The following is a 1,073,189-nucleotide window of genomic DNA, read 5'->3' on the forward strand; positions in this document are numbered from 1 at the left end:
TGTATTTAAATATAGTCCAGTTGCTTGTAAGATAAGAAAATCTATATTGCAAAATTGGTCATTATTACAGAATGATGCAGATTTATATACCTTGACTACTCAAAGGCCTCTAATTGCTTTAACAAAAATGTAAGATGATTGCAGATATGCTAGTTCGAAGCTGCCTCTCTAAGCCTGTAAAAACTGATTGGTTGCGGAGTTCTGTTTCCCCTGATAACCACTGTTCCGGGACCTGTACATGGTGCAAAAATATCTGCACAGATAAATTTATTGTGATCGGAGGGGAACAAATCTATTTTAAGGACAGTTTCTGCTGTAGAACCTCCTACGTGGTATATGGAATTAAGTGTACCTGTGGGAGGTTTTACATTGGTTGTACTATCCGCTCGATGAATACAAGATTTAGAGAGCATGTTCATTCAGTAAAAACAAAAAAAGGTTCAACCAGGTTTATTTATATGGCAGAAGCATGGGCTGTCTGGGCATGCTGGTAGTTGTAGTTTTGCCACAGCTTGAGGCACCCTGGTTGGGAAACACTGGCACATGGTCTCCCCACCCCCTACAGCATTGTTTATCTGCTGACCAGTCAGTAAATCATCTTGGGTAATGAAGGTAGATAACTGTTCTGACACTTCACTGACCTGCACTGTAGCCCCAGGATCTCCTGCACTGTGTTGCGTCGGGTGGGAAAGCTGGAAGAGGATGAACAGAAAACTTCCGCCGACTTCTGTCTGACTTCTTCTAACGACGTTCCAGCGGTGAGCAGTCTGACAGGGAGGCAGGCAGCACTTCCTTAGCGGAGCTCCCTGTCAGCATGTAAGGGAAGCCACAGATTATAGCTCCCCACAGCAGAGGAGGGGGAGGGGCAGGACTTGTCTCCTTCTCTTCCTCTCTGTTCTGCCACCAGGGCCCCAGTTATGCTCCTCTCCCAGGTAGCCATTGCGTTACTCCTAAAGGGCCATAGTGGCTGCCTGGGCAAATGACCTCCCTCCGACTCTGCTACACAATGTGGTCAATTAGCGCAGCAGATGGGCCGACACCCATGCCAGCCCCCCATCCTAATTTTTATCCGAGCCCTGACTGTAGGTACAGAAGCAGCAGCACAGAAGCAGAAGACCACTGTTTAAACAGCAGTCTTCTGATGATGTGCTGGGGCTGCTGCAGGTTGGTGCAGTGGGGGCCCGGGCCACCTGGGATCCCGGGCCCCTCACTGGAGTACTGGCTGTACCCCCCTGATGGCGGCCCATGGAAGAAGTACATGAAAATAATATCAAATCTTTAATTTTTTTTGGCATTGAGCGAGTGAGAGAAAAAGAAGGAATAGACAAACGTAAATTATTATTGCAACAAGTAGCAAAATGGATAATCCGCACATGGGCAGAAGGCAATTTAGGATTAAATGATAGGTTGGACCTTAGTGTATTTGTATAGCTCAAGTCTTATAATTTTGGATACATAGTTTATGTTACGCCGAGCGCTCCTGGTCCCTGTTCCTCCCCGGAGTGCTCGCGGCGTTCTCCTCTCTGCTACGCTGACCTGGAGCACTGCACTGACACTGCCGGCGGGGATGCGATCCGCATAGCGGGACGCGCCTGCTACGTCCGACCTTGCTCTTGCCTTGTCCTTCTGTACCACGCCAGTCTCATCAGTCAGTGAGGTTGAGCCGCTACCGGTGGACACGACCTGGTTGCTACCGCCGCAGCAAGACCATCCTGCTTTGCGGCGGGCTCTGGTGAATACCAGAAGCAACTTAGAACCGGTCCACCGGTACGGTCCACACCAATCCCTCACTGACGCAGAGGATCCACCACCAGCCTGCCGAATCCTGACAGTTTATTGTTTTTAATGTGTTAGTTGTAAAGTGTTGTGTTACACTGTTTTAACTCACATTGTAAACGCCTAACCCCACCTGCATAATCAAGCAGGAGTATTTAATCCTTGCCTGCAGGTGAGGGGGGAGTGGTCTGAAGAAGCGCTGCAGCACGAAATAGCTATCACCTCTTGTTGGCGTCCCACGCATCTGCACTGCTGAATGTTTGCTAACTTTTGGAATAAAGTACAGTATTTTACCGACATGGTGAGGGCCTCTGTCATCTCTACTGCACCATGTATTTATGATGTGTAAATGCATGATGCGTGTATGTATGTAATGTATGTATGATATGTGTATGTCTGTATGTATGTATGTTATGCATGTATGATTTGTGTATGTATGATAGATGTGTGTAAGATAGATGTATGTATGTATGTATGATTGTATAATGTGTGCGTGTATGTATTATGTGCGTATGTATGTATGATGTGTGTATGCTAGAGGGATGTGTGATGTGTGTATGTATGTGTGATGTTTGTATGTATGTATGATGTGTGATGTATATATGATAGATGTGTGTAAGCTAGACGGATGTATGTAAGATGTGTTTGTACGCATGGTGTGTGTATGTATGTGTGATGTTGTACGTATGTTTGATGTGCAATGTATATATGATAGATGTGCATATGTATGATAGATGTGTGTGCGCTAGACGGATATGTGTGATGTATGTATGTGTGATGTTTGTATGTATGATGTGTGTGATAGATGTGTGTACCAAAAATGCACTTCTGCTACTGCTTATATCTGCCTAAAGTTGGCTGCTACTACCTAAAGGAAGCTGCTACTACTACTACCTAAAGGGGGCTTCTACTATGACTGCTACCTGAGGGGGGGGGGGGGGTGGGGCAGCTGCTACTACCTACTACTACCTAAATGGGTAATATACAAGAACCACACCCCAGTTGAAGCGAAAAGCGAAACATCGGGTTTGGCGTGTGACCAGGGCTTCCAACACCAGTTTGTAGTAGCTAACTTTAGCTTGATGTTTTGTCCTGTGTAGCTCTTCCTAGGCTATGTGGGCTGTGCTATTTACTTTTATGCACTTTTCTTCTGTTTTTTATGCATTAATGTGCATTTTTTGATACCTTACCTTGGTAACTCAGGGGAACGCAGGGATTTTCATAAGTTATTTCTCTGCTGTATTGCACTTTTTTTGACCATGTTCTATGGCGGTTTTATTCTCATATGAGTAAATGTAATGCACCTTATAATATCCATATTTATCTCCATGGTGTTATTATAATCAGGCACTGACCTGTAGTACTTATTTGCATTGTTGATCCCGGTCACCCCCTGTCAGTTCTGGTCCATCGGACCACCACCTTTGGATTACACTCCATGTCTTTTAATTGCTCTTATTCTATTGTTTGTATTGTATGTGCATTTGTATCAATAAAGATTGTATGATCCATAGAAATGCAGTTGTTTTTCTGTTTTACTACCTAAATGGGGACTGCTACTAATTATATGTGAGAGGCCTTCTACTACTACACATGGGGGCTGCAACTATATACTGGGGACTTAAACTTGATAAAGGGGGCTACCATCTACAATGGGACCTACCTACAGGGAGTAACCCCTACTTATAGGAGGCTGCTACTGCCTACAGGGAGTAAATACCAACAGGTATCTACATGGGGACCTACCTAAAGGCACTTACCTACTCTGGGCACCTCGGTAATGGGGGAAACCATGTGAAGGGATCTACTTGATGGGGGTACCTATCTACTCTTTCCCTAATCCACTTATCTACTTACTCTACTGTGTGAGACACCAAGGGGAGGGGGGGGGGGATCATTATTACTGTATGAAGAACTATAGGTGCTTAAAGAGTACGGATCCTAAAACCTTTGTCTTGTGGATGGAAGAATTGACATATAGTAACATAGTAACATAGTTTGTAAGGCTGAAAAAAGAGTCCATCGAGTTCAACCTAAATCCCTACTGTGTTGATCCAGAGGAATGTGAAAAAACCCCATGCAGCTGATGCCAATTTCCCCATGACAGAGGAAAAATTCCTTCCTGACCCTAATATGGCAATCAGAATAAATCCCTGGATCAGCATTCTATCCCCAAAATCTAGTATCCATAACCTTTAATATTATTACTCTCTAGAAAAACATCCAGACCCCCCTTGAACTTGTTTATTGAGTCAGACATCACAACATCATGGGGCAGAGAGTTCCATAGTCTTACTGCTTTTACAGTAAAGAATCTCTGTCTGTGATGATGGTGAAACCTTCTTTCCTCTAGATATAGAGGATGCCCCCTTGTCATGGTTACCCCCATATGGGTAAAAAGATCACTAGAAGGATCTCTGTATTGACCATTCATATATTTGTACATTGTGCTCAAATCACCCCTAAGACTTCTTTTCTCTTAAATTAATAACCCCAAGCTTCATAACCTGTCTTGGTCCTGTAATCCTCCCATACCATTAGTTATCTTTGTTGCCCTCCTCTGCACCCTCTCCCGTTCGACCATGTCCTTTTTATACACAGCTGCCCAGAATTGGACACAATACTCCATATGTGGTCTGACTAGAGATTTATACAGTGGTAAAACTATGTTCTTGTCCTGAGCATCTATGCCTCTCTTGATACATGCCATGACTTTGTTAGCCTTCGCAGCCGCTGCCTGACACTGACTGCTAAAGTCGGGTTTACCAGTACCCCCAAGTCTTTTTTGGTAGGAGTTTAACCTAGTGTCTTATTATTTAGCACATCATTGCACATTTTGTTTTTACAGCCAAGTGCCGTAAACCTTACATTTATCCACATTAAACTTAATTTGCCATGTCTGTGCCCAAGCCTTCAGCTTTCCCAGCTCCCTCTGTAATATTAAGTTATATCATCCTCTGTGGTAATCAGCCTACCCAGTTTGGTGTCATCTGTAAAATAGAAATTCTACTTTGTAATCCCTCTACAAGGTCATTAATAAACATATTAAAAAGAAGTGGACCTAGTACTGACCCCTGTGGTACCCCATTTGTAACTGTCACCCAACCAGAGTAAGTTCTATTGATACAGACCCTCTGCTTCCTGTCACTAAGCCAGTTGCTAACCCATTTACATGTATCCTCCCCCAGTCCCAGCATTTAATGTACTTACCTATTGTGGGGCACAGTATTAAATGCCTTAGAAAAGTCTAGATATAGAACATCCACAGCTTCACCCTGATCCAATCTATAACTAACCTCCTCATACAAGCTGATCAGATTAGTCTGTCATGATCGATCCCACATAAACCCAATTGGTGCTCTGTTAGAAGGTTGTTTTCATTAAGATATTCCAGAATAGCATCTCTCAGAAAACCCTCAAAAATCTTATTCAATAAAGATTTGAAACTTACTGGTCTATAGTTCCCAGGCTCCCTTTTTGACCTATTTTTGAATATTGGTACCACATTTGCTAAGCGCCAGTCCTGTGGAACAATCCCTGTCATAATGGTCTGGGCCGAATGGAGAAGAAAAAGAAAAGTGATCCACTCCAATTAGAGAAGACGTCACCTGATGTAACTGTATGTAATCACTTTTATGGTCTATAGAGCCTGTGTAGAGCCGGGATCACTACTATATGGTCACTGTTTGGGGGGATATTAGTCTGTGGTTTTATTCAGTATCAATATGGTAATATTATTCTGTCATTATATGGTAGTGGTCATATTTTGGTGGTATCATTTGTGCCTTGTATGGTGGTGTTATTGGTGATACCGATCTGTGTATAGTGGTTTTATTGGTGATTCTGGTCGGTCTACAGCGGTTATATTTATATCAGTATGGTAGTATTATCTCGTCTCTATATGGTGGTAATGGTAGTGGTAATGGTGTGGTGCAATTATTTGTCCCTTGTATAGTGGTGATAATTGTCTCTGTGTAGTGATTTTATTCAGTATCAGTATGGCTATTTTATCCCATCATTATATGGTGGTTATGGTAGTAGTCATAGTGTTGCGGTATTTTCTGTCCCTTGTATAGTGGTGTAATTGGCAATATTGGTCTGTGTATAGTGGTTTTATTCAGTATGGCAGTATTATCCCATCACTGTATGATGGTAATGGTGGTGGTCATGGTGAGGTACAATTATTTGTCCCTTATATAGTGGTGTTATTGGTCTCTGTATAGTGTTTGTTTATTTATTTAAAGGAGTAGTTCAGTGGTGAACAACTTATCCCCTATCCTAAGGATAGGGGATAAGTTGCAGATCGCGGGGGGTCTGACCGCTGGGGCCCCCCGCGATCTCCTGTACGGTGCCTTGACAGCCTGCGGGGAGGGGGTGTGTCGACCACCGCACGAAGCGGCGGCCGACACACACCCTCAATACAACTCTATGGCAGAGCCGGAGCGCTGCCTTTGGCAATCTCCGGCTCTGCCATAGCGATGTATTGAGGGGGCATGTCGGCCGCCGCTTTGTGCGGTGGTCGACACCCGCTATCTGGCCGGAGAGCCTGGCCCCCATACAGAGAGATTGCAGGGGGCCCCAGCAGTCGGACCCCCCGCAATCTCAAACTTATCCCCTATCCTTAGGATAGGTGATACGTTTTTCACCACTGGACTACCCCTTTAATAACAGTATGATGATATTAGTCACTGCAGTGACTCGCATGAGGTGCTAGGCCTCTTGTTTTTGCTACCACCTGCCAGTGCCACCATATAGGTATTTAAACAGCAAAAGGTGGGAAACTTAGGATCTCCACAGAAAAGCTACCTACCTACCTCCCCGTACCTGTTGAACCCCCACTGCTTCCCCCCCACATACCTAACCAACCAACCTACCTCCCTCCCTTCCTGCCCCCATCTACCTACCTCCCCCATCTGCCCAACCCCCACATAAATCTGCAATTTAGGGTAGAGCCCAGACAGAACTGACTGACTTCCTTATAAAACACTTTCCCTCCCTGCTGGGCTTCATTAATCAGGCTGGGTGGAGGTTTCCCCAGATCAGGTAGGGAATCAGGTAGGGAAATGCACCCTTTCCTTGCCTCAGTCTCACATAACTCCCCCCCCCCCCCTGCTCAGACCACCGGGAAGGAGCACTTGTCTTCAAAATGCAGTATCCAACTGCCTTACCTTTTTCTTGACCAACTTTGTTCCGCAGGTTTTTTTCACAAATTTCTTTTTATTGAATATAGATGAAAAACATATATCAACAATAACATATTGATGCATAGATTATCACAAAAATCTCCATCTTGCACTAGGATCGTAAGACATAGTAATAGAAGATATATCACATCAACCTAGTCTCGTATAAGAGGAAGCATTGAGGAAAAGACGGGCAATACATATAGAATAACAGAAAAAGAACCAAAGAATAAACCAGATCCTGTCATGTGATATCAGATGGATGATCTAGAAGCATTTTCGTTAAGACAGGTTCAACATTACATATGATTATAACACAAATTTTGTGTAGGGCCTGGCCAGGCTGTGGTGTGTAAGGAACTTGGAAAGGGGTAGGAGTAAGGGGAGTACTGCTGGGCTGGGTGATAGTTTGGAGTTTGTAAGAGAGCCATGGTCTCCATAGGGTTTCAAACTTGTCGTAAGTGGGAAAATGCCAATTGTTAATTCTTCCATACGAAATATTTGATTTATCTTCTCTATCCACTGGGCCTTAGAAAGCAAGGTCGTCTGTCATCATAACAGTGGGATGAGTGTCTTAACAGCTGCTAGCATGTGTGTAGGCAAGGATTAAACAGACGGCCTAAATGAGGGGATAGGGAGAGCCAAAGCTTCTGTGGCCATAGAGAGCGAAATAGAGCAGTAACACACCAAGTTAATTGTGTGTTCCAACTCCTTCCAGAAAGGTTGAATTATGGAACATGACCACCAAATGTGCTCAAATGTACCTACTACATAGCTGCATTTCCAACATGTCCTGGTGTGAGATAGGCTAAACGTAAAGAGGGCTTCCGGAGTTTTATATCACCTAGTGAATAATTTAAAGTGATTTTCCTGCAATTTAACACAATGAGAAAAACCGTGTGAACACTGGAGCACAGAACGGCATAGATTAGCTGTCAAGCTAATGCCCAGCTCCTGTTCCCAGGAATGTAGATATAAGGGATGTGAGGTGGTATTTTCCTGCAGAAAACAATCATAGAATAATGATAGTTTCAATTTTCCTCAAGTACCATGGATGTAGAGCTCATCCAACCATGAAAGGGACTTGGCAATAGAAAACTGTTTAAAAAATGTTAAACACATCTGTCTTGCAGCATAAGCATAGAGTGCAGCGGAGGGGTGAGATCACGGGTTGGTGTTTTCCCCTGGTGTGTTTAACGCCTGAGGAATACAGTAAGTGTGGCTAGAGTAACAGGGGACACCACTTGTGTGACAGAGGCAGAGCCAGCAATACTATATTTGACAAGTAAGGTACCTTTAGGCAGTGGATTATGGAAGGAGGTAACCTCTATTTTTTGGGAAAGCCAAAGAAAGCTGAGTTTATTATATCCTAGTTGTCTAGTTTCTAAATCTTGGCCCTGAATTAAGCCCATATCAGTGATAAGTACCACCCAGTGTTTTAGGTGAGTTGCTCTGTAATAATGTTCCACATCTGGCAGACCCAGACCACCTATTCATTTTTTGCAGGTCAGGACTGAGTGTGCCAGTCACGGTTTCCCTTGTTTCCAAAGAAAATTAGAGAAGAGACGTTGGATCTTGTGGAGATAAGATTTAGGGAGGGGGATAGGGAGCAAAGACAGTGTGTAAAAGAATATGGGGAGGACATAAGTTTGTAAGAGATTCTTACATGCCATCCTGGACAGAAATGGCAAATCATAAGAACATAGCGTGTCAGTCAATTTTGGCAATAGAGGTGTGTAGTTAGATTAAACAGCATGGATAGTGAGCTGGGGAGTCGAAGTATTTCATGGAAACTGAGGGCCATTGAAACGGGGCAAGGGAATTAACTTCCCTTGCTATGTGAGCTAGTAGGGAGATGTTAAGTATTTAGGATTTTGAATAATTGACCTTAAAGTTAGTCGCCTCTCCAAATGTCATCAGGACCTGGAGCACCCCAGGCACGGACTTGCGTGGATTCATGAGCAGCAGTAGAACATCATCAGCAAAAGCTGATGTTAAATGTTTGTGAGAGCCAATTTTTAAACCAGAGACCTCAGGGTCCTGCCTGAAGCCCTAAAGAAGCATCTCTACAGTCAGAATAAATAAAGACGGTGATAGGGGGCAGCCCTGTCTAGTCCCTTTCTTTATTAGGAAGGAGGGTGAGAGACTGAGGTTAATTTTGACATGGGCGTAGGGTGTAGTATAAAGAGAAAAAATTGCATCTATGAATTGTGGATGGAAATTAAATTTAATGAGAGTATGTTCCATGAAATGCCAAGCCACCCTATCAAATGCCTTCTTGGCATCCTTGCCGAGATGGAACATTGGGGTATTAGTTTCGTGGTATGTTGGATGGCATGTAAGACTCTAATGACATTATTAGTGTTGAGCGGCATAGGCCATATTCGAATTCGCGAATATTCGCGAATATATGGACGAATATTCGTCATATATTCGCGAATATTCGCATATTCGTTATATTCTCGTTTTATTTTCGCGTATGCGAAAATGCGCGCATGCGAAAATTTACATATGTGAAAATTCGCATATACGAAAATTAACATATGCGAATTTTCGCATATGCGAATTTTCGCACGCCAGTCTCACACAGTAGTATTACAGCCTTTTTTACACCACACAAGCTGGAAGCAGAGAGGGGTGATCACTGTGATGTGTACTGTGAAGAAGAAAAAAAAAAAAAAAAAAAAAACAATATTCGTAATTACGAATATATAGCGCAATATTCGCGAAATTCGTGAATTCGCGAATATGCGATATTCGCGAATAATATTCGAATTGCGAATATTCGCGAGCAACACTAGACATTATGTCTCCACTCCCTCCCCTTCACAAAGACAGTCTGGTTCAGGTTTATTAATGTCGACAGAATTTTACTAAGTCTGGTAGCTATGAGTTTTGCTCAAATCTTCATGTCTAGATTGAGGTGGGATATGGGTGTGTAACTGGCGCACAAGGTCGGGTCCTTGCCTTCTTTGGGGATTGTTCAGCAAGTTTTGAGATGCTTGGCTCACTTTGTCAGCCCACTCTGTAGGTACTACCTCCTTGGCACACACTACTCTCTCCTTGAGATAGACTGTTCTCCAAGTACCATGACTGTGGACTTTCTTCTAACATTTTCTAGAATGGCTCCAGCACCTCTCAGGGTCCGTACGTGGGTTGCAGGTATAACCGAACAAAACAAAGCCAAAAAAATCCCTCAGCACTGTAACCACTAACTACACTTTTATAGCTTGCCCTAACTACGCCACGAGAGGGCTTATCCCAGTCAGTGTAAAACACACGTACTCTGAAACCTTTTAACTTACTGTTCATACTTAGCTTGTCTTGTGCTCTTCAGCCAGCTCATCTGACATTCCCCTCCTGGGAAATGAACTGTCATGTCTGTATTGCTCTGTGTTCACACACAGCCTATTGGTTTTGCTGTGTGTGAACAGTTTTATGTTTCCTAGTCAGGGAAGAGTTAATGTCTCTGGCTCTTTCAGCTTCAGCCTCTGTTAGCCAATAGGCTTTTGGGTGTGTCTATTTATAGTCAGCCCAAACTAGCCTCAGCGCGGGTGATTATCCTCATTATACCCTGACTTTCTGCTATGCTGGACATGCTGCTAACTTGCTACTGCCATGCGGCTAATGGAGGCTGGGTGAAACTCTTATTATTTGAGCTTTTAATCTACTATATCTGTTTTAGTATGTACTTTGTATTTTCTGGTTTTAGCCATGTTTTTGCATGCTCTTAGTAGATTTTAAGCTGTGTTTGTTTAGTCAGTTTTAGGATTTATATATCCTTTCTGTTATGTGTCTGTTCACACTGTGTATTCTCTTGTATCTGTTTATGTGAAGTTCTGTGTTTTATATTTATGTTTTCCTACTGGGCCAGCATCCTGACCACACTGCGGTGTGTGTGTGTGTGTCGCTGGTCAGTAGTCTATTTGGATTTATTATTAATGGCTATTCCTATAGTGGAGTGGAGTGTCCAGTTTGTGTGTCCAGTGTGAACAGTGGCCTATGTTAGGCATCCCTGTTTCTGCTCCATGGGGGCAATCCTGTCTACTGGAGGTTTTCTGAGGGATTGCGATTTCTGTCTTGTTCAGTGTGTACTGTGTTCTATAATTATATCCTGTGTATCTAGATATCCCTGTTACCTATCCATGGGGAATCCTGGAAATTGAGAATTAGTACAAGATATCTCCGTGCTCCAAGGTGGACTCTGGGAGATTGCGTTCTAGTATCAAGACATTCCTGTTTCTACTGGAGGTTGTCTGGGAGATTGCGATCATTCTTGTTGAACTATTGATCCTGTTTCTGGTCCAGTGGGACTTCATGTCTATTGGATGTTCTGGGGAATTATGCTACATTCCTGTCTGTTCTTATAGTCTGTTGACTTATCCGTTTTCCTGTCTGGTGTTTTGAACTCTATTTGTTATTTAGTTCTTTATTCAGATCTTTGGAGTTCTGTTCATGATCACTTATCTATGAGTCCTCTGTTCATGACCACTGATCTATAGAGTCCTCTGTCCACGGCCACTGAGCCCCCTGTTCATGTCCACTGATCTATGGTGTCCTCTGTTCACGACCGCTGATTGGTGTCCTCTGTACTACTCTCTAATCTGTGTCCTCTGAACTTATGTACTATAGAGTTGTATGTTCCTGTTAGTTTTCTGGTTGGTGCCTGACTATTTATTAGTGTGTGTTTTTATTAGGCCCCAGCGCTTTAGTTCAGGGAGGGGCCGGCGCCCAGTTGTCAATTCACCGTTTTAGGGTGGATGGGCAAGTATGCAGGGAGAGATGATTTTAGTGTCTGTTTAGGGCTCACTCTCCTTGTCCCCTGGTCGGTCCCTAACTCTAACAGTCTCTAATGTCACTTTGTGTGTCCACCACAGCCACCTGCTATGTGCCAGTCTGGCAAAGGGACACGGTGTCTCCCCCCTTGCATCAATCAGCAGGTAGGGAAATACACCTTGTCTTACCTCATTCTCACATATCCCTCCTCCTCTTTCCTCAGACCACCGTGAAGGAGCACTTGTCTTCAAAAGGCAGTGTCCAGCTGCCTTTCCTTTTTCTTGACCAACTTTGACCAACTTTGTTCGGCAGGATTCAAGACTCTTGGCTCACTTCTCCTTGAGACAGACTCTTTTCTAAGTTCCATGCCTGCGGCCTTTCTTCTAGTGTTTTCTAGAATGGCTTCAGCACCTCTCAGGGTCCATACCTACCTGGTTTGCAGGTATAATCAAACAGGTTCCCTTTAAGAGCAATAACATTGTCAGCCTGTCAAGTTGAAGAAGACTCCCCATACCAACATTCTGCCAACTACTATTATTACCATGGCAGACCATATAAGTGATAACAATGCATTTAACAATGACCCTTTAAACCTAAGAAATACAGCAACACCATATCATTATCATTGCTACTACAGACCATGTCAGTGATTACAGTGCAGTTATATCCAGTGATGCCCCTACATACTGTCTAAAAATGCCACCACCAGAACATCTATCATTATCAAGTAATTATAGTGCAGTTACTTCTGGTGACTGACAGGTGACATCTTCTCTGATCTGAGCTTTTCATTTTTCTTCTTCTTCTCCATCCATCCTAGACCATCAGAACAATTGTTTCCAGCTACAATTCTTCACCGCAGAACCTGCAAGACAAACATTTTATGCTTTACATTTTTCCAGCAGTAATAATGCTCTTCATTGTGCCCTTTACAGTAGGATAGGTAGATACGTAGGTTGGAGTAGGTTGGTCCCCCACTATAGGTAGTTTACCTTGTAGATAGTTGCTCTTGTAGGTAGACCCTCTTGATATAGTTGCCCCTTGTAGGTAATTTGCCCCATGTGTATAGGATCCCCCTGTAGATAGCATACATCTGTATGTAGGATCCTTTATATAGGATCCCCTTTATATAGGATCCTTTACATAGGACCCCCTGTATGTAGTTTGCTCCCTGTATAAAGGACCCCCTGTAGGAGGTACCCCACCTGTAGATAGGTTCCCTCTGGTAATTACTTCCCTCTTGTAGGTAGTTCCTCATATAGTTTATCCCCCCATAGGTAGTTTCCACCTGTATATAGGTCCCCATATAGTTAGTTTTCCCTCTCTGTGTTTAGGTTTCCCTTGAGACACTCATGTATGAGTAATTGAGCAAAGATGGTTCCAATCTTTTTTTCCAAAATACATTTCCAAAAAAGGAACAAGCACAAGCTACAATGCAAAAACTGCAGTAATCTGTGAACAAAGTTAATTGGGTAGCTGATCAGGTACTAAATGTGACACCCCATTATGTTACATCATTGAAGCACTTAGCTGCTCTTGTGGCAAACTCTGCACCTGAGATTGCATATTCTGGAAGAGGCAATGATATGCTGTCAAGGTGATATGATATGCTGTATCACTTTACACAAACAGATTAACAAAAAAAAGAAAAAATACTCACCACAGGGCTTCAGGCTACACGCCTGTGGCGAGACTACTCTTCTTTCTCTATGATGTCATCGCGTGCCAGAGCAGGGGAAAAAATTGACACCGGACCTCCAGTGACAGAGCTCTGAGCCAAACAATTTGAATTTAGCTATAAGCTTACCATATGGATGTGCTTATAGCTAAATTATTATATTATATCATCAGCCATATTTAACACTATATTGTATTGTATTGTATTATGAATGTTATTATTTATGTATTACAGCTTTCTGATATTATATGTTCACTATAGATGTAAGTGTGACCTACTGAATTGATTTTGTGTTTTTGACAATGTTTAAATCTGCATTGGAGGTTTCATGAGATGCCAAAGAAGAGCACACATGGGTCAGCTGAATCTCCAAAATTCAGATAGGGCATCTTTCTTGAAAACATCCAAAATAACAAAGCAGAAGACACAAATTTGTTGACTTCCAATCATGTTTTTAGGAATCTGATATTGAAATTTAAACTTTTACATTCTCAGCATAATGACAAAGAACACTGGCAGAATGTCAATCTCAAAGTTATAACTCTTAGATAAATACTTAGAATTCTGAGATAATGTTTGAAGTGAAACAATAAGGCATTTTTGGGTTGCCAAGATCTGCTAGAAGTTAATTTGTTTGAATGTAAGTATCACCACAAACATAATGATATGCTTATTATTTGATAATACTTAAATATTTCCTTTGGATACTACCGCATTTAAATTGGACTATTCATCTCATATTTTAAATTTTTGTTATGTTAGAATTATGATATTTATTCTGATCTTACCTTCTATAGATTTATCAATACTGCTCCTTTTACTGTATCTCAACTACATATCTATCTTTCTAACATTCCTTGTCCGATGTATTTGTACCTAGAGCATATTAAATCTTGAGCATTTCCCCACGAATTAAAGAATAGCTCCCACCATCTTTTTTTTCTTTGTTTGTTTGTTTCTGCCCCTACCTATTGGTTATCTCTCCCTAACACCCTCCCTGCCTTTAAAAAATGTTTTCCTACCTTCTAAATAGAATTTTTCAACGCCGTAACGCTGCACATGCTGCCTGAAGGAAGACGACTTCCCTAGCAGGCGCGACATCACCGAAGCCTGCTGGGCTTCCGCCCTTACCTAGTCTATGCAGCGCTCTCGTCGGGAGATGAGTGGCCAATCGCACAGCAGGCTGCTCCGGGGTCTCCTCCTCCCTGTTTCTCACTGCATGTGCTATCCAGGGAGGAGGAGTATAGGAGCTATTCCGGACCTGCCAAGACCCCGGACCTTAGATAAGACCTCAGATCAGACTTACTTCAAAAGGACATGTACAGTCCTGGAACATTAGCACGGCACTGATATTCTGTGCGCCAATGAGCCAATGCATGCAGCCCCGGCATTCACAGTGCTCACTTCCTGATTGACAGGCAGGGAGCGAGCACAGGCTAACTGAACTCAGACTGATTGCCCAGCCGGGATCGGTCCAAATTCAGCAGTGCCGCCACAGCACAAGCCTCTAGGAGGGAGACCCCTAGTGGATTTCAAATGGAAAATACTATATTTTAAACACACAAAAAATAATTGATGTATATTAGAGATATGTTGTAGTACATAAGTACTACAACATATTTAAAAAAGTTCATGACAGTGCCCATTTAAGGTAAAAAAATAAGCTCGAGAAATATAATTCCACACCTATTTCTTGTCTCCAAAGGTATCGAATATATAGTATAAAAAGAGAAAGCAGAGCGCCTCATTGAATAGTAGGGAGTACTGTGGTGTAGAATAATTTATCATGTGTCTGATTGCAAGGGGTATGAATGCTAGGATCTCCTGCCAGGTGCCCAGCTCTCCTTGTGTACAGAGCGATCTCTGCTCTGTGCAAAGAGACTGTCAACCCTTGCATGAAGCAGTGGTCAACACGCCCCCTCCGCACAAATGCTGTATCTCCTGCTCTCCCATAAAGATGTACAGAGTGAGCATGCCGGCCACTGCTTCATGCTGTGGTCGACACAGCTCCTTTCATTGGGAAAGCCTGGGTGCCGTTCAGGAGATTGTGTGTGTGTTAGTTTGTGTGTGTGTGTGTGGGGGTTCCCAGCAGTCGGACCCCCTGCGATCGTTTTGATAGGGAATAAATTGCCCTACACTACAGTACTCCTTTAATCACACTTGTCCTACACTACAGTACTCCTTTAATCACACTTGTCACATGCCTGCTTGTCACACTAGTTTTGGATCATACCAGGAAAGGACATAGAACATTTAAATTCAAATAGTTTTAAAGTTTAAAGCAGACTGGCTCTTCTTTACTAATGCTCATTTTGTTCTCAATATAGGGGTAAAAGGTGTCTGATAATCTTTCTTCTCCTTTGCTTTTACATAAATCTGCTCTGAATTCTAGGTGAACCTGTAACAGATTTACTTGTCTTTATACACAGCAGTCAATCTGAGGATTCAGAGCTACATTGGTGGAGAGGGAAAAGAGAAGCAATGATGAGACATTAGGTGTGCCCCAGACTACCTTTATAGATAGTCATAGATGTGAGGTAGGCCTTGATTTACCTTTCAGGCACAACACAGAGGAGACAGATAATCTCTCACATGGCAAGTATGCAGCCCAGGCTCTCTGCCTCTCAACCCTGCATAGCACAAGCTAAGCCCCCCTTTCTTGTGTTCTGTTCTGGTGTCTCTATTACTAGAGACAGAATTCCCCTAACAACAAGCAGCGAATAGCAGTTTGCAGAAAAGTGAGACACCTAGTGGGCAAGACTTTAGACTTTTATTTCTAGGTTATGGAATCATTTTTTGTAAATTAAGTGATTTACAAATGCTATGAATCCTTTAGGCTATCAAATAGAAAGAAGTTGTTTAAAACAACAGTGACCATTTAAGAGCTGTTCCCTCCCATCCTGTCTCTGCATAGGCTTCTTTGGCAGCAGCTGTAACCTGATTCCTAAATGAAGATGAAAAGCTGTCTCTTTTCTGCCTAATGTGCACCTATTTTCATTAATTAATCCAGAGTAAAGGGTCTGTGCAGAAGGCATGGGGGGGGGAGGAGAAGACGATTTTAATAAATGAGATACAAGCATTATTTTTCTGTAATAAAATATAAAGTTTTTTTTTTTTTTTATCTCTGCTTGTAATGTTGATTTATGGGGGATAAAACAAAGTCACTCTTTAATATATTTGTTTATAATTTTCTATTTCATGGATACTCTACATATATCTTGTTTTACTTTGCCAATGCAGCTGAACATTCGCTAAATATCTGACATCATATAGCTGGGTATTAAACGGTGCTAAATAAATAGACCCACTATTTTAAGCTACAAAGTCATTCTAGAGCCCCATGAGTATACATGAATGATTCCTTCTAACCAAAGATGTGACAACACTTTAGCAAAGACAAACATCTTATAGAGATAATCGTATAGATTCTAGAGGCAAAAACAAACAGTGATCAAAAATGCTGCACATGCATATTTAGATCTCATTACTAAAGACCAATCCTCTAGATTCTCTTAGTAATAAACTACAACAAAACATCTGATATAAAAATACCCACCAAATATTCATATAAAGATAAATAAGCAGACCAATATACAGATCGTTTTAGGGCTGGTACACACAAGTGTATTACAACAATCTCTGAAGTATAGGAAGCCATAATTCAATACCTTAAGACTTCTATAGGGCCCTATTTACTAACTGTTGCCTCTGATTCCATACAGGAGCATTCAGAGTTTCAAATTAAAAAAGATTAAGCAACAACAATAATGTAAAACACAAAAGCAATGTCCTCACCAGTGATAGGAAATAATAAATTATAGAAAGTATTTAGTATCAAACTAGTAGAGGTCTGACTTCAAGTTCTCCTAGGCTATGTTCACGCTTCGGAATGTTTGTGTGGAAATTCCCCAGACTACGGGTGCCAGCATAATATTCTGGTGCTCGAACCACACAGAAATGCGCAATCTTATAGATGGCTATGTACTCCGTGTGGTGTCTGCAAAAAAGAATGAACAGGTTAATTCTTTCTGCGGAAACGAAAAATGGAATTTCCGTGTCGGAAACATCTGAATCCAAGTGAATTCAATGGGCCTCTGTTGGAGCGAAATTTCCATGCTGAGATTCCGAGTGGAATCCGTATGGAAATTCCGACGTGTGAACATATGGCCTTACTGATCAGCTGATTGAAGGGCGCTGCAGCCTTTTTCCTTTTTTTTTTTTTTTTACCGGGTACAGCTTTGTATATATGGTAGTAAACACGCCTGCATATCTGATGTATCAGTCACAGCTATCAAAAATGTATGGAGTTGTATCTGGCAAACAATGAAGAGGCTGCAGCTAGTGTGATGCAGCCCCTTTAATCCGCTTACTGTTGGGGGTACTATGTGTCAGACATCTACTGATCTGATATTCATGGCCTAGGATTGGTCACTCATTGGTTATAGTCAAACATGTAAAATATGTCCTGACTGGGAGAGCTGCTTTTAAATAATGGAATTCTGAGCATGATACCCACTTTTTGATGTCTGTAAGCCTTAATTGAGAATAAGGAATAGGAATGTTCTAGGAAACTTACCCCATGAATGTGGCAATTCCTATTTTGTATCACTACTAAATAAATGTGTTCCTTAAATGAATACTGTAATTAAAGGGGTTATCCACCATAAGGTGATTCTAGTACTTACATGCCAGACAGTAATGGACATGCTTAGGAAGGATCTGTGCTTGTCTTTGTTCTCAAACTACACATCCCATAGTCCCATGATTGTGAGTGTGAGGTCCCTTTCCTCCCTTTTACACATCAGCCACACCATCCATTGAAACACAAGTGAGTTGCATTCCATTTAAAAGACCAGTGGTTTCTAACCAGGGTGCCTACAACTGTTGCAAAATCATCTCTCTCCCACTCAGCGGTCGCTCCACCCATTGAAGCAGACAGGCTTCCTGTCATCATCTGACTAGTGAGGTCAGGTCTCGATGCACTGCAAGCAGGGAAAACCCAAGACCTGAGAAATTTTGTATGCTGTTAAAAATAAATATAGGGGCGAAAATCACAGGAGAATTGCGAGACCACTGTCACACACAGGTACAGACACTATATTAGGAACTACACTAACTTTACAGCCCCTGTAGCATAGTCAAATAACAAAAAAATCCTGGAAAACCCCTTGAAATGGCGCATGTTTAGATTCCCTTTGTCCAATGTGCAGCATATATAGAATAAGAGGGTACATCTGGTATATGTACTATATCTGACAGCTTTGCATTTAGGAGGAGCAGCATTAAATCATCTTTTAATTTATAGTCCATTGGTTTTATCAGGTGTCACTTCTGTCATAGTCAAATCTTGGCATATTTTACCAAAGTAAAGCCTAGCACTTGCACAGTGTTGAATAGCTGGGAGTATGATTTGTCGACATCCGAAATTTATATCCTTCTCATAGATGAGTCATGCAAAGCTGATGATATTCATTAGGCCCAATTTAGCCCAGCTAAATAAATAGACTTATTTTTATAAGCCTCAAAGTTATAGTAAAGCCCCAGAAGTTTCTTTCTAGGCAATGATATCAGCGTCACTTAAAAAAGGTGCCGATTAGGGGCAGTCACTTTAATAATGGTATCGCTGACATATGTGTATGCTTTTAGATTTGAGTCACTAATTTATTCGCCATTTACATAATTATCTCAAATAGAGTGGATTAGAGATTAAGCGCCAGTTCACATCACATTTAAAAATGTTTTATTAAACATATACCATAGATATCTATCCTACCTGCAAGACTGTAAACTTCTATCAATACAAAAAATATTTACATTTTTTTATTTTATTTATATTGAAAAGAATACTCAACCTCATCAGTTTGCTTTGCTGAAAGTAGTGCGTGTACGACCCTACAGGTATATTTACTTCTAAAGTAATGTCTATTGGTACAAGCTTTGTATGGTGCCTTGAGTGCACTGTGATGTCTGGCCCACATCTTTTATGTTAACTCTGAATACTCAGGTAGGGAATGAACTTTACTTTAAAATAGGAGGTAAGTGCTAGGTTAAAGGGGTAAAGGAGCCTGATTCATGCCTCCCTCAGCCTCATATTTAAACCCCCTAAACCTGGTTCACACCCCTTCAGACTCATATTCACAGCTTTTAGTGACTCACACCCCCTCAGACTCACACTCCACTCCCGAGCCTAAATCACACCCCCTCAGACTCATATTCTACCCCCGAGCCTAAATCACACCCCTCACAGAAGTTTTTCTTTTTCCTATTGAAGCAGAATATGGAAAAGTTAAAAATGGGACAGGTTTCTTAATCAAGAATAGTAAAAGGTAAGACAGTCAGATAAACAGTATGCTGCCCTTCTATTCTTAAAAATGACGATTAAATTAGGCTGGGCTAACAAATTGTGACTGTGATTGCTATGTTGCAATTATGTACTCATTTTGGCCGCTACGTGTGAACTCAGCCCAAGGAGGTCCAATTATAGAAATATATTATGCAGGCAGACTTTCTACAAGTATTTGTAGGGTATTTTTTAGCTTATTTATGTTATTAATTAAATGCATTGTTTAATATATATTTGTTTATCTCTATTAAAATAGATAGATAGATTATATATTGATTAGCATAATAATCCTATAATAATATTAATTTTCTATGGGTTACCATATTTTTCGCTGTATAAGACGCACTTTTTCTTCCCCAAAACTGGGGGGGGGGGGGAAGTTGGTGCGTCTTATATGGCAAATACACATTAAAACCCTGTCCTATCGCGGCGGTCCCTGCGGCCATCAACGGCCGGGACCCACGGCTAATACAGGACATCACCGATCGCGGTGATGCCCTGTATTAACCCTTCAGACGCGGCGATCAAAGCTGACGGCCGCGTCTGAAGCGAAAGTGACACTAACCCAGCTGCTCAGTCGGGCTGTTCGGGACTCCCGCGGTGAAATTGCAGCATCCCGAACAGCTTAAAGGACACCGGGAGGGACCTTACCTGCCTCCTCGGTGCCCGATCGGCGAATGACTGCTCCGTGCCGGGATCCCCTGCATGGCCGGCGCTCTCCTTCGTCGTCATCTCGTCGTAGCGACGTGATGGCGGTGACGGAGAGCAAGGATACCGGGCAGCAGAGACGTTCTGGAGAAACGGGGACACCCCGGGGACGCGGCGACAGCCATGGAAGGCGACATCCAGGGCAGCGGTGACGAGCGGTGACGGGTCCAGAGCGGCGGGGACACATGAGTATTACCTCCTATACCAGTGGTCTTCAATCTGTGGACCTCCAGATGTTGCAAAACTACAACTCCTGGCATGCCCGGACAGCCAACGGCTGTCCTATACTTTACATTGTATTTGGTTCAGAATCTTTTTTATCTAGATTTTCCTCCTTTAAAATTGGGTGCGTCTTATATGCCGGAGCATCTTATATGGCAAAAACTACGGTATAAATTGAGGGCCTTGTTACTGCCAGGGCTACAGAGCATTTCTTGCTCTTGGTTAAGGCAGGGCAAGCTACCTCTGCTTCTTCCTAATCCCACCAGAATCTCTTCCATTCTACTCCCATGGGTGACAATAGTGTCCTGCCGCGCCCAGGGCTGCCACCTCCCAACCAGGGGTGTCTTTCACTGTGGGAGGGAGAGGACAGAGCAGTCAGTGACAGTGCACCATGTGTTACAGTGAGAGGACTCATTGCTCTCCTTCTGTCAGACTGTGCCCTGAGGGAAGAGTGATGACACTGAGAGGCTTCATCTGATGTCCACCACACAGAGCTTACAAGGAAGCACCAGCATCTTCAACACAAGAGGTAAGTGTGTGGCAGGATGACTGCCAGATTCTTATTACAAGTCAGAGAACTCAGATGACCTAGATTACAATGTAATTCTTTACTTTTAGGCACTTACTGACTTGTCACTAAATATCCTGTCCACTACCTGGAGTGAAAGAATAGATCTTAAAGTGATAGATGAATATAATACATTGAATAAAGGCTGATCTATCAAGCACATGTAGTTGTTCTAAAGGGGTTAATAGATGTCACCCATGAGTGTTTCTTGTTGCCAATTTGACACTAATTGGGATATACGTAGTTGTTCTCATTGATGATTCTTACTCTATTGTCCCAAATGATTGACCATTATGTAGCAATGTAGTTTAATATTCTAAATACCTATTTACACCTGTAAACTACTACAGTAAAGTTTCATATATATGTACATGGGACATTGTTAATTAATTTTCTTTGTTTTTTTTTTTTTTTTTTTTTTTTTTATAAATCAGTGTTTTTCCCATATGAACCAGTTGTTCGCTATTTATAGGAAACTTTTATTACATGGTTGTAATTGGTCGTCATTGCACATAAATGCAACGTAACTGTTTGATGCTGTATTGGTAGAACACTGAAATAACCAGGTTTAGGATAATGCAGTAGCTATGCCTGCAGTCCTGTGTAAGAACACAGATAACAAGTGGCATCACTAAAAGAATCTGTGTAGGAAGTTTTATAAGATAACTGATTAAAAAATGACAGGGGCTCTTTGTTTATCTCTGGTCCTGTGTAAGCTGAGGAGATATGATAACAGTGCGTAAGATCGGCTGCTGTGAGGTTATCGGATTATTCTGTCAGGGATGATGGGGGAAGACATCACTTGTGGACAAGTTAGGAAAGCAACTATAACATTAGAAGTAGGTTTCAGTACTGTAAATTGCTGTGACATCACACATGGGTTTCAGTCAGGTGCAGTAAGCTGTTGTGACACCACATGTGAGTTTCAGTCAGGTACAATAAGCTGCTGTGACATCGCATGTGAGTTTCAGTCAGGTACAGTATGCTGCTGTGACATCACATGTGGGTTTCAGTCAGGTACAGTAAGCTTCTGTGAAATCACACTTGGGTTACAAACAGATACAGTAAGCTGCTGTGACATCACATGTGAGTTTCAGACTGGTACAATAAGCTGCTGTGACATCACATGTGAGTTTCAGACTGGTACAATAAGCTGCTGTGACATCGCATGTGAGTTTCAGTCAGGTACAGTAAGCTGCTGTGACATCACATGTGGGTTTCAGTCAGGTACAGTAAGCTTCTGTGAAATCACACTTGGGTTACAAACAGATACAGTAAGCTGCTGTGACATCACATGTGAGTTTCAGACTGGTACAATAAGCTGCTGTGACATCACATGTGAGTTTTAGTGAGGTACAGTAAACTGCTGTGACATCACACAAGGATTTCAGACAGGTACAATAAGCTGCCGTGACATCACACTTGGGTTACAGACAGATACAGTAAGCTGCTGTGACATCACATGTGAGTTTGTCAGGTTCAATAAGCTGCTGTGACATCACACTTGGGTTACAGACAGATACAGTAAGCTGCTGTGATATCACATGTGAGTTTTAGTGAGGTACAGTAAACTGCTGTGACATCACACATGGGTTTCAGACAGGTACAATAAGCTGCTGTGACATCACATGTGAGTTTCAATCAGGTGCAGTAAGCTGCTATGACATCACATGGAATTTTCAGACAGGTACAATAAGCTGCTGTGACACCACATGTGAGTTTTAGTGAGGTACAGTAAACTGCTATGACATCACATGGAAGTTTCAGACAGGTACAATAAGCTGCTGTGACATCACATGTGAGTTTCAGTCAGGTTCAGTAAACTGCTATGACATCACATGGAAGTTTCAGACAGGTACAATAAGCTGCTGTGACATCACACTTGGGTTACAGACAGATACAGTAAGCTGCTGTGACATCACATGTGAGTTTGTCAGGTTCAATAAGCTGCTGTGACATCACACTTGGGTTACAGACAGATACAGTAAGCTGCTGTGACATCACATGTGAGTTTGTCAGGTTCAATAAGCTGCTGTGACATCACACTTGGGTTACAGACAGATACAGTAAGCTGCTGTGACATCACATGTGAGTTTGTCAGGTTCAATAAGCTGCTGTGACATCACACTTGGGTTACAGACAGATACAGTAAGCTGCTGTGACATCACATGTGAGTTTGTCAGGTTCAATAAGCTGCTGTGACATCACACTTGGGTTACAGACAGATACAGTAAGCTGCTGTGACATCACATGTGAGTTTGTCAGGTTCAATAAGCTGCTGTGACATCACACTTGGATTACAGACAGATACAGTAAGCTGCTGTGATATCACATGTGAGTTTTAGTGAGGTACAGTAAACTGCTGTGACATCACACATGGGTTTCAGACAGGTACAATAAGCTGCTGTGACATCACATGTGAGTTTCTATCAGGTGCTGTAAGCTGCTATGACATCACATGGAATTTTCAGAAAGGTACAATAAGCTGCTGTGACACCTCATGTGAGTTTTAGTGAGGTACAGTAAACTGCTATGACATCACATGGAAGTTTCAGACAGGTACAATAAGCTGCTGTGACATCACATGTGAGTTTCAGTCAGGTTCAGTAAGCTGCTATGACATCACATGGAAGTTTCAGACAGGTACAATACACTGCTGTGACATAACATGAGTAGCTATGATACCACAAGATAATTTCAGACATAACAATAGACAACTGCTGAGACATTTACAGCCAATTTAAGTTAGGAAAGCTACTGTTACATCCATTGGGGGTTTCTGTTCATTGCTGTGACATCATAACTATGGTTTTGTCTGTCATGCTACAGTGACATCACTAGTGGGTTTCAGTCAATGAAGCTCTTTTGACCTCACAAACTATGCTCATTGTTATCAATTTACATTTTGTTGGAAAAAGGCTTTAGCCACTTACTGACTTCCAATATGCCCTTTACAGTGCTCAACGGTCAATGAATATAGAGCGGGCTCAGGAACTAAGCTCTATAAGCGGTGGGTGTAGCGTTTAACCCTCTACACACCATAAATATTAGAAATCACAGCATGTAGAGGGTTATCTGACAGATGCCACAAATGTCAGGGTCCTGATCAGCACCACCAAGGTGCAATTGCAGGGTGCTGAAGGGTGACCATGTAAGCCTCAGACCTCAGGAAGACTGAAATAGCAGAGCACTGGTTTTAATGATCAATGCAGTGGAGTAGCATAGCATTGATCAGTGTAAGCAATCTAATGATTTATCATGAAATAGGTGGACTAAAAACATGTTTAAAAAAAAGCAACAAAAAATGTCTTAAAAATTCACCCCTCTCCCATTTTTCCATTTGCCAATTGGTTAAAGAAGTACTCCAGGGAAGCATATTTATATACAAAAGCTTCAAAGCAATCACACTACCTGGATATGTTCCCTGTAAACCATCCTGCCTGAAATGCATGGTTACTGTGGCCTCTGATGTCTTCTTTGGCTGCTTGATATTCTTTGCCATCCTTATTCCCCATGGCTACATCTCCCAGAAATCATTGCAGCTCTGCTCTGCCAGCCCCCACCCTCCTGCTCTGAGCCGCAGAGAGAGATTCAGTGTCTAATTGGCTGAGCCTGCACACACCTCCCAGTTCTCAGCATTAAAGGCAGCATGACTCATCAGTTCAGCACTGAAACCACAAGGCCTGTGACTCTCAGGAGGGTGGGGGCTGCATTCAAAGAGGGATTTGAACAGAGACAGAATGGATGGCTGGATGATGTCATTCCCTTACTTCATGCATGTAAGTGATAACCAAAGAGAGGAAACTGCTCTATATAGCGAATTATATTTAGACAGTAAAATAGGTTGATAAGAGGGAAACGATGGGCTCTGGGTTTAGTTCCCTGGAGTACCCCTTTAACCCCTTAAGGACCGGGGGTTTTTCCGTTTTTGCATTTTCGTTTTTTGCTTCTTGCCTTTAAAAAATCATAACTCTTTCAATTTTGCACCTAAAAATCCATATGATGGCTTATTTTTTGCGCCACCAATTCTACTTTGTAATGACATCAGTCATTTTGCCCAAAAATCTACGGTAAAATGGAAAAAAAATCATTGTGCGACAAAATTGAAAAAAAAAAACGCCGTTTTGTAAATTTTGGGGGCTTCCGTTTCTACTTAGTACATTTTTCGGTAAAAATGACACCTTATCTTTATTCTGTAGGTCCATACGATTAAAATGATACCCTACTTATAGGTTTGATTTTGTCGAACTTCTGGAAAAAATCATAACTACATGCAGGAAAATTAATACGTTTAAAATTGTCATATTCTGACCCCTATAACTTTTTTATTTTTCCGTGTATGGGGCGGTATGAGGGCTCATTTTTTGCGCCGTGATCTGAAGTATTTAACGGTACCATTTTTACATTTATAGGACTTATTGATCGCTTTTTTTTCATTTTTAAATTATATAAAAAGTGACCAAAAATGCACTATTCTGGACTTTGGAATTTTTTTGCGCTCATGCCATTGACCGAGTGGTTTAATTAATGATATATTTTTATAATTCGGACATTTCCGCACGTGGTGATACCATATATGTTTATTTTTATTTTTATTTACACTGTGTTTTTTTTTTTATTGGAAAAGGGGGGTGATTCAAACTTTTAATAGGGGAGGAGTTAAATGATCTTTATTCACTTTTTTTTTCACTTTATTTTGCAGTGTTATAGGTCCCATAGGGACCTATAACATTGCACACACTGATCTTCATCATTGATCACTGGTTTCTCATAAGAAACCAGTGATCAACGATTCTGCCGCATGACTGCTCATGCCTGGATCTCAGGCACTGAGCAGTCATTCGGCGATCGGACAGCGAGGAGGCAGGAAGGGGCCCTCCCGCTGTCCTGTCAGCTGTTCGGGATGCCGCGATTAGCCGCAGCTATCCTGAACAGCCCGACTGAGCTAGCCGGCCACTTTCGGTTTTGCTTTTAGCCGCGCGGCTCAGCTCTGAGCGCACGGCTAAAGGGTTAATAGCGCGCGGCGCCGTGATCGGCGCCGCACGCTATTAGAGGCGGGTCCCGGCTTCACTATGACGCCAGGCCCGCCGTGATATGACGCGGGGTTACTGTGTAACCCCGCGTTATATCAGGAGAGCAGGACCAAGGACGTACCTATACGCCCTTGGTCCTTAAGGGGTTAAAGGTGTAAACGGAAAATAAAATGCCAAATGGCAGAATTGCAGATTTCTTGCCATACATCCATAAAAATAAATAAATGAGAAAACAAACATATGGATTATTAAACTTACAACAAATAAAACCCTACACTCTTAAATGAGGACCAACATGTTAGTTTTACCGCAAAAAGAACAGTATAAAAAATTAAATTGATCCAAAATTGCAGAATTATGTTACTTTTTTTCTCTTTAATTTCAGCCTACACATTTTCTTTTCTGGCTTCGTAGTACATTTTATGGTGGCTTTAAAATGGACAAATGGTCACACAAAAAACAAGCCCTTGTGGCTCTTTACATGGAAAAAAATGATGGGTCTCAGAAGGTGGGAATTTACAAACGTGTCAGAAATTGAAAGGGGTTAAAAAGTTTTTGCACATAGTCTTCTGTTGTTGGTATCCTTCCCTGTATAAATGCATACTGTTCAGATTTTTTGCAACAGGCTAGGGGTGCATTCACACCACGTTTTGTACATACGGGGGCTGGATCCGGCAGGGGGAGGGGAAAACAGGGCGCTCCTTTACCCCGGCCGGATCAGCCCGTGACTCCATTTACTTTAATGATCTGACCAGAATCAAACGGTGATACTACGGTTTTAGGTCCGGTCCAAAACCGCATACGGGGATCTGTTCAGGCTCCTGGCTTGTCAATCATCCCGATGTATGAGCCAGGAGCGTGTCACAGAGCCTCAGTGAACACTGTTCTGCTCTTTCTTACTGCACAGAGCCCTGCTTGTCCACCCTCACTTCCTGTATTTGGATTCCTCATAGAGACACACATGCAATAGCTGCAGGGACAAAAATATACAAATTTTTAACCAATGTATATTACAAATATACATATAATGGCATTATCTACATTATACAAAACATTTTTGTTGACGACAGGTACACTTTAAAGAAAGTTTAGCAGGTGGAATGTGGGAGTACCGTTTCCCTTTAATAGCTACAGTAAATCAATTGTTCATTAAAGAGGAAGTAAGACAGAGAAGTACAATATGCCTCAACAACGGCTATAAATATTTATTCAAGTTTATATTTGCTGGATGTCTGTGCATATAATGAATCAGTTTTAAAAAAAAAAAAGTTCTATAATTTTCTAACATACTTTTTTGTCTTTCAATTGCTCCCCAGTTTTTAAGATATTAGTTTGCTGTCAGTAAAAAGAGTCTTCACATTCACTGGCTGCAAACTTTTACATAGCTAATCTTTCTCTCAGCTGAAGTGAATATAACTGTATTAATGGTCTTTCCGCCACTCTGTTCACGCAGAGGGATTTATGTGGACAAAATTCTGACGTGGAATCATATTCTGCCAGAGGATTGAACATGTTTATTCTTCCTGCGGAATCCACGGGTAATAGTCCATTGAAGTCAATTGGACTTTTTTTCCTGCCAAAATGACTCAGAATTGACACAAAATTTATGCAAAATATTTGCGTAGATCAAACCCCAAAATGGCTGAACTTCATCCACAGCATTTCTTGATCCTCCTCCTGATTTTTTTTTCAAATTCTGCTTTAAATTCCATGTTAAATTCAGCACCAATTCAACACAAAATTCCAGGCAAGAAGACAGCAGGTTTGCTAAATTTCCTAAGTGAAATGATTCCTTGTCAATTTCTTGTCGATTTCTAAGTGTGAACATACCCTTAGACTAAAGACTAACCTGTTCAGCTCACAGAGCACTGGCGAGATCTGATACAATTGTATCTACTTTTTGTCTGACAGCAGGACTACTTCTTGGACAGTCTACCATCCATTCTTAGTTCAGCATTATTCAGAGAGAAAATTCTGTGATTGTCCATATTTAGTTAGCAATTTTATTGAATTTTCTACCATATGTGATTCATTTAATAAAATTATTTTTTACATTCCATATTGTATTTATGAAATGTGACATTTTAGGAACATGACATTTTCAATTACGTAAAAAAAAATACTTTACTTTATATCAAACGTAATGATCTGTGATCTAGAAAAATACATTCATTGTGCAAAGCCTTAGTGCTTTTATATAAAGCAAGATACACACACATGGAGTCTGGACAGTAGGGCTGTATGAGTCCTGTGGCAAGGAACCATGCGGCCTCCGTTCACTGCTGTATAGGCTCCTTTAGATTTTATGTATTGAGAAGCATTGCTTGTAAGGGAGAACACCTTCAGACATGCAATGTCTCATAGAGCTATATCAGAGGCTCAGACACATTAGCATGTTCAACTTAAGTTACAAATATGGCTCCTTACATACTATAAAGCACTGTTCTTAAGATCCTCTGCCATCATTGATCCTGGACCATTGCTTTCAAAAGGCAATTTTATGAGTCTCTTTAAAGTCAATAAATATTGTTTAATATCTACAGTGAAGGAATAAAGCATTTGATCCTCTGCTAATTTTGTGTTTGCCCACTGTCAAAGAAATAATCACTCTAGAATTTTAATGGAAGGTTTATTTGAACAATGAAAGACAGAATAAAAACAAAAAAGTCCAGAAAAACGCATTTCATTTAAGTTATAAATTGATTTACATTTTACTCAGTTAAATAAGTATTTGATCCCCTATCAATCAGCCAGGTGTCTTTTTTATACAGACAATAAACTGAAATTAGGAGCACTCTCTTAAAAGGAATGTCCCTCTGCTTAAAGGGGTACTCCGGCCCTGAGACATCTTATCCCCTATCCAAAGGATAGGGGATAAAATGTCTCACCGTAGGGGTCCCACCGCTGGGGACCCCCGAAATCTTGTATTCGCCACCCACCTGTTTGAGCTGCACTCCCCTCCCATAGACTTGCATACCGCCGGCGGGGGGAGGTGAAGTCACACAGGGGCGGAGTCATGATGTTGCGATACTCCGGCCCCGTGGTCACCACCCCGCAGTTTGTGAGCTGGCACCGTGGCGTGCAGCTCAAACAGGTGGGTGGTGAATACAAGATTGTGGTCCCCAGTGGCGGGACCCCTGTGCTAAGACATCTTATCCCCTATCCTTTGGATAGGGGATAAGATGTCTCAGGGCCAGAGTACCCCTTTAAGAAAGCACATGTACAGGTCCATCTGAAATTTGCCAATGAATATCTGAATGATTTAGAGGAGAACTGAGTGAAAGTTTTGTAGTCAGATGAGACCAAAATCAAGATCTTTAGCATGAACTTATTTGTACGTGGAGGAATGCTGCCTATGACCCCAAGAACAACATTCCCATCATCAAACAAGGAGATGGAAAGATTAGACTTTAGGGGTATTTTAGGACAATTTGCCACATGAAAGGGACTATGGATGGGGGGGGGGGGATGTATCATCAAATCTTAGGCAAGAAACCTTCTTACCTTAGCCAGGGCATTGAAAATGGGTTGTGGATGGTTATTCCAGTATGACAATGATTCAAAACACACAGCCAAATCAGCAAAGGAGTGGCTTAAAAAAGTGCATTAAGGTCCTACAGTGGCCTAGTCAGTGGGCAATTAAGTGGAACTGCTGGGATATAAAAAATGTTTAATGTGAAACATCTTGGCAAAACATTAACCTTTCTAATATGCTTCATGAAAAAATTGTATCTCCTTTTTATAGAAATCATGGCTTATAAAAAAAAAAAAAAAGAGCACAAGGGGTCCCCATACTATGTAGAACATGGTCTTGTCTGGCTGCAGCATCATCTTAGTCCATTACTCTAGCACTACCCTGTGCTCACTCCTGTTCTATGAAACGTTTGTTTAAAAACAGAGAGGAGGGGGTTACAGAGCAGCCTGCAGTGATCGGATTAAGAGACCTTGCACAGCAGACTCAGGGAGGAAGTGAATGCATAGTGAGTGAGGGTAGGCTCATAGCCAGTGAGTGCCTCACACATGCCCCTTCCTGAGCAGTGGATGTCAGAATGAGTGAGCAGCAGATCAGAAGGATTTGTGAGCTAAGTACAGAAGCTAGACACGTACAGACATGTAAAGAATCCGCATGACCTAGTAAGTAACATATATAAGCATTATTTTTTTCAGTGATATGACAGGTATGCTTTAATGACTTGAAGATTATCTGCAAAGAGGAGTTGGACAAAATCCCTCCTGTGATGTGTACAAACCTGGTGGCCAACTACAAGAAGCCTCTGTTATTACCAACAAGGGTTTTACCATAAGTAAAATGCAAATAAGTTTATAACTTATTTAAAATGAGTTTTTATGGATTTATGTATGTTGTTATTCTGCATCTCACTGTTCAAATAAACTTACCGGTAAAATGATAGACTAATCATTTGTTTGTTAGTGGGCAAACATACAAAATTAGAAGGGGTTAACAGTATGGGAAAGCTGCAAGACACATTTTTGGGCCTTTTTTCTATTGCTTTACTAATGATAGTTGAGGTAGAATGGCAATCCTTTTATCATTTGTTCTATTCAGGGATCGACTAACAAGTTGGGCCGTCAGGAACTGCCCGAGGGCCCGGGGTTGAGGGGGGTCTGCCGACGGCAGGACTTGCTGCTTCTCTAAATCAGGGAACATGCAAGCTGGATGTACACTGACATACACTTATAGCCTGTACTTACTGCTGTGCTGCCAACATTTACAGCCTGGCTACGCTGACTCTACCTGCCCTGTAAGTGTACGTCAGTGAGGCAGGCAGCGCAGCATTGCGATTCCTTTCTGACTGTCAAATAAACATTCCTATCACTGTGAGATCCCAGCATGTCTGCCTAAGAGGGACAGGAGCGTGGCTAGAGGAACCACAGTACTATTACACCTAACAGACTGTACAGAAGAAGAAACAAATTACATTGTATGTTGGCCGGGTGTCTATAAAGGGTGGGCACACATGGGCTCCATGAACTTCTATTTCGCGGGGTCCCCATGAGGTGTCAGTCCACCCCTGGTTCTATTCTACCTACAGATGCTTTCTTATATATGGAGGTATACAAAGAGTTTTTATCTGAGGGATTCAGTATCAAATGAGGCTTGCTTGTTAAAATGCCTCAAGTTCAATGCTGAACTTCAACACATGGGTCCATTGTAAAACATTGGCCATTAATTGTCAGTGGTGAGGAACAGGAAGATCATACAGTCCCAACTATGAATCTAACAATCAGGGGCATTGCTAGAAACCACAGGGCCCTGGTGCAAAATATTGTCCTACCCCCTGACGAACCGCTTCCCCAATGCTGGACGACCCCTTACTCGGCTGCATAAAGATATCAGTGACTACAGCACTGATGGGACACAGTCAGGGGAATACAGAACTATATAAGTGACTAACAGGCAGGGCCAGTAAGACAAAACAGGCATTGAAGAATAAGCAGCCCATTTTTCTGGTGGGGATCCAACTGCTGGGACCCCCACCAATTACCAATCAGCTGTTGTAAAGCTATAACTCCCATAATGTCTGGAGAGCTTCAGGCTTTATAGGTGTTGTAGTTTTGCAGCAGCTGGAGAGCCACACTTTAGGGTACATCATCACCCATTATCACTGTGGAACTTACAAGTGACTCCAGCTCTGATAGGACAGTCAGGAGAAAACACAATGATATCACTGACCTGAGTGACGTCTTCTCTGTTGTCTTTTCTTCTCCATCTGGTCCAGTTGTCAGGACGTCTTCCATCTTCTCTGCAGAGTCTGAGGCCCGGACATCATTAACTCCTCACTTTGTCAGTAGATCCTAATCCTCTGTATGAAGACAATAATCATTATTATTCTGCTAAATACTGTACCCCCTGAATATAATACTGCCACTCACTGTATTGCTTGAATATAAAACTACCATCCACTGTACCTTTTGAATATAATACTGCCACCCACTGCCCCCCCTGAATATAAAACTACCATCCATGGAACTTCTTGCATATAATACTGCCACCCACTGTACCCCCTGAATATAATACTGCCACCTACTGTACCCCTGAATATAATACTGCCACCTACTGTTCCCCCTGAATATAATACTGCCACACACTGTATCTCCTGAATATAATACTGCCACCTACTGTACCCCCTGAATATAATACTGCCACACACTGTATCTCCTGAATATAATACTGCCACCTACTGTACCCCCTGAATATAATACTGCCATCTACTGTTCCCCCTGAATATAATACTGCCACTTACTGTTCCCCTGCATATAATCTTGTCACACACTGTACCCCTGAATATAATACTGCAACACACTGTACCTCTAAATATAATACTACCACATACTATACTCTATGAATATAATACTACCACACACCATACCCTCTGAATATAATCCTGCCACACTGTGCCCCTGAATATAATACTGCCACACACTGTGCCCCTGAATATAATACTGCCACACATTGTGCCCCTGAATACAATACTGCTATACACTCTGCCCCTGAATATAAACCCTCAAAAATAACCATGCTATACGCTGTACCCTCCCACACATCATACGTACATACATACATCCTTCTAGCTTACACACATCTCCACACATCATACATACATCTTGCTTACACATATCTTTCATTCATACACACACTATTCATACACACACATTATTCATACATATATTACACATACAGTACATACACACATCATTCATACACGCCACCTCCGGACACCCCCAACACATACATACACACACATCATACATACACGTCATACATACACATACATCATACATAAACACATATCATACATACACCTGCCGCCTCCAGAGCCCTCTGCATAATACATCTCCACACATCATAAATACATCCTTCTAGTTTACACACATCTCCACACATCATACACATACACCTTGCTTACACACATCTATCATTTATACACACACATCATACATACAGTATATACACACACATCATTCATACACATGCCACTTCCGGATCCCCCACACATGCATAATACATAAACATACAGCATACATAATCACATATCATACATACATCCGCCGCCTTCATGTCCACACATCATACATATATTCTTCTAGCTTACATACATCATACATACATACATCTTGCTTACACAACATCTATCATTCATACACACACATCATTCATACACACGCCGTCTTCATACCCTGAATCACCCCCCCCCCCCCCTCCTCCAGATACCAAATCTCATATAAAGCACATCCCTCCCCCCTTCTCCTCTGGACCCCTAATCTCATATCACCCCCCCCCCCACTTCTCCGGATCCCAAATCTCATAAAGCCAGCCACAGCGCAATACCCCTCTCCTCCTCTGGACCCCTCTCATATCCCACTGCCCTGGACCCCAAATATCATAACTCCCCCTCTACACCACTGCTAACAATGAAGAAACAATGAAGATGCGATCAAAATCTGACTGTAGATGCACAAAAAGAACATGCACCCATCTTCAGAATCAACAGCACAGATGGTGAAATGCACCAATAGTACAACAATTACATCTCTCCATTACTTACTGTGGAAGACCGGCGATATTAAGTTACAAACCACAATTCAACTGCAACACAACCTGATCATGTGGTTTCACCCTTATGGCACCTTCTCACGAACGCCATTTCCAATGTTTTTCATAGCATTTTTTTTTTTACAAATCTACTTGGTAGCATTTTTTATTCTACTACATTTGTAAATGCCTTTTATTCTATAGAGAAGTTTATGGAAAAAAATCCAGAAAAGACACCATACACAATGGAGGTTATTTGCAAACATGATTCAGACTCTTTTTTTTCCTTGGGTTTTGCGTTTTGTGCTACCCAAAAAAACTAAATTCTCCATTTTACGAGGAATATTCCAAAAAAAAGTGTGGCCATGGAAGAAATGGGGCATGGCTCTGACAAAAGGGGCATGTCTCCAACAGTTCTGAGAAAAAAAAACATATTTACTAATGTTCCTACAGAAAATGTGGTGGATTTGAGCTCTGAAATTAGTAAATAGCGTGTGAAAATAACTGTCAGGAATTAAAACCCACAAAGAAAACTACACAACACTCTTAGTAAATCAGGGTCAGTGTCATAGTTTTTGAAATTTTGGGGTATTTTTTTCTAATTTTCTATTTAAAGGAGAACTTTGGCACAGGATTGGGGATAAGTAGCTGATCGCGGGGGGGAGGGGGGTCCGACAACTTGGGACCCCCTGCGATCTTTGGAACGAGACCCGGCACTCAATGAGGAGCAGGTGCTGCAGAAGGCACAGGCGCCATTAATTTCTATGAGATTCCTGAAAAGACCCAAGTGCAGCACTTGGGCATCATCAGTGCTCCCACAGAAATGAATGGAGTGTGTACTGTCTACCGATAGAAGACATGCGCTCCTCACTGAGAGAGAAGAGGTCCTGTCCTGGAGATTGCGGGGGTCCCATCGGTTATACCTCTTAAAATCAGCTACTTAACCCCTATCCTATCCACTGGCTTTCCCTTAGAAATTCATGGAGGGGGCGTAATGGATAGGGGAAAAATTTTCCTAAATAAGACTACCCCATTAACCTGTTAATGACCATGGACGTGTGGACATGTATACTCGTGGGGGGGCGATCCACTGCTGAGGTAGCCTGAGCGTTTACCTCTCCTCCCATGCTGGCTCCTGTGCTGAGAATGATGAAGCCAGGCTTTATCAATTGAGCGCAGAGCACACAGATCAATGTGGTTTAATGGAATCACATTGATCTGTATGAGGAATCAAATGATTCCTCCTAAAAGTCCCCTAAGGTGACTAAAAGTGTAAAAAAAAAAAAAAAGTTAAAAAAAAAGTTTAAAAACACACCCATTAACCCCTTCCTTATTAAAAGTTTAAATGTCCCCCTTTTCCCAAATTCCATATAAAAAAATATATAAACATAATAAAAATAAATATATGTCGCATCACCACATGCGTAAATGTCTGAACTATAAAAAATATTTTGTTAATTAAACCACACGGTCAAGGGCGTACGTGCCAAAAAATTCCAAAGTCCAAAATAGCGTATTTTTGGTCACTTCTACCATAAAGAAATTTAAAAAAAGTGATCAAAAAGTCAGATCAAAACAAAAATGGTACCGATAAAAATGTCAGATCACTGTACAAAATAGTTGTCCTCATTCAGCCCCATATGCAAATAAATAAAAAAGTTATAGGGGTCAGAATAGAACGTTTTTAAAAGTATTAATTTTCGTGCATGTAGTTATGATTTTTTCAGAAGTACAACAAAATCAAGCCTATATAAGTAGGGTATAAATGTTATCGTATGGACCTACAGAATAAAGATAAGGTGTCATTTTTACTGAAAAATATACTGCATAGAAACGAAAGCCCCCAAAATTTACAAAATAGGTTTTTTTCTTCAATTTTGTCGTACAAAGATTTTTTTCCGTTTCGTGTAGATTTTTGGGTAAAATGACATATCAAAGTAGAATTGGTGTCCCAAAAAAAAAAAAAAGCCCTCATATGGTTTTTTAGGTACAAAATTTTAAGAGTTATGGTTTTTAAAAGGTAAGGAGGAAAAAAACGAAAGTGCAAAAACAGAAAAAACGCTTGGTCCTTAAGAGGTTGAGAGATGTGTGCCACTTAATAAATCTGCACAATTTAACAGCAGCAGGATTTTACTTAAAGGGAACCAATCATCAGATTTTACCCTATATAATGCTTGGCAAAGCGTTATATAGGGTAAAATTGTTGTCCTCACCATTCCCGGGGGATGCTCCTGCCCCCAAGGATGGTGAAGATATGAAGTTATAAACTAGTCACCGCCACCGCCGTAAGTAGTCACCTGAGTGGGGAGCTCTTCTCACCTACTCCAGTTCTTCGGCCGGGAGCGACGCCCCCTCCGCTTGATTGATGGGCCGCGTCATTGTTCCGCTCACTGAACAGACGGAGCAGAGTGATGACGCGGCCCATCAATCAAGCGGAGGGGGGCGTCGCTCCCGGCCGAAGAACGGGAGTAGGTGAGAAGAGCTCCCCGCCCAGGTGACTACTTACGGCGGCGGCGGTGACTAGTTTATAACTTCATATCTTCACCATCCCTGGGGGCAGGAGCATCCCCCGGGATTGGTGAAAATAAAGATTTTACCCTATATAACGCTTTGCCAAGCATTATATAGGGTAAAATCTGATGATTGGTTCCCTTTAAAGGATAAGTATCACCAAGAAAAACTTATCCCCCTATCTTCCGCTCTCCGATAGAGCTTTATGGAGAGGGCATGGCGGCCTCTGCTTCGGGCGGGGGTCATGACACCCTCCTGTGCCGGAGAGCCGGAGAAGTTTTTGATCGGGGGGGGGGGGGGGGGGGGCCCGCGATCTAAAACTTATCCCCTATCCTTTGTATAGGGTATACGGTTTTCTTTTTTCTTGGTGATACTTATCCTTTAAGACTGACATGTGAAGAGCTGGTCTTAGTAAATCCCTCCCTATGTGGGACTCCAACCATAGGCTGGTTTTAAATGGCTTTGCCATAGCTGCATTTAACATCCATATTACAGCCGTACCACCCCAACCTTGGGTTCCATAGTAATCTAAGATCTATTTAGTAAGACTTTGTGGGAAAGGAGACAGGAATAATGGTCCAGGTGGTAGCTTGCATAATAGAACCAAAAAAGAGGCTATGATTTTGTCTAAAAGTAGCTTGCAGCCAGGGCTATACAGAATCTGCATGATTGTATTGTTCAGAAATTGTTGTTGCAATGAGATTATTCAGAAATGAAAAGGTATTGAGTATTTTGAGGTATTTTTCCTCCATATATAAGACAAAAATTTCTGGAACTAAAATATCTTCCATACCATACAGCTCAATTGGGGTTTTCCTGCAGCATGTGAACATATATACAGAATCAAATGAAAATGGCATCAATGTTTCTCATATATTGATAACCGTGTGAAGAAAAAACGAAAAGTATGAAATAGTGTGAGGAACATGAAATAGTTAATCAGTAAATGTTGTGCACGCTAAATACTGTTGCGCATAAGCTGAAGACTTCAAGAAAGCCCTACAATTGATGCACACAAGTGCCTTATTTCTTCCAAATGTTAGAAGCATGTGTGAGCTAGGCTAGGTGGACAATGATTGATTAAATTGCTAGTTTATTCTCTCACCAGGTGTGTTATATACTAAGACATTAAAGCGTTATGACCCATAAACGAGAATATGACGGGTATCAGAGGATCATTCATTATAATAAAATGGAAACGCCGTCATCACACAAAAGCCACAAATCATTAACAGATGGGTTTTGCCAAAAAATTTCCCATTAAAGAAGTCAGATCTGTTCAGCAGCTGTTTTAAATGCGTTCTCAATATTTAGTATACGATGCTGACAAAATGTGTCTCCAAGTGGTTTGCTGTGACTTAAAGGCTATTGATACCTCACGGGGCATTTATTATTAAATGATGTTGGGATAACAACATTTTTGTAATAGATTTTTTTTTTTCTGTGTGTTTGGCTTCTGCATCTTCCATATATCACTGTCCTCGTCTTCTCAATCTCCAGCCACTCCTGTGCTCTTTTGAGCGATCATGTAAGCTCAACATTTATTATTGATATATGGTGAGTTCAAAACTTTAGGGAAGTTGTCAGCTTATATTTATCATATCAACTGCCGACATCATCAGATAGGCGACCGGAAGACATTATCAAACATACCTGTTAGTGTTGATGGTTTTGTCTCAATTCATAAAACAATGGTTTTCTCTCTAAGCTTAAGTGTTAAGGAGGTATGGCTGAGCTGCTTAGGTGTCGTAGCATCACTTGCCTCCTGGGTCCCTCTGCCCTGGTTTTTTGATGAACAGGGCGTATACCCTGTCTTTAAATCCTTAGCGATGTGATGCACAATATCAAATACTCCACATGAGGCTGGGTTCACATCATGTTTTTCCCCATACGGGAGCGCATATGGCAGGGGGGAGCTAAAAACTTGCACTCCCAAATCCCTGCTGTATGCGGTCAGTATGTAATTCATTTAAAGTCAACCACGGTTTTAGGTCCGGTAGAAGACCGCATATGGGGAAAAATGAGCAGACCATTTCACCCCGGTCGGCTCATTGAAATGAATTGCATACCGGCCGCATACGGCAGGGATACGGGAGCGAAAGTTTTTAGCTCCCCCCCTGCCGTATGCGCTCCCGTATGGGGAAAAACGTGATGTGATCCCAGCCTTAATCATATTGTCATGTAAGGTATGATGAATTTTGGAGATTTTTTGCTCACTTTTTTGCTTTGCAAATTTTTACATTTGCAAAACATTTAGCAACTGTTCAAAAAGCTGCAAAGAGCAAATATGTCTATAAACCTTACTCTAGGCCATTCTAACAACATCTGTCAGAAAACAAACCTGTTGAACAAAGCTCAGATGTGTCTATAAATGGCACAAAAGCATATTAATCAAATAGCACAAGTTATACCAAAGTATATATGCATGAGGATTAATATTTCACCTGTGGTTACATTGAAGGGAAACTGTTATTAGCATTATTATTAGTATTTATTTTTATAGCACCCTTGGTCCTACTTGCTGTATATGTAACAAGGGTTAACATGCATAACACAAATACAAGTTTACAATCTACAGGGAGAGGGACAATAAATGGGGGAAAACATGTTCCTCTATAAAAGTCAGCTGATTGCTGTGGATCACCGCAGCAGTATACTCTGTGGTCGCTTTATCATGAGGGACATAATGGGATTTCCCAAAGAAGACAACCTTTTTCAAGTAGTTGTGCACGTAGAAGAGATATACTTGTTATTTTTATTGTTACAGATTTATTTTGGCTAGGTAACAGTTATCAATATCTTTGTGGAATGGTCCTAAATACTAGAGATGGGCGAATCAAAGCTGACAAAGTCGAATTCATTCCCTATTTCATAAAAATTTGATTATGAACGGATCCGAATTTCCTCGTGCTTCATAGTAACTCATCGCTTCATTCACTACATTTTGTGCGGGCCAGGGGGGCTAAAATGACGGCTACACGTGTAAGAACATGGGGCAAGGAAATCTGGGAAGGCAGGATCACCCTGAATCACATGGTGGAAAGCAGCCTATCAGCAGCCAGCCAGCCCTGTGATGTCACAGCCCTATATATATTTGGCAACCATTGCCGAAGACAGGCATTTCCCGGATGTTTTGCAGAGAGAGCAGAGACTGTGTGATCACTAATCAGCATTACTGACAATACAGATCAGCACAGGAGAAATCCATTGACCTCAAGCCCGCATCACTGCAGGCAGGCAGGCAGGGAGAGTTTAGAAGTTGTTTCATAGTCTTCCAATTGAGATAATCACAGGAAGCATTCCCCATTCAAAGACTGCAAGCAACCATTGTGACGCCATATGGTCTCCCGGCCCTACTGCCACATCCAGACTCTGTCAGTTATTCTAATAGCTATTCCTGTAATCTACATGTCATACTGAATAACAGTATTATTTCACTACCCCAGCACACTCCCTATGTGTGTTATGGCAAGCTAACTCCTTTCCGTAACTATAATAGTTCTACCAATAATATACCGTATTTATCGGGGTATACCACGCACCGGCCTATAACACGCACCCTCATTTTACCAAGGATATTTGGGTAAAAAAAGTTTTTTACCCAAATATCCATGATAAAATGAGGGTGCGTGTGTGCGCGTGTATACCCCGATATACCCACAGGAAAGGCAGGGGGAGAGAGGCCGTCGCTGCCCGCTTCTCTCCCCCTGCCTTTCCTGGGGTCTATAGCGCTGCTGTCGGCCCTTTTCACCCCCTGGTTATCGGCGCCGCTGCCCGTCCTGTCCCCCTGACTATCGGTGCCGGCGCTGATAGCCAGGGGGAGAGAAGCGGCGCCGACAGCCAGAGGGAGAGAAGGGGCAGCGGCACCCATTGCCGGCGCCGCTGCCCCGTTGCCTCCCCCCATCCCCGGTGGCATAATTACCTGAGTCGGGTCCGCGCTGCTCCGCTGCTCCAGGCCTCCGTCGTTGCTATGCGCTGAACGGCGCGGCGCATGACGTCAGAGCGCCGCGCCGTGCATAGCAACGCTGCTGTGGACGCACGACGGAAGCCTGGAGCAGCGCGGACCCGACTCGGGTAATTATGCCACCGGGGATGGGGGGAGGCAACGGGGCAGCGGCGCCGGCAATGGGTGCCGCTGCCCCTTCTCTCCCCCTGGCTATCGGCGCCGGCACTGATAGTCAGGGGGACAGAACGGGCAGCGGCGCCGATAACCAGGGGGTGAAAAGGGCCGACAGCAGCGCTCTAGACCCCAGGAAAGGCAGGGGGAGAGAAGCGGGCAGCGACGGCCTCTCTCCCCCTGCCTTTCCTGGGGGGGTATCGGCGTATAACACGCACACAGACTTTAGGCTAAAAATTTTAGCCTTAAAAGTGCGTGTTATACGCCGATAAATACGGTAAGTTATAATATTGGTTTAAAAAGGAAAATGGTGTTATTAAAGGGGTACACCACCCCTTTAAGGTTTGTGTTCCACGCCTGAAAAAACTACGATATACAATGTATACAATGTATGTATGTGTGTAATTTATTATGTTGTAAATAGTGCATAAACAAGTAAGAACACAATAAATGCAAAAGTGTTTTTATTTTAATCTGATGAATTAGTGTATGTAGCAGCATGGAGAAAGCACTGCTAAATTGGAGCTATTATAGGCTCTGACATGGTAAGGTAACTTATCTGAAGTGACTTAATTTCAGTGCAATCCTATTCTTTGTGATTTAACCTAGTCTGAACAGTGTCTGATAATTGTGCAGTCATTCCTGTTTATTTGTAATATGGATTGTTGCCCAGCAAATGAGTTTGTGGTTGTTAGTCTTCCTGATTGCTATGCTACTTTGAATACTCTTTACAGTTTACATTTGTTTTGCCTTCTATACATTATTCCCCTGAAGACGTCCCCATGTCTACTTTTAATCAGACATGTGGATAGAAAAGTGTTGGGAATTAATGTCAATTTGAAGGGGAAATAATGTGGAGTAAGCTCAGTTGCTAATATACGAGTATCTCCAATACATGTGATAGCTTTGGTGGACAGTGTATCCGTGTTCCATATGGTTGATAAGCAGTGTGACTACTGTGCTAACAGTTTTTAAATCCAGAATCTGGGCTATTTCTCTCTTTCAGATTTAGTTTATTGATTCTTTTTTTTTTTTTTACGTACACCTTCTGGGTGTATTTTATTCTATTAATAGTAAAGGTTATTTTTATGGCACCATTAGTATGTACTTATTAGTTTGTGGTAGTATAGGTAGATTAAAAAAGATACAGAACAACATCAGAAAATGACTGTGTTTAAGTATCATGTTTACTTCTTAAGGGATTAGGAGAAAATCAATGTGCCTTAATATTCACTAGAAGACAAATGTTTAAAGCACATTTTGCTGTCATACCGCTGACTTGGGAAAACTGATTAATACATTTTGTGGTTTCTGTTTAGGGTATCAAGGGAAATGGGAAATGGCTCCATGAAACCCAAGCCATTGAGGCAGCCAGATGGACAACTGATGAATCTTTCTGTTAGCTCTTGCAGCAGACTCTACAGTACGGATCCTTTTAAAGGAAAAGTATGGGAGCTGGAAAGACAGCTAAAAATTAAAGATGAAGAGCTAATAAAAAAAGATTATATAGTTCATGAATTGCAAGAGAAGTATACCAAGCAGACACAAGTCATTGCAGAAATAACAGAAGAACTTCAAAGCAAGTGTGTCCAACTCAACAAACTGCAGGACGTTATCAGCTCTCATAGTGGCAACCCTATACCACCCACTGTTAAAATGATGTCTGCTTCACCAACTACAAAACGCCATATATCGCCTTCAAGAGCTTTACAGGCATCACCATTTAAGACACTGTCAGGGTTTTTCAATAACAGCAAGCGAAAAGGTGCTAAAGAGGGTATCTCTGCGGAACCCACCACAAGAACCTATGACCAAAGCAACTCACCAAAGTTTTCATTCGAAAAAGCTCGTGTTAAAAAAGATTCAAGGTAAGTTTTGCTGAAATAGTGATCTGTTAGGGTTCACCTAGTTTTGGTGGGGACAGCCATGCCTATATGAATGGTGTGCTTGACATTTTGACTTTTTCCTTACTGTTGCTTCACAGATAAATCTGCACATACATATGTAAATGTACATTTACTTACATTTACATTTATCCAGATTCAATGTTAAAGAGTACCTTCAGATTCCACAAAAAAATAACATATTACTCAATATCTAATCCTGACCATGTACATCTAATTTTTATGCTTCCATCGCCTATATTTATTATAAAAATGCCTCTTTTCATTAGCTCACAGGGGGTGTGTCCCTTCCTTGTGGTGGTGGGAGGTGATTGGTTTGTCTGCTCATGCAACCTTGTCCATGAGTCATCTCTTGTCCATGACTCATTGACAAGCGTGATGCTGCTGCAGGACTGGTTAGCAGGTATGAAGACCCCTAGTGGAGAGATTTTAAGTAGCCATTTCCTTTATTAAAGGGATATTCCAGCCTTTGACATCTTATCCCTTATCCAATGGATAGGGTTAAGATGTCTGATCCTGGGGGTCCCACCGCTGGGATCCCCTGTGATCTCTGTGCAGCACCACTTCTGTGCAAGGCGCGGCTCCAGAGACGGAGACGTAACATTACGCCATGCCTTCTTGTGCCATCACGCCACGCCCCTCCCAATGGCGTGACATCATGAGGGAGTGTGGCATGACGTCACATCTCCGTCTCTGGAGCAGCACCCAACACAGAATGCCAGGTGCTGAACGGAGATCACACAGGGACACACTTTTCTGCTTTACAGACGGCTCCCTCTTACTCCCCAACCCTAATCCTAACCCCTACCTCTAACTCCTATCCCTAATCCTAACCCCCTAACCCTTACCCCTAATCCTAACCTCTAAACCTAACCCTCACCCTAATCCTAACCCCTAATCCTATCCCCTAATCCTAACTCCTAATCATAATCATAATCCCTATTCCTAACTCCTATCCCTAATCCTAACCCCTAACAGCGATCAACACTGAGATGGACTGAGCGCATTGAGCTCAGGTCACATTTGGCTATGGGTCACAGTCTTTTTCACTTCACCAGAATACCCTTTAATAAAGAAAACAGCTCCAGAAAATCTCACCACTAGGGGTCCCCATACCTACTGAGACACTAACCAGTCCTGCAGCAGCAGAGAGAAGTAAGATGTGTGTGTGTACTCGCTATTCTGCAGTTGTACCCTGTGTTATCCTCCAGTCCCCTCCAAAAATGCACTTTCTTTTCTGTGGTTACACCATGCCTTTTCCTCCAGTCTCCTCTATAGCTGCACTAACTATTCTGTTGTTACACTGTATGCCTTATTCTTCAGTCCCCTCCAGAACTGCAGCCACTATTCTGCTGTTACACCATGCCTTATCCTCCTGTCACCTCTAGAACTGCAACCACTATTCTAATGTTACACCAAGTCTTATCCACTCACTATTCTGTTGTTATGTCATGCCTTATTCTCCAGCTGTAATAACACTCCTCTTACTCTTAGGCGGGGGTGGGGAGGGAGCCATGATTCTATCCCAGTGGGAGCAAGGTGGCCATCACCACAAAATTATCACTGTGAGATCTCTGCATGTACAGGCTGATCGAAGTTTTTATCGGTACCATTTTTGTTTTCATCTGACTTTTTGATTGCTTTTTATTCATTTCTTTATGGTATGAAAAATGACCCAAAAAACGCTATTTTGGACTTTGGAATTTTTTTGAACGTACGCCATTGACCCAGGCAGTTGGCCCGGATCCCCAGCGGCAGTGGAACAGTACAAGGGCTGGTACAGTCAGTGCGGCTCCCCAGTGGCAGACGTTGAAACCGGGTTAGGAGGCAGTCAATCTCCCTCTCCACCTACCTATCACATCCCTGGCTGAAGCGCTGGCATCAGGGCAGAGTCCTGCTACACTCTGCCCAGAACCAAACACTGCTGTCAGCCATGCAGCTACAGAGGGGACCGTGATCCCTGTACCGAACCACCCTGGATCACAGGCAGATGGCCTGGATCCCCAGAGGCTGTTTAACGGTACAGGAGCAAGCACAGTCCGTGAGGCTCCCCAGATGGAGAATTCCATGTCGGGAGATGGAGTGGTCAGCTTATCTCCCCAGCGGCAGATGTTGCAACTGGGTGAGGAGGCAGTCGGCCCCCTGCCCCTACGACCGGCGACAGATTGAGTTTTCGTTTGGGAAATGTTGTTTGGGAGGGGCTCGGAAGCTAGCCTCCTTCACATGGACTACGGGCCGGGCCAGGCCTTCCCCCTCCCCTGGCCAGGAAGCAGGGAAAAGCAGAAACTTTTTTGGGGAGGAGGCCCATTGAAGTTCATGCAAGGTTTGCTGATATTGGATTACATTGTTGCCACCCCCCTCCCAACTGAGAGGAGGACCAGGACAACTGCCACTGGTGGTTGCTGTAATGGCTGGTGCACTGGCCCTTTAAATCTCTGAGAACCAGCACACATGCCCTAGGAGGCGGGTATGCACACGCCGGCAAGCAGAGAGAATGGAGGAAGCAGGAAGACTGTGGGGCAGGTGAGAAGCATGGAACCATCCATACGGGGATTCAGGCAGGGAGTGCGCCCACGGCCAGTGGTGCTACTCATAACAGTATCCCACCTCCCCCTTAGATCTCCCCCTTTTTTTGGACCTACGTACAAGATCCCGGTCCAAAATGTTTTCATTGGGTTCCCAAGATCTCTCTTCCGGCCCGAACCCCTTCCAATCAACCAGAAAGAACCATCTCCCTCTGACAGTCTTGATGGCCGGAATCTCCTTCACTTCAAACACATCCGAAGCACCGGACACCTGTGAAGGAGAAACGTCCCTCTGGGAAAAAGGGTTAAAAACTAGAGGCTTAAGGAGAGAGACATGGAAGGAGTTCGGGATGGGAAGGGAAGAAGGCAGGCAGAGTTTATAAGACACTGGGTTAATATGGCACAGGATTTTGAAGGGACCAAAGAACCGAGGACCTAGTTTGTAACTAGGGATCTTTAAACAAACATATTTAGCAGACAGACAGACTTTATCTCCAGGAGAGAAGATCGGGGTTGGTCTTCTTCTTTTATCGGCCTGAGTCTTCATGCGGGTAGAGGTGTCAAAGAGCCTGCCAAAACATGGAAACAAACTGAACCCCTCGGTCAGAGACAATATGTAACGGTAATCCATGTAAACGGAAAATATGCCAGAATAATTGATCCACCAGCTTTGGAGCAGAGGGAAGTCCAGGCAAAGGAACAAAATGGGACATTTTGGAGAAACGATCTGTGACCACCCAGATGACCGTGTTGTTAGAGGAGGGTGGTAGATCAGTGATGAAGTCCGTGGCAATGTGTGCTGTAGGACACTCCAGAATGGGCAGAGGTTGTAGTAGACCCGCAGGTCTAAGTCGAGGCATCTTGTCACGGGCACAGATAACACAGGAACGGACAAAATCTGAAACAACTCGCTCCAATAATGTCGGGAGATGAGCTGAGTGGACTTTCGTATTCCCAGATGCCTGGCCATTAAAGAAGAGTGTTCCCAATTCAATACCTTAATTCTAAGGTGATATATATAAAAAAAGAAGAGATGCGCTCCTAGTGGAGAATCATAAGGTGGGTTGACGTGTGGGCGTGTCTTTTGCACCTTACCATGTAGCGTTGTGCTGAGGGCACAAAACCTTGATGAGCTTGTAGACTCGCTGGGGTTTGTAGTTGAAAATACGGGCGGCAGCCTGGGCGTCCTTCACCGTGACCTCCAGGCACCCGGAGAGTGCGGATCCCATAAAAATCACTCCCATTGATCACATTCCTGATCACAATTCCAACCGATTTGAACTCCTAAAAAAATGAGAGGTCTTTTGGATCTTCAAGTTGAGCACAGTGAACCCGAGGGGTCTCAATGAAATAGTCGAGACTATTATATAATCCGTTATCATAATTCCAACAATCTTTTATGTCCATATAATGGCTCAAGCTAGCTAGACAACCAGGGTATAGTAAGTGTCTACTGCCAATTACCTGCAATTAGACCACCCGTCATATGCTTCATACCCGCTGCGACTACAATTTCGGTCCGGTTAGACACGCCGGGAGCGCTATAATTATTAAATAATTATTATATCCATATGCACACCGGCATGCCCATCCCCTATAACCAAGGAACATACCCAAGATACAATTATCTTGCTCCCAAACAGAGGATACCTCACCATCCGCTTACCTGCATCAAGATAGTCCACACCGCTCCTACAAAGAAACCATTACATTCTCCTCTAATGGTGTTTCCAGCGGGGCTTTTTTCCTTCTCCCCTGGACCGAACTACTAATCTACATACCAGTTTCGGCGTGTTCCACTCTATGCTTGTGGTACGGGGTAACTCCAAAGAAATACCCCCAGCATGCAGGGACAGCGCATGCGGCGACAAACGGGTCCGCAGCCTCCCAACAGTGGGCACTCATACATGAGACCTCAGCGCCTCCTAGAAGTTACAAGGTTCCAATACCTAATATGAATATCACAAACCTGGCGCACCAACCTGCGGAGAGTTCCTCATCTTGTTAATATTCGCAGCCTGACCGCAGCCCAACAGCAGTGGGCACCGTCTAAGGGAGACCTCAGCGCCTCCTAGGAGTGACGAGGGTATAAGTGCTAATTTAACCAATATAGAAGTGTGATACCAAATCTATAATTCTTCTTTACATACTTTAAGTTTTTCATGTTTGTTAATTTCCTTATGTGTAAAAAAACTTTTTGCCAAAATGTGTTTGTCACGATGCCGGCTGGCAGGAGGTGGATCCTCTGTGCCAGAGAGGGATTGGCGAGGACCGCGCTAGTGGACCGGTTCTAAGCCACTACAGGTTTTCACCAGAGCCCGCCGCAAAGCGGGATGGTCTTGCTGCGGCGGTAGTGACCAGGTCGTATCCACTAGCAACGGCTCACCTCTCTGGCTGCTGAAGATACTGAAGAAAGGCGAGGTACAAGGGAGTAGGCAGTAGCAAGGTCGGACGTAGCAGAAGGTCGGGGGCAGGCGGCAAGGTTCGTAGTCAGGGGAGATAGCAAAGGTACTGGTACACAGGCTATTAAACACACAAGGAACGCTTTCACTGGCACTAAGGCAACAAGATCCGGCAAGGGAGTGCAAGGGAGGAGACTAGATATAGCCAGGGAACAGGTGGGAACCAATTAAGCTAATTGGGCCAGGCACCAATCATTGGTGCACTGGCCCTTTAAGTCTCAGGGAGCTGGCGCGCGCGCGCCCTAGAGAGCGGAGCCGCGCGCGCCAGCACATGACTGCAGGAGACGGGAACGGGTAAGTGACCTGGGATGCGATTCGCGAGCGGGCGCGTCCCGCTGTGCGAATCGCATCCCCAACGGCCATGGCAGAGCAGCGCTCCCGGTCAGCGCTGACCGGGGAGCTGCAGGGAGAAAGACGCCGTGAGCGCTCCGGGGAGGAGCGGGGACCCGGAGCGCTAGGCGTAACAGTACCCCCCCCCTTAGGTCTCCCCTTCTCTTTATCGGGTAACTGCCTCCCCTGGGATGAGGACACCGGGAAAGGATGGAGGGATTCCTCAACGGCAGGCAGAACCACAGGAGTAGGAATGGGGAGAGAGGGCAGAGGGCGAGACCTGGCACGGGGCAGTGTGACACCAGGACGAGGGCCATGAGGGGACACAGAAGCTTGCCTGATGGAACTGGGAGGGGGGGAAGGGCATTTCCTGTGGCAGGCAGAGTCCTTAAAGACCTTAGGGGGACCGGATACAGGAGGAACCACAGAGTTACGGCAAGGGTTACTGGGAACCGGTTTTAGACAGTTCTTGGAACAAGAGGACCCCCAACTCTTGATCTCCCCAGTGGACCAATCCAGGGTTGGGGAATGAAGTTGAAGCCAGGGAAGTCCAAGGAGAATCTCCGAGGTGCAATTGGGGAGGACCAAAAGTTCAATCCTCTCGTGATGAGATCCGATGCTCATAAGAAGGGGCTCCGTGCGGAAACGTATGGTACAGTCCAACCTGGCTCCGTTGACCGCGGAAATGCGGAGTGGCTTGACAAGACGGGTCACCGGAATACGGAATTTATTCACAAAGGAGTCCCGAATAAAATTCCCAGAAGCTCCAGAGTCCAGGCAGGCCACGGCTGAGAGGGGAGAGCTGGCTGAAGTGGAAATCCGAACAGGTACCGTGAGACGTGGAGAAGCCGACTTGGCATCAAGAGACGCCACACCCACGAGAGCAGAGTGCGAGCGTGCGTTTCCCAGACGTGGAGGACGGATTGGGCAATCCACCAGAAAATGTTCAGTACTGGCACAGTACAGACAAAGATTCTCTTCCTTACGGCGATTCCTCTCTTCCAGGGTCAGGCGAGACCGATCCACTTGCATGGCCTCCTCGGCGGGAGGCCTAGGCGCAGATTGCAGTGGAGACTGTGGGAGAGGTGGCCAGAGATCTAAGTCTTTTTCCTGGCGGAGCTCTTGATGCCTCTCAGAAAAACGCATGTCAATGCGAGTGGCTAGATGAATGAGTTCATGCAGGCTAGCAGGAGTCTCTCGTGCGGCCAGAACATCTTTAATGTTGCTGGATAGGCCTTTTTTAAAGGTCGCGCAGAGAGCCTCATTATTCCAGGATAGTTCAGAAGCAAGAGTACGGAATTGTATGGCGTACTCGCCAACGGAGGAATTACCCTGGACCAGGTTCAGCAGGGCAGTCTCAGCAGAAGAGGCTCGGGCAGGTTCCTCAAAGACACTTCGAATTTCCGAGAAGAAGGAGTGAACAGAGGCAGTGACGGGGTCATTGCGGTCCCAGAGCGGTGTGGCCCATGACAGGGCTTTTCCAGAGAGAAGGCTGACTACGAAAGCCACCTTAGACCTTTCAGTAGGAAACAGGTCCGACATCATCTCCAAGTGCAGAGAACATTGCGAAAGGAAGCCACGGCAAAACTTAGAGTCCCCATTAAATTTGTCTGGCAAAGACAGGCGGAGGCTAGGAGTGGCCAGTCGCTGCGGAAGGGGTGCAGGAGCTGGCGGAGGAGATGGTTGTTGCTGCTGTAGCTGAGACTGAACTTGCTGTAGCTGTGACTGTTGCTGCTGTTGCTGTGACTGGAGCTGCTGTAGCATGGTGGTCAAGTACGACAGCTGGTACTCTTGTCGGGCGACCAATGTAGGGAGGTCGGCGGCAGCTGGCAGAGGAACTTCAGCGGGATCCATGGCCGGATCTACTGTCACGATGCCGGCTGGCAGGAGGTGGATCCTCTGTGCCAGAGAGGGATTGGCGAGGACCGCGCTAGTGGACCGGTTCTAAGCCACTACAGGTTTTCACCAGAGCCCGCCGCAAAGCGGGATGGTCTTGCTGCGGCGGTAGTGACCAGGTCGTATCCACTAGCAACGGCTCACCTCTCTGGCTGCTGAAGATACTGAAGAAAGGCGAGGTACAAGGGAGTAGGCAGTAGCAAGGTCGGACGTAGCAGAAGGTCGGGGGCAGGCGGCAAGGTTCGTAGTCAGGGGAGATAGCAAAGGTACTGGTACACAGGCTATTAAACACACAAGGAACGCTTTCACTGGCACTAAGGCAACAAGATCCGGCAAGGGAGTGCAAGGGAGGAGACTAGATATAGCCAGGGAACAGGTGGGAACCAATTAAGCTAATTGGGCCAGGCACCAATCATTGGTGCACTGGCCCTTTAAGTCTCAGGGAGCTGGCGCGCGCGCGCCCTAGAGAGCGGAGCCGCGCGCGCCAGCACATGACTGCAGGAGACGGGAACGGGTAAGTGACCTGGGATGCGATTCGCGAGCGGGCGCGTCCCGCTGTGCGAATCGCATCCCCATCGGCCATGGCAGAGCAGCGCTCCCGGTCAGCGCTGACCGGGGAGCTGCAGGGAGAAAGACGCCGTGAGCGCTCCGGGGAGGAGCGGGGACCCGGAGCGCTAGGCGTAACAGTGTTAATTACAATGACCCGGTGACCCGGCAGCAGTTCTATGCCGGTCCACAGGTGTATATTTAAACGAGCGGGAATGTGCTCTTGTAACAACCACTGCCTGATGAAGAACCCGGCCCGGGTTCGAAACCAATGTGTTGCACCCTTCTTTTTTACCAATAAAGGCCAGTTGTTTTATGGACTACTACCGGCTGGAATCGATACTTGGGGAATAGGGGCCAAGGGGTAAGCAAGTCCTATCTTTTCGGCTCTCCTCATATTAATTCTAAGGTGGGATGGCACAAAAGACCTTCCTGGTGGAACTTGCTGTAGGTCGAGAGGAGCGACAGAGTTCAAACGCTCAGGAGGCACGGTGTGCCGAGGGAGGAGTTCAGACCCACCACATCAGAAGCCCTGGAGAGAGTATTGGCCTTAATGTTCTCATCTGGGGGCCAAAAATGAATAAGAAAAATGAGTCTGGAGAAGAAAAGAGACCGCCTGCCGGGGATTCAGACGCTAAGCTGACTGAAGACACAAAAGATTCTTATGATCCGTGTTGATACTGACTGGATGAGTAGATCCTTTCAGTAGATGACGCCATTCTTCCAGGGCTAGCTTAATGGCAAAAAGTTCACGGTCTCCAATAGAATAATTTCTCTCGGCGGGTGAAAAGGTCTTGGAGAAAAATCCACAAGTCACGGTTTTTCCCCTGGAAGTCTTTTGGGTCAGTATTGCTCCGGCTCCTACAGAATAGGCATCTACTTTGAGAAAGAAGGGATTTTCTGGATCGGGTCTCGACAACACTTGTTATGCCGAGCGCTCCGGGTCCCCGCTCCTCCCCGGAGCGCTCACGGCGTTCTCCTATTCGCAGCGCCCCGGTCGGACCTGCCGATCGGGTGCTCTGCGATAATGTTCCCAGCCGGGATGCGATTCGCGATGCGGGACGCGCCCGCTCGCGATGTGCATCCCGACCCGCTTACCAGACTCGTTCCCCGTCTGTGCTGTGCCGGCGCGCGCGGCCCCGCTCCCTAGGGCGCGCGCGCGCCAGGTATTTGCGATTTAAAGGGCCGGTGCGCCACTGATTGGCGCATGGGTTTTAATCAGTACCTTCACCTGTGCACTTCCCTATTTATACCTCACTTCCCCTGCACTCCCTTGCCAGATCTTGTTGCCATTGTGCCAGTGAAAGCGTTTCCTTGTGTGTTCCTAGCCTGTGTTCCAGACCTCCTGCCGTTGCCCCTGACTACAATCCTTGCTGCCTGCCCTGACCTTCTGCTACGTCCGACCTTGCTCTTGTCTACTCCCTTGTACCGCGCTTATCTCAGCAGTCAGAGAGGTTGAGCCGTTGCCGGTGGATACGACCTGGTTGCTACCGCCGCTGCAAGACCATCCCGCTTTGCGGCGGGCTCTGGTGAAAACCAGTAGCAACTTAGAACCGGTCCACGCCAATCCCTCTCTGGCACAGAGGATCCACCTCCAGCCTGCCGAATCGTGACAACACTGATGCAGAGGCAAATGCCGATTTCAGTCAGGAGAACACTTCTTCGGCCTCAGGAGGCCAGGATTTGGGGGTTACCACTCTTCTTAGTGAGAGCCACAATAAGTGCAACCAATGAGGAGAAGTGTGGTATAAACTGTCGAAAATAATTGGTGAACCCCAGAAAGCGTTGGATAGCCCGATGGCCAGAAAATCGAGGCCAGTTAAGAACCGAAGACAACTTATTAGGGTCCATCTGGAGGCCTTGGTTGGAGACAATATATCCAAGAAACAGAAGACGTGCCTTCTCGAAGAGGCATTTCTCTAGTCTGGAATAAAGGCGATTATTCTGTAGGCGTCATAGGACCTGACGCACAAAGACCAAATGGCATCACAAGGTACTCGAAGTGCTCATCACGGGTATTAAAGGCCGTCTTCCATTCATCTCCTTCCCGTATTCTGATGAGGTTGTACGCTCCTCGTAGATCGAGGTTACCGATTCTTGATAGTGATCTTGTTAAGTTCCCGGTAATCAATACAAGGGCAGAGATACCCGTCCTTCTTTTCCACAAATAAGAATCCTGCACTGGCAGGAGAGGAGGACTTCCAGATGAAGCCCTTCTGGAGATTCTCCTTAATGTATTGAGTCATGGCTTGTGTCTCGGGAACAGAAAAGGGGTAGATTCTTCCCTGAGGAGGTGAAGTCCCTGGCAGAAGGTCAATCGGGCAGTCATAGGGACGATGAGGAAGAGGACTTTCAGCCTGTTTTTCACAGAACCCATCTGCAAAGTCCTGGTAAGGAACAGGCAAACCCGGCATAGATGAAGGAGGTGGAGAATACTTAGGTTGTGGTGATGCCAGACAGCGGTTTTGACAGACAGGACCCCAGTGAATGACTTCAGCAGTTTGCCAGTCGAGAATCGGGACATGATGTTGAAGCCAGGGAAGACCGAGGAGAAGCTCCGAAGTACAATGAGGAAGCACATAGAACTTGATCTTCTCTTTGTGTAAAGCACTCACTTGCAACAAAAGTGGTTCAGTGCGGAAGTGCACTGCGTATCTCAAGCATTCACCATTGATGGAGGAAATGTATAAAGCCTTGACGAGCAGTGTCACTGCAAGACAGTGCTTGTGGACCATGGAAGCGTTGATAACATTTCCTGCAGAACCTGAATCCAGGAAGGCAGAGGTGTGGAACGAAGCTCTTGCAGAGGTGAGTAATAGAACTGGCATATTTAGTCGAGGAGAGGGAGAATTCACACCTAGAGATGCCTCTCCCACGTTCCCTAGGTGTGTGCGTTTCTTGAACGTGGTGGCCGTAGAGGACAATTTCTGAGGAAATGTTCAGTGCTGGCACAATACAGGCACAAGTTCTCTTCATGTCGGCGGGACCTCTCTTGCTGGGACAAGTGGGCACGGTCCACCTGCATAGCCTCTTCGACAGAAGCTAACGTTGGTGGATGAGGTGGCCGCTGGAAAACTGGCGCCAATCGGGGAAAACGACGTGTCTGAACTGGTTCACATTCTTGGCGAAGTTCCTCCTGCCTCTCGGCAAAACTCACATCGATGCGATGAGCGAGAGAATGAGCTCACTCAGAGAAGATGGAGGATCTCGTGCTGCAAGAGCATCCTTAAAGGGTACCTCTCATCAAAAAAACTTTTGATATATTATAGATTAATGTATGCAGAATAACTTTACAATTGCATGTTATTAAAAAATATGCTTCTTTCTATTTAATTTTCCACTTTGAAGAAATGACCACTAGGGGTCTCCCTACCAGTCCTGGCAGCAAGCATTTCAGACTCATGCTGGAGTCCTAAACACTACGAGCTGCCAGTCTGCTTTGTTCACAAAGGAGAACACTCAGAGTTGCCACCCTGCTTTGTTCACAGTCTGTTTGGCTGTGAACAAAGCAGGCTGGCAGCTCTGAGTGTTTAGGACTCCAGCATGAGTCAGAAATGCTTGCTGACAGGACTGATCGGGAAAAATACAATAGAAAGAAGCATATTTTTCATTAACATGCTATTGGAAAGTTATTCAACATTCATTAATCTAAAATATATCAAAAGTTTATTTGATGAGAGGTGCCCTTTAACTCCACTGGAAAGTCCCTTTTTAAAGGTAGCACACAGCACCTCATCATTCCAGGCCAATTCGGAGGCAAGAGTGTGGAACTGGACCGCGTATTCACCAACAATAGAGTCCCCTTGTTGGAGGTTCAGAAGTGTGGTTTCAGCCGAGGAGGCCGTGCAGGCTCTTCTAAGACACTGTGGAATTCAGAAAGGAAGGCTTGTAGATTGGAGGACACTGGCTTTCCCGAAAGAAGACTGACCACGAAAGCCACCTTGGCATGCTCCGTCGGGAACTGATCAGCCATAAGTTCCAAATGCATAGAACATTGGGTCACAAACCCCCTGAACAATTTAGGGACTTCGTCGGCAGAGACAGACGTATTTTGGAGCCAACGGAAGCCATGGAAGCTGCAGACACCGGAGGAGCCACTGGAGCAGGTGGAGGCTGCTGCGGCTGTTGAACGGAGAGGAGCTGCTGCATCATTGCGGATAGCTGATTCAGCTGTTGTGCTTGTTGCTCACTCTGCAGAGACTGTTGTGCCACTATGGCAGATAGATCAGCGACATTTGGCAGAGGCATCTTGGCGGGATCCATGGCCGGATCTTACTGTAACGGCTGGTGGTGCGGATCTGCTGTACCTGTGTGGACGATGGCGTGAGCCCCACCTGGGAGCGGAGTCTAAGGAGCCGCTGGTTTTCACCAGAGCCCGCCGCAAAGCGGGATGGACTTGCTGCGGCAGGCGGCTCCCAAGTAGCTACCTCTGGCATGACTCGTCCACAAGGGCAGCCGAGGTGATGCAAGGCACAGAAGGAAGAGATGTACTCAAAGTCGGGGACAGGCAGGTAGGTCAGGGCTGGCAGCAAGGAACTGTGGTCAGGAAACGTAGCAAGAGAACTGGTACACGGTATAGCAGATAACACAGGGAACGCTTTCTCTAAGGCAACAGGGCCCAAAGATCCAGCAGGGAACAGGAGGAAGTGTGGGGTTAAATAGGGTCAGTTCCAGACAAGCACAATCAATGGTGCACTCGCCCTTTAAATCTCTGAGAACCGTTGCGCATGTGCCCTAGGAGGCGGGTATGCATGTGCCGGCAAGCAGAGGGAACGGAGGAAGCAGGAAGATGGCGGGGCAGGTGAGAAGCAGCGGACCGAGTACTTTTGCATCGCATCATGCAAAACGCAGAAATCTTCGTACGGGGAGTCGGGCAGGGAGAGCGCCCACAGCCAGCGGCGCTACTCGTAACAGTTGGTCCCGGACAGCCCCAGGTGGATCCATTGGGATCTCACCGGGTCTGAAATTTTTTTGCGGGGAGCACTGTGATGATTCCTAGAATCACCCTACCCCTTCGCTATCCTTGCCTTGGCTCCTAGAGGACTATGGACTATGGAAAAGTGACTGAGCGGAATTCGGACTAGCTTCAGGGGTGGGCACGAAAAAGACCGGGACTTTGATGGACTTTGGGAGATCACTATTTCCACAGTTTGTGCCCCTCAGTTAATGTTGTCCAGTGACATAAAGCTCCTTGTTGGATATCTTATTAAAATACCTTTATTTGCCGATTTCATGACACATTTTGTACACGATACACATTTTGCACAGGGCACTAATTCTGCAGACAGTCCACATTCTGCAAACGGTCCACCTTCTGCACAAGGCACTATATAGGGATACCTTTATTGGATTATCTTCCAGACTTACTGTCACCTGTCTTTACTGCCCCTTGCCCCCTGTAATGCCCTTCCTATAAAAGGAGACACTTGTTCCTGAATAAAGAGAGATTGATTGTTATACCTGAAGACTGGTGTTGCCAGGGGCTGAGATATTCTCTAGTTCTGCCTAGAGATATTGCCTGCAGTATGCTGTGGCGTGTTGTCTGGAAGGAGAAGTCGCTCTTGGCGGAGGGGATACCGAGAGGTCCCTAGTCAGCCCATCACAGGTATTGTTAAAAAAAACTGTAAGATTCTGTTTGCCTTATTTGAATTAATGAATGAATGAATATGTCCCCCTTTTCTCAAATAGAACCTTGTACATTTTCTAGGTAATTTTATAAAACTATTGATTTAATTTTTTCCTCCTAAAAGGTTTGCTCTCCCACAATACTCTATTCACAATAACAGTACAGGGGTCTGAACCCCATCTATCAGATCATACAAGTAAAAAAAAAAAATAATGAAATCAATTAAAAACCTTACATTTTATACATTCACAGATTTGTTCAACACACACACACACACACACACACATATATATATATATATATATATATATATATATATATAAAATTAATTAAGTTTAATTATTTATTTAAACTTTGATTAAGGCAATTTTTGTTTGTATTTGTTGGAATGACATCCCGATAGTAACTATAGGTGTAATGCAGGATTCTGTTGGTTATTATTTAACTCTCTACTGCAGTGTTTCCCAAACGCGGTCCTCAAGACCCCCCAACAGGTCATGTTTTCTGGATTTCCTTTCACAGGTGATATAAATATGGTCAGTGAATCAGGCATCACCACAGTTATATCACCTGTGAAAGACTATGGAAATCCAGAAAACATGAACTGTTGGGGGTGCTTGAGGACCGCATTTGGGAAACACTGCTCTACTGTATGTAAAAAAGGCAAAATATAATAGGTCTGAATTTTCAATAAAAATGCTCTGTTTTATTTCATAATTGTTCTTTTAGTTCCTAAACAAGACACTTTGTGTTTTTTTTTTCTAAATTAAGAATTACATTTTTCTCCGATTAATAGGTACAGTATGTTCCTGTAATAATCAATAAGGCACTCACATTTTGAATTGAATGTATACTCATTATTTACTGCTTAATTTTACTATGTGCATGTTTTTTTTTCTCCACACAACATGTTTGCCTGTGCATGACATGGGCTGTATTTTAAGTGCTCTCCATATGGGTTGCCGCGTGACCTACAGCCTCATTAGAAGCTAGTGCTGCTTAGGGAATATGGTGGCAGGTTGCACAAGTCACAAGGCAATTAGTAATGAATATGCCTTTTGCTGTATGGGTTAAAAGGATTATTATTTGTACCTTTATCAATATTCTTCCCTCCAACCATATAGCTTTAATTGGTCTACAGTCCAGTGTATTCCAAGGCTTAAAGTTTTGTGGAATATGCAAACCACAAAGTTGTCCAACAGGGTGTGGTATGTTCATTTATTTCGGTCATGGCAATTACTTAGAGATTTGAACATCGTTGCTTTTCTATCCCAGCGGTATAATAATCCCTGTGTGATATCATATGACTTATGTAAAATGCCCATTATACAAGATCAGGAAACCCTTCATGGTATAAACGTGATCCATAAATTATACAGCTATTTTATTTTATTTTTTTAATTGCAGCACAGACTCCTAAATGGCATGCAGATGTAATTCAGCAAGTCCAATACAGTATATCACAAGACAATCTGTTCTGTAATGTATTATTGGTGCTAGAATTCTATAGAGGAGTACACATTGTTCTTAATATTTAAAGAGTTCACTCATCTTCATTAATAACACCTAAAGAAATGCTGCCAACTGAGTGTTCCCATTGCCCAATGAGGTTTGTCCCGGACACTCTTATTTACAAAGGGAATGATGAAATATTCCAGGAGGACTATGGACACAACACAAAATGCAAAGTAAAGATGCTCCAACATTGTTATTTTATGGGGAATACAACATTTTATTCTGCAACTTTCATATATATATATATATATATATATATATATATATATATATACTTTATATTTGAAGAACTCAAAATTTTTAAGATCAGTAAATGGATCAAGCATTCTGTTCTGAACCTAAAAACCATTAACGACTTAGTTTTGCCTGTACAGGTCAGCATGCCACAATGTATCACATTAAAGGGGTACTCCACTGGAAAACATTATTATTTTTTTTTTTTAATCAACTGGTCCTAGAAAGTTAAACAGAATTGTAAATTACTTCTATTAAAAAATCTTAAACTTTCCGTTACTTATTAGCTGCTATGATCCACAGGAAGTTATTTTATTTTTGAATTTGCTTTCTGCCTGACCACAGTGCTCTCTGCTGACACCTCTTTCCATTTTAGTAACTGTCCAGAGCAGAATAGGTTTTCTATGGGGATGTGCTCCTACTCTGGACAGTTCCTAAAATGGACAGCGGTGTCAGCAGAGAGCACTGTGGTCAGGCAGAAAGGAAATTCAAAAGAAAAGAACTTCCTGTGGATCACAACAGCAGCTGTTAAGTACTGGAAGGATTAAGATTTTTTTAATAGAAGTCATTTACAAATCTGTGTAACTTTCTAGCACCAGTTAATTTGAAATTCCAGTCAAGATGTCATAATAAATCCTCATGGCTTTTACACATTTTTGGAATTAATAATGTTTTGTCGATTCTATAGGTCTTTAAAAATATTTGCCCTATTGTGTTCTCTTTAAAGTGAGAAAAAACTGATTATGGAGGCCTTAAACAAGAACCAATTTCTAAAGCACTTAGACCCTCATCAAATCCGGGACATAGCAGAATGCATGTATGAGAGAAGATACGCTCAAGCAGAATATATCGTCAAGCAAGGGGAACCCGGCAGCCATATCTTTGTATTAGCCGGTAGGTGTTTATCTCTGACTTGAACATTTGCTGGATGGAACCTGTCTTTATTATTGCTTATACCCTTTAGTTAAAGTTCAACTGTGACTGCATCTAGTCATGAAGAAAAATAGAGCAGGTGATGTGGTCAAGAACTTACAGGCTGCACTCGATGTGTACTTAAGTAAACATATCTGCTAAAATGGAAGCTGGAAGCCAACAATGAAATACTGTCTTTACGCATAAAAACCTGTTATACTCACACTATTTCTGGAGCCTTAAGAGACCACACTTGGTATCCCAATACTCTTAAGAGCTAGCATTTCACTGGTGTGCCTGCATTATGTATGCAAATCCTAACCTCAGCAAACATCTAGTGTTGCTGACGTTCATGGACGTTTCCAAATGTATCTCGTACCCTTTAGAGACTTCGCAAAATAGCATTTTTTTTCCACATTCTAGATTATAAATGGAATATGAACACAAATATTTCATTTATGTCTTTCTGGAATAGGAGTGTTAACAATAGCAGTTTCAGAACTGACGTACGAATGGCTATTCTTTCGATAATGACGTCAGAATGTTTATTGTGGATCGTATGTGGTAAGGAACATTTCTTGACACCAGAATCTGACACAAAGATATAATAAAAGGTATTGGACAGTGTTTAGATGATATTTTTGTAAGGGTGATCTTTTTTTCAACCTTCATCATATTTCAACATATATTACTTATATTGAAAGCTAATAGTCAAATTTTCACCATTTCATGCATAGACATTGGGGGGGGGGGGGGGAGATTTATTAAAACATGTGTAGAGGAAAAGTTGACCAGCTGCCCATAGCAACAAATCAGATTGCTGCTTTCATTTTCAGAGGCCTTTTTAAAACTGAAAAAAGCTATCTGATTGGTTGCTATGGGCAACTGGTCAACTTTTTCTCTACATAGGTTTTGATAAATTTCCCCAATAATTTCCGCTATAAGGCTGTGTTTTCACTTGGATTTTTTTGTTTTTGAAACCTATGAACATGGGGAAAAGTGCTTTTGCTTCACCTCTTTTGCGTGGAATTTGTGCGACTTCTGCGCAAAATTTGCACAAAACCTGCATTTTGCAGAGAAAAGAAAGTCTCTTTGACTTTAATGGGCTTCCACAGCAGAATTCGGAAAGCAAAAATTCTGCAATGTGAATGGGTCTGTGAAATCCCATTGAAGACGATAGACGATGAGGATTTCCATGTGGAAATTCTGCCATGTGAACATAGCCATGTACCTCTCCTTCTTCTGGATCCACTTCTGACTTTGGCTCAAAAACTGCAGTGGCAGTACTCCAAAAAAACTGCCAAGTGGAAACGCAGCCTAAAGCTTGTTTAAATGATTCTGACATGTATAGCATTCTCAACAAACACAGTACAGTATTTACAGTGTTTTCACGTAGGAAAATCAACTTTCTTAAATACAGTGCAACAGAGCTTTGCTGTAATATCTGGGGTGTGTTTAAAAGCAAGCTGCAACCAGCAGAATTATTAATTCTGTACACGAACCAAATAAGTAAAGTAAAGTATTTGCAGTTAGGTGGCATTCACACTACAGATTGCCCACCCAAAGATATTCTGTAAGGACCTTCCATGCACAGCAGGCACTTACCAGTTGGTTCTAGGATTATTGGCGGCAATACATTTCCAAGCTCATTCGCCGAAAGGTTCATTCTTTCGGCTGATGAACTTGGAAATGTATTACGGTTAAATACAATGGGAGGCTGCTGTACTGAAATGTCCGACCTGACTTTTTCCGCTTAGAAATTCTGTAGTGTAAGTGCGTGTGCCCTTACCTAAAACAGGTTTACTTAAATTGTAGCTGATTCATCAAATCCATACAAAGCATTGTTTTGTTGTTGTATTGCCTGCACTTAATGACAAAAGTGGTTTAGGGTACTTTGCATTTAATGTAACTTGTAAGCAAGCAGATTACACCTTTAAATGTAGCATACACCCTCCAGCATTACAGCAGCAGTGTGTGTGTGTAAATCTGTATGTATTTTACTGACTTCATTAACCTCTTGCCGCAGAATGCCATTTATAAATGGTGCAGTGGCATGGCAGGGATATGAAGCAAGCTCAAGAGCTGAGCTCGCATCATATCTGCATGGTCCCGGCTGTTATCAGCAGCCAGGACCTGTGGCTAATGCCGGACATCGCCGTTCAGGCTGATGTCTAGCATTACCGTATATACTCAAGTATAAGCCGAGTTTATACTCGGCTTCTACTCGAGTGAATTCTCCGCCCTCAGTGGTCTTCAACCTGCGGACCTCCAGATGTTTTAAAACTACAACTCCCAGCTTGCCTGGACAGCCATCGGGTGTCCGGGAATGCTGGGAGTTGTAGTTTTGAAACATGTCATCCTGTCAACAGTGGTCTTCAACCTGCGGACCTCCAGATGTTTCAAAACTATAACTCCCAGCATGCCCGGACAGCCATCGGGTGTCCGGGAATGCTGGGAGTTGTAGTTTTGAAACATCTGGAGGTCCGCAGGTTGAAGACCACTGCGGCCTTCGTCATCATCCAGACCCCCCCCCCCCCACTCCCTTTTGTTTTGTACTCACCCCCCTCGGCAGGAAGTTAGGGTGAGCTGGGTCCGGGCCATCTGTGCTGCAGCGACCGTCCGGTGGGGAGGGATAGTCGTACCGGGATGTCCATCTTCACCGGGGGGGCCTCTTCTCTGCGCTTCGGGCCCGGAATAGTGACGTTGCCTTGACGACGACACACAGGGATGTTGCGCATGAACGTCCCTGTGCGTCATCGTCAAGGCAACGTCACTATTCCATCGGGTGTCCGGGAATGCTGGGAGTTGTAGTTTTGAAACATCTGGAGGTCCGCAGGTTGAAGACCACTGCGGCCTTCGTCATCATCCAGACCCCCCTCCACCCCCTTTTGTTTTGTACTCACCCCCCCTCGGCGGCAAGTTAGGATGAGCTGGTCCGGGCCATCTGTGCTGCAGCGACCGTCCGGTGGGGAGGGATAGTCGTTACGGGATGTCCATCTTCACCGGGGGGGCCTCTTCTCTGCGCTTCGGGCCCGGAATAGTGACGTTGCCTTGACGACGACACACAGGGATGTTGCGCATGAACGTCCCTGTGCGTCATCGTCAAGGCAACGTCACTATTCCGGGGCCAGGCCCGAAGCACGAGGAAGAGGCCTCCCCCGGTGATGATGGACAGCCTGGAATGACTATCCCTCCCAACTGGACGGTCCCTGCAGCACAGATGGCCTGGACCAGCTCACCCTTCCTTCCTGCCAAGCGGGGGGTAAGTACAAAACTAAAGGGGGTGGGGGGGTGGGGGTCTGGATGATGACAAAGGCTGCAGTGGTCTTCAACCTGCGGACCTCCAGATGTTTCAAAACTACAACTCCCAGCATACCCAAACACCCGATGTTGTATGCTGGGAGTTGTAGTTTTTAAACATCTGGAGATCTGCAGGTTGAAGACCACTGTTGACAGGATGACAGGCGGTGATGATGAAGGGGTGGGGTGTGGGATGATGACAGGGGGATAATGACAGGTGGTGAGGATGAAGAGGGGGTGTGGGATGATGACAGGGGGATGATGATAGGCGGTGATGATGAAGGAGGGCGTGGGATGATGACAGGGGGATGATGAAAAGGCAGTGATGATGATGGGGGTGTGTGGGATGATGACAGGGGGATGATGACAGGCAGTGATGATGAAGGGGGGGTGTGGGATGATGACAGGGGGATGATGACAGGCGGTGATGATGAAGGGGGGGCGTGGGATGATGACAGGGGGATGATGAAAAGGCAGTGATGATGATGGGGGGGTGGAATGATGACAGGGGGATGATAACAGGCAGTGATGATGAAGGGGGGTGTGGGATGATGACAGGGGGATGATGACAGGCAGTGATGATGAAGGGGGGGGTGGGATGATGACAGGGGGATGATGACAGGCAGTGATGATGAAGGGGGGGTGGGATGATGACAGGGGGATGATGACAGGCGGTGATGATGAAGGGGGGATGATGAAGGGGGGGATGATGACAGGGTAATGATGAAGGGGGGATGATGACGACAGGCGGTGATGATGAAGGGGGATGATGACAGGGTGATGACGATGAGGGTGTTAATGACGGAGGTCTGGATGATGACAGGGGGGAATGATGTATTTCCCACACTAGGCTTATAGTCGAGTCAATAACTTTCCCTGGGTTTTGGGGTGAAATTAGGGGCCTCGGCTTATATTCGGATCGGCTTATACTCGAGTATATACGGTAAGTCTTTAGCTGCCGAAATCTGTTCTCGGCAGCTCAGTGGAGCTGATAGGGACCATTGCGGGGAAATCGTGATGTCCCGATCAATTGTACGGATGGAAGGAAGCCTCTCACCTTCTTCCCTACCATCCGATCGGCGCTCCTATGCTGCAGACAGCTTATCAATGCTATGCTATGGCATAGCATTGAACAGTGTATGCACTCCAAGGATTGCATGTAATTGTTTGAACTTAATAAAAGTTTGAACCCCCCCCCTTTCCCACTTACTTGTTAACAAAAAATATATAAACATATGGGGTATCGCCACGTGCATAGATGTACCAACTATTAAAATATCATGTTAATTTAACCGCACGGTCAATGGCGTAAATGGAAAAAAATACCAAAGTCAAGAATTGCATATTTTTGGTTGCTTCTAATTCCAGAAAAAAAAATAATAAAAAGTGATCAAAAAGTCCCAACAAAGTGAAAATAGTATCAGTAAAAACTTAAGACGATGGTGCAAAAAAAATTAGCCCTCATACATCCTCACATACGGAAAATTGAAGAAGTTAACAGGGTCAGAAGAGGTCAATTTTAAACAAAAATGTTTATACAAAAATGTATAATTTTTTAAAAGTTAGAAAATAAAACAAAACCTATATAAATTTGGTATTGTTCTAATTGTATGAACCTAGAGAATAGATATAACATCTCATTTGTACCGAAAAGTGCACTGTGTAGAAATGTAATTCCCTAAAAGTAGCAACATTTCTTCCCACAATTTTTTTTTTCCGTTTTGCTGTGAATTTGGTGGTAAAATTAGTGATGTCACTACAAAGTACAGTTGGTGGCACAAAAAACAAGCAATTATATGGGTCTGTAAGTGGAAAATCAACAACTCCATGTCCTTAAGGGGTTAAGGAGATTTATCAAAACCTGTCCAGATTGCTTCTCTTATTTTTCAGAGGACTTTTCAAAAATGAAAGAAGCGATCTGATTGGTTGCTATGGTCAACTCAGCAACTTTTCCTCTCGATAGGTTTTGATAAACCTCCCCACTGTGTTGAGGGTTTACTCTCACTACTTCATGTTTCCAGAGGAATTACTAACTTAAAATATACCGTACATGTAAAATAAAAAAACGTTAGATTTCCCACAGTGTGAATTTAGTCTAAGGCTATTTCCAAACTCTAGCCCAGAAAGAATTACTTATGTAACCAACATCTCTTTATTAATCACAATCAATAACAATAGGTAGAAAAACCCATAAAAAAATACCCACCCTTAAAAATGCCCCCACACACACACACAAAGGCAGGATGTGGGGAACCCAATATATAGATACAATGAAATGTACAGAGTCCCTATCAGCATGCCATCATATAATAATTAGATCAAGTACTGTACCTGTCGGTAGCATGCTGAACAAGTCCCCACGCTCCTACCACCTCGACACGTGTTTCGGGCAATCCCTTTCTCAAGAGCCTCTTGTAAGGTTTAAGCAGAAGTATAAGCATTTCCTGTTTATTCTCTTAATACATTCCCTGGGTTTACCACTTTAGATCCCACAATAAAAGTTTGTTCTGGGATCTGAAAGTTAAAATTACTGTGCCAGTGGGTTTGAGGGGATAATCAAGACCTCTGCAGGGGTAAATGTGGGGTCCTGACCAGCGGATTTGACGGCTGGAGGGTTCCTACCTGCCTCCGTGCTATCTGGTCAGAGCTCTGGAAATACAGGCAGCCTCGACAGCCTGTGTTAGCAGAGCGCTGATAACAGTGTTTGCAATTAACCCCTTAAGACCTGAGCCCTTTTTCACCTTAACCTCTTAAGGACGTAGGGTGTACCTGTACGCCCTACGCCCGATCCCGGTGTTTAAAACGGGGTCACGCCGTGACCCCATATCACACCGGGTCGGTCCCGGCTGCTAATCATAGCCGGGACCCTGGGCTAACAGCGCGCGGCATCGATCGTTGTGCCGCGAGCTGTTAACCCTTCAGACACGGCGATCAAAGTTGACCGCCGCGTCTGAAAGCGAAAGTAAACGCTTCCCGGTAGCTCAGTTGGGCTGATCAGGACATTGCGATAAAATTGCGATGTCCCGATCAGCTGGGACGCAAGCGGAGGTCTCCTTACCTGTCTCCGCAGCATCCGATCGGTGATTGATTGCTCCAAGCCTGAGCTACAGGCTTGAGCAATCGAGCCCCTATCTCACAGATCCGTGCAAAACTAGGGCTTTGCAGGGATCAGCATAAGAGATCAGTGTGTGCAGTGCTATAGGTCCCTATGGGAGCTATAGCACTGCAAAGATAAAGTGGAAAAAAAAGTTAACAAAGGTCATTTAACCCCTTCCCTAATAAAAGTTTGAATCACCCCCCTTTCCCCATAAAAAAAAACCTGTGTAAATAAAAATAAACATATGTAGTATCGCCGTGTGCGGAAATGTCCAAACTATAAAAATATATTGTAAATTAAATCGCACGGTCAATGGCGTGCGCGCAAACAAATTCCAAAGTCCAAAATAGTGTATTTTTGGTCCCTTTTTATATAATGAAAAAATGAATAAAAAGCGATCAAAAAGTGCAATCAATACAAAAATGGTGCCAATAAAAACTTCAAAACACGGCGCAAAAAATGAGTCCTCATACCGGCCCGTACGCAGAAAAATAAAAAAGTTATAGGGGTTAGAAGATGAGAATTTTTAACATATACATTTTTCTGCATGTAGTTATGATTTTTTTCCGAAGTACGACAATATCCAACCTATATAAGTAGGGTATCATTTTAACCGTATGGACCTACAGAATAAAGATAAGGTGTTATTTTTACCGAAATATGCACTGCGTAGAAACGGAAGCCCCCAAAATTTACAAAATTACATTTTTTTCTTCAATTTTGTCACGCAATTAATTTTTTTTCCCTTTCGCCGTGGATTTTTGGGTAAAATGACTAATGTAACTGCAAAGAAGAATTGGTGGCGCAAAAAATAAGCCATCATATGGAATTTTATGTGCAAAATTGAAAGCGTTATGATTTTTAGAAGGTGATGAGGAAAAAATGAAAATGCAAAAACAGAAAAACCCTGTGTCCTTAAGGGGTTAAGGACTGAGCCCTTTTTTGCAATTCTGACCACTGTCACTTTATGCATTAATACCTCAAAGATGCTTTTACCGATAATTCTCTGATTCTGAGATTCTTTTTTGGTGAAATATTCTACTTTATATTAGTGGTAAATTTTCGTCGCTACTTGCATCCTTTCATGAAAATTTAGCAAATTTTGCATTTTTCTAACTTGTAAGGAAAATGGATATTCCAAATAAATGTTATATTGATTCACAAATACAATATGTCTACTTTATGTTGGCATCATAAAAGGGAAATATTTTTACTTTTTGAAAAAAATTAGAGGGCTTCAAAGTATAGCAGCAATTTTCAAAATTGTCATGAAAATTGCAAAATCTGAAGGGACAGATGTTACAGAACTACATCTCCCAGCATGCCTGGGCAGTCTAGGCATGCTGAGAGTTCTTGTTTTGCAACATCTGGAGGGCTACCGTTTGGGCACCACTGTAATATTGGCCTCCAAACTGTGACCCTCCAGATGTTGCAAAACTACAACTCCCTGCATGCCCAGACAGCCTTTGCTGTCTGGGCATGCTGGGAGTTGCAGTTTGGCAACCACTATAAGGGCAGCAGTAAATATCGCTTTACTGCCACCTTCCTCCCCCCCCACTGTCACATCCCTACCTGCGCCGTTGATCTCCTCTGATGCCACCGATGATCGGCGGTCCCCACGGCATCTTCTCCTCAGGTACCAGCCGCCATCTTCTCCCCCCGTTCTGCCCGACATCCAGGGGCAGAGCAGGGGGTTTCCATGGCAACACCCTGTCTTCCACTGCCAATGGTCAGTACTCTGTGCTTACTAGTGTTGCTCGCGAATATTCGCAATTCGAATATTATTCGCGAATATCGCACATAGGGAGTGTGCTGGGGTAGTGAAACAATACTGTTATTCAGTATGACATGCAGATTACAGGCGTCGCTATTAGAATAACTGCTGCAAAGCGGCATAATGAGTCTGGATGTGGCAGCACGGTTGGGACACCATATGGCATCACAATTGAAGAGATTAAAGAGATTTTTTAATTGTCAATTGAAGATTTTGAAGAGATTAACAAGTTCACGTGCCAGCAGCATGAGGAGATCACATGGCGGCACAATGACAGAGCCTGGTAATTGGAATGAGCAAACTTTAAATCCTTTTTTGAGGACACATTGGAGGGCAAATCTGGTGCCAGCAGCTGTGGTAATTCCAGCTCCTATAGTGTATAATTGCTGCAGTAGAAACCATGAAAAAGCTCGTACTTGTATCTTAAAATCGAGCTGGTGGTCCCCTGCGAGGTGAGCTACCGCCTGCCCCAGCCCCTGCCTCTCAGCACCTCCCCTCCCCCCGATGCTCATGACTTAGTGTCCCAGGTGCCCAAAGCATTTACTTTGAAAAAATACTGGATTACCACAAAATCAATATAACAAGGAAATCACATGGCAGAAGAATGACAGAGCCTGGAGGTGGAAGCAGCATGACGAGACAATAGGGTGGCACTATGATAGAGCCTGGATGGCAGCAGTATGAGAAGATCATATGGCGCAACAATGACAGAGCCTGGAGGTGGTGACAACCTATGTAGGCCACAGAGCAGCACAGTGACAGAGCCTGGAGGTGCCAGCAGCATGACGAGACCATAGGGAGGCACAATGACAGTCTGGAGTGCCCCTTTAATCCTTACAGTACTTATTAGCAACTGTATACTACAGAGGAAATTCTTTTCGAATTTATTTTCTGTCTCTCCACAGTGCTCTTTGCTGACACCTCTATCCGTGTCAGGAACTGTCCAGAGCAACATCGGTTTGCTATCAGGATTTTCTCCTGCTCTTGAGAGTTCCTGACATGGACAGAGGTGCTGTGAACAGACAGAAAAGAACTTCAAAAAGAAAATAATTTCCTCTGTAGTATACAGCAGCTGATAAGTACTGGAAGGATTAAGATTTTTTAATACAGGTAATTTAAAATCTGTTTAACTTTCTGGCACCAGTTGACTTAAAAAGACCTAAAAAAATGTTTTCCACCGGAGTACCCCTTTAACAAGTTTAATGTGCCAGCAGCATGAGGAGATCCCATGGCAGTACAATGACACAGCCTGGAGGTGGCGGCTGCCTATGTAGGCTACAGCGGCACAATGACAGAGCGTGGAGGTGGCATCAGCATGAGGAGACCATATGGCGGCAAAATGATAGAGCAGCATCAGCATGAGGAGACCATATGGCCGCAAATCGAGAGAGCCTGGAGGTAGCAGCATCAACATGAAGAAACCATATGGCGGCAAAATGAGAGAGCCTGGAGATGGCAGCATCAGCATGAGGACACCATATGGCGGCACAATGTGAGAGCCTGGAGGTGGCATCAGTATGAGAAGACAATATGGCAGTACAATGACAGAGCCTGGAGGAGGCAGCATGAGGAGACCATATGGCAGCACAATGAGAGAGCCTGGAGGTGGCAGCATCAGCGTGAGGAGACCATATGGCGGCACAATGTGAGAGCCTACTGAGGCCTACTGCCAACTGAGGGTTGAGTCTGAGGAACCCACCGACTGTTAACTGGGGGTATCACTTGGGATGAAGTGGATGGCCGAGTGATCCAATCAATCACGGCTGCTGGATTGCTGGTCGAGACACGAGCTAGCTGACACCGGGAGCTTGGACCTCTCGCTGCGACTCCTGCTGCCACTGGCCCCTACTCTGCTGCGAACTCTGCCTGCTCCTGATAAATTTAGGCCTCTGCCACTACTCTGTGCATGGCCAGACACTCCTCTGCCTGACATACTTGTAGAACATTGGTATGCGCATATATTTTACTTTTTATTGAGCAATACGCCCCTATATGGCTGCAACAGAAATAAGCATAACAATCTAGTGCTTTTACACCTACTGCTCCCTATAAGGTTTAACAAGAAAAAATGTAGAACTGCGGAGTACGTATATTTTCCAGTTTTTTACAATAATACACCCCAGTACGGTTGCACTAGAAATAAGCATAACAATCTAGGGCGGAAGTCTTTTAGTGCTTTTACACTAACTGCCCCCTAGTAGCTTTAACCAGAAAAAGCGTAGAACTGCTGAGTGCGTATATATTTAACTTATTTTAGGATTATTCGCCTCAGTACGGTTGCACTAGAAATAAGCGTAACAATCTAGTGCGTATGTCTGTTAGTGCTTTTACATTAACTGACCCCTATTAGCTTTAACCAGAAAAAAACGTAGAACTGCTGAGTATGTATATATTTCACTTATTTTAGGATAATATGCCCCAGTACTGTTGCACTAGAAATAAGCGTAACAATCTAGTGCATATGTCTGTTAGTGCTTTTGCACTAACTGCCCCCTATTAGCTTTAACCAGAAAAAAATATAGAACTGCTGAGTGCATATATATTTCACTTATTTTTGGTTAATACGCCCCAGTACAGTTGCACCAGAAATAAGTGTACTCTCTCTCTATGTGAACTGTCCCTGCCTGCTGCCTGCCTGCAGTGATGCAGGCTTGAGGTGAATGGATTCTTCGCTGTAAAGATCTGATTGTCAGTAACACACAGTGGGGTTTATTTACTAACGTGATCCAGACTCTTTTTTGTCGGGTTTTGCGCCCAAATTGTGTTGCACGTCCCTTGCGACACAATTTGCGACCAAAAAAACACAAAACCCTCAATTTTACAAGAAAAGGGGCGTGGCCACGGGATAAAGTGGGCGTGGTCCCGACAAAAGGGGCATTGTCCCAACAGTTTTGAAAAATCACAACATATTTACTATGGCTTCCACAGAAAATGTGGATTTGAGCTGAGGAAAACCCTACAGATCAGAACAGTTGTAAAAAAAAAAGCAAAACGTAGGGAAAAGTGCAAAATGTAGGGAAAACTTAGTAAATACCTTGGGAAAATGCAAGTCGAAAATGAAAACCCCCAAAGAAACCTACACTCCACTCTTAGTAAATAAACCCCAGTGTCGGATAGGGGATAAGATGTCTAGGGGTGCAGTACCCCTTTAAAGACAAAATATCCTCTGAGCCTAAACCTTTGCAGGGATATATCAAAGCCTGTGTAGACGAAGAGTGATGCAGTTGCCCATAGCAACCAATTAGATTTGTTCTTTCATTTAAAAAAAGGCTTCTGTAACAAAAAAAAAAAAAACTGTTTGGTTACGATGGGCGACTGCAACACTCTTCCTATGCAGGTTTTGATAAATCGTTCTATTCTCTTTAAAAGGACTGGAGGCCTATAGGTACCTTGTAATATAATGTCCTTCAAAGTATGTACATAACCCTTTATTAAGCATTACAAAAAATATACAAAAAAAAGGTTAACATTATATTACAGCGTATAACCCAAAACATGTGATCATTAATGAAATAATTTTGTTACAGTGTATGGTACAGTATAATATGTTACAGTATAGCATAGCACACTATAGTTGACCAATAATTATAGGAAACCATGTCAAGACATTTTAATGTGTTTCTCAAAGTTTTCCAACAGAATTTAATGGGTGTCTTAAAAATATTATTTTTTCCAGAGGGTAAAACTGAAGTTTTCCAGCAGAACAAGCTTCTAGCTTCCATCCCAGTATGGACAACATTTGGAGAGTTAGCAATACTTTATAACTGCACAAGGACTGCCTCAGTCAAAGGTAAATTTGTATAGCTGGCATTGTACGCCTAAGCGTTTCAAGAAATGTCACAAAAACCTCTTTAAAGCTTATTTTTTTTAAACCTTGGTGTCTGTCATTAGACTTTGACAAAACGGAGAGTACTATATACATGTTATGCATTGTGATATTTAGTGACTGTATGCTGAAATGAGCTAAAGTAAACCTATATCAGAATGTAAAAAGAACAAAGAATTGAAAAGCGAGGTGAATGGGAGCTGCATATATAGATTTCTATAAAGCTGTGTCACGTAGAGGAGTGGGGCTGATCTCAGCAGCTGTTCTTATCAGAAAATAATGTAGTAAGGTTTATATGGAAATGAAAACTGTTAGCACTCAACATACACTAAATGCAGCTATTCCTGAAAAGGTCGTAACCCCTTTAATGTTTTCCTGTAACGTCTCTATGGTCTCAAGGTGTCAAGTAAAATTCTAGAAAACCAAGAAAATCTTTTGGGAATAGGTGGTATCGCTTTCATATTGGTGATCAATAGTAAATAAGTACAAAGTACCAAATCAATTGTGACAATGATGGATGATATGAAGACTCAAAAGAGAACACTGTGCGTGTTGAGATGTTTGGTAAAATGTGTGAGATTTTCTTAAGTTTAGAAAGGTTTCATTTAATTTTATATTATTGACTCTATTCTTTTTATTCCAAGCAATGACTAATGTCAGGACATGGGCCCTTGACCGAGAAGCGTTTCAAAATATCATGAGAAAAACAGCTCAGACAAGACATGAAGAATATCAGAATTTTTTGAAGAGGTACATTTTTAAGATAACCTTAATATAATAAATGTCTTCCAGTTTTTACAGTATTAAGGAACTTTATTCAAGAGGATAGCTACCTCAACAACACGACATGAGATGATATGTGTCAGGCTACGACTTCTGCCGATTTGCTTTTCCCCTTTTCTGCTGTCCAATGGCAACACATTTAACCGGATGTTTTGCAAGCAACAAGTCTGCCTCTGAGTGAGGTATTCTAATCATTGTAGAATTGCCATAGACATAAGGTTTGAGATGAGGACATCCATAAAGCACATATTTTGGACTGATGCACTAATATATAGTAAATAAAGCATTGCTCCTAGGAGTAGACACCTATATACATACAGAGCCGGATGGAATTTGCTATGATATTAAGACTGTGAAAGAGCATTGGCCCGAACCAGAGGCAATAACCAGGCCTCACCTCCTACCTCTTAGGGTATGTTCACACTGCGAAATTCTGTGGGTGGAATTCCGCGAGTGAAATTCTGCACAGTGAATGTTAGCATCAGTGTGAATGGGTCTTCCACAAGACCCGTTCACACTGCGGAATTTTAGTGGCAGACAATTGTGCCGCTGAAATTGTTCAGCGCAAAGAAAGAATGTTCATTCTTTGTGCGGAAGAAGTCCGTGAGCACTGCATAGCCGTCAATGGTGACGGCGCAGTGCCGCGCCGTCCTACCGCCGCTGCCGACTGCCAGCTTGAATCTCTGCTCGCTGAATTCCACGAGCGGAGATTCAGCTACATATCCATAGTGTGAAAATACCCTTAAAAAAAGAAAATGTGAAGCTGCCCCAAACATGTGACCTCCCACACCTTTACAAAAGTTCTTCTGAGAGAAATTGACATATACTATATGTATTTTATTTTGCACAGATTGAGGGAGATTTATCAAAATCTGTGCAGAGAAAAAAAAGACCAATATCACATTGCAACCAATCAGATAGCTTCTTTCATTTTTGAAAAGGCCTGTGAAATATGAATGAAGCAATCTGATTGGTTGCTATAGGCAACTGGTCAAACCTTTCCTCTGCACAGGTTTCAATTAATCTCTCTCTATGTGTGTGAAGAATACTTCATTAACATGCATGCTAAAAAATGCATACTAAATTATGATAAGATGAATGTCTCTTTTTCAATAGTGTGTTTTTGCTGAAGAAACTTCCAGAAGACAAGTTAATGAAGATCGCAGACTGCTTGGAACTGGTAAGGCCACATAAAATAGACAGAACTTTATTTTAAAAATGTGACTTGAGCTTTCTTACCTGAAAGGTGGTATAGTTGTCAATAATACAAAAAATCCTTTCAATAATACAAATTGGTGCACATGAACACGAGTGGGCATTTTTTTTTGTAAGCAAGTTGTGGAAGTGAAAGGATTTGCTGGTTTGCGGTACATTTTGAGCCCTCTGTGAGAAAATTTTTGAAAATTGGAGAAAAGTTGCATATGATTAGTCACAACATATTCACAACAATACGTCTAAGTAGACAAAAAGTCTCATAAAAAGTCGCAAAACCATTGATGCTCCAAATTGGCATCTTTTCTTAAAGACATGTCAAATGCTTGATAAATTCCCCCATTGTGTTGTTACCACTACTTGTGTACCACCATTTTACGAGGCCAATGAATGGGAACAAACATTTATAAGAACATTCAATCTATCATTGCATGTACAGCACTACCCCCCCCCCCAAAAAAAAAAAAAAAATGTATATACAGCGGTCCCTCAACATACGATAGTAATCCGTTCCAAATGGACCATCGTTTATTGAAACCATCGTATGTTGAGGGATCCGTGCAATGTAAAGTATAGGACAGTGGTCTACAACCTGCGGACCACCAGATGTTGCAAAACTACAACACCCAGCATGCCCGGACAGCCAACGGCTGTCCGGGCATGCTGGGAGTTGTAGTTTTACAACATCTGGAGGTCCGCAGGTTGAAGACCACTGGTAGAGGAAGTTGTACTCACCTATCCCCGACGCTCCGGACCGTCACCGCTCGTCACCACTGCCCTGCATGTTGCCTTCCATTGCTGTTGCCGCGTCTCCGAGGTGTCCCCAATGCTCCAGTAAGGCCTCTGCTTCCCCGGCATCTTCTCTCTCCGTCGCCGTCATAACGTCGTTACGCACGCCGTTCCTATTGGATGACAGGACGGCGTTCGCAGCGACATGATGACGATGGAGAGCGCCGACGATGGAGGGGATCCCGAAGAGGACGCGCCGGAGCCCCGAGGACAGGTAAGTGATAGTCAGCGAGCCACACGGGGCACCGGGGCCCCGACATACAAAAGCATCGTACGTTGATGCTGCCTTCAACATGCAATGGCCTCTGAGAGGCCAACGTATGTTGAAATGATCGTATGTCGGGGCCATCGTAGGTCGAGGGGTCACTGTATATATATATATATATATATATATTTATTAATTAATTTATTTTCATTATTTATATCATTATAATTAAATGAAAACATTCATTAGGAAAATATATTGTGACTCATGTAGAAAATAAAATATTGCAAAAACAACTTGCACTCATGTGAATTTGTAAATTTGTTAAGTAGGAAACACATAGGGTTGAGAGACACTTGGAACATGTTCTACAGGAGTCATGATCATTCAGAAGTGAAACCTTGTAAAAAAAAATGTTTTTTACATTTTTGAAATGTCAAGTCTCAGGACAAGGGGCTATCAGAAATTATGTTCCATGTGCCTCTAAAATGGAAGAAAGTGAGACATACGCAAAGGTATTTTACCAAAGCACAAGAGAGCTCATTAAAAGAGTTCTATGTGTGCACGAAACAAACTGAAAAGAGGGCCCAGATAGTTTATTTTCTTGGGCAGAAACATAATATGGAAGGTGGCCACTTCAAATACATGCAGAGGAATCACACAGTCCATTTCTGAAAGATTTAACAGAAAGAAACTATTTTCAAGGTATTGACTTTATGTCAGTCCTGTGTTCATCATATAATTTAACTAGAAAAAAAAGCAACCTTCTATTGAAATGCAGTCAAAGAGCACTTTGCACTTAAGTGTAAATTACACCGCCAATGTATCAATGAGTATTTCATAGAAATTCCCTGGTGTCATTTATTAATTCCATGCCATGATGATACAGTGTTTGCTCTCCCATTTCCCAGGGTTTTGATGATGAAATCATTATGAACAGGTCTTCTTGGATCTGCTCCCTCCAGAGGGTTGGCCATGTAACGTAACACTGACACAGATGTTACAAATTAATAATTCAGCGTAATTTCACCGAAGAGCACAGTCATTTTTCTTTAAAAGACGAAAAATGTGTTTCTAATAGAGTATGTGGAGAGCAGACGTAATAACCACTAGAGAATTCCATTCTGATCCCAGATATTAAATCTGGAGGTATGAGGATTAATGGGAGTGCACTTTGCTTGCTACCTCTTCACCTTTCAGTATTTAGAATTGGATGTTTCAAGATTATTTCGTTTACATTTTTGTCTTTGTTTCTCCCCTTTAAAAAACTAGATGTCTAACGTTACCTATATTATCCTTGTGAACAAAGCAAATTTGCATTCGGATTGCTTATACATTATTATTCATGTTATTATTATTCATATTATTCCTCACCTGCTTTCAGGGCATAGCTATAGGGGGTGCACATGTCTAGGTAAAACATCAGAAATAAATGCTAGGTAGGATGCCTTGTTACATATTTTACAGCAGGCTTCAAGCTACATCTCCATCTCCGCCAGTTTTGCAATATGTATTTGCTTTAAAGGGGTACTCCGGTGGAATTATTATTATTATTTTTTTTAATCAATTGGTGCCAGAAAGTTAAATTACTTCTATAAAAAAAATCTTAATCTCAATCCTTCCAGTACTTATTAGCTGCTGAATACTACAGAGGAAATTTATTTTTGGAACACAGAGCTCTCTGCTGAATCACAAGCACAGTGCTCTCTGCTGACATCTCTGTCCATTTAAGGAACTGTCCAGAGCAGCATATGTTTGCTATGGGGATTTTCTCCTACTCTGGACAGTTCCTAAAATGGACAGAGATGTCAGCAGAGAGCACTGTGCTCGTGATTCAGCAGAGAGCTCTGTGTTCCAAAAAGAAAATAATTTCAGCAGCTAATAAGTAACTAATTAGATTTTTTTAGCAGAAGTAATTTAAAAATCTGTTTAACTTTCTGGCACCAGTTGATTTAAAAAAAAAAAAAAGTTTTCTACCAGGTAATTTAATGTTAAAAACTAAAATGTTAATTATAAGGTATAATAACATAGTATTTATTTTATTATCTCTTTTTGAATCTGATACATGTTTGAAACAATGTAACATTTTTCCCATTGTTTTACTACATCATAGAAAAAAAAATTACGGTATTGCCAGATGTCCCCAGCAGCTTCCAATGGCCCTTATTGACATTATTCTGGTCCTTCAATGGGTCTGTCAATGGGTCTGTCATTTTACTGTATGCTGTGCTATTTTTCCCAGGATCTTTCATGTAATTTATGACAGACACCCTTAACAGAACCTCTTACTTACTAGTGCCTCATATGTTATACACTGCGGTCCAAAATCTACTCACTTAAACAAATGCTACATTCATTTGCCAAAGTTAATAGGTGAAGCCAGAGGGTTTAATTTCCTCTCTTATTTTATACATTTCTCCGTAAATTTTATTTATGTATAGAAATTTCATAGTATGTGAGAGCTGTGATATAATGATATGCCATATATAATGTAATGGACCATAGCCTGGAATTATTGGGTTATCTAATAACATTATAGAGTGAACTCATTATATTGTATAGAATTATAAAAAATTATAGAAGGAGTGCACTAAAACTATAAAGTACAACTATCTTTTGAGTATAGTTTTATCTAAATAAGTCCAACATTCTGTGCAGATTATTTCAATAACTTCTGTATGACTGCAGCCACCAATCGGATGGGTGGCTTAGGTGTTAAGTAAGCTCTCCGATGTGCCACATTTTTTAACATTGACGCACATGAGAATATTTGAAAGCTGCACTTTAGATAACTGTCAGCTGACAACTATCCTTTTTAGACTTCACATACGCATGAAAGATCAGCAAAGGGAAATAATCTATTGCAAGACTCCGTGTGCAATTAATCATCTTGCCCATAGCTACCAATCAGATTGCTTCTTTCTTGGTTAAATAGACCTCTGAGTGATCTTATTGGTTGCTATGGGCAACTGGTCAACTGGTTTTGATAAATTCACCCCTTAGTATTTTGGTTATTTTTTTCAACCTCTTCAGGACGCAGGGCGTATGGATACGCCCTGCATTCCGAGTCCTTAAGGACGCAGGGCGTATCCATACGCCCGTGGGAATTCCGGTCCCCACCGCTAGCCGGTTGGGGACCGGAGCCGGATGCCTGCTGAAATCGTTCAGCAGGCATCCCGGCATATCGCCCAGGGGGGTCATTATGCCCCCCCCATGTCGGCGATGGCCGCAGATCGCTGGACAATTCAGTCCAGCGATCTGCGGCGATTCCGGGTCAATCGGGTCTCCAGTGACCCGGTGACCCGGAATTACTGGCTGATCGGGCCCGTCTCTGACGGCTCGAACAGCCACAGCCAGCAGGGGTGAGTGGGCACTGGTGCCACCTCACGATCGCCCTGATTCGTCGGCCGGTTTCCCGGCCAACCAATCAGGGCACCTACTGTGGGTGTCACTCCCGCAACCCGCTCCGCCCCTTTTCCGGAGGACATGAGCGGGTGCGGGAAGAAGACCCCGGGTGCTGGGGACCCCGATCCCCGGCGTCCCTGTTGGGATCGGGGCCCCAGGAGTGACGGCCGCGGCGAGGGACTGACGTGCAGCGGAGCAGCAGCAGGAGGTGAGTGACAGCCTCCTGCTGTTGCTTAGCAACAGCTCCCAGCATGCAAAAAGGGCATGCTGGGAGCTTTAGTTATGCAACAGCAGGAGGCAGACCACCACAACTCCCAGCATTTCCTTATGGGCATGCTGGGACTTATAGTTTTGCAACAGTTGGAGGCACATTTTTTCTATGGAAAAGTGTACCTTTATATGTGTATAACTACAACTCCCAGCTTGCACAAACAGCTAAAGTGCATGCTGGGAGTTGTAGTGGTGCATCTGCTGGTTGCATAACTACAACTCCCAGCATGCCCATTGGCTGTCGGTGACTGCTGAGAGTTGTAGTTTTGCAACAACTTAAGGCACACTGGTTGTGAAACTCAGAGTTTTTTTTTACCTAACTCAGTGTTTCACAACCGGTGTGCCTCAGGCTGTTGCAAACTACAACTCCCAGCATGCACCGTATATGCTGGGAGTTGTAGTTTTGCAACAGCTGGAGGCACACTGGTTGTGAAACACTGAGTAAGGTCACAAACTCAGTGATACATAACCAGTGTGCCTACAGCTGTTGCAAAACTTAAACTCTCAGCATGTACAGTCTGTCAGCGCATGCTGGGAGTTGTAGTTTTGCAACAGCTGGATGTCCCCCCCTAATGTGAACGTACAGGGTACACTCACACGGGCGGAGGTTTACAGTAAGTATCCGGCTGCAAGTTTGAGCTGCGGCAAATTTTCTGCCGCAGCTCAAACTGCCAGCGAGAAACTACTGTGAACCCCCGCCCGTGCGACTGTACCCTAAAAACACTACACTACACTAACAAAAAATAAAATAAAAAGTAAAAAACACTACATATAAACATACCCCTACACAGCCCCCCTCCCCAATAAAAATGAGAAACGTCTGGTACTGTTTCCAAAACGGAGCCTCCAGCTGTTGCAAAACAACTACTCCCAGTATTGCTGGACAGCCGTTGACTGTACAAGCATGCTGGGAGTTTTACAACAGCTGGAGACACCCTGTTTGGGAATCACTGGCGTAGAATATCCCTATGTCCACCCCTATGCAATCCCTAATTTAGGCCTCAAATGGGCATGGCGCTCTCACTTTGGAGCCCTGTCGTATTTCAAGGCAACAGTTTAGGGTCACACATGGGGTATCGCCGTACTCGGGAGAAATTGTGTTACAAATTTTCTGTATTTTCTGCTTTTACCCTTTTCAAAAATGTAAATTTTTTGGGAAAACAAGCATTTTAGGTAAAAAAAAAATAATTTTTTTTACTTATGCAAAAGTCGTGAAACACCTGTGGGGTATAAAGGTTCACTTAACCCCTTGTTACATTCACCGAGGGGTCTAGTTTCCAAAATGGTATGCCATGTGTTTTGTTTTTTTTGCTGTCCTGGCACCATAGGGGCTTCCTAAATGCGACATGCCCCCCGAGCAAAATTTGGTCTCAAAAAGCCAAATATGACTCCTTCTCTTCTGAGCATTGTAGTTCGCCTGTAGTGCACTTCAGGCTAACTTATGGGGTACCTCCATACTCAGAAGAGATGGGGTTACAAATTTTGGGGGGTATTTTCTGCTATTAACCCTTGCAAAAATGTGAAATTTGGGGGGAAACACATTTTTGTGAAATCTTTTTATTTATTTTTTTACGTATGCAAAAGATGTGAAACACCTGTGGGGTATTAAGGCTCACTTTATTCCTTGTTACATTCCTCAAGGGGTCTAGTTTCCAAAATGGTATGCCATGTGTTTTTTTTTTGCTGTTCTGACACCATAGGGGCTTCCTAAATGCAACATGCCCCCCAAAAACCATTTCAGAAAAACGTACTCTCCAAAATCCCCTTGTCGCTCCTTCGCTTCTGAGCCCTCTAGTGCACCCGACGAACACTTTACATAGACATATGAGGTATGTCCTTACTCGAGAGAAATTGGGCTACAACAATAAGTATACATTTTCTACTTTTACCCCTTGTAAAAATTCAAAAATTGGGTCTACAAGAACATGCGAGTGTAAAAAATGAAGATTGTGAATTTTCTTCTTCACTTTGCTGCTATTCCTGTGAAACACCTAAAGGGTTAAAACGCTGACTGAATGTCATTTTGAATACTTTGGGGGGTGTAGTTTTTATAATGGGGTAATTTGTGGGGTTTTTCTAATATGAAGACCCTTCAAATCCACTTCAAAACTGAACTGGTCCCTGAAAAAAAGCAAGTTTCAAAATTTTGTGAAAAATTGGAAAATTGCTGCTGAACTTTGAAGCCCTCTGGTGTCTTCCAAAAGTAAAAACACATCAATTTTATGATGCAAACATAAAGTAGACATATTGTATATGTGAATAAAAAAAAAATTATTTGGAATATCCATTTTCCTTACAAGCAGAGAGCTTCAAAGTTAAAAAAAAAGCAAAATGTTCACATTTTTCATCAAATTTGGGGATTTTTCACCAAGAAAGGATGCAAGTTACCACAAAATGTTACCACTATGTTAAAATAGAATATGTCACGAAAAAACAATCTCGGAATCAGAATGATAACTAAAAGCATTCCAGAGTTATTAATGTTTAAAGTGACAGTGGTCAGAATTGCAAAAAACGTCCGAGTCCTTAAGGTGAAAAAGGGCTAAGTCCTTAAGGGGTTAAGCATAACCAGAAATCAGTTTGAAACACAAAAATGTAAATCTTTCTGTTATAGTTTCTTTCTGTGTCAGATTCACTCCTGGTTTTGGCTAAAAATACTGACTAAAATACTGGTGAAAATACTTTGTGTGAACTCAACCTAACTCAGCTTCAACCCCCAAATCTTACATGCAAATTAAAAAGGTATTCTAACTTACAAAAGGTATCCCCTATCCAGAGAATAGGAGATAAGTATCAGATCACTGGGTTCCAAATGCCCATCCTGTGGAAAGTGGAAAAGTGGTTTACATTGGAATACCCCTTTTTCCCATCGTGTGCCCTTGATGTATCACCTTGATTTGAGGGAACGTATCACCTAGATTTATTTTTTACTGATTACAGCCAGATTTCGCAAAATGCTCTTTTATTTTATCTGTTTCTACTTTCTGATAATAAACATTTGTTATTTAATTATAAGTGCATTTTTATGGGGCAGCTATATTACAGCAGAACCCATGGACATAGGAAAAACACACTGGAGAGGACCCTATTCCCTTGCATGGGAGCCTTTCCTAGGCATACTTTGTGACCTGAGAAGAGGTCATTGTGCAGGCTCTGATCATCTCTAATTGTGAATGGTTTGATCCTGTGTTATGTATCTGCTGGTGTCACCTTTCATTGAAAACCTGAGAAACTAAAAAAAAAAACTAACCAAAAATTCTTAAAAAAATTATTTAACATAAAAACTTGGCCACCTGTGCTAGAGGGAGTTACAGTACAGGAAAAGTCAAGGATCCAGGAGCTAAAGAGAGTGCAAAGCTAAAGTTACACTTCTATTTTCACTCTCAGGATTAGTGGTGGTCCCAGGAGATTACCCCACTGCTTATTAAGTTATGGCATATCTTTGCAATATGCTATCATTTGAGAAGTTGTGAGTAACAGTTTCAAACGAAAAGCCAAATTCAGAATTCAGCTGGTTTAATATTACCTGGAGCAGTGACTTGTAAGATAGCAGGTAGGCACTGTTAGGTCACATGACAGACAGTAAAATCTAGCTCCTGTGTGTGGATAAATGGAGAACACAAAATGACAGAGCCTGAAAGAGTACATGAAGAGTAAAGCAAAGAATTTACAGTCACTATCCCTATTACTGACTTTACATCTATGAAAAGTAAAATGCAGTTAAAAAGTAACAATTACTATTTGTTATTAGGAACGCTACGAAAAAGGTGATTATATAATTCGCGAAGGAGAAGAAGGAAGTACATTCTTTATCATCGCTAAAGGAAAGGTGAGGAAGTGATATTTTTGTTTAAATGGGTACTCCAAAGATAGGGAATAATAGGGGATAAGATGCCTGATCGCGGGAGTCCCGCCGCTGGGGACCCCCATGATATTGCACGCAGCACCCCGTTACAATCAGTCCCCGGAGCATGTTCGCTCCGGGTCTGATTACTGGCAGTCACAGGGCCGGAGCAGTGTGATGTCACGGCCCCACCCCCGTGTGACATCACACTCTGCCCCCTCAATGCAAGCCTATGGGAGGGGGCGTGACAGCTGTCATGCCCCCTCCTATAGGCTTGCATTGAGGGGGCGGATCATGACATCACACGTGCCGGGGCCATGACATCACAATGCTCCGGCCCCGTGATCGCCAGTAATCAGACCCGGAGCGAACATGGACTGATTGTAAAGGGGTGCTACATGCAAGATCACGGGGGTCCCCAGCGGCGGAACCCCCATGATCAGGCATCTTATCCCCTATCCTTTGGATAGTGGATAAGATGTCTTAGCGCCGGAGTACCCCTTTAACCTCTATTGGTAAGTGATGTAGCTATAATGTTCTCAAATTGTCTTATCTTTATTTCTTGTTTGCATTTAATATTATATAATGAATAGCATGTTATGTACAGTTTTTATAGGCAACATTTGGATGAAATGTATTCAGGGTCCAAATAACAAATATAAAATACATAAAAAAGATATATTTACATTTACATTTATTTTAATTTCAAAATATTATTATAAGGGTTGTCCCATAAAGAAAAACCATGTCTATCACAGAGGGGTCTACCTGCTTAGCATTCTCCTAATAAGAGATATATAAATTGCATGTGTGGTCAGGGTAGCTTACTCTCCTAATTCAACTTATTGCATCAAGTTCCAGGAAGTGAATCTATAGTGACCACCCAATCATAAGGCAGAGATGGGGCTGTCGGCATGAGGCAACCATATTATCTTTATAAACAGTATAAGACTGTGCACACAGTTATTTAATTGTTAGAGTAAATATATGTAGTAAATCCTAAAATACTAAGGGTTTGGAAGAAAATCCTGACCTTTCGCTCGTTGTTGTCAAATACTTAGGGCATTAACATTTTACAGCAATTGATAAAATTATTAAAATAACATTACTTGCAAAATGTGAGTAATATAAATTTAATATAAATTAAAGTAAAAGGAAACGTGAGTGTTTATGATGTGAAATTTGGTTTAATAATAAAGCCACCCACAGGTTTTCATTTTTAGGCTCATTGATAATGTTTTCTTAGCTTGCATTTGTGTAACAAGTTTCCCCCATTTTATATTCCTTGGCAAAATTAAGCAAAACGCTGATTGTAACAAAATTTGTCAAAACATATGAAAATGGAGTTCTAGTATTCAGTGTAATATAAGTGCACAGGTACAATAATATTATGCTTTGTGGAGTCATTTACATTGGATTTGGTTCAGCACTACTAGCCATGATTATTCTGAACACAATTAAATGTAATATTAAAAACTTAGTTCCTATTTATGAAAAGTGAACATAGTGTGCGAATGTAAAAGGCAGAACATAAAAACGCTGCAAAACAACGAGCAATGTTACATTTTAGTGTAATAAAATAAGGTAAAATACATTTAATTATCAAGGTAAAAAAGTTCTATTATTAGGAATACAAATTATGGTAAATAAAATAAATATGGTACACAAAAACAATACGCAAAAAAAATATTAAAAAAATTAATAAATAAATAAATATATATATATATATATATATATATATATATATATGAGTAGCAGAGCAAATAAACTTGAATGTCAAACTCAAGGATTTCCCTAATATACCTCTTTTTTGTCTTAGTGGGACATTGTAAATGTTAGTCAATATACAATGCATTTGAAAGTTTTCAGACCCTTTCACTTTTTTCACATATTATTGTTTTGTATTCTTCTGCTAAAAAATATCTAGTTTTCCCTATCAACCTACACTCAATACCCCCTAAAGAAAAAGAATTTTTCCCTAATTTATTAACCCCTGAGCGTTTTTCCATTTTTGCACTTTCATTTTTTCTTTCTTACCTTTTAAAAATCATAACCCTTTCAATTTTGCACCTACAAATCCATATGATGGCTTATTTTTTGCGCCACCAATTCTACTTTGTAATGACATTGGTCATATTACCCAAAAATCTACGGTGAAACGGGAAAAAAAAATCATTGTGCGTAAAAATTGAAGAAAAATTTTTGGAGGCTTCCATTTCCGTAGTAAATTTTTCGGTAAAAATTACACCTTATCTTTATTCTGTAGGTCCATATTAAAATGATATCCTACTTATATAGGTTTCATTTCATCGTACTTCTGGAAAAAATCATAACTACATGCTGGAATATTTATAAGTTTAAAATTGTCATATTCTGACCCCTGTAACTTTTTTTATTTTTCTGCATATGGGGCGGTATGAGGGCTAATTTTTTGCACCGTTATCTGAAGTTTTTAGCGGTACCATTTTTGTATTGATCGGACTTTTTGATCGCCTTTTATTCATTTTTCCATTATATACAGAGGTGACCAAAAATACGCTATTTTCGACTTTGGAATTTTTTTGCGCATACACCATTGACCGTGCGGTTTAATTAACAATATATTTTTATAATTCAGACATTTCCCCATGTGGTGAGACCATACATGTTTATTTTTATTTACACAGTTTTTTGTTTTTTTTTAATGGGAAAAGGGGGGTGATTCAAACTTTTATTAGGGAAGAGGTTAAATGATCTTTATTAACTTTTTTTTTTTTTCACTTTTTTTTTGCAATGTTATAGTTCCCATAGGGGGCTATAACACTGCACACACTGATATTTTACATTGATCAATAGTTTCTCATAGTAAACCATTGATCAATGATTCTGCCGCTTGACTGCTCATGCCTGGATCTCAGGCACTGAGCAGTCATTCAGCAATCGGACACCAGGAGGAAGGAAAGGGGATTCTCCTTGTGTCCTTCAGCTGTTCGGGATGCCGCGGCGGTCCTGAACAGCCCCCTGAGCTAGCCGGGAGTAGTTTAGTTTCACTTTAGATGCGGCGATCAACTTTGAACGCCGCATCTAAAGGGTTGATAGCATGCAGCACCGCGATCAGTGCCGCGCGCTATTAGCCATGGGTCCTGGCCATTGCTAGGTGCCGGGCCTGACCCATGGCCCCGCATTATAGAAAGGGAGTGGACTCAGGGTGTACAGGTATGTCCTGCGTCTTTAAGGGGTTAAAGAGGAAAAAATTTATTATTCAGTTCCTTTGCTATGACACTTAAAATCTAGCTTTTTTGGGTTTCCAATTTTATGATCATCTTTAACATATATCTCAAGGTCTAACAGCTAACAATGCATATCAGAGCAAAAACCAAGCCCTTAACTAGAAAGAACTGGCTGAAAACCCCAGAGACAGGATCGTGTGGAGCCACAGATCTTGGGAAGGATACGAAAAAATCTGCTGCACTGAAAGTTCTAGGAATACAATGGCCTCCATTAGGAAGTGGAGGAAGTATGGAACAACTAGGACTCTGCCTATAGCTGGCTGTCTTTTACTGATGCCTCTCCTCAGTAAAAGACATAGGAAAGCTTGGGTTTGCAAAAAAGTACTCTCAGACTTTAACAAACAAGATTCTCTGGTCCAAAGAAAGCAAGATTAAACTTTTTGGCCTCTATTCAGTCATATTTGAAAGAAACCAAGCACTACTCATCCCCTGCCCATTCCCACAGTGAAGCATGGTGGCGGCAGCATCATGCAATGGGGGTGTTTTCTAGTGGCTGGGATAGGAATACTGGTCACAGTTGAGGGAAAGCTGAATGAAGCAAAGTACAGAGATATTCTCAATAAAAACCTGATCCAGATTGCTCTTTATACTGGATTACCTAACAAGACAATGACCTTTAGCACACAGCCAAGACAACACAGGAGTGGCTTAGGGACAACTCTGTGAATTTCCTTTAGCAGCCCTGTCAGGGCCCTGACTTCAACCCAATAAATCATCTCTGGAGACACCTAAACATGGCTGTCCACTGACAATTCCTATTTAACCTTATAAAGCTTGTGGGGATCTACAGAGAAGAATGGCAGAAAATCCTGGTGGAATCACACTTAAAAAGACTAGAGGCTATAATTTCTGCCAAAGGTGCTTCAACTAAGTACTGAATAAATGGTCTGAATACTTATGTCAATGTAATATATTTATTTTTCTTTACAATGATTTAGCAAAGATTTGGAACATTCTGTTTTCACTTTGTCATTATGGGGTATTGAGTGCAGAATGACAGAGGGGGGGGGGGGGACTGTATTTTTATTTAAGCAAAATCACAAAATGTTAAAAAAAGGAAAAGGATTCAAAAACTTTCTGTATGCATTGTAACTAGCATACAGCTTGAAGATGCCTACTATAAAATAAAGTAAAAAGTATAAAACTGTTTCAATTAATACTTATATAAAAAAAAATATCAATGTAAAGAAACAGCTGTTTCCAGACCTCCCATAGAGTTGTGAAATGACAGCGGGTATGCCTGGCCATTGCCCTATAAAACTCCTTTACACAAGGACCGGGTGTCCCATTTTAGTCATTGGTAGGGATCCAAGTATTTCAAACACCAATAAAGCATTCATTAACTATCTCATGCATTTGTTTCTCTGTTATGTTTTAATATATGTTCTGTTCTATTAAATGTGTTTCCATTATAGGTGAAAGTCACACAAAGCACAGAAAGCTCTGCTGAACCTCAACTGATTAAAACATTAGAAAAAGGAGAGTACTTTGGAGAAAAAGCCCTTATTAGGTTAGACATGGTGCTTTTTTACCTATATTCATATAACAGTGAATATTGTCAATCTCTGTATAGTCAATATCTGTCTCTCCCTCTCTCTCTCTACCTGTCATTTATATCAACAATGCATTTGTGAAAATTTTTAGACATGTGCACTCTTTTTACATTTTGTTATGTTGCTGCCTTGTGCTAAAATCAACAAAATTCAATTGTCTACAATCAATCTTTACATATCACCCCATAATGGCAAAGTGAAGCAGATTTTTAGCAAATATTTAAAAAGAGAAAAACTACAATTGTGCATTCACATAAGTATTCAGACCCTGTACTTTTGGCAGTTATTACACCATCCAATTTGAGATATGATGTTTTAAGGTTTGCACATCTAGATTTGGGGATTTCCTGCCTTTCATCTCTACAGGTGCTATCAAGCTGTCAGGTGGCATGGGGACTCATCGGTGGACAGACATTTTTAGTCTCTCCATAGATTTGTAGATAGGCTCCATAAGGGCTCTGGCTGGGCCACTTAATGGCATTCACAAAGTTGTCCCTAAGCCCCTCCTGTGTTGTCTTGGTCGTGTGCTCAAGGTCATTGTCTCCTTGGACGGTGAACTTTTGGCCCAGGTTTTAATTATGAATATATCTATGCTTTGCTCTATTCAGCATTACCTCAACCCTGACCAGTCTCCCTGCCTCAAGCTGCTTAATAACACCTCACAGTATGATGCTGCCACCACCATGCTTTACGGTAGGGATGGAATTGAGAAGGTGATAACCAGCACTTGGTTTTCCTCCAGACATGACTCTTAGAATTGAGGCCTAAATTTCAATATTGGATTCTTAAGACCAGAGAAACTTGTTTCTCAAGTCTGAGAGCCATCTAAGTGCTTTTTTTTTTTTTTTTTTATTGCAAACTTCAGGCAGGCTTTCATGTGTATTTTACATAGGAGAGACTTCCTTTTGGCTACTTTGCCAATCAAGTTGGTAGAGTGCTGCAGTGATGGTTAACTTTATGGAGGCTTCTCCTATCTGAACACAGGATATTTAAAGGGGTACTCCGGCCCTGAGACATCTTCTCCCCTATCCAAAGGATAGGGCATAAGATGTCTCACTGCGGGGGTCCCTCCACTGGGGACCCCCGCAATCTTGTATTCGCCACCCATCTGTTTGAGCCGTCACGCCCCCTCCCATAGACTTGCATATCGGGGTCGGGTGACATCATGATACTCCGGCCCCGTGGTCGCCACCCGGCTGTTTGTGAGCTGGCACCACGGCGTGAAGCTCAAACAGGTGGGTGACGAATACAAGATTGTGGGGCTCCCCAGCGGCGGGACCCCTGCGTTGAGACATCTTATCCCCTATCCTTTGGATAGGGGATAAGATGTCTCAGGGCTGGAGTACCACTTTAAAGCTCATTCAGTGTGACTATTGCATCACTGGCCATTTCTCTTACCAAGGCCCTTCTTCCCAAGTTACTTAGTTTGATGGGGCAGCCGACTCCAGGAGGAGTCCTGATTGTCCCAAATTACTACCATTTAAGAATTACGGAGGTCATTGTGCTCATGAAAACTTTTAGTGCAAAAGCTTTTTTGTACAGATGTGTGCCTCTATACAATCATGTCCCTCAGCTCTACAGGCAGTTCTTTCTCCATTGTTTATGCATTGTTAGCTGTGAGACCATATAGAGACAGGTCACGACAGATGACTCCAATGAAGGTGTAGAAACATCTCAGAGATGATCAAGAGAAATGGGAGACCCCATAGCTACATTTCAAGTGTCATAGTAAAGGGTCTAAATACTTATTTTAATATAAGGCCTCAGCATAACAAAATATGAAAAGAAGTTAAAAGGTCTGAAAACTTTCTTTATGCATTGTACCTACCCGTGTACTACCCAAATCCACCATTATTAATATTATCTTGGTTAACTGTTTTGTATGCAGTGATGATGTCAGATCAGCCAACATTATTGCAGATGACAATGAGGTGGAGTGTCTAGTCATGGATAGAGAGTAAGTGTAAACTATTTGTTCCTGTAGCTAAACTTCAACTGTAAACAGATTTTCAAAAGATGATTCTAAAAGTTTTCTTGTCTAATCACAAAATTCAAAGTGCAGCTGGGTATGTCTCTACCTTTGTTAATACCAGTGCAACAGTATTGTTCCAGATTATAGATTATAATCACACCCCTTGCTCCACAGCCATCACCATTCTGCTGTCGCCTGTGCCTGCTGCACAGCACTTTCTTGCATCAAAGACAGCACGATGCAGGGCCGGACTGGCCTACCGGGATACCAAGGAAATTCCCGGTAGGCCGATCTCCCTGTGGGCTGGCACAACAGTGTCAAGAAAACGGCCAGTGTAGGAGCAGGAGGCGGAGGCTAAAGCCGCTCTGTCTCCGTCTCTGACCCGGCTGCTTGCGTACGATTATAGTTAGCTTTAGTTACCTATAGTTGGCAGGCAGAGGCCCCGCCCCCAGATGATGAGCGATGCAGCTGCCATAAAGATACGGCAGCCACGTAATGACGAATCAAGAATCAAAGGGCCGGCGTAACTACGTCCTGCGTCATTACGCAGCCAGCGTATCTGTATGGCAGCCAATCTGGGTGGCTTTACAGAAGAGCTGCGGCCACCTCTGAGCTCCTCTGAAGAACTCTCATATGTCCCTGCCAGGCACCCGGAGCGCAGGAGAAAGAAATAAGCGCCGGCCCTCAGCCTCACCATGTCCGTGATGGCCTGCTGCCTTCAGGTGCGTCCACTGTCCATACCCCCCCCCCCCCAGCACAATCACACTGCAGCTGCGGGCCAGTGCGCATTAAAGGGTCACTCTCACTCATTAAAACAGATTTTTGCTATTGCACTCCTTATGGTAAATGAAAAATATTTCTAATATACTTTGTTTAAAAAAAATGAAGTTTTCTATGTTTTATTTGTGCTTAAAAAAGCTCAAGAGCACATTTTCCCCCAACTCATACACAGACTTTGGACCAAAGTCCGAACACAGGAAGTGCCGCCTGGAGTGCTGAGGGGGGGGGGTCCCAGCCTCATCCAATCATAGCTCCTCTCACACATAACTGCCATATGCTGTTGGCTGGACACCCCTCCCCCCTCCTCAGCACTCCAGGCGGCACTTCCTTTGTTCGGACTTTGGTCTAAAGTCTGTGTATGAGTTGGGGGAAAATGTGCTCTTGAGCTTTTTTAAGCACAAATAAAACATAGAAAACTTCATTTTTTTTAAACAAAGTATATTAGAAAATTTTTCCTTTACCATAAGGAGTGCAATAGCAAAAATTAGTTTTAATGAGAGTGCCCATTTAATTGATAAGAACACATAGTGATAATGCCGACGGCACTGCACCGGCCCATGTTACCCGTAATTTATCATCCTCATCCTGCTGTCACTGTGTGTATTAACCCTGTACTGTCACTGTGTTTCTTAACCCTGTACTGTCACTGTGTGTCTTAACCCTGTACTGTCACTGTGTGTTTTAACCCTGTACTGTCACTGTGTGTATTAACTCTGTACTGTCACTGTGTGTCTTAACCCTGTACTGTCACTGTGTGGTTTAACCCGGTACTGTCACTGTGTGTCTTAACCCTGTACTGTCACTGTGTGTCTTAACCCTGTACTGTCACTGTGTGTCTTAAAGGGGTATTCCCCCCCCCCTCCCGCCATGCCTCCGTTGTCCTGTTCTGGTTACTAGGTGCAATCCTTTTCCTGATAGAAAGTGTGACACCTGAGCCTGGAGTGATGTTGGTGCCCAGTGTGCTATACTACTGAGGTAGGACATCGCTGTGCACTAGCGGTAGGATGACACACTGGGCCCCAACATCACTCCAGGCTCAGGTGGTACACTTTCTATCAGGAAAAGGATTGCACCTGGTAACCAGAACAGGACAACGGAGGCATGGCGGGAGGGCTGGAGATGAGCACAGGTTTATGTTATATATATAATTTATTCATTTTTTTATTTTTTTTATTTACCAGGTATGGGCATCTTGCCAGATAATCCCTTTATTATACACAGTACAAGGATAATACACACAGTGATGTCACAGTACAGGGATAATACAAGTCACAGTGATGTCACAGTACAAGGATAATATACACAGTGATGTCACAGTACAGGGATAATACACAGTGATATCACAGTACAGGGATAATACACACAGTGATGTCACAGTACAGGGATAATACACACAGTGATGTCACAGTACAGGGATAATACACACAGTGATTTCACAGTACAGGGATAATACACAGTGATGTCACAGTACAGGGATAATATACACAGTGATGTCACAGTACAGGGATAAGATACACAGTGATGTCACAGTACAGGGATAATACACACAGTGATGTCACAGTACAGGGATAATAGATTTGGTCAGTAACAGTATACTAGTATTATTGGTAATATTGGTCTCGGTAAACAGGAGTTGGTCAGTAATTGGTGGTGCAAGGACAGCGCAACCATCTCACATCCGATCGGATCACTATGTGAAGTCTGCAGAAAAGTATGTGGGGCCTCATGTTCGCTTAAGGTTTTACAAAGTCTAGAGCCGCCTCTGCTGTGCCCAGCAGCTCCAACTACTTTTATGTGCTAAAGTGTGCAGACTGTAGCCCTTCCCAGCTTGGACACAGTATCAAGTCCACAACATTATAGAATGGAAGCCTGACAAATCAAATGCCAGCCTTCCCTCACAGGCTGTAGTACATAGAACCTGTCTAGTAAAAACCTGGTATTTGATTTACCAGGCTTCTGTCATATATGTAGCGCCTGCGCCCTTTGACTAGTGGGGCTGGTATGCAGTTATTTCCAGGGCTGGTTTTTATCCCCAGTCCGGCCCTGGCACGATGACCTGCCTCTCACCCACTGCCGCGGTCACTGATGGGCTGAGCGGGCAGATCTTTGTTCCAACACAAACATGTAGAAGTGCTTCGCAGTGGGGACCCACATGACAGAATGAAGGTGGCAGAGGAGCAGGATAGGTTAGTATGGTCTTTTTTTCTATTTAAAAGCAGCCTAAGTACATTTAGTAATAAAAATATTCTCAGAAATGTTTGCTGGAATATGTACTTTTTATAAAAGTATTCAGACTGTATTGTATCCTTAGCTCTAAATAAATAAAGAAGCATATACACCTTCAACAATTTGCACAATACCTTATGTATTACAAGAATCCATTAACATAAAGGGTGTTCCATTGCTGAAACCCCAATGATTATTTATAAACTATGGGGAACCAGGCAGAAAGGGTTCAATTCCCGTTAGGACTACTGACGGAGAAATAGAGGATTACACAGTTTTTATTAAACTCAGTTTATAATGCAGTTTATAAAGCAGTCAATGACCACAGAAGATTTTAAGGAAAAAGGAAACTAAGCTGAAGAGTATTTATAAGGTAAATGTGTGACTAACCATCTTAATATGACAATTTCTACTAAAGGACTTTTAATCAGACTGTTGGAACTTATGATGAACTTCAAAAGTACCTTGAGGGTTATGTGGCCAACCTGACGCTGGATGATGAAAGAAGACATGCCAAGTAAGCTCCTATTTAACAATGTCTGTAAAACTGTTTATACCAAGGTGGGATTTATCTATTAACGGACCATAATAGAGTACTTTCCATTAAAACCAAACATGCAAAAACTGAACTCTTTAGAACAAATGCTCAGTGATAGATAAATAGTTCCTCATACATGTTTCCTATTGTTTCCATAAGCAAATTGCCTATTGTTCTATTTAATATATTATGAAGGGGTTTATTTGAATAAAAATACAATAAAGCAAAAAATATATTATTAAAGAATTAAAAAATTATTGTTCTAATAAAACTAAAAATATGCAAAACAAAAGAGTATGGCTTTTAAAGGGGTTGTCTCTTTAAAGGGTACTCCAGTGGAAAACTTTTTTTTTTTTTTTTTTTTTTAAATCAACTGGTGCCAGAAAGTTAAATAGATTTGTAAATTACTTCTATTAAAAAATCTTACTCCTTCCAGTAGTTATTAGCTGAAGAATAATACAGAAGAAATTATTTTCTTTTTGGAACACAGTGCTCTCTGCTGACATCATGACCACAGTACTCTCTGCTGACATCTCTGTCCATTTTAGGAACTGTCCAGAGCAGCATATGTTTTCTATGGGGATTTTCTCCTACTCTGGACAGTTATTAAAATGGACAGATGTGTCAGCAGGGAGCACCGTGGTCATGATGTCAGCAGAGAGCTCTGTGTTCCAAAAAGAAAATAATTTCCTCTGTAGTGTTCAGCAGCTAATAAGTACTGGAAGGATTAAGATTTTTTTAACTTTCTGGCACCAGTTGATAAAAAAAAAAAAAAATTCACCGGAGTACGCCTTTAACCTGTTAAGGACGTAGGGCGTACCTGTACGCCCTACGCCCGATCCCGGTGTTTAAAACGGTGACAGCTGTACTCTATTCAGAAAACAGCAGATTACAGATTACAGCATGGGGAGGAGGGATGCCAGGAGCGTGTTATAGCTATTTTGTGCACTTCTTCAGGTGCACTTCTTCAGACCATAATTATTGAATTATTACAATTATGAATTATAATTATGAATTATGAATTTTTATTATGATTAATTATTTATTTAATTTTATTTATTATTATGAATTATTTTTCCGTTTCGCCGTGGATTTTTGGGTAAAATGACTAATGTCACTGCAAAGTAGAATTGGTGGCGTAAAAATAAGCCATAATATGGAATTGTATGTGGAAAATTTAAAGCATTATGATTTTTAGAAGGTGATGATGAAAAAATGAAAATGTAAAAACGGAAAAACCCTGCGTCCTTAAGGGGTTAAGTATGCTACTGATATGGCTGAGACTGATACTAGCTGGTAAGGGGTTGGCCACTGACTATTGCTGTAGCAAAATAGTGTTAACGCTAGCCATGATGCTTTTGTCAGCTATCATCAGCTTTCATTTTAAGCTGCATAGTTGGCTCATAATTAGGGATGAGCGAATCAAATCTGACGAATCCAAATTCGTCACGAATTTCAGGAAAAATTTGATTCACAACAAATGCGAAAATCACCGTGATTCGATTGCGCAAAATGCTTCATTAAACTCTGTTTAGTGAGGTACAGGCTCAAGGGGCCAGGCATCTAAAATGGTGGATCCACATGTGAGGACATGGGGCAAGATATTCTGGGAAGGTGGGAACAAGGGTCGGCGGGATGACCCTGAATCACATGCAGTATGTAGCCTATTAGCAGCCAGCCACCCTTGTCACAGCCCTATATAATCGGCAGCCATCTTATGGCCACTCAAATCATAGTTCTATAGCAGAGAGAGGGTCAGAGAGCAGGGTGTTGCACAGAAAAGCTTTTTTACAGCAGTGATTCACCTCAAGCCCAAATCCAGCCTAGAAACACTGATAGGGAAGGGAGTGAGATTGAGAGAGAAAGTGCAGTGTTGGGTGTAGTAAACAGCAACTGTGTGCTGCAGCATTGGTGTGTACAACAACTGAAAAGCTAATGGTAGCCAGCCAGTTAGGGTGAACAGAGCACTAAAAGCGTATTGTCCTCTATTAAGTTTAACCAGTGCGTACTTCTAATTGGTGCACCATTTTGTTCCTGTTAAAGTCTCAAGGGCCTAATTACTGTGAAAGGCCAGCCAAAAGTACACACCTACTGGTGTTGTAGACAAATGGTGTTTTAAGTGTACGAGAGCGCATTGTACTCCCCTCATAAGTGCATACCACATATGTACATCTAAGTGGTGTACTATTTTGTTCCTGTTAAACTCTTAAGGTCCTAGTTACTGTGAAAGGTCAGCCAAAAGTACACATTTGCTGGTGTTGTAGACAAATACTGATTTAACCCCTTAAGGACTGGGGTTTTTTCCGTTTTTGCATTTTCGTTTTTTGCTCCTTGCCTTTAAAAAATCATAACTCTTTCAATTTTGCACCTAAAAATCCACATGATTGCTTATTTTTGTAATGACGTCAGTCATTTTGCCCAAAAATCTACGGTGAAATGGAAAAAAAAAATTGAAAAAAAAAACGCTGTTTTGTAATTTTTGGGGGCTTCCGTTTCTACGTAGTAAATTTTTCGGTAAAAATGAGACATTATCTTTATTCTGTAGGTTCATATAATTAAAATGATACCGTACTTATATAGGTTTGATTTTGTCGTACTTCTGGAAAAAATCATAACTTCATGCAGGAAAATTAATACGTTTAAAATTGTCATCTTCTGACCCCTATAACTTTTTTATTTTTCCGCATATGGGGTGGTATGAGGGCTCATTTTTGCGCCGTGATCTGAAGTTTTTAACGGTACCCTTTTTGCATTGATAGGACATATTGATCATGACATAAAAAGTGACCAAAAATGCACTTTTTTGGACTTTGGAATTTTTTTGCACGTGCGCCATTGACCGTGCGGTTTAATTAATTATATATTTTTATAATTCGGACATTTACGCACGCGGCGATACCATATGTTTATTTTTATTTTTATTCACACTGTGTTTTTTTTTATGGGAAAAGGGGGGAGATTCAAACTTTTAATAGGGGAGAGGTTAAATGATCTTTATTCACTTTTTTTCACATTTTTTTTGCAGTGTTATAGCTCCCATAGGGACCTATAACACTGCACACACTTATCTTTTACATTGATCACTGGTTTCTCATAGGAAACCAGTGATCGATGATTCTGCCGCTTGACTGCTCATGCCTGGATCTCAGGCACTGAGCAGTCATTCGGCGATCGGACAGTGAGGAGGCAGGTAGGGTACCTCCGGCTGTCCTGTAAGCTGTTCGGGATGCCGTGATTTCACCGCGGCTATCCCGAACAGCTCCCTGAGCTAACCGGCATGCTTTCACTTTAGACGCGGCATTCAACTTTGAATGCCACGTCTAAAGGGTTAATAGCGCGCGCCACCACGATCAATGCCGCGCACTATTAGCCACAGGTCCCGGCCATTGTTATTAGCCACAGAACCCGGCCGGGCCCGACCCGCTATGATGCGGGGCCATGCCGTGGCCCCGCGTTATAGATCGGGAGCGGACACATGACATTCCAGTACGTCATGTGTCCTTAAGGGGTTAAGTGTAGTGGAGCGCATTGTATGTTGGCGCCCATTTTAGTGTATATAAAGCACTGCTTGTGATATGTCATGTATGCAAATCTGAGGAAGGAGGACTGAGCCTCCGAAACGCGTCATTAGATTTTAATACCAATAATCCTATTGCTACTAGGCCCTTTTACTCTCCTTTAGCATCTGGCTTGGTATTCTTGGAACTTAGAGCAGCGCCCACAGACAAGGTTCTTTTTTCTGTTGTTTTCTTAGATACTGTGAAAGGCCAGCCAAAAGTACACACTTGCTGGTGTTGTAGACAAATACTGTTTTTAACATAGTGGAGCGCATTGTTCTCCCCTCATAAGTGCATACCACATAGGTACATTTAAGTGGTGTACTATTTTGTTCCTGTTAAACTCTTAAGGGCCTAGTTAATAATAATAATAATTTAATAATAATTTTATTTATATAGCGCCTACAGATTTCGCAGTGCTTACAATTATGGGGTACAAACAAAGACAAGTATCAGACATAATATTACACAATAACTATTCAAACAAGAGGTGTGGGGATATGTTGAGGATATGTTGAGGCCAATTAAAGAATGTTATAGGCCTGTCTGAAGAGATGTGTTTTCAGGCCACGTTTGAAACTATGGATGTTGTTGTTGAGTCTGAGGGATTGAGGTATAGCATTCCAGAGAACCGGTGCAGCACGAGTGAAGTCTTGGAGACGGGAGTGAGAAGTTCGGATTATAGAAGATGTTAGTGTGAGATCATTAGCAGATCGGAGAGAACGTGTAGGATGGTAGACGGAGATGAGATAGGAGATGTAGGGTGGTGCAGAATTGTGGAGAGCTTTGTGTGTGAGACTGAGGATTTTGTACTGTATTCTGGACTGAATTGGTAACCAGTGTAGTGACTGGCACAGGGAGGAAGCGTTGGTGTAGTGGCTGGAGAGGAAGATGAGTCTGGCTGCGGCATTAAGGATGGACTGAAGAGGAGAGAGTTTGGAGAAAGGAAGGCCTGTTTGTAAAAAGTTACAGTAGTCGAGGCGGGAGTGAATCAAAGCAATAATGAGAGTTTTAGCAGTTTCAGTAGTGAGAAACGGGCGGATTCTGGAAAGGTTTTTGAGATGCAGGTGACAAGAATGTGAAAGGGACTGAATATGGGGAGTGAAAGACAGATCAGAGTCAAGTATAACTCCAAGACAGCGAGCCTGCTGCCTGGGAGTTATGGTAGTCCCAAATACCGAGATGGAAATGTCAGGGTTAGTTAGAGTATCAGTTGATGGAGAAAAAACAAGTGGTTCTATTTTCGAAAGATTTAGTTTCAGATATAAAGAGGACATGATGTATGAGACAGCAGAGAGACAGTCACTGGTATTCTGTAGGAGTGCAGGGGTGATGTTGGAGGAAGAGGTATAGAGTTGGGTGTCATCAGCATAGAGGTGGTACTAGAAACCAAATTTACTGATTGTTTTTCCAATGGGGGATGTGTAGAGTGAAAAGAGTAGAGGACCCAGGACCGATGCCTGGGGAACCCCGACAGCAATTGGAAGAGGAGAAGAAGTAGAGCCAGAAAACGAGACGCTAAAGGAGAGTCCTTGAGACCGATGGAGCGGAGACTACTGAGGAGGAGTTGGTGATCCACAGTGTCAAAAGCCGCAGAGAGGTCCAAGAGAATCAGTAAAGAGAAATTGCCAATTGATTTGGCCATCAGAAGATCGTTAGTGACTTTGGTTAGGGCCGTTTCTGTGGAGTGAAGGGAGCGGAAACCAGACTGTAAGGGGTCAAGGAGAGAGTTCTCGGAGAGATAGCGGATAAGGCGGGAGTAGACCAAGCGTTCCAGGAGTTTGGAGATAAAGGGGAGATTTGACACGGGTGGATAGTTGGCTGCACGGGACGGGTCCAGAGATGGTTTATTCAATAGTGGGGTTATGATAGAGTGTTTGAAAGAGGAGGGAAAGACCCCAGAAGAGAGGGAGAGGTTAAAGATTTTAGTTAGGTGACAGCTGATAGCAGGAGAGAGAGACTGGATGAGGTGTGAAGGCATGGGGTCACTAGAGCAGGTAGTGGGGCGGGCGGAAGAGAGGAGCCTGGAAACCTCATCCTCCGTTACAGGCTCAAAAACTGAGAGTGATGAAGAGGAGATGTGGCTGGGAATTGGATAAGAACTTTTAGGGGACTGGGAGAGGATTTCATCACGAATGTCATCGATTTTAGTTTTGAAGTATTTGGCCAGGTCTTCAGCACAGAGATCAGTGATTGGGGTCTGTACTTTAGGCCGAAGGTGAGAGTTGAACGTGTCAAAGAGGCGTTTTGGGTTGTTAGACAGAGAGGAGATGAGAGAGGTAAAATATGTTTGTTTGGCGAGATGAAGAGCGGAGTAATAGGATTTAAGCATGAATTTATAGTGCAGATAGTCTGAAGAAGTCTTAGTTTTCCTCCACAGATGTTCAGCACACCTAGAGCATCGCCTGAGAAAGCGGGTTGTTAGCGTGTGCCAGGGTTGCTGCCGTCTGTGTCGGGAGGTTTGTGTTTTAGAGGGTGCCATTTGATCCAGGGTAGACTTTAGGGTGTAATGGTAATGTTTGGCTGATAGATTAGGGCAGGAGAGAGAAGAGATTGGTGATAGTGAAGATTGCAGAATGTCTATAAATTGACTAGTGTTTATGGCACGCAGGTTTCTGTAAGTGTACAAGGTTGGAGTGTCCGGAAGAGGATAGGAGTTACTGATAGAGAAAGAGAGAAGGTTGTGGTCAGAGAGCACAAAAGGAGAATTAGTGAATTTAGAGACAGAGCAAAGTCTAGAGAAGATCAAGTCCAGCGTATTCCCATCCTTGTGTGTGGGAGAGTCAGTAAGCTGTGAAAGGGCAAAGGAGGAGGTTAGAGACAGAAGCCGAGAGGCAGAAGAGGAGATTGGGGTATCAATGGGGATATTAAAATCACCCATGATGAGTGTAGGTGTTTCTGAGGAAAGAAAGTGAGGGAGCAGGGTGGCAAAATGATGCAGGAACATTTGGGGAGAACCAGGAGGACGATAGATGCCACTCTGAGAGAAAATGGGCGGAAGAGCCTGAGGGTGTGGACCTCAAAAGAGGGAAACGTGAGTTAAGGTAATGGGGGGATGACTTGAAAAGTGCATTGTGGGGCTAGAAGCACCCCAACTTCTCCACCATGCCTGGTGTCAGATCTAGGGGTATGGGAAAAGTGAAGGTCACCATAAGATAAAGCAGCGAGAGAAGCAGTGTCAGAAGGTTATATCCATGTTTCTGTGAGAGCCAGCAGATTAAGAGAATTAGTGAGAAATAAGTCATGAATCTGGGTGAGCTTATAGCACACAGATCGATAGTTTAGGAGAGCGCAGTTAAAGTTTGTAGTGGTTCCGCAAGAGGCAGGTAGAGGTAGTGTAGAGCAAATATTAGTGAAAGGTGGGCCAGGGTTAGGAGCAATGTCCCCAGCAGCTGTCCCCAGCAGCTAAAAGCAGAAGAAAGAAAAGGGAGAGCAGATGGCTGGGTGAAGTGATGAAGCGACTTCTGTGCTGTACCATGGAATGAGCTGACTTTGGGTGGTTTATGATGGTGAGCAGTGCATGCGAGCAATACATAGGTGAGGGAAGGAGGCATGGACAGATGTATATAGAGTCCACCAGAGAAATCGGTGGGGGATAGAAGAGAAAATGTATCGCAATTATGTAAGTAATAAGTGTGTGCATGTTTGTTTTTTGTTTTTTCTGAAAAGAGTGACTTACTTTTGTAGTTATAATATTGAGTTAGTTCCCTTTTGTTCCCTTCTGGTTCAATTCAGGTATAATTCCTTATATAACACTTAAGAAGCACTTTAGATGGCAGTATTAGATGGCATATTTGAATGTCTCCAGACCTAAGGTCTACAAGACCTATAGCCTCTAATATATAGTGCTAGGCTAAGCCAGAAGATTGGCAGAGGAGTGCAATCAGGTGTGAAAAAGGGTGGGGAGCAATACAAGTTTGGGAAGAAAGTTAAGAAAAAATAAACAGTTTGGTATAATTCTTGATATCACACTTAAGAAGCACTTTAGATGGCAGTATTAGATGGCATATTTGAATGTCTCCAGTTACTGTGAAAGGTCAGTCAAAAGTACACATTTGCTGGTGTTGTAGACAAATACTGTTTTAAGCGTAGTGGAGCGCATTGTACTCCCCTCATCAGTGCATACCACATATGTACAACCAGGTGGTGTACCATTTTGTTCCTGTTAAAGTCTTAAGGGCCAAGATACTGTGAAAGGCCAGCCAAAAGTACACACCTGCTGGTGTTGTAGACAAATACTGTTTTAACCTCTTAACGACAATTGACGTAAATTTACATCATGACGTACAATTACGCTCTGCCATGACAGCGAGCACCGGACCGGTGCTTGCATCATGCGCAGCAGGTCCCGGCTGCTATCAGCAGCCAGGGACCCGCTGGTAATGGCGGACATCCGCGATTGCATGGATATCTGCCATTAACCCCTCAGATGCCATGATTAATACAGATCACGGCATCTGTGGTAGTGTGGTACTTTATATGGATGATCAGATGGCACCACGGCTCTACATCAACATATGCAGCATCACCATAAAGCGGCCTGGGAGAACCGTAGCTCCGATGTGGTGGTCAAGCCTGCTGCATCCCCCAGTGGCACGCCGCTCCTTGTTTCAGCCAGTCAAGGCTCCACCACCTCAGCCGAAGGGAGTTGTGTGTCATACCCATCTTCTTTCGCTCTAGATGCTCGTGCTCCTCCTACTTCGAGTCAGTCATTCCACCAGCAATCCATTGGCAAAGCCATTTCCAAGAGACAACAGTATGTGCCTACTCACCAAACGGTACAGAAGCTGAATGTGCTTCTGTCCAAGTTGCTTGTGTATCAGTCCCTCCCTTTTCAAGTGGTGGATTCTGCACCTTTCAGAGAACTGATGGTTTGTGCCGAGCCGAGGTGGAGAGTCCCAAGCCGTCATTTCTTTGCGAAGAAGGCAGTACCAGCCCTGCACAATTTTGTGGAAGAAAAGGTGGGCCAGTCCTTGAGCCTGTCGGGGTGTACCAAAGTGCACGACGTGTGGAGCTGTATCTACGGTCAGGGCAACTACACATCCGTTATGGCCCGTTGGGTGAATGTGGTTCCTGCACAGGCCGTTGGTCCTGTGATAGTGTGCAACTCCGCCTCCTCATCCTCATCCTCCACCGTGTCCTCAGCCTCCACCACACAGTCAAGTCTCAGTGCTTATCCAGCATACCATGTGTGCAGGGCACGGCGGTGTCACACTGTTCTTCACATGGTTTGCTTTGGCGAACGGAGTCACAAAGGGGAGGAACTGCTAAAAGTAATTCATCAAGAAATCAAAGCATGACTTACTCCACGAAAACTGGAAATGGGAACCATGGTGACCGACAATGGTAAGAACATCTTGTCTGCGCTGCGACAAAGAAGCCTGAGCCATGAGCCCTGCATGGCACACATGTTCAATCTGGTTGTCAAGCGGTTCCGGAAGTGTTCCCTCTTTCTGCAAGATATCCTAACAATGGGAAGGAAACTTTGCATGCACTTCAGCCACTCGTACACCGCAAAGCATACTTTCTTTGAGCTGCAGCATCAGAACGGTATCCCCCAACATATTCTGATTTGCAACGTTTCCACAAATTGGAATTTCACCCTCCATATGTTGGACCGACTATACAAACAGAGAAAAGCCATCACTGATTTCTTGATGATCCAAGTGGATAGGGGGACTCCCCTGTGTAAATTCAATGTAAACCAGTGGCAGCTCATACATAACACCTGCCGTTTGCTCAGGCCCTTTGAGGAAGCCACATTATTAGTCAGTCGCCAGGATTATCGGATGAACAACGTCATTCCACTGCTTCCTCTACTACAACATGTATTGGAAACGATGGCTGGTCAGGGCACTGGAGACGAGGCACCTACATCTCATGGCCACATTGGAGATGGAGGCAGGGAGTCCCTCTGAGTCACTTGCACAAATGGCATGATGCATGTTCACTTGCTTGTGTAGTGACCGTCGAATTGTCACCATTCGGCAGCGAGATGACTTCTGGCTCTCCACCTTATTGGACCCTCACTACCGGCACAAAATGGGGCCTTTTTTACACCCACTGAGAGGGAGGACAAACTGACCTACTACAGAGACATCCTACATAGTCAGTTGGCCAATGCCTATCTGCGCCATCATCCATCCTCTCGCAGGTATTACTTGAGGGGCCCTCTGCACCTACTTTCCACTGCAATGGCTGCTGGAGAGGGGTGGGGTGGCAGGAGCAGTACAAGCTCCATCAGCAGAAGCCTGAGTCTACAATCACTGATGAGTAGCTTTCTTCACCAGCATAGTGAAGCAACTCATCAGCAGTAGGTAGACCTGGTGGAGGACCTGAACCAGCAGGTGGTGGCATACCTTGACATGACCATGCCAACACAGCTTGAAGATACGCTGGACATCTGGGCAGCCAAACTTGATTTGTGTCTGCAACTAGCAAAGTTTACCCTGGAAAACCTGTCCTGCGCAGCCAGTAGTGTGCCATCAGAGCAAGTGTTTAGTGTGGCGGGTGCCATAGTAACCCGAACTCGTCTGTCCACGAAAAATGTGGAGAGACTGACCTTTGTGAAGATTAATCAGGCATGGATCAGACAGGATTTCCACCCACCAATGCCTGATGCATCAGAGTAAATTGACCATGGTGCCACACCAACACTTCACAAATATGGATAGTGCTAAAAATGTTTAAGGTGCTGCTCCCCAGTTACAGACATTCCTCCGCATCAGACCACATGTAAGTATTGAGGATATGCATTACATAAAACTTAACTTTTAATAATATTTTTTGAAATCAAACAAAAGGAAAGGTGTGCAAATACTCCATGTGCCACCTACACCACCAAGTATTGATGTGATGCAAAGACTTCTAAAAGGTGGAAGGGAACAACGTATGGTCCATTGTAACCGGTGGGGGTAAAAACTTCCCCTGTAATGCCCTATTCTCGCATTATTAATTCCCTTAAAGACAAGCGTTACTCGCCCAAAAAAGGGTGGCCCCACACAGTGTTTCCCCCTGCAAATACTGCCATTTCCCAGGGTTTTTAGGTGGAAATAAAGAGAGTTTCCTGTGTGGGGCCGCCATTTTTAGGGTAACACTTGCCAAAAAGGGAATTAAAAGGGCGAGAGTAGGTCCTTAGAGGGGAAGTTTTTACCCCCACCTGCTACAATGGACCATACGTTGTTCCCTTCCACCCTTTAGAGGTCATTGCATCCCATCAATACTTGGTGGTGTAGGTGGCACGTGGAATTTTGCACAGTTTTCCTTTTGTTTGATTTCAAAAAAAATTTGGGTACATATATTTTATCCTAAAGTTAAGTTTTATGTAATGCATATCCTCAATACTTACTTGTGCACACTACCACTTTTACAAAAGAGACCTTTTTCTTATGCCTACCTGCCTCAGCTACTATTCTGATCCTGCCACCTGCCTGATGCCACACATCCAATGCCAAGGTCCCCTTTTTTCACCCACCTTTGTCACTGGGTACGGGCATTGCCACTCACCGCACCACTCTGTCACCGGTTCACTTTTAGGACTCCTGATGCTGCTGTCCCATTCTGCCACCATATGTTCTCCTCATGCTGATGCCAGCTCCAGGCTGTCTCTTTCAGCTACTATATGGTCTCCTTATGCTGCCACCAACTCCAGGCTTTGTCATACAGCCACTATATGGTCTCCTCATGCTGCTGCCAACTCCAGGCTGTGTCATTCAGCCACTATGTGGTCTCATCATGCTTCCGCCACCTCCAGGCTGTGTCATTCAGCCACTATATGTTCTCCTCATGCTGCCGCCACATCCACGCTGTGTCATTCAGCCACTATATGGTCTCCTCATGCTGCCGCCCACTCCACGCTGTGTCATTCAGCCACTATATGGTCTCCTCATGCTGCCGCCACCTCCACGCTGTGTCATTAAGGCACTATATGGTCTTCTCATGCTGCTGCCACCTCCACGCTGTGTCATTCAGCCACTATATGGTCTCCTCATGTTGCCGCCACCTCCACGCTGTGTCATTCAGCCACTATATGGTCTCCTCATGCTGCCGCCACCTCTATGCTGTGTCATTCAGCCACTATATGGTCTCCTCATACTGATGCCACCTCCAGGCTCATTGTACCGCTCCGTCACAGTGATTCTAATAGCGATGCCTCTGATCTGCATGCCATACTGAATAACAGTATTATGTCACTAACCCAGCACACACCCTATGTGTGTTACAGCAAGGGAACGTGTTCTACACCCCTATTGAGGCTCTCTTTAGGCCAGAAATAGCTGTTTTTAATAGCGATTCGCCACAAATCAATTCAGACCGAAACAAATATTTTGGGAAAATTCGGCAGATCAGCCGAATCGAATTTTAAAAAAATTGGCTCATCTCTACTCATAATAGTCAAAACCTAATGCTGGGAATAGGGGAAAATGCATGTAAATGGGTGAATACCTTGCTTTGTGAAAGAAAACAGTGAATGGTCATCAATGAAGCATGCTCCTATTTGGGTTATGTGGGGCATATAGTGGACCAAACTTCTTTTTATTATATTTATAAATGACCTTGTAGGGGAATTACACAGTAGAATTCAATTGCAGGTGCCACTAAACTGGATAAGGTGATCACCACAGAGGAAGATAACATAATACAGTAGAATCTAACAATAGTGGACACTCACAGGAAAAAACAAACTGTCCGCTGTTAAGAGTGTGAGTGTGTGAGTGTGTAGGGGTTGGGGGTTGGGTTGTGTGATTGATGTGGTTGGTGGATGTACCGAAGCAGGAAACCACTGTTTTAACATTGGTGTTCTGCTTCTGTGCAGGGGGGTCTGCAGGGGGGTGCAACGAGAGTCAGGGCCTCCTTGGAGCCTGGGCTCCTTACTGGGGCATTGGCTGTACATTCTAACAGTGACTCTGAGTACAAGGCAGGGCCGACACATAAGCCTGGTTGTCCTCCATTGGGAGTGTTTTGTCCCCATTGGGTGTGTTTTGTCCCCTATTCGGAGTGTTTTGTCTCCTATTGGGAGTGTCCCCTATTCGGAGGATGGAAATACATTAAGTCTTATGGGACTTTGCCGGGGAATAAAAAATTGAAGAAAAAAAATTGTAAGGTATTGGTAGGTGTTTGCTAAGGGAAATTTTACTGTATTGCACAGAGCAAGCAAATTGATCTTAATGTGAATAAAAGATTATGCTGAGGAAACAACAAGTACAAGTATATGCTTCATAGTTAAACACTGAGTAAAAGTACCACAAAAAAAGAACATAGGTGTAAACATAAAGGGAGCCTATGGGAGGGGGTGTGACGGCCACTACGCCCCCTACCATATATTTGCATTGAGTGGGTGGGCCGTGATGTCGCTCTGTGCAGCTGAGAAACTGGGGTGCTGTTGCGGGACCCCCGTGATCAGACACCTTATCCCCTATCCTTTTGATAGGGGATAAGATGTCTTTTAACTTTAGTGACCAGTGTAATTGATGAGTGGTTATTTAGGTTGGAAAAGGGACGTGAAAGGAGTAATCAGATTATAAAGTACAAATATATGAATGGACAGATTTTTATACAAAACTTTTTACACCTAGGCCTATAACCACATTTCACCATCAACATAGATGGGGATTCTTTACTGTAAGAGCAGTGAGACTATGGAACTCTCTGCCACATGATGTTATAATGTCTGACTCAATAATAATAAACAAGTTCAAGGGGGACCTGGATGTGTTTCTAGGAAGGGATGTTAATCCAGGAATTTTATTCTGATTGCCTTATTTTAAGTTAGAAAGTATTTTTTCCAAGCATGGGACATTAGCCATGCTGTTTTACCTTCTTCTGCAATAGCATACATAGAAAAGAGAAGGCACTATAGCATAGATTACAATTATCCTCCATTGTGTTGTCCTAGGTTTGCTACCCTAGGCACAGAAGGGAGTTTTCCCCTCCATAACCTTTTCATCATCCCTAGGTTGGTAACCATGCAGTCCTGCACAGTTTCATTTTATTTAATTTTAGAAGTCAGTCTTTAGTGACACATCTTACAGATGTTGTTAATAAGACAACACCCCTATAAAAACTTAAAGACTTTATATTTATTATTTTTTAAATGTTTTATTGCTTCTTGTAATCCTTACAGGACAGCTCAGAAGGGCTGTAGATAGAGAGGAGAGCTAGTTTAAAGAGGAAAACTTCCGTGGGTTGTGAACAAGTGTAGAGCTCACAGAGTAAGCAAAAAAAAAACATCATGTTTAATAAAGACTTATGGAGATAGTGTTTCACACAATTATAAGTACAAAGCAAGGATAAAAAATATGCAGTTTGAAGTTGTCCATAGCCTTTAACATATTTCTTTTGAACATTTGCCAATTCTTGCCTTTAACATGTTTCTTCTTTGGCATTTGCAGATTCAGTAAGTGTGAATAATATAGGTAGTGGAAATAGAAACCATGTGAGATTATGGGCCTCATGTACTATGTTTAGCCGTTTTCCCCCATTTAATTGTGAATTTTCATTTTTCCGCATATGCACAAATTCGTTTATATATGTTGTGAAACATTGTTGGTTTTCATTTATTTAATCATTTTGTTAAAAGATAAAAACTTACAGTCCGAAAATACGCTAAAAACTGGGTGAACAATTTCATAAATCGTTTCGATTATGAAAAAAACTAAAAAACACACCCACTTTTCAGAAAATAAGGTGAAAGTGGTGAACGTGCAGAAAAACAGGGAAATTACAGGTAAAACATTAAAGTTGCACTTGGGGAAACACAACTTACCCCGTATCCACAGGCAGAGTCCTGTCCCATCTTTGCTGGTGAATGGCTGTGCGGAACATCACTCCTGCTCGTCTCTGATAGAAGAGGCCAGAGCAATCCGGGGACTGGTGAGTATCTCTACCGCTTACAGAAGATTATGGGGGGTCCCTGCAGTTGTATCCCACACACACACACACACACACACACATACACACACACATACACACACACATACACACACACACTATCAGACATGTATCCTCTATCTTGTTGACTGGGGATAAGTTCTGTTCCCTGGTGTACCCTTATAATAAATAAAGGGAAACATATTTTGCCATACCTTTTTCAACTATATTTACACCGAACCAATAGTACATAAGGTCCCATGTGGCTGAAGTCAGCAGCAGAGATAATAAACAGAAATTCCAGTTTTAAATATAATTTGAAATGAACTTCAATACAACATCAGTGTACTGTAATAATAATAGAAGACAAAATTCATGTTTGAATAATGCTTCACATATCTATCTCTATAAGGTTACTTAATTTGCATTAAACAGCTGGCTCCTGTCTTATGCTGCCTAAACTGCAGGCAGCATAAAATTAGTGCCGGCAATGAGATTCTGGGACACTATAAATTACTTTGATATGCTTGGGCATTTCAGAGTCATAATAGTTTAAAAATGTCTCCGGGACCCGTAGACCTTGGGGTGGGTCCCAGCAGCTGCTAGTAGAGTAGCCGGACCGAGAGTATCTGCGCTGAGCCACCTGAGTATGTGTTACCTGGGTCCCAGGGGCATCTTAAATAAATTTTTCTGAAAAGCCCGATAGTATCAGAGTAATTTATAGAATCCTAGAATTGCGATGCTTGCGTTTTGGGGAACATTAAACTGATGACAAATTATCTTTAAGTTACAAATGGCTATGTAGAGGGCAAATTTAAATGTTTAATAACATTTTTTCTTCCCCTTACCATAGAAAACCCACCTCTACTATATAGTAATAAATAAACAGAAAAACACGTTTGAATGTGTGATTTGACTTTCTTTAGGAAATCTACTGAAAGACAGCTTGAAATCATGGTGTCCCTGGAAATGATTGAGATGATGGAAACTGTTTCCAAATTTTCTGCTTCACCTTTCAACGACCTAGAGATTATCACCACTTTGGGTGTCGGTGGGTTCGGGAGAGTGGAGCTTGTAAGGGATTTTACTACTTATTGATTTACTGCCTGAAGTTTACAATGAACATAGTCTATTTCCACTGCAAATGTAACATTTCAGGTATGACTGCTCCTAGCTTGCTACTGCATTGGACTGTATTTTCAGTATTCTAGCTATCCCTGTTTGTTACATACAATAGATTGAATAATGTGGCCAGTAAGCTAATAGCTCTATACACCATAGTGCAGGTAGAAACAGGAATATTTAATGAAACTTTAAGGGTCTATTCACACGTACAGTATTCTACGCAGATTTGACGCACAGATTTGATGTGCAGGATTTGAAGCTGTGTTCAGTCATTCAGTTTACATTGAAATCTGCAGCAGAAAATCCTGCACATCATATATGTGCAGAATACTGTACGTGTGAATAGAACATAAGGGAAAATCTTAAAAAAACTTTTGATATCTCAACTTGAATTCCTGGTGGGCTAGATTAATATCATGTCTGTGTTAAGAGTTTGTTGCATATATGGTGGTAAACTCTCACAATGTATGTATGTTAACAGCTGGCTTACATATACACTATTTTACATGAGAGAGTACACCCCTCACTTTTTTGTAAAATATTTTATATCTTTTCATGTGACAACACTAAAGAAATAACATTCTGCTACAATGTAAAATAGTGAGTGTACTGTCTGCATAACAGTGTTTAATGTTGTGTTCCCTTAAAATAACTCAACACACAGCCATTAATGTGTAAACCTTGGCAACAAAAGTGAACACACAGCTAAGTGAAAATGTCTATATTGGGCAAAATTAGCCATTTTCCCTCCCCGGTGTCATGTTACTCATTAGTGTTACATGGTCTCAGGTGTGAATGGGGAGCAAGTGTCTTAAATTGCGTGTTATCTCTCTCACACTCTCTAATACTGATCACTGGAAGTTCAACATGGCACCTCATGGCAAAGAACTCTGGCCTAATATGGCCTAGGCTACAAGAAGATTGCTAAGACCCTGGAATTAAGCTGCAGCACAGTGGGCAAGACTATACAGTAGTTTCACTGAACAGGTTCCACTCAGAAAAAACCTTGCCATGGTCGACAAAAGAAGTTGAGTGCACATGCTCAGCGTCATATCCAGAGGTTTTATTCGGGAAATAGATGTGTGAGAGCTGCCAGCATGGCTGCAGAGGTTAAAGGATTGAGGGGCCAGCCTGTCAGTGCTTAGACCATATGATGCACACTGCATTAAATTGGTCTGCAAGCTGTCCTGAAAGAAAACCTGTTCTAAGGATGATGCACAAGAAAACCCACAAACAGTTTTCTGAAGACTAAGGACATGGATTACTGGAACCTCCCATGAGACCAAGATAAATTTATTTAGCTCAGATGGTGTCAAGCGTGTGTGGCAGGAACTAAGTGAGTAGAACATAGACAAGTGTGTCTGGCCTACAGTCAAGCATGGTGGTGGGAATGGCATGGTCTTGGCCTATATGAGTGCTGCTGACACTGGGGAGCTACAGTTCATTGAGGGAATCATGAATGCCAACATGCACTGTGACATACTGAAGCAGAGCATTATCCCTTCTCTTCTGTGACTGGGCAGCAGGGCAATTATCCAACATAAAAACAAACCCAAACATACCTCCAAGATGACCATTGCCTTGCTAAAAGAACTGAGGATAAAGGTGATGGATTGGCCAAGCATGTCTCCAGACCTAAACACTATTAAGCATATATTTGACATCTATAAATTGAAGGTGGGGAAGCATAAAGTCTTTAAAGGGGTTATCCAGGAATAGAAAAACAGAGCACATTTTTTTCAAAAACAGTACCACTTCTCTTCCCAAGTTGTGTGCAGTATTACAACTCGGCTCCATTCACTTTAAAGGAACTGGGCTGCTTAACCACACCCAACCTGTAGAGGACTCCAGTAGCAACCTGTGAAACTCTGGTGAACTCTATGCTCAAGAGGCTTAAGGCCGAATTCACACGGCAGAATTTCCGCATTGAATTCTGCATGAATTTATAGCCAATACACTTCAATGTGATTCCGCTGTCCCATTCACACAGCAGAATTTTTGCTGCAGGAATTCCATTGAAGTGAATGGGCTATAAAGTCATGTAGAATTCAGCACCAGCACAGCACCAAGAAGTATCCAGCTGTCCTGCAGAGCATCAGCACCTGCATTTTCTTAATTTCACATGAAAAGATATAATAAAATGTTCACAAAAATGTGTCATCTTCAGAACTGTGCCCAAATCACTGGACTTAAAAGCCCCTTACACGCAGGACTCTTCATGTACAGGGGGATCTGAGTGCCATTCTGAAATTCTGAAGATCGCAAGGGGCCCTGCCGTCGGACTCACAGTGATCAGACAATTGTCCCCTATTCTGTTGATATCCTGCTGGAGTACCCCTTAAAACAGGCACTGTTAGGCCCCTTTCACAGTTCCGTCTGTGCACGGTAGATGACCTCCGTTAGGAAGATAGCGGGAGAAAAATTTGTGCTTGCGACGTCTTTTTCACGCTATCTTTGGCCGCAATAACAGGAGTTATAACAGACGTTAGAGGAATCCCATTCAAGTGAATGGGATCCTCTTTGCCTGTTATGACTCCCGTTAGGCTCCGTTACAATAACGGACATTAAGGGCGGTCACAGTGGGGGAAAAAATAGCCCTTAACGTCCGTTTGTAACATAGAGTGAAAGTAGCCTTCCTTGAAAACTAGAGACAGTTCAAAAGTTTTGATCAGTGGAAATCTTAGTGTTCAGAGCTTTACTGATCAGGAGAATATGCTGGGAGAAGACCTCGCTTAACACCTTCTCTCCCAGCTTTGCATCACATGATCGAGACACACTAGCAATGGAGGTATGTAGATTGTGTCTCGATCGCAGGACACAGAGCAGAGAGAGGAACTTGTGACCGACAGACTTCTCTTTGCCTGTTCTCCTGATCGGAGGACACTCAGGCTTCCACCAATCATTTGACATGTCTCAAGACAAAGTAAAAAAAGGAAACTAAAAACTTTTCCAGAGCTCAGTGAGATATAAATATACTATACTATAAATACTATAAATAAATAAGTTGTGATTGGTTGTGATGGGCAGTTTTGGTTTCAGGCAGATTGATAAATGTGGGTCATAGTTGGTCATAGTTGTTAATAAAAAGAAAGCCTGTGGTTCGGAAACATAAATCTCCTGAGATGTTCCTAACACATACAGGTCTAAACCTGGATGAGCATTGTGGATCTCATGATCATAACATAAATGATCACAATGTAAAATGGTTTTGTAGGTAAACTCTGCAGTGGTGTGACACTTTATTAGAAAAAAAATGGAATCAGAGATAGGTTCAGAGATACTTTGTATATATCATTTTTACGGTATAAGATTATTATAAAATGTATGCGATGATCAGTGTTTTTTGTGCAGGTGAAAGTGAAAAATGACAATTTAGCCTTTGCTATGAAATGTATTAAAAAGAGACACATTGTGGATAATAGGCAACAAGAACATATACATTCTGAAAAGAATATTTTACAAGAAGCGTGTTCTCCATTCATAGTGAAGTAAGTGTGATATAGTAACCAATGTAAGAACACCCATGCAGATTGGATTATGTATGTCTTCCTTGAATCAATATAACATTTCTTTAAAAGTTTAACAATAAAGGACCAGTGTATAACAGAATTGGCCACTGACAGTTTTGGGGGTCAGAGTCACTTTACAGATTACATTAGAATAGTGTCTTTCAACCAGTGTGCCGCCAGGCTGAAGGCACCATTGGCGTTAGGGCACCTCATGCGCGCCCGCTGGCATCATTGAGAAAGAGAGAGCTGGGAACGTCCATCTGCCACAGTGCTGTGTCTGCTGTAGAATAAAAGACCTGGGACTGCCTACTGTTTAGTGCCATTCCCTGTGACCATCTCTTTCTCTGTATCATCTGTCACCAGAGGTCAAAAAAGTGTGGGAATTCACCCAAGATTTCTACTCAAGGACTGGTCCTGCAGTACTTCTGCTAATGGGAATGGTGTTCCTACTGTGGAAAAAGTGCAGGAACTCGGTTCCCATGTGTTCCTGCAGGACTTGAAATTTCCAGCTCTCTCTCATAGTGATGCGTGCACGAGCGGTGACGGAAGAGGTGCAGTCAGACACCCATGGTGTGAATGCAGACTGCTATCCAGGGAGGGGGGGGGGCTGTCAGTGCACCCTGCTATCCAGGGTAGGGGGGGAGCAGACTCTACATCAAAAGTATGTCTTATTTTGACTTATGTAAGTACTGCCCTATTGGTGTATCAGGTAACCATTGGGCTACATGTTAGCATCCCTTTTAAATAGGATGCTTGACTGTAGCCTTACAGTCAAGCTGTTTTACTCTTTCAAGGGGTTGTCTGGTTAATTTTATCCTCTAACAGCTCAGAAGATATTAAATAATAAAAAAGAAGTCACCCCATTCTGATGCAGCTGGAGTTCCCCTCTTCTCTCTACTTGACAGGCAATCACCAGTTGCCATTACTGCTTCCATGGCTGTTACAAGTATCTGCTAAAGAGGACAGCTGTCGGAACTGATGAACCTGTACCCTTTTTTATATTGTTAATGTATATAAATCTTTTTTTAAGGTTATATCGCACTTTCAAAGACAGAAAATATGTATACATGCTGCTTGAAGCATGTCTGGGAGGAGAACTATGGAGCATCTTGAGAGATAGGTAACATTCTCTTTGACTTACCTTCTCATTCAGAGCTGAGAATGTTTATTGATAAAGCCATGGATATGATGAAGCCATGTATGAATAAATAATATTTTAATCATCCAACCTGATAAAATGTTGTAGGCTTATGCATGTATTATAATATACTACAGTCTGTGCTTGTTTTAAAAAAGAATGAGAAGAAATAACCCAGCCACTTATGGACTGTGGAAAAGGCCATTTATTTTTTAATTTAGCTTAAATGGAAGAGCGAATGAATAGCTTGTAGGATTTTACCTAAAATTACGTTTCCATAGTCACTGTGTGGGCACTCCCGAATGTTTATGCACTGTCATCTAGTACATGTGTAATGTCAATGAAAATATTTTACACAAAAAAAAAAATGTAAAGTATTTTTCCCCCTCAGAGGCAGTTTTGATGAGACCACTGCTAAATTCTGCATTGGATGCGTGACCGAAGCTTTTGAATATTTGCATCAGATAGGTGTAATGTATCGTGATTTAAAGCCAGAAAACTTACTGCTAGATGCGGAAGGCTACGTCAAACTGGTAAATTTGCATTAGAAAATGTATATAGTTGTTTAAGAGTTGTAATTGTAAAAATATATACACATAATGCTGGGGTATTAAAGGAACCGTACGAGAGTCAAAATAGGCCACTCATATCCATGGACTGTGCTTTTTAGCTCAGCCTTATTCACCAGACACAGGCTCCTTTCTTGGGAGAAAGCATCATACAGCATTGCCCTGTCTGGCCTGCAGAAATAACAGAGCACTGGACCCATGGACAAACCATGTACTTTACCATCATTTGTCACATTAGTTGTGGCATCAGTTGTGGCCAGTCACTGAGCCAGATCTCTGGTAATACGTGACAGTGCCCTTAAAGCATTTTCTATGCAAAAGGTGTTATTATGGCCAAAAAAAAATTACTTTAGTCCCCTTAATGACATTGGACATAAATGTACTTACTGGTGTCCTGGTACTTAACACACCAGGAGGTACATTTACATCTAGTACATGATGCGAACACCAGTGCTTGCCCTGATGTCCATCATTAACCCATCGCAGGCATCCAATCATCCAAGATGGCGGACAGAGGTCCCCTCATCTGTCGCCGTCAGTCCTCCCGGCATCATCTTCTCTGCCTTTAAGCAGACCAGTGAAGAAGATTGCCAATAATACTGATCAGTGCTATGCATATGCAAAACACTGAACAGTATTTACAAGCTAATGATTACTATGAATAGTCCTCTATGGGGACATGAAAAAGTGTAAAAAAAAATTGTAAAAAAAAAAGTTTTTAGAAAATGTGAAAAAGCCCTCCCCAATAAAAATGTTAATGACCCCTTTCTCCTTTTTTTACCCCAAAAAGTGTAAAAAAAGAATTCATAAACATATTTTGTATCGACATGTGTGTAAATGTCTGGACTATCAAAATACAATGTTAATGATCCCATATAATGAGCGGTGTAACCGTAAAAAAGAAAGTCCGGAATTGCTGCTTTTTTGTCACATCACATTCCAAATTCCTTTTATAAAAAAGGATTAAAAAGTCACATATTTGCAAAAGTGGTACTTATAAAAACAAGAGATGATGGAACAAAAAATTAGCCCTCCTACAGCTCTGTATATGGAAAAATGAGAAAGTTATAGGTGGTCAAAATAGGGCAATTTTAAACATACTTATTTTATTTTAAAAAAGTTCAAGTTTTTTTTTAACCCCTTAAGGACGCAGGACGTAAATGTACGTCCTGGTGAGGTGGTACTTAACGCACCAGGACGTACATTTACGTCCTGTGCATAACCGCGGGCATCGGAGCGATGCCCGTGTCATGCGCAGCTGATCCCGGCTGCTGATCGCAGCCAGGGACCCGCCGGCAATGGCCGACGCCCGCGATCTCGCGGGCGTCCGCCATTAACCCCTCAGGTGCCCGGATCAATCCCGCCATCTGCGGCAGTTCGCGATTTAAATGAACGATCGGATCGCCCGCAGCACTGCTGCGGGGATCCGATCATTCATAACGCCGCACGGAGGTCCCCTCTCCTTCCTCCGTCCGGCTCCCGGCGTCTCCTGCTCTGGTCTGTGATCGAGCAGACCAGAGCAGGAGATGACCGATAATACTGATCTGTTCTATGTCCTATACATAGAACAGATCAGTATTAGCAATCATGATATTGCTATGAATAGTACCCTATGGAGACTATTCAAGTGTAAAAAAAAATGTAAAAAAATGTAAAAGTAAAAGTAAAAAAAAGTGAAAAATCCCCTCCCCCAATAAAAAAGTAAAACATCCGTTTTTTCTTATTTTACCACCAAAAAGCATAAAAAACATTTTTTATAGACATATTTGGTATCGCCGTGTGCGTAAATGTCCGAAATATTAAAATAAATTGTTAATGATCCCGTACGGTGAACGGCGTGAACGACGAAAAAAAAAAAAAAGTCCAAAATTCCTACTTTTTTAATACATTTTATTAAAAAAAAATTATTAAAAATGTATTAAAAGTTTTGTATGTGCAAATGTGGTATCAAAAAAAAGTACAGATCATGGCGCAAAAAATGAGCCCCCATACCGCCACTTATACGGAAAAATAAAAAAGTTAGAGGTCATCAAAATAAAGGGATTATAAACGTACTAATTTGGTTAAAAAGTTTGTGATTTTTTTTAAGCGCAACAATAATATAAAAGTATATAATAATGGGTATCATTTTAATCGTATTGACCCTCAGAATAAAGAACACACGTCATTTTTACCATAAATTGTACGGCGTGAAAACAAAACCTTCCAAAATTAGCAAAATTGTGTTTTTCGTTTTAATTTCCCCACAAAAATAGTGTTTTTTGGTTGCGCCATACATTTTATGATATAATGAGTGATGTTATTACAAAGGACAACTGGTCGCGCAAAAAACAAGCCCTCATATTAGTCTGTGGATGAAAATATAAAAGAGTTATGATTTTTAGAAGGCGAGGAGGAAAAAATGAAAACATAAAAATTTAATTGTCTGAGTCCTTAAGGCCAAAATGGGCTGAGTCCTTAAGGGGTTAAAGCAGTATAACATTAGATGGGACTTTTTGATGGGACTTTTTGATCGCTTTTAAAATCTTTTTTAGGGTACACAAAGTATCCAATAATACGCAACACTAGACAATTCTGCTATTTTTTTGTTTTTACGTATACACCATTGACGATGTGGTTTAATTAACATTATATTTTTATAGTTCGGACTATGTTTATGTTTATTTCCTTTTTTTTTTTTTTTTTTTTTTTTTACACAATTTTTTTGTCCCCATAGGGGACTATTACATGCAATCTTCAGGTTGCATACACTGTTCAGTGCTATGCCATAGCATAGCATTTATCAGTGTTATCGGTGTTTGCTTGCTCCAGGCTAATGAGGCTTCCTGGAGCATCAGAGCACTGATCAGATGGCGAGGAGACAGGTAATGGCCCTCCCGCCGGTTTCACCGCAGTGGTCCCGATCAGCTCCGCTGAGCTGCTGGGATGTTTTTTTTTTTTTATATTTTAGACGTAGCAATCAACTTTGATCACGGCGTCTAAGGGGGTAATGCTGAACATCACGGCAATCAATGATGTCCGGCATTAGCCACAGGTCCTGCCAGTTCATAGTCGTTGGGCAATCCCGCTATGATGCAGACTCACCTGCTGAGCCAGCATCATAGAAGGGGCACGGGACAAGGGCGTACAGGTATACCCTTTGCTTTTAAGTGGTTAAGGGGTTAAATTAACATATCTTCCTTTTTTATTGAAGCATGGTGAATGAATGTCACAGAAAGCCTCATTGTCATTGAATGACAATGGGGTAATCCTCATGCAGAATTGTGGCACCACATACTACATACAGTATTTGTTGCACATCCTTAGCAAAAATGTGTAGGTCATTTTTGAATTTATGCTGAAGGAATACATGTCAGATTTAAAAGTAACATTTAGTCAGATAACTTTGATTAACCGATGTATTAGCACAATATACATGTTTTTGTCATTCCTAAATCCCCTAGCATAACTGCCTTACCCTACATGTTACCCTATATTTTTATGTTCTGCCATCTAACAGAAATGAATAGTATTAGAACTAGCTTACTAGCCCAGAGCCAATCTTCACCATTGAGGGGAGCTAGAGATAACTCCACCCCCTTTGAAATGTCATGCACTGTATCTGGCAATCGGAAAGAGTTTTTTTTTTTTTTTTCCAACTTTTCCCACGATAAATCTATTAAAAAAACAAAACTTTTATTTACCTCCAGTGCCCTGGCAGTGCCTCTGGTGTCCCAATATGGTCTCAGCTGCACTCCTCTTTCACTTAAAAATCGTGAAGCCTGGGCCAGGAGTGAAGTCAAGGCCCAGCTTGTCACACTGTCTCTCAGCCAATCACTGGCCGAGGTTGGACATCATGGTGGTCAGTGATTGGATGAGGGGCAGTGTGACACTCTGGGTCCTGACTTTACTCCAGGACCAGGCATCACGATTTCTGAAAAAGGAGCGCAGCCGAGACCATAGTGGGACACCAGAGGCACTGCTGAAGCACTGGAGGTAAATAAAGTTAATTATTTTTTTTATAGACTTTTATGTAGCCGAAGTTGTGGAAAAAAAAACTCCTGCTGGATAACCCCTTTAACCTATAAAAAACATGTCCTCATATGGATAAAAAATATTAATTAGCTACAGCTTACACAATGCAATGTTAAAACAAAAATCAATATACTTAATTCCCAAAATAACAGCATCTTTAAATAGTTAAACAGTGACTTTGACTAAATCAGTATGATTGTTTGAATAATTTGACTTATTTCTATCCTGTGTCACAGCACAGCTCCACTATAAGCAGTAGGGCAAACTAGTAATGTTAATAGTAGGCAGCACAAATAATACTTATATAGAAAGGCAAAAAAAGCTGACAAATTATCCTGCATTTATAATGAACTTGAGCCTTATAGTCTATTGGATTCCTGTGAAAAAAGAACAAAAACATTCAGCTATGTGTTTTATATTTAAGGTGGATTTTGGATTTGCAAAGAAAATTTTTCCTGGCCAAAGAACATGGACGTTCTGCGGGACACCTGAATACGTGGCTCCAGAAGTAATTTTGAACAAGGGTCACAATTTTAGTGTGGATTTTTGGTCACTTGGTATACTATTATATGAATTGCTCACAGGATGGTAAGTTCTTAGTATTATACATAACCACAAAAAAGCATGTCATTTACTGGTGTCTTTATCTACTTTATGTTTTTCTTTATCTACTTTATGATTTTTTTGTTTTTTTTTAATACTTTTTTTTTTAATACCTTTTCAACCCAATCAAGCACGGGAGGAACATGGGAATACTGTTTAATGTAGATCTCATTAAACACAACAAAATAAGTAACCAAAAAGTGTCTTCCCCTATATTTAACTGTTCTTAAATATTTTGTCTTTATATCAGTGAAATTTTTAGTAAGATTTGTTAAAATATACCTATATTTGTTTTAAGATAAAAAGGGAAATGTCTATAAAAAACAAAAAACAAAAAAAACAAACTAACAGTGGACCTTCTGGGTTCTGATAGGACTTTGATTAGGTCTAGACTATTGAACATGATCTAAGGTTTGATGTCCAATTGGTGGTCTAGCGGCCACATATGGTTACAGGGGAAGGCTAATTCATATCGCACATCTTCCTTCTCCAGTATATGAATTCAGTAGAACAGATGTATGTCCAGAGCTCTGCACTGCCCTCACTCACTAGCTTTCCGTCTTTCCATAGTGCATTCTGGTGCCATTTCTGCCCCAAGTAAGTACCACACATATCCATATAAAATAAAACATAATTAATCATACCAAGCCACCTTCTTCTATACCTCCATGGTCCAGTTGTAGGCAATTTTGGTGGTGGACAGGGCAGAGCATGGACATTCTAACTAATCTGTGGCTATGGAGAAGCACTGTGTGTTTGAAAACCTTTCTGTCATTTGTCCTAATAAATAAACTCCCCATGAATTTTGAGGCCCAAGGTTTCCAAACAGAACATGGACATCCCAACATACCGCAGCCAGCTTTCATTTTATTATAAGTGTTTCCTGAAGCCATCTCTTCCACAGGTAAGAGACGAACATATACCCTGCTGTCTGCATGATGCGTGATCATTTAGCCTTGAACACCCATGACCCTTTTGCCAGTTCACTAGTAGTTCTTCTTTGGTCCATTTTTGGTAGGTACTGACCTCGGCATACCAGCAATACCCAACATGGCCTGCCATTTGGAAGATGCTCTGACTCTGTTATCTATCACAAATTTGCCCATGTCAAAATGGCTTAGATTCCTACATTTGCCCATTTTTCCCATTTCCAACAAATAAACTTCAAGAACTTACTGTTCACTTGCCATTTACTGCATCCCACAAAAATATTCACTTTAGAATTCATTTTTAATAGGAAAAGGAATTGTGCTGCCTAAACCACAAATCATAAGTCCTATGTGGCTTAAGCTGATAGGTTTAAGGGAGAAAAGAGGGAACCTTAAGGGACTGAAGGGTGTTGCATAGCAAGGCCTTACTATACCTGATATAAGAGAAATTGGTGAGCTAGGGAGAGATAAAGACTTTGGGAGCCATTGGTGGGTCAGTATGGGCTGTGCCTAAGCTAGCCCAGAGTGGAAGAGACAAGTTGATGGTAAGAGATTCGCTGCCTTGTGGCCTGTTGAAGTGCCTGTCCATCCAAGTCTGACAGAATGTATGGACTAGTGATGTTAAGAGAGAAAGTGACAAGCCACATAAGTAACTAAAGAAAATATACTAAAAGAGTTACCCCGCCTGTGTAAAAAGACAAAAGGCGTTTTCTGGCCAAAATGAATTGATGACATCCTCAAGACAGGCCATCAATCAGTTAGGTGTCAAAGCCAACAGTATCTCAGATTGTTGGTATAATAACTAAACACTCACCAGTGCTATGATATTTAGACAGCACCATAATGACACAATTACCAAGTAGAAGAATATATTAAGTTTGAGAGAATCTCAGGGAATCCCATCATAAGAGAGGCTGCCCTCTTGAATTACATAAAACTATTTGCAGATGACTTTAATTTCTTCATAACAGTGCCAACATTTTCTGAGTGGGCCTTGCACCAAGGCTGGAGATTTGGCTATGCGGCCAAGGTTTCACCAAAGTCGAGTTGCACTTAAATGAATGTTGGCTATTGCCCATTTTACTGTGTTGCTGTAGGTCTCAATAAGGCCTGTCACATACCACTGTATACCACTTGTGGCATTGCAGCAGTTACTTAATATGGATGCTGCTTTGTCCTCATGCCAGATATACCACTACCTTTCACAGATACCCAACCACCCATGGTGTCAAGTGTGCCCATTGTACAATTTTCTGTGCACCGAAAAGTACAGTCCCAAGCCACCACATGAACAACACAGTTACAGATCATGGGGGACATATATGAAAATCTATGCAGAGAAAAAGTGCCAATAGCAACTAGTCAGATTGTGTCTTTTGTTTTTAGAGGGCTTTGTAAAATTTGGAAAAGCAATCTGATTGGTTGCTATGGGCAACTGGTCAACGTTTCCTCTGCACAGGTTTTCATAAATCTCCCCCATGTCTTTTTCAGAATGAAGTACCATTTCTTTAAAGAGTAGCTCCCACCATCCTATTTTTTTTTCTGTCCCTGCCTATTGCCAATCTATCCCTAACCCCCTCCCTGCTTTTAATTTTTATTTTTACTATATTAAAAATGCCTTTTGTCTGCCTGGCAGTGTGCTCACTACCAGGCAGACTTCCCCAGCAGGCACCACGTCACTGATGCCTGCTGGGGACAACACTTCCGCCCTTAGTTTATCTACACAGGGTGCCTCCAGCTGTTTCACCACTACAACTCCCAGCTTGCCCTGACATCTATTGGCTGTCAGGGAATGCTGGGAGTTGTAGTATTGAAACAGCTGGAGGCACCCTGTGTAGATAAACTATTAGTTAGTTACATGCGGCGCTGCGGCGCTAGCCAGTGCCCTCCGTCTCCCTCCCCCCCCCCGCGCCATACCCCGTTCCCTCCATCACAACCCCCCCCCCCCCCCCCCCCGCATACCCCGTTCCCTCCATCACAAACCCCCCTCCCGCATACCCAATTCCCGCGTGCAGGGACAGGCAGGGAGCGAGCGCAGGCTGAATGAAAAAGGACTGATGCCCGGCCGCATCAGTCCTTTTTCAGGCGTGACATCACGCCAGGCTGCAGCCGGCCACTAGGAGGGAGACCACTAAATATCTGGGGGAAGTCATTCAGACCGCGCAGACATTTAAAACTAATCCTGACTATAATAGACAGGAGTCTATGCTACAGTCTTCAGTAGAAACATTTCAAAATTTTATCAAAGACCGTAAGCATAAACAGTTCTTGAAAGACTTTACGGAATTTAAGGAAAAAAGGGCTTACAGTTTCTCTAAACAGCCATTGGTAGTGGCCTCAAGTACTGACCTGTCATCCTCTGAATACGATACATCAGACACTGACCGCTCTCAACAGGTCCCTAGAGGAGGGAACAGAGGAAGGAGAGGGAAGGACAGAGGAAGATGGCAGAATCGAGGGGCCCCACAAAGGCGAGACATGAATCAGCCAAACATAGAGGGATATTTATCAAATGTATCACAATCATTACCCTCTGGTTCTGCTTTTTTACCACAGCCACCGTCCCCATGTACAACACGATATCGGGGACGGAACAAGAAATAAAATCTACAAAAAGAGAGGGAAACAATGATAATTTCGAGATCATAAATCTCTCATCAAGGACACTGACTGATGTAGAACTGAGAGTCCTTAAAAAAGGGTTATCATTTGTTCCGGTGACCAGATTTAATACCTTCGAGTGGGTAAAAGATCTCCATTTGTTTTGCCGTAAACTCAAATGGCACCGTTTCTTTAAATTTCATAACAAACGTCAATGTGAGGAACTAGGGATTCTCGAGGAGGATCTCCCTACAGTAACAATGTTGAGGGACCTGATGGAAGAGGGGGAGAATGATCCTGGACTAGGTCCGTTCTCTGATTTAAAGGCAAAAAGCTCTAGGATGCCACCTATATCTGATGTCACAAGTATTGACATCTTCCTAGAAATTGTTACAAGAGAGATTGAGTCTATACAAACAGGGAAACCTGTCAAACATAATCTGAGCTGTGAAGAAAACATAGCCTTAAAAAATCTTGAGGAAGATGACAGTATAATTATAAAATCTAGTGACAAAGGTGGGAACCTAGTAATAATGGACCATGATCCATATAGGAAGATGTGTCTGGACATTCTCAATAACCCCTCAAGCTATCGTATCCTTGAACAAAATCCCCTTCCTATATTTCAGAGGGAATTATGGAATATTCTGTCCGAGGCGAAAGATAATAATCTGATAAGTAATCAGGAATTGGACTATCTTTTTCCAAAGAATCCCACAATGGCCACCTTTTACGGATTGCCCAAAATTCATAAAGGGATTAATCCGTTGAAAGGTAGGCCAATTGTGTCAGGGATAAACTCCCTGACACAAGGCATCAGTCTGTATATAGATAGGATCTTGCGGGACTTTGTCACATCACTCCCCTCCCATATTCGCGATACTACTGATTTTCTGAGACGTATATCAGAGGTCCCAGTTGACGAGTCAATGCTCTTAGCTAGTATCGATGTGGAATCGTTGTACAGCTCGATTCCACACGATAAGGGTATACTAGCTGTACGGCATTTTTCAAGAACACGTGGTAATCAATTCACGGCACACAATGAATTTGTCATTTCGTTGTTACAATTTGTCCTCACCCATAATGTATTTACATTTGATCGCCGGATATATCATCAAACTAAGGGGACGGCGATGGGGAGCCCCTACATATGCAAACTTGATGTTGGGGTGGTGGGAGGATACTGCCGTATTTCCACCCGAAGATGAAATAAGATGGCCATCAAAAATACATCTTTGGCTTAGATACATCGACGATGTATTCGTTTTATGGGGAGGTACAAAAGTGGAATTTGAGGACTTCATAAAATTTCTAAACAATAACACATTTGGCCTATTTTTCACTTCTGAAATTAATGAAAAAAGTCTCCCCTTTTTGTATGTACTGGTCGTTAAAGATCAGATGGGGAACCTCTCTACCACACTATACAGAAAGGCCACAGCAACGAACTCATTGTTACATTGGTCCAGTTACCATCCGACATCCCAAAAAAAAGGTATCCCTAAAGGGCAGTATATTAGAGCGAGACGCAATTGCTCCTCGAATGAAGAATTTTTTAAACAAGCCCACATCCTAAAGGACAGATTTAAAATGAGGGGGTACCCGGAGGACTGCCTACAGAAGGCATTTGGTCATGCTAGGAGCCTTCATCGAGAAGGTTTATTGACCCCAAATGGGCCTAGACAGGAGGATATAAGGACACGTATCATTGCAACATATGATGACAGATCGTCTACTGTGTATGACATTTTATCTAAACACTGGGACATCCTCCGGGCTGACCCTCATATAAGTGAATTTGTTGCTGACCGTCCCCTTATCACATTTCGGAAAGGAAGGAGTTTAAAAGATAGGCTGGTTCACAGCCACTACTCCAGACCCAAATCACGAGGGACTTGGCTTCAACACACAACTGTTGGGAACTTTCCCTGTGGTACGTGTTCTTTTTGTCCCCAAATGAAACGCACAAACACATGGAAAAGTTCATCTACAGGTGAAACCTTCTATTCCAGAGAGTTAACTAATTGTAAAACGAAGGGCCTGATATATCTCTGTCAATGCCCCTGCCCCCTCGATTATGTGGGGAAAACCATAAGGGAGGCAAGAAGGAGAATTGGTGAACATATGGGTGATATAAGACATAATCGGAACACCCCTATTACGCGGCATATACATGAAAAACATGCAGGGGATGAGAAGGTGATATGTTTCACCATAATTGAGGTTGTACGTCCGCCAATGAGGGGAGGAGATTTTGATAAATTACTTCTGCAGAGGGAACTCAGATGGATTTATAGGATAAGATCATTTTCTCCCCATGGCCTAAATGAGGCATTATCCTTCGGATGTTTTATATAAATCCATTGTCTAGCTAAATACTGTTTATACCTCCGAAAGGTATACCCTACGAATACTAAATCTCAGATTTACCCCAACTAGGTAGAAAGCCTGCCCATTTGGCACGAGATAGTGCCGGTTTTAATTTATCTTTTTGCATTTTGATGCCAGCAAAAAGTGCTGACACATTTTCTTCACACATATAGGTACCTTGAGGGAAAATATACCAGACACCTAGGACCCAGAGTAAAAGTACTAAAACCTGGGGTTGGTCCTAGTTACTTATAGCTAATATCTATACTAAAGCTAACCTGATTGGTCGGCAGGATAACAGAATGATGCCCCTAAAGGACCATCATCTATCTAAACGACCGTAATTACTTCACATAATGCACCAAAATTAATATGAGGTATATCTCTCACCTATATTGGAATAGTTCGGTAACTTAGGACCAGTTTTGAATTATATTTAATATACTTACCTGTGTAAGCCCGCATACAATACGATATGTCATTTCCGGTCTCAACCGGAAATGACGCGAGTGTGCGTTCCACCGTGAATCGCAATGGGTGTGCTGGCGTGCGGTTCACCTGATACTTAAGGGCGCATCGTGCGCCAGATCAGTAGCCGCACAGAACCCTCTGATATCGCTGCAGGGTGCACATGGATGGCGTGCTCCTTATCCTCTATCTATATCCTTATCGGTCTCCTGATGAACGGGATAGTAAGAAACGCGTCGAGACGTTAACCATGCATCTTCATGACTACAAACCATAAGTATCCCAGCTAAATGGTCTGATTTATACCTTATGATTAATATGGAATGGTGATAGTGCTGTATCCTCTTGCTGCTATGCACATGTACGAATGATATCCATATATCAGTAGGGAATTTGTGTCATATTAGCCTTAAAGGGGAAAGGGATATATACTGTCATTTCTCTGACTATACTAAGGTTGACCATCTCCTTGCAGCCCTGACTCCTCTGCTTTGACTGATCATAAATATTATTATTATATATAGATCAGCACTAGGGTATTGGCCCCGCAGGTAGTCAGTCATATTGAGTAGCTAGCAAGTGAGTTTATTGTAGGGTGGTGACAGTACAACAGGGAATAGGTTCCTGTGCGGGACCGTCCTTATTAGGACGCCCACCCCGCCTAGGGGTAGGCTATCTAGGGATAGCATAGTATTTAACAGGCTCCCTACCAACCCCCTCCTGTTGTCCCACCCTGAGACCCCTCCCGAATCATGGGGAAAGGGACAGAATCAGCTAGGCTGGTACTATTTGGTTAAAGAATATCTAATATCTGAGTGCAGCTAATGTGCTGAATCTTTATATTTGTATTTGGAGCAGAACCTTCATTAATTTACACTTTTTGCACATGTGGTGTTTTTCTGTCCAGGTTTTGGAGGACAGTTTTAGTTGTACCTATTAAATGTTAAGTTTTAGTCTACATTTTCAGATCATATAATTGTTGGTAGACCATACATCCCAATTTTTGTTAAATGTGTCATACGTGGTTATCTATTGTATTGTATTCGCACCCTAAAGTACATTGTTTGGGATGACAATCAGCTTTGAGCAAGGCAAGTGCGATGGAGTGACAAGAGGTGGGATAAGATGGCGCATCGCGACCCTCATAACGTAATGGTAGAGTAGGTCGAGGCAATCCAGTTAGCCCTGTGTGTTTGAAATTTGTGATGTGTGCCGTTCCCCAAAGCTATAGTACGTTCATAAGTGCAAGTTACGTTAAATTTATTGACTACTTCCGTAATGGAGGGCACAGTTGGAGACTTCCATTCTTTAGTGAGCGTTATCTTGGCAATAACACAGGCAATGCTAGCCAACTCCCGCAACTTTGGAGGAATAGAGTGCATATTAATAAGAAGTAAAACAAACTGAGGGGACCAGGGAGTCTGGATGTGTAACACGTCTTCCAAAAGGGTTCTGCAGGCCGACCAGTAAGCAGTAATAGCTGGGCAGTCCCACAGTACATGTACAAGGCTACCTGTATTCCCACAATTCCGCCAACATAGGGGCGAAGAGTCAGGGTATATAAGTGACAATTTCTCAGGAGTGTAGTACCATTGTAGAGTGGTTTTAGTCAGGGACTCCACGTGGGAGACGCATTGGAAAGCCTTATGTGCCATCTGGAATGCCTGTTTCCAATCATGTTCATCTAGTGTAACGCCCAATGATCGTTCCCAAGTGCGGAAAGGATGTGATTTGTAAAAGCTGGTAGAATGTGTGAAAGTGGCATATATCATACTCAGTCCTTTTAGGTTGCTGTTTAAGAAAACGAGTGTGGCCGGATGAGGACGAACACCTGAAGGGGACAAGGTGTTAAGAAAATGCCTAATCTGCAGGTACATATAGAAATCACATTTGGGATGTGATACTTTAGCTGTAAGGCTTGGAACGTCATTAGTTGTTCTGTTTCATGTAAATGTCTAACATGGGTAATGCCATGAAGGGACCATCTCTGTAGGGCTAACTGGGGTATAGAAGCCTGAATAAATGTTAGGGGAAGGGAATTGTCTGAGACAACACTATCAGCAGCTGCCGCTTTTAGGTATTTTAGCCACGTAGCATATGAAGCTTTAATAATAGGGTTATGAAGTGGTATTGGGGAGACAGAGTCCCAGAGGGGGTGTAACAATGCGTCCGAGCATTGGTATGGGGACATATAAGTATGTTCAATGTGTACCCAGGGTGTCTAGGCGACCTTTCCACCAGCCTCGCAGAGAACTAACCAAGGTGGCTATATAGTAAGCATGAAGATCCGGTAAGCCAGACCCCCTGCCTCTTTTGCTTTCATTAGTATAGAGCCCGCTGATCTCGGCTTCTTATCTGACCAGACAAACTTGGTTAGAATCGCTTGGGCTGCTGAAAAAAAAAGAATAAGGAACCATGATAGGTAGAGTTCTGTAAAGATATAGGAACCTCGGGAGTAGAAACATTTTAAATGTGGCAACCCGCCCCACCCAAGAAATATCATAATGGTCCAGTCTCTGTGCCTCTTCTGCTAGTACTTTCAGGAAGGGTTCATAGTTGAGTTGGAATAGAAGTTTATGAGGGGAGGCTAGTTTAATACCTAAATATGTTACATCCGAAGTACGCCAATTAAAAGGGTATGTTTGTTTGAAGAGTCGTGTTGCCTGGTCGGTCATGAAGAGAGGCAAAGCCTGTGTTTTTGAGGTGTTAAGATGGTAATATGACAGTGTGCCAAAGTTGTGAATTATGGCTAGGGCAGCTGGGGTCGAAACAAGGGGCTTGGTAAGAGAGAGAATAATGTCATCTGCGTATAGGGAAATGAGGTGGGTTTTTCCCCCAATTGTAACCCCCGATATTTCAGCACTGGAGCGGATGGCTTGTGCCAGGGGCTCTAGGCATAAAATGAATATGAGAGGGGATAGAGGGCACCCCTGCCTCGTGCCATTAGTAATGTTTAAGGGAGCGGACAGAACTCCATTGGTAAATATTCTAGCCGTGGGGCAGACATAGAGCGACATAATTGCTTGCATAATGGGGCCATTAAAGCCCAAATGCCGTAACACCGAGAAGGCATACGACCAGCGGAGCCTGTCAAACGCCTTCTCGGCATTGAGTGCAAGGACCAAGGCAGGGGTGCGGGTCTTCTCAATATGGTAAAAGACGTTTAACAGGCGTCTAGTGTTGTCTGCTGCTTGGCGGCCTGGCACAAAGCCAGACTGATCAGCATTAATCAGGGAAGGCAACACCGTCGCCAAACGCGAGGCAATTAATTTGGCGAAAATCTTTAGATCTTGATTGAGTAGGGAAATGGGCCTATAATTTTGGGTGATATCCTGAGATTTCCCTGGTTTGGGGAGCGTTACTATCAAAGCCTGAAGGTTTTCTTTAGGGAAGGCCCCTCTGTTAAGGGCCGTTTGACAAAAATTTCGAAGGTGTGGTGATATAATATCACAAAAGGTTTTATAATATAAATTAATAAACCCATCGGGTCCTGGGGCCTTTTGGGGTGGGATGGATTTTATCGTTTTCACTACCTCAGTTAGTGTAATGGGGGGATTAAGTGTGTTCCGCTGTTGCTCAGAAAGCTTTGGTAATTGCAGACCAGAAAGAAAAGAGTCTATAGATTCCTCTAGTCGTGGCGGGGAGGGAATGGAGTCTTGTAGATTATACAATGAAGAGTAGAAAGCCTGGAAGCACTCAGCTATCCCTTCTGAGGTATAGCAAGTGGAGCCAGAAGAAGGGTGTATTAAGTGTGCAAGGCAGGACTTGGAGTGTCTGGATTTTAAACGGGATGCTAACAGTTTCCCTGCTTTGTCATTTTGAAAATAGAATTTCGCTTTTGTTCTTCTGAGGTTTTTCTCATATTGGAATAAGAGAAGTCCTCTAAGTTCCTGACGTTGAGTGGAAATCTGAGATGCTAAATCAGGCGATGGGCAGGATTTGTTTTGCGACTCTAGAGCTCTCAGCTTACGTAAAACCTCATCTAAATGTGCTGCCCTCTTCTTTTTGCTCAGGGAACCATATTTAATGAAAAAAAACCTCATATAGGCTTTGTGGCAATTCCACAGGGTAAATGCATCAACCTCAGGGGATGTGTTAGTCGAAAAGTAGTCAGTAAGCTCCTTCCGTAATTGCTGGGCATGCTCCGGGTGGGACAGTAAGAAGGGGCGAGCTCTCCACAGGTAAGAAGGAGAAGTGTTGAAGTTTTCCTGCAGCGAAATAGATATAGCCGCATGGTCTGACCACTTGATGGTTTCAATGGTAGACATTAACAGTTGAAGAAGCAGAGAACGTCCCACCAGGAACATGTCCAGCCGGGAGTACGTGTTGTGTGTCAAAGAGTGATGAGTGAACTCCCTTTCGGTTGGATGTTGAATTCGCCACGTGTCGGAAATTTCTTCAGACCATAGAAGGTGAGACAGTGACGGGGGGGACGCTCGGGCAGTGGAAGTGGAATCTAGGGATGGGTCTACTACTAAATTGAAGTCCCCACAGATGACTAGGGGTCCCCCTTTTATGCGATTGGCAACTCGTAATGTGGAACGGAGGAAGCGGGTGGAAGCGGAGGAAGTTGGGGACATACAGTGCCACTAAGGTATATGGTATGTGATTTATGGTGCAGGAAAAGATGATGTAGCGCCCCCGAGGGTCACAAACTATGTCAGACATGGTAAAGGCCGCCGTGTTCCTAATCGCCAACATAACTCCTCTAGTTTTAGTTGTGTGGTGCGAGTGGAAGATGTGGGGGTAGGAATGCGTGGGATAATCTGAATGCATCCTTCTCTAGCAAATGTGTCTCTTGTGCACTAATGATATCAGCTCCTACGGATAACGCTTCCCTCTAGAGATAGGCTCTTTTATGAGGGCTGTTGAGACCGTTAACATTGATACTGACCATTTTAAGTACCATAAAGCAGTATAAAAAGCATGATCGTATGAAGCATTAGTACATAAGGGGTTGACGACAAGCGCCTCCCAGCCAGAGCACCCGGGTCATCAATTAGCGGACACTGCTGCAAGGACAAAAGATTAGTGTACCTACTCACATTGTACATACACATAACATAACACATAACATACAATGCAAACCAGCAAACTAGTAAACTGTAAAAGGATATCATAGAGGAAGGCCGAAGCCTATCTTCCTGAGTGGTGGTTATGTCCATGCCGAAGCCAGACCAAACCTAAGAGCCGAGGAGCCCATAATGAGGTCAAAGGTCAATGAGACCAGAGTCAGTGAGCTGTGGACCAGTCATCTCGAGATTTGCGCAATGACGGGCGGGGTGGTCCTTTAGATAAGTCCACAGGTAAGTTCCATTTCTTCAGGAGAGTCTCCCCTTCTGCTGGAGTCCGGACCAGGTGGATCTTGTCATCACGCCGGATTAGGAGACGTACCGGAAAGCCCCATCTACACTGAACACTTGCTGAGCGTATGGCAGAGGTAATCAGGTTGAGATCCCTGCGCAGTTGTAGCGTGGCCGCCGAGAGGTCGGTGTAGAGGGCCACTTGATGGTAGGGAGCTGTCAGGCCCCCGTTGGTGCGGGCGAAATTCATCAGCTTCTCCTTCACTGTGAAAAAGTGCACCCTCGCCAAGACATCCCTGGGGACAGAATTGTTCAGATGTTGAGGTCGAGGTACTCTGTGCGCCCGATCTATTTCAAGCTCTGTTGGGGAGCACGAGGGCAGTGCAGCTTTTATAAGAGAGCGGACATAGGTAGGAATTTCTGCAGGGGCCACACTTTCTGGGATGCCGCGTAGTTTGATATTGTTGCGCCTACTGCGGTCTTCCAGGTCGGCAACTTTTGCTTTTAGGAATATCATCTTCTGCTGCGTTGTGAGAGTCAATGACTTCATTGTGAGAGGTAGCAAACTCTCCCAGTTTATTCTCAATATGATCAATTCTAGCCCCTAGACCCTCCACAGTGGCATGTAAAGGGTCAATTATGCTTATAATGTCCTTTCTAAAGGATCTCTGAAGGGTGAGCAGCATATGCTTCATTTGGGCGTCTGTAAAAGCAGTGTCAGTGACAGGCAGTGAATGCAGCTCATTTTCTTCATCAGGTGGGAGAGCAGCAGCAGAGTCCCAGTCAGACAGGGGAGGAAGGTTAGGCAGAGGGGAGCTGCGTTGACGCTGCTGAGTGAAGTGGCTGGACTGAGAAGACTCCCTCTGAGCTTGCAAGCAGGGAGGCGTGGGTGAGGGGAGAGCAGACACTACCTGTGATCCACAGCGCTGTGAAGAGCCGGGGGAGGAAGGAGCAGAGGGCGGCAGGTCAGCTGCGACGTGCGGGAGAAAACTCCGGAGCTCCGGGTCAGATGTTGAGCGTCGCTGCAGAGCAGGTAGGACTTGCGCTGGCAATGGCGAGCGGTGTGCTGGGCCTCGTTCTCCGTCGGCGCCATCTTGGGAAGGGGACCGCCGCTCTGAAAAGTAGAATTTAGCCAGCTTGTCATGCTTGACAACCTTTTAACTGCGGCCTGGTGGCATGGTGGGCAAAGGTTCTCTCACCCGTGGGTGCTATTAAGGCTCTGGTAAATGCTGTGAGGTCGCTGATTAGGGCACTTTACTGCGGAGCACAGCAACTACACGGCCATTCAGTCAGGCTGCCAGGCCACGCCCCACCATCAAAATTCTCATGTTCACCCCTGTCCACCACCAGAATTGCCTACACTGGGCATGTGAGCATTGGAATTGGACCACTAAATAATGGAAGAAGGTGGCTTGGTTTGATTAATCATGTTTTCATTTATATGGACATGTATGGTACTTACCTGGGGAAGAGATGGCACCAGAGTGCACTTTTTGGCTTTCTGCATGATCCAGTCTACCACCAGATTCCAAGGGTCACTGATTATTGGGTATTCTTGTCATTCCTCAGCAAATGGCACATCAGTTGTTAGAATGGAGCATGTGGGAAGCCTTCCCCACACAGAGAGCTGCCATTCCCGCTTAACATGGTGAATTAAGACCGATTTTTCATGACAATCCACATGAAGTTTGGGGGAGGAGGCATTTCAAGAGGTAATAGGACATTGAAAGGAGCAAGAAATGTTAATGATGTATATCACTGAGTGGTTTTAAATAGCTGGCACTAAGTAATAATAGCAGATCTGCTATAATACTGTTGGCAAATATGACAATGCTTCTTTAGAGGTCTTGTGGAGTTATGCCTCAATGGGTTAGGATTTCTAGTAGCAAAATACAGCACTTTATAAACTTCATAAATCTCAACTTTAAGCAAAACAAATTTCAAGAAATGAGACAGAACAGTGTGCAAAACTAGTTTATTATTTGCACTATATTTTATTAAATAAGCAAAGAACTCAAATTGAGTACATAGACATTTTACAACGAACAAATGGTTTTGTGGTATTAATAATAACATACACTGAAAATGAATAATAAAATGACACTTAATAAAACCTAATGAATTCAGGCACAAACAGCCTAAAACAAAACAGTTGCTTGTGAAGTAGACATCATCTTGCTGTTTCTTTCTTTAAAGGTCCATATCTTATATACAGAGCACTTGTATATCTATTCCATATTTGTACATGCTGTATAAGGTATGGAATAGCCTCACCAGAAAAATGAAATATATGCCTACTACAACTCATTTAGTGAGCGTGGTGAAAAAAGTGAAACTTAAGTACAGTTTTGGAACACACAACTAAGCTGTCACAAATATGTTGACAGATTGGTTTGTACTGATGTGCATATAGCATTAATTGCAATTAAAATACCTGTATGTAGAATTTCCATTGGTGCTATAGTGAAAAAATGAAGAAGAAATGCTACATGCAGGTACCATTGCTCTAATTGCAAGTAATGCTATTGGCTATCAGTTTGGTAGCCAATTCCTGAGTGACAGATTCCCTTTCACGGTGTAGCACTCAATAATAGTAATAATAATAATATTTATTTATATGGGGGTACAAATAAAGATACAAATATTATACACAAAATATTCAAACAAAAGTAGTGAGGGCCCTGCTCACGAGAGCGTACAGCATTTGATAATAATTCTCTGATAATAAGTTAAGGGTGCTCTATAACCTCTTAAAAAAGGGGCTAAAAAAGGCCCAAAAGGGGCTTGACGACTGGGTCAGAATATCTCCAAAACTTCAGGTTTTGTGGGGTGTTTTCAGAATGCAGTAGTTATTACCTACCAAAAGTGTTCCTAGGAAGGAGATCTGATGAACTGACAATGGACACCTGGCTTAATGCATGAAGAGAAGGCTAGCCTTTCTAGTCTTGTGCCAAAGAAGAGCTATTGTGGCACAATTTGCTGAAAATGCTAATGTTGGCTATTGTTGGTTTTATCCAATCTGTTCATACAACATGCATTTACTGTATGTGTATATCACGGCCTTCATAGATATCTTCCTATGTTAAGCAGATTTGGACTCTTTTTTTGTTCTACAGATCTGAACTACATTGTAATGATAGTTTTCATGGGAAGCCCTGAGCATATGTCCAACAATAAACCTTATATTAGCTGAAAGTTTTCCTTGTTTAGTCCCATTTTCCATGGTGACTGAAGGAAAGTGTTTTCTTTACATGTTTCTGCAGCTGAGTTGAGATCTTAACAACATAGTTCTGTTTTGTTATTATATATATCTTTGGGAGGATTATTTTTCATGTGTAGTATGTGTAACATAACATATCTGGCATATTTCTCTCCAGCCCTCCTTTTACTGGGCCAGACCAGATGATGATCTACAATTTAATTCTCCAAGGTATTGAGAAAGTCGAGTTTCATAGAAAAATAGCCAGACGGCCTGAAGATCTGATCCGACGCCTGTGCAGGTAACACATGGATTTTATCTTAGAATGAATGTCTATCCTACAAAATGGTGAAGGGCAAACTGTAATAGTTCTACAAACATCACAAATGTGCTTTTTTGGAGTATACCAGTTTTAGTATCCACCATATACCTTGGTGATGTTGACCATATGTCATCTACTGTTCTTCCTGCAGCCCACAACTGTATTACAGATTTGTGTTGTATACATTCATAATTCACCACCTATACTTTGAGCTGTATATGTAACCACACAGGTTTTTTTCATGCATTTTCTATAAACTTGTGCTGTACAAAGGTACTATGCAGTATCAAACAGGGTGCCAAAGAAGATAACTGCAATAACTTTGTTTGCCACTGTAGACTCGCTATAGCTCTAAAGCTAAGGCATTTTACATTTGATTCACTGTATTAAAACTCTTTAAAGGGAACCTATCATTAGAAAAAATTAAATCAACAAGAACGCGATACCTGTAATAATATTGCACCTGACCATGTCCCAAAGTTTTCATCCCAATCCCTTAATGTGCAGAAAATGTACTTTGAAAATGTCCGGCACCGTATGCTTGTGCCCCGTAACTAGTCATTAGGGCAGGCAGCTTATGAGAGGAAGTCACAGTCTCTCAACTGTACTCACGCCCACTGAGATATAACTGACAAGCCAGAGGGGTTCACATCATGCACTTTGCTTGCGCAGAGCTCTGGCACAAAACGCAGTGACTAATGCAGAACACTAAATGTTACTGTTACTTTTCAGTCATGTATCAGTAGGCGTGATTACAGCCTGGATACCATAACCAGTTCTTCGAAGACTTCCGCCCTGATGACTAGTTAGGGGACCTAAGCATACAGGTCAGGACAATTTCTGCATATTTCATGATTGGGAAGAGTACTCTGGGACATGATTATTATAACAGGTATAATGTGTTCCTGCAGTTTATTTATTTATTAGAATTTTCTTTCTTCACTGGTAGTATAGATGAAAAAAACAACCCAGTAGGGCTGCTAAGAAATGGTGTCAGCAGAATCCTTACCCCCCCCCCCCTCTTATTTACTAGGGGGTAGCTCACTGAATTGGCTTTAAAGTAAGGTTGTTTTACTTAAAGGCCCTAATTGACAATGGTGCAGAATGTAACATGTAGTGCCACTTCTCTGAATGATTGTTCGATCATTCCTACTTAAAAATGAGTCATTACTAAAATCTTCTATATTTAATTATAACCTATGTTATTAAAATGCTGACACAGTAGAACATATGAGACCACAGGGACCAATTCAGAAACCCAAAAACTATAATTGTTCCTTACATATGGAGCATTTAGTATGAACCTGCATATCAGTCCTAGGAACTCAGACACAGGTCCACCTTTACAATAAGATTCCTAGAAATCACAATAAAGACGCTTCAAGTGTAAATAATGACATCAGAAGGTTATGGAGTGCGACATTTGGAAACAATGAAAGGAAAAATGCATTAGCTAAATTGCAACAGGGTTACAAGAGCCCCACTGCTGTGTGTTAACTTTAGAGTCTACACAATGTGGACCTATTTGGCAGCCACATAGTTACCGACCACAAATATTCAATAAGCAGCTGCAGCTGTTTGATTAAATAGAAAAGAGGGACATACTTGGTATTTTGTCTCTGTATACTCAAGAAAATGTCAGTGTGTCTATGACAAGTTATTTAGGAGTATATGCCAATTTGGAGAATTAAGTGCAAATAATTGCCCCATCAGATACCAAGGTCTGTAACTGAAAACATGTATTTAATTAATATTACAGCATACACACTAAAGTTATTTGTGGTTAATTTCCATAATATCTCAAACAGTAATAACAGAAATGCAAAGTAATGTAATGATAGTAATTAGTAGAGATGAGCGAATTTTTGAAAGGACGTCACGAGGGGTGGAGCCGTGACGTAATGATGCTCCGGCCCCTGTATTGCCCGTCATTACGTGCAGAGCGAACTCGCTCTGTGCTGTAATGATAGCACAGTGCCGCAGCGGGGATCCCGTGGGTCCCCAGCAGCCGGACCGCAGCGATCTGACATCTTATCCCCTATCCTTTGGATAGGGGATAAGATGTCTAGGGGCGGAGTACCCCTTTAAGGACTGAGCCCTTTTTTACAATTCTGACCACTGTCACTTTAAGCATTAATAACTCTGGGATGCTTTTACCGATTGTTTTGATTCCAAGACTGTTTTTTCATGACATATTCTACTTTAACACAGTGGTAAATTTTCGTTGTTGCTTATATCCTTTCTTGGTGAAAAATCCCCAAATTTCATGAAAATTTAGAAAATTTAGCATTTTTCTAACTTTGAAACTCTATGCTTGTAAAGAAAATGAATATTCCAAATAAATTATATATTGATTCACAAATACAATGTCTACTTTATGTTGGCATCATAAAGTTGACACGTTTTTACTTTTGGAAGACATCAGAGGACTTCAAAATTCAGCATTCACAAAATTTTCAAAATCGGAATTTTTCAGGGACCAGTTCAGTTTCGAAGTGGATTTGAGGGGTCTTCATATTAGATATACCCCACAAATGACCCCATTATGAAAACTGCACCCCTCCAAGTATTCAAAATTACATTCAGAAAGTGTGTTAACCCAGCAAGATAAAGGAGAAAATTCTAAACGGTATACTATTTTGGAAACTACACCCCTCAAGTAACGTAACAAGGGGTCCAGTGAGCCTTAACACCCCACAGGTGCTTGACAAATTTCCGTTAAAGTGTGACGTGAAAATGAAAAATTTGATTTTTTTCACTGAAATGCTGGTTTTACCCAAAATTTTACATTTTCACAAGGGGTAATTGGAGAAAAAGCCTCCCAAAATTTGTAACCCCATTTCTTTTGAGTATGGAAATACTCCATATATGGATGTAAAGTGTTCTGCGGACGAACTACAATGCTCAGAAGAGAAGGAGCGCCATTGAGCTTATGGCGAGAGAATTTGTTTGGAATGGAAGTCAGGGGCCATGTGCGTTTACAAAGCCCCTGTGGCGTCAGAACAGTGGACCCCCCCCCCACATGTGACCCTATTTTGTAAACTACACCCCTCACAGAATTTAATAAGGGGTGCAGTGAACATTTACACCCCACTGGCGTTTGACATATCTTTGGAACAGTGGGCTGTGCAAATGAAAAATTTTATTTTTCATTTTCACGGACCACTGTTCCAAAAATCTGTCAGACACCTGTGAGGTGTAAATGCTCACTGAACCCCTTATTACAATATGTGAGGGGTGTAGTTTCCAAAATGGGGTCACATGTGGGGGGGATCCACTGTTCTGGCACTATGGGGGCTTTGTAAACACATATGGCCTTCAATTTCGGACACATTCTCTCTCCAGAAGCCCAATGGCGCTCCTTCTCTTCTGAGCATTGTAGTTTGCTCGCAGAGCACTTTACATCTACATATGGGGTATGTTATTACTCAGAAGAAATGGGGCTACACATTTTGGGTGGTTTTTTTCCGATTCTCCCTTGTGAAAATGAAAAATCTAGGGTAACACCAGCATTTTAGTGATTTTTTTTTCATTTTCACATCCAACTTTAACGGAAATTTGTCAAACACCTGTGGGGTGTTAGGGCTCACTATACCCCTTGTTACATTCCGTGAGGGGTGTAGTTTCCAAAATGGGGTCACATCTGGGTATTTATTGTTTTATGTTTCTGTCAGAACCGCTGTAAAATCAGCCACCCCTGTGCAAATCACCAATTTAGACCTCAAATGTACATGGCACACTCTCACTTCTGAGCCATGTTGTGCGCTCGCAGAGCACTTAATGCCCACATATGTGGTAGTTCTGTACTCAGGAGAAATTGTGTTACAAATTTTGGGGGTCTTTTTTTCCTTTTGCCTCTCGTGAAAATTAAAAGTATGGGGCAACACCAGCATGTTAATGTAAAAAAAAATTTTTTTACACTAACATGCTGGTGTAGACCCCAACTTTTCCTTTTCATAAGGGCTGAAAGGAGAAAAAGCTCCCCCAAATTTGTAACTCAATTTCTCCTGAGTACGGAGATACCCCATATGTGGCCCTAAACTCTTTCCTTGAAATATGACAGGGCTCCAAAGTGAGTGAGCGCCATGCGCATTTGAGGACTAAATAGGGTATTTGAATTCAACACAAAAATACCCTACAGCAATTTTTCCCAAACAGGGTGTCTCCAGCTGTTGCAAAACTCCCAGCATGTCTTGACAGTCAGTGGCTGTCGGCAATACTGTGAGTTGTTGTTTTTCAACAGCTGGAGGCTCCATTTTGGAAACACTGCCGTACAATACGTTTTTTTTTTTTTATTGGAGTGGGGAGGGGGGGGACTAGGGGTATGTGTATATGTAGTGTTTTACCCTTTATTATGTGTTAGTGTAGTGTTTTTAGGATACATTCATACAGGTGCAGGTTTACAATGAGTTCCTCGCTGGGAGTTTGAGCTGCGGCGGAAGATTTGCCACATCTCAAACTTGCAGCAGAACGCGCTGTAAACCCGCCCCTGTGTGAATGTACCTCCAGCTGTTGCAAAACTACAACCCCCAGCATGCACTGACAGACCTTACATGCTGGGAGTTGTAGTTATGCAACAAATGGAGGCACATTGGTTGCAAAACACAGAGTTTCTTACTTAACTCAGTGTTTCGCAACCAGTGTGACTCCAGCTGTTGCAAAACTAGAACTCCCAGCATGTACAGTCTCTCAGTGCATGCTTGGAGTTGTATTTTTGCAACAGCTGGAGGCACACTGGTTGCAAAACACTGAATTAGCTAACAAATTCAGCTTAACAGCCAATGTGTGCCCAGCTGTTGCAAAACTGCAACAATCAGCATGCATTGACAGCCAAAGGGCATGAGTTGTATTTGCAACTCCAGCTGTTGCAAAACTACAACACCCAGCATGCCCTTTGCCTGTGCATGCTGCGATTTGTTGCTAAGCAACAGCGGGAAGTGATCAGGCCTCACCTCCTGCTGGCTGCACACTTTTTCATAGAAAAAAAGTGCCTCCAGCTGTTGCAAAACTACAATCCCCAGCATGCACAGACTACCAAAGGGCATGCTGGGAGTTGTATTTGCAACTCCAGCTGTTGCAAAACTACAACACCCAGCATGCCCTTTGCCTGTGCATGCTGCGATTTGTTGCTAAGCAACAGCAGGAAGTGATCAGGCCTCACCTCCTGCTGTATCCTTCCGCTGGGACCGCCACCGTTGCTGCTGCCAATCCTGCTGCTCCTGTCGCTGCCACTGATCGCGAGGGGACCCCGCCAGACCAGGGCAAGGTACGAGTCCTCCGCCGCCGCCGATCTCCGCCATCCTAATCGCCGCCCAGCAGGGTCATGATTGATCGGTCGTCTCGACCGATCAATCACATGATCGTGAGGCGGCACCTGTGCCACCTCACTCCTGCTGGGTAAGGGAGAATGGGCCTGTCTTGGACAGCCCCATTCACCCTTTTTTTCCGGGTCACCAGAGACCAGATTGACCCGGAAAAGCCGCAAATCGTTGGTCTGAATAGACTGACGATTTGCATCGATCGCCGCCATGTGGGGGGGGTGGGGGGTTTGGGGATATCAGCAGTCACCCCGGTCCGGTCCCCACCCGGCGAGCGGCGGGGACCGGAATTCCCACGGGCGTATCCATACGCCCTCAGTCCTTAAGGACTTTAAAATGGGGGCATATGCATATGCCCGCCGTCCTTAACGGGGTTAAAAAAAGTTTTCCACTGGAGTACTCCTTTAATGTGCTAGCAGCATGAGGAGACCACATGGAGTTACAGTGACACAGCCTGGAGATGATGGCATCATGAGGAGACTATATAGTGGCTGAAGTACACAGCCTGGAGTTGGTGGCAGCAAGAGCAGACCATATAGTGGCTAAATGACCCAGCCTGGAGGTGGTATCAGTCTGAGGAGACCATAGGGCCTCACAATTGAAAAGATTAAAGATATTTTATAATTTTTAAATTGAAGATTTCAAATAGATGAACCTAAAGAGTTTTCTTTAATGTGCCAGCAGCATGAGGGGACCACATGGCGGAGACCATATAGTTGCTGAATGACACAGCCTGTAGTTGGCAGCACCATGAGGCGACCATACAGTGGCTGAATGACACAGCCTGGAGTTGGCGCAGCAAGAGCGGACCATATAGTGGCTGAATGACATAGCCTGGAGTTGGTAGCAGCATGAGGAGAACATATAGTGGCTGAATAACACAGCCTTGAGTTGGCGGCAGCATGACGAGACCATAAAGTGGCTGAATGACTGGAGGTTGCGGAAGCATGAGGAGACCATATAGTTGCAGAATGAGACAACCTGGAGGTGGCAGCAGCATGAGGAGAACATGTGGTGGAAGAATGAGACAGCCTGGAGCTGGCATCAGCATGAAGAGGTCATATGGTGGCAGTTTGAGACAGCCCGAAGTTGGTATCAGCAGCATCAGGAGTCCTAAAAAGTGACCCAATGACATGGTTGGGCGGTGGCTGTCAATACCAGTACCTGGTGATGCATCAGATGTCTGGGTGGCTGATCAGAATAGTAGCTGAGGCAGGTAGACAGAAGAAAACGGTCTCTTTTGTAAAAGTGTTAGTGTGCACAAGTAAGTATTGAGGATATGCATTACGTAAAACGTAACTGTTAATAATATTCTTAGGATAAGAAATATGTACCCAAATCAAACAAAATATATGTATCCTAAATCAAACAAAAGGAAAGGTGTGCAAAAAACACCATATTCCACCTACACCACCAAGTATTGATGTGATGCAAAGAAGGGAACAATGTATGGTTCATTGTAACCGGTGGGGGTAAAAACTTCCACTGTAAGGGCATGTTCACACTACGGATAATGAATGGAGGTTCCATTCTGGCGGCCGCCGCAATACTTCGCCGGTAGGATCGTGCGGCACTGCGCCATCACCATTATTGGCTATGCAGTGTTCGCGGACTTCCACGCAAAGAATGAACATGTTCTTTCTTTGTGCTGACCAATTTCAGTGGCGGAATTGTCCGCCGCTGAAATTTCGCAGTGTGAACGAGTCCCGCGGAAGACCCATTCACACTGATGTTCATGTTCACAGCAACTAATTCCGTTCACGGCATTCCGCGGGAATTACGTAGTGTGAACATACCCTAATGCATTACTCTCGCATTATTAATTCCCTTCTTGGCAAGAGTTACTTGCCCAAAAAAGGGCGGCCCCACAAAGGAACCTCTCTCTCTTTTCATCTGCAAACTGCCATTTCCCAGGGTTTTTAAGGTGAGTTCCTGTGTGTGGCCGACCTTTTTAAGACGAGTATCACTTTCCTCGAAAAGGTGGAAAGGAACAACATATTGTCCATTGTAGCATGAAGGGGTAAAAACTTCCCCTGTAAGGCCTTACTCTCGTCCTATTAATTCACTTCTTGGCAAGTGTTACTCACCCTCAAAAGGGCAGCTCCACACAGGAAACTCTCCCTATTTCCAACTAAAAACCCTGGGAAATTGCAGTGTTTGTAGGTGGAAATAGAGAGAGGTTCCTGTGTGGGGCTGCCGTTTTAGAGCGAGTAACACTTGCCAAGAAGGGAATTAATAATGCGAGAGTAGGCCCCCACAGCACTAAACACCTGCTCTGAGGGCACACAGACATTGACCGTGCAGGACAGCTTTTCTAGGGCAAACTCTGCTAGTTGCAGCCACAAATCAAGTTTGGCTGTCCAGAAGTCCAGTGGATCTTCAAGCTGTGTTGGCATGGTCATGTCAAGGTATGCCACCACCTGCTGGTTCAGGTCCTGCTCCAGGTTTACCTGCTGCTGATGAGTTGGTTCACTATGCGGGTGAAGAAAGCTACTCATATCTGCACACATGGTATGCTGGAGGAGCACTGAGACTTGTCAATGCAGTGGTGGCTGAGGACACGGTGGAAGATGAGAAGGCGGAGTCACACACTGTCACAGGACCAACGGCATAAGCGTGTGGAGGCGGAAGCCGCGTGTTGCTGTTGTGGCTGTGCAGGAACCACATTCACCCAGTGGGCCATAAAGGACATGTATTGTCCCTGACCGTAGTTACAGCTCCACACGTCGGCACTGCCGTGCACTTTGGTACACACCGACAGGCTCAAGGACTGGCCCACCTTCTGTTCCACAAAATTGTGCAGGGCTGGTACTGCACATCGGAGCCATGGTTCTCCCAGACCGCTTTATGGTGATGCTGCATATGTTGACGCAGGGCTATGGTGTCAACAATGGGACCCTGGCCACGCTTCACTTTCTGTCGACACATCTTGCATGTGGTCATGGTCGAGACATGACCGCTAGCTGATACCGGGAGCTCAGGCTTCTCTTTGCGATACCTGCTGTCACTTGCCCCTAGTCTGCTGCGACCTCTTCCTGATGAATTAGGTCTCTGCCACTGGCACTTCCCTGCCTGACATAAATGAGGGGTGTACAATACACTCCCCTATGCTTAAAACAGTATTTATCTACAACACCAGCAGGTGTGTACTTTTGGCTGGCCTTTCACAGTATCTAGGCCCTTGAGACTTTAACAGGAACAAAATGGTACACCACTTAGATATAAGTATGTGGTATGCACTTATGAGGGGAGGACAATGCGCTCCAGTACACTTAAAACGGTATTTGTCTACAACACCGTCAGGTGTGTAATTTTGCCTGGTTTATCACAGTATCTAGGCCCTTAAGAATTTAACAGGAACAAAATGGTACACCACTTCACTCAATCTCACTCCCTTTCCTATGAGTGCTTCTAGGCTGGATTTGGGCTTGAGGTGAATCGCTGCTGTAAAAAAGCTTTTCTGTGCAACACACTGCTCTCTGTCCCTCTCTCTCTGTAATAGAATGCTGATGTGACTGGGAGGTGAGTCGCTGCTGTAAAAATGCTTTTCTGTGCAACACACACTCCTCTCTGTCCCTCTCTCACTATAATAGAATGTTGATGTGACTGGCCGCAAGATGGCTGCCGACTATATAGGGCTGTGACATCACAGGGGTGGCTGGCTGCTGATAGGCTCCATGCTGCATGTGATTCTGGGTCATCCCGCTGACCCTTGTTCCCGCCTTCTAAGGATTCCTTGCCCCATGTCTTCACATGTGGATCCTCCATTTTACATGCCCTGGAGCCTGGACGGCACTAAATGGAGTTTAATGATGCGATCGAATCGAGGCGATATTCGCGTTTGTTACGAATCAAATTTTTCCTGAAAATTCGCATTCGTCAGATTCGATTAGCTCATCCTTAGTAATTAGCTCTAAAACATTTCTATAACCACCATAGTATACTACAGTTCCCTACTACATCAACAACTGTAGGAGTTCAACTCAGCAATGATAACTGATCACCAGGCATTAGAGAAGCCAAACCTGCAGTGATCAGCTATTCGACATGAGTTCAGATTCTTTAACCCTGGCTACATTTAGAAATGGGTTGTCTTTAGAATGCAACTTCTTTAAACCCTTCCCGCAATAAGACGTATGCATACGTCCAAGCATCTGACACGTTCACGCATTTGGACGTATTCATACGTCCTAGCAATCTCCGGTACTGCCGCGGGCAGCATAGGAGATCGGTCACAGGACCCAGTTGTTAATCACAGCCGAAGTCCCGCCGCAGCTGCCGGAGCCGTGATCGCGCCAGTCCTGGCAGCATTAACCCCGTAGATGCTGTGATCAATCCTGATCACGGCATCTATGGTGTTGACAGGGGGAGCGCCCTCCCCCTGTTCACTGACAGCGGTGCCGCAATATGATCGCGGGTCGCCTTTGGTTGCTATGGCAGCAGGAGCCAGAGGATGGATCGCACAGGCTGCAGTGTGTGCAGCTCATCAGGTCATACTGTGCTGCAGTACAAATGTATTGCAGAATAGTATAACTTGTAAAAAGTGTAAAAACATTTATAAAAAGTTCTTCAATAAAAGTATGAAGTGCAAAAATAAATAAATAAATAAATGCCCCTTTACCAATAAAAGCCCTGCATTATGACCAAAAAAGATCAAAAACACAAATCATATACATGATAGGTATTGCCACATCCGTAATGACGTGTACTATATAACTATAGTGTAAATTATCCTGCACGGTGAACGCTGTAAAAAAACATTAAAAAAAAAGCCCAAAATTCGCCAATTTTGGTTCAAATAGCGAAATAAAAAAGATGAAAAGGTAGCATGTAGTACAAAAATGATACCAATAAAAAGTACAGATCATCCCGCAAAAAATAAGCCCTTACTCAATGGCATCAGACGAAAAATTAAAAAGTTACGGCTGAATGGCAGAAAAAGAATTTTGCTCAGAAAAGGAAAAAGAACATGGAAAGCTATATATAATGGGTATCCTCATAATCGTACCGACCCACAGAATAAATATAACATCACTTTTACACACAGTGTACACCATAAAAAAAACGTCTGACATTTTACAGTTTTTCACAATATTTTGCCATTTTTCACAAAAAATGCTGCATGTGTCAACAAAAATGCACCTCTTATATAAAGTACAATATGTCACAAAAAAATGATCTCAGAATCGCTCTGCTCAGAAAAAGCGTTCTAAAGTTATTACCATTTAAAGAGATACATGTCAAATAAAAAAAAAAGAGCCTGGTCATTGAGGTAAAAAATGGGTCCGTCCTTAAGGGTTTAAAGGGGTACTCCAGGGGAAAACATTTTTTTTAAATCAACTGGTGCCAGAAAGTTAAACAGATTTGTAATTTACTTATATTAAAAATTATTTATCCTTCCAGTACTTATCAGCTGTTGTAGGTTCCAGAGGAAGTTCTTTTCTTTTTGAATTTCCTTTCTTTCTGACCACAGTGCTCTCTGCTGACACCTCTGTCCATTTTAGGAACTGTCCAGAGCATAAGCAAATCTCCATAGCATACCTATCCTGCTCTGGACAGTTCCTAAAATAGACAAAGGTGTCAGCAGAGAGCACTGTGGTCAGCATGAAAGGAAATTCAAAAAGAAAAGCACTTCCTGTGTAGCATACAGAAGCTGATAAGTACTGGAAGGATTAAGATTTTTTTTCATAGAAGTAATTTACAAATCTTTTTAACTTTCTGGCACCAGTTGATTTAAAAAAAAAAAGTTTTACAATGGAGTATCCCTTTAAAGAAGTTTTGGGAGTTAGACCTAAAACATAATTTGTAGACTGCAGTTATTGTTGACCGTCATAGTATTAATACAGACATGTTGGTGTACAGATGAATCAAAATCCATCTTTTATTTCTCTAAATACTGGTAGGTATTTATATGTGTGTATGTATTTATGTTTTTTTTTTTTGCAGACAGAATCCTGTAGAAAGACTTGGAAACATGAAGAATGGAATAGCTGACATTCAAAAACACAGGTATTACATTGCCATTTTTTGCATCTCATATTTGTGGTTTCTGAGTTTTAAATGTAACATCCATCCATGTAACAAAGATAGCGTAAAGGTTAACTTTTTTTATGTGTATTATTGTACTGTTGCAGGAAAAGTCAGCAAACCCCTTGAAATTATCTGAATTTCTGTATAGAAAACTTACAAACAGACCTAAACCCATTCTAACCGTTAAGCCCTCGATTAGTTTAGTTCGGCCAGAGAAGTCCCACCTTCATAGAGCTCTGGTTGTTTTGAAAAGTTAGATGTGGTTCTACAAGACCGGATATATATATATATATATATATATATATATATATATATGTATGTATGTATGTATATATATATATATATATATATATATATATACACACACAGTCATGGCCGTAAATGTTGGCACCCCTGAAACTGAAGTATTTCTCACAGAAAAGGATTGCAGTAACACATGTTTTTCTATACACATGTCTATTCCCCTTTTGTGCATTGGAATTAAACCAAAAAAGGGAGGAAAAAAAGCAAATTGGACATAATGTCACACAAAACTCCAAAATGGGCTGGACAAAATTAATGGCACCCTTAACTTAATATTTGGTTGCACAGCCTTTGGAAAAAATAACTGAAATTAGTTGCTTCCTATAACCATCAATAAGCTTCTTACACCTCTCAGCCGGAATGTTGGACCACTCTGCCTTTGCAAACTGCTCAAGGTCTCTCTTATTGGAAGGGCGCCTTTTCCCAACAGCAATTTTAAGATTTCTCCACAGGTGTTCAATGGGATTTAGATATGAACACATTGCTGGCCACGGCAGAACTCTCCAGCGCTTTGTTGCATCCATTTCTGGGTGCTTTTTGATGTATGTTTGGGGTCACTGTCCTGCTGGACGACCCAAGATCTTGGATGCAAACCCAGCTTGCTTACACTGGGCTGTACAGTGCGATCCCAAAATCTGTAGGTAATCCTCAGATTTCATGATGCCTTGCACACATTCAAGGCACCCAGTGCCAGAGGCAGCAAAACAACCCCAAAATATCATTGAACCTCCCCCATATTTCACTGTAGGTACTGTGTTATTTTCTTTGAAGGCCTCATTCTGTTTTTGGTAAACAGTAGAATGCTGTGTCTTGGTCTCCTCTGTCCACAATATGTTTTCCCAGAAGGATTTTGGCTTACTCAAATTAATTTTGGCAAAATGTAGTCTTGCTCTTTTATGTCTCTATGTCAGCAGTGGGGTCCTCCTGGGTCTCCTGCCATAGTGTTTCATTTCATTTAAATGTTGACGGATAGTTCGCGCTGACACTGATTCTCCCTGAGCCTGCAGGACAGCTTGAATATCTTTGGAACTTGTTTGGGGCTGCTTATCCACCATCCGGACCTCTTTCATAAATTTTTCTCTTTCGTCCACGCCCAGGGAGATTAGCTACAGTGCCATGGGTTGCAAACTTCTTGATAATGTTGCGCACTGTGGACATAGGCAAATCTAGATCTCCGGAGATGGACTTGTAACCTTGAGATTGTTGATAATTTTCCACAATTTTGGTTCTCAAGTTCTCAGACAATTCTCTTCTCCTCTTTTTGTTGTTCATGCTTAGTGTGTCGCACACACAGACACACAATGCAAAGACTAAGTGAACTTCACTCCTTTTTATCTGCTTTCAGGTGTGATTTTTATATTGCCCACACCTGTTACTTGCACCAGGTGAGTTTAAAGGAGCATCACATGCTTGAAACAATCTTGTTGTTTTTTTGAAAGGGTGCCAATAATTTTGTCCAGCCCATTTTTTTGAGTTTGGTGTGACATTATGTCCAATTTGCTTTTGTTTTCCCTCCCTTTTTTTGTTTAGTTCCAATACACACAAAGGGAATAAACATGTGTAAAGCAAAACATGTGTTACTGCAATCCTTTTCTGTGAGAAATACTTCATTTTCTGGAAAAATGTCAGGGGTGCCAACATTTACGGCCATGAGTGTGTGTGTGTGTGTATATACATATATATATATATATATATATATATACAGTGGGGATCAAAAGTTTGGGCACCACAGGTATAAATTTATATTAATGTGCATAAAGAAGCGAAGGAAAGATGGAAAAATCTCCAAAAGGCATCAAATTACAGATTAGACATTCTTATAATATGTCAACAAAAGTTAGATTTTATTTCCATCATTTACACTTTCAAAATAACAGAAAACAAAAAAATGGCGTCTGCAAAAGTTTGGGCACCCTGCAGAATTTATAACATGCACTGCCCCCTTTGCAAAGCTGAGACCTGTCAGTGTCATGGATTGTTTTCAATCATCATCTGGGAAGACCAGGTGATGTCAATCTCAAAGGTTTTAAATGCCCAGACTCATCTGACCTTGCCCCAACAACCTGGGTTCTTCTAAGCAGTTGTCTAGAAATCTGAAACTGAACATAGTTGATGCTCACAAAGCTGGAGAACGCTATAAGAAGATAGCAAAACGTTTTCAGATGTCAATATCCTCTGTTCGGAATGTAATTAAGAAATGTCATCAGGAACAGTGGAAGTTAAAGCATCTGGAAGACCAAGAAAAATATCAGACAGAACAGCTCGCAGGATTGTGAGAAAAACAATTCAAAACCCACGTTTGACTGCACAATCCCTCCAGAAAGTTCTGTCAGACACTGGAGTTGTGGTACATTATTCCACTATAAAGAGATTCTTGTACAAATATGGTCTTCATGGAAGAGTCATCAGAAGAAAACCTCTTCTACATCCTCACTACAAAAATCAGAGTTTGAACTTTGCAAATGAACATATAGACAAGCCTGGTGTATTTTGGAAACAAGCTCTGTGGACCGATGAGGTTAAAATGGAACTTTTTGGCCATAATGAGCAAAGGTACGTTTGGAGAACAGAATTTAAAGGGGTTCTCCAGTGCTTAGACATCTTATCCCCTATCCAAAGGATAGGGGATAAGATGCCTGATCGCGGGAGTCCCGCCGCTGGGGACTCCCGTGATCTTGCACGCGGCACCCTGTTTGTAATCAGTCCCGGAGCGTGTTTGCTCTGGGTTTGATTACCGGCGACCACAGGGCCGGCGGCGTGTGACATCACGCCTCCGCCCCCCCGTGTGACGTCACGCTCCGCCCCACAATGCAAGCCTACGGGAGGGGGCGTGATAGCTGTCACACCTGTGGTCGCCTTTGGATAGGGGATAAGATGTCTAAGCACCGGAGAACCCCTTTAATGAAAAAACCCTCAGTCCAACTGTTAAGCATGGGGGTGGATCAATCATGCTTTGGGGTTGTATTGCAGCCAGTGGCACAGGGAACATCTCACGAGTAGAAGGAAAAATGGATTCAATAAAATGTCAGCAAATTTTGGATGCTAACTTGATGCCATCTGTGAAAAAATCTGAAGTTAAAGGGGTACTCCACCCCTAGACATTTTATCCAAAGGATAGGGGATAAGATTTCTGATCGTGGGGGTCCCGCCGCTGGGGACCCCCACAATATAGCATGCGGCACCCACCTGTTTCTGCCATCACGCCCCCTCCCATAGACTTGCATTGAGGGGATGGGGCGTGATGTCACATGGGGGTGGAGTTGTGACATCACGGACTTCCGTTCCGGTGGTCGGGACCCATACTCTCCAGCGCTTCCGGAGCAGAAACATGTGGATAGGGGATAAGATGTCTAGGGGTGGAGTACCCCTTTAAAGAGAGGATGGCTTCTACAAATGGATAATGATCCTAAACACACCTCGAAATCCACAGGGGATTACATCAAGAGGCGTAAACTGAAGGTTTTGCCATGATCTTCACAATCTCCTGACCTCAACATAATTGAAAATCTATGGATAGACCTTAACAGAGCAGTGCATGACAGACAGCCCAGAAATCTCTAAGAACTGGAAGACTTTTGTAAGGAAGAATGGGCAAAGATACCTCAAACAAGAATTGAAAGACTCTTGGATGGCTGCAAAAAGTTTTTACAAGCTGTGATACTTGCCAAATGGGGCAGTACAATATATTAACTTTGCAGGGTGCCCAAACTTTTGCAGATGCCATTTTTTTGTTTTCTGTTATTTTGAAAGTGTAAATGATGGAAATAAAATCTAACTTTTGTTGACATATTATAAGAATGTCTAATCTGTAATTTGATGCCTTTTGGAGATTTTTCCATCTTTCCTTGGCTTCTTTATGCACATTAATACAAATGTTTACCTGGGGTGCCCAAACTTTTGATCCCCACTGTGTGCGTGTGTATATATATATATATATATATATATATGTGTGTGTGTGTGTGTGTGTGTGTGCGTGTATTTTTTACCATTTCATGCTACACTAAATGTTAAATAATGAAATAATGGAACCATTAATGGGGTACTCCATGAAAGCAGCGTTCTGAACATTTACTTCCGAATGCTGGCCAGTGGAGTACCCCTTTAATAAGCACAACTTGTCATAAAAAGGCTTGTAATGGTTCTGTCATGGTTTTAAGATGGTGAGTCATATTAAAATACAATTTTGTTGGAAAAGATTAGATGACATCATGAGTAATAGATAAGGAAACTATAGAAAAATGATTTAACTTTGCATCAAGCAATAACTAAACTTTATTGGATGAAAGCATGTCACCCCTTTAAGTGGTCCATTAGAGTACATAAAAAGGGGAAAAGTGACATGCAATCCTAATCCGATTCTACCATGATATGAATACCTTTTATCTGGTCCATGGAAATTGTGCCATACACCCTAGGGTGCCAAAGGCTAATTGGAATTAAAAACTTTTTCACTTCAGGCAGAGTTTATTGGGAGCTATGCTAATTTACATGCAGTAAGCTCCCCCTAGGAGTTAGCAGCCAGAATTTAATCATTTAAAAAGAATCTGTCATCATAAAATAACATATTGTTTAAATCACATTTTGGATGGCTGCCCCCCTAATATTGTAAAAAATAAATAAATTTGAAAATCATAAAATAGAAACAAATAAAAAAAAAATTATCTAGCTCACATCAGGAAAAAAATCTAGATGATACATTTCTTTTAACGTAATGACTATATGAAGAGAAGTGAGTTAGTAAGGCTATATTATGGAATCAATCAGCATAGAGTTTTGGCCTCTTTAGTCTCTGTAATGTAAAAAAAAATTCAACAATTTTTGACCCCCCACTGGCTTCATGATAGACTTATAATGGGGCCTCAGGATGTAGATGGCTGAGAGATGGTGAGTGAAGTGCGCTACTACGATTCTCCCCTCTCATTCTTCTGATCATTGGGGGTACCATTACTGAGACGCCAAATGATCAACATTTTTGGTATTCCTCTTTTAAGTGTGAAATGTTTTTTGAAATGACAGGGGCACCTAAAATAACTAGTATTGTTAAACCCACAGTATCTGTTTTACACCAATATTCAGCCCAACATTTTTATGTATGTATACACTTCTGTTATGGTGCTCTATGATTTGTAATTATGCCCTTGCTATTTAGTTGACTCGTGTTATAGTTGTTTTGCACACTGCTATGTATTCTTATGAATTCCTATTATTGAGGAAAAGAGTCTCCGCAAATCCTTAAAGGGGTTCTCCGGTGCTTAAACATCTTATCCCCTATCCAAAGGATAGGGGATAAGATGCCTGATCGCGGGAGTCCCGCCGCTGGGGACCCCCGGGATCATGCACGCGGCACCCCGTGTTTGCTCTGGGACTGATTACCGACGACTACAGGGCGGGCGGCGTGGGACGTCACGCCTGCGCTGGCGTGTGACGTCACACTCCGCCCCGCAATGCAAGCCTACGGGAGGGGGCGTGATAGCTATCACGCCCCCTCCCGTAGGCTTGCATTGAGTGGCGGAGCGTGACGTCACATGCCAGCGCAGGCGTGACGTCACACGCCGCCTGCCCTGTATTCGCCGGTAATCAGTCCCAGAGCGAACACGCTCCGGGGACTGATTACAAACGGGGTGCCGCGTGCATCATCCCGGGGGTCCCCAGCGGCGGGACTCCCGCGATCAGACATCTTATCCCCTATCCTTTGGATAGGGGATAAGATGTTTAAGCACCGGAGAACCCCTTTAAACTTGGATCTGCATCCAGAACTGGGAAAACGAAAAGCTGTGTTTCACATCTACCATGAGGCCTATCTTACAAGTCAGAAAAAGAAAATGTATTTCTTCCCATAAGTCTGCTCCTCTTTTTCATACATGACAGTATCTTGTTGGTTTTGGCAGTTTTTCCCAATCCCTTGATAGAGTGAAAACATCCTGCTATGAGCTTACATAATATTGTGTCATCAGCAAATTCCCAGACACTGCTTTGGATGCCATCAGCAAAGTCAGTAGTAAGCAAATGAACAGGAAGCGGATGCAGGACAGTCTTTAAAAAAAAATATGGATATAGAAACACTTAGGATGGAATTTCACACGCTGGTCTTAAAGGGGTACTCCTGTGGAAAACTTTTTTTTTTTTTTTTTAATCAACTGGTGCCGGAAAGTTAAATAGATTTGTAAATTACTTCTATTAAAAAATCTTAATCCTTCCAGTACTTATTAGCTGCTGAATATTAAAGAAGAAATGGTTTTCTTTTTGGAACACAGAGCTCTCTGCTGACATCATGTCCACAGTGCTCTCTGCTGACATCTCTGTCCATTTTAAGAACTGTCTAGAGTAGGAGAAAATACTCATAGGAAACATATGCTGCTCTGGACAGTTCCTAAAATGGACAGAGATGTCAGAAGAGAGCACTGTGGTCATGATGTCAGCAGAGAGCTCTGTGTTCAAAAAAGAAAACAATTTCCTCTGTAAGTATTCAGCAGCTAATAAGTACTCAAAGGATTATGATTTTTTTTATTGAAGTAATTTACTAAACTGTTTAACCTTCTGGCACCAGTTGATAAAAAAAAAAGTTTTCCATGGTAGTACACCTTTAATTTAAAGTATGCACCAGATATATTAGGAGGTATATAACTTTTAATAGATTAAGCGCATTTCTATCACTTGCCCTGCACCAGAAATGAAAGTTTACCCCATGAGCAGGAGTAGATTTCTGCCATGGCTTATGCCAATTTTCTGCTATATTTTATTTTGATAACTCAGAGCTGCAGGAAACCACGCTCCCTTTCTCTAATGCATCTTTGAATTCTACACATTAAATATGCGCAGGATACTGTATGTGTGAATATACCCTAATTCTATTTTTAACATTTATGGAATATCCACCTCTAGAATTTCCTTTTGGGAACAGGTGACACCTGTCCCATAATAAGCAAATATGGCGGGCAATCATAAATTTTGGCTTACAAAAAAAGAAAAAAACTTACATAGATACTGTGCAGAAGGCTTCAGAAACACAGTTTTGTTTTCATTTTAAGTTGGATGTATGATTTATCTAATTCTCCTTTTGTTCTTCAGGTGGTTTAATGGTTTTAACTGGGAAGGATTGCGTTTAAGAAATCTACCATCACCCTTGAAGCGAGAGGTAAAATATTAAATCATGGTGCAGTGGTCAGCTGTTAGAGAATTATCAGACTTTCGACCTTTATTGCCCTGAATACAATTAGCCATGTAGGATTTACTAAGTTCCCATGATTGCCAATGACTATAGAGTATGCAAAAAAAAATCTAGCATCTTTCTAATATATAAATAGCTTCACAAAAGATTAACGAGTGGCACTACTATAGTGTATACGCTGCTACCATTTACAACGGACAAAGGATACCATCTGCAGGTCTACAGGTAAAAAGGTGCTAGGATAGATGATTTTCAGGATTAATGTATGCAATATCAATAGAAAAAAGTAATCCTGCACTCACCGCACGGGTACCGAATGTCCAGTTCCTCTTAACGGTTCTCCGTCAGCTCAGCAGACATGTATGGCTTGGGGCGCTCAGAGGTGACTGCCGGCGTTTTTGCGCACAATGATGATGCGCTTCTTCTGGCCTGAGGCTGAGCTGACGGAGAACCGTTAAGAGGAACTGGACATTCGGTACCCATGCGGTGAGTGCAGGATTACTTTTTTCTATTGATATTGCATCTTTCTAATATATTGTCATGACATTAGTTATCAGTTGTCAGTTTTTCACTGTATACAGTGTAGAAAAGGCTCCTGTTATTACTTGTGGATGGGCTGTAAGTTAGAGGCAGACTGAAAAGAGTCAAGGACCAATAACACAGGGCAATGAGCAACCAAATAGGTGGCTATTATCCTTTGTAATAGGCCAAGCAATTAGCCATCAAATGATTACTTGTCCATTGGCTGATTGCATCCTTTATGCAGGCTTAAAAACAACTGTGTAAGAGTAGGGTCCCGCATCGAGTATACGTGGCATATTTCATGCTGCGTAAAATCAGCTGCACAGCGGAAAATATGAGGCATATTCTTCTAAGAGTAGACACACAGTACTACCCGGCGGCAGCCATTTGTGCACAATGAGCTTTGGAGGCAGGGCTGCAAGTCACATTGGCACACTGGCCCTGCCTCCAAACCTCACTGCGCACACACGGCTGGCGTGGGTAGCACTGTGTGTCTGGCCTTGGAAGAATACGCAGCATATTTCCACTGTGCCTTGGATTTTGTGCAACGTGAAATATGCTGTGTAATACTCTATGTAAGTCCCTACCCTAAAAGGGGGATGTGCAGCAGACAATGATTAAAGTAAAGGACCACATTAATGATCCAACGATCATTCGTGCATATGCACGGCCATGCAGTAATTCAAATATGAAACAGGGTCCTCAAACAAGCACAAATCTACTATATTGGCATTCATATTAGGCATGGGTCTGCCTGTCTTAAAGGATGTTATCATTTGACTACAGGATCTACTACATATACATATATAAAGCCAGTATGTTATACATAATCTGTAGACACACAATGGTAGAGTTATTTAAATCAAGACTTTTTGCAAACTTAATTTTTATTTTAAGATCATTGTAATCATGAAGAAAAAGTCTCTAACTATGACCTGTATTTAACTTGATTTCATATATGTATTTTTTTTTAACCTCTAGCTTGACGGCCCTCTGGATCACAGCTATTTTGACAACTATCCACCAGATGATGAAATACCCCCGGATGAAATGTCAGGTTGGGAACAAGATTTCTGAAGAACATTCTGTAGGACGTTGGTTGTCAAATGTCATAATTTCCCTGAAGTATTGTTGAACACAATGTTTATATGAAGTTCTTATTCTTATGTATAGTTTGTATGGCCAAGATGGATTACATTTTGAAGGTGAACTGTGTGTTAAAGTGTGCTGCCATAGTAACACATGTATCATCATAAAACATGGTCTAGATGGTGATCTAATCAGAACCAGAATAAGGCGACATATTAAAAACTAAAAAAACTAGTGGTGAGATGCACCTTACCTGCAGAGATAACTGCCCTATAGCACCTGGGTTGTCTAAAAATATACAGTATATACAGTATATACAATCCTTGTATAGGTAAAATAAAATGAATAAAAAAAATTAAATTATAATTTAAATTGGCTTCTGCTATAGAATTTGCATCCTGGTTTTCTAAACTAACAGTATTGTAACAGTGCAGCTTTATTTGTATTTTTGTGTCTGCGACTAAATTATTAAACATTTTTAACATTTATTAAGGGTTTATTGCCAACAACAGAATAAAATGACAATCATATACAGTCAATAATACATAACTATGAATAGCTTAAAAAAAAGTATGATGAATTGTACCAGACCGTAAAGCATCCTAATGACTATGTAATACATATAATACCTCAACAATATTAACCTATAACTGACTTTGCTCCAGTCACACGGCCATTATTTGGAGAAATCATTGTAAGTCTATACTGGTGGATGGGTTCACACACACCAAAAAACGGCAGTAAAATGGATTGAAAAGCAGCATTTTTTTTTTATCTGATATGTTCCATTTAAGTCTGTGAAAAAGTGTACACATTATATAAAAAACTGCAGCATATCAAATATTGGAATTACTGTCATATTTTAAAAATGACGGTTGTTTTCCCATAGACTTAATAGGATTTTTTTAAATCCAATAATATGGTCTATTAATGTGGTCTATTTTAAATCCATTTTACTGTAGTTTTTGCTCTCATTTTACCCTATGTCATCTCAACCTTATACTGCAATTGAGGTCCTCATCAGACTCAAGTCTTTGAACCAGCATTATGAACCTAATATTGTCCCATAATGCCAAATAGAGATGAAATGTTCCCCCCAGTTGTCTTAGCATTTTTTTTTATAACCATGGAATGTGGTAATAATGGAATTAACTCAGTGTTTGAAAAATGTTTATTACAATACAATGCATTTCTTAATAAATTATTTTACAAAAGTGTATAGTTGTCATTATTGTCATTCAACAACACACATACAGAACACAATACATGAGAAATGAGCACTGACCAAATAAGCTTACAATCTAAGGTAGTGGGCTCCAACTTGTGGCTCTCTTGCTGTTGGGGCACTAGCCTGCTCTGACATCCATATGAGTCTGAACACCATGAATTCCCTGCTGTATAGTTAGGAAACTGGGTTGAATGGATAGGACATAAGTGAGCTTCTCTGTTCGACCCAGTCAGACATTAAAGGGGTACTCCACTGGCCAGCGTTCGGAAGTAAGCAGCGTGAAAACAGCGTTTGGAACATTTACTTCCGAATGCTGGCCAGTGGATAAGGGTATCACAGACAGCACCTGCATTCTCCACATCAGAGGCATGACTTGAGCTCCGATCAAAAACACTTAACAGAGCTCCCACCTAAAGATTTATTTGTATCACTGGTATCATCTTATGGCAGAAGAGCCTTTGATCACCTTGGCATCAGGGCCTGAATGCAACTACTACCTATGTACCACTACACCTATGCCACTGCTGCTAACAGTGCCTGGACCAGGGATGTAAGGGATTTTAGTTATTTGCCTTTTCATGTTTTATTCAAATCTCTCCCTTCTTGTCAAGGGATTTAGCAATATGTATTAATAATTCAATATAGTATCCTAAAGGGAATCTGTCATTAGTTTTATGCTGCCCGAATCACAAGCAGCATGAAGCACTGACAGGCTCCATCTGTACAATGATGTAGGACTCATTCTGAATTTCAGAGTAATCACTGCCATAACACCAGAAGGCTCCGAGTCATTGCTTCTCCCGCCCCAACGAGCCTTGATGGACAATTCCCTGTATTTGGGTATAGGGAGAGCTCAATCAGAGCGGGCAGGTCCAGAGAAGTTACCGGGGACCATCCCAATGATTCAGATTTCCTTTCCTGGCTTTATCACTATGATACCTCTGAAATGCCACTGCATTTCAATGTGAATTATACACCATTGTACAGAAGGATTCTTTTTAAAATATTTGAGGCATAACATGCAATTTCTTTGCATGTATACATTTAAAAAGTATAGGGGGAACAGAAGAATAGGAAATAACTTCAGGGAGTGCCTCTACAATGTAGGTATTAAAATGGCTGTGTAGGTTAATTCTATGTAATGTTAAGCTGTTCAAAAAACGATTTCCAGGAGTGAAGCCACACTTAGAATTGCTTGTGCAGCCATTCACTTTCATTATTGTCGTCAGCACATCCCCTGTTTACATGGGGATATATGCTGCTGGCAAACAATGATTTTTAAACCTGCATAAAAGATATGATCAGCTGAAGAACAAAAGGGTGCTGATCTCTGGGACTCTGATACAGGGCAATAAATGGACTATTAGGCCAAAATGTAATAGGTCCTATGTGACTGTACGGGTCCTGGCTGCTGGACGCCAACTGATGATGTATTTGTCTTCCTGACACATCCATTGTTGGTTTTCATGTACATGTGGATAATTCTGAACTTATTTCTTACACATATGGCTTAATTTACTTAAAGGTGATATTGTACATTACAGAAATCTATTTTTGTATGGACAAACACCTTGGGACAGATTTACCCAAAGTGCAATGTTACCCATACCTACCAATCACAGCTTAGTTCCCATTTCTCAAACTGCACTGTGAATAGTTGGACATATGTTCTGCTATTTTTTAGCATTTACCTTGGTTAAATAAATGTTGTACAACTTGGAATCCACAAGAGATTACTCATGTCTCCAGTGGAACTTTTTTTTATTTGCGATGGTGCTGACATACATAACATATCCTACTTTCATATCCTACCTTCATTATAACAGAAAACATGTCATATAGACATACTGTGAAAATTATAATTTACAGTCATGGCCGTAAATATTAGCACCCCTGAATTTTTTCTAGAAAATGAAGTATTTCTCACAGAAAAGGATTGCAGTAACACATGTTTTGTTATACAAATGTTTATTCCCTTTGTGTGTATGGGAACTAAACCAAAAAAGGGAGGGAAAAAAAAAGCATATTGGACATAATGTCACACCAAACTCCAAAAATGGGCTGGACAAAATTATTGGCCCCCTTTCAAAATTGTGGAAAAATAAGATTGTTTCAAGCATGTGATGCTCCTTTAGACTCACCTGGGGCAAGTAACAGGTTTGGGCAATATAAAAATCACACCTGAGAAAAGTTCACTTTCCATTCTGTGTCTGTGTGTGCCACACTAAGCATGGACGACAGAAAGAGGAGAAAAGAAGTGTCTGAGGACTTGAGAACCAAAATTGTGGAAAAATATCAACAATCTCAAGGTTACAAGTCCATCTCCAGAGATCTAGATTTGCCTTTGTCCACAGTGCGCAACATTATCAAGAAGTTTGCAACCCATGGCACTGTAGCTAATCTCCCTGGACATGGACGGAAGAGAAAAATTGATGAAAGGTGTCAATGCAGGATAGTCTGGATGGTGGATAAGTAGCCCCAAACAAGTTCCAAAGATATTCAAGCTGTTCTGCAGGCTCAGGGATAATCAGTGTCAGCGCAAACTATCCGTCGACATTTAAATTAAATGAAGCGCTATGGCAGGAGACCTAGGAGGACCCCTTGGCTGACACAGAGCCATAAAAAGCAAGACTACATTTTGCTGAAATTGGAAAATGTAATGTGGACAGATAAGACCAAGATAGAGCTTTTTGGTAAAGCACATAATTCTACTGTTTTCCGAAAACAGAATGAGGCCTACAAAGAAAAGATCGCAGTACCTACAGTGAAATATGTTGGAGGTTCAATGATGTTTTGGGGTTGCTTTGCTGCCTCTGGCACTGGGTGCCTTGAATGTGTGCATGGTATCATGAAATCTGCGGATTACCAACAGCTTTTGGATTGCACTGTACAGCCCAGTGACAGAAAGCTGGGTTTGCGTCCAATATCTTGGGTCTTCCAGCAGGACAATGACCCCAAACATATGTCAAAAAACACCCAGATAATGATGGCAACAAAGCGCTGGAGAGTTCTGAAGTAGCCCGCAATGAGTCCAGATCTAAATCCCATTAAACACCTGTGGAGAGATCTTAAAATTGCGGTTGGGAAAAGGTGCCCTTCCAATAAGAGAGACCTGGAGCAGTTTGCAAAGGAAGAGTGGTCCAACATTCCGGCTGAGAGGTGTAAGAAGCTTATTGATGGTTATAGGAAGCGACTGATTTCAGTTATTTTTTCAAAAGGGTGTGCAACCAAATATTAAGTTAAGGGTGCCAATAATTTTGTCCAGACCATTTTTGGAGTTTGGTGTGACATCATTTCCAATTAGCTTTTTTTCCTCCCTTTTTTGGTTTAGTTCTAATACACACAAAGGGAATAAACATGTGTATAGCAAAACATGTGTTACTGCAATCCTTTTCTGTGCAAAATACTTCATTTTCTAGAAAAATTTCAGGGGTGCTAAGATTTACAGCCTTGACTGTAGGTATTGAACACTTGATTAATAAAATGACCTATGTCTTCTAGTACAATGAGAGCAAAGGACACCAGGCAGCATTAAATAAAACATGGTACTTTCAGTGGGGTTTTTCATCCTTAGGATGCCCTCCTTTTCTATCCATTTGTAGATATATGCAATCATTTCCCCAAATATATTCTATTGGATTGAAGATATTGATTGTGTGCGCAGTATTGGCTGCACATGAAGTACTGCAGCTGAACATAAAATAAGAGGTTAGTTAAAACAATATTCACACTCAGTCCTGTATGTATACGCCAAGATCCACAGGGCCTCATTCATACAGTGAATGCCAAAATATGTCCTTCTGGCATCTGCCAGACCACTAGACATCAACTGTGTAAAAAAGCATCTTCCAAAAGATGGATATCATGCAGTATAAGTTTTATTTACCAAGGGAGCCTATGTGTAATGAAAGCCACTGTATGCCTATACATTGACATGCGTTGCAGCCTTTCATTAGAGGTAAATTTATACGTAGAGCCTAAGAGCTTTTCTTCAGCTGTCTTTACAATTGTGCATGGGATTTGAAGACTATAAGGTCATATATAAACAAGTAATGGTGAAGGTAGAAATCTTACCCAATGGTGCCCAATGGTCGGGTTTCTGTTATGGTGTCCGTAATTTTATTGGACAAAACAGCATTGCATTCTGCATTATTCTATCTGCAATGGAAGCTCCTAACTTCTGATGCAGATGTGAATACAGCCAAATCAGTATTGAAAGTTAGGATGAAGAATATGTGAAATGTATCATAGCTAGATAAAATAAGCTATTATTTTAGTGTTCCGTACCTCATACTAGATATATATATATATATATATATATATATATATATATATATGATTTGGCAGTACTTTTTGCAACAACTGAATGGCTTAAGAGAGTGTTGGTACACTTTAACTTTGCTTAAACAATGAGTAGCAGACTGAAGACGGTCAGTGTAACCTTTAGCCTACAGTAGATTTTACTAAAGAAAGTATGGAATACACTGTATCATTGCACATACAGTAATCAATAGTTACCCTGTAAAAAATCAAATTAAAATAACTGTCTTTTCCCTAAAACTTCTAGACAATGTTCACACCACCACATTTGCTTGAAACATCAGGATACATTTGTGAACAAAAAAAAAGTATACTTTTCTTTACAAATACATTTTTGAAGCTTAAAGTAAGTTTTGGATGCATTAAACTGACTTATACCAAAACTGCAGTATATAAAAAAAATGTGGCATGAATTTAGCATTAAAGAGATACTCCGGACAAAGCAGCAATACAGGCAAATAAAACTTGCTTTATTTACTTAAAGGGAATCACGTGGTATGCTGCTGACTATATAGCCGAGACAACCACTAGACATGGGAAAGGAGCAAAGGAGCTTTGGGGTCATACAGTTGTGTAGGCAACAAGACCACCTGGTCTCCTTACTTTGTCTTCACTTTTTAAAGGGGTTATCCAATCGAAGAACAGAGCTTTTTTCTTTCAAAAACTGTTCCATCTGTCTCCAGGTTGGTTGTGGTTCTGCAGCTCAGTTTCATTGAAGTGAATGGAGCCAAGTTGTAATACCACACCCAACCTGGAGACAGAAAGGGAGCTATTTTTGGAAGAAAAAAAAGCTGTTTTCGATTCCTGGATAACTTCTGCCTGGAGATATGGCGAGTAGCATCTAACCAGAAATACTCTTTAATAGTTGCACTACAATGTCTCTGAACTTTACAGATCCATAGTGCTTTATGTTACAGAGTATCACTTTAGTAAAAGGAATGTAACTAGCTTATTCTTGACACATAGTGGTCTAACAAGAAACGGGAAACAACATATCTATGGTAGATAAATTCTGCATTCTTGTACAGAAGCAGCAGGCGGATTTATTTTGTGTGTTACAATATAACAAAATTAAATATGGATTTCTTTTACAAATGTTTTCATCATGTCCGTTATACCAATTGTTTACACTATTAAAAAAGTGCTGGTTAAAAAAAAAAAAAAAAATAGAAAAATCAAGGTTTCCAATTATGTTACACAAACTTGTCAAAAAAACCCTTTCAATAATGGATGTCCTGAAATTATTTACACTTGCTATCATGCAGTGAAGAACTTGCGATACTCCTTCAAAGCTTCCGAGGGGCAACTCTCTCACTTCCTGTTCTGGTAACAGATACGTGTAACAGACACACAAAATGTATGGACTACGACTATATATATAATATTTCTATATAAAAAGAACATCATAGCCCAGTGAATGTTCAGAGTCTGAAGGCACTTTAAAGCTTCATCTGTATATATTTTGAGGTTTTTTTTTCCCGGTAAAAAAATAAATGTGTCTTTGGAAAAGTCATAAGGACTCCTTCTTTTTGCAGAACTTATATTCGACAGGTGCTTATCTCATGTGTTCTACATGCCAGTTTTTACTATGGTTTTCATCTGTCCAGTATGACTTGCATGTAGCAGAGGTCAAGAGGTCCATCACCAGCATCTACAATCTAGATTGTTCTCCATTGCTGTCCCTGGTAGACTTGAATTATTTTAGGAAATGGTATTTTGAAAGTGCAAAAATGAAGATTGCTTTGGACGCTCGTGAAGGTTTGAGATGTTATCTGCAGGCACAGGACTCCACTGTCATGTTGGGATATACTTTGAGGACAACATTTTTGTTTTCATCAAAAAAGAGAATGCTGAGAGAAGACATCTTCTCCGGGACACAACAGGGTTCTGGGATACCGGGAACCACTCCAACAGCTCGCACAATACTCTGGATAGTGGCATGATTTGAGGGCTTTAAAGACTGTTGGAAAAAAAGAGACATTTTAATTTTTGCAGTCTACAATATAAAATAGCTAAACAAAAAGTCAGGGCCATCTTGTTAGTCAAGTGAACATTTTACTCTTTTTAAATCCGACTTTTATCTTATGGGTTACATTTTCATCTATCTGACCTGAAAAAAAGGTTGAAATACTGCACTAAACTACCAGAAGTGTTATGAGATACCAGCTATGGGAATGACACCTTGCATACACTGTATTTGCTTAAAGGGGAACTCTGATGGAAAAAAAATGTTTTCAAATCAACTGGTGCCAGAAAGTTACAGATTTGTAACTGACTTCTATTTAAAAATCTTAACCCTTCTAGTACTTATCAGCTGCTGTATACTACAGAGAAATTTGTGAAGTTATTTTTAGCCTGACCACAGTGCTCTCTGCTAACACTTCTGTCAGTATCAGGAACTGTCTACAGCAGTGGAGGTTTTCTATGGGGATTTGCTTCTAATCTGGACAGTTTCTAACATGGACAGAGGTGTCAGCAGAGAGCACTGTTGTCAGACAGAAAAGAAATTCACAAATTTCTCTGTTTTATATAAAAGCTAATAACTGCTAGAAGGATGAGGATTTTTAAATAGAAGTAATTTACAAATCTTAGTAAATAAAGAACAAAAGTGCCCTGCACTCACTGCAGGGCACTTTTGTTCTTTATTTACTACTATTTGGTGACTACGGTCTTTATTTTCCTAGCACCTCCGCTGCCAGGGTGGATTTCCAGACTAGCGGGACGCCGTCTCCATCTCGTGGTCTTAGGAGGCTTAAGGTATCGGTGCCACTGTTATTTCTTTTTTACTATTAATTTACAAATCTGTTTAACTTTCTGGCACCAGTTGATTTGAAAATGTTTGTTTTCTACTTGTTCCACTGGATTTTCCCTTTAAAGCTGCAATTCCACTTGCCAGTCTTTTTGTAATACTGCCACTGCAGTTTTTGAACCAAAGCCAGAAGTGGATCCAAAAGGAATGGGAAATATAAAAGATCTCTCTGGATCTACTTCTGTCTTTGGCTTAAATGGGCACTGTCAGATACAAAAACTTTTGATATGTTGTAAAGCATGCAAAACCAATAGGTTTTGCAATTGCTTTCATTGGAAAATTTTCAGTATTTCATACTGAAAAAGCCAGTCAAACAAATGCCCCCCCCCCCCCTGCCTGCTTGGACACATACTAATCCTGTTGTGTCCATGAGTCATCACCTACGTCATGGACACACTTCCTTGATTGACAGCTGTGAGCGCAAGGCTCACAGCTGGAGGAAAAATCCTCCCAATGTCAGCTTGTGTCCCGCTACTGTCAGTGAGGACAAGCTGGGAGTTGTAGTTTTGCTAATGCTAGGGGAGATGTGAGCAGACAGCATACTGAGGGAGGGGGCGGAGACCTGCACAGTGAGGCCACACCCCCTCACTTTGAGAGGAATTCAGACTAGCGAGCTAAATTAAAAGTGTAATAAAAAAATAAAAATAAAGGTGCTAGACACAAAAAAATTAGATGTACATTGTCAGGATTAGGTACTGAGTAATATATTTTATTTTTTAAGTTTTTTTATTGGATCTGACGGGTATGATTTAAAAGTGGCCGTGGCAGTTTTCCAAAAAACTGCAAGATGGAAGGCCAGCCAGATGACGTTGCAAGAAATTGCTATAAGGCTGAGTTTCCACTTGGCATATATAACTTTTTTTTTTCGAAAAACTGACACTTCAGGTGTCCTGTCCCTCCCCCTAACATGTACTTGTGAGTATAAGAAGAAATTAAGTATCTTTGAAGACGTGAAATGGTGAGTGGCCGGTTTTGCCTGAGATTACATTCTGGACTTAGTTTATTGATATTTTGTAGTGAAGCTGCTTAAATTGAATGTCTGAAACTCGGACCAATGCAACATATTGAGTAGTCTTGATAGGATATTACCAATACAGACATGGTTAACACAGTACTTTGCACAGAACGCATCAGATTGGTGATTCTTATATGTAGATAGATGTGGCTCTAAGGGTGGGGTCTTTGGGTAATTGGTGGGACATTATGTCTGGCTTGAAGAATCCAAGGACAGATATACATGAAGTGATTAAGACAATTTTCTGCTGACTGATGGAGCCTTTGTGTTGCATGGAAAGGCGATGTGGCTTTTCTCCATTTATATGGAGAAGTGAATGGCCCTTTCTCAATAAATTGATCAAACACTGCCAGAAAAAAAGGACAGCGGTCTGATAATCACTGGTTTGTGTGGCTAAGAAAGTGCATAAACTTATATATATATATATATATATATATATATATATATATATATATATATCTTCTGTGTCAGTATGGTCTCCTTACTATAACCTGTGACTTCATGTGAGGGGGTGTTCATCCATTTACATAAATACATTAATTTCTATGTATCTGGCTTCTCCATAAAATGATTGTATGGATTCTGTAAATAAACCATTTTATGCCAAAGTCATTGAACACAATCAAAGTTACTGCTATGTTGTAAAAACTGCGAGGTGGGACCTACAACAAAGCTCCACAAACCTGGAGCTGCACACAGTATAATGTTACAAGTGACACTAATAAAAGATGAATGTCTGTGTATACGGCTTCATTGGGGTTGAGCTCACTCAAAAGTCCAGATGTTTTGAAAGTCCCAATGGACATATTTAACTTATACAGTTGAACTTACATTGTATTTCAAGTTGTATTTTACAGTAGCCAGTAGACATTCCTGGTGATCTTTAAAGGGGTACTCCACTGGAAAAAATTTTTTTTTTTTAAATCAACTGGTGCCAGAAAGTTAAATGGGCACTGTCACCAAGTTTATTTTTTGATATGTTGTAGTACGTATGTACTACAACATATCTCTAATATACTTTTATTATTATTTTATTCATTAAAAAGGTTTAATTTTCAATTTAAAACCGGCCACTGAAAAAGGACTGATTTTGGAGTGGCAATCAGTCCTTTTTCAGTTAGGCTGCACTCGCTCCCTGCCTGTCAATCAGACAGGCGGGAGCGAGCGCATTGGCTCCCCAGCCACTGGCTGGGAGGCCACTCCTCCCGCACATCGCCGCTGCCGCCTCGTTGCCGCCGCTGTCCCTGCACGCCCGCTGCCGGACTCTGCAGTAACTGCAAGTGTAATGAGGGAACGGGGTATGCAGGGCAGGGGGGGGGAGGAGGGAACGGGCTAGTGCCGTAGCGGGGGGGGGAACGGGCTAGCAAAAAAAATAAAAATAGGATGGTGGGGGCTACACTTTAAACATATTTGTAAATTACTTCTATTAAAAAATCTTAATTCTTCCAGTACTTATCAGCTGCTGTTTTTGAACTTCCTTTCTGTTTGACCACAAATGCTCTCTGCTGACACCCCTGTCTATGTCAGGAACTATCCAGAGCAGGAGAGGTTTTCTATGGGGATTTAGTCCTACTCTGGACAGTTTCTAAAATGGACAGAAGTGTCAGCAGAGAGCAGTGTGGTCAGACTGAAAGGAAGTTCAAAAAGAAAAGAACTTCCTCTGTAGTATACAGCAGCTGATAAGTACTTAAAGGGTTAAGATTTTTAAATAGAAGTAATTTACAAATATGTTTAACTTTCTGAAATTTTTTTTTTGCCAGCGGAGTACTGTGTGAATTTATGGAACTTAATATAATGGGCTCTAATCCTAAAATAAGACAAAAATAAGACAAAAGGACATGTTTAAGGGTAACCATGCCCTAAATACTCTCATCTTCTTGTTCAACAATTTTAAAATGTTGATCAATGATTTATGCCAAGTCCCAAACTTTTGTACAGCAATAATCTATTTCAGATATTTTCAATTTTGCTAAACGTTTACCATAAAGTGAGCAATAACACAGTAATTGGTAGAATAAAATAGGAGAGATCGGTGGCACCATTCTGGGATTAAAACAGCTGTAGCTCTGCAGAAAACACATAGGGTGTGCTGGCACATAGTATCCACAGTCATAGAATTGAAATGAAAGCTGCACTCACCCAGTTCTGTGAGAAGAAGAAAAAATGGTAACTTTATTTTCAGGGATTTTCCACGAGGATGGCAGATAGAGGAGTGGACCGAGGTTAAACAGGCAACATGTTTTACGATGTAAAACGCTTTCTCAAGCCACACCTGCATTTGAGAAAGCGTTTTAAGTGATTTACGGCATGAAACATGTTGCCTGTTTAACCTCCATCCACTCCTCTATCTGCCATCCTTGTGGAAAATCCATGAAAATAAAGGTGCCATTTTTATCTTCACATGGAACTGGGTGAGTGCGGCTTTCATTTCAATTCTATGACTGTGTATACGAAGTAATTGGTAGACTGCGTCAGGTGGGTAGCTCAAAGGAATCTAATCTGAAACTTACATTAGCCCTGCAGGCCACTCCAGCAAGGGTGGCAGGCTTCAATAAGACCATTATACTCATATATCCATTCACTACTTGGTAATGACACTTTTAGTTATCCACCTCATATAATTAAGCATCTTCTTAAGCCTCTTACTAAAAAAAGATTTTTAAGGGTATGTTCACATGTAAACAACAACAAAAAACGTGGTCTCAAATGGCTGGAGGTGCTCAACCCCAAATGCAGTTGTGCATTTATACTGGGGGAGCAGATCCTGCCCTTGTAGTCCGTTGCTAGGGGCGATCCCCAGCATAAAAATGCATACAATGGAGGATGCCTGCAGCGGACTACAAGTGCCACAATAGAATCCTACACCAGATAAACAGTGTGGATATGTAACAATTGGAATAATGCAATACAGAAATTTAGGTGCACTACTGTGGTAGATGTATACAATGACATTGGCTATCCCTCAACACTGATGTTAAAATTGAGACATTCGCCAGTGTAATCTACCTGTGCGTAATATGCAAAAACCAGGGGCCAGTGGGCAATTACAGCAGCATTAGGCTGACTTGGAGGTGTGTAAACTCCATATGTTAATGCGCCTTGAACATTTTCCAGGCAGCATTAAGGTTGCACTTGTGAGGCCATGCACCTATATCAGCCAACTTGGGTGGGGCTTGTAGCCTCTCTCCCCCCTTCCATTGTATGTGTGCTAAGTCACACTGGAGGGAACTGGGAGCAGGCTGCATGTCGGCCTAATGCTGCTGTAATTGCCCACTGGTCCCTGGTTTTTGCTTATTACGCACAGGTAGGTTAGCGTTAGGTCCCGTGCCATTTGAGAAACCTTGGCGTTGGTGTGCGTGCTCTGGTGTGTCCTTCATATAAGGATACACTGGCGAATGTCTCAATTTTAACATCAGGGTTGAGGGATAGCCAATGTCCTTGTATACATCTACCACAGTAGTGCACCTAAATTTCTGTTATGATCACATGTACGCAGATTTGATGCACAGAATTTTCTGCTGCAAATTTCAATGTAAACTAAATGACTGAGCACAGCTTCTAATCTGCAGTTACAAATCCTGTGCATCAAATCTGCGCAGGATCCTGTATGTGTGAATGTACCCTAAAAGGTAGATAACCTCTTTAACCTTTTAAAGACCACTGATATAACTTTTTACAGGGGTCATTAGGGTACTTATTTTAGCCTGCTGTATTATTACAGCAGGGCTAGAAAGAGGTGGTGGTAGATTAACCCCTCCCTTTCTCAGGCAGAACATTGTGAAGAGCACTGCCACTGCCAGCTTGCCTTTTTCTCATAGTCCATCCTACTGTCATCTCTTTCCATGTAAATGACACTCAAAGACATTCACATGACAAACATGATGTATCAGACCAGGCCAACTTCTTTTATTGCTCCATGACCCAGTTCTGATGCTTACTTGCACATTGTAGGCACTGTGATGGCTACTCAGCAAGCTGTGATGCACATTATTTTCCATCATAGCAAGCTTTAAATTACTCGGCAATTTGTGCTACTGGTTATCCTTTGTTGTTGGTGGTTGTCTGGGGTTATCTTCTGCAATACAGTCAAAATAAACCTCTACTCACCTCTTGCACTCCCGTGGTGCCTCCACTGTCCTGCTCCAGACCCCGATGCGATTCCCATCCAGAGCTGCAGTATTACGTATTGAGCATATAAAGCCTAATAAGTCACGCTACAGCTCAGCGAACCGATTACCACAGTTATGTCCCACCTTGGCCCTTGATTGGCTGGTGCCCCCTGGTGGGGGCACCAGGAAAAAGACCCAGGCCCAATAACTGGCCAAGGCGGGACATCACCGATTCACTGAGCTGCAGGAGGATTTATCGAGCACAGGAAGCAGGAAGAGGATCGCATCAAAGCAGAACACCGGAGGTAGCGCAAGAGCATTGGAAGAGAATAGAGGTTTATTTGTGTATACCCATAATACAGTGCTACATCAAAACTTCAGGTGGTGGTACACATACTCTTAGGAGGTGGTACTTGTAGGGAACTTTTGTGCCACTTTACAGGCTCTACACATAGTTCTGCCCTGTGCATGGGTTTTCTTATCTTAAACATATTAGTAGCATTAGATTTGTGTTCTACATGGGTTAAAATATGTTCAATCACTACCAATAATCCTACTTATACAGTAAAACTGTCAGACAAGCACATATGCTGTTATTTTTCCTGTTGACTAGGTTTCCAGCCTGAAGGAGGAATGTGATAGGCTATCAATGTCAACCAGCAAGAATTAACCTTTGGGCGCTGAGCCCAATCTGTTAGAGGCCCGGGAATTCCACAAGATACAGGTGGACCAACTTACTTGAACTTACAAAAAGTGTAACAAATGCATCCAGAATTTCCCTGCTTGTAAATTATTGAACTTGATATTACATTTTGGAAACATATGCTGTATCCAATTCCGCCCAACCCCATGTCACACATGAGAATGGAAGCCAATTCATACTTTCAATTCCACATATAAACACTGCAACCTAATTGTGGAAGCATTAAACTAAGGAATATAATACAAGCCGTCTATTGTGACCTGAGCAAACTTGGCCTAACTCCTTCCCAACCAGTAACTTTGAATCTCGATATATATAACCTAGGCTGCCAAAATGTAAATATATTTTCTTATAACTTGAAGAAGCACTCCATGTTTTCTTTTCCCCCCCATATCTTGCTCACTCACCTTCACTATTCTGACTATGCCATCTGTTTCATTCCCGAACAGCTCCATACATTTCATTTTAGTAACTGGGTCATTTGTTCACCAGCCTGACCCACAGAAAAACAGTGTTTAATGTGTCAAAGGAAGTGGTCTGTCCTAAGTCAGCTGACTTCCTGTGAACTACAGGATGACATAATCACTTATTAGATGCCTCCTGGCAGCTCACAAACTGCTCTCCTCCCCATACAGCTCTATCTTTATACTGCTGCTCCCGGTATATCTATGGGATCAGGATATATATTAGTTATACTCCTCCCCTTAGGATGTGTTTCTACATTGTGCTTTTGCTACATTTTTGCCGTAATTTTCCTGAAATCACAGAACAATTACGCTATTTTACTGTTATTCAAATCAAAGTAAAACATAAAAAATTGTGTGGAAAATCGCTGCATAAACACAGTCAAACCGCAGAAAAAAAAATCTACAAAAATGCGCTAAAAAAGCAACATCTGAACATAGCCTGAAAATACCCTTAAAATCTTTATAAAAGACCTCAAGTGTAATTATAGTTCACATCACTTTAAAAAAAAAACACACTTTGAATAAGACGATGCACAAAACCGCACGTAATGTGAACTGACCCCCCAACCTACCTATGCTATGCTAGATTCTCTAATTAGCTGACCCACAGTGAAGAGACTCCCTCCCTTTTATCTGTAAAGCCAACGGCTTTTTGGAAAATGTAGGCAGCATTAGTAAATAATTTCTATTGGGAAATACAAATTATTATGGCTGAAATTCTATGCATGCCACATCAGCTAAAACTGGTAAGCACAGGATAGACCAAAAAACCTCCACATTAGGCTTTTATATCTTAGGAAATTACTGAGCAAATCCAGCTCCTTGCCCTTCCCATTCAGCAACTGAGGCGTTCCACGTTAAAGGGGTTGACCAGGAATATAAAACCAGAGCAATTTTCTTCCAAAAGCAGCACCACACATGTCCTCAGGTTGAATGCAATATTACAGCTCAGTCCCATTGAAGAGAATGGAGACAAGTAGTAAAACCACACAATCTCAGGATGGGGTGGCACTGTTTTTTGTTAAAAATTAGCTCTGGTTTTCTATTTCTGGACAACCCCTTTAAAGCTACATGATGTTATTTTTAGCATCAAGTTTCATATTTTCCAGCAGAAGCAACCCGATAAAAAAGATCTGCTAAGAATGATTGGAAAGTGATTTGCTGTAACTCATAGAGAAGTAGAGCTGCTGAGATTACTAGGGAAGTGGGTGCACTGCTATGACTACTTAAGAAGTTGGGGCTAATGTGACTACGACTATTAAGAAACTGTGGGGAAAGCTTGCTGTGACTACTGGAGAAATTGGGTGGAAGTGGGATACACAACTTTTTGTACTAGAGAGTAAGATTTGGCATAGTAAGATAGTCTTCAATAATTAACCACTGGGTGCCAAGTGATCCTTGTCTGAATGGATGTCTATGCTGGACTGGGCTTTGGCGTAACTGACTGCCTTCACTATAAGAGCATGTTCATTGGGCATACATGCAGTGCCCACCATAATTGATAAATGTAAGAAGTATGAAACAACCAGAACTCTTAGTAGAGCTGGGCTTCAACCAATTTAGTAATCTGGGAAGACTAAAGAAATGACCAAGAACCCAATGGTAACTCTGGATAAGGCCTAAATATTCTGTGTGCAGATGGAAGAAACTTTCAGAAGATCAGGCATCACTGCAGCACTCCACCAATCTCGGTTTTATGGCAGAGCAGCCAGAAAGAGCTTCTGTTTCTGTTTCTTTGTGCTTCTCCGTAAAAGACATATAAAAGCTCTCCTCAAGTGTGCACAAAAAAGCACCTAAAGGACTCTCAGACTGTAAGAAACAAGATTTTCTGGTCTCATGAAACCAAGATTGAACTTTTTGGCCTGAATTTTAGGTGTCATATCTGGAGAAAATCAAGCTCGTAGAGCTATCAGTTAGGGTATAAAGCAAGCTGTAAATTTTTTTTTTTTTTAAGAGCGGATGTTGGTTGCCAACATTATTATTTGCCTTTTATCTTTCAGCCAAGTGTCAAGAAGTTAGGGCTTAGATGTTTGAATGCCACATGCTGGCATGCCTCCTTACTTCCATCCAGCTATCCATCCGCCCACTGCAGCATAGCCACACTATCTAGTGACCATTTGACTTATGACATATTTTCTCTATTATCTGGGAAAGGTCAAAGACAACAGTAAAGTAAAAGGGCTTGCACTACAGCACTTCCAGGTGTGGGTCCCGTGCATGAAAAATGGACTAAAGAAGGCACAGACATAATAGAAGCATTCTGTATTACAGTTTTATAACTTGGCATTATGGGCCTAAAAGTTAAAGAAATAAATCCAGGAATACCCCCTTAACAAAAGTCAAGCAATCTGGTGATTCTAGCAATCCTTCTTCTATCCCCCCCCCCCCCCCGGCCAGATAAACCCCTCCCTTTATGCATATTTATCACAGCCTCTCTTTCACGACTGGATGACGTGAGAGTCTGCCGCCACATGTGACCTCCACTCAGAAAGATTACTCAACACCCACTGAACAGATTTTCTTCAGGTAAAAAGTGTTTTAATCAGGATCCCCTGCACTATTACCTGGTATAAACTGGTAAATGTGGGTGATCCTGGTGTCAGATTCCCTTTAATAGCCAATCTCTTTTAATTTTCCACCAACAGGGCCATATGAGGGGTTATACTTTGTAATCTCATCACTCATTTTAATACAAGATCTTGGTTTTGTTTTGTTTTACCAATTTAAAAAAATATTTTTTAACTTTTTAAGAAAATGAGTTTGCTTAATATTGCCCTATTCCGACCCCTAAAACTTTTTATATACGGGGCTGTATGAGGGCTCAACATATACATATGTTATCAAATTAACTCTGAAGAGATGATAAACTACTACCTGGTTTTAATGTTTTGGCTAATTTGTGTGTATATGTGTGCATGTGTTTTGTGTATGTAAATGCGTATGTGTGTAAAAAATGAGTAGATGTAAGCTTATGTGCTTTGCCTATTAGAAACATCTGATGAAAGGAAGAATGAAGGCATGTCTGGTTTTAGCAAAAGTGCGAAATGTGGACATTAACAAATGCAAAAAAAGATGTGGAACATGAACCTCCACAAGCGGACAAAAGGTCATGCTTTTCTACATAGCGAGGCATTAGTGTTTGGACAGTGTACAAGAAATTCCTACACATAAACCTTCAGTTTTTAAATCTCACTATTTTAACAGCTATGCTTATAGAGCAGACATAAAAATATTACTTATTTACGGCTTCATTGGGCTTCCTAATAAAACAGCTGGAATATTTTATTGATAGAAAAAAAAAAGATGTACAGTTCATAAAAAAGAGATGCACTTTCCTGCCCAGCGCTGTGTTAAAATATATGTTGATATAAAAGTCAGTGTAAAATTACTATTAAAATATTTACAATACCTTTGGCATCGGGAACTGGCATGCACCTGAGCAATAATAAGCATCAAAGGATTTAGGGGAAATAATCCATTCACTCCAACCGATGTCTGCAAAGTCTACTTTAAGGTAACGGCGTGCACAATTTCGTGGTTCATTCCATTGCTTTCTTCTTGCTTTTTTCAGGGTCTGCTCATCAAACTGTAATGTTTGGCTTTTTTGTCGTCCACTTTTTCTTAATTTCTTCTTGGCTTTTCCTTTCTCTGCTGACTTAACATGAAGGGTTTTGTAGGGCTTTTTCTCCTCCCAGCGCTCTTCATCTTCATTATACTGGTACTCAGCTCCTGGTAGCTCATTGTTTTGTAGTGGTAAGAGAATATCGGTTGAACGTCGACTCCTGTGTTCAAAAAGTCCTGATTTATGGTGTTGTTTATGAACGATAGGACTGTGTTGTCCATGTAAATTGGAAACAACACTATCAGGTTCTGAAATGGCTGAGTCATTAGCATATACTAAGATATAAGGCTTATGCCTCAGCAGATGCTTCCGATGTTGAGTTGAAGTATCAATGGTCATGTTGATTCCAATGACGGTCTCTCCATTCTGCTTGGCATCACGTAGGATTTGAGTAATGTCCTTCCATTGCCAAGAAGGAATATCACGGAAGGATGATGAAATATTTATAAAAAATTGGCCCAACACTCTTGTCTGGTTCTCAAGTGATATGATACTAGACACTGTGAAGCCTATTGGTATTTCTTGCTTTTGATGCGCCTTGCGAAGGCATGACGGAGAGTGTGGGCATCTTGAGCTGCTGTTAAGCATATCCCCAAGATAATAATGAAATGTCGCTGACAGTATGTTTTCTGAAGATGTGAGTGAGGTCAAATTGAAAATGTGGTGACTGATGTCATCTGCGTCCCCTAAAAAGAATTTAAAAAAAGATTTGGTTATTTGCACAAAATTTAACATACTCCTATACATTTTATTCTTACGCAACTCATATATAATGAAAGATATGACATGGTATAGGCAATACCACTTACTAAATACCCTTTTAAAAGAGGATATGTTATCAAACATTCGTCTCTTTTTTAGGGCATTTAAAGGACATATTTCAGGGCTGGCAGTTACTGTAGACCAGTTAGCCTATTTCAGAAACTAGTTTAAGATTATAAGTAGTAAAAAAAAAAAAAAAAAAAAAAAGAATTTCTATAGATACAATGCATTCAGAGAGTCTTTAGACCCTTTTTGCAAAAATAAAAAAATATGTTTTTTCCCCATCACTTTGCACTGAGTACCAGATAATGAGAATGTGAAAACCGAATTATAACATTTTTAGCAAATGTATTAAAAAGATAAAACTAAAATTTGCATGGATGTAAGTATTCTGACCCTTTGCTATGACAGTTCAAATTAAACTCTGAGCTCCTCCCATTTCTGAGATGTTTCTATACCTTAATTGGAGTCACATGTGGTAAATTGAGTTGACTGGACAGACACATCCCTGTGTATATAAGGCTTTGTCCACAAACTGCATTATTATGTCACTGTACCACTGCATTCTGCTGCAATTTGCCAACCAAACTTAGTAATTGGAGGAAGAAGGGTCTTTGTAAAGAGAAGTGACCAAGAACCAAATGGTCACTCTGACTGAGCTCCAAAGATCATGTGTGCAGATGGGAGAAGGCTAAAAGGCTAACCATCACTACAGCTTTCCACCATTCTGGGCTTTGTGGTAGAGTAGTAGGAAAGAAGCCTCTTCTTTGTAAGACACATGAAAACTGCCTGGAGTTTCAAAAAAAGCCCCTAAATTACTATCAGACTGGGAGAAACTAGATTCTCTGATCCCATGAAACCAAGATCAAATTTTGAGCCTAGGAATGATATACAGAGCGAGCAGAAATTGTGAGAGCTGAGGAATGGTTGGCAGATGAGCATTGTCAAATAGAGTCATACAATCATATTTGGAGTAATTGGTAAATTTTTATGGAGACACCAGAGTTTTCCCAGTTGCTACTCTCATAGATGCAAGCAAGGGAGAGAGTGAGAGAAGGACCACTCCCCCCCCCACCCTTTTTTTTTCTTTTTCTTTTTTTGGGGTGGGGAGGGGGTCCGACCATAGGAGGGTAACCCCAAACATGTACTCGAGTTTGCCTAGTAGAGGAACGGGTTATAAGAGGCTTTAGTGTAAGGGTGAATGCCATGATATAACGCTGAATTGTGAGATGTTTGGTTTCTGTTTTCCGGTTGTCCCCACGGGGTGATGCATACTGTAAAATCAATAAAACATATTAAAAATAGATTCTGAGCCTACTTCTTTCAGATCTGGAGAAAATCAGGAACTTCTCTTTACCTGCCCAATACCATTCCTACATTAAAGCATCTAAGCTGAATGGAGCAAAGTACAAAAATATTTTCAATGAAAACCCGATCCAGGATACTCTGGACCTTACTGGGCCCTAGGTTTACCTTCAAACAAGACAATGGGGGAGATTTATCAAAACCAGTGCAGAGGAAAAAGCTGACCAGTTGCCCATAACAACCAATCACACCAATTCTTCTTTCATTTTCATGAAAAGGCCTCTGCAAAATGAGAGAAGCAATCTGATTGGTTGCTATGGGCAACTCAGCAACTTTTATTCAGGACATGTTTTGATAAATCCCCATTGAGTGCAAAATGATAATTTTTTTTTTTTTTTGTCTGCAACAAAATATTATTTTACTGCAATAATGGTAGATGCTTGAAACAAACTTCCAGCAAAAGGGGGTGGTAAGTCCACAGTAATATCCCTGGGATAAACATACAGTATATCTATCCTAAGATAAAAATAAAATAATAAGTCCAGATTAGGCTGGGTTCACACTACGTTTTCTCCCATACGGGAGCGCATACGGCAGGGGAGAGCTAAAACCTCGCGCTCCCGTATGCCTTCGTATGCGCTCCCGTATGTCATTCATTTCAATGAGCCGGCCGGAGTGAAACGTTCGGTCCGGTCGGCTCATTTTTGCGCCGTATGCGCTTTTACAACCGGACCTAAAACTGTGGTCAACCACGGTTTGAGGTCCGGTTGTAAAAGCGCATACGGCGCAAAAATGAGCCGACCGGACCGAACGTTTCACTCCGGCCGGCTCATTGAAATGAATGACATACGGGAGCGCATACGAAGGCATACGGGAGCGCAAGGTTTTAGCTCCCCCCTGCCGTATGCGCTACCGTATGGGAGAAAAAGTAGTGTGAACCCACCCTTAGATGGTCTATGTGTGTTTTTTTCTGCTGATGATCCTCTATATTTCTATAACTAAAATAGGCATACACAAGAACCTTGATGTAAAATAATAATAGCATATCCTAGACTATGTTAGCAAAGAAAAAAAAAGAAGAAATTACCACACTAACAGTGTCTTGAGACAAGAAGTTATAAAAAATTATATCAAGAAATTAAAATGTCAATTAAAAATACCCAAAATGGTTATACTGTACTGACATTTCCTATGTAAAAAGACATTTTTGATGGATCCTAATAGAAGTAGATATGCAGAAAAAGTCATTAAATAAATGCTCTTACATCTTGAAATAATTATCCTCTTTTATTGGAAATAATGACCCATTTCATTACGCTGTCAACACATTCAATAAAAGAGTAACATTTATTTTCTAAATTTCAGAAACTACCATCTCAGCAATTGCCAGCGGCTTTCCATTTACTGGTTTAGCTTCTATGACTTCTGAAGAAATCATTTCAAGAGCCATCACATATGATATTTTCCTTAACTGTTAAAGTCCATGGATACAATTCCAATACAAAGAGCAAACACTTTTTTTTTATCCATTTTGCTAAGCTCCCTTCTTGGGCTGTGGCTGCGCCCACACTGGCGAAACTGGCAGAAACACGGACTCTCATGCTAAGAAAGACTGGAGAGCTGTAAAACAGAGCTTTGTGGAAAATATAAGTAAAGTACAGCATGTGTGTACATTCAGTCTGGAGTGGAAACTGACCAGAGAATCTGAGAAGCAGACGTAGTATTTCATTCAGAGACACCATGTGCCTACTGGTTAATAATGTAATTGTATGTAAGCTTCATTGGGGTGCTCATCCTCTAACAAAAGGAGGTGTTAGGACTATAAGAACACCTAATAGAGGATAAATATTACATATAATATTTACATTATATTATATTACAATAACGTTGTTGAATAATATGGAGAAGTAAATTTCAGTCTAAGCAGTAAAAAACAATCATGATACCTAAATTTACCATGGTGAATCCTTCTCAAGGTATACAGTTTATAATAGTGTGCTATATTTCAGTAACATACTGACACAGAAAATATAGCAACCCATGTCCAAAAACGGGATCCTATACTACTAAGACAGTGGTAAACACTGTTAAATGAATTTGCCACCCCATATGTGTCTTAGTTAGAACCAGCTTTTTGCACCAAAATCATGACCAAGACCATTTCACTGAAGGTAACCGGTCATGTTGAAAAGACATAATAGTCATATCTACAGGCAGCATTCGCTAAACAAAACTTCCAGGAAAACTTGTCATTTACTATGAATCTCTGTTCATTCTGGGCTAAGTAGTCAAGTGGGCGGTCCTGCTCAGTGATTGACAGCTATCTTTATAGGCACTCTGATACACAGAGAGCTGTCAGTCATTGAGTATACCTTGTGAAGTATCCTGAAAGTATACATCATTCTCCTCCTGCTCTGTAATACGCTGCCTGCAAATATGACTCCATGTTTCATGTCAAAGGTTCCCTTTAAGACATTTGGTGCTTAGCCACACAACCTTTTCTATACACTATTGAGGTACATAGGAGTGTCTTAACCCCTTAAGGACATAGCAGGTTTTGGCCTTGAGGATGAGGCCATTTTCATTTTTGTGTTTTAAACTATTCTTACCCCTGTAAAATTTTTATTTTTCCATATACGGGGCTGTATGAGGATTATTTTAATTTTTTGGTATGATCTGTAGTTTTCTGGTGTTTGGTGCTTTTTTACGTATATGCCTATCATCATGTGGGTCATATTTGGGGGAGATTTATCACGGCTTTTAGAGCATTTTTTTTTGTCTATGTTTAGGCGCAGTTCAGGCTCAAGCAGCATGTTTTGAGACTTTTATGGGTCTTTTGATATTGACAGTTTCACTCTTTTTGCCTACCCGTAGAACTTTTTCTTTTTGACCATGCAGTGGTCATGTATTTATTATTTGCGACTTTTGTCAAAAGTCGCTATTTTGTGCGCAAAGGTACTTTTTTAGGTGCAAAGCTACACCACCTACCAGTAGGCGTGAGAATCACTTCTACCTTCCACAATTCAACTTTTAACCTCTTGTGGATGACAGCGTCCCACTCCCCTTCTATGACATGTGCTCAGGAGCCGAGCGTGGGTCATAGCTGGGTGGTCCCGGCGGCTATCTGCCACCAGGACCCATCCCTAATGCCAGACATCACTGATCACGGTGATGCCCGTCTTTAACCCCTTAGACACCTCAATCAAATTTGATTGTAGCGTCTAAAATGCAAGTAAAAATGTCCAGGCAGCTCTGTGAAATTAAGTAAAAACACCTAACCTGCCAAATTCAGGACCCGAGAAAGTGTCTACTTCCCTCCCTCACAAGCGTCTACAGCAGAGCTGCGCAAAATTCATCATCCTGCTGCACCTTCTTGATAAATAAGATGCACGCTAGTCAAACCCACCACCTAAATAAACATGGGAAAATAGCTCTACCGTAAACATTCTTTGATAAATCTGGGCCATTATGTTTTAGCAATTTATGATGTAAATAAAGGCTTGAGAAAGGAGGAGGAGTCCTCTGAAACGTTGCCAGTTGCGGAAGTGGAGAACCACCATGCTCAGCCTGCGATCAACTTTGAGCTACATGGCCCGGATGCTTAAATCATGGATAATGTAAAACTAAATATTCCGTAATTTTGCCATTTGTTGGATCTCTAATCTTTATTCTATATGGACTTTGTATCTGAGAATTATAGAGCCCTCAGTAGTGAGTGAACTCCCAGGTGTGCACTAACCCCTCTGAATACTGTAGGGGTTAAACACCAAACATACACCAGCATTTTTATATATCTATTATAGTAAATCTGCCACTACATTTTATTTTGAAAAACTCTGGTCTTCCAGGGAAAACACATGGGAGAATTTGTTAAGTTCATTTTGGCCACAGTCTAACATTTTGTCCCTATGAAAGTCTTAATTATTTCTTCACATAGTTTTAAAAAGTTACAGTTTCAGGGGGAAGTGTCTGCTGGGCATCTCTCTCTGCCTAACAGGTTTCTCCCTTTATGTAAATATTTTGTGGTTAAGACAGAAAAGCACATATATATATATATATATATATATATATATATATATATCAGACAAACCCTAATTAAAGGGTTTGTCTAACTTTTTAAAATTCTGGATTAAGCAGTCAAGTGGGCAGTCCTGCTCACGACTTACAGCTATCTATGTATTACTGTGCATGCAGAGAGCTGTCAATCACAGAGTAGGACCGCCCACTTGACTGCTTAGCCCAGAATGAGCAGTCATATACACAAATTATCCTGGAACTTTTCCACCAAACCATATATTAGACTTCATGGCTCCTCCAGCTTTATAACATGCTGCCTACTTATTGGAATACAAGACATGAAACATGACAGGTTCTCTATAAGCATGCCAACTTTATAACATTGCAACATTAATTTGCAGCATTTTAACAGAAATTCGCTGAAATTCCTAAAATCACTACAGGGTTATCAGGGAATTATTTCTGCCTGTATTATTATATTACAATTTCCTAAAAGTGTTTTCCTAGTTTTTTTTTTCCTAGCACCAGGACACACAGAAGGCTCTTTTTATGCATTGTCGACAATAATCTTCATGTAAGATACATGTTTTTTCTCTTCATTTAAATAGGCAACCTACTAAAAAATAATATGTGGTACAAAAATACAACAACGTCACTAAAACACTGTAAAAATAAACACCATTTTTTTCTTGCACAAATACCACATCTGCATCCAGAGTCTGTATATTTGCGTTGCCCAGCACCTGAGCTTGTGTTTGTTTTCTAAGACGTATCTTACTAAATTCGGAGTGCAGGAAAAGACACTGAAATAACATTTTACTGGAGGCTATTAGTATACTTTACGTCATGAAATTTCCCTATCACATACTTGATAAGATATTCCTCATCTTATCTCACAATAATACAATGCTTCATTCTTTACTTTTATTTTATAGTTGTTGAAAAGTGAGTATTTGTCTCATGGGACCTTTTTACGCTAAGTTAAAGGATATGCTCGCACAGTAATTGCAAAATGTTTGTAAAACCAAGAATCAGGATGAAGGCCAGTAGGTGGTGCTGTTTTCTAAAACATGGCATTATCCCAGCCTGAACCAACAAAGATACACATGGTTTTATTAACCGATTTTGTACTCAATGTGAGTAGCATACCATATAAAAAAAAAATAATTAAAATCTTTTTTGAAAATGACAATTTAGGGAAAACTGGTTAAATAAATTAATATGTGATCTAACCCAAAGAGGTGAACTGTTAGCAACACAGGGAGCAAAATCAGAACATAGTAAAGACCCCAATCCATGCCATGAGTGTTATACTTCCTTCATTAAAGGAAAATCTATGCTTTGCATATGTACCAAAGTAGTATTTTTCTTTTTTTGCATTTTAAACTTAATATCACCATGTGACTACAAAGTCCGCCATCTCTGGGCTTCTAATATTCAAGTATAGTAATGTGGTGGCCACCTTGCTTAGGAGAAAGCAGTCCATCCCATTCCATGTACTGTACTATAGACACAGAAAGCACTGTCTACTCTCTTAAAGGGGTACTCCGGCGCTAAGACATCTTATCCCCTATCCAAAGCTGTCACATAGGCTTGCACAGGCTCACATAGGCTTGCATTGAGGGGGCGGGGCTGTGACATCGCAATGCTCCGGCCCCCGTGATCGCCAGGAATCAGACCCGGAGAATGTGCTCCGGGGACTGATTCTAACGGGGTTCTGCGTGCAAGATCATGGGGGTCCCCAGCGGCAGGACCCCCGTGATCAGGCATACAGATAGTACTGTGTCCTGTCTCTTCCTGTATATAATACTTCCTCTTACCTATTCTTGTATATGATGTGGGCACAGATAGTGCTGTCTTCTTGTTTCTTCAAAAATAGTTGAGTTCAGAATCTGAAATACTTTGAAAGTTAGAGGAGTTTACTGTAAATAAGAACAAACTATTTTACGCTAACACCTATGTAAGGGAAACTGAAGTTAATCTGTAGAGAAGTATTGAAAACTTGCCAGGTTTTCTCACTTTAAAAAGGGCGAGGGAAGTGTTGTTAGACTTGTTACTAGGCAGACCTATTAAATTGGGAGGAACAGCATCTGTAACATTCTATATGATTAAGTTATTGAATTCCAACCAAAATAATCCTCTTTTCAATGCCGCTGAAAGTTATCCTCTTTGGTAAGAGATATGTACATGTCCTCATCTGGAGGCCTAAGGGAACCATTTAAAGGGTGAAATATTTGGTAATGTTAAAATAAAGAACCTGTAACACAGTTATCATTTACATACTGTGCGGTTCACAGTGGATGACACTTCATGCATTCCATTGGTTTGGGTAGCCATGGACAGATAAAATGAAGACACCACTTGGGATGGTGATAAAAACAAAGCCTATTTTAAATTTTAACTATATAAATCATATTTCTACTTTTTATGGGGTCACAAAGGCACCTGTAACCTGCCTACAACAGTGCTATCATATTATACACTACAAAATTAGTCTTGATGAAAGGACTAGTTATATATAGGCAAATGTGTGATAAACTCTACAATAAAGCTTACTATACAGATGGGCTGTTCACACTGATCTTTGTACGCAGATTACTGTATGAATGGGCCATGTATAAGTCATGGGCAAAAAAATGCATTACGCTGTATTTACACATCCTGGCACTCTTGTTTGGTTTTTCTACCGCTATTTGAGCCCAAATGCTGGCAAAAAACACCAAAGAATGGCTATGTGTGAATACATCATTGCATGCAAATGAAACATGCTTTACACTCCCGTAACTACAAGAGAACAGAATATGGCCAAACAAAACATAATAAAATTGCAATTTTTTGTAAAAATCACGCATCAGGGTGGGATTTCTTGACTTGGTAGTTTGTTTTGGAAAACTGCCACTGTAGCTTGGGATCCAAAGTCAGAAGTGGATCCAGTAGGAAGGAGAAGTATAATTCCTTCCTTTATACACTGATCAAAAAAATAAAGGGAACACTTAAATAACACAATGTAATAAATAATCCAAGTCAATCACACTTCTGTGAAATCACACTGTCCACTCAGGAAGCAACAATGATTGACAATCAATTTCACATGCTGTTGTGCAAATGGAACAGACATCAGGTGGAAATTATAGGCAATTAGCAAGACACCCCCAATAAAAGAGTGGTTCTGCAGGTGGTGACCATGGACCACTTATCAGTTCCTATGCTTCCTGGCTGATGCTCTGGTCACTTTTGAATGCTGGCTGTGCCTTCACTCTAGTGGTAGCATGAGACGGAGTCTACAACCCACACAAGTGGCTCTGGTAGTGCAGCTCATCCAGGATGGCACATCAATGTGAGCTGTGTCAAGAAGATTGTTGCGTCTGTCAGCATAGTGCCCAGAGTATGGAGGCGCTGCCAGGAGACAAGCCAGTACATCAGGAGATGTGTAAGAGGCTGTAGGAGGGCAACAACACAGCAACAGGACCGCTACCTCCGCTTTTGTGCAAGGAGGAGCAGGAGAAGCACTGCCAGAGCCCTGCAAAATAACCTCCAGAAAGCCACAAATGTGCATGTGTCCACTCAAAAGGTCAGAAACAGACTCCATGAGGGTGGTATGAGTACCCGATGTCCACAGGTGGGGGTTGTGCTTACAGCCCAACACCGTGCAGGACGTTTGGCATTTGCCAGAGAACACCAAGATTGGCAAATTCACCACTGATTCTTCACAGATGAAAGCAGGTTCACATTGAGCACATGTGACAGACGTGACAGAGTCTGGAGATGCTGTGGAGAACGTTCTGCTTCCTCCAACATCCTCCAGCATGACCGGTTTGGTGGGTCAGTAATGGTGTGGGTTGGCAGTTCTTTGGGGGCCGCAGAGTCCTCCATGTGTTTGCCAGAGGTGGTCTGACTGCCATTAGATACCGAGATAAGATCCTAAGACCCCTTTTGAGACCATATGCTGGTGCAGTTGGCCCTGGGTTCCTCCTAATGCAAGACAGTGCTAGATCTCATGTGGCTGGACTGTGTCAGTTTTCCTTCAGTAGGAAGGCATTGATGCTATGGACTGGCCCGCCCCTTCCCCAGACCAGAATCCAATTGAGCACATCTGGGACATCATGTCTCGCTCCATCCTCCAACGCCACATTGCACCACAGACCGTCCATCCAGGAGTTGGCGGATGCTTTAGTCCAGGTCTGGGAGAAGACCCCTCAGGAGACCATTCGCCACCTCATCAGGAGCATGCCCAGGCGTTGTAGTGAGGTCAAACGGGCATGTGGAGGCCACACACACTACTGAGCCTCATTGTGACTTGTTTTAAGGACATTACATCAAAGTTGGATCAGCCTGAAGTGTGGTTTTCCTCTTTGATTTTGAGTGTGACTCCATATCCAGACCTCCATGGGTTGATAAATTTGATTTCCATTGATAATTTTTGTGTGATTTTGTTGTCAGAACATTCAACTATGTAAAGACGAAAGTATTTCATACGATTAGTGTTACGCCAAGCGCTCCGGGTCCCCGCTCCTCCCCGGAGCGCTCGCCACACTCTCCTCACTGCAGCGCTCCGGTCAGATCCACTGACCCGGGGCGCTGCGATACCGCCTCCAGCCGGGATGCGATTCGCGATGCGGGTAGCGCCCGCTCGCGATGCGCACCCCGGCTCCCGTACCTGACTCGCTCTCCGTCAGTCCTGTCCCGGCGCGCGCGGCCCCGCTCCCTAGGGCGCGCGCGCGCCGGGTCTTTGCGATTTAAAGGGCCACTGCGCCGCTGATTGGCGCAGTGGTTCCAATTAGTGTTATCACCTGTGCACTTCCCTATATCACCTCACTTCCCCTGCACTTCCTTGCCGGATCTTGTTGCCATCGTGCCAGTGAAAGCGTTTCCTTGTATGTTCCTAGCCTGTGTTCCAGACCTCCTGCCGTTGCCCCTGACTACGATCCTTGCTGCCTGCCCCGACCTTCTGCTACGTCCGACCTTGCTTCTGTCTACTCCCTTGTACCGCGCCTATCTTCAGCAGCCAGAGAGGTTGAGCCGTTGCTAGTGGATACGACCTGGTCACTACCGCCGCAGCAAGACCATCCCGCTTTGCGGCGGGCTCTGGTGAAAACCAGTAGTGACTTAGAACCGATCCACTAGCACGGTCCACGCCAATCCCTCTCTGGCACAGAGGATCCACTACCTGCCAGCCGGCATCGTGACAGTAGATCCGGCCATGGATCTCGCTGAAGTTCCTCTGCCAGTTGTCGCTGACCTCACCACGGTGGTCGCCCAGCAGTCGCAACAGATAGCGCAACAAGGCCAACAGCTGTCTCAACTGACCGTTATGCTTCAGCAGTTACTACCACAGCTTCAGCAATCATCTCCTCCGCCAGCTCCTGCATCTCCTCCGCAGCGAGTGGCCGCTTCTGGTCTACGACTATCCTTGCCGGATAAATTTGATGGGGACTCTAAGTTTTGCCGTGGCTTTCTTTCCCAATGTTCCCTGCACCTGGAGATGATGTCGGACCAGTTTCCCACTGAAAGGTCTAAGGTGGCTTTCGTAGTCAGCCTTCTGTCTGGAAAAGCCCTGTCTTGGGCCACACCGCTCTGGGACCGCAATGACCCCGTCACTGCCTCTGTACACTCCTTCTTCTCGGAAATTCGAAGTGTCTTTGAGGAACCTGCCCGAGCCTCTTCTGCTGAGACTGCCCTGTTGAACCTGGTCCAGGGTAATTCTTCCGTTGGCGAGTATGCCGTACAATTCCGTACTCTTGCTTCAGAATTATCCTGGAATAATGAGGCCCTCTGCGCGACCTTTAAAAAAGGCCTATCCAGCAACATTAAAGATGTTCTGGCCGCACGAGAAATCCCTGCTAATCTACATGAACTCATTCACCTAGCCACTCGCATTGACATGCGTTTTTCCGAAAGGCGTCAGGAGCTCCGCCAGGATATGGACTCTGTTCGCACGAGGCGTTTCTTCTCCCCGGCTCCTCTCTCCTCTGGTCCCCTGCAATCTGTTCCTGTGCCTCCCGCCGTGGAGGCTATGCAGGTCGACCGGTCTCGCCTGACACCTCAAGAGAGGACACGACGCCGCATGGAGAATCTCTGCCTGTACTGTGCTAGTACCGAACACTTCCTGAAGGATTGTCCTATCCGTCCTCCCCGCCTGGAAAGACGTACGCTGACTCCGCACAAAGGTGAGACAGTCCTTGATGTCTACTCTGCTTCTCCACGTCTTACTGTGCCTGTGCGGATGTCTGCATCTGCCTTCTCCTTCTCTGCTGTGGCCTTCTTGGACTCCGGATCTGCAGGAAATTTTATTTTGGCCTCTCTCGTCAAAAGGTTCAACATCCCGGTGACCAGTCTCACCAGACCCCTCTACATCAATTGTGTAAACAATGAAAGATTGGACTGTACCATACGTTTCCGCACGGAGCCCCTTCTAATGCACATCGGACCTCATCACGAGAGGATTGAACTTTTGGTCCTTCCCAATTGCACTTCTGAAATTCTCCTTGGACTTCCCTGGCTTCAACTTCACTCCCCAACCCTGGATTGGTCCACTGGGGAGATCAAGAGTTGGGGGCCCTCTTGTTCCAAGGACTGCCTAAAACCGGTTCCCAGTAACCCTTGCCGTGACTCTGTGGTTCCTCCCGTAACCGGTCTCCCTAAGGCCTATATGGACTTTGCGGATGTTTTTTGCAAAAAACAAGCTGAGACTCTACCTCCTCACAGGCCTTATGATTGTCCTATCGACCTCCTCCCGGGCACTACTCCACCCCGGGGCAGAATTTATCCTCTGTCCGCTCCAGAGACTCTTGCCATGTCTGAATACGTCCAGGAAAATTTAAAAAAGGGCTTTATCCGTAAATCCTCCTCTCCTGCCGGAGCCGGATTTTTCTTTGTGTCCAAAAAAGATGGCTCTCTACGCCCTTGCATTGACTACCGCGGTCTTAATAAAATCACGGTTAAGAACCGCTACCCCCTACCTCTCATCTCTGAACTCTTTGATCGCCTCCAAGGTGCCCACATCTTTACCAAACTGGACTTAAGAGGTGCTTATAATCTCATCCGCATCAGAGAGGGGGATGAATGGAAAACGGCATTTAACACCAGAGATGGACACTTTGAGTATCTGGTCATGCCCTTTGGCCTGTGCAACGCCCCTGCCGTCTTCCAAGACTTTGTTAATGAAATTTTTCGTGATCTTTTATACTCCTGTGTTGTTGTATATCTGGACGATATCCTGATTTTTTCTGCCAATCTAGAAGAACACCGCCAGCATGTCCGTATGGTTCTTCAGAGACTTCGTGACAATCAACTCTATGCCAAAATTGAGAAATGTCTGTTTGAATGCCAATCTCTTCCTTTCCTAGGATACTTGGTCTCTGGCCAGGGACTACAAATGGATCCAGACAAACTCTCTGCCGTCTTAGATTGGCCACGCCCCTCCGGACTCCGTGCTATCCAACGTTTTTTGGGGTTCGCCAATTATTACAGACAATTTATTCCACATTTTTCTACCGTTGTGGCTCCTATCGTGGCTTTAACCAAAAAAAATGCCGATCCCAAGTCTTGGCCTCCTCAAGCGGAAGACGCCTTTAAACGGCTCAAGTCTGCCTTTTCTTCGGCTCCCGTGCTCTCCAGACCTGACCCATCTAAACCCTTCCTATTGGAGGTTGATGCCTCCTCTGTGGGAGCTGGAGCTGTCCTTCTACAAAAAAATTCTTCCGGGCATGCTGTTACTTGTGGTTTTTTTTCTAGGACCTTCTCTCCGGCGGAGAGAAACTACTCCATCGGGGATCGAGAGCTTCTAGCCATTAAATTAGCACTTGAGGAATGGAGGCATCTGCTGGAGGGATCAAGATTTCCAGTTATTATTTACACCGATCACAAGAACCTCTCCTACCTCCAGTCTGCCCAACGGCTGAATCCTCGCCAGGCCAGGTGGTCTCTGTTCTTTGCCCGATTTAATTTTGAAATTCACTTTCGGCCTGCCGATAAGAACATTAGGGCCGATGCTCTCTCTCGTTTCTCGGATGCTTCTGAAGTTGAACTCTCTCCGCAACACATCATTCCTCCTGACTGCCTGATTTCCACTTCTCCAGCCTCCATCAGGCAAACTCCTCCAGGAAAGACCTTTGTTTCTCCACGCCAACGCCTCGGAATCCTCAAATGGGGCCACTCTTCCCATCTCGCAGGTCATGCGGGCATCAAGAAATCTGTGCAACTCATCTCTCGCTACTATTGGTGGCCGACTCTGGAGACGGATGTTGTGGACTTTGTGCGAGCCTGCACTATCTGTGCCCGGGATAAGACTCCTCGCCTGAAGCCCGCTGGTTTTCTTCATCCTCTGCCTGTCCCCGAACAGCCTTGGTCTCTGATTGGTATGGATTTTATTACTGACTTACCCCCATCCCATGGCAACACTGTTATTTGGGTGGTCGTTGATCGATTCTCCAAAATGGCACATTTCATCCCTCTTCCTGGTCTTCCTTCAGCGCCTCAGTCGGCTAAACAATTTTTTGTACACATTTTTCGTCTTCACGGGTTGCCCACGCAGATCGTCTCGGATAGAGGCGTCCAATTCGTGTCTAAATTCTGGAGGGCTCTCTGTAAACAACTCAAGATTAAATTAAATTTTTCTTCTGCATATCATCCTCAATCCAATGGACAAGTAGAAAGAATTAACCAGGTCTTGGGTGATTATTTACGACATTTTGTTTCCTCCCGCCAGGATGACTGGGCAGATCTTCTACCATGGGCCGAATTCTCGTATAACTTCAGAGTCTCTGAATCTTCCTCCAAATCCCCATTTTTCGTGGTGTACGGCCGTCACCCTCTTCCCCCCCTCCCTACCCCCTTGCCCTCTGGTCTGCCCGCTGTGGATGAAATTTCTCGTGATCTTTCCATCATATGGAGAGAGACCCAAAATTCTCTCTTACAGGCTTCATCACGCATGAAGAAGTTCGCGGATAAGAAAAGAAGAGCTCCTCCCATTTTTTCCCCTGGAGACAAGGTATGGCTCTCCGCTAAATATGTCCGCTTCCGTGTCCCTAGCTATAAGTTGGGACCACGCTATCTTGGTCCTTTCAAAATTTTGTGCCAGATTAATCCTGTCTCTTACAAACTTCTTCTTCCTCCTTCTCTTCGTATTCCTAATGCCTTTCACGTTTCTCTTCTTAAACCACTTATCATTAACCGTTTCTCTCCCAAATCTGTTCCTCCCACTCCTGTTTCCGGCTCCTCGGACATCTTCTCCGTCAAAGAGATTCTGGCATCTAAAAAGGTCAGAGGGAAAACCTTTTTTTTAGTGGATTGGGAGGGTTGTGGTCCAGAAGAGAGATCCTGGGAACCTGAGGACAACATCCTAGACAAAAGTCTGCTCCTCAGGTTCTCAGGCTCTAAGAAGAGGGGGAGACCCAAGGGGGGGGGTACTGTTACGCCAAGCGCTCCGGGTCCCCGCTCCTCCCCGGAGCGCTCGCCACACTCTCCTCACTGCAGCGCTCCGGTCAGATCCACTGACCCGGGGCGCTGCGATACCGCCTCCAGCCGGGATGCGATTCGCGATGCGGGTAGCGCCCGCTCGCGATGCGCACCCCGGCTCCCGTACCTGACTCGCTCTCCGTCAGTCCTGTCCCGGCGCGCGCGGCCCCGCTCCCTAGGGCGCGCGCGCGCCGGGTCTTTGCGATTTAAAGGGCCACTGCGCCGCTGATTGGCGCAGTGGTTCCAATTAGTGTTATCACCTGTGCACTTCCCTATATCACCTCACTTCCCCTGCACTTCCTTGCCGGATCTTGTTGCCATCGTGCCAGTGAAAGCGTTTCCTTGTATGTTCCTAGCCTGTGTTCCAGACCTCCTGCCGTTGCCCCTGACTACGATCCTTGCTGCCTGCCCCGACCTTCTGCTACGTCCGACCTTGCTTCTGTCTACTCCCTTGTACCGCGCCTATCTTCAGCAGCCAGAGAGGTTGAGCCGTTGCTAGTGGATACGACCTGGTCACTACCGCCGCAGCAAGACCATCCCGCTTTGCGGCGGGCTCTGGTGAAAACCAGTAGTGACTTAGAACCGATCCACTAGCACGGTCCACGCCAATCCCTCTCTGGCACAGAGGATCCACTACCTGCCAGCCGGCATCGTGACAATTAGTTCATTCATTCAGATCTAGGATGTGTTATCTTAGTGTTCCCTTTATTTTTTTGAGCAGTGTATTTCCAATTTCTGTTGAATACACTTTTGGCTTGGGCTCAAAAACTGCAGTGGCCGTCTTCTAAAAATCTGCCAAGGGGAAACCCAGCCTCAAACTTATGTTCATCTGCATCTGTCAACCTGATTAAGGACCTGTGATCCACCATTTCTGCTAACTCTTTAACCACTAGATGACAAAGGGCATACCTATACGCTCTGAAACGGTAAATGCTTATAAAGCAAGTGCAGCTGTGCTCACTTAATTGGCGGTGAGTGACGGCTACTAATAGCTGATCATGGTGTCTAAAAGGAGAAGAAAAAAAACACAGATGCTGGTAGCTCAATGGTGCTCATCAGACCCCACAACACAATCACAGGGGTCTGATGAGCTAAAATGGAAGTAAAGGATCCCTTACCAGCCTCCTGCAGCCAGAACATTGTTCTAAGAAATCAGCCTGGCAGAGCCAGGCTGTATCAGTGGAGTGCTGATCACACTGTGCAATGCTTTGCAATAGGCATAGTATTGTAAAGTGAATGCAATCTAATATTTGCATGTTATAGTCTGCTATGGGGAAAAAATGTTTTTAAAATTATAAAAAAAAAAAAATAATTGCTCATGTGGAGTTGTCTAAATAATATAAACACAAGCCCAGATTTATCAAATTGTGTGAGAGAAAAAACAGAGTGATTTTCCCACAGCAACCAATAACAGCTTAGGTTTCACTTTACCAGAGCTTGTTAGCTGAGCTGTGATTGGTCGCTGTGGGAAAATCTCTCCATTTTTTCTCTCACACAGTTTGATAAATCTGGGCCATAATGTTTATAATCCCGCACGGTGAACAAAGTGGACGTAAAAAATACCAAAATACCAGAAATGCAGATTTTTGGTGCATCATATTTTAGAAAAAAGTTAATCTAAACAAAACCGAACAAAAATGGTACCAATTAATACTACAGATCATGGCACAAAAATAGCCCTCATACAACCCACAGAATAAACAGAACATGCCATTCTTACCATAATGTGCGCTGCGTAAACACACAGCCCCCCAGAATTTGCTATATTGCAGTTTTCGTTAACATTTTTTGGTTCCGCTGTACATTTTAAGGTAAATTTTCACAATTTACCATTTAAAACAGCACATGCGTCCCTAAACTGAATCTCTGGGTGATTCTGTTTGATTCATTTGAAATGGCAACTGTTGTCCTGCCTTACAGTATATGCAGGTATCATGTTTTCAACAGAAAACGTATATGTCTGATGGAAGCCCTAACGCAGTGTGGTCCTATGTTATGGTTTTTATTATTTTGTTCATTGTTTATGTCATCTGCACTTCTCATTTATACATCACGTGATACCATACCCTCTGCGATTTTCTTTTTTCTTTTTTTATGATGCACAGCCCATTATATTTTCTGCAGCAGATCTGACCTATCACATATGTGGTCCACTTTTGTGGGCTCAAAGTCAGATGATAATGGAGAAGTGTTGTGACAAACAAACAATACCAACATGAGTAACAAAATGTACACACGTCTGACTGCCCCAACACCATTATGATCTGCAATTGTTGTGCAAGCGTGTACATTGTGCTGCCCCACCTCATTGTACAAGGAAATATTTCATAAACCAAGGATAAGAAGACAGCACCTGTTGAGCATTTCCTCTGAGGTGCAAACTATCAAAGGCAGCTAGAACAACAAAGAATAAGCCACTCCTTTAATAATTCTCTAATAATCCCTATTATCACTCTCTGCCTGGTGATGTTTTTGCAGAGTTAAAAGAGTATCTGTAAAGGAAATGACTTCAGGAAATAGAGCCTGCCTGGCTCGGATTTACCTTTACAGCTCTGAACTCCCTCGCAGGTCGTCAGAGTGAATTATTTGTGAAGAGAAATTCATTGTTTCATTATCTGGGCGCAGTCGTACATAGTTACATATGATACATCTGTATACTGGTCAGTGCTATCTGTGCCCCTGCTTCTCCCATATCCTAGACTACAAGCTTTAAAACCTGTTGGCAACAAAAAAAATATTAGACTGGAATCATACACAGCCACAACATGTAGGTCCATGTTTTGCAGCAGTTTTCTTAAAGGCGAAAATTCTACAGCCAGATGTTTGCTGTTATTCTATAGGTATACATGAATATTCCGACACACAGGGGAGATTTATTATCATTAGCATTATTATTTACTTATTTAAATATATATATATATATATATATATTTTAAATATTTATTATTATTATTGTTTCTTCATGTTTGTTTTGGTGCTCGTACATAAAATACTGGAAAATACTTGATCAGGGGTACTCCGCTGGAAAACATTTTTTTTTTTTTTTTTTTTTTAATCAACTGGTGCCAGAAAGTTAAACAGATTTGTAAATGACTTCTATTAAAAAATCTTAATCCTTCCAGTACTTATCAGCTGCTGTTATGATCCGCAGGAAGTTCTTTTCTTTTTGAATTTCCTTTCTTCCTGACTTTCTTTCTTTCTTCCTCACTGTGCTCTCTGCTGACACCTCTGTCCATTTTAGGAACTGTCCAGAGCAGGATAGGTTTTCTATGGGGATTTGCTCCTACTCTGAACAGTTCCTAAAATGGACAGAGGTGTCAGCAGAGAGCACTGTGGTCAGGAAGAAAGGAAATTCAAAAAGAAAAGAACTTCCTGTGGATCATAACAGCAGCTGATAAGTACTGAAAGGATTAAGATTTTTTAATAGAAGTCATTTACAAATCTGTTTCACTTTCTGGCACCAGTTGATTTAAAAAAAAAAAAATGTTTTCCAGTGGAGTTCCCCTTTAAGGCTAGGATTCTATTGAGGTTTTTTCCCACCAGCAAAAACGCCAGGAAAAACTGCCACAGCTTTTTCCTGCGTTTTGTCATTTTTTCTGGCATTTCTCCTGGTGTGTGGAAACAGCCAAATTTGTACCCTATGGCAGTTTTTTCACTGCCTTCAGGGTACCTCTCAGAGGGTCAGATGCTAAGCGCCCGGTCCACAGTGTAAGGAGGTGAGTATAGCATCTCTACTCACCTCCCCCAGCCGTATAGTATACAGGAATGCATAGTGTATCCGTGCATACTGTACAGGAGCCAGGAATCCAGTCACCAGTCTGACAGGACTCCCTGCTCCTATAGCCCCTTTGGGCAGTATACAGAATATACAGCTATCTATAGATAGATGTATATAGTGTATACAGAAGACAAGGTCCCGCCAGGTCTGTGTAGCTCCGCCTTCTAGTGATGATGTCATTCGGGGCAGAGCTACAGACGGGAGCCAGGCTGGTAAGGTTGCGAGGCGCTGTTCACATTGTCTGTTTTGTATAATGAGAACAGACCCTTCTGCTAGTGTCCTCCCAGACAGGGAGACTCCAGCTGTTGCTAAACTACAACTCCCAGAATGCCCAGTCAGCCAAAGGCTGTCTGGGCATGCTGGGAGTTGTAGCTTGGCAACAATTGGAGGCTCTCTGTTTGGGAAGACACTGCAATATGGGTGCTCTCCCCAGTGGACAGCACCAAAAATGTCCTAACCAATTATTTGTGCTACTTTTTTCTTCTCGTTTCAGATCAGTGTATGCAGAGGATTACGGCTGATTCAGAGGACTACTGAGGATGAACTGGATTTTTTTTTCTTTTAATACAATGGTTAACGAGGGCTGTGGAGGAGTGTTATTTAAAATAAAATAATTTTTCCAATGTGTAATTTTTTTAAATTGAATTTTCAGGCTTAGTAGTGGAAGCTGTCTTATTGACGGAATCCATTACTAAGCCGGGGCCATTACTAAGGGGTGCCAGGAACAGCCAGTACCAACAGGCCTGGAGCGTCAAATATGGCATTATTTAGGCTGGAGAGGGCCAGTAATGTCAGGCTGTTGCTGCTTGGTTAGTATCTGGCTGAGAATAAAAATATGGGGAACACGAGAATACAGGGTTCCCCATATTTTTCATTCACAGCCAGATACCAACCAAGCAGCAACAGCCTGATGTTAACAGGGTGGGTGAGGACCATTGTTACTGGCCCTCCCCAGCCTAAATAATGGCAGCCTGTTACCGCCTAGGCCCAGGAGCGCCATTTCTGACACTCCGGGCCTGTTGGTACCGGCTCTTCCACAACTAAGCCTGTAAAGTAAATTAAAAAAAATAAAAAAAACAACCCAGTAAAAAAAAAAATGTATTACAAAAAACACTCCCCCACAAGCCCTTGTTACAAAATGTTATTAATATTAAATGAAAAAACCCTGGTCCTCGTAGTCCACCAAATCTGAAGTAGCGCACAGGATAGACGGATCTGAAATGAAAAGAATAAAAAATGGTTTAGTGCATTTAGGGGGAAAAAAAAGTGGTAAAAAAATGTAATAAACACACATACATTTTTTTTGCTTATGTGTGCTAAGAAAACGGTATTCCAAATAAATTTTATTGGTTTTTGCTTATGTGAGCAAAATTTATCAACCCCCTGTGATAGTATGATAAATATGTCACTCATAAGTTAAACCAAAGCAAAAAAAAATTAAAATGCTTTCAGAACTCACTTATCAATGCAACAATGATAAAAGTCCCTCATAGTGTAAGGAGCATTCTTTGTGTTAGATCCGTTATTGTCATCTAATGGACCTAATTCTAAATAGGTATGCAACGGATGCCAACGGTCCGTCATTTGAAACGATTTCTTGCAAAGGTCCTTTAAAATAACAGCCTGTTAACCTCAGTTTAAACTTATTGATACATACGTTTCTATAAGTTAATGTCCATTTATTAACCTCTTTTTATTTACATTTAATGTCATATGCTCTGGCATCACTTTGCTCTTCTCTATTTTTGAGCATACTATAACGGATTGTAACAGATGTAAAAATGAATGGATGCACATGTACATTTCTTTTCCATTACACACACACACATATATATATTTGGGTTATGGGAAAACCCCTTTAAATGAGTAAATGACAAGTTATATTGAATATTTTCCCACAAACATGTATATCAATCTGCTCAGCATACCTTGCTCTATATCATACTACTCACTCAGTTTGCTACCTTTTCAACATGACAGGTCCCCTTTAAAGGAAAGCTCAGTTTTTATTCAGGTTGGCCGTTTCAGGTAGCTTGACCAGGAAACCAGACTAACACACTACAGTGAGCCTTGTTGTAGGATGGTTTCTAATGCATATATTTGTACATGTGCAATGTTGTACAGGAAGAGATGCATTGTCCCTCTTGTAAGCATCTGACAGACATCAAAGTATACTACTATCCATATCTTTATATCCATGTGAATATGACTGTTTATGTCACTAAGCACGTTTATATTATATTAGTACAGTATATTATATGAAATTGTAGGAATGATCATGCCTCCATCATTGATTTATTGATATGTCATTATTTTTACTGTTCCTTTCTAATTTCTCTTAAATATAGTAATATTATTGTAAGAATAGTTACCACAGAGAGCTACAATTAGATTCAGGGTCAACATTTTCCAGGAGAAAAAGATCAAAGTTTTAGACTGTCCATGAAAAACAAGGACATATGGAAACTCTGGCCAAGGACACATGGAAATTCTACAATACTTACATGTGGTGTTGAAACATTTGTATCAGAAAACAATCCTTAAAGGGGTACCCCTGCCTAGACATCTTATCCACTATCCAAAAGATAGGGCATACGATGTCTGATCATGGGGGTCTCGCCACTAGGGACCCCCGCAATCTCTCATGTAGCACTCCCTATCATCAGCCTCACGGTGCAAAAATCGCTCCGTGTCTGATGACTCACACCCCCTCCCATAGGCTTGCATTGAGGAGGCGGAGCATGGGGCCACCACGCACCCTCCCATAAACCTGCAATGAGGGGGCGGGGTGTGATACCACGAAGGGTGGAGCTGCGACGTCATGATATTCCGGCTCCATGATCGTTAGTCATCAGACACGGAGCAATCTTAGCTGATGATAGGGGGTGCTGCATGAGGGATTGTGGGGGTCCCCAGCGGCGGGAAACCCGCGATCAAACATCTTATCCCCTATCCTTTGGATAGGGGATAAGATGTCTAGGGCCAGAGTTCCCCTTTAAGTAAGTCACACAGGTGAAATTTGCGACAATTATTTCCTCAAGAAATTCACAAACAAATTTGCAGAGGAAATCACAATGAAAGTCCACACTGAATTGAGTAGATTTTGTAAAATGAAAACAGATTAGCCCTCAAAATTTTATTGAGCTTCAGAAAAGAGGGGGGAAAAAATTTGAGCTGCACCGAAATTTCAGCCACCAAAAATCATCGCTAAAAATTGGGTTATCTGCATTATGCTGAAAGGAAAATCATGCAGGTTGATAGCGGCAGGGGTGTGGCTTGTGACAGGATGTTTGTGCAGACGGGGGATAGGTGGGGCTGAACAGTGACGAGATCGTGGATCATGGACCTGTCTCTATGATGATGACATGGGATAGTTGAGGCTGAACTAGAGGGGGCTGTAAAAATAAAAAGGAAATGACAATATTGTATGAGGTTTTGTACAAGGGGGCAGTATTATAGGCTGCAGATTATTTCTCTATAAGAGTGCACAGAATTTATTGTGTTACTGTCCCTCCTGCGTTGCTGGTAGTTGTCAATGCCTGCTGAGAGTTGTACTGCTGCACCACCTACAGAGCCAGATGCAGATCACTGCAACATGCTGGGAGTTGTAGTTTTGGGTCATTTTGTGTTTTCGGCCAAGCACTTTCATTGAATTGTGTGACCTGTGTGAACTTACCCTCAGAAGAAATTATTTGTACTTGCAATAAAAATTTAGCATTTGTCATGTTATGAAATAACAGTCTTCACGTTCAGGCACTCCTAACACTCAACATTCAGGCAAACCTCCCAGTCATCTTCCTGTTTCAGACTTGTTATGGGTAACATCAACAATCAAGAGACAATTTGCTGTCAGACAATTGGATCAATGCGAGACCAGAGCTAAAGAAGAAAAAAGTAAGTGCAACAGCTCATACGCATAAGGGGACTGATAGAATGCAGAATTATGAAGTAAGAGCAGCACTTCAACAGTGAATTTTAACAAATAAATAAAGCCTTGCCTTTTCACATATTCTAGAAGAATCAAAAGCTACCGTATATACTCGAGTATAAGCCATCCTGAATATAAGCCGAGGTCCCTAATTTCACCCCAAAAACCCAGGAAAAGTTATTGACTCGACTATAAGCCTAGGGTGGGAAATACATAGTTACATAGTTACATAGTTAGTATGGTCGAAAAAAGACATACGTCCATCAAGTCAAACCAGGGGATTGAAGGGAAGGATGTAAGGGGATAAGGGAAAGGGATGTAGTTTTATAATTCTGCATAAGCATTAATGTTATTTTGTTCCAGGAATGTATCTAACCCTGCTTTAAAGCTGTTAATTGTTCCTGCTGTGACCAGTTCCTGAGGTAGACCGTTCCATAAATTCACAGTCCTCACGGTAAAGAAGGCGTGCCGCCCCTTTAGACTAAACCTTTTCTTCTCCAGACGGAGGGAGTGCCCCCTCGTCCTTTGGGGGGGTTTAACCTGGAACAGTTTTTCTCCATATTTTTTGTATGGGCCATTTATATACTTATATACGTTTATCATATCCCCCCTTAAACGTCTCTTCTCAAGACTAAACAATTGTAACTCCTTTAATCGCTCCTCATAGCTAAGATGTTCCATGCCCCATATTAGTTTAGTCGCGCGTCTCTGCACCCTTTCCAACTCCGCAGTGTCCCTTTTATGAACAGGCGACCAAAACTGAACAGCATATTCCAGGTGAGGCCGTACCAATGCTTTATAAAGGGGGAGTATTATGTCCCTGCCCCTCGAGTCCATGCCTCTTTTTATACATGACAATATCCTGCCTGCTTTGGAAGCAGCAGCCTGACATTGCATGCTATTTTGTAGTCTGTGATCTACAAGTACACCCAGATCCTTCTCTACCAGTGACTCTGCCAGTTTAATCCCCCCTAAGACATACGACGCATGCAGGTTATTAGTACCCAGATGCATAACTTTACATTTATCCACATTGAACCTCATTTGCCAAGTGGATGCCCAGACACTTAGTCTATCCAAGTCATCTTGTAACTTATGCACATCCTCTATAGACTGTACCGTGCTACAAAGCTTGGTGTCATCTGCAAAGATAGAAACAGAGCTGTTAATACCATCCTCTATATCATTGATAAATAAATTAAACAGCAGCGGGCCCAGTACTGAACCTTGGGGTACACCACTAATAACCGGGGACCAATCAGAGTACGAATCATTTACCACCACTCTCTGGGTACGATCCATGAGCCAGTGTTCAATCCAGTTACAAACTAAAGTTTCCAAGCCCAAGGACCTTAACTTACCTGTCAGATGTCTGTGAGGGACAGTATCAAACGCTTTGGCAAAATCCAGAAACACTATATCCACAGCCATTCCTCTGTCAAGGCTTCTACTCACCTCTTCATAAAAGCAAATTAGATTGGTTTGACAACTTCTATCCTTAGTAAACCCATGCTGGCTATCACTTATAATACTATTATCCCCTATGTATTCCTGTATGTAATCCCTTATAAGTCCTTCAAACAATTTACCCACAATGCACGTTAGACTTACCGGTCTATAATTGCCTGGCGAAGACCTAGAGCCCTTCTTGAAGATTGGTACCACATTAGCCTTGCGCCAGTCCCTTGGCACAATACCAGACACCAGAGAATCTCTAAATATCATGAACATCATCCCCCATGTCATCATCTCCCCGTCATCATCAAGACCCCCGTCATCATCACCCTATCATCATCCAGACCCCGTCATCATCCCCCCCTTCATCATCACCGCCTGTCAATCCCTTCTCAGTGGTCTTCAACCTGCGGAGCTCCAGATGTTGCAAAACTACAACTCCCAGCATGCCCGGACAGCCATCGACCGAGTCTTCGACATCATCCAGACCCCCTTTTGTTTTCTACTCACCTCCCCTCGGTGGAAAGGAAGGGTGAGCTGTTCCGGGCCGTCCATCTTTGGCCATCTATGCTGCAGGGACCGTCCGGTGGGGAGGGTTAGTCGTTCAGGGCTGTCTATCTTCACCGGGAGGCCCCCTTCTCCGCTCCGGCCCCGGACTAGTGACGCTGCATTGACGCCACCGACGTCTGCTGCGCACGGACGTCCCTGCGCGTCGTCGTCAAGGCAACGTCACTAGTCCCGGGCCGGCCCGGAGCGGAGAAGAGGGCCTCCCGGTGAAAATGGACAGCCCAGAACGACTAACCCTCCCCACCGGACGGTCCCTGCAGCATAGATGGCCAAAGATCGACGGTCCGGACCAGCTCACCCTTCCTTCCCACCGAGGGGAGGCGAGTAGAAAACAAAAGGGGGGTCTGGATGATGACGAAGGCAGCTGTGGTCTTCAACCTGTGGACCTCCAGATGTTTCAAAACTACAACTCCCAGCATGCCCAGACAGCCAATGGCTGTCCGCGCATGCTGGGAGTTGTAGTTTTGCCACATCTTGAGGTCCACAGGTTGAAGACCACTGAGAAGGGATTGACAGTCGGCGATGGACGGCCGGGACCATCCCCTCACAGCTAAAGCCAGAAACGTTTTTTTTTGTTCACTCGAGTATAAGCCGAGGGGGGCGTTTTCAGCGCGAAAAATCATGCGGAAAAACTCGGAGTATATACGGTATCTATTTTTAGAACCACAAATTAATCCTTTTTTTTTTTTTTATGATGTAAGGGAAAACAACACAGAGATGACTGCAAGTAGGCAAAATGCATCTGTCAATGGCTGTGTAAGTGAGCAAAAGGCTGCTCCTATGGCTTCACCCTACAGTTTTTGAAAAATTATCTGCCCCAAAATATGCCTACAAACCTATTTAAACAAATCTAGACAAATGGGACAGAGATGTCACAGGGCAATCTAATTTTTCCATCTACTGTGCTTCTGTTATCTCAACAGAAGGAGAGCACATAGCTCGTGGCAATGTGTTACCCATGACGGCCCCTCTTTTGTCTGTTTATGGAATAAAGCTTCCTGCTTACAGAGTCGTGTTTTTCTAATCCTGAACCACCAGGACTACAGTAATGGTTGTTCAGGCTTAGAAATAAATGACTCTTTTCTTACTGAAAGAGTATAATGGATTGTGTCTACTATTGCTGCTCAGCTCAACTGAAGTACACTGGTCTTCACTGCAATGTCACACACAGCAAGGGTACAGGTGTAGCTGATGCCTTATGTAGACTTTCAGATTTTATAGGAAATACTTTGTGGGTGACTACTTTTATAGTACAAGTCACAGAAAGTAGTCCCCATTGTACAACAAATTGCTATACTGCTTAGTTCAAGGTCTTGATACACTTTAGTCACAAGTCCACTGAACCCGTCAACTTTGGTGAGTTTGCAGAACTCTCTAATGGCCGCCTGACTCTCCCCATCAGATATTGTTCTTCAAGAGATAAGGTGCCTTCAGAGAAGTATGCCAGTATGCCATCCACAACACATGAATATTTGGCCAAAAGTTCATGTGTAGATCAGGAGAGAACCAGAATGTTCAACCAACAGTTATTGAAGGTGTACCGGCACTTTTACGGTATGTTAACATGCTGCGGATTTGTCACATATTTGTTGCCATTTTTGACTTTCCTATTAATTAGGAAAATACTCAACAACTCTAGGACAAGATTGCACACAAAATCACATAAAAAGCAGATAAAATAACTGACGCCAGGGGAAGTGTGTTGTGAGCAGAGCTTGTGCCGCAAATAATAATGATTTTCTATGTACGTAAGGTTTCTGGTTTTAGAATGATTGCTTTGTGCCGGTTTTAGCAGAACACTAGGTAACTAGGAGGCAAGCGCAGTGGATGTGAAAGTGGCGACATGTTGGCATGCGCCACCTTCTGGTTTACTCAGCTACTTACAGTCATGGCCGTAAATGTTGGCACCCCTGAAATGTTTCTAGAAAATGAAGTCATTCTCAGAGAAAAGGACTGCACTAACACATGTTTTGCTATACACGTGTTTATTCCCTTTGTGTGTATTGGAATTAAAACAAAAAAAAGGGAGGAAAAAAAGCAATCTGGGCATCATGTCACACCAAACTCCAAAAATGGGCTTGACAAAATTATTGGCACCCTTTCAAAATTGCGTATAAATAAGATTGTTTCAAGCATGTGATGCTCCTTTAAACTGACTTGGGTCAAGTAACAGGTGTGGGCAATATAAAAAATCAAACCTGAAAGCAGATAAAAAGGATAGAAGTTTTGTCTTTGAATTGTGTGTCTGTGTGTGCCACACTAAGCATGGACAACAGAAAGAGGAGAAGAGAACTGTCTGAGAACTTGAAAACCAAAATTGTGGAAAAATATCAACAATATCAAGGTTACAAGTCCATCTCCAGAGATCTAGATTTGCCTTTGTCCACAGTGCGCAACATTATCAAGAAGTTTGCAACCCATGGCACTGTAGCTAATCTCCCGGGTCGTAGATGGAAGAGAAAAATTTATGAAAAGTGTCAACCCAGGATAGTCCGAATGGTGGATAAGCAGCCCCAAACAAGTTCCAAAGATATTCAAGCTGTCCTGCAGGCTCAGGGAGCATCAGTGTCAGTGTGAACTATCCGTCAACATTTAAATGAAACGAAACGCTATGGCAGGAGACCCAGGAGGACCCCACTGCTGACACAGAGACATAAAAAAGCAAGACTACATTTTGCCAAAATGAACTTGAGTAAGCCAAAATCCTTCTGGGAAAACATCTTGTGGACAGATGAGACCTAGATAGAGCTTTGTGGTAAAGCACATCATTCTACTGTTTACCGAAAAAGGAATGAGGCCTACAAAGAAAAGAACACAGTACCTACAGTGAAATATGGTGGAGGTTCAATGAAGTTTTGGGGTTGTTTTGCTGCCTCTGGCACTGGGTGCCTTGAATGTGTACAAGGCATCATGAAATCTGAGTATTACCAATGGATTTTGGGTTGCACTGTACAGCCCAGTGTCAGAAATCTGGGTTTGCGTCCGAGATCTTGGGTCTTCCTGCAGGACAATGACCCCAAACATATGTCAAAAAGCACCCAGAAATGGATGGCAACAAAGCGCTGGAGAGTTCTGAAGTGGCCAGCAATGAGTCCAGATCTAAATCCCATTGAACACCTGTGGAGAGATCTTAAAATTGCTGTTGGGAAAAGGCGCCCTTCCAATAAGAGAGATCTAGAGCAGTCGTCCAACATTCCGGCTGAGAGTTGTAAGAAGCTTATTGATGGTCATAGGAAGTGACTGATTTCAGTTATTTTTTTCCAAAGGGTGTACAACCAAATATTAAGTTAAGGGTGCCAATTATTTCGTCCAGCCCATTTTTTGAGTTTGGTGTGACATTATGTCCAATTTGCTTTTTTCCCTCCTTTTTTGTTTTAGTTCCAATACAAACAAAGGGAAGAAACATGTGTATAGAAAAACATGTGTTACTGCAATCCTTTTCTGTGAGAAATACTTCATTTTCTAGAAAAATTTAAGGGGTGCCAACATTTACGGCCAAGACTGTATGTACCTCTTTGATATATTAACCCCTTAAGGACCAAGGATGTACTGGTACATCCCGAGTCCTTTCCCTTTCTATACTGCTAAGAACTTCAGATCACGGCGCAAAAAATGAGCCCTCATACCGACCCATACGCGGTAAAATAAAAAATGTATAGGGGTCAGAAGATGACAATTTTAGACGTATAAATTTTCCTGCAAGTAGTTATGATTTTTTTCAGAAGTACAACAAAATCAAACCGATATAAGTAGGGTATCGTTTTAATCGTATGGACCTACAGAATAAAGAGAATGTGTAGAAACAGAAGCCCCCAAAAGTTACAAAATGGCGTTTTTTTTTTCAACTTTGTCTCACAATTATTTTTTTTTTCCATTTCGCCGTAGATTTTTGGGTAAAATTACTGATGTCACTGCAAAGTAAAATTGGTGGCGCAAAAAATAAGCCATAATATGGATTTTTAGGTGCAAAATTGAAAGGGTTATGATTTTTTAAATGTAAGGAAGAAAAAACAAAAGTGCAAAAATGGAAAAACCCCTGGTCCTTAAGGGGTTAAAGGGGTACTCCGGTGGTTAAGATTTTTGGCTACATTGCATCTTCTTGTAATGTTCATGTTTTTTGCAATTGACATGTATTATATATTTGTGTAGCATGTGTCTTTTTTTGTTAGCTGTTTGTGGGCCAGGAAGTTCTGTAGTTTTGTGTTGGATCTCTGACTGTTGTCCACAGACCTGCTTTGTCTTCTGAGGACGCAGGTCTGCACTGAAAGAAGACAGAGATGTATGTGAAGGGATAACAAGGTGCACGGGCTGGGGATGTATAGACTGAAGGGGAATAAATCTCCGACTGGGGATGATCTCTATATGTGAAGGGGGGGGGGGGAGACTCATGAATGACACACGCTGGGAGTTGTAGTCCCTGTTATGTGTGTGTATGCTAGTGTTTACAAACCAGTCTGCCTCCAGCTGTATCAAAACTACAACTCCCAGATGTTGGCAATGCTTGGAGTTGTAGTTTTGCAACAGCTGGAGGCACACTGGTTGGGAAACACTGTCCTAGCCTATTCAGCATACACATCATGTTACACCAGTGTTTCCAAACCAGTGTGCCTCTAGCTGCCAACTCCCAGCATGCCTGGACAGACTTTGGGCATGCTGGGAGTTGTAGTTTTGTAACAGCTGGAGGCACACTAATTGGGAAACACTGGCTTAGCCTATTCAGTATATTACAAACAAAGTGCATTGTTTCCCAACCAGGGTGTCTTCAGTTGTATCAAAACTACAACTCCCAGCATGCCCAGACAGCTTTTGGCTGTCAGGGCATGCTGGTAGTAGTAGTTTTGAAACACCTGGAGGGACCCTGGTTGGAAAACACTGGTGTATGCCCTACAGAGGTGTGGTGAAATACAACCCGCAGAAGACTACAGAGGCAGCATGCTGGTTTCATACCACAGACTGAAGAATCCTGAATGACACATGCTGGGAGTTGTAGTCCCTTTTGTGTGTGTGTGTATGCAAGTGTATCCCACCAGGGCTGATTATATTAGTGTACTGTGTATAAGGGGGCCAACCCGGAAAAATTGTAAGGTGTGTAAAGGGCAGGAACAGAAAAAAAAAAAAAAAAAAAAAAGGAGCCGTCCCAAACCAGCAAGGCATGCGGCGTGCTGGGATTTGTAGTTTTCAGCACAGCAAGAAACAGGAAATAGAAGCAAAGATAGGAAAACAAAGTGGGGGATAAAAAGACAACAAAGAATGGAAATAGAGTAGCTTAAACAAAAAGAATAGAAATGAAACAAAACAAATAGGGTAAGTCAAAAACGGAAAAACACGTTGACCACCGGAGTACCCCTTTAAGGCTTTTGATACAGATGAGATCAAAATATTACACTCAGTTCTACTGTATTCCCAAAGCAGTGATGAGTAGATTGCAAACAAAAAATGAATTGCAATTGCAAAATAATCTCTTACAAAGTTTTCCTGTTATGTCTAAACTTCTAACTCTATTGCCTCAAGTCAAAAACAATGAATGAGCAACAGATTTACTGCCGCTATTAAATGAAATCATTAAATCTCATTATTTAACTCCACGATTTTCATGTTGCCCAAAACTTTTCTTGGGTTTTAATCAAATGTAGAAGGAAAAAAGGAGCACATACCAGAACTGGTGAATGCCGTGTTCACACTTATTTCTTCAGTTCGGGGTAAAACGTTGTGGGGAAAGGGGGGAGGGAGGACACCCTTGGGGAGGCTCACACATGCAGTATTTTGCTGGATATTTGCTGCTGCGTATTTTCCTACCTACTGAAGTCAATGGGTAGTAAAATCAGCTCCATATTTTGCTACTCATTAGTTTCAATGGGTACGAAAATATGCAGCAGCAAATATTCAGCAAAATACGCCACATCTGACCCTACCCTAAGGGTGTATTCACACGTACAGTATCCTGGACATATATGATACACAGGATTTGAAGCTGACGATTTTAGGATGCAGATTTCAATATAAACTAAATGAACACAGCTTCAAATCTGCAGCTTCACATCCTGTGCATCAAATATGCGTAGGATACTGTACGTGTGAATAGACCCTTAAGTCTATTCACTGATTTACACAGAATCAAATCTGCAGCAAGCACTGAATGTGCAAACATAACAAATGTACAATGCATGCTGGTTATAATTTCTTATTTAGCACTATTCCTATACAGGTTGTGATTTGTTATCTTTGTTTTGTCTTCTGTGTTACATTACATAAATACACTAGCTATCTCCTAATCTCTGAGATAAATATTTTACATGACACAGACAAAACATGACTGTTATGTTACTGGCGTGTGTCTCACACAAAATCTAGTGTATAGAGGGATGGGGAGTGATAGCTGATAATATAGCCAACAGCCATTAAAGCTGTATTGTCACCATAACCATTTGACACAGCCCTGACCTCAGTGTCTGGGGAAATTGATTTAGGAGTAATTATTTCAGAAGACTTAAAGGTAGGCAGACAATGTAATAGAGCAGCAGGAAATGCTATCAGAATGCTTGGATGTATAGGGAGAGGTATAAGCAGTAGAAAGAGAGAAGTGCTCATGCCGCTGTACAGAACACTGGTGAGACCTCACTTGGAGTATTGTGCGCAGTACTGGAGGCCGTATCTCCAGAAGGATATAGATACTCTAGAGAGGGTTCAGAGAAGAGATACTAAACTAGTACATGGATTGCAGGATAAAACTTACCAGGAAAGACTAAAGGACCTTAACATGTATAGCTAGGAAGAAAGAAGAGACAGAGGGGATATGATAGAGACTTTTAAATATATAAAGGGAATCAATATAATAAAGGTGGAGAACATATTTAAAAGAAGAAAAACTACCACAAGGGGACATAGTTTTAAATTAGAGGGGCAAAGTTTCAGATTATTGGGCAGACTAGATGGGCCAAATGGTTCTTATTTGCCGACACATTCTATGTTTCTATAGGTTTCTATAACACTGTTTATTACTGTTGTTAAATGGTATCATAATTGAATGAGCAAACTTTATTGCTTTTGTTCACTCAGACCCCTCCTAGTATAGATAATATGTTGTCAGCAGGACACAGCTAAGCGTCTGATCATTTTTGGGTGCTCCCTGGGATGTTTACAGCAAGCAATGACCATTAACAAACATTCATAGGATAGGTCATAAGTCTGATCATCAGTGTAAAAAGTAGTCATACCAGGGACCATTGTATTGTTCCAAATTGTGGTGCTCACAGCATGCGGTCCCCATGCTAGGAATGCATGCTACTTAAGTAGTGTTGGCTCCCTGCAGCTTTACCACAGTGCAATGTTTACACAGTAACGTAATACTTAGCTGTGTCAGAATAGTCATATCACCTAAACTATAAATCCTAGACTACTATACTACAGTTTCACTCTACACAGATCTATCCATAAAATTGTTCATTGAAATCACTTGTGACCGCACAGTAGTCACAGCTACAGCAATGACCATGACCAAGGGCCACCAATAACAAAAGTCCCTCCTGATTAGTCCTGTATCGTTCTCTACTAATAGAAACTTACTTTTAGACTGCAGCCCTACAGTCACAGACTGTGACCTGTGGTGAAATGTATTCCATAGAACATAAGAATCAAGAATCCTTAAAAAAAAAAGAGGTTAATCAGGAAAAAAGAAAAACGCGCATGGATAGTCATGACATCACAGGAACCAGGAAGAAGCATTGGGGACCAGAATCATCAGTGTAGCAGCAGCATGGCAGTGGGATGGGTCAGTATAGCTTATTTTTTATTTTTTTACAACAATCTCAGCCATGGGAATTTTTTTGTACATCAGTTTTTTTACCCAGACAACCCATTTAAAGCGTAACTCTGATGATGCTCCTGTGGCAGGATATCTGTTTAAATCCACTGGAAACTTCATAACCAGAGACTTGACAGACTACAGCGATCAGGATATGGATTTGCATAAAGTCTCCTACCAGTCTATGGGACAAAAAGTGTTGCACCACCAAGAATAGTTGGAATCAAATTGATTTACAAAAGAGAAAAGTTTACTGTGGAAAACAGTACAATGATAAAGGAGGCTCTAGTAACTTGTTGGCTTATTATTAAAATGGGTAGGAGATCAGATACAGGTTGAGCAAAGAGGCATACAGGTTCCATATGTATTTTATGGCACATCTACCCATAGATGTTGCTGCTAGGACTGTAGATCTGGCAAATTTGTAGGTTGCTGAAGCAGGCTCACCATTAAAGGGGTGCTCCGGCCCCAAGACATCTTATCCCCTATCCAATGGATAGGGGATGTCTGATTGCGGGGGTCCTGCCGCTGGGGACCCCCACAATCTAGCATGCAGCACCCACCTGTAAGCACTGCAGGAAGCGCTGGAGGTTCTCAGTGTTATGCTTCCCAACCACGGGGACGGAGTATCGTGATGTCACGACTCCGCCCCGTGTGACATCACGCCCCGCCCCCTCAATGCAAGTCTATGGGAGGGCGCGTGACGGACGTCACGCCCCCTCCCATAGACTTGCATTGAGGGGGCGGAGCATGACATCCCCTTGGTCGGGAGGCATAACACTGAGAGCCTCCAGCGCTTCCTGCAGTGCTTACAGGTGGGTTCTGCATGCTAGATTGCGGGGGTCCCCAGCGGCAGGACCCCCGCAATCAGACATCTTATCCCCTATCCATTGAATAAGGGATAAGATGTCTTGGGGCCGGAGCACCCCTTTAATGCTCATATATTTGGTGACATGGAAGGCCAAGGAGGGGTTACATTTAGGAAGAGACATTCCTGGCTAACCCTTGCTGTATGAGAGTGAACATTGTCCTGCTGTCTAGGCAATTTAAAGTTGTAGTTTGGCAACATTTGGAGGTCTACAGTTTGGAGACCACTGCTCTACTGTATTTCTTTTGCATTCATATGTTCAAGGTTGCAGTGTTTTTCTGGGGATTTGCTATTAGCACTATGTGAATCTTTGATACCTGGACCATAATTCAGTTAAGTTTTATCATAAATATCATATGAGTTTTTTAATCCAGGTTAGCCAATTCTGTCAGGATAAATTCAGCTCTTCGTTTTCCATATAAATTTAACTTTTAGGATTTACAGGAAAAAGCAAGAACCATGGAGATTATAATTTATAGCATCTGCTTAACATAGATGGATAAATTAGTTTTATTATTTTTTCCTTACAGCCTCATATTTACACTTGACTAATCTCCAAATGCTTCTATTTGTACAAGACCAGATGGATAGTAGATCATGTATTCTTTCACACGCTGTGCATTAATTATTAAGAAATCTTAAAGCGGACCTGTCAGCAGAAAAACATGGATGTCAATAAGCACATGGCTAGTTAGGGCTAGTCAATGAGAGTCCAGGCATATGTTTTTCATCTCCATTGTCCTCTACAGTGCTGTGATATAAACCTTTTTGTTATCATGCACATTACAAGAGTTGGCAAGAGTTCAGGTAAGTCCAGCCCATGTCTTCGTTATCTAGTGGCTGCCAGTCATACAGTGTAGGTGAATGAAAATGGCTACAGAGTCAATGATAAAGAGAATGTGGGCTGGACTTACCTGGGCTCTTGCTGTGCTGTGGAACGCCCTCTGGGCTTTTGAGCCTCATTTACATAATTTCAAAAAGGCTTAAATCTGGGCACTGGAAAGAACTAAATATATATAAAAAAGGACATGCCTGTAATCCTGATCACTAGCCCTATCTAGCCATTGGAGTATTTACACCCCTGTTTTTGTCTGTAGGGACTGTCCCATCTTGGTAGCCCCTTTACAAATAACATAGTACAGTGTCACAAAAAAGGGCCCCCTCCGCACGGGACTCCCAGTTTTAAACCACAGTGGCGAGTTTTTGCATAGACTGGATAACACTACATATTCTCACATTTGTTCATGAGTGTCTAATAGGGCTGGGCGGTATGACCAAATGTGTGTATCACGGTATTTTTTTTAACTTTTGGCGGTTCCACGGTATGTAACGGTATTTCCTAGCCCCCCCCCCCCCCTATATTAATTATCAGCCCACATCCCCATCGGGGTACTACTCACATATGTCACCCGCATGCGCTGCCCTCCTCATCTTGGTTGTTGCGGTCACCTGCGTTGACACTCTATACTGTGTGGTACCCCTATGCCCGGGCTGCAAAAGGTAAACAAAATAAACTTTAATGCATCTACGTCGGCCTTACGCTGGGGATGGGAACATTCCACCTCGGCCGGTGATAAGCTGACCCCACTGTCATGTAAGGAGCTCTGGCCAGCTTCTTACATGACAATGGGCTTAGCCTATCACCAGCCGAGGCGGAAAATCGCTGCGGCTGGTGATAGGCTGACGGCTGTCCGACATTCCCATCCCCAGGAAACAAGTGAGGCCGGAACCGGACCAACGGGAGGTGAGTTAAAGTTTTATTTTGTTTATTTTTTGCAGCCCGGGCATAGGGATACTGCACAGTATAGAGTAGTGGTCTTCAACCTGCGGACCTCCAGATGTTGCAAAACTACAACTCCCAGCATGCCCGGACAGCCAACAGCTGTCCGGGCATGCTGGGAGTTGTAGTTTTGCAACATCTGGAGGTCCGCAGTTTGGAGACCACTGGTATAGAGTGTCAGCGCTGGCGGCCGCAACAAACAGGATGAGGAGGGCAGCGTATGCGTGTGACATGTGAGTAGTACCCTGATGGGGACAGCGCTGGGCTAATAATTAATTGGAGGACAGAACAGCGCTCGCAGGTCACATAGGATTAGTTCCCCGATGTGGGGACAGCGCAGCGCTGGGCTGATTCATTCTTTCCCGAGGGGGAGGGGCCATTCCCGGTATGGGTTAAAATTCATATCGTGCAGCACAAAAATGTCGGTATTCGGTGTGAACTGGTATACCGCCCAGCCCTAGTGTCTAATACAAAAGGTTCCACATGCGCACAAGGTATGGCACTGCTGTGGAAATCTTTACTATGCATGATAACCCGACTACAAGTCACAGCAGTGCCATACCTTGTGCTCATGCGCCATCAGCAAGACCAACTATGAGACTGACTGACGAACTCCTCGGCTGGAGCCTGGGCTATGAGGTAACGGGACGCCGTCCTCGGGTTCAGTGCAGCATTACAGCCAGCAAGATAAGTGGGTATGATCCCCAAATTGGAGATTATTATTACAAGTGGAGTGCCTGGGAGGTACGGTCTGCATATCATTGCACTTTATATGATCACGAAATAAACATTTCGTGAACGATGAGTGTCATAGACATCTAAATGAGATACTTCGGAATGATTTGCGCACATTCACACAGGTCATTTGAGACCAGACAGCTGATTTTTTTATTTTTGCCTATATCTGTCTTATTCTTTCTTCCTTCTTCAAATTGCAAATGCACTCTCTGAATTATATGCGTTACCTTTAAACAATCTAAGTTTATTTCACTTGACTATCTAGTAATATTTTTACAAGTATATTTATCAACGGGTTTTTCCTTGTGGAGCCTAGAGGAGCCATTCTATTTTTTCTTTATGTGTTACGAGTATTAAAAGGAGTTAGCCACCATAAGGTAATTTTGGTTTGTACCCTGCAGACAGTAATGGACATGCTTAGGAAGGATCTGCGCTTGTCTTGGGGCTAAATGGCTATGTTGTGAGATTACCATAACACTGTGGTTAGCTTTTTGTGAACTGGTATTTCCTGTTTGACTTTTCTTTTTTTTTTTTACTACAAATCCCGCAATTCAATTTTCTTCCCTCCCACACATCAGCCACCCCACCCATTGAAACATAAATGAGCTGCATCCATCAAAAGACCTGTGGTTTTCAATCAGGGTGCCTCCAGATGTTGCATTAGTTGCAGATTGATCTCTCTCCCACCAAGCGATCGCTCCACCCATTGAAGCAGACAGGCTCCCTGTCATCAGCTGACTAATGAGTCAGGTCTCAGCCGCATTGCAAGATGGGAAAAATCAGAGATAAATGTAATTTTGTATGCTGATAAAAATAAATATTGGGGTGAAAATCACAGAAGAATTGTGAGAAAACTGCCACACACAGGTACAGACAGTTTAAAAACATCCATTAACCCCTTCCATATTAAAAGTTCATATCACCCCCCTTTTCCATATAAAAATATGTAAACATAATAAAAATAAACATATTTGGTATACGCACGTGCGTAATTGACCGAACTATTTAAAAAATTACATTTTATATCCCGTACGGTAAATGGCGTTAAAAAGTGTTCAAAAAGTCAAATTATTACGGCCCAAAAAATCATCACCCAGCATGTGTCTTTTAATGCATTGTAATTTTGCATACTGCAACCACACGCCATAGGTATGGACAGGAAAAGCACAGAACAGAAACGTAAGTTCAGAGCTCCTGGGAAAATGTTGTTCTAGTAGCCTATTTTTCATACATGAGAAAAGAGAACATAGAGCCAACTCCAACTCCCACCTATCACACACATGACTCTGAAACCCACAGATCTGGAAAATGTATTCTGTATCAAATAGATAAGGAAACTTAGATTCAAAGCAGGTGTTGCATACACAGCAACTGATATTTTGTGTCAAAGCAAAAGCATCCAGACAATTTAGTGCTCAACATACATATCTAACATATGCTTTTAATAGTTAGAGCCCCAGATAAAGGTTAAAAGGAAATATGGTAACTGTGGGGTAAAGTATGTGATCCTAAAGAGATGAATGTTCTGCTTCCATCAATGAAGTTATCTGTGAATGAACAATAATCCGGTGGAGCACAGGGTTGGTTACCTTACGATTCAGGAATATTACACCACACCACTTAGTGTTAATACCGTAACTTTTAGGGTTTACTATAGAATAAATGTTACTTGCTATCTTTTCTTGTTACATGATAGATTACATGCTGTATGAATTGTTGTCACACTTAGCGTCTTCATTGGCTGGTTGTATCTTTTATGGGTAATGTGATGTGCAGCCAACAATGATGAAGTGAAGGGCCACACAATGAATAGAGTGAGATCAAAAAAGGCCTTAGGCTAAGGGCACATCTGCGTCGGAGCTCCATTCAGGAGTGGTGGTGATCCGGTGAAAAACAACTTATCCCCTTTCCTCGTCTCCTGAAAGGGACCTGACTCTCCAAAAGGTGCTGCAGGTGGCACATGCTCCATTCATTTCTATTAAAGTGCCAGAGATTCCCAACTACAGCATTCAGGTTTCTGAATGAATGGAATGCATGGCGTCTATAGCATGCGTTACTCTCTTAAAGCTAGAGATCATTCAGGAGATCACAGCGAGTCCCAGCAGTCGGACCACCCTTCATGATCAGATACTTATCTCCTATCCTGTGGACCACCCCTTTAAAGAACTGAGCTGAATGGTCTGTTGTAGAACGCACACAAATAGGTCCCGACAGGTCCCTTTGATTTTTAATGGGGTCCGTTGAGATCCCATCTGGTGTTCTCATCCCATAGACTTGCCGTTACGCCCCCTCCCATAGACTTGCATTGAGGGGGGGTGACGTCATCATGGGGCGGGGCTATGACATCATGAGCTCCTGGCAACGGCTCCAGTGTTCGGAACAGTTTGTTCCAAACGCTGAGCAGCGGAGTACCCCTTTAACTAAATCTGGTACATTCTGAACTGTATTACTAAATCTGATAAAATGTTGGAGACTATTGCCAATCCTAGTAAACCAAATCCAAACTGCACCAAATATATTAATGCGCCTGTGCCTTTTAATAAACTTTTTGTTTAGACAGGTGTATAAAACTAAATGTGCGTGAGACATTTGGAGGAAAGATATACAGACACAACACAAAGGGTTTTTTTGTGTATGTTTTGGCAAAAAAAAAATATTTGAGCAACCACTTATGTGCACAACATTTTGCATCCTTTTTACACTAGTTAAAAACATAGACAAACAATGCTTATCTTTTTAGATTTCTCTGATGTCACGACCACAGTGCTCTCTGCTGACTTCTGCTGTCCATTTTAGGAACTGTCCAGAGCAGGAGAAAATACCTGTAGCAAACATATGCTGCTCTGGACAGTTCCTAAAATGGACAGCAGAGGTCAGCAGAGAGCACTGTGGTCATGACATCAGAGAAATCTAAAAAGAAAAGAATTTCCGCTGTAGTATATAGCCCCTAAAAAGTACTGAAAGGATTAAGATTTTTTTAATAGAAGTAATTTACAAATCTGTTTAACTTTCTGGCACCAGTTGATTTAAAAAAAAGTTTTCCATGGGAGTACCCCTTTAACACATTTCTTCTCTCGGGGACAATACTGAATACCCTCTCTTTAACATGGGAAAAAATTAAGTTATTTCTCTCACATTTGCTTACACATCAGTTTAGTGTGCCAAAAACCCACGTAAATGACTGAACAGGCTGAGGTGTGTATATTCTCATTAATTCACATTACACGGACTGGATATCGTGACCGCTGCTCTAACACTTTTCTCACTGCCAAAACATCTGATGGAGATTGCAAGCATCCCAGATGTCTTATTCCTAATGGAGAACGGCATCCTTAGAAGGTCCCAAGAACATGAACTCATGGTGGAGATAATCAACCACTAAAGAACTCATTAGATGGAGGTAATTAAATGCAATTAACCCAGTGAATTATCCTGCACTGTATCACTGTGTACAATGGGAGGATGGGGAGCCAAAGTCGGTCCCAGTGGTGTTTTTACCCATGTGCTGCCCTTTCCAACGCTCAACTGTTTACTCTGGCAGAGAATGGATTAATGTAATTAAGTCCGCACTCTCTTCACTGCCAAAGGTGCGATCAAAACACAACCCAGCATCGCTTCATCACAATCTGCACTTTTACGCAGACGCTGCAGATTTTTCCACTGCGAAAAGATAAATGGATGTGTGAAATATGAGTGAACTTTTTATATAAGCTCCGGGTTTGTGCTGCTGTCTGGAGAGGGCACTTAGAACACCTCTGGGTATGCACCTGCTCGGCAGCACTTTACAAGCCCCGCATTGCTGACTTCAGATTTGTTCAACATGCCTCCTGGTTCCCTATAAGTGTTCCCTGCTGCGTAAACAGAGACCAAAAGAAAACGTAACTACAAAGTGCTCACATACATTAACCTCTTCTTCTCGGAGTAAAGCTTGCACGTCACCTCCGCCCTTGAGATGGAATAGCGCAGAATGAATAGCAATGCACTGACATTGTGCCAAATATGCTGTCAAGATGCTTCATCTCCAGTTATCATAAGAAACACATGCTGGCAAGCATTCCACGTATTCTGTGAATGTCAGCATCGGAAGACAAATAAACCTCACTGTGACAGTGCAACAACATATATTACCCTGACAGGTTTATAGAACTGTAACCCGGTGCCCAAGTGCTGCCAACCCCTAGGCTCCGAAGAGCTATTACCGTGTATACTCGAATATAAGACGAGTTTTTCAGCACGATTTTGCGAGTATATACGGTAACTCCTCACTGCTTGAGAATACAGACCTAGGTGCAGCAGAATATGCGTTCATTCAGCAAGGAATTTCCGCAGTGTGAATGAGCACTAAGGCTCATGTAGCAATGAAAAGGACAAAGCATTTTCTTCTTTCGCACCTACATGAAATGGGTTTAATAAATTGTAATTTGACTGGCAGAGTTGCCCTGAGTAGAGCAGAGTAGGTCTATTCACACGGCACAATTTCCGCTTGCAGAATTTCGCCTCTAATGAAAGCCCAATAGACTTCTATGGGATTCCACACTTCTGAATTTCTGCATGTGGAATTTCCACATGAATTCGCCACCGATTCCACACCGATTCCACACAAGCCAGGAAGCAGAATTGGTGCAAAAATTTCGCCCATGTGAATACAGTTAGTTTTTAATGGGATTCTGCTGCTCTGTTCACACTATGGCATTTCAGCACCTGTATTCTTACAGCTGAATTCCACCAGTGGAAACAATTGAGCACGTTCATTCTTTGGGTGGAATTCCGCTGGACTGCATTAGGGTGCATGCACACCACGTTTTTGCTATACAGTTCCAGTAGTATACGGTTTTAAATTAAAAACCGTACGGAACCGTATAGAAAACTGTATGCATTGACTTAACATTGTAAACCGTATGTCAAATTCATCATCCGGTTTAGTCCGTTTAGCGTCTTATACAGTTTTGTCAATTTTTTTTACCCGTACCCAAAACCGTAGACTACAACGTTTTTTGTTCTCTGTGAAAAAGCGTATTAAACCGTATACGTTTTTTTTAACACGGGAGTCAATGGCAAACGTACAGAACCGTATGTGCGTACGGTTCCATCAGGTTTGTACCATTTGCTTTTTGACTTTGCACAGTTTTTTCTTGGAATTTCAACCAAACAAGTGAAACTTTATTCAAAATGGAGTGAAAAGTTAAAAACGTATGTTTTTTTTCTTTAAAAACGATGCAATTGGACATAATTTTTCAAACCGCATACGTTTTTTAACCGTATACGGGTTGAAATTGTACACACATTTTGATACAGTTTAGTCAGGTTTTGTGGAATCCGTTAATACGCAAACTGCATTGCAAAACGTGGTGTGCATGCACCCTTACATGTCCGTGAGGTCCTACTGCTGATGATTTCAGGGGCACCTACTGGAAGAGGAATTCTGAAGCAAAATTCCTCCGGCTGAGTTTCAGCCATGTTGACGCGGCCATACTATGGTGAGCTTAACATGAGGAATGGTTTATATATAAATGGGGGAGACTTATGATTTACCCATGTAGAGGAAAAGTGATGAAGTTGCCCATAGCAACCAAATTGTTTCTTACTTTTTTTTTTTTTCATTTAAAAATGTCTCTGAAAATGAAAGAAGCAATCTGATTGGTTGCTCTTCCTCTACACAGGTTTTGATAAGTTTCCCCAATTGTGTGTATACATAGACTGATAAAGTGATCCCTGCTATCAGATGTCCATGGGAAATTCAATGTTTCAAGAAAATAAATAAATATGATGGACTATGGTTACCGCGAAGGGAGGGACTGACAGCAGATCTCAATATGTACAGTACTACTGGAATTGCTCCACTCCCATACGTAGATGGTGGGAGCTCACATCCCCTCTGCTTTCCTGCCAGTAGTCCTTGTTTTATGACAGCCTGCATCTACAGTGCCATTATATATATGGTATATATGTATGTGTTATTCTTCAGATATAGTGGCCCAGATTTATCAAAATGTGTGAGAGAAAAAGTGGAGGGATTTTTCCACAGCGACCAATCACAGCTCAGCTAACTAGCTCTGGTAAAGTGAAAGTGAAAGCTGAGCTGTGATTGGTTGCTGTGGGAAAAATCACTCCCCTTTTTCTCTCCCATAGTTTGATAAATCTGGGTCTTATAGTGTTAAATCGACTACTGAAAACCCTAATTTTTTTTATATCATGCTTATATGGCACTAAGATATTCCACAGTGCTGTACAATGATCACTTATACCAGTGTTTCCCAATCAGGATGCCTCCAGCTGTTGCAAAACTTCAACTCCCAGCATGCCCGGACAGCTGTTGGCTGTCCGGGCATGCTGGGAGTTGAAGTTTTGCAACAGCTGGAGGCACCCTGGTTGGAAAATACTGATTTAGGGTGGGTTCACACCACGATTTTGCTATACGGTTTCGGCAAACGGTTTCATAAAAAAAAACGTATGCAACTGCACAGAAAACCGTGCCTATAGACTTCCCATTCCCATTCAATATGCACCATATTGTATACGGTTGTCTCCATTTTTCAAACCAAACTTTTTTTTTCCTTTCTTTTTTTCTGGACAGAAAACCGTGGCCTACCACGGTTTTTGGCCCGGGTGAAAAACTGTATTAAACCGTAAAGGTATGTGCATACAGTTCCATCCGGATTTCACCATACAGTTTTTGACTTTCCACGGTTTTTTTTCTTGGAATTTCAATCAGACAAGTGAAACTTTATTCATAATGGAGTGAAAATTTCAAAACGTATACGTTTTTTTTTCGTAAATAACGGATGCAACCGGACATAATTTTTCCAACCTTATACAGATAAAAATTTGTACACACGTTTTGATACAGTTTAGTCAGGTTTTGAGGAATCCGTTTTTTTTTTTTTTTTTTAAATCAAAAACCTGATACAGGAACTGTATTGCAAAAATGTGGTGTGAACCTAGCCTTAAACAGTTCTTTACACACTGCTATAAACTTCTTAGTTTTTGGAGGAAGGGTGAAAAAATAAGAAAACCCACAGAAACACAGGGGGAACATACACACTTTAGGAACCTGGTGTATTTTCTCCATCACACTATAGTACCTGCGCTACATACCATCACACAGAACTGATCCTATATCAGTGATTGGCAAGCAACTGTGGGCAGAGCTCTGAGAACCATCCCTCCATGTAGTATAAGGTCCTGCTGCTACTTCAGATCAAGCTCTAAGGAACCGCAGTTTTACAAAAATTCCCCAATCTATTAAAGATTGTCCATAACAAGTAACCAAGGACGTGCGAAACTGAATCCATTGGATCATAGATACCCTGAACTCTGACCGCTAACCACACTATCCTCCTCTCTCATGTAACCCAGTGCCAGCTGGCATAATAAGAGGAATAAAGTGATTATGAAGAGAGATCAGGCAGGTGGCACTACCAGCCAGGACAGGATACAAAATATAGAGTGCTACCTGCAAGGACAGCATACAGTAGATGGGAACTACCTGTCAGGACAGCATACAGTATAGGGGAATTACCTGACAGCACAGCATACAGTATAGGGGAACTACCTGCCAGGACAGCATAAAGTACAGGGGAACTACCTGCCAGGACAGCATACAGTATAGGGGAATTACTTGCCAGCACAGCATAGAGTATAGGGGAACTAGCTGCCATTTCAACATACAGTATAGGGGAATTACCTGACAGCACAGCATACAGTATAGGGGAACTACCTGCCAACACAGCATATAGTATAGGGGAATTACCTGCAAGCACAGCCTACAGTATAGGGGAACTACCTGCCAGGACAGCATACAGTCTAGGGGAACTACTGGCCAGCACAGCATACAGTAGGGGAACTACCTGCCAGGACAGCATACAGTATAGGGGAACTACCTGCCAGGAGAGCATACAGTATAGGGGTGTTACCTGCCAGCACAGCATACAGTAAAGGGGCACTACCTGCCAGCACAGCATACAGTATAGGGGAACTACCTGCCAGGACAGCATACAAAATATAGAGTGCTACCTGCCAGGACAGCATACAGTATAGGGGAACTACCTGCCAGCACAGCATACAGTATAGGGGAACTACCTGCCAGGACAGCATACAGTATAGGGGAACTACCTGCCATGATAGCATACAGTATAGGGGTGCTAACTGCCAGGACAGCATACAGTAAAGGGGCAGTACCTGCCAGCACAGCATACAGTATAGGGGAACTACCTGCCAGGACAGCATACAAAATATAGAGTGCTACCTGCCAGGACAGCATACAGTATAGGGGAACTACCTGCCAGCACAGCATACAGTGTGGGGGACTACCTGCCAGCACAGCATACAGTATAGGGGAACTACCTGCCAGGACAGCATACAGTCTAGGGGAACTACTGGCCAGCACAGCATACAGTAGGGGAACTACCTGCCAGAACAGCATACAGTATAGGGGAACTACCTGCCAGGAGAGCATACAGTATAGGGGTGTTACCTGCCAGCACAGCATACAGTAAAGGGGCACTACCTGCCAGCACAGCATACAGTATAGGGGAACTACCTGCCAGGACAGCATACAGTATAGGGGAACTACCTGCCATGATAGCATACAGTATAGGGGTGCTAACTGCCAGGACAGCATACAGTAAAGGGGCAGTACCTGCCAGCACAGCATACAGTATAGGGGAACTACCTGCCAGGACAGCATACAAAATATAGAGTGCTACCTGCCAAGACAGCATACAGTATAGGGGAACTACCTGCCAGCACAGCATACAGTGTGGGGGACTACCTGCCAGCACAGCATACAGTATAGGGGAACTACCTGCCAGGACAGCATACAAAATATAGAGTTCTACCTGCAAGGACAGCATACAGTATAGGGAAACTACCTGCCAGCACAGCATACAGTGTAAGGGTACTACCTGCCAGCAAACCATACAGTATAGGGGAACTACCTGCCAGCACAGCATACAGTACAGGGGAACTACCAGCCAGCACAGCATACAGTATATAGAGGAACTACCTGACAGCTCAGCATACAGTATAGGGGAACCACCTGACAGCACAGCATATAGTATAGGGGAACTACCTGCCAGGACAACATACAGTATAGGGGAACCACCTGCCAGGACAACATTCAGTATAGAGGCACTCCCTGCCAGCACAGCATACAGTATAGGGGAACTACCTGCCAGGACAACATACAGTATAGGGGAACTACCTGCCAGGACAGCATACAGTATAGGGGAACTACCTGCCAGGACAGCATACAGTATAGGGGAACTACCTGCCAGGATAACATACAGTATATGGGAACTACCTGCCAGGACAACATACAGTATAGGGGTGCTACCTGCCAGCACAGCATACAGTAGAGAGGAACTACCTGCTAGGACAACATACAGAATATGGGAACTACCTGCCAGGACAACATACAGAATAGGGGAACTACCTGCCAGGACATCATATAGTATAGGGGAACTACCTGCCAGGACAGCATACAGAATAGGGGAACTACCTGCCAGGACAACATACAGTATAGGGGAACTACCTGCCAGGACAACATACAGAATAGGGGAACTACCTGCAAGGACAACATACAGTATAGGGGAACTACCTGCCAGCACAGCATACAATACAGGGGAACTACCTGCCAGGACAACATACAGTATAGGGGAACCACCTGCCAGGACAACATTCAGTATAGAGGCACTACCTGCCAGGACAACATACAGAATAGGGGAACTACCTGCCAGGACATCATATAGTATAGGGGAACTACCTGCCAGGACAGCATACTGAATAGGGGAACTACCTGCCAGGACAACATACAGTATAGGGGAACTACCTGCCAGGACAACATACAGAATAGGGGAACTACCTGCAAGGACAACATACAGTATAGGGGAACTACCTGCCAGCACAGCATACAATACAGGGGAACTACCTGCCAGGACAACATACAGTATAGGGGAACTACCTGCCAGGACAACATACAGTATAGGGGAACCACCTGCCAGGACAACATTCAGTATAGAGGCACTACCTGCCAGCACAACATATAGTATAGGGGAACTACCTGCCAGGACAGCATACAAAATATAGAGTGCTACCTGCCAGGACAGCATACAGTATAGAGGCACTACCTGCCAGGACAGCATACAGTATAGGGGAACTACCTGCCAGGACAGCATACAGTATAGGGGAACTACCTGCCAGCACAGCATACAGTATAGGGGAACTACCTGCCAGGACAACATACAGAATTAGGGAACTACCTGCCAGGACAACATACAGAATAAGGGAACTACCTGCCTGGACAGCATATAGTATAGGGGAACTACGTGCCAGGACAGCATACAGTATAGGGGAACTACCTGCAAGGACAACATACAGAATAGGGGAACTACCTGCCAGGACAACATACAGTATAGAGGAACTACCTGCTAGCACAGCATACAGTATAGGGGAACTACCTGCCAGGACAGCATACAGTATAGGGGAACCACCTGCCAGGACAACATTCAGTATAGAGGCACTACCTGCCAGCACAGCATATAGTATAGGGGAACTACCTACCAGGACAACATACAAAATATAGAGTGCTACCTGCCAGGACAACATACAGTATAGGGGAACTACCTGCTAGGACAACATACAGTATAGGGGAACAACCTGCCAGGACAGCATACAGTATAGGGGAACTACCTGCCAGGACAGCATACAGTATAGGGGAACTACCTGCAAGGACAACATACAGTATAGGGGAACTACCTGCCAGCACAGCATACAGTATAGGGGAACTACCTGCCAGGACAGCATACAGTATAGGGGAACTATCAGCCAGGACAACATACAGTATAGGGGAACCACCTGCCAGGACAACATTCAGTATAGAGGCACTACCTGCCAGCACAGCATACAGTATAGGGGTGCTACCTGCCAGGACAGCATACAGTATAGGGGAACTACCTGCCAGGACAGTATACAGTATAGGGGAACTACCTGCCAGGACAGCATACAGTATAGGGGAACTACCTGCCAGGACAGCATACAGTATAGGGGAACTACCTGCCAGCACAGCATACAGTATTGGGGAACTACCTGCAAGGACAACATACAGTATAGGGGAACTAACTACCTGCCAGGACAACATACAGCATAGGGGTGCTACCTGCCAGCACAGCATACAGTATAGGGGAACTACCTGCTAGGACAACATACAGTATAGGGGAACTACCTGCCACGACAACATACAGTATAGGGGAACTACCTGCCAGGACAACATACAGAATATGGGAACTACCTGCCAGGACAACATACAGTATAGGGTAATTACCTGCCAGCACAGCATACAGTATAGGGAAACTACCTGCCAGAACAGCATATAGTATAGGGGAACTGCCTGCCAGGACAGCATACAAAATATAGAGTGCTACCTGCCAGGACAGCATACAGTATAGGGGAACTACCTGCCAGGACAGCATACAGTATAGGGGAACTACCTGCCAGGACAGCATACAGTATAGGGGAACTACCTGCCAGGACAGCATACAGTATAGGGGAACCACCTGCCAGGACAACATTCAGTATAGAGGCACTACCTGCCAGCACAGCATATAGTATAGGGGAACTACCTACCAGGACAGCATACAAAATATAGAGTGCTACCTGCCAGGACAACATACAGTATAGGGGAACTACCTGCTAGGACAACATACAGTATAGGGGAACAACCTGCCAGGACAGCATACAGTATAGGGGAACTACCTGCCAGGACAGCATACAGTATAGGGGAACTACCTGCCAGGACAACATACAGTATAGGGGAACTACCTGCCAGGACAACATACAAAATAGGGGAACTACCTGCAAGGACAACATACAGTATAGGGGAACTACCTGCCAGCACAGCATACAGTATAGGGGAACTACCTGCCAGGACAGCATACAGTATAGGGGAACTATCAGCCAGGACAACATACAGTATAGGGGAACCACCTGCCAGGACAACATTCAGTATAGAGGCACTACCTGCCAGCACAGCATACAGTATAGGGGTGCTACCTGCCAGGACAGCATACAGTATAGGGGAACTACCTGCCAGGACAGTATACAGTATAGGGGAACTACCTGCCAGGACAGCATACAGTATAGGGGAACTACCTGCCAGGACAGCATACAGTATAGGGGAACTACCTGCCAGCACAGCATACAGTATTGGGGAACTACCTGCAAGGACAACATACAGTATAGGGGAACTAACTACCTGCCAGGACAACATACAGCATAGGGGTGCTACCTGCCAGCACAGCATACAGTATAGGCGAACTACCTGCTAGGACAACATACAGTATTGGGGAACTACCTGCCAGGACAACATACAGTATAGGGGAACTACCTGCCAGGACAACATACAGAATATGGGAACTACCTGCCAGGACAACATACAGTATAGGGTAATTACCTGCCAGCACAGCATACAGTATAGGAAAACTACCTGCCAGAACAGCATATATAGTGTAGGGGAACTACCTGCCAGGACAGCATACAAAATATAGAGTGCTACCTGCCAGGACAGCATACAGTATAGGGGAACTACCTGCCAGGACAGCATACAGTATAGGGGAACTACCTACCAGGACAGCATACAGTATAGGGGAACTACCTGCCAGGAAAGCATATAGTATAGGGGAACTACCTGCCAGGACAGCATACAAAATATAGAGTTCTACCTGCCAGGACAGCATACAGTATAGGGGAACTACCTGCCAGAACAGCATATAGTACAGGGGAACTACCTGCCAGGACAGCATACAAAATAGTGAGTGCTACCTGCCAGGACAGGATACAGTATAGGGGAACTACCTGCTAGGACAGCATATCGTATAGAGACACTACCTGCCAGGACAGCATACAGTATAGGGGAACTACCTGCCAGGACAACATACAGAATAGGGGAACTACCTGCCAGGACAGTATACAGAATAGGGGAACTACCTGCCAGGACAACATACAGAATAGGGGAACTACCTGCCAGGACAACATACAGAATAGGCGAACTACCTGTCAGGACAGCATACAGTATAGGGGAACTACCTGCCAGGACAGCATACAGTATAGGGGAACTACCTGCCAGGACAACATACAGTATAGGGGTGCTACCTGCCAGCACGGCATACAGTATAAGGGAACTACCTGTCAGGACAACATACAGTATAGGGGAACTACCTGCCAGGACAGCATACAGTATAGGGGAACTACCTGTCAGGAGAACATACAGTATAGGGGAACTACCTGCCAGGACAACATCCAGTATAGGGGAACTACCTGCCAGGACAGCATACAGTATAGGGGTGCTACCTGTCAGGACAACATACAGAATAGGGGAACTACCTGTCAGGACAACATACAGAATAGGGGAACTACCTGTCAGGACAGCATACAGTATAGGGGAACTACCTGTCAGGACAACATACAGAATAGGGGAACTACCTGTCAGGACAACATACAGAATATGAGGCTACTCACCGGTCAGGGCTCGGAAGCTCCGCACGGTATTCCCGTTGTGCAGGGGCAACTGGTGTCTGGCAGCATCTCTGCCCCTTCCTCCATCACCTCGGTACCTATCATACAGTCTAAGCATATGCTCGGATACCGTGTCCCCCATAGGCAGCACGGCTTCTTCATGCCTCTTCATGTCCCCCACAAGATGTCCCAGACACAGGCAGCCGCTACAGCCCAGCCACAGCAAGAGCCAGAGAAGACGCTCCGGGGCCATTGCAGCCAGCAGGTGCTTAGGGAGCAGTACAGATGTGGCGCTTATATTATACAGCCAATGACTTTATTGTATTACAATCCACAGAGATCGTGAGAGGGCAGATCGGGGCGATGATGTCGGTGGCTACGGACACATGCCCGGAGTGTTCCTTGCGCCTCCTCCTCCTGGGCTCTCCAGAGTCAGCACTGCTGTGAGGCACTGTGAGGCCAGAGTTTTGTGTGGGAGCTCAGGGCTGATCCTAGCGAGTATACAGCCAATGACCAACCTGCACTCTGTGCACACATTGCGATGTGCTACAGCTATACAGCGCAGCCTGCTGCCGGTGTTCTAAAGTTTTCTGCGAGACCATAGAAAACTGTGAGATACACCACCTCAGAGTAGCTGACATAGCAGCCGGTCTCTGATTCGCTGAGCTGTGGCACGCCTTCTCCCTCCTATTTGCTGTGCTGCCGCCCAGCTGTTCTTCCCTCTTAAAAAAAAAAAAAGTTTTAGACACGGGAAAGTCATCTCACAGAAAACTTTAGAGCGCAGGGCTGACGGAGCACAGGCAGAGGACACTGCCGAAAACCTTATAGTACTCAGGGCAGGGAGGAGGGGGGAGTCGGGCAGTGATAGCCACTTTATCTCTCTCTGCTAGTTGAGCCGAGGTACAGAGCAGGGAAGAGGAGGGACAGAGGTGAGTGCGCTTTGCTATGTTAATGAGGCAGAGGGAATTGCGCTCTGCTACTTTAATGTAACATAGGCGAGTGCGCCCTGCTATGCTAATGTACCATAGGTGAATGTGCTCTTCTACGTTAATACAGCAGAGACAAGTGCATCCTGCTACCTTAACACCTCAGCATATTTTCACCTTAACCCCTTAAGGACCGGGGTTTTTTCCGTTTTTGCATTTTCGTTTTTTGCTCCTTGCCTTTAAAAAATCATAACTCTTTCAAATTTACACCTAAAAATCCATATGATGGCTTATTTTTTGCGCCACCAATTCTACTTTGTAATGACGTCATTCATTTTGCCCAAAAATCTATGGTGAAGCGGGAAAAAAAATCATTGTGCGACAAAATTGAAAAAAAAACGCTGTTTTGTAACTTTTGGGGGCTTCCGTTTCTACATAGTACATTTCTCGGTAAAAATGACACCTTATCTTTATTCTGTAGGCCCATACGATTAAAATGATACCCTACTTATATAGGTTAGATTTTGTCAGACTTCTGGAAAAAATCATAACTACATGCAGGAAAATGTATACGTTTAAAATTGTCATCTTCTGACCCCTATAACTTTTTTATTTTTCCGTGTATGGGGCGGTATGAGGGCTAATTTTTTGCGCCGTGATCTGAAGTTTTTAACGGTACCAATTTTGCATTGATAGGACTTATTGATCACTTTTTATTCATTTTTAAATGATATAAAAAGTGACCAAAAATGCACTATTTTGGACTTTGGAATTTTTTTGCGCGCACGCCATTGACCGAGCGGTTTAATTAATGATATATTTTTATAATTCGGACATTTCCGCACGCGGTGATACCACATATGTTTATTTTTATTTTTATTTACACTGTGTTTTTTTTTTTATTGGAAAAGGGGGGTGATTCAAACTTTTAATAGGGGAGGAGTTAAATGATCTTTATTCACTTTTTTTTTCCACTTTTTTTTTTGCAGTGTTATAGGTCCCATAGGGACCTATAACACTGCACACACTGATCTTCTATGTTGATCACTGGTTTCTCATAAGAAACCAGTGATCAACGATTCTGCCGCATGACTGCTCATGCCTGGATCTCAGGCACTGAGCAGTCATTCGGCGAGCGGACAGCGAGGAGGCTGGAAGGGGCCCTCCCGCTGTCCTGTCAGCTGTTCGGGATGCCGCGATTAGCCGCGGCTATCCCGAACAGCTCGACTGAGCTAGTCGGGAACTTTCACTTTCACTTTTAGCCGCGCGGCTCAGCTCTGAGCGCGCGGCTAAAGGGTTAATAGCGCGCGGCGCCGCGATCGGCGCTGCGCGCTATTAGAGGCGGGTCCCGGCTTCACTATGACGCCGGGCCCGCCGTGATATGACGCGGGGTTACTGTGTAACCCCGCATTATATCAGAAGAGCAGGACCAAGGACGTACCGGTACGTCCTTGGTCCTTAAGGGGTTAAGGACCTTATCTTTATTCTGTAGTTCAATATGGTTACAAGGATACCCAATTTATATAGGTTTTATTTTATTTTAATACTTGGCATCTTATGACCCCTATAACTTTTTATTTTTCCGTGTGTGGGGTGGTATGAGGACTAATTTTTTGCGCCGTCATCTGTAGTTTTTATAGGTACCATTTTTGTTTTGATGGGACTTTTAGATCGCTTTTTATTAATATTTTTATGGTATATGAAGTGACCAAAAATGCACTAATGTGTATTTTTTAGGCTGCTTTCACACTATAAAAATTCATCCATAATGAACGACCGTCATAAAAATCTTGTAAATCAGCCATTCAACGGGTGTTAGAAAATCCCATTACAGTCTATGGGATTTTTCTAATAGCCACTTTAACCCGTTATCGCCCGTTATTAATAACGGCCGTTATTATGTGACGGGCGAATGAACGGAAGAAATAGTGCATGCACTATTTCTCCCATTACTATCGCCCATCACAAAATAACGGCCGTTATTAATAACGGGCGATAACGGGTTAAAACGGCTATTAGAAAAATCCCATCGACTGTAACGGGATTTTCTAACGGCCGTTGAACGGCCGATTTTCAAGATTTTTATGACAGGCGTTCATTACGGATGAATTTTTATAGTGTGAAAGCAGCCTTACGTGTACCGACTGTGTGGTTTAGCTAACCTAATATTTTAATGGTTTGGACATTTACACATGCGGCGGACCACATATGATTATTTTTATTGTTTATTACATTACTTTATTTAAAAAATGGCAAAAGGGGGGTGATTTAAACTTTTAATAGGGAAGGTGTTAACGAACTTTTATAAAAAAAAAAAAAAGTTTTGACACTTTTTTTTTTATAGCCCCCATAGGGGGCTACAACATGCAATCTTCTGATTGCATATACTGATCAGTGCTCTGCCATTGCAAAACACTGATCATTGTAACCGGCGCTCTGCTGCTCCTGCCTGCTGCGAAAGCATGGAGCAGTAGATCGCCGACGGACAATGGAGAGGCGGGTGAGGACCCTCCCATCGTCCGGTAAGCTGATTGGGACATCGCGGTTTTGTCACGATAGTCCCGATCAACTCCTCTGAGCTGCCGGGATTCTTTTAGTTTCATTTTAGACGCCGTGATCAAAGGGTTAATGCCAGGCATCGGCCCGATCGGCCTTGCCCGGCATTAGCCGTGGGTCCCGGCTGCCCGTAGCAACCGGGAACCACTGCTGGTGAGAACAGTTTAAACCCGGTAAACGGGACTGAGTCCTTAAGGATCGGGGATGCAGGGCGTATGCAATTGGGGATGCAGGGCGAACCTAGAATTTCCACTGTTTAAATGGGCAAGTCCAGATCTCACCTGCAGTTCACAACCGCAAGCATTAGTATTAGCCAGGGTAGCTTCCCACCCTGGCATTAGAGTAGGTTCACACTACGGTTTGTTACATTAACATAGCAGAGCTCAATCGCCTTTACTACTACTAGCAAAACGCAATTGCCTCTGTACATTAACGGAGTATTGTAGTGAAAGATAACTTATCCCCTATCCAAAGGATCCCAGCAATCCGAACGCGATCTCCTTTGAATAGAGGAAAAGTTATTTTTCACTGCAATACTCTTTTAACATGGCAGAGCGTTATTGCCTCTGCTATATTAACATAACAGAGCGCACTGCCTCCGCTACGTAGCAGGCCACACCACTTTTCTTTGCTATATTAACATAGCAGGTTGCACTCACCTCTGCTAAATTAACATAGCAGAGCCACTCGCCCCTGCTACATTAAAGTAACACAGAGAACTTACCTCTTCTATATTAATGTATCAGAGCCCACTTACCTTTGCTACATTAAAATAGCAGGGCACACTGGTCTCTGGTATATTGACATAGCAGAAAGCACTCACCAATGCAACATCAATGTAACAGAGTTCAGCCAGCCAGCATAAACTTGCTGTCAGTGTCTTCTTTTCCCGACTCTGTACCTCAGCTTGACTAGCAGAGAGGAAGGAAGTGGCTATCATTGCCCAACTGTGGGGACTTAAAAGTGTAAATATAATGTGCAAAAGCTGTATCGATAAAAACTACAGATGTTAGGAGATTTCTTTTTTATACAGTGCACTATATTGTAAAACTGACATGCTCTCTTTATTCTGTGGGTCAATTCGATTAAAACAACACCTATATTTGCATAACTTTTCTATTATTGTACTGCTAAAGTGTGTAACATCAATAATGACTATTTTTCATTCTAAGTACCAAGACATGCGCGGTATGGTTGTCTTTTTGGTCCCAGCACAAGTACATGTTCCTGATGTAGTAAATGATATTTAGATGCTGATCTTGTAAAGAGTTATTTTAGTGATCCTTCTTGAACGTGATGTCACATCAAGTGGCTGTGTTGCTGATTGTATTACTTTTATTGGCCTTTGGTTTGACAGCTTGCATACATCACTTAAGTTAACAATTTCTATTGGCCGACATTTTTCTTACCTCTGTGAGGTCATTTTCAGACAGCATCAGTGCTGACTAGCATTTGCCCTAGACCTCTGATGATCCCCGTTGGTGTGAAACACGTTGGAGGGCTCAGCGTCTAAGAATTCTAAAGTATACACTACCTCTCACGCTCATTTTGTTAGACTACAGCTACTACCTATTAGTTATGGAGCCTTGGTGGCAGCCATTAGAAACAGTTTGTACGCAGCTATCAATCATGTATTTGAAATTACAATTTGTTAGTACTTGATACAAGTACTGAGCTACTGATAGGCAGTGTTATTTTTAATTAATATTTCGTGTGTATTCTCATTTTGCATTAAGCACATCAATGCATATTTTTCAGAGATTACTAAAAGTAAAATTTTAAGTGTGGGTGTAAATTTAGGGTATAGTTGACTCTAGTGGGTCTTTGTGTAAATTGTCAATATTACCCTTCACCCAAGCTTAGGACACATTTGTGTGGGATGTGTATACACCAATACAGTAGATATGTTTTGAAAGGGGTATTCCCATGTCATTAACTATGTCTCTATATGTAGAGCATGGCAGCATAAATAAGTTTGCAATTGGTTTCATTGAGCAAATTTGCCTGGTGCTGTAGCTATCTCTTCTTATATCCCCTCTTGGTGACAGCTGGTAGTCATGGTTCCCATCCACCAGCTCTGCTGTAGAAGCAGTGAAGACGGTACTCCCTAAGTGACAGGAGGGGATTTTAAGCACACACCAGGCTCCCTGCTCAGGCTTGTCTTAGTCAATTGAGCTTGCCTGATAACTGCAGGCATAGTACTTTAGCTTTGGAGCTGTCAGACACAGAAGCAAATGACCTGCCTCGGACAAAAGCTTGTCATCCAGCAATCCTGGAAGTGTAAGCAGACAGCAGCAGCAGAGAGAGGTAATCGGCCAGTTAAGAATAACCCTTTGAGAAGTCACCTTTGACACTTTTATATTTATTTTCAACATAACAATCTCATGCAGGACTCTGGTGAGATCAGAGGTGGGGACAAAGATTCCCTACATCTTTCCTAGTCAATCTTTAGTGCTATGATAAAATGTGATCACACTAATGCTAAAAAAAAGTGCCTTAGTAAATCGCCATGCACTATTTGTGACATAATTGTGGCAAATTGTGATTACTAGAAGCATATCTGTGTTCTATTTCTTCAATATTTTTAAGATTTCTGATTGCATTTAGTTATTAATAATAATAATAATAATCTAGTTAACATCAAACAGATTTCTGATTAAAAATAAAACAAAACCTGATAAGGTTGTAAATAAAATAAAATACAGCATACTCAGCTTGCGGACTACAGCTCTGGTGCTCTGGGCCACTGTTTTCTTTCCCGAATTATGTGTACTTCCACCTCTGCTGGTTATGGTCCCAACTAGAGTCCTGCATTGAGATTGAGATCCTGCGGGATCTAACCCAAAACGTGCAGGCTCAGGTGATCAGGAGGCTGCTGCGGGCAGGTGCAGGCAGTCAGGCACTATGCCTGCGGGTCCCTCAAATCCAGCAAAATCCCGCAGCAGCCTCAGTGACTCAGCCCCACCCTTTGCTTAAAGTCACCAGCTTCTGCCTTAAGTCTGCACTCACCAGGGTGGGGCTGCTGCTCCTCCCAACTTGTCTGCTCCCCCTGCCTCCATTTTATGTATTTGGATCCCCCACTCAGCCTGCCCTGGAGGATCCATCTTCTGCCACCGCCGCCGCCCGGGCCCAGTACGGTAGGTCTTCTACAGACTCTAGGATGCAATGCTCTGCAGTCTGCACATACCCTATGGGAGCTATAACAAAAAGTAAAAAGTGTAAAAAAAAATTATTTAAACCCCTTCCATTTTTTTACTAAAATAATGTAAAAAAAAATTGAAATAAAGTATGTGGTATCGCCACGTGCCTAAATATCTGAACTATTAAAAGTAATGTTAATTAAATTGCACGGTCGATGCCGTACACGTAAAAAAAATTATTAAGTCCAAAATTGTGCATTTTTGGTCACTTTATATGCCATAAAAAAATTATAAAAAGCGATCAAAAAGTCCCATTAAAGCAAAAATGGTATCGATAAAAACTACATACCATGGCGCAAAAAAAATTAGCCCGCATACAACCCCGTAGGCCAGGTATGTGCAGAGTATTGCATCGGTCAATGACCCCGGGCCTCTGAGTCTGCACAGTTACTGCTATTCACATCTGTACATACACTAGAGTGCAATGCTCTGCACATACTCCCCATGTATAGCAGTGTGTGTAGTACACACACTTCTATACATGGGGAGTATGTGAAGTGCATTGCACCCTAGTGTCTGTACATTCCTATGTTAGCAGGAGCGGCCGGGATTGGACAAACATTTTAGCAGGGGCGGGCGGGAGTGGAGCAAACACCCTATGAGAGCGGGTGGGTTCGGTAAAAATAAAATCACTGTGTGTGGGCGGGAGCAGGATTGAAAAACCAGTCCCGCGCAAGGCTCTAGTCCCACACACTATAAACCTACACTCTTCCTCTGAATTATAACACCAATAGAAAATGGCAACAAAAACTCCTATAATAATGCTCCTACAATTGTCACCACAAAAGTAACCACCAATAATGCAAAATGAATGCAAAAAATGTATACATTTTATTGATAATCTCACCACAATTAACAATACAAAAAAGGAGACAGACAACCCCACCCCTAAAAAACATATACCCCAGAAATGGTACAGTTCCCTGGTCCTGAATATAATCAGATGGTAAATATCAGGAACACTGCACAATAATATATCCCCCTTTTTTACATCGGTACGGCAATGTTTACATCAGTACAAAATCATGTATAAAAATATCCATCATACATTACCTGTAGCAGGCATGTTCCCACAGGCCATCCAGGGACACCGTGCACCCTCAACGGACGTCGTTTTGTGGGTCTCCCCACTTCGTCAGGAGGTCTAGTCCCACACACTGTAGGCAATCACTAAGGATACAGTGTGTTTGGTATGTGATTGGGAGACCTGGGAGGGAACATTAGGCACCTGGGCAGAAGGGATGCCAGGGCTGACCCTGACAAGGTGAGTATAGTGTATTTTATTATTTACAGCAGTCTGTCATATATATATATATATATATATATATATATATATATATTTATCACAATACTGTATGTATTTTTCCCTAATTATGTTTCCACACTTTGTTCATATTTGATCATATTCGGGAAAAAAAATGTAAAAAAGTGTAATAGGAAAAGTCGGTAAAAGCCTAATGTCCACTGAAAAATTTCTGAAACAGAATACTCTAGGAATGAGCTTGATTTCATATTATAATTTTTTGTTTTGAAGTACAGATGGGGCTTTAAAGGGGTACTCCACTGCCCCAGCGTTCGGAACAAAATATGGCACCAAAACCAGTGTTTTTAGGAATGAGCTTGATTTTATATTATACTATTATACTAAACTGGGTACTCCACTGCCCCAGCGTTCGGAACAAAATATGGCACCAAAACCAGTGTTTTTAGGAATGAGCTTGATTTTATATTATAATTTTTTGTTTTGAAGTACAGATGGGGCTTTAAAAGGGTACTCCACTGCCCCAGCGTTCGGAACAAAATATGGTACCAAAACCAGTGTTTTTATTTTGTTTTAAGGGAAAACAGAAATATATACAAAAACATGCACATTTTCTGCTTTCTTTTTTCTTTAGCTTGCTATAATTAGTTTAACATGACAAATGTCCATCACAAAATAATCCCTGCAAATTTTACTAACTTTTATACTTATTTATACTTTGTTCTGCTTTCTTTTTCACTTGTTTGCTCACATTCTTTTGCTTGCTATCATGCTCACTTGCTCTCTTGCTCGTTTGCTTACTGGCTATCTTGCTCGCTTGGTCAAATAATAGAATTATAGAATCTGGTCAAAAAAAAATTAAACTGCACACTAGGCATTAGTTACTTTCTTGCTAAATTGCTTTCTTGGTCACTTGCCTGCTATCATTCTCTTGCTCTTTTGCTCACTTGGTCACTTGCTCTCTTGTTTGCTCGCTTGTTTGCTTGGTCTTTTGCTCGCTTGGTCACTTGGTTGCTTTCTTGGTTACTTGGATGCTTGCTTACTCGCTTGCTTGCCTGCTCTCTTGCTCGCTCACTGTCTTTCTAACTTGCTTACTTGCTTTTTTAGTCTCTTGCTTGCTTGATTGCTCATTTACTATCTTACTTGGTTGCTTTCTCTCTTGCCTGTTTCCTTACTCGCTTTCTCACTCGCTTTCTTGCTTGCTCGCTACAGTTCTTTTGCTTGTTTAATTTCTCGCTTGCTGACTTAATTGATCCCCTGCTTTCTTGGTTGCAAACTCGCTTGATTGCTCACTTGGTATATTGCTTGATTGCTTGCTTGCCTACTTGCTTTCTTGGTCGCTTGCTCACTTGTTCAGTTGCTTGATTGCTTGCTTGCTTCCTTGCTTGCCTGATCACTCACTCACTTGTAACTGTTCTCTTGCTTGCTTGTTTGCTCGCTCATCCTCTTGGTTGCTCTATTGATTGGTTGTTTGCTGCTCAGCTCATGTTCTCTTGCTCACTTGCTTGCCTGACCATGCTCTGTATAAAAACAAGAGAGAGCGCTCCATAGCGTAAAACCACCCGGGTGAACGTGGCAAAAGGGTTGCTTTTAGTAAGCCTCTTACACCAGGTGGTTGTGTAAGCTCACACACAACAATGGTCAGCGTGGGTGAGTAATATGGTACGGTCTGCAGCCTCTCAACCAAGTAGACAGCAAATGGGGATCAACTTCCAGAAGATGGCGGGTCTCCATGGCGCTGACAAAGGCCATCCTTGGTCAGCGCCGTGGAGACCCACCATCTTCTGGAAGTCGATCCCCATTGACCATGCTCTCTAGCTTGCTTGCTCTCCTGCTTACTTGCTTGGTTGCTTATTTTATTGCCCACTCACTTTCTTGCTTGCTTGGTTGCTTGCTTATATTTTCTTGATTGCTTGCTCTCTCACTTGCTTGCTTGTTTTCTCACTTGCTTGCTTGTTTGCTTGCTTTCTTGCTTATTTGTTTGGTTGTTTGATCACTTGATTGGATGCTCTCTTAATTGCTTGCTTAGGTTCTCTTGCTTTCTTGCTCACTTGCTTACTTGCTCACATGCTCTTTTTTTGCTTTCTCTGTATGCTCACTCATGTTCTCTTGCTATTGTTCTTAATCACATTCTTACTCATTAACGTGCTTTCTTGCTCATGCTTTCTTGCTTGCTTGCTCACTTGTTAGATTGCTTGCTAGCGCATGGTCTCTTGCTCACTTGCTTGTTCTTTTGCTTGCTTGCTTCATCCTGATCACTTGCATGCTTGCCGGCTAGCTCACTTAATTGCTTGCTGTCTTGCTTACTCATGTTTTCTTGATTGCTTGCTATCTTGCTCACTGGTTTGCTTGCCTCCTTTATTTCTTGCTCAAGTTCTCATGTTATCTTGCTTTCTTGCTCTGTTGCTTGCTTGCTTGCTTATTCATGTTCTTTTGCTTGCTTGATTGCTTGCTCTCTTGCTCACTTGCTTGCTCCTGTTCTCTTGCTTGCTCACTTGCTCTCTCGCTCTGTTTGCTTGCTCACGTTCACTTGCTATTGCTCTTGCTTGCATTTTTGCTCATGTTCTTGCTTACTTGCTCGCAATATAGTATGCTCTTGCTTGCTCACTGACTTGCATGTTTGCTTGCTCACATTGTCTCTCACTTGCTTTGTTGCTTGAATTTATAAAATGTATTATTCTGTACTGGGATCAGGTACACAATACTGTAATACTTAACTTTTCATTATTATTAATACTTCTAAATCTATGCATTTGACATATCGCTTTACTGTTGTGTTTTTTTTTTTTTTTAGAGATAATTCATCCTAGTAGTAGTAGTCAGTGATGTCTACATCCATTTTGGTACTCAGCAAGAGTGGTACTGTGATTGTGGTATTTTATAATATAGCATATTGCATATAGCATATTTTATATCTGCAACTTATCACACTGCAAAAGCTGCAATTTTTGTGTCATTCAGCTGGAGATTTAAAAACTATAATCTCTGTCATAGACCACAACGTTTTCATTGACTTCATCGACTACGGGGAAAAAAGAAAGAATTGTCATGTGTCTTAAAGGAGTAGTCCGGCGTGCACTTTTCTTATTTTATCCGGTCCAGGCTGCAAAAAAAAAGAAAAAAAAAGAAAACAAGCTTTCTCTTACATGCCAATGCGCCCCAGGAGCTCCGGTACAGGTGTTGGGTCGCCGGGCTGTTTGCTTCTTACTTCTTGTTAGCCCAGCATGTCACACGGAACTTCAGCCTATCACCGGCTGCAGCAATGTGCCGCCTCGGCCGGTGATAGGCTGAAGCTCCATGTGACGTGCCGGGCTAACAGGAAGTAAGAAGCAAACAGTTCCTGGGGCGTGTTGGCAGGTAAGAGAAAGTTTGTTTTCCTTTTTTATGCAGCCCGGACCGGATAAAATAAGAAAAGTGCATGCCGGACTACTCCTTTAAATAACTAAGCACAAACTGTTGTTTATTTCAAATCTGTCGGTAAATATTACACATAAAGTGGGGTTAAAAGGTATTTAGTCAGCCACGAATTGTGCAAGTTCTCCCACTTAAAAAGATGAGAGAGGCCTGTAATTTTCATCATAGTTATAATTCAACTATGAGACATATAATGAGAAAAAAAATCCATAACATCACTGTCTGATTTTTAAAGAATTTATTTGCAAATTATGGTATTTGGTCAATAGCAAAAGTTCATCTCAATACTTTGTTATATCCCCTTTGTTGACAATGACAGAGGTCAACATTTTCTGTAAGTCTTCACAAGGTTTTCACACACTGTTGCCGGTATTTTGGCCCATTCCTCCATGCAGATCTACTCTAGAGCAGTGATGTTTTGGGGCTGTCACTGGGCAACACAGACTTTCAACTCCCTCCAAAGGGAGTAAACTATATCTCACACAACTGGTAATATGTATTAATAGTGTACATTTCATACAGCCGCCGTTCACATAAATTCTGCACAGCAATTCCATAGTGTTTTCCGGCACTAAGAATGGTGACCTATGTGACGGAGTATCAATGTAAGGTAGTAGTCTTTACAGATCTAAAAACTGAGTGAACCCAATAAACTTTGTAGTTTCCAATGTCTGTAATGGTCTCAGGGTATACCTACCCACTATTAATCCTTTAATAAAAAATACATGCAAGTGCATCACTTATAAGCAGTCACATGGCACCAGATTGTGTTGTTACACCTAATGTGTGCCTATTATACCAAAGAAAGGCTAGGTTTCCATACAGGTTTTTTTTGGTGTTTATTTATTTATTTTTTAAACTGCCACTGCAGTGCACTGAAGTGTATTCAAATGAATGGGAAATATAAAGGAAGGACTTATACTGCCTCTTTACTACATGATCCACTTCTGGTTTTGCCCCAAAAACTGCAGTGGCAGTTTAAAAAAAAAAAAAAGAAGCCTGAAAAAAACCTGTGTGGAAACCTAGCCTCATGGTGCTATGTTGTTTGCAGTGAACTGCAGCTTGACGTATAATTGACTTTTCATGCTCTGAGTTCACTTTTATATAGGTTTTATATACATCCCACCACTTATTTCCTAAAGTATTTTTTTCTTACCCACAGAGACTAATGATTTCAAAATGAATAAAAACTCAAAAGCACAACTTGGTGTGTGTGGTAACCAGAAACAGGTGGGCACCCTTGGGGCATGCTGTAAATTCATGTAAAAACTGGCACAGTCATCACTGTTCGAAGACTAAACTCGGTGACAGATAAAATTAGGTTACAAGTATTGCAAATTAATGATTCATTTATTTCATGTGGTTTATTGTTTGTAATTAAACACCTGCATTTTCATTATCCTGAATATACAGGTTTGTTATGCTTCAATTAATAAGAAGAATTAGACTAAATTAAATTATAGCGTAACAATTCATGCCTGTTGCCTGTTTATTTTTTTGGGTGGTAGTGGTGGGGTCTCTGATCCTTATCTGGCACTGGATAGTTGTACAATATGACCTCTCTGATAATGTAGATAAAAAGGTTGGCACTCAAAAAGCAAGAGACTTGTTGTGATGATGTTATAATTAGGATTAGGCAGTGACCTTTCTTTTAGAACGTATAGTACAGGGTGGGCCATTTATATGGATACACCTTAATAAAATGGGAATGGTTGGTGATATTAACTTCCTGTTTGTGGCACATTAGTCTATGTGAGGGGGGGGGAAACTTTTCAAGATGGGTGGTGACCATGGTGGCCATTTTGAAGTCGGCCATTTTGAATCCAACTTTTGTTTTTCAATAGGAAGAGGGTCATGTGACACATCAAACTTATTGGGAATTTCACAAGAAAAACATTGATGTGCTTGGTTTTAACGTTTTAACTTTATTCTTTCATGAGTTATTTACAAGTTTCTGACCACTTATAAAATGTATGCTGTATTTGTATGTTGACAAGGTACAGATCCTACAAGGAGATCCAAATATTCCCAGCATCAAATATAACAAAACATATTAACATAACTAATATGGTGGGGAACTGCGTGAATAAAATATAACCTTTAATGATATCAAATAAAAATCACCAAAGATATTCGTGCTAGTGAAAATAAAAGCGAATTAAATTGATATAGCCCTCCTATGCTCAACGTATAGATTACGCAGCATAGGATGTGGATTGCTCCCAACGCGTTTCAACCTAAGTTAAAGGCATCATCAGGGGAGGCTTACGCAATCTTGGCTACAATTGTTTAAGTTTAAATCAATAAGCACTTTATTGGTGCTAGTTAGCACTACAGGGTAACACTGTATGTCCGGTTTCCTATAAAAAAAGGGGGAAAAAAGGAAAATACAGTCTCAGACATATATCCATATTGCATGATTAATGTGTGCACATGCAATACATAATAGCTACTCACGGCCTAGAACCAGATCCCGGCACCTAGAGAGAACAGTATACAGTATAAATGTCACTCTATTGCCCTTTGGCATATCAGACCTGAAAGGCAAGCATGGGGCCGCAAGCGGCTACTTACGATTATCCCTGTAGTTCACGGCTTATCCGGTGCAGCGCGACACCCGCAGTGGCGGGGAGCTGTTAATACAAAGTCCAGCTACCGCGCGCTGACACCGGCAAAGCCGGCGTCTGACGTCATATCCTATCGGCTGGTGCATACGTCAGCCGACCGCACCCCCTGTGACGTAGCAGGGGGAGTGGTACTGGTGCGCTGACAGCACTGAATGCCGAACGGATAACTTAACTGTTTCGTGACTTGTGCTGAATAACTTCACTGGGTGACAACTTTGTGAAGCTTAGGAAGCGTCATCCAGAGATCTTAAAATGACCGCTCAGGGCCGTGCTAGGTCTGTCCTCACATCAGGACACGATCAACTGCAGGTAGGGCACCAGATGTGAGGACAGACCTAGCACGGCCCTGAGCGGTCATTTTAAGATCTCTGGATGACGCTTCCTAAGCTTCACAAAGTTGTCACCCAGTGAAGTTATTCAGCACAAGTCACGAAACAGTTAAGTTATCCGTTCGGCATTCAGTGCTGTCAGCGCACCAGTACCACTCCCCCTGCTACGTCACAGGGGGTGCGGTCGGCTGACGTATGCACCAGCCAATAGGATATGACGTCAGACGCCGGCTTTGCCGGTGTCAGCGCGCGGTAGCTGGACTTTGTATTAACAGCTCCCCGCCACTGCGGGTGTCGCGCTGCACCGGATAAGCCGTGAACTACAGGGATAATCGTAAGTAGCCGCTTGCGGCCCCATGCTTGCCTTTCAGGTCTGATATGCCAAAGGGCAATAGAGTGACATTTATACTGTATACTGTTCTCTCTAGGTGCCGGGATCTGGTTCTAGGCCGTGAGTAGCTATTATGTATTGCATGTGCACACATTAATCATGCAATATGGATATATGTCTGAGACTGTATTTTCCTTTTTTCCCCCTTTTTTTATAGGAAACCGGACATACAGTGTTACCCTGTGGTGCTAACTAGCACCAATAAAGTGCTTATTGATTTAAACTTAAACAATTGTAGCCAAGATTGCGTAAGCCTCCCCTGATGATGCCTTTAACTTAGGTTGAAACGCGTTGGGAGCAATCCATATCCTATGCTGCGTAATCTATACGTTGAGCATAGGAGGGCTATATCAATTTAATTCGCTTTTATTTTCACTAGCACGAATATCTTTGGTGATTTTTATTTGATATCATTAAAGGTTATATTTTATTCACGCAGTTCCCCACCATATTAGTTATGTTAATATGTTTTGTTATATTTGATGCTGGGAATATTTGGATCTCCTTGTAGGATCTGTACCTTGTCAACATACAAATACAGCATAAATTGATTCTTTGGTGATGGCTGGCTTCGTGTCTGGGGCTCCTAATTTAGCGGAGTGGCTTTCAGAAGCTAGGGAGGTTTTTTCAGAGAAAACCTTTTCACAACAGAAATTTACTCCCTCATTAAAAATTGCATTAAGAGATCTTGTCAACTATCACAAGCAGTACGCTACCTCCTTCTGGGAAATTCAGGGATTCGAGAGCTATATCAAACACGGTATAGTACCACGAGGCCTTCGAATCCCTGTTCTCCCAGCAGCTAGGTTAAGAACTCCCGCTGTCCTTAAGAAGTGGGAAACTGAAGCAACAAATACTTCACTGAGATTTATTCAGATACTGTTGGAGGAAGAAAAAAACAATTTGATTACAGCAGAAAACAAATTAAAAGAACAAAAAGAAATCGTCCTGAAATTTAAGGACGATCCAGAATTCTCTATCAAGGAGACACAGGCACACAACAGTATTGAGAGATTTAAATATCAGTTGAAGGAACGCAAGCACGCTCAGTTTATCCGTGATCTCCAAGACTTCAGAGAAAATAAAGCGTACTCAGTGATCAATAGATCACCAGTGAACAGAGAAACTGAGACTGAGGTATCGTCATCAGACAACGATCAAGGAGATAGTGATAGGTCTGGCACATCTAATTACCGGGGAAGGGGAAGACCTAGGGGTAATAGGGGACGTGGTCGAGGTTCCAATCGGAGTAGAGGCTCATCCCGCAAAACTAAGAATTCAGAATGGAATGGGGAAGGTTCCTCTGCCTCATCCTCTGGTTTTTTAGCGGAGGGGAACCAGGAGGCCAGAGATCCCTACCCAACCCGGCAAAGGTAAATCAATCCATAAACTCCAGTAGCACATTACAAGTGGTTAATTTATCAGGACACGCTCTAACTGGCGAACAACTGGAGGTCCTAGCCAAGGGGTTATCATTTGTACCCACCACGGGTTTTGATTCATTTATGTGGACAAAGGACCTCCATTTGTTCGCCCGTCGTTTGAAATGGCACAAGTTCCATAAAATACGGGAAAGAAAAGAATGCCAAGAGTTGGGCGTTAACATTAATGAGATTCCAGCTATTAGAGAGTTAGCTTCCCTTCTGGATGAAAATGAAAGATCTAGATCAGAGGGGCCTTTCACTACTTGTAAGGCAAAAAGCAAAAAATTTCCACCATTAGGGGATACATCCTGTGTGGATGTATTCCTTGAGCTTGTACTAAGGGATTTAAAATCACTGTCGATCCCACCCCTGTCACGATCAAGAAACAACCTGTCGGCCAGGGAGAGAAATGCCCTCAAACAACTACAGGCAGACCCCAGATTGATAATTAAGTCTGCAGACAAGGGTGGTAATATAGTGGTACTTAACCGTTTGCAATATAAACAAATGTGTTACAGACTACTCAATGATAAACTTACTTATGAGATACTGACACAGGATCCGACGGCAAAATATAAAAGTGAGTTATCAACCTTACTAAATGCTGCTCTGAGGGAAAAGCTAATTAGTAAAGACGAGTGTGAATTTATGCTTCCAAAAACAACTGTTATACCTACGTTCTATGCACTTCCGAAGGTACACAAGGGGGTGACCCCTCTTAAGGGTCGCCCCATTGTGTCAGGTATCGGAAGTCTAGGACAGAATGTGAGCATATATATCGACAGAGTTTTGAGAAACTTCGTACTGGCACTTCCCTCATATACGAGGGATACAATGGACCTTTTAAAAAAATTAGAGGGTCTGATTGTAGACAAAGAAACTTTACTTGCTAGTATAGATGTAGAAGCTCTATACTCGTCGATTCCCCATGAAGTTGGCCTGAGAGCTGTAGCATACTTTCTCTCGTCTAGAGGCATTCATTTACAACCTCACAACACCTTGGTATTACGGCTTTTGGAGTTCACATTAACTCATAACTATTTTTTGTACAATGGCAAGCTTTACCACCAGCTTAGGGGCACAGCCATGGGGAGCCCTTGTGCCCCCACATACGCTAACTTGACCCTAGGCTGGTGGGAAGCGTCCATTGCCTTTGCCGACCAAAGAGAATCCTTCAGTGAACGTGCCCTTTTATGGGCACGTTTCATTGATGATGTTCTGATCCTCTGGCAAGGGAGCACAGTGGACTTTGAGGAATTCCTGAAATCCCTTAATGACAACAATATTGGTTTATTCTTCACATCTGAAATTCATGAGGCCAGTCTGTCATTTCTAGATGTGTGCATACATAAGGACACCACGGGAGGTTTACGCACCACCATTCACAGGAAAGACACGGCCACCAACAGTCTCCTGAGGTGGGAGAGTTGCCACCCGGGACCCCTCAAAAGGGGCATCCCGCGGGGGCAATATCTCCGCCTCAGGAGGAACTGCTCTGACCCTGGAGATTTTGTCAGAGAAGCAAGAGACCTACAGTCTAGATTTCTGGAGAGAGGCTATCCCCGACATGTTTTGAACTCAGCCTATAAAAAAGCGTTGGCCACACCAAGAGAAAACCTGTTAACACCTAAACCACGTGACCTGACACAGAGTAGCACACGCATAATAGCTACGTACGATCATGGAGCTCAGGCAGTACGTGAGGTTCTTGATAAACATTGGGATATCCTGCGTATGGACCAAGACATCAGGGAGATTATAGCGGATTATCCCCAGGTCACTTACAGAAGAGGTCGTAACCTAGGAGACTTAGTCAGCCCCAGCCATTACTTGCCAGAGAGACAGGCAACTAATTGGCTGGACAATAACCCAGGTCCGATAGGCTGTTTTAAATGTGGTCACTGTAAGGCCTGTACGAGTGTACTTAAAACAAAAAGCTTTATAAATGATATCACCGGCGAGGTAATAAAAATACGGGACTTTATTAACTGCAGCTCTAGATACATTATCTACTTGATACAATGTGAGTGCTCTATACGCTATGTGGGCAAAACGTCTAGGGAATTCAAACGCCGTGTGTTAGAACACTTAGGTGATGTGAGGAACAGGAGAGAGACATCAGTGGCCATGCATGTCAATCAGATGCATGGTGGTAACCCTAGAACATTATCATTTATAGGGATTGAAAGAGTTAGACCATCACAACGGGGTGGTGATATAGACAGGATATTGCTTCAAAAAGAATGTCGCTGGATCCACAAATTAAATACACATACCCCATATGGCCTTAATGACCAGTTAAACTTTGCGTGCTTTCTGTAAATTGTTATGATGGGGGCCCCCACTATCAACACACGGTGAGAAAATAGGCAGACAGAGGAGACCTTAGTAGGTCTATGAGGCAGCCTCACCGTTAGATAGGGACTGAAGGGACCCAGGAGGTTGGAGAGCGGGGTCGCCCTTTTTAGGGCGGGTGCGCCGCCTAGGACTAGGGACTCTAGATCAGACAGGAGCAGTCAGGTACCCTAGGCCCACATCATTATCCCTCAACCACATTTCCATATCAGAATCCCCTGTGGGGACCCCCTATTCCAACAATCTAAACCTATGCTATAATAAGGCCAATATTTAACTCCAAAACCAATTAAGCACGCAACAGTTGTGGTCGAGATGTACTCATCATCATCTCCTTCCTGTGATACATCCTTTCCGTTACATATTTATATAATTCTCTCAACTATCCAAAGTCCTCTTCCTGTGGTGTCCTGTGACTCTATGTGTATGCAACACACCTGGACATATGTAGAATATCTGGTTTATGGGTTTCTTAATTACCTCTCGTACTCAATACTGGTTGCAAAAAATCTTGAGGGCTGACAACGGAATTGGGTCTGTCCTCATAGTCAGTGTCCGGTCATCTGTGGGCATTTTTCCATCCAGGGACCCTGCGCCTATTCAAGGTAAATCTGGTGCCCTACCTGCAGTTGATCGTGTCCTGATGTGAGGACAGACCTAGCACGGCCCTGAGCGGTCATTTTAAGATCTCTGGATGACGCTTCCTAAGCTTCACAAAGTTGTCACCCAGTGAAGTTATTCAGCACAAGTCACGAAACAGTTAAGTTATCCGTTCGGCATTCAGTGCTGTCAGCGCACCAGTACCACTCCCCCTGCTACGTCACAGGGGGTGCGGTCGGCTGACGTATGCACCAGCCGATAGGATATGACGTCAGACGCCGGCTTTGCCGGTGTCAGCGCGCGGTAGCTGGACTTTGTATTAACAGCTCCCCGCCACTGCGGGTGTCGCGCTGCACCGGATAAGCCGTGAACTACAGGGATAATCGTAAGTAGCCGCTTGCGGCCCCATGCTTGCCTTTCAGGTCTGATATGCCAAAGGGCAATAGAGTGACATTTATACTGTATACTGTTCTCTCTAGGTGCCGGGATCTGGTTCTAGGCCGTGAGTAGCTATTATGTATTGCATGTGCACACATTAATCATGCAATATGGATATATGTCTGAGACTGTATTTTCCTTTTTTCCCCCTTTTTTTATAGGAAACCGGACATACAGTGTTACCCTGTGGTGCTAACTAGCACCAATAAAGTGCTTATTGATTTAAACTTAAACAATTGTAGCCAAGATTGCGTAAGCCTCCCCTGATGATGCCTTTAACTTAGGTTGAAACGCGTTGGGAGCAATCCACATCCTATGCTGCGTAATCTATACGTTGAGCATAGGAGGGCTATATCAATTTAATTCGCTTTTATTTTCACTAGCACGAATATCTTTGGTGATTTTTATTTGATATCATTAAAGGTTATATTTTATTCACGCAGTTCCCCACCATATTAGTTATGTTAATATGTTTTGTTACACTTATAAAATGTGTTCAATGTGCTGCCCATTGTATTGGATTGTCAATGCAACCCTCTTCTCCCACTCTTCACACACTGATAGCCACACCGCAGGAGAAATGCTAGCACAGGCTTCCAGTATCTGTAGTTTCAGGTGCTGCAGAATGGGCAAAACAAAAATTGGAACAGGACCCTCAGTTTACGCAGAAGATTTTGTTCAGTGATGAGACAAACTTTTAAGTGAATGGTGAAGTTAACAAACAAAACCACCGCTATTGGTCTGACACTAACCCACATTGGATGGATCCCTCCAAGGCTGTTGGAACACAAAAATTGATGGTATGGTATAGTACATAGGGTACAAAGATAGTGGGGCCATTCTTCATCAATGGAAACCTCAAGGCCACTGGATATGCGAAATTGCTACATGATGATGTGTTTCCCTCTTTATGCACTGAAGCTGGCACGTTCCCTGAGTTTTTCCAGCAAGATGGTGCACCACCACATTATGGGTGTCAGGTGCGAGCATTTCTAGATGAACAGTTTCCTGGAAAGTGCATTGGTCGTCGTGGGCCAGTTGAATGGCCCCCAAGGTCTCCTGATCTGACCCCCTTAGATTTTTATCTTTGGGGTCATCTGAAGGCAATTGTCTATGCTGTGAAGATACTTGATGTGCAGCACCTGAAACTACAGATACTGGAAACCTGTGCTGGCATTTCTCCTGCGGTGTTGCTATCAGTGTGTGAAGAGTGGGAGAAGAGGGTTGCATTGACAATCCAACACAATGGGCAGCGCATTGGACACATTTTATAAGTGGTCAGAAACGTGTAAATAACTAATGAAAGAAAAAAGTTACGTTAAAACCAAGCACATCATTGTTTTTCTGGTGAAATTCCCAATAAGTTTGATGTGTCACATGACCCTCTTCCTATTGAAAAAACAAAAGTTGTATTCAAAATGGCCGACTTGAAAATGGCCGCCATGGTCACCACCCATCTTGAAAAGTTTCCCCCCTCACATATATTAATGTTCCACAAACAGGAAGTTAATATCACCAACCATTCCCATTTTATTAAGGTGTATCCAAATAAATGGCCCACCCTGTACTTCTCTGCCAGAGCAGGTGAACTGAGCTCCAGCAGCCATTTTAACACATCAGACCCCTGCGATTGCATCAGGGGTAGTTTGATGTGTGTCTGTACACCCTCTGTAATACTTTAGATGCCATGATCAGTATTGATCATGGCATCTGATGGGTCATTGCTTATAGCAGCCAGGACCCACCATGCATGAAGCGATCACAGCTTCTTCGGTTGCTACATGTACAGAAGGTAAATGTACATTTCAGTGCTTTAAATACAAGGGAACCAATTTGATATTTACATCCAATGTTGTTATGGGGATAAATATAAAAAAAAAAGTTTATTCATTGTTTAATAAATAGACCTGTATTAAAAGTACAGCAAAATAAACATTAAAAGTTTAGAAATCACCTCTTGGCCTCCTGAAAATGATTTACATCTCCTGAGCTTCCTATTCACACCCCTAAGCCTAGAGTCCAGTCATCAAAATTGTAAAATGCCTATATATTGGTCATCCAAATGTCTAAAACAAAATTAGAAACAGAGCATTGGGGACTACAAAATTATATTAAAAAAATTACATTTTGGTGGACAAACCACAGACTTTATTTTTTGATATTTTGCTATGATATCAAAATGAGTGTTTAAAGACTAGAGTAACAAACAGAGGAATATTATGAAAAGGAAACAAGTATCTAATTCATATGTGGGTGTTCATCCTTCTACAAACCTGTTCAGATAAGGCTAAGCTCACATTGATGTTGCCTTCCGGACCGTTTTTGCAGAAGAACCGACAGAAATGTGAACGAGGCCGGTACTCCAAGTTACACACAAATTCTACTGATATGTTACAATTAATAAGTATTTAACATGAATAAATATTTGACGTGAATATTTAATATGAATAAATATTTCATGTTACATGCTTTACTTATTGTGTTAGGTTTGTTTTGCAAAAAAAAACACTTTATTTTGTTGCAACAGGAACAGAAATATATCTTATTTCTCTTAAAGGGGACTACCTGTGGAAAACAATATTTTTTTCTCAAATCATCTGGGGCCAAAAAGTTAAATAGATTTGTAAATTACTTCCAATAAAAAAATCTTAATCCTTCCATCAGCTGCTGTATGCTCCACAGGAAGTTATTTTCTTTTTGAATTCCTTTTCTGTCTGATCACAGTGTTTTCTGCTGACACTTCTATCAGAGTCAGGAACTGTCCAGAGTAGAAGCAAATCCCCATAGCAAACCTCTCCTTCTCTGGACAGTTCCGTACATGGACAGAGGTGTCAGCAGAGAGTACTGTGATAAGACAGAAAAGAAATTGAAAAAGAAAATAACTTCCTGTGGAGCATACAGCAGCTGATAAGTATTGGAAGGATTAAGATTTTTTAATAGAAGTAATTAAAAAATCTGTGTAACTTTCTGGCACCAGTTGATTTGAAAACAATTATAGTTTTCCACTGTAGTCCCCTTTATGGGAAATAAGAGATATTTGTGTTCCTGTTGCAACAAAACAAAGTGTCTTTGTTGCAAAAAATGTTCTCCACCGGAGTACCCCTTTAAGTCTCTCCAAAGAATTTGAATGATGTTCATGTTAGAGTTCCTCAGTTGCCTTGGAGTCAAAAGAAAATTAAGCAGGTCTTCTTGCTTATGTTATACATTATTGGTAATGTGCAAAGACTCAAAAGCCCCTGCACAAAATGCAATACAAATTCATAAAAAAATCATAAAAACCATGGACCAGACTAATCTTAAAGTATATTCTGTGTAGCATTATTTCAAGGGCATCCTTCCCTCTCTATCTTCATAAGGTAAAAAAAATATTGGAGAACTTTTTTAGTATGGTACATGTCACCAATCTCTGCTCATTCTTCAGTCCAAAGCATGCAAACAAAAAATATATATACACTTACAATATATATATATATATATATATATATATATATATATATATATATGGTCTGCTACTGTGTGATTTTATCTTAACTTTATCCAAAAGAAAAGTCCAAGCAATAATATAGAAAAATGTTAAACTTCCAGGTACATTGTGATTGACCTATGGTATAAATGCATGATTGGGCCATTTAGATTTCCAGGTGTGATGCTTGTATGTGATTGGCCCTATGATTGCATATATACTTGACTTGACCAGAGTTAGCCATTCCTCCTGATGAAGCCCTAGAGCGAAGCCCTTCTTTAGGCTTCATATGTACTGTATAAGGGTATTGTGCCTGGTGAATTTATTAATTTATTATTTGTGTTTTTGTTCTTTCTCTACTTCCCACCCTGGGAACTGGAGTGCTGTGATACTGGCAGCAGCGCAGGAGCAAGGAAGGTAAAAGAGGGTAATTTTTTTTTTTTTCCCCCTTCTCCAGATTGTAAAAAGAAAAGAATCTTAAAAGTACCCTTTTAATGAGAGGTTCATTGTTAATTACGTCATTTCATTTTATATCCATGCTTAGTAAGTTAAGGAGGCAGCTCACTTATATTGTCGCTGATTCAATACAATCAGAAATCATTTAAATGGGGGTTGCACTGATATGGTTTATTTTTTTTATCACACTTCCCACAAGCAGTCTGTGTTGTTTGTAGATAAGACTAGTCTAGACTTTTCTTTAAACAATGTGTCTTTTCACTTAATCTTGTTCGTATTCCATTAAACCATTGACTGGACATCTGGGAGTGTGTAGGATCCTTTTGTGTAGGAGCTCCTTATCTCCTTATGATGCTTCACAAATACACTAAATGATTGTTGTGATCATTTGTGTGATGGTGGAGGCTTAAAAATAATATAGGGATTTGCCAGATTATCAGTTTAATATTTTATGTGTTTTATAGATTATAAAAAAAAAAACACAACAAAAGTACAAGGTGCAAAAAAAGAAATAGTACATACAAACTAGTAAGTAGGAATTGACAGTTTTGTAATTTTCAGACTCAACAAATATGTTTAGCTTTAAATAATAATTCCTCTTTTTGTATTTTTGTTTTTCCTCCTCACCTTTCAAGACACAGAACTCTTATTTTTACATCCACAGGGCAATTTGATGGCTTTTTTTGTTTTTAAAGGACCAATTGTACCTCGCAATGACACCTTTAATTTTACCATAAAATGTATGACTCAGCAATAAAAATATTTTTTTTGTTGGGAGAAATTGGGTGGGTTTCGTTTTTAGGCAGGACCCTTTACGGTAAAACTGATATGTTAACTTTATTCTGTGGGTCAATACAATAAAACAATACATTTGCATGCATATCTATTATTGTACTACTTTTAAAAAGTCTATGAGGGAGATTTATCATTGTGTTTTTAGCTCCACACGTTTTTTAAAATAATTTACCAGGTTCAAGTTATGTGTACATGCACCTTTTTTTACACAATAGGGTACGGTCATATGGGACTAATTCACAGCATATTTTATGCTGTGGATACACCGATGTTGGACCCTACAGTGTGCCTCCAGCTGTGTCTGCCTGCTAGTAGCAGCAATCCACTGCTACAAGCAGACACAAAGCGATCTCATATGCAGTGTACTCACAAACATTGCGGCTACTCCCCCTGCTGCCTGAGCTAGGAGAGAGCAGCCGCGATGTGTGCGGCGACTCGCAGAACACTGGCCCACATTTATCATTGTCTTTAGACTGTTTCTTTGTGTCTAAAAAAGGGGCAAAAAAGGCGCAAGCAGGGTTTTTTGCGCTTTTTTTTGCCCCTTTTTGTTTACACATTTCTGCTGATTTTGAGTTGCAATCCACTGATTTTGGCAATACACATGATATAGAAGGGATTTATCATTGCCCCTTTTTGTAAAAAGGAGCAAAAAAGGCGCAAAGCCATTGAAAAGTCTCTAAAACTACACCAGCCCAGACATGGTGTAGCTTTTTGGTGTATGTGTAGACAGAAATTTCTGAAAATGTGACCTGCACAAAATTTATCAAAGCTCTTTCACCTTTTAATAAATTTGGTGCTCCTACACATTATCAGCACACAAAAAAAGGTGTAAAAAAATGCTTAACTTTCACTGCAATGATAAATGTGGGCCACTGTATCTGCTCCTAGCGGCGGATTGCCACTTTGAGCAGGCACAGCTGGAGGCACACTGTAGGGTCCGTCAACCACCAATCCGCTGCATACAATGCACTGCAGATCCATTCTGGGTTACTGTGTAAATATCCATATGATGGCTTATTTTTTGCGCCACCAATTCTAATTTGTAATGACGTCAGTCATTTTGCCCAAAAATCTACGGTGAAACGGAAAACAAAATCATTGTGCGACAAAATAAAAAAAAAACCGCAGTTTTGTAATTTTGGGGGCTTCGGTTACTACGTAGTACATTTTTCGGTAAAAAGGACACCTTATCTTTATTCTGTAGGTCCATACGATTAAAATGATACCCTACTTATATAGGTTTGATTTTGTCGGACTTCTGAAAAAATCATAACTACATGCAGGAAAATTAATACGTTTACAATTGTCATTTTCTGACCCCTATAACTTTTTTATTTTTCCGCGTATGGGGCGGTATGAGGGCTCATTTTTTGCGCCGTGATCTAAAGTTTTAAACAGTATCATTTTTGCATTGATAGGACTTATCGATCGCTTTTTATTCATTTTTAAATGATATAAAAAGTGACCAAAAATGCACTATTTTGGACTTTGGAATTTTTTTGCGCGCACGCCATTGACCGAGCGGTTCAATTAATGATATATTTTTATAATTCGGACATTTCCGCACGCGTTGATACCATATATGTTTATTTTTATTTACACTGTGTTTTTTTTTTTATTGGAAAAGGGGGGTGATTCAAACTTTTAATAGGGGAGGAGTTAAATGATCTTTATTCACTTTTTTTTTTCACTTTTTTTGCAGTGTTATAGGTCCCATAGGGACAGCGAGGAGGCAGGTAGGGGCCCTCCCGCTGTCCTGTCTGCGGTTCGGGATGCCGCGACTAGCCGCGGCTATCCCGAACAGCCCGACTGAGCTAGCCGGCAACTTTCACTTTCACTTTTAGCCGCGCGGCTCATCTCTGAGCGCGCGGCTAAAGGGTTAATAGCGCGCGGCACCGCGATTGGCGCTGCACGCTATTAGAGGTGGGTCCCGGCTTCACTATGATACCGGGCCCTCCGTGATATGAAGGGGGGGTTACTGTGTAACCCCGCGTTATATCAGGAGAGCAGGACCAAGGACGTACCGATACGTCCTTGGTCCTTAAGGGGTTAAAGACGTGTAAAATGGTTGATACCCCCAAATCTTTTTTTTTTTACAAAATAAGAATGTTTAAAATTGTCCTATTCTGGCCGCTATAGCTTTTTATTTTTCCATATACAGGGCTGTATGAGGGAGGGCTATTTTAGTTTCATACTCTGTAATTGTTTTTTTTAATGGGTCTTTTTGACACATGATGTGACCAAAAATCAGCTACTCTGGTGTTTGGTATTTTTTTTTTACATTTACGCTGTTCAGGATAATAAAAATAATATTTTAAAGTATACCTGTTGTCAACGAAAACTTTTTATATAATATAGATAATACAATTATATGTATATTTGTAATTTACATTGGTTAAAAATGGGTATATTTATGGGTGAAAAAATGCTGTCCCTGCAGCTATTGCCTGTGTGTCTCTGTGAAGAGTCCAAATACAGGAAGTGAGGGCAGGACATGCAGGGCTCTGTGCAGGCTCCTGGCTTGTCAATCATCCTGATGTGTGAGCCCATAGCATGTGACAGAGCCTCACTGCGCAGAGCCCTGCTTGTCCTCAGTGTACAGAGCCCTGCTTGTCCTCAGTGTACAGAGCCCTGCTTGTCCTCAGTGCACAGAGCCCTGCTTGTCCTCAGTGCACAGAGCCCTCCTTGTCCTCAGTGTACAGAGCCCTGCTTGTCCTCAGTGTCCGGGAGCCCTGCTTGTCCTCAGTGTACAGAGCCCTGCTTGTCCTCAGTGCACAGAGCCCCGCTTGTCCTCAGTGCACAGAGCCCCTCTTGTCCTCAGTGTACAGAGCCCTGCTTGTCCTCAGTGTACAGAGCCCTGCTTGTCCTCAGTGTACAGAGCCCTGCTTGTCCTCAGTGTACAGAACCCTGCTTGTCCTCAGTTTACAGAGCCCTGCTTGTCCTCAGTGCACAGAGCCGTGGTTGTCCTCAGTGCACAGAGCCTTGCTTGTCTTCAGTGTACAGAGCCCTGCTTGTTCTCAGTGTACAGAGCCCTGCTTGTCCTACCCTCACTTCCTGTATTTGGACTCCTTATATAGACACACAGGCAATAGCTGCGGGGACAAAAATATACATGTTCTTTAAACAATGTATGTTACACATATACATATAATGATGATAGGTACACTTTAAGAGTTCAAACATTTCTGCACACAATAGCAAATATGTTTTCTTTAACCTTTTTTTTATGGCAAAGGGGGGGGGGGTTATTTTCTTTGGGGTGCTTTTTATATAATTTTTAAAAACTTTTTATAATATTTGTTTTACACTTTTATGTCGCCATAGGGGATTTTTATAATTAGTTTGTAAAGTACTGTAAAAACATAGTAATGATCAGTACTAATGGCAGTCTTTTTTTTATACAGCCTGCCTAGGCACACCGCACAAGAAGATTGACCAACATCCCCATTTTCCCTATAGATGCTGTGATCGGCATTGATCACCTCATCTACAGGGTTAATGTCAAACATGAGCATTATAGCCATCCAGCTGCTGATTGCAGCCATTACTCACCACTATGAAGCGAGCTCAGATCCTGCACTTGCTTAATACCCAAGCTGTAAATTTGCAGTGCATATCCTTGAGAGGTTAATTTGTTGCCACCAATGGTGGATATTTGCCCCATATTTAATGATCCTCAGAGAAAGGAAGACAGAGTTTTTTTTCACTGTTCACAATATACAATCTACAGGGTGGGCCATTTATATGGATACACCTTAATAAAATGGGAATGGTTGGTGATATAAACTTCCTGTTTGTGGCACATTAGTATATGTGAGGGGGGGAAACTTTTCAAGATGGGTGGTGACCATGGCGGCCATTTTGAAGTCGGCCATTTTGAATCCAACTTTTGTTTTTTCAATAGGAAGAGGGTCATGTGACACATCAGCAGCACATTGAACACATTTTATAAGTGGTCAGACACTTGTAAATAAGTCATGAAAGAATAAAGTTACGTTAAAACCAAGCACATCATTGTTTTTCTTGTGAAATTCCCAATAAGTTTGATGCGTCACATGACCCCCTGACAGCAGTCAGTTGTCTCCTTGATAAAGCCCTGTGAGGGGCGAAACATGTCGGGGTGACAGCATTTTATTTTAAATTTGCACCTCATTGTGTCCTAAAGAGTGAAATGTACTTAAATAACTAATTCCTACCTAAGCACCACCGTCCAACCCACACCCGCGGTGCACAGCGTGGTGGGGGGTTGGTTAACTTTATCTTGAACAGTGGTTGATGTCAATCATCACAGGCTTCAATGGTGGGCTGGCCATAAAATAAATTTACCTTGGTCGGCCTAAAAGCTACTGTCTATTGCAGTGACATTCTCATAGTGGACTGATATAGTGGCACATACCCTAAATTGGGACTAACAGTGGCGCTTAGATTAACTAGTGTACAGTAGGGACCAATAGTAAAATAGTGTCACTACATGAGGTATGGTTTTAAATGTTTGTTCTCACTTTTTATTTATGCACATTAAAAGTTAAGTATTATTTATCAACACATATCCAAGAGGACTTTTTTAACCCCTATGGGTTAATTTGTTGTAAGGTGAAAAAGGGCTCAGTCCTTAAGGGGTTAAACTTTTTTTTTATATATCAACTGGCTCCAGAAAGTTAAACAGATTTGTAAATTGTGAATCCTGGTAGAAAAAACAGACATGGCCTCACATCCACAATTTTGTATTATGATCTAATTGCTTCTCAGCATAATTTTAACAACTAACAGGTTGTTAGTATATACGTTTTGATCAAAAGGTACAAAGCGCACTCGCCACGTCAAGGCCACCTATTGAGAGTGGGTCCCTAACGTCCCTAGCATAAAATGGTGTAGCACTGGGCGGTGCCCACCACCGCCACAACACCAGTGCCCACAGGGGGAACGACCCACTGGCAGAGCTGCCCCTGTGCCACCCAAACCAATCTCCGGGCCGCACCCCCAGCAGACACGGCGCCGTGGCAGTAACGGACGCCGCACAGCACCACACCAGTGTGAACAAGGTGTAACATGCTAGGGACGTTAGGGACCCACTCTCAATAGGTGGCCTTGACGTTTTGAGTGGGCTTTGTACCTTTTGATCAAAATGTATATACTAACAACCTGTTAGTTTTTGTAATTAGGCTGAGAAGCAATTAGATCATAATACAAAATTGTGGATGTGCGGCCATGTCTGTTATTTCTACCAGGATTCAGATTTGTAAATTACTTTTATGAAAAAATCTTAATCCTTCCAATAATTATCAGCTGCTGAAGTTGAGTTGTTCTTTTCTGTCTGGCAAGAGAGCTCTCTGCTGACTACTCTGCTTGTCTCGAGAACTGCACAGAGTAGAAGAGGTTTGCTATCAGGATTTGCTTCTACTCTGGACAGTTCCTGAGACAGGTGTCCTCAGAGAGCACAGAAAATAACTACTCGACTTCGGGAGCTCATAAGTTCTAAAAGGATTAAGATTTTTTAATAGAAGTAATTTACAAATCTGTTTAACTTTCTGGAGCCAGAGATAAATCAATGATAAATTGCAAAATTATTTTCTTCCACTTTGTGTTTTTCAGTTTGCTGTTTTTTTTAAAATCCTTTTGCCATATTTTTCACTCTTTTTTGGCGTTTTTCAGCTCCTTGGCGGTTTTGCAAAGTCGCAGCATGTTGCGTTTTTCCCCTGAAATTGTGGCGTTTCTCTCCCATAGAAGTCTATGGGAGTAAAAAAAACGGCAGAAAAAACAACATGTGGCTTTTAACTTTGAAGTTTTTGCAGGTGGTTTTTATTCTTTTTTTGACTTTAGCGATTCCAAAAAAGTGGAGGTACCTAAAATTTCGTATGGTACCGTTAAAAAAAAAATAAAAAAAAAAAATACATTAGTGATGGAAAAAATTGTATCTAACTAAATTTTTTATAACAACATTTTTATTTCTTTTTAGAACAAATCAATTTATATGGGTGGGCAGGGCACTAAAAATGTAACCGATAATAATAAAAATGTAGTGTGTGTGTGTTTTTCACTCCCCCCCCCCCCCATTTTTAGGTAGTACTACTACTCCCAGCATGGAACACACTGTTCCATGATCAGAGTAGTAGTACCTGTACTAATTGACAGATCGCCCCGGATCCGTTGCGATCCTTCTGTATAATTTATAGACGCGTCCGGCCGCTCTTCTATGGTCCCCTGCATTGCCGTTTATATACACCTATTCATAATTCCCGCAGAGAGCTGTGATTGGCCAGATGGTTCCAGCCAATCACAACTCTGTGGGAAATATGAATAGGTGTGTATATATATATATATATATATATATATATGTATATATGTCAGTGCAGGGGACCATAGAAGAGTGGCCGGCCGCATCTATACATTATACAGGAGGATCACAGCGGGTGTATATAGTGACATCTGCTGTGATCTTTCCTTAACTCCAGGTACTATTGCTCCCAACATGGAGCACACTCTGCTCAATGCTGGGAGCTGTAGTACCTGCATTAATAGACAGATCGCAACAGGTGTCAGGAGTTACACTCGCTGCAATCTGTCCATTAATGCAGGTACTACAGCTCCCATCATGATGCAGAGTGTGCTCCATGTTGGGAGTAGTAGTACCTGCAGCTAAGGAAAGATCACAGTAGGTGTCACTCCTGACACCAAATTCGATCGGCCTATCTATTGCAGAGATGCGGAGCGGCTCTATACAGCGCTCGCATCTCTGCGCTATACACCGGCCGGCTAGTCATATGAATGGAACATCACTGATTCATATTTCCCACTGAGAGCGGAGATTGGCTGCAATCACTCGGCCAATCGCCACTCTGGGCGAAAAATATGAATGAAATATGAATGTTCTATTCACATCACTGGCCGGCCGGAGTACAGAGCAGAGATACGAGTGCTTTATAGAGCCGCTCCGCATCTCTGCTATATTATGGACGATCTCATCAGGTGTCAGGTACTACCACTCCTATCATGGAACAGTCTGTTTCATGCTGGGAGTAGTAGTACTACCTAAAAAAAATTAAAAATAGAGAAAAAAGTGAAACACACACACTTTATTAAAAAATAATAAAAATGTTGTTATGAAAAATATAAATTTCTTTAAATACATTTTTTCCATCACTACTGCATTTATTATTTTTTTTGGTACCCAACAAATTTAGAAAAAAACGTCAAAGGGGCCAAAAATGCAATTTCCACTCAAAGGCAAAAAAAACGCCAGAAAAAAAATGCCAAACACAGGAAAATGCTGTGGTGTTTTTTCTGCCATTTTTTTTCTAGTGTTTTTTTGGGCCACAAAAAAGTAGAAACTTGGCCTTAGGAGGATTTGGCCACATAATCAGTGATAACTAAAAATTAAACATAATAAGCCTGCTGAGCCCTCACACACCTCACAGTAGAGAAAAAAATAAAGGTATAGGGGTCAGATAAAGTTTTTTTTTGTTGTTTTTTTTTAGTAGTAAAGCATAATAAAAATTAACATACTACTCTATATATTTTTTACATTGCTGGTATTGAGCCACAGAGAAAAGTTAACATGTAAGTAACTGAGTCCGTTTAACCCCTTAAGGACCAGTTTTCATTTTTGCACTTTCGTTTTTTCCTCCTCACCTTCTAAAAATCATAACGCTTTAAATTTTCCACCTACAGACCCATATGTGGGCTTGTTTTATGCACTACCAATCTTACTTTGTATAATTTCACCACAAAATCTTCAGCAAAACCAGAAAAAAAATATTTGTGGGGCAAAATTTAAGAAAAAAAACAAATGCCATTTTGTAACTTTTGGGGGCTTCCGATTCTACACAGAACGTAAAAATTACACCTTATCTTTATTCTGTAGGTCCATATGGTCACAAGGATATTTATTTGATATAGGTTTTATTTAATTTTACTACTTTAAAGGGGTTCTTCGGTGCTTACACATCTTTTCCCCTATCCAAAGGATAGGGGATAAGATGCCTGATTGCGGGAGTCCGGCCGCTGGGGACCCCCGGGATCATGCATGCGGCACCCCGTTTGTAATCAGTCCCTGGAGTGTGTTCGCTCCGGGTCTGATTACAGGCGACCACCGGGCCGGCGGCGTGTGACGTCACGCCTCCGTCCCCATGTGATGTCACGCTCCGCCCCTCAATGCAAGCCTACGGGAGGGGGCGTGACAGCTATCACGCCCCCTCCCGTAGGCTTGCATTGAGGGGTGGAGGCGTGACGTCACCCAGGGGCGGAGGCGTGACGTCACACGCCGCCCACCCTGTGGTCGCCGGTAATCAGACCCGGAGCGAACACGCTCCGGGGGATGATTACAAACGGGGTGCCGCATGCATGATCCCGGGGGTCCCCAGCGGCGGGACTCCCATGATCAGGCATCTTATGCCCTATCCTTTGGATAGGGTAAAAGATGTGTAAGCACCGGAGTACCCCTTTAAAAAATTATAACTACATGCACCAAAATTAGAACAGTATGTTTAAAATTGTCATCTTCTGACCGTTATAACTTTTTTAATTTTCTGCATATGGGGATGTATTAGGGCTAATTTTTTTCCGCCTTGATCTGATGTTTTTATTAGTACCATTTTTGTTTTGATGGGACTTTTTGATCACTATTTATTACTATTTTTTAGGGTATACAAAATGACAAAAAATATGCAATTTTTGGATTTTTTTTTACGTATATGCCATTGACCGTGCGGTTCAATTAAGATGATATATTTATAGTTAGGACATTTACACATGCGGCGATACCACATATGTTTATGTTTATTTTTGTTTACATTTTTTTTTTATGGGAAAAGGGGAGTGATTCAAACTTTTAGTAGGGAAGGTGTTAAATCACATTTATTTACTTTTTTTACACCATTTTTTAGTTCCATAGGGGACTATTACATGCAATCTTCTGATTGCATACACTGTTCAGTGCTATGCCATATCATAGCATTGATCTGTGTTATCGGCGCTCTGCTGCTCCAGCCTGCTGAGCAGGCATGGAGCAGCAGATTGACAATCGGACGGAGAGGAGGGCGGTAGGGACCCTCCCCCCGTCCTCTCAGCTGTTTGGGATGCCGCAATTTTACCGTGGCGGTCTCGAACAGCCCGTCTGAGCTGCCGGGAACCGTTTACTTTCACTTTAGATGCGGCGATGAACTTTGATCGCCGCGTCTAAGGGGTTAATGCTGGGCATCACCACGATCGGTGATGTCCAGCATTAGACACAGGTCCTGGTGGCTGATAGCCGCCTGGACCACCTGGCTATGATGCAGGATCTGCCTGTGGCATACAGGTACGCCCTTGGTTCCCAAGGTGTTAAAAGAACTATGAGGGGCATATATCAAATGTAAACTTGCTTTTTGCTTACTTTTGAGCAAAAAAAGTTGCCGAGAAAGTGGTGTCTGTGCACCAAATTTATCAAATGGGACACAGACGTTGATGAATGCCCACTGAGATTCTCTGGTTAAATTTCGCGGGCCGTGTGACAATTGTATTAAATGTTGCACGGACCTTAGTACAATTCTCGCAAGGAGTGATATAGGGCAGGGTTGAAATGCCCTGTGATTTCTTCTATATCTGGTCCATGCGACTTTTTTTGCAACTTTTTGCAGAAAAGTTGCACATGATAAATTAGTGACTACTGCACAAAGTGACCAAAATCAGATCACCTTGTGGTCTTAAAAATTAAACAGTCTAAGGGTATCACATGTACGCAGATTTGATGCACAGGATTTTCTGTTGCAGATTTCACTGTAAACTAAATGACTGAGCACAAGAGATGAGCGAACTTACAGTAAATTGGATTCGTCACAAACTTCTCGGCTCGGCAGTTGATTACTTTTCCTGCGTAAATTAGTTCAGACTTCATGTGCTCCGGTGGGCTGGAAAAGGTGGATACATTCCTAGGAAAGAGTCTCCTAGGACTGTATCCACCTTTTCCAGCCCACGGGAGCACCTGAAAGCTGAACTAATTTATGCCGGAAAAGTAATCAACTGCCGAGCCGAGAAGTTTGTGACGAATCAAATTTACTGTAAGTTCGCTCATCTCCACTGAGCACAGTTTCTAATCAGCAGTTACAAATCCTGTGCATCAAATCTGCCCAGGATCCTGTATGTGTGAACGTACCCTAAATGAAATGTCGCTGGAAAAGTCGGACGGGACCAGCCTACAACTTTTCCTGCGTCAAATTTATACAAAAAAAGCTGTCGAAATTGTTTGATAATTCCCCTCAATAAACCTAATCAATCATGTTACCAGTGCACAGGAGATAATCTTTCCCTGAATGTTTAGTAGTCTGCAGGATTTTCTGCATGTTCTTAAAGCAGTTTTGTAGAAATCTGAAGAGATGCAGAGAACAATTTCCTCTTGAAAAACACGGGCAAACATTCTGCACATTGGCATGTTCCAGCAGTGCTAGGATTGCTCAGAAATGTGCCATCTTTGTAGATGTCTTTGTTTCTGCAGATGCTGAAATTGGGATTTTTGCAGATGAAATCAGTGGGACTCTGCTGCAGCAATATTTCCGAGTTGAATATTTTTATATGTGAACATGGCCTTAGGGTTAGGGAACAGCTGAAATGGTGAGGTTTAGTTAAGGGGCAAGGCTTGGGGTATTCACTCACAGTGGGGGGAATTTATCAGGGTTTATGATGGTATTTTATGGTATTTTGCCTAATTTATCACATATTTTTGCCCAATCGCTTTATTGCTTAAACACTTGTGACTTTTTGTTTCTGTATCAGATTACAATGCGAAAGTGAATGCCCCACACATAAGCATTCTGTATTATTTATTTTTTAGAAATATCAAAACATGTGACTATTCATGCTCTTGTAAGTTATCTACAGGAAAACTCCTTAAAGGGGTACTCAGCCTCTAGACAGCTTATCCCCTATCCAAAGGAGAGATCTTCCCCTCATCATTGGATTTGTTCAGATATCCAAAGTGTCTCGGCTCTTTTCTCCCTAACTCTCACATTCCCATTTTCACCTTAAAGGGGTACTCTGGTGGAAAACTTTTTTTTTTTTTTTTTTTTAATGAACTGGTGCCAGAAAGGTTAACAGACTTCTAAATTACTTCTATTAACAAACCTTAATCCTTTTAGTACTTTTTAGCAGCTGTATGCTACAGAGGAAATTCTTTACTTTTTGAATTTCTTTTTTTGTTGTCCACAGTGCTCTCTGCTGACACCTCTGTCCGTGTCAGGAAATGTCCAGGGTTGCATAGATTTGCTATGGGGATTTTCTCCTGCTCTGGACAGTTCCTGATACGGGCATCAGGTGTCAGAAGGGAGCACTGTGGACAACACAAAAAAGAAATTCAAAAAATAAAGATTTTCCTCTGTAGCAAACAACTGCTAAAAAGAACTGAAAGGATTAAGATTTTTTTTTTTATAGAAGTAATTTACAAATCTGTTTAACTTTCTGGCACCAGTTCATTTTAAAAAAAAAGTTTTCTACCGGAGTACCCCTTTAAGGACCAGAGCATTTTTGCACATCTGACCACTGTCACTTTAAGCATTAATAACTCTGGGGGGCTTTTACTTATGAATTTGATTCAGAGAAATACCCCATGTGTGGACGTAAAGTACTTTTTGAGTGCACTACAATTCTCAGAAGAGAAGGAGCCACATTTGGCTTTTTGAAAGGAAATTTTGCTGAAATGGTTTTTGGGGGGCATGTCACATTTAGGAAGCCCCTATGGTTGCATAACAGCAAAGAAACCCCCACATGGCATACTATTTTGGAAACTACACCCCTCAAGAGGTAATAGGAGAAAATGCCCCCCAAAATTTGTAACCCCATTCCTTCTGAGTATGGAAATACCCCATGTGTGGACGTAAAATGCACTGTAGGCGAACTACAATGCTCATAAGAGAAAGAGCCACATTTGGCTTTTGGAAAGCAAATTTTGCTGAAATGGTTTTTGGGGGGCATGTCGCATTTAGGGAGCCCCTATGGTGCCAGAACAGCAAAAAAAAAAAAAAGACCCTCATGGCATACTATTTGGAAAACAACAACCCTCAAGGCAAGTAACAAGGGGTACAGTGAGCCTTTACACCCCACAGGTGTTTGACAAATTTCTGCTAAAGTTGGATGTAAAAATGAAAAATTAGATTTTTTATTCACAAAAATGCTGGTGTTACCCCAAATTTTTCAATTTCACAAGGGGTAATAGGAGAAAAAGCCTCCCAAAATTTTAACCCTGTTTCTTCTGAATATATAAATACCCCATATGTGGATGAAAAGGGATCTGTGGGCGAACTACAATGCTCAGAAGAGAAGGAACGCCATTAGGCTTTTGGAGAGAGAATTTGTTTGGAATGGAAGTAGGGAGCCATGTGCGTTTACAAAGCCCCCCGTGGTGCCAGAAGAGTGGACCCCCCACATGTGACCCCATTTTTAAAATAACACCCCTCACGGAATGTAATAAGGGGTGCAGTGAGCATTTACACCCCATTGGCTTTTGACAGATCTTTGGAACAGTGGGCTGTGCAAATTTTTATGGACGATTGTAAAAAAAATCTGTCAGATACCTGTGGAGTGTAAACGCTCACTGCACCCCTTATTACATTCCGTGAGAAGTGTAGTTTCTAAAATGGGGTCACATGTGGGGGGGGGGGGGGAAGTCCACTGTTCTGGCAACATGGGGGCTTTGTAAACACACGTGGCCATCAATTCCAGACACATTCTCTCTCCAAAAGCCCAATGGCGCTCCTTCTCTTCTGAGCTCTGTATTTTGCCCGCAGAGCACTTTACATCCACATATGGGGATTTATATACTCAGAAGAAATGGGGTTACAAATTTTGAGGGGCTTTTTTCCTATTACCCCTTGTGAAAATGAGCACCAGCATTTTAGTGAAAAAATAAAAATTTTAAATTTTCATGTCCAACTTTAACAAAAAATTTTGAAACACCTATGGGGTGTTCAGGCTCACTATACCCCTTGTTATGTTCAGTGAGGGGTGTAGTTTACAAAATGGGGTCACATATGGGTGTTTTTTTGCTTTTATGTCAGATCTGCTGTAACGATCAGCCACCCGTATGCAATTCCCTCAAATGTACATAGTGTGCTCTCACTCCTGAGCCTTGTTGTGCGTCTGCAGATCATTTTACGTCCACATATGAGGTATTTCCGTACTCAGAAGAAATTGTGTTACAAATTCTGGGGGTCTCTTTTTCCTTTTACCTCTTGTGAAAATGAAAAGTATGGGGCAACACCAGCATGTTAGTGTAAAATTTTTTTTTACAGCAACATGCTGGAGTAGACCCCAACATTACCTTTTCATAAGGGGTAAAAGGAGAAAAAGCCCCCAAAATTGTGTAAGGCATTTTCTCCCGAGTACAGAAATACCCCATATGTGGCCCTAAACTGTTGCCTTGAAATACAACAGGGCTCCGAAATGAGAGGGCAGCATGCGCATTGTGGGCCTAAATTTGGGATTTGCATAGGGATGGACCTGAATGCAAGAATTAGACTTTCCTCCAACACCAAAATTACCCTACGGAAGTGTTTTCCAAACAGGGTGCCTCCAGCTGTTGCAAAACTCCCGGCATGCCTGGACAGTCAATGGCTGTCCGGCAATACTGGGTGTTGTTTTGCAACAGCTGGAGGCTCCGTTTTGGAAACAGTGTCGTACAAGACATTTTTTATTTTTATTCGGGGGGAGGGGGGGGGGCTCTGTAGGCGTATGTGTATATGTAGTGTTTCACTTTTTATTTTGTGCTAGTAGTGTAGTGTAGTGTTTTAAGGGTACATCCACATGGGCGGGGTTTACAGCGAGTTTCCTGCTGGGAGTTTGAGCTGCAGCGGAAAATTTGCTGCATCTCAAACTTGCAGCAAAAAGCTTGCTGTAAACCCCCGCCCATGTGACTGTACCCTGTACATGCAAAACTACAACTACCAGCATGCCCTTTGGCTGTCTGTGCATGCTGGGGGTTGTAGTTATGCAACAGCTGGAGGAACACTGGTGGCAAATCACTGAGTTAAGTAACAAACTATGTGTTTTGTATCCAGTGTGCCTTCAGCTGTTGCAAAAACTACAATTCTCACCATGCAGTGACAGCTGAAGGGCATACTGGGACTTGTAGTTGGGCAACAGCTGGAGGCATACTACTAACACTCCCAGCATGCCCTTTGGCTGTCCGTGCATGCTGGGGGTTGTAGTTATGCAACAGCTGGAGCACAATGGTTGTAAAACACTGAGAGTTTGTTACCTAACTCAGTGTTTCCCAACCAGTGTGCTTCCAGTTGCAAAATTACAACTCCCAGCATGCCCAGACAGCCAAAGGACATATTGGGAGTTGGAGTTATGCAACAACTGGAGGAGAAAAGTTTGTAGACCACTGTGTACTAGTGTCCAAACTGGAGCCCTCCAGATGTTGCAAAACTTCAACTCCAAGCATGCTCAGACTATACAGGCATGCTGGGAGTTGTAGTTCTGCAACATCTGAAGGGCCAGATGTTACAGAACTACAACTCCCAGCATGCCTGGAAAGTCTGGGCATGCTGGGAGTTGTAGTTTTGCAACATATAGAAGAGCTACAGTTTGGACACCAATGCACAGTGGTCTCCAAACTGTGGCCCTCCAGATGTTGCAAAACTGGGCATGCTGGGAGTTGTACTTTGGCAACTCCTAGAAGGCAGCAGTGAAAATCACTTACCACTTATCTTCACTGCTGCATCCGCCACCGCTTCCTTATTGATGCCGGTCCCGCCACTGCCTGCCGCTAGTCCCGCCGCGATTGCCGCTCCCTCGTCGCTACAGCACCCGCCGCCATCTTCCCCCACACTGCCCGGACATCCAGGGCTGGGCAGAGCGGGGATTTCAACTTTAATTCCCCCCGCCCCCAACTGACATTGGTCGGTCAGTCCTAACAAGGGATAGGAGGAGATGGCACCCCTGCCACCTCGCTCCTATCCTTCAGAATAATCAGGGGTGTGTCTGACAGCTCCCATCATCCCTATTTTCTGGGCTGTCGGGTCATCAGAGACACGATCAGCCTGGAATCGCCGCAATTCGCTGATCTGAATTGATTGCCGATTTGCAGCAATCGCCGACATGGGACCCCCCAGGGGTTTGCTCGGGGTGCCTGCTGAATGATTTCAGCAGGCGTCCCGGTCCCTACATGGCGCGTGGCGGGGAAAATATTTCCACTGGCGTACAGGTACGCCCTTGGTCCTTAAGTGCCAGGGAGTAAGGGCATACCTTTACGCCCTTAGTCCCCAACAGGTTAAGAAGCACTCAATGAGGCACTTATTTTCTTTTTTTTGCTCATATCATGCACTCTCGCCATTACTAGTCATACAGCGCCATTTTTATTTTTATTTTCAACAAAGCTGAATCCATTTGTTTTATTGCCCTAACTTGGTCATGTGATCACTAGTCTGACTCTTACAAAGTTACTGTGCTTCATGGGTTTCAATAAATTCTGGGTTCTGGGTCAGCTGGCTTTCTGTCAGTTTTGTGAACTACATGATGATATTATTACCTACCGGTTTCCTTCCTGCTAGCGCCCAGACCTCTCTCCTCCCAAATCTGCTGCTGCACCTGCCCTGAGGCTGTTTACATATTTTTGTTAAATTTTCTCAGTTTTTAACATGATTTTCCCCAAATCATGGCAAAAATTGTCATATTTAACTGCAATTGTGCAACTCAATGTAAAAATGTATCTTGCAAAGTATGACTGCACATCTCAACATATTATATTGTGTTAAAGACAAAAACATACAAAAAGCAGGTCACATGAAACTTATAGCAAACATTTATTGTGATTTTCAACATCACACACTATGCAAAAGTTAAAAATATAACATACATTTAAAAATAGCTATAAACTTCATGCTCTATAATGGGAGTGAAATGCAGGTTGCCCACTGGACAAGACCAACACTTAGTGTTATTGCAAGGTCTTATTGCAACAAACCCTAAACCAGTTACAAAGAAATCACATTTGATTCAAAGACTACAAAAATTTGAAATACTAGTGTATAAGGCAATATCAAACATGTAATCCTAAGTGCCCTATTACATGAGGTGATTATTGGCTAAACAGGCTAATATTGGCCAGTGTACTAGGGCCAGCAATCAGCCAACTTGTTTGTGGGCTAATTGGGTCATATTGACCAGTCAAAAAGCCATCAGTTGTCATCCACGCATCTCCCGTTGTTATAGGGAATTTCCAACTGATAAATGATAGCTGCAATGGACCACTTGAACAATCCAGCAATCAATCATAGGCCTATGATGGGGAGAATGGTCAAGGTTGAGGAAAAGTTGAAGCTGAAGGTTCTCCTTCCAAAGAGACAATATAATGACCCTAAGCACACAGCCAAGACAACTCAAGAGTGACTGAAGGACAACTATGTGAATGTCTTTGACTAGCCCAGCCAGAGCTTTGACTTGACTCAGTTTAACATCTCTGTTGAGACCTGAAAATGGCTTCCACTGATGGTCCTCATCCAACCTGACAGAGCTTAAAAAGATCTGCAGAGAAGAATGGAAGAAATTCCCCAAATACAGGTGTGTTAGCCATGTGGCATCATACCCAATAATATTAATAATATAATAATAACATTGGAGGCTGTAATCGCTTCCAAGGTGCTTCAACTAACGACTGAGTAAAGGGTTTGAATCTTTTATTTATTTTTGAATATTTTATTTTATTAAATAAGCAAACATTTCTAACATAATCTTTTATCATTCTTGATTTTTTATTTAAGCACAAGAAGCAATTTAAAAGGGAACTCCGGTGGATTATTTTTTTTAATCAACTGGTGCCAAAAAGTTATACAGATTTGTAAATTCTATTTAAAATTCTTAATTCTTCGAGTACTTATCAGCTGCTGTATACTACAGAGGAAGTTGTGAAGTTTTGTTCTGTCTGATCACAGTGCTCTCTGCTGACGCTCTTTTTATTATAAATATATAAAAACTTAACAAAACAGAAAAACAGGCTTAACTAGCATTAACAAAACACAACACAACAAAACCTGCCTAACTGGCCAGCCCAACTTAACTAAACTAACTAAACACATAACATTATACCTACATATAAATTATCAAAAATACTATCACACACACATACCCACACATTCTTTACATAAACATAAAAATAGCTTTACTTAGCTTTAACTAAAAACAACCAGACTTGGTAAAACTCAACCACACATTACATTCACAACTAACCCACCCCAAAACCCCCACCACCACCCCCCCCCTTTTTTTTTTATATATATGTTTTTTTATATATATATATATTTTTTTTATTATTTTTATTTTTTTACTAAAATTAAATTTTTCCCTCACATATATACACACATACATATATATATATACACATACATACATACATAAACATACACATACACACCCTTTTTTTAATCTACACTACCATAATACAACCAATATTAAATTAAAGTAATATAAAAATGCTAACTAAATCTGATCCGACTGCCTATCCCCATCCCCTCAAATAAGATAACCAATCCATACTATATAATATATACAATACGAATATAAAAACACAAATACATAACCTAAATGCAAATACATACATAAACTATATACACCAACAAACCAAAATATACACCTACAAAACACATGACATCCTACACTAGACTAACCCATTACCCACACAACCACCCACATTGACATGGGTCAGAGTCCATAGTCCATGGATATCGAGTCCAGTCCACAACTGACCCATGCCAGCCCCTCCAAACATCCACCAACCCACCAATTCCCCCACCCAACCTAATCTATACCCAAAACCAACTATACAAATACAACTTCATAACATAACATATACAAAACAATACAACCCACCTTAGGCCCAAGTTCGGTCGCCTGTAAGCCCTTTACACAATCCATATTCTGAAAACAAAACAAAAAGACTAGGGTGTACATGCATAGCCCACCACCAGGAAGAAGGATGGCAATCCTGATGTTACTTTATAAACTCTCTCCACTAACTTTTCCCTACGACTCACCCTACTGTTATCCCTTCAACAAACTGACCCTGCACTCACCCTCTCTCTGTCCTTACATTGCTATCCCTAACCAGAAAAAGGGGTACTCTACCCAAGAGGTCTAGTACCTAGGGCACATCAAATGAAAAACCTCTCCACAGGAGAGAAGCCCTGCTGGTACCAAGACTGCCATACTCCAAAGACCTGATCTTCCCGAGGTCACCGGTGATGTTCCTACAGACCTCCACCTCGGAGAGGACTTTCCGCTGTGTAGATACTAGACACCGTGCGTTCCACGTGTAGTACCTAACTACTAAGCTGACTACAAATAAAGTGCCCCGGTCTCGGCCACCCAGGTTCCTGAATGCCCCATAAGCCCACTCCGGATAGGTAAGGCCGGCAAGTTGACTCCAGCCAATGGAAGCACCCACCCGGTTGTAGACCCCTATATTAAAGGGACAATGAAGCAGGAAGTGGTCCATGCTTTCCAGCATGTCCTCGCACTCTTCTCTGGGACATCCCCGGTCATCAGAGCTCCTACACTTCAAATTGTCCCTCACATATAGCTTCCCTTGAAAGCAGCGCCAGGCCAAGTCCCAAAACTTCTGGGGGATCCTTTTCATGTTTAAAAGGTACAACCCCACCCTCAGATCCCGACCTGGGCAGTCCCTGAGCGCCAGAGGCTTCTGGAAGTGGGTCAACAGAACCCGTTTGTCAAGGAACTGCCTTGACTGGGTCCTGATCTCCCACACTCCCAGACCCCACCGACGTATCGCCTTTAGAGTCGGGGTAGCATAAGCCGGAAGATATCCGTGTGGCGTACGGAGGTCCTTCACTTGCCCTCCTGTCTCCCATTCCTGGAAGAAAGGCCGAAACATTCCCTGCAGGAGATTACCCACGGAGGAGCCCTCTCTGACCAGAGGTTTGAGATGTTAGCTTTCAAGAAGGTGTTTGTTAAGAACACCACAGGATTTACCATAGATAAACCCCCTAGTCTCCTCGTGCGGTACGTAACCTCCCTCTTGACTAGGTTCATCCTGTTCCCCCATAACAGTTGGAAAAACAGGCTGTAGATCCTAGTGTAGTAAGCCTCTGGCAAGATACATACACTGCCCAGATAGATAAACAAGGGGAGCAGGTACGATTTGATCAGGTGTACCCTTTCCCTGAGGGTCATAGACCAACCCTTCCATTGGTCCACCTTCTGAGCGGCATCCTGGAGCTTACCATCCCAGTTTTTGGTGGGATAATCATCCTGGCCGAAAGTGATGCCCAAAACTTTTGCTGACTCTTGGGGCCCTGGAAGGGTGTCCGGGAGATCAAACGTGGGATCTCCCCCTCCCAGCCAGAGACTCTCACACTTATCCCGGTTGATCTTAGACCCGGATGCCTCAGAGTAGCGGTCCACTTCCGACATCACCACATCTACCTCCTCTCTCGAGGACACGAAAATGGTGACATCATCAGCGTATGCCACCACTCTCTGGGCGACATCCAGCTCCGCCAGACTCATCCCGACTCCCGCCAATGGCCCACAATCTACCCTCCGGACGAAGGGATCGATCGCAAACACGTATAAAGCGGGCTCAAAGGACAACCCTGACGGACTCCGGACCCCACCTCAAAAGAGCGGCCAGACCAACCGTTCACAAGCGGGAAACTCTCTGCCCCTGCATACAAGATCTTAAGCCAATTAACAAAAGTACTTGGTAAGCCATATCTCAGTAGGACGGACCAGAGGTAGTCATGGTTCACCCGATCAAATGCTTTGGCCTGATCCAAGGACAGCATGTACCCCTTCCAGAGACCCGCACTACTCCGCTCCACTGCCTCCCTGACACTGAGGACAGCACTTAAGGTGCCTCGGCCTGGAACAGAGCAGTGCTGGGCCCCCGAAAGGAGCCGGGGTGCAAACTTCACCAGCCGATTAAACAGTATCTTGGCCAGAAGCTTCCTGTCCGTATTGAGAAGAGCTATGGGCCTCCAATTCTCAATCCGGCTAGGATCTTTACCCTTTGACAGGAGAATCAGGGCTGACCTCCTCATTGACTTCGGCAGAGTGCCCGAGGATAGACACTCATTGAATACCTCAGTCAAGAGGGGAGCTAAAGACTCCTTAAAGGTCCTGTACCACTCGGATGTTAAGCCATCCGGACCTGGCGACTTCTTAGGGGCAAGCCCCTCGATCGCCAGTCTCACTTCCTCTTCCCTGATTTCTTCTGCCAAAACATCAAGAGAGGGGTCTACCCCTGGCTCAGGAAAGGTTTCAGCCAGGAAAACCGACATCCCGTCTCGATCTAGATCCTTCCTTCCCAAGAGGTGCGAGTAGAAGGATCTGACGACCTCCAAGATCCCCGATCTGGACCGATTCAGAGATCCTGTACTATCGATCAGTCCTGAAATGACTTTACTACTCACTGACATCTTACAGTTTCTGTAAGGGTCGGGCGAGCGGTACTTCCCGAAATCCCTCTCAAAAACCAAAGATGCGTGCCTATCGTACTGACACCTCATCAGCAAGGATTTCACTCTGGAGATATCCTCTCGGCTACCTCCAGTCGAGACAAGAAGCTCGAGTTTCCTCCTCAGACCCTGATACAAGCGATACCTGTTCAGGGACCTGAGGCTCGAGAGCTGGCGGAAGAACCCCGCAACCCGCTTCTTGAATATCTCCCACCACTCCAGCTTATTACTACAAAGATCCAGTAAAGGTACCTGACTCTGAAGAAAATCCTCAAAGGACTGTCTTACCTCCGCTTCCACCAGGAGGGACGAATTCAGCTTCCAATAACCTTTACCCATCCGGGGGGTCTCTGAAACATTCAGGGAAAACAAAATCATACAGTGATCGGAGAACTCCACCTCAACCACGGACACTGCGGAAGAGACGGCTTCCTCCTTTAAATAAAACCTGTCTATTCTAGACCTGCGGCTACCTTGATGATAGGTGAAACCCGCGTGGCCCGAGGGGCTCCGGATGTGGGCGTCCTCTAGGCGAGCTTCTCTAGTTATGCTAATTAGTGCCACACTATCGCAAGTCAGTGGACCATTGGAGCCTCTCCTATCCTGGGACCTCGTGACATTATTGAAGTCCCCTCCAAAGATCACCTGCCGACTCGTAAAAAGAAAGGGCTTAATCCTCATAAAGAGATCTTTACGGCCCCGCTTAGTTTGCGGGGCGTAGATGTTAATGAGCCGGAGCTCTTGTCCCTTCATGAAGACATCAATGATCAGGCACCTCCCCATTTCTAGCTCAATAACCCGTCTGCATTCAACAGGAGCGGAAAAAAAGACCGCCACCCCACTATACGGCTCAGCCGCAAGAGACCAGTGGGAGGGACCGCGCCTCCACTCTCTCCTGGCTTTTGCCAGAGAGGCAAGATCTGACAACCTGGTCTCTTGTAAAAAGAAAATGTCGGCTTCAACACGGCCGAGAAAATCAAAGGCTGCAAATCTAGCCGTATCCGACTTTATACTGGCACAGTTAATAGATGCCAGTGTCAGTGGGGTGAGTGCCGCCATCATGGGTGATTGAGTTAGATGGCCTCACCCCTTAAACCTTCTTCCTCTCCTTCCCTCCACCCCCATCGGAATCAGAGGAAGACCCTTTACTTCTTTTTAAACTCTGGGACATATCCATCCCAGGATCTTTACCTCCGGCACCTGGTGTTACCTCTCCCCCTGAGGAAACTACCCCAGAGGAAGGAGGCTCGGTACCTCCTGGAGGCCGCACTGCCTCCTGACCCTCGAGAAGAGGAGGGGAGATGGTATCCCCGAGGGCCTCATATCGATTCGAAAGGACGATCAGAGGGTCAGAGACTGAGTTGTTCCTTCTATGGTCTGAGGCTACAATTGAAGAGGAGGACGGCGCCACCTTACTCTTACACTTCTTCCTCCTCTTCTTTTTCTGGCCACCATTTACTGTCTGCCCCTCCTCCTCCTCCTCATCCACAGTTTCGGATTCAGAGGTATGACTGGAGGAAGGAGCATCTTGACCTTCTTCCCTACGCAGTCTCCCTATCTCCTCGTCCAGTTTGGCCTCACCCAAAGCCTCAGAGTTATTCTGACCTCCTTCTGAGCCAGTGTCTGGAGTGGGACCCCGAGCTACCCCTGGCACCTGGGCATTCTCAAGGGCCCTCTCCAACCTGCGTTTCTCCTCTCGCCTCCGCATAGAGGGGGTCTTATGTTTTTCCTTCACTGGCTTTGGTGCCCCCTCTCCTCCACTGGTCCCCTCCCCCGCCGGGGCAACTGTTAGGCTTTCCCCAGACAGGGAGGTCACAGCATTAGAGAACGAGCGCGGACACCGGCTGAACGGGTGACCTAAGTCACCACACAAGTTACACCGAATCTGCCCACAGGTGGCCGCCAGGTGACCCACCCCACAGCAGAGGGCGCATATCTGCTGAGTGCAGTTGGCACTAAAGTGGTTTGGGTCACCACACCTGTGACACAGCTTCAGCTGCCCCTGGTAGAAGATCTGAATCCTGTCGCGTCCCAGGAAGGCGGCCGAAGGAATGTGGGTGACCGTGTTCCCGGAACGCCTGAGACGGACGGAAAACGTCCAGGCCCCAGACCATATATTGTGCTCATCAAAGTTTTTCCGGGGGATGTCCGTCACCTCCCCGTACCTGCCCAGCCAGGTCATAATGTCATAACAAGAAAGTGACTCGTTACGGGTCAAAACGGTCACTTTCTTTACCATACTCTGGCGAGATACCGCTTTTACAGCGAAATCTCGCCATCCGGGCTCATTTTTCACCAGCTCATAATTAGACCAGAAGAGATCTAGTCCCTCCGGCCTAACAAAGCTGACGTCAAACTCAGAGGAGCTGAAAGGGTGGATCAGGGCAAAGATGTCCCTAGCCCTGAAACCCATCTGGAAGAGAAGCTCCACCACTTTGCCCCTTTGGGGGCACGCATCTTCGCCTTTCCAGACCAGACGGGCCACATTCCTGCGACCTACCTCCTGCCCGGGTGTCTGGAGGGACCATACAGTCTCCCCATTTCTCTGTCGGAATGCTCCCAGACCATGTCTCTCCACCCAGAAAGATAGGTCCATCTCCTTTCCCTCTACCTGGAGCGTCCTTTCTCCTCTCTTTAGTGCCTCCAGGAGGCGCCGTTGCAACTGACCGTCACCAGATACAGGAGGTAAAGATCCCACTGAAGCCTCGGCCGCCACGCTGGCATAACTCCTGGCGACCGAGGGGGCAGCCGGACCAGACCCTGTCCCTACGGCCCCACCTAAACCACCTGCACTGCCACAAACGTCACTATTATACACACCACTACTACTCCTCTCATTCACTCCACTATCACTCCTCCCATCTGCACCACTCCCACTCATTCCACTACCACCCCGCCCATTCACTCCACTACCACTCCTCCCATCCGCACCACCACCACTCCTCCCATCCGCACCACCACCACCACTCCTCCCATTCAATCCACCACCACCACTCACTCCACTACCACTCCTCCCATCTGCATCACTGCCACCCCGCCCATTCACTCCACTACCACTCCTCCCATCTGCACCACTACCACTCCTCCTATTCACTCCATTACCACTCCTCACATTCACTCCACCATCACTCCCACATACACTCCTTTCATCCACAGCACTACTACTCCCATCATTCACACACCTTGTAGTGACATTGCTTTTGGTTTTATTAGCAGTGTTTTTGGGATCAGCCGCTGCTTCACCCACTACCTCTGGGCTGGCTAGGACATGCTTTAGCTGGATCTCTGTCGGCGATGCTGATTCCTCCTCCATGTGGGATGTCACCGCAGACATCACATCCCGAGGCCGAGGCTGCCCCTCCAAGCGCACCTCTTCCCCTCCACCTGCCACTGACTTGCAGGGACCCTCCTCCCTCACAGGGGAAATCCCTACAGCGTCCATGCCACACACAGTGCCACACACTGCGCCTGACTGCACGGGATCAGCAGCGGGTCCCGGTACCTGGACACTCCCCCCCCTCTCAGGGGAGTGCCCTGCAGAGCTGATAACAATGCCAGGGACACCCTACCAGCAGGATGCGTGACTGTAGCACCCACGGCCATGTTGGATGCAGCACTGTACCCCCCGTGCTGGTCCCGTTCCACAGCAGAAACTGGATCTGGCAGGGTGGGGGGCCCAGTAGTCTGAACCAACTTCTCAGGTGGCCCAGACTGCTGGATAGGGGAGAAAACAAACATGACTTGCTCCTCAGCCTTTTTCTTCCTCCTGTTCTTTTTCTTCCTCTTCCTCTCCTCAGGGCCCAGGTCCTGGCCAAAACTGAAATTTTCCAGACGGGTGGGTGACTCCTGCATCACTATGGCCCGCAGGAGCCCCCCACCGACTGGGCCGCTGTCACCACCATCACTACTGTCGCTTTCCTCTGAGGTGGTTGGTAAGGCGACTTGGGCAGGGTTAATATATTCTGCACTTGGGGTGACAGAGGTCTTAGGGGTACACGGGGTATCACACACATCCCCCTCACTCTCATCACCCTCACTGCCGCCATCTCCCTCACCACCTTCCTCCATCTTCTCCTCTGTATCACACAGGTGTTCTTCCTCCCCCTGGCTATCCTCTTCCTCCTTCACAGGGGTCCGCATGATTTTATAGCGGTCCTCGTTTTTTAATTTTTCTTTAAACATACCCGCTCCCTCTATGATCTGCATTCGGGCTCTCACCACCTCCTGCTCCTCTGCCTTCAGCTCGCACACTCTAGCAGCAAACTTAGCCCTCATGGCCTTGGCAGAGTTATCTGTCTGGTAGCGGGCAAACTTCAGATCCTCCCTTAACACTTTCAGCTTCTTTCCCAGCTGTTCGTATTCCACCAGCTTTGCCTGCATGCGGGATCCAAACGTGGCAAGCGACTCCCTGGGTCCCTTCACCCCCCATTGCTGGAGTTCCATAACATTAGAAACAGTCCCTGAAGACACAACAGTTATCTTCCTACCGTATGCCTTGCGGTTTCCAGCGATGGACGGGGAGTGGGCTCCACATTACTGCGGAGCCTGCTGGATCTTCTGACCCCGTCCTTGGAATCGGCCGTAACTCTCTCACTCCCACCCCCCGCCGGCCTAGTACGGGAGGTGGAAGGCCGTGGGTCCATAGCAGGAGGCTCTTCCCAGGAGTCTGCCACCCTCCTGGGGAAAAGGTTGCTGGAAAAAACTCCTTCTCTCCTCTCTCTCTGGACAACTCTGGAAGTGATACACACCCAACAGCTGCTGTGTTCCACAGGAAGTGATCTCTGCTGACACCTCTGTCCATGTCAAGAACTGTCCAGAGCAGGAACAAATCCCCATAGCAAACCTCTCCTGCTCCTGACATGGACAGAGGTGTCAGCAGAGAGCACTGTGGTCAGACAGAAAATAAATTAAAAAAGAAAGGAACTTCCTGTGGGGCACACATCAGCTGATAAGTACTGGAAGGATTAAGACTTTTTTAATAAAAGTAATTAACAAATCTGTTTAACGTTTTGGCACCAGTTGATTTTAAAAAAAAATTAAAAGGTGAAAGGGTTTTAAAACTTTCTGAATGCACTATATATTATATTAATGTAGGCATGGTTCAAGTCACATAAAGCTGCACTGTGTAGATGTAAGCTGATGAGTAATTTGCTGCAACAATGATACCACAGTACAACTAACTATGGCAGACTACAACTTTACAAAAATATTTATTACAAAGAGTGCAAAATACAGAACAGATTGCATTTTATAATGGGATTGTACCTAATGCAATCCCAATTCTAAAATATAATACATAGAGACTACCAGTGAAGGCCATTTTACAGTAAGGTGCATAGAAAAAAACAGTTTTGTACATATTACCAAACAGCAAACACAATATGGAAAAAATCCTATATAATGAGACATTTTTATTCCAGATATTTTGCTGCCCATTGACTTATTTTTGGAACACAGAGCTCTCTGCTGACAACATGACCACAGTGCTCTCTGCTGACATCTCTGTCCATTTTAGGAACTGTCCAGAGCAGCACAGGTTTTCTGTAGGGATTTTCTTCTACTCTGGATAGCTCTTAAAATGGACAGTGATGTCAGCAGAGAGCACTGTGGTCATGATGTCAGCAGAGAGCTCTGTGTTCCAAAAAGAAAATATTTTCCTCTGTAGTACTCAGCAGCTAATAAGTACTGGAAGGAGTAAGATTTTTTTAATAGAAGTAATTTACAAATCTGTTTAACTGGAACCAGTTGATTTACAAAAAAAAAAGTTTTCCGCAGGAGTACCCCCTTAACGACCACAGACGTAAATGTATGTCCTGGTTTGGCGGTACTTCGCACACCAGGACGTACATTTACATCCTGTGTATGACCGCGAGCATTGGAGCGGTGCTCTCATCATACACAGCAGGTTCCGGCTGCTAGGACCCGCCGATAATGGCCGACATCTGCGATCGCGGGGATGTCCGCCATTAACCCCTCAGATGCCCTGATCAGTATAGATCACGGCATCTGTGGCAATGCGCAAGTTAAAATAAGTGAACGGATCGCCCGCAGCGCTGCCGCGGCGATCCGATCATCTGTAATGGCGGACGGAGGTCCCCTCACCTGCTTCCGTCCATTTCCCGGCATCTCCTGCTCTGGTCTGAGATTGAGCAGACCAGAGCAGGAGATAGCTGATAATACAGATGAGTGCTATGTCCTATGCATAGCACTGAACAGTATTAGAATCAAATGATTGCTATAAATAGTCCCCTATGGGGACAAGAAAAGTGTAAAAATAAAGTTGAAAAATTTAAAAATTAAAAAGTAAAAAAAATCCCCTCCTCCAATAAAGTAAGTTTTTCATATTTGGTATCTCCGCATGCGTAAGTTTTATATATGCAAATGTGGTATCATTAAAAAGTACGGATGACGGTGTAAAAAATGAGCCCTCAAACCGCCTTATATACGGAAAAATGAAAAAGTTATAGGTGGTCAAAATAGGGCAACTTTAGATTACTGATTTTGTACAAAAAGTTTTAGATTTTTTTTTAAGCGGGACAAAAATATAAAAGTATCTAGCCATGGGTATCATTTTAATTATATCGACCCACAGAATAAAGAACACTTGTATTTTTTTACTGTAAAATGTACAGGGTAAAAACGAAACCCTCCAAAATGTGTAAAATTGGGATTTTCATTTAGATTTCCTGCCTAAAAAATATTTTGAGGGGGTTGCCGTACATTTTATGGTAAAATGAGAGGTTTCATTACAAAGTTCAATTGGTCACGCAAAAAACAAGCCATTATATGGGTCTGTAGATGGAAATATAAAAGAGTTATGGATTTTAGAAGGCGAGGAGGAAAAAACAAAAACGCTAAAATAAAATTGGCCAGGTCCTTAACCTCTTAAGGATCCATGACGTACCGATACATCATGAGTCTGCTCCCGTTCATAGCGGGTCGGGACCCGTGGCTAATAGCGCGCAGCACTGATCGCGGTGCCGCGCGCTATTAACCCTTTAGACGCGGCGTTCAAAGTTTAGGGAGCTGTTCGGAATCGCCGCGATGAAACCGCGGCATCCCGAACAGCTTACATGACAGCCGGAGGGTCCTTACCTGCCTCCATGCTGTCTGATCACCAAATGACTGCTCATTGCCTGAGATCCAGGCATGAGCAGTCAAGTGGCAGAATCATTGATCAATGGTTTCCTAAGAGAAACCATTGATCAATGTAAAAGATCAGTGTGTGCAGTGTTATAGCCCCCTATGGGAGCTATAACATTGCAAAAAAAAGTGAATAAAGATCATTTAACCCCTTTTTTCCATAAACAATAACTGTGTAAATAAAAATAAACATATGTGGTATCGCCAGGTGCGGAAATGTCCGAGTTATAAAAATGTATCATTAATTAAACCACACGGTCAATGCCGTGTGCGCAAAAAAATTCCAAAGTCCAATAATGGTACTGCCAAAAACTTCAGATCACTGCGCAAAAAATGTACTGTGTAGAAACAGAAGCCCCCAAAAGTTACAAAATGGCATTTTTTTTTCAATTTTGTCTCACAATGAATTTTCAGGGTCCTAAAGCAGACACTGTTGAGGAACCTGAGGAGGACATCAGTGATGTGCAGATACATTTTGATGATGAAGCTGATCGCAATTGGGAGCCGGGTGCATTCATGATCATCAGGAGAAGAGGGTTGCAGGTTGCCCATGAGGCAGCAGCTGAGTAGTGTTGAGCAGCATAGGCCATATTCGAATTCGCAATATTTCGTGAATATATGGACAAATATTTGTCATATATTCGCTAAATTTGCATATTCGTAATATTCGCGTTATATTTTCGCATATGCTAAAATTTGCATATGCTAAAATTAGCATAAACGATTATTCGCATGTGCGAAACTTAGCAAATGCGAAAATTTGCATAAGCGAAAACTCGCATATGCGAAAATTAGCATATGCTAATTTTCCCATATGCGAAAATTCGTACGCCAGTCTCACACAGTAGTATTAGAGCCTTCTTTAGACCACACAAGCTGGAAGCAGAGAGGGATGATCACTGTGATGTGTACTGTGAAAAAAAAAAACAGAAAACAAAATTCGTAATTACAAATATATAGTGCTATATTCATGAATATTTTCGAATTCGCGAATATGCGATATTCGCGAATAAAATTCGCATTGCGAATATTCGCGAGCTACACTACAGCTGAGCCAGCAAGGTGGTAGCATGGTTGGCAGTGCTGCGCACCAGCCTACCTTCCCGGGAGGTAGTAGAACAGGGGTTTCTGGAGGTGGTGGCAGTAGAAGTCAATTAGTGCGGACTGTTGATGGGAAAATCAGCTACTCTCAGGGTACTCCGGTGCTTACACATCTTATCCCCTATCCAAAGTATAGGGGATAAGATGCCTGATCGCGGGAGTCCTGCAGCTATCACGCCCCCTTCCCGTAGGCTTACATTGAGGGGTGGAGCATGACATCACACGGGGGCGGAGGCGTGACGTCACAAGCCGCCGGCCCTGCGGTCACCGGTAATCAGACCCGGAGCGAACACGCTCCGGGGACTGATTACAAACGGGGTGCCCCGTGCATGATCCCGGGCGTCCCCAGCTACAGGACTCCTGCGATCAGGCATCTTATTCCCTATCCTTTGGATAGGGGATAAGATGTGTAAGCACCGGAGTACCCCTTTAACATATCCACATGCAAGATATATCGGCAGAAGGTGAAGCTTGGCCAGGGTGCCAATGTTGCGGCCCTGCGTCAACATATGCTGCGCCACCATAAAGCGGCCTTGGAGACCCGTGGCTCTGATGTAGTGGCCCAGCCTGCTGCATCGCCCAGTGGCATGCCTCTCCCTCGTTCAGCCAGCCAAGGCTCCACCACCTCAGCCGAAGGGAGCTGTGTGTTTTACCCTCCTTCTGTCGCTCCAGATGCTCCTGCTCCTCCTACTTTTAGCCAGTCATTTCACCAACAATCCATCGGGAAAGCCATGTGCAAGAGACAACAGTATGCGCCCACTCATCCAACGGCACAGAAGCTGAATGGGCTCCTGTCTAAGTTGCTGGTGCTGCATGTGGTGGACTCTGCACCTTTCAGAGAACTGATGGCTTGTGCCGAGCCGAGGTGGAGAGTGCCAAGCTGTCATTTCTCTGCGAAGAAGGCAGTACCAGCCCTACACAATTTTGTGGAAGAGAAGTTGAGCCAGTCCTTGAGCCTGTCGGTGTGGACCAAAGTGCACGGTAGCGCCGACGTGTGGAGCTGTAACTATGGTCAGGGACAATACATGTCCTTTACGGCTCACTGGGTGAATGTGGTTCCTGCACAGCCACAACACCAACTTGGACAAGTAATGCCACAATGGAGACGTGGCACCTACATCTCACTGCCACATGAGCCCTGTGGGGGGCTGAACTGGGGGAGGAGGATGAGGGGGAGGGGCACAGTGGAGCACAGTTTAGTTTTTGCCAAATGGTTTTTTTTTTCTAGTAATCTGACAGGAGAGGAGGAGCAGGAGCAGCCAGAGGAGCTAGAGGGTTATGAGAAAGGCGAGACAGAGGACCCAGATACATCGTGGCAGTATGCAGTGGATCAGCACCATCTTCGCAGGTCTGAATCGGTGGGCCCTCTGTGCTCCCCTTTCACTGCCATGGCTGCTGGGGAGGGATGGGGTGGCAGGAGCAGTACCAGCTCCATCAGCAGCAGCACCCGCATAGTGATGCAACTCATCAGCAGCAGGTAGACCTGGAGCAGGACCTGAACCAGCAGGTTGTGGCATACCTTGACATGCCCATGCCAGCACACCTTGAAGATCTGCTGGACTTCTGGGCAGCCAAACTTGATTTGTGGCCGCAACTAGCAGAGTTTGCTCTGGAAAAGCTGTAGTGTGCCATCAGAGCAGGTGTTTAGTGCGGCGGGGCCATAGTCACTCCAAGGAGAACTCGTCTGTCCATGAAAAATGTGGAGAGACTGACCTTTGTGAAGATAAATCAGGCATGGATCAGCCAGGATTTTCATCCACCACTGCCTGATGCATCAGAATAGATTGACCATGGTGCCACACCAACACTTAACAAATATGGATAGTGCCAAACAGATTTAAGGCACTGCTGCCCAGTTACAAATATTCCTCTGCATCAGACATTTTTTCACCCACCTTAATCACCGGGTACTGGTATTGCCACCCACCGCACCACTCTGTCACCAGGTCACTTTCAGGACTCCTGATGCTGCTGCTGCCACCTCCAGACTTTCTCATTCAGCCACTATATCATCTCCTTATGCTTCTGCCAACTCAAGGCTGTGCCATACAGCCACTATATGGTCTCCTCATGCTTCACCACCTCAAGGTTGTGCCATTCAGCCACTATATGGCCTCTTCATGTTTCAGCCAACTCCAGACTGTGCTATTCAGCCACTTTATGGTCTCCTCTTGCTTTAGCCAACTCCGGGCTTTGCCATTCAGCCACTACACTATATGGTCTCCTCATGCTTCAGCCACCTCCAGGCTGTGCCATTCAGACACTATATTGTCTCCTCGTGCTGCCACAAACTTCAGGCTGTGCCACTCAGCCACTATATGTTCTACTCATGCTGCCGCCAACTCCCGGCTGTGCCATTTAGCCACTATATGGTCTCCTTATGCTTCACCAACTCCAGGCTGTGCCATTCAGCCACTTCATGTTCTCCTCATGCTTCAGCCAACTCCGGGCTGTGCCATTCAGCCACTATATGGTCTCCTCATGCTTCAGCCACCTCCAGGCTGTGCCATTCAGACACTATATGGTCTCCTTATGCTGCCACAAACTCCAGGCTGTGCCATTCAGCCACTATATGTTCTACGCATGCTGCCGCCAACTCCAGGCTGTGCCATTCAGCCACTATATGGTCTCCTCATGCTTCAGCCACCTCCAGGCTGTGCCATTCAGACACTATATTGTTTCCTCATGCTTCACCACCTCCAGGCTGTGCCATTCAGCCACTATATGGTTTCCTCATGCTTCAGCCAACTCCAGGCTGTGCCATTCAGACACTTTATGGTCTCCAAGTGCTTCAGCCACCTCCAGGCTGTGCCATTCAGACACTATATGGTCTCCTCATGCTGCCACAAACTCCAGGCTGTGCCATTAAGACACTATATGGTCTCATCATGCTGCCACAAACTCCAGGCTGTGCCATTCAGACACTATATGGTCTCATCATGCTGCCACAAACTCCAGGCTGTGCCATTCAGCATCTATATGGTCTCCTCATGCTTCAGCCACCTCCAGGCTGTGCTATCCAGACACTATATTGTCTCCTCATGCTGCCACAAACTCCAGGTGGTCATTCAGTCACTATATGGTCTCCTCATACTGATGCCAACTCCAGGCTCTGTCATTTTGCCACCATGTGACTCCTTGTTAAATTTGGTCCTTTGTAACCACACACCGGGCCCGGGACATTAAAACTTGGGAGTGTAATCTTACATTTCAATTTCAAAATCTTAAATTTCAAAAAAATCGATGTAATCTTTTCAAGACTGAGGCCCTATGGTCATCAGCGTCATATAGTATCTGTGGAATTGCCACAAGAATCCAATGAAACAGGTTGGAGCTATTACAATAAACCATTCCTGATTAAATGAAGCATTTGCAGTTCCACAGAAGAGGAAGACAGTGGGGGGGGGGGGGGGGGGGGGGAGAGGCTCAGGCTGGAACAAGGGGTAGCTCGCCTCGCAGCGAACAACCAGCTTGATGCTCACCAGAATGGGTACTCAAAAATTTTTAATAAATTCAATTAAAATTAAAATTACATGAATTTTTTTTTCATTTGCACAGCCCACTGTCCCAAAGATCTGTCAAATACATGTGGGGTGTAATTGCTCACTGCACCCCTTATTAAATTCTGTGAGGGGTGTAGTTTCCAAAATGGGGTCACATGTGGGGGGGTGGGGAGTCCATTGTTCTGGCACCACGGGGGGCTTCTCTTCCAACCAAATGCTCTCTCCAAAAGCTCAATGGCGCTCCTTCTCTTCTGAGCATTGTAGTGCGCCAGCAGAGCACTTGATGTCCACACATGGGGTATTTCTATACTATTACCCCTTGTAAAAATGTAAAATTTGAGGAGAAACCAGCATTTTAGTGACATTTTTATTTTTATTAATTTACACATCCGACCTTAACGAAGAGTCGTTAAACACCTGTGGGGTGTTAAGGCTCACTGTACCCCTTGTTACATTCCTTGAGGGGTGTAGTTTCCAAAATAGTATGCCATGTGTTTTTTGTTTTTTTCTGTTATGGCACCATAGGGGCTTCTTAAATGTGACATGCCCCCAAAAACCATTTCAGCAAAATTTGATTTTCAAAAGCCAAATGTGACTCCTTCTCTTTTGAGCATAGTAGTTCGCACGCAGAGCATTTTACGTCCACACATGGGGTATTTCCATACTCAAAAAAAATGGGGTTACACATTTTTTGGGGCATTTTCTCCCATTACTCTTTGTAAAAAAAAATACATTTGGGAAAAAGAACTGCACTTTAGAGAAGAAAATAATTAGTTTATACATCCGACTTTAACGAAAAGTTGTCAAACACCTGTGGGCAGGGGCGGACTGACACCACTCAGGGCCCCCGGACCAAATAAAGCAAGGGCCCCCAGTAAGACTCCACCCCTGGCCCCACCACTGCCCTGCCCCTATTCCCGCCCAGTATATATATATATTTGCCATGGAAAGGAATAGGGGGTGCAGTGCGCTTGAGGCTATGGGGTACTTTGAGGGATGGCAATGCCAATCACCTTAACTACACCAAGTGCCTTAACCCCTTAAGGACCAAGGACGTATGAGTACGTCCTTGGTCGCGCTCCCGTGTCCCGCTCCCGGTATAATCGCGGCATCCCGAACAGCTTTACTACAGGAGGAAGGTCTCTTACCTTCCTTCCTGCAGTCCGATCGCCAATTGAATGCTTGAAGCCTGAGATCCAGGCTTGAGCAATCAATCGCCAAAAACACTGATCATTGCATCTCTATGGAGATGCATTGAACAGTGTTAAAGATCAGTAAATGCAATGTTATAGCCCCCTATGGGGGCTATAATATTGCAAAAGAAAAGTGTAAAAAATTCATTAACCCTTTGAATTATCCCTTCCCCTAATAAAAGTTTGAATCAACCGGCATTTCCAATAATAAAAAATAAATGTGGTATCGCCGCATGTGGAAATGTACGGAAAAAAAAACGCTAATTAAACCGCACAGTCAATGGCGTACGCGCCAAAAAATTCCAAATTCCAAAATAGCGTATTTTTGGTCACTTTTTATATCATGAAAGGATGAATAAAAAGCGATCAAAAAGTCAGATCAATGCAAAAATGGTACCGACAAAAACTTCAGAACACAGCGCAAAAAATGAACCCTCAAAGCGCCCTGAACACGGAAAAATAAAAAAGTTATAGGGGTCAGAAGATGACAATTTTAAACGTATAAATTTTCCTGCATGTATTTATGATTTTTTTTCAGTAGTAATACAAAATCAAACCTATACAAGTAGGGTATCATTTTAACCGTATGGACCTAGAGAATAAAGATAAGGTGTCATTTTTACCGAAAAATTTACTACGTAGAAACGGAAGCCCCCAACATTTACAAAATGGCTGTATTTTTTTCAATTTTGTCGCACAATGATTTTTTTCCCGTTTCGCCGTAGATTTTTGGGTAAAATGACTGATATCATTACAAAGTAGAATTGGTGGCGCAAAAAATAAGCCATAATATAGCCTCTTCTATTTGGGATTTCTTTTCTGTTACGACCACAGTGCTCTCTGCTGACACCTCTGTTCATTTTTTTGGAAATGTCCAGAGCAGCATATGTTTGCTATGGGGATTTTCTCCTGCTCTGGACAGTTCCTAAAATGGACAGATGTGTCAGCAGAGAGCACTGTGGTCTTGACAGAAAAGAAATCCCAAATAGAAAATAATTAGTTCTGTAGTATATAGCTGATAATAAGTACTGGAAGAATTATAACATTTTAATAGAAATAATTTAGATATCTAGCAACCAACAGAGCACGTACGTGCACTCACCGCTCAGTGGAGACCATTGTGTGTAGAAGTCCGGTAACGGGAAGCTGGATCACAGCATCAGCGCAGGTAGAATGGCGCTCAGAGGCTACGCCAGCAGTTTTGCACGTACATGCGTGCTCCTTCCTGCCTTAAGTGCGTGAGGCCGGAAGAAGCACGCACTTACATGCGAAACTGCCGGCGTAGCCTCCGAGCGCCATTCAACCTGCGCTGATTCTGTCATCTAGCTTCCCGTTACCGGACTTCTACACACAATGGTCTCCACTGAGCGGTGTGTGCATGTACGTGCTCTGTTGTTTGCCACTATTGATACTTCAAACTTTGTGTATGTGCCCCCCGCAGGAGACATAGAGTTGGTTTGCTGAGGCCGTGCTGACATCCAGGACAGGTGTAGTTTGCCTTTTGTGTAATCTCCCCCCCCCCTTCCTATCTCACTGTTTGAATAATTTACATATCTGTTTAACTTTCTGGCACCAGTTGATTTTAAAAAAAAGTTTTCCACCTGAGTACCTGCCTTTCACCGCTCACTACATGATGGCACAGTCAGATACTGTATATAAATCATAACTCTGACATCATATAGTGAGCGGTGAAAGGCAGGTAGAAAATAGCAACTAGTCCATTTATAAGCCACACACTTTACCTTTTTTGCCTCTTGCTTGGGTAAGGCTGAGGCCTCTTAGATTTATTACAGAATCAGCACAGCAGCACAGAGTATTTCTGGAGATAACTGTAGTGAGTCAGACTGTCTGCTTCGATACAGTCCCTGCTAGAAATACTCTGTGCTGTTGGGAAGCCTACTCCATCTTCTCCCTGCCTTTCACCCCCCCTACACGACGGCACAGTCAGAGATATAAGTTATATTTCACATACACAACTTATATGTCAGACTGTGCCATCATGTAGGGAACGGTGAAAGGCAGGTGGAAGATACATACAACTGTACAATTCATAAGCCACCCACCTGGCCAGGCTAGCCTGTTTTTGGGTCCATGCAGATGTCGACTGAGAAAGCCGGCAGAGAGATCAGGGCACATCAGCAGGGCTTTGTGCACTGAGGACAAGCAGGGCTCTGGACACTGAGGACAAGCAGGGCTCTGCACACTGAGGGCAAGCAGGGCTCTGTACACTGAGGACAAGCAGGGCTCTGTACACTGAGAGGGCTCCATACACTGACAACAAGTAGGGTTCTGTACACTGAGGACAAGCAGGGCTCTGCACACTGAGGACAAGCAGGGCTCCCAGACACTGAGGACAAGCAGGGCTCTGGACACAGAGGACAAGCAGGGCTCCACACACTGAGGACAAGCAGGGCTCCCGGACACTGAGGACAAGCAAGGCTCTGGACACTGAGGACAAGCAGGGCTCTGTGCACTGCGGACAAGCAGGGCTCTGTGCACTGCGAACAAGCAGGGTTTTGTACACTGAGGACAAGAAGGGCTCTGTACACTGAGGACAAGCAGGGCTCTGTACACTGAGGACAAGCAGGGCTCTGTGCAGTGAGGACAAGCAGGGCTCTCATACACTGAGGACATGCAGGGCTCCCGGACACTGAGGACAAGCAGGGCTCCCGGACACTGAGGACAAGCAGGGCTCCCGGACACTGAGGACAAGCAGGGCTCCCGGACACTGAGGACAAGCAGGGCTCCCGGACACTGAGGACAAGCAGGGCTCTGTACACGGAGGACAAGCAGGAATCTCATACACTGAGGACATGCAGGGCTCCCGGACACTGAGGACAAGCAGGGCTCCCGGACACTGAGGACAAGCAGGGCTCCCGGACACTGAGGACAAGCAGGGCTCCCGGACACTGAGGACAAGCAGGGCTCCCGGACACTGAGGACAAGCAGGGCTCTGTACATGGAGGACAAGCAGGAATCTCTACACTGAGAGGGCTCCATACACTGACAACAAGCAGGGTTCTGTACACTGAGGACAAGCAGGGCTCCCGGACACTGAGGACAAGCAGGGCTCTGGACACTGAGGACAAGCAGGGATCTGGACCCAGAGGACAAGCAGGGCTCTGCACACTGAGGACAAGCAGGGCTCTGTACACTGAGGACAAGCAGGGCTCCCAGACACTAAGGACAAGCAGGGCTCCAGGACACTGAGGACAAGCAGGACTCTGTACACGGAGGACAAGCAGGGCTCTGTACACTTAGAGGGCTCCATACACTGACAATAAGCAGGGTTCTGTACACTGAGGACAAGCAGGGCTCTGCACACTGAGGACAAGCAGGGTTCTGCACACTGAGGACAAGCAGGGCTCTGCACACTGAGGACAAGCAGGGCTCCACACACTGAGGACAAGCAGGGCTCTGTGCACTGAGGACAAGCAGGACTCTGTACACTGAGGACAAGTAGGGCTCCGCACACTGAGGACAAGCAGGGCTCTGTGCACTGAGGACAAGCAGGGCTCCCGGACACTGAGGACAAGCAAGGTTCTGGACACTGAGGACTAGCAGGGCTCTGTGCACTGCCAACAAGCAGGGTTTTGTACTCTGAGGACAAGCAGGGCTCTGTACACTGAGGACAAGCAGGGCTCTGTACACTGAGGACAAGCAGGGCTCTGTGCAGTGAGGACAAGCAGGGCTCCCATACACTGAGGACATGCAGGGCTCCCGGACACTAAGGACAAGAAGGGCTCCCGGACACTGAGGACAAGCAGGGCTCCCGGATACTGAGGACAAGAAGGTTCCCAGACACTGAGGACAAGCAGGGCTCTGTACACTGAGGACAAGCAGGGCTCTGTGGAGTGAGGACAAGCATGGCTCCCACACACTGAGGACATGCAGGGCTCCGTACACAGAGGACAAGCAGGGCTCTGCAAACTGAGGACAAGCAGGGCTCTGCACACTGAGGACAAGCAGGGCTCCCCACAGTGAGCACAGGGTTGTGTACACTGAGGACAAGCAGGGCTCTGTACACTGAGGACAAGCAGGGCTCTGTACATTGAGGACAAGCAGGGCTCTGTACACTGAGGACAAGCAGGGCTCTGTGCAGTGAGGACAAGCAGGGCTCCCATACACTGAGGACATGCAGGGCTCCCGGACACTAAGGACAAGCAGGGCTCCCGGACACTGAGGACAAGCAGGGCTCCCGGACACTGTGGACAAGCAGGGTTCCCGGACACTGAGGACAAGCATGGCTCTGTACACTGAGGACAAGCAGTGCTCTGTACACTGAGGACAAGCAGGGCTCTGTACACTGAGGACAAGCAGGGCTCTGTGCAGTGAGGACGAGCAGGGCTCCCACACACTGAGGACATGCAGAGCTCCCGGACACTGAGGACAAGCAGGGCTCCCGGACACTGAGGACAAGCATGGCTCCCGGACACTGAGGACAAGCAGGGCTCCGTACACAGAGGACAAGCAGGGCTCTGCACACTGAGGACAAGCAGGGCTCTGCACACGGAGGACAAGCAGGGCTCTGGACACTGAGAACAAGCAGGACACTGAGGACAAGCAGGGCTCTGCAAACTGAGGACAAGCAGGGCTCTGCACACTGAGGACAAGCAGGGCTCCCCACAGTGAGCACAGGGTTATGCACACTGAGGACAAGCAGGGCTCTGTACACTGAGGACAAGCAGGGCTCTGTACACTGAGGACAAGCAGGGCTCTGTACACTGAGGACAAGCAGGGCTCTGTGCAGTGAGGACAAGCAGGGCTTCCATACACTGAGGACATGCAGGGCTCCTGGACACTGAGGACAAGCAGGGCTCCCGGACACTGAGGACAAGCAGGGCTCCCGGACACTGAGGACAAGCAGGGCTCCCGGACACTGAGGACAAGCATGGCTCCCGGACACTGAAGACAAGCAGGGCTCCGTACACAGAGGACAAGCAGGGCTCTGCACACTGAGGACAAGCAGGGCTCTGCACACTGAGGACAAGCAGGGCTCTGGACACTGAGAACAAGCAGGACACTGAGGACAAGCAGGGCTCTGCAAACTGAGGACATGCAGGGCTCTGCACACTGAGGACAAGCAGGGCTCCCCACAGTGAGCACAGGATTATGTACACTGAGGACAAGCAGGGCTCTGTACACTGAGGACAAGCAGGGCTCTGTACAATGAGGACAAGCAGGGCTCTGTGCAGTGAGGACAAGCAGGGCTTCCATACACTGAGGACATGCAGGGCTCCTGGACACTGAGGACAAGCAGGGCTCCTGGACACTGAGGACAAGCAGGGCTCCCGGACACTGAGGACAAGCCGGGCTCCCGAACACTGAGGACAAGCATGGCTCCCGGACACTGAGGACAAGCAGGGCTCCGTACACAGAGGACAAGCAGGGCTCTGCACATTGAGGACAAGCAGGGCTCTGCACACTGAGGACAAGCAGGGCTCTGGACACTGAAAACAAGCAGGACACTGAGGACAAGCAGGGCTCTGCACACTGAGGACAAGCAGGGCTCTGCACACTGAAGACAAGCAGGGCTCCGCACACTGAGGGCAAGCAGGGCTCCACATGCTGAGGACAAGCAGGGCTCCACACACTGAGGAAAAGCAAGGCTCCACACACTGAGGACAAGCAGGGCTCTGTACACTGAGGACAAGCAGGGCTCTATATACTGAGGATAAGCAGGACTCTGTACACTGAGGACAAGCAGGGCTCCCGTACACTGAGGACAAGCAGGGCTCTGGACCCAGAGGACAAGCAGGGCTCCGCACACTGAGGACAAGCAGTGCTCCTCACACTGAGGACAAGCAGGGCTCCCGGACACTGAGGACAAGCAGGGCTTCCGGACACTGAGGACAAGCAGGGCTCTGTACACTGAGGACAAACAGGGCACTGTACACTGAGGACAAGCAGGGCTTTGTACACTGAGGACAAGCAAGGCTCTGGACACTGAGGACAAGCAGGGCTCTGTGCACTGCGGACAAGCAGGGCTCTGTGCACTGAAAACAAGCAGGGTTTTGTACACTGAGGACAAGCAGGGCTCTGTACACTGAGGACAAGCAGGGCTCTGTACACTGAGGAGAGGCAGGGCTCTGTACACTGAGGACAAGCAGGGCTCTGTGCAGTGAGGACAAGCAGGGCTTCCATACACTGAGGACATGCAGGGCTCCTGGACACTGAGGACAAGCAGGGCTCCCGGATACTGTGGACAAGCAGGGTTCCCGGACACTGAGGACAAGCATGGCTCTGTACACTGAGGACAAGCAATGCTCTGTACACTGAGGACAAGCAGGGCTCTGTACACTGAGGACAAGCAGGGCTCTGTGCAGTGAGGACGAGTAGGGCTCCCACACACTGAGGACATGCAGAGCTCCCGGACACTGAGGACAAGCAGGGCTCCCGGACACTGAGGACAAGCATGGCTCCCGGACACTGAGGACAAGCAGGGCTCCGTACACAGAGGACAAGCAGGGCTCTGCACACTGAGGACAAGCAGGGCTCTGCACACGGAGGACAAGCAGGGCTCTGGACACTGAGAACAAGCAGGACACTGAGGACAAGCAGGGCTCTGCAAACTGAGGACAAGCAGGGCTCTGCACACTGAGGACAAGCAGGGCTCCCCACAGTGAGCACAGGGTTATGCACACTGAGGACAAGCAGGGCTCTGTACACTGAGGACAAGCAGGGCTCTGTACACTGAGGACAAGCAGGGCTCTGTACACTGAGGACAAGCAGGGCTCTGTGCAGTGAGGACAAGCAGGGCTTCCATACACTGAGGACATGCAGGGCTCCTGGACACTGAGGACAAGCAGGGCTCCCGGACACTGAGGACATGCAGGGCTCCCGGACACTGAGGACAAGCAGGGCTCCCGGACACTGAGGACAAGCAGGGCTCCCGGACACTGAGGACAAGCAGGGCTCCGTACACAGAGGACAAGCAGGGCTCTGCACACTGAGGACAAGCAGGGCTCTGCACACTGAGGACAAGCAGGGCTCTGGACACTGAGAACAAGCAGGGCACTGAGGACAAGCAGGGCTCTGCAAACTGAGGACATGCAGGGCTCTGCATACTGAGGACAAGCAGGGCTCCCCACAGTGAGCACAGGATTATGTACACTGAGGACAAGCAGGGCTCTGTACACTGAGGACAAGCAGGGCTCTGTACACTGAGGACAAGCAGGGCTCTGTGCAGTGAGGACAAGCAGGGCTTCCATACACTGAGGACATGCAGGGCTCCTGGACACTGAGGACAAGCAGGGCTCCTGGACACTGAGGACAAGCAGGGCTCCCGGACACTGAGGACAAGCCGGGCTCCCGAACACTGAGGACAAGCATGGCTCCCGGACACTGAGGACAAGCAGGGCTCCGTACACAGAGGACAAGCAGGGCTCTGCACATTGAGGACAAGCAGGGCTCTGCACACTGAGGACAAGCAGGGCTCTGGACACTGAGAACAAGCAGGACACTGAGGACAAGCAGGGCTCTGCACACTGAGGACAAGCAGGGCTCTGCACACTGAAGACAAGCAGGGCTCCGCACACTGAGGGCAAGCAGGGCTCCACATGCTGAGGACAAGCAGGGCTCCACACACTGAGGAAAAGCAAGGCTCCACACACTGAGGACAAGCAGGGCTCTGTACACTGAGGACAAGCAGGGCTCTATATACTGAGGATAAGCAGGGCTCTGTACACTGAGGACAAGCAGGGCTCCCGTACACTGAGGACAAGCAGGGCTCTGGACCCAGAGGACAAGCAGGGCTCCGCACACTGAGGACAAGCAGGGCTCCTCACACTGAGGACAAGCAGGGCTCCCGGACACTGAGGACAAGCAGGGCTCTGTACACTGAGGACAAACAGGGCACTGTACACTGAGGACAAGCAGGGCTTTGTACACTGAGGACAAGCAAGGCCCTGGACACTGAGGACAAGCAGGGCTCTGTGCACTGCGGACAAGCAGGGCTCTGTGCACTGCCAACAAGCAGGGTTTTGTACACTGAGGACAAGCAGGGCTCTGTACACTGAGGACAAGCAGGGCTCTGTACACTGAGGACAGGCAGGGCTCTGTACACTGAGGACAAGCAGGGCTCTGTGCAGTGAGGACAAGCAGGGCTCCCATACATTGAGGACCTGCAGGGCTCCCGGACACTAAGGACAAGCAGGGCTCCCGAACACTGAGGACAAGCAGGGTTCCCAGACACTGAGGACAAGCATGGCTCTTGGACACTGAGGACAAGCAGGGCTCCGTACACAGAGGACAAGCAGGGCTCTGCACACTGAGAACAAGCAGGACACTGCGGACAAGCAGAGGCCTGCACAATGAGGACAAGCAGGGCTCTGCACACTGAGGAAAAGCAGGGCTCCCGCACACTGAGGACAAGCAGGGCTCTGCACACTGAGGACAAGAAGGCCTCTGTACACTGAGGACAAGCAGTGCTCTGTACACTGAGGATAGGCAGGGCTCTGTACACCGAGGACAAGCAGGGCTCCCGGACACTGAGGACAAGCAGGGCTCCCGGACACTGAGGACAAGCAGGGCTCCCGGACACTGAGGACAAGCAGGGCTCTGGACACTGAGGACAAGCAGGGCTCTGGACACAGAGGACAAGCAGGGCTCTGCACACTGAGGACAAGCAGGTCTCTGTACACTGAGGACAAGCAGGGCTTCCGGACACTGAGGACAAGCAGGGCTCCCGGACACTGAGGACAAGCAGGGCTCTGTACACTGGGGACAAGCAGGGCACTGTACACTGAGGACAAGCAGGGCTTTGTACACTGAGGACAAGCAGGGCTCCCGGACACTGAAGACAAGCAAGGCTCTGGACAATGTGGACAAGCAGGGCTCTGTGCACTGAGGACAAGCAGGGCTCTTTACACTGAGGACAAACAGGTCTCCCGGACACTGAGGACAAGCAGGGCTCCCGGACACTGAGGACAAGCAGGGCTACGCACACTGAGGACAAGCAGGGATCCCGGACACTGAGGACAAGCAGGGCTCCTGGACACTGAGGACAAGCAGGGCTCCCGGACACTGAGGACAAGCAGGGCTCTGTACACTGAGGACAAGCAGTGCTCTGTACACTGAGGACAAGCAGGGCTCTGTACACTGAGAGGGCTCCAAACACTGACAACAAGCAGGGTTCTGTACACTGAGGACAAGCAGGGCTCTGCACACTGAGGACAAGCAGGGCTCTGGACACAGAGGACAAGCAGGGCTCCACACACTGAGGACAAGCAGGGCTCCCGGACACTGAGGACAAGCAAGGCTCTGGACACTGTGGACAAGCAGGGCTCTGTGCACTGCGAACAAGCAGGGTTTTGTACACTGAGGACAAGCAGGGCTCTGCACACTGAGGACAAGCAGGGCTTTGTATACTGAGGACAAGCAGGGCTCTGTGCAGTGAGGACAAGCAGGGCTCCCATACACTGAGGACATGCAGGGCTCCCGGACACTGAGGACAAGCAGGGCTCCCGGACACTGAGGACAAGCATGGCTCCCGGACACTGAGGACAAGCAGGGCTCCGTACACAGAGGACAAGCAGGGCTCTGCACACTGAGGACAAGCAGGGCTCTGCACACTGAGGACAAGCAGGGCTCTGGACACTGAGAACAAGCAGGACACTGAGGACAAGCAGGGCTCTGCAAACTGAGGACAAGCAGGGCTCTGCACACTGAGGACAAGCAGGGCTCCCCACAGTGAGCACAGGGTTATGCACACTGAGGACAAGCAAGGCTCTGTACACTGAGGACAAGCAGGGCTCTGTACACTGAGGACAGGCAGGGCTCTGTACACTGAGGACAAGCAGGGCTCTGTGCAGTGAGGACAAGCAGGGCTCCCATACATTGAGGACCTGCAGGGCTCCCGGACACTAAGGACAAGCAGGGCTCCCGAACACTGAGGACAAGCAGGGTTCCCAGACACTGAGGACAAGCATGGCTCTTGGACACTGAGGACAAGCAGGGCTCCGTACACAGAGGACAAGCAGGGCTCTGCACACTGAGAACAAGCAGGACACTGCGGACAAGCAGAGGCCTGCACACTGAGGACAAGCAGGGCTCTGCACACTGAGGACAAGCAGGGCTCCCGCACACTGAGGACAAGCAGGGCTCTGCACACTGAGGACAAGCAGGCCTCTGTACACTGAGGACAAGCAGTGCTCTGTACACTGAGGATAAGCAGGGCTCTGTACACCGAGGACAAGCAGGGCTCCCGGACACTGAGGACAAGCAGGGCTCCCGGACACTGAGGACAAGCAGGGCTCCCGGACACTGAGGACAAGCAGGGCTCTGGACACTGAGGACAAGCAGGGCTCTGGACACAGAGGACAAGCAGGGCTCTGCACACTGAGGACAAGCAGGTCTCTGTACACTGAGGACAAGCAGGGCTCCCGGACACTGAGGACAAGCAGGGCTCTGTACACTGGGGACAAGCAGGGCACTGTACACTGAGGACAAGCAGGGCTTTGTACACTGAGGACAAGCAGGGCTCCCGGACACTGAAGACAAGCAAGGCTCTGGACAATGTGGACAAGCAGGGCTCTGTGCACTGAGGACAAGCAGGGCTCTTTACACTGAGGACAAACAGGTCTCCCGGACACTGAGGACAATCAGGGCTCCCGGACACTGAGGACAAGCAGGGCTACGCACACTGAGGACAAGCAGGGATCCCGGACACTGAGGACAAGCAGGGCTCCTGGACACTGAGGACAAGCAGGGCTCCCGGACACTGAGGACAAGCAGGGCTCTGTACAATGAGGACAAGCAGTGCTCTCTACACTGAGGACAAGCAGGGCTCTGTACACTGAGAGGGCTCCATACACTGACAACAAGCAGGGTTCTGTACACTGAGGACAAGCAGGGCTCTGCACACTGAGGACAAGCAGGGCTCTGGACACAGAGGACAAGCAGGGCTCCAAACACTGAGGACAAGCAGGGCTCCCGGACACTGAGGACAAGCAAGGCTCTGGACACTGTGGACAAGCAGGGCTCTGTGCACTGCGAACAAGCAGGGTTTTGTACACTGAGGACAAGCAGGGCTCTGCACACTGAGGACAAGCAGGGCTTTGTATACTGAGGACAAGCAGGGCTCTGTGCAGTGAGGACAAGCAGGGCTCCCATACACTGAGGACATGCAGGGCTCCCGGACACTGAGGACAAGCAGGGCTCCCGAACACTGAGGACAAGCATGGCTCCCGGACACTGAGGACAAGCAGGGCTCCGTACACAGAGGACAAGCAGGGCTCTGCACACTGAGGACAAGCAGGGCTCTGCACACTGAGGACAAGCAGGGCTCTGGACACTGAGAACAAGCAGGACACTGAGGACAAGCAGGGCTCTGCAAACTGAGGACGAGCAGGGCTCTGCACACTGAGGACAAGCAGGGCTCCCCACAGTGAGCACAGGGTTATGCACACTGAGGACAAGCAGGGCTCTGTACACTGAGGACAAGCAGGGCTCTGTACACTGAGGACAAGCAGGGCTCTGTGCACTGAGGACAAGCAGGGCCTTTACACTGAGGACAAACAGGTCTCCCGGACACTGAGGACAAGCAGGGCTCCCGGACACTGAGGACAAGCAGGGCTACGCACACTGAGGACAAGCAGGGATCCCGGACACTGAGGACAAGCAGGGCTCCGGGACACTGAGGACAAGCAGGGCTCCTGGACACAGAGGACAAGCAGGGCTCTGTACACTGAGGACAAGCAGTGCTCTGTACACTGAGGACAAGCAGGGCTCTGTACACTGAGAGGGCTCCATACACTGACAACAAGCAGGGTTCTGTACACTGAGGACAAGCAGGGCTCTGCACACTGAGGACAAGCAGGGCTCTGGACACAGAGGACAAGCAGGGCTCCACACACTGAGGACAAGCAGGGCTCCTGGACACTGAGGACAAGCAAGGCTCTGGACACTGTGGGCAAGCAGGGCTATGTGCACTGCGAACAAGCAGGGTTTTGTACACTGAGGACAAGCAGGGCTCTGTACACTGAGGACAAGCAGGGCTTTGTATACTGAGGACAAGCAGGGCTCTGTGCAGTGAGGACAAGCAGGGCTCCCATACACTGAGGACATGCAGGGCTCCCGGACACTGAGGACAAGCAGGGCTCCCGGACACTGAGGACAAGCATGGCTCCCGGACACTGAGGACAAGCAGGGCTCCGTACACAGAGGACAAGCAGGGCTCTGCACACTGAGGACAAGCAGGGCTCTGCACACTGAGGACAAGCAGGGCTCTGGACACTGAGGACAAGCAGGACACTGAGGACAAGCAGGGCTCTGCAAACTGAGGACAAGCAGGGCTCTGCACACTGAGGACAAGCAGGGCTCCCCACAGTGAGCACAGGGTTATGTACACTGAGGACAAGCAGGGCTCTGTACACTGAGGACAAGCAGGGCTCTGTACACTGAGGACAAGCAGGGCTCTGTGCACTGAGGACAAGCAGGGCTCTTTACACTGAGGACAAACAGGTCTCCCGGACACTGAGGACAAGTAGGGCTCCCGGACACTGAGGACAAGCAGGGCTACGCACACTGAGGACAAGCAGGGATCCCGGACACTGAGGACAAGCAGGGCTCCTGGACACTGAGGACAAGCAGGGCTCTGTACACTGAGGACAAGCAGGGCTCCCGGACACTGAGGACAAGCAGGGCTCCCGGACACTGAGGACAAGCAGGGCTCTGCACACTGGGGACATGCAGGGCAATGTACACTGAGGACAAGCAGGACTTTGTACACTGAGGACAAGCAGGGCTCCCGGACACTGAAGACAAGCAAGGCTCTGGACAATGTGGACAAGCAGGGCTCTGTGCACTGAGGACAAGCAGGGCTCTTTACACTGAGGACAAACAGGTCTCCCGGACACTGAGGACAAGCAGGGCTCCCGGACACTGAGGACAAGCAGGGCTACGCACACTGAGGACAAGCAGGGATCCCGGACACTGAGGACAAGCAGGGCTCCTGGACACTGAGGACAAGCAGGGCTCCCGGACACTGAGGACAAGCAGGGCTCTGTACACTGAGGACAAGCAGTGCTCTGTACACTGAGGACAAGCAGGGCTCTGTACACTGAGAGGGCTCCATACACTGACAACAAGCAGGGTTCTGTACACTGAGGACAAGCAGGGCTCTGCACACTGAGGACAAGCAGGGCTCTGGACACAGAGGACAAGCAGGGCTCCACACACTGAGGACAAGCAGGGCTCCCGGACACTGAGGACAAGCAAGGCTCTGGACACTGTGTACAAGCAGGACTCTGTGCACTGCGAACAAGCAGGGTTTTGTACACTGAGGACAAGCAGGGCTCTGCACACTGAGGACAAGCAGGTCTTTGTATACTGAGGACAAGCAGGGCTCTGTGCAGTGAGGACAAGCAGGGCTCCCATACACTGAGGACATGCAGGGCTCCCGGACACTGAGGACAAGCAGGGCTCCCGGACACTGAGGACAAGCATGGCTCCCGGACACTGAGGACAAGCAGGGCTCCGTACACAGAGGACAAGCAGGGCTCTGCACACTGAGGACAAGCAGGGCTCTGCACACTGAGGACAAGCAGGACTCTGGACACTGAGAACAAGCAGGACACTGAGGACAAGCAGGGCTCTGCAAACTGAGGACAAGCAGGGCTCTGCACACTGAGGACAAGCAGGGCTCCCCACAGTGAGCACAGTGTTATGTACACTGAGGACAAGCAGGGCTCTGTACACTGAGGACAAGCAGGGCTCTGTACACTGAGGACAAGCAGGGCTCTGTGCACTGAGGACAAGCAGGGCCTTTACACTGAGGACAAACAGGTCTCCCGTACACTGAGGACAAGCAGGGCTCCCGGACACTGAGGACAAGCAGGGCTACGCACACTGAGGACAAGCAGGGATCCCGGACACTGAGGACAAGCAGGGCTCCTGGACACTGAGGACAAGCAGGTCTCCAGGACACTGAGGACAAGCAGGGCTCCCGGACACTGAGGACAAGCATGGCTCCCGGACACTGAGGACAAGCAGGGCTCCGTACACAGAGGACAAGCAGGGCTCTGCACACTGAGGACAAGCAGGGCTCTGCACACTGAGGACAAGCAGGGCTCTGGACACTGAGAACAAGCAGGACACTGAGGACAAGCAGGGCTCTGCAAACTGAGGACAAGCAGGGCTCTGCACACTGAGGACAAGCAGGGCTCCCCACAGTGAGCACAGGGTTATGTACACTGAGGACAAGCAGGGCTCTGTACACTGAGGACAAGCAGGGCTCTGTACACTGAGGACAAGCAGGGCTCTGTGCACTGAGGACAAGCAGGGCTCTTTACACTGAGGACAAACAGGTCTCCCGGACACTGAGGACAAGCAGGGCTCCCGGACACTGAGGACAAGCAGGGCTACGCACACTGAGGACAAGCAGGGCTCCTGGACACTGAGGACAAGCAGGGCTCCCGGACACTGTGGACAAGCAGGGCTCTGTACACTGAGGACAAGCAGGGCTCTGTACACTGAGAGGGCTCCATACACTGACAACAAGCAGGGTTCTGTACACTGAGGACAAGCAGGGCTCTGCACACTGAGGACAAGCAGGGCTCTGGACACAGAGGACAAGCAGGGCTCCACACAATGAGGACAAGCAGGGCTCCCGGACACTGAGGACAAGCAAGGCTCTGGACACTGTGGACAAGCAGGACTCTGTGCACTGCGAACAAGCAGGGTTTTGTACACTGAGGACAAGCAGGGCTCTGCACACTGAGGACAAGCAGGGCTTTGTATACTGAGGACAAGCAGGGCTCTGTGCAGTGAGGACAAGCAGGGCTCCCATACACTGAGGACATGCAGGGCTCCCGGACACTGAGGACAAGCAGGGCTCCCGAACACTGAGGACAAGCATGGCTCCCGGACACTGAGGACAAGCAGGGCTCCGTACACAGAGGACAAGCAGGGCTCTGCACACTGAGGACAAGCAGGGCTCTGCACACTGAGGACAAGCAGGGCTCTGGACACTGAGAACAAGCAGGACACTGAGGACAAGCAGGGCTCTGCAAACTGAGGACAAGCAGGGCTCTGCACACTGAGGACAAGCAGGGCTCCCCACAGTGAGCACAGGGTTATGCACACTGAGGACAAGCAGGGCTCTGTACACTGAGGACAAGCAGGGCTCTGTACACTGAGGACAAGCAGGGCTCTGTGCACTGAGGACAAGCAGGGCCTTTACACTGAGGACAAACAGGTCTCCCGGACACTGAGGACAAGCAGGGCTCCCGGACACTGAGGACAAGCAGGGCTACGCACACTGAGGACAAGCAGGGATCCCGGACACTGAGGACAAGCAGGGCTCCTGGACACTGAGGACAAGCAGGGCTCCTGGACACAGAGGACAAGCAGGGCTCTGTACACTGAGGACAAGCAGTGCTCTGTACACTGAGGACAAGCAGGGCTCTGTACACTGAGAGGGCTCCATACACTGACAACAAGCAGGGTTCTGTACACTGAGGACAAGCAGGGCTCTGCACACTGAGGACAAGCAGGGCTCTGGACACAGAGGACAAGCAGGGCTCCACACACTGAGGACAAGCAGGGCTCCTGGACACTGAGGACAAGCAAGGCTCTGGACACTGTGGGCAAGCAGGGCTATGTGCACTGCGAACAAGCAGGGTTTTGTACACTGAGGACAAGCAGGGCTCTGTACACTGAGGACAAGCAGGGCTTTGTATACTGAGGACAAGCAGGGCTCTGTGCAGTGAGGACAAGCAGGGCTCCCATACACTGAGGACATGCAGGGCTCCCGGACACTGAGGACAAGCAGGGCTCCCGGACACTGAGGACAAGCATGGCTCCCGGACACTGAGGACAAGCAGGGCTCCGTACACAGAGGACAAGCAGGGCTCTGCACACTGAGGACAAGCAGGGCTCTGCACACTGAGGACAAGCAGGGCTCTGGACACTGAGGACAAGCAGGACACTGAGGACAAGCAGGGCTCTGCAAACTGAGGACAAGCAGGGCTCTGCACACTGAGGACAAGCAGGGCTCCCCACAGTGAGCACAGGGTTATGTACACTGAGGACAAGCAGGGCTCTGTACACTGAGGACAAGCAGGGCTCTGTACACTGAGGACAAGCAGGGCTCTGTGCACTGAGGACAAGCAGGGCTCTTTACACTGAGGACAAACAGGTCTCCCGGACACTGAGGACAAGTAGGGCTCCCGGACACTGAGGACAAGCAGGGCTACGCACACTGAGGACAAGCAGGGATCCCGGACACTGAGGACAAGCAGGGCTCCTGGACACTGAGGACAAGCAGGGCTCTGTACACTGAGGACAAGCAGGGCTCCCGGACACTGAGGACAAGCAGGGCTCCCGGACACTGAGGACAAGCAGGGCTCTGCACACTGGGGACATGCAGGGCAATGTACACTGAGGACAAGCAGGACTTTGTACACTGAGGACAAGCAGGGCTCCCGGACACTGAAGACAAGCAAGGCTCTGGACAATGTGGACAAGCAGGGCTCTGTGCACTGAGGACAAGCAGGGCTCTTTACACTGAGGACAAACAGGTCTCCCGGACACTGAGGACAAGCAGGGCTCCCGGACACTGAGGACAAGCAGGGCTACGCACACTGAGGACAAGCAGGGATCCCGGACACTGAGGACAAGCAGGGCTCCTGGACACTGAGGACAAGCAGGGCTCCCGGACACTGAGGACAAGCAGGGCTCTGTACACTGAGGACAAGCAGTGCTCTGTACACTGAGGACAAGCAGGGCTCTGTACACTGAGAGGGCTCCATACACTGACAACAAGCAGGGTTCTGTACACTGAGGACAAGCAGGGCTCTGCACACTGAGGACAAGCAGGGCTCTGGACACAGAGGACAAGCAGGGCTCCACACACTGAGGACAAGCAGGGCTCCCGGACACTGAGGACAAGCAAGGCTCTGGACACTGTGTACAAGCAGGACTCTGTGCACTGCGAACAAGCAGGGTTTTGTACACTGAGGACAAGCAGGGCTCTGCACACTGAGGACAAGCAGGGCTTTGTATACTGAGGACAAGCAGGGCTCTGTGCAGTGAGGACAAGCAGGGCTCCCATACACTGAGGACATGCAGGGCTCCCGGACACTGAGGACAAGCAGGGCTCCCGGACACTGAGGACAAGCATGGCTCCCGGACACTGAGGACAAGCAGGGCTCCGTACACAGAGGACAAGCAGGGCTCTGCACACTGAGGACAAGCAGGGCTCTGCACACTGAGGACAAGCAGGGCTCTGGACACTGAGAACAAGCAGGACACTGAGGACAAGCAGGGCTCTGCAAACTGAGGACAAGCAGGGCTCTGCACACTGAGGACAAGCAGGGCTCCCCACAGTGAGCACAGTGTTATGTACACTGAGGACAAGCAGGGCTCTGTACACTGAGGACAAGCAGGGCTCTGTACACTGAGGACAAGCAGGGCTCTGTGCACTGAGGACAAGCAGGGCCTTTACACTGAGGACAAACAGGTCTCCCGTACACTGAGGACAAGCAGGGCTCCCGGACACTGAGGACAAGCAGGGCTACGCACACTGAGGACAAGCAGGGATCCCGGACACTGAGGACAAGCAGGGCTCCTGGACACTGAGGACAAGCAGGTCTCCAGGACACTGAGGACAAGCAGGGCTCCCGGACACTGAGGACAAGCATGGCTCCCGGACACTGAGGACAAGCAGGGCTCCGTACACAGAGGACAAGCAGGGCTCTGCACACTGAGGACAAGCAGGGCTCTGCACACTGAGGACAAGCAGGGCTCTGGACACTGAGAACAAGCAGGACACTGAGGACAAGCAGGGCTCTGCAAACTGAGGACAAGCAGGGCTCTGCACACTGAGGACAAGCAGGGCTCCCCACAGTGAGCACAGGGTTATGTACACTGAGGACAAGCAGGGCTCTGTACACTGAGGACAAGCAGGGCTCTGTACACTGAGGACAAGCAGGGCTCTGTGCACTGAGGACAAGCAGGGCTCTTTACACTGAGGACAAACAGGTCTCCCGGACACTGAGGACAAGCAGGGCTCCCGGACACTGAGGACAAGCAGGGCTACGCACACTGAGGACAAGCAGGGCTCCTGGACACTGAGGACAAGCAGGGCTCCCGGACACTGAGGACAAGCAGGGCTCTGTACACTGAGGACAAGCAGGGCTCTGTACACTGAGAGGGCTCCATACACTGACAACAAGCAGGGTTCTGTACACTGAGGACAAGCAGGGCTCTGCACACTGAGGACAAGCAGGGCTCTGGACACAGAGGACAAGCAGGGCTCCACACAATGAGGACAAGCAGGGCTCCCGGACACTGAGGACAAGCAAGGCTCTGGACACTGTGGACAAGCAGGACTCTGTGCACTGCGAACAAGCAGGGTTTTGTACACTGAGGACAAGCAGGGCTCTGTACACTGAGGACAAGCAGGGCTTTGTATACTGAGGACAAGCAGGGCTCTGTGCAGTGAGGACAAGCAGGGCTCCCATACACTGAGGACATGCAGGGCTCCCGGACACTGAGGACAAGCAGGGCTCCCGGACACTGAGGACAAGCATGGCTCCCGGACACTGAGGACAAGCAGGGCTCCGTACACAGAGGACAAGCAGGGCTCTGCACACTGAGGACAAGCAGGGCTCTGCACACTGAGGACAAGCAGGGCTCTGGACACTGAGAACAAGCAGGACACTGAGGACAAGCAGGGCTCTGCAAACTGAGGACAAGCAGGGCTCTGCACACTGAGGACAAGCAGGGCTCCCCACAGTGAGCACAGGGTTATGTACACTGAGGACAAGCAGGGCTCTGTACACTGAGGACAAGCAGGGCTCTGTACAATGAGGACAAGCAGGGCTCTGTGCAGTGAGGACAAGCAGGGCTCCCGGACACTGAGGACAAGCAGGGCTCCCGGACACTGAGGACAAGCAGGGCTCTGCACACTGGGGACATGCAGGGCAATGTACACTGATGACAAGCAGGGCTTTGTACACTGAGGACAAGCAGGGCTCCCGGACACTGAAGACAAGCAAGGCTCTGGACAATGTGGACAAGCAGGGCTCTGTGCACTGAGGACAAGCAGGGCTCTTTACACTGAGGACAAACAGGTCTCCCGGACACTGAGGACAAGCAGGGCTCCCGGACACTGAGGACAAGCAGGGCTACGCACACTGAGGACAAGCAGGGATCCCGGACACTGAGGACAAGCAGGGCTCCTGGACACTGAGGACAAGCAGGGCTCCCGGACACTGAGGACAAGCAGGGCTCTGTACACTGAGGACAAGCAGTGCTCTGTACACTGAGGACAAGCAGGGCTCTGTACACTGAGAGGGCTCCATACACTGACAACAAGCAGGGTTCTGTACACTGAGGACAAGCAGGGCTCTGCACACTGAGGACAAGCAGGGCTCTGGACACAGAGGACAAGCAGGGCTCCACACACTGAGGACAAGCAGGGCTCCCGGACACTGAGGACAAGCAAGGCTCTGGACACTGTGTACAAGCAGGACTCTGTGCACTGCGAACAAGCAGGGTTTTGTACACTGAGGACAAGCAGGGCTCTGCACACTGAGGACAAGCAGGGCTTTGTATACTGAGGACAAGCAGGGCTCTGTGCAGTGAGGACAAGCAGGGCTCCCATACACTGAGGACATGCAGGGCTCCCGGACACTGAGGACAAGCAGGGCTCCCGGACACTGAGGACAAGCATGGCTCCCGGACACTGAGGACAAGCAGGGCTCCGTACACAGAGGACAAGCAGGGCTCTGCACACTGAGGACAAGCAGGGCTCTACACACTGAGGACAAGCAGGGCTCTGGACACTGAGAACAAGCAGGACACTGAGGACAAGCAGGGCTCTGCAAACTGAGGACAAGCAGGGCTCTGCACACTGAGGACAAGCAGGGCTCCCCACAGTGAGCACAGTGTTATGTACACTGAGGACAAGCAGGGCTCTGTACACTGAGGACAAGCAGGGCTCTGTACACTGAGGACAAGCAGGGCTCTGTGCACTGAGGACAAGCAGGGCCTTTACACTGAGGACAAACAGGTCTCCCGTACACTGAGGACAAGCAGGGCTCCCGGACACTGAGGACAAGCAGGGCTACGCACACTGAGGACAAGCAGGGATCCCGGACACTGAGGACAAGCAGGGCTCCTGGACACTGAGGACAAGCAGGTCTCCAGGACACTGAGGACAAGCAGGGCTCCCGGACACTGAGGACAAGCATGGCTCCCGGACACTGAGGACAAGCAGGGCTCCGTACACAGAGGACAAGCAGGGCTCTGCACACTGAGGACAAGCAGGGCTCTGCACACTGAGGACAAGCAGGGCTCTGGACACTGAGAACAAGCAGGACACTGAGGACAAGCAGGGCTCTGCAAACTGAGGACAAGCAGGGCTCTGCACACTGAGGACAAGCAGGGCTCCCCACAGTGAGCACAGGGTTATGTACACTGAGGACAAGCAGGGCTCTGTACACTGAGGACAAGCAGGGCTCTGTACACTGAGGACAAGCAGGGCTCTGTGCACTGAGGACAAGCAGGGCTCTTTACACTGAGGACAAACAGGTCTCCCGGACACTGAGGACAAGCAGGGCTCCCGGACACTGAGGACAAGCAGGGCTACGCACACTGAGGACAAGCAGGGCTCCTGGACACTGAGGACAAGCAGGGCTCCCAGACACTGAGGACAAGCAGGGCTCTGTACACTGAGGACAAGCAGGGCTCTGTACACTGAGAGGGCTCCATACACTGACAACAAGCAGGGTTCTGTACACTGAGGACAAGCAGGGCTCTGCACACTGAGGACAAGCAGGGCTCTGGACACAGAGGACAAGCAGGGCTCCACACAATGAGGACAAGCAGGGCTCCCGGACACTGAGGACAAGCAAGGCTCTGGACACTGTGGACAAGCAGGGCTCTGTGCACTGCGAACAAGCAGGGTTTTGTACACTGAGGACAAGCAGGGCTTTGTATACTGAGGACAAGCAGGGCTCTGTGCAGTGAGGACAAGCAGGGCTCCCATACACTGAGGACATGCAGGGCTCCCGGACACTGAGGACAAGCAGGGCTCCCGGACACTGAGGACAAGCATGGCTCCCGGACACTGAGGACAAGCAGGGCTCCGTACACAGAGGACAAGCAGGGCTCTGCACACTGAGGACAAGCAGGGCTCTCCACACTGAGGACAAGCAGGGCTCTGGACACTGAGAACAAGCAGGACACTGAGGACAAGCAGGGCTCTGCAAACTGAGGACAAGCAGGGCTCTGCACACTGAGGACAAGCAGGGCTCCCCACAGTGAGCACAGGGTTATGTACACTGAGGACAAGCAGGGCTCTGTACACTGAGGACAAGCAGGGCTCTGTACAATGAGGACAAGCAGGGCTCTGTGCAGTGAGGACAAGCAGGGCTTCCATACACTGAGGACATGCAGGGCTCCTGGACACTGAGGACAAGCAGGGCTCCCGGACACTGAGGACAAGCAGGGCTCCCGGACACTGAGGACAAGCATGGCTCCCGGACACTGAGGACAAGCAGGGCTCCGTACACAGAGGACAAGCAGGGCTCTGCACATTGAGGACAAGCAGGGCTCTGCACACTGAGGACAAGCAGGGCTCTGGACACTGAGAACAAGCAGGACACTGAGGACAAGCAGGGCTCTGCACACTGAGGACAAGCAGGGCTCTGCACACTGAGTACAAGCAGGGCTCCGCACACTGAGGACAAGCAGGGCTCCACATGCTGAGGACAAGCAGGGTTCGGCACACTGAGGAAAAGCAGGGCTCCACACAGTGAGGACAAGCAGGGCTCTGTACACTGAGGACAAGCAGGGCTCCCGGACACTGAGGACAAGCAGGGCTCTGGACCCAGAGGACAAGCAGGGCTCCGCACACTGAGGACAAGCAGGGCTCCCGGACACTGAGGACAAGCAGGGCTCTGTGCAGTGAGGACAAGCAGGGCTCCCATACATTGAGGACATGCAGGGCTCCCGGACACTAAGGACAAGCAGGGCTCCCGGACACTGAGGACAAGCAGGGTTCCCAGACACTGAGGACAAACATGGCCCTTGGACACTGAGGACAAGCAGGGCTCCGTACACAGAGGACAAGCAGGGCTCTGCACACTGAGGACAAGCAGGGCTCCCACACACTGAGGACAAGCAGGGCTCCACACACTGAGGAAAAGCAGGGCTCCGCACACTGAGGACAAGCAGGGCTCCCGGACACTGAAGACAAGCAAGGTTCTGGACAATGAGGACAAGCAGGGCTCTGTGCACTGAGGACAAGCAGGGCTCTTTACGCTGAGGACAAACAGGGCTCCCGGACACTGAGGACAAGCAGGGCTCCCGGACACTGAGGACAAGCAGGGCTCCGCACACTGAGGACAAGCAGGGCTCCCGGACACTGAGGACAAGCAGGGCTCCTGGACACTGAGGACAAGCATGGCTCCCGGACACTGAGGACAAGCAGGGCTCTGGACACTGAGGACAAGCAGGGCTCTTTACACTGAGGACAAGCAGGGCTCCCGGACACTGAGGACAAGCAGGGCACTGTACACTGAGGACAAGCAGGGCTCCCGGACACTGAGGACAAGCAGGGCTCTGGACACTGAGGACAAGCAGGGCTCCTGGACACAGAGGACAAGCAGGGCTCTATACACTGAGGACAAGCAGGGCACTGTACACTGAGGACAAGCAGGGCTCTGTACACTGAGGACAAGCAGGGCTCCCGGACACTGAGGACAAGCAAGGCTCTGGACATTGAGGACAAGCAGGGCTCTGTGCACTGAGGACAAGCAGGGCTACCGGACACTGAGGACAAGCAGGGCTCTGTGCACTGAGGACAAGCAGGGCTCTTTACACTGAGGACAAGCAGGGCTCTTTACACTGAGGACAAGCAGGGCTCTCGGACACTGAGGACAAACAGGACTCCCGGACACTGAGGACAAGCAGGGCTCCCGGACACTGAGGACAAGCAGGGCTCCCGGACACTGAGGACATGCAGGGCTCCCGGACAATGAGGACAAGCAGGGCTCTGTACACTGAGGACAAGCAGGGCTCCGTACACAGAGGACAATCAGGCCGGGCGCACTGGTCTTCGGCAGCAGCAGTAAACTCTGGCACTTCCGGATGTGAAGTTCACGAGACCTAAGCGCCGCTCACAGGCAGCCACTGCGGTTCTCTTACAGGGCTGCCGTTGCTGTCTGGGAGATGCGACACAGCAGCCAGTGACATCGTTCCCCGCCGGCTAAAACACAGACACAGCGGTCGCGGTATCGGGCCCAGGTGTCACGGGCTGTGGGCAATTAAATTTTTTTTTTTATTATTTAATGTGACAGGCGGCGGACAGCGCGGGCCCTTTTCCTGGCCGGCCCTTCGGACGAGGGGCGATTGGACTGGCCGGTCAGTCTGCCCCTGCCTGTGGGGTGTTAAGGCTCACTATACCCCTTGTTACGTGCCTTTACGGATGTAGTTTCCAAAATAGTATGCCATGCTTTTTTTTTATTTTATTTTTTTATTTTTTATTTTTTTTGCTGTTCTGGCACCATAGGGTCTCCCCATTGTTGCTCCTTCCCTTCTGAGCCCTCTAGTGCAACCCCAGAATATTTTACATCCATATATGAGGTATTTCCTTACTCAAGAAACCTAAGAAATTGGGTTACAAACTTTGGGGGGCTTTTTTGCCTATTGCCCCTTACAAAAATTCAAAAACTGGGTAAAGATTTAGAATTTTCTCCTTCACATGCTGCTCTTCCTGTTAAACACCTAAAGGTTTAACAAACTTTCTGAATGTCATTTTGAATACTTTGAGGGGTGCAGTTTCTATAATGGGGTAATTTATGGGGTATTTCTAATATGAAGGCCCTTCAAATCCACTTCAAAACTGAACTGGTCCCTATATAGACGGCTATTAAAAATGTGACTGATACCAGCAACTCTCCTACAATAATCCACATATCACCAATTTGTGAAATAATAATTTCTTACCTAAATTAAACCTATTATCCCCACACTATAATCAATGTGCCATCTATGACACTATTTCATTGTTAAACACCCTAACATATATGTACCATAATTAATGATATTACCTATAAGGAACTTATTAATACTTATTTACTAACCATTTTGCCACAAATAACTAATGTTTCAGTGAAAAATACCTCATGTCTAAGATAGATAAAAAATAAAATATATATGTACAGTAACCCCCTGACCTACGATGGCCCCGACATATGATGAAATCGACATACGATGGCCTCTCAGAGGCCATCGCATATCGATGTCAGCATCGACATACGATGCTTTTATATGTCGGGGCCATCGCATTAACTGCTATCCGACAGCGCAAAATGCTTAAGCTGCTGTCGGATAGCAGTGTAATGTGCCCCAGCAGGTTCACTTACCTATTCCCGATGCTCCGGATCCACTTCGCGATCCTCCGGTGTCTTGCGCATCTTCTCCAGGGTCCGGGCCTTGCTTTCCGGCGTCGTTATTACGTCACTACGCACGCCGCGCCGGCGAAGCAGCGTAATAACGTCACCAGAAAGCGAGGCCCGGACCCTGCAGAAGATGCGCAAGACACCGGAGGATCGCGAAGAAGACACCGGAGCAGCGGGACAGCATTGGGAGCCCCTGGAACAGCAGCGGGAGTGGTGAGGACCTGGTGCGGAGCGGCGGGGACAGGTGAGTACAGCTTCCTATACTTTACATTGCACGGATCCCTCAAAATACGATGGATTCGACAAACGGTGGGTCGTTTGGAACGAATTACCATCGTATGTTGAGGGACCACTGTATATGAAATCTGACCCATGCATACGAGCAACTACATACACACTAAAACAATAATCATAGAGTGAACTTCAAATAAATCTATATTGTATTTGATGGTACTATAAAACATATACCACAACAACATCATATGTATCTGTGGGTTTAAGTAGCCAGGCGGCATGTCCCCCACTGCACTCACCACATTTTGCTCCACAATACTAATATATAAATTGTTACATTATTAAATCAAATGCTATAATAGTATATCCAGCTGCTGAGGGCCCGATGGCACTGGGTCTCATTCCTGAGACCCGCTGCCAACATAACTTGAAAGCTGGGGAAGCGGACGGCATGCCGCTCAGTACCCGTGCCAGCCAGGGCTGATTAGAACCTAAGTTTAGTACTAGTAAATTCATGTTTCCCGGTCCAAATGCCTGAAAAGACTCAAAAACGCAAGAACAATCAGTGGCAGATTTTCAAGCGTTTTCAGCCTATAAGAACAGCAGAAAAAACCTTTATGAAATTATAGCCTTATATAGACAGTTTATGGCATCAGACAATCAGCACTCATTAAAAGCATGTGAATCAAATGGTGCTTTGGGAGGTTAAGAGTATGTGGCATAAGGTTTTCATAGCTCATCCTGTTTGGGTGATGTAGATGTCAGGATTGTCAAATAGGTTTCCTTGAAGACTGTTTATTTCACATTCTGAAAGGTGGGGGAGTGTGAGAGAGCCACAAGGAATTCCATAGATAGAAACATTGCGTATCGGCTTCTATCAAATGTTTTAAATTTGCCTTTGGCATAACTCAGGTTTTTCCACATGTATATTAGTTCGCAATGGTTATAAGATGTTTCTTGTATTTTGTAGATACAATATCATAGAATGTTGCAGTATCTTGTAATACCTATTTTATTGGACTTACCGTATTTTGTAGAGGCAAGCTTTCAGGAGTACTCCCTTTATCAAGTCAATAGCATTTCTGAGCACATAAGCAGAAAACACATAGGTTGCATCTCACAAATATTGAGGGGTTAAAATAATAAGATTTAGAGAATTTACACTAAGTTGGGCCATATGACCATAGTCTACATACATAAGGATGAGAAGGGGAGGGGGCCAGGAGGGAGAATGATGCTTAAGTAGGACATGGAGAGTTAAAGGAGAGATCACAGGTTATATGAAATTGTGATAATTTGCTAAGAAGCTCAAATCCCCATTGAATCCTCTGTTCTTGGAATCATAAATAAGTATAACTTTGGCTTTAAATATGTTTCTTTCTTGTGTGTTTTTCAAATTTCCTCTAAGCATCCTGATTTGAAGATCATGTATGGAGTGACCTTGTTTGGGTAAAATGGGCTCCAATTGGGGTGATGGATTGTCTTCTACTAAGGCTAAGTTCACATTGTCGTTTTGCTTGGTCCCGTTTTGGGTCTGTTCTGTTTTGTTTTTTGTTTCTTGCACAGAACAGGACCAAAAAGTGGTCGGATCACAATGGACTCCACAGGGTCACCACTGGGTGCTTGTTACGCCGAGTGATCCGGGTCCCTGCTCCTCCCCGGAGCGCTCAAAGCATTCTACCTTCGGCAGCGCCCGGTTAAGACCCGCTGACCGGGAGCGCTGGACTGACATTCGCGATGGGGATGCGATTCGCATAGCGGGACGCGCCCGCGAATCGCATCCCAAGCCACTTAACCGTCCCGGTCCCTGGCTGTCATGTTCTGGCGCACACGGCTCCGCTCTCTAGGGCGCGCGCGCGCCAGCACTCTAAGGTTTAAATGGCCAGTGCACCAGTGATTGGTGCCTGGCCCAATCAGTCTAATTAACTTCCACCTGCTCCCTGTGTATATTACCTCACTTCCCCTGCACTTCCTTGCCGGATCTTGTTGCCTTGTGCCAGAGAAAGCGTTAGTTTTGTCCAAAGCCTGTGTTCCAGATCTTCTGCTATCCACATTGACTACGAACCTTGCCGCCTGCCCCGACCTTCTGCTACGTCTGACCTTGCCTCTGTCTAGTCCTTCTGTCCCACGTCTTCTCAGCAGTCAGCGAGGTTGAGCCGTTGTCGGTGGATACGACCTGGTTGCTACCGCCACAGCAAGACCATCCCGCTTTGCGGCGGGCTGTGGTGAAAACCAGTAGCAACCCTAGAACCGGTCCACCGACACGGTCCACGCCAATCCCTCGCTGACATAGTGGATCCACATCCAGCTAGCCGAATCATAACAGTGCTGATTGATCACATTGACTTGACTAGGGTCCGTCGGATACCTGGTAATTTACCTGAGTTTAGGGGAGAAAAAAAAATATTTCTCAGCTAAAGTCTACAGAATTGGCAACCGAGCTTCTCACAGCGGAGCTCAATGCCAATGTGAAAGAGGCCTTATCATCATTCTCACTCCTGTCCCCCCTCCTCCTCCTCTTTCTCATCCTTATCAATGTAGACTATGGTCCTATAAGACCATGTATGACCCATCTTAGTGTGAATCCTCCATATCTGTTGCTTTAACTCCACCAAATTTGTGAGATGTAACCTATGTGTTTGCTTATTATGTGCACAGAAATGCGTTTGATTTTGCATTTGCATCACTAGACTAATACAGCAACTCCAAACTTATGTATTTTGTATAAAGTGGAAAAATTCTTGGGGCTTATGAAGTCACTTTTAAAATGCATATGTCCATTTATCAAGTACAGGATTGCTGGCTTGGAACTAAAATTGCTTTAATAACTATAAATGTGAAAAGAGTAAATAAAGACATTGACAAATGCAGAATTTGGGCATTGTGCTTCTATGTATAAAGGGCCTATATCAGAGTCATGCAGAGTCTTAGGCTACGTTCACACGGCCGTTGTCCACTGTTGTCCCCTAAAAGGACCATTCTAATAACGGATGCAAACTGATGCAAAGGGATGCCATTTAGTGGCATCAATTTGCATCAGTTTTTTTATCAGTTAGTATCAGCTGTCTGCAGACTCCCGCAGCCGGGACTACGACTACTACTACTCCCATCATGAAGCAGACTCATTTCCATGATGGGAGTAGTAGTTCCATGGTTGCGGGAGTCTGCAGGCGGCTGGGGAGGCTACATTAGTGTTTGCACTACTACCCCCATCATGGAACATAGTTGGGAGTAGTAGTACAGGGGCTAAGGGATTGATCGCACCGGGTCTCACTTCTGAGACCCGATGTGATCAGCAGTTATAAAGCAGGGCAGTGGGTGGCATGCTCCGCTCCTTTGCGATGTATATACTGTGTAAACTTTCATTTTGAAATCCCGCGCCAGGAGCTCTGAATGGCTGGCACCGACAGGGTTTTTAAACTACTACTTTGATCCCCAAATGTATGCCCCCCCTGCATATTTATAATAATTTATGTGCCCCAGTGTGCATATCCATATTCCCCCCAGTGTCCTTATTCTCCCTCCCGCTGCCTGCTCCTCAAATTCTTGGAGCAGGGCAGCAGCGGGACATGTACCCGATGGAAATTAGCAGCAGAGAATAGACATGTCCCATCGGTGCACTCTGATTGTGCTAGGAGTAGGGCCGGCGGGACATGTCGGCTTCATTCATTCACCGCTGCCAGTTCCCGACATGTCCCGTTGCTGTCCTGTCCAAGAAGATGAGGAGCAGGCAGCAGAAGGGGGAATAAGGACACTGGGGGGAAATAAGGATATGCACCCGGTGTGATCAATCCCTCAGCCCCTGTGCTACTACCCCCAACATGGAACAGACTCTGTTCCATGATGGGGGTAGTAGTACAAACAATAATGTAGCCTCCCCAGCCGCCGGCAGACTCCCGATTCTGGGGGAATTACTACTCCCATCATGGAAACAAGTCTGTTCCATGATGGGAGTAGTAGTAGTACCTCAGCACTGAAGGAGTCTGCTGATGTAATTTCTTCTGTGCCTGCTCAGAAGTAATAACGGTTCAGAAATGGATATTATAAACTGGGGGCATTGACATTAAAGGTTCATCCGTTTGGCATAGACTTCAATGTTAAATTTATAATATCTGTTTCTATTCCATTATTTTTGACAGGAGGAAAAATACTGCATGCACCGTCTTTTCCTCCGTCAAAAACGGGTGTTATACAATTGTAAAAAAATCACATTTACATCAATGGGATTAATTTACAGCCGTTTGCAACCCATTAAAAAAATTATCAAACGGATTGTAGAACGGGCATTTATTAACGGAGGCAGACGGCCAAGTGAACGAGCCTTAACTCATTTATCAAAGTAGAAGATTGCGGGTGTAGGGTGTACATTCAGTTGCTGAATTGTGTGCATATGCTCATATTAATAAAAATCTTTATGTTGTAAACTTTCAGCATTTATATTTTTCAGATGTCTTTGCTGGATATAGCAACATAAACAGTACAGAAAATACATTTCCCACTACCATTTTTTTCATCAGCCCCACATCAGCCCCACAGCCCAACTATAATACAAGCTGGCAGACAATACAATAGTAAGACAATGTCAAATGTCAGTACTGACATCTATCAACAAAGTCAAATGAACCAGCATGTTAGGGTCTAGCAAGCATGAAAACCAGCATATACTCATGATGTTAAAACAACTGGTAGGTGAGATAAATTAGGCTGGGTTCACATATGTCCGGCATAGGTGAACTCAGCCTAGATCTCAATGCAACTTATGCTATAACTGATGACAACGTGCTTAAGTTGTCATCAGTTGTATGGTATCCGGCGTTTATTGCTGCGTTCCCCTGTCCGGTGCCATCCGGTGTGTCCAACCATCCGGTGTCAAAATTGAGAGACTGGATGATTGTGAACTGTCCCATTCAAATGAATGGGATCAGTTCTAGCATCAGTTTCCCTCCGTGCATGCCTGAATGAAACTATGCCGGATGCCTGATATATGTGAACCCAATCTGACATTTATTAACTTGCTACAATGGTACCTGTCAGGGGGTGGGATATATTAGACAGCCTGGGTTGGTGTGTTGAAAACAGGATAAATGGGCAAGTGTAAGGATCTGAATGACTTTGACAAGAGACAAATTTGATGGCTAGATAACTAGGTCAGGGGATCTGCAAAACAGCCTGCCTTTGGGGTGTTCCTGGTATTCAATGGTTATTACAGTACCTACCAACATAATACAGCCGGCAAACCAGCGAATATGAAATGTCGGGATGGAGTTAAGAACCAGGCCTTTAAAAAAAACATAACTTTTTTTTTTTCAATCTAAATAGTTTTTTGTTGTTGTTTTTACATCTTTTACTTTCTATTTAAATGACATGTTCACCTCCTTCTGCAGTCTAGTCAAAATTATAGACATTTTTCATGTTTTTTTACTTTTGCAAATAAAAACTCTTTTTATATAAATTTGCTATGTATTGCAGCATGGTTCCTTCTGCTCATTCCATGAGTGCCCAGTCGGCACCTATGAGACATGAAAGGGGTTGTCCACCATAAGGTGATTTTACGTAGTAACATAGTAACATAGCTCATAAGGTTAAAAAAAGACCAGAGTCCATCAGGTTCAACCTATAACCCTAATAAGTCCCTATTGAGTTGAGTTGATCCAGAGGAAGGCAAAAAACCCTCATACTAGAGGTAAAAATTCCTTCCCAACTCCAAATATGGCAGTCAGAATAAATCACTGGATAATCTTTCTGTCCCTATAATTCTGTCCCTATAATTCTAGTACATCCCTATAATTCTAGTACATACCTGCCACTGCTGCCAGGCTATCTTTTTGTGAACTGGGTAATTCCTGTTGGAGTTTGGTCTCTTAAACTACACATCCCATAGTTCCATGCTTCTAAGTGTGAAGTTACATTCCCCCCTCCCACACATCAGCCACCCCATCCATTGCAGCACAAATAAGCTCAAAAGATCAGTGTTTTCTAATCAGGGTGCCTCCCACCCAGAGGTCGCTCCACCCATGGAAGCAGACAGGCTTCCTGTGATCGCCTGACTAGTGAGGTCACGTCTCGACGCACTGCAACCTGGGAAATCCTGAAACCTGAGTCATTTTGTATGCTGTTAAAAATAAATATTGGGGCGAAAATCACAGAAGAATTGTGAGAAAACCGTCACACACAGGTACAGACACTATATAATGAACTATACTAACTTTACAGCCCCTGTAGCATAGTCAAATTAAAAAAAATCCTGGAATACCCCTTTAAGGCTATAAACGGACAACATGGAGCAGGAACAGAGCCTCCTATGTCATACATTACCACCATGGGTTGTTAACAGGTTAATGTAAAGTAAAAGCAATCACAGTATGGAGCTGTGCCTTGCAATACATTTGTACATGTCTTTCAGGGTATTTCTGTCCTCACAAACTGAGAACCTTATCTAAAAAATATTTTCTACGCTCCACCTAACTGTTTCCTTTTCTCTTTCATTGTCACTTCCTTCTATAAACACTTGAAAATAAAGTTCATAAATAACTATTGACTGTGTAACTGTTCCCTACATGCATGTCTTATTATTCATTACTTATCTAAAGTATCTACTCTCTAAACATAATGCTCTATGAGTGTTTTTTGTGTTTGTTTTTATTTCTTTTGTATCACTTTAGGAATGTCACAGAATACTATCACCTACAATACAAAATATGCCATATAAAAAGTGCCAAATGCATTGATGCTCATTTTGTGGCCCAGAATAATAATGTTGTATATGTCTAATAACCACTGGATAATAAAACAGATTGTGCATATTTTAATAAATGTGGTTACATTTACACCATTTTAACTAAAGCTAAATAATGCACCATATTATGCACCATACATTTATGCACCATTCAACAACAAATTCACAGTTCAGCGGGTTCAATCAAAATCTAATACCTCTTTATGTTCAAAAAGATATCTTTAACTACATAACATAATACATTATCAAGGAATTAAATGCAAACTTTGCTAAAAGATAGTCTCATTAAATGTATTTCTTCATTTTGGTATGATTAGTTTAGTTTAGAGATTATTCTACTGGGCTATACTGTATACATTTAACATATACAGAATACAGATGAAATGAGTCAATCTCATCCTGACCAAAGGGTTAAATGGTATTCCTGTGTAAAAAATGTTTTTCATATCAACTGGCTCGAGAAAGATAAACAGATTTGTAAAGGACTTCAGTTAAAAAATCTTAATCCATCCAGTACTTACCAGCTGCTGAAGTTGAGTTGTTCTTTTCTGCCTGACCACAGTGCTCTTTGCTGACACCTCTGTCTGTCTCAGGAACTGTCCAGAGTAGGAGCAAATCTGGGGACAGCAGAGAGCACCGTGGTCAGACAGAAAATAACAACTGATAAGTACTGGAAGGATTAAGATTTTTAATAGAAGCAATTTACAAATCAGTTAAACTTTCTGGAGCCAGTTACTATATAACAATTTTTTTTTAGTTTCTGAAGCATCCTGCTGTGTGTGTTTTTTTTTTACCTCCCGACTGAGCATATTTATAAAAAAAAAATCTAGAGATAATAAGACTTTGCTTGATAATTTGCTTATTCTGTCCCAGTCTACACAGCAAGGTAAAAAAAAACCTGCAAAAAACAGGAAATATTAGCTAATTGTGTGTGCTATAAACAGTATGAACACTGGGATATTTTAAGATATTTGTATATGGATAGTGACATTAAAAATATGTTTTCTTAGTATATTTGTACTTAACAATTAGATTTTAATATAATGTGATTTTCCGATCATACAATTGTTCTGAAGTTCCCTGCCATGCCCACCTCATTCAGTGGTAATATAACGGTGCTGGTGATTAGTGTTGGGCGTGAATATTTGCATTTCTAATTTTTATCGCAAATATCACAAATTTGCGAATATTGCGAATATATTCGCTATACATTGGAAATTGCGAATATTCAATATTTTTTCCGCATATGTGAATATTCGCATATTCCTTCTTTTCACTTGTGGGCCAATTAGAATGATGTAATACACTTGTCAGAGGTTATCAACAACATCCCTAGTAACCAATAGTAAAGTTGCCCACCCCCTCACTGTTTTCTTCCTCGAATACATGAATATGCGAATATTGACATATGCGAATATTGACCTATGCAAATATAACGAATACGCGAAAGTCGCGAATATAGGATGAATATTCATCTATATATTCGCAAAATATTGCGTATTCGAATATGGGAAATGCCGCTCATCACTACTGGTGATCATGCCAATGGGGCTAAATCAGCGTCCCTTATATAGTCAACCTGAACATATCTGCTCCAACTAACAAATAACAATGGTTTCAGAAAAACACTATAGACAACCCTTTGCCCATATTACTTTTACTTTTTTATTCCTCTCCTTTTTTAGACAAAGCATAGTATCTGTTTACAGTAATGTCATTGCTAAACAATTATTGGTTTAAAGTTGTTGTGCGCAGAAAAGTGCATGTACCAAAATATAAGGGTGACAATTTAGGAAGCTCATTCTTGGAAAAAGTCTTTGGAAATAAATTTTACTAAAATGACCTGTGATTCTTTGTTTTGCAAGAGTTTATTCCTGCATTGCAATGTTTCCCTATTGTATAAATACTCAGAGGCAAAGACACTCACACCGACTATTTGTAATAGCAAATAAACTGAGGTCTCTGGGCACCTGGGCCATTCATCTATAATTTGAAACATATTGATTTAAGACTGGCTCACTTCAGTATGTCAGTCAGAATTTGTATTGTAGTTTGTACCATATTCCCTAGTCAGACACACACCTGTTGGGGAATGTGGTATAGACTGAAGTAGAAAGTAAACTCAACACTGCATCAAACACCTGCTCTCACTTCACCATCAATCACAAGCCAATGCCCCAATTCAGACACATTCCTCCGGTGGAATTAAAAAAAAAAATCAACTGGTGCCAGAAAGTTAAATAGATTTGTACGTTACTTCTATTAAAAATTCTTAATCATTCCAGTACTTATTAGCGGCTGTATACGAGGAAATTATTTTCTTTTGGGATTTCTTTTCTGTCACGACCACAGTGCTCTCTGCTGACACCTCTGTCCATTTTAGGAACTGTCCAGAGCAGCATTTGTTTGTTATAGGGATTTTCTCCTGCTCTGGAGAGTTCCTGACATGTGCAGAGGTGTCAGCAGAGAGCACATCCTCTGAACACAGCAGTTTCAGTGTGTGAAGTTGTCGGGTGTGTCTCCTTTGAGCTCCAGACTTCCACACAGAGAGAAGCAGCGTTTTTCACCTGCCTTCCCAGGGGTGTGGCAGGCCCCTGGGGAGAGCTTTCCTGCATGGAGCCAAGGGAGTCTCGGGCTTCTACCTCTCGTTCCCGGCTGGCGAGAGGGGGGAAGATAGCATCTACAGCCGGTTCCAAGGTCGGGGTGAGGCGTTCCAGCAGGGCCCGCAGAAATGCGGAGCCCGCTCCCCCGTCCAAACCCGAAGGACGCAAGGCTACAGCCAAGAACAGCGGACCTTCTGCTACCCCTGAACCCCAGCAATGGGGGGTACGGGGTCCAAGGGAGTCTCTGGAGATGTATGGGTCACGGATCCAATCCAAGATGGCGGAGTATGAAGAGTTGGGAAGAAAACTTAGGAGCCTGAGGGAAGACCTGAAGTTTTCACGCTACCAGGCTGACAATGCCTCTGCAGGTAAGAGGCAGAAGTTTACTGCTCAGGTGCGGGCTCTTAAGGCAAAGGTGGCTGAGGTGGAGGAGGCCAGAAGGAACATTGCTGAGGATGCAGGGTTCTTTAAGGAAAAACTTACTAACAATGAAAGATTTAAAAACCCGCATGCATGTGCAGACAGCCATGAGGACAGCAGTGAGGAGGAAGATGGAGAGGAGGAAGGTGATGGAGAGTCAGGTGAAGCTGTGGAGAGTGAGGGGGATGCTGCCCCTGGTGCATGTGACCCCCAGCCCCCCCAAGATAGCTACCCAGAGCCCTATCAAGTGGCGTTACCTTCCAGTGATGGGGAGATGGAGGATAGCTGTGAAGAGGACGCAGCTAGTGGGGGTTTGCTGAGAGCTATTGTGCAGCAGGAGTCACCTACCCGCTTTGAGGATTTTGCCTTTGGTGAAGATCTTGGCAAGAATGATGTAGTGAAAAAAAGGAAGAAGCAGAAAGTTCAGGAAACGGTATCTTTTGTTTTTCATTCATTCAAGCAGTCTGGGCCAGCTGTGAAGTTGGTTCAGGCTGCTGGGCCCCCCAAACTGCCAGACCCCGTTCCTGTCATGGACCGGGGCCAGCAAGGGGGGTACAGCATGGCGTCTGAAAAGGCTGTAGGCGCAATAGATGTGAAGCCCACCCATCCTGCCGGTAGGGAGGGGCAGGATGGGCTCATGGTGGGAAGTGGCGAGGCAAGCTATGCCGCCGCGTGCTCGGGGGGCGGTTCCCCGAGTGCTGTGGGCATTACCGGCGCTGCGGGGCACTCCCCTGTGAGGGGGGGGAGTGTCCAGGCGCCGTTGGCAGAGAATGGTGGGTCCAGGTGCTCAGGGGGCGGTCCTCCGAGTACTATATGTTCTGTGGGCGCTGCGGGGCACTCCTCTGTGAGGGAGGGGAGTGTCCGGGCGTCAGAGTCTGCTGCAGAGCCCGTGCGGACGGGCACAGCTGGCACGGTGGGGATTCCCTGCGTGTCAGAGAGTGTGGGCGGAGCTGGGGTGCGCCCGGGGGGGCAGCTCCAGACTCCAGAAGGGACATCGCCCATGGAGGAGGAGCCCTTGGCGTCAACCCCAGCAACAGCTAAGAAAGCAAAGAACATTATTAAACCAGCTATACTACAAGTCCCAGCCAGCCCAGAATCTGTTAGGCAGGTAATGAGTGGAGGATGTGAGAATGCTGAGTGTAGTAGTGTTGTGGATGAGAGGAGTGCATGTGGGAGTGTAAGTGGAGTGAATGATGGTGGGACTAGTAGTGGTAAGAGTGGAAAGTCGGGTATGAATGGGAATAAAGATGGGAGTAGTGGTGTGAGTGGCTGTACTGACGGTTCTGGGTCTGGGTCTGGTCTGGCTGCCCCCCCGGTAGTGGCTGCTTCTAGGAGCTATGCCAATGTCACTGCCGGGGGTTCAGGGGGGTCCCCATCTCTGTCCGGCTCTGGAGGCCACTTGCAACAGCGCCTCCTGGAGGCTTTACGCAGGGGCGACAGGTCGATCCAGGTAGAGGGAAGGGGTGAGGTCGACCTGTCTTTCTGGATAGAGAGGCACGGTTTGGGGGCTTTCCGAGAGCGGAATGGGGAGGTGGTCTGGTCCCTCCCGACAACCGGGCAGGACAGTAACCGTAGGAATGTGGTCCGTCTGATTTGGAGGGGCGAGGATGCGTGCCCACCTCGCTCTAAAGTGGTTGAGCTCCTCCTTCAGATGGAATTCAGGGCAAGTGACATCTTTGCCCTCATTCACCCCTACGGTTCATCCGAGTTTGATGTCAGTTTCGTACGGCCAGAGGGTCTCGAACTCTTCTGGTCAAACTACGAAGTGGCAAAGAACGAGCCCGGCTGGCGGGATTTTGCCGTCAAGGCGATTTCCCGTCAGAACTCTGTCAAGAAAGTTACCGTTTTGACCCGTAACGAGTCACTTTCTTGTTATGACATTATGACCTGGCTTGGTCGGTATGGGGATGTGACGGATATGCCCAAGAAAAACTTGGATGAGCACGGGATCTGGTCCGGGGCCTGGACGTTTTCCGTCAAACTCAAGCGTTCAGGGAGTACAGTTGCCCACATTCCGTCAGCCGCCTTCCTTGGACGCGATAGGATCCAGGTCTTCTACCAGGGGCAACCCAAGGTCTGTCACAGGTGTGGCAGCCCCACCCACTTTAGCGCAGCCTGTACTGTGCAGGTCTGCGCTTTGTGTGGTGGGGTGGGTCATCTGGCTGCATCCTGTAGGCAGATCCGGTGCCACCTGTGTGGTGTCCTCGGGCACCCTTTTAGCCGTTGTCCTAGCGCCTTCGCCCGTGCGGCGGCCGCTCCGGCTGAGGAGAGCTGCGAAGTTGCCTCGGCTGGGGAGGGTACGGGCAGGGATGGGGGCGCAACAGGGCTAGTGAGGAGGAAAAAGGGCCCCGCCAAACTAAGGCGGGAGGAAAATCGTAGAAGGAGTAGGGAGCTGGAGAGTGCCCAGGTGACGGGGGCAGCTTTAGCCCCTGCTCCTGAAGCTGGCCCTGTAACCGCTGAAGCCCTAGAAGAGAACGTGCTGGATGAGGAGATCAGGAGACTTCACAGAGAGAAAGGCAATATGGCCGACCCTTCCGATTCCTCCCACTATGAAAGTGTGGATGAGGAAAGTGGGGTGAGGCCCAAAAAGAAAGATAAGGGCAAAAGGAAAGGGAGAAAGAAGAGGTCAGAGCCCTCTGAAGTTCCTTGTACTACGGGCCAGGTCCAAAACGGAAGCCTGACTGCCCCCCCTCTGATTGACCTGTCAAACCGATACCTCGTCCTCGATACCATCTCCTCCCCCTCCTTGGAGGGGGAAGGTGAGGACGGGGTGCCTAGGGAGAAGGAGCCTCTGGGGGGAACTGGGCCCTGTCCTGTTGAGGCACCTTCCTCAGAGGGCAGGGCTAGACCGGAGCCGGACAGAGACGGGGACCATATGGATCAATCGGAGTGTAAAAAAAGATCCAAGAGTGGTCCTGCCCTCTCGTCTTCTTCGGGGGATGAGGGGGCAAAAAAGAAGGGAAAGAGAAAGTAAAGGGTGTGGCCGTCTAATTTAATCACCCTGTATGGCGGCACTCACCCCATTGACGCTGGCATCTATTAACTGTGCCAGTATAAAGTCAGATACGGCTAGATTCGCAGCCTTTGATTTTCTCGGCCGTGTTGAAGCCGACATTTTCCTTTTACAGGAGACCAGGTTGTCAGATCTAGCCTCTCTGGTAAAAGCCAGAAGAGAGTGGAGGCGCGGTCCCTCCCACTGGTCTCTTGCGGCTGAGCCGTATAGTGGGGTGGCGGTCCTTTTTACCGCTCCTGTTGAATGCCGACGGGTTATTGAATTAGAAATGGGGAGGTGCCTGATCTTAGATGTCTTCATGAAGGGACAAGAGCTCCGGCTCATTAACATCTACGCCCCGCAAACTAAGCGGGGCCGTAAAGATCTCTTTATGAGGATTAAGCCCTTTCTTTTTACGAGTCGGCAAGTGATCTTTGGAGGGGACTTCAATAATGTCACGAGGTCCCAAGATAGGAGAGGCTCCAATGGTCCGCTGACTTGCGATAGTGTGGCACTGATTAGCATAGCTAGAGAAGCTCGCCTAGAGGACGCCCACATCCGGAGCCCCTCAGGCCACACGGGTTTCACCTATCATCAAGGTAGTCGCAGGTCTAGGATAGATAGGTTTTATTTAAAGGAGGAAGCTGTCTCTTCCGTAGTGTCCGTGGTTGAGGTGGAGTTCTCCGATCACTGTATGATTTTGTTTTCCCTGAATGTTTCAGAGACCCCCCGGATGGGAAAAGGTTATTGGAAGCTGAATTCGTCCCTCCTGGAGGAAGCGGAAGTAAGACAGTCCTTTGAGGATTTTCTTCAGAGCCAGGTACCTTTACTGGGCCTATGTAGTAGTAAGTCAGAGTGGTGGGAGATATTCAAGAAGCGGGTTGCGGGGTTCTTCCGCCAGCTCTCGAGCCTCAGGTCCCTGAACAGGTACCGCCTGTATCAGGGTCTGAGGAGGAAACTCGAGCTTCTCGTCTCGACTGGAGGTAGCCGAGAGGATATCTCCAGAGTGAAGTCCTTGCTGATGAGGTGTCAGTACGATAGGCACACATCTTTGGTTTTTGAGAGGGATTTCGGGAAGTACCGCTCGCCCGACCCTTACAGAAACTGTAAGATGTCAGTGAGTAGTAAAGTCATTTCAGGACTGATTGATAGTACAGGATCTCTGAATCGGTCCAGATCAGGGATCTTGGAGGTTGTCAGATCCTTCTACTCGCACCTCTTGGGAAGGAAGGATCTAGATCGAGACAGGATGTCGGTTTTCCTGACTGAAACCATTCCTGAGCCAGGGGTAGACCCCTCTCTTGATGTTTTGGCAGAAGAAATCAGGGAAGAGGAAGTGAGAATGGCGATCGAGGGGCTTGCCCCTAAGAAGTCGCCAGGTCCGGATGGCTTAACATCCGAGTGGTACAGGACCTTTAAGGAGTCTTTAGCTCCCCTCTTGACTGAGGTATTCAATGAGTGTCTCTCCTCGGGCACTCTGCCAAAGTCAATGAGGAGGTCAGCCCTGATTCTTCTGTCAAAGGGTAAAGATCCTAGCCGGATTGAGAATTGGAGACCCATAGCTCTTCTCAATACGGACAGGAAGCTTCTGGCTAAGATATTGTTTAATCGGCTGGTGAAGTTTGCACCCCGGCTCCTTTCGGGGGCTCAGCACTGCTCTTTTCCAGGCCGAAGCACCTTAAGTGCTGTCCTTAGTGTCAGGGAGGCAGTGGAGCGGAGTAGTGCAGGTCTCTGGAAGGGGTACTTGCTGTCCTTGGATCAGGCCAAAGCTTTTGATCGGGTGAACCACGAGTACCTATGGTCCGTCCTCCTGAGATATGGCTTACCAACTACTTTTGTTAATTGGCTTAAGATCTTGTATGCAGGGGCAGAGAGTTTCCCGCTGGTGAACGGGTGGTCTGGCCGCTCTTTTGTGGTGGGTTCCGGAGTCCGTCAGGGTTGTCCTCTTAGCCCGCTTTTATACGTGTTCGCAATCGATCCCTTCGTCCGGAGGGTAGATTGTGGGTCGTTGGCGGGAGTCGGGATGAGTCTGGCGGAGCTGGATGTCGCCCAGAGAGTGGTGGCGTACGCTGACGATGTCACTATTTTCGTCTCCTCAAGAGAGGAGGTCGATGTGGTGATGTCGGAGGTGGACCGCTACTCGGAGGCATCCGGGTCTAAGATCAACCGGGATAAGTGTGAGAGTCTCTGGCTGGGAGGGGGAGACCCCACGTTTGATCTCCCGGACACCCTTCCAGGGCCCCAAGAGTCAGCAAAAGTCTTAGGCATCACATTCGGCCAAGATGATTATCCCACCAAAAACTGGGATGGTAAGCTCCAGGATGCCGCTCAGAAGGTGGACCAGTGGAAGGGTTGGTCTATGACCCTCAGGGAAAGGGTACACCTGATGAAATCATACCTGCTCCCCTTGTTTATCTATCTGGGCAGTGTATGTATCTTGCCAGAGGCTTACTACACTAGGATCTACAGCCTGTTTTTCCAACTGTTATGGGGGAACAGGATGAACCTAGTCAAGAGGGAGGTTACGTACCGCACGAGGAGACTAGGGGGTTTATCTATGGTAAACCCTGTGGTGTTCTTTACGAACACCTTCTTGAAAGCTAACATCGCAAACCTCTGGTCAGAGAGGGCTTCTCCGTGGGTACTCTCCTGCAGGGAATGGTTTCGGCCTTTCTTCCAGGAATGGGAGAGAGGAGGGCGAGTGAAGGACCTCCGTACACCCCATGGATATCTTCCGGCTTACGCTACCCCGACTCTGAAGGCGATACGCCGGTGGGGTCTGGGAGTGTGGGAGATCAGGACCCAGTCAAGGCAGTTCCTTGACAAACGGGTTCTGTTGACCCACTTCCAGAAGCCTCTGGCGCTCAGGGACTGCCCAGGTCGGGATCTGAGGGTGGGGTTGTATCTTTTGAACATGAAAAGGATCCCCCAGAAGTTTTGGGACTTGGCCTGGCGCTGCTTTCAGGGGAAGCTATATGTAAGGGACAACCTGAAGTGTAGGAACTCTGATGACCGGGGATGTCCCCGAGAAGAGTGCGGGGACACGCTGGAAAGCATGGACCACTTCCTGCTTCATTGTCCCTTTAATATAGGGGTTTACAACCGGGTGGGCGCTTCCATCAACTGGAGTCAACTTGCCGGCCTTACCTATCCGGAGTGGGCTTATGGGGCATTCAGGTCCCTGGGTGGCCGAGACCGGGGCACTTTATTCTTAGTTAGTTTAGTGGTTAGGTACTACACATGGAATGCACGGTGCTTAGTATCGACCCAACAGAAAGTCCTCTCCGAGGTGGAGGTCTGTAGGAACATCACTGGTGACCTCGGGAAGATCAGGTCTTTGGAGTATGGCAGTCTTGGTACCAGTAGGGCTTCTCTCCTATGGAGAGGTTTTTCTTTTGATGTGCCCTAGGTACTAGGCCCTTAAGGTGAAGTACCTTATTTTGGCCAGGGATAGTGTATATATCTTAGGGTGAGTATAGGGTCAGTTTCATGAAGGGATAGTGATAGGGTTAGAGGTTGATAGGGAGAGGAATTTAAATTTAATTTTATCAGGATTGCCATCCTTCTTCCTGGTGGGGGGCTATGCATGTCACCTTAGCCTTTTGTTTTGTTTTCTATGGATGGATTGTAAAGGGCTTGCAGGCAACCAAACTTGGGCCTTGTGGTTTTGGTGTATTGTACTGTTAATATTGCTTTGTTGTAGACTATGTATATATTGTTTTGTATATATTGCTCTGTTTACATTAGGTGGGTAGGGGTGTATTTTAGGTTGGGTGGGGTTTCTTTTTTTGGGGGGGGGTGGTGGTGGTGTGTACCCAGGACTGGACTGTTGCAGTGGGTACTATTTTGGGGGTCTGGTATGGGTCAGTTGTGGACAAAAACTGTGACCTATGGACTCTGACCCATGTCCAGAGGGGGTGGTGGGATAGTTTAGTATAGGTTGTTTTTCTGTGTTATAAATGTATTTTTTTTTTTTTTTTTTGGTATGTATATTCTGTATGGTTTTATGTATAGTGGGAATTTTTTTGTATTTTTATTTACATTTTTTATTTTTTTTATTTTATTTTTATTATTATTTATATAATGTCATAATTATTTTGAGAGAAAGGCAGTCGGACCAGTTTTCAGTTACTATAGTATTATATTATTTTTGTTAAGGCAGCTAGCCATATTTTTGTTTTTAGGGGGGGGGGGGGGGGAGTGTGGTTATGTTTCCTAGTTTGGATATTTTTAGTTTTTGATCCAAGCGAGGAAAACTTTATTTATGTTCATTAGGTATGTGTGTGTGTGTGTGTGTGTTGGACTATAGTAGGTAATGATTTATTTATTCATTTATTTTTGGTTTATCTGGGCTGGCCGGTTAGGAAGGTTTAAGTTGTTATTTTGAGACGGATAGTTTGTTTTTATGTTCAGTTTTGTTAATTTTGTTACAGTGAAATGAACTTGTTTTGTGTTTTGTACTTTTATAATAAAAAAGAGTGTCAGCAGAGAGCACTGTGGTTGTGACAGAAAAGAAATCAAAAAGGAAAATAATTTCCTCTGTAGCTAAAAAGGAAGGATTAAGCTGGAAGGATTAAGATTGTTTTAAAGTAATTTACATAAAGTTAACCATGGCCAGGATATGAGTATAGGAACTATGTCTCTGTAGGGACCTGGATCAGCATCACAGGGCTGCTTGGGATTGTCTTGATGCCCTACAATGTGAAGAAAAGCTTGCCCCTGCTGGTGCCACTGCTGCTTCTCTAGATCCTTCTCATCTGTTGAGCAGATCCTTCTCATTCTCTGTCTTGTCCTCATCATTCACTCTATCTCAGTTATCTATTGGGGAATCTATGTCATACACACAAAAAAGTACAAAACAATGACAAACTTCCTAATAAAGCAGACATACTGTTTTTGGAACCAGTGTGACTTTCAGCTGAGGCATTAGCAGCTAATCAGAGGAACCTCTTGTATGCTCAGGCCTTTTGATGAAGCAACAAGAATTGTCAGCAAGGACAACAGTGGAATAAGTGATGTTATGCCGCTGATATTACTCATGGAGCAAATGCTTACGGTGATGATTGAGAAATGAGGGATGGAGAAAGGTTTGCATTTGGCTGACAGCAGTATGGATGTTCTTCTTGAGGAAGAGTTGAATGAGGAGGATGAGGAAGGGGGACCTGAGAAATATATGGAGATCAAATCTGTCGAAGGGATAGGGGATGAGAAATCTACACTAGGTGAAAGTGATCTGGCAGGTGTAGTGAGGTTTTGGCACCTGGGCTTGCTCAAAGAGCAGAACACTCATCATCTCCCCCTGCCAACTCTCAGGACCTCACGACCTAGTGGTGTGAGAGTTAACAATTTATAGATAAAGAAATCTACTGAATATGCCATATAGAAGTAATATAATGGCAAGAAGTAGTGCTGCTCCTCATGTACACACACAGGGCAGCTTATCCTGATCACCTGAAGAGACAGGTATGCTTTAATCTGTAGTCCTTATATTCTAGTCAGACTAATCCTTTAAAATCATGACATATTAGATGCATTAATGGTAGGGGGATAACAGGGTTAAGTTTTGGCCAAGGGCTCAAAAATACCAGGTGTGTTGGGTTTTAGTGTAAGTCCTAAACATTGCTGTTTTCCCCTGTTGGCATTGTAGATAACTGACATTGTACATCTTTCTTTCTTTCTTTCTTTTTTTTTTAAAATACAAACATACATAGAATTTTTTTCTAAGAAGCCCCATTAGTTAGTGGTGTGTTCTTATAGTTAGCTTAGTCTTTCCATACTAGTCATCCTTACTCTCTGTAGTTGCCTTAAATATTTACAAATTCATGGTAAATTGAGGAAGAAAAAATAAAGGGAACACTAAGATAACACATCCTAGATCTGAATGAATGAACTAATTGTATGAAATACTTTCGTCTTAACATAGTTGAATGTGCAGACAACAAAATCACACAAAAATGATCAATGGAAATCAAATTTATCAACCCATGGAGGTCTGGATATGGAGTCACACTCAAAATCAAAGTGGAAAACCACACTGCAGGCTGATCCAACTTTGATGTAATGTCCTTAAAACAAGTCAAAATGAGGCTCAGTAGTGTGTTTGGCCCCACATGCCCGTATGACCTCCCTACAATGCCTGGGCATGCTCCTGATGAGGTGGCGGACTAAAGCATCCGCCAACTCCTGGACAGTCTGTGGACAGCAACGTGGAGTTGGTGGATGGAGTGAGACATGATGTCCCAGATGTGCTCAATAGGATTTCGGTCTGGGGAACGGGCAGGACAGACCATAGCATCAATGCATTCCTCTTGCAGGAACAGCTGACACACTCCAGCCACATGAGGTCTAGCATTGTCTTGCATTAGAAGGAATCCAGGGCCAACCGCACCAGCATATGGTCTTACAAGGGGTCTGAGGATCTCATCTCGGTAACTAATGGCAGTCAGGCTACCTCTGGCAAGCACATGGAGGGCTGTACGGCCACCCCACATCATTACTGACCCACTGCTAAACCGTCATGCTGGAGGATGTTGTAGGCAGCAGAACATTCTACACGGCATCTCCAGACTCTGTCATGTCTGTCCCATGTGTTCAGTGTGAACCTGCTTTCATCTGTGAAGAGCACAGGGCACCAGTGGCGAATTTGCCAATCTTGGTGTTCTCTGGCAAATGCCAAATGTCCTGCACGGTGTTGGGCTGTAAGCAAAACCCCCACCTGTGGACATCGGGCCCTCATACCACCCTCATGGATTCTGTTTCTGACCATTTGAGTGGACACATGCACATTTGTGGCCTGCTGGAGGTCATTTTGCAGGGCTCTGGCAGTGTCCTCCTGCTCCTCCTTGCACAAAGGCAGAGGTAGTGGTCCTGCTGCTGGGTTGTTGCCCTCCTGTGGCCTCCTCCATATCTCCTGATGTACTGGCCTGTCTCCTGGTAACGCCTCCATGCTGTTGACACTACGCTGACAGACACAGCAAACCTTCTTTCCACAGCTCGCATTGATGTGCCATCCTGGATGAGCTGCACTACCTGAGCCACTTGTGTGGTTTGTAGACTCTGTCTCATGCTACCACTAGAGTGAAAGCACCGCCAGCATTCAAAAGTGTCCAAAACATCAGCCAGGAGGCATAGGAATTGAGAAGTGGTCTGTGGTCACCACCTGCAGAACCACTCCTTTATTGGGGGTGTTTTGCTAATTGCCTATAATTTCCACCTGTTGTCTGTTCCATTTGCACAACAGCATGTAAAATTGATTGAGTGAACAGTGTGATTTCACACAAGTGTAATTGCCTTGGAGATACATTGCGTTGTTTAAGTGTTCCCTTTATTTTTTTGAGCAGTGTACATTCCAGTGCGTGCAATGCTTATGCATTGTAGAAATAACCCTTGCAGGGCACAGGTGTGTGCATATAGCTAACAGAGGAAGCAGCTGTGTTTAGCCGGAGATGTCCTTAAACCTTGGCATGTTTGTGAACTAAGATTCTGACATATGAGATGTATATGGTCATTACATAAGTGTTATTAGGTTTTGCAAACAGTGGCTTCATGCAGATCTTCTTGAACGTATAGAAAATGAAGTGCAATTGCCAAAAAGGTCACCAACTGGGGAGCTCATCTAAGATCTTTCAGGAACTCGCAGCATTTGCAATCTGCACATCTGGTCTTTATCTAGAAACATCCTCTATAGCGTCTTCAAAAGAACAGCTCTCAGGCTAAAATCATGGAGCACTAAAAGATGACAGAAAAGTGATGGATGACACTGAATTATATATGAATTTCACACACATGAACTGTTAACATAATACATTCTCATAGCTAAAAACGGGAAGAAAATAAAGAAGTCTTCGTTTAAGTAGTAAACCCAAGTAAATATGTAACTGTTGTTATATTTAGAACTATACCATATCTATTTCCATAAAAAAAGAACTTTGTGATCTTATTTAAATGATGTTTTTTTTTTATGTTTATGAAACTAAAATATTTAGAATCAGGTGCCCCCCTAACTGCATATTTGTGCCAATGGATTGTTAGTGATCTATGATAGTGATCTAGTTATCCATGACACAATTTGTCTAGTTACTTCATTATTTTAAAACATGCCTATAAATATTTGTTATCAGTAGAACATGTGAATAAATGAATCATTGTAGGAAATGGTCCTTTCATTTAGGGAAATTGTAGTTTTTCTCATCATCCAGCAGTCTGTGGTTCCCCTTTTCTTTCCATAGGCTGCTTTCACATATTTTCTATGGGACCATCCTCATGGGTGTTAAAAATTTGCACACATATTAAAAACTTTTGAGATGGAAAATGCCCATTGTAGTTAATAAAAATACAGATTCATCTGTATGTGTTCTGTATTCAATCAATCTATCATCAGTATTTCATCTTTATAGCATGTTTTTTTTTATGTTTTATTCAATTTCCTACCTAGAAGACAGCCCACCTGTATTCACTGTGTAGGAAACAGTGAGATACAAATACAGTGATCCCTCAACTTACAATGGCCTCAACATACAATAATTTCAACATACAATTGTCTTTTCTGGACCATTGTAACTTGAAACCATATTCCACATACAATGCTATGGACAGTTCAGATCTGTGAAACGTGTCAATGGCTGGGAGAACTGACCAATCAGAATGGGCATTCACTGGTACAACACCTGTATTACTGAAGTGTATGCACTGACTGGCTGTCTGGTAGTGCCTCTCTACAGTACAGGGAGGTACTACATGTTCTGTACTAGTCTTTACCCCATGCCAGGGTTAGCTGCTCCTTTGGACACCAGGTGGGGATGGATTTTTAGGACACTGTGTACTGTGGAGGACCCTAAAGAATCCCCTGTCCCACAGAAAGACAGCGATTTACAGCTCCCAGCAGCTCTTTTTTTTGCTTTTATATGTAAGGACTTGTTTTATCTATATTACTTATTTACTTATTTTTCTTTAAGCCTCATTTTATTCTATTTTTGGATGACATTTTGGGGGTTTCAGAATTCAATTACCAGGTTTCTATAGTGTTATGGTTTCAACATATAATGGATTCTACATACAATGGTCATCCTGGAACCAATTAATATTATAATTTGAGGAGCCACTGTAGAAGCAATACTGATGAAACACACGTTTATTTGGATTCATATTACAAACCAATACCAATGTGCTTATTTGACAACAACTATACAGTGAATAGTAGACTGGAAGGAGGGGTTGAGGTTTCAGTATCTTTATCTTCATGAAATTGCATGTTATGAGTGGAGAAGGTAAGGAGAATAGAAACGTTTGTTACGCCGAGCGCTCCGGGTCCCCGCTCCTCCCCGGAGCGCTCGCTTCACTCCCTCCGCTGCAGCGCTCCGGTCACGTCCTCTGACCCGGGGCGCTGCGATCCTGCTGCCAGCCGGGATGCGATTCGCGATGCGGGTAGCGCCCGCTCGCGATGCGCACCCCGGCTCCCCTACCTGACTCGCTCCCCGTCTGTTCTGTCCCGGCGCGCGCGGCCCCGCTCCCTAGGGCGCGCGCGCGCCGGGTCTCTGCGATTTAAAGGGCCACTGCGCCGCTGATTGGCGCAGTGGTTCCAATTAGGGTTTTCACCTGTGCACTTCCCTATATTACCTCACTTCCCTTGCACTCCCTTGCCGGATCTTGTTGCCTTAGTGCCAGTGAAAGCGTTCCTTGTGTGTTCCTTGCCTGTGTTTCCAGACCTTCTGCCGTTGCCCCTGACTACGATCCTTGCTGCCTGCCCCGACCTTCTGCTACGTCCGACCTTGCTTCTGCCTACTCCCTTGTACCGCGCCTATCTTCAGCAGCCAGAGAGGTGAGCCGTTGCTAGTGGATACGACCTGGTCACTACCGCCGCAGCAAGACCATCCCGCTTTGCGGCGGGCTCTGGTGAAAACCAGTAGTGGCTTAGAACCGGTCCACTAGCACGGTCCACGCCAATCCCTCTCTGGCACAGAGGGTCCACTACCTGCCAGCCGGCATCGTGACAGTAGATCCGGCCATGGATCCCGCTGAAGTTCCTCTGCCAGTTGTCGCTGACCTCACCACGGTGGTCGCCCAGCAGTCACAACAGATAGCGCAACAAGGCCAACAGCTGTCTCAACTGACCGTTATGCTACAACAGTTGCTACCACAGCTTCAGCAGTCATCTCCTCCGCCAGCTCCTGCACCTCCTCCGCAGCGAGTGGCCGCTCCTGGGATACGCTTATCCTTGCCGGATAAATTTGATGGGGACTCTAAGTTTTGCCGTGGCTTTCTTTCCCAATGTTCCCTGCATCTGGAGATGATGTCGGACCTGTTTCCCACTGAAAGGTCTAAGGTGGCTTTCGTAGTCAGTCTTCTGTCCGGAAAAGCCCTGTCATGGGCCACACCGCTCTGGGACCGCAATGACCCCGTCACTGCCTCTGTACACTCCTTCTTCTCGGAAATCCGAAGTGTCTTTGAGGAACCTGCCCGAGCCTCTTCTGCTGAGACTGCCCTGTTGAACCTGGTCCAGGGTAATTCTTCCGTTGGCGAGTATGCCGTACAATTCCGTACACTTGCTTCAGAATTGTCCTGGAATAATGAGGCCCTCTGCGCGACCTTCAAAAAAGGCCTATCCAGCAACATTAAAGATGTTCTGGCCGCACGAGAAATTCCTGCTAATCTACATGAACTTATTCACCTAGCCACTCGCATTGACATGCGTTTTTCTGAAAGGCGTCAGGAACTCCGCCAAGATATGGACTCTGTTCGCACGAGGCGTTTCGTCTCCTCGGCTCCTCTCTCCTCTGGTCCCCTGCAATCTGTTCCTGTGCCTCCCGCCGTGGAGGCTATGCAGGTCGACCGGTCTCGCCTGACACCTCAAGAGAGGACACGACGCCGTATGGAGAACCTCTGCCTGTACTGTGCTAGTACCGAACACTTCCTGAGGGATTGTCCTATCCGTCCTCCCCGCCTGGAAAGACGTACGCTGACTCCGCACAAAGATGAGACAGTCCTTGATGTCTACTCTGCTTCTCCACGTCTTACTGTGCCTGTGCGGATGTCTGCCTCTGCCTTCTCCTTCTCTACAGTGGCCTTCTTGGACTCTGGATCTGCAGGAAATTTTATTTTGGCCTCTCTCGTCAACAGGTTCAACATCCCAGTGACCAGTCTCGCCAGACCCCTCTACATCAATTGTGTAAATAATGAAAGATTGGACTGTACCATACGTTTCCGCACGGAGCCCCTTCTTATGAGCATCGGATCTCATCATGAGAGGATTGAACTTTTGGTCCTCCCCAATTGCACCTCGGAGATTCTCCTTGGACTTCCCTGGCTTCAACTTCATTCCCCAACCCTGGATTGGTCCACTGGGGAGATCAAGAGTTGGGGGTCCTCTTGTTCCAAGAACTGTCTAAAACCGGTTCCCAGTAACCCTTGCCGTAACTCTGTGGTTCCTCCAGTAACCGGTCTCCCTAAGGCCTATATGGACTTCGCGGATGTTTTCTGCAAAAAACAAGCTGAGACTCTACCTCCTCACAGGCCTTATGATTGCCCTATCGACCTCCTCCCGGGTACTACTCCACCCCGGGGCAGAATTTATCCTCTCTCTGCCCCAGAGACTCTTGCCATGTCCGAATACGTCCAGGAGAATCTAAAAAAGGGCTTTATCCGTAAATCCTCCTCTCCTGCCGGAGCCGGATTTTTCTTTGTGTCCAAAAAAGATGGCTCCCTACGTCCTTGCATTGACTACCGCGGTCTTAATAAAATCACGGTTAAGAACCGCTACCCCTTACCCCTCATCTCTGAACTCTTTGATCGCCTCCAAGGTGCCCACATCTTCACTAAATTGGACTTAAGAGGCGCCTATAACCTCATCCGCATCAGAGAGGGGGACGAGTGGAAAACGGCATTTAACACCAGAGATGGACACTTTGAGTATCTGGTCATGCCCTTTGGACTGTGCAATGCCCCTGCTGTCTTCCAAGACTTTGTCAATGAAATTTTTCGTGATCTGTTATACTCCTGTGTTGTGGTATATCTGGACGATATCCTAATTTTTTCTGCCAATCTAGAAGAACACCGCCAGCATGTCCGTATGGTTCTTCAGAGACTTCGTGACAACCAACTCTATGCCAAAATTGAGAAATGTCTGTTTGAATGCCAATCTCTTCCTTTTCTAGGATATTTGGTCTCTGGCCAGGGACTACAGATGGATCCAGACAAACTCTCTGCCGTCTTAAATTGGCCACGCCCCTCCGGACTCCGTGCTATCCAACGCTTTTTGGGGTTCGCCAATTATTACAGGCAATTTATTCCACATTTTTCTACCATTGTGGCTCCTATCGTGGCTTTAACCAAAAAAAATGCTGATCCCAAGTCCTGGCCTCCTCAAGCAGAAGACTCCTTTAAACGACTCAAGTCTGCCTTTTCTTCGGCTCCCGTGCTCTCCAGACCTGACCCTTCCAAACCCTTCCTATTGGAGGTTGATGCCTCCTCAGTAGTAGCTGGAGCTGTTCTTCTACAAAAAAATTCTTCCGGGCATGCTGTCACTTGTGGTTTTTTCTCTAGGACCTTCTCTCCAGCGGAGAGGAACTACTCCATCGGGGATCGAGAGCTTCTAGCCATTAAATTAGCACTTGAGGAATGGAGGCATCTGCTGGAGGGATCAAGATTTCCTGTTATTATCTACACCGACCACAAGAACCTCTCCTACCTCCAGTCGGCCCAACGGCTGAATCCTCGCCAGGCCCGGTGGTCTCTGTTCTTTGCCCGATTTAATTTTGAGATTCACTTTCGTCCTGCCGATAAGAACATTAGGGCCGATGCTCTCTCTCGTTCCTCGGATGCCTCAGAAGTTGATCTCCCTCCGTAACACATCATTCCACCTGACTGCCTGATCTCCACTTCTCCTGCCTCCATCAGGCAGACTCCTCCAGGAAAGACCTTTGTTTCTCCACGCCAACGCCTCGGAATCCTCAAATGGGGTCACTCCTCCCATCTCGCAGGTCATGCGGGCATCAAGAAATCTGTGCAACTCATCTCCCGCTTCTATTGGTGGCCGACTCTGGAGACGGATGTTGGGGACTTTGTGCGAGCCTGCACTATCTGTGCCCGGGATAAGACTCCTCGCCAGAAGCCCGCTGGTTTTCTTCATCCTCTGCCTGTCCCCGAACAGCCTTGGTCTCTGATTGGTATGGATTTTATTACTGATTTACCCCCTTCCCGTGGCAACACCGTTATTTGGGTGGTCGTTGATCGATTCTCCAAAATGGCACATTTCATCCCTCTTCCTGGTCTTCCTTCTGCGCCTCAGTTGGCTAAACAATTTTTTGTACACATTTTTCGTCTTCACGGGTTGCCTACGCAGATTGTCTCGGATAGAGGGGTCCAATTCGTGTCTAAATTCTGGAGAGCTCTCTGTAAACAACTCAAGATTAAATTAAATTTTTCCTCTGCATATCATCCCCAGTCCAATGGACAAGTAGAAAGAATTAACCAGATCCTGGGTGATTATTTGCGACATTTTGTTTCCTCCCGCCAGGATGACTGGGCAGATCTCCTTCCATGGGCCGAATTCTCGTATAACTTCAGGGTCTCTGAATCTTCCTCCAAATCCCCATTTTTCGTGGTGTACGGCCGTCACCCTCTTCCCCCCCTCCCTACCCCCTTGCCCTCTGGTCTGCCCGCTGTGGATGAAATTTCTCGTGACCTTTCCATTATATGGAGAGAGACCCAAAATTCTCTCTTACAGGCTTCTTCACGCATGAAGAGGTTCGCGGATAAGAAAAGAAGAGCTCCCCCCGTTTTTTCCCCTGGAGACAAGGTATGGCTCTCCGCTAAATATGTCCGCTTCCGTGTCCCTAGCTACAAGTTGGGACCACGCTATCTTGGTCCTTTCAAAATTTTGTGTCAAATTAATCCTGTCTCTTATAAACTTCTTCTTCCTCCTTCTCTTCGTATCCCTAATGCCTTTCACGTCTCTCTTCTCAAACCACTCATCCTCAACCGTTTTTCTCCCAAATCTGTTCCTCCCACTCCTGTTTCCGGCTCCTCGGACGTCTTCTCGGTCAAGGAAATTTTGGCTGCCAAAAAGGTCAGAGGGAAAAATTTTTTTTTAGTAGACTGGGAGGGTTGTGGTCCTGAAGAGAGATCCTGGGAACCTGAGGACAACATCCTTGACAAAAGTCTGCTCCTCAGGTTCTCAGGCTCCAAGAAGAGGGGGAGACCCAAGGGGGGGGGTACTGTTACGCCGAGCGCTCCGGGTCCCCGCTCCTCCCCGGAGCGCTCGCTTCACTCCCTCCGCTGCAGCGCTCCGGTCACGTCCTCTGACCCGGGGCGCTGCGATCCTGCTGCCAGCCGGGATGCGATTCGCGATGCGGGTAGCGCCCGCTCGCGATGCGCACCCCGGCTCCCCTACCTGACTCGCTCCCCGTCTGTTCTGTCCCGGCGCGCGCGGCCCCGCTCCCTAGGGCGCGCGCGCGCCGGGTCTCTGCGATTTAAAGGGCCACTGCGCCGCTGATTGGCGCAGTGGTTCCAATTAGGGTTTTCACCTGTGCACTTCCCTATATTACCTCACTTCCCTTGCACTCCCTTGCCGGATCTTGTTGCCTTAGTGCCAGTGAAAGCGTTCCTTGTGTGTTCCTTGCCTGTGTTTCCAGACCTTCTGCCGTTGCCCCTGACTACGATCCTTGCTGCCTGCCCCGACCTTCTGCTACGTCCGACCTTGCTTCTGCCTACTCCCTTGTACCGCGCCTATCTTCAGCAGCCAGAGAGGTGAGCCGTTGCTAGTGGATACGACCTGGTCACTACCGCCGCAGCAAGACCATCCCGCTTTGCGGCGGGCTCTGGTGAAAACCAGTAGTGGCTTAGAACCGGTCCACTAGCACGGTCCACGCCAATCCCTCTCTGGCACAGAGGGTCCACTACCTGCCAGCCGGCATCGTGACAGTAGATCCGGCCATGGATCCCGCTGAAGTTCCTCTGCCAGTTGTCGCTGACCTCACCACGGTGGTCGCCCAGCAGTCACAACAGATAGCGCAACAAGGCCAACAGCTGTCTCAACTGACCGTTATGCTACAACAGTTGCTACCACAGCTTCAGCAGTCATCTCCTCCGCCAGCTCCTGCACCTCCTCCGCAGCGAGTGGCCGCTCCTGGGATACGCTTATCCTTGCCGGATAAATTTGATGGGGACTCTAAGTTTTGCCGTGGCTTTCTTTCCCAATGTTCCCTGCATCTGGAGATGATGTCGGACCTGTTTCCCACTGAAAGGTCTAAGGTGGCTTTCGTAGTCAGTCTTCTGTCCGGAAAAGCCCTGTCATGGGCCACACCGCTCTGGGACCGCAATGACCCCGTCACTGCCTCTGTACACTCCTTCTTCTCGGAAATCCGAAGTGTCTTTGAGGAACCTGCCCGAGCCTCTTCTGCTGAGACTGCCCTGTTGAACCTGGTCCAGGGTAATTCTTCCGTTGGCGAGTATGCCGTACAATTCCGTACACTTGCTTCAGAATTGTCCTGGAATAATGAGGCCCTCTGCGCGACCTTCAAAAAAGGCCTATCCAGCAACATTAAAGATGTTCTGGCCGCACGAGAAATTCCTGCTAATCTACATGAACTTATTCACCTAGCCACTCGCATTGACATGCGTTTTTCTGAAAGGCGTCAGGAACTCCGCCAAGATATGGACTCTGTTCGCACGAGGCGTTTCGTCTCCTCGGCTCCTCTCTCCTCTGGTCCCCTGCAATCTGTTCCTGTGCCTCCCGCCGTGGAGGCTATGCAGGTCGACCGGTCTCGCCTGACACCTCAAGAGAGGACACGACGCCGTATGGAGAACCTCTGCCTGTACTGTGCTAGTACCGAACACTTCCTGAGGGATTGTCCTATCCGTCCTCCCCGCCTGGAAAGACGTACGCTGACTCCGCACAAAGATGAGACAGTCCTTGATGTCTACTCTGCTTCTCCACGTCTTACTGTGCCTGTGCGGATGTCTGCCTCTGCCTTCTCCTTCTCTACAGTGGCCTTCTTGGACTCTGGATCTGCAGGAAATTTTATTTTGGCCTCTCTCGTCAACAGGTTCAACATCCCAGTGACCAGTCTCGCCAGACCCCTCTACATCAATTGTGTAAATAATGAAAGATTGGACTGTACCATACGTTTCCGCACGGAGCCCCTTCTTATGAGCATCGGATCTCATCATGAGAGGATTGAACTTTTGGTCCTCCCCAATTGCACCTCGGAGATTCTCCTTGGACTTCCCTGGCTTCAACTTCATTCCCCAACCCTGGATTGGTCCACTGGGGAGATCAAGAGTTGGGGGTCCTCTTGTTCCAAGAACTGTCTAAAACCGGTTCCCAGTAACCCTTGCCGTAACTCTGTGGTTCCTCCAGTAACCGGTCTCCCTAAGGCCTATATGGACTTCGCGGATGTTTTCTGCAAAAAACAAGCTGAGACTCTACCTCCTCACAGGCCTTATGATTGCCCTATCGACCTCCTCCCGGGTACTACTCCACCCCGGGGCAGAATTTATCCTCTCTCTGCCCCAGAGACTCTTGCCATGTCCGAATACGTCCAGGAGAATCTAAAAAAGGGCTTTATCCGTAAATCCTCCTCTCCTGCCGGAGCCGGATTTTTCTTTGTGTCCAAAAAAGATGGCTCCCTACGTCCTTGCATTGACTACCGCGGTCTTAATAAAATCACGGTTAAGAACCGCTACCCCTTACCCCTCATCTCTGAACTCTTTGATCGCCTCCAAGGTGCCCACATCTTCACTAAATTGGACTTAAGAGGCGCCTATAACCTCATCCGCATCAGAGAGGGGGACGAGTGGAAAACGGCATTTAACACCAGAGATGGACACTTTGAGTATCTGGTCATGCCCTTTGGACTGTGCAATGCCCCTGCTGTCTTCCAAGACTTTGTCAATGAAATTTTTCGTGATCTGTTATACTCCTGTGTTGTGGTATATCTGGACGATATCCTAATTTTTTCTGCCAATCTAGAAGAACACCGCCAGCATGTCCGTATGGTTCTTCAGAGACTTCGTGACAACCAACTCTATGCCAAAATTGAGAAATGTCTGTTTGAATGCCAATCTCTTCCTTTTCTAGGATATTTGGTCTCTGGCCAGGGACTACAGATGGATCCAGACAAACTCTCTGCCGTCTTAAATTGGCCACGCCCCTCCGGACTCCGTGCTATCCAACGCTTTTTGGGGTTCGCCAATTATTACAGGCAATTTATTCCACATTTTTCTACCATTGTGGCTCCTATCGTGGCTTTAACCAAAAAAAATGCTGATCCCAAGTCCTGGCCTCCTCAAGCAGAAGACTCCTTTAAACGACTCAAGTCTGCCTTTTCTTCGGCTCCCGTGCTCTCCAGACCTGACCCTTCCAAACCCTTCCTATTGGAGGTTGATGCCTCCTCAGTAGTAGCTGGAGCTGTTCTTCTACAAAAAAATTCTTCCGGGCATGCTGTCACTTGTGGTTTTTTCTCTAGGACCTTCTCTCCAGCGGAGAGGAACTACTCCATCGGGGATCGAGAGCTTCTAGCCATTAAATTAGCACTTGAGGAATGGAGGCATCTGCTGGAGGGATCAAGATTTCCTGTTATTATCTACACCGACCACAAGAACCTCTCCTACCTCCAGTCGGCCCAACGGCTGAATCCTCGCCAGGCCCGGTGGTCTCTGTTCTTTGCCCGATTTAATTTTGAGATTCACTTTCGTCCTGCCGATAAGAACATTAGGGCCGATGCTCTCTCTCGTTCCTCGGATGCCTCAGAAGTTGATCTCCCTCCGTAACACATCATTCCACCTGACTGCCTGATCTCCACTTCTCCTGCCTCCATCAGGCAGACTCCTCCAGGAAAGACCTTTGTTTCTCCACGCCAACGCCTCGGAATCCTCAAATGGGGTCACTCCTCCCATCTCGCAGGTCATGCGGGCATCAAGAAATCTGTGCAACTCATCTCCCGCTTCTATTGGTGGCCGACTCTGGAGACGGATGTTGGGGACTTTGTGCGAGCCTGCACTATCTGTGCCCGGGATAAGACTCCTCGCCAGAAGCCCGCTGGTTTTCTTCATCCTCTGCCTGTCCCCGAACAGCCTTGGTCTCTGATTGGTATGGATTTTATTACTGATTTACCCCCTTCCCGTGGCAACACCGTTATTTGGGTGGTCGTTGATCGATTCTCCAAAATGGCACATTTCATCCCTCTTCCTGGTCTTCCTTCTGCGCCTCAGTTGGCTAAACAATTTTTTGTACACATTTTTCGTCTTCACGGGTTGCCTACGCAGATTGTCTCGGATAGAGGGGTCCAATTCGTGTCTAAATTCTGGAGAGCTCTCTGTAAACAACTCAAGATTAAATTAAATTTTTCCTCTGCATATCATCCCCAGTCCAATGGACAAGTAGAAAGAATTAACCAGATCCTGGGTGATTATTTGCGACATTTTGTTTCCTCCCGCCAGGATGACTGGGCAGATCTCCTTCCATGGGCCGAATTCTCGTATAACTTCAGGGTCTCTGAATCTTCCTCCAAATCCCCATTTTTCGTGGTGTACGGCCGTCACCCTCTTCCCCCCCTCCCTACCCCCTTGCCCTCTGGTCTGCCCGCTGTGGATGAAATTTCTCGTGACCTTTCCATTATATGGAGAGAGACCCAAAATTCTCTCTTACAGGCTTCTTCACGCATGAAGAGGTTCGCGGATAAGAAAAGAAGAGCTCCCCCCGTTTTTTCCCCTGGAGACAAGGTATGGCTCTCCGCTAAATATGTCCGCTTCCGTGTCCCTAGCTACAAGTTGGGACCACGCTATCTTGGTCCTTTCAAAATTTTGTGTCAAATTAATCCTGTCTCTTATAAACTTCTTCTTCCTCCTTCTCTTCGTATCCCTAATGCCTTTCACGTCTCTCTTCTCAAACCACTCATCCTCAACCGTTTTTCTCCCAAATCTGTTCCTCCCACTCCTGTTTCCGGCTCCTCGGACGTCTTCTCGGTCAAGGAAATTTTGGCTGCCAAAAAGGTCAGAGGGAAAAATTTTTTTTTAGTAGACTGGGAGGGTTGTGGTCCTGAAGAGAGATCCTGGGAACCTGAGGACAACATCCTTGACAAAAGTCTGCTCCTCAGGTTCTCAGGCTCCAAGAAGAGGGGGAGACCCAAGGGGGGGGGTACTGTTACGCCGAGCGCTCCGGGTCCCCGCTCCTCCCCGGAGCGCTCGCTTCACTCCCTCCGCTGCAGCGCTCCGGTCACGTCCTCTGACCCGGGGCGCTGCGATCCTGCTGCCAGCCGGGATGCGATTCGCGATGCGGGTAGCGCCCGCTCGCGATGCGCACCCCGGCTCCCCTACCTGACTCGCTCCCCGTCTGTTCTGTCCCGGCGCGCGCGGCCCCGCTCCCTAGGGCGCGCGCGCGCCGGGTCTCTGCGATTTAAAGGGCCACTGCGCCGCTGATTGGCGCAGTGGTTCCAATTAGGGTTTTCACCTGTGCACTTCCCTATATTACCTCACTTCCCTTGCACTCCCTTGCCGGATCTTGTTGCCTTAGTGCCAGTGAAAGCGTTCCTTGTGTGTTCCTTGCCTGTGTTTCCAGACCTTCTGCCGTTGCCCCTGACTACGATCCTTGCTGCCTGCCCCGACCTTCTGCTACGTCCGACCTTGCTTCTGCCTACTCCCTTGTACCGCGCCTATCTTCAGCAGCCAGAGAGGTGAGCCGTTGCTAGTGGATACGACCTGGTCACTACCGCCGCAGCAAGACCATCCCGCTTTGCGGCGGGCTCTGGTGAAAACCAGTAGTGGCTTAGAACCGGTCCACTAGCACGGTCCACGCCAATCCCTCTCTGGCACAGAGGGTCCACTACCTGCCAGCCGGCATCGTGACAACGTTAACTCCCAATGGGAAAAGTAGGAAACCGCACCAAATGATATGTCCACAATCCTGTCCAAAAATTTCTTACCTTTACCCAAGGGAAATCCTAAAAGAGCGCTTTTTACAGTGACCAGCTGCCACCGTTGTAAGCATATGTATCTATCTGAAGGAGATTTATTTATATACATAGAATCCATTTATAAAAGTTCAGTAACATTGTAAATATACATAGGATGATTTATCATTGTACTTACTCAAGTTAACCCATTTTGGACACATGATGGATGTAGTCCATCATAGCGCCACTCAGGATGTATAGAGCAGGCGCCTGACTCGAGCCCACTTCTTACTTTGTGACCCCCAGCTAATTTAAGTAGCTGTGGCTGGTGCTCATAGTGGGCATGCGATGATCGCAGCAGGCAATTATCCTGTATGACTCCTCCGAAAAGACTTTTAAGGGGACCAATAAAGTGTTAAAAAAAGTTTTGTAAGGGTTTATCCCCGTAACGACGCCAGCGCTGCCACAGCAATCCGGACCAGAGCAGAAGATGACCGATAACACTGATCAGTGCTATTTCCTATACATAGCACTGAACAGTATTAGCAATCGAATGATTGCTATAAATAGTCCCTTATGGGGACTATTAAAGTGTAAAAATAAAAGTAAAAAAAGTTTTTAAAAAGTAAAAAAAATTGAAAAAACCTTTCCCCAAGATAAACCTAAATTGTCCCATTTTCCCTATTTCACCCCCAAAAAGTGTAAAAAAAAATATTTTATATACATATTTGGTATCACCGCATGCGTAAATATGCGAACTATTAAAATAAAATGTTAATGATACCGTACGGTGAACGGCGTGAATGTAAAAAGAAAAAGTCCAAAATAGCTGCTTTTTTTTAATAACATTTTATTCCAAAAAAATTATTAAAACATTTATTAAAAGTTTTATATAAGCAAATATGGTATCAATAAAAAGAACAGATCAGGGCGCAAAAAATTAGCCCTCATACTGCCGATTATACAGAAAAATGAAAAAGTTATAGGTCTTCAAAATAGGGAGATTTTAAACATACTAATTTGGTTAAAAAGTTTTCGATATTTTTAAGCGCAACAGTAATAGAAAAGTATGTTATCATGGATATCATTTTAATCATATTGACCCAAAGAATAAAGAACACGTGTCATTTTTACCGTAAATTGTACGGTGTGAAAACAAAACTTCCATAACTTGCAAAATTGCGGTTTTCTTTTTCATTTCCCCACACAAGTAGTATTTTTTTGGTAGCGTGATACATTTTATGGTAAAGTGAGTGATGGCATTACAACGGACAACTGGTCGCACAAAAAACAAGCCCTCATACTAGTCTGTGGATGAAAATATAAAAGAGTTATGATTTTTTGAAGGAAAAAACAAAAATGTAAAAATAAAATTGTCTGAGTCCTTAACCCCTTTAAGGCTAAGTTTCCACTTGGTTTTTTTCTGGCAGTTTTTGGAAAACTGCCACTGCAGTTTTAGAGCCAAAGTCGGAAGTGGATCCATAAGGGAGGAGAAGTGTAAGTCCTTCCTTTATATGTCCTATTCCCTTTGAATACACTTCTGTCTTTGGCTCAAAAACTTCACTGGCAGATATCCAAAAACTGCCAGAAAAAAAACCAAGTGGAAACTTAGCCTAAGGACTGAGCCCTTTTTTGCAATTCTGACCACTGTCACTTTATGCAGTAATAACTCTGGGATGCTTTTACTGATTATTCTGATATTGTTTTTTTGTGACATATTCTACTTTATTTTAGTGGAAAATTATCGTCGTTACTTGCATCATTTCTTGGTGAAAAATTCCCAAATTTCATGAAAATTTTTAAAATTTAGCATTTTTCTAACTTTGAAACTCTCTGCTTGTAAGCAAAATGGACATTCCAAATACATTTTATATTGATTCACTAATACAATATGTCTACTTTATGTTGGCATCATAAAATTGACATATTCAAATTATATCAGCAATTTCCTAAATTTTCATGAAAATTGCAAAATCTGAAGCGACAGATGTTACAGAACTACAACTCCCAGCATGCCTGGGCAGTCTAGGCATGCTGAGAGCTGTAGTTTTGCAACATCTGGAGGGCTACCGTTTTGGCTTCCACTAGGAAGGCAGCAGTAAAGATCGCTTTACTGCCACCTTCCTTGATGCTCCACGTCTCGCCTCCCTACCTGTGCCGCTGATCTCCGCTGATGCCACCGATGATCTCCGGTGATGATCTCCGATGGGCAGAGCGGGGGGTTTCCATGGTAACCCCCCTTCTTCAACTGCCATTGGTCAGTACTCAGTGCAGACTAATGGCGGGGGATAGGAAGAGGTTGCACCACTGCAACCTCGCTCCTATCCCTTAGGATGATTGGGGCTGTCACTGACAGCTCCTTTCATCCCTATATTTTGGGCAATCGGGTCACCAGAGACTCGATCAGCCCGATATAGCAGAAAATTGCATGTCTGAATTGACATACGATTTCCTGCGATCGCCGTCATGGGGGGGGGGTCTAAGGACCCCCCTCAGCGATGTGCCGGGATGCCTGCTGAATGATTGCCTGCTGGGATGAATGATTTCAGCAGGCATCCCAATCCGATCCCCGACCGGCTAGCGGCGGGGACCGGAATTCCCATGGGCGTATCCATATAGGCCCTCAGTCCTTCAGGACTTTAAATCGGGGGCGTATGGATATGCCCATAGTCCTTAAGGGGTTAAAAACCATACATTAACCCCTTCCATTATAAAAGTTTAAATCACCCCCCTTTTCCCATTTTCCATATAAAACATGTAAACATTATAATAAATAATAATAATAATGTAAACATATTTGGTATTGCAACATATGTAATTGTCCAAACCAATACAATATTACATGTCCTATAGGGTAAATGGCGTAAATGTAAATTATTCCAAACCCCAGAATTGCGTTTTTTTTATCATGTCGTATCTAAGAAAAAAGCGATCAAAAAGTTCGAACAATACCACAATGGTACCAATAAAAACAACTGATTACTGTGCCAAAAATGAGCCCTTATACATAGTGAACATTATAAAAAAAGGAACCTCCTAAATTTGCTAAATTGCATATTATTTTTCAATGTTTATTGTAAAATGAAAGGTGTCTTTACAATTTGTCATGCAAAAAACAAGCCCTCATATGGGTGTGTAGATGTTATGGGTATTTAATCCCTTAAGGACTGAGCGTTTTTCCGTTTTTGCACTTTCGTTTTTTCCTCCTTACCTTTTAAAAATCATAACCCTTTCAGTTTTTCACCAAAAAGTCCATATGATGGCTTATTTTTTGCACCACCAATTCTACTTTGTAATGATATCAATCATTTTACCCAAAAATCTACGACGAAACAGAAAATAAATCATTGTGTGCCAAAATTGAAGAAAAAAAGCCATGTTATAATGTTGGGGGCTTCTGTTTCTACGTAGTACATTATTTAGTAAAAATGACACCTTATCTTTATTCTATAGGTCCATACGATTAAAATGATATCCTACTTATATAGGTTTGATTTTGTCGTACTTCTGGAAAAAATGATAACTACATTCAGGAAAATTTATACGTTTAAAATTGTCATCTTCTGACCCCTATAACTTTTTATTTTTCCATGTACAGAGTGGTATGAGGGCTCATTTGTTGCACCGTGATGTGAAGTTTTTAGCGGTACCATTTTTGTATTGATCTGACTTTTTGATCGCTTTTTATTCATTTTTTCATTATATAAAAAGTGACTAAAAATACATTATTTTGGACTTTGAAATTTTATTGCGGTTTAATTAATGATATATTTTTATAATTCGGACATTTCTGCACGTGGCAATACCACATATGTTTATTTTTATTTACACTTTTTTCTTTTTTTAAATGGGAAAAGGGGGGTGATTGAAACTTTTATTAGGGAAGGGGTTAAATGATCTTTATTCACTTTTTTTCCCCTTTTTTATTTTTTTTTTGCAATGTTATAGCCTCCATAATGCTGCACACACTGATCTTTTACATTGATCAATGGTTTCTCATAGGAAACCATTGATCAATGATTCTGCCGCTTGACTGCTGAATCTCAGGCACTGAGCAGTCATACAGCGATTGGACACCAAGAGGCAGGTAAGGGGACCCTCCTGCTGTCCTACATCTGTTCAGGATGCTGCAATTTTGCCGCGGCGATCCTGAACAGCCCCCTGAGCTAACCGGTAACGTTTTACTTTCACTTTAGACATGGCGTTCAACTCTGTGGCCCCGCGTTAAAGAACGGGAGCGGACTCAGGATGTATAGGTACGCCCTGAGTCCTTAAGGGGTTAAGGCCAAGGAGGAAATTGGCCCGGTACTTAAGGGGCTAAGCCAAAATGCCACATGGGGAGGAACACATTTATCAAGATTAATTGGTAAATAATTATAATAGTAAAATATCAACTGTAAATGTTGTCCATGTGAACATTTATTGAATGTATTCGCTCTTTCGCTCTCTATAATGTACATATATAAGCTTAGAAGTATCTCATATTTTCCCCTATATTAGGAAATTTCTTTTTTTTTTTTCAGGTGCTCTAACTAGCTGCCATTTTTGACAACCTTAGTCATGGGTGACTTATGAGGGACAAATGATAAAAAGAAGCTTAAGTAGGTCTTTAGAAAGTGGCATGCACATTCCTGTTGGAAACCTATCCTCCTGTCCACAAGGAGTATTTAAGGACAACACAAATGCCATCAATTGCAGCCTTCTTATATCATACGCCTCCTGAGGTGTAAATGGCCTCTTGACCTCCTGCTATAGTTCATAGACACTAGGAAATGTATTAAATGCCAGCATTGTCTAAGTCAAGCATGGGAATGCTTGGAAGGGTAAGTCATTACCAGAAGTGAAAATATCCAGAGGCTATTCCATGGAGAGCAATTCTTCTCAATAGTCAAACATGTGAGAGAAAAATGTCTTCCATCTTCATTGTAATACACAGCCCATGGTCTTATTTTTAGCCTTATATGTTTCCACTTAGAGAGCATATAATACATTATGTTGCTGTAAACATCCATCTACATTCAAAATCATGAATGTATTTTATTTTTGGACATTTTAACTGCAGTATACAGTATAACAACATAATAATACTTTATATATAAATAGTATAACAGCTAAAACACTAATTATTACTGTAAGACTGGGTTTACACCATGGGACTATTTTGTCAGAACCATATAATTGAAAAACTGTCTATGTTTCCCATACCAAGCAACACTTGCAAAGATTATAATTTGTAGTCTGCTCTTGAAAATTTTAAATTGAGCTGTGATTGGTTTCTATGGGCAACAAAGACAGTTTTAGACAGTTTTGATAAATCTGTCCTCTGTTCAGCATGTGTATGTTGCTGAAAAGACTGTCTGCTTCAACCCTCCCGCCCCTAGGCCACCATGTTCACTAGTTACCAGCATAACCCTCATCCACCATGTTCACTAGTTACCAGCATAACCCTCACCCACCATGTTCACTAGTTACCAGCATAACCCTCATCCACCATGTTCACTAGTTACCAGCATAACCCTCATCCACCATGTTCACTAGTTACCAGCATAACCCTCATCCACCATGTTTGCTAGTTACCAGCATAACCCTCATCCCCCATGTTCACTAGTTACCGGCATAACCCTCATCCACCATGTTCACTAGTTATCAGCATCTCCCCCCCCCCAAAGGCCACCCTGTTCACTAGTTATCAGCATCCCCCCCCAAAGGCCACCATGTTCACTAGTTATTAGCCTCCCCCCAAAGGCCACCATGTTCACTAGTTATCAGCCTCTGCCCCCCCCCAAAGGCCACCACCATGTTCACTAGTTATCAGCATCCCCCCCCCAAAGGCCACCATGTTCACTAGTTATCAGCCTCCCCCCCCCAAAGGCCACCACCATGTTCACTAGTTATCAGCATCTCCCCCCCCCCAAAGGCGACCATGTTCACTAGTTATCAGCATCTCCCCCCCCCAAAGGCCACCATGTTCACTAGTTATCAGCATCCTCCCCCCCCCAAAGGCCACCATGTTCACTAGTTACCAGCATAACCCTCACCCACCATGTACACTAGTTATCAGCATCTCCCACCCCCCACCCCCAGAAGGCCACCATGTTCACTAGTTATCAGCATCCCCCCCCCAAAGGCCACCATGTTCACTAGTTATTAGCCTCCCCCCAAAGGCCACCATGTTCACTAGTTATCAGCCTCTGCCCCCCCCAAAGGCCACCACCATGTTCACTAGTATCAGCATCCCCCCCCAAAGGCCACCATGTTCACTAGTTATCAGCCTCCCCCCCCAAAGGCCACCACCATGTTCACTAGTTATCAGCATCTCCCCCCCCCAAAGGCGACCATGTTCACTAGTTATCAGCATCTCCCCCCCAAAGGCCACCATGTTCACTAGTTATCAGCATAACCCTCACCCACCATGTTCACTAGTTATCAGCATCTCCCACCCCCCACCCCCAGAAGGCCAACATGTTCACTAGTTGCCAGCATGTATATATAGAAATATGTCTATACAGTATAAAACTATTTATTTAATATGGCTGTACCACTGTATACATTCAGCAATTTTCACCTTTTGTCTCTATCCCATCCAGTGGCAAAGCTATATAGGTCACAAAGGTCACATTAGCGACTGGGCCCCTTAGCCAGGGCCCTGCCTGAGGACCTGGACATAGGAGAGGACCTGTTGTCACCAGCCTTTTTTATTTAACGTTATGCCTGCTGGCCCTTTAAATTCTTGCAGGAGAGCAAGCTCCTCCTTCTCCCCTCATGCTCCCTGGCATCCCGTTGTACTAGTGGAGAGTGCGCGCCCCATGAGTGCTTTGCTTCCTGCTTCACCACATTCACTGACACCTGTACGTGCGGCTTGGAAGAGGAAGACTTTTCTTGCCCAACGCTGGTACTTCCTATCAGAGGTAAGGGACTTTATGGAGGGAAAAGAGGGGTTGCAAGCTCTTGTGAGCAGGGACCTCACTCCTCTTGTTTGAATATTTAGTGTGCAAAGTTGTAATGCCTCATATTTGTCTGTATTTATGCTGCATTATTTGTTGGTGCTATATAAACAAACATTACTATTATTAATATATTTCAGAAACTTTTCCCAGCATCTACAAAACACAGGGGCCATTTCCATGATGTGTTCAGGGCCTAAGAGACTCCTGGATTTTTTTCCTGTAACCAAACACTTTGAATTGCCATAAGAATTCCTGGTTTGCAGGTTAGAGGACTTTATATTAGCTGTTGCTCATTCATATAGCTTATGAGCATACTTTTCCGTAAATGGTCCTCCAAATTTCAGTTCCTTTTTTATCAGCATCTAAGCACAATATTGTATGATGGAAACTCTTTCGCTTTCTCAAGGTTATAATATTAATCATTAACCATCTTAACTGTTTTACTGGAAATTTCCAGACTTTTCATGTCCCAGTAACCTCAACTGAATTTTCTCATGCGTGTCAAATTTTCCAATAAAGTTTATTTATAAAGATGTGAAAAATGCATATTTAGTATTTTTTCTACATTTTCTTTTTGCCTATGTGATTGCCATTTTACTGTGTCCTTTTGCAAATAATATTACAAAATATAGAAACATCTAATACACTAAATTTTTACTGCTCAACTTCTTCCTGTCGACTATTACAACTCGACAGCTGACATCACATAACACTAATGTTACATTATCACAATGGGATAATAGAAGCAAGTCATGAATGATGACACATTGGGGTGGATTTGGAAATGTATGTAAGTGTTGGATGGGTGTGCATGCTGCCACTCTATACAGACGCCATGGGCGTTATAGAAATAGCCACTTCAGCTATCAAACGCATACTTATCTCTTATTCTGCACTATAATAGAGATGTCTAGCATTAGCAAAACATTCTATTGAATGGATGCAATCATTTATATTTTGCTTGAATATTAAACAAGAAACTCATAATTTATAAAACATCTTTCCACGTCCCTCATAGTAGATATTGCTTTTATTAAAGCTACCGTATATACTCGTTTTTCAGTACGATTTTTCGTGCTCAAAACACCCCCCCTCGGCTTATACTCGAGTGAACTCTCCGCCCTCAGTGGTCTTCAACCTGCGGACCTCCAGATGTTTCAGAACTACAACTCCCAGCATGCCCGGACAGCCTTCGGCTGTCTGGGCATGCTGGGAGTTGTAGTTTTGAAACATCTGGAGGTCCGCAGGTTGAAGACCACTGCAGCCTTCGTCATCATCCAGAGCCCCAACCCTCATCCCCCTTTGGTTTTGTACTCACCTCCCCTCGGCGGCAAGGAAGGGTGAGCTGGTCCGGGCCATCTGTGCTCCAGGGACCGTCTGGTGGGGAGGGATAGTTGTTCCGGGCTGTGCATCTTCACCGGGAGGGCCTCTTCTCCGCGCTCCGGCCCCGGAATAGTGACGTTGCCTTGACGACGACGCACAGGGACATTCATGTGCAACGTCCCTGTGCGTCTTCGTCAAGGCAACGTCACTATTCCGGGCCCAAAGCGCGGAGAAGAGGCCCCCCCGGTGAAGATCGACAGCCTGGACAGCCTCCCCACCGGACGGTCCCTGCAGCATAGATGGCCCGGACCAGCTCACCCTTCCTTCCCACCGTGGAGAGCTGAGTACAAAACTAAAGGGGATGGGGGGGGGGGGTCTGGATGATGACAACGAAGGCCACAGTGGCCTTCAACCTGCGGACCTCCAGATGTTTCAAAACTACAACTCCCAGCATGCCCGGACAGCCGATGGCTGTCTGGGCATGCTGGGAGTTTTAGTTTTGAAACATCTGGAGGTCTGCAGGTTGAAGACCACTGTCATTCACAGGCAGTGATGATAAAGGGGGGGGGGGGGGTGGGATAATGACAGATGGTGATGATGAAGGGGGGGGGTGTGGGATGATGACGGGGGATGTTGACAGGCGGTGATGATGAAGGGGGGATGATGACAGGGTAATGATGAAGGGGGGAATGATGACAGGCAGTGATGATGAAGGGGGGATGATGACAGGGTAATGATGAAGGGGGGAGTGATGACAGGCAGTGATGATGAAGGGGGGATGATGACAGGGTGATGATGATGAGGGTGTTAATGATGGGGGTCTGGATGATGACAGGGGGGGATGATGTATTTTCCACCCTAGGCTTATATTCTGGGTTTTTGGGGTGAAATTAGGGGGCCTCGGCTTATATTCGGGTCGGCTTATACTCGAGTATATACGGTACTTGAATAATTTTTAAGTCTTAAAAAACATTGTCAACTGTACATTTACTGACTCAGGAGGTGACATATATATATATATATAGATATATATATATATATATATATATATATATATATATGTATGTATGTTTATTGTCTGCTCAATCTACTGTATGAAGACATTAGAAAAAATATAACTGGTAGTTCAGCACCGAACACTCTGCATAACCATAATATGTCTCAGGCTATTTCTGTAGACATAATAAAGACACAAGTAGGGAGGGTACTCCAGACTGGCAGTGTGCTCCTGGGGATTTGTATTGTTACCGAATTTTTAAATGTAATTGTGCAAATGTAAACAAGCTTAGGTAGGAATCCCTTGACGTACATTATTTAACTATACTGTTTACTAGAAGAAGCGTACTACCCTTATATCTGTCACACACCTCTTGTCTTGCATTTGGAAAAGATGTAACGTGTCTTTTGGCAGTTTTGGGTAACGTATCTCTGTTGTGTTTCCATAGTAATAACATTTTAAGTAATGTAAATGAATGCAGCAGATATTGATCTGTAATTTGTAGGGTTTAAAAGATATGTAAGAGGAGGTGGGAAGTAACACAAACTGAGCTTAAACAAGATACAGAAGATGGTAGTGACGGTCATCAATTGCACCACTGTTTGCTTGGACAAGTGTATAGGAAAGTAAGCAAGGCTATGAAGAATGTATAGTAAAGTATTGCAGCTCTCAATAATTGTATAGATCCTTCAGGCACAAAAATGTTACTTGTTTAAATTGTGCCAAGAACAATGGAATGTATAAACTAGACACTTTTTCATTGTCCTGAATTACATGCAGTCACAATGGTATTGCTGAATCTTTTATGGTATCTTAAAGGAATCATTTCTAAAATTGTGCATAAATAGATACGTCCTCTAATTATACAGTATTACCTCCACCCATGTCAAGCATCCCTCTTCTAATTAAAAGGGTATTCCCATCTCCAAAAGTTATCTCAATTCTATGGGGATAGGGGAAAACAAGCTGATTTTGGGGTCACAGTTCATGAGAAAGGAGGTAGATTGCCCCCCTGCTACTGTACAGTAGTGAGCAGCAATACTGTCTATGCATTGGCGCTCATTTCATATTTTTTAGGCTGGGGGCCAGTAAATTTACACTTGTTAACAAAGATGCATATACTGTATGCATCACCACTCACTTTACATTCGCTTGAATTGGTGTAAGAGTTCTGCATTTACAGGGCAGGAGTAGGTAGAAGGATGGGTAATGTCTAGAACAAAACAGCATCTGCTAAATTGGGTGCCATAAGAGGTACGTTGCCTTCAGCAGTCACACAACCTCTTCTGCATTTCTCTCCTTTCTCCTTTCCGTGCAGAGCCTGTCTTATATATTTAGTGCTCCTTAGAATATTTATACCCATGGCAACTGCCCCTGTCACCCTGTCCACATTATGCCACTTTATCTGTTAGGGTGCATTCACACCACGTTTTTGCAATACAGTTCCCGTATCAGGTTTTTGAGGAAGAACGGATTCCTCAAAACCTGACTAAACTGTATCAAAACGTATGTACAAATTTTAACCCGTATACAGTTAAAAACCGTATACGGTTTGAAAACTGATATCCGGTTGCATCCGTTTTTTAAGAAAAAAACGTATACATTTTTAACTTTTCACTCCATTTTGAATAAAGTTTTACTTGTTTGATTGAAATTCCAAGAAAAAAAACTGTGCAAAGTCAAAAACTGTATGGAGAAAACCGGATGGAACTGTATGCACCGTACAGTTCTGTACGGTTCCCATTGACTCCCATGTTAAAAAAAACGTATACGGTTTAATACAGTTTTTCAACCGGACCTAAAACCGTGGTAGACTACGGTTTTAGGTACAGGAAAAAAACCTGACAAAACCGTACAGGATGCAAAAGGAACACAACCTGATGCATCTTTTGGCATACGGTTTTCAATGGAGAGTCAATGCATACAGTTTTCAATATGGTTCCATACGGTTTTCACATAGAAAACGTATACGGGAACTGTATTGCAAAAACGTGGTGTGAATGCAGCCTTACACACCTACTAAGGAAGCCCCTTAAGAAAACCCTCTCCATGTTATAGTAAAATACTCTTTCTCTTAGATGTTGTTGAAACCCCTGGTGTCATAGATATGGGCCTGGATATAAAAAGATCTTTGCCCAGCTGTGTATTGACCAGTGATCTGTTTGTACATAGCTTTTAGAATGCCGTTATTAACCGATAGTTCCTGTCTTTAAACCTGCCCCAGCTCTTACAATGTATTTTAATTTGGAGCTAAGTGTCTGAAAAACATACCCATTATATTAACTTGTACCCAGTAACCAGGGCTCAAGTCCTGCAGGAACTCATGGGAATGGAGTTCCTGCATGCTTTCCACAGCAGGAATACAGTTCCCATTAGCAGGAGTCCAGCAGGACCAGCCCTTAAAGGGTTACTCCACCCCTAGACATGTTATCCCCTATCCAAAAGATAGGGGATAAGATGTTTGATTGCATGGGATCCCGCTGCTGGGGACTCTGCGAACTTGACTGCAGCACCCCAGACATCCGGGGCACGGAGCGAACTTCGCTCGGTGCTGAATGACTGGTGATGCAGGCTCGTGACGTCACAGTAATGCCCCCTCAATGCAAGTCTATGGTAGGGGGCGTGACGGCCGTCACGCCCCCTTCCATAGAATTGCATTGAGGGGCCGTGACCGTGAGTCATGAGCCTCTGGCGCTGCACCCAACGCTCTAAACGAACGCCAGGAGCAGCAGGGAGAACGTGGGGGTATAAGATGTCGAGTACCCCTTCAAGTGGAAATCTAGGGTCAGTTCCCACACTTTTTTTCCCCAGGACTTGACCCCTGCCAGTAACATAACAAAAAAAAAACACATGTAGGACGGGGGAAAAAAAGGTCCAATATAGCAGTATTGTACAATCCAATCCCTGATAGTAACAAAAGCCTAACGTGAACTCTAATATAAATCTGACAAGAAAAACTGAAAGACAGAGTCACTGATACCAGTAACATATGCACATAAGACTACATTTGTCTTTTTCTCAGTCCTAAATTTCTTTTTAGAAGCCTCCTATGGGAGGCATTGCTACCACAGACTACAGTGAATGTGTGTAAACTCTTGCTCACAGACATTCTTTGCAGTATGCTATGAGTGGGATTACCATGAATGCCAAGACTGTTGTGATTCCTTTTTGTTATGCACATTACAAGTCCAGCTTTTGTAACAACAGGCTCTGGATGGAGACCTAAAACTATTTTTGACATTTCTGTTTGCATGTTTGAAACAGAAAAGTGGGACCACCATGTCAAGCGATCCGGGACTAAAGAGAAGTCAACGAGCTGGGGCAATAGCTTTTGCAAGCTGGAGCTATTCATGTATTTGACTTTAAAGCCGAGTGGAAAACAGAGCTTGAAGAAGTGTTTTTCTTTTTGTAAACACTGTATACGGTATAAAGGCGGCCTGCACCTGCAGTACTTCAATAAATTCTGCACCTGTGCTTTTGTTTGGCTTTCAGTGAGCAGAGTTCCCTGGTCTGCATCAGTTCTCCCCACCTCCCTCATTCAGACACCCTGCAGACAGATGCAACAATGGCTTCCATTCATCTCCTCTGCTCTTCTGTATTCCTGAGGTTAGAGATTTTCCTCCTGATATACTTTGTCTCACTATAAAACTGTCAAACAAAGGAGGATCAGTGGGACTCCAGGGAACACAGATACAGTCCAAAGCAAGTGTCAGTTTTTACTCTAATATCCATGGGGCATCCACAGAGTTAGTAGTAAAGTCATCCGCAATAAAAGGGAATTTAATAAAGACCTCACATTTATTCCTGTAGCTACTGCAAAATTATGTCAAGTATCTTAGCTGGATCCTGGCATAACTATACCATAACCGCATATATTATTTTAGTGGAATTCTTTTATTTATAGGTACCGTATTTTTCGCCGTAGAAGACGCACTTTTTCTTGGGGGGGAAAAGTTGGTGCGTCTTATACGGCAAATACACATTAAAACCCTGTCCTATCGCAGCGGTCCCTGCGGCCATCAACACCGGGACCCGCGGCTAATACAGGACATCACCGATCGCGGTAATGCCCTGCTTTAACCCTTCAGACGCGGCGATCAAAGCTAACCGCAGCATCTGAAGTGAAAGTGAAACTAACCCTGCTGCTCAGTCGGGCTGTTCGGGACCACCGCGGTGAAATCGAGGCGTCCCGAACAGCTTACAGGACACCGGGAGGGACCTTACTTGCCTCCTCGTTGTCTGATCGGCGAATGACTGCTCCATGTCGGGATCCCCTGCATGGCCGGCGTTCTCCTTCGTCGTCATCACGTTGTCACGCACACCATCCGTCATCCAATAGAAGCGGCGTGCGTTGCGGCATGCGGCGTGCGGCGCGACGTGATGGTGGCGACGGAGAGCAAGGATCCCAGACGTTCCGGAGCGATGGGGACACCCCGGGGATGCGGAGTATTACCTCCTATACCAGTGGTCTTCAACCTGCGGACCTCCAGATGTTGCAAAACTACAACTCCTGGCATGCCCGGACAGCCAACGGCTGTCCGGGCATGCTGGGAGTTGTAGTTTTGCAACATCTGGAGGTCTGCAGGTTGAAGATCACTGTCCTAAACTTTACATTGTATTTCGTTCAGAATCTTTTTTTTCTCGATTTTCCTCCTTTAAAATTGGGTGCGTCTTATATGCCGGAGCGTCTTATATGGCGAAAAATACGGTACTTACAATTTAGTGACTTGATTTATGAAGGAAAAAAGCATGAATTGTGAGGAACTTATAGCAGCCCGGGTATCATTTCTTCAATGTAAAGTTGGAGGTCAAGTCTATTGACAGTTAGTAAGTGTTGGGAGGAAGCATGTTGTGCAGTCCAGCATGCATCAGCTGGTATATGTTAGTGTAATGACTTCTTTCCAATACGGAACTATAAATAGGTGACATGTAAGAAATTTAATTTAGGCTGGGTTCACATCACGTTTTTACCAATATGGGACCACATACGGCTGCGGGGAGCTAAAACCGGGCGCTCCCGTTTCCGTATGCCGCCCGCATGTAATTCATTTTAATGAGCCGACTGGAGTGAAACGTTGACTCCGGTTGGCTCATTTTTGCCCCGTATGCGGTTTTCCCACCACATCTAAAACCGTAGTCAAACACTGATCAGCCATATTGCTATTACAGACCTCTGTCCACTCACTGAGAGACCTTAAAGGAAAACTGTTAACCTGTTCACCCACACTAAACCCAATAATATTGGTGAACAGGAGTCCAACAAGTCCTAGAAGATCCTCTGCTGAATTCAGTGAATCATGCGCTGGGGCAGGGCTTCACCGGCTCAAGTTACATATCTATTGTCTGTGACTCCACATCCTAGAGAAGTGGAGTGGTGGGGGCGGGGCTTTGCAGGTTCAATTTACATATTCATTGTCTGTGACTGCAATTTACTAGAATGTGGAGTCACATACAATCCATATATATAAAACTCAACGTGTGTGTGTATGTTCCACAAAAACTTCCAAACGGCTAAAGATATTAACATGAAACTTGGCACACATGTTACTTATATGTCAACAACAAACATAGGTTAGGTGATTTAACCTTTACTTACCCCCATTTGCCAGGGGCGGGGTTTATGTTTAAAGTCCTATACAAGTCTATAGGAAATATATGTTACTGCATAACTTCCAAACGGCTGGAGATATTTCAATAATACTTGGTCACATGTTACTTATATGTCCACTTAAAATATAGGATAGTTAATTTAACCCTTAACTACCCCCATTTGTGAGGGTCAGGGGTTTTGTTTAAAGTCCCATGCAAATCAATGGGAAATGTATGTTCTCACATAACTTCTGTAGGGCTGGAGATATTTCAATACCTGGTACACATATTACAGGTCGGAATATGAGGACGGGATGGGAGGTCGAGATAGGAGGTCAAGATAGGAGGTCAAGATAGGAGGACGGGATGGTCGGGATAGGAGGTCGAGTTAGGAGGTCGGGATATGAGGACCGGATATGAGGTGTAGATAGGAGGACGGGATAAGAGGTCGAGATAGGAGGTCGGGATAGGAGGTCGACATGGGAGGACGGGATATGAGGTTGAGATAGGAGGTCGGGATAGGAGGTTGAGAAAGAAGGTTGTGATAGCAGGTCGGGATAGGAGGTCGGGATAGGAGGTCGGGATAGGAGGACGGGATAGGAGGACGGGATAAGAGTTCGGGATAGGAGGTCGGGATATGAGGACGAGATGTGAGGATGGGATATGAGGTTGGGATATGATGACAGGATAGGAGGTCAGGATAGGAGGACAGGATATGGGGTTGGGATATGGGGTTGGGATATGGGGTTGGGATATGACAACAATATATGAGGACGGGATATGAAGTCAAAAGCTTCCTCCTTTGTTTATTTTCCTCCCCAACAAGGATTAGGAAGGAAAAACCGGGCAACGCCGGGTATTCAGCTAGTTAATATATAAATTGAGCCAGCGAAGACCCACCCCCAAGCACGATTCACTAAATTTAGCAGAGGATCTTTTGGGAGACATATCTCAGGACCTACTGGACATATTTAAGTAAGTGACCCCTCAGTGGTCTCCTGTTCACCCATACTATATCGCAATGTATTGGGTTAAGTGTGGGTGAACAGGCTGACAGTTTTCCTCTATCAGTGAAACTGGGGGGTGCTGAGTGATTTTTTTTTCTCTGACAAGGAAATAAGGTCAAATATGTTTGGGAATCTCTGGTTTAAAATGTTCAGTATATGTTGAGTTCTGACTAATATTGCTATATACATTGATAGAATTTGTGAATCCAAATAATTGTAGGGGGTTCTGTTAGCTTAAATGATACCTGTCATTAGTAATAAAAATTAATATGTTGTAGATTCAACTATTTGAATTACGTTTCTTATATCCTTCTTAATAAAGTTTAGTAAATTTATGTTTTAAATTAACCTCTAAAAGTTTGCCCACCAGTGGTCTTTCTTCTGGTCCTGTCTGCAGTCCTGTTAGCAGATTGTCTCCTTTAGCAGCCTGGCAGAGACAACAGTCCGAAACTTAGGAGAGACCTCAGCTCAGCCCTCTGTATATAGTGTATAGAGCTGAATAGTTCAGTTCCCTTTCTCTTAGAGCTAAACAAGTCATGATGCCTTCAGTGCATGGTGCTGAATATTTTGCTGAATATTGTGCTACATATTGTTCTCAATATATCTGCTTTTATTGCAAGCTGTTGGGCAAAGCTATGAACACAGTAAAGTTCAGTGCCGACTGCTGAGGGGGGGGGGGGGACTTCAGCCAATCACAGCCCATCTCACACTGAACTGCCTCTCAACTGTGTGTAGCAGAGTGAGGGAGGAAGTTCTCCCCTGTATGGCTTCAGATGATGTCAGGCCTGGTGAGAAACACTCCTTCCCATTCTTTGGAGCTCAAGGAGACTTAGCAGAAGATACAGAACAATATCAAGGTAAAATAATAGGCAGGTGGTGGTTTTTCATGAAAGGGGAGTGAACTGGGAGTATTAAAAATGTATCGAGCTCATGACAAGTACTCTTTAAAGGTAAGAATAATACTCCAGAGTAAAATCTTGTCTGACCAAAGTTTTATAGATTTTAACACAGGTGGTTCTACCTTCTATTTTGCAACAACAGAGCTGAAATGGATACCTTTATTGTATGTTCGCACATATTGTGTACCCTGTGGATTTTATGCTAAGGATTTTATGCTGTGTAAGGGTATGTTTACTAGTACTGTATACGCAGCAGATTTTATGTCAATGAATATAAATAAATAGCTGTATAAGTCATACAATCTGCAGCATATCCAGTACATTTGGAGATATAAAACACAGGCAGAGAGCTCCATAAAATACTTTCAAGCATCACTTAAAACGTCACTAGTCAAGTTAACAGTTAGGCTAGGTTCACATGGCGGAAATTTTGTGGAATGTCAGGTCGCAAATAGCTGGCAACGGCGTTAGGACTGCTCCAAAAATGGCAATGCATTTCCAAGCGTATTCTGCTAAAACAAAATTGACATGTCAATGATTTTCTCTCTGCTCCTTCCTTCTGCACATCCTATTAAAACTATGTTTCCCAGCAGTCCTCACTGCCAAAAACAGTAGAAAGGGGGCATGACGTGTCAATATGATTTGAGAGGGGGTGTGACTTGACTAAGAGAGTGGCATGGTTAGACTATGTTAGAAAAGGAGCATGTCTTGGCAGCATGTCAGAAAGGGGCATGGCTTACAAGGGGCGGGGCGAGGGGTGAGAGGGGAGGAAGGAGACACAGTGGACTGAGGATGGCAGGTTTTTCTTCACTTCCTTCCTGTCACAGCATATTCCAACAGGGTAAACTGCCTAGTACAAGTAATAAGTGTATATTACAATAAAGTTTGTCTGGCTATAAGGGGACAAAATATGAATAATTTGGAGTACCCCTTAAATTTTAATCTTTTGGATTGCATATTCCACAATGGTGTATAAAGTTTTACACAGAGAATAGGCTATATATAGCTGTTTCTAGGTGGTAGTAAGAATTAATACCATGTACAGCATGAATTAACATACAGTACTTTTTGCACTAAGTGGGGTGGGATTTGAAGTTTATATGTTTATTATCCATCACTAACATATCATGGATAGAGATGACCATAAGCTGAAATATGGTTTTCCTAGGTCAGAAAATTCCTTTTCCTTCATTCTATATTCTATATCGCTATTGATCACATAACTTAAGAGGTTAATGACAGACGTTGGCAGTATCCAGCTCCTGCACTTGCTTTATAGACATTTAACACTGCAGGGTGTACATCATGGCTTCCTCAGGGGGCATCTGAGAAAGTTCGTTTAAGTATGTTTATGTGATGTGGATTTGCTGCAGACTTTCTGAAACTGATCTGCAAGAGATTTTATATATGTAGATTTTTTTTATTTTTGGTGTAGAAACACTGCAGTTTTCCTGCAAATGATCTGCTTTGGATTGGCATTGGATTGGAGAGCGCACCACATCTCACATTCTCTACTTCTATGTAACTTGTATAAGACATACATGATGTGCTGTATTTTTGTATCTCTATGCAATGATCAGATATACTATACATTAGTTATCAATGGATTTCCAATGAACATCTTTCACTGTTCACATCCCTACATTTACCCTACAGGTAAACAGTGTCACCTTTTCCTGCTGTCAGGTTCTGTAAAAGGGGTACTCTGGTGGAAATTTTTATTTTTTACATTTTTTTATTCAACTGGTGCCAAAAAGTTAAACAGATTAGTAAATGACCTCTATTAAAAAATCTTAATCCTTCTAGTACTAATTAGCTGCTGAATACTAAGGAGGAAATTATTTTCTTTTTGGAACACAGAGCTCTCTGCTGACATCATGACCACAGTGTTCTCTGCTGACATCTCTGTCCATTTTAGGAACTGTCCAGAGCAGCATATGTTTTCTATGGGGATTTTATTCTACTCTGCACAGTTCCTAAAATAGACAGAGATGTCAGCAGAGATCACTGTGGTCATGATGTCAGCAGAGAGCTCTTTGTTCCAAAAAGAAAATAATTTCCTCTGTAGTATTCATCAGCTAATAAGTACTAGAAGGATTAAGATTTTTTAATAGAAGTAATTTACAAATCTGCTTAACTTTCTGGCACCAGTTGATTAAAAAAAAGTTTTCCACTGGAGTACCCCTTTAAAAATAGTTTGATAGGACAAACTGTTCCCCAGCACCAACGCTTTGATACAGAAACAAATGAATTATTTGACTTGCATATAATATTTCTTATTTTTAAATTTGTTTCTAAGAAGAAGATACTTGTAAAGGGGAGATAAAACAAGCCTGCGGTTACTCAAACTGAACTGTGTTTACTGATGAGTCCTGTGCAACTAATTCCCTCTTCTCATTCTTCCCTGGCAATACACCAATAGCAACCCAAACCCCAGTTAGCTATAGCTAGGTGTTTGGAGTGGCTTTACATATATTTTTTTATGTTTGTACTTAAGTAGTACTGGTTGGCATAACCTGCTAAGGCATTATTGTTTTGTGCTGTATTTTTAGTCACCTTGCTTATTCAGCTTCCAACAGTTAAAGGGTAGCTTCCACCATCCTCTTTTTTTTTTTCTCTCCCTGCCTATTGCCCATCTATCCCTAACCCCCTCCCTGCCTTTATTTTTTTTTTTTATTATCTTAAAAATGGCAGTTTGTCTGCCTGGTAGTGTGCTCACTACCAGGCAGACTTCCCCAGCAGGCACCATGTCACTGATGCCTGCTGGGGGCCGACTTCCGCCCTTAGTTCTCCTGACAAGGTGCCTACAGCTGTTTCACCACTACAACTCCCAGCATGCCCTGACATCTATTTGCTGTCAGGGCATGCTGGGAGTTGTAGTGGGGAAACAACTGGAGGCACCCTGTGTTGGAAGACACCCAGCCCCCGACCAATATCGCCCCCCCCTCCCCCTCACCTGTGCCGGACCATGAGCGGGGGTCCGTAGCAAGCAACAAGTGTGTGTCCGGCTTCCTGTCATGCCCGTACACTCTGGAAACTGTCTCTATGTTTCTGGAGGATTGAAAGTCCTCCAGAACCATAGAGAGAGTAACCAGAGTGTAGGAGCATGACAGGAAGCCGGGCATACACTTGTTGCTCCATATAACGCGCTACCCCGGCAATGACAGGACACGGCTGCAAGGAGCAGTGAGGAGGCGGCGTATCCCCACTGGAGCCGGGGCTGTAAGGAGAGGTAAGAGCCATGTGCCTCCCTGCTGCAGGGAGAATATGCAGCAGGGAGGCAGCCAGTGTGAGAGTCCAGGGAGCCAATGCGCAGCCCTGGATTTCACTGTGCTCGCTCTCGCCTGTTTGATTGACAGGTGGGAGCGAGCACTGCAGTGACTGGAATTTCGACTCATTTGCCAGGCTCAAATTAAACGAAATTCTGTAGTGACGTCACTGCCGAATGCATTCGGCCACTAGAAGGGCGACCCCTAGTGGCCGAATTTAAAAGTGATTTTAAACTGGTTTAAAATCACTTTTTTTAATTACACTATATTAGAGATATGTTGTAGTACTTAAGTACTACAACATATCAATTTTTTTTATTTCATGACAGTGCCCATTTAACGTTATGTGTGGGATCCAGGCTTGAAAGAACTCAAGTCAATATCCACTATGGCTATTTTATATATTCTATACATTTTATGAATGTTATTTTGTAAGTAACTGCCTCTCTGTGGCTCTATACCATTCTTCATCCAGTGCGACATCCAAACAAAACATCCATGTTTGTGATATCTTTAAAAGCAACTGTTAGGGTAGGTTTCCACACATTTTTTTCTGGCATTTTTGGAATACTGCCACTGCAGTTTTTGTGCCAAAGTCGGAAGTGGATCCATGAGAAAAGAAAAATATAAGTCGTTCTTTTATATTTACCATTCCTTTTGAATACATTTCTGGCTTTGGCTCAAAAATTGCAGTAGCAGTATTCCAAAAAATAAAAAACGCCAGAAAAAACCTGTGTGGCAACCAACCCTTATGGAAAAAATGTCACACATGGGAGACAACTCCTTTCCTTAACTCTCACTCTTAAGCTCTCACTGGTATCATTGGCCATAGAAGAATATAGGGTAACTCTTGTAAATATGATGTTTATATACCAAAACCTAGGGGTTATCCAGGATTAAAAAGCAGAGCTTATTTCTTCTAAAAACAGCACCACCCCAGTCTTCAGGTTGTGTGTGCTTCTCATATCCTTTGAAGCAAATGGAGCCAAGATGTAATACCACACACAACGTGAGGACAGGCGTGGTGCTGTTTTTGGAAGAAATTAGCAGTTTTTTTTTATTACTGGATAACTTATCCTCCTCTGTCCTGAAGAACATCAGTAATTATGAGAAGGGAAACAGGCAGTATTCTCCCCAGCAGATAGGTTTGTGCATGTGGTAATATAGCCCAATGACTAATATTAGGGCTGAGGCATACAGACCATCTGAACCAAAACTTACTTCAAAATCACACAGTATAAGCTTTTGGATCTTTAACTGAATTTTATGCTCAACGTTATCATTATTCTTAATTGTTCCACCTAACTGTTCCTGTCTCAGTTACTTTCACCTTTAACCTCTTGCAAAATTCATCTGTCCATCACCTTTCTAGAGATGCATCCCCTTAAGGCTAGGTTTCCACCTGTTTTTTTTTTTTTCAAAACCTCCAATAAAAACGCCCATTCTGCCGCATGGCTTTTTTTTGTTTGAAAAAACGCTGCGGCCAGATGTTAGCTTCAAGTCAATAGAATACTGCTAAATACCATATCCACTTGGGGTTTTTTGGCTCCTTGGCAGTTTTTCAAAAATGACCTCTTGTTGAGACTTTGCCATTTTTGTTTAAGGAAAATCTTGCCGCTTTCCTCCCATAGAAGTCTATGGGAGTGAAAAAACGCATAGAAATACGCAACGTGGGTTTTAACTTTGGCGTTTTTGCAAGCGGCTTTTATTATTTTTTGGACTTTAGCGATCCAAAAAAGGGATGGAGCTACCTTTTTTTAAATAAAATTTTGTAGGGTATCATAAAAAAAAAACATAAAGAAAGATACAGTAGTGATGGAAAAAATTTGTATTTAATGAAATTCATCTTTTTTATAATGAAATTTTTATTAATTTTGAAACAGGGATCAATTATGTGGGCTGCAATAATAAAAATTTAGAAAGGGGCCATTTAAATGTAAATATAATTTATTTGTTATAGTTAATTTTGTTAAACTTTTTATTAATAATGTATTTTTATAATTAAAAAATGTGTTGAATAAAGTATGTGTTTTTAACTTTTTTGAAACTTTTTTTCTTAATTTTTTACATTTTTTTAGGTAGTAGTGCATGTACTTATTGACAGATTGCCCTGGGTGTCACTTCTGACACCTGTTGTGATCCTTCTGTTTAATGTATAGATGCGGGCGACCGGCCGGCCGCTCTTCTATGGTCCCCTGCACTATATATACCTATTCATATTTCCTTCAGAGAGCTGTGATTGGCCAGATGGTTCCAGCCAATCACAACTCTCTATGGGAAATATGAATAGGTGTATATATATACTTCAGTGCAGGGGACCATAGAAGAGCGTCCGACCACCCCCATCTATTCATTATACAGGAGGATCACAACGGGTGTCAGGAGTGACACCCACTGTGATCTTTCCTTAACTGCATGTACTACTACTCCCAACATGAAGCACACTCTGCTCCATGCTGGGAGCTGTAGTACATGCATTAATAATAGTGATGACTGGCATTGGCCATATTCGAATTTGCAATATTTTGCGAATATATGGACGAATATTTGTCCTATGTTCACGAAATTCGCATATTCGCTATGTTCGTTCTCTTTTTTTTCCCATGCGAAAATTTTTAATGAAATTTGCATAGTGCGTATGCGCAATTATATCTTTCACCTAAAAAAAGGGAGTGATCAGTGTCCGGTCTGGAAGTGCCAATATTTGCATAAATATGTGCATAAATATTTGCATAAATTTGCATAAAAACTAATATTCGTCATTACGAATATATATCAATATATTGTAAATATTAGTGAAATTGCGAAGTGCCGATATTCGCGGTAAAAATTAGCAGATCGCAACAGGTGTCAGAAGTGACACTCGCTGTGATCTGTCTATTAATGCAGGTACTATAGCTCCCAGCATGGAGCTGAGTGTGCTCCCTGTTGGGAGCAGTAGTACCTGCAGTTAAGGACAGACTCCTGAAACCTGCTGCGACCGTCCTTCATCCCTGAGACACTCAGCATCTCTGCTCTGTACTCCGGCCGGCCAGTGATGTCAAGATAAATTCACATCACTGATTCATATTTCCTGCTGAGAGCAGAGATTGGCTGCCACCATCTGCCCAATCACCACTCTGGGCAGAAAATATGAATGAGGGAGGTGAATTTCTATTCACATCACTGACCAGCCCGGAGTATGGTGCAGAGATGCGAGAGCTGTATAGAGCCGCTCCGCATCTCTGCAATAGATAAGACGATCGCATTGGGTGTCAGGAGTGACACACGGGGTGATCTGTCTATTAGTACAGGAACTACTACTCCCATTATGGAACAGCGTGTTCCATGCTTGGAGTAGTAGTACTACCTAAAAAATTTAACTAAATAAAGAAAAAAGTTAAAAACACACACACACACTTTATTGAACACATTATTAAAAATACATTACTAATAAAAAATTTAACAAAAGAAATGATAATTTTTTTTATTATTTTTACATTTAAATGGCCCCTTTCTACATTTTTATTATTGTCGGCTACATTTTTAGGTCCCTCTGTCGGGTACATCTTTTTCCGTCCCTTCTGCATCCTTTTTTTTTTTTTTTGGTACCCAACAAATTTAGAAAAAAAATGCCAAAGGGGCCAAAAATGCAATTTTCACTCAAAGGCTAAAACGCCAGAAAAAACACCAGAAAAACTACCAAAACGTAGAAAAAAATTGTGGCAGTTTCTGTGCAGCACCCCCTTGTCCTCATCACTACGGAGCACACTGGCTCTGTGCATGATGATGGGGCGATGCAGGGGACGGAGCATCGTGATGTCATGGCTCCACCCCCATGAAGTCATGTCCCACCCCCTTAATACAAGTCTATGGGAGGGGGTGTGATGATCACCACACCTCCTCCCATAGACTTGTATTGAGTGGGCGGGATGTGATGTCACAGGGGCAGAGCTGCGTCATCACGATACTCTGTCCCCTGCAACACCCTGTCATCAGGCACAGAGCCAGTGTGCTCTGTAGTGATGACAGTGGGGTGGCGCTGCAGAGTTTGTGGGGGTCCCCAGCGTCGGGACCCCAGCGATCAGACATCTTATCCCCTATCCTTTGGATAGGGGATAAGATGTCTGGGGCGGAGTACCCTTTAATTTTCTTAAAGGAATTACAAAGATGACTGGATGACTGAAAAAACATGAAGCATGAAGCATTTCCATATTTACTAGTAGTATCAGAAATCAATATCCAGGTTGTAACTGAAGGTACCTATACTAAATAACCTATACTAAATTTGTGATTCTGACTCCCCGGACTATTAAAATCTAATGTTGTTACTGTAATTACTGAATATGAATATGTTATGGTGTTTACATATATGGTATGACAACCTTGGGGGGTACTCATGCATGGAAATTGCTATCTCCAGCAGCTCATATGATTGGCAGTCCATAAACTGCAGTCCAAATACAGTAATGCTCATTTTAAACTGGCCTCTGTAAGCTTTATTCTTCATCCACAAAGAGAAACATTGGCAACCAATGCCAATACCAGCTCGGCTGAGCACTAACTAAAACAGGACCAAGTTCCTAACAAGGGCGTAGCTATAGAGGTAACAGTAACAGATCATATAAACTTATATAAACTTAAAGGGGAAACATATAAATGAAGTCATATAAAAGAAAGTGAATTCAGGGAGAGAAAACAGACATGGTCGCGAGTGGGCTTGTACTTTTTGATCAAAATGTATACTACCAACCTGTTCATTTTTGAATTTATTCTGAGAAGCAAGTAGATCAAAATACAAAATGTAGATGTACGACCATGTCTATTTCCTCTACCTGAATTTGCATGTAAAAAAAAGTATCAGAGTTTTTGGGACTGTCCACTTACTACATCCAGGCCAAGATGTCTTTTGGGATTAAAATGTTGCAATCAAATGACCACACATCAGATTCAGCTATTACGACAATAACATGGAGAGGGGTACTCAGCCCCTAGACATCTTATTCCCTATCTCAATGATAGTGGACAAGATATCTGATCGTGGGTGTCCGGCACTGGGACCCCATGATCTCCGTGGATCACCCGTCATTCCCCCTTCCATGGACATGAATGGAGGGAGTGTGGCGTGGTAGAAGTAGTTTGACATCAAAAGATCACGGCCGCCCGAACCAAGCGTTCTGAACATAGTGTCCAGAACACGATCAGACATCTTATGCTCTATCCTTTAGATATGGTATAAGATTTCTAGTAGCGCAGTACCCCTTTAATTGTTTATAATCTAGACTTACTAAACACAGTAAATGGTACATCTCTTCAATCAGAGCTATTTTTTTATTTCTTAAATTCATTGCATTAAAGAAAAGGATTAAGGAATAACAAAAGCAGCACATCCTATAATCTAGATCCCCTCTAGGAATAATTTGGGTAATCGTACTAAGAATGTGTTAGTGGTATAAGAGGTGCCATTGTGATAGTTATCAGCAATATCCCCCACAACAGCCAATAAGGGAAAGTGATATAAGAGCTGTAAACAATATCTGTATTCTAACGAGTAGGTTTGAGTTATTGGGAGGGCAGAAGGGACACCTGCCCAGGGAATCCTCCACCTAGTGGTCTTCACTGCCATGTCCTCTCTAACACCTTCCATATACTTTATCAGCCAGATATCAGAGGACATATTAGAGAAAGATGGAGTGGCTACTATTACATTTCATCAATGAACAGGATCTGCTGGAAAGGGAATAGGGCATATGACAACAGCCATCTCAGAATGCCCCATCAAGTCCACGGCTACTATTTAAAGCATACATTATCAACCAAAACACCAAGAACTACAGCAGACAATTTGTATTTATTTCTTATTTCTTATGTACATATGGTAAATTTGAGTAGCCGCATTAGTCCAGAGAATACTGCAAATTTTTTGGATTTTCATATATATATATATATATATATATATATATATATATATATATATACATATACACTGCTCAAAAAAGTAAAGGGAACATTAAGATAACACATCCTAGATCTGAATGAATAAACTAATTCTATGAAATATTTTTGTCTTTACATAGCTGAATATGTTGACTAGAGATGAGTGAATTTTTGAAAAATTTGATTAGGCCGATTTGCTCAATTTTCCCTCAAAATTTGTTTTGGTCCGAATTTATTCACGCTGAATTGCTATTAAAAACAACTATTTCTGGCCTACAGAGAGCCTTAATAGGGGTGTAGAACACTTTGCCTTGCTGTAAAATGCATAGGGTGTGTGCTGGGTTAGTGAAATAATACTGTTATTCAGTAAGACATGCAGATGAGAGGCGTCGCTTTTAGAATAACTGTCGCAGAGCGGCACAATGACAGAGCCTGGAGGTGGCATCAGTATGAGGAGACCAAATAGTGGCTGAAGGACACAGCGTGGAGGTGGCGGCAGCATGAGGAGACCATATAGTGGCTGAATGACACACTGTGGAGGTGGCGGCAGCATGAGGAAATCATATAGTGGCTGAATGACACAGCTTGGAGGTGGCAGCAGCATGAGAAGAATATATAGTGGCTGAATGACAAAGCCTGGAGTCGGCGGCAGCATGAGGAGACCATACAGTGGCTTAATAAGTTGGCAACAGCATGAGGACAACATATAGTGGCTGAATGACACAGCCTGGAGATGACAGAAGCATGAGGAGACCAGATAGTGGCAGTATGAGACAGCTTGGAGCTGGCATCAGCATGAGGAGTACATATGGTGGCAGAATGAGACAGCATTGAGGACATGCATTAAGTAAAACTTAAAGGGTACCTTTCATCAAAAAAACTTTTGATATATTATAGATTAATGTTTGCAGAATAACTTTCCAATTGCATGTTATTAAAAATATGCTTCTTTCTATTTAATTTTCCACTTTGAAAAAATGACCACGTCTCCCTACCAGTCCTGGCCGCAAGCCCTTTTTATAGATTTCAGACTCATGCTGGAGTCCTTAATATCAGACTGCAGCCGGGACACAGATAAGCTCAGCTGGCAGCTCTGAATCTTCTCCTCCCTGTTTACAAATGCATGTGCAGAGAGAAGAAAGATCAGAGCTCAGATAGTAAAATGAATGAGGGCATGCAGTAAGGCAGAGTCAGGAGTATGCCCTGCTGTGCTATGAGCACAGTGCTGGTTCCTGCCTGTCTGAATGACAGGCAGGGAGCAGTGCTGAGCTTGTCTGTGTCCCGTCTACAGTCTAAGATTTAGGACTCCAGCATGAGTCTGAAATCTATAAAAAGGGCTTGTGGCCAGGACTGGTAGGGAGACCTTTAGTGGTACTTTTTTCAAAGTGGAAAATTAAATAGAAAGAAGCATATTTTTTAATACCATGCAATTGGAAAGTTATTCTGCATACATTAATCTATAATATATCAAAAGTTTGATTGATGAAAGGTACCCTTTAACTTTTAACCCTTTAGGGACCAAGGGCGTACAGGTACGCCCTGGCTCCCTGGTACTTAAGGACCACGGGCGTACCTGTACGCCTGTGGGAATTCCGGTCCCTGCTGCTCACCGGGCAGGGCCCAGACCAGGATGCCTGCTGAAATTATTCAGCAGGCACCATGTGCAAACCCCTGGGAGGGTCAATTCAGACTGGCGATCGGCAACGATTCCAGGTCATAAGGTGAATTAGCGGGATCGGGGTTGTCCAAACCAGCCCCAATCCCCCTGAAGGGATAGGAGTGAGGTGGCAGGGGTGCCACCCCTCCTATCTTTGCTATTGGTAGGTCATAAGCGATCGACATTTAGCAGATCGGGGGCAGGGGGGGTTAAAGTTTGGTTCCCCCGCTCTGCCCACCCAAACTGTGGTCCTCTAGGTCTTGCAAAAATACAACTCCCAGCATGCCCACACAGCAGTTTGCTGTCTGGGCATGCTGTGGTTTGTAGTTTTGCAACATCTGGAGGGCCACAGTTTGGAGATCACTGTGCGGAGGTCTCTAAACTGTGGCCCTTCAGATCTTGCAAAACTACAACTTCCAGCATGCACGAACAGCAAACTGCTGTCTCGTCATGCTGGGAATTGTAGTTGTGTACCTCCACCTGTTGCATAACTACATTTCCCAGCATGCCCTTCGGCAATCAGTGCATGCTGGGAGTTGAAGTTTTGAAACAGCTGGAGGTTTGCCCCCCCATGTGAATGTTCAGAGTATATTCACATGGGCGGGATTACAGTGAGTTTCCTGCTTCAAGTTTGAGCTGCGGCAAATTTTGCGCCGCAGCGCATACTCCTAGCGGGAAAAGTTGGATGAGAAAATGAAAAAAAAAATTTTTTTAACTAAAATGCTCATGTTACCCAAAATTTTTCATTTTCACAAGGGAAAATAGGAAAAAAGCCCCCCAAATTTTTTTGCCCCATTTCCTCTGAGTTAAAACATGCCACATATGTGGATGAAAAGTGCTCTGCTGGCGCACTACAATGCTAAGAACAGAAGGAGCGCCATTGGGCTTTTGGAGAGAAAATTTGTCCGGAATTGAAGGCCACGTGTGTTTACAAAGCCCCATAGTGCCAGAACAATGGACCCCCCACATGTGACCCCATTTTGGAAACTACACCCCTCACATAATGAAAAAAATACGGGGTACAGTGAGCATTTACGCCCCACCCCACAGGTGTCTGACAGATTTTTGAAACAGTGGACCGTGAAAATGAAAAATGTAATTTTTCATTTGCACAGCCCACTATTCCAAAGATCTGTCAAACACCAGTGTGGTGTAAATGTTCACTGAACCCCTAATTAAATTCTGTGAGGGGTTTAGTTTCCAAAATGAGGTCACATGTGGGGGGTCCACTGTTCTGGCACCACGGGGGGCTTTGTACACGCACATGGCCCCTGACTTCCATTCCAAACAAATTCTCTCTCCAAAAGCTCAATGACGCTCCTCCTCTTTTGAGAATTGTAGTTTGCCCACAGAGCACTTTACATCCACATATGGCGTATTTATATACTCAGAAGAAATGGGGTTACAAATTTTTAGGGGCATTTTCTCCTATCACCCCTTGTAAAAAATGTAAAATTTGGGAAAAAAATCAGCATTTTGTTAAAACATTTTTCTTTCATTTACACATCCAAGTTGTCAAACACCTCTGGGGTATTAAGGCTCACTGTACCCTTTGTTATGTTTCTTAAGGGGTGCAGTTTCCAAATTAGTATGCAATGTGTTTTATTTCTTTTTTTGCTGTTCTGGCACCATACAGGCTTCCTAAATGCGACATGCCCCCCAAAAACAAAATTTCAGCAAAATTTGTTTTCCAAAAGCCAAATGTGACTCCTTCTCTTCTGAGCATTGTAGTTCTCCCGCACAGCATTTTATGTTCTAACATGGGGTATTTACATACTCAGAAGAGATGGGGTTACAATTTTTGGGGGGCATTTTCTCCTTTTACCCTTTGTAAAAATGGTACATTTTGGGGGGAAAACTGCACTTTAGTGAAAATTTTTTTTTATTTATACACTCAACTTTAACAAAAAGTTGTCAAACACATGTGGGGTGTTAAGGTTCACTGGACCCCTTGTTATGTGCCTTGAGGGGTGTAGTTTCCAAATTAGTATGACATGTTTTTTTGGTTTTTATTTTTTTGCTGTTATGGCACCTTAGGGGCATCCTAAATGTGACATGTCCCCCCAAAAACCACTCCAGCAAAATTCACTCTCCAAAATCCCATTGTCACTCCTTCCCTTCTGAGCCCTCTACTGTGCCCGCCGAACACATACATACACATATAAGGTATTTCCTTACTCGAGAGAAATGGGGTTACAAATTTTTCTCCTATTACCCCTTGTAAAAATTCAAAAACTTGGTCTACAAAAACATTTGAGTGTAAAAAATTAAGAATTTGAATTTTCTCCTTCACTTTGCTGCTAATTCTGTGAAACACCTAAAGGGTATACAAACTTTCTGAATGTCATTTCGAATACTTTGAGGGGTGCAGTTTCTATAATGGGGTAATTTATGGGGTATTTCTAATATGAAGGCCCTTCAAACCCACTTCAAAACTGAACTGGTCCCTGAAAAATTCAGATTTTTAAAATTTCGTGAAAAATTAAAAACTTGCTGCTGAACTTTGAAGCCCTCTGATGTCTGCCAAAAGTAAAAACATGTCAACTTTATGTTGCCAACATTAAATGGGCACTCTCATAAAAAAAAAAATATTAAATAGATTATGTAAAAAAAAAAAAATTCTAATATATTTTATTTAAAAAAAAATCATGTTTTATGTGTTTTTTTTTACGTTTGTAAACCTGGCCACTAGGTGTCACCCTTCAGGTCATGCTCCAGGTCTACCTGCTGCTGATGAGTTGCTTCACTATGTGGGTGAAGAAAGCTACTCATCAGCGACTGTAGACTCGGGCTGCTGCTGATGGAGTTGGTACTGCTCCTGCCACCCCTCCCCAGCAGCCATGGCAGTGGAAGGTGAGCGTAGAGGGCCCCCCGAGTCAGACCCGTGAGAGTATGGAGGTTGGCGCAGATAGGCATTTGCCAATTGGCTATGTAGGATGTCTCTATAGTAGGTCAGTTTGTCCTCCCTCTCAATGGGTGTAAAAAAGGCCCCCATTTTGGGCCAGTAAGGAGGATCCAATAAAGTGGAGAGCCAGAATTCGTCCCACTGCCGAATGGTGACAATTTGGCAGTCACTACGCAAGCAAGTTAGCATGTATCATGCCATTTGTGCAAGTGACTCAGAGGGACACCCTGCCTCCATCTCCACTGTATACTGCCACAGTGTGTCTGGGTCCTCTGTCTTGCCTTCTTCATAGCCCTCTAGCTCCTCTGGCTGCTCCTGCTCCTCCTCTGCTGTCAGATGACTAGAAACCGCACATCTCACGAAACCTAAAATGTGCTCCACTGTGTCCCTCCCCCTCCTCTTCCTCCTCCAGTTTAACCCTCACAGGGCTCATGTGGCCATGTGATGTAGATGCCATGTCTCCAGTACCCTGACCAGATATTGTGTCCAACACGAGTTGTAGTAGAAGAAGCAGTGGAATGACGTCATTCATCCTGTAATCCTGGCGACTGACTAATAATGGGGCTTCCTCAAAGGACCTGAGCAAACAGCAGGTGTCATGTGTGAGCTGCCACTGGTTGACATTGAATTTACACTGTTTCTGTTCGTATAGTTGGTCCAACATATGGAGGGTGGAATTCGGCAAGCTGGACGACCACATCGGAGCCACGATTCTCCCAGGACGCTTTATGGTGACGCTGCATATGTTGATGCAGAGCCATATTGCCAACATTGGGATTTGGTCACGCTTTACCTTCTGCTGACACATCTTGCATGTGGCCATGTTAACCTCCTCCGGATGCTCAATAAAAAACTGCCACACCGCCGAGTAGCTGATTTTCCCAACAATCCGCACTGATAGACTGGTACTGCCGGCGACTCCAGCAACCAATGTTTCACTACCTCCCGGGAAGGTAGGCCGCCGCAAAGCAGGTGGTCTACCCCGGGCACGTTTGGCTCCAGACTTTCCAGTTCTTCCACCATGCTGACTGCCAACCATGCTACCACCTTTCTGGCTTAACTGCTGCCTCACGGGCAACCTGCAGCCCTCTTCTCCTGATGATGATGAAGCCCTTTCTGCAACCGGCTACCAAGTGCGATTGGCTTCATCATCATCGAGTTGTGTGTGCACGTCACTGATGTCCTCCTCAGATTCCTCAACAGTGTCTGCTTCAGGACCCTGAATGCTGGTAACACCACCTCCCACGACACTCTCCTCATCACTACTTGCCCACTTGGTGGAGGAAGCGGTGGTTGCCTCCTCCACTTCTTGGCTGGGCAGTAGCTGCTGACTGTCCTCTTGATCGTCCTCACTAAATAGTGGCGCTTAACACACAGCATACGATACTTATGTGGGGGAGGGAACAGCGAATGACAAAGGCAATGGGAGGACAGGGACCGCTCCCGGGCCATGCCAACTGAGGGTTGTGTCTGATGAACCCACCGACTGTTGACTGGGGGTTTCAGATGTCACGTGTGATGAAGTGGATGACCATGTCAACCAATCGATGATGGCAAATGGGTTGTTGGTTGAAACACGACCGCTCCCGATACAGGGAGCTCAGTCCTCTCACTGTGACTTCTGCAGTCACTCGCCCCTAGTCTGCTGCGACCTCTGCCTATTAAATTTAGGCCTGTGCACCTCCTGGTACTTCTCTGCCTGACATACTTAGTGCATATATGAGGGGAGCACAATACGCTCCACTACGCTTAAAACAGTATTTGTGTACAAAACACTTTTGCCTGACCTTTCACAGTACCTAGGCCCTTAAGACTTTAACAGGAACAAAATGGTACACCACTTAGATGTAAGTTTGTGGTATGCACTTATGAGGGGAGGACAATGCGCTCCAGTACGCTTAAAACAGTATTTGTGTACAACATCAGCCAGTGTGTACTTTTGGCTGGCCTTTCACAGTATCTAGGCCCTTAACCCCTTAAGGACCAAGCATTTTTCTGTTTTTACACTTTTGTTTTTTTCTCATTACCGTTTAAAAATCATAACCCTTTCAATTTTGCACCTAAAAATCCATATGAGGGCTTATTTTTTGCACCACGTATTCTACTTTGTAATGACATCAGTCATTTAACACAAAAATATATGGCGAAATGGGAAAAAAATCATTGTGCAACAAAATTGAAGAAAAAACACAATTTTGGAGACTTTGGGGGCTTCTGTTTCTACGCTGTCCATTTTTCGGTAAAAATGACACTTTATCTTTATTCTGTAGGTCCATACGATTAAAATTATACCCTACTTTTATAGGTTTGATTTTGTCGTACGTGATCTGAAGTTTTAATCGGTACCATTTTTATTTTGATCGGACTTCTTGATCGCTTTTTATTCCTTTTTTTATGGTATGAAAAGGGACCAAAAATACGCTATTTTGGACTTTGGAATTTTTTTGTGTGTACGCCATTGACTGTGCAGTTTAATTAATTATATATTTTTATAGTTCGGACATTTACGCACACGGCAATACCACATATGTGAATTTTTAATATGATTACATTTTTTTAATATGGAATTTGGGAAAAGGGGGGTGATTTAAAATTTTAATAAGGAAGGGCTTAATGTGTGTGTGTTTTTAAACTTTTTTTTTTTTTACACTTTTAGTCCCCTTAGTCTCATTAGATTCCTCATACAGATCATTGTGGTTTCATAAAACCACAATGATCTGTGTGCTCTGCGCTCGATTGATAAAGCCTGGCCCTGCCAGGCTGTATCATTCAGAGCCCCGGTGCCGCCGCAGCAGGAGAGGTAAGCCCTCAGGCTACCTCAGTAGTGGATCGCCCCCCCCCCCCGCGATCGTGCTGCTGGGGGGCAATCCACCCCACTGGACCACCAGGGACGGGATACAGGCACCTTTCGACGCCGCTGTCAACTTTGACAGCGGCGATCTAAAGGGTTAATAGCCGGCCGTGGCGATTGCCACATGTCTATTAATGCCGGCCCCCAGCTACAAGAATCAGCTGGGGGCCGGCCGTTATGACGTGGGCTCGAGTCGGGAGCCCGCGTCATACCCCGGTAACGGCCACTGGACGAGCATAGACGTCCATGGTCTTTATCAGGTTAAGACTTTAACAGAAACAAAATGGTACACCACTTAGTTGTACGTATGTAGTATGCACTTATGGGGGAAGGACAATGCGCTTCAATACACTTAAAACCGTATTTGTCTACAACACCAGCAGGTGTGTACTTTTGGCTGGCCTTTCACAGTATGTAGGCCTTAAAGACTTTAACAGGAACTAAATAGTACATCACTGAGATGTACATATGTGGTATGCACTTATGAGGGGAGGAGAATGCGCTCCAGTACGCTTAAAACGGTATTTGTGTACAACACCAGCAGTTGTGTACTTTTGGCTGGCCTTTCACAGTATCAAGGCCCTCAAGACTTTAACCTCTTGGGGACGCAGGGCGTATGCATATGCCTTGAATCCCCCGATTCTTAAGGACTCAGGGTGTACCTATACGCCCTGGTCCGGTATAACAGGTGTAAACTGTTCTCACCGGCGGAGAACAGGTTAAACCCAGTGGGTCCCGGTTGCTACTGGGAGCCAGGATCCACGGTTAATGCTGGGTACGGCTGATCGGAACGATGCCCGGCATTAACCCTTTAGACGGTGCGATCAAAGTTGATTGCGGTAGCTAAAATAAAAGTAAAAGAATTCTGCAGCTCAGTGGAGCTGATCGGGACTATCGCGACAAAATTGAGACATCCCAATCAGCTTATCAGACAATGGGAGGGTCCTCACCTGCCTCTCCGTTGGCAGATCGGTGATCTACTGCTCCATGCCTGCGCAGCAGGCTAGAGCAGCAGATCGTTGGTTACACTGATTAGTGCTTTGCAATGGCATAGCAATGATCAGTGTATGCAATCAGAAGATTGCATGTTTTAGTCCCCTATGGGGGGGGCTAAAAAAAAAAAAGTGTAAATTTTTTTTTATTAAAGTGCATTAACCCCTTCCCTATTAAAAGTTTTAATCATCTCCCTTTTCCCATTTTTTAAATAAAATTATGTAATAAAGAATAAAAATAATCATTTGTGGTACCGCTGTGTGCGTAAATGTCCAAACTATTAAAATATTAGGTTAGCTAAACCACACGGTTGATGGCGTACACGTAAAAAAATACCAAAGTCCATATACCATAAAAATATTAATAAAAAGTGGTCAAAAAGTCCCATCAAAACAAAAATGGTGCCGATAAAAACTACAGATGATGGCGCAAAAAAATTTGCCCTCAAACTGCCCCGTACACAGAAAAATAAAAAAAGTTATAGGTGTCATAAGATGTCAATGTTAAACTAATTCTGGTGCATGTAGTTTATAATGTTTTTTAAGTATTAAAATAAAATAAAAACTATATAAATTCGGTATGTTTGAAACCATATGGACCTACAGAATAAAGATAAGGTGTCATTTTTACCAAGTACAATTGGTGACACAAAAAACAAGCCCATTATATGGGTCTGTAGGTGCAAAATTGAAAACATTATGATTTTTAGAAGGGAAGGAGGAAAAAGCAAAAATGCAAAAATGAAAATTTGCTGAGTCCTTAAAGGGGTACTCCGCCCCTAGACATCTTATCCCCTATCCAAAGGATAGGGGATAAGATGTCAGATCGCCGCGGTCCCGCTGTTGGGGACCCCCGGGATCCCCGCTGCGGCACCGTGCTACCATTACAGCACAGAGCGAGTTCGCTCTGTGTGTAATGACGGGCGATACGGGGGACGGAGCAGCGTGACGTCATGGCGCCGCCCCTCGTGACATCACGGCCCGTCTCCTTAATGCAAGTCTATGGGAGGGGGCGTGATGACCGCCACGCCCCCTCCCATAGACTTGTATTGAAAGGGGCGGGCCGTGACGTCACCCGGCCCCTGTACTGCCCATCATTACGTGCAGAGCGAACTCGCTCTGCGCAGTAATGATAGCGCGGTGCCGCAGCGGGGATCCCAGGGGTCCCCAGCAGCGGGACCACGGTGATCTGACATCTTATCCCCTATCATTTGGATAGGGGATAAGATGCCTAGGGGCGGAATACCCCTTTAAGGTGAAAATAGGCTGTGTCCCCAAGGGGTTAACAGGAACAAAATAGTACACCACTTAGATGTGCATATGTGGTTTGCACTTATGAGGGGAGGACAATGCCCTCCTTAAAACAGAATTTGTGTACAACAACAGCAGTACACACCAGTGCTGAAGCACACAGTCGCTGTGTAATACACCCAAAATTGCACTCAATCACACTCCCTTCCTTATCAGTGCTTTTTGGCTGGATTTGGACTTGAGGTGAATCGCTGCTGTTCTGTGCAACACACTGTGCAACACACTGCTCTCTATCCCTCTCTGTAATAGAATGCTGTAGTGACTGGGAGGTGAATCGCTACTGTAAAAATGCTTTTCTGTGCAACACACAGTGCTGTCTGTCCCTCTCTCTGTCTTTGCAATAAAAGGCTGAAGTGACTGGCCAGATGGCTGCCGTTTATATAGGGCTGTGACATCACAGGGTTGACTGGGTGCTGATAAGCTGCATGCTGCATGTGATTCAGGGTCATCCCGCCTACCCTTGTTCCCGCCTTCCCAGGATTCCTTGCCCCATGTCCTCACATGTGGATCCACCATTTTACATGCCCTGGAGCCTGGACCGCACTAAATGGAGTTTAATTAAGCGCTTCGCAAAATCGAATTGTGGCGATATTCGCATTCATTGCAAATCAGATTTTTTCTGAAATTCCTAAAAACTTCGGATTCATCAGATTCGATTTGCTCATCCCTAGTGCTGACAACAAAATCACACAAAAATTATCAATGGATATCAAATTTATCAACCCATGGAATATGGAGTGACATATAGAGTCTGGATATAGAGTCACACTCAAAATCTAAGGGGAAAACCACACTTCAAGCTGATCCAACTTTGATGTAATGTTCTTAAAACAAGTCAAAATGAGGCTCAGTAGTGTGTGTGGCCTCCATGTGCTTGTATGACCTCCCTACAATGCCTGGGCATGCTCCTGATGAGGTGGAGGATGGTCTCCTGAGGGATGTCCTCCCAGACCTGGGCTAAAGCATCTGCCAACTCCTCGACAGTCTGTGGTTCAATGGAGCGAGATATGATGTCCCAGATGTGCACAATCTGATTCAGGTCTGGGGAACGGGCGGGCCAGTCCATAGCATCAATGCCTTCCTTTTGCAGGAACTGCTGACACACTCCAAATATGTGAGGTCTAGCTTTGTCTTGCACTAGGAGGAACCCAGGGTCAACCGCACCAGCATATGGTCTCACAAGGGGTCTGAGGATATCATCTCAGTACCTAAAGGAAGTCAGGTTACCTCTGGCAAGCACATGGAGGGATGTGCGGCTTCCCAAAGAAATGCCACCCCTCACCATTACTGACCCACCGCCAAACCGGTCATGCTGGAGGATGTTGTAGGCAGCAGAACGTTCCCCACGGCGTCTCCAGACTCTGTCACATCTGTCACGGCCTCAGTGTGAACCTGCTTTCATCTGTGAAGAGCACAGGGTGCCAGTGGCGAATTTGCCAATCTTGGTATTCTCTGGCATATGCCAAACGTCCTGCATGGTGTTGGGCTGTAAGCACGACCCCCACCTGTGGATGTCGGTCCCTCATTCCACCCTCATGGAGTCTGCTTCTGACGGTTTGAGTGGACACATGCACATTTGTGTCTTGCTAGAGGTCATTTTGCAGGGCTCTGGCAGTTCTCCTCCTGCTCCTCCTTGCACAAAAGCGGAGGTAGCGGTCCTGCTGCTGGGTCGTTGCCCTCCTACAGCATCCCCATCTCCTGATGTACTGGCCTGTCTCGTGGTAGCGCCACCATGCTCTGGACACTACGCTGACAGACACAGCAAACCTTCTTGCCACAGCTCGCATTGATGTGCCATCCTGGATGAGCTGCACTATCTGAGCCCCTTTTTGTGGGTTGCCAGCATTCAAAAGTGACAGAAACATGAAGCTTAGGAAGCTTAGGAACTGAGAAGTGGTCTGTGGTCACCACCTGCAGAACCACTCCGTTATTGGGGGTGTCTTGCAAATTTCCTATTTCCACCTGTTGTCTGTTCCATTTGCACAACAGCATATGAAATTGATTGTCAATCAGTGTTGCTTCCTGAGTGGACAATGTGATTTCACAGAAGTGTGATTGACTTGGAGTTACATTGTGTTGTTTAAGTGTTCCCTTTATTTTTTTGAGCAGTGTATATATTAGATATTTCTTATTTATAAACATACATTACTGTATTCTGTAATTGTAATATACCATGGTTAGCTTCAGGGCCTATATTTGTGTATCTTCTACTCACTCGTGAGATTGACAAGTGTAAATGAGTAAGGTAGAATAATAATTCTTTTGTCAAGACTTTGTCATTTTTAATAACAGTGGTATTGGAAGGACATGCATTGTTTGCCCCACAGCAATATAAAGGTTGCCAGGTCAATACTGCAGCCACTTGACCCACACTATGTAAATATCATACCTAGGGATATATTACCACCAGGAAAGGTGATCCTTGTGCAACCCTACACCGCACTGATAATTAGTAGTGTATTAAGGAATCTACAACCATCTTATTAAAGCCAAAGGTATGTCAAGTTACCCCAGAAATGTGTTTACTACTAAATTACTGAATTCCTGTCTTCTGGCTATGGACAAGGAGGATAAAAATAATTAACTTCTTCATCCAACATGCATTTTTATGTAATACATGTTCTATGAAGAAGGCAAGGTGTGGCTTTGAATAGTAAAAAACGGATATGGCACTGGCTAGACTGAGCAACCCAACCCAACACCTATACCCACAGTGTAAAAATGCAAGGAAAGTAAAATAATAATATGTTGGAGCTCAAAAGCCTATAGATATTGGGATCATTTATTTAGTATGTATAAAATAACATTAAAGGGGTACTCCGGTGAAAACCTTTTTTCTTTTAAATTAACTGGTGGCAGAAAGTTAAACATATTTGTAAATTACTTCTATTAAAAAATCTTAATCCTTCCCGTACTTATTAGCTGCTGAATACTACATAGGAAATTCTTTTCTTTTTGGAATGCTCTCTGATGACATCACGAGCACAGTTCTCTCTGCTGACGTTATTATAATAATAATAATGCTTTATTTATTGTTGTTCTTAGTGGGATTTGAACCCAAGACCCCAGCTCTGCAAGGCAGCAGTGCTAACCACTGAACCACCATGCTGCCCTTAGCATACATCTGCTATGCATCTGCTATGCATGGTTGCTAAAATGGACAGCGATGTCAGCAGAGAGCACTGTGCTCGTGATGTCATCAGTGTTCCAAAAAGAAAAAAATTTCTTCTGTAGCATTCAGCAGCTAATAAGTACTGGAAGGATTAAGATTTTTAAAAAGAAGTAAATTAACAAATATTTTTAACTTTCTGCCACCAGTTGATTTAAAAGAAAAAAGGTTTTTACCGGAGTACCCCTTTAACCCCTTTAACCCCTTAAGGACGGACCCACTTTTTACCTCAATGACCAGGCTCTTTTTTTTTTATTTGACATGTATCTCTTTAAATGGTAATAACTTTGGAACGCTTTTTCTGAGCAGAGCGATTATGAATGAGTTTTTTCGTGACATATTGTACTTTATTTAAGTGGTGCATTTTTGTTGACACATGCAGCAATTTTTGTGAAAAACTTCAACATATTGTGAAAAACAGGAACATTTCTGGCGTTTTTTTTTTTTTGGTGTACACTGTGCGGTAAATGTGTGATGTTATATTTATTCTGTGGGTCAGTACGATTATGGCAATGCCCTTTGTTCTTTTTCCTTTTCTGAGCAAAATTCTTTTTCTGCCATTCATTTTCCAACAGCCGTAACTTTTTTATTTTTCGTCCGACGTCATTGAGTAAGGGCTTATTTTTTTGCAGGATGAGCGGTACTTATTATTGGTATCATTTTTGTGCTACCTGCTACCTTCTGATCTTTTTTATTCCACTATTTGTACCAAAATTGGAGAATTATGAGCTTTTTTTTTTTTACGGCGTTCACCGTGCGGGATAATTTTCATTATAGTTTTATAGTACACATCATTACGGACGTGGTGATACCTATTATGTATATGATTTGTGTTTTTGATCTTTTTTGGTGACCCCCCGACCTACGATGGCCCCGACATATGATCAAATCGACATACGATGGCCTCTCAAAGGCCATCGCATGTCGATGTCAGCATCGACATACGATGCTTTTTTATGTCGGGGCCATCGCATTAAGTGCTATCCGGAAGCGCAAAATGCTTAAGCTGCTGCCGGATAGCAGCTTAATGTTCCCCGTGTGGTGCGGTAAGTATTACTTACCCCACCACGATGCTCCGGGGTGCCCTCCGGGTCCAGCGCTGGTCTTCCGGTGTCTTCTCGGCCCTCTCCGATGACGTCAATACGCTGCTGTGCATGTCATCCAATAGGAATGGCGTACGCAGCGGCATAATGACGTCACTATGCAGGCCAACTAAGGCCTTGCGGAAGACAGCAGAGGACCGGAGAAGACAGCGGAGGACAGGAGAAGACCAGGAGAGCGCAGCGGAGGCCCGGGGTCACCATCGGGAGTGGCGGGGACACTATCGCGAGCGATGGGGACAGGTGAGTGTAACTTCCTATACTTTACAGTGCACGAATCCCTCAACATACGATGGATTCGACAAACGATGGCTCGTTTGGAACGAATTACCATCGTATGTTGAGGTACCACTGTACAGGGCTTTTATTGGGAAAGGAGCATTTTCTTATTTATTTTTTACACTTCATAGTTTTATTGAAGACATTTTTATAAAATTTTTTACACTTTTTACAGGTTATACTATGCTGCAATACATTTGTAGTGCAGCACAGTATGACCTGATGAGTTGCACGCACTACAGCCTCTGGCTGGATCTCACAGGCTTCTGTAGCAGGCAGACAGGAGGTCATGATCTGAACTCCTGCTGCCATAGCAACCAACAGCGACCCACGATCGTATTTATATATGTCTTATGCTTACATCACGGATTCTGGTAGAGATAAATATCCAAACAGACAAGGTGTTGTACAGGGCGATATCTCTTAGTGATAATATTGTCCGCCACAGCGAAAAGTAGATTGTATTCAATTCACCCTCTGGAGGATCAATAGATCTGTTGCTGCGCACCTCTCACCTCGTGGGGGCTCCGGGTGTCTGTGAGTAGATAATTGCGCTGTGCATCTGTAAATGTTGGTGGCCCGTCCAGCTGGATTAGCGATCCCCGTATGCTCGCGCTCTCAGTGTTCGTCAGCTGTAGATAACGTGAAGACTTCGCTAGCAGCACTGGGCTAGAGTCCTCGTGGATGCCGTGCACAGCGCAACTTTCTACTCACAGACACCCAGACCCCACGAGGTGAGAGGTGCGCTGTACCAGATCTATTGATCCTCCGGAGGGCGAATTGAATACAATCTACTTTTCGCTGTGTCGGACAATATTATCACTAAGAGATATTGGGCAGATATCACCCTGTACAACACCTTGTCTGTTTGGATATTTATTTGTGCCGGAATGTGCGATATAAGGATAAGACATTTATAGACACTCTTTGCACCTTAATTCCAAGCCTGGAACTGTTACAGACATTTACTTGGATATCATACAATTATCTGGAGTTATGCATTTTAATGTGGAATCATAAAAGTTACTCCAGTCATTCCGTATAAGACCAGCTCAGCTATAATAGATTATTGTATCTAATTCTACTAACTAGTGACTATAATTGGTGGTATTCTACGTATTGGCTATATTTAATACCTACACAGTGCAATATTCATGTGATTTTATTTGTGGCTATTTTAAGGGGTGGTTTTGCAAGGGCCCTGTGAAGCACCTATTTATGCATGTTATTGTATACATATAAAATACATTATCCCAATATCTTTAGACTTTTGAGCTCCAACATATTATTATTTTACTTTTAAAGTGTGGCTTTAGGCCAACTTAAAGGGGTACTCCAGTACACCTTTAAAGGGGTACTCCACTGGAAAACATTTTCTTTTAAATCAACTGGTGCCAGAAAGTTAAACAGATTTGTAAATTACTTCTATTAAAAATCCCAATCCTATTTTATAGATTCTATAGATTCTATAGATAATTCTGTGTTTGGATCAGAAATTAAATTTTGAGCTATCAGATATCTGAATGGCACAGTAATTTTCTCTAAGATATTTGATAGCTCAAAATTAAATTGCTGATCCAAACACAGAATTATTTATAAATGAAAATCATGGATTTTGTCAGGGGTGCCTAAACCTTTGTATACGACTGTATGTTACTGCTTTTTATGGGTAAAAAAAAATGTTGCCACTTAACTGAGGTGGAACACTGCTGTAGTCAGTAAATATAGTAATATATGTTTGTGTATATTCAAAATAATAGCTTATACCTCTAGGTCCTCACCAACCTTGGTGCATAATGATAATGGTGGAAATAAATTGAGATATGTCAGCGTTACTCATAAAATTGTTTTTAATTAAATATAAATAAAATAAGAATAAAATGTTGAATTAACACATTTGACTGGCACTACCATATGATAATCCCACTGGGCCCCGTGGGATATCAAACTAATAAAAATGGATGTGAGAAAAATGTCCAATTTACTAGTGCTCCGGTATGAATGAAAAAAAGTCAGTTTTGATCCGCAAACAAAAATTAAAGTCCTGTTTTGTAGCAGAGTAAGTGTGCTTGTAACATAAAGTCAATCTCCAGAAAAAAGATACAAATGATATTAAAAGTATCTCTCACCACTGCTTCTGGCGGCTTGATAGTCCTTTACTGTAGGTTACAGCCCTGCACTCCTCTCGTGTCCCGATAGTGGGGGGGGGCACTGAGGTCTCCTGTCTCCCTTGCAGCCCCGATGGCAGGGGGGCACAGTATGATGTTACGTGCCACTGGCTCCGATGGCAGGGGAGCGTGATGTGATGTTCTGTACTGCAGATTGCACTCGCTCACCGGCTGTCTATTGGTGGTATTGTTCTGACACTCCGGCAAGAGTGTCAGTCAGCACGGGAGCGGCAGTAAGTCCGGCGGCAATGGTGCGCTCACATTTCTACTGAGGAAGGGGTCGGAGGACTACAATTCCCAGCACCCCGAAACGCGTTTAGGTGTCTGACACTATTCACAAAGTCTTTACTAGTGTCTGCCTGCAAACTCACAGGTTCCGGTAACATAAGTGTTAACCCAGCCGTATTCCGCCCTGTCTGGCGGCAATCCTACCTTTAACCATCTTCCACAGCCTACACTTCCTACAGTCCAGGTCTCCTCATGGGACTCCATCCCTGGATCACCCGCCGCTCCCGAGCGCACCATTGCCGCCGAACTTACTGCCGCTCCCGTGCTGACTGACACTCTTTCCGGAGTGTCAGAACAATACCACCAACAGACAGCCGGTGAGCGAGTGCAATCTGCAGTACAGAACATCACATCACGCTTCCCTACCATCGAAGCCAGCGACACGTAACATCATACTGTGCCCCCCTGCCATCGGGGCTGCAAGGGAGACAGGAGACCTCAGTGCCCCCCCACTATCAGGACACGAGAGGAGTGCAGGGCTGTAACCTACAGTAAAGGACTATCAAGCCGCCAGAAGCAGTGGTGAGAGATACTTTTAATATCATTTGTATCTTTTTTCTGGAGATTGACTTTATGTTACAAGCACACTTACTCTACTAAAAAACAGGACTTTAATTTTTGTTTGCGGATCAAAACGGACTTTTTTTTAATTCATACCGGAGCACTAGTAAATTGGACATTTTTCTCACATCCATTTTTATTAGTTTGATATCCCACGGGGCCCAGTGGGATTATCATATGGTAGTGCCAGTCAAATGTGTTAATTCAACATTTTATTCTTATTTTATTTATATTTAATTAAAAACTATTTTATGAGTAACGCTGACATATCTCAATTTATTTCCACCATTATCATTATGCACCAAGGTTGGTGAGGACCTAGATGTATAAGCTATTATTTTGAATATATTTTTACTTTGTCGCCGGTGGGGTCCGGCTATAGCTTTAATTACCTCGGTCCTTCTGTTGTGAGCTGCACCTAATTTCTAGTTATATATATATGTATGTATATATATATATATATATATATATATATATATATATATATATATATAGAAATAATAGATCAAGGGGAGCACCGTGCACCAGGATTCCAGATCCGCCCGGGTGCCAAGCTTCGGGAACCGACCAACTCCCAGATAATATGTAGAATCAAGTAGAAGCGGCACACCAGTATACCAATGAAAGCGTTGGGTTTATTCACACATCTGTGCAGAAAAGCTACGTTTCGGCTCAACAATAGAGCCTTTCTCAAGCATGCTTGAGAAAGGCTCTATTGTTAAGCCGAAACATAGCTTTTCTGCACAGATGTGTGAATAAACCCACGCTTTCATTGGTATACTGGTGTGCCGCTTCTACTTGATTCTATATATATATATATATATATATATATATATATATATATATATATATATAATTTTTTTTATTTTTTTTATTTTAACATCACCCAGTTCCTTTATTTTGTACATACATTTGGCCACAACCCCTAAATATAGTCATCATTTATACTCATTCCTTTTTACACTACTGATACACTTAAAGGGGTACTCAGGTGGCCAATGTGTTTTTTCAGTTACTACTTACCCTTGCAGGTGAGTTTTCTTATCATCTCTGTTCTCGTGCTTGCTCTTTGTTTGTCTTTCTTTTCCTTTCTTTGCACAAGTGTGTCCGTGTAGTGTAGCATCTATTTCTGTTTTGCCTTTGTTTAGAAACTACAGCTCCCAGCATGCCTTGTAGTCTGTCTCCTCTTTCAGTGCCCTGCCCAACTTGTTTTGCATTGCAGCTCAGCCCTGTTTGTGGCCAGCTTTTTTTTCCCCTTTAGCATGCCCTTTCCCTATCCTGCTCATTAGTATACTTTGCCTCACAGTGTACTGAATACCCTGTATCAGCGCTGTGGCTGACATTTAACCCCTTCCCCTCCATGGGGACCGTGCACCCGTGGGGGGAATCGGCTATCATGATTACCCACCGTGGGCGCACACTGCCCATGGCGGGGGGATTAGTAACATGTCAGCCACAGCACTATCATGATCCCCGCCACGGGCGCACTGTCAGCTTTTCACCCCTGCAGTCCCCACATCAGGGAATGAATGAATTGTCAGCCGCAGCGCACTGCCCCACATTGGGGAACTAATCATACATGACCCGCGGGCGCTGCTCTGCTTCCCGAACAGAAGCTGTCACCTCCCCCTGCAAGCACTGAAAGTCAGTGAGCCGTGGGTGCTTCAGAGCAGAAAGTCAGTGTGGGCCCCGGGCGCTGCAGAGCAGAAGTGCTCTGCAGTGCCCGCAGCTCACTGGCTTTTAGTGCTTGCAGGCGGAGGTGACAGCTTCTGTACGGGGAACAGAAGTCCTGCGCCAGCGGCTCACAAATCATTCATTCCCCGATGTGGGGAGAATGTACAGCACTGCGGCTCACAGTTAACCCCGGGGACATCGCTTTTGGGGGGAGGCGCCGGCAGAGCAGCGCCGGCGGGTCACCTATGATTAGTTCCTTGACATGTTACTAAATCCCCCGCCACGGGGACCGTGCGCCCGCGAGGGGAATCATGATAGCCGATTCCCCCAGCGAGCGCACAGTCCTCATGGAGGGTAAGGGGTTACATGTCAGTCGCAGCACTGATACAGGGTATTCAGTATACTGTGAGCCGCGGGCACATGGCAATTTAATAAAAATTCATTACGGGGGCGTGTAAAAGGGGCAAAACCATTTCAAAAGAAAAAAAAACAGCAACGCCTGCAGCACTGACGTCTTGTCCACAACAGTGAACAAACATGGCCGTGAGTGTGGATGACAATCAAAATCAACCAGAAAAACTACTGAACTACCCTCACAGAACCGAGGTCAGTAAAAAAGAGACATGCTGTGGACAGATGTATAACATGTAAATTACAAAAGTGCTAAACTCAATACAAGCACGCTAGATAACCATAAAGCTGTGGTACTGGAGTATCCCTTTAACTTATTCCTGTCCTAGAGAAACAGTCCATCTCCTAATTCTGTTTATTGCACAAATGTAATCCTACTGGAGACCCGGAAAATTGAGGTGAGCATGTGTTTTTTTTTGTTTTGTTTCATGCCATCCCCACCAAAATATAAGCTTTTTTTGGTGCCCATATAACCCTTATAAATCAGGGACTATACTTCTAATTGCTAATATGAGAAATGTGTTTATTTACAAAAAATATATTTTTCACTTTTTGTACCACAAACTCCAGTATGCAGTATGCAGGGCAACAATGCACTACAACTCCCAGTACGTAAATGGACAAAGCACTACAACCTCCAGTACGTAAGTGGCAATGCATTACAAGCTCAAAACATCCAGTACACAAGGCAACAAGGCACTACAGAGTCTTTAGTGCCTTCTTGTCTTGCATGCTTGAGGTTCTGAGCTTGTAATGCATTGTCACTTTACATTCTGGGGGTTGTGGTACTTTGTCCCTTTCCATGTTAGAGTCTATACTACAGACTCTAAATGTCACTATACACATGTGTGTTTGTTGTGCTGTATATATATATATATATATATATATATATATATATATATATATAATTATTTTTTTAAATAGGCAGGTGCACAAAAGGGCAGGAGCTCAAGCCCCCTTTGAAGCTTATGTGTGCGCATCCCTGCCCATCTACCAGTATTTTTATTCATTTAAATAAATAAACCACTAAGAACTTAAGTCTTAGAGTACCATCTTTGTTAACTAAACTACTACTTGGTATGTTTAGTAATACAATGATATAAATAGCATGGTTGACTTTCAAGGGGTTTGAGGAGTGATGGTCTTCTAATAGCTTGTTCTTTTTTAAAATCTTTTTTTTACATTTTACAAAGACAAGTAAGAGTTTGAAAAGCCGTCTATGTAAATGGAATTAAACTTGTAACTTCTAATGTCCATAGTACGGTTAGTTATTTTCCTACTTCATATCAATAAAATTAAATACAGCTGTGTTTATTGTATAAATATTGAATCTAATGTTACAGTTTGAGACAAAAATTCCCTTATCATTTGGACAGCAAAGTAAACCAATGGAGTATGATGTACCCTTAACAAAAATGTTCTCGTTTAAAGCTCTTTATCATTCTGAAGTTTATTATATTCTTTTATTGTGTTTTAAGCACAAACATCCAGGACTAACATCCAACATTCTTATTCTCTACTTATTCATTATATATTTAACATGCCACTTATTTTCTATTTTATTTAATATTGCTGCTTATCTTGATATTTTAATGTAATAAAGAAAACACTACATGCCATTTGCAAAAATGTAGAACTAGATGCTCTGGCATATGAAATACCGGTTAACCCCCCCCCCCCCCCCCCCCCACACACACACACACACGTGTCCTAGTCAGTCTAATATCAAAAATTCAGCATACATTATTGATATGATTAACCATCATAAGTTTACTTGGTAGAAAACCATTCCAGACTGCAAAATATATTTCTCTAAATCCTATTGATCCCTTATTGTTTTCCATATCTGTCCTTTCCTATGTCCTGCCTTAACCCCTTAATGACTGCTGCCATATATATATGTAGCACCCATGCGGCAGGTCTATAAAGTGAGCTCAGGAGCTGAGGTTGCTTCATATCTGTTCGGTGGTTATTTATTGAATATTAACTGCCGGTAGCTCAGTGAAGCCTGGGGCAAGCTGAGTGGATGGCAGGAGGGCCCTTACCGGCCTTGTCCCTGTCAGGCTGCATTCACACCTCGTTTTTTACATACAGGTGCCGTATGGGATCCGGCTGGGGGAGGGAAAAACTGGGCGCTCCTGTACCCCAGCCGGATCAGCCTGTGACTCCATTTACTTTAATGAGCCGACTGGAGCCAAATGGTGACTCCGGTCGACTCAGTATTGACCCGTATCCGGTTTTGGACTGGACCTAAAACTGTAGTATACTACGGTTTTAGGTACGGTCAGGAAACCGCATACGGGTCAAAACTGAGCTGACCGGAGTCACCGTTTGACTCCGGTCGGCTCATTAAAGTAAATGGAGTCACGGGCTGATCCGGCTGGGGTACGGGAGCACCCGATTTTCCCCTCCCCCAGCAGGATCCGGCACCAGTATGTAAAAAACGAGGTGTGAATGCAGCCTCAGACCGGTGCTCCAATGCTGCAGGATGCTAAGGCAGCCTGGAGCAATGGTTCTAAGAAACAGCATTGATCATTGTTTGCAATCTAAAGATTGCAAGTAAAAGTCCCCTATGGGGACTAATAAATTGTGAAAATAAAAAAAAATAAAAAGTTAATAAATGTGAATTAACCTCCTCCCTAATAATAGCTTGAATCACCCACTTTCCCATTTTGTAAATAAAATAATGTCAACAAAAATAAACATAAACATGTGATATCGCTGCTTGCATAAATGTCCGAATGGTCAATGGCATAAACGTAAAAAAATACCAAATCCCAGAATAGTATATTTTTTTTATCACTTCATATACCATAAAAAATTACTAAAAAGCGATAAAAAAAATCCCATCAAATAAAAAATAGTACTGATAAAAATGCAGATCACTGCACAAAAAATATCCCCACGTACATCCCCATATATCGGAATTTTTAAAAGTTATAGGGGTCAGAAGAAGAAAATTTTAAGCATAGCTCATTTTTGTACAAAAAGTTATACTTTTTAAAAGTAGTACAATAAAACAAAACCTATATCAATTGTGTATCATTGTAATCATGGGAACCTACAGAATAAGGATAACATTTTGTGTGTGCCAAAAAATGCACTGCTTAGAAATGGAAGCCCCCCAAATAGCTAAATTGCTTTTTTCTTTTCAATTTCAGGACACAATACTGGATGTTATTTAATTGCTATTATCAGATTGGGAAATCATAAAGAACTCCAGGTTAACGGAATAGGGATAAGTGTAATCATTCCATACATTGCATGCATTTTTGACAAAATGTTGTAATATAAATTACTGCATTCCCTATTGCTCAAATCTATAGGAACAGAATTTATTTTACATACTAAACATGAGGTAATAAATTTTCCTTATGGTAAATATGAATGTTATTATTTTAGAGGTATCATAATAAATAATGCATAATTCTAATCTATCAACTAAGCATCAGACCATCTGATTATAAATCAATAACAAAGAGAAATGCAAAATGAACATCCAAAAATACACTTTTCTTTTCTACAACTTTTCTTTTCTTCCTCTATGAACACATAGAATATTGAACAATTGAATGGCCATTGGCTGTAAATTGGCTGCATTTTTAGCTCCCCTTCTTATTCACTGGTATAAGGGCAATTGTTAGGATGATCAACCCCAAAGGCTTCTATTTTTCTAACAATCTCCTCTAAATACCATGTTTTTTGGGGTCTACTAGGCCATTCTAAGCTTCCTAATAAATAATTTGCATGTTATGCAGACCACAAATTGTAGGCTGCATTGTGTACACTTAATAATATAATGAAATATGTTGTAATACAATTTACAAATGAAAGTGCTGTGTAGATAAAAATGAGCTGTAGAAATAGAATTTAGCTCAATAAACAAAACGTAATACTAATATAGTAAATCCACAAGAGGAAAGATTTATTACATCATGCTGATCACTCCTGGGTATTGTTTGCCAGTCCTGAGGAGGTTCTCTCTTAGCTGTGATTTTTTATATAGTTTGAAGTCTCTTTAAGTTTTTATTCTTTTTTTTTATGGATCTTTTTTTTCTGCATTAACCCCTTAAGGACCAAGCCCATTTTGGCCTTAAGGACCAGAGCGTTTTTTGCACATCTGACCACTGTCACTTTAAACATTAATAACTCTGGAATGCTTTTAGTTATCATTCTGATTCCGAGATAGTTTTTTTCGTGACATATTCTACTTTAACATAGTAGTAAATTTTTGTGGTAACTTGCATACTTTCTTAGTGAAAAATCCCCAAATTTGATGAAAAATTTGAAAATTTTGCATTTTTCTAACTTTGAAGCTTTCTGCTTGTAAGGAAAATGTATTTTACAAAAAAAAAATTTTTGACACACATATACAATATGTCTACTTTATGTTTTCATCATAAAATGGATGAGTTTTTACTTTTGGAAGACACCAGAGGGCTTCAAAGTTCAGCAGCAATTTTCCAATTTTTCACAAAATTTTTCAACTCAATATTTTTCAGGGACCAGTTCAGTTTTGAAGTGGATTTGAAGGGTCTTCATATTAGAAATACCCCACAAATTACCCAATTATAAAAACTACACCCCCAAAGTATTCAAAATGACATTTAGTCAGTGTTTTAACCCTTAAGGTGTTTCACAGGAATAGCAGCAAAGTGAAGGAGAAAATTCTAAATCTTCATTTTTTACACTCACATGTTCTTGTAGACCCAATATTTTAATTTTTGCAAGTGGTAAAAGGAGAAAATGTTTACTTGTATTTGTAGCTGAATTTCTCTCGAGTAAGCACATACCTCTTATGTCTATGTAAAGTGTTCGGCGGGCGCAGTAGAGGGCTCAGAAGGGAAGGAGCGACAAGGGGATTTAGGAGAGAACATTTTTCTGAAATGGTTTTTGGGGGGCATGTCACCTTTAGGAAGCCCCTAGGGTGTCAAAACAGCAAAAAAAACACATGGCATACCATTTTGGAAACTAGACCCCTCGGGGAATGTAACATGGGATAAAGTGAGCCTTAATACCCCACAGATGTTTCATGACTTTTGCAAATGTAAAAAAAAAAAAAAAAAATTGACCTAAAATGCTTGTTTTCCCAAAAATTTTACATTTTTAAAAAGGGTAATAGCAGAAAATACCCCACAAAATTTGAAGCCCAATTTTTCCCGATTCAGAAAACACCCCATATGGGGGTGAAAAGTGCTCTGCTGGGGCACTACAGGTCTCGGAAGAGGAGTAGTCACATTTGTCTTTTTGGAAGCAAATTTTGCTCTGGGGGCATGCCGCATTTAGGAAGCCCTATGGTGCCAGGACAGCAAAAACAAACAAACACATGGCATACTATTTTGGAAACTAGACCCCTCAGGGAACGTAAAAAGGGGTTAAGTGAACCTTTATACCCCACAGATGTTTCACGACTTTTGCATATGTAAAAAAAAAATATTTTTTTCCTAAAATGCTTATTTTCCCAAAAATTTTACATTTTTAAAAAGGGTAAAAGCAGAAAATACTCCACAAAATTTGTAAAACAATTTCTCCCGAGTACGGCGATACCCCATATGTCACCCTAAACTGTTGCCTTGCGCATTTGAGGCCTAAATTAGGGATTTGCGTAGGGGTGGACATAGGGGTATTCTACGCCAGTGATTCCCAAACAGGGTGCCTCCAGCTGTTGTAAAACTCCCAGCATGCCTGGACAGTCAGTGACTGTCCGGTAATACTGGGAGTAGTTGTTTTGCAACAGCTGGAGGCTCTGTTTTGGAATCAGTGGCATACCAGACGTTTTTCATTTTTATTGGGGAGGGGAGGGGGGCTGTGTAGGGGTATGTGTATATGTAGTGTTTTTAACTTTTTATTTTATTTTGTGTTAGTGTAGTGTAGTGTTTTTAGGGTACAGTCACACGGACGGGGGTTCACGGTAGTTTCTTGCTGACAGTTTGAGCTGCGGCAGAAAATTTGCCGCAGCTCAAACTTGCAGCCGGATACTTACTCTAAACCTCCGCCCATGTGAGTGTACCCTGTACTCTCACATTGAGGGGGGGGGGGGGGGGACATCCAGCTGTTGCAAAACTACAACTCCCAGCATGCGCTGACAGACTGTACATGCTGAGAGTTTTAATTTTGCAACAGCTGTAGACACACTGGTTGTGTATCACTGAGTTTGTGACCTAACTCAGTGTTTCACAACCAGTGTGCCTTCAGCTGTTGCAAAACTACAACTGTCAGCAGTCACCGACAGCCAACGGCCATGCTGGGAGTTGTAGTTATGCAACCAGCAGATGCACCACTACAACTCCCAGCATGCACTTTAGCTGTTTGTGCAAGCTGGGAGTTGTAGTTAGACAACAGCTGAAGGTACACTTTTCCATAGAAAAAATGTGCCTCCAGCTGTTGCAAAACCATAAGTCCCAGCATGCCCATAAGGGAATGCTGGGAGTTGTGGTGGTCTGCCTTCTGCTGTTGCATAACTACAGCTCCCAGCATGCCCTTTTTGCATGCTGGGAGCTGTTGCTAAGCAACAGCAGGAGGTGGTCACTCATCTGCTACTGCTGCAAGCCGTCGCATACAGTCAGTCCCTCACCGCCGCCGCTCCTGGGGCCCCGATCCCAACAGGGACGCCAGGGATCGGGGTCCCCAGCTGCCGGGGTTCACGTCCCGCACCCGCTCACGTGCTCCGGAAGAGGGGCGGAGCGGGTTGCGGGAGTGACACCCGCAGCAGGTGCCCTGATTGCTCGGCTGGTAAACCGGCCGACGAATCAGGGAGATCGTGAGGTGGCACCAGTGCCCCCTCACCCCTGCTGGCTATGGCTGTTCGGGGCCGTCAGAGATGTCACTGGAGACCCGATTGACCCGTAATCGCCGCAGATCGCTGGGCTGAATTGTCCAGCGATCTGCGGCCATTGCCAACATGGGGGGACTTAATGACCCCCCCCCCTGGGCGATATGCCGCGATGCCTGCTGAACGATTTCAGCAGGCATCCGGCTCCGGTCCCCAACCGGCTAGCGGTGGGGACCGGATTTCCCACGGGCGTATGGATACACCCTGTGTCCTTAAGGACTCGGAATGCAGGGCGTATCCATATGCCCTGTGTCCTGAAGAGGTTAAGTGGATGTTATCACTTTACATGCCTTAGGTCATAAGAGAGATATAAGTATAGAGCATTGATATCTTTAAACTTAAAAGGGTATTCCAGGCAAAAACTTTTTTTTATATATATCAACTGGCTCCGGAAAGTTAAACAGATTTGTAAATTACTTCTATAAAAAATGTGTAATCCTTCCAATAGTTATTAGCTTCTGAAATTGAGTTGCTGTTTTCTGTCTAACTGCTTTCTGATGACTCACGTCCCGGGAGCTGTGCAGCTCCTATGGGGATATTTTCCCATCATGCACAGCTCCCGGGACGTGACATCATCATTGAGCAGTTAGACAGAAAACTTCAGAAGCTAATAACTATTGGAAGGATTAAGATTTTTTAATAGAAGTAATTTACAGATCTGTTTAACTTTCCGGAGCCAGTTGATATATATATAAAAAAGTTTTTGCCTGGAATACCCCTTTAATAAGTAGATTATCCCAAAATGGTATTTTCTCTAAGGTACTTAACCTTCATTTTGCTAAAATTTAGAGATGAGCGAATTTTTTAAAAATTCGATTCGCCCGCTTCGCCGAATTTTCCGAAAAAATTTGGTTCAATCAGAATTTATTTATGGCAAATAGCTTTTAAAAACAGATATTTCTGGCCTACAGAGAGCCTCAACAGGGTTGTAGACGACTTTGCCTTGCTGTAACATGCACAGAGTGTGTGCTGGATTAGTGAAATAATACTGTTATTCATTATGATATGCAGATTCTTTTGGAAATGTCCTTCATGCCATGAGAATGTAGTCACAAGAGTTACCTTCCATTCTGGACCTCTTACCTGGCTTTTATGTATAGCAATAATTTATTTAAGTTATATTAAATATTATTTTAACATTTACAAATCACTTTTCGTAAATTATAAAACGTCTTTAAACAAAGTCGCCAAACTACAAGGCTCTTATTACAGCAATCAGATAAGTGCTAATTATTGTTTTATGATGTGCATTACAGATAGATCTGTATCTAGCTCTTTTTGCTCCTGAGGCAAGAACAGAAAATAATATTGATCAGATAAGTGCTAAACATTGTTACATGATGTGCATTACAGACAGAGCTGTAGCTCTTTTTGCTCCTAAGGTGAGAACAGAAAATTGTGCCCCCCCCCCCCTCCCTATTTTGGCTTGGGGCACCCCTTGGAAAAAAGAATTAGCGGGACACCCTTACTGAATAATCAGGGTCATTCTCTTTGTTTTCCTTCCCTATCTGGCACAGGACATCATGATAATCTGTTCCAGCCAAATCTCTTGGACAGAACCTGCAACACAAACATGTTAATATTAGGCTCTGCACTCTTCCAGCATTATCCTCCCCTTTTCCCTACAAATGACTCCAGCCTCCTCCAAACACAATGCCACCATCCTTAATACAACACACAAGGGGGGGGATTTATCAAAATCTGTGCAGAGGAAAAGTTGCCCAGTTACCCATAGCAACCAATCAGCTTGTTTCTTTTCATTTTAAATGTTAGCACCATGTTTCCTACCAGAGTGTCCTGGCATTCTGGTTGGGAATCAATGCCTCAGTGTAATGTGTACTGGACCCCCCTTGTTCCCCCTTGCAACAGCGCACCTGAGGCGATCGCCTCACTTGCCTCATCAGAGCTAAAGCCCTGTTAACAGAACATACAAGTGCAAAAAACACAAACTACAAAAAACACTAATATCTGTGATAAAAGTGCTATCAAAAAAAGAGGGGCATGTAAATGTACGTCCTGGGGAGCTGGTACTTAATGCACCAGGATGTACATTTACGTCCTTAAGCATAACTGCGAGCTTTGGAGCGATGCCCGGATCATGCGCGGCAGGTCCCGGCTGCTGATCGCAGCCAGGGACCCGCTGGTAATGGCGGATATCCGCGATCCTGCGGATGTCCGTCATTAACACCTCAGATGCCGTGATCAATACAGATCACGGCATCTGCAGCATCGCGGTCACTAAAATGGATGATCGTATCCCCCGCAGCGCCGCCGCGGCGATCCGATCAGCCAGCACGGCAGAAGGAGGTCAGGTCCCCTCACCTGCCTCCACTGCCTTCCACGGGTCTTCTGCTTTGATCTGCCCCCCCACAGACCAGAGCAGAAGATGACCGATAACACTGATCAGTGCTATGTCCTATACATAGCACTGAACAGTATTAGCAATCGAATGATTGCTATAAATAGTCCCATATGGAGACTATTAAAGTGTCAAAATAAAAGTAAAAAAATAAAGTTAAAAAAATTTGAAAAACCCCCTCCCCCAATAAAAACTTAAATTGAACCATTTTCCCTATTTCACCACCAAACAGTGTTAAAAAATATTTTATATACATATTTGGTATCGCCGCGTGCGTAAATATCTGAACTATTAAAATAAAATGTTAATGATTCTGTACGGTGAACGGTGTGAACGTAAAATTAATAAAAAATGGATAAAAAGTTTTATATAAGCAAATATGGTATCAATAAAAAGTACAGATCACAGCGCAAGAAATGAGCCCTGATACCGCCGCCTACACGAAAAAATGAAAAAGTTATATGTCTTTAAAATAGGGGGATTTTAAACATACAAATTTTGTTAAAAAGTTAGCGATTTTTTTTAAGCACAACAGTGATAGAAAAGTATGTTATCATGGGTATCATTTTAATCGTATTGACCCAAAGAATAAAGAACAGATGTAATTTTAAATTGTACGGCGTGAAAACGAAACCTTCCAAAATTGCGGTTTTCTTTTTAATTTCCCCACATAAATGGTATTTTTTTGGGTTGTGCCATACATTTTATGGTAAAGTAAGTGATGGCATTACAACGGACAACTGGTCACACAAAAACAAGCCCTCATACTAGTCTGTGGATGAAAGTATAAAAGAGTTATGATTTTTTGAAGGAGAGGAGGAAAAACCAAAAACTTAAAAATAAAATTGTCTTAAGGGGTTATGTTATAAGAGTCCTTAAGGGGTTAAGTTATAAACATTTCTGCAACAGTCCATTCCATAAACCTCAGTGAGGGGAACTCTGAGGACAATGCACTTCAGTACGCTTAAAACAGTATTTGTGTAAAACACCAACCGGTGTGTGCTTTTGCCTGGCTTTTCACAGTATCTATGCCCTTAAGACTTTAACAGGAACAAAATAGTACACCACTTACATGTACGTATGTAGTATGCACTTATAAGGGGAGGACAATGCGCTCCAGTACACTTAAAAAAGTATTTGTGTGCAACACCAGCAGTACACACCAGTGCTGCAGCACACATTCGCTGTGTACTACACCCAAAATTGCACTTTCTCTCTCAATCTCACTCCCTTTCCTATCAGTGCTTCTAGGCTGGATTTGGGCTTGAGGTGAATCGCTGCTGTAAAAAAACTTTTCTGTGCAACACACTTCACTCAGTCCCTCTCTGCAATAGAAAGCTGTAGTGACTGGGAGGTAAATTTCTGCTGTAAAAATGCTTTTCTGTGCAACATACACTGCCCTCTGTCCCTCTATCTGTGCAACAGAACGCTGATGTTACTGGGAGGTGAATCGCTGCTGGAAAAATGCTTTTCTGTGTAACACACTCTGCTGTCTGTCCTGACATCACAGGGGTGACAGGCTGCTGATAGGCTGCATGCTGCATGTGATTCCCGGTCATCCCACCTACCCTTGTTCCCACCTTCCCAGAATTCCTTGCCCCATGTCCTCACATGTGGATCCGCCATTTTAGATGCCCTGCCACGTTTCTCCTTTGTAGTATCAACATAAATGGGTGACCATGGAAAGCCAGAGCTCTTTATAGGTGCTTTCTTCTGTGACTAAACATTTCCTAATAGAACATTTTAATACGTTCTAGTTGATCCAGATGACTTTCAATCACACTATAAGCTATGGAAATATAGCTTCTGACACTGTAACAATACTTATCTTTCCATATCCCGGATGTTATGTATCACTAGTTTGGTGCATTTAATTCATTTTTATTGCATACCATCTTTTTTATGGCAACTGATACTTGACCACTGGACATCACATAAAAGCCATATAACATTATGATGATGGATGGCTCAGCTGGATAAATCCAACTTGACTGATAAGACCTATGAATCCTGATTATTCACATATTCCATTCTTCAAAAAATGCTGGTGCCCCCTTTAATGCTATTGCTTGATGTTTTTTTTTATTTTTATTTTTTATTGCTCAGTGATTTTTTTTGCTCCTTACCCATATTGGTCTGTGCCAAGTCCTCAGGAACGCCAGTAAATTCATTGTTTTCCTTAACTAATAAAAAGTGCACTCAAGCAAAGCTCAAGTACAAATAAAAAAATCACAGCCAGGACAGAAGAACTATGAAAAGCTGCAAAGAAAGGAAACTATAAAACACCTTTCACTGAAGGAACTCACTTGCCAGCATTCCTATGGCATTTATGAGTGCTTCTTGATTATGGTGTTAGCCTCTTTGACAGTGTTAAATCCAACTCGCTAAGACAAAATATTCTGCATGTTTATTCTGCTGGGAATCGAGAAACAGAAAAGTACAAACATTAAACATTGGAGATGAGCAAAGCTTTAGCAATCTGTTCTGTATTAGTTCTGCAGCAGGTGGTCCAGTCTGGTAAACCTCCTGATCATTCCTTGCATCTTATTCAAGTGCCCACGTGTCCATTATTAGACTGAGGTGCCTTGGGTCCACTGGAGATCTCATTGATGATTTATGGTTAAGTGTTCACACTTTATACCATACCAGTTTATATCCATGTTAATTCCATTGAATCATGTTAGCATTGCACCCATTAGAAATAACATTTGAAGAAAAAGGGTACTCAGTCCTCAGCTATCTAACCAGAAAATAGGAAATATGATGGATGAATGGTTCAAAATTGGAAAAAGAGAACAGATTTTCAAATATCATTTTAATAAAATGTATGACATATAAATCACCAATAAAACAGCCGCAGGGCCCTATGGCTGTGTATCAAATATATCAGAATAAATCAAAGTAAACCTGGAGAAAAAAATATAATAATATACCAGCTTTAAATAATAAACAAATGGTTGATCTGGCAAAAATATTTAGTAATCCTGTTAAAAAGAAATGTAAACGCAAAAGTCCTGGTATCGGATGTAGCACAAGTCCTGATGCAAAAGAGTATTGCAACAAAAATAGTAATAGTAACAATTCCTGGTTTGTTAAACGTATCCTATGAGTTGTGGCATGGATCATAATATAGAGAAAAGAAGGCCTTTATAGCACACAAAGTTCTATGCATAAGATTTCAATGACGGATCAGTAACACTTTTGAGCCCGATAGTCCGGCTATAGCAATGTAAAGTAATATATATAATATATATAAAATATAGTAAAGCAGTTCCTGGAATATAAATGTCACAGGCACTATGTGCCACTCACCCACTCCACCAGAGATCCTGGAAATGTTTACTTTTGTTCTAGCTGAAAGCGGCGAACGCTTATGCATTCACCCGCTACGGCGAGCTCCCGGCGTGTGACGTGGATCGTGGGTGGTCGCGTGACTTGGCTTCCAGTCAGCTGATGTTAAAACTTGCACGGGCTCCGTAGGATAACTCTACGTCAAGAGGATGTAGGCAATAAAGTGTTACCGGTAATCCTCTCAGTATAGATGAGAAGGTGTTGTAATCCAGCACAGCCAGTACTCCAATGGGTTCTGATAGTCCAACATCTTCTCATCTATACTGAGAGACTTAATGGTAACACTTGCTTGCCTACATCAACTTGACGTAGAGTTATCCTACGGAACCTGTGCAAGTTTTAACATCAGCTGACTGGAAGCCAGGTCACATGACCACCCACGATCCACGTCACACGCCGGGAGCTCGCAGTAGCGGGTGAATGCATAAGCGTTCACCGCTTTCAGCTAGAGCAAAAGTAAACATCTCCAGGATCTCTGGTGGAGTGGGTGAGTGGCACATAGTGCCTGTGACATTTATATTCCAGGAACTGCTTTACCGGCACATTGCTATGGCCGGGACTATCGGGCTCATAAGTGTTACTAATCCGTCATTGAAATCTTATGCATAGAACTTTGTGTGCTATAAAGGCCTTCTTTTCTCTATATTATGATCCATGCCACAACTCATAGGATACGTTGAACAAACCAGGAATTGTTACTATTACTATTTTTGTTGCAATACTCTTATGCATCAGGACTTGTGCTACATCCGATACCAGGACTTTTGCGTTTACATTTCTTCTTTACAGGATTACTAAATATTTTTGCCACATCAACCATTTGTTTATTGTTTAAAGCTGGTATATTATTATATTTTTTCTCCAGGTTTATTTTGATTTATTCTGATATATTTGATACACAGCTGTAGGGCCCTGCAGCTGTTTAACTGGGCATTTATATGTAATACATTTTATTGAAACAATATTTGGAAATCTGTTCTCTTTTTCCAATTTTGAACCATTCATCCATCATATTTCCTATTTTCTGGTTAGGTAGCTGAGGACTGAGTACCCCTTTTCTTCAAATTTTGTCCTATTATTTCTCCTGGGTGAGAGATTTTCTCAGTTAACCTCGCTACTTTTTGCTGTGAGCTGCATATACTCAATTTTTCTACAGAAATTTTTTCTACAAAAATTTGGACTGTGTCATAATCAATATAAAAATTCAAATTTATGAAAGTCCCAACTATCATATCATTGGCATCATAAGTCTATGTTCCCACAGTGTAAATGAATAGTTTTTTTTTTATCTAATAATGTGCGTAATGAAAGCTTATAGAAAAGTGTATATACAGTATAAAAAAAATAAAAAAACTTCCATAATTCTAATGTTAGGTAAGGTTCAGGCAGTGTATTTTCAGGCATATTTCATTGTAAAAAAAAATTGCATGTGCAAATTCACGTTAACTTTAAGTCCATATTTTCAATGTGAACATTAATGTAAGTCTATGGGAACGTGATTGTCTGTATATAAAAAAGGGGCGTAATATTTCCATCCACATAAATATGCGACACTTATTTACACAGATGGACTAAATATGTCTTTTTTTTTTACTCTCAGACCATGTAGACTACACCCAAATGTTCTAAAAAAAAGTTCGGTTATATCTATCCACTGTTTGCTAAAGTGGTGACACCACGTAATCCTGTCAGGCCTTTCCTGCTCATCGCTTGGTTTTTGCTCTGATATTCAGCTGTGAGACCTTATATAGACAGGGCTGTGTCTTCCCAAATCCTATCCAATCAGCAGAATTTACCACAGGTGACTCCAGCCAAGGCGTAGAAATATCTCAGGATGATCAAGAGAAAGGGGAGGCCCCAGAGCTAAATTGTGTAAGTGTCATAGCATAGAGTCTGAATACTTACATCTATGTGGAATTTTAGTTTTTCCTTTTTTTTAGCAAATTTGAGAAAAAAAAATTCAGTTTTCACATTATTATGTAATAAGTTCAAAATAATAGGGACATTTTTTTAAGTTTTGATTTTATTTTAGCACAAGGCTGCAACAAAAAATTACAAAAAATATTAAAATGACCCGATCACGGTCTCCTCAAATCCTGAAATATACAAACAGCAGTGCAGCACTATAAGGTAGTGTGAAAACAAAAAAATAAACCACTTTTTTTTAAATTTTCACACTGCTTTGAAGTGTTGTGCTACTGTTTGTGTATATATATATATATATATATATATATATATATATATATATATTAGATAGATAGATACATATATAGTGTTTTCCATTAATACACAGCTAAAGAGTTAGCAGGGCCTACATACAACAGTATACATATATAGATGAACATCATAAAAATGGCTTTGCAAGGGATACAACCTAGTATATTCCATACTGTTGTTGTTTTTCTTAAGTAGGCTTGCCTCCAGCAGAATTTGATGAATAGTTATTTCAGAACGCTATGGCGGTAAGAGTGATTTTGGAAATTATTTCCTGGCTAACAAGATCTGCAGCAGCGGTGCACAGATGAAAGGCCTCACTCAGACTCTAATTATGTTTGTGGACCTCTGTTCCATGTCTGGGCACCTCCATTGCCTCTCGCTTTCCCATCCAGAGTGGTAAGTTTCATGGAGTTAAGACCCCTGCATATTTATTGGCATCTTAACATTTGATTTAAAATCCATATACTGTAGATGAAATGTAACTTTCCTTGGGATAGCCCCTATAAATATAAAATATTAGAAAACATGCAGAGTTCTTCCCTCCCCAGGACAACTGGATGTACATGTGCACTGTCACATAATTAACACTGTTCTGCACTCTCAGACCGGGGACCACTTTAGCAAAGTTTATTTATTTTGGCTCTTAAATTTCAATGCCTTTATGAAGAAACATTAAGAAAAACAATGTGATTTTCTTCAGATAATAACTTTTACAGTCAACACAATATTGATTACACAGTCCTAGAAAGTTAAGATAATGCAGATTTTCCACATATGAACTGAGAGCAGAGCCTTCCACCAACTAGGAGACCGAAATCTTCTTTGAGATCAAATTGCAGTGTTCAGAGTAGACAGGCTGTTTTACCAAAAACATAAAAAAAGGACTACAAATCCAAAGCAGAGAACAACAGAAATTATGTGATAGGGTAAGAACTTTAAATATCATTAAGCAATGTCTCATAAATGAACAAGATAGAAACACTATCCGGCACTGCTGTATAGGAAGTGAACATAAGTCCGCACATAAAGTGCAAGTGTGGATAAAGTCCTAAGGGTGGTGCTCAATCTTGCAGAAAGAATTCTAGAAAGAATTCTTACAACATGGCAATGTAGAAGAAATGATGGCACTAACCCGAAAACGGACTTGCAAGGATAACTTTTATTTCGTGCTTGTCAACCAAAGTGCATGTGCATGGCAGCGTACAGTATTCAGGCAGGTGGAGCGGGCAAGGACGCTGGGGGAACCAGCGTGCAGATGGTTACAGCTGTCTCGCACTTCCGTGCTTCGTGAGACCATATCCGCTCCCAGGCTGATCCCAGGTAAATACCTGTGGAACCTCCCCTAGGGGCGGAAACTAAGAACACCATGTGAGACAATCAAACAAATGGTGAATCATGTGTAAAAGTTAAAAACACTTAAAAACACAAAATTGTAAAGCAATGCTGGAATATAGTAACTAAATGTAAATAGCATTTATCTAAAGAGGCCTAGGTCCAATTTATCATTAAGACCAAGTCTACCTTGTGCGCCTGTGCGCATAATCCATCTAGCTTCGGTCTGAAGCAAGTCTTTGCGCCTGTCAGTTCCGTCTTTAACTGGCACCCTTTCGATGCCAAAAAACCAGAGTGATGCAGGGTTTCCATTATGAGATTCCCAGACGTGGTCTATAATTCTCGGTGAACCTTTTCTGCTACGCAGAGAATAAATATGTTCACGGAACCTAATATGTAACTGGTGAGTGGTACTCCCAACATAGAAATGTCCACAATTGCACTTGAGTCCATATACTACATAGTTGGTTTCACAGCAACAAAAATCTTTCATCTGAATATCTATGCCTCCTATAGTTATTACTTTACTGCATAACAGTTGAGGGGACCATTTACAATTACCACACTTGTATTTGCCTTTTAGATTAAGCCACTGTGTTTTTTGTTATTTTGAGAGGACACAAATTTACTATGGGTAAGGATGTTCCCTAAGTTATTGGCTCTGCGAAATGCTACAATTGGTTTCTTCACAGAACATTCAGCAAGAATGGGGTCATTCTGTATCAGAAACCAATGTTTATTAATCGTGGTATTGATTACATTATGCAGATGGCTGAACTGAAAAGAAAAGGTAAATCTATCTGATTTTTCTTTTCTCCTGCCCGAGCCATTAAGAAGTTTACTCCTATCCTGTCTCGAAGCTTTTGCAAAGGCTTTCTCCAGGACCTTGGTGGGGTAACCCCTCTTTTCCAATCTCCTGGAGAGATCCCCGGCCTGGCTGCAAAAATTGTCAAAGGAACTGTTAATTCTCCTAAGTCTTAACATTTGGCCATAAGGTATGGCGGTCTTAACGTGCTCAGGGTGGTAACTACTGTAATGTAGTAAGGAATTCCCTGCCGTGGGCTTCCTATACCCAGTAGTTACCAACCCTTCATTGCTGGCCTTAACTAACACATCAATGAACTCTAATTCTACAGTACTCACATTGAAAGTGAAACTTAAATTCACATAATTTTGTGAGATGTGGTGGACGAAATCTGAGAAGTCGGCTTCCGACCAGGTCCAGATGACGAACACGTCGTCTACAAACTGGGTAAAACTCTTGATGAACCTTAAATAAGGATTTGTGGTAGAGAAAACATATTTTTTTCTCAAACAAAGCCACGAATAAATTGGCAAAAGTTCAAGCCACCGGAGTGCCCATGGCAACTCCGGAGGTCGGTGTATACCATACTTCATCAAAAGTAAATGCATTATTTTTTAATATGAAGGCCAAGGCTTCACAGATAAAGTCCACACACATCTCACTGCGGTCTGTTTTTTCTAGCATTTCTCTGATGCAAGCAACGCCCACATCTTGCGGAATATTGGTATATAAAGACTCTATATCTATAGAAGCCAGTATACACCCTTCTTGCCAATCCAAGTCTGCAATAACAGCCAAAAACTCATTGGTGTCTTTAACCAAAGTTGGGACACTTTTTAACAGAGGTCTTAATAGAAAATCAACATAACTAGAAATACATTCGGTTAAGGAACCCACCCAGGGCACAATGGGGCGTCCGGGGGGGGGAGGGGGGCTCCAACCCCTTATGTATTTTAGGTAAAAAATACCATGTAGGGACTTGGGTACGGGGGGAACAAGTTTAACAGCCATTTTCTCAGAGAGAACACCCCTCTCTACTGCTCTTCTAAGGAGGGTTTTTAGCAATTTTAAGGGTGGGATTATTGTCAAGCCTCTCATAATTAGAAGAGTTCTCTAGTTGTCTTCTAGCTTCAGTAACATAATACTCTTCTGTTAGCATGACAATATTCCCACCCTTATCTGTCTTTTTAAAGACCACATGTTTAAGATTCCTGAGCCATGCCAGGGCTTCCCTTTCTTTTGAATTAAGATTATCTGTATGGGTGGGATATTTGAGAGCCCTGATATCCTCCATCACTTTGTGGTGGAAGAGATCAAGGTTACTCCCTGGAGCGATAGGGGGGCTGAAATTGGACTCAACACCCCCTGTAAAAATATCATCTGTGGTATGATGACCTGTGGCTGCCTCTATAGTACCTCCTAATAATTCAGTGAGGTCAGAAAGACACTGGAATTCTGTGCCCTCCGCCTCACTGAAGGGACTGAACCCAAGAGGACCGATAGAAATTGGCATTTCAGCCTCTTTAATATTGCTACTGCCCATGGATTTGTTAGAAAAAAACTTCTTCAAATTAAGCTTTCTTAAAGATTTAAATAAATCAACTTCAAACTGAACCACATCAAAAACTTCAGGAAGACAAAAATGAAGGTCCCGACTCAGGACTGACAAAGCTGCAGAACTCAAAGTCACATCTGTTAGATTCACAACAGTGGTATTTGGCTGTGGTTCTTCATCTTTTAATGCTCCCACACTACTTGCTTCTTGCGTTTGTATGCTATTGGTGCTGTCTTGTTTCCTCCTGTTCCTCCCACGTCCCCTTCTAATGCATTTTCTAAAGGGACTGTTTTATCTTTATTGTTGGTATTGATACTTTTTCCATCTGTTTTATTAGATTTATTACACTGTTCAGAGCTATCTGAGGTACTGGATTCCGACTCAGTAGTTAAAAAAATCGGACTTCTTTTTAGTATAGGCTTTTTTAGGTCCCCATTTAGATTTGGCATGAGTGTGATTATTTCTTGATTTGCGGTATTTTCTTTTATTGGCATTGATGCCCATATAGCCAGAAAAAATATTGCCCAGTTCGAAATCCATTTTATCCCGCACGAACTTGTCGCGCTTTTAATCCTTGATGTTTGTTTGTAAAGTAACCAGTTTTTTTTCAAATTTTTTGATGAAGTTGGAATATTGCACGTTCGACATCCTTGTGTGTAGTTCTCTCTTACAAAGTGCATCCGTGACAGTGATATATTCGGCTTCATTGCGTTCTAGCAGTAACACCAACATATTCCGAGAGTAATTTAAATGAACATTATTCCAGGCTTGTAAAAACACAGTGTCCTCTAAAAATTGGGAAGGCTCCTTAAAATTATGCAAACCTCTAGGAATTAAATTGCAATCCTCATACGACTTTTTAGAGGACACTGCGTAAAGATAAAACAGTCCCTTTAGAAAATGCATTAGAAGGGGCCGTGGGAGGAACAGGAGGAAACAATACAGCACCAATAGCATACAAACGCAAGAAGCAAGTAGTGTGGGAGCATTAAAAGATGAAGAACCACAGCAAAATACCACTGTTGTGAATCTAACAGATGTGACTTTGAGTTCTGCAGCTTTGTCGGTCCTGAGTCGGAGCCTTCATTTTTGTTTTCCTGAAGTTTTTGATGTGGTTCAGTTTGAAGTTGATTTATTTAAATCTTTAAGAAAGCTTAATTTGAAGAAGTTTTTTTTCTAACAAATCCATGGGCAGTAGCGATATTAAAGAGGCTGAAATGCCAATTTCTATTGGTCCTCTTGGGTTCAGTCCCTTCAGTGAGGCCGGAGGGCACGGAATTCCAGTGTCTTTCTGACCTCACTGAATTATTAGGAGGTACTATAGAGGCAGCCACAGGTCATCATACCACAGATGATATTTTTACAGGGGGTGTTGAGTCCAATTTCAGCCCCCCTATCGCTCCAGGGAGTAACCTTGATCTCTTCCACCACAAAGTGATGGAGGATATCAGGGCTCTCAAATATCCCACCCATACAGATAATCTTAATTCAAAAGAAAGGGAAACCCTGGCATGGCTCAGGAATCTTAAACATGTGGTCTTTAAAAAGGCAGATAAGGGTGGGAATATTGTCATGCTAACAGAAGAGTATTATGTCACTGAAGCTAGAAGACAACTAGAGAACTCTTCTAATTATGAGAGGCTTGACAATAATCCCACCTTTAAAATTGCTTCCAAGCTAAAAACCCTCCTTAGAAGAGCAGTAGAGAGGGGTGTTCTCTCTGAGAAAATGGCTGTTAAACTTTTTCCCCCCGGACCCAAGTCCCCTACATGGTATTTTTTACCTAAAATACATAAGGGGTTGGAGGCCCCCCCCCGGACGCTCCATTGTGTACGGGGTGGGTTCCATAACCAAATGTATTTCTAGGTATGTTGTCCCAACTTTGGTTAAAGTTTTTGGCTGTTATTGCAGACTTGGATTGGCAGGAAGGGTGTATACTGGCTTCTATAGATACAGAGTCTTTATACACCAATATTCCGCAAGATGTGGGCGTTGCTTGCATCAGAGAAATGCTAGAAAAATCAGACCGCAGTGAGATGTGTGTGGACTTTATCTGTGAAGCCTTGGCCTTCATATTAAAAAATAATGCATTTACTTTTGATGAAGTATGGTATACGCAGACCTCCGGAGTTGCCATGGCTTGCACTTTTGTCAATTTATTCGTGGCTTTGTTTGAGAAAAAATATGTTTTCTCTATCACGAATCCTTATTTAAGGTTCATCAAGAGTTTTACCCGGTTTGTAGACGACGTGTTCGTCGTCTGGAACGGGTCAGAAGCCGACTTCTCAGATTTCGTCCACCACATCTCACAAAATGATATGAATTTAAGTTTCCCTTTCAATGTGAGTACTGTAGAATTTGAGTTCCTTGATGTGTTAGTCAAGGCCAGCAATGAAGGGTTGGTAACTACCGGGTATAGGAAGCCCACGGCAGGGAATTCCTTACTACATTACGGTAGTTACCACTCTGAGCACGTTAAGACCGCCATACCTTATGGCCAAATGTTGAGACTTAGGAGAATTAACAGTTCCTTTGACAATTTTTGCAGCCAGGCCGGGGATCTCTCCAGGAGATTGGAAAAGAGGGGTTACCCCACCAAGGTCCTGGAGAAAGCCTTTGCAAAAGCTTCGAGACAGGATAGGAGTAAACTTCTTAATGGCTCGGGCAGGAGAAAAGAAAAATCAGATAGATTTACCTTTTCTTTTCAGTTCAGCCATCTGCATAATGTAATCAATACCACGATTAATAAACATTGGTTTCTGATACAGAACGACCCCATTCTTGCTGAATGTTCTGTGAAGAAACCAATTGTAGCATTTCGCAGAGCCAATAACTTAGGGAACATCCTTACCCGTAGTAAATTTGTGTCCTCTCAAAATAACAAAAAAACACAGTGGCTTAATCTAAAAGGCAACTACAAGTGTGGTAATTGTAAATGGTGCCCTCAACTGTTATGCAGTAAAGTAATAACTATAGGAGGTATAGATATTCAGATGGAAGATTTTTGTTGCTGTAAAACCAACTATGTAGTATATGGACTCAAGTGCAATTGTGGACATTCCTATGTTGGGAGTACCACTTGCCAGTTACATATTAGGTTCCGTGAACATATTTATTCTCTGCGTAGCAGAAAAGGTTCACCGAGAATTATAGACCACGTCTGGGAAGCTCATAATGGAAACCCTGCATCACTCTGTTTTTTTGGCATCAAAAGGGTGCCAGTTAAAGACGGAACTGACAGGCGCAAAGACTTGCTTCAGACCGAAGCTAGATGGATTATGCGCACAGGTGCACAAGGTAGACTTGGTCTTAATGATAAATTGGACCTAGGCATCTTTATATAAATGCTATTTACATTTACTTACTATATTCCAGCATTGCTTTACAATTTTGTGTTTTTAAGTGTTTTTAACTTTTACACATGATTCACCGTTTGTTTGATTGTCTCACATGGTGTTCTAAGTTTCCGCCCCTAGGGGAGGTTCCACAGGTATTTACCTGGGATCAGCCGGGGAGCGGATATGGTCTCACGAAGCACGGAAGTGCGAGACAGCTGTAACCATCTGCACGCTGGTTCCCCCGGCGTCCTTGCCCGCTCCACCTGCCTGAATGCTGTACGCTGCCATGCACATGCACTTTGGTTGACAAGCACGAAATAAAAGTCATCCTTGCAAGTCCGTTTTCAGGTGAGTGCCATCATTTCTTCTACATTGCAATGTCTCATAAATGTCTCATTAGACCACCATGTCATCATACGCTGCTGGCCGGGGAAGGCAGCGCAATGTCACCGGCTTCCCGTCCGGCAGATGCGCTGCTGATAGCATACTTTTCACAGATAGCGCTGCGAGGGACACATGTGTATAGAAGAACTGCAGGGAGACAGATGCCGCTCGCTCCCCTGGTTAATAACTTCTGATAACATCGGGTATCAGAAGTGAGACCTAGTGCGATCAATCCCTCAGCCTCTGTACTACTACCCCCAACATGGAAAAGACTCAGTCCCATTATAAGGGCAGTAGTACAAGCACTAATCTAGCCTCCCCAGCCACCCCCGGCCTACCGCAGCCTGAAAACTACTACTCCCATCATGGAAACAAGTCTGTTCCATGATGGGAGTAGTAGTAATCCTGCAGCACAGCAAGAGTTTGCTGATTTCACTCCTTCTGAGCATGCTCAGAAGTAATAACAGATCAAAAACGTGTGCAAATAGATGACATTACATGCTCATCCGTTTGCCATAGACTTCAATGTTAAAGGTTTAATATCCGTTTCTATTCTGTTACTTTTGACGGGAGAAAAAATACTGCATGCAACGTCTTTTCCCCGTCAAAAGAAACGGAACAGGAAGAAAACGGGTGCAAACGGGTGATAAAGGATTGCAAAAAAATCCCATTTACAGCCATTTGCAGAACGGGCATTTATTAACGTGGGCAGAAGGCCGTGTGAATGAGCCCTAAATGGGAGTCAATCCAGCACAGCAATAGCCAGGTTGAATACAGCATGGTGCTCAGCTGTTTCAGTGTAAACAGAATTCATAACAGCTAAATTCAAATAGAAATGTAAAAAGTACAGTGGCACTCACCAACATATAGGCGTCCAATAGATCCAATAGCTCTGACCTCATAATTAGAGATGGGCGAATCGAGGCTGACTAAGTTGAATTCATTGGTGGCATGCAGTTTATCAGCAGCCAGTCAGCCCTGTGATGTCACAGCCCTATATATTTGGCAGCCATTGCCGAAGGCGGGCATTCTCCGGACATTTTGCTGAGAGAGCAAAGACTGTGTGTGCGCACTAATCACCGTTACTGACAATACAGATCTTTACAGCAGCGAATCCATTCACTTCAAGCTTTCTGGCTGGAGAGAGAGCAGACACGGTGTGGTCACTAATCAGCGTAACTGACAATACAGATCAGCACAGGGAAGTCCATTGACCTCAAGCCCGCATCACTGCAGGCAGGCAGGCAGGGAGAGTTTAGCACTAGATTGTTACGCTTATTTCTGGTGCAACCGTACTGGGACGTATTACTCTAAGAAAAAGTGAAATATATACGCACTCCGTAGTTCTACGTTTTTTCTGGTTAAAGCTAATAGGGGGCAGTACTTGAAAAAACAACAAAAGACTTACGCACTAGATTGTTACGCTTATTTCTGGTGCAACCATACTGGGGCGTAATTCTCTAAGAAAAAAGTAAATATATACACACTCCACTGTTTTATGTGTTTGCTGTTTCAAGCTTATACTGGCCTGTTAGTGTAAAAGCAGGAATATATACACTCACATTGAGTGTTCCGCAAGTTTCTGTTGCAGCCGTTTAGGGGCGTATTTCTCTATGAAAAGTAAAATATAGACTCACTCCACTGTTGTTCGTGTTTTCTGTTTCAAGCGTATAGTGGCCTGTCAGTGTAAAAGCAGGGATCTATATAAGTGTTCCATAAGTTTCTATTGTAGCCTTATAGGGGAGTATTGCTCAATAAAAAGTAAAATATATACGCACACCACTGTTCTACAAGTATATCAGGCAGAGAAGTGCCAGGCCGTGCACAGAGGAATGGCAAAGGCCTCGACCAGCAACCCAGCAGCCTTCATTGATTAATTAACTTGGTTATCCACTTCATCTCAAGTGACATCCAACACCCCAGCCAACAGTCGGTGGGTTCCTCAGACCCAACCCTCAGTTGACATGGCCCGGGAGCAGTCCCTGTCCTCCAACTGCCTCTGTCCTATGCTGTTCGCTCACACAGAGGCTCATGCTGTAGGCTCAGCTCCCCTACTCAGCGAGGACGATCAACTAGAGGACAGTCAGCAGCTACTGCCCAGCCAAGATGTGGAGGAAACAACTGCCGCTTCCTCCGCTAGGCGTGAAAGTCGTGATGAGGAGAGTGGCGTGGGAGGTGGTGTTGCAAGCATTCAGGCTCCTGAAACAGACACCGTTGAGGAACTTGAGGATGACATCAGTGACGTGCAGACACAACTCGATGATCACACTTGGGAGTCAGGTGCAGCAATTCTTCATCATCATCAGGAGAAGAGGGTGGCAGGTTGCCTGTGAGCTGAGACAGCAAGGTGGTAGCAGTGGGAAGTCCGGAGCCAAACGTGCCCGAGGTAGACCACCTGCTTTGCGGCAGCCTACCTGCCTGTGAGGTAGTGGAGCAGGGGTTCCCGGAGTCCGTGCAGTAGCAATCAGTCAGTGCAGACCGTTAGGGGGGGGGGGGAGAAATCAGCTACTCGGCAGTGTAGCAGTTTTTTGTCACGCATCTGAAGGAGGTTAAAATGGCCACATGTAAGATATGTCAGCAGAAGATGAAGTCCCAATGTTGGCACCACGGCCCTGCGTCAACATATGCAGCATCACTATAAAGCGGCCTGGGAGAACTGTGGCTCCAATGGGGTGGTCCAGCCTGCTGCAGCAACCGCTGCATCACCCAGTAGCCCGCCGTTCCCTGTTTCAGCCAGCCAAGGCTCCACCACCTCAGCCGAAGGGAGCTGTCTGTCATTCCAATCTTATGTTGGTCCAGATGCTCCTGTTTCTCCAACTTCTCGTTAGTCATTCCGCCACCAATCCATCATCGAAGCGATTTTCAAGAGACAGCAGTATGTGCCTAGTGTTGAGCGGCATAGGCCATATTCGAATTTGCGAATATTCTCGAATATATGGACGAATATTCGTCATATATTCGCGAATATTCGCATATTCGTTATATTCTCGTTTTATTTTCGCATATGCGAAAATTCGCGTATGCGAAAATCAACATATGTGAATATTAGCATATTCAAAATTAACATACGCGAAAATTCGCATATGCGAAAATTAGCATATGCAAATTTTCGCACGCCAGTCTCACACAGTAGTAATACAGCCTTCTTTACACCACACAAGCTGGAAGCAGAGAGGGGTGATCACTGTGATGTGTACTGTGAAAAAAAAAAAAAAAACGAATATTCGTAATTACGAATATATAGCGCTATATTCGCGAAATTCGCGAATTCGCGAATATGCGATATTCGCGAATAATATTCGAATTGCGAATATTCGTGAGCAACACTATATGTGCCCACTCATCCAATGTCTGTGGATTTGCACAGGCCTACTCTAGTTGTTGAGGAGGTTTGGCCTAACCAGCGGGCCCCAACTAAAGTACCTCGGCCTACTCCCGCAGGCACCAACCGTTGTTCACCCAGTGGCGCAAGCTGCTGCGGTTCAAATGGTGGTTACCATCAGCCCCACCATTACAGAGTCCACCTTGTCACGGGTGAACTGGAACACCGTCCCAGTATGAGTCCCATGGAGAGGGCACAGTCCTGTGGACCCCGCTACATATCCCAGCCTCAAAAGAAGTCCGACCGGTGAGGCTGGGAGGGCAAGTTTCCAGGATGAAGAATCTATTAGGCTGTAAATAACTAACTTTCTTTGTGAAGTACTTTTGTTCCACAGGTTGTGTAACCTTCAAGTAAAAGTGCCTAACGAACTTGTCAAGAAGTTTATTTGTAACCATTTATTTGTAACCGAGATTCTTTACTAAGAATTCTAATGTATACCAGAACTGTGGAGCGGTACAAAAAAAAAAAATATGTATATACTTTCAGAGTAATATGTTTTTGCTCATTACCTTTGCACAAATAAATACTTATGTTGGTGTACTATAATGGTTGTGGCATGCTGTAATGAGATGTGTATAATATGTTTTGTACGGAAGTGTTTACGTGTCCAGTGTTTTTTATTCATTGAAATCTATATGGGAGGTATCCTGAACTAGTCAGGAAAAGCGTAGCCACTACTTCACCGCCATGACAAATTCCTGCAAGGTACAAAGATTAGCTCACAAAATAGTGTGTTATTATATGTACCACACATAGTCCATATAAAATCAAAATAGTCTACACTTATGTAAATATCTAAGTTAGGACTGTGACATTACTTGAGGTCTCAGTCCACGTATATCAAGCATGTAACATAGAAACATAGTTACATAGTTAATAAGGTTGAAAAAAGAGTCCATCAAGTTCAACCTATATCCCTAATGAGTCCCTACTGAGTTGATCCAGAGGAAGGCAAAAAAAAAACTCCTACTAGAGGTAAAAATTCCTTCCCGACTCCAAATATGGCAGTCAGAATAAATCCCTGGATCAACGTTCTGTCCCTATAAATCTAGTATACATAACCAGCAATGTTATTACTCTCCAAAAATGCATCCAGGCCCCTTTTGAATTCTTTTACAGAGTTCCCCATGACCACCTCCTCTGGCAAAGAGTTCTATAGTCTCACTGCTCTTACAGTAAAGAACCCCCATCTGTGTTGGTGTAGAAACCTTCTTTTCTCAAGATGTAGAGGATGCCCCCTTGTTATAGATACAGTCCTGGGTGTAAATAGATTATGGGAGAGATCTCTGTACAGTCCCCTGATATATTTATACATTAGATCGCCCGATAGCCTTCTTTTTTCTAAACTAAATAACCCCAATTCTGATAATCTTTCTGGGTACTGTAGTCCTCTCATTCCCCGTATTACCTTGGTTGCCCGTCATTGAACCCTCTCCATCTCCACTATATATTTCTTGTACACTGGTGCCCAGTACTGTACACAGTATTCCATGTGTGGTCTGACTAGTGATTTGTACAGCGGTAGAATTATTTCCTTGTGGTGGGCATCTATGCCCCTATTGATGCACCCCATGATTTTATTTGCCTTGGCATGTATATGCCTAACATTTTCTCCTGTCCTCATGTACAGGCTGCTCTACTGGCCAGAGGGTTCCTCTGCAAGATGAGATAAACACGTTTAAGGGCAGAGTACAAGTTGCAAAGGTAACACTGTTGTATTGCATAACAATGTATATTGAGCTCTGGGGAGAAGTGTTGTAATCTCCAAAGTGCCCCAGCAGCCAAGGCATTGGGCAGATAGCCTCGGGCAACCCAATCCGCAACCAGGGAATTGAAGTGTTTAAAGAGTGTTAGCGATGCAGTTACAAGTGAAAACAATCCCACATGTTTACCATGTTACTCTAAGTAAAGAGCCTGTATGGACATTTACTAGTGCTACATGGACTAATTTCTATTTTGTTCCATAATCAGACCTGAGAAGAACATTCTGTGCTAAAATGCCCCAGGAACTGTCTTTGGGCCCCAGTGGCAATTTCGGTCATCCGCCCTCCAGGACTGGGCGTGGAGGACAACTGTATTTAAGAGGAGGAGTTTGTGGTGACCCAGTATGGGAGGTGTTACCCCATACCCTTGCTGTCCTGTCCGGCAGCCTCCCTTCAGTGTCCCCTGGGATCCCTTGTACTTGTTTCCCCCCTGTACATATGTTCTTCATTGTAATTTATTTTAATTTATTGTTGATTTAAGAGTTGTACCATGTGATATGTCATGTGATTGTTACCTAGAAGGTATCAGTGACCAGGTGACCTTAAGAGTGACCTATGGGCTCCTTGCTAGTCTCCCCCATATAAGCCCTGGGTGATGCTAGCTCCCTCTCTTTGGAGATAAGTCTTTGCTGAGGTCAGTCATGCCTAGTGTGTGTCTCCAGAGTGTTGGAGGCCTCAAAGTCAAGTCCTGCAGCCACCATCAAATGCAAATAAGCTACAGTCATAGCTGTGTCAGTCTTTAGTCAAGTCAAGTCAGTCCCTGTTAGCAACTGTCAAGTCAGCGTGGCCTGCATTACATTGTTAAGTCCCAGCAAGCCCTTAAGGTCTCTGAGTCAATGGTTACCTCCGTGGGCCCTGGCTGAACTGTATAGACTTTACCATCTGTCTACCCTGAGTAAAGCTACCGTTATCCATAACTTGGCATCGATCGGTGGCAGAGTTGTTGCTAAGAAACAGCAGGAGGCAAACAGCGCTTACCTCCTGCTGTTGGATCCCTCCACAAAAGACCGCTGGGACCGTCGCCTCAGGAGACCACTGCCGCCGCTCGGGACCGCTGCCACACTGGACCCAGGGTGAGCCTCCCTACACCCCCATCGCCGAACACCCCCTCCCTCCTCCGCCGATCACCCGCTGATGCCGCCCAGCAGGACAGGTGATTGGTCGGCCGGTCCGGCCGACTAAACACGCCAATCGTTTGGTGGCATTGGTGCCACCTCACTCCTGCTGGTCAAGAGTGATTGGTGCCGACTCGGACTACACCAATCACCCTTTTTTTCCGAGTCACTGGTGATCCGATTGACCCGGAATCACCGCAAATCGCCAATCTGAATTGATTGGCGATTTGTAGCGATCGTTGACATGGGGGGGGGGGGTCCCTGCCCGGTGAACGTCGAGGACTGGAATCCCCTTGAGCGTACAGGTACCTGTATGCCCTTGGTCTTTAAGGGGTAAAAAATCTGTATTTTTGGGGTATAGTATTTTTTTTTCCGTTTACGCCGTTTACCGTGCAGGGTCAAAATCATTATATTTTAAAAGTTTGGACAATTACGCACAGGGTGATACCAAATATGTCATTTTTTCCCCTTTTTTTTCTCTTTTTTGTGTACAATGGAAAAATAAGGGTAATTTTATTTTTTATTAGGGTTTTATATGATTTCTTTATACAGTGATCCCTCAACATATGATTTTAATTGGTTCCAGGAGAACCATCATATGTTGAAACCATCATATGTCGAGTACATATGTCTATGTAAAAATGGTAATTGGTTCTGGGGCCTCGGAACCATTGAATGTTGAATACATATATCTATAGGAAACTGCCAATTGGTTCTGGGATGACCATTGTATGTGGAGTGTATGGGGAGTGTTTAACAAACCAGGGTGCCTCCAGCTGTTGCACAACTACAACTCCCAGCATGCATGTACAGCCATTGACTGTCTGGGCATGCTGGGAGTTATAGTTTTGCAATCGCTGGAGGCACACTGATAGGGAAACATTGATGTATGGGGTGTATAGTGTGTATATGTATTGTATGTGATGTGTGACATCGCATACAGTACTGTACAGTTCTTTAAATACCTTCAGGGGGGACAGAATGTCCTCCATTACGATCCTGCCGACTACAGCTCTATAGGAAAGGAAGGGGAAGGCAGCCAGCAGCTTATTGGATGCCTGCAGCAAGATGCTGCAGGCTATTGGCTATGGCTGCACTGGGGGGCGGGGCTTACACGGAGCTCACAGTGGAAGCCTGCGTGAGTTAGCAGGACAGCATGTGAGTAACAGGAGGCAGAACGGGGCACACGGGGACATTAAACAACTATCTGTCAGTTGCTGAAGTTGTCAGCGCTGTCAGATAGCTGTTTGTACGATGGCCCCGACACACAGCAGCATCATATGTCGATACTGCCTTCAACATATCATGGGCTCTGAGAGGCCATCATATGTTGAAATGATCATATATTGGGGCCATCATAAGTCGGGGGGTCACTGTATATAATTGTAATTATTTTTTATTGGATTGCATTCACTTAATGCTATGTCTATAGTATAGCATTATACAGTATGATCAGCTATCCACTGATCTAGCCTGGCTAAGTCCAGGCTACAAGAGTAAATCAGCAATCATCAACAGGAGGAAGGTAAGGGGACCCTCCTCCACCATTTTAGCTTGTGGAACCCCCGCGATCATGTCACAGGGTTTCCATGAGCTCCACTGAGCTATCGGCAAGTCTCATTTTCACGATCACGGTGTCTAAAGGGTTAAAGAATACCTGTCATCAAGCCATATTTTCTTAACTAACTCCTCCTGCCCTTAATTTTTGGAACTTTAAAAAGCTCTGTATCAAACCTTTCCCCTTGTCACATTGTGTGAGCTCCTGGCAGGAGAAAGTGGGCGTTCCCCAGAAGGTGTGACATCACTGAATCCTGTGAGAGCTGTGTCTTGCCATGCCCCACACGCACTTCCTGAGTTTGATCTCCTGCCAGGCCAGTAGGAGACCAAACTATCTGTTTGATTTGCGGCAGAGAACACAACAGAGCCACCTAGTGGCCGTTTTTTTTCAATCACATTGAAAACATATACAGGTTGAGAATTTTAACAGCAAGTAAATAGCAAAGTTTCTTATAATTACATAAGGAACAATATATTAAAAGTTTAGTTTGGTGACAGGTACTCTTCAAATGCTGGGCAGCGGGGGGATCAGATCTGCACTCTCTTCAAAGCCACTTAAGGTTTCGTGGAGTACAAGAACACCTTGTATCTTTAAGTACCAGGGGACGAGGGCGTACCTGTATGCTCTGCTTCCTTAATGGGGTAGCCAAAATCAGGAGTTGTTCAGAAACACAGAAAAAGGTGCATCTCTTACCATTTGAAATGGTCTGTTTCACTCTTAGTTTTAGCTAAAAAAAAAAACATGACCAAAAGAAGCTCAAGCATGAGAATTGTGGCCCACATTTACTATAGTGTTTACACCCTTTTTTTCAGTACATTTGGCGCAATTTTGGCGCATCTTTCAAAAATTTGCGCCTTTTGTAGCTAGACGTTTTTGCTTCTTCCAGATGTTTTTGACTATCTGTACAGTCTTTTATATTTTGAGTAGTCTGTAGACGTGATTTTATGAAGTGCGCCTTTTTGTAAAAAGGCGCAAAAAAAGGCACAAGTCGGCCAAAAAGGTGCAAATCTACACCAGCCCAGACCTAGTGTAGCTTTTTGGTGTATGTATAGACAGAAATTTCAGAGAATGTGACCTGCACAAAATTTATCACATGCTCTGCGACCATTTAATAAATTTGGTACTCCTACACATTACCAGCACACACAAAAAAGGTGTATAAAAATGCTTCACTTACACCTACCATGATAAATGTGGGCCTATGTACTGATCAAAATACTATGTAAGCCCCTGTGAGAAAAAAGTGTGAACCCAGCTTTGCACATATAGAGGGAGATTCGTGAAAAACTGGGTTGCTTCTATCATTTCTCAGAGGCCTTTCTGAAATAATCCGATTGGTTTTCCTCTACATCGTTTTTTATAAATCCCTTCCATAGTGTGCCAAATGAGCCTTAGTTAGGAAAGGGAAACCATGAGATTCACTTTTAAGACCATCTGTCACCCTTGAAAAGTCTCCGAGCTAAAGTAATGGTTGGATATAGAAGAAAAAACTTTCTCACTCACATTCCCCTAAATCAGTGTATTGCAACAGCTGGAGGCACATTGGTTGGGAAACACTGCCCTACATTAAATGCACTGTCGGATTTGAAACATTTAACATTTTGTACATTTTGGCAAAACATTAAAGTGTACTTTAGCTAAATTTCTTATTAATTACTTTTGTCATTAGCAAAAACTTTTTATATAATGTAAATAATACCATTATATGTATATTTCTAATATACATTGGTTAAAACTTGTATATTTTTGTCCCTGAAACTATTGTCTGTGGGTCTCTGTGAGGAGTCCAAATACAGGAAGCGTGGATGGACAAGCAGGGCTCTATGCACTGGGGACAAGCAGGGCTCTGTGCACTGGGGACAAGCAGGGCTCTGTGCACTGGGGACAAACAGGGCTCTGTACACTGAGGACAAGTAGGGCTCTATACAATGAGGACAAGCAGGGTTCTGTGCACTGAGGACAAGCAGGGCTCTGTGCACTGAGGACAAGCAGGGCTCTGTGCACTGAGGACATGCAGGGCTCTGTACACTGAGGACAAGCAGGTGTCTGTGCACTGAGGACAAGCAGGGCTCTGTGCAGTGAGAACAAGCAGGGCTCTGTGCAGTGAGGACAAGCAGGGCTCTGTGCACTGAGGACAAGCATGGCTCTGTACACTGAGATCAAGCAGGGCTCTGTGCACTGAGGACAAGCAGGGCTCTGTACATTGAGGACAAGCAGGGCTCTCTACACTGAGGACAAGCAGGGCTCTGTACATTGAGGACAAGCAGGGCTCTGTACACTGAGGACAAGCAGGGCTCTGTGCACTGGGGACAAACAGGGCTCTGTACACTGAGGACAAGTAGGGCTCTATACAATGAGGACAAGCAGGGTTCTGTGCACTGAGGACAAGCAGGGCTCTGTGCACAGAGGACAAGCAGGGCTCTGTGCACTGAGGACATGCAGGGCTCTGTACACAGAGGACAAGCAGGGCTCTGTGCAGTGAGGGCAAGCAGGGCTCTGTACATTGAGGACAAACAGGGCTATGTGCACTGTGGACAAGTAGGGCTCTCTACACTGAGGACAAATAGGGCTCTGTACATTGAGGGCAAGCAAGGCTCTGTACATTGAGGACAAGCAGGGCTCTGTACACTGAGGACAAACAGGGCTCTGTGCACTGAGGACAAGCAGGGCTCTGTGCACTGAGGACAAGCAGGGCTCTACACTGAGGACAAGCATGGCTCTGTGCAGTGAGGACAAGCAGGGCTCTGTGCAGTGAGGACAAGCAGGGCTCTGTGCACTGAGGACAAGCATGGCTCTGTATACTGATGACAAGCAGGGCTCTGTGCACTGAGGACAAGCAGGGCTCTGTACATTGAGGACAAGCAGGGCTCTCTACACTGAGGACAAGCAGGGCTCTGTACATTGAGGGTAAGCAGGGCTCTGTACACTGAGGACAAGCAGAGCTGTGTGCACTGAGGACAAGCAGGGCTCTGTGCAGTGAGGACAAGCAGGGCTCTGTACACTGAGGACAAGCAGGGGTCTGTGCAGGGAGGACAATCAAGGCTTGGCGTACGAGGACAAGCAGGGCTCTGTACACTGAGGACAAGCAGGTGTCTGTGCACTGAGGACAAGCAGGGCTCTGTGCACTGAGGACAAGCAGGGCTCTACACTGAGAACAAGCATGGCTCTGTGCAGTGAGGACAAGCAGGGCTCTGTGCAGTGAGGACAAGCAGGGCTCTGTGCAGTGAGGACAAGCAGGGCTCTGTGCACTGAGGAAAAGCATGGCTCTGTACACTGAGGACAAGCAGGGCTCTGTGCACTGAGGACAAGCAGGGCTCTGTACATTGAGGACAAGCAGGGCTCTGTACACTGAGGACAAGCAGGGCTCTGTGCAGGGAGGACAATCAAGGCTTGGTGTACGAGGACAAGCAGGGTTCTGTACACTGAGGACAAGCAGGGCTCTGTGCAGTGAGGACAATCAAGGCTTGGTGTGTATGAGGACAAGCAGGGCTCTGTGCAGTGAGACTCTTTGACATGCGGGCCTGAGGTGGGGTTTCCGTCGAAGGCCAGCCCACATTCAAACTTGTAGCAGGAAACTAGGCTGGGAGTTTGCAAGTTTAAACACACCCTAAAGGGGTCATTATTAAAATGTATGTATAGAGAAGATAACCCCCATTGACATTATCTACAAAACAAATGGAACATTCCTTAGAGTCATGTGTTTATTTGATAAGCAAAGACAACATTTTTTCTTAAGTTCAAGTTTTTCGTCTGGTGACGTGATCATAGATGACAGCTTGGATATAAAGATTGGTCTGGATAGGAGTCCGAGTTGAATTATCTCCTGGTGAGGCCTAAAATATAGAAAAGAATTGTCAGTTATCAATGACCAATGTATATGTATTATCAATATTTTATTAGTTGTTGATGTGGCCAAAAAGGTCTGACTGCAGTTTTTGCTGTAAAAACAATAGTCAATATATTTTCTTATTATTATCACTAGTAGCAAAATAATGTCACATTTTGTTTTCATTTTTTTGTAATCTGATATTTAGTAGGGTTTTTTTTTCTTACTTGAACTTGAGTCACCATTAAGCTAAAGATCAAGTCCAGTGAAGGAAGCGTTCTTTCTCTTGGTAGTTGCAGAGATGCTTGTTTGGAGGATGAGTAAATGTATTTACACTGTAGCAACTGATGGACTGGGAAGTTTCAGCCATATGATTGATTTTTCCACAAAAGTTTTCTGAAGATCAAGGGGCACATTTATGAAATCCTGTACATAGGAAAAGTTGACCAGTTGCCCATAGCAACCAATCAGATTGTTTCTTTTATTTTTCAGAGGCCTTTTAAAATTTTAAAGAAGCAATTTGATTGGTTGCTATAGGCAACTGGTCAACTTTTCCTCTGCACAAGTTTTATTAAATTTCCCCCGGAGTCTAAAATAGGGATGATTTGGCAATAAATCACAGTGAAACCTTTTTAAGACAACCACTCAAAATGACATGAAAAGTAGTCTTCTAAAGAGGTAAACTTACGAGGCTCAGTATATGTAATTGACAGCTCCTTTTGCAATTGCTGACCAATGAAGTCGCAGATGTGTTTGATAGGAGACAAGCAAGTTCAAAGACATTGTAGGCAATGGTAGCACATTTAGGCCATACATGTTGGTCACAGTAGCACAAATAACATGTGACCTGGCGTCGAGTTGAAAAATGGGACACGTCGGAGGGATGTCTTTTGAACAGTTTTATGACCAAATCAATGTAAGACCAAGGTGTTAATGTACCTGGAATAAATACAGTGGAATCTCTCAATAGGGGACACTCACAGGGAAAGAAAAAGTGTCCGCTATCAAGAGATGTCCCCTATTGGAAAAAAAGGCTCAAAAATCTTTCTAATTGACTGAATACTGATCTGTGTTCACTCCAGAGTGTAATTACCTATAAACCACGCTAAAAAGCAATATTACATTAGACTTTCCCAGTGACATTTAATCTCCCCTCTTGATCCCTCCAATGCCACATAATTCTTCCCCCTTTGAACCATTCTGTGCCACTTTATTCCCCCTTTATATCCTGTGCCACTTTATTCCCCCTTGGTCCCTCCTGTGCCATGTCATACCCGCTTTATTACCCTCTGTGCAAATTCATTATCCCTGGGCCATTTCTTACCCCCTGTGCCATTTCATTCCCCTTTATCCCCCTGTGCCACTTTATTCCCCCTGTGCCCTGTGCTAAATCATCCCCCCCCTTACCCCTTAGGCCACATCACTTTTCCCCTTCCCTCCTTCACCTGTTATTTTTACATGGCCAGCAGGTTCAGGTGCAGGGGCTCTCAGCGGATTTGACGTTCTCCTGACGTCCTCTGCATTGCACTTACTGAGAGCAGCAGCAGCTGCTCAAATCAAACCCGCTGAGAGCCCCTGTACCTGAGCCTGCTGGCCAGGTAAGAAAAACAACAGGGAGAGGAGGGAAGGGGTGGAAAAGAAATGGCAAAGGGGTGGTAAAGAGGGGGTGATGAATCTGCACAGAGGGTAATAAAGGGGGAAAATAGCATGGGGGATTAAGGGGAAATGATGAGGCACAGGGGGTTATAAAGGGGGATGATGTGGCATGGGGGGGATCAGGGGGGAATGATGTGGCCAGCAGACATACAGAAGTAGGAGACCACTGTTTAAACAGCGGTCTTCTACTTCTGTGCTGGGAAGCCGTGGCCCCTTACTGGGGTATTGGCTGTACCCCCTGATGGCAGCCCTGTGTACAAGGTTGGGCCAGCACATAAGCCTGGTTCTCCCCTATTGGGATCATTTTGTCACCTGTTAGGAGCGTTTTGTCCCTTATTGGGAGTGTTTTGTTCCCTTTTGGGAGTGTCCATGTCCACTATTGGGAATGTCCTCCATACGGAGGGCGCAAATACATTAAGTCTTCTAGGATTCTGCTGGGGATGGCCCCTAGCAACGGACTACAAGGGCAGGATCTGCTCCCCCAGTATATATATGCACAACTGCATTTGGGGTTGAGCACCTCCAGCCATTTGAGACCACGTTTTTTGTTGTTGTTTGTAAATTTATACGTGGAGGTGTGTAAACTCCATATGTTAATGCGCCTTGAACACTTTCCAGGCAGCATTAGGGTTGCACCTGTGAGGCCATGCACCTATATCAGCCAACTTGGGTGGGGCTTGTAGCCTCTCTCCCCCCTTCCATTGTATGTGTGCTCAGTCACGCTGGAGGGAACTGGGAGCAGGCTGCATGTCGACCTAGTGCTGCTGTAATTGCCCACTGGCCCCTGGTTTTTGCTTATTACGCACAGGTAGGTTAGCGTTAGGTCCCGTGCCATCTGAGAAACCTTGGCGTTGGTGTGCGGGCTCTGGTGTGTCCTTTATATAAGGATACACTGGCGAATGTCTCAATTTTAACATCAGTGTTGAGGGATTAGCCAATGTCACTGTATACATCTACCACAGTAGTGCACCTACATTTCTGTATTGTATTATTCTAATTGTTACACATCCACACCGTTTATCTGGTGTAGGATTCTATTGTGGCACTTGTAGTCCGCTGCAGGCATCCTCCATTGTATGCATTTTTATGCTGGGGACGGCCCCTAGCAACGGACTACAAGGGCAGGATCTGCTCCCCCAGTATATATATGCACAACTGCATTTGGGGTTGAGCACCTCCAGCCATTTGAGACCACGTTTTTTGTTGTTGTTTGTAAATTTATACGTGGAGGTGTGTAAACTCCATATGTTAATGCGCCTTGAACACTTTCCAGGCAGCATTAGGGTTGCACCTGTGAGGCCATGCACCTATATCAGCCAACTTGGGTGGGGCTTGTAGCCTCTCTCCCCCCTTCCATTGTATGTGTGCTCAGTCACGCTGGAGGGAACTGGGAGCAGGCTGCATGTCGACCTAGTGCTGCTGTAATTGCCCACTGGCCCCTGGTTTTTGCTTATTACGCACAGGTAGGTTAGCGTTAGGTCCCGTGCCATCTGAGAAACCTTGGCGTTGGTGTGCGGGCTCTGGTGTGTCCTTTATATAAGGATACACTGGCGAATGTCTCAATTTTAACATCAGTGTTGAGGGATTAGCCAATGTCACTGTATACATCTACCACAGTAGTGCACCTACATTTCTGTATTGTATTATTCTAATTGTTACACATCCACACCGTTTATCTGGTGTAGGATTCTATTGTGGCACTTGTAGTCCGCTGCAGGCATCCTCCATTGTATGCATTTTTATGCTGGGGATGGCCCCTAGCAACGGACTACAAGGGCAGGATCTGCTCCCCCAGTATATATATGCACAACTGCATTTGGGGTTGAGCACCTCCAGCCATTTGAGACCACGTTTTTTGTTGTTGTTTGTAAATTTATACGTGGAGGTGTGTAAACTCCATATGTTAATGCGCCTTGAACACTTTCCAGGCAGCATTAGGGTTGCACCTGTGAGGCCATGCACCTATATCAGCCAACTTGGGTGGGGCTTGTAGCCTCTCTCCCCCCTTCCATTGTATGTGTGCTCAGTCACGCTGGAGGGAACTGGGAGCAGGCTGCATGTCGACCTAGTGCTGCTGTAATTGCCCACTGGCCCCTGGTTTTTGCTTATTACGCACAGGTAGGTTAGCGTTAGGTCCCGTGCCATCTGAGAAACCTTGGCGTTGGTGTGCGGGCTCTGGTGTGTCCTTTATATAAGGATACACTGGCGAATGTCTCAATTTTAACATCAGTGTTGAGGGATTAGCCAATGTCACTGTATACATCTACCACAGTAGTGCACCTACATATCTGTATTGTAGGATTCTGCCGGGGGAATAAAAAACTGTCCGCTATTAGGAGGTGTCCCCTATTGGGAGGTGTCCGCTAATGGAGATTTTACTGTACTAGAGGGGTCTTGCTACTATAAATTATGCTATCTCACACCATAATTCCTCGAGTATATACCATTCCCTCACAAAGACCTCTTCATGGCGATGCCCACATGATCTCCAGACCAATCTCAAGCTATCATTGCATCCAAGATAAAAGTGGGACATATTGCTGAAGAGGATAGACCTACATTTCAACCACCATTGCCATCTTGAACTGCATCATGATGGTCTTTGAGAGTGGTGGAACACCTGTTGCTCCACGTTTTGCTTGTAGACCAATGTCATGTAAGATTCTTCTGATGGTTTGTGTATACAATGTCGGATGCCCTAGTCTTGGTAAATGACTTTCAATTTCTTTTGTGTTACAGAATAGATAACTATGTGCCATTCTTGTAATCTGATGATCCATCTGTGCAGAGGTTAACCTCTGTGCACCTGTAAGGGTATGTTCACACAGATAGAACTTGTGCAGAATTTCAGCAGGGAATATTCCACATGGACATTCTGCTGCATTCTGCATTGCTCTCAGTTGGACTCTATTCTGTTCACATGGCAGAATTTCCATGTCAGATGTTTCTACCACAGAAATTCTGATTCCGGAGTCTGCAGAAAGAATAGACAAGTCCACAAGGAAATGCATTGCCATATTCGCTGTTGGTCTCCCAACCACTGGAAATGCAACATTAAAAAGTAAAGCCAAAAAGAGAAAAAGAGGGGATAATAGTACTGACACTTATGGGCTGTTATACCTGGATTAATAGTGGTGCAAAGGCCATGGCAGACAGCAAATAAATTGAGACAATTTGGGTGTTCCAAAATGTTAGACATAGAAATAAATCCACTGAGAAATGCAGAAGGGAACTGACCAGAGTAGATGTCATCTAGATCTTCATACTGAGCATCGGAGCTGTGGGATGGCATGGAAGCACAGCTCCGATCCTCGGTATGAAGATCTAGAAGACATCTACTCTGGTCAGTTCCCTTCTGCCTTTCTTCTTTTACAGTGAAACATTAAAAAGTGCTGACATCTTGGCCTATGTGAATAGCAATCTGCTGAAGTGATCAACCAAGCTTGCAGGATTCTGTCACTCTCATTTTGTGTTTTTTATGGTCTCATGTGGCTAAAAAAATCTGCTTTTGATTTGCCTTTTTTTCACCATTGAATCCAAAGATTGGAGCTAGGTGATCATTTACAGATTTTAGTCATGCAAGCTACTTACTTAACCTTACAGCTTGTCTTTCTTGGTATTGCAATTTCACTGCATATCTGGTCTGGATAAGGGGATAAGGGTTTGTTTCAGGCTATGTTCACACTTTGGAATTGCCGTGCCAGATGTTTCCGGCACAGAAATTCCAAATTTCTTGTCTACAGAAAGAATGTATACAACAAAAAAGGTTCCAGGGCAATGATTCATTAACAACCTTTAAGGAGTGACCCCCTTGTGGGGAAAACCCTTACTAGAACCCCCCCCCCCGTAAAATGTACTATTTTTTATTGGGCCCCATAGCCCTTGACAAAGCTGATTCGTTCAGCGAAACGTTTGGGGGCTAGCCATATTTTAACACAGCGGATAGGGATATGTAGATTAGTGCAATAGAAGCTGTCACAAAGTATATACAACAAGTGCCAGCAGCACTCAAGCCAATAGGAGAGGCTACCCTTTCCTTCTTTACCCACTGACACCGCTGATATAGTTTTAAAGAGTGTGTTCATAGGGTTTTTGTTTTAACCTGTAATACTAATAAAGATAGTAAATTTTACAGAGGGGGGGGGGGGGGGTTTCTAGTAAGGGTTTTCCCCACAGGGGGGTAACCCCTTAAAGGTTGTTACAGAAAGAATGAACTTTGTTGAGCCCAAACGTCTCATTTTACAACGTTGTAATCACCTGATTTATCTAACTTACATATTGGAAAATCTTTACTACTTTTTACTATTACCCAATAGTTTGGGTAATAAAAAAACAAAATGCAATTCTTCTCCATATCTGGTATAGAAATAGAAACCCATATACTATCTTCTATATACTGTGTAGGTGAGGTTTGTAGACACAAAACTTTGCAATGTAAGACAAAAGCTAGCTGGTAACTTCAAACTCAGGTGGCACCAATGAAAATGCACACTATACTGCCAAACCTTAATTTGGGCTCATACGTTCCTACAGTGCAATGTGGCCATTTACAGTAAAGATGGTGCATACAGTTTTGTATTTTTGCATTATTCTTGTTAGGGTGCTTTCCTATAGAGGTTAAAGGGGTATTTTGATGTTAGGTAACAAGGAATTTTTTTCTACAGAAGCATTGCTTTCCTATCTGCCCTAGTTTTGAAAAAAAAAAAAAAATTGTTTCTAGGGATATAGTCATCTCCCTATGTCAAAACTCACAATTTCCTGGTTAAGCAGTTGCCAAGTACTAGAGAGAGAGAAAGAGAGAGAGAGAGAGAGAGAGAGAGAGAGAGAGAGAGAGAGAGAGAGAGAGAGAGAGAGAGAGAGAGAGAGAGAGAGAGAGAGAGAGAAAAGCTACTGGGGCTACTGAGACAACACTACACTGACAATGAAAGGACTACACAACGTCTTCCCAGGGGTGAATCAGGTAATAGTATTCTGAAGCCAGTATAGTTAATAATAATACTATATTAGTAAATTATATGTCTTGGGGTGATAGTTTAATTTTAATACAATTTTTCATTTATCAGAATATCCCTTTAATGGCAAATCTGAAGGGCAAGTCAAGCCAAGTATTTTGTATAGACCTCATTTAAAAACATTTCTTCAGGTTTCTATTCAGTGGCTGGCGACACGTAATGTCTGCAGTGCTGCTGCTTATGGAAAAGGTTGTACCGCTTTTTCATCCACACTAAGACAAATTTAAATACTGTATATACTCGAGTATAAGCCGACCCGAATATAAGCCGAGGCCCCTAATTTTACTCCCAAAACCCAAGAAAAGTTATTGACTCGACTATAAGCCTAGGGTGGGAAATACATCATCCCCCCCATGTAATCATCCAGACCCCCGTCATCATCCCCCCCTTCATCATCGCCGCCTGTCAATCCCTTCATCAGTGGTCTTCAACCTACGATCCTCCAGAGCTTTCAAAACTACAACTCCCAGCATGCCCGGACAGCCAACCGCCTGTCAATCCCTTCATCAGTGGTCTTCCGCCTGTCAGTGATCTTCCGCCTGTCAATCCCTTCATCAGTGGTCTTCAACCTGTGGACCTCCAGAGGTTTCAAAACTACAGCTCCCAGCATGCCCGGACAGCCATGGGCTGTCTGGGTATGCTGGGTGTTGTAGTTTTGAAACTTCTGGAGGTCCACAGGTTGAAGAACACTCCCCCCTTTTGTTTTGTACTCACCTCCCCTCGGCGGGAAGTTAGGGTGAGCTGGTACGGGCCATCTATGCTGCAGGGACCGTCCGGTGGGGATGGTTAGTCGTTGCGGGCTGTCCATTTTCACCTGGGGGCCTCTTCTCCGCGCTTTGGGCCCGGCTCCGGACTAGTGACGTTGCCTTGACGACGACGCACAGGGACGTTGCGCATGAACGTCCCAGTCCGTCGTTGTCAAGGCAACGTCACACACCCCCAGTGAAAATGGACAGCAAGCAAGGACTATTCCTCCCCACCGGATGGTCCCTGCAGCATAGATGGCCCGGACCAGCTCACCCTAACTTCCCGCCGAGGGGAGGTGAGTACAAAGCAAGAGGAGGGGGGGCTGGATGATGACGAAGGCCGCAGTGGTCTTCAACCTGCAGACCTACAGAGGTTTCAAAACTACAACACCCAGTAGTGCTGGAAGTTGTAGTTTTGCAACCTCTGGAGGTCCGCAAGTTGAAGACCACTGATGAAGGGATTGACAGGCGGAGAGTTCACTTGAGTATAAGCCGAGGGGGGCGTTTTCAGCACGAAAAATTGTGCTGAAAAACTCGGCTTATACTCGAGTATATACGGTAACTACAAGTTCAGTAAGGAATCAAAACTAATGCAAGAAAAACTGCATCATAACTGCATGAAGGCTTCAACAAAAACTGCATGTAGTTAACCATGAGAACCACAAAAGGAACGCATGGCTTTTGCACATAGTGAATTCTACCCTTATAGTCAATTTTTTACATTTGGATACAGTATTGCTAAGCTAAAGGCTTGGGCTAATTTATAGCACAACTTGAGAGCAAATGCCGTGCTATAAATAACATTTGAGAATGTAATAGAAGCCATATTACATATACTTCAATGACACCATTCAAAGTATTAAACCATTCAGCTGCACTGATGGTGTCCCTCATAAAGTTACAGCCGGTTTGTAAACAATCTGTATACACAAAGGCTATTGGAGAATCTCAGATGGAAAAGCAAAGCACCAGATGCAAAGGACATAACTAATGTCTCTTATTTTGTTATTTTCCTTTATCCAGGTTTGCAGCTGGAAAATTGGAATAAACAAATTTGGGAGCAATGTTTACTTTGACATAAAGGAGGTTTTTAAACACACACTGCACTCCACCACATATCAACTGCATTGTACATTAATAAAACTGTTATAATCACCATACTTCAGAGAAAGATAATATGTATTGTCTGTTCCCCCAGTTTAATACGACAATAACAAGAAAGATCTTCTGACAACTTAAATATCTAATGTTTGCACAAGTACAAAGCTTCCTCATATAAATATTGACACTAGAATAGTAAATAAGACATCGAAATGTATCCTTGTAGAACCGTTCACTCCAGATATGTACAGGAAGCAGCTGCAGTTTAGTAAACATGATCAATAATATTAATATTGTGTGCACTTTTATATCCACTAGAATGTATGTGCAATATACCTGCTATCATTCTAACATTGTTTAAAGCCCCTATTACATAGTGATCTAGTCCATAGGGTTCAATTAGGACAAGAGTCCATCAAGTTCAACCAGAACCCTATTGTGTTGATCCAGAGCAAGGTAAAAAAAAAAAAGGCAAAACATGTAGGAGGTAGACAGACGTCTTGGTTTTAATCATCAGTCTAACAAGTCTCTTGCAAAACATAAAAGCAGAGCGGATGGCACACTGAGTAGCACATTAACATTTAGCCCCACAGCATTACAACTTCCCTGAGAACAGAGTATACAGAGTATCACTAGGCCATTAACGTCTATTATGATATAATTACCCATGTGCCATCATCTGGTGCTGGTGGCTTATAGGGGACCCAGGTCTCTAACAATCCTCCAACAATGTAATTATGTGGGTTTGCCACCAAGCCAGCCCACATGATGGCACATGCCTGATCCAGGAATAAAGGAATCTGCCATCAGTATCACCCACAAACTTGCTGAAATATGTTGAGTTTTTGTGAAAATGCCAGGAACACGCCCCTTTTCAGTGACCATGCCCCCATTTTCACAACGGTCGCACCCCATTTTAGGTTTTCTTAGTAAAATGGAGAATTAGTAGGAGAAACTGGCGCTCAAACCAACAAAACATGTTGGGTTTGCAATAGTAAATGAGGGCCACTACTTCTTGTGATCTTACAGAACATCATTAAGGAAGTTACCACCCATACTTAAAGGGGAATACCTTGTCACTTACATTGTCAATCAGGCATCACCCCGGTGTAAGCACTGGTGTGCTATAGGGAATCTGCCTTGAAACCGCTGGAGGGGATCCAACGGAGCAGAAATATTTGAGTTTGTTACTGGGCGCACACGCTACAGTATAGGATTCACCACAGACACTGTATTGAAAATAAAAAAAGAGGGTTGTTTTATTAATAAAAGTCGACAATGCGTTTCGAGAGCTCCTGCTCTCTTTCTCAAGTGCTCTCTTATGACTTGAGAAAAAGAGCAAGAGATCTTGAAACGTGTTGCCAACTTTTAATTACAGAATAAACCCTCTTTTTTATTTTCAATATGGTGTCCGTGGTGAATCCTATACCGTAACGGTGTGTGCTCAGTAACCAACCTGATATTTCTCCTCCGTTGTATCCCCTTCAGCGGTTTCAAGGCATCTATTGAACCTTCCCCATGCGGTCGGTTCCAGGTCTGGGCAGCAACGCAACTAATCTTAATTCCATTTATGTGCATAAAGGTGTTGAGCTCTTAGCCCAAGACCATTAGGTACGTGAGCATTAATCTGAACCTATATACCTGTGTTACCTAAGGTAAAGGCAAAAGGCAGCTCCACCATTGTCCGTTTTTCTTTTCTGCATGTACTTCTAAAGGGAATCTGCCAACACATGACCCTGACATACCAGCAAAGCAGTAACATTACCAAAGCAGTGTGACATCAATTACTATCCTTCACACCTATCCTAGAGACCATAGCTAACAACACCACATTTCTCACTCTCCTATCAGTATCAAGCTCTCCTTTTTGTACAAATTTGCAATATTTATTACCAGGAAGTGTGTAGGTTTATTGGCATAATGATTGTAAAGTAAATATGCAATATACACCAATATATTATCTGATGATTAATCCTGTATGTGAAGCTATCAAAGAGAAATACTCCAGTCTACAGAGCTTGCACCAAATTCTCATATTTTATGCTGATCCTCTGGCGAAAGGTCAAGACCTCTCACAAACTTCCCCTTGTTAAATGTCGTATTCATTTTTGCTATATCTGTATGTTTACTGTGTATGTGAACAAAGACCAGATACCACACTGTAAAATCCCGTTGCCTCCACGTATGACCTTCACTTAATAATAAGTAGCATCTCCTGCACTATCTTATTAAATTTCCATAGCCTTTGATGTAGCTGAACACTGTTATTAGGTAACTATTGAACAAACTTTGCTACAGTTTAATAAAGAATGGAATTCATTATATGAACATTTATCAACCCAGCTAGTCAGAAGAATAAATAAACAGAAGATTAATCATTCTTCTAGGAGGAAGAAAACAACCTACTGACAGATAGCTCATATATATTGCTCTTCAAAAGATATATCCTTCCATATGGAATTAATGACAGCAATTGGAGGAAACTGCTATGCCAGCGTTGTCTCCTTTTTCCTGTGCTCTAAGACAATAAACAGTTTCTATGTTTATACGAGGGACGATGTACCCATTTGTCATGAGGAAGGGTCATGTCATTTTATTGCCCAGAACTATCATATTATCTAGGGCAGCTGGGCAAAAGTTATACATCAAGAGCAAAATATAGAGATGAAGCGAATATTTTAGCATAGATTTTCTTACTCCCATGCACAGGTGCAAACTTTATTCTTGTTTTTCAAGAACATCTGCTTAGTTGCTTTGTGAAAAAAGTTATACAAGAGCAGTTTGTAGTAAACCCATATGATGTAGTTCACAGTTCTACCTGCATAATGCTCATTTTAATTTAATAGATATATATATTGTAGATTATGCTATATGTATAGTCTAAATTTAATAGTTGAAATATAATATTTCCATTTCAACAGAATATGCCATAGATGTTTGATGGATGCAACTACCTTGGGAACAAAGGCCTCGCCAGTGTATCTGTTTTAAAGATCGGGCAGGCTTGGAAAACTAGTTCTTAATATGAGGGACCTGCATCTATCAGACATTTATGGCATATCCTTAGCTTTAAATGCCATTGGTCCTGTCAACCTAACTTACTGAACTTGATCAACTTTGCTATGAGGCCAACATCAAGTGGACAGCTGACCATCGCACCAATATGTGCTTATTGAACCACTCATTCAAAATCCATGGTGTGGATCCTTTTTTGATGAAAATTAACATTTGTGAAGTCAGGTACTGATGTCAGACCTATCTCAACTGGTGTTCTAGTTCATCCCAAAGGTGCTAAAGCGGTTTGATGTCAGGGCTCTTTATGGCACTTGAGTTTCTTCACACCAAATTTGTCAAACCATGTATTTATGGCACCTCTATGTGCACAGAAACACAAACAGAATGAAATGGGACAGGGCCTTCCCCAAAATGCTGCAACAAATTTATCAAAACACACTATTGTCTAAAATGTTTGTGTATGATATGGCATTAACATTAGCCTTCATCAGAAATAAAAGGCCTTGTCAAATCCTGGCAAAGAACACCATGACAATGTCCTTTCTCCATCTGATTTCCCAGTTATCCAGCAAACTTGGATTAAGCCATCAAACTATCCAGTTCACGCCACTCTGGCCAATGTTTGGCATTGGGCATGGTGGTTTTAGGCTTGTGTGCAGCTGCTGGACAATTCAAAGCAAATTCTGGTGATAATGTTGCTTCTAGAAACAGTGGTGATACATCAGATTATAAACTATTTTTTATATGCCTTAAGCTTCAGGGCTGAGTTGTGTGAGTTTTCTGTTGTGTACCATTTTGTGTTTTACATTAATGGCCGTAAATGTTGGCACCCCTGAAATTTGTCGAGAAAATTAAGTATTTCTCAAATTAGACAAAATGTGACGCCAAACTCCAAAAATGGGCTGGACAAAATTATTGGCACCCTTTCAAAATTGTGGATAAATAATTGTTTCAAGCATGTGATGCACCTTTAAACTACCCTGGGGAAAGTAACAGGTGTGGGCAATATAAAACTCACACCTGAAAGCAGATAAAAAGGAGAGAAGTTCAATTAGTCTTTGCATTGTGTGTCTGTGTGTGCCACACTAAGCAGGGACAACAGAAAGAGGAGAAGAGAACTGTCTGAGGACTTGACCAAAATTGTTGAAAAATATCAACAATCTCAAGTCCACAAGCCCAAGAGAAAAATTGATGAAAGGTGTAAACACAGAATACTCTGGCTGGTGGATAAGCAGCGCCAAACAAGTTCCAAAGATATTCAAGCTGTCCTGCATGCTCAGGGAGCATCAGTGTCAGCACAAAATATCCCAATGCCATGGCAGGAGACCCAGGAGGACCCCATGGCTGACACAGAGACATACAAAAGCAAGACTATATTTTGTCAAAATGAACTTGAGTAAGCCAAAATCCTTCGGGGGAAAATGTCTTGTGGACAGATGAGACCAAGATAGAGCTTTTTCCAGTACTTTTTAGGGGCTGTATACTAAAGAGAAATCCAAAAAAGAAATGCATTTCCTCTGATGTCATGACCACAGTGCTCTCTGCTGACCTCTGCTGTCCATTTTAGGAACTGTCCAGAGCAGGAGAAAATGCCCATAGCAAACATATGCTGCTCTGGACAGTTCCTAAAATGGACAGCAGAGGTCAGCAGAGAGCACTGTGGTCATGACATCAGAGGAAATGCATTTCTTTTTTGGATTTCTCTTTAGTATACAGCCCCTAAAAAGTACTGGAAGGATTAAGATTTTTTTTAATAGAAGTGATTTACAAATCTGTTTAACTTTCTGGCACCAGTTTATTTAAAAAAAAAAAAAAAGTTTTCCATGGGAGTACCCCTTTAACTATGCTGTTCAATACAGAAGTATACAAAAAATTGTTTAATTAAAGTGGAACTCTAGTGCCCTTCAGTTATATTGACTTTAATCGCTATAGTGGCTTTTTGACTCTATCAGCCTACTGAAGAACATTAGGAAATTAGAACTGAGGTTAGTGCAACAGCAATATAGGATGAGTGACTAAATGAACACAGGTCATTGTATATCTGGAAAAGTAGGGAAGAGTGTGGAAAAAGTCTGTAGAAAAGTTTTCTCTAGCATTAACATAGTCAGATAGACACATCATTAGGATGTTTTAAAAGAACTAAAGACATTTTATTTGGGATGACGTGTTCACTGGAAAGGAAGAAAAGGGGACAAAATCTACTTTGTAAAGGACATTTATCACTATAACTACTGTATAGTGTTAGTCAGAAAAATCTCAACCTGACATTTATTTGCTTTTATAGCAGACTACTTGATACTTATGTACATTCAAAAGTAACACAAAAGGAAAATCCTGTGATGGATTCTCCTTAACAGAACCCAGAATAACAGAGAATGCATATTTATATGTGTGACTGAGCCATGAACAATGAACCTCTGAGCTGTAAAAGACCGTACAGATCCCTCATTTCAAGCAGATCCTTAAATATATAAACACACAAAGGAGTGACAATATTAGTCCTCAGGTTTCTAAGTGATACCACTTGTAAAGCCACGAAACACAGGCAGTAAAAACAGTCCGGAATCCTTAAAACATATGGTAATGTGAGAAGAGAAGTGAAAATTGCCGCTTTGCTCAGAGGAAAATATTTACCTTAGGATCCACGTTTAGTATTTTCCTGTCCCGCTTATTTTTAAACAGTAATCCAGATGAATTTTCTGCAATCACTTGGTAATTTGGACTTGCGTTTGAAGTTGACACATGGGTTTCCCAGTTATAGAAACTGCAAAAATGGAAAATTACGGAAAAGTAAATTAAAACCCTTACCCTTACCATTACTTTGATGGACTCCATCATATAATGGATACCAAAATGATATACTACCAAATAATATTTTAGCAACAATAGGTTAATTACTAGAAGTCTTGAATGGAGCTGGATGAAAGTTTCCTACACAATAAGTGAGTGTTTAAGGTCAGATCCCTGGCAATTTTAGTGTCATTATATATCCTAGTGACCTGCCATAACATTATGTGAAGAAATAATTCATATAGGCAATAAAAACATTACATTAAAAGTATGCTTCATAACAAAACAAAAAACAACAACAACCATACAGCATGCTTCAATCTTTCCCAAATAATGCAATTTTAGGTAAAAATATAGTGGCAGATTTTCTTAATTTATAACATGACAATAAAGGCACCCAGAGGCCTAATAGATGCCTATAGGTTGAGTTTGGCATTTGCTTATTTGGCTAATGTATTAATGACAGGCAGTAAATATATATATATATATATATATATATATATATATATATATATATATATACCGCTCTATTAATTAAAAAACAATTTTTTCATCATATGTGGTCAGCTACTATATAAATAAATAAAAATTGTAATGACATACTCATAATCATACTTTTATTCCATGGCACATTGAAAAAAGTAATAATAATATAATAATAATAATTATTAGTGGTAGTAGTATTATTATTATATGCTAGGTTTCTTTCATAATCCCCCAAATGATAAAGTAAAAAATTATATGTTATGTATATAAAAATTATAATTATATGTGCCACTAAATGGTACCAATAAAAGCAACAGCTTATCCTACAAATAAAAATAAAAAAAGGAAGAAAAACCATCATAAAGTTAAGAAGATAATGTGACAACAAAAAATGTTAAAGTGTAGCTCTTTAGAAAGCAGCGACACAAAAATTATGTTTTTCTTTTCCTTAACCTCATCATTTAGCATTTTCACCTTAAGGACCAGAGCGTTTTTTGCACATCTGACCACTGTCATTTTAAGCATTAATAACTCTAGGATTCTTTTACTTTTCATTCTGATTCCGAGATAATTTTTTCGGGACATATTCTACTTTATGTTAGTTGTAAATTTTCGTCGATGCTTGCATAATTTCTTGGTGAAAAATTCCAAAATGTTATGAAAAATGTTCAGAAAGTGTGTTAACCCTTTAGGTGTTTATCAGGAATAGCAGAAACGTGAAGGAGATCATTCAAAATCTTCATTTTTTACACTCGCATGTTCTTGTAGACCCAGTTTTTGAATTTTTACAAAGAGTAAAAGGAGAGAAAGCTCCCTAAAATTTGTAACCCAATTTCTCTCGAGTAAGGAAATACCTCATATGTGAATGTAAAGTGGTCTGTGGGTGAACTAGAGGGCTCAGAAAGGAAGGAGCGACAATGGGATTTTGGAGAGTGAGATTTTCTGAAATGGTTTTTGCGGGGCATGTTACATTTAGGAAGCCCCTATGGTGCCAGAACTTCAAAAAAATAAAAATTAAAAATAAAAAAAACGCATGGCCGTTTTGGAAACTATGAAAATGGAAACTATTTTGTAAACTACACCCCTCAAGGAACGTAACAAGGGGTACAGTGAGCCATAACACTGCACAGGTGTTTGAGGACTTTTTGTTAAATGTGTAAATTCATGTTTTTTTCACAAAAATGCATTTTTTTCACCAATTTTACATTTTTACAAGGGGTGATAGGAGAAAATGCCCCCCAAAATGTGTTTCCCCATGTCTTCTGAGTATGGAAATACCCCATGTGTGGACGTCAAGTGCACTGTGGTCGCACTGCAATGCTCAGAGGAGTAGATTTTTCTGAAATGGTCTTTGGGGGGCATGTCGCATTTAGGAAGGCCCTATGGTGCAAGAGCAACAAAAAAAACACATGGCATACTATTTTGGAAACTACACCCCTCAAGGAATGTAACAAGGAGTACAGTAAGCCTTAACACTCCACAGGTGTTTGACGACTTTTCGTTAAAGTCGGATGTGTAAATGAAATGTTTTTTTTCACTAAAATGATGTTTTTCCCCCTAAATTTACCATTTTTACAAGAGGTAATAGCAGTAATAGTAATAGAGTATGGAAATATCCCATGTTGGGATGTTAAGTGCTCTGTGGGCGAACTACAATGCTCAGAAGAGAAGGAGCGCCATTGAGCTTTTGGAGAGAGAATTTGGCTGGAATTCAAGTCGGGGACCATGTGCGTTCACAAAGCCCCCATGGTGCCAGAACAGTGCCCCCCCCACATGTGATCCTATTTCGGAAACTACACCCCTCACAGAATGTAACAATGGGTGCAGTGAGCATTTACACCCCACTGGCGCTTGACAGACTTTTGCTGTGTAAATGAAAAATTACATTTTCATGGACCACTGTTCCAAAAATCTGTCAGACACCAATTGGGGCAGAAATGCTCACTGCACCCCTTATTACATTCCGTGAGGGGTGTAGTTTCCAAAATGGGGTCACATGTGGGGGGTTCTGCAGTTCTGGCACCATGGGGGCTTTGTAAACGCACATGGCCTTCAATTCCAGCCAAATTCTCTCTCCAAAAGCCCAATGGCGATCCTTCTCTTCTGAGCCCTGTAGTGCACCTGCAGAGCACTTTACCTCCACACATGGTGTATTTATATACTCAGAAGAAATAGTGTTAAAAATTATGGGGGGCATTTTTCCTATTACCCCTTGTGAAAATGAAAAATTTGGGATAACACCAGCATTTTTGTGAATTTTTTTTTTCATTTTCACATCCAACTTTAACGAAAATTCTTCAAACACCTGTGGGGTGTTGAGGCTCACTATACCCCTTGTTATGTTCCGTGAGAAGTGTAATTTCCAAAATGTGGTCACATGTGGGTGTTTTTTTTTGTGTGTTCACGTCAGAACCGCTGTAACGATCAGCCAACATGGCGCTCTCACTCCTGAGCTTTGTTGTGCGCCTGCAGAGCATTTTACGTCCACATATGGGGTATTTCTGTACTCAAGAGAAATTGTGTTACAAATTTTGGGGGTCTTTTTTTCCTTTTACCTCTTTTGAAAATGTAATTTCATTACAATAATATGCTGGAGTAGACCCCAACTTTACCTTTTCATAAGGGATGAAAGGAGAAAAAACCCTCCAAAATTTGTTAGGCAATTTCTCCCGAGTACGGAAATACCCCATATGTGACTCTAAACTTTTGCCTTGAGACACGACAGGGCTCTGAAGTGAGAGGACGTCATGCGCATTTGAGGCCTTAATTAGGGATTTGCATAGGGGTGGACATAGGGGTATTCTACACCAGTGATTCCCAAACAGGGTGTCTCCAGCTGTTGCAAAACTCCCAGAATGCCTGTCCAGCATTACTGGGAATTGTTGTTTGGCAACAGCTGGAGGCTCTGTTTTGGAAACACAGCCGTACCAGACATTTTCATTTTTATTGGGGAGGTGGGGGGGAGGGGGCGACTGTGTAGGGGCATGTGTATATGTAGTGTAGCGTAAAGTTTTTAGGGTACATTCACACAGTCGGGGTTCACAGAGAGTTTTCCGCTGGGAGTTTGAGCTGCAGCGGAAACTCGCTGTAAACCGCAGCCCATGTGAATGTACCCTGTATACTAACCTCCAGCTGTTCCAAAACTAAAACTCCCAGCATGCCCTTTGGATATCCGTGCATGCTGATGGTTGTAGTTATGCAACAGCGGGAGGCACACTGGTTGCAAAACACTAAGAGTTTGTTACTTAACTCAATGTTTTGCAACCAGTGTGTCTCCAGTTGTTGCAAAACTACAACTTCCAGCATGTACGGTCTGTCAATGCATGCTGGGAGTTGTAGTTTTGCAACAGCTGGAGGCACACTGGTTGCGAAACACTGAGTTAGGTAACAAATTGTGTTTCACAACCAGTGTGCCTCCAGCTGTTGCAAAACTACAACTCTCAGCATTCACTGACAGTCGGAGGGCATGCTGAGCGTTGTAGTTTTGCAACAGCTGGAGGCACATTACTACAGCTCCCAGCATGCCTTTGGCTGTCCATGCATGGTGGGAGTTGTAGTTATGCAACAGCTGGTGGCACAATTTTTCATAACTACATAACTACAACTCCCAGCATGCCCAGACAGCCAAAGGGCATGGTGGGAGTTGCAGTTGTGCCTCCAGCTGTTGCAAAACTACAACTCCCAGCATGCCCTTTGGCTGTGCATGCTGGGAGTTGTTGCTGGGCAACAGCAGGAGGCAAACAGCACTTACCTCCTACTGTTAGATCCCTCCGCCGAAGAACACTGGGACAGCCACCACTGGGGACCACGTCACCGATGGGGACCGCCGCCACTCAGGACTGCTGCCACACAGGGTAAACCTGCCCACACCCCTCACCGCCGATCACTCCCTCCACCACCGATGCCCAGCTGATGCCGCACAGTGGGACGGGTGATTGGTCGGCTAGTCCGCTCGACTAATCACGCCGATCGTGAGGTGGCACCGGTGCCACCTCACTCCTGCTGGGCAAGGGTGATTGGTACTGACACGGACTTTCCAATCACCCTTTTTTCCGGGTCACTGGTGACTCAATTGACCCGGAATCGCCGCAAATCACCTCTCAGGACCTCCTCAGGCATTTGCACAGGATGCCTACTGAATGATTTCAGCAGGCATCCCATTCCAGTCCCCTCCCGATGTGTGGCGGGGACTGAACTTCCCACAGGTGTACAGGTACGCACTGGGTCCTTAAGTACCAGGGAGCCAGGGTGTACCCATACACCCTAGGTCCTTAAGGGGTTAAAGGGGTATTTCCATGTTACAAAAACATTGATAAGCTGTTCATGTAACTCTGGGAGCTATGTAAACAAAGCATTTTGTGAATATCACCAGGAATTGGTTAGAAGTGTGGTGACCCAGTACAGAATCACGTGTTCTTCTGTATTTCTGCCCATCCTCTGTGGCAGATATTGCTTCAATGTCAGTCTTGGGCCCACTTTCCTTGAACTCTCCATAATGCACTAAATAATGTAATGTTACATAAGAGTTCATGTATTGTATTTTCTATGCACTTGTTACCTTAAGAAACCTGTTGTCAAGGACCTTGTTGTTAACCTGTTAAGGACGTAGGGCGTACCTGTACGCCCTACGCCACGGTCCCGGTGTTTAAAACGGGGTCACACCGTGACCCCGCATCACACCGGTTCGGTCTCGGCTGCTAATGATAGCAGGGACCCTGGGCTACCTGCGCGCAGCACTGATCGTTGTGCCGCACACTATTTACCCTTCAGACTGGGCGATCAAAGTTGACCTATCTTGCTGATCCATGCAAAGCTATGGCTTTGCAGGGATCAGGGTAAAAGATCAGTGTGTGCCGTGCTATAGCTCCCTATGGGGAGCTATAGTACTGCAAAAAAAAGTGAAAAAAAAAGTTTACAATGGTCATTTAACCCCTTCCCTAACAAAAGTTTGAATCCCCCCCTTTTCCCATAAAAAAAACTGTGTAAATAAAAATAAACATATCTAGTATCGCAGAGTGCGAAAATGTCCGAACTATAAAAATATATCGTTAATTAAACCGCACGGTCAATTGCTTACGCTAAAAAAATTCCAAAGTCCAACATGGCGTATTTTTGGTCACTTTTTATATAATGAAAAAATGAATAAAAAGCGATCAAAAAGGCCCATCAATACAAAAATGGTACCAATACAAACTTCAAAACACGGTGCAAAAAATGAGCCCTCATACCATCCCGTAAGGGGAAAAATAAAAACGTTATAGGGGTTAGAAGATGAGAATTTTTAACGTATTGTTACGCCGAGCGCTCCGGGTCCCCGCTCCTCCCCGGAGCGCTCGCTACACTCTCCCCGCTGCAGCGCTCCGGTCAGATCCACTGACCCGGGGCGCTGCGATTCCGCTTCCAGCCGGGATGCGATTCGCGATGCGGGTAGCGCCCGCTCGCGATGCGCACCCCGGCTCCCGTACCTGACTCGCTCTCCCTCGGTCCTGTCCCGGCGCGCGCGGCCCCGCTCCCTAGGGCGCGCGCGCGCCGGGTCTTTGCGATTTAAAGGGCCACTGCGCCGCTGATTGGCGCAGTGATTCCAATTAGTGTCTTCACCTGTGCACTTCCCTATATCACCTCACTTCCCCTGCACTTCCTTGCCGGATCTTGTTGCCATTGTGCCAGTGAAAGCGTTTCCTTGTGTGTTCCTAGCCTGTGTTCCAGACCTCCTGCCGTTGCCCCTGACTACGATCCTTGCTGCCTGCCCCGACCTTCTGCTACGTCCGACCTTGCTTCTGTCTACTCCCTTGTACCGCGCCTATCTTCAGCAGCCTGAGAGGTGAGCCGTTGCTAGTGGATACGACCTGGTCACTACCGCCGCAGCAAGACCATCCCGCTTTGCGGCGGGCTCTGGTGAAAACCAGTAGTGACTTAGAACCGGTCCACTAGCACGGTCCACGCCAATCCCTCTCTGGCACAGAGGATCCACTACCTGCCAGCCGGCATCGTGACAGTAGATCCGGCCATGGATCCCGCTGAAGTTCCTCTGCCAGTTGTCGCTGACCTCACCACGGTGGTCGCCCAGCAGTCACAACAGATAGCGCAACAAGGCCAACAGCTGTCTCAACTGACCGTTATGCTACAGCAGTTACTACCACAGCTTCAGCAGTCATCTCCTCCGCCAGCTCCTGCACCTCCTCCGCAGCGAGTGGCCGCTCCTGGTCTACGCCTATCCTTGCCGGATAAATTTGATGGGGACTCTAAGTTTTGCCGTGGCTTTCTTTCCCAATGTTCCCTGCATCTGGAGATGATGTCGGACCTGTTTCCCACTGAAAGGTCTAAGGTGGCTTTCGTAGTCAGCCTTCTGTCTGGAAAAGCCCTGTCTTGGGCCACACCGCTCTGGGACCGCAATGACCCCGTCACTGCCTCCGTACACTCCTTCTTCTCGGAAATCCGAAGTGTCTTTGAGGAACCTGCCCGAGCCTCTTCTGCTGAGACTGCCCTGTTGAACCTGGTCCAGGGTAATTCTTCCGTTGGCGAGTATGCCGTACAATTCCGTACTCTTGCTTCAGAATTATCCTGGAACAATGAGGCCCTCTGCGCGACCTTTAAAAAAGGCCTATCCAGCAACATTAAAGATGTTCTGGCCGCACGAGAAATGCCTGCTAATCTTCATGAACTTATTCACCTAGCCACTCGCATTGACATGCGTTTTTCCGAAAGGCGTCAGGAGCTCCGCCAAGATATGGACTCTGTTCGCACGAGGCGTTTCTTCTCCTCGGCTCCTCTCTCCTCTGGTCCCCTGCAATCTGTTCCTGTGCCTCCCGCCGTGGAGGCTATGCAGGTCGACCGGTCTCGCCTGACACCTCAAGAGAGGACACGACGCCGCATGGAGAACCTCTGCCTGTACTGTGCTAGTACCGAACACTTCCTGAGGGATTGTCCTATCCGTCCTCCCCGCCTGGAAAGACGTACGCTGACTCCGCACAAAGGTGAGACAATCCTTGATGTCTACTCTGCTTCTCCACGTCTTACTGTGCCTGTGCGGATGTCTGCCTCTGCCTTCTCCTTCTCTACTGTGGCCTTCTTGGACTCTGGATCTGCAGGAAATTTTATTTTGGCCTCTCTCGTCAACAGGTTCAACATCCCAGTGACCAGTCTCGCCAGACCCCTTTACATCAATTGTGTAAACAATGAAAGATTGGACTGTACCATACGTTTCCGCACGGAGCCCCTTCTAATGAGCATCGGATCTCATCACGAGAGGATTGAACTTTTGGTCCTCCCCAATTGCACCTCGAAAATTCTCCTTGGACTTCCCTGGCTTCAACTTCATTCCCCAACCCTGGATTGGTCCACTGGGGAGATCAAGAGTTGGGGGCCCTCTTGTTCCAAGGACTGTCTAAAACCGGTTCCCAGTAACCCTTGCCGTGACTCTGTGGTTCCTCCAGTAACCGGTCTCCCTAAGGCCTATATGGACTTCGCGGATGTTTTCTGCAAAAAACAAGCGGAGACTCTACCTCCTCACAGGCCTTATGATTGTCCTATCGACCTCCTCCCGGGCACTACTCCACCCCGGGGCAGAATTTATCCTCTCTCTGCCCCAGAGACTCTTGCCATGTCTGAATACGTCCAGGAAAATTTAAAAAAGGGCTTTATCCGTAAATCCTCCTCTCCTGCCGGAGCCGGATTTTTCTTTGTGTCCAAAAAAGATGGCTCCCTACGTCCTTGCATTGACTACCGCGGTCTTAATAAAATCACGGTTAAGAACCGCTACCCCCTACCCCTCATCTCTGAACTCTTTGATCGCCTCCAAGGTGCCCACATCTTTACTAAATTGGACTTAAGAGGCGCCTATAACCTCATCCGCATCAGAGAGGGGGATGAGTGGAAAACAGCATTTAACACCAGAGATGGACACTTTGAGTATCTGGTCATGCCCTTTGGCCTGTGCAACGCCCCTGCTGTCTTCCAAGACTTTGTTAATGAAATTTTTCGTGATCTGTTATACTCCTGTGTTGTTGTATATCTGGATGATATCCTAATTTTTTCGGCCAATCTAGAAGAACACCGCCAGCATGTCCGTATGGTTCTTCAGAGACTTCGTGACAATCAACTCTATGCTAAAATTGAGAAATGTCTGTTTGAATGCCAATCTCTTCCTTTTCTAGGATATTTGGTCTCTGGCCAGGGACTACAAATGGATCCAGACAAACTCTCTGCCGTCTTAGATTGGCCACGCCCCTCCGGACTCCGTGCTATCCAACGCTTTTTGGGGTTCGCCAATTATTACAGGCAATTTATTCCACATTTTTCTACCCTTGTGGCTCCTATCGTGGCTTTAACCAAAAAAAATGCCGATCCCAAGTCCTGGCCTCCTCAAGCGGAAGACGCCTTTAAACGACTCAAGTCTGCCTTTTCTTCGGCTCCCGTGCTCTCCAGACCTGACCCTTCCAAACCCTTCCTACTGGAGGTTGATGCCTCCTCAGTGGGAGCTGGAGCTGTTCTTCTACAGAAAAATTCTTCCGGGCATGCCGTCACTTGTGGTTTTTTTTCTAGGACCTTCTCTCCGGCGGAGAGGAACTACTCCATCGGGGATCGAGAGCTTCTAGCCATTAAATTAGCACTTGAGGAATGGAGGCATCTGCTGGAGGGATCAAGATTTCCAGTTATTATTTACACCGACCACAAGAACCTCTCCTACCTCCAGTCTGCCCAACGGCTGAATCCTCGCCAGGCCCGGTGGTCTCTGTTCTTTGCCCGGTTTAATTTTGAGATTCACTTTCGTCCTGCCGATAAGAACATTAGGGCCGATGCTCTCTCTCGTTCCTCGGATGCCTCAGAAGTTGAACTCTCTCCGCAACACATCATTCCACCTGACTGCCTGATCTCCACTTCTCCTGCCTTCATCAGGCAAACTCCTCCAGGAAAGACCTTTGTTTCTCCACGCCAACGCCTCGGAATCCTCAAATGGGGTCACTCCTCCCATCTCGCAGGTCATGTGGGCATCAAGAAATCTCTGCAACTCATCTCCCGCTTCTATTGGTGGCCGACTCTGGAGACGGATGTTGTGGACTTTGTGCGAGCCTGCACTATCTGTGCCCGGGATAAGACTCCTCGCCAGAAGCCCGCTGGTTTTCTTCATCCCCTGCCTGTCCCCGAACAGCCTTGGTCTCTGATTGGTATGGATTTTATTACTGATTTACCCCCTTCCCGTGGCAACACTGTTATTTGGGTGGTCGTTGATCGATTCTCCAAAATGGCACATTTCATCCCTCTTCCTGGTCTTCCTTCAGCGCCTCAGTTGGCTAAACAATTTTTTGTACACATTTTTCGTCTTCACGGGTTGCCTACGCAGATCGTCTCGGATAGAGGTGTCCAATTCGTGTCTAAATTCTGGAGGGCTCTCTGTAAACAACTCAAGATTAAATTAAATTTTTCTTCTGCATATCATCCCCAGTCCAATGGACAAGTAGAAAGAATTAACCAGGTCTTGGGTGATTATTTGCGACATTTTGTTTCCTCCCGCCAGGATGACTGGGCAGATCTCCTTCCATGGGCCGAATTCTCGTATAACTTCAGAGTCTCTGAATCTTCCTCCAAATCCCCATTTTTCGTGGTGTACGGCCGTCACCCTCTTCCCCCCCTCCCTACCCCCTTGCCCTCTGGTCTACCCGCTGTGGATGAAATTTCTCGTGACCTTTCCATCATATGGAGAGAGACCCAAAATTCTCTCTTACAGGCTTCATCACGCATGAAGAAGTTCGCAGATAAGAAAAGAAGAGCTCCTCCCGTTTTTTCCCCTGGAGACAAGGTATGGCTCTCCGCTAAATATGTCCGCTTCCGTGTCCCTAGCTACAAGTTGGGACCACGCTATCTTGGTCCTTTCAAAGTTTTGTGTCAAATTAATCCTGTCTCTTACAAACTTCTTCTTCCTCCTTCTCTTCGTATCCCTAATGCCTTTCACGTCTCTCTTCTTAAACCACTCATCCTCAACCGTTTTTCTCCCAAATCTGTTCCTCCCACTCCTGTTTCCGGCTCCTCGGACATCTTCTCTGTCAAAGAGATCTTAGCCTCTAAAAAGGTCAGAGGGAAAACTTTTTTTTTAGTGGACTGGGAGGGTTGTGGTCCTGAAGAGAGATCCTGGGAACCTGAGGACAACATCCTAGACAAAAGTCTGCTCCTCAGGTTCTCAGGCTCTAAGAAGAGGGGGAGACCCAAGGGGGGGGGTACTGTTACGCCGAGCGCTCTGGGTCCCCGCTCCTCCCCGGAGCGCTCGCTACACTCTCCCCGCTGCAGCGCTCCGGTCAGATCCACTGACCCGGGGCGCTGCGATTCCGCTTCCAGCCGGGATGCGATTCGCGATGCGGGTAGCGCCCGCTCGCGATGCGCACCCCGGCTCCCGTACCTGACTCGCTCTCCCTCGGTCCTGTCCCGGCGCGCGTGGCCCCGCTCCCTAGGGCGCGCGCGCGCCGGGTCTTTGCGATTTAAAGGGCCACTGCGCCGCTGATTGGCGCAGTGATTCCAATTAGTGTCTTCACCTGTGCACTTCCCTATATCACCTCACTTCCCCTGCACTTCCTTGCCGGATCTTGTTGCCATTGTGCCAGTGAAAGCGTTTCCTTGTGTGTTCCTAGCCTGTGTTCCAGACCTCCTGCCGTTGCCCCTGACTACGATCCTTGCTGCCTGCCCCGACCTTCTGCTACGTCCGACCTTGCTTCTGTCTACTCCCTTGTACCGCGCCTATCTTCAGCAGCCTGAGAGGTGAGCCGTTGCTAGTGGATACGACCTGGTCACTACCGCCGCAGCAAGACCATCCCGCTTTGCGGCGGGCTCTGGTGAAAACCAGTAGTGACTTAGAACCGGTCCACTAGCACGGTCCACGCCAATCCCTCTCTGGCACAGAGGATCCACTACCTGCCAGCCGGCATCGTGACACGTATAAATTTCCTGAATGTAGTTATGATTTTTTCCGAAGTACGACAAAATCCAACCTATATAAGTAGAGTATCATTTTAACCGCGTGGACATACAGAATAAAGTTAAGTTATAATTTTTACCGAAAAATGCACTGCGTAGAAACGGAAGCCCCCAAAATTTCAAAATGAAATTTTTTCTTCAATTTTGTTGCACAATGAATTTTTTTTCCGTTTCCCTGTGGATTTTCTTGGTAAAATGACTAATGTCACTGCAAAGTAGAATTGGTGGTGCAAAAAATAAGCCATCATATGCGCAAATTTTTATGTGCAAAATTTAAAGCGTTATGATTTTTAGAAGGTGATGAGGAAAAAATGAAAATGGAAAAACCCTGCGTCCTTAAGGGTTATGCAGTGGTGAACATGTGACTTATCTGCCCAATGGGAAGGCTCTAAATTGTCCCCTTATATACTGTAGCAGGGGTTAAGTTCGCTCTCTTGTTCTTGAGATTGTTCTGAGGTACAGTTTGGTGAGGGGTGAAGTCTGTCTGTGAGGTGGAGGCCTGAAAGGAGGCCTGAGGCCTAGTCCAGCAACCATGCATCAACTACAAGTTAACCCCACTACCCAGGTGAAAGACAAAGCCTTAGGGATTACTTCAGTCAAGTTAGTCAATTCCAAATCCCTAAAGTATAGCGTGGGCTGCATCCCAGTCAAGTCAATTATATACAGCACAATCAACTATAAGTCCCAGCAAGCTGATAAACTTCCCTAAGTTCATCCTACAACCCCTTCACGCTAATCTGAGCTGTAACGGATTGTACCATCTTTCCAACCTCAGTAAAACAAGCCAGTTAACCGTAACCTTGCATTGGAGTGATTATTTGCCTGGTGCCTGGCACAGGTAAAGCTAGTCTACCTCGGGTGGTGTATGGGTAAACCACGCCCTGGCACCATGATAAGGTTAATTACACATTACTGTGTCCGACACCACAGAAGCAGAGACCAGGTACGGTCTTAATGATAGTCAAACATAACAAAAAACTATATACATGTGGTATTGCTGTCATTTTGTGTGTTTCCGTGTGTGTATGTGTGTTGGGGGGTGGGTGCAATTTCGCTTCTCGCCTCAGGCAGCAGAAAGGCCAGGTGCAGCCCTGATTTGTGTATCAATTTATCATGGTTTTCCAGACCTCAACAATAATTGAATGGGAGTCTTCATTGTTTATATGTTCTGGTCAATTACAGTACAGTAATCTTAGCTCTAATACCTGTGTAATCATCACATATACAAGACATAGTTTTGGTCTCTCGATGTCAACAGTAACTACAAACGTAGATCTTAAAAACCATAAAGAAATGTTCAAGACAGTTTTATAAATTCGTAATCAGAAATCCCTTTAAATTAAATACTTAGTCTTAATTGTAAAATAGGATTAGTTTCAATAAACTATGTTATCTCATATAGCAATGCTTAGGTACAAAGACATTCAATTCAACGAAGGCCCGAGCCTGTCTGTAAACAATCACCTATCTCAGTGATCAGAGCTTGTTTACAGAGCCTTCATAAGGCTCAACAAGTTGTGCAGTCCTTTCCCACAACAAGTCTTCTGCTGCACATCCTCTTTTACACAGGGAGATCTGCGAGTGACATACAGTGGTTATTAAGGGGGTCAAAACGGGCCGATCAACCGAAGAACAAGCATTTGCAGTAAAGGACATTAGACAGCAGTACTGGATGAGGTCTGGATTCTGACAACAAAATGACTCATAATTTGTTTTGTGGTCTGGCGAATAATTACGCATTTCGTAGTCTTCGTGGGAATAAAATATGCATCAGTGGACATAATCCAAGGTCATTTACAATCAGTATCCAACAGCCAGAATGTGAATACTACATGTACGATACACAGGAGAGGCTGAAGTGTAAGATACATGGCCGTGCAGTTGCCTATATAGGTGTCTCTGATTTGTTATAAGAATGTCGTTTCTTAGAGTAAGAGATAAGCTAAGGGTGACTATTAGTCTTTTTAGAACTCACATCATCCAAGGAAGACATCAAAGACAGAATAAAGCAACAACTGCACATCTTCCCTGGAGCTTTACACATGATTGCTCACATAAAGCTGAATAAACATATTCGGAGATTGCTAATGCTTCTGACATTACAATAATGTTAACCAGAACCATGATAGACTGTAGACGTTTGTTCATTTAGCAAGAGGCATGCAACAAAGGCTGCCAAATGCTGTGCGTGCACTTGTCTTATGAAACTGAGAGCTCTGCTACATGGATAACAAATGCATGGGCCCTACCACTTCAGTCAACTTCTCATCGGTTGTTTCCTGGGACCTTAGAAGAGAAACAATAGCGTTGTCAAATTTTTTTGTTTCATTTCTTGATTGCACTCCATGCTGTTTGGTTGCTTTTTTTTCATACCATTCACCATTTCAGTTACATAACATTATTATTTTCCATTTTGGAACCTTGTAGATTGGGTGATCTAGGGTTATCTGGGGTCTTTGCTTTGCGTTTTTATTTATTTTTTTATTTTTTGGCTGATTTTTTTTATTTTTTATTTTGTTTAAAAGGAAACTGACAGCAGGTTCACCTAGACTAAAACTACACTGCTCAAAAAATCAAAAAAGGGAACACTTAAACAACACAATGGCCCTCATTTACTAAGAGTGGAGTGTAGGTTTCTTTGTGGGTTTTAATTCCCTACAATTTATTTTCCACGGTATTTCCTAAGGTTTCCCTACATTTTCCACTTTCCCTACACTTTGCTTTTTTTACATATGCTCTGATCTGTCTGGTTTTCGTCAGTTCCAATCCACCACATTTTATGTGGAAACCTTAGTAAATATGTTGGGTTTTTGTGAAAATGTAGGAAACACGCCCCTTTTTGGAGACCACGCCCCCTTTCCAAGCGACCACGCCCCTTTTTCAGGTTTTCTTAGTTAAATGGTTAGAGTTAGTCAGGGTTTTTTCAATTCTGGCGCACAATCTGGCGCAGACAGAATTTCTGGCACAATGCAACAGAATCTGGCGCACAACCCGACAAAACATGTCGGGTTTGCAATAGTAAATGAGGGCCAATGTAACTCCAAGTAAATCACACTTCTGTGAAATCACACTGTCCAATCAGGAAGCAACACTGATTGACAATCAATTTCCCCATGCTGTTGTGCAAATGGAACAGACAACAGGTGGAAATTATAGGAAATTAGCAAGACACCCCCAATAAGGGAGTGGTTCTGCGGGTGGTGACTACAAATCACTTCTTAGTTCCTATGCTTCCTGGCTGATGATTTGGTCACTTTTGAATGCTGGCGGTGCTTTCACTTTAGTGGTTGCATGAGACAGAGTCTACAATCCACACAAGTGGCTCAGGTAGTGCAGCTTATCCAGGATGGCACATCAACGCGAGCTGTGGCAAGAAGGTTTGCTGTGTCTGTCATCGTTGTGTCCAGAGCATGGAGGCGCTACCAGGAGACAGGCCAGTACATCAGGAGACCTGGAGGTGACCGTAGGAGGGCAACAACCCAGCAACAGGACTGCTACCTTTGTCTTTTTGCAAGGAGGAGCAGGAGGAACACTGCCAGAGCCCTGCAAAATGACCTCCCGCAGGCCACAAATGTGCATGTGTCCACTCAAAGGGTCAGATACAGACTCCATGAAGGTGGTATGAGGGCCTGACATCCACAGGTGGGGGTTGTGCTTACAGCCCAAGGATGGGCGCAGGGTGTTTGGCAATTACCAGAGAACACCAAGACTGGCAAATTTGCTACTGGTGCCCTGTGCTTTTCACAGATAAAAGCAGGTTCATACTGAGCACATGTGACAGACCGGACAGTCTGGAGATGCCATGGAGAGCGGTCTGCTGCCTGCAACATCCTCCAGCATGACCGATTTGGTGGTGGGTCAGTAATGGTGTGGGAAAGCATTTCTTTGGGGGGCCACACAGCCCTCCATGTGCTTGCCAGAGGTAGCCTGATTGCCATTAGGTACCGAGACGAGATCCTCAGACCCCTTGTGAGACCATATGCTGGTGTAGTTGGCCTTGAGTTCCTCCTAATGCAAGACAATGCTAGACGTACAAAAAAGAAAGTTGCAACAGCACTCTTGGTCAAAAAATGGAGGCTCTAAGCGCACTTTTTGATCAAAATTTGATCAAAAAGTGCGCTAAGAGCCTTCATTTTTTGACCAAGAGTGCTGTTGCAACTTTCTTTTTTGTACATTTTGTATTTGCCACAGCAGCGGGCACCTGTGAATTAGGTTGTTGTGCTGGCTATTTTTCCTTTTGTTTTTAGACAATGCTAGACCTCATGTGGCTGGAGTGTGTCAGCAGTATCTGCAAGAGGAAGGCATTGATGTTATGGACTGGCCCACCCGTTCTTCAGACCTGAATCCGATTGAGCACATCTGGGACATCATGTCTCGCTCCATCCACCAACGCCTCTTTGCACCACAGACTGTCCAGGAGTTGGCGGATGCCCAGGCATTGTAGGAAGGTTATACAGGCAAATGGAGGCCACACACTACTGAGCCTCATTTTGACTTGTTTTAAGGACATTAAATCAAAGTTAGATCAGCCTGTAGTGTGCTTTTCTATTTGATTTTGAGTGTGACTCCATATCCAGACCTCCATAGGTTGATAAATTTAATTTCCATTGATATTTTTTGTGTGATTTTGTTGTCAGCACATTCAACTATGTAAAGACGAAAGTATTTCATACAATTAGTTCATTCATTCAGATCTAGTATGTGTTATATTAGTGTTCCATTTATCTTTTTGAGCAGTGTAATACATGCGGTAATAATGCAAGTGAACCGGACTACAAGGAAGTATTACTTACCCGGATCTGAGGTCCAGTTACTAACATTACACCCATTGTATTAGCCTCCATTGCTAATTGCCAGCTTTGCGCAATGGAGGCACATGGCTGGCTAATACAATGGGTCTCTCTTGAACTGGACTGCGGATCCAAGTAAAGTGATACCCCATTTTCATTCAGTTTATCCACACTATAACCCTGCATACTGGGTGTGAAATGGCTGTCTATTTTCCTTTATTATGCAATAACTTATTCCTTTGTGTAATACACTGCAATAATGCTGTCAGGGCCCAATGTGTAGTAATATGGCATGAGGGTCATGAGGGCCATTGTTAGGTCCTTTGCTGCATCAGCAATCTACAATCACTTCAAAGAGTGGATAATATAGCAAAGTCAGCTATGACCATGGCATCCAAGAGATTGTATGGCTGGGTTATAATTACTGCTAATCCCTGCCATTAAAGATGGTGCCTGGCTGCCAGTCACAGCTGGGTCCTCACAGTGATTTGAATTCTGTAAAAACTACCTCCCACTCATGATGTACATGTATGTCATATGTTGGGTAGGGAATAAAACAATTGAGAGGTGAAATGAATATCATTGATTATCTTGTGACAACAGCATCTGTCAAGGGGTGGGAAATATTAGGTAGCAAGTCAACAGTAAGTCAACAGGAAGTTAATGTGTTGCATTAAAGCAGGAAAAATTTTCAAGTGTAAAGAACTGAGTGGTAACATGTGATGGCTAGATGATTGGGTCATAGCATCTTCAAAATGGCAGGTCTTGTGGGGTGTTTCCAGTTTGTGGTGGTTAGCACCTACCAAAAGAAGCTCAAGAAAGAAAAGCCATTGATCTGGAGTTAGGGTCATCAAGGCTCATTGATGTATGTGCAAGAAGCAAAGTCTAGCATATCTGGTCCAATCCCACAGAATAGCTACTGTACAGGACAAGTCCACCAGAGTGAGAGATGCTAACAGATTGTATGAAAATTAGTTTCATAATCTAAACAATCTCTTTAAAGTTTGCAATAATCTGGAATAACAAAAATGACTTAAATATACAATACACTCAAAGTATAGAATATAAAAGTGACATGGTGATAAAAGATGGATATCTGACATTGATGTCTTGTAATTTTCTGATGTTTTATGTAAAAACAGAAACAAGAAAGATGTAATCAAAACATATTTCATAAAGCCAGAAAGTCTAAAGCCATGTTTCAAATACGTTAGGTGTGGTCTGATACTCTGATACTAAAACATAAATTAAAGTAAATTCAAACCTGCTCTGGAATGATACAAAGGAAACAGAAGGTTATGGGAAATGCCTCTGGATAGAAGATCGATGAACTGGTTGGGAAAAAGAATGAGCCAATTTAAACATGGGTAATTTAAATCACTGCGTCTGAATGAACCACTTCCAAGGCTATTTCCACAGAACATTTGATAAAGATGTTATTAACGAAAAAAATGTGGCTTTATAACATAATCTTTCATTTCTAATATATCCAGAGAATAATTGCTGTACATGAAAACATACATTTCCGTAATAGTAATAGCCATGAAGGGGATATCTACAAGTCATATTACAAGGAGCTGATTTTAGATTCATTTGAACTTATAAATTATTTCACACAATAAGTCACTAGAGCTAGAATCTTGATATGCCTGCTGTGGGTGCCAAGAACCCTTTGAAGCAGTAAAGCTTAGGACAGTCCACAGTTTGATAATGTGGAATGGACACTTGCAATTATAAAACAGATTATAAATTCTTATTCTTGTGTATGCAACAGTATGACCAGCAACATAACTGTTTTTAACAGCTTTACATGCCACCTATCTAGCACTTTCAACAATTTGGAAAGGTCAAAACTTTAATAGAATCACTTCAAGCATTTGCATAAAGTTATGGCAGATCAAAAGCAAGACATGACACAGAGTGGTGGAAAGCCACAAAAGGATTGCCAAAGGTCACTGGCACAAATAAATGTGTAACAATGGCATCTGGTCTCCAGAGGACAGAACTGGACTTTGCCTATAGCAGTCGGCTTTCCTGGATGCTTTTGCTCACAGTGCTCAATTACCTCCAGTACTTACAGTACAAATGAATAGTAGGATAAATATACAGGCACAAGATGAACAAGCATGTGACAATGCTGGCATGTAACAAGAACAAGAAAAACAAACAAACCCTAGAATGGGTTAGGGTTAATACTGATCAATGAACCTATGACCCTGGCGGTCACAAATAACCGTATTTTGTTCCCACCCCTAAAACTTTACTTTTATTAAGGGAAAAATAATATAATTTAAGGTGAGTAACACTGGTTAAAAGCATGGGCCTCTGTATGTTCAATTTTCGATCATATCATCACGTCCAGTGTTCACACTGTTAGGTTATCACACTATGATCAGTGGCCTGCAGTACCACTATAGTTTCACACACATGGGGCTCCGCAGTTAAAACAGCAGAAAGGCAGCTCTACATGTTTCGTTACTTCCGTAACATCATCAGGAGGGAAAATGGGCAGCAACTTGAATGTTTGATGTTCAAGTTGATGCCAATTTTCCCTCCTGATGATGTTACAGAAGTAACAAAACAAGAAGAGGGGCATTTCTGCAGTTTTAACTGTGGAGCCCCATGTTTGCGAAACTATAGTGGTACTGCAGACCACTGATCATAGTGTGATAACCTAACAGTGTGGACACTGGACGTGATGATATGATCGAATATTGAACATACAGAGGCCAGTTCTTTTAACCAGTCTTACTCACCTTAAATTATATTGTTTTTCACTTAATAAAAGTTACGTTTTAGGGGTGGGAATAAAATAAGGGTATTAGTGACCCTGGGTCCCCCAGTGTTGTAGGTTCATTGAAAAAGAAAAAAAAAACACTCACCAGCAGATCATAGTAAAGGATAGTATAAATTAAGGATTTTGTCAGTCAGGAATGAAGCAGAAGACAAACATGAATAAATATAAAGAACTGACCCTAGTTAGCGAGCCCTAATCTTTTCCTAGTTCTTTCCCTTAGTGGTAACATAAAACCACACACCATATGGTAGCTAAACTTGGTTGGAGTCTGACCGTTCACACCCTGACTGATCATTAGAATGAGCAGGGAGAAAAGCATGTAGCAGCCCCCGTGCTATTTCTATGTGAGTGAGACTTTTTCTATGCCCTTGCATTTTGGGGCCATCTCAGTCACCTGAAACAGAGCTGACAGTAAATGTGCTTTGCAAGGACATCTCTCAGCTAGTTCTAGTGATCGGTTGGGAAGATGTTAAAAGCTTTGAGAAAACTCAATGTCCCTTAAAACCTCCCTGTCCCTGCATATGTCCCTACGACAACCCTAGACTATCAATTATTCATAGCAGATATACAAATAGAGAGTAGGGTCCAGAGACAAAAGCAAGACTAACTAGAAAACTGAAACACAGAATCAACAGAAATTTCCAAATGCCATTACAAAATTATAAAAGACTCAAGGAAGAACTAAGAAAAACTGTTCCCATGAAAGAACAATTCTAGAACAAATGTTCATATGTTGGTGAGTGATGGATGGGTGTTACATCCACTACCAGAGGGTTAACACCTGGACTTTTCAAATGGATACTCCTGTGGTCCTGGACGAGCAAAGAGCTTTGATGTTGGCTAAAGGCAACCAAGAGGAGCCATGTTAGAAAATAATTTATTCTATGGGTGAATATCTTGTTGCCAAAGGAGCAGTGCTGGAGGTGGCACTGTGTGGAGAGGTATGCATCTGATTATCTTTTAAACAGGAGGCCAGGCAATCTGCAAAGAAAGAGATAAACTTTTTTTGGTTGGTGGAATCCCACTACTGATTAGTCTAGATCGTAACCAAGCAATGTTGAGAGAATTTCGGGGATGATGTGGTTTACTATGAAGAATCCTGAGTGTCTGAGTGTAGTGAGACTGTTTTTACTTTGACTTTTGAACTGTCTTATAAAATATAAGGAACTTAATGAGAAGTTTACTTGGCATGGATTTTACTTATTTTTGGGCACTTGTGGGAGGAATAAAATAACTTTTACAATTATTTAAACTTCTTATATTTCTAAAGGTGACATGCACCTGTTCTTACTGGGTCTACTGATAAATATATGTTTCTTGAAGCTGTGTCTGAATAAAAAGGACCCACAGCACAAGTGATGGTGTTATGGTATTGTGAATTATGGCTATAGCACAGAGTAAGCTGGAACAAATAAAGAATGAAAACTGGTAATGTGAGAGCAAAAGGGTAGAATACATGAATGCAAATAGACACTCAAGTATGCTCCTAGAGGTTTTCATTGGTAGCCATGAGAAAGCCTAGTTTTACCATGTTTTATGTGAAATGAATATGATATGAACGGGTTCATAGTCAGAAATGTGTTGGCTGGCCAAATTGTATCTTGAATTGAATTATATATTATTTTAATATGAAGAGACTAAAATGAAGTTTTGTCTGGGGCGCTGTATGAGGTGAAACTCCACGTTTGTCCACGCACCCATCATCTGGTCTAAGTCATACTGGACAGGGTAAGCTGACACCCTGTTTGTAACCCATGTTTGTTTCTACAGTTATTATAGTTACTAATAGCAACCTTAGCAGACTTCTACATCTATGGGTAACAAAAAGGTAAATTACATTCAATAGTAGAGAAAAACTCGGCACAGCTCGCCTAATCACTAGCACCTGTCATCCACTGCCTCTGCTGGCTAGACCACGTCTGGTGGCGCTCACTGGTAATAGCAAAGTCCAATGCAAATATTCATTTAGTGGGCCAGTTGAAGCATATCTTGAGAAACGGCACCGTAGCCCCGAACGAACGTCCCCCTGTGTTCTGTCCACCCGTGTCTTGCGCTGTTTGTACCCTTCATGGACTAATAAAGAAGTTCGAAGTAGATGTACATGGTGAGTCGCCCTGGTTTTCTTTTCTTTCTACTATTGAATATTTAAAAAGGTAAATGATATGTCTAGTGTCAACAATATGAGCGCGGAGACAGAAAAAGAAATGGCAGATAGTGACTAAGGTCTTCCTGCTGCTCTAAGTGGGATGAATGGTGCAAAACACTATGACTGTGTGAATGTGTAAATGGATGACTGTCAGGGTCCGGGCTGGCGGATGGTGAGGACACTGTAGGTGGATCCTCTGTGCCTGAGAGGTGATGGCGTGGGCCGTACCAGGGGAACGGAGTCTAAGGGGTTACTGGTATTCACCAGAGCCCGGTAGCGACTCAACCTCTCTGAGATGGCCCGGTACAGAAGGACAAGGCAAAGGCAAGGTCAGACGTAGCAGAAGGTCAGGGCAGGCGGCAAGGTTCATAGTCAGGGGCAACAGCAAAGGTTCTGGGTACAAAGGCAATGGACACTCAAGAAACGCTTTCACAAGGCACTAGGCAACAAGACCTGGCAAGGACAGGAAGGGAAAGTGGGGTTTTATAGCGTTTTACAGTAATTGGGCCAGACACCAATTAATGGTGCACTGGTCCTTTAAATTTAAGAGAGCTGGCGCGTGTGCGCCCTAGAGAGTGGGGCCACGCGCGCTGGGAGGACACAGCAGGCAGAGGGAGGTAAGTAGAATGGGATGCGACCCACGGGCTGACTTGTGCCGCCACGCGGATCGCATCCCCGCCGGCAGCACTGTAGCAGCACTACCGGTCAGAGGGACAGATCGGGGCGCTGCAGGAGGACACACGCCGTGAGCGCTCCGGGATGGATGCGGGACCCGGAGCGCTCGGCATTTCAATGCTGTCAGTTGTCTCCTTGATAAAGCCACATTTAGTGGCAAAACATGTCGGGTGTGACAGTGATATTTTTTAATCAGCAACCCTAGTGTGTCTATACCTAATACACGGCAATTATAGTGGTGCAGACCACATAATAACAAATGCACCTGCGGTGCACAGCAGGTGACATGAGGAGAGAGATCACTCTTGGAATTAGACATAAAATGGGGTTGTGATTTTAAACATTTATTCTCACCTATTATTTGAACAAAATAAAAGTTAAGTTTTTTAGGGCACACTTGATTTATAGAGAATTAGTTAACCCTGCTGGGTTAAATTGTTGTTTTTATTGAGTTTATCTCTACAAGTGTGCTATAGGCCTTTTTTTTTTGTAGTAGTTGGGCTCGGCATTACAATGACACACTAAAGAATGCCAAGCTGTAGGCTTATAAAATATTAATTGTTAACCCTATCTCCCTTACTGAACTTGCCAGTGTGCAAACTGTAGGGGTATTGTACGTTATAGTGTCTTCAGTCTAAAGCTACAACTGTACAAATAACAACAATGATAAAACAGTCATATTTCATAGGAAGGAAATTACGTCATTATTTTCTACATAAAACTTTGTGATTTTTTAATTCCACTGTCTTCAAAGCATTTAGTAAAAAAAAAAGCTTTGTGATAAATAATTATGTTCTGCATGTTTAGAATGGTAAATTACACTGTTTAAAATGCTAGATAGATAGAGTATTATCCATGTTATTTTAGTAGACTTTTATTTTCATCCCATAGAACTTTATGTTCCTTTCCTGCTGTGACAAGAATGTTTTGGAGATTCTGCAGAACAGATATCTATGCCAAATGCCTGCTAAACTCAAAAGATGTACAATACATAACCTTTTAATAGTTTAGGCCCAGTCGTGGATGGTCAAGAAAATCATCAATCGCTTGTCAAAATATACAAGAAAAATGTAGCACCTATTGAGGATGAACAGAGAGAATATTGAAATTAGAGAATCATAAAATTAGATGGTGACACCAACTGAAGGTCTCTGTAAAAAAATTATTAAGTTTAAAATAAATGTGTAATTAGATGTCCATGAATGTGTTCTTTAGGTAAGAAAAAATAATTATATAGTAGTGTTCTCCGCTCTACAGGTGGGTACACTGTATTTGTTCAATGTTTAAAGGGGTACTCCGGTGGAAAACTTTTTATTTTTAAATCAACTGTTGCCAGAAAGTTAAACAGATTTGTAAATTACTTCTATTAAAAAATCTTCAACTTCCAGTACTTATTAGCTGCTGAATACTACAGAGGAAATTATTTTCTTTTTGGAACACAGAGCTCTCTTCTGACATCATGACCACAATGCTCTCTGCTGACATCTCTGTCCATTTTAAGAACTGTCCAGAGTAGGAGAAAATCCCCATAGCAAACGTATGCTGCTCTGGGCAGTTCCGAAAATGGACAGAGATGTCAGCAGAGAGCACTGTGTTCAAAAAAGAAAATCATTCCCTCTGTAGTATTCAGCAGTTAATAAGTACTGGAAGGATTTACATTTTTTAATAGAAGTAATTTACAAATCTGTTTAACTTTCTGGCACCAGTTCATTAAAAAAAAAAAGTTTTCCACTGGAGTACCCCTTAAAAATATAAGCTTCTCACCTAACCAACTTGATAGTGATGTCCACTGGTATTAGCAGCGTCCTTTCAAATATTATATAATAACATGTTTTTATTTATTCCATTAAAGGATATGTATCACGAAGAAAAAGGTATCCCCTATACCCAATCTTCGGTTCTCCCATAGAGCTTTATGGAGGGGTCGTCGCACGCTCCTGTGCTGGAGAACTGGGGCTCCAAACAGGAGATTGTGGGGGCCCCAGCACTCGGACCCCCGCGATCTAAGGCTTATAAGTTTTTCTTCATGATGCTTATCTTTTAACCCCTTAAGGACCAGGCCATTTTACACCTTAGGACCAGAGCGTTTTTTGAACATCTGACCACTGTCACTTTAAGCATTAATAACTCTAAGACGCTTTTACCTATCATTGTGATTCCAAGATTGTTTTTTCGTGACATATTCTACTTTATGTTATTGGTAAAATTTTGTCGATACTTGCATCATTTCTTAGTGAAAAATTCCAAAATTTGATGAAAAAATAGAAAATTTTGCATTTTTCGAACTTTGAAGCTCTCTGCTTGTAAGGAAAATGGATATTCCAAATAATTTTTTTTTTATTCACATATACAATATGTCCACTTTATGTTTGCATCATAAAATTTACGATTTTTTACTTTTGGAAGACACCAGAGGGCTTCAAAGTTCAGCAGCAATTTTCCAATTTTTCACAAAATTTCCAAAATCACAATTTTTCAGGGACCAGTTCAGGTTTGAAGTGGATTTGAAGGGTCTTCATATTAGAAATACCCCACAAATGACCCCATTATAAAAACTGCACCCCCCAAAGTATTCAAAATGACATTCAGTCAGCGTTTTAACCCTTTAGGTGTTTCACAGGAATAGCAGCAAAGTGAAGGAGAAAATTCACAATCTTCATTTTTTACACTCGCATGTTCTTGTAGACCCAATTTTTGAATTTTTACAAGGGGTAAAAGGAGAAAATGTATACTTATATTTGTAGCCCAATTTCTCTCGAATAAGCACATACCTCATATGTCTATGTAAAGTGTTCGGCGGGCGCAGAAGAGGGCTCAGAAGCGAAGGAGCGACGAGGGGATTTTGGAGAGTACGTTTTTCTGAAATGGTTTTTGGGGGGCATGTTGCATTTAGGAAGCCCCTATGGTGCCAGAACAGGAAAAAATACCCACATGGCATACCATTTTGGAAACTAGACCCCTTGAGGAACGTAACAAGGAATAAAGTGAGCCTTAATACCCCACAGGTGTTTCACGACTTTTGCATATGTAAAAAAATGTTAAAAAAATTTCACTAAAATGTATGTTTCCACCCAAATTTCACTTGTATGCAAGGGTTAATAGCAGAAAATACCCCCCAAAATTTGTAACCCCATCTCTTATGAGTATGGAGGTACCCCATAAGTTGACCTGAAGTGCACTACGGGCGAACTACAATGCTCAGAAGAGAAGGAGTCATATTTGGCTTTTTGAGAGCAAATTTTGCTCGGGGGCATGTCGCATTTAGGAAGCCCCTATGGTGCCAGGACAGCAAAAAATACCCACATGGCATACCATTTTGGAAACTAGACCCCTTGAGGAACGTAACAAGGAATAAAGTGAGCCTTAATACCCCACAGGGGTTTCACGACTTTTGCATGCGTAAAAAATAAAATAAAAATTTCACTAAAATGTGTGTTTCCCCCCCAAATTTCACATTTTTGCAAGGGTTAATAGCAGAAAATACCCCCCAAAATTTGTAACCCCATCTCTTCTGAGTATGGAGGTACCCCATAAGTTGACCTGAAGTGCACTACGGGCGAACTACAATGCTCAGAAGAGAGGGAGTCATATTTGGCTTTTTGAGAGCAAATTTTGCTCGGGGGGCATGTCGCATTTAGGAAGCCCCTATGGTGCCAGGACAGCAAAATAACCCCCACATGGCATACCATTTTGGAAACTAGACCCCTTGAGGAACGTAACAAGGGGTACAGTGAGCATTTGCCCCCCACTGGCGTCTGTCAGATCTTTGGAACAGTGGGCTGTACAAAATTTTTAGTTTGCACAGCCCACTGTTCCAAAGATCTGTCAGACACCTGTGGGGTGTAAATTCTCACTGCACCCCTCATTACATTCCGTGAGGGGTGTAGTTTCCGAAATGGGTTCACATGTGGGGTTTTGTTTTTTTTGCGTTTGTCAAAACCGCTGTAACAATCAGCCAGCCCTGTGCAAATCACCTCAAATGTACATGGCGCACTCTCCCTTCTGGGCCTTGTTGTGCGCCCCCAGAGCACTTTGCGCTCACATATGGGGTATCTCCGTAGTCGGGAGAAATTGCATTACAAATTTTGGGGGGCTTTTTTCCCTTTTACCTCTTGTCAAAATGAAAAGTATGGGGCAACACCAGCATGTTAGTGTAAAAAATTTTTTTTTTACACTAACATGCTGGTGTAGACACCCAACTTCACCTTTTCATGAGGGGTGAAAGGAGAAAAAGCCCCCCAAAATTTGTTAGGCAATTTCTCCCGAGTACGGCGATACCCCATATGTGGCCCTAAACTGTTGCCTTGAAATACGACAGGGCTCCAAAGTGAGAGCGCCATGCGCATTTGAGGCCTAAATTAGGGACTTGCATAGGGGTGGACATAGGGGTATTCTACGCCAGTGATTCCCAAACAGGGTGCCTCCAGCTGTTGCAAAACTCCCAGCATGCCTGGACAGTCAACGGCTGTCCGGCAATACTGGGAGTTGTTGTTTTGCAACAGCTGGGGGCTCCATTTTGGAAACAGTGGCGTACCAGACGTTTTTCATTTTTATTGGGATGGGGGGGCTGTGTAGGGGTATGTGTATATGTAGTGTTTTTTTACTTTTTATTTTATTTTGTGGTAGTGTAGTGTAGTGTTTTTAGGGTACAGTTACACGGGCAGGGGGGATTACAGCGAGTTTGAGCTGCCGCGCAAAATTTGCTGCATCGCAAACTTGCAACCTGATACTCACTGTAAGCCCCCTGCCCATGTGAATGTATCCTGTACATTCACAGTGGGGGGGGGGGGGGGGGGGACCTCCAGCTGTTGCAAAACTACAACTCCCAGCATGCACAGTCTATCAGTGCATGCTGGTAGTTATAGTTTTGCAACAGCTGGAGGCACACGGGTTGGGAAACACTGAGTTAGGAAACAGACAATGTTTCCCAACCAGTATGCCTCCTGTTGTTGCAAAACCACAACTCCCAGCATTCTCAGGCATGCTGGGAGTAGTAGTTCGGCAACATCTTTAGAGCCAGATGTTGCCGAACTACAACTCCCAGCATGCTTGGAGTTGTAGTTTTGCAACATCTGGAGGACTACAGTTTGCAGACCACTAATACAGGGGTTCCCAATCTGTGCCCTTCCAGATGTTGCAAAACTACAACTCCCAGTATGCCAAAACTGTCCAGGCATGCTGGGAGTTGTAGTTCTGCAACATCTGAAGGGCCAGATGTTACAGAACTACAACTCCCAGCATGCCTGGAGAGTAAGGGCATGCTGAGGATGTGTAGTTTTGCAACATCTGGAAGGGCACAGTGGTCTCCAAACTGTGGACCTCCAGATGTTGCAAAACTGCAACTCCCAGCATGCCCAGATGCCAAGGGCTGTCTGGGCATGCTGAGAGTTGTTGTTTACAGGGTCCCATTACAGCAATGCATGTCGCTTTACGGCGACGTGCATTGCTGTAAAGGTCCTGACCGCGGCTGAAGATCTACTCACCTGTCGCCGCCGCCGCCGTCTCCGCCGCCAGGATCCGGGTCTTCAGGGACGAGGTAAGTACCGTGGCTGGTCCCCAGCACTCCCTCGTCCTCCGCCGCGTCCTCCGGTCTTCCTCCCGTCCTCTCCGGACTTCAAGGGGCCGGGCAGGACGGGAGGAAATAACCGCCCCCCCCCCTGCGATTGGTCGGTTAACTAACCGACGGATCGCAGGGGATCGGAGGAGGTGGCAGGCTTGCCTCCTCGCTCCGATACTTCAGCATGGTCCTGGCTGTCTGTGACAGCCGGGATCATGCGAAATTACCGGGCGGTCGGGTCCCAGAGACCCGATCAGCCCGGTATCGCCGCAGATCGCAAGGGCGATTTCCCTTGCGATTGGCGGCGATCGCCGACATGGGGGGGCCTACATGGCCCCCCTCGGCGTTTGCCCTGGATGCCTGCTGAAGCATTTCAGCAGGCATCCGGTTCCGATCTCTGCCCGGCGAGCGGCAGAGACCGGAAAAGGCCATGACGTTGTGGAACGTCATTGGTCCTTAAAGCCCAGGGTGCCATGACGTTCCACAACGTCATTGGTCCTTAAGAGGTTAAAGATAATTATGTTTTGCTCTTGGGTGTTTCAGCACATGGTATCTCTAGGTAGAACTCCACCACACATGCCTTGGAACATAGATTGTTTGAAATGAACATTGACATCAGTCATGGTATTGAAATGTCTTTATTTGCCTTTATTTGCTCTGCACTTGATGAAGACTTAAAATTAGAAAGTGGCAAGAAATGTTATTGCATTCCTATACATTCTTTTTGAAGCTTACAAACTTATACTAAAGCTGTTTTACTTTTGGACTAAATAAGTATTTCTTCAATGAAAACTAAATTATTCTAAAAAAAACTTTTTTTTATATATGTAATTATGTTTTGGCAATTTAAAGGTACTGTGACATCAGAAAATTACTTACTGCTAAACATATATTTTTAAAGAACTTTTGGTGATATTTTTTGTAACTTTTTTATTTTCTATATTTAAAAATAATTCTGAAATCTTGCAAATTTTATCTGGCCACGAGGCCTAAAACTAAGCTAAGATTTCCTGTTCTATCTATAATAAGGAGTTCTATCTAAGGAGGAGGATACTAGTTAAACATCTACACATGTAGATAGAGAAAACAGCTCAGTCTCCCCCTTTCTGTGGAATAACCTCTTTAAAGGTCACAGACATGTCCTTTCTATTGTTGCCTATGGCAATGAGGCTTACTGCAAAGCATATCTCTAAATGCTGTTAAAAACAGCTCAGACAAGATGGCTGCCCCCATAATAATGTACAAAAAATGTAATTGAAATTGCAATAATAAAATTGGAACAGATTAAAAAACTTAAATTTCAGTGTCTGGCTTTAAACTAAGCGATACTTTCCCTTTTAAGTGTTTAATTGTCAAAACTAAATAATATTTATCTTTCATTATGATCCCTCTCATTTCAGCGCCATTGTGATAGTCTCACTAAAAGAAATTGTAGTGTCTAGGGGCTTTGCTGTCAGTGTTTCATAGAAAATATAGTGATTTTTTTTCAGTCTTTTCCCTTACTTGTTAATGTTAATTGTTTTTGTAGGTATCATTTTGGTATATAAAAATTTTTATGACAATTTCACTTTTTATTCTGTTCTTCTGAAGGCAGGACACATAATAAACAACAATTTTGCTGTTGCTTTTAGTTTTCTAAATGGTATTTACTGTGCAGTAATTAGCTTTATTTTCTGGGTCAATATGATTACAGTAATGATAATAATAACATCTATTATTACGCTGAGCGCTTCGGGTCCCTGCTCCTCCCCGGAGCGCTCACGGCGTTCTCTTATTCGCAGCGCCCCAGTCAGACCTGCCGACCAGGTGCGCTGCGATAATGCTCCCAGCCGGGATGCGACTCGCTTACCTGACTCGTTCCCCGTCTGTGCTGTCCCGGCGCGCGTGGCCCCGCTCCTTAGGGCGCGCGCGCGCCGGGTCCTTGCGATTTAAATGGCCGGTGCGCCACTGATTGGCGCATGAGGTTTTAATCAGTACTTTCACCTGTGCACTTCCCTACTTATACCTCACTTCCCCTGCACTCCCTCGCCGGATCTTGTTGCCAATGTGCCAGTAAAAGCATTTCCTTGTGTGTTCCTAGCCTGTGTTCCAGACCTCCTGCCATTGCCCATGACTACGATCCTTGCTGCCTGCCCTGACCTTCTGCTACGTCCGACCTTGCTTTTGTCTACTCCCTTGTACCGCGCTTATCTCAGCAGTCAGAGAGGTTGAGCCGTTGCCGGTGGATACGACCTGGTTGCTACCGCCGCTGTAAGACCATCCCGCTTTGCGGCGGGCTCTGGTGAATACCAGTAGCAACTTAGAACCGGTCCACCGACACGGTCCACACCAATCCCTCTCTGGCACAGAGGATCCACCGCCAGCCAGCCGAATCGTGACAGTAGATCCGGCCATGGATCCCGCTGAGGTCCCGCTGCCAGTTGTCGCTGACCTCACCACGGTGGTCGCCCAGCAGTCGCAACAGATAGCGCAACAAGGCCACCAGCTGTCTCAACTGACCGTGATGCTACAACAGCTACTACCACAGCTTCAAAAATCATCTCCTCCGCCAGCTTCTGCACCTCCTCCGCAGCGAGTGGCCGCATCCAGCCTCCGATTGTCTTTGCCGGACAAATTTGATGGGGACTCTAAATTTTGCCGTGGTTTTCTTTCACAATGTTCCCTGCATTTGGAGATGATGTCGGACCAGTTTCCAACTGAAAGGTCAAAGGTGGCTTTCGTAGTCAGCCTTCTGTCTGGGAAAGCCCTGTCATGGGCCACACCGCTCTGGGACCGCAATGATCCTGTCACTGCCTCTGTACACTCTTTCTTCACGGAGATTCGAAGTGTCTTCGAGGAACCTGCCCGAGCCTCTTCTGCCGAGACTGCCCTGCTGAACCTGGTCCAGGGTAATTCTTCTGTTGGCGAGTACGCCATCCAATTCCGTACTCTCGCCTCCGAATTGTCCTGGAATAACGAGGCCCTCTGCGCGACCTTTAAAAAAGGCCTATCCAGTAAAATCAAAGATGTGCTGGCCGCACGAGAAATCCCTGCTAACCTGCATGAACTTATTCATCTTGCCACCCGCATTGACCTGCGTTTTTCCAAAAGGCGTCAGGAGCTCCGCCAGGATATGGACTTTGTTCGCACGAGGCGGTTTCTCTCCCCAGGCTCCTCTCTCCTCTGGTCCACTGCAATCCGTTCCTGTGCCTTCTACCGTGGAGGCTATGCAAGTTGACCGGTCTCGCTTGACATCTCAAGAGAGGACACGACGCCGCATGGAGAACCTTTGCCTGTACTGTGCCAGTACCGAACATTTCTTGAAGGATTGTCCTATCCGACCTCCACGTCAGGAAAGACGCACGCTGACTCTGCACAAAGGTGAGACAGCTCTTGAGGTGAACTCTGCTTCTCCACGTCTTACTGTGCCTGTGCGGATTTCTTCTTCTACCTTCTCCTTCTCAGCTATGGCCTTCTTGGATTCCGGATCTGCAGGAAATTTTATTTTGGCCTCTTTCATCAACAGGTTCAACATCCCGGTGACCAGTCTCGCCAGCCCCCTCTACATCGCCTCTGTTAATAATGAAAGATTGGACTGCACTGTGCGTTTCCGCACGGAACCCCTCTTAATGTGCATCGGACCCCATCACGAAAAAATTTAATTTCTGGTCCTCTCTAACTGCACTTCGGAAATTCTTCTTGGATTACCGTGGCTTCAACGCCATTCCCCAACCCTCGATTGGACCACCGGGGAAATCAAGAACTGGGGTACTTCTTGCCACAAGGACTGTCTTAAGCCTGTTCCCTGTACTGCCAGTCAAGACCCTGTGGTTCCTCCGTTATCTGGTCTCCCCAAGGCCTATCTGGATTATGCTGATGTTTTTTGCAAAAAACAAGCAGAGACTTTGCCTCCTCACAGGCCTTATGACTGTCCTATTGACCTCCTCCCTGGTACTACTCCACCCCGGGGCAGAATCTATCCTCTGTCTGCTCCGGAAACACAAGCCATGTCGGAGTATATCCAAGAGAATTTAAAAAAGGGGTTTATCCGCAAATCTTCCTCCCCTGCCGGAGCTGGATTTTTTTTCGTTTCCAAAAAAGACAGCTCCCTACGCCCTTGCATTGATTACCGCGGACTTAATAAAATCACTGTAAAAAAACGCTATCCCCTACCTCTTATCTCGGAACTCTTTGACCGCCTACGAGGCGCCCACATCTTTACCAAGCTGGACTTAAGAGGTGCATATAATCTCATCCGCATCAGGGAGGGGGACGAGTGGAAGACAGCATTTAACACCAGAGATGGACACTTTGAATATCTGGTTATACCCTTTGGGCTTTGCAACGCCCCTGCCGTCTTCCAAGACTTTGTAAATGAAATTTTTCGTGATCTTCTATATACCTGTGTTGTGGTTTACCTAGACGATATTCTGATTTTTTCTGCTAACCTAGAAGAACACCGCCAGCATATCCGCATGGTTCTTCAGAGACTTCGGGACAATCAATTATATGCCAAAATGGAAAAATGTCTCTTTGAATGTCAATCTCTTCCCTTCCTAGGATACTTAGTCTCTGGCCAGGGACTACAAATGGACCCAGAAAAACTATCAGCCGTATTTTATTGGCCGCGCCCCTCCGGACTCCGTGCTATCCAAAGTTTTTTGGGGTTTGCCAATTATTACAGACAATTTATTCCGCACTTTTCCACTATTGTGGCTCCTATCGTGGCCCTAACCAAGAAAAACGCCAACCCTAAGTCCTGGCCTCCTCAAGCGGAAGACGCATTCAATCATCTCAAGACTGCCTTTTCTTCTGCTCCCGTACTCTCCAGACCTGATCCATCTAAGCCCTTCTCGCTGGAGGTAGACGCCTCCTCGGTGGGAGCTACAAAAAAATTCTTCCGGGCATGCTGTTACTTGTGGTTTCTTTTCTAGGACCTTCTCTCCGGCGGAGAAAAACTACTCCATTGGTGATCGCGAACTACTGGCCATAAAATTGTCGCTTGAGGAATGGAGGCACCTGCTGGAGGGATCCAAATATCCAGTTATTATATACACTGATCACAAGAATCTCTCTTATCTTCAGTCTGCCCAACGGCTGAACCCTCGACAGGCTAGGTGGTCGTTGTTCTTTGCCCGTTTTAACTTTGAAATTCATTTTCGCCCTGCTGACAAGAACATTAGGGCTGATGCCCTCTCTCGTTCATCGGATGCCTCTGAAGTGGAAACTTCCCCGCAACACATTATTCCTCCGGACTGTCTGATCTCCACTTCTCCAGCTTCCATCAGACAAACTCCTCCAGGGAAGACCTTCGTCTCTCCACGCCAGCGCCTCAGGATTCTCAAGTGGGGACACTCCTCACACCTCGCAGGCCATGCTGGCATCAAAAAATCCATCCAGCTCATCTCTCGATTTTATTGGTGGCCTACCCTGGAAGCTGATGTTGTTGATTTTGTGCGGGCTTGTACAGTCTGTGCCCGGGACAAGACCCCTCGCCAGAAACCTGCTGGTCTCCTCCATCCTCTGCCTGTTCCTGAACGACCATGGTCTCAGATTGGTATGGACTTTATTACTGACTTACCTTTATCCCATGGCAACACAGTTATTTGGGTGGTCGTTGATCGATTCTCCAAGATGGCACATTTTATCCCTCTTCCAGGTCTTCCTTCTGCGCCTCAGTTGGCGAAACAACTTTTTATACACACATTTTTCGCCTTCACTGGCTGCCCACGCATATCGTCTCGGATAGAGACGTTCAATTCGTGTCTAAATTCTAAAGGGCCCTCTGTAATCAGCTCAAAATCAAATTAAACTTCTCATCTTCTTATCATCCTTAATCCAATGGGCAAGTAGAAAGAATTAATCAGGTTCTGGGTGATTATTTGCAACATTTTGTTTCCTCCCGCCAGGTTGACTGGGCAGATCTTCTACCATGGGCCGAATTCTCGTACAATTTCAGAGTCTCCGAATCTTCCGCCAAATCCCCATTCTTTGTGGTGTACGGCCGTCACCCTCTTCCCCCCTTCCCACTCCCATGCCCTCTGGTCTGCCCGCTGTTGATGAGGTGACTCGGGACCTCTCCACCATATGGAAAGAGACTCAAAATTCCCTCTTACAGGCTTCATCCCGGATGAAAAAACATGCCGATAGGAAAAGAAGAATTCCCCCCATTTTTTCTCACGGGGACAAAGTATGGCTCTCCGCCAAGTAAGTCCGCTTTCGTGTCCCCAGTTATAAACTGGGACCACGTTATCTTGGTCCTTTCAAAATTAAGTGCCAGATCAACCCTGTCTCTTACAAACTCCTTCTTCCTCCTTCCCTCCGTATTCCCAATGCTTTCCATGTCTCTCTCCTTAAACCACTCATCCTTAACCGCTTCTCTCCCAAAGTTGTTTCTCCCACTCCAGTTTCCGGGTCCTCTGATGTTTTTTCAGTGAAAGAAATCCTGGCATCCAAGACGGTCAGAGGTAAAAAAAAATTTTGGGTGCATTGGGAGAATTGCGGCCCAGAGGAGAGATCATGGGAACCTGAGGACAACATCCTGGACAAAAATCTTATCCTCAAATTCTCAGGTTCCAAAAAGAGGGGGAGACCCAAGGGGGGGGGTACTGTTACGCTGAGCGCTCCGGGTCCCTGCTCCTCCCCGGAGCGCTCACGGCGTTCTCTTATTCGCAGCGCCCCGGTCAGACCTGCCGACCGGGTGCGCTGCGATAATGCTCCCAGCCGGGATGCGATTCGCGATGCGGGACGCGCCCGGTCCTTGCGATTTAAAGGGCAGGTGCGCCACTGATTGGCGCATGAGGTTTTAATCAGTACTTTCACCTGTGCACTTCCCTACTTATACCTCACTTCCCCGGCACTCCCTCGCCGGATCTTGTTGCCATTGTGCCAGTGAAAGCGTTTCCTTGTGTGTTCCTAGCCTGTGTTCCAGACATCCTGCCGTTGCCCCTGTCTACGATCCTTGCTGCCTGCCCTGACCTTCTGCTACGTCCGACCTTGCTTTTGTCTACTCCCTTGTACCGCGCTTATCTCAGCAGTCAGAGAGGTTGAGCCGTTGCCGGTGGATACGACCTGGTTGCTACCGCCGCTGCAAGACCACCCCGCTTTGCGGCGGGCTCTGGTGAATACCAGTAGCAACTTAGAACCGGTCCACCGACACTGTACACGCCAATCCCTCTCTGGCACAGAGGATCCACCTCCAGCCAGCCGAATCGTGACATCTATTTATATAGCTCCAACAGATTCCGTAGCACTTCACAATTTTGGGGTACATTAAAGCCAAGTATAAGACATTACAATTTTACACACTAAATATTCAAAGAGGAGGAGTGAGGGCCCTGCTCGTGAGAGTTTACAGACTATGAGGAATGGGGTTGAGACATAAAGCAGAAAGTACTTTATTGATACAATGATCCAACCATGTGTTGTAAATAGGGTAAGGTTATAAATAGGGTGAACCAGTCAATTTGTCACCGAATGACATGGAGGTTGTTTTCTCCACATTAACAGACGTGCCAACAGGCCGATGTGCCAGCAGACATCCGGGCATGATATTATCCTCTTTTACATGTTGCCACTAATTATATATAGGGTAAAACTTAGTGACAGGTTCCCTTTAACATTCCTTTAACCGTTAACCCTTCTTCTGATCATGAGATGTTATCTGAGGGAGAAGTGTTGTTGGTCAAATAAGACTGATCTAATGATACTGTAAGGTGTACCTCAGTCTCAAAGACAAGATTCCTAAGTTTATCAGTGCAGTCAAGAAACCAGTTGAGAAAGATAAAGATGTTTCTCATAAGTCTAAGAAGAAGCTACTATTTTACGTGTAATAAAAATAAAGTTTTTCAATATCATTGAGTAATAAAGGACTGGTTACTAGTGATGTCGCGAACATAACATTTTCGGTTCGCGAACGCGAACTTCCGCAAATGTTCGTGAACCGGCGAACTGGGCGAACCGCCCTAGACTTCAATGGGCAGGCGAATTTTAAAACTCACAAGGACTCTTTCTGGCCACAATAATGATTTAAAAGTTGTTTCAAGGGGACTAATACCTGGACTGTGGCGTGCTGGAGGGGGATCTATGGCAAAACTCCCATGGAAAATTACATAGTTGATGAAGAGTCTGGTTTTAATCCATAAAGGGCATAACTCACCTATTATTCTTAAATTCTTTGGAATAACGTGCTTTAGCCCCCTTTAGGCAGCACATAGAGCCCCCCTTTAGGCATCACATAGTTAGATCCCCCTTTTAGGCAGCACATAGATTCCCCCATATTAGGCAGCACATATTTAGAGCCCCCCTTTAGGCAGCACATAGGTAGAGACTCCCTTTAGGCAGCACATAGAGCCCCCTTTAGGCAGCACATAGCTAGATCCCCCCTTTAGGCAGAACATAGATTCCCCCATATTAGGCAGCACATAGATCCCCCTTTAGGCATCACATAGTTAGATCCCCCGTTTAGGCAGCACATAGAGCCCCCCTTTAGGCATCACATAGTTAGATCCCCCCTTTAGGCAGCACATAGTTAGAGCCCCCCTTTAGGCAGCATATAGAGCCCCCCTTTAGGAAGCACATAGATTCCCCCATATTAGGCAGCACATAGTTAGAGCCCCCCTTTAGGCAGCACATAGATTCCCCCATATTAGGCAGCACATAGTTAGAGCCCCCCTTTAGGCAGCACTGGTTTTATTTTACAGACAAAAAAGGTATTTTTTTTTATTTGAACAACTGTCACACCAAATGTGATTTGCACTAGTGTGACAATGAGCAAAAAAGGTTGCCAGCAGAGTTCCCCTTTTAAGCAGAGGTCCCAAACCAGGGTGTCTCCAGCAGTTGCAAGACACACGGACTGAACTTATAGCCCTTTTAATACTGTAGTTAGTTGCTTGAAGGAACGTAAGTTTTACACTGGAGTACCCCTTTTAACCAGTGGTCCCCTCCCAACCAGGGTGCCTCCAGCTGTTGCAAGACACACGGACTGAACTTATAGCTCTTTTAATACTGTAGTTAGTTGCTTGAAGGAACGTAAGTTTTACACTGGAGTACCCCTTTTAACCAGCAGTCCCCTCCCAACCAGGGTGCCTCCAGCTGTTGCAAGACACACGGACTGAACTTATAGCCCTTTTAATACTGTAGTTAGTTGCTTGAAGGAACGTAAGTTTTACACCGGAATACCCCTTTTAACCAGCGGTTCCCACCCAACCAGAGTGACTCCAGCTGTTGCAAGACACACGGACTGATATCTTTCAGCCCTTTTAATACTGTAGTTAGTTGCTTGAAGGAACTTAAGTTTTATTCTGGAGTACCCCTTTTAACCAGCGGTTCCCTCCCAACCAGGGTGCCTTCAGCTGTTGCAAGACACATGGACTGATATTTGAGCCCTAAAAAGGGCTTTTTTGGGTGCTGTCCTTAAAGCAGATGTTAGATTAGTGCTTTAGGAGTAAAGTGGACCTTGAATACACCACCTAGCAGCAACCTAGCTATCGCTTTCCTTATTACAGCAGGAGCAGCTTCTCTGTCCCTCCACTTTCTAAGCCTGCAGCATGCCGAATGAAGGTAAAATGGCGTCCCCCGTTCCCTGTGCCCCATAGCAGCCCATTACGGTATTCTTCCGCTATGGTAGGTAAACCACTGACTTAAACTTTATGTTTCTTATTGGTTGAAGAACTTATCTACACTTAAATACTTTGAAGCCACTGGGGTGGAGGACAGGGAATATTTGTACAATATATAAGAATCCTTGATTTTAAAAATTTTCATCTGTCTCTGTTATTATTCTATTAAAAATTATTAATATCGGTGTGCACAATTGAATTTTTCACACATCCTCAGTATTTTCTCTGTGCATATGGTATTGTTTTGGACATATGACAATTAGAAGGGTACTGATACAAAAACTTAGTATGGCTAGGTGCAACTTTTTTTTTCGCCTTCTTCATAAAGGTTGACACAATAATTAAGGCGAATATTTATCATTGTTGTCTTTGCAAAGTGAGTTTTGAAGTCATTTTTTTGCTTTGGCTTTAATTATGTGCTACAAATTTATTGCACTATCATTGGGGGTTGATAAATTTGACACTCATAAGTAAAAAAAAAAAACAATAAATCACTTCAGAGCACCTTTTTGTATGTTTCCTCCTCTCCTCTGTGACCTTTTCTTTTCATGGTTTGTGAGACTATTGAAAAGGTACACGTGTGACATTTTATGCACCCAGCTAAAGCCAAAAAAAAAAGCTCTAAATGCAAATATAAATCTCCCCCTATGTCTTAAGTGTATTGCCTGGAGTAAACCATCATCATAAAACAGAAGCAGCATCACAAGTCTACTATGAAATTCTAAGACTTAAAGGAATGGTCACAATTTAAAATTATTTCTATTTGTGCCAAGACACCTTGTCTCGCTAACGTAAAAAGCTTTGTTTTTTTGGAGCTCTGAACACTACACAGCCTTTCTTTGAGAGATACACTCTACAAGTTATAAGTATACTGCCAAGATATAGCAATGAAACAGAACTTTGTTGGCACAAGTAACAGCCAGCTTGGATTCTCTATATCCTTTCATATTCAAATCTTGTTAATAGATCAGACTGAAAAGTCATTTTAATTTTTTATTCACAAGAGTGTAACTGTAGAATGTGTATAAAAGTCTTTTCAAACCAAGAGAATGTAGAGGTAGCTTGTTAATGCCATTATGTGAAAAACAGTTCAAGTTCAGTGCACTACTGTATATGGCTTGTAGGACGTGACCAATTTATATTGTTATCATATAATGCTCTGCATCTGAACTGTAAAACCTTTTGAATGCTAATATACTGTAATACGATTACAATGTAATTGGGATTCTGTTATGGTATACTTGTTGGACTTTGTACATTAAAAATAGAATAAGGGTAAATAAACAGATAACTATATATGGAATTATTATTTTATATGGAACAAAATAACTTCCTGCAGATAAACCTTTTGACTATAGAGTTAAAGGGAATGTATCATCAGAAATCTAATATAAAAACTACTCATTGGAGCACACTCAAGGGGCTGACGTTTTCTGATCAGTATTGTTATGTAGACTGGAATATAATGAGAAGATGCCTCTTATTATTTTAAGCCATCCCCCTGGCATTCCTTTGGGGTCTTAATTCCATACAACAAAGCCATACGAAGGGCTTGTTTTTTGCAGGACAAATATTACTTTTTTATGCCACCATTTGGATTTTATTGGTAAATTTTTATGAACTCTTTTTTTGGCTGACCAAACTGAAACAATGCAATTTTTTTTATTTTTTTTATTTTTTGTGCTTTAAATTTACGCTGTTCACTGTATGGTAACAATTACATGACAGCTTTTTTTCTGTGAAGAAATTGAAGGTCCAGCGCAGGATAACGTGCAATAAAAACCAATATTTATTGTAGATTCAAGCCATTGGACAGCAGGACACAAGGTAACGCGTTTTGGCCGGAAAAACCAGCCTTACTCATGCAGCTTTTTTCTGTAACATGTAAAAATGATAACATTCTCCATCTATAGAGCTTGTTGTTTGCCAGACTACTTTGTAATGACATCACTTATTTTACCACAAAATCGACGGGAAGCGAAGAAAAAATTATTTGTTGGGGTAAAATTGAGAAAAAAAACAAGAAAAAAAAACATTATGCAAATTTTTGGGAGTTTAGTTTCTATGCAGTGCACTTTACGGTAAAATTATCTAATTATCTTTTTTCTGTAGGTCCATATGATTACGATGATACCCAATTTATATAGGTTTTATTTTACTTAAAAAAATTATAACTTTTTGTAAGAAAATTGGTATGCTTAAAATGTCCTCTTTTGACCCCTATAACGCTTTAAATTTTTTGTATACAAGGATGTATGAGCACTCATTTTTTTGTGCTGAGATCTGTAGTTTTTATATGTACCATATATACTCGAGTATAAGCCGAGTTTTTCAGCACTTTTTCGTGCTGAAAACGCCCCCTCAGCTTATACTCGACTAAACTCTCCGCCTGTCAATCCCTTCATCAGTGGTCTTCAACCTGCGGACCTCCAGATGTTGCAAAACTACAACTCCCAGCATGCCCGCACTGCCAGTGGCTGTCCAGGCATGTTGGGAGTTGTAGTTTTTAAACATCTGGAGGTCCGCAGGTTGAAGACCACTGCGCGGGCCTTCGTCATCATCCAGACCCCCTTTAGTTTTCTACTCACCTCCCCTCGGTGGGAAGGAAGGGTGAGCTGGTCCGGGCCATCTATGCTGCAGGGACAGTCCGGTGGAGAGGGTTAGTCATTCCGGGCTGTACATTTTCACCGGGAGGCCCTCTTCGCCGCTCGCTCCGGGCCGGCCCCGGACTAGTGACGTTGCCTTGACGACGATGCACAGAACGTGCCTGTGCGCCATCGTCAAGGCAACGTCACTAGTCCGGGGCCGGCCCGGAGCGAGCAGAGAAGAGGGCCTCCCGGTGAAAATGTACAGCCCGGAACGACTAACCCTACCCACCAGACGGTCCCTGCAGCATAGATGGCTCGGACCAGCTCACCCTTACTTCCCGCGGAGGGGAGGTGAATAGAAAACTAAAGGGGGGGGGTCTGGATGATGACGAAGGCCTGTGCAGTGGTCTTCAACCTCCGGGCATGCTGGGAGTTGTAGTTTTGCAACATCTGGAGGTCCGCAGGTTGAAGACACTGAGGGGATTGCCAGGCAGTGATGATGAAGGGGGGTGATGATGACAGGGTGATGATGGCGGGTTGATGATGAAGGGGGGGGATGATGACGGGGTGATGATGACGGGGGTGAAAATGACAGGGTGATGATGATGGGGGTGTTAATGATGGGGGTGTTAATGACGGGGGTCTGTATGATGACAGGGGGGGATGATGACATGGGGGGATGATGTATTTCGCACCCTAGGCTTATAGTCGAGTCAACAACTTTTCCTGGGTTTTTGGGGTGAAATTAGGGGCCTCGGCTTTTTTTCGGTTCGGCTTATACTTGAGTATATACGGTACCTTTTTTTGTTATTATCAGACTTTATGATCACTTTTATTCTTTTTTTTTTCCTGGTATATGAAGTGGTCGAAAATCTGCAATTCTGGACTTTGATATATATTTTTTTTATGTCTATGCCATTCACTGTGCGGTTTAATTTACATTATATTTTACTAGTTCGGACTTTTACACATTTATTTTTGTTTACATGATTTCATTTAAAATAAATGGGAAAAGGGGGAATTTAAACTTTTATTAGGGGATTAATTCCCATACTTAAATGTTTGACTTTTTTTCATTTTTTTTTATAGGGAACTATAACCAGAAACCAGGCTAACACTGTTCAATGCTATGCTATTGCACAGCATTGGTCATTGTTATCTGCGCTCTGTTGCTCTAGCCTGCCAAAGCAGGCTGAAGACACAGAGGACAGATTAGAACACAAGGAGGCAGGTAGGAATCCTCTGGCTGCCATGTAAGCTGATCAGGACCCTGCCATTACCTTATGGTGGTCCCGGTCAGCATCAACAACTGTCACCGGAAGTTCACCGGCTTTTGGTCCCACGATAGAATTTGATTATAGGATCTAAAGAGTTACTAGCCTGTTATTTCAGGCTATTAGTTGCAGCCCCTGACTATTGATTCTAGCCAGGGCCCACATGGTACGAAGCAGGATGACAAAGACGGTCCCATCTCCCCAGGATGTAGCTGTAATGTCTGTTTTTTATGTTTTGTCATGCTTCTGTTTTAGGCAATGTTCAGAATTAATTTTTATGTATTTTCTGTGTGATTCTCACTTGCCAGGGAATAGTTAATAGTATTAGCCAATGAGAACTCTGGTGGGGCTATTTAAACCCGAGCTCTGCAACACTCCGGGCTGGTTATTAGATCTACTCTGACTATGGTATTAGCCTCTCCAGGACCAAGGGCGTACTTAAGGACCAAGGGCGTACTTAACCCCTTAAGGACAATGGACGTACTCCTACGCCCCCGTTTCCGAGTCCTTAAGGACCGAGGACGTAGGAGTACGTCCTGTCCTTTCCCGGCCCCCTGCCGCTAGCCGGAGGGGAGCCGGTGCCCGATGCCTGCTGAAATCGTTCAGCAGGCATCGCGGCATATCGCCCAGGGGGGTCATTATGACCCCCCATGTCGGCGATGGCCGCAGATCACTGGACAATTCAGTCCAGCGATCTGCGGCGATTCCGGGTCAATCGGGTCTCCAGTGACCCGGTGACCCGGAATTACTGGCTGATCGGGGTCGTCAGAGACGGCCCTGGACAGCCAGAGCCTGCAGGAGTGAGGTGGCACTGGTGCCACCTCACGATCGCCCTGATTCGTCGGCCGGATTACCGGCCGACCAATCAGGGCGCCTGCTGCGGGTGTCACTCCCGCACCCGCTCCGCCCCTCTTCCGGAGGACTGAGCGGGTGCGGGACGTGCACCCCTGGTGCTGGGGACCCCGATCCCCGGCGTTAATGTTGGGATCGGGGCCCCAGGAGCGACGACGGCGGCGGCGGCGGGACTGACCTGTGCGGCGATCAAGCAGCAGCAGGAGGTGAGTGACAGCCTCCTGCTGTTGCTTAGCAACAGCTCCCAGCATGCAATATGGGCATGCTGGGAGCTGTAGTTATGCAACAGGAGGAGGCAGACCACCACAACTCCCAGCATGCACTTATGGGCATGCTGGGACTTATGGTTTTGCAACAGCTGGAGGCACATTATTTCTATGGAAAAGTGTACCTTCAGCTGTTGTGTAACTACAACTCCCAGCTTGCACAAACAGCTTAAGTGCATGCTGGGAGTTGTAGTGGTGCATCTGCTGGTTGCATAACTACAACTCCCAGCATGCCCGTTGGCTGTCGGTGACTGCTGAGAGTTGTAGTTTTGCAACAGCTGAAGGCACACTGAGTTAAGTAGCAAACCAGTGTGTCTCCAGCTGTTGATTAACTACAATCCCCAGCATCCCCAGCCAAAGTAGTATGCCTCCGGCTGTTGCATAACTACAACACCCAGCATGCCCTTCCGCTGTCCGTACATGCTGGGGGTTGTAGCTTTTGCAACAGCTGAAGGCACACTGGTTGCAAAACACTGAGTTTGTTACCAAACTTGGTGTTTCACAACCAGTGTGCCTCCAGCTGTTGCAAAACTACAACTCCCAGCATGCACTGATAGACCGTACATGCTGGGAGTTGTAGTTTTGCAACAGCTGGATGTTCCACCCCCCCAATGTGAACGTACAGGGTACACTCACATGGGCGGAGGATTACAGTAAGTATCCGGCTGCAAGTTTGAGCTGCAGCAAATTTTCTGCTGCAGCTCAAGCTGCCAGCGAGAAACTACTGTGAACCCCACGCCTGATTGACTGTACCCTAAAAACACTACACTAACACACAATAAAATAAAAAGTAAAAAAACACTACATATACACATACCCCTACAATAAAAATGAAAAACGTCTGGTACGCCACCGTTTCCAAAACGGAGCCTCCAGCTGTTGCAAAACTACAACTCCCAGCATGCACTGATAGACCGTACATGCTGGGAGTTGTAGTTTTGCAACAGCTGGATGTTCCCCCCCCCCAATGTGAACGTACAGGGTACACTCACATGGGCGGAGGATTACAGTAAGTATCCGGCTGCAAGTTTGAGCTGAGGCAAATTTTCTGCCGCTGCTCAAATTGCCAGCGAGAAACTACTGTGAACCCCCGCCCGTGCAACTGTACCCTAAAAACACTACACTACACTAACACACAATAAAATAAAAAGTAAAAAACACTACGTATACACATACCCCTACACAGCCCCCCTCCCCTCCCCAATAAAAAGGAAAAACGTCTGGTACGCCACTGTTTCCAAAACGGAGCCTCCAGCTGTTGCAAAACAACTACTCCCAGTATTACCAGATAGCCACTGACTGTCCAGGCATGCTGGGACTTTTACAACAGCTGTAGGCACCCTATTTGGGAATCACTGGCGTAGAATACCCCTATGTCCACCCCTATGCAATCCCTAATTTAGGCCTCAAATGCGCATGGCGCTCTCACTTTGGAACCCTGTCGTATTTCAAGGCAACAGTTGAGGGTCACATATGGGGTATCGCCGTACTCGGGAGAAATTGGACTTCAAATTTTGGGGGGTATTTTCTGCTATTACCCTTTTTAAAAATCAAAAATTTTTGGGAAACCAACATTTTAGGTAAAAATTTTTTTTTTTTTTTTACATATGCAAAAGTTGTGAATCACCTGTGGGGTATTAAGGTTCACATTACCCCTTGTTATGTTCCCCGAGGGGTCTAGTTTCCAAAATGGTATGCCATGTGTTTTTTTTTGCTGTCCTGGCACCATAGGGGCTTCCTAAATGCGGCATGCCCCCAGAGCAAAATTTGCTTTCAAAAAGCCAAATGTGACTCCTTCTCTTCTAAAACCTGTAGTGCGCCAGCAGAGCACTTCTCACCCCCATATGGGGTGTTTTCTGAATCGGGAGAAATTGGGCTTCAAATTTTGGGGGGTATTTTCTGCTATTACCCTTTTTAAAAATGTAAAAATTTTGGGAAACCAAGCATTTTAGGTAAAATTATTTTTTTTTTTAACATATGCAAAAGTCGTGAAACACCTGTAGGGTATTAAGGTTCACTTTACCCCTTTTTACGTTCCCCGAGGGGTCTGGTTTCCAAAATGGTATGCCATGTGGGTTTTTTTTTGCGGTTCTGGCACCATAGGGGCTTCCTAAATGCGGCATGCCCCCAGAGCAAAATTTGCTTTCAAAAAGCCAAATGTGACTCCTTCTCTTCTGAGACCTGTAGTGCGCCAGCAGAGCACTTCTCACCCCCATATGGGGTGTTTTCTGAATCGGGAGAAATTGGGCTTCAAATTTTGGGGGGTATTTTCTGCTATTACCCTTTTTAAAAATGTAAAAATTTTGGGAAACCAAGCATTTTAGGTAAAATTTATTTTTTTTTTTTAACATATGCAAAAGTCGTGAAACACCTGTAGGGTATTAAGGTTCACTTTACCCCTTTTTACGTTCCCCGAGGGGTCTGGTTTCCAAAATGGTATGCCATGTGGGTTTTTTTTTGCGGTTCTGGCACCATAGGGGCTTCCTAAATGCGGCATGCCCCCAGAGCAAAATTTGCTTTCAAAAAGCCAAATGTGACTCCTTCTCTTCTGAGACCTGTAGTGCGCCAGCAGAGCACTTCTCACCCCCATATGGGGTGTTTTCTGAATCGGGAGAAATTGGGCTTCAAATTTTGGGGGTATTTTCTGCTATTATCCTTTTTAAAAATGTAAAAATTTTGGGAAACCAAGCATTTTAGGTAAATTTTTTTTTTTTTTTTTTAACATTTGCAAAAGTCGTAAAACACCTGTAGGGTATTAAGGTTCACTTTACCCCTTTTTACGTTCCCCGAGGGGTCTGGTTTCCAAAATGGTATGCCATGTGTTTTTTTTTTGCGGTTCTGGCACCATAGGGGCTTCCTAAATGCGGCATGCCCCCAGAGCAAAATTTGCTTTCAAAAAGCCAAATGTGACTCCTTCTCTTCTGAGACCTGTAGTGCGCCAGCAGAGCACTTTTCACCCCCATATGGGGTGTTTTCTGAATCGGGAGAAATTGGGCTTCAAATTTTGGGGGGTATTTTCTGCTATTATCCTTTTTAAAAATGTAAAAATTTTGGGAAACCAAGCATTTTAGGTAATTTTTTTTTTTTTTTTAACATTTGCAAAAGTCGTAAAACACCTGTAGGGTATTAAGGTTCACTTTACCCCTTTTTACGTTCCCCGAGGGGTCTGGTTTCCAAAATGGTATGCCATGTGGTTTTTTTTTGCGGTTCTGGCACCATAGGGGCTTCCTAAATGCGGCATGCCCCCAGAGCAAAATTTGCTTTCAAAAAGCCAAACGTGACTCCTTCTCTTCTGAGACCTGTAGTGCGCCAGCAGAGCACTTTTCACCCCCATATGGGGTGTTTTCTGAATCGGGAGAAATTGGGCTTCAAATTTTGGGGGGTATTTTCTGCTATTATCCTTTTTAAAAATGTAACATTTTTGGGAAACCAAGCATTTTAGGTAAAACATTTTTTTTTTTTTTTTACATATGCAAAAGTCGTGAATCACCTGTGGGGTATTAAGGTTCACTTTACCCCTTGTTACGTTCCCTGAGGGGTCTAGTTTCCAAAATGGTATGCCATGTGTTTTTTTTTTGCTGTCCTGGCACCATAGGGGCTTCCTAAAGGTGACATGCCCCCCAAAAACCATTTGACGCTCCTTCCCTTCTGAGCCCTCTACTGCGCCCGCCGAACAATTAACATAGACATATGAGGTATGTGCTTACTCGAGAGAAATTGGGTTTCAAATACAAGTAAAAATGTTCTCCTTTTTACCCCTTGCAAAAATTCAAAAATTGGGTCTACAAGAACATGCGAGTGTAAAAAAGGAAGATTGTGAATTTTCTCCTTCACTTTTCTGCTATTCCTGTGAAACACCTAAAGGGTTAATACACTTATTGAATGTCATTTTGAATACTATGGGGGGTGTAGTTTTTATAATGGGGTCATTTATGGGGTATTTCTAATATGAAGACCCTTCAAATCCACTTCAAACCTGAACTGGTCCATGAAAAATAGCGAGTTTGAAAATTTTGTGAAAAATTTCCAAATTGCTGCTGAACTTTGAAGCCCTCTGGTGTCTTCCAAAAGTAAAAACTCATAAATTTTATGATGCAAACATAAAGTAGACATATTGTATATGTGAACCCAAAAAAAAATATTTTGAATATCCATTTTCCTTACAAGCAGAGAGCTTCAAAGTTAGAAAATGCAAAATTTTCATTTTTTTTCATAAAATTTTGGGATTTTTCACCAAGAAAGGATGCAAGTTACCATAAAATTTTACCACTAAGTTAAAGTAGAATATGTCACGAAAAAACAATCTCGGAATCAGAATGATAACTAAAAGCATTCCAGAGTTATTAATGTTTAAAGTGACAGTGGTCAGAATTGCAAAAAACGCTCCGGTCCTTAAGGTATAAAATGGCCTGGTCCTTAAGGGGTTAAGGACCAAGGGCGTACTTAAGGACCAAGGGCGTACCTATACGCCCTCTGCGTTTCCGTTCACCGCCGGTAACCAGGCAGTGAAAGGACTGGGATGCCTGCTGAAATTGTTCAGCCAGCATCCTGTCAAACCCCTTGGGGGGTCCTGAGACCCCCCAAGTCATCTATTGCCACAAATTAGTCCGGTCAATTCAGACCAGTGATTTGTGACTATTCCGGGTCAATCGGGTGTCTGGTGACCAGGAAAAAAGTGGTGACTGGTACTGTCCAAGACAGCACCAGTCACCCTTGCCCAGCAGGAGTGAGGTGGCACGGGTGCCACCTTACGATCGCGCGATCACGTGGCCAAGAACGGCCAACCAATCACGGGACCTGCTGGGCAGTGATCGGCAGCGTCCCGGCGGTGGAGGAGGTCCCTTACCTGTTCCGGCGGGTTGCAGGAGCCCCTGGAGGCAGGGCCTCTGGCAGCGGCAGCATCAACGATGGTTGCATAACTGTTGCATAACTACAAATCACATCATACACAGACAGCCAAAGGGAATGCTGGGAGTTGCAGTTGTGCCACTAGCTGTTGCAAAACTACAACTCCCAGCATGCCCGTTTAGCTGTGCATGCTGGAAGTTGTATTATACAACAGCAAGAGGTGAGTGCTGTGTACCTCCAGCTGTTGTATAATACAGCTCTCAGCATGCACAGCCAAAGGGCATGCTGAGAGTTGTAGCTATGCAACAGCTGGAGGCACAACTTCAATTCCCAGCATGCCCTTTGGCAGTCTGTGCATGCTGGGAGTTGTAGTTAGGCAATAGCTGGAGGTAGTGTGCCTCCAGTTGTTGAATAACTACAACTCCCAGCATGCACGGACATCCAAAGGGCAGACTGGAAGTTTTAGTAGTGTGCCTCTAGCTGTTTCATAACTACATCTCCCACGCCCTTCGGCTGTCAATTCATGCTGAAAGTAATTTTGCAACAGCTGAAGCACACTGGTTATGAAACACAGAGTTTGTTACCTAACTCAGTGTTTCACAACCAGTGTGCCTCCATCTGTTGCATAACTACAACTCCCAGCATGTATGGTCTGTCAGTGCATGCTGGGATTTGTAGTTTTGCAACAGCTGGATGTTTGCACCCCCCCACTTGTGAATGTACAGGGTACATTCAAATGAGTTGGGGTTTACAGTGAGTTTCTTGCTGCAAGTTTTCCGCCGCAGCTCAAACTCCCAGGGGGAAACTCGCTGTAAAACCCCTCTCATGTGAATGTACCCTAAAAAACTACACTACACTACAAAAATAAAAAGTAAAACACTACATATACACACACCCTTGCACAGTTACCCCCCACCCCAATAATTAAAAAAAACGTCTCGTACTGTTTCCAAAACGGAGCCTCCAGCTATTGAAAAACAACAACTCCTACTATTGCCGGACAGCCACTGACTGTCAAGGCATGCTAGGAGTTTTGCAACAGCTGGAGGTACCCTCTTTGGGAAACACTGCCGTAGGGTATTTTGGTGGCGGAGGCAAGTATAATGCTTGCATCCAGGACTGTCCCTATGAAAATCCCTAATTTAGGCTTCAAATGCGCATGGCATTCTCTCACTTTGGAACCCTGCCGTATTTCAAGGCAACAGTGTAGGGCCACATATGGGGTATTTCCATACTGGGGAGAAATTGTGTTGCAAATTTTGGGGGCTTTTTCTCCTTTTACCACTTATGAAAAGGAAAAGTGGGGGTCTACACCAGCATGTTAGTGTAAAAAATGTACTTATCATTTAAGAGGTAAAAGGAAAAAAACACCCCCAAAATGTTTAACACAATTTATCCTGAGTACAGGAATACCCCATATGTGAATGTAAAGTGCTCTGTGGGAGCACAACAGGGCTCAGGAGTAAGAGCGCACCATGTACATTTGAGGCGATTTGCACAGGAGTGGCTGATACAGCGGTTATGACATAAACACAAAACAAAAACACCCACATGTGACCCCATTTTGGAAACTACACCCCTCAAGTAAGGTAACAAGGGGTATAGTGAGCCTTAACACGACACAGGTGTTTGACAAATTTTTGTTAAAGTTGGACGTGAAAATGAAAATTTTTATTTTTTTCACTAAAATGCTGGTGTTACCCCAATTTTTTCATTTTCACAAGGGATAATTGGGGAAAATCCCCCCATAATTTGTAACACCATTCATTCTAAATAAGAAAATACCCCATATGTGGATGTTGGCACACTACAGCGCTCAGAAGAGAAAGAGCACCATTGGGCTTTTGGAGAGAGAATTTGACTGGAATTAAAGGCCATATGCGTTTACAAAGCCAACATGGTGCCAGAACAGTGGACCCCCACATGTGACCCCATTTTGGAAACTAAACCCCTCACGGAATGTAACAAGGGGTGCAGTGAGCATTTACCCCGCACAGGTGTCTGACAGATTTTTTTGAACAGTGGTCCATGAAAATTAAAAATTTTATATTTCATTTGCACACCCCACTGTTCCAAAGATCTTTCAAATGCCAGTGGGGTGTAAATGCTCACTGAACCCCTTGTTACATTCTGTGAGGGGTGTAGTTTTCTGATATAGGGTCACATGTGGGGGGTCTACTGCTCTGGTAGCATGGGGGCACATGACCCCAGACTTCTATTCCAACCTAATTCTTTCTCCAAAAGCCCAATGGCGTTCCTTCTCTTCTGAGCCCTGTAGTGCGCCCGCGGAGCACTTTACATCCACTTATGGGGTATTTCCTTGCTCATTTTTTTTTTATGTTTTAAGGTCCAATTTTAACGAAAAGGTATTTATGAGGTATTTTCTTACTCGAGAGAAATGGGGTTACACATTTTGGTGGAGTTTTCTCCTTTTACCCATTGTAAAAAAAAAAACAAAAAAAAAAAAAACAAGGGTCTACAAGAACATGTTAATGTAAAAAAATGAAGATTTAGAATTTTCCCCTCCATTTATCTGCTATTCCTGTGAAACACCTAAAGGGTTAACAAACTTTCTGAATGTCATTTTGAATAATTTGAGGTGTGCAGTTTTTAAAATGGGGTCATTTATGGGGTATTTCTAAAAAGAAGGCCCCCTTAAATCCACTTCAAACTGAACTGGTCCCTGAAAGATTGAAATATTGAAAATGTTGTGAAAGATTGGAAAATTGCTGCTAAACTTTTTAGCCCTCTGATGTCTTCAAAAAGTAGAAACATGTCAACTTTATGATGCCAACATAAAGTAGACATATTGTATATGTGAATCAAGATATCATTTATTTGGAATGTCTGTTTTCCTTACAAGCAGAGAGCTTCGTTAGAAAAATGCTAAATTTTAACATTTTTCATGAAATTTGACCAATTTTTACTAAGAAATTATGTAAGTATTGATGATCCCAGAGTTATCAATGCATAAAGTGACAGTTGTCAGATGTTTAAAAATGCTCTGGTCCTCAAGGTCATAATGTGCTTGGTCCATAAGGGGTTAGTTTTACCTTTGTTATGTTTATTTGTCTGAGTTTTAACCATGGTTAATAGTCCTGTTTATGATATAGATTTTAGATTGCTTGGTTTTAGTACATCTGTCGGTTGTTAGGATGATGTATGTCTGTTCTGCTTTAACCTTGTTATCTTAGTCTGTGTTCACACTGTGAGTCTTGCTTGTATCCGTGCTCTGTATTTAGTATTTCTGTTTAGAGTCCTGACCTGTATTCCTCCATGTTTGGAGTTTGGCTTTTTGATGTTTTCTCTGGTGTTTATTCAGACTCATCCGGTTCTCAGTTTAGTGTTCCGTGTATTATATTTCTGTTTACTTCTAGGCCAGTATCCTGATCACACAGTGGAGTGTGCCGACGGGCTAGAAGTCTATTTTGCTTTAGTATTGATGTCCCTCCATGTTTGGAGTGGGGAGTCTAGTATGTTGATTGTTCTGTGTCCAGTGTTCTATGTTTCCTGACCTGTTTAGTGTTTTACATTCAGTATTCTGTTCATCCCCTGCATCTCCTGGTTTCTGCTGTATACTTATTCCATATCTAGTCTTGTTCATTTATTCATATCTGCCCTTTATCTTAATTCCAGTTTCTGATCTGCATACAGTCATGGCCGTAAATGTTGGCACCCCTTAAATTCTTCAAGAATATGAAGTATTTCTCACAGAAAAGGATTGCAGTAACACATGTTTTGCTATACACATGTTTCTTCCCTTTGTGTATATTGGAAATTAATCAAAAAAGGGAGGAAAAAGCACATTGGACATAATGTCACACCAAACTCCAAAAATGGTCTGGACAAAATTATTGGCACCCTTTCAAAATTGTGGAAAAAAAATATTGTTTCAAGCATGTGATGCTCCTTTAAACTCACCTGGGGCAAGTAACAGATGTGAGTAATATAAAAATCACACCTGAAAGCAGATAAAAAGGAGAGAAGTTCACTTAGTCTTTGCATTGTGTGTGTCTGTGTGTGCCACACTTAACATGGACAACAGAAAGAGAAGATGATTTGAGAACCAAAATTGTGGAAAAATATCAACAATCTCAAGGTTGCTAGTCCATCTCCAGAGATCTAGATTTGCCTTTGTCCACAGTGCCCAACATTATCAAGACGTTTGCAACCCATGGCACTGTAGCTAATCTCCCTGGGCATGGACGGAAGAGAAAAATTGATGAATAGTGCCAACGCAGGATAGTCCGGATAATTTTGTCCAGCCCATGTCTGGAGTTTGGTGTGACATTATGTCCAATTTACTTTTTTTTCCCTCCCTTTTTTGGTTTAGTTCAAATACACACAAAGGGAATAAACAAGTGTATAGAAAAACGTGTTACTGCAATCCTTTTCTGGGAGAAATACTTCATTTTCTTTAACAATTTCAGGGGTGCCAACATTTACGGTCATGACTATCTCTATGCTGCCTTTTTGTATATTTATATCCTGTCTGGTTTATCTGGTTCTTTGGTCCTTTTCCCATTATGTATCTGGCCTGTCCCTGACAATGTACAGTATTATTTGTGTACCTTTACGCCCAATGCCCTTTAGCACAGGAATGGACCGGCACCGCGGTTGCCGTTCTGCCATTTAGGGCAGATGGACAAGTAGGCAGGGAGAGTGTTTCTAGGGATAGCTTAGGGCACACTCTCCCTGTCCACCCCATCGGTGATGACAGTACCCATACGTCCTATAGTGGGAAAAGGTTAACATTTATCTAAACTTTACTTGCAGACGAGAGATGCACTATATGTGTAATTTTATTTTATTTTTTATGTATAAACAGGGACAAATAAGTATATTTTTATGTTTTAAATAATAATATAAATGAGATTTTCCAAAAATTACTTACATTTAAATAATATCCGGTGAAACTAGCTACTGACTGGGAGCTCTTAAAGGCAAACTTCACCCAAACTAAACCGAATACACTGTGGCTCTCATTTACTATTGCAAAACCAAAATGTTTTGTCGGGTTGTGCGCCAGATTTTGTGACAGAATAGGAAAAGGGGGCGTGATCACCCAAAAGGGGCGTGTTCCCGACATTTTCACAAAAACCCAACACATTTACGTAGGTTTCCACAGAAAATGTTGTGGATTTCAGCTGAGGAAAACCCCACAGATCAGAGCATGTGTAAAAAAAAAAGCAAAGTGTAGGGAAAAGTGGAAAATGTAGGGAAACCTCAGTAAATACCGTGGAAAAGAAATTGTAGGGAATTAAAACCCACAAAGAAACCTACACTCCACTCTTAGTAAATCAGGGCCAGTGTTACAGTGTGAATGAACAGAAGTCTGACGAGGGGTCCAGAGATATGTCCCCCAGAAGATCCTCTGCTATATTCCGTGAATTGCGCACTGGAGATGGAGCACCAATGGCTCAATTTACATATTCATGTTCTGTGACTTCACCTCCTAGTGACATGAGTCGCTTGTCATGTGAGTGCTGGAGGACATATCTCAGGACCTAAGGAACATCTTTTAGTAAGTGACTTCTCGTCGGACTCCTGTTCAACCACATGATAACCGCAGACAGTTTTCCTTTAAATTTCTTTGTCACATATGTTTAATTATTGTACACTGAAATTAAACCCCTAAATGACAAGTCACTTAGATAGGGACACCTGGTATGGAAACTAAGTAATCAGATTACAAACTATAAATACTACTGGTCAAGACATTTTAATGTTAACTGTATGGTAGCAGAATTAGAATTTCAATGACCACCAGCAGAAATCTTTAAAACTCTGCAGAATTGATACATTCTAGATATATTAGAATATACCATATATCAATAGACAATATATACTGTGTAACATTTCATTATATGATAAATACATTCATACTGGCCACAGTAAAAAGGCATTTTGGTGGTCATAGGCTAGTTTACTACTGTGAATGGCCGTAAACTTAAGGCCTCCCACTCTTTTAGCGCTTAAATTTCATGTAATTTTTGATAGCTTATTTAGTTTAACATATTTTATATTAACATTTCCTGTAAAAATAACACTCTTGCTTTTCATGTCTTTAGGGCAATATGCCAGAAAAATGCCATACCTAGAGCATGCTAGGTTTTGAAAAACAAGCCCCAAATCTCAAATGGAAAACATGTAAAGTTGTGTATGGAGAATGCTTTTATAAAAATAAAAAAGTAGTATCCAGTTGCAGCAATTTTGACAAGTTATTAGAATACTGATGATATTGTCACTAAAATGCTGCAAAATACTGTGTGTATGAATTCAATAACAAATGTTCAGAGAATATCAAAGAATATCCAAATACCAAAAACCATCATGTGTTATATGGAGATGTACAGTAGCTGCAGGTTTGTAGATTTTTTTAATCTAATTTAATATCTTAAGAGTTAAACATTGAGTGTATCTGAAAAACATGGATGAAGTGGCACAGGGGGGATGAAATGGCACAGGGGTGGTAAAGAGGGGGTGATGAATTTGTACAGAGGGTAATAAAGGGGGAATGAAATGGCACAGGGGGATCAAGGGGAAAATATGTGGCACAGGGGGTAAGAGGGGGAGGATGATTTGATACAGGGCACAAGGTTCAAGGGGGGAGGAATGAAGTGGAATGAAGTGATTAACAGGGGGAATAAAATTGCACAGGGGGGATTAAATTGTACAGGGGGTGATAAGGGGAGATTAAACAGCACTGGGAGATCAACTGTAATATTGCTTTTTATCGTGTTTTAAGGGTAAGTACATCCTGGAGTGAGTACAGTACAGAATTCCTTCATTTAGAAAGATTTTGATCCTTTTTTCCCAATAGGGAACATCTCTCAATTGAGGACACTTTTTATCCCCCCGTGAGTGTCTATTGGGAGATTCTACTGTAGTTGCCGATCTGTATTAACCCTTTAGACGCCGCAATCAAAGTTGTGGTGACTAAAATGGTAGAATATACTGCCGGTTAGCCGGAGAAATCGCGGCGTCCCAAACAGATGAGAGGACAGCGTGAGGTGCCTTACCTTCTTCCCGGCTGTCCGATCGGCGTTTGACTGCTCCAAGTCTGAAATCCAGGCTTGAGCAATCAAGCTCAGAAAACACTGATCAATGCATTCCTATGGCAATGCATTGAACAGTGCCTGCAATCAGTGTATGCAGTGTTACAGCCCCTAGCCCCTAGGGCTATAACAATGCATAAAAAAAAAAGTAAAAAAAAACTTAGTGATTTAAAAAATCAGAATAACCCCCCTTTTCCCATTTAAAAAAATAGGGGGTAATTAAAAATAAAAACAAACATATGTGGTATTGCTGCGTGCCTAAAGGTCTGAACCATAAATATATATAATTAATTAAACCGCATGGTCAATGGCGTACGTGCCAAAAAATTCAAAAGTCCAAAATAGCATATTTTGGTCACTTTTTATACCATAAAAAAAATGAATAAAAAGCGATCAAATAGTCCAATCAAAACACAAATGGTACCGATAAAAACTTCAGATCACGTTGCAAAAAATGAGCCTGCATACCACCCCGTTCGTGGAAAAATAAAAAAAGTTATAGGGGTCAGAAGATGACAATTTTAAACGTATTAATTTTCGTGCATGTAGTTATGATTTTTTCCAGAAGTACGACAAAATCAAACCTATATAAGTAGGGTATCATTTCAATCGTATGGACCTACAGAATAAAGATAAGATGTAATTTTTACCAAAAAATTTACTGCGTAGAAACGGAAGCCCCCAAAATTACAAAGTGGTGATTTTTCTTCAATTTTGTTGCACAATGATTTTTTTTTCCGTTTCACCTTAGATTTATGGGTAAAATGACTAATGTCACTACAAATTTAGAATTGGTGGCGCAAAAAATAAGTCATCATATGGATGAAAATAAGCCATTTTATATATAAAATGTAAGGAGGAAAAAAACGAAAGTGCAAAAACTGAAAAACACTTGGTCCTTAAGGGGTTAAACAGGATTTCACCAAGAAAAACACTTTGGCCTACTGTAGGTCTAGATATGTTATGAGATATTCTCACTTTACTGACCAGAGCAAGACTCTGACTAACTAAACTAACTGACTAGTTTGCCCAGCAGAAGCTGAGCTGGGGGTCATGTTGGTCCACCCCTCTGCTGGGAAAGAAGGCTGGGCTATGGCCTCTTTCCACAGCCATAGGGTTAGGGAGCATCATGTGACCAAGACATCATTCATCGGATACAACAGTAATGCAAATTTAAACCTGTACATTGTAATTTTACCTCAATGTATACTAGTAATGCAGTGCCATGCACAAAAACAGTTTTGCATGTAAATTCACAGTATCCCATATATACTCATGTAGTTTGCAGAATATGGTAGCTGAAACACAGGTACTCAGAAACTACACCTAAAGTGAGTTCTATTTGTAAATGAGATACCACATTGCTGCAGCTGGGACTTCTTCAGGGTAGTAGAGATGAGCGAGCCGAATCCGGCAAATCCGGAATCGACCCTAACTTTAGGATTTTTCCGACTCGGCAAACCTCCAAGCTTTTACCGTACTGGTTCAGCTCGCGCGAGCCTGTAAATAGCACAAAAAATGTGAAAGCATGGTTCTTTGGCAAACAGAAGAAGCAGGGGGGCAGGGGGCGGTGAGATGATGTAGGGAAAGCAGCAGATTACATGATAACCCAGGTTTATCATGTGATTGGCTGCTTTCATGTGTCAATCAGCACAAACACCAATAGGATGCAGCCAGGGACTTAGATAAAAGACCAGTGACATCACCCACAGTGTTCAGAGCGATGGTGCTGCTGAAGAGGGCAGGAGAGGTAGTAATAGGAACAGCTAGTGTTTAGAAAGAGAGAGATAGAGATTATAGAGAACTTGTGTGTGTGTTACCAGGATTTAATCCCCATGCAAGAATCCCCCTATAAAGCAAAAAAGCTTAATAACAGCCTCTGAAGGGCTCATCTTTTGCTTAAATATCCAAAGCTTTTTTCAAGGTCATACTAGCATATACCTGAATTATAGTTTTCCTGAAGCCAGCTCCAGTGAGGTGCATTGATCTTTGCCACCTATCAATAAAACGTATTTAACGTATAGGGCCTGTGAAGACAGTAGTGATTTGTGACTCTAATAGTGTTCCTGAACCAGCTACAGTAGCCAGTGAGGTGCAGTGATCTGTACCACCCACAAAGTGTATTCAAGTGGCACCTATTTACGCCTATAGGGCCTGTGAAGACAGTAGTAATTTGTGAGTCTAATAGTGTTCCTGAACAAGCTACAGTAGCCAGTGAGGTGCAGTGATCAGTGCCACCCAAAAAGCATGTTGAAGTTACACGTATCTAGCCTGTAGTGGTATATGGTTGTTGTGTATTTAATATTGTTCCACAAACAGCTTCAGTACTCAATGGGGGACATTTACTAATCTAGTCTATTCTGGGTATGCGTATAGACCAGCGTATGTGGTAGTCTCGTGTCTATTGTGCTCCTAATTTATCAAAGGTCTCACAGCCCTTGATAAATTATGTGCTCAGACTTCAGGGTCTACAGCTTAAACTGCATTTAGACCTGCTCCAACATGGTCTGACATTTCAGCGTATTTTGGGCAGATGCGACTTGTCGCACAAAAGTCGCACTTGATAAATTCAGCACCAATGTATTTTCCAATGCATTTCTGTCTAAAATAGACTTGCATTCATAATGTTCTAAAAATCCTCTACAGCAAAAGTCGCAGAAAAGTCGCACATATTTAGACTGCGACTTTCCGTGCGACAAATTTAGACATGAAAAAACAGTCTAAATCGTTTGATAAATCTCCCCCATTGTGCTGTTTCTTCTGTTATCCAAAAAGTGTGTTGATTAGTTACATGTATCTAGCCTGTAGTGTTAATACAGGTCTTTTGCATTTCATATTGTATCGCAAACACCTTCAGTACTCATTGCTCATTGTGCTGTCATCTCTGGCATGCAAAAGAGTGCTTCTCTGACACATATCTGGCCTGATAACATAGTTTTGTTGAATTTTATATTTCTACTAACACACCTTACATCTTTCTAGTTATGTACAAGCATTAAACTAGAAAGCCTGTGCATTCCAAACACATTAGGCTTTTTAGGCGACTGTATTTTTTTAATTTTGGTTTTATTAAACTGGCCTTATTGGTACCTTTTTTAAGATAAACACAGATCAAAGCATTGAAATTTAAAGTTGACAAGTAGGTTGGTGAAAAATCACCAACTGTCCTGGAGGGTCTGTTTCCTCATCTCTGTCTTTGCTTCCCCCCCCCCCCCCCTACTGCTATGCAGAAGGATAGCACTGACAAGAGGAGGAGTTTGGTCATGGTCAGCCTTTGGAGCATGTTGCTGAGGTGGGGGAAGGGGCTGCAGTGACAGAGCATAGCACTAGTGGGACTGGTATTAGTCGTGGCGAGAATTCTGGAAGGCATCATGGTGGTGCAGGGGGAACGAGGAGGCCACAATGACACATCAGAAGTTCAAACTGAGAGGAGTCGTGGGGATAAGGAAGAGGAGTTAAAAGAGGAAGATGTAATTGGGCCTTCTGGTTCGAGCAGCTCAGGAGCAAGTGGCGGTGACACTAGTGCTGGATCTGAAGGCATGAGAAACAACATTCTAGAACAAGGGCACAGTCGGGTGTTGATGTACCTAGCTTTTTATGGTATCCTGCCCTGTGGAAGTTCTCTACCATGTTATCAGATGCAGGAAAGCTGGCACGGTGCCATATCTGCAGAGAGAAAGTGAGACACAGGCAGGGTCCACATTTAGGAATTAGGCCTCTATGTCAGCACCTGATGTATCACAAAGCCTGGATAGAAGTATCCCTAGTCCACCAATGCCTACTTCTGCTGTCTACAGATCAACCTCACCACCGTCTGCTGTACGTGGGCTAGTACTAGAACACCAATCCTTCATCACCCTACTTCCATCCATGCCTACGCATGCACAACCCATCATCCACAATAAAAGGGATCATTTTTATCTGCCAATGCGGCTTTTACTATATAGGGAAGACAAAACATAATTTGAACACATAAGAGAACATTTATATTCAATAAAAACAGGCAAAGATGACGACCGATTCATTACACATATACAGACAATCCATGAAGGTAATACCGAAGGATTGAAATTTGCAGGTATAGAACAGATTGAATATGATGATAGCCTACTCCAAACAGAATATAGGTGGATCAGCAGATTGCAAGCATTAGGTCCACTAGGCTTAAATGAGCAAAACAATCTGAGTGTGTTTTTATAAGAGTTGCAAGAAGTACATGATACCTTGTATTCCTAACTATATGTATTTTTTGGATATATTTACAAATTTTGTACTTACCTGCTGATGGTTAACCCCTCCCCTTCACGCCAGTATTAAAGTACACGTTACACAGGATTGCTATGAGGCCGGAAGAACCATCATCTGATGGGAAATGTTCATTGCCTGATCTGCCCCTACACCTGCAGCTATCCTGATCTCTTCATTTATGTATGAAGTGACACTATCAAGATAAAGATTGTTGTTTGCATAATTTGGTGAGTGCCATGTACTTCTTTTCTACTCATACATATTATTGAACCGTTGGACTATTTACCACATTGAGCACAACTGTTTGTTTCGAAGCTGCAATTATTTCTCCTACATGGGAAGGTTCATGATGTCATATTAACCTCAGAAGTGCCTAGCTTGGTCTCTGCATATTCTATATAATTTTTGGGATGCTTGTAAAAATCCATGCTGTCTTCTTAACTTGCTAGACTAAGAACCTTTTGCTACTCCCAAAAAAGGGATAATTTTTGACACAATTTTTGGGATAAAGCCAGAAGTTTTCAAAAGTTTGCTCAACTCTACTCCCAACTGTCTAACAGCCAGGCCTCTTCCATAGACAGCACATTTGCCTCATCTGTGTCGAACCCTCCTCCCCAGTCCCTTCAGTTATCCATTGGGGAATCCACGTCCTCCAGACAACAGTATTCTCCCAGTCACCCTGTTGTAGTGCACCTCAATTCCTACCTGGCCAAGTTCTTGGTGGCACAGGCCCTTTTCAAAACATCTTGTGGGCTTCACAGCCTCCTAGCAACCAATCGGCTGTGCCCAGCCAAGGTGGCATGTACCTAATCAACATTATTTTGCTGAGACAGCTGTATCATGCATGCCACGGTTAATACATGGAGTTGTACCCACGGCCAGAGGCAATACGTGGCCAAAGTAAACCTTTGCTCCATTTCTGCTGTCTCAGTGGGATTTCCCAGCCAGACCTGGGCCCTCTGGCTGGGGCAAAATTCTAATTAATCGCATTTGCATTTGCAAACACCTTACGGCAAGCCAGGGCTGCTGGACAAATTTTAATTTGTTGCATTTGCTTTTTGCAACCACCCTGCGGCCATCCAGGACTGCTGGCTAACTTCAAATTTGCTGCATTTGTTTTTGCAACCACCCTGTGGCCATCTAGAACTGCTGGCCAAATTCAAATTTGTTGTGTTTGCTACTGCAACCACCCTGCAGCCAGCCAGGGCTGCAGGATAAAATGAGTCACCATTATTTTGCTGAGACCGCCATACCCTGCATGCCATGGTTGATACATGGAATTGCACTTACAGCCAGGGGCAATACATGTCTAAAAAAAAGTTTTGCTCCATTCATTGCTGCTACTTCCAGGCAAGCATGGGCCGTCTGGCTGGCGCGAAATTCAACAAATTTAGAGCGGTTGCTTTCACAACCGCCCTGCGGCCAGCCAGGACTGCTAGCTAAATTCAAATCAGCTGTGTTTGCTTTCGCAACCACCCTGCAGCCAGCCAGGGCTGCTTTCCAAAATGAAATTGTCTTTTTGGCAAACCTGCTACTTCCAGCCAGACCCTAAGGACTTTTGGCTCACCAGATTAAACCATTGACAGGAACATGCCCAGTTTGCCATGAGTGTTCTGTTTTTTCCATCCTTTAGTGTGGATTCGGGGAGAGTGTTCAGCACAGCAGTTGGCATGGTCACCCCAAAGCGAACAAGATTGTCAGCCAGCAGAGTGTAAAAACTGACTTTTACTAAAATGAATCAGACATGGATCAGTGAGAAATTTAAACCTCCTGTGCCAGATGCCACTCATTATGCAGTGCTACCACCACCCCTGCTGGATGCTAGTGAAAACAGTCCACCATCTCATGCTGTACACTAGTGACATCAGTCCGCCATCTTGTGCTGTATGCTATAAATATCTGTCTTCTATCTCATGCTGTATGCTATTAACATCAGTCAGCCTCCACCTGCTGTACGTGGGCTACTACAAGTAACATCAATCCACCATCACCCTACTTCCAGCCAGGCCTGCACATACACAGCCCATCATCCCCAGAAAATCAAATCTGTTTGTTCTCCCAAAAAAGGGATAATTTTTGGCATGCCAGGATGAAGCCACTGCCTCTTTCCATGCCTCTGTGTGCATATTAACCCTTGCAGGCATCTACCGACATCCAGGGATACTTTATTCCACTTTAGTTTGGTGTGAATAAGCATAAAAAAATGGGTGAGCTGGAATAGTTACCATGGGTTACCGCATGTTGCCATAACTGAGCCTTAAAAACACTTTAAAACTACTTGAATACATTCATAACAGTGTTAGACATGGATTTAGAGCTGTCAGGCAGTGTTTAAAACATGTTTAGGGGCTTATTTCATTGCTGAACAGAACTCACGATGTTTGTCCGGTAAATCGAACTTTTCAATTCTACATGGTAGTATAGTGCAGTGTTCGGTATCACATGATACAACTAAGCCAAAAAGTTTACATACAGAACAAGATTTACTGTGGTCTGTCCTGGTGACACTTTCCCTTCAAAACAATTCTAACGTACATAGGTTGCCTTTGATACACTGCTCAGATTTCTACTGCTAGAGTTATTAGGATGTCATGAAATGATTCATCTACACTTTACAAGCACTGGGACAATGTCCCCTGGTGGGTGTATTCTTCCATTGAATTTTTTTTGGAGGGATTTTATTGGATATACTACCCTAGTGTTGCCAAAACCAGAGAGTTAGCAATTATGTTTGTGACGCCAACTAAATAAATGTCATAAGGTGCTTGCAGTGTACTTTGCTTGGCTACAACTGTAGGGAGCGGTTGTACAATTGCACATAAACAAACTGCATGTTTACTGTTGTAGTCATTCAGATAGAGATCTCTGGTCTCATCATTATTGCTGTATATACGTTATTGCATTTCTTACCGGCTATCACTATTATAACATTCTGTGTATGTTTGTTGTATAATGGCATATATAAGAATTTCAAGCAAAACAAGACCAAGGAGAGATGAAGTCTACAGAGCAGAAATCTGCTAAAAATAAAACCTACCATATATATGTTACATAATGTCCAGAAGTAGTGCTGCTCCTCATGCACACACATAGGGCAGTATATTCTGAAAAGTCCCTTGAAATGACAAGTGCACTTAAATTGCTCACCACTTTATGGACTTGCCTTCAGTATTTTGACCTGGCTAAAATCACCTACCTACACTATTTTTTATTGCAAGCTGGGCTTTCTAGTCTTTCTGCTGCCTGAGGTAAAATTTGAAATGGCGCCTCCTCCCATTGAAAATTATTAGTAAAGGTTTGTGTGCAAAAAAAAAACAGTCATGGCCGTAAATGTTGCCACCCCTGAAATTTTTCAAGAAAATTAAGTATTTGTCACAGAAAAGGATTGCAGTAACAAATGTTTTGCTATACACATGTTTAATCCCTTTGTGTGTATTGGAACTAAACAAAAAGGAGGAAAAAAAAGCAAATTGGACATTATGTCACACCATTCTTCAAAATTGGGCTGGACAAAATTATTGACACCCTTAACTTAATATTTGGTTGCACACCCTTTGGAAAAAATAACTGAAATCAGTCGCTTCCTATAACCATCAATAAGCTTCTTACACCTCTCAGCCGGAATGTTGGACCACTCTTCCTTTGCAAACTGCTCCAGGTCTCTCTCTCTCCCAACAGCTATTTTAAGATTTCTCCACAGGTGTTCAATGGGATTTAGATCTGGACTCATTGCTGGCCACTTCAGAACTCTCCAGCGCTTTGTTGCCATCCATTTCTGGGTGCTTTTTGACATATGTTTGGGGTCATTGTCCTGCTGGAAGACCCAAGATCTCGGACGCAAGCCCATCTTTTTGACACTGGGCTGTACAGTGTGACCCAAAATCCGTTGGTAATCCTCAGATTTCATGATGTCGTGCACACATTCAAGGCACCCAGTGCCAGATGTAGCAAAACAACCTTAAAACATAATTGAACCCCCACCATATTTCACTGTAGATACTGTGTTCTTTTCTTTGTAGGTCTCATTCCGTTTTCGGTAGAGTAGACTGATGTGCTTTACCAAAAAGCTCTATCTTGGTCTCATCTGTCCACAAGACGTTTTCCCAGATGGATTTTGGCTTACTCAAGTTCATTTTGGCAAAATGTAGTCTTGCTTTTTTATGTCTCTGTGTCAGCAGTGGGGTCCTCCTGGGTCTCCTTCCATACATTTCAATTCATTTAAATGTCGACGGATAGTTCATGCTGACACTGATGCTCCCTGAGCCTGCAGGACACCTTGAATATCTTTGGAACTTGTTTGGGGCTGCTTATCCACCATCCGGACTATCCTGCATTGACACCTTTCATAAATTTTTCTCTTCTGTCTATGCCCAGGGAGATTAGCTACAGTGCCATGGGTTGCAAACTTCTTGAGAATGTTGTGCCCTGTGGACAAATCTAGATCTCTGGAAATGGACTTGTAACCATAAGATTGTTGATATCTTTCCACAATTTTGGTTCTCAAGTCCTCATACAGTTCGCTTCTCCTCTTTCTGTTGTACATGCTTAGTGTGGCACACACAGACACACATGCAAAGACTAAGTGAACTTCTCTCCTTTTTATATGCTTTCAGGTGTGATTTTTATATTGCCAAAACCTGTTACATGTCCCAGGCGAGTTCAAAGGAGCATCACATGCTTAAAACAATGCAATTTTTCCACAGTTTTGACAGGGTGCAAAAAATTTTGTCCAATGCATTTTTGGAGTTTGTTGTGACATTATGTACAATTTGATTTTTTTCCTCCCTTTTTTGGTTTAGTTCCAATACACATAAAGGGAATAAACATATGTATAGCAAAACATGTGTTACTGCAATCCTTTTCTGTGAGAAATACATTTTCTTGAAAAATGTCATGGGTGCCAACATGGCCATGACTACACCTATATAATAGTCATACAGTAACCAATGGTGCTAAGTGAACCAAACCCAGTGAACCTGGATTGCAAAAAACATGAACATGAACCTTTGGTGACTCGTTTTGGCCAAACCTGCTTTATGCATTCCTGTCTTACTACAATAAGTTCCATTGCAATCTTACCACTTCAATACACAGCAAACCAATGCTGCTGTACACAGTGTTGATTTGCTGCCAACTGATGACAGAAAGTTTTCTCTTTCCTCCAAGGGAACCCAAAGCGGAAGTAGAAAGTTTTCAGCTTCTGCCCAGGAAAATCAGTGGCAGTAAGCAAAGATGATGGCACATGTCTGGGGTGGGGGGGGGGGGGGTAGCAGACTAGTATTATTAGGGTTGCAAAAGCCAAAATAATTGGCCCTTTCCCCCCTGGTGATGCCAGGCTTCTGCTGTTCGGTGCTGTTCCTGGATGGTTATGTAAAATCGGTGAAACCTATTATTTTCTAGGGTTACCCCACTAGGTCGGTTGGTGTCACATTGCAAAAAATAAAAATTAAAAAAATTCTATTTACTTCTTACCTATTGGAGGCTGCAAGATGCGAAAACTATAAGCAGTGCACAGATGTCACATGGCCACCAAGAGGGAAAGGCAAACTGTAGTGCTGAAAGTTCGAAAACTTTCCTTTTCACCCTACTGCCAAGCCACAATCACTAACACAGAATAGTGGGGGCAGAGCTGCACTGACTTAGATATAGTTGACACTCTTAGCTGACAGTCTGTCTGCTTTGAATGTAACTGTCAGTGTAAGCAGTGAGGATAAGTGGTGAAGCAGCAGCTGGGCCTAGTGCAGTGACTAAGACATTGAACACTTAGCTTAACCTGCTAAGGACGCAGGGTGTACCTGTAAACCCTAGGCCCGCTCCCCTGCTATGACGTGGGGTCATGAGCTGACCCTGTGTCATAGCAGGTCGGTCCCAAAGGCAGGGACCCGTGGCTAATACCGAATATCACCGATCGCTACTTTGATCGCCATGTCTAAAATGAAAGAAAATGCTTCTCGGCAGCTCAGTCGGGCTGATTGGGATTACCGCGGTGTCCCAATCAGCTGAGGGAACACAAGGAGGTTCCCTACCTTGCTCCTCACATAGGCGATCTATTACTTCATGCCTGAGATCCAGGCTGGGGCATAGCATTGATCAGTGTCTGCAATCAGAAGATTGCATGTTAAAGTCCCCCATGGGGGCAATAAATTTGTAAAAAAAAAAAAAAGTTAATAACTGTGATTTAAGCCTTTCCCTAATAAAAGTTTGAATCACCCCCCTTTTCCCATAAAAAAAATAGATAAGTATAAATATGGGGATTTTCGCCTACTCTGGACAGTTCTTAAAATGGACAGAGATGTCAGCTGAGAGCACTGTGCTCATGATTCAGCAGAGAGCTCTGTGTTCCAAAAAGAAAAGAATTTCCTCTGTAGTTTTCAGCAGCTAATAAGTACTGGAAGATTTTTTAATCAAATTATTTTAGGTAGCCCATGACACTAATACACCACATAAAGCAGATAAAGAAAACACTAGACCAGATTCATAAATACTAGAGATGAGCAAACTTCAGAAAAATTTGATTCTGCTGATTCGCCGAAATTTCCGAAAAAATTAGTTTCGTTCCGAATATATTCGCGGTGAATCTGTATTAAAAACAACAATTTCTGGCTTACAGAGAGCCTCAATAGGGGTGTAGAGCACTTTGCCATGTCCTAACACACATAGGGAGTGTGCTATGAAATAATACTGTTATTCAATATGGCATGCAGATTACAGGCATTTCTATTAGAATCACTGCTGCAGAGCGTCGATGTGGCAGCAGGAAGACCATATGGTGTCAAAATTGAAGATAATAAAGAGATTTTTATGTAATTTTTATTTTATTTAATTTGAATTTATTCACATTTTTGGAGTATCCATTCTGGTGAGCATCAAGCTGTCGGTCGAGATACCACCTGTTCCATCCCCTGCATCTTAGCGCCCCCCCTACTATGAAAGTGCAAATGTTTCATTTAATCAGTTATGGTTCATTGTTGTCGCTCCAAGCTGTTTCATTGGATTCTTGTGAAAATTCCACAGGTAATATGAGAACATATAGTGGCTGAATGACACAGCGTGGAGGTGGCGGCAGCATGAGGAGAACATATGGGGGCAGAATGAGACAGCGTGCAGCATGAGGAGACCTGAAAGTGACCCAGTGACAGAGTGGTGCAGTGGGTGGCAATACCAGTACTTGGTGAGGAAGGTGGGTGAAAAAAGGTCTGATGTGGAGGAATATTTGTAACTGGGGAGCAGAGCTTTAAATCTGTTAGGCACTATCCATATTTGTGAAGTGTTGGTGTGGCACTATGGTCAATCTACTCTGATGCATCAGGCATTGGTGGGTGGAAATCCTGGCTGATCCATCCATGGTTAATCTTCACAAAGGTCAGTCTCTCCACTTTTTTCGTGGACAGATAAGTTCTCCTTTGGGTGACTATGGAACACGGTGGATGATGAGGAGGCAGAGTTGCACACTGTCGCAGGACCAACAGACTGAGAGCGTTAAGGCGAAAACAGTGTGACCTGTCCAAGTTGCTGTTGTGGCTGTGCAGGAATCACATTCACCCAGTGGACCGTAAGGGAGATGTATTGTACCTGACCATAGTTACAGCTCCACACGTCGGCGCTGCCGTGCACTTTGGTACACTTTGGTAGAGTGGGGTGGTGGGTGTTAATACCAGTACCCGGTGACAAAGGTGGGTGAAAGAAGGGGAACTTGGCATCAGATGTGTGGCATCAGGTGGGTGGAAGGATCAGAATAGTAGCTGAGGGTGATAGGCAGAAGAAAACGATCTTTTTTTGTCAAAGTATTGGTGTGCACAAGTATTGAGGCTATGCACTAGCTAAAACTTAACTTTTCTTAGGATAAAATATATGGGCCCAATTTTTTTTTTTTAATCTAACAAAAGGAAATGTGTGCAAAAAACACCATGTACCAACAATACCACCAAGAATTTATGCGATGCAAAGACCTTTAAAAGGTGGAAAGGAACAACCTATGGTCCATTGTAACAGGTGTGGGAAAAACTTCCCCCGTAAGGCCCTACTCTCGCACTATTAATTCCCTTATTGGCAAGTGTTACTCGTCCTAAAAAGGGTGGCCCCACACAGGAACCTCTCCATTTCCACCTAAAAACACTGCCATTGCCCATGGTTTTTAGTTGGAAATAGGTAGCGGTTCCTGTGTGGGGCTGCCCTTTTTAGGACGAGTAACACTTGCCAAGAAGAGAATAAATAGTATGAGAGTATGGCCTTACAGGGGAAGTTTTTAACCCCCACCTGTTACAATGGACTATATGTTGTTCCCTTCCACCTTTTAGAGGTCTTTGCATTGCATAAATACTTGGTGGCACATGGTGTTTTTTGCACACCTTTCCTTTTGTTAGATTTAAAACAAAAATTGGGGTCCATATATTTTATCCTAAGAAAAGTTAAGTTTTAGCTAATGCATATCATCAATTCTTACTTGTGGCCTAATGCAGAGGAATTTCTGAAACTGGGGACCAGCACCTTAATTATGTCTTTCAGTATCCATGGCAGCACAATGAGAGAGCCTGGAGTTGGTAGCATCAGCATGAGGACACCATAGAGCAGAAAAATTAGATAGCCTGCAGGTGGCAGCTTCAGCTTGAGGAGACCATATGGTGGCACAATGACAGTGCCTGAAGGTGGTAACATCAGCATGAGGAGACTATATGGTGGCACAATGACAATGCGTGGATGTGGTGGCATCAGCACCAGGAGACTATATGGTGGCCCAATGACAGATGGTGGAGGTGGTAGCATTAGCATGAGGAGACCATAGAGCAGCACAATGAGAGAGCCTGGAAGTGGTAGCATCAGCATGAGAAGACCATATGGCGGCACAATGACAGAGCCTGGCAGTAGTAGCATTAGCATGAGGAGACCATAGAGCAGCACAATGACAGGACCTGGAGGTGGTAGCATTAGCATGAGGAGACCATAGAGCAGAAGAATGGCAGAGCCTGGAGGTGGCAGCAGCAACATGAGGGCCATGCCAAAAGGGAGTTGAGTCTGAGGATCCCATTGACTGTTGGCTGGGGGAGTCGGATGTCACTTGGGATGAAGTGGATGACCGAGGGAACCAATTAATCATGGCTGCTGGGTTGCTGATCGGGACACGACTGCTAGCTGACACCGGAAGCTCAGACCACTCGCTGCGACTTCAGCTGCCACATGCCCCTACTCTGCTGCGACCTCTACCTGTGCCTGATTAATTTAACAGTATTTGTCTAGAACAGCAGTAGTTGTGTACTATTGGCTGTCCTTTCACAGTATCTAGTCCCTTGACAGATTAACCGGTACAAAATAGTACACTACTTAGATGTAGGTATAAAATGCGCTACAATACACTTAAAAAAACGTATTTTAGTAAAACACCAGCCGGTGATTACTTTTGTCTAGGCTTTCACAGTATTTAGGCCCTTTGAGTTTAACAGGTACAAAATAGTACACTACTTAGATGTAGGTATGTGGTATGCACTTATGAGGGCTGAAAAATGCACTGCAGTACACTTAAAAATCTGAGTACATCACCAGCCGGTGAGTACTTTTGCCTGGCCTTTCACAGTATCTAGGCCCTTGACAGATTAACAGGTACAAAATAGTACACTACTTAGATGTAGGTATGTGGTATGTACTTATGAGGGCAGAAAAATGCGCTACAGTATGCTTAAAAAAAAGTATTTTTGCACAACACCAGCAGTACACAATAGTTCTCACAGACTATTAGGTATGGATTGCTGGGTATGTATTATACCGTCTAGAGACTAGTATAACCAGCAGATGATTTGTTGTGGAACAAAGAGTATATCCAAAGAAAAGGGGCAAAGTAGCAACAATATATATTCAGTCAGGTGTGTTAGTAACTAACAAGAAATCCTATATACACACTTGAACACCCACTCCATATGTTAATAATAAACTTTATTGAGAACATCATATGATAAAAACAAAAATTATAAGTTACACATAAAAGTCATGCAAGAATTGCACAGATATAAATACATAGATAAGGAGGTCACTGAACAAATGGCCTCCAGCGAGTGTTCAGGAACAAAGGGGAGTAACAAAGTGCAGATAAGAGCCCAGATAAAGCTGCGGGATAACAATCAACACCCACACGTCTTGAGCACAATGAGCAACATAAATATAGAGCTTCCCCACTCACAGAACACAAGCTGGGAGACAAAGACAGTGTACCTACCCACACAACGCCAGTACCCCAACGTCGTTTCGCCGTTTGGCTTCCTCAGGCTTACTCCCTGAGGAAGCCAAACGGCGAAACGACGTTGGGGTACTGACGTTGTGTGGGTAGGTACACAGCTTGTTTTCTGTGAGTGGGGAAGCTCTATATTTATGTTGCTCATTGCGCTCAAGACGTGCGGGTGTTGATTGTTATCCCGCAGCTTTATCTGGGCTCTTATCTGCACTTTGTTACTCCCCTTTCTTCCTGAACATTCGCTGGAGGCCATTTGTTCAGTGACCTCCTTATCTATGTATTTATATCTGTGCAATTCTTGCATGACTTTTATGTGTAACTTATCATTTTTGTTATACTGGTGGCCCTACTCTTTAGGTAGGAATAGTTATGCTGTTTTTGCATTTATGCTAATTAATGATACATTTACCTACCTCACTAACTCCAGTTTTTGTCTGGCTATACTATCCTTTTTAATTGTTTTTATCATATGATATTCTCAATAAAGTTTATTATTAACATATGGAGTGGGTGGAACAAAGAGGGCTGAAAAATGCGCTACAGTACGCTTAAAAAAACGTATTGGAGTAAAACACCAGCCGGTGATTACTTTTGCCTGGACTTTCACAATATCTAGGCCCTTGACAGATTAACAGCTACAAAATAGTACACTACTTAGATGTAGGTATGTGGTTTGCACTTATGAGGGCAGAAAAATGTGCTACAGTATGCTTAAAAAAACGTATTTTTGCACAACACCAGCAGTACACAATAGTGCTGCAGTACACAAAAGCTGTGTACTAAACCCAAAATTGCACTCTGCCAAAGAGTATGAGGAATGGACTGCTGGATACTATACCGTCTGCAGACTAATATAACCAGTAGATGATTTTTTGTGGAACAAAGACACAGAATTGTGCACTAAATATAGTTTCACCCCTTAAGGACCAATACATGTAAACCTGTACGCCCCTGAAAGGCCAGGCCTGTTTTTTCAAATCGGGGATGTCTGACTTTATTAGAGAATAACTCTGGTAACATTTTGCCAATCACGGTAATCCTGACATTGTTTTTTTGTCACAAGTTGTCCTTCATGTACATAGTAAAAGTAAGCCGATATCATTTGTAGTTTTTTTTTTACAATGCAAAAAATCATGAAATATAAAAAGAAATTAAGATATTTTTCTATTTTAACACTAATAGGTTGCAAATATTTATACTTTCTGACCAAATAGTTTATGATACTTATTCTTTCAGATGTCTTCTTTATTTTGAAAGCATTTCTTTTGTGTTTAATTAACATTTTAAATGAATTAGAAGCCTAACAAATTAACTTGAAATTTAGAAAATTTGAAAAGTACATCTTTTTTATGTGCTGTGCAAGGTTTGCAGAAACCCCCCAATTTTTAAAACTAGACCCCTCAAGGTATTTGCTAGGGGGTACAGTGAGTATTTTAACACCATCGTTTTTTGGCAGGAATTATTACAAAGTCAGTATTAAAAATGCATAATTTGTAGGAAATATTTTTTGTACATCTCTTCTGATATTGAAGGAAATGCACCCTATATTTTATTGTGCTGCTCGGCCCTTGTTTGGAAATACCCCCGCTTAGGCCATATTTGGTTCATTGGCCGCGTGGTAGGACTCAGAAGGAGAGGAGCACCATTTGGCTTTCAGGGCATGATTTTAGGCCGAATGGATTATAGGCCGCACTTCATGCCTGCAAAGGGTTTTAGCTGCCAGGAACTTTCAGAACCCCCACAAGGGACCCATTTTGGAAACTACACCCCTTAAAGTATTCACCTAGACCAAAAGTGAGTACTTTGAGTCCTTTTTGTGGGGCTGGAATGGTTACAAAGTCAGTGGAAAAATATATATATATTTTTTTTTCACAAATGCATAATTTGTGGGACATATTTTTGTACATTGCATCTAAAAAGTAGAAAATGCACCCCATATTTTATTGCGCTGTTCGTCCCATGTTCATTAATACCCCAGCTTAGGCCATATTTGGTTACATGGCCACATGGTGGGACCCAAAAGGAAAGGAGCACTATTTGGCTTTTAGGATATCATTATACAAATTATAGGCCACACTTCATCTTGCAAAGCAATCTAGCTGTCAGAACAATACTGCACCCCCAGAAGTGACCCCATTTTTGAAATTACACCCCCTAAAGTATTCATCTAGGGAAAAAGTGAGTACATTGAGCCCTTATTGTGTGGCTAGAATTACTTCAAAGTCAGTGGAAAAAAATCCTTTCTACAAATTATTTATTTGTGGGACATAAAGTCGCTTTTGAAATGGAGGAAATACGCCCCATATTTTATCACCCTGTTCGTCCCGGGCTGGGTAGTACCTGGTAGGACCAAGAAGAAGAGGCGCCCCCTTTGCCTTTCAGGGCATCATTATATGAATAGTCCCAATTCATACTGCATTTCTGCAGTATAGGTGTCCGTTGTCATGTCAAAAAAGGGATACCAATGTATACTGTAGCAGTCTCATTCAGAAATGAATGGAGCTGCTACAGTATACATCAGCATCACTTTTTTTGACATGATGCTGACGGATACCTGTAATATACTGCTGAAACGCAGTATGAACGGGATGCAGTGTAGGGTCACATAGAGTGCATCCGCGGAATTTTTCAAACCACGATTGCCCCCCAGCAGTCACAAGGGCAAGATCAATGCTGCGGCTGGGTAGCTCAGTGTGTCTGCTCATGACTGACGGCGGGAAATCCGCCCCTACGAGTGGATACACAAAGCTACCCAGCCACAGCAGGGAGCTCATTATTGTGACTGCTGGCGGGCATCTGCAGCATGGAATATGCTGTGGATGTGTGCCGTGTGATCCTACACATTATGCATTTTTATTTTTCATTATATTTCTTTAATACATTTATTTTTATTTTTTATTTTATTTTTTTACACTTTTTTACAGTTTATTTTAACTTTTTTTTTACTTTTTTACACTTATTGTTTTTACACTTTTTATTTTTTTTACACTTTTTATTTCTTTTACATTATTTTTTTTACACTATTTTTAATGCTTTGGAATACTTAGTATTCCAAAGCATTGAAGTTAAATGCTGCCTGCCAGTTTTACACAGGCAGGCAGCATATCAGGACGTCGAACCGGGGCAGACCTAGCCGTCTTTGTAAAGATCCCCGGCTGCCCAGTTATCATGCAGCACCAAGCGATCGTTGCGGGATGCTACAGGAGAGAGACAGAGGGAACCCTACTCCCACTATCAAAACTCCTTACAGCTTGCGGTCACTTCCCACCCCGGCTGTAAGGGTTAAACTGCCGGTACTGAAGTCTACTTCGGTCCCGTCAGTGCGGCAGGCCCCTGCTCACCGGGGATCACACACAGCACCCTGCGATCGCCTTACAAAGGCTGTAAGGGTTAAACTGCCGGGACAAAAGTTTACTTCGGTCCTGGCAGGGTACCGGCTGTGTGTTACAGCCGAGTCCCTGCCGCGATCTCGTGGGTGCACTGGGCAGCACCCACGAGAACCATGGATGTGTATACTCATCCTGGTGTGGGAACGTGCATCCTGCCTGGACGTGTATACAAGTCCATGGTCGTTAAGGTGTTAATGAAGCGACTCGTGCGACAGAATTGTGGCGATATTCGCATTCGTTGCAAATCAAATTTTTCATGAAATTCGTGAAGAATTCGGATTCATCAGCTTAGATTCACTCATCTCTAATAAATACCTACAGCTCTTGCTCCCAGCCTCCTCATCAACTTTTAGTAACTTTTGTAAATAGGGCCCTGAAACACAGTGTTCTGATACTGGACAGTATCTGGACCCAGTATAATGGTGCCTTGGCCTAAAGAGCAGCCTGATCCATTGTCTACTAGATTAATTTCACAGGTAATGAATGAGTCATTAGAAAAAAAAATATTGTCCCCAATGTCAATGCCCCATCCCTAAATCTGCACCTTTCTATTAGTTATCATACTTTCAGTTAACCAATAAAAAGGTATGAGCAATAGAGGACTATAGTTAAATTCTTTATCTACTGGCTACAATGGAAAAAATATATTCTTGTAATAACTTGTCCATGTTTAACCTGAAGAGTTAAACTTTCCTAGGTTCTGGCTTGGTTTGGTTGCTTTGGCTATGCCCTAACCAATTTGTGGCTGTGGACAGCTGACCTATACAGTGCTCTATCTGATTCCGCACCTTTGTAGTGCAAGAGGTTTTATCCAGTAACTAATGTTCCATTTAATCTTCAGCTTTCTGATTTTTGATTTTGGCTCTGTATCTCTGAACTTTTCCCTGGCTTTCTGATTGGGTATCTCTTTGCTCCTCTCAGTGTACTGTGGACTGTGATTTATCTGTTTATTTGTTTATCTCCCTTTGTATTGTTAGAGTTAGTCTCCCCTTGTATTCCTGACCATTTTCCTGACATGTGACTGTATATCTCTATAGTTTATTATTTTGAATTTGAAATCACATAGCCAGGAAGGGATCGTCTTCGTGGTTGTGGATCCGTTATTTAGTACGGATATGTAAAAGGAAGGGAAAGAGGGTGTGGGTGAATTCAGTTCTTTACCTTATCTCTCCCCTACGTGACAATTCTTTCTTTTAATGTAACCACATATTCATCATATGTTGACCATATATATTCTCACCAAACTAGTTTTCTAAGTTGAAGATTGATTCCTATTCATTAACACAGCATGTAAAATATTATTTGCATATGGTGTTGCAGTATGTAATTAATAAAATGTAAAAGTTTCACCCTTAGCCCACTCTCCATACATTGTTCTCTTGAGGCTAGTAATATTTCCATCTGCAATATTTCAAATACACAACATGCCAAAAATCTAATTGTTTTTAGATTATAATTTGTGATGTTAACTGACATTTGTTAAGAATTATACACATCATTTTCTTATGATTTACCCGTTAGGTTTCTGATTATTTCAGTATGGTTTATGCCAGGTAATGTAAGGACGAACTTAATGGTTTAATTAGTGTGGGAAATAAGTCAGGAATATCACTCAGACTAAACTAAGATACAGTTGTAATCCTTATCACAATGGCTCTCCAAATGGTAAATTAGTAAGAAAAAAATATGAGATACAGTCTGTCTCTTTATTAAGGGGTTTCAGCTCTTATATACACAAGAAAAGTTTTAGGCTATGTTCACATGTTGAAAATTCTGTGATTCCTCTCCAATTTCTATCTGCAAAAGCTTGCGGCAGAACTTTTGCAGAGTGAAATTTAAGCAGAATTTCTGTGTGCTTAAAACTAGTGTTGAGCGGCATAGGCCATATTCGAATTCGTGATATTTCGTGAATATATGGAGGAATATTCGTCATATATTCGCTAAATTCGCATATTCGTAATATTTGCGCTTTGTTTTTGCATATGCGAAAATTCCCATATGCGAACATTTACATATGTGAAAATTAGCATATACAAACATTTGCATATGCAAAACTTCACATATGCGAAAATTAGCATATGCAAATTTCCGCCAATGAGAAAATTTGCACGCCAGTCTCACACAGTAGTATTAGAGCCTTCTTTACACCACACAAGCTGGAAGCAGAGAGGGATGATCATTGTGATGTGTACTGTAAAAAAAAAACAAAAAAAAGGAATATTCATAATTGCGAATATATAGTGCTAAATTCGCATGCCAGTCTCACACAGTAGTATTAGAGCCTTCCTTACACTACACAGGCTGGAAGCAGAGAGGGATGATCATTGTGATGTGTACTGTGAAAAAAAAAAATATGAATATTCGTAATTGCGAATATATAGTGCTATATTTGCGAATATTCGCGAATTTGCGATATTCGCAAATAAAATTCGCATTGCGAATATTCGCGAGCAACACTACTTAAAACACAGAATTCACCAAAGCCCCATTGACTTCAAAAGAATATCACCTGAAATTCTGCTAAATTTTAAGACAGGTTTAATGTTTTTGTAGAATCCGGAAAGCAGAATTTCTGTTGCGGATCTTTTTACCATCTATACTAATTCCATTGTTATTGTCTTCAAATTATTTATCTAAATTGTACAGTACCATATAGCTCATTTACAAGCAGGATTGACCTGATAATAAAGTATTCATATTTCATGTATGTGTCCCTAAAGTTACCTGTTTAATGGAGACCTGTATTTTTTCTTTAGAACAAAAGGGGCTGGCTCTTCAAAAAAATCATGTGCCTTATGAACAGAAAATGAATTTGAATTCTTGCTGCATTATGGGATTGTTTTCGAATTGAAAGTTCTTGAAAATCAATTTTCTTATGTATGTGTAGGTTCACTGAATATGAATTCTTAAAGGGATACTCCCGTGATTTTTTTTTTTTAAATCAACTAGTGCAAGAAAGTTAAACAGATTGTAAATTACTTATCTTAACCCTTCTAGTACTTATCAGCTTCTGTATACTACAGAGGAAGTTCTTTTCTTTTTACATTTCTTCTCTGTCTGACCACAGTGCTCTCTGTTGACACCTCTGTCTGTCTCAGGAAATGTCCAGAGCAGGAGCAAATGCCCATAACAAACATATACTGCTCTGGACAGTTCCTGACATGGACAGAGGTGTCAGCAGTGAGCACTGTGGTAATACAGAAAATAAATTTAGAAAGAAAATAATTTCCTGTGGAGCATACAGCAGCTGATAAATACTGGAAGGATTACAAATCTGTTTAACTTTCTGGCACCTGTTGATTAGCAAAAAAAATTTTCACCGAAGTACCCCTTTAACCCCTTAAGGACTCAGAGCGTACCTGTACGTCCTGAGTCCCCCTAACAGGGTTTAAACCATTCTCACGAGCGGAGAACGGGTTAAACCCTGTGGGTCCCAGTTGCTAGGGCAGCCAGGACCGACGGCTAATGCCAGGAACCGCCGATTGGGCCGATGCCCGGCATTAAATGGGCACTGTCACATATAACATTTTTGATATGTTGCTTTCATTAAAAAAAATTCAGTATTTCATACTGAAAAAGCCAGTCAAAAAGCTGCCTCCCTGCCTCCTGTGATACATACCAGCCTGGCTGTGTCCACTCGTCATCTCCTACGTCATGGACGCACTTCATGATGGACAGGTCTGCAGATCTACAGTTGCTGTGATCGGCTCCCTCACTGTCTGTGTTTACTTCCCAGTCTCCTGTGTGAGAAGAAGGGGGGAGGAGCGGGAGTACATTACTGCCTGTGAGCAGATGGAAGAAGCTGGTGACTGACGATGGGGACTGAATAGAGAATTTTTTTGTTTAAAATGTAAGTGTCCCTTCATATATATGTGTGTGTGGATATACATGTATGTGTGTAAACGTGTGTTTAGGTAATGTGCATGTGTATGAATAAATGAAGTCAATGGCCCTCATTTACTTAGAGTGGAGTATCGGTTTGTGTTTATTTTTTGTGTTTTCAACTTTTTTTCAATTGGTATTTACTAATCTGCCGCACTTTTCCCGATATTTTAGTCACAGGGAAAGATTCTGTCACACGATAATTTCTGTCGCATGGTTATGTCGCATGGTAATTTCTGTCGCAGGGTTTTCTGTCGCACTGTAAATTCTGTTTATTTCTGTTCTGTTTATTTCTGTTGCAGGGTTTCTTCTACAGAAGTACAGATGTGGGAGGTGGGAATCCAAGCAGTGAATATCCGACTTTGGCACTGGAGTGCTACACCGGCGTGGTTACACAGGAGTCGGGTATAGATTCGTAATTTCTTTTTATTGAAAACTATAAGTGGCAACACATGGTAGGACTACGCATTTCTGCTTGGCTCCCTCCTTCCTCAGGTCCTAGTTTCAGTGTGTGGATACAGTACTTTATATGTATGCATATTTCCATGAATACATTAACCCATTAAACATTTGAAGTTTGCCGAGTCTGAATGCCATTGGAGGCTAGGCATGATGTCAGCCTCTAGGGTCTATTGGTGGTGTATAGGAATGAATGGGCTAGATCTATAACATTGTGATATTTTGGCCATTGAAATCAATGGGCCCATTGTGGTCTATGGAGATCTTGTGGCAAATGGGGTAGAAAGCTAAACAGCAGGATCCTGGTAGTATTGTGGATGGGAAACCCTGGTGTAGGTTCAATTCCTGGGTTGATATACAGTGTTGGGATAATACTTTCATTAGGATAGACATGATTTTTTGAACTGTGGGAACTAGGTCAACATTACCTCCTGTTTCAATTAACCTAGTTTCCCATTTATGGTATCCAATTGACCTAGTTCCCACGGTTCAAACACTTTCTTAACTATCAATTGACCCATATGTGTCTATCTAATTGACCCATATGTATCCAAATGAAAGTATAATCCCAACACTCTATATCAACTCAGGAATTGAACCCACACCAGGGTCATCTATCCACGTTACTACCAGAACCCAGCTGTTCAGCTTTCTACACCGTTTGCCACAAGATCTCCATAGACCACAATGGGCCCACAATGTTATAGATCTAGCCCATTCATTCCTATACACCACCAATAGACCCTGGAGGCTGACTTAATACTCCAATGGCATTCAGACCCGGCAAACTTCAAATGTTGAATGGGTGTATTCATGGATATATGTATATATAAAGTACTGTATCCACACACTGCAACTCAAACCTGAGGAAGGAGGGAGATACATATAGATAGATGTAATGAATGAGTATATATTGATATTTTCTTTTTTTTTAAATCACCATCATTTCTGAAACGATAGTGAAAAAAAGTTGAAAAGACTAAAAAAAAATGTGTTAATAAAGCTAAAACCTTGCTTAAAAATGTAATTGTGCAAAAAAAAATAATTAAAAAATTAGAAGTAAGAATTGCTTGACAAAGACGAGGCAGGCAAAGGAGCAAACAGCCAGAGAATTTACTCCACTTTCTGAAACTTTATACATGCTTTAAAGTGTCAGGTTTTCTTCCCAGATAATTCACATGAATTTCAGAGTGGTTTTGGGAAAAGACGAGTGGTTTTGGCTGAAATGTAGGAAACACGCCCCTTTTCCCGAAAACAACGCCCATTTTGTAGTTTTTTTTTTCACTTTGAGTGATTCTGATTCTGTCGGCTTTCTTCTGTCGCACAATTTAGGCGCAAAACCTGACAAAAAGAGTCGGAATCCTGTTAGTAAATAAGGGCCAATGTGTGCGTGTGTGTATCTAATACAGGGGGACTACAATCATATGCCTCCAGCTGTTGCAAAACTACAACTCCCAGCATGCCTGCACAGCCAAATGATTTTTGAGCATGCTGGGAGTTGTAGTTTTGCAACAGTAGGAGGAACACAACCTGCAGCAACACTGCTGTAAATCTGAGTGTTACCAATCATATGCCTCCAGATGTTGCAAAACTACAACTCAAAGGATGTGTGGGCATGCTGGGAGCCGTAGTTTTGCAAAAGCTGTAAGCACACAGTGTGTGCATAGCATAAAACCAGAAAAGAAAGGGTTACAGATGCTCATTCCCCAGACCAGTGACTGAGGAGAATGAGGGAGGGGGAGGAGGGGGAGTGGTTATCACCTGAGGAGAAGAAAGGGATACACTCCCCAGCTTCTGGTCGACAACATTAGGTAATCAACCAGGCAACATCAGCTAATTCTGAGAGAAATATAGGTCATAGACACATAAAAATTACATGTACATGACCAGGATGAGATACTGAGCAACATATAACAGTTTAGTTTTTTATTTTGGGTGATCAGACAGGTACGCGTTAACTTTGGTCATGGCATCTAAACTGAAAGTAAAACCATCCCGGAAGCTCAGTGGAGCTGATCGTGACTATCGCGACAGAATTGCGATGTCCTGATCAGCTTACTGGACGACAGGAGGGTCCTCACCTGCCTCCTTGTCGTCCGATCGGTGCTCTATTGCTCCATGCCTGCGCAGCAGGCTAGAGCAGCAGAGCGCCAATAACACAGATCAATGCTACTCTATGGCATAGCATTGAACAGTGTGTGCAATCAGAAGATTGCATGGTATAGCCTCCTAAGGGGGCTAAAAAAAAAAAAGAAAAAATAAGCCCCCATAATAAAGGTTTAAATCACCCCCCTTTTCCTATTATTTAAAATAAAATAATGCAATAAGAAGAAAATAAATCATATGTGGTACCGCCACATGCGTAAGTGTCCAAACTATTAAAATATAAGGTTAGCTAAATCGCACAGTCGATGTAAAAAATCATGTAAAAAATTGTGAATTTTTGGTCACTTCATATTACATAAAAATATTAATAAAAATTCGATAAAAAAGTCCCATCAAAACAAAAATGGTATCAATAAAAACTACAGACCAAGGCGAAAAAAATAAGCCCTCATATAGCCCCATAAGTGGAAAAATAAAAACCTATAGGGGTCAGAAGATGACAATTTTAAACATACTAATTTTGGTGCATGTAGTTATATATTTTTTTAAGTAGTAAAATAAATAAAACCTACATAAATTGGGTATCCCTGTAACCATATGGACCTACAGAATAAAGATAATTGCCCTCATTTACTAAGAGTGGAGTGTAGGTGTCTTTGTGGGTTTTAATTCCCTACAATTTATTTTCCATGGTATTTACTAAGGTTTCCCTACATTTTCCACTTTCCCTACACTTTGCTATTTTTTTTTTTTTTTTTTTTTTTTTACACATGCTCTGATCTGTCTGGTTTTCCTCAGCTGAAATCCACCACATTTTATGTGGAAACCTTAGTAAATATGTTGGGTTTTTGTTAAAATGTCAGGAACAAACCCCTTTTTGAAGTCCACGCCCCATTTCCACGGCAGCCATGCCCCTTTTTTGGGTTTTCTTAGCAAAATGGAGAGTTAGTCGGGTTTTTTTTCAATTCTGGCGCAAATTCTGGTGCAGATTCTGGCGCAGACAGAATTTGTGGTGCAATGCGACAGAATCTGGTGCACAACCCGACAAAACATTTGCAATAGTAAATGAGGGCCAATGTGTCATTTTTACCAAAAAGTGCACTGCGTAGAAACGGAACTTCTAAAAAGCAGCAAAATGTTTTTTTTTTTTTTTTTCATTCATTCATTTAATTTTTTTTATTTATTATGTTATAAAATAAGTAAATGACATTACAAAGTACAATTGGTGAGGCAAAAAAATGAGAAACACAAAAAGAGAAACACAGCCGCACATCTACCATATGTAATTTGATCTACTTGCTTCGCAGCATAATTTCAAAAACTAACAGGTTGTTAGTATACATTTTGATCAAAAAGTACAAGCTCACTCGCTATGTCAGGCCACCTCGTTAGAGTGAGTCATTAACCTGACACTGGCGTAGCACCCGGAGGCGACCATTGCCTCCGAGACCCCATGCCCAATGTGGGGAGCAACCCAGTGGCCAGGCAGCCCCACTACTGCCCGACCAAGCCCCTGGCTCTGGGCCACTCCACCCCACAGACAAAGCTTCACAGAAACAATGGCCGCCACAGAGAACCACACCAGTATGAAACCTACCATTTGCTCACTGCCAGAGGGCTGGGAGAATGGTAGGAGGAAACCCTTATGCAGTTTCCTGCTAATTAAAAACGCCTGGGCCAAATGAAGGGAGAGACTACAAATGTGCAACACAAAAAGAGAAACACAGCTGCACATCCACCATTTGTAATTTGACCTACTTGCTTCTCAGCATAATTTCAAAAACTAACAGGTTGTTAGTATACATTTTGATCAAAAAGTACAAGCCCACTCGCCATGTCAAGGCCACCTCGTTAGAGGGGGTCCCTAACCTGACACTGGCGTAGCGCCCCCGGAGGCGACCACTGCCTCCGAGACCCCATTCCCAACTGGGGAGCGACCCAGTGGCCAAGCAGCCCCACTACTGCCCGACCAAGCCCCTGGCTCTGGGCCACTCCACCCCACAGACAAAGCATCACAGAAACAATGGCCGCCACAAAGAACCACAACAGTATGAAACCTACCATGTGCTCATTGCCAGAGGGCTGGGAGAATGGTAGGAGGAAACCCTTAGGGTATGTTCACACTGAGGAATTGGAGAGGAATTCTGCTCGCTTTTTCCTCTCCAAATCATTCAGCAGTGAAAACCCCATAGAGTTGTACAGAATTTCTGCTCCTCAGTTCACACTGAGGAATTTCCTCAAGCAGAATTCTGACGAGGAAGTCTGTTCCGCTTGAAGAAAGAACATGTTCTTTCTTTAAGGCGGAATCAGCGTCGTTCTCCCATAGAGAACAATGTTATTTTTTTTTTCAGTCAGAAGCATTTCCACGTGGAATTGGTGCGGAATTGGTGCAGAATTGGTGCGGAATTGGCGCGGAATAAAAAAAATGTATGAATAGAAATACTTGATACTCCTCCTCCGCATAAAACCTGCATTTCCGCACGGAATTCCGCACGAATTCCACACGATTTCTGCGCCAATTCTGCCCGAAATTCCACACGAAATCTCTGTGAGTTCTTGTGGAAAAGTAACAATATTTTGAGGCAGAAAATTTCTGCTTGATTTCCGCACCAATTCCTCAGTGTGAACATACCCTTATGCAGTTTCCTTCTAATTAAAAACGCCTGGTTCAAATGAGTGGAGCGGAGTGCTGGCCATGGGAGAAGGGAGAGACTACAAATGGGCAACACAAAAAGAGAAACACAGCCGCTCATTCGCCATTTGTAATTTGATCTACTTGCTTCTCGGCAAAATTTCAAAAACTAACAGGTTGTTAGTATACATTTTGATCGAGTGGGCTTGTACTTTTTGATCAAAATGTATACTAACAACCTGTTAGTTTTTGAAATTATGCTGAGAAGCAAGTAGATCAAATTACAAATGGTGGATGTGCGGTGGTGTTTCTCTTTTTGTGTTGCACCCTTATATGGGTCTGTAGGTGCAAAATTGAACGCATTATGATTTTTAGAAGATGCAAAAACAAAGATTGTTTTGAGTCCTTAAGGTGAAAACGGTTTGAGTCCTTAAGGTGTTAAATACCACTTTTCTTCCCTACACAGAATATTGTAGATCAGGCAGATTAATTACAGCAGTGCCTGATTATTATTTTATTGAGGCACAGTTCATGTATAGTATGCAAGTGTTTGACTTCAGGAATGGGCTAAATAAGACAATGCATCGTGAATCACAAGTAATAGGCTTTTGAACAGTTTCTTACCATCCAACTTCCCTACTGGAATGTTTACCAAGAAAGCTATAAATGTTTAACAATGATATTTGTAAAGAGATGTATTATTTACCTACTGATTAAGAAGTTATATGAGGTCATTTTAAAAGGTTGTAGCCACACTTCAGTCTGTCAGCAGTACAAATACCACAGTGTGAAACAAACCCATAGAGCACACATGTAGAAATGGGTATATATCATATTGAAATGCAGAAAATAAATAAAGCACCCATAGCTTGCCTATGACTGGGGCAGATCTACCTGTAACTCTGCATCAGCATTAAGGGTGCGTTCACACGCTAATAGCTAGCAGCGAGTTTACCCCTGTGGGAAACCCGCTGCGAGTTACGCTACCATTTATTTAACCCCTTAAGGACATAGGGCGTATCCATGCGCCCCCGTTTCCAAGTCCTTAAGGACCGAGGGCGTATGGATACGCCCTGAGCATTTCCGGCCCCCACTGCTAGCCGGAGGTGAGCCGGGGCCGGATGCCTGCTGAAATCGTTCAGCAGGCATCCCGGCATATCGCCCAGGGGGGGTCATTATGTCAGAGACGGCCCCGAACAGCCAGAGCCTGCAGGGGTGAGGTGGCACTGGTGCCACGTCACGATCGCCCTGATTCGGCGGCCGGACTCCCGAAACCCGCTCCGCCCCTCTTCCGGAGGACGTGAGCGGGTGCGGGACGTGCACCCCGGGTGCTGGGGACCCCGATCCCCGGCGCCCCTGTTGGGATCGGGGCCCCAGGAGCAGTGGCGGGAAGCGGCGGCGGCGACGACGACGAGGGACTGACCTGTGCGGCAAGGATCGTTGGAGGTGAGTGACAGCCTCCTGCTGTTGCTTAGCAACAGCTCCCAGCATGCAACAAGGGCATGCTGGGAGCTGTAGTTATGCAACAGCAGGAGGCAGACCACCACAACTCCCAGTATGCCCTTATTGCAACAGCATGAGGCACATTCTTTCTATGGAAAAGTGTACCTTCAGCTGTTGTGTAACTACAACTCCCAGCTTGCACAATCAGCTAAAGTGCATGCTGGGAGTTGTAGTGGTGCATCTGGTGGTTGCATAACTACAACTCCCAGCATGCCCGTTGGCTGTCGGTGACTGCTGAGAGTTGTAGTTTTGCAACAGCTGAAGGCACACTGAGTTAAGTAGTAAACCAGTGTGTCTCCAGCTGTTGCATAACTACAATCCCCAGCATCCCCAGCCAATGTAGTATGCCTCCAGCTGTTGCATAACTACAAGACCCAGCATGCCCTTCCGCTGTCCGTACATGCTGGGGGTTGTAGCTTTTGCAACAGCTAAAGGCACACTGGTTGCAAAACACTGAGTTTGTTAATAAACTCGGTGTTTCACAACCTGTGTGTCTCCAGCTGTTGCAAAACTACAACTCGCAGCATGCACTGATAGACCGTACATGCTGGGAGTTGTAGTTTTGCAACAGCTGGATGTTTCCCCCCCCCCAATGTGAACGTACAGGGTACACTCAAATGGGCGGAGGATTACAGTAAGTATCCAGCTGCAAGTTTGAGCTGCGGCAAATTTTCTGCCGCTGCTCAAACTGCCAGAGAGAAACTACTGTGAACCCCCCGCCCGTGTGACTGTACCCTAAAAACACTACACTACACTAACACAAAATAAAATAAAAAGTAAAAAACACTACATATACACATACCCCTAAACAGCCCCCCTCCCCTCCCCAATAAAAATGAAAAACGTCTGGTACGTCACTGTTTCCAAAGCGGAGCCTCCAGCGGTTGCAAAACTACAACTCCCAGCATGCACTGATAGACCGTCCATGCTGGGAGTTGTAGTTTTGCAACAGCTGGATGTCCCCCCCCCCAATGTGAACGTACAGAGTACACTCATATGGGCGGAGGATTACAGTAAGTATCCGGCTGCAAGTTTGAGCTGCGGCAAATTTTCTGCTGCAGCTCAAGCTGCCAGCGAGAAACTACTGTGAACCCCCGCCCATGTGACTGTACCCTAAAAACACTACACTACACTACCACAAAATAAAATAAAAAGTAAAAAACACTACATATACACATACCCCTACACAGCCCCCCTCCCCTCCCCAATAAAAATGAAAAACGTCTGGTACGTCACTGTTTCCAGAACGGAGCCTCCAGCTGTTGCAAAACAACTACTCCCAGTATTGCCAGATAGCCACTGACTGTCTAGGCATGCAGGGAGTTTTACAACAGCTGGAGGCCCCCTGTTTGGGAATCACTGGCGTAGAATTCCCCTATGTCCACCCCTATGCAATCCCTAATTTAGGCCTCAAATGCGCATGGCGCTCTCACTTTGGAGCCCTGTCGTATTTCAAGGCAACAGTTTAGGGCCACATATGGGGTATCGCCGTACTCGGAAGAAATTGGGCTTCAAATTTTGGGGGGTATTTTCTGCTATTACCCTTTTAAAAAATTTCAAATTTTTGGGAAAACAAGCATTTTAGGTAAAAAATTTTTTTTTTTTTTACATATACAAAGTCATGAAACACCTGTGGGGTATAAAGGTTCACTTAACCCCTTGTTACGTTCCCCGAGGGGTCTAGTTTCCAAAATGGTATGCCATGTGTTTTTTTTTGCTGTCCTGGCACCATAGGGGCTTCCTAAATGCGGCATGCCCCCAGAGCAAAATTTGCTTTCAAAAAGCCAAATGTGACTCCTTCTCTTCTGAGACCTGTAGTGCGCCAGCAGAGCACTTTTCACCCCCATATGGGGTGTTTTCTGAATCGGGAGAAATTGGGCTTCAAATTTTGGGGGGTGTTTTCTGCTATTACCCTTTTTAAAAATGTAAAAATTTTGGGAAACCAAACATTTTAGGTGAAAAAAAAAAATTTCACATATGCCAAAGTCGTGAAACACCTGTGGGGTATTAAGGTTCACTTTACCCCTTGTTACGTTCCCTGAGGCGTCTAGTTTCCAAAATGGTATGCCATGTGTGTTTTTTTGCTGTCCTGGCACCATAGGGGCTTCCTAAATGCAGCATGTCCCCAGAGCAAAATTTGCTTTCAAAAAGCCAAATGTGACTCCTTCTCTTCTGAGACCTGTAGTGCGCCAGCAGAGCAATTTTCACCCCCATATGGGGTGTTTTCTGAATCGGGAGAAATTGGGTTTCAAATTTTGGGGGGTATTTTCTGCTATTACACTTTTTAAAAATTAAAAATTTTGGGAAACCAAGCATTTTAGGTAAAAAAAAAATATTTTTTTTTACATATGCAAAAGTCGTGAAACACCTGTGGGGTATTAAGGTTCACTTTACACCTTGTTACGTTCCCTGAGGGGTCTAGTTTCCAAAATGGTATGCCATGTGTGTTTTTTTGCTGTCCTGGCACCATAGGGGCTTCCTAAAGGTGACATGCCCCCCAAAAACCATTTGTCGCTCCTTCCCTTCTGAGCCCTCTACTGCGCCCGCCGAACAATTAACATAGACATATGAGGTATGTGCTTACTCGAGAGAAATTGGGTTTCAAATACAAGTAAAAATTTTCTCCTTTTTACCCCTGGCAAAAATTCAAAAATTGGGTCTACAAGAACATGCGAGTGTAAAAAATGAAGATTTTGAATTTTCTCCTTCACTTTGCTGCTATTCCTGTGAAACACCTAAAGGGTTAATACACTTACTGAATGTCATTTTGAATACTTTGGGGGGTGTAGTTTTTATAATGGGGTCTTTTATGGGGTATTTCTAATATGAAGGCCCTTCAAATCCACTTCAAACCTGAACTGGTCCATGCTGCCGAACTTTGAAGCCCTCTGGTGTCTTCCAAAAGTGAAAACTCATAAATTTTATGATGCAAACATAAAGTAGACATATTGTATATGTGAACCCAAAAAAAAAATAATTTTGAATATCCATTTTCCTTACAAGCAGAGAGCTTCAAAGTTAGAAAATGCAAAATTTTCATTTTTTTCATCAAATTTGGTGATTTTTCACCAAGAAAGGATGCAAGTTACCATAAAATTTTACATCTAAGTTAAAGTAGAATATGTCACGAAAAAACAATCTCGGAATCAGAATGATAACTAAAAGCATTCCAGAGTTATAAATGTTTAAATTGACAGTGGTCAGAATTGCAAAAAACGCTCCGGTCCTTACGGTGAAAAAGGGCTCGGTCCTTAAGGGGTTAAATAGGTCAGCGGACAGTCCGCAAATCTGACACTATTCTGTGGGTCTGTGGACCCATTCAAATCAATGGTACCGTAACTCGCAGCAGATTTCCTGCAGCGTGAAACACGCTGCTAGTAATAGCGTGTGAACGCACCCTGAGGTTAGGATTCTACTGAGACTTTCGCCATCTAGCAAAAACACCAGGAAAAACTGCCAGAAAAACTGCACAGCTTTTTCCTGTGTTTTTTCTGGCATTTTTCCTGGTGTGTGGAAATAGCCTGTTTTGTCCCCTGTGTTCACGGTACCATTCGGATGCTGAGTGCCCGGTCCACAGAGTCTAAGAAGATGAGGAGTGATGTACAGCATCACTACTCACCTCCCCGGCAGTATAGTATACAGGGATGCATAGTGTATCTTGTATACTATCAGGGAGCCGGTAATCCAGTCACCAGACTGACAGGACTCCCTGCTCCTATAGCCCCTTTGGGCGGTATACAGAATATACAGCTATCTATAGATAGCTGTACATAGTGTATACAGAAGACGAGGTCCGCTTACCTTCCTAGCTCCCTGTCCCCGCTGGGTCCGTGTAGCTCCGCCCCATAGTGATGACGTAATTATGGGCAGAGCTACAGAAGGGAGCCCGGCTGGTAAGGGTGTGAGGCTCTGTTCACATTGTACATTTTGTATAATGTGTACAGACCTTTCTGCCAGTGTCTTCCTAGACAGAGAATATGCTAAAGAAAAGAGAAGCGCTCTACCCATGTAATGGTTCAATACTAAGGGGTGCTACTCACAGCAAAGTGAGACTATATAATACAAGCAAGAAAAGGAGTTTGCTGCATATAGTGCACACCCAAAACATATGTTAATCATTAATAAACTTTATTATGGAAACCGCATGTAAACAAGGGAAACACATACATTTAAAAACAATTAAAAAAAGCTCAATATAGAGCTTAGCACAGCCACTAGGGGAGGGGCCATGAACCCCCTACACCAACCCTAACACTATGTATCTCTTGCTCCACAGTCAACATGATATAAACCATATATAATAGTATTCACAATCAAATGGAAAGCATGCTATTAGAATATGCACATGAATAATAAATAACAAGTAGACAAGCAAACAACAGACAGAGGAGCAATGGTGAAGATAGCAGCAGGGCAGGGAGAAACCAGAATCCCACGCGTTCCGTCACTCTTAGGTGACTTCCTCAGGGGTGATCCTAGACAGAGAGACTCCATCTATTGCTAAACTAGAACTCCCGGCATGCCCAGAGAGCCAAAGGATGTGTGGGCATGCTGGGAGTTGTAGTTTCTTTTTTCAACAATTTGAGGCTCTCATTTTGGAAAGACATTGCATTATGGGTGCTCTCCCCAGTGGAGAATGCCAAAAATGTCCTAACCCATTTTTTGTGTTTCTTTTTTCTTCTCGTTTCAGATCCGTGTATGCAGAGGATTACGGCGGATTCGGAGGACTACTGCGGATGAACTGGATTCTTTTTTTCTTTTAATAAAATGGCTAACGAGGGCTGTGGGGGGAGTGTTTTTTTACATACAATCATTTTTACAATGTGTCGTGTTTTTTATTTATTTTTATTGAATTTTCAGGCTTATTAGTGGAAGCCTTCTTATTGACGGAATCCATTACTAAGCCGGGGCATAGAGTTAGCCCCAAAAACAGCTAGCGCTCACCCCCAATTATTACCCCGGTACCCACCGCCACAGGGGTGCTCATAAGAGCCAGTACCAACAGGCCTGGAGCTTCAAAAATGGCGCTCCTGGGCCAAAGCGGAAGACCTAACAGGCTGGCGTTCTTTAGGCTGGGGAGGGCCAGTAACAATGGTCCTTGCCCATCCTAGTAATGTCAGGCTGTTGCTGCTTGGTTAGTATGTGGCTGAGAATAAAAATACAGGAGAAAAAAAATCATAGGGTTCCCCGTATTATTATTCTCAGCCACATACGAATCAAGCAGCAACAGCCTAACGTTACCAGGGTGGGCGAGGACCATTGTTACTGGCCCTCCCCAGCCTAAATAACGCCGCCTAAGCCCAGGAGCGCCATTTTTGATGCTCTGGGCCTGTTTGTACCGGCTCTTCCCGGCACTCCTGTGGCAGTGGGTACCGGGGTAATAATTGGTTACTAAGCCTGTAAATTCAATAAAATTAAAAAATGACTCATTGGAAAAATTATTTTATTTAAAAAAAACAATCCCACACAGCTAGCCTTTTTAATGAAAGGAAAAAAATCCAGTTCTTCCGCAGTAGTCCTCTGTCCCCTAACGACATCATCACTAGGGGTGGAGCTACATGGACACAGCCGGGACTGGAGGGAGGTAAGAGGACTTCTTCGTCTTCTGTATACGCTATATACAGCTATCTATAGATAGTTGTATATAGTGTATACTGCCCAAAGGGTAAACCTACACTGACTAACTGTAAGTTAACTCTTTCCTTGCTGGCCTGGTGCATAGCGCACAGCTCAGCAAGGGGTTAAGTGAGCCAGCAATGTGTATACTGTATACACATTGCAGGCTCACTGTAAGTTCTTGCTGGGCAGTAGATATATGACATATATCTACTGCTCAGCATCAGCTGTTCTCCCGACTCTGTAGCTGTGAGCACAGCTGAGTCCCAAAATTCCGGTTAGGACGATCACAAAAGGTGTCAGGAGTGACACTTGCTGTGATCTGCCCCTTACTGCAGGTACTACTGCTCCCAACATGGAGTACACTCTGCTTCATGCTGGGAGTTGTAGTACCTGTACTAATAGACCCTGACACCCGCTGTGATCTGTTTTTTAATGCAGATACTACAGCTCCCATCATGGAGCAGAGGGTGCTGCATGTTGGGAGTAGTAGTACCTGCAGTTAAGGTCAGATCACAGTGGGTGTCACTCCTGACACTTGCTGCAATCTTCTGGTATAAGCTATAGAAGCGAGTGGCAGACACACTTGTCTGGTCCCCTGCCCGCACTATACTCCGCTGTAATGTGAGGTTATCTTCACATCAAAGATTCGTATATGCTGCTGAGAGTTGTTAGTAGCCAACACTATCTGGCTAATCACAGCTCTCAGCGGGAAATATTAATCTGTGTAGTGAAGAAAACTTCACATCACAGTGGAGTAAAGTGCGGGCAGGGGACCAGACAAGTCAGGAGTGCCGCCCACTTATACCAGAGGATTGCAGCAGGTACAGGTATTATCCATGCTGGGAGTGGTTGTACTACCTAAAAAAAATCTAAAAAATTTTTTTTTCATACACATACATTTTATTAAAAACATAATTAAAATACATTACTGATAAAAAGTTTTACAAAATGAATTATAAAAAAATATATTATTTTTATAATTAAATGGCTCCTTTCTAAATTTTTTAGATTGCCGGCTAGATTTTTAGTTCTCTGCCCACCCAAATAAACTGATCCTTGTTTAAAAATGTATGAAAATTTTGTTCTAAAAAATATACACTTCGTTAAATACAATTTTTCCATCACTAATCTTTTTTTTTTTTAATGGTACCCTACGAATGGTACTTTTCTTTTTTAATGGTACCCTACGAAATTTAACAAAAAAAAGGTATCTTCATCACTTTTTTTGGGAGTCCAAAAAAAGAATAAAAACCGCCTACAAAACCACAAAAGTTAAAACCCACATAGCGGTTTTTTTTTTGGGCATTTTTTCACTCCCATAGATTTCTATGGGAAGAAAACGCCAAGATTGTCCCGAAGAAAACGCCATACGCTGAATTTGAGGACGTTTTTTAAAAAAGCCCAAAAGATTTAAATAAAAACGCCAAAATGAAAAACGACAAGTGGATCTGCATTTTGCAGTTCACTATTGACTTGCAGCTAACATCTGTCCGGAGCATTTTTTTTACAGAAAATGGCTGTTTTTATCTGCGTTTTTGCATGAAAAATCTCAGTGGAATTCTGGCCTAATTCATATGGTACCTGATCAACCTGTTATCTTCACCTTAAAATCTTTCCACTACAGTCATCTTGTTTTCCTTCATAAATTGAAATTTGCATTGAAAAAATGAAATTGAAAGAAGTAATATTTACAGTGTATAACACAAGCCAGATGTGGAAGTAAAGTTCTCCAAGCTAAACATTTACTGAGTTGGCAGGAGTGCACTCCTTTCCTACTTCATCCAAATATGTTAAGTTAAAATGGACTGTAATTTCTTCTTATTCCCTTAACCTCCCTGGCAGAGTACTGTTGCCTTGTTTACTGAGTAGTGGCTTTTAGTTACTGTTACCTACCCCTCTCCGGCACACAGCTGCATTTCAGCTTTGCATAACAACTCATTTCCAATCTAAAACTATATTTCATGGTTAGGCTGAGCACATTAGTAACATTTAGAAGCTGTCATCAGGGTGTCACACCACATTTCTCTTAATTATGCGCTGACTAATTGTCATAATAGATGACCCAGGCTTCCTTCTAAACATTCTCTTTTCAGTTTGAAGATAGATAAATAAAAGACAGATAGATAGATAGATAGATAGAAAGATAGATGGATACAGCAAACAGGTAGACACAGCAGCACTCCAGAGTAGTGAAAAATAGTGACTTTTATTTATCACCAAAATGTACAGTGACGCTTCAACCACCTCTCGTGGCCGTCAACAAGCCTTAGGCTTGGTGGTTGAAGTGTCACTGTACATTTTGGTGATAAATAAAAGTCACTATTTTTCACTACTCCGGAGTGCTGCTGTGTCTACCTGTTTGCTGTATCTTCTTGGGGTCCGAGGACCAGGGCCCAACCACAGACGGCACCCTCTTCATTTTTGCCTCTTTGAGTGCTGCTCCATCTGCTTTTTCTTCTAGATAGATAGATTCTCAACACTAAATTAGTCGACATAGTCTAAGACTGTGCGGCAGTAGAGGAGACAGCTGTGGTCAAGAAGAGCAGGGCCAAGCTGCAATACCAGATAAAGTTCATGTAAAGGAGTGGTGATGTTTAGCCCTGACCCTTATAGATGACCATACGTACAAGCACACCAAAAAACTGCAACGTGTGAATCCAGTATGACAGGTAACATTGCATCACAATAACAATGTAATTCCCTTGTCAGTGGTTTTAGATTAACTCCTTAAGGACCAAGCCCATTTTGGCCTTCAAAGGGTACTCCTGTGCTAAGACACCTTATCCCCTATCCAAAGGATAGGGGATAAGATGCCTGATCAAGGGGGACCCGCCGCTGAAGACCACCGTGATCTTGCACGCAGCACCCCGTTACAATCAGTCCCCGGAGCGTGTTCGCTCCGGGTCTGATTACTGGCGATCACGGGGGCCGGAGCATTGTGATGTCACAGCCCCGCCCCGTGTGATGTCACGCTCCGTCCCCTCAATGTAAGCCTATTTTTGCATTTTCTATTTTTCTCCTCGTGTTCTAAAAATGATAACTCTTTTATATTTCCATCCACAGACCCACATGATGGCTTGTTTTTTGCGTCACCAATTTTACTTTGTAATGACATCACTTATTTTACCATAAAATGTACGGCGCAACCCAAAAAATATTATTTATGTGGGAAAATTGTAAAGAAAAAAGCAATTTAGCAAATTTTGGAAGGTTTTGCTTTCACGGTACACATTTTATGGTAAAAATGACATATTTTCTTTATACTGTGGGTTAATAGGATTAAAATGATAGCCATGTTATATGCTTTTCTATAATTGTACCGCTTAAAAAAAATCTCAAACTATTTTAACAAAATTAGCACGTTTGAAATTGACCTATTTTGACCACCTATAACTTTCTCACTTTTCCGTTTATGGGGCGATATGAGGGCTCATTTTTTACGCCGTGATCTTTAGTTTTTATCGGTATCACTTTTGCTCAGGTTTTACTTTTAATTAATTTTTATTCATTTTTTGGGGAATAAAATGGGAGAAAAATTCAGCAATTTTGGACTTATTTATTTTTTACTTTAACGCCGTATGGGATAATTAACAATATATTTTGATAGTTCAGACTTTTACGCACGCGACAATACCAAATATGTTTATTAATTTTTTTTTACCCTTTTTCGGGGTAAAATGGGAAAAACTGATGATTTACGTCTTTATTGGGGGAGGGGATTTTTCTAATTTTTTAACTAGGGGACTATTTATAGCAATCATTTGATTGCTAATACTGCTCAGTGCTATGCATAGGGCATAGCACTGATCATTGTTATCGGTCATCTTCTGCTCTGGTCTGCTCCATCTCAGACCAGAGCAGAAGATGCCAGGAGATGGACGGAGGCAGGTGAGGATGATCGGATCCCTGTGGCAGCACTGCGGGCGATCCGATCATCCATTTAAAGTATCGCACTGCTGCAGATGCAGTGATCTGTATTGATCATGGTATCTGAGGGGTTAATGGTGGACATCTGCGCGATCACGGATGGCTGCCATTACCGGCGGGTCCCTGGCTGCTGATAGCAGCTGGGACTGCCGCGCATGATGCGAACACCGGTCCAGTACTCGCAGTCATGGCGGAGTTTAAATGTATGTCATGGTGCGTAAAGTACCACAGCACAGGTACTCCAGTAAAAAAAAATGTTTTTAAATAAACTGATTCCAGAAAGTTAAACAGATTTGTAAATTAATTTTATTAACCCCTTAATGACCAAGGATGTTAATGTAAGTCCTGGTGCGGAGGTACTTCACACACCAGGACATATATTTACGTCTTGTGTATGACCGCGAGCATCGGAGCAATGCTCGCGTCATACACGGCAGGTTCCGGCTCCTAGCAGCCGACGGGGACCCGCCGGTAATGGTAGACATCAGCGATCATGCTGATATCCGCCATTAACCCCTCAGATTCCGTGATCAATACAGATCACGGCATCTGCGGCAGTGCGGCACTTGATATCGCCGATCTGGGGATCAGATCAGCTAATATGGCAGACGGAGGTTCCCTCACCTGCCTCCGCCGCCTTCCCATGGTCTTCTGCACTGATCTGCCTTCCAGCAGACCAGAGCAGAAGATCGCCGATAATACTGATCAATGCTATGACTAGCACTGAACAGTATTGGCAATCTAATGATTGCCATGAATAGTTGTCTATGTGGACATAATAAGTCAAAAATAAAAGTAAAAAAAGTGTGTTTTTTTTAAAAGCTTGAAAAAAGTTCAAAAAATTTGAAAAATCCCCCTCAATAAAAATTTAAATCACCTATTTTCCACATTTTACCCCTAAAAAGCGTAAAAAAATAATAATTATTAAACATACTTGGTATCACCACATGCATATAAGTCCGATCAATCAAAATATAATGTTAATGATCCCGTAAGGTGAACAGCGTAAACATAACAAAAAAATACTAAATTGTTGCTTTTTAGTCACATCACATTCACAAAGAAATTTATAAAAAGTGATCAAAAAGTCACAAATACACAAAAGTGGTACTAAATAAACTGCAGGTCATGGCGCAAAATTTCCTCACTAAAAAATTTTTTTTGGGCTCGTCGCACATTTTATGGTAAAATGAGAGGGATCAATACAAAGTACAATTGGTCACGCAAAAAACAAGTCCTCACATGGGCACATGATTTTTAGAAGGCGAGGAGGAAAAAACAAAAATGCAAAAATAAAATTGTCTGCGTCCTTAACCCCTTAACGACCACGGACGTAAATGAACGTCCTGGTTTGGCGGGACTTCCCGCACCAGGACGTACATTTACGTCCTGTATTTGACCGCGAGCATCGGAAGGGTGCTCGCGTCATACACGGCAGGTTCCGTAATGGCTGACATCCGCGATCGCGCGGATGTCCGCCATTAACCCCTCAGATGCTGTGATCAATACAGATCACGGCATATGCGGCATTGCGGTACTTTGATTGGATGATCGGATCACCCGATTTACAGATTTGTAAATGACTTCTATTAAAAAATCTTAATCCTTTCAGTACTTATGAGCAGTTTAGAAGCAAATCCCCATAGCAAACCTCTTCTAAACTGGGCATTTCCCGAGAAAGGTGTCATCAGAGAGGATTTAGACAGAAAAGAACAACCTTAACTTCAGAAGCTCATAAGTACTGAAAGGATTAAGATTTTTTAATAGAAGTAATTTACAAATCTGTTTAACTTTCTGGAGCCAGTTGATATATATATAAAAAGTTTTTTCCTGGAATACCCCTTTAATAACGGGTGCAGTGAGTATTTACACCCCACTGGCATTTGACAGATCTTTGGAACAGTGGGCTGTGCAAATGAAAAATTACATTTTTCATTTTCACGGACCACTGTTCCAAAAATCTGTCAGACACCTGTGGGGCGTAAATGCTCACTGTACCCCTTATAACATTACATGAGGGGTGTAGTTTCAGAAATGGGGTCACATGTGGGGGGGGGGTCCATTGTTCTGGCACTATGGGGGCTTTGTAAACACACTTCAGCTTTCAATTCCGGACAAATTTTCTCTCCAAAATCCCAATGTCGCTCCTCTTCTGAGCATTGTAGTGCGCCAGCAGAGCACTTTACATCCACATATGGGGTATGCTCTTCCTCAGAAGAATTGGGGTTACAAATTTTAGGGGGCTTTATTCCTATTTTCCCTTGTGAAAATGAAAGATTTAGGGTAACACTAGCATTTTAGTGAAAAAAAAAGTTTTTTTTTTCATTTTCCCATCCAACTTTAATGAAAACTAGCTGAGTACCCGGCGTTGCCCGGTTTTTCCTTCCTGATCCTTGTTGGGGAGGAAAATCAACAAAGGAGGAAGCTTTGACTTCAAATCCCATCCCCATATATTGTTGTCATATCCCAACCCCATATCCCGTCCTCATATCCCGTCCTCATATCCCGACCTCCTATCTCGACCTCCTATCCCGTCCTCCTATCTCGACCTCCTATCCCGTCCTCCTATCTCCACCTCCTATCCCGTCCTCCTATCTCAACCCCCTATCCCGTCCTCCTATCTCCACCTCCTATCTCCACCTCCTATCCCGTCCTCATATCCCGTCCTCATATCCCGACCTCCTATCCCGACCATCCTGTCCTCCTATCTAAACCTCCTATCCCATCCTCCTATCTCAATCTCCTATCCCATCCTCCTATCTCAACCCCCTATCCCGTCCTCCTATCTCAACCCCCTATCCCGTCCTCCTATCCTGTCCACCTATCTCAACCTTCTATCCCATCCTCCTATCTCAACCTCCTATCCCATCCTCCTATCTCAACCCCCTATCCTGTCCTCCTATGTCAACCCCCTATCCCGTTCTCCTATCTTCACCTCCTATGCCGACCTCCTATCCCGACCTCCTATCTCAACCTCCTACCCCGTCCTCCTATCTCGACCTCCTATCCCGACCTCCTATCTCAACCTCCTACCCCGTCCTCCTATCTCGACCTCCTATCCCAGCCTCCTATCCCAGCCTCCTATCTTGACCTCCTATCCCGACCTCCTTTATCCACCTCCTATCTCCACCTCCTATCCCGTCCTCATATCCCTTCCTCATATCCCATCCTCCTATCCCGACCATCCCGTCCTCCTATCTTGACCTCCTATCTCGACCTCCTATCTCAACCTCCCATCCCGTCCTCATATCCCGACCTGTAATATGTGTACCAGGTATTGAAATATGAAGTTATGTGAGAGCATACATTTCCCATTGATTTGCATGGGACTTTAAACAAAAACCCTGACCCTCAAAAATGTGGGTAGTTAAGGGTTAAATTAACTATCCTATATTTTAAGTGGCCGTTTGGAAGTTATGCAGTAACATATATTTCCCATAGACTTGTATGGGACTTTAAACATAAACCCCACCCCTGGCAAATGGGGGTGAGTAAGGGTTAAATCACCTATCCTATGTTTGTTTCTGACATATAAGTAACATGTGTGCCAAGTTTCATTTTAATATCTTTAGCCGTTTGGAAGTTTTTGTGGAACATACACACACACATTGAGTTTTATATACATAGATTCGTCAAACACCTGTGGGTTGTAAAGGCTCACTATACCCCTTGTTACGTTCCATGCGGGGTGTAGTTTCCAAAATGGGGTCACATGTTGGTATTAATTTTTTTGCGTTCATATCAGAACCGCTGTAAAATTAGCCACCCCTGTGCAAATCACCAATTTAGGCCTCAAATGTACATAGTGCGCTCTCACTCCTGAGCCTTGTTGTGCACCCGCAGAGCATTTTACGCCCACATATGGGGTGTTTCCGTACTCAGGAGAAATTGTGTTGCAAATTTTGGGGGTCTTTTTGTTCTTTTACAAAAAAATGTTTTTTTTGTTTTTTTTACTCTAACAGGCTGGTGTTGCCCCCAACTTTTTCTTTTCATAAGGGGTAAAAGGAGAAAAATCCCCACCCAAAGTTTGTAGTGCAATTTCTCCCGAGTACGGAAATACCCCATATGTGGCCCTAAACTGTTTCCTTGAAATACAACAGGGCTCCGAAGTGAGAGAGCACCATGCGCATTTGAGGACTACATTAGGGATTGCATAGGGGTGGACATAGGGGTATTCTATGCCAGTGATTCCCAAACAGAGTGCCTCCAGCTGTTGCTAAACTCCCAGCATGCAACAGCTGGAGGCTCCGTTTTGGAAACACTGTTATTGGGGGAGACAGTGTAAGGGGGTGTATATGTAGTGTTTTACCCTTTAGTATGTGTTAGTGTAGTGTAGTGTTTTAGGGTATATTCGCACTGGCGGAGGTTTACAGTGAGTTTCCCGTTAGGAGTTTGCGCAGCTCATACTTGAAGCAGGAAACTCAATGTAAACCTGCCCATGTGAATGTACCCTGCACATTCACATTGGGGGACAAACCTCCAGCTGTTTCAAAACTAAATCTCCCAGCATGTACTGACAAACCATGCATGCTGGGAGTTGTACTTTTGCAACAGCTTGAGGCATACTTGTTGGAAAACCTTCAGTTAGGTTCTATTACCTAACTCAGTATTTTCCAACCAGTGTGCCTCCAGCAGTTGCAAAATTCCCAGAATGTACAAATCGCCGATGGGCATGCTGGAAGATGTAGTTATGCAACAGCTGGAGGTACACAACTACAACTCCCAGCATGCCGAGATAGCTGATTGCTGTTTGGGCATGCTGGGATTTGCAGTTTTGCAACATCTGGAGGGCTACAGTTTAGAGACCACTGCACAGTGATCTTCAAACTGTGGCACTTCAGATGTTGTAAAACTACAAATCCCAGCATGCCCAGACAATAAACTGCTGTGTGGGCATGCTAGGAGTTGTAGTTTTGCAACATCTAGAGGGTTACAGTTTAGAGACCACTGCACAGTGATCTCCAAACTGTAGCCCTCCAGCTGTTGCAAAACTACAAATCCCAGCATGCCAACACAGCAGACAGCTGTCTGCGCATTCTGGGAGTTGTAGTTTTGCAACATCTGGAGGGCTACAGTTTAGAGACCACTTTATAGTGTTCTCAAACTGTAGCCCTCCAGATGTTGCTAGGCAACTCACTGGCTTCCGTAGGATCCAGGGAGCCGCATTGCCGTCCTCTTCTGTTAACCCCCCCCCGCCCCCAATCTGCTATTTGTCGACGCTTCTGGACGACCAATAGCAGGGATAGGAGGGGTTGCACCCCTGCCACCTCCCTCCTATGCCTTCACGGGCATGGGCATTTGCACGGGGTGCCTGCTGATAGTTATCAGCAGTCACCCCGATCCGGTCCCCGCCCGACACGCAATGGGGATTGAAATCCCCACGGGTGTACAGGTATGCCCTTGGTCCTTAAGTACCAGTGACCAAGGGTGCATACGCATACGCCCATGGTCCTTAAGGGGTTAAATGGGCACTGTCAGATACAAAAACTTTTGATATGTTGTAAAGCATGCAAAACCAATAGGTTTTGCATTTGCTTTCATTACAAAATTTTCATTATTTCATACTGAAAAAGCCAGTCAAACAACTGCCCCCCCCCCCCCCCTGTCTGCTTGGACACATACCAGTCCTGCTGTGTCCATGCTTCATCACCTATGTGATGGACACACTTCCTTGATTGATAGCTGTGAGTGCAGGGCTCACAGCTGGAGGAAAAATCCTCCCACTGTCAGCTTGTGTCCCATGACTGTCAGTGAGGACAAGCTGGGAATTGTAGTTTTGCTAATGCTAGGGGAGATGTGAGCAGACAGCATACTGAGGGGGGGGGGGGGGGGGGAGACCTGTACAGTGAGGCCATGCCCACTTTCCTCTGAGAGGAGCTAAATTAAAAGTGTAATAAATAAAATAAAGGTGTTAGGCACATAAAAATTAGATGTACATGGTCAGGATTAGGTACTGAGTGATATATTTAAAAACATGTTTTTTGTTTTATCTGACAGGTACGCTTTAATCCTTCCAGTACTTATCAGCTGCTGTGTACTACAGAGGAAGTTGTATAGTTGTTTTCAGTCTGACCACAGTACTCACTGCTGACACCTCTGTCCATATCAGGAACTGTCCAGAGTAGGCGCAAATCCCCACAGCAAACCTCTCCTGCTCTGGAACCAGTTAATTAGAATTTTTTGTTGATTTGAATATTTGTTGTAATCTCCCTATTCTTTAGTAGTAAAAAATAATCTGGTCACACACTAGAAAAATAGGTTCAGTGTAACCTGTTAAGGTCTACTTTTATTAGCTATTACTGTAAGTAGTAACGTTAGCAGATAGTAAAACTAGGAACACAGCTCAGCTTCAAAGGCAAGGGATAAAATGTCAAAATGTCTCTAGGACGGAAAATATCTAAAAAATAATAATAATAATAATAAAAAAAAAAAATATATATATATATATATATATATATATATATATATATATTACCTTCTTTCAAATTTGTCATTACCTCCTTTCAAGGAGTGACTCACAGATTTCAGTGGCTCAAGACAAAACAAATCTCTACAGAAGTCCTCTTAAAAGATTTTGCTTAAATATGGAAATGTGTACTTCCTGGTGACTCACACAGTTTCCTTCTTAAATTCATTTTTTTGGTGACAAGTTGATTGGAAATGTTTTAAGTATTACAGTATTCAGTTAAATGGCTTAGAAAAGGAATATTCATTTTGATTCTAAAAAACAAGAAGGATGATATGGAATAAAGTTATATATTTAGTCATAGCATCTCCAAAAGTTATTACTGACTGTTTTGTATAAGTCTATCGTTGTTTAAAGAATATCTTTCACAACAATTTGCTTCAATGTGTCAAACATAAAAAGTGGCACAAGGGGATCAGAGGTACTTTTCTTGGATCTTTCGAATCAACATTCTTAAAAGGAACCTCCTGCTCCAGCTGTTTCACCTTTTCTAGACACTCCTGGTGGTGCTTCCGTTCGCTTTTCCCCCAATCTCTGACCTCCCTTTTCACTAGGTTTGTGTGGGCTATCTCCCACCATAGAATAGCTACTTGTACTCTTTCACAGCATAAACTCTTACTCTTACTATTTAGCAGCCTCAGCAACCCGAATCTTAAATTGCTTTCATCACGCTCTTTCCAAGCTATGGATGGGTCTGGAACAGTTTCCGATTGTTCCCGATTGCATCCCTTCTGTGGATTAGCCCTTCCTTTTGGATGAAGCGGACCCTGAGATCCCTACCATTCTTCTCCCGGTCGGTCCTACAAGTGTGTCTGCTTCAGCTCTCCAGGTCATGCTTTTCAAACTCCTTGTTCCTCTCACCCCTCTGCTGGTCTTCAGGCTGGCAGCTTTCTGACTGCAACCTGCCTGACCCTTTCACTATCTATCGGGTTCTCCAGTCGTCCTCGCGAAAAACTCAGCGGACATTCTCGAGGACCATTGTCCCTCAAATTGCTCTCTTTTCCAGTACACACAGTTGCAGCACTTTTATATTTCATGGAAAGGGTCGGGGGATTTTCATAATGATCTGACTGCCCTCAAATCTCTCTGCCTGTTCACTACAAAGCCAACACATGTTGTGTTGTCCATGTATTCCCTTCTCTGTAGTAGAGACTCTCAAGACTTGCTTCCTTTCCAGAGGAGCTGGGAGTGTGGGCTTGCTGGCACCCCTAGCACAGTGGACTGGGAAACTTCTTTCCTGCTTTGTCACAAGACGTCTATATCTGTGGTGCTGCATTAATTGAACTATAAACTCCCCTCTCTGGTACAGGGTCCCTCCCCTTCTCCCTCCTCCGATCTGTGTTGGCGGTGCCATTGGGCTAGTGGTACAATTTTCCACATGTGGTTGACCTGCCCCTGATGTTTGCCTATTCAATCATTTGTTGCGGTAGGGAACTCCCTTTCAATAACTAAAAACAGATATTTTCAGTTATCTGACAAATTTATAAATGGTTTTACTTTATTCTCATATAAATAGACAACCTGCAAGTTACATAGTGAAAATTAACTTCAGTAGAAATATAAATCAATAAATAATACTAATATTATTTTTACTATTAATGTTAATAATAATAACAATAATAATAACACTTCCAATGTAATTATCTATGAATGATCTACTAAAGAAAATTCCTCAGGTGAAAATGTTAGAAATAAAATCCTCTTATCAAGAGAAAAGTTGTAAAGATCCTCTGTACCTTAGAATATACAACTAACTTCCAAGAGAGAAGAGTGCTGAGTGAGTCGGAAATGTAAATATTGTCGGTGGAAGTCATTTCGATCTTAATATTCATCCACTATGTGTAAGTGTTCAAGGGATAGCCAGTAATACTACTGTACTTCAAAAAGACTAAATGCATCCTCCAAGTAGAAAGTGTAACACATATACTGTAGTCTCATCAAATTATACACAGGAAAAAAATATTAACTATTGGTTGTGGGGAGAGCACTGCTACAATACAATATATGCGTTCATAGGTATCTACTTACTTCTCCATATGGTCACATATGGTCACAACCTCCCCCTTCCATGTCCGCTTGTCTCACAAATCCAGATTGTGGGTTGTTACGCCGAGCGCTCCGGGTCCCTGCTCCTCCCCGGAGCGCTCGCAGCGTTTTCCTGTTCGCAGTGCCCCGGTCAGACCCACTGACCGGGAGCGCTGCGATAATGTCCCTAGCAGGGATGCGATTCGCGATGCGGGACGCGCCCGCTCGTGGTGCGCATCCCGGCCCGCTTACCAGACTCGTTCCCCATCTGTGCTGTCCCGGCGCACGCGGCCCCACTCCCTAGGGCGCGTGCGCGACGGCTCTCTGCGATTTAAAGGGCCAGTGCGCCACTGATTGGCGCCTGATTTTAATTAGTGTGTTCACCTGTGCACTTCCCTATATTACCTCACTTCCCCTTCACTTCCTTGCCGGATCTTGTTGCCATTGTGCCAGTGAAAGCGTTCCTTGTGTATCCCAAGCCAGTGTTCCAGACCTCTTGCCGTTGCCCCTGACTACGATCCTTGCTGCCTGCCCTGACCTTCTGCTACATCCGACCTTGCTCTTGCCTAATCCCTTGTACCGCGCCTATCTCAGCAGTCAGAGAGGTTGAGCCGTTGCCGGTGGATACGACCTGGTTGCTACCGCCGCTGCAAGACCATCCCGCTTTGCGGCGGGCTCTGGTGAATACCAGTAGCAACTTAGAACCGGTCCGCCGGCACGGTCCACGTCAATCCCTCTCTGACACAGAGGATCCACCTCCAGCCTGCCGAATCCTGACATGGGTTTTAGCAACTATTGGCTTCAATTAAAAGGGATTCGATAAACATGATCCATATAAAACGACTCAATGCTCCACATCTATTTTCATAAAATTCTGACATTGTAAACACCTTTCTGAGGTCTTATATAGCTTACACCTTTCTTCAGGACATATGGTCTGATTGACATTGCCTAATTTTTATGGAAATAAATGTGGAGGATTGAGTACTTCAATATGGATGGTGTTTTTTTTTTTTGATAGGATCGCTACTTGGTCACTTTAGTTTTTTGTTTGGTTGTATCCTGTACATATAGTTTCCTGGAACATTAACCTGTCTTGCAAATATTTAACCTGTTATATCGTTCATCCCCCGAAGTGCCTCTTTGAGAACTATTATTCTGTACATGCTTTATTATAAATGCTTGCTTTAAATGTTAATGCCTTGCATGGCACCTATAAGAAGCCGTGGTATGCATGTGCTCTAGTTTTTGTACTAATATCTTTTTTTCTTTAAAACATAATACATCTAGAATGTGATCTAAATCTAGTAAAAATCTTTTGTCCGTAATAAAACAGCTCAAGATAGCTGAAAATACTTTGAGTTGCATAGCTGAGGTTCAGAAAGCGCAGCCAATACTGTATTTAAATCCTTTAAAACCGCAACCACAATTAAAGACCACCTTAACTTTGGCTAAAGCCTCTGGTCACTGCATATCTTGGCAATGCAAATAAGTAAGGGTTTCAATAACTACAAAGGATTTCATTTGGTGTTATATGGATTCATCTGAGTAAGTTAACATTGCGGAGACATAACATCTGTGATGGCTACAGTTACATCTACTCACAGAAATATGAATTGTAGAATAATAAGGAATAATAATTAATGGCTGACCGTAAAAAGTTAAATATGTATATACAACAACAAAGTGTGACAATTGCACAATATTATTTTTTAAATATATACAGAATGATGATACTTAGGGGGTGGAAATCTTAAAGATTGTGTCAAGAATGTGTATAATGTATCCAACTGGTTTGGTGTGCAAACAAAATCAAATACACCATATTAGGCTATACTTGCTGGTAATTTAGCATATAGCTATCAAATAATTAATGACCCTTATAAAATGTAACAGTTATTTGATATACATTAAAACATAAATAGATAAAACATGTATATATCCTTTATAAAAAAATAAATATAGGTATGTCACACCAATAGACAAATCCAACAATAGGAAAAATATAATTCTCAGGGTTACCAGTCACACATAAAAAACAGATCTGTGTACCCAGTGATTAGACAAATGCAAATCCTGTAAATACAAAGGCTGTCCCAATGTGTTTCCCTTCACCTAAACCTCGAGGTTCATCAGGGGACCAAATACAGAATTTAAAAAAACTTAAACAATAAGGAAAATAAAAAAAATACCATGAATTTGATTAGAGATAAGTATAAGTTGTCATGTTAAAAAAAAATGGACCACTCACTCAAGTACCAGGACAGATGACCAGCAGTCCAAACTAGCTTGGTATATAACTATTCTTGTCAACTTTTGAGGAGAGTTATCAGGGACATTTTTCTGCCCATTTATATAGGCTTATGCAGCTGCAGGTGTGCCCCTGAGCAGGTTAAGAGTTTCTAGGATATGGAGCAGTTTAAGAAGCCCAACTAACATGAATGCCTTTTAAGTTGTTAGCTATACTATTTACATCAGGCCAAAAGTTTGAGGGCACAAACCCCAAGGCACCTGTATCCATCTCAAAATAAAAATAAATGTTTCATATACATATATAGTTAACATATAACATTGTTGCTACTATACCATAAGCAGATATTACCACCATGCAGTAAGAAAAATCACCTCTATCTGGCCAATATTACCAATGCTTTTACTATGATGTAACAGAATTCACTGTGCAAAGCCCAATATTATCACCATGTAGACCATACAAGTTAATACAATACTGTTAAATCAAGTGACTGATATTACTGTCATGTATTTATTTAAAGTGTTACTATCATTTTAAAAACTTTTGACATGTCATGAGTGGTCAGACCCCATTTGATCTTTACAATAAGTGGGGAGAAGCATTCCGATTCTGTTGAAGAGTTTAGCTGAGTGCTTCTCCTGGCTTTTCTAACAAATGGTGGGAGTCTGAACACCCAAAAACACCCAAAAACAAAAATCGCTTTAATAACCATTTAAAATAATTGTTTTCTGCCTTCATTCCCCTCTGCAGAAAATAGTCCCTCTACACTGACCTTCTACACTTAATGTTAATATCATATTTATTAACCTTCCTTTATTTTACTTGTGTTATTTGTTATACCTTAAGTCAGTGGGTTGTGGAAGGAGCTTTTTCTTGCCACTAAAGTACATTTCAAAATCTTCTGTCTTTAGCCGATGGGAATAATCAATGTATCCAGACAATTCCTGTCCTTGTGAATTTTTGTCCCGGATAAAGATAATAGACTAAAAGAGGAAAAATTTAAACAGAAAAGAGTCAAAATCTCATATTAATGCTGTATTTTGGAAATGTACTATTTGCAGTAAAAGTCATCATTTATAAAATTTATAAAAATTTATAAAATTAGCAGTAAAAGTCATCATTTCCAATCACAAATGACCCGACCTTGTTTCACTATTTCAAAATTAAATACTAATGTATAGTAACACCAGTAAGAAATAGAGAAGTAATAATTTGGAATATGTAATGTGTTTGCAAAAAATACTTATAAATAGAGTTGAGCAATCTCAAAAAATTTTGGTTAGCGGCAACACAGGTTGTTTGTGAACCAGAAATGCAATAAGCCTCAAAATCTGTGTATAACACTGCCTAAGAACTCTTAAGCCCTGAATAACACTTCTAGGGTCAACTAGAAATATAGTTTTAAAGTGCTTTTAAGGCTAAACTATTGTCAAAGTTCTGGCAACGTGGAAACCCATGGTAACTAACAGCTTGCACTACTGCACTAGTGGATTTTGTATGTTTTTTTAACAATAAAATAAAGGTGCATATATAATCCCTGTTTGTTGACAGATGCCTGCTGGTGTTAAAATGCACACAGTGGTATTGGAAGAAAAAATAGCTTTTTCCAAGTGTTTTAAAAATTCTCCTTTTTTAGAATTAGCAGCAGGTTTTAAGTTTGGCAAGTGAAAATGCAATAAATTTTTCCAAGCATTCCAAAAATTCTCCCTTTGTGAATTATAAGAGTTTTGGTGTCTCAAAATAGTGAAGAAGAAATAGCTTTTGTATGAAAAGCCAACACAAATGATTTTGGAGATCATAGGTTGTGTACGTGTAGACCTGGCTGGTAGTAGCAGCAGCAAGGGGGATGGACTGGTGGTTGTAGCCAGCAGTCAACAAGGTGTGGTTGACTGGTTGTAGTTGTAGTAGCCAGCAGGCAATGGTGGATTAGTGATAATTCTAGTAGCCAATGGACAGCAGGCAGTGATGGATTGGTGGTAGCCAGGGAACAGTAGGCAGTGGTGGACTGGTGGGAGTAGTAGTAGCCAGTTGAAAGCAGACAGTGATAGACTGGTGAGAGCTGTAGTTTAATCAGCGGACAGGACAGCAGGGGTGGTGGTAGTAGTATCATCTCAGTGACATCTGGCACAGGAGATTTAGAGTACGTTCGCACGGATGGATCCGCAGCATATTTTAGGCTGCAGATCCGCCAACGATGGACCCCCTATATTGTGACTCCAGCTGTGCCTGCTCGTAGAAGCAATCCATCGCTACGAGCAGGCACACTGCGATGTGCGAGTCGCCGCGCTTATGCGCAGTGTACTCGAATACATCATGGCCGCTCCCCCTGTTCCCTTTCTCTGATGCTACACTGGAGGGTAGACAAGACAAAACCCAAAACCCATGGCAAACTGGGCATGTTTTGGCCCATGGTCTAATCTGGTGACCCAGAAGTACATAGGGTCTGGTCTTATGGTGTCTATCAGAGAAAGGGCACAGCTTAGGTATGCATCAACCTGGTTGTTCAGGTGGTGGTGGTGATTCATGTCAGGGTGGAATACCAAATGTAAAAATGTTGTCATCATTTACTCCAAGAAGATGCAGCTGCTGCACATGCCTCTTGCAGAGGTAGTGCTGGAAAAGGGAGTGGAGTGTTGACATAGGGAGTGGAGTGGACCCTTGTTTGGCATGTGTTTGCTGCTGGAAAGCTGTGGGAAGCTGGCTGCTTAGCTTCACCCTATAAAAAAAAAATGTTGCTGAGGGTCTAAGAGTGTGGCTATCCAATACTCATTTCTTTCCTTGAAATGCTTAATGCTCAGTGAGCAAGCAACAAAGCATGAAGCTCACCCCCCTTGTCAGCTTTTCCGAGAGCCCGGCTTGTTTTGTCTTCATTTCCAGCCAAGGTCAGTCCTCAATGTCCTTGTTATCATCATCACCACCACGCCCCCTCCCATACACTTGCATTGAGAGGGATGGGCATGATGTCACAAGGGGGCAGGGCCGTGATGTAACGTGCCCCCGGCCCCTGTATCGCCGGTCATCAGGCACGGAGCGAAGTTCTCTCCATGCACCAGATGACAGGGGGTGCTGCAGGAGAGATCACGGGGGTTCGCAGTGGTTGAACCCCCCGCAATCAGATATCTTATCCCCTAACCTTTGGATCAGTTTCTACACAGTAAATTTTTCGGTAAAAATGACACCTGATCTTTATTCTGTAGGTCCATGCGATTAAAATGATATACTACTTATATAGCTATATAACTACATGCACGAAAATTAATACGTTTAAAATTGTCATTTTCTAACCCCTTTAACTTTTTTATTTTTCCACAAATGGGCTGTGATCTGAAGTTTTTATCGGTATCATTTTTGTTTTGATCTGACGTTTTGATCGCTTTTTATAAATTTTTTTATGGTATAAAAAGTGACCAAAAATACACTATTTTGGACTTTGGAATTTTTTTGCGCGTACGACATTGACCGTGCAGTTTAATTAACAATATATTTTTTATGGTTTGGAAATTTACAAACGTGGCGATACCACATATGTTTGTTTTTATTTTTATTTACACACTTTTTTTTAAATGGGAAAAGGGAGGTGATTCTGATTTTTATTAGGGAAGGGGTTAAATCACATTTATTAAAGGGGTATTCCAGGAAAAAAAACTTCTGGCTCCAGAAAGTTAAACAGATTTGTAAATTACTTAATCCTTCCAATAATTATCAGCTGCTAAAGTTGAGTTGTTATTTTCGGTCTGGCAACAGTGCACACTGCTGACATCTCTTCTTGTCTCGGGAACTGCACAGAGTAGAAGAGGTTTGCTATGGGGATTTGATTCTACTCTGGACAGTTCCCAAGAAAGGTGACATCAGAGAGCACTTAGACAGAAAAGAACAACTCAACCTCAGCAGCTCATAAGTACAGAAAGGATAAGATTTTTTAATAGAAGTAATTTACAACTCTGTTGATATATATATATATATATATATATATATATATATATATATATATATATATATATATATAAAGTTTTTTTTTCCTGAATAACCCATTTAACTTTTTTTTTTTATGCAGTGTTATAGCCCCCTCAAGGGGCTGTAACATTGCATACACTGATTGCAGGCACTGTTCAATGCATTGCCATAAAAATGCATAGATCAGTGTTTTCTGCTCTTCATTGCTCAAGCCCTGATTTCAGGCTTGGAGCAATCAAACGCCGATCGGACAGCTGGGAAGAAGATAAGTCACATCCCGCTGTCCTCTAAGCTGTTCGGGACACCGCAATTTCACCGATTCAAAGTTGAGATCCCCGCTTTGCCCGCCGCTGGAAGTTCAGTGGGTAAAGATGGTGGCGGCGGCAGTTACCGGCGGTAGACAGCAGGGGACTGGTGGCAGGGAGGACCAGTGGCAGCAGTATGCAGGCGGCTGTGGCTGTGGCGGACAGAGGCAGCAATGAAGATCTGGTAAGTGATCTTCACTGCTGCCTTGTAGTTTCACAACTACAATTCCCAGCATGCCCAGATAGCCAAAGGCTGTCTGGGCATGCTGGGAGTTGTAGTTTTGCAATATCTGGAGGGCTACAGTTTGGAGTCCTCTGTCCAGATGTTGCAAAACTACAACTCCAAGCATGCCAAGACTGTCCAGACATGCTGAGGGTTGTAGTTTGGCAACATCTGAAAGGCCAGATGTTGCAAAACTACAACTCCCAGCATGCCCGGAGAGCCGAAGGGCATGCTGGGAGTTGTAGTTTTGCAACAACTGGAGGCACACTGGTTGGGAAACATTGTCTGTTTCCTAACTCAGTGTTTCCCAACCCGTGTGCCTCCAGCTGTTGCAAAACTACAACTCCCAGCATGCATTGACAGACCATGCATGCTGGGAGTTGTAGTTCTGCAACAGCTGGAGGCACACTGGTGCAGAAACACTGAGGTAGTCTGTTACCTAACTTAGTGTTTCCCAACCTGTGTGCCTCCAGCTGTTGCATAACTACAACTCCCAGCATGCATGGTCTGTCAGTGCATGCTGGGAGTTGTAGTTTTGCAACAGTTGAAGTTTAGCCCCTCGCCCAAGTTAATGCACAAGGTACAGTCACATGGGTGGGGGTTTACAGCAAGTTTCCCACTTTAAGTTTGAGCTGCAGCAAATTTTCCACTGCAGCTCAAGCTCCCAGCTATGAACTCCCGCCTGTGTGAATGTATTCTAAAAACACTTACACTTACCTACACTTACACAAAATAAAGGGTAAAACACTACATATATACACCCTTACACTAGCACTCAATAAAAGTAAAAACGTCTCATACAGCAGTGTTTCCAAAACGATGCTTCCAGCTGTTGCTAAAGATCTCTTAGTATTGCCGGACAGCCATTGACTGTCCAGGCATGCTGGGAGTTTTGCAACAGCTGGAGGCACCCTGTTTGGGCAACACTGCCATGTCCGTCCCTATGCAAATTCCTAATTTAGCCCTCAAATGTGCATGGTGCTCTCTCACTTCGGAGCCCTGTCATATTTCAAGGCAACAGTTTAGGGCCACATATGGGGCATTTCCGTACTCAGGAGAAATTGTGTTCCAAATTTTGGAGGTCTTTTTCTCCTTTTACCCCATATGAAAAGGTAAAGTTGGGGTAAACAGCAGCACGTTAGTGTAAAAAAAATTAAAATTTTACACTAACATGCTGGTGTTGCCCCCATACTTTTCGTTTTTACAAGAGGTAAAAGGAAAAAAAGACCCCCAAAGTTTGTAACACAATTTCTCCTGAGTATAAAAATACCCCATATGTGGGTGTATCTGAGCACAACAAGGTCAGAAGGGGCTAAATTGCACAGGGGTGGCTTATTTAACAGGGGTTCTGACATAAACACAAAAAAAATCACCCACATGTGACCCCATTTTGGAAACTTCACCCCTTACATAACATAGCAAGGGGTACAGTGAGCCTTAACACCCCACAGGTATTTGACAAATTTCTGTTAAAGTTGGATGTGAAAATGAAAAATCTGATTTTTTTCACTAAAATGCTGGTGTTACCACAAAGTTTTTATTTCCACAATGTGTAATAGGAGAAAAAGCCCCCCAAAATTTGTAACCCCATTTCTTCTGAGTATATAAATACCCCATATGTGGATGTAAAGTGCTCTGAGGGCGAACTACAATGCTCAGAAGAGAAGGAGTGCCATTGGGATTTTGGAGAGAGAATTTGGCTGGAATTGAAGGCCACGTGTGTTTACAAAGCCCCCATGGTGCCAGAACAGTGGACCCCCCTCACATGTTAACCCATTTTGGAAACTACACCCCTCACGGAATGTAATAAGGGGTACAGTGAGCATTGACACCCCCACAGGTGTCTGACAGATTTTTTGAACAGTGGTCCGTGAAAATGAAATTCTTCATTCATTCTTCAAAACTTCAATTTTTCATTTGCACAGCCCACTGTTCAAAAAATGGTGCTCCTTCTCTTCTGAGCATTGTAGTCCGCCCGCAGAGTACTTTATATCCACATATGGGGTATGTCCATACTCAGAAAAAATTGTGTTACATATTTTGGGAGGCTTTTTCTCCTATTATCCCTTGTAAAAAAAAAATTATTTTCACATCCGACTTTAGTGAAAAGTCGTCAAACACCGGTGGGGTGTTAAGGCTCACTGTACCCCTTGTTATATTCCTTGAGGGGTGTAGTTTACCAAATAGTATGCCATGTAGTTTTTTTTGCTGTTCTGGAACCATAGGGGCTTCCAAAATGTGACATGCCCCCCAAAAACCCTTTCAGCAAAATAAAGGGCCACTGCGCCACTGATTGGCGCAGCAGGCCTAATCAGTATCTTCACCTGTGCACTCCCTACTTATACCTCACTTCCCCTGCACTCCCTCGCCGGATCTTGTTGCCATTGTGCCAGTGAAAGCGTTTCCTTGTGTGTTCCTAGCCTGTGTTCCAGACCTCCTGCCGTTGCCCCTGACTACAATCCTTGCTGCCTGCCCTGACCTTCTGCTACGTCCGACCTTGCTCTTGTCTACTCCCTTGTACCGCGCTTATCTCAGCAGTCAGAGAGGTTGAGCCGTTGCCGGTGGATACGACCTGGTTGCTACCGCCGCTGCAAGACCATCCCGCTTTGCGGCGGGCTCTGGTGAATACCAGTAGCAACTTAGAACCGGTCCACCGACACGGTCCACGCCAATCCCTCTCTGGCACAGAGGATCCACCTCCAGCCAGCCGAATCGTGACAACTTTACATCCACATATGAGGTATTTCCTTACTCGAGAGAATTAGGGTTACAAACTACCTATTACCACTTGTAAAAATGAAAAAAATGGGTCTACAAGTATTCCTGTGAAACACCAAAAAGGTCAACAAACTTTCTGAATATCATTTTGAATTCTATAAGAGGTGCAGTTTTCATAATGGGGTCCATTATGGGGTATTTATGATATAAAAACCCTCAAATTCACTTCAAAACTGAATCTGAAAATTCAGATTTTGAAATTTTCAAGAAAAATTAGAAAATTGCTGCTAGACTAAAATGCCCCTAATGTCTTCAAAAAGTAAAAATGTGTCAACTTTATGATGCAACCACAAACTAGACATATTGTATATGTGAATCAACATATAATTTATTTGGAATGTCCACTTTCCTTAGAAGCAGAGAGCTTCAAAGTTCGAAAAATCTCAGAATCAAATTCATAAGTTAAAGCATTAATGCTTAAAGTGACAGTGGTCTGATTTGCAAAAAACTGTTGCGTCCTTAAGGTCAAAATGCGCTGCGTCCTTAAGGAGTTAATATTCTCCCACTACTGTACACAATACACTGCACATACACGACCAACACTCAACATTCATGGTTTATGGAGCAGTTCCTCTCTATAGAGAATGCATGACGCACTGGTCCACTCTCTTAATTTATGGGGATATTACTCCTGCATTCTGGTGATTGATAGGTGTCCCATCTGTCAGACCCCACCATTCACCTTGATATCCCCCATCATGAGCATAAGCGATTATTTAACATTTTAAGAATACCTCTAAGAACAATAATGTTATCAGTCTGTCACCTGAATTTAGGAAGACACCTTATATTGACATACCACAACAACCACCATCATTACCACCACAGACCATACCCCAAAACTGAGCCTCCTGAATAAAACCCTGACAGACATCATGCCCTCTTAATACAACCCTGCCATAATCTGTTCTATCTGAATATAACCCTTTCAAAAACTGTACCCGATGCAACACACTGTATCTATAATAATAATACTGCCACACACTGTTTCTTCTCAATTATGCTGAATCTTACCCCTGCACTGTCCTCCTCCAGATCTCTCTGACCACTTCCTCCTCCAGAGCCCTTTGTCCGCTTCCTCCTCCAGGCCCCTCTGTCCGCCTCCTCCTCCAGACCCCTCTGTCCGCCTCCTCCTCCAGACCCCTCTGTCCGCTTCTTCCTCCAGACCCCTCTGTCCAACTCCAGACTCCTCTGTCCGCCTCCTCCTCCAGACTCCTCTGCCCGCCTCCTTCTCCAGATTCCTCTGTCCACGTCCTGCTCCAGATTCCTCTGTCTGCCTCCTCCTCCAGATTCCTCTGTCTGCCTCCTCCTCTAGACCCCTCTGTCCGCCTCTTCCTCTAGATTCCTCTGTCCCCCTCCTCCTCCAGACCCCTCTCACCGCCTCCACCTCCAGACCCCTCTGTCTGCCTCCTCCTGCAGACTCCTCTGTTCGCCTCCTCCTCCAGACTCAACTGAACGCCTCCTCCTCCAGAACCCACTGTCCACCTCCTCCTCTAGACCCCTCTGTCCGCTTCCTCCTCTAAACCCCTCTGTCTGTCTCTTTCTCCAAACCCCTTTATCCACCTCCTCCTTCAGGCTCCTCTATCTGCCTCCTTCTCCAGATTCCTCTGTCCGCCTCCTACTCCAGACCCCAATGCCTGCCTCCTCCTCCAGGGTCCTCTGTCTGCTTTCTCCCCCACACTCCTCTGTCCGCCGCCTCCTCCTCCAGATTCCTCTGTCCCCTTCTTCCTCCAGACCCCTCTGTTCTCCTCTCCAGAGCCCTCTGTCCTCCTCCTTCTCCAGACCCCTCATCTATCATACACATTTATTATATACATACATACATGCACATATCTATCATACATACATCATACATACATGCACACATATACATACGCACATCTATCATACTTCTATCATACATACAGACATCTAGCATCTATCTGTTCATCTATCTATCATACACACATCTCTTTTGCATACCTTTACATTGAGGTGGCCAGTATAATGGAATTTGACATGCCCACACGGCAAGTAACTCTCCAGAAACCACTGCTGCATTTAAGCAGCAGTGTCAATAAAAAGCGAAAGCCTGAGACTCAAGGCTATAGGCACCAGACTTCAGTCCCCTTAGCCCCCCTAGCAACACCCCTGCAGTATGCTAAAAAAAATAGTGTGGACACGCAAAGAGAATCACTAGATGACTCTGTTCGGCAATAGAAGTGAATGGGGTCCGCTGCTCTAGTTAACAGTACATGTCAGCATCCTGTTTTTGGCATAAAACTATGAATATGACTAATGGAGGCAGGAACCTAGTATGCACCTACCCTTAGATAAAGCTAAACAGAAGAACAGTAATATTTTCCTTCTTGGAAACTATTTGAAAAGCCAATTTTTACATTTAAAGGGGTACTCCTATGGAAAACTTTTTTTTTTTTTTTTTTAGATCAACTGGTGCCAGAAAGTTGAACAGATTTGTAAATTACTTCTGTTAAAAAATCTTAATCCTTCCAGTACTTTTTAGGGACTGTATACTACAGAGGAGAGTTTTTCATTTTGGATTTCTCTTATGTCACCACCACGGTGCTCTCTGCTGACCTCTGCTGTCCATTTTAGGAACTGTCCAGAGCAGGACACCAACTTTGGAATCAAATAAAAAGTAATAGTCTCTGTCAACAGGATTTTGTGAATAAATTGAGGATAGGTGTAGGACACCTCTTCCCCTTTTGTTGTCTGGGCTGTTTTAGCCAATGTTGTATAGTACAGTAAATCCGCTCAGACCAAGCAGGTGAGCCGGCAGATATTAGCAGTAATGAGCTGTATGCGCTCTGTGCATCCTGTGTGTGGAGCTCCGGTCTATGTCGGCAGCGCGGGTCTCTTTATAAGTTCTGCTGATGGGCAGTGCAGGGGTGAATTCCTGCTTGCAATGTGAGCCTAGTCAATGATGTTTCTATGGCTTGTTGTCTCTGGTATGGTACGGGGTCTGTGCAGTGGCAAGTGGTTTCCCCGTCCTATTCTCTGGTAATCGCTGCTGTGCAGGTGTGGGAGGGCTACCTCCTCATGGTTCTATGGCGAAAAAAAATAAATGTGAGACAAAAATGCTGTGCGCTATTAGCCACGGGTCCCGGCCGTTGTAAGAGGCCGGGCCCGACCCACTATGACGCGGGGCCACGCCATGGCCCCGCGTTATAGATTGGGAGCGGACTCATGACGTACGCGTACGTCATGGTTCCTTAAGAGGTTAAAGGGGTACTCCCACCCTAGACATCTTATCCCCTATCCAAAGGATAGGGGATAAGATGTCTGACCGTGGGTGTCCCGCCGCTGGGGACCCCCGCAATGTTGCATGCGCCCCCACCTGTTTCTTTTCCGGAAGTGCTGGAGGGGCTCGGTCGCGACCACGTGAACGGAACTCTGTGACGTCAGGACTCCGCCCCCGTTTGACGTCACGTCCCGTCCCCTCAATGCAAGTCTATGGGAGGGGACCTGACGTCACGGACTTCCGTTCACAAGGTCGCGACTGAGACCCTCTAGCGCTTCTGGACAAGAAACAGGTGGGTGCCGGATGCAACATTGCGGGGGTCCCCAGCGGCGGGACCCCCACGGTCATAAATCTTATTCCCTATGCTTTGGATAGGGGATAAGATGTCTAGGGTGGGAGTACCCCTTTAATTCAGTCCTGTCACTTTAGACTTTATTGGAGAGATATGGATGCATAATATATAATATATATATATATATATATATATATATATATATATATATTATGCTAGTTGCTTTATAGCCAAAATTTCAAAGTTTAGATCTGTCACCAAAAGATCACGTGAATTTTAAAACATGTTTATTCCTAATTACACTGGTAAAGGCATAAAATGTATCTAATATACCAATATCAATGGGATCCTGCTGTACCATGCTCATTCGAATTCCAGACTAAAATTCTTACTGTGGAATCTGCTTGGAAATGCATCTCTCCTATACACGGTAGGGTACAGTATCACGATGTATAATGTGATGCTCCTACTGACCATCCACATGATGGATATGTTTTAAAACGGTGTCCATTTTTCTGCATGGTTCTTTGTTGGATCCAGCAGATATCCAGCAGATAAAAAAAAAAACTAATACTTTGCTGGACTGACAAAAATGTGGCGTAATAAGTGCCTAAAAGTAAATTTTCTTAACATATACAGATTGGACTGCGTTCTCTGACACACAGTATCTCAAGATGCATTAACTTGTTGTTGACTTGTGTGTTCATAAATATTCTATCGCCTCATTATTATCAAAATGTAGTGAATTTGGGTAAAAATTTGGCCAGCAGTTATTTTATATGTATGGTCACTATTATTTAAATGTACCATATGAATGTGAATGTGACTTCTATTGGTATGGAAGAGCAAAATGAACATTTTATAAATAATCCAACAGCTATGTAAGTAGTTTTTCACGTGCATTTCTACACCTACTTCAGTCCCTCACAACTTTCTTACTACTCAATAAGGAAAAAAAACAATCCATTCAGCTGAAAACCTTTCTTATTCCTCTTGCGACTATACATCTTTTAACTTGTTCAACAACATGCCATTTTCTCTCCTGCTGAGAGTCAGATTAAGAGGTGCTATTTATCTAGTCACACTAGTTCATAAGAACAAAAGAAGGATCAACAATACTTAGCATTCCCTTTCCCTCTCCCACCTGTGATAGCACCAAATTCTGCAACATAAATTACCGCGAGAAGTCAATAAACTACAGCTGCATACTTTCAGCTAGGACACATGACCGACGAGAACATTTGACATTAGCTTAGCGGAAGCCCATCTGCTTTGTGGACACTTTAATAGAATCTCAAACAAAACCAACAGATAACAGAATGAAATGTTTGATAGGCTACATACAAGTAAAAATGATTAGCTACATAAGCATCTGCAATTTAAAAAGAATAATTCACTTTACATCTTAATAATATCTTGAAATATTAAGGACTGTAACAATTTTTACTGAAAAAAATATTTTTAAATGACAACGTAAACGTAAAAGATAAATAAATAATTAACTATTAATAATAATAATTTACAATATGATATTTTTAATGCCCATTGCCCAGACATATTAAAGAACTGACTGCTAGGTTTGTAACACGTGTCTTTCTCTTAGGGAAAGCCCCTCTGTCATAACAATGAACATTTCATACACTGCAGTATGGCTTCTTACATTATGTGACAGCATGTAGACCAGTGACAGCTAGGGAATAAGGAACAGGATAAAAGTGTACTACTGGCTACTATTCTGGAAGTATAATACCCCTTTATTCAATTGTGATGGCCAGAAATAGTATTTTATCTTAAATGGAATCTGCCGGCTACAATTCATGTTCCAATCTGCTGACATTGTTAGATAGCTGTTAGGGCAAGGGGACACATGGTACCTTTTATATATTTGTCTATGTTTCCATAATGTATGTTTTTATTCTCTGATGCCAAGCGTTAAACAGATGTCCCCAAGTCCCTGAAGTGCTGAAGGCTGGAAGGCCTTCTCGTTCCCTGACTGTGGTTGTGTGGTCTGTCTCTATGCCCCCCTTTTCCTGGCACAGATTATGTGGGCACCAATCACGATTCCCCCCTGTTCGCCACATCTTGAACTACTAGTCCCAGTGACTGCTTCCTCAGGATGGTAATGTTGAGCTGTTTCATTGGCCAGTCGAGACACAGCACCTGTGGCTCTGTCTGTGCCCTCCATCAGGATTAGTAGTTTAAGAGGTACAAATACGGGGGCCTGGGGGGTGGCTGGGGGTGATGAGGGCACAGGAGTGGGGGCACCCCAGTCTGATTTTAGCCATGGAGCCCCCTGAATCCTATGTTTGCCCCTGTCCCTGCTTGATTGACAGTCAGCTGGAAGCCAAGCCATGGTTCCAAATATCTCACCAGCGTACACTTCGATACCCTAAACTAGATGTTACAAGGCTGCTTCCCAGCCATCATCTCCATCCCCCAGCACCGGATCCTATCACCCCATCTACATTTCTCCCGTGCCGCCGGGACAGAAGGACGTGCATCCGGATCGCAAGCACAGCCGCACACATCTGACCGTGCACACTGTAGCCGGTAAGAGGCACAAAGTGCCTGAACTGTATAGTGATTGGCCTCTTGCATTGAGTCCCCATGCCACCGGGGTAGAGGGGGCATCGCCTGTATCTCTGCACCTAAAAACGTTTATAGTGGGCCCCAATCTGGGAGGCTCCAGCACTACTGAAAATTGCCCTATTGGATTATTAACTTTTTTGTCTTGCACTTTCATCTGGATTAATCCCGGCTCCTATAATATGACTTTACACTATAACTAAACAAATACTGTTTGCACTGTCCCATTGCCCCACCTTCATTGTCTCATTGTCCAATTGTTGAAGTGCAATACCACTGTGTATATTTTATATTTTTAGTATTTTATACCATTGCAAACATTTTATCTAGTGACCAGTCTGCGACAAGGGCCCTGCCGCAGACCTCACATCATTTTCTAAATAAATGTCATTATTTTATGATATTTTAGACACATTTTCTCTCTCTCTTTTTTCTAATTTTTGACCATATATCTTTTACTCTTACCTAGCCTAGCAGGACTGCCTCCTTTTTATACTATTAGTGTTTCCAATATATGCCAGACTTTTTCCAGGGGTTATTGCTGTACAAAATATTGCACTTGCTTAATGCTTAATATAACATAGAAAAAGGAGCCGGCTACTGTTATCATGATTTATACAGTCAGGCCCAAATTACATATATAGAGATCTGAGTGAGTGCATTTTGTGAAGGTGTTCAGCACAATAAAACGGGAATAGCGCCCTTAATAAGACCTCCCTAAAATAGAGGAGAATAGCAGAATAAAACACTCCTGTGGTTTTCAACCATTATTAAGATAAGATGTTAAAGAAGATTTTTCCCAAAGGCTTTTTGCTGTGTTAACTTGGACAGCCTTACTGTGTGTTGATGACTTATCTTTTCTGGGAAGCAGAATTGGAGCTTGTTCTTTTAAACAAAGCACAAGTAAACTTGAGACACAGAAGAATGACAAATTACAAGGAGAAGCTGAGGAAGACAAAAGCAGACAGTCCTGCCATTAAGCCCCTCTGCAGGCCCTTGTTGTACCAACAATGTAACAGGTGCTCTTTTTAGGCCCATCTGTAGGTTTTTACAGAAGAAGGCCTCCAGCAAATTACAACAACCATTTTATTACCCTTCCAGTCCAATTAGAAAACAACAACCTTTTTCCTGATAAATGATGTCAAGCCTAAATTATGGAGCTACACAATAAAAGCTATATTAAGACAAAAAGTATGTGTTTTAATCAATTAAATATCCATGTAATTAAACCAATGTATTTTAAATGTATTAACTGCACCGCTTTATACACTTGAGATTTATATATACTGTACAACATTTTTGATTTACAATACTTTAGTAAAAAATTATATTGTATCAACTTCATGTGTCTGGTGCAGGGATCAGAATCCCAAATGTATGGTACAGAGTCACTATCTGTTATTAAGCACTGAACACCTAAACAGAATCTGACAGCTAGTTCACCTGCACTAAACCCAGGGTTATAGTGCAGGTGAAGAGCTGTAAAATGAGGGGTTACTCACTGAAATACGTTTACTAGGTGCTGCGTATTGCTTGTAAATAGTTTAGTTCCTAATGCGTCCCAGCGCGCATTGGAGGTGGGGAGCCAGCTGGCCAAGTTCTCCTGTCTCCTACATAATACCCAGTCGACCCCACCCCCTTCATTATTATACTTATAAAGGTGGCAGGTGAGTGCACAGAGAGAAGAATGTCAGATTCTCTTTAAGGATGTTCACATATGGCACGAAAACTACTGTTACATGGGCTGACTATTGAGTAAATGAGTGTTCCTAGAAAGAAGCAATCTGATTGGTTGCTAAGGGCAACTGGTAAACTTTTCCTCTGCTCCAACATGTGTTGGTGATATAGGTTTCTAGACAGATTCTTTACATCTTGTCCCATGCAGTAGATTGCTTATATAGGCGCAGTTACAGCCATAATAGCTACTATGGTGCCCACAAGCTGAAGGGACAGACTCAGGAGCGGAACTATGTTAGCAGATTGCTTAATGTATTTATGCCTGAATACATACTGAGACCAAGAGTATCGTTGTATAGGAAAAGATTGATTGACTCAGCACACAGAAGGATTGCAGCCCTGCCATTCTCAGGATCAAAAGGGTTTTCATTTATAAATAATGTGATGGCATATCCTACCACTTCTTGTTTACCTGGAAATTCTGTGCTTGTCTATCCTTTTTGACCCCAGAATGCACATACAGTGCATCTACTACAGTTCATACACCTAACAAGAAAGCAATGCATTTGAAATGTGCAACTGATACACATGGTTCCTTTTTTCCCCAAAGCTAAAATAGGCATCAATGAAGGATGTTTAGAAAAGCCCTCACTGAAATTTCTAAATTATAATCATGAAATATGATTCTTTAAGAATTAAATCTTAAGGCAATTTTTTCACAAGCACAAAAGCATAATGTGGCCACATTTCTGCATCCATATTGGGGAACATTTATCAAGGTATTTAGAGCTTTATTTTTTTTTTTTGCTTACAAAAGTCGCACATGTGCCTAAGCATTCTTTTGTGCAACTTTTGTGGATAAGCAAAATGACGAGAGATGACGGGGAGGCTGCCTCCAGCCAGTTGTTGCTAAACTACAACTCCCATCAAGAGAGTTGTAGTTTAGGAATGGGGTGCCTCCAGCTGTTGCAAAACTACAACTCGCATCATGGGAGTTGTAGTTCAGGAACGGGATGCCTCCAGCTGTTGCTAAACTACAACCCCCATCATGGGAGTTGTAGTTCAGGAGCGGGGTGCCTCCAGCTGTTGCTAAACTACAACTCCCATCATGAGAGTTGTAGTTCAGGAATGGGGTGTCTCTAGCTGTTGCAAAGCTACAACTCCCATTATGGGAGTTGCAGTTTAGGAACAGGGTGACTCCAGCTGTTGCTAAACTACAACTCACATCATGGGAGTTGTAGATCAGCTACAGAGGGCCTACAGCTGTTGCTAAACTATAACTCCCATCACAGGAGTTGTAGTTTAACCCCTTAAGGACCCAGCCAATTTTCACTGTAGGACCCGGCCATTTTTTGCACATCTGACCACTGTCACTTTAAGCATTAATAACTCTGGGATGCTTTTACCTTTCATTCTGACTCTGAGATAGTTTTTTGGGGACATATTCTACTTTATGTTAATGGTAAATTTTCGTCGATACTTGCATAATTTCTTGGTGAAAAATTCCAAAAGTTTATGCATTTTTTTTTAACTTTGAAGCTCTCTGCTTGTAAGGAAAATAGACATGCCAAATAAATTATATATTGATTTACATATAAAATATGTCTACTTTATGATTACATCATAAAGTTGACATGTTTTTACTTTTGGAAGACATCAGAGGGCTTCAAAGTATAGCAGCAATTTTAACATTTTTCACAAACTTTTCAAAATCGGAATTTTTCAGGGACCAGTTCAGTTTTGAAGTGGATTTGAAGGCCCTTCATGTTAGAAAATGACCCCATTATAAAAACTGCACCCCTCAAAGTATTCAAAATGACATTCAGTAAGTGTGTTAACCCTTTAGGTGTTTCACAGGAATAGCAGCAAATTGAAGGAGGAAATTCAAAATCTTCATTTTTTACACTTGCATGTTCTTTTAGACCCAGTTTTTGAATTTTTGCAAGGGGTAATCGGAGAAAAAGTCCCCCAAAGTTTGTAACCCAATTTCTCTCGAGTAAGGAAATACCTCATATGTGTATGTCAAGTGTTCGGCAGGTGCAGTAGAGGGCTCAAAAGGGAAGGAGCAACAATGGGATTTTGGAGAGTGAATTTTGATTAAATGGTTTTTGGGGGGCATGTCACATTTACAACAGCAGAAATTTTGTCACTAAAGTGCAGTTTTTCCCCCCAAATTTACTAATTTTACAAAAGGTAATGGGAGAAAATGCCCCACAAAATTTTTAACCCCATCTCTTCTGAGTATGGAAATACCCCATGTTAGGACGTAAAATGCTCTGTGGGCGAACTACAATGCCCAGAAGAGAAGGAGTTACAATTGGCTTTTGGAAAGCAAATTTTGCTGAAATGGTTTTTGGTGGGCATGTTGCATTTAGGAAGTCCCTATGGTGCCAGAATGGCAAAAAACAACCCACATGGCCACTATTTTGGAAACTACACCCCATAAGGAACGTAACAAAGGGTACAGTGAGCCTTAACACCTCACAGGTGTTTGATGACTTTTTGTTTAAGTTGGATGTGTAAATGAAAAAAAAAATCATTAAAATGCAGTTTTTTCCCCATTTTTACATTTTTACAATAGGTAATAGGAGAAAATGACCCCCAAAATGTGTAACCCCATTTCTGTGAAAAAATACCCCATGTGTGAACGTCAAGTGCTCTGCTGGCACACTACAATGCTCAGAAGAGAAGGAGCGCCATTGAGCTTTTGAAGAATGAATTTGTTTGTGAATGGAAGTTAGGGGCCATGTGCGTTTACAAAGCCCCCTGTGGTGCCAGAACAGTGGACCCCCCCACATGTGACCCCATTTTTGAAACTACACCCCTCAAGGAATGTAATAAGGGGTGCAGTGAGTATTTACACCCCACTGGCGTTTGATAGATCTTTGGAACAGTGGGCTGTGCAAATGAAAACATTTTTTTTTCATTTTCACGGACCACTGTTTCAAAAATCTGTCAGACACCTGTGGGGCGTAAATTCTCACTGTACCCCTTATTACATTACGTCAGGGGTGCAGTTTCCAAAATGGGGTCAAATGTGGGGGGGGGTCCATTGCTCTGGCACTATGGGGGCTTTGTAAACACACGTGGCCTTCAATTCCGGACAAATTTTCTCTTCAAAAGCCCAATGTCGCTCCATCTCTTCTGAGCATTGTAGTTCACCCGCAGAGCACTTTACGTCCACATATGAGGTATGTGGGGGCATTTGAGAACTAAATTAGGGATTGCATAGGGGTGGACATAGGGGTATTCTACGCCAGTGATTCCCAAACAGGGTGCCTCCAGCTGTTGCTAAACTCCCAGCATGCCTGGACAGTCAGTGGCTGTCCGGAAATGCTGAGAGTTGTTGTTTTGCAACAGCTGGAGGCTCTGCTTTTGAAACACTACCGTACAATACGTTTTTCATTTTTATTTGGGGGGGACAGTGTAAGGGGTGTATATGTTGTGTTTTACCCTTTATTTTGTATTAGTGTAGTGTTTTTAGGGTACATTCGCACTGGCGCAGGTTTACAGTGAGTTTCCCGCTAGGAGTTTGCCCTGCGGCGAAAAACTTCAAGTAGGAAGCTTACGGTAAACTCGCCCGTACATTAACATGGGGGGGCAAACCTCCAGCTGTTTCAAAACTACAACTCCCAGCATGTACTGACAGACCGTGCATGCTGGGAGTTGTACTTTTGCAACAGCTGGAGGCACATTGGTTGGAAAATACTGAATTAGGTTCTGTTACCTAACACAGTATTTTCCAACCAGTGTGCCTCCAGCTGTTGCAAAACTACAACTCCCAGCATGTACTGATCGCCCAAGGGCATGCTAGGAGATGTAGTTATGCAACAGCTGGAGGTACGTAACTAAAAATCCCAGCATGCCGAGAAAGCTGTTTGGGCATGCTGGGATTTGCAGTTTTGCAACATCTGGAGAGCTACAGTTTAGAGACCACTGCACAGTGATCTCCAAACTGTGGCCCTCCAGATATTGCAAAACTACAAATCCCAGCATGCCCATACAGCAAACAGCTGTGTGGGCATGCTAGGAGTTGTAGTTTTTCAAGATCTGCAGGGCTACAGTTTAGAGACCACTGTATAGTAGTCTCAAACTGTCGCCCTCCAGCTGTTGCAAAACTACAAATCCCAGCATGCCCAAACAGCTGTCTGGGCATGCTAGGAGTTGTAGTTTTGCAACATTTGGAGGGCTACAGTTTGAGACCACTATACAGTGGTGTCAAAAATCAAATGCCTTTGGCTGCAACTGTTTAGGTGGACAGGTGCTTCTTTTATGTTTAAAATAAATCTTGCAAAACTGGCGTCAATGCCTGCAATTTGTGGAGGTGAAGTCTGTAGACTAATATAATAATCTTATATTACAAAAATTAATTTTATACATTTTAGGCTTGCCATTTAAATGAGCATGTCTGGAAAATTGGAGGAATTATTAAAACATCTATGCTCAGCTAGGGCACCAAAAACATAATCCTGCAGCCAGGTGTCCATGACCCTATGATCATGGTACCCGCAGCTCTTTTAGGTTGTACAAGTAGTGGCACCCCAAAGATGCCACATCCACACATGTTTCACAAGAAGGCTTGCTTTGTCTACCAGCACAGTCAGTTAAAGTGGTGTTAGTCAAAGTAACACCAGAATTGAACCAGAAGGAAACTTAATTTTGAGTTATATTCACAATTTTTAACGACAATATACGTAAATGTACGTCATGGTGCCGTGGTACTTAATGCACCATGACGTACATTAGCTCACGTTATGTGCCGCAGGTCCCAACTGCTATCAGCACCCAGGGACCCGCTGGTAATGGCGGACATCCGCGATCACGCTGATGTCCGCCATTAACCTCTCAGATGATCAATGCAGATCACGGCATCTGCGCCAGTGCGGTACTTTGAATGGATGATCAGATCGCCCGCAGCGCTGCTGCGGGGATCCGATCATCCACCATGGCAGCCGGAGGTCCCCTCACCTGGCTCCGGCCGTCTCCCGGGGTCTTCTGCTCTGGTCTGAGATCGAGCAGACCAGAGCAGAAGATCACCGATAACACTGATGAGTGCTATGCTCTATGCATAGCACTGAACAGTATTAGCAATCAAATGACTATTAAAGTGTAAAAATAAAAAATAAATAAATAAAAAAGTAAAATAAAAAAGTAAAAAAATTAGAAAAATCCTCTCCCCCAATAAAAAAGTAAAATGTCCGTTTCTACCATTTTACCCCAAAAAAGCGTAAAAAAATTATTTATGCACATATTTGGTATCGCCGTGTGCGTAAAAGTCTGAACTATTAAAATATATTGTTAATTATCCAGTACAATGAATGGCGTGAACGTAAAAAAAATTTTAAAAGTCCAAAATTTCTGCTTTTTTGTCACATTTAAGAAAATTTATAAAAAATGTAGAAAAGTAAAACCTAAGCAAAAGTGGTACTGATAAAATCTACAGATCATTGCGCAAAAAATGAGTACCCATACCGCCCCATATACGGAAAAATTAGAAAGTTATAGGTGGTCGAAATAGGGCAATTTCAAACATACTAATTTTGTTAAAATGGTTTGAGATTTTTTTTAAGCGGTACAATTATAGAAAAGCATATAACATGGGTATCATTTTAATCGTATTGACCCACAGAATAAAGAAAACATGTTGTTTTTACCGGAAAGTGTACAGTGTGAAAATAAAACCTGCTAAATTGCGTTTTTCTTTAAAATTTTCCCACATAAATAATATTTGTTTGGTTGCGCCGTACACTTTATGGTAAATTAAGTGACATAATTACAAAGTATAATTGGTGACGTAAAAAACAAGCCCTCATATGGATCTGTGGATGGAAATATAAAAGAGTAAAAGACAAAATTGGTCTGGTCCTTAAAGGGGGACTCCACCCCTTGACATATTATCCTCTATCCAAAGCATAGGAGATAAGATGTCTGATTGCAAGGGTCCTGCCGCTGGGGACCCCCGCAATATAGCATGCAGCACCCACCTGTATCTGCTTCCGGCAGCGCTGGAGGTCCTGGCTGTCACGCCCCCTCCCATAGACTTGCATTGAGGGGGGCGGGGCGTGACATCACACAGGGCGGAGTCGTGACATCACGATCTTCCATTCCCGTGGTCGGGAGCCAGAACCTCAAGCACTGCCGGAAGCAGATACAGGTGAGGGCTGCATGCGATATTGCGGGGGGCCCCATCGGCGGGACCCCCTCAATCAGACATCTTATCCCCTATGCTTTGGATAGGAGATAAGATGTCTAGGGGTGGAGTACCCCTTTAAGGCCAAAATGAGCCTGGTCCTTAAGGGGTTAACTGTGACCGGTTTACCAATGTATTGGTAGGCATGGTTCTAACAGCTTAGCTAATCTCCATTAACACAATGCTCTTTGCTGAACAACATATTATGGGATCTATTTCCTTAAATCTTTGTGCAGGACCTGGTTTTAAGAATTCAATTTACCAAAAAGGTCTGTGCAGGCACTGAACAAGCAGAACATGCTGGGAGATTTAAGCTTTACTTGCTTGCAAAGTATAATTTCTGTAATACAAAAACATCATAAAACAATAAAATGGCAGTAAATGTTTTAAATGCCAATTATCGCTTCGCTAATATGTTTCTTTTAGACACTCTATCCTCTTGTGATTCTTTACACACTCAGAATAACCTCAAGATTCTGGCGTGTAGATGATAATTTGCCAAATAAACATATATCATAGGAGTCATTTTCTGAAAACTGTAGCTTTTTATGACCAGCACCACAGTGAGCTGGAACATGTGCAGCAGCCACACAGACGGTTCATACCTCACCCTTCACAATCAATGCTTCACCTGCTCATATGGTGTGCACCTGTGATTTGTTGGCACAAGATACAAGAAATGCATAAAGTACAACGCCAAGTAACCCTCTAGTGACTCTGGAGACAATATATTCTTGGAGTTCATGTTCCATATTGCATTCCATTTGGTAACACTATCACACCTCCCAGGTGAAAAGGTGAGCTCCACGGCCACTGCACGTTGCTCATATGTCTCAGGTATCAAAAACACCTGTACTAAACTATTTGCTTCCAGCCTAAGATAAAAATAAAAGCAGACCCCCATTTATTTTCTCTGTAATGCCTTTGGGCATAGACCCTAATGATTAATCATGACTGTTCCCAGTAGGTTTACAGGTTCATGGACTCTTCAGATATTTTCAGCTAGCAATGAAAAAGTCTACATATAGTGTTCTCATTTAAGTATTTACTTCAACAAGAAAGAAGAGCAGCAGAGACTAGCTTCTGCTCCTTCTAAAAAAATTTCATCTTACATAAAATCTACAGGGTGGGCCATTTATATGGATACACCTTAATAAAATGGGAATGGTTGGTGATATTAACTTCCTGTTTGTGGCACATTAGTATATGTGAAGGGGGAAATTTTTCAAGATGGGTGGTGACCATGGCGGCATTTTTGAAGTTGGCCATTTTAAATTCAACTTTAGTTTTTTCAATAGGGAAAGGGTCATGTGACACATCAAACTTATTGGGAATTTCGCAAGAAAAACAATGATGTGATTGGTTTTAACATAACTTTATTCTTTCATGAGTTATTTACAAGTTTCTGACCACTTATAAAATGTGTTCAATGTGCGGCCCATTGTGTTGAATTGTCAATGCAACCCCCTTCTCCCACTCTTCACACACTGATAGCAACACCGCAGGAGAAATGCTAGCACAGGCTTCCAGTATCCGTAGTTTCAGGTGCTGCACATCTCTTATCTTCACAGCATAGACAATTGTCTTCAGATGACCCCAAAGATAAAAGTCTAAGGGGGTCAGATCGGGAGACATTGGGGGCCATTCAAATGGCCCACAACGACCAATCCACTTTCCAGGAAACTGTTCATCTAGGAATGCTCGCACCTGACACCCATAATGTGGTGGTGCACCATCCCGCTGGAAAAACTCAGGGAACGTGCCAGCTTCAGTGCATAAAGAGGGAAACACATCATCATGTAGCAATTTCGCATATCCAGTGGCCTTGAGGTTTCCATTGATGATGAATGGCCCCACTATCTTTATACCCCATATACCACACCATACCATCAATTTTTGTGTTCCAACAGTCTTGGAGGGATCTATCCAATGTGGGTTAGTGTCAGACCAATAGCGGTGGTTTTGTTCGTTAACTTCACCCTTCACATAAAAGTTTGCCTCATCACTGAACAAAATCTTCAGCGTAAACTGAGGGTCCTGTTCCAATTTTTGTTTTGCCCATTCTGCAGCACCTGAAACTATGGATACTGGAAGCCTGTGCTAGCATTTCTCCTGTGGTGTTGCTATCAGTGTGTGAAGAGTGGGAGAAGAGGGTTGCATTGACAATCCAACACAATGGGCAACATTGAACACATTTTATAAGTGGTCAGAAACTTGTAAATAACTCATGAAAGAATAAAGTTATGTTAAAACCAAGCACATCATTGTTTTTCTTGTGAAATTCCTAATAAGTTTGAATTGTCACATGACCCTCTTCCTATTGAAAAAACAAAAGTTGGATTCAAAATGTCTGACTACAAAATGGCCGCCATGGTTACCACCCAGCTTGAAAATTTCCCCCCCTCACACATACTAATGTGCCACAAACAGGATGTTAATATCACCAACCATTCCCATTTTATAAAGGTGTATCCATATAAATGGCCCACCCTGTATATTCTATTGCAATGAGGCATCATAAAAAGCTGGTTTCAACGATATTGTGTGAATACACCCCAAATTAACTATAATCCAATGTGAATGTACAATAATATATTTATGAACAGCAATTGCCTTACTAATTTGTAATAACTAATTCCCACTATGACCCCCCACAAAGGTCTAAAATGTCGTGGTGAACATTTCTTTTCTCATTATGGGGTATTGAGTGCAGAATGATAGGGAATTGTTTCCCTATATTTTAGCACAAGGCTGCAACATAACAATTGAAATAATTGAATCCGTCTAAAGAGTATAAGTTAATAACAGTGTAAAATTAATAAACTATAGGCTTTTTATGTATGGGGGTGCATTAAGTTTACTCCCTTGCTCAGTAAGCTCAGTTAAAATATTATGCATTACCATTAGGATATCTAAAGGGAACCTGTTGTGTTAACAGTGCAGTTGATTCTGCAGGAGCTTAACAGATTGACAGATATATTTTGGGGAAAAAATCCTGTTAAGAGTAATTTTTTTAATGACTTCTGCTCTTTCTGGGCTGAGGAGTCCAGTGGGTGGTCCTACTCAGTGATTTTTTTCACTTCCATAGGAGTGGAAGAGAGCCAGTGAGCCCTCAGTGTTGGGCGACCTAAAACTTTACACCCACACATAGGGATTTTATGTGATGGCTACTATACATGATACATTTAGCTGCATTACACTACTCTACTGCTTCTGAAATGAAGTTCCCTGATGAACCATATGTAGGATACAGGAAGATGAGTCGTGACAGTAAACAACTGAATTGCACACATTAAATGGTCCCAACTGGTGATCATCTTTCATGAGCATATACTTCAAAGTTTATAGGAACTTCATTTTAGTGATCAGTGTGCAGATACAAGGTCATCATTGAACATAGGGATAGGTGTCCATCTTAGGTCAACTTGACTAACTCGAGCAATAAAGAGACCAACTAAATTGGGAACTCCAATTAAAAGGTATACACTGGTTGAAATACTTGCTAAGAGAATGACATAATCTGTAAGTCCTTTGTTTGCTTACATTTATTTATTTCTTTAGACTGATCACTGGCTTTATTTCCGTTCATATAAATTATCTTTGTATATGTGACTTGAGGGGTTTTAGATGATATATAAATAAAAGTAAAATTTTAGCCAGTTTTTCTATTCACTGATAGTCTGTCGATGTAGCTGGTGGACGTGGATGTCCTGATTTTTCAGTTAAATTATTACTTAGTCATTTATGGTAAACTATGCACAAACACTCAGACATGGAAGGCTGTCAAGAAGGGGGGATGTATATAATTTCCTTCCTGACATTTTATTGGCTGAAATGTGGCACAACATTTTTGCGCAGTTAGTTTTTGCACAAAGATTTTGCGCAATTTCAAAATAGCCAACTTTGGCAAAAGTGACTGTAAAATGCAGTGCTTCGTTCTTGACTCGTTATTTAACCCCTTAACGACCATGGGTGTAAATGTACGTCTTGGTTTGGCGGTACTTCCCGCACCAGGACGTACATTTACGTCCTGTGTATAACCACGAGCATCGGAACGGTACTCGCGTCATACACGGCAAGTTCCAGCTGCTATCAGCAGCTGGGGACCCGCCGGTAATGGCCGACATCCGTGGTCGCGCGGATGTCCGCCATTAACCCCTCAGATGCCGTGATCTGTACAGATCACGGCATCTGCGGCAATGCGCATAATAAAATGAATGATCGGATCACCCGCAGCGGTGCCACGGTGATCCGATCATCTGTAATGGTGGCCGGAGGTCCCCTCACCTGGCTCCCGCAGTCTCCCGGCGTCTCCTGCTCTGGTCTGAGATCGAGCAGACCAGAGCAGGAGATAGCCGATAATACTGATCAGTGCTATGTCCTATACATAGCACTGAACAGTATTAGCAATCAAAGGATTACTATAGATAGTCCCCTATGGGGTGTAAAATAAAAGTAAAATCCCCTCCCCCAATAAAAATTAAAATTGTCCGTTTTTCCCATTTTACCCCCAAAAAGCGTAATTTTTTTTATAACCGTATTTGGTATCGCCGCGTGCGTAAATATCTGAACTATAAAAAAATAATGTTAATGATCCCGTATGGTGAACGGCGTAAAGTAAAAAATAAAAGTCCAAAAATGCTGCTTTTTTGTCACATTTTATTAAAAAAATAAAATTTTTTAAATGAAGTTAAAGTTTTATATATGCAAATGTGGTATCGATAAAAAGTTGAGATGATGGCGCAAAAAATGTGCTCGCATACTGCTCCAATATTCGGAAAAATGAAAAAGTTATAGGTGGTCAAAATAAGGCGATTTTAGATTACTGATTTTGTACAAAAAGTTTTGATTTTTTTTTTAAGCGATACAAAAATATAAAAGTATCTAGCCATGGGTATCATTTTAATCATATTGACCCACAGAATAAAGAACACATGTCATTTCTACCGTAAATTGTACAGTGTGAAAACGAAACCCTCCAAAATGTGCAAAATTGTTCTTTTCTTTGAAATTTCCTCCCTAAAAAATATTTTTTTGGGTTCGCAATACATTTTATGGTAAAATAAGAGCTTACATTACAAAGTAAAATTGGTCACGCAAAAACAAGCCCTTATATGGGTCTGTAGATGGAAATATGAAAGAGTTATGGATTTTAGAAGGCGAGGAGGAAAAAACGAAAATGCAAAAATAAAATTGTCCTGGTCCTTAAGGTGAAAATGGGCTTGGTCCTTAAGGGGTTAAAAAGGAACAAAAATATTGTGTAAACGTAAAAAAAAACAACGCAAATTTACACCACCTCTGCCTGGTCTTAAAAAAATTAAACCCTACAGCAGGTTCTGAGGGGATTTTTAATTTGTGCAGAATTTACCAAAGTCTTGCGCCATTTTGATAAATTTGGTGCACATAAGCCAAAAAACACAGCAAAAAAAAAAAAAAAAGAATGTAAAGTGGCTGCACACAGACACATATTAATAAATCTTTCCCAGAGTCTTTTCCTACAAATATGAGCATCAAGTTGTTCCGCACCTCCTGCTCTGTAATAGTCTGCCTCTACAATGAACGTAGCAGGTTCCCTTTAAAAGGCCTACAGAACTAAACATATGTCACGTGCATAAATATAAGCAGTTTTCCTGAATGCCTGCCTGTATTAGGATACTATTAAAAATGGCCCTCAACCTTTTACCTTGTAACTAGAACCTATTGTTGTGTTGGTACACTTTAGACTAAAATCACCAGAGCATCAGGATGACACCTGTGCAAAGACACTAAAAAGACTTCTAAAGGACCTAAAAGCCCCACCTGGTAAAAACTGCCCTCCAGCTGGACACTGATGTTATGAAAACAGTCCTTTCTCACTATGCAGTGTATACCGTATTTTTCTCGTATAAGACGCACTTTTTCTTCCCCAAAACTGGGGGGGGAAAAGTTGGTGCCTCTTATAAGGCGAATACACACCTATCACGGCGGTCCCTGCGGCCATCAACGACCGGGACCCGCGGCTAATACAAGACATCACCGATCGGGGTGATGCCCTGTATTAACCCTTCAGATGCGGCGATCAAAAGTGACCGCCGTGTCTGAAGCGAAAATAACACTAACCCGGCTGTTCAGTCGGGCTGTTCGAGACCGCCGCGATGAAATTGCGGCGTCCCGAACAGCTTACAGGACACCGGGAGGGACCTTACCTCCCTCCTCAGTGTCTGCTCCGTGTCGGGATCCCCTGCATGGCTGGCACTCTCCTTCGTCGTGATCACGTCGTCGCGCATGCCGTCCCGTCATCCAATAGGAGCGTGCGTAGCGGCGTGCGTAGCGGCGTGCGTAGCGGCGTGCGTAGCGGCGTGCGTAGCGGCGTGCGTAGCGGCGTGCATAGCGAAGGAGAGCGAGGATAACGGGCAGCAGAGACATTCCGGAGTGACGGGGACACAGCGACAGCGATGGAGGGCGACATCCAGGGCAGCGTTGACGAGCGGTGATGGGTCCGGAGCGGCGGGGACACGTGAGTATTACCTCCTATACCAGTGGTCTTCAACCTGCGGACCTTCAGATGTTGCAAAACTACAACTCCCAGCATGCAGCTGTCCGGGCATGCTGGGAGTCGCAGTTTTGCAACATCTGAAGGTCCGCAGGTTGAAGATCACTGTCCTATACTTTACATTGTATTTGGTTCAGAATCTTTATTTTCTATATTTTTATCCTATAAAATTAGGTGCGTCTTATATGCCGGAGCGTCTTATATGGTGAAAAATACGGTAAGTTCATTAGTGACTCATTTAATAGAATCAACCAAGTTAGCGCCAAAAACAAAACAAGCAAGCTTTAAAACATAGTTGCTGCTCATGCTGCTAAATATTTTGTGGCGTGCCTTTCTCTCCCCAGCTGGGATGTGACCCGCAGCAGGGTCTAATTGGACAGGGAGGCAGAAAAACATCTCGATAGATTGAGAATGTTGCAGGTCAAAACACAGCTGACAAGTTGCAGCAATAAAACAGATCCAAGGAAACAAACAGTAAAATCAAATAAAATGTGTTTTGGTAAACTTCTTCAATATCATATTCATATGCAAGGAGTTGAATCTTTCCAGATGCCAAAACCTCAGCTACATAGAAGGATCAAAAAGTGGACAACAGTAATAGAAAGAAGATCCAAGGCTACAAATCACTCACTGCTAACTAGTTACAGGTGCGAGCAATACAGCAGATGAAAAATATTAAAATGCAATAGCTCTGAAGTGATGACATGTGTGTTCATAATACAATCATCACAAAGTGCAGTCAGGCACCTGTTTAATAAATGTTTTTCTATTTTTGGGAAATATTAGATGGCCAGCTCAAGAAAAAGCCCACCAACAGATACTAATAAACAATATAATCAATTTACAAAAGTGACTACACAAGAATACTTTAATACATTTTACAGCACTTAAATGCACTGGAATATGATCTTTTATGACTATGAACCTCAAAATCTGCTGAATAGATGACTAAGAAACATTTTTGTAAACTTCTCATGATTGTCAAAATGTCATGATGTAGTGGAATGTCCACTTATATTATGGCACCATAAACACTGATGCACAAGGCTATTTTGATCATAGTGTATGGACACTTTGGGTCAAAACTGTTTTATTGCTATACTATCTAATAATGTTTAGGTTGCATTGTTTTGCTGTATCAGGTGTTAATCCCATACACATCACACACACACACACACACACACACACACATACACACAATACTCAGTTATGGATCTCTTTGCTCACCACTACTGGTGCTGATAGGTAAAGAGTCTCAAAACATTGGAGAAGTCAGAAGAATTTTCTAGCAAATGAAGAGTATGTATAGTTAGTAGTCCATAAATAGGCAGCATTGTATGGAATATATGATCTTCAAGTAGAGTTATGTCTTGAGTTTAAGACTTTGAGTTAGAGTCTAAAACACCCAAAGCTAGAGCCTGCTTATGGTTGCAGTTAAGCAGCTGTTGTTCTTGCAAAGTGCGTAGAGGTTATCATTTGTTAACAACACTCAGCCTGCGGGGGGGGGGGGGAAGTGTGTACAAGGACCATTTGTGGTCATGGCTCGAAGAGCCTAGAGTGGGACCTGTACAAACTGTATAATACTGACCGTACTTACCGACCTGGAAACAGGAGACCATCTAGAGGACCTAAGAGGGAAAACTAGCGGATGAGGTGTGCCCAATTACCGCGACCGTTGGCATGCCTGATAGAGGGCATACCCTGGTGGGAATTATGAGAATGAGGGAGGGCTGGGTGGGTGACACCAACGTAACACACGCCCCCAGATGTGGGAGAGGGGTGATTATATACCCCACGCCACTCCCACAAATAAAGCCAATTAGGCTTAACACTTGTGGTCATGGCTCGAAGAGCCTAGAGTGGGACCTGTACAAACTGTATAATACTGACCGTACTTACCGACCTGGAAACAGGAGACCATCTAGAGGACCTAAGAGGGAAAACTAGCAGATGAGGTGTGCCCAATTACCGCGACCGTGGGCATGCCTGATAGAGGGCAAAGAATCGGAGGTAGGGTACAACTGAGTTTTATTTGAATTTACAGAGCCAACACTTTAAACACCCCCGCCATCTCGGTGGACGGGTCAGGGACGTAGCGCTCGAAGCAGCCAGAATTCCAGCGCCCCAACTTCTTGATGACGTGTGCAGGGGCATTGTGTTTAGACGCTGCAGAGGCTGCTCCGATCCTAAACGAGTGTCCTGAAATGCCACTAGGCTCGTGTCCCAGGATTCTGACAAGGGACCGCACGTGTTTGGTGAACTGTGAAGAGGAGAGTGCTGACCCATTGACCGGCAGAAGAGGGCTGTCCGCTGGCCGTCCAGGGAACGTGGAAAGGAGTTGTGTGAGGGCCAGGACCGGACACCATTGGTGAAAAGTGGGAAAATAGCGTATGGTGGCTCCCCATCTACAGGTTTTGGTGGAAGACAGAGTGAGTGCAAACCCTGCCCCGTGCGGTGATAGTCGGCTCAGGAGAGGACCCCGTGACCTTCGACCGCAGCGTGTGAACTCCCCCGGCCTCAAGAATCCGTAGAAGGCCAAGTAGATCGCTGCTTTGATGACAGTGCTGAGTCTGGGACCAAACAGGTGAGTGTCCAGGAGTGAGGACATGGATCGGAAAAGGTCGCCAGTGACTGGTGCACGGGAGGGTGGTTTGGGACGTGACAGGACAAGGATGCCTTTGAGTGCCGCCTTAATGGGGTTAGTGGACAGTAGAGAAAGTGCGTCGGGATGTGAGAGGGATCTATGGTGTTGTAACCCTGCTAAGTGAAGCTTGATGGTGTTGTAGGAGAGGTGAAGAGAAGAATGGCAGAAACCGACATAAGCAAGAGAGGAACGAACCGAAATTGTGGCAGGGAGACCTTGTTTGTGCATGAACGTGGAAAAAGAGGCTAGAGCTGCGTCATACGCCCGTTTGGTGCTGGGTGCAAGGGACTGTCTGATTAAAGAATTTGCCACCGTGATGAAGTCTGTTAGTCCATCTGGAGATGCTGTGTTGAGGGAACTGGGACCCCGACGATGTCTGCTTCTGGGTGTACCTGAAAGAACAGCTTCATGTTACCTCGTGACAGAGCGTCAGCTGCTGTGTTTTTAGTGCCCTCAATGTGCTCAACACAAAAGTGAAAATTGTGCTGAAGAGCGATCAAGACAAACTTCCTGACAAAACGCATGATATGCGGGGACTTAGAACGCCCTTTCCTTAAGATGTCTACTGTGGCCATGTTGTCGCATCTGAAGCGGACAGTGGAGTTGACCCACGAATCACCCCATACGGCAGCGGCTGCTACTATTGGATAGATCTCGAATAAGGCCGAAGTTTCGTGAAAATTCGGGATAAGCAGTATGTCCTGTGGCCAAGGACTGGCCAGCCAGTGTGCGCCATGGAGAGCGCCGAAATCGACGGCTGAGTCTGGATATGAATGACCTACCTTGCGGAATGATCCTCATCGCAAAGGCCATCATGCCTAGGAGGCTTTGGAGCTCCACCCTGGATACTGTGTGGCACTTTGTAATTTTTTGGATAACCTCACGGATCCTAGCCAGTTTCTCCTGGGGAAGCCTGGCTTGCATTTCCTCTGTGTCTAAGATGATGCCTAGGAAGGTGAGCTGAGTGGACGGGCCTTCAGTGTTATGGGGTGCGATTGGGACCCCAACTTCCTTGAACAGCCTCAGCAGTGACCTGAGATTGGAGGGACTGTGACCAGGGTGTTCCAGCAACAGGAAGTCGTCCAGATAGTGGATAGTGTAGTGACAGTTGGAGACATGTTGTAAAGCCCAGTGTAAGGCCGTGGCTAGTTGATCAAAAAGCCAGGGGCTACTTTTGGCTCCAAAGGTGAGTTTAGTGGCAAAGTAATACTTGCCTGCCCATTTTACACCATGCCACTGCCATAGGTCTTGCTTGATGGGGAGAAGTTTGAAGGCGTCGGTAATGTCAGCTTTGGAGAGCCACGTGCCCCTGCCCAGCTGTAGTATGGCCTGAATGGCTTGATCGATAGTGGAATATTTCATACTGAACTGATCGGAAGGGATCAGTGCATTGATGCTAGGGACGTTAGAAGAGTAAGGCGCGGAGAGGTCATAGATTAACCTTCTTTTATTAGAAAACTTCCCAGTGGCTAGCCCCAACGGACTAACCCTCCAGAAAGAAAAAGGGGGCACATCAAAGGGGCCGATCATAAAGCCTTTCAGAAGTTCGGTTTGTATTCGGTTTGGGTTCAGCGAGTGCTGACTGTAGGTTGAGGCATTCATGCGTGCTTTGAGGCAACGCGACCAACCCTGTGTGAAAGCCTTCGCGAAACCCCCCAACTAACCATCTGACCCAGCAGGGATCAGGGTGGCTGGCTAGAATGCGGGCCAGGGCGTCAACCCGCACCACGCCTAGTCACGCCTGGTTGCCTTTTTGAGAACAGATGGAGCTGGGGTGGGCCCGGAAACAGAGAAAACACACATGGAGAAGCTTGCAGTTGCTGTAGGTGCATGCAGAGAGGTTGAAATTGTTACATATCTGAGTCTTGCCCAGAAACCTGACCGGCCTACCTAGCCTGTCTAGCGCAGGAGAGTTCCTCTGACTGGGGCCTATGGAGATATTTTGGCTCCTGTTGGTGCTTGTTTCCGCCTGATCTTTGCTCAGGGGGCACCAATTAGTGGTGTGTGCAGTGACCCCGCACCAGCTGCAGGAGGGGGCTTTTAGACCTGCGAAATGCTCGCATTAAAGTTCTGTGTCAACGGCTCCCCAGTTGGTCGTGTAATTGAATTGCTCGAAAGAAGCAGCTGCCTTAGCAGCAAAAGATTTGTGGTACTCGTAGAAAGTGGACCCTCCTTGTTTGTACGCCATTTGTGCGATCTTGTGGAGGTACAAATCAAGTTCCTCCCTGCGACTGGGACTAACTGAGCAAATGACATCTCTATATAGCCCAAAGGCTATGACAAACTCGTTAATTGTTAGTTTCCTGTTAAGCCTGGCATCTTTGCTTTTGAAGGTGACAGCGAGATCGCCACAGGCAACGGTTTTTGTGTCATTGATGTTCGTGGTGGCTATCAGCAGAAGAGCCAAGTTGACATTCTTACCCTCCAGAATGTCTTTTTTAATTGCTGCCGGGATAAAGTGTGCGGGTGTAACATTCGGGGGAGGCTGAAGCATACCTGAAGGCGGAGCCTGAGAGGTAGAAGCAACAGGAACAGCGGGGCCTGGGGCTGTGTCCGTGACCCTGGCGCGTTCCATGTCCTCTAGTCTATCCTGTAGCCCGGACACTGACGTGAGCACCTGGCTCATCATGGTGTGGAGCTGTGAAAGTGAAGCACTAGACGCTTGGTCCGATGCTGCTGCCTGCCTCGCGGGGGGGGCCCGGTCTGTGCCCAGCAGGTTGAACAGCTCCCCTTTCTTGGCTGAGGCCGGAAAGGGGGTGCCCCTCCTCCTGAGTTCCTGCATCAGTTTGGGGATTGTCCAGGTACGGTAGGAGGACACGCTACCCCGGTCCGAAGCTCTTGCTGGGGTCTCGGGGATGGAGAGGGTGTCCTCAATGTCAGAGGGTTGCGACATGCTGCGTCGGAACCTGTCCGGGCCAGTAACGGGTGCCGGTAGACAAAGTTGGATGCTAGTGAGAACCGGGATGGTACCTGAACAACTCTGGCTGCTATCTTATAACACTGACCTGCTGTATCCTGAGTTGTGGGAATAGAGGGAGCCTGAATAGGCACGACCCGGCTCACGGCTGAGGGGATACACAGAGACAGACAACAAATAAGTAAAAATGGGTGGCAGCTGAGTGCCTGACGTGATGAGTGCGTGACGTGGTGGGCTAAAAAATGAGTTTCCCCCTTTTTTTTTTTTTTGGGTGTGTCAGTTAACGGATGACCCAGTGTTCGTGTGTGTCGAGTTGCGTTGTGCTGAAGCAAGTCAGGAACAACGGGCTACACCAAGGCCCCCACTGACGCGAACGGCCCAGGCTGAACAGGGGTGTGGGCCGCCCGGGCCCTGGGCCTGCGTCAGCGGCGGGTCCAGCGCGTGAAATGTGTTGGCCAAAATGATTGAATGTCGTGCGGAAGTGAGAACTGATGGCTATGTGAGAAGAAGTGAAATCAGTATATGCGTTTTATTTTTTTTTTATTTTTTTTTTATATACCTCGAGCTAAAAGCTGAAAGGCGAAGCCACTTGTGGGGCTTAGGAACGACAGTGGAAGCTGAAGGGTAAGACAAATACTAGAGTCATTAAGTTTGAGGGACAGCATGTGCCTGGCCGTAGGGCTGGTTCCCCCCTTCTTCTTCTTGGTGCCCCCTCTTTTTTTTTTTTTTTTTGAGAAGGGAGGGGGGGCAGGTGTGACATGGCGGCCGAACCTGGGTGATGCCGATGCTCATGGCCCGACAGCCCGGACCCCTGACGCCTCCCCCCCTCGCAGCACCCGACCATGCATAAGCACGCCGGGAGCCAGCAAAAAAGGGGGGAGAGCGCCCGGACCCGGCTATGGGATGGCACCCTGCGAACGTCCCGGCCGGCCCCCATGACAGGGATGGTGTGACTCCGGGGAGTGGCGCTGCCCCCCTCAACGGCGGGGCCCCGCCCCCGCAGCCCCGTGTCGCCGCAGAGCTGGGTGCAAGAACGAAGCCCCCCCGGCCCGGAGAGCAGGGCCCCCCCTCCCCTGTGGCGACGCGGCGCCGGGTGATGACGCGGGACGCCGGGACGCGAAGCCCCGCCCACCCGGCCGCCTCGCGGCTGGAGCGGAGAGCGGGCCCACGGGCCCGGCGAGCACGCGTACCCTCGCCCTCTGGATTGTGGGAAGGAGTAACCCGAAGCGACGCCGACCGCCGGGGCGAATGGGGACCCCGCCCCCCGCAGGCCCGCGCCGCAATCTGGAGCGCGGGACGGGATCCCCGAGCCCGGCAGCAGGCGCAACTCCACTCCCTCGGGAGCGGGAACCGGGCGGGCCAGTGAGCGGCGGGGGAACACGGGAAGGGGAAACATACAAGAAAAAACACGGTACCAAAGACCTAGGGGAGCGCGAGGAGGCAAGCAACCTAGCTGGGGGTGAGCCTGCTCCGGCACTACGAACCCGGGCTGTACAACATAGAGCCACACTGGCACTTACCTAACCAACCTCTGCGAGGACGGGGGATAGAACCGTTACACACTACCAACGACACTCCGGGGGGGGGGGGGGGACATATGCACTAATACGGTAGACTACTAGAGAACTACCGCCAACGTAACACACGCCCCCAGATGTGGGAGAGGGGTGATTATATACCCCACGCCACTCCCACAAATAAAGCCAATTAGGCTTAACACATATCTTCACTCTGGTACCTAAGTGGACCTCCAGCCAGGACTACAGGAAAACAAAGATCAACATTTCGCAAGTCTTAACAGCGAAAAGCCAACCAGTGAAATCACTATTTAGAGCATCATTATAGCAGGTGATAATTCTAGACTCTACATAACACACTGTAAGAGTTGTGACGAGTAAGAAAGTACAAAAACACACTCACCCGGTTACATGCTTAAGAAGGGGTGACTTTATTCCAGAAGTTACATGGAATACAGGAATCAAGGTTGGGAAGAGAAAGGAGGTAGAGCTCGGCCGAGCTCATGGAACGACGGTCCCGTTTTGCGGGTCCTCTGCTTGGTCACGCCCCTATGGGGCGAAACGGGCCTAGATACTATGAAGGACCAGGCAAAACTACACATCTGCTGGTGTTATAGACAAATACTGTTTTAACCCCTTAAGGACTCAGGGTTTTTCAGTTTTTGCACTTTCGTTTTTTCCTCCTTACCTTTAAAAAATCATAACCCTTTCAATTTTCCACCTAAAAATCCATATTATGGCTTTTTTTTTGCGTCGCCAATTCTACTTTACAGCGACATTAGTCATTTTACCCAAAAATGCACGACGAAACGGAAAAAAAAATCATTGTGCGACAAAATCGGAAAAAAAACGCCATTTTGTAACTTTTGGGGGCTTCCGTTTCTACGCAGTGCATATTTTGGTAAAAATTACACCTTATCATTATTCTGTAGGTCCATATGGTTAAAATGATACCCTACTTATATAGGTTTGATTTTGTCGCACTTCTGGAAAAAATCATAACTACATGCAGGAAAATGTATACGTTTAAAAATGTCATCTTCTGACCCCTATAACTTTTTTATTTTTCCATGTACAGGGCGGTATGAGGACTCATTATTTGCGCCGTGATCTGAAGTTTTTATCGCTATGATTTTTGTTTTGATCGGACTTTTTATTCATGTCTCGACCAGCAACCCATCTGCCGTCATCGATTGGTTAACACTGTCATCCACTTCATCACAAGTGACATCTGACACCCCCAGTCAACAGTCGGTGGGTTCTTCAGACACAACCCTCAGTTGGCATGGCCCGGGAGCAGTCCCTGTCCTCCCATTGCCTCTGTCCTATGCTGTTCCCTCCCCTAAAGAAGTATCTTATGCTGTGAGTTCAGCTCAACTCAGCTGTGGGAGGACGATGTACTAGAGGACAGTCAGCAGCTACTGCCCAGCCAAGAAGTGGTGGAGACATCCGCCGCATCCTCCGCGAGGCGGGCAAGTAGTGATGAGGAGAGTGGCGTTGGAGGTGGTGTTGAAAGCGTTCAGGTTGGAGGTGGTGTTGAAGCAGACACAGATTGACTTATTCAAGGCCATCAGAAAGATGGGACTCAAAAAACATTTTGACAAGAATGTTGCGCCCACCCCTGACCCTCTAAGTGGGGAAAAACCTATCTGTATTGGCCCTTTGGGGTTTAGTGCAATGACCAGTATGGGGGAGGACATTATAAGAGGGGCCCAACTTCTTTTGGATATTGGCAACTTTACTGAAAAAGAGGAATTTGATATCTCTGCCTTTACTTGAGGCAACAGTTCTATTTTCTGTCCACCCTTACAGCCGGGCGGTACCCTTGAGCTATTTGGCTCCTTGGTTTTGAAGGAAATTAAAACGTTAATCTACCCTGAAGCAGTTGATAACTTGTCTAGCAAGGAGAACAGGGCCTTGAAATGGCTCAGAGAGCAAAAAGAGTTAGTCTTTCGAAAAGCAGACAAGGGTGGAAACATCATTGTATTGTCTAAAGAAAAATACAGGAAGGAAGCCCTGAGACAGCTCAGCGATGTTTCCACCTATGTGAAACTTGCAGGGGATCCTACTAGTGGATACCTCTCTAAACTTCAGACCTTGCTAAGAAGGTATGTTGAAAAGAGGGTATTTTCAGAAAAAATAGCAACAAGGTTATTGCCGAGATTCCCGAAGAAGCCCTATTGGTATTATCTCCCCAAGATCCACAAGTCGCTGAGCCGACCCCCGGGACGTCCTATCGTCTCGGGGATCGGCTCGGTGACAGAGGGTTTGAGCAAGTACCTAGACTGGCTGCTCTGCCCCCTACTCACGGAGATACCAACTTACCTGAGGGATACTGGGGAATTCCTAACGGCCTTGGATAGTGTCCACTGCCTCCCTGGATCCAGTTTGGCGTCAGTGGACGTTGAAAGTCTCTATACCCGGAGCCCCCAAGTTGTGAGGGTCCGGGTAATTAGAGAATTTCTGGAGGAAATTCAAATTGAAAGGGATCTGGTCAATTTCATTTGTGAGTCACTTGAATTTGTACTTGGGCATTTGTACATAGGACAACGGCTTGGCTTCTACTCCGGGCTTCCGAACCAATTCCTACGAGTGTCAGGATCAAATCATTACAAACGGTGAGCTGGCTATACACCTTACTCTTTACTTGGGCATAATGCCTTCAGATTCGGGGAGCAATGGTACAGGCAGGTTAGTAGGACAGCGATGGGGACGCCCGTCGCGTGTTCCCTAGCCAACCTGTACCTTGCTATACTCGAAAAACTATTCATTTTCACTGAAAAGAACCCGTTCACCCGATGTATCTCGTCCATTTTGAGATACATGAACGATATTTTTATTGTGTGGACGGGTGACGAGGAACAATTTGTCCAATTTGTGGGGTATCTCAATAACAACGGGGAAATGAACATGAAGTTTACCCATGTCTTTGGCGGTCGGGCATTGGAGTTTCTTGACGTGAGGGTAGAGATGTCAGAGGATGGTTTTATCACCAGCGGGTTCCGCAAACCCACGGCAGTTAATGCGCTTTTGCACTATGAGAGTTACCATCCCCTTACGTCAAGAAATCCATCCCCTACAGTCAGTTTCTCCGCCTGAGGAGAATAAACAGTACAGACGAGATGTTTGAGACTCAGGCTGAGGAATTGGCTAAAAGATTTTTGAATAGAGGGTACCCAAAGGAATCAGTCTATGCTGCCCTGAATAAAGCCCAGAATCTAGGGAGGAAGAAAGCGAGAGGGAAAAGGGAGACTGGGAAGGCTGATAGGTTCGTGTTCTCCTTCAGGCATAGCCCTATGGATCGGATTGTCCAATCCGCGGTTAAGCGGCATTGGCATCTGATCGAGGTGGACAGTGACCTGGGAGCCACTGCAGCCAACCGCCCACTCTTCTCATACAGAAAGACAAAAACTTTGGGTAGCCTACTTGGCCCGAACCAATATAGAGAACAGAAAAAGGAATATTGGCTAAATAAAAGCAGACCCCAGGGGAACTTTAAGTGTCGGCAATGTCAACAATGTCCCTTTAATGCAGAAATGAAATATCTTACCCTGGGTGGAATTAACTGGCAAGTACGGGACTTTATCACATGTAAATCCAAATATGTGGTATATGTCATCTATTGCATATGTGGTCTGTTCTATATTGGAAAAACGATTTGCAATTTGAATGTAGGCATCAGGGAACATCTCCGATCTGTCACCACGGGAGTTGGATGTCCCAGATTAATTCAACATAGTAGAGAAATACATGGCGGTGATCCATCTGTTCTTAAATTTGCTGGGATACAGATTGTGGAAAATTCCAAAAACGGTGGTGACAGAAATCGGAGTCTACTGCAATGTGAGAGCAAGTGGATCTTAAGAACAGGAGCTATGGGCGCAGGAGGATTAAACGAAAAAATTGATATGAGCATTTTTCTGTAGGGTGTCCTTAATTTGTTTTTAATCTGTGTACTATTTTTATTGTGCATTGTTTTAATCACAGCTCACTTTGTTGTATTTACTTACCCCCCCCTTGTTATTTTTCCTTTCCCGCAGTGCGAAGAATCTCACATGATGCAGAGTTGCTGTGGAGACGGGGGAAGCCACGACGGGTCAGCTGACGGAATGTTTATCCACGACACTTCCGGCACCGGCGTGTGCAACCCTTTCGCATCCGCGGCAACGGGGCATCGTGGGCGCACATCGTATGACGTAATTATATGAGTAATGTTAGGGCAACGGATGCTTATTAGCTAGTCCTCACCTCTGTTTTACGTAAGGATTAGGGTCAGGTATTTAAGGGAGGTAATGGGAGTACGACAACGAACCGGAAGAAGCACTTTACGTGCGAAACGGGCGTTGTTCGTGCGGTTGTCTGGGCACCTGCACCATTTTGCATGTTCACTCACGCTTCTGGAAATAAAGAAGCTTGAATTGCAAGTGCGGTGAGCTGCCGTCTTTTTTCTTCTTTTGAAGTATATCTGATTGGACGCTTTGGCTTTTTGTACAAGTCTGTGCACCACCAGTGCAAGAAGCTACAGCAGGTGACTGTGCCTGTATACGACAGGTACTGAGGTGGTTGGAGAGGTGAAGACCCTGTGATTAGCAGCAGTGCCAGTTGTATATCTTTGGTGGAAATCACTGTTGAGGAACCTGAGGAGGACATCAGTGATGTGCATACACAACTTGATGATGATGAAGCCGATCGCACTTGTGAGCCAGGTACAGAAGGGGCTTCATCATCATGAGGAGAAGAGGGTTGCAGGTTGCCCGTGAGGCAGCAACTGAGCCAGCAAGGTGGCAGAAGTAGAAAGTCTGGAGCCAAACCTGCCCGGGGTAGACCACCTTCTTTGCGCCAGCTGATCTTCCTGGGAGGTAGTGGAACAGGGGTTCCTGGAGTGGGCGGCAGTAGCAGTCAATCAGTGTGGACTGTTGGTGGGAAAATCAGCTACTCTGCGTGGTGGCAGCTTTTCATCAAGCATCCGGGGGATGTTAACCATTCAAGATGTGTAGACAGAAGGTGAAGCGTGGCCAGAGTCCCAATGTTGGCACCACAGCCCTGCGTCACCATATGCAGCGCCACCATAAAGTGGCCTGGGAGAACCATGGCACCGAAGTGGTGGTCCAGCCTGCTGCATCACCCAGTGGCACACCGCTCCATCAAGAAATAGAATCATGGCTTACTCCACGGAAACTGGAAATGGGAACCATGGTGACCAATAATGGGAGAACATCTTGTCTGCCCTGCGACAAGGAAGCCTGAGACATGCGCCCTGCAAGGCACACATGTTCAATCTGGTTGTCAAGCGGTTCCTGAAATGTTCCCCCCATCTGCAAGATATCCTAACAATGGGAAATAAACTTTTAATGCACTTAAACCACTCATATGCCGCAAAGCACACCCTCATTGAGCTGCTGGGTCAGAACAGCTTCCCCCAACATAGTTTGATTTGTGACGTTTCCAGTTGGAATTCCACCCTCCATATGTTGGACCAACTGTACGCACAGAGAAAAGCCTTCACCGATTTCTTGATGATGCAAGTGCATAGGGGGCTCCCCTGTATAACTTCAATGTCAACCAGTGGCAGCTCATACGTGACACCTGCTGTTTTCTTAGACCCTTTGAGGAAGCCACCTTATCAGTCAGTCGCCAGAATTATGGGATGGACAATGTCATTCCATTGCTTCATCTACTACAACACGTGTTGGAAATGATGGCTGGTCATGGCACTGGAGACGTGGCGCCTACATCTCACGGCCACATGAGCCCTATGGGGGCTGAACTGGAGTAGGAGGAGGGGGCACAGTGGAGCACAGTTTAGGTTTCATGAGATGGGCAGTTTTTCTAGTCATCTGACAGGAGAGGAGGAGCAGGAGCATCTAGAGGAGCTAGAGAGTTTTGAGGAAGGCGAAACAGAGGACCCAAACACAATGTGGCTGTATGCAGTGGAGATGGAGGCAGGGAGTCCCTCCGAGTCACTTGCACAAATGGCATGATGCATGCTCACTTGCTTGAGAGGAAGGACAAACTGACCTACTACAGCGACATCCTACATAGTCAGTTGGCCGATGCCTATCTGCGCCATTGCCCATCCTCTCACAGGTCTGACTCGGGGGGCCCTCTGCGCTCACCTTCCACTGCCATGGCTGCTGGGGAGGGGTGGGGTAGCAGGAGCAGTACCAGCTCCATCAGCAGCAGCCAGAGTTCACAGTCACTTATGAGTAGATTTCTTCACCCACTGTGGAGGGACTGACCTTTGTGAAGATGAATCAGGCATGGATCAGCCAGGATTTCCACCCACCAATGCCAGATGCCTCAGAGTAGATTGACCATGGTGCCACACCAACAGGATAGTGCTAAACATATTTAAGGCGCTGCTCCCCAGTTACATACATTCCTCTGGATCAGACCACAAGTAAGTATTGAGAATATGCGTTACGTAAAACTTTACTTTTAATAATATTCTTAGGATAAAATATATGTACCCAACACTTTTTTTAAATCAAACAAAAGGAAAGGTGTGCAAAAAACACCATGTGCCACCTACACCACCAAGTATTTATGTGATGCCAATACCTCTAAAAGGTGGAAGGGAACAACGTATGGTCTATTTTAATGAGTGGGGGTAAAAACTTCCCCTGTAAGGCCTTACTCTCGCATTATTAATTCCCTTCTTGGCAAGTGTTACACACCCTAAAAAAGGGCAGCCCCACACAGGAACCTCTCCCTATTTCCCCCTACAAACACTACCATTTCCCAGTGTTTTTATTTGGAAATAGAGAGAGGTTCCTGTGTAGGGCTGTCCTTTTTAGGGTTAGTAACACTTGCCAAGAAGGGAATTAATAGGGCAAGAGTAGGGCCTTACAGGGGAAGTTTTTACCCCCACCTGCTACAATGGACAATATGTTGTTTCCTTCCACCTTTTCGAGGAAAGTGTTACTCGTCTTAAAATGGGCGGCTCCACACAGAAACCTCTCCCTATTTCCACCTACAAACACTGCCATTTCCCAGGGTTTTAGGTGGAAATAGGGATTGGTTCCTGTGTGGGGCGACCCATTTTAGGGCGAGTAACACTCGCCAAGAATGGAATTAATAATGCGAGAGTAGGGCCTTACAGGGGAAGTTTTTACCCCCAATGGTTACAATGCACCATACGTTGTTCCCTTCCACCTTTTAGAGGTCTTTGCATCATATCAATACTTGGTGGTGTAGGTGGCACATGGTGTTTTTGCACACCTTTCCTTTTGTTTGATAAAAAAAAAAAAAAATGTGGGTCCATATATTTTATCCTAAGCATTTTATTAAAAGTTAAGTTTTACATAATGCATATCCTCAATACTTACTTGTGCACACTAACACTTCTACAAAAGAGACTGTTTTCTTCTGTCTACCTGCCTCAGCTACTATTCTGATCATGCCAAGTTCTCCTTTTTTCACCCACCTTCATCAAGGGGTACTGGTATTGCAACCCACTGCACCACTCTGTCACCGGATCACTTTCAGGACTCCTGATGCTGCTGCTGCCACCTCCAGACTTTCTCGTTCTGCCACCATATGTTCTCCTCATGCTGATGCCACCTCCAGGCTATCTCAGTCTGCTACCAAATGTTCTCCTCGTGCTGATGCCACATCCAGGCTGTCTCATTCTGCCACCATATGTTCTCCTCATGCTGATGCCACCTACAGGCTGTCTCATTCAGCCACCATATGTTCTCCTCATGCTGATGCCAGCCCCAAGCTGTCTCATACTGCCACCATATGTTCTCCTCATGCTGCTGCCACCTCCAGGCTGTGTCATTCAGCCACTATAGGGTCTCCTCATGCTTCCGCCACCTCCAGGCTGTGTCATTCAGCCACTATATGTTCTCCTCATGCTGCCGCCAACATCAGGATGTGTCCTTAAGCCACTATATGGTTTCCTCATGCTGCCGCCTCCTCGAGGCTGTGTCATTCAGCCAATATATGTTCTCCTCATGCTGCTGCCACCTTCATACTGTAGCATTCAGGCACTATATGTTCACCTCATGCTTCTGCCACCTCCAGGATGTTTCATTCAGCCACTATATGGCCTCCTCATCTGCTGCCAACTCCAGGCTGTGTCATTCAGCCACTATGTGGTCTCCTCATCTGCCGCTAACTGCACGCTGTGTCATTCAGGCACTATATGGTCTCCTCATGCTGCCGCCAACTCTACACTGTGTCATTCAGCCACTATATGGTCTCCTTAATGCTGCCACCAACTCCAGGCTGTGTCATTCAGCCACTATATGGTCTCTTCATGCTGCTGCCACCTCCACGCTGTGTCATTCAGCCACTATATGGTCTCCTCATGCTGCCGCCACCTCCAAGCTGTTTCATTCAGGCACTATATGGTCTCCTGATGCTGCCACCCCCTCCACACTGTGTCATTCAGGCACCATATGGTCTCCTTAATGCTGCCACAAACTCCAGGCTGTGTCATTCAGTCTCTATATGGTCTCTTCATGCTGCCGCCACCTCCACACTGTGTCATTCAGGCACTATATGGTCTCCTCATTCTGCCGCCTCTTCCACACTGTGTCATTCAACCACTATATGGTCTCCTTAATGCTGCCGCCAACTCCAGGCTGTGTCATTCAGGCACTATATGTTCTCCTCATGCTGCCCCCACCTCCACACTATGTCATTCAGCTACTATATGGTCTCCTTAATGCTGCCGCCAACTCCAGGCTGTGTCATTCAGCCACTATATGGTCTCTTCATGCTGCCGCCACCTCCCCGCTTTGTCATTCAGCCACTATATGGTCTCCTCATGCTGCAGCCACCTCCACTCTGGGTCATTCAGCCACTATATAGTCTCCACATGCTGCCGCCACCTCCACGCTGTGTCATTCAGGCACTATATGGTCTCCTCATGCTGCCGCCACCTCCATGCTGGGTCATTCAGCCACTATATGGCCGTTTTTAACGTTTATAAACCTCTGTAATCAATTCCATTTCTTATTGACAGTTGAGAGTACTATCAATCACCAATAACGGCATTTACAGATACATTAACTGTTTATCAGGTATCATAGAGATGTCACCTTAATCTCAACCCAACATCCCCTTGTTCCTTTGTGAAGGTTATATATAATGGACACACTGTCACGATGCCGGCTGGCAGGTAGTGGACCCTCTGTGCCAGAGAGGGATTGGCGTGGACCGTGCTAGTGGACCGGTTCTAAGCCACTACTGGTTTTCACCAGAGCCCGCCGCAAAGCGGGATGGTCTTGCTGCGGCGGTAGTGACCAGGTCGTATCCACTAGCAACGGCTCACCTCTCTGGCTGCTGAAGATAGGCGCGGTACAAGGGAGTAGGCAGAAGCAAGGTCGGACGTAGCAGAAGGTCGGGGCAGGCAGCAAGGATCGTAGTCAGGGGCAACGGCAGAAGGTCTGGAAACACAGGCAAGGAACACACAAGGAACGCTTTCACTGGCACTAAGGCAACAAGATCCGGCAAGGGAGTGCAAGGGAAGTGAGGTAATATAGGGAAGTGCACAGGTGAAAACCCTAATTGGAACCACTGCGCCAATCAGCGGCGCAGTGGCCCTTTAAATCGCAGAGACCCGGCGCGCGCGCGCCCTAGGGAGCGGGGCCGCGCGCGCCGGGACAGAACAGACGGGGAGCGGGTCAGGTAGGGGAGCCGGGGTGCGCATCGCGAGCGGGCGCTACCCGCATCGCGAATCGCATCCCGGCTGGCAGCAGGATCGCAGCGCCCCGGGTCAGAGGACGTGACCGGAGCGCTGCAGCGAAGGGAGTGAAGCGAGCGCTCCGGGGAGGAGCGGGGACCCGGAGCGCTCGGCGTAACAGTACCCCCCCCCTTGGGTCTCCCCCTCTTCTTGGAGCCTGAGAACCTGAGGAGCAGGCTTTTGTCAAGGATGTTGTCCTCAGGTTCCCAGGATCTCTCTTCAGGACCACAACCCTCCCAGTCTACTAAAAAAAAATTTTTTCCTCTGACCTTTTTGGCAGCCAAAATTTCCTTGACCGAGAAGACGTCCGAGGAGCCGGAAACAGGAGTGAGAGGAACAGATTTGGGAGAAAAACGGTTGAGGATGAGTGGTTTGAGAAGAGAGACGTGAAAGGCATTAGGGATACGAAGAGAAGGAGGAAGAAGAAGTTTATAAGAGACGGGATTAATTTGACACAAAATTTTGAAAGGACCAAGATAGCGTGGTCCCAACTTGTAGCTAGGGACACGGAAGCGGACATATTTAGCGGAGAGCCATACCTTGTCTCCAGGGGAAAAAACGGGAGGAGCTCTTCTTTTCTTATCCGCGAACCTCTTCATGCGTGAAGAAGCCTGTAAGAGAGAATTTTGGGTCTCTCTCCATATAATGGAAAGGTCACGAGAAATTTCATCCACAGCGGGCAGACCAGAGGGCAAGGGGGTAGGGAGGGGGGGAAGAGGGTGACGGCCGTACACCACGAAAAATGGGGATTTGGAGGAAGATTCAGAGACCCTGAAGTTATACGAAAATTCGGCCCATGGAAGGAGATCTGCCCAGTCATCCTGGCGGGAGGAAACAAAATGTCGCAAATAATCACCCAGGATCTGGTTAATTCTTTCTACTTGTCCATTGGACTGGGGATGATATGCAGAGGAAAAATTTAATTTAATCTTGAGTTGTTTACAGAGAGCCCTCCAGAATTTAGACACGAATTGGACCCCTCTATCCGAGACAATCTGCGTAGGCAACCCGTGAAGACGAAAAATGTGTAGAAAAAATTGTTTGGCCAACTGAGGCGCAGAAGGAAGACCAGGAAGAGGGATGAAATGTGCCATTTTGGAGAATCGATCAACGACCACCCAAATAACGGTGTTGCCACGGGAAGGGGGTAAATCAGTAATAAAATCCATACCAATCAGGGACCAAGGCTGTTCGGGGACAGGCAGAGGATGAAGAAAACCAGCGGGCTTCTGGCGAGGAGTCTTATCCCGGGCACAGATAGTGCAGGCTCGCACAAAGTCCCCAACATCCGTCTCCAGAGTCGGCCACCAATAGAAGCGGGAGATGAGTTGCACAGATTTCTTGATGCCCGCATGACCTGCGAGATGGGAGGAGTGACCCCATTTGAGGATTCCGAGGCGTTGGCGTGGAGAAACAAAGGTCTTTCCTGGAGGAGTCTGCCTGATGGAGGCAGGAGAAGTGGAGATCAGGCAGTCAGGTGGAATGATGTGTTGCGGAGGGAGATCAACTTCTGAGGCATCCGAGGAACGAGAGAGAGCATCGGCCCTAATGTTCTTATCGGCAGGACGAAAGTGAATCTCAAAATTAAATCGGGCAAAGAACAGAGACCACCGGGCCTGGCGAGGATTCAGCCGTTGGGCCGACTGGAGGTAGGAGAGGTTCTTGTGGTCGGTGTAGATAATAACAGGAAATCTTGATCCCTCCAGCAGATGCCTCCATTCCTCAAGTGCTAATTTAATGGCTAGAAGCTCTCGATCCCCGATGGAGTAGTTCCTCTCCGCTGGAGAGAAGGTCCTAGAGAAAAAACCACAAGTGACAGCATGCCCGGAAGGATTTTTTTGTAGAAGGACAGCTCCAGCTCCTACTGAGGAGGCATCAACCTCCAATAGGAAGGGTTTGGAAGGGTCAGGTCTGGAGAGCACGGGAGCCGAAGAAAAGGCAGACTTGAGTCGTTTAAAGGAGTCTTCTGCTTGAGGAGGCCAGGACTTGGGATCAGCATTTTTCTTGGTTAAAGCCACGATAGGAGCCACAATGGTAGAAAAATGTGGAATAAATTGCCTGTAATAATTGGCGAACCCCAAAAAGCGTTGGATAGCACGGAGTCCGGAGGGGCGTGGCCAATTTAAGACGGCAGAGAGTTTGTCTGGATCCATCTGTAGTCCCTGGCCAGAGACCAAATATCCTAGAAAAGGAAGAGATTGGCATTCAAACAGACATTTCTCAATTTTGGCATAGAGTTGGTTGTCACGAAGTCTCTGAAGGACCATACGGACATGCTGGCGGTGTTCTTCTAGATTGGCAGAAAAAATTAGGATATCGTCCAGATATACCACAACACAGGAGTATAATAGATCACGAAAAATTTCATTGACAAAGTCTTGGAAGACGGCAGGGGCATTGCACAGTCCAAAGGGCATGACCAGATACTCAAAGTGTCCATCTCTGGTGTTAAATGCCGTTTTCCACTCGTCCCCCTCTCTGATGCGGATGAGGTTATAGGCGCCTCTTAAGTCCAATTTAGTGAAGATGTGGGCACCTTGGAGGCGATCAAAGAGTTCAGAGATGAGGGGTAAGGGGTAGCGGTTCTTAACCGTGATTTTATTAAGACCGCGGTAGTCAATGCAAGGACGAAGGGAGCCATCTTTTTTGGACACAAAGAAAAATCCGGCTCCGGCAGGAGAGGAGGATTTACGGATAAAGCCCTTTTTTAGATTCTCCTGGACGTATTCGGACATGGCAAGAGTCTCTGGGGCAGAGAGAGGATAAATTCTGCCCCGGGGTGGAGTAGTACCCGGGAGGAGGTCGATAGGGCAATCATAAGGCCTGTGAGGAGGTAGAGTCTCAGCTTGTTTTTTGCAGAAAACATCCGCGAAGTCCATATAGGCCTTAGGGAGACCGGTTACTGGAGGAACCACAGAGTCACGGCAAGGGTTACTGGGAACCGGTTTTAGACAGTTCCTGGAACAAGAGGACCCCCAACTCTTGATCTCCCCAGTGGACCAATCCAGGGTTGGGGAATGAAGTTGAAGCCAGGGAAGTCCAAGGAGAATCTCCGAGGTGCAATTGGGGAGGACCAAAAGTTCAATCCTCTCATGATGAGATCCGATGCTCATAAGAAGGGGCTCCGTGCGGAAACGTATGGTACAGTCCAATCTTTCATTATTTACGCAATTGATGTAGAGGGGTCTGGCGAGACTGGTCACTGGGATGTTGAACCTGTTGACGAGAGAGGCCAAAATAAAATTTCCTGCAGAACCAGAGTCCAAGAAGGCCACTGTAGAGAAGGAGAAGGCAGAGGCAGACATCCGCACAGGCACAGTAAGACGTGGAGAAGCAGAGTAGACATCAAGGACTGTCTCACCTTTGTGCGGAGTCAGCGTACGTCTTTCCAGGCGGGGAGGACGGATAGGACAATCCCTCAGGAAGTGTTCGGTACTAGCACAGTACAGGCAGAGGTTCTCCATACGGCGTCGTGTCCTCTCTTGAGGTGTCAGGCGAGACCGGTCGACCTGCATAGCCTCCACGGCGGGAGGCACAGGAACAGATTGCAGGGGACCAGAGGAGAGAGGAGCCGAGGAGACGAAACGCCTCGTGCGAACAGAGTCCATATCTTGGCGGAGTTCCTGACGCCTTTCAGAAAAACGCATGTCAATGCGAGTGGCTAGGTGAATAAGTTCATGTAGATTAGCAGGAATTTCTCGTGCGGCCAGAACATCTTTAATGTTGCTGGATAGGCCTTTTTTGAAGGTCGCGCAGAGGGCCTCATTATTCCAGGACAATTCTGAAGCAAGTGTACGGAATTGTACGGCGTACTCGCCAACGGAAGAATTACCCTGGACCAGGTTCAACAGGGCAGTCTCAGCAGAAGAGGCTCGGGCAGGTTCCTCAAAGACACTTCGGATTTCCGAGAAGAAGGAGTGTACAGAGGCAGTGACGGGGTCATTGCGGTCCCAGAGCGGTGTGGCCCATGACAGGGCTTTTCCGGACAGAAGACTGACTACGAAAGCCACCTTAGACCTTTCAGTGGGAAACAGGTCCGACATCATCTCCAGATGCAGGGAACATTGGGAAAGGAAGCCACGGCAAAACTTAGAGTCCCCATCAAATTTATCCGGCAAGGATAAGCGTATCCCAGGAGCGGCCACTCGCTGCGGAGGAGGTGCAGGAGCTGGCGGAGGAGATGACTGCTGAAGCTGTGGTAGCAACTGTTGTAGCATAACGGTCAGTTGAGACAGCTGTTGGCCTTGTTGCGCAATCTGTTGTGACTGCTGGGCGACCACCGTGGTGAGGTCAGCGACAACTGGCAGAGGAACTTCAGCGGGATCCATGGCCGGATCTACTGTCACGATGCCGGCTGGCAGGTAGTGGACCCTCTGTGCCAGAGAGGGATTGGCGTGGACCGTGCTAGTGGACCGGTTCTAAGCCACTACTGGTTTTCACCAGAGCCCGCCGCAAAGCGGGATGGTCTTGCTGCGGCGGTAGTGACCAGGTCGTATCCACTAGCAACGGCTCACCTCTCTGGCTGCTGAAGATAGGCGCGGTACAAGGGAGTAGGCAGAAGCAAGGTCGGACGTAGCAGAAGGTCGGGGCAGGCAGCAAGGATCGTAGTCAGGGGCAACGGCAGAAGGTCTGGAAACACAGGCAAGGAACACACAAGGAACGCTTTCACTGGCACTAAGGCAACAAGATCCGGCAAGGGAGTGCAAGGGAAGTGAGGTAATATAGGGAAGTGCACAGGTGAAAACCCTAATTGGAACCACTGCGCCAATCAGCGGCGCAGTGGCCCTTTAAATCGCAGAGACCCGGCGCGCGCGCGCCCTAGGGAGCGGGGCCGCGCGCGCCGGGACAGAACAGACGGGGAGCGGGTCAGGTAGGGGAGCCGGGGTGCGCATCGCGAGCGGGCGCTACCCGCATCGCGAATCGCATCCCGGCTGGCAGCAGGATCGCAGCGCCCCGGGTCAGAGGACGTGACCGGAGCGCTGCAGCGAAGGGAGTGAAGCGAGCGCTCCGGGGAGGAGCGGGGACCCGGAGCGCTCGGCGTAACACACACCTTCTCTTGAGCTATAATTAATATTCAGACCACATACACAGTCATTATTATTAGAACTTTCTAATACCACTCATCATGACTTTCAGTCAGCTTTGACTCTAAGTCCTTGCGCATCGGGTTGCTTCGCAGCTTCCGTGCACAGGCGCATTGATCAGGCACACTGCCATAATGGTAAAGACATTGCGCAGCTGTTAGTGCGCATTGAACGCATATATGTGCATGCGCATAGCGTTGCCGGAGTTCCGAGAACTTTTAAGATCTTGTGCAACACCATGTGCGCATTGTTTAAATATGATGTGCGCATCGGATATCCGCCTTCCACAAGTGGCAGCTCCTGATAGGCTGAGATATCCTAAAAACATCATTGCTCTATCGAAGTGTCCATATCATACCATGACAATGCGATTGGATAGAAGTAATTAGGGTTTGTAGGAAGTGAACCAGGATTGGATTGTATGTGATCTTAGATCATCACAAGAGGTGATAAATACACAGGTCAGAATTTTGGTTGTCATTGCCCACATGCCTCTTGACAAAGCCACTTAGGTGGTGAAACTTTGAGGGGGGCATTGTTCATTGGTTTTAAATTGCTGTGTGCTCTAACCTATGACAGTGGATCAGGAGCATACTTACTAAAATGCTTCCCACCTTCTAACCATGTTTAATGGAGCCATCAGAGCCCTTATCATGTTGCAATCAGATGGTTATTTGCACACAGTGCTTTTAAATGTGTGTTTTTTCATCTTAATTTTTGTACACCAATTGCACTAGTTATTATTATTATTTCAAGTGGACCTGATCAATAAAGTCCTTTTAATTGATGGTTGGGATCTCAGGGTATTTTTGGACCACCCCTGGTGGTTTATTGTTTTTTGTTCAGCCACTATATGGTCTCCTCATGCTGTCGCCAACTACAGGCTGTGTCTTCCAGCCACTGTATGTTCTCCTCATACTACCGCAACCTCAACGCTGTGTCATTCAGCCACTATATGGTCTCCCCATGCTGCCGCCACCTCCACGCTGTGTCATTCAGTCACTATATGGTCTCTTCACGCTTCTGCCACCTCTAGGCTGTGTCATTCAGCCACTATATGGTCTCCTCATGCTGCCACAAACTTCAGGTTGTGTCATTCAGCCCCTATGTGGTCTCCTCATACTGCCGCCAACTCCAGGCCATGTCGTTCAGGCACTATATGTTTTCCTCATGCTTCCACCACCTCCAGGCTGTGTCATTCAGCCACTTTATGGTCTCCTCATGCTGCTGCTACCTCCACGCTGTGTCATTCAGCCACTATATGGTCTCTTCATGCTGCCGCCAACTCCAGGCTTTGTCATTCAGTCACTTTAAGCTCTCCTCATGCTGCCGCTACCTCCACACTGTATCATTCAGCCACTATATGGTCTCCTCATGCTGCTTCGACCTCCATGCTGTGTTATTCAGCCACTATATGGTCTCCTCATACTGATGCCACCTCCAGGGTCTGTCATTGTTCTGCTCTGCGACATTGATTCAAATAGCAACACCTCTGATCTACATGTCATACTAAATAACAGTATTATTTCACTAACCTAGCACATACCCTATGCGTGCTACAGCAAGGCAAAGTGTTGTACACCCCTATAAGCCAGAAATAGCCATTTTTAATAGCAATATGCCACAAATGAATTTGGACCGAACTAATTTTTTTTTTTAATTCTGCAAATCATCTGAAACAAATTTTTCAAAAAATTTGCTCATCTCTACTGAGAGCATGTACCAAAAGATACAGAGACAACTTATCAATTATTACTTTTTGTGATATGAAAAATTCTTATGTACAATGTCCTTTGTATTAGGTACCTACAGAGCCCAAAGTACTCTCAGTGCCTCAATACACAATCCATGCACACTGCATGCATGACTCTTTAACCCCTTAAGGACACAGACCATTTTGGCCTTAAAGGGGTACGCCGGTGGAAAACTATTTTGTTTTTTAAATCAACTGGTGCCAAAAAGTTAAATAGATTTGTAAATTACTTCTATTTAAAAATCTTAATCCTTCCAGTACTTATCAGTTTCTGTATACTACAGAGGAAGTTCTTTCATTTAAAATGTATTTTCTGTCTGACAACAGTGCTCTCTGCTGACCCCTCTGTCCATATCAGGAACTGTCCAGAGTAGGATAGCTTTGTTATGGGGATTTGGACAGGTCACAAATCTGTATAACTTTCTGGCACCAGTTGATTTTAAAATATTTGTTTTCCACCAGAGTATTCCTTTAAGCAATCTCTCCTTACATTGATTCATTTTTCACATTTCTTCTTTTGTTCTGAAGAGGATGCAGTGATCTTTGCCTGCTCCAACTAACTAAAGAAAACCTGTAAACACCCTTCAAATAGTGATGTGAAAGAGATAAGTGTTCTTTTTGTTGTATAGCAGTGTTCAGCAAGCTAGAGCCATTATTATGCCAAGAGAGAATACTGCTGCTTTGTTAAGACTTAATTATGTGAAAAGCATATAAACAAATGGATTAACAGTGAGCAGTGACTGCAGGAATACAACCCCAGGGTTCACTGACTTCATTAATTTGTATTGATTGTGCAAATACTTTTCGAATGGAAGTTTCTGTTAGTAAATATTTGTTGGGACAATGAATTAATCAAAGTAATGTCATAGTGTTTGTAACAGTGGACCAAAAATGAAACTCAAATTGGCCTTATAGAAAAGAAGTATATATATATATATATATATATATATATATATTATAATTTTTTTTAGGTGATAGGTGAGTATGAATACATACATATATATATATATATATATATATATATATATATATATATATATAGATGTGGTTGCAACTGAAAAAATTCTGAGCAACATGAAGCGGCCATAAACTGCAGTGTGTAGAGCATTGTTCAATATTTCTTAAGTTCTGATAGGTATTTGCTGGGCATTGCCGATCGGGCCGATGGTCGGCGAGTAATACTGCACTTAGCCAATCACCAGCCGCAGTGAAGTCCCAGGTGCCGGGGAGGGAAACGTCACACTGCCGCTCAGCCTATCACCGGCCGAGTCGGGACTTCGCTGCGGCCGGTGATTGGCAGTATGACTCGCCGACCACCGGCAACAAGGAAGAGGATCGCGGCGGAGACCGGAGTGTTTTTTTTTAGGTATGTACCTCTTTATTATTTTACTGCTGGCAGTATGGAGGACAATTTTCCTATTCTGGAGTACTCCTTTAACCCTTCAGACGCGGCAATAAAAGTTGATAAAATCGCGATGTCCCAATCAGCTTACTGGACGACGGGAGCGTCCTCACCTGCCTCTCCGTTGTCCGATCGGCGATCTACTGCTCCATGCCTGTGCAGCAGGCAGGAGCAGCAGAGTGGCAGTTACACTGATCAGTGCTTTGCAATGGCAGAGCACTGATCAGTATATGCAATCAGAAGATTCCATGTTTTAGCCCACTATGGGGGCTAAAAAAAAATTTACAAAAATAAATTTAATAAAAGTTCATTAACCCTTTCTCTATTAAAAGTTTCACCCCCCTTTTCCCATTTTTAAAATAAAATAATGTAATAAAGAATAAAAATAATCATATGTGGTGCCGCCGCATGCGTAAATGTTCAAACTATTAAAATATTAGGTTAGCTCTCGAGCCCTCATAGGGGTCTGTAGGTCCAAAATGTAAAGAGTCCCTAAGGGGTTAAGCAAATGTACTCCAGTGACCAGGTAGTATAGAAATGTGTGTGCACTGTGTGTGAAATGTGTGTGCACTTCCTGTCATTTGTGCAAATTTATGAAGTGAGATGTACAAAAATCAGCACTAATGAAAAATTCCCTTTAGTGTCCTGTTAAATTTTATTTACCTTGTTTCTCTCTGAATAAGTCTAATTGAATATTTCTAAGTTTTTTTTTTATGTAAATGTAATTCAGGAAGATCACAAAGTTGCTACATCATTATCCCTGGCCTTACCACTGGCAATGAAGTATAACAAAGTAATGAAGTACAAATAAAGTCGTAGGTAGCATGGCATTTTTGTATTTGGGGGTGGGTGGATGGGGTTGAAAACTTGACAAGTGTTTACTTTAGAAAAGTAAACCTTGTCAGGTTAAAAAACTTTTTACATGATGCTGCAGTCCTGTCCGACTACAGCATCATCTTTGCCTCAGCTGTAGCACAGGCTGGGACAATGTTCAGGAAGTAAGTTTGTGACTAGCACTCCTCGGTGTTCACTCCTGTCCTGACAGACTGCAGCATGAAGACAGAGAGGAAGGGGGTTACAGAGCAGCCTGCAGTGTTTGGATGAAGAGACCAAGTGGACTCATGGAGGAAAATGAGTCAAGCAGAGGGAGGACACACCCCCTCCAAAGCACAAGATGACAAACCAAGTGAGCAAAAGATAAAAGGTATTTATGAGAAAAATATAGGTGCAAGACACATAAAAATTATATGAACATGATCAGCATTCGGTACTGCGTAACAGATAATTTTATTTAACAATAAACTAAAGTAGAAACAATGTAGACATCAATTCCTGCTACAAAGTAAAATTTCTATATTAGACATGATTACCTAATTTTATCACTTAGATAGCATGCTGTGATGGCAGGTCTAACATCTGTGCCCCTAAGAATCCATCTTATGCTTCCCTGAAATTTTTTATTTGGCAGCTGTACACAGTCTCCAGACTTCTTGTGTTAGTGCGTGTGTGTTTGTATCAAACCTCGGGCAGCCTACCCATGGACTCTCGGTAAATCTGCTTCCTCCAAGATGAACAATCATGCACTTGTAAATTTTGCTGCAGGTGTCTTGGGGTGTCAGCTGGTCTCTGTTTATTATTGGTGTGCTGTGTACAGGGAGACTGGCCAGGCCATCAGTAACAACTCTATGCAAACGGGTCAGAGAAATGAAAATAAAGCTTGTGCTGCTGGAACTTTAGGGTCTGAGGTTTTTCTGGCAAGACCTTCCAGAGTTCCTCTTAGGTGCTACTTAAAAATTGCTACTTGTTTGACTTGGAAGCAACTTCACATAACAAGGCCTATGTCAGATATGTGTAGCAAGGAAACCAGATGTGTGCAGGTGTGCTGCTTTTGTAATTTTTTTTTTTAAGTTCTAACGGAGGAACACTTCCTTTGCCTATTTCTAAGGGGTTTCTCTTTTTTCAGAAGTCTGTTTATATAATTTGTTTTTGAGGGGAAAAAAAAGGACTGTAAAAATAGCCAAGGCTTCATTTGCATGATTTTGAACTTTATTTAAAGCCCTCTTATTTTATTAGAAATGAGTGAAATATGCCAGCACCTGTCTAAATGCTATGGCTTATTTATTCCCCTATTACACAATTATGACACGTCCTTAATCTCTTTATTACCTGAAAATGTGAGTATGAACACGCTTTATGTCATATAAAAGACAATAAACCAGATTTACAGGCACTTCCAAATTTGGTGTGGCAGCAAGATATTAGCGTGCCACCTTAAGTTAAGTTGCCATCTTGTCGCCCGAATAAGTGCGCCCTTTTGCTTTACATAGTGAGAAAGATTAAGTGACCAATATCTCTAATTGCATTAGATCAGTGTCTCCAAACTGTGGACCTCCAAATATTGCAAAAATACAACTTCCAGCATGCCCGAACTTGCTGTAGTTTTACAACATCTGGAGGGCCACAGTTTGGAGACCACTGCATTAGTTGAATGACACTCTTTCTGTGTGCCAATATCCAAAGGCAGGGCAAGCCAGAGTAAGGCTGGGTTCACACAGCTGAAAAATGTGCAGAATGTCAGCAAGGGAGACACGAGCAGACACTCCACACATTTGAATAATATAGTGGACGCTAGGACCACATGAAAATGTGCCGTCTAATAGACAGCAATGCATTTCCGAGCAGAATCCGCAGACAGAATAGACTAGTCTATTCTTTCTGCTGAAGCTGGATTTGGGATTTCCACCGTGTGCACAGGGCAGCAGAATCCCAGTGAAATCAATAAGACTCTGCTGCAGCGGAATGTCCATGCAGAATATTTTGGTGGAAATCCGCACAGACATTCCGTCGTGTGAACATGCACTCTGGCTGAAATCACATAAACCCATTTTATGGCTGTATTTGATGCAGTATTTGAGACAAACACCAGAGGGGGGGGGGGGGGGTATTTATCAAAACCTGTGCAGAGGCAAAGTTGCCCAGTTGACAGGTGACCAAGTATAAGCGAGATATCTTCAGCCATACTAAAAGTTATGCTGGAACATAAATTTCCCATAGATTTGCATTGGGCTTTAAACAAAACCCCAACCCTCGCAAATGAGGGTAGGTTGGGGTTAAATTAACTATCTTATATTTTTAGTGGACATATAAGTAATATGTGACCAAGTAACATGTATAGAAATACCTCCAGCCATTTGGAAGTTATGCAGTAACATATTTTTCCCATAGACTTGTATGGGACTTTAAACAAAAACCCAGACTCTCGCAAATAGCGGTGAGTAAGGGTTAAATCGCCTATACTATGTTTGTTGTTGACATATAAGTAACATGTGTGCCAAGTTTCATGTTAATATCTTTAGCAATTTGGAAGTGATACTGGAACATACACACATACATACACACATTAGTCAGGTTTTTCAATTCTGGGGCAAATTCTGGTGCACATTCTGGCGCGGACAGAATATCTGGCGCAATGCACCAGAATCTGGCGCACAACCCTACAAAACATGTCGAGTTTACAACAGTGGGCCTTATTTACTAAGAGTGTCGGGTTCTTACTAGTGGGAAATGTTGTTTCAGACTTGCAGGATTCCTCTCTATTTACTATTGGGAAAATTCTCTCACCAGATTTTTCTAGGTGGAAATTTCTAGTGATTTATCCACAGGATTTTCTGTGAAACCATGCCCTCTTTTGGACCGGCCACGCTCCCTTTGCGACAGACCACACCTCTTTTTAGACTTTTCACAGTGCAATGTCCGGTTTGTCGGATTTTCCAGGTGCAAACTGTCGCACACTAGCACAGACATGTCGCAGACACTCTGCGCCAAAATAACCGGACAAAAACTGGTCGGTTTCAGCTTAGTAAATGAGGCCCATAGATTGTTATCATAAACACTCTAACCTTCTTGATTACTTTAATTTTATTGTTTACTGTTTTTTTATTCAGTTTGTCTCATATACTCGTATAAGGGTACCACTGCTATAGGATACTTAAAGCAGTGTTTCTCAAGCGCGGTCCTCAAGAACCCCCAACAGGTCATGTTTTCAGGATTTCCTTTCACAGGTGATATAACTGTGGTGATGACTGATTCACTTACCATATTTAAATAAATCACCTGTGAAAGACTAAGGAAATCCAGAAAACATGACCTGTTGGGGGGTCTTGAGGACCACACTTGAGAAGCATAGAAAGACTCAATTGCTGTTTGATAAATCTGATTTAGTTTACTGCCTACTCGGCCATGTACCATATACAGTTTCTATCTATCTGACAACAAACACATGAACACAGTGCTGTAAAAGTTTAGGATTTAGATCATAAGGAGGCCCCATAGTGACCACAGGGAACCTAATTCTCGTGGAGAACTGCAAAGCTATGGGCTCATTAGAGTAGAAGAGGTTAATGAGAAACTGACAGCCTGTTCACCTGCACTAACCCAATACACTGGGTTATAGTGTGGGTGAACAGGAGTAAAATGAGGTATCACTTAGAGAAATTGTTGCAGCCTTTTAGATGTTAAGGCCTCTGTTACTGTATTGCTAAAGCTCTTCTGTGTGTAAGGGAGGTGGGGAGCCGGCTTTCCTAGCTTCCCTGCCTCCTCTCTATTCCGCACAATTTATTTTTCTTGACTCCCAGTGACGAGAGAGTCTGTTAGTGCTCTGCTATTGTAGAGGCACCACCCTCTAGCTACACCCTAGCTTAAGAAATATAGCCACAGATTTGTTTTTTGCAGCAAACCCCCCCCCCCCCCCCCAAAAAAAAAAAAAAAAAAAAAAAAAAAAAAAGCATTCAACTATAATCTGTGTGAGCACACCCTAAAGGTCGTTTGGGCAGGAGTGGAACCCTGTTAGTTTGTTGAATACATGTGTGGGCAGGATTAACAACAATGAGATTTCGGATACCTTCAAGTAACCCTGCTGTTGGTTAGTTAAGATTGGGTTAACAAAGATTTTGAAATATCGTGATTCTTTGTAAATGTTTATTAACAAGTTTATTTAAAATGGTTATTGTCACAAACCTGGGTGGACAGGGAAAGTGAGCCCTAAGCTGTCTCTAGAAACACTCTCACTGCCTACTTGCCCATCCACCCTAAATGGTGGATCAACAATTTGTAGCTGGTCCCTATCTGCGCTAAAATGAAATGGGCATAAAAGTACACAAATAATACAGTACATAGTTGGAGACAGGTCAGAAACAAAACGGGAATAGAAAAACCAGAACAGATATTAATTTACAAACAAGGCAGTAGAAAGCGTACTAACATAATGTTCAGAAACCGGAATCAAGATTAACGGCAGATATAAATAAATTAGACTAGATATGGAATAAGTATACAGCAAAAACCAGGAGATGCAGGGAGTGAACAGAAAAACTGAATGTCAAACACTAAACAGGTCAGGAAACATAGAACACTGTTCACACTGAACACAGAACAAAGAACTCACCAGACTCCCCACTCCAAACATGGAGGAACATCAATACCAAAGCCAAACAGACTTCTAACCAGTGGGCACACTCCACCGTGTGATCAGGATACTGGCCTAGAAGGAAACAGAAATATAATACATGGAACACTAGACTGAGAACCGAAAAAGTCTGAACAGACTCCAGAGACTAAATACTGAGCATGGGTACAAACAAAAGACTCACAGTGTGAACACAGACTAAGATAACAACGTTAAAGCAGAATGGACATAAATAATCCTAAAAACAGACAGATGTACTTAAAACCAAGCAGACTAAAATCAATAACATAACAGGAACCATGGTTAAAATTCAGATATTGACAGACAGACTAAAACAGTCAGAGTAAGAACTAATCAATCGCCCAGAGTTCCAGGAGAGCTCAGGTTTTAAAACCACACCTAAGCAGTCATAGGCTGAGAGTATTAACTATTCCCTAGCCAGGGAGAATAGCACAGAAAACAAACCCAGTGTCTGAACAGACCCCAAAAAAGAACTATACAAAAACACAAAAACGGACGTTACAGTTATCTATATTTGTATGTTTAAAGGGTACCTGTCATTACCAAAAACGTTTTATATAATGTAGTAAATAACATTATATGTATATTTGTACTATACCTTGGTTAAAAACGTTTATATTTTTGTCACTGCTGCTATTGTCTCTGTGAGGAGTCCAAATACAGGAAGTGTGGTTTTACAAGCATGGCTCTGTACAGTGAGGACAAGCAGGGCTCTGTGTACTGAGGACAAGCAGGGCTCTGTACACTGAGGACAAGCAGGGCTCTGTACATTGAGGACAAGCAGGGCTCTGTACATTGAGGACAAGCAGGGCTCTGTACACTGAGGACAAGCAGGGCTCTGTGCAGTGAGGACAAGCAGGGCTCTGTACACTGAGGACAAGCAGGCTTCTGTACACTGAGGACAAGCAGGGCTCTGTGCACTGAGGACAAGCAGGGTTCTGTACACTGAGGACAAGCAGGGCTCTGTGCACTGAGGACAAGCGGGGCTCTGTGCACTGAGGAAAAGAAGGGCTCTGTGCACTGAGGATAAGCAGGGTTCTGTGCATTAAGGCTCTGTGACATGCCCCTGGCTCACACAGCAGGATGATTGACAAGCCAGGAGCCTGCATGAGTCCTGCTTGTCCTGCCCTCACTTCCTATGTTTGGCCTCCTCACAGCGACACACATGCTATAGCTGCAGGGACAGCATTCACCTAAAATAAACAAATTTTTTAACCAATGCATATTACAAATATACTTATATTGGTATTATCTACACTTTAATATATGATGTAATAAATAGGACCAATGTGGCCTCTCCACCAAACTGAGTCAGTATATTTTTAGGATGAGATGGAAGAGTTGGTTATGGGATATAGCATAGCTAGACTGTCAGTCGAACAAAAGGGCCAGCACTTCAATAGTTAAAATGTATGTGATATTTTATTCACCCATTATTTGTCATGGCTGAGCTCCTTCTTAAAGGGGTACTCCGCCCCCTCAATGCAAGTCTATGGGAGGGGGCGTGGTGACAATCACGCCCCCTCCCATAGGCTTGCATTGAGGGGGCAGGGCTGGGCGAGGAATGTCACGTCGCGATGCTCCGACCCTGTGGTGTGGAGAGCTCGCAAAGGTGGGTACTGAATGACAGATTGCGGAGGTCCCCAGCGATCAGACATCTTATCCCCTATCCTTTGGATAGAGGATAATATGTATTAGGGCCGGAGTACCCCTTTAAGCCTCTATCTATCTGTCTGACTGTCTGTCTATCTATGTATATCATTCTATATATCTATATATCATCTATAGATCTATCTCATCATATCTATATCTATCTATCTATCTATTTATCTATCTTGTCTGCCTGTCTGTCTATTTACATATGATCTAACTACCTATTATCTATCTATTTTTATATGTATTTATTTACATATTATCTACCTATTATTTATCTATCTATCTATCATCTATAGATCTATCTCATCATATCTAAATCTATCTATCTGTCTATTTATCTATCTTGTCTGTTTGTCTATTTACATATGATCTACCTACCTATTATATATCTATTTTTATATTTATTTATTTACATATGATCTACCTATTATCTATCTATCTATCTATCTATCTATCTATCTATCTATCTATCTATCTATCTATCTATCTATCATGTCTATAATGCATTTATCTACAGTATCCATCTGTTGTATCTAGTGAATGCTCTATCCAGCACAGATGAATGGAAATTATTTGCATTTTATTTCCAAAGTAGTTGTGACTAGTTTTCTATTCTGATTGTCACTGAAAAGTTAATTAAAGTAGAAATTAAACTTGGAACAGAAGAGAACTACAACTTTCCTGAGTCAATTAAAATGGTCCACAAATCTATTTCAAGATAAACAAAAGTAACATTATGTAGCAGACAATATGTCTAGGACAAGAACAGTAGTATGTTGAGCAAAGCACACTGTTATTACAAAGCAATTAAGTACACTGTGTGTATAGTGACTCACACAACTCTAGCAGGAGCACACTGTGAAATGTGTACCAGAACCATCTCTCTGCTCTAGTGACCATTAAAAGTTGCCATTTAATAACAGTATTAAAAATGTGCAATTAGATTCTACAAAATGACAAAAATTAGCCTACAAATGGATCTTTTCATGCATATCGTAGAGTGCCAGCATATTAACCCCTTAAGGACCAAGCATTTTTCTGTTTTTACACTTTCGTTTTTTCCTCCTTACCTTTTAAAAATCATAACCCTTTCAATTTTGCACCTAAAAATCAATATGAGGGCTTATTTTTTGCGCCACCAATTCTAATTTGGAATGACATCAGTCATTTTACACAAACATTTATGGCGAAACGGAAAAAAAAATAATTGTGCCACAAAATTGAAGAAAAAACACCATTTTGTAAATTTTGGGGACTTCTGTTTCTAGGCAGTACATTTTTCGGTAAAAATGACTTTATCTTTATTCTGTAGGTCCATACGATTAAAATGATACCCTACTTATATAGGTTTGATTTCGTCGTACTTCTGGAAAAAATCATAACTACATGCAGGAAAATTTATACATTTAAAATTGTCCTTTTCTGACCCCTATAACTTTTTTATTTTTCCACGTACAGGGTGGTTTGAGGGCTCATTTTTTGTGCTGTGATCTGAAGTTTTAATCGGTACCATTTTTATTTTGATTGGACTTCTTGATCGCTTTTTATTCCTTTTTTTATGGTATGAAAAGTGACCAAAAATACGCTATTTTGGACTTTGGAATTTTTTTGCGTGTACGTCATTGACCGTGCGGTTTAATTAATGATATATTTTTATAGTTCAGACATTTACGCACGCGGCAATACCACATAAGTTTATTTTTATTATGGTTACATATTTTTAATATGGAATTTGGGAAAAGGGGGTGATTTCAACTTTTAATAAGGAAGGGGTTAATGTGTGTGTTTTTAAACTTTTTTTAAACTTTTTTTTTTTTACACTTTTAGTCCCCTTAGGGGACTTTTAGGAGGAATCATTAGATTCCTCATACAGATCATTGTGGTTTCATAAAACCACAATGATCTGCGTGCTCTGCGCTCGATTGATAAAGCCTGGTCCTTCCAGGCTTTATCATTCAGAGCACCGGAGCCGCCGCAGCAGGAGAGGTAAGCCCTCAGGCTACCTCAGTAGTGGATCGCTCTCCCGCGATCGCGCTGCGGGGGGCGATACACCCCACTGGACCACCTGGGACTTAATACAGGCACCTTTAGACGCCGCTGTCAACTTTGACAGCTGCGATCTAAAGGGTTAATAGCCGCCCGCGGCGATCGACGCATGTCGGCTATTAACGCCGGCCCCCAGCTACAGGAATCAGCTGGGGGCTGGCCGGTATGACGCGGGCTCGAGTCGGGAGCCCGCGTCATACCCCGGTAACGGCCATTGGACGAGTATAGACGTCCATGGTCGTTATCGGGTTAAGGGGACTCAGAGCTGGCCATTTCATTCCGAAACGGAGAGCTCTACAAGACGTTGTGGCAAATGGGCAATGTCTATGTGACAATTGGGGAAAACACATGTGATATTAAAAAGTTGCTTCTGCTCAGTGTAGTGCAGTCATGTATTAGATGATTACCTATTGTGACACATTGCCATTGCTGACCGTTGTCATTTCTGCTAACATTCGGCCTTTTGGTCTTTGCTACTATTCAGCTTTGCTGTTCCGGATGTACCTTTGTTACTGACCACAGCGACTGCTGTTATCAAAGTGTAACTGACCTCAGCAATAACCCTTAAACTTGAGTATAACACTGTCTAAGAGCCCTAAAAGCCCACGTCTAACACTGTTTTGTCATATAGGAATTTATCCAAGTACTTTTGAATAGTTTTTAGGGCTGAGTTAATGTCAAAGTTACAGCAACATGTATGGCTATGGGTAAACAAATGGCACCTATGGTAACAAACAGCTTGTTTAAAAACATACTGCACTAGCAGATTTTGTATGTAAGAATAGGGAATATTGCAGGGGTGTTCTTTCCTTTACCCCATCCTTGCCCAACTTTCATTTACCAAACATTTTTAATTGAAATTTGGAAAAATTACACAACCTCAATCCCTCCAGATCCCCACCCCAAAATTACTCTGGACATCCTTTGTCACAAATCCCTCTGGACTCCCACCAATGCCTCAAGACCCCCAAAAATCCCTCTGGACTAGTACCAATGCCTCTAGACCTCCAGCAATGCTTCAGCCCCCATACCAATGCCTCCAGACCCCCACCACCCCAAATTCCAGTAAACCCTTATCAATGCCTCCAGACCTACACCCCCACCCCGAAATACCTATGGGCTTTTGCTCTAGGAACTTTCTGGTATTCCAGCTCAGTTTCATTGGTATGGGCCTGAGATTTACTACCATTGACAACCTTTGGGAATGTGTGGCACAGTTTCTAGAAGCAGAATCAGACATGTTTTCCTACAAAATGGAACTGTGTAATCTTCTGCCTCTGTTTTTGTGAAGACATACCAGGTAAAAATATTTATGTAAGCAAAATGACGTTCAGGAATTTTCATCACACAATTGATAGCAGTTGTTTTCTTACGCACTACAAGCACTGACTGTGACTGGAGCAAAGCCATTGCATCTTTCAAGTTCGAATCTCAGTTGGGAGTTGTATTAACATTGGTTGCATTCTGGGCACCAGGAGGTACATTAAACAATAGCAGCTGTATTGCATCTGGCAAAGCCATACAGTTCAGTGAGGTTATATGACCAATAACACTTACATTACAGAAAAAGACCTACAGGGCAAGGATATTATTCAAAACCCATAAATTAAACATACTATAAGCGATCCAGTATATCGAGCAGCTTGTAAAAGATCTTCATGCCCCTACGATAGGTGTTTTTAAGGAGCAACAGGACATAATTGTTAAAATTGTAGAAACCAGAATGTGGTTGAATAAATTGTAGTGTGGATAAAAACTCTCAATAATGCCTCCAATGAAACCTCTAATGCTCACATGTTACATTGAAGGGTAATAAAGTTTGAGTTGACAACCATTAACAAAGTATGGAGGCTACATAGATTCAGAACCTACATAATAGAGAGGAAAACTGGAGATTACCTCATTGTCTAATATAGATTTCTACATGCAAACTTTTCAGTATCTATTCCACATCCAAATCAGTGTGGACTTTAGTGTTTGAACATACTCTTAAAGGGACTTTAAGGGTATGGACCCTGGACCCTGCATGTCTTGCCACAGCTCCCATTTTTTTTAGCATTTAACCTCTAAAGGACTAAGCGTGTACAGGTACGCCCTTACATCCTGGTGCTTAAGGACCAAGGGCGTACCTGTATTCGAGCTGAGCATGCTTCATACCAGGTGGGTCCTGGTTGCTATCTCCAGCCAGGACCCATGGTTAATGGCAGGCATCATCGATCAGGTTGATGCCCTGCATTAACTCTTGATCACAGTTGATTGCAGCATTTTATCAGGAGTTAACATGCCGGTTAGTTCAGTGGAGCTGATGTGGACATCCGCTGTGAAATTCCAGGTCCCGATGAGCTGAGTGGACAGCGGGAGAGCCCTTACCTGCCCCTTCGCCACCCGATCAGTGCTCTGAAGCTCTGGCCAGGCTCTGCAGGCTAGAGCAGCAGAGCACTGATACCACTGATCAATGCTGAGCCAAAGCTCTTGTATGTTATAGCTCCCTATGGGGACTAAAAAAAAATATAAAAAATGTAAAAAAGGAAGAGTTCATAAAGTGAATTAACCTTTTCCCCAATAAAAGTTTGAATCAACCCCCTTTTCTAATTTTTAAAATAAAATAATGTAATAAAAAATAAACAATCATATGTGGTACCAACGTGTGTAAATGTCTGAACTATGAAAATATAAGGTTAGTTAAACCACACTCATACACGTAAAAAAATACCAAAGTCCAAAATTGTTGATTTTGCTTGCTCACTTCAATTTATATAGGTTTTATTTTATTTAACTACTGTAAAAAAAAATTCTAACTACATGCACCAAAATTTGTATCCTTAACCTCTTAAAGGGGTACTCCAGTGAAAACCTTTTTTCTTTTAAATCAACTGGTGGCAGAAAGTTAAACATATTTGTATATTACTTCTATTAAAAAATCTTAATCCTTCCTGTACTTATTAGCTGCTGAATACTACAGAGGAAATTCTTTTCTTTTTGGAATGCTCTTTGATGACATCATGAACACTGTTCTCTCTGTTGACGTTATTATAATAATAATAATAATGCTTTATTTATTGTTGTCCTTAGTAGGATTTGAACCCAAGTCCCCAGCACTGCAAGGCAGCAGTGCTAACCACTGAGCCACCTTGCTGCCCTTAGCACACATCTGCCTGGTTGCTAAAATGGACAGAGATGTCGGCAGAGAGCACTGTGCTCGTGATGTCATCAGTGTTCCAAAAAGAAAGGAATTTCCTCTGTAGCATTCCGCAGCTAATAAGTACTGGAAGGATTAAGATTTTTTAATAGAAGTAATTTACAAATATGTTTAACTTTCTGCCACCAGTTGATTTAAAAGAAAAAAGGTTTTCCCCGGAGTACCCCTTTAAGGACGCAGGGTGTACCTGTACGCCCTGCACCCAGTCCCGGTATATCACGCGGGGTTCCATCGTGACCCCGTGTCATATCGGGTCGTTCCTGGTGGCTTATGATAGCCGGGACCCTGGGCTTATAGCGAGCGGCACAGATCATTGTGCCGCGCGCTATTAACCCTTCAGACGCGGCGATCAAAGTTGAACCCCACCTCTAAAACGAAAGTAAAAGCTTTCCGGCAGCTCAGTCGGGCTGATCAGGATAATCGCGATAAAATCGCGATGTCCCGATCAGCTAAGACGCGAGCGGAGGCCCCCTTACCTTGCTCCGTCGCATCCGATCGGCGTTTGATTGCTCCAAGCCTGTGCGACAGGCTTGAGCAATCAACCCCCTATAACGCTGATCCATGCAAAGCTATGGCTTTGCAGGGATCAGGGTAAAAGATCAGTGTGTGCAGTGTTATAGCCCTCTATGGGAGCTATAACACTGCAAAAAAAGGAGAAAAAAAGTTAGTAAAGGTAATTTAACCCCTTCCCTAATAAAAGTTTGAATCACCCCCCTTTTCCCATAGAAAAAAAACTGTGCAAATAAAAAAAAAGCATATGTGGTATCATCACGTGCGTAAATTTCCAAACTATAAAAAAATATATTGTTAATAAAACCGCATGGTTAATGGCGTACGCGCAAAAAAATCCCAAAGTCCAAAATAGCGTATTTTTGGTCACTTTTTATATCATGAAAAAATGAATAAAAAGCGATCAATAAGTCCTATAAATGCAAAAATGGTACCGATAAGAACTTCAGAACACGGCACAAAAAATTAGCCCTCATACCGGCCCGTACGCAGAAAAATAAAAAAGTTATAGGGGTCAGAAAATGAGAATTTTTTACGTATAAATTTTCCTGCATGTAGTTAAGATTTTTTTCAGAAGTATGACAAAATCAAACCTATATAAGTAGGGTATCATTTTAACCGTATGGACCTACAGAATAAAGAGAAGGTGTCATTTGTACCAAAAGATGCACTGCGTAGAAACGGAAGCCACCAAAAATTACAAAATGAAATTTTTTCTTTAATTTTGTCGCACAATGATTTTTTTCCGTTTCGCTGTGGATGTTTTGGTAAAATGACTAATATCACTGCAAAGTAGAATTGATGGTGCAAACAATAAGCCATCATATGGAATTTTATGTGTAAGAGTTGAAAGAGTTATGATTTTTAGAAGGGGAGGAGGGAAAAACAAAAGTGCAAACACGAAAATTGGGCTTGGTCCTTAACCACTTAAGGACCTAGGGTGTATGGATATGCCTTGACGTCCTGGTACTTAAGGACCTAGGGCGTATCCATACGCCCGTGGGAATTTCGGTCTCTGCCGCGCGCCGGGCGGGGACCAGGCCGGGGTGACTGCTGATATCAATCAGCAGGCACCCCTCGCAAATGCCCAGGGGGGTCATCAGACTACACAAGCACCCCCCCCCCCGTCGGCGATCCGCGCAAATTGCAAGTGAATTCACACTTGCGATTTGCGCCGATTCCGGGTCATACGGGTCTATGGTGACCCGGTGACCCAGAATAGAAGGGGGATCAGGTTTGTCTAAGACACCCACGATCCCCCTGTAGGCATAGGAGTGAGGTGGCAGGGTTGCCACCCCTCCTATCCCTGCTATTGGCCTGCTATTGATCGTCAGAGGCGACGACCAATAGCAGACCGGGGGCGGGGGGGTTAACTTTGTTTTCCCCGTCCTTCCCACCCACAATAGGCGGGGCAGAACGGGGAACCAAAGGGGACCGGGCGCTGCGGCGACGTTGATCGGCTGGCGGCGTGACGTGCGTCTGAAGAGGACGGCTCCCGGGATCCTACGGAAGCCGGTAAGTTGATCTGGAGGGCTACAGTCTGAGACTGTGGTCTCTAACTGTAGCCCTCCAGATGTTGCAAAACTACAACTCCCAGCATGCCCAGACAGCTGTTTGGGCATGCTGGAATATATGGTTTTGCAACAGCTGGGGGGGCTGCAGTTTGAGACCACTATACAGTGGTCTCTAAACTATATCCCTCCAGATCTTGCAAAACTACAACTCCTAGCATGCCCACATAACTGTTTGTTGTCTGGGCATGCTGGGAGTTGTAGTTTTGCAACATCTGGAGGTCCACAGTTTGGAGATCACTGTGCACTGGTCTAAAAACTGTAGCTCTCCAGATGTTGCAAAACTGCAAATCCCAGTATGCCCAGAAAGCAAACAGCTGTCTCGGCATGCTGGGAGTTGTAGTTGGGTACCTCCAGCTGTTGCATAACTACACCTCCCAGCATGCCCTTCGGTGATTAGTACATGTTGGGAGTTGTAGTTTTGCAACAGCTGGAGTCACACTGGTTGGAAAATACTGAGTTAGGTAACAGAACCTAACTGAAGGTTTTCCAACCAGTGTGCCTCCAGCTGTTGCAAAAGTACAACTCCCAGCATGCACAGTCTGTCAGTACATGCTGGGAGTTGTAGTTTTGAAACAGCTGGAGGTTTGCCCCCCCATGTGAATGTACAGGGTACATTCACACGGACAGGTTTACAGTAAATTTCCTGCTTCAAGTTTGGGCTGCGGCAAATTTTTCGCCGCAGGGCAAACTCATAGCGGGAAATTCACCGTAACATGCCAGTGTGAATGTACCCTAAAAACTACTACACTACACTAACACATAATAAAGGGTAAAACACTACATATACACCCCCTTACACTGTCCCCCCCAATAAAAATTAAAAACGTCTTGTACGGCAGGGTTTCCAAAACAGCCTCCAGCTGTTGCAAAACAACTCCAAGCATTTCTGGACAGCCACTGACTGTCCAGGCATGCTGGGAGTTTAGCAACAGCTGGAGGCACCCTGTTTGGGAATCACTGGTGTAGAATACCCCTATGTCCACCCCTATGCAATCCCTAATTTAGTCCTCAAATGCGCATGGCGCTCTCTCACTTTGGAGCCCTGTCGTATTTCAAGGAAACAGTTTAGGGCCATATATGGGGTATCGCCGTACTCGGGAGAAATTGCACTACAAATTTTGGGGGTCTTTTTTTCTTTTCACCGTTTGTGAAAAGGAAAAGTTGTGGGCTACACCAGCCTGTTAGTGTAAAAAAATAAAAAATTTTACACTAACATGCTGGTGTTGCCCCATACTTTTTATTTCCACAAGCGGTAAAAGGAAAAAAAGACCCCCAAAATTTGTAACGCAATTTCTCCTGAGTACGGAAATACCCCAGATGTGGGCGTAAAATGCTCTGCGGACGCACAACAAGGCTCAGGAATGAGAGCGCACCATGTACATTTGAGGCCTAAATTGGTAATTTGCACAGGGGTGGCTGATTTTACAGCGGTTCTGACAAACGCAAAAAAAAAAAAAATACCTACATGTGACCCCATTTTGGAAACTACACCTCTCACCGAACGTGACAAGGGGTATAGTGAGCCTGAACACCCCACAGGTGTTTGACAAATTTTCATTAAAGTTGGATGGGAAAATGAAAAAAATTATATTTTTTCACTAAAATGCTGGTTTTACCCAAATGTTTTCATTTTCACAAGGGAAAATAGGAAAAAGCCCCCCCAAATTTGTAACCCCATCTCTTCTGAGTAAGAACATACCCCATATGTGAATTTAAAGTGCTCTGCGGGCGAAATACAATGCTCAGAAGAGAAGGAGCACCATTGGGATTTTGTAGAGAAAATGTGTCCGGAATTGAAGGCCACATGTGTTTACAAAGCCCCCATAGTGCCAGAACAATGGACCCACGACATATGTGACCCCATTTTGGAAACTACACCCTCACGTAATGTAATAAGGGGTACATTGAGAATTTACGCCCCACAGGTGTCTGTCAGATTTTTGGAACAGTGGTCCGTAAAAATGAAAAATAAAATTTTTAATTTGCACAGCCCACTGTTCCAAAGATCTGTGGGGTGTAAATACTCATTGCACCCCTTATTAAATTCTGTGAGGGGTGTAGTTTCCAAAATGTGGTCACATGTGGGGGGTACACTGTTCTGGCACCACGGGGGGCTTTGTAAACGCACATGGCCCCTGACTACCATTCCAAATGAATTCTCTTTCCAAAAGCTCAATGGCACTCCTCCTATTCTGAGCATTGTAGTTCACCAGCAGAGCTTTTTACGTCCTAACATGGGGTATTTCCATACTCAGAAGAAATGGGGTTACAAATTTTGGGGGTCATTTTCTCCTATAAGTAAAAAAATTTTTTTTTTTTCATTTACACATGCAACTTTAACGAAAAGTCGTCAAACACCTGTGGGGTGTTAAGGCTCAGCGGACCCCTTGTTACGTTCCTTGAGGGGTGTCGTTTCCAAAATAGTATGCCATGTGGGTATTTTTTTTTGCTGTTCTGGCACCACAGGGGCTTCCTAAATGCAACATGCCCCCAAAAAACCATTTCAGCAAAAGTTGCTTTCAAAAAGCCAAATGTGACTCCTTCTCTTCTGAGCATTGTAGTTCGCCCGTAAAGCATTTTATGTCCTAACATGGGGTATTTCCATACTCAGAAGAGATGGGGTTACAAATTTGGGGGGGCATTTTCTCCCATTACCCTTTGTAAAAATGGTAAATTTGGGGGGATAACTGCACTTTAGTGTGAATTTTTTTTTTCCATTTACACATCCGATTTTAACGAAAAGTTGTCAAACACTTGTGGGGTGTTAAGACTAACTGGACCCCTTGTTACGTGCCTTGAGGGGTGTAGTTTCCAAAATGGTATGCCATGTGGTGTTTTCTGCTGTTCTGGCACCATAGGGGCTTTCTAAATGGGACATGCCCCCCAAAAACCATTTCAGAAAAATTCACTCTCCAAAATCCCATTGTCACTCCTTCCCTTCTGTGCCCTCTACTGCGCCCGACGAATACTTGACATACACATATGAGGTATTTCCTTACTCGAGAGAAATTGGGTTACAAATTTTGGGGGCTTTTCTCCTATTACCGCTTGTAAAAATTCAAAAACTGGGTCTACAAAAACATGCGAGTGTAAAATTTTGAATTTTCTCCTTCACTTTGCTGCTATTCCTGTGAAACACCTAAAGGGTTAACACATTTACTGAATGTCATTTTGAATACTTTGTGGGGTGCAGTTTTTATAATGGGGTCATTTTTAGGGTATTTCTAATATGAAGGCCCTTCAAATCCACTTCAAAACTGAACTGGTCCCTGAAAAATTCCGATTTTGAAAATTTTGTGAAAAATTTGAAAATTGCTGCTGAACTTTGAAGCCCTCTGATGTCTTCCAAAAGTAAAAACATGTCAACTTTATGATGCATTCATAAAGTAAACATATTGTATATGTGAATCAATGTATAATTTATTTGGAATATCTATTTTCCTTATAAGAAGAGAGCTTCAAAGTTAAAAAAAATGCAACATTTTCAATTTTTTCATCAAATTTTGGAATTTTTCACCAAGAAATGATGCAATTATCAACAAAATTTTACCACTAACATAAAGTAGAATATGTCACGAAAAAACAATCTCGAATCAGAATGAAAGGTAAAAGCATCCCAGAGTTATTAATGCTTGAATGACAGTGGTCAGATGTTCAAAAAATGGCCGGGTCCTTAAGGGGTTAAGGGGTTAAATAAAATCTAATATTACTGGAGCCGTAAAAGAAAAACAAAGCAATGCTTAACTACCCCGGACCCCTGCATGTCTTGCCGCAGCTCCCATTTCTTTTTTAGCATAAAAAATAAAAAATAACAAAATTATATATTACTGGAGCCATAAAAAAACAAAGCAATGCTTAACTACCCTGGACCCCTGCATGTCTTGCTGCAGCTTCCATTGGCTCCTTCTGGTCTCCTGCTGCTTTTCTCTTCTACCTGCTTCTAAGGCGAGATCTCAGAACAGGACCTGGAAGCTCAGCCAGTCACTGGCTACACTGATTTTGGACGAGTCTTGCTCCAAGCTCTTGTCTTTAAAGGGGTACTCCGGCGCTTAGATGCCTTTTATAATCAGTCCCCGGAGCATTTGCGCTCCGGGTCGGATTACCGGCGACCACAGGGCTGGCGGATTGCTCCGGGGACTGATTATAAACAGGGTGCAGCGTGCAAGATCACGGGGGTCCCCAGCGGCGGGACAACCACGGTCCTTTGGATAGGGGATAAGATGTCTAAGCGCCGGAGTACCCCTTTGAAGCAGGAAGAAAAGAGGATTGGCAGAGAACAAGAAATAGTTGGAATGGGAGCTGCAGAGGGAACAGGACCTGGACCAGGGGTAGGTAAGTAAACTTTATCTACAGTCCCGGCAATATATGATTTTATTTTTTCTAAAGCCAGAATACTCCTTTTAATGGAGTTATCCAGAATCTGTAACACTGTGATTGCCATGCCTGCATGTACAATGAACAAGGTGTATCGACTGTCTAACTGAGGAAACCTGATGCATGAAATATTCCCAAAACATAATTTAAAGCATTTATAAAATAAAAACAGTCCACTTCCAGTCCAGCCTATGCTTTACAGTTCTATACAGTATAACATATGAAGTAAAAAAAAAAAAAATGCCTTAAAGGGGTACTCCGATGGTTAATTTTTTTGACTATATGGCATCTTTTTTGTTAGTTTAGTTTTTTGCAATATACATGTGTAATATGTTTTGGCAACATGTGTGTGTTTTGCTTACCTGTTTGTTGGGCAGGAAGTTCTGTAGTTCAGAGGGTTTTCTTTTACTGTTGTCCACAGTTCTGAGTCTGTTGTGGACAAGATGTCACAGCTTTTTTTTTTCTCTCTGTCTGCATGAAATAAATAAGCCATGCCCCTCATCTCATCCAGCTGAGTACACAGCTCCTCACTGAGGACACAGGACTCCTGAATGACACATGCTGGGAGTTGTAGTCCCTCTTGTGTGTATGCTAGTGTTTACAAACCAGTGTGCCTGACAGACTTTGGGCATGCTGGGAGTTGTAGATTTGCAACAGCTGGAGGCACACTGGTTGGGAAACACTGTTCTAGCCTATTCAGCATACACATCATGTTACACCAGTGTTTCCCAACCAGTGTGCCTCCAGCTGTTGCAAAACTACAACTCCTAGCATGCCCAAAGGCTGTCAGGGCATGCTGGGAGTTTTAATTTTGCAACACCTGGAGGCACCCTGGTTGGGAAACACTGGTGTATGCTCTATAGAGGTGTGATGAACTACAACCCTCAGGAGACTACAGAGGCAGCATGCTGGTGTTATACCACAGACTAAAGACTCCTGAATGACACATGCTGGGAGTTGTAGTCCCTTTTGTGTGTGTATGCCAGTGTATCCCAACCAAGGCTGATTTATATTAGTGTGCTGTGTATACGGGGGCCAACCCGGGAAAATAGTAGGACGGGTAAAGGGCGGAACAAACAAACAACAAAAAAAGGAGCCGCCCCAAACCAGCAAGGCATGTGGCATGCTGGGATTTGTAGTTTTCAGCACAGCAAGAAACAGGAAATAGAAGCAAAGATAGGAAAACAAAGTGGGGGATAAAAAGACAACAAAGAACAGAAATAGAGTAGGCTAAACAACAAGAATAGAAATGAAACAGAACAAATAGGGTAAGTCACAAACGGAAAAACACTTTGACCACTGGAGTACCCCTTTAAAATTAGTAATTACCAATACCAATCCCACACAGTAGCATAGTTTAAAAAGTTGAATAAAGAGCAATATAATATGATTAATTTATCCAATTCAACCTTTTTTTCTGTAATGCAGACCTAAGCAGTCCTTATGAGGAAGAAACCCCCAAAACCTGAAGTTATATAGGTGTCAGAAAAGAGCACTGTGGTCAGACTGAAAAGAACTCCAGAAAGAAATACAACTTCCTGTGGAGAATACATAAGTTATAAGTGTAAGGATTAAGATTTTTATATAGAAATAATTTACAAATCTATTTAACTTCCTGACAACAGTTGATTTGAAATTTCTTTTTTCCACTGGGATACCCCTTTAAGTCCTGCAGAGACTGCTACCATCCACTGTTTACACATCCTCTCATGGTCAGTCGGTGGACTTGAGCTAGAGAGCTAAGGTATCATAAAACAAGAAAAAAGTACATCAAAACTCCAATAAAATTTACAGTACATCCTTAAAAAAAAAAAAAAAACATAACATGGCGGTCCACACATTTTAGAAAAAAGAAATGAGAAGAGCTGGGGTAGGATGCAAAAGGGACACATGAATTAATGGTATATTAGAAATTGTACAAGAAAGAAGCCAACCCCTTTAAGATGTAGAAGCGAGCATTAACCCCTTAAGGACCAAGGACGTACCGGTACGTCCTTGGTCCTGCTCTTCTGATATAACGCGGGGTTACACAGTAACCCCGCGTCATATCATGGCGGGCCCGGCGTCATAGTGAAGCCGGGACCCGCCTCTAATAGCGCGCAGCGCCGATCGCGGCGCCGCGCGCTATTAACCCTTTAGCCGCGCGCTCAAAGCTGAGCCGCGCGGCTAAAAGTGAAAGTGAAAGTTCCCGGCTAGCTCAGTCGGGCTGTTCGGGATAGCCGCGGCTAATCGCGGCATCCCGAACAGCTGACAGGACAGCGGGAGGGCCCCTTCCTGCCTCCTCGCTGTCCGATCACCGAATGACTGCTCAGTGCCTGAGATCCAGGCATGAGCAGTCATCCGGCAGAATCGTTGATCACTGGTTTCTTATGAGAAACCAGTGATCAACATAGAAGATCAGTGTGTGCAGTGTTATAGGTCCCTATGGGACCTATAACACTGCAAAAAAAAAGTGAAAAAAAAAAGTGAATAAAGATCATTTAACTCCTCCCCTATTAAAAGTTTGAATCACCCCCCTTTTCCAATAAAAAAAAAACACAGTGTAAATAAAAATAAAAATAAACATATGTGGTATCACCTCGTGCGGAAATGTCCGAATTATAAAAATATATCATTAATTAAACCACTCGGTCAATGGCGTGCGCGCAAAAAAATTCCAAAGTCCAAAATAGTGCATTTTTGGTCACTTTTTATATCATTTAAAAATGAATAAAAAGTGATCAATAAGTCCTATCAATGCAAAAATGGTACCGTTAAAAACTTCAGATCACGGCGCAAAAAATGAGTGCTCATACCGCCCCATACACAGAAAAATAAAAAAGTTATAGGGGTCAGAAGATGACAATTTTAAACGTATTAATTTTCCTGCATGTAGTTATGATTTTTTCCAGAAGTCCGACAAAATCAAACCTATATAAGTAGGGTATCATTTTAATCATATGGACCTACAGAATACATATCAGGTGTCATTTTTACCGAAAAATGTACTATGTAGAAACGGAAGCCCCCAAAAGTTACAAAACAGCGTTTTTTTTTCATTTTTGTCGCACAATGATTTTTTTCCCGCTTCACCATAGATTTTTGGGCAAAATGACTGATGTCATTACAAAGTAGAATTGGTGGCGCAAAAAATAAGCCATCATATGGATTTTTAGGTGTAAATTTGAAAGAGTTATGATTTTTTAAAGGCAAGGAGCAAAAAACGAAAATGCAAAAACGGAAAAACCTCCGGTCCTTAAGGGGTTAAAAAAAAAAACTCATGTTGCTTGCATAAAGATGTATTTTAATGTTCTATATAATAAACTTAGAAACATTTTGCAAGTATTCCATAGACCAGTGGTCTCCAACCTGCAGACCTCCAGATGTTGCAAAACTATAACTCCCAGCATGCCCGGACAGCCAATGGCTGTTCGAGCATGCTGGGAGTTGTAGTTTTGCAACATCTGGAGGTCCGCAGGTTGAAGACCACTGCATTTATTTTTAAAGGTTGTTAAAGAAATATAAAGGTTAAAAAAAAAAAAAAAAAAATCAAATCATCATCTCCATGTGTTTACAGCATGTGTTGGGTAATAACCCTGGAGGAATAGAAAAATCTAACAGCAGATAAAACAAAACAGAAAAATGCAAAGATAAAGAGCACCTGGAAGATTGTGCTTTCCCCATTGGGTGTAAAATTTATGTTTGTGCTATTAATGCAGATGGACAGTGCAACTGCTTCTAATTTATCACTTTAGGACATAGGGTTGTACATTAATCAGCCATAAAATTAAAGGGGTACTTCTGAGGGGAAAAATGTTTTAAAATCCACTGGTACCAGAAAGTTATACAGATTTGTAAATTACTTCTATATAAAAATCTTAAAGGGGTACTCTGGTGGACACCCTTTTTTATTTTTTTTTTTATTTTTTATGGCGCCAGAAAGTTAAACAGATTTGTAAATTAAAACCTTTCAGTAATTATTAGCTGCTGAATACTACAGAGGAAATTCTTTTCATTTTTGGAACACAGAGCTCTCTGCTGACATCACGAGCACAGTGCTCTCTGCTGACATCTCTGTCAATTTTAAGAACTGTCCAGAGTAGGAGAAAATCCCCATAGCAAACATATGCTGCTCTGGACAGTTCCTAAAATGGACAGAGATGTAAGCAGAGAGCCCTGTGCTCGTGATGTCAGCAGAGAGCACTGTGTTCCAAAAAGAAAATAATTTCCTCTGTAGTATTCTGAAGCTAATAAGTACTGGAAGGATTAAGATTTTTTAATAGAAGTAATTTACAAATCTGTTTAACTTTCTGGCACCAGTTGATAAAAAAAAAAAAACGTTTTGCATCGGAGTACCCCTTTAGCCTTCCAGTGCTAATCAACTGCTGCATTCTACAATGGAAGTTGTGTAGTTCTTTCCAGTCTGACCACAGTGCTCTTTGCAGACACCTCTGTCCATGTCAGGAACTGTCCAAAGCAGGGGAGGTTTTCTATGGGGATTTGCTCCTACTCTGGACAGTTCCTGGCACAGACAGAGGTGTCAGCAGAGAGTACTGTTGTCAGACTGGAAAGAACAACTCAACTTCCTCTGGAGCATACAGCAGCTGATAAGTACTCGAAGGATTAAGATTTTTAAATAGAAGTAATTTACAAATCTGTTTACCTTTCTGGCACTAGTTGATTTCAAAATATTTTTGGAAGACCAACTGCCATAATGTATGGGTCTTTGTTGTCCTGATAAAACAGCTTTGACCCCTGAAGATGTGGATGCCAAAAGACCCCTAAAGATGTCCTTGGCATCAATACATTTTCAATGCTGGGCCTAAATGGATTGCACTTGGTTGGCATAAATGGATTGGAACTGTCCAGAGAAGGAGAAAATCCCCATAGCAAACATATGCTGCTCTGGACAGTTCCTTAATACGGGCATCAGGTGTCACAATTTGTTTACTGAGGAAGGGGTCTGTTCTAAGCACCCTGAAATGCGTCTATGCTTAGTCTGAACAGAGCGATATAGAGACGCACTGCCTATATTGAAGCCGGCACATATGAATTGAAGGAAGCTGCCCATTGCACCTGTTGCGTCAATTAAGAGTTCCACCTACCGGGCATACTGCTAGTTCGCTGCCTTTACCACGAGTATCCGTTCTAGCATCTGAGTGAGGGTCTGATACTCCAATGAGTGTACATTGCCACCTCGGACCTCCCACACAGGAGTCTCCTGCCGGAGCCCTACTTCTACTCCAACGAGTGTACATTGCCACCTCGGACCTCCCACACAGAAGTCTCCTGCCGGAGCCCTACTTCTACTCCAACAAGCGTACATTGCCACCTCGGACCTCCCACGCAGGAGTCTCCTGCCGGAGCCCTACTTCTACTCCAACGAGCGTACATTGCCACCTCGGACCTCCCACACAGGAGTCTCCTGCCGGAGCCCTACTTCTAGCAGTCTCGTGAGGATCATTCTGCACATCCACCACCGGTAACATCGCAGCAACCCCAGGACTTACCATCTCCGGCCCTTCGCAGTAGGTGACCAGCGGCTATGGTGAGAAATAACTACTTATCTTCCTAAAGACTATGGGCAGCTCAGTCTAACCAGCACAGAGACTGATTTCACACCTAAATATCTAATTGCCGCATTAACAGTGCATTCTGGATGGTCGGCATTCGCTAATACCTAATACTGCTGGCTCCCAAAAAATCAGCAGTGCTATATACATTAAATCTCAATCTCTGCCATTAGGGCCCAATGGCAGAGCTTTATGATAATTACATAATATTGCTCTGATCATTATGTTTTATATGTGAATGGATTTTTTATAATTTATTTTATAATTGTATTTTAATAAATCTCTACATTTTTTTCAACACAACTGTTTTCAATAATTTTCATTGTGCACCCAGTTGGGTGGTATTCTGGAGGTATGGTTAATTTTTTCTATATAATTTACAAATCTGTTTAACTTTCTGGCACCAGTTGATAAAAAAAAATTATAAATAATCTTTTCCACCGGAGTACCCCTTTAAGTGCCAGGACACAAGGGTGTACCTGTACACCCGATGTCCTGAATAGGTTAAAGAGATGTTTTTTTTCTTGTATGTATACCACACACATTTAGAGGAATAATGCTTCCAGGAAGGAACATCCACCAATACATGTAATGAAATGAATTACTTCCTGAGGTTATGTCCCTATCATTACAGTGTCTTTTATGTTAGGCTTTCAAACTTCCTATGAAACACAATTTCAATGAGATTATTTTTGTCTTGGATATCATAGTTATACTTAGAAGGGAGTATGTTGGAAAACAGAGAACATCTGGGCAACTGGTGACCATGTCGTTTGTAAATGTCAGGACAAATAAGAATATTGTGGTTAGCCTTGACCATCTGATGGAATGAGTATTTTGAAGTATATGTATTGTTTGTATGTTGCATCTTTTCATTTTAACATCATCATGGCTAGACAGTATATATATATATATATATATATATATATATATATATATATATATAGTAAATTTGAGTAGCCGCATTAGTCCAGTGATGCAGATGCAAATCTATCAACATATCTGCACCAAGATGGAAGCCACCCACAACAACAAGACATATAACATTAAGGGACTATACTCCTGCACATCCCCAAATGTGGTCTACATGATACAATGCACCAAGTGTGACATGGGATGCTATATTGGGGAAACAGGACGGAAACTCAACGAAAGGATGAACCTACACAGACATTCCATCAACCGTCATAAAGAAAAGGACTACTGCACCCCAGTTGGACATCATTTTACCCAAGCAGGCCACTCCATACATGACCTTACAATCAGGATACTGAGAGGGAATTTCAAAAACACTCAAGAGAGAAAGACATTTGAAGCCAAAATGATACTGTTTTTTTTTTATTCCAAAAACAGGGGACTCAATGTGGATTTGAGCTTTTTATCTCATTATCAAAATTTCTTATAACCTGTACTGTATTCTCTTATATCCTGTAGTATACTGGATTCTCTTATAACCTGTACTATACTAGATTCACTCTTGCATCCCACTTTGTCCTACTTAATTACAATCTTTCCCCTGCTCCCTTCCCCTTTTTCTCATCCTTATGTATTTAGTCTCTGAGGGAGATTTATCAAAACCTGTCCAGAGGAAAAGTTTCTGAGTTGCCCATAGCAACCAATCAGATTGCTTCCTTCATTTTTCTGAGGCCTTTTCAAAAATTAAAGAAGCAATCTGATTGGTTACTATGGACAACTCAGAAACTTTTCCTCTGGACAGGTTTTGATAAATCTCCCCCTATGTTTTTTTGGCCCATCTTAGTGTGAATTCTCCACATCTATTGTCTTAACCCTTGCATATTTGTGAGATGTAACCTGTGTCTTCTGCTTGTGAGCTTGGACTTGATAAAGGGAGGAATCCCAAAAGCTTGTCTCTACAATATTCTGTTACTCCAGTAAAAAAAGGTATTACAAGATACTGCAACATTTTTTGATTTGGGTCAATTGATAGGAAAGTGTTTGAACCGTGGGAACTAGGTAAATTGGATACCATAAATGGGCAACTAAGTTAATTGAAAAAGGAGGTAATGTGTGGTATCCAATTGACCTAGTTCCCACGGTTCAAAAAATCATGTCTATCCTAATTAAAGTATAATCCCAACACTGTATATGAACCCGGGAATTGAACCCACACCAGGGTTTCCCAACCATGTTACTACCAGGAACCTGCTGTTTAGCTTTCTACCCCATTTGCTGCAAGATCTCCATAGACCACAATGGGCCATTTCAATGGGCAAAAAATCACAATGTTATAGATCTAGCCCATTCATTCCTATACACCACCAATAGACCCTGGAGGCTGACATCATACTCAGCCTCCAATGGCATTCAGACCCGGTAAACTTCAAATGTTTAATGGGTTAATGTATTAATGGAAATATGTATATATAAAGTACTGTAACTCGGACCTGAGGAAGGAGGGTGCCCCTCAGAAACGTGTAGTCCTACTATGTATTTCCACTTTTTACGATTTTCAATAAAAAGCAATTATGAATCTATACCCAACTCCTGTGTCACCACGCCGGTGTAGCGCTCCAGTGTCAAAGTCGGATATTCACTGGAAGGTAAAGGAAACCCCTGCTGGGATTCCTACCTCCCACATCTGTACTTCTGTAGAAGAAACCCTGCGACAGAAATAAACCTGCCTGCGACAGAATTTACAGTGCGACAGAAAACCCTGTGACAGAAATTACCATGCGACAGAACCATGCAACAGAAATTACCGTGCGACAGAATTTTTCCCTGTGAAAAGTGCAACAGATTAGTAAATACCAAGTGAAAAAAAGGTTTAAAACACAAAAAAGAAACACAAACCGACACTCCACTCTTAGTAAATGTGCTGATTAGTTCTTAAATTTATCTTAAATTTCGCCCACAAAAAGCTACCAGCCTCTTGAACATGTGGTAGGTCATCTCAAACGCTATTTAACTTCTCTTTTTGGCCTCCCCTCCTCTTTTAAACAGGCCAAAAAAAATCCACTATTGAATACAAAAAAACATCCTTAGCCTCATACTGTGCAGCTCTAATCTCCTAATACCAGCCAAATATCTAACGTGAATGGGGGTATCCCAATGAGGTTTGTGAAGAGAAAGATTGGGCATCTTGGATTTTAATTGCCTTACCTAACTTTTGTGTTGTTAACCTGCAGTACACTGCACATAAAACTGATATCTTAACTATAAATAGAATAAAAATGTATAAGAGGACATTAATTTTAAAATGTCTGGTTCAGGCCTAACTGTGGAGCAAATGTTGATTAGGATTCATAGCAATAGGCTTATTAATTATGGAAAAGGTCATATTTCGGGAAAAGCTAGAAGATGACTTGATGTTTAAGAGAGAACTGTAAGTGGCAGTGTTCCGTGCTGTGCTTTTCCAGGTGCACTTCACTCAATGGATCCGCTGAATGAGCTGCCTGGGATTCTGCTGTCGTTCCAGAGAACAACTTAAAACCCACTTGATATTAGACACTCTGCACAGTTTGGAAACATATTAATTATCATCTATAACAGGATAGGACTTTCATACTCAAATTTATGACTCCCTGAATGGTAGGTATGTTGCCACAAGCTTTCATGTCTCTGCCAAGGAAGGTGTTGATATCTAACAGCTGTATTGGTCCTCTTGAAGTGCATATTATTATTTGCAGCCTGCAAATTCTGGTCAAGGACAGTGCCTATGAAGAAGAGACTTGTAAATCTAATGGACAACTATTAAAAAGCCATACCTTATATGAAGAGTTTGCTAACACGATTCCTGGAAGTGTATTTTCACTACAAACATTTTATTTAGGTTTAAATAAATTAAATGACACAGTGGTTTCTTTAATAGTGTTCAATTACTGCACAATGTACTCTTGTCTGAGAACTCTAAGACAGGCTTACAGATGTTCTATCTACCAAGTCCAAGTTCTTATTTGAAACTGCTGCTCTTCCCTTCCTTTGACTGTCCGTCCTTTGGTTCCCTACTTCATGCCACTCTTAAAGGGGTATTCTGGCCAAAGACATCCTATCCCCTATCCAAAGGCTAGAGAATAAGATGTCTGATCACATGGGGAGGGGGGGGGGCTGATCGCCGCACGAAGGGGATAAGATGTCTTTGGCTAGAAAACCCCTTTAAGCTCCTGTCCTCTTCTAGCCTTTCTAAAAATCATACTTGCTTTCCCAGCCCTATTGTTACTTTAAAAAGTTCACCACTTGGAAAGTGTGAGTATATAGTATATAGTACTCCTTATGTAAAAATACCACTGTTGTTTTGCCTATCAGTTTCCATCATTACTTATTTTATTCTACTTCCTGCCCTTTTGTGATCTTTCCATGATCCTTCATTTCCAAAGTTTTTTCTTCTATTTTTTTTTTTTTTTTTTGGTGTGGAGTGGTTCTAAAATGTTGTCACCTTATGTTTGCTGGAAGTCTATTAGAAGATACAGGTAGTCCATCATGCATCTATTCAGACATGAACACCTCAGTGCAGCCCATCAGGAAATCATAGCCGCAGCCTGAACTAGCCCTTTATCCTATGTTGGAACTTTCATAGACTTTCCAGGTAGCCAGACCTTGCCACCCTATTTATTAAAACCATTCCTCCAAATCTTTATGGGCTGTCCGACTTCCCGGCCCAAACTAAAACATACTCATTAAACCGCCACACAGTTTTGGACTGTATCAACATAACACAACCTCAAATTTTGCTCTAGAATAGACAGGGCTGTAATAACCCTACATCTTGAGTAATGCTGACAATGCTGAAAAAGTCATCCTCTTCACATGCAAAGACTTTTATAGTAGATGTCTTTGCACTCAGGTGTTTGAATTTATATATATTCTGGCAATCTTTCCCAGATGTAACACAAAATACCTGCATTCATGACACAGAGAAATAACAAAAATTTAGGAAAGCTATCCCAGCAATGCTACGCTAAGAAACTCCATCTCCCACCCTGTAGTGCTACTCCTAAATATAATACACTCTCACAATCAATGGTGCAGACTGTGTCAGAAATGTGGAAGTTGCTTAAAGTGTACCCGTCGTCAACAAAAACTTTTTATATAATGTAGATAATACCATCATATGTATATTTGTACTATAGATTGATTAAAAATTGTGCATATTTTTGGGTGAAAAATGCTGTCCCTGCAAATATTGTCTGTGTGTCTCTATGAGGAGTCCAAAAACAGGAAGTGAGGGGAGGACAAGCAGGGCTCTATACAGACTCCTGGCTTGTCAATCCTCCTGATGTATGAGTCAAGCACATGTTATAGAGCCTCAGTGCACACTGTCCTGCTTTTTCTTAGTGCACAGAGCCCTGCTTGTCCACCCTCACTTCCTGTATTTGGACTCCTCATGGAGACACACATACAATAGCTGCAGGGACAAAAATTTACACATTTTTTAACCAATGTATATTACAAATATATATATATATATATATATATATATATATATATATATATATATATATATATATATAATGGTATTATCTTCATTATATAAAAAGTTTTTGTTGATGACTGGTATACTTTAAACCCTTCCAAAATAGGCAGAGCCAGAAGTTCATTAGGAGCTTGCGTCAAATAAAGACAGGTTATTGCTCTATAGAGGATCACAATTATGGGCAAGCCCTGGAGGGCAGGTTGTGCCAGTTACAGCAGGCTAATACATCTACAGAAACATACCTCCAAAACTTGTCAGCCACACTGAATAATGACTGTTCTCAAATAAAGTACCGTACTATGTCTAATGATGACTTGGAAAATAGATGTGGTTGCAGTAATTTAAAATTAAGAGGTCTCCCAGAACCCACTAACCAGAAAACCTACATGATACAGTTGTGGTTAACTACAGTAAACCTCTTGACTGTCCAGAAAATACAGCCATAGGAGCTGACCAGGTGTACAGAGTGGCTGGGCTAAAATCCTGAGATCATCTAATCCCCACAAAATAAATTCTACAAGTCTAGGACTTGGGCATTGTTGCTTAAAATGAATCTGAAACGTTACTTGTCTCATCCTCTGTATGCGTAGAATGGGGCTACTATGTCAATGTCATTCTCAGGAAAAATGATTACTTATTTGTAATAAAGGCTCCAATGGATGTAAAAGATGTTTCAAAATTCTTAAGCACAACAACAGTTCCAGTCCCTGGCAGGACCATTCCTACAACTACAGTAACCATTCCTATATTCTTCCCTCACAGGCCCTTGTCTAAATAAGAGACTATTTATCCTAATATCCTTCTTCAACAATTCGCTCCTTTTTCTACCATGCAATCTTTTATCATTTAATACATTTCCACGACAATGCCAATTAAATAATACAAACAATTACATTAAAGTGGTCTAAGGTGATACAAGGGGCTCAACCCCAAGTGCAGCTGTGCACCTATGTTGAAGTAGAGGACCTGCACCCATGGATCACAATATGGTTTTACTACTGTGGTTAATGTAAACAATGACATTAGCTGACCCTCAAAACAATTAAATAATACCCTTATCTGGGATCCAGGTATTACAAATGAAATTGCCCATGATTTAACCTCATACTTTATACACATCTCTCCTTCATTGAAATTGGGTCTTATCTTAAAGCATACCTGTCATTTGCAAAAACTGTGTGAAAAAAATGCTGTCTTTTCCCTACAGCTATTGCCTGTGTGTCTCTGAGCAAAGACAAAATACAGGAAGTGTGTGTGAAACAAGCAGGGCTCTGTGCAGGCTAATGACTTGTCAATCAGCCTGCTGTGTAAGTTAGGGGCATGTTACAGATCCCTGCTTGTCCTGCCCACACTTCCTGTGTTTTGTCCTGGCAGAGACACAAGGACAATAGTTGCAGGAATGAGACAACATTTTTTCACCCAAAAATATGAGACAGGGCATCCTGATACCAGAACTACAAGGTAGCAGAGAAAGGGAAGTTATGTTTGTTATGTTATTAGGAAGTTTGGGGACAACTGTAAATAACAAATTCTACTGTACTGGACAACCTCTTTAATCATCGTATGGATTCACCTACTATATCACTGCAATCCTGGTCTCATAAAATAAACAAGGAGGGTGGAACTTTATAGGGAATTTGATGGGGATGATGTAATCAAGTAGTTTCTGAGAATTCAGTCGCCACAAGTCAGACTACTACCTGTCCATACAAAATTTTATGTAATGTACTTGTGGTTTGAGTGGGGATAACATGACACAGCTCGCTGGAACCCGCGAAAGAGCTGGTAATCCCCGGCTCCCTGCTGGATGCAGGTGTCTCATGTTGCTCTGCTGTATTACCACAGTAACCGTGACCTATACCAGTGGCACCTGAATAAATCAGCCATGGGAGAAAATGCCCATGTGCTTCTCTTTATTTCTCTACAGAAGAAATATGTTTCTGTTTTTTTGGGTCCTTGGGCAATGATTCATAAAGTAACTATTGGAAGTGATATTAATCAGGCTTCTCTACATTGTTAAATAACATGTTTGTAGTGCAGTTGCTTATTTGCATATCTTGTGGTTCCGTTACATGATATTTGGGCTACTTGGTGAGTTACGACTGTTTACATTATATATACCTCCCTGATGACACTACCGAGACTGGTGGTAGAAATGCGTTGGTGGTATAACTCTATGAGCTTTGATACTGTTTTCTTTAAACAGTCAATTGCGGTACCTTGTGTGGCTGGGCCCAGCCACACCGAGTCAGCGTATACTCTATTATTTTTGCTTTGCCACCGTGCAAATATCATTAACCTACATTAAGAAAAATATACCTTTTAATATATATATACAATAGTAAAAGTTACGTTTTATGGGCACATCTCGAGAATTTTTCTCCTTTTTTTTTCCTTCCAGTACTTATCAGCTGCTGTTATGATCCACAGGAAGTTCTTTTCTTTTTGAATTTCCTTTCTGCCTGACCACAGTGCTCTCTCCTGACATCTCTGTCCATTTTAGGAACTGTCCAGAGTAGGATAGGTTTTCTATGGGGATTTGGTCCTCCTCTGGACAGTTCCTAAAATGGACAGAGGTGTCAGCAGAGAGCATTGTGGTTAGGCAGAAAGGAAATTAAAAACGAAAATAACTTCCTGTGCATCATCACAGTAGCTGATAAGTACTGGAATGATTAAGATTTTTTAATTAAAGTAATCTGTTTAAAGGGGTTATCCACCATAAGGTGATTTTAGAACAAACCTGGCAGGCAGTAATGGACATGCTTAGGAACGATCTGCGCTTGTCTTGGGGATAAATGGCTATGTCATGAGATTACCATAATACCATCAGCCACCCCACCCATTGAAACATAAATGAGCTGAATCCATTCAAAAGACCTGTGGTTTTCAATCAGGGTGCCTACAGCTTTTGCATTAGTTGCAGTTGATCTCTCTCCCACTAAGCGATCGCTCCACCCATTAAAGCAGACAGGCTCCCTGTCATCAGCTAACTAGTGAGGTCAGGTCTTGGCCGCATTGCAAGCTGGGAAAAATCTGAGACAACAGTCATTTTGTATGCTGTTAAAAAGAAATATTGGGGTGAAAATCACAGAAGAATTGTGAGAAAACCATCACACACAGGTACAGACACTATATTATGAACTACACTAACTTTACAGCCCCTGTAGCCTAGTCAAATAAAAAAAATTCCTGGAATACCCCTTTAACTTTCTGGCACCATTTGATTTAAAAAAAATAATAAAATGTTTTCCAGTGGAGTACCCATTTAAGTACCTTACACTAACCACCCTGCCATAGATAGGGTATCTGCTCAAAAATATACAACATTTTATAGGGAAGTATGCCTTAAGAACAAGAAAGGGGAGGAAAAAGGGGTAAGCATAAAAATGAAATTGGTTTGTGTTTCAGCAGAAATCCTGTTATTGCCCTAGTTATTTTACCTAAATTTCCTAGGTTTGCCTAGGTTTTTTCCAATGTTTTGTCGGCACTGCTTTAAGTGCATCACACTTTTACTTCAATTTATTTTTATGTGCAACAGACTACAACATGTGCGGGATACAGACATATGCTGATACCTATGAGGATTTGACACAGGCACACTGCTATATATTTTTTGGGAATGTCATTGGCTGGCTACTTTTTGGGCAGAAGAAAAATAACCTTTTAGTTTATGGACTATTTGCTACCGGCCTCACCTATTCCAGATGAAAGTACAGACTATAAGACACTGATTCACTAAAATGCATGAAGAGATGCCAATGGAGTACCTAATGGTAACAGTTCCTAATAAGACAAGTTTAAAAGAATTTGGATAATTTATCAGGTGTCTGCAAAATATATGGAGATTATGGAGCAAGACTATGGCACTACCTATTGGATTTAAGTCTCTCTTATTGAACCCTTACCTTTACCTTTCCTGCCACTTCTTTTTTTTATCATTATGTTATATACACTGCTCAAAAAATAAAAAAATAAAAGAACACTTAAACAACATAATGTAACTCCAAGTCAATCACACTTCTGTGAAATCACACTGTCCACTCAGGAAGCAACACTGATTGACAATCAATTTAACATGCTGTTTTGCAAATGGAACAGACAACAGATGGAAATTATAGGCAATTAGCAAGACACCCACAATAAAGGAGTGGTTTTGCAGGTGGTGACCACAGACCACATCTCAGTTTCTATGCTTCCTGGCCAATATTTTGGTCACTTTTGAATGCTGGTGGTGCTTTCACTCTAGTGGTAGCATGAGATGGAGTCTACAACCCACACAAGTGGCTCAGGTGGTGCAGCTCATCCAGGATGGCACCTTGTGCAAGGAGGAGCAGGAGGAACTCTGCCAGAGCCCTGCAAAATGACCTCCAGCAGGCCACAAATGTGCATGTGTCCACTCAAATGGTCAGACACAGACTCCATGAGGGTGGTAATTGCCACTGGCACCCTGTGCTCTTCATAGATGAAATCAGGTTCACACTGAGCACATGTGACAGAGGTGACAGAGTCTGGAGATGCCATGGAGAACGTTCTGCTGCCTGCAACATCCTCCAGCATGACCGGTTTGGCGGTGGGTCAGTAATGGCGTGGCATGGCATTTCTTTGGAGGGCTGCACAGCCCTCCATGTGCTTGCCAGAGGTAGCCTGACTGCCACTAGGTACTGAGATGAGATTCTCAGACCCCTTGTGAGACCAGCTGGTGCGGTTGGCCCTGGGTTCCTACTAATGCAAGACAATGCTAGACCTCATGTGGCTGGAGTGTGTCAGCAGTTCCTGCAAGAGGAAGGCATTGATGCTATGGACTGGCCCTCCCATTCCCCAGACCTGAATCTGATTGAGCACATGTGGGACATCATGTCTCCCTCCATCCACCAATGCCACGTTGCACCACAGTTGGTGGATGCTTAAGTCCAGGTCTGGGAGGACATCCCTCAGGAGACCATCCTCCACCTCATCAGGAGCATGCCCAGGCATTGTAGGGAGGTCATAAGGGCACGTGGAAGCCATACACAATACTGAGCCTCATTTTGACTTGTTTTAAGGACATTATATCAAAGTTGGATCAGCAATAGTGTGGTTTTCCACTTTGATTTTGAGTGTGACTCCATATCCAGACCTCCATGGGTTGATAAATTTGATTTCCATTGATAATTTTTGTGTGATTTTGTTGTCAGCACATTCAACTATGTCAAGACGAAAGTATTTCATATGATTAGCTCATTAATTCAGATCTAGGATGTGTTATCTTAGTGTTCCCTTTAATTTTTTGAGCAGTGTATTTATCTTCTCCATTCTCTCTTGGAAGAAAAGAGCACAGACTGAACACATCGGTGTCATACATGAGTGTCCTTTTTTTCTAAGTTTATAAACACAAATGTATAAATTCACAACAGGTATAAATATATAATTTAACCATGTTTGAGAACAACACAAGGTACACATGACTAACATTCAGTATCCGATGACTTCAGCCTTTATTTTTACTACTTGTGTTGGTGACCAGAATGAAAAAAAAGAAAATTATGGAATTGTCTGCTTCTGAAAACCTATTTTCAAATATTCTATTATTGAGTCCAAGAAAAGGTAGAAGTTGGTCAGCAGTCAGCACATACTGATACACAACCATTGTATGCTTGCATTGTACTTGTTACGCCGAGCGCTCCGGGTCCCCGCTCCTCCCCGGAGCGCTCGCTTCACTCTCTCCGCTGCAGCGCTCCGGTCACGTCCTCTGACCCGGGGCGCTGCGATCCCGCTGCCAGCCGGGATGCGATTCGCGATGCGGGTAGCGCCCGCTCGCGATGCGCACCCCGGCTCCCCTACCTGACTCGCTCCCCGTCTGTTCTGTCCCGGCGCGCGCGGCCCCGCTCCCTAGGGCGCGCGCGCGCCGGGTCTCTGCGATTTAAAGGGCCACTGCGCCGCTGATTGGCGCAGTGGTTCCAATTAGGGTAATCACCTGTGCACTTCCCTATATTACCTCACTTCCCTTGCACTCCCTTGCCGGATCTTGTTGCCTTAGTGCCAGTGAAAGCGTTCCTTGTGTGTTCCTTGCCTGTGTTTCCAGACCTTCTGCCGTTGCCCCTGACTACGATCCTTGCTGCCTGCCCCGACCTTCTGCTACGTCCGACCTTGCTTCTGCCTACTCCCTTGTACCGCGCCTATCTTCAGCAGCCAGAGAGGTGAGCCGTTGCTAGTGGATACGACCTGGTCACTACCGCCGCAGCAAGACCATCCCGCTTTGCGGCGGGCTCTGGTGAAAACCAGTAGTGGCTTAGAACCGGTCCACTAGCACGGTCCACGCCAATCCCTCTCTGGCACAGAGGATCCACTACCTGCCAGCCGGCATCGTGACAGTAGATCCGGCCATGGATCCCGCTGAAGTTCCTCTGCCAGTTGTCGCTGACCTCACCACGGTGGTCGCCCAGCAGTCACAACAGATAGCGCAACAAGGCCAACAGCTGTCTCAACTGACCGTTATGCTACAACAGTTACTACCACAGCTTCAGCAGTCATCTCCGCCGCCAGCTCCTGCACCTCCTCCGCAGCGAGTGGCCGCTCCTGGGCTACGCCTATCCTTGCCGGATAAATTTGATGGGGACTCTAAGTTTTGCCGTGGCTTTCTTTCCCAATGTTCCCTGCATCTGGAGATGATGTCGGACCTGTTTCCCACTGAAAGGTCTAAGGTGGCTTTCGTAGTCAGCCTTCTGTCCGGAAAAGCCCTGTCATGGGCCACACCGCTCTGGGACCGCAATGACCCCGTCACTGCCTCTGTACACTCCTTCTTCTCGGAAATCCGAAGTGTCTTTGAGGAACCTGCCCGAGCCTCTTCTGCTGAGACTGCCCTGTTGAACCTGGTCCAGGGTAATTCTTCCGTTGGCGAGTATGCCGTACAATTCCGTACTCTTGCTTCAGAATTGTCCTGGAATAATGAGGCCCTCTGCGCGACCTTCAAAAAAGGCCTATCCAGCAACATTAAAGATGTTCTGGCCGCACGAGCAATTCCTGCTAATCTACATGAACTTATTCACCTAGCCACTCGCATTGACATGCGTTTTTCCGAAAGGCGTCAGGAACTCCGCCAAGATATGGACTCTGTTCGCACGAGGCGTTTCTCCTCCTCGGCTCCTCTCTCCTCTGGTCCCCTGCAATCTTTTCTTGTGCCTTCCGCCGTGGAGGCTATGCAGGTCGACCGGTCTCGCCTGACACCTCAAGAGAGGACACGACGCCGTATGGAGAACCTCTGCCTGTACTGTGCTAGTACCGAACACTTCCTGAGGGATTGTCCTATCCGTCCTCCCCGCCTGGAAAGACGTACGCTGACTCCGCACAAAGGTGAGACAGTCCTTGATGTCTACTCTGCTTCTCCACGTCTTACAGTGCCTGTGCGGATGTCTGCCTCTGCCTTCTCCTTCCCTGCTGTGGCCTTCTTGGACTCTGGATCTGCAGGAAATTTTATTTTGGCCTCTCTCGTCAACAGGTTCAACATCCCGGTGATCAGTCTCGCCAGACCCCTCTACATCAATTGTGTAAATAATGAAAGATTGGACTGTACCATACGTTTCCGCACGGAGCCCCTTCTTATGAGCATCGGATCTCATCATGAGAGGATTGAACTTTTGGTCCTCCCCAATTGCACCTCAGAAATTCTCCTTGGACTTCCCTGGCTTCAACTTCATTCCCCAACCCTGGATTGGTCCACTGGGGAGATCAAGAGTTGGGGGTCCTCTTGTTCCAAAAACTGTCTAAAACCGGTTCCCAATAACCCTTGCCGTAACTCTGTGGTTCCTCCAGTAACCGGTCTCCCTAAGGCCTATATGGACTTCGCGGATGTTTTCTGCAAAAAACAAGCTGAGACTCTACCTCCTCACAGGCCTTATGATTGCCCTATCGACCTCCTCCCGGGCACTACTCCACCCCGGGGCAGAATTTATCCTCTCTCTGCCCCAGAGACTCTTGCCATGTCCGAATACGTCCAGGAGAATCTAAAAAAGGGCTTTATCCGTAAATCCTCCTCTCCTGCCGGAGCCGGATTTTTCTTTGTGTCCAAAAAAGATGGCTCCCTACGTCCTTGCATTGACTACCGCGGTCTTAATAAAATCACGGTTAAGAACCGCTACCCCTTACCCCTCATCTCTGAACTCTTTGATCGCCTCCAAGGTGCCCACATCTTCACTAAATTGGACTTAAGAGGCGCCTATAACCTCATCCGCATCAGAGAGGGGGACGAGTGGAAAACGGCATTTAACACCAGAGATGGACACTTTGAGTATCTGGTCATGCCCTTTGGACTGTGCAATGCCCCTGCCGTCTTCCAAGACTTTGTCAATGAAATTTTTCGTGATCTGTTATACTCCTGTGTTGTTGTATATCTGGACGATATCCTAATTTTTTCTGCCAATCTAGAAGAACACCGCCAGCATGTCCGTATGGTTCTTCAGAGACTTCGTGACAACCAACTCTATGCCAAAATTGAGAAATGTCTGTTTGAATGCCAATCTCTTCCTTTTCTAGGATATTTGGTCTCTGGCCAGGGACTACAGATGGATCCAGACAAACTCTCTGCCGTCTTAGATTGGCCACGCCCCTCCGGACTCCGTGCTATCCAACGCTTTTTGGGGTTCGCCAATTATTACAGGCAATTTATTCCACATTTTTCTACCATTGTGGCTCCTATCGTGGCTTTAACCAAAAAAAATGCTGATCCCAAGTCCTGGCCTCCTCAAGCAGAAGACGCCTTTAAACGACTCAAGTCTGCCTTTTCTTCGGCTCCCGTGCTCTCCAGACCTGACCCTTCCAAACCCTTCCTATTGGAGGTTGATGCCTCCTCAGTGGGAGCTGGAGCTGTTCTTCTACAAAAAAATTCTTCCGGGCATGCTGTCACTTGTGGTTTTTTCTCTAGGACCTTCTCTCCAGCGGAGAGGAACTACTCCATCGGGGATCGAGAGCTTCTAGCCATTAAATTAGCACTTGAGGAATGGAGGCATCTGCTGGAGGGATCAAGATTTCCTGTTATTATCTACACCGACCACAAGAACCTCTCCTACCTCCAGTCTGCCCAACGGCTGAATCCTCGCCAGGCCCGGTGGTCTCTGTTCTTTGCCCGATTTAATTTTGAGATTCACTTTCGTCCTGCCGATAAGAACATTAGGGCCGATGCTCTCTCTCGTTCCTCGGATGCCTCAGAAGTTGATCTCCCTCCGCAACACATCATTCCACCTGACTGCCTGATCTCCACTTCTCCTGCCTCCATCAGGCAGACTCCTCCAGGAAAGACCTTTGTTTCTCCACGCCAACGCCTCGGAATCCTCAAATGGGGTCACTCCTCCCATCTCGCAGGTCATGCGGGCATCAAGAAATCTGTGCAACTCATCTCCCGCTTCTATTGGTGGCCGACTCTGGAGACGGATGTTGGGGACTTTGTGCGAGCCTGCACTATCTGTGCCCGGGATAAGACTCCTCGCCAGAAGCCCGCTGGTTTTCTTCATCCTCTGCCTGTCCCCGAACAGCCTTGGTCTCTGATTGGTATGGATTTTATTACTGATTTACCCCCTTCCCGTGGCAACACTGTTATTTGGGTGGTCGTTGATCGATTCTCCAAAATGGCACATTTCATCCCTCTTCCTGGTCTTCCTTCTGCGCCTCAGTTGGCTAAACAATTTTTTGTACACATTTTTCGTCTTCACGGGTTGCCTACGCAGATTGTCTCGGATAGAGGTGTCCAATTCGTGTCTAAATTCTGGAGGGCTCTCTGTAAACAACTCAAGATTAAATTAAATTTTTCCTCTGCATATCATCCCCAGTCCAATGGACAAGTAGAAAGAATTAACCAGATCTTGGGTGATTATTTGCGACATTTTGTTTCCTCCCGCCAGGATGACTGGGCAGATCTCCTTCCATGGGCCGAATTCTCGTATAACTTCAGGGTCTCTGAATCTTCCTCCAAATCCCCATTTTTCGTGGTGTACGGCCGTCACCCTCTTCCCCCCCTCCCTACCCCCTTGCCCTCTGGTCTGCCCGCTGTGGATGAAATTTCTCGTGACCTTTCCATTATATGGAGAGAGACCCAAAATTCTCTCTTACAGGCTTCTTCACGCATGAAGAGGTTCGCGGATAAGAAAAGAAGAGCTCCCCCCGTTTTTTCCCCTGGAGACAAGGTATGGCTCTCCGCTAAATATGTCCGCTTCCGTGTCCCTAGCTACAAGTTGGGACCACGCTATCTTGGTCCTTTCAAAATTTTGTGTCAAATTAATCCTGTCTCTTATAAACTTCTTCTTCCTCCTTCTCTTCGTATCCCTAATGCCTTTCACGTCTCTCTTCTCAAACCACTCATCCTCAACCGTTTTTCTCCCAAATCTGTTCCTCCCACTCCTGTTTCCGGCTCCTCGGACGTCTTCTCGGTCAAGGAAATTTTGGCTGCCAAAAAGGTCAGAGGGAAAAATTTTTTTTTAGTAGACTGGGAGGGTTGTGGTCCTGAAGAGAGATCCTGGGAACCTGAGGACAACATCCTTGACAAAAGTCTGCTCCTCAGGTTCTCAGGCTCCAAGAAGAGGGGGAGACCCAAGGGGGGGGGTACTGTTACGCCGAGCGCTCCGGGTCCCCGCTCCTCCCCGGAGCGCTCGCTTCACTCTCTCCGCTGCAGCGCTCCGGTCACGTCCTCTGACCCGGGGCGCTGCGATCCCGCTGCCAGCCGGGATGCGATTCGCGATGCGGGTAGCGCCCGCTCGCGATGCGCACCCCGGCTCCCCTACCTGACTCGCTCCCCGTCTGTTCTGTCCCGGCGCGCGCGGCCCCGCTCCCTAGGGCGCGCGCGCGCCGGGTCTCTGCGATTTAAAGGGCCACTGCGCCGCTGATTGGCGCAGTGGTTCCAATTAGGGTAATCACCTGTGCACTTCCCTATATTACCTCACTTCCCTTGCACTCCCTTGCCGGATCTTGTTGCCTTAGTGCCAGTGAAAACGTTCCTTGTGTGTTCCTTGCCTGTGTTTCCAGACCTTCTGCCGTTGCCCCTGACTACGATCCTTGCTGCCTGCCCCGACCTTCTGCTACGTCCGACCTTGCTTCTGCCTACTCCCTTGTACCGCGCCTATCTTCAGCAGCCAGAGAGGTGAGCCGTTGCTAGTGGATACGACCTGGTCACTACCGCCGCAGCAAGACCATCCCGCTTTGCGGCGGGCTCTGGTGAAAACCAGTAGTGGCTTAGAACCGGTCCACTAGCACGGTCCACGCCAATCCCTCTCTGGCACAGAGGATCCACTACCTGCCAGCCGGCATCGTGACAGTACTATTGAGTCCCTCATTTCGTACCTTCATCTACTATAATTTAGAATACAGAGAGCGGTCACAAAGAATATTTCTGACGAGGTAGGACATACTAAATGTTGAAAAGTTGAGACAAAAAAGTTTCTTAAAGAAAGTAGTTAATGAGTATATATATTTAAAGGGGTACTTTGCCCCTATACATCTTATGCCCTATCCAAAGCATAGGGGATAAGATATCTGATTGTGGGTGGTAGAGCTGCTGTAACCCCCACACCAGTAATCCGCTACACAAAGCAAACTCCGCTCCGTGCTAGATTCCGAGCGACCACACGAGCAGTCATCACACCCTCACCCATCACGTCTCATAGAAATTAATTGAGGGGAGCATGCTGACCACAGCCCCCTGAAGCCTAACACAGCCAGCGCTCTGAACATTACAGTTTAGAATGCCAGGTTGCTGGGACGGAGATCGCTTTGGATAGTGGATAAGATGTCTAGGGGCAGAATTCGGGTGGCCATGGTTGTGACGTCATGCACCGCCCTCTCCATTTATGTTTAGGCTTGCTCTTTCTGAGTGTTGCTGTGTAAGAGGGGGCGTGAAAGAGGAGTTTCAAAAACTGTGATTATCTGTTGTGCGGAGTGAATCTGTGGAGTGGGTGCGACTGCCTATAGCCCACATTCATATTTTGGGGGGAGGAGGAGTAGATTGGGCACAGGTGTATAAATCTTAGCTTGGGACTCTTATTGAGAGCTTGCTCTTTCTGAGTGTTGCTGTGTAAGAGGGGGCGTGAAAGAGGAGTTTCAAAAACTGGAGTTTGAAAGCAGGAGGTTGAGATCGCTGTGAGTGTTAATTTCTGAACGCACAAGGTCTACAAAAAATTTTTAAGTGTAATTTTGACTGTCTGTTTTTTCCTATACATTTGTGAAATCCCCATTACTAGATGGCCTCCATGTTGGAAAATGCAGTCCAATTTACATCCTGTTCAATGTATGCAATCCTTGAACAACAGTTTGAGGGTGCATATTGTTGTGCGAGATGTGTGCTAGTTGTCCGTTTGGAAGCCCAGATCCTGCATCTAGAGGGGCGACTGGCAACAATGAGAAGCATTAACAACATGGAGAGGAGTCTCCTGCTCACTGAGCAGGCACTCTCGGGAGTAGAGGTGGGGGAGGACAGTGGGACGGAGTTGCAGGACAGTCAGGCAGTTAGCTGGGTTACAGTTAGAAAGAGGGGTAGGGGAAAAAGTGTCAGGGAGGCTAGTCCTGAACTGGCACACCCCAACAAGTTTGCCCGCTTGGCAGATGAGGGGGATGCCATTACAGAGCTAGGAGAACTGCAGCAGGATACCACCTCTGACCGCCAGGGGGGTGTCTGCTCCAGTAAAGAGGGAGGGAGGAGTACAGGGCAGGCAAGACAGGTACTAGTGGTGGGGGACTCAATTATTAGGGGGACAGACAGGGCAATCTGTCACAAAGACCGGGATCGCCGAACAGTGTGTTGTCTGCCTGGCGCACGAGTTCGGCACATCGCGGATCGGGTTGACAGGTTGTTGGGCGGGGCTGGAGAGGACCCAGCAGTCATGGTACATATTGGCACCAATGACAAAGTAAGAGGTAGGTGGAGTGTCCTTAAAAATGATTTCAGGGACTTAGGCCGCAAGCTTAAGGCAAGGACCTCCAAGGTAGTCTTTTCTGAAATACTACCAGTACCACGAGCCGCAACAGAGAGGCAGCGGGAGATCAGGGAGGTAAACAAGTGGCTCAGAAGCTGGTGTAGGAAGGAAGGGTTTGGGTTCATGGAGAACTGGGCTGACTTTGCTGTCGGTTACCGGCTCTACCGTAGGGACGGGCTGCACCTCAATGGGGAGGGTGCAGCTTTGCTTGGGGAGAAGATGGCTAGAAGGGTGGAGGAGTGTTTAAACTAGGGACTTGGGGGGAGGGAACCTACAGCAAAGAGGGGGAAGATAGTGTAGATAGAGAGGTGGGAATTATAAATGTACCTGGGGGTGGAGCGGAGGGAGGGGTTAGAATAGTTAATAGGAATAAGCTTCATAGGAAAATAAAACTTACACCCTTGAATCCCATTAACCCCAATAACATAAAGGATGGAAATGTAAAGTGTATGTTCACAAATGCCAGAAGCCTAGCAAATAAAATGGGGGAGCTTGAGGCCTTGATACTGGAGGAACATATTGATATAGTTGGGGTCACTGAGACATGGCTGGACTCCTCGCATGACTGGGCTGTCAATCTGCAGGGGTTTACATTGTTTCGCAAGGATAGAATGAACAGAAAAGGTGGTGGAGTCTGTCTGTATGTAAGAAGTGGTATGAAAGTCAGTGTGAACGATGCCATAGTGTGTGATGATTCTGAGGATGTGGAATCATTGTGGGTAGAATTACAAAAGGAGGGAAATACTGAAAAAATAGTATTTGGTGTAATCTACAGACCCCCTAATATCACTGAAGAGATAGAAGTTCAGCTTCATAAACAAATAGAGAGGGCCGCCCGGGCAGGTACAGTGGTAATAATGGGAGATTTTAACTATCCAGATATAGATTGGGGTCCGGGGTTGGCTAAAACTACAAAGGGGCGACAATTCCTAAATTTATTGCAGGATAATTTTATGGGCCAGTTTGTGGAGGACCCAACAAGAAGTGATGCCTTGTTGGATCTGATCATTTCCAACAACGCAGAGCTGGTTGGGAATGTAACTGTGCGGGAAAACCTTGGGAATAGCGACCACAATATAGTTACTTTTGACTTAAAATGTAGAAAACAAAGACAGGCGGGGAAGGCAAAAACATATAACTTTAAAAAGGCAAATTTCCCTGGGCTGAGATCTGCACTACAGGACATAGACTGGGGGGAGGTGTTCTCAAATACTGATACAGAAGGTAAATGGGACATCTTTAAATCAACTCTAAATAACTATACAGCTAAATATATACCAAAGGGGAACAAATATAAACGATTAAAATTAAATCCTACATGGCTGACACATGATGTTAAAAGAGCAATAAACAACAAAAAAATAGCCTTCAAAAAATACAAATCTGATGGGTCAGCTATAACATTTAAACAGTACAAGGAGCTTAATAAAATCTGTAAAAATGTAATAAAAACAGCAAAAATTCAAAATGAGAGACAGGTGGCCGAAGAAAGCAAAACTAATCCTAAATATTTTTTTAGACATATAAATGCAAAAAAACCAAGGACAGAGCATGTAGGACCCCTTAATAATGATAATGGGGAGGTTGTCACAGGCGATCAAGAGAAGGCGGAGCTACTGAATGGGTTCTTTAGTTCTGTATACACTATGGAAGAAGGAGCTGACATTGGCCAGGTCGGTGCTGGTAACACATCATGTAATGTACTGAACTGGCTTAATGTAGAGATGGTACAAGGTAAGTTAAGTGATATAAATGTAAGCAAATCCCCAGGACCGGATGGACTACACCCAAGAGTTCTTAGAGAGGTAAGTTCAGTAATATCTGTACCCCTGTTCATGATATTTAGAGATTCTCTGGTGTCTGGTATTGTGCCAAGGGACTGGCGCAAGGCGAATGTGGTGCCAATCTTCAAAAAGGGCTCTAGGTCTTCCCCAGGAAACTATAGACCGGTAAGTTTAACGTGCATTGTGGGTAAATTGTTTGAAGGACTTATAAGGGATTACATACAGGAATACATAGGGGATAATTGTATTATAAGTGATAGCCAGCATGGGTTTACTAAGGATAGAAGTTGTCAAACCAATCTAATTTGCTTTTATGAAGAGGTGAGTAGAAGCCTTGACAGAGGAATGGCTGTGGATATAGTGTTTCTGGATTTTGCTAAAGCATTTGATACTGTCCCTCATAGACGTCTGACAGGTAAGTTAAGGTCTTTGGGTTTGGAAATTTTAGTTTGTAACTGGATTGAACACTGGCTCATGGATCGTACCCAGAGAGTGGTGGTCAATGATTCGTACTCTGATTGGTCCCCGGTTATTAGTGGTGTACCCCAAGGTTCTGTACTGGGCCCGCTGTTGTTTAATTTATTTATTAATGATATAGAGGATGGTATTAACAGCTCTGTTTCTATCTTTGCAGATGACACCAAGCTTTGTAGCACAGTACAGTCTATAGAGGATGTGCATAAGTTACAAGATGACTTGGATAGACTAAGTGTCTGGGCATCCACTTGGCAAATGAGGTTCAATGTGGATAAATGTAAAGTTATGCATCTGGGTACAAAAAACCTGCATGCATCGTATGTCTTAGGTGGGATTAAACTGGCAGAGTCACTGGTAGAGAAGGATCTGGGTGTACTTGTAGATCACAGACTACAGAATAGCATGCAATGTCAGGCTGCTGCTTCCAAAGCCGGCAGGATATTGTCATGTATCAAAAGAGGCATGGACTCAAGGGACAGGGACATAATACTCCCCCTTTATAAATCATTGGTACGGCCTTACCTGGAATATGCTGTTCAGTTTTGGGCACCTGTCCATAAAAGGGACACTGCGGAGTTGGAAAGGGTGCAGAGACGCGCGACTAAACTAATATGGGGAATGGAACATCTTAGCTATGAGGAGCGATTAAAGGAGTTACAATTGTTTAGTCTTGAGAAGAGACGATTAAGGGGGAATATGATAAACGTATATAAGTATATTAATGGCCCATACAAAAAATATGGAGAAAAACTGTTCCAGGTTAAACCCCCCCAAAGGACGAGGGGGCACTCCCTCCGTCTGGAGAAGAAAAAGTTTAGTCTCAAGGGGCGACACGCCTTCTTTACCATGAGAACTGTGAACTTATGGAACAGTCTACCTCAGGAACTGGTCACAGCAGGAACAATTAACAGCTTTAAAACAGGATTAGATACATTCCTGGAACAAAATAAGATTAATGCTTATGAAGAAATATAAAATCTCATCCCTTCCCCAATATCGCGCCACACCCCTACCCCTTAATTCCCTGGTTGAACTTGATGGACATATGTCTTTTTTCGACCGTACTAACTATGTAACTATGTAACTATGTAACTATGTAACTATGTCTAGGGGCAGAATTCGGGTGGCCATGGTTGTGACGTCATGCACCGCCCTCTCCATTTATGTCTATGGGAGGGGTCATGACAGCTGTCACGCCCCCTCCCATAGACAAGAAAGGAGGAGGCGTGATGTGACAAGGGGGTGTGGCGTGATAATGTGCAGAATGCCGGGGTGCCCGCATGGAGACAAGTGGCCCGACCCCGCAATCAGACATCTTAGCCCCTATCCTCTGGATAGGGGATAACATGTCTAGGGGTGGAGCACCTCTTTCAGCACTACTTGCTTTGAAAATTCCAGCCACAACATTGTATGATTCTGGACAGTATCGAACAAAAAACATAAATGCTGACCAGCGTTTCATACCTCAACCATCAGAAATCCTAGGGGAGTGTCAAACAATAATCAAACTGGATTTACACCCTTAATGTGTTGCTGAAAAGTATGATAAACAGACAGGCTCTTAGAAAGCAGTCAAAGTTGCATCAGAAATTGTCCCTCCCGCTATAATTATCTGGGTTTTCGCTGGACAAACACTCAGCTTTGACATGTTTTGCTTTAGCCTTCTCCCAATTAGTTCTCTTCTCGTCTCCTGCCAACATATCCAGGTGGCAGATCATTCTACAAAAGCAAAACATGGAAGTGTTTGAATATCAAATAAGCATGGATACTTCTTTCCCATGTACAGTATGATATAAGACAGAATCCAAGCGTTTTAGATGTTTTAGTATCTATCAGATTGAAAGTCTGCAGGCTACCACTATTTTTTTTACAAACCTCAATTTCTGCTTTAGATTGCTTGCCATAAAACAACTGTAAAATGTGGAAATTTGAAGATGACATATATATTAGATATATTACATGCATACCTGATTCCAGAGCAGTCCAATAAACCAGAACCTTAGAGGCTAAAAGCAGAAAATTGATGGCGTATTTTCTTATTTTATTTTGAATTAGACTGCACATATAGTTTTATTAAGTTAGATGTCCTCCTAAGGGATTCTTGAAGATAACTGCTTCCTTCTTCAACTCCCAACTCTTTACATGCTAAAAAGAAAGTAAGTATATATATGTTTATATATATATATATATATATATATATATATATATATATATATATATAGCAGCAACAGAAGAATGCAGCAGCACACTGCCAGCACAAGGATATAGGTGAAACATGAAAATGCAGTTAAAACATGGAGAGCTATACAGCTATGGTGTAATAGATGCAAATGTGAAACTATGAAATAGTGAGGCACTTAGCTCGCAAATTTGTCTCCGCCGGCGGTCAAATAGCTTGGACCGTCCCACCGCGATAAGGTGGCCTCCTTGGGACGGACCCTACACTGTGAATATGAATCTGTGTGAACAGTTCAGTAAGCATGGCAGGATCTGGAACATCCAAGACACCTTATATACACACCTGATAGAGGTGGGTGGGGTGCAAGGCCAACATGGAGGTAGCCACTCCCCCGTATGTGCAATACAGACAAAGAATAAGTCAGCCAGCACTTTAGTTGATACCAAACTATTATATGGACCTGGCCTACAGGTGCACGCTACCAGGCTAGATATACAGCAACAGAAGAATGCAGCAGCACACTGCCAGCACAAGGATATAGGTGAAACTTGAAAATGCAGTTAAAACATGGAGAGCTATACAGCTATGGTGTAATAGATGCAAATGTGAAACTATGAAATATATATATATATATATATATATATATATAGATAGATAGATAGATAGATAGATAAATGTATTTTTCCCACAGACCCTAACGAAGCTGGGTACTATAGATTACTGTTGGGTACTAGCACTTGCTTCTCAACATTGAATACCACATATTACTGTTATGCTTTGTAGTGACCTGTACTAGTTTATGGGCAACACTTCTCCTGCAGGAGGATGGCTTCAATACATATAACTTTACCTTTACACTAAGGATTTATAAGAAGTTGGGCATCACTGTCAAATAAGCATCATCCAATGAGTGTAGTCAATGTTTGGTGATGTTGATGGCAGACATGTCTTCCTCCTAACTGGTTGATGCTGAGCTGATGATGATGCTCAGCTTGTTACAAATCTTTGCTTTCTGATGGACAACAATTTATTAGAAATTCTTTTGCAAGTCGGAATAAAGTGATCAACCAAAGTTTGCTCATTTGTCTACTTATAGCTGTCCTTATTACGCAGGGTGATTTCGGCCTATTCAAACAATAATTGTTCCATGTAATTATGCTCTAGGTGTAACCATATATTACTTCGGAATATCTGAATGGAAAATCTCAGTGTGGATATTACGGAATCAGCAGGTGCCAGCACAATAAGCCGACGCTAGGACTGCACAGGGATGCGCCGTATCACAACTATAGACAACTATGCTTTCCGTGCGGGGTCCGCAGAAAGAATGAACAGGTTCATTCTTTGAGCGGACATGGAAAACGGATTTTCCATGCCAAAAACATCTGTGTACACAGCGCAGCAGAATCCCATTGAATTTAACAAGACTCTGCTGCAGCGGAATTTCCATGCTGAATTCCAAACTTAATTCCGCAAGGAAATTCTGAAGTGTGAACATAGCCTTAGTCGTCTGTTCACTTTACAGGGTATAACACTTTCCCTGCAGCACTCAGCTCCTCACCAGGGGGTACTCATTTAGAAAAGAAATTGTCCAGATGGGACAATCATTTAAATTTTATTACAGATGTTTATGGAAACGCAATTAAACTTTCTCTCCGCTTCTCCTAACTATAATATATAAGTTGTGTTTGTACAGCTGTATATGTTTTTGTTTTCTATTTTCTTGCACTGCCACTCACCAAAGCAAAGTTACAATAGATGCCATCAAATATCTTCAATATTGTTTCATATTTATAGCAATGTTTACTGTGGCCACATGTTAGGATAGGCTAATAACAGTGCCCAATCTTTTAATAAGAAATATTCAAATGCAGCCAGAAACATCATCAACCATCATCAGTTTTGTGAGTCATGTATTTTCTTTCATTGACTGCCAGCACCCAAAAATGGAGTTGCTGAGTGTATTCTGTTGACTTGCTAGGTTTCTTGCATGCTATATATACTCACTGTAATGGGCAAATATATAACTATTATAAAGGTATCATGCAGGTTATCCATTCTGTACAACATCTCAAACTATAAAATTGTGTGTGTTACTGGCAAATCAGATAGGCATCATTAATATAAAACATACCTTTCCTACATCAATTTTTTATGCATGTCTACAACAGTACTAGTAGACACACAAAAGGGAGGTGAAAAACGGCATGGAAATGTCTCACTGCCAAGGTGTCACACAAGACATATCTCATGATGGGTAAAAGCAAAGAGCTGTCTCAAGACCTTCACAACCTAATTGTTGCAAATCAAAACAATGGAGTTGGTTACAGATATATTTCTAATCTTTTGGATGTTTCAGCGAGCACTTTTGGGGCCATAATACGGAAGTGGAAAGACAACCAGTTAACCATAACTATGCCTCGACCAGATGCTCCTCGCAAGATTTCTGACAGGAGTGAAAAGATTTGTACAAGAGCCAAGGACAACTTGTGGAGAGCCTCAAAAAGACCTGGAATTAGCAGGTACTGTTGTCTCAAAGAAACAGTATTGAAAAAAATGGTGACATGTTCAATACCCGCTGTACATTGCATACATGTTTCTATACATTTGAAGGGACCTTTTCAAATATCAAAGGTGGTGACTTCAGTCTTAGCTTTCCTGGAACTGGGTTGTCAGCAGAGGAAGGGAAAATGCAGCTTTGGGTAGAGTCACACGTGCCGTATTTTGCCGCCGATTTTGCTGCACCGTATTTTCCTACCCATTGAAGTCAATGGGTAGCAAAATCAGCTGAAGAAAATATGCAGCCATTCCTCCTCATCTCTACTTGAGCTATCGATACATAAAACAAAAAAAAAAACATATTAGGCAACATTGGGCTCTACTAAAGAGAGCTCCATGGGGAAAAGAAGGAAGTTGAGTGGAGAATTTTTTTTCTCCACTACAGTAACGGGGGCACTCGACAGATCCCATTCAATGGGATCTGTCGCGACCCAGCGGTATCCATTGCGCAAAGAGTCCATTCAGCTCTTTTGTTTGGAGGAAAAAAATAAGGATTTGTATTGAAGAATAACTGCACTGAAAGTACTGGTCATCTTTTTTTTATATTGTGAAGCTTGACATTTATTTGCTGTATCCAGAAGCAACTAGCAGGTAGTACTGAAACTAATCAAATTCAACACCCCTATAGAAATGGACACCCAATGGACCCCATTTAATGGGATCTGTTGGGACCCGGTGGTGTCCTTTGTACAAAAAGTTAATTCAGCTCCTTTGTTTGGTGCTGAATGGAGCCTAAATGGGTTGAAGAAGGAAGGAAGGAAGGAGGGAGGCTAGGAAAGAAGGAAGGAAGGAAGAAAAGAAAGAAAGAAAGGAGGGAGGAAGGAAGGAAGGAGAGAAAGAAAGAAAGAGGGAGGAATCAAAGGAAGAAAGGGGAAGGAATGAAGGAAGAGGAAGGAAGAAAGGAAGGAAGAGGGGAAGGAAGGAAGGAAGGAATGAAGAGGGGAAGGAAGGAAGGAAGGAAGAGGGGAAGGAAGGAAGGGGGGAAGGAAGTGTGGTGGACCACGGTGTATGGCGGAACCATGGGTGTAGCAGTGTAGGTGGTGGGGCAAGGTGGTATTAAGCCCAGGAGCAAGATTTTATTAATGCCTAGTGTTCATGACGCCAGAGTGTTTTTTGGTATTGGAACCCCACGAACATTATCTTCGCTATTCCAATGGCTAGTTAAGGAAAGTCCCCAACCAGACAGATGGCATTATCTTCACAGCTAGGCCAGATTCCCAGAGAGGTGGCCAGGAACTCAGAAGACCTCGCAGCTTGCTGGGACCAATTATACTTGACTATATGCAGAACATGACTATTTGTAGTGACAGCAGACATAGACTTTTGACTTAATGCAATGACTGTAGCTTTGTGGCCTTCAAGGTAGCTGATCACTTGCACTGAGATCTCTGGTGTCAACTCTTCCTCAGCAAAGATCATAAGAGAAGCGAGTGAATTGTAATGGCTGCCCCTTTATATAGTGGGGGGCTGGACTAAGGCCCATTGGTCAAGCTGCGGGTCATAGGTTAAGCTGGTGCTCTCTGGGAGAACATGTGACAACAAATCATGTGACTTTATAACATAATATGTGACAGACTTACAGGTCCTTGAGACAACCTCTCACAGGTCCTCTGCTCTATCTATATATTAGGATCCTGTCCATACATCAAGGTAGTATACACAACATTCTGGAAAAAACAGGGGAAAACCCTACAGGGGAGCCCCCAGGTCACTGATGGTCTCCTCCTGACAGGGGCTAAGGGTAGTACAGGACCAGGTCCTGTACTAGGACATTACAGAAGGAAGAGAGAGGAAGGAATGAAGGAAGGAAGGAGGATTTGTATGGAAGAAAAATTGCATTGAAAGTACTTGCCATCTTTTTTTTTTTATATTGTGAAGCTAGACAGGTAGCAATTAGCAGTAGTACTAACACTATATTCCAATGAGTTAATGTAATGAATAAGTTATAACTGGGTGCAGTGCCTATTCTTTGTTTTAGGTCCACTGTATGAGGTAGTTTTTCCCAACCAATGTGCCTCCAGCTGTTGCAAAACTCCTACTCCCAGCATGCCCGGACAGCCAAAGGCTGTCCGGGCATGCTGGGAGTTGTAGTTTTGCAGCAGCTGGAGGCACACAGGTTGGGAAACACTGGTATAAGGACTACTCTCCAAATGCAGACAGCTAATTAACCTGTTACGTTGCTGGAAGAGCCCTCTAACTACGGGTGGCATTTAGTTTTGACAGAGGAATCACCATTGCTACTCAGATTTTACTGACTTGGCGGCATTCCATCCCTGGATGCAGAACATTCACCAGCTGTGCAAAGCTTCAAATTCCGAGTTTCCATTCCGCTAAAGCGCTGGCAAGTACTGACTTGTCTCCCCTGATCTCTAAGCCTCTACCAGTCTAATTTCACTATATTTGTGTTTGCTGTAGCCCACTAAGCAAGGATAAGTTTAGCCGCTATGGATCTAAATTCACGGACGCTCTATGACTTTGAGTTAATATTTTTTAAAAAGCTGCTTTTCAAAGGCTTCGTTTTATATGGAACATGGCAGCTTTCCTGGCTTCTCAGTTCCAACACCTGTTTTTAAGACCATTCCCGTCTTTTACACAGAGATAGATCTGTATGACATCTCTGTTGGGGAAACCCTTTAAAATATAAATATCTACAATTTCATCTCTCATTCCTGAATAAATGTAACTAAACACATTTTAGCTCTACTAAGGCTTACGGGGGTTTTCCCAATATCTGAAACTGCAAGGAAACCATCTAAGATGTGTCATTATTTGTTTCATCCACACTTTGCAGGTCCCCATTAGACGGTAATATGTTACTTGTGGTCTTCTGGCCAATGGCTGGTGTACCACACGTAACTACACAAATCATCTTTATGTATGACTTTTTATTAAAATGTTTGCCTTTGTGATGACATTTAGGTACTAGCAGTGTTATAAAGACAGTGTTACAAAGTATGTGAATGTGGCCATATTTATGGCACTAGGAATAGTCAATATGGATCCAATATGGGTGTCGATATGGATTTCATTGTTGGACAAAAGAGAACAAAGGCCCTCATTTACTTAGAAAATCGGGTTGTAAGACTATCTTGCTTTCTTACCCGACTGCTTTTTCCCCTGGTATTTATTATTATGTTGCATCCTGTTTGTCGCACGTGGGTTTTGTTGGTTTTGGTTTCCAACTCCTCTGAGTTGTCGGGAAAAAATCCACAACAATTCAACAAATTCGGGTTGGAAACCTTTATAAATATGTGGGAAAGCTCATAAATGTTGGGTTACGCCCCTTTTTCGGGTTTGGGAGAATCCACATCGGGTCTGTTGGGAAAAAATGTTGCATCGTGTCGCAGACTGGCGCACGATGTCTGCGACATGTCGCAGACAAAGATGCGCCAAAAAAACCCCAATGTGTGTAAATAATTTCCATCTGGTTAGGCTGTTTTTATGACTGAAGGAAATGATTCCTAATTCTTAAATTCACCCTTACTTAAAATGATGAGCACAAAGCATACCCAAGATGAATGAAGAATCTCTTATAGGTGATGACAACACATGGTTGCATATCATTAGGTTTTGTTATAAAGATTTCAGCAGCTGGGCCATAAGCATGTGGCAGTGCCGCTAGAAAAGCCTATTCCACATCGCTTCCTCTATGCCAGGGGCAGGCAACTTTCGGCACTACAGATTTTATGAACTACATTTCTCATGATGCTCTTACAACCATAATGCTGCCACAGCATCATGGGAGATGCAGCTTAAAACATCTGCAGTGCCGAAGATTGCCTATGCCTGCTATATGCCTTGCTTGGCTTTTTTTCCTCCCCAAAGTCTGGATTGTTGGCCCATTATAGTCAATAGACCACCATATAACCATGACCATATAGGCAACAATGCAACCTCAGAAAAATCTGATGACAGTCTCTAATCTGACCGCTTACAATATTTTAGTGGCATTTTATCAATGCCTGTCATAAGACAACATCTGTAAGTGCCATACATTTTTTTTAATTAAAAGTATGCCAGAACATTGCATTGGGGGAGACAATAAAGATGGTTTAATTATTAGACAATATAAACATAGGCTAGACTAGAAGAATGAGCAAGATATTAAAAAGCGGTAGTTTGAAACTCTGGTATAACTTTTCTCTGTCTAGTCAAAGTTTGCCCCATGGATTAACAGTGGCACAATGTTTGGTGCATTTAAGGTGCCCCTTTTTTTTCAAGGCCATGCCCCTTGTCTAGCGAGATACAAGTGTATCTAAAAAGTGTCTATAACACACTGAAAATGTGGTGCAAGACATGTAAGACATACAAGACATTGTTTTTTGGCACAAAGTGTACCAGATTTTTGGCAAAGGCAGTTTTGATTATTATTCTTGAGAAAGCACTAGAAACATTTGCCAGGTCCCATGTTTTTACTAGTATTATCTTTTGATCTATCTTTAACATGGTTTTTATCTTTAACATATTTAAAAAGTTTTCTGGAGTTTTTCAATTTTCCCACGTCACTATCTATATATGAAGCCCTTAAGGCCAAAGCCCACTTTGCCTTTAGGACACATCCAATTTTCTTTTCCACAGAACCATGTGATGGCTTGTTTTTTGCATGCCAAGTTGTACATGACACCTTTTATTTTACTATAAAATTTACGGCACAAAAAAAAATATTATTTGTGGGGGGAAATTGAAAAGAAAACCACACTTTACGATAAACATGATTCGGGAGATCCCTATAATGTTCTTATCTTTTTCATGGCTCATTTTTTGTGTCGTGATCTATAGTTTTCATTGGTACCATTTTTGTGTTTATAAAACTTTTTGATAATTTTTTTCTGGAATGTGATGTGACTAGAAAACTGCAACTTTGGATATTGTGTTTTTCTTATGGTTACGCTGTTCATAATTAATATTACATTTTAATAGTTCAGACATTTACCCAATTATCAACCAATATACAGATATTTCGGAGTCTGAGATATCTGAATCTGACGAGACCTCAAACGTACCAACACGAGCATATAATCCGACAACGAAACCTAAATACAAAAACAAACGTTGCAAAATCTCCTGTTTGAGATTTTTTGGCCTGGCCAGACAACGCTTGGGACCAAGACGTGGCAATCTGGATAAAAAGCTTCTACAGGAAGAAGCTAAGTGGATTTACCGACTGAAATCTATGTCTCCTTTGGGCTTGAATGAAGGGTTTACTTTTAGCCCATTCATCTAATCAAGTTAACCTGCCTTAATATATTATTCATAAAAATCAAAAATTTGAAATTATGGGATTTCATGTATCTATCACGTGAGTGTCGCATTTAAGCCTTATATTGGTGTCACAGTGAGCATGTTTTTTAGGACACACAATTCTAATATCAATTTCTCCTCCTCTCCCATCCCCCTTTGTCAGCCTGATGACTTTTGGGCTATCAGATTCTCATATTCATCTACATGGATTAGATCAGGAAAAGCCTTCCCACTTTATTTAATTTGCTAAACAAATCAACAATATGCATAGTAATATATACATTATAATTCAGCCCATTAAGTCTGTAGAGTCTAACTCATACTTTGAGTCTATACCACCTAATAGATATGAGTCTTCACTAATTTTTCTATGTTTTCGCGCATCTCCCCCGGCGCATATGAAGGATTTCTAAGTTTTCGCGCAGGTTGAGATGCGCAACCGGAAGTTTACTCTAGCCGTCGGAGAATGGAGTATGCGCAGATGAGTCAAATCCGGCTCCTCCGCTCTATCACCTCGCGCATGTGAATTGAGCGCAGCACGTCATCGGCAACTGACCCTACAGGGATTGGCCGATGGACGTGCCAGTCAAGACTCCGGAACTGTGATTGGGCATAGGGAACCGAAACAGAGATTGGGTGATCAAACACAGAGACGTGGATTGGTCGATTAAAGTGTCACTCCTCAATGCAGGAGAGGCATTGGTGGAGAATTGATGATGTGTGAATCCTGATATCCTGTGACATCATGAAGGGAGGTATTATAACCCCCTGCACGGCGTTTTCTAACTCAGTGCCCATCTACCTCTTGATAACGCTGCTGAGGCAGTGAAACATGTCGAGGGGGGCCATGTTAAGTTTTTAACTTTGAGCTCCATTGTCCTACAATAGCGCTGAATGTAGGTGGTCTGCAGGCACCTCGTCTCCGCTTCAGTGTGCATTCAATTCATAGACCGGATGGTCTATTCATATATATATATAGAATCAAACAAGTAGGACGATATGGTGCTCTATATTTTAAAACACCATTAAGTGCGAACCGAATACAATAAAGATTGCACTTTTAAACTTACTTTTTTCGATATATGGGAAATAAAGGTTTTTTTTTGGGCTACCTTTTCCTGGTAGTCTATGAGTTAGTGGTCAAATTCCACCCTCCATATATTGGTCTCAACTAGATGTGACTAGGAAGTGAGCGCAGGAGCTGTACTAACTTTAAAGGTGGTAAAAGGCAGATACTATCAGTAGCCCGACACGCAATGCTAATGACAGGGAGTAGTGATCCCATTACTGCCTGTCATTAACCCTTTAGATTCCATGATTAATGCTGATCACAGTTTCTAAAGATACTGTATAAATGAAAGATGCTGGTTAGCTTAGGTAACCTCTGCAACTTTTACCATAAAGTGTGCAGTGTAGAAACAAAACCCCCTTTTACAATAAAAATAAATTTTACGGTAAAATTAAAGGTATCATTACAAATGCGATATGTCAAAAGTTGAGATCGCATCAGGTCTCACTCTTGAGATCTGCTGCAATCTTATCTGAAATTAGATTGGATCTGTTACGGATTAGTCAGTGAAGTATGCAGCAATGCAATGCAGATTTTTACTTTTTGCTGTATAGACTTATGCAGAGAAAAGGTGAGGTTTGACTTACAGCCAGGGAGTGAGGATTGCACTACTGCACACTTCATCTGGATGTAAACAATGATCACAACTGGATTTAGGAGTAAGACCTTGTGTGGTCTCAACTTTTGGCATGTCTGGGCAAAATGTCAAAACATGTTTCAACAAAGGATCTATCACTAACTCTAGATGATGGTCAAAGCTCACTTCTTCCTCTCTCTGCACTTTTATCTCTGCAAAGGTCACAGAGCATGTAGGTATGTCTCCCTAGACTAGAAAAGTCTCCCATAGAAATCAATGAAAATCTCTATGGTCCATGTAGCTACTATAAGCATATTCCTAAATGTTGATAGCAGCTCAGGCAAGAAGAGCGCTTCCATGTTCATGTACATAAAACAGACATTTAAAAAACATACAATGAGAAAATGACAGTTTAGTATAAAATATATATATATGGTTTTTCCTTTAACTAGTAGAATAATGTAGATTAAAAAACCCCTTTAAGTGAACAATCTTGATGTTCTGTTTTAGACAACCCAAGTTGTACAGCCTTGCACCTACTCATGCATATATGTTTATTTCAGGCCACTATTTAAACTAATCACTAAAACACAAGGAAAACATAAAAAAAGGAAATATTTATGCAGTAAAGGAAATTAGGACATAAACATAATAAACTCGGAAGAACTAAAACAAGCTAGTTTACATTTCTATGATTACCTGTAGTCTCAATGTAACCCTATCAGTAGAAACCATTTAAAATAAACAGTGTGGTTAGAATAACATTTATTTAAGTAGAGTTGGTTAATAAAGCCTAAGAAAATTTCGAGTATGTATGTTGGGATAACAATACAGTACTACATCAAGCAATAATCCTTCAACTCCTTATGAGACTTCACTTCATCAAGCTCAGTTAATTTCTGGTTTTGCTTTGAAATCTCGGCTCATTCACAGATCACACCACACACACTTCAGTAATGAACAAGTTCCTCCTCCTGACTTGTCTGATTAAAGCATCTTTCCCAGGCTCCCTCATGGTAATGAATTGTGGTCTTATTGCTAAAAATCCTTCAATGTACACACAGTAAAACTGTAGCTTTGTTTACCCCGAGGAATGGGATGGTGCACTTCTACCAAGGATTTAGGATAGCTCTGTATTGACCACCCAGAAGTGAATAGTTGGGCTGCAGGAGGCAGGACAATCGTCAAGGGAGCAGTCTGTACAGTCAAACACATGTTCATATTTATCCCCATTTAAAGATAAAATATACATAATTTATTCAGTATTTTTTTCTGTAGCTGTCACTTAAAAGCTAAAACATCTGGATTGAGAAATATAATATTAGCAATTATCACACAAATCCATGGTAAAAAATAAATAAATATGTAAATCCTTTTGTTGCTGACTTCTATTCAAATTACACAATTGTATACAATACAGTTCCAAAAAAAGAAAAAAAAACACTTAACATTCAAGTATTAACTCAAAAAATTGTCTTTCTTTCAACAGGAGGATATTAGATCTACAGGTCTGTAGGTTTGAGTTTTCTTAGGGAGTAAGGGGTAAATGCGCTTAACCATATTCATATCACCTTGATTGTACAATTGGGGTCACCTGCTGTGTCTACCTGTCACTGCTGTCACAATGTGTCCTGCTCTGCTTATGGATCCATGCCTGATATTTGTTTTGGTCTGCTTTGGAAGTGTTACTTGTGTTTCTAAGGCTATTTAAGGATCCCCTTACAGGCTTTCATAGTATTATGTATTGTTATTATTTTTTTATTTTATTTATTTACATATTAGGGCACTTTAAATATGATAAAGGTAACACTACATAACAATAACATGGGAACATTGAGCATTACAAAAATAACTTGCCAATTGACACAGAGGGGGAGAGGACCCTGCCCGCAAGGGCATACCATCTACAAGGAGAGGGAAAAGAAAGAGTAGGTGAGTGGAACAACAAGTTATCTGTGAGCAAGTGGTAAAGTAGCCTGACTTCCTGTTGCAACTGCTGACTGATTACCCATTTTTTTTCCTTATCATAAGTCCTGGGGGTATCTGAGTACTGGGAGCAATTGTTAGGTCCCAGGAAAGGCCACTACTAAAGGTGAAGCCTAGTTCTTCAATCTGGTCACCCATCAACATTGATACATTATTAATCACTGCAATGCCTTAGCCTTGTCTTCTGCAGTCAGTTTTGCTTGTCCAATACTGCCATTGGACAATTTCTGACATGTGGAATAATTTAATCTACCTGGCCATTAATATTAATAGATGTATCAGAAAGCCAAAATCAAGGAGAGCCTTATTGCTGCCCATGTGGTGTGTATGTGAGTGTGGGTGAAAGAGAGATTCCCAATAGGTATTGAGTCATGTTTGTAATAGTGCAGGTTTCTAACTGCTTGGCTTATGGTTTTCCCTTTTTAGTCAATGTAGCTAAAAGGCAATACTGTATCTTCATCTGCTGTTTGTGTAATCCTTTTGGAACTGTTATTTTGAGCTGCGGGTTGGAGATCTGCAAAATATGTAATGTGCTAGTCATGAGTCATGAGTAGCCAGTGTTACGCCTAGCGCTCCGGGTCCCCGCTCCTCCCCGGAGCGCTCACGGCGTCTTTTTCCCTGCAGCGCCCCGGTCAGTCCCGCTGACCGGGAGCGCTGCACTGTCATGGCCGTTGGGGATGCGATTCGCACAGCGGGACGCGCCCGCTCGCGAATCGCATCCCAGGTCACTTACCCGTCCCGGTCCCCTGCTGTCATGTGCTGGCGCGCGTGGCTCCGCTCTCTAGGGCGCGCGCGCGCCAGCTCTCTGAGACTTAAAGGGCCAGTGCACCAATGATTGGTGCCTGGCCCAATTAGCTTAATTGGCTTCCACCTGCTCCCTGGCTATATCTGACCTCCTCCCATGCACTCCCTTGCCGGATCTTGTTGCCTTGTGCCAGTGAAAGCGTTTAGTGTGTCCAAAGCCTGTGTACCTGAACTTCTGCTACCCATCCTGACTACGAACCTTGCCGCCTGCCCCCGACCTTCTGCTACGTCTGACCTTGCCTCTGCCTAGTCCTTTTGTCCCACGCCTTCTCAGCAGTCAGCGAGGTAGAGCCGTTGCTAGTGGATACGACCTGGTTGCTACTGCCGCAGCAAGACCATCCCGCTTTGCGGCGGGCTCTGGTGAATACCAGTAGCCTCTTAGAACCGGTCCACTAGCACGGTCCACGCCAATCCCTCGCTGACACAGAGGATCCACTACCTGGAAGCCGAATCGTGACAGTAGATCCGGCCATGGATCCCGCTGAGGTGCCGCTGCCAAGTCTCGCTGATCTTCCCACGGTGGTCGCTCAGCAATCGCAGCAGATTGCCCAACAAGGACAGCAGCTGTCGCAGTTGACCGCCATGTTACAGCAAATTCTGCCTCTGCTACAGCAGCAACCATCTCCTCCGCCAGCTCCTGCACCTCCTCCGCAGCGAGTGGCCGCTCCTAACCTCCGCTTGTCCCTGCCGGACAAATTTGATGGGGACTCCAGACTCTGCCGTGGATTTTTGTCTCAGTGTTCCCTGCATATGGAGATGTTGTCAGACTTGTTTCCTACAGAACGGTCTAAGGTGGCGTTCGTAGTAAGCCTTCTTTCAGGAAAGGCCTTGTCTTGGGCCACACCGCTCTGGGACCGCAATGATCCTGCCACAGCCACAGTCCAGTCCTTCTTTGCTGAAGTCCGAAGTGTCTTTGAGGAACCTGCCCGAGCCTCTTCTGCTGAGACTGCCTTGCTGAACCTGGTCCAGGGTAATTCTTCCGTTGGCGAGTACGCCATACAATTCCGTACTTTTGCTTCTGAACTATCCTGGAATAATGAGGCTCTCTGCGCGACCTTTAAAAAAGGCCTATCCAGTCGCATCAAGGATGTGCTGGCCGCACGAGAGATTCCTGCCAACCTCCAAGAACTCATCCATTTGGCTACCCGCATTGACATGCGTTTTTCTGAGCGACACCAAGAGCTCCGCCAGGAAAAAGACTTAGATCTCTGGGCACCTCTCCCACAGCATCCTTTGCAGTCTTCGCCTGGGCCTCCCGCCGAGGAGGCCATGCAAGTGGATCGGTCTCGCCTGACCCAGGAAGAGAGGAATCGCCGTAGAGAAGAAAATCTCTGTCTGTACTGTGCCAGTACTGAGCATTTCTTGGTGGATTGCCCTATCCGTCCTCCACGCCTGGGAAACGCACGCACGCACCCAGCTCACGTGGGTGTGGCATCTTTTGCTTCTAAGTCTTCTTCTCCACGTCTCACGGTGCCCGTGCGGATTTCCCCTACAGCCAACTCCTCCATCTCAGCCGTGGCCTGCTTGGACTCTGGTGCCTCCGGGAATTTTATTTTGGAGTCCTTTGTTAATAAATTCAGCATCCCGGTGACCCGTCTCGTCAAGCCGCTCTACATTTCCGCGGTCAACGGAGCCAGATTGGACTGCACCGTGCGTTACCGCACAGAACCCCTCCTGATGTCTATCGGACCCCACCACGAAAGGATTGAGTTCTTCATTCTCCCCAACTGTACCTCTGAGGTCCTCCTCGGTCTGCCATGGCTCCGGCTTCATTCCCCCACCCTTGATTGGACCACCGGGGAGATAAAGAACTGGGACTCTGCCTGCCACAGGAAGTGCCTCTCCCCCCCTCCCAGTCCCATCAGGCAAGCCTCTGTGTCCCCTCATGGCTCCCGTCCTTGTGTCTCCCTGCCCCGTGCCAAACTTCACCCTCTGCCCTCCCTCCCCATTCCAACTCCTGCTGTACTGCCTCCCGTTGAGGAAGCCCCGCATTCTTTCCCGGTGTCCTCATTCCAAGGGAGGCAGTTACCGGACAAAAAAAAGGGGAGACCTAAGGGGGGGGGTACTGTTACGCCTAGCGCTCCGGGTCCCCGCTCCTCCCCGGAGCGCTCACGGCGTCTTTTTCCCTGCAGCGCCCCGGTCAGTCCCGCTGACCGGGAGCGCTGCACTGTCATGGCCGTTGGGGATGCGATTCGCACAGCGGGACGCGCCCGCTCGCGAATCGCATCCCAGGTCACTTACCCGTCCCGGTCCCCTGCTGTCATGTGCTGGCGCGCGCGGCTCCGCTCTCTAGGGCGCGCGCGCGCCAGCTCTCTGAGACTTAAAGGGCCAGTGCACCAATGATTGGTGCCTGGCCCAATTAGCTTAATTGGCTTCCACCTGCTCCCTGGCTATATCTGACCTCCTCCCATGCACTCCCTTGCCGGATCTTGTTGCCTTGTGCCAGTGAAAGCGTTTAGTGTGTCCAAAGCCTGTGTACCTGAACTTCTGCTACCCATCCTGACTACGAACCTTGCCGCCTGCCCCCGACCTTCTGCTACGTCTGACCTTGCCTCTGCCTAGTCCTTTTGTCCCACGCCTTCTCAGCAGTCAGCGAGGTAGAGCCGTTGCTAGTGGATACGACCTGGTTGCTACTGCCGCAGCAAGACCATCCCGCTTTGCGGCGGGCTCTGGTGAATACCAGTAGCCTCTTAGAACCGGTCCACTAGCACGGTCCACGCCAATCCCTCGCTGACACAGAGGATCCACTACCTGGAAGCCGAATCGTGACAGCCAGAAGCCTAAAAGATCACATGGGTTCTAGTTAATGGGTTCTAGGCCCTTACAAAAGCTTTCCTCAAAGCCTGAACTTCTTGTTACTTCTTTCCTTCCTGAACTCTTGTTACTTCTTTCTTTCCTGAACTTCTTGTTACATCTTTCCTTCCTGAACTCTTGTTACTTCTTTCCTTCCTGAACTTCTTGTTACTTCTTTAGTTCCGGAACTTCTTGTTACTTCTTTCCTTCCTGAACTTTTGTCACTTCTTTCCTTCCTGGACTCTTGTTACTTCTTTCCTTCCTGAACTTCTTGTTACTTCTTTCCTTCCTGAACTCTTGTCACTTCTTTCCTTCCTGGACTCTTGTTACTTCTTTCCTTTCTGAACTTTTTGTTACTTCTTCCCTTCCTGAACTTCTTGCTACTTCTTTCCTTGCTGAACTTCTTGTTACTTCTTTCCTTCCTGGACTCTTGTTACTTCTTTCCTTCCTGGACTCTTGTTACTTCTTTCCTTGCTGAACTTCTTGTTACTTCTTTAGTTCCGGAACTTCTTGTTACTTCTTTCCTTCCTGAACTCTTGTTACTTCTTTCCTTCCTGAACTTCTTGTTACTTCTTTCCTTCCTGAACTCTTGTCACTTCTTTCCTTCCTGGACTCTTGTTACTTCTTTCCTTCCTGAACTTCTTGTTACTTCTTTCCTTCCTGAACTTCTTGTTACTTCTTTCCTTGCTGAACTTCTTGTTACTTCTTTCCTTCCTGGACTCTTCTTACATCTTTCCTTCCTGAACTCTTGTAACTTCTTTCCTTCCTGAACTTCTTGTTACTTCTTTAGTTCCGGAACTTCTTGTTACTTCTTTCCTTCCTGAACTTTTGTCACTTCTTTCCTTCCTGGACTCTTGTTACTTCTTTCCTTCCTGAACTTCTTGTTACTTCTTTCCTTCCTGAACTCTTGTCACTTCTTTCCTTCCTGGACTCTTGTTACTTCTTTCCTTCCTGAACTTCTTGTTACTTCTTTCCTTCCTGAACTTCTTGTTACTTCCTTCCTTGCTGAACTTCTTGTTACTTCTTTCCTTCCTGGACTCTTGTTACTTCTTTCCTTCCTGGACTCTTGTTACTTCTTTCCTTGCTGAACTTCTTGTTACTTCTTTCCTTGCTGAACTTCTTGTTACTTCTTTCCTTCCTGAACTCTTGTTACTTCTTTCCTTCCTGAACTCTTGTTACTTCTTTCCTTCCTGAACTCTTGTTACTTCTTTCCTTACTGAACTTCTTGTTACTTCTTTCCTTCCTGAACTCTTGTTACTTCTTTCCTTCCTGAACTCTTGTTACTTCTTTCCTCCCTGAACTTTTGTCACTTCTTTCCTTCCTGGACTCTTGTTACTTCTTTCCTTCCTGAACTTCTTGTTACTTCTTTCCTTCCTGAACTCTTGTCACTTCTTTCCTTCCTGGACTCTTGTTACTTCTTTCCTTCCTGAACTTCTTGTTACTTCTTTCCTTCCTGAACTTCTTGTTACTTCTTTCCTTGCTGAACTTCTTGTTACTTCTTTCCTTCCTGGACTCTTGTTACTTCTTTCCTTCCTGGACTCTTGTTACTTCTTTCCTTGCTGAACTTCTTGTTACTTCTTTCCTTGCTGAACTTCTTGTTACTTCTTTCCTTCCTGAACTCTTGTTACTTCTTTCCTTCCTGAACTCTTGTTACTTCTTTCCTTCCTGAACTCTTGTTACTTCTTTCCTTACTGAACTTCTTGTTACTTCTTTCCTTCCTGAATACTTGTCACTTCTTTCCTTCCTGAACTCTTGTTACTTCTTTCCTTACTGAACTTCTTGTTACTTCTTTCCTTCCTGAACTTCTTGTTACTTCTTTCCTTCCTGAACTCTTGTTACTTCTTTCCTTCCTGAACTCTTGTTACTCCTTTCCTTCCTGAACTCTTGTCACTTCTTTCCTTCCTGAACTCTTGTTACTTCTTTCCTTCCTGAACTCGTTACTTCTTTTCTTCCTGAACTCTTGTTACTTCTTTCCTTCCTGAACTCTTGTCACTTCTCTCCTTCCTGAACTCTTGTAACTTCTCTCCTTCCTGAACTCAAACTTAGAACTGCCCTGAACAGTGAATTAAACTCAACTAAAGTAACTTCCTTTGGAAAGAGAAAATGAAAGAGAGCTAGCAAGTGAGTGAGAGAAAGAAAGAGAGAGCTGAGAGAGAAGTTGTGGATAAGTTGTAAGTATAGAAGAATACTAGAAGTATACTAGGACTGTTAGGGGCTTTAGATTGGGCCTAAAGGAGCATGGCTTTCACGTCACAGAATTACAAAGTTATATACCTTATACCCTACAGTATTTGGACATTCTAGAACAAGGAGAAATGCAATGAGCACCCCTGCATCTGGGCCAAACCAAGATAGACATGCCAGACTCTCCTACCTATGAGCTCACTCTAATGCAAATTTTTTATCTGCCCAGAAAAAAACCATAGAGGATCAGAGGACTACAAGCGTGGAAGAGATATTTTTGTGCTTGAGCACCTGGTAAAAGCCCTGGTGACTGCAATAGCAAAGATGATAGAGCTAGAGCTGTGGAACCACAGCTCCCAGCCATCCCTCAATTGTCCTACTTGCAGTAACAATTGTGCACCCTCTAGGCCTACTTCTCTGTCATATAATGGTGAGCTACCATTATGTATTATTGCTTTTGCCATCAGTGTTTGTATGATTTCCTTGTGTGACTGCATGGTGGTGATCCTATTCCTCCCTATTCTTTCAGATCAGTCAAGGTCTAAGCACTGATATCACAATCGATCAAACTTTTGTTGACATGTCGAAAGTTTTTTTAAATAATAGTTCTAAAAGTACACAATGAAGCTCTATAGTACTAAGTAAGGTAGATTAAGTAGCGTGCCGTGAATGGTAATGTGTGGCACAATATAATATTAAAGGGGTACTCCACCCCTAGACATCTTATCCCCTATCCAAAGGTTAGGGGATAAGATGTCTGATCCCCAGCAGCGGGACCCCCGCAATATAGCATGCGGCACCCACCTGTTTCTTCTCCAGAAGCGCTGGAGGGTCTGGGTCCCGACCACCGGGACGGAAGTCCACGACGTAGCGACTCCGCCCCTGTGTGATGTCACGCCCCATCCCCTCAATGCAAGTCTATGGGAGGGGGCGTGACCCTCCAGCGCTTCCGGAGCAGAAACAGGTGGGTGCCACATGCTATATTGCGGGGGTCCCAGCGGCGGGACCCCCGCCATCAGACATCTTATCCCCTATCCTTTGGATAGGGGATAAGATGTCTAAGGGTGGAGTACCCCTTTAAGGTAGGTGCAATAAACTGCATGATTTGTCAGGGATTTAAAAAAAACAAACAAAAAAAACATATATTTTGGTACATACACTACATGCATGCTTTGTTTTCTAACTTATTAGAATGTCATGCTTTATTTGTATTATATTCCCACAGACATATATGGTACTCCCAAAGCCTGATTTATTAAACAGGCCGGTATATGGAGTATAATTCACTGGAAGATTTATAGTTAATTTTATACAGTCACTGTATAATGTAAAGATCAGAGGGATTTTATATGCCACTTCCAGGCTCGGTAGTTTATATTTATTGGTTCAGAAGTGTAAAAGTATTTGGTGGTAAAATGAACCCAGCGGATGTTTTTGCTGGCAGCAGTCGGCTAATGGCAACTGCACAGCTTATTGTGAAAGAATTAACAGCTGAGCATGTATTTGACTTGCTTCAACAGTGACAAAGAGGCAGCCAGGGCTTTGCGATTAATTGGATTATGTTGGCTTTCCACTCTCCACCCAGATCAATTGGCACCTAAGTTATTCACTTATCACCCTAAAGGGTAAAGAGATCAAAGAAAAGCATTTCATAGTCATCTTCATTTATATAATTACAAACAGGTAGCATGTCAGGCAGAAAGAAATACGCTATTCACATTCTGTTACAGAGCCAACATATTCCTCCAGTGCTGGACAACAATTGTTATCACGTACATGAGTCCTTGCCACAGCAACTTTGAAATGTAAATATAAATGTCTAGGTCTAGTGGCTGTGCACAATGACCTTCCATCTTTGTACTCTGGAATGACGCAGCAACCCAGGGCAGATGGGAGATGGAGGCGCTGGTGGGAAATAAAGGTGGATGATGAAGGTTGTCACTGTGGTCATGGTGGCTGGATTGCTTCCAGCAGATCCTCCACTCTCTTTTAGATGGTATAATTACAACGGGGTTGCACTCAAGATGATGGTTGTAGTAGTCCTCCCTTGGTTTAGGCTGTAATAGGGTTCCCCAACTTGTGTCACTCTTTTGTAACTTTTGCTTTTTTGTTCATCGTGTTTGTAATAGTGCAGGAAAACTGCTTGTTTTCTCTTTTTAGTCAGTGTTGCTCAGAGGCAGGAACTTCATCTTGTTGCCTCACTGTTTCTGTAATCCTTTTGAAACTGTCATTTTGAGCTGTGGGGTGGAGGTCTGCAAAATATGTAATGCGCTAGTTACGACTGCAGTAGACCTACCCAGAAGCCTAACTGAGCTCTATTTTCTGTGCTAGGAGGCCCTTGCGTAAATTTTCCTCAAAGGCTGAACTTCTTGTTTCTCCTCCACCTCCTGCACTTAACCTTAGAACTGCTCTGAACAGTGAATTAAAGTCAACTAAAGTAAATCTTTGAAGAGAGTTAGGTCTAGTCTAGCTTTACCTTTGTTCCAGAAGGTTCTTAAGAGTTGAGTATATGCATTGTGGTGTCCCTGTACGGAATACATTACACTGCTCGTGCACTCTGGCAGATGTTGCTGCAGGTGTTCATTCCAGACCACATCTCTAGGGTGGGGAATGCTTAGTAAAATTGTATTGATTCTGGTTTGATTCATGCTATTTATGCATTGTATCATTAATTTATGTTGTATTTGTACCAATAATCTGTTATTAGTAGGACTGCAGAGGAGTGATCAGTGTTATGATCTGCGCCGTGTCACACACTGGCCGTGAGCACATGGCCCCATCTCCTTCTGCTGCCGGGACATGCCCGAATGCCAATCCCAGCCCGTCACACACCTCCTGCTCCTCCTGCCTCCTCCTCTGCCTCTCTGCTCCAGCGCGCATGTCCCCGTCCCACTAGGGTGCGTGCACACCGGAGCTCTGAGATTTAAAGGGTCAGTGCACACATTAATTAAGTAACACCTGTGGCTTAGTTAATAAATTCCTCCACCTCCCTCACTTCCCTGCCGGATCTTTGTGGCCCTAGTGCCTGGGAGAAAGCATTTCTGAGTATTGCCTTGCCGTGAATCGTATCCTTTGCTCTTTGACCTGACCTTGCTCCTTTGCCGCCTGCCTACTGACCACCTGCTACGTTTTTGACTATGCTACTGTGCCGCCTGTCCTGACCTTCTGCTATACTGACCACGAGTTGCCATATCCTACCTGTGCCTCGAATTTCCTCAGCCGCCTGTGTGGTCGAGCCATGTCAGGGGTTGCGACCTGGGTGCCGCCTGCCACAGCAAGTCCATCCTGCTTTGCGGCGGGCTCTGGTGAAACCCAACACCTTATACTCCGCTCTGGTATGGTCCGTTTCATCAGCCACACAGGTCCAGCGGATCCACTACCACCAGTGTTGCTGTCTACTGAAACGTGAGTGTTACAATCAGCTGTGGCCAATGGGATCTCCTTCCTGAGTTTAGTTACCGGTCTAGGGATAAAGAGGTTCAGTAGTGTAGAGGAGAGAGTTCGGAATGGAGTGTGTGAGGAGAAGTAGTGTGGAGAGAAGTCAGCTAGTGGAGTGCTGTACAGAGTAAAGAGGAGTCTCTGATTCGAGTCAAAGTTCTGCCAAGTAAGCAACAACACTACCTACAGGTGTTTTGCCGTCCAGGAAAAGTCCAAGTCCTTAGTTGCATGAAGAAGAAGCAAAATTGCAGACAGAGGCCCCGTAGCACATGTCAGGAATCAGAGTTGAAAGGCTCAGGCAGTTCCAATCCGAAAACTCTAAAGTCCAAACTGACAGTAAGCTAAATCCGTGGATGCACTGTAGTGAGTCTCTGGTCAGTGTCAGTTGTCTCAAATTTAACATCTAAAGTCTAAAGTCTCCAGTAATTAAGTCCGATCAAGTACCATTGCAAATAAGTGGAGTATACTACATGTCCCAGAGTGCCCGGTTATTTCACTACTAACTAACTCTGCAACTCTCTTTCCTACCCTGCTGTGGAAAGACTGCATTGCTATGTTTATAACATCTCTCTGCAATTTTCCTCAGTAACCTCCTCAGTTGTTTTCCATAACCTTGTATCTGGTGTGTTTATTGCCCAGCGCCTGGCCCAGGAGAACTGCTTTACCTTGGAGCATGGTGGTGAATGCTACCCTGGTATCACAAGTGATTGTCTGTCTGTTGGCTGCATCCCAACACTGACATTACCACATGCCATATTAGCCCACCACAGAATGGGTTAGCCATTTAATAGCCTTAGCCTTGCCTGGAAACATATCACCAGTGCATGTAAAGAACTTTGCAGCAGAAGAAAGTATAAAACAGCTTAAAAAATATGCCATATTACAACATATAACAACATTGCTCATGTAATACAGTTCTCCTATAGAACTGTCAGCCATTGTGTCCATGTGGTAGTGCTAGTCACACTGAACCTTGCTGGGCCCTGATCTTGAGAAAAGGAAACCCAAGACTCCCATTAAAATGGAGCGGTGGATCGCTCATGCACACCGCTGTTCTATTCAGTCTCTATGGAAGCCACCAATTCTTTAGTGTAAAGTCATTGTTTATGGTTCAAGTTTATCACTATGATGGGTAAAATATATTAACACTTTACACCATGGGGACATTTACATCATTGACTCTATTTGGAGTACAACTCTGAATTCACCCTATGCAACATCTGCTCTTTCTAGTGTGTTCTGAATAACAATTATTGTAACTATAGTTCAGCATCTTAAGGGGTCATACAGATGCAGGGTCAATATAAGCTGGTATATGGGTTCTTTGAGTAGAAGATCTGTTATATGACACTACTATGCCCTAATTCCTGCTTGAATAAATCTGCAGGAGTAGTTTCACGCATAGTGGCAACCAAAATAGTGATAAGCTTCTTAGAAGGTGAAGAGTTGCATAGATTCGCCACACAACTGTCTCACAGAAGATCTCAGTTACTTTGTGGCCGAGTGCTTTATTTTAAGGATGGACAATAAAACTGCATCACCCTGAGCAGTGGATGTCAGAATGAGTGAGAAACAGAACAGAAGGATTTGCGAACCCAATACAGAAACTAAACACACAAAAAAGTCAAGTAAAGCAAATGCATGACCTTGTGAGTAACATATTTGAGCATTATTTGTTTCTGTGGTACGAGAGGATAAGATTTAAAAACTTGGTGCCAGTATGATCTAGGACAACAGTCTCTAAACTGTGGCCCCTACCAGTTGTTGCAAAACTACAACTCCTAGCATACCCAGACTGCAGTTGGAATTCCGCTAGAATATTCTGCCCAAAAATTCTGCTGCAGCAAAGTCCCTGTGTCCCCGTCTGCCGGCGGGGCAGGGATTCACATACTGGGACGCGCCCCCATGCAAATTCCGGCCCATCACTCACCATGTTCCGCTGCCGCCTCCTCTTCTGTGTCTCAGCTCCGACGAGCGCATCCCCATCTCCTAGGGCACGTGAACGCCAGAGCTCTGAAATTTAAAAGGCCAGTACGCCCATAATTACTGTTTGCAGCTGACACTACATTATAAAGACCCTGGACCTCCCACACTTCCCTGACGGATATTCAGTGCCCCTAGCCTGAGATTAAGCGACCCTTATAGCCTGTTAGCCTTACCCGTGTTTCCAGACCTTCCGCTACATTATTAGACTCTGTACCTTTGCTGCCTGCCTTGATGCTCTGCTATGTTTGAATATGCTACTGCATTGTCCTTCGGTACCTCGCCTTGCCCAGCTACCTGTGTGGTTGAGCCGTGTCGGGTGTAGCGACCTGGGTGTCGCCTGCCACAGCAAGCCCATCCTGCCTTGCGGCGGGCTCTGGTGAAGACCAGCGGCACCTTAGACACCGCTCCCCAATACAGTCCAAGTCATTAGCCACACAGGTTAGAGGATCCACATCCAGCTCCGTTACATGATGGTTGTGCATCTGAAGTTTGTGGACTGTTTTGGTATGCCCTTTATGGTCAATTTTCAATCTGAAGAAAAGGAGAGTTAGTGAAAAAAGATCAATTCCTTAGGCTAGGTTTCCACACAGGTTTTTCTCTGGTGTTTTTTTGGAAAACTGTCACTGCAGTTATTGAGCCAAAGCCAGAAGTATATTCAAGAGGAATGGGAAATATAAAGGAAGGACTGATACTTATCCTTCCTACTGGATCCACTTCTAGTTTTGGCAAAAAAAAAAAAAACAGTGGACATACCATTGTCTACCTTGATTTTTCCACTGTTATTGCACATTTGTATATTCTCTTGTTGATTTTTTTGCTGTTCTATTGAGCCTCTTGGAATCCCAGCCTACCCTGGCTGTTGGGCTACTATGTTACTGTCTTATATTGATTGTCTGAATGTTCTTTTTGAATAAAACATTTTGAATTTGAAAAAAAAAAAAAAAAAGCAGTGGCAGTTTTCAAAAAAATCACAGAAAATTCCCTGTGTGGAAATTTAGCCCCACTGTCACACCCAACCACACATTCTGAGATGGTGTGTGCCATAGTGTCTTATTGTCACTATTATTCAATAATATATTCACCTTCTGACAAATTTGCTTTTAAGGTTATCTTAATAATGGATACGACTTAACTGATACTTTCCGATGTCGGTAATAAAGCAGCCTCAGCCATTCAACATGACCATGCAAATCCAGTCAGCTGCACTTTCCTTAGTGCTTTGACCCCAGAGACTGGTAAACATACAGTAAGGCAGATAATTGATGTTTAGCAACTTTCATGTCCCTCCTAGCAGGTGCTTGCCTCCAGAAGCCCCCCACACAGCCAATACATTCCAGCCTACAAAGCCACAGGTGGAAGTTAATTAATCCGAGGTTTAAGGGTCTGAACGAGGAGCTGATGTGTAGATAATCTGCATGGAGTGACAAGACTAGTAATTACTTAGTGATGGCTATTGCCTTAAGTGAAAAGGCGAAACCTGAAAATGAAAAGCTATTTTGTTGTTTCTCTCTTCTCTTTATTTAATCTTCTCCTACAGGGCCTCTTCCCCTACCCCTTCCTGTCTCCCATTACAAGATCTTATTCATAGCTTCCAGCATTTTTTGTTTTCTTTTCCACATGTAAACTAAATTTGTTAGTGGAAGGTGCTGATCCCCTCTCTTCTCCCAAAGCCGTCCTTTGCTTGCCGCCTGACGTCAGTGGAATTATGGATTTTAACACTGTGCTTTCCAAACCTATCAACCTGATCATCAACAAAGGTATAACAACACCTGTAACACATTCATAGATTCAATTTTATTATTTTAAGACCACACACTAAGACCATATCACTGTGCCCTGAAATCCAAACATGTCTTTGACATCAATATTTTCTTTCCTCCTTGCTACAGAACTTGTGACTGTAGATGACTGAATGAACTATATAAAGAGGTAACCACAAAAAATACTCCTGTTGTTATTTTATTAGAGCAATATTATTATTACATTTCTCTATATATTTAGGAAGTGGTACCAAACAGTTAAAAATTGTCCCTGTTATTTAAAATAAAAACTTTGACTATCTCATAAAGATATGTCATAAGTTTTTGCCGGTCGGTGCATAGTGCTAAGACCCACTACCGATCATCAATCTTTGTCTTGCCGCTCCATTATATGTCTATCAAGTAGCGCAGTGGTTGTATATATAGCTGCCAAATAACACGGCACATGATGAAGACTGGGCCCCTATATAGATTGTCTGCAAGACAGAAGTCTACAACAGATAGAGGCCATCGTACAATATATTAGTATAAAGTGCTAATGAAATCCAAGGAAAATGTGATATCCTTATGGCTTCCTCGACATAATATTTCTCACAAAGGGAATAAATATGCTTATACAGTGACAAAATAATAAAATAATGTAAGGCAGAAAAACAGTAACTGTCAATAAAGCCAAGGTAGAAAGGTTGGTGTCTATTAGGCTTAGGCTATGTTCACATGGCTGAAATTCTGTGGCAGTATCCTATTGAAGTCAATGAGGCTTTGACTTTAAGAGGAATTCTGTGTTATGAGTGCACAGAAATTCCACTGGAATTCCATTCAAATTTTGCTCAGATTTTCTGTGAGGAATTTGGGTGAAATAGCAGAAATTCTTCCATGTGAACATAGCCTTATAAGGAGTTCTACTTTCAGTGGGGAAAGACAAGTAAAGCCAGTAACTGTTAGGGCTCATTCACACTATGGAATCTCCACCAAGACATATTCCGGGCAGTGGTTTTATCTGTAGTGAGCACTGGCAGAACAGAATTGCTGCAGTGTAAACTATGGTAAAGCTCCTAGTTGTATCTTAAAATCAAGCTGGTGGTCCGCCGCAAGGCCAGCTACTGCCTGTCCCAGCCCCTGCCTCTCAGCGCACCCCCATGCTCTGATTGTCCACTTGAAAAGGGAGGGACTGCAGTACCAGCAACTTGGACTGGAGCATATTCAGCTTCTGTGCCGTTGGATAAGTGGGCGCATAAAGTTAGAAGTGGCAGCAGTGAAAAAGCTCGTACTTGTGTTGGGTCTTTAATATTCTGATATATTGATCGCTATATCTATACTCATATTCCTTTGCTAAAATGCTATATGCTATTGCTAAATATTGCAGAAGAACTTTGCTTTCCTTAATTCAAAACTTTTCAGTTTATCTCTTTGCCTGTATCTAAAACTAGAACCTTGAGATGGAGTCTATGGATACAAGAAGTCTAAACATTGGGCTTTGTGGAAGGATGGATAAATCTCAAGCTAGAGGCCTTGCAACATAAATGACTTATGCCAAGCCAAGCTCAAATGACCAATCAGGATATAGAATGATGCATAGTTTTACCCTTTACCTTCCCCTTTTTGTCAGATTGTAAAAACTAATGTGATTTCCGGATAATAAACAGAACTCCCTGGAGTCAGTACCGAGGAGGGAATTCATACCAACTTGGTCTGGTGTGAATTTGCTTACGTCGACACTTGGCAAAATAGTAAGGCAGTAGTCACTCACAGTTTGGGGCCAAAAATTAACCCATCCTTAACACTTGTATCTTAAAATCGAGCTGGCGGTCTTCCGCGAGGCAAATTACCTCCTGTTACAGCCCCTGCCTCTCAATGCCACCCTGACTGTGAAAGTGTGAATGTTTAATTTAATCAGTTATGGTTCATTGTTATTGCTCCAACCTGTTTCATTAGAATCTTGTGGCAATTCCACAGATAATATATGACGTCGACGTCCGTAGGGCCTCAGTCTTGAAAAGATTACATCGATTTTTTGTATTTAAATGTAAGAATTTGATTAGATTCCCAAGTTTTATGTCCCAGGCGCCTGAAGCGTTTACTTTAAACTAATACTGTATGATAACAAAACCCAATATAAAAAGGAGTCACATGGTGGCAAAATGACAGACCCTAGAGGTGGCAGCAGCCCGACGAGACCATAGGGCCTCACAATAGAAAAGAATAAAGATATTTTGTCAAATTTTAATTGAAGATTTAAAATAGATTGAAATTTTAAAAGTTTAATTTAAAGTGCCAACAGCATGAGGAGACCATATGGTGGCACACTGACACAGCCTGGAGGTGACAGCAACATGAGAAGACCATAATGTGGATGAATGACACAGCCTGGAATTAGCGGCAGCAAGAGGTGACCATATAGTGGCAGAATGACCAAGCCTGGAGGTGGCAGCAGCCTGACAAGGGCCTCACAATTGAAAAGATTAAATATATATTTTAAATTTAAGATTTTAAATTGATTAACATAAAAAAAATGTGCCAGCAGCATGAGGACACCACATGGCGGCACAATAACACAGCCTAGAGGTGGCACCAGCATAAGAAGACCAAAATGTGGCAGAATGTCCAAGCCTGGAGGTGGCAGCAGCCTGACAAGACCGTAGGACCTCACAATTGAAACGATTAAAGATATATTTTGAAATTTAAATTGAATATTTTAAATAGATTAACATAAAATTTTTAATGTAATGTGCCAGCTGCATGAGACCACATGGCAGCACAATGACACAGCCTGGAGGTGGCACCAGCATGAGGAGACCAAAATGTGGCAGAATGACCAAGCCTGGAGGTGTCAGCAGCAAGAGGAGACCATATGCTGACAGAATGACAGAGCATAGAGGAGGTGGCAGCCTGACGAGACCATAGGGCCTCACAATTGCAAAGATTAAAGATATTTTTAAAAATTCCTTGTGGCCATGTTAACATTCTCCGGATACTTGATGAAAAACTGCCAAATCGCAAAGTAGTTGATTTTCCACCCAACAGTCCGCACTGACTGACTGCTACTGCCGCCGACTCCAGGACCCCTGTTCCACTGCATCCTTTGCAGGTAGGCTGCCGCGAAGAAGATGGTCTACCCCGGGCATGTTTGGCTCCAGACTTCCCACTGTTGCCACCAAGCTGACTGCCAACCATGCTACCAACTTGCTTGCTCAGCTGTTGCCTCATGGGCAACCTGCAACCCTCTTCTCCTGATGATGATGAAGCCCCTTGCACCCGGCTCCCAAGTGCGATCGGCTTCATCATCAGTGAGCTGTGTCTGTACATCACTGATGTCCTCCTCAGGTTCCTCAACACTGCCTGCTTCAAGAGCCTGAACACTCGCAACATCACCTCCCATGCCACTCTCCTCATCATTACTTGCCCGCCTAGCGGATGAACCGGCAGATGTCTCCTCCACTTCTTTGCTGGCCAGTAACTGCTGACTGTCCTCTAGTAGATCATCCTCACTTAATAGTGGAGCTGAACCCACAGCATACAATACTTCTGTGGGGGAGGGAACAGCATAGGACAGAGGCAATCGGAGGACAGGGATTGCTCCTGGGCCATGCCAACTGAGGGTTGGTCTGAGGAATCCACCAACTGTTGACTGGGGTGTCAAATGTCACTTGTGATGAAGTGGATGACTAGGTTTACCAATAAATGACGGCAGATGGGTTGCTGGTCGAGACACGACCGCTAGCTGATACTGGTATATCAGGCCTCTTGCTGCGACTCCTGCTGCTACTCGCCCCTAGTCTGCTGCCACCTCTGCCTGCGCCTGATGAATTTAGGCCTCTGCTACTTCTCTGCCTGACATGGTTGGTGCGAATATGAGGGGAGTACAATACGCTCCACTACACTTAAAACAGTATTTGTCTACAACACCAGAATGTGTGTACTTTTGGCTGGCATTTCACAGTAAGTAAGCCCTTAAAGGAGTAGTCCAGGTCTGAAAAACGCATCCCCTATCCTAAGGATAGGGGGAAATTTCAGATCACGGGGGCAACTTTAACAGGAAGACTTTAACAGGAACAAAATAGTACACCACCTATGTACACACAGGTTGCACTTAATAGAGGACAATACGCTCCACCACGCAAGCTGTATTAGGCACTATTTGTGGCAATTATGGCTTTTAGTGCTCTGCTCACCCTAACCTGCTGGCTACTATTAGATTTTCAGTTGTTGTACACACCAGTGCTGTCTCAATCTCACTCCCTTCCCTATTAGTGCTTCTAAGCTGGATTTGGACTTGAGGTGAATCGCTGCTGTAAAAATGCTTTTCTGTGCAACACACCTTGCTCTCTGTCCGTCTCTCTGCAATAGAACGCTGATGTGACTGGGAGGTTAATTGCTGCTCTAAATATGCTTTTCTGTGCAACACACACTGCTCTCTGTCCCTCTCTCTCTCTCTGCAATAGAACGCAGACGTGACTGGCCACAAGATGTCTGAAGATTATATAGGGCTGTGACATCACTGGGGTGGCTGGCTGCTAATAGGCTACATGCTGCATGTGATTCAGAGTTATCATGCCTAGCCATGTTCCCGCCTTCCCAGGATTCCTTGCCCCATGTCCTCACATGTGGAGGCACCATCTTAGATGCCCTGGAGCCTGGACTGCACTAAATGGAGTTTAATGAAGCGATTCGTGCCATTGAATCGCGATGATATTCGGATTAGTTGCAAAGCCAATTTTTCATGAAATTCGTAACAAATTTGGATTCATCAGATTCGATTCGCTCATCCCTACATAAGACAGTAAGTACCCGTTTCAACACCACCGTCTTACAGCAGCATCTCACACAAGTGTGTTGGGGCTCAAAAGGATATCGAAGTTTAGGCTATGTTCACATGTCAGAATGTTTGCAGGGAAAATATCCGTGCAGACATTCTTCAGACTGCGAGTGCTGGCATGACATGTTAGCGCTAGGACCGCTCGGGAATGCGCCATCTTGTAGACGGCATTGCATTCCGTGCGGAGTCCGCAGAAAGAATGGACGTATTCTTTCTGCGGACACCAGAATTTTAATTTCTGTGCCAGATGTTTCCAGCAGGGAAATTCTGCTATATGCACAGTGCAGCAGAATCCCATCGATATCAATGTGACCCTGCTCCTCCTGCGGAATCCCCGTGCAAAATTACGCACGGAAATTCTGGTATGAAAACATAGCCTCCATTGTCCCATCTGTGACCTAACTCGCTCTCAACTTTGTCCTCCCCAAACCGCCTGCTAAATCTGGCAGTTACTCAATAGTCATCAAATATAGTAGACGCCAATGTCTTCAATGTCCTGTAGTGTATTGTAGCGTTGTGATGCCACCAGTGAATAGAATAGAGCCACTCACTTATTTTTATCACTTATTTAAGAATTTTTGGCAGCAGGGCTGGCAGCACCTCTGAGCTCCTAAAGACTGATGCCACCCACAGAAGTTTTTTAGGAAACCTATCACTGCAGTTTTTGAGCCAAAGCCAGAAGTGGATCCAGAAGGAATGGAAAGTATAAAGACTAACAGTATATTTCCCATTCCTTTTGGCTTTGGCTTACAAACTGCAATGACAGATTTCCTAAAAAAAAAACTACTGTGTGCGACATCAGCCTCTCTGCTGACACCTCTGTCCATGTCAGGAACTGTTCAGAGCAGGAGCAAATCTCCATAGCAAACCTCTCCTGCTTTGGGCAGTTCCTGACATGGACAGAGGTGGCAGCAGAGAGCACTGCGGCCTGACAGAAGAGAAATCCAAAAAGAAAAGAACTCCCTCTGGAGCATACAGCAGCTGATAAGTACGGGAAGGATTACAATTTTTAAGTATAAATAATTTACAAATCTGTTTAACTTTCTGACACCAGTTGATTTAAAAATAAAAATTCCACCTGAGTACCCCTTTAATGCTGATGTCGCACACAGTAGGTTTTTTTTTAGGAAATCTGAGCACTGAGCAGAGCACTTTAGTCAGACTGGAAAGAACTACACAACTTCCTCTGTAGTATACAGCAGCTGAAAAGTACTGGAAGGATTAAAGGAGATGTCCGGTGCGGACTTTTCCAATTCTATCCTGCCCGGGCTGCAAAAAAAAAAAAAAAGAGAAAAAAAACTTTCATTTACCTTCCTACGTTCCCCGAGAGCTCTGCAACAGCTGATCAGTCGGCTGGGCTGTCTACTACCTACTTCCCTTAGCTCGGTACGTCACACGGCGCGTCATCGGCCACAGTGATGTCCCGCCTCGGCCGGTGACTGAAAGTTTGTTTTCTATTTTTTTGCAGCCCAGGCAGGATGGAATAGGAAGTGTCAACACCAGACATCTCCTTTAAATGGGCACTGTCAGATAAAAACACTTTTGATATTTTGTAAAGCATGCAATACCAATAGGCTTTCATTGGGAAATTTTCAGTGTTTCATACTGAAAAAGCCAGTCAAACAATTGCCCCCCCTGCCTGCTTGGACACATACTAGTCCTGCTGTGTCCATGCATCATCACCTATGTCATGGACACACTTCCTTGATTGACAGCTGTGAGTGCAGGGCTCACAGCTAGAGGAAAAATCCTCCCACTGTCAGCTTGTGTCCCACTACTATCAGTGAGGACAAGTTGGGAGTTGTAGTTTTGCTAATGCTAGGGGAGATGTGAGCAGACAGCATACTGAGGGAGGGGCGGAGACCTGCACAGTGGGGCCACACCCCCATTCTTTCAGAGGAATTCAGACTAGTGAGCTAAATTAAAAGAGTAATAACAAAATAAATATACGTGCTAAACACATAAAAATTAGATGTATATGGTCAGGATTAGGTACTGAGTGATATATAAAAAAAATGTGTTTTTTGTTGGATCTGACGGGAACGCTTTAAGATTTTTAAATAGAAGTCATTTACAAACCTGTTTAACTTTCTGGAACGAGTTGTTTAAAAAAAAAAATCCATTGGAGTACCCCTTTAAGATATCTAATAAATAACTTTTATTAAAATGACAGTAGAACTTAAAATGCATTCAATTTCCAGTCAGACAATAGCTATTTTCCCCAATAGGAACAGTTATTTCTATGAAGAATGAAAGTTAGGACTTGTCAATACAACAACCCGTTGGGGGGAATTAACCCGTAAAGTGTACTAGACATACTTACTTGGGGACCCTCCTTAAATGTAACTTTTATTCTTCATGTTACAAAAAAATGGAACTGACACAGAGGTAAACTATAATGAAAGATTTGCAGCTTTTTCTGAACACATTTCTGGTTTTGCCTTAAAATGCTGACCAAAATACCTTATATATACATAATGATATGATCTGGCTGTCCATGAAAAATTGACAGTGTTGCCTATGCTTTTATCTTTACGGAGCTGGTATGATAATGAAAATTGCATTGTCATAGGTTTTTATGGGAAAATGATCAATCACATGTCTATCAGGGACATTCTTAGTTTAATGAGGCTCCAGACATCCAGACCAGTTGTCAGTGTGACATAAGTGTCATAATGTAGGTAGGTTTTTACCAGTAATTGGATTTGTTCTTTGTGGTGTAAACACAGTAGGAAATTCATCTGCATTATATGTAGATAATGAAAAGGTATAGTACAAAACTATTTACTTTATTTCTCTACAATGCGTATTTAGTGTGGTTTCTGCGTTCTTGGACTAAAGACGAAAAAAAGATAAAGATGCATTTAGAACATTATAGTTGACATGCATTAAGGGGCTAATAATATTTTCCTTGTTATGGTGTGAGCTCTTTGATGTTAATGATGGCTTTACACTAGAACATACATGTTTGGGGGGGTGTATTATTTCCCCATTGACATATTACTTTATGATGACAGAAACATAAATAAGTCAATGGAAACGTCCAATAATTCTTTATAAAACTCAATTTTACATGAAAGCTGGAAGCCTCTGCATCTTGTCAGGGTGTAATGACCCTTGGAGATGTTTAATGGCTGTTCATATGAGATGTTTGCAGACTGTTGTGTTTACTTTATCTATGTTATCGCAGTCTGCCATTGATCCTCATATGTGCGTTTTACCCCTTACATCCAATAATTTATGACTCCACTGATAAATTCAATTTGTCAGTTCAAACACAGACATCCTCTCCAGTGATTAATGCCAGATAAGACAATTCCCCTGCCTTAAATCTCAGCTGTCAAAACCCCTGCACTTCCAAGTTGTCATGTAGCCTTTAAACAAAAATGGCCCCACTAAGGACCTTGAGATTCCACACTTATCATTAACCTATTGCTAATCCTCTGTGTCACTTACAGGAATTATGTGCTTAGATTTTCACCTCTCACTTGCTTAAAGTGCACAGGAGGTGATGGACAAAGATGTCTCATAGGTGTTTTGTCTGAGAAAGTAGTGAAGATGTGTCTCTGCCATGCAATTTCTCAGGATTATGTTGAATATGAGATCATATACAATTATATTTTCCTTTTGTTTTGAGTCAAAGAGTATAAAAAATAAAAAAAAATAAAACAACGACAGCCGAGCAAACAGAGAAACTATGTTCACTTGTAGCAGAATTGCTTGGGAAAATACTGTACAAACAATTTGTAGGTAAAAATCTCCAGTGGAAAATATACCAATCATGAAAAAAAAATAGTAACCCCCTCTTCTTTAGCACTAGGTTTCCACACAGGTTTTTTTCCCGGTGTTTTTTTGTTTTTTTTTGTTGGGAGAATTGCCATTGCAATTTTTGAGCCAAAGCCAGAAATAGAACCAGTAGGTAGAAGTACAAGTATATATATATTTTACATTTATTTCAAATTCACTTCTGGCTTTGGCTCAAACTTTGCAGTGGTAGTTTTTGAAAAAATACCAGAAAAAAAAACAGGGGGGAAACCTAGCAGATTTTTTGTAAAACGTGGCAGCTTTTCCGCAAAACTGCCACTGCAGTTTTTGAGTCAAAACCAAGAGTGGGTTTAAAAGAAATGGGAAATATAAAGCAAGGACTCAGTTGGGGTTTACACTGACAAATCTCCAGACTGAAAATTGCAGCCAGAGATTCCGAGTTTGCCCGGTGCTGACTGCGTGGACATTACTATCCCCATAGACACCACCACCACATTCCACTTGGACTCATTGGAATCTCAGTGAATTAACATATCCTGGTTCCCCCCAACTAATACTCTTATTCCTTAATATACAAAAAATTCCCCTCATCAAACATCAAAACCTCTCTTTTACATTATGACCTCTATAGCTAGATTAGCAATCCTACATAATTGGAAATCAAAAACCATTCCAGTTATTGCAGAAATTATCTGAAAGATTAACACTATTCATATATATGAAAAAAACAACTGCATTTGCAAATGGCACATATTCCTCTTTTAAATCTGGATGGTCACCATCAGATCTATTTCCATAAAAAAACTAAGTTAGCCAGCATTCAGGAAGAGTTGCCGTAATCTTCTATGACTGTTAGAAATGGGAATATAACTGTTGCGTAGTCCAGCTGCCTCAGCTTTCTGAGAGTGTGACTCTTAAAATTAGCTATACCTTCAGCTTTCTTAGGCTTTGTTCTGATCTCTTTTGAGGCTTCATTCATAACAAAAGTGACAATGCTTGACAGACCCCCTTGGAATCCACAGGATCCTCCAAGAAAGGATAGAAAAACAGGTCTTTGGGGCACACACCGTGGGTGAACTGGACAGAACCTGTGGTTCACCCACAATGTGCGCCCCAAAGACCCGTTTTTCTATCCTTTTTTGGAGGATCCTGTGGATTTCTGGTTTTCGGTGTCCATTTAGCGACTAAAGACCTGTGTCGTTGGCCACCCCAGCAAACTGTCACAGAGGGCGACGAGGTGTTGAGCTCTAAGTTCAACAACGAAAGGTAAGCAGCATTCCACTCTGCTATATACACACCTGTCCCATCTATGATAACAGCACTAGGTAGCCCCTTGGGTTTGTTCGGTTTCTTTTTCTACATATGACAGACCACCTTGGCTTATTATAGGTCTGTGGGTGTTCTGTCAAAAATTGTTGCCGCAAACTACACTAATCTTGCAGTCAGACATTATGGAAATGCAGATAGAGGCTCCAAATGGAATCACGAGTGAAATAGTCAGTACAGCCTAAGGGATATATGGGAGAATCTCTGGTATGTTTTGGCCCCAGACACAAAAAATAAGATTGCTTTCCATTAATGCATTAAAGGTTCGGCTCCATATAACTAGCAGTAACACGTTATAGATGTGAAGATAAGGTTTCCTACTATTCTTGGATGTCTTCCTGCTGATCTGTGAAAGTGGAGAAAATTACTTTTCGATTTCTCCTGTGCCATATGTAAATGCTTAAGTAGTCATCGAGGCATATAGCATCCCGAACAAGTCACCAGGCCCCCCAGGTGCCATCACATCTCTTCAGATTCTAAGAGCCCAGGTACTGACCAATGTCATTATTCTTCTCCCTAACCTTTGGAGCAGGCCCAGGGATGAGGTGACTTCTGGGCTAGTGTGAGTCTTCAGGGAGGAATGCAGTGACATTGATCTGTGCCTTAACCCCTTAAGGACCGGGGGTTTTTCCGTTTTTGCATTTTCGTTTTTTGCTCCTTGCCTTTAAAAAATCATAACTCTTTCAAATTTACACCTAAAAATCCATATGATGGCTTATTTTTTGCGCCACCAATTCTACTTTGTAATGGCATCATTCATTTTGCCCAAAAATCTATGGTGAAGCGGGAAAAAAAATCATTGTGCGACAAAATTGAAAAAAAAAACGCTGTTTTGTAACTTTTGGGGGCTTCCGTTTCTACGTAGTACATTTTTCGGTAAAAATGACACCTGATATGTATTCTGTAGGTCCATACGATTAAAATGATACCCTACTTATATAGGTTTGATTTTGTCGGACTTCTGGAAAAAATCATAACTACATGCAGGAAAATTACTACGTTTAAAATTGTCATCTTCTGACCCCTATAACTTTTTTATTTTTCAGTGTATGGGGCGGTATGAGGGCTAATTTTTTGCGCCGTGATCTGAAGTTTTTAACGGTACCATTTTTGCATTGATAGGACTTATTGATCACTTTTTATTCATTTTTAAATGATATAAAAAGTGACCAAAAATGCACTATTTTGGACTTTGGAATTTTTTTGCGCGCACGCCATTGACCGAGTGGTTTAATTAATGATATATTTTTATAATTCGGACATTTCCGCACGCAGTGATACCACATATGTTTATTTTTATTTTTATTTACACTGTGTTTTTTTTTTTATTGGAAAAGGGGGGTGATTCAAACTTTTAATAGGGGAGGAGTTAAATGATCTTTATTCACTTTTTTTTCACTTTTTTTTGCAGTGTTATAGGTCCCATAGGGAACTATAACACTGCACACACTGATCTTCTATGTTGATCACTGGTTTCTCATAAGAAACCAGTGATCAACGATTCTGCCGCATGACTGCTCATGCCTGGATCTCAGGCACTGAGTAGTCATTCGGCGATCGGACAGCGAGGAGGCAAGAAGGTGCCCTCCCGCTGTCCTGTCAGCTGTTCGGGATGCCGCGATTCGGGATGCCGCGGGCTATCCCGAACAGCTCGACTGAGCTAGTCGGGAACTTTCACTTTTAGCCGCGCGGCTCAGCTCTGAGCGCGCGGCTAAAGGGTTAATAGCACGCGGCGCCGCGATCGGCGCTGCGCGCTATTAGAGGCGGGTCCCGGCTTCACTATGACGCCGGGCCCGCCGTGATATGACGCGGGGTTACTGTGTAACCCCGCGTTATATCAGAAGAGCAGGACCAAGGACGTACCGGTACGTCCTTGGTCCTTAAGGGGTTAATAGGTATGGTTATAGATTGAATAGATGTGAGGCACAGGCTATTGTTACTAGTAGGAAAGTCACATGCCCTGATGACTCGCTGAGCATCATTTACATACTGAGCAGGAGATTTTCAAAAGTTACTTTTTCCACTTTCACGGACAGTCAGGAGGACATCTAGCTGGAGACGCCCGCGATCATGCACGCGGCACCCCGTTTGTAATCAGTACCCGGAGCGTGTTCGCTCCGGGTCTGATTATGGGCGACTACAGGGCCGGCGGCGTGTGACGTCATGCCTGCGCCCCCATGTGGCCTCACGCTCCGCTCCTCAATGCAAGCTCACGGAAGGGGGCGTGATAGCTATCACGCCCCCTCCCATAGACTTGCATTGAGGGGCAGAGCATGAGGTCACATGGGGGCGCAGGCGTGACGTCACACGCTGCCGGCCCTGTAGTCGCCCGTAATCAGACCCAGAGCGAACGCACTCCAGGGACTGATTACAAACGGGATGCCGCGTGCATGATCGCGGGTGTCCCCAGCTGCGGGACTCCCGCGATCAGGCATCTTATCCCCTATCCTTTGGATAGGGGATAAGATGTGTAAGCACCGGAGAACCCCTTTAAGTTCAGTGAGACTCAAAAGAACAATGTCTGGTTATGCCCACATTGGCAAATCTAGCTGAATCCAAAACTGTGCTCTCTTGCCCATAGCAACCAATAACATCTCAGCCCTTCATTTTACGAGAGCTGGTTAAGATATGAAAGCTGAGCTGTGAATACAGACTTGGTGGGGAGTGTCCTTGTAATTTACATCATAGAAAACTTTGTCATTTATTTTATGCAGTCACTTCTAAGGAAGCTGTTGGAGACAGCATGGAGTGGAATACATGGAGCCCCAACACTTCACTGGCGCGTGAGACTCAGGATAGTAGGGGTATTTTTTTTAGTTTGTATTGACTCTGCATTATTCTTATACAATATGCTCCTTATTCTCTAGCCCTGTTCATTTTGTCTGAATTCTTTAGGGTCCTGCCCAGTGAGTGATGTCAACTCTCGTTGGGGGGTTGGGGTTGGTACATTTAGTGTTTTTTAAGTGTTTTTAAACCTGGCATTCACACTTTAATATGTTTAGTGTTTCCATGTCTATATACAGTATGTGAAGTGGTAGTACGATGCTCTGGGCAATGTGTGACAAAAACCATACCACCAACCCTAACATTGTAGACCAAGTAAACATCTTCATGGCAACAGTATTCCCTATGGTTTATTTCAATAGGATAATGTGCCTTAAAAACTGTTAAATTGTTTAGCAATAATTTTAAGTACACGACAAAGAGTTCAAAGTGTTGACTTGGCTTTCAAATGCCTTAGATCATAGTCTGAATGAGCATCAATGCAATGTTTTGGAAAAACAAGTCTAAACCAGGACACAGCACTGTACAACTTAAACGACTAAAGGGATCTACTGCTAAATTTGTTTGAGATATAGGACACCTTCAGAAGTCTAGAGAAGTCCAAGTCTCAATAAATCAGAACTGTTGCTGCTTTGAGTGAGAGGGACCTACACTATATTAAGCACAGGCTTGTTCTTACAGATAACATATAGACAAAAGTATTGGGAAACACCATTTAATCTTTGAATTTAGGGATTTCATTCAGTCGAATTGCAACAGGTGTATAAGACTAAGCACCTACATATGAATTAGTTGATACAGAGTTCAGTGAATTTGAGCATTGTACTGAAATAGGATGCCCCCACAAGTCAGTTTGTGAAATTTTTCCCCACCTATGATCAACTGAGGGGTATTTTTGAAAAGTGGATGCATTGATAAACCTCAGCTACCAAAATGGCAGATTACGTACAATTACAAAGTTGGGTCACCAAGTCCATAGCACATAAAAGTCACCAATGCTCTGCTGAGTAAATACAGAGTTCCAAATCTCATTGTCCTAAATCTTGACATTAAAATCAGCATAAAGACTGCTGGGGGCTTCATGGCATCGGCTTTCATGGCTGAGCAGATGCATAAAAGCCTTACATCTCCAAGCCCAATGCCAAGCGTCAGATGGAATAATCTAAAACACAGTGACATAGGATTCTGGAGCAGTGGAAAAATGTTCTGTGGAGTGGTGAATTCTCTTTATCTATTTGGCAAACTGATGGACAAATCTTGGTTTTGCAAATGCCAGGAGTATGCTACCTGACTGGCTGCATTGTGCCAGTTGTAAAGTTTGGTAGACAAGGGATATTTCTATGGAGTTGTCTTCAAGAGTTTGTGTAGGCCAATTAGTTCCAGTGAAAGGATATCTTAATGCTTCTGAATACTAAGACATTTTTGACAATGGTAGGCCTCCAATTTTGAGAGAAAAGTTTGGAGAAGACCCATTTCTGTTCCAGATGTGCTCTAGTGCACAAAGTACATCTATAAATACATGGGGGTGATTTTGGTGAGAAGAACCTTAGGCCCATCCAAAACCCAAACCTCAACCCCACTGGACATCTTTGAAATGGAGACTGCAAGCCAGGCCCTTTTTTCCAACCCTAATGTCGAGATAAATGGGAAAAAATTTGCATAGACACACACCAAAAACTTCTACAAGGTCTCGCAGAAAGGTGGAAGCTGTCATTACTGCAAATGATGAGTTACTCCATATTAATGCTTATGGATTCAGAATGGGATGTCCTGAAAGCTACTGCAGGTGTAATGTGTAGATGTCCAGAAACTTGCGTGTGTGTGTGTGTGTATGTATGTATATATATATATATATATATATATATATATATATATATATATATATTGTGGCAAGCAATAAGGGGCCGTCATTGATGGTCGGTATGTGTCACTGAGGTTTCTGGCCTCTGTGAGGTAAGAGCTGGTTTTTCCCAAGTGTCAGTGTTGCAAATTGCATTCTGACACTACAGCTGTTTAGTATGGCTGTAAAGATGATCCAGGACGGCTTTAAGTGTAGGCTGCATGAATGCCTGCCAGTGAACTTTTCTGTGGCTGAGCATTTAGCCGGGTGTGAACCAACACCTAGGATTCCAGGTGAACTTTGTTTTGCTGTGTGTGAACAGGCACCAAGACTGTTTTGTTTTGCTGTGTATCAACAATCACCAAGACTGTTATGTTTTGCTGAGTGGGAATAAAACACTGAAGTTTGATTTACAATCTGGTTCCTTGCCTCTCTACTGTGTCCGCTAACCTGACTACCAGAGCAAATCCCCACAATTGGTGGAGAATGCAGGCATATGCAGTGAGGCTGGCGTGAAAGATGAACATTTTGTTTTTTCCCGGGCCCAGGTGTATGTTCTATATCAAGCCAGCATAGTTATGAGCCGTGCCCCCTGACAAAATGGAGGCTGTCGTGAAAGCCCTCATGAAGGCTAACTTGCAGCAGCCGTAGGCTAACAAGCAGCAGCAGGAAAACAACCAGCTGCTATTACATGTGATGGTGTTACAAGCTGCAGAAGCATCACATAACGTCCACGATGCCCAGAAAGATGTTTGATCTGCGATCCCTAAGATGACCCCCTCGGACGACATTGAGACCTACCTGGCTGAGTTCGAAAAGGTGGCCATGAGAGAAAAGTTAACCCGAGACTAATGGGCTGAGATCATCGCTCCGTTCCTGGTGTCTGGACTCCAGCAGGTGTTGTTTGATTTACCAGAGCGGCTGACTACCCGACTGTAAAGGGTGAGATTCTGGCAAGACTGGTGGTGAATGTATTGGTCCGGGCCAAGCGAGTTCATCAGTGGGAGCGTAACCTGGCTGCACCCGCCAGACCGCAGTATTATGATCTGCTACACCGGTTGCAAAAATGGCTGCAGCCTGGCGTATTGAGGCCCACTGCTATGCTGGACCATCTGTTGGCCGATGTGTTTTGGAGGGCTTTGCTGTACCCTCTCCAGCACTGGTTTGGCCATGTGTCTCCAGGTAATGCCCTAGAGATAGTCGACCTGGTGGAGCCAGAAATCGACAGGGAGGTTCTTTTGGGGAGGGGCCAGTTAAACCCCAGAAATCTCCACCCTCAACAAGTCGGCTAGTGCCACCAAAACCCGCTCGGGATGTACTCCCTACAGACCCAGCTCAAATGGTTTGTTGGCAGTGTCAAAAGCCTGGTCACATAAGGGCTGACTGTCCCCTTCGGGGGGAACCCATGGACACTAACTATGGCTACTGCCCCTTAATGTATGCCAGGAGACTGTGTGCATCTGGTACCTCTGAAACAGTAGACAATAGTCACCTGTGCCAGGGGAAAGTGGGAGATACCCTGGCGATGGCACTGCTGGACTCAGGGAGCCTGGTGACTTTAGTAAGAGCTGCCCTTGTGCTACCCGCTGAGTATACTGGCTGAAAAGTCGGTGTCTTGTGCATCCATGGAGATTTAAAGGACTATCTCACCACTCTGGTGTCTCTATCCACAGTGGCCGGCAGGTGGACTCATGAAGTGGCCGTCACCACAAATCTACATTATAAACTAATAATTGGAGGAGACTTCCCTGTAGTAGTTGTGGGTGAGCCGCAAAACCGGGGACTGAGTCTATGTTCCCCCGTTTTGTGGTTTAACAGGGGATGCTGTACCGGGAAAATCAAGTATGGGGTGAGCATGTTGAACAGTTGGTGGTGGCAAAGGTGTATCACAGGCTCATGTTGGAGTTAGTCCACCAGCATGTCCTTGGGGGACACCTGGGCCAGCAGAAAATGCAGGACCAGATTCTAGAGCTATTTTACTGGCCCAGTGAGTTCAAGGAGGTGGAAAAGTATTGTGAGTCTTGCCCAACTTGCCGGATAACAAGCCCCCACCTACATTTCCATACCCTCTCCCGATTATTGAGGTTCCATTCGAGCATATCTCATGCTTATGGATCTCATAAGCCAGGTACCGAAGTCCGCTAGAGGGCACCACCACTTCTTGGTAGTCCTGGACTATGCCACACTGTACTCAGTCTGATACAAGGGAAGCAGTTGCAACAGTAAAGATTGCTGAAAACCTTTCTAAACAGTCTAAACAGACTCAGGAGGCCAGGGAGTTCGCCAGCAGGAATGCGGATGTATTCTGGGACCTCCCTGGACGTACTTCTATCATCCATCATGACATTGTCACTGAGCCTCAGGTCAAAATCCGGTTGAAACCACACTGGGTACCTGAGTTGCAGCGACAAGCCATCTCGGAAGAAGTGCAGCTGATGTTACAGCTAGATGTTATCGAGGAATCAAAAAGTGTCTGATAGTCTTAATATCCAAGCCGGATGGGATGTTACGATTCTGTAACGACTTCCGCAAACTAAATGAGGTTTCCAAATTTGATGCGTATCCCATGCCCTGAGTAGATGAGCTTATTGAGAAGTAAGGCCAAACCTGGTAATTTTCTGTTTTGGACCTCACCAAAGTGTACTGGCAGGTACCCTTGATGGAGGTTGCCAAGGAGGAAACGGCCTTCATCAAACCAGAAGGGCTGTATCAGTACAAGGTATTCCCTTTGGTCTACATGGCGCTCCCACCACGTTTCAGAGGCTAATGGACATTGTACTCCATTCACATCGTCGGTACGCTTCGGCGTACCTGGACGATATCATCATCCACAGTACTGACTGGGAAAGTCACCTACCAAAAGTACAGGCTGTAGTGGACTTCCTTAGGAAGGCTAGCTTAAAGTCTAACCCAAAAAAGTGTGCAATAGGGTTAGAAGAGACCAAGTACCTGGGGTATGTAATTGGGCACAGAGTTATCAAACCACAAGTAAACAAAGTAGAGGAAATTCGAAATTGGCCACAGCCTGACACTACTCAGCAAGTAAAATCATTCCTGGGAATAGTGGGATACATATGAGGTCTGTCCCCTCCTTTGCTACAGTGGCTGAACCCTTGACAGGCCTTTTAAAGGGACATAAGTCAGTGATGGTCCACTGGAATGAACAGACAGAAAAGGCTTTCTCTGAATTGAAGTTGGCCCTGTGTGGGTCCCCAGTTTTGGTGACTCCGAACTTCAAAAGTGAGTTAATAGTACAGACCGATGCCTCCGACGTAGGTCTCGGTGCTGTACTGTCTCAGGAAGTCAACAGGGAGGAGCATCCCATTGTCTTTCTCAGCCATATGCTTACCCCAGCCAAAACCAGGTATAGTATAGTGGAGAGAGAGTGCCTGGCTATCAAGTGGGCACTCGAGTCTCTCCACTATTATTTGTTAGGGAGAAAGTTTTGTCTGGTGACTAACCATCCTCCTGTCAAATGCATGAGGCAGGCCAAGGACAGAAATTCTCGGGTCACCCGGTGGTTTCTGTCTTTGCAAAATTTCACAGGGTGGCGGGTTACTAGGAAACACAGATGCCCTGTCCCAGTTACACTGTTTAATGTGTGTCCACCACCTCAGGGTTGAACAAAGGGGGGAGGTATGTAGCAAGGAACAAGGGGCCTTCATTGATGGTCGGTATGTGTCACCGAGGTTCCTGGCCTCTGTGAGGTAAGAGCCGGTTTTTCTCAAGTGTCAGTGTTGCAGATTGCAGTCTGACACTTCAGCTGTTTAGTATGGCTGTACAGCTGATCTGGGACGGCTTTTACTGGGAATAGTCAAAGTGCAGGCCACATGGAAGCCTGCCAGTGAACTTTTCTGTGGCTGAGCATTTAACCGGGTGTGAACCGACACCTAGGATTCCAGGTGAACTTTGTTTTGCTGTGTATGAAGAAGCACCAAGACTGTTATGCTTTGCTGTGTATGAACAAGTACAAGACTGTTATGTTTTGCTGAGTGTGAATAAAACACTGAAGTTTGTTTTACAACCGGGTTCCTTGCCTCTATACTTGTGTCCGCTAACCTGACTATTTATTTACATAGATATGTATATATAGTTTTACATTATCTATTAATCTATGACATTTAATATGTAGTATGAGAAGTCATTAAATTGTGAATTGGTTCATTTTCATTTGCCATATTTATGCCTTTGTTGCTGAAGTGACATATATCCTTTGTTGTTACAACCTTAAACAGTCTATTAAAGCATGTAATCTTAATTATGTTCGAAGCCAATTTTGGCCCAGTAATTTGAGCTAAAGTGGTACAGCTTTTAAGAAGAAACACCTTTGATCCTATCTAACCCCCACATCTATTAAAACATTTATGTTAATGATGGAAAGTACAGTCAGTTTGCTTCATACAAAGCATACAACTTTTCATAACAAGTTCATTTCCACCATATTACAAAGCTTTAACCCCTTAAGGACGGAGCCCATTTTCACCTCTAGGACAAAGCCCTTTTTTGCAAATCTGACCACTGTCACTTTAAACATTAACCCCTTCCCGCTATTGGACGTATGCATACGTCCAGGCGAATTACACGTTCGTGCAAATGGACGTATGCATACGTCCAAACGATCTCCTGCTCTGCCGCGGGCAGCGCAGGAGATCGCGGGTGGGACTCAGCTGTCAATCACAGCCGGAGTCCCACCACAGCTGCCGGGGCCACGATTGCGCCGGTCCCGGCAGCATTAACCCCATAGATGCCGTGATCAGTTCTGATCACGGCATCTACGGTGTTTGCAGGGGGAGCGCTCTCGATCCAAGACACCCTCGATCCCCCTTGAATAGATAGGAGTGAGGTGGCAGGGTTGCCACCCCTCCTATCCCTGCTATTGATCGGCGGAGCGGCCGACCATTAGCAGACTGGGGGCGGGGGGGTTAAAATTCGGTTCCCCCCGCTATGCCCACCCATCGGTGTCCGGGCACAGCGGGGGGAACCGTGTAGCAGTGGCGGCGGCGGCAGCGGCGGTCGCTTACCCGGCGGAGGCTGTGATCATGGCGGCGGTGGAGGTGAGTATGACGCCGCGTGTCCGGGAGTCTGTTGCCTAGCAACATCTGCAGGGCGACAGTTTAGAGTGTGGTCTCTAAACTGTCGCTGTCCAGATGTTGCAAAACTACAACTCCCACCGTGCCTTGACAGCTGTTTGCTGTGTTGGCATGCTGGGAGTTGTAGTTTTGCAAGATTTAGAGGGGTTCAGGCTGGAGATCACTGACAGTGGTCTCTAAACTGTAGCCCTCCAGATATTACAAAACTACAACTCCCAGCATGCCCAGACAGCAGTTTGCTGTCTTAGCATGCTGAGATTTGTAGTTTTGCAACATCTGGAGGGCCACAGTTTAGAGACCACTGTCAGTGATCTCCAGCCTGAACCCCTCTAAATCTTGCAAAACTACAACTCCCAGCATTCAGGAACAGCAAATGGCTGTCTCGGCATGCCTTGAGTTGTACTTGCGTGCCTCCAGCTGTTGCATAACTACATCTCCCAGCATTCCCTTTGGCAATCAGTACATGCGGAGAGTTGTAGTTCTGCAACAGCTGGAGGCACACTGGTTGGGAAATACCGAGTTAGGTAATAGGTTCTATTACCTAACTCAGTATTTTCCAACCAGTGTGCCTCCAGCTGTTGCAAAACTACAACTCCCAGCATGCACGTTCTGTCAGTGCATGCTGGGAGTTGTAGTTTTGCCCCCCCCCCCTCCCATGTGAATGTACAGGTTACATTCACACTGGCGGCGGATTACAGTGAATTCCCTGCTTCAAGTTTGAGCTGCAGCAGCCGCAGCTCAAACTCCTAGCGGGAGACTCAGTGTAATCCGCCGTCAGTGTGAATGTAACCTAAAAACACTACACTAACATAAAATAAAGAGTAAAACACTACATATACATACGTACACTGCCCCCCCCCCCCCACCACCACCCCTTCCCCCCCAATAAAAATGAAAAACGTATCCTACAGCAGTGTTTCCAAAACGGAGCCTCCAGCTGTTGCAAAACAAAAACTCCCAGCATTTCCGGACAGCCATTGACTGTCCAAGCATGCTGGGAGTTTAGCAACAGCTGGAGGCACCCTGTTTGAGAATCACTGGTGTAGAATACCCCTATGTCCACCCCTATGCAAATCCCTAATTTAGGCCTCAAATGCGCATGGTGCTCTCACTTTGGAGCCCTGTCGTATTTCAAGGCAACAGTTTAGGGCCACTTATGGGGTATCGCCGTACTCGGGAGAAATTGCCTAACAAATTTTAGGGGGCTTTTTCTCCTTTTACCCCTTATGAAAAGGTAAAGTTGGGGTCTACACCAGCATGTTAGTGTAAAAAAAAAAACATTTTTGTACACTAACATACTGGTGTTGCCCCATACTTTAAAATTTCACAAGCGGTAAAAGAAAAAAAGCCTCCAAAATTTGTAACGCAATTTCTCCTGAGGACGGAGATACCCCATATGTGGGCGCAAAAAGTTCTGGGGACGCACAACAAGGCTCAGAAGGGAGAGTGCACCATGTAAATTTGAGGACTAAATTGGTGATTTGCACAGGGGTGGCTGATTTTACAGCGGTTCTGACATAAGTGCAAAACAATAAATACCCACATGTGACCCCATTTTGGAAACTACACCCCTCACGGAATGTAACAAGGGGTACAGTGAGCATTTACACCCCACAGGTGTCTGACAGATCTTTGAAACAGGGGTCTGTGAAAATGAAAAATAAAATTTTTAAATTTGCACAGCCCACTGTTCCAAAGATCCGTCAAATGCCAGTGGGGTGTAAATTCTCCCTGCACCCCTTATTACCTTCCGTGAGGGGTGTAGCTTTAAAAATGGGGTCACATATTGGGGGGTCCACTGTTCTGGCACCACGGGGGGGCTTTGGAAATGCACATGGCCAAATTCTCTCTCCAAAAGCTCAATGATGCTCCTTCTCTTCTGAGCATTGTAGTTCGCCCCCAGTGCACTTCACGTCCACTTATTGGGTATTTCCATACTCAGAAGAGATGGGGTTACAAATTTTGGGGAGTATTTTCTGCTATTATCCCTTGTAAAAATGTAAAATTTGGGGGAAAACAAGCATTTTAGTGTAAAAAATGTATACATTTTTTTACATATGCAAAAGTCGTGAAACACCTGTGGGGTATTAAGGTTCACTTTACCCCTTGTTACGTTCCCCAAGGGGTCTAGTTTCCAAAATGGTATGCCATGTGGGTTTTTTTTTTCTGTCCTGGCACCATAGGTACTTCCTAAATGCGGCATGCCCCCAGAGCAAAATTTGCTTCCAAAAAGCCAAATGTGACTCCTTCTCTTCTGAGACCTGTAGTGCGCCAGCAGAGCACTTTTCATCCCCATATTGGGTGTCTTCTGAATCGGGAGAAATTGTGCTTCAAATATTGGGGGGTATTTTCTGCTATTACCTTTTTAAAAAATGTAAAATTTTTGCTAAACCAAGCATTTTTGGTAAAAAATTTTTTTTTTTTTACATATGCAAAAGTCGTGAAACACCTGTGGGGTATTAAGGTTCACTTTATCCCTTTTTACGTTCCTCAAGGAGTCTAGTTTCCAAAATGGTATGCCATGTCGTTTTTTTTTGCTGTCCTGGCACCATAGGGGCTTCCTAAATGCGACATGCCACCCGAGCAAAATTTGCTCTCAAAAAGCCAAATATGACTCCTTCTCTTCTGAGCATTGTAGTTCGCCCGTAATGCACTTCAGGTCAACTTATGGGGTACCTCCATACATGTGAGATGGGGGTACCTCCATACAGAAGAGATGGGGTTACAAATTTTAAGGCTCACTTAATTCCTTGTTACGTTCCTCAAGGGGTCTAGTTTCCAAAATGGTATGCCATGTTTTTTTTTTGCTGTTTTGGCACCATAGGGGCTTCCTAAATGCAACATGCCCCCGAAAAACCATTTCAGAAAAACGTACTCTCCAAAATCCCCTTGTCGCTCCTTCGCTTCTGAGCCCTCTACTGCGCCCGCCGAACAATTTACATAGACATATGAGGTATGTGCTTACTCGAGAGAAATTGGGCTACAAATTCAAGTATAAATTTTAAAAATTCGGTCTACAAGAACATGTAAGTGTAAAAAATGAAGATTTTGAATTTTCTCCTTCACTTTGCTGCTTTTCCTGTGAAACACCTAAAGGGTTAAAACACTTACTGAATGTCATTTTGAATACTTTGGGGGGTGCAGTTTTTGTAATGGGGTCATTTATGGGGTATTTCTAATATGAAGACCCTTCAAATTCACTTCAAACCTGAACTGGTCCATGAAAAATAGCGAGTTTGAAAATTTTGTGAAAAATTGTAAAATTGCTGCTGAACTTTGAAGCCCTCTGGTGTCTTCCAAAAGTAAACACTTGTCAATTTTATAATGAAAATATAAAGTAGACATATTGTTTATGTGAATCCAAAAAAATATAATATTTGGAATATCCATTTTCCTTACAAACAGAGAGCTTCAAAGTTAGAAAAATGCAAAATTTTTAATTTTTTCATCAAATTTTGGGATTTTTCACCAAGAAAGGATGCAAGTTACCACAAAAATTTACCACTATGTTAAAGTAGAATATGTCACGAAAAAACAATCTTGGAATCAGATTGATAAGTAAAAGCATTCCAGAGTTATTAATGTTTAAAGTGACAGTGGTCAGATGTGCAAAAAAGGGCTGCGTCCTAGAGGTGAAAATGGGCTGTGTCCTTAAGGGGTTAATAACTCTGGAATGCTTTTACTTATCATCTGATTCTGAGAATGACATAATCTACTTTAACATAGTGGTAATTTTTTGTGGTAACTTGCATCCTTTCTTGGTGAAAAATCCCCAAATTTGATGAAAAAATTTAAAATTTAGCATTTTTCTAACTTTGAAGTTCTCTGCTTGTAAGGAAAATGGATATTCTCCAAAATTTTTTGGGGGGATTCACATATACAATATGTCCACTTTATGATTGCATCATAAAATTGACGAGTTTTAACTTTTGGAAGACACCAGAGGGCTTCAAAGTTCAGCAACAATTTTCCAATTTTTCACAAAATTTTCAAACTCACAATTTTTCAGGGACCAGTTCAGGTTTGAAGTGGATTTGAAGGGTCTTCATATTAGAAATACCCCATAAATGACCCCATTATAAAAACTGCACCCCCCCCAAAGTATTCAAAATGACATTCAGTAAATGTTTTAACCCTTTAGGTGTTTCACAGGAAAAGCAGCAAAGTGAAGGAGAAAATTCTAAATCTTCATTTTTTACACTCGCATGTTCTTGTAGACCCAATTTTTGAATTTTTACAAGTGGTAAAAGGAGAAAATGTATACTTGTATGTGTAACCCAATTTCTCTCGAAAATGTTGCTCGGGGGGCATGTTGCATTTAGGAAGCCCCTATGGTGCCAGGACAGCCAAAAAAACACATGGCATACCATTTTGGAAACTAGACCCCTTAAGGAACATAACAAGGGATAAAGTTAGCCTTAATACCCCACAGGTGTTTCACGACTTTTGCATATGTAAAAAAAAAATATTTTTTTTTCACTAAAATGTGGGTTTCCCCCCAAATTTCACATTTTTGCAAGGGTTAACAGCAGAAAAGACCCCCCAGAATTTGTAACCCCATCTCTTCTGAGTATGGAGGTACCCCATAAGTGGACCTGAAGTGCACTGCGGGCGAACTACAATGCTCAGAAGAGAAGTCGTCATATTTGGCTTTTTGAAAGCAAATTTTGCTCGGGGGGCATGTCGCATTTAGGAAGCCCCTATGGTGCCAGGACAGCAAAAAAAAAACACATGGCATACCATTTTGGAAACTAGACCCCCCCCCCTTGAGGAACGTAACAAGGGATAAAGTTAGCCTTAATACCCCACAGGTGTTTCATGACTTTTGCATATGTAAAAAAAAAATATTTTTTTTTCACTAAAATGTGGGTTTCCCCCCAAATTTCACATTTTTGCAAGGGTTAATAGCAGAAAAGACCCCCCAGAATTTGTAACCCCATCTCTTCTGAGTATGGAGGTACCCCATAAGTGGACCTGAAGTGCACTGCGGGTGAACTACAATGCTCAGAAGAGAAGGCGTCAAATTTGGCTTTTTGAAAGCAAATTTTGCTCGGGGGGCATGTCGCATTTAGGAAGCCCCTATGGTGCCAGGACAGCAAAAAAAAAAAAAACAACAACACATGGCATACCATTTTGGAAACTAGACCCCTCACAGAATGTAATGAGGGGTACAGTGGGCATTTACCCCCCACTGGTGTCTGACAGATCTTTGGAACAGTCGGCTGTGCAAAATTTTTCATTTTCAAGGACCACTGTTCCAAAGACCCGTCAGACACCTGTTGGGGGTAAATTCTCACTGCACCCCTTATTACATTCCGTGAGGGGTGTTGTTTCCAAAATGGGGTCACATGTGGGTGTGTTTTTTTTTTTTTTTTCGTTTGTCAGAACCACTGTAACAATCAGCCACCCCTGTGCAAATCACCTCAAATGTACATGGCGCACACTCCCTTCTGGGCCTTGTTGTGCACACCCAGAGCACTTTGCGCCCACATATGGGGTATCTCCGTACTCGGGAGAAATTGCGTTACAAATTTTGGGGGGTATTTTTCCCTTTTACCTCTTGTGAAAATGAAAAGTATAGGGCAACACCATCATGTTAGTGTAAAAATGTTTATTTTTTTACACTAACATGCTGGTGTAGACCCCAACTGTTCCTTTTCATAAAGGGTAAAAGGAAAAAAAGCCCCCCAAAATTTGTTAGGCAATTTCTCCCGAGTACGGCGATACCCCATATGTGACCCTATTCTGTTGCCTTGAAATACGACAGGTCTCCAAAGTGAGAGCGCCATGCGCATTTGAGGCCTGAATTAGGGACTTGCATAGGGGTGGACATAGGGGTATTCTATGCCAGTGATTCCCAAACAGGGTGCCTCCAGCTGTTGTAAAACTCCCAGCATGCTTGGACAGTCAATTGCTGTCCAGAAATGCTGGGAGTTTTTGTTTTGCAACCGCTGGAGGCTCCATCTTAGAAACACTGCCTTACAATACGTTTTTCATTTTTATTGGGGAGGGGGGTGGTAGGGTGGGCAGTGTACATGTGTATATGTAGTGTTTTACTCTTTATTTTATGTTAGTGTAGTGTAGTGTAGTGTAGTGTAGTGTTTTTAGGTTACATTCACACTGACGGCGGATTACACTGAGTCTCCCGCTAGGAGTTTGAGCTGCGGCGGAAAATTTTCCGCAGCTCAAATTTGTAACGGGGAACTCACTGTAATCTGCCGCCAGTGTGAATGTAGCCTGTACATTCACATGACCAGACCATGCATGCTGGGAGTTGTAGTTTTGCAACAGCTGGAGGCACACTGGTTGGAAAACCCTGGTTCTATGACCTAACTCAGCATGCTCTCTGGGCATGCTGAGAGTTGTAGTTTTGCAACATCTGGAGGGCTACAGTTTGAGACCACTTAGTGATCTACAACCTGAACCCCTCTAAATATTGCAAAATTACAAGTCCCAGCATGCCCACACAGCAAACAGCTGTCTGGGCATGCTGGGAGTTGTAGTTTTTCAACATCTGGAGGGCCACAGTTTAGAGACCACTGTAAACTGTGGCCCTCCGGATGTTGCTAGGCAACAACTCACCTAGCAGGACCCGAAAGTATTGCTGCCGCCGCCGCCGCACGTGGGGGAGGATCGCGCTCAGGGATCCAGGATCCAGGTAAGGGACCTTCGACGCCGACCTTCCCTGTACAGTTCCCCCGTTTTGCCCCGACACCGATAGGTGGGCAAAGCGGGGGAACTGAACTTTAACCCCCCTCCCCCGGTCTGCTATCGGTCGGTCGCTCGGCCAACCAATAGCAGGGATAGGAGGGGTGGCACCCCTGTCACCAAACCCCTATCCCTTCAGGGGGATGGAGGGTGTCTCGGACACCCCCGATCCCTCTTATTTTCCGGGTCACCGGGTCACCAGTGACCCGTATGACCCGGAATCGCGCAGATCGCAGGTCTGAATTGACCTGCGATTTGCACCCATCGCGGTCATGGGGGGTCTCAGGACCCCCCTCGGCGATGTGCCGGGATGCCTGCTGTTAGATAACAGCAGTCATCCCGGCCCGATCACCGCTACCGGTGACGCGGTGCTCCCGGAACCCCGCGACGTACATGTACGTCGCCACACGCCAAGTGACACTTCGCGGCGCCGTACATGTACGTCGCTCGTCGTGAAGGGGTTAAAGGGGTACTCCAGTGGGAAACTTTTTTTTTTTTTGTCAACTGGTGCCAGAAAGTTAAACAGATTTGTAAATTACTTCTATTAAAAAATCTTAATAATTCCAGTACTTATTAGCGGCTGTATACTACAGAGGAAATTCTTTTCTTTTTGGATTTATTTTCTGTCTGACCACAGTACTCCTTGGTGACACCTCTGTCCATGTCAGGAACTGTCCAGAGCAGGAGAAAATCCCCATAGCAAACACTTGCTGCTCTGGACAGTTCCTAAAATAGACAGAGGTGTCAGCAGAGAGCACTGTGGTCAGACAGAAAAGAAATCTAAAAAGAAAAGAATTTCCCCTGTAGTATACAGCAGCTGATACGTACTGGAAGGATTAAGATTTTTTAATAAAAGTAATTTCCACTGAAGTACCCCTTTAAATGATTTTAAAAAAGTCATACTATAGCTAAAGTTTCTCAGCCCAGGGGAAGTGAAAGACAAACACAGTCACATACCTGAGCCTTTTGCCCTTTATGAGCTTTTTACAATGTTATTTTCATATTAAAAATTGCTACAAAATTAATTCACAATATGTTGCAGCGCAGCTACCAAAAGGCAAATCTTGTCACACAGTGTGATATTCACTAGATAGTTTGATATATTTAGCTTTTTTCTCTTCTCTTATGTAGCAGCATTACACATGGGAGATCTTTGCCCTGTAGCCCGAAAGGATGGGTGAAAATATTAGCTTAGTGAAGGCCCCAAGGCTTGCCATCTTAATACTCCAAGTACACCCAAAGAAGAGGTAGTGAGATGATTTGTGCATGCTATTTTTCATGTTTAAAAAACTAAAACAAGAACTCTCAATACCTACTTGATATAGATTTTCTATTACTATACTACTTTGAAAAAGTTTAACAAAAAATCAGTATACTTAAAATTGTCCTCTTCTGGCCCGTATAATTTTTATTTTTCTGGATACAGGGCGGTATAAAGGCTCATTTTTGGGCCGTTCTCTCAGCCAGGCTGTTTCAGGGACTCAGCGATGTGTGGCCAGAGGCAGAAAAGGGGATCCTATGCCACTGTTTTAGCTCATTGGACCCCCACTGAGTTACCAGCAACTTTCAGTTTCACTTAAGATGCCATGATCTGCAGTTATCATGGCATCTATAGGGTTAATGACTGTAGTGGTGGGATTGCTGTTAGTAGCCATCCTCACCTTCTATGAAGCGGGTGTACCTTATAGTAACCTCACATTACAGGGCGTACAGGTACACCTTGGTCCCAGACGTCAAGGGTGTACCTGTATGGATGAGGTTGTGTTGCTATAGAAACAAAAGCTAAAGAGTTGGGGGCCAAAGATGCCTGTAGGTAATCCCTGAAGTCATCAGGAAACGTCACCAAAAAATGGTTTGGGCCACATGAAGATCATCTGATGTTTCAAAACTGCCCTACAAAAAAATACCAGGTCTAAAGTTCAGATCCAACAAAAGGGAATCTTAATGGCAACTTCAAAATGGCCCAATGTTAACATTGCAAACACACACTTGATACATTATAGTGAAGTCAAAATGTAACATTTTATTCCATTATTGTCCCCAAAATGATAGCCACAGTTTATCCAAATACAGTAACAGCCACAGTTTAGTTGACCATTTGGAAGGACAACATGTCTAAAATATGTCGGTTGTAAAACATTTTCTCCTGTATGCATTTGAATTAATGCTGAATGCTCAACCATGCTGTACTGAAACTTATAGAGATATTTAATAGACAGTAATGGTGTTTCTAGATATAATGACAACCACTGTGCTCCCTGTTATCATAACCAGAGTCTCCAAATATAGAGATGAGAGCAGCGGTGGCTGCCAGCAGTGACGAGTGATGCTCCATACGTGACTCGTCATTTTTAGGTGCCTGCCACTGCCCTCAGTGAGTGAAGCACAGAGGAACGTCACTTCAGATAGCCACCGCTGCTCACGGTCGTCACTGTCCTTACTGAGTGAAGCGCAGAGAAGCGTCACTCATCACTGCCTGCTGGCCACGTAAGAAGAACAGGGGGATAAGGGAATGGAGGGATGATTTGGCATGGGTGGGGGGAGATTTGGCAAGAGGATGAGGGAATGGGGGAATGATTTGGCATGGGGATGATGGAATGATTTGGCAAGGGGGAGGATTATTTGGCAAACAGGATGATGATTTGGCTCAAGGGGTGTGCTGGGGCTGCTACAGGGGGATCCAGCAGGGGCCAGGGCCCCGTGGGAACCCAAGCCACTTACTGGGGTATTGGCTGTACCCCCATGAAGGAAGACCTGTGTACAAGGTAGGGTGGCATATACACCTAGTTTTCCCCTATTGGGTGTGTTTTGTCCCCTATTGGGAGTGTTTTGTCCCCTATTGGGTGTGTCCACGACCGTTATTGGGAATGTCCCCTATTCGGAGGGTGCAAATATATTAAGTACCATGGGACTCTGCCGGGGAATTAAAAACTGGCCACTATTGAGAGGTTTCCCCTAATGGGAGGTGTCCATTAAGGGAGACTACACTGTACAAGCAAACAACCAGGCATACCCGGAAACAGATAACAGTGCGCAGGAAAAATGGGCAAATAGCTATAATAAACAGAGGTGAAATTAAAGTATTCACCGCATGCAATAAACTGTGAGAATATAAATTGTCGACAGTATAATTACCCTAGTATTTTAAAACAGTGTAGGTATGGTAAGAAAACCTCCGATTAAAGAGGCATCACAGAGGGACACATAAGGGAGATAATGGTGTCCAATGGTGCCATTTGGACAGGAAGGCCTTAAATGTGCCATTATCTAAAGCTATAACTCTCTCGAAAGAGGCGGTAAGGTTGATAGCAGTAATCAAGTCATTGCAAAATGGAGGACCTGCGGTTTTCCAATGTCTCAGCAGAATCTTTTTAGTCAGTACGCAAATTACATAAGTGATAGCTCTGAACTTAGCAGGTAATAGATTAATTCCTACAAATAGTAAGACTAGTTGAGGAGACCATGGGAGATATATTGATATAATTCGTCTAATTAGGGCACTTCCTCTGTGGCCGCACCCCCTCCAGCAGCGGTCAGAAGTGAATGGAAATACCCTAGAAAGTCTGTCTGGTGTGAAATACCATCGCAAACAGGTCTTCAATAATGACTCTACATGGGTTGAACATTTCAGGTTTTGGTGGATCATTTGGAATGCGCCCATCCATTCCTTAGCTGTAAACATGGTACGGAGTTTGATTTCCCAGAGTCTATGGAATTTCATAAATTGAGAGAGTTGCAAAAGTTGATAAAATGGTTTAAGACCTCTCTTGTTGTTTGAAATATACAAAAAAGCTAAAGGATGTGAAGTAAGGTCCGTTGGTGCTAACTGCTGGAGAAGGTGACGCACCTGGAGGTACAGTATTTATTAGAGGTGCACCGAAATGGAAATTTCAGAACCGAAACGAAACCGAAATGTCCGGCCGAAACCGATACCGAAACCGAAAATGACTTCTCCCCGTCTTCTGGTAAAATGCATCGCTCCGCTCATTAGATTCCCCCACATTAGATTGCCAGCTCCCCCACATTAGGTCAGGAGTTCCCCCACATTAATAGGCAGCTCCCCCACAATAGTAGGCAGCTCCCCCACATTAGGTCAGCATTTCCCCCACAATAGTAGGCAGTTCCCCCACAATAGTAGGCAGTTCCCCCTCAATAGTAGGCAGCTCCCCCACAATAGTAGACAGCTCCCCCCACATTAGGTCAGCAGTTCCCCCACAATAGTAGGCAGTTCCCTCACAATATTAGGCAGCTCCCCCCAACAATATTAGGCAGCTCCCCCCAACAATATTAGGTCAGCAGTTCCCCCACAATAGTAGGCAGTTCCCCCTCAATAATAGGCAGTTCCCCCACAATATTAGGCAGCTCCCCCCAACAATATTAGGCAGCTCCCCCCAACAATATTAGGTCAGCAGTTCCCCCACAATAGTAGGCAGTTCCCCCTCAATAGTAGGCAGTTCCCCCACAATATTAGGCAGCTCCCCACAACAATATTAGGCAGCTCCCCACAACAATATTAGTCAGCACCTCCCACATTTGTAGGCAGCTCCCCCCACATTTGTAGGCAGCTCCCCCCCCCAACAATATTAGGCAGCTCCCCCCCCCACAATATTAGGCAGACCCCCCACAATATTAGGCAGCTCCCCCCCCCACATTAGGTCAGCAGTTCCCCCCCAAATGGTAGGCAGTTCCCCCTCAATAGTAGGCAGCTCCCCCACAATAGTAGGCAGCTCCCCCACATTAGGTCAGCATTTCCCCCACAATAGTAGGCAGTTCCCCCACAATATTAGGCAGCTCCCCCCAACAATATTAGGCAGCTCCCCCCAACAATATTAGGTCAGCAGTTCCCACACAATAGTAGGCAGTTCCCCCTCAATAGTAGGCAGTTCCCCCACAATATCAGGCAGCTCCCCCCAACAATATTAGGCTGCTCCCCCCAACAATATTAGGCTGCTCCCCCCAACAATATTAGGTCAGCAGTTCCCCCACAATAGTAGGCAGTTCCCCCATCAATAGTAGGCAGTTCCCCCACAATATTAGGCAGCTCCCCACAACAATATTAGGCAGCTTCCCACAACAATATTAGGCAGCACCCCCCACATTTGTAGGCAGGTCCCCCCACATTTGTAGGCAGCTCCCCCCCCCACAATATTAGGCAGCTCCCCTCCACAATATTAGGCAGACCCCCCACAATATTAGGCAGCTCCCCCCCCACATTAGGTCAGCAGTTCCCCCCCAAATGGTAGGCAGTTCCCCCTCAATAGTAGGCAGCTCCCCCACAATAGTAGGCAGCTCCCCCATATTAGGTCAGCATTTCCCCCACAATAGTAGGCAGTTCCCCCACAATATTAGGCAGCTCCCCCCAACAATATTAGGCAGCTCCCCCCAACAATATTAGGTCAGCAGTTCCCCCACAATAGTAGGCAGTTCCCCCTCAATAGTAGGCAGTTCCCCCACAATATTAGGCAGCTCCCCCCAACAATATTAGGCAGCTCCCCCCAACAATATTAGGTCAGCAGTTCCCCCACAATAGTAGGCAGTTCCCCCTCAATAGTAGGCAGTTCCCCCACAATATTAGGCAGCTCCCCCCAACAATATTAGGCAGCTCCCCCCAACAATATTAGGTCAGCAGTTCATCCACAATAGTAGGCAGTTCCCCCTCAATAGTAGGCAGTTCCCCCACAATATTAGGCAGCTCCCCGCAACAATATTAGGCAGCTCCCCACAACAATATTAGGCAGCACCCCCCACATTTGTAGGCAGCTCCCCCCACATTTGTAGGCAGCTCCCCCCCCCACAATATTAGGCAGCTCCCCCCCCCCACATTTGTAGGCAGCTCCCCCCCCCCCCAACAATATTAGGCAGCTCCCCCCACATTTGTAGGCAGCTCCCCCCCCCACAATATTAGGCAGCTCCCCCCCAACAATATTAGGCAGCTCGCCCACAATAGTAGGCAGCTTCCACCCACCCCACAGACATACAGATTCCAGCCATATGCAGTGTATGGCTGGAGGCTGTATGTCTGTACTGCTGTCCCTCACAGTGATCCGGTCACCTCTCCTCCGGCCCGGGGTCACATCTACTGCTATGGCCTATGGACCATAGCAGTAGGTGCCGGGACCTAGTAGGCAGCTCCCCCACAATAGTAGGAAGCTCCCCCACATTAGGTCAGCAGTTCCCCCACAATATTAGGCAGCTCCCCCCAACAATATTAGGCAGCTCCCCCCCCCACATTAGGTCAGCAGTTCCCCCACAATAGTAGGCAGTTCCCCCTCAATAGTAGGCAGCTCCCCCACAATATTAGGCAGCTCCCCCCAACATTAGATCAGCAGTTCCCCCACAATAGTAGGCAGTTCCCCCTCAATAGTAGGCAGTTCCCCCACAATATTAGGCAGCTCCCCACAACAATATTAGGCAGCTCCCCACAACAATATTAGGCAGCACCCCCCACATTTGTAGGCAGCTCCCCCCACATTTGTAGGCAGCTCCCCCCCCCACAATATTAGGCAGACCCCCGACAATATTAGGCAGCTCCCCCACAATATTAGGCAGCTCCCCCACACAATATTAGGCAGCTCCCCCACATTTGTAGGCAGCTCCCCCCCAACAATATTAGGCAGCTCCCCCCCCCCCACATTTGTAGGCAGCTCCCCTCCAACAATATTAGGCAGCTCCCCCCCACATTTGTAGGCAGCTCCCCCCCCCACAATATTAGGCAGCTCCCCCCCCCACAATATTAGGCAGCTCCCCCCCAACAATATTAGGCAGCTCCCCCACAATAGTAGGCAGCTTCCCCCCACCCCACAGACATACAGCTTCCAGCCATATGCAGTGTATGGCTGGAGGCTGTATGTCTGTACTGCTACCCCTCACAGTGATCCGGTCACCGCTCCTCCGGAGCGGTGACCGGAACACTGAAGAAGATGACGCGGTCACTTACCAGGCCCCGGCCAGCGCGCGTTCTCCTGCGACGATCCTGCGGTCCTCCTGCGTCTTTATGGTTGTACGCACGGGACGCCAGTGACGTCCCGTGCGTACGACCATAGAGGCGGAGAAGCGAAGGACCGAAGGAGGATCGCAGGAGGACGCCGGGGAATGGTGAGTGACCGGCGGACATCCTTATGTCCCGAAAAGGTTTTTCGGGACACAGGGATGTCCTGGATAGGAATACTTCTTTTTATGTGCCCGGGCCGGCTCCCATGTGTGGCTGCAGGCGGGGGCCGACCAGAGCATATAAAAACTAATACTGTATACTAAAAACAAGGGGGCCTCCAGCTGTTGTGAAACTACAACCCCCAGCATGCCCGGACAGACTTTGCCGGTCCGGGCATGCTGGGAGTTGTAGTTTCACAACAGCTGGAGGCCCCCTGGTTTTTAGTATACAGTATTAGGTTTTATATGCTCTGGTCGGCCCCCGACTGCAGCCACACACGGGAGCCGGCCCGGGCAAATAAAAAGAAGTATTCCTATCCCAGAGAGTGCCCCCCCCCCAGATGTTGCGGCCGGCCCCCCCTGCACCCCCCACGAGTGCCTCTGCCACTGGCAGTGTTTGCAACTTGTGCTGTGGGCGGGCAGGGGAGGTGGGTCATTATCGGCACATTTTTTGTTGTTTCGGCATTTCCCCGAAACAGCTATTTTCGGCCGATATGTATCGGCCGCCGATATATCGGTGCATCCCTAGTATTTATTATATTCAACTTTATGGATTGAAAAGAGGTTGCATATGGATTGGAAGGGTAGCATAGAGCCCGCCATCCAAACATCTCAAACCGTTGATATGCCTCCCGAAGTACAAGATTGCAGATCAACATGTGGGAGCAGAGCTGCTATTAATGAAAAGGGCAGTGTTTCAAGTTGTCTAGACAATGTACCTCCTGTACACCTAGTGAATTGTTGACAAGCTTTTAGTGAGGCAATCATTACCGTGTTCAAGTCAGGCGGAAGCTCAACTTTCCAAAAGGGGACATATAGGAGATCCTTCAGTGTGAAAGGTGAGACTAGAGATTGTTCCATTTTAACCCACAGAATTGTCAAATCAGATGACCCCACCCCCCCTGCAAGAGAGAGGTCAGAGTAGACAAATAATAATGTTGCAAGTCAGGCAGGCCCATGCCACCCATGTGCCGATGTCTGTGTAAGATAGATCGAGCAACTCCTGGAGGTTTATCAGACCATAGGAATTTAGAGAGAAAAACCTGTCAGGAGGGGGGATGGAAAGGGTCCTAAAGAGTTGTTGTAGATATTCCAGGAAAAATTTTTTTTTAAAATTGATAAAGGGTTCACGCCGAAACGTTGCACTTTTATTCTGTGAAATAAACTAAGAAGCGATTATTTAACATCCAGGATCTCTGACGCCTCATTTTGCTGTGTCTCATCGCTGCTATATATATATATATATATATATATATATATATATATATCAACTAGCTCCAGAAAGTTAAACAGATTTGTAAATTACTTCTATTAAAAAATCTTAATCCTTTCAATAGTTATCAGCTGCTGAAGTTGAGTTGTTGTTTTCTATCTGGCAACAGTGCTCTCTGCTGACATCTCTGCTTGTTTCGGGAACTGCACAGAGTAGAAGAGGTTAGCTATGGGGATTTGCTTCTAAACTGGACGGTTCCCGAGACACATGTCATCAAAGAGCACTTAAACAGAAAAGAACAACTCAACTTCAGAAGCTCATAAGTACTGAAAGGATTAGGATTTTTTTATAGAAGTAACACCAAATCGGGATGACCTTGCTTCCCTCCACATGTGTGCCCTCTTCATGGGATTGTTAAGTCCATTGACATTCATACTAGTAAAATGAAGTACAATAATAGCTGTTCAATAGATATGCAATATATAGTGTAAGCAGGAAATCAGAAGAATGTCCCAGATAGAGCCTCCGTGACCTAATGAATAGGGTAGTATTGCACTTGGCACAGTGAAGAAGATCACCACCATAAAAAAAAACTGAGATAAATGAAAACAAAACCAGTCAGGTATCTTAAGAAACTAGCTATGGAAATAGGAACGGAACTCATAGCAGAAAACCAGCTGCAGTCTAAGGGGTTAAAATTCATTCTGCAGCCCAGTGTGGGCATGGGAGATTAGAGACTCACTAGTCTGTACTGAAGGTGGAAAGAATCTGCATACTATACCAGCATCAGGTAACTACAGTCCAGTCATCTTGGACCTTTGCTCTAGTAGATAGAGTGGTGCGTTTCAATGAGGGAATAGGGATATTCCAGCATTGGAGGGCTTTCCTTTCTTCTTCAAGAGATGTGATGACATGGAGGACGTTCTTATGATGGACCAGCAGGCGGACTGGGAAACCCCACCTATAGGGCATTTAAGCTTGGCAAAGAGCTGTTGTAATAGGAGCCAGTGACCGGCGCATCAGCAAAGTCACTGCTGACAAGTCGGCATATATGGAGACCTTGGGAAACAGAGCAGGAGGCCCCCATTCTTCCTGGCATATGCCTTTAGGCTTTCTTTCACAGTGAAGAAATGGATCTGGGCTAGGATATCAGGTGGGACCATATCATTGAGATGTTTTGGGTTCGGTTCACCTCCGAACATGACAGCAGGGTTGTCTTAATGAGAGAGTGCACATATCTAGGCAGTAAAGTCATTAGGCATAACTGATTCGGGGACCCCATTTAGCTTTATATTGTTGCTTCGACTTCGGTTCTCAAAGTCGGCGACTTTTGCCCGAAGTGCAGATACTTCATTCTCAAGCTCGTTATGGGCATCTATTAGAGTATTGTGTGAGGTGGCAAAGTCCCTATACTTTGTCTCAATGGGGTTTACTCTGGATCCCAGGCCCTCTATTTCTCCTTTCAGAGGGTGAATAAAAGCTTGCAAGTCCAGAAGGAGGGACCAGTGCTGGGTCAAAAGCATGTACAGAGTCAGTTAAGGCCACATTAAAACTGGCAGTGATAGACTCTCCTTACCAGAGATTGCATGCTCTGGATAGCCGACTGCCAACAGGGAGGATGAGGTTGATAAGTCTCCCAAGCATGGGTGCTGCTTCGCAGGGCTGTTAGATGAGGTGCAGGCCAGCGGGGAGGGAAAGGAAGCATGACTCTGCCACTCTGCCATGTGTGTCTCCTGCCGACAGCTGTCTGACTCTGATTGGGTGATCAGCAGTGGTTTTCCATTCCAGAGGGCTCAGTAAAATTGGTCTGAAGAAGATCTCCTCAGTGGCCTGGTCTGTGCAGATGGGTCTTCTGAGTCTTCTGAGCGTGCTGGGGATTTCCTTCGGATCACGGGAAAAGTTGTATTTTGTGAGTTTAGCCTGGTTTTTCTGCTTTTTTCGTCTCCCCCGCATGTCAGGAGTGGATTCCCTGGTACAAGAGCCAAAAATAAGTTGTGCTGGAAGCTTTAAAGTCGCTGAATACCTGTGCTAGGACCAGAGCTCACTCTCTATCCATGCATTCAGCGAGGCAGCCAGACCACAACCCCGACAATCACAATTTAGTTGACAGTCAGAAAGTCAATAATGAAGGTGGAGAAATTATCCCTTTTTTTGGAGCAGCAACAAGTTTTGTACTGGAAAGTAAAAAGAAGCAATCGCATGGCAACAAGTTTGGCATCCTAGAAATTGCGCAAAAGTGCCACAAAACCCTCCTTTGCACGGCTTTTTCAAAAGGACAGTTAAACAAAAAAAAAAAAAAACATTAAATTAAAAGAGATTTTGCAGTGACAGAACATATGAAGAATGCTCTATGCTTTACTACAATTATTATATATGTGTGCTCCTACTTATATCTGTGTTGTTCATTGCTTAAAGTCCTTCACAGAGATCTCCTCCTAACCCTTGCTATCTCTAAAATAGTGGCTGAAGCCATGTGCATTGGCTTTCAAAGCAGCTCTGACATCATCTTTGCACTGCCTTCTGATTTGCTGGAATTGTTTTTAATGCATTATTGGATTTCCTGAGGTCATGTGATCCTTCATCCTTCTCCTTTCTGCCATTGAATTGTTATTCAAGCATGTTCTGCAACAGAACTGCCCGAAGTCCACTCATCTCTAATACTTAGATATCAGACAGAAGGTGTCAGAGAATACATACAATCTTTTTTTTTTTTTTTTTTTAAATCAACTTGTGCCTGAAAGTTAAACAGATTTGTAAACTACTATTCAAAAATCTTAATCCTTCCAGTACTTTTCAGCAGCTGTATGCTATAGAGGAAGTTCTTTTCTTTTTGAATGTATTTTCTGTCTGACCATAGTGCTCTCTGCTGACACCTCTGCCCATGTCAGGAACTGTCCAGAGCAGGAGAAAATCCCCATAGCAAACCTATCCTCCTCTGGACAGTTCTTAACATGGACAGAGGTGCCAGCAGAGAGAACTGTGGTCAGACAGAAAGAAAATTAAAAAAGAAAATAGTATACAGCAGCTGATAAGTACTGAAAGGATTAAGGTTTTTATATAGAAGTAATTTACAAATCTGTTTAACTTTCTGACACCAGTTGATTTAAAAATGTTTTCCACCGGAGTACTCCTGTAAAGCAAATGGGCAAAAACAGTTGCTGGAATATACTCCAGTTCTCCTCTTAATTTTAGGGGGAATGACTTCAAGAAAAAATATCAAAAAATAATAGTACACAGTGCAACAGTATACTGAGGGTTTTGTCAGAAAATGAAAACTTTTGCTGAACATGTGAACAGTTGTTAACAACAAAATGTTGAAGATCTTTAATTTACTAGTTTTTATTCACATGGGGGGACATTTTATCAATATTTGCTTATGTATTCCTTTTTTTAGTTATTTTTTTCTTACAATTTTTTTGCTTATGTGCGACTTATTTATCAACTGCTTTCAGCCTGTTGATAAATTTCTTTCACGTAAGCAATTTTTTTTGTTGCTTTGGTAGAGGCTTTTTCTGCTTCGTGTCTGAGCTGGAGTAAATTTTAGTAGGTTTTTTTCATGTAATGCGACTTTTTTGCGACTTCCGCACTTGATAAATCTCTGACCACTGCAAGTCAAAAATCACTTTTTGCTTTGGTAAGCAAGTTTATTTTTATTTATTTTTTTGCTTAGGGCACTGCACAATCAAAAAGTTGCACAAAAAATAGAGTAGTCTCACATGCGACTTTTTTGCGACAATTTTAAGCAAAAAAAAAAAATAAAAAACAACTACTAAATACTTTGATAAATGTCCCCCATGATGTTTTTAGCCCTACTCTTTCAAAAAGCTAAATTCAACTTACATACAGGTGATAAAGGCTTATTATGTGCATTGCTTACTGTGAGAAGAATATATTTTGTATATTGTCACGTTATTTGTCAGATTTTACTATTATGGCTAAAAATTCACTGCTCATAACTTGGTTTAGATATCACACCAGCGAGCATGTGGTTTAAACATTTTGGTGCAAATACTTAATTTATCAACTTCAACAACCCAAAATGCACCAAAACAGTGACGCATGAACTTGGAAAAGTGTATCAATATGTTGATACATGTTTTACATTATTTTGACTGGATAAAATGTTTAAAAAACGTTAATGTTCTTCTTGCTAGGACCATGGTAAATGTTCTTGGTAAACCCTCTAGAGCATTTTCACAGCTGGAAACTACATGATAGAAAAGAACGGAATCCAAAGAAAATTCATAATTTGAAGTAACAGTCAAGATAACATTTTGACCGAGATCATATCTACGTTTTACATCTCTTTGTGTCGAGCTACTACGTTCTGGATGCATTTCTTTGTTTTGGTAACCATCAATTACCTTTGTTCCATGGTAATTAAAGGCTGGAGAAGAGGCATGTTGCTTTTGCAATTTCAGGAATGTCTGATGTTCCGCCAACTTCAGCAGTACATTATTATCATACTCATTAGTGGGTATATCAATCATGGAAGAAGTTACTATCTGGATCAAACTTTGGTAGAAAAGAAACATTTTGCTAAATATCTCACTAAACACAAAAGAAGACCTGAATGAGTAATAATGCAGTACATTATACACAGAGATTGTGCACAGTGTATTGTGCCCAGATTAGTAGGAATAATGATCATAAACTGCATACCATTATCTCTATGCACACTATAGATTGTTTGGAAAAGTATTCAGGACCTAAATTAATTGCATCTATGACCATATTACAGAAGTTTGAAGTAGCCATATTAGTCCAGCGAAGTAAATGCAAAATCATAGAATGTTGCAAAATCTTGTAACACCTTTAAAAAAAAATAAAAAAAAAATAGGGGAGGTGCCTAAAACTTAGCTTTTCATAACAAAGTAAAAATTCACGAATAGGTAGATGTGGACCCACCACCAAATCTAAGAGTCAATCCCACAACAATGGGTATTTTCCATCACTCATTTAAAGAACCATGTAGGAGTCAAGAAAAAGTCAAATTGTCAAGATGCACATATTCCCAAATAATAATGGGTTATTTAAGTTTTTTACATAATTAGATGCACTAATCCCCCTATTTCCCATAGCCAGCTGTCCAGAAGTGTGTGTGTGTTGTCAAACCATGGACGTTCAGTAGTAAAGTGGCAAGTTAAGCCGTCTCCCTGGTAACAGTTAGTTGGTCCGGGGGATACACGTACAATGTGGAGAGCGCTATACCTGTAGTGGCAGGGAGCTGTATTAGCCGGCTACTGTGCTACTCTGACTTTTTGCTAGACTAGCAGGATTTTAAAGATGCAAGTTTTCAGGAGTCCACCCTTTATCAAGTCAAAAGCATTTCTAAGCTCATAAGCAGATGTTTATAAAAAAAAAAAAAAGTATCATCATTTGGCTTTTTTTTCCTGAGTGTGAGGAGGAATTTGTTTGACCTATAACTAAAGTGTTTTCAAGTCTTCAGACTATGTTCACAAATTGAAATTTTTACAGCATTTTTGACACATTTTTACTATGTTTTGTCTGTATTTTTACTTAACCCCTGAACGACCAAGGACGTATATTTATGTCCTTGGCCGCCTCCCGCGATATAACGCGGGGTCATGCGGTGACCCCGCGTCATATCGGGTTGGTCCCGGCATGTATCTGAAGCGGGGACCCGGGGCTAATAGCGCGCCGCATCGATCGCAGTGCCGCGTGCTATTAACCCTTTAGACGCGGCGTTCAAAGTTGAACGCCGTGTCTAAAATGAAAGTGAAAGCTGCCCGGCTGCTCAGTGGGGCTGATCGGGACCACCGCAGTGAAAATGTGGTGTCTCCCTATGGGAGCTATAACACTGCAAATAAAAAGTGTTAAAAAAATTAATGTAATTTAACCCTTTCCCTAATAAAAGTTTCAATCACCCCCCTTTTCCCATAAAAAAAAATTTAAATTAAGAATAAATATAAACATATGTGGTATCGCCGCTAGCGTAAATGTCCAAACTATAAAAATATATAATTAATTAAACCCCATGGTCAATGGCGTACGCGCCAAAAAAATCCAAAGTTCAAAATAACGTATTTTTGGTCACTTTTTATATCTTTAAAAAATGAATGAAAAGCGATCAAAAAGTCTGATACATACAAAAATCAAACCGCTAAAAACTTCAGATCACGTCGCAAAAAATGAGCCCTCATATCGCCCCATATGCGGAAAAATAAAAAAAGTTATAGGGGTCAGAAGATGACAATTTTAAACATATAAATTTTTCTGCTTGTAGTTATGATTTTTTACAGAAGTACGACAAAATCAAACCTATATAAGTAGGATATCATTTTAATCGTATGGACCTACAGAATAAAGACAAGGTGTCCCGTTTCGCCGTAGATTTTTGGGTAACATGACTGATGTCACTGCAAAGTAGAATTGGTGGCGCAAAAAATAAGCCATCATATGGATTTTTTGGTGCAAAATTGAAAGGGTTATGGATTTTTAAAAGGTGAGGAGGAAAAAACAAAAGTGCAAAAATGGAAAAACCCTTGGTCCTTAAGGGGTTACATTTCCCAAAATCATGTTAAAAAAAAAACATGCTGTTTGTGATCACTGGTTCTGCCAGTACTATTAGGGTTAATGTTTTCTAGTCCTCAAGGATAATTACCAGATACCAGATAAATTATTCTATATTTATTAAACACATCTGCACACACATTTATTACACTTCATCCATATATACTTCAACTCTAAATGTTATTACTTTTAACATTATTTGTATATGTATATATATATATATATATATATATATATATATATATATATATATATATTAAATTTGAGTAGCCGTATTAGTCCAGTGATGCAGATGCAAATAAAAAAATGTTGCAGTATTTTGTAATACCTTTTTTTATTGGACTAACAGCATTTTGTAGAGAAGCTTTCGGGATTCCTCCCTTTATCAAGTCCAAAGCAAATCTAAGCTCACAAGTAGAAGACACAGGTTACATCTCACAAATATGCAAGGGTTAAGACAATAGATGTGGAGAATTCACACTAAGATGGGCCATAAATTGTCCTGCTATAGCAGGCCCATCTTAGTGTGAATTCTCCACATCTATTGTCTTAACCCTTGCATATTTGTGAGATGTAACCTGTGTCTTCTGCTTCTGAGCTTAGATTTGCTTTGGACTTGACAAAGGGAGGAATCCCGAAAGCTTCTCTACAAAATTCGGTTAGTCAAATAAAAAAGGTATTTCAAGATACTGCAAAATTTTTTGATATGCATATATATATATATATATATTGTTAATAATGTATACATATCTATTGTTCTTCCTTTTTGTTGTCTTCACCTTTTTCTTTCTTTCCTTCTATCTTTTCCCTTTCTATTAATTACCAAAATGTCTATTGTCCATTAAGACAACCTACATGTGGAATATCTTTCCAGGTTTTATACATATCTTTATCCCCTCCTACAAATGTGACATCACTATATTTTGTCTTATATAAACCTGAGTCTTGGACCAATAGGTTGATACTCATTATTTATGGCTACTGAAAAATAAGACAGTTGTCTTGAAACGTGTATAGCCTTGGTTATTTTATTACCTATTGCAACCACCTTTTAATAACTATTTTAGCCCACCTTTGGTCTGGGCAGTGCTGCAGACCCCCTCTTCTGGGACCACTGTGAATCGTGCGCGGGATCCTCCCTCTCCAAGGACACGAGGACGCCAGGTACTACGATCATCCCATCACCAGTGATACCCTCATTTTGGCCGGACCCATTCCCGGGCCAACCTGCCTTGCCGGGACCATCCACTCCATCTTACTGGGGCTACATACCTGCTTAAAGGCCGGACACCACTGCATGCCAGTGCCGACAGATACCCTCACTGCAAGATTGCCACTCCCAAGGATGCCAGCTGCACTCTGCCAGTAAGTGAAATTAAACCAATGGCATACAGGTACTATCCAGCATTATTACAATTTTACTACCAGCTATTATCGCTCTGAATCAATATTGCACATCGCTCACTGAACTGTACCGTTTTTGAACTATAATACTCTGTGAACTGTACCATTCTATTACCGAACCCTCCTATTTATGGATATTTCTATATTCATATGACATCATTTTAAGGTGGTTGCACTATAGTGACATTTATTATTTTAATTTTTATGCTATCTTTTTCACACTACTGTATGAACATTGGGTGCAAGGGCTCTGCCCAGATGTAAGTTATATATATTTTTTTGTGAATAAATCTTTATATTTACTGATATCCTCGATTAAGGTTCTGTATTATACCATATATCATTTATCCATTACTTACTATCACTCATTATTTAACAGCTCTTATGAATTATTGATAATCATTTTTTATGATATCTAATTAATTTATTATTATTACTATATTCCTCCCACTATTTTTTCCTGTATTCACTATCCTTGAGGACTGGTTTTATATAATTATTTATTATATACGCTTCTCCATTTTATTAGGTCTTTTTGGGATTTAGACCAATCCAGTTACCTCAGCATAGCATACCCGAGTGAGCTACCCATACCCCTTATTTTTTCCAATTAATGTTTTCTAGCCCTGTTTGTTTTGGTTGCTGGGACAACGCCTCTGCGCTCCTGGGTGTGGTTCAGCTTGCTGAGCCAATTAGAGTACTCCTGGTTGCAGCTCAGGCATATACAAGGAGGCTCTTCTCAGTTATTCCCTGATAGTTCTTAGAAACTGATCTAACAATCTCTGTACTCTTTTCGTTTATTCTGGTTTTGTGACTCTTGGTTCGGCTTTTGACTTCCCTTTAATACCCTGTTACTGTACTTCATGCTCTCCTGGTTTAGACTCAGCTCTCTGGCTATGTATTTTTGTGTGTGTTTGTTTAGGTTTCTTTTCTGTTAGTTGTGTACCTCCAGCCTTTGCTGACCTTTTTGTCAGTTTTGTAGTTTATTTTTTTTTACTGTCCCTCACTTATTTCAGTAGGGACCATCTCCATGGTTGTGGACCCGTTATTTAGGAGTGGTATGCAAGTAGGCAGGGATAGAGGGAGGGGGTTAGCTCAGGGCTGCACTTTATCACTGCCCATATGTGACTCTGTTGTTATAATTCCGCAATTGTGTTAAGTAGCACAATTTATGCTGCGTTTTTGAAGGAACAGAGGAGGTGTATAACTATTATATATCTTGATTCAACAATAATCTCATCAGCACAGACATACAAATTGAGCTCAATGGAGGGATACTTTGAAGCTGTAAAGAGGGATGTGATGGGTTAGGATGTCCTATGGTTTACAAGAAGTCAGCTGACCCAGGACAGAACACTTACTGAGACACATAAAGTCATGAAATGTTTCTGGAGGTCCAAAACCTAATCCCATGACAAAGAACAGCAATGTAGCAGCAATGCAACTGTGCTAAACAAATTGCACTGTCTGACTAATAATGGTGAGTGTGCACGATATTCAAAAATAGGAGTACTTAAAAAAAACTGGTTTAGTTCCTTTGTGTCTTTTTTCTGCCATAAAGCAGATAGATATATCACATATTCTGATATTTGAAGTAGTGGATTTCCTCTTTTTTACACTTGTAAACCTAATCATTTTCATTTTAGTAAGTAATAATTCATGCTGAATCTTCAAAACCTGGCAGCAATATTGTACACCTGCTATTATGCATTACAATGAAATTAAAATATTTGAAGAATTTGGCACATATAACCTTTTAAAACTATGTTGGTAGCTTTAACTGTGACCTGAATGGAAGACTGTGATTCCTGTTTATAAGAAAAATATTGATGCATTCGAGCTGAGGGAGTAGCAGCTGGACATGTAAGATAAATAAGAAAAACTGTATCCAGTGAGATGGCAGGAGAAATTCCTATAGTTGGTAAAATTGTAACAAAACGCTGAAGACTGCCTATATTTTCCTTTTTCCCCCTCAAACATATGCATTGACCTCAATGGGAGAGTATTTATACAGGTGCAATAATACAGCTCTTTGTGGCCTGCTCTGCAATGATAATATATAAATCGTGCCAAAGAATTTGCTCATTGCATTGTGTTCAAAGATCCATTCTAAGTATATTTTATTATGAAGCTTTTGCGTATTACAATGGAACTACAGTGACCCCCCGACCTACGATGGCCCCGACACACGATCATTTCAAGATATGATGGCCTCTCAGAGGCCATTGCATGTTGAAGGCAGCATCAATATACAATGCTTTTGTATGTCGGGGCCATCGCATAAACGGCTATCCGGCAGCGCAGACTGCTTCAGCTGCCACCGGATGGCCATTTACGGTGCCCCGAGTGGTCTGCTGACGATCACTTACCTGTCCTCGGGGCTCCGGCGCGTCCTCTTCGGGATCCCCTGCATCGTCGGCGCTCTCCATCATCGTCATCACGTCGCTGTGCACGCTGTCCCGTCATCCAATAGGAGCGGCGGGCGTAACGACGTGATGGCGGCGACGGAGAGCGAGGATGCTGGGGAAGTAGAGGCCTTGCCGGAGCTTCGGGGACACCCCCGGGACGCGGCGACAGCAATGGAAGGCGACATCCAGGGCAGCGGTGACGAGCAGTGACGGTCCGAAGCAGCGGGGACACGTGAGTATAACCTCCAATACCAGTGGTCTTCAACCTGCGGACCTCCAGATGTTGCAAAACTACAACTCCCAGAATGCCCGGACAGCCGTTGGCTGTCCGGGCATTCTGGGTGTTGTAGTTTTGCAACATCTGGAGGTCCGCAGGTTGTAGATCACTGTCCTATACTTTACATTGCATGGATCCCTCAACATACGATGGTTTCAACAAACGATGGTCCATTTGGAACGGATTACCATTGTATGTTGAAGGACCACTGTATTGCCTAAGGTCTATTTCAGTAGGATAATATGCTCTCCCAAATAGCAGACATCATTCAGGATTGTTTTTGGGAACTTAAGAGTTTGTTGACTTGTTCTCCAAATTCTCCACGGCTTAAACCAATCGAGCATCTGTGGGATGTGCTACAAAAACAAGCCTGATCAATAGAGGCTTTTCCCTTATTTCCTTATTTACGGAATTAAAAAATCTTATGCTAATGCCTTAGTGCTAGATACCAAAAAATACCTTCAGATGTCCTGTGGAGTCTATGCCCCAGTGGGATAGAACTGTTTTGGTGGCATGATGAGGACCTTTACGATATTAGGCAGGTGGTCTAGGATTATGGTATACTGGTCTAGATGTATATATTTGGTATAGGGCTTTTTGGCAATGACTCTCACAGGCTTTTATTGATGTTAATGTACAAAGTTAGTTTGTTTGGCTCAAAACACTTATGTAACACACTGTTACTTTCCAGCATAGAACATGTGCAATAAACAAAATAAAAGACCTTTTTTATAAGCATAAGCAGGTTTCCTGACTTATGTAGGAGCTCTGATTGTACAATATCCAACATCCAGGTCAACCATTCCACTCCGGGATCATGTAGCTTTCTTGGCTCTCTGGACTGGTTTGTAGACATTTTGCAATGAGACCAAATGGCTTCACCTAAGACCTGTACTGGAGTGTGCAGGAAAGACAAGTCTTCCTAACAATCCTATGGGTCGTTCCAAAAAAATCTAGGTCCAGAGGTCTCAATTGCAAAACAGATACATGTAACACATCTATTTTCAGGTGGATATCAGTTCACTTTTCAATATCTTATCATTCTGTACATGTGTCTCACATTAGCATATACATACCTTAGCTATTAAATAAATTACTAAATACATACAGTAAAAATCCTTTTTTGACCTGTTGCACAGTGTTCTGGTACATAACCAAGAATTTATTCAGTAAGATTTGCAACTCCCCTTATCAGATGTGTGTGTGGTATGAGATAATGTGCAGTTCCCTTGGCAACAGTTCAGTTTCCAGACGTCGGGTCACATTCTTCATCACATTGTTTCTCAAAGCAGACAGCACACGTTTAGTGATTAAATGGAAGACGCCCCATGTTAGTACCTCAGAGACATGCTGCATTCAGGCCGCAACCTAGCTGCTATGATCTCATTCAGTCCTCAGTTAACAGAGCAATATAAAGCCATTTCATGCCAAATCATAAACAACAGACATGTACACTACATATGTGGTAGACTTTAAAAACATTGCAGACATTTACGTTTTTCCATGCAATTACCTGTAATAACACCTAAAGAATTGACTGGAAACTATACACAGTATGATGAGGAACGTCAAAGAAACGTGTGGGAGCAGTCAAAGCATTCCATATTGTTACCAAGGTGTGTGGACTGCTTTGTCTACCTCTTTCCTAAAAGAATTATCTTCTGTTGACAACTTTTGAAAATGAAGCTGGTGTGACGTGTTATAGAGTGTGTAAAGTGGGGGGACTTCCCTTCTATGATATCCCTATGCTCTAATAGAGTATATTAATTAGGGTTTTGTCCTGAGCAAAACTGCTTTTAAGAGGTTGTCTCAGGATCGACACTTATCACCTTTCCACAGATTGCTGGGATATTTATCATTGATCATCCTCATGAGATGACCTGTGTGATATTTTAATGTTTTTGGATGGTCTCCACCATTAAGCATAAATAAGTGACTGTCAGTACCCAACACCAGGACATAAATGTGTCTGTGAGCAAAGTCAATGTTTAAAGATTGTCAATGGTTTGAGATTAATATATATCAAGGTATACAAAAAAAATGCGCCTTCTCCCCCTTTCCCTTGGCCCAACATATCCAAAGATGACTAGCTTTGAAAATGCAAATCATTTTGTGGGAGATGTGTCTATGTGGCCACACATTGTAATGAGAGATGGAGCCTTTTAAGGCTTTCGCTAGCATGTTGTGAATATATATACAATTTGCATTGTAAGAAACTGATGCTGCTGTTTGTATGTGTAGCCCTATTTATGACCATTAGATAATGTGTATATAGAAACATAGAATGTGTCAGCAGATAAGAACCAGTTGGCCCATCTAGTCTGCCCAATATCCTGAATACTATGAATAGTCCCAGGCCCTATTTTAAATGAAGGATAGCCTTATGCTTATATCTATCTTATATGAAGGATAGCCTTATGTCTATCTCTATCTTATATGAAGGATAGTTTCATGCATATCCCATGCATGTTCCTTCAATGTATTTGCAGCGACCCCTTCTGCAGGAAGGCTATTCCATGCATCCACTACTCTCTCAGTAGAGTAATACTTTTAAACCTTTGCCCCTCTAATTTAAAGCGCAACTGTCATGGATATTGTACCCACCCAGACTAATACCATGATAGTATAGAATATAAAACTTGTAATGCAGCTATACCTTTTGGCTGCTCTTCATCACACTTTATCAGCCAGAAAATAGTTTTATCATGGGGTCAGCAACAGTCGGATAGGTGCGGCCGGGGTTCGCAATGCCCCACCTCCTCCACGCCTATCCCCTGTAAGTGAGTGCTGGGACCGCTGTCTGATTGGCACACAGGTCCCCAGCGCAAGCGCCCCGATGTTCATGATGTGCGGGCCGTGACTCCTCTGAGCCTTTACATATTATGTGCACATTTATGATATACAGTGCCCGTTCTCCTCTCCCTGGTGCCGGAGACACGTTGCTTCTGCTTTCACTAGAGGCAGAGAGCTCGCTCCTTGCCTCTAGCACTGCACTGGCACATGGCGCTGGTGGCAGACAACGGGAGTGAGGGCTTTCTCTCTGGCAGAGAGAAAGCACTCACTCCCGTCTCTGGCAGAGAGAAAGCACTCACTCCCATCTCTGGCAGAGAGAAAGCACTCACTCCCATATCTGGCAGAGAGAAAGCACTCACTTCCGTCTCTGACAGAGAGAAAGCACTCACTCCCATCTCTGGCAGAGAGAAAGCACTCACTCCCGTCTCTGGCAGAGAGAAAGCACTAACTCCCATCTCTGGCAGAGAGAAAGCACTCACTCCCGTCTCTGGCAGAGAGAAAGCACTCACTCCCGTCTCTGGCAGAGAGAAAGCACTCACTCCCGTCTCTGGCAGAGAGAAAGCACTCACTCCCGTCTCTGGCAGAGAGAAAGCACTCACTCCCATCTCTGGCAGAGAGAAAGCACTCACTCCTGTCTCTGGTAGAGAGAAAGTGATCACTCCTGTTGTCTGCCACCAGTGCCGTGCGCCTGTGCAGTGCTAGAGGCAGGGAGCAAGCGAGCTCTCTGCCTCTAGTGAAAGCAGAAGCAGTGTGTCTCCGGCACCAGGTGTAGAAAGAAGAGGAGAACGGGCACTGTGCATCATAAAGGTGCACATAATATGTAAAGGCTCAGTGGAGTCACGGCCCGCACATCATGAACATCGGGGCGTTTGTGCCGGGGACCTGTGTGTCAATCACACAGCGGTCCCGGCGTTCACTTACAGGGGATAGGTGTGGTGAAGGTGGGGCATTACCAACCCCAGCCACTCCTATCCGATTGTTGCTGACTACACAATAAAACTATTTTCTGGCTGACAAAGTGTGATAAGGAACAGCCAAAGGTATAGCTGTATTACAAGTTTTATCATCTATACTATCGTATTAGTCTGGGGGGTACAATATCCATGACAGTTGCGCTTTAAAACTATCTCCTCTTGTGATAGGTTTTCTTCTTTTAAATTTACTCTCCACCATTACCATGTAGATCCCCTCTTCGTATTTAAAGGGTTTATCCAGGAAAAAACTTTTTTTTTATATATCAACTGGCTCCAGAAAGTTAACACCTGACACCTGTCTCGGGAACTGTCCAGAGTAGAAGCAAATCCGCATAGCAAACCTCTTCTACTCTGTGCAGTTCCCAAGATAGACAGAAATATCAGCAGAGAGCACTGTTGCCAGACAGAAAAGAACAACTCAACTTCAGCAGCTGATAATTTTTGGAAGGATTAAGATTTTTTTATGAAAGTAATTTACAAATATGTTTAACTTTCTGGAGCCTAGCTTTAATGTTCAAGCTTCTAGCTTTAACCCCTTAAGGACACAGGGGGTATCCATACGCCCCCGTTTCCAAGTTCTTAAGGACACAGGGCGTATGGATACACCCTGCGCATTTCCGGCCCCAGCCGCTAGCTGGAGGGGAGCCGGTGCCGGATGCCTGCTGAAATCGTTTAGCAGGCATCCCGGCATATCGCCCAGGGGGTCATTATGTCCCCCCATGTCGACGATGGCCGCAGATCGCTGGACAATTCAGTCCTGCGATCTGCGGCGATTTCTGGGTCAATCGGGTCTTCAGTAACCCGGTGACCCGGAATTACTGGCTCTGACGGCCCCGAACAGCCATAGCCAGCAGGGGTGAGGTGGCACTGGTGCCACCTCACGATCGCCCTGATTCGTCGGCCGGTTTCCCGGCCAACCAATCAGGGCACCTGCTGCAGGTGTCACTCCCGCAACCCGCTCCGCCCCTTTTCCGGAGGACGTGAGCGGGTGCGGGAAAAGACCCCGGGAGCTGGGGACCCCTGTTGGGATTGGGGCCCCAGGAGCGACGGCGGCGGCGAGGGACTGACCTGCAGCAGCGGCGGCATGGAGCAGCAGTTGGAGGTGAGTGACAGCCTACTGCTGTTGCTTAGCAACAGCTCCCAGCATGCCAAAAGGGCATGCTGGGAGTTGTAGTTATGCAAAAGCAGGAGGCCGACCACCATAATTCTCAGCATTCCCTTATGGGCATGCTGGGACTTATAGTTTTGCAACAGCTGGAGGCACATTTTTTCTATGGAAAAGTGTACCTTTAGCTGTTGTATAACTACAACTCCCAGCTTGCACAATCAGCTAAAGTGCATGCTGGGAGTTGTAGTGGTGCGTCTGCTGGTTGCATAACTACAACTCCTAGCATGCCCGTTGGCTGTCGGTGACTGCTGAGAGTTGTAGTTTTGCAACAGCTGGAGGCACACTGGTTGTGAAACACTGAGTTAAGTAGCAAACCAGTGTGTGTCCAGCTGTTGCATAAATACAATCCCCAGCCAAAGTAGTATGCCTCCAGCTGTTGCATAACTACAAGTCCCAGCATGCCCTTCCGCTGTCCGTACATGCTGGGGGTTGTAGCTTTTGCAACAGCTGAAGGCACACTGGTTGCAAAACACTGAGTTTGTTACCAAACTCTGTGTTTCACAACCAGTGTGCCTCCAGCTGTTGAAAAACTACAACTCCCAGCATGCACTGATAGACCATACATGCTGGGAGTTGTAGTTTTGCAACAGCTGGAGGTATTTCCCCCCCCCCTAATGTGAACGTACAGGGTACACTCAAATGGGCAGAGGTTTACATTAAGTATCCGGCTGCAAATTTGAGCTGCGGCAAATTTTCTGCCGCAGCTCAAACTGCCCGCGAGAAACTACTGTGAACCCCGCCCGTGCGACTGTACCCTAAAAACACTACACTAACACAAAATAAAATAAAAAGTAAAAAAACACTACATATACACATACCCCTACACAGCCCCCCTCCCCAATAAAAATGAAAAACATCTGGTACGCCACTGTTTCCAAAACGGAGCCTCCAGCTGTTGCAAAACAACTACTCCCAGTATTGCCAGATAGCCACTGACTGTCCAGGCATGCTGGGAGTTTTACAACAGCTGGAGGCACCCTGTTTGGGAATCACTGGCGTAGAATACCCCTATGTCCACCCCTATTCAAATCCCTAATTTAGGCCTCAAATGCGCATGGCGCTCTCACTTTGGAGCCCTGTCTTATTTCAAGGCAACAGTTTAGGGTCACATATGGCGTATCGCCGTACTCGGGAGAAATTGTGTTACAAATTTTGGGGGGTATTTTCTGCTATTACCCTTTTTTAAAATGTAACATTTTTGGGAAACCAAGCAGTTTACGTAAAATGTATTATTTTTTTTTTTACATATGCAAAAGTTGTGAAACCCCTGTGGGGTATTAAGGTTCACTTTACCCCTTGTTACGTTCCCCAAGGGGTCTAGTTTCCAAAATGGTATGCCATGTGTTTTTTTTTTTGTTGTCCTGGCACCATATGGGCTTCCTAAATGCGGCATGCCCCCAGAGCAAAATTTCCTTCAAAAAAGCCAAATGTGACTCCTTCTCTTCTGAGACCTGTAGTGCGCCAGCAGAGCACTTTTCACCCCCATATGGGGTGTTTTCTGAATCGGGAGAAATTGGGCTTCAAATTTTGTGGGGGGGGGGGTATTTTCTGCTATTAAACTTTTTAAAAATGTAAAATTTTGGGGAAAACAAGCATTGTAGGTAAATTATTTTATTTTTTTTTACATTTGCAAAAGTCATGAAACACCTGTGGGGTATTAAGGCTCACTTAATTCCTTGTTACGTTCCTCAAGGGGTCTAGTTTCCAAAATGGTATGCCATGTGTTTTTTTTTTTTTGCTGTTTTGGCACCCTAGGGGCATCCTAAAGGTGACATTCCCCCCAAAAACCATTTCAGAAAAATGTTTCTGAGCCCTCTACTGCGCCCGCCAAACACTTTACATAGACATATGAGGTATGTGCTTACTCGAGAGAAATTGGGTTACAAATGCAAGTAAACATTTTCTCCTTTTACCTCTTGCAAAAATAAAAAAATTGGGTCTACAAGAACATGCGAGTGTAAAAAATGAAGATTTGGAATTTTCTCCTTCACTTTGCTGCTATTCCTGTGAAACACCTAAAGGGTTAAAACTAGAGATGAGCGAATTTACAGTAAATTTGATTCGTCACAAACTTCTCGGCTCGGCAGTTGATGACTTATCCTGCATAAATGAGTTCAGCTTTCAGGTGCTCCCGTGGGCTGGAAAAGATAGATACAGTCCTAGGAGACTCTTTCCTAGGACTATATCCACCTTTTCCAGCCCACCAAAGCACCTGAAAGCTGAACTAATTTATGCAGGATAAGTCATCAACTGCCGAGACGAGAAGTTCGTGACGAATCGAATTTACTGTAAATTCGCTCATCTCTAGTTAAAACACTGACTGAATGTCATTTTGAATACTTTGGGGGGTGTAGTGTTTATAATGGGGCCATTTATGGGGTATTTCTAACATGAAGACCCTTCAAATCCACTTAAAAACTGAACTGGTCCCTGAAAAATATCGAATTTGAAAATTTTGTGAAAAATTGGAAAATTGCTGCTGAACTTTGAAGCCCTCTGGTGTCTTCCAAAAGTAAAAACATGTCAATTTTATGATGCAAACATAAAGTAGACATATTGTATATGTGAACCAAAAAGAAATTTAATTTGAATATCCATTTTCCTTACAAGCAGAGAGCTTCAAAATTAGAAAAATGCAACATTTTCAATTTTTTCATCAAATTTGGGGATTTTTCACCAAGAAAGGATGCAAGTTAGCACAAAATTTTACCACTATGTTAAAGTAGAATATGTCACAAAAAAACAATCTCGGAATCAGAATGATAACTAAAAGCATTCCAGAGTTATTAATGTTTAAAGTGACAGTGGTCAGATGTTCAAAAAATGCTCTGGTCCTTGAAAGGGCTCGGTCCTTAAGGGGTTAATGTTCAAGAACTGTACCTGTAAGTTACCACAGCGTCTAGTTGCCAAATTGCATCAAGGGTACCCTGAAACTCCACCAGCCAGGACAAATACACAGGGTGTGCCCAAGAGAACTACAAGTAACACTATCCCTGGTAAAAGCCACCTGTCCTCATAGTTGGCAATACGTTCCACTTTGGCAATACGTTCCGATGAAAAAGAAAGAACAAGTTGATTTTATGGGTGGGTGAATTTCAGAAGCGGAAAGCTCTGCCTCTGAAATTCTATAGTGAGCACTGTGCAGCGCTGCACTGGAATTTCCAAGCAGAATTCCAAAGTGGCATTCCACTCTGGATAATCTGAAATAGACCCTCTTTCTAGATTCCTTAGATCAGTAAGAATAAACAGTAGCTTATAGCGGTGAAACACTGACATACACGGTTTTATAACGGCCAAGGCAGGCCGCATGTGGCTTGGAAAATGGATATCGTAGAAGCTGGAAAAGCCTTTCTCCCCATAGGAGACATTTATCACATGTAAACTGTAAACGATGATTCCCTGTATCCTCCCGGTATCTGGATGACACAGTTAATACAAGAGCTAGAGTAATGTGTATGTTTTATACAAACAGTTGTATTCATTTGAAAATTAATCTATGTATGAGGTTAGGTTTCCACTTCTGCCCCATGGCTTTTTTTTTGTGAGAAGACGCTGCAGCCTGATGTTAGCTGCAAGTCAATAGGGAACTGCAACATTCCATATCCACTTGGTATTTTTCAGTTTGGCGTTTTTTATTTATTTATTTATTTTTTAATCCTTTTGGCATTTTTCTGCTATTTTGGGCTCCTTGGCAGTTTTTAAAAAATGACCTCTTGTTGAGACTTTGGTGTTTTTTTTCTGGAAAATCTTGGCCTCCCCTTGAAGTCTATGGGAGTGAAAAAACGCCAAGAAAAACACCATGTGGGTTTTAACTTTGGCTTTTTTGTAGGCGTTTTTTATTCTTTTTTGGACTTTAGCGATCCAAAAAAAAGTGGTGGAGATGCCTTTTTTATTAAAATTTCGTAGGGTACCATTAAAAAATAATAAAAAAAAGATATAGTAGTGATGGAAAAAATTGTATTCAATGAAATTAATCTTTTTTAATAACCACATTTTAATTAATTTTTAAACGGATGAATTTATGTGGGTGGGTAGGGCACTAAAAATGTAGCCGACAATAATAAAAATGTAGTGTGTGTGTGTGTGTGTGTGTGTTTATTTTTATTTTTTAGGTAGTACTACTACTCCCAGCATGGAACACACTGTTCCACGATGGGAGTAGTAGTAGCTGTACTAATTGACAGAACGCCCGTGTCACTTCTGACACCCATTGCGTTCCTGCGTTATAATGTTCAGATGCGGCCAGCCGCTCTTCTGTGGTCCCCTGCACTGCCGTATATATACACCTATTCATATTTCCCACAGAGAGCTGTGATTGGCCAGATGGTTCCAGCCAATCACAATATGAAATATGAATAGGTGTATATATATGTCAGTGCAGGGGACCATAGAAGAACTTCCGCCCGCATCTATACATTATACAGGAAGCTCACAGCGGGTGTCATGAGTGACACTTGCTGCAATCTGTCTATTAATGCAGGTACGACAGTTCCCAGCATGGAGCAGAGTGTGTTCCATTTTGGGAGCAGTAGTACCTTCAGTTAAGGACTGATCAAAGCAGATGTCACTCCTGACACCCGCTGTGATCATCCTTCATCCCTGAGATGTGGAGTGGCTTTCTCCTGCGCTTGCATCTCTGCTCTGTACTCCAGCCGGTCACTCACCATTCATATTTCTCTCTGAGAGCGGGGATTGGCTACCACCATCCGGCCAATCCTCACTCTGGATGGAAAATATGAATGAGTGATATGAATTTCTATTCACATCACTGGCCTGCCCAGAGTACAGAGCAGAGATGCAAGCGCTGTAAAGAGCTGCTCCGCATCTCTGCTACATTATGGACGATCGCAGCGGGTGTCAGAGTGACACCCGGGACGATCTGTCTATTAGTACAGGAACTATTACTCCCATCATGGAACATTGTGTTCAATGCTGGGAGTAGTAGTACTACCTTTAAAATATAAAAAAAATTAAGAAAAAAAAGTGAAAAACACACATACATTACATTTTTATTATTGTCAGCTACATTTTTAGTCCCTTGCTCACCCACATAAATTGATCCCTGTTTAAAAATGTATTACAATTTCGTTATAAAAATATAAAGTTCGTAAAAAAAAAAAATTTCCATCCCTACTTTTTTTTTTTGGTACCCAACAAATTTGGAAACAAAACGCCAAAGGGGCCAAAAAAATGCAATTTCCCCTCAAAAGGAAAAACGCAAGAAAAAATGCAAAAACGCATGGAAAATCGGTGGCAGTTTTTCTGGCAAAAGAAAAAAAAAATGCCAGAAAAAAAAAATGCCAGAAAAAAAAAACAAGTGGAAGTTGAAACCTAGCCTCACACTGTCCCAGTATCACCCCCTTATCACATATTGCAGAGCTGCTTTGTAGGCACCACACCCTGTGTAATGTGTTAGCTTGTTTCACACATTCCAAAATGTTCAAAGTTCATTGGCTTGGTATAAAAAGTACATTACTTTTCCTTAAAACTCCTTGGCCTCAGAGAAGTGTCCCATGACATTGTGTCCACATTAAATGCATTATGTTGTTAGTTCATAATTAAAACCATTTAACATAGCTTCAGAGAAAGAGGTTCCCCTTGGACTCGATCATGTCATTTCCTAATTTGTTTAGTATTTCACCATGCACACAAATATTACAGGGTTACTTGGCTGACAGTACACTAAGAAAATGTTTGGTTTGTATGACTGCTATATAATATGTGAGGGTGGAGCACAGTCATCGATGAATAAGGTATGGCTGTGTAGCAACAACATTAAAGGGGTATTCCATGAAAACCTTTTTTTCAACTGGCTCCAGAAAGGTAAACAGATTTGTAAATGACTTCTATTAAAAAATCTTCAGAAAGTTAAACATATTTGTAAATCACTTATATTAAAAAAATCTTAATCCTACCAGTACTTATTAGCAGCTGAAGTTGAGTTGTTCTTTTGTCTGACAACAGTGCTCTCTGCGGACACCTCTGTCTGTCTCAGGAACTGTCCAGAGCAGGAGAGGTTTGCTATGGGGATTTGCTGCTACTCTGGACAGTTCCCAAGACAGACAGAGGTGTCATCAGCTGCTGAAGATGAGTTGTTCTTTTCTGTCTGACAACAGTGTTCTCTGCTAAGTACTGGTAGGATTAAGATTTTTTAATATAAGTGATTTACAAATATGTTTAACTTTCTGGAGCCAGTTGAAATGAAGAAAAAAATTTATTTCATGGAATACCCCTTTTAAGATACTTATTGTGGCAGCCATTGCTATTAGGTTATATTTACAAGCAAATTATTATTATTATTTTGCAATAATATAGTAACATAGCAACAAATCTGCTGTATGTGAATATATTCTGAGAAGGGTCACAAGTGCCATATTTTGCTGCTGCATAATTTCCTACTTATTGAAGTCAATGGGGGACATGTATCATTATTTGTGTATGGTAGAAGCATTTTACCCCTTTTCCCGAATTCTAAATTATGTGCAGAAGCGCTAAATTTATCAATCAAGCGCAATGAGATTCATAAATTGCGGGTAAATATATTAATCTCCTCAATCCACTCTTTGGAAAATAGAATCGATGATTTAGAGCATCTTGCTACGTTAAGTCCAAGATGGCTTATATTTGCAAAAAAAAACAGCTCTTGCGGCAAAATTTTTGGTGTAAAGGAAAAGTACGCAGTTAATAAATCCATGTGTACTATAGATGTCACTCCAAGGTACCCCGATTAGGTCACATCTGGAGGACATGCTCTACCAAAACGTGCGCAAAAAAATGCGCAAAAAAGGGCTTGCACAAAATTTTGCGCAAAAAAATACAAACAAAACAGGGGTAAAATCTTTGATACATGTCCCCCAATGGGTAGATAAATATGCAGCTGATTTTGCTACCCATTGACTTCAATGGGTAGGAAAAAATGCAGCAGCAAATACGCAACAAAATATGGCACGTGGGACCCTACCCTTATGTGTGCACCTGGATATCTAAAAACAAATAAATCATATAGTACCCAGGCGACACACAAAGCTGATCCCATACTGAAAAAAATGTGGCCAATCCTGATCTTGAAAATGGCAAAAAATCTGGTGCAAGTCACTTTCAACCCCTTTTCAAGACTTTATTTAACAAGCTTACGGTCACTTCAGTAATGTTTCACATAGTTTGTGATAAAATATTATACAGTCATGTATAGTAACTGAGTTTGGCTGGGTTCACATATGTCCGGCATCCGGCATAGGTGAACTCAGCCTAAATCTCGACGCAACTGATGCCACAACTGATGACAACTTGTCATCAGTTGTATGGCATGCGGTGTCCATTGTTTCTGGGCAAGGGACAGGGGAACGCAGCAAGCTGCGTTCCCCTGTCCGGTGCCCTCCGGCATGTCCAACCATCCTGCGTCAAAATTGAGACGCTGGATGATTGTGAACTGTCCAATTCAAATGAATGGGATCAGTTCTAGCATCAGTTTCCCTCCGGTGCACGCCAGAGGGAAACTGTGCCGGACGACTGATATATGTGAACCCAGCCTTAGAGTGCTACAGTAATATAATGCGCTGATTTTCAATACCCATTATAATGGAGGGAAAAAAACATGGTGGAAAGTGCATCTGCTCTTCTGCTCTTTAAGAGCCACACAATAGCCACATGGGTACCTCTATTATATGTATGTTAAAGGAGTACTTCAGAGGCAAACATATTTCAAATTCACTGGTGCCAGAAAAGTATAAACATTTGTAATTGACATACAATTCTATAAAAAAAATCTCAAAGGAGATGTCCCATCCAAAAGTATTTTTGTACCATTATGCCAGGGCTGCCAGCATCTAAAACAACAAACCGGACTCACTTGTCGCCGCTCCCTCGGCATCCTGGTATCGCCGCTCCAGTCCTTTGAGGTACCAAGAAGCAGCGTCAGGTGAGTCCGGTTGTTGTTTTAGATACTGGCAGCCTGGGCATAAATGTGCAAAAAACTTCTGAAAGGGAATTCTTTAAGCCTTCCAGTATTTATCAGCTGCTGTTTGCGTCAAAAAAAAGTTGTGTAGCTCTTTCCAGTCTGACCACAGTGCTCTCTGCTGAAGAGGCATCAGAGAGCACAGCCTGACATTATCTCTATTTTTCTATTCCTGCATAACACCTTTAACCCCTTTAAAGGGGTACTCCACCGGAATTTTTTTTTCTATATCAACTGGTGCCAGAAAGTTACAGATTTGTAAATTACTTCTATTTAAAAATCTTAACCCTTTGAGTACTTATCAGCTGCTGTATGCTACAGAGGAAGTTATTTTCTGTTTGAATTTCCTTTCTGTCTGACCACAGTGCTCTCTGCGGACACCTCTGTCCATTTCAGGATCTGTCCAGAGCAGGATAGGTTTGCTATGGGGATTTGCTCCTACTCTGGACAGTTCCTAAAATGGACAGAGGTGTCAGCAGAGAGCACTGTGGTCAGACAGAAAGGAAATTCAAAAAGAAAATACCTTTCTTTGGAACATAGAGCAGCTGATAAGTACTTGAAGGATTGAGATTTTGAAATAGAAGTAATTTACATATCTGCTTAACTTTCTGGAACCAGTTGATTTAAAAAAAAAATAATGTTTTCCAGTAGAGTACCCCTTTGAAAGTCTTCGCTCTCACACTCTAGAATTGAGATTATTGAGAAGATGGGTAGGCATAGCGATCAAACAGGACAGAGGCAGGTATGCTCGGCAAGCTGGCTCCTGCCTTCACTGCGCACAAGACTTAATTTACATTCTAGCAATGGGAGCAATATCCAGAAATCGTCTAGACCAATTTTAATAAGCTCCAGACACGCATGGATACAACAGTTGGCATAATTATTGGTAATCATAGCATCCTCATGCAATCCACCTAGAACAGCACACAGTTGGAGGAAACAAATCAATCCCCTGCATGCTTAGACACCTTTCACACTAGTGATTTCTCCGTTATTGAAGTTCCGTCGCATGTTCTGTCACGATTTTCGGCGAAAAACGGCCGTTACAAAATCCCTGACGGCCGAGACTAAATCGCATTGCAGCCTATGGGATTTTGTAACTGCCCGTTTGCACCCGTATATGCCCGTAATTCATTACGGACGTTATACAGTGATGGGACATGCAGCAATTTTTCCGCCACGTTGTCCCGTCACCATATAACGTCCGTAATGAATCACGGGCATATATGGGTGCAAACAGGCAGTTACAAAATCCCATAGGCTGCAATGCGATTTAGTCTCGGCCGCCAGGGGTTTTGTAACGGCCGGTTTTCGCCGAAAATCATGACGGAACATGCAACGGAACTTCAATAACGTAGAAATCACTAGTGTGAAAGGAGCCTTAGATTCCATACAATCAGATTTAGATCAAAGTTCATCTGATGAAGATTTAGGAGGCACTCACCATGGAACGTGTTAAGAAACTTTTCCTTTATTGTTGTGAAATCACATCAATCAGGGAATAGCTCGGACACTACACAACACAGAGGTGAAGTTGGTCACAGCTGTTTCATCTCAGCTCCATCTGACGAAGCACAGAAGCTGGCCTGAAATGGCTATAAACAACGTATCCGCTGTGTAGCGTAGCATCTAAGCTATTCCCTGCTTGATGTGGTCTTGCAACAAAAAAGAACCTGTAATCTAAAGAAGGGAAATTATACTCGCAAAACACATTATTGCTTAAATTTTACTTATTATCATGACCAAAGAATTCCTTAAAAAGTATATGTCACGAAATAAACTTTTCAAAACTAACTCAGGCTATGTTCCCTAACTACTCCTAACACCTCTCCCGCCATTAAATATTTTTTTACAGCTTTAAAAAGCTCTGTATCTTGGCGTTCTTCTTGCTCACGTAGTGCAGTCTCCCAGCAGGAGAAAGTGGGTGTTTTTCAGCAGGCATGACATCACTGAAGCCTGCTGGGGGACCACTTCTGCCCTCACATGGTTGCAGAGCTCTTTGCAGCTTTCAGTGAGGCTCTGTGCAGCTGTCAATCAAGCTCAGTACAGAGAAACGCTTCCTAAGTTTGGTCTCCTGCCATGCCGGGAGGAGACCAAACTCACTGTGTGGAAACCTAGCCTAAAGGAGGCATCAGTCACCACATTTCCTGTAGCTGGGATACTCAGTACCACATCCTCCTCTCCTTGTGTATTTAGTTGCCAGCTTGGAGTATAGTCTGCTTTACCTGAAATTGAAGCCTGTGGCCTTTGCTCTATATCTCGTTCACCGGTGCCAGAGTTCCCTACAGACTGCAATGTTACTTGTAGTGCATTTCTGAGATTTTACTGATGTATCTCTTGTGTTACCCAGACGAACGTTACTACTAGAAATTGAAAACCAGCTCAACAGTATTAGGCAATAATAGTGGACATATACTTTTTATTTACAGCCATGCACAAAATATCTTTATTAGAGATTTAAACTTGAGGTTCCACATAGTTTCTAATTTGCTATGTTTCAGGTTGGTGATATCCCCAAAACATTTGCCCTCCCATATGACTAATGTTAGGAGTCGTGGATCAGATCAACATAAAGGAAAATATCGGATCTTGTCAAAGGAAAATATGTTTTCCTGTTTAAAAATGTCAACCATTCCTGAAGCGCAATGAAAATAAGAAGTATGAAAAAGGTCTTCACATATACAGTTTATAGTAACGATAAGAAGAGAGGGCTATGACAGAAACTTTCATTCTACACATCACAGATTTCAACACTACATCATAAGGAAAAAGTTGGCCAAAAATAAAATAGTCACGCATTCATGTGGAAGCCTTCACATGAGATAAGTACTACCTGGATAATGTACATAGATTTGTTTTCCAACTGAGTAAAACATTTCTGAATGAATAGACAGTCTATCTTTCTACCTATTTTAATGTTTTTGTTTATAACTGCAAAAGATGACAGATACTACATTTTGGGCAGATGTTTGTAACATTTTTAATAGTGCTTTGTACAATATAAACTCTGGGTTGAACACCATTATTATCGATTACCTGCAATTTATTTATTTTTTTACGTGCAAATGTTTCACGAGAATCTGGGGGCTTCAAAAAGGTATTTATAACAAGAAAGATGACAGAAACCCCCTAAACAGACTGGGAGTCAATTCAAACTTTTGGGTGGCCTCCCATAGACACATATAGCATATAAATCTCCTGACAGTATTGTGACACCATGTATTTTTATAAGTTATTCATGTTTTGATTTTGCAACATGTGTCACGAGAAAAGATAAGAAAATACAAATATATACAATGCCAAGACAAACTATGCATTTGTAACATGCAGTGTAGGGAAGGGAATCTAGGAAACTGCTTTTAGTCTCTCTAACTGTACATTGTTACGCCGAGCGCTCCGGGTCCCCGCTCCTCCCCGGAGCGCTCGCTTCACTCTCCCCGCTGCAGCGCTCCGGTCACATCCTCTGACCCGGGGCGCTGCGATTCCGCTGCCAGCCGGGGTGCGATTCGCGATGCGGGTAGCGCCCGCTCGCGATGCGCACCCCGGCTCCCGTACCTGACTCGCTCTCCGTCTGTCCTGTCCCGGCGCGCGCGGCCCCGCTCCCTAGGGCGCGCGCGCGCCGGGTCTCTGCGATTTAAAGGGCCACTGCGCCGCTGATTGGCGCAGTGGTTCCAATTAGTGTGTTCACCTGTGCACTTCCCTATATCACCTCACTTCCCCTGCACTCCCTTGCCGGATCTTGTTGCCATTGTGCCAGTGAAAGCGTTCCTTGTGTGTTCCTTGCCTGTGTTTCCAGACCTTCTGCCGTTGCCCCTGACTACGATCCTTGCTGCCTGCCCCGACCTTCTGCTACGTCCGACCTTGCTTCTGCCTACTCCCTTGTACCGCGCCTATCTTCAGCAGCCAGAGAGGTGAGCCGTTGCTAGTGGATACGACCTGGTCACTACCGCCGCAGCAAGACCATCCCGCTTTGCGGCGGGCTCTGGTGAAAACCAGTAGTGGCTTAGAACCGGTCCACTAGCACGGTCCACGCCAATCCCTCTCTGGCACAGAGGATCCACTACCTGCCAGCCGGCATCGTGACAGTAGATCCGGCCACCAATAGAAGCGGGAGATGAGTTGCACAGATTTCTTGATGCCCGCATGACCTGCGAGATGGGAGGAGTGACCCCATTTGAGGATTCCGAGGCGTTGGCGTGGAGAAACAAAGGTCTTTCCTGGAGGAGTCTGCCTGATGGAGGCAGGAGAAGTGGAGATCAGGCAGTCAGGTGGAATGATGTGTTGCGGAGAGAGTTCAACTTCTGAGGCATCCGAGGAACGAGAGAGAGCATCGGCCCTAATGTTCTTATCGGCAGGACGAAAGTGAATCTCAAAATTAAATCGGGCAAAGAACAGAGACCACCGGGCCTGGCGAGGATTCAGCCGTTGGGCAGACTGGAGGTAGGAGAGGTTCTTGTGGTCGGTGTAGATAATAACAGGAAAACTTGATCCCTCCAGCAGATGCCTCCATTCCTCAAGTGCTAGTTTAATGGCTAGAAGCTCTCGATCCCCGATGGAGTAGTTCCTCTCCGCTGGAGAGAAGGTCCTAGAGAAAAAACCACAAGTGACAGCATGCCCGGAAGAATTTTTTTGTAGAAGAACAGCTCCAGCTCCCACTGAGGAGGCATCAACCTCCAGTAGGAAGGGTTTGGAAGGGTCAGGTCTGGAGAGCACGGGAGCTGAAGAAAAGGCAGACTTGAGTCGTTTAAAGGCGTCTTCTGCTTGAGGAGGCCAGGACTTGGGATCAGCATTTTTTTTGGTTAAAGCCACGATAGGAGCCACAATGGTAGAAAAATGTGGAATAAATTGCCTGTAATAATTGGCGAAGCCCAAAAAACGTTGGATATCACGGAGTCCGGAGGGGCGTGGCCAATCTAAGACGGCAGAGAGTTTGTCTGGATCCATCTGTAGTCCCTGGCCAGAGACCAAATATCCTAGAAAAGGAAGAGATTGGCATTCAAAGAGACATTTCTCAATTTTGGCATAGAGTTGATTGTCACGAAGTCTCTGAAGAACCATACGGACATGCTGGCGGTGTTCTTCTAGATTGGCAGAAAAAATTAGGATATCGTCCAGATATACAACAACACAGGAGTATAACAGATCACGAAAAATTTCATTGACAAAGTCTTGGAAGACGGCAGGGGCGTTGCACAGGCCAAAGGGCATGACCAGATACTCAAAGTGTCCATCTCTGGTGTTAAATGCCGTTTTCCACTCATCCCCCTCTCTGATGCGGATGAGGTTATAGGCGCCTCTTAAGTCCAATTTAGTAAAGATGTGGGCACCTTGGAGGCGATCAAAGAGTTCAGAGATGAGGGGTAAGGGGTAGCGGTTCTTAACCGTGATTTTATTAAGACCGCGGTAGTCAATGCAAGGACGTAGGGAGCCATCTTTTTTGGACACAAAGAAAAATCCGGCTCCGGCAGGAGAGGAGGATTTACGGATAAAGCCCTTTTTTAGATTCTCCTGGACGTATTCAGACATGGCAAGAGTCTCTGGGGCAGAGAGAGGATAAATTCTGCCCCGGGGTGGAGTAGTGCCCGGGAGGAGGTCGATAGGACAATCATAAGGCCTGTGAGGAGGTAGAGTCTCAGCTTGTTTTTTGCAGAAAACATCCGCGAAATCCATATAGGCCTTAGGGAGACCGGTTACTGGAGGAACCACAGAGTTACGGCAAGGGTTACTGGGAACCGGTTTTAGACAGTTCTTTGAACAAGAGGACCCCCAACTCTTGATCTCCCCAGTGGACCAATCCAGTGTTGGGGAATGAAGTTGAAGCCAGGGAAGTCCAAGGAGAATTTCCGAGGTGCAATTGGGGAGGACCAAAAGTTCAATCCTCTCGTGATGAGATCCGATGCTCATAAGAAGGGGCTCCGTGCGGAAACGTATGGTACAGTCCAATCTTTCATTATTTACACAATTGATGTAGAGGGGTCTGGCGAGACTGGTCACTGGGATGTTGAACCTGTTGACGAGAGAGGCCAAAATAAAATTTCCTGCAGATCCAGAGTCCAAGAAGGCCACAGCAGGGAAGGAGAAGGCAGAGGCAGACATCCGCACAGGCACTGTAAGACGTGGAGAAGCAGAGTAGACATCAAGGACTGTCTCACCTTTGTGCGGAGTCAGCGTACGTCTTTCCAGGCGGGGAGGACGGATAGGACAATCCCTCAGGAAGTGTTCGGTACTAGCACAGTACAGGCAGAGGTTCTCCATACGGCGTCGTGTCCTCTCTTGAGGTGTCAGGCGAGACCGGTCGACCTGCATAGCCTCCACGGCGGAAGGCACAGGAACAGATTGCAGGGGACCAGAGGAGAGAGGAGCCGAGGAGAAGAAACGCCTCGTGCGAACAGAGTCCATATCTTGGCGGAGTTCCTGACGCCTTTCGGAAAAACGCATGTCAATGCGAGTGGCAAGGTGAATAAGTTCATGTAGGTTAGCAGGAATTTCTCGTGCGGCCAGAACATCTTTAATGTTGCTGGATAGGCCTTTTTTGAAGGTCGCGCAGAGGGCCTCATTATTCCAGGACAATTCTGAAGCAAGAGTACGGAATTGTACGGCATACTCGCCAACGGAAGAATTACCCTGGACCAGGTTCAACAGGGCAGTCTCAGCAGAAGAGGCTCGGGCAGGTTCCCCAAAGACACTTCGGATTTCCGAGAAGAAGGAGTGTACAGAGGCAGTGACGGGGTCATTGCGGTCCCAGAGCGGTGTGGCCCATGACAGGGCTTTTCCGAACAGAAGGCTGACTACGAAAGCCACCTTAGACCTTTCAGTGGGAAACAGGTCCGACATCATCTCCAGATGCAGGGAACATTGGGAAAGAAAGCCACGGCAAAACTTAGAGTCCCCATCAAATTTATCCGGCAAGGATAGGCGTAGCCCAGGAGCGGCCACTCGCTGCGGAGGAGGTGCAGGAGCTGGCGGAGGAGATGACTGCTGAAGCTGTGGTAGTAACTGTTGTAGCATAACGGTCAGTTGAGACAGCTGTTGGCCTTGTTGCGCTATCTGTTGTGACTGCTGGGCGACCACCGTGGTGAGGTCAGCGACAACTGGCAGAGGAACTTCAGCGGGATCCATGGCCGGATCTACTGTCACGATGCCGGCTGGCAGGTAGTGGATCCTCTGTGCCAGAGAGGGATTGGCGTGGACCGTGCTAGTGGACCGGTTCTAAGCCACTACTGGTTTTCACCAGAGCCCGCCGCAAAGCGGGATGGTCTTGCTGCGGCGGTAGTGACCAGGTCGTATCCACTAGCAACGGCTCACCTCTCTGGCTGCTGAAGATAGGCGCGGTACAAGGGAGTAGGCAGAAGCAAGGTCGGACGTAGCAGAAGGTCGGGGCAGGCAGCAAGGATCGTAGTCAGGGGCAACGGCAGAAGGTCTGGAAACACAGGCAAGGAACACACAAGGAACGCTTTCACTGGCACAATGGCAACAAGATACGGCAAGGGAGTGCAGGGGAAGTGAGGTGATATAGGGAAGTGCACAGGTGAACACACTAATTGGAACCACTGCGCCAATCAGCGGCGCAGTGGCCCTTTAAATCGCAGAGACCCGGCGCGCGCGCGCCCTAGGGAGCGGGGCCGCGCGCGCCGGGACAGGACAGACGGAGAGCGAGTCAGGTACGGGAGCCGGGGTGCGCATCGCGAGCGGGCGCTACCCGCATCGCGAATCGCACCCCGGCTGGCAGCGGAATCGCAGCGCCCCGGGTCAGAGGATGTGACCGGAGCGCTGCAGCGGGGAGAGTGAAGCGAGCGCTCCGGGGAGGAGCGGGGACCCGGAGCGCTCGGCGTAACATACATCTTTACTGTAAGTCTGTGCCACAGGTGCTGCAAAATAGTCTCAGTGGCCATGTGAGTCAACTTCGTATAGGGCTAGGTGTGCCTCTGGAAAGTATGAAATTTTTTTTGGAAGAGTAACTACAATGTAAAATACAATATTAAAACTCCAAATATTGTACGATAAAATTAGTGTATGATTGAAAAAAAAAAAAACATAAAAAATTATTTAAACAAAAACTCCCGTAGACACTGTTACAGTAAGCAATTTTCCAGAAGTCTCATGCAAGTCCACAACAATGCTGGCAATTTTGTAGACCACTCACTTTTGCAGCAGCAGTTGTCAGTAGTTTTAAAAGTGTATCCTACTACCGCAATAACAGTGCAGTTACACTTTAAAGGCGTATTCCAGGATTTTTTTTATAATTTAACTATGCTACAGGGGCTTTAAAGTTAGTGTAGTTCATAATAGAGTGTGTGTGACCTGTGTGTGACAGTTTTCTCACAATTTTTATGTGGTTTTCAACCCAATATTTATTTTTAACAGCATACAAAATGACTGTTGTCTCAGATTTTTTCCAGGTTGCAATGCGGCCGAGACCTGACTCACTAGTCGGGTGATGACAGGGCGCCTGTCTGCTTCAGTGGGCGGAGGGGTCGCTTGGTGGCCGAGAGATCAATCTGCAACTAATGCAACAGCTGTAGGCACCCTAATTGAAAACCACAGGTCTTTTGAATGGATGCAGCTCATTTATATTTCAATGGGTGGGGTGGCTGATGTGTGGGAGGGAGGAAAATGGAATTATGGGATTTGTAGGCAAAAGAAGAAAACTCAAACAGGAAATATGAGTTCACAAAACGATAGCTGGTATGTATTAAAATGACCTTATGGTGGATAACCCTTTTAAGGGATAATTGAATTGCACCCAAACATGTTTATTCTTTGGACCAATGTCCAGTCTGCCTGCTGAACTTCGCTGTGGCGATTCTGCAGTGTACACAGAGCAGTAGAATCCCATTAAAAACAATGGGACTCTGCAATGTGAATTTGGTTTAGAAATTTGGTTCAGTCCGAATTTATTTGCGGCAAATCGAGATTAAAAATGGCTATTTCTGGCCTACAGAGAGGCTCAATAGGGGTGTAGAACACTTTACCTTGTCCTAACACGCATAGGGAGTGTGCTGTGTTAGTGAAATAATACTGTTATTCAGTATGACATGCCGATTACAGGACTCGCTATTAGAATTACTGCCTCAGAGCGTCTGGATGTGGCAGATTTTTTTATTTTTTTTACATTTTTTAAATTTAATTAGAATTTATTAAAATTTTTGGATTACCCATTCTGGTGAGCATCGAGCTGGCAGTCTTCCGCCAGGCGAGACACCACCTGTTCCAGACCGTGCCTCTCAGCGCCCCCCTGACTGTGAAAGTGCGAATGTTTCATTTAATCAGTTATGGTTCATTGTTATCGCTCCAAGCTGTTTCATTGGATTCTTGTGATAATTCCACAGGTAATATGAAGTCGACAACATAGGCCCTTAGTCTTGAAAAGATTACATCAATTTTTTTAAACTTAAATGTAAGATTTATATAAGATTCACAAGTTTAATGTCCCGGCGTTTGCTTTGAAATAATACTGTATGACCACAAAACCCAATCTAACAAGGAGTCACATGGCGGCACAATGAAAGAGCCTAGAGGTGGCAGCAGCATGAAGAGACAATAATCTGGCAGAATGACGCAGCCTGGAATTGGCAGCAGCAAGAGGAGACCATATAGTGGCTGAATGACACAGCCTGGAGTTGGCGGCAGCATGACGAGACCATAGGGCCTCACAATCCCTAAGATTAAAAGATGAATTTTCATATTTAAATTGAAGATTTATGGTAGTTAGTGCTACCATAAAAATGTTTAGGTAATGTCCGAGCAGCATAAGGAGACCATATAGTGGCTGAATGACACAGCCTGGAGTTGGCGGCAGCATGAAGAGACCATAGGGCCTCACAATCCCTAAGATTAAAAGATGAATTTTCATATGTAATTGAAGATTTATGGTAGCTAGTGCTACCATAAAAATGTTTAGGTAATGTCTGAGCAGCCTAAGGAGACCATATAGTGGCTGAATGAACCAGCATGGAAGTGGCGGCAGCATGAGGAGAACATATGGTGGCAGAATGAGACAGCGTGGAGGTGGCAGTAGCTGCAGCATGAGGAGTCCTGAAAGTGACCCGGTGACAGAGTGGTGCAGTGGGTGGCAATACCAGTACCCGGTGACGAAGGTGGGTGAAAAATGGTCTGATGCGGAGGAATGTTTGTACCTGAGGAGCAGCGTCTTAAATCTGTTTGGCACTATCCATATTTGTGAAATGTTGGTGTGGCACCATGGTCAATCTACTCTGATGCATTAGGAATTGGTGGGTGGAAATCCTGGCCTATCCCTGCCTGATTAATCTTCACAAAGGTCAGTGTCTCCACATTTCTCGTGGACAGAGGAGTTCTTCTTGGGGTGATTATGGCCCCCGCCACACTAAATACCTGCTCTAAATGCACACCACTGGCGGGCAGGACAACGTTTCCAGGGCAAACTCTGCTAGTTGCTGCCACAAATCAAGTATGGCTGCCCAGAAGTCCAGCAGATCTTCAAGGTGTGTTGGCATGGGCATGTCAAGGTATGCCACCACCTGCTGATTCAGGTCCTGCTCCAGGTCTACCTGCTGCTGATGAGTTGCTTCACTATGCGGATGAAGAAAGGTACAGCGACTGTAGACTCTAGGCTGCTGCTGATGGAGCTGGTACTGCTCCTGCCACCCCACCCCTCCCCAGCAGCCATGGCAGTGGAAGGTGAGCGCAGGGCCCCCCCGATTCAGACCTGCGAGAGGATGGACGATGGCGCAGATAGGCATCAGCCAGCTGACTATGTAGGATGCCTCTGTAGTAGGTCAGTTTGTCCTCCCTCTCAGCGGTTGTAAAAAGCGAGGGTCCAATAAGGTGGAGAGCTAGAAGTCATCCCGCTGCCAAATGGTGACAATTTGGCAGTTACTATGCAGGCAACTGAGCATGCATCGTGCCATTTGTGCAAGTTACTCGGGGGGACTCGCTTCCTACATCTCCCCTGCATACTGCCAAGGTGTGTCTGTATCCTCTGTCTTGCCTTCCTCCTCCTCTCCTGTCAGATGACTAGTGAAACCACCCATTTCGCAAAACATAAACTGTGCTCCACTGTGCCCCTCCCCTTCTCCTCCTCTAGTTCAGCCCCCACAGGGCTCATGTGGCCATGAGATGTAGGCGCCTTGTCTCCAGTGCCCTGACTAGCCATCGTTTCCCACACGTGTTGTAGGAAATGAAGCAGGGGAATGACATTGTTCATCCTATAATCCTGTCAACTGACTAATAATGTGGCTCCCTCAAAGGGCCTGAGCAAACGGCAGGTGTCACGTATGAGCTGCCACTGGTTGACATTGAAGTTACACAGGGGAGTACCCCTATCCACTTGGATCATCAAGAAATCGGGCTTTTCTCTGTTCGTATAGTTGGTCCAACATATGGAGGGTGGAATTCCAATGTGTGGCAATGTCGCAAATCAGACTATGTTGGGGGACACCGTTCTGAAGCTGCAGCTCAAGGAGGGTGTGCTTTGCGATATACAAGTGGCTAAAGTGCATGCAAAGTTTCCTTTCCATTGATAGGATGTCTTGCAAATGGGTGGAACACTTCAGGAACCGCTTGACAACCAGATTGAACACGCGTGCCATGCAGGGTGCATGGTTCAGCATATCTTGTCGCAACACAGACAAGCTGTTGTCAGTCACCATGGTTCACATTTCCAGTTTTCGTGGAGTAAGCTATGCTCCGATTTCCTTATGATTGACTTTTAGCAGTTCCTCCCTGTGTGACTCCGTTTGCCAAGGCAAACAATGTGAAGAACAGCATGACACCACTGTACCCTGCACACATGGTATGCTAAAGGGTCAGTGAGACTTGGAGGCTGAGGACACGGTGGAGGATGAGGAGGCGGAGACGCACACTGTCACAGGACCAACTGCCTGAGAGCATGGAGGAGGAAGCCGCATGACCTGTCCAATCTGGTGTTGTGGTTGTGCAGGAACCGCATTCACCCAGTGGGCCGTAAAGGACATGTATTGTCCCTGACCATAGTTACAGCTCCAGACGTCAGCACTGCCGTGCACTTTGGTACACACCGACAGGCTCAAGGACTGGCCCACCTTCTCTTCAACAAAATTGTGCAGGGCTGGTACTGCCTTCTTCGTAAAGAAATGACGGCTTGGGACTCTCCAACTCGGCTTGGCACAAGCCATCAGTTCTCTGAAAGGTGCAGAATCCATAACTTGAAAAGAAAGGGACTGCAGCACCAGCAACTTGGACAGGAGCACATTCAGCTTCTGCGCCATTAGATGAGTGGGTACATACTGTTGTCTCTTGGACATGGCTTCGCCGATGGATTGCTGGCGATGCAAGAGCATCTGGTGTGACAGAAGGAGGGTATGACACACAGCTTTCTTCGGCTGAGGTGGTGGAGCCTTTGCTGGCTGAAAGAGGGAGAGGCGTGCCACTGGGTGATGCAGCAGGCTGGACCAGCACATCGGAGCCACAGTTTTCATTGGCCACTTTATGGTGGTGCAGCATATGTTGACGCAGGGCCGTATTGCCAACATTGGGACCCTGACCATGCTTCCCCTTCTGCCGACACATCTTGCATGTGGCTATGTTAACCTCCTCCGGATGCTTGATGAAAAACTGCCACACCGCTGAGTAGCTGATTTTGCCGCAATGCAGGTTATCTCCCCCGGGCACATTTGGGTCCAGAATTTCCACTTCTGCCACCATGCTGACTGCCAACCATGCTACCACCTTGCTGGCTCAGCTCCTGCCTCACGGGCATCCTGCAACCCTCTTCTCCTGATGATGATTAAGCCCCTTCATCACCCGGTTCCCAATTGCAATCGGCTTCATCATCATCAACAAGTGTCTGCACGTCACTGATGTCCTCCTCAGGTTCCTCAACAGTGTCTGCTTCAGGATCCTGAACGTTGGCAACACCACCTCCCACGTCACCCTCCTCATCATTACTTGCCCGCCTAGCAGAGGAAGCGGCTGATGTCTCCTCCACTTCTTGGCTGGGCAGTAGCTGCTGACTTTCCTCTAGTAGATCGTCCTCACTGAATAGTGGAGCTGAACCCACAGCATAAGATACTTCTGTAGGAGAGGAAAAAGCATAGGACAGAGGCAATGGGAGGACAGGGACTGCTCCCGGGCCATGCCAACTGAGGGTTGTGTCTGAGGAACCCACCAACTGTTGACTGGGGATGTCAGATGTCACTTGTGATATAGTGGATTACCGTGTTAACCAATCAAAGATGGCAGATGGGTTGCTAATCAAGACATGACCGCTAGCTCATTCCGGGAGATCAGGCTTCTCGCTGCGACTCCTTCTGCCACATGCCCCTAGTCTGCTGCGACCTGATGAATTTAGGCCTCTGATGAATTTAGGCCTGATGAATTTAGGCCTCTGCCACTCCTCTTTGCACGTCCTGGCACTTCTCTGCCTGATATACTTTGTGCCTATATGAGGGGAGTAAAATATGATTCACTGCCCTTAAAACAGTATTTGTCTAGAGCAGCAGCAGGTGTATACTTTTGGCTGGTCTTTTACAGTAACTAGGCCCTTAAGACTTTATCAGGAACAAAATGGTACGACACTTAAATGTATTTATTGAAGTACTTTTACCTGGCCTTTCACAGTATCTAGGCCCTTGAAACTTTCACAGGAACAAAATAGTACACCCCTTAGATGTACGTATGTGGTATGCACTTATGAAGGCAGAAAAATGCGCTACAGTATGCTTAAAAAGGTTTTTGTGAACAACACCAGCAGTAGACACCAGTGCTGCAGCACACAGTCGCTGTGTACTACAGCCAAAATTGCACTGTCTCAATCTCACTCCCTTCCCCATCAGTGCTTCTAGGCAGGATTTGTGCTTGAGCTGAATCGCTGCTGTTCTTCTGTGTAACACAGTTATCTCTGATCCTCTCTATAGTAGAACGCTGTAGACAGTGACTGGGAGGTGAATCACTGCAGTAAGAATGCTTTTATGTGAAAAGCAAACTGCTCTCTGTCCAACAGAACGCTGACTTGACTAGGAGGTAAATCGCTGCTGGGAAAAGCTTTTCTGTGTAACACACAGGGCTGTCTGTCCCTATCTATCTTGCTGAAGTGATATGCTGAAGTGACTCGCCGCAATATGCCTGCCAATTTTATGGGGCTGTGACATCACAGGGGTGACTGGCTGCTGATAGGCTGCATCCTGCATGTTATTCTGGGTCATCCCGCCTATCCTTGTTCCCGCCTTCCCAAGTGGATTCCAGGTGTCCTCACATGTGGATCCGCCATTTTAGATGCCCTGGAGCCTGGACCGCACTAAATGGAGTTTAATGAAGCGATTCGCGCAATAGCATTCGTTGTGAATGGAATTTTTCCTGAAATTCGTAACTAATTCAGATTCGTCAGATTCGATTCGCTCATCTCTAATATTAATAATGTACTGTTTCTTTAATTGTTGTACCATGTGATTGTTACCCAGGAGGCACTAGTGACCAGGTGCCCTATATAACCAAGGGAGGGGCTCCAATCTCTCTCTTAGTTCCTGAGGTCCAGTGCAGTCAAGTTAGTGTGTGTGTCCAGAGCATTGGAGGCCTCAAGCCTAAAGTTTGCTGCCACCTGTCAATTGCAAATAAGCCAAAGTCATTTAATTGTCAGTCATCAAGTCAGTCAAGTCAAGTCTACTGTTTAGTCACCTTGGCCTGCACCAATGTCTGTCTAACTACTGCAAGTCCTAGCAAGCCTGTGAGGTCCCCCTGTGTCACTGGTCACCTCCTTGGGATATTGGCTGTACTGCATAGACTGTGTCATCTGTCTACCCTCAGTAAAGCTATCTTTTGGCTGTAACTTGGCATCAGTGTCTTCATTGCACCCGTGCCTAGCCCAGGACCAGCAGTATTACCTTTGGGTGGTTAAGGCCAAACCATGCCCTGGCATCACAACAAGAAGGGGTTAATAACATCTGCCCCTATGGTTATAACATCTACCCTGCACCTCACACCCCGACGTCACACTTTTCTGCAGGCATATTTGTGGGAAGATATAGTTGACATCTTCATAGGCCATACTTTAGCTTGAGCCTGGTTAAACAAATTTATATGAAAGCAGTGACTAAGGTTTCCCCAAAATTACGTTATGGAAGTTCACACAGCTGTTCATTATAAGGTGAAAAGATCTTACAGCCACTTGACTTCCACACCAAAATGAAAGAAAGAAGTGGTACAGATCACGGAGGCGGATTTTGTGCCAGCAGAGATTCTGCCAAGATCCAGAGCTCCTTGCAACTCAAGAGACTGTTTAGCTGGAGCACAATTGACAGCTCTCCAGATATCCTCTCCTGGGTCTCTGTGTTTAGAATTCTAGTAGCGAGCATTTACATAATTACAATCTTACTTTGTGTTCTTCTTATACAACGTCTTCTAATCCAATTCTCTGCTAATTATTAAAGACACATATGGGGAAACACTGTAATTCTCTCCAATAGCCATCAGGATGGGAAATCAGATTTTTCTGGAACCACACATGAATTATATTTTATGAAGGCAACACAGCTGTGGGGACATTTTATTTATTTGTAGCCGGGAACATACAATAATCAAAAACTAATGATGCCAATAATAATAATGACAATATTATTGTGAATAATAACAGTGACAACAATATGTTAAGCCAATTAATAAAAAAAAAAAAACCCTCTAAAGCAAATGTGCAGGAGATTTACTCTTGGTAGTGTGACTGCCATCAGTGCATCCGCAGCATGAAATATGCCCAGTGTGACCGTGCACAGACAGGATATTCAGATGCTAGCTGCCACCTGAAACTGAGATCATGTTCAACACTACTGACCATTGATAAACTCTGCACCCTGAAACCCTTAGTATTGTGTGTGTTCTCATAGAATAAAGTAGGTTGGCTCCAAAATAAAAGGGATAAAGGGGAATAGTAAAGGTAGATTTGCAAAAATCATGGGACTTTTGAAACAGAAAGTAGCCAAAAAGGTGGAAGGATATACTTGGAGGAAGTGGAAAAAAGTAATTGGGGATTAGGAAATGAGTTTTTGGGATAAGATTTATTAAAAGAGCACTATTTACTTACCTGCCAATAGCTATTACTCAATTTCTGGGGCAATATTATATTATTCAGTAGTAAATGTGTGTAAAAAGTAAGTAAAGACCTCTGCAGTGTACAAGAAAAAACCACAGGGAGGTGACAGATTTAAAGCATGAATGCTAGAAGTGTGACAGAATTAATAAATATTGGGCAGCAATTTAAAAAAAAAAATTAAGTAGAGGGTAACTTTAAGTGCGCTAGTTTTGGCGTCATTTTAGGAGATAGATTTGGGGTTTGGTTGATAAATACTATTAAAACAAGTATTGCTTATAAAGTAATCTTTGCAGTACATTAACTTATAGTGAGGAACTGGTTATCAGAAAAAGTTCTGCAAGTCTAAGAGTGGAGGAATTTAGGGAGGAATAGAGATACTGTATCAGGAGGGGTTAAGTAAAGCTAAGAGGTATGGTTATCTAAAATAAGAAATTATGTGGAGATGTATAGATTTTTGTAAAGATAGTTCAGTAGGTTGACATAGTGCTTCTACTGACTATAAATAATTAATTAGAGATGACAATACTTGATGTAATTGTACAGTACTTAATGTAACTATGCTGAAACATATTGTACATAACGTGCCACAAAGTCTGGCACAATAGTGATTGGGGCTGGTTATCAGAAAAAGTTCTGCAAGTCTAAGAGTGGAGGAAATTAGGGAGGAATAGAGATACTTTATCAGGAGGGGTTAAGTGAAGCTAAGAGGTATGGTTATCTAAAATAAGAGAATATGTGGAGATGTATAGATTTTTGTAAAGATAGTTCAGTAGGTTGGCACAGTGCTTCTACTGACTATAAATAATTAATTAGAGATGACAATACTTAATGTAATTGTACAGTACTTAATGTAACTATGCTGAAACATATTGTACATAACGTGCAACAAAGTCTGGCACAATAGTGATTGGGGCTGGAAGATTAAGGCTACCAGCATGGGCCCTTTACTGGCAAAGCACCTTATAAGCAATGGCTGGTTGTCTAGAGGTGCTCCTGTACAGTATGGTACAAAACTAAATGTTCTATACCACTCTTTACCTGTACCAGGATAAGCTGCTCCCAAGTCAGGGTGGCATATTAGCACTAATTATAGAAATACCTGTGTTTACTTATCTATGAAATTATTTAGCTAGTTCTTAGTTTGTTGGGAGAACGCAAAGTAGGTGAAAAAAAATTCAAGCAACATTTATCCAAGCTTGGATCATGCAGAAGAGCTATAAAGCAAGGAATCCAAAGAACTCACTTAGCTCTGAAACATTTCAGGGTTTTACGGCATCTATTTGAACCGACTGTCCGCACTTGGTAACAGGTATAACAAACAAAAATTTACAAGTATTGGCAGAACAAAATTGGTTTTATTCCATATTTGTGAAATAAGACATCTGCAAATAAGGCAAATAAAATCAGTTGTTGCAATAAATCATAGCATTTAGCAGTTTTATGTCTCAAAAGTAATTACATCTATGAGATCTGCTGCACATCATGTCCAAAGGAGCATATTCATGCATTTAAAAAAGCACATGTACATTTTAGAAAACAACCGACCATTTAGGAATTAGGGAAGTCATGGCTTATGGCCAGAGGGAACCCCAATTGGTCAGTTAGAGCATTTATTAAGGATTAAAAGCAGAGCCTGCAGAAAAAGTGATTAATGCTTCTTGGATGCATTTTATTCACCTAAAACAAGTGTAAGTAACATTGACTAAAATGGTTGGTAAGTGGCCCATGTTATGTGCTAGAACATTGTTTCTCAAGCGCGGTCCTCAAGACCCCCCAACCAGTCATGCTTCTGGATTTCCTTAGTGTTTCACAAGTGATATAAATATGGTCAGTGAATCAGACATCAGCACAGTTATATCACATGTGAATGACTAAGGAAATCCCGAAAACACAACTTGTTGGGGGGTCTTGGGGACCACGCTTGAGAAATACTGAGCCACGGGTCCTGGTCTTAGTCTACCATACTAAATCTAAGAAAAAATTATGAATCTCAATATTAAACAACTGCACACATTTTCTAACAATTGAATGTTACCCAACTACTGAACAGAGAACCACAAATAAACCAATATCATGCATACCTGCTTCTCAATTGTGCATCTAATCTATGGTAAATAAAGCCTATGAGATCAATATGTCTAGCTTTGCTTAGTAAGGGATGATTTGCTAAAGGTTAAAGTTCACGCAATGTTTTTTCTGCTGCACAATCCACTTACATTTGGAGATATTTTGACAGCTTATTTGCAAGGTTGTTACACAGCATGACTACCACATAAACATTTCAGCATGCAAACAACAGAGGTTGGAACATCTCTTTTAAGGCCAGCCGGACCTGATTTAACAGAATTCTATAATTGGTTAACTCAAGAAATGTGTGTTCTCTGCAGATCTGGAAAAACATCTAAAAATAAGAAGACTGCCTTCAATACTAAAAATATAGCTGGAAAATGGGCATTTGTGAATACAGATTCTGATAGAGACAAACACAGTAGCTCAATAGCTTTATGGAAGGTATTTTTGATGATATACATACAAACATTTTAGTATTCAGTTTATGACACAGTCCTAACTAAAAGTTACAGCTCTCCTAACACAACATAAACTTAGATCAACCACAAACAAGGGCTGTGCCCCACTGCCACTATGGTAAGGCACTAGGTTTACCATTAAAAACAAGAGAAATATCCCTGATTATTTGAACTGGACGCAGTACATACCACTGACCACAAAAGATTGGATGTTGTATTTAAACATCTGGAACAAGGAGGGACACATCCAGCTGGTGTTAAATGGTCACTGCACTTTCAACAAACTTTACATAGTTCAATAACACAAGCAAATAAAATAAAAAAACCTTTGTAATATATGTTTTAAGAGAAAATACCTCTCTCTCCACTTTAGAGCCATTTTCTCTTCCCCTTGCCTTATCTCCTCATTTCCTTTTTAAATCCCTGCTAAAATCCACCTTGAAAGACACGATGGACGATTTGCACTGAGGGATCAGTTGACATGCTGCCTAAAGAAGTTGGTGGAGCAGAAGAGAAAGGGTGAGCTGCTGGAAAGAAGTGGAGAGAGAGAGAGAAAGAGAGAAAAAGAAACACATTTGCAACTTGTAGTAAGTCTTCTATTTTACCCAAGTGCTGGATTCCCAGTTCACACTGATCAATACTGCTTTGTAACGTCCTACATGCTGCTGCTGCTTCTGAATATATGCTGCAAAAGGGATAGGGGATATTCTCTTTGGGTGCAATGTATGAGATACATTGTAGCAGTTAGTCATCACAAACTTTGCAGTTGAGCTCAGAGAAAACTGACAATTGCCTGCAGAGGGGGAAACTGGTTAACATTCCAGATACTATTGCTATTATTCATTTGTACATTTGAACTTTTATTTTGAAAATGCCTTGCCTCCAAACCTCAGGGCTGCATGTATGCTCAGTACAGAATATGCAGTGTATTTCCTGAGGCACATCCCATTATGCACGGCGTGAAATACGCTGCATTAGATATGAGGAAAAGCCTTTATAGATGGACAGCTGGAACATGTATGCCAATTGCCAGGTGAAAAGATAGCAGCTGAATATCCTATGGGAAGAAAGAAAGCCGATGGAGGCAGTGAGATGCCCTGGGCAATATTCTGTGAAAAAATATTGGTTTTGACTTTCATGTTGATGTGACTATGGCAAGTACCGAGTATCTACATGTTGCAGACCAAATAAACCTCTTAATGACCATGGTATTTCCTAAGTGCAGGGACCTTTTCCAGCAGGACAATGCACCAAAGGGCAGTGGCGTTGCGACCCGGGTGCGGGGGGTGCGGCCCGCACCGGGTGACACCAACCTAATGGGGTGACACCAAGACGCTCCGCAGCACCCCCCCTCCCCAGCTACATCGACACCCCCGTCAGTACCCGACCAGCAGCACCCCCCCGGCATTGACCAGCGCTGTGCGCCCGTCCAACAGCACCCCCCCCAGCATTGACCAGCGCTGTGCGCCCGTCCAACAGCACCCACCCCCCAGCATTCACCTGCGATGTGCGCCCTCCCCCTGCCCTTCATCGCCGCTGTGCGCCAGTCCGTCAGCACCACCGCATGGGACGTCAGTGACGTCACTCGCAGGGCGCCAGGAGAGAAGGAGTGCTGCGCTGGATGGGTGAGTGTGTGTGTCTGTCTGTCGCTATCTCTGTCTGTGTGTGACTGTCTGTGTGTGTGTGTGTATGTATGTATGTGACTGTGTGTGACTCGGTGTGTGTGTGTGTATGTGACTGTGTGTGTGTATGTGACTGTGTGTGTGTCTGTGTTGTTGCAGGGGGACCCAGGAGCGCTACACCGCTGCCCACAATCATTTCTTGTATTGGAATTATGTAGGAGGCCTTCTGGTGTGCCAAGTATGCCTTATTTTCTGTGTGTGTGTGTGTGTGACTCTGTGTGTGTGTGTGACTCTGTGTGTGTGTGTGTGACTCTGTGACTCTGTGTGTGTGACTGTGTGTGTGACTGTGTGTGTGTGTGACTCTGTGTGTGTGTGCGACTCTGTGTGTGTGTGTGACTCTGTGTGTGTGACTGTGACTCTGTGTGTGTTTGTGTGTGTGTCTCTCTGTGTTGTATGTGTTTTTTTTTGTGGGGGGGGGGGGGTTAAACAGCAATCTAATGTGGGGATACTTTGACCCATTGTGGGGAACCTGCAAGGGAACCTGCGGTCTAATGTGGGGTAACTACTACCAAATGTGCGGAGTCTATGCTACCTAATGTGGGGAGTCTAAGCTACCTAATGTGGGGATTCTATGCTACCTAATGTGGGGAGTCTATGCTACCTAATGTGGGGATTCTATGCTACCTAATGTGGGGAAACTGCTACCTAATGTGGGGAATCTGTGCTACCAAATGTGGGGTGTCTATGCTACCTAATGTGGGGAATCTGTGCTACCGAATGTGGGGAAATTGCTACCTAATGTGGGGGAACACGTACCAAATGTGGGGAATCTATGCTGCCTAATGTGGGAAAACTTTGCTACCTAATGTGGGGGAACTGCTGCCTACCTAATGCTCCCCCCTGGCAGTAGCACCCTCATCATCCACCAGCAACACCCCCCACCCCCAGCAGTAGCACCTCCATCAGCAGATCCTGATGGTGGATGATGGCGGTGCTCCTGCCGGGAGGATGATCCTGTGGATGGATGATGGGGGTGATACTGCCAGGGGGGATGGCCAGTTGCACCCTCATAATCCTCTAGCAACACCCCCCCAGTAGTAGCACCCCCATCATCCACTAGCAACACCACCAAAACCCCCCTCCCGTGGTAATAGCATTAGCTAACGGATGTTGAGGGGTATTACTGCGGTTGTGGTATTATATTCAGAGGGTGCACTGTATGGCAATGTTATATTCAGAGGGTACAGTATGTGATGGTATTATATTCAGAATGTACAGTGTGTGGTAGTATTATATTCAGAGGGTACAGTGTGTGGCGGTATTATATTCAGGGGTACAGTATGTGGCAGACTTATATTCAGAGTTTACAGTATGTGTTGGTATTATATTCAGAATGTACAGTGTGTGGTAGTATTATATTCAGTGGGTATCGTGTATGGAAGGTTTATAATCAAAGTGTGTAGTGTATAGTAGTATTATATTTAGAGGATACAGTGTCTGGCAGGTTTTTAATAATACTTGTTTTCATATAGATGATGATAATGCGCTGACATAGTGAGGAGACGTCTGGGAGTCACATTCGGCAGAGAGAAGTTTTAGCTGGACCAGGCGGTATGTACCATCTGAATTAGATAATGGAAGACTATAGAGAAGACGTCACCTGTAGTCACTGATATCATTGTGTATTCTCCTCACTATAGAGAAGACGTCACCTGTAGTCACTGATAACATTGTACATTCTCCTCACTATAGAGAAGACGTCACCTGTAGTCACTGATATTATTGTGTATTCTCCTCACTATAGAGAAAACGTCACCTGTAGTCACTGATATCATTGTACATTCTCCTCACTATAGAGAAGACGTCACCTGTAGTCACTGATATCATTGTGTATTCTCCTCACTATAGAGAAGACGTCACCTGTAGTCACTGATACCATTGTGTATTCTCCTCACTATAGAGAAGACGTCACCTGTAGTCACTGGTATCATTGTGTATTGTCCTCACTATAGAGAAGATGTCACCTGTAATCACTGATATCATTGTGTATTCTCCTCACTATAGAGAAGACGTCACCTGTAGTCACTGATATCATTGTGTATTCTCCTCACTATAGAGAAGATGTCACCTGTAGTCACTGATACCATTGTGTATTCTCCTCACTATAGAGAAGAGGTCACCTGTAGTCACTGATATCATTGTGTATTCTCCTCACTATAGAGAAGACATCACCTGTAGTCCCTGATATCATTGTACATTCTCCTCACTATAGAGAAGACGTCATCTGTAGTCACTGATATCATTGTACATTCTCCTCTCTATGTCCTATCAGAGCTGTATTCGCTTGTCAGTTCCACAATTATGGTGAGTTAAACTACAGCTCCCAGCATAACCTCACCACTACTCAAAGGGGTACTCTACTGGAAAACATTTTTTTTTTTTTTTATCAATTGGTGCTACAAAGTTAAACAGATTTGTAAATTACTTCTATTTAAAAATCTTAATCCTTCAAGTACTTATTCGCTGCTGTATAAGTGATTCACAGGAAATTATTTTCTTTTTTAATTTCTTTTCTGTCTGACCACAGTGCTCTGTGCTGACACCTTTGTCCATGTCAAGAACTGTCCATAGTAGGAGCAAATCCCCATAGCAAACCTTTCCTGCTCTGGACAGTTCCTGACATGGACAGAGGTGTCAGCAAATAGCACTGTGGTCAGACTGGAAAGAACTACACAACTTCTTGTAGAGCATACAGCAGCTGATAAGTACTGTAAGGATTAAGATTTTAAATAGAAGTAATTTAAAAATCTGTTTAACTTTCTGGCACCATTTTATATAAAAGTAAATGTTTTCCAGTGGAGTACCCCTTTAAGTAATTCTCGGAGCTGTATATTTAAATGGTGAAAACTTCTTTAACACTTTCCTATTCTGTGGGAACTGGTATATCTGATTATTATACTGGAATTTCTCACAATGCGCTACAACAGTGGTGTCTGTCACAACAGGCTAAAAACTTACTGAGGGGGGGGAGGTATGGGGTGACACCATTTTCTACCGCACCGGGTGACACCAACCCTAGCAACGCCACTGCCAAAGGGTAACCTACACAATATGAGGTTTTAATGTTATGGCTTATCAGTGTATATATACTATCTCAGTAATGTAAACTCTAATTATATAACTTTCACATAAAACTTGGGTGGTCTTAAAATATATTCAATTTTAAAAATATTTTATAAGGGATTTGCAGCAAAAGAAAAACTCCCTTACTACTCAAATCCATTCATTTAAACCCAGCTGTAGTTTAGTTTGGATTGAAACCTACCCTTAACACTCTTCAAATGATCTCAAAGTCTGTAGTTATTCAACACTAGTCTAGACTACTAAAACAACTAACTAAAGTGATATTTTCATATTATTTTCTTCCCTGGAAAGGAGTTATATAGTTCCCATCAGTATCTGATCTGTCTGCTTTTTGTGGCAGTCTTCACTAATCAAGCCTATTGCCTAGGCAACTGTAAAAACATTTATTAGTATAGAAAAATCTGAAGTTTGCAAATTTTTACCATTATGTACAAGATTTGACTTTTAAATTAATGTAATATTCAGTAAAGAAAAGAGAAGGGAACATTTGTTAGAAAAAAACAACAACAAAAACATATGTTATTCCCAGACACCGGAAAATGCTAGCGCTCAGTAAATAATTGATCATAAAATAATGCTTTATTCATTTCAGGAACTTGCATTCTATAAGTAGTTGAATGACAATAATGTTTAAAAAGCTCAGATAAATCCATTAATATTCTCCATAGCAACAACTTATGAAGAGGATTAAAAACACACAAGATAAAGTTTGCCCACAAATGGAATGTCAGAAAGACATAGGGGTGCATGTACTTATACCGACATTTCACCCGTGTGGAGTAAAAGTCACCAGCGTGGGGTAAAAGCCGCCAAGTACCAGATATTTTAGAAGGCACACGTCTTTTAATAAATCTGTAACATCTGTGGCTGCCCAGGCCGCAGCCTTAAAAATTCACACCAGCCATAAGCTAGTAACATAGTTCACAGGGTTAAAAAAGACCAACCTATAAACCTACAAGTTCAACCTATATACATATCATGTCCCTACTTTGTTGATCCAAAGGAAGTCAGAACACCTTTATGAAGCAGTTGCCAACTGCCCCATACCAGGAAAAAAAATTCATTTCTGACTCCAAATATCAGAATAAATCCCTGGATCAATGTTCTATCCCCATAAATCTAGTATTTATAACCTTTAATGTTATTATTCACCAGAAATGCATCCAAGCCCCTTTTGAACTCTTTTTTTTTTTTTTTTTTTTTTAATCATCAGTACCAGAGTGCATCCTGTTAGGTAAAGATTGCTTCCGATGTCTACGTTAGGCCCTGCTGCTCAGGTGATGCTTTATATTTGTTATGGTCTTTGCCTGTTAGTTTATATTGTTTTGCACAATTTACAAGACATCTGTTAGGAAGCATGATGCAGAGTACCCATGTGACCCTGGTTGGCCAATGGGAGGCCCCCTAGCTAAGCCATATATATTGTAGAGGGAGTGGAGCTATTCAGTTTTAGATTCAGTGTACTTGAGACTAGTGCAGAGCTCAGTGTGAGCTGTAATGTGGAGAAGAGACAACAGGAGTGTGTGAGGGGATTCAAGGGAAACCTAAAATAAATCTCCAAGCAAGCGACCGCGCCATTCTGCTAGTGTTCACCGCCCAGGAGGATTCAGAGATTCCTAATTATAAGCATAACACCCAGTGTATCGACGGGCCACACAGAGATAGTTCATACCCTGGTGGTGTAGCATAAATTGAACACTATCAGAACTCAGTGTGGGAGGCTTTATCTTAAGTCTAAAGTCCCAAGCACAATACTACAGTCACAGCAAGTCTACAGAGCTCCCAAGGGTTACACTGTGTCAATTTAGTTTCCAATCGACACTTCAGGTGGGGCATCTAGGTCTGCACTTGAACTAAAAACTATTTTTGCAGAAGAGAACCTTCACAATGTATGGGCATACCATCAGGCCTCTGAAACATACTATTCCTATTTTCTTTAGCACATAAAGTGTACATAATTATTTTTACCTGGTATATATTTATACAATGTTAAATGTTGCTAATCTCATATTAGGTGAAGCACATGGTCAGATCACTAATTAGTGGATATTACAATTTCTGATGGATACGCCACCACTCCAACGCTCCCTTTGGCTTCTAGTCTCAACTCACTCTGAAGTTTAGCTCAGGAAAAACTGACAAAGATAAAGCCTACAGAGGGGAAAACTGATGATAAATGCAGGATACAATATTATATAATGGCCAGAAATACTACTATTCCTTGTGTACAGACACGACTGCTTATTCTGAAAAGGCACCTAAAACAACAGTTATGTTTTCAATTTTAGGTGGGAACAAAAGAAAAAAAAAAATAATGTGGGACAAACCAGGATAGCTGAGGGCACCAATGTTAACACAGATATCTAAGATAAACAAATATAATTTTCATGGTAAAGCGTCTTGTAAAAGTAGAAAAAAATGAAGATGTAAAAAAGGAAACTAGCTGTGTCCTAAGGGTGAAGTGGGCTTATGTTCCTTAAGGGGTTAAAACTGTAAGGAAAATACATCAAAAGGAATCTTCCCCAAAGAATGGACACATTTTCTTTAAAAAGCTAGGAAACTGAGCAGTCTTAGTGGACACATCCCATCTGCCTTCAAAACACATCTGTACAAAGCATGCTTGATCCTATTAATTTCTGTACTATTTGACAAATATTGCATGAAATGAAGGAATGTCAAGGCTAAACTCGCCAATACAGATGTAGAACATATGCATGTTCATTACCTTAAGGCAAAATTACAAGCCCTGGAAATGACTGCTGAATCTTTCATTCCAATTAGTATAGCGGCTGGAACATCATAAAAAATATCACTTTCTGAATGTGGCAGACAAACAAGGTCATCAAATAATGTGCCCGTCTCGAGTACCAGTTCACACTGGACACTCAACAACTCCATAATAATTATTTTGATAAGTCAATTACAAGTTTTGTAGTTCCTTGCAGATATACAGTATATATGTATGCATGGTAGAATGTACAGCCTATTGTGGAGGACATTGTGGGCCCAGAAGGTTTTAGAGCTCACTATGATTGGTTTAAATGTAGTGGGCATCGTTTAGGCTTTATACATGGATAAGATTTAAGTAGTGATCTCCCTATGAACATACTTTTTGCAGGACTGTTCAAACACCATCCCTGTGTCTGCATATTTTTCTGTGCAAATGTTGTGACTTTTTCATATTTAGTTCTGAGCTCACAAAGTGAGCGTAAAGTGACTGTGGCATTGCGTGAATGGGGTGTGTGTCCTCTGTGCAACATGAATACTAGCATTTACGCCTGCAAACAGGTATAAGTTGTAGCTGAATTCTATGCCAGCTCTGTTCCGGCATTATATTTCAGCAACTATGCATGGACAGCATCTGATATCCGGGGATTTATGTAGAAGCGCCTCCCTTAACATAAATCCAGTATGCAGAGTAGGAATGGAGAAAAAATACCTTATACTTCCAAGCACATCATCCATAGACCATGGATTTGATGCTAAAGAGTCAGCAGCGATTGGAAGTATAAGATCTTTTTTCTCCATTGCTATTCTGCATAATTACGCAGGATGGGCTGCCCCCGTTCCTGCGACCATACGGCACAGCAGTGACTCAACTTCATGGTACCCCAATACATTTCTGAGGTGAAAGGCGTGTATGTCACGATGCCGGCTGGCAGGTAGTGGATCCTCTGTGCCAGAGAGGGATTGGCGTGGACCGTGCTAGTGGATCGGTTCTAAGTCACTACTGGTTTTCACCAGAGCCCGCCGCAAAGCGGGATGGTCTTGCTGCGGCGGTAGTGACCAGGTCGTATCCACTAGCAACGGCTCAACCTCTCTGACTGCTGAAGATAGGCGCGGTACAAGGGAGTAGACAGAAGCAAGGTCGGACGTAGCAGAAGGTCGGGGCAGGCAGCAAGGATCGTAGTCGGGGGCAACGGCAGGAGGTCTGGAACACAGGCTAGGAACACACAAGGAAACGCTTTCACTGGCACAATGGCAACAAGATCCGGCGAGGGAGTGAAGGGGAAGTGAGGTATAAATAGGGAGTGCACAGGTGAACACACTAATTGGAACCACTGCGCCAATCAGCGGCGCAGTGGCCCTTTAAATCGCAGAGACCCGGCGCGCGCGCGCCCTAGGGAGCGGGGCCGCGCGCGCCGGGACAGGACAGACAGAGAGCGAGTCAGGTACGGGAGCCGGGATGCGTATCGCGAGCGGGCGCTACCCGCATCGCGAATCGCATCCCGGCTGGAGACGGTATCGCAGCGCACCGGGTCAGTGGAGCTGCCCGGAGCGCTGCGGTAGCGAGAGAGAAGCGAGCGCTCCGGGGAGGAGCGGGGACCCGGAGCGCTCGGCGTAACAGTACCCCCCCCCCTTGGGTCTCCCCCTCTTCTTAGAGCCTGAGAACCTGAGGAGCAGACTTTTGTCTAGGATGTTGTCCTCAGGTTCCCAGGATCTCTCTTCAGGTCCACAGCCCTCCCAATCCACCAAAAAGAACCTTTTTCCTCTGACCGTCTTGGAGGCCAATATCTCTTTCACTGAGAAGACGTCAGAAGAACCGGAGACAGGAGTGGGAGAAACTAACTTGGGAGAGAAACGGTTGATGATGAGTGGTTTAAGAAGAGAGACATGAAAGGCATTAGGAATACGGAGAGAAGGAGGAAGAAGAAGTTTGTAAGAGACAGGATTAATTTGGCACAAGACTTTGAAAGGACCAAGATAGCGTGGACCCAGTTTGTAACTGGGGACACGAAAGCGGACATATTTAGCGGAGAGCCATACCTTGTCTCCGGGAGCAAAAATGGGGGGAGCTCTTCTTTTCTTATCGGCAAACTTTTTCATGCGGGATGAAGCCTGTAAAAGAGAATCTTGGGTCTCTTTCCATATGGAGGAAAGATCACGAGTCACTTCATCTACAGCGGGCAAACCAGAGGGCAAGGGAGTAGGGAGGGGGGGAAGAGGGTGACGGCCGTACACCACGAAAAATGGGGATTTGGAGGAAGATTCAGAGACTCTAAAGTTATACGAGAATTCGGCCCATGGTAGAAGATCTGCCCAATCATCCTGGCGGGAGGAAACAAAATGTCGTAAATAATCACCCAAGACCTGGTTAATTCTTTCTACTTGTCCATTGGATTGAGGATGATATGCAGAAGAAAAGTTTAATTTAATCTTGAGTTGGGCAGACTGGAGATAGGAGAGGTTCTTGTGATCGGTGTAAATAATAACTGGAAATCTTGATCCCTCCAGCAGATGCCTCCATTCCTCAAGTGCTAATTTAATGGCTAGAAGCTCTCGATCCCCGATGGAGTAGTTCCTCTCCGCCGGAGAGAAGGTCCTAGAAAAAAAACCACAAGTAACAGCATGCCCGGAAGAATTTTTTTGTAGAAGGACCGCTCCAGCTCCTACAGAGGAGGCATCAACCTCCAATAGGAAGGGTTTAGATGGGTCAGGTCTGGAGAGCACGGGAGCCGAAGAAAAGGCAGACTTGAGCCGTTTAAAGGCGTCTTCCGCTTGAGGAGGCCAAGACTTGGGATTGGCATTTTTTTTGGTTAAAGCCACGATAGGGGCCACAATGGTAGAAAAATGTGGAATAAATTGCCTGTAATAATTGGCGAACCCCAAAAAACGTTGGATAGCACGGAGTCCGGAGGGGCGTGGCCAATCTAAGACGGCAGAGAGTTTGTCTGGATCCATTTGTAGTCCCTGGCCAGAGACCAAGTATCCTAGGAAAGGAAGAGATTGGCATTCAAACAGACATTTCTCTATCTTGGCATAAAGTTGATTGTCACGAAGTCTCTGAAGAACCATACGGACATGCTGGCGGTGTTCTTCTAGATTGGCAGAAAAAATCAGGATATCGTCCAGATATACAACAACACAGGAGTATAAGAGATCACGAAAAATTTCATTAACAAAGTCTTGGAAGACGGCAGGGGCGTTGCACAGGCCAAAGGGCATGACCAGATACTCAAAGTGTCCATCTCTAGTGTTAAATGCCGTTTTCCATTCATCCCCCTCTCTGATGCGAATGAGATTATAAGCACCTCTTAAGTCCAGTTTGGTAAAGATGTGGGCACCTTGGAGGCGATCAAAGAGTTCAGAGATGAGGGGTAGGGGGTAGCGGTTCTTTACCGTGATTTTATTAAGACCGCGGTAGTCAATGCAAGGACGTAGAGAGCCATCTTTTTTGGACACAAAGAAAAATCCGGCTCCGGCAGGAGAGGAGGATTTACGGATAAAGCCTTTTTTTAAATTTTCCTGGATGTACTCCGACATAGCAAGAGTCTCTGGGGCGGACAGAGGATAGATTCTGCCCCGGGGTGGAGTAGTGCCCGGGAGGAGGTCAATAGGACAATCATAAGGCCTGTGAGGAGGTAGAGTCTCAGCTTGTTTTTTGCAAAAAACATCCGCAAAGTCCATATAGGCCTTAGGGAGACCGGTTACAGGGGGAACCACAGAGTCACGGCAAGGGGTACTGGGAACCGGTTTTAGGCAGTCCTTGAAACAAGAGGGCCCCCAAACCTTGATCTCCCCAGTGGACCAATCCAGGGTTGGGGAATGGAGTTGAAGCCAGGGTAGTCCAAGGAGGATTTCGGAAGTGCAATTGGGGAGGACCAAAAATTCAATCTTCTCGTGATGAGGTCCGATGCACATTAGAAGGGGCTCCGTGCGGAAACGTATGGTACAGTCCAATCTTTCATTGTTTACACAATTGATGTAGAGGGGTCTGGCGAGACTGGTCACTGGGATGTTGAACCTGTTGACGAGAGAGGCCAAAATAAAATTTCCTGCAGATCCGGAGTCCAAGAAGGCCATAGTAGAGAAGGAGAAGGCAGAGGCAGATATCCGCACAGGCACAGTAAGACGTGGAGAAGCAGAGTAGACATCAAGGACTGTCTCACCTTTGTGCGGAGTCAGCGTACGTCTTTCCAGGCGGGGAGGACGGATAGGACAATCCTTCAGGAAGTGTTCGGTACTGGCACAGTACAGGCAGAGATTCTCCATGCGGCGTCGTGTCCTCTCTTGAGGTGTCAGGCGAGACCGGTCGACCTGCATAGCCTCCACGGCGGGAGGCACAGGAACGGATTGCAGGGGACCAGAGGAGAGAGGAGCCGGGGAGAAAAAACGCCTTGTGCGAACAAAGTCCATATCCTGGCGGAGCTCCTGACGCCTTTCGGAAAAACGCATGTCAATGCGAGTGGCAAGATGGATGAGTTCATGTAGGTTAGCAGGGATTTCTCGTGCGGCCAGAACATCTTTAATGTTGCTGGATAGGCCTTTTTTAAAGGTCGCGCAGAGGGCCTCATTATTCCAGGATAATTCTGAAGCAAGAGTACGGAATTGTACGGCGTACTCGCCAACGGAAGAATTACCCTGGACCAGGTTCAACAGGGCAGTCTCAGCAGAAGAGGCTCGGGCAGGTTCCTCAAAGACACTTCGAATTTCCGAGAAGAAGGAGTGTATAGAGGCAGTGACGGGGTCATTGCGGTCCCAGAGCGGTGTGGCCCATGACAGAGCTTTTCCAGACAGAAGGCTGACTACGAAAGCCACCTTAGACCTTTCAGTAGGAAACTGGTCCGACATCATCTCCAAGTGCAGGGAACATTGGGAAAGAAAGCCACGGCAGAATTTAGAGTCCCCATCAAATTTATCCGGCAAGGATAGTCGTAGACCAGAAGCGGCCACTCGCTGCGGAGGAGGTGCAGGAGCTGGCGGAGGAGATGATTGCTGAAGCTGTGGTAGTAGCTGCTGTAGCATCACGGTCAGTTGAGACAGCTGTTGGCCTTGTTGCGCTATCTGTTGTGACTGCTGGGCGACCACTGTGGTGAGGTCGGCGACAACTGGCAGAGGAACTTCAGCGGGATCCATGGCCGGATCTACTGTCACGATGCCGGCTGGCAGGTAGTGGATCCTCTGTGCCAGAGAGGGATTGGCGTGGACCGTGCTAGTGGATCGGTTCTAAGTCACTACTGGTTTTCACCAGAGCCCGCCGCAAAGCGGGATGGTCTTGCTGCGGCGGTAGTGACCAGGTCGTATCCACTAGCAACGGCTCAACCTCTCTGACTGCTGAAGATAGGCGTGGTACAAGGGAGTAGACAGAAGCAAGGTCGCACGTAGCAGAAGGTCGGGGCAGGCAGCAAGGATCGTAGTCGGGGGCAACGGCAGGAGGTCTGGAACACAGGCTAGGAACACACAAGGAAACGCTTTCACTGGCACAATGGCAACAAGATCCGGCGAGGGAGTGAAGGGGAAGTGAGGTATAAATAGGGAGTGCACAGGTGAACACACTAATTGGAACCACTGCGCCAATCAGCGGCGCAGTGGCCCTTTAAATCGCAGAGACCCGGCGCGCGCGCGCCCTATGGAGCGGGGCCGCACGCGCCGGGACAGGACAGACGGAGAGCGAGTCAGGTACGGGAGCCGGGATGCGTATCGCGAGCGGGCGCTACCCGCATCGCGAATCGCATCCCGGCTGGAGACGGTATCGCAGCGCACCGGGTCAGTGGAGCTGCCCGGAGCGCTGCGGTAGCGAGAGAGAAGCGAGCGCTCCGGGGAGGAGCGGGGACCCGGAGCGCTCGGCGTAACAGTGTATATTTCATAATTGAGGTAAGCAGCCAATTTATAGAGACGCTGGTCACTTGTGTGTGTCACTTCTTATTCTGCTGAGGGTAATACAAGAGGCACAGTTTATACATTTTTTCCTGGTCTCTCTTTTTTCTTCTTTACTATAAATCCAGCAAATCCTCCTCAGTGTCTCTAAGTGATACACTATATTTTCAAAGTTACTTAAAGAAGAAGTATCGTGCCAAAAAAGTATTGCTTATCCTGGGACCCCGTCTCTCTGCTGGAAAAAAAAAACGTGTTGACCACTGCATGAAGCTGTGGCCGACAAGGCCCCTCCATATATCTCTATAGGAAAGCCTTAGATAGCACATAGAAATACATGGAGGGGGCATGTCGGCTGCCACTTCATGCGGGGGTCAATACTTCTCTTTCCCGGGAAGAGTCGGGATCCCATGCAGGTAATCCCACACGACCTCCACAAGATTTTCTGCATGATCCTTTTCCTTCAACACTCAAACACTGTAAATTCCTCATATGGGTAAACTGGCGTTAACAAGTTAAATGGATATTCCAGTATTTTTTTTTTCATTTGACTATGCTACAGGTGCTGTAAAGTTAGTGTAGTTCATAATACAGTGTCTGTACCTGTGTGTGACGGTTTTCTCACAATTCTTATGTGATTTTCACCCCAATATATTTTTTTTACAGCATACAAAATGACTGTTGTCTCAGATTTTTCCTAGGTTGCAATGTGGCCGAGACCTGACTCACTAGTCAGCTGATGACAAGGAGCATGTCTGCTTCAATGGGTGGAGCGATCGCTTGGTGGGAGAGAGATCAATCTGCAACTAATGCAACAGGTGTAGGCACCCTGTAAACCAGAGGTCTTTTGAATGGATGCAGCTCATTTATGTTTGAATGGGTGGGGTGGCTGATGTGTGGGAGGGAAGAAAATGGAATTATGGGATTTGTAGGCAAAAAAGAAAAGTCAAACAGGAAATACAAGTTCACAAAAAGCTAGCCACAGTGTTATGGTAATCTCACAACATAGCCATTTAGCCTCAAGACAAGTGCAGATCCTTCCTAAGCATGTCCATTACTGTCTGGCAGGTACGTACTAAGATCCCCTTATGGTGGATAACCCTTTTAAACATACACTGTGAAGTATAGTATAAATTTAGCCGAAGATACAGAGGGAAGCATTAAATTCTCTTAAAGGTCATTTATGCGGCAGAATTTCTGAGCAGAACCCAGAAAAAATATTCTGCATGGAAATTCTGGTGAAGCAGCGAAAATTCTAATTCCAAGCAGTCTCGGCGCTGACCGATTCGTTTGCGCATCCTGCACACAGAATGCCTGGTATTCCGCTGTGTGAATGGGCCCTTATTATCTTCACTTCTTTTATAAGCAGCAGCAGCACGGACAATAAATCAGAAAAGTCCTATTTCACTCCCTCCCTGCAATCTGTCAGCAGATGTAGTTTTCTGCTTTGTATTCATATTGAGATTGAGAGTTCCTTTATTTTATCAATTTGTCTTCTAATAATAAAACTGTAAGGTAATGCATTACATTAATTACATCTGACAAAAAATTGTCAATTCCTATAATCTAGTATTTTGTGGAGATGGAAGTAAAATAATGAGACTTATTATAACTCTTTCTGTAGGGCAGCAGGGAAAACACTGTCATTTGAAATAACATACCATAGTATAGTGATGTTTTTTGGTAGTTTTCCATAGGACTTCAGGTATACAACCCTACTGAGTTATTCAAAACAGGACAAAATCTGTATGTGTGCAAGAGATACTAGCTGCACTATATGGAGATTGATAAGATATAAATGTATTATATACTGTTTTGTTCCTTTATTAGTATTCAAATGTGTCACTACTTTTACTAATGGAAACAAAAAGAAGCACTGAGAAGACATGGTAGAGGTACCTATGTGTTTACTCCAACAAGTTAATGGCTCCTTCTACAGGGAGTTTGAGGAACTACAAGTATTTTGTTACACAATATTTGGCATAATATATTTCTCTAAGAACTTAACGCGCAATATAAGCTGCTCCAGATTTAAACACTATATTATTATATGTAAATACACATAATATAATGTATACATATAAATTCTGCATTTGATACTCAGCTGAGACGCTTCTGCAATCAGATCCTTTTCATTCTCCAATGTCTATAAAGCTTATGGCTGAAATGGACTGAGCATGTTTGTAAAATGCAATTTCACGTGAGGATGTCTAGTCTATAAGGGTGGTCCCATGGTCAGTGATGAATGTCAGAATGGATTTTGAACAAAGGCGTGTATTTGCTGCTTTCTAAAACTAACATTGCAGGCTGGGGTCCAGTGATATAGTATTCAATCACATAAAGGATCCTTTTTTTCTATATAGGCTATTGAGTTTTTTAAGGCAAATTTAATTACACTTATTACACCAATATTTTAAACTATATCTAATTTGCATCTCCTGCTGATGTATCTCCTATATTTTTTCTCACTTATTACAGCCAGATACTAAACCATATTCTTTTTTTCTAATATGTTTCTATTTTCTGATTTTAATTTCTCTTTTTTTGCACATTATTCTGGAGGCAACCTTTCTACCTGATATGTTTGTTTTTTGTAAGATGTGTATATTTTATGGTGAAAAATGTTACATGTACATTACCGCCGAGGGTTCCCTCCACTGTCCAGACCACTCTTTTGCCTGTGTGTCTTGGCTGAGTCAAAATACAAGTGTGGGTGGGACAAGCAGTGTTGTCACACACATGAATGCAGGCTGTCATGAAACTGGATGTGGATCCTCTACCTGTGTGGCTGATGACTCGGACCGTATCGGGGAGCGGAGTCTAAGGTGCCGCTGATCTTCATCAGAGCCTGCCGCAAAGCAGGATGGATTTGCTGCGGCAGGTGACACCCAGGTCGCTACCCCCGACACGGCTCGACCACACAGGCAACTGGGCAAGGCGAGGTACCGGAGGATGAGGCAGAGGCGTAGTCAATGTAGCAGAAGGTCTAGGCAGGCGGCAAAGGTTCAGAGTTAAAAAAGCTGGAAGGTCAGGAAACACGGGTAGGCAAAACAGGCAATGGGAACGCTTTCTCTTAGGCAAAAAGCACTAAAGATCCGGCAGTGGGGTGGGGGAGGTGCAACAACTTATGATGTGCTGTCAGATGTGTTTACTAATTATGGGTGTCCTGGCCCTTTACATTTCAAAGCTTATGGAGTGAGGGAGCTGCAGAAGCGGGACTAGGTGATTGACGGGCCGGAAATCGCATGCGGGCGCATTCCGCAATGCGAATCCCAGCCACGCCAGCAGTCAAGGACACGGGGACACTGCGCTCCCGTCCGGAGCGCAGTGTGTAAAAGTACCCCCCCCCTTTGGTCTCCCCCTCCTTTTACAATCCAACTTAACTTGAAGTTGTGAGCAGAGTGGCCTCCAGAATTTGGAGATGAACTGGACTCCCCGGTAAGAGACAAAATGTGTCAGCAATCCATGGAGACGAAAGATATGGCAAACGAATAGTTTGGCTTGTTGAGGTGCGGATGGTAACCCAGGCAAAGGCACAAAATTAGCCATCTTAGAAAATCGGTACACAACAATCCAGATGACAGTATTGCCGCTAGAAGAAGGAAGGTCCGTAATAAAGTCCATTGCAATGTTAGACCAAGGCAGATCAGGAACAGGTAAAGGATGTAGTAGACCAGCAGGCTTTGCACTTGGTGTTTTGTTTCGGGCACAAACAGAGCAAGAAGGAACAAAGTCCATGACATCCCGTTTCAGAGTGGGCCACCAATACTGTCGAGAAATTAATTGCAAGGTTTTACGGATACCAGCATGACCTGCCAACAGAGAAGAATGACTTCATTTCAAGATCTGGAATTTCAAACAAGGAGAAACATAAGTCTTCCCATAAGACTTGCTGGTGCTGTGGAAATAAGACGATCCGGAGGGATACTATGTTGCAGATGGGGTTCCAGGTCTTGTACCTCAGAAGATCTAGCTAGAGCATCAGCCCGAAGATACTTCTCTGCTGGACGAAAATGAATAAAAAAGTTAAATCTGGAGAAGAACAGGGACCAGCGAGCCTGACGAGGATTGAAACGATGGGCTGACTGAAGATAAAGTAAGTTCTTGTGATCCGTATAGATGGTTATTGGATGCCAGAGAACTCTAAGAGATTACGCCATTCTTCCAAGGCCAACTTAATAGCCCGGAGCTTACGATCTCCTATAGTATAATATTTCTCTCCGCTGGAGAGAAGGTCTTCAAGAAGAATCCGCAAGTCACAGTCTTACCCTTGAAAGATCTTTGTGTCAAGACTTCTCCTGCCCCGACAGAAGACGCATACACCTCTAAGGTAAACGGCGTGTCCGGATAAGGTCTTGAAAACACCGGTGCAGATGCAAAGGCAGGCTTTAACTTTTTGAAGGCTTCTTCGGCCTCTGGAGTCCAGACCTTAGGATTGGCAGCTTTTTTGGCTAGAGATACGATGGGGGCAACCAAGGTGGCGTAGTGGGGAATAAACTGTCGATAATAATTGGCAAAGCCAAGGAAGCGCTGAATCACTTTCAGTCCAGTTGGTTGAGGCCACTCCAGTACAGCAGATAACTTGTTAGGATCCATTTGCAGTCCTTGACTGGTAACAATATGTCCTAGAAACGGAAGGCTGGTCTTTTCAAAGGTACACTTTTCTCGTTTTGCGTAGAGTTGGTTGTCTCGGAGATGATGCAAAACTTGACGGAGATGGAGACGATGAGTGTGGAGATTGGGTGAATAGATGAGGATGTCATTCAAATAGACAACAACACAGCAGTAGAGAAGTCCCGAAAATTTTTATTTACAAACTCCTGGAAGACTGCTGGAGCATTACATAGTCCGAATGGCATAACAAGATATTCAAAATGTTCATCTCGAGTATTAAACGCGGTCTTCCACTCGTCCCCTTCTCTTATGCGAATTAAGTTATAGGCACCTCGAAGATCCAATTTGGAGAAAATCCTGGCACCTCGAAGATGGTCAAACAACTCTGAGATTAAAGGAAGGGGATAACGGTTTTTAACTGTAATTTTATTCAGTCCCCAGTAGTCGATGCAAGGATGCAACGACCAGTCTTTCTTTTCCATGAAGAATAACCCAGCTCCGGCAGGAGAAGAGGACTTCCTGACAAATCCTTTCTGTAGGTTCTCTGAGATATAGGTTGACATGGCCTGAGTTTCAGGAACAGACAAGGGGTAGATTATGCCCCTGGGTGGTGTGGTGCTGGGCAACAAGTCAATTGGACAATCGTATAGACGATGTGGAGGCAAAACTTTCGCTTGCTTTTCGCTGAAGACATCAGCAAAGTCCTGGAGAAATTAAGGTAAACTGGGTAGAGGTCCAGACGAAGGTTCCAACTTGATCACACGTATGTGAATGCAGTGATTGTTGCAGTGCGGACCCCAGCGAAGGACTTCTCCGGTTTTCCAGTACAGCTGTGGGGCATGGAGCTGCAACCAAGGTAGACCAAGCAAGAGAGATGAAGTACAGTGTGGGAATACGTAGAAGAACAAGTTTTCCCATGGGAGACTCTGACACTCCATCACCAGGGGTCCTGTGCGGTATAGCACGGTAAAGTCAAGTTTTTCTCCATTAACCGTAGAGATTAACAAAGGTTTCAGGAGGCGGAAAACTGGCAGATGATACTTATGCACTAGGGAGGCATCAATAAAGTTTCCCGCTGGGCCGGAATCCAGAAAAGCCAGAACTGAGAGGTTCTCTTTGAACCGTCAAATTTAAGCGTGGAAAGGAGGAATTCACACCTAGGGAGGCCTCTCCAAAAAACCCTAGGTGCAAACATTTCCCTGTGGCTGGGGATGCAGAGGACAGTCCTTAAGGAAGTGATCTGCACTGGCGCAGTATAGACAAAGATTTTCGATTCGTTGGCGAGTCCTTTCCTGCAGGGTCAGGCGAGACCGATTCACTTGCATAGCCTCCACTGCGAGAAGCAATGTAGAAGATTGCGGTGGTTGCTGGAAGACTGGCACCAGTCGAGGAAAGCGCAGAGGTCGTGCAGATTCCCTCTCTTGTCGTAGTTCCTCTCATCGCTCGGAGAAACGGATATCGATCCGGGATGCCAAGGTAGAAGGCAATTCCCAGGCAGCAAGGACATCCTTGATTTGACTTGATAATCCTCTCTTGAAGGTAGCGCAGAGAGCTTCATTATTCCAGGTCAACTCCGATGCCAGGGTTCGGACCCGAATACTCGCCAACAGTGGAGCCCTAAGAAAGACTAGGCAGAGCCGTCTCAGCGGAGGAAGCACGAGCAGGTTCCTCGAAGACAGTGCGGAATTCCATCAGGAATGCCTGGAGATTAGAAGTGATGACATCACTGCGATCCCAGAGCGGAGTTGCCCAGGTCAAGGCCCTTCCGGAAAGGAGACTAATGACAAAAGCCACCTTTGCTCGTTCAGTGGAGAACTGGTCTGCCATGAGTTCAATGTGCATGGAGCACTGCGTCACGAAACCTCGACAGGTCTTGGGATCTACCTCATATTTTTCAGGAAGCGACAAACAGAGTTTGGTTCTGGAAGAGACTGCAGCAGCGGGAGGCTGTACTGGAGCTGGAGGAGGAGGCTGTGGCGGTTCCTGCTGAGCAGATAGCAACTGCTGCATCATGGTGGATAACTGGTTAAGCTGCTGTGCCTGCTGGGCCAACTGCTGGGACTGGAGCGCCACGATAGATGCAAGATCCGTGTGGTCAGGCAGAGGAACCCCAGTTGGATCCATGGCCAGATCTTACTGTCACGCACCTGAATGCAGGCTGTCACGAAACTGGATGTGGATTCTCTACCTGTTTAGCTGATGACTCGGACCATATCGGGGAGCAGAGTCTAAGGTGCCGCTTGTCTTCATCAGAGCCCTCCGCAAAGCAGGATGGATTTGCTGCGGCAGGCAACACCCAGGTCTCTACCCCCGACACGGCTCGACCACCATGGCAACTGGACAAGGCGAGGTACTGGAGGATGAGGCAGAGGCGTAGTCAATGTAGCAGAAGGTCTAGGCAGGCGGCAAAGGTTCGGAGTAAAAAAACTTAGTAGGAAGGTCAGGAAAACGGGTAGGCAAAACAGGCAATGGGAATGCTTTCTCTTAGGCAATAGGCACTGAAGATCTGGAAGGGGGGGGTGGTAGGTGCAACAACCTATAATGTTCTTTCAGGTGCGTTTACTAATTATGGCCCTTTAAATTTCAAAGCTCTGGCGCGCACCTGCCCTAAGGGACGGGGATGCGCGCCTGAGCTGAGAGAGTGAGGGAGCTGCAGGAGCGGGACTAGGTGAGTGACGGGCCGGGATTCACATGTGGGGACGTCCCGTAATGCAAATCTCGGCCCCGCTGGCGGTCGGGGACACTGCGCTCCCAGCCGGTGCTTACAGCCGGAGCACAGTGTTTCACAAGTGTTTTGTGCATTCTCCGCTGTGTGGTTTGCTGTACAATGGGCTGTGAACATAGCATTCAATTGTCAGCTCTAAAGAGTGGGAGAGGAAGTTCCCACATAAGATGTTAGGACAAGCAAGGAAACATCCCCTCCTTTTCAGTGAACTGTATGTAGTGTGAGCAACATTAAAAGGAATTAGGAGTCACAAAAAAATGAAAACCTGCATTCAACCACACAAGAGTAAGCCTGAAACTTGTGACAGGTACACTTTAATAACAAAAAACAGCTGGTCATCTGCTTGCAAAAATTGCAACACTGCTCTTGTCCTCTCATCTTCCTCTGTTTTCTTCTCCTAGTTGACATGCTCTCCTGACTAACCTGATCTTCTGAGCAAACTGCAAACTACTGCTGAGCCTAGTCATTGGCTGGAGAGTGTTTGGAATGTCATCAGCAGGATAGAAAAAAAGCATCATCCAAGGAGAGAGGAAAAAAGCATCATCCAGGGAGAGAGGAAAAAAGCAAGTAATAACAGGTGAGTTCTTTTCATTCAATAAAAAAATGCCTCAGAGGTGTCCATACCCTTTAAATGTAAAGGCTCCTAAAAATAATAAATGTTTGAAAGCAGTGATGTCATCTATAGCACGCATGGATATGACCTATGTGAAAGTACCCTAATACATGACTTCTGAGAGGATCCTAAAGGGGTACTCCACCCTAAACATCTTATCTGCTATTTAAAGGATAGGGGATAAGATGTTAGATCGTTAAATGTTAGATCTCAAGCAGGGCACTCCGTCATTCGGTGCACGGAGGGAACTCTTCTCCGTGCCTGATGACTGGTGATGTGGCTGCCACGCCCCCTCCATTCACTTCTATGTGAGGAGGCGTGACGGCTATGACGTAGCCGTCATGCCTCCTCCCATATTAGTGAATGGAGGGTACGTGGCGTAAAGTCTTCCGCATTCCTGACACCACCGCTGGCGGCACGAGATTGCAGGGGTCTCCAGTTGCGGGACCCCCGCGATCTAACATCTTATCCTAAAATGTATATAAAGAGAGTGGAGCTCACAATACACACAACACGAGGTTAACTGTGACCCTCTCACCCAAAAAGAGGGAAAAAGATACAATCATTTAAATACATTATTCACAGTCCTCAGTGTTCTACCCACCAGTGACTAGTGACCTTGTTTGGCACTATGTGCCACTCACTGATCCACGCTGGGGCTGCGGGTCCTGCACCGGAGCTCTAACCAGCGGTAGTTGAAGTTGACAGGCAGCTGCATGCTTGCCAGCATCTCAGATGTTCCTCGCGGCTGCACGCTGGTGAGCTTCCGGTATCGGCGGTCAGCTGATTGCAGGTCAGTTGACCGAGGCTGGCCGTTACGTCAGATGGAGAGGACTTGTAGTTAGCGGTGGTGGTCTCCGGTGGCAACGGACATTAGTGGTGGGAGGATTTTGCTTTGCCATGATCCAGGATTCTGGTGAGGCAGGGATGGAGGTGGTTAACAATTTTGCATCCAGGATAAGCGTCCAATGTGGTAATGCACAGTGTGAACAAGAGTCACGAACCAAAACAATAGCTGCAGCAATCTTTTTTCATCAAACGCGTTTCGGGGTATTGGGAGTGAGATCAGAACCCCTTCCTCAGTGGTGTATGAGTGCAAACCTAATGTGGTATCCATTTTATACCCTCCTCAATCAATCGGGTTAGAATTGCATAAGAAATCCCAAAAAACTGGCATGGATCCGAAGGCGAAAAGAAAATTCCTAAGATCATTCCTGAGTACACAGGGCTTTAGAGGTGTGTGAACACGTCCATCAAACATCTCAAATGTTGAATATACCTAATCTAAGCCATAATAGGCATCACAATGGTATTGTATACAAAACATATATAATTGTTTGAGAAAATAATCATAAATGAAAAAAGGAATAATAAAAATACAAACACAAATAAAAATAAATAAATGAGTGAAAAAATGAATAAATAAAAATAGATGGAAATAAAAAATAAAAATAAAAATCACCTCTATCTTGATTCCCATATTTTTGACTTTTATTCTCATCCTTATTTTAATTTGTATTTCCATTTTTATTTTTATTTTATTTCATTATAATTATTTTCATTTTATTTTTATTTATTTTTTATTTTTATTTTTAATTTTAATTTTTATTTTATTATTATTATTATTATCATTTTCATTTTATTTTTTATTATTATTATTTTCATTTTATTTTTATTTATTTTTTATTTTTATTTTCATTCTTTTATTTTTATTTTCATTTTTATTTTTATTAATTTTTTTCACTCATTTATTTATTTATTTTTATTTGTATTTTTATTATTCCTTTTTTCATTTATTATTTTCTCGATAAATGATATATGTTTTATATACAATACCATTGTGATGCCTATTATGGCTTAGATTAGGTATATTCAACATTTGAGATGTTTGATGGACGTGTTCGCACACCTCTAAAGACCTGTGTACTCAGGAATGATCTTAGGAATTTTCTTTTTGCCTTCGGATCCCTGCCAGTTTTTGGGGATTTCTTATGCAATTCTAATGGATACCATGTTAGGTTTGCACTCATACACCACTGAGGAAGGGGTTCTGATCTCACTCCCAACACCCCGAAACGCGTTTGGGGAAAAAAAGATTGCTGCAGCTATTGTTTTGGTTCGTGACTCTTGTTCACACTGTGCGTTACCACACCGGACGCTTATCCTAGATGCAAAAGGGTTAACCACCAGCCTCACCAGAGTCCTGGATCATAGCAAAGCAGCATCCTCCCACCACTAAGGTCTGTTGCCATCGGAGACCACCACCGCTAACTACAAGTCATCTCCATCTGACGGAACGACCAGCCTCGGTCAGCTGACCTGCAATCAGCTGACCGCCAATACCGGAAGCTCACCAGCGTGTAGCCGCGAGGAACATCTGATATGCCGGTAGGCGTGGAGCGGTGAGTGGCACATAGTGCCAAACAAGGAGCGGTGAGTGGCACATAGTGCCAAACAAGGTCGCTAGTGCTTTCCGTATTAGACTTGTTATTTGTCCATCAAATTAGCAAGTGGAAGTGTGGAAACTAGTGGGAATTGCTTATGCTCACATCTATCTGCTTATGTTCACATCCATTTGTTGCTACCTATATGGAACTATGTATCCTGACATATAGATTTCGAGTGATAGAACTGTATTTCTCTACAGACTCCAGTTGAAATTACTTTATAGGTGGATTCATCTGTTAAAGACCCTCTGCATTTGGGTGGACACTATCACCTTTCAGGTGAACATTTATATTGCAGGTGGACACTATTTTCTCTTATAGGTGGACACCCCGTATTATTGAAAATGCATTGTTATTTTAATATTCTGTTTTGGGTTATACATTAATTTAAACCGCAAGGGCCCTGCTAAAAAATATTTTTCATAATTCATTTAATTTGTACTTATGTGATTAAATTGTGATTTTAGGAGAAAAATAAATATTTCCTCTTTTTATATTTACTACACTTGCATTGATTTCCATAATACACCCCTGGTGGGTAGAACACTGAGGACTGTGAATATTGTATTTAAATTATATCATCCTATCCTCTTTCCTTTGGATAGGGGATAAGTTGTTTGTGATGGAGTACCCCTTTAAGATCCTCCATATTAGTTCCTAATGTCTTTGTACATTCCCAGCAACCTTTTTTCATGACTAAGGCCCCTTCACTCATTGCCATCCATCATGTAGGCCTTGGTTAGTGCTATGTTATTGCAGTAAATATTGTATTAACTGTATCTTTCTCGGTTAGTTATATGTTATCATTGTAAATATTGTATTAATTGTATCTTTCCTGCTTTTTAGGCCCTTCCATGTTTGAGCATTTCATTATGGATTGTAAAATTTCTCCTCATATGGGTGCAGAAGTGTCTTACTTGTGTGGTAGCACTGTGTGATTGCACTAGGTATATAAATTGTTGCTACTAATAGAACGCCACTGGTCACCCCAATAACCTAGGCAGAGCTTGTACTTTGTGCCTGATCTTCTGGTAAGGCAGCTGCAGCTATATTACTATGTTTATTGATTGGCCAAGGTCATTTAATGAACTGTATGGCAGTCTTTTTGGGAAATGTATTACAGCAAAGCTGTTTGGAACTCTGGTTTACAGGTTCTTTTTCGAAGACTAGTTTAACTGATGATGTTGGTCATGTCTAATTTCAGACAATGTGACTGACATCATCATTGGAGATACCCTTTAAATAAAAAAAAAACAGAAAGCTTTCATACACACTCAAAATGCTGCCTATATTATGCTACTATTATTAACACTTGTCTTCTAAGTATACACTTCTCGACAACCCTTATCTACATAGTCAATTGTGTTGCAAACTGTCAATTGTAAATAACAAATTAACATCAGATTCAATTGAGTCAAAAGCCAAAAATTCGAGTAATCCTTGTTACGCCTAGCGCTCCGGGTCCCCGCTCCTCCCCGGAGCGCTCACGGCGTCTCTCTCCCCGCAGCGCCCCGGTCAGTCCCGCTGACCGGGAGCGCTGCACTGTCATGGCCGTCGGGGATGCGATTCGCACAGCGGGACGCGCCCGCTCGCGAATCGCATCCCAGGTCACTTACCCGTCCCGGTCCCCTGCTGTCATGTGCTGGCGCGCGCGGCTCCGCTCTCTAGGGCGCGCGCGCGCCAGCTCTCTGCGACTTAAAGGGCCAGCGCACCAATGATTGGTGCCTGGCCCAATTAGCTTAATTGGCTCCCATCTGCTCCCTGCCTTTATCTGACCTCCTCCCATGCACTCCCTTGCCGGATCTTGTTGCCTTGTGCCAGTGAAAGCGTTTAGTGTGTCCAAAGCCTGTGTACCTGAACTTCTGCTACCCATCCTGACTACGAACCTTGCCGCCTGCCCCCGACCTTCTGCTACGTCTGACCTTGCCTCTGCCTAGTCCTTCTGTCCCACGCCTTCTCAGCAGTCAGCGAGGTAGAGCCGTTGCTAGTGGATACGACCTGGTTGCTACTGCCGCAGCAAGACCATCCCGCTTTGCGGCGGGCTCTGGTGAATACCAGTAGCCTCTTAGAACCGGTCCACTAGCACGGTCCACGCCAATCCCTCGCTGACACAGAGGATCCACTACCTGGAAGCCGAATCGTGACAGTAGATCCGGCCATGGATCCCGCTGAGGTGCCGCTGCCAAGTCTCGCTGATCTTCCCACGGTGGTCGCTCAGCAATCGCAGCAGATTGCCCAGCAAGGACAGCAGCTGTCGCAGTTGACCGCCATGTTACAGCAACTTCTGCCTCTGCTACAGCAGCAACCATCTCCTCCGCCAGCTCCTGCACCTCCTCCGCAGCGAGTGGCCGCTCCTAACCTCCGCTTGTCCCTGCCGGACAAATTTGATGGGGACTCTAAACTCTGCCGTGGATTTTTGTCTCAGTGTTCCCTGCATATGGAGATGTTGTCGGACTTGTTTCCTTCAGAACGGTCTAAGGTGGCGTTCGTAGTAAGCCTTCTTTCAGGAAAGGCCTTGTCTTGGGCCACACCGCTCTGGGACCGCAATGATCCTGCCACAGCCACAGTCCAGGCCTTCTTCGCTGAACTCCGGAGTGTCTTCGAGGAGCCAGCCCGAGCTTCTTCTGCCGAGACTGCCCTGTTGAACCTGGTCCAGGGTAATTCTTCCGTTGGCGAGTACGCCATACAATTCCGTACTTTTGCTTCTGAACTATCCTGGAATAATGAGGCTCTCTGCGCGACCTTTAAAAAAGGCCTATCCAGTCGCATCAAGGATGTGCTGGCCGCACGAGAGATTCCTGCCAACCTCCAAGAACTCATCCATTTGGCTACCCGCATTGACATGCGTTTTTCTGAGCGACACCAAGAGCTCCGCCAGGAAAAAGACTTAGATCTCTGGGCACCTCTCCCACAGCATCCTTTGCAGTCTTCGCCTGGGCCTCCCGCCGAGGAGGCCATGCAAGTGGATCGGTCTCGCCTGACCCAGGAAGAGAGGAATCGCCGTAGAGAAGAAAATCTCTGTCTGTACTGTGCCAGTACTGAGCATTTCTTGGTGGATTGCCCTATCCGTCCTCCACGCCTGGGAAACGCACGCACGCACCCAGCTCACGTGGGTGTGGCATCTCTTGGTTCTAAGTCTTCTTCTCCACGTCTAACGGTGCCCGTGCGGATTTCTCCTACAGCCAACTCCTCCCTCTCAGCCGTGGCCTGCTTGGACTCTGGTGCCTCCGGGAATTTTATTTTGGAGTCCTTTATTAATAAATTCAGCATCCCGGTGACCCGTCTCGTCAAACCGCTCTACATTTCCGCGGTCAACGGAGCCAGATTGGACTGCACCGTGCGTTACCGCACAGAACCCCTCCTGATGTCTATCGGACCCCACCACGAAAGGATTGAGTTCTTCATTCTCCCCAACTGTACCTCTGAGGTCCTCCTCGGTCTGCCATGGCTCCGGCTTCATTCCCCCACCCTTGATTGGACCACCGGGGAGATAAAGAACTGGGACTCTGCCTGCCATAGGAAGTGCCTCTCCCCCCCTCCCAGTCCCGTCAGGCAAACCTCTGTGCCTCCTTATGGCCCCCGTCCTGGTGTCACACTGCCCCGTGCCAGGCTTCGCCCTCTGCCCTCCCTCCCCATTCCCACTCCTGCTGTACTGCCTGCCGTTGAGGAAACCCTCCATTCTTTCCCGGTGTCCTCATCCCAGGGGAGGCAGTTACCGGTCAAAGAAAAGGGGAGACCTAAGGGGGGGGGGTACTGTTACGCCTAGCGCTCCGGGTCCCCGCTCCTCCCCGGAGCGCTCACGGCGTCTCTCTCCCCGCAGCGCCCCGGTCAGTCCCGCTGACCGGGAGCGCTGCACTGTCATGGCCGTCGGGGATGCGATTCGCACAGCGGGACGCGCCCGCTCGCGAATCGCATCCCAGGTCACTTACCCGTCCCGGTCCCCTGCTGTCATGTGCTGGCGCGCGCGGCTCCGCTCTCTAGGGCGCGCGCGCGCCAGCTCTCTGCGACTTAAAGGGCCAGCGCACCAATGATTGGTGCCTGGCCCAATTAGCTTAATTGGCTCCCATCTGCTCCCTGCCTTTATCTGACCTCCTCCCATGCACTCCCTTGCCGGATCTTGTTGCCTTGTGCCAGTGAAAGCGTTTAGTGTGTCCAAAGCCTGTGTACCTGAACTTCTGCTACCCATCCTGACTACGAACCTTGCCGCCTGCCCCCGACCTTCTGCTACGTCTGACCTTGCCTCTGCCTAGTCCTTCTGTCCCACGCCTTCTCAGCAGTCAGCGAGGTAGAGCCGTTGCTAGTGGATACGACCTGGTTGCTACTGCCGCAGCAAGACCATCCCGCTTTGCGGCGGGCTCTGGTGAATACCAGTAGCCTCTTAGAACCGGTCCACTAGCACGGTCCACGCCAATCCCTCGCTGACACAGAGGATCCACTACCTGGAAGCCGAATCGTGACAATCCTTCTTTAGTCTGTGGGAGGGAAGAAGTACCCAGAGGAGTATAAAAAAAGCAAACAAGGGATTATCAAACTCTAAGTTCACAACATGAATTATTACAACTCTTATGATTCTTACATAGAGAATACCAAGACCCAGGCAGCTTGGATTTGACATATAGTGGCAGATTGCAGGCTTACATTTTTTCGCATGTTTTCCTAGTTGTATTTTATTGTTTGATATTTGTAGAGAGAGTTCTGTTGAGGAATGTGTGAAAAACAAGATACTCAAGAGAGAGTAACACCCTAGAATTGAGAGATTTTTGTAAAGTTGCATAAGAATCAGATTTGGCTTTGTTTTCTATTTATGTTCGGCAATGTATGATGCTGGTTAACTACATAAATCAGTACATAGTAAGCATATATGAATACATGTGACTTGGCTGCTGGATACATTGTGATATTGTCTAGGAGATGGTCCGTTTTTAATACAATTACCAGGCATACTATACATCTGAAAACACTGCACACAGTCACATACTAAAACGGAAAAAGACAAATCCCATGGCATAGGCTTTGTCTAATAACCTTACATAAAAGTGTAAATCAAAAACATCCTCTCTTTTCTATGTGAACTAAACAAGTAAAAGAATGATGATGACTTCTCTAAAAATAGAAGGGCCATAAACATGTAGCAAAAAAAATTTTATAATAACCTAGATTATTTATTTACATCTTCATATCAACAATACTGAAGTGCTTAGAAAGTATCCAACTACAAAAGATCTAGGGGAAGATTTATCAAAACCTGTCCAAAGGAAAAGTTGCTGAGTTGCCCATAGAGTTGCTCAGAGGCCTTTTCTAAAATGAAAGAAGCAATCTGATTGGTTGGTATGGGCAACACGTAAATTTGTGTTCTAAAAATGCCCCTTTTGCCTATAGAATCCATCTCTTTTTTTTTTTTTTCTGGAAAAACTAAATCAGCTATTGACAAAACTGAATGGTTTGCATGTGTGAGCCCCCTTTTGGTTTTTATGCAGTGACCAAAAAAGTTCATACTACTACAGCACGGAACATAATTACACCTATATAAAGCTTCCCATACATCAAATGTAACATGGAACATGGCAACTAGTGGCACCGCAGGGGAAATGAGGTACAGTATGATACAACTTGCATTTAAATAAATAGATCGTTTAAGTAAATTGTTTAAAGTTATTTAATAATTTTTTGTTTTTGTTTTGTTTTTTACTCAACAACCCTTTTAAAGCAGCACAGTGGCTCAGTATGAGAGCATTCTATTTGTATTCTAGATTTCAACTTTTTGGCTACACATCTAGCTAAAATTGCATAATGGAACATGCCATGAAGTTTGCACCATAAATCCACAATGAAACCTGCATGGAATTTGTTGTTGGTTTTGATCTGAAAATCCACAACAAGCTTTTAATCCACTACACATTTTACCTGCTGTGAATGAAAAGGGTTGTTAAAAACCCATTCACTAAGACTGTACTGTACTTTTCAGTGTGGATTCCACAACCAAAAATTCTGCAACAAGTATGGGATGTGTTAAACCATGTTGATAGAAAACATACTCACAGGTAAATTGGCTTCCTATAACACGGACCCTGTGTAAAATGGAGGACTGATGTGAATGATCACAATCTACAGCCCGGAGGAATAGGTTGGCGTTATAAAAGCAACATTATATTATAAAGGGCCTCTGTAAACAACTTCAGCAATCTAGTTGTTTGTATCCGCCAATAGACAGCAAGTTCAATAGCTGTCCACCAAATGTTCATTCACCCAACAGCTGTCTCTACTGATCTCTCCATACACATGAACTGTCAATATGGCTGAATGTTTATTTGTTGTAAATTAAAGGAGGAGGGGTAAGCCTCCGCCAGACATCTCTGTTGACAGCTCATCTTTCAGAGAACAGGGTCAGCCAATTGAAATTTAACATCCCCGACCTTTCTCTAACCCAACAGCATATGTCTGAGCTGAGTCGAGAGGTCTCCCCATAAACTTCAGAGTGCGAGTTAGACTTTATTCTACAACTTCTAAATAGTCTATAATAAAAACTGTTTGTAAAACATAGTGTAACTAAAAGGACCTCTACTAAAACAAATGTTAACAATGACTGTACATTCTTCCCTTCTGTTTTTCAGTATCCATAGGGTGACATTATTATTTTCCATAAGCATTTTTACGTACCTATAACAAAGATAAAGTAGCGGACAGTTAATGGCTCTACATGGGTTGAAATACAATAGCTCTGGGAATTCCTCCTTAATTTTAACTTTAAACTTGATCTTTTGGCTGCATGACTGACCAGCTTATTACCTGTACTGAACAAGGTTCTATCAATGCAGAACGTCCCAGGTCCACAGACCAAAGACAAACCCTGCTATTGTATAGACCGATGCCTCTTGTCAAGTTAATATAATGGTACCTGACAGCCATTATTTTCCAGCATAAGGGATTACACTAGAAAGAGAATAATTATTTATTAATAATTCAGATATGTTCCACTATACGCTCTAAATTAGAGAATGAATTTTTGCTGAAACATCCTGCCAAAGCTTATTAAAATGAATTCTATATTTTGCTATTAATAAGGGTTTTTATCTCTCCTTCAGATCATCTGATACTGCCGCAGCAATGGCAAAGTGTAGAGTATGAGATGCTTTAGAAGTGAACAGAGCCCAGGACTCTTATCTAAATGTATCTACACATGAAAAATGATCTTTTATTCTACAGTTGCTGTAGGATTCTGTGTCCAGTTCAAAACAAGTCATCTGTGCACTGCTAGAACACAACTCTAGACCATTTGGAATGCTTTCTTGCCTCCACTGTAGGGCATAGGAACAAAAGTACAAAGGGGGCTTATTGTTTATCATGTCAGTCCCAGCTGCCACTGAGTCGTTTCTGTTACAGGACTGAAATATGTTAAATGAAATAGTGCATGCATATCACGTTTAATGGCTACAAAGAGTACATGTATTTCTGACTTGGACCCTATTTACATTCCTTCTATCTTTTATTAAACTAATGGCTAGTAGTATAGCACAATAAAGGAAAATGCTATATACATCTGACTTCAAATCTGTCTTACTGTGTGCACTCACTCGTGTCTAATGCACATGGGGGGCCACAATTCTCAAAACTTACAACTTTCTAGTTAAAATACGCAGTTCTCCAGTTTCCTCCTACTGTTTCTTTGGTTAGTCAAAAGAAAACCCCTTCTCTTCTTATTTCTCCTTTCCATATATGACCACTTGTATATATGCTGTTATATTGAAGTATGTACGGATATATGCTGTGTGATAAACAAGACTAGATAAAAGCAACAAAATAATAAATATAAGAAGAAAGTATCATAATAATATGTATAGTATTAGTAGTATATAGTACACTATGGGGGAGATTTATCAAAACCTGTCCAGAGAAAAAGTTGCCCATAGCAACCAATCAGATCGATTCTTTCATTTTGAAAAGGCCTCTGAAAAATTAAAGAAGCGATCTGATTGGTTGCTATGGGCAACTCAGCAAAATTTTCTCTGGACAGGTTTTGATAAATCTCCCCCTGATGTACAGAATTCTTAGTTTATGGTTGATGTTGTTTCCCTGTTTCCAATTGGGCTCATAATTTAACCTAATTTAAAGTGAATGGGGGAAATGTATCGATCAGTTTACTACACATTCTAATATTACTAAAGTGGCATCTGTTTCCTTCCAGCTCTGCTGCAATCGAGTCCTGTAACTTGCTCATGTGATCACTAGTTTGATAATTAAATATTAAAGTGCTCAAAGTGTTACAGGAAGTGATCTGTCCAAAGTCACCTGACTTACTGTGAACTACATGCTTACATTATCACCTATGAGATATCTCCTGGCAGTTCAGATCTCTCCCCTTTCCATCTCCACCCTCCTTGTTTATCTCTATGTGACTTCTTTGCTGTTGAAGATCTTAAATATGCCCTAAGAGACATGGAAGTCAGTGACAGTATCATACACTGACTGTGTCCCTTTGTTAAGACTCTGTAGTGACTGCTGTGTGATACAGTATGAGGCTGGGTTCACACCACATTTTTGCAATAAAGTTCCTGTATCAGGTTTTTGATGAAAAACGGATTCCTAAAAACCTGACTAAACTGTATCAAAACGTGTGTACACATTTTTATCTGTATACGGTTTGAAAAATGATGTCCAATTGCATTCATTTTTTAAGAAAAAATGTTATATGTTTTTAACTTTTCACTCCATTATGAATAAAGTTTCACTTGTTTCATTGAAATTCCAAGAAAAAAACTGCAAAGTCAAAAACCAAATGGCGCAAACCGGATGGAACCATACGCACATACGGTTCTGTGCGGTTCCCATTGACTCCCATGTTAAAAAAAAGTATACGGTTTCAATGCTGTTTTTCACCTGGACCAAAGACCGTGGTAGGATACGGCTTTGGGTATGGGAAAAAAACGGACCAAACCGTACAGGATGAAAACTGACCAAACCGGATGCATGGTTTGGCATATGATTTTCAATGGAGAGTCAATGCATACGGTTTTCAATACGGTTCCGTACGGCTTTCAAATTGAAAACTTATACGGGAACTGTATTGCAAAAATTCCTGGACTGTTTCTAAGATTTGTATGTAATTTTGTCTGATAAGAAAAAAAAATAGTCAAAAACTATTGTACAATGAAATCAGCAAAATGTCCAATGAGCCAAGTTAATGGGATTTTCTAAACCAATGTTTTCTACATATTATCAAAATACCAAAAAATATTGTCAACTCGACCACATAACTTATAGCCAATAATCATAGCAAAGAAGGTCACAACAAAAATTATAAAATAGGGTGGACTCTTACATCCATGTGTACTATTTTATTATGTACTTTCATATTAAAGTTGAATATATATATATATATATATATATATATATATATATATATATATCTCCAGTACCATATTTCGCACAAGTGGAAAAAATATCACAAAATGCTGTACATTAAATTTCATCATCTATTTTGTTTGCAAGCAGCCTGCGGGGTAAAATACATTCTGCAGCACACTAGTAATTTGAGTGAATTGGTGTACAACACATCAAAACGTTTGCTACTTTCAGAGAGAGTGGGAAACTTTTAAAGGTGAAAGGTGACAAGCTTTAGAATAAATGTTCCTTTCAGAGCAAATCCATTTAAAACAGCCTGGACTGGAAAGATTTACCTTACCACAAATGGTGCTTCCTTTAAACTACTGCATTTTAACATTTAGATTTCCTGTAGACACGTGAAACCTAATGACGTCTGAACTGCTAATGTTTCCATATATATCATACATTTTTCAGCTGTACAACCTATTATGGGGCAGTCAATCATGGGCTTTTTCATAACGTTAACATGAAATGTCAAACACAAATAGAAGCTGCCATGCTTGGTTTGTTATGGCATGACCCCAAATGCAGCAAAAAAAGTGTTCAACCTACCTTTATATATATATATATATATATATATATATATATATATATATATTTATTTATATATATATATATATATATATATATATATATATATATCTAGTAGGGCTGAAATAAATAATTATTTTCATAATCAATTAGTTGGCCGATTATTGTTTCGAATCAACTAATCAGACAAAAATAGCCACAGTGGAGTAGAAGATAATTTGTGAGTTAGATTAGGGAGGGAGTCAATGAGGGGAGGGGATCGGAATGAAGGTCTTTTGTGTGTTTTAGGTAAGGGATGCATTGTGTGTTAAGAGAGAGTTTGTGGGGTTGGTTAGATGCTAAGTTTTGCGGGGGCTGAGAGGAGTAGTAGTTTTTTCAGCCCTAACATGATAAAGCTATAGTATCCCCTTTAGTATAGCGCATCATTCCTCTATTATCCTCTACCCATTTGACATCTATACACATTGCTTTAAAAATCTCCCCTGTCTGATAATCCATTTGCAGCACCTATTTTGTTACCACCGTTTCCCCAGTGGTGGCAACAAGTAGAAAGGTCTTTACAAGTATTTACAAGTCTTTACAAGTATGTATAATAACATGCAAAATCATTGAATGTTGCAGGATCTTGTAATACCTTTTTTATTGGACTAGCAGTATTTTGTAAAGACAAGCTTTTGGGAGTCCTCCTTTTATCAAGTCAAACACATTTACACCTACTATAAGAAAACAGAAATAAACAGTCCTCTATATTAAAGAAAAGCTCATCCACATGAAAGAAAAGTCAACAGGATCCACCAATTGCCACAGGACAGGACAATGTTTACGTGTGTATTGGGGCTTGCAGAAAACTCTCCCTCTATATTAAGGGAAAGCGGTATCAGTTATGTTGGACTTCAGTTTGTTCCTGTTGAAGATAGACCACCTGTTGTGTCCAGCCCTAGCTCACTCCCATCCCTCCACTGAAAAATAAATGCATGCTTTGCCATGCTGAGCATGCATTAGAAGATAGATAAATGACAAAATGATAGATGTTCAATTTGCTTCATAGGCTTTACTTTCACGGAGACGTTTGAGGTGTCTATTAGACAAAATGGAGAGCTGCTCTCGCAAATCCAGCCTGTCCATGATTTGCATTGATGGCTATTTGTTTGCCCTACAGTGTCTAGTTTCAAATCTTCTCCTGTGGATCCAAGATGATCACTGAGATATTGGCTTCCATTTGAAAAACCCCACTAGTAAAACAACTTTTATCTAAGGTAGAGTGCCACTTTATCCATTTTTGCATTTTCATTTTTTCCTCCTTACCTTTAAAAATCATAACTCTTTCCATTTTGCAACTAAAAATCAATATGATGGCTTATTTTGTGCATCACCAATTCTACTTTGTAACAATATCAGTCATTTTACCCAAAAATCTTCGATGAAATGGAAAAAAAAATAATTGTTCGACAAAATTTAAGAAAAAACACAATTTTGTAAATTTTAGGGGCTTCCATTTCTACGCAGTAAATTTTTCGGTAAAAATGACACCTTATCTTTATTCTGCTGGTCCATAAAATTAAAATGATACCCTACTTATATAGGTTTGATTTTGTCATACTTCTGGAAAAAATCATAACTACATGCAGGAAAATTTATACGTTTAAAATTGTTATCTTCTGACCCCTATAGCTTTTTAATTTTTCCGCATACGGTGCGGTATGAGGGCTAATTTTTTGCGCCGTGATCTGAAGTTGTTGGCAGTACCATTTTTGTATTGATCAGACTTTTTCATCGATTTTTATTCATTTTTTCATGATATAAAAAGTGACCAAAAATACGCAATTTTTTTGCATGTACGCCATTGACCATGCTGTTTAATTAACAATATATTTTTATAATTCGGACATTTCCGAACGCTGCGATACCACATGTTTATTTTTATTTACACAGTTTCTTTTTTTAATGGGAAAAGGGGGGTGATTCAAACTTTTATTAGAGAAGGGGTTAAATGATCTTTATTAACTTTTTTTTGCGATGTTATAGCTCCCACAGGGGGCTATAACACTGGACACACTGATCTTTTACATTGATCAATGGTTTCTCATAGGAAACCATTGATCGATGATTCAACTTTGAACGCCAATCTAAAGGGTTAATAGCGCGCGGCACTGCGATTAGCGCGGCCATTGTGCCGGCCATTGTTAGAGGCAGGGCCGGACCCGCTATGACACGGGGCCACGCTGTGGCCTCCCGTTATAGAAAGGGAGCGGACTCAGGGAGTACAGGGACGCCCTTGGGCCTTAACAGGTTAATACACTACTCAAAAAAATAAAGGGAACACTTAAACAACACAATGTAACTCCAAGGCAATCACACTTCTGTGAAATCACACTGTCCACTCAGGAAGCAACACTGATTAACAATCAATTTCAAATGGAACAGACAACAGGTGGAAATTATAGGCAATTAGCAAGACACCCACAATAAAGGAGTGGTTCTGCAGGTGGTGACAACAGACCACTTCTCAGTTCCTATGCTTCCTGGCTGATGTTTTGGTCACTTTTGAATGCTGGAGGTGCTTTCACTCTAGTGGTAGCATGAGACGAAGTCTACAACCCACACAAGTGGCTCAGGTAGTGCAGCTCATCCAGGATGGCACATCAATGCAAGCTGTGGCAGTAAGGTTTAGTAGTGTCCAGAGCATGGAGGCGCTACCAGGAGACAGACCAGTACATCATGAGACATGGAGGAGGCCGTAGGAGGGCAACAACCCAGCATCAGGAGCGCAACCTCTGCCTGTGTGCCCAGAGGAGCAGGAGAAGCATTGCCAGAGCCCTGCAAAATGACCTCCAGCTGGCATCAAATGTGCATGTGTCCACTCAAACGGTCAGAAACAGACTTCATGAGGGTGTTATGAGGACCCGACATCCACAGGTTGGGGTAGTGCAGGATGTTTGGCATTTGCCAGAGAACACCAAGATTGGCAAATTTCCCACTGGCACCCTGTGCTCTGCACAGATGAAAGCAGGTTCACACTGAGCACATGTGAGAGACGTGACAGAGTCTGGATGCGCCATGGAGAATGTTCTGCTGCCTACAACACCCTCCAGCATTGGTGGTGGGTCAGTAATGGTGTGGGGTGGCATTTCTTTGGGAGGCCGCATAGCTCTCCATGTGCTTGCCAGAGATAGCCTGACTGCCATTAGGTACCAAGATGAGATCCTCACACCCCTTGTGAGACCATATGTGGGTGCGGTTGGCCCTGGGTTCCTCCTAATGCAAGACAATGCTAGACCTCATGTGGCTGGAGTGTGTCAGCAGTTCCTGCAAGAGGAAGGCTTTGATGCTCTGGACTGGCTGGCCCGTTCCCCAGACCTGAATCCGATTGAGCACATCTGGGACATCATGTCTCGCTCCAGCCACCAACGCCACGTTGCACCACAGACTGTCCAGGAGTTGGTGGATGCTTTACTCCAGGTCTGGGAGGACTTCCCTCAGGAGACCATCCGCCACCTCATTAGGAGCATGCCCAGGCATTGCAGGAAGGTCATACGGGCACGTGGGGGCCACACACACTACTGAGCCTCCTTTTTACTTGTTTTAAGGACATTACATCAAAGTTGGATCAGCCTGTAGTGGGGTTTTCCACTTTGATTATGAGTGTGACTCCATATCCAGACCTCCATGGATTGATAAATTTGATTTCCATTGATCATTTTTGTGTGATTTTGTTGTCAGCACATTCAACTATGTAAAGACGAAAGTATTTCATACAATTAGCTAATTCATTCAGATCTAGGATATGTTATTTTAGAGTTCCCTTTATTTTTTTGAGCAGTGTAGTATTGCGCTTTGGTGGCAACACCCATAGACATATGTCACTTAGATAATTATACCAATAGAACTTTGTTTATTATTTGAATGGAAAGTAATTTATCTTTTCTCCACAGTTATGGTATATATATATATATAGATATATATATATATATATATATATGCTCTTACTCTTTCTGGTAAGTAGCAACCCCATTAGATTTCTCAGAAATCCTTAATAGACTGTGTTTTGTTGCTTTTTCTTCAGCTCATTTGTTCTTGTGCCACTCGGTAACACCACCATCTGGCATGGAAAAATCTTCCAATTTGTCTCCTTTTCTTTCTCTTTTGAAGGAGTAATATTTGTTGATGTTTTCCAGATTGTATACTATAAATCTTGATCACAACTTTTCCACATTTTTCTGCAGATACTTTTATGATATCATGGTCATAATTATTACTAAATTCAAGTGAGCCAAGGAAACATTTAACTGCCATGAAATAGAAACAGTTTGTCAAGTGAGACAAACAAATTCTTGATTCAGTATTTTCTGTGAATATACTTCTTTGATTTTCCTAAGTTCAGCATTTCTAAGAGCTCATTTTACACTCCACCCTGAGATATTACGGGAGGAGATTACATCTGTAGTGGGCTATGCAACTAGTGACTACAATGCAAAGTAATGACAGTAAAGAGCCACACTGAGGGTTATTGTCAACACCCTTTAGTATGCTTACTATGAACAAACTGTATCAAAGGGGTATTTTATTGACTTATCTCCAAGATAGGTCTTTAATATCAAGTCAGTGGGGTACCAGCACATGGCTATTTGCCAGTGCCATTGTGCCAGCATATGCAAAGAACAGAGCTAAAGACAGATCCCTCCTCCTTATAGTGGCCAATTGAAGAGAATAGCAATGGGAAAACAATACACTAGCAAGGCCACAACAGCATGGACAGAGTCATCTTATTCTAGCTGGGTGTTGGTACCCCTACGATTAGATGTTCATTACTTATTTTAAGGACAGAAAGTAGTCTAGCATCCAAGTGGTGTGAATTCTTTTTACAACAACCATATGGTACAAGTGACATTTTGACCATTACATAGCTGGGCCACCTTCTTATTTTGCTGGAAGCACTATATCCAGTCAGATTTCCATGTATCCCTGTGCTGACTGAGTGGTGTGGTTTCTGAATCTACATTATATTTCAATCTTGAGGATAGGTCTTCAATAAATTTAGCCTGGCAAACCACTCTAAAGGGTTGTCTCAAATGTCTTCCAATTGTAGCAGTGCATGCAAGGATCACTGGGTAGAATGGCCCACTGGACACAAGAGCCCACTGTAGGCAGGGCTATTAAATTCAGTAAATGTCAAGTTATGCAGAATATTTTTAAGCAAATTTATAAATCTTTCATGCTATATGCATATCAGACCGAATGTCTAGTTGACATGTAAGCTTCAATGCAAATACAAATGAGTTCCTAACATGTAATATATTGGTCAGTATTGAGTTCTGAGCTCCATTAAATAACAGTGTGTTATAAAATATTGAGTAATTATGAATAAAGCAAAACGTGCAATTTTTCATGTTATTTGGTATTTCATGATGATAAAAGGGAACATTATGAAAAGTTTTAAAACCTTGAGGAATTAATATACTCTATTTGCTCATTTGCGCCCTCCCAGACTTTCGGGTATCACTGAACCACCTAACTATTTTTAAATGTGTTTGGTCAGAAGGACATGATTTCATGTGATAAAATGCTTGAGTGCGGAATTCTGGGAATTGAGGACGCTAAACTAAATCTGACGTAACTCCAATGCCACATAAGAGGAAAGACAAATTATTAACTTAGGCAATAGAGCAGATATATGCTTCATGAAAATAAACGCAGAACGTATGCATCTCTATGCAAATATTGATTCAGCAATACATCCATAATTTATGGATGAAAGGAACTATAAGACATACCTATCACTTTCCCATAACGTTATGTCAGGCTTACTTTGGTGCTTTCCATGAATGTTCTTTCATTACACATACCATTTAACATCTATCAGAAGTCTAAAACACACTTCACTGCTATCAGACGTGCCTTTACCTTACAACCTTTCAGAAGAGCCCTTAGTGTCACATCCAATAGTCAGAACATTATGTCAGAGGAGAATGGTTTCACAGATTCAGCTTACATGTGAGTTGTCTGAGCTGATCAGAGTGTTTTCTGTCACACAAATCTAACATAATGGCTGTCTGGCATTTACCGACATAAAATAACATCAGCAACACATTTTATTAACAAATACTCCCTAAAGCCAGAATTCATTTTGAAGCAAATATTACTAACTAGAGTTTAGTTATTACTTTTACCTCCTAAGCATGGAGTTCTCAGTGCTGATATACTGCACATTGTTTCTTACAAAAAATACTAATTGTTTATTGCAAATGCTAAAATAATTAATATGTGGTATTTCAGCAAGCTTTCGTAATTAAAACATTTCTAAATTAATAACATTACTCTGTCTATTTCTTGTAGTGTGGTTTTTAGTCTCTAACTTTTTAATTATATTTGGTTTTTGATACATTTATTTTGCTTAAAAATGGAACAGCCCCTGCAATGAAGTCCATAATATTAAAAGGAATATGGATGGGTTGTCTTATGAGATATGAGCCTAAACAAGTTACACAAAATCAAGGTAAAATCTACTCTTTCTCCTGGCTTTAGATCCAATATTGTCCTACTCTGTCCACTATTATCTGAAGTATTAAAAATGTACTTATGCTCAGGGTGCAGTTGAATAGAAAAAAAATTATATTTATCCTACTCATTCCACCGCACTCTGCCCCTCAGAGCAGTCCCTGCTGGAAGCACTTTCTCGTGTCAACGACAGCACAAAGACATTCCTACTCAGTTTTTTAGTTGCCCTTGTGGTATCCTACCTCAGTGGAAACGGTTCCTGTGTTCACACTGACACAAGAAAGTGCTTGCAGCAGGCACCGATGAGGCACAGCAGGCAAATAAGCTTACCTTTTATCTATTTACGGTAACTGTGCATAGTTAGATCAAAACTAATATAGAGTATATTAGAGATAGAGTGTAATTGTTTAAAATCAAATTGTTGTAATGTCAAAATGTCCAAAATGAAAATCTACATCCAAATGTTTATGTAGATGATTGTTAATTTATGAAAATAACATTTGTAAACAATACAAGACCATCTCTTCTCACTTTAGCAGTTTTGCGCCACAAAAAAATAACTTAGAACAACTTTATCATTTCCTGTGCCAGTCCAGAGTGGCAAAATTGCACTAATTGTTTTCACAATTGTTTTCTCCACAAGAAAAGTCAGAGTTTGTGCATCATTCTTGCACAAAGAATGTGCTCAATTTTGCCACTCAGGGAAGGATAAATTCCTTGCTCAGTGTTTAGCCAAATAACTGTACAGACTTATTCTTTTTTTGTTTAAGAAGTGAATTAAATAATGAATAATTAGATGTATGATTCACGATCTCGTAAAGTTTCAACTGAAAAACAATTCAATATTGGGAGTTATGAAATGGGTTATATATATATATATATATATATATATATATATATATATATAGTAAATATATTGTACATATGTTAAGAAAAAAACAACCATCTGTCTAATTCTCGGATGAACGTTCTGAAATTAATTCTCTACTCAGCGAAGTGTGACTGCAGAATGACCTACTGCACAGTGCGCCAATGAATCCAGTCTAGTGTACTCACTGTCATCTTCCCATTGCGATTTGCCTCCTCCCTTATGGATAATTCTTTTAGGAAGTTATCTTTCAATTCTTTTCCTGCACTTGACAAAATCCTGAAAAATAGAAGTGTTGAATCATAAGTATGTCTTTACAGATGACATAAACATATTAATAAAGCCAGAGGTTGAAGACACAGCACCTTTCATTGCAATAGTCTTTATTCTAGGGTCAGTATAGGGGCTCAGGCCTATCCAGTGGCACACAAAGGCCTCGATTTACTAAATAGAACATTTGTAAGGTTTTTGACTTATATTAAGGAAATTCAAATTTTTTCCCAAAGATGTATTATTTGTTTATGTCAGATTTTGCACCAAGACTGACCAAGCAGTTTAAAAAACCTCACAGTAAATGAAAAGTACAGACAAATTAATTATGTCACGCCAACTGTCCCATATTGTCCTATAATGGTCCAGATTTACGATTGTAAACCCAACCTGCTTTTGTTAGGTTTCACACCAAAACATGATGCACAAAAATCTAACAAACCTGAAAAGGGGGCGTGGTTGGCCAAAACAGGTTTTGTCAACAAAAAAAGGTGCATGTTCTCACAACCCAGCCTATTGACTATGAAATTTACACAAAATTCTGTGAATAAATGGCTGAAAATTCCCACCAAGAAAAAGCTGGTCAGAACTTTTCTGACTGTGAATCCCCAAAGAAAATAGAGTAAAATCATTTAAGTCTGAAAAAAATTCCACACTAAGGGTATGTTCACACTACGGAATTCCCGCGGTGTGAACTTAACATTAGTGTGAATGGGTCTCTGCGAGACCCGTTCACACTGTGGAATTTCAGCGGCAGACAATTCCGCCGCTGAAATTGTTCCGCACAGATAAAGAACATGTTCATTCTTTGCGCGGAAGTCCACGAGCACTGCATAGCCGCCAACGGTGATGGCGCAGTGCCGCGCGGTCCTACCGCCGCCGCCGGCTGCCAGTCTGAATCTCCGCTCACTGAATTCAGCAAGCGGAGATTCCGTTCACACTCTGTAGTGTGAACATACCCTTATAAAAGCCCATCAAGTAGACTGTTAGTAAATCTGATGGAATATATAAACAAAACCTAATATGTAGCAACTTTGAAAACATGATAATTCTAGTAATTTGGGCCATAGTCTCTATACCATGGACTCATAGGCACTGCATGTTCTGCTGTATCATGCCTCGTAACAGAACTGTATTTAGAGATAATCTGCAATAGGAGCAATGATACTTGAGAAGAATATCCCACAATATAGGATTCAATGAAGCAAGCGATGATTTAATAGCCTAAAGATTTCTATAGCTGCTTATACAAAGCTGTATTATGACATCTTTAATCTCCTGGATTTGCCCTAGTCAGCTGTGAAAGTTTATATTGTGAAGAGTAAGCATCTAGGAGAAACAACAGTTCAGGCATGAAATGGTAGACCGCTCAATCTCAGTGGGGCTGCTGAGTGCTGATGCAAATACATAAAAAAAATATCTATCCTTTGTTACACCTCTCACTACAGATTTCCAAACTACCTCCGGAAGTGGTAAAAACACAATAACTGTGCCTCAGAAGCTTTATAAGATACATTTCGTTGCGGAGCCAGTGCGCCCTTAATTAGTAATTACACCTGCACCTCCCATCACTCCCTGACAGATATTTGTTGCCTGTGCCTGAGAGAAAGCTTTCCTTTGCCTTGCCTTTCCATGTTTCTGACTCCATTGTTCCATGACCTGACCGTGCTCCTGTGCCGCCTGCCTATAGACCTCCTGCTACGTTCCTGACTTTGCACCTGTGCCACCAGTCCTGACCTTCAGCTATCCTGAAAACGACTTGCTGTAACCCTGTGTCCTGTGCCTCGTATTCCCTCAGCCACCTGTGTGGTTCAGTCATGCCAGGGGTAACAACCTGGGTGCCGCCTGCCGCAGCAAGACCCCCCGCTTTGCGGTGGGCTCTGGTGAAAACCAGCGGCACCTTAGACTCTGCTCCCTGGTATGGCCCTCATCATCAGCCACACAGGTCCAACGGATCCACTACTACCCTGTGTGCTAAAGCTTATTGCTGTGACTCTAACAGTAAGATCCGGCCATGGATCCTGCTGAGGTACCTCTGCCTGAAGTTATGGATCTTTCCTCTGTCATGGTTCTACAGTCACTGTCAGGTGCAACAACTGAGTCAATTGTCTGCCATAATGCAACAGCTTCTAGCCGTGCAGCAGCAACAGCAGCAGCAGCTGCAACCTGCTCCTGTCTCTCCACCAGTTCCTGCAGTTCCTTCCAGATCCAAGCTTTGTTTACCCTTACCCGCCAAGTATGAAGGTGATCCAAAGTTGTGTAGAGGCTTCATGACACAGTGTTCCATGCATCTGGAGCTCATGGCGGATCAGTTCCCAATGGAACAAGTTGGCGTTTGTGGTTAGTCTGAGCTACTCCTTTCTGGGATCGTAATGATCCGGATTCCTCTAACCTGCTGGCCTTCCTAGCTTAATTCTGTAGTGTATTTGAAGAACCCAGACAAGCTTCCTCAGCCGAGACGGCTCTTCTGAACCTCAGCCAAGGGAATTCTTCTGTTGGCGACTACGCAGTTCAATTCCGCACTCTTGCCTCTGAATTGACCTGGAACAACAAAACCTTGTTTGCTACATTTAAAAAAGGACTGTCCAGTAAAATTAAGGATGCTCTTACTGTATGAGATCCTCCTTCTACCCTATGTGAGCTAATACATTTAGCCACTCGGATTGGTGTGTTTGACAGGAAGAACTTTGTATGGAAAGAGAATCTGCCCGAACATGACGATTTCCTCGCTTGGCCCCCGTGTTCCAATGTCCACCTGTACAATCTTCTTTGCCTCTTGCTGAAGAGGCTATGCAAGTGGACCGCTCTTGCTTAACGCAGCTGGAAAGATCTCGACGACTCAATGAGAATTTGTGCCTATATTGTGCCAGTCCGGAGCACTTTCTCAAAGACTGTTCTATACATCCTCAGCGTTCGGGAAGCGCTCGCACCTAGGACACGTGGGAGAGGCGTCCCTATGTGTGAATACTACCTCTCCTCGTTTGACCATACCAGTTCAAGTCTATATTTCTGCCAAGACTTCGTTCTTCGTTCTGCATTTTTGGACTCAGGTTCTGCTGGCGACTTCATAGATGCCTCCTTGGTCCATAAACATCGTCTTCCTGTGACTGTGCTAAGCCCTTGGATATTTCCTCTGTTAATGGACAAAATCCGAACTGAATGGTGCTATTCCGCAGTTGGAGTCCTGCATAAGGAAAACATTGAGTTCTATGTGCTTTCACATTGTACTTCGGAGCTTCTGCTCAGTCTTCCATGGCTTCATCGTCACTCTCCTAAAATTGACTGGAAATCTTGTGAAATCACTTGCTGGGGACAGTTTTGCCAAAATCACTGTCTTGTGCCAATCCAGTCTAAAGCTGTCTCTTCTCCGCCTCCAATGCCTGGTCTGCCTCTTCCATATCAAGACTATTCTGACGTTTTCGGCAAAAAGCAGGCCGAAACTCTTCCACCACATTGTCTTTACGATTGTTCGATTGACTTGCAGCCTGGAACCATGCCTCCTCGAGGAATAATCTATGCATTATCTGTTCCAGAGACAAAAGCCATGGCAAAATACATCCAAGAAAACCTCCAAAAGGGATTTATTCGAAAGTCCTCCTCTCCTGCCGGAGCAGGATTCTTCTTTGTGGGAAAGAAGGATGATTCTCTCCGTCCATGTATTAACTACAGGGGTCTTAACAAGATCACGATCAAAAATTGTTATCCTCTTCCTCTAATCTCTGAACTTTTTGATCATCTACGGAGAGCCAAGGTCTTCCCAAAGTTGGATTTGCGGGGAGCATATAATCTTATCCATATCAGCAAAGGAGACGAATGGAAGATGGCCTTCATTACCTGAGATGAACATTTTGAGTATCTAGATGCCTTTTGGACTATGTAATGCCCCAGCTGTCTTTCAAGAATTTGTCATTGATATCTTTCGAGATCTCCTCTACACCTGTGTTGTCGTATATATGGACAACATTCTGATCTTCTCACCTAATCTGGAGGAGCATCGCTCACAAGTCTGTCTGATTCTTCAGCACCTCTGGGAGAATCATCTTTAAGCTGAGCTGGAGAAATTCTTATTCGAGAAATCTTGTCTTCCGTTTTTTAGTTACATTATTTCTCACCAAGGTCTAAGGATGAATCCTGACAAACTGACTGTGATATTAGATTAGCCTCGCCCTACTCAACTCCGTGCTATTCAACACTTTATGGGATTTGCCAATTATTATCGTCAGTTCATCCCACATTTCTCTTCCTTGGTCGCTCTGATTATGGCTCTCACTAAGAAGTGCTCCAACCCAAGTCTTGGTCTCCTGAGGCCGTAGAGGCCTTTTCTAATTTAAAATTGGCATTTGCCTCTGCTCCCGTGCTTTCAAGACCTGATACTGAGAAACCCTTTGCTTTGGAGGTAGATGCTTCATCCGTAGAAGCTGGTGCCGTTCTTACCCAGAGAAACTCTAAGGGCAAAATTGTAACCTGTGAAAGCCTGCAGAAAGGAACTACTCTATCGGAGATCGAGAACTCCTTGCTATCAAGCTTGCCTTTGAAGAGAGGCGATTTATTAGAAGGTTCTTCTCATCCAGTCAGCATCAATTCAGACCATAAAAATCTTCTTTATCTCCAGAGATTGGACCCTAGCCAGGCTAGATGGTCTCTTTTCTTTTCCAAAGTTAATTTCTTCATTCATTTCCACCCTGCTAACAAGAACGTAAGAGCCGATGCTCTTTCCAGGTCCTCCGATGTCATAGGAATGGACTCCACGCCAAGGCATATTATTTCTCCAGAGTGATTGATCTCAGCAGCTCCCGTTTGTACCTGTTAAACTGATACGTCAAGTCTTGAAATGGGGACACTCTTCTTTGCTGGTTGGTCACCCTGGAATACGAAAGACACTTCAACTAATCTCCCGGCATTACTGGTGGCCGCATCTTGAACGCAATGTCTCCGATTTTGTCCGTTCCTGTGTTACCTGTGCCCATGACAAAACTCCTCGGCAGAAACCAGCAGGACTCTTAAAGCCATTGTCCATTACGGAAACTCCCTGGTCTCACATAGCTATGGACTTTATTACCGATCTGCCACCTTCCTGTAATAATACGGTCATCTGGGTGGTGGTTGATCGATTCTCCAAGAAGGAAGGCTCATTTCATTCCATTACCAGGTCTTCCATCTGTTCCACAGCTGGCGAAACATTTTCTTCAACAAATTTTTTGCCTACATGGTCTTCCTACATGGTCTTACAGGACTTCACCTCCATCTGTCAACAGACTCAGGATTCTCTGTCTTTAGCCTCCTCTTTTATGAAAGTCCAGGCAGATAAGAAAAGAAGACCTCCTCTGTCCTTCTCTTCCAGTGATAAAGTTTTATAATCCACCAGATACATCCGTTTCAATATTCCCAGTCACAAGATGGGACCTCATTTCCTGGGTCTGTTCAAAGTCTTGCAAAGAATTAATCAGTTTTTTTTATAAACTCTGATTGCTATCTTCTCTTTTTCTTTTCATGTGTCTCTCCTCAAGCCTTTTGTCATCAACCGGTTTTCTCAAAAGAATTTTCTTCCTATGCCTTTCTCTGGTTCTTCAGATGTCTATGAAGTCAAGGAGATTTTAGCCTCAAAGACCGTGGAGACAATTCTTCTTGTTTGACTGGAAGAGATTTGGTCCAGAAGAGAGATCTTGGGAGCCGTAGGAGAACATCCTGGACCGTAATCTGTAAACCATGACCTCAAAAAGAGGGGGAGACCAAAGGGGGGGGGTACTGTTATGTTCTGCGCTCTGGCCAGAGATGTTGGCCCTGAGCACTTTGCTTCTCCTCCCTCCTTAGCTGATGGGGTTGGTATTCACATCACGGGGCACGCCTGTATACAAATCGTAACTCACTTCCATAACGCTTCACACTCGGAGCCTCCAGTGCTGCGGAGAGCTCACAAGGGTGGGTGCGGAATGAAAGATTGCGGGGGTCCACAGCAGCGGGATCCTCGTGATCAAACATCTTAGGGCTGGATAACCCCTTTAAGTGATCTGCTGCTAAGATCTTGGTGCAAGATACCACAAGACACTTAAAAGGTCTTATGGATCCTATTTTGGGGGATCAGTTTTGACTTCTGCTCTATAAGGCTTCACACTTGTGGAGAGCCTACATTTCACATTGGGGTCCAGGATTTTTTACTTAGTCCTCTGCCTATACATACTAAAGAATGACTCTCATATTCTGAAAGACTCAGAATCTAATCTAATCTTATAACTAGCCTATGGTTATCCTATGTAGATCGGCATAGCGGGAGAACAGTATGCTAATGTACACTGAAACATACCCAAGGTGGATCTACTACATTTAGTCAGTTTCTAGTTGACAGTCACTACATTTTTTTTTAACTAAATGGACCTGGCACAGATATGTTATGGTATATGTCAACATAAATTTCTGCTACAGTGCCAATATTTATCCTGAATGTAGGCTACTTATCAGGTGTAAAGGAAACCTAAGCATACTCAGTTATTAGATTTCCAGGTTATCATAACACTATTTGATCAGTTGGAATAAGAAATCAATTGTTATATGACTTTATGATATTTGCTTATTTTCCTAAAATGTACTCTGTAGGTCTACCTGCAGTACTCTACCTCCTACCAGACAGTCTAAAATGTGTATTAAACTGATACAAGGAGATTGCCCACTTTATTACCACATTTGACATTTTTAATACTGAACGATTTTGTTCTATGTTTGTGACTGTTAACTTGAATCTCTGCCACGGTTATCACTGCAGTTGGCTTCCAGTGGAAAGTACACACCTGACTAAACATTAGCACTAATATTTAAACCAGCTAACTGAGAGCTCACCGACTTTCAGTTACTGTTGAATATATTTAATAGGCACAAAACTTAGGCACATTAAATAGTATATTGTACAGTAGCACTATATGTTCTGTATGCAATGTCTTCCATGTCAACCAAAGCAATGTTTTTCTTTAGTTATGCAATTGTTACGCTGAGCGCTCCGGGTCCCCGCTCCTCCCCGGAGCGCTCACAGCGTTCTCTTATTCACAGCGCCCCGGTCAGACCTGCCGACCGGGTGCGCTGCGATAATGTTCCCAGCCGGGATGCGATTCGCGATGCGGGACGCGCCCGCTCGCGATGCGCATCCCGATTCACTTACCAGACCCGTTCCCCGTCTGTGCTGTCCCGGCACGCGCGGCCCCGCTCCTTAGGGCACGCGCGCGCCGGGTCTTTGTGATTTAAAGGGCCGGTGCGCCACTGATTGGCGCATGAGGTTTTAATCAGTACCTTCACCTGTGCACTTCCCTACTTATACCTCACTTCCCCTGCACTCCCTCGCCGGATCTTGTTGCCATTGTGCCGGTGAAAGCGTTTCCTTGTGTGTTCCTAGCCTGTGTTCCAGACCTCCTGCCGTTGCCCCACGGTGGTCACCCAGAAGTCGCAACAGATAGCGCAACAAGGCCACCAGCTGTCGCAACTGACCGTGATGCTACAGCAGCTACTACCACAGCTTCAACAATCATCTCCTCCGCCAGCTCCTGCACCTCCTCCGCAGCGAGTGGCCGCTTCCAGCCTCCGATTATCTTTGCCGGACAAATTTGATGGGGACTCTAAATTTTGCCGTGGTTTTCTTTCGCAATGTTCCCTGCATTTGGAGATGATGTCGGACCAGTTTCACACTGAAAGGTCAAAGGTGGCTTTCGTAGTCAGCCTTCTGTCTGGGAAAGCCCTGTCATGGGCCACACCGCTCTGGGACCGCAATTATCCTGTCACTGCCTCTGTACACTCTTTCTTCACGGAGATTTGAAGTGCCTTTGAGGAACCTGCCCGAGCCTCTTCTGCCGAGACTGCCCTGCTGAACCTGGTCCAGGGTAATTCTTCTGTTGGCGAGTACGCCATCCAATTCCGTGCTCTCGCCTCCGAATTGTCCTGGAATAACGAGGCCCTCTGCGCGACCTTTAAAAAAGGCCTATCCAGTAACATCAAAGATGTGCTGGCCGCACGAGAAATCCCTGCTAACCTGCATGAACTTATTCATCTTGCCACCCGCATTGACATGCGTTTTTCCGAAAGGCGTCAGGAGCTCCGCCAAGATATGGACTTTGTTCGCACGAGGCGGTTTCTCTCCCCGGCTCCTCTCTCCTCTGGTCCACTGCAATCTGTTCCTGTGCCTTCCGCCGTGGAGGTCATGCAAGTTGACCGGTCTCGCTTGACATCTCAAGAGAGGACACGACGCCGCATGGAGAACCATTGCCTGTACTGTGCCAGTACCGAACATTTCTTGAAGGATTGTCCTATCCGACCTCCACGCCAGGAAAGACGCACGCTGACTCCGCACAAAGGTGAGATAGCTCTTGATGTGAACTCTGCTTCTCCACGTCTTACTGTGCCTGTGCGGATTTCTTCTTCTACTTTCTCCTTCTCAGCTATGGCCTTCTTGGATTCCGTATCTGCAGGAAATTTTATTTTGGCCTCTTTCATCAACAGGTTCAACATCCCGGTGACCAGTCTCGCCAGCCCCCTCTACATTGCCTCTGTTAATAATGAAAGATTGGACTGTACTGTGCGTTACCGCACGGAACCCCTCTTAATGTGCATCGGACCCCATCACGAAAAAATTGAATTTCTGGTCCTCTCTAACTGCACTTCAGAAATTCTTCTTGGATTACCGTGGCTTCAACGCCATTCCCCAACCCTCGATTGGACCACCGGGGAAATCAAGAACTGGGGTACTTCTTGCCACAAGGACTGTCTTAAGCCTGCTCCCTGTACTGTCAGTCAAGACCCTGTGGTTCCCCCGTTATCTGGTCTCCCCAAGGCCTATCTGGATTATGCTGATGTTTTTTGCAAAAAACAAGCAGAGACTTTGCCTCCTCACAGGCCTTATGACTGTCCTATTGACCTCCTCCCTGGTACTACTCCACCCCGGGGCAGAATCTATCCTCTGTCTGCTCCGGAAACTCAAGCCATGTCGGAGTACATCCAAGAGAATTTAAAAAAGGGGTTTATCCGCAAGTCCTCCTCCCCTGCCGGAGCTGGATTTTTTTTCATTTCCAAAAAAGACGGCCCCCTACGCCCTTGCATTGATTACCGCGGACTTAATAAAATCACTGTAAAAAACCGCTATCCCCTACCTCTTATCTCGGAACTCTTTGACCGCCTGCGAGGCGCCCACATCTTTACCAAGCTGGACTTAAGAGGTGCATATAATCTCATTCGCATCAGGGAGGGGGACGAGTGGAAGACCGCATTTAACACCAGAGATGGACACTTTGAATATCTGGTTATGCCCTTTGGCCTTTGCAACGCCCCTGCCGTCTTCCAAGACTTTGTAAATTAAATTTTTCGTGATCTTCTATATACCTGTGTTGTGGTTTACCTAGACGATATTCTGATTGTTTCTGCTAACCTAGAAGAACACCGCCAGCATGTCTGCATGGTTCTTCAGAGACTTCGGGACAATCAATTATATGCCAAAATGGAAAACTGTCTCTTTGAATGTCAATCTCTTCCCTTCCTAGGATACTTAGTCTCTGGCCAGGGACTACAAATGGACCCAGATAAACTATCAGCCGTATTGGATTGGCCACGCCCCTCCGGACTCCGTGCTATCCAACGTTTTTTGGGGTTTGACAATTATTACAGACAATTTATTCCGCACTTTTCCACTATTGTGGCTCCTATCATGGCTCTAACCAAGAAAAACGCCAACCCTAAGTCCTGGCCTCCTCAAGCAGAAGACGCATTCAATCATCTCAAGACTGCCTTTTCTTCTGCTCCCGTACTCTCCAGACCTGATCCATCTAAACCCTTCTCATTGGAGGTAGACGCCTCCTCGGTAGGAGCTGGAGCAGTACTCCTACAAAAAAATTCTTCCGGGCATGCTGTTACTTGTGGTTTCTTTTCTAGGACCTTCTCTTCGGCGGAGAAAAACTACTCCATTGGTGATCGAGAACTACTGGCCATAAAATTGTCGCTTGAGGAATGGAGGCACCTGCTGGAGGGATCCAAATATCCAGTTATTATATACACTGACCACAAGAATCTCTCTTATCTTCAGTCTGCCCAACGGCTGAACCTTCGCCAGGCTAGGTGGTCGTTGTTCTTTGCCCGTTTTAACTTTGAAATTCATTTTCGCCCTGCTGACAAGAACATTAGGGCCGATGCCCTCTCTCGTTCATCGGATGCCTCTGAAGTGGAAGCTTCCCTGCAAGACATTATTCCTCCGGACTGTCTGATTTCCACTTCTCCAGCTTCCATCAGACAAACTCCTCCAGGGAAGACCTTCGTCTCTCCACGCCAGCGCCTTAGGATTCTCAAGTGGGGACACTCCTCACACCTCGCAGGCCATGCTTGCATCAAAAAATCCATCCAGCTCATCTCTCGATTTTATTGGTGGCCTACCCTGGAAGCTGATGTTGTTGATTTTGTGCGGACTTGTACTGTCTGTGCCCGGGACAAGACCCCTCACCAGAAGCCTGCTGGTCTCCTCCATCCTCTGCCTGTTCCTGAACAACCATGGTCTCAGATTGGTATGGACTTTATTACTGACTTACCTTTATCCCATGGCAACACAGTTGTTTGGGTGGTCGTTGATCGATTCTCCAAGATGGCACATTTTATCCCTCTTCCAGGTCTTCCTTCTGCGCCTCAGTTGGCGAAGCAATTTTTTATACACATTTTTCGCCTTCACGGGCTGCCCACGCATATCGTCTCGGATAGAGGCGTTCAATTTGTGTCTAAATTCTGGAGGGCCCTCTGTAATCAGCTCAAAATCAAATTAAACTTCTCATCTTCTTATCATCCCCAATCCAATGGGCAAGTAGAAAGAATTAATCAGGTTCTGGGTGACTATTTGCAACATTTTGTTTCCTCCCGCCAGGATGACTGGGCGGATCTTCTACCATGGGCCGAATTCTCGTACAATTTCAGAGTCTCCTAATCCTCTGTTAAATCCCCATTCTTCGTGGTGTACGGCCGTCACCCTCTTCCCCCCTCCCCACTCCCATGCCCTCTGGTTTGCCCGCTGTTGATGAAGTGACTCGGAACATCTCCACCATATGGAAAGAGACTCAAAATTCTCTCTTACAGGCTTCATCCCAGATGAATAAACATGCCGATAGGAAAAGAAGAATTCCCCCCATTTTTTCTCCCGGAGACAAAGTATGGCTCTCCGCCAAGTATGTCCGCTTTCGTGTCCCCAGTTATAAACTGGGACCACGTTATCTTGGTCCTTTCAAAATCAAGTGCCAGATCAACCCTGTCTCTTATAAACTCCTTCTTCCTCCTTCTCTCCGTATTCCCAATGCTTTCCATGTCTCTCTCCTTAAACCACTCATCCTTAACCGCTTCTCTCCCAAAGTTGTTTCTCCCACTCCAGTATCCGGGTCCTCTGACGTTTTTTCGGTGAAGGAAATTCTGGCATCCAAGACGGTCAAAGGTAAAAAATTATTTTTGGTTGATTGGGAGAATTGCGGCCCAGAGGAGAGATCATGGGAACCTGAGGACAACATCCTGGACAAGAGTCTTATCCTCAGGTTCTCAGGTTCCAAAAAGAGGGGGAGACCCAAGGGGGGGGGGGGTACTGTTACGCCGAGTGCTCCGGGTCCCCGCTCCTCCCCGGAGCGCTCACAGCGTTCTCTTATTCACAGCGCTGCGATAATGTTCCCAGCCGGGATGCGATTCGCGATGCGGGACACGCCCGCTCGCGATGCGCATCCCGATTCACTTACCAGACCCGTTCCCCGTCTGTGCTGTCAGTGGCGCATGAGGTTTTAATCAGTACCTTCACCTGTGCACTTCCCTACTTATACCTCACTTCCCCTGCACTCCCTCGCCGGATCTTGTTGCCATTGTGCCGGTGAAAGCGTTTCCTTGTGTGTTCCTAGCCTGTGTTCCAGACCTCCTGCCGTTGCCCCTAACTACGATCCTTGCTGCCTGCCCTGACCTTCTGCTACGTCCGACCTTGCTCTTGTCTACTCCGTTGTACCGCGCTTATCTCAGCAGTCAGAGAGGTTGAGCCGTTGCCGGTGGATACGACCTGGTTGCTACCGCCACTGCAAGACCATCCCGCTTTGCGGCGGGCTCTGGTGAATACCAGTAGCAACTTAGAACCGGTCCACCGACACGGTCCACGCCAATACCTCTCTGGCACAGAGGATCCACCTCCAGCCAGCCGAATCGTGACAGCAATGCAATGTCTTCCATGTCAACCAATGCAATTTTTTTCTTTAGTTAAAAGGACCATCTCCCAAAGAAAACACCTTTATATAAAACAAAAAATGTAATCTAAAATGAAAGCTATGTTTTGGAAATTACTATATCTTTTCTTTGGTTTAAATGCTGAATGTTGAGGTAGTGGTGACATGGATTTTACCTATGGAATTGCGTAGATAAAATCGGCAGCAGATTACAGTAGAAGGGCACAGTAGGTGGGGGAGATTTTACAGACCTCATCCTCATCTCTTATGTTTTGTATATATTTCAGTGTAGCAGGGGTGAATTCTATATTGAATCCCTGGTAAAATCAATAGAAAAATCTGCACGTAACATTGTGGAAAATATCCACTGCCTATGCACATAACCTTACCATACATAGTCAAATAACATTTCAATAGAGGTGCCTAAAGAACAATGATATGCCATTATTATAAACCACAAAAACCATTATGATATACAACACAGTGATTAAATACCAGTGCCATGCAAAGGTTTTGAAACCACACAGTGTTTAAATAATATCAATAAAGATAGTAGTTCCCAAATAAAAGGTTCTAAGAAAAAGTCATCTAACAACATGTGGACAGTATAGGACTAATAGCACAGCTCAATAAAGACATGTGGTAGTCACAGGTATTGGGTACCTAGCCATCTAAAGAGGTCCATTCAGCATCGGCTGCTATTGTACACAGACTTGGCCTGCTGAGGGGTGTTGGCTGGATGCTTGTCTGCCTATAAATTATCACATTGTTTTAGTAACAGTTTCTAAGAATGGAAAAATGAGTTAAAATGACAGCAGTGAACAAATAAAGAGTGAATAAAATATAATAGAATTTGTACATAAAGTTGAAAGCTTTGTTTGTTTGTTTTTTGTATAAAGAATTTATATCATGCATCTAAATGAATTGTTCACTCTAAATTAGAGAATTTATATGGTAACCTCTTGGTTTTGCACCATTCTGTATGAATAATGCTTATCTCATCACCGTGATACTTGTCAAAAGGTGAAATATAGATGATTTATTTAGGGGTTGGAATCAGCAAAAGTTGCATAACATAAGGATCTTTGTCAAGGGCTAAATTATGACTGCAAGACAACTGTGTCATGGCAACTCCAAAACAGTGTAGGGTTTCCCCACTATACAGAGGTTAGTAACTAACAAGTGGTACATAAAGGACAACCAGTAAACTGACATGATCACAAATGCCCAAGGCTGACTGGTGAATGAAGGAATTAAAAGCTAGTTTGATGTTATAGAAGAGCTACTGTAAAATAAACTGCTGAAAAGTGCTGGCAGTGACAGAAAGGTTTCAGAATACAAAGACCATCACAATGCTACGCATATAGGGCTGCACTGCCACATACCAGTCAGAGTGAACTGTGCCGACTTCCAAAAGTGGTCACATGAACATCATTACCAGATACAGTGCAAGAATAAGGACTAATCTGATAAATCACATTGCCTTTGCATTGTGTGGATGCCTAGATGTGTGTGCTTTTACTTGCGGAACAGATGGCATCATGATGCACTATGGGAAAAAGACAAGCTGCAGGAAAAAGACAAGGCAGTGTGATGCTCTGGGCAATAAGCCACTGGTAAACCTTGGATTCTGATATGTGGATATTACTTTGACAAACAGCACCTACCTAAACATTGTTTCACATCACGCACACCAGTATTCCATTCATTCTAAATGAGGATTTAGAGCATTGTCGAGCTTAGCCTCATCATGTGAGAAACAGGTTAACTTGTTGAGATGGGAATACCCCTTTAAAACCTTCATGGCAATGGTATTCCCTATTCTTTCAGCAGGATAAAGTGACCAGCCAAACTGCAAAAAATTGTCCAGGAATAGTTCAAAGGGGTACTCCACCCCTAGACATCTTAGCCCCTAGACCCCCGCGATCTCTCCTGCAGCACCTCCGTTCCTCAGCAGCAGGAATCGAGGATTGCTCCGTGGCTGATGATGGGCGATACAGGGGACGGAGTATCGTGACATCACAGCTCCACCACCTTGTGATGTCACGTCCCACCCCCTCAATGTAAGTCTATGGGTGGGAGTGTGGCAGCACATGCCCCTTCCCATAGACTTGCATTGAGGGGGTGGGGCATGATGTAACTACAGGCGGAGCCGTGACATCATGACATTCCATCTCCTGCATCACCCATTATCAGGCATGGAGCGATCCTCGCTCCGTGCAGCTGAGGAACGGGGGTGCTGCAGGAGAGATCGCGGGGGTCCCCAGCGGCAGGATTCCTGTGATCAGACATCTTAACCCCTGTCTTTTGGATAGAGGATAAGATGTCTAGGGGCAGAGTATCTCTTTAAGGAACATGAAAAGAGTTCAAGATGTTGACTTTGCCTTCAAATTTCCCATATCTCTCTCATTAACCATCTGTGGGATGTGCTTGAAAAACAATTCTTATCCATGGAGGACCATTTAACAACATATTTTACGCAATGGAGTCCATGCCTCGATAGATCATAGCTGTTCTGCTGACATAATGTTATTGCTCACATACTGGACAAAAAGTCTTAGATTTTGGCGATATATGACAGGCTATTTAGGGCTTACGGTACTGTACAGTATATGTATTTTGTTGTTTTAATTGTAAATTAATGGAGTATTTCTTAAATGTTATAAAGGTAGGTTGTAGGCCACAAGGATAAAGTACAGTGATCCCTCAACTTACAATGGCCACAACATACCATAGTTTCAACATAGAGCACAAATCGTATCAGCTCACCCTCTTGACCAGCGCACAGACCCGGCGTGGACCTCACCCGAATGATGAACAGAAAGAGATAGTCCAGCTCTTGACTCGGGAACAGGATGAACTTATTCAGCCAGGATAGACATACAGGTACAGAAAGTTTTTGTGACGCATTTTGGCTTGTGTCACCAAGCCTTAGTTAATGGTCTTTTCTGGACCATTGTAACATGAAACCAGACTCAACATACAATGCTACGGACAGTCAAGAAAATGTGTCAATGGCTGGAAGAACTGACCAATTAGAATGGGCATTCACTGGTAAAACCCCTGTACTCCTGATGTGCATGCACTGTCTGGCTGTCTGGTAGCGCCCCCTACAGTACAGGGAGGTACATGTTCTGTACTACTCTTTACCTGTGCCAGGCATAGCTGCTCATGGTGAGGGTGGCTCCATGTTACTTTTTTGTGGACTGTACAAGACCCTGAAGAAGCTCCTGTCACCTACATAGACCGTGATTTACAGCTTTCAGCAGGTCTTCATTACTTCTTTCATGTAAGGACTTACATGTGTTAGTTATCTACTTATTTTTCTTTAATCCTCTATTATTGAAGGACATTTTGATGGCTTCAGAACCAATTACCAGGTTTCCAGGTTATGGTCTCAACATACAATGGTTTCAACATACAATGGTCGTTCTGGAACCAATTAATATTGCAACTTGAGGGATCACTGTACATAAAATAACTGATCTACTAGAAAATGCTGGTCCTGTATGGGGGGAGGGGGGGGGATGTCAAAGATTATTCATCTAAATTGTTATTTAGCCCCAAAAAATCTGAATATAAAACTGAAACATGTTGATGAAATCAGAAACAATACTAAAACATTGGAGTCTGGGCAAATTCAGTAAAAATTGTGTTTTCATGTTATTGGGAACTAATATTGAGATGCTGTACAGTAAAAGTGATTATAAAAAAAGAGATTAAACTAAAGAGTAAAAATACATGCTGAGCAGTTTAACAGGATTTTAGATTTTCTCTCTTGCGTGAGGTTAAGGTTAGGAGTTGATAATCCCAGCACTAATAATAGCAATGGATTTCACACGGGTGATAAAGTGAGCTCTTCTGGTAAACTGGAATCTTACCAAAAAATACAGTATTTAAAAATAAATAAGACTAAGAAAACAAACTGAAAAACAGAAGGGACTATAGTTGTATGTCAACATAAAAGCGTCCATGAATAGAAAAAAATAAACGTAAAAGTAACTACAAGGTCAAAGTACTGATGTATTATTAACCTAAGGCAATAAATCTTGCTTTATCTGGATTAATGCAAACACTTGGTTCCAAGAATAACAGCCTAAGGAGTGTTAATAAGAATGTTGGTTTTAAAGATAGCAACAAAACAGAATGTGGTTATTGGTTATTGTGGGGGTCAATGATGATTTATGCCAAAGATAACAAAAATATAAGTATACCGTAAATTGAAAAATCTGAAAGACAAAACCCATACGAGTCACCACAAACAATAAATTTTAAGAAAAAAGAAATCACACAATTATATAAAAAAAATCACTCATTTGTGAAAAAAAAAAAAATAGGCAACAAGGTTAGGTTAGGAGGGCTTAAGGAAACCAAAAATCCCCTTACTCCAGCAATTTGGAACACATAAAGTCTTCCTAAAACAGAGGGTATTAATGCTCACTTCCAGTACATAGTCATGAAACAAGGAAATCCTCATTTGGGAACTGTAAAGGAATAATTAGTATGGTTTTGCCCACTTTCCCAGATGATTCATTTCCTTGTTGTCTGTTTTAAGAAGATCTAGTTTTTGTGTTAAAACCCTTAACCAGTTGGGGACAAAGGGCGTAAGCATACGACCTTGCGTCCTGGTACTTAAGGATGAAGGGCGTATCCATACGCCCGTGGGAATTGCGGTCCCCGCCGCGTGCCGGGCGGAGACCAGACCGGGGTGACTGCTGATATCTATCAGCAGGCACCCCGTGCAAATGCCCAGGGGGGTCATTAGACCCCCCCATGTCGGCGATCGGCTCCAATCGCAAGTGAATTCACACTTGCGGTTTGCGCCGATTCTGGGTCAATACGGGTCTATGGTGACCCGGAATAGAAGGGGGATAGCGGTTGTCTAAGACAACTACGATCCCCCTACAGCGATAGGAGTGAGGTGGCAGGGGTGCCACCCCTCCTATCTCTGCTATTGGTGATCTAGACGCGACCACCAATAGCAGATAAGGGGCAGAAGGGTTTACTTTCGTTTTCCCCATCCTGCCCACCCACAATAGGCGGGGCAGGATGGGGAAAACGACGGGGACCAAATGCCGAAGGTCCACTTACCCCTCCGGAGGCTGCGGGCTACGGTGATCGGCGGGCGGCGTGCAGCAGAAGAGGACGGCTCCCTGGATCCTACGGAAGCCGGTAAGCTGCCTAGCAACATCTGGAGGGCTACAGTCTGAGACTGTAGCCCTCCAGATGTTGCAAAACTACAACTCCCAGCATGCCCAGACAGCTGTTTGGGCATGCTGGAATATGTAGTTTTGCAACAGCTGGAGGGCTGCATTTTGAGACCACTATATAGTGGTCTCTAAACTGTATCCCTCCACATCTTGCAAAACTACAACTCCTAGCATGCTCAAACAGCTCTTTTCTGTCTGGACATGCTGGGATTTGTAGTTTTGCAACATCTGAAGGGTCACAGTTTGGAAATCACTGGGCAGTGGTCTATAAACTGTAGCCCTCCAGATGTTGCAAAACTGCAAATCCCAGCATGCTGAAACAGCAAACAGCTGTCTCACCATGCTGGGAGTTGTAATTGTGTAACCTCCAGCTGTTGCATAACTACATCTCCCAGCATGCCCTTCGGCGATTAGTACATGCTGGGAGTTGTAGTTTTGCAACAGCTGGAGGCACACTGGTTGGAAAATACTGTTAGGTAACAGAACCTAACTAAAGGTTTTCCAACCAGTGTGCCTCCAGCTGTTGCAAAAGTACAACTCCCAGCATGCACGGTATGTCAGTACATGCTGGGAGTTGTAGTTTTGCAACAGCTGGAGGCACACTGGTTGGAAAATACTGTTAGGTAACAGAACCTAACTGAAGGTTATCCAACCAGTGTGCCTCCAGCTGTTGCAAAAGTACAACTCCCAGCATGCACTGTCAGTGCATGCTGGGAGTTGTGGTTTTGAAACAGCTGGATGTTTGTCCCCCCATGTGAACGTACAGGGTACATTCACACGGGCAGGTTTACAGTAAGTTTCCCGCTTCAAGTTTGGTCAGCGGCAAATTTTTCGCCGCAGTGCAAACTCCTAGCGGGAAACTCACCCTAACACGCCAGTGTGAACGTACCCTAAAAACACTACACTACCACATAATAAAGAGTAAAACACTACATATACACCCCCTTACACTGTCCCCCCCCAATAAAAATGAAAAACGTATTGTACGGCAGGGTTTCCAAAACGGAGCCTCCAGCTGTTGCAAAACAACAACTTCCAGCATTTCTGGACAGCCACTGACTGTCCAGGCATTCTAGGAGTTAAGCAACAGCTGGAGGCACCCTGTTTGGGAATCACTGGTGTAGAATACCCCTATGTCCACCCCTATGCAATTCCTAATTTAGGCCCCAAAATTAGTAACGCAATTTCTCCTGAGTACGGAATTACCCCATATGTGGGCGTAAAACGCTCTGCGGGCAAAACAACGCTCAGGAGTGAGAGCGCACCATGTATATTTGAGGCCTAACTTCGTGATTTGCACAGGGGTGGCTGATTTTACAGTGGTTCTGACATAAACGCAAAAACATAAATACCCACATGTGACCCCATTTTGGAAACTACACCCCCCACGGAACGTAACAAGGGGTATAGTGAGCACTTACACCCCACAGGTGTTTGACAAATTTTCATTAAAATTGGATGGGAAAATGAAAAAAAAAAATGTTTTCACCAAAATGCTGGTGTTACCCTACATTTTTCATTTTCACAAGGGAAAATAGGAAAAAAGCCCCCCAAAATTTGTAACCCCATTTCCTCTGAGTAAGAACATACCCCATATGTGGATGTAAAGTGCTCGGCAGGCGCACTACAATGCTCAGAAGAGAAGCAGCGCCATTGGGATTTTGAAGAGAAAAGTTGTCCGGAATTGAAGGCCACATGAGTTTACAAAGCACCCATAGTGCCAGAACAGTGGACCCCCCCACATGTGACCCCATTTTGGAAACTACACCCCTCGTGTAATGTAATAAAGGGTACAGTGAGCATTTACGCCCCACATGTGTCTGACAGATTTTTGGAATAGTGGTCCGTGAAAATGAAAAATTTTATTTTTCATTTGCACAGTCCACTGTTCCAAAGATCTGTTAAACGCCAGTGGGGTGTAAATACTCACTGCACCCCTTATTAAATTCTGTGAGGGGTGTAGTTTCCAAAATGGGGTCACATGTGGGGGCTGTTCTGGCACCACAGTGGGCTTTGTAAACGCACACGGCCCCTGACTACCATTCCAAACAAATTGTCTTTCCAAAAGCTCAATGGCGCTCCTCCTCTTCTGTGCATTGTATTTCGCCCGCAGAGCATTTTACGTCCTAACAAGAGATATTTCCATACTCAGAAGAGATGGGTTACAAATTTTGGGGGGCATTCTCTCCCATAACCCTTTGTAAAAATTGTAAATTTGGGGAATAAACTGCACTTTAGTGAAAACATTTTTTTTTCATTTACACATCCGATTTTAACGAAAAGTCACTGGACCCCTTGTTATGTGCCTTGAGGGGTGTAGTTTCCAAAATGGTATTCCATGTGAGGTTTTCTGCTGTTCTGGCACCATAGGGGCTTCCTAAATGTGACATGCCCCCCAAAAACCATTTCAGCAAAATTCACTCTCCAAAATCCCATTGTCGCTCCTTCCCTTTTGAGCCCTCTACTGCGCCTGCCGAACACTTGACATACACATATGAGGTATTTCCTTACTCGAGAGAAATTGGGTTACAAATTTTGGGAGGCTTTTTCTCCAATTAGCACTTGTAAAATTTGAAAAACTGAGTCTACAAGAACATGCGAGTGTAAAAAATGAAGACTTTGAATTTTCTCCTTCACTTTGCTGCTATTCCTGTGAAACACCTAAAGGGTTAACAAACTTACTGAATGACATTTTGGATACTTTAAGGGGTGCAGTTTTTATAATTGGGTCATTTGTGGGGTATTTCTAATAGGAAGGCCCTTCAAATCCACTTCAAACCTGAACTGGTCCCTGAAAAATTTCGATTTACAAAATTTTGTGAAAAATTGGAAAATTGCTGCTGAACTTTGAAGCCCTCTGATGTCTTCCAAAAGTAAAAACATGTCAACTTTAACTTTATGATGCAAATATAAAGTAGACATATTGTATTTGTGAATCAATATATAATTTATTTGGAATGTCTATTTTCCTTACAAGCAGAGAGCTTCAAAGTTAGAAAAATGCAAAATTTTCACATTTTTCATAACATTTTGGAATTTTTCACCAAGAAATGATGCAAGTATAGACAAAAATTTACCACTACCATAAAGTAGAATATGTCACGAAAAAACTATCTCGGAATCAAATTTATAAGTAAAAGCATCCCAGAGTTATTAATGCTTAAAGTGACAGTGGTCAGATTTGCAAAAAATGCTCCCGTCCTTAGAGTTATAATGGGCTCCGTCCCCAAGGGGTTAAGGACCAAGCCAATTTTTTTCTCAGTTTTTTTTTTTTTTTACTTCTACTGCTACTAAAAGCCATAACTCATATTTTTCCATGGGCAGTAAAAAAATTAAATAAAAAGCAATTTTGTGGAGTTTAATTTTAACTAGTGTTGAGCGTGGATATTCGAATAGCGATTTTTTTTTCCCAAATATCGGCACTTTTTTTGCCAATATTTAGAATATCGCAAATTATATTCATTATGGTTTTTTTCCCGTTTTTTTCACAGTACACATCACAATGATGTGTACTGTATAAATAAAAAGTGATCATCCCTCCCTGCTTCCAGCTTGTGGTCCAAAGAAGGTGAATATGCGAATGAGAATTTTATGCGAAAATTATGCGAATATTGGCACTTGCAGAGGACACTAATCCCAATGAGAAGGATGCAAATACAGTAGTCAGAGGTTAGCAACATCCCTAGCAACCAATAGGAAAGTAGTTAGTCGAAAGATATAATTGCGCATGCGCATTTTGCTAATTTTATTATGCATTTCGCATGGTAAAAAAAGTGAACAAAAATGTGAAATTGGCGAATATAGGACGAATATTCATCCAAATATTTGTGAAATATCGTGAATTTGAATATGGCCTAATTTTAACGCTATTCACTGTGAAACTGACATTTCCATCTATAGAGTTGTGTGAGGGCTCTATGTTTACCGTGCAGGTTCAATAACATTATATTTTGTTGGTTTGGTCATTTCTGGATGTAGTAAAACCAACTATGTTTATTTTTTGGTGTTTAGACTTTAATTTTTTTTAAAGATTAAAAAAAGTGTGATTGCCATTTTTATAATTTTTTTTCTACACTTTTTTTTGTAATACTAAATTGTAAAAGCAGTAAAAGGCTTTAAGAGCAGATCTACATGACAGCTTTGGAGACCTTCAGAAGTCCTCTGGCTGCCTTGGCTAGACTAAAAGGGGGGGTGTTCAATGCTGTGCAACAAGCTGACAAGACCATCCTAAGAACAGCACTCTCACTGAAGGACTGTTATATCATCATGCTGTAAGAACTTCATCTTTTGTTTTCTGAACTTTCCTTGCAAAACTCTTTTATATATTTTTATACCTGTATGTCATTTGTTTCTGTATTTTTATATAGTCAGCACTGTGATACCTTTTATCAGATTCAATGTTTAATTAATCAGCTCTGGTCTTTGATCTCTAAATATATGAGCTCACCTTTCTGAAGGCAGCTCTGGTGGAAACAAGTTTATCTAAGGGTTAATTTGGTGACTTGCTGGGACTAGTAGTGGATACCCAGAGGTCTGGCGGCTTTAACCCTTGCACCATCACACTCTCTCTAGCATCTTGGCTTGACCGATAGGATGTGATCGTGACTAGTGTTGAGCGGCATAGGCCATATTCGAATTATTCACGAGCAACACTAATCGTGACAGGCTGTTCACTAAAGAGTTAAATGCATTAGGATGCCTGATCCCACAAACCATAGGGTGCACAGAAGCAAAACATATCCTCAATGTAGTGCTATGGAACATGTCAGAGCACTTTATATCTTAGCTAAGGATAATGATGCATGTAAAAAAGAAGAGGAATAAAATGAAAATCTAATTCTGTATGATAGGAATAACCTTTTTTGCACTGAAAAAAATACATTTTCGCCTCTTGAAATATAAGTAAACCTAGCAATAGACTGTGAGTCAGTTAGGCAGCATCTAGCTTGGAACAGTCCTCCACAGCTGACTCTTATTTGTATGGCTCTATACCATTAGAAACAGATTGGTACCATCATCTGTTACTCATTTAAAAGTAACAAAAATTCGAAACGAGTATCATTTGTATTTTGGCATGTTAGACTTTTCAATGATTCATCAAAACACTCTTGATTTAGTAACCCCTTAAGGGCCAGCTGCTGCTCTTTATTGCTCGGGACACAGGGGGAGATTTATCAAAACCTGTGCAGAGGAAAAGTTGACCAGTTGCCCATTGCAACCAATCACGTGTCTTCTTTCATTTTAAAGAGGCCCGTGAATAATGAAAGAAGCCATCTGATTGGTTTCTATGGGCAACTGGTAAACTTTTCCTCTACACAGGTTTTGATAAATCTCTTCCACAGTGCTTATAGACATCTTATTAGACCACATTGGTATTGTTGATGCAGAAACTGACAAGAACAACTTTAAACTTTACTTTAACAGCTTAACGACCATGGACGTGTATACACATCCAGGGTGGATGCACGTTCCCGCACCAGGACGAGAATACTCTGGGCAGCACCCACGAGATCGCAGCAGGTACTCCGCTGTATCACACAGCCGGGACCCTGCTGCACTGCTGGGACTGAAGTAAACTTCAGTCCCAGCAGTTTTAACCCTTACAGCCGTGGTCGGAAGTGACCGTGGCTGTAAGTGTTATGGCAGAGGGAGGGGGCTCCCTCTGTCTTCCCTGCAGCACCCCTGCTGTGTCTAATAGGTGGCTGGCCGGGGCCTGCCGCACTGCTGGGAGTGAAGTTTAACCCTTACAGCTGCGGTCGGAAGTGACCGCGAGCTGTAAAGAGTTTGACAGAGGGAGGGGGCTCCCTCTGTCTCTCCTGCAGCACCTCGCAATGATCGCAGGGTGCTGCTTCATACCTGGGCAGCCAGGGGTCCTACAAAGACCCCCAGGTCTGCCCTGGCTATTGCCTGTAAGGACGTGCCAGTGGCACATCCTGATATGCTGCTTGCTAGTGAAAACTGGCAGGCAGCATATAACTTCAATGTTTTGGAATACTAAGTATTCCAAAGCATAAAAAAAAGTGTAAAAATTAATTAATTAATTAATAAAAAGTGTTAAAAAAATGGGTAAAAAAATAAATAAATAAAAAATGTAAAAAAAAGTGTAAAAATATTTTTTAAAAAGTGTAAAAAGAATAAAATAAAAAACATGTTTATTAAATAAATATAATAAAAAAATGCGTAATGTGTGGGATCACACAGCGGACATCCGCTGTATGATCCTACATATTATGCATTTTTGTGTAGAATCACAACAATGAGCTCCCTGCTGTGGCTAGGTAGCTTTGTGCATCCACTCATTGTGGCGGATTTCCCGCCAGCAGTCACAAGCGGACATACTGAGCTACCCAGCTGCAGCAGTGATCTCGCATCCGTGGTGTGAAATACTCTATAGTAATACTATACTCTATAGGAATACTATAGGGGGTGTAGTTTCCAAAATGGGTTCACTTGTGGGGTTCTGTATGTTTTTGGCAGCTAAAACCCTTTGCAGGCATGAAGTACAGCCTATAATTCATTCGGCCTAAAATTATGCCCTGAAAGCCAAATGGTGCTCCTCTCCTTCTGGGTCCCACCACGCAGCCAAGGAACCAAATATGTTCTAAGCGGGGGTATTTCCGAACACGGGAGGGCAGCTTAATAAAATGTAGGGTACATTTTTTCAATATCAGAAGCAATGTACTAAAAATATGTCCCACAAATGATGCATTTGTGGAAAAAAGCTAATTTCGCATTTTTAACACTGACTTTGTAATAATTCCTGCCAAAAAACTATGGCATTAAAATACTCACTGTACCCCCTAGTGAATACCTTGAGGGGTCTAGTTTTTAAAATGGGGTCATTTAGGGGGAATTTCCTATGTTCTACCACCTTTATATTTCTGCAAACCTTGCATAGCACATTAAAAAAGATGTTCTTTTCAAATTTTGAAAATACTGAAAATTTCAAGTGCAATTGTTAGGCTTCTATTTCATTTACAATGTTAATAAAAAAATTAAAAAAAACACTTAAAAAAAAAAGTAGACACCTGAAAGTATAAGTTTCATAAACTATTTGGTCAGAAAGCATAAATATATGCAACCTATAAGTGTTAAAATAGCAAAAAATCTTTTTTGTTTTTTTTATTTCATGATTTTTTGCATTGTAAAAAAAAAACTACAAATGATATCGGCTTACTTTTACTAAGTACATGAAGGACAACTTGTGACAAAAAAAAAACAATGTCAGAATTATCGTGTTTGGCAAAACGTTACCAGAGTTATACTCTAATAAAGTCAGACATCCTGATTTGAAAAAGCAGGCCTGGTCTTTTAGGGGCGTACAGACCTAATTGTTGTGGTCCTTAAGGGGTTAAAGTGGTTTTCTAAGATTAGAAATAAGGGATTACTTTTTATTACCAATGAACATAGTTACATAGATCATAAGGTGAGTCCATCAAGTTCAACCTATATCCTTACTGTGTCCTATCATATTGATCCAGAGAAAGGCAAAAAAAAAAAAATTATAATAATATGAGGCGGATGCCAATTGCCCCATATCAGGGGGAAAATTACTTCCAGGCTCCAAATATAATCAGAATAAATCCCTGGATCAACATTACTTGCAATGTTATTACTCTGTAAAAATAAGTCCAGGCCCCTTTTGAACTCTTTAATTGTGTTCAGCATGACCTCTTCCTTTGGCAGAAAGTTCCTTAGTCTTACTGCTCTTACAGTAAAGAATCCCTATCTGTGCTGTATAGAGACCTTCTATATGTAGAGGATGCTCGCTTGTTATACACCCTGTTTCAAATTATTATGGAAATGATATTTTTCTCATTTACCTAAATAATTGATGTAAATAACAGTCGGCATAATTCTCATATTATTAACTATTAAGAGTACAATTCAAATTTTATTGAATAAACCTCCTAATGATAACAGTATTTTTTTAAACCTAAAAAACTTACAATGCACTGTTCCAAATTGTTATGCACAATAAGTTTCAAAACACTTTATAGGTTGTAAATAACTGAAAATTATCATTTGTTGTGTTTGCAGCATATTTACTGAAATCAAAAGCTATTTCAATCAAACTTTTAACAACATATTAACCTTTTAAACATTTTAACAGGTCAAGTTACATTTTAACATAGGACCCCTTATTTGATAGCAGCTTCACAAGTCTTGCATCCATTGAACTTGTGAGTTTTTGGACAGTTTTTACTTGAATTTGTTTGCAAGATGTCAGAATAGCCTCCCAGAGCTGCTGTTTGGATGTAAACTGCCTCCCACCCTGATAGATCTTTTGCATGAGGATGCTCAAAAAGGTTATCAATAGGATTGAGGTCAGGGAAGGATGGAGGGCACACCACAACTTTCTCTCCTTCTATCCCCATAGCAGCCATTGATGCATTGACATGCATGAAGATTATTTCATTACGGAAAGCATAGTTCTTCCTTCTGTACCAGGGAAGAGAGTGGTCAGTCAGAAACTCCACATCCTTTGCAGAGGTCATCTTTACACCTTCAGGGACTCTAAAGTAGGGATCGATCGATTATCGGTTTGGCCAATATTATCTGGCGATATTAACTATTTTTTACATTATCGGTATTGGCAATTACCTTGCCAATATGCCGAAAATGCCCCCGGCCCCGAGACTGCCGCCGCTGCCGCCGCTGCCGCCGCTGCCGCCGCTGCCCTGTTGCCTCCACCATCCCTGGTTTTATAATTACCTGTTCCCGGGGTCCGCGCTACTTCTGGCTTCTGCAATGCCCTGTGCTATTGCTGTGCGCTGCGCAATGACGAGTGACGTCCTCAATGCAACATCACCGTCAGTGCTCACAGTGACAGCTCAGAACGCCGCTGGAGCCAGAAGTAGCGCGGACCCCGGGAACAGGTAATTATAAAACCGGGGATTGGGGAGGCAATGGGGCGGTGGTCATGGTTGGACTCGGGAGGACCCCAGGACAGGCAGGGGGAGAGAAGCGGGCAGCGGCGGCTGTCTCTGGCCCCACAAAAGCCGCTGCAGTTCATTGATTTAAAGCGCCCGCTTTAAATCATTCTTCTGCAGCGCACTCTGAGGGCCGGGGGGGGGGGGGGGGGAGGAATAGCCTATAACTTATACCGGAATATCGGTATACGTTATCGGCTATCGGCCTCAAAGTTAACATATTGGTATCGGTGTCGGCCCTAAAAAATCTATATCGGTCGATCCCTACAGTCTAAAGGTGCTGACCAGCTCTCTTCCCATGATTCTGGTCCAAAACATGACTCCACTACCGCCTTGCTGATGCCACAGCCTTGTTGGAACAGGGTGGCCATCCATCAACCATCCACTACTCCATCCATCCGGACCATCCAGGGTTGCATGGAACTCATTAGTGAACAGGACTTTTTGAAAATTAGTCTTCATGTATTTTTCTGCCCAATGCAGCCATTCCTGCTTGTGAGCATTGGTTAGTGGTAGCCAAAAAAAAAAGGTTTATGCACAATTGCAAGACTCTGGAGGACTCTACACCTTGATGTCCATGAGACTCCAGAGGCACCAGCAGCTTCAAATATCTGTTTGCTGCTATGTAATGGTATTCAAGCAGCTGCTCTCTTGATCTGATGCATGGATCTGGCAGAAATCTTCTTCAATGTGCCTTTATCTGCACAAACCTGTCTGTGCTCTGAATCAGCCACAAATCTCTTAATAGTGCGGTGATCACGCTTACGTTTTTGTGAAATATCTCATTTATTTCATACCCCGTCAAAGGCATTGAACTATTTCACTTTTTTCAACAGCAGAGAGATCCTTTTTCTTTCCCATATTGCTTGAAAATGGTGCTCTGCTTAATAATGTGGAACATCCACCTTTAGTAGTTTTTCCTCAAATTGGGCTCACCTGGCAATCTAATTATCACAGGTGTCCGAGATCATTTTCAGTGATCAAAAGAGCCCTGAGACACAATGCCATCAATGAGTTAAACTGAAAAACAAAATATTTAATCTTTGTGACACTTAAATAGAATTTGCATAATAATTTGGAACAGGGTGTAGATACAGTCCTGGGTATAAATAGATCATGGGAGAGATCTCTGTACTGTTCCCTGATATATTTATACATAGTTATTAGTAGTGTTGCTCGCGAATATTCGCAATTCGAATATTATTCGCAAATATCGCATATTCGCAAATTCGCGAATTTCGCGAATATAGCGCTATATATTCGTAATTACGAATATTCGTTTTTTTTTTGGTTTTTTTTCACAGTACACATCACAGTGATCACCCCTCTCTGCTTCCAGCTTATGTGGTGTAAAGAAGGCTGTTATACTACTGTGTGAGACTGGCGCGCAAAAATTTGCATATGCGAAAATTAGCATATGCTAATTTTCGCATATGCAAATTTTCGCGTATGTTGATTTTGTATATGCTAATTTTGACATATGTTAATTTTCGCATACGCGAATCTTCGCATATGCGAAAATAAAACGAGAATATAACGAATATTCAAATATTCGCGAATATATGACGAATATTCGTCCATATATTCGCGAATATTTGCGAATTCGAATATGGCCTATGCCGCTCAACACTAGTTATTAGGTCGCACCTAAGCCTTCTTTTTCCAATCTAAATAACCCTAATTCTGATAATCTTTCTGTGTACTGTAGTCCTCCCATTCCCCTTATTACTCTGGTTGCCCATCTTTAAACCCTCTTCAGCTATATCTTTCATGTATACTTGTGCCCAGTATTGTACACAGTATTCCATGTGTGGTCTGATTAGTGATTTGTACAGTGGTAAAATGATTTGCTTGTTGTGGACATCTATGCCCTCTTTGAAGCACTCCATGATTTTCTTTGCCTTATTACTGTGGTTTCCTGTCTTTTGAACCTTCAGCGCAACTATATATTTCTTGTACATTGGTTCCCAGTACTCTACACAGTATTCCATGGGTGATCTGACTATTGATTTGTACAGTTGTATAATTATTTCCTTGTCATGGGCTTCTATATCCCTTTTGATGCACCCTATGATTTTATTTGTCTTGGGAGCAGCTGCCTAAAACTGGTTGCTACAGTTAAATTAACTTTTTTTACTTTACTTTTTCCATGTCTGTTTCCCCCAGTATTTTTCCATTTAGTATTCCCAGCTTGTATTTTTCAATCTCATGTGCAAAAACTTACTGTTATCAGAGTTGAGCTTCATCTGCCCCTTCTCAGCCCAAGCCTCCACTCTATCCAGATCTGTTTGGAACAGTGCTCTGTCCTCCATTGTGATAACAACTTTACAGAGCTTAGTATCATCTGCAAATATTGACACTATACTATACAATACCTTTACCAGTACATTAATAAATATATTAAAAAGAATAGGACCCAGTATTGACCCCTGTGGTACCCTACTAGTAACCGTCACCCAATCAGAGTATGTACCATTAATAACCATCCTCTGTTTCCTATCACTGAGCCAGTTACTTATCCACTTACACAAATTCTCCTCCAGCCCAAGCATTCTGATTTTATGTAACCTATTATGTGACACCATATCAAATGCTTTGGAAAAATCAAGATATACGATTTGGAAAAGGCGGTTAATTGGAAACTGTCAGATGGATCAGCCCCATTAACTTTAATATACAGGTTGCTAATGTGAGGAATCCTGAGTAAAACTATGTATTTCTTAACCCAATCCGTTCTGCTGTTGCCAAGATATAGCACAATTTAGCAATATGCAAATTAACTCTCAACTGCACCAGGGGCGGGGCATGGACAACTTTTGCTTGCTGATGCTGCTGCTTATATTACCACCAGGCATTGAGCTGCAGCTACTACCTGTTCTGGCGCTGGAGCTACCACTAACATGCTTACTGGCAGAGGAAAAAAAGAGAAAAAACTGATTCAGCTCACCACTGTGCGGTACTGTATTAACATAAGTCCCATATGGTGTGGAGAGCAGGGTAGGCAAACAGCGGGCCGGGTCCCGGGATCAAATGGACAAAGGGTGGGCAAAAAAGCACAGTCCTCCAGCTGCTCCACTTGTATGGGAGGAAAAGGTATGTAAAACATGACTTTTATTACATCAGGTTAAAAACATCGGATATCCATAGACATAAAACACAAAATGGAAAGGCAACCAACGCCTTTCGAGCTGAATCTGGCTCATAATCGTGCCACGATTAGGAGCCAGATTCGGCTCGAAACACCTCGGTTGCCTTTCCTTTTTGTGTTTTATGTCTATGGAAATCCGATGTTTTTAACCTGATGGAATAAAAGTCAAGTTTTACATACCTTTTCCTCCTATACAAGTGGAGCAGCAGGAGGTCCGTGCTTTTTTGCCCACCCTTTGTCCATTACTGGCAGAGGACATAGCAAGGTTGCCCTTTAATCTACCTGTCCTAGTCCCACCATTCCTTTACCAGACTTTTTTGTTATTGAAAAAAGTTTGGAGGTTATTTTTATGTTTTTGGAGAAATTTGTTACTCAAATTATTTTCTATTGTAGTGGGATAGCTTTTTATGGGCTTTTTCTACAGTTGCACTGCTGTGATTTGTAGTGTAGCAACTGGGCACAGTAATGCAGGTGACAGATCACTGAGGTCAGCCCACTTCAAATGGGATATCTATGGGACATTATACCACCTTTTGGGCAGAGGTGTCCCCTTTGGCTTCCCAGACATTTAAAGGGAGATCCGGCTCTGAATGACAGTAAGGTTCACAAATGTAATGTAACCGCCATGTGCCAGTGTGCGAGCTTTAGTAATTCTCCCTCAAAAAGTCTTTGCAACATAACCAATAGTATATTATTTCATTTTGGGTATCATTTAAAAAAAAACTTGGGTATTCTATGTGATGAGTTAGGCTAGGTTCACATTACATTTTATCAACAATGTAGAGGAAATAGAAAGAGGCTGCACTCACCAGTTATTTATCTTCCATGCTTTATTCAACAGACGACATGGGGGTCACAGAATGCGGGTGCTTCCAGTAGAAAGAGCGACATATGTTTCGCGCTGTCAGCGCATTATCTGGCTCATATGGCATACCTTGCAAGATCCCAACCTCATATAACACTCCCAAATCTACTCACATGTCCAGTGATTGCGGTTCCGGCGCAGGCCTCAATTCATCATTCCGTGCTGGGCAATCGTTGGAGAGCAGTGACGCCATCAGAGCACCGAGCCCCCGGTGCCACGTGATCCGGCTCACGTGACCGCTCAGCCCGTCCCACGCAGGGGGAATCCCTATACGTAGAACCGTGCCGGCATCACTGAGGTGCTGAGCACGTGACGCCCGGATGCTAGGCAACCACACAGACGCCACAACAGCCCGGCGGCCGTGCACACAGGAATGTTTTCAGAATACCGGGCCGCATTGATTACAGGAATCGCCAATCAAGGGAGGATGTACAGTGCAAGGTATGCAAGCTAAACTATTAATCCGGGGAGAACATACAATGAATTGACATACAATATGTATGTGAATATTTACACTTACAATTATAAGCAATGAATACATATAAAACCCCCATTTTGGGGATAAAAATCGTTAACCTTGGAGAAAAGAAAGAAAAAGGAAGGGTTAACAACCATAACGAGGAGGGAGGATAGAAAGGGGGGGGGGGGGTAGGGGAAAAAAAAAAGGGGAAAGGGTTGAATGAATTTACAGAAACACTGACATGTCGGTTTTGTCATTGAAGCCCGGAGGCCCATGGCATCCGTCCTTAGGATCCATTTTGCTTCCCGCTGAAGCAAAACAAACCTTATTCCTATCTCCCCCATTTTTGGGGTTACGTATAATTTCTAATCCTGCAAATGTCAGGACTTCTGCATCACCACTATGTACACTCCTCACATGTTCAATCAAACATGGGGATCCTATGCCCATGTGGATCGACTTAAAGTGCTCACGCACTCTAATATACAGACAACGAATTGTCTTCCCTATATAGTATAATCCACACGGGCATAGGATTACATAGACCACGTATTTACTTTTGCAGGTGATGACATTTTTTTTTTCCATTCAGTGCCTCCTATTTTCAAGAACCTTATTTCCGCATTGAATCTGCAGTGTGTGCATTGCCTGCATTTGGGGTGCCCCTGAGGTAAGGTGCTTTCCAGCCATGTAGTCGATGTTGTAGTGAATTGGTTACTTCCTAATGTGTTCCCTAAAGTTCTGTTTCTAAGTAAACTGAAGAGTGGGCCGCGTGTAGCTACCTCTCTTAGGTCAGGATCACTCTTGATCACGTGCCAGTGCTTGTGTATGGCATTTTTTACAACATTATCCATATGAGAATGTTTTAAAGAAAAAACTAATTTCTTTTCTATCCCTTTTTTTATTTTTCTCTTTTAAAAGATCTTTCCTGTCCAGCATTTTAGCTCTGTCATAGGCTTCTTGGACTAAGTTGGGGGGGGGGGGGGGGGGGGGGTAACCTTGCGCTAATAAACTGTTGGTCAGTTTGTGTGCCTGTAACTCAAACAAGGCTTCCTCGCTATTATTTCTTTTTAGGCGGATGAACTGACCATAGGGGATGGCCTTTTTGACATGGGGGGGGGGGTGGAAGCTCTGAAAGTGGAGGAGGGAGTTTATGGCCGTGGGCTTTCTATAATTAGATGTAACAATCTGATTGTCCTCTACTCTCACCTTCACGTCCAGAAACTCCATACTGAGCCCTCCATACACATATGTAAAGCGCATTCCGAAATCACCATTATTATTCAAGTAATCGACAAACTGTTGAAATTCTGATTCATTCCCTTTCCATGTGACGAAAATATCGTCCATGTAACGAAGGAAGGTGCCAATAAATTTAGCAAAGGGGTTACGGACGGACAATATATAAAATTTCTCAAAAACGGACAGAAACATGGTAGCGAAAGTGCAAGCGACCGGGGTTCCCATAGCGGTCCCCGAGTCCTGTCTGAACCACTTTTCATCGAACTTAAATGCATTGTGGGATAAAATAAAACTAAACGATTCGCAAATGAACTCAACGAGAAGGCGGTCCCTGCCCATGTCGACGAGGAGTTCCCCCACCACCCGGATCCCAAATTTTTGTGGGATCCGGGTGTAGAAGCTCTCCACATCTACAGAGGCAAGGCTGAAATCTTCCTGCCAAGGTACTTCTTCAAGGGCCCTGAGAAAGGCACCGGTGTCTTTGAGGTAGGTTGGGAGTTCCGTGAGTATGGGTCTTAATAGTCAGTCAATATATTTTGACAGGCCCTCGGTCACTGACCCGATCCCCGAGACAATAGGATGTCCCGGGGGGCGGGTCAGCGACTTATGAACCTTAGGTAAATAGTACCAGTACGTTTTTTGGGGGTAACGCGGCAACAGTTTCTCAGCAGTATTTTTTGAGATTACTCCTTTCTCTGTGTACTTTCTTAACAGGGACTGGAGTTGGCTCAGATATTTACTTGTAGGGTCAGCTGGAAGACATGTATATACTTCTTTATCTCCCAGTAATCTATGGGCTTCTTCTCTGTATGGTTCCCTAGTTAGTATCACTAGGTTCCCACCCTTATCCGCTCTCCTGAAAATCAGATCTTTCCTACTTTTGAGCCACACAAGAGCCCTCTCTTCCTTTTTGGATAAATTATTATTTATTTCGGGGTAAAGAACAGATTTAACTTCCCTTGTCACCAACTTTGAGAATAAGTCTAAAGCGCTCCCTGTCCGTACTGGAGGACAGAAAGTGGAAGCATTACCCCCTGTGAAATACTCTATCTCGGCCAAATTACCGTGTACACAATCAACATCCCCATTAGATAACTCAACCAACATTTTAGCCCCCTCCAACACATCAGTGGGTAAGTCTGTGGAGGTACTAAAGCCGAGAGCACCAATTTTAATGGGTATTTCACCCGGTTTTGATGTATAATTTAGGGTGCCACTCCTCTTAAAGTGCCTCTCCAGACTCATTTTACGAACCACTTTAAAGATATCAACTTGTAAGTCCACAATATCAAATGGTTCTGCAAGACAATAGTTAAGTCCCTTTGAAAGGAGAGAAACACATTTGTCCGGCAGTATCACATCGGTCAGGTTGAGGACATTTTGTAACTCATGTCCTTCTGTTATTCTCTCCATGAGACTTGCTTCCTCTTTTGTGCTGGTTGATTTCTTCTTCCGACCACCTCTCCTTCTAAAGGGACCTGGGTTTTATTTTCAGATTTATTTTGAGGACCTCGCATATCGTCAGATAGGCTTGAGTCCGAATCTGTTGTGCCATAATCTTGTTTTCTTCTTCTCTGGCGGTTTTTAAGTTTTTGCACTTTTTTAGCGCTCCACTCGAAGATATGCCCCTTTTCATAGTCGAGTTTTTCGAGACAAACTTATCCCTATTTTCATCATTGACTTCCACTTGGACAGTTAGCAGCCTTTTATCAAATTTTTTATAGAATGTAGAAAATTGTTCTTCTGCATAACGTTTTTTCAATTCCATTTTCATACGACATAGTTCAGATGTAAAAACATATATAGAAAAAGACCAGCGCTCAGAGTAGGAGAAATGGCAGAGTAATTTCAGGTTGTCATAAGAAGCAGGGAAGTGTTTCACTTACTTCACATGGGGGGAGTGTAAGACCTGGTCTCACATACTATCCCCCCTCCAGGAAAGCATATAGGTAATAACCAAGAGAAGTCCTCGCATATCAAAGGATTTTAATAGCAACGCATTTCGGAGGTCATATATATATAGCCTCCTTCTTCAGGCATACATTACATATAAAATGACAAACTTATATACTCACACATACTGTCCATATGGATGATGGCGTCCAATCCTACTGCATGTGCCGGTAATTCCTCTTCCGGGGAGTATCCCCCGGGCCATGCAATCCCAGCCGGACCACATGACACTATGCCAAATGGTATCGGTATTTGGAACACGTCACCCCAGGCCCTCTCCCCCGGAAGCCAACACCGTCATTGTGAACTTCCGACCACGTGACCATCCAGGTCACATGATCGGACAACAGTATGCGCATTTGCGGCACCCGTGCGTCCCACAGTGGAACACACAAGGGTACCGCGCACGCGCACACTGCTTGGAGGGCGCTATGCGTTCCACAATGGATCGCACCGCCATAAGTGTCCCAAACTGGAATATATGGGCCCACATTAGTGCTAGGCGATAATCTATATATATTCAAATGTAATATAAATCCAAATTTTAAAGGCATTGATATTCTCTCTTAGATCCATTCATCCAATTGACATGTAGTGCATTACATTAATAACAATATATAAAAATACATAGAACTTCTCAATAATTCATATAGATAGTAGACAACTATATATAAAAAGCAACTATATATAGAAAGCAAATATATATTAAAAAAAATGTTAATGTTTTTTTTTTTATATATTTGCTTTCTACATATAGTTGCTTTTTATATTTTTCTTTCTATATATAGTTGTTTTTCTATATATAGCTTTATTCAACAGACGACATGGGGGTCACAGAATGTGGGTGCTTCCAGTAAGCAGAGCGACATATGTTTTGCGCTGTCAGTGCATTATCTGGCTCATATGGCATACCTTGGAAGATCCCAACCTCATATAACACTCCCAATTCTACTCACCTGTCCGGTGATTGCGGTTCTGGTGCGGGCCTAAATTCATCATTCCGTGCTGGGCAATCGTCGGAGAGCAGTGACGCCATCAGAGCGCCGAGCCCTCGTGCCACGTGATCCGGCTCATGTGACTGCTCAGCCTGTTCCACGCAGGGGGAATCCCTATATGTAGGACCGTGCCGGCGTCACTGAGGTGCTGAACACGTGACGCCCGGATGCTAGGCAACCACACAGACGCCACAGCAACCCGGCGGTCGCGCGCACAGGAATGTTTTCAGAATACCGGGCCGCATTGATTACAGGAATCGCCAATCAAGGGAGAATGTACAGTGCAAGGTATGCAAGCTAAACTATTAACCCGGGGAGAAAATACAATAAATTGACATACAATATGTATGTGAATATTTACACTTACAATTATAAGCAATCAATTCATATAAAACCCCCATTTTGGGGATAAAAATCGTTAACATTGGAGTAAAGAAAGAAAAAGGAAGGGTTAACAACCATAATGAGGAGGGAGGATATAAAGGGGGGGAAGGGGGGGGGGGGGTTAGGTGGAAAAAAAGGGGAAAGGGTAGAATGAATTTACAGAAACACTGACATGTCGGTTTTGTCATTGAAGCCCGGAGGCCCCATGGCATCCGTCCTTAGGATCCATTTTGCTTCCCGCTGAAGCAAAACCTTATTCCTATCTCCCCCATTTTTGGGGTTACGGATAATTTCTAAATCTTCAAATGTCAGGACTTCTGCACTGTACATTACATTTTATGCAATACGGGACCGCATACGGCTGGGGGGAGCTAAAACCGAGCGCTCCCGTATCCCTGCCGTATGCGGCCCATATGTAATGTATTTCAATGAGCAAACCGAAGTGAAGCGCTGACTCCAGACGGCTCATTTTTGTCCCGTATACGGTTTTCCCAATTGATCTAAAACTGTGGTGGACCTAAAACTGTGGTTTTAGCTCCCCCCAGCTGTATGCCGTTCTGTATTGCATAAAACGTGATGTGAACCCAGCTGTACACGGTTTGGTCAGTTTTTAAAGCCAACCATTTATCTGTTTCATGCTGCCCGAAGCCCAGGCAGCATAAAACATGGACAGGCTCCCTTACAAGCATCTCTAACTTTTTCTGAAACACTGCTGGGCTTCAAAGAAACCATAGTTCATAGACTCCACCCCCTGCTGGGATTGAATGACAGATTTATTATTTATTGTTTATAGATAGGAATCTGTCTATTAAGCCTGGCAGGGCCAAAAAAGAGCTCACGGAGATTAAAACCAAATATTACCATATCAGTTGTTAACACATTTAGAATTTTTTAGATTAGCTATCTTTTGACAAAAAAAAAATATTTTGGTAGCTTTGAGGTACAAAGGATGGACAAAAATCAACCATCTTTTTCCAGTTACTGAGTTTAATGGAACTCATTGGGAAAACCATTTTGCATAATTTAACAGCCATTATTTAAAAAATAAAATAAATGTCCATTTTATTTTTTTGGAAAAAGACGGGACCAAAAAATCTGTGTGAACATGGCTTAAGTATGTGCATTCTTAGAAAACATACTTACGTACAATATCACCTAAAGATTTTTTATACAAAAATGAAAGCTATGCGTACCCCTTGATTAACCAAACAGAGATCTGGAATCTGTCATTCCAGATCTAGCAAGCACTGCTTTACTCCTGATCTCCCCCTCTTAAATATCTACCTAGTACCAGGTAAGAGATAAAAACTGCCGAGCTGCTCATGTAAGATATGGGGAAAGCTATCAATTTTTCACAATTTGAAAGTCAAATATATTGCTTATTGTCCTGGACTTGAGCCACTTTAAGAAATAAAACTTTCTGGCTGGAAATATGGAATTCTCCACATGAACTTGATATGTTTGATTTCTTACTCATAATAAATTTCAAATATTTATATGAGCAATGTGAAGTGCATTTTCATATCAATAATATTTTTGGCTTTGGAGCTGCATACAGTGGATGCTTAAGATAGTATTGTTCAGACAGTGCATGCAATACAGTACACAAATAGTGTACATCATGCACACAAGTTAACTTTTTAATTTGACTTGTTGGACAGATAGGCATATAGATAAAAAGATACATAATTCAGATAAATAGACATACAAAAACAGAAATGTAAGATAATATCAAGCACATATAAATGTACAAATTTCCTGTGTGTCAGAAAAACACTTAGAATAGTGCTGCTAAGCCCTGTAGCAAGCCGATAAAGTCTTGAGCTTTGAAGTCTCGTCCAAAACTCAAAAAGTTATTTTTTTTTCTTTACATTGTGTTTTCCTGCACAGACAAGTATGGAGAAAATTATCTGCAACTAAGACTGGTTACCAATGTATGATTTTATTTTTTGGAGGTTCAACTATTGTCATTTAGCTAGGATGAAAAAGAGCAAAAGTTTACATTCATACACAAGACTGTTGTCACAGGCTGTAGTTCCACTAGAATTTAACTTTCATACAACATACACTAAAATGAATTTATCACAAAGCAAAAAGAATAAATTTAGGCCTCAAATCGCATAAACAGAAAAGATGATTAGATGTCTAACTGGAAGACTAAGACTAATCATAACTTACATATATATTCCTAAATCAAAAATGACCACCACTAAATGGCCCTACTGAAAATTCCCAGACAAACATTCCTAAGGGTTCATCAGGGGCCATATCATATCTATGCTTTGGTGAACCTGGCACCTGCCAGGAGCGCACAAAGTGTGGGTCCGCCACTGCCAGAGGGCCAAGGGCAGAGAGGGGGCCCACCCGGCACAGACTCATGCTTGCTCGCTAATGGGTAATCCAGGACTTGTGGAGGATCTGTGGACGAAGAAAGGCACCGTCAACCTGTGCTTCGGAGGAGATTGCTGCATAGGACATGAATTACCTACCTGGATATCTACTAAGCTGCTAACCTGGCTACCTACTTACCTACATAGCACACCTGGAAGTGACAACAAAATTACATAAGGTCACTTCCAGGTCATTTAGTCAAGCTATACACATAAGTCTCTATAGTTAGGAGTGTTTAGTTAGTTATTTGATTATCCCTAAGGAAGGGATGAACCCCACAATGTGTCGGATCAGCATTTTATTGTTTTTTATGTGTTTTATGTAATTTTATTCATAATAAATGCATAGTGTGCATGCAAAGGAATGAAAAGGTGTTTGACTAACCATGCAAATGTGAATTGACTTGGAAAGAAGGAACACCCTTATGATCAGCGTGGGGGTGTAGTGGAAACAGTACTCCCCTCAGTGAAGTAAGTGCATATGAGATATAGTGAGGCTTCTTCTGATTTTTCTGATTTTAGTGAGCTATACGTCCACTCTTCTATATATTTTTTTTAAATTTAACTGTATGAAAGTACTGAATGACGTGACTTTACTGATACAACAACTCGCCAGGGGTGCAAAGGGCACTAGGTACTCTGATCAGGAGACACAGACTTGGATAAAACCTTCTGCAAACACTAATATAGAAAGTAAGAAACCAATGGCCAGAATATACCAGTAAGTAGTGACCAAAGCGGGTAAGGCTGAAAGATTGCCAAGCATAAAATGGTGGCACTTACTCAGGACCCCATGCCCAGTACATAAAAAGTAACTACTTAATTGTATTACCGAATTGGCCTGTTAATCATTGGGAGGCTGCCAAAGGATAGGGGATAGGAGGTCTGATCGCTGGGGTCCCAGCCCTGGGGACCCCCGCGATCTCTCCTGCAGCACCCCCGTATATCAGCAGCATGGAGCTATGTTTGCTCCGTGACTGATGATGGGCAATACAGGGGCCAGGGCATCATGACGCGCTAATGGCTTCTTCCGGGGCTTAGTCGTGGACTACGCCCCGGAAGAAGCCATTAGCGCGAAACTTTGGGTGGTGTTGGAGGTCCTGCTCTTGTCCACTAGGTGATAAATTGTATCCCTCTAGCACTGCATTGTATGTATGTACAGTCTTTCAACCCTTTACTGCAGCATTAGTGGGCTTACTATTTATACTGTTGCATGCCTGTTCAGCTTCCATATGTAATTTGATTTACTTAGTAGACCTCTTTTTCTGCACTTTTGCAGATGTGTCTTTGTTAATATGTCCTCTTAATTGGTTTTAAATGTATGTTTTTGTGATGCAGTTATATTCAATAAAATTGATGTTACTTGATCTTTATACGCTTATCTCTCTTTGCCATTGTTACTTTGTAATGATGTCAATCATTTCATAACAAAATCTACAGCGAAACAAAAAAGTATATATATATTTGTGGGGTTAAATGTAAAAAAACGCCATTTTGTAACTTTTGGGGGCTTCCGTTTCTACACAGTGCACTTTTCGGTAACAATGACACCTTGTCTTTATTCTGTAGGTCTATATGGTTACAAGTATACACAATTTTTATAAGTTTTATTTTATTACTTTAAAAAAAACTATAACTACAGTACATGCACCAAAATTGGTAAGCTTAAAAATTTCCTCTTCTGACGCCTATAACTTTTTTATTTATAGGGGTCAGAGGGTTCATTTTTTGCACCGTGGTCTGTTGTTTTTATCGATACTATTTACCGTATATACTCGAGTATAAGCCGACCCGAGTATAAGCCGAGACCCCTAATTTCAACCCAAAATCCCAGGAAAATGGGATTGACTGGAGTATAAGCCTAGGGTGGGAAATATATCATCCCCCCCGTCATCATCCAGACCCGTCATTAACATCCTCCTCATCATCACCGCCTGTCATCATCCAGACCCTCATCATCATCACCTGTCATCATCCCCTTGTCATCATCCCACACATCCCCCCTTTATCATCCCCTTGTCATCATCCCCACCCCCCTTCATCATCCCCTTGTCATCATCCCCACCCCCCTTCATCATCCCCTTGTCATCATCCCCACCCCCCTTCATCATCCCCTTGTCATCATCCCCCCTTCATCATCCCCTTGTAATCATCATCCCCACCCCCCTTCATCATCCCCTTGTCATCATCCCCCACCCCCCTTCATCATCCCCCACCCCCCTTCATCATCCCACCCCCCCCCCCTTCATCATCCTCTTGTCATCATCCCACACACCCCCTTCATCATCCTCTTCTCATCATCCGCCCTCAGTGGTCTTCAACCTGCGGACCTCCAGAGGTTTCAAAACTACAACTCCCAGCAAGCCCGGGCAGCCATCGGCTGTCCGGGCTTGCTGGGAGTTGTAGTTTTGAAACCTCCGGAGGTCCGCAGGTTGAAGACCACTGCGGCCTTCGACATCATCCAGCCCCCTCTCACCCCCCTTTAGTTCTGTACAGTACTCACCTCCGCGCTGGTCCGGTGCTGCAGGACTGTCCGGTGGGGAGGTGGTCCGGTGGGATAGTGGTTCCGGGCTGCTATCTTCACCGGGGGCGCCTCTTCTCCGCGCTTCCGGCCCGGAATAGAGGCGTTGCCTTGACAATGACGCAGAAGTACGTTGGCAATGAACGTACCTCTGCGTCGTTGTCAAGGCAACGTGACTATTCTGGGGCCGGGCCCGAAGCGCTTAGAAGAGGCCTCCCCGGTGAAGATAGCAGCCCGGAACCACTATCCCACCGGACCACCTCCTCTCCGGACAGTCCTGCAGCACCGGACCAGCGCCGAGCGGAGGTGAGTACAGTACAGAACTAAAGGGGGGTGAGAGGGGGCTGGATGATGTCGAAGGACGCAGTGGTCTTCAACCTGCGGACCTCCGGAGGTTTCGAAACTACAACTCCCAGCAAGCCCGGACAGCCGATGGCTGCCTGGGCTTGCTGGGAGTTGTAGTTTTGAAACCTCTGGAGGTCCGCAGGTTGAAGACCACTGCGGGTGGAGAGTTCACTCAAGTATAAGCCGAGTGGGGTGTTTTCAGCACGAAAAATCGTGCTGAAAAACTCGGCTTATACTCGAGTATATACAGTATTTTGATAAGACTTTTTGAACCCTTTTTATTAAGTTTTTTTACGGTATATGAAGTGACCAAAAATGCACAATTTTTTACGTATATTTTTACGTATACGCCATTGACCATGCGGTTTAACTAACCTCATATTTTAATATTTAGGACATTTACGCACGTGGCGGTACCACATATGATCATGTTTGTTTTTTATTACATTATTTTATTAAAAAAAGGGAAAAGGGGGGTGATTCAAACTTTTATTAGGGAAGGGGTTAATTCACTTTTATTCACTTTTTTTTGTTTACACGTTTTACTCCGTAGGGGACTATACCATGCAATTGCATACACGGTTCAACACTAATTAGAGATGAGTGAATTCTTGAAAAATTTGATTCAGCCGATTCCCCGAATTTTCTGAAAAAATTTGGTTCAATCCAAATTCATTCGTGGAGAATCGCTATTAAAAACGTCTATTTCCGGGCTACAGAGAGCCTCAATAGGATTGTAGAACACTTTGCCTTGTCGTAACACGCATAGGCTGCACTAAACACCCACTCTGATGGCACACTACTGGCCAGGCAGGACAGCTTTTCCAGGGCAAACTCTGCTAGTTGCGGCCACAAATCCAGTTTGGCTGCCCAGAAGTTCAACAGATCTTCAATGTGTGTTGGCGGGGTCATGTCAATGTATACCACCACCTGCTGGTTCAGGTCCTGCTCTAGTTCCACCTTCTGCTGATGAGTTGCTTCACTATGCGGGTGAAGAAAGCTGCTTATCAGCGACTGTAGACTCAGACTGCTGCTGATGGAGCTGGTACTGCTCCTGCCACCCCACCCCTCCCCAGCAGCAATGACAGTGGAACGTGAGAGAAGAGGATCCCCCGAGTCAGACCTGCGAGAGGATGGACGATGGCGCAGATTGGCATTGGCCAACCGACTACGTAGGATGTCTCTGTAGTAGGTCAGTTTGTTCTCCCTCTCAGTGGGTGTGAAAAAGGCCCCCATTTTGTGCTGGTAGTGAGGGTCCAACAAGGTGGAGAACCAGAAGTCATCCCACTGCCGAATAGTGACAATTCAGTGGTCATTACGCAAGCAACTGAGCATGCATCGTGACATTTGTGCAAGTGATTTGGAGGGACTCCCTGTCTCCATCTCCACTGCATACTGCCACGGTGTGTTTGGGTCTTCTGTCTCGTCTTCCTCATAACCCTGTAGCTCTTCTGGCTGCCCCTGCTTCTCCTCTCCTGTCAGATGACTATAAAAGACACCCATTGTGCTGCACATTGCCTGTGTGCCACCGTCTCCCTCCCCCTCCTTTTCCTCTTCCAGTTCAGCCCCCACAGGGTTCATGTGGCCGTGAGATGTAGGCGCCACATCTCCAGTGCTCTGACCAGCCATCGTTTCCACCATCTGTTGTAGGAAATGAAGCAGTGGAATGAAGTCATTCGTCCCGTAATACTGTCTAATAATGTGGCTTCCTCAAAGGGCCTGAGCAAACTGCAGGTGTCACGTATGAGCTGCCACAGGCCACTTTATGGTGACTGTGCATATGTTGACGTGGTGCCAACATTGTGACCCTGGCAATACTTCACCTTCTGCTGACACATCTTGCATGTGGCCATGTTAACATCCTCCGGATGCTTGATAAAAAACTGCCACACACCCCAACAGTCCACACTGACTAACTGCTACTGCCGCCAACTCCAGGAATCCCTGTTCCACTACCTCCCAGGCAGGTAAGCTGCCGCGAAGCAGGTGGTCTAACCCGGGCACGTTTGGCTCCAGACTTCCCACTGCTGCTACCATGCTGACTGCCAACCATGTTACCACCCTCTTCTCCTGATAATGATGAAGCCTCTTCTGCACCCGGCTCGCAATTGCGATCAGCTTCATCATCATTGAGTTGTGTCTGCACGTCACTGATGTCCTCCTCAGGTTCCTCAATGGTGTCTATTTCAGGAGCCCAAACGCTCTCAACACCACTTCCCACGCCACTCTCTTCATCACTACTTGCCTGCCTAGCGGAGGAAGCGGCAGATGTCTCCTCCAATTCTTAACTGGGCAGTAGCTGCTGACTGTCCTCTAGTAGATTGTCCTGACTAAATAGTGGGGCTGGACCCACAGCATACAATACTTATGTGGGGGAGGGAACAGCATAGTACAGAGGCAATTGGAGGACAGGAACTGCTCTCGGGCCATGCCAACTGAGGGTTGTGTCTGAGGAACCCACTGATTGTTGACTGGGGGTGTCATATGTCACTTGGGAGGAAGTGGATGACCGAGTTAGCCAATCAATGACAGCAGATGGGCTGCTGGTCTAGACATGACCACTAGCTGATACTGGGAGCTCAGGCCTCTCGCTGCAACTTCTGCTGCCACGCGCCCCGAGTCTGCTGCGATCTCTGCCTACGCCTGATGAATATAGGCCTCTGCCAGTCCTCTGTGCACATCCTGGCACTTCTCTGCCTGACATACTTATACACCAGCTGAGTGCGTGTATGTTACACTTTTGAGAGGACAATACGCTCCACTACGCTTACAACTGTATTAGGCTACAAAAGCAGGTGTGTAGGTTTGGCTGGCGTTTCAGAGTTACAGGCCCAAATGAGTATAACAGGAAAAAAAAAGGAAATTATTTTCTTTTTGAATATCCTTTCTTTCTGACAACATGCTCTCTGCTGACACCTCTGTCTATTTTAGGAAGGAGTAGGAGCAAATACCCATAGCAAGCCTCTCTTGCTCTGGACAGTTCCTGACACGGACAAATGTGTCAGCAGAGAGCATGTTGTCAGACAGAAAGGAAATTTAAAAAGAAAAGAACTTCCTCTGTAGTATAAATCATCTAAAAAGCACTAGAAGGTTTTGGATTATTTCATAGAAGTAATTTTCAAATTGGTTTAACTTTCTGGCACCAGATTTTCAAAACTCCAGGCACCACTTTGGAAAATCTGGTGCAGATAGCACTGTTTATGGTGCTAATAAAACTATACTTAATACAAATGCAAATATATCTGCAAATATGTCCCACATTTTGTTTTATATGGTACATTTATCGGCATCTTTTGCACAATGAATAGATATTTTTCTTCTTTTAAAAGCCTAATATATCCACATTGATACAAGAAGACGATATCCATGTGTCACTATTTATTTATTTTTTTAGAATTATTGAGTTTATTCCAGTACGATTAACATAGATGTCTGATTTATTGATCCAAGACAAACCTCTTGCTTAAGCATAACTCCATGCACTTGTCTTTGAAGCAATGTGTTGACAGTCAATACTTAAACACTGACATCAGACACTCAAGAGAGTCATCCACTGAGACTGTCATGCTCTAGGCAGATTAATGAAAAAATGTTCAAGGCCACAAACCATTAACTGCCTGGGGACATCATTTAGCACCTGCTCATAGCTGGACCAGCCTAAGCTCAACCTTCTAAACTCTGAATCATTGTTATTAGAAGTACAACTTGGTTATGTAAAGTGATAAGAATAAATCATTTAGAGAAAGATTAATTTCACTTTACAAACTAAGGACAAACCCCCCCCCAAAAAAATATATATATCTATTTCAAAATATCTATCAATTAAAGGGGTTATCCAGGATACGAAAAAAAAGTGCTGATTTGTTCCCAAAACAGCCACACACCTGTCTTCAGGTCGTATATGGTATTACAGTCTTGTTCCACTGACATGAGTAGAGACAAATTGTAGTACTGTACACAACCTGCAGACAGGTGTGGTGCTGTTTTTCTTTTCCTTTAAAATGCCATCATTTACAATAGTAGAAGTTGCAGAGATTAAAACATTTATGGAGAACAATACATGGATTACATGATCAAACTGCTCCTGCTTTTTCATACAAGGGCTCTTCGGAAACACTTCTCTGGACATAACAAGAGGTACTATGTAATTCTGCTTGTTCCCTCATATACATGTACAGTGTTGTTTCAGTACTAGAATGATGCTTATAATGTGGTATTTCCTTAAAGGGGTTAACCAGCATAAGGTGATTTTAGTACATACCTGGCAGGCAGTAATGGACATGCTTAGGTAGGATCTGCGCTTGTCTTGGGATAAATGGCTATGTTGTGAAATTACCATAACACTGTGGCTAGCTTTCTGTGAACTTGTATTTCCTGTTTTCTGTTTTCTTGTTTGCCTACAAATCCCATGATTCCATTTTCCTCCTTCCCACACATCAGCCACCCCACCCATTGAAACATAAATGAGCTGCAGACCTGTGGTCTTCAATCAGGATGCCTACAGCTGTTGCATTAGTTGAAGCAGACAGGCTCCCTGTCATCAGCTGACTAGTGAGTCAGGTCTCGACCGCAGTGCAAGCTGGGAAAAATTCTGAGACAGCAGTCATTTTGTATGCTGTCAAAAATAAATATTGGGGTGAAAATCACATAAGAATTGTGAGAAAACCATCACACACAGGTAAACACACTATATTATGAACTACACTAACTTTACAGCCCCTGTAGCATGGTCAAATGAAAAAAAAAATCCCGGAATACCCCTTTAACCCCTTGGGGATGGAGGGTTTTTCCGATTTTGCACTTTCGTTTTTTCCTCTTCACATTTTAAAAATCAGAATCCTTGCTCCTACAGACCCATATGAGGGCTTATTTCCCGTACCACCAATGCTGCGTTGTAATTTTACCCAAAAGAACAAAAGAAAAAAAATTATTGTGCGACAAAATGGAAGAAAAAATGTCATTTTGAAATTTTTGGGGCTTCAGTTTCTATGCAGTAAATTTTTCGGTATAAATGACACATTCTCTTTATTTTGTAGGTCCATATGGTTAAAATGATACCCTACTTATATAGGTTTGATTTTGCCTTATTTCTGGAAAAAATCCTAATTGTATGCAAGAAAATTTATTTGTTTAACCCCTTAAGGACTGAGCCCTTTTTCACCTTAAATGGGCACTGTCATGAAGTACAAAAATTGATATGTTGTAGTACTTAAGTACTACAACATATCTCTAATATTTTTTAATTAAAAAAAGTGATTTTAAACAAGTTTAAAATCACTTTTAAATTCGGCCACTAGGGGTCGCCCTCCTAGTGGCCGAATGCATTCAGCAGTGACGTCACCACTGAATTTCGACTCATTTCAGCCTGGCAATAAGTCGAAATTCAGGCACTGCTGTGCTCGCTCCCGCCTGTCAAGCAAACAGGCAAGAGCGAGCACGCTGATAGCTGGGGCTGCGCGCATTGGCCAGCAACACTGGCCTTGCGCGCAGCCCCGCCCGCCCCCGTTACCCTGTCCGGAGGCAGCGCGAGCACTCATTGCTGCGCTGATCCTCCGGATGGGTAAGTCTGATCTGAGGTCTTATATTAGCCGGTGTGAGGTGGACGCATGGATCTACGGGGCGCAAAAAACCACCTCACACCGGATGTAATATCGTGCACGGCAGGCCGGCGATGCTCCTCTACTCCTCCTCCCTGGATAGCACATGCACAGCTAAACAGGGAGGAGGAGACCCCGGAGCTGCCTGCCGTGCTATTGGCAGATCGTCTATGCAGCGCTCCTGACAGGAGCGCTGCATAGACGATCTGAGGGCGGAAGCAAGCGCCCAGCAAGACATCAGTGACGTCGTGCCTGCTGGGAAGCGCTGCTTCCTGCCCTGCTTGATAGAGCAGATTTAGAAGCACTAAATCTGCTCTATTAAAGCGATTTAAAATGTTTTTAAAGCCAGGTAGGGGGTTAGGGCTAGATTATTAATAGGTAGGGACATATTAGATTATATATAACTTGGTGGGAGCTACACTTTAAGGACTCGGACATTTTTTGCAATTCTGACCACTGTCACTTTAAACATTAATAACTCTGGAATGCTTTTAGTTATCATTCTGATTCCTAGATAGTTTTTTCGTGACATATTCTACTTTAACATAGTGGTAAAATTTTGTGGTAACTTGCATACTTTCTTGGGGAAAAATCAAAAAATTTGATGAAAAATTTGAAAATTTAGCATTTTTTAGACTCGCATGTTTGTCCAGCGATCTGCGGCTATCGCCGACATGGGGGACATAATGGCCCCCCTGGGCGATATGCCGGGATGCCTGCTGAACGATTTCAGCAGGCATCCGGCACCAGCTCCGCTCCAGCTAGTGGCTGGGGCCGGAAATGCGCAGGGCGTATCCATCCTTAAGGACTTGGAAACGGGGGTGTATGGAATCGCCCTATGTCCTTAAGGGGTTAATACCCCACAGGTGATTCACGACTTTTGCATATGTAAAAAAAATTTTTTTTTTTTAGTTTCTTTTACCTAAAATGCTTCTTTTCCCAAAAATTCAGAAAACACCCCATATGGGGGTGAAAAGTGCTCTGCTGGTGCACTACAGGTCTCAGAAGAGAAGGAGTCACAATTGGCTTTTTGAAAGCAGATTTTGCTCTGGGGGCATGCCGCATTTAGGAAGCCGCTATTGTGCCAGAACAGCAAAAAATTACCCACATGGCATACTATTTTGGAAACTAGACCCCTCGGGGAACGTAACAAGGGGTAATGTAAACCTTAATACCCCACAGGGGTTTCACGACTTTTGCATATGTAAAAAAATATATTTTTTTTTCCTAAAATGCTTGTTTTCCCAAAAAATTTACATTTTTAAAAAGGGTAATAGCAGAAAATACCCCCCAAAATTTGAAGCCCAATTTCTCCCGATTCAGAAAACACCCCATATGGGGGTGAAAAGTGCTCTGCTGGCGCACTACAGGTCTCAGAAGAGAAGGAGTCACATTTGGCTTTTTGAAAGCAAATTTTGCTCTGGGGGCATGCCACATTTAGGAAGCCCCTATGGTGCCTTGACAGCAAAAAATAAAACCCACATGGCATACTATTTTGGAAACTAGACCCCTCGGGGAACGTAATAAGGGGTTAAGTGAACCTTAATACCCCACAGGTGTTTCACGACTTTTGCATATGTAAAAGAAATTTTTTTTTTTTACCTAAAATGCTTCTTTTCCCAAAAATTTTACATTTTTAAAAAGGGTAAAAGCAGAAAATACCCCCCGAAATTTGTAACACAATTTCTCCGAGTACGGCGATACCCCATATGTGACCCTAAACTGTTGCCTTGAAATACGACAGGGCTCCAAAGTGAGAGCGCCATGCGCATTTGAGGCCTAAATTAGGGATTGCATAGGGGTGGACATAGGGGTATTCTACGCCAGTGATTCCCAAACAGGGTGCCTCCAGCTGTTGTATAACTCCCAGCATGCCTGGACAGTCAGTGGCTGTCTGGTAATACTGGGAGTAGTTGTTTTGCAACAGCTGGAGGCTCAGTTTTGGAAACCGTGGCGTACCAGACATTTTTCATTTTTATTGGGGAGGGGGGCTGTGTAGGGGTATGTGTATATGTAGTGTTTTTTACTTTTTATTTTATTGTGTGTTAGTGTAGTGTAGTGTTTTTAGGGTACAGTCACACGGGCGGGGGTTCACAGTAGTTTCTCGCTGGCAGTTTGAGCTGCGGCAGAAAATTTGCCGCAGCTCAAACTTGCAGCCGGATACTTACTGTAAACCTCCGCCCATGTGAGTGTACCCTGTACATTCACATTGGGGGGGAGAAAGATCCAGCTGTTGCAAAACTACAACTCCCAGCATGTACCGTCTATCAGTGCATGCTGGGAGTTGTAGTATTGCAACAGCTGGAGGCACACTGGTTGTGAAACACAGAGTTTGGTAACAAACTCAGTGTTTTGCAACCAGTGTGCCTTCAACTGTTGCAAAAGCTACAACCCCCAGCATGTACAGACAGCGGAAGGGCATGCTGGGTCTTGTAGTTATGCAACAGCTGGAGGCATACTACTTTGGCTTGGGATGCTGGGGATTGTAGTTATGCAACAGCTGGAGACACACTGGTTTGCTACTTAATTCAGTGTGCCTTCAGCTGTTGCAAAACTACAACTCTCAGCAGTCACCGACAGCCAACAGGCATGCTGGGAGTTGTAGTTATGCAACCAGCAGATGCACCACTACAACTCCCAGCATGCACTTTAGCTGTTTGTGCAAGCTGGGAGTTGTAGTTATACAACAGCTGAAGGTACACTTTTCCATAGAAAAAAATGTGCCTCCAGCTGTTGCAAAACTATAAGTCCCAGCATGTCCATAAGGGAATGCTGGGAGTTGTGGTGGTCTGCCTCCTGCTGTTGCATAACTACAGCTCCCAGCATGCCCTTTTTGCAGGTTGCGGGAGTGACACCCGCAGCAGGCGCCCTGATTGGTCGGCCGGGAAACCGGCCGATGAATCAGAGCGATCGTGAGGTGGCACCAGTGCCTCCTCACTCCTGCTGGCTATGGCTGTAATTCCAGGTCACCGGGTCACTGGAGACCCGATTGACCCGGAATCTCCCACAGATCGCTGGACTGAATTGTCCAGCGATCTGCGGCTATTGCGGACATGGGGGGTCATCATGACCCCCCCGGGCGATATGCCGCGATGCCTGCTGAACAATTTCAGCAGGCATTGGGCATCGGCTCCCCTCCGGCTAGCGGCGGGGGGCCGGGATTTGACAGGACGTACTCAAACGTCCTGAGTCCTTAAGGACTCGGAAAAGGGGCAGTTTGAGTACGTCCTGCGTCCTTAAGGGGTTAAAATTATCATCTTCTGACCCCTATAACTTTTTTATTTTTCTGTATAGGAGGCAGTGTGCGGGCTAATTTTTTGCACCATGATCTGAAGTTTTTAGCAGTTCCATTTTTGTATTGATTGGACTTTTTGATCGCTTTTTATAAAAAAAAATTTCATGATATAAAAAGTGACTAAAAATAAGCTATTTTGGACTTTGGCATTTTTTCCACATATGCCATTAATTAATGATATATTTTTATAGTTCAGACATTTACGCACATGACAATACCACATGTTTATTTTTATTTACTCAGTTTTTTATTATTTTTTTTAAATGGGAAAGGGGGGTGATTGAAATTTTTATTAGGAGAGGGGTTAAATGATCTTTATTTTTCACTTGTTTTATGCAGTTTTATAGCCCCTGTAGGATAACATTGATCAGTGATTCTGGATCTCAGGCACGGAGTAGTCATTCGGCGTCCCATGCGTCCTAGCTGATCAGGACATTGCGGTTTCACTGCGATGGTCCCGATCAGCCCGACTGATTTTTAACAACTTTAGACGCAACTTTGAACGCCACGTCTAAATGGTTAATGGCACCGCGATCGGTGACACGGTCCCGGCTGTTGTTAGAGGCCGGGCTTGAGCCGCTATGACACGAGGTCAAGGCATGGCCCCGCGTGAGCGGGCAAAGGCCGTACAGGTATCCCCTTCAACCCCAACAGGTTAGGGATTACCAATTAGTATTTTACATAAATCAGAAGAACATTCCATCACAGGAAACTAAGGGGGAGATTTATCAAAACCTGTTCAGAGGAAAAGTTTCTGTTGTCCATAGCAACCAATCCGATCACTTCTTTCATTACTGAAAAGGCCTCTGAAAAATGAAAGAAGCGATCTGATTGGTTGCTATGGGCAACTCAGCAACTTTTGCTCTGGACAGGTTTTGATAAATTTCCCCCATAGTGTTCAGAAACCTGCTCGGTCACAGCAACAAGAGTATTTCAGCAAAATAACAGAAGATTTTGATGTAACTAAAAATGCTATGGACATTTTGTATCTGATTTACAGAATACTCAGTTTGTAACCAGATTTCAGGTTCAGATTCTTCTCATGTGGATGTGTCCTTTCAGTAGTACATGCTAGATGTCTGTGTGTAGAGTTTGTCCTGGGAGCTGTTTTCTTCCAACATTTATGCACAGCCCATGTGACTTTTGCACTGCAAAGTGGCTTTCTGTGCTTCCCTACTTATCGCCTATGTGAGTTGCCCTCCATGCATGCTCACCCAACTCTCCATACTTTGATCTGCCCTCTACAATCCCTCCACCTCCCTACTGCTAACTCTAAAAGTAAGTTCACAAAGGCAAACATAAGCCATTAGCATCATGGTTGGGCCATACCTGAAGCTACCATTGATTTCAATAGAAGCTTCTGTGTGGAACTGTGCTGAAAAGGGACATGTTGCTTCTTTTGTGCGTACTGTATCCGAAGGTACTGTCACATCAGGTCAATGCATAGGGCGACGGAAGCAAGCTTCGAAATCGGCCCCCGTTCTCAAAAATCCATTCAATATATGGTCCCCAGATAGGGGACGTATCAGATATTAAACTGATAAGAGCAGATACTACACTTGATCTCAGCCCAAAGGCAGAGAAGTGATTCTTTATAGCACTTTTGCCTGACACCTGTCTCCCATCCTTTTAAGGAGTCTAACTATAGTAATAGGTAAGACTGGTGTTATACATACTGGTCTTTAGCTAATCTGCGGACATCTTGATAAACTAAATGCATCTGTGGCCACAGCATAAAGTGGTAAAAAGTTGCAACAGGCAAACTTTGTTAATAAATATCGCCCCATAGACTTCTTGTTATATGTTATAGTAAAAATATACAATTGTCCTTGTTTTTAATAAAAATTAATTAATATTAAGATTAAAGATTGAAAATTATTTATTTTTTATTTTTAGTTTTGGTCATTTTGTTTGGAGATATGTGCATGTATGAATTCTGTATATCTTAAAGTTTCACTTTTGTAGGTAATGTGCATTTAAAGCTATACTTAAGTCAGGCTTTGGCTACTAACAATAATATGTATGCCTTCTTTTTCTTTTTTAAAGATTTTTTTTTAAATACAGTTCAATACAAAATTCTATGAAGAACATTTTAAAGTCTTTGAAATTTGCTTTTTGGTTTATTTCTTCGCTTTTATGCAATGATACTTTTAACTGACTTCCTGGAGTTGTGAATGAGCTTTTCTACATCTAAATGGATTGAAATCCTGAGAAGCTTTGATGACAACAACCACTATGAGGTCTAAAATTATAAAGTAATTTTTTTTGTCACTTTTTAGGAAATGTATAAGCTATTATTATTTTTGTTACATTTCATCCAGCTGATTTTGACTGTGTTTGTTGATTTAGTCCGAACTTTTATTATCATTTTTATTAGTTGTTTGCATTGTTTTTATTATGATGAATAAGGCAATTCACCAAATTGATTTTAACTGTGCATGTGTATTTCAAATCTTCCTTTAGTGTCCTTACATTATAAATTCCATTATATAATAGAAGAAAATTGCTTTTTAAAATATAGAACTATTCAGTGAGATAGAAAGGATTATGTTATTACACATGCTGCCTTTTTCTTTTATGCCTTAGTGATGCAGCTATTGGGTGTGGGGGATACAATTGCACTTCTGATAGATACATCAATGCTATAAATTTCACATTTGAAAAGCAGCTCTCTTCCGGACCATTCAAAGAACTCCACTTCCCCTGTCCTCTGCTTTACTGTCAATCATTTCCGAAAGCTACTTCCTTCATTACTCCGGTTTAACTGGTGACAGGCTTTAGAGCGTGTTGTATATTTGTCTGGTGATTCATTGTAAGAATGCAGACAAAGAGATGGTCCAGTGATCAAAAGGTCTACTGCATTGCTTCACATCATGTTTTAAAGGAGAACTCCAGCAAAAGTTCACCTTTCCCCTATCGACAGGATAGTGGATAAGTAGCTAATTGCGGAGGGTCAGGACACTGGGACCCCTACAATCTCCAGGACAGAACCACAGCTCTCTCAGTGAGGAGCATGTGTCATCTGCCAGTAGACAGCACATGCTCTATTCATTTTTAAGAGAGTGCCAATAATGCCCGTGTGCTGTACTTGGGACCTTTTTGGCACCCCCATACAAATAATGGAGTGCATGCCGTCTGCAGAATGCGCTCCTCACTGAGCCCTGGGCCCCCCTGCCATCAGCTACTTATGCCCAATCCTGCGGATAAGGTAACTTTTGCTGAAGTACTCCTTTAAGGCTCTACTAAAATAAAAATTTTCCTCTATATTTATTGCATGCCAGAAAGTCGGAACTAAAATACACTTATTTACTAAAACTAAATTTGCACTGTTCATTGTTCCTATTTGAAATGATTCTATGGTCTAGATTGCCATCTTAAATAGATACACCATTTTAAAATATAGTATTTAGATATAGGTAGGCTACACAAATCTTCCATAAACCACAAGCCTGATTGTCAGCAAAACAGCAAACAAGTGCATTATAGTGGCATACTCTGTAAAAACTTTTAGGCACAAAAAAGACAGAAACTACTGAAAACAACTTTTTATAACCCCAGATGTTTAGGCAATGTTGCAGAATCATAGGTCTGAAATGATTCTGACACATCTGTCTTAGCAAATGTTATGACTCAAACTCACCCAGCTATATAGAATAATAAGGTCTTAGTCAGAATCATCACAGTTTTATTTTATGTTTTGGTTGACTTCATTTGCCCTTCTTTATCCATATGTACTATATGTTCTGTATTATTTAAATACACATCCAGTACAATTACTAAAAACATAAAGGCCCCACCATACCAATCAATCATTTTTCTATGGACCATGACTAGGGAATCAGACCAGCACCTGCTGGGGGGGTTGTCCAGTTTGCACAACACACTTTTCTATACACTGACTAAAATAGTGGAGTTTGCCACATGTGTGAAGTAAGTTTGTGTAGGGTCACCCACAGCACATCTGCAGCACATTCTGCTGCAGCTGGGTAGCTGTGTGTGGCAACTTGTGAAAGTCAGCGGGAAATCCGTTGCTAGAAGCGGACACACAGAGCTACAAGGAGCACAAATACACTGAGGATGTGCTGTGTGTTACCCGTTCCTTAGATATTTTAGGTAGAGTCGTCCAACTAAAGGAGTTGTATGTGATTGAATAGTTGTTACGCCTAGCGCTCCGGGTCCCCGCTCCTCCCCGGAGCGCTCACGGCGTCTCTTTCCCTGCAGCTCCCCGGTCAGTCCCGCTGACCGGGAGCGCTGCTCTCTCATGGCCGTTGGGGATGCGATTCGCACAGCGGGACGCGCCCGCTCGCGAGTCGCATCCCAGGTCACTTACCCGTTCCCGTCTCCTGCGGTCATGTGCTGGCGCGCGCGGCTCCGCTCTCTAGGGCGCGCGCGCGCCAGCTCCCTGAGACTTAAAGGGCCAGTGCACCAATGATTGGTGCCTGGCCCAATTAGCTTAATTGGTTCCCACCTGTTCCCTGCTTATATCTAGTCTCCTCCCTTGCACTCCCTTGCCGGATCTTGTTGCCTTAGTGCCTAGTGAAAGCGTTCCCTTGTCTGTTCCTAGCCCGTGTTCCTGACCTCCTGCCGTTGCCCCTGACTACGATCCTTGCTGCCTGCCTCGACCTTCTGCTACGTCCGACCTTGCTTCTGCCTACTCCCTTGTACCTCGCCTATCTTCAGCATCTTCAGCAGCCAGAGAGGTGAGCCGTTGCTAGTGGATACGACCTGGTCACTACCGCCGCAGCAAGACCATCCCGCTTTGCGGCGGGCTCTGGTGAAAACCAGTAGTGGCTTAGAACCGGTCCACTAGCACGGTCCACGCCAATCCCTCTCTGGCACAGAGGATCCACTACCTGCCAGCCGGCATCGTGACAGTAGATCCGGCCATGGATCCCGCTGAGGTTCCCCAGCAGTCCATCTCTGATCTCACCACGGTGGTCGCCCAGCAATCCCGACAGATCGCCCATCTATCCCACCGGCTGTCGGAAATGTCCACCATTGTGCACCAACTTCAGTCGCAACTGCAGCAGCAATCATCTCCTCCGCCACCTCCTGCACCCCTTCCGCAGCGAGTGGCCGCTCCTAGCCTCCGCCTGTCCTTGCCGGACAAATTTAATGGGGACTCTAAGTTTTGCCGTGGCTTTCTTTCGCAATGTTCCTTGCACTTGGAGATGATGTCGGATCAGTTTCCTACTGAAAGGTCTAGGGTGGCTTTCGTGGTCAGCCTTCTGTCTGGAAAGGCCCTGTCATGGGCCACACCGCTCTGGGACCGCGATGACCCCGTCACTGCCTCTGTACACTCCTTCTTCTCGGAAATTCGAAGCGTCTTTGAGGAACCTGCCCGAGCCTCTTCTGCTGAGACTGCCCTGCTGAACCTGGTCCAGGGTAATTCCTCCGTTGGCGAGTACGCCATACAATTCCGTACTCTTGCTTCTGAACTATCCTGGAATAATGAGGCTCTCTGCGCGACCTTTAAAAAAGGCCTATCCAGCAACATTAAAGATGTTCTGGCCGCACGAGAGACTCCTGCTAACCTGCATGAACTCATTCATCTAGCCACTCGCATTGACATGCGTTTTTCTGAGAGGCATCAAGAGCTCCGCCAGGAAAAAGACTTAGATCTCTGGACACCTCTCCCACAGTCTCCACTGCAATCTGCGCCTAGGCCTCCCGCCGAGGAGGCCATGCAAGTGGATCGGTCTCGCCTGACCCTGGAAGAGAGGAATCGCCGTAAGGAAGAGAATCTTTGTTTGTACTGTGCCAGTACTGAACATTTTCTGGTGGATTGCCCAATCCGTCCTCCACGTCTGGGAAACGCACGCTCGCACTCAGCTCTCGTGGGTGTGGCGTCTCTTGATGCCAAGTCGGCTTCTCCACGTCTCACGGTACCTGTTCGGATTTCCACTTCAGCCAGCTCTCCCCTCTCAGCCGTGGCCTGCCTGGACTCTGGAGCTTCTGGGAATTTTATTCGGGACTCCTTTGTGAATAAATTCCGGATTCCGGTGACCCGTCTTGTCAAGCCACTCCACATTTCCGCGGTCAACGGAGCCAGGTTGGACTGTACCATACGTTTCCGCACGGAGCCCCTTCTTATGAGCATCGGATCTCACCACGAGAGGATTGAACTTTTGGTCCTCCCCAATTGCACCTCGGAAATTCTCCTTGGACTTCCCTGGCTTCAACTTCATTCCCCAACCCTGGATTGGTCCACTGGGGAGATCAAGAGTTGGGGGTCCTCTTGTTCCAAGAACTGTCTAAAACCGGTTCCCAGTACCCCTGGCCGTAACTCTGTGGTTCCTCCTGTATCTGGTCCCCCTAAGGTCATTAAGGACTCTGCCTGCCACAGGAAATGCCCCTCCCCCCCTCCCAGTTCCATCAGGCAAGCTTCTGTGTCCCCTCATGGCCCTCGTCCTGGTGTCACACTGCCCCGTGCCAGGTCCCGCCCTCTGCCCTCTCTCCCCATTCCTACTCCTGCGGTTCTGCCTGCCGTTGAGGAATCCCTCCATCCTTTCCCGGTGTCCTCATCCCAGGGGAGGCAGTTACCCGATAAAGAGAAGGGGAGACCTAAGGGGGGGGGTACTGTTACGCCTAGCGCTCCGGGTCCCCGCTCCTCCCCGGAGCGCTCACGGCGTCTCTTTCCCTGCAGCTCCCCGGTCAGTCCCGCTGACCGGGAGCGCTGCTCTCTCATGGCCGTTGGGGATGCGATTCGCACAGCGGGACGCGCCCGCTCGCGAGTCGCATCCCAGGTCACTTACCCGTTCCCGTCTCCTGCGGTCATGTGCTGGCGCGCGCGGCTCCGCTCTCTAGGGCGCGCGCGCGCCAGCTCCCTGAGACTTAAAGGGCCAGTGCACCAATGATTGGTGCCTGGCCCAATTAGCTTAATTGGTTCCCACCTGTTCCCTGCTTATATCTAGTCTCCTCCCTTGCACTCCCTTGCCGGATCTTGTTGCCTTAGTGCCTAGTGAAAGCGTTCCCTTGTCTGTTCCTAGCCCGTGTTCCTGACCTCCTGCCGTTGCCCCTGACTACGATCCTTGCTGCCTGCCTCGACCTTCTGCTACGTCCGACCTTGCTTCTGCCTACTCCCTTGTACCTCGCCTATCTTCAGCATCTTCAGCAGCCAGAGAGGTGAGCCGTTGCTAGTGGATACGACCTGGTCACTACCGCCGCAGCAAGACCATCCCGCTTTGCGGCGGGCTCTGGTGAAAACCAGTAGTGGCTTAGAACCGGTCCACTAGCACGGTCCACGCCAATCCCTCTCTGGCACAGAGGATCCACTACCTGCCAGCCGGCATCGTGACAATAGTGCAATAAGTAAAATTAGCATTGGGTCTTTATGCTATTGAACATTATGTGAAATGTTGTCTATTTTGGAAGATAATGTGGAAGATAATGTACTTATATATCTGATAAATAATCAATTAGACAGGATGAGGGTGTTTGATTATGCTTGCACACCTTATAAAGCTGGCATAGACTAAATTTCATTGTAGGTTGGACATAGTGTTGCTTTTCCAACACTTTATGCAGACTCTTTGGATACTTGCAAAAATATATTGATAATTCATATGTCTGCCTCACTATGTTTATAAAAGCATGAGTTCTAAAATTGGCAATACACATCAGATTAAAGGGGTAATTCAATACACTAAATCGTATTCCCTAATAACAGGCTCTGACCACTTAGTTACACCCCCCCCCCCCCCAAATCTCCTGCAGGGTGCCCCAGCTCTCCTCATGTATGGAACAGGGTAAACTCACCCCCTCCATGCATCTCTATGGGAACACTGGAGATACACAAGGGCTGTAGTTGGGTATCTCTGGCTCTTCCATAAAGATGGATTGAGGGAGTTTGTCTACGTTGTTCCATGCACGAGTAGAGATAACGTGCAGGAGATCTAAAAGGTAAAATTATTGTACGATATGCCGATATGCCCAATTATTTTACTTGGTGCAGATAACCTCAGTTAATGGTCTCATCTCCCTTTATTGTTCATAACACCTCACAATTCTATTGCAATCTAAAAGAAGTTGGAAATCTCTTTTTTATGTAGGTCACATGGGATATTGGGGCAATCCAACCTTTGTACTTTTTACTAGTGTTTTATGGTGGATTCTATAAAAAGGAAATACATAGGTTGAGAGGTCGGACCCCATGCGATCATGGAACATTTTGAGGGAAAGAACTATTTGAACATGAGTGGTCCTTTTGTTTTATGGGAGTCAAGCTCTCTGGCATTCTCCCCTCTTTCCGTTGAGAAGACATGCACTTTGAAAAAAGCTGTTAGCTGAAGAAATGCTTGGCTGACAGCTATCTTACGTGATAGGCCAACCTAGGAATTGCTATAGGTGAGTAACAATCAGATACTACAAGGATTTCATTAGTTAAAACAAGACCTCAAATTACTACAAATCATTTGCTGACTTTGTTGATAAAGCAATTGACCTAATCTGTCTCTCAAATTCGCAAATTAATCCTACATTCTACGAAAGACTAAAAAGTCATAACATCATAAAACCCCTGGACCATTATCCTAACAGTCCCAGAATCCCTCTTATCCTTATCATCTGTTTACTAGAGCCTAATATACTGTATGTCCCAAAGTGCAAAATTGGCATCTAGAAATGTGAATGAACAAATGGCAACTCAAGGTTAATAATCTTCACGCCCAATACCATAAACACAGAAATGATCCCTCTCTGCCTTTGGAAAATGCAATAGCGTGATGTATTTAACAATCCTTAGGACACACAGCCTGTTCTCACTACATAAGATCTTGAAGTACCTGTTCCCTAATTGCAGACCATGTGCTTGTATTTCGCATCTGGAAAAACTGCATTTGGAATGGTCCCAAAAGTGAAATTTGAACTGCTCACCGCTCTTTGCTGATGTATCATATAAGAAGAAAAGCCAAAGATTCACATGGAATGCTAAGCCCTCTGTAGCCATGAAAAACACACAATATCAGCTTATATAGCTGTGAGTAATCTTCTGTGGCTTACTATAGAAACAGACTTTTAGAATTTGTGAAGCTAATTAACTAGTTTGGCAAAGACCAGAATTTGTAGAACAAACATGTCACATATGCAAGGATAGTAAGGAAAGTACGTCAGCATAAGAAAGTCCCATGTGTGTAAATTTTTATGCTGATATGGTTATTTTACTATCATACATGTTAACAAGTAGATAAAAACACAATTTTTTTTCAGTGTGTATGAATGTGTGTATGTTCCAGCATCACTTCCAAACGACATTTCGATGAAACTTGGTACACATGTTACTTATATATCAACTACAAATATTGGGCAGTTAAATTAACTGCAACCCACCACCAGGGTCAGGGTTTTGGTTTAACATCCCATGCATGTCTATGAGACTTCTGATACATTTTTCCACAAGCTGCGCTCTTCATCTCCTGGAGAGTGTGTCGATCCAGCTTGTAAGCCACACCCCTTTCAAAAGCCGCACCCAATCTCACAAGCCACACCTTTTCTATTTTGTGACTTTTTGTGAAATTCCTCTGTTAATATACTGCAAAATTTACTCTGGACATCTTGTGTACTAATATTCTAGGTTGACAGTCAGTTTTTTAACGAAAACCAGGAGTTGGTCCAAAGCACAGAAAAAAGTGCAGATCTTTTCTTTGTTCCACTTCGGTTTTGGCCTAAAATACTAACCACAATGGGGACCAAATACTGACCAAAATACTATCTGTAAACCCAGCCTTTGGGCATGTTCACAAGGGGAGAAATTTACCAACGTATTTTATTTTCTGCATACATTTTCAACCGTAATCTATCAATTTATTTTCATTACGATTACAGACGCAAATGTGCATCATTATTTTGCACTTTTTTTTTACTATACTTGGACATAAGTTTTAATAGAAAAATGGATATTGAACAGATAGAAAGCTACATAGGTGTAGTGACTTAACACGAGAAAATATAATTGTCTTAAATTTTTCTCACTCTTGTACTGTATTCTGCCTATAATACGTTCATAGCCAGAAACATTTGCAATATTGGAGAAAATTATGTGGTTTGGGTTTCATGTTATATTTTGGATAAAAAATACCAAAGGTCTAAACCACAAACCTGGGCATCAGACAACTGTCAAGTCATTAATTCACCCACACGGACTTGTTATAGAACAGAGCACTAATTTATATCAGCTGAACAAATGTACAGGGAGCTCAGAGGTTTTCACTTGTGGTAACATTTCACTTCTACAAGGCACATGTTCTAGTCAGAATTATAACTGAAACTTCATATTACACACTATGAAGATCTAATCTAATAAAATTCATATATCTTGCACCAATACAATCCTGCACACCAGCTTTGTAAAAAGCTACAGTCACAATATGCTACAGATAAATCTGGAGGGTAGAAAATGGTGAAGTACTAATATAGGTCAGTTTTTTGATCTTGGATATAACAAGGGAACATTTTTTGATCAATATGGCAAGTATTTAAAATGTGTACTCCAGCTAAATAAATTTTTTTCACATCAACTGGCTACAGAAAGTTAAACAGATTTGTAAATCCTAAACCTTCCAGTACTTATCAGCTGCTGTATACTACAGAGGAAGTTGAGTTACTGTTCTCTGTCTGACCACAGTGCCCTCTGCTGACACCTTTGTCCATGTCAGTAACTGTCCTTAGCACGAGAGGTTTGCTATGGGGATTTGCTCCTACTCTGGAAAGTTCCTGACGTGGACAGAGGTGTCAGCAGAGAGCACAGTGGTCAAAGGTTGTGGCAGCTGAGGGTAATGTGTGAATTAACCTTTTCGTGATGCCAGTGCGTGGTTGACCTATACGCCACCCGAGGTAGACCAGCTTCTCCTGTGCCAGGCATGGGGCAAATAATCACTCCAACACAAGGTTAGGGATTACTGGCTTTTTTGAGTTTGGAAAGATGGTACAATCCATTACAGCTCAGGTTAGCATAAAGGAGATGCAGGGTGAACTTTGAGAAGCTTATCGGCTTGCTGGGACTTATAGTTGATTGTGCTGTATATGATTGACTTGACTTGTATGCAGCCCACGCTAGACTTTAGTTACTTGGACTTGTCTAACTTGACAAGAATTGATCCCCAGGCTTTATTTCTTACCAGAAGGCTTTGACGTTCACCTGGGTACTGAGGTTAACTGGTAGTAGATAGTATTGCTCGTGAATATTCGCAATGCGAATTTTATTTGCGAATATCGCATATTCGTGAATTTGCGAATATTCGCGAATATAGCACTATATATTCGTAATTACGAATATTCGTATTTTTTTTTTCACAGTAGACATCACAGTGATCATCCCTCTCTGCTTCCAGCTTGTGTGGTGTAAAGAAGGCTCTAATACTACTGTGTGAGACTGGCCTGCGAATTTTCACATATGCAAATTTTCGCTTATTCTAATTTTTGTATATGCAAATTTTTCACATACGCCAATTTTCACTGGTGCGAAAATAAAACGTGAATATTACGAATATGCAAATTTAGCAAATATATGACGAATATTGGTCCATATATTCGCGAAATATCGCGAATTCGAATATGGCCTATGCCACTCAACACTAGTAGTAGATGCGTGATTGCTGGACTAGGCCTCAGTCTTCCTTCAGAATCACCTCACAGACAGACTTCACACTTCTCTCAACTGTACCTCAGCTAGAACTGAACTCTGAAGTCTGATTACACTGTGTATGGGAGAAATTTAGAGAGGTACCATTTGCTGGATAAGTCACATGGTTCAACTTTGCATATTCCCCTAACAACAAGGTCCATGACAACAGGTTTAAACGACAAGTACATAGAAAATACCGATAACTTAACCATTGCAGAACATTACATTATACCGTTAAACATAGAGAGTGCAGAAGAACATGTTAGTCTGTACTGGGTTACCACACAGACAGAAAAGAACAACTCAACTTCCTCTGGAGCATACAGCGGCTGATACGTACTGCAAGGGTTAAGATTAAGTAATTTACAAATCTATTTAGCTTTCAGACACCAGTTGATCTGAAAAAAATTGATTTCCTTCGGAGTACCCCTATAAGGAGCACAATATCTCTACATATCCCATCTCTGCGGTGTTGTCATGGAGGAGTAGAAGATGACTCCAGTGGCAACATGTGAAGCTCTGTTGAACTTAATGCCCAAGAGGCTTAAGGCAGTACTAAAAAATAATGGTGGCCACAGAAAATAGAGGGTTAAATTTGGACATTTCTACTTAAGGGTGTACTCCCTTTTGTTGCCGAGTTTTAGATATTAATGGCACTGTTCAGAGTTATTTTGAAGGGACACAACATTAAACTCACTACTTTACATTGTAGCAGAGTGTCATTTCGTCAGTGTTGTTACATAAAAAGGTATGATAAAATATTTTCTAAATTGTGATGAGTATTCTCAATTAAGTGAGAATATAATTCATCAACCTGCAACAAAAGTCAGACACCCACCAATTGTTGGATAGAGCCAGGATAAGAATGCTGCTTAGCACTTCACTCCCCGTCTCATTGCAATCTCCATTTCGCTACAGGAGAACGGCTCCATAGATTTTCCAAGCTGATGGTCTCATGGAGCATTGTTTTTTTCACTGAAAATTATTTTTACTGCAGCTGCAGGCATTAACCTCATGGTCACTTTCTTCAGCATAGTATTACAGAGAGGGGCAGATAGCTGTGTGTGGCCTCATACATTTTAACAAGCTTCATCAACTTCATAAACCTTAGCAGAGGAGGTAGGAATAATTTTTCTGCGCAATTCTGTGTCTTTGTTCCACAAAAAATCTTCTACTGGTTATACTAGTCTGTAGATGGTATAATACCCAGCAGTCCATTCCTAATAGTCTGTGAAAGTACAATTTTGTGTTTAGTACACAGCTTTTTGTGGCTGCAGCACTGTTGTGTACTGCTGATGTTTTACAAAAATATATTTTTTTAAGGGTACTGTAGCATATGTTTCTATCAGTGCATACTGCATACGTACATCTAAGTAGTGTAATATTTTGTACCTGTTAATCTGTCAAGGGGCTACATACTGTGAAAGGACAGAGAAAAGTAATCACCGGCTGGTGTTTTACAAAAATACAGAGTTTTTAGGCGCAATGTAGCACATTTTTCTGCCCTCATAAGTACATACCGAATACGTACATCTAAGTAGTGTACTATTTTGTACCTGTTAATCTGTCAAGGGGCTACATACTGTGAAAGGACAGACAAAAGTAATCACCGGCTGGTGTTTTTAAAAAAAATACATACTTTTTAGGGGCATTGTAGCGCATTTTTTTGCCCTCATAAGTGCGTACCGCATATGTACATCTAAGTACTGAATAATTTTTTACCTGTTAATCTGTAAAGGGCCTACATACTGTGAAAGTCCAGGCAAAAGTACTCATCCACTGGTGTAGTACTTTTTTAAGTGTACTGTAGAGCATTTTTCTGCCCTCATCAGTGCATACTACATACCTACATCTAAGTCTAAGTAGTGTACTATTTTGTTCTTGTTAATCTGTCAAGGGCCTAGATACAGTGAAAGGCCAGCCAAAAGTGCTCACCTGCTGCTGTTCTAGACAAATACTGTTTTAAGCGTAGTGAAGCGTAACATACTCCTCTCATATACGCACAAAGTTTGTCAGACAGACAAGAACCAGGATGTGCACAGAGGAGAGGCAGAGGCCTAAATACTTCAGGCAGAGGTAGCAGCAGACTAGGGGCAAGTGGCACCAGGAGTCTCACTGAGAGGCCTGAGCTCTCGTTGCCAGCTAGCAGTCTTGTCTCGACCAGCAACCCCTCTGCCATCGTTGATTGGTTAACACGGTCATCCACTTCATCACAAGTGACATCTGACACCCCCAGTCAACAGTCGGTGGGTTCCTCAGACCCAACCCTCAGTTGGCATGGCCCGGGAGCAGTCCCTGTGCTCCCATTTCCTCTGTCCCATGCTGTTCCCTCTCCTACACAAGTATATTATGCTGTGGGTTCAGCTCCACTATTCACTAAGGGCGATGTAATAGAGGACAGTCAGCAGCTACTGCCCAGCCAAGAAGTGGAGGAGACATCCGCCACTTCCTCCGCTAGGCGAGCAAGAAGTAATGAGGAGAGTGACGTGGGAGGCGGTGTTGCCAGGGTTCAGGGTTCTGAAGCAGACACTGTTGAGGAGCCTGACGTGCAGACACTTGTTGATGATGATGAAGCCGATCACAATTGGGAGTCGGGTGCAGAAGGGACTTCATCATCATCAGGAGAAGAGAGTTGCAGGTTGCCCGTGAGGCAGCAGCTGAGCCAGCAAGGCGGTAGCATGGTTGGCAGTCAGCGTGGTGCCAGAAGTTGAAATTCTTGAGCCAAATGTGCTTCGCGGCAGACTACCTTCCCGGGAGGTAGTGGAAAAGGGGTTCCTGGAGATGGCGGCAGTAGCAGTCAGTAGTGGAGGTTTTTCATCAAGCACATAGCCACATGCAAGGTATGTCGGCAGAAGGTGAAGCGTGGCCAGGGTCCCAATGTTGGCACCACGGCCCTGTGTCAACATATGCTTTGCCACCATAAAGCGGCCTGGGAGAACCATGGCTCCAATGTAGTGGTCCAGCCTGCTGCATCACCCAGTGGCACGCTGCTCCCTCTTTCAGCCAGCAAAGGCTCCACCACCTCAGCCGAAGGGAGCTGTGTGTCACACCCTCCTTCTATCGCTCCAGATGCTCCTGCTCCTCCCACTTTTAGTCAGCCATTTCACCAACAATCCATCCGCGAAGCCATGTCCAAGAGACAACAGTATGCGCCCACTCATCCAACGGCGCAGAAGTTGAATATGCTCCTCTCTATGTTTCTGGTGCTGCAGTCCCTCCCTTTTCAAGTGGTGGCCTCTGCACCTTTCAGAGAACTGATGGCTTGTGCCGAGCCGAGGTGGAGAGTGCCAAGCCGTCATTTCTTTGCGAAGAAGGCAGTACAAGCCCTGCACAATTTTGTGGAAGAGAAGGTGGTCCAGTCCTTGAGCCTGTCGGTGTGTACCAAAGTGCACGGCCGCGCCTGTAAGCAATCATGGGCTGTATGTGTTTTTTCAAATAAATTCCATCACTCACATTTAGATGGTTCGCATTATTTCTTCTTGTTTATTCGAGTCTTTCAGCAGTAGTTACATCAGCTTCATTCAGTAGGATGTCGGCACACATCCAGTCTAGCAGAGATCTTAACGCACTAGCTGGGAGCCATCAGGGTCATGACGCAAAGGGGACCTCCCCCTTACTCATGCTTACTAGATCCTGGCTATCCAAGGGAGGATATAGGAATCTCACACCTGGTTATCCCAATCAAACTGTCTAAGGTAAAGGAATGTTTTTTCTATGTGTATTGTCCAATTGGACTTCTATTCAATTATTATTGTAAAATATATATGTGAGATTTCCAATCACTTCCTGGGATATAAATTATAATTTCTTATATCCACAAAAGAGAAAGAAAGCAGAGCACTCACTAGCGTCCTCTCTAGCAAGCAGCTTTTATTTCAGTGTTCCGTTTACAACCATCAGGTTTCAGGTACACATCAGGGGGACACAGACAGGGGAGTGTGACAGTGGGACGCGGGGGTGTCCTCTAGGTGACGGGCCTTTGCGCGCCTGGTCATTCCTGGTCTGGAGAAGCGCTTCGGCGCGCAACGGCCCGTCACCTATAGGATACCCCCGCGTCCCACTGTCGCACTCCCCTGTCTGTGTCCCCCTGATGTGTACCTGAGACCTGATGGTTGTAAACGGAACACTGAAATAAAAGCTGCTTGCTAGAGAGGACGCTGGTGAGTGCTCTGCTTTCTTTCTCTTTTGTGGATATATGAGATTTTATCTCTTCAAGCGTGGTAGCACCAACGAAGTACCTCCAGCAGTTGCGAGGGGATTTACCAGGCGCCTATGGGTTTTCCATTTTTCAGGATACAATTTGCTGGTGCCGAGCTACTCTTTATCAGACTGTAAATTATAATTTCAATATAAGAAGGCTTTATAATTACAGACTTCATTTAAGCCTGATGGGGAAATTGTTTCCATGTAACTAATCCAATATGTTTCCCTTTGCAAGAGACACTTGCGGTTTTGAACGTCATTCGTATCTGTGTGAATCTGTTCTAAAATTTGCCAGCGTAGCTCATTCACATTGTAGTTAGCATCTAAAAAATGTCTCGCTACTATTGTTGTGCCGCTAAATTTAGTGGATTCTCCTACTGTTTTGGTTGTTAATGCTTTTCTAATATTATTTTTATGTTCTGCTATCCTTGTTTAACATTTTCTACTAGTCTGACCAATGTAGTTTTTACCGCACGGACATTTCAACATGTAAATTACATTTTCCGTGTCGCATGTATATAAACCGCGACAGGGAATTTTAGAACCTTTTTTAGGATGGTAGATATTGTCACCTTTTATTATATTGTTACAGTGGGGACATGATAAGCAAGGATATGTATCTTTCCGTTTACTTCCTAGAAATGTCTGATGATCTTTTTTCTTTTTTGCAATATCACCTCGTATTACCATATTGCCTATAGTTTTTCCTCTGTTGTGTACAAAAATGCATGGTTCTTTAAATAATTTCCCATATGTTGGGTCAGATTTTAATATTCCCCAGTATTTGTTGATAGTTTTTTTAAATTAGATTAGTATGTCTGTCATACGTACCGATGTACATTATTCTGTCAGTTTTTCCTTTCTTTTTCTCGTTTTTCTTTAATAGATCTGCTCTGTCTAAAATGGATACTTCTACTTTTTTTTAGTTCTTTACTATAATATCCTCTATTTTCAAATTTCTCTGTAATGTTTATTTTTTATTTTTTTCATATTCATCCTCTTCATTAATTATTCTTTTCACTCTAATATATTGACTTTTTGGTAAACCTCGAAAAATGCTAGGATTATGAAAACTTTTCTTATGTAACATGTTATTTTTATCTGTGTTTTTGACATATAAGGTTGTATCAAAACTCCTGTCATTTTTTATGACTTCCACGTCTAGAAATTGTATTTTATGAGAGTTATATGTAACAGTAAATTCAATGTTGGGGTGTACCATATTTAATTTACGTACAAATTCGAGGAGAGATTCCTCCGTTCCCCCCCCAGAGCATGAAAATATCATCCACATTACTTAACCACGTCAGTGGAGTTTCTATGTCTGGGGAGGAAAAGACGAATCTCTCCTCGAACGCATGCATGAAAATATTTGCAAGACTTGCTGCGACTGGGGACCCCATTGAAGTCCCACCCACTTGTAGAAAAAATTGAGTGTCAAAACAGAAATAATTTTTATGCAGGACAAAATCCAATAAATTCATCAAAAAAGCAATCATCTGATTGCTCAAATTTTTGTTTTTACATAACACTTCATGTATGCATTCAGCCCCTTTTGTTTGGGGGATATTCGTGTACAAACCATTGTACATAAAAATTTTACATTTGGGGTATCTATCTCATTAAGACACCGATGTCTGGAGCTGTAACTACAGTCAGGGACAACACATGTCCTTTACGACTCACTGGATGAATGTGGTGGCTGCACAGCCACAACCCCAATTTGGACCGGTCACGCCGCTTCCTCCTCCACGCTGTCAGCCATTGGTCCTGTGACAGTGTGCGACTCCGCCTCCTCTTCTGGGCAGTGGAGGCTGAGGTGTCCTCAGCCTCCACTGCCCAGACGAGTCTCAGTGGCCCCTTCAGCATACCATGTGTGCAGGGCACAGCGGTGTCAGGCTGTTCTTCACTGTTTCTCAGCCTCCACTGCCCAGACAAGTCTCAGTGACCCTTCAGCATACCATGTGTGCAGGGCACAGCGGTGTCATGCTGTTCTTGACTGTTCCTCAGCCTCCACTGCCCAGACAAGTCTCAGTGGCCCTTCAGCATACCATGTGTGCAGGGCACAGCGGTTTCACGCTGTTCTTCACATGGTTTGCCTTGGTGAAAAGAGTCACACAGGGGAGTAATTGCTTAAAGTCATTAGTAAAGAAATCTGTGCATGGCTTACTCCAGAAAAACTGGAAATGGGAACCATGGTGACTGACAACGGGAAGAACATCTTGGCCGCGCTGCAACAAGGAAGGGTGAGCCATGCTTCCTGCATGGCACACATGTTAAATCTGGTTGTCAAGTAGTTCCTGAAGTGTTCCCCCCATTTGCAAGACATCCTAACAATGGGAAGGAAACTTTGTATGCACTTCAGCCACTCATACACCGCAAAGCAGACCATCCTTGAGCTGCAGCGTCAGAACGATATCCCCCAACATAATCTGATTTGTGACATTGCCACACGTTGGAATTCCACCCTCCATATGTTGGACCGACTGTACGAACAGAGAAAAGCCAGCACTGATTTCTTGATGATCCAAGCAGATAGGGGTACTCTCCTGTGTAACTTCAATGTGAACCAATGGCAGATCATACGTGACATCTGCCGTTTGCTCATGCCCTTTGAGGAAGCCACATTATTAGTAAGTCGCCAGAATTACGGGATGAACAACGTTATTCCACTGCTTCATTTCCTACAACAAGAGTTGGAAACGATGGCTGATCAGGACAATGGAGACGTGGCACCTACATCTCACAGCCACATGAGCCCTGTGGGGGCTGAACTGGAGGAGAAGGAGGAGGATGAGGGGCACAGTGGAGCACAGTTTAGGTTTCATGTGATGGGCGGTGCTTCTAGTCATCTGACAGGAGAGGAGGAGCATGATCAACTAGAGGAGCTAGTGAGGTTATGAGGAAGGTGAGACAGAGGACCCAGACACACCGTGGCAGTATGCAGTGGAGATGGAGGCAGGGAGTCCCTCTGAGTCACTTGCACAAATGGCACGATGCATGCTCAGTTGCTTCCGTAGTGACCGACGAATTGTCAACATTCGGCAGCAGGATGATTTCTGGCTCTTCACCTTATTGGACCCTCGCTACCGGCACAAAATGGGGGCCTTTTTTTACACCCACTGAGAGGGAGGACACACTGACCTACTACATAGAGAGACTACGTAGTCAGTTGGCCGATGCCTATTGGCGCCATCGTCCATCCACTCGCAGGTCTTACTCGGGGGGCCCTCTGTGCTCACCTTCCACTGCCATTGTTGCCGGGGAGGGGTGGGGTGGCAGGAGCAGTACCAGCTCCATCAGCAGCAGCCTGAGTCTACAGTCGCTGATGAGTAGCTTTCTTCACCCGCATAGTGAAGCAATCAGTAGCAGGTAGACATGGAGCAGGACCTGAACCAGCAGGGGATGGCATACCTTGACATGGCCATGCCAACAAACCTTGAAGATCCGCTGGACTTCTGGGCAGCCAAAATTGATTTATGGCCGCAACTAGCAGAGTTTGCCCTGGAAAAGCTGTCCTGCCCGGCCAGTAGTGTGTCATCAGAGCGGGTGTTTAGTGCGGCGTAGTGTTGAGCGGCATAGGCCATATTCGAATTTGCAATATTTCGCGAATATATGGACGAATATTTGTCATATATTCGCTAAATTTGCATATTCGTAATATTCGCATTTTATTTTCGCATATGCGAACATTTGTATATGTGCACATTAGCATATAAAAAAATTTGCATATGTGAATATTAGCATATGCTAATTTTTCGCATATAAGAAAATTCGCATATGCACATTTTCGCATATACGAAAATTTGCACGCCAGTCTCACACAGTAGTATTAGAGCCTTCTTTACACCACATAAGCTGGAATCAGAGAGGGATGATCACTGTGAGGTGTAATGTGAAAAAAATATATATAGTGCTATATTCGCGAATATTCGTGAATATGCGATATTCGCAAATAAAATTTGCATTGCGAATATTCGCGAGAAACACTAGTGCGGCGGGGGCCATAGTCACCCCAGGGAGAACTCATCTGTCCATGAAAAATGTGGACAGACTGACCTTTGTGAAGATGAATCAGGCATGGATCAGCCAGGATTTCCACCCACCAATGCCAGAAGCATCAGAGTAGATTGACCATAGTGCTACACCAACACTTCACAAATGTGGATAGTGCCAAACAGATTTAAGGCACTGCTCCCCATTTGCAAACATTCCAGCCACCTTCATCACCGGGTACTGGTATTGCCACCCACCACACTACTCATCACCGGGTCACTTTCAGGACTCCTGATGCTGCTGCCACCTTCAGGCTGTTTCATTCAGCCACTATTTTGTCTCCTTATGCTTCTGCCAACTCCAGGCTGTGCCATTCAGCCACTATATGGTCTCCTCATGCTTCGCCCACCTCCAATCAGACACTAACTGGGCTCCTTATGCTTTCCCCATCTTCAGGCTGTGTCATTCAGCCAATATATCGTTTTCTGATGCTGCTGGGACTGTCTTGGATATTACCTACAATATTTTTGTGGTAGCACTAGCAAACATACATGCTCAATAGAGATTTCAACATTGGTCTTTTAATGTTAGGGGTTGTGAAGCCCTCTTATGTACGCATCCTGCTGCCTTATCCAGGCTGTGTGTTTCAGGAACTATTTGGCTTACTGATGCTGCTGGGCCTGTGCCTAAAATGTTTTGATGTTAGCACTAGCTAACATACATTTTCTATACAGATTTCAACATTAACATTTTAATGTTAGGGGTTGTGAAGTCCTCTTTTAAACTCATGCTGATGCCTGCTCCAGGCTGTATGTTTCAGGAACTACTGTGCTTAGTGATGCTGCTGGGCTTCGGCCTTAAATTCTTTGATGATAGCACGACGTAACATACCTGTTCAAGAGAGATTTCAACATTGATCTTTCAATGTAAGGGGTTATGAAACCCTTTTGTGTACTGCTCCTGACTGTGTGTTTCAGGAACTACTTGGCTCACTGATACTGCTGGGCTTGGGCCTTACATTTTTGGATGTTAGCACTAGCTTACATACATGCTTAATTGAGATTTCAACATTGATCTTTCAATCTTAGGGGTTAGGAAACCCTCTTGTGTACTCCTGCTGCTGACTGCTCCTGTCTGTGTAATTAAGCAACTACATGGTTTAGTGATGTTGCTGGTCTTGGGCCTTAAATTTTTGGATGGTAGCACTAGCTAACATGCATCTTCAATAGAGATTTCAACATTCACCTTTTAATGTTAGGGGTTGTAAACCCCTCTTCTGTACTCATGCTGCTGCCTGCTCCTGTCTGTGTCATTCAGCAACTACATGGTTTAGTGATGCTGCTGGGCCTAGGACATTGCCTATATATGTTTATGGTAGCACTAGGTACCATACATCTTCAATTGAAATTTCAAAATGTATCTTTTATTCTTAGAGATTATGAGGCCCTATTGTCTCCTTATATGCCGCCAACTCCAGACTGTGCCATTCAGACACTATATGGTCTCCTCATGCTTCACCCACCTCCAGGCTGTGTCATTCAGCCACTATATGGTCTCCATATATTCACTGTGAATTGTAGGAAACATGTGGGTATACTTGAGTTACTCTTACAGAACTGTGGATACTGACCACCGGCTGTTGGAATTGACTGACTATGTCAGGGAGTAGATTTACCATTTTGAAGTTCCTCAGTTCCAGTAGGCTTTAACTCCTTAAGGACACATGACGTACTGGAACGTCATGTGTCCGCTCCCGATCTATAATGCGGGGCCACGGCGTTATAGCTCAGTGGGCTATTCGGGATAGCCGCGACGAAATTGCGGCATCCCGAACAGCTTACAGGACAGCAGGAGGGTCCCTACCTGCCTCCTCGCTGTCCGATCGCCGAATGACTGCTCAGTGCCTGAGATCCAGGCATGAGCAGTCAAGCGGCAGAATAATCGATCACTGGTTTCCTATGAGAAACCAGTGATCACTGTAATAGATCTGTGTGTGCAGTGTTATAGGTCCCAATGGGAGCTAAAACACTGCAAAAAAAAAGTTTTAAAAAAAGTGAATAAAGATCATTTAACCCCTTCCCTATTAAAAAATTTGAATCACCCCCCTTTTCCCATAAAAAAAAAACCCTCGGTCCTTAAGGGGTTAAGGCATTCATTCTTTGTTGTGGTTCTTCAGTTGCAGAATTAAGTCGTATCATGTTTTCCTGTTCCTCCGATGAGCTAATGTCACTGGAACACATAATACTCATATTGTCATCTAATGAAGGATCCTTTTCTTTAGAGAACGTATGTATAATTTTATTATTTTGAATGTCAGGTGGTATTCTGACAATTTCTCATTATAAAGGAATTTTGTAATATGGGACACAGGTTAAAATAATAATTTATTGCGTACTGTAGCACATTTATCTGCCCTTATTAGTGCATACCACATACCTACATCTAAGTAGTGTTCTATTTTGTACCTGTTAATCTGTCAAGGGTCTATATATTGTGAAATATAATAGTACACACCTGCTGCTGTTCTAGACAAATACTATTAGGGATCGTGAAGGCCTAGTGTCTACTCACGCTGCTGCCAACTCCAGGCTGTGCCATTCATACACTATATGGTCTCCTCAGGCTTCAGCCAACTCCAGGCTGTGTCATTCAGCCAATATATGGTTTACTGATGCTGCTGGGCCTTGGCCTGGGAATACATTTTTTTGTTATAGTGGCACTATCTACTGAAAGGCTTCAGTTTAAATTTCAAACTTCGCCCTGGGGTCTCCTCATGCTTCAGCCAATTCCAGGATGTGCCATTTAGACACTATATGGTCTCCACCTACTGATGCCACCTCCAGGCTCCGTCATTGTGCTGCCATGTGACATGTGACTCTTTGTTAGATTAGGTCCTTTGTACCCACACGCTGGGGCCTGGGCACTAAAACTTGGGAGTTAAAAGGTCCATTTCAAAATCCTCAATTTCAAAATCTTAGATTTATATTTTAAATTCTTATATTTCAATGGTCTCCTCATGCTTTTGGCTACTCCAGGCTGTGTCATTCAGGCAATATATGGTTTACTGATGCTAGTGGGCCTGGGTCTAGGAAGAAAAATTTTGTTATGGTAGCACTAGCTACCCAAAATCTTCAGTATAAATTTCAAACTTCATCTTTTTTTTCTTAGGGATTGTGAAGCCCTGGTGTCTACCCATGCTGCTGCCAACTCCAGGCTGTGCAATTCAGGCAATATATGGTTTACTGATGCTCCTGGGCCTGGGAATCGAAATTTTGTTAAGGTAGCACTAGCTACCCAAAATCTTCGGTTTAAATTTCAGAATTCATCTTATCATCTTAGGGATTGTGGAGGCCTAGTGTCTACTCATGCTGATGCCAACCCCTGGCTGTGCCATTCATACCCTATATGGTCTCCTCATGCTTTAGCCAACTCCAGGCTGTGCCATTCAGGCAATATATGGTTTACTGATGTTGCTGGGACTGGGTCTGGGAATAAAAATGTTGTTATGGTAGCACTAACTGCCCCAAATCTTCGGTTTAAATTTCAGAATTAATTTTATAATCTTAGGGATTGTGAAGGCCTAGTGTCTACTCATGCTGCTGCCAAATCCTGGCTGTGCTATTCAGCCACTATATGGTCTCCTCATGCTGCCAACACCTCCACACTGTCATTCAGCCACTATATGGTCTCCTCATGCTGCCAACACCTCCACGCTGTGTCATTCAGCCACTTTGTGGTCTGCTCATACTGATGCCACCTCAAGGCTCTGTAATTGTGCCGCTCTGCAGCAGTGATTCGCAAAGCGATGCCGGTAATCTGCATGTCATTCTGAATAACTGTATTATTTCACTAACCCAGCACACTCCATATGCATGTTAGAACACAGCAAAGTGTTCTACACCTTTATTGAAGCTCTCTGTAGGCAAGAAATAGCCATTTTTAATATAGATTCTCCTCAAATAAATTTGGATCGAAACAAATTTTTTGGAAAAATTTGGCGAATTAGCCGAATCTAATTTTTCAAAAGTTCGCTCATCTCTAATACTGAGCTTAATTTGCATAAGATGGAAGATAGTTACAATTACTTTGCAGCTATTCAGCTTCTACTGACTCTTCCCAAGGCTATACTTTCTATTATTGTTTTAGGTTTTTAACTACAAGAATATATGCAATACGTGATGCGGAAAACAGACAAACTAAAGCCATGTAGTCTTTGCCAATTTTCAAACAGTAATCTAGGAGTGGACACCTAAAAATGATTTATTTTTTTGGCAGGATTTGGCCTGGAATGTGTTTCCATGTTGGTTGTAAATTCCTCTTAAGTGCCTTGGGTTGTTGACTAGGGATTAAGAGGAATTTAAGGTCTATGACCTGAAGCAGAAGCAACAGCTTGTCTGTGGAACAGACTATATCATGTCAACTCCCAACTAAAGGATTTCAGACAAATAGCAGGTGTGGAGCTGGTGTCTTATACACTTGCTGGCCTCAGTGATCTCTCAGAGCAATTTAAAATTCTGGATGATTTGTGACATGGACTTTATTTAACACTGTAATGCAACATTTTATCTTTTTATTTTTGTGCTGTTGATTATATAATAAACAATTTAGGTACTCAGTACTTCACCCATATAACTATCTTACATTCACAAAAGAGTCCCCTTATGCCTTATGACTGCTTTCTAAGAACAGAATGACATACTCTTTAGCATGATTCATCCTGAATGACCCCAAAGTGATCATTCAGTTCTGGATAGTGATGTTTCTATTTACAGCTCTTGCTTTCACCAATTCATATACACTCCATCATAGAACACATATGCAAGTGGGTGGATAGTGAAAATATGAATCTTGCAGTCACAGCTGGTGATATTTTAGTATTATGCAATTCCCTCAAGACTTTTCTTGCCAAAACAATTGATCTATATTTAGTGGCCTTTGGTAAACTAAAAGACATTGATCGAATACTGAATGTGATTATTCGCTTCACCTGTCAGTAGTTGTAATGTTATGGTAAATTGCATTTTTTATTAATATAAAGTATATCTATTTATTTTTTAACTAATTATTCACACTAGTAAAATGTACTGTATCTCCCAGATCCACAAGCTGACAGATCATACCACTATAAAACAGCCATATATTTAATTATCCCCATAGTATCCATTTAGAGATAGCAGAGGATTAGGCTGTGTTCCCATGTAGCATTTTTAACTTGCATTTTTTTTAGAAAACATATGTTAAAAATGCACTGTGAGCACACACTCTTCCAGCACTTTCTGGGTGCTCTTCCATGCTGTGCCAGCCACTACCGCTAGTGCAGCATGAAAGAGCACAGAGAAAGTGCTAGAAGGTTGGTGCCCATATTGCGGATGTATACTACGATTGGACCTGGACTTGCCTTATTTAACACTGGTAAGTCCAGTTCTCTTCTTCAATTCACATCTGCATGCACTAGCCACAGCAAGTACAGCAGGGAAGAGCTCCCTATATTTAATAGCATTTTATGATTTTTTTTGTTGTTTACATATTTAAGATTCGAGGACTACCTTGATGACTAGCTAACCCCAACACCTGCATTATTACACCAGTACCCACCATTACAGGAGTACTGGGAAGAGATGGGTACCATCAGGCTAATTCTATTTGGTTTATTACCTAGCTGGTCATGAACTAGAGGAGGAAATCATCTATTTATAAAAGAAAAGTGTATGATTTCCCTTCTATCCCATAACTATCCATAATAGTGGATCTGAACCTCTATGGGGACTTACCACTTACCCCCTCTTTGCTCCTGGCTGTGTTCTGAGTACCATTTTCATCTGTACTGCAGCCTCTAGGGATCAACTGATGTTCACTAGAGGCTGCAGTACTGAAGATACCAGCCAGCACACAGACAGGAGTGGAGAGGGTTGAGCGTAAGGCTGTGTTCCCACATAACACTTTTAACATGTGTTTTTCAGGAAATGCATGGTTGAAAATCCAATATGAGAACAAAGCCTTCCAGCACTTTCTGAGTACTCTCCCCTACTGTACTAGCGACAGTGGATAAAGCATGCAGTTATGGACCATGAACTTGCAGAATTAAACAGTGGCAAGACTAGTTCCTTTACTGGCAGACGTTCTCTATCATATGTTCTCTTACTGTCTGTCACCCAACGAGTTAAGTAGGTGCATCAGCACCTTAAAACTTCCCCTTCCTCACTGGGCCAGGTGCAATGCACTCATGACAGCATGTAGGGGGGACAGTAAGGAATGCCTATGTATCGTTCTCACCCTTATGTACGGTTGACAATGATGAATTTGAGGGGCCGCACAATCGATATTTGTGAAAGTTCAGCAAATAATTGCTGATCGCCAGCCTTTAGCCTTACTCAACAAGAAGGGGGGTGGGGGGTTGGGGTGATGCACATCAGCACTTAGATTGCCTAGGGCAGCATGAATTCCACATACAGGCCTGACAACTGGAGTTACCTCTAGCATCATATATAGTAGCCTGTGTATAACATAAATACATCCTTTCTCTACACTCTGCCCACTACTAATAAAAACAAGATGAAATTACAAACTGTATTTTACTGTTTATAGTTTATATATAGACACAAATATCCATTTTCTATACTCTTTCTAAAGATGGATTTGTCTAAAATGTTCCAGGTGCAAAAACATTGCTTGAAATGCTAAGAAATGGATATATGCTGGTAAAGAAACTCCCCAAACACACCTGCATCATGTCAAACCTGAGGTCATATTATATAAAAGTAAACATGTCATGGATATGAACACTTGGCGTTGTCAAAAGTTCAATGATAATGGAATATGTTTTATAAGAAACCAATTGCAGGTCGTGAGTACTAAAAGTACAAGACCTGTACAAGACCTGGAAGAATTGTAAACATTTGTGTGCCATTATTTGTTTTATTATTGTCCTGACTTGGTATGAAGGATATTTTTTATCACTCTTTGTATTTGTTTACCTTACTATTTTTATGGCTACATAATTACATTAGCTGGTAGAGAACATACACTGAGCAGCTGTAACAAAATATATTGTGAAGGTCTTTGTCATGCCACCAGAACAGCTGTGACTGTGATGCACAGTGTGTTCGGACACCTTTCTATCATAGCCAGCATTACACTTTCAGCAATTTGTTCTACAGTGATTCTTCTGTGGGGCTGGACCAGAAGGAATAGCCTTTACTCCCCACCATCAATTAACCTTGGTGGTCATTATCATTGGTCTTTCTTTCAACCAATTTTGGAAGGTTCTAATCATGATATACCAGGAGCACCACACAAGATATGTGATTTTGGAGATCCAATATATACAATTGTAACCGAGTTATATCAATTCATTGTATGTATGAACACCGCCCATACAACAGAGCTCCAGCCTCTCTGTTCAACAGTTCATGATTAGACACACGTGTATAGGGCACAATTCCAGCTGACACGCCAGCAACTAAAACTTAGGTGAGTGTACACATAAATGTTAGTGACTCACTATTTAGTAGAAATTTTCTTTCAGATTTATTCAAGTATTTTCAAGTTATTCGTTGTCTCGCAGGACATCAGGTTAGCAGGAATACATAAAAGCAGCATAGGTGTGTTACGCCGAGCGCTCCGGGTCCCCGCTCCTCCCCGGAGCGCTCGCCTCATCCTCGTTGCTGCAGCGCCCCGGTCAGATCTCCTGACCGGGTGCGCTGCGGTACCGCCTCCAGCCGGGATGCGATTCGCGATGCGGGTGGCGCCCGCTCGCGATGCGCACCCCGGCTCCCGTACCTGACTCGCTCTCCGTCGGTCCTGTCCCGGCGGGCGCGGCCCCGCTCCCTAGGGCGCGCGCGCGCCGGGTCTCTGCGATTTAAAGGGCCAGTGCACCAATGATGGTGCCTGGTCCAATCTTCCAATTACCTTGATTAGTTTCCACCTGTGCACTCCCTACTTATACCTCACTTCCCCTGCACTCCCTTGCCGGATCTTGATGCCCTTGTGCCTAGTGAAAGCGTTCCCTTGTTTGTTCCTAGCCCGTGTTCCAGACCTCCTGCCGTTGCCCCTGACTACGATCCTTGCTGCCTGCCCCGACCTTCTGCTACGTCCGACCTTGCTTCTGTCTACTCCCTTGTACCGCGCCTATCTTCAGCAGTCAGAGAGGTTGAGCCGTTGCTAGTGGATACGACCTGGTCACTACCGCCGCAGCAAGACCATCCCGCTTTGCGGCGGGCTCTGGTGAATACCAGTAGTGACTTAGAACCGGTCCACTAGCACGGTCCTCGCCAATCCCTCTCTGGCACAGAGAATCCACCTTCTACCAGCCGGGATCGTGACAAGGTGGAAACAAGCTCCATGCTCCCTTCAGTCATGGGCCATGACTGAAGGGAGCACGGAGCTTGTTTCCACCTATGCTGCTTTTATGTATTGCTGCTTACCTGATGTCCTGCGAGACAACGAATAACCTGAAAATACTTGAATAAATCTGAAAGAAACTTTCTACTAAATAGTGAGTCACTAACATTTATGTGTACACTCACCTAAGTCTTAGTTGCCGGCGTGTCAGCTGGAATTGTGCCCTATACACGTGTGTCTAATCATGTGATTTTGGAGATACTGTAAGCCAGTTCTTTAGCCAACTCAATTTGGCTTTGTCCAAGTGGCCCAGAGCCTTACAAATACCTACTTGTCCTGTTTCTAACTTATAAACTTAACTTATGCTAATGTATCCCATCCTTTAAGAAATAATCAGTGTTACTCCCTTTAACTCTAATTGTTTTCAAACACTTCCAAACATCTGATGTACATTAAAATGACACGACAGAAGATAGGGGGCCAAATCAGGAGCTGAACCTACTCTATACATGGCGAGTGCCATCTGTTAACTACAGCTGGCACTTGTTGTCAGCATCTGGAATCAGAGGTAACTCAGATCCATGCTATTTAACCCCCTAGATGTTGCAGTCAATTCAGGGGAGCTGAGTGATTGGAATGACAGCTGGGGAAAAAAGTCAGGGTATCATGCCCCCTCCTATAGACTTTCATTGAGGGGGCGGGGTGGACATCACACAGGGGCGGAGTTTTGACATCACAATACTCTGGCCCCATGGTCGTCACGCTGCACACTTGGATCCTCCAGCACTTCGGAGAGCTCGCAAAGGTGGGTGCTGAATGACAGATTTCGGGGGGTACCCAGCGGCGGGACCCCCGCGATCAGACATATTATCCCCTATATCCTTTGGATAGGGATAAGATGTTTTAGGGCTGGAGTACCCCTTTAACCATATTTTTAAAGAATAATTGGTGATATATTTTACCTAATTTTCCATCTTATTATTAATGTTTTATAATAATCCTGTTTATCGCAGTTTCCCTTCTTGCCACTGGACCTAAGGCTAAGCTGAGACTTCCTGCTCTGTAAAGATAATTTTTGAGTAATGACTGCCTTCTAAAAACAGGCAGGAAAACAGTGAAAGACAGCACCAGTATATAGATAACACTATATCCACCACCATTCACAGCAGAGATCAGCAACCCCCCCCTTCCCCTCCCTGTAGAATAACCTCGGAAAAGGTCACAGAGGTTGCCTTAAAGCGTCTCCAATTTATCTAAATGGGGCAGATACTGTCTACTGTTGTCTATAGCCATGCATCCTGTGTAAAGCATATTACTAATTGCTGTTAAAAAATTATCAGGCAAGATAGCGGCCCCACATGTACAAAAAAAAAACAGAAAATAGAAACACATTAGTAAAAAAAAGGACATGTTCCAGATGAATGGATGGGACATGTCAACCACCGTTTAGTGCGGTAGTCAACACAGCTTCGTGCAGGAGGGGAGACGGGCAGTGGGCAGGAGATGGCGGGGGTCTCAGTGGTCAAGCCCCCTGCAATCTGACACTTATCCCCTATCCTTTGGATAGAGTATACATTTTTCTAAACTGGACTTCTCCTTTAACTTTTATTCTGTGTGCACTGTGATTAAAACATTACAATACTGTATTTTTTTTAATGCTTTTATACTTGTTTATACTGTTTACAATTAAATAGGGTCTTATGATCACCATAAGTGGGATCCCTGTGCCTATAAACTAAATCATGATGATTCCATAGAATTGTATAGACTGTAGAATGCATGTGCATGTCAAAAATGTATCAACAATGGAGATTATAAAAAAAAAACAATAGCAAAAAAAAGTGCATTATCGCGTCAGCGTTTCTATAGTAAGTGCATGCATAATTCAAAGTAATAAAGATGAAATGAACAAGCATATGCATTTGGTCAGGAACAATTTCCTTTTTAGTACTGCATATTATAAGCAATGCTTCTTGGCATTCAAGGTTTATCTATTCCAGCCTCTTACTTGGTTTCCTGAAGCCTAAAGACACAGTAAAACGCATCTGACAAAGAACAAATGAGCCTCTCGGAAAGAAAGGGAACATGCTGCCACAGAAGACTAAATAATAACTATGTTGTTTCTGTCAAGATTGGTACTCATGTTTCAATGATCAAACAGAAGAGAGGAAACTACTGGTGAAATCTTGATTTTACTGTCACTAACAGAACACTTGGGACATTCTGGGCAGTGATTATTCTTGATCTGTTCCAGTACTTCCCTTGTTTCTGCACACATTTTTAGAAAATGTGTACTGTCCCTGTGCTTTCATCATGGTCTGTTGGTTGTGCACACATATTTTTATGTTTATCCTCTTTTCATAAATTAGTAGCTTACAGTCAAATGTGGTTGCACAGCAGATATCTTCCAGCTCACTCACCCCAACTGATCTGCACAGCACATGTGTCTTGGTACAATATCAGACCTGTAACTAGTGTCCTTATTTGATGCTGAGGGGAAGCACATGCCAATAAAACTGTTTCTAATCATACAGAGGAGATGCAAAGAATGTGGTCCACTTGTTACCAGACACAGCTGGGACTTACTTTTGTTGAGTTCTCTGAGAGAGTCTGGAAGCCTCTGCCGCTGCCTTTCTTGCCTCAAACTCTTCCCTTTTTAGAACTTCTCCACTTCCCCTGTAGCCCAGCTCCACCAGCTGACGGGCTAGTTCTTCATCCTAGGCAAACAATACAAATTAATCAGTATTTTTCTCATTAGTTTTGTTTTACATGTATAGGTTATAAAATGTAATCTTACAGCGAAACTTCCAGAAGTTTAACTGTATAAAATGTGTGCATGAATATGTGAATACTTTACTAGCTAAACCTAAAAATGGCAGGCAGTTTCTGACACGTAAAATTGATGGATGGGTTAAGAAGTCCATATAGACGAGCAAAATGATTTAGCCAGGAAACAAGCAAGTAGTGACTGTCACGATCACACCCTATCGGTCCAGCCAAGACATTAGAGAGAGTGGGATGGTGCAAGGGTTAAGGCCACCAGACCTCTGTTTATACACTACTAGTCCCAGCAGGTCACCAAATTAACCCTTAGATAAACGTGTTTCCACTAGAGCTGCCTTCAGAAAGGTGAGCTCATATATTTAAAGATCAAAGACCAGAGCTGATTAATTAAACATTTTATCTGATAAAAGGTATCACAGTGCTATATATATATATATATATATATATATATATATATATATATATAGATATATATACATATATCTATATATATCTATATATATATATATATATATATATATATATATATATATATATAAAAATACAGGAACAAATGACATACAGTTACAAAAATATGAAAGAGTTTAGCAAGGCAAGTTCAGAAAACAAAAGATGAAGTTCTTACAGCATGATGATATAGTAGTCCATGAGAGTGAGTTCCAGCTGTTCTTAGGGTGGTCTTGTCAGCTTGTTGCACAGCATTGAACACCTTCAGTCTACCATTGTTAAATATTATATATCTGCCTTTTTGGAGGGAGACTCCATTCCCCCCTCCCCTCTGATCCTACCAGGGGGAGCATCTCTGTTCCTGGCCCTCTTATCTGGTTGATTATATGATGGGACCAGGGTGCCCTTACATCCTGCTGCTTCAAAAGAGCCTCTGACTTCAAAGGAGATACAAACAAACAGCCAGACCCCCCATAAAATGCAATACACAAACCCACAGTCTGAATGACCTCTCACCCCCAGGTCTTAGGTTATACACAGATACAATAAAAGCACATGTATGTTTCCATAATCAGGCCTTGGGCCTGACAGTGACCAATTCCCCATATGTATAGATATAAAAGATCAGTACACGCAAGTTTCCTCATTTATCTCATACCCAGACCTGAAATGTTAAAAAGGGGAAATCAACTATGACTAAAAAAAGTGAAGTATGGCCAGGATCAGGAAGACCGGCCAACTCAAAGGAAGAGACTTCATGGATGTAAAAAGAAGTTGTCTGCGGCCTAGAAGAGGGAAAAAGAAGATGAAGACTGTGGGAGAATTGGGAGTTGAAAGAAGTTAATTTTTTTCTTTTTATCCTGTCTTGCAGAAGGGGGTTATATTGGGGAAACTACCTACTTCGGGACCTACATACACAGTGGGGGGAAACTAGTACCTACTGGGGGGGGGGGGGGGGTGACATGTACTAAGAGAAACAACTACTACTACTATGAGAGAAAGTACTACCTACTTGCCTACATATTCGGGTAAAAACTACTTACTGTGGACTTACATATACTGAGGGAAATTACTACCTAATGGGGGCCCACATATACTGGGGCAACTACATATTGGGGACCTAGATATACTGGTGGAGCTTGATACTTGAGGCCTATATTTACTGGGGAATCTTTCTGTGGGGCACCTAGATGCTAATGTAATCTACCTACTGGGGGCACGTAAGTACAGAGGGAAACTACACACCTTGTGCACCAATCTACATGGGGAACCTACCTACTAGATTGACCTACCTAATGGGGGGGACCTACCTACTCCTCCTTAATTAACCTACTCCTCCCTTCAACCCACATATCTACCTACTTTACTGTGTGGGACACCAAGGGGACATTATAATACATTTGGGACACTATAGGTAAGAAAGTAGTAAGGAGGGTGCTGAAAAAGAGCAAAGCATAAGATGTTTTTCTGGCAGGTCCTGTAGAAATCTGTAATTTCTAGAGGAAATCATAGTGGTGGTCTTGGCTGAGTGGCAAAGAAAAGGCAAAGTGAATAATCTTAATCATAGGAAAGGTCACTTGTGAGTCCAAACCTTTTCCAATGAGGGAGCTGTAATACCTAGCATTTTTTTTAGCACATGTGTAAACGTTTTTTTGAAAACAAAACATTGTTCTTAAACGAGACACACACATTTTACCTGCATCATGCAATATATGCTTTTATAGGTTTGAAACATACTTCAAAACAATACATGTAATAGCATGCTAATAAGTCTAAAACATTGTCTCTGAATTGCAAAAGGCCATACGTTACAAGTGTTATCATCTTAAGACAACCCCTTCAACTATATTACAAAAGTTCTTTGCTTAGTCAGAATAATAACATAAAAAATACTGCAAAATAATTAAAATGAATTGAAGCCAAATCACAGTGTCATTCTTAATTTAGTTTAATAAAAATTATTACATTCCATTATATTATGCAAACATAACCACTGATAAGTGGTTTCATGTGAGAACAGACGCTACTAAAGAACTGTAAACAAAAACACATCATGTTAAATGAAAATCTAAGACAGTCACATATTTGGTTAACATATGGCTTTACAAAATTGGAATCCTGCATGTTGATGTTGGCATCACCACTTCTGGTACATGTCCATGCCGAAATTAGAAATGTTGCATAACTTAACTTTAATTTGTCTCTAGGAACTTAGAAAGTATACCATTAAAATAAGCAAAATAAATAAAAAAACAATGCAGTATATGATCACTTCTGTAAAAAGGATCAACGTTGTTGTGCTTCACTAGGGACATCTCACTGGTCAGAAGCACTGGTTTAACAGAATGTTGCATAGAATTGTTGTGCTGTTCAAATTAAAGGGGTACTCCATCCCAAGACATCTTATCACCCAGTGGCAAACCCCCACAATCTCCGGCGCGGCATACCAGTCATGCGGTGCATGGAGCGAAACGTTCCAGATGATGGGCAACCCCAGCCGTCACACCTCCTCTATTCCTGTCTGAGGAAGAAGGCATCATGGCTCTGTACTATTCATCACGCCCCCTTACATAGACATAAATGAAGGGGGCGTGGCGTGACGTCAAGAACAGAGAAGCTTAAAGCTTCTGTGCTCTGAACATCCCAGGGCCGGGCCAGAGATTGCAGGGGGGGATCAAAGCATCCGGAGCCCCACGATCAGGCATCTTATCCCCTATCCTTTGGATAGGGAATAAGATGTCTAAGGGCTGAGTACCCCTTTAACCCCTTAAGGACCCAGCCATTTTACACCTTAGGACCCGGCCATTTTTTGCACATCTGACCACTGTCACTTTAAAGATTAATAACTCTGGAATGCTTTTAGTTATCATTCTGATTCCGAGATTGTTTTTTCGTGACATATTCTACTTTAACCCCTTCCCACAGAATGTCATATATAAACGCTGGGTTGTGCAGTGCGTTCGCGCATCCCGACGTTTATAAATGACATTCAGTTAACCCGGCGATGCGCAGCATCGCACGGGTTAACCAGCAAAAGTCCCGCTGTTTCCAGCAGGGGACAACTTCTGCTTCACCCCCCAGGACCATCCATTGATGGTCCTGGTCAGCGATCACTGTGATTAGTCCCTGTGGACCAATCACAGTGATCTGGGGTGAAAGTTCAGATCCCCCACACTGCCCGCCCCTGGAAGTCGGGCAGAACGGGGGACGATGGCTGCGGGGGCTCGCGGGGACCTGCAGCATAGGGGGGGGAACAGGAGGGGATCGGTGGCCTTACCCGAACCAGTGGCGGAACCGAGGAGCAGCGCGGGACCGGCCACGTGGACGAGCAGCGACGGGACCGGCAGGTGAGTATATGGTCCTCAGAAGCAGCAGTGAAGATCTTCACTGCTGCTTCTAGGAGTCTGAAAACTACAACTCCCAGCATGCCTAGACAGCCTTTGGCTGTCTGGGCATGCTGGGAGTTGTAGTTTTGCAACATCTGGAGGGCCTCAGTTTGGAGACCATTGTATAATGGTCTCCAATCTGTGCTCTTCCAGCTGTTGCAAAACTACAACTCCCAGCATGCACTGACTGTCCAGGCATGCTGGGAGTTTTAGTTCAGCAACATCTGGCCCTTCAGATGTTGCCGAACTACAACTCCCAGCATGCCCTTCAGCTGTCTGGGCATGCTGGGAGTTGTAGTTTTGCAACAACTGGAGACACACTGGTTGGGAAACATTGTTTCTAACTCAGTGTTTCCTAACCTGTGTGTCTCCAGCTGTTGCAAAACTATAACTCCCAGCATGCACTAACAGACCATGCATGCTGGGAGTTGTAGTTTTGCAACATCTGGAGGGCCCCAGTTTGGAGACCATTGTATAATGGTCTCCAATCTGTGCTCTTCCAGCTGTTGCAAAACTACAACTCCCAGCATGCACTGACTGTCCAGGCATGCTGGGAGTTTTAGTTCAGCAACATCTGGCCCTTCAGATGTTGCCGAACTACAACTCCCAGCATGCCCTTCAGCTGTCTGGGCATGCTGGGAGTTGTAGTTTTGCAACAACTGGAGACACACTGGTTGGGAAACATTGTTTCTAACTCAGTGTTTCCTAACCTGTGTGCCTCCAGCTGTTGCAAAACTATAACTCCCAGCATGCACAAACAGACCATGCATGCTGGGAGTTGTGGTTTTGCAACAGCTGGTGCACCCCCCCCCCCCCCTGTGAATGTACAGGGTACATTCACATGGGCGAGGCTTTTACAGTGGGTTTCTCGCTGCAAGTTTGAGATGCAGCTAATTTTGCGCTGGGAAACTCGCTGTAATCCCCCGCCCATGTGACTGTACCCTAAAAACACTACACTACACTACACTAACACAAAATAAAATAAAAAGTTAAAAACACTACAAATACACATACCCCTACACAGCCCCCCTCCCCCAATAAGAACGTCCGGTACACCACTGTTTCCAAAGCAGAGCCTCCAGCTGTTGAAAAACAACAACTCCCAGTATTGCCGGACAGCCGCTGACTGTCCACGCATGCTGGGAGTTTTGCAACAGCTGGAGGCACCCTGTTTGGGAATCACTGGCGTAGAATACCCCTATGTCCACCCATTTGCAAATCCCTAATTTAGGCCTCAAATGCACATGGCGCTCTCACTTTGGAGCCCTGTCGTATTTCAAGGCAACAGTTTAGGGTCATATATGGGGTATCGCCGTACTCGGGAGAAATTGCCTTACAAGGTTTGGGGGGTATTTTCTTCTTTAACCCTTCATGAAAAGGAAATGTTGGGGTCTACACCAGAATGTTAGTGTAAAAATTTGTAATTTTTTACACTAACATGTTGATGTTGCCCTATACTTTACATTTTCACAAGAGGTAAAAGGGAAAAAAGCCCCCAAAATTTGTAATGCAATTTCTCCCGACTACGGAGATACCCCATATGTGGGCGCAAAGTGCTCTGGGGGCGCACAAAAAGGCCCAGAAGGGAGAGTGTACCATGTATATTTGAGGTGATTTGCAAAGGGGTGGCTGATTGTTACAGCGGTTTTGACAAACGCAAAACTTGTACAGCCCACAGTTCCAAAGATCTGTCAGACACCAGTGGGGGGCAAATGCTCACTGTACCACTTGTTACGCTCCTCAAGGGGTCTAGTTTCCAAAATGGTATGCCATGTGGGGGTTATTTTGCTGTCCTGGCACCATAGGGGCTTCCTAAATGCGACATGCCCCCCGAGCAAAATTTGCTCTCAAAAAGCCAAATATGACTCCTTCTCTTCTGAGCATTGTAGTTCGCCCATAGTGCACTTCGGGTCAACTTATGGGGTACCTCCATACTCAGAAGAGATGGGGTTACACATTTCGAGGGGTATTTTCTGCTATTAACCCTTGCAAAAATGTGAAATTTGGGGGGAAACACACATTTTAGTGGAATTTTTTTTTTTTTTTTACATATGCAAAAGTCGTGAAACACCTGTGGGGTATTAAGGCTCACTTTATTCCTTGTTACGTTCCTCAAGGGGTCTAGTTTTCAAAATGGTATGCGATGTGTTTTTTTGCTGTTGTGGCACCATAGGGGCTTCCTAAATGCGACATGTTCCCCGAGCAAAATTTGCTCTCAAAAAGCCAAATATGACTCCTTCTCTTCTGAGCATTGTAGTTCGCCCGTAGTATACTTCAGGTTCACTTATGGGGTACCTCCATACTCAGAAGAGAAGGGGTTACAAATATTTTGGGGTATTTCCTGCTATTAACCCTTGGAAAAATGTGAAATTTGGGGGGAAACACACATTTTAGTGAAAAAATAATTTTTTTTTTTTACATATGCAAAAGTCGTGAAACACCTGTGGGGTAATAAGGCTCACTTTATTCCTTGTTATGTTCCCCAAGGGGTCTAGTTTCCAAAATGGTATGCCATGTGAGGTTTTTTTGCTGTTCTGGCACCATAGGGGCTTCCTAAATGCAACATGCCCCCCAAAAACCATTTCAGAAAAACGTACTCTCCAAAATCCCCTTGTCGCTCTTTCCCTTCTGAGCCCTCTACTGCGCCCGCCGAACACTTTACATAGACATATGAGGTATGTGCTTACTCGAGAGAAATTGGGCTACAAATATAAGTATACATTTTCTCCTTTTACCCCTTGTAAAAATTAAAAAATTGGGTCTACAAGAACATGCGAGTGTAAAAAATGAAGATTGTGAATTTTCTCCTTCACTTTGCTTCTATTCCTGTGAAACACCTAAAGGGTTAAAATGATGACTGAATGTCATTTTGAATACTTTGGGGGGTGCAGTTTTTATAATGGGGTCTTTTGTGGGGTATTTCTAATATGAAGACCCTTCAAATCCACTTCAAACCTGAACTGGTCCCTGAAAAATAGTGAGTTTGAAAATTTTGTGAAAAATTGGAAAATTGCTGCGGAACTTTGAAGCCCTCTGGTGTCTTCCAAAAGTAAAAACTCGTCAATTTTATGATGCAAACATAAAATAGACATATTGTATATGTGAATAAAAATTTTTTTTATTTGTAATATACATTTTCCTTACAAGCAGAGAGCTTCAAAGTTAGAAAAATGCAACATTTTCAAATTTTCATCAAATTTTAGGATTTTTCACAAGGAAAGGATGCAAGTTACCACAAAAATTTACCACCATGTTAAAGTAGAATATGTCACGAAAAAACATTCTCGGAATCAGAATAATAACTAAAAGCATTCCAGAGTTATTAATGTTTAAAGTGACAGTGGTCAGATGTGCAAAAAACGCTCTGGTCCTTAAGGCCAAAATGGGCTTGGTCCTGAAGGAATTAACATAGTGGAAAAATTTTGAGGTAACTTGCATCCTTTCTTGGTGAAAAATCCCCAAATTTGATGAAAAATTAGAAAATTTTGCATTTTTCTAACTTTGAAGCTCTCTGCTTGTAAGGAAAATGGATATTCCAAATAATTTTTTTTATTCACAGATACAATATGTTTACTTTATGTTTGCATCATAAAATTGACATGTTATTACTTTTGGAAGACACCAGAGGGCTTCAAAGTTCAGCAGCAATTTTCCAATTTTTCACAAAATTTCCAAAATCACAATTTTTCAGGCCAGTTCAGGTTTGAAGTGGATTTGAAGGGTCTTCATCTTAGAAATACCCCACAAATGACCCCATTATAAAAACTGCACCCCCCAAAGTATTCAAAATTACATTCAGTCAGCATTTTAACCCTTTAGGTGTGTCACAGGAATAGCAGCAAAGTGAAGGAGAAAATTCACAATCTTCATTTTTTACACTCGCATGTTCTTGTAGACCAAATTTTAGAATTTTTACAAGGGGTAAAAGGAGAAAATGTATAGTTATATTTGTAGCCCAATTTCTCTCGAGTAAGCACATATGTCTATGTAAAGTGTTTGGGGGGCGCAGTAGAGGGCTCAGAAGCGAAGGAGCGACAAGGAGATTTTGGAGAGTACGTTTTTCTGAAATGGTTTTTGTGGGGCATGTTGCATTTAGGAAGCCCCTATGGTGCCAGAACAGCAAAAAAAAAACACATGGCATACCATTTTGGAAACTAGACACCCCTAGAGGCACGTAACAAGGAACAAAGTGAGCCTTAATACCCCACAGGTGTTTCACGACTTTTGCATATGTAAAAGAATAAATTAAAAATTTCACAAAAATGTGTGTTTCCCCCCAAATTTCACATTTTTGCAAGGGTTAATTGCAGAAAATACCCCCCAAAATTTGTAACCCCATCTCTTCTGAGTATGGAGGTACCCCATAAGTTGACCTGAAGTGCACTACGGGCGAACTACAATGCTCAGAAGAGAAGGAGTCATATTTGGCTTTTTGAGAGCAAATTTTGCTCGAGGGCATGTCGCATTTAGGAAGCTCCTATGGTGACAGGACAGCAAAAAAAAAAACACATGGCATACCATTTTGGAAACTAGACCCCTTGAGTAACGTAACAAGGAGTTAAGTGAGCCTTAATACCCCACAGGGGTTTCACGACTTTTGCATACGTAAAAAAAAAAAATGTTTTCACTAAAATGTGTGTTTCCCCCCAAATTTAACATTTTTGCAAGGGTTAATAGCAGAAAATACCCCCCAAAATTTGTAACCCCATCTCTTCTGAGTTTGGAGGTACCCCATAAGTTGACCTGAAGTGCACTACGGGCGAACTACAATGCTCAGAAGAGAAGGAGTCATATTTGGCTATTTGAGAGCATGGAGAGAGCGGGGGGCATGTCGCATTTAGGAAGCTCCTATGGTGCCAGGATAGCAAAATAATCCCCACATGGCATATCATTTTGGAAACTAGACCCCTTGAGGAATGTAACAAGGGGTATAGTGAGCATTTACCCCCCCACTGGTGTCTGTCAGATCTTTGGAACAGTGGGCTGTACAAAATTTTTTATTTGCACAGCCCACTGTTCCAAAGCTCTGTCAGACACCAGTGCAGTGTAAATTCTCACTGCACCCCTCATTACATTCTGTAAGGGGTGTAGTTTCCGAAATGGGGTCACATGTTTTTTTTTTTTTTTTTGCGTTTGTCAAAACCGCTGTAACAATCAGCCACCCCTGTGCAAATCACCTCAAATGTACATGGTGCACTATCCCTTCTGGGCCTTGTTGTGCTCCCCCAGAGAACTTTGCGCCCACATATGGGGTATCTCCGTAGTCGGGAGAAATTGCATTACATATTTTGGGGGTCTTTTTTCTCTTTTACCTCTTGTCAAAATGAAAAGTATAGGGCAACACTAACATGTTACACTAACATGCTGGTGTAGACCCCAACTTCACCTTTTCATAAGGGGTGAAAGGAGAAAAAGCCCCCCAAAATTTGTTAGGCAATTTCTCCCGAGTACGGCAATACCCCATATGTGGCCCTAAACTGTGGCCTTGAAATATGACAGGGCTCCAAAGTGAGAGCGCCATGCGCATTTGAGGCCTGAATTAGGGATTTGCATAGGGGTGGACATAGGGGTATTCTACGCCAGTGATTCCCAAACAGGGTGCCTCCAGCTGTTGCAAAACTCCCAGCATTCTTGGACAGTCAACGGCTGTCCGGCAATACTGGGAGTTGTGGTTTTGCAACAGCCGGAGGCTCCATTTTGGAAAGAGTGGCGTACCAGACGTTTTTCATTTTTATTGGGGAGGGTAGGGGGGCTGTGTAGGGGTATGTGCATATGTAGTGTTTTTTACTTTTTATTTTATTTTGTGTTAGTGTAGTGTAGTGTTTTTAGGGTACAGTCACACGGGCGGGGGATTACAGCGAGTTTCCCGCTGCGAGTTTGAGCTGCCACGCAAAATTTGCTGCATCGTAAACCTGCAGCCTGATACTCACTGTAAGCCCCCTGCCCATGTAAATGTACCCTGTACATTCACAGGGGGGGGGGGGGGGGGGGTAACCTCCAGCTGTTGCAAAACTACAACTCCCAGCATGCACAGTCTATCAGTGCATGCTGGTAGTTGTAGTTTTGCAACAGCTGGAGGCACACGGGTTTTTGAAACACTGAGTTAGGAAACAGACAATGTTTCCCAATCAGTGTTCCCCCAGTTGTTGCAAAACCACTACTCCCAAACATTCTCAGGCATGCTGGAAGTAGTAGTTCGGCAACATCTTTAGAGCCAGATGTTGCCGAACTACAACTCCCAGCATGCTTGGAGTTGTAGTTTTGCAACATCTGGAGGACTACAGTTTGCAGACCACTAATACAGTGGTTCCCAATCTGTGCCCTTCCAGATGTTGCAAAACTACAACTCCCAGTATGCCAAAACTGTCCGGGCATGCTGGGAGTTGTAACTACAACTCCCAGCATGCCTGGCCAGTAAGGGCATGCTGAGGATGTGTAGTTTTCTATCATCTGGAAGGGCACAGTGGTCTCCAAACTGTGGACCTCCAGATGTTGCAAAACTGCAACTCCCAGCATGCTCAGACGCCAAGGGCTGTCTGGGCATGCTGGGAGTTGTAGTATACAGGGTCCCATTACAGCAATGCATGTCGCTTTACGGCGACGTGCATTGCTGTAAAGGGCCCGACCGCGGCTGAAGAGGAACTCACCTGTCGCCGCCACCGCCGTCTTCGTCGCCAGGATCCGGGTCTTCAGGGACAAGGTAAGTACCGGGGCCGGGCCCCAGCACTCCCCCGTCCCCCGCCGCGTCCTCCAGTCTTCCTCTCCGGACTTTTAGGGGCCGGGCAGGGCGGGGGGAAGTAACTGCCCCCCCCCCCCCCGGTTGGTTAACTAACCAACGGATCGCAGGGGATCGGAGGAGGGGGCAGGCTTGCCACCTCGCTCCTATACTTTAGCATGGTCCTGGCTGTCTGTGACAACCGGGATCATGCAAAATTACCGGGCGGTCGGGTCCCAGAGACCCGATCAGCCCGGTATCGCCGCAGATCGCAGGGGTGATTTCCCTCGCGATTTGCGGCGACCTACATGGCCCCCCTCGGTGTTTGCCCTGGATGCCTGCTGAAGCATTTCAGCAGGCATCCGCTTCCGATCTCTGCCCGGCGCGCGACAGGTACCGGAAAACGCCAGGGCGTAAGTTTACACCCTTGGTCCTGAACAGGGTAAGGAGCTGTTCAATGATCATTTGTGCCTTTAAGTAATAAAATACATATAAAAGGAGAATTTAATGGGGAGGTAAAAATTACTTCTTTTGATTATGCAGATATAATGCTGATTATACTGTAAGAGCAAGACAAATATATAGAACCAACATACTCATGACATGAGAATAAGAAGTTAACAGTTTCTATTGTACCCTCTTGCCTATGCATTAAGTAGAACAGTAATATTTTAATTCTCCTGTGGGGGCACTGTAAGAGAATCAAACACTTGCTTCCGGATTTTCTCACAGATTACAGCAAGTCACCAGGGGTCCCCTCTACCAAAAAAGTATCGCCAAAACAGAACCTATATCCTCCTCAAAAATGTTGTGCAGTAGCTCAACACCTTTCAAATATACAACATCAAAGAGAAAAAAAAACGTATTAAAAAGACCCCCTTTCCTATAAGACATTGGGCATCTGAAAAAGACAGTTATCCCACTGGAGGACTATGGTTTTATCACCATGTGCCAAATAGGTACCATGTAACTCAACATCCCTGCAGGAGATCAATGAGCATCTAAAGAATGCCATGGATTTCAGCTATCATCTAATGTAACCCTGATGAAACAGCCCTTTTAGGAATATTGGAGGTCACCTCGGAATTTTCAAGCCTTTATAAAAGTCCTGTCCTTGTCCTGTTATATGGGCACTGGCATAACATTGTTTCTGGAACTGTCTACTCTGTGTTACTTATTTCATGTGAATAACGTTTGTTTAGTTTTTGAATATTACTTTACTGTCTTAACGAAAGTTTTTGTATCATATATATTCATTGAATGGCAGTTGATGACCCATTGCTTTGCTCCTGTGTCCTATTATGACACTAACCTCATTGGATCACGCTGACTAAATGAAGACATTACTTGATAAGTGAAATAACTTAAGTGGGTGGGTATAGTAAGTCATGTTTGGACGGTTATTAATTGCATTGAGTAATATTACTATCTTAAAAGATATGAAGCTGAACACAAGCAACACTTAATTATATCGTCCCTTTAATTGTGCAAGAAAATAAGTCAAATTTTCAATTATTATCTAAAACCAACATTCACATTTCTTGGTAGGCTATCACTTAGATACGTGCTGGAGTACTTAAATATTTAACATGGTCTTAAAGTGGTAGTAAGTAAATAGTTAAGTAATAGACTGGGTGGGGCTACTGTTTGCCCTAGATAAGGATGAGTTCATCTAAGTTTGCAATCAAATGCTAAATACATGTATTTACTGGTTATAACAAGGCCATAGATTGCTTGGCGGTTTGTTTAACCCTTTAAGGAAGAAGCCCATTTTGACCGTAAAGGGGTACTCCCGTGGAAAACTTTTTTTTTTTAAATCAATTGGTGCCAGAAAGTTAAACCGATTTGTAAATTACTTCTATTAAAAATGATTACTCCTTCCAGTACTTTTAATGGGCTATATACTACAGAGGAAATGCTATTCTTTTTGGATTTCTCTGATGTCATGACCACAGTGCTCTCTGCTGACCTCTGCTGTCCATTTTAGGAACTATCCAGAGCAGAAGAAAATCCATATAGCAAACATATGCTGCTCTGGACAGTTCCTAAAATGGACAGCAGAGGTCAGCAGAGAGCACTGTGGTCATAACATCACAGAAATCCAAAAAGAAAATCATTTCTTCTGTATTATACAGCCCCTAAAAGTACTGGAAGGATTAAGATTTTTTAATAGAAGTAATTTACAACTCTGTTTATCTTTCTGGCACCAGTTCAGTTCATTTAGGACCAGAGCATTTTTTACAAATCTGACCTGTGTCACTTTATGCATTAATTACTCTGGGGTGTTTTAACCTATGAATCTGATTCTGAGAGTTTTATTTCGTGACATATTCTACTTTATGTTGATGGTAAATTTTCGCCAATGGTAAACTTGCATCATTTCTTTGTGGAAAATTCCAAAATGTTATGAAAAATTTGAAAATCTCTGCTTGTAAGGAAAATGGACATGTCACGAATTATATATTGATTCACATATACAATACAGTATGTCTACTTTATGTTGGCATCATAAAGTTAACATGTTTTTACTTTTTGAAGAATTTGAGGGCTTCAAAGTTATGCAGAAATTTTCCAATTTTTCACGAAAATTGTAAAATCTGAATTTTTCAGAGTCTAGTTCAGTTTTGAAGTGAATTAAAGCGTCTTTATTTGAGATGGGCAAATTTTTAAGAAATTTGATTTGGCCAATTCGCTGCATTTTTGGAATACATTTAATTTGATCCAAATATATTCGTGGCAAATCGCTATTAAAATGATTATTTCTGGACTACCGAGAGCCTCAATATGGGTGTAGAACACTTTACCTTGCTGTAACACGCTAGTGTGCTGGGGTAGTGAAATAATACTGTTATTCAGTATGACATGCAGATTACAGGCTTCACTATTAGAATCACTGCCGCAGAGCAGTCTGAAGTCTGGAGTCTGGATTTGGCAGCAGAGTCGGGAGACCATATGGCGTCATAATGGTTGCTTGCAGTCTTTGAATGGGGAGTGCTTCCTGTGATGATCTCAATTGGCAGACTATGAAATTGCTTCTAAACTCTCCCTGCTTGTTTGCTTGCAGTGATGTGGGCTTGAGGTCAATGGATTCGGCGCTGTAAAGATCTGTATTGTCAGTAAAGGTGATTAGTGTGCACACACAGTCTCTGCTCTCACAGGGCTGGCTGCTCATAGGCTGCATGCCATCATGTAATTCAAGGTGATCCCACCTTCCCAGACTTCCTTGCCCCATGTCCTCACACGTGTAGCTGCCCTTTTAGACCCCCCCCCCCGGCCCACACAAAATGTAGTGAATGAAGCGATTTGTTGCCACGAAGCATAAGGAAATTCAGATTTGCTCAGAATCAAATTTTTCATGAAATTCAGAACGAATTAGTCAGCCTCGATTTGCCCATCTCTAGTCTTTATGTTACAAATCCCCCAAAATGCGCAGCTCACTGGGGTGGACGCACCTGATATGAACTCTGTGCCGACCGTGACATAAAAGCCACATTCAGCGCTGATTAACGGCCCCACAGCATTGGAGAACTTCTGAGTCTGTACCGCTCCTCACCAAAAAGAAGTCCGATCATTACGTAGTTCAGGTGGTATTTAATTTAGCTGATCGTGCCACGATTCCTTTCAGATGGAGACTTAAAGGGGTACTCTGGCCCTAATACATATTATGCCCTATCCAAAGAATAGGGGATAAGATGTAAGATGTATGAGGGCTGGAGTATCGTAACATTACAACTCCGCCCCCGTGTGATGTCATGCCCCGCTCCCCTCAATGCCAGTCTATGGGAGGAGGTGTAACTTGTAGATGGCACAGATGGCACCTTCATATCTTGCATGTGGCTATGTGAACCTCCTCCGGATGCTTCATGAAAAACTGCCACATCGCCAAGTAGCTGATTTTCCCACCAACAGTCCGCACTACTTGACTGCTACTGCCGCCATCTCCAGGGACCCCTGTTCCACTACCTCCCGGGAAGGTAGGCTGCCGTGAAGCAGGTGGTCTCCCCCGGGAACCTTTGGCTCCAGAATTTCCACCTCTGCCACCATGCTGACTGCCAACCATGCTACCACCTTGCTGGCTCAGCTGCTGCCTCACGGGCAACCTGCAACTCTCTTCTCCTTATGATAATGAAGCCCCTTCTGCATCCGGGTTCCAATTGCGATCGGCTTCATCATCATCAACAAGTGTCTGCATGTCACTGATGTCCTCCTCAGGTTCCTCAACAGTGTCTGCTTCAGGACCCTGAACCCTGGCAACAACAACTCCCACGTCACTCTCCTCATCACTACTTGCCCGCCTAGCGGGGGAAGTGGCGGATGGCTGTTCCACTTGTTGGCTGGGCAGTAGCTGCTGACTGTCCTCTATTAGATCGTCCTCAGTGAATAATGAGGCTGAACACAAAGCATAAGATACTTCTGTAGCGGAGGGAACAGCATAGGACAGAGGCAATGGGAGGACAGGGACTGCTCCAGGGCCATGCCAACAGAGGGTTGTGTCTGAGGAACCCACTGACTGTTGACTGGGGGTATTAGATGTCACTTGTGATGAAGTGGATGACCGTGTTAAACAATCGATGACAGCAGATGGGTTGCTGATCGATACACGACTGCTAGCTGATACCGGGAGCTCAGGCCTCTCGCTGCGACTCCTGCTGCCACTCGCCCCTCGTCTGCTGCAATCTCTGCCTGATGAATTTAGGCCTCTGCCACTCCTCTGTGCACGTCCTGGCACTTCTCCACGTGACATACTTAGTGCGTGTTACGCCGAGCGCTCCGGGTCCCCGCTCCTCCCCGGAGCGCTCGCAACATCTTCGCTACGGCAGCGCCCCGGTCAGACCCACTGACCGGGTGCGCTGCGATACCGCCTCCAGCCGGGATGCGATTCGCGATGCGGGTGGCGCCCGCTCGCGATGCGCACCCCGGCTTCCGTACCTGACTCGCTCTCCCTCGGTCCTGTCCCGGCGCGCGCGGCCCCGCTCCCTAGGGCGCGCACGCGCCGGGTCTCTGCGATTTAAAGGTCCACTGCGCCACTGATTGGCGCAGTGGTTCTAATTAGTGTCTTCACCTGTGCACTCCCTATGTATACCTCACTTCCCCTGCACTCCCTCGCCGGATCTTGTTGCCCTTGTGCCTAGTGAAAGCGTTCCCTTGTGTGTTCTTAGCCTGTGTTCCAGACCTCCTGCCGTTGCCCCTGACTACGATCCTTGCTGCCTGCCCCGACCTTCTGCTACGTCCGACCTTGCTTCTGTCTACTCCCTTGTACCGCGCCTATCTTCAGCAGTCAGAGAGGTTGAGCCGTTGCTAGTGGATACGACCTGGTCACTACCGCCGCAGCAAGACCATCCCGCTTTGCGGCGGGCTCTGGTGAATACCAGTAGTGACTTAGAACCGGTCCACTAGCACGGTCCACGCCAATCCCTCTCTGGCACAGAGGATCCACCACCTGCCAGCCGGCATCCACCTCCTGCCAGCCGGCATCGTGACAGTAGATCCGGCCATGGATCCCGCTGAAGTACCTCTGCCAGTTGTCGCTGACCTCACCACGGTGGTCGCCCAGCAGTCACAACAGATAGCGCAACAAGGCCACCAGCTGTCTCAACTGACCGTGATGCTACAGCAGCTACTACCACAGCTTCAGCAATCATCTCCTCCGCCAGCTCCTGCACCTCCTCCGCAGCGAGTGGCCGCTTCAGGCCTACGACTATCCTTGCCGGATAAATTTGATGGGGACTCTAAGTTTTGCCGTGGCTTTCTCTCACAATGTTCTCTGCACTTGGAGATGATGTCGGACCAGTTTCCTACTGAAAGGTCTAAGGTGGCTTTCATAGTCAGCCTTCTGTCTGGAAAAGCTCTGTCATGGGCCACACCGCTCTGGGACCGCAATGACCCCGTCACTGCCTCTGTACACTCCTTCTTCTCGGAAATTCGTAGTGTCTTTGAGGAACCTGCCCGAGCCTCCTCTGCTGAGACTGCCCTGCTGAACCTGGTCCAGGGTAATTCTTCCGTTGGCGAGTACGCCATACAATTCCGTACTCTTGCTTCTGAACTATCCTGGAATAATGGGGCCCTCTGCGCGACCTTTAAAAAAGGCCTATCCAGCAACATTAAAGATGTTCTGGCCGCACGAGAAATTCCTGCTAATCTACATGAACTCATTCATCTTGCCACTCGCATTGACATGCGTTTTTCCGAAAGGCGTCAGGAGCTCCGCCAGGATATGGACTTTGTTCGCACGAGGCATTTTTTCTCCCCGGCTCCTCTCTCCTCTGGTCCTCTGCAATCCGTTCCTGTGCCTCCCGCCGTGGAGGCTATGCAAGTTGACCGGTCTCGCCTGACACCTCAAGAGAGGACACGACGCCGCATGGAGAATCTCTGTCTGTACTGTGCCGGTACCGAACACTTCCTGAAGGATTGTCCTATCCGTCCTCCCCGCCTGGAAAGACGCACGCAGACTCCGCACAAAAGTGAGACAGTCCTTGATGTCTACTCTGCTTCTCCACGTCTTACTGTGCCTGTGCGGATATCTGCATCTACCTTCTCCTTCTCTACTATGGCCTTCTTGGATTCCGGATCTGCAGGAAACTTTATTTTGGCCTCTCTCATCAACAGGTTCAACATCCCGATAACCAGTCTCGCCAGGCCCCTCTACATCAATTGTGTTAACAATGAAAGATTGGACTGTACCATACGTTACCGCACGGAGCCCCTTCTAATGTGCATCGGACCTCATCAAGAAAAAATTGAGTTCTTGGTCCTCCCCAATTGCACTTCCGAAATTCTCCTTGGACTACCGTGGCTCCAACGCCATTCCCCAACCCTGGATTGGTCCACGGGGGAGATCAAGAGCTGGGGTACCTCTTGTTTCAAGGACTGCCTTAAACCGGTTCCCAGTACTCCCTGCCGTGACCCTGTGGTTCCCCCTGTAACCGGTCTCCCTAAGGCCTATATGGACTTTGCTGATGTGTTTTGCAAAAAACAAGCTGAGACTCTACCTCCTCACAGGCCTTATGACTGTCCTATTGACCTCCTCCCGGGCACTACTCCACCCCGGGGCAGAATTTATCCTCTGTCCGCCCCAGAGACTCTTGCTATGTCTGAGTACATCCAGGAAAATTTAAAAAAGGGGTTTATCCGCAAATCCTCCTCTCCTGCCGGAGCTGGATTTTTCTTTGTGTCCAAAAAAGATGGCTCCCTACGTCCTTGCATTGACTACCGCGGTCTTAATAAAATCACGGTAAAGAACCGCTACCCTCTACCTCTTATCTCTGAACTCTTTGATCGCCTCCAAGGTGCCCACATCTTTACCAAACTGGACTTAAGAGGTGCTTATAATCTCATCCGCATCAGGGAGGGGGATGAATGGAAAACGGCATTTAACACTAGAGATGGACACTTTGAGTATCTGGTCATGCCCTTTGGCCTGTGCAACGCCCCTGCCGTCTTCCAAGACTTTGTTAATGAAATTTTTCGTGATCTCTTATATTCCTGTGTTGTTGTGTATCTGGACGATATTCTGATTTTTTCTGCCAACCTAGAAGAACACCGCCAGCATGTCCGCATGGTTCTTCAGAGACTTCGTGACAATCAACTTTATGCCAAAATGGAGAAATGTCTGTTTGAATGTCAATCTCTTCCTTTCCTAGGATACTTGGTCTCTGGCCAGGGACTACAAATGGATCCAGACAAACTCTCTGCCGTCTTAGATTGGCCACGCCCCTCCGGACTCCGTGCTATCCAACGTTTTTTGGGGTTCGCCAATTATTACAGACAATTTATTCCACATTTTTCCACCATTGTGGCTCCTATCGTGGCTTTAACCAAGAAGAATGCCAATCCTAAGTCCTGGTCTCCTCAAGCGGAAGACGCCTTTAAACGGCTCAAGTCGGCCTTTTCTTCTGCTCCCGTGCTCTCCAGACCTGACCCATCTAAACCCTTCCTATCAGTAGGAGCTGGAGCGGTTCTTCTACAAAAAAATTCTTCCGGGCATGCTGTTACCTGTGGTTTTTTTTCTAGGACCTTCTCTCCGGCGGAGAGAAACTACTCCATCGGGGATCGAGAGCTACTGGCCATTAAATTAGCTCTTGAGGAATGGAGGCATCTGCTGGAGGGATCTAAATTTCCAGTTATTAGTTACACCGATCACAAGAATCTCTCCTATCTCCAGTCTGCCCAACGGCTGAATCCTCGCCAGGCCAGGTGGTCTCTGTTCTTTGCCCGGTTTAATTTTGAAATTCACTTTCGCCCTGCCGATAAGAACATCAGGGCCGATGCTCTCTCTCGTTCCTCGGATGCCTCGGAAGTAGAGCTCTCTCCGCAACACATCATTCCTCCTGACTGCCTGATCTCCACTTCTCCAGCCTCCATCAGGCAAACTCCTCCAGGGAAGACCTTCGTCTCTCCACGCCAACGCCTCGGAATCCTCAAATGGGGTCACTCCTCCCATCTTGCAGGCCATGCGGGCATCAAAAAATCCGTGCAACTCATCTCTCGTTTCTATTGGTGGCCGACTCTGGAGACGGATGTTGTTGATTTTGTGCGGGCCTGCACTGTCTGTGCCCGGGACAAGACTCCTCGCCAGAAGCCTGCTGGTCTCCTTCACCCTCTGCCTGTCCCCGAACAGCCTTGGTCTCTGATTGGTATGGACTTTATTACAGACTTACCCCCATCCCGTGGCAACACTGTTGTTTGGGTGGTCGTTGATCGATTTTCCAAGATGGCACATTTTATTCCTCTTCCTGGTCTTCCTTCAGCGCCTCAGTTGGCAAAAAATTTTTTGTACACATTTTTCGTCTTCACGGGTTGCCCACGCAGATCGTCTCGGATAGAGGCGTCCAATTCGTGTCAAAATTCTGGAGGGCTCTCTGTAAACAACTCAAGATTAAATTAAACTTTTCTTCTGCTTATCATCCTCAATCCAATGGGCAAGTAGAAAGAATTAACCAGGTCCTGGGTGATTATTTACGGCATTTTGTTTCCTCCCGCCAGGATGACTGGGCAGATCTTCTACCATGGGCCGAATTCTCGTATAACTTCAGAGTCTCTGAATCTTCTTCCAAATCCCCATTTTTTGTGGTGTACGGCCGTCACCCTCTTCCCCCCCTCCCTACTCCCTTGCCCTCTGGTTTGCCCGCTGTGGATGAAATAACTCGTGATCTTTCCACCATATGGAAAGAGACCCAAAATTCTCTCTTACAGGCTTCATCACGCATGAAGAAGTTTGCTGATAAGAAAAGAAGAGCTCCCCCCATTTTTTCTCCCGGAGACAAGGTATGGCTCTCCGCTAAATATGTCCGCTTCCGTGTTCCCAGCTACAAATTGGGACCACGCTATCTTGGTCCTTTCAAAGTTTTGTGCCAGATTAACCCTGTCTCTTACAAACTTCTTCTTCCTCCTTCTCTTCGTATTCCTAATGCCTTTCATGTCTCTCTTCTTAAACCACTCGTCATCAACCGTTTCTCTCCCAAACTTATTTCTCCTACTCCTGTCTCCGGTTCTTCAGACATCTTCCCCGTAAAGGAGATACTAGCCTCCAAAAAGGTCAGAGGAAAAACTTTTTTTTTAGTGGACTGGGAGGGCTGTGGCCCTGAAGAGAGATCCTGGGAACCTGAGGACAATATCCTAGATAAAAGTCTGGTCCTCAGGTTCTCAGGCTCTAAGAAGAGGGGGAGACCCAAGGGGGGGGGTACTGTTACGCCGAGCGCTCCGGGTCCCCGCTCCTCCCCGGAGCGCTCGCAACATCCTCGCTACGGCAGCGCCCCGGTCAGACCCACTGACCGGGTGCGCTGCGATACCGCCTCCAGCCGGGATGCGATTCGCGATGCGGGTGGCGCCCGCTCGCGATGCGCACCCCGGCTTCCGTACCTGACTCGCTCTCCCTCGGTCCTGTCCCGGCGCGCGCGGCCCCGCTCCCTAGGGCGCGCGCGCGCCGGGTCTATGTGATTTAAAGGTCCACTGCGCCACTGATTGGCGCAGTGGTTCCAATTAGTGTCTTCACCTGTGCACTCCCTATGTATACCTCACTTCCCCTGCACTCCCTCGCCGGATCTTGTTGCCCTTGTGCCTAGTGAAAGCGTTCCCTTGTGTGTTCTTAGCCTGTGTTCCAGACCTCCTGCCGTTGCCCCTGACTACGATCCTTGCTGCCTGCCCCGACCTTCTGCTACGTCCGACCTTGCTTCTGTCTACTCCCTTGTACCGCGCCTATCTTCAGCAGTCAGAGAGGTTGAGCCGTTGCTAGTGGATACGACCTGGTCACTACCGCCGCAGCAAGACCATCCCGCTTTGCGGCGGGCTCTGGTGAATACCAGTAGTGACTTAGAACCGGTCCACTAGCACGGTCCACGCCAATCCCTCTCTGGCACAGAGGATCCACCACCTGCCAGCCGGCATCCACCTCCTGCCAGCCGGCATCGTGACAGTGCGCATATGAGGGGAGTACAATACGCTTCTAGAACAGCAGCAGGTGTGTACTTTTGCCTGGACTTTCACAGTATCTAGGCCCTTGACAGATTAACAGGTACAAAATAGTACACTATTTAGATGTACGTATGTGGTATGCATTTATGAGGGCAGAAAAATGCACTACAGTAAACTTAAAAAAGTATCTGAGTGGGGAGGAAGTGACGGCGGCATGAGCTAGTGCCGCGCACTCCGGGGCTCTGGCCCCGCCCCCTGAGCCCTCGGGACGGAGGTGGAGTGAATGCCGACCTCGCGATGCCGGGACACTCACAGCCTGATGCCGACAGTGGGGCTCTCCTGCCCGGACGCCCTGTGGAGAGCCGGGGGCGCTGGATTCTGCAGTCGGAGGAGCGAGAAGGTGGCGGTATAGCCCGTCGTCGGCTAGGACGGGAGGTGCTGTGGAAGGGGATGCCGGAGAGGAGGTGAGAGAGGGGGTGTGTGGTTTTGCCTCGGCCAGCTACTGAGAGGAGCTTCGGACTTGTGCCGGAGGCCTATATATGTGGCACCTGCCTCATGTAGGCCACAGGGACGCGGAGGTGCTGAGGGGCATGTGTGGATCTCCACTACTCCTCGCTGGGACTTGAATAGACTGGCCCAGACCCTTTCTTGTGGATAGAGAGTGGAGCTGTCGGATGCTACATGTGATGAATATTTAACAGTGCAGGAGCCGGTGAGTTATTGCTCCCTTATGGGGGGCAGATTTTCTTATTCAGCAGTCTCTCTGCATGGATGTGTTTTACATGAGGACAAACTGCCATGTAACCTACTCACGGATTCCCTCCAACTACGTGAAACCATTGATTAATACCCCGGCAATTTTCCGAACAGCAGCAGCCCCTTGCACTGGCCCCATGTGGAATGGACAATATTGGATGCCTGACTTTCTGCCTGGTCACTCCTCCTAGCGATTTGGTGAGTGGCAGCTGCAGCAATGCATCTGTCCGGGTCTCCCCCTTCTTCCCCCTTTGATGGTTGATAACTGTGGAGCGCCCATTGAAGTTTTTTAAATGTCCTTATGAGGCAGGCATGTATATGATTAGCTTGGGGTGCCGTTTGGCTGCCGCACATGAGGAAGGAGCTACAGGGTGCCTAATTACAGTGATAGAGATGCTCCTGTTCTACCTGTCTGGGCTGAGCCCTAATGGACAATTGACGCCTCGGGGAACTGAGCTAACTGAGCAATGTGGGACTGACGCCCCCCCTCCCTCCTCCCTTTAGGCATCTTTTACTTTTAGTCATGGAGACTCTCTGCCCATAATGAAAGCTGTGTGGACTCTGAGGAGTATGGATGGTATAATTATGGTCACTTAGAGGTACCTATGGCTTGCCATGCTGTAAAAATTGATGTTTTTGGAGGACTTACCCCCCCCTCTCTCTCTTATACCGGAGAAACCGGGACTCTTGGACTAAATTGAACAACTTGGTCTTAGCAGAATTCCTCTCTCATGAAATTGGATCCCTCCTTGGACCCGATAAGATCAGTGACTCTGGGGGGTGATTGCATTGTCTACCAGGGGGAGCGTGAATACGCTAAATATTCTGTAGTTGCATATTAGTATGCTATACCTGGTGGTGGATATTTCTGGATCAGGGTATGATACCCTAGGTTTTAAGCGCTCCTCAGAGCCATATGGGACTGTGAATTCTTACTTTTGTATGCTGTAAAGAACGGGATTTAAATTCTCGAGTGGGAGGGGCCTATGGTATATAAAGTTGCTAAGTTGGTTCATGATATCCCCGTAGTGCTACATACATCCCACAAATATAAAGCGAAGAGAAATAGTGGGTGAAATGGCCCCTAAGGTGAACCCCAGAAGATCAGGGGGTAGCTCGCCACAAAAAGACAAGGGGGCTATGGGTAAATTGGATAAAATGTGGAAGTCTCCAGCTGTGGGTATAAAAACTAGAACCCAGAAGGATCTCTCCCCTAGTAAAACAGGCTCTAGGTACTCGGTCTTGGAGGTGGAAGAAACTGAGGAAGGGCAGTCTGTGCCCCCTATGGGAACACAGATGTTAGAGGAGATCTTGGGAGGGGTGAAAAAATCTAATTGTGCAATTGAGGAGATAAATAAACAACTGGGTGTGGTATCTACCGAGGTATCTCTGATAAGACACGATATGACTAAAATGAGAGATAGGATTTCCCGACTGGAGGAAGAAGCCCCTAAAACAGAAAATAGGATCAAGGTTTTGGAGGAGGAGGTTAATGACTTGAAAAAGGAGAGGACATCTGTTAAAGATAAGATCACAGACCTTGAGGATAGATCTAGACGATGTAATATAAGGATGGTGGGGTTTCCTGAGGGACTCTGCCATACAGTTTCTTAGTAGGTGGTTGAAGGAGGGGATAGGGGAAGGGCATCTTACCCCAATGTTTGGGATTGAACGAGCTCATCGGGTGCCAAGGCGTATTCCCCCTCCGGGGGGTCCCCCTAGGACAATCCTAATTAAGTTATATACCTCCCAGGACAGGGATACTATCCTTAGGAGGGCAAGAGTGATGAGGGACCTACAGTATAATGGGCAGAATATTTTTCTATATCCGGATTTCTCTTGGGAGACCCAGAAGAAAAGGGCATCCTTTCAGGAGATAAAAAGGCTGCTAAAGAACGCGGGGGTGCCCTTCTCTCTGTTGTTTCCAACGAGACTCTGGGTTGAGCATAAGGGAAAGGTAACAATATTTGGAACCCCACAAGAAGTCTCAGATTGGATGGATAAAGAAGGCATCTAATATAAGGCACTACTGTGGCATTAGGGGTTGGAAGTATTAGTTGAGTAATAATGTTACGTCTCGGGGGGGGGAGGGGTCGGGGGGTTCTCTGGGGTGTCACTAAGATAGGACTGCATAGTAGAAGTACGGTGCATTATGGGGAGAGGGGGGGTGTGGGGGGGGGAAGGGGAAGGGAAAGGAGGGAGGGATGGCACGGGATGATCAAAATAGTTTTTTTTTTTTTTATTTATTTTTTTTTTTCTTCTTTTCTCTCTCTCTTTCCTTCTTCTCTCTTTTCTCTTAGGCAAATATATCTATGCTTAAACTATTAGCCTGGAACGTACGAGGTATGTCGGATAGAATTAAAAAGTGTGCAATTTTCGATTATATTCGGAGGTGCCTTCCTGCGATCATATGTTTAGTTGAGACCCATAGGTCAAGAGATGAGCAGATACTTCCAAGGAAGTGGGCTAAAGAAGAATACCACTCCAGATTTTCTTCCTACTCCGTGGGAGTGTCAGTATATGTTCACAGGAGGACACCATTTGAGACTAAGAATGCAAAAGTAGATAAGTATGGTCGATATGTATTTCTCTATGGAATATGGGAAGATAGGGCAGTCATCTTGGCTTTTATTTATATTCCTCCACCTTTTAGGGTGGATGTTCTGAGGGACCTTGTGAGCTATAGCGAAAGTAAGACACATTCGGCATTATGGATATTTGGAGATTTGAACAATGTAATGGACCCTAGTATGGACAGATAAAAATTAGGTAGGAATGTAGGGGGGAACGAAACAGCATTGGCGAGGTACTGTGGAGAGATGAATTGGGTTGATGGGTGGCGGAAACTAAACCCAGGAGTAAGACAGTACTCATGCTTTAGTACCTCATATAACACTGCTTCCCGAATTGACTTATGCCTGTGTGATAAGAATGCAATGACCTGGACCAGCAGGGTGCAGTATAAAGCTAAAACCCTATCGGACCATTGCCCAGTGGTGGTGGAAATTGGAGGCAAGGTAATGGGTGGGAAAAGGTTGGGCTTTCGGCTCAACCCCCACTGGATTGAATTAGTGGGCGATCAGGACTGGTTTAGACAGGAAATAGAGGCATTCTGGGAGATTAATCATAAGTCCGCAAATCCTCAGGTGGTATGGGATACTATGAAGGCATATTTGAGGGGCCTATATATAGGGCGAATCAATAAAAAAAAAGGAATTCTCACAGGAAGAAAGAGTACTGAATAGTAAAGTGGCAATATTAGAAGCAGGGATAGAAGAGGATAGTGGGGGGGAACAGCTGTTAGAACTGAAGGCAGCTCAAGAGGAATATAAAGAATATCTACTTAAAAAGGCACAAAATAAACTATTCTTCAGTGGGCAATTTAACTTCTTTGAGAAAGGGAAACCAAATAAGACACTGTCAAGATTACTTAAAAATCAAGGCGACGAATGTGGTATTATGGCTCTGAGGAGGGAGGATGGTAGCATAACCACAGATAGAGAAGAAATAGCCCAAATGGTTAGCTCTTTTTTCTCCAATCTCTATATGAGCAGCGATATTAATAGGGTGGAGGTAACGGAATTCCTGAGGGGAATTAATATTCCAAGTTTGACAGAGGATGTCAGGGATTCCCTGGACGACCCAATTTCCCTCCAGGAATTGGAGGAGGCATTGGCATCAATCCAAGGGAATACATCCCCTGGGTCTGACGGCATTCCCTTCCAGATATATAGGATATATTCAACTCTGCTACCTCCAAAACTGCTGGGTATCATTAATGAATCCTGGAGGGGGGGGGGGGTTCTCCCTAAATCTATGTGTGAGGCTAATATTAGACTCATTAGGAAAAAAGATAAGGATCCCTTGGATTTGGGCTCATATCGTCCTATCTCCTTGCTTAATACAGATATAAAGATAATAGCGAAGGCACTGGCAAAGAGATTGGAAAAAGTAGTGGAGGTAGTGGTGGGCGATGACCAGGGAGGGTTTAGGTCAGGAAGAACGGTTCATGACAATATTCATTGTCACGATCCCGGCTGGTAGGAGGTGGATCCTCTGTGCCAGAGAGGGATTGGCGAGGACCGTGCTAGTGGACCGGTTCTAAGTCACTACAGGTTTTCACCAGAGCCCGCCGCAAAGCGGGATGGTCTTGCTGCGGCGGTAGTGACCAGGTCGTATCCACTAGCAACGGCTCAACCTCTCTGACTGCTGAAGATAGGCGCGGTACAAGGGAGTAGACAAAGGCAAGGTCGGACGTAGCAGAAGGTCGGGGCAGGCAGCAAGGATCGTAGTCAGGGGCAACGGCAGGAGGTCTGGAACACGGGCTAGGAACAAACAAGGGAACGCTTTCACTAGGCACAAGGGCAACAAGATCCGGCGAGGGAGTGCAGGGGAAGTGAGGTATATATAAGGAGTGCACAGGTGAACACACTAATTAGAACCACTGCGCCAATCAGCGGCGCAGTGGCCCTTTAAATCGCAGAGACCCGGCGCGCGCGCGCCCTAGGGAGCGGGGCCGCGCGTGCCGGGACAGGACCGACGGAGAGTGAGTCAGGGACGGGGACCGGGGTGCGCATCGCGAGCGGGCGCCACCCGCATCGCGAATCGCATCCCGGCTGGAGGCGGTACCGCAGCGCACCCGGTCAGTGGATCTGACCGGGGCGCTGCAGCAACGAGGATGAGGCGAGCGCTCCGGGGAGGAACGGGGACCCGGAGCGCTCGGCGTAACAGTACCCCCCCCCTTGGGTCTCCCCCTCTTCTTGGGGCCAAAGAACCTGAGGAAAAAAAACTCAATTTTTTTGTGATGAGGTCCGATGCACATTAGGAGGGGTTCCGTGCGGTAACACACGGCACAGTCCAATCTTTCATTGTCAACACAATTGATGTAGAGGGGTCCGGCGAGACTGGTCACAGGGACGTTGAACCTGTTGATAAGAGAGGCCAAAAAAAAATTTCCTGCAGATCCGGAATCCAAGAAGGCCATAGTAGAGAAGGAGAAGGTAGAGGAAGATATCCGCACAGGCACAGTAAGGCGTGGAGAAGCAGAGTTGACATCAAGAACTGTGTCACCTTTGTGCGGAGTCAGCGTACGTCTTTCCAGGCGGGGAGGACGGATAGGACAATCCTTCAGGAAGTGTTCGGTACCGGCATAGTACAGGCAAAGATTCTCCATGCGGCGTCGTGTCCTCTCTTGAGGTGTCAAGCGAGACCGGTCAACTTGCATAGCCTCCACGGCGGGAGGCACAGGAACGGTTTGCAGAGGACCAGAGGAGAGAGGAGCCGGGGAGAAAAAACGCCTCGTGTGAACAAAGTCCATATCCAGGCGGAGCTCCAGACGCCATCCGGAAAAACGCATGTCAATGCGAGTGGCAAGATGAATGAGTTCATGTAGGTTAGCAGGAGTCTCTCGTGCGGCCAGAACATCTTTAATGTTGCTGGATAGGCCTTTTTTAAAGGTCGCGCAGAGAGCCTCACTATTCCAGGACAACTCGGAAGCAAGAGCACGGAACTGAATGGCGTACTCGCCAACGGAAGAAACACCCTGGGCCAGGTTCAGCAGGGCAGTCTCGGCAGAAGAAGCTCGGGCAGGCTCCTCGAAGACACCACGGACCTCAGCGAAGAAGGACTGGACTGTGGCTGTGGCAGGATCATTGCGGTCCCAGAGTGGTGTGGCCCCAGACAAGGCCTTTCCAGAAAGGAGACCACGGCAGAGTCTAGAGTCCTCATCAAATTTGTCCGGCAGGGACAAGCAGGGGTTAGGAGCGGCCGGTTGCTGCGGAGGAGTTGCAGGAGCCGGCGGAGGAGATGGTTGTTGCAGTTGCAGCTGCTGTAACTGTGACTTCAGTTGCTGTGTCACGGTGGACAAGTATGCCAGCTGGTGATTTTGTTGGGTGATCATCGTGGAAATGTCGGCAAGACTTGACAGCGGCACCTCAGCGGAATCCATGGCCGGACGCTGCGGAGGAGTTGCAGGAGACGGCGGAGGAGATGGTTGTTGCAGTTGCAGCTGCTGTGTCAGTGGCAGCAGCTGCTGTAACTGTGACTTCAGTTGCTGTTTCACGGAGGACAAGTATGCCAGCTGGTGATTTTGTTGGGTGATCATCGTGAAAATGTCGGCAAGACTTGACAGCGGCACCTCAGCGGAATCCATGGCCGGATCTACTGTCACGATCCCGGCTGGTAGGAGGTGGATCCTCTGTGCCAGAGAGGGATTGGCGAGGACCGTGCTAGTGGACCGGTTCTAAGTCACTACAGGTTTTCACCAGAGCCCGCCGCAAAGCGGGATGGTCTTGCTGCGGCGGTAGTGACCAGGTCGTATCCACTAGCAACGGCTCAACCTCTCTGACTGCTGAAGATAGGCGCGGTACAAGGGAGTAGACAAAGGCAAGGTCGGACGTAGCAGAAGGTCGGGGCAGGCAGCAAGGATCGTAGTCAGGGGCAACGGCAGGAGGTCTGGAACACGGGCTAGGAACAAACAAGGGAACGCTTTCACTAGGCACAAGGGCAACAAGATCCGGCGAGGGAGTGCAGGGGAAGTGAGGTATATATAAGGAGTGCACAGGTGAACACACTAATTAGAACCACTGCGCCAATCAGCGGCGCAGTGGCCCTTTAAATCGCAGAGACCCGGCGCGCGCGCGCCCTAGGGAGCGGGGCCGCGCGTGCCGGGACAGGACCGACGGAGAGTGAGTCAGGTACGGGGACCGGGGTGCGCATCGCGAGCGGGCGCCACCCGCATCGCGAATCGCATCCCGGCTGGAGGCGGTACCGCAGCGCACCCGGTCAGTGGATCTGACCGGGGCGCTGCAGCAACGAGGATGAGGCGAGCGCTCCGGGGAGGAACGGGGACCCGGAGCGCTCGGCGTAACATTCATCAGGTGTATGAAGTAACCCAGAGTGGATCCCGGGGCCCCCGCTCCATTCTGTCATTGGATGCTACTAAAGCTTTTGACAGGGTGGAGTTGGGATACCTCTGGGAAGTTTTGAAGAGGGTTGGGGTGGGCCCGAGGTTTTTGAGTTATATTCAGCTACTATACACTAACCCCGAGGCGAGTGTGGTAGTAGATGGAACTCCCTCCTACCCATTCAAACTAAGTAGAGGAACAAGGAAGGGCTGCCCCCTTTCACTCTTCTTATTTTTAATTTATATTGAACCCTTAGCGGCTTGGATAAGAGATAATGATGTTTATGAGGGATTTGGAGTAAACGGAGAGAAGAGTAAGATCCTGTTATTTGCAGATGATATTCTCCTCTTTGTAACTAACCCACAAGAAAAAATACATCGTATCATTAAGATGTTCGAGGCATTTGCCCCTCTATCTGGGTTGGAGATAAATTGGAGTAAATCTACTATGCTCCCCCTGGATGAAGATATGGGGGAGACGGTGGGAAGACTATCCGTGTTAAAAAAAAAAGAATGTTTCCTGTATCTGGGAGTAAAAATAGCAGCCACGAATGATAGGTTTGTGAGCAACAATATACGGCCCCTTTTGAATTGTTTAGCGAAGAGAGTAGAAGTATGGATTAAAATGCCCTTCTCTATGTCAGAAAGGATGGCGATAATAAAAATGGTGGTCCTCCCACAGATCCTTTTTTTTCTTGCTGCCTCGCCAGTGTGGATCGGCAAATGCTGGTTCCGGAAGATAGAAGTGATACTGGGTAGATTGCTATGGGGAAGAAAAAGGGTTCGTCTGAAGTACAGATATTTTATGGCCCCTGGAGATAGGGGGGGATTGGATATGCCCAATTTCTTTGTTTATTACATGGCCGCGCAGTTGGTACGAATCGTGAATTGGAGAAATTCTAGATACCTGGAGAAGACTGTAGTAGATAAGGAGAAAGTGAACATATATGAGGTGTTGGAATTAGATGATTATGAGGAGAGTGGGTCAAACAACACGATGTTATGGTATAAATATAGGAAAGTATGGGAAAGATTAAAGGGAGAATTACATGTAGGAAATAGTTTTGGGTTCACACCCCTATGGGGTAACAATAAATTTAAAGAATTGGTGAATTGTGAGTCAACTTTTTGGGATAGTAAGGGTATAAAACGACTAGAACAACTATTTGATAAAGGACAACTCTTTTCATTTGAACACATAAAAAGGGGGTATGATATTAGTGATAATGATTGGCTGTACTATTGGCAAGTTAGTCATGCAGTCCATAACACAATAGATAGCACAGAAACACAATTTCATAGAAGCACTAACTCAAATAGAGCACTTTAAAAAAAAAAAAAAGGAATTTCAATTTTGTATAAGAAATTAAATAAGATTATTGGAGTAAGGGGGATCGACAGAATTAAAGACAAATGGTCCGGAATAGTGGGTACCGTGTCTGAGGAAGACTGGGATGTTGATTAGACATACTATGTAAACAAGTATTAATTTGGCTTCTATGGCTTCTGCTTTTCTTCCGATTGGTGATGTTGTTTTATCGGATTTGTACAATGGTGAATTTTTTTTAACAAGAAGACGTTTTCAGTGGACTAACCAGTGTTTTTTTTTATGTAAATAAAATGGCTAACAAGAAAAAAAAAAAAAGTATCTGAGTACAACACCAGCCAGATTAACAGGTACAAAATAGTACACTATTTAGATCTACGTATGTGGTATGCACTTATGAGGGAAGCAAAAATGCGCTACAGTACGCTTAATAAACGCATTGGAGTAAAACACCAGCCGGTGATTACTTTTGGCTGTCCTTTTACAGTATGTAGGCCCTTGATAGATTAACAGGCACAAAATAGTACGCCACTTGGATGTAGGTATGTGGTATGCACTTATGCGGGCAGAAAAATGTGGTACAGTACCCTTAGAAAAATCTATTTTAGTAAAACACCAGCTGTGATTACTTGTGCCTGGACTTTCACAGTATCTAGGCCCTTGTCAGATTAAAAGGTTTAAAATAGCACACTACTTAGATGTAAATATGCGGTATGCACTTAAGAAGGCAGAAAAATGCACTACAGTACACTTCAAAAATTATTTGAGTAAAACATCAGCCGGTGATTACTTTTGGTTGTCCTTTCACAGTATGTAGGCCCTTTACATATTAACAGTCACAAAATAGTACACCACTTAGATGTAGGTATGTGGTATGCACTTATGAGGGCAGAAAAATGCGGTACAGTACGCTTATAAAATTTTTTTATTAAAACACCAGCTGGTGATTACTTTTGCGTGGACTTTCACAGTATGTAGGCCATTGACAGATCAACAGGTACAAAATAGTACACTACTTAAGTGTAAGTATGTGGTATGCACTTATGGGGGCAGAAAAATGCGGTACAGTAGGCTTAAAAAAAGTTTTTTGCACAACAGCAATAGAACACAACAGTGCTGCAGCAAAAAAAAAAAGCTGTGTACTAAACACAAAATTTCACTCTGTCAAAGACTAGTAGGAATGAACTGCTGGGTATTATACCGTCTACAGACTAGTATAACCAGCAGATGATTTGTTGTGGAACAAAGACACAAAATTGCACAAAAAAAATATTCCTGCCTCCTCTGCTAAGGTTTCTGAAGTTGAGAAAGCTTGTTGAAATGTATGAGGCAACACACAACTATCTGTCCCTCTCTGTAATACTATGCTGAAGAAAGTAACTGGGAGGTTTTTGGGTGCAGTAAAAATCCTTTCCAGTGAAAAAAACACTGCTCTCTGTGCACCAGAATGCTGATGTGACTAGGAGGTGAAACGCTGCTGGAATTAGCTTTTCTGTGTAACTCACACACAGCGATGTCCGTCCTATCTGTATGCAGTGTAATGAATGATATGATGAGCCGCAAAATGACTGCCGAATATATAGGGCTGTGACATCACAGGGGTGAGTAGCTGCTGATAGGCTGCATCCGGCATGTTCTTCAGGGTCATCCCCCCTACCTGCCTTCCCACCTTCCTAGTGTTCCTTGCCCCATGAACTGACATGTGGATCCACCATTTTAGATGCCCTGAAGCCCGGACCGCAGTAAATAAAGTTTAATGAAGTGATTGGCATGATAGAATTGCAGCAATATTCGCATTTGTTGCAAATCGAATATTTCATGAAATTCTAAGTCGGGTTCGTCAGCTTCGATTCGCTCGTCTCTAGTTACATCAAATGTTATGGGACCTGTTTCTTCCAAAATGTTTTACCCCTCATCATCCCTAAATTTCCCAATAAAAAGATGAAGGATGGAGAGGATGGTGCGTTGTCTCAAAAGAGAGAAAGGAGCTAGGGAAAAAGAGACAATACCACATTGAGAATGAAAGATCTACACTTCCTGTCAGAGGTGAATCACGCCAATGCATGCTGAAGCCAGTACAATTAGTACTAACACATTTTAGCAAGTCAGATATCTTGAGATGATAATTTTATTTAAAAACAACATGAAATCAGAATACCCATTTAATACTTATTTTAAACCCTGTAATGCACACAATTTCATTAATCTATGTGTAATACAGTAAGGGCTCAAGTCTACAAGAGAAGACGCTCTCTGTTCTGGCTCATAGAGTATCAACTTGCTTGTATGACCTATTAGGGCTTAAAGATGTTTTTTGTCCTTCTCCGGACAGGGGGTTGTCTTCATGATTACAAATAATCATAGCTATTGTTTGTAGGAAAAATATAGTAAAAACAGGAATGTGTGATAAAACCATTGCAGTTGTAATAATGTAGTATAACATCTTTAACTAAAGAAGCCAAACAACAAATAAAACAATATGTTTGAATTGGTTAAGCAAACAAAGAAAATGCCATACATACCAAGTTTTTGAACACCAGAGGCTCCTATTGTTTTTTATTAATTTTATAATATCCAAAATATCCATAAGAGACACAGATGTGCCCTTCTTTACCTTTTCTCATGGCTCAACATAACCCAAATTATAAGTAAATAGATGATTAAAGGTGTACACCGCCCTAGACATTTTATCCCCTATCTAAAGTATAGGGGATAAGATATTTGATCGCGGGAGTCCTGCCGCTGGGGAGCCCTGCAATCTCTCCTGCAGCACCCCCGTTCATGAACTGCACAGAGCGAAGATTGCTCTGTGGCTGATGATGGACGATACAGGGGCTGTGGTATCACGGCTCCGCACCCACAATGCAAGTCTATGGGAGGGGGGCGTGACGGATTTCGCTCATGAACAAGGTTGCTGCAGGAGAGATTGCGGGTCCCCCGTGATCAGACATCTTATCTTCTATCCTTTAGATAGGGGATAAATGTCTAGGGGTCGAGTACCCCTTTAAAGGCATTTTGTTACTCATTGACTTTAATGGGTAGGAAATATGCAGAAAAATATGGCATATGTGCCTCTACCCTAAAGGAGCATTCTAGTTTGATTATTTTCTTTTTTGCTTACCTAGGGGGAGAAACATATAAACATATACTTACCTTCCTCGCTCCCGCTGCTGTCATTCTCCAAGAGCCAGTCCTGTTGCACTGTGCTTGCACATGCTCTGCCCACCCAGCTAACATGTTGCAATACTGTAATACATTTGGTTTATGAGAGACTGGAATCCTTAACCAAATTAAACGAAGTGTAAGGGTTAAGACATCTGTACGTTGCTAGATGAATACTGTAAATGTATTTAGCTGCTGCATAGCATAATTTCTTTTTTTTTTTTAACTAGATTACTGAAAATTTGGGATGCTGAAAAAGTTAAAACCAAATAAACAAAGAAATTACAATTGTTGCTGTAAAATTCTTATAGATGTGAAACAGTGAGAGAAATAAATAAAAATGTGTGTGCCAGAATTTTGGCACAAAATCTGATTTTTAAAACAAATTAGACAAAAATGAATAAAGTTCTGCAGTTTGCCCAACACGTGAATGGTGCTCATCAAAAAGTGGGCACGGTTTTGCATAAAAGGGGGTTGGCTGTAATGTGCCAAAAAATAAGCCAAATTAAAGATGATGCAAACTAAAACAACACACTCTAAACATGCACATATTTTTAAATATCCTGCACCACTGTTAACCCCTTAAAGTCTTTCAATTTTCCATCTACTAGTCCATATGCTTGTTTTACTTTGCAATGACTTCACTTATTTTCCCACAAAATCTACAGTGACAAATTTTTGTTTTATATGTAGGGCAATATTGAAATTAAAAAAGCTATTTATTTTTGGGGCTTTCATTTATATGCAGTGCACTTTATAGTTAAAATGACATGTTGTCCTTATTGTGTAGGTAAACATGATTACGAAAATACCCAATAAATGTACGGTAGATATTGTTTTATTTTACAATGTTTAAAAAATGATCACAATGTTTCTGACCCTATAACTTTTTTATTTTTCTGTATATGGTACTGCATGAAGGCTCATTCTTGTAATGTATTATTATTGTTTTGATGGGACTTTTGAATTTTTTTCTGCAGTATTAAGTGTCCAAAAATCAGCACTTCTGAACTTTGGTATTGTTTTTAACATTTACGCCAATCACTGTACGGTATTATTATTAACACAAGTTATATTTTAATAGTTGAGACATATCTGCATGTGATGATACCAAAAAAGGTAATTCTTATTTTTGTTTACTTTATTTTATTTGAAAAATTAGAAAAGGGGGAAGGGGTTAAACTTGTATTGACACTTTTGTTTCCTTTCACAATTTTTTTAGTCTTCATAGGGTGGGGATTCAGAGCTCCATAGGAACGTCAGGAAGGTAGGCAGGGACCTTCTGTGTCTGTATGCAGGCTGATCGGGACCTTGAGATCATGCCGCAGAGGTCCCAGTTGCCCCCCTCCTCCAAAAGAGCAGCAGCAAACTTAACGATTTTAGATGCCGCAATTAAGTTTGATGACCTGCCTTAGCAGTAAGTCCTTGCTGCTGATGGCAGCTGGGACTTACCAGATATGAAGCACCCTAGGGATTAAAAATCATCTGGTTCAATAACAAAATGTCTAGTCTTCTGCCTAAACTAATCAACCCAGACCAGGTGGGATTTGTTCCGGGGAGCGAAGCCCGCGACAACACACTGAAAACCCTTGACATCATTCACTATGCCCAATCTAACCGTATTCCCCTTATGGTCCTATCCCTAGATGCCGAAAAGGCGTTTGACCGTGTCTCGTGGTCTTCCCTGAGAGAAGTCTTGCATGCCATTGGCCTGGGTCCAATCCTGACCTAGGTTGAGGATTAATGGCACCCTATTCCCCTCCTTCACCATCCATAATGGGACCCGGCAGGGTTGCCCTTTATCGCCCCTCCTGTACGTGCTCGTCATGGAACATCTCTTGGCTGCTATCCGTAGAAATCCGGACATCTCGGGGATTAAAATTGGGGAAATGGAGTATAAATGCTCTGCGTTTGCCGATGACCTTCTGGTCTATATTTCTAACCCGCACATATCGTTGACCTCCTTGATGTCTGTGATGTACGGATTCGGATCTTCAAAATCAATATGTCTAAATCAGAGGCCTTAAATGTTTCCCTCCCGCCCCCTGACGCGACTAGACTTAGATTAAATTTTCCCTTTACGTGGCCGACCCAGGGTATAACATATTTGGGGACCACAATTCCCTCGGACCTATCCCTTTTATACCAACGCAACTTTGCCCCTCTTCTTTCTCATTTCACGGATTATCTGGACCGATGGCAGACTAAAACACTCTCTTGGTTCGGGAGGGTGAATGCCCTAAAAATGACCTTATTGCCTAAGCTGCTATACCTGCTTCAGACCCTACCTGTTGTCCTGCCTGTATCCTATTGGTGTACCTTACATAGTAGGTTCGGTGCTTTTATATGGGTGGGAAACCGGCCCCGCCTGGGACGAAGGGTGTTGTTCTGACCAAAGGAGGAGGGGGGCCTGGGCCTTCCAGACTGCCGTTTGTACTATGTAGCCGCTATGCATGCTAGACTGCTGGATCTCTTACATAATTAGGATTCTAAACTTTGGGTGCATCTTGCCCATGATGTTTATCCTGGAGACCTGGCTGGGCTGCCTTGGACTTGGCCCCCGCCCCCCTCCTCCTCTCCCTCCCTATCTTTCACAGCCCGGAAAACGTTCTCTGTGCTGGGAGGTCAGGGGCTGAAAGATTCTCTGGTGGACTCGAAGGGCTCGCTGCTCCCAATTACCGGTAACCCCGCATTTCTCCCTGGGCTCTCCTCAGCGTGTCCATGTATACTTCTTGATAAGTTGCCCCTACATTTTTATCACACGCTATCCTCGGCGGACCTGTTGCCCATGGCTTCTCTTGTGCGTGCTGACTGCCCTAGAGGATGTAGCCTTTTTGTTTACGCTCAGCTCTAGCATTTCTATTAGACGCACTTTGAACCTGCAGAGGGAGTTGACCACATTTGAGAAGCTATGCTTAACACCTCCGGTACCGTCCCACACCATAAGTTTTCTTTACAACATGCTGCTCTCCCATTATACTTCTGATTTGCCCTCATATTGCACTGTGTGGGAAAACGAATTGGGGTTATCTCTCACACTGACTCAATGGACTAAATGTTTTCGGTTTTCTCATAAATCTGTAGTCGCCTGTAAGGCCCAGGAGACGAACTACAAGGTTCTCACACGTTGGTACCGTACCCCAGCCCAACTCCACCAGTGGTTTCCGTCGGTACCAGATGTGTGCTGGCGTTGTGGGACCTCATCAGGCACTATGATACATATATGGTGGGACTGCCCCAAATTATTCTCTTTCTGGTCTACGGTCCTTAGGGTGATTCGGGAGGTGACAGGAATTGTGGTCCTTGTACTCCAGAAGCAGCCCTGCTTTCTCACCTCCCCATGGATGCCACTTCTGTCAAGAAATCCTTTCTCAGTTATATGCTCCAGGCGGCGCGAATGGTCATTCTCCGTAGGTGGAGGGCGCTTGAACCCCCCACCATTGGTGAGTGGTTAGCTGAAATCGCTTGTACTCAGAGAATGGAGGAGCTCGTGGCGGTCACTCCTGTGGAGAATGACCGTTATACGAAAACATGGTTCGATTGGTTGACGTTTCAAACGTCCCCAGCTTATGGAGCTCTAGTGGTCCCTAGGCCCACGCAGCATTAACGTGGATTTTCCTACACCCCTTGCTTTCCCTCTTGTGGATGTCGTACGTGTTCCCCTTCCTATCCATTTCTGTTTGTGTACCCCATGTCCGTAAGAGGTTCATTCTCACTATTGTCCCTCTCTTTATGTATAGTTTTTCTGTTCTCTCTCTGAATCTTCATTTCTTTCTCTCTTTTTGACCTACCTTAGCTTTGGCTGAGGCTTGTAGACGTTTTGCCTTGTTTCCATAAGTCATGGTAGTCTGTTGATCAGATTTATTCTGGTAGCGAGTTATATCACGTTCAGTACGCCATCATTCTAATTCTATTGACAATGTTCTGGAGCTAGTTTATTGAGGATTCGCCTACACCTATATTTTACTGTAGGCTTACTGTGATTGTTACCGATGGAACCTGGCTGCTCTTTTGAGTGGCCTCCTGCTCTTCAGCATGTAAACATCTTCCTATGTTCTAATGTATTGCTGTACGTGTAGCTGACTGTATTTGCACTTATTGTTCCTGCACTATTGGTTATCTTCAATGTTATGGAATGCATTTTTGTTCCTTTGTTGAAAAATAAAACATTTCAATTTAAAAAAAAAAAATGTCTAGTCTAAGCTAAGACCCACACACTTTTTTTTTATATATTCCCCCAATGTGTTTGGCGTTCACTAATCTGTGATGGGTCTGAAAGAAGTTATTTGGGTGGGACAGTGTTACTAAATGACTTTTCAGAATTCATCAGTGCAATACCTGAAGAGATGATCAAAACTGTTCATGCCTCTTGATGAAGCTCAGAAGGAGCGAAACGTGCATTGGGGTACACGCATCTAGTGGTAAGGCAAATATTAATGTTTTTCATTGTGGGACTATATGTTCTCATTGTGGTCTGGCTGGTCTTATATTTTTCTTTATGCCATTACATGTACACTGCTCAAAAAAATAAAGGGAACACTTAAACAACACAATGCAACTCCAAGTCAATGACACTACTGTGAAATCACACTGTGCACTCAGGAAGCAACACTGGTTGACAATCAATTTCACATGCTGTTGTGCAAATGGAACAGACAACAGGTGTAAATTATAGGCAATTAGCAAGACACCCCCAAGAAAGGAGTGGTTCTGCAGGCCGTGACCACAGACCAATGCTCAGTTCCTATGCTTCCTAGCTGATGTTTTGGCCACTTTTGAATGTTGGTGGTGCTTCCACTCTAGTGGTAGCATGAGACTGAGTCTACAACCCACAAAAGTGGCTCAGGTAGTGTAGCTCATCCAGGATGACACATCAATGTGAGCTGTGGCAAGAAGGTTTGCTGTGTCTGTCAGCGTAGTGTCCAGAGCATGGAGGCGCTACCAGGAGACAGGCCAGTACATCAGGAGACATGGAGGAGACTGTAGGAGGGCAACAACCCAGCAACAGGACCGCTACCTCTGTCTTTGGGCAAGGAGGAGCAGGAGGAGCACTGCCAGAGTCCTGCAAAATGACCTCCAGCAGGCCACAAATGTGCATGGGTCCACTCAAATGGTCAGAAACAGACTCCATGAGGATGGTATGAGGGCCCCACGTCCACAGGTGGGGGTTGTAATTACAATCCAACACTGTGCAGGACATTTGGTATTTGCCAGAGAACACCAAGATTGGTAAATTTGCCCCTGCTGCCTTGTGCTCTTCACAGATTAACCCCTTAAGGACCAGGCCATTTTACACCTTAAGGACCAGAGCGTTTTTTGCACATCTGACCACTGTCACTTTAAACATTAATAACTATGGAATGCTTTTAGTTATCATTCTGATTCCGAGATTGTTTTTTCGTGACATATTCTACTTTAACTTAGTGGTAAAATTTTATGGTAACTTGCATCCTTTCTTGGTGAAAAATCCCAAAATTTGATGAAAAGAATTAAAATTTTGCATTTTTCTAACTTTGAAGCTCTCTGCTTGTAAGGAAAATGGGTATTCAAAATAAAACATTTTTGGGTTCACATATACAATATGTCTACTTTATGTTTGCATCATAAAATTTATGAGTTTTTACTTTTGGAAGACACCAGAGGGCTTCAAAGTTCAGCAGCAATTTGGAAATTTTTCACAAAATTTTCAAACTCGCTATTTTTCATGGACCAGTTCAGGTTTGAAGTGGATTTGAAGGGTCTTCATATTAGAAATACCCCATAAATGACCCCATTATAAAAACTACACCCCCCAAAGTATTCAAAATGACATTCAATAAGTGCATTAACCCTTTAGGTGTTTTACAGGAATAGCAGAAAAGTGAAGGAGAAAATTCACAATCTTCATTTTTTACACTCGCGTGTTCTTGTAGACCCAATTTTTGAATTTTTGCAAGGGGTAAAAAGGAGAAAATTTTTAACCCAATTTGAAACCCAATTTCTCTCGAGTAAGCACATACCTCATATGTCTATGTTAATTGTTCGGCGGGCGCAGTAGAGGGCTCAGAAGGGAAGGAGCGTCAAATGGTTTTTGGGGGGCATGTCACCTTTAGGAAGCCCCTATGGTGCCAGGACAGCAAAAAAAAACCACATGGCATACCATTTTGGAAACTAGACCCCTCAGGGAACGTAACAAGGGGTAAAGTGAACCTTAATACCCCACAGGTGATTCACGACTTTTGCATATGTAAAAAAAAATGTTTTACCTAAAATGCTTCGTTTCCCAAAAATGTTACATTTTTAAAAAGGATAATAGCAGAAAATACCCCCCAAAATTTGAAGCCCAATTACTCCCGATTCAGAAAACACCACATATGGGGGTGAAAAGTGCTCTGCTGGCGCACTACAGGTCTCAGAAGAGAAGGAGTCACATTTGGCTTTTTGAAAGCAAATTTTGCTCTGGGGGCATGCCGCATTTAGGAAGCCCCTATGGTGCCAGAACCGCAAAAAAAAAACACATGGCATACCATTTTGGAAACCAGACCCCTCGAGGAACGTAAAAAGGGGTAAAGTGAACCTTAATACCCTACAGGTGTTTCACGACTTTTGCATATGTTAAAAAAAAAAAATTTTTACCTAAAATGCTTGGTTTCCCAAAATTTTTACATTTTTAACCCCTTAAGGACCGGGGGTTTTTCCGTTTTTGCATTTTCGTTTTTTGCTCCTTGCCTTTAAAAAATCATAACTCTTTCAATTTTGCACCTAAAAATCCATATGATGGCTTATTTTTTGCACCACCAATTCTACTTTGTAATGACGTCAGTCATTGTGTCCAAAAATCTACGGTGAAACGGGGAAAAAAATCATTGTGAGACAAAATTGAAAAAAAAAACGCCATTTTGTAACTTTTGGGGGCTTCCGTTTCTACGTAGTACATTTTTCGGTAAAAATTACACCTTACCTTTATTCTGTAGGTCCATATGATTAAAATGATACCCTACTTACACAGGTTTGAATTTGTCGCACTTCTGGAAAAAATCATAACTTCATGCAGAAAAATGTATACGTTTAAAATTGTCATCTTCTGACCCCTATAACTTTTTTATTTTTCCGTGTATGGGGCGGTATGAGGGCTCATTTTTTGCGCCGTGATCTGAAGTTTTTAACGGTATCATTTTTGCATTGATAGGACTTATTGATCGCTTTTTATTCATTTTTTCATGATATAGAAAGTGACCAAAAATGCACTATTTTGGACTTTGGAATTTTTTTGCGCGCACGCCATTGACCGTGCGGTTTAATTAACGATATATTTTTATAATTCGGACATTTCCGCACGCGGCGATACCATTTATGTTTATTTTTATTTTTATTTACACTGTGTTTTTTCTTTTATGGGAAAAGGGGGGTGATTCAAACTTTTAATAGGGAAGGGGTTAAATGATGTTTATTCACTTTTTTTTGCACTTTTTTTTTGCAGTGTTATAGGTCCCATAGGGACCTATAACACTGCACACACTGATCTTTTACATTGATCACTGGTTTCTCATAAGAAACCAGTGATCGATGATTCTGCCGCATGACTGCTCATGCCTGGATCTCAGGCACTGAGCAGTCATTCGGCGATCGGACAGCGAGGAGGCAGGTAGGGGCCCTCCCGCTGTCCTGTCAGCTGTTCGGGATGCCGCGATTTCACCGCGGCTATCCCGAACAGCCCACTGAGCTAGCCGGCATGGTTTCGGTTTCACTTTAGACGCGGCGTTCAACTTTGAACGCCGCGTCTAAAGGGTTAATAGCGCGCGGCACAGCGATCAATGCCGCGCGCTATTAGCCACGGGTCCCGGCCGTTGTTAGAGGCCGGGCTCGAACCGCTATGACGCGGGGCCACGCCGTGGCCCCGCGTTATAGATCGGGAGTGGACACATGACGTTCCAGTACGTCATGTGTCCTTAAGGGGTTAAAAAGGGTAATAGCAGAAAATACCCCCCAAAATTTGAAGCCCAATTTCTCCCGATTCAGAAAACACCCCATATGGGGGTGAGAAGTGCTCTGCTGGCGCACTACAGGTCTCAGAAGAGAAGGAGTCACATTTGGCTTTTTGAAAGCAAATTTTGCTCTGGGGGCATGCCGCATTTAGGAAGCCCCTATGGTGCCAGGACAGCAAAAAAAAACCCACATGGCATACCATTTTGGAAACTAGACCCCTCGGAGAACGTAACAAGGGGTAATGTGAACCTTAATACCCCACAGGTGATTCACAACTTTTGCATATGTAAAAAAAAAAAAAAATTTTTACCAAAAATTTTGGTTTCCCAAAAATGTTAGATTTTTAAAAAGGGTAATAGCAGAAAATACCCCCCATAATTTGTAACACAATTTCTCCCGAGTACGGCGATACCCCATATGTGACCCTAAACTGTTGCCTTGAAATACGACAGGGCTCCAAAGTGAGAGCGCCATGCGCATTTGAGGCCTAAATTAGGGACTTGCATAGGGGTGGACATAGGGGTATTCTACGCCAGTGATTCCCAAATAGGGTGCCTCCAGCTGTTGTAAAAGTCCCAGCATGCCTGGACAGTCAGTGGCTGTCTGGTAATACTGGGAGTAGTTGTTTTGCAACAGCTGGTGGCTCCGTTTTGGAAACAGTGGCGTACCAGACGTTTTTCATTTTTATTGGGGAGGGGAGGGGGGCTGTGTAGGGGTATGTGTATATGTAGTGTTTTTTACTTTTTATTTTATTTTGTGTTAGTGTAGTGTAGTGTTTTTAGGGTACAGTCGCACGGGCGGGGGTTCACAGTAGTTTCTCTCTGGCAGTTTGAGCAGCGGCAGAAAATTTGCCTCAGCTCAAACTTGCAGCCGGATACTTACTGTAATCCTCCGCCCATGTGAGTGTACCCTGTACGTTCACATTGGGGAGGGGGGACCATCCAGCTGTTGCAAAACTACAACTCCCAGCATGTAGGGTCTATAATTGCATGCTGGGAGTTGTAGTTTTGCAACAGCTGGAGGCTCCGTTTTGGAAACGGTGGCGTACCAGACGTTTTTCATTTTTATTGGGGAGGGGGGCTGTGTAGGGGAATGTGTATATGTAGTGTTTTTTACTTTTTATTTTATTGTGTGTTAGTGTAGTGTAGTGTTTTTAGGGTACAGTCGCATGTAGTTTCTCGCTGGCAGCTTGAGCTGCAGCAGAAAATTTGCTGCAGCTCAAACTTGCAGCCAGATACTTACTGTAATCCTCTGCCCATGTGAGTGTACCCTGTACATTCACATTGGGGGGGGAACATCCAGCTGTTGCAAAACTACAACTCCCAGCATGTACGGTCTATCAGTGCATGCTGGGAGTTGTAGTTTTGCAACTGCTGGAGGCTCCGTTTTGGAAACAGTGACGTACCAGACGTTTTTCATTTTTATTGGGGAGGGGAGGGGGGCTGTGTAGGGGTATGTGTATATGTAGTGTTTTTTACTTTTTATTTTATTTTGTGTTAGTGTAGTGTAGTGTTTTTAGGGTACAGTCGCATGGGAGGGGGTTCACAGTAGTTTCTCGCTGGCAGTTTGAGCTGCGACAGAAAATTTGCCGCAGCTTAAACTTGCAGCCGGATACTTACTGTAATCCTCCGCCCATGTGAGTGTACCCTGTACATTCACATTGGGGGGGGGGGGGGGGGGGGAAACATCCAGCTGTTGCAAAACTACAACTCCCAGCATGTACGGTCTATCAGTGCATGCTGGGAGTTGTAGTTTTGCAACAGCTGGAGACACACAGGTTGTGAAACACCGAGTTTGGCAACAAACTCAGTGTTTTGCAACCAGTGTGCCTTCAGCTGTTGCAAAAGCTACAACCCCCAGCATGTACGGACAGCGGAAGGGCATGCTGGGTGTTGTAGTTATGCAACAGTGGGAGGCATACTACTTTGGCTGGGGATGCTGGGGATTGTAGTTATGCAACAGCTGGAGACACACTGGTTTACTACTTAACTCAGTGTGCCTTCAGCTGTTGCAAAACTACAACTCTCAGCAGTCACCGACAGCCAACGGGCATGCTGGGAGTTGTAGTTATGCAACCAGCAGATGCACCACTACAACTCCCAGCATGCACTTAAGCTGTTTGTGCAAGCTGGGAGTTGTAATTACACAACAGCTGAAGGTACACTTTTCCATAGAAAGAATGTGCCTCCAGCTGTTGCAAAACCATAAGTCCCAGCATGCCCATAAGTGCATGCTGGGAGTTGTGGTGGTCTGCCTCCTCCTGTTGCATAACTACAGCTTCCCGCATGCCCTTTTTGCATGCTGGGAGCTGTTGCTAAGCAACAGCAGGAGGCTGTCACTCACCTCCTGCTGCTGCTGCTTGATCGCCGCACAGGTCAGTCCCGCCGCCGCCGCCGTCGTCGCTCCTGGGGCCCGGATCCCAACATTAACGCCGGGGATCGGGGTCCACAGCACCAGGGGTGCACGTCCCGCACCCTCTCACGTCCTCCGGAAGAGGGGCGGAGCGGGTGCGGGAGTGACACCCGCAGCAGGCGCCCTGATTGGTCGGCCGGTAATCCGGCCGACGAATCAGGGCGATCGTGAGGTGGCACCAGTGCCACCTCACCCCTGCAGGCTCTGGCTGTTCGGGGCCGTCTCTGACGGAGACCCGATTGACCCGGAATCGCCGCAGATCGCTGGACTGAATTGTCCAGCGATCTGCGGCCATTGCCGACATGGGGGGACATAATGACCCCCCTGGGCGATATGCCGCGATGCCTGCTGAACGATTTCAGCAGGCATCGGGCACCGGCTCCCCTCCGGCTAGCGGCGGGGGGCCGGGAAAGGACAGGACATACTCCTACGTCCTCAGTCCTTAAGGACTCGGAAACGGGGGCGTAGGAGTACGTCCATTGTCCTTAAGGGGTTAAGGCAGGTTCACACTGAGCAAATGTGACAGACTTGACAGAGTCTAGAGATGCTGTGGAGAACGTTCTGCTGTCGCAACATCCTACAGCATAACCGGTTTGGCGGTGGGTCAGTAATGGTGTGGGGTGGCATTTCTTTGGTGCGGCCACACAGCCCTCCATGTGCTTGCCAGAGGTAGCCTGACTGCCATTAGGTAACGAGATGAGATCCTCAGACCCCTTGTAAGACCATATGCTGGTGTAGTTGGCCCTGGGTTCCTCCTAATGCAAGACAATGCTAGACCTCATGTGGCTGGAGTGTGTCAGTAGTTCCTTCAGTAGGAAGGCATTAATGCTCTGGACTGTTCCCCAGACCTGAATCCAATTGAGCACATCTGGGACATCATGTCTTGCTCCATCCACCAATACCACATTGCACCACAGACTGTCCAGGTCCCTCTGGAGACCATCTGCCACCTCATCAGGAGCATGTTGTTGGGAGGCCATACAGGTATGTGGAGGCCACACACATTACTGAGCCTCATTTTGACTTGTTTTAAGGACATTACATCAAAGTTGGATCAGCCTGTAGTGTAGTTTTCCACTTTGATTTTGAGTGTGACTCCATATTCAGACCTCCATGGTTTGATAAATTTGATTTCCATTGATAATTTTTGTGTGATTTTGTTGTCAGAACATTCAAATATGTAAAGACGAAAGTATTTCATACGATTAGTTCATTCATTCAGATCTAGGATGTGTTATCTTAGTGTTCCCTTTATTTTACTGAGCAGTGTACATTGTTCCTATGCTGGTCTCTCAGCTTTACATTCCCCAGTTGAGCATTAACCAACTGGGGAGAGTGTTAAGCATTAGTGTTCAGTGCGAATATTCGAAATGCGAATTTTTACCGCGAATATTGGCACTTTGCGATTTCACGAATATTTAGAATATAGCGATTTATATTCGTAATGACGAATATTCTTTTTTTTTTCTTCACAGTACACATCACTACAATGATGTGTACTTTGTAAAAAAAACACTTGATAATCCCTTCCTGTTTCCAGCTTGTGGTTCAAAGAAGGCTCCAATATTATTTACTGTGTGAGTCGATGTGGAGCGCGAATATTTTGTATATGCGAATAAGCAAATATTTGCGAATATCGGCACTTCTAGAGGACACTGATCCCTCCCTTCTTTTAGGTACAATATATAATCACGCATACGCACTATGCTGATTTCATTACAAATTTTTGAATGGAAAAAAAAAGGGAACAAACATAGGATTAATATTTGTCCATATATTCACAAAATATCGCAAATTCGAATATGGCTCCTGCCGCTCATCACTATTAAGCATTAAACACTCTACCTTCTCTTTCTCCTTCCTGCTCCAGGTTTGCATGTTTTCTGTGTTGATGGTCAAGATTTTATCCATTACTTTTTTACTATTTTATCATATTTGTGATTTAGATATATGTTCAATATGATTTGGTATTTTTCAGTATCTGTAAGCGGTCCTCTTTTTTGCTGATCAAAAATGTCCAAAAAACAAGATGATCTTTGTTGCCCATAGCAACCAGTCAGAGGTCAGCTTTCCTTTTACTAAAGCAGTTTGAGAAATGAAAGATGAGCTGTGACTGGTTGCTACGGACCAATCTCCCTCTCAATCTTTTAGCTGTAGCGGGAAAGAAACCAAAAGATGGAGTGTCTACCAAGGTTATCTTTCATATTCGCCAATGGTGGTCTCTAACACATCTAAATATGCACCCACTGGAACTTAATTCTCTGTAACATCATGGCTCATACTGAACGTATTAAAACTTTCTAGGGAAAAAAAAAAATATGATTAAAATCCATGAATATTCTACAGCTGTCATAGAGAATTTTGAATTATTTGTACTAAAGGCCAACAATATTATAATTACATTTATCCAGCTTTACAATTCTCCACTTTCATTCTCTCAAAACTGGCAAAAACATTGTTTGGAAGATTTAGTGTTCTATAATAATTTAATAACGTTCCATCCAAGAACAAATTAACATCTTCAAAGCAAACACAAAAGCTTTGTAAGTTTTCAAAACATTTTTGACATTTAGAGGCTTGTTTAATACCACGGCAGACATAGCTCAATATGTTGTGGCCAACAGGCTCCAATGAGGGTCACATACTCAGGGTGTTATTTCTACAGTATGTGTATAACCATATATAATTATATAGGTAGGCTGTGAGTACAGACCATTGTTTTGCTTACTACAGTGAAATCTCCCTTAGTGGACACCTCCCAATAGGGAACCCCTCCCAATAGTGGACAGTTTTTAATTACCCAGCAGAGTCCCATAAGACTTAATGTATTTGCATCCTCCGAATAGGGGACATTCCCAATAGTGGATGCGGACACACCCAATAGGGGACAATATAGGACAAAATACTCTTAATAGGGGACAAAACACTCCCAATAGGGGAAAAAAACACTCCTAATAGGGAACAATAGGGGACAAAACACTCCCAATAGGGGATGACCAGGCTTATGTGCCAGCCCTACCTTTAGGGGACGACCAGGCTTTTGTGCCAGCCCCACACAGGGTTGCCATCAGGGGTACAGCCATTACCCCAGTAAGGGGACCAGACTCCCAAGGGGCTCAGTGGTCTCCTGCTTCTGTACATCCGCCGGCCAAATCATTCACCCTCCTCCTTCCCTGATCCACCCATGCCACTTTATTCCTCCTATGTGAAATCATCCCCCCCTTTTTACCCCCTGTGCCACATAATTTCCTCTTGATCCCACTGTGCTATTTCATTCCCCCTTTATCCCCCTGTGCCACTTCATAAAGGGGGGGGGGTGATGAATTTACACAGAGGGTAATAATGGGGGAATGAAATGGCACAGGGGGGGGGATAAAGAGGAAATGATGTGGCACAGGGGGTAAGGGGAGGATAATTTGGCACAAGGCATAAGGTGGCACAGGGTATAAAGGGTGGATGAAATGATGGGGGGGATAAGGGGTGATTACATGTCACTGGGAGATTGTACTGTAATATTGCTTTTTATCATGTTTTATAGGTAATTACACTCTGGAGATAGTACAGTACAGTATTCATATATTTAGACAGGTTTTTGAGCCTCTTTTCCCAATAGGGGACATCTCTCAATAGAGGACACTTTTTATTCCCCGTGAGTGTCCGCTATTGGGAGATACTACTGTATATTTATTTGAAGGGGCACTATAGGAAGTTAGGTGTCAGGGCAATACAGGGCTTTATATAGCATGGACAAATTGCTACCAATCTTACCTTTAACCCCTTCCCGCAAATGGACGCGTATACACGTCCATTTTTTCTGTGACTTAACGCAAATGGACGTGTATACACTTCCAATACATTTTCTATCACCATGTCCGTTGGCATGGTGATAGAAACGTCATTTCAGCTGTCCTGGACAGCTGACCGATGACACTATGCAGCTGGGGCCAAATCAGACTGGTCCCCTGCTGCAGATCATTGTCATTAGTCAGTCAGTTAGTGACTGACTAATGACAAGGACTTGCAGGGTTCTGGGCTGATCGGGTTTCTGGTGACCAGATCGCCTGGAAAATAACGATGATCGGAGCAGTCAGAGACCGCTCCGATCATCCTGAAGGGATAGGACCGAGGTGGCAGCTGCCACATTGCTCCTAAACCCCTGCCATTGGTCGTTAGGACTAGCGACCAATGGCAGGAGGGGGGCGGGAGGTTAAAGGTGAAATCACCACTCTGCCCCACCCCTGGATGTCGGGGCAGCGATCATGTCCCGGGACCAGCGATCATGTCCCGGGGCCAGCGATCGCAGTGGGACCCGCGGTGGTACCAGACAGACAGCGCGGGACCGGCGGAGGCCGCGGTGGACGGAGCTGTGAAGATCAGCGATAAGTGATCTTCACTGCTGCGTTCCAGGAGTTGCCAAACTACAACTCCCAGCAAGCCCAGACAGCTGGGAGTAGTAGTTTTGTAACATCTGGAGGCCCACAGTTTGGAGACCACTGTGCAGTGGTGTCCAAACTGTGCTCTTACAGATGTTGCAAAACTACAACTCCCAGCATGCCCAGACAGTCCAGGCATGCTGGGAGTTGTAGTTTTGTAACATGTGGCCCTTCAGATTTTGCAGCACTACAACTCCCAGCATGCCAGGACAGTCTGGGCATGCTTGGAGTTGAAGTTTTGCAACATTTGGAGGGCTACAGCTTGGACACCACTGCACAGTGGTCACCAAACTGTGACCCTCCAGATGTTGCAAAACTAACTCCCAACATGTCTTTCGGCGGTCTGGGCATGCTGGGAGTTGTAGTTTTGCAACAGCTGGAGGCACCCTTTTTGGGAAAAACTGATTTAAGTAACAAACTCAGTGTTTTGCAACCAGTGTGCCTCCAGCTGTTGCATAACTACAACCCCTAGCATGCACGGACAGCCAGAGGGCCTGCTGGGAGTGTTAGTAGTATGCCTCCAGCTGTTGCATAACTACAAATCCCAGCATGCCCTCAGTTGTCACTGCATGCTGAGAGTTGTAGTTTTTGCAACGGCTGAAGGATCACTGGTTGCGAAGTTTGTTATCTAACTCAATGTTTCGCAACCAGTGTGTCTCTGGTAGACAGTAGACTGTACATGTAGGGAGTTGTAGTTCTGCAACAGCTGGAGGCACACTGGTTGCAAAACACTGAGTTAAGTAACAAACTGTGTCTTGCAACCAGTGTGCCTCCAGCTGTTGCATAACTTCAACCCCAGCATGCACGGACAGCCATAGGGCATGCTGGTTGTGGTAGTTTTGCAACAGCTGGAGGTTTGACCCCCCCCCCATGTGAATGTCCAGGGTACATTCACACGGGCGGGGGTCTACAGCGAACTTCATGATACAAGTTTGAGATGCAGCAGGTTTTCCGCCGCAGCTCAAACTATCAGCGGAAAGGGCGCTGTAGACCCCGGTCGTGTGAGTGTACCCTAAAAACACTACACTATACTACATTACACAAAATAAAAAGTAAAACACTGCATATACACATACCACTACACAGCCCCCCTTCACCCACCCCCCCTCCCCAATAAGAATAAAACATTTCTCGTATGACACTGTTTCCAAAACGGAGAATCCAGCTGTTGCAAGACAACTCGCAGTATTGCCGGACAGCGATTGACTTTCCAGGCTGGCTGGAAGTTTTGCAACAGCTGGAGGCCCCCTGTTTGGGAAACTCTGCCATAGGGTATTTTTGGTATCGGAGGCAAGTGTAATTCTTGCATCCGGTTCCGTCCTCATGCAAATCCCTTATTAAGTCCTCAAATGCGCATGGCGCTCTCTCACTTCTGAGCCCTATCATATTTCAAGGAAACAGTTTAGGGCCACATATGGGGTATTTTCGTACTCAGGAGAAATTGCCTAACAAATTTTGGGCTTTTTCTCCTTTTACCCCTTATGAAAAGGTGAAGTTGGGGTCTATACCAGCTGTCATTGTAAAAATGTTTTTACATTTTTTACACTAACATGCTGGGGTTTCCCCATACTTTTCATTTTCAAAAGAGGTAAAAGGAAAAAAAGACCCCCAAAATTTGTAACGCAATTACTCCTGAGTATGGAAATACCCCATATGTGGACATAAAATGCACTGCGGGCGCATAAAAAGGCTCAGGAGTGAGAGCGCCATGTACATTTGAGGGGATTTTCACAGGGGTGGCTGATTGTTACAGCGGTTCTGACATAAACACAAAAAAAAATAAACCATTTTGAAGACTACACCCCTCACGTAATGTAATGAGGGGTACAGTGAGCATTTACGCCCCACAGGTGTCTGACAGATTTTTTGAACAGTTGTCCGCAAAAATGAAAAATCTAAATTTTTATTTGCACAGCCCACTGTTCCAAAGATCTGTCAAAGGCCAGTGGGGTGTAAATGCTCTCTGCACCCCTTATTACATTCCTTAAAGGGTTTAGATTCCGAAATAGGGTCACATGTGGGGGGGGGGGGGGTCCACTGTTCTGGCACCACGGGGGGGCTTTTTAAAGCACATGACCCCCGACCTTCATTCGAAACAAATTCTCTCTCCAAAATCCCAATGGTGCTCCTTCTCTTCTGAGCATTGTAGTTCGCCCACAGAGCACTTTACATCCACATATGGGGTATTTCCATACACAGAAGAAACGGGGTTCCAAATTTTGGGGGGCATTGTCTCCTATTACCTTTTGTAAAAATGGTAAGTTTGGGGGAAAAAACTGCATTTCAGTGAAAAAATTTACACATCCGACTTTAACGAAAAGTTGTCAAACACCTGTGGGGTGTTAAGGCTCACTGGACCCCTTGTTATGTTCCTTGAGTGGTTTAGTTTCCAAAGTAGTATTCCATGTGAGGTTTTTTTTTTGCTGTTCTGGCACCATAGGGGCTTCCTAAATGTGACATGCCCCCCAAAAACCATTTCAGAAAAATTCACTCTCCAAAATCCCATAGTCGCTCCTTCCCTTCTGAGCCCTCTACTGCGCCTGCCGAACACTTGACATACACATATGAGGTATTTCCTTACTCGAGAGAAATTGGGTTACACATTTTGGGGGGATTTCTCTACTTTTACCCCTTATAAAGATTCAAAAACTGGGTCTACAAGAACATACGGGTGTAAAAAACTGCAGATTTTGAATTTTCTCCTTCACTTTGCTGCTATTCCTGTGAAATACCTAAAGGGTTAACACACTTACTGATTGTCATTTTGAATATGTTGAGGGGTGCAGTTTTTATAATGGGGTAATTTGTGGGGTATTTCTAATAGGAAGGCCCTTCAAATCCACGTCAAAACTGAACTGGTCCCTGAAAAATTCTGATTTAGAAAATGTTGTGAAAAATTAGAAAATTGCTGCTATACTTTGAAGCCCTCTGATGTCTTCCAAAAGTAAAAACATGTCAACTTTATGATGCAAGCATAAAGTAGACATATTGTATATGTGAATCAAACTATCATTTATTTGAAATGCCTATTTTTCTTACAAGCAGAGAGCTTCAAAGTTCGGAAATTGCTAAATTTTCAATTTTTTCATGAAATTTTGGAATTTTTCACCAAGAAAGGATACAAGTATCGACGAAATTTTACCGCTGTTAAAGTAGAATATGTCACGAAAAAACATTCTCAGAATCAAATTCATGAGTAAAAGCTTCCCAGAGTTATTAATGCTTAAAGTGACAGTGGTCAGATGTGCAAAAAACGCTCTGGTCCTTAACCCCTTAAGGACCGAGCCCTTTTTCACCTTAAGGACCGGAGCGTTTTTTGCACATCTGACCACTGTCACATTAAACATTAATAACTCTGGGATGCTTTTAGTTATCATTCTGATTCCGAGATTGTTTTTTCGTGACATATTCTACTTTAACTTAGTGGTAAAATTTTATGGTAACTTGCATCCTTTCTTGGTGAAAAATCACCAAATTTGATGAAAAAAATGAAAATTTTGCATTTTTCTAACTTTGAAGCTCTCTGCTTGTAAGGAAAATGGATATTCAAAATATATATTTTTTGGTTTCACATATACACTATGTCTACTTTATGTTTGCATCATAAAATTTATGAGTTTTTACTTTTGGAAGACACCAGAGGGCTTCAAAGTTCAGCAGCAATTTTGACATTTTTCACAAAATTTTCAAACTCGCTATTTTTCATGGACCAGTTCACGTTTGAAGTGGATTTGAAGGGTCTTCATATTAGAAATACCCCATAAAAGACCCCATTATAAAAACTACACCCCCCAAAGTATTCAAAATGACATTCAGTAAGTGTATTAACCCTTTAGGTGTTTCACAGGAATAGCAGCAAAGTGAAGGAGAAAATTCAAAATCTTCATTTTTTTACACTCGCATTTTCTTGTAGACCCAATTTTTGAATTTTTGAAAGGGGTAAAAAGGAGAAAATTTTTACTTGTATTTGAAACCCAATTTCTCTCGAGTAAGGACATACCTCATATGTCTATGTTAATTGTTCGGCGGGCGCAGTAGAGGGCTCAGAAGGGAAGGAGCGTCAAATGGTTTTTGGGGGGCATGTCACCTTTAGGAAGCCCCTATGGTGCCAGAACAGCAACAAAACACACATGGCATACCATTTTGTAAACTAGACCCCTCAGGGAACGTAACAAGGGGTAAAGTGAACCTTAATACCCTACAGGTGTTTCACGACTTTAGCATATGTAAAAAAAATTTTATTTTTTTTACCTAAAATGCTTAGTTTCCCAAAAATTTTACATTTTTAAAAAGTGTAATAGCAGAAAATACCCACGAAAATTTGAAACCCAATTTCTCCCGATTCAGAAAACACCCCATATGGGGGTGAAAATTGCTCTGCTGGCGCACTACAGGTCTCAGAAGAGAAGGAGTCACATTTGGCTTTTTGAAAGCAAATTTTGCTCTGGGGGCATGTCGCATTTAGGAAGCCCCTATGGTGCCAGAACAGCAAAAAAAAAAAAAAAACATGGCATACCATTTTGGAAACTAGACCCCTCGGGGAACGTAACAAGGGGTAATGTGAACCTTAATACCCTACAGGTGTTTCACGACTTTTGCATATGTGAACATTTTTTATTTTTTTTTACCTAAAATGCTTGGTTTCCCAAAATTTTTACATTTTTAAAAAGGGTAATAGCAGAAAAAAAAACCCAAAATTTGAAGCCCAATTTCTCCCGATTCAGAAAACACCCCATATGGGGGTGAAAAGTGCTCTGCTGGCGCACTACAGGTCTCAGAAGAGAAGAAGTCACGTTTGGCTTTTTGAAAGCAAATTTTGCTCTGGGGGCATGCCGCATTTAGGAAGCCCCTATGGTGCCAGGACAGCAAAAAAAAAAACACATGGCATACCATTTTGGAAACTAGACCCCTCGGGGAACGTAACAAGGGGTTAAGTGAACCTTTATACCCCACAGGTGTTTTATGACTTTTGTATATGTAAAAAAATTTTTTTTTTTTTACCTAAAATGCTTGTTTTCCCAAAAATTTTACATTTTTAAAAAGGGTAATAGCAAAAAATACCCCACAAAATTTGAAGCCCAATTTCTCCCGAGTACGGCGATACCCCATATGTGGCCCTAAACTGTTGCCTTGAAATACGACAGGGCTCCAAAGTGAGAGTGCCATGCGCATTTGAGGCCTAAATTAGGGATTGCATAGGGGTGGACATAGGGGTATTCTACGCCAGTGATTCCCAAACAGGGGGCCTCCAGCTGTTGTAAAACTCCCAGCATGCCTGGACAGTCAGTGGCTATCTGGCAATACTGGGAGTAGTTGTTTTGCAACAGCTGGAGGGTCCGTTCTGGAAACAGTGGCGTACCAGACGTTTTTCATTTTTATTTGGGAGGAGAGGGGGGCTGTGTAGGGGTATGTGTATATGTAGTGTTTTTTACTTTTTATTTTATTTTGTGGTAGTGTAGTGTAGTGTTTTTAGGGTACAGTCACACGGGCGGGGGTTCACAGTAGTTTCTCGCCGGCAGTTTCAGCTTCCGGCAGAAAATTTGACGCAGCTCAAACTTGCAGCCGGATACTTACTGTAATCCTCCGCCCATGTGAGTGTACCCTGTACGTTCACATTGGGGGGGGGGGGGGGGGGGGGAACATCCAGCTGTTGCAAAACTACAACTCCCAGCATGGACGGTCTATCAGTGCATGCTGGGAGTTGTAGTTTTGCAACCGCTGGAGGCTCCGTTTTGGAAACAGTGACGTACCAGACGTTTTTCATTTTTATTGGGGAGGGGAGGGGGGCTGTGTAGGGGTATGTGTATATGTAGTGTTTTTTACTTTTTATTTTATTTTGTGTTAGTGTAGTGTAGTGTTTTTAGGGTACAGTCACACGGGCGGGGGTTCACAGTAGTTTCTCGCTGGCAGTTTGAGCTGCGACAGAAAATTTGCCGCAGCTCAAACTTGCAGCCGGATACTTACTGTAATCCTCCGCCCATGTGAGTGTACCCTGTACATTCACATTGGGGGGGGGGAAACATCCAGCTGTTGCAAAACTACAACTCCCAGCATGTACGGTCTATCAGTGCATGCTGGGAGTTGTAGTTTTGCAACAGCTGGAGACACACAGGTTGTGAAACACCGAGTTTGGTAACAAACTCAGTGTTTTGCAACCAGTGTGCCTTCAGCTGTTGCAAAAGCTACAACCCCCAGCATGTACGGACAGCGGAAGGGCATGCTGGGTCTTGTAGTTATGCAACAGCCGGAGGCATACTACATTGGCTGGGGATGCTGGGGATTGTAGTTATGCAACAGCTGGAGACACACTGGTTTACTACTTAACTCAGTGTGCCTTCAGCTGTTGCAAAACTACAACTCTCAGCAGTCACCGACAGCCAACGGGCATGCTGGGAGTTGTAGTTATGCAACCAGCAGATGCACCACTACAACTCCCAGCATGCACTTAAGCTGTTTGTGCAAGCTGGGAGTTGTAATTACACAACAGCTGAAGGTACACTTTTCCATAGAAAGAATGTGCCTCCAGCTGTTGCAAAACCAAAACAGCAGGAGGCTGTCACTCACCCCCAACGATCCAGCAGCACAGGTCAGTCCCTCGTCGTCTCCGCTGCCGCCGCTGCTCCTGGGGCCCCGATCCCAACAGGGACGCCGGGGATCGGGGTCCCCAGCACCGGGGGTCGTCTTCCCGCACCCGCTCACGTCCTCCGGAAGAGGGGCGGAGCGGGTTGCGGGAGTGACACCCGCAGCAGGCGCCCTGATTGGTCGGCCGGTAATCCGGCCGACGAATCAGGGCGATCGTGAGGTGGCACCAGTGCAACCTCACCCCTGCTGGCAATGGCTGTTCGGGGCCGTCTCTGACGGCCCCGATCAGCCAGTAATTCCGGGTCATCGGGTCACTGGAGACCCGATTGACCCGGAATCTGCCGCAGATCGCTGGACTGAATTGTCCAGCGATCTGCGGCAATCGCCGACATGGGGGGACATAATGACCCCCCTGGGCGATATGCCGGGATGCCTGCTGAACGATTTCAGCAGGCATCCGGCTCCGGCTCCCCTCCGGCTAGCGGTGGGGGCCGGAAATGCTCAGGGCGTATCCATACGCCCTCGGTCCTTAAGGACTTGGAAACGGGGGCGTATGGATACGCCCTATGTCCTTAAGGGGTTAAGGTGAAAATGGGTTTGGTCCTTAAGGGGTTAAGGTAGTTGGTATTACAACTTGGCTCCTTTCACTTCAATGATACTGAGTTGCAGAACCACACCCAACTTGGAGACAGACAAGGAGCAGTTCTTGAAAGAAATTAGCTCTGTTTTTCTATTTCTTGATAACCACTTTAAGGAATGAAAAAATTTTCATTTTTGCATTTTTGTTTTTTCCTCCTGTCCTTTTAAAATCCATAACTCTTATTTTTTGTCACCTACAGACCCATATGAAGGCTTGTTTTTTGCACCAAAAATTATATTTTGTAATGACATATTTCACTTTACCATAAAATGCACGGCACAACCAAAAAACTTTTATTTGTGGGTGGAAATGTATAAGAAAACTGCAATTTTGCAACTTTTAGGCAGTGCGCTTTATGGTAGAAATGATACATTATGTTTATTCTGTAGGTTAATGTGATTAGATTGCATTTACTCTATGATGCCATGCCTATGGCTTAGCATTACACAGATCGTCAATCCACTGATATCATCATTGATTGTCAATCCACTGAGAGGCAGGTAATTCTTCTCCGTAATTTTGGCTCACGGAACCCCCGTGATCATGTTGTGTGGATTCCGTTAGCTCCATTAAGCTGCTGGCATCTATCACTTTCACTTCAGATGCTGTGATTGGCATTGATCACGGCGTCTAAAAGGTTTAATGCCGGGCAGCAGTGGGATCGCCGCTCTCCGGCATAAGCAGTGAGTGTAAGGCTACTGATAGTACAGCTCCTTCGAAGCCGCTTATGTACCAGGATCTCCAGTGGTCTCCAAATTGTTCTCCTCCAGTTGTTGCATAATTACAACTCCCAACATGCCCTTCGGCTGTCTGGGCATGCTGGGAGTTGTAGTATTGCAACAACTGAAGGCAAATTGGTTATGGAAACATTGTCTGTTTCCTAACTCAGTGTTTCCCAACCTGTGTGCCTCCTGCTGTTGCAAAACTATAACTCCCAGCATGCACTGACAGACCATGCATGCTGGGAGTTGTAGTTTTCCAACAGCTGGAGGCACATGGGTTGGAAACACTGAAACAGACAGAGGTGCGGAAACACTGCGGTAGTCTGTTACCTAACTCAGTGTTTCCCAATCCCAACCAGTGTGCCTCTAACTGTTGCATAACTACAACTCCCAGCATGCATGGTCTGACAGTGCACGCTGGGAGTTGTAGTTTAAACCCCCCCACCCCCTCGTGAATGTACAGGGTAAATTTCTGCAAATTTCCTGCTTCAAGTTTGAGATGTGGCAAATTTTCCGCTGCAGCGGGGAACTCACTGTAAACCTCCACCTGTGCGAATGTACCCTAAAAACACTACACTACACTAACCCTAAATAAAGAGTAAAACACTACATATACACCCCGTTACTCTGTTGCCGCCCCCCCAATAAAAATTAAAAACGTCTTGTACGTCAGTTTTTCCAAAATGGAGTGCCTTCAGCTGTTGCAAAATAGCAACTCCCAGTATTGCCGGACAGCCATTGACTGTCCAGGCATGTTGGGAGTTTTGCAACAGCTGGAGGCACCCTGTTTGGGGAAAACTGACGTACAGTATTTTTTGTGGAGGAGGCATCCGGGTACACCCCTATGAAAAGCCCTAATTTAGGCCTCAAATGCGCATGACGCTCTCTCACTTCGGAGCCCTGTTTACGGCCACACATTGGGTATCTCCATATTCGGGAGAAATTGCGCTACAAATTTTTTGGGGGGGGGCATTTTCTCCTTTTACCCCTTATGAAAAGGTACATTTGGGGTCTACACCAGCATGTTAGTGTAAACATTTTTTTTTTCTTTTCATTCTTTTCATTTTCATAAGAGGTGAAAGGAAATAAGGACCCCCAGAATTTGTAACACAATTTCTCCCAAGTACGGAAATACCCCATATGTGGTCTCAAAATGCTCTGTGGGCGAGTGGGAGAGTGCCATGTACATTTGAGGCCTACACTGGTGATTTGCACAGGGGTGGCTGCTTACAGCGGTTCTGACATAAACGCAAAATAAATAAATACCCACATGTGACCCCATTTTGGAAACTACACCCCTCACGGAACATAAGAGGTATAGTGAGCCTTAACACCCACAGCTGACTGACACATTTTTGAAACAGTGGTCGGTGAAAATGAAGAATGTAATTTTTCATTTGCACAGCCCACTGTTACAAAGATCTGTCAAACACCACTGGGGTGTGAATGCTCACTGGACCCCTTGTTACATTCCTTGAGAGGTGTAGTTTCCCAGATAGTGTGCCATGTGTGGTGTTTTTTGCTGTTCTGGCACCATGGGGGCTTCCTAAATGTGACATGCCCCCCCAAAAACCATTTAACCAAAATTAGCTTTCCAAAAGCCAAATGTCGCTCCTTCCCTTTTGAGCCCTTTAGTGCACCCGCAGATCACTTTACATCCACATATGATATATTTCCTTACTCGAGAGAAATGGTGTTTCAAATTTTGGGGGACATTTTCACCTATTACCCCTTGTGAAAATGAAAAATTTGGGGTAACATCAGCATTTTAGTGAAACAAATAAAATGTTTCATTTTCACGTCCAACTTCATTGAAAATTCGTCAAACACCTGTAGGGTGTTAAGGCTCACTGTACCACCTGTTAAGTTTCTTGAAGCATGTAGTTTCCCAAATAGTATGCTATGTGGGGTGTTTTTTGCTGTTTTGGCACCATAGGGGCTTCCTAAATGCGACATGCCCCCAAAAACTATTTCAGCAAAATTCGCTCTCCAAAATCCCATTGTTACTCCTTCTCTTCTGAGCCCTCTAGTGTACCCACAAAGCACTTTACATCCACATATGAGGAATTTCCTTACTCGAGAGAAATTGGGTTACATATTTTGGTGGGCTTTTTCTCCTTTTATCCCTTGTAAAAATTTTAAATATGGGTCTACAAGAACATGTTAGTGTAAAAAAATGAAGATTTTGAATTTTCACCTCCACATTGCTGCTATTCCTGTGAAACACCTAAAGGGTTAGCATACTTTCTGAATGTCATTTTAAATACATGGGGGGGGGGTGCAGTTTTCATAAGGGGGTCCATTATGGGGTATTTCTAACATAAAGACCCTCAAATTCACTTCAAAGCTGAACTGGTCCCTGAAAAATTCAGATTTTGAAATTTACTTGAAAAATTGGAAAATTGCTGCTGAACTTTGAAACCCTCTAATGTCTTCAAAAACTAAAAGCATGTCAACTTTATGATGCGAACATAAAGTAGACATATTGTATATGTGAATCAACATAATTTATTTGGCATGTCTATTTTCATTACAAGCAAAGAGCTTCAAGGTTAGAAAAATGCAACATTTTCTAATTTTTCATGAAATTTTAGAGTTTTTCACCATAAAATGATGCAAGTATGGAAGGAAATTTACCACTTACATAAAGTAAAATGTCACAAATAACTGTCTCTGAGTACTCATAAGTACAAGCATCCCAGAGTTATTAATGCTTAAAGGGACAGTGGTCAGAATTGCAAAAACTGCTCTGGTCCTTAGGGTCAAAATGGGCTTGGTCCCCAAGGGGTTAAAGAAATCATGTGTCATGAAAGGGGGAGGCAGGGAGTTAGTGCGCTCTAACTGTCCTTACCACCGCTGTCCCTTCCTATTGCCCATCCGCCCTTAATGATGGCTCGACAACCACGAGGAGGGTCCCTATACTGCACTAAAGTGTATGGGCATAAAGTCAAACAAAACAAACCAAACAATAAATGTCGGGAAACAAGTCAGGGACATAATAGGAGTGCTACAAAACAACAAACAGATAATACAAGGCAGGATATAGCATATTAACATACAGCAGAAATCAGGATCAAGATTAACGGCAGATATGATAATAAGAACAAGACTAGATATGAGCAGACAAAACCAGGAGATGAAGGGGTGAACAGGTTAACTGAATGTCAGAACACTAAACAGGTCAGGATAACAAGAGCACGATTCACACTAGACAAAAAGACACCCCACTCAAAAAAAGGGCTGATACAAAGGTATAATGTAAACGTGGACTAAGTATAACAAAACTCAGGCAAAACAGAATACAATCTAAACACTGGTCTAAACAAGGAACACTAAATATATGCAATGCAAGAATACTAAAACCTGACAAGGTACTAAACAAATCAGGATAAAATACAGATATCAATAACATAAACTGGATAGATAACCATTGTCAAACTCAGGAAATATACATCCTCCCAGTGCTGAAGGGCTGAAAGCATTAAGTCTCACAATAACAGAGAGAAGTTAACACAAAAAACTGTTCAGACATAAACTGCATGTCTAAACTGGCCCCAAAGAAGAAAATACCAAAAACAAATAAACGTACTCTCCTGTCTGGTAGGACTGCTCTGTGCTCTCTCCTGTCTGATAGTACTCTTCTGTGCCCTCTCCTGTCTGATAGGACTGCTCTGTGCTCTCTCCTGTCTGATAGTACTCCTCTGTGCTCTCTCCTGTCTGATAGGACTGCTCTGTGATCTCTGCTGTCTGATAGTACTCTTCTGTGCTCTCTCCTGTCTGATAGTAACATAGTAACATAGTTCTTAAGGTTGAAAAATAGACCAGAGTCCATCAAGTTCAATCCATAACCCTAATGAGTCCCTACTGAGTTGATCCAGAGGAAGGCATAAAACCCTCATACTCGAGGTAAAAATTCCTTCCTGACTCCAAATATCAGAATAGATCCATAGATCAACCTTCTGTCCGTATAGATCTAGAATCCATAACCTGTAATGTTATTATTCTCCAAAAATGCATCCAGACCCCTTTTAAATTCTTTTACAGAGTTAATCATGACCACCTCCTCAGGCAGAGAATTCCACAGTCTCACTGCTCTTACAGTAAAGAACCCCCGTCTGTGCTGGTGTAGTGACCTTCTTTCCTCTAAATGTAGAGGATGCCCCCTTGTTATAGATACATACAGTCCTGGGAACAAATAGATCATGGGAGAGATCTCTGTACGGCCCCCTAATATATTAATACATAGTTATTAGGTCTCCCCTAAGCCTTCTTTTTTTCTAAACTAAATAACCCTAATTCTGATAATCTTTCTGGTACTGTTTTCCTCCCATTCCCCGTATTACTCTGGTTGCCCGTCTTTGAACCCTCTCCAGCCAGTGGCGGATCCAGGGGGGGGGGGGCAACGGGGCAATTGCCCCCCCCCCCCCAAGATTGCCGTACACAGCACCCGCCCCACCAACTTGCATGGTGGAGCCGAAGCTGTAAGCTCCAGCTCCACCATTCACTGAACTTTCACACGCTGTGATTACAGTGTGTGAGCTGCGGGGACGCGATCCACTAGAGGCCGGCGCGATGACGTCACATCATCGGGCCGCGCCCGGAGATCCTGTCCCCACAGCCCGCATATTGTAAGTAGTGAAGAGTATGCACAGGGGCCAGGGGATTTGGGGAAACTATATACAGGAGGAGGGGGAGGGGGATTTAAAAACTTGGAAAAAGGGAATATTTAATGTGTAGGGCAAAGCACAGGGGGCATTATATGGGAAGAGCACATGGCATGGGGCCCCCCTGTGCTGTGCCCCTCACATATAATGCCCCCTGTTCTGTGTCCCACACATATAATTTATATGTTTGGGGCACAGCACAGGGGGCATTATATGTGAGGGGCATAGCACAGGGGGCATTATATGAAATAATGCCCCCTGTGCTGTGCCCCTCACATATAATGCCCCCTGTGCTGTGCCCCACACATATAAATTATATGTGTGGGGCACAGCACAGGGGCCATTATATGTGAGGGGCACAGCACAGGGGCCATTATATGTGAGGGGCACAGCACAGGAGGCATTATTTCATATAATGCCCACTGTGCTGTGCTCCACACATATAATGCCACCTGTTCTGTGCCCCACACATATAATGCCCCGTGCTTTGCCCCACACATATAATGCCCCCTGTGCTGTGCCCATCACATATAATGCCCCATAATGCACCCCTCACATATAATGCCCCCATCACGCACCTCTCACATATAATGCCGACATCATGCACCCCTCATATATAATGCCCCCATCATGCGCCCTTAACATATAATGCCCCTGTCATGCGCCCCTCACATATAATGCCCCTGTCATGCGCCCCTCACATATAATGCCCCCCTGTGCTGTGCCCCTCACAAATAATGCTCCTTTCATGTGCCCCAAACATAAAATGCCCCCTGTGCTGTCCCCCTCACATATAATGCCCCCTGAGGGGACAGGATGGGGGCATTATATGTGAGGGGCACAGCACAGGGGGCATTATATGTGAGGGGCACAGCACAGGGGGCATTATATGTGAGGGGCGCATGATGGGGGCATTATATGTGAGGGGCAAAGAACGGGGGCATTATATGTGAAGGGCACAGCACAGGGGGCAATATATGTTAGGGGCACAGGACAGAGGGCATTATTATTATGTGGGGGGAACAGGACGGGTCATAATTATTATATGTAGGGGCACAAGATGGGGCATTATTACTATATGTAAAGGCACAGAGTGTTCTGCATTTCAGAAGAATAGTGTATATGATGAGGAATTTCTGGGGTGGTACGTTTTTTATGGGCCACAAAACATTTGGGTATTTTATTCAGAGGGTGTAATGCACAGCAAGTTTGGTAGTGCAGTGTTTGGTAGCATTAAATTTAGAGAACACATGTGTGGTAGTATTATATTCAGAGGGTGCAGTGTGTGGTAGTATTATATATAGAGGGTACAGTGTATGGTAGTATTATATTCAGAGAGGGCAGTGTGTGATAGTATTATATTCAGAGAGTGAAGTGTGTGATAGTATTATATTCAGAGAGTGAAGTGTGTGGTAGTATTACATTTAGAGAACACAGTGTGTGGTAGTATTATATGCAGAGGGCACAGTGTGTGGTAGTATTATATTTAGATGGCGCAGTGTGTGGTAGTATTATATTCAGAGGGTACAGTGTGTGATAGTATTATATACAGAGGGTACGGTGTGTGGCGGTATTATATTCAGAGGGTACAGTGTGTTGTATATTCAGGAGGTACAGTGTGTCAGAATTATATTCAGAGGGTGTGTGGCGGTACTGTATTAGAAGAATACAGTGTCTGGCAGTATTATAATAATTATTGTTTTCATATAGAGGATCAGAATCCGCTGACATAGAAGCCATCTGGGCGTCAAGTTCTGCTGAGAGAAAATATAGCGGTATGTAGCATCTGAATTAGATAAGGAAAGACTATAGAGAAGACATCACCTGTAGTCACTGATATCATTGTACATTCTCCTCACTATAGAGAAGACGTCACCTGTAGTCACTGATATCATTGTGTATTCTTCTCACTATAGAGAAGACGTCACCTGAAGTCACTGATATCATTGTGTATTCTCCTCACTATAGAGAAGATGTCACCTGTAGTCACTGATATCATTGTGTATTCTCCTCACTATAGAGAAGACGTCACCTGTAGTCACTGATATCATTGTGTATTCTCCTCACTATAGAGAAGACGTCACCTGTAGTCACTGATATTATTCTGTATCCTCCTGTGTGTGTCCCATCAGAGCTGGAGTCACTTGTAAGTTCTGCAGTAATGATGGGTGAAACAACAACTCCCAGCATCCCCTCACCAGTGCTTAGGTCATACTGGGAGCTGTAGTTTTAAATGGTAAAAACATCTTTAGCACTTTCCCATTCTGCGGCAATTGGTATATTTGATAATTATTCTGACATATGAGCACGGCCTAAGAGTCTTAAACAAGGTTAGGACTGTATGATACATTTAATAATATTGTAAGTTCCGTGAGCAACATCTTGTTTTCTGTCCGCCAACACAAAATGCTCTAATAGTGCCCCTCCCGAGACTCGACTCTGGATCCGCCCCTGTCTCCAGCTCTACCATATGTTTCTTGTATATGTGGTCTGACTAGTGATTTGTACAGTGGTAGAATTATTTCCTTGTCATGGGCATCTATGCCCCTATTTATTCCACCCATGATTTTATTTGCCTTGGAAGCAGCTGCCCTAAGATTCCTAAGTCCTTTTCCACGTCAGTCGTCCCAAGTGTTCTCCCATTTAATACATAATCCCAGCCCGGATTTTTTTCCCCCATGTGCATAACATTACATTTATCAGTGTTGAACCTCATGTGCCACTTCCCAGCCCAAACCTCCAACCTATCTAGATCCATTCGTAACAGTGCACTGTCCTCTATTGTGTTTACCGCTTTACAGAGTTTAGTATCATCTGCAAAGATTGCTACTTTACTATTCAACACCTCTAAAAGGTCATTAATGAATATATTAAATAGAATAGGACCCAAGACTGACCTAACTAACAGGCCTATCATTCACGGGGTCACCTTTACCCCCTTTTTAAATATTGGCACCACATTTGCCATGCGCTAGTCCTGGGGAACAGTCCCTGTGAATGGTGAATGCCATCTGGACCTGTCGATTTGTCTATTTAGATTTTTTGTAGGCGGCACTGTACCTCTTCCTGAGTTAGACAGGAGACGTGTACTGGGGAGTTTACCTTATCTTGATGTATTTCACCTGGCATTTCCTTTTCCTCGATGAATACAGTGGAGAAGAATGTGTTTAACCCCTTAAGGACCAAGGACGTACTGGTACGTCCTTGGTCCTGCTCCCCTGATATAACCCCTGGTAACCCCGCATCATATCACGGCGGGCCTGGCGTCATAGTGAAGCCGGGACCCACCAGCTGCCGGTTAACTCAGTGGGCTGTTCGGGATAGCCGCGGCGAAATCGCGGCATCCCGAACAGCTTACAGGACAGCGGGAGGGCCCCTACCTGCCTCCTCGCTGTCCGATCGCCGAATGACTGCTCAGTGCCTGAGATCCAGGCATGAGCAGTCATGCAGCAGAATCGTCGATTACTGGTTTCCTATGAGAAACCAGTGATCAATGATGAAGATCAGTGTGTGCAGTGTTATAGGTCCCTATGGGAGCTATAACACTGCAAAAAAAAGTGAATGAATATCATTTAACCCCTCCCCTATTAAAAGTTTGAATCACCCCACTTTTCCCATAAAAAAAAAAAACACAGTGTAAATAAAAATAAAAATAAACATATGTGGTATCACCGCATGTGGAAATGTCCGAATTATAAAAATATATCATTAATTAAACCGATCGGTCAATGGCGTGCGCGCAAAAAAATTCCAAAGTCCAAAATAGTGCATTTTTGGTCACTTTTTATATAATTTAAAAATGAATAAAAAGCGATCGATAAGTCCTATCAATGCAAAAATGGTACCGTTAAAAACTTCAGATCACGGCGCAAAAAATGAGCCCTCATACCGCCCCAAAATAAAAAAAGTTATAGGGGTCAGATGATGACATTTTTAAACGTATAAATTTTCCTGCATGTAGTTATGATTTTTTCCAGAAGTACGACAAAATCAAACCTATATAAGTAGGGTATTATTTTAATCGTATGGACCTACAGAATAAAGATAAGGTGTCATTTTTACCGAAAAATGTACTAAGTAGAAACGGAAGCCCCCAAAAGTTACAAATCTTTTTTTTTTTTTCAATTTTGTCGCACAATTATTTTTTTTTCCGTTTCACCGTAGATTTTTGGGCAAAATGACTGACGTCATTACAAAGTAGAATTGGTGGCGCAAAAAATAAGCCATCATATGGATTTTTTGTTGCAAAATTGAAAGAGTTATGATTTTTTAAAGGCAAGGAGCAAAAAACGAAAATGCAAAAACGGAAAACCCCCCGGTCCTTAAGGGGTTAATATACTTGCTTTTCCTGATCCCCATTTATCATTTCTTCTTTGTCGTTTTTTAAAGGGCCAACACTTTTTACCTTTTTGCTATTTATATAGTTAAAGGGGTACTCCGGTGTAAAACTTTTTTTTTTTTTTTAAATCAACTGGTGCCAGAAAGTTAAACAGATTTGTACACTCGTCCATGGTTCTCGTGGGTGCTGCCCAGTGCACCCACGAGGTCGCGGCAGGGACTCGGCTGTAACACACAGCCGGGACCCTGCTGCACTGCTGGGACCGAAGTAAACTTCGGTCCCGGCAGTTTAACCCTTACAGCCGCGGTCCCCAAGCACGTGTCTCGGGAACCGCCCAGTTTAGAAGCAAATTCCCATAGCAAACCTCTTCTAAACTGGGCGGTTCCCGAGACACGTGTCATCAGAGATTACTTAGACAGAAAAGAACAACCTAAACTTCAGAAGCTCATAAGTACTGAAAGGATTAAGATTTTTTAATAGAAGTAATTTACAAATCTGTTTAACTTTCTGGAGCCAGTTGATATATAAAAAACAAGTTTTTCCCTGGATAACCCCTTTAAGCCTGCGGTCTAAGTCACTGAAATCATTTTTAAGGACACTTCCCCTAACTTTTACTTTGTCATTGGTGCCAATATGTACCATGACTGCTGGGTCCTCACCAGTCCCACCCACAAACCTGTCAACCCGAGCCAAGATGTGCCGCACTCGAATGTCAGGAAGACAACACACTGTTTGACAATCCCGGTCTTTGTGACAGATCGCCCTGTCTGTCCCCCTAATAATTGAGTCCCCCACTACCAGTACCTGTCTGGCCTGCCCTACACTCCTCCCTCCCTCCTTACAGGAGCAGACACCACCCTTGCGGTCAGAGGCAGAGTCCTTCTGCAGTACTCCTCTGTACTCTCTCCTGTCTGATAGTACTCCTCTGTGCTCTCTCCTGTCTGATAGTACTCCTCTGTGCTCTCTCCTGTCTGATAGCACTCCTCTGTGCTCTCTCCTGTCTGATAGTACTCCTCTGTATTCTCTCCTGTCTGATAGGACTCCTCTGCACTCAATTCTGTCTGATAGGACTCCTGGTGCTCTCTCCTGTCTGATAGTACTCCTCTGTGCTCTCTGCTGTCTGATAGCACTCCTCTGTGCTCTATCCTGTCTAATAGTACTCCTCTGTACTCTCTCCTGTCTGATAGGACTCCTCTGTGATCTCGCCTGTCTTATAGTACTCCTCTATGCTCTCTCCTGTCTGATAATACTCCCTTGTGCTCTCTCCTGATAGCACTCCTTTGTGCTTTCTCCTGTCTGATAGGACTCCTCTGTGCTCTCTCCTGTCTGATAGGTCTCCTCTGTACTCTCTCCTGTCTGATAATACTTCTCTGTGCTCTCTCCTGTCTGATTGGACTCCTCTGCGTGCTCCCCGTCTGATAGGACTCCTTTGTGCTCTCTCCTGTCTGACAGCACTCCTCTGTGCTCTCTCTTGTCTGATAGGACTCCTCTGTACTCTCTCCTGTCTGATAGGACTAACCTTTGCTCTCTCTCCTGTCTGATAGCACTCCTCTGTGCTCTCTCTTGTCTGATAGGACTCCTCTGTGCTCTTTCCTGTCTGATTGGACTACTCTGCATGCTCCCCTGTCTGATAGGACTCCTCTGTGCTCTCCCCTATCTGAAAGGACTCCTCTGTGCTCTCAGACAGGAGAGAGCACAGAGGAGTGCTAGCTCACCCACACTTTATTGACTTTGTCCATGCCTGTGCTTCAGCTTGGACAAAGCCAATATTTTATAAGCCATGATTTCTATAACATTTTCTTATGAAGTATATTAGAAAGGTTAATGTTTTGCCAAGATGAACAACATATATTTGTATCTGACAGTTCCCATTTAAAGTATTTGCTGGTTCTTGTGCAAGATTCCCTGATGCCCTCTGGTGCATATGAAGCAAGTTCTATCTGCTCTTTTGAATCATTACTATATTTTTTCATACTGTTACTTACAGTTACTTTAAATCTTTTAGTAACAGAATTTCAGCCAATATATTTTGGCCATTATATTTATGTAAAACATGGGTGAATAGTAGTAGCAGATTTAAAAAGGGCTAAAATAAATATTTAGCAGGAAGAGAGGAAAAGCCCATAAGGGCACATGGTAGGGATCGACCGATATCGTTTTTTTAGGGCCGATACCGATAATCGGTGGAGGTTAGGACCGATAGCCGATAACTTATACCGATATTCTGGTATAAGTTATCGGCTATTTATCCCCCCTCGACACCGCTGCAGAGCAGAGCAAATCTGTTAAACTTTCTGGAGATAGCTGATATGAAAAATTTTTTTTTTTCCATTGAATACCTCTTTAACCCCTTAAGGACTCAGCCCATTTTGGCCTTAAGGACTCAGACAATTTAATTTTTACGTTTTCATTTTTTCCTCCTCGCCTTCTAAAAATCATAACTCTTTTATATTTTCATCCACAGACTAGTATGAGGGCTTGTTTTTTGCACGACCAGTTGTACTTTGTAATGACATCACTCATTATATCATAAAATGTAAGGCGCAACCAAAAAACACTATTTTTGTGGGGAAATTAAAACGAAAAACGCAATTTTGCTAATTTTGGAAGGTTTTGTTTTCACGCCGTACAATTTATGATAAAAATTACGTGTGTTCTTTATTCTGAGGGTTAATATGATTAAAATGATACCCATTATTACATATTTTTATATTATTGTTGTGCTTAAAAAAAATCACAAACTTTTTAACCAAATTAGTACGTTTATAATCCCTTTATTTTGATGACCTCTAACTTTTTTATTTTTCCGTATAAGCGGCGGTATGGGGGCTCATTTTTTGCGCCATGATCTGTACTTTTTTTTGATACCACATTTGCATATAAAAAACTTTTAATACATCTTTTATAATTTTTTTTTTTATAAAATGTATTAAAAAAGTAGGAATTTTGAACTTTTTTTTTTTTCGTTCACGCCGTTCACCGTACGGGATCATTAACATTTTATTTTAATAGGTCGGACATTTACGCACGCGGCGATATCAAATATGTGTATAAAAAATTTTTTTTACGCTTTTTGGGGGTAAAATAGGAAAAAACGGACGTTTTACTTTTTTATTGGGGGAGGGGATTTTTCACTTTTTTTTTACTTTTACTTTTACATTTTTTTTTACACTTGAATAGTCCCCATAGGGGACTATTCATAGCAATACCATGATTGCTAATACTGATCTGTTCTATGTATAGGACATAGAACAGATCAGTGTTTTCGGTGATCTTCTGCTCTGGTCTGCTCGATCACAGACCAGAGCAGGAGATGCCGGGAGCCGGACGGAGGAAGGAGAGGGGACCTCCCTGCGGCGTTCTGAATGATCGGATCCCCGCAGCAGCGCTGCGGACGATCCAATCATTCATTCAAATCGCGCACTGCCGCAGATGCCGGGATCTGTATTGATCCCGGCACCTGAGGGGTTAATGGCGGACGCCCACGAGATCGTGGGCGTCGGCCATTGCCGGCGGGTCCCTGGCTGCGATCAGCAGCCGGGATCAGCCGCGCATGACACGGGCATCGCTCCGATGCTCGCGGTTATGCACAGGACGTAAATGTACGTCCTGGTGTGTTAAGTACCACCTCACCAGGACGTACATTTACGTCCTGCGTCCTTAAGGGGTTAAGTTCTGTCTCCTTTCCATTTCCAGAAAACTCTTCTGCAGATTTAATGTATGGAAAACCTTACACAGCCATTGCAAGAACTATGGGATATGAGAGAGGGGTCTAATTTCTGACCTTTTCACATGGGATACTGTTGATCTTGCTACTGTGCCATATTATCTAGTGAAAATAATGTTTATTATTGTTTGACAATTGTCTATCCCCATTGGCTGTCACCTGATGAACCCCATTGGGATATCATTGTCAACTAGTGTTTTTAGAACAGATTACACGGTTTACGTTTGGCACTAACTGTTCATAGTAAGCTTTTAGCAAACGTTAAGTGCCTTGTTCTCATTGTTTAATTATTTGTTAGGATCTTTTATTATAGTATGATTTAATGTAAGCCTATTGAACATTATGTTTTAATTGGGTGTTGCAGTCCCATGACATTGCTGTTATACTATGTCACTATAGATCTTAATGGGGTACTCCGGTGGAAATTACTTTTATTTTAAAAATCTTAATCCTTCCAGTACTTAGCTGCTGTATGCTCCACAGGAAGTTCCTTTCTTTTTGTTTTTATTTTCTGTCTGATCACAGTGCTCTCTGCTGACACCCCTGTCCATGTCAGGAACTGTCTAGAGCAGGTGCAGAAGTGTCAGCAGAGAGCACTGTTTTCAGACAGAAAAGAAATTCAAAAAGAAAAGAACTACCCGTGGAGCAGACAGCAGCTGATAAGTACTGGAAGGATAAGAGTTTTTAAATAGAAGTAATTTGCAAATCTGTTTAACTTTCTGGAGCCAGTTGATTGTTTTCCACCGAGACTTGTGATGATAGCTGAGTACAGCACTTAGTTATTTTTGGAAATCTCATACATGATGTAATATTTGTCGGGAATAATTGTGTAGCATGAATCGCTATTGTTCCTCTCAAAGTGGCAGACTACATGGTAACCGAACAGACTTGATAATAAGTAATTTAGGTCTGTTCAGTCCCACTGGTGATGGACTAAGCCCTTCATCATTTTCATTTTAATACTCCTGAGACAGAACAAACAAGTAGCTTTACTTCTTGATATGTGACGGTCTGTCTGCAGGGATCCCCACAATCCCCATAATAAGGGGGGTGTAGCACTGTTCAAGTGCGTCCACTGCACATAGACGCTTCTGGTCATTTCTTCATTGCACAGCGACACTACTGGTTTTTTTATTACCTGGGTAGCAGTGCTCTTGGGAATTTTTTAATAGATCAGAGACACTTCTTTTATTTCCTTGTACAGAGGTACTCCTAGTTATGTTATAACCTGGGTAGCAGAGCTCCTGGTTGTTTCTTCCCTGCACAGAGGCACTCCTGGTCATTTCTTCTCTGCACAGAGGCGCTACTGGTCATTTATTCTCTGCTCAGAAGCTCTCCTGGTAATCTCTTGCATGCACAGAGGCACTGCTGGTCATTTCTTCTTTGCACAGAAGCAATCCTGGTCATTTCTACTCTGCACAGAGGCGCTCCTGGTCATCTTTAGAGACGAGCAAACTTTAAAAAAAATTGATTCGGCCAATTCGCCAAATTTTTGGAAAAAATTAAGTTCGGTCCGAATTTATTTGTGGCAAATCTGTATTAAAATTTGTGATTTTTGGCCTACAGAGAGCCTCAATAACAGTCTGTTTTGTTCTAACACGCATAGGGAGTGCATTGTGTTAGTGAAATAATACTGTTATTCAGTATAACATGCAGATTACAGTCATCGCTATTAGAATCACTGAGGCAGAGCATCTGAATGTGGCAGCAGGAGGACCATATGGCGTCAAAATTGAAGAGAGTAAATATATTTTTTAAAGTATTTTTATTTAACTTAATTTGAATGTATTTACATTTATTGAGAACCCATTCTGGTGAGCATCAAGCTGGTGGTTCACCGTGAGGCCAGCTACCACCTGTTCCTGCCCATGACTCTCACCGCCCCCGCCACCCCACTGTATTACTATTTTGTGGAACTGCAAATGTTTCCTGTGATCAGTAATGATTCGTTGTGATCGCTTCAACCAGTTTCACTGGATTCTCGTGGTAATTACACAGCTACTATATGACGTCAAAGACCAAACTGAAGAAAGTCTTGAAAAGATTACTTAGATTTTTTTTAAATAGAAATTTAAGAATTCGAAATAGAAATGTAAGATTTTGAAATTGACATTTAAGATTTTGAAATTGAAATTTAAGATTTTGAAATTGAAGATTTTGAAATTGAAGATTTTAAAATTGAAATTTAAGATTACACTCCTAAGTTTTAATGTCCCAGGCCCAGATGTGGTTACAAAGGGCCAAATTTAACAAGGGACTTGTCACATGGCAGCACAATGACAGAGCCTGGAAATGGCATCAGTTTGAGGAGACCATATAGTATATGAATGACCTCCTGGAATTTGTGGCAGCATGAAGAGACTATATAGTGTCTGAATGGCACAGCCTGGAGGTGGCTGAAGCATGAGGAGACCATATAGTGGCTGAATGGCACAGCCTGGAGGTGGCTGAGGCATGACAAGACCATTTAGTGGCTGAATGACACAGCCAGGAGTTGGCTGATGCATGAAGAGACCATAAAGTGGCTGAATGCCACAGCCTGGAGATTGTGGCAGCATGAGAAGACCATATAGTGGCTGAATGGCCCAGCCTGGAGTTGGTGAAGCATAAGGAGACCATAGAGTGGCTGAATGGCACAGCCTGGAGTTAGCTGAAGCATAAGGAGACCATATAGTGGCTGAATGGCACAGCCTGGAGTTGGTGAAGCATAAGGAGACCATATAGTGGCTGAATGGCACAGCCTCAAGTTGACTGAAGCATAAGGAGACCATATAGTGGCTGAATGGCACAGCCTGGAGGTGGCTGAAGCATGGAGACCATATAGTGGCTGAATGAGACAGCCTGGAGGTGGAAGCAGCGGCATCAGGAGTCCTGAAAGTGACCCGTGACAGAGTGGTGCGATGGGTGGCCATACCAGTACCCGATGATGAAGGTGGGTGAAAGAAGGAGAACTTGTCATCAAATGTGTGGCATCAGGTGGATGGAAGGATCAGAATAGTAGCTGGGGCAAGAAGAAAGAAGAAAACTGTCTTTTTTGTCAAAGTATTGATGTGCACAAGTAAATATTGAGGATATGCATTAGCTAAAACTTTACTTTTCTTAGGATAAAATATATGGACCCAAATTTTTTTTTTAATCTAACAAAAGGAAAGGTATGCAAAAAAACACCATGTGCCACCAATACCACCAAGTATTTATGAGATGCAAAGACCTCTAAAAGGTGGAAGGGAACAACGTATGATCCATTGTAACAGGTGGGGGTAAAAACTTCCCAGGTAAGGCCCTACTCTCACACTATTAATTCCCTTATTGGCAAGTGTTACTCTTCCTAAAAAGGGCAGCCCCACACAGGAACCTCTCCCTATTTCCACCTAAAAATACTGTCATTTCCCATGGTTTTTAAGAAAAGTAACATTTTAGGTATTGCATATCCTTAATACTTAATTGTGGTCTAATGCAGAAGAATTTCTGAAACTGGGGACCAGCACCTCAATTATGTTTTGCAGTATCCATGGCAGAACAATGAGAAAGCTAGCATCCGCATGAGGAGACAATAGAGAGCCTGGAGGTGGCAGCATCAGCATAAGAAGACCATATGGCGGCACAATGACGGGGCCTAGAGGTGGTAGCATCAGCATGAGGAGACCATAGAGCAGCACAATTAGAGAGCTTGGAGGTGGCAGGATCAGCATGAGGAGACCATATGGTGGCACAATGACAGTGCCTGGAGGTGGTAGCATCAGCATGAGGAGACCATATGGTGGCACAATGACAGAGCATGGAGGCCGTAGCATCAGCATGAGGAGACCATAGAGCAGCACAATGAGAGAGCCTGGAGGTGGCAGCATCAACATGAGGAGACAGCACAATGAGAGAGCCTGGAGGTGACAGCATCAGCATGAGGAGACCATAGAGTAGCACAATTAGCCTGGAGATGGCAGCATCAGCATGAGGAGACCATATGGTAGCACAATGACAAAGCGTGGAGGCGGTAGCATCAGCATGAGGAGACCATAGAGCAGCACAATTAGAGAGCCTGGAGGTGGCAGCATCAACATGAGGAAACCATAGAGCAGCACAATTAGAGAGCCTGGAGGTGACAGCATCAGCATGAGGAGACCATAGAGCAGCATCATTAGAGAGCCTGGAGGTGGCAGCATCAGCATGAGGAGACCACAGAGCACTACAATGACAGAGCCTGGATGTCAGGCCCAAGGCCTGATTATGTAAACATACATGTGTTTTATAATTGCATCTATGTATAAACTAAGACCTGGGGGGTGAAGGGTCATTCAGACGGTGTATCCTATGTCTTTTCTGTATTGCAGTTTATTGGGGGTCTGGCTGTGTGTTTACATCACTCTGGTCCCATCATATAATCAACCAGATAAGAGGGCAAGGAAGAGAGATGCCCCCTGGTGGGATCAGAGGGGGGGGGGGGGGGGGGGAATGGAGTCCCTCCAAAAAGGAGATATATAATATTTAACAATGCTAGAGTCAGGGTGTTCAATGCTTTGGAACAAGCTGACAAGACCATCCTAAGAACAGCTGGAACCTCACTCTCTCTCATGGACTGCTAATATCATCGTGCTGTAAGAACTTCATTTTTGCCTTCTGAACTTGTCTTGCTTAAACTCTTATATATATTCTTATACCTGTATGTCATTTGTTTATTTTTATGCATAGCACTGTGATACCTTTTATCAGATTAATGTTTAATTAATCAGCTCTGGTCTTTGATCTTTAAATATATGAGCTCACCTTTCTGAAGGCAGTTCGGGTGGAAACACGTTTATCTGAGGGTTAATTTGGTGACTTGCTGGGACTAGTAGTGGATACCCAGAGGTCTGGCGGCTTTAACCCTTGCACCATCACACTCTTTATGGTGTCTTGGCTGGACCGATAGGGTGTGATCGTGACACCTGGTGGCAGCGTCGGGACATATTTAGAGATTTTTAGTGCTTGCTGGATTTTATCTGTAAGGAAATGTTAGCTCTAAAAAAGAAATTGCATACATCTTCTTGTGTGTAAATTCCAAAGACAGAGGTCAGTGCTGGTTTAAAAGACATACAAAAAGAGTGCAAGACAGTTCTGTCCTCCCCATCTCCTGTTTTACCTCCTCTGTCTCATCTCGGAAATATGGAGGCATATCGCAAGCAGTCCAAGCCTGCACTGGAGCTAATGTGCCAAGAAAAGGACATCCCTACTGCAGGAAAGAACAAGGAACAACTTATTGCTGATCTTGTGGAGTATGATGCCCGTGCAGAAGAGCTGAGTGACATGAGGCAAAGTCCTACAGCTGGAACTGCCATCCAAGGACTGATATCTCCTGGGGAACACAGCAACATTACTCCCTATCAGGACAGTACTCCACAAGAGGCCTTGGACTCTTTTATGCGGACTGCCTTACAACACCTTGGGAATGTGGATGCCCATATTAAACTCCAACTGCTTCTCCAGTACCAAATGGAAGAGAGAGAGGCACAGATACGAGAGAGAGAGAGAGAGAGACGGCAGAGAGAGAGGCCCAGCGGAGGCATGAACTGGAAGTTCTGAGGCTGAGAGTGATGTGCAGGATCAAGGAGACCACAAACCCCGCTTGGAACATTTCCCCATGTTGGAGAAAGATGGGGATCTGGATGTGTTCCTGAGGGGATTTGAAAAGGTTTGCCGGCAGTTCCATCTACCTAAGGAACAGTGGGGACGATATCTAACCCCACGGTTGCAAGGAAAAGCTGTGGATGTGTTTGCTTCTCCTTCCTCTGAGAGTGACCAGGACTATGGGGCAATAAAATCTGCCCTGCTAAAAAGTTTTAATCTGACTCCAGAGGCTTATCGGAAAAAGTTTCGGACTTTGCAACAAAGTGCCACAGAAAGCTGCACTCAACATGCAGGTCAGCTAAGGACTGCATTCAGGCAATGGACTGGGGGCCTACAAGTCACTACCTATGAGGCCCTGGAGGACTTGATGGTCCTGGATCAGTTTCTCCAAACACGGAGCTTTGAAGCCAGAGAGTGGATTTTGGACCGCAAGCCCAAGACAGCCATGGAAGCAGCAGAACTAGGAGATGACTTTGCCAACAACCGGGCGCCAGCAGCAAAGCGTGGATCTGCACAAGCTGGAGCGAGTACCTGGAGGGGAGCCCCACAACCACAAAGCACCACCAGGTCAGCCAGGAAATTCTTGCCATCATTCCCAAAAGCAACAGGAGCCACATTGGGTCAGGGGGACACCCGCCGATGTTACAGATGCAACAATATTGGGCACCTGAGTGCCACTTGCCCGAACAAAAAGAATTCTCCACCAGTAGCTGGAGGACACACAGCCGTTCTTCTGGTGTCAGGAGCGGTGGAGAAAAGAGCGGATAACCTACAGAGTGTAGCTGTGGGTGACCGGGTGACAGTGGGTGTGCGAGATTCTGGAGCCTCCTTAACCTTGGTGAGGCCTGAAGTGGTGGATACAGAGGACATCATCCCTGGAAGAACCATGGCTTTAAAAGGAATTGGAGGTGTGCGGCCTGCTGTGCCCATGGCCCGGGTGTACCTGGATTGGGGTACAGGCAAAGGTTTGCGGGAGGTGGGGGTCTCTAAGGAAATCCCTGTTAATGTTCTGCTGGGGAATGATTTTGGTCTGATGCTCTTTCATTATGCTCCAGAGGACACTACCTGCACACCGGATGGGCTAGGAGAGAGCCCTGTTCATTCTGAGGTACCGTGCGAGACTTTGGGAGACACTGTGAACTGTGGTAACTGGGAGGGAGTGCAGGGTATTGATAAATGTTTACCTGGGACTGAACCAGTAATGTTTTCCAAAAGTGGTATGGGGGGTATTGTAAAATGTGGTGACAATGCATTGCCAATGCCAAAACCTAGGGGAGATGGGCTAGGGGGAGGGGTTGGTGTGCCCTTGGTGACATTTAAGGATGAGGGACCAGCAGTGAGTGATATGTCCCAATCCTGTGAGCCTAAGGAGGAGGAGGGAAGGAGCCCTGGGTATGATGCCTGTATTGTTATGTCTGGAACTGAGGGGGAGGAAGGTAAACCTCAGGAAGGCATACCAATGGTGGCAGTGGTAACGAGTCAGCAGCATGCCAGGGCTGCAGCTTTAACAGGAAGGGAGGATGGTGATGCAAGGGGCAAGCTGTGTGACTTGCAAGCCCCAGCAGAGGAATGTGGAGATGCTAACTCGCCTGGGGGAAATGTGTTCCCTGATGCCACAAGATGGGGGGAGGGAAATGAGCATTTCCGGGAAGCTCTGCGCAGTGACCCTTCACTTGAAGGGCTGAGACAATGTGCTGAACATACAGGTGTTGACACAGATGGGCATCGGGTATATTGGGAAAATTATATATTGTACTGGGAGTCCCTTTCCAAAGGCATGCTAGGGGTCCAGGAGAGAGAAAGGCAGTCAGTGGTTCCTAGGCCGTACAGGAAAGAGCTGCTGAGGTTGGCCCATGAGACCCCCCTGGCAGGAGATTTGGGAGTGGCCAAGACAAAGTCCAGGTTGGCACACAATTTCTACTGGCCGGGTATGGGTACGGCTGTTGCCAATTATTGTAGATCTTGTTGGGTCTGCCAGAGGGTGGGTAAGTCTGGGGATTATCGGCCTGGAGGGCCAGATCTCTCTGTTTCCATCATAAGGGGGAGGTGTCAGGCCCAAGGCCTGATTATGGAAACATACATGTGTTTTATAATTGCATCTATGTATAAACTAAGACCTGAGGGGTCATTCAGACGGTGTATCCTGTGTCTTTTGTGTATTGCAGTTTATTGGGGGTCTGGCTGTGTGTTTACATCTCCTTTGAAGTCATGCACCCTCGTCCCATCTATAATCAACCAGATAAGAGGGCCAGGAAGAGAGATGCCCCCTGGTGGGATCAGAGGGGAGGGGGGAATGGAGTCCCTCCAAAAAGGAGATTTATAATATTTAATAATGCTAGAGTCAATGCTGTGGAACAAGCTGACAAGACCATCCTAAGAACAGCTGGAACCTCACTCTCTCTCACGGACTGCTAATATCATCGTGCTGTAAGAACTTCATTTTTGCCTTCTGAACTTGTTTTGCTAAACTCTTATATATATTCTTATACCTGTATGTCATTTGTTTATTTTTATGCATAGCACTGTGATACCTTTTATCAGATTAAATGTTTAATTAATCAGCTCTGGTCTTTGATCTCTAAATATATGAGCTCACCTTTCTGAAGGCAGCTCGGGTGGAAACACGTTTATCTTAGGGTTAATTTGGTGACTTGCTGGGACTAGTAGTGGATACCCAGAGGTCTGGCGGCTTTAACCCTTGCACCATCACACTCTCTCTAGCGTCTTGGCTGGACCGATAGGGTGTGATCGTGACACTGGAGGTGGCAGCAGCAGAATGAGGGACATGCCAACTGAGGGTTGAGTCTGAGGAACGCACCGACTGTTGACTGGGGACGTCGGATGTCACTTGGGATGAAGTGATTGAACTAATCAATCACGGCTGCTGGGTTGCTGGTCGAGACACGACTGCTAGCTGAGACTGGGAGCTCACACCTCTCGCTGCGACTCTGGCTGCCACACGCTCCTACTCTGCTGCTACCTCTGCCTGCGCCTGATGAATTTAGGCCTCTGCCAGTCCTCTCTGCACATCCTGGCACTACTGAGCCTGACATACTTATTGGGTTTATGAGGGGAGTACAATACGCTTCACTACTGTTAAAACAGCTACTGTTAGAACAGCAGCAGGTGTGTACTATTGGATATCCTTTCACAGTATCTAGGCCCTTGACAGATTAACAGCTACAAAATAGTATGCTACTTAGATGTACGTTTGTGGTATGCACTGAGGGCAGAAAAATGCGGTACAGTACGCTTAAAAAAACATATTTAATAAAACACCAGCCGGTGATTACTTTTGCCTGGACTTTCACAGTATCTAGGCCCATGACAGAGTAACAGGTACAAAAAAGTACACTACTTAGATGTATGTGTGTGGCATGCACTTGTGAGGGCAGAAAAATGCACTACAGTACACTTAAAAAACATATTTCAGTAATATTTTACTTGATAGTGATTACTTTTGCCTGCACTTTCACAGTATCTAGGTCCATGAGAGTTTAACAGGTACAAAATAGTACACTACTTAGATGTAGGTATGTAGTATGCACTTATGAGGGCAGAAAAATGCGCTACAGTACGCTTAAAAACACATAATTTTGCACAGCACCAGTAGTACACAACAGTGCTGCGGCACGCAGTCTCTTTATATTAAACCCAAAATTGCACTCTCTCAAAGACAATTAGGAATGGACTGCTGCGTATGTATTATACTGTCTAGAGACTAGTATAACCAGCAGACCATTTGTTGTGGAACAGAGAGGGCAGAAAAATGCACTACAGTACGCTTAAAAAAACATATTGGAGTGAAACGCCAGCCGGTGATTACTTTTGCCTAAACTTTCACAGTATATAGGCCCTTGACAGATTAAAGGGGTTATCCACCATTATGTGATTTTAGTACGTACCGGGCAGACAGTAATGGACATGTTTAGGAAGGATCTGCGCTTGTCTTGGGGCTAAATGGGTATGTTGTGAGATTACCATAATATTGTGGCTAGCTTTTTGTGAACTGGTATTTCCTGCTTGAATTTTCGCTTTTTTGACTACAAATCCCATAATTCCATTTTCCTCCTTCCCACACATCAGCCACCCCACTCATTGAAACATAATTGAGCTGCATCAAAAGACCTGTGATTTTCAATCAGGGTGCCTACAGCTGTTGCACTAGTTGCAGATTGATCTCTCTCCCATCAAGCAATCCCTCCACCCATTGAAGCAGACAGGTTCCCTGTCATCAGCTGACTAGTGAGTCAGGCCTCATTGCAACCTGGGAAAAATCGGATACAACAGTCATTTTGTATGCTGTTAAAAATAAATACTGGTGTGAAAATCACAAAAGAATTGTGAGAAAACCATCACACACAGGTACAGACACTATATTATGAACTACACTAACTATACATCCGCTGTAGCATAGTCAAATAAAAAAAAATCCTGGAATACCCCTTTAACAGCTACAAAATAATACACTACTTAGATGTAGGTATGTGGCATGCACTTATGAGGGCAGCAGAAAAATGCACTGCAGTACACTTAAAAAAACGTTTTGAATTATTGATTTTGATCGTTTGTAGGTGGCACTGTACTTCTTCCTGGGATAAACAGGCGACCTGTACAGGGGAGTTTATTTTATCTCATGTAAAAAAAGAAAATGGCTGCAGCACACTTGGTCAACAAAATGGAGGCTCTTAGCGCACTTTTTGATCAAAACGTGTCCCCCCATCCACCACGTGGAGGTGGCCTCATATAGGATGGGACCCTAACACAAAAACTGAGCCTAACACTCATAACACTCACCTCTGCTGCTCATATAGCCTCTGACTGGGTGACATGTTGGATCCACTATCAATCCAAACCACCTCCTGTGAAATAGGGGAGGGGATGCACGGCTACAGAGGGAGCCACTCCCCCCAAATTGCACAGCAAAAACAATAAAAAACTAAAATGTAGCCAGCACCTATACCCAATACACGGTTGCACGCTGCTGTGGCAAGTACAAAACATGTAAAACAAAAAAAAAAGAAAATGGCAGCAGCACACTTGGTCAACAAAATGGAGGCTCTTAGCGCACTTTTTGATCAAAACGTGTCAGTAGCCGTGCATCCCCTCCCCTATTTCACAGGAGGTGATTTGGATTGATAGTGGATCCAACATGTCACCTTGCCAGAGGCTATATGCCTAGCAGAGTTGAGTGTTATGAGTGTTAGGCTCAGTTTTTGTGTTAGGGTCCCATCCTATATGAGGCAACGTCCACGTGGTGGATGGGGGACACGTTTTGATCAAAAAGTGCGCTAAGAGCCTCCATTTTGTTGACCAAGTGTGCTGCTGCCATTTTCTTTTTTTTACATGTTTTGTATTTGCCACAGCAGCGTGCACCCATGTATTGGGTATAGGTGCTGGCTAAATTTTTTTAGTTTTTTTTTGTTTTTGCTGTTTATTTTATCTGGCTGCATTTCACCTGACATTTTACTTTCCTCTGTGAACAAAGTGGGGACAAATGTATTTAATATACTCTTCTTTTCCTTATCCCCATCTATAACTTCTACCTCATCACTTTTTAAAGGGCACTTTCATTTTATACCTTTTTACTGTTTATATAGTTAAATAACGTTTAATAACTTTAATAACAAGTCTTTCTGTCTCCACTTTTGCTTTTATCTGATTTTTTTTTTTGATTTTATCTGAATTTTTTTTCCTCAATAGCTTTTTAGGGCTCCTTCGCTACCTTCCCTGAGCTTATAGGGGTACTCCGGTGGAAACATTTTTTTCTCAAATCAACTGATGCCAGAAAGTTAAACAGATTTGTAAATTACTTCTATTAAAAAATATTAATCCTTCCAGTACTTATCAGCTGCTGTATACAGCAGAGGAAGTTGAGTTGTTCTTTTCAGTCTGACCACAGTGCTCTCTGCTGCCACCTCTTTCCATGTCAGGAACTGTCTGGGGCAGGAGAGGTTTGCTATGGAGATTCGCTTCTACTCTGGACAGTTCCTGATATGGACAAAGGTGTCAGCAGAGAGCACTATGTTCAGACAGAAAAGAACAACTTAACTTCCTCTGTAATGTACAGCAGCTGATAAGTACTGGAAGGATTAAGATTTTTTTAATAGAAGTGATATACAAATTTGCCAGTTGATATGAAAAAAAATACATGTTTTCCACTGGAGTACCCCTTTAACCCCTTAAGGACGGACTCATTTTTTACCTCAATGACCAGGCTCTTTTTTTTTTATTTGACATGTGTCTCTTTAAAGGGGTACTCCGGTGAAAACCTTTTTTCTTTTAAATCAACTGGTGGCAGAATGTTAAACATATTTGTAAATTACTTCTACTAAAAAATATTAATCCTTCCAGTACTTATTAGCTGCTGAATGCTACAGAGGAAATTCCTTTCTTTTTGGAACACTGATGACATCACGAGCACAGTGCTCTCTGCTGACATCTCTGTCTATTTTAGCAACCATGCATAGCAGATGTGTGCTTTATTTATTGTTGTCCTTAGTGGGATTTGAACCCAAGTCCCCAGCACTGCAAGTGCTGGGGACTTGGGTTCAAATCCCACTAAGGACAACAATAAATAAAGAGTTATTATTATTATAATAACGTCAGCAGAGAGAACTGTGCTCGTGATGTCATCAGAGAGCATTCCAAAAAGAAAAGAATTTCCTCTGTAGTATTCAGCAGCTAATAAGTACAGGAAGGATTAAGATTTTTTAATAGAATTAATTTACAAATATGTTTAACTTTCTGCCACCAGTTGATTTAAAAGAAAAAAGGTTTTCACCGAAGTACCCCTTTAAATGGTAATAACTTTAGAACGCTTTTTCTGAGCGGAGCGATTCTGATACAGTTTTTTCGTGACATATTGTACGTTATATAAGTGGTGCATTTTTGTTGACACATGCAGCATTTTTTGTGAAAAACTTCAAAATATTGTGAAAAACTGGAAAATTTCTGGCGTTTTTTTTAATAAATTTTTTTATGGTGTACACTGTGCGGTAAAAGTGATGTTATATTTATTCTGTGGGTCAGTACGATTATGGCGATACCCATTTTATATAGCTTTCTATGTTCTTTTTCCTTTTCTGAGCAAAATTATTTTTCTGCCATTCTTTTTCCAAAAGCCGTAACTTTTTTATTTTTCATCCGACGCCATTGAGTAAGGGCTTATTTTTTTACGGGATGAGCTGTACTTTTTATTGGTATCATTTTAGCTATACGTGAAACCTTTTGATCCTTTTTATTCCGCCATTTATACCAAAATTTGCCAATTTTGGTATAAATGGCGGAATAAAAAGGATCCAAAGGTTGTACATTTGTACTGCAGCACAGTATGACCTGACAAGCTGCACACACTACACAGCCTGTGCGATCCAGCCTCTGGCTGGATCTCACAGGCTTCCATAGCAGGCAGACAGGAGGCCATGATCTGACCTCCTGCTGCCATAGCAACCAATGGCAACCCCCTGTCAACACCATAGATGCCGTGATCAGGATTGTTCACGGCATCTAAGGGGTTAACGCGGCTCCGGCCGCTGCGGCGGGACTCCGGCTGTGATTAACAGCCGGGTCCCGTCGCCGATCTCCTGCGCTTCCCGCGGCAGTGCCGGAGATCACTAGGATGTATGCATTCGTCCAAATGCGTGAACATGTCGGATGCTAGAACGTATATGTCCTATAGCGGGAAGCGGGAAGGGGTTAAATGCTTTTTTTTTTTTATTTATTGCTCCCTTAACTTTTTTATTCATCCACATTGGTTTTCTCTTGTTCCTGACTCTTTTATTCCCATATGGTATGTACCTTTCACAGTGAGATTTTAGGATATTTTTAAAAGTCTCCCATTTAGTGTCTGCCCTGTTAATTTTGAGGATATTTTCCCAATTTACAGCATTAATGGTCTCTCTTTGCCTTCCTAAAGTTCGTTGTTCTTGTGGCTCCTCTCAAAGTACCCTTATTGAAGGAAGAATTATAATGTATTATATTGTGATCACTATTTCCTAGGTACCCTCTGACCTGCACATTGGTTACTCTGTTGAGTCTGTTGGTTAATATTAAGTCCAGTAGGGCACCCCCTCTCGTCGGATTCTGCACCATTTGGGACAGATAATTATCTTTACCTATAGTCAGAAATCTGTTTCCTGAGTTGTTCTTTTCAGTCTGACCACAGCGCTCTCTGCTGGCCCTCTGCTCCCTTTGTCTATGTCAGAAACTGTCCAGATCCCCATAGGAAACCTCTCCTGCTCTGGACAGTTTCTAAGGTGTCAGCAGAGAGCACTGTGGTCAGACAGAAAAGAAATTCAAAAAGAAAACAACTTCCTGTGGAACAGGTAATTTACAAGTAATTTACAAATCTGTTTAACCAGTTGACTTGAAAAAAAAAAGTTTTTCACTGGATTATCCATGTAAAGTCTCCCATTATTACCACCTCATTCTGATTTGCTGCCTTGTTTATTTGCCTCCATAATTGATCTTCTACCGCTTCCATTATATTTGGCGGCTTATAGCAAACCCCTCTCAGTATTTCATAACTTTTATTTTTCGTATATTTCTACCCATAATGACTCCACATTGTTTCCTGCCCATATATCCTCGCACAGTACTGCCTTCAGATTGGACTTTACATGAAGGAAAACTCCTCCCCCTTTTCGTTTTTTTCTGATCCTTCCTGAATAGACTATAACCCTGGATGTTGACTGCCCAGTCATAGCTATTATTCAACCATGTTTCTGTCATTCCCACTATGTTGCATTTTCCCTCAGACATTATTAACTCCAGTTTGTCAGTTTTATTTGTCAGACTTCTGGCATTAGTCAGGATGCAATTTAGAGGTGTATGGTTTTTTTCCTATGAAGCCTATCCCTATTAACTATTCTAACCCATCCCTCCGCTCCAGCCCAAGGTACATTAATATGTCCCAGCTCTCTATCTACACTTCCCCTTTTATATTGTGGTTTCCCGCCTTCCCAGTCCCTAGTTTAAACACTCCTTCGCCCCTTCCCCACTGAGGTGCAGCCCGGCCCTACAGTAGTGCCTGTATCCGAAAGAGAAGTTGGCCCAGTTCTCCATGAACCCAAACCCCTCCTTCCTACACCAGCTTCTGAGCCACTTGTTTAGCTCCCTAATCTCCCGCTGCCTCTCTGGTGTGGCCCGTGGTACCGGTAATATTTCAGAGAATATTACCTTGGAGGTCCTTGCTCTAAGCTTGCTACCTAAGTCCCTGAAATCATTTTTCAGGACGCTCCACCTACCTCTTACTTTGTAATTGGTGCCACTGTGCACCATGACCGCTGAGTCTTCTCCAGCCCCTCCCAGTAATCTGTCAACCCGATCCGTGATGTGCCGAACTCAAGCACCAAGCAGACAACACACTGTTTGATGATTCGATCTTTATGACAGATCACCCTGTCTGTCCCCCTTATAATGGAATCCCTACAGGGATGTTTCACATTCTCCTCTCACTGGACTCACCAACTCCTCCCCGTCTAGACAGACCCAGGTGGAGCAGGGCAGGACGTCCTGATCTGCCAAAGTGCACATGCAATTCCCCATGCATCCTCCTACAAAGAGACAGTAAACATGACATGACAGAAAAATACAAGTGCATTAAATGGGCACCAACCTTTTTTTTATATGTTGTAATACTCAGGACTTACCTGCACCCCTGAACTTCGGTAAGTTATATTCTGTGTGTGGGGGGGGGGGGTAGAGCGAGTTGCGCGGCGGCTGGGAGGCGGGGGTTGCAGCTAGAGCGGGTTTCTCGGCGGGGTTCGGGGTAGAGGGTTGCGGACGTAACAAAGATATTGTTTTCAACACAGAATGCCTCCCATTGTTTTATCACTACAACTCCCAGCATGCCCTGACAGCCGATAGATGTCAGGGCAAGCTGGGAGTTGTAGTGGTGAAACAGCTGGAGGCACCCTGTATAGATGAACTAAGGGCGGAAGTCGGCCCAGCCCAGCCGACATCAGTTATGTTGTGCCTGCTGGGGAAGTCTGCCTTGGTAAGTGAGCACACTACCAGGCAGACAAAAAGGCATTTTTAATATAGTAAAAAGAAATTTAAAGGCAGGGAGGGGATTAGGGATAGATGGGAAATAGGCAGGGACAAAAAAAAAAGGATGGTGGGAGCTACTCTTTAAATGAAAGAAAATACATTAGAATAAATCACAGAATGCATGAAAATGTAATCTGGAGCTGTGGGCCAGAGCAGACGGCATAAAGTGACATCCACCTGATAGGGCAGGTGGACAAGAGTGTTCCGCACTGGGACACCAAACTCCTGGTAATTTCTTTCCTAGATCAGGGATGCTCCTGTTCCTTTTTATTTCCCTGCACAGAGGTACTCCTGATCATGTTATTACCTAAGTAGCAGAGCTGCTGGTCATTTCTCCTCTACACAGAAGTGCTCCTTAGAGGCATTCCTGGTTATTTATTGCCTGCATAGAAGCCCTCCCGATCATGTCTTCTCTGCACAGAGTCACTCCTGATCATGTCTTCTCTGCACATAGACACTCCTGATCATGTCTTCTCTGCACAGAGGCATTCCTGATCATGTCTTCCTTGCACATAGAGGCACTTTGGTCATTTCTTTCCTTCACAGAGGCACTGTTGGTCATTTCTTCACTGCACAGACATGCTTCTGGCCATTTTAGCTGGGCAGCAGCACTCCTGGTCATATTTTCTCTGTCCAGCAGCACTGCTGGATACCTGCTTTGCAATAAATTTCAATGCAGCCCTATTTACTTCAACTGAACTGTGCTGCCGTTTCCTGGAAAAGTCCAGGATTGGAGCAGTTCCCAGAGATCAGCCCCTACCAATTACAATACTTACAAAAGCAATATATCTGAGAAATATGCAATGAAATATTGCAATGATTCTGAATTGAAAGAGTTCTAGGTAAAATAAACTTTTGTAATAAAATAAGCATGATAGATGGAAGATTTTTTTAGATGCTGCTTTCTAGTGTATCTACTGTATATGAAATACAATGGTTCATAGAAAGCTAAAATGACCTTATATTAGACAAATAATTTTATTGTGATAAACATAGTCTTCTAGATATCATGGAAACTACTGAATTGTCATTTAAATGAGACGGAACACAGAAGTATTTCCAATGATTATTTCTTCACTTATTACTGGATACTACTATGTAATTATTATACCTTGCAAGTGATCCTTTTTGGAGCAACAGTTCAGACTTTTGACACTTTTGAAGTCCCTTTTCCCCTCTTACCTCCTTAAATGTCCCTCAAATAGACATGAGAAATAGATGTGCATTAATAAACCTACTGTATTGCCACAGAAGCTATTTTATGGTTTCTAAATGTTTATGAGATCCAAATTTACATATTAATCTCCACATTTAATAAAATTTGGATTATACAAAATAATATTTACTGGTGAATTTTGTGATTATCTTCAAACTAAAATCTATTTATGTATATAGATATGGTGAAAAGAATGGATCTTTCACACAATGAACCTTAAGCATCCCTCTTTGACCATCCAAAACATTGAGAGACAATGTTAGTATTTAGGCAAAGTTATGGGTATGCTATTCTATCAAAAAAATATTATGCTGAGAATTACACACGAATATCTACTGCCATCTAGTGGTTCTGTTTAGCTTTGCAGCACAAGCGCTTGAGCACCATACAAAGACTCTTTGCCACTATTTTACCTGATACGTACTGTGACGTAATCCGAGTTATGGAAATAGAGTACATTTTAGTAAATCTAGAAAAATAAAAATAAAAGTAATCTCAAATGACGTTATTTACAGTCTTAATTCATGGTACACTATGTTAGCTATAATTGAGGACACCTGAACATTACACCCAAATATGTTCTCATTCTAAAACCATGGGGATTGATGCTGTCAGTAGAGTTAGTGCCAAGTAGCCCTCCCTATTGGAGTAGGCGTCGATTCAAGTACTGCTAAACACAGAGCAGCCCCTGTCAACCATATAAGTAACGGGAAACCAATGTTTTTACTGCTGTATATCTGGGTTATTGCCTACCATCAACATGTGTACAGTATCTATCATAGGGTAGTGAGCACGCATGTTTAATATAATTGAAGCAGAGGGAAATCTATGTGCGACCATACAACCTTCTGCCCACCAGACTGAAAGGAAGGCCTAATACAGAAAAGGAACCTAAATGCAGCAGTTCTTCTTCTCTTCTATGTTAACCTTGGAAAAACATTGTTAGTTGTGTTAGTTATGTTGAGGGACTTACATTATTCTTATTTGATTGTTTTTTTTCCCACAAATAGGTGAATGTTTGAAAATTTGTCCCGATACCATTTTTTTAATACCGAGTACGAGTACCAATACTTTAATTCTAGTACTCGCCGATACCAAGTTCGAGTACTTATATTTTAAAGGGAATCTGACAACATGGCGAGGCGGTTTCTGGCGCTGTTTACCGTGTTGATACATGGGTCCTTGTTGTGTACAATGGAGGTGGCTGCTGTAGTATGAGCCAAGATTTCTCTCTTCTCCATTGGACAGAACAAGGAATTTGCATTGGCGGTGAGACCGATGACCACATGGTGAGCAGCGGTAGAAACCGGATCACCTGCACTATATACCCATAAATTGAAGTTAGTGCAGGTGACTCTGCTGTAAGATTGCCTTTAATAGTAGGTAGTATCCCCTTACAGACATTAGCAGCAGCACCCCGCCAGTCATTGGTAGGAGCCCCCCTGTAGACAGCAGCCCCCCTTGTAGAGAGCTGCCCCCTGTAGACTGCAGCCCCCCTTGTAGACAGCAGCCCCCCTTGCAGACATAGGTAGCAGCCCCCCTGTAGACCACAGCCCCCCTGTAGACAGCAGCCCCCCTGTAGACAGCAGACCCCCTGTAGACTGGAGGCCCCCCCTTGTAGACATTAGTAGAAGCCCCCTGTAGACCACAGCCCCCCTTTAGACAGTGGGCCCCCATTTAAACAGCAGCAGGCCCCTCCTTTAGAAAGCAGCAGCCCCCCCCCCCTGTTTAGACTGCAGCAGGGCCCCCCGCCCCCATTTAGACAGCAGCAGGGCCCCCCCATTTAGTCAGCAGCAGCCCCCCCCCTGTTTAGACAGCAGCAGGGCCCCCCCATTTATACAGCAGCTGGGCCCCCCATTTAGACAGCAGCAGGGCCCCCCCATTTAGACAGCAGCAGGGCCCCCCGTTTAGACAGCAGCAGGGCCCCCCATTTAGACAGCAGCAGGGCCCCCCATTTAGACAGCAGCAGGGCCCCCCCATTTAGACAGCAGCAGGGCCCCCCGTTTAGACAGCAGCAGGCCCCCCCCTGTTTAGACAGCAGCAGGGCCCCCCCATTTAGACAGCAGCAGGGCCCCCCCCGTGTAGACATTAGTTGCAGCCCCCCTCCTTGCAGGCAGCTCACCTCCTCTGTCGGGTGCTGGTGCTGCCGCTCTGCTGCCCCGTTCTCCCGTCCTCCGGTCCGCATCATGGCGTCCTATGAAGGAGCATGTGACATATACGTCACGCTGCTTCCTGCGTAGCGTTACGCTGGGCACAGGGGAGGAGGCGGAGTGATGTGTGTGTCACATGCTCCTCCATAGGACTACAGGATGCGGACCGGAGGAAGGGAGAACGGGGCAGCAGAGCGGCAGCAGGTATCGGGCATGGTATCGGGGACATTAAACGAGTCCCCGATACCATGCAAATGGCTAGTATCAGCCCCGATACCGATACCAGTATCGGTATCGGGACATCCCTAATTCTGACTGCAACTGTAACCATCAGGCAGCTTCAAATTGTGGACCCTATTCTAGAGATCTTTAGTAATTTTTTCAGGAAGAATAGCGCCATATAGTCTAATGGAGCATGCAGCTTAATATCCGATTTCCATGAAATCAGAGGCATACAGAGGTACAGTACCATAAGGAGCATATTTTGGATTCCTTATGAAAACATCTACTACAGTGTCCCAGCAATCAGACCTCTATCATTCATTCATGACATAGCTAATCAATGTAAAACCATTTTTGGAAAAAAAAGCACACAAACTTGTAGTTTTAGCAGTGACTTGTGCAATATACCAAACTCTTCCCTGCCACTCTCGGCAGTATGAACCCAATAAAGTACTGTACTGACCACAGCACTTATTCGATTGAAAGGGGAGGTTGCCCCCACTGTCAAGAATAAAAATGAAAGGTTTTTCAATAAATAAATAAAGTGTAAAACACATAATATAAATGCCCCTTTCCCAATTAAGCCCTATATTATGACACAAGAAAAAAGAAGAAACAAAAAAGGAAACTATAGACCAACATAATAGGTACTACCACATGCTAAACAACTTGAACTATGAAACGGTAAGGTTATTTATCTTGCATGGTGAACACCGTAAAAAAACAAAACGCAAGAATTGCTAATTGTGGTCTGAAAAGTAGAGTAAAACTAATCAAAAGGTATGTATTACCAAATGGTACCAATAAAATCTGCAGCTCGTTGCGCAAAAAATAAGCCTTCAAACAATGTGAGGCAAAAAATTAAAAAAAGCTATGGCTGTCGAGACATGGCACCACTAAAGAGAGGAAAAAAAGGATTTGGGTGTAAAAAGAAAAAGAACATAAAAAGCTATATAAATTGGGTATTGGCCAACTTACTATATAAAAACCATGAAGTGCCTACTAGAGAGAAGGAAGAAGAGAAAAAAGGAAGGAGGTGCAAACACAGAAAATAAAGACTGAGGAAACCACATCACGACAACAAGAGGCTAACCGCAAGGCATCCGAGAGAGGTAAAGGGTCGTCATCGCTATTACACCTCACCCACAGTCCGATAACTAAGAGCAGCAAAAGTCCCAAGTCACTAGGAGACATGGCCAACAGATCATCAAGATGAGGGGATTAAACGGTTACTGTTTTAGCAGCTCGGAGGCAATGCCTGTAATGAGTAACGCTTGTAACATGATTGGGCCATAAAGAACATGTAGAGAAGGGCAGCTTCAGGTGTACGAGGAATTGAGATCCCTGCTATGTCCAAAACAACTTAAAGCATCGCATCCCAAAACAGGAAGAGTTAAGATCATCCCCTCCATATGTGCGACAAAGGTGGCCAGAACATGGTACCACTGTTTATAAAGCTCCACCTGCCACGCCATAGGGAGCGTGGGATGGTGATCTGGAAGACAACAGTAGACCATAAATGGTTGAAATGGAGAGCTGGGGGTACGAGAAGGCCACACAACTGTTTAAAGGGTATAAGTAAAAAGGACATAAAGGGTATAAGTAAACGGCACAAATCTGCCCTATCCCACAGAGATGAATATAAAATGCTGTAGCTGGAAATACTCAAAAGGCGAAAAGTCTAACTTTTTTTTAACAGAACAAGCATGTTTAAAATTGACATATACTATTTTTTTTTAGATATTTGATGTTTTTTTTTACAGCCCCATGTAAGGGTTGTTTTATGCCAGACCAATTGTACTTTGTAATTACATAATTTACAGCAAAGCCCCCAAAAATTATTTAATTGAAAATAAATGCAATTTTGCAACTTTAGGGGGTTCTTTCTAAACAGTGCTGTTAAAATAACATGTTATCTCTAGTCTGTAGGTCCATACGATTACGATGATACTCAATTACTATAGTTTTTTTTGTCTTACTACTTTTAAATAATTATAACCTTTTTTAAAAAAAAAAAAAAAAAAAAAAAAACATTATACTTAAAGGGTACCTCTCATCAAATAAACTTTTGATATATTTTAGGTTAATGAATGTTGAATAACTTTCCAATAGCATGTTAATGAAAAATATGCTTCTTTCTATTGTATTTTTCCCGATCAGTCCCATCAGCAAGCATTTCTGATTCATTCTGGAGTCCTAAACACTGAACAAAGCAGGCTGGCAGCTCTGAGTGTTCTTCTTTGTGAACAAAGCAGACTGGCAGCTCGTAGTGTTTAGGACTCCAGCATGAGTCTGAAATGCTTGCTGCAAGGACTGGTAGGGAGACCTCTAGTGGTCATTTCTTCAAAGTGGAAAATTAAATAGAAAGAAGCATATTTTTTTAATAACATGCAATTGTAAAGTTATTCTGCATACATTAATCTATAATATATCAAAAGTTTTTTTGATGAGAGGTACCCTTTAAACTGTCCTCATTTGACCCTTTTTTTTATTTTTCCATTTACAGGGCTATAAGAGAGCCCATTTTTGGCTCTGTGATCTGTAGTTTTTATCTGACCACTTTTTGTAAAAAAAAAATTCTAATATTTGATGTGACCAAAAATCTGCAATTCTGGTGTCTTGCATAAATATATAAATAAAAATACCATTCTCCACACAGGATCATAAACATTATGGCCCAGATATATCAAACTGTGTGAGAGAAAAAGCGGAGTGATTTTCCCACATGAACCAATCACAGCTCAGCTAATGAGCTCTGGTAAAGTGAAAGCTGAGCTGTGATTGGTTTTCTCTCACACAGTTTGATAAATCTGGGCCTATGTTTTAATAGATTGGACAACTCTGCAAGATACCAAATATATACATATTTTTTATTTGTAAAATAGAAAGAGGTGGTTGATTTAAGCCCTTAACGACGCAAGACGTATATTTATGTCCGGCACCGGCTCCCGCGATATGAAGCGGGATCGCGTCGCGATCCTGCATCATATCGCGTCGGTCCCGGCACTCATCAATGGCCGGGACCCGCGGCTAATACCACACATCGCCGATCGCGGCGATGTGCGGTATTAACCCTTTAGAAGCGGCGGTCAAAGCTGACCGCCGCTTCTAAATTGAAACTGAAAATGACCCGGCTGCTCAGTCGGGCTATTCGGGACCGCCGCGGTGAAATCGTGGTGTCCCGAACAGCTGATCGGACACCGGGAGGGCCCTTACCTGACTCCTCGGTGTCCGATCGAGGAATGACTGCTCCGTGCCTGAGATCCAGGCAGGAGCAGTCAAGCGCCGATAATGCTGATCACAGGCGTGTTAATACACGCCAGTGATCAGCATAGGAGATCAGTGTGTGCAGTGTTATAGGTCCCTATGGGACCTATAACACTGCAAAAAAAATGTAAAAAAAAGTGTTAATAAAGGTCATTTAACCCCTTCCCTAATAAAAGTTTAAATCACCCCCCTTTTCCCATAAAAAAAATAAAACAGTGTAAAAAAATAAATAAATAAACATATGTGGTATCGCCGCGTGCGTAAATGTCCGAACTATAAAAATATATCATTAATTAAACCGCACGGTCAATGGCGTACGCACAAAAAAATGCCAAAGTACAAAAAAGCGTATTTTGGTCACTTTTTATACCATTAAAAAATGAATAAAAAGTGATCAAAAAGTCTGATCAAAACAAAAATCATACCAATAAAAACTTCAGATCATGGCGCAAAAAATGAGTCCTCATACCGCCCTGTACATGGAAAAATAAAAAGTTATAGGGGTCAGAAGATGATATTTTTAAACGTATACATTTTCCTGCATGTAGTTATGATTTTTTCCAGAAGTGCGACAAAATAAAACCTATATAAGTAGGGTATCATTTTAACTGTATGGACCTACAGAATAATGATAAGGTGTAATTTTTACCGAAATATGCACTGCGTAGAAACGGAAGCCCCCAAAATTACAAAATGGCGTTTTTATTCGATTTTGTCGCACAATGATTTTTTTTTTCCGTTTTGCCGTGCATTTTTGGGTAAAATGACTAATGTCACTGCAAAGTAGAATTGGCGATGCAAAAAATAAGCCATAATATGGATTTTTAGGTGGAAAATTGAAAGGGTTATGATTTTTAAAAGGTAATGAGGAAAAAACGAAAGTGCAAAAACGGAAAAACCCTGAGTCCTTAAGGGGTTAAATAAAAAAATTTGAGGGGAGGGGCTTTTATATAAGCCATTTTAGATCATCTGACCCCAAAATCCTTTGGCACCTCAATTCTCTTTATTTAGATCCCATGTTCGGCATTCATCACGGCATCCAAAGGGTCAAAGGCGAACATTGCGTGATCGTCAATGTCTGCCTTTAACTGAGTGCACGGCTCCCTGAATGCTTATGTGAACAAGGCCTTAGACAAACCCATTTTCAAAGTAGTGATTATAGGGCTGCGCAGTGCTCTGGTCCTCCCGACAGCAGTCATTGAAGGGCACCAAGTAGTACACAGATTTTTTTATTATGTACAGTGAATGAGATTTGATAAAACTACTGGATGTGAAATGCTAGCGGATTTAATATGGATTTTGCCACTGTATCTGTGCTCAAATCCTGAATATTAAAATGTTACCTATAAATCAAGTCTTCCCAGCCCTTATCACTGGTCTGGGTCGTGAATTGTTACCTCAAGATAGAAGAGGTCTAGCGAAGTGATCTGTGAGTCAAGAAAGTCCTCATATGTGTTGAACTGAGTTATGATCCCATCCATGGCAGCACCAGACTCCTCTTCCTCCATTTTTAAATCTCCTTGGCAACGTGGGTGGTGCTTGGATTGTCACAGTGCTTGTGAGGTCCAACAGTTAAGTGTCCAATCACGCGGTGGGAAGATGTGGCTCCTCCCACTTATAACTTTACCAGGACTAGATCTGTAAAGCAAAATAAGTAAAACTACAATTTCGTGACATAAAAAAAAAATGTTTTATAAAGAATGACTTAGTTAAGTAGTAATATAATTGTATCTAATGTTGTTAATATGTAATACGTATGTCTATATTCAATTATCATTGAATTATCATGCATTATCAGGGTCATAAAGGTTGAAATACAGCTATCTATCCATCTATCTGCCCATATATACATCTAGCTATCTGCCTATCTATCTGCCTATCTATCTATCAAAAAAAGCTGTTGATCCAGGCTCCTTACAATAGCACTCTGCTATTACTCCATACCGGTGCTGCCGTTTTTCTTGGATTATCTATCTATCTACCTCACTTATCTATCTATCTATCTATCTATCTATCTATCAATCATCTAACTCCCATCTATCTTCCTATCTATCCATCTCTCATATCTATCTGCCTATCTACCTACAAAAAAAAAAAAAAACACTACCAACCTACCTGATTAGCTATCCATCCAGGTATCTATCCATCTATCTATCTATCTACCTACCTGTCTGTCTGTCTCTGTCTGTCTGTCTCTCTGCCTACACAGAAGGAACTCAGCAGAAGAAGACAATGAGACCTCATTGAAGCAGAGGGGGGGGGGGGGTGGATTTGAAGGACACCTAAGTTGTTTTTAATAATTTAGGTAGTAATATAATTGCATCTAATGTTTTTAATGTAATATGTATGTCTATATTCAATTATCATTGGATTATCATACATTATCAGGGTCATAATGGTTAAATACAGCTATCTGTTTATCTATCCATCTATCCCTCTGTCTGTCTATCTATCTATCTATATATCTATCTATCTATCTCCTATCTATCGATCGATCGATATATCTTTTCATCAATCTATCCATCTACCTACCTATCTATTTATTTATCTATTATCTGTCTATCTATCTGCCTAACACCTATCTATGTATTTATCTAACTATCTATCTACTGTTTGATTGTCTATCTATATTTCTAAACAGTAAGGAGACTGCAGCTACATGATGACTTTGACCTTGGCTGTCTCATGACCAAAGTCACCATGTCTCTCTCCAAAGATGATGATGCATCACAGCTAATTAGGTGAATGTGGTCACACTGTCATGCTACATTCACTTCTGGCACGGAATTTAGGTACTGGCATCTGCAGAAACAGTAGTCATGTCTATGGATGGATGGAAATGCATTGCCATCTATCAGACGGTGCATTTCCGAGCGGTCCTGGTGCCGACATGCTCCGCTGTGGATGCAATCCCTGCAGTGTGAGAGAGATCTTTGACCATGCAGCCCATGTCATGGCTGATGTCATCCTAGCTTATTTACCCATGTAACAACATTTCAGCTATATCACACAGCCTTTATCAAGCAATATTAAGTAGTATAAGACATTTTCCTATTCATACAGTGCCATAATAAAGAGGTACATCATGTGGACTGATATCTCTGTTAAGATTAAGTGGATGTAAAATGCATAAGAATACAGTTTACACTAGAACTATAAATCAGAATTTGGGGCAGGAAATAAGCCACTCACCAATGTGTCCAGAAAGAGTTAACAAATGCAGGAACAGTAAGATATAACAGCAGAAGTTCCTCTGTAGGTTACTGCATGTGGAGGCCAAGCCGGAAAACACCCAGTCACACTGGAAACCAATGGAGCTGTAGGACAAAAGCGTCCATGGAAACTGTTGTCAAAGCCACAGACACCATCACCAAGAGAAGCTCAGGAAAAGATCACATTACAAGAGAGGCACATACCCACGGGTCTCTACAATGTATGTCTACATTCACATTACATCATAGACTGAATACATATAAAGAGCATGAACATATAAAGGACAGTGGCCCAGATTTATCAAACTGTGTGAGATAAAAAAAAAATAGAGTGATTTTCCCACAGCAACCAATCACAGCTCAGATAACTAGCTGAGGTAAAGTGAAAGCTGAACTGTGATTGGTTCATGTCGACAAATCTCTCTTTTTTTCTCCCACATAGTTTATAAATTTGGGCCAGTGAGAGTGCACATTAAATGAAACATGTATATAGAAAGGCATACTATTTGCTTGAAGAGCCATAAGAAAGTAGACACAGCTACAGGAGAATTCAATATTGTGTTAAAGCCGCATATGTGTGGTCTAACACAATGAAGCAATTACATCACCAGTATGTGTTTAACACTAATCCTGCATGATAGTGAACCAAGAGTTATGTGTAACAGTGCGCCCCCTACAGGGGAGCCATTATGGAAATACCTCTCCTGAGCCTAAATCAGTGTTCCCCAACCAGCAGGGGTAGAAGGAGCCGGCACTGGTATGTGTAGAGTGGTGCTCGCAGATGGGTAAATGTCAGCAGTAGGTAAAGGAATCCCTGCCCTCACCATAAATGCTTGAATCACCTCAAGTGTTTATTCACATAAAAAGCATAGATGTAACAGGATAGCGACACTGAGTGTCGCTATCCTGTTACATCTGTGCTTTTGATGTGAATAAACACTAGTGTTTCTCGAGAATATTCGTAAATTTTATTCGCGAATATGCGATATTCGCGAATATAGCACTATATATTCGCAATTACGAATATTTGCTTTTATTTTTTTTGCCCAGAACACATCACAGTGATCACCCCTCTCTGCTTCCAGCTTTTGTGGTGTAAAGAAGGCTCTAATACTACTGTGTGAGACTGGCGCGCGAATATTCGCATTTGCGAATATTCACGAATATTGATCCCTCCTTTCTTTTAGCTTGTGGGCTAATAAGAATGATGCAAATACAGTTGTCGGAGATTAGCAACATCCCAGCAACCAATAGGAAAGTATCCCACCCCTTCGCTATGGGTGGGTTCACACCACGTTTTTACCCATACGGGAGCACATACGGCTGGGGGGAGCTAAAACCGTGCGCTCTCTATCCCGGCTGTATGCACCCGTATGGTAATTCATTTCAATGAGCCGACCGGAGTGAAACGTTCGCTCCGGTCGGCTCATTTTTGCCCCGTTTGCGCCTTTCCAACCGGACCTAAAACCGTGGTCAACTATACAGTGGTCTCCAAACTGTAGCCCTCCAGATGTTTCAAAACTACAATTCCCAGCATGCCCACGCAGTCAGTGCATGCTGAAAGTTGTAGTTTTGCAACATCTGGAGGACCACAGTTTGGAGACCATTACTTAGCAGTCTCCAAACTGTTCTTCCCCATTTGTTGCATAATTAAAACTCCTAGCATGCTTTTCGGCTGTCAGTACATGCTGGGAGTTGTAGTTTTGCAACAGCTGTAGGCACACTGGTTGGGAAACACTGAACTAGAGTCTGTTTCCTAACTCAGTGATTCCAACCTGTGTGCCTCCAGCTGTTGCATAACTACATCTCCCAGAATGCACTGACAGAATGTACATGCTGGGAGTTGTAGTTTTGCAACAGCTGGAGGCACACGGGTGGGAATCACTGAGCTAGAGTCTACTTCCTAACTCAGTGGTTCCCCACAGTGTAAATGCTCACTGAACCCATTACATTATGTGAGGGGTGTAGTTTCCAAAATGGGGTCACATGTGGGGGGGTCCATTGTTCTGGAACCACGGAGGGCTTTGTAAACACACGTGGCCTTCAATACCAGACACATTCTCTCTCCAAAATCCCAATGGCGCTCCTTCTCTTCTGAGCATTGGAGTGCACCAGCAGAGCACTTTACATCCACATATGGGGTATTTATATACTCAGAAGAAATGGGGTTACAAATTTTGGGGGGCTTTTTTCCTATTTTACCTTGTGAAAATGAAAAATTTAGGGTAACACCAGCATTTTAGTGAAAAAAAAAATATTTGTTCTAATTTTCCCATTAAAATTTAACAAAAATTTGTCAAACACCTGTGGAGTGTTAAGAAGCACTATACCCCGTGTTACGTTCCTTGAGGGGTGTAGTTTCCAAAATGGGGTCACACGTGGGTATTTATTTTTTTGTGTTTATGGCAGAACTGCTGTAAAATCAGCCACCCCTGTGCAAATCACCAATTTAGGCCTCAAATGTACATAGTGCGCTCTCACTCCTGAGCCTTGTTGTGCGCCCGCCAAGCATTTTACGCCCACATATGGGGTATTTCCGTACTCAGAAGAAATTGCGTTACAAATTTTGGGGGTCCTTTTTTCCTTTTACTGCTTGTGAAAATAAAAGGTATGGAGCAACATGTTAGTGTAAAAATGTACATTTTTTTACACTAACAGACTGGTGTAGACACCAACTTTTCCTTTTCATAAGGGGTAAAAGGAGAAAAAGCCCCCAAAATTTGTACAGAAATACCCATATGTGTCCCTAAACTGTTTCCTTGAAATACGACAGGGCTCTGAAGTGAGAGAGCACCATGCGCATTTGAGGACTAAATTAGGGGTTGCATAGGGGTGGACGTAGGGGTATTCTATGCCAGTGATTCAAAAACTCCCAGCATGCCTGGACAGTCAGTGGCTGACTGGAAATGTGGAAATGCTAGGAGTTGATGTTTTGCAACAGCTGGAGGCTCCGTTATGGAAACACTGCCATATGATGGGTTTTTCATTTTTATTGGGGGGGGGGGGGGGGGCAGTGTAAGGGGTGTATATGTAGTGTTTTACCCTTTATTTTGTGTAGTGTAGTGTAGTGTTTTTAGGCTATATTCGCACAGGCGTGTTTACGGTGAGTTTCCCGCTAGGAGTTTGCGCTGGGAGTTTTCCGCCGCAGCTCAAACTTGAAACAGGAAACTCACTGTAAAACAGCCCATGTGAATGTACCCTGTACATGGGGGAGGAGCAAACCTCCAGCTGTTGCAAAACTACAACTCCCATCATGCACTTACAGACCATGCAAGCTGGGAGTTGTGGTTTTGCAACAGCTGGAGGCACACTGGTTGGAAAACCTTCATTTAGGTTCTGTTACCTTACTCAGTATTTTCCAACCAGTGTGCCTCCAGCTGTTGCAAAACTACAACTCCCAGCATGTACTGGAAGATGTAGTTATGCAACAGGTGGAGGTGCGCAACTACAACTCCCAGCATGCCGAGACAGCTGTTTGCTGTTTGGGCATGCTGGGATTTGCAGTTTTGCAACAGCTGGAGGGCTACAGTTTAGAGACCATTGCACCACTGTGGCCCTCCAGATGTTGCAAAACTACAACTCCCAGCATGCCCAGCCAGCTGTTTGCTGTCTGTGCATGCTGGGAGTTGTAGTTTTGCAAGTTTTTCTCATGCGCGAATATATGTTTAGACTATAAAGAAAATATATTCACGCATATATGAATAATAATATATTTTCGCATATGTGAATAATATTTTCACATACGCCAATTTTCGCATACGCGAATCTTCACGAATATAACGAATATGGGAATTTAGTGAATATATGCTGAATATTCATGCATATATTCGCGAAATATCGCAAATTCGAATATGGCCTATGCCGCTCATCACTAATAGACACTTGAGGTGATTCAAGCATTTATGATGAGGGCCGGGATTCCTTTACCTACTGTTTCCAAACCAGCATGCCTCCAGATCTTGCTGGGAGTTGTAGTTTTGTGACAACTGGTGGTTGGTAAACACTGGTCTAGATCCTGTAAAAAGTAAGTGATGAGCGGCATTGGCCATATTCGAATTTGCGATAATTCACGAATAAATAGACGAATATTCGTCCTTTATTCACGAATTTTGCGGATTCGTTATATATTCGCATATGTGAATATTTGCATATTCGCGTATTCGAGGAATAAAACAGTGAAGGGGTGGGCAACTTTACTATTGGTTGCTAGGGATGTTATTGATAACCTCTGACAAGTGTATTTGCATCATTCTAATTGGCCCACGAGTGAAAAGAAGGAACATCCGAATATTCACATATGCGCATATGCAGAAAAAAAGCGAATATTCGCAATTTCGAATATATAGCGAATATATTCGCGAATTTGCGATATTCGCGATAAAAATTTGAAATGTGAATATTCGCACCCAATACTATAAAAGGTATACAGTAAAAAAAAATTCCCAAAAAATTTTAGCTGACAAAATATGCCAATGTTCTTATATCTGCAGCACCAAGTTGCAAATAAAAGTGGGTGTTACACATACAAAAACAAGTGCAAATCATTTTCCATGGCTTTCATCCCATCACACAAATCTATAAAAAAAAATAAAAAAAACCACATAAAAATAGTTCAGTTACAATATCCAACTTACAAAGAGTGGAGTACACAGTGAGGCTAAGTTTCCACAATTTATTTATTTATTTTTTTGGGGGGCCCCCCAAAAAAACGCCACGACCAGATGTTATCTGTAAATCAATGAAAAAACGCAAAATTCTTTTTCCACTTTGCGTTTTTCAGTTTGGCGTTTTTTTTTTCTTTTTTTCTTTTTTTTTCAAAAACGCCAAAAAAGAGGGAAAAAAAGGGAGGAACCTTTTTTTCCCTCTTTTTTGGCGTTTTTGAGCCTATGGCATTTTTTTCCCTGAAATTGTGGCATTTTTTTCTCCCTTAGAAGTCTATGGGAGAAAAAAAATGCCAAGAAAAACGCCATGTGGGTTTTATCTTCGGCGTTTTTGCAGGCGGTTTTTATTCTTTTTTGGACTATTCAAAAACAATTCAAAAAAGGGATGGAGATACCTTTTTTAATAAAATTTTGTAGGCTATCATTAAAAACAAATAAAAAAGATACAGTAGGGATGGGAAAAAAAATTTATGTGGGCAGGCAGGGCACTAAAAATGTAGCCAACAATAATAAAAATGTAGTGTGTGTGGTTTTCCCTTTTTTTCATTATTTTTTTTACACACTGTTCCATGATGGGATTAGTAGTACCTGTACTAATTGACAGATCGCAAGGGGTATGTTCCTTACTACAGAGGAAATTTTTTTCTTTTTTGGATTTCTTTTCTGTCACGACCACAATGCTCTCTGCTGACACCTCTGTCCATTTTATGAATTGACCAGAGCAGCATATGTTTGCTATGGGGAATTTCTCCTGTGAACACAATTCCTGTGAACACAGCAAGTCCAGAGTAGTTCAATGTGAGCAGCGAGCGGGTGTGTCCCTTTGTGAGCTCCACAGACTTCCAGCAGGCCAGGGCAGGTGATTCATCAGCCTCCCCAGAAGTGTGGCAGCCTCTTGGGGAGAGCCTCCCTGCATTGCGTCCATGGCCTCCACCTCCCGTTCTTCAAGGCTGGCAGGGGGTGGAGAGCAAACAGCAACAGTCATTGCGGCCAGGGGGAGAAGATCTGGCAGAGTCTGCAGCAAAGCAGGCTCTGCTCCCCCGGCAATGGGTTCCAGCCAGAGATCCAGAAGTGGAAGAAAGGCTGGGAGAAAGTGTGTGGAGATGTGGGCTGAAAGAGGGCCCAAAGAGTCCAGCTCCACTTACTGCTCCCGCATGGCCGCAAGGTTTGTGGAATATGACTGCTGCAGTAAGGAGCTCAGGCTGGTGAGAGAGGGGCTGCGTGGGGCCCAGAGTCTGGCAAACTCTGGGTCCAAGAGAAGCAGAACAAACCACCAAGACCACCCAGGACAGCTACATAGAGCCAGCCCAGGTGGCGCTACCATCAAGTGAGAGTGAGGAGGATGACGTGGAGAGTGAGGCTGGTGGGTTGTTAAGGGCGATTGCAATTCAGGAGTCCCCAACCAACCTCCAGCATTTTACTTTTGGTGACGACCAGTGCAAGGATGTGGCAGCGAGGCGTAAAGTAAAGAAACAGAAGACCAAGGATGTGTTTCTACCTTTCCAGCAGTCGGGGCCAGCTGCAAAGCTGGTTCAGGCTGCTGGGTCCCCCAGACTGCCAGACCCAGTTTCTGTGGTGGAACGGAGCCAGCATGGGGGGTACAGCATGGCATCAGTAAAGGCTGTGGACGCAATAGATGTGAAGCCCACCCATCCTGCCGGTAGGGAGGGGCAGGATGGGCTCATGGTGGGCAGCCCTGGCACTACAACATGGGGGGCGTGTCCAAGTGCCAGAGGAGAGTTATGCCGCTGTGTGCTCGAGGGGCGGTTCCCTGTGGTTAGGTACTACACGTGGAATGCACGGTGTTTAGTGTCAACCCAACAAAAAACCCTCTCCGAGGTGGAGGTCTGTAGGAATATCACCGGTGACCTCGGGAAGATCAGGTCTTTGGAGTATGGCAGTCTTGGTACCAGTAGGGCTTCTCTCCTATGGAGAGGGTTTTCTTTTGATGTGCCCTAGGTACTACACCTTTTGGGTAGAGTACCTTTTATTTGGGTTAGGGGAAGTGTTACAGGGATAGTGATAGGGTTAGAGAAAGGTCAGTTTTAATGGAGGGATAGAATTAGGGAGAAATGTAGGGGGAGTTAGGCAAAGAGTTTAAAATTATTTTGATGTATCAAGTCTGCCATCCTTCTTCCCGATGGTGGGCTAATGCATGTGCACGCTAGCTTTTTGTTTTGTTTTAAGCTGATACGTTATGAAGGGCTTACAGGTGACCAAACTTGGGCCTAAAGTGGGTTGTGGTTTAGTGTGCATAAGTTTCTGTATAAGTTGGTTGGGAGGAGTGCTAATTGGGGAGATTGTATTTGTGGGTGGTGGTGTTTTTGTTTATTTGTTTGCTTTGGGGGGACCTGACATGGGTCAGTTAAGGACAGGACTTTGTGGACTGTATGAATGGTATGGACTCAGACCCATGTGCAGGAGGGGTGGTGTGGGTGAGGGCACAGTTTTAGTGTAGGGTGTTTTCTCGTGTATTTATTAATTTTTCCCCCCCTAGGGTTTGTCCGTTGATTTTGTAAAAAGGTTTTCTGTAGTGCATATGTTCATTTATATGTTTATATATTTGTTTATTTATATTCTATATTGTTTTGGCAGTCAGACCAGTTATGTTGATATGTGGTTTATTTCAGTTGATATGTGATTTATCAGGTTTATTCAAGCTTATTTTTATTTTTTTTGTACTTGCTATGTTTTTGTTTTGTTTTATTGTTTTGTTTTCTTCTTGTGTGTTTCCCAAGTATGGATGTTTTTGAGTTACAGCCGGGTAGTGCTAATTTATTTATTTTTTATTTATTTATTTATTTATTTATTTTAACCCCTTAAGGACCAGGCCATTTTATACCTTAAGGACCGGAGCGTTTTTTGCAATTCTGACCACTGTCACTTTAAACATTAATAACTCTGGAATGCTTTTAGTTATCATTCTGATTCCGAGATAGTTTTTTCGTGACATATTCTGCTTTAACTTAGTGGTAAAATTTTATGGTAACTTGCATCCTTTCTTGGTGAAAAATCCCAAAATTTTATGAAAAAAATGAAAATTTTGCATTTTTCTAACTTTGAAGCTCTCTGCTTGTAAGGAAAATGGATATTCAAAATATATATTTTTTGGGTTCACATAAACAATATGTCTACTTTATGTTTGCATCATAAAATTTATGAGTTTTTACTTTTGGAAGACACCAGAGGGCTTCAAAGTTCAGCAGCAATTTTGAAATTTTTCACAAAATTTTCAAACTCACTATTTTTCAGGGACCAGTTCAGTTTTGAAGTGGATTTGAAGGGTCTTCATATTAGAAATACCACATAAATGACCCCATTACAAAAACTGCACCCCCCAAAGTATTCAAAATGACATTCAATAAGTGTATTAACACTTTAGGTGTTTCACAGGAATAGCAGCAAAATGAAGGAGAAAATTCATTTTCTTCATTTTTTACACTCGCATGTTCTTGTAGACCCAATTTTTGAATTTTTGCAAGGGGTAAAAAGGAGAAAATTTTTACTTGTATTTGAAACCCAATTTCTCTCGAGTAAGCACATACCTCATATGTCTATGTTAATTGTTCGGCGGGCGCAGTAGAGGGCTCAGAAGGGAAGGAGCGACAAATGGTTTTTGGGGGAATGCCGCATTTAGGAAGCCCCTATGGTGCCAGGACAGCAAAAAAAAAACACATGGCATACCATTTTGGAAAATAGACCCCTCGGGGAACGTAACAAGGGGTAAAGTGAACCTTAATACCCTACAGGTGATTCACGACTTTTGCATATGTAAAAAAAATATATATATTTTTTACCTAAAATGCTTGGTTTCCCAAAAATTTTACATTTTTAAAAAGGGTAATAGCAGAAAATACCCCCCAAAATTTGAAGCCCAATTTCTCCCGATTCAGAATACAACCCATATGGGGGTGAAAAGTGCTCTGCTGGTGCACTACAGGTCTCAGAAGAGAAGGAGTAACATTTGGCTTTTTGAAAGCAAATTTTGCTCTGGGGGCATGCCGCATTTAGGAAGCCCCTATGGTGCCAGAACAGCAAAAAAAAAAAAACACATGGCATACCATTTTGGAAACTAGACCTCTCGGGGAACGCAACAAGGGGTAATTTGAATCTTTATACCCTACAGGTGTTTCACGACTTTTGCATATGTAAAAAAATATATATATTTTTTTTAACTAAAATGCTTGTTTTCCCAAAAATTTTACATTTTTTAAAAGGGTAATAGCAGAAAATACCCCCCCAAATTTGTTAGGCAATTTCTCCCGAGTACGGCGATACCCCATATGTGGCCCTAAACTGTTGTCTTGAAATACGACAGGGCTCCAAAGTGAGAGCGCCATGCGCATTTGAGGCTTAAATTAGGGACTTGCATAGGGGTGGACATAGGGGTATTCTACGCCAGTGATTCCCAAACAGGGTGCCTTCAGCTGTTGTAAAACTCCCAGCATGGCTAGACAGTCAACGGCTATCTGGCAATACTGGGAGTAGTTGTTTTGCAACAGCTGGAGGCTCCGTTTTGGAAACAGTGGCGTACCAGACGTTTTTCATTTTTATTGGGGAGGGGAGGGGGTTGTGTAGGGGTATGTGTATATGTAGTGTTTTTTACTTTTTATTTTATTGTGTGTTAGTGTAGTGTAGTGTTTTTAGGGTACAGTCGCACAGGCGGGGGTTCACAGTAGTTTCTCGCTGGCAGTTTGAGCTGCGGCAGAAATTTTGCCGCACCTCAAACTTGCAGCCGGATACTTACTGTAATCCTCCGCCCATGTCAGTGTACCCTGTATATTCACATTGGGGGGGGGGGGGGGGGAACATCCAGCTGTTGCAAAACTACAACTCCCAGCATGTACGGTCTATCAGTGCATGCTGGGAGTTGTAGTTTTGCAACAGCTGGAGGCACACTGGTTGTGAAACACCGAGTTTGGTAACAAACTCAGTGTTTTGCAACCAGTGTGCCTTCAGCTGTTGCAAAAGCTACAACCCCCAGCATGTACGGACAGCGGAAGGGCATGCTGGGTGTTGTAGTTATGCAACAGCTGGAGGCATACTACTTTGGCTGGGGATGCTGGGGATTGTAGTTATGCAACAGCTGGAGACACACTGGTTTGCTACTTAACTCAGTGTGCCTTCAGCTGTTGCAAAACTACAACTCTCAGCAGTCACCGACAGCCAACGGGCATGCTGAGAGTTGTAGTTATGCAACCACCAGATGCACCACTACAACTCCCAGCATGCACTTTAGCTGATTGTGCAAGCTGGGAGTTGTAGTTATACAACAGCTGAAGGTACACTTTTCCATAGAAAGAATGTGCCTCCAGCTGTTGCAAAACTACAAGTCCCAGCATGCCCATAAGGGAATGCTGGGAGTTGTGGTGGTCTGCCTCCTGCTGTTGCATAACTACAGCTCCCAGCATGCCCTTTTTGCATGCTGGGAGCTGTTGCTAAGCAACAGCAGGAGGCTGTCACTCACCTCCAACGATCCTCGCCTCACAGGTCAGTCCCTCGTCGTCGCCGCCGCCGCTGCTCCTGGGGCCCCGATCCCAACATTGACGCCGGGGATCGGGGTCCCCAGCACCTGGGGTGCACGTCCCGCACCCGCTCACGTCCTCCGGAAGAGGGGCGGAGCGGGTTGCGGGAGTGACACCCACAGCAGGCGCCCTGATTGGTCGGCCGGTAATCCGGCCAACGAATCAGGGCGATCGTGAGGTGGCACCAGTGCCACCTCACCCCTGCTGGGTCTGGCTGTTCGGGGCCGTCTCTGACGGCCCCGATCAGCCAATAATTCCGGGTCACCGGGTCACAGGAGACCCGATTGACCCGGAATCCGCCGCAGATCGCTGGACTGAATTGTCCAGCGATCTGCGGCCATCGCCGACATGGGGGATCATAATGACCCTCCTGGGCGATATGCCCCGATGCCTGCTGAACGATTTCAGCAGGCATCGGGCACCGGCTCCGCTCCAGATGGTTGCGGAGGGCCGGTAAAACACATGACGTTCTCATACGTCATGTGTCCTTAAGGACTCGGAAATGGAGACGTATGAGAACGTCATGTGTCCTTAAGGGGTTAAGCCAAGTTGTGCTATTTTTATGTTTATTTTTATGTTCATTTTTGGTATGTATGTGTCAGTGTGCTGCTTAGATAGTTTGGTTAGGTAAGTGGGTTTATTTATTTATCAATTTTTCTGTTAACCCCTTAAGGACTCAGGGTTTTTCCGTTTTTGCACTTTCGTTTTTTCCTCCTTACCTTTTAAAAATCATAACCCTTTCAATTTTCCACCTAAAAATCCATATTATGGCTTATTTTTTGCGTCGCCAATTCTACTTTGCAGTGACATTAGTCATTATACCCAAAAATGCACGGCGAAACGGAAAAAAAATCATTGTGCGACAAAATCGAAAAAAAAAAGCCATTTTGTAACTTTTGGGGGCTTCCGTTTCTACGCAATGCATATTTCGGTAAAAATTACACCTTATCATTATTCTGTAGGTCCATACGGTTAAAATGATACCCTACTTATATAGGTTTGATTTTGTCGCACTTCTGGAAAAAATCATAACTACATGCAGGAAAATTTATACGTTTAAAAATGTCATCTTCTGACCCCTATAACTTTTTTATTTTTCTGCATAAAGGGCGTTTTGAGGACTCATTTTTTGCGCCGTGATCTGAAGTTTTTATCGGTATGATTTTTGTTTTGATCGGACTTTTTGATCACTTTTTATTCATTTTTTAATGGTATAAAAAGTGACCAAAATACGCGTTTTTGGACTTTGGAATTTTTTAGCGCGTACGACATTGACCGTGCGGTTTAATTAATGATATATTTTTATAGTTCGGACATTTACGCACGCGGCGACACCACATATGTTTATTTATTTTTTTACACTGTTTTATTTTTTTTATGGGAAAAGGGGGGTGATTCAAACTTTTATTAGGGAAGGGGTTCAATGACCTTTCTTAACACTTTTTTTTTACTTTTTTTTTTGCTGTGTTATAGGTCCCATAGAAACCTATAACATTGTACACACTGATCTCTCATCCTGATCACAGGCGTGTATTAACACGCCTGTGATCAGTGTTATCGGCGCTTGACTGCTCCTGCCTGGATCTCAGGCACGGAGCAGTCATTCGTCAATCGGACACCGAGGAGGCAGGTAAGGGCCCTCCCGGTGTCCGGTCAGCTGTTCGGGATGCCACGATTTCACCGTGGCGGTCCCGAACAGCCCGACTGAGCAGCCGGGTCACTTTCACTTTCACTTTAGAAGCGGCGGTCAGCTTTGACCGCCGCTTCTAAAGGGTTAATACCGCACATCTCCGGGATCGGCGATGTGTGGTATTAGCCGCGGGTCCCGGCCGTTGATGAGCGCCGGGACCGACGCGATATGATGCGGGATCGCGGCGCGATCCCGCTTCATATCGGGGGAGCCGACGCAGGACGTAAATATACGTCCTGCGTCGTTAAGGGGTTAAGCTGGGCTGGCCGGTTAGGCAGGGTTTTGTTTTGGATTTATGTTATAGCTGGTTAAGCTTGTTTTCTTTTTCTTTTTTCTGTATTGGATAAGTTTTGCATTTTTATAATAAAAAAGAGAGTCAGCAGAGACAAAAAAAAAAGAAAAGAATTTCCTCTGTAGTATACAGGTTCTAATAAGTTTTTTTTAATAAAATTAATTTACAAATCTGTTTAACTTTCTAGCATCATTGAATTTAAAAAAAGAAAAAAAAAACGCTCACTACATGATGGTAGTCAGATATATAATTCATCTCTGACTGTGCCATCATATAGTGAGCCGTGAAAGGCAGGTAAAAGATAGCAACTAGTCCATTCATAAGCCGTACACTTTACCTTTTTTGCCCCCTGCTTGGGTGAGGCTGAGGCCTCTTAGATTTATTACAGAAATAGCACAGCAGCACAGAGTATTTCTGGAGGGAACTGTAGTGAGACAGACTGTCTGCCTCATAGTTAGTACGGTCGAGGGAGCCGACGCAGGACGTAAATATACGTCCTGCGTCGTTAAGGGGTTAAGCTGGGCTGGCCGGTTAGGCAGGGTTTTGTTTTGGATTTATGTTATAGCTGGTTAAGCTTGTTTTCTTTTTCTTTTTTCTGTATTGGATAAGTTTTGCATTTTTATAATAAAAAAGAGAGTCAGCAGAGACAAAAAAAAAAGAAAAGAATTTCCTCTGTAGTATACAGGTTCTAATAAGTTTTTTTTAATAAAATTAATTTACAAATCTGTTTAACTTTCTAGCATCATTGAATTTAAAAAAAGAAAAAAAAAACGCTCACTACATGATGGTAGTCAGATATATAATTCATCTCTGACTGTGCCATCATATAGTGAGCCGTGAAAGGCAGGTAAAAGATAGCAACTAGTCCATTCATAAGCCGTACACTTTACCTTTTTTGCCCCCTGCTTGGGTGAGGCTGAGGCCTCTTAGATTTATTACAGAAATAGCACAGCAGCACAGAGTATTTCTGGAGGGAACTGTAGTGAGACAGACTGTCTGCCTCATAGTTAGTACGGTCGAAAAAAGACATATGTCCATCAAGTTCAACCAGGGAATTAAGGGGTAGGGGTGTGGCACGATATTGGGGAAGTGATGGGATTTTATATTTCTTCATGAGCATTAATGTTATTTTGTTCCAGGAATATATCTAATCCTGTTTTAAAGCTGCTAATTGTTCCTGCTGTGACCAGTTCCTGAGGTAGACCGTTCCATAAATTCACAGTCCTCACGGTAAAGAAGGTGTGTCGCCCCTTGAGACTAAACTTTTTCTTCTCCAGACGGAGGGAGTGCCCCCTCGTCCTTTGGGGGGGTTTAACCTGGAACAGTTTTTCTCCATATTTTTTGTATGGGCCATTAATATACTTATATACGTTTATCATATCCCCCCTTAAACGTCTCTTCTCAAGACTAAACAATTGTAACTCCTTTAATCGCTCCTCATAGCTAAGATGATCCATGCCCCATATTAGTTTAGTCGCACGTCTCTGCACCCTTTCCAACTCCGCAGTGTCCCTTTTATGGACAGGTGCCCAAAACTGAACAGCATATTCCAGGTGAGGCCGTACCAATGCTTTATAAAGGGGGAGTATTATGTCCCTGTCCCTTGAGTCCATGCCTCTTTTGATACATGACAATATCCTGCCGGCTTTGGAAGCAACAGCCTGACATTGCATGCTATTCTGTAGTCTGTGATCTACAAGTACACCCAGATCCTTCTCTACCAGTGACTCTGACAGTTTAATCCCCCCTAAGACATACGATGCATGCAGGTTATTATTACCCAGATGCATAACTTTACATTTATCCACATTGAACCTCATTTGCCAAGTGGATGCCCAGACACTTAGTCTATCCAAGTCATCTTGTAACTTATGCACATCCTCTATAGACTGTACCGTGCTACAAAGCTTGGTGTCATCTGCAAAGATAGAAACAGAGCTGTTAATACCTTCCTCTATATCATTGATAAATAAATTAAACAACAGCGGGCCCAGTACTGAACCTTGGGGTACACCACTAATAACCAGGGACCAATCAGAGTACGAATCATTGACCACCACTCTCTGGGTACGATCCATGAGCCAGTGTTCAATCCAGTTACAAACTAAAATTTCCAAACCCAAAGACCTTAACTTACCTGTCAGACGTCTATGAGGGACAGTATCAAATGCTTTAGCAAAATCCAGAAACTCTATATCCACAGCCATTCCTCTGTCAAGGCTTCTACTCACCTCTTCATAAAAGCAAATTAGATTGGTTTGACAACTTCTATCCTTAGTAAACCCATGCTGGCTATCACTTATAATACAATTATCCCCTATGTATTCCTGTATGTAATCCTTTATAAATCCTTCAAACAATTTACCCACAATGCATGTTAAACTTACCGGTCTATAGTTTCCTGGGGAAGACCTAGAACCCTTTTTGAAGATTGGCACCACATTCGCCTTGCGCCAGTCCCTTGGCACAATACCAGACACCAGAGAATCTCTAAATATCATGAACAGGGGTACAGATATTACTGAACTTACCTCTCTAAGAACTCTTGGGTGCAATCCATCTGGTCCTGGAGATTTGCTTACATTTAAATTACTTAACTTACCTTGTACCATCTCTACATTAAGCCAGTTCAGTACATTACATGATGTGTTACCAGCACTGACCTGGCCAATGTCAGCTTCTTTTTCCATAGTGTATACAGAACTAAAGAACCCATTCAGTAGCTCCGCCTTCTCTTTATCGCCCGTGACAACCTCCCCATTATCATTATTAAGGGGTCCTACATGCTCTGTCCTTAGTTTTTTTGCATTTATATATCTAAAAAAATATTTAGGATTAGTTTTGCTTTCTTTGGCCACCTGTCTCTTGTTTAGAATTTTTGCTGTTTTTATTACATTTTTACAGATTTTATTAAGCTCTTTGTACTGTTTAAATGTTATCGCTGACCCATCAGATTTGTATTTTTTTAAGGCTAAACCTCACTACAGTCCCTGTCAGAAATACTCTGTGCTGCTGGGAACTGGGAAGCCTACTACATCTTCTACCTGCCTATCACCACCCCCTACATGATGGTACAGTCAAAGATATAAGTTATATTTCACATGTAACTTATATCTCAGACTGTGCCGTCATGTAGGGAGCGATTAAAGGCAGGTAGAAGATACATACTGTGGTGTCCCGGTACCGCATCTTATACGGTACCTATGTATGTGTGGGTCCCCATTAGTGTTGCTTGCGAATATTTGCAATACAAATTTTATTCACGAATATTCGCGAATATAGCACTATATATTCGTAATTATGAATATTCGTTTTTTTTTTTCACAGTACACATCACAGTGATCACCCCTCTCTGCTTCCAGCTTGTGTGGTGTAAAGAAGGCTCTAATACTACTGTGTGAGACTGGTGTGCGAATTTTCACATATGCGAAAAGTTGCATATGGTAATTTTTGCATATGCAAATTTTCACTTATGCTAATTTTTCTATATGCTAGTTTTCGCATACGCGAAAATAAAACGCGAATATTACGAATATGCAAATTTAGCGAATATATGACGAATATTCGTTCATATATTTGCGAAATATCACAAATTCGAATATGGCCTATGCTGCTCAACACTAGTCCCCATAGCCAGAGTCCCTAGGACGTAGGGATCCCTGTGATGTAGTCTACCCCTTGTTGCCTCTATTCCAGCTCCCAGACCAGTCATTTATGTAAAGGTAATGTAAATATAGTAATATATATATGTAGATAAATGGTTAATTACCGGTTCCATAGCGTTGCAGGACCTGCGGGTCACATGACTAGGTAAACTCTATGGTATTAAGCTTAAGGACCTTTGGAGGCCCTGTGACGTAAGCAATCCCATTACTCTCTGTAATGGTGAGTGACAGATGTTCGGACCAATCGGATTCACCCCGCCCCCTGCCCATATAAGGGAGCTGCGACCATCTTTTTGCTCTCTTGCTCCTGTACTCCTGACGTGGAAAGACCTGCACAGCAACTAAAACAGTGAGTTAGGCCCGAGCCTTGCGGCAACGGCTGAGTAATTCAGAATATAGAGTGTATCAATTCCCAGACACTCTGCAGCATCACCGGACCTAATATAACCCCTAAATCAATATCTACCCTAAATTCAGAGACTTTCTAAATAGCTCAAGGTCCGCAACAACTGTCAGTCACTAAGCAATATAAGGACTGTTTGTATGAGACTGTTACTGTGCCTTGGATGTGTCGCAAGCACTTACCGTATATACTCGAGTATAAGCCGACCCGAGTATAAGCCGAGACCCCTAATTTCAACCCAAAATCCCAGGAAAAGTTATTGACTCGAGTATAAGCCTAGGGTGGGAAATACCTCATCCCCCCCCTGTCATCATCCAGACCCGTCATTAACATCTTCATCATCATCCCCTTGTCATCATCCCACACATCCCCCCTTCATCATCCCCTTATCATCCCACACATCCCCCCTTCATCATCCCCTTATCATCCCACACATCCCCATTCATCATCCCCTTATCATCCCACACATCCCCCCTTCATCATCCCCTTATCATCCCGCACATCCCCCCTTCATCATCCCCTTATCATCCCACACATCCCCCCTTCATCATCCCCTTATCATCCCACACCCCCCCCCCCTTCATCATCCCCACACCCCCCCCTTCATCATCCTCTTCTCATCATTCGCCCTCAGTGGTCTTCAACCTGCGGACCTCCAGAGGTTTCAAAACTACAACTCCCAGCAAGCCCGGGCAGCCATCGGCTGTCCGGGCTTGCTGGGAGTTGTAGTTTTGAAACCTCCGGAGGTCCGCAGGTTGAAGACCACTGCGGCCTTCAACATCATCCAGCCCCCCTCTCACCCCCTTTAGTTCTGAGTACTCACCTCCGCTCGGCGCTGGTCCGGTCCTGCAGGGCTGTCCGGAGAGGAGGTGGTCCGGTGGGGAGGTGGTCCGGGCTGCTATCTTCACCGGGGGCGCCTCTTCTCCGCGCTTCCGGCCCGGAATAGAGCCGTTGCCTTGACAATGACGCAGAATTACGTTGGCAATGAACGCACCTCTGCGTCGTTGTCACGGCAACGTGACTATTCTGAGGCCGGGCCCGAAGCGCTTAGAAGAGGCCTCCCCGGTGAAGATAGCAGCCCGGAACCAGTATCCCACCGGACCACCTCCTCTCCGGACAGCCCAGCAGGACCGGACCAGCGCCGAGCGGAGGTGAGTACTCAGAACTAAAGGGGGTGAGAGGGGGCTGGATGATGTTGAAGGCCGCAGTGGTCTTCAACCTGCGGACCTCCGGAGGTTTCAAAACTACAACTCCCAGCAAGCCCGGACAGCCGATGGCTGCCCGGGCTTGCTGGGAGTTGTAGTTTTGAAACCTCTGGAGGTCCGCAGGTTGAAGACCACTGCGGGTGGGGGAGTTCACTCGAGTATAAGCCGAGGGGGGTGTTTTCAGCACGAAAAATCGTGCTGAAAAACTCGGCCTATACTCGAGTATATACGGTAAGTAAAGTTGTTCAAGTTCAAGTTCAATCTCCTTGTGGACCTTCAGTCATTTCATGCACCTATCGTTACTGGGAAGGGTGGCGATAGGCCGGAGCATTGCCTCAGCATACCAGCACTCAGCCTGGCGTCACAAACTATAGGGTTAACATTAACCCCTCATATGCCGATACCATACCACCACTACCATATGCCCCCCCAAGGGCTACCACAATACAACTATAAAATTCATAAGCCACCCACCTGGACAGGCTTCCCTGTTTTGGGTCCATGCAGCTGTCAACTGAGAAGGCCAGCAGAGAGATCAGGGCACTTCTTCGGGAGGGCTCCGTACACTGAGGACAAGCAGGGCTCTGTGCAGTGAGGACAAACAGGGCTCTGTGCAGTGAGGACAAACAGGGCTCTGTGCAGTGAGGACAAACAGGGCTCTGTACACTGAGGACAAGCAGGCCTCTGTGCAGTGAGGACAAGCATGGCTCTGTACACTGAGGACAAGCAGGGCTCTGTACACTCCGAAGAGAGCACTGTGGTTGTGACGTAAGAGAAATCCAAAGAGATAAACATTTCCTCTGTAGTTTACAGCCCCTAAAAAGTACTGGAAGGATTAAGATTTTTTGATAGAAGTAAATTACAAATCCGTTTAACTTTCTGGCACCAGTTTATAAAAAAAAAAAAAATAATGTTTTCCACGGGAATATCCCTTTAAGGACAGATCACAGGAGGGCACGGAGCTTGCTCCATGCACCGGATGACTGGGGTGTCATGCTGAAGATCGTTGAGGGGTCCCAGCAGCCAGACCCCGCGATCAGACATCTTCTCCCCTATCCTTTGGATAGGGAATAAGATGTTTAAAGTATCCCTTTCAGTAGTTATTGGACCAATGCCGTGAGCATAATAGCAGTGACTGAATACAGTCAGAATGTCAAAGTAAACCCTGGCCGGCCGATGCTGCTGCTAGAATGCTTTTCATTCATAGCGCAGCCTGGCATATGTATATAGATGGCAGCCTGCGACAGTACATTATACATGTGCTGCGGGGGGTTACTTGCGCCGGTGGGGGGTATACATTTATTAATGTGCCGGCGTGGGATATATATTCATAAATGCGCTGCTGGGGGTCATATCTTTATTAATGCGCTGTGGGGGGCGAGATATATGGGCCATATGCCTCCCCCCCCCCCCCCCGCCTACAGTGCTATATTGCCCCCCACAGTGCTTTTAATATAGACATGGCCCCCTGCTACTCCCAATTTTCATTTTTAAATCTTCCGCTGGGAGCCCTGATTGTCTCCTCGGTACCGGCCATTCAGGGCTCCCCGCAGGGATTTTAAAATGAAAGTTAAAACACAGGATACATCGCAGGGTTGCAGAGCATACCGCCCGCTCCCCTGCTTAATATCTTCTGATCACATCGGGTCTCAGAAGTGAAACCTGGTGCGATCAATCCCTCAGCCCCTGTACTACAACCCCAATCATGGAACAGACTCTGTTCCATGATGGGGGTAGTAGTACAAACACTAATATAGCCTCCCCGAGCTGTCTGTAGACTCCTGAAGCCAGGGAATTACTACTCCCATCATGGAATCAAGTCTGTTCCATAATGGGAGTAGTAGTCCCGGCTGTAGGAGTCTGTAGGCAGAGATGTTATGGCCATACATGAGGGATGTTATAAGGGGTCTTGGATGAATATTTATTCATCCGTTAGCACCCGTTATTTCATCCGTTATTATACATCCGTTTTCACACAGAAAACGGACATTTAATAGCGGATGAATGCTCATAGTGTGAAAGAAGCCTAACAGTACCAGTAAAGTGGACTGTATACCTCTAAATAATAGTCATACAGTCACCAAATAATATCACTATACACAAACAACAAATATTAGCACTATACATATTTCCATCGTACCAGGGTGCACCTATCCTTTCTGCTGCCTAATGTCAAATTTTAAGTAACACTTCCCCTTTCCTCCCTGTTGCAGATTGCAAATGTGCCAATAAAGAACATTTCCATATCAGAAATGTATTTCATGCAAGTAAATAGGAATCCTATGCATATGCTCAAGAAAAAGTTCTCTAAATGGGCACTGTCAGATTCCCCCAAAAATTATTTGCTGTTCATCTTGGCAAAACATTAACCTTTTTAATATACTTCATAAGAAAATGTTATTTTATTTTTATAGACATCATGGCTTCTAAAAAAACACCGCTAGAGATCTCCAAACCCTCCAGAACATAATCCCGTCCAGCTTCAGAAAAATTGTTGTCCCAGCTGAAGCACAGGAAAGGACAAAGTCCAGTAAGTGACGGTAGGACTAATACTCATGTATGCTCACTCCTATCCTATCAGACTGTTACATGAAAACAGAGAGGAGGGGGTCACAGAGCAGCCTGCAGTGATTGGATGAAGAGACCCAGCACTTAGAGAGAAAGCTGTGTCATGTGAGGACATGCCCCCTGCAGAACAACAGAATGGCAAACCAGATAGAAGGTATTTGTGATAGAAATATAGGTGCTAGACACATAATTATGTGTACATGATCAGGATATATTGGTAAAATATAACCTACTCTTTTTTGAGGGCTATGACAGGTACTCTTTCACTGAATTTTGCTGCATATCTGGTGATCCCCACAGCAAAATCCCACTTTATTGATAACTTAATAATTACAAACCTAACTCTACTCCCATTAATTCTTATTTATCATGTCATGTCATGTCTCTGCACTGCCCGCCCTGCAAGAACAGTCAGAAAAAGCAGCCAGTGTATTAGTGTCAAACATAATAGGCACTATTATATACCCAATCCTACATATTTGTAAAACCTGGTTAGCTTAGATACAATAAATATGCACAAAATAGGGTTACATACAGTAATTGTACACAGAATGGCTTAGATACATTAGTATCTTCATATGTAGGATTAGTTATGTAAGTGTAAATGCTTATTGACTTAGATACACTAGTACCACATGTGATTATATACACTGTTGTAACACATGATGGGTTTAGATACACTAAAATCAGACAGAATGGATAGGCTGAAATATATTTGTGGTCAGGGCAACTAACAGAATGCCTTGAGCCTAACTACCCCTATACTTCGATGCAGCATAAATCGTGACCTAAGGTTGACCAATCATGATGACTGAGTGACTTACCTTTATTTACAATAAGCGACTTGAATTGTGCCCTAGCCACCGAATGAAAGTACGCCTATAAAGTGGGCATACCCTGTAAAAAGGTAAGTATGAAAGAATTAAAAAAAAAGGGTGGGTCGGGTGGGGCATGCCGTGATGATGTCAGTGAAGGAGACAACCTGAGTGCTTTAAGTAGGGGCAGTAGCCCCTCTTACAACAGGTGTGGAAACCTAACAGTGAGACATTAGACATAATTGAGGATGACGTTGACTGTTGCCTGTGTGGCGTGAATACGGCTAATTTTGCCTAATACTTGTCACACATGATATTGTTCGATACACTAGTATCACACAGGGTGGCTTAGATACACTATTATCACGCAGGATGGCAATGAGACCTAAGGAAATGTCAAATGGTCAAAATGTTTACGGACTTTGAGGGACCACCTCACACACACTCATACACACACACACTTACATACACGCCACTGACACACACACACATACATACCACTGACACACAAATACACCACTGACACACACTCCTACCACTGACAGACACACACCCCTGGCACACACACCACTAACATACACACACACACACACTAGAGCCCTGCATCCGGACCCAATAAAATCTTGTGGGGTGGAATTAATGACCATGCGCACACAATCTCCTCTTGTTACACCCTATCCACTCCCTGACTTCTCTGTCTAAAGCGTTGGTGTGGTGTTGGGTGGGCTCGGAGCTGGAACTGCCTTTGGATGGTAAGTTATTTTCTAGACCTCATTGGGGCTTGTGCTGTGGATCTTTTTCTTACTTCTCTGTCTGTCTAACTGCAGAGACCCAATATCTCCCACCTTAAACACCATTAGTTCCTTTCCCCAACTTAAGTAATAAATAAAGACAAACACAAATTAACTTTTATCTGTGGGTGAGGGTAGGCCACAGCTTTATTATATATATAAAAATTAACCTTTTTAAATAACCGTAGAAAAATAAACCATATCAATTAACTCTGTTCATCCTGAGAGATGCTGCCACACCCTCCGGTGCACAGGTCTACCCCAGGATGTAAACTCTTCACTCTTCTACCGCCAGCTGTGACTTCAAACACAAACACACCAACAAAGGGAGGGAGGGTGGGACAAAAATTATCTGTGTGAGTGAGGTGAAGGAGGGGGGGGGGGGTGTGAGCTCCTATTTAACCTGGTGGGAGGGGGATAAGAGACCTGGGAAAAAGTGTGCCCCTGATTGGTGTAACCTCAGCTCTGCAGTAGCTAGGCAGCTTAGGAGGGAGGGGGAGGAGGAACAGGTGAGACACAAAGTCTGGAGATAGGGAAAGGAGAAATTAACCCCTACGGTGCCTTACAAAGCTCTGCAGTCAGAGGGCAAGCCAGTTATACACGACTTTCCCCGACAGTCTCCTTTTCCTCTTTCCTTTCTTTTCTTCTCCCCATTTCCTTCTTCCTTTTCTTTATTCTTCTTCTCGGGTTTATTTCTTTCCTCTTTCCCGTCCACATCCCCCCCTCCCTTTCCCTTCAGAGGAGAGATGGAGGGGGAGAGGAAATAGCACTAGGGGTTGATAAAATGGCACAAAATGGTAATGAAATGGCACTGTGTAGGGGCGGACTGATCCAGAAAACTTTCCCCGGATCCCCAGCAAACAGCGCACTTTACTGCTGAATGTGCGGCCAGGGTCAGACTGGCCGGCCGGTCCATTCGGATGTGGTGCGAGGGCCCGGCCGGGTAAAGGGCCTGCCACCACTGCTACTGAGGATCAGATCCCCAGCAGACAGCGCTCCATTCTGCTGTATGTGCGGCTCACACACATACTACAGAAAGCCTCCTCTCTGTTTGAGCCGCATCTGCAGCCTACACAGAAAGGAGACTTGACCTCCGTCCCCACACAGTGCTGGCACTGATGATGTCACTCATCGGCGCCTGCACTGTGGAGGATAGAAGACACGGGCCCCTGGGGCTGATGGGGACAATGCTGTCTGTAACTATTGTGGGGGACAATTCTACCTGTACCTATTGAGGGGGACAACGCTGCCTGTACCTAATGTGGGGGACAATGCTGCCTGTACCTGATGTGGGGGAACTCGCTGACTGTACCTACTGTGGAGGACAATGTTGCCTGTACTTAATGTGGGGAAACTCTGCTGACTGTACCTACTGTGGGAGACAGTGCTGCCTGTACCTATTGTGGGGGACAACGCTGCCTGTACATAATGTGGGGGACAATGCGGCCTGTACCTAATGTGGGTGACAATGCTGCCTGTACCTGATGTGGGGGAACTCGCTGACTGTACCTACTGTGGAGGACAATGTTGCCTGTACTTAATGTGGGGAAACTCTGCTGCCTGTATTTAATGTGGGGGAACTCTGCTGACTGTTCCTACTGTGGAGGGCAATGCTGCCAGTACCTAATGTGGGGGAACTCTGCTGCCTTTACCTGCTGCGGGGGAACGCTGCCTGAACCTTCTATGGGGGAATGCTATTGCCTGTACCTAATGTGGGGGAACGCTGCTTCCTTTACCTGCTGTGGGGACTAATTTCTATGTTCCTGCCTAGCTAATATGGAGACAAACTACTAAACTAATAAAGGGGCTACATAATACCTACATTGGGGATTTTCATACAGGGGCTAGCTATCTGGGGGATTTACTGGCTACCTACCTATTTATGTGCATACCTGGCTTTCATACATGGCTGCCTAACTACCTAGCTAGCCACCTACCTACATGCCTGGCTACCTACCTACCTACCTGGCTAGTCACTTACCTAATATCTGGCTTCCTGACCTATTTACCTGTAAAGCAAAGAGAAAAACAGGCGCTCCCTTGTGAAGAACCAACGGATCACAGGTGTGTGGGAGGGGGAGGGAAAAGTAAGGCTCACCCTGCCAGGTTGTGCGTAATCCCACACAACCAAGATGTGCGTTTGGTATGATGATCTCAGTCTGCAGCCTTCCCAGAGATGGCGTAAAGATGTGAGGTGAACTTCAGAAACGATGGGAATATCGGCGCTGACCAAGGAGAGGACAATAGAGCCAGGTGTGTAGCGAACAGATTTAATCCAATGCGACGCGTTTCACCGCGCTTGCGCGGTTTCATCAGGCATAACAAACACTTCTCAGGGAGGGATTTATATACACGCAGGTATTAACCCCTACCTGACAAAGTAGATTTTCACAAAAAGTGTATATATATACTCATAAACTACATTTAAATACTTAAAATAATTAAAATAAGCATATATATTCATAAAATGCATCAAGGAAATATAATAATGAATAAACAATTAATAAGACAAAACCATAATAAAACCAAGAATTATAATAAAGAAGAGGGGATAATGGAAAATAGGGAAAGGACCAGGCCCACATAATGCGTGGGACATAAACCATACACATATATAAAATATATATGCATATATACACATATGCGCACACACCCACATGTGTGCTAACCCTACTGTATATGGTCAAGATATGATAATTAACAGACATATATACACACATGTATACATACACATACATATACATACACATGTACATGGACACATGCGCGCAGAAACGTATATGCACAAGAATGCACCCACATGTATACATATTGAAACATAAATAAAATTAAATTAAAATTAAAACAGAAATAATATTACTAATAATAATGATAATATTAACAATTGATAGAGGATCAGAAAAATAAAAAACTTTTTTACATAAATATATACCTATGAGAGTATAACACATGAAACAAAATAATACATAACAACAATCTTATACTGAAAACAATCAGAACTAACCCAGTAGTCCGAACTGGCGTTACAGGAACTCTAATTATTAGAATAAAAAACGCTCAATGTGTACTACTACTTACTGATATTAAGCACTTAGTTAAAGTGCTACGGTGAAAAAGAGGGGGAGAAAGAGGGGGGGAGGGAGGGAGGGGGGAGGGGAAAAGGATCGTTGGTATACAGTTGTAGAGGTGACCACATGGGAACAAGTGACCACAGAGAAGCCATCTTTACCAAAGGATGGGTATTATTTAACATTCTCTATGGTCTCATTAAGCCCATTAGGGGTCAATGTTAAGAGCTTGTGAATCCAGTAGGATTCGCGATTAATAAGACGTTGATACCTATTTGAATGGTCAGATGGAATTGTTTCAAGAATTGTTAATTTTAAGGACTCCAAATTATTATCATGTTTAAGGGTAAAATGTTTTGACACGCTATGTAGCAAGTATTTATGTTTGATGTTCCAACGATGTTTATTCATACGTGCCCGCACTGTTTGTACAGTGCGGCCTACGTATTGAAGATTACAACTGCATGTTAATAAGTATATGGCAAAAGAAGTATTGCATGTAACCTTATCCTTAATATTATATGATAATCCGGTTTGGGAAGAAAAAAATGATGTGGTTCGTTCTTTGATTAAACTGCAACAAAGACAGCGTGAAATCCCACAAGGGGTACAAAAACCGTCTCTAGATATTGTGGAACATGGTTTGGTCTTATATTTACCTGGAGCTACTATATTTTGCAGGGTGTTATGACCTATTTACCTGGCTACCTACCTACCTTCCCTTTTACTGTGCAGGACACCAAGGAGGGCATTATTAGTTTGTGGGTCTATCGATGGGTAGATTATGTAGAGGAGGGGAGGGCACTGGAAACATGCAGAGTCTAACATCTTTGCACTACAGATGGTAAGAGATTGACATTGCGGTTTGATCCGAATGGAGAAGAAAAGGAAAGAGGATGCCGACGACCAGAAAATATGTAATTGTGAGTCCATAGATGTAACTGTAAGCACTTATATGGTACACACATCCTGTGTACAGCTGATACCTACCACCATATGGTCCAGTATATAATCACTCATATAGTATACAGATCCTGTATAGTATACTGGTCTGTGTATAGTGGTTTTATTCATTACAGTATGGCGGTAGTATCCAGTTATTGTTTTAGTTTATTTTGTGTGTAGGGGTGGTGGGATTTGGCTGGAATAGGGGCATGGCAGAAGTGTGACCATTGGCAGAGCCTGCAGGCTTTTTTTTTTTAGCCCGGGGCCCTGAGTGTTGTCAGTCAGCCCCTAGCATGTTGGGTACTATCTATAAAATTTGTGACAAAATGTTGCGGGAAATTGTGAAATGAGATTGCTTCTTTTTTTCAGAGGCCTTTTTAAAAATAAAAGAAGCAATCTGGTTGCTATAGGCAACCGCTCCACTGTCTCTCTGCAAATGATTTGATAAATCTCCCCATTATCTATAAGTTTCATGTGTGTTGTGGCCTCTGTGCTTTACTTGTGGTTTTCTCCTGATGTCTCATATGCATGTTTACTTTTGTTGCTGTTAATAAAATGAACGTTTAACGGTATTTGAACTTTTTTTTCTTTGTGTGTGTGTGTGTGTGTGTAGGTTTTGGAGTTTTTCTGCTTCAGTATTATGTAGAGACTATGACTTTATTTGTGCATATTTGCCACATTATTTATAGTCTATTGGAACTTTTTGGTGGCATGTCTCTTACAGTGGCAGACGCTGGCAGATCAGCCAGGTATTGTGGCAGCAGTCAGTGGCGAAATTATCATGGTGGTCAGTGACAGGCCCCCTTTTTTTAAACAAAGTATATTAGAAATATTTTAGATTTACCATAAGGAGTGCAATAGCAAAAATTTGTTTTAATGAGAGTTACCCTTTAATGTTTAGATTGCATACACTAAATAATGCTGTTCCATAGCATAGCACTGATCAGTGTTATTGGCTCTCTATAAGTGCAGGCTGCTGATACTTCCTGCAGTAAAGGAGTGCCGATCGCACTGACAGTGGGAGGGTAAAATGATCTCAACCACAACCTGCAATGTATGTGTGTGTGTGTGTATATGTATATGTATATATATATATATATATATATATATATATATATATATATATATATATAGTAGCCCTTGGGGGGGTGTATGGTGGTGGTGGTATGGTATCGGTATATGAGGGGTTAATATTAACCCTGTCACTCGTGACACCAGGGTGAGTGCTGGTATTACTGAGGTATAGCTTCGGCCTATCGCCGCCCTTCCCAGAACCGACAGGTAATGACCGAAGGTCCACACTGGAGTTAAACTTGAACTGAAGTAAACTTTACTCTTGAACTTGCGGTACATTCAGAATACAGTTACAGTCTCTGCAATACACTTCTATAGACTTCAATGACTGACAGTTGCTGCGGACCTTGCGTCTTTTGCAGGTTGATAGAATCAAGGTAATTGGTGCGTGGATCCGTCTGGATTTAGGGGTAGATTAGGTCCGGTGGTCCCGCAGAGTGTTTGGGGATTGATACACTATATATTTGCTAAGGATCGGCCGTAGCTGCGAGGCTTGGGCCTAACTTACGTTTTTTAGCAGCGCAGGTTCTATAGAGAGATGTTGCTCGCTTGGCAACCCAGGAACAAAGAGAACTAAAATGGCTGCCGCGTCCCTCATATGGACAGGGGGGCGGAGCCTAATTTGATAGGTCCAAGGTCAGCTGTCACTCACCATCACACAGGCTTCTGGGTGATCATGTGACTTCCTATACAGATCCTATACACATAATAAAACCAAAACGAGGCTAGAAATACCAAAGTGAGGCCTGGAACGCATCCAGAGTGAGGCTTGGAACGCATCACATGACCCGAAGGCCCTGCGACGCCATGGAAACAAGTAATTAACCATTTATTTACATATACTATCCTATTTACATTAACCTATGCATAAATTAGAGATTTATACACTAGAATAGAGGTGACTAGGGGTAGACTGGCTAAGAGGGATCCCTAAGTCCTAGGGACTCTGGCTATGGGGACCCATAAATAAACAAGTCCCATATAGAATGCAGTACTGGGACACCACATATATATATATATATATATATATATATGTTACGCCGAGCGCTCTGGGTCCCCGCTCCTCCCCGGAGCGCTCGCAACATCCTCGCATTTGCAGCGCCCCGGTCAGACCTGCTGACCGGGTGCGCTGCAATACCTCTCTCAGCCGGGATGCGATTCGCGATGCGGGAGGCGCCCGCTCGCGATGCGCATCCCGGCTCCCGTACCTGACTCGCTCTCCGTCAGTCTTGTCCCGGCGCGCGCGGCCCCGCTCCTTAGGGCGCGCGCGCGCCGGGTCTCTGCTATTTAAAGGGCCACTGCGCCACTGATTGGCGCAGCAGGCTTAATTAGTGTGTTCACCTGTGCACTCCCTATTTATACCTCACTTCCCCTGCACTCCCTCGCCGGATCTTGTTGCCATTGTGCCAGTGAAAGCGTTTCCTTGTGTGTTCCTAGCCTGTGTTCCAGACCTCCTGCCGTTGCCCCTGACTACGATCCTTGCTGCCTGCCCTGACCTTCTGCTACGTCCGACCTTGCTCTTGTCTACTCCCTTGTACCGCGCCTATCTTCAGCAGTCAGAGAGGTTGAGCCGTTGCTGGTGGATATGACCTGGTTGCTACCGCCGCTGCAAGACCATCCCGCTTTGCGGCGGGCTCTGGTGAATACCAGTAGCAACTTAGAACCGGTCCACCAGCACGGTCCACGCCAATCCCTCTCTGGCACAGAGGATCCACCTCCAGCCAGCCGAATCATGATAGTAGATCCGGCCATGGATCCCGCTGAAGTCCCACTGCCAGTTGTCGCCGACCTCACCACGGTGGTCGCCCAGCAGTCGCAACAGATAGCGCAACAAGGCCACCAGCTGTCTCAACTGACCGTGATGCTACAGCAGCTACTACCACAACTCCAGCAACAATCTCCTCCGCCAGCTTCTGCACCTCCTCCGCAGCGAGTGGCCGCTTCCGGCCTACGATTATCCTTGCCGGATAAATTTGATGGGGACTCTAAGTTTTGCCGTGGCTTTCTTTCGCAATGTTCCCTGCACTTGGAGATGATGTCGGACCAGTTTCCTACTGAAAGGTCTAAGGTGGCTTTCGTAGTCAGCCTTCTGTCTGGGAAAGCTCTGTCATGGGCCACACTGCTCTGGGACCGCAATGACCCTGTCACTGCCTCTGTACACTCCTTCTTCACGGAGATTCGAAGTGTCTTTGAGGAACCTGCCCGAGCCTCTTCTGCTGAGACTGCCCTGCTGAACCTGGTCCAGGGTAATTCTTCTGTTGGCGAGTACGCCATCCAATTCCGTACTCTTGCCTCCGAATTATCCTGGAATAATGAGGCCCTCTGCGCGACCTTTAAAAAAGGCCTATCCAGCAACATTAAAGATGTGCTGGCCGCACGAGAAATTCCTGCTAACCTGCATGAACTTATTCATCTGGCCACCCGCATTGACATGCGTTTTTCCGAAAGGCGTCAGGAGCTCCGCCAGGATATGGACTTTGTTCGCACGAGGCGTTTTTCTCCCCGGCTCCTCTCTCCTCTGGTCCTCTGCAATCCGTTCCTGTGCCTCCCGCCGTGGAGGCTATGCAAGTTGACCGGTCTCGCTTGACACCTCAAGAGAGGACACGACGCCGCATGGAGAATCTGTGCCTGTACTGTGCCGGTACCGAACACTTCTTGAAGGATTGTCCTATCCGTCCTCCCCGCCTGGAAAGACGTACGCTGACTCCGCACAAAGGTGAGACAGTTCTTGATGTCAACTCTGCTTCTCCACGCCTTACTGTGCCTGTGCGGATATCTTCCTCTACCTTCTCCTTCTCTACTATGGCCTTCTTGGATTCCGGATCTGCAGGAAATTTTATTTTGGCCTCTCTCATCAACAGGTTCAACATCCCTGTGACCAGTCTCGCCAGACCCCTCTACATCAATTCTGTTAACAATGAAAGATTGGACTGTACCGTGCGTTACCGCACGGAAACTCTCCTAATGTGCATCGGACCTCATCACGAAAAAATTGAATTTTTGGTCCTCTCCAACTGCACTTCCGAAATTCTTCTTGGATTACCGTGGCTTCAACACCATTCCCCAACCCTTGATTGGTCCACAGGAGAAATCAAGAACTGAGGTACTTCTTGTCTCAAGGACTGTCTTAAACCGGTTCCCAGTACTTCCTGCCGTGACCCTGTGGTTCCCCCTGTAACCGGTCTTCCTAAGGCTTATATGGACTATGCTGACGTGTTTTGCAAAAAGCAAGCTGAGACTTTACCTCCTCACAGGCCTTATGACTGTCCTATTGACCTCCTCCCGGGTACTACTCCACCCCGGGGCAGAATCTATCCTCTGTCTGCTCCAGAGACTCTTGCCATGTCAGAGTACATCCAGGAAAATTTAAAAAAGGGGTTTATCCGCAAATCCTCCTCTCCTGCCGGAGCTGGATTTTTTTTTGTGTCCAAAAAAGATGGCTCCCTCTGTCCTTGCATTGATTACCGCGGACTTAATAAAATCACGGTAAAGAACCGCTACCCCTTACCTCTTATCTCGGAACTCTTTGATCGCCTACAAGGTGCCCACATCTTTACCAAACTGGACTTAAGAGGTGCTTATAATCTCATCCGCATCAGGGAGGGGGACGAATGGAAGACTGCATTTAACACCAGAGATGGACACTTTGAGTATCTGGTCATGCCCTTTGGCCTGTGCAACGCCCCTGCCGTCTTCCAAGACTTTGTTAATGAAATTTTTCGTGATCTCTTATATTCCTGTGTTGTGGTTTATCTGGACGATATTCTGATTTTTTCTGCCAACTTAGAAGAACACCGCCAGCATGTCCGCATGGTTCTTCAGAGACTTCGAGACAATCAACTTTATGCCAAAATGGAGAAATGTCTCTTTGAATGTCAATCTCTTCCTTTCCTAGGATACTTGGTTTCTGGCCAGGGACTACAAATGGACCCAGATAAGCTAGCTGCTGTATTAGATTGGCCACGCCCCTCCGGACTCCGTGCTATCCAACGTTTTTTGGGGTTCGCCAATTATTACAGACAATTTATTCCACACTTTTCCACTATTGTGGCTCCTATCTGTTACGCCTAGCGCTCCGGGTCCCCGCTCCTCCCCGGAGCGCTTACGGCGTCTCTCTCTCCGCAGCGCCCCGGTCGGTCCCGCTGACCGGGAGCGCTGCACTGTCATGACCGTCGGGGATGCGATTCGCACAGCGGGACGCGCCCGCTCGCGAGTCGCATCCCAGGTCACTTACCCGTTCCCGTCCCCTGCTGTCATGTGCTGGCGCGCGCGGCTCCGCTCTCTAGGGCGCGCGCGCGCCAGCTCCCTGAGACTTAAAGGGCCAGTGCACCAATGATTGGTGCCTGGCCCAATTAGCTTAATTGGCTTCCACCTGCTCCCAGACTATATCTGATCTCTGCCCCTGCACTCCCCTGCCGGATCTTGTTGCCTTAGAGCCTAGTGAAAGCGTTACTGTGTTTGTCCATACTGTGTACTTGACCTCCTGCTATTACCTTATTGACTACGATCCTTGCTGCCTGCCCCGACCTTCTGCTACGTCCGACCTTGCTTCTGTCTACTCCCTTGTACCGTGCCTATCTTCAGCAGTCAGAGAGGTTGAGCCGTTGCTAGTGGATACGACCTGGTCACTACCGCCGCAGCAAGACCACCCCGCTTTGCGGCGGGCTCTGGTGAACACCAGTAGTGACTTAGAACCGGTCCACTAGCACGGTCCACGCCAATCCCTCTCTGGTACAGAGGATCCACCTCCTGCCAGCCGGCATCGTGACACTATCGTGGCTTTAACCAAGAAAAATGCCAATCCCAAGTCCTGGTCTCCCCAAGCGGAAGACGCATTTAAACATCTCAAGTCTGCCTTTTCTTCTGCTCCCGTGCTCTCCAGACCTGACCCATCTAAACCCTTCCTATTGGAGGTAGATGCCTCCTCAGTGGGAGCTGGAGCTGTCCTTCTAGAAAAAAATTATTCCGGGCATGCTGTTACTTGTGGTTTTTTTTCTAGGACCTTCTCTCCGGCGGAGAGAAACTACTCCATCGGGGATCGAGAACTACTGGCCATTAAATTGACGCTTGAGGAATGGAGGCATCTGCTGGAGGGATCAAAATTTCCAGTTATCATATACACTGATCACAAGAATCTCTCCTATCTCCAGTCTGCCCAACGACTGAACCCTCGCCAGGCCAGGTGGTCGTTGTTCTTTGCCCGTTTTAACTTTGAAATTCATTTTCGTCCTGCCGACAAAAACATTAGGGCCGATGCCCTCTCTCGTTCCTCGGATGCCTCTGAAGTAGAGCTCTCTCCGCAACACATCATTCCTCCTGACTGTCTGATCTCCACTTCTCCAGCCTCCATCAGGCAAACTCCTCCAGGGAAGACCTTCGTTTCTCCACGCCAGCGTCTCGGGATTCTCAAATTGGGACACTCCTCCCACCTCGCAGGCCATGCGGGCATCAAAAAATCCTTGCAACTCATCTCTCGTTTTTATTGGTGGCCGACTCTGGAGACGGATGTTGTTGATTTTGTGCGGGCCTGTACTGTCTGTGCCCGGGATAAGACTCCTCGCCAGAAGCCTGCTGGCCTCCTTCATCCTCTGCCTGTCCCCGAACAGCCTTGGTCACTGATTGGTATGGACTTTATTACAGACTTACCCCCATCCCGTGGCAACACAGTTGTTTGGGTGGTCGTTGATCGATTTTCCAAGATGGCACATTTTATTCCTCTTCCTGGTCTTCCTTCAGCGCCTCAGTTGGCAAAACAATTTTTTGTACACATTTTTCGTCTTCACGGTTTGCCCACGCAGATCGTCTCGGATAGAGGCGCCAATTCGTGTCTAAATTCTGGAGGGCCCTCTGTAAACAGCTCAAGATTAAATTAAACTTCTCTTCTTCTTATCATCCCCAATCCAATGGGCAAGTAGAAAGAATTAATCAGGTCCTGGGTGACTATTTACGGCATTTTGTTTCCTCCCGCCAGGATGACTGGGCAGATCTTCTACCATGGGCCGAATTCTCATACAACTTCAGAATCTCCGAATCTTCTGCTAAGTCCCCATTTTTCGTGGTGTACGGCCGTCACCCTCTTCCCCCCCTCCCTACTCCCTTGCCCTCTGGTTTGCCCGCTGTGGATGAAGTGACTCGTGATCTTTCCACCATATGGAAAGAGACCCAAAATTCTCTTTTACAGGCTTCATCCTGGATGAAAAGATTTGCCGATAAGAAAAGAAGAACTCCCCCCATTTTTGCTCCCGGAGACAAGGTATGGCTCTCCGCTAAATATGTCCGCTTTCGTGTCCCCAGTTACAAACTGGGTCCACGCTATCTTGGTCCTTTCAAAGTCTTGCGCCAGATTAACCCTGTCTCTTACAAACTCCTTCTTCCTCCTTCTCTTCGTATTCCCAATGCCTTCCATGTCTCTCTCCTTAAACCACTCATCATTAACCGCTTCTCTCCCAAACTTGTTTCTCCCACTCCTGTTTCCGGTTCTTCTGACGTCTTCTCCGTGAAGGAGATTCTGGCCTCCAAGACGGTCAGAGGAAAAAAAAATTTTTGGGTGGATTGGGAGGGCTGTGGCCCAGAAGAGAGATCCTGGGAACCTGAGGACAACATCCTAGACAAAAGTCTTATCCTCAGGTTCTCAGGCTCCAAGAAGAGGGGGAGACCCAAGGGGGGGGGTACTGTTACGCCGAGCGCTCCGGGTCTCCGCTCCTCCCCGGAGCGCTCGCAACATCCTCGCATTTGCAGCGCCCCGGTCAGACCTGCTTTCCGGGTGCGCTGCAATACCTCTCTCAGCCGGGATGCGATTCGCAATGCGGGAGGCGCCTGCTCGCGATGCGCATCCCGGCTCCCGTATAGTGTTGCTCACGAATATTCGCAATTCAAATATTATTCGCGAATATCGCATATTCGCGAATTCGCGAATTTCACGAATATAGCGCTATATATTCGTAATTACGAATATTCGTTTTTTTTTTCTTCTTTTCTCTTCACAGCACACATCACAGTGATCATCCCTCTCTGCTTCCAGCTTGTGTGGTGTAAAGAAGGCTCTAATACTACTGTGAGAGACTGGTGCGCGAAAATTCGCATATGCGAAAATTAGCAGATGCAAATTTTCGCATATGCGAATGTTCGCGAATGCTAATTTTGTATGGGCTAATATTCACATGTGTTAATTTACGCATACGCGAATTTTAGCATATGCGAAAATAAAACGAGAATATAACGAATATGCGAATATTCGTCCATATATTCGCGAATATTCGCGAATTCGAATATGGCCTATGCCGCTCAACACTACTCCCGTACCTGACTCGCTCTCCGTCAGTCTTGTCCCGGCGCACGTGGCCCCGCTCCTTAGGGCGCGCGCGCCGGGTCTCTGCTATTTAAAGGGCCACTGCGCCACTGATTGGCGCAGCAGGCTTAATTAGTGTGTTCACCTGTGCACTCCCTATTTATACCTCACTTCCCCTGCACTCCCTCGCCGGATCTTGTTGCCATTGTGCCAGTGAAAGCGTTTCCTTGTGTGTTCCTAGCCTGTGTTCCAGACCTCCTGCCGTTGCCCCTGACTACGATCCTTGCTGCCTGCCCTGACCTTCTGCTACGTCCGACCTTGCTCTTGTCTACTCCCTTGTACCGCGCCTATCTTCAGCAGTCAGAGAGGTTGAGCCATTGCTGGTGGATACGACCTGGTTGCTACCGCCGCTGCAAGACCATCCCGCTTTGCGGCGGGCTCTGGTGAATACCAGTAGCAACTTAGAACCGGTCCACCAGCACGGTCCACGCCAATCCCTCTCTGGCACAGAGGATCCACCTCCAGCCAGCCGAATCGTGACAATATATAAAACTCCAACAAAAAACAGCACATCCAGAGTTGTAGTCTTTCAGTAGTGGGTGCAAGCAAGTTTAAGACTGTGGTCACCAGGTCCAGAGCAATAGCCAAAGGGAGGAGCCTCACACTTGAGAAAGGTAGCCTGATGCTAAGTTTCCACTTGGTTTTTTTCTGGCAGTTTTTGGAATGCTGCCACTGCAGTTTTTGAACCAAAGTCAGAAGTGGATCCATAAAGGAGGAGAAGTGTAAGTCATATTTCTTTTGAATACATTTCTTGCTTTGGCTCAAAAACTGCAGTGGAAGTTTTCCAAAAACCGCCAGAATAAAACAAGTGGAAACTTAGCCTGAGGATACTAAACGTCTGTTTTTTCTTCTTGCACTATGGAATAAACTAACACATTTGATTGGATACATATAGTGAGTTGCACTTATACTTTGCCTATATATACATATATATATATATATATATATATATATATATATATATATATGCATATATTAGAATTTGTATTTTATTTATTTATTAGGGATGCATCGTAAGGGAGATATTGGGCTGAAACCCAGAAACCGAAAATTTTAATTGTGCTTGGCAGGAAATGAAACCGAAAATGCATTGCACCGGACCCTCTTTATATATATATATATATATATATATATATATGTATATATATATATATAGTTTTTGTTACATTTTATAACCTTTTTTTTGGGGATGGGATGTGACCAAAATCAGCAATTTTTGCATTTGGAATTTTCTTGCGTTTACGCCATTCACAGTGCAGGATCAGTAACATAATAATTTAATATTTGGGATAGTAGCGATACCAAATATGTTTATTTTTATAATTTTTTCATATTTTTTATATGGAAAATGGGAAAAGGAGCTCAATGGTCTGCAGATTAAATCCCTTCAATGTGCTGCTGCCTGTAAGAGACTGTTTGACAACAGTCACTATGAACAACTTTGCCCTGCGGCTCCAATGGCAGCCTGCCTCAGTGGCTGTTCTTCAGCTTGGGCTGTTGTGATGTGTATACTAGCCACTGTCTGTGCACGTATCCTTGCTGGACAAAGCAAGTTTTTTATGAGTTCAGAAAACACATTGGGGGAGATTAATCAAAACCTGTCCAGAGTAAAAGTTGCTGAGTTGCCCATAGGAACCAATCAGATCACTTCTTTCATTTTTGAAAAAGCCTGTGAAAAATTAAAGAAATTATCTGATTGCTAGCGGCAACTCGGCAGCTTTTCTTCTGGACAGGTTTTGATAAATCTCCCCCATATTGTCTTATTGCTAGTTGCACACATATGGTTAAAGGAGTACTCCCCTGGAAAAAAAATTTTTTTAATCAACTGATGCCAGAAAGTTAAACAGATTTGGGAATTACTTCTATAAAAAAAAATCGTAATCCTTCCAGTACTTATCCACAGGAAGTTCTTTTCTTTTCGAATTTCCTTTATGTCTGAACACAGTGCTCTCTGCTGACCCCTGTCCAGAGCCGAATAGGTTTGCTATGGGGATATGGGGATATGCTGCTACTCTGGACAGTTCCTAAAATGGACAGAGGTGTCAGCAGAGAACACTGTGGTCAGACAGAAAGGAAATTCAAAAAGAAAAGAACTTCCTGTGGAGCATATAGCAACTGATAAGTACTGGAAGTGTTAAGATTTTTTAATAGAAGCAATTTACAAATCTGTTTATCTTTCTGCAGCTGTTTACAAAAAAATGTTTCCACTGGAGTACCCCTTTAATGAAAAAAAAATCACTTATTCACTTATTCACAGCTGGGACCCGCGGCTAATAGCGCACGGCCACGATCGTTCGGCCACGCGCAATTAACCCTTCCGATGCGGCGCTCAAAGCTGAGCGCCGCATCGAAAGTGAAAATAAATGCTTCCCGGCTGCTCAGTCGGGCTGATCTGGGTTATCGCGATAAAATCGCGATGCTCCGATCAGCTACCCGGAGAGAAGAAGGTCCCTACCTTCCTCCGGCGGCGTCTGGGCTCTGATTGATTGCTCCATGCCTGAGTTACAGGCTGGAGCAATCAACCGCCGATTACACAGCTTGTTGCCATGCAACGGCAAGGCAACAAGCTGTGTATGCAATCAGCCATGGCAAGCTCATAGGTCCCTATAGGAGCTATGAGCTCGCAAAAAAAAAAGTGTAAAAAAAAGTTAACCCTTTCAGGTATTCCCTTCTGAAATAAAAGTTTAAATCACCCGGCATTTCCTAGTAACTTCCAAAGTCCAAAATAGTGTATTTTTGGTCACTATTTATATCATGAAAAAATGAATAAAAAGTGATCAACAAGTCCGATCAATACAAAAGGGTACCACTAAAAACTACAGATCACGGTGCAAAATATGAGCCCTCATACCGACCCATACGCAGTAAAATAAAAAAGTTATAGGGGTCAGAAGATGACAATTTTAAACGTATAAATTTTCCTGCATGTAGTTATGATTTTTTTCAGAAGTACGACAAAATCAAACCGATATAAGTAGCGTATCATTTTAACTGTATGGACCTACAGAATAAAGAGAATGTGTCATTTTTACTGAAAAATGTACTGCGTAGAAACGCCCCCAAAACTTACAAAATGGCGTTTTTTTTTTCAATTTTGTCTCACAATGATTTTTTTTTTCCATTTCGCCGTAGATTTTTGGGTAAAATGACTGATGTCATTACAAAGTAGAATTGGTGACGCAAAAAATAAGCCATCATATGGATTTTTAGGTGCAAAATTGAAAGGGTTACGATTTTTTAAAGGCAAGGATGAAAAGACGAAAATGCTAAAACGTGAAATCGCTCAGTCCTTAAGGGGTCTGTCCCAGCTGCTAATCATAGCCGGGACCCTGGGTTAACAGCGCGCAGCATCGATCGTTGTGCTGCGCGCTGTTAACCCTTCAGACGCGGCGATCAAAGTTGACCGCCGCGTCTGAAAACAAAAGTAAACGCTTCCCGGCAGCTCACTCGGGCTGATCGGGACATCGAGATAAAATCTCGATGTTCCGATCAGCTGGGACGCAGGCGAAGGTCTCCTTACCTGTCTCTGTGGCGTCCGATCGTCGATTGATTGCTCCAAGCCTTAGCTACAGGTTTGAGCAATCGAGCCCCTATCTGACTGATCCGTGCAAAGCTATGGCTTTGCAGGGATCAGCATAGGAGATCAGTGTGTGCAGTGCTATAGCTCCCTATGGGTGCTATAGCACTGCAAAAAAAAGTGAAAAAAAAAGTTAACAAAGGTCATTTAACCCTTTCCCTAATAAAAGTTTGAATCACCCCCCTTTTCCCATAAAAAACTGTGTAAATAAAAATAAACATATGTAGTATCACCGCGTACGGAAATGTCTAAACTATAAAAATATATTTTTAATTAAATCACACGGTCAATGGCGTACGCGCAAAACAATTTCTAAGTCCAAAATAGTGTATTTTTGGTGAATTTTTATATCATGACTAAATGAATAAAAAGCGATCAAAAAGTCTGATCAATACAAAAATGGTACCGATAAAAACTTCAGAACACAGCGCAAAAAATGAGTCCTCATACCGGCCCCTATGCGGAAAAATAAAAAAGCTATAGGGGTTAGAAGATGAGAACTTTTAACATATACATTTTCCTGCATGCAGTTATGATTTTTTTCCGAAGTACGACAATATCCAACCTATATAAGTAGGGTATCATTTTAATCATATGGACCTACAGAATAAAGGTAAAGTGTTATTTTTACCGAAAAATGCATTGCGTAGAAACGGAAGCCCCCAAAATTTACAAAATGACATTTTTTTTCCGTTTCGCCGTGGATTTTTGAGTAAAATGACTAATGTCACTGCAAAGTAGAATTGGTGGCGCAAAAAATAAGCCATCATATGGAATTTTATGTGCAAAATTGAAAGCGTTATGATTTTTAGAAGGTGATGAGAAGAAAATGAAAATGCAAAAATGGAAAAACCCTGCGTCCTTAAGGGGTTAACAAGCATGAGTTGTCCATCTCCTTCAGGGAATGTTTTGCTTCTAAGGATATAGCCATTGTGGAATGACTGGCACGTCTTACCACACCTGGGTCAATCGTCTTACGCTGAGACATTGAACCAGGTGTCAGTGGATTATTCCTCCTCCTCTCCAGTTACATAGCACAGTAAAAGCAGCATTTCTAGCTTTTTCTTTTCATCATCTCTGTCTGTGCTGCCCTTTCCTATTAGAATCCCACTTTTTTCAGAGGGTGCAGTATCCCGGGTGCTATGGACAAGGATGGTGATAAGAAGCTGTGCTAGGATAGTCAGCTTTTGGAGTGTGTTGCAGACGTTGTAGCACATTAAACATCAGAACAGACTGAGAGGGGTGGTGGGGGTGATAAGGAGGACTATGATAATGTGTTTTGGACAGGATGTGGGAACCAGGAGAAGAGGAAGTGACCTCTTTAGAGCAGGGGGATAGTGATGGCACTGGCAGCAATAAAGAGCTGAGCATAGGTGGCGCCAAAACATCTGCAGAATCTCCCAGACGTAGGCCTGTAGGTATAGTCAGCTCTGGGGCAGGTGACAGCGAGTGCATTTATATGATCCTGAAAATAGATTTCCAGAGGAGGGGAAATCAGTTGGGTGGTGGTGTACATGCCAGCTCTGTATGGTACTCTCCAGTTTTTCTCTTACACATTTTGACACATCTTTGCCACTGTTGTTTGCACGATATAGATTGTGTTATGGATAACTGATGGGATAGAGGAGAAGCCATACCAGATAAAAGTGTTTAGGACAACATAGAGACAGTACTGACTGTAAATAAGGCCTACTAAACAAATCACAGGAATTGGTAGCAGCAGAAGCAGGTTCTCTTTACATTGTGGGGCGACCCATGCAGCCTGGTGATGTCACTTCATGTGGTTAAGTAAAGTCATAGTTTCTTACCTCGGGCCCTGGTCATGCCTTACTTTCTGCTTGCAACTCCAGCACTGTGCTGGTTTTACTTTTTTGGAGCAGATAAAGAAGAAATGTCACATGGTAGAGATTTTCCCACAACAACCAATTACAGCTCATCTTTCATTTCACCAGAGCTTGTTAGGGTAGGAAAGCTGAGCTGTGATTGGTTGTTTTTCTCTCACACAGTTTGATAAAACTTGGCCAGTATGCACCCATTCATCCCAAATTCATACCTGGCCAAATTGTTGGTGGTGTAATTGCTGCCATTCCATCTGTTAAATTCCACTGCCTTTTGGCAACAGATGGGGTGCACCGAGCCTAGGTGGCGCCATTACTAAAAAAAAAAAAAAACATCCCCGCCTTGTGCAGTCATTTGACGGAGAGGACAGGCCACTACACGTAGTCAGTGTGCAACACAGATCATGTGACAGTAGATACTTGAAGTGTATGTGATATTTTTCAATGCTTAGAAGCGTCATGTTAAGGCCAGATGGGGTGCCAGCTTTTGTTCAGACACTTAAACTTCATAAGAGTACCCTGAGGGTTAATTTCAATTATGAACTGCTAACCATGTAAACATTTGTATGTTTAAATAATGCAAGATAACATCTGCTTATAAAAACAAGATATTTCAAATTCTTAAATATTCCTCCATAACACTTTGAGAGGCTGTTATGGCTGCTCTCTTAAATATGTTTTCAGTATCACTTTTCAACATTGTGCTATAATTCTAGTGTTAAATAGCTTCTAGTCATGCTAGTATAATTAAAAAAGAAAATGTTTACGTAGGGCTGCACCATTTGGGGGAAATGTCATATTGCGTATATGGAGGTAAATATTGCGATTCTGATATGCAACTGCAATATAATAAACAAATTGTGAAATCCCCCATTTCATGTACAATCCCCCTCATTTCATGTCCATCCTCCTACTCTATGTCTATCTGTCCCATTTCAACCCCCTTCCCCCCCATTTTATGTCTTTCCACCCCATTTCATGTCCACCCCAATATGGTGTCGGAGAGCTGGGGAAAAAGAATATGTGCTTTCCTAGCCCCAATTTCCAGTAGGTCAGCCACAGATCCAATCTCCTTCAAGCGGTTCTAGTGTCTTCTGTGCTTCCTTCTTCAGATACAAGCAGCTGTTTGCAGGACCTTCCAGCTCAGTCAATCACTGGGCGAGACAGGACACCACTGCAGTCAATGATTGGCTGTGTGGGAAGGTGCTACAGAAAACTGCTTGCCTCTGTAGGAAGCACAGAGAAGACACTGGGACCACACGAAGGAGAACGGGATCTGTAGCAGCCCTATGGGGGACCAGAACTAGGTGAGCATCAGTATTGTATGTCTTCACTGCACCCAGACACCATATTACACACACACACTCAGGAGTCTAGTCTGGGGCAAGACCACTCCCTAAAATCAAATTAATGTTTATAATGGCAGGATTTTGGGACATTTCATCGTAGTAATCGTGAATGGTGTATTCAATATGTTTGGATATATAAAAAACATAAAGAAAAGGCGAGTGGCACCGGTACCTTCTAAATGCAGCTCCTCGAGATGGATAATGTAGCAAACGAGCAGGTAACCAGCTAGGATCAGAAACCGGTGGTGCTAGGACAATAGGAGTAGCAATGAGTAACGTGTATACAACAAACAGGCGTCCTGCACTCACCGTGTGAATTCTGGTAGTTCGGCTCCCATCTCGGGCTGCTTCTCTGGCACGGCAAACAAGGTGGCGTGGGGGACTCAGAGGCGACTGCCGGCGGTTTCACACATAGGTATGCGCTTCTTCCGGCCTCTTCCAGCTGGAAGAAGAGCACCCCACGCCACCTTGTTTGCCGTGCCGGAGAAGCAACCCGAGATGGGAGCCGAACTACCAGAATTTACAAGGTGAGTGCAGGATGCCTGTTGTCTTTGTTGTATACATTTTTGGATATATGTTTGGATACTGTATATGTTTTATATCATGTGCACTGTACGCATTGAAGTCCCTTCTGTTAACAATTTCTTTCTTTATGTAGCTTTCTCATAGACATATAATTAAAAGCTTTTTGGATACTATTGCCAACCGCTTTGGCTTTGTGTCCCTTAGGGGTTTTCCACTAATCTATTTGATAGCATGATGCTGGGATCAGGCATTACTTCTAGATCAGTGTGATCTCACTACCAGAAACTCAGTGCTGCAGTTCCTTCAGATTTTTTTCTCTCACAAAATCACTGTAAAGGAAACTGCAGCTGCTGCTTTTGTTGTACAAACGTGTACAATCCTATCGATCATGTGATCAGTCATGTGATCACTGGGATAAGTAGGCCGGAACCTGTTGGGCATCTTTCACAGTACCGTTGTCACATTGCAAAATCTTCCGTCATGAACTCCCATCTGAAAGTCTCTAATACAGCCGTCAAAACATCCCATTTATGTCGACGGGATTTTTTGACCACCCTGCAGCAGCAATTATGTCCCGTTATGACTAATGGCCGTTATTTTTGACTGCACAAAAGACGGCACATGCAATTTTAAGCTTGAAGTCTATGGGTGATGGATGTTCACAATTGACATCGGTTAGTGCCTGTTATTTTAACATCCTTTATGATCCGTTATTTGTACTGTGCATGTTCAGAACAGGGACATAAAATAACGTACTTAAAATAACGGACTATAACGGATGAAATAATGGGTGAAACATGTTTGTTATTTTTACAGAATGCCAAAATTAAAATAACGGACATAGGTTTCCGTTATCATCCGTTATGTTCAGTTATTTTTTCTATTTTTTCATGACCTCTTTCAGCAAAAAAACGGCTGTCAAAATGCAGGAACATGACGGTAGTGTGAAAGAAGCCTTAGAAATACTACCCATATTGGTATAAAAGGTACAACCCTAAAAGCTCAGGTTCCAGAATATTTCCTTACCATGACCATCAAAAGGGAGGTCTCACCCCCTTGATCATAGGCTATAGGCAGCTGTGTTTTTGACATAAAAAAGGATTAACTGTACCATCTTATGAGTAATTGTCTGCCTAATATTAAATACATTTGGTTTATATATAAAAATGTATACCATGTGTCCTATATATGAGATAATCATCGACATTTTTTGTAGATTTAATTGCTGGTAATATTACATTTTCATTGATGTAAAACAATTGTAAGAATGTCACAATTTTAATTGTAACATTGTGTGTATCCCAGATGATTCATTTGCTTTTTTTATCAGATCATTAGCTAGATAACTTCCAACAAAGGTATAACTTGTACCTTCTAGGCCCTGATGCAAAATTTACAACAGGGCCCCATGTGCCAAATATAATACAAATATGATACTGGTCACTTATGGGGCAGATGTGCTTTGGGGCCCTTAGGCACCAGGGCCCTGGTGCGACTGCTACCTCTGCATTCTCTATAGCCACACCCCTGACTTCAAATTAAATGGGTTATCCCAAGGTCAAAAGTTATCAGTGCTCAGCAACGTTTGGAAGTCTCATAGAATATGATTAAAGCAGTGGCTTAAACATGCGCGCTTATGCTCCATTGACTCAGGTGACAATTGATCTCATTTTTCATGAAAAGAGTGGGGGGGGGGTCACATCAGTCAGACAGATAAGCATGCTATCACCTATCCTGTGGATAGGAGATACATTTTGATCTTTAGAAACCCCTTTGAACAAATGAACGTATCACAAAGCCAAACCCCCCCCCCCCCCCCCCCAAATATGCATGGTCCTTTCAAAAGCTTAGCATTAAGGAATAGTACAAACCAATTAAAGAAACTCTGTAATATCTTATTAGAGAAAAATATCTCCACTTATGAGCCACTTTTTTCCTCTCTGCCTTCTGCACAGATCATTACTTCTCAATTCACTGCAAAATCTGTCTTCAGAGATAAGACAGACTATCATCTTGCATCAGTTAGATGCTACTCATAGAAGTGTATGGAGATAGGAGGAGGAGGAGCTGGAGGTGCCTGCAAAGAGGAAATCTTGTTGTAAGATATGTAAAATACAAGTCAAACAATGGCTTTGGTGATCTTCTGCCATTCTTTTCTGCAGATTCTCTCAAGCTCTGTCAGGTTGGATAAAGACCATTGGTGGAAGCCATTTTCAGGTCTCCTCAGAAATGTTTGATTTATTCAAATCAGGCAAATCAGGCTGTAAGAAAATTTACACAGATGCCCTTAAGTAATTTCTGTGTTGTCTTGGTTGTGAGCTTTGGATCATTGTTTTACTGGAAAGTTAATTTGACCAGAGAATCTTGTTTCTCACAGCCTGAGTGTACTTAAAGGAGTACTCTGCCCCTGGACTTCTTATCCCCTATCCAAAGGATCTCATTGTTGTTCAGAACTCTGGATAGGGAATAAGATGTCCAAGGGTGGAGTACCACTTCAAGGAGTTTTTTTGCAAACTCTATGTGGGCTTTCGTATGTCTTTTACAGAAAAGAGGCTTCTTTTTGGCCATAAAGCCCATTGGTGTAGTGCTGCAGTGATGTTAACCTTCTGAATGTTTCTCCAATCTGCACACCGAATCTTTGGAATGCAGCTCCTGGTTGTTCCTAACATTTCCATTTACTAATAATGAAGGTCACAATATTCTTTTGAACTTTCAGTGCAGCAGAATTTTTTTTAGACCTCTTTCCAGATCTGTGCTCCACACAATCCTGTCTCTGAGCTCTACAGGCAGTTCTCTACTTTCTTTTATTATGTAGGTACTCTTAATTGCCACCTGTAGGTAGGTCCCCCTAATTGCCAACTGTAGGTACCCTTAAAGGGGTTATCCAGCATAAGGTGATTTTAGTACGTACCTGGCAGACAGTAATGGACATGCTTAGGAAGGATCTGCGCTTGTCTTGGGCTAAATGGCTATGTTGTGAGATTACCATAACACTGTGGCTAGCTTTCTGTGAACTTGTATTTCCTGTTTTCAGTTTTCTTGTTTGCCTACAAATCCCATGATACCATTTTCCTCTTTCCCACACATCAGCTACCCCACCCATTGAAACATAAATGAGCTGCAGACCTGTGGTCTTCAATCAGGATGCCTACAGCTGTTGCATTAGTTGCAGATTGATCTCTCCACCCATTGAAGTAGACAGGCTCCCTGCCATCAGCTGACAAGTGAGTCAGGTCTCGACCGCATTGCAAGCTGGGAAAAAATCTGAGACAGTAGTCATTTTGTATGCTGATAAAAATATATATTGGGGGGAAAATCACAGAATTGTGAGACAACCGTCACACACAGGTACAGACACTATATTATGAACTACCCTAACTTTACAGCCCCTGTAGCATAGTCAAATAAAAAAAATCCCGGAATACCCCTTTAATTGCCACCTGTAGGTAGCCCCCTAAAAATATTAGATACATTCGTCTTCTAGGTAGGCCCCCGTGTAGATAGCAGCCCTTTGTAGGTAGTAGCATCCTCACTGTAAGTAGTAAAAGCCCCCCTGTAGGTAGTAGCAGGTGCCTGTAAATAATAGTAGCTCCCCATTCACTGCGGCTCCACTTCCCGGTTCTCCCATGCGAAACATGACATCCTGTGGAGAAACATATGACATTTACATCACTCTGCCTCCTCCACAGCACCTGCACTCTTTGCTTTGACACAATCGAATGCTATAGAGGAAACAGTGACATAAATGTCACATGCTCCTCCATAGGATGCCATGTTCTGGATGAAAAAAAAGGTGGAGCGGAGCAGCAACATTTTACAGAGAATGGGGCTGTAGTGAGTATTTGATAAGGATACTACCTACAGTGATGTAGGTTGTTGGTACTGGTGGTATCCCCTTGACAGCAGCCCTTAAAGCTAGATATGAGGGGGCCTTTCAGGGATGGCGGGACATGTCTCCAAAGATGGTAATGTCCCGCCGTATAATGGACGGTTGGGAGGCATGGTAAAAGCACATTGCAAACAGTGTCTGTGTCTTTATTTTGCCAACAAATGCAGTTTTTTGGGCTGTGCAAGTGTCACAAAGGTGTGGCCTATGTTTTGCTGTGTCCTAGGGGCACTATGCATTTGTGCGCCAAATCCCTGTTTTCTTGCAGCTTGACAGACAGACAGTGTTTAGCTAACAGCCACAGTGTTTAGCTGAGCCCTGCCAAAATCCCTCTCACTACCATTGATTTTCTATTACAGCACAGGTGTAGTGAGATATTAAAGCCACAGCATCACTTGCTACAGGAATAGATCTCTCTCAGTGCTGTCATTCTGGTGGCACATGGGTTGTGATCGTGACAAGTGAAACAAAGGCTTTATCAGCTAACAAAGCCTGCACTGCAATGGAAAACAATGGCGCATGTACTGGATTTAAACAGGGCTTGGCACTTTAAAATGATCTCTGCCTGTCTATTAAGCTAGAAGAGGTGGGTATAAGGCACACAGAGACATTGTGGGCAATAATGCTCTGGCACAGTATTTGCAATAAAATAAATTACAGGTAATAGTTGCCTATGGGGACTCAAAAATAGGTAGAAAAAATAAAAAATGTTTAAATAAAATCAATAAACATATATATATATTGGCATGTGCATAAATGTCCTATCCACTAAAATATCTTATTGAAAATGCACCGGAAATAGTGTTAACATAAAAAAATACCAAAGTTCAGAATTAACAATTTTTGTTGATTTTATATACAAAGAAAAAAAAAACATTAAAAAAATTGATCAAAATGTCCTATCAAAACAAAAATGGTAAAAATAAGTTGTCCTCGGCTCTTGGACAGAGATGTCCTCTTTGTGTCAGTGTTATTCAGAAAGGCATGTCAATGGGGAACGCTTTAATACGACACTTCCAGCTAGTAACACAGTGTTCTTAAGAGCTCTAGACTGGTAACATGGGAATGAAAGTTCTTTGCCATAGTGGTGTATCATCTGAGAAAACAGTGTATGTACTATTCAGCATTTTCATTGTTTAATTGCTGTTATGTGACAAGCAGCTAGCGTTCTCTTTTCCCTTGAATCTGTAATATGACAGTGACTATGATAAGCTATGTAAGACTTCTTGGGAAGGATCGACTATCATTTCCCAGTAATGTTCATGGGACTATGTAGCTCAGCAATGAGAAAATGTAATCCTTGAATAAAATATACTGATGCAAGTGTCATAAAACAAATGAAAAATCCTTTATCTATTTTTTTTTTTTAAACTTAGTAGATGGTTTTCACTCTGTTGCACATTGTGTCACAAGTAATTACCTACAATCTACTCACTCCATTCTGGTGTAAAGCTTCTATAAATGATTTATGTACTATAAATTATTTACAAGAATAGGCATTGGCATAACATTGTTGTGGACAAGAAATTCTTTTTTATCTTACTTCCATGTGTCTCATTATAATAATGAAAAACGATGGACAATATAGTATCAGTATATCATATTTGAGAAAAGGTGGAACAATTAATAAAACTTATGTTCACTGTAAACATCTACTTAGGCTCTGTAAGGATAGTATTTTGGCTTTCATATGGCAATGGTAGGCTATGGACATATTTCCCATGTATGTCAGGAGCATTCCCACATACATGCTAGATGTAAACCAAAAACATAATATAAACAGGCTGTAACTTGGTGGGTATCCATTAAACAGCTTAAAGTGAACCTGATATTGAAAAAACTTTGACATATCACAGAGACGTGTCAAAAGTTTTGTTTGGTTGGGGTCTCAGTGCTGGGAACCCAACTGATCAGGAGAATGAGCGGGGAGAAGCACAGAGTAACTCACAGTGATCTCTGTCCAGCTTCTCTGGACCGCCCCTAAGAATTATATGAGGCAGCAGGACGGAGATCGCTGCGAGCTGTGGAGTGAAGCGCACTACCACATGCTTCTCCTTGCTCATTCTTCTGATCGGTGGGGGTCTTAGCACTGAGACCTCACCAATCAAAACTTTTGACATGTCTTTAACCACTCCCAGAGAAAGGTGGACAAAACACTTTGGAGAGTGAAGTGGAGGGGTACTGATTTTCTTGTCATGCATTTGAAGTTTATTATGTTATTATTGCACCTCAATAACAAAATTACAGTAGGGGTGCTACATTAGGACCAATACAATTGTTTATATTATATCTTTTTATATTATAATTAATCATAAGCTAACATGCTAACATGCATTATAACTGTTTATGTACCCCATGCACCTTGTTTTTAATTGTCTTACATGTTTATGTTTTTATGGGATACTAGGGGATTTTTGGGGGTACTAATAAAATATATTTACCGTACAATTGGCATGATTATGTTTTTGATGTTTTTTTTTTATGTCAGGGGTTATGTAGGTTCATACATGTACTGATATAGCCTGCCTATGGCAAACTATACTTGTAGAGGGCTGCTTACATAGAGGAAAGTAATTTACATTGTTCTGTTTAAGTAATTGAATGATAGGCTTATAAAAAGGTCCCAGTTACCAGCTGACCTTTACTGGCTAGTGGCTGTTATGACTGAGCTACTGACACATACTGCCCATGGCAGACTGTACCAGTAGAGCACAGTTGGCATAGATGAATGTAATGCATGTGCATTACATTGATCTATGCTAAAAAAAAGTGCCCAAACAGTTAACAAACAAAGTTTTGAAAAGTATAAAAACACCCCCCCCCCCTAAGAAAAATTCAAATCATCACCCTTTCTCAATTTTTAAATAGAAAATAAAAGTAAAAAAAAATACAAAAACACTTAAAATATAATGCTCTTAATGCTGCATGAACAATCCCACAATTGCAGATTTTTGGTCACATCACATACCAGAAAAAATGGATTAAAAAGCAATCAAAAAGCCAAGACTATAGATCAAGCAGTAAAACTAAAGAAAACGTAAACAAATATGACCCATAAAATAAAGGCAAAGGTCCAGATTTATCAAACTGTGTGAGAGAAAAAGTGGAGAGATTTTTTAACAGCGACCAATTCACAGCTCAGCTAACGAGCTCTGGTAAAGTGAAATCAGAGCTGTGATTGGTTGTTGTGGGAAAATCTCTCCACATTTTCTCTTTACACAGTTTGATAAATCTGGGCCAAAATGTCAGTTTTACTGTGCAGTGCACTTAAAATTTTAAAATGCTATGGGTCTTACAAAGTGAGCAGCACAAAAACGTAAGCAAAATTTGAAATTCGGGGGTTGGGAAGGGATTAATTCCTATGTTTTGGGCTTTGCCGCTACGATATTGTGGAGTATGTAAAAACTTTTATAGAAAACAGTTGACACGATCATATCTTGATTTTAAAATAATATTATTGTATTTCCACCTTACGTGTGTATTCACACGGGAGCGCATCTGCAGCGTATTTGAGGCTGCAGATGCGCTGCCGGAACACACAAGGATATGGCAGAGCAAGCTCTCTGATGCTGCCGTAGCTCTGTGTCCTACGGCAGCTCTGCTGTAACTCTGTGTGTGTCGGGAGCGCATCCGCTTCATAAAATACGAAGCGGATGCACTCCCGTGTGAATACACCCTTAGGGTGTATTCACATTTACAGTATTTTGCGCATATTTGATGCTCCGGATTTGAAGCTGAAGATTTTATGATGTATTTATTCATTTAGTTCACATTGAACTAAACTAACTGTCACGATGCCGGCTGGCAGGTAGTGGATCCTCTGTGCCAGAGAGGGATTGGCGTGGACCGTGCTAGTGGATCGGTTCTAAGTCACTACTGGTTTTCACCAGAGCCCGCCGCAAAGCGGGATGGTCTTGCTGCGGCGGTAGTGACCAGGTCGTATCCACTAGCAACGGCTCAACCTCTCTGACTGCTGAAGATAGGCGCGGTACAAGGGAGTAGACAGAAGCAAGGTCGGACGTAGCAGAAGGTCGGGGCAGGCAGCAAGGATCGTAGTCAGGGGCAACGGCAGGAGGTCTGGAACACAGGCTAGGAACACACAAGGAAACGCTTTCACTGGCACAATGGCAACAAGATCCGGCGAGGGAGTGAAGGGGAAGTGAGGTATAAATAGGGAGTGCACAGGTGAACACACTAATTGGAACCACTGCGCCAATCAGCGGCGCAGTGGCCCTTTAAATCGCAGAGACCCGGCGCGCGCGCGCCCTAGGGAGCGGGGCCGCGCGCGCCGGGACAGGACAGACGGAGAGCGAGTCAGGTACGGGAGCCGGGATGCGCATCGCGAGCGGGCGCTACCCGCATCGCGAATCGCATCCCGGCTGGAGACGGTATCGCAGCGCACCGGGTCAGTGGAGCTGCCCGGAGCGCTGCGGTAGCGAGAGAGAAGCGAGCGCTCCGGGGAGGAGCGGGGACCCGGAGCGCTCGGCGTAACACTAACAAAAATCTGCAGCTCCAAATCCTGTGCCTCAAATATGCGCAGGGTACTAAACATGTGAACAGACCGTAAAAGATTAAATCTGATTTTCAAATAAATATAAGCCATGCATTCTTTTACCACTAGATGGCAGTCTGAGAATATAAGTATAGGTACCAATCCCAGTGACAAACAAGAATGGCAGTATTATTTCAGACATGTACAAAGTATTAATTACCTTGTTTTGCTAATATATTCATATAAAGTAGTCTTTGGCTTACTTACATACTGTTCTTTTTTTTTGTAAGTTTTTAGATTTGTGACAGAATGCTTATCTTAAAAAAAAATTTATGGGCTTATCTTTTTTAAAAAAAAGTTAAAGTGGCTCACTTTTAGCATATCCCTTTAAACACTGGAGCATAAATCACCTACCACTCTCCTCAAGAGAAATCCTTACCTCCTTGGTGCTCTAAAAAAATGTGTTACTCCTAAAAGCAGACAGTTCTGACCACATTAATAATGTCAGACTTGTAGCATTCAAACATTTTCTTTTTTTCTTTTCTATCAGAGCACAACAAGGGGATTGTTATCACTAGTTTGCTTTGGTTCTTTTTGGTTCTATAGTGGAGCAAGGCAGTGGTATGACTTCTCCTTGCTGGGTAACAAATAATGTGGCTCTCTCAGCCACTGGCACACTCTGACGAGAAACTGGAAAATGGTTCACTCGTAACCTCTTGTATTAGGACTAGTGCTCCTGGATAAACTGTAGCCTATTCTGGAGTTCTGACTCTTGTGACCCAGGGTCTGGCTCTTACTACTTATTCCTTCACCCTACTACTCTACACTGCTCTCTTCTCCAGACAGGATATCCTTACTCAGTGAATCTTATGGGCCTGGAGACTGAGCAAGGACCTCCCAACTTTCTAGGGCCTTCCATCCCAGAATGGGAGTCCAACAGGTGGATATTATCACTTGCACTGACCATGATGCAAAATAGCCATATGGGGGTTACTTGTCTGAGTATCACAATGCAGCTAGAGAAATATACAGTGTAATGACACATTTATTTTACAGCACATATGGGGTCAATTTTAATAACTAGGGGAGCCAAAGAAGGTGAAATTACTAACTGTGGGTTCAAAGGCTTAAAAATCCCTGACTCTGAGGTCATAGGGGCAAAACTACTTACTGGGAAGTGGATCAATGACTGGGGGCATAGTGGTAAAATCACTGGCATGGGGCAAAGGGGCAAAATTACAGCTGGGTTCTGAGGGGAAAAACAACCAACTTTGGAGCCAAAGGGGCCAAACCCACCAACTGAGGGTGGCCAAAGGGGGCAATATCACTTGTTAGGGGCAACTAAAAGTAACAATCTTACTTAATGGGTCAGCAAAGGGGGTTATAATTACTTATTGAAAGTAAAATGGGGAATATTGCTGTGTATGCGTACAAAGAGGGCCATATTACTGTGTCTAAAGAGGCTAAAGGGAAGCTATAACTGTGTAAGCACAGAAAGTGGGCACAATCTGTGTTTTGTGAGCACAATTAGGGAAGTATAATTACTGTACAGGACACCAAGGGGTGTATTATTAACATTTGGGGAACTATAGGTTGAGAAAAGGGGAAGATTGTGCAGAGAATGTGAGAATCTGAAATGTGGCCACACATTTTCAATAACTTAAGACCGGACTAACAGTTATCTGTCCTGACCTCATACACCTGAATGTTTGGCAAGGTCAAACTTTTAGGTCTTCACTATGGAATGGAGAGGGGTAAGCTGCAGGGACGTGCTTGGAGTTGGCTTGTATTTCCCAGAACAATAGGGACAGGCAGTAAAAAAAATCCAACACACCCAACCCTTCTTTCCAAGATGTCGATGGAGAGTTAGAAGGCCGCCATACACCTTAGATACAGTGCAGTTTTCCTCCAAAAAGGCAGAGATCATGAAGGTGCTAGAGATCCGGTAAAATTCAACTTTTTCTTTATTTCAACAGTGCAACGCGTTTCGCGGAAGTTCCGCTTCATGCCTGAGGAAGCAGAACTTCCGTGAAACGTGTTGCATTGTGGGAATCCTATTATGAGATCCTATTATTACATACGCTCTCCCATGGTTGTACTTGGATGGAGTACAACCACACTTGGTAAACGATAATTCACACTAAGCTTTACCACATTTTACCTGGGTATCACACAAGGGAGCACACCCTTTTGTCTCCTTTTTTCTAGCCATACACCTTAGACAGTTAGCCAAACTATCCAAAAAAAATAATTTTACTTTCTTCCTGAGGCAGACCAGTACAGAGCAAATACTATGTAAACATTGCAGGATTATTGTACAGCTCTCTTTAGAACAAACTTTATCTTCAAGAGTAAGCAGTATGAAGAAACTTGTCAATATCCTTGTGATATTTGATGCACTTTACACAGACTTGTTAATTTGTAGCTATTCACTTGAGTTGCACTTGTAATTGAAGTTCTACTTTGTTGCTGCACTTACTTATGTCCTATCCATCTGAGCAAACTGACATGGACCTTCACAGGGGTGTTTCATAGTGAGTGTGAGCAAGAATCCCTCTCTACGTACTGTTCCGGACTTTACTATATGATATAACTCCGGTGGCACATCCCAGGAGGGGATCTCCTAACTTTTATATTGGTCGCTAACTAGGCAAGGTCCTTAGAATAATGTACCCACAGTTGCCAATCATTTCTTGGCCGGGTACCCAGCATACATTAAGTATGTGCATTGTTGCTGAGTAAATGCAGGAGCAGGGACTTTTGTCTCTGTAAGGAGTCCCTGTTTTTGTACTGATTTGCCTGAAGCAAATTTCAAAAGAAAATCTGTTTTAGATTAATCTGTACATTTTTTAGCATCAATCCTTTTATTCAATTTCATGTTAAGGACAATGAACAATGCATGTTTAAAAGCAAGGAACTCAGTAGTCAGGACCAACAAAATATAACACAAACAAAATGAAACAATTTTCCGGTCTCACATGATGCTAAAAAGTCTCAAAGTTATGCAGGGCAAAGGAGAGGAAGACAGAGAGAGAAGAGGAAGAGGTCTGGAAAGAGGAAAATAAGGAATAGGTAGAAGAGAGGGGAGAAGGGGGTGGGGTATGCCAGCTTAAGAGGAGGGGGAGCATCCAGGTCTAGGCTCACTAATGGGGGCAAAGTGGCTTGAATTGGGTGCCTTTAGCAAGCTGAGAGGCAGCCATGGAGATCATACCTTTAGGTATGTAGGATGTGTTCTAGAGACTTTGTGCAACAGTTCCTCAAAGTGGCAGATCTGATGTACCTAACCATTCCTCCACTAAAAGAGGAGTCGTCTGCAGCCATCTCAATAGGACATGAACCCTGGCAGAGATAAGAGGTGTGTTAGCAGTGGAGAGGATTTGAGGTGATAAGACCATGTCAGGTGTGAGAGAGAAAGGGGTGGGTTGAAGAGTTTTGATGGCTGCTTCTATGGATCACCAGTATGGGCATATGATGGGGCAGGACCACCTCATGTGAAAATGTGTACCAATGTGTTGTAAACACCTCCAACATTGATTTGTGGGAGCCAGATTGTGAATGAAGAGAAAGTCAGGCATCTTATACCATCAGAATCCAATTTTGTAGTGAGACTCTTGAAGGCGGGCACATCATGAGAGTCCATAGGTGGTCCCCAGGATAGCTCAAACTTCCTTGCGGTGTAGTGCATGTCAGTTCAGTTTCCCACGAGTTCATGAAGGAGGTACTACTTAAGGTGCTAGGAGATACAAACATGTGGTGTAAGAAAGAGGTTCTGTTGTATTTGGGGGAGCTTTGGCACGAGAAGTTGCTTAAAGACCGTTGGGAGAAAGGGGTGATGGAGTTGGAGGAGTATGGTGCAGCAGTTCCGGAAATTAACATAATGAAGGAAGGTAAGTTGCAGAGAAGGGATCAGCCGCCTCCTCAGAAATTCCCCTGTCAAGAAATAAATGTGAGATGGGGATGGCATGCAGAGTCCACAGGAGCTGTAACGTAGATGATATATGACTTTTGGTACATTGATGATAACCAGTGACACAGGGAGGTGACAAGGAACAGCCTCTGTAGTTGTTATCTCCCATTATGTACTTGCACATACAGATGAACTTCATGTGCTCATAGATAGCTGCTACTGACACAGCCTGGAAAAGACATGTAAAATGTGTTTCTAGCACAGTTGAGGAGCCTGCTGACCCATACACTCCTAATCCTTCTACACTGCTCTGAGACCCATGAATCTACCATCTCCAGCACATTCCATTTCATGTGCCTCAGCAGAAGTCGGATGCACCTGAAGTTATCTAAAAAAAAAAAAAGAGTGAACTGATAACCAGATGTCTGTAGTGAAAACCTAAAAATACATGAATATCAATGTACACCTTTCAAGTAGAATAAAAGTATATTGCATATATTTAGTTTCAGCTGTAATATCTAGAGTGAGAATTGTCCTACCCTCACGTCAGCATTCCCAATTTTGCCAATTTTCTGTAACGTTACGTCAAGTTTGTTCATCATTGTATTGGCTGGGTTGGCTTCGTTGTCCAATACAAATTTCTTTGATTTTTTTTTACTTGGCTCATAGTGTTGGGCATTTCAAATTTTTATCGTGAATATCGCAAATTTCTAAATTCTAAATTTCAAATTTGAAATTACGAATATTCCCTATTTTTCCACATATGCGCATATTCGCATATGTGAATTTTCACATATTCATTCTTTTCACTTGTGGGCCAATTAGAATGATGCAAATACACTTGTCAGAGGTTATCAACAACATCCCTAGCAACCAATAGTAAAGTTGCCCACCCCCTCACTGTTTTCTTCCTCGAATACACAAATATGCAAATATAACGAATAAGCGAAATTCGTGAATATAGGACGAATATTTGTCTATATATTTGCGAAATATCGCAAATTCGAATCTGGGCAATGCCGCTCATCACTAATGGCCCATACATGAAACTTTAATCGCCAAACATACTTTAAATCCTAAAATTACAAGTTACTTTAAGATCTTCACTTTGATAAGCAATGCATGGCAGGTTTAATGAAAAAAAAAAAAAAAAGTGTGTTTGCAGGTTTTACTCTGTATGAATTGTGAGATTATACTCGGGGATTAGCTCAGGGATCGTCCTTTGCCGCAGCCAAAAGGACATGTTTTCACCTCAATAAACCAGGTCCACACCTTCATGCAATTGACTCTGTCAGGTTTGTTCACACAGGTTGCAGGACAAAATAAAACATAACACAAAATAAAACCTAGGCTGTCTATCCACTAGCCACACAATACAGACCCTGTCTGCCAACTGGTGGGCTAATTTCTGCCAGTTAAAACATGCAACCTGCAACCTTATAAGACACAGTTTACACTTGAATACATAGTCCCATTCACACACAATCGCCTGCCGTGTGTCCTCATAGCCACAGCTCACCGTCCTTCACTTGTTCACTGGTAAGTCCTTGTGTGTTCACCACAGCCACTTGCTGTGTGCCCGTCTGGCAAAGGGACACGTTGCCTCCCCCCTTGCATCAGTCCATGATCTAGGGGAGAGTCCAGACCCCACTGTAACACTTCCTTATAACACACTTCCCCTCTCTTCTGGGCTTCATTGATCAGGCCCCAGGTGGAGGTTTCTCCCAGATCAGGTAGGGAAATACACCCTTTCCCTGTCTTACTATCACAGTATGTAGGAATTTTCTGTCACTTACATGTTCCACAACACTGTAATATTTCCACATTGTAATCACTCACATCAGTCTCTGTCCCAAACTGGGCTCACGTTGTAAACTCCCTATATCAGAAATGAACATACTTTACATACGAGTGCCAGTTTCCTTGAACGTCAATAAACCTATCAATATGTTTTCATGTTGCCAAACATTAAAGGGGATTAGGTGTCTGATCATGTGGGATCCGACCAATGGGTCCCCCCGCGATTTCCTGCACGATGTTCCACTCTCCTCATGCAAGGAGCAGGGGTTAGCACAGACCCTCCATGAATGTCTTTGGGAGAGCTGCAACACTGTACTCGTATCTCTGGTTCTCCCATAGATGCAGGGAGGGACTGCATCGACCAACATTTCCTGTAATGACCTACACAACTCGTGCATGGAGAGAGCCGGTGGGCTGGGCAGGATATAACGGGGGGCCCAGCAATCGGACCCCTTGTAATCAGAAACTTAAATAAGTTTCCTCACCTAGACTACTCCTTTAATAGATATAAAGTAAAATAGACATATGTTTTTTGTATAATAATATTTCATGTTGGGTAACTGTCTCAGCAAAAAAACAAACAAAAATACTTAGCAGATACAAGGGAAATGTAAAAATATTTCCATATTCCTTTACAATAATATACTAAAAATAAGTGCATCCTGTGTACTGCTTAAAAGCACACAAATTGGTTAACTTTTTTTAACCCTTTGTTTTTTTTCCTTCTCTCCATTCTAGAGACATAACTTTTATTTTTTCATCTACAGACCCAAATGAGTTTTTTCCACAAGAGGCATCAGTTTCTGCACCACTTTCACTAGATGTAATCCCTGGTAAACAGACAGCACTTCAGACTTCAGGCTATTCTTTCCCCTGGTGCTACATCGTGCAACAGCAGACATGTAGAAACTCCCCAAGAAGAATTATAAATGGCACACGGGAGCAGTTTTTAGCCAACAACCTGCTCATTTGTTCCTCCATTGCAGGTAACAGCATGGGAGGATAGATTACTAAACCAACAACGCACTTGTTTCACGTCAAATTACGCTTTGTCTAGGTGTGATGGAAAAGATGCGTAATACCTCTTTAACCCCATATTAACCAATCCCATTCACCACTCACATTATATATCGATTGTATACAAAAATGTTAAAACACATAATACTTTACTTATTACAATAGCTAATGTAACAACATTACAAAAATATTTATAAAATAACACAAATCATTACGATCCTTCAGATCAGATATACCAGTTGCCTCTGTTCTTAATATCCAAATAATTCTTAATATGTAATAATATTGTGTGCCTATCCATCCAGATATCTGTATTCATTATGAATTGCAGACCCATACATTTCAATCCTGTTACGTCTCCACCATGAAAATCCATCATATGCGATATAAAGCGTGGGGATCCTTTGTTTGGACAGGCACACAGGGGCAGTTCAATGCCATTGTGGAACATATGAACAGAAATGAACTGAATATGAAATTTACATCGAATTATGGGGGTACAAAAGTTCAGTTCTTAAATGTTGAAATTTCTGTAGGTAGAAACAGTGTGTGTATTAATGGTTATCAGAAACCGACAGTCATAAATGCTCTTTCTCATAGCTTTCTCCCTTTCCATGTTGTGCGAGCGCTACCCTATGGGCAGTTTTTGAGACTCAGGAGGAACAATTCAGACTATGCATTTTTTCTACAACAGTCATGTGGGTTATGGATAAGCTAAGAGCAAGAGCAAAGCTTTATATGTAAAGCAAGAAAGAAGGAGAAGAGACACCATATTTTTGGGAAACAAAAAAGTAGGTGTAAAAATTAGTCTAGACTTGCTATTTTCTTTCAAACACAGTCCCATGTCAAACAGGATCAGAAGTGCGATAAAAAAAAATTGGCACATTCTACAAGCGGATATGGAGTTAGTAGATATGACAAACCAACCTCCCATAATTTCTTTTTGTATAACCCATATTTTGAGGGATATTGGGAGCAATTCAACATGTTTTGAGATAAATTGGGAGCAATTCAACATGTAGTTTCTGATTTTTCTGATTACATCGTATATGTTAATTATATTGTTAATGTGTCCATGTCAGAAATTCTACATGGACACATCTACCCCCTTGTCCACAGGTTCAGAGAACACGGGAAAAGGATCCCCACACTTTATATCACATATGATGGATGTTCATGGTGGAGTCGTAACAGGATTAAAATGTATGGCTCTGCAATGCATATTGAATACAGATAGTAGGATAGGCACACAAGATTATTACAAGCCGAAGCCAATTGGATAATAACTTTTGTAATAAGTAAAAAGTAATATGTGTTTTTAACATTTTGTATACAATTGATATTTAATGTTTGTGTTGAACAGGATTAGTTAATATGGGGTTAAAGAGGTATCACGCCTCTTTCCCATCATACCTTGACAAAGTGTCATTTGACAGGAAACAAGTGTGTTGTTGGTTTGTTAATCTAATCTCCCATGCTGTTACCTGCAAAGTAGTAATAAAGGAGAACTTGTTTGCTAAACGCTGTTCCCGTGTGCCAGTCACATTTCTTCATGGTGAGTTTCCCAAATTGGGGTTTGTTTTTTCATTTTACCATAAAATAAAAGGTGAAACAAAAAAAAAATATATATATTATTTGTTGGAGAAAATTGAAAAGAAAGCCACACTTTTGGTGGGTTTTCATTTTTACACAGTGCATTTTAGGGTAAAACTGACATGTGCTATTTATTCTGTGAGTCAATACAATAATAATACTTTTGTTTACATACTTTTCTATTTTAGCCCTGCTCTTAAAAAAAGTCAAACTTTTTTGACAAAATAAATACGTTTCAAATTGCTGTATTTTGACCCTCCAGAGCTTTTTTTTTATTTTGAGGGCACATTTTTTGTGCTCTGATTTGCGTATATGTGATTTCTTTTTTTATCATTTGATATGACCAAAAACGTGATGTGACCAAACATTTTTACACCATGTTTACACCATTCACCATAATCATAAACATCATAATCATTATACTTTAATAGTGAGGATATTTCCGCATGTGAAAATACCAAATATATGTTTATTTTTTATTAAATTTATTTGAAAAATTGCAAAAGGATGTGATTAAAGTCTAATGTCCTTAACCCCTATGGACCATTAAGGACCAGTCCAATTTTAGTTTTTGCACTTTCTTTTCTTCTTCTCCCTTTCTTAAAATCATAACAATTTAAATTTTGCACCTATAGACCCATATAAGGGCTTGTTTTTTGCATCACCAATTTTACTTTGTAATGATAATAATCATTTCATAACAAAATCTACGGCGAAACAGAAAAGAAAATTATTTCTGGGGTGTAATAAAAAAAATGAAATTTTGTAATTTTTGGGGCAGCTTTTTCTACACAGTGCACTTTCTGGCAAAAATGACACCTTATCTTTATTCTGTAGATCCATATGGTTACAAGGATACCCAATTTATGTAGGTCTTTTTTATTTTATTACTTAAAAAAAAAATACCAAAGTGTACCAAAGTTGGTATCCATAAAATTGCCCTCTTCTTACTCCGATAACTTTTTTTTCCCGCATACGGGGCTATATATTTTGCGCTGTGGTCTGTAGTTTTTATCGATATTGACCAATTGTACATTTGTAATGAAAATGGACGGCAAACCCCAAAAAAATATTTTTTTAGGGAGGAAATTTAAATAAAAACCTACATTTTTCACATTTTGGAGGGTTTCATTTTCACACTGTACACTTTACGGTAGAAATTACATGTGTTCTTTATTCTGTGGGTCAATACGACTAAAGTGATACCCATGGCTAGATACTTTTATATTTTTGTACCGCTTAAAAAAAATCAAAAACTTTTTGTACAAAATAATCTAAAATTGCCCTATTTTGACTACCTATAACTTTTTCATTTTTCCGTATATAGAGCGATATGAGGGCTCATGTTTTGCACTGTCATCTGAGCTTTTTATCAATACCACATTTGCAATACCACATTTGCATATATAAAACTTTTAGATAATTATTTATATATTTTTTTTATTTTTTACATTTACGCTGTTCATCATACGGGATTATTAACATTATATTTTGATAGTTTGGACATTTACGCATGCGGAGATGCCAAATATGTTTATTTAAATAAATTACGCTTTTTGGGGTAAAATCGGAAAAACTGACAATTTTCATTTTTATTGGGGGAGGGGATTTTTCACTTTTTTTTTACTTTTTATTTCTACATTTTCAAGTTTTTTTTTGCACTTTTTATGTCTCCATAGGGGACTATCTATAGCAATCATTTAATTGCTAATACTGTTCAGTGCTATGCATAGGGCATAGCACTGATCAGTATTATCGGCTAACTTCTGCTTTGGTCTGCTCGATCTCAGACCAGAGCAGAAGACCAGAGGAGACAGACGGAGGCAGGTGAGGGGACCTCCGTCCGCGTTGCCGCAGATGCTGTGATCTGTACTGATCACGGCATCTGAGGGGTTAATGGCGGACATCCACACGATTGCGGATGTCGGCCATTACCGGCGGGTCCCCAGCTGCTCGCGGTCATACACAGGACGTAAATGTACGTCCTTGTGCGCGAAGTACCGCCAAGCCAGGACGTACATTCACGTCCGTGGTCATTAAGGGGTTAATAGCTTGGACATTTATACATGCGGCGATACCACATATTTTTATGTTTATTTTTGATTACATTATTTTATTTTAAAAATGGGAAAAGGGGGGTGATTCAAACTTTTATTAGGGAAGGGGTTAATTCACTTTTATTAACTTAATTTGTATTACTTTTTTTTTTTTTTGTCCCCATAAGGGGCTATAACATGCAATCTTGCAATTGCACACAGTGTTCAATGCTGAGCTTTGACTCAGCATTGATCAGTATAATCGGGTCTTTGCTGCTCTAGCCTGCTGAGCATGGCTGGAGCATCAAAAGACTGATCGGATGGTGAGGAGGCAGGTAAGGGCCCTACCGCCTTCCACTCAGCTGATCGTGATTCATGGGGAAATGTCCTGGTCAGCTCCGTTGTGCTACCTACAACGATAGATCCCGCACTTAGATCAAAGTTGATTGCGATGTCTAAAGGGTTCATGCTGGGCATCGGCCCAATTGATGATATCTGGTATTAACCGTGGGTCCTGGCTGCTGATAGCAACTGGGACCCGACGGGTATGAAGCGTGCTCAGCTCGTGAACATGCTTCAAGCTGTGGTAATGGTACCAGGGCGTACAGGTACACCCTCTGTCCTTAAAGGGGTACTCCGGTGGTCACCTTGTTTTTCCGTTTTTGACTTACCCTATTTGTTTTGTTTCATTTCTATTCTTGTTGTTTAGCCTACTCTATTTCCGTTCTTTGTTGTCTTTTTATCCCCCACTTTGTTTTCCTATCTTTGCTTCTATTTGCTGTTTCTTGCTGTGCTGAAAACTACAAATCCCAGCATGCCACATGCCTTGCTGGTTTGGGGCGGCTGCTTTTTTTTTGTTTGTTTGTTCCGCCCTTTACCCATCCTACTATTTTCCCGGGTCGGCCCCCTTATACACAGCACACTAATATAACTCAGCCCTGGTTGGGATACACTGGCATACACACACAAAAGGGACTACAACTCCCAGCATGTGTCATTCAGGAGTCTTCAGTCTGTGGTATAACACCAGCATGCTGCCTCTGTAGTCTCCTGGGGGTTGTAGTTCACCACACCTCTGTAGGGCATACACCAGTGTTTCCCAACCAGGGTGCCTCCAGGTGTTGCAAAACTACAACTCCCAGCATGCCCTGACAGCCTTTGGGCATGCTAGGAGTTGTAGTTTTGCAATAACTGGAGGCACACTGATTGGGAAACACTGGTGTAACATGATGTGTATGCTAAATAGGCTAGAATAGTGTTTCCCAACCAGTGTGCCTCCAGCTGTGGCAAATCTACAACTCCCAGCATGCCCAAAGTCTGTCAGGGCATGCTGGGAGTTGTAGTTTTGCAACAGCTGGAGGCACACTGGTTTGTAAACACTAGCATACACACACACAACAGGGACTACAACTCCCAGCATGTGTCATTCAGGAGTCCCCCCCCTCCCCCTTCACATATAGGGGGAGATTTATCAAAACCTGTGCAGAGGAAAACTTGCCCAGTTGCCCATAGCAATCAATCAGCTGCTTCTTTCATTTTTATGAAGACCTGTGAAAAATGAAATAAGTAATCTGATTGGTTGCTATGGGCAACTTGGCAAGTTTTCCTCTGCACAGGTTTTGATAAATCTCCCCCATAGAGATCATCCCCAGTATGAGATTTATTCCCCTGCTGTCCATACATCCCCAGTCCGTGCACCTTCTCATCCTCCCCTTCAGATAACACTTATCTTCTCTGTGAGGTCCTTCTCCTGTGCAGACCTGTGTCCTTAGAATACAGAGTAGGGGGGAGGGGAGGGGCTGTGTACTCAGCTGGATGAGACGAGGGGGCGTGGCTTATTTTTCTTATGCAGACAGAGAGAGAGAGAGAAAAAAAAAAAAGAAGCTGTGACATCTTGTCCACAACAGACTCAGAACTATGGACAACAGTAAAAGAAAACCCTCTGAACTACAGAACTTCCTGCCCAACAAACAGGTAAGAAAAACACACACATGCTGCCAAAACATATAACACTGGTATGTTGCAAAAAAACTAAACTTACAAAGAAGATGCCATATAGTCAAAAAAATTTACCACCGCAGTACCCCTTTAAGTACCAGGATGCAAGGGCATACCTCTACACCCCTTTCATCCTTAAGGGGTTAACAATGAGTTTTTACAACACAGGAAATGTAATCTAGAATCTATACTTGTAATGGAGACGTCATTAGTAGTGTTGAGCGGCATAGGCCATATTCGAATTCGCGAATATTCGCGAATATATGGACGAATATTCGTCATATATTCGCGAATATTCGCATATTCGTTATATTCTCGTTTTATTTTCGCATATGCGAACATTCCCGTATGCGAAAATTAACATATGTGAATATTAGCATATACAAAATTAGTATACGCGAAAATTCGCATATGAGAAAATTAGCATATGCTACTTTTCGCATATGCGAATTTTCGCACGCCAGTCTCACACAGTAGTATTACAGCCTTCTTTACACCACACAGGCTGGAAGCAGAGAGGGCTGATCACTGTGATGTGAACTGTGAAAAAAAACAAAAAAAAAAACGAATATTCGTAATTACGAATATATAGCGCTATATTCGCGAAATTCGCGAATTCGCGAATATGCGATATTCGCGAATAATATTCGAATTGCGAATATTCGTGAGCAACACTAGTCATTAGTAACTTGTACTGAATGTGCTCCTCAATGGACTACACCTCAATGTGTTAGTTCAGGTTTCAGCAGGCTTGTAGACAGTCAGTAGGACTGGGCTGCTCCCCTGTATCTGTAACAAGACAAGTAATGATAACTATTTCCTGAATTAGAAAGGAGAGGTCTGCAGCTCGAAATGGCTAAACTTTCAAGATGAAGGCTCCCCAAATATACAGCACACAATTATCTATTTGTATGTTGTATGTTTTTATTTTTACTGTAGAAATGCTTTAATAGACATCATAGAGATACTATACTTGACTGTTTACTGATCCTCCTGAAATGTCTACCTCAAGTTCCAACAGCACTGTAAAGTGTGAGAAGTATGTTCTCCTAACTGAAGAATATGTGAGCTGTAAGCAGTTTTTCTTTTTGACCCTTACGTTCTGTCTACAGGTAATTGAAAATGATGAAGAGTGCATTGAAAAGATGGAGATCATTTCAGCTGAGACATCTTTATTTTCCTTTGTCCATTCCATTAGTTTATTTTGGTACCCCAATGCTTCAGCGGGCACTAATTTATCCTAATTGTGTCTTACTGGTACACTACAGATAAGATGCTCCATTGACATTTCTGCTAAATTTGAGTATTTGCTTTAGTGGTTGAAATTAATGAGCTTTGGCAAGCGCACATACCGTTTGTTGATATCCTGTTTTAACTTTGCTCCTGCTAATTAAGACGGTATTATTGTACAAGATAGTCATTAGTGATGTCGCGAACATAAAATTTTCGGCGAACCGCCATTGACTTCAATGGGCAGGCGAATTTTAAAACCCATAGGGACTCTTTCTGGCCGCAATAGTGATTTAAAAGTTGTTTCAAGGGGACTAATACCTGGACTGTGGCGTGCTGGAGGGGGATCCATGGCAAAACTCCCATGGAAAATTACATAGTTGATGCAGAGTCTTTTTTTAATCCATAAAGGGCATAAATCACCTATTATTCCTAAATTCTTTGGAATAACGTGCTTTAGCCCCCTTTAGGCAGCACATAGAGCCCCCCTTTAGGCATCACATAGTTAGATTTCCCCCATATTAGGCAGCACATAGTTAGAGCCCCCCTTTAGGCAGCACATAGGTAGAGCCTCCCTTTAGGCAGCACATAGAGCCCCCTTTAGGCAGCACATAGTTAGATCCCCCCTTTAGGCAGCACATAGATTCCCCCATGTTATGCAGCACATAGTTAGAGCCCCCTTTAGGCAGCACTGGTTTTATTTCAAAGCCAAAAAAGTGTTTTTTTTTTGAACAACTATCACACCAAATGTGATTTGCACTAGTGTGACAATGAGCAAAAAAGGTTGCCAGCGGAATTCCCCTTTTAAGCAGAGGTCCCCAACCAGGGTGCCTCCAGCAGTTGCAAGACACATGGACTGAACTTATAGCCCTTTTAATACTGTAGTTAGTTGCTTGAAGGAACTTAAGTTTTACACTGGAGTATCCCTTTTAACCAGCGGTGCCCTCCCAACCAGGGTGCCTCCAGCTGTTGCAAGACACACGGACTGAACTTATAGCCCTTTTAATACTGTAGTTAGTTGCTTGAAGGAGCTTAAGTTTTACACTGGAGTACCCCTTTTAACCAGCGGTCCCCTCCCAACCAGGGTGCCTCCAGCTGTTGCAAGACACACTGACTGAACTTATAGCCCTTTTAATACTGTAGTTAGTTGCTTGAAGGAACTTAAGTTTTACACTGGAGTACCCCTTTTAACCAGTGGTTCCCTCCCAACTAGGGTGCCTCCAGCTGTTGCAAGACACACAGACTGATATTTGAGCCCTAAAAAGGGCTTTTTTTGGTGCTGTCCTTAAAGCAGATGTTAGACTAGTGCTTTAGGAGTAAAGTGGACACTGAATACAAAACCTAGCAGCAACTTAGCTATCCCTCCACTTCCTAAGCCTGCAGCATGCCGAATGAAGGTAAAATGGCGTCCGTGCAGGAGGTAGGAGGGTCTGGAAGGGAGGGACTGCTGCTGATTGGCTGTAATGTGTCTGCTGACTCTGACTCACAGGGTCAAAGCTTACCACAATGTTAAAGTATAGGGGGCGGATCGAACTTCACATATGTTCGCCCGGCGATGCGAACGCGTACATGCTAAGTTCGCTGGCGAACAATTCGCGACATCTCTAATAGTCATATGTTTTATTCCACACACTGCAGTATGTACAAAGCAAAAAGAATAATGATTCAATGCTATTCCTTCGCTGTTGTTTTTAGATATTCATTACATACTGTATAGTAGGCCTGGATACTTATACAGAATCTAGGTACATTGTTACATGCTTTATAAGATTTTAGAGGAATAATAACATATATTCATCTTTTTTACTTTTATCTTCAAAAATAATTTCTACTTACATTTCTACTAAATGCTCTACTGTAAATTAACCACCCAAGCTTACTACAAAATGATATTGAGCCCTTAACCCCTTAAGGACTCAGCGTTTTTCCATTTTCATTTTTTCTCATCACCTTCTAAAAATCATGACGCTTTAAATTTTGCACCTAAAAATCCATATGATGGCTTATTTTTTGTGCCACCAATTCTACTTTGCAGTGAAATTAGTCATTTTACCAAAAAATCCACAGAAAAATGGAAAAAAAATCATTGTGTGACAAAATTTAAGAAAAAATTTTATTTTGTAAGTTTTGGGGGCTTCCGTTTCTACGCAGTGCATTTTTCGGTAAAAATAACATGTTATCTTTATTCTGTAGGTCCATGCGGTAAAAATTATACCCTACTTATATAGGTTGGATATTGTCATACTTTGGAAAAAAATCATAACTACATGCAGGAAAATGTATATGTTAAAAATTCTCATTTTCTAACCCCCTATAACTTTTACTTTTTTCCACGTACAGGCCAGTATGGGGCTCATTTTTTGCACCATATTCTGAAGTTTTTATCGGTTTCATTGTTGTATTGATCTGACTTTTTGATCGCTTTTTATTCATTTTTTCATGATATAAAAAGTGACCAAAAATACACTATTTTGGAATTTGGAATTTTTTTGCGCGCAGGTCATTGACCGTGCAATTTAATTAACTATATATTTTTATAGTTCCGACATTTTCGCACGCGGCGATACCAAATATGTTTATTTTTATTTACACAGTTTTTTTATGGGAAAAGGGAGGTGATTCAAACATTTAATTGGGATCCGGTTAAATGAACTTTGTTAACTTTTTTATTTTTTTCACTTTTTTTTGCAGTGTTCTAGCTCCCATAGGGACCTATAACACTGCACACACTGATCTCCAATGCTGATCCCTGCAAAGCCATAGCTTTGCATGGATCAATCAGATAGGGGCTCGATTGCTCAAGCCTGTAGCTCAGGCTTGAAGCAATCAATCGACGATCGGATGCCATGGAGAGAGGTAAGGAGACCTCCACCTGCGTCCCAGCTGATCGGAACATCGTGATTTTATCGTGATGTCCCAATCAGCCCTACTGAGCTGCCGGGAACCGTTTAATTTCGTTTTCAGACGCGGCGGTGAACTTTGATCGCCGCATCTGAAGGGTTAACAGCGCGCGGCACAACGATCGGTGCTGCACACTGTTAGCCCAGGGTCCCGGCTATCGTTAGCAGCCGGGACCGACAGGTGTGATGCGGGGTCACGGTGTGACCCCGTTTTTCACACCGGGACCGGGCTTTGGGTGTTCAGGTATGCCCTAAGTCCTTAAGAGGTTAAAGCAGCAAAGCATGCCCACAACAACATACTACCACCAGCATGTTTGATTTTTGAGATCACAATATAATTGTTTGAGCCTTATGCCAAATTTAACAGAACCTGTATTATCTGAAGGGGGCTATTTTTGACTCCACAGTACAGATTTGGGAAGGGGATTACTTGTTGACATTAGTTAGACAAGCTGTTAGGTCTTGTTTATAGGTATCCATAAGAAAAACAGCATAGTTTCCGCTTTCCATTGTTTTCAATTGCAATCTGTGCCATAGTTACATAGCCTTGGTTAGCAATAGCTGACTTATAACATATTTTTTCTCAATAATGGAATCATAAATGGTACTCTGCCACCTTGTGGTCACTGAGCACACTTATTCATTTTAACAAAGCAATAATAAAAGCTAAGTTTTATTTGGTGGGTCTTTAGTTTAGGGTAGCCCCTTAGGAGTTTCTACCCCAAAGTTGTGTTGATTAGTATTAAAACCTGGCTTCATGTCAATGGAACTGTGTGGAAATACAACATGAAACTCTAGGACAGGCATGGCACAGTTTTTTTGAAGAATTCTTTTTTTCTAATTAATTTCTTTTCTAATTCTGGATCACTCTTTAAGGTTTGGATGATAGAAAAAGTCCTGACTACAAAAAGCCCAAATGTAGCCCCAGCTTTAAGCTAAAAATTTGTTCTGAATTTAACAAAAAACAAACAAAAATAACCAAAATAACCAAAATGATTCTTCCGAATATGACTTTTATGTCATTCACTTTTGTCAATGACATGAGTCCTGTACTTGCTGATCAACTTACATTGACTAGGTTGGGCACACAGCTCCAAGTCAAGTGAAGGTTTTGGGCCCTAAAGGTCAGTGGAGTTGCTGTATGCTTACTCACACTTGCTGGGCAGTAACTCATGCCTCGCTGCTCAGTAAGTAGTTTGCATGGCTCCTAACGGCTCTGACAGGAGTCCCTGTTTTTGTGCACCAGCCAACATACTACAATCACTAATACAATTGCTAGACCAGGTGCTTTCTCTTTCTCTATATTTCAGCTTGATAAAGCATTGGATTGTAGCCTAAAACATCACTCATTTTTGTTTGTGTGCATGTGGTCTCTGATCAGCTTGAAAATAAAAAACACCTGCCTATTGTTATGTAGGTCCCGCTCATGCCAATAGCAAAGCTCTGACTACCAAGGCATGTTTTTTTGTTTTTATATAGTGTACTTTCCAGTAAAACTGACATGCTCTCTTTATTCTGTGGTTCAGTATGATTAAAATGATACCCATATTTACATAGCTTTTCTATTATTGTTAATGGCATATTATACAAGAAGATACCCAGAGAACAGCACGGAGGAGGGTAAGAGACCTTTGTCCACATTTTCACACCCCTGCAATAACACTATGGGTGGTCCGATGAATGTCCCAACTGTATTTCTCTGTTGTGGATGATTTGATCAACACTAACTCTAAAGGCTTCTAAAGGGTTAATGGTGGACATGTAGTGGTTAATGGTGTTGTTTTCTTGGTGACTTTGGTATCAGTTGCCTCAACATAATTGACAAGATTCTGTGTAGTTCTGAGCTAATTTCTCATTGTTCTAAAAATCCTTGAAACTCCTTGAGGTGACATCTTGCATGAAGTTTCCAACCACGGAAAATTAACAGTTATTTTTTCTTCCTTTCATTTGCGAATAATCGCATCAACTGTTGTAAACTTCTCATCAAGTTGCTTGTTGATGGTCATGTAGCCCACCCCAGCCTCGTGTAGGTCTACAATCTTGTTCCTGACATTCGTTGACAGTTCATTGGTCTTGGCCATGGTGGAGAGTTTGGAATCTGATTGATAGACTGGCGCCTTTTATACAGGTAATAAGATAAATAGCATTACCTTTAAGAGAGTGCTCCTAATCTCTGCTCGTTACCTGTATAAATATACATGGGAGACAGAAATCTTGGTGATTGATAGTGAATCAAATATTTATTTCATTTGAATGAAAAGCAAATCAATTCATAACCTGTATGTGTTATTCTAGATTTTGCATATGTGTGGATGGATGGGGACATTCTGAGGAGGGAAGTCATAGTGTGAATGGATGGGGACTTGCTTAAGAGCGGGACATGGTATGGAGTGATGGGGACATGCTTAGGACTGGGGACATGTGGATGGATGGTGTGACATGCTGAGGAGGGGAGGGGGATGTTATGGATGTATTGAAGTATTAAAATGTATGCAGGGTGAGATTTTAATTTGGTTATAATCATGTGTGTTGGACTGGAGAGATGGGGTGACAGGTTGACCTCCTGCACCAGAGCTATATAACACTTTATTTACACCCCTACACATATCAATGTAGTTATATACAGTTATGTAGAATATAATATATACTTAGAAATGAGAGAACTTTTGAAAAATTTTATTTGGCCGATTCGTTTGCGGCAAATCTATATTACAATCGGCTATTTCTGGCCTACAGAGAGCCTCGATAGGGGTGTAGATTACTTTGCTTTGTTCTAACACGCATATGTAATGTACTGGGGTAGTGAAATAATACTGTTATTCAGTATGACATGCAGATTACCGGCATTGCTTTTAGAATTACTGCTGCAGAGCGGCACAATGACATAGCCTGGAGGTGGCATCAGTATTAGGAGACCATATAGTGCAGGGGTCGGCAACCCTTGGCACGCGTGCCACTCATGGCACGCAGGGTGCATTTGAGTGCCATGCGAGCGAGTGACGACCTGCAGGTAGTTCCGGGATACTGTCACTTTAAGCGGCTGCTAAAAGATCCGGCCAGGGACGGAAGATGTATCCCTCCCCCTCTCCCTGCCAAGTTATTGCTGTGCTTAAGAGAACAACTTAAGAGAGAGAGAGCTTTCTCTCTTTTCCTCCCCTGTCACCTTTCAGCTGCTGTTCTCCACTGTCTGTCGGCAGCATGGAGGGGGGAGGAGGATTGCTCTGAGCTCTGCACCTGCGCAGTGAGGTGTCTGAAGGAGGTCAGGGGTCACTGCTACAGACCAGTAAGTTGTCTGTATGTTTCTGTGGAATACACTTAGCTCAGCTCCTGGCTCTGACAGCAGCTTTCCTGCCCCAGAGACAGGCTCTGGTCTCTGTCAGTCTATAAATCCCCATAACTGTGTTATCTACAGATTCCCCCATAAGTGTGTCATTCACAGCTCCCCCATAAGTGTGTCATTTACAGCTCACCAATAACAGTGATAATTCACAACTCCCCCATAAGTGTGTCATTCACAGATCACACATAAGTGTGTCATTCACAGATCACACATAAATGTCTCATTTACTGATCCCCCTATAAGTGTGTTATCTAAGGAACCCCCATAACAGTGTGTGATTTGCATATCCCACAAAGGTGTTTCATCTTAAGATCCCCCATAAATGTGTCATCCAAAGATCCCTCCATAAGTGTGTCATCTACAGATCCCCATATAACAGTGTATCATCTACAGATCCCAATAACAGTCATTACAGATTATGCATGGCAGTGATTCTGGGTCTGATTCTGGGGTCTGTATTATGCGGGAAGGTTATACTGGGGTCTGATTCTGGGGTCTGTATTATGCGGGTAAGTGATACTGGGTTCTGATTCTGGGGTCTGTATTATGGTGGGTTCTGATTCCGGGGTCTGAATTATGTTGGGGTCTGATTATGGGGTCTGTATTATGGTGGGGTCTGATTCTGGGGTCCGTATTATGGTGGGTGGTGACTGGGGTCTCTATTATGGTGGGGACTGATTTTGGGGTCTGTATTATGGTGGGGTCTGATTCTGGGGTCTGTATTAAGGTGGAGTCTGATTCTGGGGTCTGTATTATGGTGGAGTCTGATTCTGGGGTCTGTATTATGGTGCATGGTGATTCTGGGGTCTGTATTATGGTGGAGTCTGATTCTGGGGTCTGTATTATGGTGGGTGGTGATTCTTGGGTCTGTATTATGGTGGGTGGTGATTATGGGGTCTGTATTATGGTGGGGACTGATGCTGGGGTCTATATTATGGTGGAGTCTGATTGTGGGGTCTGTATTATGGTGGGGACTGATTCTGGGGTCTGTATTATGGTGGAGTTTGATTCTGGGGTCTGTATTATGGTGGGGACTGATTCTTGGGTCCTTATTATGGTGAGGTCTGATTCTGGGGTCTGTATTATGGTGGGTGGTGATTCTGGGGTCTTTATTATGGTGGGTGGTGATTCTGGGATCTGTATTATGATGGGGACTGATTTTGGGGTCTGTATTATAGTGGGGACTGATTCCGGGGTCTGTATTATGGTGGGTGGTGATTCTGGGGTCTGTATTATGGTGAGTTTTGATTCTGGGGTCTGTATTATGATGAGGCCTGTATTATGCAGGACAGTGATTCTGGGTTCTGTATTATGCAGGGCGGTGAAACTGGGGTCTGTATTATGAAGGCCGATGATATTGGGGTCTGTATTATGCAGGGCAGTGATACTGAGGTCTGTATTATGCAGGGCGGTGAAACTGGGGTCTGTATTATGCAAGGCAGTGATACTGGGGTCAGTATTATGCAGGGTGGTGATACTGGGGTTTGTATTATGCGGGGCAGTGATACTGGGGTCTATATTATGTAGGGCAGTGATATTGGGGTCTGATTCTGGTGTTTATTTTATGGTGGGGTCTGAATTAAAATGCTTATCCATGCTAAACAAATACTTTTGGCTGTTGTAGGCAATCCCCTCTCTTTGTATTGTCCTCATTGTAAATTCTTTACATCAGGAACATTATATTGGAAACTTTCAGAAAAAAAAAATAAACACTTACCCTGTGACAAGCCACATTACCACAAACCCCACCCACAGTAAGCCACACCCATAATAAAACCACACCCATATTTCCAGCACGTGACTTTACAAATTCTTTTGGGCTCAGCACTACTAAAAGGTTGCCTATCCCTGACATAGTGGCTGAATGACACAGCGTGGATGTGTTGTTAGCATGTGGAGACCATATAGTGGCTGAATGACACAGCGTGGAGGTGTTGACAGCATGAGGAGACCCATAGGCGTGCGCACGGGGTGTGCCGGGTGTGCCTGGGCACACCCTAATCAAGCCCAGGCTCCCGTCAAATTCAGGATATCCAGGGAGCGTAGGAATCGGGGGGACACATCCCCCCAGAAAATCATGCAGGGGGACAGATCATGGGGTAATCCTCCCCAGTTCTGCCCGCAGACTTTGCTGTATTATATGCTCCCTGGGTCTATTTAACCCAGGGAGGCATTTATAGCTGGTCACTCACGGCCTTCTCTGAACTGTGTGCGCATACAGTTCAGAGAAGGCCGTGACCCCTTCCCAGACGCAGGCGCTGATGACGTCAATCATCAGCGCCTGCACTGTGGAGAAGAGAGAATGCGGCCCGGCTCTTCAGGAGATCGCTGAGGGGGACTAGATGAGTTTTTTTTTGTTATTTTCTTTGGTACTTTGGGATGGGGAATCGTGTGGGGTGGTGACCCGGTGGGGTGGGGGGGCTTTTAGTCACAATACACAGTGTTACTTCACACTTACTCTACTGCAGTTTTTCCCAACCAGGGTGCCTCCAGATGTTGCAAAACTACAACTCCCAGCATGCCTGGACAGCCTTTGGCTGTGTGGGCATGCTGGGAGTTGTAGTTTTGCAACACCTGGAGGCACCCTGGTTGGCAAACACTGCTCTACTGGACCCTTTTCACATAGACACGCTATTATGCAGTTACTTCTATGAATTTTTATTACTGCTCTTTGTTTTGCAGTCCAATTATATGTGAGTTAATGTCCTTTGTATGTTTAGTTCACAAATAGAGCAACTGATGGAGTGCACTTCATACAATCATAGATGCAGAGCCTCTAGTGCAGTGGTCTCCAACCTGCGGACCTCCAGATGTTGCAAAACTACAACTCCTAGCATGCCCGGACAGCCAACGGCTGTCAGGGCATGCTGGGAGTTGTAGTTTTGCAACATCTGGAGGTCCGTAGGTTGAAGACCACTGCTCTAGTGTTATTCAAAGTGCATATCTAATTAGGTGTTACAGTTTTTTTTGTGTGTAAACTGCGCATTCATAAACATAAGGTGCATAACTTTGCCTTGATGTCAGGACCCTTCTTGTATAATTGCACAAAGTCCTGTGTATTACATCGGGTCCCTATATTAGCACCAGGTTATGTATTCCCTGTTCACTTTATTGCAGATGTTCCAACACTGCGCTATTGCACTAGTGCCCCTCACTCCATTTCCTAATCCACACATGTACACAGCTTCCTTTGTTATGCATTGGCTGCAGATTGTATTACACTATGCCATTGCACTTAGCTGTTTCCTAGGTAGTGGTAGCTGGTTTCAAGTATTTGGGCTCCGTTCACATTGCCATAGGCGATCCTACATGCTTTAATTAATCAGGGATCACGTTGTAGGGTGTATTCTTCTAATATCGCTTCCCGGGCCACCAGTGACGGGCACTAATGCAATAGCGCAGTGTTGGGATGTGAACAGGGAATACATTACCTGGTGCTAATATAGGGACCCGATGTAATACACAGGACATTGTGCAATTATACAAGAAGGGTCCTGACATCAAGGCAAAGTTATGCATCTTATGTTTATGAATGCGCAGTTTACACAAAATGTGAAACAGTAACACCTAATTATATATGCACTTTGAATAACACTAGAGGCTCTGCATCTATGATTGTATCAGTTGCTCTATTTGTGAACTAAACATACAAAGTGTGAAGTAACACTGTGTATTGTGATCTGACTTTGCCTACATGCTATCTACCTAGCTATCAACTACCAATCCACCTAGCTACCAACTGACCTAGCTAGCTAAAAACCAACCTACATACCTTATAGGCACTGATTTGAATAGGGACCTTCCATGTGATAAAATATACCTTTTATTAAGTTCCATTTAACCCCTTAACGATGAAGGACGTAAATGTACGTCCTGATGACGTGGTACTTGACGCACCAGGACGTAAATTTACATCCTAAGCATAACCACGGGCATCGGAGCGATGCCCGGATCATGTGCGGCAGGTCCCGGCTGTTGATCGCAGCCAGGGACCCGCCGGTAATGGCGGACATATACGCGTGCGGCGTGAGTTTGTGCTTTAGGGTGCACACCCTAATGCAATAGGCTGCGCACGCCTATGAGGAGACCATATATTGGCTGAATGACACAGCGTGGAGGTGTTGGCAGCATGAGAAGACCAAATAGTTGCTGAATGACACAGCCTGGAGCTGGCAGCAGCATGAGTAGACACTAGGGCTTCAAAACCTAGATTAAAAGATGAATTTTGAAATTTAAATTGAAAATTTATGGTAGCTAGTGCTACCATAAAAAATGTTAGGCCCAGGCCAGGCAGTATCAGTAAACCATGTATTGGCTGAATGACATAGCCTGGAGGTGGCTCAATCATGAGGAGACCCTATAGTGACTGAACGGCACAGCCTATAGGTGGCTGAAGCATGAGGAGACTATATATTGGTAGAATGGCACAGCCTGGAGGTGGCTGAATCATGAGGAGACCATATAGTGTCTTAATGGCACAGCCTGGAGTTGGCAGAAGCATGAGGAGACCAGTGACATTTAAGATTTTTAACTGTAAATTTAAGATTTTGAAAAATAAATGGAGGATTTTGAAATAGAAGTTTGAACTCCCAAGTTTTAGTGTCCCGTGTGTGGGTACAAAGGAAAAAATATAATAAGGAGTCCCATGTCACATGGCAGCACAATGACAGAGCCTGGAGGTGGCATCAGTATGAGGAGACTATATAGTGGCTGAATGACTGCCTGGAGTTTGTGGCAGTATGGGGAGACCATATAGTCTCTGATTGGCACAGCCTGGAGTTGGCAGTAGCATGAGTAGACACTAGGGCTTCACAATCCCTAAGATTAAAAGATACATTTTTAAATTTAAATTGAATATTTTTAGGCCCAGGCCCAGCAGCATCGGTAAACCATATAGTGTCTGAATGCCACAGCCTGTAGGTAACTGAAGCATGAGGAGAGACCATATAGTGTCTGAATGGCACAGCCTGGAGTTGGCAGAAGCATGAGGAGACCATTGAAATTTAAGATTTTGAAATTGAAATTTGAGCTAACACTCCCAAGTTTTAGTGTTCCGGACCCCGACGTGTGGGTACAAAGGACCAAATCTAACAAGGAGTCACATGGCAGTACAATGACAGAGCTTGGAAGTGGCATCAGTATGAGGAGACCATATAGTGGCTGAATGACTGCCTGGAGTTTGTGGCAGCAAATATAATAAGGAGTCACATGTTTGTGGCAGCATAGGGAGACCATATCGTGGCTGAATGGCACAGCCTGGAGTTTGTGGCAGCATGAAGAGACAATATAGTGGCTGAATTGCACATCCTGGAGTTTGTGGCAGCATGAGGATACCATATAGTGGCTGAATTGCACAGCCTGGAGTTGGCTGAAGCATGAGAATACCATATAGTGGCTGAATGAGGCAGCCTGGAGGTGGCAGCAGCAGCAGCATCAGGAGTCCTGAAAGTGACCCTAATGCAGAGGAATTTCTGAAACTGGGGACCAGCACCTTAATTATGTTTTATAGTATTCATGGCAGCACAATGAGAGAGCTTGGAGGTGGTAGCATCAGCATAAGGAGACTATAGAGCAGCACAATTAGAGAGCCTGGAGGTGGCAGCATCAGCATGAAGAGACCATAGAGCAGCACAATTAGAGGGCCTGGAGGTGGCAGCAGCATCAACATGAGGAGACCATATGGCGGCACAACGACAGAGCGTGGAGGCAGTATCATCAGCATGAGGAGACCATAGAGCAGCACAATGAGAGAGCCTGGAGGTGGCAGCATCAGCATGAGGACACCATAGAGCAGCACAATGAGAGAGCCTGGAGGTGGCAGCATCAGCATGAGAAGACCATATGGTGGCACATTGACAGAGCGTGGAGGTGGTTGCATTAGCATGAGGAGACCATAGAGCAGCACAATGACAGAGCCTTGAGGTGGCAGCAGCAGCATGAGGGCCAGGCCAACTGAGGGTTGAGTCTGAAGAACCCACCGACTGTTGACTGGGGGTGTCTGATGTCACTTGGGATGAAGTGGATTACCGAGTGAACCGATCAATCACGGCTGCTGGGTTGCTGGTCGAGACATGACTACTAGCTGACACTGGGAGCTCAGACCTCTCACTGTGACTCTGGCTGCCACACGCCCCTACTCTGCTGCGACCTCTGCCTGCGCCTGATGAATTTCGGCCTCTGCCACTCCACTGTGCATGTCCTGGCACTACTCTGCCTGACATACTTATTGCGTATATGAGGTGAGTACAATATGCTTCACTACGCTTAAAACAGTATTTGTCTAGAACAGCAGCAGATGTGTACTACCGACTGTCCTTTCACAGTATATAGGCTCTTGACAGATTGACAGGTACAAAATAGTACACTACTTAGAAGTACGAATGTGGTATGCAATTATGAGGGCAGAAAAATTTGGTACAGTACACTTAAAAAAGTATCTGAGTATGACACCATTCAGTGAGCACTTTTGCCTGGACTTTCACAGTATGTAGGCCCTTGACAGATTAACAGGTAGAAATTGTAGACTACTTAGATGTACGTATGTGGTATGCAATTATGAGGGCAGAAAAATGTGCTACGGTACGATTAAAAACATGTTATTTTTGTAAAACACCAGTCGGTGATTACTTTTCCCTGGCCTTTCACAGTATCTAGGCCCTAAAGAGTTTAACAGGTACAAAATAGTACACCACTTAGTTGCACTTATGAGGGCAGAAAAATGCAGTAGAGTACGCTTAAAAAAAGCGTATTTTAGTAAAATACCAGCCAGTGATTACTTTTGCCTGGACTTTTACAGTATCTAGGCCCTTGACAGATTAAAAGATACAAAATAGTACACTACTTAGATGTACGAATGTGGTATGCAATTATGAGGGCAGAAAAATGCGCTACAGTATGCTTAAAAAACGTATTTTAGTAAAACCTCAGCCAGTCATTACTTTTACCTGGACTTTCACAGTATCTAGGTCCTTGACAGATTAACAGGTACAAAATAGTACACTACTTTGATGTAGGTATGTGGTATGCACTTATGAGGGCAGAAAAATGCGCTACTGTACAATTCAAAAATTATTTGAATAACACACCTGCCGGTTATTACTTTTGGCTGTCCTTTCACAGTATGTATGCCCTTGACAGATTAACAGGTACAAAATAGTGCACCACTTAGATGTAGGTATGTGGTATGCACTTATGAGGGGAGAAAAATGCGCTACAGTGCTCTGAAAAAAAAAAATAATAATTGCCCACAGCACCAGCAGTACACAACAACTCTGCAGCACACAGTCACTGTGTACTAAACCCAAAATTGCAAAAAGACTCTCTCTCAAATACTATTAGGAATGGACTGCTGGGTATGGATTATACCGTCAACAGACCAGTATAACCAGCACACCAGTTGTTGTGGGACAAAGACACAGATTTGCCCTAAAAAATTATTTCTCTCTCCTCTGGAAACATTTCTGCAGCTGAGGCAACACACAGCTCTCTGCACCTCTCTGTAATACAATGCTGTTCACAGTGACTGAGGGGTTAATCGCTGCAGTAAGAATGTATTCCTGTGCAAAAATGCTGTGCTATATGTCCAACAGAAGGTTGAGGTGACTAGGAGGTGAAACGCTGCTGCAAAAAGCTTTTCTGTTTAACACACAGCGATGTCCGTCCGATATCTATGCAGTGCAATGAATGATATGACGAGCGCAAAATGGCTGCCGAATATATAGGGCTGTGAAATCACAGGGGTGACTGGCTGCTGATAGGCTGCATCCTGCATGTGATTCAGGGTCATCTGGCCTACCTGCCTTCCCAGCGTTCCTTGCCCCATGTACTGACATGTGGATCCGACATTTTAGATGCGCTGGAGCCTGGATAGCAATAAATGGAGTTTAACCCCTTAATGACTGAGCCCTTTTTCACCTTAAGGACTGAGCCCATTTTTGCAATTCTGACCACTGTCACTTTATGCATTAATAACTCTGGGATGCTTTTACCATTTATTCTGATTCCGAGATTGTTTTTTCATGACATATTCTACTTTAACATAGTGGTAAATTTTCTTTGTTACTTGCATCCTTTCTTGGTGAAAAATCCCAAAATTTCATGATTTTTTTTTGAAAATGTTGCATTTTTCTAACTTTGAAACCCTCTGCTTGTAAGGAAAATGGACTTTCTAAATAAAATATATATATATAAAATATATATTGATTCACAAATACAATGGCCCTTATTTACTAAGAGTGTAGTGTAGGTTTCCTTGTTGGTTTTAATTCCCCACAATTTTCCACAGTATTTACTAAGGTTTCTGTCACGATGCCGGCTGGCAGGTAGTGGATCCTCTGTGCCAGAGAGGGATTGGCGTGGACCGTGCTAGAGGATCGGTTCTAAGTCACTACTGGTTTTCACCAGAGCCCGCCGCAAAGCGGGATGGTCTTGCTGCGGCGGTAGTGACCAGGTCGTATCCCCTAGCAACGGCTCAACCTCTCTGGCTGCTGAAGATAGGCGCGGTACAAGGGAGTAGACAGAAGCAAGGTCGGACGTAGCAGAAGGTCGGGGCAGGCAGCAAGGATCGTAGTCAGGGGCAACGGCAGGAGGTCTGGAACACAGGCTAGGAACACACAAGGAAACGCTTTCACTGGCACTAAGGCAACAAGATCCGGCGAGGGAGTGAAGGGGAAGTGAGGTGATATAGGGAAGTGCACAGGTGTAAACACTAATTGGAACCACTGCGCCAATCAGCGGCGCAGTGGCCCTTTAAATCGCAGAGACCCGGCGCGCGCGCGCCCTAGGGAGCGGGGCCGCGCGCGCCGGGACAGAACTGACGGGGAGCGAGTCAGGTACGGGAGCCGGGGTGCGCATCGCGAGCGGGCGCTACCCGCATCGCGAATCGCATCCCGGCCAGAGGCGGTATCGCAGCGCCCCGGGCCCGGAGCGCTGCAGTGAGAGGAGTGTAGCGAGCGCTCCGGGGAGGAGCGGGGACCCGGAGCGCTCGGCGTAACAGTACCCCCCCCCTTGGGTCTCCCCCTCTTCTTGGAGCCTGAGAACCTGAGGACCAGACTTTTGTCCAGGATATTGTCCTCAGGTTCCCAGGACCTCTCTTCAGGACCACAACCCTCCCAATCCACTAAAAAGAAGGTTTTCCCTCTGACCTTTTTAGATGCCAAAATTTCCTTGACGGAGAAGATGTCCGAGGAGCCGGAGACAGGAGTGGGGGGAACAGATTTGGGAGAGAAACGGTTAATGATAAGTGGTTTAAGAAGAGAAACATGAAAGGCATTAGGAATACGAAGAGAAGGAGGAAGAAGAAGTTTGTAAGAGACAGGATTAATCTGGCGCAAAATCTTGAAAGGACCAAGATAGCGTGGTCCCAACTTATAGCTAGGGACACGGAAGCGGACATATTTGGCGGAGAGCCATACCTTGTCTCCAGGGGAAAAAATGGGAGGAGCTCTTCTTTTCTTATCCGCGAATCTCTTCATGCGTGAAGAAGCCTGTAAGAGAGAATTTTGGGTCTCTCTCCATATGATGGAGAGATCACGAGAAATTTCATCCACAGCGGGCAGACCAGAGGGCAAGGGGGTAGGGAGGGGGGGAAGAGGGTGACGGCCGTACACCACGAAAAACGGGGATTTGGAGGAAGATTCAGAGATTCTGAAATTATACGAGAATTCGGCCCAAGGTAGAAGATCTGCCCAGTCATCCTGGCGGGAGGAAACAAAATGTCGTAAATAGTCACCCAAGATCTGGTTAATTCTTTCTACTTGTCCATTGGATTGAGGATGGTATGCAGAAGAAAAATTTAATTTAATCTTGAGTTGTTTACAGAGAGCCCTCCAGAATTTAGACACAAATTGGACGCCTCTATCCGAGACGATCTGCGTAGGCAACCCGTGAAGACGAAAAATGTGTACAAAAAATTGTTTAGCCAACTGAGGCGCTGAAGGAAGACCAGGAAGAGGGATGAAATGTGCCATTTTGGAGAATCGATCAACGACCACCCAAATAACAGTGTTGCCATGGGATGGGGGTAAGTCAGTAATAAAATCCATACCAATCAGAGACCAAGGTTGTTCGGGAACAGGCAGAGGAAGAAGAAAACCAGCGGGCTTCTGGCGAGGAGTCTTATCCCGGGCACAGATAGTGCAGGCTCGCACAAAGTCCACCACATCAGTCTCTAGAGTCGGCCACCAATAGAAGCGAGAGATGAGTTGCACAGATTTCTTGATGCCCGCATGACCTGCGAGATGGGAGGAGTGACCCCATTTGAGGATTCCGAGGCGTTGGCGTGGAGAAACAAAGGTCTTTCCTGGTGGAGTTTGCCTGATGGAGGCTGGAGAAGTGGAAATCAGGCAGTCAGGAGGAATGATGTGTTGAGGAGAGAGTTCAATTTCAGAAGCATCTGAGGAACGAGAGAGAGCATCGGCCCTAATGTTCTTATCAGCAGGCCGAAAGTGAATTTCAAAATTAAATCGGGCAAAGAACAGAGACCACCTGGCCTGACGAGGATTCAGCCGTTGGGCAGACTCGAGGTAAGAGAGGTTCTTGTGATCGGTGTAAATAATAACTGGAAATCTTGATCCCTCCAGCAGATGCCTCCATTCCTCAAGTGCTAATTTAATGGCTAGAAGCTCTCGATCCCCGATGGAGTAGTTCCTCTCCGCCGGAGAGAAGGTCCTAGAAAAAAAACCACAAGTAACAGCATGCCCGGAAGAGTTTTTTTGTAGAAGGACAGCTCCAGCTCCCACTGAGGAGGCATCAACCTCCAATAGGAAGGGTTTAGATGGGTCAGGTCTGGAGAGCACGGGAGCCGAAGAGAAGGCAGACTTGAGTCGTTTAAAGGCGTCTTCCGCTTGAGGAGGCCAAGACTTGGGATCGGCATTTTTTTTGGTTAAAGCCACAATAGGAGCCACAATGGTAGAAAAATGTGGAATAAATTGCCTGTAATAATTGGCGAACCCCAAAAAACGTTGGATGGCACGGAGTCCGGAGGGGCGTGGCCAATCTAAGACGGCAGAGAGTTTATCTGGATCCATTTGTAGTCCCTGGCCAGAGACCAAGTATCCTAGAAAAGGAAGAGATTGGCATTCAAACAGACATTTCTCAATTTTAGCATAGAGTTGATTGTCACGAAGTCTCTGAAGAACCATACGGACATGCTGGCGGTGTTCTTCTAGATTGGCCGAAAAAATTAGGATATCATCAAGATATACAACAACACAGGAGTATAACAGATCACGAAAAATTTCATTAACAAAGTCTTGGAAGACAGCAGGGGCGTTGCACAGGCCAAAGGGCATGACCAGATACTCAAAGTGTCCATCTCTGGTGTTAAATGCTGTTTTCCACTCATCCCCCTCTCTGATGCGGATGAGGTTATAGGCGCCTCTTAAGTCCAATTTAGTAAAGATGTGGGCACCTTGGAGGCGATCAAAGAGTTCAGAGATGAGGGGTAAGGGGTAGCGGTTCTTAACCGTGATTTTATTAAGTCCGCGGTAGTCAATGCAAGGGCGTAGAGAGCCATCTTTTTTGGACACAAAGAAAAATCCGGCTCCGGCAGGAGAGGAGGATTTACGGATAAAGCCCTTTTTTAGATTCTCCTGGACGTATTCAGACATGGCAAGAGTCTCTGGGGCAGAGAGAGGATAAATTCTGCCCCGGGGTGGAGTAGTGCCCGGGAGGAGGTCGATAGGACAATCATAAGGCCTGTGAGGAGGTAGAGTCTCCGCTTGTTTTTTGCAGAAAACATCCGCGAAGTCCATATAGGCCTTAGGGAGACCGGTTACTGGAGGAAGCACAGAGTTACGGCAAGGGTTACTGGGAACCGGTTTTAGACAGTCCTTGGAACAAGAGGGCCCCCAACTCTTGATCTCCCCAGTGGACCAATCCAGGGTTGGGGAATGAAGTTGAAGCCAGGGAAGTCCAAGGAGAATTTCCGAGGTGCAATTGGGGAGGACCAAAAGTTCAATCCTCTCGTGATGAGATCCGATGCTCATTAGAAGGGGCTCCGTGCGGAAACGTATGGAACAGTCCAATCTTTCATTGTTTATACAATTGATGTAAAGGGGTCTGGTGAGACTGGTCACTGGGATGTTGAACCTGTTGACGAGAGAGGCCAAAATAAAATTTCCTGCAGATCCAGAGTCCAAGAAGGCCACAGAAGAGAAGGAGAAGGCAGAGGCAGACATCCGCACAGGCACAGTAAGACGTGGAGAAGCAGAGTGGACATCAAGGATTGTCTCACCTTTGTGCGGAGTCAGGGTACGTCTTTCCAGGCGGGGAGGGCGGATAGGACAATCCCTCAGGAAGTGTTCGGTACTAGCACAGTACAGGCAGAGGTTCTCCATGCGGCGTCGTGTCCTCTCCTGAGATGTCAGGCGAGACCGGTCGACCTGCATAGCCTCCACGGCGGGAGGCACAGGAACAGATTGCAGGGAACCAGAGGAGAGAGGAGCCGAGGAGAAGAAACGCCTCGTGCGAACAGAGTCCATATCTTGGCGGAGCTCCTGACGCCTTTCGGAAAAACGCATGTCAATGCGAGTGGCTAGGTGAATAAGTTCATGAAGATTAGCAGGCATTTCTCGTGCGGCCAGAACATCTTTAATGTTGCTGGATAGGCCTTTTTTAAAGGTCGCGCAGAGGGCCTCATTGTTCCAGGATAATTCAGAAGCAAGAGTACGGAATTGTACGGCATACTCGCCAACGGAAGAATTACCCTGGACCAGGTTCAACAGGGCAGTCTCAGCAGAAGAGGCTCGGGCAGGTTCCTCAAAGACACTTCGAATTTCCGAGAAGAAGGAGTGTACAGAGGCAGTGACGGGGTCATTGCGGTCCCAGAGCGGTGTGGCCCAAGCCAGGGCTTTTCCAGACAGCAGGCTGACTACGAAAGCCACCTTAGACCTTTCAGTGGGGAACTGGTCCGACATCATCTCCAAGTGTAATGAACATTGGGAAAGGAAGCCTCGGCAAAGCTTAGAGTCCCCATCAAATTTATCCGGCAAGGATAGTCGTAGTCCAGAAGCGGCCACTCGCTGCGGAGGAGGTACAGGAGCTGGCGGAGGAGATGGTTGCTGGAGCTGTGGTAGTAACTGTTGTAGCATAACAGTCAGTTGAGACAGCTGTTGGCCTTGTTGCGCAATCTGTTGTGACTGCTGGGCGACCACCGTGGTGAGGTCAGCGACAACTGGCAGAGGAACTTCAGCGGGATCCATGGCCGGATCTACTGTCACGATGCCGGCTGGCAGGTAGTGGATCCTCTGTGCCAGAGAGGGATTGGCGTGGACCGTGCTAGAGGATCGGTTCTAAGTCACTACTGGTTTTCACCAGAGCCCGCCGCAAAGCGGGATGGTCTTGCTGCGGCGGTAGTGACCAGGTCGTATCCCCTAGCAACGGCTCAACCTCTCTGGCTGCTGAAGATAGGCGCGGTACAAGGGAGTAGACAGAAGCAAGGTCGGACGTAGCAGAAGGTCGGGGCAGGCAGCAAGGATCGTAGTCAGGGGCAACGGCAGGAGGTCTGGAACACAGGCTAGGAACACACAAGGAAACGCTTTCACTGGCACTAAGGCAACAAGATCCGGCGAGGGAGTGAAGGGGAAGTGAGGTGATATAGGGAAGTGCACAGGTGTAAACACTAATTGGAACCACTGCGCCAATCAGCGGCGCAGTGGCCCTTTAAATCGCAGAGACCCGGCGCGCGCGCGCCCTAGGGAGCGGGGCCGCGCGCGCCGGGACAGAACTGACGGGGAGCGAGTCAGGTACGGGAGCCGGGGTGCGCATCGCGAGCGGGCGCTACCCGCATCGCGAATCGCATCCCGGCCAGAGGCGGTATCGCAGCGCCCCGGGCCCGGAGCGCTGCAGTGAGAGGAGTGTAGCGAGCGCTCCGGGGAGGAGCGGGGACCCGGAGCGCTCGGCGTAACAGTTTCCCTACATTTTCCACTTTCCCTACACTTTGCTTTTTTTACACATGATCTGATCTGTCTGGTTTTCCTCAGCTTAAACCACCACATTTTATGTGGAAACCTTAGTAAATATGTAGTATTTTTGGGAAAATGTCGTAAACACGCCCCTTTCCAGAGACCACGCCCCCTTTCCTGCGGCCACGCCCTTTTTCAGATTTTCTTAGCAAAATGGAGAGTTAGTCTGGGTTTTTCAATTCTGGCTCAAATTCTGGCCAAGACAGAATTTTTGGCGCAATGCGACATATTCTGGCGCACAACCCGACAAAACATGTAGGCTTTGCAATAGTAAATGAGGGCCTATATGTCTACTTTATGTTGGCATCATAAAGTTGACTTTTTTTTTTTTAAGACATTAGAGGGCATTCAGCAGCAATTTTCAAATTTTTCACGAAAATTTCAAAATCTGAATTTTTCAGGGACCAGTTCAGTTTTGAAGTGGATTTGAGGGGCTTTTTTTTGTTAGAAATGCCCCATAAATTACCCCATTATAAAAACTGCACCCCTCAAAGTATTCAAAATGACATTCAAAAAGTTTGCTAACCCTTTAGGTGTTTTACACAAATAGCAGCAAAGTGAAGGAGAAAATTCAATATCTTCATTTTTTACACTCGCATGTTCTTGCAGAGCAATTTTCTAGAATTTTTACAAGGGATAAAAGGAGAGAAATACCCCAAAATGTGTAACCCAATTTCTCTCGAGTAAGGAAATATCTCATATGGGTATGTCAAGTGTTCGGCGGATGCAGTAGAGGGCTCAGAAGGGAAGGAGCGACAATGGAATTTTGGAGAGTGAGTTTTTCTGAAATGGTTTTTGGGGGGCATGTCGCATTTAGGAAGCCCCTATGGTGCCAGAACAGTAAAAAAAAAAAAAAAAAAAAAAAAAAACACATGCATACTATTTTGGAAACTAAACCTCTCAAGGAACGTAACAAGGGGTACAGTGAGTCTTAGCACCCCACAGGTGTTTGACGACTTTTCGTTAGTCGGATGTGTAAATTACATTAATAATTTTTTCACTAAAATGCTTTTTTTTCCCCAAAAATTTCAAATTTTTACAAGGGTTAATAGGAGAAAATGCCCAAAAAAATTTGTAACCCCATTTCTTCTGAGTATGGAAATACCCCATGTGTGGACGTCTACTGGCGAACTACAATGCTCAAAAGAGAAGAGTCACATTTGGCTTTTGGAAAGCAAATTTTGCTGAAATGGTTTTTGGGGGGCAAATCACATTTAGAAAGCCCCTATGGTGCCAGAACAGAAAAAAACACATGGCACACTATTTTGGAAACTACACCCCTCAAGACTCCTTCTCTTCTGAGCATTGTGGCACTCCTGCAGTGCACCTGATGTCCACTTATGGGGTACCTCCATACTCAGAAGAGATGGGGTTACAAATTTTGGGGAGTCTTTTCTACCATTAACCCTTGCAAAAATGTGAAATTTGTGGGGAAACCCACATTTTAGTGAAAATATATATATATTTTTTTACATATGCAAAAGTCGTGAAATCCCTGTGGGGTATTAAGGTTCACTTTACCCCTTGTTATGTTCCCCAAGGGGTCTAGTTTCCAAAATATAATGCCATGTGTTTTTTTTTTTGTTGCTGTCCTGGCACCATAGGGGCTTCCTAAATGTGGCATGCCCCCAGAGCAAAATTTGCTTCCAAAAAGCCAAATGTGACTACTTCTCTTCTGAGACCTGTAGTGCGCAAGCAGAGCACTTTTCACCCCCATATGGTGTGTTTTCTGAATCGGCAGAAATTGGGCTTCAAATTTTGGGGGGTATTTTCTGCTTTAACCCTTTGTAAAAATGCAAAATTTTTGGGAAACCAAGCATTTCAGGTAAAAAAAAAAATTATTTTAACATATGCAAAAGTCGTGAAACCCCTGTGGGGTATTAAGATTCACTTTACCCCTTGTTATGTTCCCCAAGGGGTCTAGTTTCCAAAATATAATGCCATGTGTTTTTTTTTTTTTTTTTGCTGTCCTAGCACCATAGGGGCTTCCTAAATGCGGCATGCCCCCAGAGCTAAATTTGCTTCCAAAAAGCCACATGTGACTACTCCTCTTCTGAGACCTTTGCTGCTATTCCTGTGAAACACCTAAAGGGTTAAAACACTTACTGAATGTCATTTTGAATACTTTGGGGGGTATAGTTTTTATAATGGGGTCATTTATGGGGTATTTCTAATATGAAGACCCTTCAAATCCACTTCAAAACTGAACTGGTCACTGAAAAATAGTGAGTTTGAAAATTTTGTGAAAAATGTGAAAATTGTTGCTGAACTTTGAAGCCCTCTGGTGTCTTCCAAAAGTAAAAACTCATCAATTTTATGATGCAAACATAAAGTAGACATATTGTATATGTGATCCCAAATTTTTTTTATTTTGAATATCCATTTTCCTTACAAGCAGAGAGCTTCAAAGTTAGAAAAATGCAAAATTTTCATTTTTTTCATCAAATTTTGGAATTTTTCACCATGAAAGGATGCAAGTTACCATAAAATTTTACCACTATGTTAAAGTAGAAAATGTCACGAAAAAACATTCTCGGAATCAGGCTGATAACTAAAAGCATTCCAGAGTTATTAATGTTTAAAGTGACAATGGTCAGACATTCAAAAAAACGCTCTGGTCCTAAGGTGTAAAATGGCCTGGTCCTTAAGGGGTTAAAATGGGGCCGCATGGATACACCCGCCATCCTTAAGGGGTCAATGAAACGATTCACGCAATAGAATTGCAGCGATATTCGCATTCATTGCAAATCAAATTTTTCCTGAAATTAGTAACAAATTCGGGTTCGTCAGCTTCGATTTGCTCATCTCTATATATACTGTATTTAAAAAAAAAAAACATAGTCTATTTAATAATTCTAATCTTTGGACAAGATCCTGAAACTATTGTAAAACTCTTTATGATTGTCTATTTAACTTTTATAAGAAAATAAATAAATAGGCAATTTGTTCTCTAAACCATATGGAACCATTTTATGTGCTAACGCACCTGTCATTTAAATTATGTCGAGAAAAAACTAAATCTCCACACCCGGTGTCTTCCTGTGTGTTCCTTCTCTGAAAAATGTGTAGTTTTGCGCTGATGACCTTCATAGCTTAGGTTTCCCATTAGTGACCATAACTGTGAACAATATGCTGACAATGCTTTTTTAAGATTGTTTATTGTCACTTAGCTTACAAGTGACAAAGTGACAACTCGTGCAGCATACAGAAACACTAGGTGTATCAAAAATACAATATAAATGCAAATACAGATAGAATCCATAAGACTGAAAATGATAGACAGTGTCTGTTTCAATTGTATTATTGCTTGTCTGCTTGAACACATATTACAGTGGCTGAAGACATATGGATGAATGTATGTATGTCCAGTATCTGCTATAGCACAGTACAGGGTAGAATTGTCTAAAATGATTTACACCCAAGAGCGGTCTCCAGCTATACACAGTCTTTGAATTCTTTTAGAAGAAGTGACACCTCCTTATCCGTTAAAGGTTACAAGAAGGTCACCTCCCACTGTGTTAGCTTTCTTACTGTACCTTAAGTATTTCAGCTGATCTGACCTCGGTTTGTCAACACAATGATTTACTGTTAGGCATGTGAAGATAACCTGTTTTTTCCGAATAGACCAGGTTTCACACTTGGCAAATTTTGTTGCTAAAATGTCTCAAACTGCAGAAATCTGTGTGCTGGACAGATGCAATGTGTATATAGGTCTCACCCACCCACAAGCACACCTGCAGCCCACCCTAATTCATTTTACCACCTCTTTGTTAATGGGCACATGGCTGGTTTGCATTACATTGGATTTACATTATTCAATTTAAGAGAATGGGAAAAAAATGTGTTAGTCACACTGAATATTTTCTTCATTATAGGTTATTTTGGGGCACATCACATTTTTATCACTTTTAAATCACAATCACTAAGGGGAACATTTATCAAAGTATTTAGTAGATTTTTTTGCTTAAAATTGGCGCAAAAAAGGTTGCAAGTGCGACTACTCTCTTTTTTTCTGTGACTTTTTGATTATTCAGTGTCGTAAGCAAAAAATACAACTCTTGCTTACAAAAGCAAAAAGTGATTTTTGACTTGCAGTGGTCAGAGATTTATTAAGTGCGAAAGTCGCAAAAAAGTCGCATGGAATGAAAAAAATTACAAAATTTACCCCAGCTCAGACATGGAGCAGTAAAAGCCACTACCAAAGAAAAAAAAAATTGCTTACATGAAAGAAATTAATCAACAGGCTTAAACCAGTTGATAAATACGTTGCACATAAGCAAAAAAAAATTGTGAGAAAAGAATAAGTAAAAAAAAAGGAATACATAAGCAAACATTGATAAATGTCCCCCTAAATTCCTGCAGACTTGTTAGTTAATACAAGTTGTTGAAATTCTATTTACTCTTTGCATTTGAAAACCACTTTTTAAAGGACTTGCTAAATTTTTTTTGTATTTATTTATTTATTTATTTATTTTTGTTCTGTTTTCCCTCTATTAACTTCCATAGGAACAAATCATGCATAGAATTGCTGTGGTCTGTAAAGGAAAATTCTTACTTTATTCTGACGTCGGGCCACAGTCGGATGGGCTGACCGACTCCCGCAGTGGCACGACCCTTCTCCGCCTCCTCTCCAATACTAGCATGGAGCACTGCATGTCAATCATGCTGATCCTGCATAATTGACGTGCAGCGCTCCATGCTAGGAGCGAAGAGGAGGTGGGGAGGGGTTGTGCCGATGCAGGAGACGGCCAGCCCACCGACTATGGCCCGACGTCAGAATAAAGTAAGAATTTTCCTTTACAGACCGTGACAAATGTGAATAAAAGCACCCGCTTTTACTTCACATTCTGCTCCATGTAATGGTAACTTTTCCTCCATACCTGTACGAAGGTGACAGTTTCGCATTAATAGGAAGTCAAACCCAGAACTGACATCCTGTTGTGACCATTAATTACTGGAAGATTTGACTAGTCAGATTGGTGATCACATGACCAATTTTTTTTGTAAGGAAACAAAAGACACTGTAGAAGTATGCATGATATAAAAAAAAATGAGTACTTCTTTAAAAGCAGTAGTAGCAGTGTTCCTTTAGCCTGTATGCCCTTATCCTAATAAAGCAGGGTGAAATGATGAGCACCCCCTGTTATCATATCATACCCCATTTTTTCTTAACTTTTGATGCTGAAAATTAATGTATGCCTAAAGTGACTGTGTTATGTATTCAAAGATGACCTATACCACATTATTTTTCCAGTAAAACACACATTTTGGACACATCTGTGCTGCATTTCCATCATGATTTCATGTTAGCGTTGAGTTACTGAACACAGCTGTAATGGATTTTGGAAAAGTTAGCTGAAAAAAGGAATATTAAGGAAATTTAAGTCATTGAACCATGTTATATTGCTATTCACACTAAGGTAACAACAACTGATCCTTAATATCCTTAAGGAGCTTGATTTTGCAGGCAGTCTGTGTTAAATACAGTGCACATGCTATATACGTATGCATATTGGGGAAAGGTTATGATTGATTTTACCATGGTTTTGTGATGTAAATTTGTCGCACAGGTTATCTCAGATGCTGTTTAGAGACTTTCAATTGTGACTTTTGCTTTAGAAGGGTTTTCAAAAAGAACATACCGTATATGCCGGCGCATAAGACGACTTGGCATATAAGACGACCCCCATCTTTTACAGTTAAAATATAGAGTTTGGGATATACTAGCCATATAAGACTACCCCTCCTACCGCAATGTACGGTACCTTGTAGTTCCCCCCACATTAGGTAGGCATCATGTTCCCCCACATTAGGTAGGCAGTATAGTTCCCCCCACATTAGGTAGGCAGTATAGTTCCCCCCACATTAGTTAGGCAGTATAGTTCCCCCTACATTAAGTTGGCAGTTCTCCCACATTAGGTCGGCAGTTCGCCCACATTAGGTCGGCAGTTCCCCCACATTAGGTCGGCAGTTCCCCCACAATAGTAGGCAGCTCCCCCACAATAGGTCGGGAGTTACCCCACATTAGGTTAGCAGTTACCCCACATTAGTAGGCAGCTCCCCCACATTAGTAGCAGTTCCCCCACAATAGTAGGCAGCTCCCCCACATTTGTAGGCAGCTCCCCCCACATTAGGTGAGCAGGATTTCCCTCACAATAGTAGGCAGCTCCCCCCACATTTGTAGGCAATTCCCCCACATTAGGTCAGCATTTCATCCACAATAGTAGGCAGTTCCCCCACAATAGTAGGCAGCTCCCCCCACATTTGTAGGCAGCTCTCCCACAATAGTAGGCAGCTCCCCCCACATTTGTAGGCAGCTCCCCCACAATAGTAGGCAGCTCCCCCACATTTGTAGGCAGCTCCCCCCCACATTTGTAGGCAGCTCCCCCCACATTATGTCAGCAGTTCCCCCACAATAGTAGGCAGCTCCCCCCACATTAGATTGGCAGCTTCCCCCAACAGACATACAGCTTCCAGCCATATAGAGTGTATGGCTGCAGACTGTATGTCTGTACTGGTCTGCCACAGTGCCACAGTGTTCCGATCACCGCTCCTCCGGCCCGGGTCACCATCTACTGCTATGGCCTATGGACCATAGCAGTAGGTGCCGGGACCGGGGAGCGGTGACCGGATCACTTAAGATAGCACGCCCGGTCACTCACCAGGTCCCGACCGGCGTGTCCTCCTGGTCCTGCGCTCCTCTGCCTCTATGTTTGTAGGCACGTGACGTCACTGACGTCCCATGCATACAACCATAGAGACGGAGGACCGGACCGCAGGAGGACCGAAGGAGGATCGCAGGAGGACGCCGGGGAATGGTAAGTGACCGGCGGACATCCTTATGTCCCGAAAACATGTTTCGGGACACAGGGATGTCCGGAATAGGAATACCTATGATTATCTGCCCTGGCCGGCTCCCGTGTGTGGCTGCAGGCGGGGCCGGCTAGAGCAAGTAAAAACTAATACTGTATATTAAACAACCAGGGGGCCTCCAGCTGTTGTAAAACTACAACTCCCAGCATGCACGGACAGCCTTTGCCATGCTGGGAGTTGTAGTTTCACAACAGCTGGAGGCACCCTGGTTTTTGGTATACAGTATTAGTTTTTACTTGCTCTGGCCGGCCCCCGCCTGCAGCCACACACGGGAGGCGGCCCGGGCAGATAATCATAGGTATTCCTATGTCGGACCTCAATACCCGGCGTATAAGACGACCCCCGACTTTTCAGAAGAAAATTCGGGTTTAAAAAGTCGTCTTATACGCCGGGATATATGGTACCAAGTCGTGATTTCAGTAGATATCATGCAGTGGTCAGGAATTTATGCTGTGCCACTTTTCAGTTTGTTGCTTCTTTTGGCGCAACTGTGCTAACTGAGTCGCAAGTCTTCACCAGCCCTGACTTGGCTTACACAACTGACTGCAGACAGCATTATAAGAAAGTTGGACCTTTTGTTGCACAGGTTAAAAAAGTCGCACAAAAAGTTGGAGAGGAAGCATGATACAAAGTGGAGTACTAAAGTAAGAAATGGGATCAGCAGTAACTTCACTCCATGCACAAGATGACATAAGGGTCCTGCAGGAGAGATTGCGAAGTTCCCAGCGGCAGGACCCCCGCGCTAAGACATCTCCTTTGGATAGGGGATAAGATGCCATGTGGTACTCGGGTGGAGTAGATTACTTCTATTTAAAAATCTTTATCCGCCACGTGGGGGGCGTGGCCATGATGTCACAATCACTGCTGCAAGAAGGGGATATGATATCTAGCAGCGGTGTACCCTTTTAAAGAAAAAACATCATTGAATTATTTTCTATGAAGCAATGTTAAAAAACAACTTTGTAATATATGTTATTACAGAAAAATCTCTAAATTCTCTAAATGTTTATCCAATGCATGGATCTTAGGAATTTAAAAAACAAAGAAGAGTTCTATAATATCCTTTACAAAGGCTTCACAGAAAACCTTTCATGCAAGACTGATGTATTGTTTAAACTGTTTGCTGTGCTTCTGTTTCCATTATAAATTACTTTATTATGCAAAAAAAATCCTTAATCCTTCCAGTACTTATCAGCTGCTGTATGCTCCAGAGGAAGCTTTTCTTTTCTTTTTGAATTTCTTTCCTGCCTGACCACAGTGCTCTCTGCTGACACCTCTGTCCGTGTCAGGAACTGTCCAGAGCAGTAGAGGTTTGTTATGGGGATTTTCTCCTGCTCTGAACAGTTCCTGACATGGACACAGGTGTCAGCAGAGAGCACTGTGGTCAAACAGAAAACAACAACTCAACTTCCTCTCTAGTATACAGCAGCTGATAAGTACTGGATTGAGGATTAAGATTTTTAAATAGAAGTAATTTACAAATCTGTTTAACTTTCTGAAATCAGTTGATTTAAAAAAAAAAAAAAAAAAAAATTCCACCGGAGTACTGGTCATGTGACACATCAAACTTATTGGGAATTTCACAAGAAAAACAATGATGTGCTTGGTTTTAACATAATTTTATTCTTTCATGAGTTATTTACAAGTTTCTGACCACTTATAAAATGTGTTCAATGTGCTGCCCATTGTGTTGGATTGTCAATGTAACCCTCTTCTCCCACTCTTCACACACTGATAGCAACACCACAGGAGAAATGCTAGCACAGGCTTCCAGTATCTGTAGTTTCAGGTGCTGCAGAATGGGCAAAACAAAAATTGGAACAGGACCCTCAGTTTACCCAGAAGATTTTGTTCAGTGATGAGACAAACTTTTATGTGAAGGGTGAAGTTAACAAATAAAACCACCGCTATTGGTCTGACACTAACCCACATTGGATAGATCCCTCCAAGACTGTTGGAACACAAAAATTGATGGTATGGTGTGGCATATGGGGTACAAAGATAGTGGGGCCATTCTTCATTAATGGAAACCTCAAGGCCACTGGATATGTGAAATTGCTACATGATGATTCATTTCCCTCTTAATGCACTGAAGCTGGCACGTTCCCTGAGTTTTTCCAGGAAGATGGTGCACCACCACATTATGGGTGTCAGGTGCGAGCATTCCTAGATGAACAGTTTCCTGGAAAGTGCATTGGTCGTCGTGGGCCAGTTGAATGGCCCCCAAGGTTTCCTGATCTGACCCCCTTAGACTTTTATCTTTGGGGTCATCTGAAGGTAATTGTCTATGCTGTGAAGATACGAGATGTGCAGCACCTGAAACTATGGCTACTGGAAGCCTGTGCTAGCATCTCTTCTGCGGTGTTGCTATCAGTGTATGAAGAGTGGGAGAAGAGGGTTGCATTGACAATCCAACACAATGGGCAGCACATTGAACAAATTTTATAAGTGGTCAGAAACTTGTTCATAACTCATGAAAGAATAACGTTACGTTAAAACCAAGCACATCATTATTTTTCTTGTGAAATTCCCAATAAGTTTGATGTGTCACATGCCCCTCTTCCTATTGAAAAAACAAAAGTTGGATTCAAAATGGCCGACTTCAAAATGGCCACCATGGTCACCACCCATCTGGAAAAGTTTCCCCCCTCACATATACTAATGTGCCACAAACAGAAAGTTAATATCACCAACCATTCCCATTTTATTAAGGTGTATCCATATAAATGGCCCACCCAGTAGAATATTTGACACAGTTCTGACCTTAGTATTTGAAAAAAGGGATTTAGGAGTAAGTATTTCAGAAGACTTAAAGGTAGGAAGACAATGTAATAAAGCAGCAGGAAATGCTAGCAGAATGTGTGGATGTATAGGGAGAGGTATAAGAAGTAGAAAGAGAGAAGTGTTCATGCCGCTGTACAGAACACTGGTGAGACCTCACTTGGAGTAGTGTGCGCAGTACTGGAGCCATAACTCCAGAAGGATATAGATACTCTAGAGAGAGTTCAGAGAAGAGATACTAAACTAGTACATGGATTGCAGGATAAAACTTACCAGGAAAGGTGAAAGGACCTTAACATGTATAGCTCGGAAGAAAGAAGAGAAAGAGGGAATATGATGGAAACTTTTAAATACATAAAAGGAATCAACATGGTAAAGGAGGAGAGCATATTTAAAAGAGGAAAGACTACCACAAGAGGACATAGTTTTAAATTAAAGGAGCAAAGGTTTAAAAGTAATATCAGGAAGTATTACTTTACTGAGAGAGTAGTGGATGCATGGAATAGCCTTCCTGCAGAAGTGGTCGCTGCAAATACAGTGCAGGAGTTTAAGCATGCATGGGATAGGCATAAGGATATCCTTCATATAAGATAGAGATAGGTATAAGGCTATCCTTCATATAAGACAGAGATAGGCATAAGGCTATCCTTCATATAAGATAGAGATAGGGATAAGGCTATCCTTCATATAAGACAGGGCCAGGGACCATTGATAGGATTCAGATTATTGGGCAGACTAGATGAGCCAAATGGATCTCACTTACTGACACATTCTATGCTTCTATATTTACCGTAAGTGTTTCACAGGAATAGTAGCAAAGTGAAGGAGAAAATTCAAAATCTCAATTTTTTCCTCTCGCATGTTCTTGTTGACCCAGTTTTTATTTTTATTTTTAGAAGGGGTAAAAGGAGAAAAAGTCCCCAAAATATGTAAGCCAATTTCTCTTGAGTAAAGAAATATCAAATGCTCTGTGGGCGCACTAGAGGGCTCAGAAGGGAAGGAGTGACAATGGGATTTTGGAGAGTGAATTTTGCTAAAATGGTTTTTGGGGGGCATGTCGCATTTAGGAAGCCCCTATGGTGCTAGTACAGCAAAAAAAAAAAAAAACACATGGTATACTATTTAGGAAACTACACCCCTCATGGCACGTAACAAAAGGTACAGTGAGCCTTAACACCCCACAGGTGTTGACGACTGTTCTGTAAAGTCCGATGTGTAAATTACATTTTTCACTTTCACTAAAATGCTGTCTTTCCCCCCCAAATTTACCATTTTTACAAGAGATTATAAGAGAAAATGCCTCCCAAAAGTGGTAACCCCATGGAAATACCCCATGTGTGGACGTCAAGTGCTCTGCATGTGCACTACAATGCTCAGAAGAAAAGGAGTCACATTTTGCTTTTGAAAGCAAATTTTGCTGAAATGTTTTTTGGGGGGCATGTCGCATTTAGAAAGTCCCTATGGTGCCATAACAGCAAAAAAAAAAAAAAATGGCAGAAGAGAAGGAGTGCCATTGGGCTTTTGGAGAAATAATTTGTTTGGAATGGAAGTCGGGGGCCATGTGCGTTTACAAAGCCCCCAGGGTGCCAGAACAGTGGACCCCCCCCCCCCACCCCACCCCACATGTGACCCTATTTTGGAAACTACACCCCTCATGGAATGTAATAAGGGGTGCAGTGAGCATTTACACCCCACTGGCGCTTTATAGACTTTTGGAACAGTGAACTGTGTAAATGAAAAATTAAGTTTTTCATTTTCATGGACCACTGTTCAAAAAATCACACCAGTCAGACACCAGGGGGTGTAAATGCTGACTGCACCCCTTATTGCAGTCCTTGAGGGGTGTAGTTTCCAAAATGGGGTCACATGTGGGGAGGTCCACTGTTCTGGCACCATGGGGGCTTTGTAAACGCACATGGCCTTCAATTTCAGCCAAATTCTCTCTCCAAAAGCCCAATGGTGCTCCTTCTCTTCTGAGCCCTGTAGTGCACCAGCAGAGCACTTTACATCCACACATGGGGTATTTAGGTACTCAGAAGAAATAGTGTTGCAAATTAGGAGTTGTAGTTGTGCCTTCTGCTGTTGCATAACAACAACTCCCAGCATGCTCTTTTGTGCATGCTGGGAGTTGTTGCTACGCAACAGCAGGAGGCGTGGCCTTACATTCTTCTGTTGCTCTGCCGGATCCTGCCTGACGTAGATGCCGCTGACTTTGCTCCTGGAGCCCTGATCCCATCGTCGATGCCGGGAATCGGGGGCCCCAGGTCCAGGTGAGGACTCCCGGCACCCACTCTTTCCCTCCGGAATAGGGGCGAAGCGGGTGCCATTAGGGACACCCCCACAGCAGGAGTCCTGGACTGGCCGATGAATCAGGATGATCATCAGGTGGCACCAGTGCCACCTCACTCCTACTGCTAAGGACGACCCTTTTTTTCTGTGTCACTGTGGACCTGATTGACCCGGAATTGCTGCAAATCACCAATCTGAATTGATCATCGATTTGCGGCAATAACCAACACGGGGGTCTCAGGACCCCCCCCCCCCAGGCATACAGGTGAGCCCTTGGTCCATGAGTACCAGGACATCATGGCATACCTGTACACCCTGGGTCCTTAAGGGGTTATTGCCAAAATGGGATGTGTCCTTTACAAGTTTAACTCAGATATCTTGGCACTGGAGGGGTTTATTAGCTATTGAGAGGTATGTCCTGATTTAGGGACAGGCATGTCCTTACTTGCTGACAGGTTACCACAGGACATCTTCAGATATTTGTGGAGTCCATGTCTTGATGGGTCAGAGCTGTTTTAGCAATTGAAAGGATACCTACACATTATTGAGTGTGAGGTTTTATAGTTATGGGCTGTGGCTGAACAGTGTATACACACAGTATGAGATGAATTAGAAATTAATATTTAAAGACAGGATATTATCTTGCTATGTGGAAGTCATAACATACATTCTTTGTGTGCAAACTATTTTAGGAGCCATAAAGTCCACTATAAAGTACACAGCAAAGAGTTGTTGAAAGTTGGGATATCTGTGCAGTTTCCAATTATCACATATTCTTTCAGCGCACAGCATGTTCCTGACAATCATTTGTACTATTTAACAGAGGTATGTCAATGCATTATGTCTTACACACTATCCCAAGAGACAAGTTTCCGGGGCAGATGTGTGGAAATGCTTGTTAATTGTCTATGACATTGATGAATGTTACATGATATATCATAGAAATCGATTCGGTTTCTCTCAATCTTTCAGGTTCAGTTCTCCTACATAATAAATCTGCATTAGTAAGAATGTATTAAAAGTACTGAAGATCTCAATGAAACCAACAAGTTACATGCCATCTACCTTTTAATTGTACCACATTGTTTTTCCATTTTTAACCATTAAATTAATTAATACAGTTCTTACCCTCTGCATTACTTTTAACTAATATTTAACTAATATTTGAAACACTAAATATAAAATAGTGAGACAAAAACATTTAAAGAATAGTGTGTGGAAGTAATTGGGCTTTTGGGATACCGTCTTTCCAAACTATTGACCCACCCCTCAACTACCACCATCACAGTAGCTGGCAGGAGTTATGGTGATAGCCATTTTTACACTAATGAAGAGGCATATGTAACTAAATGTGTTTGTGATTGGCAAATAAATCTTTAAGTCATTCAGATAAGGTTAGCTGACTGAAGTTGGTTGACGCCACATAAAACCAGGTTATACCAGTTCTTGCTTTGATTCTTCACTCGCAACCCTCAACCAGAGATGCACCTGTAAACCAATGCCTGGAAAGAGGCATTATTTTCCAATCTATATCCCTATATAACTTGATGTGTCTTGTACGCAACAACCAATAAAGTGAAAAGTTTTGACCATTTTTTTTTGACTAAGTATGACTAAGGCTCTGTGATGAGCTGAAATGCGCCACCTTTCTACTCTACCCTTTTGTACCTTGGTGTACATGAAATAAAGCCGATTCTTTTAAACTGGGGCAGCGCTGGACACCTTTCTTTGTTGACCATTTTTTTTTTTAGCTCCAAAGAGTTGAAAAAAAAAATTCCTTTAGATATATACTATCTTTAATTTGAGGAATAATGTTATGGATATGCGGGAAGGAAATACTGTGGCTATTCCTGTTTCTGCAGGAAATCTGCAGCGACAAATGCAGAGCAAACCATGCAGATCTTGTCATATATTGTAATGGAAACTGAATAAAATGCAAAGAAATCTGCATTCCAGAAGTCAGCCATCACTCCTCCTCCACAATATATCGTGCGCCTGGCAGAAAGACAACTGGCTGCAGTAGGAGCCTCCACTACTGCAAGATGCAAGGATCATCAAGTCACACATAGTCTGCTTCTGATAAGAGAGCTTGACTCCTTGAGGAACTATCTGGAACATGACAATTCCCAGGCATAACCGGCTTATTAAGACATGCTATTCCACATAATGGACTGACTGTAGGAGAAAAGGGCTCATCAGAAGGTCATGAGGGGAAAAACACAATTTTATTTTTATGAGTTATATTTTTTCTTTTTCACCAATAATTTTATTGTGATTTTTAGGGATGAGCAAATCGAATCTGAAGAATACGAAATTGTTACAAATTTCGTACAATCCAAATATCGCCGCAATTCAATCGCACAAATTGCTTCATTAAACTCCATTTAGTGCGGTCCAGTCTCCAGGACATCTAAAATGGCGGATCCACATGTGAGGACATGGGGCAAGGAACTTTGGGGAGGTTGCAAGGCGGGTAGGTGGGATGACCCTGAATCACATGCAGCATGTAGCCTATCAGCAGCCAGCCCTATATAATCGGCAGCCATCTTGCGGCCAGTCACTTCAGCATTTTATTTCATAGAGAGCGTTTAACTGCAGGGAGAGATAAAGCATTGTGTGCGTTGCACAGAAAAACAGCTTGACAGCAGTAATTCACCACAAGCCCAAATCACTGCAGAAAAGCACTCACAGAGAGAGAGAACGTACACTTTTGGGTGTAATATATGGCGACTCCACTGCTGCTGTACAGCAACTCTAAAGCTTAAAGGGGCCACTTAGGCAGAGCAGTAAAAGCCATTGTCACCTGCTAATAGTGCCTAATAATAGTGATGAGCGGCATAGGCCATATTCGAATTTGCTTTATTTCGCGAATATATGGGCGAATATTCGTCCTATATTCGTGAAAATCGCATAGTCACAATATTCGCGCCCTTTTTTTCTATGCAAAAAATCATCATAAAATTTGCATGCGCAATATCGCTGTGATCTACTTCTGCAACTTGTTACTCTACTCTATGAGCAGTTTCCTGCGAAGTTTACTGCGAAGTTTCCTGTGACTAAGCAAACATGGTGGGGAGCAAATTTACCAAGAAGGAGGAAAAACTCTTAATCAGTGTAAGTATTGTCAAATCACACCAGTGTGTTTGATTACACTTCATATGCATGTTGGATCAATCAATTTATATGCCGATAGAGTGTTAAAATATATTTTCGCATGCGAAAATCGGCAATGCGAAAATAGGCATGCAAAAATTGGCATGCAAAAATTATTAAGTGACAACTTCAATATTTATCAGTTCTAAGTAGATATTACTGATTGGTGCACTGAGTATTAAGTCTTTGAAGGGGAAATATTAGATTAAAAATTACTGTTATAAGATCAGATTGTATTGCGATTGTATGTGTGGGGTCTGAGCAATCGGATATTGTCCAACTGAGCAAAGATTTACCTGTCTAGTGAACTGACAGCACGGTATGGGGTGTAAAGTTGGTTCTTCTCCCCATGGTCCACCCGGGGTAAGGGTGCATTCACACCATGTTTTTACAATACAGTTCACATATACGTTTTCAATGTGAAAACCATAATGAACTGTATTGAAAACCGTATGCATTGACTCTCCATTGAAAACCATATGACAAAAGATGCATCCGGTTGCATCCGTTTTGCATCCTGTACGGTTTTGTCCTTTTTTTTTTTCCCGTACCCAAAACCATAGCCTATCACGTTTTTTGGTCTGGGTGAAAGACTGTATTAACCCCTTAACGACGCAGGACGTATATTTACTTCCTGCGTTGGCTCCCGCGATATGAAGCGGGATCGCGCCGCGATCCCGTATCATATCGCGTCGGTCCCGGCGCTCATCAACGGCCGGGACCCGCGGCTAATACCACACATCGCCGATTGCGGTGATGTGCGGTATTAACCCTTTAGAAGCGGCGGTCAAAGCTGACCGCCGCTTCTAAAGTGAAAGTGAAAGTGACCCGGCTGCTCAGTCGGGCTGTTCGGGACCGCCGCGGTGAAATCGCGGCATCCCGAACAGCTGACCGGACACCGGGAGGGCCCTTACCTGCCTCCTCGGTGTCCGATCGGTGAATGACTGCTCCGTGCCTGAGATCCAGGCAGGAGCAGTCAAGCGCCGATAACACTGATCACAGGCGTGTTAATACACGCCTGTGATCTGTGTAAAAGATCAGTGTGTGCAGTGTTATAGGTCCCTATGAGACCTATAACACTGCAAAAAAATTTAAAAAAAAAAGTGTTAATAAAGGTCATTTAACCCCTTCCCTAATAAAAGTTTGAATCACACCCCTTTTCCCATAAAAAAATAAAACAGTGTAAAAAAAAAAAAAATAAACATATGTGGTATTGCCGCGTGCGTAAATGTCTGAACTATAAAAATATATAATTAATTAAACCGCACGGTCAATGGCGTATGCGCAAAAAAATTCCAAAGTCCAAAAAAGCGTATTTTGGTCACTTTTTATACCATTAAAAAATGAATAAAAAGTGATCAAAAAGTCTGATCAAAACAAAAATCATACCGATAAAAACTTCAGATCACGGCGCAAAAAATGAGTCCTCATACCGCCCTGTACATGGAAAAATAAAAAAGTTATAGGGGTCAGAACATGACATTTTTAAACGTATACATTTTCCTGCATGTAGTTATGATTTTTTCCAGAAGTGCGACAAAATCAAACCTATATAAGTAGGGTATCATTTTAACCGTATGGACCTACAGGATAATGATAAGGTGTAATTTTTACCGAAATATGCACTGTGTAGAGACGGAAGCCCTCAAAACTTACAAAATTGCGTTTTTTCTTCGATTTCGTCGCACAATGATTTTTTTTTTCCGTTTTGCCGTGCATTTATGGGTAAAATGACTAATGTCACTGCAAAGTAGAATTGGCGACGCAAAAAATAAGCCATAATATGGATTTTTAGGTGGAAAATTGAAAGGGTTATGATTTTTAAAAGGTAAGGAGAAAAAAACGAAAGTGCAAAAACGGAAAAACCCTGAGTCCTTAAGGGGTTAAAACGTATACGTTTTTTTTTTTAACATGGGAGTCAATGGGAACCGTACATAACCGTATGTGCGTACTGTTCCATCCGGTTTGCAACATACGGTTTTTGACTTTGCACAGTTTTTTTTTCTTGGAATTTCAATCAAACAAGTGAAACTTTATTCACAATGGAGTGAAAAGTTAAAAACGTATACCGTATATACTCGAGTATAAGCCGAGTTTTTCAGCACGATTTTTCATGCTGAAAACACCCCCCTCGGCTTATACTCGAGTGAACTCCCCCACCCGCAGTGGTCTTCAACATGCGGACCTCCAGAGGTTTCAAAACTACAACTCCCAGCAAGCCAGGGCAGCCATCGGCTGTCCGGGCTTGCTGGGAGTTGTAGTTTTGAAACCTCCGGAGGTCCGCAGGTTGAAGACCACTGCGGCCTTCAACATCATCCAGCCCCTCTCACCCCCTTTAGTTCTGAGTACTCACCTCCGCTCGGCGCTGGTCCGGTCCTGCAGGGCTGTCCGGTGAGGAGGTGGTCCGGTGGGATAGTGGTTCCGGGCTGCTATCTTCACCGGGGAGGCCTCTTCTAAGCGCTTCGGGCCCGGCCTCAGAATAGTCACGTTGCCTTGACAACGACGCAGATGCGTCGTTGTCTAGGCAACGGCTCTATTCCGGGCCGGAAGCGCGGAGAAGAGGCGCCCCCGGTGAAGATAGCAGCCCGGAACCACTATCCCACCGGACCACCTCCTCACCGGACAGCCCTGCAGGACCGGACCAGCGCCGAGCGGAGGTGAGTACTCAGAACTAAAGGGGGTGAGAGGGGCTGGATGATGTTGAAGGCCGCAGTGGTCTTCAACCTGCGGACCTCCGGAGGTTTCAAAACTACAACTCCCAGCAAGCCCGGACAGCCGATGGCTGCCCGGGCTTGCTGGAAGTTGTAGTTTTGAAACCTCTGGAGGTCCGCATGTTGAAGGCCGCAGTGGTCTTCAACCTGCGGACCTCCGGAGGTTTCAAAACTACAACTCCCAGCAAGCCCGGACAGCCGATGGCTGCCCGGGCTTGCTGGGAGTTGTAGTTTTGAAACCTCTGGAGGTCCGCAGGTTGAAGACCACTGAGGGCAAATGATGAGAAGAGGATGATGAAGGGGGGGGGGGGGGTGTGGGGATGATGAAGGGGGGTGGGGATGATGAAGGGGGGGGGGTGTGGGATGATTACAAGGGGATGATGAAGGGGGGATGTGTGGGATGATAAGGGGATGTGTGGGATGATGACAAGGGGATGATGAAGGGGGGATGTGTGGGATGATAAGGGGATGTGTGGGATGATGACAAGGGGATGATGAAGGGGGGATGTGTGGGATGATGACAAGGGGATGTGTGGGATGATGACAAGGGGATGATGAAGGGGGATGTGTGGGATAAGGGGATGTGTGGGATGATGACAAGGGGATGATGAAGGGGGGATGTGTGGGATGATGACAAGGGGATGATGAAGGGGGGATGTGTGGGATGATGACAAGGGGATGATGAGGATGTTAATGACGGGTCTGGATGATGACAGGGGGGGATGAGGTATTTCCCACCCTAGGCTTATACTCGAGTCAATAACTTTTCCTGGGATTTTGGGTTGAAATTAGGGGTCTCGGCTTATACTCGGGTCGGCTTATACTCGAGTATATACGGTACGTTTTTTTCTTAAAAAACGGATGCAACCGGACATCATTTTTCAAATCGTGTACAGTTTTTAACTGTATACGGGTTAACACCTTAAGGACCAGTACAAGTACACCTGTATGCCTCTGACAGACCAGGCCTGTTTTTTCATATCGGGGATGTCTGTATTTATTAGAGAATAACTCTGGTAACATTTTGCCAATCACGATAATTCTGATATTGTTTTTTGTCACAAGTTGTCCTTCATGTACATAGTATAAGTAAGCCGATATCATTTGTAGTTTTTTCTTTACAATGCAAAAAATCATGATTTTTTTTTACATTTTTTGCTATTTTAACACTAATAGGTTGCATTTTTATCCTTACTGACCAAATAGTTTATGAAACTTATACTTTCAGATGTCTACTTTATTTTGAAAGCATTTTTTTATTAACATTTTAAATTAATTAGAAGCCTAACAATTTTACTTGAAATTTAGAAAATTAGAATTTTTTTTTTAATGTGCTATGCAAGGTTTGTAGAAATTTGAAGGTGGTAGAACATAGGACCCCCCCCCCCCCCCCCAAATGACCCCATTTTAAAAACTAGACCCCTCAAGGTATTCACTAGGGTACAGTGAGTATTTTAACACTATAGTTTTTTTTGGCAGGAATTATTACAAAGTCAGTGTTAAAAATTAGAAATTTGCATTTTTTCACAAATGCATAATTTGTGGGGCATATTTTTTTTACATCGCTTCTGATATTGAAGGAATGCACCCTATACTTTTTATTAAGCTGCTCAGCCCGTGTTTGGAAATACCCCCACTTTGGCCATATTTGGTTCCTTGGGCACGTGGTAGGACTCAGAAGGAGAGGAGTGCCATTTGGCTTTCAATGCATCATTTTAGGCCGAATGGATTATAGGCTGCACTTCATGCCTGCAAAGGGTTTTATCTGCCAGAACCATACAGAACCCCCACAAGTGACCCCATTTTGGAAACTATACCCCCTATAGTATTCATCTAGACCAAAAGTGAGTACTTTGAGTCCTTTTTATGTGGAATTGATACAAAGTCATTGGAAAAATTAAAATTTTCTTTTTTTTTCCACAAATGCATTATTTGTGGGACACATTTTTGTACATTGCATTTGAAAAGTAGAATATGCGCTCCATATTTTATCACACTGTTCGTCCTGTGTTCATTAATACCCCCGCTTAGGCCATATTTTGATGCATGGCCACATGGTGGGACCCAAAAGGAGAGGAGCAACATTTGGCTTTTAGGATATCATTGTACAAATTATAGGCCGCACTTCATCTTGCAAAGCATTCTAGCTGTTAGAACAATACCGCACCCCCAGATGTGACCCCATTTTCGAAACCACACCCCCTAAAATATTCACCTAGGGCAAAAGTGAGTACGTTGAGCCCTTATTGTGTGGCTAGAATTATTTCAAAGTCAGTGGAAAAAAATTGCAGTTAGCTTTTTTTTTCCACAAATTCTTTATTTGTGGGATATCATTTTGGCAAGTCGCTTTTGAAATGAAGGAAATACGCCCCGTATTTTATCACCCTGTTCATCCCAGGCTGGACAGTACCCCTACTTAGGCCATATCTGGTTGCCTGACCGCCTGGTAGGGCCAAGAAGGAGAGGAGCCCCCTTTGGCTTTCAGGGCATCATTATATGAATAGCCCCCATTCATACTGCGTTTCTGCAGTACAGGTGTCCATTGTCATGTCAAAAAAGGGATGCCAATGTATACTGTAGCAGTCTCATTCAGAAATAAATGGAGCTGCTACAGTATACGACAGCATCACTCTTTTTAACGTGATGCTGACGGATACCTCTAACACTGCGGAAAGGCAGCATGAATGGGACGCAGTGTAGGGTTACATAGAGCGCATCCGCTGCATATTTCACACTGTGGATGCCCTCCAGCAGTCACAAGGGCGAGATCACTGCTGTGGCTGGGTAGCTCAGTGTGTCCGCTCATGACTGCCGGAGGGAAATCTGCCGCTATGAGTGGACACACAAAGCTACCAAGCCGCAGCAGGGAGCTCATTATTGCGACTGTTGGCAGGCATACGCAGCATGTAATATGCTGTGGATGTGCGCCGTGTGATCCTACACATTATACATGCTGGCACGTCCTGGCAGGCAATAACCGGGGCAGACCTGGGGGTCCTTGTAAAGACCCCCGGCTTCCCAGGTAACCAGCAGCACCCCACGATCATTGTGGGGTGCTACAGTAGAAAGACAGAGGGAGCCCCCTCCCTCTGTCAAAACTCCTTACAGCTCGCGGTCGCTTCCGACCGCGGCTGTAAGGGTCAAACTGCCGGGACCGAAGTTCTCTTTTGTCCTGGCAGTGCAGGACGTGTATAAATGTCCATGGTCCTTAAGGGGTTAAAATTTGTACACACATTTTGATACAGTTTAGTCAGGTTTTGAGGAATCCATTTTTCATCAAAAACCTGATACGGGAACTGTATTGTAAAAACGTGGTGTGAATGCACCCTAACTCTAAATGAACCAGCAAATACTGGCGGTCTGACAAACAAAGCTTCTCCTGAGTCCAGACCAACAGAACACCAACTATGATCTATAGACTGTGTATGTGTGTGCGAGGGGTATATAGTGTGAGGCAGGAAAATGGATGTGCAATGTGAATGTGAGATATATTTGCAAAGGGGTTATGGCTCGCAGGCCGACAAACAGGTCACTGTGGATGGCGTTGTGGAGGAGTTCAGGACCAAATATAAAAGGAGACACACCCCATTGTCAATAGTCAAAAAGTGTTCAGATATGAAAAGGAGGAACTTCGATCTGATCACTAAGATCAGGGACAAGAAGTGCCCAGATACAATGCTTACATTACAGAGTGTTGGTGAGAGAAATAAATGTAATGTACTGTATATATACAGTTATGAAAATAAATATTTCATCCCTTTACAAATGATTACTAAGTACACTTTTTGTGATGTAAGGTGAAAAAAAATGGCTTTTTTTTACTAACAAAGAAATTTTGAGCCTGAATTTTCCCACTGTCATGAAATACAATATTTGACGAGCAAACAATCTCACAATGGCTAGGATAAATAAAAGCGTTTTAAAGTTACTAACATATAAAGTGACCCATGTCCAATTTGCTACCGTGTTTCTCCGAAAATAGGACCGGGTCTTATATAAATTGTAGCCCCAAAAAACACACTAGGGCTAATTTTCAGGGTAGGGCTTATTTATCTATGGTATGCACATTGAACAACATGGGGGTTCCACGGTATTTACCCCCCCCCATTATCATCATGTGATATGCGCGAGCTGCGCATATCCCATGATGATAATGGGGGGGGGGGTGTAAATGCCCCCCAACGTCCCTAACCCCCCCCCACCCCCGACGGCTTATCAGCCCAGCGCTGCACCCCACAATCCCCACATCGGGGTACTGATAATTCGTCACCCGCGAGCGCAGCTTCTCTCCCCCCCTGCCAAATAATTATCAGCCGCTGCGCTGTATCTATTCCTGTGCCCGAGCTGCAAATATTAAAAAGCAATCTTTAACTTACCTTCGTCCTCCGTTCCCCCGTTGCTAAGGCACCGGCCTCATGGTCCCTCCGCTGTTCTTGCTGCTTCCTGGTCTAGTGACGTCTCAGAGCCTTCAGCCTATCGCCGGCCGCAGCGATGTCCCGCCTCGGCCGATGATAGGCTGAGCCGACTGTCATGTAAGAAGCCGGCCGGTGAGCGAGAACAGCGGAGGACAGCGAGGTCGGTTCCTTAGCAACGGGGGAACGGAGGACGAAGGTAAGTTAAAGATTGCTTTTTAATATTTTCAGCCCGGGCATTGTCTAGGTCAGTGGTATTCAACCTGCGGACCTCCAGATGTTGCAAACATTTGCAACATCTGGAGGTCCGCAGGTTGGAGACCACTGGTCTAGGTCTTATTATCGGGGTAGGGCTTATATTGCAGCCCACCCCGATAATCCGGCTAGGGACTATTTTCGAGGTAGTTACTATTTTCGGGGAAACACGGTAAAAATGGCCTGGGCAGAAAGGTGGAAAATGGCCCAGTCATTAACCCCTTAAGGACTCAGCCCATTTTGGCCTTAAGGACTCAGACAATTTAATTTTTACGTTTTCATAGGACGTCACAATCCCTAAGATTAAAAGATTAATTTTGAAATTTAAATTGAAGATTTATGGTAGCTAGTGCTAGCATAAAAAAAAAAAAACAATTAGGCCCAGACCAAGGCCCAGCAGCATCAGTAAACCATATATTGGTTGAATGACGCAGCCTGGAAATGGCTGAAGCATGAGGAGACCATATAGTGTTTGAATGGCACAGCCAGGAGTTGGCAGCAGCAGGAGTGGACACTAGGACTTCACAATCCCTAAGATTAATTTAAACCGAAGATTTTGGGTAGCTAGTGCTACCATAACAAAAGTTGTATTCCCAGACCCAGGCCCAGCAGCATCAGTAAACCATATTTTGCCTGAGTGACACAGCCTATAGTTGGCTGAGGCATGAGGAGACCATTTAGTGTCTGAATGGCACATCCAGGAGATGGCAGCAGCATGAGTAGACACTAGGACTTCCCAATCCCTAAGATTAAAAGATGAATTCTGAAATTGAAACCGAAGATTTTGGGTAGCTAGTGCTTCCATAACAAAAGTTGTATTCCCAGACCCAGGCCCAGCAGCATCAGTAAACCATATATTGCCACCCCCTGTAGTTGGCTGAAGCATGAGGAGACCATTGAAATGTATGATTTTTTAATTTAAATTTAAGATTGTGAAATTGAAATTAAGGATTTTGAAACATAAATTTCACTACTCTGCCTGACATACAGGGCAAACCCAAAAGGAAACAAACCCTATGGACACTGTTCATATTGTGCGCTTAACATCAATAGCAGAGTCACACACATTGGTGGCTACGAACAGGTTGTTCCATATTTGATAACCTGTTAAAACACATACGTAGTGTACGCTCTTCTATGCCCCTGTGGATTATTTTATATTGGGAAAACCAAGAGATGCCTCTTTACAAGAATACAGGAGCATATACCCTCCATAGCAACAGGTAAGGGGGCACCAAGAGTTCTTGCCCATATGAAGGAAATTCACAGGGGCAACAGCCGGTGTATCAAATTTGCCGGACTAGAGGTAGTAAAAATCCCAAAGGGAGGTGGTGATAGACACCGCACACTGTTGCAAAAGGAATCCAGATGGATTATGAAGTTAAATGCCTTGGGACAGGCTGGTCTCAATGACAGACACGACCAGAGTGTTTTTTTATAATTATCATCTTCTTTATATATGTATTTAATGTTTTGAACATATGTTTCTGGAGTGCTTTTTTGTCATTCATCTGCTGTTCAGTTTGTATTCACCGACTCCTTTAAACCCGCCCCATCCACGCCGTGGTAGTTCGGCTCAGCTGTGTTATTAAAGAGCAGTTCTCATCTGAACACACATCTGAGTGGCTTGAAGAAGTGCCCGTCCGGCACGAAACGGCGCTGTCCCCCGTTTAATCCCCCCCCCTCTCCCCAACCCTCAGGGAAAACTTTATTAGGATGGGGACTCTGGGGCAAAAATTACCTAACAAAAGACGCAGACACTGACAAAGACACTAAGACCTAACCCCTTAAAGACTCAGCGTTTTTCAGTTTTTGCATTTTCGTTTTTCCTCCTTACTTTTTAAAAATCATATTACATTTTCCACCTAAAAATCCATATTATGGCTTATTTTTTGCGCCACCAATTTTTCTTTGCAGTGACATTAGTCATTTTACCCAAAAATCCACAGCGAAACGCAAAAAAATAAATTCATTGAAGAAAAGACTCCCTTTTGTAAACCTCCGCTTCTACGCAGTACACCTTATCTTTATTATGTAGGTCCATACGGTTAAAATGATGCACTAATTATATAGGTTTTATTTTGTTGTACTTCTGGAAAAAATCATAACTACATGCAGGAAAATGTATATGTTTAAAAATGTCCTATTCTGACCCCTATAACTTTTTTATTTTTCTGTAGATGGGGATGTTTGAGGGCTCATTATTTGCGCCGTGATCTGAAGTTTTTATTGGTACCATTTTTATTGGTACCATTTTTTTGATCTGACTTTTTGATCGCTTTTTATTAATTTTTTTATGGTTTAAAAAGTGACCAAAAATACGCTATTTTGGACTTTGGAATGTGTACGCCATTGACCGTGCGGTTTAATTAATCATATATTTTTATAGTTTGGACATTTATGCACGCGGCAATTCCACATATCTTTAAATATTTATTTTTATTTACATAGTTTTTTTTATAGGAAAAGGGTGGGGATTCTGACGTTTGTCAGGGAAGGGGTTAAATCACATTTATTAACACTTTTTTTCACTTTTTTTTTTTTGCAATGTTATAGCCCCCATAGGGGACTGTAGCATTGCACACACTGATCTCTTACACTGTTCACTAACATTAACATGGGATTGATCAGTGTTATCGCCGCTCGACTGCTCCTGCCTGGATCTCAGTCACGGAGCAGTCATTCGGCGATCAGACACACAGGAGGCAGGTAGGGATCCTCCTGGTGTCCTGCAAGCTGTTCGGGATGACGCGACTGAGCTGCCCGGATGCTTTTGGCTTCACTTCAAACGAGGCGGTCAACTTTGATCGCTGCGTCTGGAGGGCTATTACCAGGCATTACCGCGATCGATGATGTCCGGTATTAGTTGCGGGTTCCGGCCGTTGAAGGCAATCGTGACCGACCCGATATGATGCAGGGTCACCACATGACCCCGCTTTATATCGTGGGAGCAGGACATAAATATACATCCTGCGTAATTAAGGAGTTAAAACTAACCTTATTAAACTTTTTTTTTTGTTTTTATTTGTTTGTTTTTTACACACCAAAGACAAACACAATTATGCAGACACGGACACAGACACTACTAACTACACCAACTAAACAATAAAAAATGCACAACAAAAATTAGAGAAACATAGCCGCACATCCACCATTTGTATTTTGATCTACTTGCTTCTCAGCATAATTTCAAAAAGTAACTGGTTGATAGTATACATTTGATCAAAAAGTACAAGCCCACTCGCCACATCAAGGCCACCTAGTCAGATTGGGTAGCTAACCTGACACTGGCATAGTGCTGGGCGGCGACCACTGCCTCCAAGACACCAAGCCCACCGGGGGAATGATCCAGTGGCCAGGCAGCCCCACTGCTGCCCAACCAAGCCCCTGGCTCTGGGCCGCACCACCCCACAGACAAAGCATCACAGAAACAATCGCCACAGAGAACCACACCAGTGTGAAACCTACCCAGAGGGCTGGGAGAATGCTAGGAGGAAACCCTTATGCAGTCTCCTGCTCCTGGCCCGGAGCCAGGGGCTTGGTCGGGAAGTAGTGGGGCTGCTCGGCCACTGGGTTGCTCTCTTTGTGGGCATGGTGTTACGGTGGTGATGGCCCTCCGCCCGGCCCTACGCCAATGTTGGGTTAGGTACCCACTCTAAATAGGTGGCCTTGATGTGGCGAATGGGCTTTTAATTTTTGATCAAAATGTAAACTAACAACCTGTTAGTGTTTGAATTTATGCTGAGAAGCAAGTAGATAAAAATAAAAATTGTGGATGAGCGGCTGTGTTTCTTTTTCTCTCTTTGTTAACCCATTAAGGACTCAGCGTTTTTCCGTATTTGCATTTTCTTTTTTTCCTCATAACCTTCTAAAAATCATAGTTTCATAGTTACATAGTTACATAGTAGGGTTGAAAAAAGACATACGTCCATCAAGTTCAACCAGGGAATTGAAGGGTAGGGGTGTGGCACGATATTGGGGGAGGGATGGGATTTTATATTTCTTCATAAGCATTAATGTTATTTTGTTCCAGGAATGTATCTACCGTATATACTCGAGTATAAGCCGAGTTTTTCAGCACGATTTTTCGTGCTGAAAACACCCCCCTCGGCTTATACTCGAGTGAACTCCCCCACCCGCAGTGGTCTTCAACCTGCGGACCTCCAGAGGTTTCAAAACTACAACTCCCAGCAAGCCCGGGCAGCCATCGGCTGTCCGGGCTTGCTGGGAGTTGTAGTTTTGAAACCTCCGGAGGTCCGCAGGTTGAAGACCACTGCGGCCTTCAACATCATCCAGCCCCCTCTCACTCCCTTTAGTTCTGAGTACTCACCTCCGCTCGGCGCTGGTCCGGTCCTGCAGGGCTGTCCGGTGAGGAGGTGGTCCGGTGGGATAGTGGTTCCGGGCTGCTATCTTCACCGGGGAGGCCTCTTCTAAGCGCTTCGGGCCCGGCCTCAGAATAGTCACGTTGCCTTGACAACAACGCAGAGGTGCGTTCATTGCCAACGTACTTCTGCGTCGTTGTCAAGGCAACGCCTCTATTCCGGGCCGGAAGCGCGGAGAAGAGGCGCCCCCGGTGAAGATAGCAGCCCGGAACCACTTTCCCACCGGACGACCTCCCCACCGGACAGCCCTGCAGGACCGGACCAGCGCCGAGCGGAGGTGAGTACTCAGAACTAAAGGGGGTGAGAGGGGGCTGGATGATGTTGAAGGCCACAGTGGTCTTCAACCTGCGGACCTCCGGAGGTTTCAAAACTACAACTCCCAGCAAGCCCAGACATCCGATGGCTGCCCGGGCTTGCTGGGAGTTGTAGTTTTGAAACCTCTGGAGGTTCGCAGGTTGAAGATCACTGAGGGCGAATGATGAGAAGAGGATGATGAAGGGGGGGTGTGGGATGATGAAGGGGGGTGGGGATGATGACAAGGGGATGATGAAGGGGGGGTGTGTGATGATTACAAGGGGATGATGAAGGGGGGATGTGTGGGATGATAAGGGGATGATGAAGGGGGGATGTGTGGGATGATGACAAGGGGATGATGAAGGGGGGATGTGTGGGATGATAAGGGGATGATGAAGGGGGGATGTGTGGGATGATGACAAGGGGATGATGATGAGGATGTTAATGACGGGTCTGGATGATGACAGGGGGGGATGAGGTATTTCCCACCCTAGGCTTATACTCGAGTCAATAACTTTTCCTGGGATTTTGGGTTGAAATTAGGGGTCTCGGCTTATACTCGGGTCGGCTTATACTCGAGTATATACGGTAACCCTGTTTTAAAGCTGTTAATTTTTCCTGCGGTGACCAGTTCCTGAGGTAGACTGTTCCATAAGTTCACAGTTCTTATGGTAAAGAAGGCGTGTCACCCCTTGAGACTAAACCTTTTCTTCTCCAGACGGATAGAGTGCCCCCTCGTCCTTTGGGGGGTTTGACCTGGAACAGTTTTTCTAAATATTTTATGTATGGGCTATTAATATACTTATATACATTTATCATATCCCCCCTTAAACGTCTCTTCTCAAGACTAAACAATTGTAACTCCTTTAATCGCTCCTCATAGCTAAGATTTTCCATGCCCCATATTAGTTTAGTTGCCCGTCTCTGCACCCTTTCCAGCTCCACAGTGTCCCTTTTATGGACTGGTGCCCAAAACTGAACAGCATATTCCAGGTGAGGCCGTACCAATGCTTTATAAAGGTGGAGTATTATGTCCCTGTCCCTCGAGTCCATGCCTCTTTTGATACATGACAATATCCTGCCGGCCTTGGAAGCAGCAGCCTGACATTGCATGCTATTTTGAAGTCTGTGATCTACAAGTACACCCAGATCCTTCTCTACCAGTGACTCTGCCAGTTTAATCCCCCCTAAGACATACGATGCATGCATGTTCTTAGTACCCAGATGCATAACTTTACATTTATCCACATTGAACCTCATTTGCCAAGTGGATGCCCAGACACTTAGTCTATCCAAGTCATCTTGTAACTTATGCACATCCTCTATAGACTGTACCGTGCTACAAAGCTTGGTGTCATCTGCAAAGATAGAAACAGAGCTGTTAATGCCATCCTCTATATCATTGATAAATAAATTAAACAACAGCGGGCCCAGTACTGAACCTTGGGGTACACCACTAATAACCGGGGACCAATCAGAGTATGAATCATTGACCACCACTCTCTGGGTACGATCCATGAGCCAGTGTTCAATCCATTTACAAACTAAAGTTTCCAAACCCAAAGACTTTAACTTACATGTCAGACTTCTATGAGGGACAGTATCACATGCTTTAGCAAAATCCAGAAACACTATATCCACAGCCATTCCGCTGTCAAGGCTTCTACTTACCTCTTCATAAAAGCAAATTAGATTTGACAACTTCTATCCTTTGTAAACCCATGCTGGCTATCACTTATAATACAATTATCCCCTATGTATTCCTGTATGTAATCCCTTATAAGTCCTTCAAACAATTTACCCACAATGCACGTTAAACTTACCGGTCTATAGTTTCCTGGGGAAGACCTAGAGCCCTTTTTAAAGATTGGCACCACATTCGCCTTGCGCCAGTCCCTTGGCACAATACCAGACACCAGTGAATCTCTAAATATCATGAACAGGGGTACAGATCTTACTGGACTTAGTTCTCTAAGAACTCTTGGGTGCAATCCATCTGGCCCTGGAGATTTGCTTACATTTATATTACTTTACTTACTTTGTACCATTTCTACATAACGCTTTTAATTTTGCACCAAAAAATCCATATGATGGCTTATTTTTTATGCCACCAATTCTACTTTGCAATGACATTAGTCATTTTACCAAAAAATCCACGGTTAAACAGAAAAAAATCATTGTGTGACAAAATTGAAGAAAAAATTTCATTTTGTAAATTTTGGGGGCTTCCATTTCTACACAGTACATTTTTCGGTCAAAATTACACCTTTTCTTTATTCTCTAGGTCCATACAGTTAAATTGATACCCTACTTGTATAGGTTTGATTTTGTTGCACTTCTGAAATAAATCATAACTACATGCAGGAAAATGTATACGTTTAAAATTGTCATCTTCTGACCCCTATTACTTTTTTATTTTTCTGCGTACGGGCCGGTATGAGGGCTCATTTTGGACTTTGGAATTTGTTTGCGCGTACGCCATTGACCGTGCGGTTTAATTAATGATATAATTTTATAGTTCGGACATTTACGCATGCGGCGATACCATATATGTTTATTTTTATTTACACAGTTTTTTTTATGGGAAAAGGGGGGTGATTCTAACTTTTATTAGGGAAAGGGTTAAATGACCTTTGTTAACTTTTTTAACTTTTTTTTTTTTGCAGTGCTATAGCTCCCATAGGGAGCTATAACACTGCACACACTGATCTCCTATGCTGATCCCTGCAAAGCCGTAGTTTTGCACAGATCAGTCAGATAGGGGCTTGATTTCTCAAGCCTGTAGCTCAGGCTTGGAGCAATCAAACGACAATCGGACGCCGCAGAGTCAGGTAAGGAGACCTCCGCCTGCATCCCAGCTGATCGGGACATCGTGATATTATCGCGATGTCACGATCAGCCCGAATGAGCTGCCGTGAAGTGTTTACTTTCGTCCTGAGTCCTTAAGAGGTTAAACAATCAAAAACTTACTAAAAACTAAAGCTAATAAACTTTTTTCTTTTTTACACACCAAAGACAAAGACAATTACACAGACAGGGACAAAGACACTACTAACTGCACCAACTAACCAATAAAAAACTAACTAAAAACTAAAGCTAATAAACAGTGTTTTTTTTTTTTTTTTGAACACAGACTCAAAACTGAAACACTAAAACACACCTAAAGCCTGCACTATACTATACCTAAATTATCTAACACTAGAAATTCATTAGATGATTTGCTTTGCTTTTAACCCCTTAACCCCTTAAGGACTCAGGGTTTTTCCGTTTTTGCACTTTCGTTTTTTCCTCCTTACCTTTTAAAAATCATAACCCTTTCAATTTTCCACCTAAAAATCCATATTATGGCTTATTTTTTGCGTCGCCAATTCTACTTTGCAGTGACATTAGTCATTTTACCGAAAAATGCACGGCGAAACGGAAAAAAAAATAATTGTGCGACAAAATCGAAAAAAAAACGCCATTTTGTAACTTTTGGGGGCTTCCGTTTCTACGCAGTGCATATTTCGGTAAAAATTACACCTTATCATTATTCTGTAGGTCCATACGGTTAAAATGATACCCTACTTATATAGGTTTGATTTTGTCGCACTTCTGGAAAAAATCATAACTACATGCAGGAAAATTTATACGTTTAAAAATGTCATCTTCTGACCCCTATAACTTTTTTATTTTTCCACGTACGGGGCGGTATGAGGACTCATTTTTTGCGCCGTGCTCTGAAGTTTTTATTGGTATGATTTTTGTTTTGATCTGACATTTTGATCACTTTTTATTCATTTTTTAATGTTATAAAAAGTTACCAAAATACGCTTTTTTGGACTTTGGAATTTTTTTGCGCGTACGCCATTGACCGTGCGGCTTAATTAATGATATATTTTTATAGTTCGGACATTTACGCACGCGGCGATACCACATATGTTTATTTTTATTTTTTTTTACACTCTTTTATTTTTTTTATGGGAAAAGGGGGGTGATTCAAACTTTTATTAGGGAAGGGGTTAAATGACCTTTATTAACACTTTTTTTTTACTTTTTATTTGCAGTGTTATAGGTCCCATAGGGACCTATAACACTGCACACACTGATCTCTCATCCTGATCACAGGCGTGTATTAACACGCCTGTGATCAGCATTATCGGCGGTTGACTGCTCCTGCCTGGATTTCAGGCACGGAGCAGTCATTCGTCGATCGGACACCGAGGAGGCAGGTAAGGGCCCTCCCGGTGTCCGATCAGCTGTTCGGGACGCCGCGATTTCACCGCGGCGGTCCCGAACAGCCCGACTGAGCAGCCGGGATACTTTCAGTTTCACTTTAGAAGCGGCGGTCAGCTTTGACCGCCGCTTCTAAAGGGTTAATAACGCACATCGCCGCGATCGGCGATGTGTGGTGTTAGCCGCGGGTCCCGGCCGTTGATTAGCGCCGGGACCCACGCGATATGATGCGGGATCGCGGCGCGATCCCGCTTCATATCGCGGGAGCCGGCGCAGGACATAAATATACGTCCTGCGTCGTTAAGGGGTTAAAGGGGTACTCCGGTGAAAACCTTTTTTCTTTTAAATCAACTGGTGGCAGAAAGTTAAACATATTTGTAAATTACTTCTATTAAAAAATCTTAATCCTTCCAGTACTTATTAGCTGCTGAATGCTACAGAGTAAATTCCTTTCTTTTTGGAACACTGATGACATCACGAGCACAGTGCTCTCTGCTGACATCTGTCCATTTTGGCAACCATGCATAGCAGATGCATATTAAGGGCAGCATGGTGGCTCAGTGGTTAGCACTGCTGCCTTGCAGTGCTGTGGACTTGGGTTCAAATCCCACTAAGGACAACAATAAATAAAGTGTTATTATTATTATAATGTCAGCAGAAAGAACTGTGCTCGTGATGTCATCAGAGAGGATTCCAAAAAGAAAATAATTTCCTCTGTAGTATTCAGCAGCTGATAAGTACAGGAAGGATTAAGATTTTTTAATAGAAGTAATTTACAAATATGTTTAACTTTCTGCCACCAGTTGATTTAAAAGAAAAAAGGTTTTCACCGGAGTACCCCTTTAAGGACTCAGCCTATTTTATGTTTTCGTTTTTTCCTCCTCGCCTTCTAAAAATCACAACTCTTATAATTTCATCCACAGACTAGAGTAAGGGCTTGTTTCTTGCGCGACCAGTTGTCCTTGTAATGACATCACTCATTATACCATAAAATGTATGGTGCAACCAAAAAATACTATTTGTGTGGGGAAATTGATAAGAAAACCGCAAATCTAGATTTCTGGAGATGGACTTGTAACCTTGATATTGTTGATATTTTTCCACAATTTTGGTTCTCAAGTCCTCAGACTGTTCTCCTCTCCTCTTTCTGTTGTCCTTGGTTAGTGTGGCACACGCAGACATATAATGCAAAGACCAAGTGAACTTCTCTCCTTTTTATTTGCTTTCAGGTGTGATTTTTATATTGCCCACACCTGTTACTTGCCCCAGGTGAGTTTAAAGAAGCATCACATGCTTAAAACAATCTTATTTTTCCACAAATTTGAAAGGGTGCCAATAATTTTGTCCAGCGCACTTTTGGAGTTTGGTGTGACATTATGTCCAATTTGCCTTTTTCCTTACCTTTTTTTGGTTTAGTTCCAATACACACAAAGGGAATAAACATGTGTATAGGAAAACATGTGTTACTGCAATCCTTTTCTGAACCGTAAAATCCATATTCAGACCGGCTGGATGCAACGAGCCTAGTCTGTGTATCCTTGTCACTTCCTTTTGTTTCAGTATCCTAATCCTATCACCCCCTCACCTAAGCATCGGGACCTGCTCAACAATAGTGTTGAGCGGCATAGGCCTTATTCAAATTTGCGATATTTCGCAAAAATATGGACGAATATTCGTCATATATTCGCTTAATTCGCATATTTGTAATATTCACGTTTTTTTCTCGCATATGCGTAAATTTGCATATGCGAAAATTTGCATATGTGAAAATTTATGAACTTTATAGCAAGTATACCAGTGTAACTTGATAGGAGCAGCAGAAGGGAGGGATCAATATTCGTGAATATTCGTGTATGCGAATAATCGCTTATGCGAATATTCGTATATGCGAATAATCGCATATGGGAATAATCACATATGTGAATATTCGCCCGGCGGTCTCACACAGTAGTATTAGAGCCTTCTTTACACCACACAAGCTGGAAGCAGAGAGGGATGATCACTGTGATGTGTAATATGAAAAAAAAAAAGAATATTCGTAATTTCGAATATATAGTGCTATATTCGCGAATTCGCGAATATGTGATATTCGCAAATAAAATTCGAAATGCGAATATTCGCGAGCAACACTACTCAACAATGGAGAACATTAATTGATTGACTTTATGTCCATGTTCAATAAAATGTCTTGGGATGGGTAACTCCGTTTTCTTGGTTCTAATAGAGGATTTCTGGTTATTAAGTCTAGTTTTACATTCATTACTGGTTTCATCCACATAAATTAGTTTGCAGGGACATGAGATCACATATGTTACATGGTCTGTCTTACATGTTAGATGTTGTCTTATCCTGTATCTTTGTAATGTCTGAGGATGTACAAAAAATTCTCCTTTATTCATTAAGCTGCACAGGTAACACCCCGGTCTGAGTTGTGAGGCTAAATTTTGCCTTTTTGAGGTAATATCTGATTTAATTACTCTATCCCTCAAGTTAGTCGTCCTTCTATAAGAAAATAGTGGTGGAGTCATCATTTCTGGAACATTAGTGTGTGACAATACTGACCAATGTCTATGGATGATCTGAGCAATATCCTTACTAGAAGTGTTGTAAATGGAGATGAAGGGTATTCTGTTGTGTTGGCCCTCTCGAGACTGGTTGCAATAGTTGTGCTCTTTCTACTTGTCTCGTCCTGTCTTGTTGTTCCTTCACAAGACTCCTGGGATATCCACTGGATATGAATTTTTGTTCATATCAAGAAGCCTCCTCTACAGATGTTCGGGGTAACCCACAATTTGTTTCACCCTCAGGAACTGGCTATACGGTAAGGAACGGACCATCCTTTTTGGATATAGGCTGTCATAATGTAGAAGGCTGTTTCTATCAGTATCCATAACACATAAGTCTGTCTTAAGTCTGTGTCCTGATACATAGACCCAGGTATCCAAAAATGTGATACCCCCCCCCCCCCCTTGAGTGGACCATTGTGAACTTAATGTCCTGATCAATATGATTCAGGTAACACACCAGATGGTGAAGATGTCATCTATATATCACCACCACTTTAGCACTTGGGTGAAGTGGTGGGATATGTAGACTGACATCTCCTCCAAGGTTTATTATGCTTGAGAAAGGCTCTATTGTTGAGCCGAAACATTGCTTTGCACAGATGTGTGAATAAAGATCACGTTTTTTTTACCACAATTTGGAATGCCAAATCTGCTTCTACCATATCATATAGATATATATATATATATATATATATATATATATATATATACAATTTTTTTTCAAGAATTTAAACATACATCTTTAGATAAAAATGTATTTAAAGAGAAAATCCAAGCAAAATTGAAAAATCCAACTTTGGACTATGTTCCACAACTTGTCCCAAAAAGTTTCACTTACCTGAATGAATTCCTGAGATGACCCCTGTCCTAAACTAGAATACATATGAAGCCTATAACAGCCATTATAACATGACAACCAAACTGCCACTTACATGGTTGACACTAATGGAAATAAATAGACTGCCATCCACTCCAGTTAATAGTTATAGCACAACTGCTGGCAAAAAGTATAAAATTACACAAAAGAGTGTTTAATAGTGGCACCTTCTGGCTTTATGAAACATAGCTCAAACACATGAAAATCAATTATTATAATTAATAACATATATTTTTCCAGATAAAGAGTAAGTTCAATATGGAAGTATTTTATTTATGGCTTTATTTTTATTCTTGAACAACAAATAAAAAAAATAAAAAAAAAGGCTGCAAAAAACAATTGGGTAATTTTTTTATTTTATTGACTGAAAATACAGCAATATTTTTTCTGTTTGTGAACATACCCGAAGTACGGGGGGGGGGGGGGGGATTAAAGGGGTTGTCCGGTGCTTACACATCTTTTCCCCTATCCCAAGGATAGGGGATAAGATGCCTGATCGCGGTAGTCCCGCCGCTGGGGACCCCCGGGATCATGCACGCTGCACCCCGCTTGTAATCAGTCCCCGGGACTGATTACAGGCGACCACAGGGCCGGCAGCGTGTTACATCACGCCTCTGCCCCCGTGTGATGTCACGCTCCACCCCTCAATGCAAGCCTACGGGAAGGTGCGTGATAGCTGTCATGCCCCCTCCCGTAGGCTTGCATTGAGGGGCGGAGCGTGATATATCACGGGGGCGGAGGCGTGACGTCAGACGCCGCCGGCCCGGTGGTCGCCTGTAATCAGTCCTGGAGCAAACACGCTCCGGGGACTGATTACAAACAGGGTGCCGCGTGTATGATCACGGGGGTCCCCAGCGGCGGGATTCCCACGATCAGACATCTTATCCCCTATCCTTTGGATAGGGGAAAAGATGTGTAAGCACTGGAGAACCCCTTTAAGTAGTTAGCAAAAAGAAAAAAGAAAAAACTACAAGTATTTTGTGACAGCCTGAATTATTTGAGGCCTGCGAAAATAATAAACACTTTATATCACCTTCCATCACTCCCTCAAAGCTCTGTTTTGGGGTGCCCCATCTCTGGCTGGTCTTCACTGACAGTCTACTTCAGCGGAGTCAGCCGGGGCAGAAGACATGATATCACAGCCCCACTCCACTAACCACAGGCCACAGTGTAGTCCTGCCTCAACCAATGATTGATAAGTGGCACTGTCAGTTTCCCTGGCTGCAGACATTATGCTCTGCAGCTCGGGGAAAGCTGTGTCACCGTCCGTCTATGGCAGACCTGGGCATTGTTCGGACGGCGGGCCACATACGGCCCTTTGATTGGCTCTGACCGGCCCGCGCTGACTGTCGGCCGTACAATGCCCACGTCTGCACCAGCCTGTGCACTGAGCTCCCGTGCGATGACAGGAAGTGCTGACAGGAAGAGGGAGGGGCGTGCACTCTCTCCCCTCCCCTGCCTTTTCTCTGCCGTGCAGTCTTAGAACCTCTGAAGGCAGAGGAGAGGCCCCTGTGTATCCTGTCTCCCTCCGCCCCCTCCCCTCAGCTCTAAACTCTGGCCGGGTAAGTGTTTCTGTGTTGTCTGTGTATATATGTGTCTGTGTATATATGTGTCTGTGTGTTGTCTGTGTATATATGTGTCTGTGTATATATGTGTCTGTGTGTATATGTGTCTGTGTGTTGTCTGTGTATATATGTGTCTGTGTGTCCATGTGTATATGTGTCTATGTGTTGTCTGTGTGTGTTTATGTGTGTATTTATAAGTGCCTGTCTCTGTATGTGTTGTCTGTGTCAGTGTATGTGTGTGTGTGTGTGGGGGGGGGGGGGGGGGTTGAGCTGCCTAATCTGGGGGATAACTATGCTGCCTAATCTGGGGGACAACTATGCTGCCTAATCAGGGGGACAACTATGCTGCCTAATCTGGGGGACAACTATGCTGCCTAATCTGGGAGACAACTATGCTGCCTAATTTGGGGGATAACTATGCTGCCTAATCTGGGGGACAACTATGCTGCCTAATCTGGGGGACAACTATGCTCCTAATCTGGGGGACAACTGCTGCCTAATCAGGGGGACAACTATGCTGCCTAATCTGGGGGACAACTATGCTGCCTAATCTGGGGGACAACTGCTGCCTAACCTGGGGAACAACTGCTGCCTAATCTGGGGGACAACTATGCTGCCTAATTTGGGAGACAACTATGCTGCCTAATCTGGGGGACAACTATGCTGCCTAATCTGGGGGACAACTATGCTGCCTAATCTGGGGGACAACTATGCTGCCTAATCTGGGAGACAACTATGCTGCCTAATCTGGGGGATAACTATGCTGCCTAATCTGGGGGACAACTATGCTGCCTAATCTGGGGGATAACTATGCTGCCTAATCTGGGGGACAACTATGCTCCTAATTAGGGGACAACTATGCTGCTAATCTGGGGGACAACTATGCTGCTAATCTGGGGGACAACTATGCTCCTAATCTGGGGGGAAACTATGCTAATCTGGGGGACAACTATGCTCCTAATCTGGGGGACAACTAGGTTCCTAATCTGGGGGGACAACTAGGTTCCTAATCTGGGGGGACAACTATGCTCCTAATCTGGGGCGACAACTATGCTCCTAATCTGGGGGGACAACTATGCTCCTAATCTGGGGGACAACTATGCTCCTAATCTGGGGGACAACTATGCTCCTAATCTGGGGGACAACTATGCTGCTAATCTGGGGGACAACTATGCTCCTAATCTGGGGGAAAACTATGCTCCTAAACTGGGGGAAAACTAGGCTTCTAATCTGGGGGACAACTATGCTGCTAATCTGGGGGACAACTATGCTCCTAATCTGGGGGGAAACTATGCTAATCTGGGGAACAACTATGCTAATCTGGGGGAAAACTATGCTCCTAATCTGGGGGATCACTATGCTAATCTGGGTGAAAACTATGCTGCCTAATCTGGGGGACAACTATGCTGCCTAATCTGGGGGACAACTATGCTGCCTAATCTGGGGGACAACTATGCTGCTTAATCTGGGGGACAACTAGGTTCCTAATCTGGGGGGACAACTATGCTCCTAATCTGGGCAACAACTATGCTCCTAATCTGGGGGGACAACTATGCTCCTAATCTGGGGGACAACTATGCTCCTAATCTGGGGGACAACTATGCTGCTAATCTGGGGGACAACTATGCTCCTAATCTGGGGGAAAACTATGCTCCTAAACTGGGGGAAAACTAGGCTTCTAATCTGGGGGACAACTATGCTGCTAATCTGGGGGACAACTATGCTCCTAATCTGGGGGAAAACTATGCTAATCTGGGGAACAACTATGCTAATCTGGGGGAAAACTATGCTCCTAATCTGGGGGATCACTATGCTAATCTGGGTGAAAACTATGCTGCCTAATCTGGGGGACAACTATGCTGCCTAATCTGGGGGACAACTATGCTGCCTAATCTGGGGGACAACTATGCTGCTTAATCTGGGGGACAACTATGCTCCTAATCTGGGGGACAACTGCTGCCTAATCAGGGGGACAACTATGCTGCCTAATCTGGGGGACAACTATGCTGCCTAATCTGGGGGACAACTGCTGCCTAATCTGGGGGACAACTGCTGCCTAATCAGGGGGACAACTATGCTGCCTAATCTGGGGGACAACTATGCTAATCTGGGGGAAAACTATGATCCTAATCTGGGGGACAACTATGCTCCTAATCTGGGGGACAACTATGCTCCTAATCTGGGGGAAACTATGCTGCCTAATCTGGGGGACAACTATGCTGCCTAATCTGGGGAAAAACTATGCTCCTAATCTGTGGGACAACTATGCTCCTAATCTGGGGAAAACTACCCGGCCCTTCACAATTTTTTTGTTTCTAATGTGGCCCCATGGAAGAAATAATTGCCCACCTCTGGTCTATGGGGTGCCCCAATACCGGAGCTACGGGTAAGTAAAAGTGTTTCTTGTTTTTTTTAGGCAGCTTTGGAACTATAGTAAATTATCATTTTTCACAGGGCAACCACTTTAATTGACCCTTCTAGCGCTGAGATATCAATGTTTAAAAACATATGCAAATTAGGCACTGGAGCCCACTGGACATTCCCTTCAACTGCTATATATTACAGGGGAGATGCAGGGATTACATTGCAGCCTAGTGGCTCCACTCTTTCTTGTACACTGGTGCCCAGTACTGTACACAGTATTCTATATGTGGTCTGACTTGTGATTTGTACAGTGGTAGAATTATTTCCTTGTCGTGGGCATCTATGCCCCTATTGATGCACCCCATGATTTTATTTGCCTTGGCAGCAGCTGCCCGATACTGGTCACTACAGCTAAATTTACTGTTAAAGGGGTATTCCAGGCAAAACCTTTTTTATCTATATATATATATATATATATATATATATATATATATATATTAACTGGCTCCGGAAAGTTAAACAGATTTGTAAATTACTTCTATTAAGAAATCTTAATCCTTCCAATAGTTATTAGCTTCTGAAGTTTTCTGTCTAACTGCTCAATGATGATGTCACGTCCCTGGAGCTGTGCATGATGGGAGAATATCCCCATAGGAACTGTACAGCTCCCGGGACGTGAGTCATCAGAGAGCAGTTAGACAGAAAACAACAACTCAACTTCAGAAGATAATAACTATTGGAAGGATTAAGATTTTTTAATTGAAGTAATTTACAAATCTGTTTAACTTTCCGGAGCCAGTTGATATATAAAAAAAAAACTAAAACTCCCAAGTCCTTTTCCATGTCAGTCGTCCCAAGTGTTCTCCCATTTAATACATAATCCCAGCCCAGATTTTTCTTCCCCATGTGCATTACCTTACATTTATCAGTGTTGAACCTCATCTGTCACTTCCCAGCCCAAACCTCCAACCTATCCAGAATCCATTTTAACAGTGCACTGTCCTCTACAGTGTTTACCACTTTACAGAGTTTAGTATTATCTGCAAAGATTGCTACTTTACTATTCAACCCCTCTAGAAGGTCATTAATAAATATATTAAATAGAACAGGACCCAAGACTTACCCCTGTGGTACCCCACTAGTAACAGTCACCCAATCAGAAAAAGTACCATTAATAACCACCCTCTGTTTCCTATCACTGAGACAGTTACTTAACCACTTACACACATTCTCCCCCAGCCCAATCCTTCTAATTTTATGTACCAATCATGTATATGGCACCGTATCAAATGCTTGGAAAAAAATCCAGATATATGACATCCAGCGATTGCCCCTGGTCCAGTCTGGAGCTCACCTCCTCATAAAAGCTGATCAGGTTAGTTTGACAGAACCAATCCCTCATAAAGCCATGCTGATATGGAGTCATACATATATTTTTATCAAGATATTCCAAAATAGCATCTCTTAGAAAACCCTCAAACAATTTACATACAACAGAGGTTAAACTAACAGGTCTATAATTCCTGGGGTGACCTTTTGACCCCTTTATAAATATTGGTACCACATTTTCCATGTGCCAGTCCTGGGGAACAGTCCCTGTTACTATAGAGTCCTTGAATATTAAAAATAGGGGTCTGTCTATTACATTACTTAATTCCTTTAGAACACAGGGATGAATGCCCTCTGGGCCTGGTGATTTGTCTATTTTCATTTTTTGAATGAGGCACTGTACTTCTTCCTGGTTAGACAGGTGACCTGTACTATGCAGGTTACCTTATCTTGCTGTATTTCACCTGGCATTTCATTTTCCTTGGTGAAGTCAGTGGAGAAGAATTTGTTTAATATATTTGCTTTTTCCTGATCCCCATCTTTAATTTATTCCTCATCATTTTTTAAAGGGCCAACACTTTCATTTTTGGCCGTTTTGCTATTTATATAGTTAAAGAACATTTTGGGGTTAGTTTTACTCTCTTTGGCAATGAGTCTTTCTGTCTCTACTTTTGCAGCTTTTATCAGATTTTTTACATATTTTACATTTTTCTCTATAGCTTTTTAATGCTTCTTCACTGCTGTCCTGTTTTAGTAGTTTATGCTTTATTTTTGTCATTTGTCATTCCCCTTAACATTTTTATTCATCCACATTGGTTTTCTTTTATTCTTGACCCTTTAATTCCCATAAGGTAAAACTTCTTAAAGTGAGAATTTAAAATATTATCCCATTTTATATT

The 1,073,189-nt window shown here is 43.6% G+C and overlaps 3 protein-coding genes and 1 non-coding gene across 6 annotated transcripts; 1 reads left to right on the forward strand and 3 right to left on the reverse strand.

The window, feature by feature from the left end:
• The first annotated feature begins 41,802 nt into the window (after nt 1-41,802).
• On the forward strand, nt 41,803-152,407 carry PRKG2 (protein kinase cGMP-dependent 2). Of its 3 annotated transcripts, none has more exons than XM_056568940.1 (19): nt 41,803-42,338; nt 58,236-58,402; nt 70,268-70,381; nt 71,062-71,167; nt 72,317-72,380; nt 80,833-80,910; nt 85,610-85,704; nt 87,636-87,704; nt 91,144-91,242; nt 98,162-98,179; nt 106,631-106,763; nt 110,166-110,302; nt 111,354-111,443; nt 111,853-111,994; nt 116,469-116,632; nt 131,699-131,821; nt 143,107-143,169; nt 150,562-150,628; nt 152,165-152,407. In XM_056568940.1, the coding sequence occupies exons 1-19, from the start codon at nt 41,803-41,805 to the stop codon at nt 152,258-152,260; spliced, it is 2,361 nt and encodes a 786-aa protein (XP_056424915.1). In that variant the 3' UTR covers nt 152,261-152,407. The 3 variants fall into 3 exon arrangements, with proteins under 3 accessions (XP_056424915.1, XP_056424916.1, XP_056424914.1); XM_056568941.1 differs by lacking the exon at nt 98,162-98,179 and having other exon boundaries at nt 41,803-42,120; nt 42,184-42,338; nt 106,616-106,763; XM_056568939.1 differs by lacking the exon at nt 98,162-98,179 and having other exon boundaries at nt 106,616-106,763.
• Nucleotides 152,408-156,904: 4,497 nt separating this feature from the next.
• On the reverse strand, nt 156,905-221,073 carry BMP3 (bone morphogenetic protein 3). The gene is made up of 3 exons (XM_056568942.1): nt 220,513-221,073; nt 170,333-171,231; nt 156,905-159,780 (listed from the first exon to the last, which is right to left on the reverse strand). Exons 1-3 carry the CDS (start codon nt 220,760-220,762, stop codon nt 159,589-159,591), a joined length of 1,341 nt encoding a protein of 446 aa, XP_056424917.1. The 5' UTR covers nt 220,763-221,073; the 3' UTR covers nt 156,905-159,588.
• Nucleotides 221,074-414,399: 193,326 nt separating this feature from the next.
• Nucleotides 414,400-949,039, reverse strand: CFAP299 (cilia and flagella associated protein 299). Its single transcript, XM_056568944.1, has 7 exons — nt 948,702-949,039; nt 946,907-947,147; nt 854,212-854,342; nt 773,859-773,949; nt 532,324-532,466; nt 428,701-428,830; nt 414,400-414,543 (listed from the first exon to the last, which is right to left on the reverse strand). The coding sequence occupies exons 2-7, from the start codon at nt 947,015-947,017 to the stop codon at nt 414,448-414,450; spliced, it is 702 nt and encodes a 233-aa protein (XP_056424919.1). The 5' UTR covers nt 947,018-947,147; nt 948,702-949,039; the 3' UTR covers nt 414,400-414,447.
• LOC130337370 (U2 spliceosomal RNA) lies at nt 824,865-825,055 on the reverse strand. Its single transcript, XR_008878263.1, has one exon. It is a non-coding gene; the product is annotated as a U2 spliceosomal RNA (small nuclear RNA).
• Nucleotides 949,040-1,073,189: the final 124,150 nt, after the last annotated feature.

Source organism: Hyla sarda, chromosome 1 (genome assembly GCF_029499605.1).
Source record: "Hyla sarda isolate aHylSar1 chromosome 1, aHylSar1.hap1, whole genome shotgun sequence".
Classification (NCBI taxonomy): Eukaryota; Metazoa; Chordata; class Amphibia; order Anura; family Hylidae; genus Hyla; species Hyla sarda.

Excerpts from the sequence above, each read along its gene's own strand:
- PRKG2 (XM_056568940.1), top strand. The coding sequence starts at position 41,803 with ATGGGAAATGGCTCCATGAAACCCAAGCCATTGAGGCAGCCAGATGGA. Across the intron at positions 42,339-58,235 it reads CGTGTTAAAAAAGATTCAAG|TGAGAAAAAACTGATTATGG; the intron begins GTAAGTTTTGCT and ends TTCTCTTTAAAG. Across the intron at positions 58,403-70,267 it reads CCATATCTTTGTATTAGCCG|AGGGTAAAACTGAAGTTTTC; the intron begins GTAGGTGTTTAT and ends TATTTTTTCCAG.
- BMP3 (XM_056568942.1), bottom strand. The coding sequence starts at position 220,762 with ATGGCCCCGGAGCGTCTTCTCTGGCTCTTGCTGTGGCTGGGCTGTAGC. Across the intron at positions 171,232-220,512 it reads GAGCTTCCGAGCCCTGACCG|GGGACGCAGATGACATCAGT; the intron begins GTGAGTAGCCTC and ends AATTCTTTTTAG. Across the intron at positions 159,781-170,332 it reads GCCAGTTCCCGATGCCAAAG|TCTTTAAAGCCCTCAAATCA; the intron begins GTATTGTAAATA and ends TTTTTCCAACAG.
- CFAP299 (XM_056568944.1), bottom strand. The coding sequence starts at position 947,017 with ATGGAGGAAGAGGAGTCTGGTGCTGCCATGGATGGGATCATAACTCAG. Across the intron at positions 854,343-946,906 it reads TAGACCTCTTCTATCTTGAG|GATGAAGAACTAGCCCGTCA; the intron begins GTAACAATTCAC and ends TTGTTTGCCTAG. Across the intron at positions 414,544-428,700 it reads TACTAAACGTGGATCCTAAG|GCCTCACCAGGAGATAATTC; the intron begins GTAAATATTTTC and ends TCTATATTTTAG.